General features: G+C 40.7%; 4 protein-coding genes, 3 non-coding genes and 1 pseudogene across 14 annotated transcripts; 4 read left to right on the forward strand and 4 right to left on the reverse strand.

Moving 5' to 3' along the window:
• The first annotated feature begins 15,116 nt into the window (after positions 1–15,116).
• On the forward strand, positions 15,117–15,188 carry TRNAD-GUC (transfer RNA aspartic acid (anticodon GUC)). The gene has a single exon. It is a non-coding gene; the product is annotated as a tRNA-Asp (tRNA).
• A 96,981-nt stretch (positions 15,189–112,169) lies between these two features.
• Positions 112,170–112,276, reverse strand: LOC138986595 (U6 spliceosomal RNA). The gene has a single exon (XR_011463399.1). It is a non-coding gene; the product is annotated as a U6 spliceosomal RNA (small nuclear RNA).
• A 61,651-nt stretch (positions 112,277–173,927) lies between these two features.
• On the forward strand, positions 173,928–173,999 carry TRNAW-CCA (transfer RNA tryptophan (anticodon CCA)). Its single transcript has one exon. It is a non-coding gene; the product is annotated as a tRNA-Trp (tRNA).
• Positions 174,000–305,027: 131,028 nt separating this feature from the next.
• On the reverse strand, positions 305,028–320,572 carry MSL3 (MSL complex subunit 3). 2 transcript variants are annotated; one of them, XM_070365679.1, is made up of 13 exons: positions 320,414–320,572; positions 319,042–319,124; positions 318,571–318,666; positions 318,170–318,270; positions 317,527–317,606; positions 316,852–316,974; positions 316,117–316,277; positions 315,168–315,326; positions 313,359–313,621; positions 312,463–312,572; positions 308,374–308,473; positions 307,959–308,043; positions 305,028–305,819 (listed from the first exon to the last, which is right to left on the reverse strand). In XM_070365679.1, exons 1-13 carry the CDS (start codon positions 320,513–320,515, stop codon positions 305,720–305,722), a joined length of 1,563 nt encoding a protein of 520 aa, XP_070221780.1. In that variant the 5' UTR covers positions 320,516–320,572; the 3' UTR covers positions 305,028–305,719. The 2 variants fall into 2 exon arrangements, with proteins under 2 accessions (XP_070221780.1, XP_070221782.1); XM_070365681.1 differs by lacking the exon at positions 315,168–315,326.
• Positions 320,573–411,825: 91,253 nt separating this feature from the next.
• Positions 411,826–953,732, forward strand: ARHGAP6 (Rho GTPase activating protein 6). 7 transcript variants are annotated; one of them, XM_070365358.1, is made up of 13 exons: positions 411,826–414,328; positions 864,568–864,727; positions 894,767–894,838; positions 902,525–902,781; positions 905,254–905,449; positions 910,989–911,044; positions 913,817–913,967; positions 914,911–915,059; positions 921,666–921,845; positions 936,064–936,161; positions 946,063–946,331; positions 948,386–948,466; positions 951,736–953,732. In XM_070365358.1, exons 1-13 carry the CDS (start codon positions 413,750–413,752, stop codon positions 952,434–952,436), a joined length of 2,949 nt encoding a protein of 982 aa, XP_070221459.1. In that variant the 5' UTR covers positions 411,826–413,749; the 3' UTR covers positions 952,437–953,732. The 7 variants fall into 7 exon arrangements, with proteins under 7 accessions (XP_070221459.1, XP_070221458.1, XP_070221460.1 ...); XM_070365357.1 differs by having other exon boundaries at positions 411,829–414,328; positions 946,060–946,331; XM_070365359.1 differs by lacking the exon at positions 411,826–414,328 and adding an exon at positions 674,789–675,357 and having other exon boundaries at positions 946,060–946,331.
• LOC102282429 (glycogen synthase kinase-3 alpha-like) lies at positions 416,647–435,486 on the forward strand (annotated as a pseudogene).
• Positions 771,927–813,062, reverse strand: AMELX (amelogenin X-linked). The gene is made up of 6 exons (XM_070366157.1): positions 813,009–813,062; positions 810,504–810,551; positions 809,210–809,251; positions 809,102–809,146; positions 808,337–808,825; positions 771,927–772,130 (listed from the first exon to the last, which is right to left on the reverse strand). The coding sequence occupies exons 1-6, from the start codon at positions 813,060–813,062 to the stop codon at positions 771,927–771,929; spliced, it is 882 nt and encodes a 293-aa protein (XP_070222258.1).
• Positions 953,733–964,855: 11,123 nt separating the features above from the next.
• HCCS (holocytochrome c synthase) lies at positions 964,856–973,688 on the reverse strand. The gene is made up of 7 exons (XM_005902905.3): positions 973,531–973,688; positions 972,803–972,955; positions 970,293–970,444; positions 969,371–969,519; positions 968,499–968,618; positions 966,036–966,122; positions 964,856–965,136 (listed from the first exon to the last, which is right to left on the reverse strand). The coding sequence occupies exons 2-7, from the start codon at positions 972,921–972,923 to the stop codon at positions 964,938–964,940; spliced, it is 828 nt and encodes a 275-aa protein (XP_005902967.1). The 5' UTR covers positions 972,924–972,955; positions 973,531–973,688; the 3' UTR covers positions 964,856–964,937.
• Positions 973,689–983,144: the final 9,456 nt, after the last annotated feature.

Consider the following 983,144-nt stretch of genomic DNA (forward strand, 5'->3'; position numbering starts at 1 on the left):
CACCTGCTCTATGGCTTCACAGATGCAGGGGATACTCATTACCCTCCCTTACAAAATGCTCTCAATTAAGGAAAAAAAGAGGGGAGCTTCAAAGTGAAAGGAAGGACACACAAGATTAAAGAGGAGAAACAAGGAATGATCAAGTATGGAGAACAAGGAAGACAGCAACAAGTGAATACAAACATAAAACTGTTTAGAGAACAACTAAGAGCGAACACTGAAAATACAGTTACAAAATAAATAAATAAATAAATTCACACTCTGGCCTTTGAGGTTTATTCACCTGCTTAAATCATGACCTACTTTTGTAGATGTTTCAAAAACTGTCCTGAAAGAAGTTTTACAGGGTTATTTAAATAGAAGGAAAAAGAAAAACCAAAACATCTGTGATATCTATATTTTTGTCACCAATTCTCCTACTTAGCTCTATAACCTGTAGAAAGTTAATCTCTCTGAAACTCCACTTGTTCATATACAAAATGAGGATTATACCTATACAGGAATGACAGGACCAATTTCAGCTCTGAGCTGCCTTTTCTCTAAGAAACTGGAGCATAAACTCTCTGTGTTTAGGATTTCTTGTCACATGAAGGTAGTTTTCTGCCTCCTAGAAAGTACCATGTTAGAGAGAGTAGAGGACTCAACAGATGAGGCAGGGGAGCTGGCTAGGCTAAGGTCACAGTACAGAATTTAAATAGGACACTGATTTCTGGTTCCCTCATCCAGGAGGCCTTCTCTGATACCCAGCGTGAGTTGGGTGTCTCTTCTCTGTACCAAAAGAGTACCAAGCACATCTCTATTATACTACATATGCCCTTTCAGAATTGTCGATTTGCTCATCTGGTAGACTTTTTTGTCAAGCTTTTGTCTGCAACTACTGCAAAGCTGAGCAGATTGTGGGCTCCCAGTAAACATTCAATAACAATAAAATGTCTTTGGTTTGTTTACCAGGAAAATGGGAGAACAGGTTGAGAGGGTTGTTAATGTCTCTCCTGGTCTTGAGATTTGGATAAAGACCACTGTTCTAAGTCCCAAATCGAGTCTCAAAGGGGTGATTGTTTTTTTGGTTTGGGGGGTAGAAGGAGACAGAGTCTCAAAGGAGAAAGACATTGATATAACTAGATCCTTCTCTTCCCATGAAATGGACATTCCTAACTCAGCATCCAGAAGGATCCATTTTTCAAAGAATTCAGCTCTTATTATTCCTCTGCTCATAACCCTCCAAATGATTCCCCATCTTGCCCAGAGTAAAAGCCACAATGAGACCAGATGCCATTCATCAACAGATGAATCGATAAGGAAGATGGGATACATATACACAATGGTATACTACTCTGGCATAAAAAACAATGAGATCATGCCATTTGCAACAACATGGATGGACCTAGAGGTGATCACACTAAGTCAAAGACAAATATCATATGGTATCACTTACATGTGGAATCCAAAGAAAATGATATAAATTCATTAAACAGAAACAGACTCATAGACAAAGAAAACAAACTTATGGTTACCAAAGGGGGAAGGAGGGGGAGGGATAAATAAGGAGTTTGGGAGTCAGTTTATTTCAGTCGCTCAGTCGTGTCTGACTCTTTGTGACCCTGTGGACTGCAGCACGCCAGGCTTCCCTGTCCATCACCAACTCCTGGAGCTTGCTCAAACTCATGTCCATTGAGTCAGTGATGCTATCCAACAATCTCATCCTCTGTCATCTCCTTCTCCTCCTGCCTTCAATCTTTCTCAGCATCAGGGTCTTTTCCAATGAGTCAGTTCTTGGCCACTGATGTTAGAGCTTCAGCTTTAGCATCAGTCCTTCCAATGAATATTGAGGGTTGACTAGTTGGATCTCCTTGCTGTCCAAGGGACTCTCCAGAGTCTTCTCCAACATCACAGTTCAAAAGCATATATTCTTTGGCACTCAGCTTTCTTTACGGTCCAACTCTCACATCCATACGTGACTACTGGAAAAATCATAGCTTTGACTAGACAGACCTTTGTCGGCAAAGTGACGTCTGTGCTTTTTAATATGCTGTCTAGGTTTGCCATAGCTTTTCTTCCAAGGAGCAAGCATCTTTTAATTTCATGGCTGCAGTCACCATCTGCCATGATTTTGGAGCCCAAGAAAATAAAGTCTGTCACTGTTTCCACTGTTTCCCCATCTATTTGCCATGAAGTGATGGGAATAGATGCCATGATCTTAGTTTTTTGAATATTGAGTTTTAAGTCAGCCAATGCAAACTAGAATACATACAACGAACAAACAAGCAGCTCCTACTGTGTAACACAGAGAACTATATTCAGTATCCTGTAATGAACTATAATGGAAAAGAAAAAAAGAGCCACCACTCTTTCCATGACCTATAGATAGTATACTGGCTGGTCTTTTGCTCACTCACCTCTCTGACCTCTCTCCCTGGCTCACTCCATTCCAGCCTCCTTACTGCTCCTCCAATTTACCATGTGCTATTCATCCTCAGGGTCTAAATCCATGTGGTTCCCTCCTCTGGAACTTTCCCCCTAGATATCCCAATGGCTTGCTCTCTCACCTCCTCCAGATTTGCCAAAAGTCGCCTTCACAAGAAGACTTATTCTGACCACCTCACTGGCAACCTGTAGTCTCCCTTCCAGCACTCCCCATCCTTTTTGCTGACTTATTTTTCTCCATAATTCTTGTTGCCTTTCTTATACTATACAAGTTACTTTTACTTCATCGGCTCTTTGAGTCTGTGCTTTTGTCTGTCTTGATCACTGCTGTGTCCCAGCACCTAGAAGCCTACCAGGCGTGCAGCATGGGACTCAATGAATGTCTGCTGGATGGATGGACACAACTAAGGCAGCACAATGAGATGGGAGTGAGGCTCATGAGCCTCAAGCCGCATTGCCTTTCCTGTTTGGCCTTTGGGCTGTTGCTCTAATCTCATGTTTATGGCCTCCTCCTGAGTTCATATTTGCTCTGCTCTTCAGCTGTCTTTCTCTTTCAACCTGTGTCCACAGGTTACTCCCTTTCTGGTCAGTGGGAGCTCGATCCCGAGGCAAATTAAGCAGGAGATAAAGCAATGGAAAGGGAAAATGCCTGCATGTACTAATGGAAGGCAAAAAGCTATTATCAACAGAGAAGGCATGGGGTTGACCATTGACCTTATTTCCTGATGTGGAAAAAGGAGGCAAACATCAATTTTTCAATCCCAGACTTTCAGAAAAGCTATTTTTGAGTTAATGATGGTTAGAAAAGAGATCTTACAAATAAAACCTGAAGACAAAAAATCTAGCACTGTTTTCTAGGCACAGTTGGTGCTCATGGGGGCTGTCCAAATCTTGAAATCCTATGTCCAAAGATGTAATTCATTATAAGAATGAGGCAGTGAGGCAGAACGGAAAGAGCCAGGCTTTGCATATAAGCATTTGTATTTCTTAGTGAAGAAACAAAATCATAATCCCTACTTATGAATTTATTTTAGAATGAAACAGGATATTTTAAGAGAAGCATATTATATGTATAATTATCCAACCCATAATGGGTGCTCAGTAGATGTCAGCTGTCACCGCCACTGCCACCACCACCACCATCATCACTGTTATTTGCAAGGGTTGATCTATCAATACCTAGGGGGCAGTAAGAGAGAAGGGTACTATCATGCTGAGAGAAACAGAGAGGAAGGGACACGCTATAGGCTGAAAGATGAATTTAATTCAACTAGTTGAGGGTTTCTCAAGCTCAGCACAGTTGACATTCAGGACCACATAATTCTTTACTCTAGGTGGCTACCCTATACATTTTGAACATTATCCATGGCCTATACAGATGAGACAAACAGAAATCCCCCAGCTGGGATAAACAAAAATGTCTGTTCAGTTCAGTCACTCAGTCGTGTCCGACTCTTCGCAACCCCATGAATCACAGCATGCCAGGCCTCCCTGTCCATCACCAACTCCCGGAGTTTACCCAAACTCATGTCCATCAAGTCAGTGATGCCATCCAGCCATCTCATCCTCTGTCATCCCCTTCTCCTCCTGCCCTCAATCCCTCCCAGAATCAGGGTCTTTTCCAATGAGTCAACTCTTTGCATGAGGTGGCCAAAGTATTGTAGTTTCAGCTTTAGCATCAGTCCTTCCAATGAACACCCAGGATTGATCTCCTTTAGGATGGACTGGTTGGATCTCCTTGCAGTCCAAGGGATTCTCAAGAGTCTTCTCCAACACCACAGTTCGAAAGCATCAATTCTTCGGCACTCAGCTTTCTTTATAGTCCAATTCTCACATCCATACATGACCACAGGAAAAACCATAGCCTTGACTAGACAGACCTTTGTTGGCAAAGTAATGTCTGCTTTTTAATATACTATCTAGGTTGGTCATAACTTTCCTTCCAAGGAGTAAGCATCTTTTAATTTCATGGCTACAGTCACCATCTGCAGTGATTTTGGAGCCCCCCAAAATAAAGTCTGACACTGTTTCCACTGTTTCCCCATCTATTTGCCATGAAGTGATGGGACCAGATGCCATGATCTTCATTTTCTGAATGTGGAGCTTTAAGCCAACTTTTTCACTCTCCTCTTTCACTTTCATCAAGAGGCTTTTGAGTTCCTCTTCACTTTCTGCCATGAGGGTGGTGTCATCTGCATATCTGAGGTTATTGGTATTTCTCCCGGCAATCTTGATTCCACCTTGTGCTTCTTCCAGCCCAGCGTTTCTCATGATGTACTCTGCATATAAGTTACATAAGCAGGGTGACAATATACAGCCTTGATGTACTCCTTTTCCTATTTGGAACCATTGCCAAATATCCTCAGAAACAATCACTCCAAGTAGAGAACCACTGATGTCTGACCAGGAAACAGGAAATAGAGAGCAGTAAAAAGCAGATATGACTTAAAACGTTTGTATGCTGCTGCTGCTGCTAAGTCGCTTCAGTCGTGTCCGACTCTGTGCGACCCCATAGACGGCAGCCCACCAGGCTCCCCCGTCCCTGGGATTCTCCCGGCAAGAACACCGGCGTGGGTTGCCATTTCCCTCTCTAATGCATGAAAGTGAAAAGTGAAAGTGAAGTCCCTCAGTCGTGTCCGACTCTTAGCGACCCCATGACTGCAGCCCACCAGGCTCCTCCATCCATGGGATTTTCCAGGCAAGAGTACTGGAGTGGGGTGCCATTGCCTTCTCCAAAACATTTGTATACATATCCCTATTTATCTTTGTGCTGTGTAGTTTACAGTGAACGTTTGGCAAGTCATGGTGTGTATGTGTGTGCTAAGTCACTTCAGTTGTGTCCAACTCTGCGTGACGCTATGGACTATAGCCCGCCAGGCTCCTCTGTCCATGGGATTCCCCAGGCAAGGATACTGGAGGGGTTGCCATGACCTCCTCCAGGGGATCTTCCTGATCCAAGGATCGAACTCACATCTCTTATGTCTCCTGCATTAGCAGGTGGGTTCTTTACCACTAGCGCCACCTGGGAAGCCCCGGCAAATCATGGTTCGCTGGTCAAATCCATCCCTTGCTTTTTTAAATTATATTTTGTCAAAACACAGACATGTTCATCATTTCCATGTTATCCGCACCTGCTTTCACGCTACAAAGGCTGAGTTGAGCAGTTGTGGCAGAGAGTGTATGGCCCGCCAAGCCTAAAATATGTCCTATCTGGCCTTCTGTAGACAAAGCTGTGAGATCCTTGGTTTATAGAACAGATAGACTCTGGAGTCAGGCTGCTTGTTTTTAAATTCTAGTTCGGCTTATCACCAGTATATTTTGCAGCAAGGTCCTTGAACCTCCTGGTGCGTCACCTTCCTAATCTGTCAGTAGGGCTGATGATAATGGTGCCAAACTCCCAGGGTTGTTGTGGGGATTAAATGAATAAAGACATGGGATGTGCTCTGAACAGTTCTGTGAATGTTGTAGGCACTCAATACGTGTTTGCCATTATAATACTCTTCAAGGAGAAACAAAGAAAACATGGTGATCTTACCTTTTAAGGGACTGATTTATATATCAGTAAAGTCTGCTCAGAAAAGAATAAAATCTCTCATATTTCAATAAACTTATTAGTCTCCTTCCTTAAATAATCTCTCACTAATACTTGATGAGCTAACTTCAAAGAAAGGAGAGAATCAAAGGCCTTTGCAAAATGTGAGTTTAAAGTGTCTGATGTTACCATCTACCCTGTATACGAGACAGCAAAAGAGACACTGATGTATAGAACAGTCTTTTGGACTCTGTGGGAGAGGGAGAGGGTGGGATGATTTGGGAGAATGGCATTGAAATACGTATAATATCATATATGGAATGAGTTGCCAGTCCAGGTTCAATGCACAATACTGGATGCTTGGGGCTGGTGCACTGGGACAACCCAGAGGGATGGTACGGGGAGGGAGGAGGGAGGAGGGTTCAGGATGGGGAACACATGTATACCTGTGGCAGATTCATTTTGATATATGGCAAAACCAATACAATATTGTAAAGTTAAAAAATAAAAGAAAAAAAATAAAGTGTCTGATGGAAAACCCGGCAAGAGAAATACAAATCTGTAGTAAAACCCATCGAGTACTTTCTCGTCACTTCAGATGAAGGAAGGCTATGCTTTCTTTTGTTCATTGTCTTCTTCCTTGTCTTATTTTTAAACTTCTAAAAAGGAAGGCTTTCAAGTAATAACACACATTCAAGTGGGCCTGGATGTGTATACAGCCCCATCACAAATCCCTCACTGTGACTAGACTTGGAGCCTCATTTTACAGGAGTAAATGAAATTCTTGCCTGCCTGCTAGCATGTGCTAGGGTTGTTTGAGATTCTCCAATTCCTGTTTATTCTCCAGGTATCAGCATCAGTTCAGTTCAGTTCAGTCACTCAGTCGTGTCCAACTCTTTGCGATGCCATGGACTGCAGCATGCCAGACTTCCCTGTCTACCACCAACTCCCAGAGCTTACTCAAACTCATGTCCATCAAGTCAGTGATGCCATCCAACCATCTCATCCTTTGTCGCCTGCTTCTCCTCCTGCCCTCAATCTTCCCAGCATCAGGGTCTTTTCCAGTGAAATGGATCTTCACATTAGGTGGCCAAAGTATTGGAGTTTCAGCTTCAGCATCAGTCCTTCCAATGAATATTCAGGACTGATTTCCTTTCGGATGGACTGGTTGGATCCCCATGCAGTGCAAGGGACTCTCAAGAGTCTTCTCCAACACCACAGTTCAAAAGCATCAATTCTTCAGTGCTCAGCTTTTTATAGTCCAACTCTCACATCCATACATGACTACTGGAAAAATCATAGCTTTGACTAAACAGACCTTTCTGTTGGCAAAGTAATCAGCCCATACATGACTACTGGAAAAATCAAAGCTTTGACTAAACAGACCTTTCTGTTGGCAAAGTAATCAGCCCATACATGACTACTGGAAAAATCATAGCTTTGACTAAACAGACCTTTTGGTTGGAAAAGTAATCAGCATAGGTACTTCCTTTCTTCTCATGACCCTTGGCATGTTCTCCAAACTACTTCAAATTCCAGAAGGGTTCAGAGGACTTCATGTCTCAACAAGGCTTTTCATCCCATACCCACTGCATCTGTTACTCAATGCCTGCTCATGTGGCTGCCTTGTTTCCCAATCAAATGTCAAATGACTTGTGGCAATGACCTTGCCTTGTGTTTCTCATGTGTATCTCCTTTTGCACTATGCTTAGAGGAGGAGCCTGTAGTAGGCACTAAACTAATTAATTAAAAATTACATTGTTTACAATACATATATTCAATAAAGGACTCACATAATTAAATTATGTATCCACATAACCCTATGAGGCAGTACCCTCGGGAAGGAAATGGCCACCTACTCCAGTATTCTTACCTGCAAAATCCCATGGACAGAGGAGCCTGGCAGGCTATTGTCCATGGGGTGGCAAAGAGTTGGACATGACTGAGCAACTAAGCACATGAGATAGAAAGTACTATGAAACCAACTTAAAGGTAAGGAAATTGAGGATTACAAAGATTAAGCAACTTGTCCAAGGTCACATGTGGAGGCAGGATTTAAACTCATACAGTCTCTTTCCAGAAATTGTATGTTTAGCTGCTACATTATGCCGCAATTAGAATAATTGTTCAATGCAAAAAAAAAAAAGAAATAAGGATTAATGTAAATAGATATAGATATAATTCTATAAATCATTGAAGAAGCAAACAACATCATGGTTAAACGGATGAAAAATTTAAACAAATAGCTCACAGGAGTTTATCTAAATGGTCAACAAACATATGAGTAAATACTCAACTGCATGAGTTATCAGGGAAATGCACATTAAAACCTTATGTTGCTATCATGACTTACCCATTGGAATGTCTAAAACAAAAAAGATGGAGAGCAAGGAGTAGAGCAACTGAATTCTCACACATGCTGGACGGGACCACAGATTGATATAACTATTTTGTAAAACTGTTTAGCAGTATCTATAAAATCTCAACAAAAGTACATCCCATGACTCAGCAATTCCACTCTTCGGTTTATTTTCCACAGAAATGCATACACAGATTAATTAAAGGTAAGTATTAAGAATACTCATAGTAACACCATTCATAATAGCCAAAAGCTGGAAACCACCTAAATGTTGATACATAGTAGAATGAATAAAGAAACACCTATATTCTTCTAATAGAATATGGCTCAACAAAGAAAAGGAACAACATATAATGTCTCATCAATACGGATGAATTTCACAATGTTGAGTGAAGGAAGCCAGTCGTAGAAGGTACCTAGCATCTGATCCAGTATAATACAGCACAGATCCTAGTGAAACAAACCTATGCTGTTAGAAGTTAAGAAAACAGTTATCCTTGGAGAAGGGAGTATGAGTGGGTCTTCTCAGAAAAGACCGCTAATATTCTATTTTTTCCTCTGAGTGTTGGTGAATGTGTTCAATTTGTGAAAATTCATTGAGCTATGTGATTAAAATATATTCCCTCTTCAATACAGAGTGTTTTTCCATATCCAGTTAAAATTATTTTGGTTGATTTAAAAAGGAGTAAATTATCAATATTCTCCTTTATTTCCAGACACTGCTTTTTGTTTTGTACATGGTATTTAGATAACAAAAGTCACCATTCCCTGGAGAGACCAACTCATAACCCATAAGAACTGTTTTTCTGCTTGCACTGTCACAAACCCTTTCATTCTCCAGATCAGTTCACCACCTCCAGTCTTTTGCTAAACACACTAGAACATGCCATTCTTTACACAGAGCTCAGCACTTGAGAACTGGAAAGAGCTTCACAAGCAAGAAAATTGATGCTTAAGAGTCAAGTTGTTGGTCTGACACCATGCAGCCAATTCACAGTTAAGGTGAGAGCTTGGACCCAGAACCCCTGACTCCCAGCTGCACTCCTGTCCCCACTGTTGGCTAGGAATTAGCAGACTCCATGGGGAAGGTCCAGAGTTTACACTCTTCTAGGGCAGCTGACCATCCCTGGAGTACAAAAAAAAGATGGATGCCTGCAGCAAAGGCCTCAGGAGTTCGCCATCCACACACTTCTCCGTGAAAACTTGATAGGAATCCAATAGGAGACGATACATTTCTTAATTTTCTTTGCAGCCAATTGTTTCTCTTGTACATGCTAATTTCTGTAGCTGAACAGAAGAATCATAACCTAGTACTTGGTGAGTAATTACATGGTACATTGTGCTATAGGACTGTTAACGTGCTTTGGGGGAAAGAAAGAGAAGAATTTTACAAGCAGCAGTTTTTTGCCTTGTCATTTTGAAGGCCAAAAAAATCTATATTTTGTATTCAAGGAAAACATGTTTAAATTAACGATGTGGGTATTTTTTGTTTCTCCTTGAACAAGGCTTTTGTATCTCTTCCCTGCTTAGTGCATACTGATGCCAGAAGGAGGTGAAGCTACAAAAGAGGCCAAAGTATTACATAACCCAGCCTGGGTAAACAAATCCGTCTACCTGGGAGGCCTCCTGAATCTCGATGCTGACCCTGGGTGATAACAACAATGAGCAAGGAATTCTAAGAGGAGAGCGCTGAGTGCATAAACTTGTACATTAAATACAAGCTGCAGAGCAGCAGAGAACTGAGTTCAGTTATAAAAGAGGGGAAGTTGGCCTGGAAAGCCTGCTGTGCCATATTGTGGACTTCTTTTCTCTCTCTGATTTTGCCCTAGCCTCTTAGCCCCTTACCCCTCACCCTGACCTCCCATCCGTAGGCCCTCGGCGCTTTTGGTGGATATACCCTAAGGTGACCCTCAAAGACTCACAGCTGTGCATAACCCCTTCCTGGGTACAAGTAGAACTTATGATTTGCTTCTGACCAACAGAGTGTCGCAAAGATGGTGAGATGTCACTCCTTTCAGTTACGTTACAAGGCAAAGGTGATGGGATATTCGGTAGGAGTCCATCTTAGCAGGTTGGACTGAGAGACTTACCCTTGTTGGCCTTGAAAAAGTAAGCGCCATGTTGTGAGATGGCCTCATGGCAAGGAATGCAAGCAGCCTCTGAGAGTGAGCTGGCATCAGTAAGAAATTTGGCAACCTCAGTTCCACAGTACCAAGAAACAGTTCTGCCAACAACATGAGTTTGGAAGAGGACTTCAGCAAGGTAAGGCAGCCCAGCTGATATACAATGGCAGCCTCGTGAGACAATGAGCAGAGGACCCAGCTTATCTACACCTAGACTCCAGATCCACAGAAACTGTGAGATAATACAGGTGTATTGCTTTAAGCCACTAAGTTTGTGGTAATTTGTTACGCAGTAATAGAAAAAAAGTACACACTAACTGGAGTAAAGCTGAAAAATTCATGAATATGTTGAGATTAGATTACATGCTCCTGAACAACCAAAGGTCAAAGAAGAAATCTAAAGAAAATTCAAGAAATATCTTAAAACAAATGAAAATGGAAGTACATCATATTAAAACCTATGGGATAGGGAAATGTTGCATGACATCCCTTATATGTAGAATCTAAAAAGAAATGATACAAAAAAACTTACTTACAAAACAGATACTCATAGTTTAGAGAAGGCATTTATGATTGTAGAGGGGTGGGAGGATGGATGGAGGAAGGGATGGTTAGGGACTTTGGGAAGGTCATGTACTCACTGCTATATTTCAAATGGAGAAGCAACAAAGACATACTGTATAGGACATGGGACTCTGCTCAATGTCATGTGGCAGCTTGGGTGGGATGAGAGTTTGTGGGAGAATGGATACACATATATGCATGGCTGAGTATGTTTGCTGTCCACCTGAAACTATTGCAACATTGTTAATCAGCTATACCCCAATACAAAACTAACAGTTAGAAAATGAAAAATAAAGCCTATGGGGTGCTGCAAAATCAGTTCTAAGATGGAATTTTATCATTATAAATTCCTACATTAAGAAAAAATTCTCAAATAAACAACCTACCTTTATACCTCAAGGAACTAGAAAAATAAGAATAAACTTGGTCCAAAGATAACAAAAGGAATAAAATAACAAAGATCAGAACAGAAATAAATGAAATAGAGGCCAGAAAAAACATTAGAAAGATCAGAAAAAATAAGCACTTTTTAAAGAAAGAGAAACAAAATTGAAAAACCTTTAGGTAGCCTAACTTAGAAGAAAAGAGATGATTCAAGATCAGAAATGAAAAAGGAGACATTACAACTGATACTACAGAAATACAAAGGATCACAAGAGACTACTAATAACCAATTATATGTCAATAAACTGGATAATCTAGAAGAAATGGATAAATTCCTAGAAACATATAGCCTACCAAGACTGAATCATGAAGAAAGAAAATTTCAACAGATCAGCACTGAATAAGGAAATTCGATCAGTAATATTAAAAAACCTCCCAAAACAGAAAAGTCCAAGACCAGATGATTTCACTGGTGAATTCAACAAAACATTTAAAGAAGAATTAAAGCCAATCCTTTTCAAACTCTTTCAGAAAACTGAAGAGGAGGGAACATTCCCAAACTTATTAATAAGGCTAACACTTACCCTGATAGCAAAGTCAGATAAAGACATCACACACACAAAATATAGATATAGATATCCCTGATGAATATAAATACAAAAATTCTCAACAAAATATTATCAAATTGAACCCAACAGGACATTAAAAGGATCACATACCATGATCAAGTGGGATTTATCCCTGGGATGCAAGGATGATTCAACACATTCAAATCAATAAATATGATATACCACATTAATAGAATGAAAGATAAAAATCATGTATCTTAGTAGAAGCGGAAAAAGAATTTGATAAAGTTCAACATCTTTCATTATAAAAAATCTCAACATATTGGATATAGAAGACACATGTGCTCAGTCACTTCAGTCATGCCCAACTCTTTGCAACCCCATGGACTGTACCCTGCCAGGCTTCTCTGTCCATGAGATTTTCCTGTCAAGAATACTGGAATCGATTGCCATACCCTCTTCCAGGGGATCTTCCTGACCCAGGGATCAAACCTGCATGTCCCATGTCTCCTGTACTGCAGGCAGATTCTTTACCACTGAGCCACTGGGCAAGCCCTTAAAAGACAGATACATCAACAAAATAAAGGCCATATATGACAAACCCACAACTAATATCATAGTGAATGGTGAAATGTGGAAAGCTTTCTAAGGTCAGAAACAAGGCAAGGGTGCCCACTCTCATCACTCCTACTCAGTACAGTACTGGAAGTCCTAGTCAGAATAATCAGGTAAAAAAAAAGAAATAAAGGCATCCAAATAGTAAGAGAAGGAATAAAATTATCTTTGTTTGCAGGTAGTATGATCTGATGTATAGAAAACCCTAAAGATGTCACCAAAAAACTGTTAGAACTAATCAATGTATTCAGCAAAGTTGTGGAATACAAAAACCAACATACAGAAAACAGCTGCATTTCTATACACTAATAACAAAGCACGTTAAAAAGAAAGAAAACAATCCCATTCACAACAGCATCTAAAACAATCAAATACTTAGGAATAAATTTAACCAAGGAGATAAAAGATCTGCACACTAACAATTCTGATGAGAGAAACTGAAGAAGACACAAATGGAAACGCATCCCAAGCTCATGGATCAGAATAATTAATATTGTTAAAATGCCTTTACTACCCAAAGGCATCTATAGATTCAATGCCACCCCTATAAAAGTTCTACTAACATTTTTCACAGAAATAGAAAACAATCCAAAAATGTTTATAGAGTCACAAAAGACCCCCAAATAGCTGAAGCAATCTTGAGAAAGAAGAACAAAGCTGGGGCATCACATTTCCTGATTTCAAACCATACTACAAAGCTATAGTAATCCAAACAGTGTGATATTGACATAAAAATAGACACATAGACCAACGGAACAGAATTAAGAGCCCATAAGTAAACCCTTGCATACATGATTAACCAATATTTGATAAGGAGGCCAAAAATACTAGATGAGGAAAGAAGTGTCTCTTCAATAAATGGTGCTGTGAAACTGGGGAAACTGGGTAATTATATGTAGAAGAATGAAGTTGGACTGCTATCTTATAGCACTCACAAAAATTAACTTGGAATGCATTAGAGACAAACATGAGACCTAGAACTATAAAATTCCTAGGAAAAAAAGCATAGGAGAAAAGCTCCTTGACGTTTATCTTTGGCAGCAATTTCCTAGATATGGCACCAAAAGCACAAGCAACAAAAGCAAAAATAAATAAGTGGGACTATATCAGTAAATAAGCGGGACTAAAAAGTTCTATACAGCAAAGAGGCTCTCAACACAATCAAATGGCAATCTATGGAGTGGGAGAACAATTTGTAAATCATATACCTGATAAGAGGTTAATAACCAAAAAACAAAAACAACTCATACAACTCAACAAGCAAAAAACAAATAGACCATTTTAAAACTGGGCAAAGGACCTAAATAGACATTTGTCCAAAAAAGACATATAAATGGTCAACAGGTACATGAAAAAGTGTTTGACATAACAAATTGTAAGGGAAATAAATGCATATCAAAACCACAATGAGATATGACCTCACATCTGCTAGAATGACTATCTTTGAAAAGACAAGAGATAACAAGTATTGGTGAGGATGTGGAGAAGAGGGAATACTATGCACTGTTGGTGGGAATGTAAATTGGTGCAGCCACCGTGGAGAACAGTATGGGGGTTTCTCAAAAAATTAAAAAAGAACTATCATGTGTTCCAGCAATCCCACTTCTTGGACACATATCCATAGAGAATGGAAACAAAATCTCAAAGAGATGTTGGCACACCCATATTCAGTGAAGGATTATTCACAATAGCCAATATACGGAAACAACTTAAGTGTCCATCCACAACAGATGAATCAATAAAGAAGATGTGGAGATATATATGTATACACACATACAAGTAGGCATTTGTTGTTGCTTAGCTGCTAAGTCGTGTCTGACTCTTTCATGACCCCATGGACTATAGCCTGCCAGCCTCCTCTGTCCATGGGATTTCCCAGGCAAGAATACTGGAGTGAGTTGACATGTCTTCCTCCAGGGGATCTTCTTGACCCAGGGATTGAATCCATGTCTCCTGCACTGGCAAGCGGATTCTTTATAAAGATATTCTTTATCTTCCTTGAGCCACCAAGGAAGTCTACAAATAGGCATACACGTAGATACTGTGGTTCTGGCTCCAAACCATTGCAATAAAGCAAATATCACAATAAAGTGAGTCACATGAATGTTTTTGTTTCCCCCTAGTCTGTTACGTGTGCAATAGCATTATGTATTTTAAAATGTACATACCTTAATTAAAATACTTTATTGCTAACAGCCAAAATATGAAAACAACCTAAATGTCCATTAATAGATGGATAAAGAAGATTTAGTACATATATATACAACAGAATGCTACTTGGCCATAGAAAAGAATGAAATAATGCCATTTGCAGCACCATGGATGGGCCTAGAGATTATCATACTAAGTGAAGTAAATCAAAGACAAATACTATATGATATCACTTATATGTGGAATCTAAAGTATGACACAAATGAAACAGAAATGGATTCAAAGACATAGAGAACAGACTTGTGGTTGCCAAGAGGCGGGTGGGTCAGAGAGCGATAGATTGGGAGTTTGGGATTAGCAGATACAAACTATTACATATAGAATGGATAGGGAATTCCCTGGTGGTCCAGTGGTTAGGACTTGGCACTGTCACTGCCATGGCCCAGGTTCAATCTCTCGTCAGGAAACTAAGATCCTACAAGTCATGTGGCGTGGCCAAAAAAAAAAAAAAAAAAAAAAAAAGATAAATCAACAAAGTCCTACTATATAGCACAGGTCTATAGTCAATATCCTGTAATAAACCATAATGAAAAAATATGAAAAATAATACATATATATGTGTAACTAAATCACTTTGCTATACACCAGAAACTGATACAACATTGTAGATCAATTATACTTCAATTAAAAACAAATTTAAAAAGAAAGAAATTATTGCTAAAAAATGGCAAAACATTTATAATAGTTAACATCAAAGAACATTATGCTAAGTGAAGTAAGTCAGAGAAAGACAAATACTGCATGATATCACTTATATGTGGAACCTAAGAAAGTTGAAGTCAGAGAAACAGAGAGTAGAGTGGAAGTTACCAGGGGCTCGGCGGGCACGGAGGCGTGGGGTAGGGGCAGTGGTGGGAGAAATGTTGAGATATTGGTCAAGGGGTGTAGACCTTTCGCTAAAAGATCAACAAGTTCTGGGATCTATTGCGCAGAATAGGGATTATAACTAATAACACTATATTATATACTCACAAGTTGCTAAGAGAGTTGATATTAAATTTTCTCAGAAAAGAAAAAGAAATGGTGATTATGTGATGGGATGAGGTATGAGCTAATGTTATACTGGCAATCATTCTGCAATATATTAACATATCAACATATTGTACATGTTTAACTTATACAATGTTATATGTCAATTACAGGTCAATAAATCTGGAGGAAAAAAGAAAACAAATACAGCGCCCTCAGGATTTGCCTGAATTTTCAGGGCCCCTCAAGTCACTTCCCACTCAGACCTCCCTATCTTTGTCCCATCTTTGAAAGAGGTTCTTCCTCAAACATCCAAACTATCTTATTTCTCCAGAGCCTTAAAAGAAATTAATCATTAATCTCTAATAGGTTATTAATTAGACATTAATCAACCCTGTTATCTGTTCACTCAAAAACTCAGAATTTTTCCAGATGTATTCTCTGACTTATCAACTGCTATAGAACAAAACAAAACAGCAAAATAAAACCAGTTCTGTGGTCAAATACCTTTGGGAAATGCTGAGCAAAGCAAAGTTAAGCAAATGCCTTCATTTACAAGAAGATAAGCATATGGCATTTTTGTAACTTATTTCACTACAGAGCCATTCCCTCGTTCACTTTTTGGTGTGTATGAGTGGAATTTCACAGGATACCAACCCAGAATGCACACACACACACACACACAAAATGATGAGAATATACTCAAATAGAAAATCTATAAATGATAATAGTTAAGCAGAAGTTATTCTACAATAATGGGTTTTTAAGGGTGTTTTCTTTTCTCTATAATTTTTATTGCTTGCAAATAGTTTTTAAAGGGTAAAAAATTTAGGAATAATAGCTAACATTAATCATCTCAACCTAGAAATTCTTTTTACAAAATTAAGGGGTGATTATTCATAAAACAGATCAATTAATTTTTTTTCAGTATTCAAAAGATGCCCACTGGAGAATACCTTGGTTCTCCAGTGGTTGGAATTCCACGTTTTTACTGCCAAGGGCCAGAGTTCGACCTCTGGTCAGGGAACTACAAGATCCCACAAGCCATACAGTGCAGCCAAAACAAACAAAAAGCAAAAGATGCTCACTGTTTTTTATAAAAGATGAATCTCCTCATATATTTAAACTATGCTTCAACTCTTATAAATTGAAATACACATGTTTAGAGCAATAATTGCTATATGGTAGACCCACAAGAAGGTTTCGTTTAATTGAGCTCTTTGAAGCTACATTTACTGGGTAAAATTTACCATCTGGTGGTATATCTGCTCTTATGGGACATTAGTAAACACCATTAACAGAGTTAATTATTTAATTGAAATTATTATCTCATGATTTCTTTTCCCCTGCACCAAGTACTAAAATAAAAGGGTGGAGACCATAAGCATTTTATCCACTGTTTTTAATTTTCTATTCTTCCATTATTTGTGATCCCCTGATGATGAGTTATGAGCAACCTAGACAACATATTCAAAAGCAGAGACATTACTTTGCCAACAAAGGTCCATCTAGTCAAGGCTATGGTTTTTCCAGTGGTCATGTATGGACGTGAGAGTTGGACTATAAAGAAAGCTGAGCGCAGAAGAATTGATGCTTTTGAACTGCGGTGTTGGAGAAGACTCTCGAGAGTCCCTTGGACTGCAAGGAGATCCAACCAGTCCATTCTAAAGGAGATCAGTCCTGAGTGTTCATTGAAGGACTGATGTTGAAGCTGAAACTCCAATACTTTGGCCACCTCATGCGAAGAGCTGACTCATTGGAAAAGACCCTGATGCTGGGAAAGATTGAGGGCAGGAGGAGAAGGGGACGACAGAGGATGAGATGGTTGTTTGGCATCACTGACTCGGCGGACATGGGTTTGGGTAGACAACGGGAGTCGGTGATGCACAGGGAAACCTGGCGTGCTGCGGTTCACGGGGTCTCACAGAGTCGGACACGACTGAGCGACTGAACTGAACTGAACTGATGACATCCCAACAGCAACACTTTTCCCCAACTTTCTTCTGGCTCTACTTAAATTCAAGGTATGTTACAGAGGAACCTGGCAGGCTATAGTCCATGGGATCGCAAAGAGCCGGACACGACTGAGCAACTAACACTACTATTTGAGCTTGTCTTAAGGCTTTTATGTTGCCAATCTGCATATTCTCCTATCTGAATCTGTGTGCCAGAGTCCTCCACACACACAAGTGTGCTGTGCTGTGCTCAATCATGTCTGACTCTTGGTGAGCCCATGGACTGTAGCTTGCCAGGCTCCACTGTCCATGGGATTCTCCAGCGAAGAATACTGGTGTGGGTTGCCATGCCTTCCTCCAGGGGATCTTCCCCACCCAGGGATTGGACCCATGGCTCCTGCATCTCCTGAACTGCAGGTGGATTCTTTACTGCTGAGCCACTGGGGACATCCCTACACACAAGAGTATCTCATGCTAAAGCCACTGGTCTTTCCAAAGCTTCCACCCAATGTGGCTTCTCTCTTCTGCAAGTTTCCTATGCCAGAAGAAGATTCATTTAAGTATTCATTATACCATTCTGCTTTCATTCACACTGAGGCAAGAAAATTTAAAGCCCATTGCTTATTTGTTTTTCTGATATGTCAGAAATTGTTCATTATTTTATATAGTGAACCACCAAAATGTCTAACTCTCTTTTGATGATCAAAAATAAGACTCAATATTAACATCAGAAACTCCCCATTACTCCTTCAGAGTACAGTAATTATGTGAAAATTTCATATATTTCCTGTGAAATATAAGCTTTTTGCAAAAGGAAGGGTGTTTTAGAATGCACACACACAAAACTACATATAAATCAATTAGCTTTTCTCAAAGAAACAACAAACAATAAATAAGGAATTAACTGCATTTCATTCCATGTGGTTAAAATCTCACTCTGCTTTAACAATTAATTAATCTCCTCTAGAAAATGACTTGTGTTTGATTCCTGGAAGAAACAAATAAAAAACATCATGAATTGGGCTACATCAGGTAATTTCACAAGTATAACTCACCCACTGTCTGAATAACGTCACAGTGAGAGGGAAGAATATTTATGGCGGCTCCTTCCTCGCATCATAAATTTCACAGGAACGAGGAAATTTGTCTCATACACAGTGAAGAATACTGATGAAATTTTCGAAGGTAGGCTCTGTCAATGCTAGTGACATTAGGGGATTTCAAATGTAATAAAAAATGAAAAGCACACGTCCACAGTCGTATTTTTCTCCCTCCCCATTAGAATCTAAAATTATACTGAAAGCATTAAGTAAAAGAAACTGATATTCTAAAAGCAGCAATCCAAGTGACATCAGGCATGGGAAAGGTTTGGGGCAGCTCTGCTGTTCCTTCTCAGCCTGTTACTAAACGTGTGTGCCTTCTTCCTCTCTGTTAAGTACTTAGAAGTAGCTAAGACAATGGTCAAATTCACAGCTGTGAAAGAAGCCCTGAAAACCAGAAATCACCAGTAATGACAAGTTCACCACTCAGAGAAACCACGAAGACTGCCTGCCTAAGACCACTCTGCTTGTATTACACTCTAAGTCTTCTGACTTAGAAAGAAAAAATCTGCTTCTGGGAAAATCTTTAAAAAAGAAAGATATCATTATCCTAGAGGGAAGGAAACTGTTGTCAGCATTAACCTTAACCGAGTGATGACACACAGGTTGTATCCACAAGCAAGATAAAAATAAATGCAACAAAGGAAAGCTTATTCTCATCCTCTGTGCTCTCAGTGTGTGGGGGAACTGAGCAGCAGGCCCTGGTCCACCTTTTGATCATGTGCAAGTCCACTCTGTCTAAGGGGATTTAGCTCATGAAAAGAACCAGTGTGAGAAAACCAGGAAAGATTTGCCATGATAAAGTCTCCTGTGGGTAACTTTAAATAAGCAGCCATTTAAATGGGAGGCAAGGAAAGCAAATAGGTAAATAATTCACACGAGTTGAGTCTGACACATTTTCAGAAGGTAATAAAATGCAATATATATACCTATATAAAGAAATAATTCAGCTCTGCATTGTTTTAGCTGGGTTGCTCAAGAAATCTATGATGATTCTGCCTTGACCTTGTACAATTACCTAGAAAAGCAGCTGTAATCACTACTGAAAGGGAAGTGCTCATAAATTCCATTTGAATTATAATTCCCAAATAATCACACCATAAATAATTTTTAGAATTCTAGATTCTTCCTCTTGTTTCATTCTTCTCTCAGCAATAACTGTCTTCTATTCCTTCTTCAGGGTCTGATATTTTCTGATGTTTTCAGCATAGACTGTGTTTTTATTTTTGGCTTCCAAGTTTTTGAAGTGCTACTGAGAGCTTTCTGCCCAACTGACGTCTTCTCACAGATATCCACGAGTTAGCTTCTCTTCTCTTTTTCTTACAATCTGCCAGAAGGAAAAAAATCTTCTCTGGCTGAGGAATGTAAGCCAGAAACAAGAGCACTCCCTGGTGGACATCTACAGTGATACTGCCTGAAAAGACATGGAGCACTTTTCCTCCAGTCTCTGTCAAGAAGGGATGCTTAAGAGGAGGACCATACATGTTACTGACCAAATCGGAATTCTTTTGAGAGTAAGTGGAGGTTGTGGAGATAAGGACACCGAAAAACAGATGTAAACCAGGAATGTTTGGGGCAAACATTCTATGGCCATTCTAGATATTAAAGTTAGAAATAGTGAATTTGTTCCTTGGGTAGCTGAAGTGAAACAAGAAATAGAATTTGCTAACTTGTGGAGGGGAGGGAAAAGAGGGGCATAGTTGGTAAATAATATGATTGTCCTCTGCTCATTGGGGAGGAAGTCTTCATTCTAGCTGCACTCAAAGAATAAAACACATTACTGATTGAAAGGATATGGTGCCTGATCTCCCAGAGTTTTCGAAAGTCATCAGTTCAGTAACAATTTAAGATATAAAAACTTAATTTCTGCATCAATGTGTTAGTGATCCAAAAGGCACATTAAGGTACAATATATCTTCGATTTTACTCTGTATTTAACTCTGGAATGTAAAGAGATATTCACGTTTCCAGCCAGTTTATATTGTAGTCATGGTTATTAACAGGCTTTCTCTATTTTAAGAAGCTGGTTGTGGAATATATTTCAGTTAACACTGCCAGTAGCAGAATGACATGGAGAGGTGGGTTCAAGACCACAGATTCCTACAAAACAAGTGAAATCATCAGGTTATATCTGTGTAATTGGCAGGACTTAATACTACCTCAGCCTGAATGAAAAATATTATATAATAAAACAAAATAAATGGAAATAATCTTTCATGAGTGCCAATAATTTAGATTTATGGGGTCATCTATACAAATCACAGTTTCTAATGGATTGCCAAACATGTGTCTGAGGACTTTCATTTCCAGTTGTGTACATTTTATTATCATCTGAAGGGCTAGAAAATTGGAGTCTTAAATTAAAGTGTGAAAATGGGGACATAAACCAATGTTTGTAAAATGGATAGTGTGCAGAGATTCAATAAGCAAACTGTATCTTTCACAAGAGGTTTCATTACAGTTTAATTATATAAGTGGTGAAATTTCATTCTTTCTTCAGTTCAAAGAAATATCCTGAGACTGTAAATGGTAAACACAGATATTTCAACTGCCAGGCGCATTGTTGAGGGGGAAGCATTCAATGGATACAGCAGCACTTTTCAAATCAAAGTACCATTTCTAGGATTACAATACCCATATTTTGCAGAGGTGTGAAAACTCAGCTTACGTTACAGATGAAGTGACCTGGGTATTGAGAAGTTAGTCCAAACGAGGCCTGGAACTCTTTAGAACCTATTAAGCTGCCTGAAGCAGGACTCTGAATTTCCCACTGCCTTACATCATTAGTTGTAATGCAGCTGGATAGACTCACAGCTGTGTTCATACCAATTTCATCCTAATTACATTTCCATGAAATTACACTGCATGGATTTTATTGCAATCAGGAGATGCCCACTGACTCCTTAATGGAAACCTGGGGGAAAGACCCAAGTTTAGTGGATCTCAATTGGGGTTGGTTATGTTCCCTCCAACAAGGGACACTTTTGCCAATATCTGAAGACATTTTCAGTTGATACAACCTGGGCCTGGGGTTAGGTGTAGGCAGGTGCCATTGGCATCTAGTGAGAAAGACCAAGGATGCTGCCAAACACCTTACAATGCACAGAACAGTCTCCAACAATAATTACCTAGCCGCAAATGTCAATAGTGTTAACAGTTGAGAAGTCCTGCCCTAAACATTCGAAGTGTATTTGAAGTGATTTCCTAAAATGGATCCCTCCATTTGATAAGTCACCAAATTCAATTTAGGTTGATGCCTATGGGCTGTAAAATCAGATACTTTCAATTAGTTTCCCAACTACAGGAATGTATTGCATCTGGAGCTTAGTGCTCTTTATTCAAAGGACCCTTAGAATGTGTTTCTGGAACAGGAAGGAAAGGAAGAAATTCTGAGCTGCCCAGATAAGAAGAAATGGCAAGTGTCTCATTCTTCATAGCCTAAGATGATCTCCAATGAGTCATATCCTTGTAGAATCCCATTCTCTTGAAAGTGACTGGGACCTGTGAGTTGTTTGAACATGGAAAAGTAGATGGGACATTATTCTCATGATGATGCTACATTGTATAAAACTCTTAGAAGATTGGACTAAGACATTATCCTGCTGGCCTTAAAGAGTTAAGCTTCCATGTTGTGAACTGTCTATGAAGTGGGTCATGTATCTAGGAGCTATGGGAGGTTTCTAGGGTGTGAGGATAGCCTCCAGTTGACAGCCAGTGAGCAGCCAGTAACCTCAGTCCTACAATCTCAAGGAGATAACCTGCCAACAATCTGGGGGATCTTGGGAGAGGATTTTGCCCCAGTTGACCTTTGGATGACACTGCAGCTCTGGCTCAGGCCAGAACTGTAGGTTTGTGAGACCCTGAGCAGAGGGCCTAGTTAGGCTGTGTTTGAACGTGAGCCATAGAAACAGTGAGATAATATACTGCGTGCTGTTTTAAGCATCTGAGTTGTGGTAATGTGTTACTCAGCACCAGGATGAACTCACAATGGAAGAGCACTGTCTGTGGTGCTGAAGAGAAAGTATGCACCATATGCTACTCTTCATTAATCTGACTTCCTAACACACACAGTCTGAGGTGATGTTGGGATTAGGATCACTCTGAAATGGCATCTAAAGGCCAACTGGCAGCAGTGAATCAAAAGGAGCCACATATTGAAAAGTCCATACTGTTTCACCAAACAAATTATGGAAAGCCTCCAGATTTCAATTTCACTTACTTTCTCTCCAAAGTGACCAGATCACACACCCCTAAGTGGGAAGAAACATGAGATGCTCTTCTGTGAGAAACAGCCACGTGGTGGCTTGCCATAGGAACCCTTGGTAGAGCTTTACTAGGTGGGGAGGGCGATTTCAAGGAGATGAAATTCTCCATTTCCAGCTGCAAAAATCCCACAGCCCACCTCCTGCCCTTTGAGGGACTGAACATAGATTAATAAGCAGCGGCACCCAGTCCTTCATCTAGGGTTTCAGGAGGAAGATTCAAATAGAGTTCAGGTGACAGTAGAAGTGACTCAGAGAACCTCTGTCAGTGACACTCACAGGGATAAAGGGGGATGGATGCAAACAGAGCTGTCCCAATTCAAAGTATGTTCACACACGTGGGCACACACACACAGCTAATGTGGGATCTAAACAAAAGTGCTTGTAATGGAAAGAATAAATTTTGGATGGAGAAAGCAAGTGACACGAATAATCAGAGGAAGATTTATTCGAGTAAACATAAGAATATTTTAAGTGACTCAAACACTGATGGAAATGAAAGAAAACAGATTCTATAAAATAATAAGAAAAAATGAATAAAAAAACAGAATGAGAAGAAAAGGGTGTTGGCAGAGCTGAGAAAATAAGAAAAATGATACACTGTGTGACTAAAAGAGAGCTAGAGACAGGGGCAGCAATGGTAATGTTTATTGAGATAACATACATGAGGTGATAGAAACTTATCTAAGGCCGGAGGCAGTGTGGATAGAAAAGACTGAGTGCAGATTTAGGGGAGAGAGAAGGGATGCAGAAAAAAAGGTCTATTTACTAAGCAGGAAGTGAATGAATACAGAACCACTCTGAGGAATTCAAGCAAGGGATTTCTAGATCCAAGGGCAGGCAGAGTCAAGTGCTAAGTGCTAAGGAAAGGTCATCAATGAGTAGACCAAGAGGGGGAAATTTTTCCCTCTACAAAGGAAGAAAAATCACAGGACTTTCCATTGTGGTGCCTTGAGGGTCCTTGATCTTGATGGGCTGCCAAGGGGAAATCTGAACTTTCCAGATCAAAATGAGGACAGCAGGGCTGTATTTGATCATCTGTAGTTTTTTTTTTTTTTTAAATTTTATTTTATTTTTAAACTTTACAATTTTGTATTAGTTTTGCCAAATATTGAAATGAATCTGCCACAGGTAGTTTTCAACTTAGAGTCTTAAGCTGCTAAGAGGAGTCTTTGCCAACCACCCTTCCTTTTGACAAATGGACTTTTGATTTGAGGGTAATTTTTAGAGTCTTTTAGATGAGATTTCTGTCTTGAGATAGTAAGCTGTCTTAGGAATCCTGGCAACAGGTCAGGAGGCTTCTCTCTGTCTCTGTCTCTCTCTCTGTCAAGAATTTAAGCTGCAGTTGGTGCTTTTCCCCAGTATCACCCCATCTAAGGACTAATAACTTGCCAATGGAAAATGGTACTTGGTGCTACTCTCTACAGGGAAATGGAGCCAGTGAGGAGGAACCAAAATGCTTTATTCATGTGTTAGATATACTTTAGCCAACCTCCTACAGAACTGAGCAATGTTCTTAATTCTCTACCCTAAGTGTCTATTCTTAATACAGTACAGAAAAGAAAGCAATGAAAAACATTCCTTACAGTGATGTTTTTTAAAAAAGACAAACCACAGTTTCAAAAAGAATTCATAGAATAATTTTCTGAAATATTTATTATGAAGTAGAGGCCAGAGTTTGGGGTTAAAGTACTACTAACAACACAGTAGGGAAAGAAGAGGATTAGCCAAATAGGATATGTCTTATTTTGCAATTTCAGATTCAATCTCCAGTGCTCTTTGCAATCAAGACCCATGGGAAGCTCAGTTCAGTACAGGCAAATTAAATCAGCAACCACTGTGGTCATTGGCTATTTTGCTGCTAATTTGCTATTTTAAACAAAGTCTGAAAAGTGACTTGCTGCTCTGCAATTATCATTTAGTTCTGACTAAGAAAGCTAACTTCCCCACAATGCTGGTTGACTGGCAACAGGGAGACCCAGGACACCTGTGGCATCACTGTGGTTCTACGGCATTTTAGAGCAATTAGATACAGATCTTCAACTCTGACCACCACTAGCTGTGTTTTCTTTGGCAAGTCTCTTAAACTCACTATGCCTCCTTTTCCTCACCTTTTGAAAACAAAGAAAGTAAAATGAGTGAAGGATAAAGTTAAAAGGTATCACTAAGCCTGCTTTAAAACATTAAAGGATTAAATGGCAGACTTTAAGGGCAGCACTGGGCAGATTATTAGTATTTTACTATATTAGCCAAAAGTGTTATTTCCTTATAGCTGTAATTGCTTATATTGATAACATGATTGAATTTTACAAAAGAAGACCATCAGGGCTTTCAAAAAATCTTCCTAACCTGACTATTTTGGCCAATGGTAGGATCTATGAGGAAAGAATCACTTGTCACATGGGTGTGTATGGTGCAGTAGGGAGTGCTTTAGAAGAGAGGAACAGGAGAAATTTTAGGAGTAAAGCCCAACAGCAGGCTCCTATCCAGCACCCGTGCCAATGGACTGTCATTATGCGTTTCTTTATCTCCTCTTCTAGACTGAGTTCATGAAGGGAGAGGACTCTGTCTTTCTCTCCTAGCTTTCTTAATAACAGCAAGTTAGATGGACTGAATGAGAAGAAAGCATAGTTTTGGTGAAGAAGTGTCAAGTCTCCATTTCGAAACCATATCTGATAACATCACTTGTGTTGAACATTTCTCTTATGAAGAAAGAGAAATGGGTCACTAATATAGGTCCTATCTTTCCAGGCACAGCTACTCTTTATTTAATTCTCAGCACTTCTGGTACTATATTTTCTGTGTAGCTGTAAGGTCTTGCCCATCCTCCCTTGGAAGTTCTCATTTACAATCACCAATAGCATCCACATTATCACCACCAGCACCGGGACACTGATATAGGCATTAAATCCAGAGAAGGCTAAAAGTTTCCAGTTCCACTTCCCTGACATGTGACTGCCACTGCAAGGAGCAGTTTCCTTCTTCCCTGGGTCCTCATGTCGTTTTCACCACGAGCATTTGTATCTTGTTCTGACCTTTCAGTTCAGGCTGCTGAGCTGACTGTGTTTCTCTCCTTCATTCTATGACTCAGGCTGGAGAGTCCTGTTGCTCTCATTCCTTGAGGTTACTTGGTGGTATCCAGAATGTCCTTAACTCAAGAGGAAAGAATCTGTTTAGATCTGTTCTTTTTTTTCCCCCAGATTTTCATTTTTTCTTCTCTCTAGTCTATGGTCCTTAAGTGTGTTATTCTTCTTTCCTTGTGGGCAGGAAGAAAGATACTTCTAGAGTTCTCAGAAAGGTGTCTTTGGTTTCTTTACATATCTCACCATCACCATTCCTGTTCTCTTTCTAGAAACCCCCAGGTGGCAGCCCCTGAGTACTTCCACGGCAGCCTGTGCCCTCCCAAATTTGCATATTATTGACAGTTCAGTTGCTCCAATGTTCCTCTTCTCCAGAATTCCCTATATTTTGGTCTCCAGCCACCTCTCACATGCTCAATGAGCACAGGCATATAAAAATAATAATTTTGGGGGACTTCCTCGGTAGTCTAGCAGTTAAAACTCTGCACTTCCATTGCAGGGAGCATAGGTTCCATTCCTGGTTGGGATCCCACATGCCCTGCAGCATGGCCAATAATATTAGTAATTTCCAACCCAAAAGATAAAAGAGCAAAGTGAAGCATCAGCTGGTTCACCTTGTGCCCAGGCAAAGCCATGGACTGCCTCCAGGTTGTAACTATCCCTGATCAAGGCTCAAGGAGGGACTCAAATGACAGCCTGCACAGGCATCAGATAAACTAACTCAGTTTCTGACACAATGTGACCAACTAAATTGCCTTTGTCTTCTGCAAGCTAATTACTCTTCAGCTTCTTTATCACTGGTTACAACCTTGTTCCTACACAGGCTGCTAGCTCCTTCCTCCCTTTACAAATACTGCACTTCTCTTTCAGAAAACCATAATTTAAAGCATTGGGGGAAGAATAACTCTGAACATTGTTGCAAGAATCATAGGATAAAAGAGATTATCTTAATTATGTTACTCGACATGGTGCAAGACCCATGCAGAGCAAATACAGTTTCAATCTCTCATCACTGGAGAAAAGCTAGCAAAACATGTAATACATTTTTGGAACATTTACACATTCTTATTATCTCAAATCTCATTAATAGAATACAAGAACCATATGCTGAATCAATAATATGCTGTGTGGAAGGAATAATCTCATTTATCTTGCAATGGTAAGGCAGGTCTACAGCAGTCCAACTTGCCTGATTTCAGGGAGTTAAGAAAACTCTCTTTTTGTACTGACTGAGGCTTGAAATTTTACATTATTCAATTATCCCTTTAGCTTAGGACATTGATCTCTTTGGAAAAATCTCTAAATAGGTATCAGGGAATTGTATCTCCTGGTGGCTCAGGGGTAAAGAATCTGCCTGCAATGCAGGAGACGCAGGAGATTTAGGTACAATCCTCAGATTGGGAAGATCTCATGGAGGAGGAAATGACAACCCACTCCAGTATTCTGGCCTGGAAAATTCCATGGACAGAGGAGCCTGGCGGGCTCCATGGAGTAGCACAGAGTCAGACACGACTGAGCAACTAACACTTCTTCTTCTTCTTCTGGGAACCTGGGAGCAGGATTTAATACAACACATAAGAGAGGCAGCACAGAAGAGTGAGAGGAAGGGGAGATGGGGACTGGAAGGAAGATACAAGTGGAAAATCAGGACGCTGGGGTCAGTTAAGACAAGCATGAGCAAGGGTCAACAAATCATGACTTCAGTCAAATTAGGCCCAAAGCTTGTTTTTGTATGGCCCACTGCTCAAAATACATTTTTAAAAATATTCATAAGGAGGAAAGAAAATCAAAAGAAATAATAATGTGAAATTTATGTCAGCATTTGTAAATACAGTTTCCTTGGTACACAGTCATGCCTGCTGGTTCACATACTATGACTGTGTCCATGCTACTACAACAGAGCTCAATAGTTATGACAGAGGCCATCTGACCTGTAAAGCTGACAATATTTACTATCTGGCACTTTACAGGAAATAATTTGCAGACCCTGGCCATGGAGAAACTCTTTTGGATGTATGCAAGGAAGACGTGCAAGAGTGTTCACTGAAGTGTTGTTTATAATGGAAAGAAACGGGGGGGGCAATGTGAATACCCATTAAGACGTAACCACATGCACTATTTACAATAGCCCAGACATGAGAGCAGCCTAGATGTCCATCGACAGATGAATGGATAAAGAACATATCCATATGGGACATATATACAATGGAATACTAGCCATAGAGGGGAAAGAATTTGAGTCAGTTGAACTGAGGTGGACAAATCGAGAGCCTGTTATAAAGAGTAAAGAAAGTCAGAAAGAGAAAAACAAATATCATATACTAATGCATATATATTGAATCTAGAAAAATGGTACTGATGAGCCTATTTGCAGGGCAGGAATAGAAACGCAGATGCAGAGAATGGACTTGTGGACACAGGATGGAAGGAGAGGGTGGAAGGAGAGGGTAAGGAGTAGCCTGAAATATATGCCTTACCATGTGTAAAACAGATAGCTAGTGGGAAGCTGTGGCAACATAGGGAGCTCAGCTCAGTGCTCTGTGACGACCTAGAGGGGTGGGATGGGGGTGGGTGGGAGGGAGGCTCAAGAGAGAGGGGATATATTTATACTTATGGCTGATTCACACTGTTGTATGGCAGAAACCAACACAACACTGTAAAGCAATTATCCTCCAACTTAAATAAATTAAAACATCAAAAAAATGTTTATTAAAGAATTCAAAGCAGGACCTCAAAGAGAAAAAAAAGTGAATGCATAACTCAATTATAGTATATTTACACAATGAACTATTTAAAAAAAAAAAAAAACAGACCTACACGTACAACTTAAATATAAATCTCAAACACTTGATATTGCTTGGGGGAAAAAGACTACAAAAGGATACAGTATAAAACCATTTACACACATTCTGAAAAATACCCTACATGATACAGTATATGGTGTATGCTGCTGCTGCTGCTGCTAAGTCGCTTCAGTCGTGTCCGACTCTGTGCGACCCCAGAGACGGCAGCCCACCAGGCTCCCCCGTCCCTGGGATTCTCTAGGCAAGAACACTGGAGTGGGTTGCCATTTCCTTCTCCAACACATGAAAGGGAAAAGTAAAAGTGAAGTTGCTCAGTTGTGTCCGACTCTTAGCGACCCCATGGACTTCAGCCTACCAGGCTCCTCCGTCCATGGGATTTGCCAGGCAAGAGTACTGGAGTGGGGTGCTATTGCCTTCTCCGTATATGGTGTATAGGTATATACATAAAGAGAGATAGAGAATAAAATATAAAAGATGAGAAGGAGAAATACACACCCTCAGGATGCCAATTATTTCTGCAGAGGAAGAGAAGGGAGTGGGACAGAGGCCTTCATCTGTGACTATAATATTCTATTGCCTTAAAAACAAGTATTGGTAGGGAATTAAGAAGCTCAATGTGTTTACTATATGTATATGTGTATTGATTGCAATGTAGTCTATATCTTTGAAATGTAGGAAATCTTTTCACAATTTAAAATAATATTTCAAAGTTACAAATCTATTCCAATAGCCATTATTTCTAATCATTCACATTTTCAGCTGATTGCAACCTTTTCTATAAATGCCCTTTTAATTACACAACACTTGGGAAAGGAAGTCATGCAGGTTTGGTCAGTATTAGCCCTGTGTTGTTGGATGCTAGGAGATGCACACCAGTGGGCATGATTAATTACATAGTCCATAAACCTTGTTCTTTGACTATCCTCCTAATTATGGTGACACTCTAGGGTATGGGTGACAAAATAATTGCTGTAACCCCAGACAAATGTTTTATGAATATTAGAACAGAGATGGAGATGGAAAAGAATTCAGGGGCAATATATTTCACGAGGAGTGAGCCATCTCCCAATTACCCCTCTGTTAATAAAGTGTGCATTTCCCAAACACGTTGAATGAAGAAACAGCTTCGTTTCCAACAACAGTATCAGGAAAAGAAACAGAAATGTGCTGTTCCTGTCTGTAAGTCAAGAGGGACACTGCTATGAAGCATGATCAAATATTAACAAGAATGATGTCAGATGTGGTGGGGAACTTACAGCATCTGTCTTAACATTGGAGAGTTTGAGGTTTGCTGGGGCCAGAAAGCATTCATAGAAACTCCAGTGCTTGTATTATCCCTCACTGCTGGGTCAAATGCCTGCCTGACAGGTCCTTTCTTTGGCTGGTAAGGGTGGACGTGGAGTACTAACAAAGTTTTCACCACTTTGTAAGGAAGAATTTATGGAGAAAGGGAAAGTGGGGAACATGGGTGTTTTGTCAGGCTCTCTCAACCTCATGATTCAGTCTGTTTGCCTTCACTAATGAGCAGGCAAAGAGGAACAGAGATTATGCAGTATTAGGGCAAGAGACGTAAGGCCATGTGACCTGCATTTCATTATCAGCATTGCCACCTGCTGTCTGTGCAAACCTGGGTAAGCATCTTGTCCTCTCCAAGGCCAAATGAATGAAATCGTAAGCTAATAAGGCTAAGTATTTTTCTCACAGGATTGTGGAACGTTTTGAAGGAAAAGTTCTGCCAAATGCTTTATAAAAGGCTAAGTGTTATAAAGATATTAGCTGTTCTACCAGACGCTTTGATTGGTGCCACGTGCATCTCAGTGAAGCCACTTCCACTGATCTGTGTGGTATATGCCATGTTTTGTAGGATTTATAGAAGTAAGGGAGGTGGGAAGGGAGGGAAGAAGAGAGAGAGGGGTGGAGAGGGCAGGAAAGATGCAGGAAGAAGTAAGTGGAGGAAGGGAGAGAAACGGAAGGGAAGGGAAAGGAAGGGAAAGAGGAAGGAGGTTGAGAGGCATGTTAGGAAGACAGTAGGGAAGGAGGAGAGAGGGAAGAGAAGGCAGGGGAGAAGGGAGACAGGAGAAGGGAAAAGTGAAGCCCGCCTAAGGCCCCCAAAGGAAAGTCTTGACCAGGTCTCATCAATACCGAGGGACCCATTCTATCAGCTCTGTTTACGGGCTCTGAGCAGGTAACTCAACCTTCTTATTATTGACACCTGCAATATGTAGATAATTGAACCAGTCTCTCAAAAATACTGCCAAGTAATTTTCTAAGACAAGAAACTAACTCTCCAAAATAAATCCAGAGCACACACTCCCCTGAACAGTCTTAATGACCAATACAGCCTAGTGCTGTGAAGAAACAGAGTGGTTTGCAATGCAAATGTCCAAGATGCTCTAATGCTCACACTTTAAATGATTCAGTTCAATTATATCTCATCTTTGAAAAGGCTGTTTCATTACATTGACAACATCAGTTCCACAATATATGTCTGTTTTTTGGCCTAAAGGACCATCTTTTATGTGAGCTCATGGTGCTGACGCACTGTCACTGGACGTGTTTTTTCCCCGCAGTAGTGAGAAGGCTACTGCAATGAATCAGCTCCGTGTACTCATGCTCCCTCAACCTTTACTTATATGGCTCGTTTTAGAGGTGCAATTCACAGCTACAGAACAATCACTTATCTGTTTAAAGCCAGCAGAACTATCCTGAGTTGCAGCCTTGAACCATGGCCTCAACTTAACATTCTAACAAAAGGAGTTAAACAAATCAGACATGATATCAATAACTACTGCTCAAATACATAGTTGTCCGTATATATGGGCTTTCTGTGAAATGCCCAGGTTTTTACAAAAATATTCTCCTGTTGTCCCCTCTAAACCATAAAAATTTCCAGAAATTCCTAACTTTCCCTTTTTTTTTTTGCATCAAAACCACATATTTTGAAATGCCCCACACACTAAAATGTGGCATAAAAACTCTTTGTTAAATATATATCCTCATCACCAACAAGGACCTACTGTGTACCACAGGGACCCATACTCAATATCCTGTAATAACCTATATTGTAAAAGACTCTTAAAAAGAATATGCATATATACATATAAATATATAAGTGAATCACTTTGTTATACACCTGAAACTACCACAACATTGTAAATCAACTATATTTCAATTAATATATATATGTCCCTATCAATTGTTCAGAAAATATTTGACCTGTCCATTTACCATTTTTAAGGCCAAGCTTTTCACAAGACCCTTGAGCTTCATCCCTCCCTCTTTTTTTCTTTCTTGTTTACTTTTTAAATTACGAAAATATGATCACACATTTACAAGAGACTTGGAAAACACAAATCAAAGTTACATATAGCTCCACTATATATTACAATTATTTTTAAGTAGAAAAATTACAATTTTTAGTTGGTTTCAATAGCAAATTCTCAAAAATTAATAGAATGAATAGACAGAAAAGTAGAAGGATATAGTAGACCTGAAAAGCACTACAAACCAATTCAACATAATCAAGATTTATACAATCTTCACACAACAGCAGGATACAAATTCTATTTGAGTTCTCATGGACTATAAACCAGGAGACACTGGAACATATCCAGGGACATAAAACAAGGTGCAAAAATTTCATGGTCTAAAGGTATTGAAATCATACAAAGTCTGTTCTCTTATCACTGTGGATTTATGTTAGAAATCAATATCAAAAGATATTTGAAAATAACCCACACATTTTCAAGTGCAAGGTGACATTTACCAAGAGAGACCTTTAACTTAGCCATAGAAAACATCAATAAAGTTAAAAGACTGAAAAACAAAGGGTGATTGCAGAGAAGAAAGCACTTAAGTGAGAAATTAATAACAAAATTAGAAATTAAATCAAAGATACTTAAAGAAACTCCACATAATTGGAAATTAAATGTCCACTTTTAAATGATGGGTGTATCTAAGAAACCACAACAAGAAAAATTTAAAAATATCTGTAACACAATAAAGATGAAAAGAGAAGTTATCAGAATTTGTTGCATGCTGCTGAGGCTGCTCAATCCAACTACAATTGGAATCTTGAATAAGGTATGAAAACAAATAATGGACACTAGCATAAAATTTTGTGAAATTTGAACTAAATCTGTACTTTAGTTAATAATACTGTGTCACATGTTAATTTCCTAGTTTTATTTTTTAAATATAGTATTTTACATTCTCAGAATTGGATTAGAAGTTTCAAGTCTCATTCAAAATATTTTTTTAAATCACTAAGAAAATAAGCTTTCTAGACTTTGAGCTCGGAGAAGGCAATGACACCCCACTCCGGTACTCTTGCCTGCAAAATCCCATGGACGGAGGAGCCTGGTAGGCTGCAGTCCATGGGCTTGTTAAGAGTCGGACACAACTGAGCGACTTCACTTTCACTTTTCATTTTCATGCATTGGAGAAGGAAATGGCAACCCACTCCAGTATTCTGGCCTGGAGAATCCCAGGGACGGTGGAGCCTGGTGGGCTGCTGTCTGTGGGGTCGCAGAGTCAGACACGACTGAAGCGACTTAGCAGCAGCAGCAGCAGCAGCAGACTTTGAGCAGTAATACTAGCACCATCCCACTTTTTGATCACTCAAGCACATCACTTTAGAAATCATCACCCATCTCTTGTGTCTTCAATACCCCCCTCTATTTTATCATTGCCATCCACATTCAAACATCCTGTAATATTTCCAGTATCAAAAATAAAGCTTTCCTAGAAATTCTGTGGCAGTCCAGTGACCACCCTGAGGCCAATGCCCATAATCAACACTCCCCTCCCATCTTTGCCATTTTATCCACAGATTTGACATGGGGATCCCTCTCTGTTCTAAATGCTTTCCTCACAGACTTTAGGGACTCCATGCTTGGTTCTCCTCTCCCTTGTGGCCAATCTCTTAATCTCTCAATCTCTTAATTTCCTCTACCTCCAAACATCAGGATGTTCTGGGCCCAGACATCCTTATTCTGCTCGCTTACTCCTCAGGTAAACTCATGAAAACTTCTGGATTGAAACCGCATCTATCCACTGACTTGGGCAAAATTTGTGTCTTCAGACTGGACCTCTTCTCAGAAATCCAGATTCACATCCCATATCTCAAACTCAATCCATGAGAAAATCCTACTTCTACTTTCTTAGACATATATCCATAATACAGCAACTTCTCACCAGCTTGGCCATGGCAACTGGGTTCTAAACTACCATTATTACTAGCCTGTATTCTTATTCTGCTTCTACCTTTGCCACCTACAGCCTAATTTCCATTTGGCAGCCAGAATGCTACTTCTAGACTGTCAGCTCATGATGCTTCCTGAAGTTTCCCATTACACTCAGGGTGAAAGTCCAACTTCTAGCCATGGCCCTCTGGACTGACCCAATGTACCTCTCTGATCTCACTGCTAGCAGTCCTCCAATTGTTCACTGGGCTCTATCCACAGGCATCTCTCTGAATCTCATTGAAGATGTCAAACATCCTCCTTGCTTAGGGCTCTCACTCCTAGCTGAGATAGTGACAGTGCTCACTTCCTCATTTTCCTCAGGTTCTACTCAAACATCACCCAGCTGGTGTGGCTTTTTTTCTTCCCTATATAAACAGCACCAACCCAACACTCTCACATGTCATTTGTTTTTCCTTGAAGGACTGGTCACTGCTAGAAACACCGTATATTCACTTGTTTTGCTTCTTTCTTTGTTGTCTATGTATCTCCTCTTAACATAAACATTTCAGGGGCAGGGACTTTTTTATAGAGTGCTTGAGATTGAGTCTGCCACACAATAGATACTCAATAACTATCATTAGATTTATAGAGTACAACATTTTAATGACATTCCATCGATTAATCAACTAATCAATGAGTTTGGTAATTATTGATTGTGAACTTACTGTGTGTAAAGAATTTTGCTAAAAGTCAAGAACTCATAAAGTTAGAAAAATAAGCAGTCTAGTTCCATAACTAAAATCCATTATGGCATAATGTGTTCATTAGACTTTGACAGTAAGGACTGGGGGGAGGTTGAGGATCAGAAGGTATGGACACAGATCAGTCATCAGTAAGACTGCTGTGCTCTCCAAGTGATGGCTTCCTTTCTCCCTTTATACTTTTCTGAAGAATAAATACTTTAAAAAAATCTGAGCTTGTTATTATAATCAGAAACAATCAATGAATCTCTTTTTCTCTTGCTCTTTTTCTCTCTCTCTTGCTCCCTCTGTCCTGCCTCTGTCATCACATTTCCTTCTCTGACTGACCCTCATGCATTCTTGTAAAGACCCTTGTAGATATACTGGGTCTATCCAGATAATTCAAGATAATCTCCCATCTCAAAATTCTTAATCACACTGCAGAGTCCTTATGGCATCTGAAATAACATTTAGGATTAGCACACTGACATCTTTTGGGGAAGGACCTTATACTGCCTCAAAGAGTCATTCACTATGAAAACAATAGGAAAAGATGTAGTATTTTGACTCATCAGATCAGTAACTTATGCATGCCAAAACTACAGCAGAACTTAAGAATATTAAATATTATTAACATAAAACATACTTCACTTGGTGCTTGGCTTTGAGTGAAAGGGTCAACACAGGCAGCCCTGACTGGTCATGAGCATTTCTGGGACCCGGTCAATGTCCACAAACTAGTGGAGGAAAGGAGACAAGGAAATGAGCTCATCTTCTCATCTTATGTGAAGAAAGTTCACTGTGCAAGAAACTTGTTATGGAGCTAAGTGCTTCTTCAAAATCTTGGGGCTGCTGTTATGATTATTTTATACTGTTTTTCTCTGTAAGATTCCTGGAGTTATAAACTGTAGGAACTAGAGTTTGACTTTTACAATAGTGTTTCCCCTCAAATAATGCTTCTTTTATGCTGCTTCTGTTAAAAAAAAAAATCCAGAATTTTGAAAATTATAACAAAGCATTATTTTAGGACTTTAAGTCATCTATAATATATGAATCCCACATCTTTATTGCTCTTCAAGCATCTCAAATATTAAAAAAAAAAACCCTAAATGTTCCAAAATTAATTTTTCTTTCCCTGTGAACAAGCCGAAAGTAGTTACATTTGTTAAAGGTCAAACAGAACTCAAGTTGTTTAAAGGGCAAAAAGCAGAAAAGAAACACTGAATATCTCATCAAATATATTTGCTTAATTGATCCTTCCAATTGTTTCTGTGCACATCATGCTCACAAAAAAGACACATTCCTGGGAAGTTAAATTTCAAGGGTTTGTCTCCAATCATGGACGATTATAGAAAAGACAGTCTTAGAATTTGATTTGTTTCCTAGGTAACACCTCTTCAAATCTGGTGTCTGTGTCTCATCATTTTGCTCCTACACAGGGATAAAGATCCTAAAACTAAGTGTAAATTTCAGGGACAGAAGATGACTTGAGCAGGCATCCTAAAAGAAGGATCTGGGATGGATATTATTCTTTGGAAGGAAATTTAATTTCTTTAAGTTAATATAAATAGCAGGAAAAAGAAACAAATTTGAGACTTGCTGAAACTTAATTCTCTGCAGGATATTGTTATTCTAGCAGGTTAATCTTGGACCCGAACCAAATGAATAAAGTTTCTGAAACACATGAAATATCTCCTAGTTTAACCCAATGGCTATGGCATAATATAGCTCCCAGGGGAGGAATACAGTTAGATTTAGTTAGATTTATATGTTTAAACAATTGTGGCTGATTTACAAACCTTAACAATGGGTTTAAGACTAGAAATATAGCATAAATGAGATTCATATAGACTGAAAAAAATGAATAATCTCTCACATAGCCTCAGGGTACAAATTTGGATTATTAAACACAAATATTAAAATTACTTTGCTACAAAAAGAGCCATTCCTCAAGGTATAAGAAAAAAGGGCAAACCATAAATTGTGTCTATGTCCCCATCTTCTGCTGTAATATAGTATTCAGGAAATATTTTGTTTAAAATAATCATCAAAAGTAGCCTCAAACCACAAAGCCAAAAGCAGAAATAAGAGCAGCCACATTAGGTAGACTGCTGCAGCTATACGTATACAAAGCAAGAAGAGATACTCACATTCAATATGCCGCCATAAGGGTAGGTACGGAAGTGGAGAGGGAGGAAGGAGGAATATCAGGATCAGGCGGCCAGGGCCTGATCCATCTACACAGCTAGCCTGCCAGCCCGTGCCTTTTGAATGGAACTGTCCAAGGTCCTGAAATAGGCGTCCGAACAAGCCTCGATTCCCCTGATTACATATGAAATTGTTACCAGTCACTGGCATTGGCTGAAGACACACTCTCTTTGTCTTCTGCCACCATGAGTCACTGTGCATTTCCAGCTACCCGCTTCTCATGGTAGCTCAGTACCTGAGCCTGGCCAGGGATAGCTCTGTTTGAAAGGGATAAACCAGAATACCTGGAGGTCACACAGAAATCTGTTTAAAGATTTAATGATTTATTTCCTTCTAATATCCCTGGAGAAGGAAATGGCAACCCACTCCAGTATTCTTGCCTGTAGAATCCCATGGACGGAGGAGCCTGGTGGGCTACAGTCCACGAGGTCACAAAGAGTCAGACACGACTGAGCAAGCAACTTAACTTAATATTCACTAGCTTCTTCTAAGTCAACACCCACTCAATTTGCCAATTGAGAATGATTTAAAATTCAACAGTATTTGCAAATAGGAATCGTTATGGCCTTTTACAAACTACAGAAGCCTAATTATTCTATTTTCATGTTAAGTGCCTAATCTTCATTTAGTAAATGGAGATTATTAATTACGCACACTGACATTTAAAAACAGTATGAATTCTGTGTACTTATTACTAACTTGAAGCGTTCAAATCATGTAACTTCTTGCACAAATTAGCTCATGTATATTACACCAGACAGAAAAATCTTAGTGATCTTTATTAAAAACAGACTAATCCACTGAAATGAACATTTTTTTTTCAATTTTTAAAGGGTCTTACTAATTACTATATCAAGACCTAGAATAAATTTTCCCCCAGGATATACTGTCTGGAATTCTTAAGATTGATTTTCACTTAAAAATTATTTATTTATTTTTGGCTGTGCTGGCTCTTCTTTGCTGTGCCCAAGCTTTCTCTAGCTGCAGGGAGAGAGGACTACTCTTGAGCTGCAGTGCACAGGCTTCTCATTGCAGTGGCTTCTCCTTGTTGCAGAGCAGGGGCTCTAGGATGCGAGAGCTCTAGGATGCAAGGCAGATTTTTAACCACTGGACCACCAGGGAAGACCATTTTTCACTTTTTTTTTAAGCAGTGGAGAAATCACCTAATAAGGTAGATGATGGATTTGTTACTCCTGCATAGGTTAGCCCCACCATTTCTGACTTTTCATTCCTCTGCATCTGACTTTGATGATCAACAGTTCCAAATTTACACATTTAAGAATTTTAAATGATATACTTAAAACATGCTTTGATTCAGGTCCAGAAAAAGACATCTGACCAATAATTCACACATTAGACATATTTCTTAGTCATGTGTTCATCAGGTTTGAAATGGGAACAGGGAGGCATATTCTGGGAGTACTGATTTATCTGGATACCTAAAAAAATTCAATCACAATTGAAATCTGTGCCAGAGACATGGTACCGAAAGGTACCAGATTACGCCACCCTCAAATATGCCTCTTTGACATATGGATTATTTTCAGTTAAAGGCAATTGAGAACCAGTCCAAATTCTAAAAACAGGGCATAAATTTTCCTTTTGTGAAAGAAATGTCCATTTATAAAGGAAATTTCCATTCATAGAGATGTCTCCCTCTCCCTTACCAGTTGCTAAGGACTCTTACCAACACCTATCCAGAGAGAAGGCTCCTAATTAAATCTGCTGAACAAACCTTATTAAACAGCCTTTGTTTACCATACCTTCCTGGTCATCCTTTCTTAACTTGCCTCTCCCACACAGAAGCCCCAGACACCTTTTTGTTTACATTTAAACACAAATTCTAACCACTCTTTTGGATTATTCACAACTGACTGCTCCCTTGTGTACACCACAAGTCACATATTAATAAACTCCTGTTTGTTTTTGTCTTGTTAATTTGTTTTTGGCCAGTCTCATTTATAGGGCCTGAACTGGAGAACCAAAGATAGGTAGAGGAAGAGATTTTTCCTTCTATACAGTACTGTCTCATAAATTTTCTCCTGTTACCACAGAATTCGGTCAGAACCCCAACTCTGATGCCAACTTGTCCTGGAATGTTGAGCAGATGCAATAATCCCTGAAGTCTAAGTTTAATCATCACCATAATATCAATGTGATTTTCTACTTTATAGGGTTGTTTAGAGGACTAAAGGAGATTGTATACATAAAGCATCTAGAACAAAAAAATGTCTGGATTAAGTGGATGGTCAAATAATAATATGGTCTGCCAGATCAGTATAAAATAGAGAGAAAGCTAAACTAATCATTCATCCTGATCTTTGATCACTCTCTAATATTTGAGACAATAGCACGTTGTGCATAATAAAATAGCACTATGGTATCAATAGTCATCATCATCAACAATAAAGAAAATATTATACATGTAATAGTCTGGGTGGAATTCAGATGTGTTTATTAAAACAAAAGTAAATCCACTTAGTTTTTCACTATACATATCACTATACATAACACAAGCGATATGTATCTTCAAACACCCTCTTCCAACAACACAAGAGAAGACACTACACATGGACATCACCGGATGGCCAACACTGAAATCAGATTGATTATGTTCTTTGCAGCCAAAGATGGAGAAGCTCTATACAGTCAGCAAAAACAAGACCAGGAGCTGACTGTGGCTTAGATCATGAAATTCTTATTGCCAAATTCATACTTAAATTGAAGACAGAAGGGCAAACTGCTAGACCATTCAGGTATGACCTAAATCAAATCCCTTATGATTATACAGTGGAAGTGAGAAATAGATTTAAGGGACTAGATCTGATAGACAGAGTGCCTGATGAACTATGGATGGAGGTTCATGACACTGTACAGGAGACAGGGAACAAGACCATCCCCAAGAAAAAGAATTGCAAAAAAGCAAAATGGCTGTCTGAGGAGGCCCTACAAATAGCTGTGAAATGAAGAGAAGTGAAAAGCAAAGGAGAAAAGGAAAGATATACCCATGTGAATGCAGAGTGCTAAGCAAGGAGAGATATGAAAGCCTTCCTCAGTGATCAGTGCAAAGAAATAGAGGAAAACAATAGAATGGGAATGACTAGAGATTTCTTCAAAAAAATTAGAGATACCAAGGGAACATTTCATTCAAAGATGGGCTCAATAAAGGATAGAAATGGTATAGACCTAACAGAAGCAGAAGATATTAAGAAGAGGTGGCAACCTCCCAGAATAATGGAGATAAAAGCAAAAATAAACAAATTGGACCTAATTAAACTTAAAAGCTTATGCACAATGAAGGAAAATATAAGCAAGGTGAAATGACAGCCTTCAGAATGGGACAAAATAATAGCAAATGAAGCAACTGACAAAGAATTAATCTCAAAAATATACAAGCAAATCCTGCAGCTCAATTCCACAAAAATAAGTGACCCAATCAAAAAATGGGCCAAAGAACTAAACAGACATTTCTCCAAAGAAGGCATACAAACGGCTAACAAACACATGAAAAGATGCTCAACATCACTCATTATCAGAGAAATGCAAATCAAAATCACAATGAGGTACCATCTCACACCGGTCAGAATGGCTGCTATTAAAAAGTCTACAAACAATAAATGCTGGAGAGGGTGTGGAGAAAAGGGAACACTCTTACACTGTTGGTGGGAATGCAAACTAGGACAGCCACTATGGAGAACAGTGTGGAGATTCCTTAAAAAACTGGAAATAGAACTGCCATATGACCCAGCAATCCCACTGCTGGGCATACACACCGAAGAAACCAGAATTGAAAGAGACATGTGGACCCAAATGATCATCACAGCACTGTTTACAATAGCCAGGACATGGAAGCAACCTAGATGTCCATTGGCAGACTAATGGATAAGAAAGCTGTGGTACATATATACAATGGAATATTACTCAGCCATTAAAAAGAATACATTTGAAACAGTTCTAATGAGGTGGATGAAACTAGAGCCTATTATACAGAGTGAAGTAAGTCAGAAAGAAAAACACCAATACGGTATATTAATGCATATATATGGAATTTAGAAAGATGGTAATGATGACCCTATATGCGAGACAGCAACAGAGAGATAAAGAACAGACTGTTGGACTCTGTGGGAGAAGGTGAGTGCCGGGAGCTGGCATATTGCATATTGAGTGCATATTGCATATAGAGTGCAGCACTTTCCACAGCATCATCTTTCAGGATCTGGAATAGCTCAACTGGAATTCTATCACTGCCAGGAGCCATCGTGAGGAACTCCGCCCATGACAAAGGTCATGAGAAAGGAGGCTCGGCGTACGCAAAGGTGGGATCGAGCCTCAGGAGTCCCCCTGGAAATTCTCGAGCATCTACCCCCAAAACCAGAGTCTGCCTACTTTCTGCTTTGTGCTTTCACCTACACCTCTGACTTTATGGGGGGCTGTCCCCCACTACCTCTCTGAAAAAAGAGTTAGCTTACAGCTCCAGTTAATAATTCCTGGGTGTGACAGTGTTTAACCTACAAACTCCTTTGGAAATCCTCTAGGCTGCCTGAATAGGTTTTTCCGGCCACATGTGATTGCTCAGAGCCTCCCAACTGTGAGAGGCATGAGATGTTCTAAACTGTCTAAATACAGAGTCCTTTGAGCAGTTAAAAGATTGATTAGATATTGTATTGGTGAAGGGTTTTTCACTTGTTGGGCCAATGTTTGCTGATAAGTCTCCATATCCCTTACCTGCTGTGTCCATGGCAGTGTATTGATTAATATAATTGGTGTAAGTAGTAGCTTTAATGTTTGTAACCTTGGACCCTTGAGTTAATTCTTTTCTTGATTGAGCCCACCACACCTTTGCCCTATAGGAATGCAACTTTATCTAATGCTTTTGGACCGTGGCTCCTGACTTTGGAATAATCACCTTTAGAGAAAAATAAGTTTCTTAAAATGTTAACAGGCCTCCTGGCCAGAAGATGATGTAAATCACCTGAACTTTTGCATATGATACGTTTGAAAGCCTGGCTTCGATTAGGATCAGGAACTGCTGTCCTTGCATGACTCCACCCCTTCCCCCATTATCCTCTATGCATAACTTAAGGTATAAAAACTACTTTGGGAAATAAAGTGCGGGCCTTGTTCACCGAAACTTGGTCTCCCCATGTCGTTCTTTCTCTTACCTTCTGGCTGAATTATTCAGCCTCTTTTCTCCACTGAATTTCCTCACTGAGCTATCCTTATTTCAGCCTCTTTTCTCCACTGAATTTCCTCACTGAGCTATCCTTATTCTATTACTCTTTATATCCTTAATTAACGTTTAATTAAGCAGTTGTTTCCTGATCCTCGCCGACGCCGTCCCCACTTCGAATGCCCTGGATCCACTGGGGCTGGACCCCGGCAGGTGAGGGTGGGATGATTTGAGAAAATATCATTGAAACATGTATATTATCGTATGCGAAATACATCGCCAGTCCAGATTCGATGCATGAGACAGGGTGCTCGGGGCTGGTGCACTGGGATGAACCTGAGGGATGGGATGGGGAGGGAGGGGGGAGACTGGATCAGGATGGGGAACACATGTACACCCATTGCTGATTCATATCAATGTATGGCAAAAACCACCACAATATTGTAAAGCAATTGGACTCCAATTAAAATTTTTAAAAAATAATGAAAAAAAAGAAGAGGTGGCAAGAATACACAGGAAAACTATACAAAAAAGATCTTCACAGCCCAGATAATCACGATGGTGTGATCACTCACCTAGAGCCAGACATCCTGGAATGTGAAGTCAAGTGGGCCTCGGAAGCATCACTACGAACAAAGCTAGTGGAGGTGATGGAATTCCAGTTGAGCTATTTCAAATCCTGAAAGATGATGCTGTGAAAGTGCTGCACTCAATATGCCAGCAAATTTGGAAAACTCAGCAGTGGCCACAGAACTGGAAAAGGTCAGTTTTCATTCCAATCCCAAAGAATGTTCAAACTACTGCACAATTGCACTCATCTCACACGTTAGTAAAGTAATGCTCAAAATTCTCCAAGCCATGCTTCAGCAATACCTGAACCATGAACTTCCAGATGTTCAGGCTGGATTTAGAAAAGGCAGAGATAAAATTGCCAACATCCACTAGATCATCGAAAAAGCAAGAGAGTTCCAGAAAAATATCTATTTCTGCTTTACTGAATATGCCAAAGCCTTTCACTGTGTGGATCACAACAAACTGTGGAAAATTCTGAAAGAAATGGGAATACCAGACCACCTGATCTGCCTCTTGAGAAATCTGTATGCAGGTCAGGAAGCAACAGTTAGAACTGGACTTGGAACAACAGACTGATTCCAAATAGGAAAAGGGGTACATCAAGGCTGTATATTGTCACTCTGCTTATTTAACTTATATGCAGAGTACATCATAAGAAATGCTGGGCTGGAAGAAGCACAAGCTGGAATCAAGATTGCCAGAGAAATATCAAAAACCTCAGATATGCAGATGACACCACCCTTATGGCAGAAAGTAAAGAACAACTAAAGAGCCTCTTGATGAAAGTGAAAGAGGAGAGTGAAAAAGTTGGCTTAAAGCTCAACATTTAGAAAAATAAGATCATGGCACCTGGTCCCATCACGTCATGGGAGACAGATGGGGAAACAGTGGAAACAGTGGCTGACTTTATTTTCTTTTGCTCCAAAATGCAGATGGTGATTGCAGCCATGAAATTAAAAGATGCTTACTTCTTGGAAGGAAAGTTATGACCAACCTAGACAGCATATTAAAAAGCAGAGACATTACTTTGCCAAAAGAAGGCCTGTCTAGTCAAAGCTATAGTTTTTCTAGTAGTCGTGTATGAATGTGAGAGTTGGACTATAAAGAAGGCTGAGCACCAAAGAATTGATGCTTTTGAACTGTGGTGTTGGAGAAGTCTCTCGAGAATTCCTTGGACTGCAAGGAGATCTAACCAGTCCATCCTAAAGGAAATCAGTCCTGAATATTCATTGGAAGGACTGATGCTGAAGCTGAAACTACAATACTCTGGCCACCTGATGTGAAGAGCTGACATTTGAAAAGACCCTGATGCTGGGCAAGATTGAAGGCGAGAGGAGAAGGGGATGACAGAGGATGAGATGGTTGGATAGCATCACCAACTCAACGAACATGAGTTTGAGTAAACTCTGGGAACTGGTGATGGACAGGGAGGCCTGGCGTGCTGCAGTTCATGGGGTCGCAAAGAGTCAGACACGGCTGAGGGACTGAACTGAACTGATACATAACACTGGTAAATTTGAAATTTTAGATGTACTGAATAATTTTCTATGAAAATATCAATTTTAAAAATTAATCCAATGAGATATAGATTCTGGGAATTGCCTGTCAACAAAAGAATTTGAAAATATAGTGAAAATCAAAATCCATAAAGGCATTTTTTTTTTTTTTTTTTTGGCTTTACTGCACAGCTTTTACGATCTTACTTTCCCCACCTAGGTACCCGGCAGTGAAAGTGCTAACCACTGGACTCCCAGGGAATTCCTGGTATAGATGGTTGTACAGAGAAAACCCAACAAACACAAAATGATCATATATTTCTATTACTTAAAGTAGTCCAGAATAGGGGCAAAAATGAATGTTTCTCTTTTTACTAGGCCAACCATCTCTGAAAATGCTGCTGCTGCTGCTAAGTCACTTCAGTTGTGTCCGACTCTGTGCGACCCCAGAGAGGGAAGCCCACCAGGCTCCCCCGTCCCTGGGATTCTCCAGGCAAGAACACTGGAGTGGGTTGCCATTTCCTTCTCCAATGCATGAAAGTGAAAAGTGAATTTGAAGTCGCTCAGTCATTTCCGACTCTTCGTGACCCCACAGACTGCAGCCTACCAGGCTCCTCTGTTCATGGGATTTTCCAGGCAAGAGTACTGGAGTGGGGTGCCATTGCCTTCTCTGCTCTGAAAATGAGCAGCACAAAATAAGAAGTGTTACATACAGATCTCTTCCACTTATTACTGTATACACGAAGTTATGAAGTAAAATACTGACAAATGTCATTCCATAGATTTGGTTATCCTATAATGAATGAATTTTAGTACACTACTATGTTAAAGCAGAAAAGCATACTAACACTTCAGTAGATAACACAAAGCACTGGAGAAGTGTCAATATCTGTTGTGCAAAAAAAACTACATAATATAGAAATGGTGGGAAACTTCCTTAATTTATGTCTACCAGAAAACTATAGTAAATTTCATTCCCAGTGGTAAAATATTGGACACATTCCCATAAATCCATGAATAAAGCAATACTCTCAACTCCTTCATCTCAACTAATCAACATTGGACTGGAAGTCTTATCTAACTAACACAATAAAGAATATAAGAAGCATAAACAGTGGGCAATGACAGATAAAGCTGTCAAGTATTTTTGGTATAATATTCTAATACAATTTTCTACATGGAAAATTTTAGTGCCTCAATAGACAAACCAGTAAAACCACAGAAATCAGTAACATGGTGAGATCAGTTCAGTTCAGTTACTCAGTCATGTCTGACTCTTTGTGACCCCATGAACCACAGCATACCAGGCCTCCCTGTCCATCACCAACTCCCAGAGTTTACCCAAACTCATGTCTGTTGAGTCGGCGATGTCATCCAACCATCTCATCCTCTGTCGTCCCCTTCTCCTCCTGCCCTCAGTCTTTCCCAGCTTCAGGGTCTTTTCCAATGAGTCAGGTCTTCATATCAGGTGGTCAAAGTATTGGAGTTTCAGCTTCAACATCAGTCCTTCCAATGAACACTCAAGACTGATCTCCTTTAGGATGGACTGGTTGGATCTCCTTGCAATCCAAGGGACTCTCAAGAGTCTTCTCCAGCACCATAGTTCAAAAGGATCAATTCCTCTGCGCTCAGCTTTCTTCACAGTCCAACTCTCACATCCATACATGACTACTGGAGAAACCATAGCCTTGACTAGACGGACCTTTGTTGACAAAGCAATGTCTCTGCTTTGTAATATGCTGTCTAGGTTGGTCATAACTTTCCTTCCAAGGAATAAGCACCTTTTAATTTCATGGCTGCGATCACCATCTGCAACATGGTGAGACAGAAACCTTTACAAAACCAAAGTGCTCCTATATACCACCAATAATTAATTGGAAAATATAATTAGGTAAAATAGGTAGGGCTTTTGCACAAACAACTCTGGTCCGCACATCTATCCATCCACTCACTCACCCACCTACATGAAGAAAAAGAAGAAACAAATACTAAAAAACAAGGAATAAATTCAATAAGAAATGTGGAAAATGTATATGAACAAAATTGTCAAATATCATTGAAGTGTTTTTAAGAAGATTGTAATGGAGGGACCTGACCATATTCTTGGAAAAGAAAACTCAATATCAATAAGAATAGTCATTTCTCACCAAAATAATCTATTTTAATGACTAAATTGGTTACAGATCTTGGTGGAGAAGGAAATGACAACCCACTGGGTTGGGAAGATCCCCTGGAGGAGGGCATGGCAACCCACTCCAGTATTCTTGTCTGGAGAATCCCATGGACAGAGGAGCCTAATGGGCTGCAGTCCACGGGGTCACAGAGAGTCAGACACGACTGAGTGACTAAACAACAATACATATCTTGGAAAACCATAAAGCTACAAAAGAGTGGAACAGATTTATATGTACTGACAAGACAAATAACCAAGTGAAATGTTTCCCAGAATGATTCCATTAATGCAAAAGAAACATTGTTGCATGATTGTACACAGAGCCAGAGGTTGTATATAAATAGTAGTATCACAGAGAGTAGAAGGGGTAGGATGAGGGCAGGGCAGTAGAATTGTAATTTATTCCTATGACTGCACGCTTCAGATTTTTACAACAAGCTTTATTTTTCTAATTAAAAACTTAAAGGATATTAAAGACAATAGGACTTGCTTGTGCATGTGCATGCTAAGTCACTTCAGTCATGTGTGACTCTTTGCGATCCTAAGGACTGTAGCCCACCAGGCTTCTCTGTCCATGGATTTTCCAGGAAAGAATACTGGAGTGGGATGCCATGCCCTCCTCCAGGGGATCTTCCCAACCCAGGGATCGAACCCACCTCTCTTATGTCTCCTGCATTGGCAGGTGGGTTCTTTACCACTAGCTCCACCTGGAAAGCTCTAGAATTTGTTTCAGTTCAGTTCAGTCGCTCAGTTGTGTCCGACTCTTTGCGACCCCATGAATCGCAGCATGCCAGGCCTCCCTGTCCATCACAAACTCCCGGAGCTCACACAGACTCAAGTCCATCGAGTCAGTGATGCCATCCAGCCATCTCATCCTCTGGTGTCCCTTCTCCTCCTGCCCTCAATCCCTCCCAGCATCAGAGTCTTTTCCAATGAGTCAACTCTTCGCATGAGGTGGCCAAAGTACTGGAGTTTGAGCTTCAGCATCATTCCCTCCAAAGAAATCCCAGGGCTGATCTCCTTCAGAATGGACTGGTTGGATCTCCTTGCTGTCCAAGGGACTCTCAAGAGTCTTCTCCAACACCACAGTTCAAAAGCATCAATTCTTTGGTGCTCAGCCTTCTTCACAGTCCAACTCTCACATCCATACATGACCACTGGAAAAACCATAGCCTTGACTAGACGGACCTTTGTTGGCAAAGTAATGTCTCTGCTTTTCAATATGCTATCTAGGTTGGTCATAACTTTCCTTCCAAGGAGTAAGCATCTTTTAATTTCATGGCTGCAGTCACCATCTGCAGTGATTTTGGAGCCCAGAAAAATAAAGTCTGACACTGTTTCCACTGTTTCCCCATCTATTTTCCATGAAGAGATGTGACCGGATGCCATGATCTTCGTTTTCTGAATGTTGAGCTTTAAGCCAACTTTTTCACTCTCCACTTTCACCTTCATCAAGAGGCTTTTTAGTTCCTCTTTACTTTCTGCCATAAGGGTGGTGTCATCTGCATATCTGAGGTTATTGATATTTCTCCCGGCAATCTGGATTCCAGCTTTTGTTTCTTCCACTCCAGTGTTTCTCATGATGTACTCTGTATATAAGTTAAATAAGCAGGGTGACAATATACAGCCTTGATGTACTCCTTTTCCTATTTGGAGCCAGTCTGTTGTTCCATGTCCAGTTCTAACTGTTGCTTCCTGACCTGCATACAGATTTTTCAAGAGGAAGATCAGGTGGTCTGGTATTCCCATCTCTTTCAGAATTTTCCACAGTTTGTTGTGATCCACACAGTCAAAGGCTTTGGCATAGTCAATAAAGCAGAAATAGATGTTTTTCTGGAACTCTCTTGCTTTTTCCATGATCCAGCGGATGTTGGCAATTTGATCTCTGGTTTCTCTGCCTTTTCTAAAACCAGCTTGAACATCAGGAAGTTCACGGTTCATGTATTGCTGAAGCCTGGCTTGGAGAATTTTGAGCATTACTTTACTAGCATGTGAGATGAGTGCAATTGTGCAGTAGTTTGAGCATTCTTTGGCATTGCCTTTCTTTGGGATTGGAATGAAAACTGACCTTTGCTGCTGCTGCTGCTGCTAAGTCGCTTCAGTCGTGTCTGACCCTGTGCGACCCCATAGACGGCAGCCCACCAGGCCCCGCCGTCCCTGGGATTCTCTAGGCAGGAACACTGGAGTGGGTTGCCATTTCCTCCTCCAATGCATGAAAGTGAAAAGTGAAAGTGAAGTCGCTCAGTTGTGTCCGACTCTTAGCGACCCCACGGACTGCAGTCTACCAGGCTCCCCCATCCATGGGATTTTCCAGGCAAGAATACTGGAGTGAGGTGCCATTGCCTTCTCCCAAACTGACCTTTACTAGCTTCTAAATACTTTCAGATTCAAATTCCCCAAAATTAGTTCAGAACCAGTATACCGAACACATACCTGATTCTTCAAGAACAAAATAAAACATACATAAAATATACAGATACAAGCAAAATATATGTTTTTTGTTTTCTTCACAGTCCAACTCTCAAACAAATTATATGTTTCTCTTCTTTCTGAGTATAAAAACACCGAAAAGCGATAGTGTTAGTCACTCAGACATGTCCGACTCTTTGCAACCCCATGGACTGCAGCCCACCAGGCTCCTCTGTCCATGGGATTCTCCAGGCAAGAATACTGGAGTGGGGTGCCATTTCCTTCTCCAGGGGACCTTCCTGACCCAGGGATTGAACCCAGGTTTCCTGCATTGCAGGCAGATTCTTCACCATCTGAGCTATCAGGGAAGTCCCTACCCACCACATAGGAAGACTAAGTAAGGCACACAGCAAATATTATGCACTAAAATATGTGAACTGTTATTATTCCCAGACAGCAAAATCAGAGAAAAACATGCAGTAGCCAATTTGGATATAAAACATATTAAACTGCATACATAAGCTTGACTCATTACCTGTAAAGACAAAATAGGTATTGTTGGGGGCCAGAGTGAGGTACTCCGCCCGTGACAAAGGTCATGAGGAAGGAGGCTCGACATACGCAAAGGCGGGATCGAGCCTCAGGAGTCCCCCTGGAACTCCTCGAGCATCTACCCCCATAACCAGAGCCTGCCTACTTTACTACTTTGTGCTCTCACCTACATCTCTGACTTTACGGGGGTCTGTCCCCCACCATCTCTTTCAGAGAAGGAGTTAACCTAGAGCTCCAGTTAATAATTCCTGGGCGTGATAAGAGTGTTTTAACCTACAAACTCTTCTGAAGGTTCTCTAGCCTGCCTGACAGGCTTGTCCGGCCACATGTGATTGCTCACAGCCTCCCAACCGTGAGAGGCACGAGATGCTTTAAACCTTCTAAAAACAGGTTCCTTAGAAAAGTTAGAAAACTATTAGTATAAGTATAGTGGGCTGATTAGAAATTGTATTGGTGAAGGGTTTTTCATTTGTTGAGCCAATGTTTGTTGCTACGTCTCCACATCCCCTGCCCTTACACACATTAATGAATATATAGAAGAAATAAGTATTAACCTTTGATATTAATCACGTTAGACCTTAGGCTAAGTAAATTCTTTCCTTAACTAAAACCCACTACACCCTCACCCTATAGGAACATAACTTTATTTGGGTGGTGTCTGTTTTGAGAATAATCAGCCCTGGAGAAATAAGTGTCCTGGTTGACTGACTGCTGTCACAAGGAGAGGGTCAGAATTGTCAGCAGGCCCCCTGGCCAGAAGATGATGTAACACCCTAAGACCTCTGTATACATTTGTATGAAGCACCTGACTTTGATAAAAGTCAGGACTGCTGACCCCAACGTGACTTTTGCATAACATCTCAGTGTATAAAAGTAGACCATGGAAAATAAAGAATTGGGATCAGTTTCTCAAATACTGGTCTCCCCATGTCGCTCTCTCTCTCACTCTGGTTGAGTCTCCATCTGGAGCGCGGAACCCACCATGCTTACTAATTATGCCTGGGCTTGAGATCCGACCGGGGAGGCCTCAGTGTCTCCTCTCCTTCGGGAGAACGGAAGGGCGCCTGCGGCCTACGTAAGTGTGGTTATCCTTAATTAACATTTAATGAAGCTATTGTTTCCTGATCTTCGCCTCGCCGTCTCTCCTTGAATACCCTGGATCAGCGGGGCTGGTAATATAGGTTTCTAGGCTATTTTCACTTAGGGCAAAGTTTCTCAGTCCTGGCACAACTGACCGGCACTATAAACCACTGGGCTGGATAATTCTTTGTTGTAGGGGGCTGTCCTGTGTATTATATATTATAGTATGTTTAGCAGTGTCCCTGACCTCTATTTACTAGGGCCAGCAGCACCCCTGTTTCCTAGCTACGACAACCAAAAATGTCTCCAGACATTGCTGAATACCTCCAGGTGTGGGGGAGCATGTGCAAAACGGCCCCAGGCTGAAAATCAGTGACTTACCGAAATGATGAACATTCTCCTTTGTCAAGAAATATTCTCTAAATGCATCTTTTAATGATTTTAAAATATTACAACACATGGGCTTCCGTGGTGTCTCAGACAGTAAAGAATCTGCCTGCAATGCAGGAGACCTGGGTTCAATCCCTGGGTCAGGAAGATCCCCTGGAGAAGGAAATGGCAACCCACTCCAGATTCTTGCCTGGAGAATCCCATGCACAGAGAAGCCCGACAGGCTACAGTCATTGGGGTCGCAAGAGTCGGACACGACTGAGCAACTAGCACTTTCACTTTCACAACATACAATAAGTTAACTCAAGCATTACATATAATTAGGCATTTTACTTTCATCATCTTTTGTTTCATGATAAATAAGAAACACTTGTACAAAATTCTTTGCTTGGATAACTGATTATTTCCTTAAAATGAACTCCCAGGTTGCATTATTCAATCAGAAGGCATGAACGTTTAAAAAATGCACCCTTGTTCCATTCTCCAGCAATATTGAGCCAAAGACACACTCCTTTGGAGGGAAAATATGTTTTCATACCTATGCAACACTGTGTATTATACTTTATAAAAATTATTTATGAATCAAGTACATTAAAAATGATATACCACATCACAGTATACCATTTTTATTTATCAGCATTTATTTTCCTATTTACCCTTCAGTGGGCTTAATCATTTTATTTGATGACTGAATCTTATATAAAATATTATTCTTCTGTATGCAGTGGTATTTTTTGAAGTAATTTCTACTTGTATATGACAGATGTCACCCTCTGTGTTCCCTGTATAATTTCATTTTACTGGCCCTGACTGCATTGCTAGGAAGGATTTGAAATGTGAGAGCAAGACAACAGAAAGGATTTATAGAAATACTCTGAGAGGAAGTGGACATTCTTTTCTACCAGCCCAAGAACAAGAATTTCTTACTTATCTATTGATAAACAGTCTAGTAAATTCAGGCTCTGGAAATGAACCTGAAAGCAAAGATAAAGCAGAGGCAGAAGAACTGTCACCATGAATCAAAAGCTAATATTAAACTGTTCTCTAGCATAACTCTAATATCTGTGTCATAGCAAAGTACAAGAATGGATATTCATAATACTATTTGTGCATTTTCAGAAATATTATATGAAGTACAATATGGTCTATTTGACAAGGCAGAATTCTAAGGTGATCTCCATGATTTTCACCCTCTTGATGGCGGTTGGAGATGCCCTAAGCAGAGGACCCAACAAACCCACAACTGGACTCCTGACCCATTGTTTTAGGCCATTACTTACAGTTACTCAGAATACAAAACTAATACTGTAGGAGGTGACTAATATTAATTTAGGGTAACTTTCACTAAGATTGTTAAACTATTTGAGCCTGTAAAAAATTAAATTTCAATGATCATATCTGGAAATTTATTCTTTTTGAAGAGCTCAGGCCCCAACAAAGGCTTGTTGAGGAGAGGGCAGTTTGTATATTTCACTGCCTGTTAAAATGTATCATTAATGCATAACCCAGGATAGTATACTGAAATCTAAATTTATGATCTAAGTTTTTAATATATTCCATTTAGGACAAAGATAAGAAATGACACCAGAGAAATAACTAAAAATAGTAACTCTGATTTTGACTCTTTTCAGTGATGCTGATGAGACTAAATTATGCTCTGTTCAAAAACACCATGATCAGTAATGTAACTAATTGACAAATGAAAGCAGAAGGGACATCTGCCAAAATTTGGGTAATTAAAATAAATGCCTGTCTTCATTATATACACATTAAACTTATCATACAATTATGGTGTGATATTTGTATTCTTTGTTTCAAAGAATTTTATAGTATCAAATTGTTTTTCTAAAAATAAGCATGAGAAATTAAACTTACACAGTTGCAAAAAGGAAGAAAAAAAGGAAGAAAACAATTTATTCCAAAATAAGGTTTTGGTTTTTTTTTTTACTATTTAAACCATAGCTCATAGGAGTCATTTGAATAGACAATGCATAACTTATAAAATATATAAGAATGATCATTAAATTATTTGTTATAATAAAACACAGAATCACGTCACATACTCATCAATAATGGGGATTGTTAAATATTTTTTATGTTATGTAATAAATGTTATGTAGTCATTAAAAAGAATGTTTGTCAGATTTTACTGACATGGACATACCCATAATGTTTTATTGAATGGAAAAAGTTGTAACACAATACATACAGTTTGAGGACATTCTTATTTTAAAAATATTGTGTACATATTTACACTTGGTGTGAAGAAAGATTTAAAATATAAGGTTTGTGAAAATAAAAGGACAAAGATTTAGCAAAAGGAACTGCTAAGAGAAGATTACATTGGGGAGAAGGAATAAGGAGGAGGCACTCCTTTCATTCATTATAATCTTTATGAATCCTGAATCTACACGGTTCACAGATACAGAATAATGTATAAAATGTTGCTCTTTCAATCTAATTTCTAAAATATCTAATGACACATCTTGCAAACATCAAACCAGATTCAAGCACAAACCCTCAGAAATGGGGGTCATAGTCCCCTTCTGTCCTCCTAATCCACTACCCTTCTTCTGCCGCGTGGCCTTTTACGTGGCTTGTCTGACCATGTCTCTCCTGGCCCCCATGGCTCAAGCCCTCAGGCTTCATCTTCTCCTACGTATTCTAATCCAAAAACCCCTAAAAAATTCTTAGCCAACTGAGGCAAACTTCTTTCCACTTTGAATAAACTTGAGCAGAGAGAATGGAAACATCTACACATTAATAATTTATGACTTATCACATTACACTCATAATTTATTTTTTAATATCAAACACATTTTAGTTAGGTTAACATTTTCTTGATATGTACTTTTTTTTTTTTCCATTTGCTTCTTGGTAGCAAGATCTGTTCCAGTTCAAACCTTTCCATTTTCATCTGATCAGAGTTAATTAAGCTTAATTCAACAAATTTTTCTTGACCACTTAGTGACCAAAATGAAGATGGCAACCAGATGAAGATAGATGTTCTCAGAGAGATTACACTCTAGGGAGAAGAGGCAAAGCCTTGAACAACAGACATAATAAAGAAATAAATTACCTGGAGTGGGACTTGGAAGAGAAGAACATGGTAATAAGAAGTGTGCAGTGGGGAGTGCACAAGTCACTTAGATTTTAGAGAAACTAAAGGAAGCTGTGAGGAGCCAGGACAAATCAAGGACTCATCATCACACTGAGGACAGGTCCAAGATGCAGTGGGAGGGCGCTAGACTGTGGGAGGGGACATGTCTGTGGTCCATTTCCACTTGCTTGTCCCTTAAACCACTGTCTATGCCTCTGCAAATGCAGACAGGCCCCTCACGCCAAGCCCCTAATTGGAACTGAGAGGCAATTCATCTGTTTCCTAAATGTTCCCATCAAGAGATTTTGGAGAGGCTTACAATTAAGAACTGGCCACAGTTAGGCTGTTGACCTAAAAATTTTCTTCTGGCCTTTTTCCTTTGTAATGTGTAAGTCTTGATTGACCTTGCTCCCACATGAATCTGTTTCCCACCTGAATACATAGCTTAAGTTCAACTCTTAAGAGAGTGTTTTACAAGAACCTGGAATCTCACAATATGTCATAGACGTAGCAAGAGAAAATATGGTCCAAGTTAAGAATACCCTTATGTTGACTAAACTTTTCATTTTCCTTAACCACTTCTCTACCTTCCTTGATACCTTGGATCGTGGCCCTAAACACTGCTGTATTTGGGTTTTATTAATATTAATATTGGGGAGTTATTGTTGATTTATTATAGGTGACTTTTTGTCACTGTCGTTTGTTTAAAGTAACTGTGCTGTGCTTAATCGCTCAGTTGTGTCTGACTCTTTGTGACCCCATGGACTGTAGTTCACCAGGCTCCTCTGTCCATGGGATTCTCTAGGCAAGAATACTGGAGTGGGTTGCCATGCCCTCCTCCAGGGGATCTTCCTGACCTAGGTATCAAACCGGAGTTTCCTGCATTGCAGGTGGATTTTTTACCAGCTGAGCTACCACGGAAGCCCTAAAGTAACTGAGAGATTGACTAAGTGAGAGACCTGGAAAGGACTCCAAACACTGGGGGAATCCTGAATACATGGTAACTGAGTGGCTGTGGGACAAACAGATAAAGAGATTGAGATACTCAGTGACTGATTTGGAATGGCTCATACTTGCCCACTGTCAAAGAGTAACAGAACTAATTAATTGTCCCTTGACTTTCAATTCAGGGCTTTCCATTCCCTCCATTCCCTTTTGTTATGTGAGTCAAGTATACACTCCTTTGCCTACTCAAACACCAAACATTTTATTTGTGGAAATACGTAAAGACATTATTTCAGTACTCAGATGCTCTCCTCCCCATGCCCCTCTGATTCTCTGGATGAGTGAGATCAAAATTACAATCCCATAAATTTCTTTGATGTGTTGGTTAGACCATCAATATAGCAAGCTGGGCAGAAGACAAAAAGGGCATTTAACGACCACAAGAAACACTTTTACAAGCTTCCCTTCTCTATAAATCTGACATAGTGATTTACACAGGACTCATCTGAATTTACCTCCAAGTAGCAGAAATAACCTTAAGAATATGGATCCTGGTAAAATCTTGATATCCTGATTAGCACAACACATCAAAATGGCAAAATGCCATTGGACCTTATTGCTGTGTTTAATCAACAAATTTTATATGTTTCAAAATTTTTAAAAAATCCTTACGTGAAAGTCACTCAGCCGTGTCCGACTCTTTGCAACCCCATGGACTATACAGTCCATGGAATTCTCCAGGCACACCATAAAAATGTGTCTAAATGATTAACAGACAAAATTGCTGGCTCCATTTAATGAAAAGAATTCTTTCACATTCTCTGCACAGCTTAAAATTGTCTCTACTGACCAAGATATCACTTCTCTCTTTGTGCTTCTGAAGTATTTGGAATATATTTCTACTCACATGGGGTTGTAACCACTTTCTTATATTCCTTTCTGCTAGACTTGGAGGAAAAGGAACATCACCCTAACAATCCCAGTGACTGGTACAACACTGAGCATTTACTAAGTTCATGGATAGATGTATGGATGAATGATTATACAGTTGTGATATCTATAACACTTCACCACCACTACCACCATATAAGAGTTTATCAATGGTTTTCCTTTTAAATTAGCACACCTTTTCTTTTTTTAAAAATTAATAAATTTATTTTAATTGGAGGCTTATTACTTTACAATATTGTAGTGGTTTTTGCCATACTTGACATGAATCAGCCATGGGTGTACATGTGTTTCCCATCCTGAACCCCCCTCCCACCTCCCTCCCCATCCCATCCCTCAGGGTCATCCCAGTGCACCAGCCCTGAGCACCCTGCCTCATGCATTGAACCTGGACTGGGGATCTGTTTCACATATGATACTATACATGTTTCAATGCTATTCTCTCAAATCATCCCACCCTCGCCTTCTCCCACATGGTCCAAAAGTCTGTTCTTTACATCTGTGTCTCTTTTGCTGTCTCACATATAGGGTCATTGTTACTATCTTTCTAAATTCCATATATATGCGTTAATATACTGTATTGGTATTTTTCTTTCTGACTTACTTCACTCTGTATAATAGGCTCCAGTTTCATCCACCTCATTAGAACTGATTCAAATGCATTCTTTTTAATGCTGAGAGTCATGTATGGATGTGAGAGTTGGACTGTGAAGAAAGCTGAGCACCCAAGAATTGATGCTTTTGAACTGTGGTGTTGGAGAAGACTCTTGAGAGTCCCTTGCACTGCAAGGAGATCCAACCAGTCCATTATAAAGGAGATCAGCCCTGGGATTTCTTTGGAAGGAATGATGCTAAAGCTGAAACTCCAGTACTTTGCCCACCTCATGCAAAGAGTTGACTCATTGGAAAAGACTCTGATGCTGGGAGGGATTGGGGGCAGGAGGAGAAGGCGACGACAGAGGATGAGATGGCTGGATGGCATCACCAACTCAATGGACGTGAGTTTGAGTGAACTCCGGGAGTTGGGGTCGCAAATTCATGGGGTCGAAAAGAGTCGGACATGACTGAGTGACTGAACTGAACTGAACTGAATATTCCATTGTGTATATGTACCACAGCTTTCTTATCCATTCATCTGCTGACAGACATCTAGGCTGCTTCCATGTCCTGGCTATTGTAAACAGTAGCACACACTTCCACAGCAAGGTTTCTTTTGTTACCCAGTCTACCTCCCAAAATTATGACATTTATTATAAAACATAGTTGTGTAGCCATCATACATATCAATAAAATATTATAAATATGTTTAAAGTTCTATGTGTATATTTCTCTCTACACCCTCTAAAGTTTGGATTATTCTGAATTTGTTGTTCATCATTTCCATGCCCACCTTTATATTTTTACTACACAGACATGTATCCTGAAATCACAGATAGTATTATTTGCATGATTTTAAACTTTATTCACATAGATGATATTGTACTATATGGTATTATCTATATGGATCTTTGTGTAATGTGCTTTTTGTCTCTCAACATGAGATTTTTTTCCATGTTGACACATATAGCTCTAGCTGGGTTATATTTCCTGCTGTGTAATATTCCATTATAGTAATGTACCACAATTTATTTATCCATTCTTCTCTTGATGGCTATTTATGCAGTTTATAATATTTGACTCTGGCAATGTTAATATGAACATTGTATACAAGTGTAAATACCTGTGCACAAGTGTGAATCATTTTTAGGTGGGATTAGAACTACAAGGTCATAGGAAATTAATGAATTTGATTTTACTCAATATTGTCACACTGCTCTCCAGTGAGTGTACAAATATATATGCCCACCAGCAACATGTGAAAGTTCTGGTCATTTCACATCCTCACCAAGACTTAATATTATCAACTTTTAATTTTTGCTAACTTCAATAGTATGTACTGGTATGTTATTTTAATTAGCAGTCATCTGATTACTAATAAGAATAAGCTTATTGAGGCTTTCTTTCTGTGAATTGCCTGTTCATACTCTGGTCATGCCAAACTGGGTTATTTGTGGGATTTTTCCTATTGCTACTGCTAAGTCGCTTCAGTTGTGTCCGACTCTGTGCGACCCATAGACTGCAGCCCACCAGGCTTCCCATCCCTGGGATTCTCCAGGCAAGAACACTGGAGTGGGTTGCCATTTCCTTCTCCAATGCATGAAAGTGAAAAGTGAAAGTGAAGTCGCTCAGTCGTGTCCGACTCCTAGCGATCCCATGGACTGAAGCCCACCAGGCTCCTCCGTCCATGGGATTTTCTAGGCAAAAGTACTGGAGTGGGGTGCCATTGCCTTCTCTGTTTTTCCTATTAATATATTCTAAATAATTTATTGTCAATTTTATGTATAATAAACATCTTCTTCAAATTTGTGGCTTATCTTTTTTCTTCTTTACAAAAGTAGTATTTTTGATGCTTAGAAGCTTTTAATATTTAATGTAGTTAATGTGTCCATCTAGTATCTTATGGTTTGTGCTTTTTAAATCTTATTTAAGAAACTTCCCCTATAGTAAAGCCTCAAATTATGCCTCCTGTATTTTCTTTAAAATATAGAAATTTTAAAGTTTTGCTTTTCATATTGCAAAAAACTGTTTAATTCTATATGCTTGGTTGTACTTGACCAATCTTACCTGAATATATATATATATATATATATATATATATATATACACACACATACATATGTGTTTACATATTTGTGTGTGTAGCTTTTTCAAAGAACAAAATTTAAGTTGTGTTGATTTTTTCTATTGTACCTTTGTTTTCTCTTTCATTTCTACTCTTTATTAGTTCTTTCTAATTTCTTTGAGTTTATTCTAACATCTTTACTGAAATGTTTAGCTTTTTAATTTTTAGGTTCTTCTTTTCCTTAGTATAAGAATTTAAGATTGTTAATTTTCTAAGAACCACTACTGCTACATTCCCCACGTTCTGAAATACAGTATTTTTTTTTATCATTCCTTAATTAGAAATGTTTTCTAATTCCATTATAAGTTTTTCTTTGATCTATGTGTTAATTTAAAATGTGCTTTTAAATTTCCAAGTGTACAGATACTCATAAATGAATGATTATGTTTGTGCTCCAATAAAAGCTTAGTAATAGACACAGAAATGTGAATTTTATATAATTTCCAAATGTCAATAAATATTCTTATTTCTTTCTCAACACTTAAAAATGTAAAGAACACCCTTGGTTGTTAGATTGTCTGAAAACAGGCAGAGAGCCAGATTTGGCCCACAGGCAAAGTTTGCCAACTCCTGGTTTAGAACATTTTCTAATACAAAAAAAGCAATGCTTGTGTTTGCTATTATAATTAAGCCAAGCAGCATTAATAATCACTTATTTTAAAGGATACTTTTGTTTCCACAGCAATTTTCCCAGCTGACAAACTGGCCAACAGAAGCCTCTTATTGTACCACTGAGGACAAAGTCAAATAGCTTGCAGCACATGAGACTGCAGCCTCCTATTTACTGATTGAATAAGATGGTTGAGTCTGCACTGATCTGGGAAAGCAGAACTTTAGAACTAGGACTTCAGTGACTGAGACCTGAAATGCTTAAGTGACTTGATCCATTTCTGACACTGGGAGAGTTGCATTAAAAAACCCTACTCATCTTTCAACTCGGTCGCCTCCTCACAGACCTCTCCCCTGAACTGTCCAAGGTTAATGCCCCTGTCGTCTGAACTCACTTTGCTCTTTGCACATATTCCCTGTAGCAGCTCTCAGTGCACTGTTTTTCTCTTTCATTTGAACATTCCTTATTCACCCTCCTATCTCTCATAACTACATCAGTGAAGCCAACGCCTGGAAATGGCTCATTTAAAGATTATTAAATGAATGGATGTGGTCTCCATAGAGCAAAGCTCATATATTTCCAGTAGACAGGACCAACTGACAGAGTAAGAACGAGCCAGTCATTTCTCAGACCATACAAGAAGAATGATACGATATGCAATTCCCTTGCATATCCATACAAACCTCAAGATCTTTAGAACACAAGCGTTGTGATGAGACCATAACAAAATTATCTGAGTATGGCTCTAGACTGCCGGTTATAAAGTCATCTTCTGCTGCTTAGTCACTTCAGTTGTGTCTGATTCTGTGTGACCCTATGGTCTGTAGCCACCAGGCTCCTCTGTCCACGGGATTCTCCAGGCAAGAATACTGGAGTGGGTTGCCATTTTCTTCTCCAGTAAAGTCATCTAACCATTGCTAAATTGATTTTTATAATAAAGATTTAAGAACTATGGGTAACTTTCTTCTCAGGCCCAAATAAGATTTTATCATTCAGAAAATTGGTAAAAATTAACTCAAATAGCTGAATTATACAGAAGGGAAAGCAGTAATTCATTTTTCCTGTCAGTTGTATAAAAAGCCTTTCTTATGAAGAACAAACTGTATTCTAATTTCATAATATTTTATCCTCTTAAAATAACTGAGTGAAACTGAGAAAAGCATTTAACTTCATAGGACTTACAGTAAATTTTCAAAATGCTAGAGATTGACATGCAGTGCAAAAATCTTAATTTTGCTAAATAACACCATGATAAGTCTATTCCTCTATTACCACTACTTCATAGACAAGAAAGAACACTTTAACATCAAAGTGTAGGAAAACAATGTTATACTGGTTAAAATGGAATCCTTTTTTTTTTTTTTTAATTTTTGGCTGCACCCTGCAGCTTTTGCAATCTTAGTTCCCTGACCAGGGATTGAACCTAGGCCACAGCAATTAAAGCACAAGTCCTAAGTCCTGGACTGCCAGGAAATTCCCCAAAATGTAATCCTTTAGATTAAATAGATTTAGCTTTTAAAATGAAGGCTAAATAGTTACTATTTTTCATATTATGCTGCAGATTTGAGAAAAGATTTTCAGAGGTCCCCCAAGCTCTAATAATCCAAAAAGTCCAGTGTTTGAGGAATACTGAATTAGACAACATCCAAGGTCTCTTGTAACTCTTTTTAGCATAGTTATTTTTCTGCATCATTATATATTAGATACTTCTCTTCCTTATAACAAGCCTCATAATAAGTCACCAAAGACAGCTCTTTCAGAAGCTTCTAAGTTTTCTTTTTCTTAAACGTGATATTGAATTTGCTTTCTAATCTACATCCTTATCAATTTCAATTATCTTCCTGTTTGATTTACAGGTTTCATCACTAGCTCACTAAATTAGCCATATATCATGTCTTTCACCACAAAAAAGTTATATGGTTTTCTTTTAAAATGCTTATATGGCAGAACTTCCATTTATGACAGAGGGAAAATTTTGGCAAGTCCTCTCCCCAGCAAACACATATAAAGCTGGACAAAACAGTCACAAACAACCATTTCAGAGCTCCAAAAATTGATCAAAGGCAAACAACAAATAGAGAAGCACTTATTGATGAAAATCTCCCCAGACTTCAGGACAGAACTGTGGGAGTCTATGGGCTGCTTGCCCAGAGCTGCTTTCATCCCCAATACCTGGTTCAGCAGACAGGAATGGTAGCTCTAGGTAAGGCTAGATTGAAAATCAGCAGCTTCACTGCAAGAGAGGGTTCACTTGATTTGGAGCAGGGCTGAAAACCTATTCCCCAACAGTGTTGTCAGTGAAAGCAGCAAACTCTGTAGGATATTAAAAGGGAAAAGCCACAGTCCTGCCAGCCTCAGGTACCAGGGCAGAGGGGAAGCCAGGAAGGAATTTAACAAGGAGGTAGTCCTGGAAATAAGAACGTGTTACAAGAAAAGCTCTCCACACATCTCCAATTGACTAGGCGAATTACATGTATAGGCAGGGAGAGCTGAAAGTGCCCAGCGGAAAGTAAAAGTCGAGGCAGACTTTAAAATTGCCTGAAGTCCGAATGTGCTCCCAACCCACACACACACTCACTGGTGGAGTGTGGCAGCCAAACAACTTGAAGTGTTTGAGCACAATCTCTGCCCGATCACTGCCTCAGTATTATGCTATCCAGATAGAGCAGTGACGTCTATATATCCAGGATAAAAATCTCAACTAGAGGAAAAAATGAGCAGAGGGAATATCAACCACACCTGCCTAATTAACATTTAAAGGACATGCTACTCAACAGCAATATAATACACATGTTTCTTCAAGTATACATGAAACTTTCCTCAGAATAAACCATATCCTAGCGCACAAAAGAAATCTCAATAAACTTAAAAGGAATGAATAATTTAAAGTATGTTCTACACAATGGAATTAAACTGGAAAACAACAGAAAGGAATTTAGGAAATCATCAAATACTTGGAAATTAGGCAATGCTTTTCTAAATACTATATAGGTAAAGAAGAAATCACAAAGGAAGTTATAAAGTGTTTGAACTGAATTAAGACAAAATTACATATACTAAAATTTATTAGATATAGCTAAAGTGTTAGAGGATAATTTATAGTTCTGAAGACTTACCTAAGAAAAAAAGAAAAGTCTCAAAGCAATAATCTGTTTCCAACATTATAAACTAGAAAAATAAAGAAATTAGATCCAAACCCAGCAAGAAAGAAATCACAAAGATCATAAAGGAAATCAATCAAATGTACAGTAGACAGACAATAAAGAAAATCAGTCATAAAAACTGATAAATTTCTAGTCGGCCTGACCAAAAAAAGAAGAGACAAAACAAAACTCAGGAATGAAAGTCTGAATATTCCTACCAATTCTAGGAAGTTTAAATGAACAAGAAGAATTATGAACAAATTTATACCAATATATTACACTAATTAGTTGAAATAGACAAATTCCTAAGAAGATAATCCAATGATAGACCTAAATGTAAGAGCTGAAACCAAATCTAAGAGAAGACATAGGAGAATTCCTTTGTGAAGTTAAGTTAGGCAATGATTTATTATATGTAGACATAAAAAGCACACAGTATAACAAAAAGTGGTAAACTAGACTCCATCAAATTTATACTCTACAAAAGACAATATTAAAAAGTGAACAAGAACTCCACAAATCTGGACAAAAACATTTCCAAAACACATCGATTAAAAGGTTCAAATCTAGAGTACATAAAGAACTATTATAACTCAAGCCAGCAATAAGACATTTGCATGGAAAATTAATATCACAATGTTATACAAATATACAACTCTTTGAATGGTTAAAATGAAAAAGACTGAAAATGTTAAGTGCTAGCATGGATACGGAATAACTGGAACTCTCATTCATTGTAATGAGAATGCAAGGTGGTGTAGCCACCTTGGAAAACAATTTAACATGTATTAAAATTTTAAAGGCAGGAGGAGAAGGGGACATCAGAGGATGAGATGGTTGGATGGCATTACTGACTCTATGGACATGAGTTTGAGCAAGCTCTGGGAGTCGGTGATGGACAGAGAAGCCTGACATGCTGCAGTCCATGGGGTCACAAAGAGTCAGATACGACTGAGTGACTGAACTGAACTGAACTGAAAATTTTAAACATATATTTAATATATATCCCAGAAATCCCACGCTGAGATAATTACCCGATAGAGATGAAATCACAGGTCGAAAAAAGACTGGCATATGCATATTTATAATGAACTTAATCATGATCACTCAAAAACTAGAAATGTTAACACCCTATCAATGCAAGAACACTGGAGTGGGTTGCCATTTCCTTCTCCAATGCATGAAAGTGAAAAGTGAAAGTGAAGTCACTCAGTCGTGTCCGACCCTCAGAGACCCCATGGACTGCAGCCTTCCAGGCTCCTCCGTCCATGGGATTTTTCCAGGCAAGAGTACTGGGTGGGGTGCCATTGCCTTCTCCAGTGAATAAACTATAGTACAACCATACAATGAGATACCATTCATTAATAAAAAGGAACAAATTATTGATACATACAAGAACATGGATGAATCTCAAAAGCTTTACATTAAACTCAAAAGGTCACACACTGGATGTTTCCACCGGAAAATGTAAGACAATATGGACAGAAATCAGATCAAGGGCCAGGGGTGACAGGGAGAGGAGACAGGCATAAAGCAGCACAAGAGAACTTTTTGGCATGATAGAAATGTTTTATATCTTGATTGTGATGATGGTTACATGACTGTATATATCTGTCAGCATGCATATTAAATAGGTACAAAAGGGGAAAAAAGATTATCAACAAATATCATCTTCATGAGAAAACAAGTTTAGAAGTAGATCCCCTCATCTTCTCACACTAAAAACTAATACATCTGTCTAGCAACTTATTCATTTCTTCTAAGTTTTCCAATTTGTTGGCATATAGTTGTTCATACTATTCCTTTATGTTTTTTTTTTTTTTTAATTTCTGTGGTACTGGTTGTTATTTCTTCTCTTTCATTTGGACTGTAGCACGCCAGGGTCCTCTGTCGATGGGGATTTTCAGGTAAGAATACTGGAGTGGGTTGCCATTTCCTACTCCAGGGGATCTATCTAACCCATGAATCAAACCTGTGTCTCTTGTGTCTCCTGCATTGTAGGCGGATTCTTTACCCGTTGAGCCACTGGGGAAAGTTCCTGCTAGATAGATACAGCCCACCAAAACAGAATCAAGAAGAAATGAATAACCTGAACAGGCTGATCACTAAAGGTGAAACAGAATCTGTTACACACACACACCACACACACACATACACACACACACAAAACCTCTATTTAAAAAAAAAAAAACCTTTACAATTAAAAGTCTAGAACTGGATGACTTCATGGCGGAATTATATATATAATTTAAAAGTCTACTTTTCCATCTGACAAAGAGTTAGTATCTATATAATATTTGTCGAGTAAATGAATGGAACATAAAAAAAAATAAATAAAAACTCTAACAATACAGCTGAGAACACTGGAGAAATACCCAGAAGTTCCATAAGTCAGTGCATTGGCTGTGTGACGAGAAAGATATGGTGTAACCTATCTGTACAGTCCCAGTACCCAGCGTGTATGTGTGCTAAGTCACTTCAGTCATGTCCAGCTCTTTGCGATCCCATGGACTTCTCTGTCCATGGGATTCTCCAGGCAAGAATACTGAAGTGGGTTGCCATTTCCCTCTCCACCTGCTGCTGCTGCTGCTGCTAAGTCGCTTCAGTCGTGTCCGACTCTGTGCGACACCAGAGTTGGCAGCCCACCAGACTCCCCTATCCCTGGGATTCTCCAGGCAAGAACACTGGAGTGGGTTGCCATTTCCTTCTCCAATGCATGGAAGTGAAAAGTGAAAGTGAAGTTGCTCAGTCGTGTCCGACCCTCAGCGACCCCATGGACTGCAGCCTTCCAGGCTCCTCCGTCCATGGGATTTTCCAGGCAAGAATACTGGAGTGGGGTGTCATTGCCTTCTCCCCTTCTCCACCAGTACCCAGCAAATAGCCATAATCTCATAGCTTCTTAATAAACATTTGTATAGCATAATGGACAGGTAAATGGTTTCTAACGAAGATACTTGGCCAAACTCAGACACTCTGCCAGGTGTGGAGGTAGAATATTAAATGGTGAAATCTAAAAACAAAGGAGTCTATAAATTAATCTAATTCCCCACAGTACCATGTCAATAGTGCCTGGATGATTGTTTGAACATCTTTGTGCATAACTGTAGTGCCGAATCAGTAAACAGACAAGCACTTTAAAAAGCAATCATGTATAAAGAACAATATGTCTTTCAAATGACTCACTTAAAGATTAAAACAGATAGACAAATCAAAATAGAGAACTTTGGGGGATATAGTTCTCTATATATAGAGAGAATAGAGAACTTTACAAAATAGAGAATTTTTAACAAATCTTAAAATTCTGTGCAAGTAAAAAAAAAATCTGTGTAAGATAAAGCATGAGCTGAAATAAGGTTCTGTAATAAATTTGTTTCACTTGAAGTAGGCAGAATTTCTTATTTGCATTGCATTTTGCAATAACAAAGCAAACTTAAAAAATTCTCTACAAACTGTTCATTTCTTAGCTCTTGATTGTTTTCCCCCAAATTCAAATCAATTTGTATTATTTCTAAAGAAATGTCAGACAGTTCTCAATTGTTTGCAATGATTCACTATTTTTTCTTGTTCAACTTTTTACTTTGCAAATTTCCTAATAATATCCTTTATATAAATTTTTCTTTTTCTAATCCAGATGTAATGCATTGCTTCTAACTGTCATGTCTCTTCATACTCCTTCAATCTGGAACAGTTCCTCTCCCTTTCTTCCATGACATTTTCATTTTGAAGAGGAGAGGGGTCAGTTTTGTTGCAAAATATCCCTCAATCTGGGTTTCTAATGATTACATCATGCTTAAGCGTTTAAGGTGGGCTTCCCAAGTGGTGCAGTGATAAAGAATCCACCTTCCAGTGCAGGAAATGCAAGAGATGCAGGTTCAATCCCAGGTTGGGAAGATCTGGAGAAGGGAACGGCAACCCACTCTGGTACTCTTGCCTGGAGATTTCCATGGACAGAGGAGCCTTGTGGGTTACAGTCCATGGGGTCGCAAAGAGTCAAACATGACTGAGCACAGCACAAGCATTTTAGGCAGGTCCCTCACAGACCTGTTATACATAGGTTGTGCTATATCACATCAGAAAGAAAGGAATGTTCATTTGTGCTAGAATTGGGGGTGTTGATTTGGATCATTTAGCTTAGGTGGTAACCATCAGACCTTTCTACGGTAAAGGAATCTTTTATCCTTTGTAATTAATAAATAACTCATGTAGAAATACATTGATAGTTCATGTGATAGGGAGGCCTGGTGTGCTGCCATTCATGGGGTCGCAAAGAGTCAGACACGACTGAGCGACTGAACTGAACTGAACTGAACAGTTCCATTACATATATTTTAATACTAAAATATGACATTGTAAGGCATAATATCTTCAAAAAGAAACACATTTAGCCTCATGTGGTATAGTTTTGGAAGAGAAAGATGTGTTTACTTACCATACAGATTTTCAGAGGTTATCATATATTCCTATTATTTTTAAGGCATAGATTTAAGTAGATGTTGATAGAAGGGCTCTATAGAAATTGCCTATTTTCTTCTGGTACCAACATGAGGCTTATTGTTTATGCTTTGTGCCCATGAGCCCTGTTGGACAGTCATTTCTCCTGTTTAAAATTCAAGAGCAGTCCTCTTCATTCTGAAGGAAACAAAATGCTTTTCCAATGTACTGACAAATGTACCATCTCACCAAATATCAAGAAGCCCAAGAGGCCAGACTGGATCAATAAATAAACTTCCAGCCCCCTGCCTAAGCTCCAATGATTTAGTTCCATTTGAGAGTCCCTTGGACTACAAGGAGATCCAACCAGTCCATTCTGAAGGAGATCAGCCCTGGGATTTCTTTGGAAGGAATGATGCTAAAGCTGAAACTCCAGTACTTTGGCCACCTCATGCGAAGAGTTGACTCATTGGAAAAGACTCTGATGCTGGGAGGGATTGGGGGCAGGAGGAGAAGTGGACAACAGAGGATGAGATGGCTGGATGGCATCACTGACTCGATGGACGTGAGTCTGAGTGAACTCCGGGAGCTGGTGATGGACAGGGAGGCCTGGTGTGCTGCGATTCATGGGGTCGCAAAAAGTCGGACGCAACTGAGCGACTGAACTGAACTGAACTGATGAAGTGTAAACCTTGAAATACAGTTTGAGATCAAGTTAGACAGACTTTGTTACAATACAAACTGGTAACCCACTAGAAACTCTACTGGCTTAAAGTTAGCATGTTATAATGGAAAGAGCCCTATAGTTGAAAACAGCCAGTGTTTTTATCTTAACTCCATCATTTAAACCTAACCTTGGTAATTCACTTTCCTTTCTAAAAATTCATTTATTCTTCTTTAAATTGGGGCTCGCAGTATCAGTTCTGTAGGGTTGTATAAGTAATAAAACATTAATGAGTTCTGAAAATCATAAAGCACTTACAGATATTTGCTAACGAGGGATAAATGCCCTTCAAAATACAATTATTATTTCCCACATGAAAAATCATTCCACTTAGATCCGACGTTAAATAAAAATCTATTGATCAAATAATTTCCAAAGCTTTGAATGTCTGAAAATGGAGCATCCTGATTGTACAAATGAAGCAACACTGAAGAGAACTGAAATTTAGTGATGCCAAGAATCAAACATAAACTGCTCAAGAGACTGACTACTTTCCACACTGACTTCATGGGATGAAGTACAGTTTTAGAAGGAACAGCTGCCAAGTTGGGTTGTCAGCTTACTGCATACCTTTTACAGTGATGCTGGAGCAGTCTACACAGAAGGCTATGGGAAACACTCAAGCACTGGCTGCTTTTATCAGTCACGTGTACACACATCCACATCTGCACATGTGTGTGTACACACAATGGTCTGGCAATGAAACATATCAGTTTAACCAAAGTGTAACTCCCTTCAAGTAATGACTACATGCTGATTTATGAGTTCATCTAATCTAGTTCTTGAATAAACCACCAGAATAGTAGCTGTGTGTACCTTCCAGTGAAAGAATCTGAAAGGGTGGAGGCAAATGGTCCAGCTGTAATGTAACTGGTGTTCTATTCACAAGTGCTAAAATATGCATTGGTAAAGCTAGTGACTGCACTTGAAGCTTCATGTAAAACAGGATTATATACCAGATGAAAATGTGTTCAGCTAAATCAATCTCCCATCCTAAGGAAATAGCAGAAGGCAAGAGTTGGATGGACTGGGGCTCAGAAGGAACGATAAGCAAGAGGAGCACTCATCTGCTTACCCATTCTCCCCACCCCCACGCTTTTGTCACTTCCTTCTCCAATTAATATGGATTTATGGACATTTATTCCACAATACCCTTCTTTCACTCTCCTCTCAAATCCACTTGGCCAAACCTTAGCCCTAATAAACCCAACTCCCTACACTGACACCACTTTCACCAGATGCTGACAATTGCTCTAGAGAATTCAAAACAGAATGGATTCGTAATATCGTATTGAAGGAAGTCAGCCTTAAATGGGCCCCAGAACTCCTTTGACTAGTAATCCTTTGTGTTTCTCTGGTCATCCAGTTCCCACAGCAGCTACTCTCAGATGTAACTGTTATGCCTGACATTCCAATAATGTATTTAATGCATAAAATTCCAAGAATGAACACTGCTTAGAAGGAACTCACAATAACAACTTACATATTAATAATCCAGGGAGTTCATATTAAGAATGATTAAAAACTCTACAAAGCAAGGGAGAGTCTGTCTGATTATGAGAAAAATCACGTATATGAATAAATGTATTCATATACATGAACAGTAAATTCAACGGAAATGTAAGAAGAAATCATAACCAAATAATAGAAAGAAATTATTCTAGTAATCATGTTCAAAAATGCTCAAAATGCTAAAAAATCACGATTGAGCTTCAAACTTTCCCCCAAATTTCCAGGTTACTAAGGCAAAAAGAGAAAGAAGATCTATTATATGAATCTTATTGAATAAGCAATATGTGGAAATTCCCCCCGAAAGAGTATTCTTTTTATTTACTAGCAATGAAATTAAAATCAAATGTCTCATGTAGGTCATGAACAACATTTTTTATTAAAATGACAAATACCATGTTAAATTTTGTATGTTTATTTGTAGTGGTGGCTTCTGACAAAGGTAAAAAGCAAAACACTGAATAACAACTCTATGATTCCATGGGGGGCTAAACTGAGCCCATGAATATAACATTTGCTGGTTCAACTTGGTCCAATAATAGAATTAAAATACTCGCAGCAGGGTTTCACACCACAGCACTGTTTGTCTTTGCGTGCGTGCTCAGTTCCTCAGTCGTGTCCAACTCTTTGCGACCCCATAGACGGCAGCCCACCAGGCTCCTCTGTCTATGGGATTTTCTAGGCAAGAGTACTGAAGTGGGTTACCATTTCCTCCTCCAGGGGATCTTCCCAACCCAGGGATCCAACTTGTGCCTCCTGCATTGGCAGGCAGATTCTATACCTCTGAGCCACCTGGGAAGCCCACACCGTTTACCTTTAGGGCCAGATAATTCTTTTGTGTGGGGACTGTCCTGTGCATTGTAGGATGTTCAGCAGCACCCCTGACCTCTAACACTAGATGCTGGTAGCACTGCCCTTCCTCTTCCCAGGTCATAAGAAGCAAAACTGTCTTCAAACATTGCTAAATGCCACCTAAGGGGCAAATTCACCCCTGGTTGAGAACCAGTGACCTAGACTAAATTAAAACCAAATGACTCCTCAGCTTTCACCTTCCTAGTCCATTATCTACACTGATCAATTTCACCTTGCCACTGGCCTTGTGGGAAATTCACCATGAGAGACATTGCCACCTTCAACATTTTCACATTTGTTTTTGACATTCCTCTATCCCTCCATATTCCTTCTTAACCTGCCAAAAATCCTTTGCAGATTTAATTTCAAAAGATTTTTATAAATAATTCTTTGCTCTGAATAGAATGCATCATACAGACAGATGATACAGGCTTCTATTCACTACTGTTTCTATCAGAAAACTGACCTGGTAGGGGAAAGCACAACTACTTCTGTGACTGAAAATTGTCGGGCGTGTTGAAATATGCTTTTCTATATTCACTCCTCCTCTCTCCAGTCCTTGCATAAATTACCGTGAACTACTGGTGTTGGTACTTTATAGTTTTCCCTCTAAGGAGATTGCTGTAGACCACTGTAGACCACTCAAACTATTCTTCTATAAGCACTACAGGTTAACATTTGTTATGTGCATTCTTTATTTGTCAGGTATTATGGTAGATACTTTACAAATATTATCAATGTTCCTCACCAAAACTTTGCTATAGAAGCATTATTGACATCCATAGCGTATCTCAGAAAAGGAGATGCTCAGGGTTTGGGGAGAGAAATACAGTAATAGGCACTCAGCTTAAGAGGGAAATGTCTGCTGTCAAAACACTGCCTTCATTTCTTGCCCCTTTGCTTTGTTTCAATTAACATTCTGACTTTCCTTGTCTTGAGTAAGTCAATGGCTAGCTCCAACTTGATTTTTTTCCTTTTCTTTCTTCTCCTTCCTAGTGCTAATGAATAGTGCTTTCTCTAAAAACTTTCTTGGTGGTTCAGTCGGTAAAGAGTCTGCCTGCAATGCGGGAGACTAGGGTTCAATTCCTGAGTCAGGAAGATCCCTTGGAGAAGGAAATGGCAACCCACTCCAGTATTCTTGCCTGGAGAATCCCATAGACAGAGGAGCAGGTAGACTACAGTCCATGGGGTCTCAAAGAGTTGGACACAACTGAGCGACTAACACACACACTAACAACAACTTTCATGCCCATTTGTCTTAGAATGATCCATATTCCTTTTGTAACTAAGGAGTGGTTAGATGCCTGTGCTTTGTTGTCATTTTTCAGATTTGCCATAGAAAGTAAATGCTGTTTTTGTTGTCAGCCTAATCAATCACTGCCAGACTTACAGAGATTTCAATTACCACAAAATCAGGCCTCACTGAGTAGCTCAAGATGAGGCTTTCCATGTTGCTGGTCATAATCAAGAGGCCCCAAAACAATTATAAAGAATATCAAGCACCAATAGCTCTACCTGGGGAAGAAGGTCTCATCTGGAGGTTTACTCCATCATCCTGTATTTGGGTGTTCAATTTATTGTGGGATATTGTGCTAATGGTAGTGGCACTGAACAAGCTTTCTTAGATGACTGTGAAAGATGATACAGTGTAGATACTAACTTTTCTGGAAAGCCCGTTCTTTTGAAATGATCTTGACGACTAACATTCTCATTGCAGGATGCCAGTGTGCTTCATGAAGTCTGGGAAGTGTCCTATGATTCTGTAAGTCAAACTGGTCTCTATCTTTACCACAATAGCATAATGAGAAAGACAGAGCTCCAGCTAGGAGTGGGGTCCTAATACCTGTAACAATTCTCATTTGATCTGCAATAGTTCTCACTTGACAGATGAGCAAATGAGGCTCAGAAATATTAGGACCATAAATTAGCAAATGGAATGTACAAGGCTGAATTCTAAGATAGTCCTCAACATTCCCATGGTATTGGTGTACAGGCCCCATGTAATTCCTTTTCTTTAGATGTGGACATGATCTATGAATATGATGGGAGAGTTACTCCCACAGTCAGATTACATTAAATGTCAAGGGTATTTTAGATGTAAAGTCCCTAATCAGGTGATGTTAAATTAATTAAAAGGGAAGTTATCCTGGGTTGTCCAGACCAAAAAGGTGAGCCCTTTAAATGGGGTCGAGGGCTCAGAGAGATTCTCCTTCTGCCTTTGAAAAAGTAAAAAATATGAAGAAAAACAAGTGGGAAGGAACTTCAGAGGTCTCTAGGTGCTGAGAGCAGCACTAGGCTGACAACCAAGAAGAAAGCGGGTTCATCAGTGATACAACCACATGGAACTGAATTACAGCAACAACTACATGAATGAGGAAGTGGACCCAGAGCTCCAGAAAAACACAGCCCAGGCAACATCTTGCTTTCAATTTGGTAAAACACTGAGCACAGGGCCAGCTAAACTATGCATGGACTCCTGACTCTTAAAAACTGTATGTCTGCAAAGCTATCAGCTAAGTTTGTGGCAATTTATTATGCAGGAGTTGAAAACTAATGTATCCTTAATGTTGAGAAATAAAATTCAATGTTTGGCAATAGAAGGAGACTAGTGACCTACTTAATAAGCTTGCTTTTTCCATCTTATGGGAACTTCAAAGACGTGGCCAATTTTTAAACAAAAATAATAGAAAAAGACTGTATAGTTTATAAGCAAATAATTCCAATGCATTTAAGACTACACTGACCACTAATCAGGAATAATTTTACCTGTACAGGTAACACATCCCAGATACTAGCTTTATTAACATTTCTTTTGACTAGAAAAAGAAGGCACAATTTAGTTCAAAATAATGCATTAGATATCTATAAATGCATCACAAGGTCCAATTTATAAGAAGCAAAGGCTGAGATGTTTCTGTTTGAATTTTTCTGCATTGGGACTATCTTTTTTACTTACTTCAGTTCAGTTCAGTTCAGTTGCTCAGTCATGTCTGACTCTTTGTGACCCCATGAATCGCAGCACACCAGGCCTGTCCATCACCAACTCCCGGAGTTCACTCAAACTCACGTCCATTGAGTCGGTGATGTCATCCAGCCATCTCATCCTCTGTCGTCCCCTTCTCCTCCTGCCCCCAATCCCTCCCAGCATCAGAGTCTTTTCCAATGAGTCAACTCTTTGCATGAGGTGGCCAAAGGGATTCCCGAATAGCTCAGTTGGTAAAGAATCCGCCTGCAATGCAGGAGACCCTGGTTCAATTCCTGGGTTGGGAAGATCCACTGGAGAAGGGACAGGCTATCCACTCCAATATTCTTGGGCTTCCCTGGTGGCTCAGCTGGTAAAGAAGCTGTCTGCAATGTGGGAGACCTGGGTTCGATCCTTGGGTTAGGAAGATCCCCTGGAGGAGGACATGGCAACCCACTCCAATATTCCAGCCTGGAGAATTCCATGGACTGTACAGTCCATGGGGTCATAAAGAGTCGGACACAACTGAGAAATTTTCACTATTTATGAGAAGCAAAGGCTGAGATGTTTCTGTTTGACTTTTTCTGTATTGAGACTATCTTATTTACTTACTTACTTACTGCTTATCTTATTTATACCCCAGCAAATCTGTTTTCAAAAGGCTAGGACTGAGGAATGAGTGCTGACTTTCATGAATAATTTTTGCTGATCACTCTGTTACACTCCATGTAACAGGAAAGTATTGTTTCAGGCCGATTCTAGTTTTCCTCTCATAGATTGCTCACTCATATTAGATGATTACATCAAATGTCTATATGATTGAGGAAATTACAGCTTCTCAATTTAAGATCTGAAGATTGTCTCTTGCTGTAAAGAATCCATTGGACTGATGTGAGAACAAACTGAGTTAACTTTGAGAACCTAAAATTACAAACCATTAAAAAAAAACCTTAGTCATGAGGAGTTTAATATAAGATGAATTTACAGAATAGCAATGAACCCTAAGTTAGAATTACCCAGTTTTTCTAGAAATAAACAGGCTCAAAAGACATAAATCAAAAGGAAGTAGAATCCAAAGAGGTTAAAACAGTAAGAGGTAAAACAGTCTCATCTTTGTAACCATTAAGAGCTGCCTTGTATGATAATCAGTTGCCAGTTCCTAGAAATGATTATGCAGAACTTGGAATATCACTAGTTATGAAAGTTATGGGGCAAATCCCCACACTACATGGGTGAGTGAACCCAAAGAACAATAAAAGTCCCCATTTCAATTCTAAGAGTTTTATGATTCTTTTTTTAATTTAAATTTATTTATTTTAATTAGAGGCTAATTACTTTTATGATTCTCAAGAAAACAGATGTAATCATTTAAAGAGATATCCCACACAATGATATGCCTATGTTAGAACACGATTTATGATATATACATCACTTACATATTACAGGAAAAAATTTACACCTTTTTCCTTAGGTAAAATGCAATCTTGACAGTTTGCTCAAACTCTTTAATGGTGAAGGAAGAAAGAACACCCAGCCACAGTTTCTGGTATTTAAGGCCCCATCCCTAGATACTCATATATGGGGAGGGGAATTAAGGAAGGAAAGAGAATAATTAGATAATTGAATACAATGACATGTGCATAACTTTATCAACCATCATGTTCTGCACCACACTGGAAAATTCTACCTCAAACATGTTGGAAAACACCTCTGATCAAGAATAACCCTCAATATCCATTTCTTGGGAAATCCTATGTACAATGGGCAACACTGTGATCTTATTTTTATTGAACCAGTTATCCCTTCTTCAGAGAATGCTCACATTTTTCAGTTAATTTGATTAATATTTGTCTTCTTTATTTTATTGCAAACTCCATGACTCAGGGATGATGTTAAATTTTGATCACAATCACCAGAATATTAAAAAAGGACATCAGTAATCAAAATCTATTAAACAGGCAAATAAAATAATAATACAAAAAAGTCAGGAAGATAAAATGACTTTACCAAACCCTAACATGCCCAATCATGACCTCTTCTTCCTGCATCAAGGCAAGAGATGAAGGTGGCTTTGCCTCATATATGTTGATGGAGATAGAAGTAGAGATACTTAAGTTATATTTTGAAGAAATATTTTGAATAAAAAAGATGTAATCATTTAAAGAGATATCCCACACCATTATATGCCTACATTAGGCAAAAAATTAGTTAGACATTATATATAGTTAGAAGCTGCAGGACTAAAAAATGCATTGCTATAGGGGATGATGAAGAGGAATGAGTCTAGGTAAACTAGCTTATAACCTGAGTTACCAAGTGGATGGTTTATTGATATGAGGATCACTGGGACATGAGCAGGATTTGTATTAGTTGTCTACCACTGTGTAACAAATTATTCCAGAACTTAGAAGCTTAAAACAACAAACACTTATTTTCTCATTGTTTCTGTGGGCCAGGCATCCCAGTGTAGCTTAGCTGATCCCCTCTCTCGGAGTCTCTCACAAGAAAGGACTCAAGCAATCACAATGTTGGCAGTCATCACAAAGTTCAGCTGTGGCAGGAATAACCTCCAAGTGCACACTCAGGTCATTTTTGGTAGAAAGCAGTTCTTCAGTGGTTGTTGGCCAGAGACCATTCTCAGTCCCATGATCACTCTCAGTCACGTAGGCCACTCCATTCAGCAGCTTACAACAAAGCAACACAGAGTGAGGAAGCCAGAGAGAATGCAAGCCACGTGGAAGTCAGTCTTCTGTAACCTAATGTTATTGGTGATGTCTCATCACTTTTGCTCTATTTATCAGAGGCAAGTCATTAGTTTTAGCCCACACTCAAGGGAGGAGACACAGAGATGTGAATATGAGGAGGCGGGATCGCTGGGAACCATATTGGAAACTCTCTACCACAGGTAGAGACAGAAAAATAAAGAGCTTCTTTTTTCCCTAAAATGTCTTAAGTTTGAACTTAAGTGGCCTCTGAGATAACCAAGAAGATGTGTCAAGTAGGTAACTGTCATGATTCATGAGTCTGGAGCTCAGAGATGTGGGTGAGAAATGGGACTTTGAGCACTGTCAGTTTATACTTAAAGTCATAGGAATAGATAATACCGTCTAGGAAGAAAGTGGGAGGGAGAGACAAGAGGCAATGGCTTGATACCAAGTTCTGAGGAACCCCCAAATTTTAGTTTAAATAGAAGAGGGCAGGATGAGAAAGAAAATTCAAAAGGAGTGGCCAGAGGAGAAAGATAAAAACAAAGACTCTGGGCGTTACTGAACCAGGAGAGAAAATATAGAAGAACAAAGAATGGCTAACTATGGAAGATGTTGCTGAGACATGGCATAAGATGATGACAGAAGAGTGACTTTATAGTTTTAAAAACCAAAAAGAAATATAGAAAGATCTAATTATATATCAACATGAGGCCAGGTAAATAGATTGTGGTATATTCATGCAATGGAATACTCTGAGTAATAAAAATTAGTGAAAAAGAGAGACACTCCCATCAAAATGGAAAAATCCCAAAAACCTAATCTTGAGATTTAAAAAAGCAATTGTTATTCACCTGGTCTCAATAATACAGTTTTATAACCATTAATGCATAATTGTGCTTTTCTCACTGGTTTAATAATTTTCTAGTTTAATAACTTTATCATTGTTCACTATTTATTTTCTAAACTGGATATTTGCTTCACAGATATTAGATTTATTGTAAAAAAAATTGTTTTGTGTCATCATAATATTATGATTGACCTAAAGTTCCATAAAGTGATCTGATAAGACAATGAAAAAAAATAAATAAAATGAAAAAATCTAAAATTAAGTATATAGTTTTAGAGATCCATTTGTATTTAGGAATAATATAAAAGTAAGCATAGGAATTATTTTTAAAAATTCTTGAAAGCAGTGATATCTGGGAGGAAGCAGGGAGAATGCAATCAGAGAAAAGTATACAGACAACAGACATCACCTGCTCTGTAACAAATTATTACTTTCAAAAATCTGAAGCAACTATAGGATAATATATGAGTATTACTGATAGAATTTTCTCTTTCCATTTATATATTGAAAATATTTCATAATGAAAATTTTAAAATAACAAAAATTGACAAGATTTGGCAACCTTTTAAAAGTAGCTTTAAATGGAGTAGTTTAAAATGTGCTAAAGAGAAAATGAGAAGTAAGAAAGGGTAACTTCTCCTATTGAGAAGCTGGACTTCACCCTCTGAGTGATCTTGGAGAAGTTATTTAACCTCTCTGAAGCTCAGTTTTCTCATCTGTAAAATGATGTGCGTGTATGTGTGTGTGTGCATGCATGCTTAAGCGTGTATGTTGTTGTTCAGTCACTAAGTCATGTCCAGTTCTTTGTGACCCCATGGACTGCAGCATGCCAGTCTTCCTTGTCTTTCATCACCTCCCAGAGTTTGCTCAAACTCATGTCCATCGAGTTGGTGATGCCATCCAACCATCTCATCCTCTGTCGTCCCCTTCTCCTCCTGCCTTCAATCTTTCCCAGCATCAGGGTCTTTTACAATGAGTCAGCTGTTCGAGCTACTCAGGTGTGTATGTGTGTGTACAGATATATGAACATATTCACACATGCAAACACACAAATATATATACATACATTGGTGAATGTATTGCAGGCAATAAATAAATCAGAGCTATAATTCAACCTTCACAGTGAGGACTGAAAAAAGACAATTGTTCAGAGTTTAGCTAGAATGTAGATTACAGAGAAAAGAAATGAAAGGAAGGAGGAAGAAAATGGCAGGGAATACTGCCAAGTGGTATTCAGATCTATCTGTGTTAGTACAAAGAAACTAGAAAAAAGATCTTCAGAAGCCAGCCAAACTTCATGGCTTGACTGTACTCAACTTTCAAAAGAAAGCAGTGTTCCAGCTCTACCCTTTCTACCACTGCCCTCCCAAAAAAAGCATAAAGGAAAAAAAGAGAGAAGGCATCTCTTCAGTAACTGCTTAAATTAAAAAAAAAAAGACGGACTGACACAGGAGCCTAAAGAAGATGATCATGGTAGTTATGACTAGAATGGGAAAGGCAAACTAAGCTCAGAGACCCTGAACAGAAATTTCAAGGGAGTTGATGCTGAGAAGGAGGAATAGAGCAGAATTCCTGAAGATGGATTCAGGAACAAAAGGTCCTAAGAACCTTTACTCATGTACAATGTGTCCATTACTGGTAGAGAGCCTCTAACAACTGTTTCACTTCCTCCCATGCCAGGCACTGTTCCTGGCACTAGGAAACCATGGCGAACATGACAAAGTCTATGCCTTCGTGAAGGTTATATTCTAGTGGGAAGAGACAGATAAACAAGCAATGAAAGAAACTGTGATCAGTACTAATTTAGAAAAATAAAGCAGATGAGCACTGGAGGGGGAAGGTTGGGAATTAAAAATCCCATGAGCAGGGACACACTCACTAATAAGGTGACTTGTAACATGTAATAAGTATGGTGATGAGAGGCCAGGAAATGAAGGATGACTTGGGGAGTCTGAACTCCTTTTTGTGAATCCTGGCTCAAACAGGGTAAAAGACAAGATGAGATTTGATCTGATGGTTTCAAGGCACAGTGATAGTGGCATCAAGGCCAAGACTGTGAGCGGGGAAGGAAGAGATGGGGGAAACACAGCGGTCCAGACAGCTGCATCCAGAGCCTAAGGGCTCCTTCTTGATTCTGATTAGGTTTTAAAAAGAGTTTGAGCTGAATAGTCTACTGAAAGGCAAAACTGAACTGATAGAAGAAATATGTTGTTGGTACCTGACCCTTGCTTGACCTGGGAAAAACTGTGAAGAATGCCGTAATTAAAGGCATCAGTACAGGAGAGAGTCTTGAATCCTAAGGGACATGACCAAGGAGATAAACAGATCTGGGCTTCCAGAGACATAATGATGCTGATGATATCTCCAGCGTGGGTGACAAGCCTGGGGTGCCATGTTCGAGCCAAGCTCCATGGTGATTTAACAACACACAATGACCCCGGAGTGAGCTGCTCCTGCTTAAGGGAGAAGATAAGGTGCTAAGTGAATCCACAAGTATTTCATCTTCAGGTCCATTTCTGAGAGAAATCCCAGTGTTGAAAATGTTTGATGTGTGTGCCCGTCTTATTTTTTTTTAACCAAGGAATGAGTGGGGCCTACCTACCAACAAAGGTTCAGCTCAGCAAGTCCTGTGCTACCAAATGGGATCATGACATACATGCTACCAGCAGTTTTCATGAGTGCAGACGGATTCTTAGTTAAAATAATAGCAAACAGCACACAGTGCTTTTTTAAAAAATATATAAACTTATTTATTTTAATTGGAGGCTAATTACTTTACAATATTGTAGTGGTTCTGCCATACATTAACATGGCTTATATTGCACCTTCCAAAGTACTTTATATGTACTGAGTCACTTTTTTTTTTTTTTTTCAATTTAAATGTTTGAGGGAGGATTAGGATCTGTAGATTTGAATTTGAACTAGCAATAGACAACCACATAATCCTTACTTTCTATTCCCTAATAACAATAAAAGCATTGTCAATAGGAAATTAAGAGCAAAACAAAACAAAATCATATACAATAGTACATACCTATTAGAATAGCCAAAATCTGAAACAGTGACCACAGCAAATTCTCCTGAGGATGTGGAGTAACTGTCCTTCATTGCTGGTGAGAATGTAAACAGTAGAGTCACTTTGGAAGACAGTTTGGCAGTTCCTTATAAAACTAAACACATGATTTCCCTAAGATCCAATAAACAAACTCCTTCATATTTACCCAAAAGAGGTAAAAACGTACATCTACACAACACTTGCACATGGATATTTATAGCAGCTTTACTCAACACTGCCAAAACTTGGAATCCACCAAGATGTCCTTTAGGCAGTGAATGGATAGATGAACTGTGGGACATCTGGACAATGGAATATTATTCAGTGCTAAAAAGGAATGAATAATGAAGCCATGAAAAGAAATAAAAGTGAAAGTGAAAGAAGGAAGTCTGAAAAGGTTACATGCTGTATGATTCCAACCATGTGACATTCTAGAAAAGGCAAAACTATGGAGACACTTTCGGAAAAGACTCTGATGCTGGGAGGGATTGGGGGCAGGAGGAGAAGGGAACGACAGAGGATGAGATGGCTGGATGGCATCACTGACTCGATGGACGTGAGTCTGAGTGAACTCCGGGAGTTGGTGATGGACAGGGAGGCCTGGCGTGCTGCGATTCATGGGGTCGCAAAGAGTCGGACACGACTGAGCGACTGAACTGAACTGAACTGAACTGAATGGAGACACTAAAAAGATCAGTGTTTGCCAGGGGTTAGAAGGGGAGGAAGGAATGAATAGGTAGAGCAGAGAGGATTTTTAGGGTAGTAAAAAACACGCTGTGTGATATTATAATAGGGATACATGTCATTATGTTGTTCAGTTGCCAAGTCATGTCCAGCTCTTTGAGACCCCATGGACTGCAGAATGCCAGGCTTCCCTGTCTTCCACCATCTCATGGAGCTTGCTCAAACTCATGTCCATTGAGTCGGTGAGGCCATCCAACCATCTCATCCTCTGTTGTCCCCTTTTCCTCCTGCCTTCAATCTTTTCCAGCATCAGAGTCTCTTCTAATGAGTCAGTACTTTGCATCAGGTGGCCAACAGCTTCAGCATCAATCCTTCCAATGAATATTCAGGACTGATTTCCTTTAGGATGGATCTCTTGAACCCAAGGGATTCTCAAGAGTCTTCTCCAACACCACAGTTCAAAAGCATCAATTCTTTGGTGCTCAGCTCTCTTTATGGTCCAACTCTCACATCCATACATGACTACTGGAAAACCATAGGTTTGACTAGACGGACCTCTGTTGGCAAAGTAATGTCTCTGGTTTTTAATATGCTGTCCAGGTTGGTCATAGCTTTTCTTTCAAGGAGCAAGCATCTTTTAATATCGTGGCTGCAGTCACCATCTGCAGTGATTTTGGAGCCCAGAAAAATAAAGTTAGCCACTGTTTCAATTGTCTCCCCGTCTATTTGCCATGAAGTGATGGAACCAGATGCCATGATCTTAGTTTTTTGAATGCTGAGTTTTAAGCCAGATTTTTCACTCTCCTCTTTCACTTTCATCAAGGGGCTCTTTAGTTCCTCTTCGCTTTCTGCCATAAGGGTGGTGTTATCTGCATATCTGAGGTTATTGATATTTCTCCCAGCAATCTTGATTCCAGCTTGTGCTTCATCCAGTGCAGCATTTTGCAAAATGTGCTCTGCATATAAGTTAAATAAGCTGGGTGATGTACAGCCTTGATGTACTCCTTTCCCAATTTGGAACTAGTCTGTTGTTCCATGTCCAGTTCTAACTGTTGCTTCTTGACCTGCATACAGATTTCTCAGGAGGCAGGTAAGGTGGTCTGGTATTCCCATCTCTTGAAGAATTTTCCACAATTTGTTGTGATCTACACAGTCTAAGGCTTTAGCATAGTCAATGAAGCAGAAGTAGATGCTTTTCTGGAATTCTCTTGTTTTTTCTATGATCCAACAGATATTGGCAATTTGATCTTTGGTTCCTCTGCCTTTTCTAAATCCAGCTTGAACATCTGGAAGTTCTCAGTTCATGTACTATTAAAGCCTAGCTTGGAGAATTTTGAGTATTACTTTGCTAGTGTGTGAGATGAGTGCAATTGTGCGGTAGTTTGAACATTCTTTGGCATTGCCCTTCTTTAGGATTGGAATGAAAACAGACCTTTTCCAGTCCTGTGGCCACTGCTGAGTTTTCCAAATTTGCTGGCATATTGAGTGCAGCACTTTCACAGCATCATCTTTTAGGATTTGAAATAGCTCAGCTGGAATCCCTTCACCTCCACTAGCTTTGTTCATAGTGATGCTTCCTAAGGCCTACTTAACTTTGCACTTCAGGATGTCTGGCTCTAGGTGAGTGATCACACCATCGTGATTATCTGGGTTGTGAAGATCTTTTTTGTACAGTTCTTCTGTGTATTCTTGCCACCTCTTCTTAATATCTTCTGCTTCTGTTAGGTCCATACCATTTCTGTCCTTTATTGTGCCCATCTTTGCATGAAATGTGCCCTTGGTGTCTCTGAATACATTTGTACAAATACATAGAATGTGCAATATCAAGAGTTAACTATAATGTAAACTATGGACTTTGGGTGATGATGATATATTGATATAGGTTCATCAGTTTTAACAAATGTTGCACTCTGGTGGGTATACTGATAATGGGGGAGGCAGTGCAAGTGTAGGGGTAGGAGGTATATGGGAGATCTCTGTATTGTCCCAGCAATTTTGCTGTGAACTAATATTGCTCTTAAAAGAATAGTCTTGGGACTTCCCTGGTTGTTAGTTAAGAATCCACCTTGCAGGGCATACAGGTTCAATCCCGGGTTGGGGAACTAAGTCCCTACATGCTGCAGAGAAGTTAAGTCTGTGCACGGTAACCACTGAGCCTGCACACCACAACTGTAGAGTCCATGCAGCACAACTAAGACCCAACACAGCCAAGTAAATAAATAAATAACTCATTTATTTTAAAAGTCTTAATAAAAATATTTAGAAAAGCATATAAGAGAAAGTAATAGTGTTGTACCATAAACTTTTCCCTTATTTTTGGACAGTAGACCCTTGACCCTTCATTGACCATTTATTCAGCCTGAATGAGCTCTTCTATGAGGGCTGAATTTGATGTTCTTTTGAGATAAATGTTAAAAAAAGAGAGAGAGAGAGAGAAGGCATTGACTGTTAGGGGCCTGAAATGCAGACATCTCAATGAAGCCTGCCTATAAAATCAGCTTCTAGGAGTTAACCAGTTCCTGACTGACTAAGAAAGGGATGCTACGAATAGTCACAGGCAGGAACTCTGGCTTTTCCCATATGGTTGAGATAGGTGAAGCTTATGTGTTCACATGAATTTCCTGCTTAACAGTTCATCTCTTTCTGTTTCTCGGCATTTAACCCTGTAAAAGAACTCAACAGTTTATAAGAGCCTGGCCAAGGAACCAAAGAAGCAGAGACAGGGTATCTGCTATTGACTGAGCAAGTACTGGAAGTCAGAGCAGGAAATGGACCAGAAGCCACAAGGCAAGCCAGTGAGGAAGTGCACACAATCATCAAAGATCAGGGCAAGTAAGGATTCCAAAGCTAGGTCAATCAGTGAGAAGCAGGATATAAATAGTCTGGTATATGGGGCAAGCACTATTCTAAGGCGAACAGTAGCCTAGTGAATGGAGAAAATAGAAGAACCATGTAAAACTCAGGAGGTCAGATGCAAGTTCTGAAGAAGTGAGACCAGAGTTTGCCTCCAATGAGAGGTTTTGGCTGGCTTCGCGAGAAAGCTGGGCCTTCCTCGAGTGTGGACAAATCCGAGGCCCACGCTAGAGTCATTTGGCAAGGCATTTCCAGAGGAAAGAATAGAGAGAGAGCCATGTTGTGAGCCTCTTAATGAGCACTGTGCTTTGGCCTGATCTTCCAAAAGCAGAGTTTTCTATTTTTTTGGTACTGTACTCTATATATTTAGAAGTAGAAACAATTGATTTAAATAGCTTATTTTGTAAGGATAATGCTCAATATAATTATTCTTTCTAGGCGAGCATTCCTTTAACTAACTTCGTTTAACAAAAGTATAGTTCTCAAGGTCAAATAAGTATACTAAGTAATCTATGACAGAAGTGAAAGGGATTCAGCAAAAGAAATCTCCTTTCCCCAAAAGCTTTTCCGGAGAAACACATTTGCAGCATTGTATTAGTCATTATTTTGCTTAAAAGATGGCAAAGGATAGTTATATAAAATCAATTCACTCCGAATTTAATGCACTCTGGTCTACTCAATGTACCACAATAAGTATACTAACCATATTGAGCTTTTCTTCCAACTCAACCACATGTAATAAGCTGCACATTAGATATCCCACAGATTCTCATAATTTTTCTTCCATTTCTTTTGACTTAACTTATTCAATGAACACTTTTCTCTCCAGTGGGGTCTTGGCTTCACCCTCAGCTTTCTTCTACTGACTTCTTCAATCACAAGCTCCCAGGAAGCAGTATAACTTTCCCTCATATCACACCCCAGTCTAATAAAACCCTAATAATAGCTCTCTTCTCTAGGTAAAGTAGTCAATATCATTCCTTCTTTGCTTATCCTTCTATACTACTGCAGGAGAAACTGCAAAAAAAAAAAAAAAAACAAAAACCCCAAAAACACAATGAACATCAGCAAAGTGGTTATTTTTCTTGTGCTAAAGTCCCAAGCAGTATGGTAGCTGTGTGATGCCACTGGGGAATCTATGCCACATCTGTCTTTTTGCTCAGACTCAGCATAGAATATGGTTTTCATTTAATGTTTATTGCCTTATGTTTGCAAAGTGGCTGCTTCTCTTCCAATATTATAACTATGCCCTAAGCGGGAAAAAAGGGAATGTGACAAACAAAAGCCACCCAAGTCAGCTATCAGTTGTCATTTTGAAGAACATCCCTGAATACGTGTTTTTCCAAAGAAGACATACAAATGACCAACAGATACATAAAAAGGTGCCCAACATGACTAATCATCAGGGAAATACAAATCAAAACCAGAATGAGATATGACCTCCTTTTCCAGGGAATCTTCCAGATCCAGGGATTGAACCTGGATCTCCTGCATTGTGGGCAGATTCTTTACTGTCTGAGCAACCAAGGAGGCCCTCAGTGGATATTATTCAGCCATGAGAAAGAAGGAAATCCTGCCATTTGCAACAACATGGATTGACCTTGAGGGCATTATGCTAAGTGAGATAAATCCGACAGAGAAAGATAAATACTTTATGATCTCACTTATATGTGGAATCTAAAAACACGATCTCATAGAAACAGAGATGAGAATACTATTTACCAGGGTCTAAGGAGTGGGGAAACAGGGAGATGTTGGTCAAAGAGCACAAACTTACAGTTAGAAGGTAAGTTCTGGCGATCTAATGTACAGAATGGTGAGTATAGACAATGACCCTGCACTATACATTTCAAAGGTGCTACAAGACTAGAGCTTAAATGTTCTCACGACAAAAAAGAAATGCTAAGTATGTGACATGATCGAAAAGTTACCTAAGACTATGGTGGTAACCACATATCAACATATAAACATTTCAAATCAATATACTGTATACCTTAAACTTATACAATGTTATATGCCAGTTATTTCTCAGTTTTAAACGGGGAGAACAATAAATATCAGCTATCTGACGATAGACAAAAGAAATAAGTACAAAAATACACAATGATAAGCTTTGATAAATGGTAAGATGAAAAAGGTCAAGTTGATATGAGAGCATACATTGAAGCAGAGTAATCTAGTGCGTGGAACATGAGATATTCATGAAAAACCTATTGAGTGAAACCTGGGAAATAAATAGGAATTAACTAGGTGAGGGAGCACTGTGTTCTCTCCTTGCTACCTCCAAACTGGGGAAATTGCCAAAGAGTCAAAACTGGAAACTGAAGCTTTTAAAATTTACTGTAAAACAAGGACTTCCCTGGTTGTCCAGTGGTTAAGACTCCACGTTTCCACTGTAGGGGCACAGGTTTGTACCCTGGTCGAGATTCCACAAGCCACACAGTCAAAATAGATCAGTCTTATGGACTCTGTGGGAGAGGGAGAGGGTGGGGAGATTTGGGAGAATGGCATTGAAACATGTATAATATCATGTATGAAACGAGTCGCCAGTCCAGGTTCGATGCGATACTGGATGCTTGGGGCTGGTGCACTGGGACGACAGAGGGAGGTATGGGGAGGGAGGAGGGAGGAGGGTTCAGGATGGGAACACAGGTATACCTGTGGCGGATTCATTCGATATTTGGCAAAACTAATACAATATTGTAAAGTTTAAAAATAAAATAAAATTAAAAATAATTTAAAAATATATAAAAAAAAAAAAAGAATATGTTCAGGAAAAAAAAAAAAACTTTATTATGAAATGAACTTTAACATGGGTGGGGGGTGCATATATTTTAAAATCCCTGAACTTGGAGATGACAATCTTCTCAAGGTTAGTCTACGTGAAAATCAATCCTTTTGTCTGAACTCACTCTTGGAATTAGAAAAAGCAGCCAACATTTTTTTCTTCTTTTTTCAAAATCCAGTATAGTGCTGCTAGTTATAGAAACACAGTTTAGAAAACTCACGTACTCTTGCCTTTCTTTATGTATCTTGGGGTCCAACCACAAAGCCCTCATTAAGCTAATGTATTTGTCCTTTACTGTCTAGCATGTTATTTTCTACTGTTGCCTATTGGGAAATAGAGGGAGATTTGCAATTTAATCATGACAACTGCACTTCTACATCCTTTACCCCATTTCTCCATCACACCCTGCCATCGTACAGTTACTACTTCCACAGAAGCTTACACTCAGTAAACTCACAGAGCCCTTGATTCTGTATATTTTCAGCAGCAATTCTGGCACGGCTCTCTCTCTCTAGAATTTCTTCAATAGGCACACACATTCATACTCACACCACATATGCACACAAGTACGTATATATTTCTATTTCTGGGGATCCATAGACTTTTAAAATTCTGTTCTTTCCTCTTTAGGATACTGAAAATGCTGATGGAAGAATACTATCTTTTGTTTTCCTTCTTTCTTTCTACACTATCTGGCTCAATTCTCTGTAAATTAGGCACTGAGCCGATAGGGATATCTATTATCCTATCATGCAAGTCGGATCCTATCAAACTTCTGAATTTGTGGAAGTGAGCTTCCAGCTCACAGAACAACTGGAATGCGGCATTCAAAATAACTTGTAACTATACATCAGGTAGCATCCACTTGGCACTGTAAAATCTCAGTGTTATAGAGACCGGCCATTTACTACTCATAGAATAGAATGCTGAATACCGCAAACGAGAGGGACAACAGCGTCATCCCTCATGGGCAGCAGCTGTCCCCTCTTTGTTTAAGCAGAGAGAGACAGACCCTAAGAAATCCCCTCACTTTGCTCTCCCCCCTGCCCCCACAGTTTCTTGTCACTGTTTCCTGTCTGCATGACTGCACTGTTGACAGCCAAGACTTGTGCTGTCAAATCTGAGTCTGGCATCCTCTGGATGAAGGTGTGGGGGAAACCCAAGCAGACACCTTCCCAAGCTTGGCTTGGAGGACATGTAGGAGAAAAATGAGACCTGGGTCTACCAGGACTTTTAGGGTCTAGCACAGTCCATGCTTCTCAAGAAAACTAGCAAAATATTAATATAGTTTAAATAATATATCTGATTTGAGAATGATTTTCAGAGAAGTACTAATATGTGATTTATATTAAGTTAGTTCCAAAATGATTCGTTCTCCTATACCCGTATGCTTTCTTCATGATTTAGGTAATGGGCTTAAAGAGTATACTCACATAGTATTTTCCTAATAGTGCCAAGCTGGGGGATGTTGCTGACAGCTAGAGAGAAGCAGTGGAAGTAATTCTAACAAGTTGGAGAACTGCAAGAGTACAAACCTGGTGCAGGTCAATGACAACTTATCTGGGTCAAATCATAAAGGAAAAGATAAAACTAATAACCTCAGAAACTGGCCTAAGTCAGGTTCACATAGTACTAGTAACTGTAAATTGAGCAAAGCAGATCCTGAAGAGTTCGTTTTATGGATTGTAAGGTTCTTAGCTGCTACAAGTAAAGATGACCTCATGTTTAAGAGTAGGCGGTTGTATCCACGGGGCAGAGCTAGGGACAGCCGCTGCTCCAAAATATTGCTCTTCCTCTTTCTGCACATCTGGATGCTCACCATTTGGAAGTCATTACTTTGGAGTACGTACTGTCCACTGGTATTATTATCTATTGCTACAAAACCCTTACTTCACTGCAAACACTTGCTGTCAGAGTTTGCCTTTCTGTGCTAAGGGCACCCCAGCCCTTGTTCAAAAATAGAAGGAAGTCACTAAGTCAGTTCCACATTCAAGAGGAGGGAATCACACAAGTGAGTGAAGACCAGGAGACAGAGTTCCCTGGTGCCATGTCAGAAGCCACCGACCACACCACTCCTGGCTGCCCTGTTTTTAAATGTTTGCTCTCTGGGGAAAGATCACATATGAAGCTTCTCATATCTCAGTGTAAGTACATTTGTGAGGTTTCTTTGGAATCAAGAGGAAGCTAGATAAAGGCTGATACATAAGAGGTAGAGGGAACTGTAAAAATGGTCAGTGTCTTAGAAAGGGGAGATGGGCAAGAGTTAAGAGAATAGGCCTGACATCACCAGAGCTTGAGAAAATAGTATGGTCAAGTAAATTAAATATGAGTCAGCAAATTGGCACTGCAATGAAAACAAAGGAAGTTTGAGCTGGATAAAGAGGAATATAACACATAAGGGCTCTGGAGATGATGTTCACTGTGTACCCCACAATGGTGAGATCTTTGGGAGACTATAAAATCTCTCTTTGACCATGGATACAATGAGCTTGAATGTTCCTCAGACTAATACGCAGAAAATAAGGGAAGGCTGGGGATAAAATGGAAGAAGGCCACAATAAAACCTATTTATCTTCCCTGAAGAAAAGGGCTCTGAAACATTGAAATACACTGCTAAATCTGTAACTATAAAGAACTCTCAGGGAATTTCCTGGCATTCCAGTGGTTAAGACTCTGTGCTTCCCCTGCAGGGCACACGAGTTCCATCCCTCGTCAGGGAACTAGGATGCCACGTACTGCACATGTGGCTAAATAAATAAATAGCAAACATTAATGGTATATGGGTCTTATGCCAAGAAATAACAATTCCCACTGAAGTAGAACATGAATTCTGCATTGGTTCTTTAGCACCAGCCTTAATGTAGGTGCTATGGATTTGTCTAATGCAACCATATATTCTAGTCTGACCTTCCTAGGAAGAAAATTCTTTGTGGGATGCTACTAGGTACAGCCAGTGACACAGTTGGTTTCCATACCTATAAAGAGCTAAGAGAGAAAAAAAATATGTGAAAGAGCAAAGAAAATGTGATAAGCAAATTGAATGAGCAGAAGGGCATAAGAAAGGGCCAATACACTTCCATGATAACAAACAAGACAAACTAAAGAGACTTAGAAAAGAAGGGAATTTGCAAAAAAGAAAGGGTACAAGTGAACTTATTTATAAAACAGAAGCAGAATCATGGACGTAGAAAACAAACTTATGGTTACCAGCAGATAAAGGATAAACTGGGAGATTGAGACTGGCATATACACACTATGATGTATAAAATAGATAACTAATAAGAACTTGCTGTATAGCACAGGGAACTCTACTCAATACTCTGAATAGCTTATATGAGAAAAGAAACAAACAAAAAAACCCACAGTGGGTATATGTATATGTATAACTGATTCACTTTGCTGTACACCTGAAACTAACACAACATTGGAAATCAAATATGTTGTTGTTTAGTAGCTAAGTTGTGTCTGACTCGGCAACCCCATGGACTGCAGCCTGCCAGGCTCCTCGTCCATGGGATTTCCCAGGAAAGAATACAAGAATACTGGAGTGGGTTGCCATTTTCTTCTCTAAAATCAATAATATTCCAATACAAATTTTAAAAAAGGAGGGAACTTTCTCAACCTGATAAAGGGTTATCTACAAATAACCTACAGATAACATCATACTTAATCACTCACTAAGTCACTTCAGTCACGTCCAACTCTGTGTGACCCCATAGGCGGCAGCCCACCAGGCTCCCCCATCCCTGGGATTCTCCAGGAAAGAACACTGGAGTGGGTTGCCATTTCCTTCTCCAATGCATGAAAGTGAAAAGTGAAAGTGAAGTCGCTCAGTCATGTCCGACCCTCAGTGACCCCATGGACTGCAGCCTACCAGACTCCTCCATCCATGGGATTTTCCAGGCAAAAGTACTGGAGTGGGGTGCCATTGCCTTCTCCGATCATACTTAATGGTGAAAGACTAAAAACTTTCCCCTTAAGATCAGAAACTAGATATGAATGTCTGTTCCAACCATTTTCTATTCAACACTGCACTGGTGATTTTCATCAGAGTAATTAGGCAAGAAAATGCAATAAAAGGCATCCAGAATGGAAAAGGAAAAAGTCAAATTATTCGTGAATGACATGATTTTGTACATGGAAGCAAACAAGGAAAACAATGGTAATTACCCAAAAGTACAGAGATAGTATCACTGAAATAATACCGATGTCATATACTTATGTAGCATTTTACAGCTTCCAAAGAGCTATGCATCATTTTATCTTCATAACCACCTGTAAGGTAAGTACTATTATTAATGCACATCACAAGTGACAAAACTAATACTTAAAAAGTGATGTATTTGTTAATGAAGCCAGTTACTAAATATCATAACTGTCTCCCAAATCTCCAGCTCCAGGACTCTAAATCAATGCATAATGGTTGCTTGGTTTCTTGTCTTTTAAGAGCAGCATGGTAAAACAGAACTTTCTGCAATGGTGAAAATGGTCTGTATCTGCATTGTTCAATACTGTGGCCACAAGATCCAAGTGGTATTGCACACTTGAAATGTGGCTAGTACAACTGAATAACTGAATTTTTAATTTTATTTAAATTTAAATAACCACATGAGGTCACCATGTTGAACAATGTAGCTCTAGAGAGTTAGACCCTGCTCAAGGACAGAAATGGTATGGACCTAATGGAAGCAGAAGATATTAAGAAGAGGTGGCAAGAATACACAGAAGAACTATACAAAAAAGATCTTCATGACCCAGATAACCACAATGGTGTGATCACTCACCTAGAGCCAGATACCCTGGAATGTGAAGTCAAGTGGGCCTTAGGAAGTATCACTATGAACAAAGCTAGTGGAGGTGAAGGAATTCCAGTTGAGCTATTTCAAATCCTAAAAGATGATGCTGTGAAAGTGCTGCACTCAATATGCCAGCAAATTTGGAAAACTCAGCAGTAGCCAAAGGACGGGAAAAGGTCAGTTTTCATTCCAATCCCAAAGAAAGGTAATACCAAAGAATATTCAAACTACTGCACAATGGCACTCATCTCACATGCTAGCAAAGTAATGGTCAAAATTCTCCAAGCCAGGCTTCAACAGTAAGTGAACTGAGAACTTCCAGATGTTCAAGCTGGATTTAGAAAAGGCAGAGGAGCCAGAGATCAAATTGTCAACATCTGCTGGATCAGAGAAAAAGCAAGGGAATTCCAAAAAAAACATCTACTTCTGCTTCACTTACTACACTAAAGCCTTTGATTGTGTGGATCACAATAAACTGGAAAATTATGAAAGAGATGGGAATACCAGACCACCTGACCTGCTTCCTGAGAAATCTGTATGCAGGTCAAGGAGCAACAGTTAGAACTGGACATGGAACAACAGACTGGTTCCAATTTGGGAAAGAAGTACGTCAAGACTGCATATTGTCACTTCACCTATTTAACTCAGAGGCAGAATACATCATGGGAAATGCTGGACTGGATGAAGCACAAGCAGGAAGAAATATCAATAACCTCAAATATGCAGATGACACCACCCTTATGGCATGGTGAAGAGGAACTAAGGAGCCTCTTGATGAAAGTGAAAGAGGAGAGTGTAAAAGCTGGCTTAAGACTCAACATTCAAAAAACTAAGATCATGGCATCTGGTTCCATCACTTCATGGCAAATAGATGAGGAGACAATTGAAACAGTGACAAACTTTATTTTCTTGGGCTCCAAAATCACTGCAGATGGTGACTGCAGCCATGAAATTAAAAGACGCTTGCTCCTTGAAAAGCTATGACCAACCTGGAAAGTGAAAGTGAAAGTTAAGTCACTCAGTCATATCCGACTCTTTGGGACCCCATGGACTGTAGCCCACCAGACTCCTCTGTCCATGGGATTCTCCAGGCAAGAATACTGGAGTGGGTTGCTATTTCCTTCTCCAGGGGATCTTCCCGACCCAGGGATCGAACCCAGGTCTCTGCATTAGAGGCAGACACTTTAACCTCTGAACCACCTGGCTGCTGCTGCTGCTGCTAATCGCTTCAGTCATGTCCGACTCTGTGTGACCCCATAGACAGCAGCCCACCCGGACAGCATATTAAAAAGCAGAGACATTACTTTGCTGACAGAGGTCCGTCTAGTCAAAGCTATGGTTTTTCCAGTGGTCACGTATGGATGTACGAGTTGGACCATAAAAAAAGCTGAGCGCCGAAGAATGGATGCTTTGGAACTGTAGTGTTGGAGAAGACTCTTGAGAGTCCCTTGGACTGCAAGGAGATCCAACCAGTCCATCCTAAAGGAAATAAGTCCTGGATATTCATTGGAAGGACTGATCCTGAAACTCCAATACTTTGGCCAGCTGATGCAAAGAACTGACTCATTGGAAAAGACCCTGATGTTGGGAAACATTGAAGGCATGAAGAGAAGGGGACAACAGAGGATAAGATGGCTGGATGGCATTCCTGACTCGATGGACATGGGTTTGAGCAAGCTCCAGGAGTTGGTGATGGACAGGGAAGCCTGGCGGGCAGCAGTTCATGGGGTCATGAAGAGTCGGACACGACTGAGCAACTGAACTGAACTGAACTAAATCAGACTCCTCCTCACGGTTCTAGTCCCACAGTGACCAACCTATATGCAATTTGTTGTTGACTATGAGGAATATATACAGAAGCACAAAGAGAGACAAACCATCCTTGGGAATAATTAGAAGTTGTTGTATATCCTCAGAAATACATACAACGACTCTGCAACATATAAACATGTAGGAGTGTTCTAACCAACCAAAAATAGAAGAAATGCTTTCCTAAAAACTACAGCTTTCTTTTCATTAAGGGGGTGGGATGAGGTCAGAAATAATATACCTTATGTTTAAATGATTATATATGTTTTTCTGTTCTTACACCCACTCCAGTGAATTCTTGCTTCTAACTCTACCACTACAGATTTGTTAAATGAATTGCTGTTCTTCTTTAAATACCTCCTTCATGTTTCCACTTTATACTTTTTCTTAGGCTATCTTTTCTGCTGGGAATGTCTTCCTCCATCTTGTAAATCCAAACATGACCACATCCTTCAAGGCCTAAGTCAAATTTATAATCTCCTGGAACACTTTCTTATCTCAGCTAGATGATGTCCTTCACTCTTCAACTATTTCATTTGCAACACTTAGTACTGTACCCACATATTATAGTTTTATGTACACATCTTCTCCCTGATTAGACCCAGTCAGTAAACCACAACTTATGGACAAAATCTGGTCTATTGCATGTGTTGTAAATAAAGTTTTGTTGTAATAGAGCCATGCTCACTATTTTACAGCCATATTTTCTATGGCTACTTTGCCCGATACTGTCAGAGTTGAGTAGTTGCAACAAACTGTCCCTCAAACGCTTATATATTTCCCACTTGGCTCCTCACAGCAAGTTGTTTGATCCTGTATCACTATAAGCTTTTGGAATGAACTATAGAAACCATATCTGATTTATTTTTTTAAATCTTCACAAGACCTAGAGTATTGCCCTATATATAGCAGTAACATCATAAATATTTTAAGAATTTTCTTTTTATAAGGAATTAACAGTGTCTGCTTATGTATATCAATTTTCTATTGGCAAACATTATCCCACCCAATTTCTCATTTACTCATCAAGACAGCTTCCTGACACAGAAAAAGTAGGTCTCATTATCTACATTTTACACCATGAGAAATTGAGGCACAAAGAGACTTATGCCTATGGTCACAGCTAGTAAAGAGAGTTGTAAAACTGGGTCATAAACCCAGATCTTCTGATGCCTGACTCTGAGCTACCTTGTTCTGCCTCTCTGTGCTTACCTGCTTTACTCTAAATTGACCTAAGATGGTGATGGAACCCCAAATAACACTTGTCGTTGTATTGCTTTTCAGTCACTCAGTCGTGTTCAACTCTTTGCAATCCTATGGACTATGCCCGCCAGGCTCCTCTGTCCATGGGATTCACTCAGGCAAGAATACCGGAGAAGGTTGCCATTTCCTTCTCCAGAGGATCTTCCCAACCCAGGGATCGAACCCACTTCTTCTGCATTGGCAGGTAGATTCTTTACCACTGAGCCACCAGGGAAGCCCATGTATCTACTGAGTAAATTAATAATCATGTCTCAGGTAACTCATGTTCATTTTTAACAGAATTGCAACTATTTTTATGAAAGAAAGTGAAGTCACTCAGTCGTGTCTGACTCTTTGCGACCCCATGGACTGTAGCCTACCAGGCTCCACCATCCATGGGATTTTCCAGGCAAGAGTACTGGAGTGGGTTGCCATTTCCTTCTCCAGAATATCTTCCCGACCCAGGGATCGAACCCAGGTTTCCCGCATTGTAAGCAAGACGCTTTACCTTCTGAGCCACCAGGGAAGCCCATGTATCTACTGAGTAAATTAATAATCATGTCTCAGGTAACTCATGTTCATTTTTAACAGAATTGCAACTATTTTTATGAAAGCTAGTCATTTAAAGTATTTTTATGCTTCTAAATAAAAAAATGTATTTAAAAATTAAATTTAGAGAACTCTCTGGCAGTCCAGTGGTTAGGAGTCTTTGCTCTCACTGCTGAGGGCCCAGGTTCAATCCCTAGTTGGGGAACTAAGATCCCACAAGCCACAGTCTCCACCCTGCTAAAATTAATAAATAATAATAATAATTTAAAACTTAATATATAAAAAAACTTTACAGAAAATAATTCCCCCTTTTTCCCCCCAAAACTTCAGAAGACAGAGGAAATGTACATTTCCCACGCTGGTCACACTGCCTCTCTCTGCTCTGTTTGTCTTCCTTACAAAGGCAGTTTCTCTTTTCCATTCTGTATCTTAAAGCTATTGACTTCAAAAGAGTACCTATCAGATTTAGCCATAAGCAAGAATCATATGTCCCACTGGTATGTTCAGTCTGCACAGGCCAAGTTTATCTAATTCAAATCCATTATCTGTTCAGCAACACCTCCTTACTATTCAGTATTGATTGTTTACACATCCAATATGAAACACTGGAAGAAAAGCAGAGTGGCGAGAATACAGGACATTTGTTTTATGTCTTCCTGTAAAAACCGTCTGACTTTACTCTGAATATATTAAACACTAGATTCATGAATTGTTAAATAGTATTTGTAATGTCTTCGCACTTATATTAGATAACTGCATTGTTTTTGATACACAAATAGGATTCTTTAAAGAAATACCCCCTTCTCTGCAATGGGTCACATTCTTTATAGTTATAAAGAGCCTACTTATTTCTGCCCAGTAAGAAAAAATGGATTCCTTTTGAGCCTCTTTGAGGTGTTAGATTCAGCTTAAATTATGCATGCAATGTAATGCAAATTAAAGGTTTCAATATAAGAAGGTGGTTCTCTGAGCTGGAGGCTATCCTATTGGCAAAATATATACCATCAAGTATATATTCAACTCTCTGTGGACAACCAATAAATGTTTGTAGACTAAAAAAAAAAAAAAAAAAAACCAACACTTATTTTTTTAAGAAAAGCAAAAATTAATATTTTTAAAACTACTGTAATAAGGGCTATTAGAATGTCTAGAAACTAAGGAACATGTGTCTAATACAGATGTGACCTCCTTTCTTGGTTCATCACCATAAAGACTACTGGGCTGGCTGGGGACTCCAAGATTTTAATTCTTATTACACAGAGTTATTCTGTTGTCTTTTTGTCATTTGCTTTTGTACCCTACCTTTGGGTATTTGTTTATTTTTACTCTGCCTTCTGAGAATGACTTCAAGCAGCCTACAAAGGCACATATATATTTGAGATTAAAATGTGTTTTGAAAAGATGAAGCATCTCTCACCCTGTGTGACATGCTACACTACATGAACCAAAAAGACTAGAAACGTATTGTGAAGTCAAACTGGGCTCACCAAAGCCTCTGTCCCCAGAGTTCTGATGTCAGCAGTGACAGATAATGGAGCCAGATTCCCTGCAATTGAATCCTGGTTCTGAACTCGGTTCTGCACTGCCATGCCATGTGATTTTAGCCAAGTGTCCTCTCCACTAGAGGCCTCAGTTTCCTCGGGCTGAAGTAAGGGATACTAAAATAACATCCACCTTAATTTAAACAAGGTGTTGGAACAGTACCTGGCACAAAGAAAACCTCACCATGCCATCAAGAAGGAGTATTAGTACTAATCATAGTCATGTTTCAGCATCGGCCTGGCAAACAGTGATTCAAAAGTACTCTCTCTTAGTCAGGATAAACCACGTGAGTTGTTTGTGTTTTTGTTTTGATGCCATCTCCATTTCCTGTCTCCTTCTCAGTATATTTCTCCTTCCTCTTGTCAATGGTGAGTATCCTCACCATCCTAGTGCTCTTCAGGGGGAGGGTCCCATACTGTGGCCACTGACAGGCCAAGCTTTACCCTTGGAAGACTGTCACCAATCCCTACTCAGAATTTAAGAGTATCATAGATTTTAGGTATACCCTTAAGGGCATATTTTTATCATGTAAAGGAGGATATAGAAAATGGAGCAGCTTTTAACCTTGATAAAAGCCTTCTCTTGGCATGATGAGTAACAGTGTGCTGCAAATCTGCCACTACTTCTGTCTCTTGACTCCAAACACACCGGTTAATCAGTGGGCTCCAAAGGAGAGAAAGCAGCATTGTGTGAATGAAGGAGCTGAGGGAAGGCACAGAGGGCATTCTGGACTACAGCACTGTCAGGGAAAAGCACTGGGAAGGCACATACAAGGGCATTCTGGGTTTGGGAAATTCTGGCAGGGACCTTGTCTGAAAGGCTCTGACATGACAGCAACTGCCTCTTGGGGAAGCAATGAGAAGGAGTAGAAAAAAAGGAGATGCCAATTGTCCTGGATATCTATTGCTGCATAAAGTAGTTTAAAACAATGACAATCGTTCATTTTGCTCCTGAATCTGTAAGGTGAGCAGGACTCAGCAGGAAGGATCATCTCTGAAGCACATAGCGGCAGCTGGGAAGTTCTACTGAAGCTGGGGAATCCAACTCCAACACGGCTTATTCACATGGCTGAACTTGGCGTCAGTAGTAATCCGGGCACAGTCCTCTCCATGTGAGCTTTTCCACAGAGATGTTTAGGCTTCCTCAAAGCATGGAGGCTGGGTTCCAAGAATGAGTGTTCCAAAAGACAGGAAATAGAAATTTCATGTCTTTTAAGGTTCAGGCCCAGAAACTGGCACAGCAACATGCCACTGTAGCCTACCAGTTAAACCATCATCAAGTTTACCCAGGTACAAGCGGAGAGGACGCAGAATCATCCTCCAGTGAGAGGTGTGTCAAATAGTTTGTGGCCATCTTAAATGGCCACACTCAATGGTCTGAAGTAGACTAAGATTTACATAGCCTCTCTCTGCTCCTTCTCCATCACCTCAGCAAAGGAGAGGAGCTGCAGTTGGCTACCTCATAATGATGTAGCCCTTTCTCTAGCCTCAAGATCACAGAAACTCTTCAGTCTTTGAGTTGGCATGTATTAGAATCCCTTCCTTTTGGGGGTACTGATACCTCTTCGCAAAAATCTACTTCTTGCTGCCCTAAAATTGGTCTTTGTCTCACTAAGTCAGATTAAACTGTAAAAGCAAAATGTTACAGCTATGGGGATGGAGGGAGAGAGGCAATTACATGTACCGTGTTCCCCTCAGGGGATCTTGGGCCTTACTGGCCACCAAGTGACTTTGAATTTTTGATATGTTTCAAAATGATGACATTCTCAACTATATATTTACAGATAGAACTTAATTACAGATAAGACTTGCTTTTTTGATGGCTTTTCTGGTAGTAAAACTATCCACATGATATTTATTTAGTCCAAGGCAATGGAAACATGTTAAAAGTCCTTGTAAGAAAACCCTGAATTTAAAGATATCAGAGAAATCTTGTTTTCAGTTATTTCTGCTTCAATATAGATTGTATCTATTAAATGCTTCTGTTATTAAGTGAAAAAGTGTATATACCTAAGCCCAAGGGCTATTTTGCTAAGAGCCAATTTCCATTATGAGATTTTATAATGGGCTTAAAGAGCAAATGTTCAATATATGATAAAATTAGTTTTTTAAATCCTAGGTTTGGTGGGTTCAGAAAATCAAAGGAGTCAAAGGATTCTCAAATAAAGCTAAAAGATAAAGTTGATTTATACGTAGGGACCAAGGGTGGTGACTCCTGTGAGAAGTCTGGCAGAGGGCAAGGGGGCTCATTGTACCAAGGCTGTTTTTTCTAACAGACTGAAAATTTTCTTATAAAGCTCAGGTTCTTAAATTTTACCCAAAGGGAAAAAGGAAGCATGAGAGAGTTTAATGACTAATGATTTCTTCTCTAAAAATAAATCCCACTTTTAAATGTGGCAGCCTGGGAGGAGACAGACTTGCTCCCACAAGCATGGAGGTAGGAGGCTTGAGTAATAGGGTCACAAGCCACCCTTTCCCCACTCGGCACCAGCCACAGAGTTTTCTGTCACACTTCTGGGAACCCTCTCAAGTCAGAGTTGCTTCAGGACGGGCACAGTGAAGCCATCATTTCACATCAGACCTAAAGGCATATCAATTCTTCTCTCGGCAGAGCTCAGAAGGATGACATAATGCATTTAGTGAAGGCTCACATGTCTCTTAAAAGATGATTCATCAGGATAAAAACTAGGACAATAAAATTCTACAGAATGGCTCTGCATCTCTAGGGTACTCTGGGATTAAACTAAACATGAGAAATAAAATAGACTCTGTCTAGACTGGAAATATATATATATATATATATATATATATATAATGGTAAAATAAAAAGAACCAAGTAAATGATTAGCTTTCACAAGTTCTTTGTGCTGGGGAGTCTCAATAATGGTCAAGCTGAAGTTAAAATATAAACTGTCAACCCAAGATGGTGTGTCCATGATTTAGGCCATTGCTACTCAAAGTGTGGTCCATGAGACCAGCAGCATTAGCATCATCTGACATGTTAGAAACGCAAATTCTGAGGCTCCATCCCAGACCTACAGACCCAGAATCTGTGGCAATGGGGGCCAGCAATCTGGGTTTTACTAGCCCTCCAGATGATTCTTAAGCACGCTAGTGTGCAACAAGCCCCAACTCAGATTGCAGAGAGAGGAAAAACGACAAAATAGACATTTGGTTGACTTATGCTTAACTCTCAAGAATGCATAACAAAAATGAGGCATAATTCATGTGTTATTTAGGTACTTGGGAAATTGCCTAAAGTTTGATAGGATTTGAGCAAATGCTAATAGATGAAACTTGACAAGTTCATAAATCATTTACTAAAATCACTCATCCCCAAATTACTAAAGATGTACTCCACACTTCAGAAAATAGTGATGTTAAGTTATGTATGGGCTTTAAGGATCTAAATAATACAAGGAAGAAGTCAGGCAGAGTGCTGGGGCCAGCAGAACATGGTCTTGCCCCTTGGACAGAGGAACACCTGGGCCCAGTACAAAAGTCAAGAGGCTAAGCTGGGCTGGACAGAACATGTTCCCCTGGCAGGGAGAGGCAGCAGGGCCAGGGAGTCCACACGGATATAAGGGGGCAGGTGCAGATCACGGACAGCAAGCAGAAACACAATCAGAAGCTTGAAATCTAACCTACTCCAATTTGGTTAAATTTCTAAGTGGTTCAACACCAAGGTGATAAACAATATAAGGGTTTGGGGGTCAGAATCCAAGCCTGCCTTGGGGAGATAGGGGAAGGAGAGACAGGACTGGAACTTCATGACTGGAACCTCAGATAAGTTAATTCTGTTAGGAACCTATGTGCCTGAAACACCCACACTCAGACCTTTGTCTGCAACCTGACATCGGGTATAGTTTTTAATAATTGTACATTTTATGTTAATGATGTATGTTTGTGTGATGATGGGTAGATAAAACAGGCACAGTGAGAGGACCCAGTGAAAGGAACCAGGTGACAAATGGGGAAGGGGATCAATAGTTCCTCAGTGGAATCTCAATTATGTATTTGTTGAACTGAATGCAATGGATGAGAATACACGTACCAAGTTCTAAGTAACCTGTGATAGAATCACTTCCCTTAGTGCAGTGACTGTCTCTGTTAATCTTATCATATCCCTATTTTACAGATTAAGAAATCAAGGTTGACACAAGGTAAAGCAAATCAGTCCTTTCAGATCTCAGGCCCTCTTCCACTGTCTTGGGCTACAACAGGTAGGAGAATGTCAACGGGTAACCCAGCTCAATGCTGTTGCTGCTCCTGGGCCATCACAGTTTGGGATTTTGAGTTTGAGTTCCTGGCATAGGTGGGGGTGGGGGGCTTGATAAGAATAACTTAAAGTCAAAGTAGCTTCTAGAACAGTTAGTAGACACCTACTCAGTTCCTGCTTATTTTACTATAACTCTACACAACCCAGTAGTATCTTAGGGCCTGGGTCTTTGGGAAAGAAGTTCCAATCCCCACCTTCTCTGTTAGTGGGACTACTGAAATATATGATCAACACGGCAACTTTAGTAGATAGATATTATGTAAGTGTGTCTTTATGTTCCAAATCCCACCTCCTTAGGCTTGAGAAACTCACGCACAAAGGACTCAGTCTTGCATTCTCAATGTCTAATACTATAAAATACACAGTAATTTCTTAGTAATGGTTTGTTGAATGAATGAATGAATCTAGACCTAACCCCACAGGGGATTCCTTCTGTAATTTCCAAGCGACTGTTCTCACTCATTTATTGAGCATCTACTGTGTACAATGCACAACTCCAGGAAGTGGGGGATACAACAATGAACACCAACAAAGGCTCTCAGTTATCAGCTCTACTGCATTCAGACTAAGGTTTTAAAAACTGGGAATGAGGTAGAGAGGAATAAGAATGTACTAAGACTACTTCTGACTTGTAACACTGCTTAATTTAACTTGGCTTTTCTGTTATATACTTGCTTTAAATGAATCCATCGCATTGAGCGGATGGATTAGACAGACAATTCTAAGAGAAACACTACTGAGTTTCTCAGAATTGCTGACTTGATACACAACCAAAGCCACCTGCCTATGAACAAACCTAAGAAGATAACAGATTCCCATACCCACATAAGCATAAGCAGGCAGGCTATTAATTCTATGTATCACTCATGCTGCATAAAGGGGAATGAGGGGCCCACAAACTCACTGGAGATCCAGAAAGTTAATTAAAACACATTCTTCATTGTAATAAGTGCTCTACAAATGCACTGAGAAGGAAGTCCAATGCTCTGAGGCTGCATTTTGCATCTTCCTTTCTAGCACTGAGAACAGGTCTCTGAGGAGCCACTGAATCCTGAGTTTAACATGGAATTTGTATGTCAATGAATGTTCCACAGGCCCCTGGAAAGAGTGACAGCTACAAATACTACTATTTACTCCCTAATTCTGGTTATACACAGACATTACATGCATGGCACACTCCAGATCATATTTTCTGAAAGCCCAGGTGTTTGTTCTAGTCTGCCAAGGATGGCAAGTCAATCTTCATTCAAAACCAATCAGTTCAGTCGCTCAGTCATAACCGACTATTTGAGACCCCAAAGACTGCAGCACGCCAGGCTTCCAGGTCCATCACCAACTCCAGAAGCCTACTCCAACTCACATCCATCGAGTCAGTGATGCCATCCAACCATCTCATCCTTTGTCGTCCCCTTCTCCTCCTGCCTTCAATCTTTCCCAGCATCAGAGTCTTTTCAAATGAGTCAGTTCTTCGCATCAGGTGGCCAAAGTATTGGAGTTTCAGCTTCAGCATCAGTCCCTCCAATGAATATTCAGGACTGATTTCCTTTCGGATGGACTGATTGGATCTCCTTGCAGTCCAAGGGACTCTCAAGAGTCTTCTCCAACACCACAGTTCAAAAGCATCCATTCTTCGGCACTCAGCTTTCTTTATAGTGCAACTCTCACATCCATACATGACTACTGGAAAAACCATAGCTTTGACTAGACAGACCTTTGTTGGCAAAGTAATGTCTCTGCTTTTCAATATGCTATCTAGGTTGGTCATAACTTTCCTTCCAAGGAGTAAGCGTCTTTTAATTTCATGGCTGCAGTCACCATCTGCAGTGATTTTGGAGCCCAGAAAAATAAAGTCTGACACTGTTTCCAGTGTTTTCCCATCTATTTGCCATGAAGTGATGGGACCAGATGCCGTGATCCTCGTTTTCTGAATGTTGAGCTTTAAGCCAACTTTTTCACTCTCCTCTTTCACTTTCATCAAGAGGCTCTTTAGTTCTTCTTCCCTTTCTGCCATAAGGGTGGTGTCATCTGCATATCTGAGGTTATTGGTATTTCTCCCGGCAACCTTGATTCCAGCTTGTGCTTCCTCCAGCCCAGCATTTCTCACAATGTACTCTGCATATCAGTTAAATAAGCAGGGTGACAATATACAGCCTTGATGTACTCCTTTTGCTATCTGGAACTAGTCTGTTGTTCCATGTCCAGTTCTAACTATTGCTTCCTGACCTGCATACAGGTTTCTCAAGAGGCAGGTCAGGTGGTCTGGTATTCCCATCTCTTTCAGAATTTTCCACAGTTTTTTGGGATCCACACAGTCAAAGGCTTTGGCATAGTCAATAAAGCAGAAACATGTTTTTCTGGAACTCTTTTGCTTTTTCGAGAATCCATCGGATGTTAGCAATTTGATCTCTGGTTCCTCTGCCTTTTCTAAATCCAGCTTGAACATCTGGAAGTTCATGGTTCATGTATTGCTAAAGCCTGGCTTGGATAATTTTAAGCACTACTTTACTAGCGTGTGAGATGAATGCAATTGTGCGGTAGTTTGAGCATTCTTTGGCATTGTCTTTTTTTGAGATTGGAATGAAAACGGACCTTTTCCAGTCCTGTGGCCACTGCTGAGTTTTCCAAATTTGCTGGGATATTGAGTGCAACACTTTCACAGCATCATCTTTGAGGATTTGAAATAGCTCAACTGGAATTCCATCACTTCCACTAGCTTTGTTCCTCGTGATGCTTCCTAAGGCCCACTTGACTTCACATTCCAGGATGTCTGGCTCTAGGTGAGTGATCACTCCATCGTGATTATCTGGGTCATGAAGATCTTTTTTGTACAGTTCTTCTGTGTATTCTTGCCACCTCTTCTTACGGTATCACTGCTCTCCTAAATCAACATTTGTCCACACTTATGAAGTACCTGAGAAATAGATGGTCATTTATATAGTCTCTTATTTCTCCAGGTTGCCTTCTTTCTTTATGCAAACTATCTATCACCTATCACCTTCCTAAATTGTCAAATATGCTTCTGTATGACTGTCAAGTAAATCATCAGAAAAGACAACTGACTGAGATTCCTGCATTTTCAGCTCAGTACAATATCATGTGGTCTATCTCAGATTAATATAAGGAATAATACACTGGATATGGTTGTCTCTCAGACTGTATTATAGCAGTTGTCACAACCAACCTTAACTAAAGACAATGCTTGCTCACTGAGTGTAGCTGCTGTATCAGGGAGCCCCGTGCATGTGGAGTGAACTCTTAGGGTGGGAGGCGTGCCTGAAGTCATTCTTCTTCTGTTCTAGAAAGGCAAGCAGTGCATATACCATTTATTACATAACCCATCAGTAGAGTCCAGAATAGCACCTGATCTTCGAGTATACTTGCATTCCTGTAGCTAAATGCATGAATATTCACATGGGGCAAGAGAAACAAAAACTATAAAGAGATTCATATCAGTCTTTAAAATGCATCCAATGAGTTACAGATTGAATCAAGGTAAAAAGTAGGATTTACAGAACCATTCACTCGACAAATTTTCCTGAAGCTAGGGGTTTGAGAAACAATAGACACAATTTCCTAGGGAAGGAACTCACATATGTGAAAAGAATGATAACTCAGCATGACAACAGAGCTAGCCAGAGGGTACTAAGGGTGCAGAGAGAGAAAAGATTTCTAATGCAGTTTGGGAAAACTTTCCAGAAGAAGGTAATGCCCAATCTCAGTCTTGAAAAGTGGGAATGCAACCTGAAGAAGGGAAGAGATGGACGAATATTCTGGGCAAGGAAAATGTACTCCAAGGCAGCTACTGTGGTCAGGAAGGACTGAAAAGAGGACACTCAGAAGCTGAACTCGGCATCATGCTTGACAATTTGGCTACAAGTAAACCAACTGTTTTTGGTTTGTTATGATGTTGAATTTTTCTTCTGTTAAACAGTATTGTATATTTGTCAAGTTGCCTTTTATTAACCTCAGATACACAGATGACACAACCCTTATGGCAGAAAATGAAGAAGAACTAAAGAGCCTTTTGATGAAAGAGGAGAGTGAAAAATCTGGCTTAAAACTCAACATTCAAAAAACTAAGATCATGACATCCGGTCCCATCACTTCATGGCAAATAGATGGGGAAACAATGAAAACAGTGACAGACCTTATTTTCTTGGGCTCCAGAATCACTGCAGATGCTGACTGCAGCCATGAAATTAAAAGACGCTTGCTCCTTGAAAAAAAAAGCTATGACCAACCTAGACATCATATTAAAAATCAGAGACATTACTTTGCCAACAAAGGTCCATCTAGTCAAGGCTATGGTTTTTCCAGTGGTCATGTATAGATGTGAGAGCTGGACCAAAAAAAAGCTGAGCACCGAAGAATGGATGCTTTTGAACTGTGGTGTTGGAGAAGACTCTTGAGAGTCCCTTGGACTGCAAGGAGATCCCACCAGTCCATTCTAAAGGAAATCAGTCCTGAATATTCATTGGAGGGACTGATGCTGAAGCTGAAACTCCAATACTTTGGCCACCTGATGTGAAGAACTGACTCACTGGAAAAGACCCTGATGCTGGGAAAGATTGCAGGCAGGAGGAAAAGGAGACAACAGAGGATAAGATGGTTGGATGGCATCACTGACTCGATGAACATGAGTTTGAGTAAGCTCTGGGGGTTGGTGATGGACAGGGAAGCCTAGCATGCTGCAGTCCATGGGGTTGCAAAGAGTCAGACATGACCAAGCAACTGAACTGAATTGAACTGCCTTTTACTAGGCTCTTACTGGACCTTATCTTTATTTCTCCTGTAATTCTAACCAATGTTCTGGGCATATTTTAAAATAAGAATTGAAATCCAAATATACTTTATTGGTTTTTTTGTCACCTTATCTCCATGTAACTCAAAATCTTCACAGATATTTTCACAGCTCTACTCTATGCCAAACTAATTGGAGAAAAATAATCCGAACTTGTATCAAAACCTACAGAAAAGATTTCATGTGGTTGGAGCGGAGGGAGGGCAGAGCAGAGATGGTAAAAGAACTGAAGTAGGTAAGATAAAAAGTAAAGTGGGTTTTTAAAACTATCATTGGAACATACGATTTGGCATAATTCAAAAGTAATAAATCTGAGGAGGCATATAATTTTATCACTTCAAGCTTAACTCTCAAACATGGACCTTTTAAATGCCAGTAAAAGTTAAGATCTTTTTCTCAAAAAGTAGGGCATTCAAAGCACAGAACATCTTTTCAGGATGTGCTCTGAGTGTTGACAAGGAAAGGCTCATCTTTACCACTTTCTGAATATCACTGATGGGCTCCAAAGACAGACATAGCCATCAGCGGCGTGCACAGATGCTCATAACCATTTGAAGAAGAGGTTTTTAGTTGGTGGGGCTGGTGTGCTCCATTTGCTAATTGCTTCCTCTGTAATCTCCCATTCAGGCTCGCGTTCTGCCTTTCTAGTCTCCGATGTGATCAGCAGCGGGGGGCACAGATCCAGTTCCCATGAGACTGTTACACGTGCACACGGCACTCTGCCTGTGCAAACTCATTTTGCCAGTGGTGAATTTCAGTGACTTCCGTAACGTGCCCCATCAGATTTCAAACAGGCTTAATGACCTCTTGAGGCTGCAATACACCCAGTACTATTTTGTCTTCATGCACATTCTTTTGTCGGGGGCTAAAATAAAACATTTATTCAACTTGAAAGTTTTCTGATCTACTTGTTAGTATTTCTATGTTCATATATGGCATTGGGCCATTTCCGCTTCTCTTTCTTCCTTGAGTTTCTTTAGAACACTTACATATAAGCCAAACTTCAGTTTTGGTCTGGCACAGCCAGCGATGTCTTAATTACTTTTGGATTGAGTGGCAGGTCACGGACAAATACGGCACCTCTCAAGGGAACCTTGAGGACAAGGGTAGAGGTAGGCTATGGGCACCCTGGATAAAGTGATGTGCTAGGTGGGATAGTTCCACAGATGACCATCTTCCAAGGCCTCCCCAAGAAGCAGCAGGCAACGCGCTTTCTCCATGAGATCCTTATACACCAGCAGTCAGGTAATCAACTGTTATTTATTGTATGTCACACAGACAGATGAAATTACACAGACTCATAGCCCATCTAGATAGGGACCCTGAGCCATCCCTACATTAAAAAACCAAAGGAGATTTCTCTTTTTTATTAAAAAAAGAAAAAGACATCTTCCCAGACAAATGGAAAAGTACTAGTCAACTAGTTCTTTTAAGTGACTGTGCAGCTGTTCCCCATGCAAGCTGTTTGGAAAGACAAGATGTTTCCTAAAGCAGCATTCAAAGTCTGGATAACTTTTCATGAATCCTAAGAAATGAAAGTTTTGGAGGTAGGATATGTCAAGCTGACAAAACAATCATTTCTCCTCTGAGCATGAGCAATCACATTTCCTATGATATAGATACAATGTATGGATTTACCACAAAAAGGCTTTAAATTTTAAAGGTGCCCTTTTATGGCAGAACTTTAAAAAACAGGATTTTGGATGACACTTAGGCAGAAAAGACTATATTATCATAGTCAAGATTTCAGTACAAGGTTAATACACATGGTCACCAAATTGGACTTGCCATCCCAGACCTCTCATCTTTGTTTCAGCCCCAGACTCTGAGCTATGTCTTGCTCTCACCTCAAATCTGAAAAGGCCCAAAGGGAAAACTCTTCACTTTCTTATCGTTCATTCACCCATACAAAAACAGCAATACAAACAAAGAAAATGTGTGGTTCTGCTTCCCTAGTTTCCAATTCCTTCTAAAGATCCCACCATTATCATAGCCTCATTCAGTCAACATGTGCAAGGGGGATCTAGATGGATAAGCCACATGGCCAGCCTCTAGAGCACAGCATTAAAATGTGTCATAATTTTTGCGGCAAAATTATGCATGAAGTATCAGGGAATGAAGATCAGCAGCATCCATCACAGCCTTTCAAGGTCAGAAGATCCTTTGAGAGAAGACAGCACTTAGGTCAAGACTCAAAGGACTGAAAGGAGAGGAGGGCATTCCTGACAGAAAGGAACAGGTATGAAAAGGAAGCATAAAATTTCATGGTGAATTGCAAATAAGTCAGTGGAATCATGGGCTTCCCAGGTCACACTAGTGGTTAAGAACCCGCCTGTCAATGCAGGTAGATATAAGAGATGCGGGTTCAACCCCTGGGTCGGAGAGATCCCCTGGAGGAGGAAATGGCAACCCATTCCAGTATTCTTGCCTGGAGAATTCCATGGACAGAGGAGCCTGGCGGGCTACGGTCCATGGGGTTGCAAAGAGTCAGACATGACTGAAGTGACTTAGCACACACGAACAGTGGAATTAGAAGGCGAGACAGATGTAGGAACCTAGCAGAACAAGGACAGAAACATGAGCAGACCATGAAGAACTCTACTAATAAGTTTGACCTTTACACCAGTAGGGAATCACTCGAATGACTTGTCCAGATCCATTTAAACAAATTATACCAGTTTTGAAAGTTTGGATTATTGCTCAGAAAATATTTGCTGAACCTCCCTTCTACTTGTAGTATATACGTCCCTGCCCCATTGACTTGGTTTTTGTCGTGTATCTTACTTTCAACAAAGGGATACAACTCTAACAGAAGCTTGAAGTACACTTTGCCCTTTGATGGCCATGTGAAGAGCATACTCTAGGAAGCCTCTGTCCCTTCAGCCTGGGCCATGAGACCCACATTGTAGACGTGAAGCCTGGAATTCAAAGCCTGGTCCGTGGACTCTGAAACATGGAACCAAGCCCCACCAAGTTGCAGCCTGAAAAAGAGTCACATTAGCGAATCGAAAGACTTACGAGCAAGAAAAAGAAATGTTTTTTAGTTGTTGGTGGTGTAGTTGCTGTGTCTGACTCTTTGTGACCCCATAGACTATAGCCCACCAGACTCCTCTGTCCATGGGATTTCCCAGACAAGAATACTGGAGTGGGATGCCATTTCCTTCTCCAGGAGATCTTCTCGACCCAGGGATCGAACCTGCATCTCTTGCTTGGCAGGCGGACCCTTTCCAACTGAGCCACCTCGGAAGCCCCAAATGCTTTTAGTTCAGTTCAGTTCAGTCACTCAGTCGTGTCCGACTCTTTTGCAACCCCATGAATCGCAGCATGCCAGGCCTGCCTGTCCATCACCAACTCCCAGAGTTCACTGAGACTCACGTCCATCGAGTCAGTGATGCCATCCAGCCATCTCATCCTCTGTCGTCCCCTTCTCCTCTTGCCCCCAGTCCCTCCCAGCATCAGAGACTTTTCCAGTGAGTCAACTCTTCGCATGAGGTGGCCAAAGTACTGGCGTTTCAGCTTCAGCATCATTCTCTCCAAAGAAATCCCAGGGCTGATCTCCTTCAGAATGGACTGGTTGGATCTCCTTGCAGTCCAAGGGACTCTCAAGAGTCTTCTCCAACACCACAGTTCAAAAGCATCAATTCTTCTGCGCTCAGCTTTCTTCACAGTGCAACTCACAGACCACTAAATTTGCGAATGTTACACAGCATTACTGCAGCAGTAGATAACACATGCATGTTGGGAAATAAGACAAATTTTACCTTGTATTTAACCTTCTACTCCTTCCAAATCCAAAATATCAAGGTGATATTCTTATAGTCCCTCGTTAGAATTGTATTACTGGAACAGCATCCGAATCAATATTTCTGAGTCTGGTTTTGCTCGGTTCCCATGCATCCTGAAGCCTAGGCTAGACTACTTTTCTTAAACACCACCTTCATATCATATCTCATGTCAAAATCTGCAAGACTTCCCATTACATAGCCTTACAGCTTCAAATGCAGATGTTTCCAAACACTACCAAGTAGTTTATATCCCTTCACTGTTTGTAGCCCAAAGTAATCTTTTATGCCATATCTTTGTTCAGGCAGAACTTCTCCCCCTCAGCCTCATTTAGAATATTCACTATTTCTTTTCAACTCATCTACAAAGCTTCATTTTATGCCACCTTTCTTCCATGTAGTAATCACCCTTCCCAGACTTCTTAAGAGTTTCAAGGACTATACGTTTCTATAACATTTTTAGTCTACATTCCAGGAGCCTTTGTCAAGCAGTGACTTTATATATATATGTGTATCTTACTTTCCCAAGTACCTTGAAATCTCCTAGAAAGCCAGAACTACATAAAATTTTACTACATTTTCTTGTCCCCCTGCCAAACTCTTTGTGGAATGGCTGGACACAATAGGCAATGGAAATTTGTTTGATACCCTAAAATAAGTTTTCACTTGATCAATACACATTGATTAAGCCCCACCTCATGTACCAGGCATTATGATATGTGATGGCTGAAAAAAGATAAACAAGCCATCACCTATGGCCTCAAAAGCTTTACAATTTACAGCAACAACAAATATATACAAAAGGAAGCATCACTGTTTCCCTCTGAAGGAATCTTGTGTCATTTGTTGTATATATTTTAACTGTTTATACCTATTGCCAGACTAAAAGGATGAAAGAGGAGCATGACAGACGCACTTGCTGAAGTCACAGTCATGTCTTACCCAGAGAATTTTCCTAACCTAATTGCCACCACTTTGGGAACATGATTGTCAATCCCTACTTGTTTTCTCACAAAGGCAGTGAGGAGAAGCCAAAAGTTCATCTGGGAGGGAATCTTCTGCCAAAGCACACTATTCATAGTCTTCCAGTCTACCAAACAAGTCTCCCGTCTCCCACCCTTCATCTGACAAAGATGTAGCAACTTCCCTCATTTATCAAAGAGTCAGTGTATCACATTACAGAATCAATGAACTAATTAATGGAATTGTATTTTCTAGGTATACACTCTGCTTTTTTTTTTCTTTTTGTAAATGGAGATTCAGTACCTAAATAACTGCATCTTTATACCTGGCACATTTGGGGTAAAATTTAAAGTCCTGTTATTGATTATGAACTAGAACTCAGTAACAGAAGTTTAAAGTAAAATTGCCAAAAGATTCTGAAAAATAGTCTTGATGCATTTACCAAAGATGAAATTTAACTGAGGACCACTTCCAGCCTTCAGTATGTCAGCCACATTAAAAAAAAAAAAAAAAAAACTTTTCATTGAAGTACAGTTGATTTACAGTATTGTGTTAGTTTCAGGTATATAGAAAAATAAATCAGTTATACATATACACATATCTACTCTTTTTTTAAGATTATTTTCCCATATGGGCCATTACAGCATATTGAGTAGAGTTCCTTGTTCTTATCAGTTATCTATTTTATTTATAGTAGTGTACATATGTCAATCCCAATCTCCCAATTCATCCCTCCCTGCCTTATCCCCTGGTAACCAAAAGTCTGTTTTCTACATCTGTGATTCTGCTTCTGTTTTGTTAACTCACTTCATTTATACCCTTTTTTAGACTCCACATATGAGTGATATCATATGATATTTGTCTTTCTCTGACTTAATTTCACTTGATATGACAATCTCTAGGTCCATCCATGTTGCTGCAAATGGCATTATTTTGTTCCTTTCTATGGCTGAGTAATATTTCACTGTATATATGTACTACATCTTCTTTATTCATTTCTCTGTTTATGGACATTTAGGTTACTTCTATGTACTGGCTATTGTAAATAGTTGCCAACCACATTTTAGCAAACATTAAGAGTTGCAGTGTTGGACATTTCAGATGCAATTTGATACTAATTATAAGAGTGGATATTTAACCACATAAGTCAAAAATTTTACCTACATATTTATTAGTCCAAGACCATGAAGGTCCCTGGCTATGACAGATGCCAAATCAAAAAAGGAGATAACATCACCATTGGGTAAAAGCCTTCTAATGACCAAGAAGGATAACTACATTAATTTGTGGTGACACAGTGAGATTTTAATAAAGTACTAAGTTTCTCTCTTTTTATTTTTTTTATTGAAGGATAATTGCTTTACAGAATTTTGCTGTTTTCTGTCAAACTTCAACATGAATAAGCCATAGGTATACATATATCCTCTCCCTTTTGAAACTCCCTCCCATCTCCTGCCCCATCCCACCTCTCTTGCTTGATACACAGCCCCCATTTGAGTTCCTGAGCCATACAGCAAATTCCCGTTGGCTATCTATTTTACATATGGTAATGTAAAAATTTCCATGTTACTCTTTCCATACATTGCACCCTCTCCTCCCCTCTCCCCATGTCCATATGTCTGTTCTCTATGTCTGTTTCTCCATTGTTGACCTGTAAAAAAATTTTTCAGTACCATTTTTCTAGATTCCATATATATGCATTAGAATACAGAATTTATCTTTCTCTTTCTGACTCACTTCACTCTGTATAATAGGTTCTAGGCTCATCCACCTCATTAGAACTGACTCAAATGTGCTCCTTTTTATGGCTGAGTAATATTCCATTGTGTATATGTACCACAGCTTCTTTATCCATTCATCTGTTGATGGACATCTAGGTTGCTTCCATGTTCTAGCTATTGTAAATAGTGCTGCAGTGAACAATGTGCCTCTTTCAATTTTGGTTTCCTCAGGGTATACCCTAGGAAATGCCTAGGGTATGCCTAGGAGTAGGATTGCTGGGTTATATGGTGGTTTTATTCCAAGTTTTTTAAGGAATCTCCATACCGTCTTCCATAGTGGCTGTATCAATTTACATTCCCACCAACAGTACAAGAGTGTTCCCTTTTCTCCACACCATCTCCAGCATTTATGGTTTGTAGACTTTTTGATGAGGGCCATTCTGACTGATGTGAGGTGATATCTCATTGTAGCTTTGATTTGCATTTCTCTAATAATGAGCAACGTTGAGCATCTTCTCATGTATTTGTTAGCCATCTGTGTGTCTTCTTTGGAGAAAAACGTCTGTTTGGGTCTTTTTCCCATTTTCTGATTGGGTTGTTTGTTTTTCTGGTATTCAATTTAATAAGCTGCTTGTATATTTTGGAAATTAATCCTTTGTCAGTTGTTTCCTTTGCTATTATTTTCTCCCATTCTTGGGGTTGTCTTTTCACCTTGCTTATAGTTTCCTTTGCTGTGCAAAATCTTTTATGTTTAATCAGGTCCCACTTGTTTACTTTTGTTTTTATTTCCATTACTCTAGGAGGTGGGTCATAGAGGATTTTGCTTTGATTTGTGTCACTGAGAGTTCTGCTTATGTTTTCCTCTAAGAGTTATATAAAATATACAGAACACTTCATGAATTTGTGTGTCATCCTTGGGCAGGGGCCATGCTAATCTTCTCTGTATTGTTCCAATTTTAGTATATGTGCCTCCAAAGTGAGCACTAAGTTTCTCTTAATACTTTAAATAACTGCATTTTTAAAGATCTAACTGCTGAAAGAGCATACAAGAATTCATTGTCTTCAATTCTCAATCTTTCCATTTGAAGGAGCATTTTCCAAGAAAAGTAGACTATTTGGTGGGGAAAGAAACCTGAAATGTTTAAGACAACTCTATTTACAGCTCCCTGGCAACTAAAATGGGAAACTTAAGAAAATAAAGATAGCAGGACCCAGACAAGAGTGGGAAAGATTGGGATGACAAAATTAAATTTCTCTGGGACCTCTTCCAGTCTGATCTGTGACTTAAAAAAAATGTGTTACAGTATGCCACTGCAAAGAAACAGATGTCAGAAAACCCAAATTTGAGCAGAAGTGGTGCTTCAGAGTACCACACTATAGTGTGACATTCTTGATGATCATCTTTGATCTTCAGTTACTTTTGAAAGACTCTTCTAAACTCTTAATTAAACCCAACCTTCTTTGTAAAGAACTATAATTTAGCAGTGAGAAACATTTCAGAACAAAGACAAAATACATAATCTTGGGGGGAAGAAAAGGTCCAAAGACCACATGTTCAAGCTGTTCTGAGAGAAAAGGGAGAGCTGTTGCAAGTATTTTGGAGTGTTAAGTGGAAAAGGGACTGGGAAAAAAGGATTTTTTAAAAGTGATACCAGGATTTCAAATTATTCTGGGCTGACTTCAGAGCAGACATATGGCATTAAAAATGCAAGAATGAAAAGAAAGAACACAGACAGAAAACTGGAATGAAGGACTAAGCATAGAGCTTCCTACAGAATTGATGTCTTCTAGAACTCCATGGGGTCGCTAAGAGTCAGGCATGACTGAGCGACGTCACTTTCACTTTTCACTTTCATGCATTGGAGGAGGAAATGGCAACCCACTCCAGTGTTCTTGTCTGCAGAATCCCAGGGATGGCAGAGCCTGGTGGGCTGCTGTCTATGGGGTCCCACAGAGTCAGACACGACTGAAGTGACTTAGCAGCAGCAGCAGCAGCAGCAGAAGTCTATGACCTAAATGTAAACTTTAGGTTGCTTGACTTATCGGGATGAATATTGCCCATTATCACTCATTCTCTGGAGAAGTAGCAAGCATAGAAATCTCATTTTATAGGAATTATCTTTTAGATTTAATCTAAACACACACACACACTGAACACAGTTTGCCATTTGTATCTCTGTGAATTTAAAAATGCTCCTGAAGACAAGGAAACAAAGCAACAGAGTTGAGTCTTACAGACTCCACAGCCCCTTTTGGCAGCTTCTCCTGGCAGCTTCTCCCTCATCTGAAAGACCTCTCCCACTCTCAAACGTGCTATTCAAACAGTATTGTTAAACTTGCTCTATCCTGCTATCTTCTCAGCATAAGAGCAAACCATCTGTGGCTTCTCACTGTATTTAGTAACTCAACACCTTACATCTCCGAAGACTATCAACCTTTAAAAGAGAATAAAAAGTCAATGCTAGATTCAAAGAAATGAGCTCCACAAATAGTAGGGAAGGAACTGGGGTGAAAAATAACCTTCCTCTGACCCTCAAGCCCCCTTATGTGATGAAACTCTCCCGTATGTATATCCCAGGCTCTTCCAACCCTGGCACCGCTGATATTTGGAGATGAAGAACTCTTTGTCACAGAAGACTGCTGTGCACCGTCGGATGTTTCGCAGCATTTGTGGCCAATAGCATCCCTTTACTCAGTTCTGAAAATCAAAAATCCCCAGATATCGTCAAATGTCTCCTGGGGGACGAAATCATCCAGCCAAGAAGCGCTGGTCTATGTGAAGACAGGCTTTACTTGCAAATACCAGTCATCTTAAAATTCAGTGCCTCAGATTGTGGTTTTTATCCCTGTGCAGTTGCTGTTAGTACATATATTACTCTTTAGAAAACAAAAAACAACACAGGAAACCTGCTCATCACAAAATAATTAGCAGAACTGGACTCCAGTCAAGAGCTTTTGTTCTTATCTCATTGAAGAAAAATTTACACATGAAAATATTCTCAAACGAGGACTCAATACATTATCACATTCCTTGCCTTCAGACTTGTTTACAAATACCTATTTGAAAAGATATTAAAGGGCAAACAACTATATTCCTTCAGACTCACTGTGGCTTTTGAAATTACTGCATCACAAAAACAGATGGAATGAAAAAATAACTTTTAAGAACATATGAAGAGGCAGAGCTTTGTTTTTGCAAAAATGCTAATATTAGATCCCTGACTTGTACAATACATGTTTCTGGCTCAAGTTAGACATACTGGTCTATAGAATATGTTGATTTTTAAGTGAATGCTATTTTTGCTCAAGAGTTTTTTTAGGGTAGTACTCCCCATCCCCATTCCTGATGGTTTCCTGAGTTCAGTAGGACTCAACTGGGAGCAATTTTGTCTCCCTCCCCCAGGGTGAGGGATCTGTCAATGTATGAAGATATTTTCGGTTATCACAACTTAGAGGTGGCAGGAGAGGGAATATAGCTGACATATAGTAGGTGGAGACCAGGGATGCTGCTAAACACCCTATAATGCATGGGACAGCCCCCAGTTATCCAGCCCCGAAAGTCAGTAGTACTAAAGCTGAGAAATCCCAGTCTAGACACGTAATTAGAACTCCTGGACACAGCCCCTGATTTGGTTACAACCTATAGGAAAGAGATGGTACCCACATCTCCATTTGCTTAATCACCATGCTGCCTAGGATAGGGATACAGCTACTGGAGGTACCCTGTTTATCTATTACTTGAAAAATCCAATTTTTTGGAAAGAGAAGACAAAGAAATAACTTCATTCTTCTTGATTAACGTATTCTTGGTAAACTAAAACAATTAAAGTCTTGTTGGAATAAATTCCTATCTTTTAAATGGATGAATTGCAACATTTGCAAAAAACAAGGACTATTTTGGAACCTGGTATCTGTTGGTTATACATTTGAACCTCCAGGGGGCGCTTAAAGTTCTTTTCCTCAGCCTCTACCCCCTGAGAGGCAATAATGCTGAAGGGCCTCCCCAGGGCAAAAGGAGGCGGCATGCTAGAGGGTTAGGACAAACAGTGAGCAATAAACAGAATTCAAGTGGGGGCGGGGTAACGAAAAAGAGAGAGAGCTCAAGTGAGGCTAGAACCTTTCTCCCTCTTGAAGTAAATCTCTTCACCATGAATTTATTTTCTCTGCATCTCTTTTTAGGAATTCCAGCTAAAATTTTTGAATGAGAGCTCTGACCTCACTTAATTCTTTTTGAAGATTTATGTAATTCTATCACATTGTTCCAAATTCTCTAAAGGCAGTGAAACTCAACAGAGGACAATCAAAATATTAAGGTTCAAAACACAGGTGGTGGTGAAATATCCCACCAAATGCAGGCATCTCCTTGGGACTCTGGGTAAGCCACACTAGATCCCTGTCCTGAGAGACTAAACACGTGGCAACAGCAATAACATGTTGGTTTTTGTAATAATCCTTGAAAGTATATAAATAAACCAAATATCTGCAAATAGAAATCTTGGGAGCTCTTCTTATGAGTAAGAATTTAAAGCAGCAATCTTCTCCTGGGCTTGGAGACTTTTAGAACAAAAAGTTTTAAGTGGAACTGGAAAACAGTTATATATTACAGATGCACCCATATTGCTCATGTAATATTTATAAGCCTCAGAATGATCATTCTGATTATTCCCAGCTGATTTTAACAACGGATTTTTTTTCCCTCTCTTAATTAGGTGCCTGCGTGCAAACAAAAGCCTATTATAGCACTCAAAAAGAACACACTGAATAAAATTAGAGCAGATCTATCTTCTAAATCATTGGATAGTAGTCTAGATATAAAAATAAAATGGTTCCCTGTGATCTGGATGTGAGTGCACTTGTAAGAAAGCTTCAATGATTTCAATTGTCACCCTTTGTAATCTGGGCAAGCAAACCCCAAATCAACTCTAAGTATTAATATAATGTATCTCAGTTGAGATGCACGCCTTATTGGTGTCAAAGGTATGGTTGCCTCCTTCTCTGTTTAGAGTAGCAAATTTGAAAATGTTCTCAGGTGAATAAAGGGTAAATGACTAAAATGTAAAGGAAATAATTTTTCCTACTGTTCAAAGCACAGAAGTATTTCAGATTGAAGAGGATGTAAGAAGGATGGATGTTTTAGAAGCAGTCACTATCTGTAAGCTTGACTCTGATATCTATTCAACTGCAATTAGTGTCTAAATTTAAGTCCCTGTCTGTGGTTGGAAGAGAGGGACAAAGTTAGGAATTCTGCTGCAGTATGCACCTACCTGGCCTTTTATTGAGGCATCTTATCATTTATGTTTCAACAAAAAGATAAAATAGATTCAAAGACATGGGATCCACACAGGTTAACAATAAAAAGGCTTGTTTTATATGATAATTACTTGATGTAATCATACTTTGTGTTTATGCTTGAAACATTGGACCTTATTTTGTTTTTTATTTTTTTTTTATTTTTATTTTTTAACTTTACAATAGTGTATTGCTTTGGAAATGCTGTTAAGGATTACATTCTGTGACACAAGGACTTCCCTGGTGGCTCAGACAGTAAAGCGTCTGTCTACAATGTGAGAGACCTGGGTTTGATCCCTGGGTTGGGAAGATTCCCTGGAGAAGTAAATGGCAACCCACTCCAGTATTCTTGCCTTGAAAATCCCATGGAGGAGGAGCTTGGTGCAGGCTACTATCCATGGGGTTACAAAGAGTCAGGCACCACTGAGAGACTTCACTTTCACTTTCTTTCTTTCTGTGACACAAAGACCCTAACGTGACCCTGAAAGGTTGTTGTTGAACCATGCAAAGACCCTGGGATCCTTGGCCTCCTGAGGAGAAGAATTCAATCCGGGGACAGAGACTAGGCTTGATTGCTCAGAACTTTTGTGTAATAAAGTTTTATTAAAGTATAAAGGAGATAAAGAAAGCTTCTGACATAGACATCAGAAGAGGGCAGAAAGAGTACTGGCTTGCTAGTGTTAACAATGGAGTTATATACTCTCCAATGAATCCAAAGAATGTCTGGAGGTTGTAAAGACCTCACCGGACCTACTCCCATAATTTACATTTTAAGATAACAGAATTAGCCAGAAGGTTTAATCCAGAGACTGTCCTCATGCAGGATACATTATTATATAATCCTTGTAAAACCAGACCTACTCCCATAATTTAAAAATAATAACATCTATTTCTGCTTTACTGACTATGCCAAAGCCTTTGACTGTGTGGATCACAAAAAACTGTGGAAAATTCTGAAGGAGATGGGAATACCAGACCACCTGACCTGCCTCTTGAGAAACCTATATGCAGGTCAGGAAGCAACAGTTAGAACTGGACATGGCACAACAGACTGGTTCCAAATAGGAAAAGGAGTACATCAAGGTTGTATATTGTCACCCTGCTTATTTAACTTATATGCAGAGTACATCATGAGAAACGCTGGGCTGGAAGAAGCACAAGCTGGAATCAAGATTGCCGGCAGAAATATCAATAACCTCAGATATGCAGATGACACTACTCTTATGGCAGAAAGTGAAGAGAAACTAAAAAGACTCCTGATGAAAGTGAAAGAGGAGAGTGAAAAAGTTGGCTTAAAGCTCAACATTCAGAAAACGAAGATCATGGCATCTGGTCCCATCACTTCATGGCAAATAGATGGGGAAACACTGGAAACAGTGTCAAGACTTTATTTTTCTGGGCTCCAAAATCACTGCAGATGGTGATTGCAGCCATGAAATTAAAAGATGCTTACTCCCTGGAAGGAAAGTTATGACCAACCTAGATAGCATATTCAAAAGCAGAGACATTACTTTGCCAACAAAGGTCTGTCTAGTCAAGGCTATGGTTTTTCCAGTGGTCACATATGGATGTGAGAGTTGGACTGTGAAGAAAGCTGAGTGCCGAAGAATTGATGCTTTTGAACTGTGGTGTTGGAGGAGACTCTTGAGAGTCCCTTGGACTGCAAGGAAATCCAACCAGTCCATTCTGAAGAAGATCAGCCCTGGGTGTTCATTGGAAGGACTGATGCTGAAGCTGAAACTCCAGTACTTTGGCCACCTCATGTGAAGAGTTGACTCATTGGAAAAGACTCTGATGCTGGGAGGGATTGGGGGCAGGAGGAGAAGGGGACGACAGAGGATGAGATGGCTGGATGGCACCATTGACTCGATGGACGTGAGTGTGAGTGAACTCCGGGAGTTGGTGATGGACAGGGAGGCCTGGCGTGCTGCGATTCATGGGGTCACAAAGAGTAGCCCAGGACTGAGTGACTGAACTGAACTGAACTCCCATAATTTACATTTTAAGATAACAGGATTAGCCAAATCCAGAGACTGTCCTCAGGCAGGATACATTATTGTTAAATGATCCTAAGGAATGTAGAGGGAAAAAAGTTTGTCTTTATTCCTCCTTGAGAATTCCAGACCCCTCTCTTGTTGGGGACCCCTAAACTTCTTATCAACCTGCCTAGGAAATGACTCTCTAAACCCCACAGTGATTCCCACCCTCCTGGTACGGGCATATTTCACCATAATTCATTTTCAAAATTAGTAAGAATTATAGAGGTGCTTAATGCTACAAAAAATAAGGTACTCTGAGAATAAAGAGGGACCTATTCTAGGGTGAGGTGTTGGCAGTGTATGTTACGGAGAGGAGAAAATACAGCAGTTCTACATATACTAAGTTTCAAGAAAAAGCACTGACCATAATGTGAATTAAGATCTTGAAGATGCCAAGATATGGAAACAACCTAAGTGCTAGTCGACAGCTGAATGGATAAAGAAAATGTGATATACACACACACACACAGAGTTGTTCCTTTAACAACATGAGTTTGAAGTTGCATGGATCTACTTATATGCTGATTTTTTTTCAATAAATACACAAAAAATACATGTAAAAACCATCATGTGCAAGACTTGTATTGAAGAGGATCACTTATCCTTATATAGATATAAGGTGATATTGAATATAAAATTAAATGTTAGTTTTCTTGCTGTTTTGCAACTTTGCTTTCAAAGAATTACAGTATTGTATAGTATATCTGTCTGTCTGTCTTTCTCATGTATCAGCCTATCATCAGAAGTGTTTTGTAAATATAATAGCGTTTTCAATACTAAGTTATAAATATGATTTATAGTGTATGACACAAAAATGTTATAAGTATTCATTCATTAGTGTATAGTGCTACCGTATCAAAGCAATCATATCGATTGCACGGTTCAGTTCAGTTGCTCAGTCATGTCCGATTCTGTGACCACATGAACCACAGCACACCAGGCCTCCCTGTCCATCACCAACTTCCAGAGTTTACCCAAACCCATGTCCATTGAGTCGCTGATGCCATCCAACCATTTCATCCTCTGTCGTCCCCTTCTCCTCCTGCCATCAATCTTTCCCAGCATCAGGGTCTTTTTAAATGAGTCAGCTCTTTACATCAGGTGGCCAAAGTATTGGAGTTTCAGCTTCAATATCAGTCCTTGCACAAGGCAACCATAAAGCAATCATATTGCTGCTTATTCATTATCAACCACTACCTCTGCAAAAAAATATGAATTTTCACATTATCTTTTCATTTTGACATCTAGTGTTAATAATACACATAACATCTACAGTATTTTGTAGAACATAAGACAATTCTGATGTAGGTATTGACAATTTTGTAAACAGATGTCAACTCACTGTATCAATACATACAGTAGAATACTGAAAATGTATTTTCTCTTCCTTATGATATCCTTTCTTTCTTTCTTTTTTTGCCACTCAGCATGTGAGATCTTAGTTCCCTGACCAGAGATTGAACTGGTGCCCGCTGCAGTAACAGTGTGGAGTCTAACTGCAGGAGCAGCAGGGAAGTCATGCTTATGATTTTCTTAATAACATTTTCTTTTTTCCAGCTTACTTTATTCTAAGAATACAATACATAACATATATAACATACAAAATAGGTGTCAATTGACTGTTTACATTATTGGTAAGGCTCAATGATAGGATGTTAGTAGTTAAATTTAGGGGGAGTCAAAAGTTACATGTTTATTTTCAACTGTGCAGGGGTCAACACCCCGATCCCTACACTGTTCAAGGGTGAACTGTAAATAAAATGGAATATCATTCAGCCTTAAAAAAGAAGGAAATTCTGCCATGTGACAATAGATGAACAGAGAAGACATTATGCTAAATGAAATAAGCCAGACACAGTAAGACAAATCCTGCATGAGTTCATTTCTATGTGGGAATATAAAAAAGTTGAATTCATAAAAGCAGACAGAGCATAGGATGGTATTACCAGGGGCTGGGAGGTTGGGGAAATGGGGAAATTTAGTCAAAGGGTATAAAGTTTCAGCTAGGCAGCATAAATACATTCTGGAGATCGAAAGCACAGCAGGCTGATGACAGTTATGGTACTGTATAGTACTTAAAATTTACTAAGAGTAAAGTTTAAACATTCTCACCATGCACACACAAAATGCTAACTATGTGAGGCAATGGGTGTATTAACTAGCTTGACTGTGGTGATAATTTTACAGTGCATATCAAAATATGATGTTGCATACTTTATATATACAGTTTTTGTCAGCTGCATCTCAGTAAAGCTGGAAACAATTTTTTTCCATCATAGAGCTATTCCTTTTTGTCCCCGAGTTTTCTAATCGTTTCCAAACAAATTTTTGTATTTGTGGGGTGTGATTTATTCTCTACAAACACACTCTACTCATTAAGATTCCATTTTTTCTAGCAGCCCTGACTTATGTTGCTCATAATAACCATTTCATTACTTCAGTGATTCAGTTTAGATGTCTCCTGAAGTAATTACCAAAAAGATTTCTTTTTCTTCCTCTCTAAGATGGATAGCATATATTCTTTGAATCGGTTTTCAATTCCAAATGTACTTTGTTTCTTCTTTTTTTTTAAAGAGGTACAATGTTCTATGCTATGCTATGCTAAGTCCCTTCAGTCGTGTCCGACTCTGTGCGACCCCATAGACGGCAGCCCACCAGGCTCCCCCGTCCCTGGGATTCTCCAGGCAAGAACACTGCAGTGGGTTGCCATTTCCTTCTCCAATGCATGTACAATGCTCTGGATAGCGCAATCTTGCTCAAGTAGCTATGCTGCAATATTCATGGGTAGAGCTCTCTTCTTACTTCTCCACTTAACACCATTTAACACATTCTACCCTTTTGAATCACAGAGAAGGACATCAGCCTTGGAGATGTTTTCCAGGAATAAAACCAATGAGAAGCCCCAATGACATCAGATTGTTCTGAGTATCCATCAGAGCCCCAGAGAACAAAACTACGTGGGCTGACAGATGTCCTTGAGTCTGTTGTGTCCACAGGTGCCATTTCTGAGATTGCAGGACCATACCAGAATACTCCAAAAAGCAAATTTACACAAATGCAGCCATTTTCTCAGAGCTTGTTTTCTATAGTTCCAGTTACCTTTTAATAAGCAGCAGCAGCAGCAAAATTTATCGACCTAAATGCCTTCTCGACATTTTTTTATTCGTTATACATGAGAAAAAAACACTATTTGCTTCATAGTCAAGTACAATTTGCTACTGTTTCCAGGTACAATCCAGGTACCAGGATTTATCCTGTTTTGTTTGTTGGTTTGTTTGACAAGAAAAAAACCTCTGTGATAAATATGATCCTGTGCAGTGGAAAGTTAAAATAAAAATCTGATGCAGTCCAAAACAAAGGACAAAATAAAGTGAAAATGATCACAGAACTGGTCCCATTAAAGCTGATGAGTCATGGCAAATAAGGAGGAAATAAACAGGGTCTAATAAAGATGCTGAATCACAGCCCTTCAGGGTCTTTTTGAGCCAGGTTAATCTCTTAAATTGGCTAGTCATTGGTAATTCTCTTTAGGCAACAACTTGAATAGTGATGGGCTTGTTTGATACACAACAGAAGTATTGTGATCTGAGGAATCACATTATATTTGGTAAATTGATCTAACATTTAAAGCTATGTCTTCCAATTAACACATTTAAAGGGTTAACCAGATTGATGCCTTGGCCAGAAAGTAGATTTCCCTTTCCATTTAAATAAAAATCAGTTTACTGATCAAGGTCACAGCTTACCGGAAAAAGGATGTGTAGTCAAGAGTGTTGCGTTTTAGATATTTCTTAAAGGGGAAAAAAAAAAAAAGACAGTACCAGATCAAGACTGCATGACTTTTTTTTTTTTTTTTAAAGAAAAAAATAGCTTTTAGAGAAAGCACCTTTATCTTTCACGGTATTCACTATAAAAAGGCCAGTAGGCCCTCCTCTATTGTCCCTTAGTTCTTCATGAAGAATTTGTCTTTAAATTTTTTGTGTGATAAGCTACAGATTATTCAGATACCTCTGTTGCAAGACCTAACATCTCAGGCCTGAAAACAACCTACTCCCCACCTCAACATCAGGGAAGTTTAGGATTAACTTGGCAGAAGAGACACTCACCCAAAGAGGGAACATTCAGGAGTGCCACAGAGAGGAATACATAAAGTCTCCCTGTCCCTATGGCTCTGCCACAGCCTCAACAATTCCCAGTGTAAGAGCCACTGCTGTGAATGATGGTCTTTCTCTCTGGAATACCCTGATAAAATGCAAACAGCATGTATGGAGAGGGAAGGGTACTCACTGATACCCACTGCTACTGATAAGTCGATTCAGTCATGTCCGACTCTGTGCAACCCCATAGACAGCAGCCCACCAGGCTCCCCTGTCCCTGGGATTCTCCAGGCAAGAACACTGGAGTGGGTTGCCATTTCCTTCTCCAATGCATGAAAGTGAAAAGTGAAAGTGAAAGTGAAGTCGCTCAGTCATGTCCGACTCTTCGCAACCCCATGGACTGCAGCCTACCAGGCTCCTCCATCCATGGGATTTTCTAGGCAAAAGTACTGGAATGGGGTGCCATTGCCTTCTCCCACTAACTTCATGTAATTCACCACATAACTAGAAATGCTTCAATTTCAGCTGAGAAACTGGCCAGCACTTTATAGACATGAATTTTCAGAGCTTGCATCAAAGACTTTATTTCCCTCCAGGCTCTCTGCTCACCCACAGGGAAACAGGCAAAGTAAGGCTGTACTGTACATGGCTTCTAGGTAGTTCAACTTTCTATCAATTATATTTTTAACTAGGAATTATATTTGTCCTCATGCATTACCCATAAGAAATAGAATCCATCTTCTCTGTGCAGCGAATGCCCCCAAATTTAGTATCCCTCAATGCAAAAAAGGGCTTCCCTTGTGGCTCAGACAGTAAAGAATCTACCTGCAATGTGGGAGACCCAGGTTCCATCCCCAGGTTGGGAAGATCCCCTGGAGAAGGAAATGGAAATTCATTCCAGTATTCTTGCCTAGAGAATTCTCTGGACAGAAGGAGCCTGGCGGGCTACAGTCCATGGGGTTGCAAAGAGTCGGACATGACTGAGCAACTACACTTTCACTTTCTTTCAATGCAAAAAGGTAGGCTTCCCTGGTGGCTCAGCAGTAAAGAATCTGCCTGCAATGCAGGAGCCACAGGATATGAGGGTTCGATCTCTGGTTTAGTAAGAGCCCCTGGAGGAGGGCATGGCAACCCACTCAGTGTTCTTGCCTGGGAAATCCCATGGACAGAGGAGTCTGGCGGGCTACAGTGCATAGAGTGGCGAAGAGTCAGAAGTCAGACTGAAGTGACTTAGCATGCAGAGAACAATGCTAAAGGAGTAAGGAAATGTCCATAATGAGGCAGCAGTAGGCAGAAGGCTCAGGCAGCAGTATGATTGCTTTCTTGCCCCATGGTTATTTATTTGGATCTTATAAAGGCCCTGCTATATACCTGGTGTTTCTGAGTTACATTTTCTACATGTTTTAAACCTCCCCAACAAGTCTGCAAAGAAGGTAGCATTTTTTCTCGATTTTATGGAACCAGAAACTAAAGCTCAAAGATAATTTTCCAAAGCCCCAATGTGTCTGACTGCAATGCCTGCAAATTTTCTCGAGAGCATGCTTTGTCCTATATTCAGAATGGTGTCACTTTCTTTGGATGAAGGCTTAAACAACTGAAAGCACTAGGCGGAGACACAGGCCTCACAGATGCCAGGCATCTGCTCTTGTTCTCCACAGGCCTCTGCCCTCCTTTGTGATGTGATTAATGCTCAGGGTCATCAGTGCCTCATCAGACTCTGATAAAGCAGAGAACCAACAGTCAAATCTCAGCATCCTAAGCCAACAGTCTCATTCTCCTGACTGCGCTTACCTTCTTGACCTGAGCTGATGACCCTGTGTGCTTTTCCTGGCCCCCAGCAGCCCTTCAGGAGCTCTGCTCCTTAGCCTGGTGCAGTGGGGAAACCAGACCTCCTCCATTAATCTTTCCTGCTCTAGATTTTCTGACCGTGTGGACTTCATCTTTCCCGCCCAGTCTTGCCCCACCGCCACCACCATGGCAGGGGTCAGCCTGAGTCAACAGCTCCCGGTCAGCAGCAGCCTCTCTCTGTGACCCTCTCTGCTCACTCCAGCCAGGAGCTCCCACTTAATAACAGCCTAGATTCCAGGCAAACCACACACAGGGCTCAATGTCCTGCACATACAATGGCATGTGGCTGGCTCAGAAAGAGATGCTCATTAGCAAAGCTGCTCAGAGGGCTGCCCCCCAGACCTCCCGCATGACTTTTCCCACCTTTCAGCTCCCATGGATCTCCTGGTTTCTGATGACTACTCTGGACTTTTAACCTTTACCCTTTCACTTTCCTAAAAAGTGAAAGTCGTTCCGTCCTGTGTCTGACTCTTTGCAATCCCATGGACTGTAGCCTGCCAGGCTCCTCTATCCATGGAATTCTCCAGGCCAGAATACTGGAGTGGGTAGCCATTCCCTCCTCCAGGGGATCTTCCCAACTCAGGGATTGAACCCAGGTCTCCCACACTGCAGGCAGATTTTTTACTGTCTGAGTCACCAGGGAAGCTTGCTCTTTCCTAGACCCCTTGCAACTCTCCGTCTCTTGACTTTGACCTTTTATCTCAGCAAATCCTTCACCTCCTGGATGACCTGTGTTCCACTTTAAACCATTCCAGATCTCTAGTTCAAGTCTGCCCCTCAGCTTTCAGCCCCTCTGGAACTTATGTCTATGCCCACCCCTTTGAGCTGTAGCCGGGTCTGTCAAGCCCACCTCCCTTTCATCTAAGAAACCTTCTATCACTGTCAATTGCTGGACTGAATCCTAATTCTCAAGAGTTGAGAAGAATTCCTTTAACCACCATCCTGAGAGCCTGTGAGCTTTCTTTGGCAGACAACAAGTTTTACTGCTTGTTCCCTAGTGTTCTATAGGATTCCTTATCACAAGCACATCTCTATTGGTCCAGTTTCTTTCTTATGAAGTGGTTAGCTTTCTCTCTTAATGACAAAGGAGAATAACACAAAAGACAGAGAATGAAAACTTATCAGCAAAAAATCACACACAGGCTTTCTTCTAGTTAGAAGATGAGCTTTATAGGCAGTTTTCCACTTTTGTTCAGATATGCTCTGGAGAGCACTGCTTCTCTCACTTTCAGAACTGCTGCAGATCCTTGTTAAAACACAAATTCTTGCTCAGTAGGTGAAGGGGGAGAGGTGTGTTTCTAGCAGGCCCCTTGTGACAGCTACATCAAGGCTTACAATCTGTGCAGGGAAGCCCTAGATCTAGCGACATCAGGGGATGGATGTAGACCCAGCCTCCTCCTTCAGCAGGACATAACATTAGATGGCCCTAGTCTCTGATTCAAATCTTAGCCCTCATCTTAGAAACACCACATTTTACAGAATACACGTAAACAAAACCAAATGTTTTCAAATGTAACAATGATTTCTGTATTCCTAGCTATGGATGGGAGCCTGAATTAATAGACACAGTGGTTGTTTCTTTCCACAAGGGGAGGAGAAAGGAGAGAGAAAGTGAGGCATTGAAGTGGCGGTTACTGGGCAACCTAAAGAAAAAAGTTACTGAATCCTGGTGCTTAATGAATAAAAGACCCCCAAGGACATGACGCCATGTGAGAGGGAGGCAAAGTCAAGCCTCCATTTCAGAATGTTGCACTGGGCTAAGTCTAGATAAGACTTGACTGAATTGAGACAGGAAAGAGTCGTACTTGTTTATTGAGGTTTGGCAGCTTTTACTGGCTGAAAAGTTTTCCCTTTTTTTACTCAACCTAAATCCTTGAGCTTTAATATGAACTAATTTATCTTACATACTCATAAGGCTAGGGCAAACTGATTACTCTCTCTTCTAGATATGGCATATAATTGAAAATTTTTTGAATCTCAATAGTTAGCATCTGTAAGGCATTCTATATGTGCTTTCTGTGAGTCAATCTCAGCCAATTCTCTCAACAACACAAAGGATAAGGTACTCTTTTAGTCCTGTCTGGCAGATGAAGAAAGAAGAGAGGGAGAGCAGAGAATGTGCCTGAGGTCCCAGGAGTGAGCAACAAAGGCAGGATTTGAACTCAGGCATATGACTAACTATCCTGCCTCTTCATTATTACATGTTTAAAAAAAAACTGGGCAATTACACTATATTTTCTCATCCATGGAAGACTCCTCTGGAATTCTAATAAGAAGTCCTCCAAGTGAACTCAAGAGCAGGAACTAAATATGATCTGAGAACCTAGCTCAAGAGAGAACATAGAAGGGACACTTTACTCTCCTTACTTGTGGTTCTTTCATCCACTTTCTATACTGAATTACGGTTTGGATTTCTTCCCCTACAATACTAGCTGCTGTTCAGTGTATAGTCTGTCTTCTTTGAGCTCAGTATCCTTTATTAAAAGTCATATTCAGGATGCTTTAGCTTCAAAATTTTAAAAATACACCTGGAACTGGCTCAAATGATAAAGTGTTAGTTGCTCAGTTGCGTTTGACTCTTTGCAACTCCATGGACTATAGCCCACCAAGCTCCTCTGTCCATGGAATTCTCCAGGCAATAATACTGGAGTGGGTAGCCATTCCCTTCTCCAAGGAATCTTTCCAACCCAGGGATCAAACCTGGGTTTCCCCATTGCAGGGAGATTCTTTACTGTCTGAGTCACCAGGGCAGCCCTAAATGATAAAGGGGATACATTAATCCACATAACTGAAAACTCCCAAGATAGGACAGGGTCAAGAACCCAGTTCCTTTTCAGCATTTCACATTGCTGTTGAAATTGCTGAACACATCTGGGGCCTGCCCCACTTAAGAGTTCTAGGATGTGGAAGGCCAGGGACTCTCATAGCTACTTGCTTCCTCATTTCTACTTGAGAGGAGGACCATCTCTTCCCCAAACTATCAAAGTCCTGAGCTTCACTCTGATAGAACCAACTCATTATACTGGATCTATTATAAGATGCATATTTTCATATTGTAACATCTCTGAAGTATTGCTAACATTACATCTTACAACTCATATATAGTTAGGTCAGGGTTTTTCTTCATTTTTTCTTCAAAAGTGGAAGTGTTAGTTGTCAATCATGTCTGACTCTTTGCAACCCATGGACTATAGCTGACCAGGCTCCTCTGTCCATGGAATTCTCCAGGCAAGAATATGGGAGTGGGTCGCCATTCCCTTCTCCAGGGGATCTTCCTGACTCAGGGATTGAACCCAGGTCTCCTGCATTGTAGGCAAATTCTTTACCATCTGAGTCACCAGGGAAGTGGTTCCTAAAATAGTGTGTCCTTTTTGGTACCTAACACTGGGACTAACCAGTCAGGAATGATCTCCAGAGCCATGGCAGCCTCAATCCTTGTACCTAATGCATTACTGCTAGTTCCATGGAGGAGGGTGGAACAAGTGCTGGGAAGAAAATTGAAATGTTCTTTAAGTTACTAGGCACATACTCAGAGAAGGCAATGGCACCCCACTCCAGTACTCTTGCCTGGAAAATCCCATGGACGGAGCAGCTTGGTAGGCTGCAGTCCATGGGGTCGCTAAGAGTGAGACACGACTGAGCGACTTCACTTTCGCTTTTTGCTTTCATGCATCGGAGAAGGAAATGGCAACCCACTTCAGTGTTCTTGCCTGGAGAATCCCAGGGATGGGGGAGCCTGGTGGGCTGCCATCTATGGGGTCGCACAGAGTCGGACACGACTGAAGCGACTTAGCAGCAGGCACGTACTAACATGAAAAGTCTAGTGCTAAGTTATTCATTCTTTTATCCCATCATTTATTTATTCACTTAAATGAAAGCATTTATTGAATTCCAACTATGAGCTGGTATTCTTCAAGGTACTAGAATATAAATAATTGAGATATAGACATTGCAACTGACTAGCTCATACTCTCTGCTGCTATTACATTGTTAAATTTTACATATACATATGTTTCTACATAAGTAATACAATTACAATATTATAGTAACTCTGGAGTCATGTTCTACCAATAATAATCAGATAATAATCAGCTAAAGGAAATGGCCAGGCCACAGATAAAGTGCTGTATGGAATTTTTTACTCCAAAAGCTTTGCTGCAAGAGAAGGAAGCATGTCTCCTTGGCTCTAACAAAATCTGGGGCATGTAACACAGCAACTCAGATTTCGATTTTGGAGTAAGAATGGCAGACCCATCCATGGCTAAGATGCATTCAGTGACTCACAGATTCCAGAAAGGAAGGAAATAAAGAAATGTTGGGTATCAGATCATGACCTGCAGATATTTAGGAAGCCCAGTGGAAAAATCCCTGACAAATTCAGCCATCATAAACCATGTGAGACACACAAATGATCTGGAAGAAGGGAAGAACAATTGCCAATTACACATACTGACTATCAGATCAATACTATATTTATTTTCAGGGGAAGCTTAAACCAGGGGACAATAAAACAGAATTGGATTGAGCCAAAGGATGATTATCCAATTTCTATGAGATTCTTGGCTGGGAACAAATTCTCTGTCTCAGCTGTGTATAGTATGAGATAAATAACAGGCATTTGTGATGAGAGCCCCAGTGAGGTCAAACCACATTAGCAAAACTAGCAAGTGCTTTAGGCCATCACCAAAACCTTCCGGGAAAAATCATTTCACCCAGCCAAAGTGGCAGAAATTTGCAGTCAGCAGAAATTTTCCTCCTGACAGCTACTCTTTCTGTTCCCTGGTGGTTCTTATATACCTCCTATTTATGAAGAACAGTGGCATCCTGCAGATCATCTGTACAGAGCGCTATTAGTTAATTTTTATGATTGAGATGTGCTTGGTTAGTGCTGAGAGCATGCCTTTCTCCCGTTTTCTAGGCAACCAGTGTGCTTAGGCATTTATGCTGATCACAGTGTGTGGACTCTTGGCAATGATAAGGCAAAAGTGATCAAAAAGTTTGCACATGATATGGCAGCATCAGACTCCATCTAAGAAGGCAAGTCCCATGCCGATATGACATCTGTGTACTACAAAGTGCCAAGGGCCTGCAAGAAGATCAGATAACCTGATGGGCCCCAGGAGAGAAAAAAAAAAAAAAGACACCAGGAAAAGCTCTCCTCTTTAGACTCTCTTGATGAAGGTGAAAGAGGAGAGTGAAAAAGTTGGCTTAAAGCTCAACATTCAGAAAACGAAGATCATGGCATCTGGTCCCATCACTTCTTGGGAAATAGATGGGGAAACAGTGGAAACAGTGTCAGACTTTATTTTTCTGGGCTCCAAAATCACTGCAGATGGTGAGTGCAGCCATGAAATTAAAAGACGCTTACTCCTTGGAAGGAAAGTTATGACCAACCTAGATAGCATATTCAAAAGCAGAGACATTACTTTGCCAACAAAGGTTCGTCTAGTGAAGGCTATGGTTTTTCCTGTGGTCATGTATGGCTGTGACAGTTGGACTGTGAAGAAAGCTGAGTGCCGAAGAATTGATGCTTTTGAACTGTGGTGTTGGAGAAGACTCTTGAGAGTCCCTTGGACTGCAAGGAGATCCAACCAGTCCATTCTGAAGGAGATCAGCCCTGGGATTTCTTTGGAAGGAATGATGCTAAAGCTGAAACTCCAGTACTTTGGCCACCTCATGCAAAGAGTTGACTCACTGGAAAAGACTCTGATGCTGGGAGGGATTGGGGGCAGGAGGAGAAGGGGACGCCAGAGGATGAGATGGCATCACTGACTCAATGGATGTGAGTCTGAGTGAACTCCAGGAGTTGGTGATGGACAGGGAGGCCTGGCGTGCTGCGATTCATGGGGTCGCAAAGAGTCGGACACGACTGAGCGACTGAACTGAACTGAACTGAACTGATAATCACTGCTCATTAGGGATGAAGATTGTTATAGTGACAAGAGGCGTAAGGGGAATTGAAAGGGAAATGGAGAAGATATACACTTTTAGAAAAGTATATCACTGGAGAAGGGAATGGCAAACTACTTCACTGTTCTTGCCTTGAGAAACCCATGAACAGTATGAAAAGGCAAAATGATAGGATACTGAAAGAGGAACTCCCCAGGTCGGTAAGTGCCCACTATGCTACTGGAGATCAGTGGAGAAAGAACTCCAGAAAGAATGAAGGGATGGAGCCAAAGCAAAACAATACCCAGTTGTGGATGTGACTGGTGATAGAAGCAAGGTCTGATGCCATAAAGAGCAATATTGCATAGGAACCTGGAATGTTAGCTCCATGAATCAAGGCTAATTGGAAGTGGTCAAACAGGAGATGGCAAGAGTGAACATCGACATTCTAGGAATCAGCAAATTAAAATGGACTGGAAGGGGTGAATTTAATTCAGATGACCATTATATCTACTACTGTGGGCAGGAATCCCTTAGAAGAAATGGAGTAGCCATCATGGTCAACAAAAGAGTTCGAAATGTAGTACCTGGATGCAATCTCAAAAGTGACAGAATGATCTCTGTTTGTTTCCAAGGCAAACTATTCAATATCACAGTAATCCAAGCCTGTGCCCCAATCAGTAACGCTGAAGAAGCCAAAGTTGAATGGTTATATGAAGACCTACAAGACCTTTTAGAACTAACACCCAAAAAAGATGTCCTTTTCATTACAGGGGACTGCAATGCAAAACTAGGAAGTGAAGAAACACCTGGAGTAACAGGCAAATTTGGCCTTGGAGTACAGAATGAAGCAGGTCAAAGGCTAATAGAGTTTCACCAAGAGAACGCACTGGTCATAGCAAACATCCTCTTCCAACAACACAAGCGAAGACTCTACACAGGGACATCACCAGGTGGTCAACACTGAAATCAGACTGATTATATTCCTTGCAGCCAAAGATGAAGAAACTCTATACAGTCAACAAAAACAAGACCGGGAGCTGACTGTGGCTCAGATCATGAACTCCTTATTGCCAAATTCAGACTGAAATTGAAGAAAGTAGGGAAAACCACTAGACCATTCAGGTATGACCTAAATCAAATCCCTTATGATTATACAGTGGAAGTGAGAAATAGATTTAAGGGACTAGATCTGATTGATAGAGTGCCTGATGAACTATGGACGGAGGTTCGTGACATTGTACAGGAGACAGGGATCAAGACCATCCCCATGGAAAAGAAATGCAAAAAAGCAAAATGGCTGTCTGGGGAGGCCTTACAAATAGCTGTGAAAAGAAGAGAAGCGAAAAGCAAAGGAGAAAAGGAAAGATATAAGCATCTGAATGCAGAGTTCCAAAGAATAGCAAGGAGAGATAAGAAAGCCTTCTTCAGCAATCAATGCAAAGAAATAGAGGAAAACAACAGAATGGGAAAGACTAGAAATCTCTTCAAGAAAATTAGAAATACCAGGGGAACATTTCATGCAAAGATGGGCTCGATAATGGACAAAAAAGGTATGGCCCTAACAGAAGCTATTAAGAAGAGGTGGCAAGAATACACAGAAGAACTGTACAAAAAAGATCTTCACGACCAAGATAATCACGATGGTGTGATCACTCACCTAGAGCCAGACATCCTGGAATGTGAAGTCAAGTGTGCCTTAGAAAGCTTCACTACGAACAAAGCTAGAGGAGGTGATGGAATTCCAGTTGAGCTCTTTCAAATCCTGAAAGATGATGCTGTGAAACTGCTGCACTCAATATGCCAGCAAATTTGGAAAACTCAGCAGTGGCCACAGGACTGGAAAGTGCCACGGGTGGAGTTCCTCAGGTCCAGCCCCGATGGATCCAGGGAATTCGAAGCGGGGACGGCGTCGGCGAGATCAGGAAACAACTGATTAATTAAACGTTAATTAAGGATATAAAGAGTGGTGAAATAAGGATAGCTCAGCGAAGAAATTCAGTGAAGAAAAGAGACTGAATAAAATTCCGAAGCAGGGAATTTACATCACCTACGAAGGCCTCAGGCGTCCTCCCATTCTCCCGAAGGAGAGGAGACACTAAGGCCTCCCTGGTCAGATCTTAGAAGCCCAGGCAAAATTAGTAGGCTTGACAAGCTTCCCCGCCTCAGAGGAAAAATTCAGCCAGAAGGTGAAAGAAAGAATGACATGGGGAGACCAAATTTCGGTGAACAAAAGGACGTACTTTATTTTCCAAAGTAGTTTTATACCTTAAGTTGTGCATAGAGGATCATGGGGGAAGGGGTAGAGTCATGCAAGGAGAGCAGTTCCTGATCCTAATCGAAGCCAGGCTTTCAAACTTATCATATGCAAAAGTTTAAGTGATTTACATCATCTTCTGGCCAGGAGGCCTGTTAACATTTTAAGAAACTTATTTTTCTCTAAAGGTGATTATTCTAAAGTCAGGGGCCAGCCTCCAAAAAGCACTGGATAAAGTAGCATTCCTATAGGGCAAAGGTGAGGTGGGCTCAATCAAGAAAAGAATTAACTCAAGGGTCCAAGGTTACAAACATTGAGGCTACTACTTACATTTCTATACACCCATTATATCAATCAATACACTGCCAAGGACACAGTAGGTAAGGGATATGGAGACTTAGCAGCAAACATTGGCCCAACAAGTGAAAAGCCCTTCACCAATACAATTTCTAATCAATCTTTTAACTACTCAAAGGAATCTGTATTTAGACAGTTTAGAACATCTCCTGCCTCTCACAGTTGGAAGGCTCTGAACAATCACATGTGGCCGGAAAAACCTGTTCAGGCAGGCTAGAGGATTTCCAAAGGAGTTTGAAGGTTGAAACACTGTCACACCCAGGAATTATTAACTGGAGCTGTAAAGCTAACTCTTTTCAGAGAGAGGTAGTGGGGGACAGCCCCCGATAAAGTCAGAGGTGTAGGTGAAAGCACAAAGCAGAAAGTAGGCAGACTCTGGTTTTGGGGGTAGATGCTCGAGAATTTCCAGGAAGACTCCTGAGGCTTGATCCCGCCTTTGCGTATGCCGAGCCTCCTCCCTCATGACCTTTGCCACGGGTGGAGTTCCTCAGGCCAGCTCCCGGCAGGAAAGGGTCAGTTTTCTTTCCAATCCCAAAGAAAGACAATCCAAAGAATGCTCAAACTACCACACAATTGCACTGATCTCACACACTAGTACAGTAATGCTCAAAATTCTCCAATCCAGGCTTCAGCAATACATGAACCATGAACTTCCAGATGTTCAAGCTGGATTTAGAAAAGGCAGTGGAACCAGAGATCAAATTGCCAACATCTGCTGGATCATCAAAAAAGCAAGAGAGTTCCAGAAAAACATCTATTTCTGCTTTATTGACTATGCCAAAGCCTTTGACTGTGTAGATCACAAAAAACTGTGGAAAATTCTGAAAGAGATGGGAATACCAGACCACCTGACCTGCCTCTTGAGAAACCTATATGCAGGTCAGTTCAATTCAGTTCAGTCCAGTCGCTCAGTCATGTCTGACTCTTTGCAACCCCATGAATCGCAGCACGCCAGGCCTCCCTATCCATCACCAACCCGCGAAGCTTACTCAAACTCATGGTCATTCAGTCGGTGATGCCATCCAACCAACATAGCCTCTGTTGTCCCCTTCTCCTCCTGCCTTCAATCCTTCCCAGCATCAGGGTCTTTTCAAATGAGTCAGTTCTTCACATCAGGTGGCCAAAGTATTGGCATTTCAGGTTCAGCATCAGTCCTTCCAATGAATATTCAGGACTGATTTCATTTAGGATGGACTGGCTGGATCTCCTTGCTGTCCAAGGGACTCTTAAGAGTCTTTTCCAACACCACAGTTCAAAAGCATTAATTATTTGGCACTCAGCTTTCTTTATAGTCCAATTCTCACATGCATACATGACTACTGGGAAAACCATAGGTTTGACTAGACAGACCTTTGTTGGCAAAGTAATGTCTCTGCTTTTTAATATGCTGTCTAGCTTGGGCACAGCTTTTCTTCCAAGGAGCAAGTGGCTTTTAATTTCACGGCTGCAGTCACCATCTGCAGTGATTTTGGAGCCCCAAAAAATAAAATGTCTCACTGTTTCCACTATTTCCCCATCTATTTCCCATGAAGTGACGGGACCAGATGCCATGATCTTCGTTTTCTGAATGTTGAGCTTTAAGCCAACTTTTTCACTCTCCACTTTCACTTTCATCAAGAGGCTTTTGAGTTCCTCTTCACTTTCTGCCATAAGGGTGGTGTCATCTGCATATCTGAGGTTATTGATATTTCTCCCGGCAATCTTGATTCCAGCTTGTGCTTCTTCCAGCCCAGCATTTCTCATGATGTACTCTGCATATAAGTTAAATAAGCAGAGTGACAATATACAGCCTTGACGGACTCCTTTTCCTATTTGGAACCAGTCTGTTGTTCCATGTCCAGTTCTAACTGTTGCTTCCTGACCTGCATATAAGTTTCTCAAGAGGCAGGTCAGGTGGTCTGGTATTCCCATCTCCTTCAGAATTTTCCACAGTTTTTTGTGATCCACACAGTCAAAGGCTTTGGCATAGTCAATAAAGCAGAAATAGATGTTTTTCTGGAACTCTCTTGCTTTTTACATGATCCAGCGGATGTTGGCAATTTGATCTCTGGTTCTTCTGCCTTTTCTAAAACCAGCTTGAACATCTGGAAGATCACGGTTCACATATTGCTGAAGCTTGGTTGGAGAATTTTGAGCATTACTTTACTACGAACAAAGCTAGTGGAGGTGATGGAATACCAGTTGAGCTATTTCAAATCCTCAAAGATGATGCTGTGAAAGTGCTGCACTCAATATGCCAGCAAATTTGGAAAACTCATCAGTGGCCACAGGACTGGAAAATGTCCGTTTTCATTCCAATCCCAAATAAAGGCAACACCAAAGAATGCTCAAAGTACCACACAATTGCACTCATCTCACATGCTAGCATCTCACTGGGCTATTGCAAACATGAGTACAGTGTCTGGCATAAAACAATAACTTTCACCATGAACTAGACCTAAGGCTCAAAAACTAGGCGTTGGGAACTGGTTGTCCCCAGCTGGTCACAGGAAAAGAGAATTCAACAGTAGAGAAGATGGAATAGAAAGAGTTGGTGGACCTACCCAGTCAAACAGAGAAAACAGAGGACACAGAATTCTAGATGTTGGCCATATCTCTCAGTGAAGATTCCTGTGAATCTTTCACTTCTATGAGAAAAATCAACAGGTCAGTCACTGTAGCATCTGCAATGAACTACCCACTCCAGCTGCCATTCATCAGTCTTCTTAAAGAAACCACAATGCCCAGGAGTTAGCCACTTGTCAGTGTATCCCAGGCTCCTATCAGTCTGGGTCTAAGCTGAAGGAAGTTCGAGAGCTTCCCCTCCATTCTTGAGTCTGTAAGATCAGTTCTGGTCCTGATGCACTGTAAGGCCAGATGTTCATTGTAAAAATGCAAATGATCAAGGCCCACAGTAAGAGCTCAAGGCACCAGAAATTCACAAATTCAAACCCTTATTGCTATGAATGCATTGTGCAAATAAAAGTCATTCAGGGACTCTTGGGAGTCACAGCTCTAATCGAGACAGCAAATTGCGACTCTAAAGCTAAACTAAGAAATGCATCCATCAGAGTCTCACAAGTCATCACCATATAACAGCACTATCCATGCAAAACCAGTCCATGATGCTATACATTTTCAGCAGTAATGGGAGTGGCAGGAGGTAGTGTCTCCAATTTCTGAAGGCAATGAATTGGGAAGAAATCCCACCATGGATGAGATATATTTACATCTGAAGTCTTTGCTCAGTTCTAATTCCAGAATAGTAATAGCACTTTATTTTTTAAATGGCTGTTACCTTTTGCCATGAAAAACATAAAAGAAACCCAGATAAATGACTAAAACTCACTCCCAAGCTACTTACTTTCTGATGGCTAGGGAAGTGGGGCCTGAAATGAGCACAATTAGAAGAGAATCCTCCAGTGTAATCCAAGTAAGTGTGGGCACACAGAATATTTAATCTATCCTACTTGAAAAAAAAATCAGCTGTATTCATATAACTTAGTTTCTTAAAAATAAGTGAAAGTAGAGACATAAAGGATGAAGCATTCAGGAGTATTATGGATCAAAGCCAGAGTCTGTGAATTAAAGGATTGTCACTTGGCATTACTGGAAATAAAAAAGAGAAGAAAAGCATATTCGACTTAGCTGGTGTTACTTATTGATTATGCTTTAGAAAATACTAGACTCATGAAAAATTAAGTCTTGGTTAAAGCATTTTGAAATCACAGATTATTTTTATATATCCATGCTATCTTTTCAACCCATTGCCATGGTCAATTGATAAAAATTAAGGCTAAAATAGCATTATTATGATTAGATGCAAATGTGTCCATGCCATATGAAGGTTTCATTCATTCTATTCTTTGTATAAAAGCTTCTTTCTTTCCAACTTTGTATATGTTTTCCTCAATTTAAGTTTCTTTTGCGCAGGATTTGTGTCTTAGATGGATTTTCAAGCATAGCACTTAAAAAATACCACCTGACTGAGTCACTAAATATAAAATATAGAGTTGAGGAAGTATGACAATATTGTGAGAGACTGTGAAATAAATTTCATATTTTAATGCAAAACAAGACAAATTTGTGAATGAAAAATGTTGCCTGCTTTATCAGTAAACAAAGGATGCTACAGCCATCAAGCTGCTTTTGCCTCCCCAACAGTGAGCCCTGAGGGGACTTGGTAGGAGAAAAATGGGCTGCTGGCTGCCAAGCCCTCAGCCACTGTAGTCACCCCCAATGGTGCACCCTAAGGGGACTCAGGAGGAGAACGAACAAGGTACTGACCCTAGATAAAGTGCATATCAAAGGAATGATTTCAATGAGCCCAGACTCCTGCATCTCCCCATACAAAGAAAAGCACTAAATTCATTACCTTGAGATATCTGGTTTTCTTTCATTAACAATAATCTTTTGACTTTCTGACTACCGGGTCTTTGCTGCAAAACTCCTATAAATCCTCCTCCTCTTACCTTTTTCCTCGGAGATATGAAAGTCCACCAAACAAAACATAAAACTCCACTTTTAGGTTGTGCAGTTTTTCAGTCGACAACTTTAAACACACAAAAAAATGTCTCTGCCCTTTGGCCCCCTCATTTGCCTCTACTGTGCACTGTGGATCTACATTTAGGCATCTACCAAACCTTTCCATCAGCAGAAACACTGCTCAGACATAAAGGGCAATGTTCTCCTAGCGCCAACAAGACAACTCCTTAAAAGATTCTCTTTTTTCTGGATCTTATAAGGGCCCATGATGACCCATGACCTGTTAGACTGTGTAAACTGTCAATAATTCATCATTAATGTACAGCCCTGTCTCAAAAACATATATCTGTGCTTTGATTCCTAATAAGTGGAACAGTTCTCAGAGTTTTCTGCAATTCTGTTTCCAGGTTGCAATCCTCAATTTGACTTGAATAAAATTTTCCATTTCTTTTCTTAGAGCAACTACTTAAGTTTTTCATTGACAAGATATAAGAAAACTATTATTTTCCCCTTGTTAGGAAAGAACCTGCATTGCAAGACTATGGAACATAAGGAGTTTGCTTCTAAATAACAATCAAATCAAGGTACTATTCAAGTTCCATACTGGGGTGAAAACAACTAATGCCATTTTCTTTTATATTCATGTATTGTTTGATTTTTATTTTAAATTTAAGATGCTGAGAGAGTGGAAAGCAACAGACAAGAACCATGTACAACTAGCACAAGAATACTAATTTCTATTCCCAACAACGATGAAACAAGAGGATGCTTTTGCTGGACTCATCCTGCCAGACAGCCCAGGGACTCCTGAAGGAATGAAACACTTACCGAATCAAACAATGGGGAGAGCACGTGGTAAATGACAACACCTTTGGTAGCATGTGAATTGATATAAATAAGCAGATACAATATCTTTTTGGACACTGAGGTGAGTTATAGTGAATTGATGAGAGTCTTATTTCTGATTAAAATATCCATAACAAAATTATTCTGGAGTACGAAGTAACATGTAGGGAAGGGATGCCACTTGTTAGCATATGAAATTATCCAGCCCATATATAAGAAGCTTGATATTTCCCTTCCACTGCATCATAAAGGCCGGGAGAAATCAGTTCTACAACTGATCTTCAAGATAATGACTGTCCATCAAAAGAAGATGTCAAACAAGTTTACAAGAAAATCTGAAAAAAGCAAAAAAGATTACTAGGTAGCTCCAATGGGAAAACTATGAACTGAGAAGAACACAACCTTCTGGGTTATCTGATTCTAGCCTATCATTTTCTTTGAGCTACTTTACAACAGTAAATTGTAGATGACAGCAATGTAAAATAATTCTTGCTTATGGACATGCAAATAAATTGTCTGGTGGCAGTTGACTCCCTCAACCACATTCCTCGAAAATAAGGCAGCTTTGTGTCCATTTGTAAATTCGCTTTAACATTTCTTTACTCCATACGTATCAATAGTTCACTAATGCTACTTTGAATTGGCTGTAACATCTTTCTGGGACCCTCATTTAATTAATGAGTTACCTAAAATATTTTACATGTTCAGTTTGTATTTGTATGAATCATGGTTTTACCTTTTGTTTAAAATTATCCTTTAACAGGTTCTATGAAGGAAGTTGTTAATAGTCAAGGTCTCTAGAGGGAGATGAGACCAGCCAGTGAGTTCATCTACCTTTTTATTGCTCTAGTTCTCTGGCTTGCCAACAATCACAGCTTTTCTATAAGGGAGAAAAGGCAATACAACAGGCATTCTTGTCCTCTTACAAACTGGTCTTTTTAGTGTGAACAAATAAATTTTGACTGACGATAAACCATTCTCTTGTGAGTATGATTAGGCTACACATAAGGCTGATTGACTCTGAGTACCACACAAGCCTCATTTCTGAAACTCCAAACCTGAGGGCCATATACTAGAACATATGTTAGTAGCCAGCCTGCTTTCTTTGGCAACAATTCAACCTCAGTTCTCTAACTTTAACATGGAAAAAAATTTCTAATGCTCTTGAAATATTCTAAGTATATTTTCTGAAAGGCCAGAGATGAAAAGAACAAAGATGCTATTTAAAACTGGTACAGAAGAATGTTTCAAAGAGTTTGCTACACAAAAGAAAGCACAGTGATAAAAGAGGAACTGTCCACAAGCAAGGAAGAGCTAGGTCACACTAGAGACTAATTCAAAATGTGCACACATGTATCATAGGACCACAACACCCATGAATTCCACTAAGGGTCAATCTAACTCTACTAACAGTAAAATGAGCTCTTGTTACTATATTCAGCATCTTCTACTGTAATGGCTTTATCTGATTTTTGAGTAGCCAATGTCTCTAAAGCAGTCCTCCTCTCTTTGAAGCTCACGTACATTTTTAATTGAATTTATTACAATACCATCTTTTGGAACACAATAAATAGAATACATAGTGAAGGTAGCCTCCAGTCTCATTGGGGAAAATGGAATGCTTAGACATGGAGTAGAGGTGGGCAATGAGTTCAATGCATGCAGAGAGCTGGAGAGAGTGGAAGCTTTGTGGACACACCAGCGATCAAGCACATGGTGGGCAGTAATAATAGAGCACATCTTTCAGAGGGCATGAGCCATTGCATGGGAAGAAAAGTATCTTTTCCTTCTACTTTTTTAGGTTCTCAGCTGAGGCCACCATAAGAAAAGACAGATTAACAAGAGAAAAGCACCCACATTTATGTTTTATGTGACCTGGAAGCCTTCATAAGGAAATAAAGACATGAAGAAATGTCAAACCTAAGTTCTAGTGCCCAACACAGAGAGTCCAACCAAACCAAAATGGAGTATGGAGCACAGAAAGGTTTATTGCAAGGGTCATCCAAGGAGAACAGGTGGCTCATGCTCAAAGACCTGAACTCTCTTTGATGGGTTTCAGGGAAGAACGTTTCATAGGCAAAATCTCAAGGGAGGGCTGCAGGGTGTGTAACCCTCCTCCGGTTGGTGGGGAGGTAAAGAGTGGTGTTCCTGAAATCTCAGCTATCAGTCTTCCTGTTCCAACAGGTTTGAGGTGCGCTTACTTGTGTTCAGCCTGGAGTTCCCATCCTCCACCTTGGTGGGAGGCCTGCATTCCTGTAGAACTCACAGATATGTACCAAATTGTTATGTACATCCCTGAGAAGGAACCAGGACCAGGCCAGGTGCCACTGGCTGCACTATTGTTTCTCTCTGCTTCCTCTCACTTCTCTAATTAGTAACTGTTTGAATCTGCCCTTTGGAACTCAGAGAAGGTCTAGGAGGTTGAAATCTTTGTTCAGTAAACAAGAAATGGGGAACACAGAATACCCTTTGTATTCAGGAGGGCCCCATGAGGTCCTGCTTGGTTTCAGAAATAGAATGAAGTGTTTTCATACTAGGTCTGATGAAGAATGGAAAGTTGTGGAAATGAGATAGGACAAAGGGTATGAGCTGTGGGTGGTCAACTGGAGGAAACTGAGCAAGCGCAGTTCCTTCACATTCCCTCCAGCATTGCTCCACTTGCAGAGAAAGGAATGCTCCTCTCCTCAGGTATGGGGGGGGGCACCTCTCACTTCAGGGTCTTATGACCTGACTCAGGGGAAGGGCAGAGGCCTTCCTGCTCCTGCCATTTCTCAAACTTCTTCAGCTTAAAATGTTCAATATGCCAAGGTATCATAGTTTGAGGTAGAGTATCCTGAAACCTGTGGGCTTCCCAGATGGTGCTAGTAGTAAAGAACCCACCTGCCAATGCAAGAGACACAGGAGGCACGGGTTCAATCTCTGCGTTGGGAAGATCTCCTGGAGGAGGGCATGGCAACCCACTCCAGTATCCTTGCCTGGGAAATCTCATGGACAGAAAAGCCTGGTGGGCTACAGTCCAAAGGGTCACAAAGAGTTGGACATAACTAAAGTGACTCAGCATTCATGCACATCCTGAAACCTGTAACATTGCCATACTGTTTACCTCTGTCAGAGTTGATTTTGCAACTTGGCAAAGATGAGCCTGAAATGTGAAGCCGCTGAGGCCCATAGCTGAGAGAAGCTGGGAATACCTTCACCCCCACATTGAACCCTTATTTGTCCTTCAGAAATCTAGGCTCAAAAGGGGACACCTTTCTTTGCCATGTGTTTTAGAAGTTTCCTGTAGTGGAGTGATAAGACTGAGACTAACCCTTTGGAAATTCAATTTTGCATCTGTGGAGTGAAACAATATCCACTAAATAGGTTGTGAGGTTTAAATGAAATAAAATGTATAAACTGCTAGTAAGGTAAACTAGTTAAAGCTGAGTTGGAGGTCTGTGATTGGTATGAGGTTTCCCTGACTATGAGGCATGTAAGTGCAGGCTGACTTAGGTTTAGATTTGTGATGGGGATCAGGCCATGTGAACATCAGCCTCCATTTTGTGGGGCCCAATATAAGAATTAACTTTATCACTACCTAAGACAAGGTCTGGCTGATTGTTAACACATGGCTTTCTTGTTATTGCTGTCACTGTGGTGGTTTGGGAGGAGTTGTAGCCTCCTCCTTGGTGATAAGACTTCCCTGTGAAAGAAAAAAGTGAAAGTGTTAGTCACTGTCATGTCCAGCTCTTTTGGGAATCTATAGACTGTAGCCCCCCAGGCTCCTCTGTCCACGAAATTTCCCAGGCAAGAATATCAGAATGAGTTGTCATTTCCTTCTCCAGGGGACTTTCCCGACCCAGGGATTGAACCCGGGTTTCCCACATTGTGGGCATATTCTTTACCGTCTGAGCCACGAGGGGTTCCTACTCTGTTAAAAAGCTGCGAAGGACATGAGCAAGGTTAAGAACAAATTCTCAATGGAAATCAGCAGTTCCTACAAGCAATTCATGATCTTATAATGAAAGACAGAATGATAGCAAAACAACAGTGCAAACTGTAGAATGCTATGTCAAGACTCCAGGATGACATTAAAAAGGATCTGCATTGTTTTATCGGAGAAGGCAATGGCACCCCACTCCAATACTCTCGCCTGGAAAATCCCATGGACGGAGGAGCCTGGTGGGCTGAAGTCCATGGAATCACTAAGAGTCGGACTTGACTGAGGGACTTCACTTTCACTTTTCACTTTCATGCATTGGAGAAGGAAATGGCAACCCACTCCAGTGTTTTTGCCTGGAGAATACCAAGGACGGGGGAGCCTGGTGGGCTGCCGTCTATGGGGTCGAACAGAGTCGGACACGACTGAAGCGACTTAGCAGCAGCAGCAGCAGCATTGTTTTATAGAAGCTGTAGTCAGCTGATAGTCATAGTGGACCACGGCACTGAAAAATATAGTGTTAAAAAAAATAACCTTTTTTCGTCCCTCACCTCCACTGAAAGATTCCCCTGCTCTTAGTTGTGTTTCTTAATTTAAATTATTAAGTTTTTCATATAAAAAAAGCACTTCCGCCATGAGGATTATTTTTAGGAGGTAATAATGGGACAACCTGTGAACACCCTCTAGCCACAAGGCTCTCTCATTACTGTAATTAATGACTTCCCAGCGTTTCTTTGTTCACCAAAATCACATATTGGTGTACACCAGATTCACTGACAGGGGGAAAATTAGGTAATATCTTTTTCAGTTGCAACTCTTTCATCCAGCTTTAAATAGTTTACACAATTCTATCCATCCTCAAAGTATTTTTTAAAAATCTGTGCTATATATTTGCATGTGTTTAAAGAGAAATTCAGCATTCACCCAAAAAAGCAACATCTCTTTAATTATAAAACACATCAGTTAACTGAACAAAAGTCAACAAGTGTGTTTTGTATTAAAGAGAATCTTTTTATTAAATAAATGCTAAGAGGCTTGTGTTTTAAAATGTTCCAGTCACATACAGTGACAACATTAGACTTTATCTGAGCCGTAGGGGCTTGGAATATAGGAAAGGTTAAGAAATACCTCCATCCTTTTGTTTTCCAGGGAATGGCTTACTTAATATGGCTTCCCCATATGACTTCCATAAGACTTGTGCATTTACCTAGGACAATGTGAGACACGACCCTCCACATTTCCTTTCGTTGCCATAAGTGATTAGCTAGACTGGTTTTACCACTGACTGGTGTGGACAAAATGCCTGCCAATAGCATTGGAATGCCAAGCCCTCTTGACGCTTCAAGAAAATCAGCTGACCCCAGAGAAAGACATTTCCTGCTCAACTGTTGGAACACACCACTTGCTCATCCCTCTCTGCAATATTTGGGTTCTTTCTAGCCTTATTTACCTGCTCTTATATAAGAAAACTATTTTCTCCCCAGCCTTTGAGATCTTATAGCCAAATTGTTCTCTCTACTGTTAAGTTCTCTTTCCCTAACACAATGGTCCCTTCCACTTACTACAATAATCCTTGTGAATAAAGGTCTTTCCTAAATCTGGATTTGGTTTTTATTTGACAAGAAAAATCTGGGTAAAAGTTTTAAACAGTACCATGGTTAAGAATCTTTGACTCCTAAATTCCAGGATCCAAAAAAAGCTCCCTTTCTTTTTATACCCTCTCCACTATTTTTTAATTTCTTAATTTTATCTATTTGCAATGAAGTTAACAATAAAGTGCTTCTTGAAGGAAGAAGGATATTAACACAAATGATAAACTAACAGAGGCAGGTAGGAGACAGGAAGTCTCATTCACTTTTAGCCTAAATGAAAATGGTACCTGATGAAAGTGAAAGAAGAAAGTGAAAAAGTTGGCTTAAAGCTTAACATTCAGAAAACTAATATCATGGCATCCGGTTCCATCACTTCATGGCAAATAGATGGGGAAACAGTGGGTGACTTTATTTTTCTGGGCTCCAAAATCACTGCGGATGGTGATTGCAGCCATGAAATTAAAAGATGTTTGCTCCTTGGAAGGAAAGTTATGACCAAACTAGACACCATATTAAAAAGCAGAGACATTACTCTGCCAACAAAGGTCCGTCTAGTCAAGGCTATGGTTTTTCCAGTGGTCATGTATGGATGTGAGAGTTGGACTATAAAGAAAGCTGAGTGCAGAAGATGCTTTTGAACTGTGGTGTTGGAGAAGGCTCTTGAGAGTCCCTTGGACTGCAAGGAGATCCAACCAGTCAATCCTAAAGGAGATCAGTCCTGGGTGTTCATTGGAAGGACTGATGCTAAAGCTGAAACTCCAATACTTTGGCCACCTGATGCAGAGAGCTGCCTCATTTGAAAAGACCTTGATGCTGGGAAAGATTGAGGGCAGGAGGAGAAGGGGATGACAGAGGATGAGATGATTGGATGGCATCACCAACACAATGGACAAGGGTTTGGGTGGACTCCGGGAGTTGGTGATGGACAGGGAGGCCTGGCATACTGCGGTTCATGGGGTCGCAAAGAGTTGGACCCGACTGAGCAACTGAACTGAACTGAACTGAAAATGGTACAGTGGGTGCCTATTTGTGGGCACGTATATGCAAGCTTCAGAGGTTTGGATTCATGTCACCTGATTTCTTTTTGTTGGTTTTGCACCAGCTCTCAGAGCCATCTCGTTATGTCTTGCACTCTGAACCCCACCTGATCTTGGTCTTCTCACTGCATTTTGAATTTATATGTGCAAAAAGAATCTCCTGCAGAGTTTGTTAAAACACTGCTTGCTGGACATCACTCTCAGTTTCTGATTTTGGTGGAGCCTGAAATTTTGCATTCCTGATCAATTTCAGGGCAATACTGACGCTGCTGGTGGTCCCCACCTTGACTCTATTCATTATTTGGCTATCCTCAGGCAGGAAATTCCAACCCCCTTGGCCAGGGCAGCCATCCACAAGAGAGGTGTTGGTGACAGGGGAGATGTTGTATGAAAGTGGGTAGGGTGATGGCTGCAAATACATCCTCAGGGTTAGCTTTTCCCCTTCTAGAATCTCTAGGACAGGAAGAAATGCAAAACATCAAGGCCTTTCAAATACACTTTTTTGAGCTTTGAGTAACAGCTTCAATCTCAAGCATCTACTTCCTGCAATGGGAGGAGAAAGGAGACATTGGTTGGACTGCTGCCAGTTCCCACTGCCTTTCAAAGATTACAATCGGGCTCTGGGGAAGGCAGATTAGGTTTTGCTCCCCTGGGATGCAAACTGCAGCATCTGCGATAAATTTGAGGAGGTGTTACCCTGATAAACACGACTTCCCTTGTATGCTCCAGCTGTGATTTAATGCTCCCATCCTGATGTACCAAGAAGTGTCGATTTTGTAGCTTCAAGAAATAAAAGCACCAAGCTTAGCCTGACGGGGAAGGAGTCTGCATCCTGTTATTCTCTTAAAGCTCCCCTTAGGGGGATAAGGCTCCCACAGGCCCTGGGTCTCCCTGAAACACTGACCAGTGGCTGGACTATTCATGAAAGCAGGACTGACTCACTCACTAGGCACATGAGGCTTGATGCCCAAGCCTCGATCTCGTGAACATATTGAGCGCCACTGAAATGGGCACTTTAAAACGGTGAATTTCTTTAAAAGGTATGTGAATTATATCTCTTTAAAAGGTATGAAACTTTAAAAGGTATATGAATTATATCTCAATCTTTTTGCACAGAGTGATCATAGTCCAAGGCCAACCACAGTCCTTGCTGAGCCTATCCTTGACCCCAAGTAAACTTATAATAATACTGTTCTCACTTAAGAGTTCTGGAAATAAGACACATTCTAGATATGAAAAAAGAGGAAAAGGGAAAAATTCCGTCCCCCCACCCCTGCAAGCTAGCCTTCACCACCATATATGTACACATTGACAGAGTTCATTCTAGAAATGTCAACATTATCTGATCTCTTCTTTGGAAACTTGCCATCTCCCTGGAAGGCTCTAACTTGGATTAGGTGTTGGAAGCTGCTCCTCGCCCCAACTCTTCCCCTTCTGAACAAATACTCTGCGACTTTCCGGTTTCTTTTTTGTTTTTCCCATAAGGGCTCCCAAGAATAGGAATTCTTGAAGTACCAACAGTGAAGAAGGATGAGTAGGAAAAGCATCTTCTTATGAGACTTCACGGATCAGTCAGTGCATGAGAGGACAGCCATCTGTACATACACATACACCTCACAGCCCACACAATTCAAAAGCCAGACTGGGCTTTTGTTACTCAGTGACATCACATTTATCATACTAATGGGACCTCAAAAAGAGACTCTCCAACAGCCTTTTCTCAAAGCCTCTATTATACCTTAAAGTGGAATACTGATAGCCTCTCAGAGAACTAATTCACAAGCCAAGAAGGAAATTCTAGGAACTTTAAGTAATATCTCATTAAATTCTAGCTTAGCAGAGCTCTCATATGATTAACCTTACACATTTTCAAGACTATTATTTGTTTTTTGAGAACACAGGGAAAATGTTCTAAGGATTCAAATGCTCATGATTGCTAGGGAATCAAGTATTTTTTTTAAATGGTATGTCCAAATGCTACATTAAAACTTTAATTAGCCAGAATACCAGGACACCACGAATAATTTGTTAATTCATTTGTTTTAAAAAGAAATTTATCAAAAAGCCTTGGTTTTCAACACTAGCTGCTGAAGGTCTCTCTGAAATATATTTTTCTTTTATTATTTTATTTTATTTTCATTGAAGTATAGCTGATTTACAATATTATATTATCTTAGTTTCTAGTGTGCAGCAAAGTGATTCAGTTTACACACACACACACATATATATATAAATATCTTATTTAATGATCTTCAAGGTTGTTTTTAATCTACAGGACTCCTTCTTCAATCAAAGTCCTATGTGAAAGCTAACCCATGATGGCTGCAAAGTAGAGCTGTTGAGGTTGGAGTGGGCATTGATGGTTCAGGCCCTACCCACATAGCTGCCCCTTCCCCTCTCCAGGGTTGAGAGATAATCCACCCTAGAGGTATTAAAGAGATGCTTCAGAATCCATTGAAGAATAAAGTACAATTTGAAAGCCATAATTATTAGCCAGTTTCCCCTTTCCAATACAGTTTCAGGGGGATTGCTATTTTTTTTTACGATTGGATTTATTTATTTATTTACCACTATACAGTAGGTTCTTGTTGGCTATTTATTTTAACTCCCAATGTATTTTTAATTAATATTAATAATAGCTACATTTATTACAGGTTAACTATAAACCAGGACTTCCCTGGTGGCTCAGTGGTAAAGAATTCGCCCACCAATGCAGGAGATAAGAGTTCAAGCCCTGGGTGGGGAAGATCCCCTGCAGAAGAAATGGCAACCCACTCCAGTATTCTTGCCTGGGAAATCCCATGGACAGAGGAGCCTAATGGGCTACAGTCAATGGGGTCGTAAAGAGTTGGACACACTCAGCAACTAAAACAACAACTATAAACCAGTTCTGTGCTAAGAGCCTTACTTGTTCAAATTACCTCAATTAATCTTGACATCCACCCATGAGCGTTAACTTATAGCCAGTATACAGTCCTTTCAAACAAGATTTGCTCTGCCTCCAGCTCATTATTTGAACAAGGCAAAACCATGAGCTAGATGAAGTAAATAACTTTTGCCTTCACCTCATATCTTTCTCTTTTGTTCTCTCTCTCTCTCAGAGCCTCAAGCTCCAGGTATTATCTGTCTTTGTGCCATTAATTTTTTTCAGTGCCTAAATACCAAGTGTTCACTTCATATCAGGCATTGAGGCTACCAAGACAATCTCTGACTTCCAAGAGCTCAGTCCAGAGGGCATTGCCCAGATGCTAGTCTGCTCATTTCAGGCAACTGCTGGGCTCAAAGCATTGACACAGTTCAAGTTTTGGGGGGGAAAGCACCCAACTTAAAATATTTAAATAAAGATCCACAATATTTTATCTGAAACCCTTGGTGCCAGATGTGTTTCAGAATTTAGGAATTTTCAGATTTTAGAAAGGTAAGGTGGTACTTATACCACTGTATTTGTCTGGATAGACTAGATTATACTCCAGGAACGAATATGTCCAATATCTCTGCTCTCTGTCTCTTCAGGTCAGAACAGAGACTGTCAGGAGCATTGCTGGTCAGAGTTGGGGAAAGAACGAAAACTAATTACAAACTGTCTCCTAAAACTTTGACTCGGAAGTGACACAGATTACATCCGCTCACTTCTCTTTGGCCAAATCAAGTCACATGGTCAAACCTAACTTCCAAGGGGAAGCAAAGTGCCAGCCTCACAATGTGCCCAAAGAGTGAAGAACAGGAAATGTCTGTTACAAAGCCCTTTGGATTTCCACATCATATATTATGCAGCAGAGTCTGCCACAGCAAGGAGTAAGAAAACCCAATATCTGTGCCACAAAAACTGTGAATATTTACACTGAGGGGTGGCTGTAAAGAGACGATGTATGACCTCACATTGGTTCAGTTCAGGTCTTGTACACAAATGACTTTGGGAGCCAAACTTACAAAAGTCTGTTTTTCAAGCTTTGGGCATTTCAGATGTAAAGGATAGTAGATATGTGCTGTGATCAAATTTCTATTTTTGCTCAGTTTTATATTTATTTTATTATAATTTGATTCTTTTCCATAAAGACAGTATCTATTTGCAAAATTAAATGTAAAGGGAGTGTGGTCATGACCTTGAACCCTGGAGGTGGACTTCCAGATCTGCTACTTATTTCTTGAGTATAAATAATCTGGGATGGGGCCTGGGCATCAGAATTCTGCAAAGCTCCCCAGGTGATACCAAGGTACAGTCCCATTAGAAAACTGCTGCTCCTATGGCATTTCCTGAAACAGGAAATCAGCATTCTCTAGTTGGAAAAAACAGTGTATTTGTTTTTTAGCTCTCTTTCCTCAGTAACAGCACACAAAGCTTTTGTGTCTTGCTCTAAGAGAAGAAAGGAGGGAGTTTTGGAGCATAATTGTGGTTTGTGGACATACGTGGTGCTGCTCTCAGCTTATTGGGAGGTGTTGGTTCAGAGAGTGGCTTTCTGTCCTATTTGCCACCATGGCTCAAGGTTCAGGGTACAAGGACTAGCAACTGCTCTTGGTGGCCTCAGTTCTACCCCTGGTGGGTGGTCATGGTAGCAGCAGCCTCTGGATTATCTGAGCATATTCTGCTGCTCCTGGCCTCTTCCTGGGAAAGCTGTTTTTCTCACCTGCCATTTGTAAGTTAGCCTCATACTGCCTAAAATCTATGTTCTATTAATTTTATACAAAATTACAAATGCATGGCCTAAAATCTATGTCCTATTAATTTTGTGTGAAATTACAAATGCTAACATCCCACCAACTGCTGGAAATAGATTTCTTGATAAAAGCTGAAATGAGAGTAAAATTTGTATGGTAAGAAAGGAAAACAATGATCATAAGCTCCAAATTAGTCAGCCCTGCAAAAGGGTGAAACAAGTAAAATCATTTAAATGGCCTACTATGTCTGGGTCAACTTACAGAAATGGAAACCCCTAATACTACCCTTTATTAATGCTTAACTGCCATGTTCAGGTAAAGGTGTTGGTAGAAACAAGATATTCCAATATTTATTTACGTTCACTCCTGAAACTCCAATAAAAGCACTGTAAAAACTACTTAAAACAACTAATCTCAAAATAGCAAGAATTGAACAGGGAACAAACAACAGCAACAAAATTCTGGAAGCTGGAAAGCAGATGGGTAAGAAGTAAGAAAGTTAGCAGACCAAAAGACACTCCATCCTAACTTGACAGTGGGAAAAGCCACAATGCAGCTCAATGTATATCACAGACCAGGGGTCAGTGAATCAAGTTTGACTGAAACACAGATATGCCCATTGCTTTCAGTATTGTCTATGGCTGCTTTCATGATACATCAGCAGAGCTGAGCAGTTGTGAGCAGCTGTAATTTTATGGTTGAGCAGTTATACGGTCCACAAAGCCTAAGATACTATCTGCCCCTTTTGAGAAGCTTGCTGATCCCCATCGTACATTACTCCAGAGGATCAGGAACTGGCAGTATCAAGTACCTCAGGGAGTTGGTGAGAAGGTGAAGTTATTAAAAAAAATTGTTGGTTAAAAGTATGTTTAAGAAGCAATTAGATTTCCAGTTTCCCAGATCCTGTACAAAAGGGACATCCAGAGATTAAAGACAAAAAGGGAAGGTGGTTCATAGAAATTAAAAATAGCTCAATGAATGGGTCAGAAAATAAGATTAAATGTTCCAAAACCAGGGGAAAAATATAAAGGACTAGTCTAGTAGTTCAGTATCTGAATATAATAAGATATCTAGAAAGTAAAAAGAAAATGGGAGACAGGAAATCATTGATGAAATTATTTTTAAAATATCAGGTACTGAAGAGAATCAATGTTGAGAATGAATTTGCCCAGTGAGTGCCCAGCAAAATGGATGACCAGAGACCCAAACAAAGGCCTGTCAACATCAAAGAGTGGAACAGAAAAGATCCCTCCAGTTTCCAGAGAGAAAAACCAGGTCAAATCAAGAGATGAAGAATCAGAACAGCTTTGGTCTTCCCAACAGCAATACTGGCTCCTGATAGATATACATGGAAGCAATGCCTTCAGAGTTCGAAAGGAAAATGGTGCCATCTGCTTGGCACAGAGAGATATTCAATAAATATTTATTCAGATCAGATCAGTCACTCAGTCGTGTCCGACTCTTTGCAACCCCATGAATCGCAGCACACCAGGCCTCCCTGTCCATCACCAACTCCCGGAGTTCACTCACACTCATGTCCATCGAGTCAGTGATGCCATCCAGCCATCTCATCCTCTGTCGTCCCCTTCTCCTCTTGCCCCCAATCCCTCCCAGCATCAGAGTCTTTTCCAATGAGTCAATTCTTCGCATGAGGTGGCCAAAGTATTGGAGTTTCAGCTTTAGCATCAGTCCTTCCAGTGTACACCCAGGACTGATCTCCTTTAGAAGGGACTGGTTGGACTACCTTGCAGTCCAAGGGACTCTCAAGAGTCTTCTCCAACACCACAGTTCAAAAGCATCGATTCTTCGGCACTGAGCCTTCTTCACAGTCCAACTCTCACATCCATACATGACCACAGGAAAAACCATAGCCTTGACTAGATGAACCTTTGTTGGCAAAGTAATGTCTCTGCTTTTGAATATGCTATCTAGGTTAAGCTGCAGCAAATTACCAACCTTATTGCTGATTTGTACTTTCTTTGTTTCCAAGTCCCCTAGAAGAATATTACATGGACAGAATATGACAAGAATATGAACACCCATGCTCATTCCACCTTGCCTGGCACAGTTGTAGGACTCCAGAGGTGATTAGTGTATAAATAGGTATACCTCCACCCTGTCCGGCCACCACTATCTTGCTCCCAGATGTTTTTATTACCCTCGTAACTCTACTCTTGCTCGCTTAATAGAATCTTCTCACAGCAACAAGTGAAAAAAATTGCATCAAGTCAATCTCCTACTTGGTATTGCCCAATGACTGACCATTGCTTTCATAATAAATTCTGTACCATGGGCTGGCTACGAACCCCTGCACGACTGGCCCCTTGGCTACTTCTGCAGCCTCACCTCACTAAGTTTCTGGTCTTTTCTTCATAGAATGTGCTGTGATCCTTCTTGCCATGGGGCTACTGCACATGGCATTTTTTAAACCTGGAACTCTTGTACACCACTTTCACACAGTTGCCTCCTTTGTATCTTTCAACTCCTAGCTTGAATATGACATCCTTAGAGAGGCAACTCTTGAACACTTGATCTAAAGGAGCTTCCTACTTCAATTATTCTCACTCGAATTATGGTTTTCTCTTCCTTCGTACCACTTAGAGCACAGTGTAGCTATTTATTTTATTGTGTCTCTCCACACAAGTGTAGACTCTGTGAGGGCAGAGATAATGCCTGCTTTGTACATCATTGCTTCCATTGTGTTGACCATGCTATGTGTTTAATAACACTTGTTTGAAAAAGAAAATAAGGAAGGAAGGAAGGGTAAGAGACATGGAGAAAGCTGACTTCTCAGCTCACCATCGGTAGTTTCATGTACCATACTCAGGTCACTGTAATGACTTGAGATTCCAGTATGGAATTCTGCCCAGATTTCTGGTTTTGTGACACAGGAATTCACCTGAAATTCTAGAGTTTCATCCACAGTACCTAGGTACTGTAGCATCACTTTCTGCTCAATTATCAAGATTCTCCAGCTGGTCCTTCACTTTTGGCAGAAGGAAAGGTCGCAGATTGCAAAATCTAACCATTCACTTTTAGCATACTTTTCAAAGGATGATGATTGCTGGCTTAGATTATCCTGTTAAAAAGTTGATCCGTTTACATGAAATGTTCAGAATCCATAAATCTGAAGAGAAAGCATATTTTACTGGCTGCCGAAGTTTGATACTCGGTTGCAGGAGCTGGGAGGAGAGGGAAAGAGGAAAGGACTGCTCAGTGGATATGGGGATTCCTTTGTGGGTGGTGAAAACATTCTGGAACTAGCTCAATCTGAGAGAATATACTAAATGCCCCTGAATTGTGCACTTTAAAATGGTTAAATTGAGGAATGAAAATGTCATTATTTACAAATTTTGCCAAAATAAACAAATGGATCCTATGTGACTTCCTTTTACTTATTCTAAAAATAAGAGACCAGGATTATTGAAGACAACCTAATCCTTAACACCCCTTTTTTAGACACAAAAATCTGGTCCTAAATGGATAATAAATCTCACTATGTTTGGGGGGAGCTTCCATTTTCTCATTTCCAGTAGATTTTACGAGGTAGGAGGTTACTATTTTACCTTAATTCTACTATAGCCAGAATTCTACTTTGCTTCTTTTGTGCCTTAATTTGTAGTTAAAGCTTTTTAAATTAAATACTATTCAGAAAACTAAGATCATGGCATCCAGTCCCATCACTTCATGGCAAATAGATGGGGAAACAATGGAAACAGTGACAGACTTTATTTTTGGGGGCTCCAAAATCACTGCAGATGCTGACTGCAGCCATGAAATTAAAAGACGCAGGCTCCTTGGAAGAAAAGTTATGACCAACCTAGACAGCATATTAAAAAGCAGAGACATTACTTTGCCAACAAAGGTCTGTCGAGTCAAAGCTATGGTTTTTCCAGTAGTCATGTATGGATGCGAGAGTTGGACTATAAAGAAAGCTGAGCGCAGAAGAATTGATGCTTTTCAACTGTGGTGTTGGAGAAGACTCTTGAGAGTCCCTTGGACTGCAAGGAGATCCAACCAGTCTATCCTAAAGGAAATCAGTCCTGAATATTCATTGGAAGGACTGATGCTGAAGCTGAAACTCCAATACTTTGGCCACCTGATGCAAAGAACTGACTCATTGGAAAAGACCTTGATGCTGGAAAAGATTGAAGGTGGGAGAAGGGGACAACAGAGAATGAGATAATTGGATGGCATCACTGACTCGATGGACATGAGTTTGAGTAAGCTCCAGGAGTTGGTGACGGACAGGGAAGCCTGGCATGTTGTATTCCATGGGGTCACAAAGAGTCTGACACAACTGAGAGACTGAACTGATTATTTAGGTAATGATATATTTTAAAATGCATCTTGCAACTACAAATCAACATAATCATCCAGAAAATTTCCACAGGGTAAGAGTTTGAAGCAAAGTTACTATTAAAATGCAAAACGTAGCATAAATTTCCGCTACAGCACAAATTTTCAAAGATACATTTACACTGGGAAGAATCAGTAGTAGCTTTTCCCTTGCTATTTTATATGCATCAAAACCAGAAGCCAATTTGAAATAATGTTTAGCCTTTGTTCACCTCCAAAGGTTTAGCATTCATATGCATCTGGGTGGTGTGTTTTCCTCATTTCCTCACCACACATGTCCTTCCTGGAAGCCTTTGGTCACAACTGACTATTGGGGATTGATGTTTAACAGGGCTTCTGTTGGCCTCACATGCATGGCCTTAGGAAGGTAAAAGACCTGAAGTTCTCAGCACAGGAGAAAAGCCTTCTCAGACTACAAAGTGATAAAGATAATCCCTCCATGCTGCTAAGTAGCTTCAGTCGTGTTCGACTCTGTGCGACCCCATGGACTGCAGCTCACCAGGCTTCTCCGTCCACGGGATTCTCCAGGCAAGAACACTGGAGTGGGCTGCCATTTCCTTCTCCAATGCATGAAAGTGGAAAGTGAAAGTGAAGTCGCTCAGTCGTGTCCGACTCTTAGCGACCCCATGGACTGCAGCCCACCAGGCTCCTCCATCCATGGGATTCTCCAGGCAACAGTATGGGAGTGGGATGCCATTTCCTTCTCCATCCCTCCATAATAAGTGCTAAAAATAACTGCCATGCCTTCAATCTCCCTTGCCTAAGTCCTCTAAATTAGGGGATAAATCTAGAAGCCTGCTTGAAGTTGACTGGATTTCTTCAAACTTTGAACACTAGATTTTTTCCAACAAAGGTACTGCTCTCTTTAAGATTCTCAATACTTGAGACTGAAATGTTTCTTAAGCAAATGAAACACCACCCATGCTTCTCATTTTGGAATAAGCCTTCATATATGTAAGCTGTTTTTTCTTCTCAGGAAGGGATGATATGTAAGAATTACCTATGGATCTGAAGTGGCATATGGCTAACTGTGGGGAAGGATGGGCAGAATGTTTCTATATTTCATCAAGTGTTCCGGGCTGTGGGGAATGTGGTTACTAGCAAATACCAGAATGGCCTACAGGTAAACATATGGCACTGCACATAATAATCATCTCCTAAAACCTTCTGAATGTACTGTAAAAAAATTCAACACTACTTTATTGTACTGCTAGAAATTCAGTGTCACAAAGGGCCCAAGTTTACTGGCAAACTTGAACCTGACCTTCAGCATTCACAAGAAAAGACCAATCACACTGCAAGTAATTTGTCTGTCCTAGGTTGGGGATACAGAAGTGGAAGAGATAGTCATGGTTCATAACTTCAAAGAGTTTATAAGCTTGCTGCTGCTGCTGCTAAGTTGCTTCAGTCGTGTCCGACTCTGTGCGACCCCATAGACGGCAGCCCACCAGGCTCTGCCATCCCTGGGATTCTCCAGGCAAGAACACTGGAGTGGGTTGCCATTTCCTTCTCCAATGCCATTTCCTTCTCAAAATACTACATACTACCCAATTATGTTTGTCAAGAACACATTACTTTCTCATGTGGGAACAGAAAACACTTCCTCAAATGCTCTCTTTCCATTTATAATGAAAGTCAGTCTACCTCACAAATTAAGTAAACCACTCTTACCATGGAGACTTTCCTGGGGGTGGGGAAGGGGTAGAGCTATAGTTTAGAAACCACTGTTTCAAGCAGGCAGAGAGATGCTTCTCCATTTCTCAACAAATTCTGTACCGGTATTGTGCTTGGAGATGCTGAATGTCAAGATGTTCCTTCCAGCTTCAAACTTCCTATTTCTGTTTTAGGTAAACTGCCATGCAGGTTGGCAGAACCACGCTTAAGTGTGAACTCAAGCACACTTTCCTAGTTTAAAAGTTAGGTAGACTCAAGTAAGGCAAGCAAACAGACAGAATCCTTGCAATTTCAAGTCTGAGTACCCAATGCAGTGACCCAGTCAGCATGCAGGGTTCTTTTCATCTTACCAGCACAGTAGACTAAATCCACACCTCTTGGTTGAAATTCTTTGAAATTAAGATTATCAGACAGCAGACTGGTTGCCTGGCATTGTCAAACCATCTTGATAAGCTCATCCCCCTTTAAGTATGACTGGCAGTGGGCCAGGAGAGCTGGGTATATGCCATGAATAAGCCAGGACTACTTAACTGAAATAAAAATTCCACACCTTAAGCTTTCTTCTGAAGAGTTTAATTTAAAAAGAAAATTAGCACAGAGGCAAACATAAACAAAAGGGCAAGGTTATTGCATGCTTAGCACCAGACTGATCAACTGAATCATAATTAGAAGTTCTGCCACTGAAATAAAGTAATTTGATGCTACATTTATTCTAGCATTATATTGATCATCCCTAAAGAAACAAAACTAACTTCAATAATGTCACCAAATATTTTAGAAACTCAGTTTCAGTCCTACAAATGCACACAATTATTCTCCCCAATTGAGAGTAGGTGGATACAACTGGTTTCTGAAATAGAATTGATGGTGGAAGTACTGAGAAACAGTAAGGGTTTTGATTCTCTGGAATTTCTGGGCAGTGATTTGGGTGTAGGAAGAATTGAAAATCATTTTGCAGCAATAAAATAGAATGTTTGATTTTCTGCTGACTTTTTCCTGGTTTACTGCAACTCCACACATCTGGAAAACTTTCAATGATCCAAATGAAAGATATTTCCAACGAATCATTTGAGGTTGCTGAGATTAGCTCATAGCTTAAATACAAAAAAGGAGAACAGCCAATGGAAGAGAGGGGACTGCTATGAAAGGCAGTAAGCCCATCTTCATGAGGAGCATTGCAAGGGGATGGTTAGTACAAAACAATAAATACTGCTGACAAGCCATCTTCCAAGAGGAAGAAACAATTCTTTTTTATGATCCATGAATAATGAGGCCAATCTGAAACTGGCAGTCTTTTCCACAATTGGGGCAGATGTCTCCATGTTAGAACCTAGGACTTACAGTGGCAGCGTTTATCTTTCTCTTTTGTGGAAACGTGTACCTGATTTTGGAGTGTCTAAGCCCTCAACCCCTGTGCTGGCATTTGGGGATTTGGTCTTATGAATAATACATAGATATGCACTGAGCAGCTGCTGTATGCCAGGCACTATACAGTGGCAGTGGAAAGCAATGCCCCTGCACTCAGTGGACAGAGACAAATTATAAAGAGCAAACCAATAATTCAATGTATACATCAAGAAGAAACTTAGAATAATGGGAATGATATTTTAGCAAGGGTAGTCAGGAAAGGTAACTCTGGTGCTACAGACAGAATTTAAGCAGGCCTGTGAATGGAATCAGGGGCTAGTCCTGCCAAAGATGTGAGTTTCAGGGAGAGGAGGATATGGGCAAAGAGTAGGCTGGACAAAGGTACCCAGGAAAATGCGTGTCAAGTTCAAGGTATTTTTGAATATTTCTTGTATTATTCTCTGGCCCTTAGGAGACCTCCTTTTGCTCAGAGAGGAGAACAGTACTTGCCTTGGGTATTTAATATCTGGAACCTGGTTTGAGACATTCTACTCAAAGTAATGAATGTTGAAGAATTTCATTGCACATTATATAGCTGGAGATTTCTGCTTTAAAATGACATAATCATTTGAACAGTTGACTAATATCTCAATTTGAATAACATTTTCCCAAAAAGTTATTAATATTCCCCCAGAATTTTGATATACTTTAAAAAATATTTTTACGAATTAAAAAACTTTATTGAAGTACGACTGATTTATAATGTTGCTGATAAACTTTTTGTATGTTGCCTGAATCATTAATATAACTGGCAGTATTTAATTCATAAAATTAAAGCAATCATGATATCTGAAAGTAGAAAATTTATGACTTCTAGGATTCCTATCACAGGAAAAAGAGAATGTATATATCGATTTAAAAGCTTTTTAATTCCATAAAGTTTTTCAGTGAATACTTCATCTTTCTTAATTCATGCCTATAGTAGTTTTATCTGCTAGATTAGAATTCATTTTTAAAAGAGGAACTAAACGTTATTAATATCCCTTTATAACAAGTCTCCCACCTAATGGCAAGAGGCAAACACAGTGTTTTCCCTGGGCTCAGGATTGTGGTATATACAGCCACCTTACAATTAATACCATGATTTAATTAATGACACTACTTCATGCTGATTATCATACTCTTAACAGGACAAGATCCATGGGGTTGAAAAGAGTCAGACACAACTGAGCAACTGAGCACACATGCGCACGTGCACGCACACACACACACCAGGAAAAGAAGCTTTTCTCTTTTTTCTAATGTAATACCTAAACAATATTTCTGGCCAATTTCATTACAATGTCCTTGTTATGATCAAATCCTTTTAAAGTGACTTGGGAATTCTGAAACACAGGTGACTGTTTGCATGTGTGCATTCATGTAGTCATAAATCTATTAATCAAATATTCACTGAATACTTACCCTGTGCCTCTTCTTCTCCCAATTGTTCTGCTTAAGGAAAATGACAAAAGTGCAACTTTTTAAAAAAATCGCCTTGAGACAGATTAAATATGGCTACCAATTCTTGGTCTTCTCTCATCAAGAAATGGGGGTTATTTCTCCATTTCTCATTTTCCGTTGAATCTGGTGTACTGTGACTGCTTTAACTAAGAATGCAGCAGAAGTCAAGCCATTCTAATTTCAGACTTCCCTTTTAAGAGTACTCACAGTTTCTGTTTTCTCTCTCTTAGAACTCTCACATTTAGGACCTCCAAGTCACCCTGCAAGAAGTCCCATTCTCTTTCTGGAGAGAACACGTGGAGAAGCCAAGTGGAGGGGAGAGCTACTGCGACAACGTGGGGAGGGAGAGAAGCCTGGCCACCCCAGAGTCCCAGGTGAGCCTCTAGATGACTCTAGACCCAGCGTTACCTGACCACAACTGTGAGAAACCCCAAGAAAGGCCAGCAGAAAAGCTGCACAGCTGAGCCCAGTCAACCAACGGAACTATAAGAGAGAATAAAAGGACTGTTATTTTAAGCCCCTGTATTTTGGGATGGTTGGTTATACAGTAATTAAATAATGAAATGACCCTCAAGGGAATTTGGGGGCTGAGGTCAGTATTCCAGAGGAGGCAATGTGTGGCCAGAGGGTTACAAACTTTCTGCCCTTTACAGAAGGGACTCGCTGAAAAGGATGAATTCCCCTTCCTCTAGTAATGAACTGGCTATTCTGGAGCTACATAAAGGCAGCCTCTTAGACATCCCCTAAGAGGGTGGTAGGTTAAGTCACTGTTTGAGAAGAGATTATGGGACCTCAGAGCCGAGGCACAGCGAGTGTCTCTAGAGGCAGATGCACAGCTCCAGCTCCACTGCACCTCAGGCTCACCCACAGGTCTTCATCACCCCCTCTCCCAAGGACAAGCAGGCTTACAGTAACTGTCTGATACCTTTCCAAGCCATGAGCGTTGCCTTTTCTCTCTTTATCGATGCACAGTTGATTTACAATATTGTGTTAGTAGAGCTCCATCTTGAAGATTATCAATAATGTCTCCTGCACCCATTCCCTGCTCCCAGGATGATGTCCAAACTCCTCAGGAAGACACAGAACAGACTCTCCACATCTTCATGTATTAGTTTCCTGTGGTTGTCATAATAAATTACCTATATAGAAACTTCATGGCCTAAAAACAATAGAAATTTAGTCTCTCACAGTTTTGGAAGCCAGAAGTCTGAAATCGAGGTGTCTGTAGGACAGTGCGCTCTTCAGAGGCACAAGGATTCTAGAAGAATCCTTGCTTCTTCTAGCTTCTGGTGGCTCTAGTCATCCCTTAGCTTGTGGTTGTATCACTCCAATCTCTACCTCTATCCTCACATGGCCTCTGTGTACATGAGTTCTTCTCTTCTTATGGGGACACATCACTGGAGTACAGGTGCTCACAGAGACGGGGACAAAATGCACACCAATATTGCATTTTCCTGGGCATTCTGGAAAACTGTTTCTAAGCCTCCCCTGCATTTAAGTTTGGACCATGAGATTAATTCTCATCAAAGAAATGAAAATAGAATGGTATATTCCATTTCTAGGCTTTTCCACTAAAATTTCCCAAGAAATCATTGGCTTTCTCTTCTTTCCATCTGTGTGTCTGTGCTGTTGCTGCTGCTAAGTCACTTCAGTCGTGTCCGACTCTGTGCGACCCCACAGACAGCAGCGCACCAGGCTCTGCTGTCCCTGGGATTCTCCAGGCAAGAACACTGAAGTGGGTTGCCATTTCCTTCTGCAATGTGTGAAAGTGAAAGTGAAGTCGCTCAGTCGTGTCCAACTCTTTGCGATCCCATGGACTGCAGCCTACCAGGCTCCTCCGTCCATGGAATTTTCCAGGCAAGAGTACTGGGGTGGGGTGCCATTGCCTTCTCCGTGTGTGCCTGTAGCCTTGTGCAAATTTCATTAACTCTTTGAGTTTTACTTTGTCGGTCAAATAACACTGATAACTGTGTCCCAGGGTTGCTGTGAGAAGTAAAGGAGAGAAAAATCCAAGCACAGAGTAGGTTTTCATTAAATGCTATTTTGTTTTCTTCCTACATCCTTCTTAGGAACTGAAGAAATTCATCCTGAGGGGAAGCTAAAGCTTAGCATGTATCAGTGTTATCAAAAGAGACATTTTCCTTTGCTGCCTAAATCATTATTTTAAATCAAAACTCATCTTAACAGGACTAATTACTGTATAGAGATATTGTGACTAATTGTATGGGGACTGCAGAGAGTGGAGATGGGGAAGGAAGAATGGAGGTTGTTGGAGCCAACCTGCAGGCAAGAAGACAAGGTCACTGCATTTGGTTAACAGGGCCACTGTGTAGCTGACTGGAGTTTCCTTGTCATAACAAAGCTGGCATTTAAATAAATAAGTTAGTGTTAATCATCAATGTTGATTAAAACCTGCAGTTACTGCAGAAGCTGAAAACACACTTGGCTTTTTTTCCCTGCCTTATTTTTCCCCTGGTCTTAGCAATGTAGAATCTCAATGGTCCGGAAGAAAATTTTTCTATTTTTATTAGAAACAAAATGAGCAGGGTGTGGAAATTATATAAGGAATTTAGATGGTGGAAGGGAGGAGAGTTTGGTGTGTTTGTGTAACGCTTCATAAAAGGATGCCAGCTGTGTTGTTTTTAATTCAGGAATTATAGGGCTAAAAAGAGATTTACTCACCAATAAATATCCATTTCCTTATTCTTCATGGCCATATTGTCCTCCAGTAATTCAGTACTAATTCCAGACCAGTTTAATATTAATAGTTACCCAGCAGATAACAGCACTGTCACAGATGCTGAGCTCTGTACCATGCATAAACTGAGACTCTGAAGAGGAGCAAGGAGGAGGAACGGAGGGCTTTTTCTAAAGATACTCTACACTGTTTAGCTTTAAAACCTAGAGAATGGGATATTATGAGGCAGCTTCAATCAACAGTCTTGAAGTAGAAGCATAAACTAGTTTTTGTAGTGGAATTCTGATTTGGGCAGCGTTTTCCTCAGTCACTTATCCTCAAATTCAACTCTTCAAGTAGGCAAGAACTGCCACTGGACCCGCCAATGGTAACTGCCAAGCATGGTTTCTTGGTGCTCACTGTTGGCCCTGAGTTCCTAAGAGTTTTCTGAAACATCCCAGCCAGACCAGTCACACCTGCGCAGCACCTATGTCACCCAGCTCCTCGACCCCTGTGGGCAGCCTCCTGCGCTCCATGGCCCCTGTCCTCCCCACCGCGCAATCCTGTCTGATGGATTCTTATGTATTCACAACAGACATTTGCGTAGTTCCTATTATTTGCCCTTTAGAATTTGACATATAATCACAGCATCTACCTAGAGCAGTGGTTCCCAACTGGGGGACAGGTTTGCCTCTCAGTGGACAAGAGTAAGAGGATGTACAGAGTCAGGGGACGTCTGAGGAGAAGGGCAGTCCATGTTTGGTCCAGAGCCTCAACAACATCAGGATTCAGTGTCAGCTTTTATGATCTATTCACACTTGCCCCACTGTGACAAAAAGGGCGGCCACAACTCTAACTATTATATTTCTATGGAACTATGTCTCAAAGCAGGAAGGAGAGAGAAGCTTCCCATTTCCATATGCTCCTCTGTCAAGGAAGAAAGTTTCTGTCTAGCCCCAGGCCCAATAGTTTCCTGAGGTCACTTTAGCCAGAACTGAATCACATATCCATGTCTAAGCCTTAGTGGCAAGGGAGGCAGGGAACATAGGTTCTGGCATTTTAGTGGGCGGGGGTGTCTGCTGGCAAGGAAAAGGCCTTGGGAGGTTCCACAAGAAGGCAGAGAACAGTGTAGACGCTGCCTAGCTCTGTCCTCAGAAAGCTCACAGCCTATGGCAGGAAGAATCAGAATAGTACAAGGCCGCTGCTGCCATCTAGAGCTAGAAGGTAAAACACAAAACAGGAGCTGTCAGCACTGTCTGGAGAGGTCAAGGAAGGCTTCACAGGAGACACATGCCTGGCCTTTGTCCTGAAATCCCTGTTTTAGAAAGAGCATCTTCACCCAAGTCAGAAGCTCAGAGAGTTGTCTTTGAATCCCCTCTTTCCACCTCTCCACGTGTGACTCACCCCCAATATATGTCAACACTCTTCTCTCTCCCAGCTCCATACTTTCTCAGTCTTAATTCAAGGTCACAGACTTAGTTCAAGATCTCATCCCCACTTTCCCTCCTGATTGCCGGACCCCTCGACTTTAATCCATCTTCCACACTACCTCCATAGTTATTGTTCCAAACCTTATAGAGGGTCATGTCAAAACTGCTTGCTGACTCCTTACTTTTTAAATAAAATACAATCTGGCCTCCTTGGAGTGCCAGGCCCAGGGCACTGCAGTCTTTCCTCACCTGCCTTCCTAGCCTCACCTTCTGCCTTTAAGCTTCTGTACAGAAAAACAGGGCGATTTTGCTATTACCCAGATATGCCACATAATTTCATGCCTCCATGCGTTTGCACAGGCTACTTGTCCTTCTTTCCCATCCACTTCCCTTATTTGTTAAAGTTCATCATTTTAGGTCCAACTTAAATGTCACCAGATCCATGAAGCTTCTTCAGTCTCTCTGTGGCAGAATTAATATGCTGCCTCTTCTGAGTGTTCAGAATGTTCAGAATGTTCTGTTGAACCTCTACTGTGTTGAGGAATTCCCTCACTGTATCTAATATACACTTTCAATAGGCCAGGTACTTATAAAAGTTTTTTATATGAAACTCATTTAATCCTCACAGCTGCTGCTGCTGCTGCTAAGTCGCTTCAGTCGTCTCTGACTCTGTGCGACCCCATAGACGGCAGCCCACCAAATTCCCCCGTCCCTGGGATTCTCCAGGCAAGAACACTGGAGTGGGTTGCCATTTCCTTCTCCAATGCATGAAAGTCAAAAGTAAAAGTGAAGTCGCTCAGTCATGTCCGACCCTCAGCGACCCCATGGACTGCAGCCTACCAGGCTCCTCTGTCCATGGGATTTTCCAGGCAAGAGTACTGGAGTGGGGTGCCATTGCCTTCTCCAAATCCTCACAGCAGCCCTCTCTATAATTATCACCCATTTAACAATGGGGGAAGCTGAGGCACAGTGATCTCAAGAACTCTTCTTGGTTTCAAATGCAGTCAATGAGTCCAGAGGTGAGTTCATCATTTCTATACCAGCACTGTGTGATGGAACTTTCTATGGTGATAGACATGTTGCATATCTCCACCATCCAATATGGTAACCATTAACCACACACAGTATTGAGCACTTGTAATGTGACCGGGGTGACTAAGGAACTGGATTTTAGGTTAATTCATTTAAACAGCCATATGTGACTAGAGGCTACCATACCGGACAACACAGCTCTGTACCATATTCTTCTCCATATAAGGGCAGAGACTACAGCTAGTTCATATGCCCCTAGGACCCAGCTTCAAGGCTTGTTAGATTGAAATAGACTTACTTCCTTTTCTGCCATAAAAATGTAGTGCAGCCTTTCTACCCCTACAAATGAGGGACAAGACTATTTTGCTGAGTTCCATTCTGCAGCATATGCTACGCAATTTCTATTATTAGAAAATTTGGTTAACCACTCTAATTGAAAATGTTTCTCAAAAAAGCTGTTTTATTACTTTTTGATACCATGAGCTCACAAAGCAACCTCATGTAGCTTAGAAGAGACTCTGACCTCTGTGTTCAGAAATACAATTCCACTTATTGACAATTGTTCTTTATATTTACAGGTCAACATCTAATAACATTTTTAAGGTCAGCACACAGCACCAAGGAATAGGAAATAAAAGTCAACTGCAGTAAACACAAGCACATCCTGAAAGCTATTAGTTTTACATTGCTAGAAGGCTATTTGTGTGTGTGTGTGTGTGTGTGTGTATCACCATATCCCATGAAGATTTATGCTTAACTTTGGAAGATATCCATATCAAGAAATAACATTAAATTTCTGAACACTATTCACAAATCAGTGTGAAAATATCTAAGTGACAAAGGCAGCATATGTTTTGTCTTCACCATGTTATTTAATGTATACATAAAAAAAGGTTAATTTTTCTCCTCCATTCAGCACAATGCACAGAGAATAATAATATCCATAGAAATAACTTTCCCACGTGGTTAGCTACAGTTTAAAGAACAGGCAGGGTTGTTTGCACATTTTGAGTTTTGTTTTCTTTATCAGGGAGAAAAGAGAGATGGCAAGAACCTGACTGTTTAAAGTTGTAAAGAATTTTCCAATAATCAAAGGATTGTGCTTTAAAGCTGTATATAACATAAGCCTGCAACAGGATACTAAATGGTTTTGTTGAATCGGGGGTTACAAAGTGGTGGCCCTGGGATGTATTTTATTTTACCCACACAATTTTTTTTTTAAGAAATGTATTGTCTGAATGCTTTCAGATAGGACCTGTATGCTCAAATCTTTCATTGTTCCCACCATTCCTTTTTGCTTTCTATCTGTTCAGTACTCCGTCTCGTTTGCCTGTTTGGCCCTCTGGAGGCATTTAAGTTTGAACACCTGGCTAGGCGGTATCCCACTAACTCAGAGCACCCAGACACTTTCCCCTGCAGTCCAATTCTTACCTAGTTATTATTCAAATGATATCATAATTGAAGGACACCGTGTAATGTGCTGCTCAGATGTAACACACCATCAGTTCACCAAGTTAGATTTATTGATCTTTTAAACAAAAAGGACAAATTCACTTCCTGCATTTATGAACCTTCTCTAAATCTAGAGGAATTGATTCATCCAGGAAATATTTACAGAAGACAGAGTCGTAGACCCACGTTCTTCAAGTCACAGAATCCTAGCAGAACTAGAATTCTGGGATATGTTGGCAGGTTTTAGTGCCTACAGTAGTTAAAATGATTATAGTTATCAAATCTACAAATCCCTCCACTTTCTTTCCTCCACATCTGTTTTCTCCAGTGTTTGCTGGGAATCCCAGTGAAACAGGAAACTTGAATTCAGGTCTCACCACCCCTCTGCTCACTCACTCAATCTACCATCTTCAGCTGCTGTCTTTATCCTATTTCACAGCTTTGGGGAAATTCTTGATCTTTCTTCTACAGGAGATGCTGAAACACAATCAGTTAGAAACCTGCAAATACTGAGTTTTTCCTTATTTGCCAAAGGAAAAATGACATCAAAATGCCAAAGGAAAAATGACATCAAAATGTTTAATTCCAGAAAGCAACAATGTATTCGAATATTTACTGAACCATGAACCATCCAATATCAACTAGTTTTCCTCTAAGACTCAGGTAACTCAAAGAGATCTTGAAGGTCAAGTTCACTATTGGTCAGGGTTCTCCAGAGAAACACAACCAACAGGATATGCAGAGATAATAGAAAATGTATTATAGGAATTGTTTCATGAGGTTATGGAGGCCAAGAATTCACCCTTCTTCTGCCTTTTGTTCTATTTGGGCCCTTGATAGATTGGATGATGCCCACTCACAGTGCTGAGGGCGCACTTTATTTACCCAATCTACTGATTCAAAGGCTAATCTCTTCCAGAAACACCCTCACAGGCACCATCTGAAATAATGTCTTATCAGCTATCCCTTGGCCTAGTCAAACTGACACATAAAATTAACTATCCCAGTCCCATGCCTTATGAAGGAGCAAGGACTGTTAGTGATCATGTAGTTACTCCCTACCGAAACTGAGATCAAAAACATCTAGACCAGAGATTCACAACCCTCAAACCCATCAAAATGATCATGACCCAGAGGGGCAGGACTTGACTTTAACATACTGATGCCTGGGCTCCACTCCAGAGAATCTGAGGTGAGGCACCAAATATTGGCACTTGAGGTGACTCAATGTGCAGCCAGCATGGAGAACCTCAGATCCAGACTAGCACTCCGCCAAGTACTGGCTTCAGACAGTCAGCATCACAGTGGGAGAGGATGCCCAAGAAAATTGGAATTTCTGCCTACACTTCCAAAAGGGCGACAGAATTAGGATACCTGGGGCCAGGGCTCAGGAATTTGCATATGCCCAGCTCTCTCTGAAATACGTAGGCCTAGTAAAACTATAAAGCAGAGGCTAGACAAAAGTATAGAACTACAAGGACCACTGGCATTAGAGGCAGATATGGGTATTAATCTCAACTTGCCCACTTAAAAGCTACAGGCCCCCTTTACAGGTGAGTTTCTTAATCTCCTAAGCATTAATTTCTTTAGCTCTAAAACGAGGTAAAGGTAATGGCCTCAGACTTAAAGGAAATAATATGTTACAAAGCCACAGCATCACAGAGTTGGTGATCCATAAATTCCCTTCCCCATTTGCCACTGTCTAGAAGAAGCCTCTTTTGTGTAATCTCATTTATTCTGCCATAAATTTCAGAAAACAAGCAACTTGGAGTCATGTCCTACAACCGTGATTGAGAAACAAAGTGCTTCCACATCTAGAAATATTGCAAGGATTGATGGAGTATTTTTAAATTGTCTATTTGACCAAAAGAAATTTGCAGGCAGGGTCCCAAATCTTGTTTTGTCATCATGTACACATAGAATTTTTTACTCCATAGATCAAGATAAGTTCACTAGCTTGTCAGGCCAGTGGACTCAACTGTCAAGTGGCATTTTTGTCCTTGGAGAAATCTGAGTCTTTGTATTTTTTGTGTGTGTTATTATCCTAGCAAGTCATTTGCTATCTAACCTACCAGAGCAGTAGTAAACTCAAACTGTCTGTTCACTGTGTCAATCATTTAGACGTGTACCAGGAGGAAAACATCTTTCTGGTAAGTGATCTTTTTGGTCTCGAGAAGAGAAAACAATTTGTCCTGTGTTAACCATGTGTTTTCATTTCCAAGGTAACCTTCTAAGGCTGCTTGCTTGCATGCTCAGTCATGTCCGACTCTTTGTGACTCCATGGACTGTAGCCCGCCAGGCTCCTCTGTCCATGGAGTTTTCCAGGCAAGAATACTGGGTGGGTTTCCATTTCCTATTCCAGGGGATCTTCCCAACTCAGGGATTGAACTCATGTTTCCTGCATTGCAAGAAGACTCTTTACCTTCTGAGCCATCTAAGGCTGAGCTAAATATAAAGATGTAAGGCCAACATGGTTACACTAAAACTTTCAAACTAAGAGGCAAAAAATAAGACAAGAAGCTGGGAGTGGTTTAGAGAAACTCACTTTCCCCCAAGTGTTAGCTTCTACTGAGAAGACCAAGGGCCATGATTTTCCTTTCTTCAGTGGTTTCTGAGGAGGAGCCCACCTTTGCAACTGACATGGCCTGGGAAAGCCTTCCCCTCTTCTCTGCACTGCTCACCTTCTTCATGCTCAATAGCACTCATTTGTGAAGCAGCTGCACTGAAGTCCCCAACTCTCTCTCCTGCTATTATCATCACTGTAGCTCTCAGTTCCCACGTAGCCCCAAAATGGCTACCAGCTACAGTCCATCCCGTCTGTCTACCCTGTGCTCCACACTCTTGCTAACCTGGTCTCTGTACCCTACCCACTGAGTCTCTAGGAGAAGCCTCCCTGATGCCAGTACCTATCAGGTCCCACCAAAATTATGCCAAAGAGTCTCTCTCTGGCTGCTCTCTAAGGTGTCAGCACGCAGTTGGGGTCCATTCAGAAGGATGAAGAAGCCCTTTGCCCCAGCATGGTGTCACAGTTTGGCATTCTGCACCACAAAGCTTCTGTAATTACTCCAGGGTCTCCTAGAGTACTTGAATGATTCTGTTAACCTTGGCCTCTATACTGCTTTCACTGTAGGGGGTTTAAAACCAGCTCAAAGTAGAGTATATGGATGATTTGTCTGAAGAATATGACAAAAGCTGAATCAATAAGGAAGGCTTCTTACTGTGGAACAGAATTATTAACCATGTGAAAGCAGATAGACCTTTCTACTATAGTAGTAGATAGTAGTAGTAGTAGATAGTAGAAAGTAGTAGTAGAAAGACCTCAATAAAAGAAGGTAGGGAGTTCCTAGCTTGTTGCCTTAGATCAACAAAATCACCAAGGTCCCAGGATCATTTCTATCTTTCCACTTTGTCACTGTCAGCATTTTTGCCTTATTTTGTAACCTCGTGGTTACAAGATGGACACTACAAATCCAGGCATTACATCTTATAACCACATTCAAGGCAGTAAGAAGGGGGAAAGTGCAGTGTATAGGAAGTGTTTTTCCAAGCTCCCTCTTTTGCCAGGCAGTAAAATCTCTCCTGGATATCCCTTAGTAGTCTTACTCGTATGCCTCATTGGTCAAAAGTCACATGGCCACCTAGTTAATAAGAGGGGCTGAGAAAGGGAGTACTTGTCCAAAGGAAAGGGGATTACCATGCATTTATTTAGACCACCAGTTTAGACCACTTTCTGAGACTCATCTTGTATAGTACATATTGCCATCTAAGTAAAATTGAGTTCTTGGGGGCAAGGGAAAGGGGAGGAATACTATTTTGGATAGATTAGCTTAGTGTGCCACGGAAAGTAGGAGGAGAAAACACTGTCTTGTTACTTGAGAAGCTACTTCCATTATCACCGAAAATAGACTTACTCTGTACATGTCAATAATACTGTGTATCTTTAAACATAACCATAATATAAAAGTTCAGAAGCTGTGAGGACAAGGTCAAGACTTCAGAGTCCTAACATTAAAGGGAGAACAACAATCAAAGGATCAATAACAATTCTGTCTTAGTATGGTCACTGTTGATATTCCTAAAAGGTGCTGATGAGTATTGACCTCCCAGGAGTGTTGGAGGTCAAGGCTGATGCAGAGTCAATTCCAACTTGCTTCCTGAGAAGGGTAAAAGTGAGGACCAAGACAGGAAGCTCAATATTGGTTTCAGCTAATTGTGTGAAACCACTTGACTTGATGTTGGCAGGGCAAAATCGAACGCTGAATTTAAAACCCAAATTCAACTCTTGCCTTCCTTATAGCCAATATTTTAAGACTGTCCCTTATCCTTCATCTGAAAAGGTCAAGGATCAACGGGATTTGATGAAAGAGACATACACCCTCCTTAGCCTCAAGCTTAGTGGCAAAGTCTCTTCTTAATGATGTGAGTTAAGTGAATAAGACAGCATTTTATGAAGTCTACCTTTCATGATGAAGAGTCCTGTCTGGTTTTCATCGAAATAGATATTGTAATAAGCAAAAAATGACAACGGTTTAAACCAGATGATAACAATTTATACCTACTCATTTGAAAGAGAAAGACAGAGGGGATAAGTATGACCACTTCAAAATAAATGACACCATTCCTGCAATAGCCTAATGTTTCACTTAATGGATGTCTGGCTCAAGGAATTTAGACTATATATATAAATGTGGTTTTAATTTGCTCTTCAACCAAAGTTTCATTCAACTTTTCTTCAATAAAAGCGTTATATTAGAATAAATATTAAAATTGAAAATATTACACTTTAGAAAACAACGGCAATATATTCCATTTTGGGGTTGATGTCTGTGTTCAGGACTGACATATAAAACACATACCAATCATCTCTGCAGCCTTTTTCATTTACTAGAGAGATTTGGAAGATGTCCAGTGGTACATTAGACTAGTAATCACACTCAAAGACTATAAACAAAATGAAAAATGGCAGCTATCTCCTGCACAATGCCTTCCAAATCCTGCCTTCCTTGGTTTCCTTTCCATAGGCCTCCAAGAGTGCCCTGCTTATAAACTACATTCTTCCAGTTATTTAGGCCCCAAACCTCAGAGTTATGATATTTATCCTATCAGCAAATCCTGTTGGCCCCATATTAAAATCATGTCCAGAATCCACCTATCTTCTGTAAGCTCCACAACCAGGCCAATGGCTCCAGCCTCCCTATTCACTCACCTGGATTCTTGCAATAACCTCCAATCTCCTGACCCTTACTTTTACCTTTTTGTCAGCCACTCATTCTCCTTCAGGGAATTCTGCCCCATAATGGGTGTGATAGAGAAGAGGCCACTACCATTTCCATTTCAATTCCATTTAACAAGATGATCTCCCATGTCAAGTACAAGTGGACACAAAGTAAATTCCTACCAATTCTATTTTCTGGGGTGAGAGTTAAATAACAAATCTCACTGAAAGGAAATTTAATAAGTTGTTAAGTTATCATATCTTTTATATTGGATTGCTTATGATTGGATAAAAAAACAAAAGATAAACAAGGAACTTGGCACCCGTCAGACCTGAAGACTATTGTTCAGTGGTTTGGACCCCTGAGTCACTAACAGAGTATTTTTCCAAAGACCAAGCATTTGGATAATTCTTTAATACCCAATACTTTTTTGTATTATTGTGAGGTTATGGTAACAGCTGAAAATGATTCAGGGAAGGATGATGCTATACTGGTAGCAAATAACAGAGAGATGGAAAGGAAGGAATATTTGGAATTGTGTTCTCTATTTTTAGTACAAAATGACCCATAAACATTCTTTCACATAGTAGTCCATCTAAGTGCATGTGTACTCATGTTCAAAACTCCTCCTAAAAATAAAAGTATTATCAAGTAACTCAGTGACAACAATAAAATAATCATTAACATATTATCTATCATTTCAGCCTTAAACCTTAGATTCCATGAGAAGAGAGAGAAATATGTCAAGGGGTGACAATCAAAAGCAAAAATAAAGAAATAAAAGTGAAGGATGATAGCACAAAGTGTCAGCTGCAAAGAAAGTCAACATCACTTCTGAGTCAGAGCAAGTGAAAATAAGATTAGGATTGATATCAGGTTTTAATCCACAATAAACTCTTCAGCCATTTTCTTCTGCACTAACAAATTATTCTGCAACATGCCTCTTGCTACAGTCACCAGCCACAGCCTGAAAGGAAACAAATACACTCTCTATCACCCAGGTGCATTTTTGGCATGAACAATTAGAGTGCCACAGAGAGAAATGTAGAGCATGATGCCGTTAGCTGCTACATCACAGACATGTCCTACAAATTTATAGTTCAGACTTCCTGCATTCCTCAGTACAATGGAAAAGCCATTTTGTCATCTGTATGAAGCTGTTGCACAAACATAAGTCTGTCTTTAGGGCAGGTAGATGTTATGTTCACTGCAGAGTGGAGTTTGTCAAACTACCTCTAAACCCTTACTCAGACAACCAAAGCAGTCTTCTCATCTCATCCATTTTTTTCCCTTCACTCAGACTCTAACCTTGGGATATCCTTTGCTCACTGGTACTCTCACAGTCCACACACAACTGGTCAGGAAACCCTGTTAGCGCTACTTTCAAATGACTTCTAGAATCTGACTTCTCCCTATCTCCAGAGCTGCCATTGTGTCCAACACCCCCACAGTCTCTCACCCAGATTAGTGACAGGGCCATGTCTGAGGCTCCTCCTCCAGGTGAGGTTGATGCTGCTGATCCAGGGACCACACTTGGGTGGCCAGGCTTTGGGGTGTGTTTCCAATGGAAGGATATTGGAGAGAGGGGGAGAGACTGGAAAACAGGAGAGTATCCTTGGCTGTGAATAATAGGATATGGAGCCAGTGACACACAGCACGTGAGAGAAGGTACTGGAGACAGTCCAGGCTACTGGAGTCACCTGCCTGCCTGCCCCCCACCCCTTACTTCTGCCCTTGCCCTGAGAGTCTCTTCTCAACACAAGAGTCAGATTGAACCATGCCCTGCTCAAAACCCGCAGGTGACCTCCATCTGAGAGCAAGTTAGTCATTACAGTGACTGGTCTGGACCCTCACTGACCGATTTCCTCTCTTATTTCCTTCTTCCCTCTTCCCCACAGACCACTCAGTCACAAGGTTCTCTTCCTTTTGGCTTGAGCCTCAGGCTGCTCTTGTTGAGGTTTCTTACGAGGTGTTCTTTGCCTAGGATGTTCGGTCCCAACATATGTGTCCTCTGTCCCTCACTTCCTTCAGGACTTGATACAAACGTCATCTCAGGAAGGCCTATCCTGAGCACCCAACTCCTCAGTGAACCCTCATCTGTCCCTCACACTCTTCCCCACTTCTGCTCCCCTTACCCTCTACTAGTTTTCCCACAGCACTTATATCTTACACACTGTACAGTCTATTTACTTATTACCTTAACCAGTTACTGCCTGTCTTCTGCATCAGAATGCAAGCACTGTGAAGGCAGGGATTTTCTCAGCTCCATTCACTGATGTATCCCCATTACCTAGCACAGTATAGGGCACAACGAACATATGTTGAGTAACTGAATGAAAGTAATCTTTGGTGATAATATCGTCTACATGAAGGAAAAGCTTTCACTGTGACAAAAAAATTTTGAAGAAAAATAATTTTTTTTTAAAAGTTTATGTTCTGGAAATAGTCACATATACAGAAATATATAATAGTACAATGAAGGTCTGTCTAGTCAAAGCTATGGTTTTTCCAGTGGTCATGTATGGATGTGAGAGTTGGACCATAAAGAAGGCTGAGTACCGAAGAATTGATGCTTTTGAACTGTGGTGTTGGAGAAGACTCTTGAGAGTCCCTTGGAATGCAAGGAGATCCAACCAGTCCATCCTAAAGGAAATCAGTCCTGAATATTCATTAGAAGGACTGGATGCTGAAGCTGAAACTCCTATACTTTGGCCACCTGATGTGAAGAACTGATTCACTGGAAAAGATCCTGATGCTGGGAAAGACTGAAGGTGGGAAGAGAAGGGGACAACAGAGGATGAGATGGTTGGATGGTTGGATGGCATCACCGACTCAATGGACATGAGTTTGGTAAGCTCTGGAGTTGGTGATGGACAGGGAAGCCTGGCGTGCTACATTCCATGGGGCTGCAAAGAGTCAGACACGACTGAGTGATTGAACTGAACTGAACTGACAGTGAAGGCCATGTACCCAACACCCAGCTTCAACAATTATCAACACATGGCCACTCTTGTTTTAGTTATACCTTTATCCATTTCCCCAGTGGATTATTTTGAAGCTAGTCTCAGGAACTGTATCATTTATTTATAAACATATCAGTATCATCTCTAAAATATAATACAAGGGTTATTATCACCCCTAACAAATCCAGACAACACCTTCATCACCAGAGGCCCAGGAAACCACTGATCTAATATCTGTCACTCTGGCTGAACTTCAACTATTCTAGAAATTCACGTAAATAGAATTGGACTCTATGTACTCTCTTGTAACTGGCTTCTTTGCTAAACATACTGTTTTTGCAATTCACCCACGATTTATACCATACTTCAAAGTAGAACTGGAACAGCAATTGTCACCCAGGTGGTACTAGCAGTAAAGAACTCGCCTGCCAATGCAGGAGACATAAGATACAAGGGTTTCATCACTGGATCAGGAAGATTCCCTGGAGGAGGGCATGGCAACCCACTCCAGTATTCTTGCCTGGACAATCCCATGGACAGAGGAGCATGGTGAGCCACAGTCCATGGGGTAGCAAAAGAGTCAGGCATGACTAAAGAGACTGAGCATGCATGCAAGATGCAGTGAATATTAAGTGACTTACACCCTGATTAAGTCAGATACTGAATTTAGCAGCTTCTAAACTTTATGGGCTTCCCTGGTGGCTCAGAGGTTAAAGCATCTGCCTCCAATGCAGGAAACCCAGGTTCAATCCCTGGGTTGGGAAGATCCCCTGGAGAAGGAAATGGCAACCCACTCCAGTATTCTTGCCTGAAGAATCCCATGGATGGAGGAGCTTGGTAGGCTACAGTCAACGGGGTCACAAAGAGTTGGACATGACTGAGTGACTTCACTTTCACTTTCAAACTTCCAACCACAAAAACACAGGGTTAAATCCTCATTGTCCAAAGTGTGTTCTGTTGGGGACCAGCAGCACTGGCATCCTCTGGGAACCTGCTAGAAATGCAGGATCCCAGGCCCTGCCCTAGATCGACTGAATTAGCATTTACATTTCAACAAGATCCCCAGGACACCTTGTTTCAGCAGCACCTGGTTAAGTAGTCTTTAGGGGAACAGTTCAGTAGCCCCATCCTCGTGTCACATGCAGACTGTTGCGTCAGGGCTCCCTGCGTTGGTCACTTGACATGAACTAATAAGCAAGGACTCCTAACATCACCTTGGCTTCTTTGCAAACACCAGCTTGGCAACAGGGGGTAGAAAGATCAGGCAGGAACACTGTGGGGAAAAAGCAATTAATGTAGCCAAGTTTTAATTTGCTTCTTAAAAATACATCTACTGCTAAGATTTAGGAAAGCTAATTGAATTATCTAAACCATGATAGCCTAAAGAGCTCAAGAAGGGTGTCTGTGCATTTACACAGGTGAAATCATTCAGAACTCAATGGTTGACAGTCTGAAATGCAGGAATCACATCGAAGAGCATCCATAAGACACAGTTTATTTAGAGGAAAGAATCTTTGAATTCTTACATATTTACCTAAAGCAGAAGGGTAGCTTGATTACAGGGGATTACAAAATACTGGAAAGGATTCAGGTGCAAATATAAACAGTGACTTGAAAATGGCTATAAAATCTCAGGATGCTTACACAACCCTGTCAGAACCATAATCTCCCTATTACATGGTTGAGAGGTTTCTAGAAAAACAAGGCACACAGTCCCTGGGTAGGTACTAATGGAAGACCGAAAGGCAGACGTTCCCCATCTTAACCCAAAGTGAGATGAACCTACACACCACAATAGTTCATCTGCCCATCCACTGGTCTCTGCAGTGTCACCACCAGCAGCCAGATAGTCTTGTTCTGTTATTCTAAAACTGCCCAATTTTGAAGTTCAGAAAACTTTTTGTCGATTTTAACAGAGTCAAGAGGCAGTCCTAAGATGGCAAAGGAATAGGACAGGGAGACCACTTTCTCCCCGACAAATTCATCAAGGAACATTTGAACGCTGAGTAAATTCCACAAAACAACTTCTGAATGCCGGCAGAGGACATCAGGCACCTAGAAAAGCAGCCCACTGTCTTCAAAAGGAGGTAGGAAAAAAATATAAAAGATAAAAAGAGAGACAAAAGAGGCAGGGACAGAGATCAATTCCGGGAAGGGAGTCTTAAAAAAGAGAGAACTTTCCAAACACCAGGAAACACTCTCACTGGCTAGTCTGTAGTGAGCCTTGGAACCACAGAGGGCAACATAACTGGGAGGAAAAATAAATAAATAATCAAAACCCACAGATTATGTGCCCAATGGTAACTCCCAGTGGAGAAGCAGCTCAGACACCTGCATCCACCACTAGCAAGTGGGGGCTGGGCAGGGAGGCGAGGGCTGCATTGCTTCGAGTAAGGACCGGGCCTGAATGCCCCCAGGGCAATCTGAGGGAACTAACTTGGGCTAGCAAACCAGACTGTGGGATAGCTATCTCGCAAACTGCCCTAACCTAAGACACCGCCAGGCCCTCTCACAGAACAAAGGACTGACTAGAGCTATGCGAAAAGCCTAACCTAAGACACTGTCTGGCCTGCTAACAGAACAAAGGACTGAGCAGAGCTAGCTGGCTGCAGACCAGTCTATCCTCCTCCAGTGACAGACAGACGAGGTCAGCCAGAGCCAGAAGGGGACAACTGCGGCCCCAGAGAGGCATTATCTACCAAACTGCATGCAGGCTTCATTGCTAACCAAGACTTCTTGGAATTCTGGACAGTCAACATCCGCCTGAGAAGGTGCGCTAAAAACCGAGCAGCAGGGACGGGGGAGGTGATAAGTCGCAGCGACCACGCTCACCAAACACCTGGTCATCTGAGCTGCTCGGACCTGGGAAGGGCACAAAATGCAGGCCCAACCAAGTCTGCGCCTTTGTGGAGTACCCCAGTGCCTGAACCTGAGCAGCTTATTTAGACCCAGGAAGTGCATACAACCCAGAGCCAGCCTCAGACAGTTCCCAGCAGAGCATCTTAGAGCCTGAACAGTGTAGACTGGGAAAGCACACACGCTGTGAGCAGGGGCAAACCCAGTGTGGCTGAGACATTGTGAGCACTCCCCACAGACACCAGTGATATTTGTTTGCAGCGTTCCTCCCTCCCCACAGCACGACTGAACAAGTGAGCCTGAGAAAAGGGACCACCACCACCTCCTTGTGTCAGGGTGGAAATTAGACACTGAAGAGACCAGCAAACAGAAGAAGCTAAAACAAACAGAGGGAACTGCCTTGTAAGTGACAGGTGCAATAGACTAAAACCCTGTAGTTAGCACCGACTACATAGGAAGGGGCCTATAGATCTTGAGAAGTATAAGCCAGATCAAGGAACTATCTAAAAATGAACTGACCCCACATTGTCCAAAACAACACCAGAGAAAGTCCTAGATATATTTTTACTATTATCATTCTTTAATTTTTTTAAATTTTTATATTTAAAAATCCTATTACTCCTTTAATTTTCATTTTTATAACCTACTATTACTTTGCAAAAAAAAAGACCCTATTTTTTAAAGCAAACTTTGTATATATATATTTTGTAATTTTTGTGACTATGTTTTTGTTTGTTTATTTTTAATATTGTATTTTTGAAAATCCAACCTCTACTCTAGATTTTTAATCTTTGCTTTTTGGTATTTGTTATCAATTTTGTGCCTTTAAGAACCCAATCTTCATTACCCATTTTTACTTGGGAGCAAGATTACTGGCTTGATTGCTCTCTCCCTCTTTGGGATCTCCTTTTTCTCCACTAGGTCGCCTCTATCTCCTCCCTCCCCCTTCTCTTCTCTACCCAACTCTGTGAATCTCTGTGTGTGCTCCAGACTGTGGAGAACACTTAGGGAACTGATTACTGGCTGGATCTGTCTCTCTCCTTTTGATTCCCCCTTTTATCCTCCTGGCCACCTCTGTCTCCTTCCTCTCTCTTCTTGTCTCTGTATAACTCCGTGAACATCTCTGAGCAGTCCAGACTGTGGAGCACACATAAGTGATTACTGGTTAGCTTGCTCTCTCTTTTGTTTTCCCCTCATCTCATCCTGATTTTAACAGGGTCAGGCTTGTTACATTGGATGAACCCAAGGCCCTCTGTACTCCTCTCCTTCTTCCCCTTGACCAAGTGCTCCCAGGGCAGTGACTAGATCTGTCATTCATTCTTTCTGCCTAACAGTTTTCATTATGCTTGAAATATTTCCTCTTGGAACCAAGTGCAACAGCCCTGTGCTAACTTTCTATCTATTTCAATGGATCTCAGCTGGGGGCAATTTTGTCCCCCAGGGCACATTTGGCAATTTCTGGAGACATTTTTAGTTGTTACAACTTGGGGGTGCTAATAGAACTTAGTGTAGGCTGCTAAACACCCCACAATGCATAGGATAGCCCTACAAAGAAGAACTGTCTGGTTCCAATTATCAATTAGTGCTGCTGTTAAGAAACCATGCTCTTCTCTAGTCTGCTATCCAAGCAAAAGCAAGAATCATATGGTCCAAAATAACTATCTGGGAATCTTTCTGGTCCTTTGAGTTTACATTTCTTGGACTGTAGTTGAGCCCAGCCAAGTTGACACATCCAAAAAGCCATGGCAGAGTTAAATGCCTTATCATACCCAGCTCACCGGGTACAGTACACCTCATTCATGGTTAGTACTCAATACGTGTGACAATTATCCTTACCAGAGCCATAAAAGTTTATTTAGTCCAAGATTCTTGTACCAAACTGCTTTGTGCATGTAATGCATTTTGATATTTTGAAACTGAAATTCTCAATTTCAGTTTTACATTGACTTATATTAGCTAAAACATATTTTCATCCCTAACCAAAAATAGATTATTTGTCATCAAGATGTCATAGATTCTTGACAGACAGTATGAAAGCTTAATAAAGAACTCATGGGGAAAATATATGCAAAATAAAGTGCAAGCTCAAGCACCTGCACAGAAAGGAGTTCCTAACAAAAGTGTCCTTTATAGACAGAGTCAACTCCAAACTTTTAAAAAGTAAATATACTCTTAGCCAGGATTCCTCAAGACTCTCAAGGTCATGGAAAACAAGGAAACACAGAGAAACTGTCACAGAACAGAAAAGACTGAGGAGACATGTCAACTAAATGCCATGAGGTATCTCAATGGGGTCCTTGAACAGAAGAAGGGGTAGTGAAAAACTGCTGAAATCTAAATCTAGTCTGAAGTTTGATTAATAGAAATACCATTGCAGCATGGAGATCTATGATGTTAACACTGAAAGGAAATGGGTGAGGGCTACATGGAAGCTGTCTGGGCTATCTGTGCAATATGCTTGTAAATCTGAAATTACTCTAAAATTAAAAGGGTTATTTAATAAAATAATAAACAAACCTGAATGATCCTCCAGGAATTTTGATCAAAATCCTGAGGCCCAGACATGTATACAGTGACAAAGCTGCCACTGATTTTGAAGCAAACCCCAGGACTGAGAGTCTTCCCAAGCTTCATTTCTGAAAGAGCATATCCTATTGCCATTTCTTTTATTTTTTGCATAGTATACAGGATTGCAGTTCTGAGCAGGGATCGAACTCGTGCCCCATGCACTGCAAGCACAGAATCCAAACCACTGGACCACCAGGGAAGTACCCTGCTCCCAGTTATTGTTATAAAATCATCCCTTCAGGAAGAGAGGATACCTGAGGGACAAGAGAGCAATGTCTGCCCAGGATCCTTGTTGGGCTCCCCAATCTCTGACCTAAAGCAGAAGACCCCTAGGAAACGCAAGGCTAGTCTTTTATTCTAGGCCCTTTCTTTAACTATGGAAAGTCCCCTCAGTCTCACCATCTCAGAACTTAATTACTGAGCACAGTAACTCCATTCTCTGCACAGTAGATTTTTATGTACTGATTCTTGTGCCTCTGGTTGTGTCCTCCTGCACACGTGTCTTTTTGCTCATCCTGTCTTCCTTCCAGCACATGCAGGAGTGAAGGAGCAGGTGGCTGTCAGAGCCTTCAGGCCTCCAACAGCCCAGGCTTGGAGGAGCTCCACTCCCTCAGATGCTCATTCTCCCAAGGAGGGCTGCAGAAGGACTGTCCTGGCGCTTAGTCTGAATTACAACAAAAGCAAGCTCATTGTTGAAAAACAGAGCACGAAGGTTGTACTATTTCACTTGGCAAAGACCTTGGGTCTCCACCTATGTTATTCATTTCTACTCTATTGTGAGCATGAAAGCAATCTATTCAGATAAGCCCTGAGGCAGGATTTAAATGCCAAAGCCAAAATAAGAACAGGAAATAATAAGAAAAAGAAAGGAAGGAAGGGGAAGAGAGAAGGAGAGAAGGGGGAAAATTAGTTAGTTTCAAAAAAAAAAAAAAAAGCAGTATCATTTTCGACCAACTTAGCAGCATCTGAAAAATCTCTGTCTACTCTCATAGACACACACACACACACACACAATCACACATACGTGCACACATATGGAAGTGCTCAACCCTCTACCTAAAGCTATTGAGCCATCTGATCAAGCACAGAAATAACAATCAGAATATTATATTATAGTATTTGGTCAGTAACTCATTCATCAAATAATTCATTTATTTATCAAATAATAACTAACTACTATGTGCCAGGAACTGTTTTGGGAGCTGGTGATACAACAGTGGATGAGTCAAAGTTTTTACACTCACAAAAACTTTAGCATTACTAAATAACATTTATCAAAAACACATTAATTGCCAGTTATTGGCCTATGTATTCCCTTAAAATGTATTTTTTTCACTTATTTCTCACAGCAACCATATGAGGAGATAAAATTATCACTCTTAGTTTTCAAATGATAACCCTGAGGCTTGTCAAGATCTAGTAAATTACCCAAAGAAACTGACAGCACATAAATTTGAATCCAGAAAGGGTAATCATAGCACCAGGGCTAATACTGCACAACTAACATTAGATGTCAGCTGTTAACCTATCATGTGGTGGCATAAAGTGTTGATGGGACCAAAGCAAATGTGAATCTTGCTCTTGTCTCCAATGTGGAAGAATTCTGGGGCTTTCTTTCTTTGCTCTCTCTTCCCATGGCTTCTGGGTCTGGGAAGAGGAGTGCCCTTGCTTGCACTTGGTCCTCATTCTTCATTCCTTCCTCCCTCATTCCTGGAAAGGGAACAGCAAGGAGGAAATTGCCTTTCCAGCCCACGCACAGCTGGTGGAAGGAAGCTCTGGCAGGCACCGAGCTCTCCCAGAAGCGGGATTCCAGGAGGAGCTATTCCCTGCTCCTCTCCTTCGCGTGCCCACTTTTGGATGCACTTCATCCACATGCCACCTGTTATGTGCAGCTTAAAGATTGGCACTGGCTCCCTGTAAGAGCCCAAATAGGGCTCTCTGCTTCAGGTGGAGACCCGAAGAGTGGCAGGAAGGTGTGTCTGAAAGAGAAAGCGGAGAAAACGCTGGACTGCACTCTCTGAGCAATGGCTCTTGGAGACACCTCGAGAGGCAGCTGCCCAACAGGCAAGGCCTGTGTCAGGCAGCTGTGTGCCCAGGAATGAGGAGCAGTGCACATATGGCAGAGCAGGGCCGTACCATCTGTCACACACCCATGCCAGCCTCTTCACTTTAGGCATGGTGGGAGTGGGAGGCGTCAGGAGAAAAGCAGCAGCTCACCAAGCCAGCCACACACCAGGGCTCCCCTCTAACGGGCTGTTCCTCTAAACATTTAGACTCCTTCACTGCTGCCATATGGCAGTTGCCAGTGTATACAGTCCCATAATTAAGAGCGTGGAGTCTGGAATCAGAAAACCCTAGGATTGAATTCTGCTCCACTAGGTACAAGTACAGGTCTTTGAGTATCAGTTTCCTCTTTTGTAAAATGGAAGTTATAATAATTACCCCTCAAGGTTGTTGTAAGGATTAAATTCAAGAGTAACTGTAAAGATCTAAGGGCAGTGCTTTAAAAAAAAAAAAAAACATAATAAGTACTAAGTAAACAAAGCCTTTTCCATGCTGAGTCAAGCCTCTGACTGTAAAACATTCTTCTTTTGTAGGTGGTAGCTTTTCTGTCTCAGTTTTTCAAAGTAAAAAGAGCAATGGCACTTCTCAGTAAACTTGAATGTGCCTTCAGAGCCCCTGAGGATTGTGGGAAAAGACAGATGCTGGCTTAGTAGGTTTGGGGAAGCCTGAGAATCTGTATTTCTAACAAGCTCCCAGTGATGTTCACACTACTGGTCCAGGGACTATAATTTGTATAGAGAAGGTCTAGGAAAACAGCTGTGGTACCCTGGGTAAGGCATCTAACTTTTCTACGCTTCAGCATTCTTAGATGTAAAATTTTTAAAGTTTGTCTAGATGATGTCACATTTCTTTCATGCTATCATGCTGTGATAGATTATTTGAAAAATGGCCACGTACAGTTCCTCCCACACTACCTGCTCTTCAGCAGTATGACTGTGCTGCCCCTCCCATTGAGAGGCGGAGCCCCTTCCCTTGATTCTGGCTGGTTCTGGGACTTGCCTAAACCAGGAGAATGTGGCAGAAATAAAGTTGTATGACTTTCAGTTTCTGGCCTGAGGAAGCTTAGCAGCTTTTCTTTTTGCCTTCTTAGGAACCAGATGCTATGTAAAGAAACTCAGGCTAGACTGTTGTATGAGAAGAGGGGGAGGGTCACCTGCCCCAGCTCTAAGTACCACAGCTGAGGGGCCAGACATGGGAGTATAGCTTTCTTGAACATTCTAGCTCCAGTTGACCACCTAACTTTACACAGCTATACAAGTGACCCCAGCTGAGATTTCATGCAGCAGATGAATCACCCTGCTGAGCCCAACCCAGAATTATGAGAAATAACAAATCTATTTCTAAAGCCATTATGTTTTGGGAGGTGGTTTGTTACACAGCACTTGACAGTTGATATACATGTTTTACTCCCACAGGAGATAATACAACCTTCAAAACCAGAACTGCTGGAAGAACTACAAAGAAACATGCCTACCAACTGGAGAACAAAATGTATGCCAAGAGTTGACTTTTACATTTAGAGATCTTTCTTCTATATTCAGTTTAATTTAATAAGTACTTACTCAGGGCTACTATGAGAGAATTTAGAGATATAATTTCAAGAAACTTGCAATATATTTGGGAATGGTAATATGCTACAAAGAAAACAATAAGAAAACATGCACCAATTAATAATAGTACACTAAGCCTGAATTTGAGTCCCATGAAACAGAAGACTGGTTCCAAATCAGGAAAGGAGTATGTCAAGGGTGCATATTGCCACCCTGCTTATTTAACGTATATGCAGAGTACATTATGTGAAATGCTAGGCTAGATGAAGCACAAGCTGGAATCAAGATTGCCAGGAGAAATATCAATAACCTCAGATATGCAGATGACACCACCCTTATGGCAGAAAGTGAAGAAGCACTAAAGATCCTCTTGATGAAAGTGAAAGAGGAAAGTGAAAAAGCTGTCTTAAAACTCAACATTCAGAAAACGAAGATCATGACATTCGGTCCCATCACTTCATGGCAAATAGATGGGGAAACAATGGAAACAGTGACAGACTTTATTTTGGGGGGCTCTAAAATCACTGCAGATGGTAACTGCAACCATGAAATTAAAAGACACTTGCTCCTTGAAAGAAAATCTATAACCAACCTAGACAGCATATTAAAAAGCAGAGACATTACTTTTCCCACAAAGGTCCATCTAGTCAAAGCTATGGTTTTCCCAGTAGTCATGTATGGATGTGAGAATTGGGCCCTAAAGAAAGCTGAGTGCTGAAGAATTGATGCTTTGGAACTGTGGTGTTGGAGAAGACTCTTGAGAGTCCCTTGGACTGCAAGGAGATCCAACCAGTCCATCTGAAAGGAAATCAGTCCTGAATATTCATTGGAAGGACTGATGCTGAAGCTGAAACTCCAATACTTTGGCCACCTGATGTGAAGAACTGACTACACTAGAAAAGACCCTGATTCTGGGAAAGACTGAAGGTGGGAGGAGACAGGGACAACAGAGGATGAGATGGTTGGATGGCATCACTGACTCGATGGACATGAGTTTGAGTAAGCTCTGGGAGTTGGTGATGGACAGGGAAGCCTAGTGTGCTGCAGTCCATGGGGTCACAAAGAGTCAAACATGACTGAGTGCCTGAACTGAACTGAAGCCTGAATTTGAGAATCAAAATATTTTAATATCAACAATAAAATTCTATGGACACCTAAAAGGAGTTCATTCAATGTATTCTAGAATTATCACAGAACAATTTACTAGAGGAAGTACAACTTAGGCCTAGATAAATGGAGAAGTAAAAAGAGGTATGTAAAGATTGAGTAATGGTGTTCAAATCTGCTATACAAAAATGAAAAACTCAGTCTTATTGACAAATGCATTCTAGAAAGTTCTCAAAGTCCTTTATACAGAGAATGACAATTTTAAACAGACTTTTGAAATTATTATTTGCTATAGCATATGGCATGTATAATTTCACTAAATTAGTAAATTGTGGAGATTCAAGAACATTATAGAATACATGTGACAGAAATACAATAGTAGAATTTCAGAGATGTAATACAGGTAAAAATTGGGATGTAATAGTGTGAAAGCAAAAAGATGATGACACAGAAATTTAAAGGTGAAAAGTGTATACAAAATAGACTTGGGACAAATAAATGTAAAAGATTCAATGTATATAGTGATCATCTTGAGCTCTCTCATCTAAATCCCAGTAGTAATACACTTCATTTTGAAAAGTATTTTCTATTAAGTGGTTGCTATTGGCAATGTGAAAACTCAGAATTAAAATTTTCCAATAATATTCCAATAAAATGAGTTCAGTGTTTAAGGATAAAATGTGAGGAAAATAAAATTATACTTATTTTTAATAATATTCTTTATAAACATTTTCTGTAAGAAAAGTACACACTTAAAATCATATTTTAACTGTACTGGATAATAAATCAACCAATCTATTTTTTTAGGACAAGAAACTAATCTTTTAGGCATCCTCTCAAAACTCCATTTATCTATGTTATCATTTTGCTACCTCTTTCCCCATGAAAACCCAAGGGGAAAGAACAGAATCCTGACATACTGGTAATATGAGACCTCAGAATAGTACTTGTTTTAGACAAAAGCTCGAACCCAAAATCATAGCTGAGTGTTCAAGTATTCACAAAGTCTAGCTTAGTAAGGGTATAACGTCACTCTCCAACTAGCATGTAGATCAGTGCCAGGTACATAGTCAGCACTTAACAGTTACTACCTGAACACATGTCAATGCATGCAAGCTTTCTCAAAGACAGCTTTGGAGAGAGTAAGTAAGAAAATACAGGGCTTTTTTCTCAACCTCGTATAGTTAAATCCTTCGAACACTCTTTCATTTATCCATTTAACAATGAAGCTAAAAGGCCAATATTGGAAAAGCTACAGTAATTTAAACTCTAAATAAAGGGTTATTTATTTGTTGAGTACCTACACCGTGCTGGGGAAAAACAGACAATAACAAAGTAATACATTTATGGAATGTTAAATGACTGCAAATACTCTGAAGAAAATTAAAGCTGCATTTAGAGGAGGAGAGAAGTGAGCATGAACAATTTTTAAGTAAAGGGTTCAGGAAAATTTTGTATCTGAGAAGGAGACATTTGAGCAGAAATGTGAGTGGTAAAACATTCCAGAGAAAGGGAGCCATTAGCACCAAAATCCTGAGTCAGAGACTCGCTATAAAGATATGACTAACAGATTACAAAATTAATACTAAAAAATAGAGAAATAGAATAAGCCAAAAAGTTAAATAATAAAAAAATCAAAGATGTGATCACTGGAGCTGGCTTTGTGTGTGTGTGTGTGTGTGTGTGTTTATATTCTCCACTTCAGGGTTTTGAGTTCTGTATTAGGAAGAAGAGATGACATTTCTCAGGGCAAATAGATTAAAGACACAGAACTTTCAACCCATTAGCTTCAGTCCCCTGGGAGGATTCTGTTCAATCCTGTCAGCCATTATCTATAATAAAGGATAACCATCTTTACCTGAGTGGGCTTTGAAAAGGCAAAGCATAGTCCTTGTCAGAGAAGGGTCCTTCAAGTGCATGTTGAATTGCCTCAGGAAAAACCTTCTGACATCTCTGCTTTTCAAAACACTGAGTTTGTCTGGGCTTTGAAACCAGAAAAAAAAAAAAATTGTTTGTCTAAATCGATCTCTTCTCTATAATTCCAACATGTTTCCCAGCTGTTTCCTTCTAGAAATCCCGCTTATTGAGACAGTAGAAGACTCTCTAATTGTCATCTTAAAATATCTTCAGAAAATAGCAGTACATTTTGAGGAAAATTATGAATGGGGAGTATGCATTGGTGGGGCTTGAATTATTGATTACTATTGGATTCACTTTCTTGATTTGTGTTAGAAGAGCTGAGAAAAAGACAAATATGACTCCTCAGGGCAGGTGCATCTTTGCAGAGTAAAGCACTCTCTAATCTGGGCATCTCAGAGGGACACCCTGGTTTCATAAGTATTTAGCCATAAATTCATCCCAGCTACTGAAAGCATAGATGGAATGATCAATCACACAAATGAGCCTTAATAAGATTTTGCTTTATTTGAGTATATATTCAACTCAAAGCTTTGATATAATAGCTTTTGTGCACAGTTAATTTAATAAAGTCTATTAAATAGAGACAATCTATCGGGCAGCACTTCCAAGCCTTTTCTAATGGGGAGGGAGCTATATACCTCTTTGAGAAACTGAAGAAAGTAATGCCCTTTTCCTCAGGAAAAAATGCTTAAACAAATGTCCTCAGAAAAAAAACTGCTTAAACAAATAAGAATCTGAATTAAGTATGGAGGAGTTTATGAATCTCCTGGGTCTGTTGTTGAGGCCCCCCTGCCTCACAGACACTGGAAGACAAATGTGACAACGGTAACACCTCAGGTCTGCTGGGCACTAGAAGAGCTTGAATTTTATAGGTGATGTGTATACTCAAGCAGGCCATGTTGACATACAGCTTTTTTTAACATTAAAAATTTTTAATTGTGGTAAAATATACATAACATAAAATTTACCATTGTAATCATTATTTAGTGTACAGTTCAGTAGTGTCAAGTATATTTGCACTGTTGTACAACCTCTGGAAGTTTTTCATCTTGTAGAACTGAAACTCCAAATGCATTAGGCAAAAGGACAGCTCTCCATTTTACCTCCCTCTCCCTCCCAGGAACTACTGTTCTATCAATACTTTCTGTTTCTATGAATCTGACTACTCTAGGGACCTCATACAATAGTATTTATCTTTTTGTGTCTGTCTTATTTCACTTGGCATAATGTCCAAAAGGTTCACCCTTGCTGTAGCAGTCATGAGAATTTCCTTCCTTTTAAAGGCTGAATAACGTTCCATTGCAAGTATAGACTTTGAGACCCCATGGACTGTAGCCCACCAGGCTCCTCTGTCCATGGGATTTCCCAGGCAAGAATACTGGAGTGGGTTGCCATTCCCTTCTGCAGGGGATCTTCCTGACCCAAGGATTGAACCTGGGTCTTCTGCATTGCAGGCAGATTCTTTACCATCTGAGCCACCAGGGTAGCCATATGTATAGACTACATTTTGCTTATTCATTCATCTGTGATGGACACTTGGTTTGCTTCCACCTTTTGGTTGCTGTGAATAATTTTGCCATAAACATGAGTGTATAGCTATCTCTTCAGGATCCTGCTTTCAGTTCTTTTGGATGCATACCCAGAAGTGGAATTACACAATGATTTTGATGGAGCTATTTTTATGGTTCCTACCAACATAAGGAACACTTGTGGTGATCATTTAGTCAATAAGCCATCCAACTCTTTGTTATCTCCTGGACTATAGCTCGCCAGTCTCCTCCCTCTGGGACTTCCCAGGCAAAAATACTGGAGTGGGTTGCCATTTTCTTCTCTAAAGGATCTTCCTGATCCAGGGATCAAACCCGTATCTCCTGCACTGGCAGGAGGATTCTTTACTACTGAGCCACCTATGACTCACCAATTTTGAATCAGGTCCCTTGTTGAAAGGGACTCTTCAAAATGTATGATTGGCATTCTGTTACCAAGTCATGCATAGGACAGACTTCCCTGATCCTTATTCTATACTTAACCCCTCCACAATTATGTGAATTTCACTTTCTACTTTATTCATTTGTTATTTTTTTGAATATTTATAAATATGCATTAACTTTATAATAAAAAGGCAATAAAGATTATCTAAAGTCTGTTAGAACTATGTATCTAATGGTTTCTCAACTGTCTCTTAAAACCATCAATTCAAAGGAAATTTATAATGTGAATATTGGGAAATGAATTCTATAGAGAGAGAATATATATATATTCTAATATAATATATTAAAAGATCTGCTAGAAATTTTTATTTGAAGATTTTCTATGCAGTGTGGAGCTAAGAATAGGAACACAAATTCCTCCTTTTTCCCCTAGTATCCAACATAACACTGACCAATAAAATTAAGTATGCTCAAGAAGCCTCCAAATATCAGAGATGCATATCTTTTAATTATCAAATGGAAAAGGAAACAAGTCAAATTTTTAGTTGAGTATGTATAAGCCTCTGTTGAACATAAACAAAGTAAGGCCATTGTAATTTTATAGGTGAAACTAATTAACATGAGGTGTTCAGTGGTAAAGAATCCACCAGCCAAGGCAGGAGATGCAGGAGACATAGGTTTGATCCCTGGGTTGGGAAGATCCCCTGGAGAAGGAAATGGCAACCCACTTCAGTATTCGTTCCTGGGAAATCCCATGGGCAGAGGAGCCGGGTGGGTTGCAAAGAGTCGGGCATGACTTAGGGACTGAGCATGCACACGCATAGACTATTCAAGATGTCCATGTTAGCTCCAAGAATGAGTGGTCACTCAGCTGAGAATGGCCTTTAAGAGCCAAGGACAGTGGTTAAGACATGACTCCCTGTTATGGGTGGTTTGCCTACCAGGAGATGCTGAACCTACTCTTTACCTCCTCACTTCTAACTCCCACCTTCTCTCAAGCCCACCACAGGGGAGATGAGACCCTAGGATGGAGAAAGGGCATCCATTGGTTTATTTTTTTGGTTATCAGAACAGCTGGAATTTTAATGATTTGTTCTTGGGGCCATGCCAACACCATGACATCAATAGGTACCTGAGTCACAAGAGCTGTAAAACACAGCTGGGTCTAAACTGTTTCAATAAAGTAATCTCTTCAAATACCAGTGTCCATTTATATTGTTCAAAGCGAAACCCAAGAACTTGCTATGGTATCCCAAGCCACTGTGGATTCAGGTCTTCAATAACTGATTTTAGAACATACTGCTTTTAGAAGTGTACTCTATTACTTTAGAACTCTGCCTGGAAGATTCAGTCCCCTTAGCCAGTGAGAATTTGCACTTGTTTGCTTATGGCTGTTTTCAGGCACTAGGAAAGTTTACAAGGAGTCCGGAGGCTCTGTCTCTGTGTAGACTGGGAGTGTTTTCCGAACAGATACTAGGTCTACTCTTTTTTTGTTCCATCCTCTCTGCCCACTCTCCACCCACACATTAGTATTATGTTGTGCATATCTAAAGTATTTGTAAATTTTAAGATGTAATTATCTTCTAGAAAGATTAGAGAGCCCTTTACCAGGATGTCATAAAAAAGGAATATGGATGGATGAGAATCCTTGAGTTACAGCATACGCTAGATGTGCCACTCCTTTCTCTCATGTAAGGACAAATCCTGATAGCAAATTATTGAGAATTTTGGTGAAAAAATTAGAACTTTTCCCCAGACTTATTAAGGTATAAAAATTGACTATTTAACAAACTTCTCAGGTTCTAATTTCTATCTTTGTGCCAATGAGTCCTGATTTGTATTTTCAGCCCAGACTGCTCTTTACAGTTCCCATCTACTAGGTATTATTACCTCAGAGGCCCTTTACACTACAACACTGCAAAACTTAGCTCGTTTAGCCTCTAAAATATCAGCTCCATAAAAGCTGGGATGTTGTTTTGTTTGCTGTTGAATCACCAGGACCTAAAATAGTGCCTAGCATGCAGGTGGGTGCTCAATAAAGATTTGTTGAATGAAAATGAATGAGTGAAAAGATCCTCCCAGAAGGCAGTCTTCCAGTAATGCTCCACATGTTACAAGAGGGTTCTCAAGCACTTGACAGTTAACACTGAACCCTATACCTCTCAGCCTTCCAGCCTCCTCTCTTGAATCAAATCGCCCTCTCTGCTGCTTCATCCCCATTAACCTCTAAATATGCTCAAAATCTACTATCATAAAACAAACTGTTACTTTATTATACAGTTATCTATAAATCTTTTCACTCTGTATTCCTATAATTTTGAATACCCTAGAGATCCCACCAGAGAAGGCAATGGCAACCCACTCCAGTACTCTTGCCTGGGAAATCCCATGGACGGAGGAGCCTGGTAGGCTACAGTCCATGGGGTTGCAAAGAGTTGGACACGACTGAGCGACTTCACTTTCACTTTTCACTTTCATTCACTGGAGAAGGAAATGGCAACCCCCTCCAGTGTTCATGCCTGGAGAATCCCAGGGACTGGGGAGCCCGGTGAGCTGCCATCTATGGGGTCACACAGAGTCGGACACAACTGACGTGACTTAGCAGCAGCAGCAACAGAGCTCCCACCTCACATCCCACTCTTCCTCTTCTCCGTACCTTTCTCAGGCAAGGAATAGCTCGCTTGGAATGCCCTCCTACTCTCCTGGAAAAGCCCTTTTTGATCTAGCTAGCTTCCTCTTACCCCTTAATTTTCATTGCAGGTATTATTTCCCTTATGAAGCCTTTCCCGGTACCCATCTCCTCCCAGGAAACCAGGCTAAGTGTTCTTCCCCTGTGCCCTCATAATATCCCCAGCCAGGCCTTCCCAAATTTTTTCACATCTTGGTACACATGGAAAATGCTTGAGGCTGAGTCTCAGCCCACCACAGTCCTTGTGCAGCACCATCCGGGTACACTTGTGACTGAGTCACAGTATGCCAGTATGGCACATCACGATGCTTCACACTCTGCTGTCAGGAGGGCACAATCACTACATGCATCCCATTGTGCTCTGATTATCTGCATTTGTGTCTGTCCCTCATTGCACTTGTAAACTCCTCAAGGGCAAGAATTTTGTATTCTCATATTTTACATTTTAAATGATCACATACTAAAATTGACCTTTCTCTGGATGTACAGTTCTATAACTGTTATCACATGCTCAGATTCCTCCAACCATGACCACAATTAGGACATTGACTAGTTCCATCACACAGGGTTCTATCACATCCTCCTTCTACTTCTAACCCTCATTGGTCTGTTCTGCCACTATACTTTTGTCTTTTCAAAAATGTCATATAAATAGAACCATACAGTATGTATCCTTTTGAAACTGGCTCTTTCCACTTAGCATAATGTGTCTGACATTCATCCAAATTGTCATGTATATCAATAGCTTGTCCCTTTTTATTGCTGAGTAATATTTCATTGTGAGCATTTAAGACAGTTTGTTTATCCATTCATCCACTGAAAGATATATGGGGTGTCTCCAGTGTGGGCCAATTTCCAATACAGCTGCTATAAACATTTGTGAAAGGTTTTTCTGTGAACACCAGTTTTCATTTCTCTAGGGTAATACTCAGGAGTGGGATCTTATGGCTTTTATGGCAAATGTATATATACTTTTATGAGAAACCAACAAATGGTCTCCAAAGCAGCAATAGTGTTTTGTTGCTACATTGTGCTGGCAATGTATGACACTTTCAGGGGCTCCACATCCTTTCCAGCACTTGGCATTGTCAGCATTTTTCATTTTTCCCATTCTATTAGGTGTGTTGTGGTTTCTCATCATAGCCTAGACTTTTATCTTGGTACCCCAGCATTTAGCACATTGGTAGATCCTCAATAAGTACTTACCAAGCTGAAATAAACATCCCATTTTTTGACTCCTGTTTCAAGTTCACTAACATTTTAATTATACTTTCTATGATGAAAGCTTTATGTTTAAAACCAAAGAAGCTGCACAGAAGTATTGAACTCCCTTGTACCTTCCTATACTCACTGCTCCCAAGTCCTAGAGGAACCACTGTTCCTTTTGGAAGATTGATATAGTGATATAATATAATATATATTATATAATATATAAATATACACATATATATATGTATATATATATATAATATATATACATATATAATCTATGACTTTCACTCGAACATAAATCAAACTTAAAGACCTGCCAACAAGATTGCTTTGAAAGGCTCACTATCACCGCTACTAGGACTAACAATAAGAATCACCATAAGTTACCAGATAATTGGGTGAGCCAGGCACTGTGCTAGAAGCTATTCCTATAGTAACTCATTTACCCCAGAACCCCATGAGATAGGTGTTATCTTCTCTTTACAGACATCGGGACTGAGGTTTAATGAAGCTGACAAATTTGTCCAAAGTCATACAGCCAATAAGAGAAGGCATCAGGGTACACACTCAAGTCAGCCTGGTTCCAGAAACCATAGTCCTAACCCCCATCCTGTGTGGCTCACTCTCCTGAGCAAAGGAACCAGCTACTCTCTAAACAACAAAAACTCTCTCAAGTCACTTAAAATCTGAAGGATTATCACAGTTCAAGAAAGCAAACCATTCTCCTTATCACATCAGTCTTATAATCAACAATGAGTTTTTGATCCTTCTGATCAACAATGAGGCACCTGGATGAGGGGTGCAAGGAAGCCCAGTCTGGGAAGTCTGCTCTGACTGAATGAGGACAGACTCAGGATTTTAGATCTTATTCCCGTGAAGCCAGTAGCAGGAGTGGGACTCAAGTGAGCAGCACTTGTAGTTCTATGAAAATTATCCCCATCCACTGAATCTTGAGAGCATCCTCCACAGGAGACATGAGTTGAAGTTATAATAATAGTTGCTTTTTAGGTTGAGTCATAAAAATACAATGGCATTATATATGTATGCATATAAAATAAAATTAGTAATGTACTAACCTGAATCATCTAATGACTAAGCACATCCAGGGATAACACAGATCTTCAGTCCTTCAAGATATATCTAGCATTAATTCTAATAAAACAAGACATACTAGACTTTTCACTGGATTCATGGAGTTAAAACTCTGGGCAACAAACCATCAAATTGGAATTCAGTGGTTCGGCTTTAGAATTTTTGATTTAAAATATTTCTTATCTCTTTTATTACCTACTTTCTCCCAAACTCATAAACAATATGCTTCAATGAGCTTGGAGCTGAATCTATTTCTTTTTATGTTATTGACCAGGCCAGAAAGAGACACAAGTCTCAGGATCTTCTTCTATCTTAAGGAGTCACTTTCCTTAGCCCAAATATTCAATCATTTCATCCTTCAAGAATGAAATCAACAGGAAAATGTGTGCACTAAAAAGTTACCAGATGAAATTATGTCATAAGCAAACAATAGTTTGGAGGGCATAATAGCTAGTTCCAAAATGTCAGACCGTTCTGTGTGATTTAGTCCCACATGAGGACATAATTTTCTAAATTTTCCTTACAGTGAACTACATAACAGAGGTTTCATTTGCACTCATGCAAATGAGTTAAACTGGTTTAAAAGGAAGAGTACCACCAAGTGATTACTGCTGTGGAAAATGACAACAACTCTAAAAAATATTTGGCTCAAAGTCCCAAGTAGTAGAAGTCAAGGGTAATGAATTTTGTCCATTTGGAGAGCTTCTTTAACCTGTGGCAGTTCCTTTATAGTCGTGCCTCCACAGTGTTCCTATAGCAATGCTTAAACACTCAATTCTCATATGGTCTCCCGAAAGAGTATCATTTAAACAAATTCGTAAGTGGCTTAAAATACACAGTGCCAGTGATTAATGAGGAAGCATTAAATAGCAGAATGACTGGAAACTTTCCAATCAGCATTCCAAAATGTATTCATTACTGACAAATTTCTCATCCTTGAAATTTTGACAACCTCGAGAAAGAATTTCGTTTTTATATAAACCATAATCCACTCAGCAATGATCTGAACTTGCTGTAAAATTGTGGTTTTTCTCAAAGGAGAAAACCTTATTTATCAAGACCACAGAACATAGAGATTAAATACAAACCAATTTGCATAGCCAACATAGCATTTTCTGTTTAAAATTCAAAACTTTTCATCCAGACAGATACATTTGTCTCTGAGAAGACACCTTTTTAAAAAAGAAAATAAACACAACATAATCCAATTTCCCTTTCAAAAAGAGCAGTCCAAAGTTTACCGAATTATAGCCTATTATAATACCATATCTAAGGACGAGCAGCTGAAATCAGTTTCTTTTTCCTCAAAATGCCTTTGGACATTCAGTCTTATGGAAATAACCAGAGTTGAGTAGAGTTTTGTACTTTTCTTTTACAGGATATTCCCGCCTCATCTGCAATATTCTTTTGAAATACTAGAAATTCCTGGACAAAAACTCAGAAACATCTCATTACTTTTCTATCAAAGGCATCATTCTTGTATAATTCTGACACATGGCTTTCAACCCTTGTGCAAATAAATTTGTCCAACCAAAAAACACCAGATAATCTCTGAAAACAATAAGTCCCCTGCTATTTGCACTTGAGGACTCTTACTCACTGGCATATGTGTGCTCCTTCCTCCTCTACTGCCTTGCCGAAGCCCCAGGGAATGGAGAAGGTCTGCCAAGTTCCTCCTTCAAGATCCTTATCCATGGTAGGAAGCCAAAACAGCCCACCTCTTCCTAAAGATAGAAAGAAAGAACTTAGTTTTTGATTATTTTATAAGAAGAAATGTTTGTATCATAATAAACAACTGCCAGACAAGAAGAGTGAGGGGGAAGGAGAGGCGGAATCGATGCTGAGAGGCCAATCGTATTTCATCACTCAGCTACTTGGAAACCAGATATGCTGAGATAATCACGTGCTTTGAGAGATTTGAAGATGCAAAAGAGGAGTAGCTCTGTCTTCTGTAAATTATTAACAGGGACCTTTTTCCCAACCATGAGCAAAGATTCACATGTTACCCATTTCAGAAAAAAAGTAATCATGTTTGGCAGGGAGCACATAAATCGACGAGCCAAGGAACAAGATTTCTGATCTGAGCTCTGCCACTGACCCGTATGAATCAGGACAACTCTGTGCGTTTAGAATCAAAGTGATATTACGCTGGGAATAAAGCAGCACCTTCTGAAGAGGCCATAACTGCAGTTGCAGCATCTGCCTCTGATGAAAATGAATATTTGCTCCTCCCCCTCTGAAAACTCACTATGAGCTTTTGGCACTATGAGCTGGAATGAAGCCACACCTGCACACAATTCTCACAGCTCTCGTAGATTTCAAAGTGCTGTGAACTTCTCTCATGGCTTTCTTGTGTTTCATCCAAATTTGAGATTTAACACGACTGTCTTAAAGCCATTTGAAGTTGCCAATGTTAATGCTAGAGCCTAACTGGTAATTTAAACTCAGTGGGAAAATGCTGATTCAGAAAGCATCGGCTTCCAATGACAGATGGGGACATTTGGGGCACACTGTGTTGAGTGCTGTGGAATGTCTCTTTTTCTCTAGACCAGGATTTCTCAACCTCAGCATTATTGGCATTTTCAGCTGGAAACTTCTTTGTTGCCAGGCTGCCCGGTACACTAGGGGATGTTTAGCAGCATCCCTGGTCTCTACCCACAGATGCCAGCAGCACCTCCAGTTGTGACACCCAAAAATGTCTCCAGATATTGCCAAATATCCAGCGGGAGGTAGAATCACCTGGGTCAAAACCACCGCTATAGACCCAATTCTTTTTTTAAATTGTGCTTGTGCTTCGTTACTCAGTTGTGTCTGACTCTTTGCGACCCCATGGGCTGTAGTCCACCAGGCTCCTCTGTCCATGGGCTTCTCCAGGGAACAATACTGGAGTGGGTTGCCATTTCCTCCTCCAGGGGATCTTTCCATCCCAGAGACTGAACCAGCATCTCCTGTGTCTCCTGCATTGCAAGCAGATTCTTAACCTGTTGAGCCATTGGGGAAGCACTGTGCTGGGTCCTTGTTGCTTTGCACGGGGTTTCTCTAGCTGTGGTGAGCGGGGGCTATTCTTCATTGTGGTGCTCAAGCTGCTCATTGTGGTGGCTTCTCTTGCTGCAGAGCATGGGCTCTAGGCATGCAGGCTTTAGTAGTTGTGGCTCACGGGCTTAGTTGCCCTTCAGCATGTGGAATCTTCCGGGACCAGGGAGCAAACCCATGTCCCCTGCATTGGCAGGCGGACTCTTATCCACTGCACCACCAGGGAAGTCCTAGACCCAATTCTTAACTAAAGCTTTTCAAAATAGGAGGAATGTTATTTACATTTGAGATAGGCTTATGCCAAAGACAGGTGGTACGAAAATAGTCAAGGCTGTGGGTTAACCCGAGGACTCATATGCGGGTGGCCAATTGATTTGTTTTAATGGACATTTAAAGTGGAAAATACAGTGAATTCCCTGGCTGTCCAGTGGTTAGAGCTCTGCAATTCCATTGCAGGGGGCACAGGTTTAATCGCTACCTGGGGAACTAAGAAAGCCACAAGTGCCCAAAAATAAATAAATAAAGTGGAGAATACAAACTTTACATTTACATTTGCCAAACTACTCCCTACTTGTGATGGTTAATTGTATGTGTCAACTTGACTGGGCCAAGGGGTGCCCACATATTTGGTTAAACATTATTTGGGATGTGTGAGATTTCATCTAGATGAGATTAACATCTGAATCAGTACTGAATAAAGAAGACTGCCTTCCCCAATGTGGGTGGGCCTCATCCCAGGGAGAATTCACTCTCCACCTGTTTCCGAGCAGGGACATGGGCCTTCTCCTGCCCTCAGGCTAGAACTACACTATTGGCTCTCCTGGGTCCCCAGCTTGCAGATGGCAGGTCATGGACTTTCTCAGCCTCCATAATCATGTGACCCCTTTCCTTATAATCAATCAATAAATCTCTGTATGTATATATATACACACAGACCTCAGAGATAATGTGCATTTGGTTCCAGATCACTGCAATAAAGCAAGTATCACAACAAAGCAAGCCACATGAATTTTTTGGCTTTCTAGTACATATAAGAGTGATGCTTATACTATCCTATAGTCTGTTAAGTGTGCAATAGCATCATGTCTTAAAAAAAAAGTGTGTGCCTTAATTAAAAATAGTTTATTGCCCCAAAAATGCTATCATCTGACAACACAGGGTTGCTCTAAATCTGCAATTTGAAAAAAAAAAACAAAACAAAACCAAATGCTGTATCTGTGAAAGGCAACAAAATGAGGTATGCCTGTAAACACAACAATAACAGCCTACTTAAATTCAACACTGAGAAAAAGTAGGTGCATGGTTTCAAAAGCAAAAGTACAGAGCAGCCATTCCACAGGTATGGTAGACCTCTCTTCATTAAGAAGACTGGCATGCCTAGGAGAAATCCTGCAATGGGGTAGTTGCCATGGGAGAAGGAACAACCTTCAGAGCCTCAGAATTTCCTTTCTGAGTAGGAGCAATGACCAAGGGGAAGAAAAATTTCTCACGTGGTACAGTGTGTCTGGATGGCTGGCTGTCCACTCCAGGGCCTTATTGTGGAAGTTAGTATAGAGGGGTCAGTCACGAAGGGTTGAGGTTTGCACTTTGTGGTTCCTACGGGAAGGGGTATGAGTGGGTCTAGAAAGAGATATGCTGCATCCCATTTCCTTTGGGATAAGACAGAGAAAGAGTTTTTAATAAAGCAGAAGGGTGTTCTGAGATGGTTAAACCACACCCCCCTCTATGGACTGGATTGTACAAGGAGGAAACTGTGTGCCTTGGTAACTGTCCAGGGTGATCAATGTGGCCTGGATGGGGGAAAGACCCTCCACCTGAGCACTGGGACCCAGAAGCAGGTGCTTCAAGAAATAAAATCTCTTTATTTCTAGTCGATTTATCATATTTATTCCTTGATTTGGTGCTATGAATTTTTCTTTTCTTTTTTTTTTTAAACTTGGAAACACTCCTTAATAATGTCAAGAGCTACCAACTGGAGAACAGAAATTTTATCCATATTTACAGCTGGACACCAAAGATCTATTAAATACCTACCAAACAGCCTGTACAAGTGCAAATATGAAAGACAGATCACATGTTGCTATCCTCAAATACCTTACATTTGAGGATTGGAGCGAGATGGTAAATATCCAAGAGCAGCAGATCTGAAAGATTTCAATTCATATTTTCATTTTTGTTTTTACATTATGTTGAACTGCTTTGCTTAGTTTAAAAAAACTAAAGGTACACTTTGAGTGACTTTAAAATTACAAACATATCATCTTTTCTGACTAGCCAATAGAAAAAAACTATATTCTATTGCCCAGTCAAAAAGAAGTAAGATTACTATTTGAGAGTTGAGAAAATAATTTTATACTCTTCTAAAGGAAGGTGCTGAGAATTATTTAGAATTGTTCAGATAAAGTCCTTAATTCTGGGTCTGACATTCTAGGCTTCTGCCATCTCTTTCCAACCTTCCTTTCTGGTCCTGCCTCTCTTCTGCTTTTACTCATACATTCCGTGCTAATTACACTAAAGAAAGCAGTGAGCGCCCTGTAATTTTCCATCTCCAGACATTTGGGTTTCTTCTCTTCCTTCCCATTAGAACACCAATGCCCTTCTTCCTGACCAAAATCAATTCTTCCCCAAACACTGGTTTCACAACCCATCTCCTATGATGCATTTCACTCTCTCCAGGAGAATTAATCTTCCCCCTGGGTATTTATAAAGGACATGGTGTATGCATGCATGCTCAGTTGTATCTGACCCTTTGTGACCCCATGGACTGTAGCCCACCAGGCTCCTCTGTCCATGGGATTTCCCAGGAAAGAATACTGAAGAGGGTTGTCATTTCCTTCTATAGGGGATCTCCGTGATCCGGGGATCAAACCTACATCTCCTGTGTCTCCTGCATTGGCAGGCAGGTTTTTTTTTACCAAGGTGCCACCTGGGAAACCCAAAGGACATGTTACCTCTGTAAAAGCATCTATCACACTCTGCCTTCCATTGCAGGGACTTGTGCTCAATTTGCTAAACTCACTGACTGTCCTAATACGGTTTTTGCAGATACTTTAGGATTTTCTATATAGCTGATCTGCAAATTAAATCAGTTTTACTTCTTCCCTTTCAAAACCTTATTCCCACATCCCCTACCCCTGCCTTGCTTTAATGCACTGGTTAGAACCTCCAGTATAATTTTGAATGGAAGTGGTGAGAGTGGAAATCCTTGCCTGTTCCTGACCTTATGGGAAGAGCATTCTTAAGTAGTACAAAGAATTGATAAACCAAACTTTATGAAAAATCAAAAAACATGTTCTTCAACAGTGTATGGAGTAGGGAAAACATTTTTGTGTTTCTGAATAAATTTTGCTGAAAACTTGGGATCCTGAGCTAAAATCAACCCTTGGGACAGTAATTTAAAACTAGGTACACACCGAGAGAACTCCAGAGAGATGGACCTAACTCTAGGGGTATATGTTTACATTTCAAGGGAAAATGAGGCTCAGGGCCTTAGAGAGCCAGAGACATTCAGGTTTATACAGTCCCTGAAAAGATTTCACTACATTCCAAAAGATTAGAGTAAGAACCCAGGATTCTTCCATCCTATATCTGAGGAGCCAAAGTTTTATTTTTGAGAAAAGAGGGGGAGACAGCTGCCTCTTTCTCTTGTACACAAGCAGAGAAATCCATTTTTCTCCATGCCTCACCTATGGATTATCTGGCCCCTCACATAAGAGGTTTTTCCATCTGACTTTCATTGTGATGCCCCAGGGATAACGTCTGGGGCAAGGGGGCCAATGTAGTGATTATTAGGCAATAACACTAACAACAGTCTGTCTCTGACTCAGAAAGCCTCATGAACACATTAAGGATAAAATTAAAGAAGACGAATATTAAGAATGCAACAAAAAGACACTGGGCATGATTTCTGTCTCTCTTGTGGTAGGAGGCTGTAAAGAAAAGGTCTGAAAAATGGCACACACCGTCAGGTCAAAAGCAGTTTTTGTGCTCATTTACCTGCCAATTTTCTCATTTTTTTCTTTTATTGTGATAAAATATACATAACATAAAACTTACTATTTAAAGCCACTTTTCAATTTACAATTCAGTGCCACTAAGTACATTCACAATGTGCAACCAGCACTACTATCCATTTCTAGAACATCATCCGCTAAAGAGACTCTGTACCCATTCAACAATAATTCCCCATCACTCCCTCCCCCAGCCCCTGGCAATCACCATTATACTTTCTGTCTCTATGAATTTGCCTATTCTAGGTACCTCATATAAGTAAAACCATACAGTATTTGTTCTTTTGTCTTTGGCTTATTTCACTTACCATAATGTTTTCAAAGTTCATCCATGTTGTAAGATGTATGAGAATTTCATTCCTTCCTATGGATGAATATATCCCACTGTATGGACAGACTACATTTTATTTATCAGTTCATCTGCTGACGGACACATGGGTTGTTTCCACCTTTGGGATATTGTGACTAACGCTGTGAGTCTCTGCTTTCAGTCCTTTTGAATATATACCTAGGAGTGGAATTGCTGGATCACATGGTATTTCTATGTTGAACTTTTTAGGGAACTACCAAACTATCTGACAGAGCAGATACACCATTTTTCATTCCCACCAGCAATGCACAAGGGTTCCAATTCTCCACATCCTCACCAACACTTGTTGTTTTACAGTTTTCTTCACTTTTATACTTTTGTAAACTGTTCAGTAATTTTAAGCTTTAAAAAAACTTTTTTTATCTAGAGAATTGGTCTCAATAACTGGCCCTGCCACTCTCAGAAGCAGGAGACCTTTTACTTAAAAAAAAAAAAAAATTTCCATGACAATATCACACACAGTTGGTACAATAAATCTCAAAGTAATCTCACTGGCTCTACAGAATCTGGGGAAACTTTTGATAGAATGCTAACAACAAGTACATCTTTAAATTTACATTAAAATATGTTATTTTCAAGTCCTATGCTCATTTTTAGTACTTCTCCTTAAACAGATTTCTGCCCTTCTCATGTGGTTGACATGGTGTTAACATGAAATGAACATGTTAACTCTAAAAATAAATCATCCACAGAATAAATTATTTTAAGTTAAAACTACCCTTTGAAAAGAAGCCTCCTTGGTGTTTTGTAAAAATGTTTTTCTCCAGTAACAATAAAAGCTGACGTTAATGAAAATTGAGGAAATGTTGACACTACTTTCCTGTTATCTATACACTGTCATTTATTTTTCTATTTTCTGTCATTTTCTCTGTAAAACAGTAAGGAAAATACCACACAGCTTGTTGGAATAAGAACAATCTTTTTCAACTTTGAACTTATAGTTAGAAATAATTGACAGAGAATGAGATTTTATCCTTCCTGCATAAAGAAAAGGAAATGTCATTAAAAACATAAATTGATTATAGCCTTTTGAAATTGAAGGGAAATTTTTCTTCCCAAACTCTTTCTCTCAATCTAAATGCTCCCAGTAATATTGTTCAAGGTTCAGATAAGTTGGTTATTAAGTAAATTAGCTTTGAATATACAAGTGGCATTCAAAAACCTGTCTAACCATGAAAGATTTAAGTAAGTTCAATTGTACCTGCAATGAAAAATGACTAAAAGATTAGAAAAGCTCATTACTTAGAATTCACATAGCAATTCATGTTTTCTATGCATCCAAAATCAGATGCAAGTCATTGTTCAAAAAGGATCTGCATTTTTCGTTGGGCGCCCTTCTCCATAAAACTCATAATGGCAGACTTTCCTATTTCCATCCATCTTCCTTCCCATCATTCATTCAATGTCTATTGACTACCAAGAGTGACCTAGGCATTGTTTCAGGCAGTAGGGCTAGAGAAATGAATAATGTCTGGGTAAGTGCAGTGACGTCAGCATTCCCTCCCTGCAGTGTTTGAGACTGCTGGCTGTAGTTTTGCTTCCCTTCCTGAGCCCTTCAAATCAATAATTCCTTATCTAGCACCCCACATCCATCTGCTGTTTGGTTCCTGACCTGGCTTTGGCGGTGGTGGTGGTCTAGTCGCTAAGTCGTGTCTGACTCTTGCAACAGCATGGGAGCCTGCCAGGCTCCTCTGTCCATGGGATTCTCCAGGGCAGAACACTGGAGTGGACTGCCATTGCCTTTATCCCTGGGCACCGCTATGTAAGTGTGCTAAATAGCACTCCTTCCACATGCTGCATCTTGCAAGCCAGTCTCAATCACCCTCCACCTTCTCTCCAGCTCTGAAATTCTGTCTAGCTGTAATGCCCAATGTTCCCAATGAAAGCTAGGATTCAGGATGACAGATAAAACCTAAGACTCCCATTATATTTGAATTTCAAATAAACAATGAATTTTTTAGTGTAAATATATCCCACACAATACTTCAAATGGGACATACTCATACTAAACAATTATCTGATATTATCTGAAATTCAGCTGTAACTGGAATCCTGTATTTTTTTATTTGCTTAATCTGGCAACCCTAGTCACAGCAAATAAACTACATTCCTCAAGAAACTGACCACTGTGAATTAACATGCATGCTACCAGAGGAATCACAGCAGAACTTGCTTGGGACTGGTTCTAGGTTGAGCTCCCCTGGAAGCAGACCCTAAGACAAGAATCTGAGTGCAAGCAGTTTATTTAGGAGGTGACATAAAAGAGGGCAGGAAAGGAATCCAAAACAGTGTGCAGTAACCAACAAGTTATTGCTCTGGTTAAGTGAGAACCCACTTGAGAGATGTGTCCCCCAGGAGACAGAAATGCTGCGATACTGTTCATCAGCTCACGTTTGGCATCAGTTAAGCATCACTCCTGGGGATTTTAACTCCCCTGCATTTCCAGCCAAGCGTGTCTGGACAGCCAGCTAAAAGCCTCTGGCAGAGAGTGATAGGTGCTTGCAGAAAAGCCAGCAGAGATGGTGAGTGCCAAGGAGAGAGGAATAGGCACTGCCGTGACAGCATCTGCCACAGTGATATCTCTGGATGATGAGCCCTGTATAAACTGAGTTAACTTGGGAATCAAACCTAAGTCCAAAAATCGCAGCAAGTAAGAACTGGGAAAGACCTCAAAGATAATCTAGTCTAATTCCTTACTTCACAGATTAGGACGTTGAGGTTCTTATCCAAAGGAAAGAGTTACCTTTTGGCAGGTCCAAGATGCTGTTTCTATTACTGTAGGTCACCATCAAAAAGTGGTGAATGAGTTGCAAAGAATTTTCATGTTTCCTGACCCGGATCCTACCATTTCACACCCAAAGGAGAAGAAACTCTTTGAGCTTGCTCAGGAGTGGGGTGTTGAGCAAGGACCAAAGTGATCTGGGTATTATGTAGACTCAGAGCGTCCCCCTCACTGTGAACTGAGAAGCCACCCTCCTGCTTGGATCTGGGAAATAGAGTAGGGTGTGAATTAGGTATCAGGCCCCTTGTATGCAGAGGTCACCCTGCCCTAGAGCACATCACTACCCTTTTTCTGTTTCCCACCCATCCAATCCTTTGGCCACCTCATGCAAAAAGCTGACTCACTGGAAAAGACCCCAAAGCTGGGAAAGACTGAGGGCAGAAGGAGGCAACAGAGGAGAAGACAGTTGGATGGCATCCTCAACTCAATGGACATGAGTTTGAGCAAACTTTGGGAGACGGTGAAGGACAGGGAAGCCTGGTGTGCTGCAGTCCATGGGGTCGCAGAGTCAGGCACAACTTAGCAACTGAACAACAACAACAATGCTCAAGTCAACAAGATGCTTGGTTTTCCCCAGATCACACCAAAATCTCATATAATGAAAGTTGCCTGAGGAAATACGGGACTTATCCAGGAGTGCCAGCTTAGGCTCACCTCTTTACTCCATCATCTCAGTATTACTTCAGAGTGATCCCATAGAAACTTTAGGGGTGGACAGAACTCTTGTTCTGATTCCCTCCCAAATTTGGGGTGAAAATCGAGTGGAATCATGGTGTGAAATCTCTAAATTTCTATAGGCTTGCAATCTACAAAAGATAATATAAAATAGATATTCCAGCTCCTGGCACAGAACTGCCACATAGTAGATGCTCAGTTAATGTTTAATGAATGAATGATAGAGTCCTTGAATTGCAACTTATTGCTTACTCTCACTGAAAAATAAAAGTATTCCACTTGTTCCTCAGTTTGCTAGGAACCCTTGACTATATGATTTGATGGTGAGGTTCATATTCCATGGCCTGGGATAGAGGGTGTAACCAATAGTATTATGAGTAGTTAAGGAAGAGGATGGCAAGTATTGGAAGAAATACCCAATGCAAACTTTATGACCTGAAGAAAATTTTAACAGATCTGTCTTTGGAAAGTATCCATGAGGCTTTAATTTATTTAAGCATTTATAATTTAAACCAAAACAAGAAAACCAACCAAGATAATGTAATTGATTCTAACTTATAATTTTTCTCCTGCCATATGTAGCAACTAATAATTTTCTTATCTGGTTCATAAATGACCTCACAGTAGATCAAGGAAATTTGACTGGGATCTAATGTCATATTTAACATTATTTTTCACTTCTTAACTCAATATGCCAGACCTACACTTAAAGCATTACAGATTGTAAGTGAAGCCACTTATCAGAGTCACTTTGCAAGGTCTTTACTCTTACTTTAGTAAAGCTGTTGGGGAAAGCAGTGAGATAGTAGCAAGCAAGATAATAACTCTCTTCTCTAAGCACTAAACACCAAACCATAGAAACAAATTCAACCTGCAATGCTCTGTATGTCTTCAAGATATCTGTGGTAAAATCTTTTTGTTTTTATTTATTTTAATTAGAGGCTAATTACTTTACAATATTGTATTGGTTTTGCCATACATCAACATGAATCCGCCACGGGTGTACACATGTTCCCAATCCTGAACCCCCCTCCCACCTCCCACCCCATACCATCCCTCTGGGTCATCCCAGTGCACCAGCCCCAAGCATCCTGTATCCTGCATCAAACCTGGACTGGCGATTCATTTCTTATATGATATTATACATATTTCAATGCCATTCTCCCAAATCATCCCACCTTCCCTCTCCCACAGAGTCCAAAAGACTGTTCTATATATCTGTGTCTCTTTTGCTGTCTCGCATACAGGGTTATCATTACCATCTTTCTAAATTCCATACATATACATTAGTATACTGTATTCGTGTTTTTCTTTCTGGCTTACTTCACTCTGTATAATCAGCTCCAGTTTCAACCACCTTATTAGAACTGATTCAAATGTATTCTTTTTAATGGCTGAGTAATACTCCATTGTGTATATGTACCACAGCTTTCTTATCCACTCATCTACTGATGGACATCTAGGTTGCTTCCATGTCCTGGCTATTATAAACAGTGCTGCGATGAACATTGGGGTACACGTGTCTCTTTCAATTCTGGTTTCCTCAGTGTGTATGCCCAGCCGTGGGATTGCTGGGTTTATGGCAGTTCTATTTCCAGTTTTTTAAGGAATGTGGTAAAATCTTTATGTCTATTTAATGAGAACTTTTACTTCTTGAAATCAACTGTATTCTAAGAAGACACTGAGTATAACCTTAACTCTATATCACTCTGAGTTTTCTTTAGGGACATAGTGTCTTTTTAATCTTTTATTATTTTTAATTGGAGGATAACTGCTTTACAATATCGTACTGGATTCTACCATACAGCAATGTGAATCAACCATAATGGACATAGTGTCTTAAATTCTAGGGAATTCAGACATGAGCTCTGAAAAGGATCTTGGACACCACTGAGTCCACTGAATTCATTTTACAAATGACACAATCAATGCCCAAAGAATTTAAGTAATGTTCTCCAGCCCAGGGATCACCAAACTTTTACTCTAAACGACTAGACAGTAAATATTTTAGGCTTTGTGGGTCCTATGGTCTCTGCCACCCCTAGTCGGCTCTTTCACTGTAGTGTGAAAGGCAACGTGGTTGGCCCTCCATTTTCATGGATTCCACATCCACGGATTCAACCAATCACAGATCTAAAATATTCACAAAAAAATTCCAGAAAGTTTCAAAAAGCAAAACTTGAATTTACTGCACACTGGCAATTATTTACATGGCATTTACACTACATCTACAACTATTTACATATCATTTACATTGTATTAGGTATTATAAGTAATCTAGAGATGATTTAAAGTATATGGGACGATGTGTGTATATGATATACAAATATGAACAATTTTACATAATGGACTTGAACATCTTAGATCTTCATATTCATGGGGGTCTTGGACCTAATCCCCCAAGGATATCAAGGGATGACTGTACTTTGACAAATGAGCATGGCTGTGTTCCAATAAAACTTTATTTATAGAAACTAGTGGGAGCTTGGACTTGGCCTCTAGGCAGTAGTTTGCCAAACCCTGACCTAGACTGCACAGCTGAGTAATGTCACAGCCAGGCCAGACTCAGCTTATATAACCGTATATGTTTATTTATTTAGTCATCTAACTAATACCTACTAAGAGTATACTGAGTGCAAGACACGAGGCAGAATGGTAGGGCATTCTGGTACAGTTGAATAACTCCAAGTTCAGACTGTAATATTTTGTCTACAGGGATAAAATTTAGCAGTCTCTACTAATTGTGTCTCAAGAAAACATCTTCATTTGGCGATCAAATTTTTGATCATTGAAACTGTCTATGAGACACAAAACTTTGATCTCCTTTAGAGCTAATAGCGTGATACACCTGCAGTTGTCAGTCTCTTTTCTCAAATACATAGGTGGCCTGATAGTTTTATTCCCAGAAACAAGCCGTCAGGATTTCCACTATCAGCACCCCTACCCTCCTGCTGGATCATGAGCATTTCTTCCAGTGAGTTTTCACAGAATTTGGCTCACCCTACAACCAACTCCTCCTTTCTAATACAGAGTCTCTGCCAAAGGATATCATGGGGAGGAACCAGTTTCATAAACCAATGATCCAAAGGCACTGGTTCAAGTGAAGCAGAGGACAGGAGAAATGTTTTGAATCTTTCCACAAATATTTACAAGTCCCAACAACATTCTGGGCATACTGGGTTGAACTGTAAAGACAAAATCCCTTTCTAGAGGGGCTTAAAGTAGAGTTTGGAGGACATTAAACAGTGAAAGGTCCTGTGAAAATAAATAAATGAGAGTAATTGAATGCAGAGGGATGGGGGCTGTGGAGAGAGAGAGAGAAGGGGGCTACATAATATACAGTGATCAGGGAAGGTCTTTTTAAGAGGGTATCATTTGGGATAAATGCTACATGGTGACAAGGAGCCAGCCTCATAAGGATCATGGTAATAAGAACTGATTCTTAATGCACTGAGTTCAAATGTCCTGAGGTAGAAACTTGCTTGGTGTGAGTTCAGTGTGGTTAGACTAGAGAAAGCAGGTAAGCACAAGAATAGTGTGAGATGATGTCAGAATGGGGGGCAGTGGTGTGCAATCCCTGGCCACTGTGCCTATGAGTCAGTGTTTACAAAGTGGTACATGTTCCACAGGGCAGGACCCCAGACCATGCACTGGGGTGAGGGATAAAGAAACTAGCATTTTTATTTGAATATATTTCTATCACAAATAACAGGAAAGGAATTAAGCTTTGCTAATAGGTCATGTAAAGACTGACACTGGTGCTCTCTTAGTCAGGATGTCTGAACGTCACGAACCAGGTATGTTACTGGAAACTTTCCGAAGGAAAAGGGTTTTCAAAGGGTCTTCAGGACGCCTGCAGTGTTTTTGTCCTGTTGCAGCTGATGTGTGCCTTAAGTGAATGTATGTTATATTCTTCAGCTGTAACTAAATGAAATAAATACAATACATGAATGCTTAAACAGCTCTGTGCAAAGGAATCAAGCACTGAAAATAAGTCAAATAATAAGAAAAATGGTACAGTTTACATTGTTTCTTCTTTCCCTAGTATAACCTCTTTAATAGCAACAATTCCTGGGTGAGAACAATAATGATCTAATTCAATACTTTCAAAAGTGTTTGTATGCCACATTTCACATCATGGTTCAGTATTAGATATATATATAGAGTCCTGTAACTATACACAGATACATAGATGTAGGTACATAAGTGAAATAAGAGTGTATCAAAACAATACTTATTAGTAACATACGCTGATATTTTATCTTGTTTTTTAAATGTTTTATTAATTTCAAGAGATAGTTATTATTAATATTATAATCTACCAATAGGTTGCAATATGCAGTTTGAAAACTACTGACACAATCAGATCTGAGGAGAAATCAGCCACACAAAATTGAGTTGAGACTATCTAAATATGGATTGACCTCCATTACTGTTAACCATCAATCTCATCACAAAAGTATATTTTTCCCTTTAGAAGTTGGCTAATGGTAGCAATGAAGTCATCAGAATTCACAAAATATTTTAAAAACCAGCATGCATGCAAACACCCAGGCCACAAAACAAACCACTACCATATTTTTCAGTACTATTAAAACAATGAGACAATACTCATATATCACTTAACAAAATCTTACTAAACTTCAAAGTCTCTTTATATATATATAATCCGGAGAAGGCAATGGCACCCCACTCCAGTACTCTTGCCTGGAAAATCCCATGGATGGAGGAGCCTGGTAGGCTGCAGTCCATTGGGTCGCTAAGAGTCGGGCACGACTGAGCGACTTCACTTTCACTTTTCACTTTCATGCATTGGAGAAGGAAATGGCAACCACTCCAGTGTTCTTGCCTGGAGAAACCCAGGGACGGGGGGAGCCTGGTGGGCTGCCGTCTATGGGGTCACACAGAGTCGGACACGACTGAAGTGACTTAGCAGTAGCAGTATATATATAATCTGTAAACATATATAGACATATAAAGACACAGGCATATATAGATAGTCTCACCATTTTTTTTTTTTTTTGGACTGAGGTGATATATAAACATTAAATAAGTTTGGAGATCACCATTATAGCTCACAGAATTTGTCTGCCCTGGACCTTCATTATCCATCTGTGGATCTTCAGGACTCTAGAACTGAAAACTGGGATTTTCCACCTTGTTTCTCCTACTATTGCCTAAACTCAATGTTTGCAGTCCTTTATTACCTGAACTACTAGCCTGGAACGTGTACCCACACTGTGAAATCCTTTTCCCCAGTGCAAGTAACTGATGGACATAGGACCTCTAAAGAGTAGGTCACATAGTAGTTATTCTCATGCCAGACCCTTGTTTTTTGCCTTGTTTTGATTCAACTTACTCTACAATCTGGATATCCTTTTAGAAAAATCAAATGTGTAAAGGATTTGGTATATCCCAATCAACACTCAGTTTACCAGTTACATAATTTACTCTAGTTAGAACTATATTTGGAGAGATATAAACAAGTCTTCCCTGGTGGCTCAGATGGTAAAGCGTCTGCCTACAATGTGGGAGACCCAGGTTCAATCCCTGGGTTGGGAAGATCCTCTGGAGAAGGAAATGGAAACCCACTCCAGTACTCTTGCCTGGAAAATCCCATGGATGGAGGAGCGTGGTAGGCTACAGTCCATGGGGTTACAAAGAGTCGGACACGACTGAGTGACTTCACTTTCTTTCTTTTAAACAAGTCTAGTCATATTAGATATATGAACCTCAGCCAATGTCTTAGCCTTCTAGACCTGTTTACATATTCATAAAATGGTGAAAATACATAGCTCTAATTAATCCTACTACAGGGATCCCCTGCTTTTCAAAAGTTTGCTTTACACTACAATGTTTTACACTACTTGTTTTCACTAACTTAAAGAAATAAGATTTCTGATTTTACAAAAAAAAAAAAAAGCCAAAAAGTGAAAACAGTGCTCAGCGTTTGCTTTGTAGCAGCCCTTAGAGAGGCAGCATGAATCCCAAGCAGTGAGAGTGATACCAGCAACCTCCTTCCTCAGGAACTACACTCAGCACCTCAGCATCAAGCCAACACAGCCTTGAACTACGTCTGTGAGCATCTGTGCTTTATCTTATTTTCTGCATACATTAGCGAAATGTGTCCTAAGGTAACTGCCTCTTCGCTTTACATCATTTCAGCTTATGAAAAGTTTCATAGGAACACTTGACTTTTGGATAGTGGAAAAAACAGCATAAGGGTTAATTAGAAAATCTACAGAATGCACTTTAGCACATTGCTCAGTGTAGAATGGGTACTCCATAAATTGTGGCTCTCATTTTCTTGTGGAGATTCAGTTCTGTGTAGCACATCTTCATATGGTGTATACAACTGTCATAGATGTGCTTTAAAAAATCATACTTTTCCTCTAAGATCAGGAACAAGACAAAGATACCCACTCTTGCCACTTTTATTCAACATAGTATGGGAAGTCCTAGCCAGAGCAATTAGACAAGTCAAAGAAATAAAGGGCATCCAAATGGGAAGGGAAAAACTAAAACTATCACTATTTGCAGATGACATATTATATGTAGAAAACCTAAAGACTTCTCAAAAAAAAAAAAAACTGTTAGAAACAATAAATGAATTCAGTAAAGCTTCAGGATATAAAATTAATACTCAAAATCTATTGTTTTTATACACTTCATTATACATTTTATTAATACTCAAAAATAATGTTTTTATACACCAGGGCTTCCCTGGTGGCTCAGATGGTAAAGCATCTGCCTGAAATGCGGGAGACCCGGATTCGATTCCTGGGTCAGGAAGATCCCCTGGAGAAGGAAATGGCAATCCACTCCAGCACTCTTGCCTGGAAAATCCCATGGACAGAGGAGCCTGATAGGCTACAGTCCATGGGGTCACAAAGAGCTGGACACAACTGAGCGACTTTACTTTCACACTAATAACAAAATATCAGAAAGAGAAATTAAGAAAAGAATCCCACTTACAATTGCATCAAAAAGAATAAAATACCTGGGAACAAATTTAACCAAGGAGGTAAAAATCCTGTATATTGAAAACTACAAAACAATAATAAAAGAAATTGAAGAAGACACAAATAAATAGAAAGATAATCCATACTCATTAATTGTAACAATTAATACTGTTAAAATGCCCATACCAACCCAAAGCAGTAGGCAGATTCGATACAATCTCTACCAAAAGTCCAATGGCATTTTCCACAGAAATAAACAATCCTTAAATGTGAATGAAAGCACAAAAGATCCTAATAGCCAAAGCAATCCTGAGAAAGAAAAACAAAACTGAAGGTATCATGCTCTCTGATTTCAAACTATATTACAAAATTATAGAAATCAAAAAGTATGGTTTTGGCATAAAACAGACACATAGATAAATGGGACAGAAAATAGACCACAGAAGTAAATCTGCACATAATGGTCAATTAATTTATGATAAAGGAGCCAAGAATATACAGTGGGGAAAGGAGAGTCTCTTCAATAAATGGTACTGGGAGAACTGGACAGCCACATGCAAAAGAATGAAACTTGACCACTATCTTACATTGCAAACAAAAATTAACTCAAAATGAATTAAGACCTGAACACAAGACCTGAAATCATAAAACTCCTATAAGAAAACATAAGCAGTAAGTTCCTTAACACAGGTCTCAGCTATGATTTTTTGACACAAAAAAGTGGAAGTGACAAAAGCAAAAATAAACAAGGGGACTACATCAAACAGAAAAGCTCTCTACAGCAAAGAGAACCGTCAACAAAATGCAAAGGCAACCTACAGGGTGGAGAAAATACATGTAAAGTATGTATCTGATAAGGGGCTGATATCCAAAATACATACAGAAGTCATACAACTCAACAGAAAAAAAAATCCAATTTAAAAATGGGTAGAAGATCTGAATAGACATTTTTCCAAAGAAGACATGAAGATGGACAACAGTTACACGAAAAGATGCTCAACATCATTAATCATCAGAGAAATGCAAACCTAACCACAATGAGGTATTACCTCACAACTGTCAGAATAGCTGTTATCAAAAAGATAAGAAACAAGCGTTGGTGAGGATGTGGAGAAAAGGGAACTCCTGTACGCTGTTGGTGGGAATGTAAACTGTTGGTGGTGCAGCCACTATGGGAAGCAGTATGGAGGGTCCTAAAATTTAAAAATAGAACTATCATATCATCCAGCAATTCCACTTCTGATATTTACCCAAAGAAAAAGAAAACACTAACTCAAAAAGATACCTGCACTCCCATGTTTCCTGCAGGATTATTTACAACAGCCAAGATACAGAAACTACCTAAATGTCCATCAATGAGTGAATGGATGAAGAAACTGGAGTATAAATACACAATGCAATACTATTTGGCCATAAAAAAGAATGAAATCTTGCCATTTGTAACAACACAGATGGACCTTGAGGGCAATAAGTTGAAAAAAAATGGAGAGAAATAAACAAATATGTCCATCTATATGTACATAAGGTATGAATTTAACTAAATACATATATGTTACACACATATGGCTTTGAATATTTTGAGTGTATTATATAATACACAAAATATACAATACACATACACACACACAAAATTCTAAAGTCTTTAGTCCTGGTAGTGAGTGCAGTTCCCAGCCAGGTACGTGGGAGAGTTCAGCCTCTGGCACTCTGGCAGAGGGAAAGGCAGCAACGAAGCAGAGCAGGAGCAGCAAGCACAGGGGTTGGGTAGGATGAAAACCAGATGAGGATGACATCCTAGAGGGCCAGAGGAAGCAGGGAAGGTGTGGCAGACGACAGGAGAACACTGCTGGGGCACGTGGCTCCCCTCTGCTCTCATTACCAGAGGTTCATAGAGTCGGAAGCCCAGGAGACTTGGGTGGAGAGTCAGATAGGCTGACTGGTCACCTGTGACTTAGGGCTGTAGTCTCATACCTCCCTAGCACGCAGATTTGTACACTGCCAGTGTTTCATCCTGCAGAATAATGCAGCAAACAGCTCTTCTTCGCAATGCCAATTACCACAGAAGCAAGGGTGGCATATCTTGCCAAACTAGTGTAACACAGCGTTCAGGCCAGGTGGCCCTCAGATGGCCAGACATTCACTGTGGGTGACTGGGAAGAGGCAAGGACTGGGAAGAATCTCCCGCCGCCGCCGCCGCCACTGCCGCCAAGTCGCTTCAGTCATGTCCGACTCTGTGCGACCCCACGGACTGCAGCCTACCAGGCTTCTCCGTCCGTAGGATTCTCCAGGCAAGAACTCTGGAGTGGGTTGCCATTTCCTTCTCCAGGGAAGAATCTCCCAGAGGAGTTCAAATACAGGAAGAATTGGTCATTGGTCATATTGCTGGCAAAATCCAGACTAGCCTGGCAGTCGGACCCACCTCCCCACACCCTTGCCGTTCTTTGTTGTCAAGAGAAAAAAAATCAAGTCACATACTTTTACATTCACAAATAAGAAAACAATACCATCCTAATGATGTTTGCAAGAAAATGAAAACAATCTTTCCGTCAGATCAGCACTGCTGTCTTCGTCACTTTCTGTTTCCATAGACACTAGGTCAACTTTGAAAATGATTCATAAACATTCACCTGTATTTTTCAAAGATGAAATGGAAGGGCAGGGATTGGAATCTTGCATTTTATTTTCCACTCTCTGGATAAAGTGAGGTTATGAAGCCACTTATTTTTTTCTCTTGGTCTCATTTCCATCCACCTATAAGACAAATGATATCACGTTTGACTATCTTCTTCGCACAAAACACATTATACATTTTTAAAGAACAGTGTGATTCACTCAGTTTTACTCACTGGCAAAAATCCTTCTTTTGGGAATGTCACAGATGGATGTTCTTCAGACTTTTCTACCTCTACCACCCTCAATTTAAATAATGATTAACTTTATGAAACTACTGAGGACAATGAATTATAAGGTTTCTCTTACATTTTTCTGCACAAGAGTAAACATTTACCAGAGAAAACCCCATTTTACTATAAGCAGAAGTCAATATTGCCAACAACATCAAAGAGCAGTAAGGTCAATAGCAAGTGTCCATTAAATCCCTTCCAATTTTGGAATGCATCTTTGTGCCAAGGGATTAGCAGATGAGTGAAAGTCTTCGTGGATAAATGAGGTACCAATTTTCTAGAATAATCCCAGAGCAACAAAAGAATGACAGGATAGTTTTACATATAAAGACAAGAGGCCTGACTGCTGTTGCATTTGCTAAATAACCCCTCAGTCACTCAGAAGAAAGCATGAGTTTTCTCCAAAGAATACTAAAAGCTCCTATTCTCCAATAGTGCAAGCAAATCAAAACCACTGGCCATTTCCCCCTTCCCTTCTACTTACCCTGTTCAAAGTCCTGGCTTACTCTCAGGACTGCTCTAGATCCTCTAGGCAGTTTCCTCTGTTCTTGCCCCACAGTGTGCCTGGCCATCTGTTTAGTGCTGCCAATGCAATGCTCTTTGTGCCCTCAGTCAGCACCCAGGCTCCTCTTGCTCCCACATCTCTTCATTCCTGTTAGCTATCTGATCAGTCTTCATTTATTTATTGCATGTATTCCCAGTATAAATTATTTTCACAGATGCATATAAGTGTGTGACTTGCCAAGGCTGCAGCGTGTGTGGGGATCCAGTTCCCCCTTCCTCTGCTTCTGCCCGTCAGACTATTGTCTCCTCTAGTTAGCACCTGCAGCAAAGTCACAGCCTCAACTTGTGACAGTACCATGATATCCAAGGCAACCAACGGCAAGGTCCTAAACATAGAATTACTTCAATGCAAGACAAAGCATAACGCAAAGCTGAGGAACAGGCAGACAAAGCGCATGCTTTAACATATGTCTTCATTAATATTAAATTGAGTTAGTTTCTGGGTGGCAAAGAGTTGTTTCACAAATTATTCAAAGAAGGAGCACTGTAAATTAAGAAATTGTATGGCCATGTCATAATGCCTGATAAAACGTATTAAAAGCATACTGAGGAGAAAAAAATTAACAGAGAAAAGAATTTTTAAGTTGTTTTTCTCAAACACTTAAGACATCAGTTCTGAGTCTGAAGCACTGAACTAGAGGCAGAAACTATTAATATTATTCATTATTTTGAGTTTACATGGAATTAACTAGAGTTCAAATAATATTTTCTTTAGTCACACATTACATATACAACTTTAATCATACTTTATGACTGAACTATGAAATAAACTGCATCATCATTCTTGTATTAAGTCAAAAACTTTGTGACTCCCTGCCTACAAACACCCAGGTAACCTAGGGAGTGCTGCAGATTTCCATAGTTTTCACCAGTTTCTCCAGAGTCTCCTCAGATATCCATGAAACCAAAACAAAAGCAGTGTGTTCACCATAAAAACACCTCTTCAAGACAACCTCCCTAGCCATGCACCTCCAACCAGGTTACTATCCTTAAAAACTTTGAGTTGCTCTTGGTCCCTTGTCTAAGATGTAGAAGTCAAGATGAGATTAAATGTACAACGATTTCTTTTAGTGAAAATGCTTGTGCAAAGAGAAATACAGATGAAGCCAGGCAAGGCTAAGACAGCTGATGCACCCACCTTCTTATGGATGGAAGCAACCCAGACTTCCTTAATGTATAAATAAAGGTTCAGCAAAACTGTCTGGGAGTTCTTGAGTCAAGGTCAACTGACAAAGGAGTTTGTGTCTCCTGGAACAGCATGCCTTATTGTCTTCAACCTGCTTGGTCACAGTTGGGGAGCAGCCTCTGGGAAGCAAGATCCACAGTGGATTCGAACTGTAGGAGTGGGGGCCCTGGGACAACTGTTCCACAGTGTAGGAAGGTCTACAAGGTGCATTCCCAGGGCTTAAAGTACCACTACCACACAGAAATTCAAGTTTGTACCTATAAAATAAATCCTGAGCCTCAAATTTTCACCCATCACCACCTAACCCACCTGCAAACAATTTCTAGTATTTTGTTTTAGATACCTTTTTAGTAATTTAAGTACCATTTTCACCTGCCCCACAGGTGACCAAAATGCTTTCCCTCATGTTATTTCCTCCTTCTAATACTTTCTTCATCTCAAACCCTCTTTTCAAGATCCTACCCATTTTATAAGGTCCATATGAAATGTCAATCAACTACTAAGACTGTCCTCAAAATTCTTGCTCTCACCCCATCTGCTCAACCTCCATCCAAGTTGATAGGTTCTCTCTCCTACCTAGGAACCTTCATGGGATTTCACCTACTTAGGCATGAGCATTTAGAACGTTAAGCACTGTCCATCACTTTAGTTGTTATAAATTTTATCACCATCACAAACCCCTGGAAGGACTGCACATACTTCAAATTTGTATTCCTGTAATATTACACAAAAAATAAACTGAATAAATGAGTTAATTTATTAGTGAAAGACCAATTCTGGCCTGGTGTATACAAACAACCCAGGTCTAAAAGTAAAGCTAAAAGACCTTCTTTATATCTTAAGTTCTAGGCTTGTGCTGATTTTTTTAAATTTTATAAGATAAACAGAAACTATTAAACCCAAGGGTAGCTCAGTGGTATAGAATCCGCCTGCCAATGCAGGAGACATGGGTTCAATCCCTGGGTCAGGAAAGATTCCCTGGAGAAGGAAATGGTAAACCACTCCAGTATTCTTGCCTGGGAAATTTCATGGACAAAGGAGCCTGGTGGGCTAAAGTCCACAGGGTTGCAAAAGAGTCAGACACAACTTAGCCACTAAATACAAACAATATTGATTCTAACATTCGAGGCTAAAAATCCCATAGACCTGGGAAAGGACAGCTGCAGTCATAGAGAAATACACAGTAAAATAAGCTGACATAGGAAGTTGACCCAATAAATGACTATTTTGTGAGAGGTTTAAATATAGAATCCTGTTAAATTAATTAAACAAGGCCATTAGATTGAGGTGACGCTAATGTCCTAGAGGCCCACCTAAGTAAACTGAAATCTAAGTTTGTAAATGCCTCAAGGTTACAAGATCAAAATGCTAAGAATGACCAATCAGAAACAGCCAACTAGGCTTGAAGTTACAGTCAATCAATAATTTCCTTACTTTGCTTTTTTTTTCTATGTCTTTCTCCAGGCTCCTGTCAGTGGAATGTCCCTAACCACTTCTGACATGGCCCTGCCTGATTCAAACTGATTTTTGCTCAGAGAAATTCTATGAACTTTTAATATGCCTCAGTTTACCTTTTAACAGCTCTGGCATCAGCACAGGGAACCAAAGAAGCCCCGAGAGCCCCCAGGAGCAGTGAGCAAACAGGTACCTGTGAAGTCACTTGATGGGCGGCCCACTTGCCTCCCGAGGTGATGGGCGAGTCCCTCTCAGAGCCTGGACCTTCACACGTTTCTTTTCTCACATTGGGTCCAGAAACTGCTCAGAATCAGACTGGATCCAACTTAGAAACTGAACTGAGTCCAGGGACAAACCGTGTCCACCTTAAAAACTGGGCCAGGACAGACCAGGTCCGACTTAAGAACCAAATGAGGGCCGATGGCCAACTGGGTCTGGCAAAGAACTGGGTCCGAATTAGAAACTGGACGAGGTCCAGGGACAACAGGTTCCGACTTAGAAAGTGAAATGGGTCTGGGGACGGACTGGGTCCAACTTATTGAAAGAAACCGGAAACCTGGTCCAGGACGGACTGTTTATTTTTTTTTAATTGTGGTAAAAGTCACATAATATAAAACATACTATTTTAACCATGCTGCTGCTAAGTCGCTTCAGTCGTGTCCGACTCTGTGCGACCCCATAGACGGCAGCCCACAAGGCTCCCCCGTCCCTGGGATTCTCCAGGCAAGAACACTGGAATGGGTTGCCATATATTTAACTGTAAAGTTCAGTGGCACTATGTACATTCACATTATCGTGCAACTCACCATCAGGATGGACTGGGTTTGACCTAGAAACTTCACCGGGTCTGGTATGAGTCCTCAGGTTAATAAAATGTCTTGAAATCAACCTTACTGGACTTCCCTGCTGACCCGGTGGTTAAGATTCCCAGCTTCTAATGCAGGGGGGTGGGGTGGCAGGGTTTGATCCCTGGTGGTGGAATGAAGATCCTACAAGCCTTGTGGCACAGCCAAAAAATTTAAAATAAATAAAGACAAATTTTTAAAAATGAAGTTATGGGTGGGACCCCTCCCCCACCCAAAAAAAATTAAATAAAAATGAAGTTAATTTTACCAAAGATAATCTTGAGTTACAGTGGCCACAGTGGAGAACTTTTAACCACCTGAGATGACCTTATCCAGTTACAAGGTGCCCTAGAGAAAAGGGTCTCAGCCAGGCACTCACTATGAAGGGTCAAGACAGAGTTACTTTTCCCCTTCTGTGGTTTCTAGTGACCAGGATGAGACCCACTGGAACACCTCACTTGCTCTGAATCATGCAGACGGCATTATGAGGAAACTGGCAGAAGCCTGGCAAAGGGTAACAATTCTTAGCAAGGTCAGCTCTCCTGGATTTATGGAGCATGGGCGAGAAAGGAAGGGGAAATTTCATGTTGTCTTTTCCTTTCCAAATTCACAAGGGCAGGAAAACACATTGGCTATCGATCCTTTCCTTCCCAGGAATAGCTACTGCCTTCTTGTTTGGCTCATTTTGTGCCCTGAGAACTTAGCTTGGCCAACTGTCAGGTTGGGGACCTTAAACATATAGCCAGACAGAAATACTGACTGTTGCCAGCTGTCAGAGGAAGTAAGTCTTTCTTTCTTTTGGTTATTTTGGGGAGTGGCTCAGGATCTCCAGAGGGTACTGTTATTTACATTCTCTCTGAGAACCTCCCTTGTACCCATGAGGTTGTTCAACGTGCTGAGAATATTTACTCTTCGATCAGTTGAAACCTCCTGACAATACACTCAAGAAGTTTCTGTGGGTTTTTTTGTTGTTGTTCACTTTTTCTAAGTAGCTCTATGGTCAGAAGTTGGCCAAATTGGGAGCTGATATTCAGAGCCTGGTAAGAACATTTTTTAGGCCTTCTGCCCAAGCACTATGCACCAAAAGGAAAGAAAAACATTCTGAAGCCATGGTGGAAGGCTTTATTAAAACATCTCAAAGACAAAGAGCTAGAAATCAATGATGTAATCTCTGTTACATAATTTGTGAGCAAGAAAGGTAATTGAAGATGATGGCTGTCAGTTCAATGTCTCATTAAATTTTCACAACTAATCTAAACAGTGCTGCACTCAATATGCCAGCAAATTTGGAAAACTCAGCAGTGGCCACAGGACTGGAAAAGGTCAGTTTTCATTCCAATCCCAAAGAAAGGCAATGCCAAAGAATGCTCCAACTACTGCACAATTGCACTCATCTCACATGCTAGCAAAGTAATGCTCAAAATCCTCCAAGACAGGCTTCAACAGTACATGAACCAAGATCTTCCAGATGTTCAAGCTGGATTTAGAAAAGGCAGAGGAACCAGAGATCCAATTGCCAACATCCGCTGGATCATCAAAAAAGCAAAAGAGTTACAGAAAAAACATCTACTTCTGCTTTATTGACTATGCCAAAGCCTTAGACTGTGTGGATCACAACAAACTGTGGAAAACTCTGAAAGAGATGGGAATACCAGACCACCTGACCTGCCTCCTGAGAAACCTGTATGCAGGTCAGGAAGCAACAGTTAGAACTGGACATGAAACAACAGACTGGTTCCAAATAAGAAAAGGAGTACGTCAAGGCTGTATTTTGTCACCCTGCTTATTTAACTTATATGCAGACTACATCATGAGAAACGCCGGGCTGGAGGAAGCACAAGCTGGAATCAAGACTGCTGGGAGAAATATCAATAACCTCAGATATGCAGATGACACCACCCTTATGGCAGAAAGCGAAGAAGAACTAAAGAGCCGCTTGATGAAAGTGAAAGAGGACAGTAAAAAAGCTGGCTTAAAACTCAACATTCAGAAAACGAAGATCATGGTATCTGGTCCCATCACTTTATGGCAAATAGATGGGGAAACAATGGAAACAGTGACAGACTTTATTTTCTTGGGCTCCAAAATCATTGCAGATGCTGACTGCAGCCATGAAATTAAAAGACGCTTACTCCTTGGAAGGAAAGGTATGACTAACCTAGATAGCATATTCAAAAGCAGAGACATTACTTTGCCAACAAAGGTCCATCTAGTCAAAGCTATGGTTTTTCCAGTAGTCATGTATGGATGTGAGAGTTGGACTATAAAGAAAGCTGAGCACCAAAGAATTGATGCTTTTGAACTGTGGTGTTGGATAAGACTCTTGAGAGTCCCTTGGACTGCAAGAGGATCCAGCCAGTCCATCCTAAAGGAGATCAGTCCTGAATATTCATCGGAAGGACTGATGATGAAACTCCAATAATTTAGCCACCTAATGTGAAGAACTGACTCATTTGAAAAGACCCTGATGCTGGGAAAGATTGAAGGGGACAACAAAGGATGAGATTGTTGGATGGCATCACCGACTCAATGGACATGAGTTTGAGTCAACTCCGGGAGTTGGTGATGGACAGGGAGGCCTAGCATGCTGCAGTCCATGGGGTCTCAAAGAGTTGGACATGACTGAGTGACTGAACTAAACTGAATCTAAACAGAATTAAAAACAACTAAATTAAAGAAACAGAAGTAACAAATGTTTGTAAATGCACTTTTCAACAATAATCATGCTTTATGGTATGTCTACTTAAAAATAGCTTTCACAGCCACTATGGAAAACAGCACGGGGATTCCATAAAAAAGTAAAAACAGAGTCACCGTATAACCAGCAATTCCACTCCTGGGCATGTAGCTAAAGAAAGCTCTAATGAGAAAAGATACATGCACCCCAATGTTCACAGCAGCACTATTTACAATAGCCAAGACATGAAGGCAACCTGTATGTCCACTGACAGATGAATGGCTAAAGAAAATCTGGTACATTTATACAGTGAAATATCACTCGGTCATAAAAAATGAAATAATGCCAATTGAAGCAACATGGATGGACCTAGAAAGGATCATATTCAACGAAGTAAGTCAGACAAACATCATATGATATCACTTATACATGGAATCTAAAACATGATACAAATGAAAAGTGAAAGTGAAAGTGGCTCAGTCGTGTCCAACTCTTTACGACCCCAAGGACAATATAGCCCATGGAATTCTCCAGGCCAGAATACTGGAGTGGGTAGCCTTTCCCTTCTCCAGTGGATCTTTCCAACTCAGGGATAGAACCCAAGTCTCCCACATTGCAGGTGGCTTCTTTACCACCTGAGCCACAAGGGAAGCCCAAAAATACTGTAGTGGGTAGCCTATCCCTCCAGATCCACTGGAAGATCCAATGGATCTTCCCAACCCAGGAATCGAGCCGGGGTCTCCAGTATTGCAGGCAGATTCTTTACCAACTGAGCTATGAGGGAAGCCCTAATACAAATGAACTTATTTACAAAACAGAAATAGACTCACAGAGATAGAAGACAAACTTATGGTTACCAAAGGGTAAAGGGAGGGGAGGGTTTACTCTATACCAGAAACTAACACAACTTTGTAAACCAACTATACTTCAATAAAAACAGTTTCAAAAATATTTTCGGTAACTTAAAACCCTAAAGTTACCTGAGATAAGTTGAATGATGGCTATTAATTGAACATCTAGATCATTTTCAAATAAGATAAAATACTGAAACATTAATGAACATAAGTTTATTCACTTTTGGTTTTCTTTTGCAGAAAAGAAAGATATTTGGTTCTACTAGTAAATTTGTTTTGTGTCCAAAACTGCTAAGAAGAATATACTTCTAGAAACTGTGAAAGGTATTTATAAATTTGCCAATCCACAGAATGCTAGTATAACAGACATTCCACACTGCTTACTTCTCAGTTTTCACTAGGGATAAAGTATTCTAAGGGTCAAGAATTTTAATAAATATATGTAATAAAAACCACTTAGAAATAATAAAGGTGAGAAGAAACAACTGTACCTGTAAACTGAACTTGATCCTGAATTCTTTTAGTTTCCTCCAATATCTGCTACAACTCTCCCAACTAGTGTTTCCAGTTTTCTCCCACTCTTCTGATTTGGAATCACTGAGAACAATGACTACCCTTGAACCTCCTTGGAAGGGACAATACCAAGTCCTTCTCACTACCCAGATGGCAGTCAAACTTCAGGGACCTGAACCTGGGTACACATCCCCCACTTAACAAGGGTTTTTCCAGACCTTGGAACTGCACACCAGCTGGAGACATAAAACTGACTAGGGAGGTTCCTCCCCAGAAGCAGATGGCATCTTGAGGGAGACAGCTCTCCTGAAATCATGAATCAAAATTGTCATCCCCAGTATGAAATCTTTATTCCTTTGCCTTCCTGCTACTTTCATTTTCCTTCTGTTAATGCTGGGAAGACAATGCCCCTTAACTCTGAGCACTATCGATGCATCTGGGGCTAAGGCCATAGCGACAAAACAAAGTCACAAGACTATCTCACTAAGGTGGTTTAGATACTATAATTGCTATAGATTACTTGTTGGCTGAACAAGGAGTGTGTGTCACAGCAAATATCTCCTGCTGAACCTGGATTAACACCTCTGGTATTGGAGCAAATGCAATAAATTAATCAAGCCACCTGGCTAAAACTGGTTGATACTCCTTTGGGTACATTCTTTGATGTATTTGATACCAATTGGTTTGATTCATGGAGGCCCTGGCTAAAAAGTATACTTCAGGCTCTTGGTATTATCCTCCTATAGTCAGCACTGTAGAGCCCCTGATGTGCCGTGTTCTCTCAAAGTTCTCAAATGTGTGTTCACAGCCATCAGCAGTACCTCAGATGGTCTACTGTACTGAGAGACAAAAACAAGATGATCATCAAAAATAATTCTCCCACAGATCAGACATCATAACCGATGAGTTTCACAGTGAGACAAGAGCAACTTAAGTCTGTTGGTGCCTGAAAGTGGCTCTAATACCAAATTTTAAGTCAATGTCTCCTGCATGAGAGGATGACCAAAAGGGGGGAATAGTTTCATTAAAAAGAAAACGTTATTAGAGCTGAGGTGGCTGGAATGCCTTGGTAGCCTAGTTAAGCAAACAAAATCTAAGCTTGTAAGTTCTTCAAGGTTATGAAATCAAAATGCTATGGACTACCAATCACAAACAGCCAGCTAGGCTTTAACTAATAGCCAATCAATACTTTCTTTGCTTTCCCCATTTTCTCTATAAAAGTCTCCCCCAGAGTTCCTGTTAGTGGAGTACTCCTAATCACTTCCAGTTTGGGGATTCCCTCTTCCAACTGACTTTTGCTCAAAAAAACTCAAAATGTTTAATATATCTCAATTTATCATTCAACAATCTTAATAATACCTCTTCATCTATCTATCTCCTTTTTCTTGATTTCTTTTTCAGATATCACTTATCTCAGCTATTGGGCTTCCCTTGTGCCTCAGCTGGTAAAGAAGCTGCCTGCAATGCGGGAGACCTGGGTTGGATCCCTGGGTTGGGAAGATCCCCTGGAGAAGGGAAAGGCTACCCAGTCCAGTATTCTGGCCTGGAGAATTCCATGGACTGTATAGTCCATGCGGTCGCAAAGAGTCAGACACAACTGAATGACTTCCACTTTCACTCTCCCAGATATCATAGTCAACCTCCTATTTGAACTTGTGACTCTTGTTTCCTTTGTACCAAATACAGCTGACCTTTGAACAACGTGGGGCTTAGGGGACTGCACAGTTGAAAATCCAAGTATGACTTTATAGTTGGCCCTCTGTATCCACAGTTCTTTATCTGCAGAATCAAACAACTGCACATCGTGTAGCACTGTAGTACATATTTATTGAAAAGAAATCTGGTATAAGTGGATCCACATGGTTCAAACTTGTGTTGTCCAAGAGTCAACTGTATATCCATAATTAATACAAGGAAATAAAATCATTAAATGCTTTTAAGTTGCTTAAGAGTCCCATAGCAGAGACTGAACTGTGACTGGAGTCCCTCAGACAGCAAGGAGATCAAGTAAGTCAATCTTTTTTTTTTTTTTTTTTGTAATTTTAATTTTATTTTATTTTTTAAACTTTACATAATTGTATTAGTTTTGCCAAATATCAAAATGAATCCATCATAGGTATACATGTGCTCCCCATCCTGAACCCTCCTCCCTCCTCCCTCCCCATACCATCCCTCTGGGTCATCCCAGTGCACTAGCCCCAAGCATCCAGTATCGTGCATTGAACCTGGACTGGCAATCTTAAAAGAAATCAACCCTGAATACTCACTGGAAGGACTGATGCTGAAGCTCCAATATTTTGGTCACCTGACACAAACAGCTGACTCATTTGAAAAGACCCTGATGCTGGGAAAAATTGAGGGCAGAAGGAGAAAAAGGCATCACAGGATGAGATGGCTGGATGGCATCACTGATGCAACTGGCATGAACTTGGGCAAACTCCAGGAGATGATGGGAGACAGGGAGGCCTAGCGTGCTGCATTTCATGGGGTTGTGAAGAGTTGGACACAACTGGGCAACTGAAGAACAGAATGTTGTAAAGTTTTCAATAAAAAATAACCAGCAGTAAAAGATAATTAATCAATCTTCATATCTGAGAATAACCAGGAATTTGAGCTTTATGGAAGCCCCTAAAACTCATTTCACCTTACCTGCAGCAATGAAGGAACCATCTATTCCTAAGTTGGTGCAGGAAGAATCCAACTGACTTATGGAATTGTTACCTCTTTCATGAGTTCATTTTTAATCAGGTTTCAAGAACCTCCTAAGATGCTTCCAAGGCAGAAACATTTCTCCAAGACAATTTGTCTCTTTTAAATATCATTAAAGTGTGATTGGCAAGGAGCCCTTAAGGATCAGACATCCAGAGGGAGAAGAACATATTACTAATAGCTAGTCAGGTGCCAACTGGCTCAAATTTGCCAACTCTCTTTCCTGGGAAAACCAAGGATATCTAAGCAAAGGGAACTTTGATGATAATCAGGAGACATTCTCTGGCCTCAATAAGCTGCTTGGCAGGAGATGAATCAGGATTGCAAATGACACCTGGGTCATGGTATGGCTTCAATCACACAGTCCTGATACATCCTGGAAGAAGCTGAACTTCAGGCCAAGATTTCATAGAAAATTCTCCAGCAAGAAGTTCTCCTTAGACCCAATCACCAAAACATGATTAACCCAAGAGACAGTAACCATGTGTAGTAAGTTTGCTTCAAATTGACAACCAAGAACCACAGCAATAGAGTCCCTTGGACTGCAAGGAGATCCAACCAGTACATCCTAAAGGAGATCAGTCCTGGGTGTTCATTGGAAGGACTGATGTTGAAGCTGAAACTCCAATACTTTGGCCACCTGATACGAAGAGCTGACTCATTTGAAAAGACCCTGATGCTGGGAATGATTGAGGGCAGGAGGAGAAGGGGACAACAGAGGATAAGATGGTTGGATGGCATCACCGACACAATGGACATGGGTTTGGGTGGACTCTGAGAGTTGGTGATGGACAGGGAGGCCTGGCATGCTGTGGTTTATGGAGTTGCAAAGAGTCGGACACGACTGAATGACTGCACTGAACTGAACTTCTAAAAGACAAAACAATAAACTGAGACACTCTTCTTTCCAAAATACATGCCCATTGTTGTAGATTGCCAGTGTTCTGGCAAATGTGTTCTTACTTTCATATTGTCCTGAGAAATGTGTCTATTGCATTTAATTGATAATTTGCCTCATCTAAGTCAACAACAATACTCAGTAATTTGCAAGGCAAAGGTTGTTGCTGTTTAGTCACTCAGTTGCGTCCGAGTCTATGCTACCCCATGGACTGCAGCACGCCAGTCTTCCCTGCCCTTCACCATCTCCCAGAGTTGGCTCAAATTCATGTCCACTGGGTTGATGATGCCATTATCATCTCATTCTCTGTCGTCTCCCCCTCCTGCTCTCAATCTCTCCCAGCGTGAAGTGTCCACTCCATCCCAAGATTCTGTCTCAAAGGATCATTCCAAGTTCAAAAAAGCAGAAGTGAATATATTTTGTAAAACTTGTTCATGTGAAAGCCTGAAATTCCTTTTTAACACTGCAGGAAAAACCTCAAAACACTGCATAATGCTGTACTTCCCTGCTTTATGCTTCCTCTTTTTAGCTATTATCAACTTCATACTGCAGACAATAAAAATTGATGGCCTGGATAATTTTGTCCTTGTCTGCGAGTGTATTTCTTCCCATGTGCCATAAATGAATACTATTTTAATTAAATAAATGTCAAATAGTTCAGTTCAAGCATAGGAATGGCCTTAATAAGTCTCTATTATGTACACAAGTGTTGAAGAATATGGTGAAGAAACAAAGAATATTTTCACATCTTCAACTTTATTAGAACCAGGGTAAGAAAAAATAAATTATTTTGACAGCTACATTTTTAAGGATTTCTGCAAGTATATTTGTTTTCTTAATAATCTATATTATAAATATGCATCATTTTGTTAAAGTTATCTTGGGATAGGAAGAAGGCTCATTTACACAGGGGTATTATAAACTGATTCAAAGTACATTTCACAGAATATTTCTTTTCAGAATCAACTTATTTTTTTCTACAAGAGCCTTCATAGTAAGTATTCTTTTAATGTATACATGGAACATTCTACAGGAGAAACTACAGACAGGGCCAACATACCATCCCCCCAAATTTGAAAAGGCTGAGATCATACAAAATGTGTTCTCACCATAGGCTCTGAAAAAGTACTGAAGTGTAACCCACTTTACTGCTGAAGTCTGCTGCCTCCTCCTCCTGACACATAAGTAATTTCCAAACAGAAAGTGTGATTGTAGGGTCCAGATGGCACAAAATGGCTGAATGGGAATATCCTAGGCCCCAACTCACCCATCATTCATTTTTCTGCCCAATGGGCTGGACTCTTATTTTTAGCTAACACCCAGTAAAGAAACAGGTTTCCCACCAAAACTAGGACTGTCTCCTTAGGCATACCAGACAAAGATGTTTCACTAACTTCTTTGTGATAAAGAATTAGAAGTTGGTAACAAAATCTCACTGTATATCTTTTAGAGGGGGTTTCTGGTATATATTTATACTTGAGTCGCTGTGGGTACACTGCATATAATTTGAATTCCATGTGGTCAGTTTCAGTTCAGTTCAGCCACTCAGTCGTGTCCGACTCTTTCTGACCCCAAGGACTGCACGCCAAGCTTCCCCGTCCACCACTAACTCCTGGAGCTTACTCAAACTCATGTCCACCGTTTCAGTGATGCCATCCAAGTGTCTCATCCTCTGTCACCCCCTTCTCTGTCCACCTTCAATCTTGCCCAGAATCAGAGTCGTTTCCAATGAGTCAGTTCTTCACATCAGGTGGCCAAAGTATTGGAGTTTCAGCTTAAGCATCAGTCCTTCCAATGAATATTCAGGACTGATTTCCTTCAGGATGGACTGGCTGGATCTCCTTGCAGTCCAAAGGACTCTCAAAAGTCTCCTCCAACACCACAGTTCAAAAGCATCAATTCTTCAGCACTGTGCTTTCTTTATAGTCCAACTCCCACATGCATACATGACCACTGGAAAAACCACAGCTTTGGCTAGATGGACCTTTGTCAGAAAAGTAATGTCTCTGCTTTTTAATATGCTGTCTAGGTTGGTCATAGATTTTCTTCCAAGGAGCAAGTGTCTTTTAATTTCATGGCTATAGTCACCATCTGCAGTGATTTTGGAGCCCAAGAAAATAAAGTCTGTCATTGTTTCCATTGTTTCCCCATGTATTTGCCATGAAGTGATGGGACCAGATGCCATGATCTTTGTTTTCTGAATGTTGAGTTTTAGGCTAACTTCTTCACTCTCTTCTTTAACCTTCATCAAGAAGCTCTTTAGTTATTCACTTTTTGCCCTAAGGATGGTGTCATCTGCATATCCGAAGTTATTGATATTTCTCCCAGAAATCTTGATTCTACCTTGTGCTTCATCAAGCCCAGGATTTTGCATGATGTACTCTGCATATAAGTTAAATAAGCAGGGTGACAAAATACAGCCTTGACATACTCCTTCCCCTATTTGGAACCAGTCTGTTGTTTCATGTCCAGTTCTAACTGTTGCTTCCTGACCTGCATACAGGTTTCTCAGGAGGCAGGTCAGGTGGTCTGGCATTCCCATCTCTTTCAGAATTTTCCACAGTTTGTTGTGATCCATACAGTCTAAGGCTTTGGCATAGTCAATAAAGCAGAAATAGATGTTTTTCTGTAACTCTTTTGCTTTTTCAATGATCCAACGGATGTTGGCAATTTGATCTCTGGTTCCTCTGCCTTTTCTAAATCCAGCTTGAACATCTGGAAGTTCTTGGGTCATGTTCTGTTGAAGCCTGGCTTGGAGAATTTTGAGCATTACTTTGTTAGTGTGTCAGATGAGTGCAATTGTGCGGTAGTTTGAACATTCTTTGGCATTGCCTTTCTTTGGGATTGGAAGGAAAACTGACCTTTTCTAGTCCTGTGGCCACTGCTGAGTTTTCCAAATTTGCTGGCATACTGAGTGCAGCACTTTCACAGCATCATCATTTAGGATTTGAAATAGGTCAACTGGAATTCCATCACCTCCACTAGCTTTGTTCACAGTGATCACTGCTTCCTAAGGTCCACTTGACTTCACATTCCTGGATGTCTGGCTCTAAGTGAATGATCACACTATTGTGGTTATCTGGGTCATGAAGATCTTTTTTCTATAGTTCTTCTATAAATTCTTACCACCTCTTCTCAATATCTTCTGCTTCTGTTAGGTCCATACCATTTCTGTCCTTTATTGTACCCCTCTTTGCACGAAATGTTCCCTTGGTATCTCTAATTTTCTTGACGTGATCTCTAGTCTTTCCCATTCTATTGTTTCCCTCTGTTTCTTTGCACTGATCACTGAGGAAGGCTTTCTTGTCTGTCCTTGCTCTTCTTTAGAATTCTGCATTCAAATGGGTGTATCTTTCCTTGTCTACAAGATGGCTATATCTATAAGATAGTGGAGTACAAGGACATGCACTCACCTTCTCCTGCGAGAACTCCTAAATCACAACTTGCTGCTGAACAACCATCGACAGGAGAATGTTGGATCCCAGCAAAAAAAGATACCCCACATTCAAGGGCAAAGGAGAAGCTCCAGCAAGATGGTGGGAGGGGCAAAATAGTGATTAAATCAAATCTCATACCCACCAGAGATGCTTGGAGGGCTCAAACAAACCTTGTGCACACCACGACCCAGAGACCCCATAGAGACTGAGCCAGAACTGTGTTCAGTGTCTCCTGTAGAGGTACGGGTCAGCAGTGGCCTGCTTCAGGGGCAGGGGCTCTGGGTTCAGCAGGCCTGGGTATGGCATATGCCCTCTTGTAGGAGGTCACCATTAACCCCACCATAGAGCCACCAGAACTTACACAGGACTGGGGAAACAGACTCTTGGAGGGAAAAAACAAAACCTTGTGTGCATCAGGACCCAGGAGAAAGGAGCAGTGATGCCACAAGAGACTGACCCAGACTTGTGCGTGAGTGTCCAGGTGTCTCTGGCAGAGGCGTGGGTAGTGGTGGCCTGCTGCAGGATCGGGGGCACTGAGTGCAACAGTGTGTACACAGGACCTTTTGAAGGAGGTCACCATTATCTTCATTACTTCCACATAGTTTGGCCCCAGGTCAAACAACAGGGAGGGAACACAGCCCCACTCATCAACAGAAAGCTGGATTAAAGATTTACTGAGCATGGCCCCACCCATCAGAACAAGACCATTTCCCCATCAGTCTCTCACATCAGGAAGCTTGCATAAGCCTCTTATCCTTCTCCATCAGAGGGCAGACAGAATGAAAACCACAATCACAGAAAACTAACCAAACTTATCATATGGACTACAGCCTTATCTAACTCAATGAAACTATGAGCCATGCCCTGTAGGGCCACCCAAGATGAACGGGTCATGGTGGAGAGTTCTGACAAAATGTGGTCCACTGGAGAAGGGAATGGCAAACCACTTCAGTATTCTTGCCTTGAGAACCCCATGAACAGTATGAAAAGGCAAAAAGATAGGACACTGAAAGATGAACTCCCCACGTCGGTAGGTGCCCAATATGCTACTGGAGATCAGTAGAGAAATAACTCCAGAAAGAATGACGAGATGGAACCAAAGCAAACACAACACCCAGTTGTGGATGTGACTGGTGATGGAAGTAAAGTCTGATACTATAAAGAGCAGTGTTGCTTAGGAACCTGGAATGTCAGGTCCATGAATCAAGGCAAAATGGAAGTGGCCAAACAGGAGATGGCAAGAGTGAACATTGACATTTTAGGAATCAGTGAACTAAAATGGACTGGAATGGGTGAATTTAACTTGGATGGCCATTATATCTACTACTGTGGGCAAGAATCCCTTAGAAGAAATGGAGTAGCCATCATAGTCAACAAAAGAGCCCAAAATGCAGTACTTGGGTGCAATTTCAAAAACAACAAAATGATCTCTGTTTGCTTCCAAGGCAAACCATTCAATATCACAGTAATCCAAGCCTATGCCCTGACCAGTAATGCTGAAGAAGCTGAAGTTGAACGTTCTATGAAGAGCTACAAGACCTTCTAGAACTAACACCCAAAAAGGAGGTACTCTTCATTATAGGGGACTAGAATAAAATGCAAAAGTAGAAAGTTAAGAGACACCTGGAATAACAGGCAAATTTGGCCTTGGAGTACAAAACAAAGCAGGGCAAAGGCTAATAGAGTTTTTTTTTGAGAGAACGCACTGGTCACAGCAAACACCTTCTTCCAACAACACAAGAGAAGACTCTACACATGGACATCACCAGATGGTCAATACTGAAATCAGATTGATTATATTCTTTGCAGCCAAAGATGGAGAAGCTCTACACAGTCAGCAAAAACAAGACTGGGAGCTGACTGTGGCCCAGATCATCAACTCCTTTCTGCCAAATTCAGACTTAGATTGAAGAAAGTAGGGAAAACCAGTAGACCATTCAGGTGTGACCTAAATCAAATCCCTTAAAATTATACAGTGGGAGTGACAAATAAATTCAAGGGATTAGATCTGATAGACAGAGTACCTGAAGAACTATTGACACAGGTTTGTGACACTGTATAGGAGGCAGTGATCAAGACCATCCCCAAGAAAAAGTAATGCAAAAAGGCAAAATGGTTGTCTGAGGAGGCCTTTCAAATAGCTGAGAAAAGAAGAGAAGCGAAAGGCAAAGGAGAAAAGGAAAGATTTACCCAAATTGTCAGCTTACCCATTCTCAAAAATTTCTACTGCTATCATACCCAAGCTAAAGCCAAGTCTTTCCCCAAAGCCTGGGTTAGCAAAATCCATGTGTGTCAGTCGCTCAGTCGTGTCTGACTCTTTGAGATCCCATGGACTGTAGCCCGCCAGGCTCCTCTGTCCATGGGATTCTCCAGGCAAGGATACTGGAGTGGGTAGAGATTCCCTTCTCCAGGGGATCATCTCTACCCAGGGATTGAACCCAGGTTGCCTGCATTGCAGACATATTCTTTACCACCTGAGCCACCAGGGAAGCCCAGGAAAATCTATAAGAAGAGTTTAAAAATTAACAATTTATTTCTTAGTTCTTTACATTGAGAATACATAGAATACTCTTGTAACTCAATAATAAAAAGACAAACCATTTTTTAAAAGACTTAAATAGATACTTCACCAAAAATGATACACAGATAAATAATAAGCATATAAAAGGATGTATATCATTAGTCATTTGGAGAAAGGAGAACCCTTATATACTGCTGATGGCAATGTAAAATGGTATAGCCGCTTTGTAAAATAATTGACAGTTTTTTTTTTTTTTTTAAAGTGAAACTTCCCATATAAACCAGCACTTCTACTTTCTGGAGTCTACCCAAAAGAAAAGTCTACACAAAGACTTGCGTGAGAATGTTCATAACAGCATTATTCATAATAGTCAAAAGGTGAAAACAACCTAAATGTCCATTGACTGGTGACTCCATAAACTCAAGGCACTCTATCCATACAATGGAATGTTGCTCAGCAATAAAAAGAAACAAACTACTGATACATGCTACACCATGAATGAATGTCAAAAAACAATTGCGCTAAATAAGAGAAACCAGACACAAGGGATTGTATATCATAGGATTCCATGTATTAGAAATCTCAGAAGGGCACATCTACAGCTTCAGAAAGCAGATCAGCATTTGCCTGGGCCTGATAAAGGCAGGGGTGAAGGTTGGGGCAAAGGGTTAGGAATTAACTAGAAATGGGCTCAAGACAAATTTTGAGGATAACAGGAAAATTTTAAAACAAGATTGAGATGATGGTTACACAATTCTATGAAACTTACAAAAAATTAAAAAGAAAACCATTGGGTCCATTTAATCCAAAATCTTTATTTTACAAATGAGAAAAGTGCCTTCTTTAGCCCATAAAAACATATGAATGTCTTCCAGCACCTTTTGCTCTGTCTCATATTTGAACTCTGACATTGATTTCTAATTTTTTCATGTTGAGGATCCTATCTCTCATGGAATGAAGAATATGCCTTAGAATATAGGGCAAGAAATTTGTGCTAGATTCTTGATGAGTTACTTTGAACTGAACTGACTTGATTTAAATTTATTGGAATAAGCTTGGTGAGACTGAGCCATTCTCCTGAATCAGATCTAACACTGTGTTTCGTCGCTTAGTTGTGTCCGACTCTTTTCAACCCCATGGACTGTAGCCCGCCAGGCTCCTCTGTCCATGGGGATTCTCCAGGCAAGAATACTGCAGTGGGTTGCCATGCCTTCCTCCAGGGGATCATCCCAACCCAGGGTTCAAACCCAGGTCTCCTGCATTGCAAGCAGATTCTTTACCATCTGAGCCACCAGGGAAGCCCAGATCTAACATAGTAGCTTTTTTATTCATTAATTACTCAGCTTGTACTAATGCAAATTCCCCATACACAGATTTAAATACTCATATCCAGGGGTAAACAAAAAATAGCCTCTAGGTTAAATACAAAAGCCAAATCACAGACTCCTCTCACTGTGAATCAATATTCATTTCTAGTTTTCTACTCAGTCCATGGGATTCTCCAGGCACAAGCACTGGAGTGGGTTGCCACGCCTTCCTCCAGGGGCTCTTCCTAACCCAAGCTCTTATGTCTCTTGTATTGGCAGATGGGTTCTTTACCACTAGCGCCACCTGGGAAGCCCCAGCAATATGGAGAGTCCATAGTGAGGGGACAGGCTGGGTGAGCTCTAAGTTTCCTTGAAGATCTAACATAAATCTTTCCCTTCTCCAGGGGATCTTCCCAACTCAGGGATTGAACCCAGGTCTCCCACATTGCAGATGGATTCTTTATCAGCTGAGCCACCAGGGAAGCCCAAGAATACTGGAGTGGGTAGCCTATCCCTTCTCCAGCGGATCTTCCTGACCCAGGAATAGAACAGGGGTCTCCTGCATTGCAGATGGATTCTTTACCAACAGAGCTATCAGGGAAGCCCACATCAATCTCAACTCTGTATTACTCCTGACTACTGTTTGTCATTGCTACCCACTGTCACCTATTTCTATAGCAGTTGAGCACGAGTTTATTTTTGTCTCACTCTTCTACCACATCCTTAGGAAAGTAAGATTTTTGTCAGATCGAGCATAGAAGAAACAATCTCAGCTTTAAAAAAAGCCTGAATCCAGGAACATTTCAAAATAATTTCCTCAAAATCCAACATCAACATAAATATTTGAGATTGCTAACTTAAAGAATTGACCAGTAGGATTTTTTTTAATAAAAAAGAAATGTATTGAAATAGAACTCCTCTTCAGGTTAAAAATGAAGTGAAATATAAACTATTATTCATAGTAACATAATTTATAGTCAGAAATATAATTCATAGTCTGAAACATAAGTTCAGTCCAACATGGCAATGAGCAGTCAGGATGCCCAAACTCTATCCAAAGAAGTTTTGAGGAAAGTGATTTATTATTTTAAGGATTAAATTTAAGTATTGTTGAGCTCATACCTTTTATTTGATATTTCCCAGTATTAGGGAATGAGTGGGACAATGGGAAAATGGAAAAGACAGTCTCTCTGGGGAATACTATGGGAAAGTTGTTGAGATAATTTTCTTTAGATTTGGCCAAAACCTTTTTGGTAAAGAAGTACACAATGCTGGCTTGTGTATTTAGAAAGGGGTGGGTAAAAATACAGCAAGAAAAAGCATATAAGCTAATATCTCATTAAGCTGACCACACCCTGAATACCAGTTGATGATTGACTTTATTCCTTTTTAATTATCTGGAATGTGCAACAGTGGGAACCCAGCCAGGATCGGTATTGATTGGAAAGATGCATCTTTCTGCATCAAAAAAGTGTCTGATTCTTGGACAAAAATAAAACACACTAAAGAGCTGCTGCATAGGACAGGGAGCTCAGCCTGGTGCTCCGAGATGACCTGGAGGGGTGGGATGTTGGGTGGGAGGGAGATTCAAGAGGGAGGGGATATATGTACACATATAACTAATTCATTCTGTTGTACAGCAGAAACTAACACAACATTGTAAAGTAATTATACTCCAATTTTTTAAAAAAGCAAAAAAAATGGATGCAGATTTTAACTTTACACGTTACTTTTTTGAACTGTCAGACTTTTTTTTTTTTCATGAAAATATACTTCTTTTACATTTCAAAACCTAATAAAAGTATTCAAGAACAAAATAGGGCTTTTTCATTTTTCTCATATGCATTTTCCCTGAAAGGAATGGGGGTGGTGTTATATCAATAATGAATTTTAAAAATAAAAAGCCTAAGTTCTGCCATCAAAAATATTTAGATTCAAATTTCATATCACTCCCCCCCCCATATATTTGTCCTAAGCTCTCACCAGAGCCTAAAAATTAGGTTTATCTGTTTGTTTCCTCCTTAAATAGTGAGCAACTCTATAGTTGGGTCTTGGCATCACTGATCATTTTTGCTCTTGTGCCTAGCACACTGCTTGTTCATTGAACTAAACCACTAATGTCCTGCCTCCTCCAACTCCATCTTTGTAATCTTTGCTGAGTCAGCTTCCTACATCCACTGTAGGAGTGATAATAAAAACCTCACAGAGTTGTTGATTAAGATGGCACAATGTACATACAGCACTTGGGCTTCCCAGGTAGCTCAGTGGTAAACAATCTGCCTGCCAATGCAGGAGACGGGGGTTCGATCCCTGGGTTGGAAAGATCCCCTGGAGAAGGAAACAGCAACCTATTCAAGAATTCTTGCCTGGAGAATCCCATGGACAGAGGAGCCTGGCGGGCTACAGTCCATGGGGTCACAAAGAGTCAGACATGACTTAGCAACTGAACAATGACAACAAATATAAAGCACTTGGCACAGTGCCTGGTGTGTAACAGTCTGCATTCACCCTCACCTCTTTGAAAATAGGTCTCTTCCCAATGAGAAATAGTAATAGTTTTCACAAGGTAAAAAAACCCAGACTTTTTTTTTTATCAGACTTTCGTTGTTTTTAATTATTAAAAATTATATGTGTTACAAATGTTTCTTCCCAGTTTATACATATATATTCATAAAATGTGTATATATATATTTTGTTGGTGTTGTGTCTTTTGGCCACACTGTGCAGCATGTGGGATCTTAGTTCCCCAGATTTCAAACCTGTGCCCCTGCACTGGCAGTTCAGAGTATCACCCACTGGACCACTAGGGAAGTCATGATCTGACTTTTGAATGCCACTTTGAAGGAGGAAAGATGGGCCAGGAAAACCATTAGCCTTGGCACGTGTTTCAGGGGTCCAAGACTGCCCATACATTCTTTGATGTGCGAGAAGAGCTCACAAAATTCAGAAGCCATTGGACCCATGATTACAGGGTATTAGAGTAATCACCAAAGGGGAAAAAACACAGCAGGAGGAGTCTGAAGGAATCCATGTCCAGATTTCCTCCATTCTCTCCTGGCACCAGGTAGGAATGTGTTTCTTCTAAAAACTAGATGCAGCAACAGATGGGCAGTTTTCTGCCCAGTAAGGCCTGCTTGAGACTCTGAGTCCAGAGTTTATATCAGGCCTTGGTCACTTCCCTTGTGGCTCAGCTGGTAAAGAACCTGCCTGCAATGAGGGAGACCTAGGTTCAGTCCCTGGGTTGGGAAGATCCCCTGGAGAAGGGAAAGGCCACCCACTCCAGGATTCTGGCCTGGAGAATTCCATGGACTGTATAGTCCATGAGGTCGCAAAGAGTTGGACATGACTGAGAGACTTTCACTTTCACTCTGGTCACTTAGGCATGATGACCTTCCACCACTACTGAACTTCCAGATTCCCAGAAGGAAACAGGTGTCTAGGAGCCCAGATGGGCCAAACAACCTAATGCCTGGAGAACGCTTCAAAGGCAAAGTTCCCAGGTATCTACCAAGGGCCAAACTTGTAAAGCGAGCCGTTTAAAGACAGCCACCTCGAGCCAGCCATGTTAACTCTTCCCTGCACACCTGGCAAGGGATAAATTGGGCAGAGAGGGCAGAAGTTACAGGAAAGGAGAGTAATCAGAACTGAGGAAAGCAGAGAAAGGAGACAATTGTTGAAAGGAGGAGAGAAAATGAAGTAAAAGGAAGGCAAGGAAAGAAGATAGGAAAAGGAAGAAGGTAGACAGAAGAGAAAGTCATCACCTGGCTGACCCAAGCTGACCTTTCCTCCAGCCACCAGACCCATAAGCATCCTGGCTCCGTGCTGCCCTCCCAATGCCCCACCTCTTCATCCACTCTGTTTATATACATAACTGTTGCATTGGGCCTGCTGCCTTGGAGTAATCTGGCTGTTCTGATAAGGAGAAAAGAGAAGGGAAGGGGAGGGAAAGCCCAACAGTGATGAGATGGAAATAGGAAAAGGCATTTGAGCTAAATGGAACAAGATGGCAAGAACAGGCTCCGGGGGCCCCTCTGAACTTTGAAAGAAATACACAGTCCTTCCAGTTTTAAAAGACAAGAAACACTGGGAAAATATCATGGCTAAATAGGCTCTTCTGAGTGTATTTTAAATTACAGTGGCCTCCTTGACTTCTGAGAGGTCCTTGCTTACTTCACTCATTTAAATACCTAGAGCAAGTTTTGTTTTTTAAGCTGAAACTTTCTAGGGTTCTTATTCTTTCAACCTTCCCTTTTTTGACTTGCTGAGTTCATGAAAAGGAAAAGAGAAAGAAACTCTTCCTTGCTTTAGTGCCTTTGTAATTGAAAAATATGACAGATCCTTTTCTCACATTCCATCGTTTAAAAAATGCTGTCAGACTAAGGCTTTGCCAAGTTTCAACACCAAGTGAAATCTTACCAAAAAAACTGAAAGATGTATTAAAAGCAGATGGGTTATAGGTATAATCGTACAGCCTACACGTGTGTTATGGTTTTTTTTTTTTAAATAAGCTGATCTCTCTTGTGTTAAAAGTATAATATTAGCTACATTTATGTACTTAACTACATATATATCCTTTTATTATTCCTGTTTCTCATAACAGGAAAGTTTCACTTTTGTAAAAGATGTATATATTCACCTGGATGAAATGAGACACTCTAGATAAGAGAAGAAATTAGGAGGAACATGATAGCTTGCCATCCTCAGCTGCCTAGAAAACTACCACATAGGAGGAGGAGATATTTTCACAACTTCAGATAATGGTAGTTGAACAAATACAAGATAATTTGCATCAGGCACAGCAAACTCACTTAAGGAAAAACCTAATGTCGGTTAGAGCCTTCTAAAAGTAGAATGGACTGCCTCATTCAGTAATTAAGTGAGGGGCACTGTCACTGAAGGAGCTCATGCCTGGAGCCCTCGTGTTGGTGAGACTCAGAGATCAGTGGAGAACCTGTGGAAGGACTGGCTGGAAGAGTGAACACAGAGATTCCCACAGAGTTTAAAGACAAAGAGTGAAGTGGGAGCCTGGGAAGCTTTACTGACATGGTATAGATCTCCAAAGTCTTATTGAGATGGGCCAGGGGCCAAAGAAAGCTAAAGAGGTTGGAAAGCACAGTTTAGCACAGACATGGACAGGAATTCTGACTGGATGGAGCAACCTTAAAGATCAGCAAACAGAGGTGTACTAGTTAGGTTAGGCTAGAATACGTGGGGGTAACAAAGTAACCTGGAATCTCACTGGCTTAACGTGACAAGAGTTTATCCTTACTCAAAATACATGCCCCAGTGCAGGTGGGTATGGAGTTCAGTTCCACACAGGTATTCTGGGGTCCAAGCCCACGGACCTCTGGTGCCTTGTAGCTGCTTCATATGGGTTACAGAGGCTCCAAGTTCTATGAACATAAGGAACAGAAAGAGGCAGTAGTACACAGACTCTTAAATTGCTCACACCTGGAGAAGGCAGTGGCACCCCACTCCAGTGTTCTTGCCTGGAGAATCCCAGGGACGGGGGAGCCTGGTGGGCTGCCGTCTACGGGGATGCACAGAGTCGGACACGACTGAAGGGACTTAGCAGCAGCAGCAGCAGAGTTAGGCTTCACCTCTCCTCTTACTCCCATTGGCCAGTGCTCAGTCACAGGCCCCAACTTAACTATGAGAGAGGCCAGAAAGACAGGGGAGGAGACAGATAGTCAGTGAGGTAGGTGGGTGCACTGCCCAGCGGAGGCACCACGAACATTCTTTATTCCAGCCTACCACCTGTAAGGCCTTCCTTGCCTGGCTATTATACATGTTCTGAATTTCTGACATAGTGACTTACCATTGTCTGAGCACTCAAACAGAAGCCAACGAATGGCCAAAATCCAAAGCACTAAACACCACATGCGAGCAAGGATGCAGGGCAACCAGAACTCTCTCATTCACTGCTGGTGGGAATACAAAATGGCACAGGCACTTTGGAAGACAGCTTGGCAGTTTCTTACTAAACCAAACATACTCTCACTATATGAACCAGCAAATGCTACTCCTTCGTATTTACCCAAATACCAAACTTATGTCTACACAAAAACCTGCACATAGATGTTTACAGCAGCTTTACTTATTATTACCAAAACTTGGAATCCATCAAGATGTCCTCCATACAGGACAGCAGTGGTGACACAGACACAGACAACAAATGTATGGACACGGTGTGGGGGGGGAGGGGAGGGAGGGATGCATGCAGAGAGTGACATGGAAATGTACATTCAGTTCAGTTCAGTCACGCAGTCGTGTCTGACTCTTTGTGACCCCATGGACTGCAGCGCGCCAGGCCTCCCTGTCCATCACAACTCTCGGAGTTTACTCAAACTCATGTCCATTTAATGAGAGATACCATCCAACCATCTCATCCTCTGTCATTGAACCCTTCTCCTCCTGCCTTCAATCCTTCCCAGAATCAGGGTCTGTTCAAATGAGTCAGTTCTTAGCATCAGGTGGCCAAAGGCTTGGAGTTTCAGCTTCAGCATCAGTCCTTCCAATGAATATTCAGGACTGATTTCCTTTAGGATGGACTGGTTGGATCTCCTTGCAGTCCAAGGGACTCTCAAAGGTCTCCTCCAACACCACAGTTCAAAAGCATCAATTCTTCTGCCCACAGCTTCCTTTATGGTCCAACTCTCACATCCATACATGACTACTGGAAAAACCATAACCTTGACTAGACAGACCTTTGTTGGCAAAGTAATGTCTCGGCTTTTTAATATGCTGTCTAGGTAGGTCATAACTTTTCTTCCAAGGAGCAAGCATCTTTTAATTTCATGGCCGCAGTCACCATCTACAGTGATTTTGGAGTCCAAAAAGATAAAGTCTGTCACTGTTTCCCCATCTATTTGCCATGAAGTGATGGGACCAGATACCATGATCTTAGTTTTCTAAATGTTGAGTTTTATGCCAATTTTTTCACTCTCCTTTTTCACTTTCATCAAGACGGTCTTTAGTTCTTCTCTTTCTGCCATAAGGGTGGTGTCATCTGCATATCTCAGGTTATTGATATTTCCTCCCCACAATCTTGATTCTAGCTTGTGCTTTATCCAGCCCAGCATTTCTCATGATGTACTCTGCATATAAGTTAAATAAGCAGGGTGACAATATGCAGCCTTGATGTACTCCTTTCCCTATTTGGAACCAGTCTGTCGTTCCATATCCAGTTCTAACTGTTGCTTCCTGACCTGCATACAGATTTCTCAAGGGGCAGGTCAGGTGGTCTGGTATTCCCATCTCTTTCAGAATTTTCCACCATTTATTGTGATCCACACAGTCTAAGGCTTTGGCATAGTCAATAAAGCAGAAATAGATGTTTTTCTGGAACTCTCTTGCTTTTTCAATGATCCAACAGATGTTGGCAATTTGATCTCTGTTCCTTTGCCTTTTCTAAAGCCAGCTTGAATATCTCAAAGTTCTCGGTTCACGTACTATTGAAGCCTCGCTTGGAGAATTTTCAGCATTATTTTGCTAGCATGTGAGATCAGTGCAATTGTGCGGTAGTTTGAAAATTCTTTGGCATTGCCCTTCTTTAGGACTGAAATGAAGAGTGACTTTTTCCAGTCCTTTGGCCACTGCTGAGTTTTCCAAATTTGCTGGCATATTGAGTGCAGCACTTTAACACCATCATCTTTTAGGATTTGAAATAGCTCAACTGGAATTCCATCACCATCTTGGCTAATAGAGTTTTGCGAAGAGAACACACTGGTCATAGCAAACACCCTCTTCCAACAAGACAAAAGAAGACTCTAAACATGGACATCACCAGATGGTCAATACCGAAATCAGACTGATTATATTCTCTGCAAATGTAATCATCTGTTCTCCAAAGATGGAGAAGCTCTATAGAGTCAGCAAAAAGAATACCAGGAGCTGAATGTGGCTCAGATCGTGAACTCCTTATTGCCAAATTCAGACTAAAATTGAAGAAAGTAGGGAAAACCACTAGACCATTCAGGTATGACTTAAATCAAATATCTTATGATTATACAGTGGAAGTGGGAAATAGATTCCAAGGATTAGATCTGATAGACGGACTGCCTGAAGAACTATGGACAGAGGTTCATGATATTGTACAGGAGGCAGGGATCAAGATCATCCTCAAGAAAAAGAAATGCAAAAAGGCAAAATGGTTGTCTGAGGAGGCCTTACAAATAGCTGAGAAAAGAAGAGAAGCAAAAGGCAAAGGAGAAAAGGAAAGATATACTCATTTGAATGCAGAGTTCCACAGAATAGCAAGGAGATAAGATATCCTCCCTCAATGATCAATGCAAAGAAATAGAGGAAAAGAATAAAAAAGGGAAAGAGTAGAGATCTATTCAAGAAAACTAGAGATACCAAGTGATCTTTTCATGCAAAGATGGGCACAATAAAGGACAGAAATGGTATGGGCCTACAGAAGCAGAAGATATTAAGAAAAGGTGGCAAGAATACACAGAACTGTACAAAAAAGATCTTCACAACCAAGATAATCACGATGGTATGATCACTCACCTAGAGACAGACATCCTGGACTGCAAAGTCAAGTGGGCCTTAGGAAGCATCACTATGAACAAACATACATTATCACATGTAAAACAGACAGCCAATGGGAATTTTCTGTATGACTCAGGGAACTCAAACTGGGGCTCTGTAACAACTTACAGGGGTGGGATTGGGAGGGAGGTGGGAGGGAGTTTCAAGAAGGAAGGGACGTATGTATACCTATGGCTGATTCATGCTCATGTTTGGCAGAAACCAACACAATACCATAAAGCAATTATTCTTCAATTAAAAATAAATATTTTTTTTTAAAAGGTGTCCTCCAGTAGGTGAATGGATAAATAAACGGTGGGATATTCACACAATGGAATATTAGTCAGTGCCAAACATAAATGAGCTATTAAGCCATGAAAAAAACATGGAGGAAATTCATATAACTAAGTGAAAAAAGCCAATCAGAAAAGGCTACAAACTGTATGATTCCACCTAGATTACACTGGAAAAAAACAGAACTATGGCAATATTAAAATGATCAGTGGCTATCAGAGGTTATGGGGAGGAAGAGATGAATAGGCAGAGCACAGACGACTTTTAGGGCAGCTGCTAAATGAAATGATTACTGGTATTTGACCATTTAGTAGTTTCCTCAACATCTTTATACAGTATGCTTTATGTCACAATATCTTGCTTTATCAAAATTCATCTTGCTACTGCAGATGAAGATTTAACCAACTTCCCTCACCCAAATTCCCAGAAGTCCTTCTTCCCCAAATTCTGCAATAGTCATATCTAAGGCAAGATTTTGTCTCAAAATTAACCTATCAAAAATGAAGTCATTATTAAGCCTTTCATATGACAGGCAGTCTCTCAATTACTTCATTTTGAATGCCAAAGTTCTATGTGGGGAAGATACATTAACCTGAAATGACCTCAGACAAACTCAGTCTGAAAGCTTACAGAGGTCACTTGACATGATATAAGGAAGGTAAATCAATTTAACACAGATTGAGTCATCATCTGTGGAGAAACAACTTTAGACTGCAGCTCTAGGTGCCACTATTACAAGCTTTAAAAAATCAGATTATTACAATAAATTAAGTGCTTATGTTGTAGAGCTTAATATACATTAGTTCAGTTCAGTTCACTTCAGTCACTCAGTCCTGTCCGACTCTTTGCGACCCCATGAATTGCAGCACGCCAGGGGCTCCCTGTCCTTCACCAACTCCTGGAGTTCACTCAAACTCATGTCCATTGAGTCAGTGATGCCATCCAGCCATTTCATCCTCTGTCGTCCCCTTCTCCTGCCCCCAATCCCTCCCAGCATCAGAGTCTTTTCCAATGAGTCAACTCTTCACATGAGGTAGCCAAAGTATTGGAGTTTCAGCTTTAGCATCATTCCTTCCAAAGAAATCCCAGGGCTGATCTCCTTCAGAATGGACTGGTTGGATCTCCTTGTAGTGCAAGGGACTCTCAAGAGTCTTCTCCAACACCACAGTTCAAAATTATCAATTCTTCAGCGCTTAGCTTTCTTCACAGTCCAACTCTCACATCCATACATGACTACTGGAAAAACCATAGCCTTGACTAGACAGACCTTTGTTGGCAAACTAATGTCTCTACTTTTCAATATGCTATCTAGGTTGGTCATAACTTTCCTTCCAAGGAGTAAGCATCTTTTAATTTCATGGCTGCAGTCACCATCTTCAGTGATTTTGGAGTCCAAAAAAATAAAGTCTGACACTGTTTCCACTGTTTCCCCATCTATTTGCCATGAAGTGATGGGACCCGATACCATGATCTTAGTTTTCTGAACGTTGAGCTTTAAGCCAACTTTTTCACTCTCCTCTTTCACTTTCATCAAGAGGCTCTTTAGTTCCTCTTCACTTTCTGCCATAAGGGTGGTGTCATCTGCATATCTGAGGTTATTGATATTTCTGCTGGCAATCTTGATTCCAGCTTGTGCTTCTTCCAGCCCAGCGTTTCTCATGATGTACTCTGCATATAAGTTAAATAAGCAGGGTGACAATGTAGCCTTGACATACTTCTTTTGCTATTTGGAACCAGTCTGTTGTTCCATGTCCAGTTCTAACTGTTGCTTCCTGACCTGCATACAAATTTCTCAAGAGGCAGGTCAGGTGGTCTGGTATTCCCATCTCTTTCAGGATTTTCCACAGTTTCTTGTGATCCACACAGCCAAAGGCTTTGGCATAGTCAATAAAGCAGAAATAGATGTTTTTCTGGAACTCTCTTGCTTTTTCCATGATCCAGCAGATGTTGGCAATTTGATCTCTGGTTCCTCTGCCTTTTCTAAAAACAGCTTGAACATCTAGAAGGAAGTTCACCGTTCACGTATTGCTGAAGCCTGGCTTGGAGAATTTTCAGCATTACTTTACTAGCGTGTGAGATGAGTGCAATTGTGTGGTAGTTTGAGCATTCTTTGGCATTGCTTTTCTTTGGGACTGGAATGAAAACTGACCTTTTCCAGTCCTGTGGCCACTGCTGAGTTTTCCCAATTTGCTGGCATATTGAGTGCAACACTTTCACAGCATCATCTTTCAGGATTTGAAAGAGCTCAACTGGAATTCCATCACCTCCACTAGCTTTGTTCATAGTGATGCTTTCTAAGACCCATTTGACTTCACATTCCAGGATGTCTGGCTCTAGGTGAGTGATCACACCATCGTGATTATGTGGGTCGTGAAGATCTTTTTTGTACAGTTCTTCTGTGTATTCTTGCCACCTCTTCTTAATATCTTCTGCTTCTGTTAGGTCCATACCATATCTGCCCTTTATCGAGCCCATCTTTGCATGAAATGTTCCCTTGGTATCTCTAATTTTCTTGAAGAGATCTCTAGTCTTTCCCATTCTGTTGTTTTCCTCTATTTCTTTGCACTGATCGCTGAGGAAGGCTTTCTTATCTCTCCGTGCTATTTTTTGGAACTCTGCATTCAGATGCTTATATCTTTCCTTTTTTCCTTTGCTTTTCACTTCTCTTCTTTTCACAGCTATTTGTAAGGCCTCCCCAGACAGCCATTTTGCTTTTTTGCATTTCTTTTCCATGGGGATGGTCTTGATCCCTGTCTCCTGTACAATGTCATGAACCTCCATCCATAGTTCATCAGGCACTCTGTCTATAAGATCTAATCCCTTAAATCTATTTCTCACTTCCACTGTATAATCATGAGGGATTTGATTTAGGTCATACCTGAATTGTCTAGTGGTTTTCCCTACTTTCTTCAATTTAAGTCTGAATTTGGCAATAAGGAGTTCATGGTCTGAGCCATAGTCAGCTCCTGGTCTTGTTTTTACTGACTGTAAAGAGCTTCTCCATCTTTGGCTGCAAAGAATATAATCAATCTGATTTCAGTGTTGACTATCTGGTGATGTCCATGTGTAGAGTCTTCTCTTGTGTTGTTGGAAGAAAGTGTTTGCTATGACCAGTGCGTTTTCTTGGCAAAACTCTATTAGCCTTTTCCCTGCTTTGTTTTGTACTCCAAGGCCAAATTTGCCTGTTACTCCAGGTGTCTCTTGACTTCCTACTTTTGCATTCCAGTCCCCTATAATGAAAAGGACATCTTTTTTGGGTGTTAGTTCTAAAAGGTCTTGTAGGTCTTCATAGAACCGTTCAACTTCAGCTTCTTCAGCGTTACTGGTTGGGGCATAGACTTGGATTACTGTGATATTGAATGGTTTGCCTTGGAAACAAACAGAGATCATTCTGTTGTTTTTGAGATTGTATCCAAGTACTGCATTTCGGACTCTTTTGTTGACCATGATGGCTGCTCCGTTTCTTCTGAAGGATTCCTGCCCGCAGTAGTAGATATAATGGTCATCTGAGTTAAATTCACCCATTGCAGTCCATTTTAGTTCTCTGATTCCTAGAATGTCGACGTTCACTCTTGCCATCTCCTGTTTGACCACTTCCAATTTGCCTTGATTCATGAACCTAACATTCCCGGTTCCTATGCAATATTGCTGTTTACAGCATCGGACCTTGCTTCCATCACCAGTCACATCCACAAGTGGGTACTGTTTTTGCTTTGGCTCCATCCCTTTATTCTTTCTGGAGTTATTTCTCCACTGATCTCCAGTAACATTTGGGCACCTACCAATCTGGGGAGTTCCTCTTTCAGTATCCTATCATTTTGCCTTTTCATGCTGTTCATGGGGTTCTCAAGGCAAGAATACTGAAGTGGTTTGCCATTCCCTTCTCCAGTGGACCACATTCTGTCAGACCTCTCCACCATGACCCGCCCATCTTGGGTGGGCCCACAGGGCATGGCTTAGTTTCACTGAGCTAGACAAGGCTGTGGGCCATGTGATTAGACTGACTACTTTTCTGTGATTATGGTTTCGGTGTGTCTGCCCTCTGATGCCCTCTCGCAACACCTACCGTCTTACTTGGGTTTCTCTTACCTTGGACATGAAGCGTACCAGCTGCGACGGACTGCGCAGAAGCACCCAGCTGCCACAGACCATGCAGAAGTGTGGCCCAGAGGGGCTACCCGTTGCCCAAGGTCAGAGGCGGCAGCCGAGAGGAGCTACCCCACGTCCGAGGTCAGGGGCGGCGGCCAGGAGTGCCAGGCTGTGATGGCGCAGGAGCGGCAGGGAGGAGCTACCCCATGCCCGAGGTCAGGGGTGGCGGCCAGGAGGAGCTACCCCATGCCCGATGCCAGGGGTGTCAGCCGAGAGGAGCAACCCCATGTCCAAGGAGCGGTGGCTGTGCGAGCACAGGAGGGCTGAGAGGAGCTACTCCACTTTCAAGGTCAGGAGGGGCGGCTGTGAGGAGATACCCCTCGTCCAAGGTAAGGTGCAGCGGCTGAGCTTTGCTGGAGCAGCTGTGAAGAGATACCCCACGTCAAAGCTAATACACATTAATACGTGAATTATAATAAAATTTCTATTGGCGGCATCACGCTCAGATTCAAAAAGGGCTGTGAACAATTGGAAGTGCGCATGGCACTGTTTTCAAGCAGCTCTATCTAGAGAAGCGTACGTCCACGTGCATGTATGGGAATCTGAGAAAAATGCATCATCAAATGTGAGAATGAAAAAGGAATCTAGGTGGAATTCCACGCATTCGGGATGGAATTCCCTGGTGGTGCAATGGTTAGGATTTGTCACTTTCACTGCCACGGCCTGGGTTTGATTCCTGGCCCAGGAACTTAGGTTTCTCAAGCCACACAGCATAGCCAAAAAAAAAAAAGGCTACTTTGTAAAACAATATATTTGATATAACACAAGGTTTAGAATACATGTTTAAAATATGTATTTATATAATTAAACTTTAACCGAAATATGATAGGTAGACATTTGGCCAAAATATGGGTATTTTTATACTAGTTTGAACCATTTTACTTGCCAGATTCAACCATTTGTGACCTACAAAATATGAAAACAACATACATTTCAAACTGTGTTAAAAGCATACTGCTCAATAATAAAAAGACAAATAATATAATTTTTTAAATATGTAAAGGATTTAAATAGACATTTCTTCACAGTAGATACACAAATGGCCAATGAGCACCCAAAAAGAAGTTCAATATTATTAGTCATTAAAGAAATAAAAATCAAAACCACCAAGAGATACCACTTCATACCACTAACTTATATGCAGAGTACATCATGTGAAATGCAAGGCTGGATGAAGCACAAGCTAGAATCAATATTGCCGGGAGAAATATCAATAACCTCAAATATGCAGATACCACCACCCTTATGGCAGAAAGTGAAGAAGAACTAAAGAGCCTTTTGATGAAGGTTAAAGAGGAGAGTGAAAAACCTGACTTAAAACTCAACATTCAAAAAACTAAGATCATGGCATCTGGTCCCAACACTTCACGGCAAAGAGACGGGGAACCAATGGGAACAGTGACAGACTTTATTTTCTTGGGCTCCAAAATCGCTACAGACACTGACTGCAGCCATGAAATTAAAAGACAACTGCACCTTGGAAGAAAAGCTATGACAAACCTAGACAGAGTATTTAAAAGCAGAGACATTACTTTACTGACAAAGGTCCGTCTAGTCAAAGCTATGATTTTTCCAGCAGTCATGTATGGATGTGAGAGTTGAACCATAAAGAAGACTGAATGCCACAGAATTCATCCTTCAAAGTGTGGTGTTGGAGAAGACTCTTGAGAGTCCCTTGGATAGCAAGGAGATCAAATCAGTCAATCCTAAAGGAAATTAACCTGAATATTCAGTGGGAGGACTGTAGCTGAACCTGAAGCCCCAATACTTTGGCCACCTGATGCAAAGAGCCAATTCATTGGAAAAGAACCTGATTCTGGATTGAAGGCAGGAGGAGAAGGGGAAAGCAAATGACAAGACTGTTGGATGGCATCACCAACTGAATGGACATAAGTTTGAGCAAACTCCAGGAGATGGTGAAGGACAGGGAACCTGGTGTGCTGCAGTCCATGGGGTAGCAAAGAGCTGGACATGACTGAGCGAATGAACAACAGCAACCCACTAGAATGGCTAGAATCAAAAAAGACAGATAATAACAAGAGTTGGTAAGGTGGGGAAACTGTAACCCTCATACACTGCTAACGACAATGTAAACTGGTGTAGCCACTTTGGGGAACAGTTTGACAGTTGCTCAAAAAGTCAAAACCAAAGTTCCCATATAACCCAGTAATATCAGTTCAGTTCAGTTCAGTCCAGTCACTCAGTCATGTCCGACTCTTTGCGACCCCATGAATCGCAGCACGCCAGGCCTCCCTGTCCATCACCAACTCCCACAGTTCACTCAGACTCACGTCCATTGAGTCAGTGATGCCATCCAGCCATCTCATCCTCTGTTGTCCCCTTCTCCTCCTGCCCCCAAGCCCTCCCAGCATCAGAGTCTTTTCCAATGAGTCAACTCTTTGCATGAGGTGGCCAAAGTACTGGAGTTTCAGCTTTAGCATCATTCCTTCCAAAGAAATCCCAGGGCTGATCTCCTTCAGAATGGACTGGTTGGATCTCCTTGCAGTCCAAGGGACTCTCAAGAGTCTTATCCAACACCGCAGTTCAAAAGCATCAATTCTTCGGCGCTCATCACTAGGTAAATATCTAAGAAAAGTGAAAAAAATATGTTCATACAAAGAACTGTGCACAGATGTTCACAGCAGCATTATCTGTAATAGCCCTAAAGTGGAAATAACCCAAATGTCCATCAACGGACATAAACAAAATGTGGTCTATCGATACAGTGGAATATTTTTCAGACATAAAAAGGAATGAAGTATTCATACATGTAACACATGGATAAACCCTAAAAACATTATACCAAGTGAAAGAAACCAAACAAAGAGCCATTATATGATTCCATTTATATGAAATGTCTAGGGTAGGCAACATATATGCAGAGTACATCATGAGAAACACTGGGCTGGAAGAAGCACAAGCTGGAATCAAGATTGCCAGGAAAAATATCAATAACCTCAGATATGCAGATGACACCACCCTTATGGCAGAAAGTGAAGAGGAACTAAAAAGCCTCTTGATGAAAGTGTAAGAGGAGAGTGAAAAAGTTGGCTTAAAGCTCAGCATTCAGAAAATGAAGATCATGGCATCTGGTCCCGTCACTTCATGGGAAATAGATGGGGAGACAGTGGAAACAGTGTCAGACTTTATTTTTTTGGACTCCAAATTCACTGAAGATGGTGACTGCAGCCATGAAATTAAAAGACATTTACTCCTTAGAAGGAAAGTTATGACCAACCTAGATAGCATATTGAAAAGCAGAGACATTACTTTGCCAACAAAGTTTCGTCTAGTCAAGGCTATGGTTTTTCCAGTGGTCATGTATGGGTGTGAGAGTTGGACTGTGAAGAAAGCTGAGCACCAAAGAATTGATGCTTTTGAACTGTGGTGTTGGAGAAGACTCTTGAGAGTCCCTTGGACTGCAAGGAGATCCAACCAGTCCATTCTAAAGGAGATCAGCCCTGGGTGTTCTTTGGAAGGAATGATGCTAAAGCTGAAACTCCAGTACTTTGGCCACCTCGTGCGAAGAGATGACTCATTGGAAAAGACTCTGATGCTGGGAGGGATTGGGGGCAGGAGGAGAAGGGGACGACAGAAGATGAGATGGCTGGATGGCATCACTGACTCGATGGACATGAGTTTGAGTGAACTGTGGGAGTTGGTGATGGACAGGGAGGCCTGGCGTGCTGCGATTCATGGGGTCGCAAAGAGTTGGACACGACTGAGCGACTGAACTGAACTGAGAGTAGGCAAATCTGCAGGGACAGAAAGTAGGTTAGTAGTTACCAGGGGCTGGGGAAAGGGGAGTGACTCCTAAAGGGTATTTTTCTTTTGAGGTGATAAAATGTTCTGGAGCTAGACAGTGCAGTTGTTGCACAACTTTGTGAATATACTAAAAACTACTGAATCATAAACTTTCAAAGGGTAAATATTATGGCATTTGAATTATACCTTAATGATTTACAAAAGAAGACAGCAACATTTTCCAAATTTTCAGAGGGGACTAGCCCTTACACAGGATTGACTTTTAGGTGGTGTTATTTTCTTGGGTTTTCCTTCTAATCAGCAAAAGGGAGGTTGGGGGAGGCCATAATTACAGACTAAAATATGAAATGAGATTTCGTTTCTTCCTATCTATATTGTGGTATGAAAAATTCTGACCCCATGATATGCATAAAGATCTAGCCTTCCAGTTCTCTTAATTCTATTTTTTAAATCTGGTAACAGTAGGCTGGCAGTCCTGTATGAAAACTAGCCTCTCAGTTCAATAGCAGCAGCAGCAGCCCACCTTATTATTCTATTCCATTTTATTTTTCAAAATTGAACTATAGTTGATTTACAATGTTGTGCCAATCTCTGCTATACAGCAAAGTGACTCAGTTTTACACATATATACATTTTTTTTCAATATTATTTTCCATTATGGTTTATCCCAGGAAACTGGATATAGTTCCCTGTGCTGTGGAGTAGGACCTTGTTATTTATCCATTCTAAGTGTAATAGTTTGCATCTGCTAACCCGAAACTCCCATTTTACCCCCCACCTTGGCAAGCATGAGTCTGATCTCTATTTCTATAAGCACTTTTTGTAGATAGGTTTATTTGTGTCATATTTTAGATTCCACACATAAGTGATATTGCATAGTATTTGTCTTTCTCTTTCTGATTTATTTCACTTAGTATGAGAGTCTCTAGCTGCATCCATGTTGTTGCAAATGGCATTATTTTGTTCTTTTTATGGCTGAGTAGTATTCCCTTGTATATATGTACCACATCTTCTTTATCCATTCCTCTGTTGATGGGCACGTAGGTTGATTCCATGTCTTGGCTATGGTGAATAGTGCTGCTATGTATACAGGGGTGCATGTATCTTTTTGAGTCATGTTTTCGTCCAGATACATGAGAGGAGTGGGACTGCTGTGTCATATGGTAGCTTTATTTCAGTTTTCTGAGGAACCTCCATACTGTTCTCCATACTAGCAGGGGCCCACTTCAGATGGGATACTCATTCTCCAGTTCACCAAGCCCCCTCCTCAACAGTTATCACCCACTCACATCACCAACCTAGTTCTGAATATATTTGAATTTGCGATTCCTGGTCAAAGAGTCCATTATAAAAATTAAACTTCAATAAGCAGTGCTTATATTGGCTTCAGTTAGGAATGTGTTTAGCTGCAAATAACAAACATCTAAATAACAGCACCTTAAACACTTAGGACTTTATTTCAAGACATCTGGAAGTGGGTAGTTACTGAAGCTGGATCAAGAGCTCAGTGATAATAAGATCTCCATGTTGTAGAGGCTACTAGCTGTCTATCAAATATTATTTTATCTTTTCTGAGTTACATGAACCTTGAGATTATTTGAAAGGATGATATAACAAGCTAAAAATGAAATCTCCTGTGGCTCAGCTGGTAAAGAATCCACCTGCAATGTGGAAGACCTGGGTTCGATCCCTGGGTTGGGAAGATCCCCTGGAGAAGGGAACAGGTACCCACTCCAGTATTCTGACCTGGAGAATTGCATGGACTGTATAGTCCATGGGGTTGCAAAGAGTTGGACACAACTGAGCAACTTTCACTTTCACTTTACAATTAGGAGTATTTCAGAAAGCTCCTTATCAGTGAGATAAGTAAAAGTAACTGAAGGGAACTTACAAGAAGGCAATTTTAAAGGGTTCACACAGCTGGCATATGCCTTCATTTCTCTTTGCTGTTCTCCTTCTTTATGCCTGAAATGAAACTATGATGGCAGGAGCTCTGACTGCCATTTCGAGAAGAGAGGGATCAGGAAGACAAAGCACAAAATCAAAAGAGTATCTGTCCCTGGTTAAATCATATAACCACCATAACAATCTTGGACTCCAGACTTAATAAAAACTGTCATTTAAGCCATCCTTTTATGGGTTTTTATTACTAGCAGTTGAATGTAATTTCTGATTGATACACTGCCAGTGTATCTGTAGCTCCTTTGGCTTTTTCACTAAAATATTTAAATTACTGCTGCCTTGCTCATGACAAGAATATGGAGAAGGGGGAAAGGATCTGTCACAGGTTCAGCTTTTGTGTTCACTGAAAGCACTGGGCATTATTCAGGCACAAAGGATATCTTATCTAGTTGTGGTTGAAATTAGGAGCACACAAATTTTTCCTTGACTATGTATATACTACCACACTTCCTATTAAGGAAGTTTTGCTAGTTAGGAAAAAGATGGCATATATGCAAAACATCCATTGGAGCTCAGAATATACCACTAATGCTCTAGTCCAGGTTCTTTCAGTTCCATGTTCCCAACTACCCTGTGCTCAGTTTTCTTACCTACTTTCAAACTAAAGCAAAAAACTCACTGCAACAGTACATAGATGTAAATGCACTGAAACCATGTAAGATACAGGTTCATCCGATTCACAATAACTTCCATGTGGAAACAACCTATATATCCAGAGACAATGAACGGATAAAGAAAATGTGGCCTATTTATACAATGGAATATTCAGTTCAGTTCAGTTCAGTCACTCAGTCGTGTTTGACTCTTTGCGACCCCATGGACTGCATTATGCCAGGCCTCACTGTCCATGACCAACTCCCAGAGTTTACTCAAACTCATGTCCACCGAGTTGGTGATGCCATCCAGCCATCTCATCCTCTGTCGTCCCCGTCCCCTCCCGCCTTCAATCTTTTCCAGCATTAGGTTCTTTTCCAATGAGTCAGTTCTTTCATCAGGTGACCAAACTATTGGAGTTTCAGTTTCAGCATCAGTCCTTCCAATGAATATTCAGGACTGATTTTTTAAAAATATAGAATATTTTTAAATGGAATATTAGTCAGCCTTAAAACATAAGGAAATCATGGAAATGGGACCACATGAATGAACGTGGAGGACATTATGCTAAGAGAAATAAGCCAGTCACAAAAAGACAAATATTCTATGATTCCATTTATATGAGAAAGTGAGAGTAGTCAAACCCATAAAGGCAGAGAGTTGACTGGTGATTGCCAGGCACTGAGAGGAGGTGGAAACAAGGAGAAGCTACTCAATGGATATAAGATTTCAAATACAAAAGATGAATAACTTCTAGAGCTTTGCTGTACAACATAGGACCAGAGTTAACAATAATATGTTGTGCACTTAAAAAAGTGTTAGAAGAATAGACCGCATGTTAAATGTTCTTATTATAATAAAAAAATGTTAAGTTAGATTTAGCCAGATAACTGGAAAATATGTAAGTGTATATATATATATATATATATATATATATATATAATATAATTTCCACCTAAATGAAAACGCAGCAGCCTAAAAGATCCCATAAGCCATAATAAAGATCAAGTTGTCACAACTAAGATTCAGTGAAACCAAAGAAATAAATATTTTTAAAAATAAATGAAAACACAGAAATTTTAAATTCTTGTAGTAAACTCAACACAGCCCAAGAATACATCTTTTTTTCAGACCCAGTTTAAGCCATGCTGTCCTGAATAGTTAATAATGTCTCCCTTATATCTTTCTTCTATATGTGCCTTTCTCACTGTGCTTGTCATTTTGTGATATACTTCTTTGTTTTCTCATCTTTTCCTACTTGTCTAGGAGCCTTTTGAAGTCAGCAACTGCTCTTCTCTATTTTCTTACAGATAAATCTAATTACTTACCACTGGATAAATGTTCTAAAAATACTGGTTGCTTTGAATGAAGCTCTATATAAAACTCATCACACTTTGAAGGAGGCCCATCAGTATAATAAATCTGAAATTATCTGTACTTGCATTTGTGCACAGAGAAGGCAATGGCACCCCACTCCAGTGCTCTTGCCTAGAAAATCCCATGGATGGAGGAGCCTGGTAGGCTGCAGTCCATGGGGTCGCTAAGAGTCGGGCACGACTGAGCGACTTCCCTTTCGCCTTTCCCTTTCATGCATTGGAGAAGGAAATGCCAACCCACTCCAATATTCTTGCCTGGAGAATCCCAGGGACGGGTGAGCCTGGTGGGCTGCCGTCTATGGGGTCGCACAGAGTTGGACACGACTGAAGCGACTTAGCAGCAGCAGCAGTAGCATTTGTGCAACGCACACAAAAAGGAAAACCCACTAAAAAGTACTCGAGCCTCAAGATCTTGATTTTGACAACCTGCAAAGAAGACCAAAGAGGGCATCTTGTTCTCTTTGATGGGTATTTATTATTTATTCTTCTTACCAGAACTCATAGATTTTGTTCATCCTTTTGGTTCCATCAGCACCAAGAGGCATAACGATTGTGAAAGGTCCCCTAATGTCTTTGGCGCCCCATTCCCAGCCTTCTATTTTAGGGCAGAGCCGATGATGTCATTTACAGAGAGGCTTGCCAGGCTCTGCATATGGTTTGTAATATAAATAGATCACATCTTACGCATATCAGCAAGACAGAGGAGGCTTGCCCTCCCCAAAGTCTGCTGAAGTAGAAATTCTCAACAGAAAAGTAGGCAAGCCACCTCTACTTTATACTTCTCAGGGAATTTAAGGATGTGTTCGGCAAAGATTTCAAACTCTGGCAAATTTAGATGAATCCTGGACTATACAAAGATAAAATATGCCCAAACTAAAGATAAATGATAATCCTGTTTCATTTTAGACTTCTTCCTTCCACTGGGCTTTGTGACTGCATAGTTAATATCAATTTATGTTCATGGTCTGTATTATAACCTATTGCATTAGCCTCAACATATATTGATTAGATTTTGTTTTGTTGTTTATAAATAAAACCTGATAATTGGGCTTACTCATGAGAGGAGTCGCCATTAAAATAAAAATAAACCACTATGCTTCTGAGCAACAAACTGTCACAAACAGGCAATCTTTCCAATCTATTTCAATACCTAATTATTTTTTTCTTTTTAACATTTGTTATTTGAAAAAGTTTAACACTCATAAGAAGCTACAAAAATAATATAGATGTCTGTGTACCCTCTACCCAGCTTGTCCCAGTGGGAACATCTTTAGTACCTATAGTCCATTGACAAAACCAGGAAACTGACACTGAGACAATATACTGACATTAACTAATAATCTTATTTAGATTTCACTCCTTTGTCTCACTTTTTTGGAGGTAAGTGTGCAGTGTCTAGTTCTGTGGCATTTTATTACGTTTAGACATGTATAACCACCACCACAATCAGGATACACATTATTATTATTTTTAAACACCTATGGAAGTCCAGCTATGCACAAAGGACTGTTGGGTGCGTTTATTTAACAATTTTATGAGGTAAATTTATTGTCTCCATTTTGGAGAAAGGAGACTTAAATAAAAAGGAAAAAGCAGACATTTCCCCTTTTTTTCATCTTTTAGTATCAGGAGTGTAGCAAAGACACACTCCTGTCTAATGACGCTAAATTCAATGTGAGGGATTTATTTTTTCTTACTTTTATAATCAACCTTTCTTAAGTCATAGCTCTCCAATTTTCAAATGTATAAAGTTCACAAAATCTACTCACTTCTTAAAAATACCACCATTAGGCACGAAGTAAGGGAAGAGATCATAAAAGAGAGTCCATCCTACAGTTCAGGATGGCAACTGCTCCAAGTCTTAAGTCACTTTTGCTTTTTCTCAAAACCACAGCAACTCTATTTCTGTTCTTATTTTTCTCTTGCACCCAGACAATAGTGTTTTTGTCCTCTGAGGATTATTCTAAAAATAAAATGTGAAAGAAGAAGAAACATGTAAAGGTCTCTATCTTTGGTTTCTAAACATTACTTTTAACCTCCTATTTAGTTTAACTGCCATTCCCTACCAGAAAACGCTCTGCCCACTGCACTGTCTTCAGATTCCATGCGGCTGGAAAACGCACATGGCCTTAGTGCTTCCTGCGCCCCTGCCCCTTCTACCACCACTGGGGGGCTCACAGAGGAAATACGGTGGAGCTCACTGGGGCTAGGGGACATTACTTCCTGTCTAATTTTCACCTCTGCCTTTCAGCAACCATTCAGCCAAGTCCAGCCTAAGCAAGTTGGGACCTCACATAGGAGTCTTCTTCCTACTTCCCTGGCCTCTCCTTCTCAGTCTCTTTTCCCATCTCCTTCTCTTATTTCTGACCTCCAAAGCACAAGCACAAGCACACCGGGTCAACAGTCCCCGCATTATAAAGGCTTGCCCTAAAGATCTTACTCAGTGCCACACTATACCCAGACTCAGTCCATATGCTGCTGACTCCCAGACTTCAATCTCCAGTCCTGTCTTCTCCCCCATCTCCAGGTGCTTATACACAACTGCCTCCACTTAAATCTATCATGTGCTTCAAACTTAACTTGTTCACAACTGAATGTACTGGCATCCACAAACCTGCTTCTCCCCTAGTCCTTCCCATACTGATGATGAAACCATGCAAAGTAGTCATCTTAGACCCAAACTCTGACTGCAGGAACACTCTGATTAGGATCAAAGAACAGTGGAGCTGTGAGGGATTTCATTTGGGAGGCGAGGAGAGCAAGATTCAGTAGTTTTGAGATGTCCCTACAGCTACACATTTAACTTGATAGTAGAGCCAGAATGAGAAAGACTTTCCTACAGCCAAGTAAGCTGACTTGGCTCCCTCAGGTAAAATACATAGCTCAGTTGCATTCTCTTTTTTCAGAAGTCAATGTTAGACAGCTTACAATGCAGGTCCAGCAAATCACAGCCCAAGGGCCAATCTGGGGCTGCCACCTGTTTTTATATGGCCCATGAACAGAATGATTTTACCACCCTGAAATATTTGGGGCAGGGGGAAGAAATTCAAAGAACAACAATAATGTATGACATATGAAACTGACATTAAAAACAAATGTTAGTGTCTGTGAATCAAGTGTGACTGGGACACAGACACATTCATTAATGTTTTATCTATGGCTGCCTTCATGCTACAGAGCTGAACTGAGAAGCTGCAACATTCACTGTATGAAGGGCAAAGCTGAAAATACCTGGCCCTTTATAGAACAAGGTTAGTGACCTCAGTACATTAAGAGTCCAAATTAAACAAACAAACACATGGATTTCAGTTTCATCTCAACCAGCAGTGTGATCTTTGACTGTGTTTCAATGTCTATGAGCCTCACGTTGAATAGGGGTAATGATACTGCCCTTAAAGGATTGTTTAGGAGTATTAGAAGTAATGCTTGTAGTGATCTGGAGTACACTAGGAGGAACTCAACAAATACTAGCAAAAATAATACTACTACTTACTAATACTATTATTACCACAAACTTTACCCCTCAAAATGTCCTCTTTGGTACGCTTTGAGAGATTTTGTGTCAAATGCCTTCTGAAATCCAGGCAAACATAGAACTTAAAAGTCCTAGTCCTTTTCATCCATTAGTTGCATGATACCAGAACAAGTACCCATCACATTATGTTTTTTGGTAACAAGCTGGAGGGTGGTTAATATCTTTATAACTCATATGACATAGTGCCCAATTGTGAATTCCCTGAGTTTCCTGGAAAAATCATCTCCTGAGTAATAAAGGTGACACTACGTGAAAGAGAAAACCATCGAGACCTACTCCATCCTTTTTCCAACTTTCTTATCCCAAGACTGTCAGAAAATAAGTTTAGTTAACAGAAAACGGGGAAATCAACATTAAGTTAGTGAAGAACATGTAGAAACAGTCCCCAAACCCCCAGGACCCCACTCTTTCAGATTTCCCAGAGGGCACTGCATGTGGCCAGAGAGGCAGAGCCTGGCTGTGGTTTTGGAACTGGCATCCCCCACAAGCTTCCAAAGATAAGAGATGGGAACATGGCTGACACTCACCTTGCCCACGGCTGCCCTCGGGGCCTTGACCTCAGCCCTGGCCACATCCAGTCCTGCAGGAGACTCTGCCATCCCTGGGGGCTTCTCGGCCTCAGGCTTGCCTCCTGGCTTACATCTCATTCCTGGAGTGGAAAAGAGGTCAAGCCTAACTCTTTTTCTTTGTGTGACCCCATCCTTTCCCCCTCTCACATCCCGCCATTTTCTCTGGCTCTCCAGGTATTTTGGCTAAGCACAGGGTCCTTTCCAGCCTCCTCACACTTCCTCCTTCCACTGGACTGCCCCTTTCTATGGCACCTTCTGGGATGATCCACATTTCTCATGAGTGACAAGACGTCATCTTGCTAATTAACATACGGCCTAATTATGGCGGTGTTACACTTTAGGAGACAGAATTAAAGTCTGAAGTGACCTAAGTAATTAGGAGAGGCAGACAGAGACAAATGAAAGCAGTAGCAGTACCGTGGGGGTGGCCATCACTTGGCCACGTCCAGTGAGGCTGAGCACCACAGGCCAAGACTCAGGTGCGTGGACACCTCGGGATCAGCTCCAAGCCAGGGTACTGTGGTACCTGCTTGGAGGCAGCATCCCCATGTAGGGCAAGATGGGCTTTTCTTTCCTCCTCCCTGTCTTTATAATTTCCCTGGCACCGAGGTGCCTCTTGACAAGATAGAGTAAATGAATTAGAAAAATGCACGCCCACAAAGATGAATTTTCACCCCATGCTGCAGAAGAGACAGGACTGACAGCTTAATTGCTGTGCTGAGGGTGACGCTGCTAGGAAGTGGTCCCTACTTTGCTAGGAAATCTGGCCAAAAACTAGGACAAATGAGGACAGGAGGTGTGCATTCTGGGTTCCCCCAGAAGTTGACCTGGGGTCACGAATGTGAGTACAAGTCATTTATTTGGGAGGCGCTCTAACAAGCACTGGCAGGGAGTGAGAAAATGAGACCGAGGAGGGAAAGAAGGCAATAGAAGGTATGTTAACAAGCAAGCCCTGCGGCTCAACTTGGCTGGGCAAGTAGGAGAGATAGGAGAACAGAGGTCAGTGAACTTTTCCTATAAAGGGCAGAGAATAAATATTTCAGGCTTTGGGAGCCATGGAATGTCTGTCACGATGACTCAATTCTGCCATTGTAGAAAAAATGTAGCCAGAGACAATATGTAAACGAACGGATTTGCAGTAAAACATTATTTGCAAAAGCAGGCAGCCAACCCAATGGCTGTAGTTTGTCAGCCCCCTGCTATAGAAGAGTGTTTCTCAAACTCTCATGGTGAAGGACCCATTTTTTTTTAAATGTCCAACCCATTGAACAAGACTTTGTAAATACAACAAAAATGAATCAATGGAAAAGCAAAATTTAAAAAACAGGCATACAAAGTATAAGTCTTTTAAAATTAATTAAAATCAAAAGACACAGAATATCTTGGTCTAGTTGATTTAGGAAGTTTCTAAATGCCCACTCTGAACTTCTGCTAAGTTATCACAGAAGGGTGGAGTCCTTGATCTCAGCCAAGGCCCTCACCACAGTTTACAGCCCCATGGTCTCTCTTACTAGGTGAGAAGGCTGGGACTGTTACCCACTGATACTTCTATTGTTATCAAGGGCTGTTCCCCAGCACATCAACTCCTGGTCCTTCTGGCCTATCTGGCAAATGGACCATGCACATTTCTGCCATCTGAGAAGGAAAGGCACCAGCGGCTCCAGGTAGGAAGTTGAAGGCGAGTATGGGAATGGTGAGGACCAAGAGTTCACTGGCAGGCCACTGTCGGTGTCACTACAGTGTGATAGAATAGAAAGATCATGGGCTTGGAATGCAAAGAAATTGAGACAGAAGTCCTGATTCTGCCACTTAACTTCTCTGTTTCTACATTTTCTTGTCTGAAAAATGAGTATAATATAGTGAGGGTTGGACATTGTTATTTTTTTGCTATTGTTGCTGCTGTTAAAGACTTTATTTTTTTTAGAGCAGTTTCAGGTTCACAGCAAAATTGAGAATAAGGTATTGATACAAAGAATTCCCATATACTTCCCACCCCATATGAGCATAGTGAAGTCGTTCAATCATGTCTGACTCTTTGCAATCCCATGGACTGTAGCCTACCAGGCTCCTTTGTCCATGGAATTTTCCAGGCAGGAGTATTGGAGTGAGTTTCCATTTCCTTCTCCAGGGGATCTTCCTGACCCAGGGATTGAACTCAGGTCTCCTGCATTGCAGGCAGACGCTTTACCTTCTGAGCCACCAGTGAAGCTCACCCATACATGCATAACCTTCCCCATTAGCAACCTCCCACCAGAGTGACACAACTGTTACACCTGATGAACCTACACTGACCCTGCATAATTACCCAGAGTCCATAGCTTGCATTAGGGTTCAACTCTTGGTGTGGTACTTATGATATGTGTCTATCATCATAGTATTATACAAAGCATTTTTACTGCCATAAAAATCTTCCTTGCTCTGCCTGTTCATCCTTCCCTCCCCTCAACCCTTGGCACCACTGCTCTTTTCACTGTCTCCATAGTTTTGCCTTTTTCAGAATGTCAACTAGTTGGAATAATCTTTTCAGACTGATTTCTAACACTCAGTAACGTGCATTTAAGGTGTCTCCGTGGCTTCTCATGGCTAGATAGCTCACTATTTTTTTTTAGTACTGAATACTCTACCGTCTGAAACTACCACTGTTTATTCACCCATTCGAAGGGCATCTACGTTGCTTCCAAGTTTTGGCAATTATGTAAACATCTGTGTGCAGGTTTTTGTGCAGAAATAAGTTTTTAGCTCCTTTGGGTAAATACCAAGGAACACAGTTGCTGGATTATATGGTAAGAGTGTATTTACTTTTGTAAGAAACTACCACACTGTCTTCCAAAATGGCCGTTCCCTCCAACCAGTGAACGAGAGTCCCTGTTGCTCCATGACCTTGTCAGCATTTGGTGTTTGCCAGTATCTAAATTTTGGCCATTTTAACAGTATCTAGCAGTATCTCATTTTTGTTTTAATTGTATTTCCCTGATGATATATGATGTGGAACACCTTTGCATATGCTTATTTGCCATCAGTATGTGTTCTTTGGTGAAGTGTCTGTTAAGGTCTTTGGCCCATTTTTTAAAAAGGATTGTTTATATTCTGACTGTTGAGTTTTAAGAGTTCGTTGCATATTTTAGATAACAGTCCTTTATCATATATTTTTTTTAAATATTTTCTCATTTTGACTTGAGTTTTAAATGGTCTGATAAAAAGCCCTAGCATATGTGCAACATTTGGGGCACATTGACAAGAACTCAATAATAACTCCCTTTCCACAAAATATAAAAATTATACAAAAAGTTAGTGGTAGAAATCTAATGGACTGTCTCCCATTAACCTGTATTTTTGTCCCTTGTTCTCCATTTTATGTCATTCAGCTGCATTCACCCACCTAGTCTGGGTGTGCTGAAGGTGGTGAGGATGAGTTATAAAGAAGATGGGGCTACAACAGGAGCCTTAGAGAATGAAAGGGAAAGGGAGGAGGAAATTGAAATAGTAAATGTTTATTAAGCACTTCTTATACCCTGGGTTCCATGGGATATACATGTAAGAATAATACATGGCCCTTATTGTTAAAGAATTTATGGTTTAACCAGGGTGGATAATAAAACCATGAGATGAATATAAAGTGATATTCATTGATAGTCTACTATGTGCCAGGGATCTCACGAGATTCTTTGTATACATTAGCTATGATTCAGTTGAGAACACTGCAAAGAAGACACTGTTAACCTCATTTTAAAAAGGAAACTGATGTGCAAGGAAGGTATGCGACTCATTCCAAGCCACATGGCTAGTAAGTAACAGAGCTGAGATCCAAGCCCAAGGCTGTCTGATTCCAATGCTCACACTCTTCATACACCAAGCTATCGAGAAAAGCTCCTAAGACAAATCACAGATAGTTTCATTGTGAGAAGTGCAACCTGGACTGAAAAAAGAATACGCAAAGACTCATCAAAAGAAAAACAATCCATAAGGAAGATACAAAAGAAATGGCTCCAGTATAATTGAAGTCTGTGAAAAAATGGAAATAGGAGAAGTAGGGTCAGGTGTTTGAGGGTTCTGACTGGTTTTGATGGTGTTTGCCAAGGATACTCTCAATGAGATTTTTCTAGGAGCTGGAAACAAAAAATCAAAATTCATCTGAAAAAAAAATTTAAAAATTAAACAAAAGTGTAATAAGGCCTGACACTAATACAATGCTGTATGTCAACTATAGAAACTACATGTATACAGGACATATATCTATGTCTATCTGTATCTATCTACAGATATCTATATCTACATATCTATACTACAGCTATACTTGTGTTCAGTCACGTCTAACTCTTTGGGACTCTTTGGGCTATAGCTCATCAGGCTCCTGTGTCCATGGGATTTTTCAGGCAAGAATACTGGAGTAGGCTCCCAACCCAGGGATTGAATCCATGTCTCCTGCATCTCCTATATTGGCAGGTGGATTCTTTACCACTGGTGCCACTTAGGATGTTGATTATAGCTTCCCAGTTGGTTCAGTGGAAAACAATCCGCCTGCCAATGAAGGAGACACAGGTTCAATCCCTGGGTCAAGACGATCCCCTGGAGGAGGGCGTGGCAATCCATTGCAGTATTCTTGCCTGGAGAATCCCATGAAGAGAGGAGCCTGGTTTCTCTACAAAGGTCACAAAGAGCTGGACACAACTTAGCACACACGCACACATGTGTCAATTATATCTCAATAAAAAATTTTAAAATAAGTTTTAAAAGTACATACTATTTATAGAAGTGCAATAAAGAAGACTAGTCCTCACAGGAACTTACACGTACTAAAAAGCAGTAAGAACTCGAACAATGAAATACGGGCTCAAGAACAGACACAAATCAGTCAGCAGAAGAGAATCAGCAGCCCAGAAAATGAGCTTTTTTGTTCAAAACTGAATATTTAATAAAGAAAGCATTACAAAACAGAAAGGGAAAAATCATTTACCATATGTTGTTGAAAAAACAAATTAGGAAAAAAGTCGCTCTCACCTTATGCTATATATCAAGTTAAATTTCCAGTGGATTTAAGAGTTTTTTTAAGTTAAATATAGAAAATATTTAATTTCTGGTAAAACATGCTTAGACAAATAATGAAATTTAAAAAATGAAAATGCAGAAAGCTATTCTCACATCTAAAGTTCAAATAAGGGTATGGTTAAGGAACAACAGTACTTCAGCTCCATGGAATGATAGACGGCCATTTGAATAATTATAAAACTATAGCAACATTAAAAAATATTTAGGCTGGACATAACTATGAAAGATATGGCACATTATTTTTCTATTGTTGCTGTAACAAATCACCACAAATTTAGTTGGTTAAAAATAACACATATTTATTATGTTACAATTTTGGAGGTTAGAAGTTTGACATTGGTCTTACTGAGCTACAATCAAGGCGTCCTCAAGGCTGCATTCTTTTCTGGAAACTGTGATGGAGAATCCATTTCCTTGCCTTTTACAACCTCTAGAGGGCACCCACATTCCTCAGCAGATGGCCCATTCGTCCACCTTCAAAGTCAGCAAAAAACAATTGAGTTGTTCTCACATCACCGCACTCTGACTTCTTTCCAGAGTCACATTTCCCTCTGACTTGTCTTCTGCCTCTCTTCCATTTTTTTTTTCAAAAATAATGGCTTTATTGAGATATAATTTACATGGCATACAATTCACCCACTTAAAGTGTACAAGTCATTGGTTTTTAGCATATTCACAGAGTTGTGTAACCATCATTATAATCAATTTTGGAACATTTTTATCACCCCTGCTAAGAAAACTTATAACCATTAGCAGTTACTTCCCCTTCCCCCGCAAGTTCTTATTCCTGGATGAACACTCATCTATTTTCTGTCTCTATGAATTTTCCTATTCTAGACATTTCAGGTAAAAGGAATCATACAATACACAGTCTTTTGTGACTGGCTTTTTTCACTTAGCATAATGTTTTCAAGGTTTGCCTGTGTTGTGGCAGTATTAATACTTTATTTCTTTTTATGGATGAGTAATATTCCAGTATATGTATATAACATTTTGTTTATCTATTCATCAGTCATGGACATTTGGATTGTTTCAGGGGATACTGTGAATAATGCTACTATAAACATTTATGTACAAGATTTTTTTTTTGGATATGGTTTAATTTCTCTTGGGAAGCCCTTGAATAGTTAAACATGGTGTTATCATATGACCCTCAGTGCTTGGCTCACCCCACTCTATTCTTAGATAGAGTAAAAACCCAAGAGAAATTAAACCATATCCAGCAAATTTGGAAAACTCAGCAGTGGCCACAGGACTGGAAAAGGTCAGTTTTCATTCCAATCCCAAAGAAAGGCAATGCCAAAGAATGCTCAAACTACCACACAATTGCACTCATCTCACACGCTAGTAAAGTAATGCTCAAAATTCTCCAAGCCAGGCTTTAGCAATGCGTGAACCATGAACTTCCAGATGTTCAAGCTGGTTTTAGAAAAGGCAGGGGAACCAGAGATCAAATTGCCAACATCTGTTGGATCATCAAAAAAGCAAAAGAGTTCCAGAAAAAGATCTACTTCTGCATTATTGACTATGCCAAAGCCTTTGACTGTGTGGATCACAATAAACTGTGGAAAATTCTGAAAGAGATGGGAATACCAGACCACCTGACCTGCCTCTTGAGAAACCTGTATGCAGGTCAGGAAGCAATAGTTAGAACTGGACATGGAACAACAGACTAGTTTCAAATAGGAAACAGAGTACGTCAAGGCTGTATATTGTACCCTGCTCATTTAACTTATATGCAGAGTACATCATGAGAAACACTGGGCTGGAAGAAGTACAAGCTGGAATCAAGATTGCTGGGAGAAATATCAATAACCTCAGATATGCAGATGATACCACCCTTATGGCAGAAAGTGAAGAGGAACTAAAAAGCCTCTTAATGAAATTTTCAGTGAAAGAGGAGAGTGAAAAAGTTGGCTTAAAGCTCAACATTCAGAAAACTAAGATCATGGCATCTGGTCCCATCACTTCATGGCAAATAGATGGGAAGACATTGCAAACAGTGGCTGACTTTATTTTGGGGGGCTCCAAAATCACTGCAGATGGTGACTGCAGCCATGAAATTAAAAGACACTTACTCCTTGGAAGGAAAGTTAAGACCTACCTAGATAGCATATTAAAAAGCAGAGCCATTACTTTGTCAACAAAGGTCCATCTAGTCAAGGCTATGGTTTTTCCAATGGTCATGTATGGATGTGAGATTGGACTATAAAGAAATCTGAGTGCCAAAGAATTGATGCTTTTGAACTGTGGTGTTGGAGAAGACTCTTGAGAGTCCCTTGGACTGCAAGGAGATCCAACCAGTCCATTCTAAAGGATATCAGTCCTGGGTGTTCATTGGAAGGACTGATGTTGAAGCTGAAACTCCAATACTTTGGCCACCTGGAGTGAATAGGTGACTCATTTGAAAAGACCCTGATGCTGGGAAAGATTGAGGGCAGGAGGAGAAGGGGATGACAAAGGATGAGATGATTGGATGGCATCACCAACTCAATGGACATGAGTTTGGTAAATTCCAGGAGTTGGTGATGGACAGGGAGGCCTGGCGTGCTATTGTTCATGGGGTCACAAAGAGTTGGACATGACTGTGCAACTGAACTGAACTGAACTGATGTAAAGGATCATGTCATCTGCAAACAGTGAGAGTTTTACTTCTTCTTTTCCAATCTGGATTCCTTTTATTTTTTTTCTTCTTCTCTGATTGCTGTGGCTAATACTTCCAAAACTATGTTGAATAGTAGTGTTGGCCTCTCTTCCATTTTTAAGGACCTCATGATGACACATTGTACCCACCCAGAAAATCCAAGATAATCTTTCCATTTAAGGCCAGCAATAAGTAATCTTTGTTTCATATGCAGTGTTAATTTCCAGGTTTTCATGTAACCTAACAAATTCCCAGGTTCAGGGGATTGAGACATGGGCATCTTTGAGAGGCCATTATTCTGTCTATCACATGTGGTTTTCAACTGATGAAGAAAATACATAAAAAGATAACTTAAAGTAGGCTGGCAGGATAGTAAATGAATACCATCCAGACAGTCAAAGGCACAGTGTGCATGCGTGCTCAGTCATGTCTGACTCTTTGCAAGCCTATGGACTGTAGCCTGCGAGGCTTCTCAGTCTATGGGATTCTCCAGGCAAGAACACTGCAGTGGGTTGCCATTTCCTCCTCCAGATCTTCCCGACCCAGGGATTGAATCCACATCTCCTGCACTGCGGCCAGATTTTTTTTTTTTTTTTACCACTGAGCCACCTGGGGAGCCTTGGGTGTTTGAGCTCAAAAAGGCTGGAAGCCATTGATGGATAAGCAGCGGTCCTTGAGCAGGGCTGAATGCCCCAGGGCAGACGTTCACCCTTTGACGTGCCTGTGTCCTGGGGATCTGGTAGAAGCGCAGATTCTGCTTCAGTAGGTCTGGGCTAAGCCTGAGATTTTGCCTTGTAAATATGCCCCCAGTGGATACTGATGTGCTAGTCCCTGGATCACATTTGAGTAGCAAGGTACTACAATGCTTCCAATTCCCAGTCTACCTGGCTTTCAGAAAGATATGTCACTGGTGACCAACAATTCTTGTTTGCTTGGGACTGAGGAGGTTGCCCAGATACAGGACTTTCAGGGCTAAAACCAGGAAAGTTCTAGACAAACCAGGATGAACTAGTCATCCTATTTAGAAATGTGAGGATGGACACTTATTAGAAAAAGCAATGGAGACTTCCCTGGCAGTTCAGTGGTTAAAACTCCACACTTCCATTGCAGGGAGCATGGGTTTGATCCCAGGTCAGGGAACTAAGATCCCCACATGCTATATGGCGTGGCCAAGAAGAAAAAGAAAAAACAGCAACAAAAATCCTGTGTATTTTACTCCCAACTAATCTCTTATGGATCACAACTGTGTTCTGACCAAGCCTAAACTTTGGCCCCAGGATTCTTCCTCACGTTGAGTTCCAGCTATCACTACCAATCCATTGGCAATGGCAAAGGAAATAAAACCTATTTCCAACTGAAGTTGGAACTAACAGTCAAAAAACATGCTGCAGTGCTTCTTGCTCTCTCCACAGAAATGATAGACACGATGATGACAATGAGGGTGATAATTACAACTCAGCAAAAATTTGGTGTGTGTTAAGGTCATTTTTCATATTTTTGTAGCAGTAATTATAGGTGAGAATGACTCATTCAGATCCCAATGATAATTATAAACACAGCTTGATGTGATGGAGAAAAAAAAAAAAAAAACATATCTAAGGAAGGGAAGGTTGGGGTCCAAACAAGAGACATAACTGCCAGGAGCCTGTGTCGCTCTTAGAAAAATGGGAAAACCACTGACCTTACACTTATGACTAATGTTTGGGTCAAATACTGAGCACATGCTTACAAGCCTGCACTCCATTTCCTTCTTTCTGTTCTCCTTTTACCAGTGGATTCACTTCTCTAGTTACAGACTTATCAAGAAGAGCATTCATGACAGGAGGAATGAAGCCTTATTGCTGAATGACAAACCGTATGAGGAATCAGATCCTTGACATCAACCTCCGGAGGGGTGAACCTTGTTTGAACTCAACTGTTAACATCGCTTTCACTGAGCTCCAAGTCTCAAAAAGGAGCATCACCGGCAACTCCTCCAGCCACATTCGCTATCAGCACTGTTATTAGTTATCTATTGCTCTCTAACAAATGACCCTAAAACTTTGTGTCTTGAAACACCACACATTTGTTATCCCACAGTTCCTGTCGATGAAGGATCTGGGCGCAGCTTAACTGAGCTCTCTGCTTCAGGGTCTCTTGCACGGCTGCACTCAAGGGTAAGGCTATCTGAAGGACTGAGGAGGGAGGATCCACTTGAGTTCACTCAGGTGCTTGTTGGGAGGAGTCACTTCGTCAAGCATCGTTTGACTGAGAGCCTCAGGGCCTCATAGGCAGTTGCTTAGAGGCTCTCCTCAGTTCCTTACCATGCTGGCCTCTCCAGTTGGCTTCAAGTCAGCCTGTGAGTGTGGAGAGAAGGGAGCCCTCCTACACTGTTGGTGGGAATGTAAATTTGTGCAGCCACTATGGAGAACAGTATGGAGATTCCTTAAAAGATTAAAAACAGAGCTAGCATATGATCCAGCAATCCCACTCCTGGGCATGTATCTGGAGAAAACCATAATTTAAAATGATACATGTACCCCCAATATTCATGGCGGCACAATTCACAATAGCCAAGACATGGAAACAACCTAAATGTCCATTTACAGATGAATGGATACAGATGTGGTATATATACACAATGGAATACTACTCAGCCATGAAAAGAACAAAATAATGCCATTTGTAGTAACATGGATGGACCTAGAGCTTAGCCTACAAAGTGAAGTAAATCAGAAAGAGAAAGACAAATACCATGTGCTATCACTTACACATGGAATATAAAATACAACAAAAATGAACCTATCTACGAAACAGACCCACAGACATAGAGAACAGATTAGTGGCTGCCAAGGAGGAGAGGGGTGGAGGAGGAATGGATTGGGACTTTGGATTCAGCAGATGCAAACTTTTATATATAGAATGGATCAACAACAAGGTACTACTGTTTAGCTCAGGGAACTATATTCAATGGCCTGTGATAAACCTTAATGGAAAAGAATATGAAAAAGAATATATATATATATATATGTTGTGCTTACTCACTCGGTCATGTCCGACTCTTTGGACCCCATGGACTGTAGCCAGCCAGGCTCCTCTGTCCATGTGGATTCTCCAGGCAAGAATACTGGACTGGGCAGCCATTCCCTGCTCCAAGGGATCTTCCCAACCTACAGACTGAACCTAGGTCTCCCACATTGCAGGCAGATTTTTTTTACTGTCTGAGCTACCAGGAAAGCCCAAGAACACTGGAGTGGGTAGCCTATCCCTTCTCCAGGGGAACTTCCCAACCCAGAAATTGAACTGGGGTCTCCTGCATTGCAGGCAGATTTTTTACCAGCTGAGCTACCTGGGAAGCCCCCCACCACCACACACACACACACAGTGATATGCATGCTAAGTTGCTTCAGTTGTGTCCAACTTTGCAACACTATGGACTGTAGCCTGCCAGGATCCTCTGTCCATGGAGATTCTCTAGGCAAGAATACTCTGAGTCTCTTACATCTCCTGCAAGCATCCCCTACTGAAATCACTGATTCCAAACCAGCAACAAGCATTTTGTGAAGCAACCACAGAAATGTTTCCATTCCTGCTTCTAGAAATAAAAGCACATTTCCCCCATCGCATTATTTAAGGAATAAAAATAAAAGATGATGTGTACTTTATTTGTTGCTATGGTGCAGTAGCAAGACAATAAGGTCGTTAGGGGAACAGTCATAAAAGTCACAATGTCTAGTTTTGGAAAAATTGAGTAAGTTGGCCTTTAGTCTATGTTCATGGATCAGCCATGAAAATTGGTGTCAGAAGAGCTATGTGTCTTAGTTGTTCCACAGTTATCCCTGACTTCCTAAACTTTACTAAAAACTTAACTCCTCTGAAGGGGGTTCCAGGGTTAACCTTTTCCAGCTCCAACCCTTCTATTTATTGAATAACTTCAAATTATTACTCATGAATAATGTTCCATATATGTTGAGTCAACTATGTAGCTTGAGAACTCCTTCTCCCCATGAGTGTAAAATATTTTAATATTATGGATTATGTCAACCCAAATTACAGACACTAAAAATAAAAACAGAGCTGGGACGGACCTTAGCAATGATCTGTATACTAGTTCTCAATCTTGACTCAGAGCATCCCTCCAAACACTTGCATTAGAATCTCTGGGGGTGAGACTCGGGAATCAGTAGTTTTAAAGCTCCCCAGCACCAGAGCCAACGTTTAGAACCATTGCTCTACCCTAAGTGATTTTCCTAACACTGTATGGCTAAAGAGTATCAAAACCACCAGCACCATGCTTTCTTTAGAGCTGGGACTGATAGTCTGTATTCTACACTGGGTGTGATCTGAAGGAGTTGTCCCCAACCTTGGCTGCCTAAAAGAGACACTGAAGTCTTTTATTAACACATACAGATTCCTGTCCTCATCCCAACATAAATACTGCTTTATATCTTTATGAAGCTCTCCAGGTGATTCTAATATGTAGGCAAGGTTGAGCACTACTGATCTAAAATGTGAGCATATAGCATACATCTCTGCTCATCTTTCTTAACCACAGACCACAAAGTAGGAGGATGAGACTCCAGCATGTCTAAGGGGCTTTATCAGAATGAAGTCATGTCTATTAAGCTTTTAATGTCCAAAAGGAGAATGTAGAATAGACATAATATATTTCAGTTCAGTTCAGTCAGTTCCGTCGCTCAATCATGTCCAACTCTTTGAGACTCCATGAATTGCAGCACGCCAGGCCTCCCTGTCCATCACCAAGTCCCGGAGTTCACTCAAACTCACGCCCATCGAGTCGGTGATGCCATCCAGCCATCTCATTCTCTGTCGTCCCCTTTTCCTCTTGCCACCAATCCCTCCCGGCATCACAGTCTTTTCCAATGAGTCAACTCTTCGCATGAGGTGGCCAAATTACTGGAGTTTCAGCTTTAGCATCATTCCTTCCAAAGAAATCCCAGGGCTGATCTCCTTCAGAATGGACTGGTTGGATCTCCATGCAGTCCAAGGGACTCTCAAGAGTCTTCTCCAACACCACAGTTCAAAAGCATCAATTCTTCGGTGCTCAGCTTTCTTCACAGTCCAACTCTCACATCCATACATGACCACTGGAAAAACCATAGCCTTGACTAGACGGACGTTTGTTGGCAAAGTAACGTCTCTGCTTTTCAATATGCTATCTAGGTTGGTCATAACTTTCCTTCCAAGGAGTAAGTGTCTTTTAATTTCATGGCTGCAGTCACCATCTGCAGTGATTTTGGAGCCCTAAAAAATAAAGTCAGCCACTGTTTCCACTGTTTCCCCATCTATTTGCCATGAAGTGATGGGACCAGATGCCATGATCTTCGTTTTCTGAATGTTGAGCTTTAAGCCAACTTTCTCACTCTCCACTTTCACTTTCATCAAGAGGCTTTTTAGTTCCTCTTCACTTTCTGCCATAAGGGTTGTGTCATCTGCATATCTGAGGTTACTGATATTTCTCCCAGCAATCTTGATTCCAGCTTGTGTTTCTTCCAGCCCAGCATTTCTCATGATATAACATATTTAAGCTACCCCAAAATTACAGAAATATTTCTGTGAAGAATGAGGAAGATTTCTAACAACAGGCTTCATTGTTTAAACCTCTAATATGAGAAGAAATATAACACCGATCGTATAAAAATCAATCCAAGGCATAATGTAAGGAAGTTTGTGATACAAATATTATCTTAAATATGAGATATTCAAACGTGATAGAAAAAAAACAGATATGTTCTTAGGAGCCTTGAGTGAGTCAGTGTGAGAAGGAGTTATTTAGGAGTAAGTAAAGACATCAAAAATGCTGATAGGGATTCAAACAAGGAAAGTATATTAGTTATCTGTCACTACATAACAAATTATCCTAAAAACCAGCAGCTTAGGGCAACAAGCAAGTATTAGCTTGTAGTTTCTGTGGATACAAATCTTGGAAGCAACTTAGGGGACTGGTTCTGATTCAGTCTCTCATGAGACTGCAGTCATGGTATTGGCTAGGCTACAGTCATCCTAAAGTTTGACTGGGGATGAAGAGTCTGCTTCCAAAATGGCTCCGACGATGGACAAGTTGATGCTGGCAACTGGCAGGAGGTCTCAGTTCCTTGCTATGTAGACCTGTTCATAGGGCTGCATGGGTGCCCTTATAAAATAACAGCTGGCTTTCCCTACAGTGAGTGATCCAAGAGTGAGCAAGGAATAAGTCACAATGCCTTTTATGACAACATCTCAGAAGTCATGTATTACTTTTCTATCTTACATGAATTATTAGAAGCAAGACATTTAGTCAATGCCACACTTCAGGGGAAAGTAATTAGGTTTTACTTTTTGAAGAACAAGTCAAAGAATTTGTGGACATATTTTAAAACATCACATAAGGCAAGAGAGAAAAGACAAAGACCAGAATGGGCTTGCCAGTAGATCTAAGACAAACTTCATTTCCTGTAAATGACAAGCAACCCAAACTATTTCTTTTTTGACAACTTCCAAGAGGTCCAGCTATAAGCCTTCAGAATGGGCTAGCGAAGCTTCTGGCAGGAAATACGATTATCTGAGATTTTTAGTAACACTTTCACTCTACAAATATCTATCCACCTGTTTCCTGAAGGCTGGAATTGTTTTAGTATTGAGGCAAAAGCCACATCTGGAGAGAAAGGACAACAGAGAAAATGACAACTGAAATAAACACTGATATAGCTGAAAATGGAAATGTTTACTAACCCAATCAGTGGGAAGTCTCAGATCACAGAGTTAAACTTCTCATGTAGGGAGAAGATGACAGATTCCAAGAAAATTAGGAGAAAGGACTGTGAAATATGAAATAAAATGGAGTCACTACATCAAGGGATTTTAAAATGGAGCTGGGAGGCCATTAAGGAGGTGGACCATAAGCACATTCTCACGGGGTGAAGCCATGAACTTTTGAACTGGGTCAAACCACAAATACTCCAAGGACTCTGAAACCTGTCACAGTAAGGAACTTTCACTTCCCTCTAGTAACAGCCTTCATATTCAATCAAGTTTAGCCAAGACTAGCTTCTGTCTCCAACTCCAAAATTACAAAATTCTTTGTAATGCAAACCTTCCTTCTTTGCCTTTAAAAGCTCCTTTTACTTCCTCAGTTCAGTTCAATCACTCAGTCGTGTCTGACTCTTTGCGACCCCATGGACTGAAGCATGCCAGGCCTCCCTGTCCATCCCCAACTCCTGGAGCTTGCTCAAACTCATGTCCATCAAGTCGGTGATGGCATCCAAACATCTCATCCTCTGTCGTCCCCTACTCCTCCTGCCTTCAAGCTTTCCCAGCATCAGGGTCTTTTCCAATGAGTCAGTTCTTCACATTAGGTGGCCAAAGTATTGGAGCTTCAGTTTCAGCATCAGTCCTTCCAATGAATATTCAGGACTGATATTCTTTAGGATTGACTGGTTGGATCTCCCTGCAGTCCAAGGGACTCACAAGAGTCTTCTCCAACACTACAGTTCAAAAGTATCAATTCTTCAGCACTCAGCTTTCTTTATGGTTCAGCTCTCACATCCATTTACTCCCTAGTGGAACACTGTTTGGGTTGCTACCCAAATCAGTGTGCCCCAGATTGCATTCTTTGATCCCCAAGCAACATTTTTTGCTTGATTATTGCCTCCTAGGTTCATTTAGGTTGACAGGACACAAAAGGGTTAGGATGAGAGCTAGGTTGACTGGACTTCAAAGTCCCCACAACTTTGCCCAGGTAGGGCTTCTAGTTGCTCAGTAATTGATCAGAAATACTTCTGGAATTTTGCTTCATACTCTAAACAATGAGAAATACTAAGGCAGACACTTAAGATCTCATTCTATGGAACTCTGAGGGTGAATCTCAAGTTTCATTCTTTGCTTGCTATGTTGTTCAGCAAGTCACGTAAACATCCTGCATCTCTCCTTCCTCATTTGGACAACAAGGAGAATTAACAAGGCCTACTTTAAAGGTTATTGGGTGAGTTAAACAAGTTATTATTTCCCAGAGATAAATCCACGCACCTATGGACACCTTATCTTTGACAAAGGAGGCAAGAATATACAATGGAGAAAAGACAATCTCTTTAACAAGTGGTGCTGGGAAAACTTGTCAACCACTTATAAAAGAATGAAACTAGAACACCTTCTAACACCATACACAAAAATAAACTCAAAATGGATTAAAGATCTAAATGTAAGACCAGAAACTATAAAACTCCTAGAGGAGAACATAGGCAAAACACTCTCCAACATAAATCACAGCAGGATCCTCTATGACCCACCTCCCAGAATATTGGAAATAAAAGCAAAAATAAACAAATGGGACCTAATTAAAATTAAAAGCTTTTGCACGATGAAGGACACTATAAACAAGGTGAAAAGACAGCCTTCAGAATGGGAGAAAATAATAGCAAATGAAGCAACTGACAAACAACTAATCTCAAAAATATACAAGCAACTCCTGCAGCTCAATTCCAGAAAAATAAGCAACCCAATCAAAAAATGGGCCAAAGAACTAAACAGACATTTCTCCAAAGAAGACATACAGATGGCTAACAAACACATGAAAAGATGCTCAACATCACTCATTATCAGAGAAATGCAAATCAAAACCACTATGAGGTACCATCTCACGCCGGTCAAGATGGCTGCTATCTGAAAGTCTACAAGCAATAAATGCTGGAGAGGGTGTGGAGAAAAGGGAACCCTCTTACACTATTGGTGGGAATGCAAACTAGTACAGCCACTATGGAGAACAGTGTGGAGATTCCTTAAAAAACTGGAAACAGAACTGCCATATGACCCAGCAATCCCACTGCTGGGCATACACACCGAGGAAACCAGAATTGAAAGAGACACGTGTACCTCAATGTTCATCGCAGCACTGTTTATAATAGCCAGGACATGGAAGCAACCTAGACGTCCATTGGCAGATGAATGGATAAGAAAGCTGTGGTACATATACACAATGGAATATTACTCAGCCATTAAAAAGAATACATTTGAATCAGTTCTAATGATGTGGATGAAACTGGAGCCTATTATACAGAGTGAAGTAAGCCAGAAAGAAAAACACCAATGCAGTATAATAATGCATATATATGGAATCTAGAAAGATTGTAACGATAACCCTGTATGCGAGACAGCAAAAGAGACACAGATGTATACTCCTTTGGACTCTGTGGGAGAGGGCGAGGGTGGGATGAAGTGGGAGAACGGCATTGAAACATGTATAATATCATATGTTATTACTGGCGAAACAAATCACCAGTCCAGGTTCGATGCATGATACAGGATGCTTGGAGCTGGTGCACTGGGATGACCCAGAGGGATGGTATGGGGAGGGAGGTGGGAGGGGGGTTCAGGATGGGGAACATGTGTACACCCGTGGTGGATTCATGTTGATGTATGGCAAAACCAATACAATATTGTAAAGTAATTGGCCTCCAATTAAAATAAATAAATTTATATTTAAAAAGTTATTATTTTCACATCATTAGAAAAAACACCTCTTGACAGTATGGCAAGATGCCCCACGACTCAACCTCAATATTTCTGCATATTTGCTGATTAGAAGCAGTACCCAAACTTCTAGAAATCTGCATCCTCAGTTGCTGCAGTTATTTATCCTTCCAATTGACCCTGCTGTCTGAGGGACCATTTAAGTGAGCCTTCTTGTTCACATACCTATGTTAAGGGCAGACCCACAATCCTTGGGTAGCTCCTGACTACTTGAAAGTAGTAAAGTTAATTATTACACATCAATAAATGTTTTTTGCTTCTTATATCAGTTTTTGGGCTTCTCTGGTAGCTCAGCTGGTAAAGAATCTGCCCGAAATACAGAAGACCATGGTTTGATTCCTGGGTAGGGAAGATCCCCCTGGAGAAGAGATAGGCTACCCACTGTAGTATTCTTGGGCTTCCCTGGTGGTTCAGATGGTAAAGAATCTGCCTGCAATGCAGGAGACTTGGGTTTGATCCCTGTGTTGGGAATATCCCCTGGAGGAGGGTATAGCAACCCACTCCAGTATTCTTGCCTGGAAAATCTGCATGGAAAGAGGAGCCTGGTGGGCTACCATCCATGGGGTCACAAAGAATCGGACATGACTGAGCGACTAAGCACAGCACAGTATATTGGCTTTTACCCACAAAAATGTCTTAACTTACCTTTGATATTTAAAAACAATTTATTAAAGCTTCCAACTCAAGAATTAATTATTCTCAGTTTTTCCACTCAATCTACTAATCATATTATTGTACTTCTAAATCTACCAAATTCTAATAATCACTCATGGGGGATCATTAATTAATGCTTGTTCCCATCACCAATGCAGTTGATTAGAGACTCTCTTTAGTATATTAAACAGCACCTAAATTTTTAATACATTCTATGTCTTTTTTACATGCTTCAATTGTGTAACAAATCTTCACAGGTACTTAAGTCATGTTTATAAATCTAATGAATTAAATTTGTAAATATGCTGATAAACTCAAGCTTTCCTGAATTTTCTAATACTGTTACTGAACACAAGTTGGTGTGCCCAATGCACATTCAGGCCAAACAAATCAAAATGTGGGAGTTTGGAGCAGAGAAAGGTTTACTGCAAGGCCATGCAAGGAGAAAGGGTGGCTCATGCTCAAAAACCTCGAACTTGCAGATGATTTTCAGGGAGAGGTTTTTATAGGCAAAATTTGGAGTACGGGCTGCAGGGCATGTGACCTTCCTCTGATTGGTTGGTGGTGCTCCAGGAATCTTGAGCTCAGTCAGAGGTTACCATCCTCCAACTGTGTGAGTTCCCACAGAACTCAGAGATATTGTTACGTATATTCCTTGAAAAGGATGCTGGACTCTGCCCCAGCACTGCTCTATTCTTCCTTCCTTTCTTCTTTTCTCTCTTTCTTTCATAACACCCATTTATTAACTCACAGTTCTGTAAGTCATAGTCTGAATAAACTTGATTGGGTTCTCTGCTCAAGGTCTCACAAGGCCAGAATCCAATTCTTGACTGGGTTGGGTCCTTTTCAGGAAGCTCTGGGGAAAATACATGCTTTCAAACTAATTCTTACAGGTAGCAGAATTCAGCTTCTTTGCTGGCTGTCGGAAGGGGGTTGATCTCATCTCCTAGAGGCTGCTCTTAGGTCCTTTCCACATGGCTCCCTCTCTCAAGCCAGCAATGCAGAATTTGTCATGTACTGAGTCCCCCTTGTGCTTCTACTCTGTGATTTCCTCTTCTGCTACACTGTTTCTCAGCTGTTCCACCTTTGTTTCTGCATTCCCTCCCTTCCCTGATTAGCAACTGTTCCAATCTGCCCTGTGGAACTCAGGAAAGGTCAAGGAGGCTGAAGCCTCTTTCCTGCAAATAAGAAAGGGAGGTGGGGCGTAGGGTGGGGGTCAGGACATGGAAAGAATCTGTACCAGGAAGGGCTCCGTAGGGTCCTGCTCTATTTCAGTATTGCTTATAAACTTCATAAAATTTCAAGCTAAAAATCACAAGCTTAAATCAATAACAAATATACATTTTGAATTGAAATCACAAAGCTGACTGGTTATTTTAATAGGGGAAATTCTCTTAGATATTGAAAACATCTTAGGGACTTCCCCAGGGGTCCAGTGATTAAGATTCCATGCTTTCATTGCAGGAGGCAAGGGTTTGCTACCAAGTCGGGGAGATACAATCCTACATGTCATGTGGCATGCCTCCACCCCCGAAAGAAAAGAAAGGAAAAAAAAAAAAAAACCTCAAGTAGTAAATATGTATCAATTATTCTTAACCACAAAAATATTAATGCTATAGTTTTCATTTTCTTAAAAATTTTTTTCTAAATTCTAACTTTTCCTTGGATTAAAGGCTATGGTTTTTCCTGTGGTCATGTATGGATGTGAGAGTTGGACTGTGAAGAAGGCTGAGCGCCGAAGAATTGATGCTTTTGAACTGTGGTGTTGGAGAAGACTCTTGAGAGTCCCTTGCACTGCAAGGAGATCCAACCAGTCCATTCTGAAGGAGATCAGCCCTGGGATTTCTTTGGAAGGAATGATGCTAAAGCTGAAACTCCAGTAATTTGGCCACCTCATGCAAAGAGCTGATTCATTGGAAAAGACCCTGATGCTGGGAGGGATTGGGGGCAGGAGGAGAAGGGGACGACAGAGGATGAGATGGCTGGATGGCATCACTGACTCGATGGACGTGAGTTTGAGTGAACTGTGGGAGTTGGTGATGGACAGGGAGGCCTGGCGTGCTGCGATTCATGGGGTCGCAAAGAGTCGGACACGACTGAGCAACTGATCTGATCTGATCTGATCTGATCCACAAAGAAAAACACAACTGTTTCCTTAAGCATTGAACATCTTAATGTTTTCATTCAAGCAGTTATGGCATCCCCCAAGAATGTTGGGTTACCTCTCCAGGTGATATTTAGGCTTGTCTTCGAGTTCCCTGAAAAGAGGCCCTTCCCTCAGTCCTCATGAACAGATGCACATACATAACTCTCAAGGGACACACTGAAGGCTCTTTATAGCTGACACACTAATGCTCTCCACATGGGGTGGTCTCACAGCTCAACTCCATGTAATCTGATTCTTGAGTCTGCCGATAAAAACCTGGAATCCCTTCCACAAATCTAAACGATGAGGTTTTGACTATATTTGTTTCATGAATATACTGAACACTTTTTCCTCCAGCTCTAGAGGCTTGAGTGAACCCTACAGTCTTTTCATATCCTTAGTATCTAGTAAAGTCAGAGTCCTATGGTTATTATAATAATATGCAACTGGAGAATGGATTGTTAGGGCAAATAGAGAAGCAGGAGGAAGGTAGTTTGATGATTCACAGGAGACACGACAGTGTCCAGGACCAGAGTGATGTAACCAAGGACTCTATGAGGCCTTTCCAGGACAGACCTCTCCCTCTATGTCCTCTGCCTGCCTCTTCTCTGTCAAAAAGATGTAGTCTCCCAGGCCTCCTGAGTCACAAAAGCCTGACTCAAGAATTAATGATTGTATTGCTTTTCAAAAATTGGGCTTTATTATAAAATATTTTGGTTTCAAATGACTTACTAGTCAAGAATCTGCTAAATATTATCATGATGGTTAAATCTTATGTGTCAGTTTGCTTAGGCTATGGTTGGTTGCTTGATAAAATACTAGTCTAATGAAGGTATTCTGTAGATGTGATTAACATCTATAATCAGTTGTCTTTAAGTAAAGGTAATTATTCTCCATAATGTGAGTCAGTTCAGTTAAGTCACTCAGTTGTGTCTGACTCTTTGCGATCCCATGGACTGCAGCACCCCAGGCTTCCCTGTCCATCACCAACTCCTGGAGCTTGCTCAAACTCATGTCCATCAAGTTGGTGATGTCATCCAACCATCTCATCCTCTGTCATCCCCTTCTCCTGCCTTCAATCTTTCCCAGCATCAGGGTCTTTTCAATGAGTCCAATAATGTGTTCCAATAATGTGGGTGGGCCTTATTCAATCAGTTGAAGCTCTTAAAAGCAATAACAGGTTTCCCAGAGGAGGAATTCTGCTTTAAGACTCTAACAGAGAAGTCTTGCCCAAGTTTCTAGCTTGCTGGGCTACCCTACACATTTAGACCTGCCCCTATAGATTTCAGACTTGGCAGCCCCACAATCACATGGGCTAATTCTTTAAAATAAATCTCTTCAATATGTTATATAGAAATGTATGTATAAGGCACATACATGCAGATATATCCTATTGATTCTGTTCCTCTAGCGTTAAAGAGAGACTGATACAGTTAATTATTCCCATGTTACCTGCAGGCAAAAATTAATAAGCAAACTACATCTAATGATCAAAAAGTAACCTTGGGGCTCCTCTAATTATGTACCCTACCTCATGTACATCTGACGTGTTTCAAATTTTTGATGAATCAAAGAAGGAAGAAGGGAAGGAGGAATTTCCATTTACAAAGTGAACGTTTCTGGAGTCTCTGTTTGGAAATAGAGAGGAAGGTTGTAGCAGCTGGTCTTACTGCTGATACACACTATCCTCAGCACCTCTTGGAGGGCTCACCATGAGACACTCATAAAAGAAAAGGGCTGATGAGTTGTTCTGCACAGAAGCTGAGAAAAGAGATTTCTAGAGACAATATGCCATTGATAAGAAATTATTTCAAATTGTGAAATGCATCTGGGTAAAAGAAAAGTATGGAAAAACCTGCACATTCTTTTGTTAGCAAAACTGAATTCAGCTAGATAATCTTTCCCATATTATTACAAAGCGAGTTTTACATTAATTAGCAAGCTCTCCCAACAGAATGAAAGGCAGCTGATTTTCTAAATCACTTGCTTACTAATACATGATTGCAATTTAATAGGCTGCTATGAACAACTTATTTTTAGGACATATGTTTTGCATGTCATTATTTTCACAAAGAGCTGTTTTGAAATATAAATTTGTTTTCATGTCCCTGACAGATTTGTATATATGCAGAAAATGAGAAATACTGTCACTGGATCATAGAACTAAATGTAAAAGCAAAACCTTAATATTTCTTGAGGAAATCACAGGAAAATATCTCTTTGACCTTGAAGTAAGCAAGGCTATCTTTAAAAAGGACTCAAAAGGTATTAACCATAAAAGAAAAAGTGATTAACCACATTTGATCAAAATGAAAAATCTCTGCTCACCAGAAGACACCATCAAGAAAATGAAAAGGCAAACCACAGACTAGGATAAGATTTGCAATACACAATCCATGACAAAGTACATGAATCCAGATGCTAAAAAGAACTGCTCTGTGTGCGTATGTGCTCAGTCATGTTTGTGACCTCATGGACTATAGCCCGTCAGGCTCCTCTGTTCATGGGACTTCCCAGGCAAGAACACTGGAGTGGGTTGTCATTTCCTTCTCCAGGGGATCTTCCCAACCCAGAGATCCAACCTGTGTCTCTTGCGCCTCCTGTATTGGCAGGCAGGTTCTTTAACATTGCACCACCTGGGAAGGAATACATGGACATATTCCTCTGTAAAAACTCCCTGAACTGTGCACTGAAGACCTTGACCTTTACCTTTTACTGCCTATACGTTATTAGAAATTTCTTCTTCATGGGTAATTGTTGCTTCCCTGCTTTCCCCATGCATAAGAAAATTTCCAGAATCTACATAGGACAGTCACGATTTTAAAAAGTAAGTTAGACTGTTTTCAAAGGCTCCAGATAGAGCAATATCCTAAGATATTACAGCAACTGCTCTACCATGGTTTTACTAATGTTTAGCTTCTATAAAAGAGGCAGAATGTAATAATTGAATCCTCTGCTCTTTGCTAAAGTGGGCCATGACAGCATGGACAGCATACAGGTACGAGGTCACCTACGGAAGAGCTAACAGCATTCCTTCTTTGCAGCTCACCTGTCCTCATCAGTGTAGTTTCACTGGGTCCGGTATGTCACGTCATCTCATGTCTGTGTTCTATCATGACAGCTGTGTGGATCTCAGGAGCCTGCTGTGGGGCTGTGTCCAGGTGGCTGTCATCCTCTCTGAAAATGCTGTTGGCTCCGTGGCCCCCTAAGCCTCTCCAGTGACCCCCCACCTCAGGCAATCCAAGTAGAACTCCTTGTCTTCCAGAAGCACATGGGTGCTCTCCATTACATAAAAAAGACTCATATTTCCAGTCCACTCTCCCTACGATTGGGTTTCCCAGGTGGCTCAGTGGTAAAGAATCCGCCTGCCAAGCAGGAAATGGGGGTTTGATCCCTGGGTCAGGAAGATCTCCTGGAGAAGGCAATGGCACCCCACTCCAGTATTCTTGCCTGGAGAATCCCATGGACAGAGAAGCCTGGCGGGGTGCAGTCCACGGGGTCACAAAGAGTCAGACACGACTGAAGCAACTAAACAGCAGCAGGAGAAACTCCCTACAACTACGGCAGATGTCTATGAACTTGGGCTGGGGGACAATTTGAGAGCATGCAAGGGGCTATTTTCACAATGGTTCCTCCATTCTACTTTGTCCCAAACCTCTGATTTAATCCCTACTGGGCTCTGAACTGTGAAGTCTTGACATCTGCCTGGTCCACCTCTAACCCTCTGGCCCTGCCTGCTGTTTGAGGAGTTTGACCCTCAGCTGCTTCCCTATTGGCTTGGACCTTAATAGGCCACCTGCCTCTCAGCATCCCATGTTATGCCCTGCAGATTCCAAACCCTGGCCCAGGTACAGGGCCAACCCTAGATCCAGGTATGGGGCCATCACTTCACTACCACTGATCACTCTGAATGGAGGCTGAAGAATGATTACAAGTGGTAATATGTTGGTGGGAAAGCTTCTATTTGAGAACAGTTTAAAGTACTCAAAGAATAGCAAGTTTATACTATCTCCAATTTAACAATTTTCCTATTTTGTAAATGTAGTTGAAAAAATTCCTACCGTATGTAAAACTTCTTGCCTTTTCATACCGTTCACTCCAATACTTTGGCCACCTAAGGCAAAGAACTGAGTCATTGGAAAAGACCCTGATGCTGGGCAAGATTGAAGGCGGGAGGAGAGGGGGACAACAGAGGATAAGATGGTTGGATGGCATCACCGACTCAATGGACATGAGTTTGAGTAGACTCTGGGAGGTGGTGATGGACAGGGAAGCCTGGTGTGCTGAAGTCCATGGGGTCGCAAAGAGTCAGACATGACTGAGCAACTGAACTGAACTATGTCAAACTTTAGGCAGGCAGCTCAAACTGGAATTTTGATATATGGAAATCCTTTTCTCAGTCTGGTGTTTTGAGGTATATATCTGAATGGGAATTTTCTTTAAATGCTATAATGCTACATACACATAGCCACATTTATGGGATACTAATACTAATACATTTTCATAAATAAAGGGCTGGATTGGGAAAATGATGAGCTTTTCTGTTATCTGAGAAAAGTACTTTCCTTCAGATCCATGTATTGACTCTGAACAAATTTACTGCCTAAAAGAGGTTCTGTTTTGGTTTTCTACCTAGCTGAGTGTAGGAACTAGCCTTAGTTTATAGCAAAACCCAAGAAGCACATCTTTATAGACTGAAGTGAAAAGAACAGTTTCTGCAAAATTAAGTATGCATCACACTTGAAAACGCTGAGGTCAAAGAGAAACTTAGACCCTCTCAGGAAACTCTTTTGTCCTAGGCTGAAATTCAAGACTGAAGTTCAATTTAGAAGCCTGGAACTATCATCTATTATTTTTTACCCTGGCCACTGCACCGTTAAAATGGAAGATGTGGCTAATCAATTACAGCAGCTGAGGTGGAATACTGCATAGCTTGTAGTCTCTGAAGCTTAAAAGGAAATCCGTTTACAAAAATTCGGAGATACATCAAAATGACAAGGGGAATAAAAGTGCCTTCATTTTCAATTAACACCAGCCAGAGCTTTAGAAAGCTGTAACATCCTCATTCCCCTTTCCTTTACCTCTCCCAATATCTTCCAATTTCATCATCACCACATTGTGGAAATAGAACTGATGGGATGTTTACAAAACAGATGTTTTCAAGGGATGCTAATAATATATTTACACTGAAGAGATACTTTTCCAAGGGGACATAAATTACAAGTGACAGAATACAAGGTACACAAGGATGCATTAAAATGTATACCACAGAGCAGACAATATCACAGGAGATATTGTCTAGTCAGTATTTATTGAACACCTGCTATATGATAGAAAGTTTCCATGTTTCTCCTGAAGAATTAATAACCTTTTACTCTGTCAAATTATGGACTACCTGTTTAGAAGATGACTCAAAAAGAAAAGTATAATAATTCACCACACTCAGAACCAACAGGGAAGAAGTAAGGATATTCAGGATACTATCGTCTTATGACTAAGTGAACGGAGAATCGTATATGTGAGTGTGTATATACATCCTGGTGGCTCAGCTGTAAAGAATCCACTCCACCACTAATAGAGTTCCCTTCCCATGGCCAGTGCCCTCAGAAGGGAACTCTATTAGTGATACAGAGGTCCAATTGTTGTTGGTAATTTGTTCTTCCTACTTATTTCTTTGCTTCTCTGCCTGAACATAACTTTCTCATACCAAATACAGGTTTTTTTTTTTTTTTTTTTTTTTTTTTTACCTCTAACTTCAGCCAGCACACATCAGCAAGACCGTTCTTCTGGTAGCATAGCCTCAGTTTCTCGATCACTACTCTGTAAGTCAGTGGTTCTCCAGCAGGGCTGACTCTGTACCCCTAGGGTCTTGGGCAATGTCTGGAGATATTTTGACACAACTTGGGATAGGATGCTACTGGCATCTAGTTGTTGGAGGCCAAGAATGCTGCTCAGTGTCCTGCGATGCATAAGCCAGCACCCCATGACAAAGAATGATCCAGCCCAAAATGTCACTCGTGCTGAGATTGAGAAATTCTGCTCCACACTTAGGTATAATCAGGCTGACTATGTGACCTGCTAATGGCTTAATGACTAGGTCATTTTATTTTAGCATCTCAGATGCAGAATCAGTCAGAGTTCCTGGTTTATGGCACATTCTCATCACTGGACTCTACAAGGCCTGATTTTCTTTATTTTCTATCCCTATTCCCCAACTCAACCACTCTAACATACTTGATGTGTATCTTTTATTTGTATATGACCTTGGATAGCCCTTAGGGGTGTGTTTGTGCATGTGTTTTTTGTTTTTTTTTTGGTTTTTTTTTTCAGGTAAGAAGTGGATTTATTCAGAGTGAAATACACTCCAAAGACAGAGTGTGGGCCATCACAGAGGGCGAGTGCAGCAGCCTCAAAACGAGACGTGGTTAGCTGTTACGGGATGGCAATGAGTGGGAGGATTGTTCCAGCCGTTTTGGGGATGGGGTGCAGATTCCCAGGAATTGGGCCCTCACCCACTTTTTTGGTCTTTTGATGGTGCCTTGGAACTGTCATGGTGCTGTGTACATGTGTTTGATGTTACGTGCTTGGCATTGGGCTCTAAACCCACAGCCTTATCTTTCTGATTGCACACAGCACTGTTCTCAAGATCCACCCACACTGCTGTGTGTGAATCCAGTATGCTCTTTCTCTAAGAAAAGAGAGAGGCATGCTAAGAAATATTCCAGAGTATGCTTTCACCACAGTTAACTAATAGCCTCCCCCACTCCCACCAGTGGTGGCGTTTGTAACACTTCACTAGTACAAATGTCATGACAAACACCTTAGGAAATGTTTCTTCTATATCTGTGTGAGAATTTCCCTGAGACATGTATCCAGGAGAGAGACTACTCAGTGCTATTTCAGATATTATCACAAAGTCTTCCAAGCAATAACGTGAGATATTCAGCATCATTGTTTTCGACTGTAGAGAAGAAACAAAGGAAATGTCCAGGGATTACATACAGTGCCCATCAGCAGAGCTAGGATTTGAACCTATTTTTTTCTGAAGCTCACACCTCACTTTCTCTTGAGAAGCTTCTAGATGTAGAAGAGAATGAAATCCAGAGCAGAAATGGCACTGACAGAACAGTGAGACAGAGGGATCTGTGGAAGTCTGTAAAACATTCTAGAATCTTCTACCCTTCCCCAGATGAAGTATCTTCCTCTCCAGCCTCTTTATTATTCTCAAGGTATCCAGGAACAAATTTCACAGGGACAACTGAACCCATCACAGGGAGGATGAGAAGGCCCTGATGGCCTAAGCTTCAAGCCCAAAGGACACTCTGCCAAAAAACCCCAATCCTCTCCTGGTGTTGGAATGTCTTCCCCATTTGTTCTTTCATTCATTTTCAGCATTAATCAATCCTTATATTCTCTTGCCTTCTAGCTGAATCATGTTTAGAGAAGTCAAAACTGGATTAGGCTGTGTACCAGGCAGGCTAATGAAATCAGAAGGAGGAAGCTAGTGAAATACCCCAGGCTCACAATCTAGATTCCCAGGCCTGGGTCCAAATGCTATTGAACTGCTGAGAAACCGTGAGCAGCTCACCTTCTCTGAGTCTCACTGAACTCCCCCGGGAAAGAGGTGAGGTTCAACTTGTTTCAAAGCACATTCAGGGTCAGTAAACGTCCCTCAAGAGCCCTTCAGAATGGCAGGGCGTTTGGGAATGAGAGTGCCAGCACTTGTCCACTTTGACCAATTTTATATACAGTTGTCTCTCCATATCCACAGGAGGCTGGTTCCAAGACCCTCCTCAGACACCAAAATCCAAGGATGCTCAAGACTCTTATATAAAATTGTGTGGTATTTGCCTAAGCCTACACACATCCTCCTGTATGCTGCTGCTGCTAAGTCGCTTCAGTCGTGTCCGCCTCTGTGCGACCCCATAGACGGCAGCCCACCATGCTCCCCCGTCCCTGGAATTCTCCAGGCAAGAACACTGGAGTGGGTTGCCATTTCCTTCTCCAATGCGTGAAAGTGAAGTCGCTCAGTTGTGTCCAACTCTTAGCGACCTCATGGACTGTAGCCTACCAGGCCCTCCGTCCATGGGATTTTCCAGGCAAGAGTACTGGAGTGGGGTGCCATTGCCTTTTCCGATCCTCCTGTATACCTACATAAAATCAGCTCTAGACTATGTATAATACCTAACACAATGTAAATGCTATGTGCTCAGTTGCTCAGTTGTGTCTGACTCTTTGCGACCCCATGGACTGTAGCCCATCAGGCTCCTCTGTCCATGGGATTTCCCAGGCAAGAATACTGGAGTGGGTTGCCATTTCCTTCTCCAGGGGATCTTTCTGACCCAGGGATCGAGTCCAAATCTCCTGCACCTCCTGCATTAGTGGGTGAATTCTTTACCATTGTGCCACCTAGGAAGCCCCAAATGCTACATAAATAGGTATAAATACAATGTAATGTAAATAGCCACCAGTGCATGGCAAATTCAAGTTTTCCTTTTGGGAACTCTTTAGACATTTTTTTTCCAGAATATTTTCGACCCATGGTTGATTGAATCTGCGGATGCAGAACCAGAGAAACAGAGGCTTGCTGTAGCAATGCTACAGATCATACACGTCTTTTTACAACAAAGGGTTCCAGCAAAAATGAAAGATTCTGAAAAATGATGGATCACAGTGACTTTCAAACCCGGCTCAGTGCCAGATACTCTCTCTTTCTGTGACAAATCCCCCTTCTCTTAACCCCAGAGCTCTGGCTTCCTTTAACTTCACTTCTCCTAGAAAATAAAGACACTGAAGGAAGAATCGTGGTAGAGGGACCAGGCCACCTTCTCCGCTGGACACAATAAACCCGGGGTCCAGAGCTCACAGTATGTCTAGAGGCCCACACACATTATTTGCATTTTCATTTCTTTTCAAATCAGAAGAAAAAAGTAGTATAATAATAACGTACAAAAATGACTGCAGCCTGGATTAGATATGTCTTTAAGCCAAAGAGTGTGTGAGTGCTAAGTCGCTTCTGTCATGTCCAACTCTGTGTGATCCCATGGATCGCAGCCTGACAGGCTCCTCTGTCCATGGGGATTCTCCAGGCAAGAATACTGCAGTGGATTGCCATTTCCTTCTCCAGGGGACCTTCCCGACTGAGGAATTGAACCCATATCTCTTACATCTCTGGTATTGGCAGGCAGGTTCTTTACCACTAGCGGCCTCTGGGAAAACTGTAGTAAAATACAATTTTTACTACATATTGGTGGAAGATGGGGCCCACGAAGGCATCATCCGCCCCAGTCGTGGGAGATACATGGCCTCTAGAAGACAGATCTGGGTTCAGATCCCTGCCTTTGCCTTCTTGGTGGCCTGTTACTTGTCTCTGTGTCTCTGTCTCTGGTCAGCTCAGCGGGGACTCAGGTCCCCCCAGGCACTGCTGGGAGGCTTAAGTGAGCACGACTGCTCAAGGCTCTGGTCCACAGGAAGGACAACACCAGCCCTCCTCCCCCTCCTGTATCCTTTTGGCACAAGCCTCCAGCCAGATCACACAGGCAGACATTTCACAGGGCACTTAGCCAAGATTTGCTCCTTGACCTTGCCTCTAAATTTCTACAATCTCCTGCCAGATAATTCAGCCCTGCTTTGTTCCCTCTGTGAGGGATTAAACAGAAATCAGAGAATGGTTTTATAATTACCCCCTACTTTTCGGTGGAAAAACTCCCAGTGTTGACATAAGCTGATGTAAATGCCGGAGTCCCCGCCTGGACCTTACCCTCTCTCATATTTATGCCCCAGAGCTGAGAAGCAGCCAGACCTGACAAAAAAAGTAGAAATGAGTAGAATGTTCGGCCGGATTCACTGGAACTATCTATCCCTGGAAAGGTACACCTTTCAGAAACACACAAAAACTTTTAAACTTCCAGGTGAGTATTTGCTGTTTTAGTTGAAAAAATAAGAATATGGCATTAGTAGAACCACTTCAAATCAAGAACCTACTTAAAATAAAGCAGAACTGATGGGCCACCTTAAAGCCATGGAGGTAGTTCTCTGTATGAAAGTATTAATAGCTAGAATTCATTTGGGAAACTGTGTAGAATGTGTGTGTGTGTTCTTGTGTGTGTGAGTATGTGTGTAGAGAGAGAGCAATAATAGACATGTACATACACACACGTGTGTGTGCATGCTAAGTTGCTCAGTCGTGTCCAACTCTTTGCACCCGCATGGACTGTAGCCCAACAGGCTCCTCTGTGCATGGGATTCCCCAGGCAAGAATACTGGAGTGGGTTGCCATGCCCTCCTCCAGGGGATCTTCATGACCCAGGGATCGAACCCACCTCTCTTATGTCTCATGCACTGGCAGGCAGGTTCTTTACCACTAGTGCCACCTGGGAAACCCTACACACACACACACAACCAGTTAAAAGGAAATTAGGATAAAAGAGTGGCCTGGGACCCTAGCCCCACCCCCAGCTGGATCACCTGGACTAAAATCAGGCTGCGCTCATGCTTCATGTAAGAAGCAGCATGCCTCTTACACTCTTTCTCCAGTGAAAGGGGCCTCACCTGAACATAGCTCCCTCTAGGTCCACTGATGCCCTTCCTGAGACAAAAGGGGCCATAAGTCCCCAGGGACTCTGAAGGCCTTGGGTCTTGTGTAGTTGACATTTCTGGACAAGTCCTGCAAACATTGGACACCCATATCTAGACTTCTGAGTGCCAACCTTTGGATTATTCCACCTTTGACATGGTTGCTCTCAGGCTCTCTTATAAGAAGGCAAACTTACAAGGGGCAAGGTGATTCTGCTAGGACGTGGACCCCCGATGCATATGCAGCAAAAAGCCAGACTCCTTTCTATTGGGAGGATGGGGTGCTCACACCTCTTGTCAACCCTGGCTTGATAAATCTGCCCTTTCCCTATAGGACATACTCCTTATCCCATACTATGTAACATCCAGTTAATCCCACATCTTGAGGAATGGCCCAGAGGCAGCCATAGATATAGGCTGAGATATTGCTGCTGATCTCTGTCTGAGTGGTGGGGCTGTAGGCAATGGATATTTTTTTATTTCTACTTCTTGGACTTTATCAATTTTTTTCCTTTCCCTTAGAATGGAGGAGGGGATAGTTACCATGTAAAATGAACATGGGGACTTCTCTGGCAATCCAGTAGTTAAGACTTTGCCTTCCATACAGGAGGTACAGGTTCGATTCCCAGACAGGGAGCTAAGATCCCCACATACCTTTCTGCCCCAAAACTGGAACAAAAACAACAGAAGCAATACTGTAACAACTTCAATAAAGACTTTTTTTAAAAAAGATCCTCTACATTTAAAATAAAATAAAATGAGTGGGAAACCAAGCACATGGCAGCCCCTCAAAAGAAACCAATCTACTTGGTGATGTGGTCTGGAATTAACCACCCATTCCTTCAAAGGTGTAATCTATGAGATGCTGGTTTTAAAGGAAAGCTAATCTCTGCTTTCATTTTCTCACACTAAATGTTGCTGAAAGAGAAAGCAGTTTGTGTCTCTTCAGGTTAGCAGATACTAGTCTCTGTTATGAAAGAGTCTCTTAGAAAATGTCTTGTTGCATGCTTGACAAGGTTGCTTTCCCTCCAGGACTCTCAGGGAAAGCTATTTTTGTGAGAAATAATAAATCGAGCTAAATAAAAGGTGGCCTAAAAAAGGATTTATACTTTCATTTGTGAGACTGGTACGTGGCAGTACATGAATCAAAGTCACCTCATTTAATTGACTGTCCTAACAAGGGTGGTTATCTGGCTTCACAGCCTACAGGAGAGAAGAGAAGTGGAACAGGGAAAGGATGAAGACAGCATGTGAGAGGCTTAGTGGGTAACGATGACAGTGGTGAGTGGACACAAATAAACCCCTGCCTGGCTTAGAGGGTAAAAACCGAAGTGGTATCGAGATATTTTAATAGCAGATATCAAGAATTTCAAACAAAATATGTGTGGTACTGTTGGATCAAAATTAAGAAATTGAGTTTGTGTTCCTTTGTTTGTTTTATGAACGGTGCCTGGTACGTGGCAAGCATTTGCTGTAGGGATACTGAATGGATAAATGACACAGATCCCTGACAGGAACACAGTGAAATGGCCACACAGATTTTGCTGGAGCCAGTAGAAATTCTATTTTCTTTTTGGCAAGTCATTTAGAAAAATGGATCAGATCTTAAAAATGCCATTGATTTGGGATTCGGCAGTTGTATTTCTAAGAATCTGATCTAACAACATAATTTTAACAAACATATTTTCAATTGATAGGCTATCAGCAGTCACACTGGAAACAAATCAAGTTTCCAATAAAGTGGAATGGTTAAATAAACTCAGTGGACTATTACACCACCAGTATCATAGGATGTTTAGGACAACCTGTAAAAAATATAAGAAAATTCTCTAAATTCTTTACATTTATCTATCAATCTATTTATCCATCTACAAATATATATACACATATGTGAACATGTATAATTATATCCATATGTACAAAAGCATATATGTGGTATGATCATACTTTTGAACTAAAAGAATAACTATTATTCCCTATACCAACAGTGGTGGTGGTGGTGGTGTAGTTGCTAAGTTGTGTTCGACTCTTGCAACCCCATGGACGGTAGCCCACCAGGATCCTCTGTCTGTGGAATTCTCCAGGCAAGAATACTGGAGTGGGTTGCCATTGCCTCCTCCAGGGGATCTTCCCAACTCAGGGATGAAATCCAAGTCTCCTGCACTGGCAGGCCGGTTCTTTACCACTGAGTCACCTGGAAAGCCCACCAACAATACTGCAGAGTAATTAAATAGTCACTGAAGGAAAGTTTCACTTTACAGAAGTATTCTAGGTAATAAATGAAGACTGAATGAAAGGATTAGATTAGAATAACACCCAACTAGTTACCTTTGCTGAGTAACAAATTACCCCAGGACCTGGTGCCTGAAAACAAAATTGTTTCTAGGGGTCAAGAATTCAGGGCTGGGGCTTCCCTGGTGGCTCAGTGGTAAGGAATCCTCCTGCCAATTCAGGAGACACGGGTTCGATCCCTGGTCTGGGACGATTCCACATGCTGCAGGACAGCTAAGCCTGCAAGCCACAACTACTGAGCCCACCGGCCAAAACAGCTGAAGCCCACACACCCACGCTCTGCAACGAGAGAGGCCACCCCAAGGAGAAGCCTGAGCGCCACAACTAGAGAGCAGACCCTGCTCCCACAAGTACACACAGCCAGTGCGAAGCAGTGAAGACCCCGGGCGGGCAAAATAAAACTCATTAATTAATTTACAAATGATTGAGTCAGATAATCTGAAGTTTGACTTGGGTAGAAGACACCAAATAAATGCTCTTATCTTCTTTGCTTTAATTTTGTAACAGACGTTGTCAAAAGATATCACCATCTTACCTTCATGATTAATATTCCTGCCCTAACTCTTCAAGCTTTTAGTGACAAAGTAGATCCATTTACTTTCTTTTGGTGTGATTCAATATTCTTATTTCCACAGCATTATTTAGACTGAGACAGAATTCACATATCATAAAATGCACCCATTTAAAGCACACAATTCTGTGGTTTTTAGTATATTCACAAAGTTATGCAACTATGACCACTAATTCTAGAACAATTCCGTCACCCCCATAAAGAAATCCCATATCCATTAGCAGTCCCTTCCCAGAGCCCAACCCCTTCACACATGCCCTCCCCCTTACCCTAGGCAACTATTAAATCTATTTTCTGTCTTTATGGACTTACCTATTCTGGGTATTTCTTATAGATGAAATCATAGAATCTATACATTCTTTTGTGACTGGCTTCTTTCACACAGTATGATGTTTTCAAGGTTCAGGCACATTGTAGCATGTATGAGCACTTTGATACTTTTCATGGCTAAATAATACTCCATTGTGTGTATAGACCACATCTGTTCATCTCTTTTTCAACTGATGGGCATTTGCACGTTTACACTTTGGGACCATTATGAATAATGCTGCTATGAACATTTGTGCACAAGTTTTTGTATGGACATATGTTTTTCTTTTGGGTAGATACCTAGAAGTAGAATTGTTGAGTCCCATGGTACCTCTGTGTTTAAATTTTTGAGTAACTGCCCACACTTACATCTTCCCTGTGTCTACTCCACTCAAGGTCTTACTGGACTGGCTTGCCTTGTTCACATGTTCCTCCTCAACCAAGCACCATGATGGCCAAGAGTCTGTGAGGAGCTGACTGGCCAGTCTATGTACTTTGCCCAACCTTGGAGCTGGAGAGGAACTCACTCACCTCACATACAAGCCACAAGCCACAGGGGACTGGCAGTGAGGAAGTGGGGTGGCCCTCATAGGAAATGTGAGGAAGGGGGGGCAAAGGAGGGAGCAAAATGCAAAAATGCCTGCCCTGCTGGCTTTCTATGAGTACAGATCTAACTGACTCAAAGAAATGACGAATTGAGAACAAGACATAATCTACTATGACCTTTTTGCCTCTGTCTGGCACTTTGTACAATAGCTTGCATGTCGTCAAAATAATTTTTAATACTTCCACAATTATTCCTGAAGCAATAAATCTAACTCCAAGAAATACGTAAAACAAGAAACACCAAAAAAGCAAATGAAAGTCTCCCTACTCTGAGCAACCAGGGTTAAAATTTCAGTGATTTACATGTTTTTTTCTATACATATGTAAACATGTATACAAACAAAATATTTATTAACCAACTAGAACATTTCAATTTGACTGGCTCTCAAATTATACCTAATTTGTTATTTTGGAAAAGTCTGGTTTTCCGCCATCAGGTTGATATTTAAATGCAGGACCTCACTCCATTTCTTGCTTTATGTTGACATAATAGCTGTTACTACCTAGTACCTGTTTATACTTTATTTTGTCCAACATTTTTAAATGCTTCCATTTGTCATGGTATTTTTACATGGTGTGATATCTGGAATTTACTTCAAAAACTTTAACAGCAGTACAAGAAGTGGGTAAAAGTATGGATAAAAAAGATCGGCTATTAATTGATAATGGTTGAAGCCGATGATCATACCTGGGGGCTGAGTACTTTACAGGGTCAAGTTTTGTATATGTTTAACATTTCCCATAACAAAACGCTTAAAAATAAACATTTTATACACGACTGTCCTAGATGTAAGCCAAATTTTTTAGAAGTACTTACTTTGCAATTTTAATTTGAGCTGAAAAAATCATTATACCATCCTTTTCTGTTATAAAACATAAAATATATATCATTGGACAAATTTTCTCTTCCTTTGTCCAAGAGGTACCGTGAAAACATATATTTATGTTGGAGTCCTATGTGGAAAGATTGTCCTTGTTATACCAATGCAAAATGAGTATTACAGAATCATGTAGCAATGAATGCCCAGGTAGACCATTCAATTTAATGCGATGCAGAGCAGACTCCATGTTGACAAATTAGCTACAGAACAACCAACTATGAAAAATGGTGCCACATCAGAGGGGCCCAGGCATCAGTTCTTTGTCAACCTGCCCATCATGAAGGCCAATAGGAGCCATGCACCCTGAAAGCATGTGATGTTACTCAAGCTGACAGGAGGCCAAGCCACGATTTAGCAAATCTTCAGCAAAACCTATGTGATTGCCACAAATGACTCTGTATTATTTCTGTAATGCTGCCTTAAACAATGCTATTCTTTACTGTTTCATTTTAAAAAAAAATAACTCCCTGTTTTAAGATGATTAAAATCTGCTCAGATTCTCTTCGGCTGACTTGATCGAAATACACAATTTAGTCATCAACACTGAAAACAGTATGCATTATATCGCTCTTTTTGAATATCCTGATAGCACACTACTTCTGTGGTGTGTCCCTGGAAAAGATTTGATTTGGTTCATTTAGATACAGGAGATGGGGGAAACAGGAAACTATCCTTAGGAAAAGAATATCCTTAAGATTACTGTTTACAATGAGATGCTAAAGATGAAATCATCAGTTTGGAAGTGTTGAACAGTGTACTGGAAGAGTAACTTCTCAACAACATACACTGAGAGGTGTCCACGGAATGCCTCTATATGTGTCTATGAAGGCAATTAGGCTAAAAAGTGGACAGCCAATTGTAGCGTGTTCATTTTCCCCTGTCAAGGTCCACATCCTCATGAGGTGGCAATTTCCACAGTAATCTAGGAAATTGAAATGAAATAACTGTCATTTCCAAGTCTTCAAAAAAACTCATTACTGGCTCTTTCAAACTATTCTGTGCCTTTTAGAAAATATAGGAAGAGGGCTTTTCTGTTTCATAGGGGATCCTTGATTCCTCTCTCAAGTCTTGAATCGCCAATATCAGCCATCAGCCTCACAAGCATATTTAATGTCTCAATTTCAGTCTCTCTGAAGAAGATACTTCAACAGATGGTTGAAAAGGAAATAGGACAAGAATCAAAGAAGATGGTTTCAAAAGGAAGCTTAGAGAAACTAACCCAATGCATGGTAACTTCATATGGCTAAAAAAAGTGCCAGTCAGCTGGCTGGTGGATGAAATAGAATAAGGTCTGTGCATCACCGTGGACTGATTTTCCTTAAGGAAGTAGAAAAGAGAAACAGCCCCTCCCAGAGATCCAGGCTCTAGGCTGGGTTCTAGAAGCCTGATCTCAGCAATCAGAGAGGTGGAGCCCACCTTCAGGCTGAGTGCTCTGGAACTGAAGGGAAAAAAAATCAGGAAATGAAAAGATAATATGTAGGAAGCACCAATCCGAAAGAGCCAAAGAGGAAGGCAAAATCCACTTCCAGACAAAAGGTGTGAGGAATGAATTCTATTTATTTTTCTTTCATTTCTGAGACAGTTCCTGGAGAGATTCGTGGTGGCTGCACGAGCTGAGAAGGAACTTTCTGTGGCAGGAGGAGGAGGCAACAACTAACTGCTATCCTAGCCATGCTGAAATTTTCAACCTACAGCACTTCTCGCTCGTGTGGTCTGTGCGAAGCCACACCATGCCCAATGCTATTCTAATCAAGCAATGAAGGATCCGTGGGAGAAGCTAAAGGGATTCCATCACACTTACAAAACAGACACTTAGTCACAGCTGCTCTCCAGTGAAGTGTGGGTACTTAATCACAGCTGCTCTTCAGTGAAGTGTGGGTTTTCTCGACCCCCTTCCTGCATACAATAGGCACACACCTCCGGGGGAGGGTGTGACAGTCTGATCCAGGGGCACACTGGGGAACGGTGAGGACCAGATAAGGAAAGGCGGCGTTCCCGCCTGAGTTCTTACAGGCTGAAAAAAGGGAGCCCAGAAGGCAGCACGAGCTTTTCTGTTCTGGTGTCTCACACACAGGTAGAGAATAAACTACTGTGACCTAGAATGAAATGGCTGTAAAGGGCAATAGATCAGCTTGAAAAACAGTTGCAATATTTACTTTTTAACAGACTGCATAGTGTTTTGCTTCCCTATTTTAATTTCAAAAGGAAATACTTCCCTTTGGCTTTAATGTAGGTCATTGTAGCAATGAGAAGAATGATATATCTGATTTATATAATGTATACACATAAAAATAGATGAAAAGAGTATCTTTGGTGCTGAGGAAGGAAATTCCTTTCCCTGAAATCCCTTGTGCTTTTAAATGGCATGCAAACCTCCCCTAAAACCCCCTCCCAAAAAACAAACCAAAAAAAAAAAAAAAATGGTGTGCATACTAATGAAAAACTCTCCACAATTCCTACCCACATATGGGCATGTGTGGATGTGAAAAAACCCAACCATGACCTCATACAGCAGTAATGCATCATGAATGAAATATGAGATATTGAGGGATTACAGAAAACTGTAGAGGTCAAAAAAAAAAATCAGTCACTACAAAATGGGCAAGAGGGTTTTGAAATCATGACTTTCCTTTAGCTTCATTATTTGAAAGCCCAAGGACTCAACTATTTGGAGTCACAGGATAGAGAGCTACTGAATGTATTTTGAAAACTGAAACTCTCCCACTGTTTGCCTTCTGCTTACCAAACAGGATTTCACATTATCAAATACCCTTTCCCTGAAGACATGAAGCGATTTTATACAATCTAAAAGGCAATGGTAATCAAGTAAGGAAAAGCATGTATCACTCTCAAGTCGTAAACAGATTCTACAAACGGTGCCTGATGCTAACGGTATAAAACAACAAGTACAAACTGGCCACTTGTTCGTTATTGTGTTACTTTAGTTAGTTTCAGGTAGTTTATGTGGGTATTATCAGAATCTGAAATCTCCTTCCTAGATAATTCAAGTCCTTTAGAAAGCAGGAAAAGCACTACAGAATCTCTCTAGACCAGGGGCAGCAAGACAGCCTGCAGGACACATCCTACCCACCACCTGCTTTTTGTCAAGATGGTTGTACTCGAACCCAGGGCTATCCAGTCAAGTCTATGTCGTCTGTGGGGCTTTCATTCTCTAATGGCGGAGGCTGAGCAGTTGCAGCAGTAACTGTATGGCCCAGAAAGTCTACATTGTTTACTATCTGGCCCTTCACTGACTGATGCACTAGACATTTCATTATTGATCCTCACTGTCCCCAAGGTGCAAAAAAAAAAAAAAAAAACCAGCTAAGTAACATCTCAGTATCTAGGGTGTCATTTACCCGAACATAATTCATGGGATTTACATTGTTTTGATAGAAAGTCTGCAAATGGGGCCGTCAAGCAGTCCTCCCCTGGCTGTGTTGCATTTTGCTTTCTCCACCAAGACATGGAGTTTGTTTTTTCTCCCTCTGAATCTGGAGTGGCCCTGTGACTTGCTTTGACAGCAGAATGTGGTGGAAGATGCACGGTGGTTTCTGCTTTGTTCTCAGCACCATGAGCCACCATGTCAAAGTGTCTCCCCTGCTGGAGAGGAGCCACCAGTCCCCAGACTGACCAGGCACCCCAGACTTGAGTGAAGCCATCTGGGAGGTTGCAGCCCCACCTGAGCTCCCAGCTCAAGGCAGTCACGGGGTAGCACCAGCCAGCACCATGGGGAACCGTGTGACAATCTAGGTAACGGGCAGAGTGGTGAGAAGGAATACTGTTGTTTGAAACCATCAAGCTTTGTCATTACACAGCAATCAGAGCACTCAACTTACTGTTCTGATGTCCCATTTGGTATTTCAAAACTTAAAGCTACTTTGAAAGAATTCTAAAACAAGCCAACTCCATCATGTGTTTTTTTTTTTTTTTTTTAATATCTTCAAAACAAGAAACATTCTGTTCAGATGGCCGTGTGAGCAGGTTGGATGAAAAATGTCTCTCCTAAACTACAAGTAAGACATGGAGAATTATCTAAGCAAGAGTGAAATCACCTGGCAACAGCAATAAGACATAAAATATAATCATACCCTAACGTTGCAAAGATTTTTTTTTAATCCATCATCTTATATCAGGGGTTTCAGAATCTCACGTTTGAAGAATACATTTTTCCCCCCATTCTACTTGTCTTATTAAACAGAAAATGGGTCAGGAGAAACAAACACTTCACAGAAACCAAAACCACAGCTGTTGAATAAGTCAGCTGATAAGAGGTGACTTGTAATTGACTAGTGATAAAAGGATCAAAGTTGATATCTCCTCCCAGAAAAAAAGAGAAAATAATTGAGAAGAGGAAGGCTATGGAGAATAAACTGATACAGACGTGAGAAGAAAAGTCCACCTGGTGTCACAGAAAGGTAGAGCAGGGGATTAGATTTCCCAGGGAGTGTGGAAAAGGGCGTTTAAGCAAATATAATTTAAATATCATAGAACAGGGGCTTCCCTGGTGGCTCGGCGGTCAAGAATCCACCTGCCAATGCAGGAGACTCTGGTTCCATCCATGGGTCAGGAAGATACCCTGGAGAAGGAAATAGTAACCCATTCCAGTATTCTTGCCTTGGAAATCCCATGGACAGAGGAGCCTGGGGGGCTACAGTCCATGGGGTCACAAAGAGTCAGGCATGACTTAGAGAACAGAAGGACTTCAACTAACCTTTGAAATACCCTTGCCTCAAAGAGGAGCGGAGAAGGCAATGGCACCCCACTCCAGTACTCTTGCCTGGAAAATCCCATGGACTGAGGACCCTGGTGGGCTGCAGTCCATGGGGTCGCTAAGAGTCGGACACGACTGAGCGACTTCACTTTCATGCATTGGAGAAGGAAATGGCAACCCACTCCAGTGTTCTTACCTGCAGAATCCCAGGGACAGTGGAGCCTGGTGGGCTGCTGTCCATGGGGTCACACAGAGTCGGACACAACTGAAGCGACTTAGCAGCAGCAGCAGCAGCAGCAAAGAGGAGGCTGGAAGGAAAAAAAAATCCAACATGACTGTGGCACCTGCTATAGTGGTGGGAGGATGGATGATATCTTTCCCCCTACTTTTTAATTGTGCTTTGATATGTCTCTGCCTTTCAGTTTTTGCCTTGGTTTTATTTGGGGGGCTGAAAAATGTTAGTATCGTGTGATTTAAAAAAAATAGGGGTGGGTTGGTTTAATAATAAAAAATAATAACCTTATATAGATGAACCTATCTGCAGGGCAAGAATAGAGACACAGACTAGAGAACGGACATGTCGACACAGTAGGGGAAGGGTGGGTGGGACAAACAGAGAGTAGCGTTGACATGCATACACGACCATGTGTAAAACAGATAGCTAATGAGAAACTGCTCTATAATTAGCACAGGGTGCTCAGCTCTGAGCTGTGATGACCTAGAGGGCTGGGGGGGGGGGGTGCTGGAAGGGCAGTTTCAGAGGGAGGGGATACATGTGTATATATATATATAGGTGAGTCACTTCGTTGTACAGCAGAAAAAACACTGTAAAGCAATTTTACTCCAATTTAAAAAATAAAAAAATAATAACCTTAGCATTTTTAGAAAATGATTTTTGAGTCTAAGTAGGAGGAAGAAAATTAAGCATAAAAAGAAATATATTGAAAAAGAAAAACATAGCCTTATTGATCAATCTAACTGCAAATTTCTTGTGGGAATCCCCCCTCCCCCATAAAAGTGGTCACTTTGACAAATAAAATCAATTTTAAAGAGAGGAAAATGCCTCAAAAATAAATTATGAGTGTTAAAATGAGCCTAACAGCAGACTTCCCTGGTGGTCCAACGATTGAAACTCCCGTTGCCACTGCATCGGGCATACCTTCTATCCTTGGAGGGTAACTAAGATCCCACATGCCACGAGGTGCCATCAAAAAGCAAAAATCTAAATAAAAATAAATGGGCCTAACGACAACTACTGAAGAATAACTCTGAAAATGTAAACAAACAGGCAGGCACAATTTGAAAATGTGGACTGGGTTTCGTAAACTTTACCTGTAAAGCATCAGATAATACATATTTAAGTCCTTGCAGGTAAAAGACAAAGATAATTAAGGCTAACAAATGCACGGGAGCGGGCTTTCTAGAAGCATTTTCACACGTAACCAGTGAGAGTGTAAATCACAAAAATGCGTCTGGAAAGCAATTTGGCAAATGTTTCAAGAACTTTCCAAACGCGTATAACGTGTTGATACCTGTAGAGCAGACAGCGCTGCTATTCGGCTGCTGCTGGGACCAGGGGTTTGAGAAGGGGCTTCTGAAGGAGGGTGGACCTCCAACAAGGATGCTTCTGGAAAGTGCCGAAAGAAGGCGGAGGCTACAACCCGCTGCGGCTGCCAGAACGAGGTGCCCTCGCGTCTGAGACGGGAAATGTGAGCGCAGCAGGACGAAGCCCCGCCCCTCTCTGTCTTCCCTCTCCAGTGCCCTCTACTGGCGGAAACAGGAAGCAAAGCCAGCACAGGAAAAAATGCGGCTTGCCAAGCCCCATTTTCAGCAAAACAGAGGACAGCAGAAAGCGGTGCATTTGAAACTGCCAGATAATCACTGAAAAACTGGCAACACTTGAAACCTCTTTATAAAAATTCCCTTAAGAGTACAAGATGTGCTGGATATTTCCCAAATCAGAGCCTTGATTCCAAACATCTTCAAGGGCAGAACAAGCTTCCCTGGTGGTGCACAGGGTAAGAATCTGCCTGCAATGAAGGACACGTGAGTTCAATCCCTGGGTTGGGAAGATCCCCTGGATCCGCACTCTTCTTGCCTGGACAATTTCATGGACAGAGGAGCCTGGGGGGAACTACCGTCCATGGGGGTCACAGAGAGTTGGACATGAGTGAGCAAAAATAGACATATAGATGTTTCTTTTAGAGTGATTTCTGGGTGCAAGCAGTTTGCTGCTGCTGCTGCTAAGTCGCTTCAGTCGTGCCGACTCTGTGCGACCTCACTTCATTATTATTTTAATCATGATTTTGTGAGCTTCTGACTTGGAAGTTTTACACTTGATCTTAGCCAAAAGGCCAAGGAGTGATGGCTTGGAAGTTTTAAGGACAAAGATGTAGCTTTCCAATAGTTTTACTTTTCCTCATTTTTCTATACAAAATGCATGATGGAGTATTATTTCTGTTACTTCTAGTACAAACCTGCATTTCTTATTGCCAGTTATAAGACTTTTAAACTAGCAGCTGTATTACAGAGCATCTATAATGTAACCTGGCATAAATCAAAAAAACCTCAGGCAGCTCTCAGATATGGTTACACATTGAAAGCACTAGGGTGCTGCTGACATCATCCTGTCATGATCTGCCGGTCTGGACTGAACCCAAAGGACAAAGGGCACACACAATTTGTTGAGAAGAGTATTTATTGGGAGGATAGGCTTCTTGTGGACTGATGCACTTTTGACAGTGACTAAGAACATTTAGCTACTTACTTCGTAAGCAACAAAGAGTATTGTTGATTTTCTCCTGGCTACAGAGAGAATATTGTTTGACCTAACCCTGATTGTACCATGGTTTAGTTCAGTTCAGTCCTTCAGTCGTGTCCAACTCTTTGCAACCCCACGGACTGTAGCACGCCAGGCCTCCCTGTGCATCAACTCCCAGAGTTTACTCAAACTCATGTACATTGAGTCAGTGATGCCATCCAGCCATCTCATCCTCTGTCATCCCCTTCTGCTCCTGCCTAGCATCAGGGTCTTTTCCAATGAGTCAGTTCTTCGCATCAGGTGGCCACAGTATTGGAGTTTCAGCTTCAGCATCAGTCCTTCCAATTAATATTCAGGACTGATTTCCTTTAGGATGGACTGGTTTGATCTCCTTGCAGTCCAAGGGACTCTCAAGAGTCTTCAACAACACAGTTCAAAAGCATCAGTTCTTCAGTACCATGGTGTATTTACCATATCATGTCTCAGGATGGTAAAAAACAGGTTTTAAAATTTGTCCTCCCTCTCAACTGAGAAAACCAAAGAACTGGCTTGCCCTATAGACTAAGGAACCCATGGCTCCTCAGAAATTATCTAATGTTTGAATTTGAAATATTTGAAATATTTTTCAGGTGACCAATCAGCTCCTTTCCATAACACTTGCTCTGGAAACCAATGAGTGCTTTTTACCACTGTGACGGTTTTATTTCTAATTTCTATGAGCCCATCAAAGAACAATCCCCAGTACCACCTAAAAACACTGTTGTGGGGGAGGGCTCGATGTGAGATAAGGTAACGTGGAGAAAGTTTCAAAGAGACTTCAAATTTCCGTCCATTTTCTTTTCTTTAGCTCCCTGTGTTTTAAATGTCTCACAGGACAGCCTCCCTGAAATTTAACACCCCAGAACTCTAGTAAAGCCAAGTCTCTGTCTAACGGGGTAACTTTAGACTCTAGAAAATAAAAAACCCACGTGTCTGAACATCCAACAATTCTGGCTGTATGACCTAGAGAAGGACTGGCATTTGAATACAAGAACTCTGTACAAGGGCTAGTTCTTTGCAGCACTGTTAAAGGGGGGCTTGGAAACAATCTGAATGTCCAACAGTGGTAAAGGAATTAATACAGGACAGCATATCCACATGACAGATTTTTATACAGCAATTAAAAGAACTCAGTGTGCCTACGTGAGAACAGACTGATGCAGTTTTGTATAGGTACAAATGTATATTTATACATGTATGTATATGTATATATGTAAATATGAATCTATATGTTAAAATGTGATGAAGAGTATAAAAGCAGAGAGTTTCATGTGCACAGTATCTGTCCACACTACACCAAACTCAGAAGGGTCAAGGATTGAGATCCAGGTAATGGTGAAAAAAAAGAATTTTAGCCAAATCCAAAATATTTTAGTTCTTTTTCAAACAGTGGCTGGAAACAAATCTTACAAAAGAAAGTCAATTTTATGGTGAAAGTATATTTTATTATATTCTCAAGTTTTCTGCAAACTTTAAATTTTTTACAAAATAAAATCCAGGTCGTGCTAGCTACAAGATCTGGGATCTTGGGGTGCGTTGCTGTGTTTGTCCATTCTCTCACTTGGTACCTGATTAGAAGCAAAAGCACGTATGCGTTCCTTTGGTTAGCTGATGGCTTCTAAACATGCCAGAATTTCAGCAATTTCAGCCAAGGCAATGAACTTTGAGCTGTTCCATACAGAGTGTGCAAAATGAATAGGCACATTGCGATGTTAGCTATTGCTGGATAACTGACCACCACCAAGTTCAGTTCAGTCGCTCAGTCGTGTCCGACTCTTTGCGACCCCATGAATCGCAGCATGCCAGGCCTCCCTGTCCATCACCAACTCCCGGAGTTCACTCAAACTCATGTCCATCGAGTCAGTGATGCCATCCAGCCATCTCATCCTCTGTCGTCCCCTTCTCCTCTTGCCCCCAATCCCTCCCAGCATCAGGGTCTTTTCCAATGAGTCAACTCTTTGCATGAGGTAGCCAAAATATTGGAATTTCAGCTTCAGCATCAGTCCTTCCAATGAACACCCAGGACTGATCTCCCTTAGGATGGACTGGTTGGACCTTTTTGCAGTCCAAGGGATTCTCAAGAGTCTTCTCCAACACCACAGTTCAAAATCATCAATTCTTCAGCACTCAGCTTTCTTCACAGTCCAACTCTCACATCCATACATGACCACAGGAAAAACCATAGCCTTGACTAGACAGACCTTTGTTGGCAAAGTAATGTCCCTGCTTTTGAATATGCTATCTAGGTTGGTCACAACTTTCCTTCCAGGGAGTAAGCGTCTTTTAATTTCATGACTGCAATCACCATCTGCAGTGATTTTTGGAGCCCCCAAAAATAAAGTCAGCCACTGTTTCCACTGTTTCCCCATCTATTTCCCGTATGGGACCAGATGCCATGATCTTAGTTTTCTGAATGTTGAGCTTTAAGCCAACTGTTTCACTCTCCTCTTTCACTTTTGACCACCCCCAAACAGTGACTTAAAACAATAAGCATTTATTTTTAGTCCATAATATATGGGTCAACTGGATGGTTCTGTTAACCTAGGATGGGCTTGGCAGATTTTAACTGACTTGTCTATGCATCTGTGGTGGGCTGGTATAGGCTGGGGGTTGGTTGGTTGGTCTAAAATGGTTTCACTCACATGTTGAGCAATTGGCTGGCTTTTGGCTGAGTGATGAGACTAACTAGGCAACATGTCTCTTATCATCCAGCACGTTAGCCCAGGCTTGTCCACATCTAAGGAAAAGAAGGGAAGTGAATCAATTCTGGCACATTTTCTTGGCCAAAGCAAATCCCCAAGCCAGACTAGTTGGTGATTTCTATGTAGGAAAACAGCTCTCTCGTTGAGATCTACTCAGTCTTACACACGCACACACACACACAGCCAGACCAAATTCAAGGGGGAAGGAAAATTGATTTAAAATTGAAGTACAGTTGATTTACAGTATTAAATGTTAGATCCTACCTCGTAATAAGAGAAACTGCAAATTTACATTTTAGGGGCTAGGGAAACGGAGATGGGGTGTATGTAAAGTTTTAGAAACATTCTTCATTCTGTCTACCACACTATGGCTTCTTCTAGACCACCAAATTAAAACAGGGTTTTAATGCTATGATTGGTTAAGTTTTATGAACTACAGATATAAAAGATAAAATGGATTATCATGTAAGAAAAGAAAATCTTACTAGGTTTTCCCTCTAATAGAGCATTCTTGTTTTCAGTTTTTGTACTACCCAAACATGTTTTAGCAGCCTTCATCCTCTGACTCTAATAGGTGTGTTTCTATACAGCTCACAAATCATCTCACTCAAAATTATTTTGTGGATAATAATGGGTAACTAATAGAGGCTGACGACCCGAAATTGTCTCAAAAGTCACCTTTACGACAGTGAAGATTGAACAGTAAATAGAACCTGCAGGCTGGTGTAATTTACCTTGTGCCAAAGCAGAGCTCCAAAATGACTTATTAAATCATTCCACTGAAAGTTGTAAATCTGAATGAGAGAAGTACAAATCAATAGAAAAACAGTCAAGCACTTTACCACTTATGCTTTTTTATGACCTTTTAGAAGGATAAAGGTTGATGTCGCAAAGAAATTCCAGAACAGGAAGACTTGTAAAGACGACCTGGCTATGGTTTGCATTATTTTTAATTCACATTACTTTTGCTGTCACTAAACTGTTTGTTAATCTTTTTGGCTTATATCAGAATATCCATATATCATTATTCCTCATGCCCTGCCATGCAGAAGAATTTGGGAGTCAGAGAAGTTTGAAGATCTGCCAACTTCCCATTTGCCTATAAAGGACGTTGTATGAAGGCATGGCCCTGGGTCTCCTGACCTTCCCGTGAAGTGTAAAGTCAGTGGAGTGAGGAAAGGAGCCTTGCCTGCCTTGGGCAATGATGCATGAAAGAAGACATGTGAATGATTAGATCAAATGGCCAGCCATTCAGCTCTCAAAAAGGGATTTCTGTGGAATATTTTCTTGAGTTTTAGGCATAGCCAATCCCTAGATCTCCACGCTTTAACTGAGATGTAATTCACACGCCATAACACTCACCATTTAAAAAATATAAAATTCTGTGTTTTTTAGTAAACTCACAGAGTGGGGCAATGATCATGACTGTCTTAATTCCAGAAATTTCCATCACCCTGAAGAGACCTCAGCCCTATTAGCAGTCAGTTCCAATCCCCTCTTCTCCCCATCCTCTGACTACCACTAATCTACTGTTTCTATAGTTTGCCTCCTCTGGCCATGTCACAGATGGAATCGTATGTGGTCATTTGTGTCTGCCTCCTGCTAGACCCCTTTTGATGAAAGAACATATGAACCCAGTGTTACCAACTCTTGGGGGATCCCTGCTCTCTCCCTGCCTGACTGGAGGTCAATCCCAGCCTGGCAATCCACCTCCACAAAAGGTCAAAAGCATACATCCATCTCCTCAAGCTATAAGTGAATGGTTGACATTTTGGCCACAGTCATTTATGGTGATGAAAGAAAGGATTACACTGTAAGTCCCCCAGCAAACATGCCCCAATCCTCTTTTGCTGAAGCAGACCCTTCATTGCTTTTCCTTTGGTCCTCAGAAATATCCACCATCCCCTGAGACCACAATCAGACTGTTCAACACATGAAATCTTGCTTATTCACTCATTTATTGTAACTGTATTTGTTGGTGTGTGAGGACAGATGTAATACGTATGCTTTCGATGCCAGAGGTATATTGGCAACATTTCCAACCACAGCAAGGTGATCTGGGCTGGGCCCCTACTGGATGCGCCAGTCTACATGCAAGAGGAGTAGAGCTGGGTAAGCATGTCATCCCATGTGTTGAAGATACTCACTGGGGACATACATTCTGCTTACTGGTCCCACTATTTACACCAATCAGAGGGAAAGTTGAAGCAAAGAAATCGTCATTTACAAATTCACTTTGAGTTTAGAAGATGTATTCCAGGAAAGAGAGACATAGAAAATAGCATTGTTTTGATTGCTAAGTAGACACAACATAATTCAATCAGCTTAAAAATGCACTAAGGCTTTGTCCCAAATGAACATCTGGAGGAATCTGGCTTAAGCATAAGAGAAGCAGAAGCTTAAAAAAAGTGTCTCTCCAATTATTAACAAAGAAAGAAAGAAAAAAAAAAAAAAAGATTTAACTGGTGTGTTGAAGAGTCTAATTTCATTCCGGTGTAGACATGACTTCCCCAAGTTACTGCTTTTAATCTTAATCTATTGAAACCCCTTTTCCCAATGGATATCAAGTCTCTTAACATCATCTTGCTAGATTTTATGTAATGATGGAAGGCAATAAATATGTTGGCCCCAAACCAGCCCAGAGTCAGGCAAAAAGACAGTGATGGGCTGCAGCAACTTCAGGGAACCACCTCTCAGTAAGGCAGCCAAGGTAGGAAAATAAAAGAAAGGAAAGGAAAACAAAAGTCCTTAACAAAAAAGGCACAAAGGGAAAGTAAAATAAATACAAAATTGAGGAATCAAAGTTACCTTACTGTTTTCCTACAACAAATAAAGAGAAAAGGACAAGACCAGAGTAAAAACTCTCTCCTGGTTCTTTCCAATAAGATCGAAAATCATTTATTTGAAATGGCCAAAAATAACATTTTACAGAAAAGGAACCATAATATTACACAACCAAGTGTAGCTATAAAATCTCAAACATTCAGGCAATGCTTTATTTAAATCACCAAAAATAAGGTTTTATAGAAAAGGAATTGTAACAAGCAAATGTATAGCTGCAAATTTTCTTTTGCCATCAACATCGATTCCCTCTAAAATATTCAGGGACTACTTTGCAGTTTCCAAGCAAAACTAGAATTTGTGGGACAGAGTTGCTCAGCCTTATCACAAGAATGAAAACAGTTTGCAAAACAATTTTGTTTAATGCTAACAAATAACTAAAAGACGTGGTTACTGCTAACAAGTACCTCCGTCTACTGAAACAGCCCAACCTAATCACATGTTCATTAACAATTCACTGTGAACACAGCTGCTGTTTTCTTGCCATCACAGATCACGTGTATAGGTGGCAAGGGTTAGATGCTGGAGGCCATCGAGGCACCGAGGAAGTAATCCTTAACAGAAATAACTACAGTAGGTAAGCAACTCAAACAAATGGGCCCACCTCTGCCAAAGCCCCCCAGGGTGGGTGTCACATTTACTTTCTGCATAAAGAAGGCCCACTGACTCCCTAGTTCTTTACTGGGAACCAAGAACTAGATAGAGAAACTGTTCTTCTAGGACCATCGAAACCTTAATAAATTGCCCTGGGATTCTTCGTGCTGTAGTGCGCCTCACAGGCAGCAACATAGGCAGACTCTGGGAAGAAGTCATCATGGTACTCTGCTAAAAACCTGGAAAAAAAATAGCCCCTGTGATCACCAGAGTAAAGACTAAATACCAGGAAGCAAAACGGGAATTTCCACAACTGTAACATTTCACTCTTTTTGTATTAGGTAGAAAAAAATAATATAATCTTGATTTCTATATACTGATTATGTTCACTGCACATACCCAGCTTCTATGTTAAAGACTGTTTCATTGGAATCCTTTCACTATCAAGTGTACAAATTTCTATTTCTATAGCTTCTAAACTCCACTAGGTGGCAGTCTTGATTATCTAAACACTTCATGCAAAAAGGCCTCTGAGTATTTCTACATTTTCCTGTTTTAAAAAACAAACTATAAAAAATAAATTATTAACTCAATAAATGTCACCTGAGAAATGCACAGTACTTACATGGGCTAAGTTAAAACAAAACTGAATGGTTTAATCAGTAAAGAGCATTTTGAGTTCTACTTTGCCGTTGCCAAAAGATGCTGTAAGTTCCAGCTTAGTAGTAAAAACGTAAGACTGACTTATGCCTGACTATGGATTGATGTTGAAACATAGCCAGTCACTGAAGAATCTGCAACACAGACACTGTCTTGACTCTGAAGTATCAAATATTTCACCATGAAGGGCTCAAATAGGCTCACATGGGCCGCATTAACTAGTATGCTAAGTAATTAGCTTCCTGTTTGTTTCCCTGGCCTCCTCCCAACTGTCCTTATTCCTAAAAAGGTAAGGATATACCCCTGCAATACCTTCTTCAGTAAAAACCAAGTCAAATTCATTTGAGGTAACTCTTTCTTCTTTGATTGTACCTTTTTTATAGCAACTCTCAATCCACTGATTCTGTAGTTGACACGTTTGGATATATTTTCATAACCCATTACAGCTGAACAGTATGGGGATTGGGGCCCCAACCCTCTACAGAGTTGAAAATCCCTGCATAACGATTTTATTAGTTGGGCCCTCCGTATTCACTATTCCTCCCAATTCACAGATGCAACCAGCCACATGGATCATGTAGTGCTAAGTGTTTACAATTAAAGAAAATCCACATGTAAGTGGATTTGTGCACTTCAAACCCATGTTGTTCAAGGGTCAGCTGTACCATTTTATTTGTAAATCTTTGTACGTAACCTCCTAAAACCCTAATTTCTATTTTGTTTTGGGCATAGCTCAGAATTAGAAGGCTCTCCTGTGCTAACTAGTGGCTGTCTCATTTTGGCATTATTTGATTTCAGTGTAACAAAATGTTTATACAAAACAGAGTTGTAGGTTTGTTTGAGGGGAAGGCTGAAAGAGATTAGGGCATTTTTGAAACTTTTTTCTATAAAATGTTTTAAAGTTGAATTCCACTCATTTGATACATTATTCAAAATACCCAGACAAAGACTCATTTCTCTGGCTGGAGTGTTCTCCACTCCAGTAAATCCTACTTGACTAGCTCTTACAGGTTGGGACCTAAATACAAGGAGAAAGTATCCTCTTAAAGAGAAAGAAAAAACAAGGTCAGGTACATGGGACACCCTGGGTGAGGCAGAGTGACAACAAGCCTGGAACGCCAGGAGAAACCAGTCAGTAGACATCTAGGTGGGAGAACTGGGCCATAGGCATAAAGGAGGCTGGGGTCTGCAGCCCCAGGTATGCAGAGGGCACAGCCTCAGGGTGAATGATCCAACCATATAATAAAATGGCTCTGTCAGGTGAAGAAAACGCTACCTTTCTCCAAATTCACAAAGTATCAGCACAGACTATTCATCATTTCTCTTAACTCCAAAGGAGACACCAAAATCAGACCTACAAATGTAGGTACATGGAACAAAGAAAAGTCACATGCTTAAGGTACTCTTGAATAAAATACATAAAATTAAATAGTTATCAATCTCAATCACTTCTTTAGAAAATTAATTTTCTCCTCACATGGCTATCCAACTGGATTCTTCCAGTGACACAAAAAAATTTTACCTCCATACCCTTTGTTTAGAAACCAGATAAACTATGAAAAAAATGAAATAGCTCCAACTCCCCATATTACAATTACTATTAGAACCAACTATACTTAGGTAATACTGCAGAGCTAGCTTCTACATCTGCTGAAGACAAGTTCAAAAAAGTCATATATACGGTGGCAGAGTAAGTTTTGACAAAGTAATAACAATACCTCAGAAAGAGATCAAAGTGCTTCAGTAAAGCCTTCAGATTCTTCTCAGAAAAGGACATCTTTCCAAGGATTTCTGGAAGTTTCACTGCATTAAAAAGAAAGCAAAATCATTTACAACTGGCAGAATCTGGCGATCAGTAGGAGATCCTCTGGGTCCCTGTGATCTTATTCAAACTGAAACTAACATCTATGCTGCCAAACAAAACCAAAACTCTTACTGAACATAGAGTAGTAAGTACAAATATTACAAACACAATTTGTATGAAATTTAAGATTCATTGTTTTTAAGAGATCAACATTCAGTGATTTTTCTTAGACCCCCAAATTACCACAAGATGTACCTAAGCCTACAGCTGTTAAAATTAAAGTGGAAAATAAAAAAGGTAAGAAGAAAGCAGGGCAAAGGATTTCTTACCAAACAAACGCAGCAAGTGTTGTGCCCCATAAATGTAAGAGGGTGGAGGTGGTTGGTCACCTGGGGGATAACTATCAGGTACAAGTTTCCAGGAGAGGACCTGGGAAAAGCACAGAGAATGCTTTGTTGTTATATCTTCACACTCCGTTACCCACAGGTCTGTACATTTGGAATTCCAGCAGAAATACACACACTTTGACACTCCCAAGCCGGCAGAAAGACACAGCTCATCAAGTGTCGCGTTTCTACCCTGGAGCTTCCCATCCATTTGGCACCTCTGGAGCTGCCTCACAGCTGGACCAGAAAATGGGAAGAAACCAAACATGGAACAGGACAATGACAAGAAGCCAATGTGGAGGTCCTAAAGCCATCCCACCTTCTTTGGCAACATGGAGACAGTCCTAATCACCTACAATTAAGACAGATTGTGTGAAGATGAAAAAAAAATGCCACTGTATCAAATAAACACAAACTCATAAAAATAAACAAGGAAAGAGGACTTAAAATTGGGAAAATATTCGATTTTCTAATTTTCAATAGCTTCTACCTGTAAATTAGCTGTAACTGTTTTGTCATTCTGCCCCTTCTCCTTTCTTGGAAATTCTGCTGTTTTAGACAATGAAGTAATAAAAGATGTTTTGAGAAAGGTTACCACTGTGTCAAGATTCTCTAAGATTCTGCTATGTTACAGTCACTCTGGAAACTAATTTCACCCACTGAATCAAGTGAAAATAGACTTCAGCCCTGGAAACTGCCTGCTTTTCCTTCACTTTGAATTCCAGAAGTGTGGGTGGATTGGGGGCTTTTGTTAAAGTAACAGTTGAATTTCAAAACTCTCTGATGAGCTTCCACAGAAATATTTCAGCAAATTATAGGTCTATTCTACCTAGTTGCTGCTTTGCCTTTTGGGATCTGCCAAGTTTAATCTGGAAATAGTTGGGTCAAAGGAAGACCTCTATAAGACAAAGCAGAAGGATGCCAAAATGAGCCCAGAAAGGCTGATGTAGTCAATTTAATCAAATGAAATTTTAGAAATTAACAAGCACCACCATGGTTCCATCTGTCTCCATGCTGAAGGCCCAGGCTTCAGCCCGTGCCTCACCAACCCCACGCTCCTGTGGTACACAAGCCTCAGAGCAGGAGTAAGTTTCTGCCCCTTTATACTATCCCTAGCACTGAACTCCGCGGTGCACACAGCTACAGCTCAGCAACTGTTTTGACAGTGACACTCAAAGTGAACATGGGGGAATCCACCATCACTGGAGGCACGAAGGGCACGCTCATGCAAAAGCAGATCATGTGGTTAGTCAGCGAGCCTGGCTACTTCCCTCCCTCAATCCTGCAGCTCAATGTAGTGAATCAGCTCTCTCAAAGATGCATTATGGGTGGAAATAACAGGTTTCCAGTGGAGGAAGTCTCAACCAGGGTGTGCACAGGAATCGCCTGTGATCTCAACCAGGACTACACCAGTCCAGATCCTCCCTGGTGCAGTTGGGCAGCAAATGGCATTGGGAGAGTGAGTCTCAGGTGGTCAGGATGCAGGGCCCTGGGGAAAACATGCTGCAATGGAGGCTTTATGCAGACAGAATGCACTAAGGTCTCATCATGAGAGCCTGTCCAACCCCAACCACTTTTTCACTAGACCTTGTAGCTGTAACTATCACCACTAGATGGCGGCGTTGCAACAGTGACCAGAGTGGGAATGGCTGTGCCTCAATATTCAGATGTTTTCTGTGGGTCCCCAACTTTATGGCGCCAGGGTCCAGTTTTGTGGAAGACAATTTTTTCATGGCCCCAGGGCGGGGGACGGTTTGGGGATGATTCAAGTGCATTAGATCTATTGTGTGCTGTATTTCTATTATTACATCAGCTCCACCTCAGCTTATCCGGCCTAAGATCATGGAGGTTGGGGACTGCTGTAAGAAACAGGATTCTTCTTGAATAAAAACACCTGCAGGCTTTCTAGTCTGAAAAAAGGAAAATTAGGGACTGCTTGCACTAGGAATTTCCTAACCCTCCCTTAACATCACTGGAACACGAACTGGGTTTTCTAGCAGAGGTCAGTCAACTTATAACCCTTGAGCCAAAGCAACCCCCTCATGCTAAAAACAACTGTTTTTTAAATGTTTTTTTTTTATTAAATGAATACTACTTCACGAAATATAAAAATCATATGAAATTTGATTACTAGCACACATATTCATTGGAGGGACTGATGCTGAAGCTCCAATACTTTGGCCACCTGACGTGAAGAACTGACTCTGGAAAACACCCTGATGCTACGAAAGATTGAAGGCGGGAGGAGAAGGGGATGACAAAGGATGAGATGGTTGGATGGTGTCACCGACTCAATGGACATGAGTTTGGGAAAGCTCCAGGAGTTGGCGATGGACAGGGAGGCCTGGCGTGCTGCAGTCCACAGGGTCACAAAAAGTTGGACACAACTGAGTGACTGAACTGAGACTGAGCACACATGAATGAATTTTGGGGCCACCCAGCACACTCATTTGTGAACTATTTACACTACTTTCACAAGCTGATGCACAACCCTGAAAGTATTTACAATCTGACCCTTGATAAGAAAAGTTTGCTGACCCCTGTCACCAAACATCGTCTCATAAAGCCATCCTCCTCTGTGCACAGAAACAAGGAAAGCCCACTTGCTAGGCAAGATTCATACAATTTCCCCGTGGACTAAGACATCTCCTGAACTCCTGAAAACTCACTATGTATCTCAGTTAACTGGCCTTAAAAACAGTTTCAAACTGAAGCTTTCCTGTCTGTAAAAGGGAACTCTGCTGGTAAGGTTATTCTCAAGAACCTGAGGTAATTTAGATCAAGTGCCTGGCACAATGCTAGCATACAGCATGCCCTCAAAGGGATGGCTATTAATATTACTGTTAAAGATGGGTTTTATATTTTTAAATGGTTAAGACCAAAAGTAGAATAATATCATATAAATGAAAAATTATCTGATATGCAAATGGCAGTGTCCATAAACACAGCTTTATTGGAACACGGCACACTCATTCATTTACACAGTGTCTGGGGCTGCTTTGGAGCTGGGGAGTCTCAACAGTGACTATGAAGCCCACAAGGTTGAAAATATTTACTCTCTGACTTTTTGCAGAAAAACTGTACTGACAACTGTTCTACAAAATAACAATACTCCTATTTCAATGCTGCTGCTGCTGCTAAGTTGCTTCAGTCGTGTCCGACTCTGTGCAACCCCATAGACGGTAGCCCACCAGGCTCCCCTGTCCCTGGGATTCTCCAGGCAATACTTGGACTTATTTGAAATAAAAGAGGAATGGAGGTGCAGGGCTATAATCTCATTTTAGATACCACAAATACAATGTTACACATCATACAAAAAATTCTGTTAATATCCACAGCAACAACCTAGATGTCCATCAGTAGACGAATGGATAAGAAAGTTGTGGTACATACACACTATGGAGTATTACTCAGCCATTAAAAAGAATATATTTGAATCAGTTCTAATGAGGTATATGAAACTGGAGCCTATTATACAGAGTGAAGTAAGCCAGAAAGAAACACCAATACGTATACCAACAGTATACTAATGCATATATATGGAATTTAGAAAGATGGTAACGATAGCCCTGTATGTGAGACAGCAAAAGAGGGACAGATGTATAGAAGTCTTTGGACTCTGTGGGAGAGGGCGAGGGTGGGATGATTTGGGAAGATGGCATTGAAACATGTATATTATCATATGTGAAACGAATCACCAGACCAGGTTCGATGCATGAATACAGGATGCTCAGGGCTGGTGCACTGGGATGACCCAGAGGGATGGTATGGGGAGGGAGGTGGGAGGGGGATTCAGGATGGGGAACACGTGTACACCCGTGGTGGATGCATGTTGATGTATGGAAAAACCAATACAATATTGTACAGAAAAAAAAAATAATAATAATTTTAAAAAATTGAAAAAAAAAATACCTACGGCAAGAGTAACATAATGTTTCTTCCCAGCAAACGGGATTTCCTCTTGTAAGACTTTTTAAGAAAACACAAAAGGAAGGGTTCAATGGGGGTGAACAACAGAAACTAACGCTTTACCTCATTTATTTCATTAGTTCTTCTGCCTTCAAAGCCAGCAAACACCGCACTCCCTTCCTTGCTAGGGGTCAGAGGAACAGGCGAGGATGATCTGCTATGAACAGGTGTCTCTTTAAAAGGAAAAGACTTTAATTAGTCACCAATTAATTATCCACTAATTAATCATACAGCTACTGAATTAAAGATTGCTGAAAGACCTTTACAAAGAGCAGAGAAGTTATTAATTTTTACCAATAAGACTTCCCTGTCAAGAATAGTACCTGGAATATTATTTGACGGAAAAAAGGAAAGAAAAGGAATCAAGTTCAGAGATATCCCTAGTGGCTCACAGAATTCACCTGCAATGCAGGAGACCTGGGTTTGATCCCTGAGTTGGGAAGATCCCTTGGAGAAGTGAATGGCAACCCACTCCAGTGTTCTTACCTGGGAAATCCCATGGACAGGGGAGCCTGGCGGGCTACAGTCCAGGGGGTGTCGCAAAGAGTTGGACACAACTGAGCGACTAACACTTTCATTTTCACACTTCACTGGGATAAACTACGTACAACATGATGAAACTTGAAAACATTGTACGTTAAGTGAAAGACGCCACGGACAAAAGGCCACATATTGCATGATTCCACTGATGAACTCATGCCTAGAAGAGGTAGATCCATATGTACAGGACGTTAACTAGTTCAGGGCTGGAGAGAGGGACTGCAAACAGATGGGTGAGCCAGCGCGAAACTGGTCAGTACCAGGAATCCTGATTGTAGAGCTGAAGGCACAGGAGTTGGGGCGGGGGGGCTCCCATCTCCCACTGGACTGGGTTCAGGAGCACGGTGCCTGACCCAGACCAAGCACAGAGTCGGCTTCACCTCTCCCCGGCATGGCCCTCCTGTGGGCAGTGGACCTACTCTTTTCCAGGTGCAGGAACAGCTTGGGCATGCTGGCAGACGTGTCCTGCTGCCGGCGCTTGGGCTGGGGTGAGGCGCTGCTCTCAGACAGCCTGTCGCAGTTGGCAGAGTGGCGCGTGGACCGCCTCAGAGACTGAAAGGCTTCCGGCTCGCCTTTGCGCCTTTTGGGGGTGGTTGGTTCACCTGAGGTTGGCTGACTCTCTGTGGACTGTGGTGTGGATGGATTCAGCAAAGGTGGGCTTGGAGAGAGCTCCTCCTGGTTCCTACAAAAGGAAGGGGAACGCATCACACGCGCGCGGTACACAGAATCTCTGCAAAGCCTGGAGGGGTTCCTCAATGTCCTTCTTCAGGCAGAAAACACAGCCTCCATTCCACTCCAGAAGGCTTAGAAGCTTTCACTTCCAGACATGCCAAAACAAATACTTTCTTAAAAGGTACCTAAACATTATTTTACCATTTTCACCCTTTAACTCTTCAAGGCACCCTGGCATTAAAGGCTGTGATACCCTTTGTCCTTGTTTTGTATCAGTGGTTCGCAACTCAGGGGTGATTCCACTCTGGGGGGAACACAACTCAGGGGTGATTCCACTCTGGGGGGAACACAACTCAGAGGTGATTCCACTCTGGGGGGAACACAGACACCTTCTGGAGTCAGTTTTGATGGTCACGACTGGGAAAGTGCCATTGGCATCCAGTGGGTGGAGGCCAGGGATGCTGCTCGCTATCCTACAGCACATAGTTCAGCCTCCGTCACCAACAATGATCCAATTAAAAACATCGGTCGAGCCAAGGCTGAGAAACCATGGTGGTGAGACTAAGAATACAACGTCATCTCGTGACAATGTAACTACTGATAGGGCTAGAATGCCACAAACGTTGGCCACATTTTGTGGAAACACGCAGTCCACTCTAGACACTGGGAACCTTGAGGTTTGGAGGAGGGTGTGGGGACATCAACATAGGTCCCCACTGGGAAGGAAGGCAGCCAAAGAAGAGACGGTCATAATGCAGACAGACAATTAGCAGGCAAGACCTGAGGAGGAAGCGGATCAAGGGGCTGAAGGGGAAAGGAGGGCAATGCTTAGTGCAGCAAGTGGGAAGCTGTCAGTGACTTTGGGGAGCAGAGGGAGGCAGGAGACCAAGATAGACAGGAAACATGCAAGAGGAGATGCAGGGGTGGAAATCATGAAAATAGACCAGTCTCTCGGGAAGATGGGCCTGAGGCAGACAAGGAAGTAGCTTACACAGATAGAGGCATGGACTCAGGTGCAGGGGGACTTGTTGAACCCAAAGAATGGAGATTTGGAAAAGCTTGGTCACTGAGGGAAGACTGTGACACAGCAGAGTGGGAAAGAAACTAACCTTTATTTGAAGGCCTAAGGCAGCCAGCCCTTCATGCACTTCCTCATTTAATAACTACCTACAGAAGCAAATGTTCTTTCCATTGTTGACAGGAAAAGCTAGAGACTCAGATGACACCTCACCAAGTCACAAATTCAAACCCACACCCAACCTTCTCAGGCCATGCTCTCTTCACCCCAATGTCTTTGGAAAGAAGGGCATTGGCTACTCTAAAGCCAATTTCTGTACACTGAAATCTTCACTTGGTAAAAACTTCCAGAGACATTTGAAAGTGAATGATGACTCAAACTTACCCAAGAAGAAAGAAAACCACCAGGACAGACAGTGGTTTGCCATCTACTCCCTCCTCCGAACGTGTTGGCCCCATAGCATCCAACGGAAATCTTTAAAAACAGATCTAGCTATTTGATTTCTGATAGCTGATGGTTGAACTACAAGCTAACTTACCTATTAGTGCTTGTGGTACTTTCCTTAATCGGAAGAAAAAATTTGGACGAAGTCACCTTTTTATACTGAACTTGTTCATATGGATAGAGCAAAACCAATGGGAGAGTGTAATCAAAGGTTATTCTTAATCCATCCACCATCTCCTTACAAAGGTCAACGCTGGAAGGATTAAAGAGATTAGAGATGCAATAAAATAACAGAACTTTTCAAAATGTCACAATGAAGGTGCATATTTCTAATCAGGAAGAGTGTTAAACACTGTATATTACACCTAAGTGTGCAAAACACAAAGTCTGTAGGTGCTAACGATAATTAAATGGGAGCACAGACCTAGAATATAGAGTGCAGTAAGCAAGTATTTGTAACTTACACACAGAACACAAGTAAATATGCTCAGTGCCACACAAGGAGCCCAAGTAGCCTGTGCTCCGGAAAGTAGACACACCCCAGACACCTGCAGCTGAAGGGGTCGGTTGGTCGTGATGAGCTGACACATCTGTTTCAACTGCAACAATCTACTTGTCTGACTCCACTCCTACGGGGTCACATTCCCAAGGCAAGCTATGAGGACAATTACTCAGATTAGGGTAAAGACCTGTTTGTAAACGGGTTTCAACAAAATTCTCATTCCCCATTCTGGTACTTCTCAAAGCAAAAAAAAAAAAAAAAAAGAGTTTGCTCCCTAAATTACATCATTGAAAACTTCTTCTAGTGTTGAGGCAGTGCATATCCTCGATGGATTCACATCACACTCCTAAAGAGTTACTGAACATTCTGGAAAAAGACAGTATTTTGAAACTTAACTGGTTACTGTATGAATTAAGTGTAACAGTATGTGAACTGTTTCATAGTAACTGAAACAGAGACAGTGTTACCTGTTCTAAATGGAAGTTTATTCTCTAACACCCAGAGTGAACCATGAAATGCCAACCCTCCCTCCCCTACTTACTTCTTTTCTGCTGGGATATAATGCACATTCATGTTGGCGTGTGGCATAACATGATGGTGACGAGGCCTCTCATTGGCTGAAAAGGCTGCATTGATAGCAAAATGCTTCACGTACGATTCCAAAATAGTTATAATGTTGGTCTGGCATGGAAGTTTCACTAACTGTTAACAAAAACATAAACATTTGATGTACACATTCCATTGGATAAACAAATATTCCAAGAAACAGTGGTCTTGTGTACATCATTTTTGAAGCTCAAAAATAAAGTCAATTGTGTATGAAGATAATTCTTTAGGTAAATGTGCTTTGAAACTCTCTGACTTTTCTTCTACTGATCATATCCCCATGTATATTACAATGATAATTTAAAGTTAATTGATAACTAATTTTAAAAATAAATGCAAGCAATGATTCTCAGCTTAGGGACCCATTAGAACCATTTGGGGAACCTCTAAGATATCCACAGCTGCCACCCCCAACGTCATAGATCAGTTTTCACCTTAAGCTTGAAGCCCAGGCATCAGGACTCTGCAAAGCTCTCTAGAAGATTCTAACAGGCAGCCAGGGCTGGAAAAGTCTGAGCACACTTCCATCAGGAGAACACTACTGCCAGAGAAGTGTAAAACCCAACTCAGCACAGAACCTGAGTTTCATTCCGCCAAGGCTCTCAACTTTCTGTGACTGCAAAATATGGCTCTACTACAAATCCATGTTTTATGTGTTCTCCTTGTTTACCCGTTTCCTCCTGTTGATATAGTAACAATCATCCTCAAGCTTCTTCTTCAGAACGTCAGGGATTTCTATAGTTATTGTTCTTTCTTCCATTTCCTTTTTTGTGTGCAGCTCTGGTCCTTCCTTCTGCAATATCACAATTCCATTTTAATTACCTAAAACAGAGAGTCTACACCCAAAGAAGGACTAACATAAGCACAGCCTACAATGAAACAAACCACTTAATCCTTGACATTTACACCAGTAATGATGTCACATGTTCTAATGAGAAGTATATTAAAGGCCAAAAGTTAACTTGTTTTAGGGCGCTAACGACATTGCAAATGCTTATTTCTTTTCTTCCCAATTTAACTTTACCAGTGGGATTCACGTTAACTTTGTATTCAGCAAACAGAAGATGCTAAACTCTTGATACACACCATTTAAAAATTAATCAGCACTATAAAAAGTTCACAATTTCATTGCAAAGAAAGAGGTGAAATGGTTTGTGGAAACATTTCATGGGTATAAAAAGCCACAGAGAATTTTTTACAATAAAAAGGGGTTTTTTCCCTTATATATGAAGTACAATTTTATCACATTTGGTTAAAAAGATGGATTTTTACAAAACATTTCACAACTAGAAAATTTTACCACCAAAATATATGCCAAAGAGTTTTTACAATAAGAACTGTATACCACTTCAGTCTTTTCTTCAGTATCACCCTCTTCACTTATTTCTCCATCCTTTTCTTCACTGTCAGAGGAACTGCTTATTGCTAGGTAAAACAAAAAACAGCAGTCAAACCTGCATTACACACTTCCTTAACCCTTACATCTACAATTCCTTAGGATGGCATGGGTGTCCTACTGCTAGTAATAATAAACTACTGTCCAGCATAAAGTTTAAACGTCAAACACAAATATTGGACCTTTCAGAATAGAAATTTATTTTGAAAAAATACAATACCAACCTCAAGGGGTGCAAAAACCACACAAGTAAATGATGTGCAAGTGTTTAGTCACCTAGGATCTTATTGTTCGCTGTCACATTCACAAGTGGAGCAAGGTACCATGAAGAAAACATGAGAATGGAGCTCTGAGGCGCTACTATAAGACACTGATTGAGAAGGCAGGGGTCATGTGCAAGACCCACCAGGTCTAATTAGGAACTTTCTGACTGCTACTTGAATTATCAAAAACAAATGAGCAAATGTTTTATGAAATGAGCTTACAATGTTTCCTTGTCTAAAGTTTCAGTGAATCTTTCCCCTCAACCCTGCAGTATAAAAGAACTAGGTAAAACTCCTTTTAACCAGAGACAATAAGTCAAGCCACTCACAGTTTTCATCGTTTTCATCTTTTTCGTCAGCAGGGAGGCTTTTTAAGACAGAGTCCACACCAGGCAACCTGCAGCGCTTCCTCTTTCTTCCTGTGCTTCTCCTGAAATGGATAAAGACCACTGAAATGTTGACTGATATGGGTCTTGAGGTTAAAAAAAAAACAACAAAAAAATGCAGTAACAATAATTCTTAAGTATCGAAGATATAATTACATTTTAAAACATAAGTGGTAACCTCCATTATTTCGAATACAATAGAAACACTATTTGCTACTACGTTTCAAATATGTTACATGACTTGATAAGCCACGTTTATCAGATTTTTAAACTTTTCTCTGACAAAAATTCTAAACCTTAAAAGAAAACACATTGAGCAAAATTCATGTTTTTGGTATTCTTACAGGCGAGCTACAGCTTTTTTGGCCAATTTCCGCTGTAATCTCCGATTTTCATCAGTGTCACGAAGGACATGATCCTCTGCTGCCCATCTATCCCAGCTAAAGAAACAAAAGAGGAAAAGGGTGTAAAATTCAGTATTTTAGTTTGACATGAAACAAATGTTAAAAGCACCACACAGGAACAGAAGTGTCTCAAAATTACTTACCTTTCAGAAAACTATTTAAATATTTTAAATCACAAAAAGAGAAACCACAACTCATTCAGACACAGAAGCAATGAGAATCTCCAAAAGCAACCATAGAGAATCCAAATATAGTCGACTCAGAAGTAATCAGAGTAGGCAAGGTTTGACAAAAAAGCAAAAACAGGAAATGAAACTTTCCAAGGAGTGTTTCTAAAACTTAACAAAGAAGTTTGCAATGTTCCTGTGCACAGATGATCAATTTTCAGTCAGGTTTAACAAGTACACTCACCTTCTGTTCCAACCATTAAAATGGATCAGATATTCTGGGATCTTTCTGCCTTTTTCGTCTTTCCCAACAATAACATCGACGATCTGAAACCAGAAAATACCGTCCACAAACAATAGAACATACAGAATTATCAGAAGCGGGATTAGGAAAACTAGATCATGGGCTTTTTTGTAAAAGAAAGGAAAGCATTCTCTCCTTTTTTAGACGGAGAGCTGGGCTGAAACATTTTCCCTTTCAATTCCATTTTTTCCCCTGAGTGGATGCCTCAAAATAGGAAACATCCCTCCAACCACCCCCTGATTGGTCTCTGAGTGTGAGAACGGGTGTAGGTTCTGAAGCCATTAGTCAGCCGAGTTGTCACTAAGAGTCCCGGCCTGACAAGCGAGCCTCTGCCGATAGACCTCTGGGAGTTGTAGTCTCCTGGGCTCCGCAGGATCGTCTGGCCAGTTAGGCTCGGAGATTCTGCCACCCCGCCTAGCGGTGTCCCCAGGGGGAAATTCGGGGGCAAATGAAGGGGCGTGTCACCCTTGGGGAGACTCAAGGCGGGGAGGGAGGAGGCACGGCAAACATAAACGTGAGGCAGGGGCAGCGGGTTGGAGCCCCAAAGTAGAACGGAAAGCCCAGAGGGGCGCTAGGGCCAGCCCCCACCCGCGACCTGCGAGACACACTCCTTCACGCCACCTAGACCGGAGGAGCCGCTGATGTGGCTCCATTTTCTCCCAACCTCCGAAACTTAGGCGGACAGGCAGGAGCCGCGACACGGCCAACTGAAAACCTAAGTGTTGCAAGGCCCTGGAGGACGAAGACACCCACTCAACCTGGCTCTCAGAGAGAATCCAGGCCTACGGGAGGGGCCGAGCCCAGACCACAACCGGCCCAGGGCAACGGCGTCGCCAGTTGACAGCCAGCCCTGCGGTACAATCTATGGATTAGGACGGGGGCCGCTCGATCAAGGCATCGCGCGGGAGCCCAAGCGGGCCTAGACAGCACAGGACGGGGAGAGTTAACCTCCAGGAAGAGGCCTTGAGCAAGCGGCCTCCTGGACGCGGAGCCCCCGCCGCCCTCAGGTGCGCAAACCGACGCCGCGGCTCCTGCAGCGCGACACCGCTCGCGCTAGGATTCCGACAGCGCCGGCGCAACCCCCGGCCCAGGCCGGAAGCGGAAGCGTCCCAGCCCCGACTCCCCATCGCGGCGTCCCGCGAGCGCCCCCTGCCGCCCGTGCGGCGCCGCGCAGGCCGAGGAGCCGCGAGCAAGGAGCGCCGAGCCCCGCCACTTCCCCCGCTCCACGGCACCGTCAGCACCCGCATCCGCGTTCGCCTCCCGTCCCGGGGTTCCCGGCCCGCGCCTCCTCCCTGCCCCTCCGCGGTGGCACCTTGGCATCGTACAGCACTCGCGCCTTGGTGGGGTCAGGCTCGAAGCACAGCACTTTCTCCCCTGAATGGAATTTAAATTTCATGCCCTCGCTCGCGCTCATTTGCTCATCGTGGCGGAGGGCGAGGCTCCGGGGCGGGCGGAGCGCGCGCGGTGGGGGAGGGGGGTGGGGGCTGGGAGGTGGCGCGCGGCAGCGGGGGTGGCGGGGAGGGAGCGGGGACTGGCGGAGGCTGTGGCCGGCCCGCCCTCGGCCCCGCCTCTGCCCGCCCCGCGCCACCGCTGGACCTCCGAGCGGCCAAGCGCGCGCGCTCCCGATCGAGCGCGTCCCTGCGAGTCGCCGCCGGGCTCCCGGGTGGCTGGGAGTCGGGCAGCCCGCGGCCCCTCCAGCCCTCCTGGGAAAGGCGGCCGCAGCGGGCTGCGCCCACGAGGTCAACGCGCCGGACGCGCGCCGTCTTGGCTCCGGGGACCGGAGAACCTGGGGTGGGCACTGGCGGCGGGGAAGCTCCCTGGCCGCGCCGACTTGGTCACCTTAGCAGAACGCGGTGGCCACCGCGGGCAGGACGTCGGGCCGGAGTCGGGTCTAGAGGGGCAGTGGGCTTGATTCGGGGTGGGGGTGGGGGAGCGAAGCGTGGTGGAAGAGAGATTAAAGCATCGGGGTTATAGCGGGGCCAGGATGAGCAGGTGGCAGCTCTGGAGCACGCCGGTGACAGTGGGCGAGCAGTGGGTGGCGAGGCTGATGGGTCTTTACCAGGGTCGTTAACATCTCATGTCTCAGCTTCCCCCCGTGGTTTTCCAACACCCACAACTGGCAGAGATGCTCCCTCGAGGTCTGTCTTCTCCAACACACTGAAACCTCCCTACAGGTGAGAGTTGTTCTAAGGCCGATACTTGCAGGTACCGACAGAGAGGGGATGCTCAGGACGAACGGCGGATGCTGGGAGACCCTTTCTTGAAGGACAAACCTCTACAAACAGGAAAGATGGTGCTGGGTTTGTTTTCTTTTGAGGAGTGGAAAGCCTTTAGGCACTGTAGAAGACTCATCTGCAAACTGACTGAGGTGGTGGTGAACTGCCAGTCCCCCACACTCTGGGCTCTGTTCTTGCCTCCAAAAATGTACACTTGCCTCCTCCTTCACTGGGCTCCTGATGCACATCCTTCACATTTCAGTCTGGACACAGCCAAGGGAAAACCCCTCCGCCTTCCCTAGACGATGATGCACCCCTCTAGGGATTCCCTCTCAGCCCTCTTGCATTTACTGCCCTGCAGTAGAAGGGCTGTTTACTTGGTAAATGTCTCCTGAAGTTCGGGAAGGCAGGGCTACAGGGAATCTCATCCAGCTCATCGTTACATACTCTTGCTTGTATGTCCAACTGCGACCCCCTGGACTGTAGCCCGCCAGGCTTTTCTGTCCATGGGATTTTCCTGGCAAGAATACTGGAGTGGGTTGCCGTTTCCTCCTCCAGGGGATCTTCCTGACCCAGGGATCGAACCTGCATCTCCTACATTGCAGGCAGATGCTTTACCCCTTAGCCATCAGGGAAGCCAGGCCTGCCAATGCATACTCTTGGCACACAATGAATAGTGATGAATTGGTTAACTAGATTACAGACTTATGAAATAAAGAAGGAAATGGCAACCCACTGCAGTATTCTTGCCTGGAGAATCCCATGGACAGAGGAGGCTGACGGGCTACAGTCCATGGGGTCACAAAAAGTCCCGGCTTAGCAACTAAACAACAACAGTTGTTGGGATAATACAGTGGAGAAAGCAGAACTGGAGCTATGATTCCTCTTCAGGTTGTGGTTTATCTGGGATGAGATCTTGACGATGGTGTTCCCCATAAATGGCAGGGGGACCTCTGGGCACAAATAATTGCATGTCATACTTAAGCCATAATTTAATATTAATGTTTTTATTTTTCTTGCTGGTAATTGGAGATTTCCTCTCCAGACTCTAAGCACTCAGAGCAAAACTTGGATGCTTTCTTTTATTTCTCTCCATTTGTACCCCTTATATCCTTGAGCAATGCCTTTTCCCCTGTCTTCCTAAAAAGTCCAAGAATGCACAAGGCTTCAGGATCCTAAAAGTTACAAATCCCACTAATGGGAGCACCCCCTGGCAGCCCTCATCCAGATTAGGACCCCTAGAGAGGTCTTCATGTCTAATGTGGGTGGAGCATCCTTTTCCTCTTGGGTTAAAGGTAAAGAACATGGTGGGCTCTGGGATCTGGTCCTACACTTGTCGGTTCCTAGTTTGTGTCTAACCTTGGACAACTGAGTAGTCTCTCTGGGATGCAGTTTTCATACAATTAAAGTGACAATAATAGTGGCTTCTACCTCAGGGTTGTTTTAGGAATAAATCAGTCTATTCAGTGTATATGCCTTTGTGCATAAGAAGTGGTGGGTCAATGCTTGCTATTAATATCAGGCACTTCGTGAACACTTCTCCTTGTCCCGATTCATTCAACATATATTTATTGAGCCTCCTGTGTGCTGGATACTAGACACACAAGGTAGGATACAGATACCCCTGGCCTCAAAGAGGATACATTTCAGGAGAGGCAGAGCAGCATGCAAGCAAATACAAGCCTCGTGGGTAGTCTGATAAAGCTGCCCTGGAAGAGGACAGACACAAGGGCTTACATCTCTTTAGGAGGAGGGGAGTGTCAGAAAAAGCTCCAGACTGGAAGTGCTCTTGTTAAACAATAAACTAAAGATATTAAACATTTTAAGAGCAGAAATCTATTGGAATCTGGCAGCACCACACCAGGCGTGGTTAGGAGTGCTACACTGTCAGGGGCTTCTGAGAGGCTTTCACAGAGATAAGGCAGAAGTAAGGAAAGTGCTGATTGGCTACAGCCTAAAGACCAGTTGGCTGTTTCTGATTGGTTGTCCTTAGCATCTTGATTTCATAACATTGAGGAACTTACTTACAGGCTTAGATTTTGGTTTGCTTACCTAGGCTGCCAAGGCATTAGGGCCACCTCAGTCTGATGGCCTCTTTGTTTAATTGATTAAACCTATTCGCCCTTTTGGTCATCCTCTCATGCAGGAGACATTGACTGACAATTTGGTGTTAGTGCCGCTCTCACTCACTCACAGTTAAGTTGCTCTTGTCTCATTGTGAAACTCACAGGTTTTGATGTCAGATCCGTGGAAGATCTGTTTTTGATGTTCATCTCATTTTTCATCTTGTTTCTGTTTCTCCAAGTGCAGTGAGACCACCTGATACACTGCTGATGGCTGTGAACCTGCATTTAAGACTATCGAGAGAACACAGCACACCAGGGGCTCTACAATGCTGACTATAGGAGGATAATACCAAGAACCTGAAGTATACACTTTGACCAGGGCCCCCATGAATCAAACCAATTGGTATCAAATATATCAAAAAATGTACTAGAAGGAGCATCAACCTGTTTTAGCCAAGTGGCTTGATTAATTTATTGCATTTGCTCTAATACCAAAGGGGTCGATCCAGGTACAGCAGGAGATATTTTCTATGGCACAGACGACTCCTTATTCAGCCAGCAAGTAATCTATAGCAATTATAGTATCTAAACCACCTTAGCGAGATAGTCTTGGGACTTTGTTATGTCACTATGGCCTTAGCCCCAGATGCATCAATAGTGCTCAGAGTTAAGGGGCATTGTCTTCCCAGTGTTAACAGAGGGAAAATGAAACTAGCAAGAAGGCAAAAGGAATAAAGATTTCATATTGGGGATGAAGATCTTGATCCATGATCTTGGGAGAGCTGTCTCCCTCAAGATGCCATCTGCTTCTGGGGAGGAACCTCCCTAGTCAATTTTACCTCTTCAGCTGGTGTGCAGTTCCAAGGGTCTGGAAGAGCCCGTTTTCAGTGGGGGATGTGTACCCAGGTTCAGGTCCCTAAAGTTTGGCTGCCATCTGAGTAGTGAGAAAGACTTGGTATCGTCCCTTCCAAGGAGGTTCAGGAGTTGTCATTGTTCTCAGTGATTCCAAGTCAGAAGAGTGGGAGAAAAGTGGAAACACTAGTTTGGAGAGTTGTAGCAGGTATTGGAGGAAACTAAAAGAATTCAGGATCCAGTTCAGTTTACAGGTACAGTTGTTTCCTTTCACCTTTATTATTTCTAAGTAGTTTTAATTACATATATTTATTAAAATTCTTGACCCTTAGAATCCTTTATTTCTAGTGAAAACTAAGAAGTAAGCAGTGTGGACTATGATACTAGCATTCTGTGGATTGGCATGTTTATAAATACCTTTCACAATTGCTAGAAGTATATTCTTCCTTTTAGTAATTTTTCAGTGTGGCACAAAACATGTTTCCTGGTTAGCATCAAGTATCTTTAGTTCCTCTGCCAAAGAAAGCCAAAAGTGAATAAACCTGTGTTCAGTAATTAATATTTCAGTATTTTATCTTACTTGGAAATGATCTAGATGTTTAATGACTTTCATTTAACTTATCTCATACAACTTTAAGGTTTTAAGTTACCAAGAAGACTTTGGAAACTAATCTTAGGTAAACATATCATAAGGTATGATTATTGTTGAAAAGTACACTTTTAAACTATTACTTACATCTCCTTACTTTACTTCTTTTCAACAATTATGTTTACTCATGAAAATTTCATGAGACATTGAACAACCAGCCATCATCTTAAGTTACCATTCTTGCTGACAAAACAGAGATTACATAATTTTACTTTACATTTACATAATTTAACTTTAGTTAACTCTGGTAGAATAAAAATGTTCAACTTAATACTGATTAGTCTAAAGAGATGCCTGTTTTAATTAAACCAACACAGTTAAACTAGGTTTCATTTACCAAAGATTATGCTAGACCATGTGAACTTGAAAAACATTTGGGTTGGTTACTATATTTCTTAGCACACACTTAATCTATATAAATGTTTGTTTTTTCAGCCTATTAGAGTTCTTTACAAATTAATTTTGGCTATACTATCCAAAGGTAGGAAAATATCACACATCTATCACATACATAAACATGCAGACAGATGCAGAGATCTTATAGGCTTTGTTTAACATTTTTAGCCATGGGATACATACAATAAGGCAAAACTCACTAGTTTATAAAAGAATGGTTGGATCTAAATTGCATATCAGGTAGACAGAATAAGTTAAGGTTACTTGCTCAGATGGCTTATTTTTTTACTGATATTAGTGGGGAAAAGTTTTAAGATCCTTCGTCCACTCACTCTCCAAATACCTGCTGTTGCTGCTGCTTTTTCTTCTTTTTTCCTGATAAGCATGACTTCTCTGAAGTTTGCATTTCATGAGATGCCTCTGGGTTCCTAGAGAAAACTAGGTAAAACATCATTTACATTTCACAGCTATCCCTGGGAGGGAAAGGATCAATAGCCAATGTGTTTTCCTGCCCTTGTGAATTTGGAAAGGAAAGGACAACATGAAATTTCCCCTTCCTCTCACCCATGCTCCACAGATCCGGGAGATCTGACCTTGGTAAGAACTGTTACCCTTTGCAAGGCTCCTGCCAGTTTTCCCATAATGCTGTCTGCAGGATTCCAAGCAAGTGGAGCGTCCCAGTGGGTCTCATCCTGGTCACTAGAAACCATAGAGGAGGAAAAGTAACTCTCTCTCGACCCTTCATAGTGAGTGCCTGGCTGAGACCCTTTTCTCTAGGGTCTTGTAACTGGATAAGGTCATCTCAGGTGGTTAAAAGTTCTCCACTGCGGCCACTGTAACTCAAGATTATCTTTGGTAAAATTAACTTCATTTTTAAAAATTTGTATTTATTAATTTTAAATTTTTTGGCTGTGCCACCAGGCAGGTGAGATCTTCGTTTCCCTGCAAGGGATCAAACCCTCGCCACCCCTGCACTGGAAACTGTGAATCCTAACTCCTGGGCCAGCAGGGAAGTGTCCAGTAAGGTTGATTTCAAGACAACATTTTATTAACCTGAGGCCTCATACCAGACCCGGTCAAGTTTCTAGGTCAAACCCAGTCGGTCCTGATGGTGAGTTGCATGACAATGTGAATGTACATAGGGCCACTGAACTTTACAGTTAAATATGGTTAAAATAGTATGTTTTATATTATGTGACTTTTAACCCCAATTGAAAACATTAAAACAAAAACAGTCCATCCTGCACCGCGTTTCTGGTTTCTATTCATAAGTTGAACCCAGTCCGTCCCCAGACCCATTTCACTTTCTAAGTTGGAACTGGTTTGTCCCTGGACCCGGTCCAGTTTCTAATTTGGACCCAGTTCTTTGCTGGACCCAGTTCCCCATCAGACCTCATTCGGTTTCTAAGTCGGACCTGGTCTGTCCTGGCCCAGTTTTTAAGGTGGACACAGTTTGTCCCTGGACTCAGTTCAGTTTCTAAGTTGGATCCAGTCTGATTCTGAGCAGTTTCTGGACCCAATGTGAGAAAAGAAACGTGTGAAGGTCCAGGCTCTGAGAGGGACTCGCCCGTCACCTCGGGAGGCGAGTGGACCGCCCATCAAGTGACTTCATAGGTACCTGTTGGCTCACTGCTCCTGGGGGCTCTTGGGGCTTCTTTGGTTCCCTGTCCTGATACCAGAGCTGTTAAAAGGTAAACTGAGGCATACTAAAAATTCGTAGAGTTTCTAAGCAAAATCAGCTAGAACTGGGCAGCACCAAACCGGTGTGATAAGGGGTGTGCTGCTGACGGGAAGTGTGGGGGCTGTGGGAGGCTTTTTAAAAATTTATTTATTTTAATTTATTCTTTAATTGGAGCGAAATTGCTTTGTAATGTGTTGGTTTCTGCCGTACAACAGCGCAATTCAGCCATAATTATAGATCTATCATCTCCCTCTTGCGGGAGTGGGTGTGAGGGCTTTTATAGCGAAAAGGCATAATCAAAATAAGGAAATTATTGATGGGATGTAGTTTCAAGCCTAGTTGGCTGCTTGGTATTAGTTGTCCTTAGGTTTCAATTTGGTAACCTTGAGGCATTTACAGGCTTAGATCCTGCTTTTGATTTGCTTATATAGGCCTCCAAGGGGTTAGAGTCACCTCTATCTAATGGCCTCCTTGTTTAATTAATTCAATAAGTTTATAAGGTATCTTCCTCCTTTTCCAGGTTTTGGGTTTCGCTTTTTTTGTTTGTTTCGTTTTTGGCAGGGCATTAGAGGATTAAGATAGCCATCAAATATCTATCTTATAACAGAATTTTTTTAAAATTTCTTAATAGGTCATCTAGATTGAGCTGCAGAGATCCCTTCTCTTGGCTGTAGCAAGGTATGTCCACGTGCCAAATTTATGCATTGTTCACACTTGGCCTTTGGCTGGCCCAGGTGCGTGGCTGCTAGCAGAGCCTCAGTTTTGTGCAGGTCTTTGCCTTCCCAAATCCTCAGAGAATCATCCTGCTTCCCTCCTCCCCCCCACTACTGAAAGAGATGGATATGATATAAATTCTCCTTTTACTCACTGGGTTTTATTATCTGGGCGGGAGTGTCGATTAAATGCTACAGTCAGTCTTCCTCCATGCTCTGAGAATGAAGGCAAAACCTTAGGGCGAGGTCACTCAACTGGGTCCCTGATACCTTTTTGCGTGTGACTTCCCGAAATTATCCAGCCCTGCTGCCTGACTCCAGGCTTCTTGTTATACTGTAGACTGGTGCAGCTGAAACTATCCTGATCACGCCTCTTCTGCAATTGCAGACAGTTAAGTTTTTGGCACCTAGCATGATCTTTGTATTCATTGTAATGTTATTGCTGAAATGCCCCCCAAGCCCCGGACTGAGAATGTATTAAAAAAAAAAAAAGGCATAAAGACATAACTGATGGTGAATTTGAAGTAGTCCTTCAGTGTATTCAGGGTTAAATAGACTTTGTGAATGAAGGGTAACAACCGTTTATGATACAGTTGCAACTGAGATTTGCTCTTTTAAGTTTGGAGAAAAATTTGAATGCATATCTGGAACAGCCTGTGGCCTTAATACTTTTGATGTTGAAACTTTTTCATTATTTTTGTCTCTAGTGATATGCAGACTTACATTCTAAGAATGTGTTTTGTGGTTAAGGAATATTCTGATACAAACTTGTAGTGACTCTTTTACAAAAGTGGCAATGCGTCTTAATTCTTAATCCCTAAGTGCTGCTTGTCAGGTCAAGTGGGGAATGACCTTTGCTTCTTGGCTCCCACCCTTGGTGTTTCGAATGATATAGAAATGTCCTTCCAAGGTGAAATCCAGCTCTTTACATGTGGTTTCATTATGAAGAGTTCCAGAGTGACACTGTCAATGACTGCCAGCCAAAACTCACCAGGAATACACTTTTTCAGCTTAAGTGGAACCAGTTTATCTCTTTCTTTCAGTCTGGGAGAAGGTACACTGTGGGGAGCCTTGTTAGAGAACTTGGGCTTATGTTGAGTGATCTGGGGAGTGATTAAGGAAGTGGAGCTTCATTCTCTGGTTCGACGCTGTCTGGAAGAGGGGATCATACGACTGGGTATTTGAATACATCTTAACTGGGAGGGGGATCCAACTGAGGCTGAAGCTGTAACTGACAAAGACACAGCCGTCACTTCTTTGCATGAATAAGGACTGTTTTGTATTTTGTGTTTGGACAGTATTTGAGTTTTGTCTGTTCAGGCATGATTACAGAGTGGGTGTCTTAGTGACCAAGGTCCCTAAACTGGCCTTTTCTGCTATTCTGTGACATTGTTTAAGGTCAGTAGGAGAACAACCAGGCCCAGTTGTGAAGTCCTGACCAGTTCCTAGGTGTCAAAAGCTGCTTTTCTTCTTTTTATTTTTCCTCAGTGGCTAAGGTTTATTGGGGCTTCCCAGGTGGCTCAGTGGTAAAGAATCTACCTGCCAATGCAGGAGACAGGGTTCAATCCATGGGTCGGGAAAATCCCCTGGAGGAGAAAATTGTAACCAGCTCCTGTATGCGGTCTCACAGAGTTGGGCACGACTGAAGCGACTTAGCAGCAGCAGCAGCCAGTATTCTTGCCTGGAAAATGCCGGATAGAGGAGCCTGGTGGGCTACAGTCCATGAGGTCACAAAGAGTTGGTCATGACTGAGTGACTAAGCACACAAGCACAAGATTTATTGAGTGTTTCTGCTGTGGTAGGCATGGTACTAAGTACTTTACACTTCAGACTGCATCATCCCCACCACCTTGTGAGATGGTATTCTGATTATACTTATTGAATCGATATAGAAACTGGGACCTGCATAGGTAACTGGCCTGTCCGAGGTTGGGGTGTGAGTTCAGCCAGATGCCAGAGCCCATAGTGCTCTTAACCACTCCTTCCCAGAAAACCATAATACTGTGCTTGGGCAATCAGACTTAAGTCAAGGTCACTTTATAAATAATAAGGCTACTAATATATATGAGGTCTAGCTTGAATTTGAAACAAAACACAAGTATGAAAAAACATAACAGCAGCACATCTGTATTAGGAAGCCTTTTAAAATTATGCTGTATAATGATACTTATTGACATGGAAAATTATTAATGGTATAGTAACAACAAGGAGAAGGCAATGGCACCCCACTCCAGTACTCTTGCCTGGAAAATCCATGGACGGAGGAGCCTGGTGGGCTGCAGTCCATGCGGTCGCTAAGAGTCAGACACGACTGAGCGACTTCACTTTCACTTTTTACTTTCATGCATTGGAGAAGGAAATGGCAACCCACTCCAGTATTCTTGCCTGGAGAATCCCAGGGACAGAGGAGCCTAATGGGCTGCTGTCTATGGGGTCGCACAGAGTCAGACACAACTGAAGCGACTTAGCAGCAGCAGCAGCAGCTGCAGCAACAACAAAAAGCATTGCAGAAGGAATTTGGATTTCTCCTTACCCAAGGAGCTTTTTAAACCTGCAGTTTAGACCCCCTGTGACAAAATACTGATGGTGGGCCTCCAGCATCTGTACACCCAAGAATTCAAACTCTTATTGAACAGGTTAAGCCTAGTGTTTTGAGGGGTTAACTGAGGCAGGTATTTGTCAGGCTTTCCTGTTGTGTGATCAAGAACATTCATGGCCAACACCCAGCTTACATTTGGGTTCTGATGATTTCAGAGCTGTGGAACATGGCTGTTTAACATTCTCTACAGACTTTACCCTTCTACAAGGTAGGTACAGTTTTTTTTTTTTCTGGCCACACCACATGTCATGCAGGAATTTAGTTCCCTGACCAGGGATCGAACCTGGTCCCCCTGCAGTGGAAGTGCTGAGTCATAACCTTTGGACCGCCAGAGATGTTCCCTAAGATAGGTACTATTTTCTCCACTTATAAACAATAAAACCAAGGCTCAGTGACCTTTAGGGACTTGGCCAAGGTGGCACATCAGTAAACCTGTCTTCCACTCTGATTGCAGTTCCCATGTCCTGCTACTTTCTCAGTTTACTTGTTAACTTCCCATTGAGTTTTACAAGCTTTGAAAAAGGCTTGCAAAAGTCTAAAGAAGTTTTAAATGTCTCTGTCTTTATGCCGCCATGTAATCTCTGCTCTCTGCACCTGTGACATATCAAATTAGGGCTTGCATAGGGAATATTATTTGCATGAAAAAGGACCCTGAGCTTACAGTCATAGAATCATTTCAGTCTTCAGGATATTGAGTCATACCAACTACAATAGCCAGATTATGAGTCTCCTTACAGTTAGAATTTCAGAGAAATTTACAGAAAATAGTTTTATACGAGGGCCAAAATATCAAATCAGCTTTTCTTAATTTGACCTAATAATGAGAGTCTCCAAATGCCAAGACCTCTGAAATATTAAAACCTAATTGAAGTTTGCATAAAAATTTCAACAGAAGCATTGAATGTTTTATCTCAAATTTGTTTTACTTAAGGCTCATGTGATGTTTCTGAGTAAAATAACTATATTCTTGACTAATTTCAATAAAACGACAGTGTTATAAATAATAAAATCTGCTTCTGTTAATTATATATTGTGAATTGGTGAATCTTGACTGGGGAACAGAATTTATATAAGCTATAACTTCTGCTGTTAACCATATTCTGAAACTTATTAGTTTTTTGATCATTTAAATGTTCACATTCCAATCAGTGGATCTAGAAGAAAAGCAGTGTTCTTTGGTTTTATCATGTTTGAAAAATGACCCTTTAGTCCCTGTAATTAATTTGTTTTTTAGATGTTTGGAGAGAACATGGTAAAGAGAATTGAGATACAGTAAATATTTATTATTAGCTTTAAGTTCTCCCAGGAGTCATGGCTATAGGTTTACTTCCCCTTTCCTTGAATCTATGAGTATTGTTTATAAGATGTCATGTTGACATTGTTTTTAAGACTCTAAGGAAGAAACTACCATATGAGTATATGATGAATGGATCATGAAAAAAGTGGCATAATCATCAGATTAAAAATCATTGGCCTAGATTATCCTGCATTATACTAAAAATGGAAACTTTGGGCTCAAACGTAACTGAAAATTATTTTCATATTTTATTTTTCAGAGATTAATTACTATAACTATGATATTTAAAAGAACATTCAAAATTCTAAGGATGTACAGTGACACATAGGATTCAGCCTCCAAACTCTGTCTATGTACACAATACTCTCCAATGAGGATTATCATTCACAATGATGATTCTGAGGTATTGTCAGATCTGTTTCCATGCTATCCAAAAGGTCGGATTCTTGGCATCACTGTCATGTAAATTGTGTGACAGTGACTGTATCTGGTTAGCCTCACAGGATTTGCCATATTCCTTATTCTGGTAGAAGGTCTCTCTTTTTAGTCACAGGCTGGGCACATGGTCAGGGTTGACCCAATGTAGTATTATCTCATCTCCCCACCAAGGTATTAGGCAAAAAAACAGTCATCTCAGTTGTTGTTCAGAGCCAAATAGAATCGTTCCCTGTTCTTTCTTGGTACTTGGACACAGAGAGAAAGCAACTAAACTGGGACTAGGGCGACATCTTCCCCACCTGATGGAGAGGCTGATCTTCATAACAGTGTACAAAGCTAATTCATAAAGAGAAGCAGAAACAAGTTGAAATCCTGGTGGGTAAAGTGTCCTGATTATGATGTTTCTGGAATTCTCAGATTCTGCAGTTTTTTCCTGTGATAGCTGGGTAGCTCACTCAATCTAAGGCAATGCATTCTGTTTTCTTTAATCTGGGTTTTCAGATGGGTTTCTGTTACTTGCAACCAAGAGTCCTAATGAACATAACAGTCAACATGCTAAGAACTTGCTGATGTGGCCATTATTTTATATGTAGCAAAGGTGGAAAAGTGAGCCAAGTTATTTAAGACACAGTTTTTAACAGAGTTTGAAATTAATATGAAGGATTTATTCCACAAACCTTGAACCAAATTTTGTTTTTCATTTTATTAGCATCCACTTAAAGTTTTAATAATGAAAAATAAGTATTAGCTGTAATGAGTATTCTAATCTCACCTTGGGTTTGCAAATGCTTTTCTGGGTGTGGTAACACTCAGTCCTGACTTGTGCATGCTGTTATGTAATTGTTGGTATGTTGCAGGAGGAGACTAGAAAGGATGATGAAAGACCAGTTCTCAAGTAGGAACAGAAAGATGCAAAAGGGGCTGAAATGTGAAACTAATTCTGCTTTTCTTTACTCAATACTTGGTTTCCATTGGAAGAAAACAGTAACTAGTGAATCTGATTCTCAGAAGGGCTGTAACTTACAGCTGGTGAAGTTGCACAGACAAGATATGAATTATTTTGTGGCTATATAAACATGTTACTAAAAAGAGATTGGACTCTGATTAATGCATTAGATGGTCAGATCTGCAACCCTAGTTCTTCATGGTGGTATTTCCCCAGATGGCCACGTCAGCCCCACTGATGGGGCAAGCTGGTGACCTGCAAAATCATGACTCCAGACACTTTACTCCCACGTGTCAGAGTCCTGTTTCTAAACTGCCTGCTTGCCCTGTACCTATGGAGTACCCAAAGTATCTCAAATGTAACAAGTTCAAGGGAAACTCGACCTTTCTTCCTAAACTTCTGCTGTGAATCTTAGTGGCTAAATCACCATCCACCCTCTTAGTCAAATCATATACCTAAATACCAACTGTTAACTTTTCCCCCTCACCCAGTCATTCAATTCTACTTTCTAAGTAGCCCTTCAAATTTGTAGTTATTCGTGACACCCTCTTCCTCTCAGCTCCCTCAGTAATCATACACCAAGTCCTGGCACTTAAATATCTATCCAATGTATATCTTTTATTCCATCTGAGCTGCTGCCACCCTCATTTGAGCCACTGTCATCTCTTCCTGTGTAATGGGATCTCCTTGACAACTCCTATGTATCTTCAGGGCCTTGCACAATTTCAAGTAAACCATCATTTCTCCAAAAATGCCTGTCAACTGAACTAATCAGTCGGTCAGTTAATTAGTGAATGTTCAGCCTTCAAAGGTCTCAGAACTTGGCATTGTTCTTGGTATATCTCAACTGCTCCAGAATTGCTTGTTGAATAAAAGAAAAAAGAATCTTTAGCCTTCAAAAGTCATCTTGATCTCAATTTAATTTAAATTGAGGATGTGTAATAGAATATTACTCAGCCATAAAAAAAGGATGAGAATTTGCCATTTGCAAAAGCATGGATGGACCTGGAGGGTATTATGCTTAGTGAATTAAGTCAGACAGAGAACAATGAGTACTATATCTTGTCACTTATATGTGGGATCTAAAAGATAAACAAATGACTATAACAAAACAGAAATATGCTCGTAGATATAGAGAGCAAACTAGTGGTGACCAGTAGGAAGAGGGGCAAGATAAGGGTAGGGGATTAAGAGGTATAAGCTACCATGTATAAGATAGGCGAGATACAAAGATGTACAGCACAGGGAATATAGCCAATATTTTATAATAACTTTAAATAGAGTATAATCTGTAAAAGTATTGAATTACTATATTGTACACCTGAGACTAATACAATGATGTAAATTAACTATACTTTAATAAAAATTTTAAAATGTGGATAAACAACATTAATAGCTTTGATAGAAACCCAAGTCTATATATTTTTATTTTCCTTTTATTTCTCAAAATGTAATAAAAAGGGAAGGCCTAAGCAAGAAAATAGAGATAGACAGATTTTAGTTAAAGTTACATTGATACTCAAAATGGAAATCACATCCTGGAAATTTATCAAGTAGTAACTGTTCATTAGGAAAAAAAAAATTCAAAGTTACATTTTATTTTCAAAAAAACAGGAATTGAGTCTTAAATGAAGCAGGCTACCCAGGTAATGAATATTACAGATGTGAGGATTAAAAAATCATTGCAGAAAAAAAGGAACGTAGAACATTGCTGCTGCTGCTAAGTCGCTTCAGTCATGTCTGACCCTGTGCGACCCCATAGATGGCAGCCCACCAGGCTCTGCCGTCCCTGGGATTCTCCAGGCAAGAACACTGGAGTGGTTCGCCATTTCCTTCTCCAAAGCATGAAAGTGAAAAGTGAAAGTGAAGTCGCTCAGTCATGTCCAACTCTTCATGACCCCATGGACTGCGGTCCACCAGGCTCCTCCGTCCATGGGATTTTCCAGGCAAGAGTACTGGAGTGGGGTGCCATTGCCTTCTCCAGTAGAACATTGCAGTTAGTAAATTTGGAAAGCTCTTCCTCTGAGATGGAGAATGACACAAAAATGCCCATTATACCTCACTCCTATTCAGTACTGAGGTACTAGCTAGAGCAATAAGGCAAGTAAAGAAGTGAAAGAAAACGTTTGAAAAGGGAAAAATGAAGCTATCGTTATTTTCGAATGACACTTATCTATGTAAAAAAAAAAAAAAAAACTAACGTTCCATCAGTATTTAAGCTATAAGAATTATTTAATGAATACATTTACTAAGGTTACTACAACTATGTGCCAGTAATAAGCAAAAATGAAATTTAAAATACCATTTACAGTAGCATAAGAAAAGCCCAATACCTAGAATAGAATCTAATAAAAGGTACAAAAAACACACAGTTGTAGCCACAGGTTCCGGGAAACAAACTCACTCAGAAGGACGATGCAGATAGTGGAGTGCAGTTTATTACACTGGAGGGCCCAAGGCAGAGTCTCCTCTTGGCCAAGGACCCTGACCATATAAGGTATACCCTACGTGTACATGCACAAACCCACCTCCCCAAATTCCCCAGACAATCAAAGTTAACCCATGATTCATATGCCTTAAGCCTAGGTAGTTAACAGTGGACTGTTATCAATAGGCCTGTGGCCATACCCCAATAAGCATAATAGAATGTATGATTCTATTCGTGATTCTATTCAGTTACACAGATAATTAGGGTATTCTTTTAGCAATGAAGAGCCCTGGGGCTCTTCCTTCCTGGGTCCTGGTTTTCCAGTTGGTATGTCGTTTCCATAGATACTGGGCATATAGCTCAAAGTCCACAGTCCAACCCAAGATGGAGTCCTGCTTTCAAGATAGAGCCTGTTCTGTTTCCTCCTTCAACACCATTATTAAGATAAACAGACCTAAATAAATGGAGGACTATATCGTGTTTATAGATTGGGAGATTCAATATTATAATTTAGTTCTCCCCAAATTGATCTATAGATTCATAAATACAGTGTACTCCTAGCAGTGTTTTAAAAAGTTGACAAGTGGATTCTAAAATGTACATGGAAATGAAAAGGACTAGAAACAGTCAAGAATATTTTGAAGAATAAGAAAAAACCTAGAGGAATTAGAAGATATTGGATATCATGACTTATTATAAACCTACAGTATTTAAGAGACTGTGGAATTATGTAAGAATAGACAAGCAGACGAATAGAGTCCACTGAGAGACCCCCACATGTCACTTGAATTATGTAAAAGCAGTTGTTTCAGTGTGGTGGAGCAAGGATGGTCTTTCTAATAAATGATGCTGAGTCAACTGTATGTTCATATGAAATAGGTATCTTGATCCCCTAACTCAGCCATCTGCAAAACCAATCTCAGGTGGATTGTAGGCACACATGTGAAAGGTAAAAACAGTAAAATAGAAGAAATCTTAGGAAATTTTCTTCACGACTTTGGAGGTAGCAAAATGCTTTTAAACATAAAGGGCACTAATTAAAAAGAAAAAAGTGTACTACATTGAAATTAAGAACTCTTGTTCATTAAAGGGCAGCATAAAAATAGTGAAAAAAATGTGGTCACAGTGTGGGAGAGGATATTTGCAAAGTGAGTGACTTCAGCAGGGGCATGCAAATTACCAAGATTTTATCATATGCCTGCAAGTTCTTTAAATGGAAATGACCCATGGCTGATTCTTGTCAATGTATGGCAACAACCACCCCAATATTGTAAAGTAGTTCAGTTCACTTCAGTCGTGTCTGACTCTTTGTGACCCCATGGACCGCAGCACACCAGGCCTCCCTGTGCATCACCAACTGCCAGAGTCCACCCAAACCCATGTCCATTGAGTTGGTGATGCTATCCAACCATTTCATCCTCTGTCGTACCCTTCTCCTCCTGCCCTCAATTGTTCTCAGCATCAGGGTCTTTTCAAATAAGTCAGTTCTTCGCATCAGATGGCCAAAGTACTGGATTTCTATTGCTGCTGCTGCTGCTGCTAACAGTCGTGTCCGACTGTGTGCGACCCCAGAGACAGTGAAAAGTGAAAGTGAAGTCGCTCAGGCGTGTCCGACTCCCAGCGACCCCATGGACTGCAGCCCACCAGGCTCCTCCATCCATGGGACTTTCCAGGCAAGAGTACTGGAGTGGGGTGCCATTGCCTTCTCCCAGTATTGGATTAGCCTCCAATTAAAATAAATAGATTAATTTAAAAAAATTTTTTTAAATGGAAATGACAGATAATACCAAGTTTTGGCAAGGCTATGGAGCAACTGGGACTCTCATACCTTGCAGGTGGGACTATAAATTGAAACAACTACTTTTGCAAATTGTTTGGAAGGCTTCAGTAAAGTTTAACATGCAGTACCCTATGACCCAGCTATTGTATTCCTGACTCTATGCCCTCCAGAAATGCATACATAAGTTTACCAAAAGACAAGAAGGTTCATAGTTGTTGTTCAGTCACTAAGTCATATCCGACTCTGTGACCCTATGAACTGCAGCAGACCAGGCTTCCCTGTCCTTCGCCATCTCCCAGGAGTTTGCTCAAACTTATGCCCATTGAGTTGGTGATGCCATCCAACCATCTCATCCTCTGTCACCCCCTTCTCCTCTGACCCTCAGTCTTGTAATAGCACCTAGACTATCAGCTATACAAATATTCAATTGTAGACTGGATACATAAATTGTAATATATTAGTAAAATAAAATACATCACAGAGAACAAACAATAAAGGTGAATCTCTCAAGGATATGATCATTTTTCTACTTTTAAAAATTGAATTATAATTAATTTGTAATATTGTGTTAGTTTTAGGTGTTTGGCAAAGTGATTCAGCTATGTGTATATATATGTATATAATTTTCCATTGTAGGTTATTACAAGAAATTGAATATAATTCCCTGTGCTGCCAAGTCGCTTCAGTCGTGTTTGACTCTGTGCGACCCCATAGATGGCAGCCCACCAGGCTCCCCCATCCCTGGGATTCTCCAAGCAAGAACACTGGGGTGGGTTGCCATTTCCTTCTCCAATGCATGAAAGTGAAAGGTGAAAGTGAAGTCGCTCAGTCGTGTCTGACTCTTAGCAACCCCATGGACTGCAGCCCACCAGGCTCCTCCATCCATGGGATTTTCCAGGCAGGAGTACTGGAGTGGGGTGCCATTGCCTTCTCCTATAATTCCCTGTGCTACATAGTAAATACTTGTTGCTTATGTATTTCATATATAGTAGTTTATATTGTTAATCCCAAACTTCTAATTTTTCCTTCCTCCTTTCCCCTTCAGTAACTGTAAGTTTATTTTCTATATTTGTGAGTCTCTTTGTTTTGTATATAGATTCATTTGTATTATTCTTCAGATATCAGATGTAAGTGATATCATATAATATTTTCTCTTTGACTTGACTTGACTTAGTATGATATTCTCCAGGTCCATCCATGTTGCTACACATAGCAATAGTTCATTCGTTTTTTATGGCCAAATAGCATTCCATTGTGTGTATACTCACCACATCTTCTTAAACCAGTCAACTGTTGTTGGGCACTTGGGTTGTTTTCCTGTCTTGGCTGTGGTAAATAGTGCTACTATGAACATTGGGGTGTATGTACCTTTTTGAATTAGAGTTGTCATCTTTTCTGGATTGGGGGTGGGATTGTGGGATCATGTGATAGCTCTATTTCTAGTTTTTTAAGGAAACTCTGAGCTGTTCTCCATAGTGGCTGCATCAATTTACATTCCCACCAACAGTGTAGAAGAGTTCCCTTTTCTCCACACACTGTCTAGCATTTATCATTTGTAGACTTTTAGAGGATAGCTATTCTGACCAGTATGAGGTGATATCTCATTGTAGTTTTTATTTGCATTGTTCTAATAATTAGTGATGCTAAGAATCTTTTCTTGTGTCTGTTGGCCATCTGTATGTATGTCTTCTTTGGAGAAATGTCTGTTTAGGTCTTCTGCTTATTTTTTGATTGGGTTGTCTGGCTTTTTTGTTACTGAATTATATGAGCTGTTTGTATATTTTGGATATTAATGCCTTGGTAGTCACATCATTTGCAGGTATTCTCTCTCTCAAGGTTATTATTGAATGAAGGAAGCTACATACTGAACAGTACTGGTGGATAATTTCATTTATTTACAGTTCAAACATGGGGAAAAAGTATATGGTGGTTAAGAGTTGAGATAGTGTTTACCCTTGGGAAGAGGGACAAAAGAGGATATTCTAGGTTCTAGGAATATTCTACTTTGTTATGTGGTCACTAGTTACTTTTGTGAAAAGTCACTGAGCTGTGCTGTACTTTAAAAATTTGTGTATGTCAATTTAAAAAATTACCTAAAGAGTTTGCTTATCAGGCATGAAAAATAAGGTGTCAGAGAAGAATTTTTAGAGAATGCTTAGAAATCAATAAGTAAAAAGATTAATGACCTAAAAGACAAAAAACAGGCAAAGAAATACACCACTTAACATGGGAGAAATTTAGCAGAAACATTTGAAAATATGTATAACCTCATTAGTGTTTAGGGAAATGTATCTCCAAATAAAAATTTTAAATTTCACATTCTCAAGTTGGCAAAAATGTAAAGTCTAGATAATGCAAAGTTCTGGTAAAGGTACTAGGAGATGAGATTTCTTAAATGCTAGTAGAAGTACAAATGGGAAAAACCACTTTGGAGAACAATTTGACCATAGATCATAAAGTTGGAGATGCACTATTTTTGATTCACCAGTTCCATTTTTAGGGAGCTATCTAGAAAAATTCTTAACTTTATGTAGCAGAGACAAGTATAATAAGAATGTTCTTTATAGAATTGTTATTTCAAAAGCTTATGAAAATTATTTAAATAGATAAATGGAGAATGGATAAAATATATAGCATATATTCATATAATAGAATACTACACAACAAATAAAATTACATAGAGCCATTGTATCAAAACCATAGTAGTTAGTAAAACATGATGTTAAAAAGCATAGAAAATAATACTGTAAATGATATTTGTATGCAAATGCACAGACACAACAAACTCATAGTGATGGTTCTTTTTCCAGGAAAGGAGAGAAACAGGGCGAGGGAAGGGGCACATTTCAGGGAGGGGGTTTTCCCATTGCATAAATGTGTAACTCATGATTTTTTACTTAAAAAATACTGAAACAAGTAGTATACAATATAAAGAATTTATACAACTGTGTGGTAAGCATGCAAGTATTTGTTATATTATTTTCTCTAACATTCTATGTAGCTGTGATATTTCATAGTAAAGTTTTAGCCAGAAGAAAAGGTGAAACACTGGGCTATTTTCCACAGAAGTAAACCCCTCTGAAAAGGAGAGCTAGTTATACATGTGTGTTGATGACACTTAACTTGATCAATATCTTGTTCCTATATTCAAAAGTACAGTCAAACGCATTGGGGATTGTTTTCAGATGATAATAGCTGACAGTTATACAATGCTTTCTTTGTCAGACTCTTCCTTTTCCTGCTCCCTTCTTGTCATTCTGTTTTCTCGCCCTCTCTTCCATCTTCCTACCCTTCCTTCTTTTGCTCTTTCAGCCTTTAAAATTGTAAAATATTGCATTTATTAAAAAAAAACTGCATACAGCTTAACAAACTGTTGTGAAACAAATTCTTCGAAAACCAAGATTGAGGTGCAGAAACATAGCATGGTCAGCCCCCAGAAAGCCCGCTTATGCCAGATTCTGTTCCGAGGGGCACACAGAGGCAGCATGAGGTGGAGCCTGTATTCTGCGCGAGGTCATTTGGTTCCATAGTCTGTGTGATGTGTTTGTATACACATACCTTTCAGTTTCCTCGTATGTAGGCTGAGTAAGATATTCATATCTGACTCATAAAATTGTTGGAAAAGGTTAAATAATATATTGTTAAGTGCTTATAACAGAGCCTGGTACATATAATTCGTCTCCTGCAAGGAAGTAAGGGCCAGAAAACTCACAAAAGAGGCGTGAAACAGAACACATGTACAGTTTCCTGATGTAATATTGAAATGAACACGTAAAAGTTTAGGAAAGAGCACACAGTTCAGAACTTGAGAGTCCTAAAGAGACCTAAAGCTTTCCTACCCCCAGAACTTTTATGTAAAGGAGAAAAGTATATTTTGCAATGGATTTGTAGTATAAATTCTGCATTTAGAAAGAGATGTGCATCCTAGGAGAAACACAGCAACAGAGAGACAACAGGAATAGGAAAGAAGATTATGCATTGTGGTCATTGCTGATCACTATCTCATCAAAAAAGAAATTAGTAAGCATCACATCCTAGGGGAGAGACTAAGGAGATGAAACCACAGAAGCACGTTCCTGGCCTCATGAAACTAGATACTAGTCATATAGATGAATTTATAAATTCAGTGAAAAAATAATGTAATGATAAAGGAAATACAGGGGGCCAGAGGAGCAATTTCACGTCTGAAGGTCACAGAAAGGCCTTCTACAGGAGAATTTATGCTGAAAGAGAATGATTGTAGAGGAAACATTAGTTGTGGAGCTGAACAGAAAAGCAGAGGCAAAGATTTAGAAGATGTGGCCAAAGCTGACTTTGTCTAAAGTCTAGACATCAGAGAGCACTTTGGGGGCTGCTCAATGCCCAGTGTAGTCTTTCTGACCACAGCGGACAATGGGAAAACGTGGTCAAGTACGTCACATTAGCTCGCCACGTTTTCTAAATGCTTATGTTGGATCGTGGCTGATCTAAGTCATTTATCTTATGAACAGCTCTGGGGCTTCTCACTGAGATTGATAGATTAAATGTGATAACGTTATAGTTTATTGAATCTTTTCTACCATTTTTTCATTGTTTATATCCCAAAGGAAAAAAATACAAATAATACTGGATTTATTTTATAAACAGAAAGCTCCTAGATTCCCTATAAAGACAGTGTCTCTGACCAAATAGAGTTGTGCTATCAAACTTCCCTTTTTTGGAAATCTTTAACAATTTTCATCCAACAATGTTTAAAAAACAGTTTTTAGGATTATAATAAACTGATGTTGTAAAATAGCACTTGGGACAAGTCATGCATTCTTTTCTCATTGTTTAAACTGTGTCATTTCAACTGGACCTAAATATTAATTCACTTTTATTAGTTTTATAACATTTTCCAGGCAACTTTTAAATGGGAACTGATTATTTTGCAGATAAGTCTCTTACAGACTTGAGACCAATGGACCTTCCAAAAGGATCATGAAAACAGCAAAATGTATAGTGTTCTAATTTTTAGTTCTTTCATAAGTGAGGATGATAAACTTACAGAATGGCCTATATATATATTTAAACTTACATAATTAAAATTTTATGCACAACTGACTATCCATATCAATGTTGTTTATACTAAAATTTTAAGTTTCAAGGGGAAAAAAACTGTGGTTGATAAACTCTGAGTTATGTAATTATTCTGGAAGACAAATGGGGATAGTGAGCTTTAACATGAATTTGCTGGAAGAACTCAAAATAACATAAATCTAAAACCCGCAACATCCCTATTTCTTCCTAATGGCCCTTTCTTTAGCTTTGAGGACACATTAATCCTTTTAATTTCATTTTCCAATGTACAAACTGAAGGTAGTCATGCCTATTATCTTCCAAATTAATAGCAATCATCCACCTTTTAAAGACTTTATAAAGGCAGTAGTAAAGGACTAGGATTAAAATTTGGAGACAAAGGTCAGGTTGTACTGGACAAGCAAGCTAGTTCCTAGGAAGCTATGTTGTGTGAATGTGAAAGTTGCTCAGTCATGTCTGACTCTTTGCAACTCCATAGACTATACAGTCCATGGAGTTCTCCAGGCCAGAATACTGGAGTGGGTTGCCTTTCCCTTCTCCAGGGGATCTTCCCAGCCCAGGGATTGAACCCAGGTCTCCTGCATTGCACACAGATTCTTTACCAGCTGAGCCACAAGGGAGCCTTATGGAAGCTATGTTAGGTATGTTCTAAATTTCACTGAATGTCACTGCTCTGCCTAAGTGACTTTATTTCATTTAGCAAGCAGTATATAGGCATTTTATATATACAGGCTTCCCTGGTATATATGTGGGCTTCCCTGATAGCTCAGTTGGTAAAGAATCCATCTGCAGTGCAGGAGACTCTGGTTCAATTCCTGGGTTGGGAAGATCCACTGGAGAAGAGATAGGCTACCACTCCAGTATTCTTGGGCTTCCCTTGTGGCTTAGCTGGTAAAGAATCTGCCTGCAAAGCGGGAGACCTGGGTTTGATCCCTGGGTTGGGAAGATCCCCTGGAGGAGGGCATAGCAACCGACTCCAGTATTCTTGCCTGGAGAATCCCTTTGGACAGAGGAGGAAAGAGGAGCCTGGCAGGCTACAGTCCGTGGGGTCACAAAGAGTCAGACATGGCTGAGCGACCAAGCACAGCACACATATAGGCATTTTAACCACACCAGTTTATTAGTATGTATGTATTAGCAGTATGTATGGGGCTCCAAAATGGTTTGAATTTTCAGAGTCCATTTGAATTGATCCCATTTCTGACATAAAGAGGTTTATTAAAAGGATTTAGGGGACAATGAAATAATTGAAAGGGATGGGAGAGTGAAAGTCATGCAGTTGCAACTGTACTACTGATTTCAAAGTTACACAACCATAGCCAGGATCTGGAGTTGCAGAAGCTTTGGCTGCCATAGCCACAAGTGTCACTGCTTATTCATACCTGTGAAGCTGGAGAGTAGACCCTAGGAGATGGAGGCCAGCAACCACACAGACTCATAGCTGTCTGACTGTTTGCAGCTTGCACAATATCTTTTAAAATTAGTCACAACTGTTGACATATATACATCACTATGGGCTTCCCAGGTGATGCTAGTGGTAAAGAACCCACCTGCCAATGCAGGAGCCATAAGAGACTCGGGTTCAATCCCTGGGTCAGAAAGATTCCCTGGGGGAGGAAATGGCTACCTACTCCAGTATTCTTGCCTGGAGAATCCCATGGACAGAGGAGCCTGGTGGACTATAGTCTGTGGGGTTGCAAAGAATCAGACATGACTAAAACTACTTAACACACACACACTCTACTATATATGAAATAGATAACTAATGACAACCTATTGTATAGCACAGTGAACTCTTCTCAATGCTCTGCTGCTGCTGCTAAGTCACTTCAGTCATGTCCAACTCTGTGCGACCCCATAGACAGCAGCCCACCAGGCTCCCCTGGTCCCTGGGATTCTCCAGGCAAGAACACTTGAGGTTGCCATTTCCTTCTCCAATGCATGAAAATGAAAAGTGAAAGTGAAGTCGTTCAGTCATGTCTGACTCTTAGCGACCCCATGGACTGCAGCCTACCAGGCTCCTCGGTCCATGGGATTTTCCAGGCAAGAGTACTGAAGTGGGGTGCCATTGCCTTCTCCATCTCAATGCTCTGCTGCTGCTGCTGCTAAGTCACTTCAGTCGTGTCCGACTCTGTGTGACCCCATAGACGGCAGCCCACCAGGCTCCCCTATCCCTGGGATTCTCCAGGCAAGAACACTGGAGTGGGTTGCCATTTCCTTCTCCAATGCATGAAAGTGAAAAGTGAAAGTGAAGTCGCTCAGTCGTGTCTGACCCTCAGCGACCCCATGGACTGCAGCCTACCAGGCTCCTCCGTCCATGGGATTTTCCAGGCAGGAGTACTGGAGTGGGGTGCCATTGCCTTCTCCACTCAATGCTCTATGGTGACCTAAATGGGAAGAAAAACTAAAAAGGAGGGGTATATGTATAACTAACTTTGCTGTACAGCAGAAACTAACATAACATTGTAAAGCAACTATACACCAATAAAAAGTAAACAAAAATTGAATTGTTAGTCACAATTGGACTTTTATATAATATAACCCAAGGACTAAGTGATAAAAAACAACCACTGTTTACACATCTTGATATAAAATAGGAGGAGAGAGAAAAAGAAATATGGTTAGTATATAAAGATATATACATAGAATGACAAGGAAAAAATATCTGTAGCTACAATATTCCTCAACTTGGCAACTAATCATGTGTATATTTGGTGTTTACAAATGTCTTTCCTTTTGCCTTTGAATAGTATTTCAGCTGGTTAGAATTGTGTATATGGTGAGATAATGTCACCCAGTCTGGTGATGAACTTACCACTGCCATGAAAACCAAACAGGTTAGAATTCTAATCCCAGTTCTCCATCTTGGTGCCAAATACTGTTTTAGTCAATTAAATGCAGAAATCAATAACAACAAAACACTAGATATTTCAAGTAGAAAGGAATTTACTACAGAAAATTAGGTGCTAGGAAACTCACTGCAAACAAGGCAAGAGCTGAATTCAGGAGGGCTAATGGTTTAAAGATCGCACCATAATCACCGTGATTAATAAGTCAGGAAGCAGTTACTGTCGCTGTCACCACCACAACTGGGCCTCTTATTCATGGAGCTAGTAAGTAGACCCTGGAATGTGGGGTGTACAGGTACTGCAATTGCTCGTGTCCACTTCACTTTTCAGACTCCAAAGCATCAGGAAGATGTCTTTTTATTTTAAATTTCATACACATATAGCTTACTAATGAAATCTAAATCATGTCACAAATCCTAGCTGTATGAGAGTCCGGTAAATGTAGTTTTTAATCCTCTAAACCCTCATGAATACAAGGTAGGAACAAAGAAGGGCATGAGGAAATTCTGTGCTAGCGCACTTACTATCACAGACATTTATTTATGTTACTTCTTGGCTTTTGTTATTACACTCAGTCTTAGGAGGAGTATCTTTATGCACACACCATTTCTCACATATCCTAGGAATTGTATTGTTGGCTTAAGAGATAATGCACGTTGAAAATTTCTATTAAGCACTGCCACTTACACAGAGTGTTCTGTGGATCAGAAGTATTGGCATCACCTGGGAGGTGGTTTGAAATGCAGCATCTCAGGCCTCACCTTCAACCCACTGAACCTGAATCTGCATTTTCACAAGATTCCCGAGGGTTTGTGTACACATTTCAGTTTGATTAGTACCTGGATAGGGATTGTGCATATTGAATTCCCAGTGGCAATATACGTATGGTGTTCTCACAGTATCTCCACTAAGACTGTGCTCAGTCTTCTTAATATGTTTCAAATTAATATTTGAAAATAGCATTTCTTTTTTATGAATGAAACTGAGCATCTTTTCATATTAAATAAGATGATTTTACATCAGTTTCTTTGAACATACATTATACATCTATTGAATTACTGGTCTTATCAACTTAAGAATGTCTTTAACAGGAAGAAAACTAACCCTTCATCTTTGCAAATATTTCCCCCATTTTGCCATTTTCCTTTTTGTTTATAGATTAATTTCCATACAGAACACACACATATTTTTATCCGGTTGATTTTGTTAGTCTTTTGTTTCATAAATTAGAGATTATTGTCCTATGTTTAGAAAAACTTCTATTGCCTTGAAGTTATTTTAAAGACTCGTGTTTTGTTTTGTGAGGATAAAATCTTTGATTGATCAGAATGTATTTTGCTGAGAGGTATGAAATAAGGATCTAACTGGATATTTAGCATTGATGACTACACATCAAGAATTCTTAGCCTGCATTCATGAATGCACAGAGCACTTAAAGTCCTGAAATTGCATGTGTAGTTGTGCATGGATTTTCAGTTTTCTGAAGCAAACATCTGTAGGGTTCATTAGATTCTAAAAAAAAACAAACTAAGAACCATTTCTCTATGTGTCCATTATTCAATCGGTTTCAGTTACTTTCTGAATATATATTCATTACCCCCAAGTGTCCAGTTAGATCCTTCTCTTTACCTTCAGACATGGGCATACCGAAGTTAGTGGGGCCCAGGGTAATCATCAGAACCCTAATAAGAGAGGCAAGAAGATCAAAGAAGAATGAGATGGAATGACAGAAGTAGAGATTGAAATGATGCACTTTGAAGATAATGGAAGGGGCCAGGAGCCAAGGAATACAGGTGGCCTCTAGAAGTTAGAAGAGTCAAGGAAGTGGATTTTCCTCTGGAGTCTACAGAAAGCATCAGCCTTGCTACAGGGACTTTGGTTTTAGCCCCTTAAGACTCATATAGGCCTTTTGACCTCTAGATCTATAGCAAAACACATTTGTCTTATTTTAAGCCACTAATTTTTTGATGATTTATTACGATAGCAATAGGAAGCTAATACATGATATACCATTGGGAAGGCAGCAACAAAGTAGCTCAAGAACTTAACAAATTTGCTAGTCTCATAACAAGTGATATCATGGGCCCAGATGATACAGCATCCAAGCCCGTCTTAACAGGATACATTTATGTAAAGTTAAAGGAAAAACACACTGGACTTGCAGATCAGCTCTCTTCTGTTACCCTAAAATTGCAAACAACTGAGGCATTACTGAAAAGATGGATGGAACTGAAAGAGATGGAAGTCCATAGAACTTTGACTCTTTTTTCCCATCTGGCACTCTTACCTTCTTTGTCTTAGATTCTCAGCACCTTGTGCCATACAACACCTTTCTGTCAATGTATGAAATGTCTAGTTATGTCCCTGTTTCTCAAATAGGGGGAAAATGTAAGCAAAGATTCTCAAGCAGAAGGGAACATAGCAGTGAGGCATGCCCAAAGTTAAGAACACACTGAGCATTAGAAAACTAGAACTGAGTTTAACTTGAGGGCAGAGGAGAAAAGTGGAGAAACACTAGCCAAGGCAGGTTTGAATCTAGCATGTGCAATATAGTCTGAATGTTTGTACCTCCTCAAAATTCCTTTGTTATAAGCCTAATGCCCAAAGTGATATTATTAAGAGGTGGGGACTTTGGGGAGGTGACTAGGTGATGAAAGCAGAGCCCTCATAATTGGGATTAGTGCCATTATAAAAGAGGCTCCAGAGAGCTCCCTCATGCCTTCCACTATGTGAGGACACAGGGAGGAGCCAGCAATCCAGAAGAGGGCTCTCTGCAGAACCTGACCGTGCTGGCACCCTGATCCTGGGCTTGCAGTCCCCTACAACTGTAAGAAATACATTTCTGTTGTTTATTAGGTGCCTGGTCTGTGGTATTGTGTTGTAACAGCCTGAACAGATTAAGACACCACCCACTTCTTGAAAATGGGCACCTGGTGGAGCTTGGTCCCATGCCATCTGAATACCTCACTTCCAAAGCCACACTAAGATAGTGTGACTATGACAGTATGGTCAGACAACCAGAATTTGTAAACCAGGGTCAACTCATAACTCCAGCCTCTTGCTGCCCAGGGGAATCTGTGGAGCTGAAATCGACAGACTCCTTTCAAGGCCACAGGAAAGAACCTTTAGTAACACTTGCTTCAGAAGATCTCTTTCCTTAACCCCAGTCCCCTGCTCCTTAAAGCAAAGAGTTCTATCATTCTCTAACTGTAGTCAAGGACAGAATTTGTTTGTTTTTAGAAGGCATTGACAGACAGACAGTGTTAGCTAAGCCAGATGCCTTTTCATGTTTGGTGAAATGCAAATAGTAACAAAAATTGCTAAAGGGATGTTGAAGAGTTCAAAATGACTGAGGATAGTCATCACCACTGTGGAGGGGCCTCAGAGTGGGTATAGGTAGCAAGAATATCTAAGGTGACTTTGAATGGAGCTGTATTTTGATCATTTTACAAATGAAAATGTGCCAATGTAGTCATGATATAATTAAAAATAAATTTGTAAAGAAAATATCTGTATTTGAGAAGCTGAATGTTGAGGAACTAAAGATAAAAAAGACCCCCAAACCTCAACAGTAAGAAAATAGCACTGAAATCAACCCAGATAAAAGGAAGCAAATGATGCCTTTACATGGATGAGCATAAGTCACCTAGAGATGGAATATCAAGGGAAAAAGAGACATTAGATACTAAGATGACGAAAGAAGAGTCTGGAATAGAGTCAGGGCATACCACGAATATACAAGGAGAAGCAACTCTGTTATTCGTCTTCATTCCTCTGGTTCTAGAATAGTTCTTTGTAATTATGCATGCCTACATGAACACACATTGGATCTGTTTTCTCTTATTCTATTATCATGTAACATATGATATAGTGACTCTGCATCATAATATTTAAGTTATGGGATATTAAGAGAAAGAGTAAGCGTCACTTAAGGACTTATCTCCTCATCTGGGAAAGGAGTTTGTATGTTTTTGGTTGTACACAGGATCATGTTAAGTAGAATTATGACCTTGTTATTTATTGTGTTTGGAGATTAAGCATGGTTAAAGGAGATATATATTAGTGTCAAGCTGACAAGGTGTGGCCTTGTGATGGGTGGTTTTATATATCAACTTGACTGGAACATGAGATACCCAGATATCTGCTTAAACATTGCTTCTGAGTGTGTCTGTCAGAGTGTTTCCAGAAGAGATTAGTATTTGAATTGGTGGACTGAATAAAGCAGATTGCCCTGTCTGAGGTGGATGGGCATCATCCAACCAGTTAAGGGTCTGAAGAGAACAGAAAGGTGGAGGAAGGGGGAATTCTGTCTCTGCCTGGCTGCTTGAGCTATCAGTCTTCTCCTACCCTTGGCCTGGGATGTACACCATAGGTACTCTGGCTTCCCAGGCCTTCGGACTCAGGTTGGAATTTATACCACTAGATTCTGGGTTTCCAGCTTGCAGATGGCAAATCCTAGGACTTTTCGTTCTCTATAATCTCATGAGCCTTATAATAAATCTCATTTTAGATCTCTCTTTCTTACCTTCTCTCTCAAGATAGATATCTAGAATGAGATTTATTATAATATTTGCATATATGTACATAATACCTCTATATTCATTTCCCCTATTGGTTCTATTTCTCTGAAAAACCCTGACCAATATAGAAGGAATGTATAAATACTACCTGAGCTTTTATAGTCATTGTGGCCCTGTGTGTCTATTACTATTCCTATACCATTTATTCATTCACTTCTTAGAATTGAATCAAGTTCTCAATGAATCCTTTTGTTAATTTCGTAAAAACATACCTTAAGTGAGTCACATTCCATTGTCCTAACTTTAAGCCTAATGTACGCATATGGAAAATAAAAAAATTATGTTGATTAAAAAATAAAGTATAACAAAAGACCTGAGAGAATCAATCAGTAGAGAAAATGGGGAAGTATTTTGGATATGATAACACTTGGTGTAAATGTGATCTGTAATTATAGTATTCAGTCTCATGTGACAGGCTGAGACTGAGTTCCTGAACTGCTCTTGGTGGTGGGTCCAGTTTCTGTAGCTGAGTCGTTGTCCCTCACAACCTTTTATTTTGTTCCCCTTAAGCAGGGCCTATTTCTTTCTCCTTGGGAGTGTTGATGGATGTGAACTGATCCTTTGTTTTCTCTTACAATGTGTCCTTCCTCATCAGTGCTGCCAATTTGCAAGAAGACGCGGAAGCTGAGGTGCCTACCAGCATATTGTGACCCTAAGTTTATTGAAATGAAAAATTATAAAAGGCCCAATGTGTCCTAATTCTGCCATATATTATGCTTTTGTAGCAAATAATTAAAGGGTCTTATGAAAATGGACAGTTATTTGAGAATTATAAATAATTCATTATCGCTGATAAACTTTTAGCTGGAATTGTCTTATCAGATTTTCTATGCAGTTACGTGGAACTGTGTTGTGACAACGCAGGTAATAAATGCATAAGTATTGATAGAACAAGGAAGGGAATGTCTGGAATAAGAATGGCAAATCTAAGGCATGTGTGTTATCCTCGTTCACTTCCCAAACCTGTGGTCAACATCAGACTCTTACCACTTTAAGCCAGATAGAACATCAGAATCCTCTACACAAAGTTCTAGGAAAACACTGCATGTTCATTGTTGTTGACCAAAGACTTGAAGCCTCTTGTCATGTCCAGGAAAATGTAAGGGTATCAGAGTGGAGGAACATAGGCAGGGGTGACAGGAAGAGGCTGAGGAGCTGGTCAACATGTTATTGCAAAGGGATGCAGTACAGTAGCCAACTAGGTGATTGCCTTTCCATATTCATAGAGCCAAAGAGCATCACTTCTCAAAATTTAAGTATCAGTACATAGAAATCAGCTGGGGATCAGAATCAGCTTCTGATTCGATAGGTCTGCACTGGATCCCATGATTCTGCATTTCTAACAAGCTGATAGATGTTGCTGACAGTGCAGGTCCAAGGATTGCATCTTGAACAGTGATGATGGAAATTTACTTACAGAGAGTTAACTCATCTGTTGGGCACAGGACTCTGTACTCTTCCTCTGTGTTGTAGAGGAGAGAGACTAGAGTAGGAGTCAGAATACCCAAGTTCAAGTTTAAGTCCACCACTTATTTTGTGACCTAAGTCTTTAAGGCCAATTTTTCTTATTTGTAATATTGGAACAGAAATACATACCTTATGCACTACTCAAGGGGATCAAATAGTTATCTTTGTATGATATTTAGAAAAGGCTCATTAAGTGTTAGTTAACTCTGAACCTGTCACAATCACTAGTATTCCAAGAAGACTCAGAATTTCTGGCTACACACCACCAAAGTATCTAGAAGAAAAATTTTATCAGCCTTCCAGATGGCTGTCGACATGATGCCAAGCATCCAAATATTTGGACTGCATTCAAAACATATTCGACAAGCATTTTTCTCCCTTTCAGATGGGTGTTTTGGCTTCAAGAAGACAGAGTAAGGGGATTTTACGTAGAAAGATGTTATCTATCTAACTTCACTGGCTCTTTTGTATACTTTGGAGCAGCTTACAGACATCGAAGAATGGTAATGCATGCAACATGGATAATCTCAATTTTCAGAAAGCCTTTGATAATGTTCCATCTAATGGACTGCCTAAACCCAAGACAGCGGGGATGCTTGATAGAACCATGGGAAAAGGAAAAATTGGCTAGAGAACAAAACAAAAAGTTTAGAATAAGACAGAATGGAAAATAGATAGAAGATGGGGTTGCATTCAAAGAGTAGGGGAAGAAGTCCAGATGTTTGCATTGTGACTGTGACATAGATTGATGTGCAAACTTCCCAGGTAGCGCTAGTGGTAAAGAACCCATCTGCCAGTGCAGGAGACATAAGAGATGTGGGTTCGATCCCTGGGTTGGAAAGATCCCCTGGAGACGGGCATGGCAACTCGCTCCAGTTTTCTTGCCTGGAGAATCCACATGGATGGAGGACCCTGGGGGGCTACAGTCCATGGGGTCACACAGAGTTGGACATGACTAAAGCGACTTAGCACATGAGCTACAGAAGAGGCAGTTAAGACTGTAGTTTTACCATACAAGAACATCAAGTTTGATGGTGATGTGAACTTTATGACACTCTTAACATTATAAGGCCTACATATTACACTAGAAAGACAGTTAAGGATACTTGAAATGAAACCACTTCTGATTTAAGAATTAAAAATAGCCAGCTTCAGCACAAGACTTTTAGTAGAAATTTTATGTCTTTAATTACTTTATCTTAACCCTGGGTGAATAAGAAAAACATATTCTTTTAAATCAGTGGTTCTCAACTAGGGGCAATTTTGCTTCCCCTTGACCTCCAGGGCCATTTGGAGATATGTGGACATTTTTGTTTGTCACATCTGAGGGGGAGGCTCCATCTAATGGGACAAGGCCAGGGATGCCACTAAGCAGCCTACAGTTCACAGCACAGCTTCTTAACGGAGTTTTGCAGCCCAAATGTTAACAGTGGCAACATGAGAAACCTTGTACTCTGAAGTGCACAGGAGGGAAGAATTCACAGGAGAAGAATGTTCTGTACAAAGCATCTGTCTGAAAAAATCATTTGTTGAATGAAGTACTCATTATCACTGAAGAAAAGTGATCTAATACTAGAAACAGGAGGAGGGGGAGAGACAGAAGAATAGCAGAAATATAAGGAGAAAGATTCCTTCTCAGGTGAAAACCGTGAGCAAAAGACATTTAACCTTGCTGTGAACTTTTGTGTCCCCCTCAACTGGTGTTCCTCTTGGGTCTTCTGCTTAATTCACTTCAAATGAATTGGTCTGGAATTTGCTACAGAACAGGATCTGTAAAAAACTTCTGTTACATTCTGGCATGCAGATGTTTGAGTCTGTACATGCCAACCAGTCCCTTACTGACATCATTCTCTTTTAGAGAAAAATGTAGGTTCAATGAGAGAATGAAGAAGGTAGTTGGAACAAAGAAGGAATTCCAAAAGTTTTAAAAATGTATAAAATTTTCCTTTATTTTATGTAATATAAGAGAAGAAAGTAATTCTTCTAACTAGATGTTCCTAGAGGCACATTAAAAATAAAAACAGACTTGCTTTCAGTAACCACATTCTAGGACCACTGGAAGAGGCAGCTACCGTATGGCGTGCATTGAATGATTTCAGGGGTTCTGGAGAGGACTCCAGGCCCTGTTGTCCACTCTAACTCTTGTCATTTCACCCTAATGGCCACTTTAGAAGTTTTGCTTCCTATCATGGCACAAAACATTCTATTCAAGGTTCCTCAAGCAACTTACTCAGCTAACTCAATTTTTTACTTAACATGGTGTGTGTGCTTAGCTGCTCAGTCGTGTCTGACTCTATGCAGCCCCATGGACTGCAGCCTACCAGGCTCCTCTGTCCATGGGGATTCTTCAGGCAAGAATATTAGAGTGGATTGCCATGCCCTCCTCCAGGGGATCTTCCCAACCCAGGGATCAAACCCAGGTCTCTCACACTGCAGGCAGATTCTTTACTGTCTGAGCCACCAGTTAACATGGGGATGAACCAGAATAGAATGGAACATAGCTCATAAGTTGAAGAGAAGTGGGAAAAAAGAAATCTGGCTGAAAATAGCAGGAAAAGCTGCCTTAATTTGCATTTTATTCAAAATTCAGACTTATTTGTAAGAAGGCAGAGCCCTGAATCATTCAGAATTCCCTCTTTCTTAATTCATTGGAAAGCAAAACATACCTGTGTCAGGTTCTTGGCTAGAAAAATGATGCTTATTGACCTCTGACTAGTTCTACTTAGGAGCTTGTGATGTATACCTCCGGAAGTTTGTCTGGTTTCCCAATATGAGAGGGTTTATCTGGTGGAAGGGGTGAATTATGTTGACTAATGTCATGCCAGAGCTAAGGACCCTTGAAGCAACTTGAGAAGAACTCTACAACTAAGCCTGTTTTTATGCACAGATATTCATATAAACTGGTAGTGTCTTGAGTTTCAGCATTATTGTCATCTTTCTTGGTTGCATTATTTATAAAGGTTAATTGATAGAGCCCTATAAATTAATCAATTTATTTTTTGAATTGGTTTGTGAGATACGTGTATGTATGGGAATATAGACACTATATATCTTAACAGATAAATGTGAACATTCTTTTCATCCTTTTTTTCATATTCTATTTTAGATTTTATTAAGATATTAGTGAATTTTAAAGGTCTATATTCAATATCAAATAGGGCTAGGTATGGGGCTTCCATGGTGGCTCAGTGGTAAAGAATCTGCCTGCAATGCAGGAGCCACGGGAGACATAGGTTTGATCCCTGGGTCAGGAAAATCCCCTTGAGGAGGGTGTGGCAACCCACAAGAGTATCCTTACCTGGAGAATCCCATGGACAGAGGAGCCTGGTGGGCTACAGTCCACAGGGTCTCAAAGAGTTGGACTCGACTAAAGTGACTGAGGACAGGGCTTGGTATAGGACTTTGCAGGTGGGGCTCAGTGGTAAAGAATCTGCCTGCCAAGTAGGAGACCTGGGTTCTATCCCTGGGTCTGGAAGATGCCCTGGAGGAGGAAATGGCAACCCACTCCAGCCTTCTTACTTGGAGAATCCCATGGACAGAGGAGCCTGGCAGGCTACGTCGATGGGGTTGTAAAGAGTCAGATGCGACAGAGTGACTAAGCAACAACAGGGCTAGCTATGCTTCCCTTTATTACATTTTTGTGGATCCCAGCTTATCATTGAAAAATCCTCATTTTTGTTTGAAAATGGGAAGGAGCAAAAAGACAATGGTGAATCGGTACCACCACTTATCCTCAACTGACCCTTTAGTGAAAGGGGCCATTAAATGCATCTTATATCTATCTATCTATCTATATATATCTACCTTGTATATATATATATATTTTATATATATATATATATATATATATATCACCATATACAAAGGGGAGGATATGTTATATATATCTTATATGTATATATTTAAAATGATTCTCAAAGGACACAGATGGCCAGTGTAAGTTTCCACCAGCCCCAATGCTAAGCAGCCAAGAATCTATTGAGGTGCTAGTCTGTCTGGCAAATGCTGTGTGTAGTTTTATCAAAGTGGTAGAGGCGAGATACTGGGGTGTCCTGAATATAGAGAGAGTCCCTCACTGGCTCTCCAAATTCTGGTGGTTGTTTAAAAATCCATTTTGCATATGTGCAAGCTTTGGGGCCATTTTCAATCACTTCTAAGACTCTCTTTTCTTCCACTTATTTCAGAACATTTAAGAGGGTCATGAGTAACATTGATAATGTGGAAACTTTACAAATGGAAGCTGCTCAGTTTGCATTTGTCGATTGTCATATTTCAGTCATAGATCATCGTCACCATAAAGCATGACTTAAGTCTCAGTATGTGAAGTTGACAATTAACTTTCCACATGTGAGGGATTGATTTATGACTTTGAGTCAGTCAGTCAGAAGAAATGTAGAAGAATATAGAGAAAGCATGCAAGAATGAAGAGAAAGTTACAGATTTCAAACAGCTTAATAAGGAAGATTAAATATCTATTTTTTGCCTTGTTCTTTATCTGCAATAGTCATTTTGTAAATGTTCTGTTGGCACTAACCATTATACATATTTTGGAAGTTGATGTATATGTTTTATGGAAGAAACTATCAGGGACTTACCCCTGGATTATCCTCTAATGTAGTGTACTCATAGACAAACCCACATTGAGGGCATCACTATTACCAAGCATGTGTAAAGTCCTGACCCTGGAGGGTACAAAAGATGCCTAAGAAAGAGTCTACCCTCAAGGAAACAGCACTAATGATGGTGGCAAGAAGACATACTTCAGAAGGTTAGATGGCAATAAAAATGTTTTCCTTCTACACCAAGACATGTTGTTGGTGACAGGTACAGCCAATACTTCTTTACTAGGCAGAAAAATGCAACCCTCTCCCCGCAAAGATCTCTGCATCCTCATCCCTGGACACTGAAATGGTACCCTGCACAACAAATCACTCTTGCCAGGTATGATTAAGTTAAGGCTAGTGAGATGGAGAGATTATCTTGGATTATCTGGGTGGACCCAGTGGTATCACAGGGACTTTCTAAGTTGGAGGCAGGAAGGTCAGAGGCAGAGCAGAAGACGTGAGGAGTAAAGGGGATCAGAGTAAGACAGGGCCCTGAACCAAGGAACTCAGACGATCTCTATAATCTGAAAGAAGCAAGGAAACAAATTCTCTCTTAGAGCTTCCAGAAGGAAGCAGTCCTACTGACCCATTTTGCATTTCTTACTCCTACAATCACTTTGTGTCATTTTAAGCCACTGAGTTTGCAGTAAATTTTTACAATAGCCATAGGAAGCTAATGCACTTGCTATAAGAATGCACCTCATTTCAGTGAACCCCGAAGTCCACAGCTGTCAAAGGGAGGTGAGACAAAATCACTATTAAGTACTGACACATCATATTCTTGACTAATTAAATATCTAAATATGCGTTCTTCAGTGAATAAGACAGAGCAGAGAAAAAGCAGCCCAAGTGCAGAGAGGAGGAGGTGGGAGGCAATGCTTAGTTTTTCTGTCTGAATTTGCAAAGTAAGGAACGAAGGTGGTATGATTTTCAGGACTTCTCCAGTTTCAACTCCATATGAGGTGAAGTATCAGAGAATTGTGGTCCAAGTCTACCAAAGCCATTAATTGTTGGTTTGATTCTCAATAATGAACAAAGGTGTTTTTTTGTTTGTTTGTTTGTTTTTACTGAAGTCAGTTTTACTCAAACTGATGTTGTGTTGCCATTATCAGGTAAAATTGCAATGTTACGACACAGATTTTTTTCTATCAGTCTATAAAATTTTAGTTGATTATTTTTTTTTTTTGCAAAAGAATAATCTTGGTTTATAGAAGATCTTGGGGTGGGGTGGAAATGGACATGAAGGATCAAAGCAGAAGTACTAATTTAGGGATGATGGCACAGTGAAGGCAGCCAGTTCCTCATTGTGAGCCAGGCATCTCTTCCTACTGAAATTCACAAGAATAAGATAGAGTAGTATTACTGCAAGCACCGTAAAAAGAAAATAAATTAAGTAGGAAAGTCACTTAAGAGTGAGAAACCACTTGGTGTTCAAAGAAATATATTTTTATTTTTTAATTGCTATCCTAGGATCACTAAGGGACATGGACTTCTTATCTTAAAGGTCCCAGGAAGCTCAAACTTCAAGAACAGAGGATAACAAAGAAAAAGATCCCTGTACATATAAAATGCCAGATATTCAAGTGGCATTGGAGGATCCAAATGAATACCTCAGTAATGGTACAGAGACAGTTTTCACCAGAGAATCTGGCCATGATGGGAACTTCAGTGTGAGATGGCAGGGAAAGTAAAAAGGAAACAAAACACCCCCTCCAAAAGAAGAGAGAGAGAAATTAAGGCAAATAAAAATGATTTATGCAGGAACATTGTTGGGAAAGAACAACACTTCAAGAACTGAAGTGAAAGAATCCAAGATGCCACCTCAGTGTGTTAATTGCCCCCTTAGTTCTAAAATCAATTCCACACCCTAGCTGAGCTCTTTCCTGTGCTTCTAGGTTACAGTAACAGTGATGGTTAATAAGAACCAGCCCCTGTGCTAAGTACCCCCCCATATGTTATCTTCCTGTGGAAGGTAGAGAGACAGACGAGAAAATCAAGGCCTAAGCTACTTGCCTGAGACCTCAACATTTCCAGTATGGAACCGCTCTCAAACTAAAATCTCTCTGGTTCCAAAGGTCATGTTTTCAAGCCCCCCACTATACTGAAGTTAAATTCACACGTGGCTGCAAGAATATTTCCTGGAAATGTCTTGGCCCTTATCCTTTCCATTAGTGCTTCTCTCCCCTTCTGTCCATCTTTCCAGCTGTAACTCCTATTAACTGTACGTTGGAGCCCACCATTTCATCTGTCTTTTTTCTTGGCTCCTATTGTGTGTATTAGTCACTCCATTGTGTCCGACTCTTTGCAGCCCCATGGACTGTAGCCCACCAGGCTCCTCTGTCCATGGAATTCTCCAGGCAAGAATACTGGAGTGGGTACCTATTCCCTTCTCCTAGGGATCTTCTCAACCCAGGGACGGAACCTGGGTCTCCCACATTGCAGGCAAATTCTTTACCATGTGAGTCACCAGGGAAGCCCCTATTGAGAAATTTTCAAATATTTATCCTTCTGGTCTCTGGTTTTCTCGTTAGCTCTCTCTTCTAATTCACAATTATCTATTCAGCTGTATCCACCCTACTGTTCAGCTTATTTACTGAAACCTTTATTATAATCATCAAATTGAATTTATCTATTATCTATCCTTGTTATTTCTATGAAATTTGATTTCCTTACATGCTTTATAAGTTTTATCTGTGAGCTCATTTTTAGAAGAAATGATCTTCTATAGCAGTCCTTTAATCAGCCTATTATTCGCCTATCATGGCCATCTTTGTCAGGACTCTACGGGGTGTCTCATAGCCCTTCATCTCTTTGGCTGTGGAGGCATGAACAAGAGACACCCAGGGCAAGTATGCAGCAGATATGCCTCACAGTCATCCTGAAGGAAGTCTAGCAAGTGGTTTGTAGACTAGACTGGGAGTTGGAAAACTATAGCCCATGAGCCAAATCCCCCTCTTGATTATTTTTGAAAGTTGAGTGAGCTAAGAATGATTGTGGCATTTTAAAATGGTTGAAAAATACATAATATTTTGTGACGTGAAAATGACATGAAATTCAAATTTCAGTGTCCATAAAGATTTACTGAAATGCACTGCGCCCTTTTGTGTACATATTGTCTGTGGCTGCGCTCACCCTACAGTGGCGTTGTTGAGCACGCAAAGCAGAGAACACATGGTCCACAAAACCTAAAGTGTTTATTTTCTGGGCCTTCACAGAAAACTTTTGCCAGGCTAGATTATCCCTATTTGAAAGTGAAAGTACACTCCACAGATGTATGTCAAAATTCTCTGCTGATATAAAGAAAACTCAGAGCACACAAAATAAAAAAGAAGGGCTGTGATTACCAGTACCTTCAGATACCAAGGAAATATCTAAAATGCCCCCACTTCGCACCATTATTTTCTCAGGAAAACATGCCATTCCTCACCATGACCACCAGATGGCGACTCCAATGGTGGCGCAAAGGTTCATCGACATTTACGTACATGATCCTTGATTTTCTGTCTTGGAACCACAGTGAGGAACTGGTACGGGTACGCAACAAATGGCCATGAAAATAAAGAATTAAGTTCAATTTTAAAAAGAACAGAATCCAATATTATTCTTGTCTCCTTGATCCTTCTTTTCACATAATTTCCTTCAGGAGCATGGGAAATAGAGGTTTGCATTACTTCACTGCTCACTTCTTGGTCAAGGATTCCTGTGTCTTTTTTTCCATAGTATGTAGTATCTATCCCTATAGCTTGTCCACAGTTGGGATAACATGTACACTGCTTTCCTTCTATTATTAGCTTAAAATCATTTTGGCATTTAAAGGTATATTTATCAGAATATCAACTTCCATGAGAATATAATGAAAGGAAAACCTACTTTGAACTGACAAACTTATTCCAGTCTACATATCATTGGTGAGAGCTCATGGCATAGTCACATAAGAAGCAAGGGGATCTCCCAAAACAGTGCCAGATGGGGTGGCTGCTTTGCAGTGATCACCCCTCATGATGGAAACGGAGCACAATTGTTGGTGGGCAGCTAGCATCCTGCCATAATGAATATACATCTTTAACTCAAAGCACTTTAAAAAAAGAAAACTTAGTAATTGCTGTAGGTTCAGAAGTGTCTCCTCAAAAGATATGAAGTTCTAACACCCAGTACCTCAGAATGTAACCCTTAGAAATAAAGTCATTGCGGGGCTTCCTTCGTGGCTCAATGGTAAAGAATTGCCTGCCAGTGCAGGAGACGTGGGTTCAATCCCTGATCTGGGCGGATCCCACGTGCTTCAGAGCAACCAAGCCCATGTGCCACAACCATTTGAACCTGTTCTCTAGAGCCCAGGCACCACAACTACTGAAGCCCTTGTGCCCTAGGGCCCAGGTTTCACAACAAGAGAAGCCACCCCAATGAGAAGCCCATGCATTACAAGCAGAGAGTGGCCCCCACTCACCACAACCAAGAAAGCCTGTGCACACTAACGGAGACCCAGCATAGCCAAAATAAGTCAATTCATTAAAAAAAGAGAGTCATTGCGGATATAGTTTACCCCAAAGTAGAAAGTCTGTGTATATTCCAGATATATTAGTTATTTAAGTATAATTTAATTGATTTTAAATTAATTGAATTTTAAATAAATTTGAGCAAATTCCAGGAGATAATGGAGTACAGAGAAGCCTAGCATGCTCCACTCCACAGGGTCACAAAGAAATGGACATGACTTGCAACTGAAAAATAACACCAAAGTAAATTTAAAATTAATTTTTTGTTACTTTTATGCTGCTATTAATAGTGAAGTAAGTCATGATCATTATACTGCACAAATAAGGAGAAGGTTAAGGAGATGGAGAAGACAGTGTGTTCTTTATGGATATTTTCTTTTCACTCATCATTCCAGCATCATGTGGTTCTGCCTTGGTTTTTGGATGGAAACAGAAGGATGTTTTAATTTCCAAATGCACAGACTTTCGGCCTTTCAGATATCTTTATCACGTGTCTCTTTGTTCAGTCCTATTGGCTCAGACATCTCTGGTGACTAGTCCTGACACCATCCACACTTTAGAATGTCACGAACCTGAGGAAGCTTAAGAGACTTCTCTCTCAGGAGAAAAGGCAATCTCACTCCGTATGGAGATCTTAGAATAAAACACTCATGCCAAAGGCTTGGTGACGGCAGAAGGTCTTTATAAAGGAATATATATGTATGTATTTTTTGGTTCAGACATATTACCTGGAGCAGAATTTCTCTGCCTGGTGTGATTCTGCACCCACCTCCCCCGGGCAGGTTGACAATGTCCAGGCACAGATTTGGCTGTGACAACTGACAGTTAGTAGGTAGAAACCAGGGAAGTTGCTAAACATCCTACAATGTACAGGCAATCCCCCAGCAGAGAATTAGCCAGTTCCAAATTTCAGTCATGCTGAGGTTGAGAAACCCTGATGTAGAGTAACACGTGTAAAAATAGCTCATATTTAGGTAATCCTTTTATGGCATTTGCTTTATTCTCAAAGCTGAAGTTTCAAATAGAATAATCTTGAGAATTCTAAGAATAATACTAACTTTCTGTGAAATTTGATCATGTGCCAAGCACTGTGGTAACTGCTTTATATAAGCAGGAGTGACTTACAAATTCCCAGATCTCAGTTTTGCTTTTGATGTACAAAATTGAGAATCTAGGAAATAGAGAATTTACAATTTTTTTTACATTAAATTTATTCATGAATAGAACTTAATTTAAAAATCATAGAAACAGTGAAAAAATCATCAAAGAAGCTTAATTCCATGAGTGCTAACGCTTTTAGAAAAAAAAAATAAACACAAATAAGCATAATGTTACTCCAAGATGAACATGTTGAGAATGCTTCCTCTTTTTGAAGAATATTTATCCCTTTGAGAAAATGTACATGATGCAATGTTCAATTAAAAATTCAGCTATAAAAGTATGATTTCAATTCATAGTGATACTTTTCTTTATAAATGAATGCATTGACAAAAATAGTGGAGAAAAAAATGTAATGAATGAAATATACTATAATATTATTGTTTTTTGAGGTAAGTTTCTTCTTTATTTTGGTTATTTTATAAACTTTCCACACTGAATGTGTATTACGCACTACAAGAGGCAGAGGGGAGGAAAACAAAGAGGAAGAGACAGAATGTCCTTGGATGGGAACTCTTAACACATTCAGTGAATAGAGACATGCTTTTGATTGAACTATTTATGACTGATAATATTGGCTTCATTAATTGTACATAATTAATTGATTGTATGGAAAATTTATTAATTATACAGAATAGATCTGATGGGATAAATTACCCTCTTTCCATATTTGAGAAAATTTAAGCAAAATTAATTACTAGTTCACCTAACCAAATGTGCTTTGAAAGTCTTCATTTCCTTCATGCTGTGTCTATTTCTGCTCAATTTTGTTTTTGAAGGTGTGTGAAAAAGAAACATTTCAAATATTAGCTATATTTATTTCAAACATTCTTAGGTATTTGGCCAAATAGAGAAAACTCCCTGTATTTGTATTTAATGGTTCCTTTACCTATGAATCTAAAAACAGATTGTTGAGAGAAATTAATTCCAACTTCCAACTACCTTTTAAAAAAAATTCAGTTTGAGATCTTTCACAACTTAGACTTCTTAGAACTCTGGCTTCTGACCACAGATACTTAAGATAAATAGTATGGAACAGTCAAAAACCATACCTCAGTATTCTGAGCTTTGTACTTGGGAATGCAGCAAGGCACACTCAGATTCAGGAATCTTCTCTGCTCAGTTACAAGCGTAGATGAAAAGACTCTGGCCCAAATGTAGGCATGGTCTCCTCAAAGATGAGAAATCATTTTTTCCAAAATTAAACTGACAGGAATTTGAAAACTAGTTACAAATTTCACATTGAGTTAGCAGACAGGCTGTTCCAATTAGGAATGGTAAAAAGAGGCTCATTTCTCATTTCTTTTTATTATTATCAAAAACACTTATAAAAAGAGGCTCATTTCTCTTGATTATTATCAAAAGCACTTAATCAATGTTGTACTCAAGTGGTAGCAGACCAGTGGTTCTTAACCAGGGTGAGTTTTCACCCCCAGGGGCCATTTGACAATGTCTGGAGACAGCTTTTGGTTGTCGCAACTTGGTAGTGGGACACTACTGGCATCTGGTGGGTAGAGGCCAGGGACACTAATTTTGAAATGTGTGTTCAATAGATATGTGTGTTCTTGACATTGATTGTATTTCCAAAGTGGGTTTAGAATTTTTAAGGTATCTGTTACTGAGAATTGACAGGAGCCTTGAAATCAGGGGCTTCCCTGGTGGCTCAGACGGTAAAAGCGTCTGCCTGCAATGTGGGAGACCCAGGTTCAATTCCTGGGTCGGGAAGATCCCCTGGAGAAGGAAATGGCAATCCACTCTGGCACTCTTGCCTGGAAGACCTCCGTCCATGGGGTCGCAAAGAGTCGGACACGACTGAGCGACTTCACTTTTACTTTGAAATTAGGAATCCAGAACATTAACACGCAAGCTATGTAACTTTTAATTTACTTAACATTGTAAAAACTAATAGATTTTTAGAATTCAAAGTTGCATTCATTTGTTCCTACATGGGAATTTTTCTTATATTTAAACATGAAGCTAAACATTAAGTAGGAATGTGTAAGTAGGAAATGTGCCGATCATTAAGTTATTTTCTCTCAGCCCAAACTCAGTCTTCTATATTTTCCTCTTGATATTGGGGCTGAGAATCTGAAAACTTCATTTTCCTTTTGCCAGTAGGGTACTGGCAAGGAGGGTACTGCAGGGGAGACTGCAAAGCTGGAGGAGGCGGAAGGGGCTTGCCCTTTACTGTTTGCTTCTCGTTCCTGTCAGTGTCACCCTGGCAGTGACTCTTTACCTGGCAGTGGCAGCTGTTTTCAAGTTCCTAGGTTTTTTCCCCCACCCTCATTGTATGACCTTAGAGGCACCAGCACAGGCCAACCTGTGCCCTCTCTTCAGAGGTCTGGGTATTAGTTCTCTGCTGACCTCCTCTGATCTCCTAGGCTCCAATATCCCCAAACTCTTCTCTTTATTTCGTTAGCCTTCGAGTGGTAACTATTGCTTGCAGTTACTTTGTCTGTCTTACCTCAGTGGGCCCTTTATGTCCCTTTAGTACTCCTATACCAGTTCAACCAGTTCCTTATATCTAATTCTTTCTGTTAAAATACCTGGTATGATTGTCGTTTTCCTGATTGGACCCTGATTGAAAAATTAAATCTTTTTTTTACAAATGATTGCCACAGTATAGTTCTTTATCCTCATCTGCAATATGTAGAAGTATGAAAAATGTAAGTTTTAACACTGCTTGAACTCTGTTAAGAAACAAAACTAACAGAAAATTAACCAGAAAACAGATAAAGCTATAGGCATTGTTAGAGTCTACTATTTTATACCTGGTTTCTTTGCTGCTGCTGCTAAGTCGCTTCAGTTGTGACTGACTCTGTGCGACCCCATAGAGGGCAGCCTACCAGGCTCCCCGGTCCCTGGGGTTCTCCAGGCAAGAACACTGGAGTGGGTTGCCATTTCCTTCTCCAATGGATGAAAGTGAAAAGTGAAAGTGAAGTCGCTCAGTCGTGTCCGACTGCTAGCGACCCTATGGACCACAGCCTACCAGGCTCCTCCGATCATGGGATTTTCCAAGCAAGAGTACTGGAGTGGGGTGCCATTGCCTTTTCCGACCTGGTTTCTTTTGGCTGACTTAAAATAACATCACATGTATGGGATTACATTCTGTTTCACCAGTGGAAATCTTTTTACAGCGTGTCTTTTGATTGTCCAAATCATTGGACAGTTTTTGGTGGCATCCTTCAGTTCCTTTTCAAACTTATCAAACACTCCCTTAGGTTCATAAGGGATGAGTGATCATAATTATTTTAGCCTACATCACTGGATGCCCAACCATTCTACCCCTATTATGTAGAGCAACCAGACACAAAATAAAAACTCATTATCCTCAGAGCATAGCCCAACTCTGCTCCTGAATGTCAGGACTTTCAAAGAAGGTATTCAATACATTCTGTGAGAGTCTTTAATCCATCTACAAGAGTTGCATCTGATGGTGGTACATTTTTACTGAAGAAGGCATCAGAGATAAGGTATTATTTGAATTGGATCTTAGGGGATAGACAGAAGTATTCTAGGTGGATGGGAGTGGAGAGGAAGACATGTCTGGGGGAATGCTTTCTGGGGAATTAGTTGTGTGGGCTGCCCTGGAATGCAGATGTGGGGGCAATATATGTGGTTAACCATGCGAGAAACATGGGCTGTGGCTGTGCTAAGAGGAGGGCATGGCAACCCACTCCAGTACTCCTGCCTGGAGAATCCCCATGGGCAGAGGAGCCTGGCGGGCTGCAGTCCATGGGGTTGCAAAGAGTCGGACACGACTGGGTGACTAAGCACACACACATGCCGTGCTAAGGAATAAAATTTGGCCTGCAGCCAAGAGGAAGCTATTGAATGATTTTCATCAGGAAACTGGCATGAATAGGTCTGTGCTTTAGAAAAATACTTCTGGTAGCCATGAAGGAGTCAGATTAGAGAAGGAAATTTGAGGCTAAGTAAGACCCAAGTGGGGAGCCATCTCTTTATCCAGATGGGAGAAGGTAAGGCCATGAACCAAGTTGATGGCTGTAAAGATGGAGAAAAGGATATGCAAGCTTTCCAACATTATAATAATAATAATAAGAAGAACTTAGGACTTACCTGGTGGTACAGTGGAGAAGAATCTGCCTGCCAACTCAGGGGCTATAAGTTCGATCCGTGGTCCGAGAAGATCCCACATGCTGTGGAACAACTCAGCCTATGTGCCACAACTACGAGCCAGTGTTCTAGAGTCTAGGAGCCACAACTGCTGGAGCCCAAACACCTAGAGCCTGTGCTCTGCAACAAGAGAAGCCACCACGATGAGAAACCTGTGTACCACAATGAAGAGTAACCTCCATGCACCACAATTAGAGAGAGCCCTGCACAGCGATAAAGACCCAGCACAATCAAATCAATGAAACAGTAATCTTCAAGGAAAAAACCTTAGCACCCAAAGCTGGGAGAAGTGGGAAATGGCAACTGAATACAAGATCCTTGACAAAATGAGAAATATAGAAATAGTGGGTGGGGGCAATTTCACCTTGTCTCTGTCCCCTAGAGGCCCTCTTCCTATCACTTTCTTAGTGTGCTTTGGATATGTAAGACATCCAACAAGTATTTGTTGCATGATTTCCTTAATTAGGTTAACCTTCTTCAATTGCTATTCTCAGGCCTCTATTTTAGAGAAAAAAATTTCACTTCAGTTTTATTAATAACATTTGAATTTCTATAGTAGATATAGATAATTACTGTGTCATGTATGAAAATATATAATGAATGGGAGGCATACTTTTTATTTTCCTCTTTTTCTTCTATTTTTTCTCTTTTTTTTTTGGGAAATTAACTTTGACATTCTAATTAAAAGATAAAAAACAAAAGCGAATTGACAGTAAAGTTTTTAGGTATTTTTTTTCCATATTCTTTTTTTTAAATTTTATTTTATTTTTAAACTTTACAATATTGTATTGGTTCTATACTGAATGTGCAAATTCCCAAATATGCCTTTAGCAGAAGATGAGAACTTAGTGGTGAAGACTTAAAGGTGTGAGGTGGATCTGACAACACTGTGTGAATATGAGTGTTGTGCTTCTGCAGGGCTCAAATTGGCCTCAGAATGAGGAATAGGAGGAGGAAAGAGCTGCAACATTGGCAGCAGCAGAGGAAGAGGGACAGGAGAAGGGGAGGAGGAATAGGAGTAGATAAGTAGATACTGAGTTAACAGAACAGTGGATATTGAGCTCAATAGTTGACTTAAACCTGCTAGAAACCATATTGTGGATGTTAGTCACAAGTGCTACTATAAGGAGTGATATTTAAAAACCAATTTTGAGTTCTGTTTGGAATTCCTGTTGTGTTTGAATGTTTTGTAATTTAAAAAATAGTGTACTAAGGGACTAGATAGTGACTTCTAATGCACAGGTTTCCTTTCTTGGGCAATAGAAAAATTCTAGAGTTAGTATGTATCTTGCACAATTTGTGAATATACAAAAAACCATTCATTTTTACACTTAAAGAAATTTGAATCATAGTTTTAGTTCATGTTTTAATTGTCATCTTATGTTCTGTTAATGAATTAGTAAACTTTCATGTGACTTTTTATTGAAATATGGCTGATGTATAGTATTATATGTTACAGGTGTACAATATAGTGATTCATACTTTTAAAGGTTTGTACCCCATTTATAGTTATTATAAAATATTGGCTATATTCCCCATGTTGTAGCTTATATTATACCTAATACTTTGTACTTTTTAATCCCCTACCCCTATCTTGTCCCTCCCCATTTCCTCTCCCCACTGGTAACCAGTAGTCTGTTCTCCGTGAGTCTGCTTCTTTTTTGTTGTATTCACTAGTTTGTTGTATTTTTTTAGATCCCACATATAAGTGATAACATACAGTTTGTGTCTTTGTCTGACTTATTTCACTTGGCATGTGCATGCATGCTAAGTCGCTTCAGCCATGTCTGACTCTCTGCAACTCTATGGACTGTAGCCCACCATGCTCCTCTGTCCATAGGATTCTCCAGGCAAGAATACTGGGGTGGGTTGCCATTTCCTCCTCCAGGAGATCTTCCTAACGCAGGGATCAAACTCATGTCTCTTAGGTCTCCTGCACTGGCAGGCAGGTTCTTTACCACTAGCGCCACCTGAGAAGCCCAGGAATACTGGAGAGGTTTACTATTCCCTTCTCCAGGGGATCTTCCAAACCCAGGGATCGAACCTGGTTTCCTGCATTGCAGGCAGATTCTTTACCATCTGAGCCACAAGGGAAGCCTCGCTTAGCATAATACCCTCCAAGTCCATTCATGTTGCTGCAAATAGCAAACTTTCATTCTTTGTATGACAGACTAACATTGCTTTGTGTATATATATACTACCACTTCTTTATCTGTTCATCTGTTGACGGACACTTAGGTTGCTTCTATATCTTAGCTATTTTAAATATTGCAGCTAGGAACATTGGGGTACATGTGCTTTTCAAATTAGCGTTGTTGTTTTCTGATACATACCCAGGAGTGGAATTGCTGAGTCACATGGTAATTCTGTTTTTATTTTTGTGTGTGTGTGTTTTGTTTTTAAGTTTTTGAGAAACATCCATACTGTTTTACACCGTGGCTGCACCAATTTACAGTCTCGCCGCAGTGTAGGAGATTTCCCTTTTCCCCATATCCTTACAAATATTTGTTATTTGTGTTCTTTTTGACGATAGTCATTCTGACAGGTGTGAAGTGATATTTCATTGTGTTTTTGATTTGCTTTTCCCTGATGGTTAATGATATTGAGCATCTTTTCATGTACCTGTATTTCGTCTTTGGAAAAATATCTAATCAGGTCTTCTGCCCATTTTTAAATCAAATTAAAAAAAAAAAGTTTGTTTCTTTATTTTTGGCCATGCTGAGTCTCTGTTGCTGTGTGGAGCTTTTCTCTAGTTGCGGTGAGCGGGGGCTGCTCCCTAGTTGTGGTGCGAAGGTTCCTCACTGTGGTGCCTTCTCTTGTAGAGCACGAGCTCTAGGGCATGTGGGCTGCAGTAGCTGCAGCTCCTGGGCTCGAGGGCACGGGCTCAGCAGTTGTGGAGCACAGGCTTATAGTTGCTCCACAGCATATGGGATCTTCCTGGATCAGGGATTGAACCTGTGTCTCTTGCACTGGCAGGCAGATTCTTTACCACTAAACCACCAGGGAAGCCCCAATCAGGTTGTTTTGTTGGTGTTGAGTTGTATGAGCTCTTTATATATTTGGGGTATAAATCCCTTATCAGTCACATTGTTTGCAAATATTTTCTTCCATTTAGTAGATTGTCTTTTTGTTTTGTTGATGGTTTCCTTTGCTGTACAAAAGCTTTTAAGTTTAGTTAGGTCCTGTTTGTTTATTTTTGCTTCTATTTCTTTTGCTTTAGGAGATAGATTCAAAAGATTATTGCTATGATTTATGTAAAAGAGTGTTCTGCCTATACTTTTCTCTAGGAGTTTTATAGTATTCAGTGGTGGCTCAGATGGTAAAGAATCTGCCTGCAATGTGGGAGACCTGGGTTCGATCCCTGGGTTGGGAAGATCCCCTGGAGAGTATGGCAACCCACTCCAGTATAGAGAAGCCTGGTGGGCTACAGTCAATGGGGTCGCAAAGAGTTGGACATGACTGAGCAACTAAGCACAGCACTTACATTTAAGTCTTTAATCCATTTTGAGTTTGTATATGGTGTTAGAGAATATTCTAATTTCATTCATTTACATGTAACTGTCCAGTTTTCCCAGCACCACTTACTGAAGAGACTGTCTTTTCCCCGTTGTGTATTCTTGTCCCCTTTGTCATAGATTAACGGACTATAAGAGTGTGGGTTATTAAAGAGCGTGGGCTTTCTCTTCTGTTCCATTGATCTATGTATCTGTTTTTGTGCCAGCACCACACTGTGTTGGATCACAGTAGCTTTGTAGTATAATCTGAAGTCAGGGTGTTCACTTGATTTTTAATAGATTTTATTTTATTTTATTGCTATTTTAAATAGCTCATATATTTACTTGGTTCAAAAGACAAATATATGAAACGTTATTACTTGAGAAGTTTTATTCCTACGAATATTTACTCTTATTTCCCACCTTTTCTTCACGAAAGGTATTATTCTATACACAATGTTATATATGTTGCAGTATCCACTCAACAGCGTCACCTGGGTATCTCCCCACACTGCAACATAGGACACTTTCTGACCCTTGGATTTACAGTTGCACAGTATTCCATTGGTGGAAGCAAGAGGATCTGGTTCATCAGTCCCCCGCTTCATCTGTTTTTTTAAACATAAAGAGACATCTACATAGAATTTCAAAATGTCAGTGAGTAAAGAAAACACATACACAACTCACACAGATGTATGGCTTCAAATACTTCAGAATGGTTTCAGAATGAACAGAGTAAAGAAACTTATTTGTTAGGTTCTAAAACAATAATTTATAGAACATATACTATAGAAAACTCATTTGGAATCAAAATACTTACCAGTCACAGAAAAGAAAAATGTCAGTGTCCATAGTGCAATTCTTTTTTTCAATATTTTGAATGAGGATACATTTCTTTTTAAAGTTTATTAAAGGTTCATATAATGGTGCAAATTCTGTAATTTTACATTTAATAGTAAAACAAAGCATTTTGTCATAGAAAATTTATTTATTTTTTGAAGTTTTATTGAGTTATACTTAGTCTATGTCTAAATTTGAAAGCACAAGCAACATGCTTCCATAGATTGCAGCAAAGTAGAAATGTTTAAAGTTCAAACATGCTAAAGGAGCTAATTTTTTACTTTCACATTTAATAGGAAACAATCAGCCTTTTATGATTTATAATAAATTTAATTAAAAAATCTTATTCAAAGGAGTCTTAGATTAATCCTAGATTTAAAAATCCACGGTTTTTAAAACCAAGTGGTCAGTTTTGCATGTGTTCATACTCTGTAACAAAGCTGAGATTCAGATGGCAACCTTTGAAAAAAAGCCAAGAGGTTGAAAGTCAGTATATCGGATTTTTTCCTATTCATCTTGATAAAAAGCACTGACTTTATATCATTTATACATTCAGCAATTATATCCCATTGTGTAGGAAATAACGAAAAATGAGGAACTATCAATAAAATAGATGGTGTGCCAGAAAGAAAAATCCATTCAGACATTTGTTAGCATGAATGATTTGATCATGCTAACACTAGTTTTTGAATAAGTATTATCTATAATAAAATACATTTCCCAGTGAGCTAGAAGGTGAGATGATCGCAGGTGAATCTTTTGACAATTTCATTGAGTATCTGTTAGTTGTTTTCCATGTAATATACATTGGCAAGTCTTGATGGCCAAATGTAGCATGTATGACTTTTTAAATCTTTGTGATAGTCACCAGAATAATCTCATTTAAAATCTAGCTTGATTTTTAAATGCAACGGATTTTGGTACTTTTAGCAAAATGGTATAAGAAGTTGTTTTTTGAGAATTGTTTTTCAATGTGGCCTTCAAAAGGAAATTTATTTTCTTTCCCTGGTCTATAGAGCAATACCAATCAAAAGTTCCTCTTTTATTGCTCTTGTAACATTCCCATATCACAAGGAACTTTTGCTCAGTCCCTTATAACTGTGCTTTCTAAGTGTTCATTAGCTAATTCAATCTATTATTCAATTTATATATTTTTAAAAGTCTGTTATGTGAAAAGCCATGTACAATTTGCTGTTTGAGAAGCAAAGTGAAAAGTGTATGCCTGCTTAGTATACATGTAGTAAAACAAAATAGAAACACATGAAAATTTAAATAGTAACATATGAAATGGATAATATGAAGTGTACCATTATAAGAGGAGGAGAATGCAGGTAGGATACATGTGATTGCCCAGTACCCGGAGTGAAGAGATACCATGCACAATGCAGAGAAGATCAAGGTGTGTATGGGTGTGAGTTTGGGTGGCTTCACAAAGAAGGAAAGATAGCAATAGGCCATGGACAGAATTTGGGTGAGCAGAAGGTAAGGAAGGTCAGCAGGCATGGAGATACTTAGTAAGAAACCTTGGAGAGGAAGAAGTCATTCTGTCTGGGGGCCAGTGACAATGCAAGTGTGGCTGGGGTCAAACATGAAAGGAGGAAAATAGGAAGCCTGGGAAACTGAGGTTGGAGTCAACCAATGAAAGGTCTTGAGTGTGGAAATAGGGACAAATTTGCCATTCATTTTCTCCATACTGGGTACCATTTATTCATTCACCAAGAATTTATGGAGTGCTGGGCATGGTCCTGAGGAGCTGGTCATGAAGTAGTGACTAAGATGCTCAGAGTCCCTGCTGCCCTGGAGCCTCTGTTGTGGAAGGGGAAGACAGAAGATAAACCACAAAGCAAATTAACAAGATCATTTTAGCTACTGAAATCATGGTGAAAATAATGAAATAGGATGATGAGAAAGACGATGATTGAGGGCTATGGACACATTTGAATTACATATATGTGTTTTTTAAAGCAAGGAAATAACACTATCAAAACCATGTCTTGATGAAGTTCCATTTATCTTGACTTGATAAACACACAAACACCAGTGGTAAAGAGGAGTCTCCTGGCCTCCTCACCTCTTATGAGTTTTATAAAACATTTACTGAATGGAGCTTTTCTGGAGACTATTCTTTAATTTTGTTTTGTACGTTAAGAAGATCTCTAATGATAGAGATTTTGATCCAAGTAGAATAGTGAGTTCGAGGCAAGTTGTCACCTTCCCAATGTAGGTCAACAGGAAGTTTCTTTTGGGGGTTTTGGTTAATTATAACATTGTAGAATGGGCCAAGGCTTTGGAAAAGGAGTGTTCCCTTGACCCATCCACTGGCAGTTACTGTCCATGTTCCTTCATGATCATTTCCACTGAATGTTATCATTCTTAAGGAAAAATAAATATTCCTAATGACTATTGGTTTCAGTCTGTGTTTGCACAGGTTACATGAATCAACAGCATTTTAGGCAGTGCAGATTTGCCCAAATGAGTCCCCCCACCCCGCACCCTGTGACCAGATGGGCAATGTTAAGCCAACAGCATAGTCAGCAAAAACTGCCGGTAAATATGAACAGAAATGAGTGTTTCAGATAAGAAATGATCTCCTGGATGTGCTGCCAGAAAACAACTGCGTGAGTTTAGCATTCTGGCTGAGGATTTCTGGAGCAAGTCAATTTCATAATCTCCTAAACTCTGCTTGAAGATGCAGATCCCAGCAGTTCGTGCTATTGGTCTCTCACCATGAAAGCACATCTTCCTTTCCTTCAAAAGTTTTATTCATTTTCCACCTCCTTTCACCTTGTAGCCAGAAATTCATTGCAGTATAGCATAAAGAAGTGGACTTTGAAGTCTGGAAGACCTGGATTCATAAAACAGCTCTATCTGGATGGCTCTGGGGATCATTTCACTTTTTAAGCCTCATTTCCTCTTTCATGTAGATCACTGACTAAATGCTTACCATATCTGAACTTTAAATAATGTAATGACTATAAACCATAGTATGTATATGTGTGTGTGTGTGTGTGTGTATAAATGAATGGATGAATGAATGGATACCTTGCACATAGAAGATGATATACAGACAAATGTTTGAAACTAAGCACCCCATTCCTCTTCTTCCCCCTATAATTCCTTGTTTGGAAAAATTGCTATTATTCTGTATGTGTACCCAGGGTATTTTTTTCTCTCCCTGTTTCCATAATGTCTTAGAACTGTGATTTTCAAACTTTAATATGCATACAGATCACTTGGGGATCTTGTTAAAATGCAGATTCTGATTCAAAGAGTCTGAGGTGGGCCTGAGATGCTGCCTTTTTTTTTCTTTTTATAAGTTCCCAGGTGACACTGTGGCTGCTGGTTCATGGAACATGGTTTGAGTGGCAAAGTGTTAGAAGGAAAATTGAAGAGATAGTATTAGGAATGCATTCAGCTACATGTAATATAACATCTAAGAGTACCTTATCAAATTTTGTTCTCACACATCAAGAAATCTAGAGGTGGCAGATTGCTGCTAGCATTACTTTTGTGATTCCATGATATCTTAATTTTCCCTCATGTTTATTGGTGAGTGGCCACAAAATGGGTGCTGCAGTTTCATGCTTCATTTTCACATTCAAAGCACCAAGAAGGGAGAAGGCCCATGCCAAGCTGTTTTCTTTAGTCACGAGAACAGAAGCTTTTTCAGAACTCTCTGAAAACTGTAGCTTATGTTACAAGTATCATCTTGGTGTCACATGGCTAATGTTGCTCCAAGATAGCATGGGAAAATGAGTCTTCTAGGAAAAAGGAGAGAGTGGGTATTGAGTGGGAAACTAGCAGAGTCTGCCCTATGTTCATCTTATCTGGGATAAATAACTTCTATATAGCTCTTCTTTGATACCTAACCTCTTAATATACACTTAAAATATTCGTAATAACTTCTGTAGGCTGAATGTGTATGTGTTCCCCCGAAATTCATAAGTTGAAACCCAGTATCCATTGTGATGGTTTTTGGAGGTGAGGCCCTTGGGAGGTGATTAGGTAATAAGGGCAGAGCTTTTATGAAAGGGATTAGTGCCCCTATAAAAGAGACCCCAGAGAGGTCACTTGTTCTTTCCACAGTGTAAGGATACAGCAGGAAGATGGCCTTTTATGAACCAGGAAGCTGGCCCTCAGCAGACATTGAATTTTTGCTGGCATCTTGATGTAGACTTCTCAGGCTCCAAAACGGTGAGAAATAAGTATCTGTTGTTTGTAAGCTACCCACTCTAGGTATTGTTATAGTAGCCCTAACACACTAAGACAGTAACTCTTCGAAGATTTACTTAGCTACTTTAATTGGTCAACTGCTTTTTATAGCTCTTATATCACATAAGACTAATATGATCTTCAAGACTACAGAAAATATAATTGTGGGTAAATAAAGTCAGCTTGCAATTATTAACAAAAATATTCAGATTCTTACTGAACATACACCATATCACTTAAGTAATCCAGACTCTTAAATACTTTAATTTATATTTAATTAGGTCTCAGTGAAGGAATTAGATGCTAAGAATAATAGGTCAAAGGGAACATGGGAATGTTAATCCCTTAACTATAAATAGAAGACTAGTGATACACAGTAAACACAGATCAAAATGAAGTTCAAAAGGCATGCCTGAAATAGGCTTTTGCAAATGGGACTTCTAAGGAGGAATTATTTTAGCAAAAATAGCTTCTATTTTAAGAAATCATGCATGCTAATGTATTTAGTGGCAAATAAATTAGTGGATGTCCAATAAAATCGCATGAAAAAGAATTCTTAATATGAAGAGACAAGCAGATTTATTTTCTAGGAAAATTGAGCCAACTCTTAGAAATGAGAAATACAAATTTAATATTAATATTAAATTAATTTTCATTAATATTAGATACCAATAATAAAATCAGATTTCAATTACTCAAGACTATATTGACATTTCACCCACTATATTTACTGAATCAGTCAGTCAATACACATGAGATCTTTAAATAGTCTGTTAGGGACCATAGACTAAGATTTTAAGTAAACATAATTACCTCTGTGTCCTAGTATGACACGAACCAAAAAAAAAAAAAATCTGTTTCCAGAGATGATGTGCAAAGATATGGTTTTGACTTTAGATACAGATTTGGATTTAAAACATTCACCTGCCACCTTCTTCAGCTGACTGATGCTAGACTATTTCCACACCATATTACTAATGTTGACCACGTAGGATTGTTCTGAAAGTGAAATGAGAGGATAGGTAGGGTGTCAAGCACTCAGTAGGCCTTCAAAAATGTTCTTCTTTCCTTCTCTGTACCTTTCAGAGAATACTCAGTCTGCTTTCTGTTACTTGGTTTTCAGATACTAGATTATCAGAAAGGTGCTTTGAGGGAAAGTATGGGAGGCAAGAGACTGTGGAAGCCTAACAGAGTGGCTCTATTATTTTAAAGTATTATAAGCCCCCAGGACATCTGAAATAAATACTAAAATAACATCTAGAAGCAAATGTAAATGATTTTTACAATTCCCTACTCTTCGATTGTTTGAAAGTCTCAACCTTTAGCAAATTTGGCCATAGTACAGATAATTAAGAGTTGATTAATTCCATTGACTAGATTTAGGCTCAAGGACAGCTGGTTTGGCTTCATACTTTGTTAAATAACATCTTTTTAAGAATCCATGTCAATTAGTGTCTGAACTTAAGAAGTCTTAACGGCAGAGAGAATTTGGGTGGCAAAGATCATTTCCGAAGAAAATGGGTATGCTACTACTGCAGAAATGAGGAGCAACTTCCTACTTGACGTTTTGGAGCAAACCAGGCACATTCACCATTACAGCAATATCAAAGCGGCTGGTTTCTTTTTTTGTGACACAGTAATCATTGTTACCTATTATGTCTAAGATCATAAAAATGATTGGTTGTATTTTTGATGCAGGATTAAAGCAGGCAAGGGATAGAAGTAGGGCTAATTTACCCGTTATATCCTATGAGCATATGATTAAGGCTTTGGGGCTTTTTAGGGATTTAAAAAATATTTAAGACACAAAATAAAATTTATAGGCTCAAGAATACAAAGTGAAAACTTTAAAATGAATAAATGTTTAATTAAATGTCCACAAAGCTTAACATTATGTCAACTTCAATAATTAATAAACTTAGTATCCATAAACATTTCAGTATATTTGAAAACCATCAGTAAGTTATATTTTCTCACTTTGTGAGAGTTGGTGTGTGTGCATGATGACTGTTGAGAAATTATAACCAGTTCATAAATCAGAAGTTACTTGTAGCCAAATATCATAAAACATAATTATAAAATCATTAAATTTTTTGCAGCAATTGAATTATGCTTCCTTTGAGATGAGGGTTTGTTTTAGTATGTTTTAGTTAACGTAGAATGGGGACTCCAAAAGTAAGCAAGCATACTTAGACCAGCCCTTGTAGTAAAGACTTGTTGTTCAGTCGCTGAGTTGTGTCCGACTCTTTGTGACCCCATGGACTGCAGCATGCCAGGGTTCCCTGTCCTTCACTGTCTCCTGGAGTTTGTTCAAACTCATGTCCATTGAATCAATGATGCCATCCAGCTATCTCATCCTCTGTTGCCCTGTTCTCCTCCTGTGCTCAATCTTTCTAGGTATCAAGGTCTTTTCCAATGTGTCAGCTCTTCACCTCAGCTGGCAAAGTATTGGAGCTTCAGCTTCAGCATCAGTCCTTCCAATGAATATTCAGGGTTGATTTCCTTTACGATTGACTGGTTTGATCTCTTTGCTGTCAAAGGACTCTCAAAAGTTTTCTCCAGCCCCACAGTTTGAAAGCATCTGTTCTTTGGTAGGGACTTGATTGTATATAAAAAAGTATGAGTTGAACACCTATCTTATAGAAATCCTTTAATATAGAAAACTCAGTAATGTGATTAATATTTGATGTGCAATTATGGCTGTTATTGGCAGAAGAAATCTCTAAGTTTTATACTTTAATGAATAATTCATCTTTAAAATCTTCTCTCATCACCTTTCTTTTCCTCTGTCCTTACTGATTCCACATTTTAAGATTTCTCAAATATAAAATTCTAGACTTGGTTTTTATGGGGTGTCAGAACTTACTTCTAACTGACACAATTATCTATAGCTGTGAAATTAAGGCTTTGTCTTCCTGGTATCAACATTGCCCTTTCCCACTGCCCTTCGAAATAGTCCTTCACTCCTTCTCCTTAATCTTCATTCGTTTACAAGTTCATTCAGCATTTATTAAGCCTACTATACCAGACAGTGTGATAGGTTTGGGGAATGTGAAGGTGCCTGCCTCAAAGAACCGGTAATCCAACTACCTAGAATTACTGTTATGCAAACACGAGCACTGTCCAAACAGACATACTCCAGTCCTGCTGAAGCACTGTTTATTGGGGGGAAACTGAAGAAAACAGAAGCAGTGGCCAGTGTGCAGGTCTCTAGGGCAATGCACAGAAATCTGGCAGGACCAGACACTAGACCCTAGGAGAGGGGAGAAATAAAATAGAGAGGAAACTTAATCCAAAGGACAGCAGAAATAGAGAAAAAGGAAAAACAGAAAAGAAATATTGGAACAAAGGAAGAGCATACAATAAGATGGAAAAAGGAACCCAAATAGTTTATAATCATAATAATTGTAATTAACTCTCTAGTTAAAAAGCAATGATCAGCAGCCAAAATTTAAAAAAAAAATTTTTTTCTAAGTTATATTGTTTACAAGAAAGGTCTACAGTAAAAAAGCACAGAAGTGTTGGGATTAAGATAATTAAAAATATTATATCAGATAAATATTAATCTAGAGTTGATATATCCATATATCCTCAAAATAGACTTTGAGGCAAAATATGTTACTAAGAGGGCCACTAAATATCAATAAAAGTTTTAATGAGTAAAAAGTGTTGACAGTTTAAAACTTGTGTTGTCTAATAATAGAGCTTCAAATTCTGTAAAAATCAGATCAGATCAGTCGCTAACTCGTGTCCGACTCTTTGCGACCCCATGAATCGCAGCAGGCCAGGCCTCCCTGTCCATCACCAACTCCCGGAGTTCACTCAGACTCACGTCCATCGAGTCAGTGATGCCATCCAGCCATCTCATCCTCTGTTGTCCCCTTCTCCTCCTGCCCCCAATCCCTCCCAGCATCAGAGTCTTTTCCAATGAGTCAACTCTTTGCATGAGGTGGCCAAAGTACTGGAGTTTAAGCTTTAGCATCATTCCTTCCAAAGAAATCCCAGGGCTGGTCTCCTTCAGAATGGACTGGTTGGATCTCCTTGCTGTCCAAGGGACTCTCAAGAGTCTTCTCCAACACCACAGTTCAAAAGCATCAATTCTTCAGCGCTCAGCCTTCTTCACAGTCCAACTCTCACATCCATACATGACCACAGGAAAAACCATAGCCTTGACTAGACGAACCTTTGTTGGCAAAGTAATGTCTCTGCTTTTGAATATGCTGTCTAGGTTGGTCATAACTTTCCTTCCAAGGAGTAAGCGTCTTTTAATTTCATGGCTGCATTCACCATCTGTAGTGACTTTGGAGCCCAGAAAAATAAAGTCTGACACTGTTTCCACTGTTTCTCCATCTATTTCCCATGAAGTGGTGGGACCGGATGCCATGATCTTCGTTTTCTGAATGTTGAGCTTTAAGCCAACTTTTTCACTCTCCACTTTCACTTTCATCAAGAGGCTTTTTAGTTCCTCTTCACTTTCTGCCATAAAGGTGGTGTCATCTGCATATCTGAGGTTATTGATATTTCTCCCAGCAATCTTGATTCCAGCTTGTGTTTTTTCCAGTCCAGCGTTTCTCATGATGTACTCTGCATATAAGTTAAATAAACAGGATGACAATATACAGCCTTGATGAACTCCTTTTCCTCTTTGGAAAAGGAAAATATCTGTAAAATATCTGTAAAAATATCTGTACAATATCTGTAAAAATAGATATTGATAAATTATAAGGAGAAATAACAAACTTACAGTAATTGAAATAATTTTTACTTTTCCCTCTCAGTAATTCATAGATGAAGAAAACCATAATGATATAGAAGTTACAAGCAAACTTGAATGTATATGTATATATATGCATATATATATATAGAGAGAGAGAGAGAAAGAAAGGTTGATTATAGTAAACAATTGTGCTATATATTCTTTTCAAGCACATGTAGAACCTTATAAAATTTGAATACATACTGGAACATAAAATAATCTCAACAAATGTCAAAGAACATTATCATACATCTCATCTTTTCTGATCACAACTACATTAGAAATCAAAAACAAAACAATAGAAAACAAAAACATACCCTACACTTTTGGAATTTAAGGAAAAACATATATATAGTTTAAAGGACAAATATTGGAAATTTAAAAATACTTGTAATTTAAATATATTAAAATACTATTTATAAAATTTGGGGGATGCAACTAATGTGATATTTAATAGGAAGTCTATAGTCTCAGATGCTTTATTAGTTCAGTTCAGTTGCTCAGTCATGTCTGACTCTTTGTGACCCCATGGACTGCGGCACGCCAGGCTTCCCTGTCCATCACTAACTGCCAGAGCTTGCTCAAACTCATGTCCATCAAAGTGGTGATGCCATCCAACCATCTCATCCTCTGTCGTCCCCTTCTCTTCTTGCCTTTAATCTTTTGCAGCATCAGGGTCTTTTCCAGTGAGTCAGTTCTTCGCGTTAGATGGCCAAAGTATTAGAGTTTCAGCTTCAGCATCAGTTCTTCCAATGAATATTCAGAACTGATTTCCTTTAGGATGGACTGGTTGGATCTCCTTGCAGTCCAAGGGACTCTCAAGAGTCTTCCCTAACACCACAGTTCAAAAGCATCATCAGTTCTTCAGTACTCAGCTTTCTTATATTAGAAGACTAAAAATAAGTGAAACCTCCACATTAGAAAGCTAGAAAAAACACAGAATAAGCTCAAAGAATGTAGAAAGATAAGAATAATAGATAACATAAATTAAAAGAAATATCTAATAGTTCAAATACAAGCCGTTTATTTTAAAAGATTAACAGTAGTGACAAACAACTGACAAAACTCATAAAATAGAGAAATCAAAAAGCCAAAAGCCCACAAAACGGTATTAAGAATATAAAAAGGACTGACTACAGATGCCGCAGAGATCCAAAAGCTAATGAGAACGACTGGCTTAGACTGTGCACAGGTTTTATGCAAGAGAGAAGTTAGAATAAAGAATATATGTGTAGCATAGGTTGAGTGCTGAGGTAGAAAGGAGGAAGTCTTCTGGTTTTCTCAGAGAACTAAGAAAGAGGGATCTCAGTGAGAATGAGAAAAGCAGATAGGGAATTTATAGCTCCTTAAAAGTAGAAAAAAAGTGTTAAGTGTTAGTCACTCAGTTGTGTCCAAATCTTTGTAACCCCATGGACTGTAGCCCACCAGGTTCCTCCGTCCATGGAATTCTTCAGGCAAGAATACTGGAGTGGGTAGCCATTCCCTTTTCCTGGGGATCTTCCCAACCCAGGGATCAAACCTGGTCTACTGCATTAGAGGCAGATTCTCTACCGTCTGAGCAACCAGGTATAGCTCCTTGACTATCCCGCAAATCACTGTCATTGATCTTTTTTACACCTTTTCACTAGAATTTATTCCTCTAAAAAAAAGGTACAAGTATTTCCTTTGACAAAGACTTGGGAGGCATGTAACTTAGTACTCATGATGCCTTTGGCCAGAGCATTTGGGCAACCCCTCTCATGCTTAGCACCATCATGGTGCTAAGTACTTTGAGAACATATTTAATTTTTCAACTCAGTGTAAAAAGCCACTTGGATCAACCCTGATAAGAAAGATGAGTCAAGGTGAAAAATGTATTTTGAACCAAAATAATCTATAACTTTACAGAAACAAGTGTTATTTGCTTCTTAAATAGCATTAGAAACCCTTTGATAAAGGATTTCCACATATTCCAAACAATGATAATACACACCATCTCTATAGGTGGTTATGTTGGAGTACTCATTCAGCTGGCAGGTCTTTAAAAAGAAAATTTGAATTACCTTACTTAGGATAATTACACATTTAATGTTTTTTTTTTCTTGATTGAGGAAACAGATGAATAAACCCACCTAATATTTCATATGTGCTCAAAAATGGAAATTATTTTGTCAATGTTTAATATCTTTACTATAATATATATGTTAAAGAGAACATATAGTCCCTACTCTGAGGAGTATATTTCTCGATGATCCTTTAAACAAAACTAGCAATAGACTGGGGTATGCATTGATTTCTTTAACTATTTAAGATTTACTATATGAGTGATAGTTAAAGAAACTGCACACATCTATAATAATCAAAGGATTTCTCTAATTCCAATTAGATGATTAATTGACTATTCTTTATTAAAGTTTTTTCTGTGTTTGTCCTTCAAGAATTGGGTAATCTTGTCATGAGCTGGATTAAATAAGCTGGGAACTGGGGGTTAATTTTCCTTACACCGATGGTACCAATATCATCAGTGGTACTAGTTCAATTTATGTCACTACTGTTCTTTTCCTGATGCTTTATAATACAAAAGTGTTTTTCTGTCATCAAAATGTGACTATAAATTCAGTGGGAAGTAGAAAGTTTATTAATTTAAGTTTATGTCATCATAAGGCTTGTGCACAGAAAGAATGAACAAAAGATTACATGAATATATATTCAGTCTAGAAACTGATTTGTCTGAGTACCATATGCATGTTGGTAGAATAAACGTTTGCACCCCATCTTCCTTTTTATGCAGCCAAGAGCTCACAGAGCAGTGCTTTTCCATTTGGATTCCATCATTTATTTTGTTTATCACTTCCTGGCCCTTTCCCACGGGACAGCACCAAACTGATGACTCAGGTTTCAAAAAGCCACTCAATAGGTCAAAGATAAAGTTACTTCTCTTCTCCTGCTAGCCCCCTCCTCCTTGCTTACTTTATCTTCATGTGAACGCTGTTGAACTGCATCACGAGACACACACGCACGTGTGCGTGCACACACACACACTAAAAAGAGGAGCAAGCCTTTGCAAAACAGTGAGTACATGCTTAGCCCCCAGTCAGATATTTGTGCATCAATCTTTCTTGTTCCTGCAAAGACAGAATAATTGGCATCATAAAGCCATCAAGTTCAACCCAGGTTTCTAAGTTCAAGTCAGAGGCTTGAGTTCTAGGCTCAACACTTGAAATATGTCTTGTGAGTAATTTCAACAGTTGATGTTCTATCTGTTTCAAGACTTTTTTCACTGGTCACTCACCTGCCCCCACAGCATGGCAAGTTACATATCCACATAAAATATGATGTGAAACCAGTGCCAGATCCCAGGAAGAAAGCTAATGAGAAGCATTATAAGTAATAGCTCTTGAAAAGACTTTGGTGTCAGTCTTCTTAAGTGTACTTCTGGAAAAGTGCGTGTCAAACTATTCATGGTTAAACAAATGTATTGCTCTCTTTGAATACAAGTAATTTTAGAGTTTTTTAAAACTTAATTTTCCGCATTTTATAAATATTTTCCTTCAGCTTAAATTGCGGAACATGCTAACTATAAATTGTGTCAAAATAGCAATATTTCATAAGTCCAGATGTCCTGTTTCACATAAAAGAATGAAGATTTTACTTGTTTATTTTGGCAGATGAATGAAACAGGTGACCCTTCCATTTGGTCCCACAAAAGCAGTTAACAATTTCTCTTCAGTCAAAACAGGAAGGGAATTTTGGGGGCAACCCTCCGGCATGGGGACCATCTTGCCCTCATTCCTTTGATCACAAACTGCTATCACATGTCCTCCATCCAACCCCATTCTCCAGAGATGAAATAGGGACCGAGGGTGTTCAGTAATTGAGAAGGTCCAGGTTATATTAACCATAGATTCACAAGATTGGATTGATCCCCCAGACACACGGATGGCTAAGGGAGCTTCAACAGATCCAATGACAAGAGTTACGTGGACTCAGGGGTTGGCCATTTCTCTTCCTTAGCACTCTCCATCCCTGCCTAAATCCTACCCAGGGGCTGCAGGCTTCTGACAGTAAGTGGCAGGCACCACTGTCTACCTGGGAGCTGGTATTCCCACTGTTTGTCTAACAGAGTTAATATCTGGAGGGAAGTGAGTCCCTTCTGCTTGCTCTCTCACAGCCCTCTGTGGTATCGTTATCTGTGACATTCTGATAAGGCTCAGAGTGGAGTGGGCTGTGGGGATCAGCCAGCAAGTCCAAGACAGAGCAGGAACTAGAATCTTTGTTTACCCCTGGCCTGTTCTACATCATTGCCTTCAGAAAGAAGCCAGCAATTGCCCATCAGATGCCAGAACATGATATTGCTCCATGAAGACAAACACTCTGTTGCCCTATCCATCTATTGTTTTGTGAGACCAAACTTTGAATGTTCTTTTGCATTTTTTAAGCTTTTAGTTTCAGTATTTAGACCTTAGATCCACAAATGAGTTACTAATGTTCCCCAGTGTATAATATATGATCCCCTTCATTATCATTTAAGCATTTATTCTTCCCCTTTATTTTCCTCTCACATTACACTACGCTGACAGGTTCAATATATGTCTTTACATAGGCATGTAGTCTTGAAAAAATTTCTCTCATAGTCCACTGTTATCATCAGTCCGGGTGATATCTCTTTCCAATTTTATTTTGTCTGTTTTCTTCTTCATTCTGAACCCTGTCTTAGGCATACATCCTAACATGGTTAATATATATCTTTGAATAAGAATATATTCTAGGAAAATATTCATTGTTGTTTTGCATTTTATATTTAAAATTTTAATTTACATAAATGATGTTGTATTCAAGATCTGATTCTATAGATTTTGCTTAACTCTGTCATTTTAAGATCTGTCTTTTTTGTGTACTTTCAGTTTACTGCTTCTAATCACTGCTTTGTTTTCTATGGGTGACTTTCATTTTGGTGTTTTTAATTTATTTTGAGGTCACTTGTACACAATGGTTTTAGATAGTGGTCCAAATTACTTTTACTTTATAAATAGAGCCAATTTTCAAAACATTATCCAAGAAACATTATTGTCATCAGTTTTGAATGAAATTAGGCTCCTCTCTCTCCCCTTATTTTAAAGAAATTTTAATTGAAATTAATTGAAATGCTTAAATATCTTTCTTTCTTTCTTCATTTGGCTAGGTAAGCCTATTTAATTCAGTTAAATGAACATTTCTCAAGCACCTACTCAGAGCTAAATATGCTGAGTACTGGGAAAGTGAGATGAATTGAAGCCAATGTTCCTTTTTACTTTACAATCTAGTAGGGGAGACACTTCCACACTAACAACATAATGTAGAAAATACAGTAATGAAGGCACATACCGAAGGTTATAAGAACCATGAAGAGACTTCATAGAAGTGAAGTTCAACTGGACCTTGATTCTTGAAGCAGGTGTAAGTGTTAGACATTTTTAAGGAGGTTAGAGGTCACATTCCAAAAAGAAGAAAAGGCCTCTTTAAGATACCAAGATGTGACAAGAGGTGGGTTTTAATAGCAGCCAGGCAATGCCATTAGGAGAAAGGAACGGTGTGAGTATGAAATGCCAAGTTAGATTATGACTGGTTAAGATCACACATGTTTCTGAGAGCTGGCAGTGGTCATTGTGGTGCTCAACTGGGAGAGGATCCTAATAAAGTTTAAATTCTTGGAGTAAAACTTTGGGCCAGATGAATGCAACTGAAAGAGGAAGAAGCTGATATCAGGGAGACAAATTAGGAGACAGTTGTCAGAATCAAGGGTGAGACAATGAGGGCTTGCTTCACAGCAATGGCGGCGGGGAGGTGGAGGAGGGGATGGATTGGAGAGGTATCCAGGAACAAAAAACATTTGTAAACCACCAATGGCTCTGGAAGTTGAGCAGAAGGCCTCTGAATTGATGATTGCAGTGTGTCTGGTTCTTACTTGTTTAATATGGCCATGACCTAATAAAACTATGGTGCTAAGTTTTAAGGCTGCAGTCCTGTATAGAACTTGAGAAAATTTCTCTCTGCCTTAGGAAAATACTTGATGGGCCTCTGGGCTCTGTGAAGGTCTGTTCCAGGACCTAGTCACAGATGAGGAGTTTGAGGAAAATAGGGTTGTCTACTTTGTGCTCTGGAAAAAATAGATTTGAGCTCTCAGAACTGGTGGAAGTGAAGGGGGACTGAGATCTGTGGAAAGAGTAAGAGGATTCTCTGTAACAAAGGAAACCCAGGAGTGTTGATGTCCAGTTTCAAATGACTTCTAAGACTGTGTGGTAAATCTTCTCCAGTTTTTTCAATCTTGGATAACCTCTACTATAGAATTCAGCACTTTTTTGAGTTGCACTTTGACAATGAAGAAGAGGAGACTGTGCATCCAGCCTGGGGCAGAGTGGTTTGAGGACAAAGGTAGAAGAAGCCTGGAGAGGTAACTGAGGATGGCAGGGCTCAGGAGTTCAGGGGAGGAGGAACAGGTGTCCAACACTGCAACACAGACACACCCAGAAATCCTTGAAAATACCCAAGTAGCACTCAGGGCTGGTGAAGTGGACAAGAGCCTAGATTTCAGTTACTTTAATTGGAAACTTAAGGGAAGGGCAACTCAGCAGGTCAGAGACTGGGCACTCCAGTTACAAGATAACCAAAACATTCATTCCAGAACCCTAGATACAAAGACTCTAAACCCAACTTGGTGTGCCTTGTGTGGCCTGCATTTCCTCAGTGACTGAGAGAAGATAGGTTATACTGGGTCCAAGATAACTTCTGATTCTAAAATTCTAAACTAACCTGATCGGCTGCTTTAAGTGCTGACTAACATGGTAAGTCTTGCAAGTGGTTTTCAGAGTGTTGTTTTGGTTCACCACATTGTACACCAGGGTCAAATGTCTTCTCTTGTGTTGATTTTCCCTCAATCACTCTCTGCTGCCTTTATTTCACTTAAATGGGGGAATGTGCTTTATTCACACCCCAAATCTTCAATCAGTTGAAATTTTTTATGCAACTACAAAGAAGGAAATACTGCATTTTTAAAACCTCAAAATGACTTGAAGTGTTCAGTTCATAGCTAGAGGGGATTTAATCCTCTTTCTACCAGGGCCTTGTAAATTCTAGAATAAAGAGCATACCTCTCTCCCTTGGTTCCATTTTAAATGAATTGTGCTCCTCTATGACAATTTTGGAATTCCTAAGCACCTTTTCTCAACTGACCACTTATTTCACCTCCAGACTTTCGGGGCTACTGCTTTTTTTCCCCTAATTGTGGACTTGAGATTGCTCTCAAAATAACTTTTACTGTGAAGCTTATGTCTCTTCTCATTGTGGCAAAAGTGATATGGGCAAAACATATACTACTTTTGTTTTCTAAAATTAAAAAAACATAATTGTGCAACAGCCATAAGTAACAGTTAAAATTATAATATCAATAATAAAAGCATCTTTGTGTCTCTACTCTGTAAGAGACAAAAGAGTAGTTGTAGAGAAAAAGTATTTGCTTTTTAGTATGTACTTTTCTAGCCAGTGGTAGAAAGAAAATATACTTTATTTAATGTCTGTAATTCCCTTTAGTAGGTGTACTCCCTAGAATGCAATTGTTGGCATATGCACTGATGAGTGTTCATAAAAATAGTTGGGACACATTGTAGATTATTATTTAGAAGAGAAATCTATTAATTTTTTCTTTAAATTAACCTGTAAATTAATTTAATTCCTTTAAATTAATCTCTTAAAAATTATTGTAGGGAAACAATTATTTTGTTCAGTTCCTTTGCTGAAATTTAGTACAATTCCATTCAAAGTATTTTCTTTTAGGGAGAGGAAATTTGAATTAAAATATGTGTGAAAAAATAAAATTCATCAAATATAAGTCATTTACAGAATATTCAAATTGAAGGTGTAAGAATGCCAGTAACTAGATAAAAATGAGGTGGTGTAAGAAACAGAGTAATTTCAAAGAGTAGTATTAACTTGAAACTATCTTTTCCAAAGCATGAAGAATAATAAAGCAGCTATTTTACTGCCAAAACAATTCTGAGTTAACAAGAGAAGTCTGGCTCCAAAAAAGACCACCAGACTTGAAGCTAAAGATAGTGCTAAGAACACACTCAGTTCACCCAGCTCACATTTTTGTGGTGACCCAGTAACAAAGGAAAAGCTTATGGCATCTTTTATGTTGTTGCAAGTGGATGTAGGTCTTAGCATTGAGGGCAAAGCTCATTTTCCTATATATCCAAAAATCACTGGTGCACATCTTTTGTGGATAAATATATAAATATTTTGGTTTACTCTCAAAATTTTCTTGTTTTTCTCCATGTTGTGTTACTTATATTTTCCACAGAATGAATGTATTCAACTTCAAAACAGCACCATTCATTGGGAAAATTTCTGTAAAATCACAGATGGTTTCTTTGGAAGCCCCAGTGTAAAAGAAAATCAAGGCACTTCACAGAGGAGGAAAATTTTCAGTTCCTATAATGCATTGTGTGTACATGTTATGCAGGAAAAAAATGTTGGGTGGCCATTGTGAAATTAATCAACTTTCTGAAGACCAGTTTCATTTCAAAAAAACTGGGGGAGTGGAAATTTCTATTAGAGAACTTTTCCAGGATTAAAAAATTGTAAACACTAATGGAAACATTATAACGAGTTGCTCTTTATAAACATAAACACTTGGAAAGAAAGAAATTGAAATATGAATTATGAGCAATCAAAATACTTCCTATTTTCTATCAACTGATACACCTACCAAAATACAAAATAAAATGTTAAAAAAAAAAACACAACAAAATACAAAATAAAATGTTAAGTGTAATTGTACTTATTAATTTAAAAAACACTCATTGAGTGTTCATCATGTGTCATGCACAGTCCTAAGCATTTTATAAGTATTAACTCATTGAATTATCATAATAGCCCAGGAACAAAAATGGCTGTTGTCCCATTTTTTCAGTGGAGGAAATGGAGACACAGAGCTGGAAAAGAGCAGAACCAGAAGTCAAATGCAGCCCTGATTCCAGCATATGTGCTCTTCACCCCTTGCTCCATTGCCTCTCAGATATGTCTTTGCTATGTGCATGATTTGCTAGATGATGGCCCATGAAGAAGAAAACAAGGTAAGCTCTCTAACACTGCAATATTCAACAGCCAGAGATGCTTGTAACAGGGGAGCTAAGAGAGCCTTCTTGTTTGTCAGTGCTCCCTGCTTCCCTCCACACCCCTCCTGAGAGCATGCAAACAAACCCCTTTGCAACCTGTCAGTGTGCAATTTCTGACCCACCACCTTTTTTATTTCCATTCCTTCCTATGTTTCTATTCCTAAAAGCCCCATTGGGCAGAGAAGAAGCAATCTGGGTTGATGGAATTTCTCCCCCACCTCAGCTCTCAGTCTTGGTTCTAAACTATGTATTGTCTTTCCAGGAATGATGAATGTATGAGTCTCATAGATAATCAGGCTAAAGAACCTGGTCCCAGGACGGATTCACTGATATGCATAAATTTTATATATTACAAGAGCTAGTATCTTCTTTTTTTTATTGATGGATAATTGCTTTACAATGTTGTGGTGATCTCTGCTGCACATCAACATGAATCAGTCATAATTATATATATATATATATAATATATATATATACTTAACTTTTAAAATTAAAGTATGAAAGTGAAAGTGAAGTTGCTCAGTTGTGCCCGACTCTTTGGACCCCATGGACTATAGCCCTAGCAGGCTTCTCAGTCCATGGGATTTTCCAGTGGGTTGTCATTTCTTTTCTCCAGGGTATCTTCCCGACCCAGGATCGAACCTGGGTCTCCCTCATTGTAGGCAGACACTTTACCCTCTGAGCCACCAGGGATGTTACTTTTTGATATACAATAAAGTGATTCAACTATATATATATATACATATACATATTCTTTTTTGTGTTCTTTTCTATTATGGTTTATTACAGAACATTAAATTTAGTTACCTGTGCTAAAAAGTGGAGAAGGCAATGGCACCCCACTCCAGTACTCTTGCCTGGAAAATCCCATGGGCAGAGGAGCCTGGTAGGCTGCAGTCCATGGGGTCACTAAGAGTCAGACACAACTGAGTAACTTCACTTTCACTTTTCACTTTTCACTTTTCACTTTCATGCATTGGAGAAGGAAAAGGCAACCCACTCCATTGTTCTTGCCTGGAGAATCCCAGGGACGGGGGAGCCTGGTGGGCTGCCATCTATGGGGTCACACAGAGTTGGACACGACTGAAGTGACTTAATAGCAGCAGCAGCTATAAAGTAGGATCATTTTGTGTATCTATTTTATATACAATAGTTTGTTTCTGCTAGTCCTAAATTCTTAATTTATTCCTTCCCCCACCCCCTTTCTCCTTCAGTAACCATAAACTTGTTTTCTGTGTCTGTGAGTCTAGTTGTCTTTTATAAATAAATTAATTGATTTCATATTTAGATACTAAAAAATATATATATATATATAATTTACCATCTGAGCCACCAGGACTTCCTGGTGGCTCAGATTATATAATATAAAATATATTATATAATTATATAATATATTATATAATTATATATTAATTATAAGTATAATTATATAATATATTATATAATTCACCATCTGAGCCACCAAGACTTCCCTGGTGGCTCAGTTGGTAAAGTGTCTGTCTACAATACAGGAGACCCGGGTTCTATCCCTGGGTTGGGAAGATCCCCTGGAGAAGGAAATGGCAATCCACTCCAGGACTATTGCCTCGAAAATCCCATGGACAGAGGATCCTGGTAGGCTATAGTCCATGGGGTCGCAAAGAGTCAGACATGACTGAGCAACTTCACTTCACCTCATATATATATATATATACCCTCCCTCTCAGGGGCTTCCCAGGTGGTGCTAGTGGTAAAGAACCTGCCTGCCAATGCAGGAGACATAAGAGACGTGGGTTTGATCCTTTGGTGGGAAAGATCCCCTGGAGAAGGAAATGGCACCCCGCTCCAGTATTCTTGCCTGGAGAATCCCATGGACAGAGGATCCTGGCAGGCTACAATCCATGGGGTCGCACAGAGCTGGACACAACTAATGTACCTTAGCAGAGCACAGCACTCCCTCTCCATTCCACCTCTCTAGGTCATCACACAGCACCGAGCTTGAGCTCCATGTGTTATACAGCAGCTTACTGCTAGTTATCTATTTTACACATGATATAGTGTATATATATCTATGCTACTTTTTCAATTTGTAAGAGCTAGTATCTTAATTAATCTTGCTTAGTTCAGTCCCACTTTTTAAAAGAATTCCTCTATCATCTGTACAGTGCTGCAATACTCAAGAAATTCATTAAAAATCTGCTGTTTTTCTATGTGAGTTATTTGTATAACTGCTCAGCTCTCCTAGTTAATTCCCATTGTGGTTTCTGTGGAAATAATGAGGCAACTAGCTTAGAAATTGTGTTCTGCAAAATTTCCTTTAAAGCCTAATAAATAATGAAAGTTACATGTTTAAGCTTTGCTTTATAAGACACATTTATTTTCTTTTAAAAACTGATTTTACTACTATGACATTGTCATTTGGTATTTATGTAGCACTAATTCATTGTGGATGAGTGAGTGAACAAAGATGCCTGACACATGAGTGGATTTTTATCAGTATCTGCATCATAAGACGAGCAAGTTAAAGGACTGCGATTGTTTAGAGATTTGGCCAGAGTAACATAGTTGGAGTTAGGAATAACCCCTTGAATCTTGGAGTCTTGTTTAATTAGTCCATCTACTTCTGATCATTTGCATTGTTTTAGATATTTCTGATCTAGAAATCATGACATTGGGGCTGATCTTCATAGCCCAATGTGATATAGGCTCTAGAAAATACCTCCTATTTGCGCAGCTAAAGAATTCAGGTAACACTCAAGATCTCTATCATGAATTCCCTCCCAAGTAGATACTCCCCTTGAATGTTTGTTTGTTTTTCTTACCCCAGATAGAGTGTTTTATTTCCCTGTTGAGTTATTGAGATAATTGTAACTCTGTTGACCTGGCCTCAGAAAACTGGAAAGGATCCTGACTTCCATTTCAGCACCAGTTTCTGGATCTTGTCAGGTCTTGTGTTTGTTTAAAAGATGATATATTTTGAGGTCAAATTAGTCTAAGCACCAAATTTAGGATTTTGTGAAAGAGAAAAAGGCAAAAGGGCAAAGGTTTGCAAAACCTAATGTGAAGAGAAATGTTTGTGTAAGGTTTTTTAAGAATTAATGAAAACATGAAAGGTCGTTGAAACACTGCCACTTGCAGGGCTATGAACCCAACTGACAGCAGCGTCTGAAAGCATGAGAACTAGAAAGTGCACATGCCCTTAAAGGCAAATGCAACGCAGGGAAGTCAGCCAATGGCATGTGTGCCAAAACTATATTTAGTTTTGGAAACTATAATTTCACTGTAAGTGAAGTATATTACAAAGATTTTTTTTTTTTGAAATCACAGAAGTACTGTCTTTTCAGAGATTATAGATCTGTGGGTTGAACAGGAACTCTTGGTCTTGTGAAGATAAATGCCATTGCCAATCAGGGAAATATTTTTAAAGCCTCTAACAGGTCTCTTAAGAGAAGCCAGACTTTGCTTGTCTCATAAGGACAATGAAGTGAGCCTTGGGAAAAACTTCAGGTCTATTAAAGCTTACTCTTCACATTTGCCTTTGTTGCTCAGGGCTTTTAAGGTCACCACCATTTGCCTTTTTAATATATTTTATTGAATATATTTTTTTGAAGTATAGTTGATTTGCAATATTTCAGGTGCACAGCACAGTGATTCAGTTATACAAATACAAATATATTATTTTTTAAATTATTTTCCATCATAGGTTATTATATTAACTGTAATTCCCTATGCTATATAGTAAGTCTTTGTTGCTTGCTGCATATCTATTTTTTAATTAGAAATCTAGCATTCTATTCATACTAAGTCAAACAACTGGAATCTAAATGTCATAATTTTTTAGTTAGGCAAAAATTCATAAGTTTTCTAAAATATATATTATACATATTTTTTATATATGTATACAAAGGCTTTTCTACTACACTTGATAAAGGCTTGAGAAAGAACATTAAAAAAAGAGATGGAAAAATTGGAGAATATAAACTAAATGAAATGGGAGCACTGAATATGAAATAGAAAAAGTGAAACAAAATAGAAAAGATAGAAAAAGTGAAATAAAAGTAAAAGATCATATAATCCAGTTGTTTTTAAACATGACTGCTCATGAGAAACATATCTGGAGCTCTGGAGAAAAAAGCAATACCTGAGCATTTGTATTTTTAAAAAACTTTCAAGATAATTCTGGTATGCATCTGGATTTTAAAAAGTGATTATAGGTTTTTATATTAGATCCTAGTTTTGCTGATATAGAGTTCTATTATTTTTCTCTTGACCAATCATGATACAATGGTATTAAGTGAGTAATCGTTACATAATCACAATAGTAAAAGATGTTTATCAATTTTCACAATCAATAGCCAGACAAAAATAAAGAATAATTATAGTTGCAAGCTATAATGGGAACATGATTAACTTTACAATAAAAAGTAATTACCTAAAATTTGGGGGGTTCAAGCAGAGTGATGTGTTAAGTAGAAGTGCATATAGGCACACGTTTTCATCCACCCAGTCAGTCTATGTCTTTTGGTTGGTGCATTTAATCCATCTACATTTAAGCCAATTATCAATATGTAAGATCCTATTACTGTTTTCTTAATTGTTTGGGGTTTTATTTTTTTGTAGGTCTTTTCCTTCTCTTGTATTTCCTGCCTAGAGAAGTTCCTTTAGCATTTGTTGTAAAGCTGGTTTGGTGGTGCTGAATTCTCTTAACTTTTGCTTGTCTGGAAAACTTTTTATTTCTTCATCAAATCTGAAGGAGAGTCTTGCTGAGTAGAGTATTCTTGGTTGTAGGTTCTTCCCTTTCATCACTTTAAATATATCATGCCATTCCCTTCTGGCTTGTAGAGTTTCTGTTGAGAAAGCAGCTGATAGTCTAATGGGAATTCCTTGTAGGTTACTTGTCATTTTTTCCTTGTTGCTTTTAATATTTTATCTCTATCTTTAATTTTTGTCAGTTTGATTACTATGTGTCTTGATGTGTTCCTCCTTGGGTTTATCCTTCCTGGGACTCTGTGCTTCCTGGACTTGGTTGACTATTTCATTTCCCATGTTCAGGAAGTTTTCAGCTATTATCTCTTCAAATATTTTCTCAGGTCCTTTCTCTCTCTCTTCTCCTTCCGGGACCCCTATAACGCAAATGTTGATGCATTTTATGTTGTCCCAGAGGTCTCTTAGGCTGTATTCATTTCTTTTCATTCTTTTTTCTATATTTTGTTCTGTGGCATTGATTTCCACCATTCAGTCCTCCAGGTCATTTATCCATTCTTCTGCCTCAGTTATTCTGCTGATTATTCCTTCTAGTATTATTCATCTCTGTTTGTTCTTTAATTCTTCTAGGTCTTTGGTAAACATTTCTTGCATCTTCTCAATCTTTGCCTCCATTTTTTTCCCAAGATCCTGGATCGTCTTCACTATCATTATTCTGATTTCTTTTTCTGGGAAGTTGCCTATCTCTACTTCATTTAGTTGTTTTTCTGGGATTTTATCTTATCCCTTCATTTGGGACATAACTTTCTGCTTTTTCATTGTGATTAACTTTCGTAATATGGTTTCTGTTTTAGCTGCTGTGAGACTGTGTTTCTTCTTGCTTCTTCTATCTGCCCTCTGATGGATGAGGCTAATTGGCTTGCATAAGCTTCTTGATGGGAGGGCTCTGGTAGGCAGGGCCTTGATCAGTAAAGCTTTAATCCAATTATCTGCTGATGGGTGGGGTTGCACTCCTTCCCTAGTAGTTGTTTGGCCTGAGGCAACCCAGCCCTGGGGTCTACAGGCTCTATGGTAGGGTTAATGGCAAACTCCAAGAGGGTTTATTCCAAGGGGGACCTTCCAATGCCCCTGTATCTGTCTGTGATGAGCCCCTGCTGACCCATGCCTCCACAGGAGGCCCTTTAACCCTAGCAGACAGTTTGGGATCAGTCTCCTGTGAGGTCATTGCTTCTCTCCACTGGGTCTTGGTGCACACAAAATTTTGTCTGTGCCCTCCAAGACTGGAGTCTCTGTTTCCCTCAGTCCTCTGGAAGGCCTATAATCAAATCCCACTGGCCCCCAGTGCCAGATTCCCTGGGAATTCCCAGTCCTTTGGTCAGTTCCCCAGGCTAGGAAGCCTGATGTAGGGTTCAGATACTTCACAATAGCACAAGAACTTCTTTGATATTATTGTTCTACAGTTTATGGGTCACCCACCCGGTGGGTATGGGATTTGATTTTATCGTGATTGCGCCCTTCCTACTGTCTCACTGCAGGTTCTTCTTTGTTGTTGGACGTGGGGTATTTTTTCTTTTTTCGTGGGTTCCAGCATCCTCCTGTTGATGATTGTTCAACAACTAGTTTCAATTTTGGTGCTGTCACAGGGGTCAATGAGTGCACATCCTTCTACTCTGCCATCTTGAACCAGAAGCCCCCTTTGCCTTTTTGATTATTGTCTTAGTCTGAGTTCTCTATAGGCAAATAGAAATCAAATGGGCTACCACCTCCTCAGAAACGTCTTTTTTCATCACTGTAGCTAAGGCAGCCCACAGTCCCTCTGTTTTCCACTCTTTATAGCACATAGTAGTCCTTGAAGTTATATATTAATTTGTTCATGTATTTGCCATGTGCCTGCCTTTATAATTTGATAAGCTCTTTGAAGGCAGAGATGCTTTTTTTTTTTTTTTTTCTGTTTACTGCTATATATCCAGCACAGAGGAGAATTCCTGGTGCATAAGTTGCTGCTCAATAAATATTTGTTTACTGTTTGAATAGATGTATAAAGCCATGATCACTCATTTTAAGGAAAAACATTTCAAGAGATGCTTTGACTAGAACTTGGAGGTTCAAACACACCTACTGACAACTGTTTGTGTATGAAACCTATTTGACTAATTTGAGACAGGTCAGTCAAGAGATTTGTGCCAAAGTTTCTTTCCCTAGAAGGATCATGTGTGAAAATCAGCATTTCGAAGGTGTCTTGTGGTTGCCACACAAAGGGGGCTCCATGTTGGAAGAAGTTTCATTTCCATTAGCAATAGAGCCTAAAAGCTGACAAAGGAAAAAAGAGGAGAAGAGGTCTTTCTCACCAGCAGGTTACTTTCATTTGCCTTTTTCAGTCTTATCAAAGGAAAGTGTCATTGAATCCAATGTCTACCTTTAAAAAGTTGATGATGTTCTACATTAGACTGATAATTTGAGCCCTAGAAGAGAAAGAAGCTAGTTGACCATGGGTTAAACCTTTTCAAATAAAGAGAGGCATCAACAAAATATGGCATGAAAGGGCTCTCAGTCATCTTTATCAATTACTCTATTCCTCCAGGGTAGTTTGGGATTATGTTTTATCTGGCCCTTTCATTTCCAGTGTTTTTAATTTGCCTTTTAAACAACAGTAAATGTCAAACCAGGACACTGAAGCAATCTGTGAAAACAAATACTTTATCTTGCTGGAAATCAGTAATAATAAATCCATCTGGCTTATCCTTAGAAGTCTTAGCCTCTGGATCTGGTCAATCATCTGAAAATCCCACGACTCTCCTTTGGAAACTTTTTTTCTAGCAAGATTCTGACTCAAAAAAAGTATATTCTCATCTTTGCAATGATTTCTCCAGTAAGTTAAAAATGTACAACAAGAAAAAAGCCCTCTTTTAGTTATAGCCAATATATATTTTGTATCAATAATACTCATTTCTTAGTTGGTGGTCTCAAGAGATGCATTAATGAATAAATCAAGAAATGGATTCCAAAACTAGTTTTAGCTGTATGTATTCACTGCATCTCTCAACAAATCTTGAAACAGACTTTAAATACACACACACAAACATATATATCTCAGAACTATTTGGCTCAGTTGAATTAAAATGAACTGAGCTGGATATGGTGAATTTTATGGTATGTAACTCATATTTCAGTAATGATGTTTTAAAAGATGAACTGAGCTAATTAGTGTCACAGATGCAATTCAGAATAACAAATAACATTATAGAGGATGACTTCGGTGTGTGAGGTGGCAAGAATTCTAGCTCCAGTAATCTCTCATTCATTCACTGACTTACTCATTTTTTTTCATTTAAATTAGTGCCTACCTTGTATCAGGCATTGTAGAATATTCTGAGGATATAAGATGAATAGAATACAGTGTCCCATATCATAGGCATATCATTTGTCATTTTTGTGCCACAGATTTCTCTATTTCTTCAGTAAATGGACTGGATACTGTGCTTTTCTCCTTGTATGAGTCCCATTGCTGATGGAGATAGTAACAACTAGGTCAAAGAAAAGAGGCATAGATTTGAGGACATACTGAATGCATAAAAAATTGCCTTGGCACTGCTGAGATGTAAGTGCTTACTGTCAATAAAGTATATATTTTTTAAAATTCAGGACTTTTTGAATAAAAGGTTTATGCAATCAAATCAAAGTGGATTATTTCCTCAAATCAGGCTCTTGAGTAGTTTAAGCATATTTTTTTCTATTTTCTTAATGATCCACATTTTGTCACATTGTCTGAGCCAAATAAATTCTTTCTTGGCCCTTTCTGCTTTATCAACTCAATCTCCATTTAGAAAGACACCGTTTGGTCCAACATCAATTTGGAAATGCCTCAGGGATCATCTGGCTCAAGTCCACTGACTTTCCATTGACAAGAACTCATCTGGGCAAGAGGAGCCCTTCTGAGTAAGAAAAGGGAATTTAGTAACAGTAACTTCTCATAACCTTAAAACCCAGTTTGTCAGGGTTGGCCTCCTTTAACTTTATAGATAACAAGAATTTGATGAGCTTACCACCACTCTAAGGACATCAAGCAAATCATAAAAGTCAAATAATGGCCTTCTACTCAATTTCTTATGAAGTTATGACAAACCTAGACAGCATATTAAAAAGCAGAGACATTACTTTGCCAACAAAGGTCCGTCTAGTCAAAGCTATGGTTTTTCCAGTGGTCATGTATGGATGTGAGAGTTGGACTATAAAGAAAGTTGAGAACCAAAGAACTGATGCTTTTGAACTGTGGTGTTGAAGACTCTTGGGAGTCCCTTGGACTGCAAGGAGATCCAACCAGTCCATCCTAAAGGAGATCAGTCCTGAACACTCATTGGAAGAACTGATGCTGAAGCTGAAACTCCAGTCCTTTGGCCACCTGATGCAAAGAACTGACTCGTTTGAAAAGACCCTGATGCTGGGAAAGATTGAAGGCAGGAGGAGAAGGGGACGATAGAGGATGAGATGGTTGGATGGCATCACTGACTCAATGGATATGAGTTTGAGTAAGCTCCAGGAGTTGGTGATGGACAGGGAAGCCTGGCGTGCTGCAATTCATGGGGTTGCAAAGAGTCGGACATGACTGAGCAACTGAACTGAACTGAACTCAATTTCTTATTCAGTACACATGAATCAAACTAAACACAGCTTGTTTATGTCTTTCATAAGAGTATTGTGTTCAGTTTGGGGTTTACAACTTAAGAGGAACATGAAGTAGGTAAAAAGTGCCCCAAAGAACATGTTTAAAGCACTAGATAGTGATACTGGGAAAAACATTTAAAGACTTATCCTGGAGGGAAAAAGGCTAGAACTCTTTCAATAAGTGAAAATATGCACAAGAAACATACCTCTGGCTGCCTAATTCCCATCTGCATTCAGAAATTATGAAGGGCAAGTTCAAATTAAATGTATGACATTCCCGTTCATGTTTTAGGATGACTGTGATCTTTTGGTCTTCTTAGCCAGATTTTCTTGTGGCTCAGACAGTGAAGAATCTGCGTGCAATGCAGGAGACCCGGGTTCGATCCCTGGATTGGAAACATCCCCTGGAGAAGGGAAAGGCTACCCACTCTAGTATTCTTGCCTGGAGGATTCCATGGACAGAGGTGCCTGGCAGGCACCATAACATCGAAAAGAGTTGGACATGACTGAGCGACTTTCACTAGCCAGATTCAACATTCATGAAGTGCAAATTGGAAGTAGATGGGTTTTGACATTGGACAGGTATGGGTGTGAAGCACTAATTTATGAAATGGTAATAAGAATATTCACATCACAGTAATATTGTGTAGAAATTATCTGTGTAAAGTTCTTGACATGGAATAGGTGCTTTTAAAACATTAAGCTCCCTTTCCTCCTTTCTTCCACACCTGACTCCCATACCCAGACACTCCCAGTCTTGGCTATGTGGTCTAGATCGGGGTTCCTAACCTCTGGGATCTAATACCTGATTATCTGAGGTAGAGTTGATATAATAATAATAGAAATAAAGTGCACAATAAATGTCATGCACTTGAATCATCCCCAAACTACCCCTCTGTCCCCCAGTCTCTGGAAAAAAATGTCTTCCACAAAACTGGTCCCTGGTGCCAAAACAGTTGGGGATGGCTGGTCTAGATCATGTGAATCAGGAGATTTGTGTGACATTATTTATCATGCATCTTCCATAGAAAATATGTTTTAAAAACCCAGTTCATATTGTGTGTTGGGATTAACTTACTGGCTCCATCATTGACTACTTAACTTGTGTAAATCCTGGCTCTGCCATTTACTAGGTAACTTAGGCAAGTTTTTAACCTGTTAGTGACTTGGTTTCCTCATTTGAACAATGAAGATAATAACTACCCAGGATTAGATAAGATAATCATGTAATACACTTGACAAAGTACTTGATGCATATTAAGGGTTGGATTTTATTACTATCACTGTTACATTATTAGGTATTTGATTTGTGATGGTACATAGACAAGCTTAGACAAGCCATACTATGTGCCTTATTTTGTAATCCATGCTAATAAATTTTATTAATAGGTAATAATTCTGTGTTTGTTATATATCAGTATGTTATTCACTCAGTCGTGTCTGACTCATTACAACCCCATGGACTGTAGCCTGCCAGGCTCCTCTATCCATGGGATTTTCCAGGCAAGAATACTGGAGTAGGTTGCCATTCCCTTCTCCAGGGGATCTTCCCAACCCAAGGGTCAGACCTGGGTTTCCTACATTGCAGGTAGATTCTTTATCCTCTGACCCACCAGCAAAGTGCATAGACATCTCATAGTTATTAAGTCCATGTATCAGAGAAAGTACTGAGTCTCTGAAGAACTAAATAATTTTACCCAAGATTGGTTGGTCTCCCTCCTCCCTCCCTCTGTGTCTGTCTGTCTCACACACATACGCCCCTAGGACTCAAACTTGATGATGTCCAACTCAAAGGCCATGCATTTAATGAAATAGCAATAGTTTTATAAGCAGATGCCTATATCATAATTGCTTTTTTTAGTTCTTCCACAACAAGTCAGATCAACAAAAACATCTTCCTCTGGTTCAGTTCAGTTCAGTTGCTCTGTCGTGTCAGACTCTTTGCAACCCCATGAACCGCAGCACGCCAGGCCTCCCTGTCCATCACCAACTCCCTGAATCTACCCAAACCCATGTCCATCGAGTCGGTGATGCCATCCAACCATCTCATCCTCTGTTGTCCCCTTCTCCTCCTGCCCTCAATCTTTCCCATCATCAGGGTCTTTTCAAATGAGTCAGCTCTTTGCATCAGGTGGCCAAAGTATTGGAGTTGCAGCTTCAGCATCAGTCCTTCCAATGAACACCAAGGACTGATCTCCTTTAGGATGGACTGGTTGGATCCCCTTGCAGTCCAAGGGACTCTCAAGAGTCTTCTCCAACACCACAGTTCAAAAGCATCAATTCTTCGGCGCTCAGCTTTCTTCACAGTCCAACTCTCACATCCAACACGACTACTGGAAAAACCATAGCCTTGACTAGACGGACCTTTGTAGGCAAAGTAATGTCTCTGCTTTTGAATATGCTATCTAGGTTGGTCATAACTTTCCTTCCAAGGAGTAAGCGTCTTTTAATTTCATAGCTGCAGTCACCATCTGCAGTGATTTTGGAGCCCAGAAAAATAAAGTCTGAAACTGTTTCCACTGTTTCCCCATCTATTTCCCATGAAGTGATGGGACCGGATGCCATGATCTTAGTTTTCTGAATGTTGAGCTTTAAGCCAACTTTTTCACTCTCCTCCTTCACTTTCATCAAGAGGCTCTTTAGTTCTCACTTTCTGCCATAAGGGTGGTGTCATCTGGACATCTGAGGTTATTGATATTTCTTCTGGCAATCTTGATTCCAGCTTGTGCTTCCTCTGGTGCCTGAGGATAATTCCAATTTTCTGAAATGCACAGGGTAAGAGCCAGCACAGACCTGAAAAGTCAAAGATAATTAGAATGGGGCTGGGAGGTTGATTTATGATTATCGATTGAGCCCTTAGTCTTACGTGATATGAAATGTTCCAGCACTGGGAATACAAGGGGAAACCGATAAGTGATGGCTCTTACTGCATGAAACTTTTAATCTTGGCGATGTCAGAGCTTGAACATACATAATTGCACTAATAAATACCATATAACTAGCATTTAGACAAGTGCTATGATGAAGAAAAGGTCTGAGAGTAGAGCACATATAACATCTACCTAATTTAGCCCAGAAAGTAGAAGAAGTCAGGGAGAACTTCTCAGAAGAGTAACATTTGAACTGAGACCTGGAAGGTGAGAAGGGATTTATTTTGCTCCAGTTTAGTTGACTGGGCTAGTTAGTATCCAAACCTGAATTATACATTAGACCTATGATTCTCATTTCTAGGTTTCTCTCACTGCTCTATAAATCAACAAGTTCTGACAGTTTGTTTTTGCCAACTCCATGACACTGCTTTATAAGACCATTTCTATTTAAAAAGGGAGGAAATCCCTTAGATTTGGCTCCCTGATTCACAACCTGCTTATTATCTGAGTGTCTTATTTCCATTCCTATATTTTTAAAGACATGGTGGGAGTTCATTGGTATGTCTCTAATGTGTGTCATCACAAAGCAGTGAACTGTGAAAAATACCCTAGGAATTCCCAATAAATTGTACAGGAGGCAAATGAAAGGCATCCAGCTATGAACCTGAGCAGTTCTCTTTTTTCGACTACATCCCTGGAGGTTCTTTCTAGAACAAACCTTACCAGGATTTGGTTCTACATAACTTTTGAGGAGTTTGATCAGCTCCCACCCAAGGCATTTCTCTTGGGTTTGTTCTGTGAAGTTATTTGTATCTCAGGTATATGCTCAGCCACTTTAATGCAGAATGAATTAAACACCAAAAAAGGTACCCTAAAGCATCATAACCCTCCAGACCTTAGTGTCTTTTTCTGGCTTGAGCCTGTGATACACTTCTGTGTTTTGCTCAGCAGTTACATAACCAAGTCCCAAGGGCAGAAGTTTCCTGAGGGGCAGAGTGGACTCCATTCTGAAGGAGACCCATGTGGTGGACCCAGCTGCAGCTCAGCTGCTGCTATGACAATGATGTCACCAAGCTTAGCATCTAAGCAGGATGTGCCATGGATCCTTCTTCTCCTTTCTTTTAAAATGAAACACTGAAAAGCATTCTTTAGCCATTCTCTTGCCCTGTTTTTAAAATCTTTGAGGTTGCTTTTTTGCTCAATGAATTCTTGGCTCTGGGTTTTATCAAGTTGTTAGAAAGAATAAAAACCAATGGAAATAGTGAGAGACTTTATTTTGGGGGGCTCCAAAATCACTGCAGATGGTGACTGCAGCCATGAAATTAAAAGATGCTTGCTCATTGGAAGAAAAGCTATGACCAACCTAGACAGTATATTTAAAAGCAGAGATATTACTTTGCAACAAAGGTCCACCTAGTCAAAGCTATGGTTTTTCCAGTAGTCATGTATGTATTTGAGAGTTGGACTATAAAAAAGCTGAGCACCGAAGAATTGATGCTTTTGAATTGTGGTGTTGGAGAAGACTCTTGAGAGTCCCTTGGGCTGCAAGGACATCCAACCAGTCCATCCTAAAGGAAATCAGTCTTGAATATTAATTGGAAGGACTGATGTTGAAGCTGAAACTCCAATCCTTTGGCCACCTGATGTGAAGAATTGACTCATTTGAAAAGACCCTGATGCTGGGAAAGATTGAAGGAAGGAGGAGAAGGGACAACAAAGGATGAGGGGGTTGGATGGCACTTCCGACAATGGGCATGAGTTAGAGCATGCTCTGGGAGTTGGTGATGGACAGGGAAGCCTGGCATGCTGCAGTCCATGGGGTCGCAAAGAGTCGGACACAACTGAGTGGCTGAACTGAACTGATGCTTAAGTAGTATAACAGAGTTCTACAAACTGGCTGGTTTAAAACAACAGAAGTTTCTTCTCTCATGGTTAAGGAGGCCAGAAGTCTGAAAGCCAGGTGTCAAGAGGATAGCTTCCTTCTGGAGGCTCTAAGTAAGTAAGTGTGAGTCGCTCAGTCGTGCCCAACTCTTTGTGACCCCATGGACTGCAGCCCACCAGGCTCCTGTGTCCATGAGATTTTCCAGGCAAGGATACTGGAGTGGGTTGCCATTTCCTTCTCCAGGGGATCTTTCCAACCCAGGGATCGAACCCGGGTCTCCTGTACTGCAGGCAGATTCTTTACCAACTGAGCTACAAGGGAAGCCCTATGGGAGGATATATATATCATGCCTTTTTCCTAGTTCTGGTGACTGCTCGTAATCCTTGGTGTTCTGTGATTTGTAGACGCACCATTCCAATCTCTGCCTCCATTTTCACATGGCCTTTTATCCTGTGTGTATATGTGTGTCCAGATTTTCCTCTCCTTTCTCTTATAAAGACAGCAGTCATTGGATTTAGGACTCACCCTCATTTAGTCTAACCTGATCTTAACCTAATTACATCTTTGAGGACCCTATTTCTAAGTAAGGTGACATTCACTGATTACAGCATTTAGGACTTGGACATATCTTTTGGGGGAGGAGACAATTCAACTCAGCACAAGAGGTAAAAAACCCTGCTCTCTATTTAATTTTCCTTCCCTTTCTATACTGACTAAAGGCACAAGTGAACCATTATACAGTGCAAAATCTAGTGGTTAGTGTTTATGGAATTTTAATAAAAGCATATCCAGGAGTTGATCAGATCAGTCGCTCAGTCGTGTCCGACTCTTTGCGACCCCATGAATCGCAGCACGCCAGGCCTCCCTGTCCATCACCAACTTCCGGAGTTCACTGAGACTCATGTCCATCGAGTCAGTGATGCCATCCAGCCATCTCACCCTCTGTCGTCCCCTTCTCCTCTTGCCCCCAATCCCTCCCAGCATCAGAATCTTTTCCAATGAGTCAACTCTTCGCATGACGTGGCCAAAGTACTGGAGTTTCAGCTTTAGCATCATTCCTTCCAAAGAAATCCCAGGGCTGATCTCCTTCAGAATGGACTGGTTGGATCTCCTTGCTGTCCAAGGGACTCTCAAGAGTCTTCTCCAACACCACAGTTCAAAAGCATCAATTCTTCAGCGCTCAGCCTTCTTCACAGTCCAACTCTCACATCCATACATGACCACAGGAAAAACCATAGCCTTGACTAGACGAACCTTTGTTGGCAAAGTAATGTCTCTGATTTTGAATATGCTATCTAGGTTGGTCATAACTTTCCTTCCAAGGAGTAAGCGTCTTTTAATTTCATGGCTGCATTCACCATCTGCAGTGATTTTGGAGCCCAGAAAAATAAAGTCTGACACTGTTTCCAGTGTTTCCCCATCTATTTCCCAAGAAGTGGTGGGACCAGATGCCATGATCTTCGTTTTCTGAATGTTGAGCTTTAAGCCAACTTCTTCACTCTCCACTTTCACTTTCATCAAGAGGCTTTTGAGTTCCTCTTCACTTTCTGCCATAAGGGTGGTGTCATCTGCATATCTGAGGTTATTGATATTTCTCCCAGAAATCTTGATTCCAGCTTGTGTTTCTTCCAGCCCAGTGTTTCTCATGATGTACTCTGCATATAAGTTAAAACAGGGTGACAATATACAGCCTTGACGAACTCCTTTTCCTATTTGGAACCAGTCTGTTGTTCCATGTCCAGTTCTAACTGTTGCTTCCTGACCTGCATACAAATTTCTCAAGAGGCAGATTAGGTGGTCTGGTATTCCCATCTCTTTCAGAATTTTCCACAGTTTATTGTGATCCACACAGTCAAAGGCTTTGGCATAGTCAATAAAGCAGAAATAGATGTTTTTCTGGAACTCTCTTGCTTTTTCCATGATCCAGCAGATGTTGGCAATTTGATCTCTGGTTCCTCTGCCTTTTCTAAAACCAGCTTGAACATCAGGAAGTTCACGGTTCACATATTGCTGAAGCCTGGCTTGGAGAATTTTGAGCATTACTTTACTAGCGTGTGAGATGAGTGCAATTGTGTGGTAGTTTGAGCATTCTTTGGCATTGCCTTTCTTTGGGATTGCAATGAAAACTGACCTTTCCAGTCCTGTGGCCACTGCTGAGTTTTCCAAATTTGCTGGCAAACTGAGTGCAGCACTTTCACAGCATCATCTTTCAGGATTTGGAATCGCTCAACTGGAATTCTATCACCTCCACTAACTTTGTTCATAGTGATGCTTTCTAAGGCCCACTTGACTTCACATTCCAGGATGTCTGGCTCTAGGTCAGTGATCACACCATCGTGATTATCTTGGTCGTGAAGATCTTTTTTGTACAGTTCTTCTGTGTATTCTTGCCATCTCTTCTTAATATCTTCTGCTTCTGTTAGGTCCATACCATTTCTGTCCTTTATCGAGCCCATCTTTGCATAAAATGTTCCTTTGGTATCTCTGATTTTCTTGAAGAGATCTCTAGTCTTTCCCATTCTGTTGTTTTCCTCTATTTCTTTGCATTGATTGCTGAAGAAGGCTTTCTTATCTCTTCTTGCTAGTCTTTGGAACTCTTCATTCAGATGTTTATATCTTTCCTTTTCTCCTTTGTTTTTCGCTTCTCTTCTTTTCACAGCTATCTGTAAGGCCTCCCCAGACAGCCATTTTGCTTTTTTGCATTTCTTTTCCATGGGGATGGTCTTGATCCCTGTCTCCTGTACAGTGTCATGAACCTCATTCCATAGTTCATCAGGCACTCTATCTATCAGATCTAGGCCCTTAAATCTATTTCTCACTTCTACTGTATAATCATAAGGGATTTGATTTAGATCATACCTGAATGGTCTAGTGGTTTTCCCTACTTTTTTCAGTTTGTCTGAATTTGGCAATAAGGAGCTCATGATCTGAGCCACAGTCAGCTCCTGGTCTTGTTTTTGCTGACTGTATAGAGCTTCTCCATCTTTGGCTGCAAAGAATATAATCAATCTGATTTCGGTGTTGACCATCTGGTGATGTCCATGTGTAGAGTCTTCTCTTGTGTTGTTGGAAGATGGTGTTTGTTATGACCAGTGCGTTTTCTTGGCAAAACTCTATTAGTCTTTGCCCTGCTTCATTCCGTATTCCAAGGCCAAATTTGCCTGTTACTCCAGGTGTTTCTTGACTTCCTACTTTTGCATTCCAGTCCCCTGTAATGAGAAGGACATCTTTTTTGGGTGTTAGTTCTAAAAGGTCTTGTAGGTCTTCATAGAACCGTTCAACTTCAGCTTCTTCAGTGTTACTGGTTGGGGCATAGACTTGGATTACTGTGATATTGTATGGTTTGCCTTGGAAACGAACAGAGATCATTCTGTCGTTTTTGAGATTGCATCCAAGTACTGCATTTCGGACTCTTTTGTTGACCATGATGGCTACTCCATTTCTTCTGAGGGATTCCTGCCCACAGTAGTAGATATAATGGTCATCTGAGTTAAATTCACCCATTCCAGTCCATTTCAGTTTGCTGATTCCTAGAATGTTGACACTCACTCTTGCCATCTCATGTTTGACCACTTCCAATTTGCCTTGATTCATGTACCTGACATTCCTGGTTCCTATGCAATATTGCTGTTTACAGCATCAGACCTTGCTTCTATCACCAGTCACATCCACAGCTGGGTATTGGGCACCTACTGACCTGGGGAGTTTCTCTTTCAGTATCCTATCATTTTGCCTTTTCATACTGTTCATGGGGTTCTCAAGGCAAGAATACTGAAGTGGTTTGCCATTCCCTTCTCCAGTGGACCACATTCTGTCAGAATGAGACAGTAGGTGTTGCAAGAGGGCATCAGAGGGCAAACACACTGAAACCATACTCACAGAAAACAAGTCAGTCTAATCACACTAGGACCACAGCCTTGTCTAACTCAATGAAACTAAGCCATGCCCGTGGGGCAACCCAAGATGGGTGGGTCATGGTGGAGAGATCTGACAGAATGCGGTCCAGGAGGTGATAGACATGTTCTATATTTTAATTATGGTGGTGGTTTCATAGGTACACATAGCTATCAAAGCTCATTGGTACAGTTTATTGTATGTAGATTATTCCTCAATAAACTAGGTAAGAAAAACTATATCCCTGAGGCACAATACCAATTATTTTTCTTTTCTCCTTTCTTTTCTATGCTCCATCCCATCTTGTCAGTAGAAAAACATATTGGACAAATAGGTTCTCCCATTTCCATCCAAAATAGAGAAGTGGAAATCCTGGGAAAAAATAAAATTTTCAGAGGAAAAAATCCATATTATTTAGTTACTTTCAAAATCAGAAATACTGACAAATGTTTGTACTGTGAACATTTTAATTAAAAAAATATTAAAAATTATTTACATTATTATATAATTCTCCATCTTCAAAAGTAGTTCTAAAACATATGCTATGGAAAGGTTTTAAAAACTCCTTTAACCACAGCTGAACCATGTACCATGTTCAGAAAAAATTAACTTACCTTAAGACTCCAAGTGCACCTTCACCCACAAAGACAGAAGAAAGTTAAACAAAGAAGGAATGCCACTGGCACAAAAATGCATGTTCAAAAATGTTTATAAACCCAAATTAAGTTTAGTTGTCAGTTAACTTTATAATATTAATGTTATTATTAAAAGTGTCTTGAATCATTTCAAAGCCAAAAACGAAACTGATGATGGTCATCCGTTTCAGATTTGGTGTTGGAAAATTCTTTCAAATGCTAGTTGCAGGTAAACAACAATTGTTTGTTTTATGCTTTGGTCCCTAGAACTCTGCTAAGCACATCTAAACTGCAACTTAAGATTTTTATATAACCTTGCTTTTTACCTGCCTCACTAGGGGGTATCCTGAAAACAGAAGAGTTGGTATTTAGAAATACTGTATTCACACCAGTTGGAAAAATAAACAAGTAACAGGGTAGAACATTGTGTTTATGCAAACTTGCTTTTTAAAGTTGAGAGGATAAAGATGAAACACTAAAAAACATAGAAGTGAAACTGCTGGTTGCTCAGGCATGTCCAACTCTCTACAACCCCATGGACTATAGCCCACCAGGCTCCTCTGTTCATGAGATTTTTCCGGCAAGAATACCAGAATGGATAGCCATTCCTTTCTTCAAGAGATCTTCCCCACCCAGGGATCGAACCTGGGTCTCCTGCATTGCAGGCAGATTCTCTGTCATCTGAGCCACCAAGCGGAGAAGGCAATGGCAACCCACTCCAGTACTCTTGCCTGGAAAATCCCATGGATGGAGGAGCCTGGTGGGCTGCAGTCCATGGGGTCTCTAAGAGTCAGACATGACTGAACGACTTCACTTCCACTTTTCACTTTCATGCAATGGAGAAGGAAATGGCAACCCACTCCAGTGTTCTTGCCTGGAGAATCCCAGGGATGGCAGAGCCTGGTGGGCTGCTGTCTATGGGGTCGCACAGAGTCGGACACGACTGAAGCGACTTAGCAGCAGTAGAAGCAGCATATACTGTCTGAAGAAATTGTCATAGATCTTGATGTTAACTAGACGAGTATGAAAACTGGGTGCCTGTTTTAAAGGCAACTGGGTGCCTTTTAAGGAGTTTTATAGGTGTTTTAAAGAGTTTAAAACTTTAAAGAGTTTTAAAAACTCTTTAAGGTTTAAACTTTAAAGGTGTTTTAAAGGCAACTGGGTGCCTGTTTTAAAGAGAGAGTTCATGGTTCCAGTTCTGGGCAATGTGAAACTGACCCAAAAGACTGAGTCAAAAAACTGATCTGTTGGTATATAAATGTAATAGAGGGCAAAGAATTTTCTACACTCTGCTCTGAATATATAGAAACCCAAACTGTCTTTCACTTAACTTAAAAAGTGCCCTGCCTTGAAAGACCATATTGGTATTATTTAGTTGATATTGACAACACCTCTAAAACTTGGAGAGGGAGGTGAAAATCCCAGCTAGACTCTTCACTGGGTTGACTGAGTCTTTTTCTAAGAGTTTTAAACAAAGGTTTCATTAGCAAATTAGAAAGGTTTGAGTAGATCCTTTGAGTGTAAGACCAGGTGAACTCACATGAGGGATGGTCCTTCAGTATAGCTTGATTCATCAAGTAATTCAAAAATATTGATTTTGTATAGATGATAGTACACTCCCATCACTCTGCTTGTTCTCTCCAGGATGCTCTATGCTAGGCACGCTGCATACATTAGGTCCTTTACTCTTACTCAGCCTTTTGAAGTGAACATGATTTTGTAGACTGGGAAGTGAGGATGAAAGTTGTAAAGTGATGTGCTCAAGGTCACACAGCTAGATAACAAATCAACAAATTGAAATGCATCCAGAAATGGTCCCAAAGCACTTCCAAATCGAACAGCTTCTTAATCTGCAATTCTAGTCCTACAAGAGTTAGTAGTTGATGTTAGATCACATGGATCTGAGTACTAGCTCTGCCACTTAACTAGGGAGTTAGAAGCTTTTAGATCTTGTTTCCTTCATCTGTAGAACTGGGGGTTAACTATTATAGCTGTGGGTGTGTGTATCTATTGATCTGGATAGTACATGCATAATTTCACCCAAGTGCCTGCCACATAGGAATTTCCAACAACTATTATTTGTTCTTATATTGTTATAATAACAATTGATTAAAGGGTTAGGAGCAAGATGAGTAGATAATCTTGAATATAACACTAAATTTAAGTTACCAGATAATATGGACATGTTTGGTGCTTTGTGCTTTTTCCCTTTAGTGTTTGCATGAATATTTTTTCTGGATATCTCTTTTGGTATTATAATATTAAATTGTCCTTTAAGGTAGAGAGTCAAACTTATATCTTAGTCTTTTCACCACACAGTACCAGTTAGGACTCAATCTCTCAAATACTGTTTTATCCTGTAAATCATTATATTCACTATCTAGAGAATAACTATGACACCATTTCCATCTTTTGAAAATGATCATTGTTCCTCAGTGCTGGGTTGGTATTTAACAAAGTGAGTTTTTGCTGATATTACCCATATAAGATTATCCTGCAAATCGAGATTTATTTCCACTGACATCCATCATTTGTAGTTTAAGTTCTTGGATATTATATTCATTCAGGGAAATTCTAGAATATGAATTTTAAGAAACCACTCTTGCTTCAGCTGCAAAAAAAGAAAAAAATTCTAGCTTAAAATCAAGAAGAATTTTAGGCATGGGGTAGTATGACTATTTAATTAGAATTCTTAAGGTCTGTAAAAGTTCTTCACCTGTTCTCATATATTCCATGTCATACAGATTAAAATCATGTCCTCCTTTTCATATTTCAGGAGCTTGGAGTTGGAACCTTTGACTTCTATGGGATAGTCAGATACTGTATACTGTTTACCCTAGGTACCACTAAGAATGTAGAAATGATATCAGAGGAATCACAGTCAGTTTGAGAGGCACAGGCAGGATGAAACAAAAATCAGTGATGCTGCTTAAGACTTATTGGAAGCCAATCAGATAGAAGTCTGAAATATTATATGGCAGTAAATCAGGAAGTTCAATGTGATTTGGGACTATATAAGCAGTGGGATTATATAACAAACAAGGGTAAAATAGGATGCCCTAACCTGGAATATTGGATCTCAGGACGGAAAAGAAATAAGCAACTGGAGGGTGTCCAGAGGAGATCATCTACAATGATGGTTTTAAAGCAAAATATGAACTTTATAGTGTAGCCAAACCACAAAGTCAGACCCAAGGGTCATGATAGAAATCTACAGATAGCTTGAGGGTCTAGACACCAAGGGGAAAGAGGAATCTTGGCTGGAGATAAGAAAAATTTCAAGGGATGAAGTTAAGAAAAGGGAAATCTAGGTTTAACAGAATATATTCCTTGGTAATAAGATGTATGTTTGTAGAACAGTGTCTCAAGGGAATAGAAAGACCACTGATGCATTTTCAAGGATCCCTGATAAGAGGATAGCTTGACATCAGACCAAGGTCTCTAGAACTTTCATTAGAATATTCTTGTGCCATGACCAGATGGAATAGATATATTTTTTATCATGAATTTCTAGGATAATTATAACATGATAGTGAACACACTGTTCTGCCCTTTAATAAAAGGTATCCTAAGACTTTGATTAACTTCAACTCTGAGGGAAAAAACAAAACCTAAAACAAATACAGACACTACTTTTCAACATTAAATGCCCTAATAAATGAGCAAAGTTTCAGAGACCTGATTTTTAAAGTTGTTGTTCAGTCGCTCAGTTGTGTCTCATTCTTTGTGACCCCATGGACTGCAGCATGCAAGGCTTGTATTCAAAACTATTTCTTTCTAGACTTTCAGTTATATTGCTTCTGAAGCAGGCTAATGAATTGTAAGAAAGATTCTGGGGATCAACGTAACAAAACCAGTCATTTTTTAAATTGGTAAATGAAACCCAGATCTTCCTTAATCAAGCCTGGCATAAAATGGCAGTCAATCAGAAAGGCCAATGTGAATTGGGTCTGTATAAGCAAAAGGGATTATATAACAACAGTAAAATAGGATGCCTTAACTGAGCATGAATGAAAAAGCCATGCACCACAATGACTGCAAAATAAGACTAATAGCAGTCAGATTGGAAATCTCAATACTTAAAAAAAATCATTTAAAAAACCCAAACAATCTTATAAAAATCTTTCTTTCCAAAAGTGCCATTACATTTTCCCCATGTGTTTTAAAAGCACATATACTTACACCAGGTTTTTAAAAGGGAGCCAGGGCTTAATTTTATGGGTATTTAAAACAATTCATTCATTGTTTCCTTATGCTGAGGCAAGCTCTAGGTTGATGAAGTCAGGACCTGTAGAAAACAAGATGATGAATGAATTGGATGCATCTGCTCTAAGCCTGAAGTGGCAATAGAAGAGTCCCTCTGCTCATTGGCTCCCCAGCATCCATGACCAAGCCTGTATGACTTTGTGCCTGGCCAGTATTCTTATTAGCCCTACATCATTGTGGCAGGGTTGCATTTTCAACCCCATGGTCATCTTTTGTGGTTAGACAAATATTTAACATATATGAATTATAAATACATTTGCCCAACCACCGGAATTGTAAGTAATCCTGTGAAGTGTGGTTTTGCTAACCATATACTCCAAATGCCAAAATCCAACAAAGCATAAGCAGTTCCATGCATGGGTATCCAAATGGCAGAGACATTGTTTTCTTTGATAGTGACAAGTTACATGATATTGTGAACTAGGGAAAGGTTAGGCAAGACCCTCCGTCTTTTCCGTCTTCTGGGATTTGTTTGAGAAGGGAAGAAAGCAAATGACAACAATCCCCTACATGTAATTTGATGTGTGCAATCAGGCAGGAAAGTCAGCAATTTTAAAGGCTATGGATCTCCACAGCACACCTAATCAACAGCCACTGGAAAGTATGCTTATGTTTCAGGGTGAGAAGAGCTGGGCGGCAGGGAGGGTGATAGGAAATTAGTTTCTCACTTTGTCTTGTGGTGGCAGATGGATCATAATGCTACAGGAGGGAACTCCCTGAGCGCAGTGGGTCCCGATGCATTTACAAAAGTGGGTACATCAGAGATCCTGGGGTCCAAATGAAGCCCTTTGTGGAAGTGTTGAATTCTTCTGTTAATTAGATTTCATGAGGTGACCCTTACTAGACAGTCAAATACCTAGGACTGTTTAACACACTTTTTAAGATGAGAAAGACATTAAATTTTCCCCTGAAAATTTTATTGGGTATAAAACAAGCTTTCCAAAATCCATGTCAGACAATTCTGATATGATACACAACAGAAGGCAAATGTTTGTGTCAAACACTTGCATTTATAAGTTCATAGTAAACTTCTGTTCTTTAATAAAAGTAACGGTAAGGGAAAGCCACCTTCCTATTTGCCTAAAATCCTCTTCATCCAGAAGGGGTAAAAGAGGGCACAAGAACACAGTTAAAGTACTCAGGCATTTCCAACGTTTTCTCTGTTCCCCTGCTGAGATGGTTGTGAGATGCGTTACAAAACATAAACGTTAGGTCAGAAACGTAGAAGCCTCGTAGAAGCAGGCGAGACTTTGAACTTTATATTCTAAGGTGCTCCCAGACTTGTTTTCAACAGGGAACATGGACATCGCCAGCGTTTTCCAGCTTCCCAGCAATGTGGCCACAGTGCTCTGTACCCAGAGGCGTCCCACAACCGAACTCTCCAAGACTGCTCGCTTTGTAAGCGCCAATCCCCGCAGCCTGTGGGCTGAAGCTGCGCGGGGCGCCTGCCGCCTGCTCGGCCCCACTAACCCCTCCTCCTCGAGTACAGTTACTGCGCGACCCTTACGCGGCGAGGACCCCTCGCCACCCCCCACTTTTCTTAGTAGGTCCCCATCTCCAGCCCATTCATCGGCAGCCACTGCATTTGAACTGAATCTCTATCCTTCCTTTTTAAAAACAAAAACAGCAGTTGGGGGGTGGGGGGGGGTGGGGGGAAGGAAGGCAGGAGATTTAACTCCAACTTCAGAGCGCCGTCTTGGGCTGCCCATCTGACACCAGTGGGTGGGGTGCAATCTGACACTTCCTTTCCTTTCCAGAAACGTGAGTGGAGCTGGCGCCCCCTTCGATCTGGGGGAGGGGAGACCGGGGAGAAGGTCCGCACTTCCGTCCTCAGGGTTTTCTCCCCAGGAGACCCGGTATCAGTGGTGAGCGGCGCTCGCTGTGCGCCGCTCCCAGGTTTGGCGCCTGGAAAACTCCACGTTTTGCTTTCTCCTACTTCTGGCTCCGCCCCAGCTCCAGACCTGGCGTCTCTCCCACCCTACCCGTCCGGGCCGCCCCCTTCGCGCTGCCTCTAGCGCGAGCGTGTGGGGACATCCCCGCGCCAGCCCTGGGCCCAAAGCTGGGTTGAGAATATTAAGAGTCCCTCTCCAGCGGGTCATGGACAGCCGGCCCTGGGGTTCTTCCCTTAGCTCCCTGGGCGCAGCCAGGAATTCTCTCCCACCGTAGCCGCTCAGCCGTTGGAAGGCCCTGGGCGCTGCGCGCTCCGTGTCCTCACTTTGTAGCGAGAAACTAGCACCTCGGGGGAGCCTGGAGCTTGGAGACACTCTTGCGCCTAGCCAGTCAGAGGAGTGGGCGCAGCAGCCAAGTGGCGGCGAGACGCGTAGCTTCAGGGGCCCAGATACGGCGACGGTGCCCTGGGGCGCAGATCGGGTGCCCAGCTCCAGCGCGGGAGGAAGTCCCTCTCACGGAGAGCGGAGAGCGAGGGACGCGCCCTGGGCGCACGCCCAGGAGGCCTCCTCCTCAGCCCTCGGGACCGTCCTTAGGGCGCGAGGAGGAGCTTGCTGGAGACTTCGAGGCTGTCCAGAGCCAGAGAGCCCGAGCGCTGCGTCTCCTGCCTCAGCTGGGAAGGGGGAGTGGCGCTGGCCGCCGGAGCTGGGAACCCAGCGAGCGCCTGACCTTCCTCTTCTTCCTTACCTCAGGACTTAGGCTCTGCGGGAAGGTTCTCGCCACCGAAGGAGTCCTCCCTCCCCACCCCTTTTCCTAGAAGGCTGGTGATGGATCTCCTGCTTCTGCCCCCACCGGGGCACTTGGAGCGCGCTGGTGGCGCGTGAGCCGGGAACTGCCCTCTACCGCCCTCGGCGATCCTGGGGCCGACGCCGCCTGGCAGCCTCTCCTGAGCCCCCTTGCTTCCTGGCCCCAAATCGCTAGCAGTTCCGAGAGCTGGAAGAGGGTGGCCCTCAGGCACAGCCCGCCGAGATGTCCGCGCAGAGCCTGCTCCACAGTGTCTTCTCCTGCTCCTCGCCGGCCTCGGGCAGCGCGGCTTCTGCCAAGGGCTTCTCCAAGAGGAAGCTGCGCCAGACCCGCAGCCTGGACCCTGCTCTGATCGGCGGCTACGGGGGCGAGGCGGGCGCAGAGGGCGGCTCGCGGGGGACCAGCGGGGGCCGCCTCTGCTCTCCGCTGTCCCTGGCCGAGGGTCTTAGCCCTCGCTCGGCGTTCTCTCCCCGGGGCCCACCTTCTCGGGCCAACCGCCTCCCGCCCCCTAGACCCCTCTGCTCATCCTTCTCCACACCCAGCACCCCGCAGGAGAAGTCGCCGTCTGGCAGCTTCCACTTTGACTATGAGGTCCCCCTGGGTCGCGGCGGACTCAAGAAGAGCATGGTGTGGGACCTGCCTTCGGTCCTAGCCGGGCCGGGCAGTGGTCGGAGCGCCATCCTCTGCTCTTCCGGGGGAGGCCCCAACGGCATCTTCGCTTCTCCCAGGAGGTGGCTCCAGCAGAGAAAGTTCCAGTCCCCACCCGACAGCCACGGCCAACCCTATGTCGTGTGGAAGTCCGAGGTAGGGTCCGGTGCCGCGTGTCCTCGTGGCCCAAGGCTGGCCACCTGGGCAGTTCTTTAATTACTTCTCGTTTACACAGCCAGAGCTCCTCTGAGGGGCTTTCCTGGTGTGGCTGTTCCTCTGTGGCTGATGAAATGGTGTCTGGAAATGGGACGTCCCTAGTGGCCACCCGCATGTGTCTTGTTAGGACTCCTTGGCTCCGCTCGGAGCAGTGGTACGAGCTGAGGAAGAGATGCTTTCTGTGCGGCAGGTGATTTCAAAGGGTCACTTATCCCTTCACCCAATATTTATATTTTTTAGAACTCCAAATGGTCTAGTTCTAAGCTGTTTGTCAGGATTGGAGGAAATCATATTTTGAAATATTTCTGCCATGTGGTTATTTTACAGAGAATTTGGGAACATTATTCTTGAGGGTGGTGTCGGTATGTGTGTGTAGGTCTGTGTGTTTAGGAATGTAGCTACTACTAGAATTCTCTAGTTTTGATCTTTTATTCTCCCTAAAGGTTTAATATCAGAGATCTATGGTATTAAGTACTAGTTTAATCCTGGAGAAAAAAAATCTCTGCTTAAGGCTATCAAAGATTATGGAAATATGCCTCAGTTCCACTAAGGGCAACTTGTAGTTATTTCACTAGCTACATGACTCAAGAATCATTAGCAAAAAAAGGGACTCAGAGGGAGCTATTGGTACCTTTAAAAATGTTTGCTGGTTAAAAAGAATGGAGAACAGAAGTAATAGGAAACTGTGGCTGATGTGTACTTGGAAAGCTGCATGCTTTTAGAGAGTAAATACTAGTTGTTTTAAAAATGAACAACTCTTGTTCAGTTCACAAACTCTATAGATTTGCCTTGGGTCTGTTTCCATAAGGGGGGATTCCATCCATTGTAATTAAATATTTTAAAGTACAGTTAGAATTACAGAAATGGAGTGTAACACCATGTAACTGCTGGAGATTTAGACCAAAGGAAGAAAACACAACCAAGAAAAACAGTTGGAAAGTAGTGTCCAACAGCATACCTTGCTCTCTTAACATGAGACAACTAACTGTGAAATTTTGGCTTTTATCAGACCTCTTTAGAAAAATCAATATTTAGCAGAAATATTTGCATCACGTGTTAGTGAAATATTAGTTACTGTGTCAAAAATAACTGCTAGTGTTGGGTGGGGAGCATGGATTACAAATACTAACAAACATTGTTGACTGTCCTGCCCATTTTCTTGAGGAAGGTAGACAGTAGAGAGAAAAGTCAAATAGAAGAGGGAGAGATTCTCTTCAAACCAGAGAACTCAGCATTAGAAAGAGGGTCAAGGATCTAAATGCTGAATTTCTGTTGGTCTTTAGAGGACCCTGGATTCCTACTCTATATCAGAAGCACACATTAGCAGATTAGCCTGTAGGAGTTGAAAGAGAAAGAAATGCAAAAAGCAAGCCAAGTTCTTGGATTGGATAGTCACGGACATTCACGTTTAAACCAATTGCATCATTAAGAATGTCTCTGCTTTTCTTTGCAACTGTATGTACTTGGAATATAGTATGCAGATGCTGTTTGTCACTATTATGATCAAAAGGCAATCTACTGTGGATGATCACAACTGGTTAGAAATTTTCTTCTTATCCATTAAAATCTCATCATCAATGGACAAATATCTGAACTTCGGCAATACTGGGTGGCTTAAAACTGGGTGGCAATACTGGGTGGTTCTATGCAGTGTACAGGCAGTCTGCAGGCTCACCTACCATGACTTTCACCTCTTTTGTAGTGGTTAAAACTAAGTACATAGCCATCTAACAAAAGAACAAAATTTTTTTCATAAAATGTTCGTGTGTGTGTGTGTGTGTGTGTATGTAATCCCTTTAGTCCTGAGGCAAACGTGGAATGATTGGTTAGAATCCTGGCATGAAAGTCCAAGGCTGATTTCGTTTGAGTCCCAGATATCCTAACTTAACCCCAGGGTCTGGAACTTAATGGCCTGGATTACCTTTCAAAGGTTTAACACCCTGGAACCCTCTCAGAAACCAAGGAAGTTCATCCTATTGAGCACTGCTTGTCCTTCTCACTTGTAAGCAAGCTGAGTCCTTTATCCTAAAAGAGAATCTTTACTAATGATGTCAAAAGTGCAGCATATGAGCACCTTCTTATGCTTCTCCTGGTCGCTCTGGCTTGGGGTTTCTCTGCCTCTGCACTATTGACAGTCGTGGCTGAGTGACTCTTCGCTCTGGACACTGTCCTGTGCATTGCAGGATGTTCAGCAGCATCCTGGGCCTCTACCCACTAGATGTCAATAGCACCCCTCCCCACCAGTATGACAGTGAAAAATGTCTGCAGACACTGCTGAATGTCTTACGGGGGTCAAAATTGCCCCAGTTGAGAACGCCAACACCAGTGAGTTGAATGTAGCCCCATAGGATGGCCATCTTGACTGCCCACAGAGGTGCTTTCAGCTGGCAGAAAGTTTCCTTTTGGGGTCTTCTTCTGATTCCAAAACCATGTAGATCCCTCTTGAGTCTTGCCTGCAGATTCCATGGGTCTCTTATAGTTTATTCAACTTTCAGTTTCTCTTCCATTGAATCCATGGGCAAACATGGGAATTCACCTTCATTCAGATGTAGCCAGTAATGGATCACATCCATCTCTATTTAGTTCTTTGAACAGATTCTCTGGTTTTAAACTAAATTTTTCAAACAATGGCTCCTGCTCCCAAGACTCTCCTAAATGCCTGTAGCTCTATGCCTTCTGCTCATTCAGAGCTCACAAATGGCAATTTTATGGCTTAAAATGAGGAGGTGTTAGACAAAGTCAGCTACAACTCAGTATTTCCTTACTATGTGTTTTAGGATTGCTCTAACAAAATCTGAATCATGGACATGCTGGGTAGAATATCTATTAAGTAGAAAAAGGGAGAAGAGACAGGGATAAATGGTACATGGTAATACAGTTGGTGCACACTTCTCAGCTTTGTTCTTAGCAGCCAGGTTCTGTCCTTTACTCTGATCATAAACAAGGGAGTAAGGTCTCATTCTAACCCTGGGGTTCTAATTATTCTGGATCAGAGCTGAGCTGACATAGAGTTCGCCAGCCTCTATCCATGAATTCTTTTTTCTTCATTCACACCACAAGAACTTCTTGAGCACAAGCATTTCTCTATGTACCTAGATTGAAGAGAGGCTAAATTATGGTGTCACCCATTAAAGAGCTCACAGTCTAAGGAGGAGCGTGGATGACTCAACCAATAGCTGCAGTGCAGAAGGGTCAGCACAGTGAGGGACTGGGGAATGTGATCACAGTGCTTTGGGGAGGTTTAGAAAACTTCACTGTGCAGAAAACACTTGAACTTGTTCTTCAAGGGTGATTGCCACTTATCAGAAGAAGAAGGGAAGTGATTCCTTGATGAAACAGAAAGGAATGGACCTGCAAAGGCACAGGGGTGTTGGTGATGTGAGTTTCCAACAAAGAGGACTTAGAAGAGCTTAAGTGCAATAGTTTGTTTGGAGGAGGAGGTTAAGATATCTGAAATTTAATATATGTAGCAACCACATGGTTTTTAGTATAACAACCCAATGAAACCAGAAGTGAGACACATACTTGGAGGCATGCTGTGCTGCTTAGTCGCTCAGTCGTGTCTGACTATTTGTGATCTGGTGGACTGTAGCCCACCAGGCACCTCTGTCCATGGAGATTCTTCAGGTAGGAATACTGGAGTGGGTTGCCATGCCCTCCTCCAGGGCATAATAACTATCTATGGGCTTGGATAAAAATGGCAGAAAGGCCAAAGCACATTGCCCATCTTCCAGGACACCCTTTGGGATCAAATCTGCAGGGAAGTGAAGGGATGTTTTTGAAGTTAGAAGTTTGGTGTGCCTGGAGCATAGGCTATATCTCACTGTATGTTGGACACTAGCATTCAATAGGTTGGGTAGGAGTTTGGACTCTGCGTTTCAAAGAACAGTAGTTCTCAACCTGGAGGCAACTTTGTTCCCAGGGGACATTTAGCAATGTCTGAAGACAGAATTGATGCTTTTGAACTGTGGTGTTGGAGAAGACTCTTGAGAGTCCCTTGGACTGCAAAGAGATCCAACCAGTCCATCCTAAAGGAGATCAGTCCTGGGTGTTCTTTGGAAGGAATGATGCTAAAGCTGAAACTCCAGTACTTTGACCACCTCATGCGAAGAGTTGACTCATTGGAAAAGACCCTGATGCTGGGAGGGATTGGGGGCAGGAGGAGAAGGGGACGACAGAGGATGAGATGGCTGGATGGCATCACTGACTCGATGGACATGAGTTTGGGTGAACTCCGGAAGTTGGTGATGGACAGGGAGGCCTGGCCTGCTGCAATTCATGGGGTCGCGAAGAGTCAGACACGACTGAGTGACTGAACTGAACTGAACTGAAGACAGTTTTGGTTGTCATAACTGGGGGTGGTGATGTGTTAACTTCATTTTGTGGCCATAATAAATTACCCCAAATGTATGGGTTAGAGCAATACAAATTTCTTATCTTATACTTGTAGAGGTCAAAAGTCTGAAATAGGTCCCCTTCGACTAAAGTCAAGATGTTGGCAGGGCCACGTTCCTTCTGAAGGCTCTAGGATCCTTTTGCTTTACTTTTCCAGTGTCCCCATTCCCCCATCTTTAATGCCAGCTGTGTTCTAGTTTTTTCTTCCTCAGACACTCTTAAGGATGCTTGCGATTACATAGGGCTCACCTGGATAATCCAAGGTAATCTCATTGCTTTAAGGTCAGTTGATTAGTAACCTTTAATTCTATCTGCAGCCTTAATTCCCACTTGCCATGTACACTAACATATTTACCCGTTCCAGAGAGTAGGACGTAGATATCTTTGGTGGGACATTCTTCTGCCTACTAGGAGGGAAGGTGCTAGTTGCATCTAGCTGGGAAGAATCCAGGGCTGCTGCTAAACACTCTACAGTGCACAGGACACCACCCACAACAGAGAATTATCTCGGTTAACTCAAAGTCAGGAGTGCCCAGGCTGAGAAACCCTGTGGTGGAGAATGGGGTAATTGGTAATTTTTAAGCATGGGTGTGTAAGATGATTCAATATGTGTTTTAGAGAGATCACTCTAGTGTTTGTGGGGGGCATGCATCAATAGAATGAAACAAGCAGAAGGACAGATACTCACAGGAGATAAGCATGGGGTGACCATGCCAAGCATCCTACAGACAAATGGGAGTTGGCATAGAAACATAGCACTTCCGTATTTCTTACTTTTCCACTTTACCAAATCGTTTTCTTGCACTATTGAGCTACATTGAATATTTTTGTCTCAATAAACCAGTGGTTTTCAACCAGAAGGTAGGTTTGCAGCCTGGACGTATCTGGCAGTTGTTCAGTCATATCTAAAACTCTTTGCGATCCCATGGACTGCAGCACGCTAGGCTTCCCTGGCCTTAAGTATCTCTCAGAGTTTGCTCAAACTCATGTCCATTGAATCCATGATGCCATCCAACCATCTCATCCTTTGTTGTCCCCTTATCCTCCTCCCTCAATCTTTCCCAGCATCGGGGTCTTTTCCAGTGAGTTGGCTCTTCACGTCAGTGGCCAAAGAATTGGAGCTTCAGCTTCAGCATCAGTCCTTCCAATGAATATTCAGGGTTAATTTCCTTTAGGATTAACTGGTTTGATCTCCTTGCAGTCCAAGGGACTCTCAAGACTCTTCTCCAACACCACAGTTCAAAAGCATCAATTCTTTGGCACCCAGCCTTCTTTATGATATATAACTACATGGCAATGCCTGTTGACATTTTTGATTGCCAGTGCTGAGGCTGGGAACGTGTGTTACTAGCATGATGGGTAGAGACCTGGGATGCTGCTAATCATTCTACACTACACAGAAGAGACTGCCGCAACAAATCATTCTCCTGCTCCAGTTTTCAATAGCCCCGAGATTGAGAAACCTTATATAATGTACTACTTTATACAAGAAACGGAATTCTCAGTTTTGCTTTCTGGTACCATTTTCTCTCATGTTTCTGGCTTTACTCTGTCATTTCTTCTTCTTTCCTGGTATATGTCAACTGCGGCTTTGAATTGGGAAAAATACCATTTTAAAAGGTAATGAAGATAGGGAAAAAATATGGGGTATCTAAACATATGTGTAAGAAAGAATTGAATTGTAAATATGTAATGACGAAAAGTGGTATTAAAAGTTAAAACATGGGCAGAGAGGAATATTGTGATTAAAAATAGAGGCTCACCCATGCCAAAAGAGGAAGTAATTAGAGTAAGGCAGCTTCAAACAGGAAATTGACAAAGGGCATTTTACAAGGAATTATGTCTGAAATCTGTTGGTCTCTGGATGGGAGGTGTGCGTGAGAAACCCGACGGCCCCCCTTCACACACCCCGGCCCACCACGATTACTCCCACACCCACGTGCAACCCCCACAAGTAGGGAGGGGACATGGGGCATGCACCCTGCCAAAAAGTCAGTTCCTTATGGCAGGTGGTAAGGACAACCACAGACGAGGCAGCACCTGGCCCCCACCAAGAGGGGGGAAACAGGCACGCCTCTCTTACCATCTGGACTGCTCCGCGCCACCCCCCCACCCCCGCCGCCACTTCCAAGAGAGCCACACACAGGACACACATCCCTTGGACCGCAAGGAGATCCAACCAGTCAATCCTAAAGGAAATCAGTCCTGAATATTCACTGGAAGGACTGATGCTGAAGCTGAAGCTCCAATACTTTGGCCAACTGATGGGAAGAACTGACTCATTGGAAAAGACCTGATGCTGGGTAAGATTGAAGGCAGGAGCAGAAGGGGACGGCAGAGGATGAGATACTTGAATGGCATCACCGACTCAATGGCATGAGTTTGTGATGTCTGGGAAGCTCTGGGAGTTTGTGATGGACAGAGGAGCCTGGTGTGCTACAATCCATGGAGTTGCAAAGAGTTGGATATGACTGAGAGACTGAATTGAACTGAACTGATGTCTTAAATCAGCATAATGCCCTAAGAATTTATAACTTGGGAAAATATTCACTTTTCATGTGCTTTCTCTTGGATTATTTCTCTGCTAGAATTCATTTCATTTCTAAGGCAATTTTTAACTTGAATAGAGGATAATATTAAGACAAGTTCTTCTGAGATTGAACTGAACTTTCACCGGGATTTTGGAATGTGACGATTGGCAAGAGCATATTTTAGACTCTGAAAGGATCTTAGGTAGTATCTAGTTGCAGCCTCCTTACTTTCCAGTTAAAGACAGGGATTGAAAGAGTTAAGTTCAAATGCAGACAAGTTGAGGGCAGGACCACCCTGAAATCCTCCTTGACTCTCAATACAAACGGCAAAACTTCTGGAAAAAGTAAGCACTCATGAAAATCTAGAACTCTGGCAATCCTTTTTTTCTAGCCCCATTACTTAATGAAACAATTTACTCAAAGTTGCCCAAATCCCATGACTTTCTGAGACCTCATTTGGCTGAACTTCTGGGCAGAAGTGACAGCACTGTTCTGCCCATCCCCACTACTCCTCTAGGCCACTGCTCCCCCTCCTCTCCTCCCCACTGCGCACAGAAGAGTCCCAGTCCCCTCCCTGCTGCCTGATTCTCAGTCTGTAATGTCTCTTCCTGCTCTTCTGTTTCTGTGCTTGTCATCCACACATCCTCACAGTCCTGTGTTTTTCCTTCAGATCATTCTGCCTTGATGATCTCATTCACTTTTGTGACTTCAGCCATTATCCCTCTTGGGGACACTCATAGTTCTGTGTGCTTGAGCATCTAACATCTATTCCAGTTTCTTGCAAGACATTGCTCACGGTGCCCACTGGACTCTTCCTGGTCTACATGTCTGAAGTGGAACAAATCAATCCCCTTTTCTCTGAGCACACTTCATTTTCCGTATTCCTTATTCTTGGTTGGTGTCACCATTCTTAGGCCAGTTTAGTTTTACCAGGCCAGAAATGTCTTCAGTTTTCCCCCTCTTTTTTTTTCCCTCCTGTCGTCTCCAATAAGTTATCAAATCCTGTTGTGTTTATTTCTCATTTGCTCCATGCTTGAAAGGATTTGAAGAGGAATGTATCCAAGTTCTTACATCTCTCTCCAGCTGTTCCTTCTCATTGCCGCTGCCTAGTTTGGGTCCTCATTTTCTGTGACCTCCTGCTTGGTCACCCTGCCTTCAGTTTTCCCCTCTTCCCATCTGGCTTATGGGCCTTCTATTCCAAAGAAACAATTGTAATCACATTAACTGCCTGAGTAAAAACCTTTGCTGGGACTCAGTGTGTACAGAATGAAATCCAAACTGCTTAGCCAGTCATTTCAAAGCCTTTTACATTATAATCTTAGCTGACCTCCTCCCCTTTCCCTAGGAATTTTCATCCAACAAAAGCAAACTAGCCACTTAGCCAGGTCATCATTAAATTGTTTGTCAAGTGCCAGCTGTGCCCTAAACATTGGAAGTTGTGGAATAAACAGGCATGGACCTACAAGGTGCTTACCCCTTTGTGAAAGCAATCATTCCCAATAAATAAATTGCTGCACTTCCTCAGAATGCGATGGCATTATGACAGGAGGACTGTGGTGGACACAATAATGCCTGCCCCCAGGATGTCCATGTCCTAATTCCTAGAACCCATGGATATGTTACCTTATATGGCAAAAGAGACTTTGCAGATGTGATTAAGTTAAGTATCTTGAGATGGGGGAATGATACTGGCTTATCTGGGTGAGTCTAATGTAATCACAAGGATCCTTATAAGAAGGAGACAGGAAGGTCAGAGTTAGAGAAGATATGAGGACAGAATCAGCCAGAGAGACACAGACAGACAGATGTAGAAAGAGACAGAGACAGACAGACAGACACATATACTGATTTCAAAGATGCTACACTACTGGCTTTGAAAATGGAGAGGGAAGCCATGACCCAAAGAATGCAGCAGCCTCTAGAAGCTGGAAAAGGCAAGGGAACAGATTGTCCTTAGATGACAGTGGCTCTGCCAACATCCTTCTAGCCTGGTGAGACTTCTGATCTCCAGAACTGTAAGAGAATAAATAAGTGTTGTTTTAAGCCATGACGTTTGTGATGATTTGTTACAGCAGCCATAGGAAGCTGATACAAGTACTAAGGAGGTCTGGGATGTCTCACCTGAAACCAGTAGATAAGGAGGCCTTTGCTAAACAAAAAAGAAGGGAAAAGATAGAATGGTATGTAATTAAGAGGGTCATAATATGCTTCAAGAACTTAGATAAATCCAACTGAAAGCACCTAGAGGAGTAGGAAGATGGAGAAGCATGAGTTTGGCTGGGCCTTGAGCTTCATGATACAGCTCAGGATTTTATGATTTAATTTAAAGGTCTCTGCAGGGATTTTTTTTTTTTTTTCCTTTCCTCATTCTGCTTTTGATTGCCTGGTCCCATATCTGAGAAAAGTCCATCATACTTTATGACTTAACCAGATGTCACCTCCAAAGAAATACGTTCTGACTATCATACATGTCATGACAAATTCATGATTTACACAAATGTGAGCTCAGCTTTCCATAGCTAGATTGTAATTTTTTTAAGCCTGCATAGGGAACAGTGTTTCATATCAGAATCTATTCAATGACTGAGGGAATCTGTGTTCTGACAGTGATTCTTCAAATCCTGAGACACACCTTTGAGGCATGATGTCTTAGTCTAAATTTTACTGCATCCTCTTTGGGCCATTGCTTATGATAAAGAGACTGAGATTATAACTGCAACTATGTTCCAATGTGGCAAAACTGGAAAGGAATATGTGGAAATGGAATTAGGTACTGTGTTAGCTAGTAAAGAATGAGGTTTTCATTGGCTATTAGGGAAATACACATCAAAACCACAATGATATACTAATTCATATGGCAATATAGTCATATGGCTATAATAAAAGAGATAATATCAAGTGTTGACAAGGATGTGGAGAAATTGAAACTCTCATACACTGCTGGTGAGAATGTAAAATGGTGCACCAGCTTTGAAAATACTTTGTCAGTTTCTCAAAAAGTTAAACATTGACCGTATTACTCAGCAATTCTACCTTTAGATATCTACTCAAGAGAACTGAAAATACATGTATACAAAGATTGTAAGTGAATGTTCATAGCAGCATTGTTCATCATGGCCAAAATGGTGGAAACAATCAAATGTCTATCAACAGATGAATGGCAAACAAAACATGGTGTATTTATGCAATGCAAGATTATTTAGCAATAAGAAGGCCTGGAGTACTAATATTTGCTACAACATAGATAAACCTTGAAAACATTACACTAAGTAAAAAAAGCTAGTTAAAGGACCATATATTGTGTGATTCTATTCATATGAAATGTCTAGATTAGGCAAATCTCTAGAGACAGAGAATAGGTTAATGGTTGCCAGAAGCTGGCAGTAGGGAGTGATGAGAAGTGACTGCTAATGGATACCTGGTTCCTTTTTGGAGGGATGAAAACATTCTGGACCTTGATAGAGGTGATGTTTGCACAGCCTGAGGAATATACTACAAACCTTTGAATTGTACACTTTAAAAGGGTAAATTTTATGGTATGCAAACTTTAATATCAATTTAAAAAAGAATACTGTTGATGACTTTTAGAGAAAATATATCAATATTGTTGCTACATCATCTTTTCAGTAAAACATAAACGTGAATGAAGAGAGTTATGTAGCAGGCCCAAGCCTAATATGTATTAAATACTGTCCTTGAGGATGCAACGAGGAGGTAGTAACAGCTCTAACAGATTCAATGGAGGAGTCAACAGCCAGCCTGGGATTTTCTGAGACTGGTTACTGTGGAAATTCTGTGTCCTGATTAGTATGCTTTGGAAGCAAGTGCAGAGAAGCTATTAAAAAGATTGTTTTTCAGAATAGGCAGAGACTTTAAAATGTACTTAGAATCTTGAAAAATTGCCTGGCCATATCACACTAGAGCTATTGAATAGCCACAGATTTTTAGCAGCCATTAGAACTAAAAGCAAATTGACAAAATACAACACGTCTTGTGCCGATGGACCCAAGAGGAGAAGGCTGAATTGGAAATGAATTGAGTTGGGTGACCCCATGGATCAAGATAAATAACATGGTTTTCCTTCGGTATACCTGGACACTTGTGGAAACAGGTGAATTAACTACTACTCATAGGAGCTGAAGGGCTTCCCAGGTGGCTCAGTGGTAAAAGAATATACCTGCCAATGTAGAAGATGCAGGAGACGCCACTTTGATCCCTGGGTCAGGAAAATCCTCTATAGGAGGAAATGGCATCCCATTCCAGTATTCTTGCCTGGAGAATCCCATGGACAGAAGAGCCTGGTGGGCTAGTCTGTGGGGTCACAAAGAGTCAGACACGACTGAGCAACTGAGCATGCATGCACAGAAGCTGAGGTGTGAATAAGCATCAGATCAATTCTCAGCTTGCATTGTCAATAATTTCTTTTCTCGGGGGTTGAGAAACAGTTAGGCAAGCTGAGACCCAAAGGTGGATGGGGAATGGGAAAGATAAACCTTAGGTGACAGTAGCCACATTGCCTCTGGGTTTATTCTAACAAGGTTTCTGCTATAGTTAATAATTTGGTTTATGGAAATCCTGAACCAGGCCACCAGGTTTTCTGGCTTTTGAGCAAAGTAGCATTGTGCTCATAATGGAACTTCCAATTGATTCTTTGCCCACTTATTTCAGTTGTTTGCTTCAGATTGTTGGTGGTGTTTAGTTGCTGAGTCATGTCCTACTCTTTTTGTGACCCCATGGATTGTAGCCCTCCAGGCTCTTCTGTTCATGGGATTTCCTGGATAAGAATACTGGGGTGGGTTGCCATTTCCTTCTCTGGGGGATCTTCCCAACCTAGGGATTAAACCCGCATCTCCTGCATTGGCAGGCAGATTCTTTATCACTGAGCCAGCAGCATAGGTGATGATAATAATAAGTGAAATAACAATTATTAATAGTGTTTGTAGAATGCTCAGCAGTTTTTTTTTTTTTTACTATTATTACAACAACTCTGTGGGGTGATAGAGTCAACCTTCGTTTTGCAGATAAGGACACTGAGACTCCAATTAAGAGGCAGCCAGACTTAGTTGGAGAAGAAATGAAGTGAATGGGTTAGAGCTGGACTCTGATCTAGACCACCTGGATTCAAATCTCAGCTGTGCTCTGTGACCTTGAACAAATTACAAAGCATCTTTCTGCCTCAGTTTCATCGTCTGTCAGATGGGGATAATTAAAGTGCCTACCTCAAAGAGTTTTTGTGAGGACCTCATGATCTGATTACTTGGAAAGTGCCCAGCACATAGGAAGTAATAAAAGATGGTTAGTAGAGCAAGGTTACATAAATTGGAGGATGTGTCCAGGTCACACAGCTAGGAAGCAACAAAAGTAGGACTTGAATTAGAGTATTAGTTGAAAATATTTATTCTGCACCTACAGTGTGTTCCAGGAACCTTACTCTTTCCACCAAGGCACTCAAAGAGGGCTTAGGTGATCAAATGAATGAATAGACCTGACTGAGTTGGACAACAGCAAAAGGTAATTGAAAATTTATCTTCAAGTTGTTAAGTAAGGTATACTTTTCATGATAGGCATTGGAGGCTGTCACCCCAGGGATTTGGACTAGTGACTTGGAACACAGGAATTTGCTGGACTTGCATTGTGGATTTGGTGTAACACAAGATACGCCAACAAGCCAGGGGGGAACCTTCATTCCCACACACTAGTCCCAGTAACTTCATTGCATCAGACACTTTTTGGAGAATACTTAGCATGTTGGAAACTGGATAGCTCCCAGTTTAGTCCCGGTTCTCTAGCTGGCAAATGCCATGTACTTTCTCACTTGAAGCCTGGTGTTCTCACTTCCTCATGCTACCACTACCATGTGAGCTCAAGCTGACTATTGTTCATGGCTAATCTCATCAACATCTTCCCAGGGTAACAAGGCAGCATCACTAAGTTGAAACAATACCATCTATACTCAGATGCTTTTTTTGCTCAAAATCTAACCATAACTCCCATTAACATTTCTAGACTGACTTTGGCATTCTATGAACAAAATAGAATGTTGGGATGGAAGAGCCCTTAAAGGTTTTCTGTCCAGTCGAGACATCCCTGTGATGCTTAAATCCTATCTACAACATCTCCAGTTTATGCCCAGCACTGGCCCTGCCCCAACGGAGACCTTCAGAGTTCTGCCTTTTGATTATCATAGACACGGTTGATTCTTCCTGGAATTGTGTTCAAAACAAGCCTCCCTGGGACTTTTATCATGCTACAAATGAATTCTGCCTCTCCCCTCATACAGATTATCACAAATATTGCATTATTGTTGTCAGTAAGGAAGTATAGGTTCGCTTATGAAAGCATCTGTTTATGAAAGCATCTGTTATGAAAGCTTATGAGAGCTTCTGAGCATCAACACAAAGTTTGGTCATATTTTCTCTTTGACAGAGAAAAATCATGGATATATAAAACCAGAATTGAAGAATTGTTTACATGAAAATTAAATTATTGACCTGAAGGTATCTGTCAAATTACTTAGAGAAATCCAGGATTAGAGCTTTTTGTCTCTAGGTTCTTGCTACTAACCCAGTGAGTCAGGTTTCTTCCTTTGATGATTTATAAGACAACTCAAAGACAGGTACAAGTTTCATATTGTATCACAGAGGGTAGCTCTGGGTCTTTCAGCAAGCCCCCAAAGAGGCATGTTGAATCTGGTTTCTAATGGAAATATATTGTCAAAAAATGGTGTGCTCAGAACGTGTTTGTCAAAACGCCAATAAAATAAACAAGAAAGGCGATATGGAAATAGTAAGCAGCCTTGAATGTCATGGAGTGTGATATGAGTCCCAGGCTAACTTCAGAAGCTCAGAGTCATGAACTCAGCAGATATATTGTTGCTCTGCTGCAATGACAACATTTTAATCTTTTAATTTATGATTAAATTGGAAATAAATTGCTTTTGCACTGAGGGTGCCCTTTTGAAGATTAGTAAAAAGTGCTATGCAAACGATCAGATATTTAGGTTCTTGTTCAGGGTTCTTATAACTGAAAAAGGTTATTCAGAGTGACAAGATATTTTTTAGAAAGTGAAATAGTTTATTTCTCTTTGCAATATTATTCAGAGTTTCATTTTTTTCCCCAGGGGAGAGGGATGGAAGCTAGATGCAGATGAATCAATATGTCACGATTGTCTAGTTTGTCTTTCCTCATCTAGAAATATCCCTTTTGTAGGAAATGTTTAAATAATGCTATGTATCTTACTGATCCCATAAGGTATCATTTCTAATTTATATAAAGATATGCAAGATATAACTTATGTAAATGTTCACTGGAATCTAAAATCATTTTAAAAAGTAAAGTTATTTTTTAAAAGTTCAAAGTAAGAAGTTTTACTTTCAGAGTTCAGAGTAAGAAAGTTGAATGGTCAAGAAGAAAATTAACTTAGCATACTTACAAAGATTCCTTTTTAGTTATTAATTAAATGTTTCTATGCAATATTTTGGGCTTCATTCATAGCTCAGTCAGTAAAGAATCTGCCTGCAGTGCAGGAGACCCAGGTTCAATTCCTGGGTGGGGAAGATCCCCTGCAGAAGGAAATAGCAACCCACTCCAGTATTCTTGCCTGGAGAATCCCATGGACAGAGGAGCTTGGCAGGCTACAGACCATGGGGTTGCAAGAGTCAGACATGACTGAGCAAATAAACCACCACCACCATGCAATATTTTTAGACTTCCCTGGTAACTCAGCTGGTAAAAATCTGCTGGCAATGCAGGAGACCCCAGCTTGATCCCTGGGTTGGGAAGATTCCCTGGAGGAGGGTATGGCAACCCACTCCAGTATTCTTGCCTGGAGAATCCCCATGGACAGAGGAGCCTGGCTGGCTGCAGTCCATGAAGTCACAAGGAGTCAGACACGACTGAGCAACTAAGCACAGCACAGCACATGCAAACTTTTTACAGGGCAGAAAAATTAATTTTTTTCTCTTATTTGGAATGACTTCTGCAGAGTTTTAGACCACAATCTATTAGTGTAATTTTTCTGACTGTATGTCTATTCATACAGCTTTTAAGTTCATGATAACACCTTGCTTTAGAAATAAAAATGATTGGTTGGATGTTGCCATATATAATTGGAACATGGATAAATCATTTTCATAAAAATCAAAACTTTTAAAACTTCATGAAAAAATTGTGGGAAGGGCACAAGTTCTGTGTCTTAGTTTGAGTTCCACCAAAGAAAGGACCTGGGTGAATGTTGTTTCTTTGGGAGATGATCCCGGGAAGCAGGAATGATGAAGAAAAAATGAAATGCCATTATAAATTTGTGCCATAAAATTCACATCTGTGGACAAAGGAATGACCACGATTCCAGCAGGACCACTGGAAAGCTTGCAGAATGCCTCTCAGAATCATCTACCTGTGTTTCTGTTATCTATTTAGGTATAACAAACAATCCCCCAACTTAGTGGCATGACTCTGTGGGTCAGGAATTAAATGATCACAGCTCAGCTGGGCAGTTCTTCTCCACATGGCATCAGCTGAACTCACTCATTTGGCTGCTTTTAGCTGGTGTCTGGGATGCCTGGAAAGTTCAGGATGTCTACACTTATATGTCTGGTGCATTGGTGATCCTCCATGTGGCCCCTCTCCCCGAGAGGATAGCTAGGGCTTCCTCACTGCATGGTAATCTCATGGTATTTGGTCAGCATGAGTCACAGGGCCCGCCCAGATTCAAGGGCAAGGGAAGTAGATTCCACCTGTTGATGGGAGAAGCAAAAATCACTTGTGGCCTTCTTGGATCTGTTTCAAGCTAAAATATGGGGAGATGGAGAATGTCTCCACTGGTTTCTTTTCTTTCTTTAAAAAGTCTTTACTGAATTTGTTACAATATTGCTTCTGTTTTACATTTTGACTTTTTGGCTGCAAGGTATGAGGGGACTTAGCTCTCTGACCAGGGATCAAACTCATATCCCTCTGCACTGGAATGCAAAGTCTTAACCACTGGACTGCCAGGAGAGTCATTCCATTGGTTTCTATCCTGAATTGGTTGGACCTTGTAACCTCTTGCACACGACCTAGTGTTCACTAGAGATGGGACAAAGGTCAGTGTGAGCTTGAACAGAACTAACTTCCCAGCACAATCCTAGCCAAATTCAAAAATTTTAGCACAGGCTCATGGGGAGCAGCAAGTAGAATGTCAACCACAATCTTATTTAACTGAAGGACAGTATAATCATAGATTTCGGAGGTGTGTAAACCTGGGGTCAAACCCCAGAGCCACTATTTACAAGGTACAAATTTCAGTTGCTTCACCTTTAAAGGGAATACAACTGTATTCTCTTTGTAGGAGGTTGTGAAATCAATTGGTGAATGCACTTAGGCCCCATGGGCCATGAGGTGTCATACAGCTATGTCTATTGTTAATTACTCCATCTGCTTCATTCCTAAATGGTGTTATAGGCAGTGAACATGGATCTTATAATGCTTTCAGAGGAAAAAAGGCAACAATACTATTTTTGGCTTTTTAAACTCTTAAGAAAATATGCAGTACCCGAGGCAACTATGTTACAGTGCAGTTTTTCCTCTACATATTAGGTTTTAAGATTTGTGTACAGTAATTAAGATTGTATGAAAAAGTGCTGTTTATTTCCTGTCAACTCTCATATACATACACCCATGAGTAAATGGCAAAATAAGCCCTTTCTTATGCAGAGTTGGGACAAAGAAGTTAAGACTATACATCCAATCCTGTAGTAGTTGTTCTTTAGGTAAGAGTTGTTATATTGATTTTGGAGAAGGCAATGGCACCCCACTCCAGTACTCTTGCCTGGAAAATCCCATGGAAGGAGGAGCCTGGAAGGCTGCAGTCCATGGGGTCGCTGAGGGTCAGACATGACTGAGTGACTTCACTTTGACTTTTCACTTTCATGCATTGGAGAAGGAAATGGCAACCCACTTCAGTATTCTTGCCTGGAGAATCCCAGGGACGGGGGAGCCTGGTGGGCTGCCGTCTATGGGGTCACAAAGAGTCAGACACGACTGAAGTGACTTAGCAATAGCAATAGCAATTATATTGATTTATATGCTGCCCTTAGGGAATTTCCACATATTCTTTAGTTGGCAGTAGCTGCAGCTGTGATACCCCTTACCCTCAACTGGCTATTAAAGTATCATTGTGCAAAGCTACTTGTTCTTAGAACTTACTCCATTGAGATCCTTCCAATTGACTGGATGTTAATAAAACAATAAGCAAGGTGAAAATACAGCCTTCAGAATGGGAGAAAATAATAGCAAACGAAGCAACTGACAATGAATTATCTCAAAAATATACAAGCAACTCCTGCAGCTCAATTCCAGAAAAATAAATGACCGAATCAAAAAATGGGCCAGAGAACTAAATAGACATTTCTCCAAAGACGACATGCAGGTGGCTAACAAACACATGAAAAGATGCTCGACATCACTCATTATCAGAAAAATGCAAATCAAAACCACAATGAGGTACCATTTCACACCAGTCAGAATGGCTGCTATCCAAAAGTCTACAAGCAATAAATGCTGGAGAGGGTGTGGAGAAAAGGGCACCCTCTTACACTGTTGGTGGGAATGCAAACTAGTACAGCCACTATGGAGAACAGTGTGGAGGTTCCTTAAAAAACTGGAAATAGAACTGCCATACGACCCAGCAATCCCGCTGCTGGGCATACACACCAAGGAAACCAGAATTGAAAGAGACACATGTACCCCAATGTTCATCACAGCACTGTTTATAATAGCCAGGACATGGAGGCAACCTAGATGTCCATCAGCAGACGACTGGATAAGAAAGCTGTGGTACATATACACAATGGAATATTACTCAGCTATTAAAAAGAATGCATTTGAATCAGTTCTTTTTTTTTTTTTTTTTTTAAACTTGAATCAGTTCTAATGAGGTGGATGAAACTGGAGCCTATTATACGGAGTGAAGTAAGCCAGAAAGAAAAACACCAATACAGTATACGAACACATATATATGGAATTTAGAAAGATGGTAACAATAACCCTGTATGCGAGACAGCAGAAGAGACACAGATGTATAGAACAGTCTTTTGGACTCTGTGGGAAAGGGCGAAGGTGGGATGATTTGGGAGAATGGCATTGAAACATGTATATTATCATATGTGAAAAGAATCGCCAGTCCAGGTCCGATGCATGAGACAGGGTGCTTGGGGCTGGTGCAGTGGGATGACTCAGAGAGATGGGATGGGGAGGGAGGGGGAGGGGGTTCAGGATGGGGAACACATGTACACCTATGGCTGATTCTTGTCAATGTATGACAAAACCAATACAATATTGTAATTAGTCTCCAATTAAAATAAATAAATTTATATTAAAAAAACCACAGAGGAACACAAACAAGTATCTTGGGTTAGAACAGGCTTTCTAAAGCTTAGAGGCATGAGGTGGCAAATGAAGAAATTTAATTTTTGTTATCATTAGTTGATAATCGATCTCAGCTACTGGAGTATTATCAATCATTCTTACCAATCAACTCATTCACCAAACAATTCAGCACATCTCAAGTGTTGAACTCTGGCTTTATCAAAATGATAATTGTTAACAACTAATATTTTTGAATGCTTGCCTTGAGCTCGTTATCCTACTACATGCTTTAAAAAGGCAGTGGCAGTGGGAAGGTGACCACAGTGGTAACCACTCTAGGCCAAGGCCCAGAGTGCTCCCAGGAAGTGGCTTACAGAGACATCAAAGTGATTGGCAGTGGCTCATTTTGGGGTCGTGTACCAGGCATGGCTGGCAGACACCGGGGAACTGGTGGCCATCAGGAAGTTTCTCCAGGACAAGAGGTTCAAGAACTGAGAGCTGCAGATTATGCGTAAGCTAGATCACTGCAATATTGCAATGCTGAGATGCTTTTTGTATTTCAAAAGGGAAAATAAAGGTGTTATTCAGTTGCTAAGTCATGTCTGACTGTTTGCGACCCCATGGACTGCCTGGAAGCATGCCAGGCTTCCCTGACCTTCACTATCTCCTGGAGTTTGTTCAAACTCATCTCCATTGAGTCAGTGATGCCATACAACCATCTCATCCTCTGTCACCCCCTTCTCCTCCTGCCCTCAGTCTTTCCCAGCTTCAAGATCTTTTCCAGTGAGTTGGCTCTTCACCACAGGTGACCAAAGTACTGGAGCTTCAGCATCAGTCCTTCCAATGAATATTCAGAATTGATTTCTTTTAGGATTGACTAGTTTGATCTACTTGCTGCCCAAGGGACTCTCAAGACTCTTTTCCACCAGCACAGTTTGAAAGCATCAATTCTTGGTCACTCAGCCTTCTTTATGGTCCAACTCTCACATCTGTACATGACTACTGGGAAAACCATTGTTGTTCAGTCACTCAGTCATGTCCAACTCTTTGTGACCCCATGGACTACAGCACACCAGGCTTCCCTGTCCTTCACTGTCTCCCAGAGTTTGCTCAAATTCACGTCCATTGAATCAGTGATGCCATCCATAGCTTTGACTGTACAGACCTTTGTCGGCAAAGTGATCTCTGCTTTTTAATATGCTATCTAGCTTTCTCATAGCTTTTCTTCCAAGGAGTGAGCATCTTTTAATTTCTTGGCTACAGTCACCATCTTCAGTGATTTTGGAGCCCAAGAAAATTAAGTCTGTCACTGCTTCCCTGGTGGCTCAGATGGTAAAGCATCTGCCTGCAATGCGGGATACCCGGGTTCAATCCCTGGGCTGGGAAGATCTCCTGAAGAAGGATATGGCAACCCACTCCAGGACACTTGCCTGGAAAATTCCATGGACGGAGGAGCCTGGTGGGCTACAGTCCATGGGGTTGCAAAGAGTCGGACATGACTGAGCAACTTCACTGTTTCCCCATGTTTTCCATGAAGAAAGATGAGCTTTACCTAAATCTGGTGCTGGGATATGTGCCTGAGACAGTGTACCAGGTGGTCTGCCACTTTACCAAGGCCAAGTTGACCATTGCTATCATCTATGTCAAGGTATACATGTACCAGCTCTTCCAGAGCTTGGGCTACCTCCATGCTCAGGGTGTGTGTCACCCATACATTAAGCCCCAGAACATGCTGGTGGACCCTGTCACCCCTGTCCTCCAGCTCTGTGATTTTGGCACTGCAAAGCAGTTGGTCTGAGGGGAGCCCAATGTCTCGTACATCTGTTCTCAATACTACCGGGCCCCAGAGCTGATCTTCAGAGCCACTGAAAGTGAAAGTCGCTCAGTCATGTCCAAGTCTTTGAGACCCCATGGACTATATAGTCCATGGAATTCTTCAGGCCAGAATACTGGAGTGGGTAGCCTTTCCCTTCTCCAGGGGATCTTCCCAACCCAGGGATCGAACACAGGTCTCCTGCATTGCAGGTGGATTCTTTACCAGATGAGCCACAAGGGAAGCTCATTCATTAATGTGTGTGTGGTCAGCTGGTTGCCTACTGCCTGAGCTCCTCCTAGGCTAGCCCATCTTCCCTGGGGACAGTGGGGTAGACCAGCTGGTAGAGATCATCAAGGTGCTGGGAACACCAACCTGGGAAGAGATTTGAGAGATGAATCCCAACTACACAGAGTTCCAGTTCCCCCAGATTAGAGCTCACCCCTCGACAAAGGTATTCAAATCGAATGGCCCCTGAGGCCATTGCACTCCACTCTAGCCTGCTCACACTGGAAGCTTGTGCCCAAAGCTTCTTTGATTATCTTCAATGTCCTGGAACCCAGCTCCCCAGTAACCGCTTCTCCTTTCTTCAATTTCAGTCCTGTCCTTTCTTCAAATTCAGTCCTGTCCAACTCACTGTCCAACCATCTCTCAAAACTGTTCTCATCTCTTCTCACTTGAGGACCCCAACAGGCACTCCCTTCCTCACCCCATCCTCACAAACTTTAAGTCACGCTCAGACCGGCCTGGACTTAGCAGTTGACCAATGCCACAGCTCTTCTCACCAAACTCTTCCTGAGGGTGCCACCAACTACCCCTTCCATCTGGGAACCCCCAGGGGGCTGGGAATGGGGGCCATGGCCCACCAAGCTCCTGCCCTGACTGGGCCCCTGGACTGGGGGCAGAGGTAACAATGAGTCCCTCTCCCCACTGCCAGGAGGGAATAGAAGGAAGGACAGAGGATGAGGGGTGGGCATGAGGACTTTCTACCCCTCAGTTTCCTCCCCTCCCCTAGGTCTCCACCTCCTTCAACCTCCCTGCCCTCCTGTGTCCCTTGTGAATAGAAGCAGAGCAGTGCCTTTCCTCTTCCCTTCCCTGGCCCCTGGGTGTGAATAGATTGTTCTTTTTTTCCTTAAAACATCAATTCACACCATCCAACCTGGACCCTTCCCTTCCTACAGCTGTGTTCCCCCTCTTGTCCTCTGCCCCTAAGGCCTCCTCCCTCCTCTCCCCACCCTGGAGGGCAGAGGCAGTGGGGGAGCTTCTCATGTCTTAGTTTTCACATTAAGATTTGCCTGTGTACAGACCTCCATTCGATAAATTTTGGCACTAAAAAAAAAAAAAGCAATGGATCACTAAATCCTCAAAATAATCCTAGGAGGTTTGAAGCCAATAAATGGCAAAGGGAGGATTTAAATCCGCTCTGAGAATTTCACCCAGAAAAGAAAATAACATGTGGTCCTTGATCTGAATGTTCTCAATCTAGAGGGACATGTAATAACAATAATAATGGCTAACAATTATTGAGTGCTTACTTGAGTCAAACTCTTTTAGAATTACTTTATTTGCATGACTTCATTGAGTTCTCATATCAACTGCGTGAGATGTTTTTATTAGCCCAATTATCTAGACAAGGAAGTTTAGACACAGGATTAAGTAATTTGCTCTAAGTTACACAGCTGGTAGGAGATTGGGTCAGGATTTGAATCCAGATAGCCTGTTTTTCCGGAGAAGGCAATGGCACCCCACTCCAGTACTCTTGCCTGGAAAATCCCATGAATGGAGGAGCCTGGAAGGCTGCAGTCCATGGGGTTGCTGAGGGTTGGACACGACTGAGCGACTTCACTTTCACTTTTCACTTTCATGCATTGGAGAAGGAAATGGCAGCCCACTCCAGTGTTCTTGCCTGGAGAATCCCAGGGACGGGGGAGCCTGGTGGGCTTCCGTCTCTGGGGTCGCACAGAGTCAGACACGACTGAAGTGACTTGGTAGCAGCAGCAGCAACAGCAGCCTGTTTTTAGATCTCTGACTTATAACTGGCACTTCATATAGGCTATTGGAGAAGGCAATGGCACCCCACTCCAGTACTCTTGCCTGGAAAATCCCATGGACGGAGGAGCCTGGTGGGCTGCAGTCCATGGGGTCGCAAAGAGTTGGACATGACTGAGCGACTTCACTTTCATTTTCCACTTTCATGCATTGAAGAAAGAAATGGCAACCCACTTCAGTATTCTTGCCTGGAGAATCCCAGGGACAGGGAAGCTTGGTGGGTTGCCGTCTATGGGGTCGCACAGAGTCAGACACGACTGAAGCGACTTAGCAGCAGCAGCAGCAGCAGCATATAGACTATATTCAGAACCTTATCACATGAGATAAAAGAGAGGTTTCTAGATGATGCTCTAAGAATGGATAAGAGGGAAAGTCAAACTCTGCCTGAGGAAGCCAGAGGAGATGATATTTCAGGTCATTCTTCAAATAAGGAATAAGATGATATTTGAGGTCAGTCTTCACATAAGGAATGTGTCTGGCAACAGGGATGGGGAGGAAGACAAGTAGAAGAAACAGAATGAGCAAAGGTATGAAAGAATTAGTAAGCAGGGCATCGTCCAGAAACTAAAAATCGTATGATATGGTTGGAAGGTAGGTCATGAATTCTTAAATTGTTTTGCATATGAATTAATATTTAACCCAAGCAGCCTTTAAGATTGAAAAAAAAAAAAAAGCAGGACAAACAATAAATACACACTGTCTTTTTAACTTTTAATTTTGAAAATTTTTTTTGGCCCGACCTCCACCTCGTGTCTTGTGGGATCTTAGTTCCCCTACTAGGGGAACTAACTTGAACCCTAGCAGTGAAAGCATTGAGTCCCAACCACTGGACCACCAAAGAATTCCTGAAATAATTTTAGATTTACAGGAGAGTAGCACAGATACTCAGAGAAGGTGATGACACCCCACTCTAGTACTCTTGCCTGGAGAATCCCAGGGATGGGGGAGCCTGGTGGGCTGCCGTCTATGGGGTCTCACAGAGTTGGACACGACTGAATCGACTTAGCAGCAGCAGCACAGATAGTACAGAGGGCTCCCAGATACCTTTATCCAGCTTCCCCTAACATTAATTTCATATATAACCATGGTGCATTTATGAAAACTAAGAAATACACCTTGGTGACAGGCTTGTTACCAAAATAATCTTGGAAATGCCAACTGAGGTACTTTTAAGAGAAATACAGAACTTACTTGGATTTCACCGTTTTCTTTTGTTAACTAAAATTATTTCACATTTGTTTGGTTAAAGAAATAGAGTTAAAACATTAATGAGGTCATTTTTATTTTAAATAATTTTTAATTGGAGTACAGTTGATTTACAATGTTATGTTAGTTTCTGCTATACAGCAAAGTGAATCAGTTATACATATATATCCACTCATTTTTAGATTCTTTTCACATATAGATCATTACAGAGCACTGAATAGAGTTCCCCGTGCTATACAGTAGATTCTTACTAGTCATCTTTTATACTCATATATAGTAGTATGTATCTGTCAATCTAATGGGTTCATATTTTTCACCAGTAAAAGTGGCAAAGGTAAAAATGTTCAGTTCTCAAAGTTAGCAAGTTGGCAAAAAAACCCAAACTTATAAATTGGTATCAAACTTCATAGAGTTATTTGGCAATACCTGCTAAAATATTATCAGTGCGTGTACTTATTAAAAAAATCTTTTTTACTTAAATTTTTTCACTTTTTAGTGTGTTAGTCACTGAGTTGTGTCCGACTCTTTTCAACCCCATGGACTATAACCCGCCAGGCTTCTCTGTCTGTGAAATTCTCCGGGCAAGAATACTGGAGTGGGTAGCCATTCCCTTCTCCAGGGGATCTCTTTCCAACCCAGGGATTGAACCTGGGTCTCCTGCATTGTAGGCAGATTCTTTACCATCTGAACCACCATTAGAGTACAGTTAATTTACAATGTGTTGTTTTCAGGTGTACAGCATAGTGATTCAGTTATACATATATATATATATATGTATATATATATTCTTTCTTTTTCAGATTCATTCTTTCAGATTTTGCAATAGGTTAATACAGAATATTGAGTAGAGTTCCTTGTGATATACAGCAGGCCCTTGTTGGTTATCTCTTTTACATATATTAATAGTAGTGTGGATTTCACTGTTTTTCACATTTATGTTCTTTTTCAGTTCCAATTGCAAGATCCCATTTAGTTAGCACGACTTAGTTTCTTCCAAGAAGTCTTTCATGATCTTTCCACATTAAAAAAGTGCCAGCCAGGTATTTTGTAGAATGTTCCTCAATTTTGGTTTGTCTGATGTTTTCTGATGATTCAAGTGTGGGAAGAATACATGCAACATGATTTGAACACCAAGGGTCACTGTTCATCTACATTAGTAAAATATAATGTGTCTGTTAACTGATACTTTTTAACTAATCAACGACATGCTCCTGTCCTGCCTGTATGGTAGCATGGTCATATGGTTCCAATACTGAGGGTATAGACTGTGGCTAAGGGGCTAAAGAAAGCCACATCCTAACAGTGACAGCACTAGCAACCAACGTATATGATTGGCCCTTCAGCCATATGCTTTCTCTCTAATCTGGATTTTCCCATCCTTCTTCTCCATCACATCAGAGACTCTCTCATAGGGTACTGCTTTGTCTGCCTTTATTGCCTCCCTGGGCCATCAACAGCATTTCTTTGGGTGCTGTGTTTGTTGGCGTGTGAGATTGGGAGAAATCCAAGATCAAAATGCTCTTTGCCATTCCCCTATCAGAGGGGGTTGGAAGAGCTGAGCTTTGAATAAATATTCATTTACATCAGCAGCATTCCTCTGTGCTTGTCCAGTGCTTACTTCTCTCTTGTTAACAGTGCTAGAATAAACACATAATTCTACCAAAATATTAGCAGTGTGTGCTGTTTTCTTTCACTTGCCAAGATTGTTTTATAATAAATACCATTAGAAAAAAATACCATTGGCCAACGTCCTCAGCAATTACATTAATATCTCCAAAGAGCAAAGTATGAATTTGCGAGGTGCTTTGCAGAGAAAAATGGAATACACCTTTATACTGTATTCCTTGAATATATTGATCTTGTTACGCTTCAGCTTGATTTTAACTTAAAATATTTCTCTTGGTTAACAAAAGTTGATGTCATTATTTTCTATGATACTGACTAATTAAGTATCTTTTACAAGGTAAATCTAACATAAGGTTTCTTTAAAACTGAGCAATACTAAAACAGATGTTTGTAATGTGCTTTCCTGGTAGAAATTTGTAGATTAAATTGGATATTCATGTTTGTCAAATAAAATTTCACTCAAATGGAAGAAATGGGTTTTCTCATGATTTTGTCCACTTGTTAATATTATGTCTTAGTTTCAGCTCTCACTTCTGTCCTTTAGAGATGCAAATTATTGTTTCCCTCCTTGGTTGAATTCTAGTCCCATATTTCCTTTTGCCTATAGGATAGTTCTCCTTATAGGTTCCATCTCACTTCAAACTCTAAATGTTCAAATAATTAGTGATCTTTTCTCCCTGAAAAGGAACAGTAACTAAATGAATAAACATATCACAACCAGCTTTTTCTCTAAACTTTCCTGTTTTCTTCCATGATAAACCATTTTTGTAGCCTTAGAACCTTGAAAATATTTTTGACTGTTCCTTCTCATTTATATTCTGTATTCATATGGCCCCATATAAGGGAAGACTTATCCCTCTTTCTACACAGTGGTCATATTTATCTTTTTCTCTCTGTCCATCCTGGCACTGACCCTCATGTGTCATGCTAGTCCTTCTAACTAGCTTCCTGAATGAGATTTTTCTCATTTCAATTCATACTTTCTTCTTCCTTAAGCACTAATATCATCATTTGATTTCCTGTTATATAGTCCCTGTTACAAGTAAGACAATATATCAAAAAATGTTTTTAAAAAGACAAAATATGTCATATAGACTCTTCCTATAGTTGTCACCCATTGTCAATAGTTTGTACCTTTTGGTTGCTGAGGAGTAAATTTCATGGTATAGATATACCATAGTTTATCTATTAAGCTGGGAAATAGTATTTGGCTGGTTTCCAGTTTGGGGTGATTATGACTAGAGCTGCTATAAACATCTGTGTAAAGATTTCTGTGTGAACAGGAGTTTTCATTTCTCCAGGGTAAATTCCAGGATGGGAATTGCTGAATCATATGGTGGATATGTGTTTAACTTTATGAGAAACTGTCAAACTATCTACCAGGATGGTTGTACCATTTTGTATTCCTACCAGCAGTGTGTGAGAGTTCTAGATTTCCTGCATCCTTGTCAGCATTTGGTGGTGTTGGTGGATTCCATTTTTATCCATTCTAATATGGGTACATGTGGTATCTCACCATGGTTTTGATTTGTGTTTCTCTAAGCATGAACAATGTTTAACATTTTTTAATGTGTTTATTGGCCCTTCTTATATCCACTTCAGTGAAGTATCTGTTCAAGTCCTTTGCCTATTTTTAATATTTTTATAAGGTAAAATGCTCCCTAGGTTTCTCTAGGTAAGACCATAATGAGAGCATCCATTTTCTCACACCAGTGGAAGCAGAAACTTCTAGCTTTGGAAGGCTGCAGTGTCAGAAAGGTTGAGTTTCTGGTGACAGTGGCACCTGTCTGGTGATAGTGTGGCTGCTGCAAGGTTGAGATTTTGGAGGTAACATAAACTATAGCATCTGGAGTTGGAGGAGGATCCAATGCAGTTTAATTATTAGGTCAGCTCTATGCTGTTCCCAAAGAAAGGCAATGCCAAAGAATGCTCAAACTACCGCACAATTGCACTCATCTCACATGCTAGTAAAGTAATGCTCAAAATTCTCCAAGCCAGGCTTCAGCAATATGTGAACCGTGAACTTCCTGATGTTCAAGCTGGTTTTAGAAAAGGCAGAGGAACCAGAGATCAAATTGCCAACATCTGCTGGATCATGGAAAAAGCAAGAGAGTTCCAGAAAAACATCTACTTCTGCTTTATTGACTATGCCAAAGCCTTTGACTGTGTGGATCACAATAAACTGTGGAAAATTCTGAAAGAGATGGGAATACCAGACCACCTGATCTGCCTCTTGAGAAATTTGTATGCAGGTCAGGAAGCAACAGTTAGAACTGGACATGGAACAACAGACTGGTTCCAAATAGGAAAAGGAGTTCGTCAAGGCTGTATATTGTCACCCTGTTTATTTAACTTATATGCAGAGTACATCATGAGAAACACTGGACTGGAAGAAACACAAGCTGGAATCAAGATTGCTGGGAGAAATATCAATAACCTCAGATATGCAGATGATACCACCCTTATGGCAGAAAGTGAAGAGGAACTCAAAAGCCTCTTGATGAAAGTGAAAGTGGAGAGTGAAAAAAGTTGGCTTAAAGCTCAACATTCAGAAAACGAAGATCATGGCATCCGGTCCCACCACTTCATGGGAAATAGATGGGGAAACAGTGGAAACAGTGTCAGACTTTATTTTTCTGGGCTGCAAAATCACTACAGATGGTGACTGCAGCCATGAAATTAAAAGATGCTTACTCCTTGGAAGGAAAGTTATGACCAACCTAGATAGCATATTCAAAAGCAGAGACATTACTTTGCCAACAAAGGTTCGTCTAGTCAAGGCTATGGTTTTTCCTGTGGTCATGTATGGTTGTGAGAGTTGGACTGTGAAGAAGGCTGAGTGCCTAAGAATTGATGCTTTTGAACTGTGGTGTTGGAGAAGACTCTTGAGAGTCCCTTGGACTGCAAGGAGATCCAGCCAGTCCATTCTGAAGGAGATCAGCCCTGGGATTTCTTTGGAAGGAATGATGCTAAAGCTGAAACTCCAGTACTTTGGCCACCTCATGCGAAGAGTTGACTCATTGGAAAAGACTCTGATGCTGGGAGGGATTGGGGGCAGGAGGAGAAGGGGACGACAGAGGATGAGGTGGCTGGATGGCATCACTGACTCGATGGACATGAGTCTGAGTGAACTCCGGGAGTTGGTGAGGGACAGGGAGGCCTGGCGTGCTGCGATTCATGGGGTCGCAAAGAGTCGGACACGACTGAGTGACTGATCTGATCTGATGCTGTTCTGAAAACCTTTTGGAAATTGTTCTGGAAAACTTGGTTCTGAGCCTCTCCATGATCCTCAGGTGCCCCATATCTTTTCAAGTCCATGTCTGATGAGCTGGAGTCAGCTTCTCAGAACTTAGACAAAAATTATATACTGCACCAGTTATCTATGGTTAGAATAAACTGTTTAACAAACAACCACAAAACTTGGCTTTGTGTACCATGGAACAATTATTTTTGTACCTTCTGTAGGTTAATGGATTAGTTCTGTTAATGTGGGCAGAACTTGGTTGATCTCTGCTGTGCTGCTTATGCATGTGTGGTTATGTAGCATATTGGCAAAAGAGACTTCATCTCTGGTCCACATTGTCTCTCATTCTCCAGCAGACTCTCATGGCAGAGACAGGGCTGTAAGACAGGGAGAAGATGCTCCAAAGTCTCTTGAGGCATAGCCTGCAAACTGTATACCATCACTTCTGCTGTCTACTGTTGTTCGAGCCACAAGGCCAACCCAAATTCAAAGAATAGGGACATAGACTCTGCCTATTAATGGAAATTTCATGCCACATTGCAAGGCCCAATTCAGTAATCAATGCACTCTATATATAAGTGACTTGGAATTTTGAAGTGAGTGTGTATAAAAAGATAATTCAGAAGGAAATACATCAAAATATTAAATTATAATCTCTCCAGATGAATTGAAATCTCCTTTTTGAATTTTTGTATTTTCACTCATCTCAAGCATGTATTACTTGTATAAGTTAAGCAATAATTATAAAAAAATTTTATAGAAGTATAGTTGCTATATAATGTGTTAGTTTCAGGTATACAGCAAAGTGATTCAGTTATACATATATGTGTATATATAGATATCTTCTTTTTCAGTTTCTTTTCTATTATAGGTTATTATAAGATATTGAATATAGTTCCCTGTGTTAAACAGTATGTCCTTGCTTTTTAAAATGTATTTAAAGTGAAGTGAAAGTCGCTCAGTCATGTCCAACTCTTTGCGATCCCATGGACTACACAGTCCATTGAATTCTCCAGGCCAGAATACTATAGTAGTAAAGGTCCGTATAGTCAAATCTATGGTTTTTCCAGTAGTTGTATATGGATGTGAGAGTTGGACCATAAGGAAGGCTGAGTGCTGAAGAATTGATGCTTTCAAAATGTGGTGCTGGAGAAGACTCTTGGAGTCCCTTGGACTGCAAGGAGATCAAACCAGTCCATCCTAAAGGAAATCAACCCCGAATATTCATTAAAAGGACTGATGTTGAAACTGAAGCATCAGTACCTTCTTTGGCAACCTGATGTGAAGAGCTGACTCATTGGAAAAGACCCTAATGCTGGGAAAGATTGATGGCAGAAGGAGAAGAGAGTGACAGAGGATAAGATGATTGGATAGCATCACCGACTCAATGGACATGAGTTTGAGCAAACTCTGGGAGATAGTGAAGACAGGGAAGCCTGGTGTGCTGCAGTCCATGGGGATGCAAAGAGTTGGACATGACTTAGCGACTGAAGAGCAGCAGCAACCTGTTGTAAAAGTGTGTTGGGCTTCCCAGATGGCCCTAGTGGTAAAGAACCCACATGCCAATGTGGGAGAAATAAGAGATAAGTTCCTGGGTTGGAAAGATCCCCTGGAGGAGGGTGTGGCAACCCACTTCAGTATTCTTGCCTAGAGAATCCTCATGGACAGAAGAGCCTGGCAGGTTACAGTCCATAGGGTTGCAGAGAGTCAAGCATGACTGAAGCAACTTAGCACGCACAAGAGCATAAAAGACAGGGTGGTTACTTCTCTCTCTGATGAAGGTGCTAACATTTCTTCCCAAATAGCAAGAACTGTAAATCGTAGCCCTCTGGGGGGTAAACTTGTTTAGATTTTTTTTTTTTTTGGTATAAAATTTTAAATGCACCATTTTTGCATGGGAACCTCTACTTTTAAACCAAATGTTAAGTGTTTTTGTACTTATTTTTCACAATAGCTGTCAAGAAGTAAGAATATAGAAGGAGAGACATTTTCCTCTTAGCTCTTAAGCTTGGGAGACTGGAGTCACGTGAGAAGGAACTCTGTGGTGTGGACTGTTCTGTTTGACTGTTGGATGGATGGCTGGATGATGGATCTGTGCTTGAGGTAATGGGTAAGAAAACTGATTTTCTTTCTCAGTGCTTTTGGAAAGTCTCAAATTGTTCTTCACAAAAAATGTAGGGAGGTTCTACAGGAGAACCCCTTTATTAAGGAGATTTCAGTTATAGCCTTTAGTTTTTTTAAAAAAAAGCTTTATTGAGATTTAATTCATATATGACACAATTCACTGATTTAAAATGTAGAATCCATTTGTTTCTCATATAGGCCCAGAATTGTGAAAACATCAATTTTAGAACATCATCACCCCAAGAAGAAATTCTGTATTCATTAAGCAATCACTCCCTATTCTTCCTTGTCCCCAGCCCCTGGAAACCACTAATCTGCTTTCTCTTTCTGTCTCTTTGGATTTGCCTATTCTGGGCGTCTCATGTAAATACAATCATACAATATGTAGCATTTCATCTCTGGCTTCTTTTACTTAGCATAATTTTTTCAAGGTTCGTGTATCAGGACTTCATTTCGTTTTGTTACTGAATAGTATTCCAACGTGCGAATATTCCAATGTGAGAGCACATGTGGCTTATCTGTTCATCAGTTGATGGACAGTTGGGTTGTTCCTGCTTTTGGCTCTTATGGATAATGCTGCGATGGATTCTCTTTTACAAGTCTTTGTGTGTGGACATATATTACCAATTCTTTTGGGTGTATACCTAGGAGTGGCATTTTGGTGTACACTAAGGTTTAAAGAAATTCACTGCTTAAGCTCATTTGGAAAATATGACAATAGATAGTGCTGGAAAGGTAGTGTTTTTTTGCCTAACCAAGGTGTGATTCTAAGGCATATTATATGTAAATATCTGAGGAGAGTTTCCAAAAAGCAGCTCTACAGATGCTTCTGAGAAACAAGACCAAAGTTGGAATAAGTGCTCGGCATCTTTAGGTGAGTATTTGAAGCAAATGTGCAAATTCTGCTGCTTGTTTCCAAGATATACCACATATATAAGAAATTAAATCTTATATTTAATATTGAATGTAAGGTATATTGCACATAGTTGTTATTACCATACATACATGATGAATTGGAAAAGATGAAATGGCTCCATGCCATGGACTGAAAATGCGTAAAAGAAAGGGTAACGTTATAAACTATCCATTCTGTCAAGAACTATGGGAAAGATATGGATGTTTGTTATTTTTTAAAATGGTATTTTTCTATTGGGAGAAGAGCATAATGAGAAAAAAAGATGAGAAAGCAAGTGATGTTGTCAAGCTTTTGCCAGAATAATATGATTGATAATTACCTGCAGCTGAGCAGAAACCACGTGGGCATGCTTAGAATTTGCTTAAGCAGTTTCTAGGCTTTCTCCCTGTGGGCTGTTGAAATTCTTCAGCCTAAGAGCATTTATTTGAACAAGGAGAATATTGCCTTGTTCTGACTATAGAGTCTATTCAAGCATGCAGAATGCATGTTTTGCTGAAATGCTCCAAAGACAGGTTGTGGAAATATTTATAATGTACACATCAGTTTATTCATATAATTTAAATGCATGCTTTTGTAATTTTAATTTTTCTCTAAAGTTTTTCAGTGTCTATAAGACCAAATTTATTGCATCATCCATTACATGTGGTGTGACCTTCTTCAGGCTGAAAGTGCCCATTCAGCATATCACAACTAAAAGGTTCTCCTCCTTCTTAAATGCGGAGGCTTTGAGCTACTTACCATAATTGTCGGTGTGCCAAATCCCAGGCTTTGCGCCACTGTTGCTGAAGAATAAGATAAACGACTTTGGAAGAAGTTTTCTCCCAACTGGGCAATCTTCTCGGAACCACAAATGTCCCCTTCCTCCATGCAAGGGAATAGGTTGTACTCTCCCCTGTCTCTGTGAGTATAGTTTCAGCAAGTCCTTGTCCTTGCTGTTAATTCAGAGGTGCTGCCAACTTGAAGGATATGGTGAATGTGAAACAAGGGGGCTCCCCCCAATTCTTCTTTAGGCATAATATGATTGCTATGCCTTGATCCTTTATGAAACCAGATAGTTAGGTGACTGTTTATCCTAGGGACAAGTCTTTTCCCTATACCCTCTTCCATTTACCAGCCAAGAAAAGAATTGATCCCTCAGTCCATCCACCAGCAAGTATTTGTCAAATACCCATGCCTCTGTCATTGTTCAAAGCCTTGTAATACATTAAAAACAAAACAAAAACAAACAAACAAACAAACAAAAAAACTGCTTCAGCCTTCAGACAGATTATCATTCTGGTTGGATAGGACACAGGAAAAGTTACAGAATAGCATAGAAATATTAAACTGGAGTAAAGCTGTATTGGAATACCTGCTAATTCCATCTAAATTGAGAGGACGGAGAATTTGGAATGATTAGAAGTGATTAACAAAGACCTCATAGAAGGTGGGGACCTTGAACTGGCTCTGGAAGAAGATAGACTGTCAATATATGAAGTGGAAACTCTTCCAGGCTTCTGAGGTTGGGGAAGAAATATGAGCAATGGCTCAGAGAGAGAAGCAGCCTGAACAACAGCTCCAAGGAAGAAGCAGTCCCTGCATGCATGAGATTATGATTGGAGTTTCAGTTACAGGATAAAGCAGCAAAGAAAGCTGGTTTATAAGCACCTGAGCAAACCATTTACTTTCTTGATGTTTTCTTGTTGGTCTCATCACATGTTTTCAATAGAAGATTCTTCAAAGGACAAGGACAGTTGTGGTCCTTTGAAAAACTGAAAAACTTTTTTTCAGGGACAGCTGAAAAACTTTTTCACTGTTTGCATGTATATATTCAATTTGAAAAATGCCATGAAGCAAACAAAAGCAGAGTTAGGATGAACACCCAGTTCCATGTACAAGTTTCCGTCTTCAATTCAATGAAAAGATTAGTCCTTTTAGGTTTTTGTTTGTTCACATGGGAAGTAAAATGTAGACATGGACCTAGAAGATAATGCAGATGACAGGTTTGTTTTCTTGAGTGATGGATGTGGAATAACAGCTCGCCTGATGAGAGAGCAGTGAGGATGAATTAGAATGCATGCTCGGTTTTCCAGGGCATTGCTTTTGTCTCCTTTACATTTTATTGGATTTTAAAATTATGGGATCAGAAGCTTATCAAAAACACTGCTGTAAGAGAACACATTGAATACAATTAACAACAGCATTCAGTCCTCTGTTAACATCAGCAGTCATCCAAACGTGTATTTTTTCCTAGCATAAAATCATAGCTGTAGGGCTGACCTTTTGCTTATTAAAAATCACTTAAAGTCTTAATATAAATTGGCTTAAACCTAAAAGGAAGCTTAAACAATCATAATTAAAGTTCACATCTACTTTTAAAACTCGATGGGATTTGGGAGTTGGTGCTGTAGCAGGTTGGTGATGATCTGTCAGTATTTCCCTCCTCCCTTTTCTCTCTTGTTCTTACTCTTACTACACACACTCTCTAAAATATATGACAAAAGTAAAATCCTGTGAAAATTTATTTTGAAGCCACAGTATCATACAGGTGTCTAATTCAGAGGGAATATCTTTAAAATAATTTACAGTATTTTTGTAATCTGTACCAATGTCCCTTTTTAATTTCAGTCTTAATGTTTCTGCCCCCTTCCACTCCTCTGCTGCCTTGGCAGTTTTTCCCCTTTCACATTTCTTAGATTCTGGGTTTTCAGTCCTGATTTTTGGCATTCAGAAATCCCTTCAGATGAGACTTTCAATTCATGCTTCCTAAAACCTCTAATTTTCAGGTTAGCTAAATTATAAACTTTCCCATTTACAAGTGTGGCATTCCTCTGCAGCCTAACATTTGTCTAAAAATAGAATTCATTATCCATTAGATCATATTCATTCTAATATACCAAATTAGTGTTTTAACCTTTGTTCTTACTAGCTAATAACATTTTCAATTTAAAAATGTAAGTCTTTTAGTCTGGAGCTACATATGATTTTTCTTTCATCTGTTGAAAATGATTATTTTCTTCCTTTGGGTTGGAAATTAAAACCTGAATTTAATATTAGGAGAGTAGTAATTTGGCCCTATTTTCTCTGTCTGCCAACTGACTCCTTGTTCAGTGGACAGATACCAGGAAGAGTTATTGTTACAACTGGAAACAAGTGGAGATTTTAATGAAGGGTATAGAGTGAATTTTAGATGACAATTTTCACTTAAAATATCTAAACAGTTCAGTCAAATTAGTTGTGTGGTTGTGCAGACAATTCATTTAAATGTCTGAAATTCGGTTATTTGCACACAGAACCCGAACATTATTTCAACCTTCAGTTTTGAATGTATGCCAACTTGCCAGCAACTTTTGAAGATTTAGTTCTGGCAGATTTACCTCAGACCACTGATTTTGCATTGCTTCTGTCAGTATTTTTCAGTGTTATGCTTGCTCTTTTTTGACTTTATAATTTTCTTCAGTCCAACTGTAAACATTATTCAGAATTTATTTTATGTCGGAGTAGATAGTCTTAGATACCAATTGCCTAATAAAGGCTCTCTTTCCCACTTTTTGTTTCTTCTCATGGTATTGTTTATATTTTGCCTTCAATAGTTGCCCCACCACTGTTTGAAAACCTTGCACTAATTGCTGTCCCTATCTGCCCAGTCCTCTGATTTGCTTCCTTATGGGAATTCAGAATAAGTTTTGTCCTGACTTCGTTGAAAACTCTCATTCTTGTAGCTCTGGCCATATTGTTTTGTCAGGAACGACAACCTTCTTTGTATTATGAACATTATTTCTCATTTTTATTTCTCTGTAAGGAGGGATTAACCACTATTTATTATCTGAATGTTGATGGAACTACTCAAAAACTAACTTCAGAGAGTCTTAAAAGAATCATTTTAACTTAAGCCACCCAACCACTAATAATTAGGAAAATTTAAAATGCCAATAAAAACATTATCAAAATTTTCATTTTTTATAGCTAATACTTCAGAGGAAGGAGTAAAAACAATTATAGAAAAGTTTAATTAGGTTTGGGAAGAACTTGGGGGACAGAAACATATTTAAACTTAGTGAAGTGACTTTTTGAGTCTTTCACAGAGAGACATTTGAATGAAAACTCTGCTTATCATCAGAAGTTAGTTTTTCTTTTTCCTCTATTGGTGTAACAGGGTTTTTTCTCAAATAGGAGCTGAAATAATTAGCCTAGTGATTTTTGCTTCCACACATTATTAGGGGAATAATCCTGATGGAGTGAAAGTGAAAGCAAAATTTAGAATAATTTTTTTTTAAGGTTGGAATTGTTAGGATTTTATTTTGTGGTCCCAGAAGAGTCTTGGATGGTGGCAGGATTTTGTATCAAATATTATCATTGTTCTCTTTTGTTATATTTTAATGAAATTGCCTGCCCTAAACATCAACTTGACTGTTTCAACTCTTATGTTTGAGGTGTGCTGCTGGCATAATCAGACCACAATAAAACCCATGATGTACTGAGTAATGAATGCTATGCAATAAGCACTTTTTAAAAGTGACTTTTCTTCTTCAGAAAAATCTCTATCTTGCTAACTGTTGATTGCATATTGATTAATCAATTATTTTTCCCTCTTGCATCAAATTTTTCTGCTTAAATTTACAGCTTGTAAGTGTGTTAATAAGGCACAGCCTTGAAGCAATATTTTAATTATAAAGTAGTTCAGTTTTGGTATTATAGAGCCTTTCATGCAGATATTTTTATCAAATTGATCATAGCATAAAATTTTCTATAACATAGAAACTGGAAAATTCCAGTTTATAACTGACTGAAGTTATTGTTAAATTTGGCCTGACCAAAATTTGGATTTCGTATTCCATGGTTACCAGTGAACTCTCTGTAACAAGCTGTGATTTTCTTGTGATGGCAAGAATGCTGAGTGATTGTGATTTTTTTTCTGGTGTCAGCCATTCACATGATTTAGGGCTTCCAATTTTACATTATGTACAGAAATGATGATGCTCAACTGGGGTTTGATTTGCTGAGCATGGAGATAGCAGCCCCTTCCCCAAATCTCAGTTGATTTCATACCAGCAAGTCTTTTAATTCTGTGAGCCTTAGACTTAGTTCTAAGGATAAACCTGGGGGAAAAAAGCCTTATCTCAATCCCTGTCCTGCAGAATCCTGGAAAATTTCCATAATCTTCTTCCTTAAGTCATTGGGGATCTTTGTTCACTACAAACTCTAGATGTGCCTGTTACCATGAGGCTTTAGGAATTTTTCTGATATCTCTTCTAGTATCCTGATAACTGTAAAGAAGGGGAAAAAAGGGGGGAAAAGACTATGCAAAAAAAGAAGACTCTCATTTACAGTCCATTCCTCTAGTTGGCTCTCTTTCTGCATCGACAGTAAAAAGTTAAAACAAATTGCCATTTTATGTTGAATTCACATTGAATAATAAATGAACAAATAATCTGAATGAACAAATGATCTCTTGCTGGTGCTAGTAAAAATTACTATCTGTTGAGCTGATTGACCAATTTAGTGAACGTGAATGCCTACTACTTAGAGTATTTTTGCTTAGGGTGTTCATATAATTTATTGTAAAAATTAGGACACTTTGATGTGCAATGTTGTACAACTATCACCACTATTTTCAAAATTCCTCATCATCCCCAATGGAAACTCTGAACTCATTAAACACTCATTTCCCCTCCCCTACCAGTTCCTGTTAAAAACAGAGGTATTTTTCCTGTCTTTATGAATTTGTCTATTCTATATTCATATAAATGGAATCATGTGATATTTGTCCTTTTGTGTCTGTATTATAATTTTGTGTCTGTATTATTATTTGTGTCTGTGTTATTTCAAGATTATACATGTTGTAGCAGGTATCAGAATTTCTTTTTATGGCTTATAATATTTCTTATATATTTATATATTATTTTATTATATATAATAATGAGACAGGATGCTCAGGGCTGGTGCACTGAGATGACCCAGAGGGATGGAATGGGGAGGGAAGTGGGAGAGGGGGTTCAGGATGGGGAACACATGTACAGCCATGGTGGATTCATGTCAGTGTATGGCAAAACCACTACAATATTGTAAAGTAATTAGCCTCCAATTAAAATAAATACATTTATATTTAAAAAAAGATTGTACATGTTGTAGCAGGTATCAAATTTCTTTTTATGGCTTATAATATTTCTTATATATTTATATATTATTTTATTATATATAATAATATATCATATATTATTTTATATATGTAATGGAGTATAATAATATTAATATATGTGGTAATATTCCATTATATATATATTGTTTATCCATTCGTCTGTTGATGGACACTTTTGTTGCTTTTTTCCTTTTGGCTACTGTGAATGGTGCTGCAATGAACACTGGTGTACAAATAAAAAGAATTAGGACACTTTGGAGTGTGAAAAGGTGCACTATCAATAATTATACCAGAGTACCAGCTCCAGTGTTCTTGCCTGGAGAGTCCCAGGGACGGGGGAGCCTGGTGGGCTTCCGTCTATGGGGTCACACAGAGTCGGACACGACTGAAGTGACTTAGCAGCAGCTGCAGCAACAAGCATAACATAAAACTACTGATCAAACCTCACCTGAAATGTCTTGTTCTTCTCCCTTCCACCTGCATTCAAGTGGTACCCACTTTAGAAGGGCCAGATCAACTCTCTTCCAAGAAGGATCTTTGGAGTACTTGGCCTTCCTTTTTCTGAATTACTGAGGCATCAGTGGCCTAAGCATGTCAGAAATTAGAATGTTTTATGTCTCTAGGAAAGAATTATGTGCTGTCTTTTGATGTGTGTTTGCTCTCTCTTACCATTTAGAATATACCCTTCTTGAGTGCAGAGACTGTGTCTCCCTGAAGCACTGACAAACACTGCAGCGCCCAAAGTCAGGAGAGAAGAAATTCTTGTTGAGAAGTTGATTATAAATAATGCTATGGTAAATATCCTCACATATCCATCTTTAACTCCACATCTTATTATTCTAGTAAGAAGCATTGCCAAAAGAGGAATCAGTCATTCAAAGGTTATGAATAACGTTAAAGATTTAGGAATATTGCAGAGTTACTTTCTGGAAAGGTTAGGCCATTAAACATGCCTCTGAGTATTTCACGTGCCAACTTTGAATAGTTAAAAAAAAATTAGCCAACCTGAGAAATAGTATCATTTTGTTATTTTAATTTCTATTTATCTCATTTTATTTTCACATAACTATTAGTTGGTTAAAGCTTACTCAACATTTAAATGAAAATAATGTGCTGTGTATATAGCTTAAACCACCAAATGTAAAAATAAATATATAAATATGAGGAAGTTTGTAAGTGCACATCTATAAAGTGTTCCTTATGTGCTTTATGAATATTATTTGATCCTCCTGGCAACTCTAAGTATGAAAGTGAAAGTGTTAGTTGCTTAGTCATGTCTGACTCTTTGCGACCGCCTGAACTATATAGCCTGCCAGGCTCCTCTGTCCATGGGATTCTTCTGGCCAGAATACTGGAGTGGGTTGCCATTCCCTTCTTCAGGGGATCTTCCCGACCCAGGGATCGAACCTGGGTCTCCTACACTACAGGCAGATTCTTTACCACCTGAGCCATCAGGGATAGGTGCTACTATAATCCTCATTTTATTGAAAATAGGCAATGAGCAACTTGCTGAGGGCAGCACAGTTAAAGAAAGCATGTTTTAAACTATGCCTAGCGATTTAGCAGCAAGCAGCAGCAGCAGCGATTCAGTTGTCTTAGCTCAGGCTACTACAACAAAATACCGTAGACTAGGTAGCTGAACGCGTGTATGTGTGTTTGTGCTCAGTCATATCCGACTCTTGTGACCTCGTGGATTGTAGCCCGCCAGGTTCCTCTGTCCATGGAATTTTCCAGGCAAGAGTACTGATAGCAGAACAACAGACATTTAATTCTCTCAGTTCTGGAGGTTGGGAAATCCAAGATTAAGGTGCAGGCAGATTTGGCTCCTGGTGAGAACTCTCTTCTTGGGTTGCAGATAGCTACCTCTCCCTTTGTCTTCACGTGGTGGAGAAAGAAAACTCTGGTCTTTTCCTGTTCTTATAAGGATACTAATCCCATTATGGGGGCCCCCATCCTCATAATCTCACCTAAACTTGATTACTTCCCTAAGGCCTCACTTACAAATACCATCACACTGGGGGTTGTGGTTTCACCATATGAATTTGGGGGAGACACAAACATTCAGTCCATAGCAACAATGTATCAAAAGGATGAACTGAATCCTCCTCAATACCGCTTCCATGTATTTGTGAAAACTGGAAGAGCTTTTAATTTGACAGTTGAGCTGCAGTTCCTGCTAAGTCTTAATGTATCAAACAGAATTAGAGAAATTGTATTTAGTTCTTTATACTGTGATCATTTATGCAGAATCTGTGGGAGTTAGATTTAGGTCAATTAAAAACACAATGTTCTAAGGGAAAATAAAGAAGATAAATAATCTAATTTAGAGGGTTATTGTTCAAACCAAATTGCTTTGCAAGTGATAATAGTTAACCTGTGATTGGGGCATTTCAATTCTCTGCCTCAAAGGCAGATTTTAATAAGAAAATAATAATCCCACAGGTTTTATACCAGCAGGAAAGGAAATTGCTATGTGTTATATTAGGAAATGAAATATGCCTTTCCAATGGTTATCACCCTAAAACACACTTTAAAAATTGATTAAGCAAAACCTGACAGAAGTTGTTTACTCTTACTTTTATTTTCTTAACTTGATGTTTTTGCTAGAATACATATATGTTAGCTAATCTGTGGCCAGCAGCAAGTGTCTGCATGGCCAGCAGCAGGTGTCTGCATGTTTTAACTATTCCCAAACTTCATTAATTGAGTAGCTTGAAAATAGTGCTTCATTTCTAGTTAATATTAATAATTTAACCTTTAACATTGGATCATCAGGAGAATATCAATGGCATATTTAAAGTAAATACTCTTGATGCATTAAAGGACTCCAGTCAGGTATTAGAAAGTAAAACTGTTTTCTCTAGACCAGTAATCAGTAAACTATAGTTCATGGGCCAGATTCAGCCTTGCATGCGATTTTTTTCTCATAACCCAGAAAAATTATTTTGTGACACGTGAAAATTACATGAAATTCAAATGTCAGTGTCCATAAGTAAAGTTTTATTGGAACAGACACACTCATTTATTTATGTATTGTCTCTGGGTGCTGTTGTGCTATCACACCAGAATCAAGTAGTTATGGCAGAGACTCTATCCCCATGAAAGCCTAAAATAGTTACTATTTGATCATTTGTAGAAAATGTTTGCTGACTCCTGCTCTAGACTTCTGTGCATCTCTTTGCCCATACTTTGTTATCTTTTAAACAACACTAGAACACACACAACATGGGGAATCATGCAATGTGATAAGTTAATTTTACCTTTTTAGGGAAGAGGTGATTACAGTTTATCTTGATGAATTTTTTATTTAATGATATAATACTGCAGCACAGACAGCTTAAGATCTTTTACCTATGCATATTTAAAATGATCATAGATTTCCAGGGGCCAGAATTATCTGAAGTATTATTTCTGTTCCCTCTATGTGAGTGACATGTCTTTTAGCACAAAGGTCAATAACTCGCTTCATTTTATCTGTTTTCAGCATTTTAAAAATACAGTACCAGGTAGTTCAATGGACTCTTTCATTGTTATTTCATTTAATCTTCTCAAGAGCCCAAATAAATTTTGCATATCAATTTTAGTGATGAGGAAACGGGCCCCCAAAGATGATGTTTTTTGTTTAACGTTGCATAGCTAATCAAAGATCGCTCCAGAATCTATAGCTTAATTCACCTAATAGCAAAGCTTCACCCAAAGTATTTTGTCTTATTGCTAAAGGAAGAATGTGATTAACATGAGTCAGAAATCTTTCCCCAACTCATTTTTTTCTACCCCATACTCTTCTTCCACTCATCCAAATAGAAAACAATATCTATGCATTCATCCATCTTTCCATCTATCAAATATCAAATGTTTATTGAGTACCTAGTCCATGCCAATCATCATACTAACTGCACTAGGCATTAAGCATACAGTTGTGAGCACAAGAGACGTGGTCAGTGTCCTCATAGAGGTTGCAGTCCTTTTTCATCTACCAGAACCACATGGAAGATGAGCTTTATTTGCCCACAGATCTCGGGCCCAGGCACCCCCATCACATGTGGAGTTGGATGTGTACATAGTTCACCACCTGCCCTTTCAGATGTCACTTGAATTGGACTTCTTGAATATCTTGCTTTTTTTTAATGAATAGTCTAAATAGTGGAATGAAGATGTTATAATTTAATTTTAAATTGGAGGATGAAAAATATGTCAGACATTAGCTTTTTTAAAAAAAATAAGTGTAACACTTTACTTAAGTATTTGCCTCAGAGCTACTGAATTCTACTAACCACCATGTATATCTTTGGTTATACGTTTTTCTTGATCCTGTTCCAAAAGATATTCACCTGTTACTTGTTTTGAGAGCACAGAAGCCAGCAGGGGGTAATTAAAAGACTTGACCTCTAGGCTAAACAGACATTAGGCACTGGTTGGGGAAGCCTCAGATTCTCTTCAAAGAACTTTTCTGGTGAAACTTGGAAGTGCCGTATGGCTGCTGGGAGAAGTTTTGTTTTGGTAGTAGTTACTGGTTAGGCTCTGTAAATTTTCCTTTCAGACGTTTGGCTGGTTCTCAAACACTGCCTTTAAGAATTGTATTTTGTAAGTTAAGAGCAGAAGCTATTATTAGCTGTGTGTTTGTGGTTGAAACATGAGGTCAGATTTGGCAGAGAACTCTTCAGGGTGTGTGAAGAGGAACCTCAACCCAGCATCTTGCTGCCACTTGGTGCCTTGAGGAGTAGCTTATTCTTGGGCCCAGAAATAATGACTTTGCCTTCCAATTTGCGGGATTATGTGCTTTAATAATGAAATGCTGCCTTTGGGAGTTAAGGAGTGACTTGTAGCATTTTTCCCCCAGAATTCAATGTTCTACAGAGGAGAATGTCTAATTAGTTCAGTGACCATGTTGGTCTTACTCATTATTGTACCCCCAGCTCCAAGTTCAGTGCTTGGCATAAATAATAAATATTTGTTAAGTGAATGAATGAATTAAAAATGATGATAAAGAGAAGGTTTAGAAAGATTAAGGACATAGGTTAAATGGAAGAATACATGTTTTTAGTCAGAGCACATTTGTGGGTTAAGCATTTCCAAAAGATGGCAGATACCCCAAGGTGAGGTGACCTTGGAGTAAATATGGAGTTTTCTGGACCAGTGGAAATTGAGAAACCGTGACATTATGGGTTGCACAGATGCTGAAATCATTAAAGGTAATGGCAGGGAAGAAGGTGAAGAGAGAGTAAAGTAGCCAAGTGCCCTCCTTTTGTAGTTCTCTTGGGATGAATTGACTAATTTTGTATAGATGTAGAAATATATGTAAGACCTACAAGACCCACTCTCCAACTTGTATGCATTCATGTGCATGCATACGTGCAAACCCACAACATGCACACACACGGAGTAGTGTCTGAAGCATCCGAGATGATCACATGACAATAATAATAGTTAAACGCTCATTGTAGGCAAATGACCAAAATTAGCCATGGTTGGGAACTATGGAATGATTAGTACACATAATTATTTTCCACTGATAGCAAAACAGAAAATATTTATACACATCTGAAATTTTTAAACAGGGAGAAAACAATTCTAGTTTGCCAAACTGTCTTTATATCCATTTTGTTGAAAATGCTCCGTATTAGAGAAGAAGAGTTCATCTGATCACTGCCTGCTTGCTTTGGTTTTTGTTGGTACTTTCAGGGGAGCTTTGGAGGAAGTGGTTATCATTATTCCAGTTCACAGTTGTACCTAAAATTGCATATGACTAGAATTTCTTTATGCTCTGATAATCAGCTTGCTGTAGAGTACCACAGAAGGAAACAGTCTTGCTGCTGTTTGAAAGTGAAAGTCACTCAGTCGAGTCCGACTCTTTGTGATCCCATGGACTGTAGCCTGCCAGGCTCCTCTGTCCACGGGAATTCTTCAGGCAAGAATACTGAAGTGGGTGGCCATGCCCTCCTCCAGGGGATCTGCCCAACCCAGGGATCGAACACAGGTCTCCCACATTGCAGGAAGATTCTTTCCCAGCTGAGGCACCAGGGAAGCCGTGCTGCTGTTTGCATAGATGCAAAATATACAAGGAATATAGCTATTTTAAAAGGAAGCTTTTGTAAAAATAAACTCATAAGGCTTTCAATAAGGAATCCTTCAAACCCGCAATTGTAGACAATAATGCAGTTCTTTTTTTTACAGGTTCATTTATATCTTTAGTAAATCAGAAGATGATGTTAGAGGACAGTTGCTCTTCCATTGTAACTGGTATAATTTCACTGTAGCTTTCAAATAATTGTCTGTGAAATAGTTTTGTGATTTCTTTTTCAGAAGTTTAGCCATGACAGCAAAATCATAAATATTTCCCCCTATGTCAAACATTTTAGGTGGCAGTTGGATCCACCTAGTACATTTTGTTTCCCTCTAAAATCTCAAATATTACACAAGCCAGTTCTTTTCAAAAGTTGTGGCTTAATAAACAATTGGATAGCAAAGGGATTTATTGCAAAGAAAATGGTTCATCTTTGTCTCATTTTTTCTCAGATTTAAAGTGACATTCAGCACACTTTTATATCACATTGTAAATGAAAGTTTGATAGCTCAGTTGGTAAAGAATCTGCCTGAGTGCAGGAGACCCTGGTTCGATTCCTGGGGTGGGAAGATTGGCTGGAGAAGGGATAGGCTACCCACTCCAGTATTCTTGGGCTTCCCTTGTGACTCAGCTGGTAAAGAATCCACCAGCAATGTGGGAGACCTGGGTTCCATCCCTGGGTTGGGAAGATCCTATGGAGAAGGCAAAGGCTACCCACTCCAGTATTCTGGCCTGGAGAATCCCATGGACTGTATAGCAAAGAGTCAGACACAACTGAGCAACTTTCACTTCACTTTAATGAAAGTTTACCTATGGCTCTAAAAATAAGAAAAAGAGAAAGTGAGTTGACTGGAAAAGTAATCTTTAGAATTTGAATTTTGTGGAAATAGTAGCTTTGTTCTAAATGGGGCATGCTCCCCAAGGGCTTGGAGGTTGCAAATGCCAGTCTCTGCACTCCACGGGGAAAATGATTTCTATAATAACAATCATCATTTAATGAGGGATTATTACTTATCAGACTATGTACTGGGTGAATTCAATCAATAATTACATTTTGTCCTCCCATTATTAATCTTGTGTAAATTCTGTTAAACCTCCCTTTACGCATGAGAAAACTGAGGCCCAAAGATTAGATAATATATTCAATGTCATGAATCAATAAGGGCAGAGCCAATGTTTGCAGCCAGGTTTGTGTTCCTAATCACTTTGACCTAATTATGCTGTAGCTGCACTGTGACATTTGTTACTACTGAGGGAAACATGATAATAAAGACAATTTATTTGTAACCTGTATGTTTATGTATTTATGACTAACCTCAGCATTTTTATGTTCTAAAAAACTCTGTAAGTGGTATGATTTTTAGGTATCATTCTGCAACATATTTTCTTTGCACATCATAATTTTAATTATTCTTGTTAACTTTTATATGGTATTCTACTAAATACTTCATGCGTATAATATCAATTCTTTTATCTTTTTCTATTGATGAACAGCATTTTCTTCAAAATTTTCTTGGGTGTTCTTAGACCCTTCTTCTTTTATATAAATTTTATGATAAACTTTTGAAGTTCAAAACAATCATGTTGAAATTTTGTTTGGAATTTATATATTAATTTAGGAAAATTGACATATATGATATTGAATCTTATCATAAAATGGTGTACTTCTTCATTTGTGTGAGTGTGCATGCTCAGTCATGTCCAGCTGTTTGTGACTCTGTGGGCTGTAGCCTGCCAGGCTTCTCTGTCCCTGGAATTCTCCAGGCAAAAATACTGGAGTGGGTTGCCATTTCCTTCTCCAGGGGATCCTCCTGACCCAGGGATTGAACCTGAGTCTCCTGGGCAGCAGCATGTGGATTCTTTACCACTGTACCACTTCTTCACTTAGTAAGTTGATATTCTCTTTTCTTAGCATTTAAAAATTTTCTAAACATACCTTATGCTAATTTTATTACATGTATTCCTAGGAGCCTTATAGTTATAGCCTTATTGATATTTTGTATGATGTATTTTCTTCCTAATTTGGTTATTCCTGGTATATGGTAAGACCACTGATTATTGTGTGTTGAACTTGATTCAGCAACCTTATTGAATTCTCCATTTGTCCTAATAATTTGTCTATAAATTCTTCAGGCTTTCTATGAAAGATCATCGTATCATCACCAGAGTTTGACTAAAGTAAGCACTCAATAATTGTTAGCCATTATTATTGTTATTACATGTCCCTCTAGATTGAGAACATTCAGATCAAGGACCACATGTTATTTTCTTTTCTGGGTGAAATTCTCAGAGCGGATTTAAATCCTCTTTTAAAATAATGTATGAGTGATGATTTTTATGGATTTTTTTCCTGTAATATAATGTGGTATATTATTAGCTTTATTTTACTTTGAACCATCCTTGCATTATTGATATACATGCTAGATTTTGAAAATTCTTTCAGACTTTGACATCTATTTTTATTGTCAGGTAGTTCTACAATTTTAATTATTCATACAAACTTATTCATATAAAATTATTCATCCCTATCAAACTGGTATAAAAAGCATTCTGGGTTCATTCAGAGAATTGGTCAATTTTCCCCATTTTCTGAAGCTGTTTGAACAAACTACAAAACCGTCTGGGCCTGATTGACATTTTCAGGGGCATATTTCTAATTGTCAATTAAATTTCTTTAATGGTTATCTATTCTGTTTTGTGTCTTTTTGAACAATTTTCACAATTTTAAAATTTCTTTTAAAGTATCCATTTTATCCACATTTAAAAATTCATTTCATGATGTTCATATTATTCTTTCATGATTTAGAAGCTTTACTGTACTTGTATTATTAATTATTAAGTTCTGTATGATCAATTATTATTTGTATTAATTATAAGTATATTATTAATATTGTGTATATGTGTATTTTCTCTTAGTATATCTTAAGATTTTCTATTTTATTAGTTATTTTTAGTAAAAAACTAACTTTCAGTTTTACATATCTTTATTATATCTTATTTCCTATTTCATCAGTATCTACTTTTCTCTTATAGTCTATTTTTTGTGTGTTTTATTTATTCTTGAAATGCGTTGAGAATATATCATAGGTCAGGCACCATTGATATATTTGGCATACAATTAGTACAAAACTTTGGCGGTTAATAGAAATAACTGTTCCTGATTTAGCTGATCCAGCCTTCTTTTTAGAATCCCTAATAAGAGGTTCTAGATCTCTAATAAATGTCTAAAGTTGGAGACCCTCAAACCATCTACCCTGATACTTTTTTTTAAATTAATGTATTTTTTATTGAAGGATAATTGCTTTACAGAATTCTGCTGTTTTCTGTCAAACCTCAACATGAATCAGCCATAGGTATGCATATATCCCCTCCCTTTTGAAACTCCCTCCCCTCTCCCTGCCCATCCCACCCCTCTAGGTTGATACAGAGCCCCTGTTTGAGTTTCCTGAGCCATACATACAGCAAATTCCCAAATTCCTGTTGGCTGTCTATTTTACATATGGTAATGTAAGTTTCCATGTTACTCTCTCCTTAAATGGTCTTTCACAAGTCTTAATTTTTTTCTCTTTCCTCTGGTTTCTGGGCAAACTACTTGCTACCAAAATATAATTTACTAATTTACTTTTCAGCTATTTCAGGTCTAAAGATTATCCCATCTTTTGAGTTTTTAATTTTAAAAACTATATATTTTTCCAATTTTCAGTTGATTTCTTTTTACAGTTAGGTTTTCTTCTTCCCTTCTGTTTGATTTTATGTCATAATTTCTTCTATTTTTGCAGATGTGATTTCATCTGTTATTTTCCTGAACATTTTAAACATACTTCTTTTAAAGAGGATGGGATGATTTGAGAGAATAACATTGAAACATGTATATTATCATATGTGAAATAGATCACCAGTCCAAGTTCAATGCATGAAATAGGGCACTCAAAGCCAGTGGGCTGGGACAACGCTGAGGGATGGGATGGGGAGGGAGGTTCAGGATGGGGGACACATGTACACCCATGGCTGATTCACGTCAACGTATGGCAAAAATCACTACAATGTTGTAAAGTAATTAGCCTCCAATTAAATAAATTAATTCATTTTTTAAAAAAAAGAAAAAATAAAGTATTTTTAAAGCTATTTTATAAAATTAATTTTGTCAGAGTGAACTAACATTCTGAATATTTATACTATTGGCTGTCTTTTTCAGTGTTATATTTCTTCACATGTTTTATAATTTTGGTTTATAGGCTAAGTTTGAGTGGGATGTTTTGTTTGTATTTTTCTGGCTCTCTCTTACTCATTTGTTCTTGTTCTTTCATTCTCTTTCCTCTCTCTCTCTCTCTCTCTCTCTCTCTCTCGTTAATGGGATCTCATTGTGTCTGGCATTTTTCAGTTGACTTCTACCTGGGTCCCCAGAACACAAACACATTAATATGCTGATTTGGAGTTCCTGTCCCATAGTGAGACTTGAAATAATACAGAGCCAGTCCCCAGCCAGTAGCAGCTTGGTTCGGATCTTGGTCTAGGCAGACTGTGTTGATGCCGCTTGCTTCCATAGGTCTTCAGCTACTTATAATCCAGGGTTTCTCAATATGAAAACTGTTGATGTTTTGGTCCAGATGGTTCTTTGCTGTGAGGGACTGTCTTGTGCATTATAGGATGTTTACCAGCATCCTTTGCCCATACTCACTAAATACTCATTAGAAGGACTTCTTTCTAGTTACAACCACAAACATGTCTCCACACATTGACAGAAGTTCTTTGGGGAACAAAGTAACATCTTCCTCCTTGATAACCAGTGGTATAACCTCTTAAGTCATGGGATCAATTAGCAATAATTGACTCAACTTCTTTTAACAAGCAGAGTGTTCTAGCTTTACATCTAGAATATGACCCATGTTTAGTGCTTCATATTAAATAGAGGACTTTAAATCCCCCACTCTAAAAGAAATTTCTGCCCCTGCCCCTTTCAGGGCCTAGCATCCAGCAGGCTGTGACTTCATGCTCACTGCTACTGGTTCCTGAGGATGTATATCGTAGTTTGTATTTTGCTGTTGTCTTTTGGTATTTTCCTTTTATATTTTGCTTTCACAATTATCTATATGAAACAGAGGGGACACATTACAACCTAAATTTAAAATTGTTTCTTACCCACAAGTCACGTACGCATGGTCAGTTGCTTCAGTCATGTGCAACTCTTTGAGACCCCGTGGACCGTAGCCCGCCAGGCTCCTCTGTCCATGGGATTCTCCAGGCAAAAATAACTGGAGTGGGTTGCCATGCCCTCCTCCAGGGGATTTTCCCCACTCAGGGTTTGAATCTGAGTCTCCTGCGGCTTTTGCATTGCAGGCAGATTCTTTACCTCTGAGCTACAGGAAAACCCAACAGTCAGAAAGAAAGTCATAGAAGAAAGTTTTACAAAAAATGTTTAAAGTTTTTTCTTTGAACTTGAGGTTTTTTTCCTGTTCAATTTCTTTAGATACTTTTTTTATTACCTCCCTGCCCCAGCTTGATTATGATCTTTTTCTTCTTTTTTAAAATTTATAACAAAAGCCACTATAAACCTGTTTTGTTTGTAGCCAAATTGTGCATTTAGAGTATTGATCAGACTAAATAAAACCTCTAGATATTTTTTAATGACTTGTGCAGACATGTCTCTATGGCTTTATATATTATCTCTTTGGGACAGAGAATAGGCATTGCATGTTGCAAATCAAGAAAATGAGATTATCCTGCAAAGTAAGGAGTAAAGGAAAGTGCTGCCTGTAGTTATAATGCAGAAGGACATTGAAGTCTGTGAGAGAGAAGAGGGCAGCAGGAGATTTAGACCTTGCTGGAAAATCTTCAGGAATGAAGCAAAATGTAGCCAAGTTGGAACCTACTCAGGCCCTGTCCCTCCATGTTAAAGTTAGTTAAGTCAAGTCCAGTATCTATTTATAGTTAAGCCTTGGTTTTTATTTAATGATGTTGGACAAGGATAGGAGAGTGGGGGAGGGGACTGCTAGGAGGAAGGGAGGAGGCAAAGCTGCTGAAACTGATATGCTGATCTGTTGTTTGGATCCAGCCCTTCATCACACATAGATTTCTAGCCAAACATAATGAAAATTAGTTTTATTAGAGGGCAGTAATCCATGTCAACATTTTCACTACAAGCTGAGTGAAGACATCAAGTCCCTGAAGACTGAATAAACTGTAGAACAAATCATGCTGCTCTTTTTCATTGAGTCACCAGACGTGCATTGTCACAGATCCCACGTAAGGTTTAAATGCCTTTATAAATTATGCTTTTATATGTTAACAAAATGAAGTTAATAAGACAATCCTGCATTAATGTTTAAACATAGATTGTTTTCGAGCTGTAAAGAGCCTTAGAGACAGACAACTGATTCAACATTTCAGTGCTGTAGAGGAGAAAACCAAGATTTGAGAGTTCAAGGAACTTGTTTAAAGCTGAAAAGTATCTTGGTTCCAGAACAGGGACTAGATCCTATGTATTCCTCCTAATCCAAGCTCTTGCTACTTCTGCCCCAAAGAGAATCAATTTTAATTTTGGTCGCTAGCCATAAATACTTTTCTGGTTGACTTATGTTCTCTGCTTTTAAAGTTGGAAATAGATTAAAGTTTATAGTTCTCATAAATTAGCTTCAGTTACTAAGGAGATTAGTGTATTATTAATCCCTCCTATTTAAAAAAAAATTCTTTACTAAAACCCACCTTCCTTGAAAAGTGATATTATCCAAAGGATTAACTCTCCAGCCATGCACTCAAACAGAGAGGATTGTGAATAGGGATGGTCTGCATTTTGAAAATCTTTGTTTGCCTGGTAATTGGGTTTAAATGTTGTAGAAAAGCAGAGGGGCTTATATTGACAATGCTTGTACTTAGAGGTGTAGATGAAATGTCTTCTTTGTATATGTAACTGTTGTTCACTCATAGCAATTTGATTTTATGTTGGAATTTCAATAGCATGGATTGGGTAATGGCCATCTAATTATTTACCCACAGGACATAATATTATGTATGAAGAAATGTTATATAGAGCAATCACTTTTTATTTCTTCACTTCCTCTTCTTTTCGGTGATTCCTACTTGTGGCACATGTGTGTTGTCCATGTCAATTAGCCATGTATGGGCCCACTACAATTTACAGTAAATCATTGGGTAAAGTGTTTTATAGGATACATGATATTATAAATGTGGAAATGATATAAACTCCTAGAATATATCAGCTATCAATGAATGTGCTTAGTCTTTCAGTTCCGTTCAGTTGCTCAGTCATGTCCAACCTTTGCGACCCCATGGATTGCAGCATGCCAGGCCTCCCTGTCCATCAGCAACTCCCAGAGCTTGCTCAAACTCATGTCCATTGAGTCGGTGATGCCATCCAACCATCTCATCCTCTACTGTCCCCTTCTCCTCCCACCTTCAGTCTTTCCCAGCATCACGATATTTTCCAATGACTCAGTTCTTCGCATCAGGTAGCCAAAGGATTGAAATTTCAGCCTTAGCATCAGTCCTTCCCATGAATATTCAGGACTGATTTCCTTTAGGATTGACTGGTTAGATCTTCTTGCAGTCCAAGGGACTCTCAAGAGTCTTCTCCAACACCACATTTCAAAAGCATCAATTCTTTGGTGCTCAGCTTTCTTTATAGTCCAACTCTAACATCCATACATGACTACTGGAAAAACCATAGCTTTGACTAAACCAACCTTTGTTGGCAAAGTAATGTCTCTGCTTTTTAATTTGCTGTCTCTGCTTTTTAATATGCTGAGATTTCTATTTCTTAAAATGGAGTCATATGCTTTGGTAGAATCTTCCATTTTGAAGGAAAGCTGATGTGCAACATAATCCATTTATGTGTGGGCTAAGTCACTTCAGTCGTGTCTGACTCTTTGCAACCCTATGGACTATAACCTGCCAGGCTTCTCTGTCCATGGGATTGCCAGGCAAGAATACTGGAGTGGATTGCCATGTTCCCCTCCAGGGGATCTTCCAGACCCAGGGATCAAACCCAGTCTCTTATGGCTCCTCCTTTGGCAGGCAGATTTTTTATTACTAGTGCCACCTGGGAAGCCCCGTTTATGTGTACATGTAATGCTATATTGTTCTCCTGTGGTGCTATAACAAATTACCACAGACTTAGTGGCTTAAGGAGCTTCCCTGGTGGCTCAAATGGTAAAGAATCTGGCTGCAATACAGGAGACCTGGGTTTGATCCCTGGGTTGGAAAGATTCCCTGGAGAAGGGAATGGCAATCCACTCCAGTACTCTTGCCTGGAGAGTCCCATGGACAGAGGAGCCTGATGGGCTGCGTCCATGGGACTGCAAAGAGTCGGACACGACTTAGCTACTCATTTTCACTTCTAGTGGCTTAAGACAGCACACGATTATTAACTTACAGTTCTAGAGGTCGGATATCTGAAATGGGTATCAATAGGCTAAAACTGTGTCAGCAGCTCTGTGGCCAAAGCTTTTATAGTTCCCTACCCATTTAAGAGCCAGGTTGTCCACTCAAAGGAATGTATTATGATGGCTAACACATTAGACCAGACCAGTTTCTCAACCTCAGCCCTACTGACATTCTGGGCCAGGTAATTAATTCTTGGTTATGAAGGGCTGTCCTTTAAATAGTAGGATGTTTAGCAACATTCCTGGTCTCTCCCACTAGATGCCAATAGCACCTCTTATCCAGTCCTGACCACCAGAAAACGTCTCCAGATATTGCCAAAAGTCCCCTCCGGAGCAAAACTTCCCTGCTCCTCCTTAAGAACTGCTGGACTAGGTAGGCATAGAAGGCTTGGGTTTGAATTCTGTCCTCCATACATTACCTTGCAACCTTGAGGGTGTCACTTGAACCTGTTAAAATATTTCAACCTTTTTAAGATGAGTAAAATGTTTTTTAGGCTGCATGAGCCTCAGAAGGGACAGTATAGATAAAACAAGTCTGTAAACTGTAGTTGTTCTGCAAGAAATCAGCATTGTTGATATTTATTTATGTTTAGCACTTGAATTTAAGTATGGCTATTAATAGTTCAGTATTGATACACTGTCTCATAATATTTGACTTTTTAAAAAATGTTCCATTTATGACAATTAGATTATAGCTTGAAAGAGATGTTTTAGGCATTTTTTCTTTGCTGTTGGTGCTTGTGAGAGGGCAAAAATAAGTAAGACTGGGTCTTTTTAGTGGAGGACCATCTTTGAAATAACTAGGAGTTGCTTTGTGGCCTTCTCAATACTCACAGGGTGCAGCCTGCCCATAGAACTTGCACAGATGTTCTGTAAATTACTTTGATCCATCTAGCAGTTATTGAACATCTGCTCCTGCTAGGAACAGTGCTAGGTCCTGGGAAGAGAAAGGAAAACAAGTCAAGGTTCTGTCCTTCAGAGTACTTACAGGAGTAGTAGGAGAAAAGGCATCGACACTACAGAAGTGCTTTGAAAAGAGTCAGGGCAATATAAAGAGAAGACTCAGTTTGCAATGGAATGGATCATCATTCACAGAAATAGGAGCCAGCGTGGAGGAATGAGGTGGAAAAGGAGAAGGTGGGAGCACAGTCTCCCTGAGAAAAGTGGGTCCCCTTCTGGAAAGGGCAGTTCTCAGGAAGAGACAACTGGAGCTAATACAGTGCTGGAAATGGGTCGACCAGGGTGAGGGAGCCTGGAAATGGTACCACAGCATCCACTATAGGCTCTGATGTCCCTCAACCTTTTTTTCCTAAGGAGGCTTTAAAATTTAAAAATATTTTTAATTGAAATATCATTGATTTGCAATATCATATTAATTTCAGGTGTTCAGCATAGTGATTCAGTAGAAGCCGTTTTTAGACTTTTTTCCCTAACTGACCCTCCCACGTGAAATTTCAATAGTATAGATATGCTGTTTATTTATTTATGTAGTGCATGTATATCTGTACTTTATATATAACAAAGAGTAAATTTTCTTCTCCCTCCAAAATCAATTTTTATCCTCTCGGTGATGATGTCACCCTGCTGAGAATGCATGCACTAAACCCATCGCTAATGAATTGTGTTCTTGTTCTTGGTTCCCCTAATTCATAAAGGCCTTAACAATAATTTTATGTTTCAGGGGCTGCCCTAAAAACAATTCCCTTATCAGCTCTTGAGGGAAGAGGCTAGAAGTGGAGATTCTGAGAAGCACAGACACAGTGATTCTGCTTGTGTGCCTTGTGTCTGCCCAACAGGTCCTTGAGGTAGGGCTTGAGGTGGAGTTGACTGTGTGGGCCATGTAGAAGTTTCTGTTTGCCAAATTTGACATATAGGGACATGGGTGCCGCCAGCAAAGTTTCTGCCCTCGAATGGACCATGTGGTTACATGAACCATGGGTGAGGGACCATGATGGCCTTGAGACCAAAACCCTTCTAGTTTCTTGCCAAGCACTTCTGGCTTGATCTGGGGTTATTAGAAACAGGTCAAACTAAAAATAAAGTGCATTCTTATATTCTCTTTTGGTATTTTTATTCATGCGTAGAGCTCTCTCAGAAACCTGGGAGTGGGGAATTAAAGGTAGACGGCAGGCAGGATTTAATCCAGAGGTATCCTACACCACCAACCACAGACTCTTCCTAAAAGTGTTACTGTATTTCCCCTTTTCCAAAGAATGGCAGCCTGGCCACAAACTACAGAGCCAGAAGTATGATGGGATAGATAGTAAAATGACAGTTAAGAAGTATAGTGAAGTCGCTCAGTCGTGTCCAACTCTTTGCAATCCCATGGACTGTAGTCTACCAGGCTTCTCTGTCCATGGGATTTTCCAGGCAAGACTACTGGAGTGGGTTGCCATTTCCTTCCCCAGGGGATCTTCCTGACCCAGGGATCGAACCCAGGTCTCCTGCATTGCAGGCAGACACTTTACCCTCTGAGCCACAAGAAGCTTTGTCAGGGCTTCTAGTAACTTTGTGTGTTAGGGTTTTGGTTGCTCTTAATCTAAGCTGACTGAACTAGCTTAAGGACGTTTCATAAAAGTATTAGAGGACTACCCATGGATTCTAAGAACAGGGATATAGCCAGATTGCAGGAAAAGTTTGGAACCTAAAATTAGAATTATACATGTAGTATTCTGTATACTCTCAGTGCTAACGTCTGCTTGATTCATCTTTCTCTGTTCACCATCCTTCTCAGCTTCTTGGTGCCCATGGTGACCAAAAGGTAGCCTGCTGTTGGAGGCTATATCAAATGGGCCCTGCTCCCCATCCACAACCTGACAACAACCCTTTAGCCTTGCAGTTCCTGATTCCAGATGCAAAAATATAATTGAGCTTGCTTAGGTGGAGTGAATGCTCCAGTTTCGTCAGCTTAACCAAACAAATAATGGCTTCTGGAGGCCAATTCCTGAAGTGGGAGTGGATTGCATAAGCAAGTAGATAGTAGGTCCCAGAGAAAAAAGCAACGAATTGTTGGCTTGTAAAAGTGTCTGTTTATAGGCAGTGATCACTGATTTTCCCTCCTAGGGTAAACCATTCAGTTTCTGGAAATTACGGGCATTTTGAATAATGTAAACTTGAGTGTTTAAACAATATTCTTTCCTTATTTTAAGCCTACAACTGGTAGGCTTAGTTGGTTGATACATAACCAAGGAATAATAACTTGATTTAAGTTTTAGTTACAGACTTCATTCTTAATTCTTAAATCAGAATTCTTATGACTACCTACTATGGATCTAAAGGGGAATGAGTGAGAATGCAGAAGGATTAGAAGCAGAGTTGAGTGGTGGTTACCAGGGACTGGGGTGAGGGAAACAGGGAGATGTTGGTCAAAGGGCACAAATTTCCAGTTATAAGGTTAATAAATTCTGGGAATCAAATATCCATTGACTGCTAAATGGATAAATAAAATGTGGTACTTCCGTGAAATGAAATAAAAACCAATAAAGTACTGATAGATGCTATGACATGGATGAACCTTGAAAACATGATGCTAAAGTGAAAGAAGCCAGACATAAAAGATGACATATTGTGTGATTGCATTTGTATGACATGTCCAGAATAGGCAAATCCATAGAGATAGAAAATAGATCAGTGATTGCTAGGGGCTGGGGAGAAGTGCATGGGAGAATGCGTGGTTGCTAATGGGAATGGAGTTCCTTTCTGGGCTGATGAAATGTTCTTAAATTGAGTGTGGTGAATGTGGCATGACTCTGTGAATATACTGAAGCCCGCTGAATTGTATACTTTAAATGTTGAATTATATCACATGTGAATTATACCTCAATAAAGCTGTTAAAAAATTAAAGGCATATTTTTGTGTGTGTATCTATGTATGTTTCTGTGTACATGTACTTAACACATATTTTTGACCTTTCTGGTTTTGGCAAATGCAGCAAGAATCATTATAGTGGGCCTTTATTCCATACGGCTGCTGGAGGAATGTGTGTAAGAATTGTAAGCTCTGCCGTTGGTTGTGTGAAGCTGAGTGGGTCATTTCACCTCTCTCAGCCTCAGTTCCTCATCTGAAAAATGGGGATAAGAAATCCTCTTGGCACTTTTTAGAAAATGAAATGAAATAATATATGTAAGTCAACTGATCCATTAGGCAGAGCAGGCACAGCACCTGGGACCCATAGTACTTCAGGGACCTACAGAATGGTTTCAGTGCTTTTACTCAAAAGGAAAAATATATCTTTTTAGGTCCAGAAAAATGTCTTAATAATGTATAATATTAATAGACTCATTTTGTACCAATGGCATAGATATGTACTATATACTTTTTTGTGAAGGAGGGGGCCCATGAAGGCTTGCCTCAGGCCTGGGGAAGGCATCATGTGCAATTGAATATGGCAACTCAGTGACACGGACTGAGTCTATCTTATTGCTTTGCAAACTCAAGGAAAGTGAAAGCATTAGTCACTCAGTTGTGTCTGATTCTTTGCGACCCCATGGACTGTAGCCCACCAGGCTCTTCTGTCCATGGGATTCTCCAGGCAAGAACAGTGGAGTGGATTGCCATTCCCTTCTCCAGGGAATCTTTCCAACCCAGGGATCGAACCCAGGTCTCCTGCATTGCAGGCAGATTCTTTACTGTCTGAGGCTCCAGGGAAACTCAAGGAAACCTTCCTCTAAAACCACACCAGCAATTTATCAACAGGGCAGGCAGCCTGTGCAGGGCAGCTCACCTTCACACACCTGGAAGCATCCACCTAGAGGTGAGGAGGGGCTCTGGATTGGCCAGATGAGGTTACTGGTTGGTTTCTCAGTTTGTTAGTGCCTGTCCTCCTCTTGTAGGGCATCTTTGCCACTGTTGCTCCTATTTCCTGAGTCCCTGTTATGAAATAAGCACTTTATGTTCTTGTGGCTGATCCTCATGATGTCCTGGAAAAATAATTTGTGTTGTCCTGAGAATAACAGGTGCAGTCATGCCCTTCCCCGTGTCGTCTGTAGCCTTCTAATGTTAGCCACAGCTGCAGTTTGGGGCATGCCGATAGCTTCTCACTGCAAGAAGTCTGCCTCTGTCACCTCTGTCACCTCTTCTCTCTTTCCTCCTCCTTCGTGACATCTGCTGGGGAGGGAGCTTCCTTTAGCATCCCACAAGCTTGTTTTGTTGCATGTGGACATGCAACAAAAACCTGAACGTGCTGAGGGGAACAGACACTCCACAGGCCATCCCTCAATCGATGGTGGAAGGAAGTAGGTAGAAAAATGCTACCGTCTTCTCCTTTGTAGTGGGTGATCCTCAGATGTGTTCTTTGTGGTTTCTCTGACAAGACTGAGCCCCTCCTGTCTATAGCAGGAACCCGCTCACTGATGCACCTCTCGTTGGCTTTTCTGCCGTTTCTACCTTATTTTCCCCGGTCTCCCTCTTGGGCTTCTTGAGATCAACTCCCAGGTAAACTACCTGCATATTCATTTTTCTCCAGAGTCTTCTTTTGGTGGAGCTTAAATTAATGTAACAAATTTGTAAATGCAAAAACACAGGTTAGGGAGAAATTGGGGAACTTGCCCTAGGTTCACTGGCTGTAAACAGTAGAGCCAGGTTTGCAACCCAGCTCTGTCCGGTCATAGGGCATTCTGTCTCTCAGCCATTACCATGACTACTATTAGAGGCCAGGAGTTTCTTAATTGTGATGAAGTATGCCATTCATGATGCCACAGAGATATCCAGCTGAGACCTAGGTGGGCAAAAACCACATAGCTGAAAGCACAGGAAATCATCAGTCACACAGCCAGCCTTGTCTCGCTCTGAAGATTAGGTCCCTTCTCCTAGGACCCCATGCTTCTCTTGGGTATTTATGATGGTGAGGATGATGATGGTGGTGGTGGCAGCAGCTTTGGTGGTCATGGTTTACTAACTCATCAGTGTCCTGTGTACCACAGTCATGTTGTCATATTTAATACATCTCACAATTTTGTAGGAAAGAAAAATAGCATCTCTTTATATTTTGAACACTAAAATATATCAGAATTATAACTTTCTCATTTATATTATTGTTCTGTTACTTAAGTTTATATTTGTAAGAGGAGTGTCATTTCAGTCATTCTGCTCACACAGTCCTGCCACTTTTGCATGATAATCCATTACTTTCTCTAGAGTTGTTATTGTGAAATATCACTTCATAAAACTGAAATTTATTTATGAAATGGTAGTAAATGGGAGATTAATGAAAATCAGGTTTATCTATTTTTTTTCCAGGGAGGAGGACAAAACATCTTTAAATAATAGTCTGTTTTATGCACAAAGTATAATTTCATACAGATTGCACATTTAATTATTGAATTAGTGTTTCTGAAGTAAATATCCTAAAAAGAACCAAAATGTGATTATTTTCTCTGATTTTTTAATTGTAGCCTGTAGTGTCGGCTGTGCTCTTAAGCTCTTGTACTGGTTCACTTAAAACTTCATTGAGAGAAGCCAGAAGATTACAAGTTATTTATTAGCCCGGCTTTGGGACTACTATTAAACATAAATTTAAACTACAATATAAGGTCATTGTACAAGTATATTTTCATACCTAATTTAACAGTACCCAAACAGCCAGCAATAAGAACTAGATTACATTCCTTCATTGCTATTTTTAAAATTTGTATTTATAAAGGAGGATGGAGATTTTTAAAACCCTGAACATAACCTCAAATTGTCAGTTACTTTGCCTTTAATTCTAATTTGTTAGCTTCATGAATTTTTCCTCTGGGCACCTCAAACATCACCTGACCTGTCTCTGAACACTAAGTAATGGCGGGAATATCTTCCTTGGCTTGCTTTAATTTAAACAGAGTCTGGAACTGACTAGTGTGCTGTAATCACCACCAGTGATCCTCCTTTTTTATCCGCTCACTGTTAGAACGGACTTTTTCAGGGAACTCTGGTCAGAAGATGCTGCCTATGAATAAGCTCTGTAAATTGTGCATAGTCACTGTCTGCCATCTTTTTAGACTTCTGTTGATATTATCTCTTGAGATGGTGGAAACTATGATAATAGAAATAAGTAGAATTAAGGTTTTTTTTTTTTAAATATAAACCAGCACTGAATGTAGGAAAAAGTGAGAATTATATGTTGTCAAAATGCAAAGAGGCAAAGCAAAAACAAAACCCCATGGTCTGCAGAGGAACACATTTATACAGATTATAATCCTACCTGTCTGTAAGTGACAGGTAAGTATTTAAAAATCATAATGAGGATTCTTCCAATGTTGTTCTAAATGTAATACATAAAAATTTTAGGAATTACGTGTATAGCTCATGAATTAGCAACTGTAAGCACTTAATCGAATTAATACTTACTGAGGGAGAAGTATTTGAGCACCTGAAATAAGAAACAGAAGAGAATTAAGCATTGAATGAGGTGATTTCGCATTGTGGCGTTTTTAATCACTATATTTTAAGCAACATTTGCATTTTGCTGGGTGTCTTTCTAACGTATTTGTCTTATTAAATTACTATTGATAAGATAGGTTTCATTCGAAGGTGCAAAAGTGAAAATAACACCTAAACTAAAAAATGACTAAACTGACTCAGGCTTAGATGGAGATTATAAGATTTTAAAAAGTAAAACCAAGCCTCAGGAGGTCTAAAAGCAATTCGAGAAATTCATGGTATCTTTCACATTGAAAAGATGCTCCCACTGCACTTTCCCCTAATGTTCTTGGACTTCCTAAGGGAGATCCTGGTTATTGATTTCATTTTCACTTTAGCTGATGATGTGACCCCATCAGGATCCATCTATTCATTCTCTCTGGTTTCAATCATTAATCCTGTGCTCTCCAAAATCTGCCAATCACCTTGGATCTCCATGGACAACCCTTGCCCTCAAAGAGATCATAAAGCATGCACATAATTATGAATAAGTGGAAGCTGCAGCCCCTTCTTGGGATTCTCAAAAGTCAATAACACAGCAAGGAGCTTCATGAAATATAAGACAACTCTTTGAAAATCATCACAGGGACACCCACTAAGTGTTGTACCTCCATTCCTGCACAGTTTTATTAGTTCTCTCACTTCATTTATATAACTTAGAAAATCTAAACCACTTCCTATCCTGTCCAACTGGGCATCACATTCAAATAAACACAAATGCAACAACCCCCCAAAATAGGAAAGTGAAAGAAATTCTCCAGGCCAGAATACTGGAGTGGGTAGCCTTTCCCTTCTCCAGGGATCTTCCCAACCCAGGGATCGAAACCAGGTCTCCCATGTCGCAGGCAGATTCTTTACCAGCTGAGCCACAAGGGAAGCCCAAGAATACTGGAGTGGGTAGCCTATCCCTTCTCCAGTGGATCTTCCCAACCCAGGAATCGAACTGGGGTCTCCTGCACTGCAGGCAGATTCTTTACCAACTGAGCTATTAGGGAAACCTAACCCCAAACAGGAAAGCACCTTAAATCTTTGTTACAGTCAAAAAATTAAGTTGTACTTTAAAGAATTTCTTATTCTTTAGACAGTTAAAGTGAAATTAAATTCCATGGCACACAGAAAATCTACAATGACCTAAAAATCTCTAAATCCTACTCATCACAGCATAATTTTTGTCTCTCATCACTTTCCTCTTTTAACTCCCCTCTCTTCCCTTTCCTCTTCCTACTCAGCTTACTCAAGATCTTGTGTCTTTCACAGCACTGCTCCCCCCAGCCCCCCCCCCCATCCAGTTGCTTTATGACTCTGTTCTTTTCTCCCTGGGCTGGAGTAGCTTTTGACTGTCATATAGGTCATTCTGTCTTCTCTGGATTTGATTCACGTCACCTTTTATCCATTATCTAGATCAATACAAACAAAGGCCAAGCCCTGTACTCTCTAGGCTTACAAGGCAGAAGTAGAGATGAAGGGACAGCTCCCTTGCTCTGCATCAGCAGTTATCATTTTAACCTGGCACTCAGATATGGAATCTCTCATGAAAATTTAAGAGCTTTAACCACAGCACTCAAACCCAATCCTAGGGACCAAATGGAGACTATTGCCTCCACTCTCCTTCTCCCTTCCCCTCTCCCTCGTGTATAATCACTAACTCTTTTCTCCTCCGTCAGTTACTTAGCATAGATCCCCTAGCAGATTGCTGGATGCCAACTGTAGTGGATATTCTGGTGCTCTGTCCAGGGATTCAGGGATAACTCACTCAACCCAAGCCACTGGGAATGGTACCTGCTGAAGGCTCACAGCTGTTCCTTTCGCTGGACTTGTCCTCTGCTCCATAGAAGTGACTCTCCTAAGGTTACACTCCCTCTGAGAGGGCAATCCATAGCCACTGACTGGCTGATTTGGAGATACAAAAGCCTGGCCTCCCTGCCTCTTAAGGGCCACCCTGGCTCAACCTCCTTGTCTGGTCATCTGAGACCTCCATTGCAACTACATTGCAGGCCAGCTCTTTCTGCCTGATCCTCCCTCCTTACTTCCTCATAAGTTTGTCTCTCTGGTATTCTCTTTTTAAAAAAAAAAATTATTTATTTATTTTGCATTTTAAAATTTTTTTAATTTTTTTACTTTACAATATGGTATTGGTTTTGCCATATATTGACATGAATCCGCCATGGGTTGGGATTCTCTAAGAACCTCTGTATGAAGCTCCCTGGCTTCATGAGTCTTTTTCTAGGGAACCTAATCCTAAGAGTACCACAAATGGTGCTATTTGTTGAGGACAGAGGCTCCAAATAACCTAGGTTTGAGCCTAATCACACAATAAATAACAACTGTATCTTTCATGTGTTGTGTAGATTTCATGTGAAGACTGGAAATTTCCAGATGTCTGTAGAACATAGCCTTCTAACTCACGCATGAAACTTGGAGCTGCTTTGTGATTTAAGCAGAAGTTTCCCATTGTTGAACTCATTCATTTCTGCCTTCCTCACAATTATTCCTCATCAAAATGTATTTTGAGTGCTTGCGTGTTTTTGTCCTTTTGGGTCGTACTGATGGGCTCTTTGTACACTGTAATAGCTTGTGTTCTCAATTCTCCATTTGTTACATGCAGTGTGATATTGCAGTGTACTAGAGTGGGTAAAGTATATTTTCACACTCCATTGTTGTTGAGCTCGGCCATATGACTTGCTTTAGCCAATGAAGATTAGCAGATGGGATGCAAGTACAGGTCTTACATAGGATTACATGGTTAAGTTTGGCCTTTGGTCTCCTAATATTGCACTGATTAGAATATGCCCTAGGTAGCCATTCCCCTTTTAGCCTGGGCTTCATAGAACAGATCTAGATCCAACCTGTGGTCCAGAGCCAAACCCAGCTGACTCTAGTCAGCAATAGAGTTAACTAAGTCATGTGAGCAAGAAAATGCTTATTTTTGTGAGCTCCAGAGTTTTGGGGTTGTTAGGTAGTATTGCAGCTACAGCTGACTAGTACATACCATTATTTTTCTACTCATGGTTTACCATTCTTCTGCTTAATTCATCTTAACATCTCTTCCTTTTCCTCTTCTTAACCTTATGGTTTTCCTTGGTTCATCCTCTGAGTGCTTCTAAGCCCCAAAGTCCTGTTTTTCGCTGTTGTACTTTCATGTATTTCAGTGGTGTTATATGTGTCATAAAAGGGATAAAGGACAAAGTTATTTGGGTTGGCATAGACTGAGAAAGCTTTATGCATGAAGTGCTACATGAGCAAGTCAGGGAAGACAAGGCATATTTCAGCTTCTGTGATTCTTTAAGAAACATTGCCTTAGCCCCTACTATGTGCTAGGCACTGAAGAATATAGTGATAAGCAAAGCAGCCAGGATCTGTGTTATCATGGAGTTTAGAGCTTAGTCTTGGAGGTAGCCACTAGTCACACAGTGACACAGAAAGATACTGGCATGAATGAAAGGTGGAGACGTTAGTGGTAAATGTTTGGGGATTCACAATTGGAAGCCTGACCAGCATGGTCACCAATAACTGAGTGTTATCAGTGAGGAAGTAACCTGGTTAATCTGTGTGCCTGGGCAGGGGTTGTAGAAAGGCATCATTCTTTCTAAGACTTTGGATTAAAATGGTAGGGCTAGTCTCAAAGGATTGATAATGCAGAGGTTTCTGGAGCTTGAATTTCATGTCCATGGCAGCTGTTGGTGTGAGCACTTCAGGGTCCTTGCTCACCCCTAGAACTCTGTAGGCCTATCAACCCCACATAGGCACCCCGGAAATTCATCCCTGGATTTAAGGGTCCTTGATACCAGTCCTCCACTGTCCCTTTGTGTGGAGGGAGTGCCAGGTTGGGAGTTTCAGGTATCAAGAGTAGTAGCTGAAAATCCCTGGATCTCTCATTCCTGCTGTCACTCTCTGAAGTTTGGGAAATGATCACACTAATCCCACTTGGTTAGAATACTTTTAACATAAAAGAACTTTGGTTTACAGCCAGAGTAGTTGATCCAAAGGAAGAAGTTGAAAAAGCATTCAAGGAAAACATTTTTTCCTTGATTTTAATCTCATATTGGGGAATAGGGAGATATTACACAACAAAGGAAATGAACACTGTACTCTTTAACAAGTTTCCTCAACCTATGAGTCTGAGTCAAAAGAGAACAATATTCACATCAAATGTTCCTTGGCACAGATCCTCTTAATCTGAATTGCATCTGCTGTTTCCCAGGATAAAAAAATTTTTTTTATCAATGGCTGAAATTGCTTGAGAACTGATTGTGGAATTTCACAACTTCTGCTCAGGGTTTAAAGGACACTTGACAGCCACTACCAATGGGATATACTAGACAACCTCAGTGCTCATTTCCAGGATAGGAGCCCATCTCATTGACATCCTTATGAAGGTTGGATGGGTTGGTCAATGCTGAATATGTAGCTGCAACTCAGTGATTTAGGTTAGTATTTTTAATGTCTTCATCCATTAAAAAATTATGAATATTTTCCATTTCCATTTTGACTTACCATATTCTTTCATCTTGTTAAATCAAAGGAATATAATAAGGCATATTTACAATGGACTAAATGTTTATGTTCCCCCTACAAATTCATATGTTGAAATTCTAACCCCCAAGGGGGTTGTATTGGTGGGTGTAGCCTTTGGGGGTAATTAGGTCATGAGAGCAGATGAAAGAGACCCCAGAAAGATCCATGGTTATAACAAAAAGACAGTCATCTATGACTCAGGAGGCAAACCTTTACAAGACACCAAATCTGCTGGTGCTTTGACCTTGAGCTTCTTAGTCTCCAGAACTGTGAGAAATACATTTGTTATTTATAAGCCACTCAATTAATGCTGTTTTTGTTATAGCAACCTGAGTGCACTAAAACAGTATGACTAAAAAATATACCTTTAAGAAGATTTTGTTCTTTATGCATAAACCTAAGTCCTCTCTCCACAGTTCTCTTTTCTTCTTTAAGTATAAATTACAGTATTTTTCCTGGTAAATTATATTCAGATATATAATCCCTCTTTCCCCACAACATGAATGAAGAAAAAAACGTCCTGTTAATAAACCAAACAACATCTTGTATTAGAATTGCAGAAACCACTGGCCGTTTGATGTTTCAAGTCTGAGGTATTTGAAGTATCCCTCAACATAGACACATATATACAAACAAGGTGTATAAACATCACACACACACACACACACACACACACCACCTTGTATTTGTAAGCCAAAGCAGCAATTGACTGAGAGTAAGACACATACTCAAGCATTCTTTGGTACCTTTGTTTTGTGAGAAACAAAAAGGCTTTCATATTGAAGTTTGGTCAATTAAAAACAGGACTGGAATTTTCACATCTAAGGTCCTTTTCATTTGAATAGCATTCACTATTTCCCGGTATAAAAAATTATACTCTTAGGGGACTGAGTTACCTGAGAACTGATTTGGGAATTTCACAATTTCTGCTCAGGGCCTAAATGCTGCTTGCGAGCCACTACCAGTGGCATGGACTGGAGAACTTTGGTGTTAAATTTTGGGACAGGAACTCCACTCCATATTTTAGACCCAAGATCATATTCTTGGTGATTTCTTGAGCACACAGCCCAAATCAATTCTACAATGAATGTGCATAATGACAGTCTTTATGACTTGGTAATGGTCATAAAGTCAGGTGGGCCAGTTCACTGGCTCTCAGTCATTGGGAATTTTTAATACACATTGCTCTTTGTTCTTATATACATCCTGATTTTCTGGGCAAAGCATGAGTCCATAAATAGTCAGGTGAATTGAGTTAACCCTACCCAGTGGGAATTTTTGCAGCTTGATGTTAGAAGACTCAGATTTTAAATTTTAATTTAATTTTTATTTTATATAGAAGTATAATTGATTTTTAATGTTGTGCTAGTTTCAGGTATACAGCAGAGTGATTCAGTTATATATATACATATATCCATTCTTTTTCAGGTTCTTTTCCCATATAGGTTATTACAGAATATTGAGTAGAGTTCCCTATGCTATACAGTAGGTGCTTGTTGGTTACCTACTTTATATATAGTAGTGTGTATATGTTAATACCAAACTCCTAATTTATCCCCTTCCCCCACCTTTCCCCTTTGGTAATCATGCATTTGTTCTCAAAGTCTTTGAATCTGCTTCTCTTTTGTAAATAAGTTCGTTTGTATCTTTTTTTTTTTTAAGATTCCACATATAACTGATATTTCATGATATTTGTCTTTCTCTGTCTGACTTACTTCACTTCCTATGATAATCCCTAGGTCTATCCATATTGCTGCAAATGGACTTATTTCATTCTTTTTTATGGCTGAGTAGTATTCCACTGTATATATGTACCACATTTTGTTCATCCATTCATCTGTTGATGGACATTTAAGTTGTTTCCATGTCTTGGCTCTTGTAAATAGTGCTGCAATGAACATTGGGATGCATTTATCTTTTTTAATCAGTTATTTCTCTAGATATATACTCAGGAGTGGGATTGCTGGATAATATGGTAGTTCTGTTTTTAGTTTTTGAAGGAACTGCCATAACTGTTTTCCATAGTGACTGTAACCAATGTACATTCCCACCAATAGCATGAGTTCCCTCTTCCCTTTTCTCCACATCCTCCTCAGCATTTTTTTTTTTTTTTGTAGACTTTAGATGATGGCCATGCTGACCAGTATGAGGTGATACCTCACTAGTTTTGATTTGCATTCTTCTAATAATTAGCAATACTGAGCATCTTTTCATGTGCTTTTTGGCCATCTGTATGTCATCTTTGGAGAAATGTCTATTTAGATCTAGAAGATTCGGATTTGAGTTCTGGTGCTTACGCTTGCACATCACTGCTCTGATTCTCAGTCTCCTCCAATGTTAAATGGGAACAATGATAATTCACCACACAGAAGTTTAGTAAAGCTGAAAGATGTTGAATGTAGGAACTGAGCTTGGAGCTGACATATAAGCATACCTGGAGATTGTAGACAGTGGGCTTTGCCACATCAGCATCCCTTTCCTAGACTTGGGTGATACCAATTAGGTGAGTTGTGGTGTAAAGCAGATTCACACCTTCCTCTGTGGAGGTTAAAGGCACAGATCTTTTTTCTCCTGCCCCATCATGAGCATAGCAAGGCCATGTGACCTAGACGCCACTAGTCAGATTCTTCTGCCTGAGCTGTTCCCTTGAGTGAGTGATGGAGAGACAAAGGCCTGGAGATGACTAGCAGGCTGAGGGGGCACCGGGTCCCATGGCAGTGACATTGCACAGGCATGGTGGCAGTGTCAGGTATCTAGGATAGTTTTGTTACATAGCTTCCTTTCATTCTTGTGCATTTTCAAGCTTGACTTGAAAACAGTGATATTCTTCCAATATATTGCAATATATTCTTTTTTTAAAGTCAGAGTCAGGTTTCTGTTGCTTGCAACCAAGAATTCTGGCAGATACCCCGACATATGTTTTGTTTGATACACTTTAAAATGCTTTATTAATGTGAGGTATTGCTTTTATTATTGTGATATGTCATTATCTAAGGAATAAATTAGAAATATTTTTGAAGGATTCAAAATTAGCCTTTTAAAAGTATCAATTGCATTTTAATGTTGTAGCAAAATGTCTAATAATAGGGAATATTTATGATATAAATATTTTCAGGTTTTTAAAAAATCTTTAATTACCTTTTGGACTCACTACATTTACATCCTTGCTCAGCAACCTCCACCCACCCCAACCAACCCAATATACACAGCACTACTGTGACCAGCAAAACCACATGGTTGTTGTAGATTCTTTTCAGTCTTTTTCATCCTTGTATTTTTTCTCCTCTGCTGGACATATGTTCTTGGTTTCTTTCAAATGCTTTCATTCTGTGGTGGTTCCTCAGATATTGCTCAGAGTTGTTCTGTTCTCAATGTTGACACTCTCCCTGGACCTCTTTATCAGCCGCCATGGTTGACTGTGGTTTCTGTCAACATTTATGGTTGGTAAAACCTGTACTGTACTGAAAACTCCAAAACAGAAGGGATTCCTTCATATTCATCTCTACATATCTGTAGAGACTAACAGAGTACCTGGCACATAGTAGAGATCTTAAAGAATCTTTCTGGAGTTAACTTTGTTTCTTATATTCTGACAGTATCAAGTCTCTACCTTCAGTAAAGATGGCTTCTGAGTTCCTGACCAGTAACATTCACAGCATATGTCTACTTGGATTCTCCAGAGGTCTCAAACTCAACATGTTTTTAAAAATTTAATTACGATACTTACTCTGGACCATAAGTGATCTGTCCCTCTGTGTCCCTGGCATCTGGTCTCTTGAGGCAGATATCTTTTCAGGATTCTTTTCAGGATTCTTTACCCTCACATGATTCATCACGTCCTCTTGATTCTCTCTCTCTCCAGCTCTACTTCCTCTTCCTGGCATCAAGCCTGCACTAGTTCTCTTTTGGGTAGGTCCAAAAGCCTCCCACATAATGGGACTCCTTCAGATGGACCCTCCTCCTGTCTAGTGCTTTGTCACCCCCACAGCCTTCCCCCAAACCCTACTAACTCCTACTTGTCCTTCAGAACTTAACCTCCACCAGTTCCGCACAGTCTATGGGGTTTGTGCCTCTCTATAGCAGATGCTCTGAGTGCCCCTGAGCATTTGCCATACTTCCTCACTGTGACCTGTTGCCTTCCATCTACCAGCACATGCTCTCTGCCTCTTTGGACACTGCAGTCTGCCTGGCCTCATGATGGTGCCAACTGAAAGTGCCAAGCAGTTCGCATCTGCCAGGATCAACCCTTAGTCTAATGACAAATGGATATTAGTACATACACACACCAACTTCCTTAGCTTTGTTGGAATCACTCTGAGGCATATTCTACACTGTCTCCCATAAGTTCCAGCGGGATCAAACCCAAGTTGCCAACATTGCTAATTTGCACTACTGAACACCTTCCCTTTGCTTTCTCACTTCATACACTACTAGTTTCCTGGGAACACCTCCAAAATAAATTATATGTACTCAAATGCTTGCTCACTACCTATAACTCAGATCAATCCTGACAGAAGCCTTTGGGAGACTGTAGAACATCCCTCAGAATCATCCCACCTGGGAGCCCAGGAGATCAATGTATTAGTATTTGCTCCCCAACACCTCATTTGCCATCAGCAAGGCCTGCTTCCAGGGGCATTAACTTTCTGGTATTTTCCAGCTTGCCTTCCTCCAGGAAGTCTTGCTCCTTCGGCCAGAAAAAAAGCCCTGAGGCAGAGATTTACAGGTATTCCTGGTGGGTAGCCTTCAACAGGCAGAGTTGAAGGTCAAGGTCAAGGGTGAAGCGTCAGCAGTATCTGCTCTATGGATTTAATTTTTGTACAAGATTTTGTTATATTGCCACAACACAGAGGTTTTACTGTTTGCTTCTAGGTCTAGAGTCTTGAAATAGAATGCAAGAGTATTTTGCCCCCATATTAAACACTGAGAACATCTAGTTGCTTGACAGCCTCATTGAGCTGGTGCGTTAGCATCCAGATAGGCTCTGGGATTATGTAGTCAACATTACAACGGTCCTTCTGCATACTATTTTCCTTTGACTTTCCTTAGATTTTCATGAATTCATGCATGAGCAGCACCCTGGCCTGGGTTCATCAAATGGTTTCTGAGAATACGGCATATCTTGGTCATCTACCTACAAGAAAGTTTACAGGAAAAAAAAAGCTGCCCTAGGCCTCAAGACATTTGACCACTGAAAGCTTAGACTTATTACAAATTGGCCCCTCTATTCCATTTACTTTCTGCAGTCTTTATTTTTCACAAATGGAAACTTTTGTTTTGAAACTGTATTCGATTGTGCGGCTGTGTTTCTTAAATGAAAATATCTATTTGGATTATAAACATGGCACTATAATTTGGTCTTCCTTTAAGTGTTTGTCAGTTTAGTGTATAAAGCAGCTGAATTAAGCATCTCTGCACTCCCCCAACCCAACCCTCTTTCAGAGTTCCCTGTGAAGAGCATCAGGCACACAGATTGCTGAAGCCAGACTCCTGAATGTCCGTTTCAGCCATTTTCTCTACCTTGTGCCCATCCCACATCCACTCAGTTGCCAAGTGCCATGTCTTCTATTTCTTAAATCTCTCTTCATTCTCCCTCTCTGCACCCTCACTGCCCTCTGTTCAATCACACCGTGGCTTGTGACAGCCTCAGGACTGGACTCTTTGCCTTCAACTTGATCCATCAACGGAGCACTGTCTCCTTTTGTTTTTCAAATGGTTTGTCGGAAAAATGAAAATCTGACATCCACCTCCCTATTGAAATGCTTTGATATTTCTCCATTGCTCTTCAAATCAAGTCCAAATGCCATGACCTTGTTTGTAAGACCCTTGGGGATCTGAATCCACCTCTTTACTTCTTCATCGCTAGTCTATCACTATCTAGCCTGTTCTTGAATTCTGTCTCAAACAAATTAAACTCTTCAGCTCCTTAAATACACTTTGTGGTCTCTAACTTTTAAGTCTTTACATACGTTTTTCCCTCTGCCTGGAACATTATTGCTTAGCCGTGATTGCTCGCTTTTCTCAAGAGACAAGTTCAAGCCCTGACCTGATGTCAGTTTTTGATTAAAACTGTTGACTTTGGCTTTGTTTTTTATATTAACAGTGATAAACTCCATAATTCCTTACAGCTTACAGAATGATACTTGCCTCCCCCCCCAGGGATTCAAAGTAATGTTTAATGTAATATATTTGAAAACAAAAAAAAAAGCAAGAGTCAAAACCCTGCCATTATCATCAAGATCAAAGTTGGAAGAACAAATATTAATCAGCTCTATTAATTGGCTTCAAGCTTCAATCCTACTGAGTGTTTCTTGGTGGTCATAGACAAGCTGTAGACTAAGTTAACATGGATTTTCCTAGCTCTACCATATTTTTAAAAGCTATTAACATTTTGGCTCCAAACTTCTTTTTCTCTTCATGTCTAGGTTGCCAGGAAGTGACAGACCATTTTGTCTAATTATAACAGTACTTGGACCTTACGATGAATTTGCAGAAAATCACTTCTGAAAATGGCTGCTTAAAAAACAGTGATACAAATGCATGCAACTGAAATTAATCAAAGTATTTCTGAGTAAACATTACCCTTGAGGCCCCGTGTTAAGTCTGTGAAAAGCAAGATAAGCTCATAATTTACATCAGTGTTTACAGGACGACCAACCATCCCAGTTTGCCCAGTGTTGTGGGAGGAGAGGGAGGACTGTGAGATGTAATTTTTCAGTGGTAAATTCAGAAAGTCCCATGCAAACCAGGATGGGTTGATCATCCTAGCTACATGTCAGAATATGGGTTCATAGCAACTCCGTTTTATATAAAGCACCTTACAATTAGTTTTGAGGAAAAAAAATGATTTATTAAATGCTTGGATCATGTGGGCAAAGAAATATTAAGACATTCATAAGCCAGGAAAATAACCCAATCCAAGACAACATGGTATGAAACCTTAAAGAAGGTCTCAAGAACTAGATTACCTGGGCTTGAAAACAGGTGTAGGTTGGGAGACCAGAATAATAGGCCAAATGTGTACAACCTCCATATTCCAAGCCTGGAGGGGCCAGACCTTATTTGTGAAGTGCTTGGGTGCTAATTTTGGCTAATTTAGATAATCTGGGACAAGTTTAACAAAAATGACCATATAATAAAAGTGATGTTTTTGGAGGAGTAGTCTAAGCTTTGTTTTAAGCTTTCATTTCTAAGAGAATGGATAAATTGGCAGGAAAGTGTATTCATCCAGAAGCCATTATTGCAGGCTTTGTTTTCTACTTTGCAAGCAAAAGCAAGTATTCAGAAACTTGTGCTTCTTCAACAATTCACAATTATTACAAGGTATATTGAAAACTACCAGGTTGCCTTATTTTATGTAAAACTGTTTTGTGAAAATATAGATTTACATATGAAAAAAAATTGAAAGGTTATTTCTTGTATTAAAAGATATATTTCTTTCCTAAATTAATGTTTAAAATAGTATTTTAAAATAGTTTTAATTTTGGGAAATATTATTTGTTATATAATATGAATATTGATTTACTTAGCTATCACCTGTCTGCTTAACTGGGACCTGCAGAATCAATAGCAGTTACTGTGATGAAAAAACAGGGAATTAAAGTCCAGGTAAGGGAAATACATGCAAAGACCTTGAGGCTAATAGAGTGTGAAAAATTCAAGAAATTAAAGGAAGCTCTCAATGACTAGAACATAGAAAGTAAGATGAGGCTGGGGGAAATGAAGCTGAAGAGAGGTAGTACAGTCATGAAGGACATGTAGAAGTGGTTAAGGACTTTGGACATCTTCCTCATTGTTTATAGGGGGCTCTTAAGTGTTTTAGGCAGGAGAATGGCAACCATATGCTAAAGCCAGAGCCAATTCATTGACATGTAACCTGTGCAGTAACATAGGATCCAGTGTTCAGAGGGGTCCAAACTTGGTTTAAGGCTCTGTTGTCACCATCTTGGGATTCTTAACAATTTTTGAACAAGGCATCCTGTAATTTCATTTCTGGGCCCTGCCAATTATGTACCTGGCTCTGGCCAAGGCTCCAGGTAAATGGAGCATGGTGAATCCATGGCTACTGAATGCTAAGAGGACCATTTTTTTCCTGTTTGCTGCTTAAACAAAACAACAACAAAAACAGACTATAATGGCAGTTTTAGGTTCACAACAAAATTGAGGAGGAGGTACAGAGATTTCCTGTATACCCTCTGCCCCCACCTACAGACTACCCTGCTATCAAAATCCTGTACCAGAGTGTACATTTGTTACAATTATGTTGATACATCATCATCACCCAGAGTTTGTCGTTTCCATTATAGTTCACTCTTCGTGTTGTATATTCTATCGGTTTTGACAATTGAATAATGACATGTATCCACCGTGATAGTAATATACAGAGTAGTTTCACTGCTGTAAAAATCCTCTGTGCTCTTTTTGTTCATCCCTCCCTCCCCACCCTTCTTAAACCCTAGCAACAGCTGATCCTTTTACTGTCTCCATAGTTCTGCCTCTTGCAGAATGTCCTATAGTTGGAACCCTATAGTATGTAGCCTTTCCAGTTGGTTTCTTCTCAGTAATTTTTCCCCCCTGTTCAGCTTTGGCTAATTCTACAGGCCACTCTGTAATAGCTAAAGGTCATATTTCTACTCTTGGAAAAATGAGAAAAGAAGGTTTTTCAAGGGTAATCAACTTTAGAGGGTTAAAGGACAAATAAACATTCCAATGGCATGATATTCCTGGGCGATAATGTGAAGAAAGCATGGATGGATGTGGCAATTTTTATTCTGATGTTTTCTTCAGGCAGTTTTATGTTTCTAGATTAGTGCAGGGTATTCACAGAGTTGCCAAATCTTATCAACCAACTACTCATTCATTGCATATCCTAAGGAAATAAACTTCTAGAAAACTACTAGTCAAAGATATCTGTTAAATATAACTCCTTAGACCCCCAGACAATAAAATTACTGTGCATGCCAAACGTTTATGAAAGAAAGTGAAAGTCAAGTCGCTTAGTCGTGTCCGACTCTTTGCAACCCCATGGAGCCTATCAGGCTCCTCCATCCATGGGATTTTCCAGGCAAGAGTGCTGGAGTGGGTTGCCATTTCCTTCTCCAGGGGATCTTCCCAACCCAGGAATCGAACCCGGGTCTCCCACATTGTAGGCAGACACTTTACCGTCTGAGCCACCAGGAAAGCCAGTTAGTGTCATAACTTCTGGGGACTGACAAGGATTAAAGGTTCAAATATGTTCTAACAGGATGCTTGTTGCCTTTGAGGATCATCTTCTATCTAACCACAAATTTACCAGACACTCTACAAGCCACGCTTTTCCCAGAGTGCAGCCCTCTCCACTAACAGTTTCCATTAAGTTAATGACTCCTTGCTTTCTGTGCCATATTGGCCCTTAATTCTCTCTTCTTCAAAGAAACCAAAAACTGCAACTTTTGGGGCTTTTCTATAAATTTTATATTAGAATGTGTCAGAAATTCTGTAAAACTTTTATTATTATGTGTGTGTGGATTATATCATTCGTATACTATGTTTCTGTGTATACTATATACTGTGAATAGTTTTGAGGGGTTTTTCTCCTTGTACAATTAAAACATGCTTGTTGCATTTTGCCAGATCTTCATCCTTTTTTTTTTTTTTTTTTTGCTTTCTTGTTCCAATCAATTATGGCACACACTGGCTCCTGGGGGCTTTCATACCCAACAGCCAATACATGTATCTCTTTTTGGGAGGACCAACCCTTAGGCTGTGGGTCCCACTACTTAGTGAGCACACAAATTCCTGGGAATTTACTCCTTATGGCATGTGAGTAGGGCATGGTGGGGCAGCCAGTAACTGATTGGTGTTGTGGTGCTATACATATGTGCGTGTGTGTGGTGTTTAAATATTCCAGCTCCCTGATGAGATAAGTAATAAGGAACCCACACTATCTCCCCAACTTCCCCCAGTCCTGTGAATTAATTCATAGTTACTCTTCCCAGAATCTTTGCCTGATAACACATCTTTCCTTGGCATCTTTATTTTCCTGGTCTCACTTTCCCACTTTGCTTCTTGTTCATCCTGGGAATACTTCTTATGAATCACTTTTGCACAATTCTTCCCCTCAGGTCTACTTTGAGAAACCTACTCTAAGAATTTGCTCATTCAGAAAATTTGCAGATCATTGAAGGTGTTAAAAAAAAAAAAAAAGAACACGAAAGAACTCACACACCATTCTCCTATCTCAAGACACTCACTGTCAGCCTTTATTCAATGAATAAAAAAATGTTATTGAGGTATATTTTGCATCTCATATAGTTTACCCTTTCAAATATATATTTCAAAGAGCTTTTAGTAAATTGCTAAGTAGTCTGTCCATCACTGCAAATTAGTATGAGAACATTTTCATTACCCCAAGAAGACATGTCATACGCATTTAAATGACATTAATCCTCATTTTCATCCATCCCGGCCCTTGGCAACCACCATTCTACTTTCAGTCTCTATGAGTTTGCCCATTATGGGTAATTTATATAAATGCTATCATGAAATATGTGATCTCTTGTGTCTGCCTTAATTTAGCATAATGTTTTTGAGATTCAGTAATGTTATAGCATGTATCGGTTCTTCATTTCTCTTTATTACCAGATAATATTTCATTGTTTGGATATACCTCCTTTTGTTTATCCATTCGTCAGTTGGTGGACATTCCAGTTGTTTCCACTTTTTGGACTACTGAATAAGGCTGTTATGAATATTCATCTGTGAGTCTTTGGCCATATGTTATCAATTCTTAGGGGTATATACCTAGGAGTGCTGGGTCACATGGTAATTCTTTAAGTTTTTGAGGAACTGTCCAGATGTTTTGTAAAGCAACTGAACTATTTTACAATGCATCAGTGTATGGGGATTCTAGTTTCTCCACATTCTTGTAAAGACTTATAGTAATTGACCTCTAAGAGACTCCATCTTTGTAGAGGTGTGATCTAGATTTTTCTCAAACATGAATGGATTTTTTAAACCTCCTTATTATCATTGTAGTGTATTTTTAAAGTATCAGATCCCCATCCAGGGCCATAGAGCCCTCTGAACACAGAAAGTTAGTATAATTTGTGTTTTCTCTTATTCTATTTGTCTTCAGCCTCCTTCTGATTCTCTTTATCAACCCCTCTACTTCTCCAAAATAAGGCTGATAATTAAAAGCATGCCCAATTAGTCTTATAATTATTTTTTCTTCTCAACATCAGCTGATTACTTTTTATAAAAGATTTTCATGGGAGCGTTTTGAGTGTCTCATCACTGAGTTTCAGGCTGATGTACTCGGCTCTCATAAGCTAGAGATAAGCTAACAATTCACACATATCAAGGGGGACTTGGGAAGTGAGGGCAAAAGTTTTTGCAATGAGGTAAATTTTCTTCTGCAAGTCTCTCTCTCTCTTTTTTTCTTCAAGTCTCTTAATGAGACATCACCACATGACTGGGCTGGTCTGGATTTTGTCACTCTCGTGTATCAACCTTTCCCCTCCAAACCAGCCTATCAGGTTCCTCATTAGATAATTTTGTTCAGACTCAGCATTTCAGCAGATAGTAACTAAATACCTTCTTTCCTTCACCCAGAAAAGCTCCCTGTTTTTATAGAAAACAAGAAGAGCTTGCTGAAATACTTCTCAGAGGGAGGCTTTCCAAGTGAGTGTATTTTCCCAGGCTTTTGATATTTTAATCTATTCACAAACTCCTAGAAGGACAGTATGCCCCTTTCCATGCAATCTTTTGCCTAATATCCATGCATGAGAAGTTCCAAAAAACAGTTATAAAAGTTCTTAATTATTTAAAACTGTGGTGAAACAAACCAACACAAATTTCAGTGCAGCAGATGAATATATCTTATTACCCTACATACAGCTATTGACAATAGGATTACAGATTAAACAACAGATTACAGATTTATTTTTTAATTACAGCTTTATTGAGAAATTAACATACCAGAAATTCACATTTTAAAAGTATACAAATCAGGGATTTTTAGTATATTCCTGGAGTTGTGTAAACCATCATAACTATCTAATTCTGAAACATTTTCATTGCCCCCAAAAGAACCACTGTATCTTTTGGCAGTCACTCCTCATTCCTCCTTGTCCTTCCCAGTCCTAGGAAAGCACTAACCTACTTTCTGTCTGTATGGATTTGCCTTTTCTGGACATTACATATACATGCAATCATGCAATACGTGGTGTTTTGAGGTTGACTTCTTTCATTTAGCCTAATGTTTTCAAGATTCATCTGTGTTGTAGCACATGCCAGTACTTCATTTCCTTTCCATGTTGAATACTCTTCTATTATATGGATATACCATATTTTGTTGACTGATTCATCATTTGACAGACAATTGGGTTGTTTCCACTTTTTTTGGCCGTTAAGAACAATGCTTCTATGAACATTAGTGTATAAGTTTTTGTGTAGACATTTGCTTTCACTTCTCTTGGGTGTATGGGATTCCCTCGTAGCTCAGTCAGTAAATAATCTGCCTCAATGCAGGAGATGTGGGTTCAATTCCTGGGTGAGAAAGATCCCCTGGAAAAGGAAATGGTAGCCCACTCCAGTATTCTTGCCTAGAGAATCCCATGGCCAGAAGAGCCTGGCGGGCTCAAGTCCATGGGGTTGCAAGAGTCGGACACGACTGAGCGACTCAACAACCACCGGCACCACTCTTCAGTGTATATCTAGGAGTGGGATTTTTGGGTCATATTGTAACTCTTTGTTCACATTTTTGAGGAACTGACAAACCATTTTTGCAAAGCAGCTGTATTCTTTTAAACTCACAATAATCATGGATAGTGATCTACATCTGTAGATCAGGAAATGGTGACCCAGAGAGCTTAACATTTTTTGCATAAGCTAATAAGTCAAGCCCGTAATCTTCAAAATGTTGGCTCATTCCAGAAATGAGGCCCTCTCAGATTCCTCTAAGAATATCTAGCATTCCTTAAGAATGTCCATTACCTGGGGTAATGGGTGTGTCTACCTCAAATTATGACATCTTAAGATGCAATTCTGTAAATGGAAAAACATCTGTAAAAATCATACTTCTGTTTTAACAGCAAAAAATGTTAATTCTTTCTACAGTGAACATGCATCTCTTTGAAAATCAAGGAGATGGGTTAAATATATAGAAAATATCATGCCACTGAAATCATGTTACTATAAAGATTTATTCTATTAAATGAAATTAACTCTTCTTCATTTGTTCTTTCAGTGGGGGTGAAGAATCCTGTGGCCCAGAGATTTTTACAGTGTTTTCCATCTTGCAGTATATTAAGGGATTAGTGTTTTTAGGAAATTCATTTCTGCTGAAAGACTCACTTTTCTAGCCCCTCAACAACATCATAGGGTTTCCCAGGTGGCTCACTTGGTGAAGAGTTCACCTGCAATGCAGGAGATGCAAGAGACCCGGGTTCGATCCCTGGGTTGGGAAGATCCCCTGGAGAAGGAAATGGCAACTCACTCCAGTATTCTTGCCTGGGAAATTCCATGGACAGAGGAGCCTAGCGGGCTATAGTCCAGTCGCAATGAGTCAGACACGAATGAAGACATGCATACGCACACACATACACACACCAGTATATGTGCTCTACTCTAGTTATTCCCAACAGATCTCTCCTCAGGACTGACCTATGGAATCTTTTCTTGAAGAGAGCAAATCCCAGATTTGTTTCCTGTTTTAAATTATTGGGAACTGATGTCTCAGAACCATGCAATTATTTATGCTTATAACTGCATTCCTATCTCCAATCACAGTATTCTTTATTACTGGCTGTAGTTCTTGGAACCCTTTAACCATTCTTGATGCAGGGTCTTCTTTCAGGTAACCTTCTAGGCCTATAATTATCTTCCAAATTCTTTTTTCCCTGTATTAAAAAAAAAAAGAAGCATAGTTAATTTATAGTTTTCTGTTAGTTTCAAGTGTACAGCAAACTGATTCAGATATGAGCTTCCCAGGTGGCTCAGTGGTAAAGAATCTGTCTGCAATGCAGGAGACACAGGAAATGGTGGTTCTATTGGGAAGCTCCCCTGGAGGAGGGCGTGGCTACCCACTCCAGTATTCTTGCCTGAAAAATCCTATGGACAGAGGAGCCTGGTGGGCTATAGTCCATGGGGTCACAAATAGTGGGACATGACTGAGCATGCATGCATATGTATATATATATTTATTCTTTTCAGATTCTTTTCTATTATAGGTTATTACCAGATTTTGAGTATAGTTCTCTGTGCCCTACAGTAGGTCGTTGTTGTTTACCTATTTCATATATATGTTAAGTTGCTTCAGCTGTGTCTGCTATGGACTATAGCTCACCAGGCCCCTCTGTCCTTGGGATTCTACAGGCAAGAATACTGCAGTGGGTTGCCATTTCCTTCTTCAGGGGATCTTCCTGACCCAGGGATGGAACGTGCATCTCTTATGTCTCCTGGATTGGCTGGCAGGTTCTTTACCACTAGCACCACCTGGGAAGCCCATTTTATATATAGTATTTATATTTTATATACGGTAGCTTGTGTATGTTAACCCCAATCTCCTAATTTATCTGCTCCTTCCCCACTATCCCTTTTTGGTAACCATAAGTTTGTTTTCTATGTCTGTGAGTCTATTTCTGTCTTGTAAATAAATTCATTTGTGTGTGTGTGTGTGTGTGTGTGTGTGTATATATATATATATATATATATTTAGATTCCACATGTAAGTGATATCAGATGATGTTTGTCTTTATCTGGCTTACTTCACTTAGTATAATAATCTCTAGGTCCATCCATGTTGCTGCAAATGGCATTAAGTATTCTTTTTTATGCTGAGTAATATTCCATTATATATATGTACTGCATCTTCTTTATCCATTCCTCTGTTGATGGACACTTAGATTGTTTCCACGTCTTGGCTCTTGTGAACAGTGCTGCTGTGAACATTGGGGTACATGTATCTTTTTGAGTTTTAGTTTTGTCTGGATATATGCCCAGTAGTGGGATTGCAGGATCATATGGTAGTTCGATTTTTAGTTTTTGAGGAAACTCCATACTTTTCTCCATAGTGGCTGTACCAGTTTACATTCCTCCCAACATTGTAGGAGTTTTTTTTTCTCTCCATACTGTTTCCAGCACAAATTCTTATCTAGAATCCCTTTTTCTTTGGCAGGCATGTATTCTTCATGTGGATTACCAAACACATTGCTTTAAAATTTATGCAATTTCATGCCTTTCCATCTGCAGTAATTATAATCATAACATTTTGGAGCTATGCACATGAAGGTTCAGTACTGCAAAGCAGTTTTGAGAGAAGAATGGTCTGAATGTATAAGAAATCCAGGTAGACTCTTGTTTGATAAATGAAGTTGCTTATATTCCTTTAAACAGTAAGGTAATTCACACCCTCCCTCACACAGCAACCTATGAACATACCCTCCTCTTTGGGGTACTGTATGGGGTATGACAGACTGGTTCCAAATAGGAAAAGGAGTTCGTCAAGGCTGTATATTGTCACCCTGCTTATTTAACTTATATGCAGAGTACATCATGAGAAATGCTGGGCTGGAAGAAACACAAGCTGGAATCAAGATTGCCGGGAGAAATATCAATAACCTCAGATATGCAGACGACACCACCCTTATGGCAGAAAGTGAAGAGGAACTAAAAAGCCTCTTGATGAAAGTGAAAGTGGAGAGTGAAAAAGTTGGCTTAAAGCTCAACATTCAGAAAAGGAAGATCATGGCATCCGGTCCCATCACTTCATGGGAAATAGATGGAGAAACAGTGGAAACAGTGTCAGACTTTATTTTTCTGGGCTCCAAAATCACTACAGATGGTGATTGCAGCCATGAAATTAAAAGACACTTACTCCTTGGAAGGAAAGTTATGACCAACCTAGATAGCATATTCAAAATCAGAGACATTACTTTGCCAACAAAGTTTCGTCTAGTCAAGGCTATGGTTTTTCCTGTGGTCATGTATGGATGTGAGAGTTGGACTGTGAAGAAGGCTGAGTGCCGAAGAATTGATGCTTTTGAACTGTGGTGTTGGAGAAGACTCTTGAGAGTCCCTTGGACTGCAAGGAGATCCAACCAGTCCATTCTGAAGGAGACCAGCCCTGGGATTTCTTTGGAAAGAATGATGCTAAAGCTGAAACTCCAGTACTTTGGCCACCTCATGCAAAGAGTTGACTCATTGGAAAAGACTCTGATGCTGGGAGGGATCGGGGGCAAGAGGAGAAGGGGACGACAGAGGATGAGCGCCGAAGGATGGCTGGATGGCATCACTGACTCGATGGACGTGATTCTCAGTGAACTCCAGGAGTTGGTGATGGACAGGGAGGCCTGGCGTGCTGCAATTCATGGGGCCGCAAAGAGTCAGACACGACTGAGTGACTGATCTGATCTGATCTGATGGGGTATGATCCTGATCTGATCTGATCTGATGGGGTATGATCCTGGAGGAGGGCAAGGCAATGAACTCCAGTATTCTTACCTTGAGAATCCTGTGGACAGAGGAGCCTGGCGGGCTAAGTCCATAGAGTCACAAAGAGTCGGACACAACTGAAGCAACTTGGCATGCATGGAATATGACAGAATACTGGCCAGGAAGGCATCACTGGGACCTGCCACTCTCTAAGGGGCTGATAAACACTCCAGAGGATGAGGATAAATGCCCAAGAAATGGATTCTGCTTTTGGCTCTGAAGCTGGTCAGACTGGCAAAATATCAATTACTTGGTAAAATAGACCTCATTAGCTAAAGTGAGTAATTCAGCATCTCTCTCTTATGGGGTTTTAGTGGCTGACATGTTCCCATTCAATAATAGTTATCCATTAAAGTAATAAACACAATTAGCAGATTTTCATTTTTATAAAACTCTTATATAGATTTAATAGCACATTTCTCATTAATTGTATTCCTCAGTACTTTATGGATTTAGTTTTGTTTGTTTCTTGGTTGTTTTCCTTATCTAGATGAAATCTATTTTTCCATTATATTTTCAATTTGGTTATTGATGGCATATAGGAAATCTATTGATCTGTATGTTGTTCTTATAGCCAGTAACCTTATTGCTTTTTTTGTACTAATTCTAATAAATTGTAAATTCACAGGATTGTATTTGAAGATAGGAACTTATTTCTTGCCAATAATAACAGTTTGACACAGTCCTTTTCCATATTTAAGCTCCTTTTTGTCTTCTCATCTTATGTATTGATGAAGACTTCTGGTACAGTGTTGAATATGAGCATCTTTGCCTGCTCTCTGATGGCTCAGAGGTTAAAGTGTCTGCCTGCAATGTGGGAGACCTGGGTTTGATCCCTGGATTAGGAAGATCCCCTGGAGAAAGAAATGGCAACCCACTCCAGTATTCTTGCCTGGAGAATCCCATGGAAGGAGGAGCCTGGTGGGCTACAGTCCACGGTGTCGCAAAGAGTCAGACAGGACTTCACTTTCACTTTCACTTTGCCTGCTCCTAGGAATAATGGGATCACTTCTAACTTTGTACTGTTAGCTTAGGATGATTTCTAACAAGTTTTGGTAGATATCCTTGACTAATATAAAGCAGTTTTTATCTTGATTTATTAGTATCAATAGTTGTATTTTTCTTTTAATCTGAGAAGTCTTTGAAATTTTGTAAAATATATTTTAGCATCTATTGAGATGACAATGTTATTTTCTTTGACCTTTAATATAAAAACATAGAGAATTCCATTAATAGCTATCCTAATGTTGAACCTTTTTGAATTCCTGGGATAAAGCCAACTTGATCATGATTTGTTATTATGTACTTTTTTATTTACTTAGCTTTGTAATCATTCTCCATAAAAAAATACTTATTGGCTGAGTATATAAAAATATTTAATGAACCATGAAGTTGTTTGAAATTATTAGCAGGAAATACAAATAAACTAGTTGGCTATCATATTCACTTTTTTCTGAATAATTCCATTCCATGCAGACATGAGCAGTAGAATTTGATCATAAAAGAGAAATGATTTCTTGGCAGTGTCAACCATGTTTTCCCTGGTAATCCAGTGGATGTCTTAACATTGAGTAGCCTGTGTGGCTTATTTTGTATGTTTAAACAACCTGTTCAAGTTCACCAAAGTTGCAACAAGCATCACTTACTGACAAAACTCCTGACATTTACTTGATTTAAATGTGTTGCATTACTCTTTTCCCAGCAATCTCTGGTTGCAGAAGCTATAGCTTTTTCTTTTATTATTTGCCAAGAGCAGTTAAGAAGGTATAGCTCTTCAGAATATTAACTCCTGGTTTCACACCCAACCTCTGCCATTAACTGGCTATGAAGACCTTAATTCTTCAATTTCATCATTAAAAAAATGGGACTATTTAAAAGTACCTTATGGGTTATTATGAATATTAAATGAGTAAATATAAAACACTTAAAATAGTACTCAGAGCATGGTGACTGTTATGTTTTAGCTGTGGTTTTAAATAATCAAATTAGAGTTGTTAATTTTGTTATAGATGTCGGTATCTTATGATCACACATGAGAAATTTTTTTCTTATATATGACTCATGGAAGCATCCCACATGGAATTTGACTAGTCTTTTACTCATTCAAGGCATTTCTGAAAATAGGCAGTTTTGTTTGACTGTTTTTCCAATAAAAAAGGGCTGGATGATTTTTCCAAAATATTTTACATTTTGGAAAATTCAGAAAGATGAGGTTGAGGCTGATTATCAGAATAAGACAATCTGTCTACTGATAGAGAAAAATCATCAAACATTGGCAACCTGTAATCAACAAGCAAAGGGACTTGGGGAAGATGAGTTCTGAGTGGCAAGGGATAACCCTCACCTCTCATTGTTCTCAACAAGGCTATTCTACCACCTGTGTGTGCACAAGGACAGTTAAGACTTAGCCAAAGTATCTTTCGGGGAATGAGAGAGAGATTGATTGATGAAGAGATTGAGTTTGTGTGCAGACTGTTCCCAGACTGACTTCCTGGATTCAGATCTGAGCTTCACTACTGCTCACCAGCCAGTTGACCTTGGGTATGTTTCCAACGCCTCAGTTCTCCTTTCTGTAAAATAGTGGTGATAATAGTTAATTCTCAGGGCTGTGGGGAGAATTTCAAGGGAAAATCCCTGTGCAGGAGCAACATAGAGCCCTGCACACAGGAAGTGCTCAATCCATGGTGTCAATCATTAACACAATGAGGTCAATCATTTAACACAAAAGCATTTATCAGTTCTTTTTGTTCTACTAAGCAGGTCATCATATCTCCAGTTAGGCAGCATGTTGTATATGGAAGATTGGCAGCAGGGGAATTCACTATTTGTTTTTTGTTTTTTTTTTAAGACAATTCATTGTTTTTTTAGTATATTCAGAGTATTCACAGATATATGCAACCATCACCACAGTGAATTTTAGAACATTTTAATCACTTCCAAAAGAAACCTCATACCTTTTAGCTCTCAACCTCTCTCTGCACACACTATATCCACCTAACTAGCCCTAGGTAACCACTAATCTACTAGGTAACCACTAAATTGCTATGGTTTATTCTGGACATTTCATATAAATTGAATTGTAGAATATTTGGAGTTTCATGACTGGCTACTTTCATGTACTTTAATATTTTCATGATTTATCCATGTTGTAGCAAGTATCAGTACTTCATTCTTTTTTATGGCTGGATAATATTCCACTGTGTGGGTGTAACATATTTTATCAGTTCACCCATTAATGGACATTTGAGTTATTTCTACATTTTGGCTATTAGAAATAATGCTGCAGTGAATATTTGCATACAACTTTTTGTGTGATTATATGTGTGATATACACATACAACTATTTGTGTGTGATATTTCAACTCTCTTGGGTATGTACCTAAGCTTCCCTAGTAGCTCAGACCGTAAAGTGTCCGCCTGTGATGCACGAGACCCAGGTTTGATCCCTGGGTCAGGAAGATCCTCTGGAGAAGGAAATGGCAACCCCCTCCAGTGTTCTTTCCTGTAGAATTTCATGGACAGAGGAGCCTGGTGGGCTACAGTCTGTGGGGTCGCAAAGAGTTGGACACAACTGAGCGACTAACACACACACACACATACACGTACCTAAGAGTGAAGTTGTTGGTTCATATTCCATATCAGGAACTGTCAGACTATTTTCCACAGTGACTGTGCCATTATACATTCTCCCTAGCAGTGTATGAAGGTTCCAATTTTTCCACATCCTCACCAACACTTATTATTATCTTGGAGCCACTTTAGTGGGTGTGAAGTAGTATCTCATTGTGGCTTTGACTTGTACTTCCTTAATGATGAATGATGTCAAACATCTTTTCCTATGCTTTTTGGTGATTTGTATATTTTCCTTGGGGAAATGTCCATTTGGATTCCATTTTTAAAAATTGAGTTGTTTTTTCAATTATTGAGTTGTAACAACTGATTGATTTTATTGAGCTCTTACTCTCTGATAGATCACTGCTGCTCACACATCTCTGTATACATAGGTCTCCTGGGGCCCTGGTTAAAATGCAGATTCTGCTTCACTAGGTTCTGTATGGGGCCTGAACGTCTACATTTCCCATTAGCTCCCAGGTAGTTCTGCAGCCCATAGAGCCCATTTGAGTATAAAAGAAGGATGTTATTTCCAGGGGCTTAATTTCCTCCACAGCGTGAAAGAACTGTAGGAAACATGAGTTCAGAAAAGAAACTGGAAATGAAAAATGCAATTTAATGAAGTTAATTGTGAACACTATGGGTTTGTTCAAATGAGTTGCTTTTTTTGGTAGTCATCATCCTCATAGTTCCCTCACCTACCCTATTGAACATATTATTTCACTTCCGAGGGGATGTCTCTGGCATTTAATGAGTCATCACAGTAGTTAAGGCTAGTTGCAGTGGCTGGTGGTATAATTTGGAGGCGCTTTCTGTTCTGCTGTTGAGACATTAAAATGGAAAATATGAGGCCAGAAATGGTTTCTCTGGGAATGCACATACATAGTTAGAGCTCATAATGAGCCTGTCAACATCTTCTTCTCTGTCCCTCCTCATGGGAGATTTTGTCTCCTGACAGTTTTCAATGAGACTTTCACAAGTGCTGAGTCTCGTACCTTTTACAGTAAAATATTTGCCCAGATGAAGTAATCTCCTTTGGAATTTGAGATTTCTCTCTGAAAATACAGCTAAACCTGTAAGCTGTGAAGAATTATAATAATTTATCTAGAGATACCTTTTAAGCAGCTGGAAGCACTGGAAATTTTCTGGACTGTAAGTTTAGGGAACTTAGGCCGAAAATCTCTGCCCCCAGATAAGTGGGCCTTAGGGAATCTGCCATATCCTTAGGTAAGAGGGTGATGGATGGTGAGTTAATTTATACAGTCAATCAAGATCTTGTTCCTTTAATAATTAACATTTAGTATGCACACATTGATGAAATTGGAAAATATCTACTCTGAAGTAATGTGACTAAGTTTTAAATTTAGCTTCAATAATACGGTTTTAATTTATAGTGGTATGCTACAGTAACACTATAGTATTACTATACAGGTAATACTGTGAGGCCAAGGGTTTGTAACCTTCTCTTTATTTCTTAGTTTAGATGGCAAGTAGAGATGCTCCATAATCAGCCTTTGAAAGTGTTTACTTTTTCCAAGTGGGCCCATGATTGTTCAAATGTTTCTCTAAGGAAAGTCCCCTTGAATAGAGGAGTCATCCTCAGTCATGAAAACAAAAGAGATCCCGCACATGCACCATCAGTATTGAAGTGATAATCCTCCATTTGTGAAGTACAGTCACATTATTTAGATGGTGGAATCTCCACCATGTTATTTGCCAGCTGGTCTTAGGAGGTTGGAGTTGAGGGCAATGCCCATGCCTGACTGCTGAGACCCTAGGGCCTCTTCTGTGCTAAGCACAGCAGTGTTGCCTTTACATCTTTTTCATACTGAGCCACCACTCCTTTAACTCTTCCTTTAAAAGTGTAAAAATGCCCCTTTCTCCTTCCTTCCTCCTCCCTTTCTTTTTTTTCCTTCAAAATTTAGTGAGAACACTCATACATCCTAGAGAGTGTGCCAGACATTAGAACATAGTACTCCCTTGAGATAATGATCTTGATGTGGTCCTTGAGACAGTCATAAGCTGTAGACTGGAAAGGAAGAAGTGCAAGTGTGGGCAGAAAGATGATGAATTCCATTTTGATTTTTAAGAGCTAGGAAGCCATTTAAAACAAAGTACCTCATAGGTCTCTGTAAAGCTGAGAAGAGAGGTTGAGAGAGATAAAGATTTAGGTTGCCTTGGTCAATGGGATTAATCTAACAAAATAAGTTATAACAAGGATAAATAAAAATTCTTTAAAAGTGGTAAATGCAGAAAAACCACCAGGATAGAAGGGATACAACTTAAAAGAATGCTTATGTGTTTCAGCTGGGAATAAGCTGGCAGCAGAAGAAAACTTGCTGAGACAATTTCCAAAGAATAAAATTTTTCTTGGGTTACTAACAGAAATATAGCATCTAGAATTAAGGAAGTGGTCGTCCTGCTGTATTTTAGGCTGGTTGAGACTATAATTAGAATAATGCATTGAGTTCTTAGCTCATGAGCTGTACAAAAATAGGGGGAAGCTTAGATTTTGTCTGTGTCCTATAGTGTGCCAACTCATGCTCAGAGATTTCTGTTACACGTAACAGCCACTCATTACATCTAAGTCTACATCTAGGTGTGTGATCTTGGCCAAGGATGTTAGGACAATACTGATACTCTTGTTGGAGAGTTACTATGAAGAATAAATGTAGAAGCACATGTCAAGCCCTGGATACAGCCCGTGATACATAGCAGCCTGAAAGTGAAGTTGCTCAGTCGTGTCCCACTCTGCAACCCTGTGGACTGTAGCCCACCAGGCTCCTCCGTCCATGGGATTCTCCAGGCAAGGATACTGGAGTGGGTTGCCATTTCCTTCTCCAGGGATCTTCCCGACCCAGGGATCAAATCCAGGTCTCCCGCATTGTAGGCAGGCGCTTTACCGTCTGAGCCACCACCCACCACCCGTGCTCCTTTTGGGTCATGTGACCTTGGGTAATCTCTCCACTATTCTGGGCCTCTGCTTTTCTGAAAAGGAATGTGGTCGAATTAGATGATTCCAGAGTCACTTCCTCCTGATGGCAAGTGCCTGGGGAGAACATCTCCAGTTCTTTTCCTAGTGTTTTCTTTCTAGTCATAGAATCACACGGCCATCAGAGGGCAAGCCAGAAGTGTCAGTGACTATGGGAGCAGTCCTCAGATGGTGACGGATGACCAGTTGGGAGGCAATCACCTGTCTTCTAAGATAAATCTGAAGCATTTCTGCCCTGTATCATAGAGTCTCCCCGCAGAACTGACTCTTGCCTGTCCTTGGTGATGTCTGTCTGGTGAACTCACGTTTTATTGGCTTCTTTCTTTTCCCTGCCTTACTTCTTCACTCCCCTACCATTGTTTTCTGGTGTCACATCCTATGAAATGAAAGTCACTCATCTTCATCTGTGTCTGACTCTTTGCTACCTCATGGACTATACAGTCCATGGAATTTTCCAGGCCAGAATCTGGAGTGGGTAGCCTTTCCCTTCTCCAGGGGATCTTCCCAACCCAGGGATCAAACCCAGGCCTCCCACATTGCAGGTGGATTCTTTACCAGCTGAGCCACAAGGGAAGCCCAGTTGAGTGAAAGTCGCTCAGTCATGTCTGACTCTTTGTGACCTCATGGACTGTATAGAATTCTCCAGTCCAGAATACTGGAGTGGGTAGCCTTTCCCTTCTCCAGAGGATCTTCCCAAGCCAGGGATCAAGCCCAGGTTTCCCACATTGCAGATGGATTTTTTTACCAGCTGAGCCACAGAGGATGGCCCCTAAGAGATGCCTGTGTCTAATCCTGAAACCTGTGAATATGCTACCTTGCACGGCAAAGGGACTTTGCATCTGTGGATTAAATTAAGGACTTTGAGCTGAGAGAGTAGCCTGAATTATCCCGGTGGGCCCAGTATAATCAACTAGGGTCTTTATGGATTAAAAAGGGAGGCAGAGCACTCAGATTCAGAAAAGGAGAGATGATGACAGAAATAGAGTTTTAAAGATGCTATGCTGCTGGCTTTAAAGATGCAGAAAAGAGCCACAAACCAAGAAATGCAGGTGACTTCTAGAAGCTGGAATAGGCAAGGAAATGTATTTTCTGTTGGAGCCTCCAGAAGGAATACAGCCATGCCAACACCCTGGTTTTAGCCCAGTGAGATCCATTTTGTACTTTGACCTCCAGAATTTAAGACAGTACATTTGTCATGTTTTGAACCACTAAATTTGTAGTAATAGGAAACTAATAGCCCTTCTAAGTAAACTATTTGCCCTGGATGAATCTTTGCTTTGACCTCTACTTCTGGGGTAACCCCAGTTAAGACACTTCCCAATCTCACATTGTATACTTATTTCTATTTAACTTAAAATATCAGTGCTTTTTAATTATTCAATAGGCATTAAGTTATTGTGTAATTCTCTCTGTTTGATGTTGCTCTAAGATTAGTCATAAAGATGAAATGAACTCAGCTCTTCCCTGCAAGGAGCTTACAGTGTAATGGTGGAAATAACCCCCTGTGCCTATTTAGTGCTTTTTCTCTCAGGAGTCACATAACCATAAGTATTTAATAAGCATTCACTGTGAACATTGATCAGAGCAATAGCATATATACATATATGCCATAGTCACTACCAACAAAAAAGCAAATTCTCATTTCAATAAAATGGCAGTATCCCCCTAAAAGAGGCCAATCTCATTTTGTCGGTGAGAAAAAAAAAGGAGAACAAGGAGTTCTAAGTGAAAACAATGCAGGATCCCATTTTAGGGAAACTGAAGCAATGATTTCACCTTCTAGTTCCCGTAAGAAGCATGGAAAGTTTATTTTGTTCCCAAGGAAATTCACTGTTGTTTAGCTCCTGAACCATCAACACATTTAAGAAATTATAACCTGCTGCAGCATTTTGGCTGTGAAACGTATTGAAAGTTGAAATCAGATGCACAAGATATGAGTTCAAATTCTGGATCTGTCAGTTCATAAAGTCATGTGATCTCAGGCAAAAGTGTAACTGCTCTCAACTGCATCTGGTAAATGAGGGTAGTTCCACAGCTAATTGGCTTATGGAGGCTGGCAAACACTAATGTTCATATAGTTGGGCATCTAGGAGAGTAAACTTCTCCAGCCTTTTAGGCTCAGATTCTGGAATCTTGTTCCTTTCATTTCTGTGAGCATAGTTGACATTCTCTCCCAGATCCCCTCCCCTTTCTTTTAACCCTTTGTCCTAAATGCAGTCCAAAGTATCCAATGTGTGTTACCACTTTAATTCTAAAGGTGTGTGGTCAGCCTTCCAGGTCATCACAGGTGAAAGTTTTAGTAAATGTTTCACTGTTGCATAATATGTCCCTTGCGTTTTCAACCACTGATATTTATTACCTCTGCCTGTTACCTGCTGGCTAAGCCAATTCTACTTACTACCGTATCAGGTCTTGGTTATAGCAGTACCTCATGGTAAAATTCTTATCTCTCTTCTAGGCTGGCTAACTGTTGTAACAAAAAGCTAACTGCTAGGACAATCTGAATGTCTCTGTGGTTTCACACAACAAAAGTTTATTTTTTTGTGCTGGCATTGGAATTGAATCAGGCATTTGAAGGGCACACTTCCATTCAGGCATTCAAGGACTCAGTCTTCTTCCACCTTGTGGTACCTCCGTCTTCAGTCGGTGTGCTCCATGGAATGGCATGACCTGGAGCTCTGTCTCCATTCCATTGACCAGAACTCGATCATATGGCCCCATCTTAGCTGCACAGTGGGGGTGGGTTGGAGCGATGTGCACCCATAGTTTAGCACAGATTCTTAGTCATCAGCTTGCCATTTCTGCCTCTCTATGCTTTCCTCAAAATGTTGCTATGTGGGTTAAAATGCATAATAGATGGAAATTCCTTTTAGAGGAAGAAGTGTGGCATAAATCAGGATTGTTTTCCTCAAAGAAACCTTGTTGCCTATTATGATTTGGTTCTCCTGAACACAGTTAGGTACCCAATAAGTTAGTGGGGTTTAAAGGACCTAACCCCTGATTACCAGGTATTAAAACTGTTCTTATGGGAAAATGCCTATCCACTTCCAAACCACTGGCCTAAAGTCAGCTACTAAGTTAGTAGCTTTCTCTATAAGCTTTATTGAGTTCATTTTGATTTAATTTCTGCCTTTTCATGCTGCTGCTGCTGCTGCTGCTAAGTCGCTTCAGTCGTGTCTGACTCTGTGCGACCTCATAGACGGCAGCCCACCAGGCTCCCCCGTCCCTGGGATTCTCCAGGCAAGAACACTGAAGTGGGTTGCCATTTCCTTCTCCAACGCATGAAAGTGAAAAGTGAAAGTGAAGTCGCTCAGTCGTGTCCAACTCTTCGCGACCCCATGGACTGTGTCCATGGGATTTTCCAGGCAAGAGTACTGGAGTGGGGTGCCATTGCCTTCTCTGCTGCCTTATCATAGTTTAATTCAAATTTATACTTGTGGTTTTATGTGATTTCATGTTTTGTCTATGTTAAAGTATGATTGTCCCTTGACCTTGACTCATGAAGTCATTAGTAACAGTTACTGACTGCCTACTCTATGTCAGGTACACTCTAAGTATGTTAAGTACATTCTTATTTTAATCCTCCTGGTGACCCTGCAAGGCATGCACAGTTATCTCTATTTGATTATTGAGAAAACACACTCAGAGGTAACTATATTGGTTTTATATTGCTATGTGACAAATTACTGCAAACTTCTGGTTGTGTTCTGTACTGGAGGCTCTTGGGGGAGAATCACTTCTGAGCCCATTCAGGTTGTTGGTAGAACTCAGTTTCTCATGCTTGTAGGACTGAGGTCTCTGTTGCCTTGCTCACTGTTGTCTGGGGGCCTTTCTCAGTTTTCAGAGGCCATCAGCATTTCCTGGCTTGTGGTCCTTCCATCTTCAGAGCCAGAAATTGCATGCCAAATCTTTCTCAGGTTTTCAGTCTCTCTGTCTTCTTCTGTCTTTTAAAGAAGTCATATGATTAGAATAGGTCCATCCAGATAATCTCCATATCTTGAGGTCAACTTGGGACTTTAATTACATCTACAAAATCCCTTCTTAGTAGTATCTAGATTAGTGTTTGATTGTTTAACCAAGGAATGGGAATTTTAAGGGGCCATGTTCAGAATTCTGCCTGCCACAGTAACTAAGTCGCCAATTCACCCAGCAAGAGAGTTATAGGGCACAGACTTGGAACTCAATCTGTGCAACATGAAAGTCTATGCCTTTTCCATCTACCAGGCTGCCCCTCTACAAAATGAGTGGTGGGAAATACCCAAAGAGAATTCCTGGAAGGAAATCCCAAGCCTAATTCCTAACCTAGAAGCATTTAATTTAAATAATTCTTACATTAAAAATTGTAGATTCAATGTTTTAAAACTCTGCATCAAAGTAATACTGGCTCTTTCCAAAACGGCACCACCACAGCGGTGATACAATTGTGGGCTACCTAGACAGATCTGGATAAATTCCAAGAGCTGCCACTTACTCCGAAACCCTAGTCTCAGTTTCTACACAGTAAAATGGGTATAATAATAGTATCTTAGAGTTGCATTGAGAGGCTGAAACAATGACACTTAATGATGTTTATCATAGTTCCTGAGGCGATGTAAGCATTCGGTTGCTAACCATCACTCTCATTATCATCATCATGTTGCTATAGCCTACCTTCAGCCCATATGGTAACTATGTAGTAAACATAGTATCAAATATTTATAGTTTCATGTCAATAACATATAAAATATACCATGCTCATTTATCATATGAGCAGAAAAAGTTATTATGCCTATGATCTCACTTTTAGCTTGCATTTTCTTCTGAAATCTCAACTGCAGATTAATAAATGTAAGACAGTAATTTTTTGGTCTCTTGGAGACTCAGAAAAGAGGAGAACATATTTTCTCTGCTATTCTGGTAATTTAGAGTTTGTCCACTTGGTACTGATTCTGCCAATAGCTTAAATGGATATATTTCATGTCAAAACTCATGAGACTTGACTTAGTGTCACTTTCAGAGCCCTTCTCTTACCTTGCCCTTCTCCTGTTCCCTCTTGCTCCAAGACCCATTATTGGAAGGTCTCTCACATATGTTTCATTTTACTTTTACTCCAGACTCAAGCTTGCTGTAAACAAGAAATTTATTTTTGGTTTTTTGCTCTGCATTTTATTCTGAGCTTTTCTTTTCTGCATTTTCACCACATTCCTAAGCTTCTGTTAAGCCAGCTTTTTAAATGTGAGAGAAATAAATGTCATGGAATGAAGACTTTGTGGCAGCCAACAGAAGTGCCTGTTGAGTCCTCTGTGGGAGGCAGCTTGAGACCCCTGGATGGTTTAGGCAGACATTTGCATGAAGTAGTACGAAGGACAGAGGTCTCAGGAGGAAGCCCCAAGGCTATTTCTAAGCAGCATATACTAAAGAAAATGTGGGGCTTAATTAGGATGGAGGATGTGATTGGGAGAGGCTGCTGCAGTGCACACATCCATCTGAAGTCAGTAATAGAAATGCTCATTGGTACAATAGTGTTATAAATGGTGCCAGAGTCAGAACTTACAGTTTGATCACCTTACGAGGATTCCGTGTGTTATTAAAATGTAAGAGGAGATGAATTTTGAATTAATAAAACTTTGAAATCCTTCTAGCCTTCCTACCTTATTTCAATACCTAAACTAGCCACCTTGGACATCCTTTACAAAGTAACAGACCTCTTTTGCTTTACAAGTTAACCTTTTAGTATTTTTGTTGTGCAAAACAGGATTTCTCAGTGACACTGTTGATATTTCAAAGTGAAAATGTTAGTCGCTCGCTCAGTTGTGTCTGACTCTTTGTGACCCCATGGACTGTAGCCCACCAGGCTCCTCTGTACATGGAATTCTCCAGGCAAGAATACTGGAGTGGGTTGCCATTTCCTTCTCTAGGGGATCTTCCCGAACCTTCCTGACCCATTGCAGGCAGATTCTTTACCATATTTGGGACCAGATGATTCTTTGTTGCCCTTTCAGCATTCACTCATCAGAAGGCTGCTTATTGGAAACACCTGAAACTTTGCATTTGCAGGCTTTTTTTTTTCTCATGATAGGAAGTTCTGGGGAGTTAAAGGCTATGAAAGCACCCCTCAACCAGTTGAAGGAATGATGAATGGGAAGTTGGTGGTTAGTTGCTCCAGAATCCTAGTCCCTCAGTCAGAACAATTCTGAGGAATGTTCTATATCCAAGCATTCCCAGGTGGGATTAAGCTCCAGTTCCCACAGAAGTAACTGGTTTGATAACACACCTCTATTGCTTTCTTTCCTTTCTCTGACTCACCTCCCAAATAAACTATTCACCCTCAAATCCTTGTCTCAGGGTCTACTTGCTGGGGAACCCAAACCGAGATTCTATGTTCCAAACATGGCAATTCAATATGTTTAGAGAAATCGTGAGCTAATTCACAGAGATTTGCCTGTGAGATGCTGTTGATTGGTGTTGTCACCAAGTGCTCCAAGGCCTGCACCCTGGGTGGGCCAGGGTGTCACCAATGTGTATGTCTCTGATGATGTGGACGTTGTTATTTCTCGTGGGTTTGTTCTGAGTAGAGCTTTTGGGAATTGTGTTTTCCCACAAGTTCCACAAATGTTTCCACATTTTAGAAATTGTTTGAGCATGCTCTAAGCCATGACTTTGAAAGTCAAACAGTTTGGCTGGTGATATTATTTTTAAAGAAACAAAAACAGTTTTGTTTTTAATTTTGGCTTTTGTTATGCTTTGCAATCTTTTTCTGCTCTAAAGGCCTTAACTTCCTTTGTTTAATGCAGGGCTTTGCATGATGCTCATGGAGGTATTTCATAGACATTTTTTATATGGATGTGATTGCCATGAATTTTTCTGATAAAATTTGCGTTCTAAAGTTCTTATACATATAGTGTTTCATTTGATCCTCACACATACCCTGAATAATAGGATTATCATCACGGTTTAATGAAAGAGGAAACTAAGTTACAGAGAGTTTAAGCAAGTTTCCGTTTAGCACTTCAACTATTCCTGAATTAACAAAAAACTTCCCTTAATGTAATCAGCATTCTGCAAAGACACAAAGGAGGAGAATGTAATCTCCAAGGGAAGCGTGACCTATATTAGCAAGCGGTAGGATGTGGTGAGCTTGAGGGTGAAAGGATATAGACCTCAGCCTTGGTCATAAATCTTGTCTTCTTTTAGATTTTTAGTTGGCTATATTCTCCTGGCCGGGAGGGAAGCAAGCACTCTTTGCTAGCATGCTTTGATAAAATTAATGCTAGTGAGTCAGAGATTAAAAAGCAGCATTTTCCCAGGTGCTTTTCTCACCTCCTGGAAATCTCCACTATTGCCTTCAGTCTCCAGTGGTTTCTTGGCATAATTAAAGTTACAGTCCATCTTTTCTGCATTATCAGGCAGGAGCCCAGAGGCACCATGGTGTTGGTTCACACACTGTCTTGCTTGCACTAAATTTGTACCTGGAGTGAAGAGGAAATGCATCACTATTTAAAATATCGACGGATCTTGAGGTCAAGTCCAAAACTAGTAGACTCTCTTCCTTCCAGTAATTTGACTCTTGCTGCTGATATCCAGCTCTGAGTCAGAGTCCCCACTGACAGGGGCCACTGATGTTGAGCTCAATTAGATTTTTCGAATCTTTGCCTGTTGCTCACTCTTGGTACCCAAGTTGCTCTTATGGTACCCAGTTAACTCACTTTGCCCTTCCCCCAACAATGAGCCCCAGTTAGGATTAAGCCATTCTGCACTAACCAGGAATCAGATGGGAAAACAGAAAACTCTTAGATGTTTCAAAAAGAAAGTGATTTAATACAAGAGTAAGAGACTTACTAAAGAACTGAGAAGGACTACAACTAGCATTCTAGAATTTAGGAAGACGGTACCTTTAAGAAAGCACCACTGATGATCTCAGCTACCTGCTAAACCTGGAAGCACCTAGCAATACCTGCATTTGGCATCTGCTAAAGCCTACACACTTACTTTCCACTTTCTTTGTTTAGTGCCAGGCTTTGTATAATGCTCATGGAAGCACTGGGCTGGGTCTTCTGCCTTGTGAGGGTGTCTTGTTTGTATGACCTCACTGTGAACTGTGATGGCAGAGATTCTAGAAAATGTAGCTCCCAGACTTCTAGCCCTTGGGATATAAGAAACAGCATAAAAGATAAAATATGATATTGAGTAACTTACTGTTCAGACCATATCCTGTCTCTAGAAATTTTCTGAAACTGCTCTGTGAGACTGGTGCCTTCATAAAGAGGATGTTATTTCTCCAAAATTGAAAGTGCTAAGGAAAATATTTATGATCAGGGGCAGGTCAATAGAAAAAAGGGAGAAATCAACTGGAGAGATAGTGGCCCTTAAAGTTAAGATTCTGTAATAGTTGTGATAGTTGTTGATGTGAAATAGGAAGATAATGGGACTTAGGCTTGAGGCAGAGCTACCAGGCAAGTTGGGCAGTGTTGTACCCATATGCTACTATACTAGGCATAGTTGTACCCTGAGATGTCCTACTTTCTGGTAAAATATGTTGTGCACTTTAATCGACTGGCTGGGTGTCTATTCTACTCCTGTATGCCAAGGACAGAGTCTTGAATAAATCTGTTTGGCCAGAGACAGGCCTTGGAAAAAGTCTCCAGAAGGCAATGGGAATCGGGCAGAGGATCATCCCTATATACCTGCTCTATCAAACCAGTCCTACAGGGCATGGGACCTGGCCAGGAGTGCTAGAACCACTGTGGTATATTCTACTTGTCGTCTGATTCACAACATTTGCTTCCAGAAACTGTGCTTTTGGCCTGGGTACAAGACTGGCAGGCAGAAGCATCCATGAAATTGACATAATGCTGTTTAAAAATGTTACTGCCTGTTACGAGTGACAGAGTCTAATTTATTATTCCTCATATATGATTTATTCCTCATAGAATGCTAGTTGTTGGTTTTCTGTAATGTAAAATAGTCTTTGTACATTTATGATTAGGTTTTGTTAGGCAATTTTACTCTACTTAGATTAATTAATAATAAACATCAAGCTATGATGTGTTTTTTTTTCCCCTTGAGAGCACCTTATAAAACCAGGCCTCTGTAAAAATAAATTGTTTTTTTTTTGTATGAGCCAAATTAAAGGTACTCTACCTAAGTATCTAGGAACTCCTGATTTAATCCAACTAAACATTAACTTCAAATATTCTTAATACCTTAATATCTAATGCTTCTGTTCCATTTCTTATAGAAAATTTGTATTAGAATTATAATGAATATTCTGAAAATTTTAAAAATTCTGATTGCAAAGTACTTTACAGATATATATGTATATATAATATTGAAATTTTGTTTCTTTGATAATGATTAGCAGGCAAACAGAAAGGCATAATAACTTAATAGTGAAAGTACTAAAATTTAAAACTATTTTCCAAAGTACTTAATTAATTGGAAGCTGTATTTTTTCCCTTTCTATATATTTTGGAGATGTCCCTTAGTTGCACTAAACACTGGTTTATTGTCTCTTCTTGCTATCTCTCATTTTATTTTTTTTTCTTGGAGTAAAAACACCTTTTAGACTTCATTTGATTTTTCTGTTGACAATGATAAGGTAATATGTAAACAAATTTTTTATAAGAGAGTAGGTTTAGGGGCTGCATCTGACTATGACATTTAAAACATGATGTTTTAGACCTTGAAACTAGTGTAAAGTTTGACAAATCAAAACTAAAAATGCTAAGAGACATAGTACAGAAAATAAGGCCTGCTGGAAATCATTCTAAGCTGATAAACAATGACTTATCAAACAGCATTATTTTTCAGTTGTACAAGAAACCAAGAATACCAATATTTATTCCAGAATTTAACTTTACCTTGATTTACTGTGTAAACATAAATGTGAATTTAAGGCAATTCCTTTTAGACTTAAGTTGTGACATGAAATTAGGACCTGTTAACTATAATCAAGTTTTTAATTAGTATAAGTGAGAAATATGTGCAAAGTATGTTTTCAATCTTTGTATAAATGCATTATTGTTCTGACTCATGGGAGTATCTTTCTGATTAATCAAAGGGTGTGTACTTATTTGTGCATGCATGTAAGAAAGAGAGGAATACTTGCTTTTTGCTTCTCATTATATATATCTTGTGGGATTTCATAAAACTGAAAAGTAGCTATGAAGAACAATAACACTCAGTTTTCTTTAAGAGACATTTCCATATGCTTGCTCTGTGACCCATGTTATTTATATACCTGAACATCTTTATTATTTTTAAATTGGTTTTCTTCTGGTTTTTTAAAATAGGATATTCCAACTCTTGGCTTATTTAAATACAGCTGGTAATTAATTTTTCAGTTTTAATATTGAAATTTCTTATTTCAAATAATATATTCATTTCATATCTTTTTGTTTTCATTTCATATCTTTTGAGTTTTCTAATAAAAGAGCATTTCCTTTTCTCTTTTCAGCTCAGTCCCTTGAAAAATGATATTAATATGTGGCCATAAGGATGCATTTATCCCAGGTGCTTAATGGTCATTACAGTTTTTTAAATTACTTTTAGTTGTTGTGGGGTTTCTCCCCAAAGCAGAAATTAGGCAGTACAAACAGATGGCATAGAAATTTCACAACAAGCGATTAAATTAGAAATATGACAGTTGGCATGTGTTCAAAGTAATAAAGTTCCAAAAATAGAAAGTGAATCAAATTAACATAAAGGCATTAACTTCTTCTGGGTGGCGTGAGTTTGCAAACGTCTTGAGTAATTAGATTTGCTTATACTCAAAATAGCCAGTGAACCTTGAGTGACATTGCATTTCAAAGGTGGGAGCCAGAGGGAAGGTCACCGTTGGTATTAGAGTGGCAAAAAAAGAATCAATTTCACTTTGTTTTTGTTGGGAACTTATAGGAAATTTGGCTTCACCAAATATAACTATTTCTTTTGGAGTAATAGCCAGCCTTGCTTTTATTTAATGTATCATTTTTAAAATATATTATTTCCTTGTTATATACTTATCAATGTTGAACAGATCATATATATTTATGGTAAAAATAACTGAGATGGTCCAAAACAGTATGTGCCTTTTAAAGGTCTCTCTCCCATCTCAATCCTGAGTCTAACATTTTACTTATCCAGAGATGACAACTGATACCGGTTTCTTTTAATTAAAATTAAATTGAGGTATGATTGACATATAACGTTATGTTAGTTTCAGGTGTAGAGCATGATGATTTAATATTGGTATACACTGTGAAATGATCACCATGATAAATCTATTTAACATCCATCACCTTCTAGTTTCTTGCAAATATTTACATTCTTCCTGTGATGGTATATACATTTGTAAGCATACATTTCTCTCTCTCTCTCTGTCTCTCACACACACACACAAGCACACACAAATTTTAGTACACTCTTTGTACACAATTTCTTACACTTGACATTCCTTGGAGATAGATATAGTTTCATATCTCTTCAGGTCCTTTATTGTATTTAACCTGTTTCCTACCGATGTTGTTTGAGGTCCTTTGCTTTGGATCAAGGGTTGACACTTTCTCTAAGGGACAAGTAGTAAACATTTTAGGCTTTGCAGGCCATGCAGTCTCTGTCACAACTACTCAACTGTGTCCTTATATCATGGGAGCAGCCTTAGACTATATGTAAATGAATGGATGTGGCTGGGTTTCAGTAAAATTTACTTACAAAAACAGGCAGCAGGCCAGATTTGGCTCCTGCTCTGGATGATCAGACTATTTTAACAAGCACTGTTATAGCACCAAGTACTGTGACTGGCCTTCAGCAAGTGTTTAGTAGATGTTTGTTTATTAATTGATAGGTTGTCTGGAAAATTTTTATTAGCAATAAGGAGAATGCTAAACAGTGAAAGACTTGAACAGGATATCTTGGTATCAAAAAAAGTTAAAAGGAAAATACATGACATGAACAGCATTCTACATTTGGTGTTTTTTAAAAAAAATTAAGGTGGTACTTTGACTTCTTTTTCAGTGCGGTAAACAGTAATGAGAAAATTATGTAATGGAGGAAGGACTTATCTGACTCCTCCTAGCACTGCTACTCTCTCTTCCTATGGGCCCTCAGTCTCACCAGAAAACTACAGAACTGGGTCCAGTGACGTGACTTGTTTTGATTTTGGGCGGTGAGTGTATCTTCTTGAAAATGACTATCATCCCCATTATGTCTTCATCTCCATGTCCTTCATGACTTTCCCCACATTCTCTTGTGAGGAATCCTAGATATCATGTGATAGCTTCCCTTTTCATTAGACACTAAATTTGATACCTTAGACTCATTTGAAGTTGTAGATCAGGAAAAAAAAGTCTAAGTCTTGCAGGCCAAATCCAATCTACTGCTTGTTTTTGGAAACATAAAGTTTTATTGGAACATAGCCACACCCATTTATTTATGTGTTGACTGTGTCTTCCTTCACATTATAACCTTCACATTTCAATGAGTAGTTGAAACAGAGACTGTAGAACTCACACAGCCAAAAATATTTCTTATCTGGCTCTTTATGGAAAAGGTTTGCCAAATCCTCTTGTAGATTGTATGATTCTTTTCTCACCTGAGAATTTGGCACTCTCTGCTCTAAAGCTGCAGGGTATTACTTCTAATTTTTTTTAGACTGAGACCTTGAAATAGGATTGTTTCTTAGTTTTTATAGAACAGGCATCATTGGTTGATTTGTCTTTTCACACAGTGAACTCCTCTTTTATTGAGCAGACAATTATTGAACACCTACTATGTTCAAGCCTCAGAATACAAAGGCAGATAAGATTGATTTCTTGTTCTAAAAAACTTGACACCTGATAGTTGACACAGATAAATGACTCAGTGGTTATATTAAGTGATAGAAGTGTGAAAGGACTGCTATGGAAGGAGCCATCATATTATCCTGGAAGACCGTGAAGTCTTCCCAATGCAGGAAGATGAAGCTTGAGCTAAGTTTTGCTGGATGAGTGGGAGTAGGTCAAGGAAGGAAGAGGAAGGCATTCAGGCCAGGTGGAGTGTACACTTAGCATGCACAAAAGTGCTGAGGTCTTAACCACTCTAAAATAAGGAAAGGAGGGATGACAGAGACAAAGAAAGGGATCAAAAGCGTGGGTGGTACGAGAGTGGGTGAAAGTATTGCCTCCTCTTCCATACTGCCACTAGCTATCAAGGGATCATGACCTTGAAATTGCTGGAACATGAAAGACTCTAATGTTCTGGAGCTGTTGCCATCTCAGAACTCTTCAAAGAGAAGTAAGAGAAGGTTTGTTTCTTCAGCTGAAAAGTAGGTATAGCCAGAGCAGACAAGTTGCCAAAGGCAAAATGACAGGTTCCAGTAAATCTCCAAAGTAGTTAACCTGGAGGTACAGGGAGTTTACATGACTTTACTCTAGAATTCTCCATGGTTGAGGGTGACATCTTCTTGGAAGTACTGTTCTCCTTTTCAAACTCTAGCTAAAGCTCTTCATCTTAGGAGAGCAAGTAGGACTGATAAAGTCTTCATAACCCTCTGCAGCCCAGTTCAAGTTAAAAGCGAGAGAGAAGAAAACAAAAGCAAATTAAGCCTATTCTTTTGCCAAGAAGTGTTATTTGATTTTTATTTGCATCCTGAATGTTCCTTGGAAAAGAACATGCCATTTGGCAATATCCAAAGGCCTGTTGACAATCCTCCGACATCATTTTCTGTTTCCATTGCCTCACTCGGCACGAGGGCCCTCATAAGCTTTCCAGTCAACGATGAAGCCCAGATGTTGTGGATAAACCACAGCCTTTGGGGGGGAAAATAAGCAAACACCAATAATAAATAATGCCTCGAGGTCATGCTGTGGCCCCCTCTAAAGTGTCCTGATGGTCAGGCCTCATTGTTTCCAGAACATTGCTTGGATTTTAATTTTGACAGAAAATAACATGGAGCCTAGAGGCTTGGGAATGGTAACTCCATCCCAGTGATTCCTGGTGATGGTCCCATTCCAGCTTTCTTTAACGTGGTGACTTGAGTGCACATCGTGGTGTGTCAACAAGCCATTTCTGTTGAGAGTGATGTAGCGAGTCTGCTCCCAGTCTGGGTCATTTCTCATCCATACAAAATATTGAAGACCATGTTAGCCTTGAGTATAATTTGAGAGTTAAGATATGCTCAAAAGAAAGCCTGGGTTTGATTAACAGGTAAGAGGTTAGATACCTCCTTTCTTATGATTTGATCCCAAATTCCCATTTTATATTGTGGTACTCGTGACATTTTTCTAACTAAGGATGACTTAATGTTAATTACCATGGGGATGAATTTTGGGTGAAGTTTCTCATGCATACAGGTTTTCCCATGATAATTAACACTGCATTGAATCAAAAGCCTCATCTTTAGAAAAAGTCAGTCTTCTTCCCATTTTGAAAGGATTATTTCTGAAAGGATGTTGTTCATGCTTGGGCTCCTGTAATATCTCTATTCATTTTTTTTCATGGAATTATTGTTTGTGTCTTTTTTCTTCTGTATACTTTTTGCATTTCAGTAGAAATAAAGAAGAAATTGCTGAAATTCAGGAGATTGTTGTGGCTCTGGGGGTAAAACTTGCAGTCTATTGGTACCATTTGTGATCCCTGCAGGCTCTTAGCATTTTATTTCTGTTTCAGGATTGGGGCTGCTATCTTTCTCATCATAAGTAATCTAGCATTTGTGCTGCATTCTATTCATAGCTGTCATGCTATCTCTGACAGCATAATTTCAAAGCTTCTGATCTGCTTCCAGAAAAGACTTTTACATGAGTGATAAGATTTATAGAGGAAACTGTCAACTCAATAACAGGTATTAACTTCTTGGAAGGAACAAAACATCTAGCACCATCTCCTCCTCCTCCCTTTTTTCCTCCTTTCCTATTAGTAAATCTTGGTCTGCAATAACTTTATATTTTGTTTTAATCACAGTATCTTTGTTCTTTTCAGTAACAATGTCCTAGGGTAGAAAACGTGATTGTTGTTGTAGAAAAGAAGCAAGAAAAGAACTTATTTAGATGAAGATTTGATGAGCACCTACTATGTGCCAGTCTCTGAACAAGTTATTGGGACACAAACATGGATTAGACATGGTCTCTGTCTTTGGACCTAGTAGTGTGATAGTCATATAAATATAGTATAATATAGGAAGCAATAAGCAGGACTTTCTAGAAGCACTAAAGTCTCTGAAAGCAGAGCCATTTCTTGGAGAAGAAATTCAGATTCTAATATTAAATTCATGGAAAACAAGGGCAACCTTGGAATTACACCATAGCACAATTAGCTACAGTTTGTTATCCTAATAATAACTGGTGTCCTATTCTGGAGAAACTCCTTTGTTTTAGTCCTCAAAAAAAAACTACTTTTGTGGGAAACACAAAAAAAGCAACATTTTGCTTTTGGGGGGTTGGAGGGTATAAGACTTTTTGAGAAACTCTGTTATTTACAAAGAATGGGTCTATTGCCGGAAGTTGCCCAGTGGAGTGTTGGCCAGTTAAATAGCAGCCTTGCCATGGTATGGTACAGGTTGGCCAATTTGCACTGGCAATGTGGCCTAGCCTCTTGGCTCTTCCTTGCAACTCAAATCACCTCATGAGCCCTGGGAGCCACGTGAAGGTCAGAGGTACCACTAATTCTGACTCCATGCACCTCACTCTCCTGGAAAGAAAGGTGTTGGATCTTAACCCATTACTCAGGAAAGTGTACTGAGCACTCATTATGTAATAAATAATAGCATTTGGAGGAGGAAAGAAGAGGAGTGGGAGGATGGTGATGATGGTGATGTTGATAATGATGATGACGATGGTGATGATAATGCTAATAGTGTTGATAGTGCTGCTGCTGGTGCTCTTGATTGTAAGGACACATGATAACAATAATAATGGAGCAGAGTCTGTTCCTTACTTATTCTTGCATATCTGTACTTGCATTTGTGCACAGAGAAGGCAATGGCACCCCACTCCAGTACTCTTGCCTGGAAAATCCCATGGACAGATGGGGTCGCACAGAGTCGGACACGACTGAAGTGACTTAGCAGCAGCAGCAGCAGCAGGGATTTCCAAATTTTTGTTCAAGTATGGAACGAGCAGTCAGTTTCTCTCTTAAAAGGTAACACAGAGCTTTCTGCCCTTCATGTTCAACACCCTCCAATGGACTTCCATTTCATCAGCATTAACACCCATCTTTCTTGCCTTGGTCTATGCATTCTGTCTCTCCTCTGGTATCACCCTGAATGGTATTGTTACTGCTCCCTAGACACACTGGTTTCTTTGCTTTTCTTCAAATATTCATATATGTTCCCATCTTAGGTTCTCTGCACGTACTCTCCCATCTGCTGGAATGCTTTTTCACCAACTAGCCTTGTGGCTCACTCCTTTACTTTCTCAAATTTCTGCTCAAATGTCCCCTTCTCAGAGAGGTTTCTCCTTACCACTATGTATAAAAAGGCATCACCCCTGCTTCCTTCCCATGTCCCTTTATCTGGAGCTATGAGCTGAATATGTCCCCCTCAGGTTCATATGTTGAAGCCCCAATTCATTCCCACTATGATGATATTTGGAGGTGAGGCCTTTGGGGGTGATCAGATCATGAGGGTGGCACCCTCATGAGTGGGATAGTGTTTTTATAAGAAGAGACATGAGAAAGATGATCTCCCTTTCCAACATGTGGGGATACAGCAAGAAGACAGCTGTTCATAAATCAGAAAGAGGGCTCTCACCAGACATAGATCTGGTGGCACCTTGATCTTGACTTTTTAGCATCCAGAACTGTTAGAACTGAATGATTATTGTTTAAGCCATTTGGTATTTGTTATAGCAGCCCAAACTAAGATACCTGGCTCTATTTTTCTTTGTAACATTTACATGGCATGCATTGTTTGTGTATTTATTTATTGCCTTCTTTTTCTCTCCCACTGTGTCTCCACTGACTGTAAACTACATGAGGGCACCTGCTTCATTTCTTTAGAGTTATTTCCCCAGAACCTAAAACAGTGCATGGTACATAGGCATGCATCTGTAAATGTTGGTAGATGAATTTGAAATGAATTAATGAGTTGTTTGTACCATCAGAAAACATGTTTTACAACCAGGCTTGTATTCTGAGACACCTTTCTAGGTTTGTCCTCATCACCCTTTTGGTTGTATGACCCTTTTCAGGACAAAGATTCCATCAGAAACTTTTGTTGTCCCCAGCGGAGCCCAGGGCAGCCTCATTTGCAGAGTAGTTGCTCAGTAAGTTCTTATTCATTGAAAGGTTCCCTAAAATGCCTTCCTGCCGGGATTGCCCTTGCTCCTTGCTCTGCTTCACCACATTTTCCAACCTCCTTGTTTTCCTTCTTGTGTTTTTGCCACGTCCTCATGTGTCTTTTTCATTGTAGGTATCTACGGGAGAGGGAGATTATACAAAAGCATTTGTGCCTCTACTCTCAAATAAATGAGGCGGGCTCAGGTTCATTTTGTATTATTCACACCACCAAAGACCAATTACCAAGAAGGTTATAAAAGTCAGAGAGTAGTTTTTTTTCTATTTTTGATGAAATGCAGGTCCTCTTTTTAAAAACCCCAAATCTCTTAACTTAAAAAAAAACTGCGTAAGATGGTTCTTCAAAGGAATTTGTGGGTGATCACATTTAGATTTTTGCCATAGTTTTGTTTTGTTTTGTTTTTAGCATTTTCGGCAGCTTTTGAATATAGTACATTTCCACAAACTCAGTGTCCTAGAAATGTCTTTCTGAAATAGTTAAATCCATGTTGATATTCACGCTGAACTCAGTATCACTGCCTCCCTTACCCAAAGGAGCTTGGCCAGTCACTTGCCAGCTGAAGCTGGCCTGGTATTTGCTGACACATTTTTCAAGAACTGATTGTGCAATACATGTTGATATTCTCTGTTCTTCTTCCTTCCCTTATTCATCCATTTGGCTCCTTCCTCCTTTCCCAACTCCCTCTATTCCCTCCCCTGTTGGCTTTTTGGAATCTATTATCTGCTTTAGTAAACCTAGTGGTAAATTGCCTCAAGGATAAAAATACTCTGCATTTCAAATCAGAAAGGACTGTTTTTCATTTTTCTTGAGAATCTTGTTCTGTCATAACTCTTATTTTAAAAAGTTTTAAGCAAGTTCTTTTTTGTTTGAGATTGGATTTTTCTATTCTCAAGCCTGATTTGTCACAAACAAAACTTTGAAAACATACTTTCTCACATCCTTCCTCACAAAATATATCCTCAATGAATAGCTGTCATTTTCGTTAGTAGCATTGTCTTAATATTACATCAAATAAACTCCTCCAGGTTTTGCTTCTAATCTTCTCTTATAGCTCGTCGGATTACCTTGCTGTAACAAAGCAGGACAAACTGGGTGGCTAAAACAGCAGCGGTTTTTTCTCTCACAGTTCTGGAGGCTAGAAGTCTGAGAGCAAGGTGTTAAGAGAGTTGGTTCTTTTCAAGGGCTGCAAGAGAAAATCTGTTTCATGTCTCTCCTATTTCCTGGTGTTTGCTGGGCCGTCTTTGATATTTCTTGGCATGTATGTGCATCAGCTGCATCTCTGTCTTCCATCTTCACATGGTGTTCTCTCTACACACATTTGTCTCTGTGTCTAAATCTCCACATTTTACAAGGACACCAGTTATATTGGGTTAGGACCCACTCTAATTACCTCATTTTAACTGGATTATCTGTGTAAAGACCCTATTTCTTAAAGTCACATTCTGAGGTCCTGGGGTAAGAACTCCAGCAAATCTTAGAACAACCCTTTAACACTCATCTTCTGAAAACTGAAACTCTGGGTTTAGTAAATGGAACCCATTTTCTTCATTATCAAGTCTTTAATTTTGACTCTTTAGATACAGTAAAACTTCACCTGATTAGGATGAAAGGCTGTAACAGATAGAATTTCCTAATTTACTGAGAATTAGCCTGTAAATGACACTGTGAGTTACCAGCTCAGATTCCTCCATTAGAATATACATTACTGAAACTTTGATGACTAACAGACTTTTCATTCAGTTTATAATTTCCATTCTGACCTTTCACTCTTCATCCAGGCCCACATTCCATTTCACAAACCCACCTGCCCATAATGCACAATCAAGATACCCTAGTATTATCTGTAACTTTTGTATAGGTCCCTTTTTCCCTATTCTAATCACTCCTCCAGCTCCTGAATCTTGCATCTCTCTCTTGCATTTGTATCCGTTCTCTGAATTTCTACACTCACCCTCCCCTAAAGAATTTGTCTTAGATATACTCTACTGGCTCTCACTGTCTCAAATCAAGTTGTTAGTTGAGCCACCCCGGGCAGCTAGGTCACCACTGCCAACAAGTCCACCCACCAGCACATAGAACAGACCCCCTTAGTTTCTCCACAAAGTGGGGAATTTGACAAAAGAATACATTGTCATCTTGAGATAAGTACTGTGGTAGCCTCCTAGAGTTTTTCCATGGCTAGTCTCTACCTTGTCTGATTTGATTAAGGTGCAATTATTTGAATAATCTTTATAATGCATTGGAGAAGGAAATGGCATGATTCTGAAAATTCGATTTGCTGCTCAAAACTTTTCAAGGTCCTCCCCTCCCCAGTTGCCTATTCAATGAGTGCAAATTCCTCAGCCTGACATTTCACCTTCATATATCTGCTAGAGCTCCAAACCAGTGGCTCTCAGTCCTGGCTGTGCATTGAAACCACTTGGGGAAATTTACAATTAATTGATGCTTGGATCTCACTCCTAGAAGTTCTGATGTAATTAGTCTGGGGTGCATCGAAAACTTGAAAAGCTCCCTAAGTGATTCTAATGTTCAGTCAAGGTTGAGAACCACCTGTTTAGAGCAACAAGTCTCCAGTGTTAATGCATACAGTAATTGCCTGGTTCAAATGCAGACTCTGAAACTCAGCAGGTCTGAGGGTGATAGAGTGAGCTTTCTGAGATCCAGGACCACATTTTGCCCATCATTGTGTCTCCAAAGTGTACTGTAAAGATTCTCAGTGAATAGTTAAAAACTACATTTTTACCTACCCACAGCTTTCCCACGTTTTCCTCTGCACAGTGAAGTCTACGTAAACTTAGGCCTACCTCCTCTTGGAAAAATATCCACAACCACAACCAGAAGGCCAGCATTTTCTTCATTCATTCGTTCATCTGTTCGACCAACGTTTACCAAGTACCCTTTAGGGCCAGATACTGGGCATTGGGTTAATAAGATGACATTCCTGCCCTCAAGTTTACATGTTGGTGGAGGGATTATACTCTAGGCTGGCATTTTATAGATTTTCTGGGCAAGAACCAGGTGTTTTGTTCCAATCTGTTTTACTTTTGTAAAATACAAAATTCGGCTCTTTGGTGTCTCTGCAATGTTGAATAAAAGTTTCTGAGTGTTCTCAGGTTCTTCACTTGTCACGGGAATGGCAGAAACTAGTTTTTTTAGGATACAGTAGTCCATGGATCCCACTCTGAGTACCTCTGCTCCAGCACCTTGCCAGACAAAGTGGAGTCTGTGGACCGGCTGCACCAGCATCTCCAGCAGCTTCTGAGAAATGCAGAAACTCGGGTCCCAGCCCAGGCCTGCTGAGTCAGAATCTGCATGTTAACTCGATCCCTAGAGGACTTGGATGCACATACAGATCGAGCAGCACAGTTCCAGTGCAGTGGCTCTCGACTTTGGCTGCATATTAGATTTCTCTGGGAGCTTTAAAAAATTTCACTGACCAAGCTGTATGCCAGACAAATTAAGTTAAAATCCCTGGGGTTGGCACCCAAGCATCGGTATTTTCTTATAATTCCCCTGGTGACGGTGAGAAACAGCCGATGAGAACCAGTGCTGAATGATTCAGAATCTAGGAGGTCCTGGAAAGTGGTTGCTATTATTCAGTCACTCAGTTGTGTCTGACTTCTTAGTGACCCCATGGACCATAGCCCTCCAGGTTCCTCTGTTCATGGGATTTCTCAGGCAAGAATCCTGGACTGGGTTGCATTTCCTTCTCCAGGGGATCTTCCTGACCCAGGGATTAAACCTGCATTTCCTGTATTGGCAGGCGGATTCTTTACCACTGAGCCACCAGGGAAGCCCGGAAAGTGGTTAACCTATTGCTTTAACCCTCAAACCAGCTTAGGTTTCCAGAGACCCATTTGTCGCTGCCTTCCCTTCTCTTAGGAAACTCAGGACCAAATACAGAGTATTGTGTGGTGGGCAGTTTTAGGAGGATTGCTTGGGTCAGTGGTTCTTCACCTTTCTTTGCCTAATAGTTTGTGAAATTGGACAGGTTCATCTTTAAAATGTGGTTTCAAGGGCTGTCTTTAAACTGGGCTGGATCCCAGAGTGTGCATTGGAGCACACTGAACACATTTCATTGGGGTGAAGACCAGCAGCTATTCTTTTCCCTCTTCTTTTTAAGGGCAGAGTCTGCTCCCAGGAAAATGTCTGGAAACACCAGATACTGTCTTTTCCAGCCTCCCTTGTGGCTTAAAAATGGCCCTGTGACCCAGTTTTGTCCAGTAAGATGTAAGGGCATGGTGCTGAGGAGCTCTCTCCCTGATAAAAGGAGAAGCACAAGGAGAAAGTCTATTAGAGGTCCATGCTGATGCCCGCTCACCTCAACTTTTTAGTGTTTCAATTTCTACCCCTGGCAGCTCAGATTGCTCAGTGGGCCAATTGGTTAAAGAAATAGAAGGGACTGGAAAATAAATCCTGCTTAGAAATACTCCAGTATCTTCCTCCAAATGTGGGCCATGGACCAGCTGCATTCGCTCCACCTAAGCAATCATCAGAAAGCTCAGACCCCGACCTGGACCCACAGAATCAGCAAGATCCCCAGGTGATTCCTATGCACACTAAATTTTGAGAAGTGGTGGTCTGTAAGAGACAGAGTTTTCTTTCTGGAACAGCTTTGTAACACCCCTGATCCTTCTGATGCCGTGTTAGGTAGGCTTGGCACAGAGGGAAGACCACCAAGAGTCTAGGCACATTCTTCACTTGGGAATTCAAACATCCATTTTCACACTGCAGTGTAACTGTTGTGACATGTTCCGTTGGAAAGTCACTACCTAGATGCCATCATGTCGAGCCACAAGCTATTTTTAGGCTTTCTGGACAGGCCAAAGATTCTGCTGCCCAAATGACTTCAAAAAATGTGAGGCTGAAACATTTCAGATTTTCCTGTAACCCTTACTTTTGAAATAATGTCTTGGGTGTTTACTCTTGAGTTTAGCCCCATTGTACTAACTAAAGAAACCCATGTATTACTATGTCCCACTTAATAGGTTGTGCTCCTCCCCCACCCCACATCTTCATTTACAAAGACGTGTCATGTTTCCTGGCACTGTTTTATCTGAGAAATAGAACCCAAAATGGATTTTATATGCATAACATTTTATAGATGGTCATCATCTTCATCTCAGATTTTTCTTGGGGTTTGAGATGGAAAAGAACATTGAATGTAGACCTGAAAAAAAGAGGGGGTGGTGGAGGTTCAAGTTTCCTCAGTTTCTGCTAGAAGAGTGTGGAAGCTGCCAGGAAGTGATTAACAAATAAGCATGCAGCCACCTGAGACAGTTCACGAAGCCTGGAAGAGCAAGTGTAAAAAAAAAAAAAGAAAAAACCCAGCAACACATGCTCCTTCAAAGAAAAGAAAAAGGCCATGGGAGAATGAAATTACTTAAGTCTAATAGAATTAGTCAAAAGTGGTTTCCAAATGTGCTTCATTACCCCTTGCTTTGTAACCCTCTGGACACTAAGCAACACTCTCATGGAATCTGGGAAAAAAACAGATGTGAGTTTAGGCTTAATACTTTCTTAATCCTTGGGCTATTATAGTTTATAGTGTTTTATAGATACATATTTGAAGAAGTCTTGCTACCATAATTAAATTCTTCCCACTATGATCATTTTAAAGGGCTTAATGGATGGAGAAAGACATTTACGTACAGGGAGTAATCTTTTATTGTAAACCCAATAAATGCTGGGCATTAGGGATATAAATATAAATAAAATGATGTTCCAGCATAAAAGGTAAAAACAATATATAAATCAGGAGTCCCACAGAAGACAATAAAGTGATCCTTAAATCATAGTTCATTTCTTAATTCTTCCAGTAGGAGAAGGCTCTTGTTTCATATTTTTCTTTATTATTTTGAAGGCAGGACTTCAAAAGAAATAACAACAGAAGGTTGGCGGCAGGCAAATCACAGTGACTCCATTCCTTCATATCCAGATGGGAGTCACCCAAGTTTACCTACTTAAATTAATAATTCTTTTTTGTTGTTGTTGTTGGCAAAGTAATGTCTCTGCTTTTTATTTTTTCATTTTATTTTATTTATTTTTAATTTAAATTTATTTATTTTAATTAGAGGCTAATTACTTTACAATATTGTGTTGGTTTTGCCATACATCAACATGAGAATTCTTACCTCTTTTCACAAAAACATAATCCATTATTACTTTGTTCTACTTCACTTTTTTGAACTGGAAGGAAATATGTAACTGATGGTAAGATACTCTTTGAATAATAAACTTATTAAAATTTCCTGACTGCAATTTGAGGTATTACATTGAGCCAACATCAGCTCATGCAGTGCTCAGAGCAACTTTTATTCCTATTTGAGAGATGTTCGACTAGATTTAAGGTATAATTTTCAACAAATCTCAGCTAGAAATGAAGGGATCCAGTCAGGGTGTCCACTTGACCCCCAGGCTTAAGTTTCTAAATGTTGGCTTGTACACTGTCTGCTTTGTAATCTGGAACTCATAGGTGATGAGCCATCTTGAAACCCAAATCTGTTTTATAAAAAAGTGTTAGTTTTATCTGAGAGAATTAGTTCCTATGTGAAAAAGTCTGAAGGAAGGAAGCTATACAGCTCCCTGAATTTTTGTATTTTAAGTTTAAGGGTTGTTGAAATTAATAGGGCTATTATTCAATCTGATATTTACAGATAAGCATAATATCTACTTGAAGTCAACGGTTGTTGAAAGGTGTCATAGTTTGGAGAATGGAATATTGATTTTCCAAATAGGATGTTTCTTATTCCAAGAATATATGTAATAGAATCATGGAACATTTGTAGTTGCCAAAAATAACTTCCTATATTATGTAGAGCACTCCCCTCCTCCTTTATTTTACAGATGAGAAAATCAGAGAAGGAAAAGCATTTGATGCAGGCTACACAGCTTGCTACCATCTGAGATGAGTTAAACCTGAGAGGTTGTCTATTCAGCGCTGTGATGGATTGATCTCCAGCTGAACACTAAGTGTAATCATGAGCTATTTACATAATTCTGGTAGAAAGTTTCAGGGTGATGAGATCATTTCTTCAAAGATTTTCTTATTTATTTGTTTAAGGTAATGTTTTAATTTCTGCCAAACAGCTTCAGCCCTATTGGAAAACTTGGATTATGTAAATCTAGCATGAAATATTTATCATTTCTTCTATTTGCTAAAATGTTTGATCTTCTTACCACTGTATAGGAACAGGCTGGATTCAGAAAGGCTGATTGTTTATTCACAAGATAGAAATCACACTATGCAAATGACCAACATGTCAGTGTGAAATTAAGTTCCGCCAGAGAACTGACGATATGATATTGACCCTTGCTTGAAACAAATAAACAAGATGAATGATGGAGTGAACTCCATTCCAAACAGGACACCAACAAATATAATGAAAACTTAAAAGGACTCTTGTTCTGGGTGCCAGATTCTTCAACCTCAAAATAAAGTGATTATGAAGTCAATTTCTAAATGACAAGGATAACCTAGCCTCTAGGGCTGGTTAGAACTTTGGTCATATTCTTAAGGCCACTCAGGTTTTTGGCATGCTTTGAGCATTTTCCACTCTGTTCCACATATAGTAAATCCCTGACTTCTGACTAAAGTTTGGCCTGCGAAATTTCCCCTGTACATGGATTTTAAGCATTCAAACATTTTGTGTTCTCTGAAATAAACATTAATTTGACTTATAGACCCCTGCTGTTGATGTATATCCTATAGTCATATATTAACTTTTTAATCTTTTAATTTATTCTTTCTCTTCCCCATTACTGAGCATTATCCATCACATGAACAGTGCACATTTCAGATGTTTTATGTATCACTTTGTATGCTTCATAATGCCAAATGTCTAAAAGTATTTAAGCCAGCCTAGATACAAGGGTTGTTGGCAGCCCTAAGACTGAAAAAAGAAAGAAAGTCACTCAGTTGCTTCCAACTCTTTGCAACCCTATGGACTGTAGGCTGCCTGGCTCCTCCATCCATGGGATTTCCCAGGCAAGAATACTGGAGTGGGTTGCCATTTCCCTGGGAATCTTCTCGACCCAGGGATTGAATCTGGTTCTCCCATACTGAGGGCAGACTGTTTACTGTCTGAGCCACCGGGGAAGCACCAAGGCTGAAGGAACCTTCTAAATCATCAAAGATTGAGTTAAACTGAATATAGTCTTAGCATTAAAGCAATTTTCCTGCATTCTTATTCTTTGAAAATTGGTACCCTATCTATGAGTATATGCCCTTGACTGCATTGCTCAGTTCCTTAGGGAATCTTGATTTCAACAAAGATTGTTAAAATTAAGCAAATTTAAAAATTAGCACTAGAATTTAAAATTTCCCCTTCCCTTTTCTACACACACACACATACACACACACACACACAATTATTTGTAGGGTTTAGGGACCCTGTGTATAGCACACTGTTTAGGGGTACTGTCTTTGGAGTTAGGCTATCTTGAGTTAGACTCAGCTTTGTCACCCACTTTTGACATTGGCAGGCTCCCATCCTCATGTGAGCAGCAAAGTGGGGAAAGATAATACTTACCTTTTAGCATTAGGATTTAATGAAATAATTTGACCGAAATACTTTTGCGTCTTCCAAACGAGGGACTCTTAAATGTGGCTCTCCTGACATTTGGAGCTGAATCGTTCCTTGTTGTGAGACCATCCTGGACACTTACTAGAGGATGTTGAATAGCGTCCCTGGCCTCCACCCATTAGAAGCCAGTAGCTCCCAACCCCCACTTCACTTCTAGTTGTGACAACTGAAATGTCTCGAAACACTGCCAGATGTCCTCTGTGGAGCAAAACTTGCACAGGTTGGGAGCTGTTGCTCTAAAAGTAAAATACTCTCATTTTTGATAAAGCAAAGTAACTGTTAGCCATTCAAAGTCTTTGAAGAGAAGGAACCTTGGAATGAATCAAGCCACTAAGGACATTTGAACTGAGAAGCTGCACCAGGCAGAAGCACTCCCAAGCCCCTTTAAGAGCCCTGAGGGTCTTCTGTCTACATTTCCTTCCCTCCTGAAATTCTGTTAGTATCACAAATGAATCACCACTGTGTAAATTCTACTAGCTCCATTTTTCAAGTCATTACTTCATCTCTCATTTGAAACCCTGGGTAATAAAAGCTATTCTTTTTTGTTCCCTCCCCCCATACATATTTCCTTTCCTACTTGGAAGAGATGCTTTCTACCCCATATCTTTTTTTTAAATTTATTTTAATTAGAAATTTCTAATTTCTTTTAATTGAAAGATAATTGTGTTGGCTTTTTTCATACAAGAACATGAATCAGCCATAAGTATACATATGTCTGCTCCATTTTGAACCTCCTTCCCACCCTCCCCCGTCTAGGCTGTCACAGGGTACAGCACTGAGTTCCCTGTGTTATACAGCAACTTCCCATTGTGTGTGCTTAGTCGCTCAGTTGTGTCTGACTCTGCGACCCCGTGAACTGTAGCCTGCCAGGCTCCTCTGTCCATGGGGATTTCTCCAGGAAAGAATACTGGAGTGGGTTGCCATGCCCTCCTCCAGGGGATCTTCCCGGCCCAGGTATCGAACCCAGGTCTCCCACATTGCAGGCGGATTCTTTACCATCTGAGCCACCATTAGCTATCTGTTTTACATATGGTAATATATATGTTTCAATGCTACTCTCTCAACTTGTCCTACTCTCTCCTTCTCCCACTGTGTCTGAAGTCTATTCTCTATGTCTGCATCTCTATTCCTGGCCTGCAAATAGGTTCATCAGTACCATTTTTCTAGATTCCATATACATGCATTAATATATGATATTTGTTTTTCTCTTTCTGACTTACTTCACTCTGTATAAACAGGCTCTGGACTACAACTGACTCAAATGTATTCCTTTTTATGGCTGAATAATATTTCATTGTATATATGTACCACCACTTCTTTATCCATTCATCTGTTGATGGACATATAGGTTGCTTCCGTGCATGTGTGCTAAGTCGGTTCAGTCCTGTCCAGCTCTTTGCAACCCCATGGACTGTAGCCTGCCAGGCTCCTTGTCCATGGGATTCTCCAGGCAAGAATACTGGAGTAGGTTGCCATGCCCTCTTCCAGGGGATCTTCCTGACCCAAGGTACGTCTCCTGCGGCTCCTGCGTTGCAGGTGGATTCTTTACTGCTGAGCCACCAAGGAAACCCAGGTTGCTTCCAGTGTAAGTAGTGCTACTATGAACATTGGAGTACATATGTCTTATTTAATTATGGTTTTCTCAGGGTATATGCCCAGTAGTGGGATTTCTGGGTCATATAATAGTTTTATTCCTAGTTTTTAAAGGACTCTCCAAATTTTCTCCATAGTGGCTATATCAATATACATTCCCACCAACAGTACAAGAAAGTTCCCTTTTCTTCACACCCTCTCCAGCAATAATTGATTTTAGATTTTTTGATGATGGCCATTCTGACTGGTGTGAGGTGATACCTCATTGTGGTTTTGGTTTGCATTTTTCAATAATGAGTGATGTTGAGTATCTTTTCATGTGTTTTTTGACCATCTGTATGTCTTCTGTGGAGAAATGTCTAAGTCTTCCACCCACTGTTTGATTGAGTGGTTTGTTTTTCTGGTATTGCACTGCATGAGCTCCTTGTATATTTTGGAGATTAATCTTTGTCAATTGTTTCATTTTCAACTATTGTCTCCCATTCTGAGGGTTGTCTTTTAATCTTGCTTACAGTTTCCCTTGCTGTGGAAAAGCTTTTAAGTTTAATTAGGTCCCACTTATTTATTTTTGTTTTTAATTTCCATTATTCTAAGTGGTGGGTCAAAGAGGATATTGCTGTGATTTATGTAAAAGGGTGTTTTGCCTGTGTTTTCCTCTAAGAGCTTTATAGTTTCTGGCCTTATATCTAGGTCTTTAATCTATTTTGACTGTATTTTTGTGTATGGTGTTAGGAATTGTTCTACTTTCATTTTGTTTTACACATAGCTGTCCAGTTTTCCCAGCACCACAATGGCTGTTTTTTCTCTATTGTTTATTCTTAACTTCTTTGTAAAATATAAGATGCCCATAGGTTTGTGGGTTTATCTCTGGGCTTTCTGTCTTGTTCCATTGATCTATATTTCTGGTGCCAGTACCATACTGTCTTGATGACTATAGCTTTGTAGTATAGTCTGAAGTCAGGCAAGTTAACTTCTCCAGCTCCATTTTTCTTTCTCAAGATTACTTTGGCTATTCAAGGTCTTTTGTGTTTATATACAAATTGTGAAAAAATTTTTGTTCTAGTTTTGTGAAAAATGCCATTGGTAATTTCATAGGGATTGTGCTGAATCTGTAGATTGCTTTGGGTAGTATAGTCATTTTCACAATGTTGATTCTGCCAATCCAAGAACATGGTATCTCTCTTCATCTGTTTGTGTAGTCTTTGATTTCTTTCATCAATGTCTTATAGTTTTTGGTATGCAGGCCTTTTGTGTCCTTAGGTATGTTTATTCCTAGATATTTTATTTTCTTTGTTACAATGTCTATGCCATATTTTAATATGTCTATATGTTGACTTAAATAAGATCGTTGCTAAAAAGGTTAATATGTGCCAGTTGATCCTTGAATTTACCTCCAGCAAGCCCAAAGAATTTTTAACTTTGCATCTTAGACTCAAAGATTCTTTAACCTCAAAGAGTCTTTCCTTGTCAGCCTTAACTACAGGTTCAGGTCTCATAGATAGCGTATACTTGAGGTGGAAATGAGAGGGGAGTGGAGAAAGCAAACCCATTTTCAGAAAATGGAGTCTGCTCTCATGCCTTCCCATTGTACCTTTCTGAATGTCTAGTCCCAGTCTGAGACTTGAATTTGGGTAGATTGCTTGAACTGGGAGGTTAGGGGTACATGGAATAAATCAGTCCATAAACTATAGAATATTTTGTCCACCTCTCTCCTCTTCTCTCTCCCATTGTCCCTCCTCTGATTCCATTGGCATGCGGACTGGCTTCTGGGGAATAATCTGACAGGCATAGAATTTAATAGTGATTTTCCCCACCATTATTTACAGCTCCACAAACAAACAGTCTAAATCTAAGTAGGGGAAAGTCTCACAACCTTAAAGATAGACATAATTCACAAAAGGCTCAACATTCCCATTGATATGCCTTTAGTTCAGTTGAATTGACATATTGGAAGCCAAATAGTTATATGATGTTTACAGAGATTTTTATAAATGTTAACCAATTCAACACTCATATTAAATAGATGTGGTTGGTATTATTATTTATCCTCATTCCACTCATAAGGAGACTCAGGCACAGAGAGGTTAAGTAACTTGCCAAAGGTCATAAAGCTAGTAAGTGGTGGCACCAGATGTGATAAGCCTTGTATAACAGAGATAAGTAAGAAGCCTGTAGTTTCATGGGGGACCTCTAAATTGTTAATCCTGTGATGGAGTGTGTGTGTATGTGTGTAAGTGTGCTCAGTCGTGTCCAACTCTTTGCGACCCCATGGACTGTAGCCTGCCAGGCTCCTCTGTCCATGGGATTTTCCAGGCAAGGATACTAGAGAGGGTTGCCATTCCATTCTCCAGGGGATCTTCCCTACCCAGGGATCAAACCTGCATCTCCTGTGTCTCTGTTATTGGCAGGCGGATTCTTTACCACTGAGCCATCAGGGAAGTGCCCCCACCCACCATTCGCCGTGATAGAGTGGTGCAGTGCTATTAATCTTGCCTTTTTATTTTCTGTATTTCTGATGGTTTGACCTCTGGAACCTTGCTATCTCTGGAGGGAAATGCCCCTCCCAGGCCTAGTCAATTCCTAATCACAGTAAATAACTCACCTGCAAGCATGCCTTTCATATGCAAACTAGCCAATGCAGAGCTTGGACCCCAACCATTTCTTTTATAGGCCTCTCATGCTCCAGGTCCCTACTTCCCAGTGCTAATCACCCCAAGGCAGACACCAAACACTAGAGACAGTTCTTGCATCCCTGAACCTATTTAAATTATTTATACTAGCCAATTCTAAGGCTGCTTACAATGCCTAGCCTATTCCTTTCCTTGAAAACCACAATAAAGGCTCTTGCCCACGTTTCCCCTTTGCTCTCTCAGCCTCCTGACTGACCCTAGTATTTCCCTGTGTGGCGTTGTGTAGTATGGCATGGACCTAACTCTTGGGACCTGTGAGTCACAAACTATCTTTTCAATGGCAATTGTTTCCTGATCTACTGGCCTCACCATACTTGAATAATAATAAAGTCTCCTTTTAAAAACAGTTGTGTGCCCATGAAGCTCCATACAGGCACACAGGAGATGAGCACTGCTGGACATTGCTTTCAGGCCACTCAGATGTACCACAGTGTGCCACAAAATGCCATTCTTATGCCAGTGTTCATCCATAACCACAGTTTGGCTCCCCACTGCCCTGGTTTGTGTAACAGATGACTGTTCATAAGTTGCAGTACATAGAACCATCACTTTGCTTACACAGTACCACTTACAAACTGCTTCCAACACCGAGTGATTGCTTTGTCCCTTCCTTATCTGAAGGAGCACTGTGCTTTGTTTAAAGAAACAATCTTTATTGAATTTTCTGCTTATTCTCTTGGGGCCATGTTGGTGGCAATTAGCCATTCCCAATGATGAAAGCCACTGTTAGCCACTGGTTGGGAACTGATGACGTTTAGAGGCCTCTGCATAGGATCTAAGACTCTCTTGAGCTGGACTAGTCATTTGGTCGAGGAAAGACAGTTGTCTGTCAAATGGATAATTTAGCTTTAGGAACTCTTCCCAACTTCCAAAAGGTGAACATTTACCTTGATTATTGAAAAGAAGATTCTAGAACTGGGTGAAAGAGTAGAAGGAAATGTAAGGTTTCTTGTAGCAGAGAGCCCCTTCCTTTTCCTACCAGCTTTTTTTCTAAGGCTATAGAATTGAGTCTCATGGTACTTTTTCTAAATTAATTATTTTAAATATTGCAATTGCTGATTGTTTTGGTCCCTAGATAACCAATAAGCTTAGAGCTAACTGGTCTACCCTGGCTAGTTATCTCCCTAACACTTATTGATTTTCATCCTACATGAATTTAAAAGATCTTAGAGACTAAATTAAGGGATAGTGGCTGGAAACAGAGTATGGGAAAAGCATGAAGATATGTACACTGCGATTACAGGTCAGTGTAGGCCTTAAGTCACATTCCTTTCTGTATCCTCAGCATCTAAACAGTCAGTGATTAGGCGCTCTGCTAACATTAATTGAATGAGGGTGTTTTCCAATGTTCGATCACTTAGGCTAGTTAAGAAGTGCGAGTTGTGGTCTGGATCTCTGGGAAACATTTCCTGAGAGAATAGGAAGAAAATGTTTACCCCCAAGTGTCTAAGTTTATGTCCATGTGGGTAGCTAAGGGGTCGTCTGTTCAATAGGGTTGCAGCTAGGCACAATTACAGATAAATTAACGTTCTTGGAATCAATGGAATTGTTTTAAGTTTAATTCATAGAAATGAAACAAAGCCCTTACATGGATCTTGCCAAGAAAGTAGAGTAATATTCTCAAGCCCTCTATACTTGCTTGTTATGAGTAAGTTAATTGTCTCTGTTTCATTTCTCACACAGCACTTGGAGAGTGCTGCTGGCATCTGGTGGGTGGAGACCAGAGATCTTACTAAATATCCCACAGTGTATAGGATAGCCCCCACAGCAAAGAATTATCTGGCTTCAAATATCAATAGTGCCAAGTTTGAGAAATCATGATTTTTATTTATACAGAACAACTGGATTAGTTTCCAGGAATCTATGCTGAAAATTGAGTGTCCAGAATATTAAGAAATGGAGAAAATGATTGTTTAAAATTACTTTAATATTTAAAAAATTAGAAACATTTTTTGAAAAGCCAAATGGTTTTCATTATTGAAGTCTTACCACTGAGATTATATACGTAGCTTCGATCCCTGGGTCGAGAAGATCCCCTGGAGAAGGAAATGGCAACCCACTCCAGTACTCTTGCCTGGAGAACCCCATGGATGGAGGAGCCTGGTGGGCTATAGTCCATGGGGTCACAAAGAGTTGGACATGACTGAGTGACTTCACTTTCTTTTCCTTCTGCCTTTAAGAAATTCAGTCATTGGTTACTATTGTACATGTTTGAGACATTAATTCTTTAACAAGTAGAGAAAAAAGTTACAAAAATTCTCCCACAATCTTCATTTAAAAAGCCATTCTGGGTCTCCTCTCTGGGCAGTTGACTTTTTGAGAAGAACAGATTTGTTGCTCTTCTTATTTTAGAGATAAATTTTATTGGGAGGTGCTCAACCACAAAGGGCTAAGGAAAGCAAAGAGAAATATCGTTCAAGATCTCAGAGTCCCTTTTCATTACCAGATTTAATTGGGTTTGGACTCTTTAAACATGAAAGCACAATATTCCGATAGTTCCAAATGTCTCAGATTAGAAGAAATTTAGTATGACTGATTCTTTTTCTCAAGTGATCTGCAAGACCAGTGAGCCAGTTCAATGTACATATTCAGTATTAAAAATATCAAAAGTCACTGTTAATCATACCATAATTAATTTTTGTCTCTTTTATTTGTATGTACCTTGGGCTTTAGAGAGCTATGAGAAAGAACTCTGTATACCTTGTAGAAATGATGAGCATATATTTACAAGGAGGAAGTCCCCTTTCTGTCACAAAGGATACTAGAATTTTTATTTATATCTATGTCTTTAAAGTGGGTTCTTGAGTCCTATGATTCTCAAAGTATGGTCTGAGGAACTTTTCAGGGTTTCTGAGTCTCAGGAGTTCCTTGAGGTCAAAATTATTTTCATTATAATATGAAAATATTATCTGTGTATTTAACTCTAATTCTTTTAGGAGTCTACAGTAAAATTTTCATAAGATTACATGGTGTGTGATGATTGATCATGTCATTACATGGTCAGCTAATGGAGTGTGTGCTTATGTTCTAAAACTTTTTCAGTTTTAATTACTAAATCAGTAAATAGTATACATAAAAACTATATAAATGCATGCATTTGGAGCCCTAAGTACTTTGTAGGAGCTTAAAGGGGTCCTGAGGCCAGAAAGTTATGAGAACCACTGCTTTAGTGATTGACAGAGAACATGAATCAGGTTAAACAAAAAATCAGGGCTAAGAATACTTCAAATACCATGGCTAATAGCATGACCCAGCATCATCTCTTATTACTTTGTAGATATCAAGGTAGCAAGAGGCTCTTGGATTCTGTGAGGAGCTTGAGAAAACCAGAAGCAGTTGTTTCTGAGTTATTGTTTCAAATCCAGTGTCTAATTCAGAGTTTTGATATCTTGGCGGTATTGACATTTTGGGTAGGATCATTCTCGGTGGTGGAGATTGTCCTGTGCATTATAGGATGTTTGGCAGCTGCTATGGTCACTGCCCATTTGATGCCAGTAGCAACCTCCAGTTGTGACAATCAAAAATGTCTCAAGACATTTATGAATATCCCCTGAATAGCTAACTACCACAGTTGAGGATTATCTCTAAAGGCTCTGTTGTCGCAATAGGACATTTCTGCTTACATCCCATTTTCCAGAATTTAGTTACATGGCCATTCCTAACTGTAAAGGAGGCTGGGTAACATGACATTTTAGTCTAGCTGGATATATGCCAGCTTAAATTGAATCCTCAGAAGAAAACAAGTATCAAGGGGCAGCTCCAAGCCTCCATCATTCATGAAGAGAGAATTCATGTGGGAAATATTTGTGATTATGATGGTGCATTCTATCACGTTAAGACAAAAAAAAAAGTCGTTGGATTTTGCTAAAGTATTAGGTCTAGAAATTTGAAGGTTCTTTCAGAGAAACAATTTCTAACTCATAATTTTCTTTTAAGCAAAGATCCTATTATGCTGTTATTTGGGAGAATTAAAATACAGCATTCATCCTTGGTGGATAAAGTTCAAATATCAGAAACAAATATGAAAATAATTGTACAGACTCTTTACTTTCTCCTAGTCATATTTTGGTCCAGGAATATGTTTTCTTGTGCTTCTTTTCACACCAATAGCTAAATTATTTTTCAATTTTCATTACGATTTTATCCTCTCTCTTAATGGTCATTGTCCACAAGAAACAAACAAACAAATCTATCTCTTAATGAAAGTTAGCATGATTTGCATGAGATTCTCCAATAAGCTGGATCTGAGTCTAGGATTCAAGTTCAAGGGGGTTATTTGGCGAATATGATGGGAGGAGTAGAGAAGAAACATGAGAAAGAGAAGGAAGAAATCCAATAAAGAGTCTATTATAAAACAAATTACCACTTTAGCCAATGGACTACAGTCCCTTTAAGGAACCTGAGAGTCAGTATAGAACATATATCAGAGTTATCCCACCCAAGGGCAAGGAAGCTGGCTGTTTATCCTCCAACTCTCATATGCCATTGGCTCTGAGCTGCATCCAGAGACACGAGCTCCCCAGCACTTCTGGCCTGTGCTGTCTCTGACTAAGAGAAAGCCCTTAGGCAGGTGGTTGCAGACGTGTGCAGTAGGATGCCATTAATATGTACCGGAACACTGAATGCTTAGAGGATGTGGAGGGGGGAGCACTGACTGTGCTGCTCCGCCCTATAAGCTGGTCAGTTGGCTCAGCTCACTCACCAGGCTCTGGCCCACCAGCCTTGTGGTATGTTATGCTGTGGGATTATTGAGGTTGGCTAAGCAAAGGAAAACCAGCTGATACAGGACCTCAAAAGGATGCTGACAGAATACTTGGATAATGAATAAACACACAAATTTCATCAACTTGATGATCACGAAGACACATAATTTAACAAAAATATGAAGCTAGTTTGCAAGAGCCATAGCATACAGCTAAACATTCCACCTCAAAGGAGATCTGCAGAACAGCAATGGGAAGTTGAATGTTTTTGCTGTCGTTTAACTTGAACATATCACAGATCCATCCCCTCTAGGACATTAATCAGGGACATCTTTGCACCATACTTACTGTCAGATGTTAGCCAGACCTCTGCTAATGAGCGTCTGGAATGCAGCCCCAGAATCAATGTCTGTTCCAACACAGATGGGCATGGAGATGAGACAGGTGGGTGCTTTGGAATGCGGGGAAACAACATGGTGGCCTGAAGAAGCACACAGGCCCTAGAGGCTCCGTTTATAGCATGTCAGAGCTGCTTGACCACTGTGGCCTGCTAATTGCAGCAAGAATGCTCATTATTTGGAGCATGTGCTGTGCTAAGACGCTTCTGTCGTGTCCAACTCTCTGCGACCCTATGGATTATAACCCACCAGGTTCTTCTGTCCATGAATTTCTCCAGGCAAGAATACTGGAGTGGATTACCATTCCCTTCTCCAGGGGATCTTCTCAACCCAGGGATCGAACCTAGGTATCTTGCATTGCAGGCAGATTCTTTACCATCTGAGTCACCAGGAAGCCCTGCTTTTGAGCCTAAGTAAACCAAATAGCCTCATGTACGGGCCCAGTGTTCATTGGCAGATATTGCTTGAGACCACACTATTTGCAGAACAGCAATTTAAGCAATCTATTGAAGAAGACAGTATGGCTACCTTGAGCCTCACATAAGTGGGACTGATTCTAGAAATCGAGTGTTGGTCAGTGAGCTGAGGGACATGAGGAAGAGATAAAGACTTCTGTGGGCAGTGGAGAGTGGGGGCAGGGGACCGCACATCAGCAGCACTGCTGCTGCTGCTGCTAAGTCACTTCAGTCGTGTCCGACTCTGTGCGACCCCATAGACGGCAGCCCACCAGGCTCCCCCGTCCCTGGGATTCTCCAGGCAAGAACACTGGAGTGGGTTGCCATTGCCTTCTCCAATGCATGAAAGTGAGAAGTGAAAGTGAAGTCGCTCAGTCATGTTCGACTCTTCGTGACCCCATGGACTGCAGCCCACCAGGCTCCCCAGTCCCTGGGATTCTCCAGGCAAGAGTACTGGAGTGGGGTGCTATCGCCTTCTCCAATCAGCGACACAGTAAGTGGTTAAAAATATAAAACTAATAATATTGAGTGATATGAAGGGGAGATGGCGGGGGTTGGGGGAAGTACCAGGATACCAGTATTCAGAAGTATACACTAAAAGATCCTGTACCTGCACTGTCTGATACAGTAGCTCCAAACCACACATAACTATTGAGCACTTAAAAACTGCTGAGTTCGGGGCTTTCCTGGTGGTGCAGTGGTTAAGAATCCGCCTTGCAATGCAGCGGATACCGGTTCAGTCCCTGGTCTGGGCAGATCCCAAATGCCTCCGGGCAACTAAGCCCATGCGCCACAACCACTGAGCCTGTGCTTTGAAGCCTGGGAGCCACAACTACTGAGCCCCAAGCTGCAGCTACACAAGCCCGCGTGCCCTAGAGCCCGTGCTCTGCAACAAGAAAAGCCATTGCAGTGAGAAGCCCTGTGCACTGCAATTAGAAGGTAGTCCCCTCTCGCTGCAACTAGAGAAAGCCCACCCACATCAAGGAACACCCAGCACAGCCAAAAATAAAAATAATTTTTTACAAAGTGGTGAGTTCAGATGGAGATGTGCTGTAAGAGTTAAGTAGGCACACTGGATTTCAAAGACTAATATGAAAAAATACATAAAGTATGTCATCGATAATTTCTATGTAGATTGTGTGTTGAAATGGTAATATCTTGGCTATATTGGGTTAAGTAGAATATAATTTAAAATCAATTTCATCTGTTTCTTTTTACATTTTAATATGGATTTTGAACTGTGGTGTTGGAAAAGACTCTTGAGAGTCCCTTGGACTGCAAGGAGATCCAACCAGTCCATCCTAAAGGAGATCAGTCCTGGGTGTTCTTTGGAAGGAATGATGCTAAAGCTGAAACTCCAGTACTTTGGCCACCTCATGCGAAGAGTTGACTCACTGGAAAAGACTCTGATGCTGGGAGGGATTGGGGGCAGGAGGAGAAGGGGACGACAGAGGATGAGATGGCTGGATGGCATCACCAACTCGATGGACATGAGTTTGAGTGAACTCTGGGAGTTGGTGATGGACAGGGAGGCCTGGCGTGCTGCGATTCATGGGGTCACAAAGAGTCAGACACGACTGAGCGACTGAACTGACTGACTGACTGACTGATGGCTACTAGAAAATTTTAAGTTACATCAGATCAGATCAGATCAGATCAGTGGCTCAGTCGTGTCTGACTTTGCGACCCCATGAATCACAGCACGCCAGGCCTCGCTGTCCATCACCAACTCCTGGAGTTCACCCAGACTCACGTCCATCAAGTCAGTGATGCCATCCAGCCATCTCATCCTCTGTCGTCCCCTTCTCCTCTTGCCCCCAATCCCTCCCAGCATCAGAGTCTTTTCCAATGAGTCAACTCTTCTCATGAGGTGGCCAAAGTACTGGAGTTTCAGCTTTAGCATCATTCCTTCCAAAGAAATCCCAGGGCTGATGTCCTTCAGAGTTACATAGTAGCTCTCAACTGTGGGTTATATTATATTTGTATTGGACAGAACTGTTCCACACCAGTCCAATACATGTTCCATGTTCTGTGCCAGTGATTCTCAACCAGGAGTGATTCTTGCCCTCCATGGGACATCTGCAATGTCTGGAGACATATTTGATCATAACAACTGGAGGGGAAGGAATATTGCTGGTATCTAGTGGATAGAAGCCAGAGATCTGCTAAACTTCCTACAATCAGAGGCAGTCCCACAATAGAGAATTATCCAGTTCTGAATGTCAACAGTGCCGAATTTGAGATACCTTACTTCAGGTAATACAAGGATATTTTGCTTAAATTGTCTCACTAAATCCTACGAATTCCAAGATGCACTGGACACCCCATACGATAAAAATGATCCAACATCAAATATCATTAGTGTCAAGGCTAAGAAACTCTGCCCTTGCCATCATTGTAGAGTGCTGGGAGACCCAACAAGGGGCTACAGTTTCAACTTAAGTGTGAGGGTGTAAGGGTTTTCTCTGGAGTGAAGACAGCGAGACCCATAATAACATCCTCTGCCGTACATCTGTGAATCGACAGACAGTACATTAAATACCTTCTATTGGTGTTATTTAATCCCCAGGAGAGCACTAGTGAGGTGGGGATATCTCCATTTTACTGATCACATTGCCTGCAGTTCATAGGACTCAAGGAACTTGGCTGACCAATTGCACTTAGGGAGGGGGAGGCAGATTGGAATCGCAACCATCTAACTCCATGGCATGAGCCTTATTCACCACAGGGACGAGGATTGTAACCACTTAGATAAAAGTTCAGGTCTCCAGATACAATCTTTTTCTGTCCATCAGAAGGCCCACCCCCCTAGTCGAGTCACCTCACTGGTTTCCTATTGACCACTTCCATCTTCCAGTTCTCTTCAGGCCACAGTGATCTTTCCCCAAACCCTAAACCTTTCAATATTTCTTTAATTACCCTTCAGATATATTCTTTGTCATGGGTTAGAAACTATAAATTGGATTCAAAGAATTTTTCTTAAGTCTGCACGATGTATTTGGGGCTATGCTAAGAATTAAAAATAGCTTCACAGCATTATGTTAGTGACTGTCATTAATAGAAATGTATCTCATGGACAGGCTTAATGATGGCACTCTTCCCTGTAAACAAAGATTTGAGGGGGAGTATTTTGCTCATGTAAAGTGGGACCCGTGACCATGTGGGTAAAAACACATTTAGAAGATTTAAATAGTTATCAAACCAGCAACAAGTGTGTTGAAATGAGAACACTTTCATTTGGGGGTTAGGGCAACTTATGTTTTACTTTAAAGATTTTTAACTTTAAGTCTACAGATTTGTTCTACAAACGATCAATACTTGGAGGAAAGAGCTCTGATTTATATCTTTTTCTGTATTTCCAGCAATAACTGAATACACAGTGCACTTTGCTAGATACCAGCTATCAATTAAGTCAAAAACCTTGTGATGATCCTGAAATAGTTTTGAAAGTGTAAAAGCTCTTACGCGCCCCCTAGTGGGGATAAGGTGATATACTATTTTTTTTTTTTTTTGGAATATTAGAAACACTGAGAATGAAAATGCTTTATTTCATTTCTCTTTATACCTCAAAAATACTTTATACGTTACTGAAAATCTCTCTTCACCTTGGTAGCCCCAGCATGACTTAAGGCCTGTGAATAAAAAGCAGAAAGTGGTATCTTCTTAAAAATATACATTCTTATATTTTTTAATTTAGTTTACCTTTTGTAGTCTTACTCGTCTGTCTGCCCCTGCCTCTGCCCTTGTTGTTGTTGTTTAGTCACTCAGTCATGTCGAGCTCTTTTGGGACCCCATGGACTGTAGCCATGGGGTCCCAAAAGCATACTGAAGTGGGTTGCCAGTTCCTCCTCCAGGGGATCTTCCATCCCAGGGACTGAACCCAGGTCTCCTGCTTGGCGGGTGGATTCTTTACCATTGAGCCAGCTGGGAAGCCCACCCACCTCTGCCCTAGGCATTACAAAAAAACCTTTTGTATTAGTTGCAGTAAGCCTATGTCCTGAAAAGAATGAACTCTGAAATCTGACCGAATTAATAATACGCAAATTTCTTTCCCTCTTATGTCACCATCCAATGAAGATATTTGATGAGCAGCCTTCCTTGTGGTGACTCAGAGCTCCTCACATCTTGTAGCTCAGCCCTAAAGGAAGTGATCAGAAAACTTCCTGTGGAGGTATTTTAGGCTGTGTGGACTACAGGCTCTCTGTCCAAATGCTGCCAGCTCCATGGTTTTGGCATGGGAAAGCAGCAGTAGACAATATGTAAGTGAATGAGTATGGCTGTGTGCCAATAAAGCTGTGCTTATCAACACTGAGATTTGAATTTCATGTAATTTGTATGAAATATTCTTCCTTTTTAATGTTTTTTAACCAGAAAAATGTAAAAATCATTCTTAGCTCATAGGCAGTACAGAACCAGAGGGCAGTTGTAGCTTGCTGACCCTTGCATAGGGGTAAGGAATCTTTTACTTCCAATCAGAGATTGGAGAAGGGTCTTAAACGGGAGATTTTTCTGGACCAGCCTGGAAGTAGTGCACCATCCCTTCTGCTTCCATCATTGGCCAGAACTCAGTCATATGACCACAGCCAGGGAGGAGAGGGAGTGGGTTTTGGTGAACATGTAACAGTATAGCCACAATTTCTAAAACAGTTTACCTCGTTAGTTTAAAAATGCAATTTCATTCATTCATTCATTCTTAGCCATTCTTAGTCGATGCCATTCCTTAGCCATATTCTTCATAATCCCTTTTTATGTATTGGGTTTAAAGCCTAAAGGTCTTAAAGCGAGTATGTTCAGGAAAACATTTGTGATATTATAAATACCAAATATTTATAATAGCTAAGAAATGGCATCAAAGAATAAAGAATGAATGAAATTGTATTCTTAAAGAAACAGCATGAACTCTAATAGAGGTTGTGGCTACACTGCTAAGTGTTCACCAGATCCTTTTCTAATGCCTATTCACTTCTGCATGTCAGCTCAAGGCAGGTCAGTGTTCTCACAGTATCTGGTAGGAGCAGCGTTTCTCAGTCATGAATGTGCGTGTGATCAGCTGGGGTATCGTACCAGCACTGCAGGGTGCCTGCACGTTCGCATCTTTAGTATCAGTCATGTTGGTGTTGCTGGTCTGGGGACCACACTTTGAGTAGTAAGAGTTAGAGTGCGGTGCTCATAAGGCTCAGTTTTTTCATCTCAGTAATCTTATATACATTTGGCTTTAATGGCTGGGACCCTATGCAGCTGTCTGGATTTTGGACAAAATGGGGGTAAAAAGAGATAGTGAACTGAAGCCCAAAGCTTGGGCTAGCTCGCATCGTGTTTTTTGCCAAAAAAAAAAAAAAAACCACCCAGTCTTTTCTTTGGCATTTTTCATGCTGCCTTACAGAATTTTAAAAGCCCAGACCAACTTTATACCACTGAAATGATCAGACAGAATTAATGAAATATTCTGCTTTTCCCTGATGTCTACTTTGGGACATTTGAAAAGCAAGAAGTATTGAGTATGGTAGCATTATTATCCCACAGAATGAGTGTATCAAATACTTCTCATATTTGCACATTTTCATTGGTTTCATTCTAATCTCTATTGGCTAGATCTTTTTTGAGAATGAATTTTACTATATCATTGTCACTTTCTTGTTTCTATAATAATTAACTCAGTATATAGGGAAATTTAGGATGCTTTTCATTGAAATATAGGCATCTTCAGAAGTGCTAGAAAACCTAACAGATTGTTAAAATCCTAACAATATTCAGAGTTTGTCATATATTTGTGGAGAAGCTAAGTTTATTTACCAATGCCTAATAATGTTCCTAGAAAGTAAAAATAATTTCTAACCCAAAGTAGTACATATCAAAGCAGATATACTCTCAACTCTGAAATTAATGAAGAAACGTGATCATAGGGGAAACAACAACATATGAGGCCTTTGTACATTGTAAACTTAAAACTGAAAGGAAATATTAGTATAAGATGTGCTCCACCTAAATATAGAGTGAAATGAAATCATCTCTCCATGTCTGTGCTCAGTCGCTCAGTTGTGTCTGACTCTTTGTGACCCCATGGACTGTAGTCCGCCAGGCTCCTCTGTCCATGGGATTTCCCAGGCAAGAATACTGGAGTGGAGTCCCATTTCCTACTTCAGGAGATCTTCTCCACTCAGGGATCAAACCTGCATCACTTGCGTCTCCTGCATGGACAAGAGGATTCTTTACCACTAGTGCCACAAATTTGAACAAATGTTAAAGCAAGAATGACAAATGGAAATTAAATATCTGATGCAGTTCAGGTTTTAAAATAAACCTCATAGCACAAAAAAGTAGCCCCTGTCATTAAATAAACTTGACAAAAATGAATCAACAGTATATCCAGAAAAGAAAGGAAATTGAGTGATAGGTGAGTAGTGCAGGGTAGGATGGGATGTTGTGACCTAACTGGAGTGCTTATTTTTATTTCATGTTGTTTTTCACATTGCCAGGAGAGGGCAGCCAGTCCCCACACTGAAAATCAGCTAGCAAATTAAATTTCAAATTTGCATCTACCATTTTCAGAGATTTTTCTTTTAAGCTTACATCAACTGTCCATTTTACTGACCATAATGGGAAGCTTGATGATTTCAAAGAGCATTAAACAAGCGGATCTGAATTTGGAATGTCTGCCCTGCTGCTGCTGCTAAGTCACTTCAGTCGTGTCCGACTCTGTGCGACCCCATAGACGGCAGCCCACAACGCTCCTCTGTCCCTGGGATTCTCCAGGCAAGAACACTGGAGTGGCTTGCCATTTCCTTCTCCAATGCATGAAAGTGAAAAGTGAAAGTGAAGTCCTCAGTCATGTCCGACCCTCAGCAACCCCATGGACTGCAGCCTTCCAGGCTCCTCTGTCCATGGGATTTTCCAAGCAAGAGTACTGGAGTGGGGTGCCATTGCCTTCTTCGAATGTCTGCCCTAGATCTCAGCAATTCTGTGTCTGCAAGCAAGTTTATGAACAACCTAGATTTCTTTGTATGTAAAACAGATGTAATAATACCAGCTGCCTCCTCAAAGTGTGGCAAATAATGTTCATGAAAGCCCTGTGTCCATTTATTCATTCATCTCTTCACTTAGTCAATGCATTTAAGCCTTAATAGTCACTGTTCTGGATGCCAAAATCCAAAGATGAGGATTACACCAACTTTGCTTTCAAACGATCCTTTGCTAACTGAATAGAAACGGGATGGTGGCACTGTAACTGGGCCGCAAATAAAGGGATAGACTGGTGAGGCTTGGTCCTGTCTACTCTATAGCCCTGCCCTGTTGTCCTCATCTCCCACTACTCTGCCCTTCACTCACTCCATTCTGATCATTCAGACCTCCCAGCTGTTCTTTAGACTCAACGAATTCCCTGCTTCTTTGAGGATTTGTATTTTCAGTTCCTTGCCTGAGTGCTCTTCCCTTAGTTATCTACAGGACTCACTCTTAGGAGTTGATTTTTAGGTCTTGTCTCACTTGTACAGTCCTTAGAGAGGCCCCTCTGTGCACATTATCTGAAATAGCATCTCCCTCTCTATTTCACTTTCTTTCAGTCTGAGAATTAAGACCTCAGTCCCTAAAGTATCCTTTTGTGTGTAATGAATTAACTTCTCTCCTATGTGTCTAGAATGATAATAGCTATGCATTATATTTAGAAAACTTGAGAAATAGTTATCACTTTCTGTGCTCTGATGAGGCAAGCAAGTTGAATCTGTGGTTTAGTTCTTAACTTACGATACTGTATTATGAATATGTTTGTTTATTTGTTTTTCTCTCCTTTGTCTTCACTGAAACACAAGCTCCAGGAAGATAGAAATGATGGCATGTTCACTGTGATACTTCCAGCACCTAGAACCATGCCTGGCAATATGTCTTTGCTGGACTAATGAATGAATGGATGACAAATGAATGAATGGATGTTGAGAAAGCACTGGCAAGGTAACTCTTGATCTGAATCTACTAAAATAAGCAGGGACTTCCCTAGTGGCTCAGATGGTAAAGAATCCACCTGCAATGCAGGAGACCTGGGTTCAGTCCCTGGGTTGGGAAGAGTCCCTGGAGAAAGGAATGGCTACCCAGTCCTGTATTCTTGCCTGGAGAATCTCATGGACAGAGGAGCCTGGCAGGCTACAGTTCATGGGGTCTCAAAGAATCGGACACAACTGAACGACTAACACACACACACATACACATACACAAGGTAAGCAGAGTTTTACTTGGGAGTGGGAAAAATATTCCAAACAGTAACACAACATGGCTTGATGAAATAGGCTTGTAAACCTAAGAGTGCCATATTCAGGTAAAGTAGTAGCTTTCTGAAGTAATAAATCCATACTCTTTAGCTCTTCTGGGGTTTTTCTCCTTCTTTGAGGAGTATTATATACTATATGCATATTGTGTTATTCACAATATATTTTTAACAAAAATAAGTCATATTCCCTGAACAGATTTCCACCTGTTGACTCTCTGTGTGTTCAGGAAAATACAAATTTTAACATTAGTTGAAAAGCTATATATAATTGAAATTTAATCTACCAGGGAAAATGCTACTAGATAAAATTTCAAACCTAGCACATTACTTTCGGAGAAGGCGATGGCACCCCACTCCAGTACTCTCACCTGGAAAATCCCATGGACGGAGGAGCCTGGTAGGCTGCAGTCCATGGGGTAGTGAAGAGTCGGACACAACTGAGCAACTTCCCTTTCACTTTTCACTTTCATGCATTGGAGAAGGAAATGGCAACCCACTCCAGTGTTCTTGCCTGGAGAATCCCAGGGACAGAGGAGCGTTGTGGGCTGCCGTCTATGGGGTCGCACAGAGTCGGACACAACTGAAGCAACTTAGCAGCAGCACGTTACTTTGGCTTCTCAGAGTTATTCTTCTCTTATTAACAAAAAGAACCACATATCAACTCGTTGATTAAAGCAATAATATTCTCCCAGTGCAAAAATCTCTCTCTCTCTCTCTCTGTCTTTGAGCAATGAAGTGTATATGCAGTGACCATTAGATCTCTGCTACTTAAAGTGTGGTCCCTGGACCAGTGCTGGTCCTTGTGTAATCCTTGAAGGTCTATAATGAGATAAGCAAACCAAGTGAGAGGATACACATTTAAAACCTTTAATGGAAATGTGACAGCATAATTTTATATGTAATTTATTTTATTTTTATTACATTTTCCAAAAACATCAGTATACAATGAATTCAAATAAAAAAAAATCAAACCCTGGTGTTTGAGTACAGGTCGTTTGAGGAACATTTCTATAGAGTGTGATCTGTGGACTGCTTTTAGTCCCACAAAGTCGAAACTATCAGACACACGGAAGATTTAGCTTGGAGTTCATAAGCCTCAAACTTCAGGCAGGTGACAGTACCTCCTAATAGTGCTGAGGGCTGATTTTTATGAGGCACTTAATACGTTCTAGCTGTGCTTTGTTGCTCAGTCGTGTCTGACTCTTTGCGACCCCATGGACTGTAGCCCGCCAGGCTCCTCTGTCCATGGGATTCTCCAGGCAACATTACTGGAGTGGGTTGCCATGCCCTCCTCCAGGGGATCTTCCTGACTCATGGATTGAACCCAGGTCTCCTGCATTGCAGGTGGATTCTTTACCGTCTGAGCCACCAGGGAAGCCCACTGTATTCTAGCTGCTGCTGCTGCTGCTAAGTCGCTTCAGTTGTGTCTGACTCTGTGCAACCCCGTAGACGGCAGCCTATCAGGCTCCTCTGTCCTTGGGATTCTCCAGGCAAGAACGCTGGAGTGGGTTGCCATTTCCTTCTCCAATGCATGAAAGTGAAAAGTGAAAGTGAAGTCGCTCAGTGGTGTCCAACTCTTAGTGACCCCATGGACTGCAGCCTACCAGGCTCCTCCGTCCATGGGAGTTTCCAGGCAAGAGTACTGTGTTCTAGACATAATGCTAAAAACTTGAGAGCTATTCTTTAGAGTAAGGGATGGAGAAAATAATAGTAGTGGTTACTGTGGTGGGGAGAGAAGGTACCATGAAAATGACAGGTGTTCTTGGTCTATGCCAGCCAGGCTTCTTTTAGGAATTATACCTCAGCTGATAAAGAATACACCTGCAATGCAGGAGACCTGGGTTCTATCCATGGGTTGGAAAGATCCCTTGAAAGAGGGCATGGCAACCCACTGCAGTATTCTTGCCTAGAGAATTCCATGGATAGAGGAGCCTGGAGGGCTATATTCCATGGGATCGCAAATAGTCTGGGCACGACTGAGGAGGTTCGGCACTCTATTTCATTTGACATTATAGTGAACCTTCTCTGTGTCAAATCCAGCACCAGTATATCATTATCTTAAGCTGTCAACAAAATCCTTATTGAGAAGAAATCAGACTCAGAGTGTCGAGGAGGAGAAAACATGGAGTCAGGGGCCTGGGAACAAGGGACCGGAAGCTGGCTTCCCGGGAGCTGGGGCGGGGAAAGGCGTGAATCTCGGGGGTGGAGACTCAGCGTTCATTTGCATAACCAGCATGCACTGCACGCAATATAGATTGAATTTTCTATTATTATTCATCGTAGATTTCTTTTAAACGTAGTATTTCGATGAATGAGCCTTCACGCACTTAAGTGAAAAGATCTGCCGCAAACTCTTGACCAAGAGTTACCCTTGACACTGCTCACCCTAACTGTCTTAGGAGTGCTTGTTCTCAAGGTGGGTCTTTTGTGTTGCAATCAGTATGCAGCTTTGCGTCTAAAAGGGTATAAGCTGCGCGGTCCTAATTTTTGGAGGCTTTGTCAGCTGGACAAAGCCAACATGGTTGTATGCAAAAAAAGACTTTGCAAAGGGAGAGTTTTGGGATAGGTGTTTGTTTTCCTCGGGTTCTTATACATAAGAGCGTTCTGTGTTTGTTTACTGTGTTAGGGTTTAGTCTTCTAAGTTGATTTTCTTAGTCATGTCCGATTATTTGGTAAACCCGTGGACTGCGGTTTTTTGGCTTTTCTTATCACTCATTCGTGGAGATTACTCATGCTCTTTGAATCCATGGTGCTATCTAACCATTTCATTTTCTATTGTTTTCTTTTTTCTTCCAATCTTTAGTCCTTCCTAGGATCATGGTCTTTTCCAGCAAGTCAGTTCTTTGCATCAGGTGGCCAAACTATTGGAATTTCAGAGTCAGCATCAGTTCTTCAAATGAATATTCGGGACTGATTTCCTTTAGGATGGACTGGTTGGATCTCTTTGCAGTCTGAGGGACTCTCAAGCGTCTTCTCTAAGACCACAGTCCAACAGCCTCAATTCTTTGGCCTTCAGCTTTCTTCACAGTGCAACTCTCACATCCATACATGAGTACTGGAAAAACCATAGCTTTGACTGGACAGACCTTTTTCAGCTAAGTAATATCTCTGCTTTATAATATGCTGTCTTGGTTGGTCATAGCTTTTTTTCCAAGGAGCAAGCGTCTTTTAATTTCATGGTTGAAGTCACCGTCCTCAGTGATTTTAGAGCCTAAGAAGGTAAAGTTTGTCTGTTTCCATCGTTTCCCCATCTATTTGCCATGAAAGATCATGGCATCTGGTCCCATCACTTCATGACAAATAGATGGGGAAACAGTGTCAGACTATTTTTCTGGGCTTCAAAATCACTGCAGATGGTGGTTGCAGCCATGAGCTTACTCTCTGGAAGGAAAGTTATGACCAACCTAGATAGCATATTCAAAAGCAGAGACATTACTTTGCCAACAAAGGTCCGTCTAGTCAAGGCTATGGTTTTTCCAGTGGTCATGTATGGATGTGAGAGTTGGACCGTGAAGAAGGCTGAGCACCGAAGAATTGATGCTTTTGAACTGTGGTGTTGGAGAAGACTCTTGAGAGTCCCTTGGACTGCAAGGAGATCCAACCAGCCCATTCTAAAGGAGATCAGTCCTGAGTGTTCTTTGGAAAGAATGATGCTAAAGCTGAAACTCCAGTACTTTGGCCACCTCATGTGAAGAGTTGACTCATTGGAAAAGACTCTGATGCTGGGAAGGATTGGGGGCAGGAGGAAAAGGGGACAACAGAGGATGAGATGGCTGGATGGCATCAACAACTTGATGGATGTGAGTCTGAGTGAACTCCAGGAGTTGGTGATGGACAGGGAGCCCTGGCGTGCTGTGATTCATGGGGTTGCAAAGAGTCGGACATGACTGAGCGACTGAACTGAACTGAACTGATGAAACCAGATGCCATGATCTTCGTTTTCTGAATTTTCAGTTTTAAGCCAACTTTTTCACTCTCCTCTTTCACTTTCACTTTCATCAAGAGGCTCCTTAGTTGTTCTTCAGTTTCTGCCATAGGGGTGATGTCATCCGCATTTCTGAGGTTATTGATGTTTCTCACAGCAATCTTGATTCTAGCTTGTGCTTCATCCAGCTTCATCCAGTTAGCATGATGTATGCTGCATGTAAGTTAAATAAGCAGGGTGACAATATATAGCCTTGATGTTCTCCTTTCCCAATTTGAAAGCAGTCTGTTATTCCATGTCCAGTTCTAACTGTTGCTTCTTGACCTGCATACAGATTTCTGAAGAGGCAAGTCAGGTGGTCTGGTATTTCCATCTTTTGTAGAATTTTCCACAGTTTGTTGTGATCCATGCAGTCAAAGGCTTTGGCGTAGTTAATAAAGCAGAACTATCTTGCCTTTTTTCTGGAACTTGCTGTTGTTGTTGTTTTTTTTTTTTTCTGGAACTCTTTGTTTTCAGTGATGATTGGATGTTGGCAATCTGGTCTTGGGTTCCTCTGCCTTTTCTAAATCCAGCTTGAACATGTGGAAGTTCCCAGTTCACATAATATTGAAGCCTGGCTTAGAGAATGTTGAGCATTACTTTGCTAGCGTGTGAGATGAGTGCAGTTGTGTGGTAGTTTGAGCATTCTTTGGCATTGCCTTTCTTTGGGATTGGAATGAAAACTGACCTTTTCCAGTCCTCTGGCCAGTGCGGAGTTTTCTAAATTTGCTGGCATATTGAGTGGAACACTTTCACAGCATCATCTGTTAGGATTTGACATAGCTCAGTCGGAATTTATCACCTCCACTAGCTTTGTTCCTAGTGATGCTTCCTAAGACCCACTTGACTTCCCATTCTAGGATGTTTGGCTCTAGGTGAGTGATCACACCATCATGGTTATCTGGGTCTTGAAAATCATTTTTGTATAGTTCTTCTGTGTATTGTTGCCACCTATTCTTAACATCTTCTGCTCTGTTAGGTTCATACCATTTCTGTCCTTTATTTTGCCCGTCTTTGTATGAAATACTCCCTTCGCATCTCTAATTTTCTTGAGGAGATCTCTAGTCTTTCCCATTCTATTGTTTTTTGTTCCTCTTTACTTTCTGTCATTAGAGTGGTGTCACCTGAATATCATATCTAAGGTTGTTGATATTGCTCCCAGTAATCTTGATTCCAGCTTGTGCTTCATCCAGCCCAGCATTTCGCACAGTGTGTTCTGCATATAAGTTCAATAAGCAGGGTGAAATATGCAGCCTTGTCGTATTCCTTTCCCAATTTTGAACTAGTCCATTGTTCCATGTCCAGTTCTAATTGTTGCTTCTTGATCTGCATACAGACTTCTCAGGATGGTCTGATATTCCCATCTCTAAGAATTTTCCACAGTTTGTTGTGATCTACATAGTCAAAGGCTTTAGCACAGTCAATGAAGCAGATGTTTTTCTGCAATTCCTTTGCTTTCTCTATGATCCAACGGATGTTGGCAATTTGGTTTCTTTGCCTTTTCTAATTCCAGCATGTACATCTGGAAGTTCTCAGCTCACATACTGCTGAAGCCTAGTTTGGTTATGCATATATGTGTATATATCTAAATTCTCTTTTTTTCTGATTCTGTTCCATTATAGTTTCTGACAAGATACTGAATATAGTTTCCTGTGCTATGTGGCAAATCTTTGTTTTTTTTTGTCATTCTTAATAATACCAACCTCTCTCTCTTTTTTCCATCCAGTTCTAGAAGTCATAGCTGATTTTTAGCAATTTGCTATCTTAGGGTTTTCATTTTGCCATTTCAGCTCTCCAATACATGGGTTAACCATTCTTTATATTAAATTTTGCCTATGAAAATAATTTTATTTCTGCCTTTTGACAGGACATGATTGATACATCAACTACAGTTAGTTATTCATTGTATTTGCTTTATAGCTTATTTAAATCTTTGCTTAACAAATCTTTCATTCTAATATTTTTATTTTACTAGAAGAGCCTGGTGGGCTGCAGTTCATAGGGTCACAAAGAGTTGGACATGACTGAAGCAACTTAGCATGCAAAAATATAAGGTAGCTAGGACCAAACCTGACAAAGATGTATATGCCATAGAAGGAAATATTAAAGAGCATCTAAATAAAAGAAAGATATACTATACTAATACATTCATGGATGGGAAGACAAATATCTCTAAATATGCCAATCTTCTCCAAATTAAATCTTAGAAGGAGGCCTGGAATCTGCATTTTATCATCCTAGCAGAGTTTGAAACTGTGGTTTTGGACCAACTTTAGAAAACACTGATGAAGAAGGATAGTATTTCAAGTCATAAATATTTTCTCCAGGACATTTTATATCAAGGCCTTCAATAGCGCCTAACCTCACAAGTATTCTGTATTTGTCTTTACCATTGTCTTTATACACATTTCCTTGAAAGTCTGTAATTCTGGCTGAGACTTATGGAAATAAATCAGAACAAAATTCATGAAGCCTGTATATGCAGCATGTGTATTTGAATTTTTCAAATGCATGTACTCTCTCCCAATATTCCAGACAGGACAAGAGTTTTTATTTGAAGTATCCTGTTCCTTCTGGAGCTGGCACCGCAGCATCTGCCAATCTAATTATACCCTCCACAGCCAGCCATCAGTATGCCTGAGCAAGCTGGCTATAATAATCATTTCTAAAATCTTACAGTGTCTGCCAGAAATGTGGAAATGTATAGCAAATGCTGAAATTGGCCAAATTCCTATGAAGACTAAAATCAGGGTGAGCACCCAAGGACAGCATTGGGTAATCGAATCAAACAATCACCTCTTTGTTCTACAGAAAGGCAAATACTCCTTTGCACTACCTGCAACCCCAATAGTGTGCAAGAAACATGAAATTCAACTCTTTTGTTGAAATAATACCCTTGGCTATTTTAAAGGTTGGTAGGAGCTTTCCTGTCTCTGAAAATACTCTGAGGTAGACAAGTCAAACTAGCATGGTTACTTTAACACCTGTTGATCCTTCAAGACATGGCTCAGATGTCACTTTAAACCTTCCTTAAACTTCCCCTCCACCAGTAGAAAATAATGCTCAAGATGTTACTTTGCAATAATACCTCTATCTTCTGAGTTATGTTAGTTTTTCATTTCAATTTTATTTATTGGAATACAGTTGATTTACAATGTTGTGTTAGTTTGTGCTGTACATTGCATCAGTTTACATATACATATATCCACTTTTTTTTAAGATTCTATTCCATATAGATTATTCCAGATGAATTATTTTACTGTTTGTTATCACTCTCCATTGTTGGCCTGAGAGCCCTTATTCTAAATTGTGGTATGCCTGGTGTCTAATTAAGGGCTCAGAATGTAGTAGGTGGGCTTCCCAGGTGACTCAGTGATAAAGAATCCACCTGCCAATGCAGGAGACACAGGAGATGCAAGTTCCATCCCTGAGCCGGGAAGATCCCCTGGAGAAGGAAATGGCAACCCACTCCAGTATTCTTGCCCAGGAAATCCCATGGACAGTAGAACCTGGCAGGCTACAGTGCATGGGGTTGCAAAGAGTCAAACAAGACTTAGCGACTAAGCATTTACGCAATGTAGTAGAATGTAGTAGGCACTTGGTAAATGTTTATCTGATGAATGAAAACTTTCTGTTGCCACCAAGTTTACCCTGGGATGATCTTGGTCCTGTGGCTGCCTGAGGTCTTCTCAGTACAGAAAACTCTCTGAGAGGTCGCAAGAAAGGATATCACCTGGGCAATTGGAGGTTTGGCCCTCATCTGTATAGATTCAGAAAACCGAGTGGTCAGTGCATTTTCACCATTCAGAGGCTCTTTTTCTCAAAAAGTATGTATTGAGGGCTTTCTCTGAGCCTGGCATTCTGCTGGGTGCTGAGAATAAAGGAGCTTCATGAGCACAGCCCCTGCCTTCACTTCATTTACCACTTGGCTGGGGGGGTGGGGGTGTCCATTCAAAAAGCCCTAAAAGGAAACAACTCAAGGGAGTTCCCTGGTGGTCTAGTGGTTAGTTATGATTCTAGGCTTTCACTGCTGGGGCTCAGGTTCAATTCCTGGCAGGGGAACGGAGACAAGCCAAAACACAAAACAAGACAAAAACCAAGCCCCTTGTACTGGAGAGTAGAACTGGCCTGGTATGGGAAGTACAGTGTGCTAGAGTTGCAAAACAGGAGCACCCAAAATATTTTGAGTGCTCAGGGGGCTTCCAAACACACTCCCAGAAGGCACTGTCTCCAGAATATGGCTCTCAGGCCTGATTTACAAAGTCAAAATGTCCCTTTATTAATAATGAGCAATGGGAGCATCTCACTGAATGCAAATGTACACTGTGGACAGAGAATGTTGCCTGCCATTTCAGTAAACAAAGGATATTGAGACCATAAAACTAACAGGCACCACTGTCACCCCAAGGGTGGGCCCTGAATGGATTCAGGATGGGGAAAAATAGGATAGTGCCCCTAGATAAAGTGTATATCAAAGGAATGATTTCAATGGGCCCAGACTCTTGCATCTTCCCATACTAAAATCATTAACTTGAGATGTGTGTTTTTGTGATTAGCAGTAATCTTTTGATGTTCTGATGGTTGACTACATATTTTTTTCTCAGCAAAGAACTTCCTATATATTCTGGCTCCTCCCTTATCTCTTTTTTTGCCAAACTGAGTGGCTTGCGGGATCTTAGTTCCCTTAGATCCCGTTGTTCTCCAAGCAGAGATTGAACCTGTGCCCCCTGCAGTGGAAGCATGGAGTCCCAACCACTGGCCCACCAGGTAACTCCCCTGCCCCCTTACCTTTCTGGAGCAGCCTCTGAGAACTAAGAGACTGCATCCCGGGCTCAAGTCCTCAGTGAGTTTGCCAAATAAAACATAATTTGGGGGAGTTCTCTGGCCGCCTAATGGTTAGGATTCTTCACTTTCACTGACAGGACTGGGGTTTGGTCCCTGGTTGGGGAACTGAGATGCCACAATTAGGTTTGCCTTTGTCTTCTCAGTGGACTACACACGTCTCCATTCTGTCTCTCTCTGGAGTCAGATTCACACGGGGAGACAGATTCTAATGGAAAGGTTGTTTGGTGAGCAAGAAATCAAAACAATTTTCCCTGTTAAGAGGCATTAGATTTGAATGTTGGGGCTTCTCTCCTCACACGAGGGACAGCCTTGGAGATGGAGCCGTTAGTTTTGAACTTCTCTTTTTTGACCAAGCTTCTCTCTTTCCTGTTGAATGGGCTTTGCCAACCTGGCCTCACTGACTCCTCTTTCCTAGGTTTCCACTCTTCTAATAAGATATATATAGCTTCTTGAGATTTGTCAGTACCTTTGACCATATTATAGAGTATGACAAAGTCTTCTAATTTACTGCCAGCAAATACAGTGTCGTAGTAGTAGCTTGTGTGTGTGTGTTGCATAAAACTAAGAGCTAGCAATGACCCCACTCAGGATGTCACACACCAGGGGTAGTTGGCTATATTAATCAGGGAGTTTGTATCACAGCTTCTAGCTACTGCAAATGTTTCTGTTAGCCATAGCTCAATCAACAGCAGAGACTTTGCTAAGTAGGGAAATGAAGGTTAGAAATGGATTTTCACTGGTGAAATTAGTAACGTGTTAGCCAGTATGATGGGTGTTAGTAATGGGTTAAGAGTGGTAAAGTTAATAATACTCAAGACATGTGCATTGCTTAAAATTTGTGAGTCTCTTCAACCTTGCATTTACAGGGTATGAGAACCTAGCCATCTGAAGCCTGTTCCCTAAGGAGTAATACTACAGGCCAAACCTCTAAATAGCTCTGTGTCCAGCTATGAACTCTGAGGGTTCCAGTTCCCTGATCCTGGCTGCAAGGCCAGCAGAATCCTACAAGTTGATCTCTTAACCAAATTGCTGGGAGCATCACTGAGCTTACTACTCCTGATAACTTTGGGCCTCAGGCTCTCGGTTGTTTTTAGCATCTGAATAGTGTTATTCTTTCAGTCCCGTCAGACTCTGTGATCTCATGGACTGTAGGCCCACAGGATCCTCTCTGTCTATGGAATTCTCCAGGCAAGAATACTGCAGTGGATAGCCATTCCCTTCTCCAGGAGATTCTTCCCCAGGATTCAATTTGGGTCTCCCACTTTGTAAGCAGACTCTTTACTGTCTAAATCATCAGGGTGACTCTAATCACTATTTTTTAAAAAAAGTGTCTGCCAAAATAGGAGGGCCCAGTTCCGTACCTGGGTCGTGAAAATTGTCCAGTACATTTGCTCAGTTCTGTCTGACCGGCTTTCCTATCTGTCACTAACTCCCAGGGCTTGCTCAAACTCATGTCCACCTCAGTGATGCTATCTAAGCATTTTCCCCAATGTCGTCCCTTTATCCTCCCGTCTTCAGTCTTTCCCAGCACCAGAAAAATCTCCTGGAAAACCCATCCACAGTTATGAGAACCTTACTGAGCAAAGACCAAGCAATCTTGCTGACTGATCAACCTGACCTGCCCTGTGAGAAATCTCTATGCAGGTCAAGAAGCAACAGTTAGAACTTGACATTGAAAAACAGGCTGGTTCAAAATCTGTAAACGAGTACATCAAGGCTGCATATAGTCACCCTGCTTATTTAACTTATATGGAGATTACAGCATCTGAAATGCCATGCTGCATGAAGCACAAGCTGGAATCAAGATAGCTGGGAGAAACATCAGTAACCTCAGAAATGCAGATGACACCACCCTCACGGCAGACAGCAAAAAAGAACTAAAGAGCCTCTTGATGAAAGTGAAAGAGGAGAGTGAAAAAGTTGGCTTAAAACTCAACATTCAGAAAACAAAGATCATGGCATCCAGTCCCATCACTTCATGGCAAATAGATGGGGAAACAATGGAAACAGTGACAGAGTTTATTTTCATGGGCTTTAAAGTCACTGTGGACAGTGACTTCAGCCATGAAATTAAAAGACGCTTGCTCCTTGGAAGAAAAGCTATGACCAACCAAGATAGCATATTAAAAAGCAGAGATATTACTTGGCTGAAAAAGGTCTGTCCAGTCAAAGCTATGGTTTTTCCAGTACTCATGTATGGATGTGAGAGTTGCACTGTAAAGAAAGCTGAAGGCCAAAGAATGGAGGCTGTTGGACTGTGTGGTCTTGGAGAAGATGCTTGAAAGTCCCTTGGACTGCAAGGAGATCCAACCAGTTCATCCTAAAGGAAATCAGTCCTGAATATTCATTGGAAGAACTGATGCTGACACTGAAATTCCAATAGTTTGGCCACTTGATGTAACGAACTGACTTACTGGAAAAGCCCCTGATGCTGGGAACGACTAAAGGTGGGAGGAGAAAGGAGACGACAGAAAATGAGATGGTTAGATAGCACCATTGATTCGAAGGGCAGGAATATGAGTAACCTCCAAGAATGGGTGATAGGAAAACCTGAAGTGCCGCAGTCCACGGGGTTACAAAATAGTCGCACACGACTGAGAGAGTCAACTGAGCAGACCAAAGCCTAGCCTCAGAATTTCACGTGATAAACACACAGATAGCTCTTAAGTACAACAACCCTAGGAAAAAAAGCCTGCCTTAAAACTTTCCCTTCATAAAGTCTGTTTTTGCATACAATGATGTTAGCCTTGTTTATCTCACAAGGCCTCCAAAAATGGTGTCACTGGGCTTATATTCCTCCTCAGGCCTAACTAACCGAATCTTAAGTACAAGACAAAAGACTCAGCTTGAGGATGAGCAAGAATAAGCATAAGAATGCTTCAGTGTGCCTGTGCACATACAGATGAGGGAACACACATTCCTAACACAGTGAGGCAGAGGGGCGTGAAGTGTAAGTCCGAGTCAAGAGTTTGCAGCAGATCTTTTCTCTTAAGTGGGTTAAGGCTCATTCATTGAAATACTATGTTTAGAAGAAATCTATGATAAATTGGAACTATATCACGAGGAGTGAATTCTGGTTATGCAAATATTTGCTGAGTCCCCGCCCCCGAGATTCACGTCTTTCCCCACCTTAGCTCCCGGGAAGCCAGCTTCCAGTCCCTTGTTCCCAGGCCCGACTCCATGTTTTCTCCTTCTTGACACTCTGAGTCTGATTTCTTCTCAATAAGGATTTTGTTGACGGCTTAAGATAATGATATATGGGCGCTGCATTTGACACAGAGAAGGTTCACTATAATGTCAAATGAAATAGAGTGCTGAACCTCCTGGGAGGAGAAAAGAGATGACAGAAAATGATATGGTTAGATAGCACCATTGATTTGAAGGGCATGAGTATGAGTTAAGCTTCAAGAATGTGTGATAGAAAAACCTGAAGTGCCGGAGTCCTTGGGGTTACAAAATAGTCGGACACGACTGAGTCAACTAAGCAGACCAAAGCCTAATCTCGGAATTTCCCCCAATAACCACATGGAAAGTTCTTAAATATAAGGACCCCAGGAAAAAAGCCTGCCTCAAAGCTTTCACTTTGTAAGGTCTGTTTTTGCATACAACGGTAGTGGTCTTGCTTCTCTCACAAGACCTTCAAAAATTGAGGGTAATGCAGTGATGTTTCTCCTCAGACCTAACCAACCAAATACGAAGTGCAAGGCAAAAGACCCGACTTGAGCACGAGCACACATAACACAGTTAGGGTGAGGAGCGTCAAGGGTAAGTCCAGGTCAAGAGTTTGCAACAGATCTTTTCTCTTAAGTGACTGAAGGCTCATTCTTCAAAATACTACGTTTAAAAGAAATTATGATAAATTGAAATAGTAAATTGAAACTATATTGCATGCAATGCATGCTAGTTATGCAAATATTCGTTGAGTCCCCGCCCCCGAGGTTCGCTATCATGGCGAATGAAAGAGAGTGCCGAACCTACTCGGTCGTGCCCAGACTATTTGCGAATCCCATGGACTATAGCCCTCCAGGCTCCTCTGTCCGTGGAATTCTCCAGGCAAGAATTCTGCAGTAGGTAACCATTCCCTTCTCCAGGAGAAGCTTCCCCAGGATCGAACCTGGGTCTCCCGCTTTGTGAACAGACTCTTTACTGTCTAAGCCATCAGGGTGACTCTAATCACTATTTAAAAAAAAAAAAAAAGGTGACTGCCAATATAGGAGGGCCTGGTTCCATCCCTGGGTCGTGAAAATTGTGCAGTTCATTTGCTGAGTCTTATCTGACCAGCCTTCCTGTCTGTCACCAACACTCGTGCTTGGTCAAACTCATGTCCATTCAGTTGGTGATGCCATCTAATTGCTTTTTGTAATGTGGTCCCTTTCTCCACCTGCTTTCAATCTTTCCCAGCATCAAAAAATCTCTTGGAAATCCCCATTCAGTGTTATGGAAATCTGACCAAAGATTCCCATACAAGATGGAGGAGTAGAAGGTCGTGCCCTCATCTTCTCCTGGAAGAAGTCCAAAATTACAACTCAGTGCTGAACAATCATCAACAGGAGAACGTTGGATCCCACCAAAAAAAGATACCCCACGTCCAAGGGCAAAGGAGAAGCCCAAACAAGATAGTAGGAGGGGTGAAATTTCATTTAGAATCAAATCCTATACCCGCCAGTGACACTTGGAGGGCTCAAAGAAAACCATGTGCACAGCAGAGTTCAGAAACCCCACAAAGCCTGAGCTAGAAATGTGTTTGAGTGTCTCCTGTGGAGGGAGGGTGGGTCAGCAGTGGCCTGCCGCAGGGGCAGGGGCTCTGGGTGCAGGAGCCCTGGTCATGCACCCTGTGGCATAAGCCCTCTTGAGGAGGTCACCATTAACCCCAACCATAGAGCCGCCAAGCAGATGGCCCACAAACAATCATACCAAAGAAATTCTCGCACTGTTAAGGAAGTTCTAGGACTCACAACAGATTTACCAACCTGGGGATCTGGCAAGGGAACTGAGAACCCCCAAGGAATTTGACTATGGAGGCCAGTGAGATTTGATTACAGCACTTACACAGGACTGGGGAAACAGACTCTTGGAGGGCACAAACAAAACCTTGTGTGCACCAGGACCCTGGAGAAAGGAGCAGGGACCCCACAAGGGACTGACCCAGACTTGCCCGTGGGTGTCCAGGAGTCCCTGGCAGAGGCGTGGGTCGGCAGTGTACTGCTCCAGGGTTGGGGGCACTGAGTGCAGCAATGCCTGCCTGGGACCTTTGGAAGGAGGTGGCCATTATCTTCATTACCTCCACCTTAGTTTGGGCTCAGGTCAAACAATAGGGAGGGAAGACAGCCCCACCCATCAACAGAAAATTGGATTAAACATTTACTGAGCATGGTCGAGCCCATCAGAACAAGACCCAGTTTCCCCACAGTCAGTCTCTCCCAGCAGGAAGCTTCCATAAGCTTCTTATCCTTATCTGTCAGTGGGCAGACAGAAGGAAAACCAGTGTCAAAGAAAACTTATCAAACTGATCACATGGACCACAGCCTTGTCTAACTCAATGAAACTATGAGCCATGCCCTGTTCAGTTCAGTTCAGTCCCTGAGTCATGTCAGACTCTTTGGGACCCCAAGTACTGCAGCACGCCAGGGTCCCTGTTCATCACCAACTCCTGGAACTTGCTCAAACTCATGTACATCAAGGTGGTGATGCCACCCAACCATCTCATTCTCTGTTGTCCCCTTCTCCTCAAGCCTTCCCTCTTTCCCAGCATCAGGGTCTTTTCCAATGATTCAGTTCTCCTATTTTGGCAGTCACTTTTTTTTTTTTAAATAGTGATTCGAGTCACCCTGATGACTTTTATAGTAAAGAGTCTGCTTACAAAGTGGGAGACCCAGATTCGATCCTGGGGAAGCTTCTCCTGGAGAAGGGAATGGCTACCCACTGCAGTATTCTTGCCTGGAGAATTCCATGGACAGAGGAGCCTGGAAGGCTATAGTCCGTGGGGTTTGCAAATAGTCTGGGCACGACTGAGTAGGTTCGGCACTCTCATTCTCCATGATAGTGAACCTTCTCTGTGTCAAATCCAGCGCCCATATATCATTATCTTAAGCCGTCAACAAAATCCTTATTGAGAAGAAATCAGACTCAGAGTGTCGAGGAGGAGAAAACATGGAGTCAGGGGCCTGGGAACAAGGGACCGGAAGCTGGCTTCCAGGGGAGCTGGGGCGGGGAAAGGCGTGAATCTCGGGGGCGGAGACTCAACGTTCATTTGCATAACCAGCATGCACTGCACGCAATATAGATTGAATTTACTATTTTAATTCATCGTAATTTATTTTAAACGTAGTATTTCGATGAATGAACCTTCACGCACTTAAGTGGAAAGTTCTGCTGCAAATTCTTGACCCAGAGTTAACCTTGACGCTGCTCACCCTAACTGCTTTAGGAGTGCTGATTCTCAAGGTCGGTCTTTTGTGTTGGGCTTAGTATGGTTAGGGTATAGGAGAAACATAAGAAGCGCGGTTCATAATTTTTGGAGGTTTTGTCCGCTGGACAAAACCAACATGGCTGTACAAAAAGTAGACTTTGCAAAGCGAAAGCTTTGAGATGGGTTTTTATTTTCCTTCTTTAGTGGAGTGTTTCCCTGGTGGTTCAGATGGTAAAGTATCTGTCTACAATGTGGTAGGCCCAGGTTTGATCCCTGAGTTGGGATGGTTTCTTAGAGAAGGAAATAGCAATCCTCTCCAGTACTTTCCCCTGGAGAGTTCTGTGGACGAAAGAGCCTGGTGGGTTGCAGTTCATGGGGTCGCTGAGAGTCAGACATGACTGAACGACTTCATTTACACGCATTGGAGAAAAAAATGGCAGCCCCGTCCAGTGTTCTTGCCTGAGGAATTCCAGCTACGGGGGAGCCTGGTGGGCTGCCGTCTATGGGGTCGCACAGAGTCGGACACGACTGACGCGACGCAGCAGCATTCAGTACTCTTTCCTGGAAAATCCCAGGAACGGGGGAGTATGGTAGACTACAGTCCATGAGATCGTACAGAGTCGGACATGACTGAGCGACTTCACTTTATTTTCTTGCTGTTGCTGCTAGCAAAGTCACTTCAGCCGTGTCCAACTCTGTACGACTCCTTAGACGGCAGCCCAGCAGGCTCCCCCGTCTCTGGGATTCTCCAGGCAAGAACACTGGAGTGGGTTGCCATTTCCTTCTCCAATGCATGAAAGCAAAGTCGTTCAGTCGTGTCCGACTCTTAGCGACCCCATGGACTGCAGCCTACCAGGCTCCTCCGTCCATGGGATTTTCTAGGCAAGAGTACTGGAGTGGGGTGCCATCACCTTCTCCATTTATTTTCCTAGGGTTGTTATACTTAAAGAGTTTTCTGTGTGTTTGTTAACTGTGTTGCGTTTTGGTCTGCTCAGTTGACTTTCTCAGTCGTGTCCGATTATTTGGTAACCCGGTGGACTGCAGCCTTTTGGGTTTCCCTATCACCCATTCGGGGAGCTTACTCATACTCATAATCTTCGAATCCACGGTGTTATCTAACCATCTCATTTTCTGTCATCTTTTTCCTCCAACCATTAGTCCTTCCTAGCATCAGGGTCTTTTTCAGTAAGTCAGTTCTTTGCATCTGGTGGCCAAACTATTGGAATTTCAGTGTCAGCATCAGTTCTTCCAATGAATATTCAGGACTAATTTCCTTTAAGATGGACTGATTGGATCTCCTTGGAGTCCAAGGGACTCTCAAGCGTCTTCTCCAAGACCACAGTCCAACAGCCTCCATTCTTCAGCCTTCAGCTTTCTTTACAGTGCAACTCTCACATCCATACATGAGTACTGGAAAAACCATAGCCTTGACTGTATGGACCTTTTTCGGCCAAGTAATATCTCTGCTTTTTAATATGCTGTCTTGGTTGGTCATAGCTTTTCTTCCAAGGAGCAAGTGTCTTTTAGTTTCATGGCTGAAGTCACCGTCTTCAGTGATTTTAGAGCCCAAGAAAGTAAAGTCTGTCACTGTTTCCATCGTTTTCCCATCTATTTGCCATGAAATGATGAGACCAGATGCCATGATCTTCGTTTTCTGAATTTTCAGTTTTAAGCCAAATTTTTCACTCTCCTCTTTCACTTTCACTTTCATCAAGAGGCTCCTTAGTTGTTCTTCACTTTCTGCCATAGGGGTGGTGTCATCTGCATTTCTGAGGTTATTGATGTTTCTCACAGCAATCTTGATTCTAGCTTGTGCTTCATCCAGCATGGCAGTTAGCATGTTGTGTGCTGCATGTAAGTTAAATAAGCAGGGTGACAATATATAGCCTTGACGTTCTCCTTTCCCAATTTGAAAACAGTCTGTTATTCCATGTCCATTTCTAACTGTTGCTTCTTGACCTGCATACAGATTTCTGAAGAGGCAAGTCAGGTGGTCTGGTATTCCCATCTTTTGTAGAATTTTCCAGTTTGTTGTGATCCATGCAGTCAAAGGCTTTGGCATAGTTAATAAAGCAGAACTATGTTACTTTTTTTTCTGGAACTTGCTGTTGTTGTTGTTTTTTTTCTAGAACTCTGTTTTTCAGTGATGATCGGATGTTGGCAATCTGGTCTCAGGTTCCTCTGCCTTTTCTAAATCCAGCTTGAACATGTGGAAGTTCCCAGTTCACATAGTGTTGAAGCCTGGCTTAGAGAATTTTGAGCATTACTTTGCTAGCGTGTGAGATGAGTGCAGTTGTGTGGTAGTTTGAGCATTCTTTGGCATTGCCTTTCTTTGGGATTGGAATGAAAACTGACCTTTTCCAGTCCTCTGGCCAGTGTGGAGTTTTCTAAATTTGCTGGCATATTGAGTGGAACACTTTCACAGCATCATCTGTTAGGATTTGAAATAGCTCAGTCGGAATTCCATCACCTCCACTAGCTTTGTTCCTAGTGAAGCTTCCTAAGGCCCACTTGACTTCCCATTCCAGGATGTTTGGCTCTAGGTGAGTGATCACACCATCATGGTTATCTGGGTCTTGAAAATCATTTTTGTATAGTTCTTCTGTGTATTGTTGCCACCTATTCTTAATATCTTCTGCTCTGTTAGGTTCATACCATTTCTGTCCTTTATTGTGCCCATCTTTGCATGAAATACTCCCTTCGTATCTCTAATTTTCTTGAGGAGATCTCTAGTCTTTCCCATTCTATTGTTTTTCTCTATTTCTTTGCATTGATCATTGAGGAAGGCTTTCTTTTCTCTCCTTGCTATTCTGTGGAACTCTGCATTCAAATGGGTGTATCTTTCTTTTTCTTCTTTGTCTTTAGCTCATCTTCTTTTCTTAGCTATTTGTAAGGCCTCCTCAGACAACCATTTTGCCTTTTTGCATTTCTTTTTCTTGGTAATGGTCTTGATCACTGCCTCCTGTACAATGTCATGAACCTCCATCCACAGTTCTCCAGGCACTCTATCAGATCTAATGCCTTGAATCTATTTGTCACTTCCACTGTATGATCATAAGGGATTTGATTTAGGTCATACCTGAATGCTCTGATGGCTTTTTCTACTCTCCTCAATTTAAGTCTGAATTTGGCAATAAGGAGTTCATGGTCTGAGCCACAGCTCCTGGTCTTGTTTTTGCTGACTGTATAGAGCTTTTCCATCTTTGGCTGCAAAGAATATAATCAACCTAATTTTGTTATTGATCATCTGGTGATATCCATGTGTAGAGTCTTCTCTTGTGTTGTTGCAAGAGGGTGTTTGCTATGACCAGTGCGTTCTCTTGTCATAACTCTGTTAGCCTTTGATGTGCATCATTTTGTGTTCCAGGGCCAAATTTGCCTGTTAGTCCAGGTATCTCTTGACTTCCTACTTTACAATCCAGTCCCCTATAATGAAAAGGACATCTTTTCTGGGTGTTTGTTCTAGAAGGTCTTGTAGGTCTTCATAGAACCATTCAACTTCAGCTTCTTCAGCATTACTGGTTGGGGCATAGACTTGGATTCCTGTGGTATTGAATGGTTTGCCTTGGAAATGGACATAGATAGATCTTCATTCTTTCTGGAGTTATTTATCCACTCTTTTCCAGTAGCATATTGGGCACCTACTGACCTGGGGAATTCATCTTTCAGTGTCCTATCTTTTTGCCTTTTCATACTGTTCATGGGGTTCTCAAGGCAAGAATATTGCAGTAGGTTGCCATGCTCTTCTCCAGGAGAATCTTCCCCAGGATTGAACCTGGGTCTCTGCATTGCAGGCTGACTCTTTACTGTCTAAGCCATCAGGATGGCTCTAATCAGTAAAATAATAATAATAATAAGCTGTCTGCTATTATAGGAGGACCTGGTTCCACCCCTGGGTTGTGTATATTGTCCGGTTCATTTGCTCAGTCTTATCTGACCAGCCTTACTTCCTGTCAGTCGCCAACATCCGGGCTTGCTCAAACTAACATCCATCCAGTCGGTGATGCTATCAAATCATTTTATTAAATATTGTCCCTTTCTCCTCCTGCCTTCAATCTTTCTGAACAGCAGAAAAACTTCAGGGAAAACCCCATGCAGGCTTATGGGAATCTTACTGACCAAAGGTACAGCAGAAAAATCTCTTAGAAAACCCTGTTCAGAGTTATGGGAGTCTTTCTGACCAAAGATAAAACCTGTGATTTCAAATGATCAACCACACAGAAAAACTCTTAGTTGCAGAAGCCCTAGAAAAACTGTTCAAAGTCACCCTCTTTTCAGGATCTACTTTTTCACACAAGAATGTTGGCCTTTTTATCTCACAAGACCTCAAAATATTGTGGGTAGCTCGCCTTTTTTATCCCTTGGGCCTACCTAACCAAATCTTAAGTGCAACACAAAAGACTCAGTTCAAGCAGGAGCAAGAACAAAGGTAAGAATCCCATACTATCACCTGTGTACATACTCATGAGGAGAGATACACTCCTAACAACTGAGGCTGAGGAGCATCAAGGGTCAGTCCTGGTCAAGACTTTGCAGCAGTTCTTTTCAGGTAAGTGGATGAAGGCTCATTCTTTGAAATGCTACATTTAAAAGAAATCTATGATAAATTGAAGAATTGAAACTATATTGCGTGCAGTGCATTCTGGTTATGCAAATGAACGCTGAGTCCCCACCTCTGAGATTCACGCCTTTCCTGCCTCAGTTCCCATGAAGCCATCTTCCAGTCCCTTGTTCTCTGGCCCCTGACTCTGTATCTTCTCCTCATCGAGGCTCTGAGTCTTATTTCTTTTGAATAAAGGATTCATCACCAGGCCAAATCTCAGAATGATTTTATGGAGCAGGTTTTTTGTACCACCTTCTTGGCCTTCTCAGTCCAGGTGGGGAAACCTTTGATCCATCCTGTGAATGTATCTATCATGACTAGTAGGTATTTATACCCTTTAGAAACTGGCATCTGCGTGAAGTCCATCTTCCAGTCCTCTCCTGGGTAGGTCCCATGCTGTTGTATGGATTGGGCCAGCTGGGGTCTTCAAGGTCCTTGGGGGTTGTTCAATTGGCAGGTGGGACAAGAGGAGACCACTTGCATTATAGTCATTTGGAGGCCTGTTCCTCTGAAAGACCTTTCTAGTAATCTTTGGAGGGCCTTCTCCCCTAAATGAGTGGTAGCATGTAAGGAGTTAACCAACTTCCACCAGAGGTTCCCAGACAGAAAAAGGAGTCCCTCCTTTTGGAACCACCCTATATGATCTTCTTGAAAGCCCTCACTCTTAGCTTTAAGAGTCTTACCTTCAGTATATGGAGGAGTTTCTAGCAAATTAGTCTGTGGAACTAGGGTGGCAACCCCTATTAGGTCACTGTTCTGTAATGCTGCTCTCTTAGCTGCCTGATCAACTGCTTGGTTCCCTCATGCCACTTCTGTGTTCTGTTTTTGGTGTCCTTTACAGTGGGAGACTGAAACCTCAGTGGGAAGATGGACTGCCTCCAAGAAACTAAGGATTTGATCACCATACTTGATTGGGGACCCTTGGGTGGTCAAGTGGCCTCTTTCTTTCCAAATAGCAAGGCATACTTGGAGCCAGTGTAAATGGCTGCTCTTTTTACTTTTCCCAGCTCCAAAGCTCAAGTCAGCTTTATGAGCTTTATGAGCTTAGCCAACTGGGCTGGAGTATCTGGTGGCAAAGGTTTAGCATCTGTAGTCTCAAAATTGGAGACTACTTCATATCCAGCTCTTCTTTTTCCATCTAAGATAAAGTTGCTTCCATCAGTGTACCAGATTTCTTCAGGATTCGTCAGAGGATCTTCTGACAATCCATCTTGGGGTTTTGTCCTATGGTCCAAAGTTTCTAAGCAAGAGTGAATGGGGAGAGAGCCCTCGGGGTAGGCAGGAGAGTAGCTGGGTTAAGAACCTCACAAGGGAATATAGTCAGACCTGGATTTTCCATCAGCACTACTTGGTATCTCATGATCCTTTGATCAGACATCCATAAATGGCCTCTCTCATTCAGGAGTTGTTTCACTTGGTGGCTAATAAAAAATATTTAATTTGCCTCCAAGAGAGAGTTTTAAAGCATCTTCTATCAGGACTGCAATAGCTGCAAGAATTCGAAGGTAGGGAGGCCAGCCTCGAGTGGTTGGGTCTAGCCTCTTGGATATGTAAGCTACTGGCTGGGACTCAGGTCCCAGCCTTTGAGTTAAGATTCCCAAGGCTATTTCATTTTTGTGGACATACAGTTGGAATGCTTTTTCCAGGTCTGGCAATCTCAAGGTGGGTGCTTGTGTTAAGGCTTGTTTTCGTGTAGCCTTTGCCTCCTTTGGAGGAGTTCCCCTTGTCAATGGGATTGAGTCGACCTGTCCCTTTAAGCTTTCATATAAGGGCTGGGAGATTAGACCATAGCTGGGTATCCAGATTCTACAATACCTGGTTAGCCCCAGGAAAACTCACAATTGTTTTCAAGCCATGGGGGAAGGCAACTGCAGGATTCCTTGTACTGAGTTGGAGGACAGCCTCCTAGACCCATGTGTCATCTGAACTCCAGGGTAAGTGACCTTTGTCTTAACCATCTGTGCCTTAGCAGGGGAGACTTTATATCCCCTCTCTACCAAAAAGCTTAGAACCTTAATCACATGTTGTTGGACGTTTTCCTCATCTGGGCAGCAGACTACTAGGTCATATACATATTGCAATATTTTCCCATTTGGTCCCAGGTCCAGATCTAGGAGATCCCAGCGTAGAACCTGTCAAAACAGGTGGGGGCTATCTCTGAACCCCTGGGGTAATACTGTCCAAGTCATTTCAGCTGTAGGGGCTGAAAAGTTTCCCACAAGTTTATCACAAGGGTGGCTCCCAGCTTAGTGAGTATATCTCTTCCCAAAAAGGGAGTAGGACACTCAGGGACCACCAGAAACTGGTGGGAAAATATTTGTCCACCCCAGAAACAAAGAATTGCTCAGGCAAATCTTGTTGTAATTGTTTTTCCTATAGCACCCAAAATGGTATAGGTTTGGGAGGAGAAGGCTCTGGAGTAGGAGGTCAGGACAGAATAGGTAGCCCCTGTGTCAACCAAGAAATTCTCAGACCTACCTGCCATATCCAGTTGAACCCTTGGCTCCATCCCCGTGATGGTTATCTGTAACCGGTGGGCCGGCTGGAGTGGGCTGCTTCACTCCTGTTGAACCATCATAAGGGAAGGCTTGGCACTTGACCTTGAGGCTCTTGGGTCCCCAGGGCAGAGTACTACCCAGTGTCCCAATTGATGGCATTTGTAGCAAGCCACTTTAGGAGACTTGCCACGGTGTGGACACTTCTTGGCCCAATGTCCCGTCTGTCTACAGATTAGGCATTTGTCTCGTGCCTTGTCCTTCAAGGACTTGGGGTTTGCCATAGGGCTTCCCTGGAGGGCGGCCAGCATCTGGGCATGCCTTAGCTCTTTCCTTCTCTCTCTTTCTGGGGCCTTGGACTCCCTCTCCTATTCTCTGTGATAAAAGGTATTGGTGGCTATCTGGACCATCTCATCTAAAGAGGCAGCAGGGTCCTGCTGCTATAGCTGTTGTATATTTATCCTTACGTCTGATGCACACTGGGACAGGAATTTGTCCTTTAAAATCACCTGTCCCTCATAAGAGTCTAAGTCCAGATTGGTAAACTTTGGGAGGGCCTCTTTTAGACTTTCCAGAAAGGCAATGGGGTTCTTTTTGGACTCCTGAGTTATTGTTGAGACTAGGCACAGTCCCACAACTAATAGGCTTCCTTCTATTTCCATGGGTGGACTTACTTAAGGGTGAGTCTTTCTGAAGTTAATCCTACCCAGTACTGTTGCAACCTGAGAGCTGGGCATCCCTGGGTCAGGGTGCAGATCCTCAGGCAGGTTGAGGCATGTCAACCTTCTGGAGATCAAATCCCCAGGCAGGTTGAGGACCCCTGGACTGGCAGATCTGCGAGCAGGCTAAGGCGTGACAAACTCCAGGGGACCAGATCCTTAGGCAGGTTGGGGCAGGTCAACCTTCTGGGATCCCCAGGTTGGAGCTGGGTGTCCCCAAGGTCTCCAGTGTGACTAGTGCTGGGTACGATTAACGGGCTGTAATCTTAACTCATTGCCAGTTTGTCCACCCTGGATGGGAAGATACCGTGATGTAAAGCAATCCAAGCCTGTGCCTTGAGACTGGGCACCTGGCAAATAGCTCCAAGCCTAATCCTCTTAAGGTGATATAAGTCACTGATTTCTTCCTCTAGTCCTCCATAAGAACAGTTTAAAGTGTCTCCAAAGGTAAACATTTCATTGTCATAGACCCATTCTAGGTAATAACAGAAGTAATGACAAAGGAGTGGGTTAACTGGTCCTGTTAGGGGCATTCAGTTCAGTTCAGTTCAGTCGCTCAGTTGTGTCCGACTCTTTGCGACCCCATGAATCGCAGCACGCCAGGCCTCCCTGTCCATCACCAACCCCAGGAGTTCACTCAGACTCATGTCCATCGAGTCAGTGATGCCATCCAGCCATCTCATCCTCTGTCGTCCCCTTCTCCTCCTGCCCCCAATCCCTCCCAGCATCAGAGTCTTTTCCAATGAGTCAACTCTTCACATGAGGAGGCCAAAGTATTGGAGTTTCAGCTTTAGCATCAGTCTTTCCAAAGAAATCCCAGGGCTGATCTCCTTCAGAATGGACTGGTTGGATCTCCTTGCAGTCCAAGGGACTCTCAAGAGTCTTCTCCAACACCACAGTTCAAAAGCATCAATTCTTCGGTGCTCAGCTTTCTTCACAGTCCAACTCTCACACCCATACATGACCACTGGAAAAACCATAGCTTTGACTAGATGGACCTTTGTTGGCAAAGTAATGTCTCTGCTTTTGAATATGCTATCTAGGTTGGTTATAACTTTCCTTCCAAGGAGTAATCATCTTTTAATTTCATGGCTGCAATCACCATCTGCAGTGATTTTGGAGCCCCCCCCCCAAATAAAGTCTGACACTGTTTCCGCTGTCTCCCCATCTATTTCCCATGAAGTGATGGGACCAGATGCCATGATCTCAGTTTTCTGAATGTTGAACTTTAAGCCAACTTTTTCACTCTCCTCTTTCCCTTTCCTCAAGAGGCTTTTTAGTTCCTCTTCACTTTCTGCCATAAGGGTGGTGTCATCTGCATATCTGAGGTTGTTGATATTTCTCCCGGCAGTCTTGATTCCATCTTGTGCTTCTTCCAGCCCAGCATTTCTCATGATGTACTCTGCATATAAGTTAAATAAGCAAGGTGACAATATACAGCCTTGATGAACTCCTTTTCCTATTTGGAACCAGTCTGTTGTTCCATGTCCAGTTCTAACTGTTGCTTCCTGACCTGCATATAGGTTTCTCAAGAGGCAGGTCAGGTGGTCTGGTATTCCCATCTCTTTCAGAATTTTCCACAGTTTATTGTGATCCACACAGCCAAAGGCTTTGGCATAGTCAATAAAGCAGAAATAGATGTTTTTCTGGAACTCTCTTGCTTTTTCGATGATCCAGCAGATGTTGGCAATTTGATCTCTGGTTCCTCTGCCTTTTCTAAAAGCAGCTTGAACATCTGGAAGTTCATGGTTCACGTACTGCTGAAGCCTGGCTTGGAGAATTTTGAGCATTACTTTACTAGCGTGTGAGATGAGTGCAATTGTGTGGTAGTTTGAGCATTCTTTGGCATTGCCTTTCTTTGGGATTGGAATGAAAACTGACCTTTTCCAGTCCTGTGGCCACTGCTGAGTTTTCCAAATTTGCTGGCATATTGAGTGTAGCACTTTCACAGCATCATCTTTCAGGATTTGAAAGAGCTCCACTGGAATTCCATCACGTCCACTAGCTTTGTTCATAGTGATGCTTTCTAAGGCCCACTTGATTTCACATTCCAGGATGTCTGGCTCTAGGTGAGTGATCACACCATCGTTATTATCTTAGTTTTCTGAAATTCAAGTTTATCTGTGTTATCAATAAAAAGTGTGGGAACAAATAAAAAGATGCACCGGAAGAGAGTGGTTAAGCTAAGATAGCTATCATGCCTTGAATACTAACTATCTACCATGTCCTGTATTGAGAGTTTTATACATGTATCTCATTTAAATTTCATAATACTCATAGAAGAAAGACATATCATTTAAAACTTATTTTACAAATGTGGACACTTAGGCTTAGAGAAGTTGTCACTTGCGTAAGATCAAACATCTACTGAGTTGTAGAGCTGACATTCAAGCTCACATTTAATTTTGGCCTGGATTTTTAAATACTTCATTGCAGTCCAGGTGTCAAGTAATACAAGTACTTAGGAAGCAGATGGACTAAAAGAAACACACATGCACACACACACACATGCTTGCATGGGCGTCTTTCATATCAGTAAACTTTCATCTGGAGTATTTCTCCTTTAATATTCTCCAATCATTAAATCAACGGTTTCCAAACTTTCCAGTTGTGGAGGATTCCCCTCCCTTATTTTAATCTCTCATGGTTCAGATTACTAACTGTGGTAGTTTTAGTTTTTGCTGTCTAAAAAACTCCCACATAATGACATTATGATTTTTGTGCTTTAAAATGAACTCATATATGATTTCACAGTAGCAGCAAACAACATATGAAAAATGTTAAATTTTATTTCTTGAGATCACTTATTTATTCTACAAATGATGTTTAGTGAGAATAAAGTTTTGAGGATTAATTTGTATGACTTGAGACTCTCCTCACCCCTGCCTCCAAGTGTCTATGTACCACTGGTTGGGAATCTTTAAAGTAGAGCAGTTAAACTTAGACCCAGAATGAATGAGCTTCCTTTCCTGAATGCAGAAATTAGCTCCAAGGAAACTACTGAAGATGGGGATAAATGCAAAGGGCAGGGAAGTGGAGTGTCCATGATTTGATTCTGGACCATAGAAGATACTTCTGGTGCCCTACCCACATCCACCAGGAGGCTTTAGACTGCAATCACATGAAGCTCTTTACTAGAAGCCTTTCTCTGCCACCCCTCCCTACTTCATGTGTTCAGCCAATAGCAGGGGAATCTGGATGGCAGGAAGTTCCACACAGGAAGCAACCCTTGACATGACCTTCCTTGCCTCTTGGGTAGGCAGATTTTAAGTCAAGCCTTCTGCAGTCTTCCATGGGACCCAGCAGGGTTGAGCCCTGGTTGCCCACAGTAGTCACCTGCTCATTAACGTGCTCTAAATTGGCCACCTTTCCTTCCTTGTCTCACTTCTCCCCTCCTGTCCAAATCCTATTTGGGACCACCTCTCAATTAAACTACTTGCACAATTTCTGATCTCACTACCTGCTTCTGGGAGAACCCAAGGTTAAGGTAAAAATTAAGAAATTATTTTTTATATTTTCAAACTCTGCTGTAGGTACCAATAGTTTCAAGATTAGATTCAATTCTTTCTCTGATATTCAGTGCCTTGAGAATGAGTCTAGCGTTTTGAGAGCTAGTAGGTTGGAGAGCCTGGTTAATATCAATTCTCGACAGAGGGGATGTGTAGTTACTAACAACATGTGTAAATAGAGCCTCATGCCATTATTCTTGTGTAGGTTTTTTTCCTCTGTAAATTTTGGTCATTGTAAATAAATAATTGACAGATTTTAAAAATATAATACATAGCCAATAGCTGGTATCCTTCAGTGCCCCCTCCTAGCATTTTCTGGGGGACATTTTCCTTGAACTAAACTATGGAAGATAAATTAAATGCTTTTATTTGGTGAAAACATTGTGTAATAATAGAACAATGTATCCACTCAGCCTCATGCCAAGCAATGTGGGGTAGTAAAAGTGAAATTAAACTGGGAGTTGGGAGCCTTGATTTCTGCATGACCTTGGGAAGTCCTAAAACATCTCCAGGTCCAATTTCCTTAGAGACTGAATTATTTCTAAGAATCTACACATCAATAGATGTGTATGATCTCTTTCACCACTACAAGTTCTAGTGTAAATTGCAGAATTGAAAGGGATGCAATCATGGACAGACTTCAATATCTCAAGCTTTCCTGCTCAACCACCCTGGAAATAGGGCATGCTTACAGTACCTTGAATACCTCTGAAGATAAGTATATGATTAAGACAGGCTAGAATAGTGGTTCTAAGGGTGATTTTTTGCTTCCTAGGGGACATTTTGCCATATTTGGAAACATTTTTGGTTGCCACAACGGGGGAAGAGGAGTACTAGTGGCACCCAGTAGTGATGCTTCTAAACATTCCGCAGTGCACGGGCCAACCCCATAATAAAGAGATGTGTGTGTGTGCGTGCTAGTCACTCAGTTGTGTCTGACTCTGGGACCCCATGGGCTATAGCCCGCCAGGCTCCTCTGTCCATGGGATTCTCCAGGCAAGAATACTGGAGTGTGTTGCCATTCTCTTCTCCAGGGCATCTTCCCAACCCAGGGGTGGAACCTGGTTCTCCCACATTGCAGGCAGATTCTTTACCATCTGAGCTATCAGGGAAGTCCTAACAAAGAGTTACCCAGTGCCAAATGTCATTGGTGCCAAGGTTGACAAATTCTGGGCCAGAATAAGCTAACAAACAGAACAAAGCATCTTATGGCTCAAAACAATAGAGATTTATTTATTTTTGCTTCCATAGCAGTTTAGGGCGCTTCAAGCTAGACTAGGATGGAGTTGAAGAAGTCAAAAGGGATAGACCCAGTTCTTATCCATGTAAAGATGCCATCTTATGATGCTCTGTCTCTTTTTCAACATTTTGTTCTCAAGACCACTTAAGGTCCGTCCATTCCAGCTGGCTAGAACAGGGGAATAGTATGGAGGAGCATGTGAGAAGTTTATGTGAGCCAAATTGAATAATAACACGCAGCTCTTCCTCTCATATTCCATTGGCTGGAAATCAGTCAGTGAGTACTCCTAACTCCAGGACAAGTGGAGAAATATGGACTAATTATTTCCCCAGAAAGAAGAGGAAAGAGTACTGCTGACGAGTTAGTATTCTCTGCTCTAATAGGCAATTGTACTACTTCCTTTATCATAAAAATAAGAGTGAGAATAATACCCTAGTTGTTGAATACTCACATGTTTTCTGAGTTTGTGTGCATTTTGTGTGTTTACTTATTTAGTTCTCCCAATTGCCTAATGGGGTACATCTTGTTGTCTCCATTTTACATTTCAGGAAACTGAGGCACGAGAGGTTAAATAATTTCTCCAAAGTATTCAACTAGTAAGTGTCAGAGCCCAGTTATAAACTCAGGCTGATGCTAAAATATAAACCCTACTCATTGTACTCCCATTCTCATTTTCTCCTTGAGTATCCTAGTTATTATTTCTTCTGTCGAACCAGAATATGCCTTTCTCTAATCCCCACCCCAAGTTGCTGGTTACACTTTTGTCATTGGGGAGAAATAGGCAAATCTTCTTTAGACTTTCTAACACAGGGAAGTAGAAGCATGGGTAGAAGTCAAGAGATTCTGAGCCAGGATGATGGCAAATATAAGAGATGTAACATCGACAGGGTAGCATCTTGACTAGTGAGTATTAGATCTGAGACATAGTAAGTACTCAGTAGCTGTTTTTGTTAAGTGAAAATATGAGTGCAGAGAGAGTTCAGAGTTCCCCAAAAATAGGGTTAGAAATAGCCACATAAGATTTACAGGTAAGCTGGATGGTCTGTGTCTGTCCATAGAAAGTAAAATTTAACAGGAAAATTAGTACATTCCATTGGGGATTTTGTATTTGGGGGTGGTCTGGCAATGCAGAGGCTCGTGGGGACTTTTGACTCCATCTCAATAATTTAGTTTTCATTTGTTGTTTTCAAAATGCCAGTAAAACTTCATGAATCACATAAAGTTTTGAGATAAAGCTCAAATAAATTTTAGAGAATGTTTTGAGCAAATAAATTGTTTACTGCTTCTGGAAGGGGACAGATTTCTTCCATTACTAATTTGTATGAATCACTTTTTAGTAAACAAGATGATTTTGTGCCCACGACAACGGCACATTTTGTCCTTTTAATACAAAATATGTTTTAAAAGAGAAATAAAAGTGAAACATTTAGCAGGGAGATGTCCAAAAAATATTTTAAGAGGTGTAAATTTCCATGGCCAAAAATTTTTTTTACCTTATTTCAGAAATTTGGCCAAAATTATTGAGAGAGAGCTTTGGTAATCAAAAAAGGAAGAGGTATATTTTTATGCCCTAATAGGTATATATTATATAGCTGCTACTCAAATTGATAATTTGAAGAAATAAAAAAAAAAAAAACTCCCTAACGTGACAGTGTGATTAACACAGAGCCTAGGGTAATCACTGCATTAGAATGAAACTTTTCTTTCTTGATGAGTATATTAGTAAAAGGTTTAGGAATGATTATAAAAAAATTCTCTGTGCCCTTACTGACCTATGAACTAATATTTTGTTATCTGAGAACCTGAGACAGTTTTTCCTGCTATATGAAACATTGGTGCTGTTTTTTAGGAAATGATGATAGATACTCCGGTACTCATTGCAACATTATTCACAATAGGCAAAATATGGAAACACTGTAAGTGTCCATCATGGATGAATGGAATCTAGAACAAAAAAGAACTTTGGACAATAAGAGAAGGTCAAATTATGAATATATCAAAAATGACAGAGGAGTTTGGGTTTCTGCTGATAAGAATGGAGAACTGATATGCTAGAAGACAGAAGACTGTGCATGCCAAAGAGATCAGAAATGGGGTGTATTAGGCAGCATAAAACAGCGGTTGTCACATGGAGGCAATTTGGTCTCCACAGGGGACATTTGTAATGTCTGGAGACACTATTGGTTGTCACAGCTAATGAAAGGGTAGTTCTACTGGTTTCTAGTGGTAGAGGCCAGGGATGCTGCTAAACTTCCTATGATATTATAGACAGTTCTCCACAACAATGAACTTTCCAGCCCAAAATGTCAATAGGGCTGAGGTTGGTAACCCTGATACAGGCTAGTTGCTGCAAGAAATAACCCCATATCTCAACAACTTAACATATCTATCATGCTCATGAAAAGACCAAAGCAAGTGGTTTAGGTCAGTGGCAGTCCTGGGAGTTCTTCAAGTAACCACTCAGGGACTCAGACACCTTCCCTTGTGTAAAGCCATTGTCTTTTATATGTAGGCATGAAGGTAGTCATGGAAGGAGTAGGAGAGTGTGTTTGTAGAGAAGTTCTGTTCAGTTCAGTTCAGTCGCTCAGTCATGTCCAACTATTTGTGACCCCATGAATTGCAGCACACTAGGCCTCCCTGTCCATCACCAACTCCCGGAGTTCACTCAAACTCACATCCATCGAGTCGGTGATGCCATCCAGCCATCTCATCCTCTGTCGTCCCCTTTTCCTCCTGCCTCCAGTCCCTCTCAGCATCAGAGTCTTTTCCAATGAGTCAGCTCTTCGCATGAGGTGGCCAAAGTACTGGAGTTTCAGCTTTGGCATCAGTCCTTCCAAAGAAATCCCAGGGCTGATCTCCTTCAGAATGGACTGGTTGGATCTCCTTGCAGTCCAAGGGACTCTCAAGAGTCTTCTCCAACATCACAGTTCAAAAGCATCAATTCTTCGGTGCTCAGCCTTCTTCACAGTCCAACTCTCACATCCATACCTGACCACTGGAAAAACCATAGCCTTGACTAGACGGACCTTTGTTGGCAAAGTAATGTCTCTGCTTTTGAATATGCTATCTAGGTTGGTCATAACTTTTCTTCCAAGGAGTAAGCATCTTTTAATTTCATGGCTGCAGTCACCATCTGCAGTGATTTTGGAGCCCCCCCAAATAAAGTCTGACACTGTTTCCACTGTCTCCTCATCTATTTCCCCTGAAGTGACGGGACCAGATGCCATGATCTTCATTTTCTGAATGTTGAGCTTTAAGCCAACTTTTTCACTCTCCTCTTTCCCTTTCCTCAAGAGGCTTTTTAGTTCCTCTTCACTTTCTGCCATAAAGGTGGTGTCATCTGCATATCTGAGGTTGTTGATATTTCTTCCCACAATCTTGATTCCAGCTTGTGCTTCTTCCAGTCCAGCATTTCTCATGATGTACTCTGCATATAAGTTAAATAAGCAGGATGACAATATACAGCCTTGACGGACTCCTTTTCCTATTTGGAACCAGTCTGTTGTTCCCTGTCCAGTTCTAACTCTTGCTTCCTGACCTGCATATAGGTTTCTCAAGAGGCAGGTCAGGTGGTCTGGTATTCCCATCTCTTTCAGAATTTTCCACAGTTTATTGTGACCCACACAGTCAAAGGCTTTGGCATAGTCAATAAAGCAGAAATAGATGTTTTTCTGGAACTCTCTTGCTTTTTTGATGATCCAGCACATGTTGCACTTCCTCTTATGTATATAGGGCCAGAAGTGACCCGTCATTTCCATTCACATCCCTTTGGTAAGGCCCCACCTGAATGAAAGATGGCTAAGAAATGTGCTTTAGTTCTGTGCCTAAGAAGAAGTATGTCTCTTGGAAGGTGGTCACAAGTCTTACTCCTCTTTGAAATCTAAGCTCACTTGGGCATAGTTCACTGTCCACATTTCATGCATGACTGAACAGACGTGTAGAAATAAAGAAGGTGGGAATAAAAGCTTTGTTGTTGGTGGTGGTGCTTTGTTTTTTACTGGAGTCTCCTGGAGGAGAGGATGATGATTTAAGATGTAGAACATGATGAGTTTTCAGTAATGGTAAAATGTTCTAATAGAACCAGACCCTAAAATATTAGATGAGTGCAGCATTGGAGATATAGTTTTGGTACTGATTATCAGTTCAGTGGATTTCACTGCTATATCCTTGGAGCTCAGTTCAGAGCCTGGTAAAGATCAGGATCCCTGGGGTGGGAAGATCCTGTGGAGTAGGAAATGGCAACTCACTCCAGTATTCTTGCCTGGAGAATCCCATGGACAGAGCAGCCTGGCAAGCTATAGTCCATGGAGTCACAAAGAGTTGGACACAACTGAGCATGAGCAGGATGGGCTTAGCTGCTCTGCAGCATGTGAGATCTTCCCATCAGTTGAGTGGATTTCAATGCTATATCCTTGGAGCCCAGTTCACAACCTGGCAAAGAACAGATGATTAATATATTTAGTTGAATGAAATAGATCATCAATGTATGTTTCAATAAAAGAAATGAGGAAAAGAATAATTTTTCTTTTCATTATAATAGAAAGAAACCTGATGCTAACATATCTGCATATCAGTTAGCTATTGACACATAATAAGCCACCCTAAACCTCACTGGTTCCAAAAAGTAAATATCTACCATTGGTCACATACCTAATGCTCAGATAAGTTATCCTTCTGGTCTTGTCTGGGCTGCCTTATACATATGTGGTCAGCTGTGGGTGGCTCTGACAGAATGTGGTCCACTGGAGAAGGGAAGGGCAAACCACTTCAGTATTCTTGCCTTGAGAACCCCATGAACAGTATGAAAAGGCAAAATGATAGGATACTGAAAGAGGAACTCCCCAGGTCAGTAGGTGCCCAATATGCTACTGGAGATCAGTGGAGAAATAACTCCAGAAAGAATGAAGGGATGGAGCCAAAGTACAAACAATACCCAGTTGTGGATTTGACTGGTGATAGAACCAAGGTCCAATGCTGTAAAGAGCAATATTGCATAGGAAGCTGGAATGTTAGGTCCATGAATCAAGGCAAATTGGAAGTGGTCAAACAGGAGATGGCAAGAGTGAACGTTGACATTCTAGGAATCAGCGAACTAAAATGGACTGGAATGGGTGAATTTAACTCAGATGACCATTATATCTACTACTGCGGGCACGAATCCCTTGGAAGAAATGGAGTAGCCATCATGGTCAACAAAAGAGTCTGAAATGCAGTACTTGGATGCAATCTCAAAAACGACGGAATGATCTCTGTTCATTTCCAAGGCAAACCATTCAATATCACAGTAATCCAAGTCTATGCCCCAACCAGTAACGCTGAAGAAGCTGAAGTTGAACGGTTCTATGAAGACCTACAAGACCTTTTAGAACTAACACCCAAAAAAGCTGTCCTTTTCATTATAGGGGACTGGAATGCAAAAGTAGGAAGTCAAGAAACACCTGGAGTAACAGGCAAATTTTGCCTTGGAATACAGAATGAAGCAGGGCAAAGGCTAATAGAGTTTTGCCAAGAAAATGCACTGGTCATAGCAAACACCCTCTTCCAACAACACAGGAGAAGACTCTACACATGGACATCACCGGATGGTCAACACTGAAATCAGATTGATTATATTCTTTGCAGCCAAAGATGGAGAAGCTCTATACAGTCAGCAAAAACAAGACCAGGAGCTGACTGTGGCTCAGATCATGAACTCCTTATTGCCAAATTCAGACTTAAATTGAAGAAAGGAGGGAAAACCACTAGACCATTCAGGTATGACCTAAATCAAATCCCTTATGATTATACAGTGGAAGTGAGAAATAGACTTAAGGTCCTAGACCTGATACATAGAGTGCCTGATGAACTATGGGTGGAGGTTTGTGACATTGTACAGGAAACAGGGATTAAGACCATCCCCATGGAAAAGAAATGGAAAAAAGCAAAATGGCTGTCTGAGGAGGACTTACAAATAGCTGTGAAAAGAAGAGAAGTGAAAAGCAAAGGAGAAAAGGAAAGATATAAGCATCTGAATGCAGAGTTCCAAAGAATAGCAAGAAGAGATAAGAAAGCCTTCCTCAGCGATCAATGCAAAGAACTAGAGGAAAACAACAGAATGGGAAAGACTAGAGATCTCTTCAAGAATATTAGAGATACCAAGGGAACATTTCATGCAAAGATGAGCTCAATAAAGGACAGAAATGGTATGGACCTAACAGAAGCAGAAGATATTAAGAAGAGGTGGTAGGAATACACAGAAGAACTGTAAAAAAAAGATCTTCACGACCAAGATAATCATGATGGTATGATCACTCACCTAGAGCCAGACATCCTGGAATGTGAAGTCATGTGGGCCTTAGCATCACTATGAACAAAGCTAGCGGAGGTGATGGAATTCCAGTGGAGCTCTTTCAAATCCTGAAAGATGATGCTGTGAAAGTGTTACACTCAATATGCCAGCAAATTTGGAAAACTCAGCAGTGGCCACAGGACTGGAAAAGCTCAGTTTTCATTCCAATCCCAAAGAAAGGCAATGCCAAAGAACGTTCAAACTACTGCACAATTGCACTTATCTCACATACTAGTAAAGTAATGCTCAAAATTCTCCAAGCCAGGCTTCAGCAGCACGTGAACCGTGAACTTCAGGATATTCAAGCTGCTTTTAGAAAAGGCAGAGGAACCCGAGATCAAATTGCCAACATCCTCTAGATCATGGAAAAAGCAAGAGAGTTCCAGAAAAACATCTATTTCTGCTTTATTGACTATGCCAAAGCCTTTGGCTGTGTGGATCACAATAAACTGTGGAAAATTCTGAAAGAGATGGGAATACCAGACCACCTGACCTGCCTCTTGAGAAACCTATATGCAGGTCAGGAAGCAACAGTTAGAACTGGACATGGAACAACAGACTGGTTCCAAATAGGAAAAGGAGTTCATCAAGGCTGTATATTGTCACCTTGCTTATTTAACTTATATGCAGAGTACATCATGAGAAACGCTGGGCTGGAGGAAGCACAAGCTGGAATCAAGATTGCCGGGAGAAATATCAACAACCTCAGATATGTAGATGACACCACCCTTATGGCAGAAAGTGAAGAGGAACTAAAAAGCCTCTTGAGGAAAGGGAAAGAGGAGAGTGAAAAAGTTGGCTTAAAGCTCAACATTCAGAAAACTGAGATCATGGCATCTGGTCCCATCACTTCAGGGGAAATAGATGGGGAGACAGTGGAAACAGTGTCAGACTTTATTTGGGGGGGGGGGGGCTCCAAAATCACTGCAGATGGTGACTGCAGCCATGAAATTAAAAGATGCTTACCCCTTGGAAGGAAAGTTATGACCAACCTAGATAGCATATTCAAAAGCAGAGACATTACTTTGCCAACAATGGTCCATCTAGTCAAGGCTATGGTTTTTCCAGTGGTCATGTATGGGTGTGAGAGTTGGACTGTGAAGAAGGCTGAGCACCGAAGAATTGATGCTTTTGAACTGTGATGTTGGAGAAGACTCTTGAGAGTCCCTTGGACTGCAAGGAGATCCAACCAGTCCATTCTGAAGGAGATCAGCCCTGGGATTTCTTTGGAAGGACTGATGCTAAAGCTGAAACTCCAATACTTTGGCCTCCTCATGTGAAGAGTTGACTCATTGGAAAAGACTCTGATGCTGGGAGGGATTGGGGCCAGGAGGAGAAGGGGACGACAGAGGATGAGATGGCTGGATGGCATCACTGACTCAATGGACATGAGTTTGAGTGAACTCCTGGGGTTGGTGATGGACAGGGAGGCCTGGCGTGCTGCGATTCATGGGGTCGCAAAGAGTCGGACACGACTGAGTGTCTGAACTGAAGTGAACTGAACTGTGGGTGGCTCTGATGATCTTGGCTACCTCTCTCGTATATTTAGAAGTTGGCTGATTTAGGGTAGTCATGGTGATAAAACTGGGCTCATTTATGTGTGTTTTCCATCAGACTCTCCTGAGCTTTTCTCATGGTGTGGGTAAGGATCCATGAGAGAGTAGATGTACTCAAGAGTTCTTAAAGTTTAGGCTTAAAACTGGTCTCATCACTTCTTCCAAAGCCTATTGGCCAGAACAATGGACAGGACCAGATCATAGTCAAAAGTGGGGAAATAGACCCAACTCTTAATAGTAGTCATTGCAAAGTCACATTTCAAAGCATGTGGATATGGAGAGGCTCTTAGCACCATCAGATAAAATCAGTTCATCACAGTGTGCAAGGAGATTACTACACAGCAAAGAAAGACCAAGCACTATCCTTGATTTGTTCACTTTTGAGCATCCTGACCTCCAAGATAGTAAATGACATTCTTAAAATAATTTCAAGGCCAGATTTATCACTTGATTTATGAAGAACTAATTAAAATTCTAGTGTATTCCCTGCCCTTTAAAAATAAGTATCTTTCAGACTAAAGCTAATGGCTTTATATGCTAAATCCTGGCTCAGCTTGCCCTGAGTTATTCTAACCATTTTCATGTCATGGTACATGGAAAAAAATAATTTTGTGGCACATTAAAGTAAAAGGACAAGGATGCTTATGACTGGGAGGACTGGCCATGGAGGTTCTGGCTACCCCAGGTCCCACCTGGCTGGACTGAAGGCTTCCCACCTCTTCAATCTGTAACCCAGCAGTGGGTGGGCTGACTAGGATCTTCTGTGGTAAACCAAAATAGCAATGAGTCCAATGACTCTCACCACTTATTTGCAAGATCAGGCATAGAAAACAAACCTATTGAGTCTCAATCTCATGCACTTTCCATAAAACCATGTTGTCTTCAAAGATATGTCTTCAATCAACATATGTTTATCAAGTGCCCACTGTTTGTCTTGAAATGTGCAAGGTGCTGAGAGTGATATAGAGGTCATATATGGCCTGGTCCCTATTCTCCCTGGGGTTAAGGAAGGAACTCTCATCCACCTATTCTGGTCTCTTTTCTGGCCCAGTGTCTAGTCTAATGCAGGTAAGGAGGTTAGTGCCTGTTTCTTATGGAGTTGCAAGCTTGGCATAGTCTTCCACCTCTGTTTTAGTAACTGCATTTCAACATAAGGTAGTCCACAGAAGCACAGGGTCAACCACCAGTTTACTTAAGACTCCTTGACAATATGAGGCAGTATGAGGTATGTATGGATATAAGAGTTGGTCTATAAAGAAAGCTGAGTACCGAAGAATTGATGGTTTTGAACTGTGGTATTGGAGAAGACTCTTGAGAGTCCCTTGGACTGCAAGGAGATCCAACCAGTCCATCCTAAAGGAAATCAATCCTGAATATTCATTGGAAGGACTCATGCTGAAGCTGAAACTCCAATACTTTGGCCACGTGATGCGAAGAACTGACTCATTTGAAAAGACCCTGATCCTGGGAAAAATTGAAGGTGGGAGGAGAAGGGAACAGCAGAGGATGAGATGGTTGGATGGCATCACCGACTTGATGGACATGAGTTTGAGTAAGCTCCAGGAGTTGGTGATGGACAGGGAAGCCTGGCGTGCTACAGTCCATAGGGTCACAAAGAGTCAGACATGACCAAGCGACTGAACTGAACTGATGATGCTTGTATAGCTCAATGCAGGAGATCCTCCAGTTATGCTACTTTTGTGCTATTTTAAATATGTTCATTTCCTGTGATGAAATCACTACTAATTATTTACTAGTTTATTGTTTGGGAAGGGGAATCACTTACATTTTGCTACATAGTAAGCCACTTGAAAACTCAGTGCCTCCAAGAGAGGTGGAAAAATTTTTTCTGGAGAGAGCCAGATTGAGTATTTTCAGCTTTGTGGGCCATATGGTCTGTATCACTAATATCCATGTCTGCCATTATAGTGCTGAAGTGGCCCTTGGCAATACATAAATGAATGGCAGTGGCTGTGTTTCAATGCAACTTTATTTATGAACACAGTGTTTTGAATTTCATATAATTTATGTGTCACAAAATCTTCCTATGCTGTTTCCTTCTACCCTTTAAAAATCTGAAATCCATAAATAGCTGTCTGGTGGATGAGTTAGGTGGCAACTGGCCATAGTTGGTCTGCAGGCCAGAGTTCATGGTCTCCTGGCCTAAAAGGACCATCATTACTACTCGTTAGTCTTCAGGGTGGGTGAGGGTGTGGTGGAGCGATGTAAGCTTGGGCCCAGTGACTTTGTTTCAAGGTCTGGATCCAGTTAGTCTTGGCTTCTCACCAAGTGAAGGCTAATGTTCTCATTTGTGTGTTCATTCTGGGGCTCAGGCTTAGTGGCAGCAGCTCTTGAGTGAGTGTCTGTTCATGGCCATGGCACAAGAGAGCAAGCCTAGTCATCCAGGCACTTTAGTTGCCTCATGCAGGCTAACATTCCATTGCTCAGAACAAGCCACTTGGTGGAATTTGAAATCAACAGGCAGGAAAATGCACTTTTAATGAGAGCAACTCCATACAGTGTGATTTCAGGAAATGGGGCTTTTAATGTCATCTACCAGTCACATTTCTTTTCCTTTATTGAAAGGTGTAATGTAATGGTCTCCATTTATTTTTCCTCCAACTTTGTTCAAGGTGGAAAAGAAAGGAATCAACAATCCATCTTGGATTCTTTCTGGAGAGAATAGCTTCCTGTGACTATTACTCATTTGCAGGAAAATGTCATTTATAATTTTGCTCTCATTTGATATCTCTTTTACTGGAAAATGCACATTACACATTTTTGGCTATTCCACGACCTAATCTGATATACTAAAGGTCAACCAAATGTTTCTGTTAGAGAATTTCAAACCGCCTACTGCTGTGACTAGCCTTTGTTTAGCATCTGAAGGGTCTCTGTTACCCAAGAGTTTCTCTTATTCTGCACACCAGGAGGTGAGAGTTTATTCCTGGAAGTTGGATCTATGAAACCACTGGACCTTTTCCTGCAATGGTTGTATCTACATCATTGACTGAGGGCTGTTTCACACAGCTTTTTTTTTTTTCTGCCTTTAGCCACATTCCTTCCACTTCACCATTTGTTGATGCAACTTTTAACACAGGACAAAGTGTCTTATGTTTTTCTAACCTTTCTTATTTTCTGGATTTTTTTTTCTGATAACATTCTGCATTTTAAAATTATGAATTTAAATTCCTGAATAGAACATTTCTCAAAACACCTCTTTTTTGAAGCATGTATCCTGAATTTTAAAAATAATAAATCAGTGAACAATCATCTTTCTGCAGCAAAACATCAAGAAGACCAAGAATGCACACAGTCCACCTGGCCAGGCTAGGAGGGCCATTTAGCTTTGCAAGACCTCAGTGTTTGCATCTGAAAATAAAAGTCAATCCCAACTTGGAAATTACATGATTCTGAGGCATCATAAAAAGCACAAAACTAGAATTCTGTATAGCATTGAAATAAAAATTCCAAAAAGTTATTTTTATCATCTGGATATAGACCATATATTGGACCAAAAAACATTATTCTTGATCTCTCAGTTTCTTCCCTTCTTTTCTGCCCCCAACTCTTCCTGATCCTGAAAGTGAAAGTTGCTCAGTCTTGTCTGACTCTCTGCGACCCCACTGTCCATGGAATTCTCCAGGCCAGAATACTGGAGTAGGTAGCCTTTCCCTTCTCCAGGGGATCTTCCCAACCCAGGGATTGAACCTAGGTCTTCCCCATGGCAGGTGGATTCTTTACCAGCTGAGTCACAAGGGAAGCCCAAGAATACTGGAGTGGGTAGCTTATCCCTTCTCCAGGGGATCTTCCCAACCCAGGAATTGAACCAGGGTCTCCTGCATTGCAGACAGATTCTTTACCAACTGAGCTATCAGGGAAGCCCTTTCCTTATCCTAGGTACCATAATCTCCAATTTTATTTTCTTTACCGGGTAAGATGTCATGAGTCTTTGAGGAGCTTCTTATGGACAAATGTACATCTCCCCCAAATTTGTATGTTGAAGCTCTGACTGAGTGTGACTGTATTTGGAGTAAGGAGTAATTAAGGTTAAATGAAGTCATAAAAGTGAGGCCTGATCCAATAGTATCAGTGTCCTTATAAAAAGAAACATCAGAGAGCTTTTTCTTTCTCATTCTCTCTGTGTGCACACACAGAGGACAGGGGAGATTCCCCTAACTTTACCTTTTCATAATTAATTACATGAAGGTATTTATGAACACCATGAACATCATACTGGATATGTCACACAGAACAGATCCAAAAGAAAATATACTTTCCCTTTTGATCTATAATGAGATATATATATATGTATTGTGTACCATAGCTACAACTATGGTAAGACTTCTTGTGATATGTTTAGTAGTAAAACCTTCAAGAAAGCAGCATGGTGGTTGAGAGGGGAAACCCTGGAGCCAAAACATGGAATAGTTAGATCCTCGCTCTCCTTCCCACTGGCTGTGTGAGTTGGCAAGTTGCCTGAACTCTCTATGCTTGGTCTGTAAAAAGGGGGAAATAATTACATTTACTTCATAAGGTTGTTCTGCGTATTAAATGAATTAATATTTGTAAAATGTCTAGATCAAGATATAACACACAATACACATGATCTCAGTGTTTGATAAAAAGAATAAAAGTAAGCATAGAAAATCATGAAATGTATTCATCCATACAAACAAAATTAGAAAAAAAGGGGGAAACATTTGGAGTTTATGTGATAAGTCATATATGTGATTGGGGAATTCTGTGAAAACCTTGCTATTTCTTTCACGAAGGCAGGAATGTTGAGACTGTGACAGGCAAGGGAGGGGTAGGGAGTGGAGAGTATAGATGCCTGGATCTCAGCTGTGACTTTGCCACTGGATGCCCTTGAGCTAGCATGTCACCTCCCCTCCCTGGAGCTTGCTTCTTCCTGTCTAGAAATAGTTGGATTAGATCTATATATTGGCTTGTTCGAAGACCAGAAAAAGAAGATCTTTTGTGATCCTAAAAGCACATTGTACAATGCTGTTAGGTCACATTGGTTAAAGGTTTTACTTGAGTGAGAGGCAAAGAATAAACGATCCTAAACATTTTAAGAGGTAAGAAAATTCACTCAAATAACGAGAGAAAATATTAAGAGATATTGGTACCTAGAAGCTTGAAGTATTATACCACGATTGTTTTAGTTCTGAGCATTGACCACAGGGGTGGGAAAATAATTTGTGAGTCATTGAAATTTGTCTAATGATGCCTTTATAGCTGCTCTTGGTAGAAAAATATTCCTAACCTGACTACATATTCAAAGATTTGGAGATTGGGAAAAGGTGGTCACTATCATAGGGTGAAAGATTTTAACCTGAAAACCTTTACGAGAATTACTGATTAGCATCCCTGTTTACTGTATACTCCCTGCATCATTTGGTGGCCAGTGTTGGCTGGGGGACCATGCAGCTTCAAGACTTACTCTAGATTTATGGATCTTCCAGGTGATTCTACAGACTGTAGTTGCAGTGGTAGAGTGTGTTGTGTGCCAAGTGGCTTAAATGGTTTAGATGTCAATGCTGCACCCAGATTATGAATGTGTGTGTATGAGAGAGAGAGAGAGAGAGAGAGGTCAGTCAATGTAGACCAAGGTTGCTCAACATCGATGCTATTGACACTCAGAGGCAGATAAGGCCTTGTGCACTGCATGCTCTTTCACAGCATCCCTGTCCTCTACCAGGTAGAAGACAGAAGCACCTCCCCCACTCCCTGCACACACAGGTCACATGTGACAATCAAAACTGTCTCCAGATATTGTCACATGTCCCCTGAAGGATACAGTCGCTTCTGGTTGAGACCCGTTGCCCTAGACTGACAATCAGATGGCCTGCTCTGTCATTGTCTGAATGACTTTAGGAAGGTACTCAACCTTTGTGAACCTTGGTTTCTCCCCTACAAATATGGGGGTTAAAATCAGTAGCTCAGGGGCACACTAAAGGATTGAGAATTTGTGTAAGTTAAAACACATATTAGAAATAATTATGCTGTCCTTTTTGAAGACACAAAAGCAAATTTCCATACCACAGAAATGGTAGAAGCCCCAGAGATAAATATTCCTGTCAACTGAACAGATATCTCTGGTTTGGAAGATGTGTACAGTGAGATATAGAATCTTTCCTGCTCGAGTTCACCCTCTAGAAACTGCTTAAAAGCTGTGCTGCCTTCACCATCCCTTGTGCCACCCTAAGGTCACTTCGTGGAGAGTGTAGGCGAAGAATTCACCCTGTAAAGAGCAGTTGTCAGCTGCCCCTCCCTGATCATAAACATTCATGTTCCTTTGTAGCAGATGACTGAGTCACAGACCGCCAGATAGTTCTCAGGAACTCCTCTCCCCTTTAGGATGAGGTTTTTTTATATTTATACTCAACTTTCACCACTGAGTAACCCGTAGGGATTCAGGAGTGTATTAATAGATGAGGCTCAATTAAACAAGTATTTAGAGTCCTACAAGGCTCTGCGCTTGGTAAACAGTGGTGAAAACAAAGATGATTACCACACATCATGCTAGAGTAGGGAGGAAAAGCTTGCACATAAACAACACTAATAAAAGAGCGAAAGACACAGGCTAAAGAGAAGAACTAGAAACTTCCGACTGAGGGCTGGGGATAAAATCAAGGAAGAATTGTGGGAGGATGAGACATGCATTGGGGGTTTGTACGTTGTATAGAATTAAGGTAATCCCCAAATTCTTCCTTATTCTCAAGTTCATGACTCTGTGCCATTTATATGATTGATTTATCCCAGTATAAAATGAAGGTAATGCAACCTAACTTTTGGCTACCTCAGAGAGTAAAATGAGAGCTCGTATGTGGGATGCACTACACTGGTCTTATTGAGTGGCTTGTCACCTCCATTAGTCCTTCTCTCATAGGTTGCTCTTTGGGGAGGAGGGGATTTCAGGGAAGCTTCCATGTTGGTTGAATGAGAGCCATCCAGACAAACCTATCAGTCATTTTCTACTTTAAAAAAAACTCCACCTTTCTTCTGGATGTCTTAATTTACCAAGACTAGGGAGAAGTATAAAAAGGAGCAGCTACTAACTTTTGGGTTTGCTCTCCCCATTAGGACTTTCCCATTGTGGCATCTGAAAGATCTCTATAACTTTGTCTGTGGCTGTTAACCACTTCCATTCATGTTTTTCAATATGTTTTTACCTCCAGGAAAGCATGAAACCACCATCCCCCACTCACTGTCTTTTCCTGAATCTCTCTTCAGCCTTATGTCTCCTGGCTAAGTAAGCAATGCGTATGTGTTTTCCTCATTTGGCTAAAGACCTACTTGTTTAGCACTTAATGGAGGTGAAAGATATAGTTGGGTTTTAATCAATGCTTTGGATTGTATCTTGTTCAACAGACAAGCAAGTTTAGACAAAAGGACTTAACAGAGTTCTAGGCTTCCCTCATAGCTCTGTCGGTAAAGAATCTGCCTGCAGTGTAGAAGACCCTAGTTTGATTCCTGGTTCAGGAAGATCCCCTGGAGAAGGAAGTGGCAACCCACTCCAGTATTCTTGCCTGGAGAATCCCACGGACAGAGGAGCCTGGCAGTCTATAGTCCATGGGGTCGCAAGAGTCGGACACAACTTAGCAACTAAACAACAACCAGCAGAGTTCTAGACTATTTAATTATAAATTTAAGACACTGGTTCTTAGCTGGGGGAGACATTTTTGGTTGTCTCAACTGGGGTAGGAGTGCTATTGTCATCTGGTTGGTAGAGGTCAGGAATTCTGCTTAACGTATTACAATGCACAAGACAACCTTACAACAATAAACTATCTTTCCCAAAATGTAAATAGGACTGAAATTGAGAAATCCTGATTTAAAATAGATACCTGATTTCCAAGGAGGCATAAAAATTAAACATAATAAATGAAGAGCAATTACCAATAGAAGTATAACTGAAAGAAAAGAAGCAGAAGCATAGATGTCACCATGGTCCTGAAGTGACTTTGTCATTTGGGCTAAATATTTGATTCAGTTTGGAATTTCCTGACAAATGAAGAAAAGGTGGGGAAGGGGAAGAGACAGTTCTTGGGCTTCCAAAACAATCTTTAATAAAAAAGTTAATAAACGAAGAACCTCCCCACCCTCTCACTGAATTCAAAGAGAAATATATCCTGTAGTGTTTTACGTATGGGATATTGTGTAATGAAATAGACATTTTCAACTATGGTTTTACCAAAGACATGGATTGTGTGTGTGTGTGTGTTTATGTGTGTACACACAAATGGATATTTCTGATCTCAGCTCTTTACCAGAAAATAACAGAGGGTATAACATTAGATCCGGAGAGGGCAATGGCACCCCACTCCAGTACTCTTGCTTGGGGAATCCCATGGACAGAGGAACCTGGTGGGCTGCAGTCCATGGGGTCGCTAAGAGTTGGGCACGACTGAGTGACTTTACTTTCACTTTTCACTTTCATGCACTGGAGAAGGAAATGGCAACCCACTCCAGTGTTCTTGCCTGGAGAATCCCAGGGACAGAGGAACCTGGTCGGCTGCCATCTATGGGGTCGCACAGAGTCGGACACAACTGAAGTGACTTAGCAGCAGTAGCAGCATGACATTAGATCTTGTGAAATTAAAGGCATTTCTTTGAGGAACTGGACAAGTATGATCTGGGTATTGTCTTTGTTTCTGAACTAACAAATCAGGGGTAGAGTCTCTGAAGATCTGAGAGAGATGGCTGACATTTCCATCAGACTATGGGATTCTCTCTCTCCGGATTATCAAGTGACTTCAATGAGTTTTGGGCAAGGGCTAAAGAGTAATCAGATCATGGTGGAATTGTCTGATGAGTGCCTGAAGTGCTGACTTGAGCTCATTCAGTGGTATTTATTTCTGGTCTATTCTATCAGTCAGTGTGTTAGTGTTCAGGCACACAAAGGTGATTAAAATGTGCTCCCTGTCCTCAAGTAGCAAAGACTTGTGTGTGCTTCCCTGGCATGAAGATCTGTAAATAATCATGAATTAATACACATAGTAGAAGAATGTGCAATGTGCCATAAGAACTCACATGAGCAAGTGATGACCCTGGGGTGTAGGGGAAGGTTCAGTGAGGAAGTGAGGTTTGAATTGTGTGGGTTATTGAAGAACTCCTTACAGAATTTATCTACAAACATTTGCCGTATAAAATGCATGCATAAAAGTATATAAATCATGGCAAAACCAATATAATATTGTAAAGTAATTAGACTCTAATTAAAGTAAGTAAATTTAAAAAGTATATAAATCATAATACATCCCTGGCTCTATTTTCACAAAGTGTACCCACGCATGTAACCAGTGCTTAAGCAAGAAATGGAGCATCACCAGAAATAGAATCCCGAAAACCCCTCACACCTATGTTCCAGTAATTATCTTCCCCCAAAGTAACTATGGTCCCAACTTATAACCATGTAGTTTAGTTTTGCACTTTATATAAGTGTAGTCACATGTTACATGTTATTTTGTGTCTGACTTTAGCATTTTTTTGTGAGATTCATCCAGGTTTTCATTTGTCACTATAAATCATTCATTTTCATTACTGTGTAGTATTCCATTGTATGAATATACCACAGTTTATTTAATCCATTGTACTATGGATGAACATTTGACTTCTTTCCAGTTTTTTACTATTATAAGTTGTACTTCTATGTATGTTCTTGTACATGTTTTTTAGTGGCCATGTTTATATGCTGCTATGTGCATACACATAGAAATGGAATTACTGAGGCTTAGTGAATGGCACCCACTCCAGTGTTCTTGCCTGGAGAATCCCATGGACAGAGGAGCCTGGCGGGCTAGAGTGCATAGAGTCACAAAGAGTCAGACGTGACTAAAGCAACTTAGCACGAACACAGTATACACATATATTTTGGGGAAAAAAATGCTTATTTTTGCTTCCAACTCTTAAGTTGTGGGGCTTAATAAAATGTTTTCAAAACATTCTTAGGTTTACTCTCAGCAGGTTATAGTGTAGTAGGCTAGTAAGTTAGGTGGCAATGGGGGGCACAGAAACAGAGAGGGAGCCCCCACAGATGAGGCAGGTAGACCAAAGCAGTGATAATGGAGAGTCTTGGGAAGGACCTTTGAAGGAAAGAAAGGGCCCCATGAATATTTATTATCTGAATAAAAAGAAAAAAGGGTGGACCAGGTGACTCTTAACGTTCTCTCAAATACTCTCATTTTGTAAAATCACCTACAGGGAAGTTGTTACATTTGATAAAGAAATTTTCTCCCTTCTTCAGATATCCTCCTATGCCAAAGGCTTTGTTGGGAAGTACTGTTCCTCTTCTAATAAGAAAACTGTCAGTAAATAAAACAACCCACAACAACCTAGGTCTGAATCAGTCTTTGAGGAAAAAGCTGGTGCACACACACATAAATTTCAGAATATAGCTCAGTAAATCTTCCTGCTTCCAGATTGTTTCCAGCTGAAGTCATGCTTGGCAAAACTAGATGCCTCTGAATGTAAAGATGGCCTTTGTCCAGGAGCAGACCTCCATGCGGCTCCTTCCTCTTCCCATTTGCATCCAGCAGTGCCTGGGAGAGGCTGGGATCAGAGTCCCTTCAGGCAGTAAGAGTGAGATGGAGGCAAAACAAGGACATTAATGCTGGGAACCAGAGGTCAGGGAACCTGAAGCCAAGGGTAGCAAGGAGATGTGAGGAAATGGGTCATTTCATAAACACCCAAAAGGGGAACCTTTGCTCTCAAGAGAAGAATTATTGGTGAAAAACAAAACAAAAAGAGTTAGAGGATCTCTGAATCTTGGAGGGACATTGAGAAGGAAAATAAGGACACGCCATTTTGATTAAGAAAGGAAAGTAGTGGAGAAGCACAGGACTACTATTGTGAAGATACATGAATTAATAGGAAAAGAATCCTATGATATGTTTAGAAGGAAGGAAAACTCTGCTTGATGAGCTTAAGAAAACACTTTCATAAATGTAAACTTCACAAATATCTTCAGATCAAACGTGTGACTGACTAAAGATGAGTGACCTCAAATCCAACTAAAAACACCAAGGTTATGTCTGCACAAAAAAGTTGGCTTGACTCAATGCATTAGGGAGAGAAAAGATTAAGTTAATAAAACAACACCAAATCTTAAAGTGCCAAGTACCTGCTTTGCCTGAACATTTCAGTTTTCACTTGTTTTGGCATCCTGTAGACACAGCCAGAATATATTATGACAACAGAAATATCCTGTTCTGAAATGTTATTTTAGTTACAGGGAAAGGGACAAGTGCATTCCTAGATATAACTCAGTCAATGGGTACTGCTGGTTCTTAAAATCTTTTTCAGAAATTGCTAGAGACCCTGACCAAGTACAGTTAAGTATATTCATTTTAAAAAGGTTCCAGAAAATGCTGTTTTACCAAGTGGCTACAAAACATGGCCAGAAATAACTAGGTCACATTTTCTATGTGTGTTGACTTTTATTTCAACAAAACAAAATATTCTTTGATAAATTGGACAATATATTACCTTTAAAAAATTTTCCTCCCCCCAAAAATGCTTTGATATAATCAAACTTTTGTTTACTTTTTATCATTTAATGTATGGGATGAGTGTTGCCACACTATCATTATGATGAAATAAAGTTCCAAGAAGTGAAATGAGTAGCCTAAAGATGTCTAGGCAGGGAGAGTACAGACAGGTCTTAAAGAGGGTCTAATGATTTTTTTACCTTGATGCCTCCACTGGACTTGGTTCCAATTATGTGCTTTGGTTTCAATAACACAAGTGTAGATGTCTGTTTATGTATTAATGTTGTAAAAATGGTATTAATATGTACAATATTTTTTGCTAGTTTAAAATAATCGGAATGCACTTAACTAAAGTGAATCATCCTCAAATGTCAGTGCTAATGAAGAACACATGGTGATTCTCTGAATCTCACTCATTGGTCTCAATATAAAGTTAGCACAGTAGCTTTCTTGTGACTCTTATAATAGCAGATATAGCATAATAAATCTTATAATAGGCAGAGCTTGTTACCATGATAATGAAATATTGTAAGTACAGAAGGATAGGATCCACATAAGAAATTTCCCTGTGTATCATCCAGGCTGCTTTTGGCTGAATGTTTCAGAATATATAACTGAAAGCTGCTTAAACAGTAAGGAAGATTTGAATTTCACCTAGGCATTGTATTAGTTATCTATTACTATATAGCAAATTACCACTAACTTTGTGGCAATGCATATTTATTATCTCATAGTTTCTATGGGTCAGGAGTGGCAGGCACAGCTTAGCTGAATCCTCTACTTCAGGGTGTTTTACAAGGCTGCAATCAAGGTTGCAGCCTGAGCTGGAGTGTTATCCGAAGGCTCAACCAGAGAAGGATGCCTTTTTAAGCTCATTCTAGTTGTTGGCAGAATTCAGTTCCTCAAGGGCTGTTTGACTGAGGGCTTCAGTTTCTCAGTGGCAGTTGACCAGAGGCCATCCTCAGTTCTTTGCCACATGGGTACCTCAGGTCACTCAGTGAGTGAAAGAGGACATTTATACCTTTATTATTGTGAAAGAAAGACTTTTCTAGAAAGTCAGACTTTCCTGGCAGACTTCCCCTGAGGCCTCATTTGTCAGTAATGGGTCATGTGCCCATATTGATATTGTAAAGGAGTCTGGGAAAGATAAGTGTGAGCATGTGACATTTTTACCCTTATTAAGAGACAAGTCTCTGCCAACAAGGAAAGGTATGTGGAGGGCAGGAGCTGGAGACTTGCTGTTGAGGAGGCAATAAATATCTACAACCAGCAACAGTTACTAAAGGACAGGCTTTTTCAGGGACATGTGTCAGTAGTCCTGTTTCACATAATGGCTGAATTCTCTGCCTCTTTTCTCTGGTCTTGTTTGAGATGTTTATTCATATAGTGTGTTGCATTGTCATTGAAGTTTTACTTGGATGAAATATTTTTGGAAAACAAATGCAAACATAGGTTCTGAAGCTGCTCAGAGTTCCCTATTGTTATTGTTTTTATCCCAGTGTTTCCTGAATAAATTAGTAAGCTGGTTATAAAGTTCTTATTCTCAGATTTCTTATTTGAAAAATGTTTGTAATGTTTCTTATGTTTCTTTTTTATTTCAAACCGAAATGACTAGTTTTAAAATTTAACTGCCACTCATCTGAGTCATTGGTTTAGACATGCAAAGATAATCATTAAAAGAAAAGCAGGTGGTAGTACAAGCATTTGATCTACCCTCCACCCCTACCTCTTCAGCAAAAGGCTCTAGATAAATACACAAAAGTGGATTCGTTGCAAAAATTCCTCTGTAATCAAAGCTGGGGCCTGTGACCATCAACACCTTCCAGCCCTCCTTGCAAGTCCCTCAAAGCCTGGTGACCACCTCCCATAGGTGAGCCTGCTGCTGCTGCTGCTGCTAAGTCGCTTCAGTCGTGTCTGACTCTTAGCGACCCCATGGACTGCAGCCTACCAGGCTCCTCCGTCCATGGGATTTTCCAGGCAAGAGTACTGGAGTGGGGTGCCATTGCCTACTCCGATAGGTGAGCCTAACACCAGTCAACTTGACCATCCATCCTAGCTGACTGCCAGGAGTTTGCCTGAAACGACTCTACTCCCGTAGTACCACTCCTTTTGGTAGTCACATTGCAGTTTGCTCTTGCAGAACTTCTTTTCATACTTGAAGAAGCTAAATCATGTCTCTTTCCATCCTATAATTTGCTGTTGGTGGTCTGGACTCAAGTGACTAAGCTCTCTTTATTCCTTTTGAATTGAGTCATATTTATTAGGCCCATTTGCGATGACCTTCTGAAGCCCGCTTCTATAATCTCCCTCAATTACTGTAATGCTCAGTGTTGTGTCAGCTACAGGTTTTTAAAGCATGTCCAGGCATACTAATTGACTGATCCAGTGCTCAGTTATGTCCCAAATGGCCTGACCATTTTGTGGGATTTTAAAAGAAAACATGCTAGAGGGAAAGCAGAGATTTTTATTAGTTCCCTTAATGCAGTGGTTCTCCTCTCAGCCTGGGTGGAAGGGGAAGATTCAGCCCCCAGAGTACATTTGGCAATGTCAGGAGACATGTTTGGTTGTTACAATGGGGAGGGAGGGTGTACTGCTAGCATCTAGTGGATAGATCCCAGGCTGCCGATAAATACAGCACAAAGAACATCAGCATCTCTCCAACAAAAGACCTGACCCCACAGGTCTATGCTTCCGAGGTTAAGAAATCTTGATTTAAGAAATGGCCTCTGGTTTTGTATGGGAATTTTATATAGCAATTTGATATGAATTTCTATTAAATATTTTTATGTGCAAATGAAGAGCCCAAGTCTTGACGTATTTCTCCACATCTTTATCTCATTTCTCTCTTGAGCAATTCTATTACATCTGGACCCCCACAGCTGAACTCCCTGCAAACACCCTTAGGATTCTTAATCTCTTCTCCGTATCCCAAACCATTGATAGTTGAGAGCACAGACAGGGTCGCACCCAGGAATAGTCAGGTAAGAAAGCTGCATCTGTGGGCACTTGCCACCACTCCTGCTGGACTCAGTGCTGCTTTTGTCCCCATGAATAATCTCTCATTGCCCTGTGATCCTCTGTCACTCTCTACAGATCCAAATTGCTGGTCAGGAGCATGTGATTGAGTCTGAGCTTTAAGGATGGGCTGAAAATCAGGAGATTCACATGTTTAATCCACCTGGTAATTCCCATCCCCCATCAACATTTCAATTCCCCAGAAATAACTACTGTTAACAATTTGTTGGTTATTTTTGCAAGTATTTTCAATGCATATACAGACATATATTGTATGATATACTTTTTATATTATAATGCACATGCAAGTTTCAGTTGGCTAAGCTATCAGATCAGATCAGTCGCTCAGTCGTGTCTGACTTTGCGACCCCATGAATCGCAGCACACCAGGCCTCCCTGTCCATCACCAACTCCCGGAGTTCACTGAGACTCATGTTCATCGAGTCAGTGATGCCATCCAGCCATCTCATCCTCTGTTGTCCCCTTCTCCTCCTGCCCCCAATCCCTCCCAGCATCAGAGTCTTTTCCAATGAGTCAACTCTTCGCATGAGGTGGCCAAAGTGCTGGAGTTTCAGCTTTAGCATCATTCCTTCCAAAGAAATCCCAGGGCTGATCTCCTTCAGAATGGACTGGTTAGATCTCCTTGCAGTCCAAGGGACTCTCAAGAGTCTTCTCCAACACCACAGTTCAAAAGTATCAATTCTTCAGTGCTCAGCCTTCTTCACAGTCCAACTCTCACATCCAGATTCCCATAATTCAGTGGCTTTGAGAATAATGAGATTTATTTTTCCTTCAAGTCAAAGCCTAATGTGTGTAGTCCAGACTGGTGGGCAGATCTGCTCTAGTCATTTGGGGATGTAGTATGACTGTGTCTTTGCCACCTTCAGCACATGATCCTGCAGGTCCCTCTGGGAGTCACCATTCCACCTACTGACAAAGAGTGCAATGCAGCCTGAAGAAGGCACAAGACCTAACTTAAAGGACAGGCTTGGGCAAGAACCTACTTGCATGGCCATGCCTAACTTCAAAGGGTGCCAGGATTGAAGTGTAGCTGGGCACTTTGTTTCTCTCTATCTCTCTCAACATAAATTGGACCACATCATGTAAAAACTCTAGCTCGAATATTGTCCATATAAAGATGCATCCTTTTAAAAGAACTGTTAACTTGAATGAATGGATTGTGTATTTTTGATTCTCATAAGGCAGATGTGTAATTTTTCCCCATGAAGGGGCTCTTTTGAGCCCTTCAGTCTGTTTAAACTGTGATCGAAAGCTCAGCACAAATAGTACTTGGCCAATATACAGTAGTGCTTTTTGAATGACTAGTTAGGTTTTCTTTTCTTTAGCCATTCTTTTTTAGCGTAGAAATTTGCATTCTGATATAGAATGTTTATAAAAAAGCTATGACAAACCTAGATAGCCTATTAAAAAGTGGAGACATTACTTTGCCAACAAAGGTCCATATAGTCAAAGCTATGGTTTTTCCAGTAGTCATGTATGGATGTGAGAGTTGGACTCTGAAGAAAGCTGAGCGCCGAAGAATTGATGCTTTTGAACTGTGGTGTTGGAGAAGACTCTCAAGAGGCCCTTGGACTGCAAGGAGATCAAACCAGTCCATCCTAAAGGAAATCAATCCTGAATATTCATTAGAAAGACTGATGCTGAAGCTGAAACTCCAATACTTTGGCCACCTGATGCAAAGAACTGACTCACTGGAAAAGACCCTGATGCTGGGAAAGATTGAAGGCAGGAGGAGAAGGGGATGACAGAGGATAAGATGGTTGGATGGTATCACCGGCTTGATGGACATGGGTTTGAGTAAAAGCCTGGAGTGCTGCAGTCCATGGGGTCACAAACAGTGGGACATGACTGAGTGACTAAACATAGACTGCTTTGTAACTTTCCAAAATCATGTATTAAAGAATTGTTCATTTGTTCTGTTTATTATTGCACTGTTTTTTTAAAATTTTTTTAAATTCATTTTGATTGGAGGCTAATTACTTTACAATATTATATTGGTTTTTGCCATACATTCACATGAATCAGCCATGGGTGTACATCTGTTCCCCATCCTGAACCCCCTTCCCACCTCCATCCCCATCTCATCCCTCAGGGTCATCCCAGTACACCAGCCCTGAGCACCCTGACTCATGCATTGAACCTGGACTGGTGATTTATTTCACATATGATAATATACATGTTTCAATGCTATTCTCTCAGATCATCCCACCCTCACCTTCTCCCACAGAGTCCAACAGTCTGTTCTTTACATCTGTGTCTCTTTTGCTGTCTCACATATAGGGTCATCATTACCATCTTTCTAAATTCCATATATATGCATTAATACACTGTATTGGTATTTTTCTTTCTGAGTTTGCTCTGTTTCTTCACTCTGTACTTCGCTCTGTACTTCGCTCCAGTTTCATCCACCTCATTAGAACTGATTCAAATGCATTCTTTTTAATAGCTGAGTAATATTCCATTGTGTATATGTACCACGGCTTTCTTATCCATTTGTCTGCTGATGGACATCTAGGTTGCTTCCATGTCGTGACTATTGTAAACAGTGCTGCAATGAACATAGGGGTACACGTGTCCCTTTCAATTCTGGTTTCCTTGGTGTGTATGCCCAGCAGTGGGATTGCTGGATCATATGGCAGTTCTATTTCCAGGTTTTTAAGGAATCTCCGCACTGTTCTCCATAGTGGCTATACTAGTTTGCATTCCCACCAACAGTGTAAGAGGTTCCCTTTTCTCCACACCCTCTCCAGCATTTATTGTTTGTAGACTTTTGGATAGCAGCCATTCTGACCGGTGTGAGATGGTACCTCATTGTGGTTTTGATTTGCATTTCTCTAATAATGAGTGATGTTGCGCATCTTTTCATGTGTTTGTTAGCCATCTGTATGTCTTCTTTGGAGAAATGTCTGTTTAGTTCTTTGGCCCATTTTTTGATTGGGTCGTTTATTTTTCTGAAATTGAGCTGCAGGAGTTGCTTGTATATTTTTGAGATTAATTCTTTGTCAGTTGCTTCATTTGCTATTATTTTCTCCCATTCTGAAGGCTGTCTTTTCACCTTGCTTATAGTTTGCTTCATTGTGCAAAAGCTTTTAAGTTTAATTAGGTCCCATTTGTTTATTTTTGATTTTATTTATATTACTCTGGGAGGTGGGTCATAGAAGATCCTGCTATGATTTATGTCAGAGTGTTTTGCCCATGTTTTCCTCTAGGAGTTTTATAGTTTCTGGTCTTATGTTTAGATCTTTAATCCATTTTGAGTTTATTTTTGTATATGGTGTTAGAAAGTGTTCTAGTTTTATTCTTTCACAAGTGGTTGACCAGTTTTCCCAGCACCACTTGTTAAAGAGATTGTCTTTTTTCCATTGTGTATTCTTGACTCCTTTGTCAAAGATAAGGTGTCCATAGGTGCATGGATTTATCTCTGGGCTTTCTATTTTGTTCCATTGATCTATATTTCTGTCTTTGTGCCAGTACCATACTGTCTTGATGACGGTAGTTTGTAGTATAGCCTGAAGTCAGGCAGGTTGATTGTTCCAGTTTCATTCTTCTTTCTCAAGATTGCTTTGGCTATTCGAGGTTTTTTGTATTTCCATACAAATTTTGAAATTATTTGTTCTAGTTCTCTGAAAAATACCGTTGGTAGCTTGATAGGGATTGCATTGAATCTATAGATTGCTTTGGGTAGTATACTCATTTTCACTATATCGATTCTTCCAATCCATGAACATGGTATATTTCTCCATCTATTTGTGTCATCTTTGATTTCTTTCATCAGTGTTTTATAGTTTTCTATATAAGGTCTTTTGTTTCTTTAGGTAGATTTATTCCTAAGTATTTCATTCTTTTCACTGCAGTGGTGAATGGAATTGTTTCCTTAATTTCTCTTTCTGTTTTCTCATTGTTTATGTATAGGAATGCAAGGGATTTCTGTGTGTTAATTTTATATCCTGCAACTTTACTATATTCATTAACTCTAGCAATTTTCTGGTGGAGTCTTTAGGGTTTTCTATGTAGAGGATTATGTCATCTGCAAACAGTGAGAGTTTTACTTCTGCTTTTCCAATCTGGATTCCTTTTATTTCTTTCTCTTCTCTGATTGCTGTGGCTAAAACTTCCAAAACCATGTTGAATAGTAGTGGTAAGAGTGGGCATCCTTGTCTTGTTCCTGACTTTAGGGGAAATGCTTTCAATTTTTCACCATTGAGGATAATGTTTGCTGTGGGTTTATCATATATGGCTTTTATTATGTTGAGGTATGTTCTTTCTATGCCTGCTTTCTAGGGTTTTTTTTTTTTTAATCATAAATGGATGTTGAATTTTGTCAAAGACTTTCTCTGCATCTATTGAGATAATCATATGGTTTTTATCTTTCAGTTTGTTAACGTGGTATATCACAATGATTGATTTGTGAATATTGAAGAATCCTTGCATCCCTGGGATAAAGCCCACTTGGTCATGATGTATGATCTTTTTAATATGTTGGATTCTGTTTGCTAGATTTTGTTAAGGGTTTTTGCATCTATGTTCGTCAGTGATACAGGCCTGTAGTTTTCTTTTTTTGTGGCATCTTTGTATGGTTTTCGTATTAGGGTGATGGTGGCCTCATAGAATGAGTTTGGAAGTGTACCTTCCTCTGCAATTTTCTGGAAGAGTTTGAGTAGGATAGGTGTTAGTGCTTCTCTAAATTTTTGGTAGAATTCAGCTGTGAAGCCGTCTGGTCCTGGGCTTTTGTTGGAAGATTTCTGATTACAGTTTTGATTTCTGTTATTATTGCACTGTTAAGTAACAAGCATAATTAAGATGATACACAGCACATTGTATTCTGTTTTCCAAGAACTGGAGACAAGTCTGAATTCCTGTGATGTCTGTTGCTGGTTTGCTTTTACACTGTTGACATACCTCAGAAGAGGCGAGGATGGCTGAAGAATAACATGATGCCCATTTCAGTTCTGACCTTCACTGCTTCAGCCCCCCACCCCAGACACTGTTCTTTGGCATTACAGTGTTAACATTAAGTATTCTTTCTGAAAAACTGACAGGGCTTTTGTCTGATAATCTCAATATTGACATTCTATGAATGAGTTTTGACCATAAAATCGAATCTGTGCTTAAGCACAACAGTTTTAGTATAGTTTCTTTACACCTCTACCAATCACTTGAAAAAGAAAGAAGAAAAGGTGGAAAGCTTGTAATACATGAGGCACCTCTAGGTTTGGGTTTTCCCAAGACTATGAATAGTCATAAACTGTCAAACAGAAGCAGATCTGAACATCAATTGCCATCTGAAACACTGCCACCATCTGGGACAACTCGTTGCAAATCATCTGTATCAGTTTCCTATTGCTGCCTAATGCATTACCACAGATTCAGAGGCTTAAAATAGCATGCATTTATTAATTAGTTCAGTCTCCCTGGGTCAGAAGTCCAGGCATGGCTTAACTGGATCCTCTGCTCAGTGTCTCACAAGGCTGCAATCAAGGTGTTGGCCCAGCTGCATTTCTTTCTGGAGCTCAAAGACCTCTCCCAACTCACGTGGCAGAATTTAGTTCCTTGTGGTCATAGGACCAAGTTTCTGGTTTTCTTGCTAGTGTTTGGCAAGGAACTCCACTCAACTCCTGGAGTCTAGTCACGTTCCTTGTCACATGGTTCTTTAACAAGGTCTCTCACAGACCTACTAACATGGCAACTTACTTCAAAGCCGGCAAGGGAGAGTGTGTTGCTCTAGTCTGCTAAGATAGAGCTATATATGCGTGTGTGTGCTAAGTCAATTCAGTTGTGTCTGACTCTTTGCGATCCTGTGGATTGTAGCCCACCAGACTCCTCTGTCCATGGGATTCTCCAGGCAGGAATACCGGAGTGGGTTGCCATGCCTTCCTCCAGGGGAATCTTATTGTTCCAGGGATCGAACCCACATCTCTTATGTCTCCTGCATTGGCAGGCGAGTTCTTTACCACTAGCATCATATATATAGTGGAACATAATCATGGGAGTGGCATCCTGTCACCTTTGTCATATTCAGTTGGTTCAAAGTTAAGTTCTAAGCTCTGCCCATATACAAGGGGACTGGACTACACAAGGATGTGACTCATTAGGGGTCATCTGAAGGTGTGTATGCCACATTGCTTTTATGATTTAACTCTCTGCCTTCTTTTCATTTGATCTCCAGTGCTCCTCTGATGCCCGTCTGGTGCCAGGTTTCAAACCTCCACCTGTTTGGTCTGCACATTATTTGATTCACATGTCTGTTACTGTACATGAAGATTTGCTGGGGCACAGTCATGCCTGTTTAAGTATGCTCTCTGGTTGCTTTTACACTTCAGTGGCAGAGTTGGGTAGTTTCTACAGAGACTGACTTGTGCTATATGCTAAGTCTAGCTGATAATATTTGCTATCTGACTCTTTATAGAAAACATTTGCCCACTTGTGCTATAGAATAAAGAAGACCAAGTTTGTTTCTTTTTCATCTGAAATTTCAGTAGCCCCTATTTTTTCCAACCTGTTCCTTCTGCCAATATTCACCCTAGTTGACTCTCTTGTTACTATATACCTGCATTGACACAGTCATCTCCTAATTGGCACCCAAAAGCTAATTAGATCTTCTCCCCTTTGGAGCCTTTGTTGGATTCCTATTGATTGAGCATCAAAGGCTCTTCCCTATTTGGTTCCAAATTCTTTTTTCTCTCTCTTTATCTGTGCTCTTTAATAGAAACCCATCTTCTGCAGGCAGGCTGACAGCAAACACAAGCTCAAAGACTCTACTCAGTTTTACCTCTGTTGTGTGATTCATTTAGCACTTCTCATAAATTGTCTGAATTTAATCATTTTCTCTTACCCTATATAAGCCTTGGAGCCTCTGTAGATCATAAGATCATTGCACCCAAGAAGTGTGTCATATACCTTGCATCTGATAAAATGCTTAGCAGTAGACTGAGCTGGAAATGAGGTATAGGAAACATACCCCATTGTTAGGTCTGTATGACAAACTGCCTTACTATTTAGAAAAGTAAAGTTTTGCTCTATTTTATGTTATTTTTAATGGTGGTGATAATTTTTTCAGTTCAGTTCAGTCACTCAGTCATGTCCAATTCTTTGTGTCCCCATAGACTGCAGCATGCCAGGCTTCCCTGCCCATCACCAACTCCTGGAGCTTGCTATATTTAAAATTTTTCTTTAAATAAATAAAAACGTACAAAAAGGTTGAACTTTTCCCTAACCCATTTGGGAGTAGGTTGGCAACGTGATACCCTTTCACTGCTAGTACTTTAGTATGTAACTCATCTAATAAATGGCCACAATATAATCAGCAAAATCAGGGAATTAAGATTGATATGTTACTTCCATTTATTCCTGGGGCCCTATGCAAATTTTACCAACTGTCCCAATACTCTCCTTTGTATCAAAAAGATCCTGTCCAAGATCAGGAGTTGGATTTAGTTGTTATGTCGTTTTAGTCTCTTTCAATCTGAAACAGTTCTTCAGTCTTTTTTGACTTGTAGGACCTTGCTACTTTTGAAGAGTATAGGCCAATCACTTTGTAGAATATCCCTAAATTTGTGTATGTCTGATAGCTCCTCATGGTTGTTGTTGTTTAGTTGCTCAGTCATGTCCAACTCTTGCAACCCCAGGGACTATAGCCTGCCAGGTTCCTCTGTCTATGGGATCTTCCAGGAAAGAATACTTGTGGGGGTTGCCATTTCCTTCTCCAGGAAGAGATCTTCCTGACCCAGGGATAACCCACGTCTCCTGCATTGGCAAGCAGGTTCTTTACCACTGAGCCACCTGGGAAGCCCTCCTCATGATTAGGTTTAGGTTTTTGTTTTTGCACTAAATGTATAAATATCTTGCTCCTCATTAAAGTTTTTCCCACTAATTTCAGCATCCATTGATGTTTCTTGACTAAATTATTACTGTGATAGTTGCCACATGATAATTTTCTGTTTCCATCAATCCTTCTACAAATATTATTTGGCATTTCACCATATGGACAAGCTTTCTACTCTCCCTATTTGCTTATTTATATCACATGAACACCTTATTCACCCCTTTTGTGACTCCAGAAACCTATACCTGGCCAACACTGTTGTTTCCCTGTGTGGGCCTTCCTCATGGCATTTGAGCTCTAACTGCCAGCATCAGGCAGCCTGGAGCAAATGCCCTGCTCAACTTACTTGGGCTCTGATTTGCTTTGCTGGGTTGCCACCTCTACCTTACCCTGTAGAGATACATACCCTGCATGGCCCACCTCACAGCTCTTAGATTGGAATATTTAGAAAGAGAGGAAAGGAAGCTCTCACATTCTTCTCATCACATGATATTATAATTGATTTACTTTCCTATTGTCTGTTTTCCCCTCTTCATTTGCTCTATTCACTGGTAAGTTAGCAAGACCTAGAACATACTTGCCCTGAAATAGGCATTCAAGCATACATTGAATGAATAAGTGAGTGAATGAGTGAGCAATGAATACATGGAAACTTAAGCTGGTTCACCCCCTGAAAATAAGTCCTAACAAGCTTAACATTTTCTCTCCTTTTATCCCTTGAACTCATTTTAATTTTGATGTAGAATTCGCCCATGGTAACCAGTGGTTGTTTTGGGTTTCCTACCTGACCTAGCCTGATGTTGGCGTAAGCTTATTTTCAGGTCACCACGACTCAGCCTTTTTTTTTTTCCTTGCAAGAGAATGGCTAAAACATCATTTTTCCTTTTTAGGAGGCAGCTCCTGTGTTTGTGCTGGGCTCACATTTCATGCCTCCCAGGCTTCTCCTGCTTCTATCCTGTGTGCAGCCTTAATAGTAGGCCTAATGGACATTTCGATACACAGAGAGCAAAATCAGTCACAATCAATTGCTGCTTCTGTCTCAGAATCAAAGTGTTATTCAAGAAGACATGTACTCAGGAAAGCTGCTTCTACACATAGAAAGAAAGAATTGAGGACCACTTCTGCGAATGATATGAGTAATGAGTTGGAGAGAGAAGGCAATAAGGCATCCAGATGCTCCCGGAATCAGGAGGCACATTCTCGTCCTTTCACCAGCTTGGTAAATTCCTGTGGGAAAACCTTCCTCTTGAACCTGCCAGCTGGGGAGACGTAACAGCTACTATGCTCACTCCCCCCACCCCAAGTCATCACAAGGAAAAAAGGAATGTATATGAATGAGCTTTGCAATTTAAAATTATATTTTCATTTAGCATTGTGGCTCAGCTGGTAAAGAATCCGCCTGCAATGCAGGAGACCTGGGTTCGATCCCTGGGTTGGGAAGATCCACTGGAGAAGGGACAGGCTACCCACTCCAGTATTCTGGCCTGGAGAATTCCATGTACTGTATAGTCTATGGGGTCACAAAGAGTAGGACATGACTGAGTGACTTTCACTTCACTTAGCATTTATTATAGGGTGCTTCTCAGGTGGCACTAGTGGTAAAGAACCTGCCTGCCAATGCAGGAGATGTAAGAGACTCAGGTTCGATCCCTGGTTTTGGAAGATTCCATGGAGGAGGGCATGGCAACCCACCCCAGTATTCTTGCCTGGAGAAATCCCATGGACAGAGGAGCCTGGTGGGCCCCAGTCAGTGGGGTCGCCAGAAGTCAGATACAACTAAAGTGACTTAGCACAGCATTTATTATAACTAATTTCCTAAAAAAAAAAAAAAAAAAAGTCACATATTACAAAATGCTGTGTAATTTCTGAGTTTTTTATACTTAATGTGTGTGGAAGAGAGAAAAGGTAGATGGGCCTTTAAAAAGAATGTTTATTTCTTAACTAAGAACTGCTTCAGGGGCTGAGAAGGCAGACTACATTATGTAGACTCAGAATATTTTTGGAAGTTAAATGGCATTTCCTACCATTTTACTTCTAATGCATTCAACTGCTCACCTCTCTCAAAACACCTTGTGCCTTGCATGCCGTTTGAAAGATTTATTTCTTTCCTCCCTCTTTTCTTCTAAAACGTTTCCCTGATAAATCCTCATTCATCCTGTAATGAAGAACATTTTCTCTATGAAATTTCCAACAGCTCTCCAGCGAGTTTAGAACAATTATCATGCAATGAAATTATGTATTTACATTCTGTATCCACCATGGGCTGTGAATTTCCAGACGGGGAGATGTTGCATTTCATTCTGTTTTATTTTCTTTATGTTAAGGGTCTCAAGTGTACAGGATTGAAGTAACTACACCGGCTAGCTCATGACACTCTTGAGTGATGTGTTATGTGTCTTTTCATTTTTAGTAACTAGCCTTTAATAAAAGAATGGCTAACAGCAAAACAATGAACTTAGGCACACCTGGGCTGAATCTCTGCGCCACTTAGCTGTGTGACTTTGGGCAATTTATACAGCGTCTCTGAGCTTCTGTTTTCTCAATTGTAAAATAGGAATAATAAAAAGGCCCTATTTAATAGTTTTTCTTTTTTTCTTTTTGAGTGTTAAATGCAATACTGAAAATCAAATGCTTAAGAGAGTTTCTTGACGATAAACAGTCGGTAACATTTTAGCTTTTTTTTTTTTTTTTTTGTTAATGGAATGAAGCTGAACAGATACTTGATAAATGAAACCTCCATGAAGCTTTTTGGAATTCCAATCTGTTATAAAACTATTTTCCCTTTTCCTTTCTCCTCCCTCCCTCTTCCCCCTCTTCCTTCCTTCCCTCTTCTTCCTGCTCCTCTCCCTCCCTCTTCTTCCTTTTCCCTGCCCACACCATCTCTCTCTTTCCCTGTCTCCTTACCCCACCCCCACTTTTGCCATCTCTGAGCATAGCTGCAGCACAAACCAAGGCAAAGTTGAATCAAGTACCGAGGTCTTTTTCAAGGGAAGCCAGTTTTCAAGCTCAGGCACACTCGACTTCTAGGATGCAACCCAAATACTATCAAATAACAGCATTAAGCTTCTTTGCAGATAAGGCTGGAATACCTCATTCTCCAAGGTTTTTAAATTTAAGGGAAGTGAAACCAGGCATTTTATAAATATTCGTTCAAATTATTCTCATAGCAGTTCTGCATTGTTGGAATTATTATTCCCAGTTTACAGATAAGGGAATTGGAGCCAGTGTCACTATACGAATTAGCTTTATTGTAGGTGCAGTCTCTCAGTTCTTTTTGCTTCCCTGAGGGTTTGTTTCCTCATACTACAGATGTAGTCGATTTCTACCCTTTCTCCCAGTAGTCACGGGAGAAGATCAACAGCCAACAGAAACGTCCATCCTTGTAGCTCACGGCCCCAGAGAACGTGAAACACTATTGTGACATCCAGTTTCTTGACCAGTTGCACGGGAGGACTATAATTGGGCTTTGTCTTGGGGTATTTTCATTGGCAGGCAAACAAGCAATCGGCAGTGGTTTAAGCAAAAAGAAAATATTTCCTTATCTCACAGATCTAGAAGTCTGAAGGTGGGGTGCTCTTGGGTTGAGTCAATGACTTACTATAATCAGGAGCTGGGCAGTGTGTTGTGAATCTTTTGAGTTTATACTCAGAGTTGCAGGTGACTGTTGCTGCTCCAAATATCACGTCTTCATGTCAGGAAGGAAGTCATAGTAGGAAGGAAGTTTAGTAAAGAGGTCCTTCTGTCCACAAGTCTTACTTTGGGGAGTTGATCTATACTCTCTAAACTGGAGACTTCTTTTTATATCCCATTGGCCAAGTGGGTCATATGTCCATCTGAGACCAATCAGTGACTTGGGATGATGGAGTTACCAGGAATGGCTTGGAGCAGTCATGACTCAGCCTCTGAGGCTAAAGGAAGGGACGGCTCCCCTAATAGCAACGGTTTTTTACCTTCAACCTGAACACAGCACAGGTTCCCTGGGCAGGAGAGAGTGTGTGCAGATGGTCATTGGTAAGGTGATGACTGGGACTTCCCAGTGGCTCAGTGGTAAAGAATCCGCCTGTAACGCAGGAGCCAAAGGAGACGTGGGTTCAGTCGCTGGGTCGGGAAGATCCCCTGGAGAAAGAAATGGCAACCCACTCCAGTATTCTTGCCTGGAGAATTCCATGGGCAGAGGAGCCTGGCAGGCCACAGTCCATGGGGTCACAAAGAGCTGGACATGACTGAAGCGACTTCAGTTGCATGCATGTGTGCACGCAAGGTGATGGCCAATGTCAGCCATAGCCCATTTTGGACTCATGTCCATCCCTCAGATCTGTTGAGGATCATGGATGAGTTCTGCCTCTGATTGTTTTCCCCACATATGGACTCTAAAACTGGGATTAATGTGAAAGGGATTGATCAGGACAAAACAGTAAGGGAAGTGGGATAAAGAGTGGAAGGAGGCTCCACAACGGTTCGGGGTCCATGAAGTCCCTTCCAGAGAGTAACTTTAGCTCATCCCCATGGAGGAGCACTGGGAACAGCACGGATCCCACTCAGCACTGCTGTCCCCGTCGGGTTTCTGCCCCCAGCCCTGTGGGGGCACTTTGTGCTCTCCACGTGTGCAGGCGAAGGTGGTTGTGGAAACTCGAGTGTGGGCCTCCAGTTAGGAGACACAAGACTGGCTGTTGGGAATAACAAGAGTCCAGAGCTACTCAGCACAACACCGGGGAAGGGACTGGAGGGGGTGAGCAGAGCCCTGAGGGCATCTTCCACAGCGTCCATGAGAGTCCAGACCTGCATTGTATGCACCCCAGAGCCAGATGCTGGGTGGGCATTGCTCAGTGGTTGCCAAGTGAACTGGAACACTCTGGGCATGAGAAGATCCTCCAATGGAAAGGTGAGTACTTAGAGGTCAGCATCTCAGGGCACCCCTTTGTAAGCCCTTTGCACGTTTCCCCGACTCAGGAGGGCAATGCAGCGGTCTTGCACATGCACAGAAATGTTGGCTCTACAGGTACGGTGGAGTCAGCCCGGGTCTCATCTTCAAGCTAGCTGCTGCAAGGACCCCAGCTGTCAGTGATGACTTCTACCACGGCTCCTCTCTTTCTGCTGTAGGTCCCTCTGACTCTCTTTAGTTAAGCGTAGGGTTTCTCAACCCTAAGAACTATTGATATTTGAGGCTGGATCATACTTCACTGTGAGGGTCTGTCCTGTGAACTGTCGACTTTTGAGCAGCATTGCTGGCCTCTACCATCATTCCCCCTCCTCATATGACATATGGCCCCCAGACCTTGCAAAATTGCCCTTGGTTGAGGACCACTGGCTTCAAGCACTGGCTCCTGGAATGCTGGCTTGCAGGACTTCACCTGCTATCCTGGGGTAAATGTCCTCCACCTGATGGAACTCTATAGACTTCATGTGAATTTGTCAGATTTAGTGCCACAACTCTTCTTTTGTGTTACTTAGTGAATAGATTTGGTACTTGAGTCTCGTCTCTCGTGTTCTAAGGAAGGAGTACTGTGTCTGGATTCCATCTCCTCTCCCTCCTCATACTCACCCAGCATGGCCCAAGCTGGGGCTTTCTTCCCTTAGAATTTGAGTTGCCAGATTTAGCAAATAAATTTGATTTTCAGTGAAAATCATTTTTGATTTTGTTGAAAATCATCAACAAATGATTTTTCAGTGTAACTCTATCTCGTGCAATATTGGGGATACTATAGAAGTATGCGTTCTTTATCTGAAATCGAACTAAGTGACTTGTATTTTGTCTGACAGCTGTACTTGATACATTCCAGCTCCAGGGACCCCAGCACACAAATGCCGCCATTACTGACTCCTGATGCACTCGGCTTCTTTCACCACAAAATCTTAGCTCTGCTGCCTAGTTATTTTCTGTTCCATTCACCACAGCCTCACCACTTGGACTGTTTCTATCACAACACTTAAGCATAGTCTACTTCCATAGTTCCTTGTCCTTTCCTTCTCCGGCTTTTGTGATCTTCCCTCAACTCCTCACAATGGACTTGAGTTTTAAAGGCCTGTTGGCCTGATGGATTTGTGTGTGGATGGGCATGGGTGTGAGAAAAAAATAATTACTGTCCCTAAGAGAAGCACATGGGAATAGAATAACCGAATAACACAGTCATGGAAGGGCTTCCCAGATGGCACCAGTGGTAAAGAACCTGCCTGCCAATGCAGGAGACATAAAAGACCTGGGTTTGATCCCTGGGTCGGGAAGATCCCCTGGAGGAGGACATGGCAACCCACTCCAGTATTCTTGCTTGGAGAATCCCATGGACAGAGGAGCCTGGCGGGCTACAGACCATGGGTTTGCAAAGAGTCTGACAGGACTGAGGTGACTAAGCGTACACACACAGTCAGGGAGGGTCCTGGGGAAAGAACTCTCCAGCATTCCACACTAGCCCCTATTCAGAAAGCTAGTATACCCATGAAAATAATAGAGGCAGAGGAAAAATCCTCCATAAATAATAACACTCCGGAGCACATCCTTGTAGTTTATTTTTAAAGATCAGATACAAGTAACCTTTGATATGTTGCACATACTTTGGATGATTTTTCTAAAAGATTTTGGTTGTTAATACTATTGTGGCCTAACAAAGCAGCTGAATTTTGTGTTGTTTGAACAAAGCAAGTCAAAAAATAGGAAAAAGTGTTTGCTTGTCATCTCCCTTAGACTTGCTAACTCTGTTCTGTGTTAGAAAGGCCAGTGGTAAACTTTTGGTGGCTTAGAGAACTACAGCTGAGTGCAAAGATGCAGGAGGCAACCTCATGGGAATCCCACATCCAAGTGACTCACATAACTCATGTCTGTTCCTCTAGTAGCCCAGGGCAATTTGGGCGTGGGTTATAGTATATGTATTTCTGTGTTCTTTCTGAGTATTTTGGTTCATTCAACTAAAAAGACCAGAAGGAAAAGAGTAGCTAATGTGCTAACATTTTAACAACTACTAAAACATTACTTAAAAATAAAGCAGCTTTATTGAGACATAATTCACACACCATAAAATCCACCCATTTAAAGTGTACAGTTATATGGCTTTCAGTATGTTTACAGAGTCATGCAACTTTTACCACAATCAATTCGATTTTTATCACACCAAAAAGAAACCCCATACCCACTGGCTGTTACTCCTCATTTCCCCCACCCCTACCTCTAGTCCTGGGTAACCACTAATCTACTTTCTGTCTCTATGGACTTGTTTACTCCGGACATTTTGCATCAGTGGAATCATGCCACGTGTGGTCTTTTGTTTTTGGATTCTTTTATTTAGCATAATGTTTTCAAAGTTCATCTATGTAGTATCATGCATCAGTAACTTTATTCTTTTTATTGCCAAATAATATTCTGTTATATATACCACAATTTACTTATCCACGTATCAATTGATGGACATTTGTGTTGTTTTCACTTTTCAGCTATTATGAATATTGCTGCCATGAACATTCATGTATTATACAAGTTTTTGTGTGAATATGTTTCACTTCTCTTGGATAGATACCTAGGAGTGGCATTGCTGAATCCTATGATAACTCTATATATAACATTTTGAGGAACTACCAAACTACTTTTCAAAGTGACTGCATCATTTTAATTCCCACTAACAGTGTGTGAGGATTCCAATTTGTCTACCTTCTTGCCAACACTTGGTATTACGTGTCTTTTTGATTATAGTGCTCCTAGTGGGGGTAATATGGTATCTCACTATGGTTTTGATTTGTGTTTACCTGATGGCTAATGATATTCAGAATCTTTTCGCATGCTGAGTGACGATTTGAATATCTTCTTTAAACAAATGTCTATTATATCCTTTCCACTTTTTGAAATTGTGTTTCTCTTTATTACAGCATTGCAAGAATTCTTTACATTTTGGACTCAAATTCTTTACCAGATATATGATGTACAAATGTTTTTATCCCATTCTTTGGGTTATCTTTTCATTTTCTTTATGTCTTTGGAGAACAAGAGTTTTTAATTTGCTGAAGTTCATTTTGTCTATTTTTTATTTGGTTCCTTGTGCTTTTGGTGTTGTATCTAAGAAGGTTTTGCCGAACCCAAGATTATGAAGATTTACTGCTATGTTTTCTTCTAAGAGCTCTGGTTTTACCTCTTACATTTAGGCTGTGATCCATTTTGGAGCTAGATTGCAGTGGGCCAAGTACAAAATAAAAAATGCGAAGCTGCATTTGAAAAAGTTATTAGAATCTCAAGATGGCAACAGCTGAGCATTCACCCATGTTCAGAGCCTTTCTGAGGATGGAGCCCTGTGCACAGGTTTCACCACCCACCCTCCATAAAGGTGGCCCTGAATAGAGTTCTTCTAAGTTTGAGAATTTGTAGATTACCTCTGCCATACGGTACCACACTATAATCAGAATCACACATGTGCAGATGCTTCCTGAGCAACTGAACACCCACCATGACCTGTTGATCTGAAAGCTGCTACTTTGTCTGAAATGAGTATGCAACTAGATGTCTCCAGTATTAAATCTTTTTGGCTGAATCTTTGGAGCTGTGGTGCAAGGAGCTGGACTGTGATGTTGCCCTTGTTTGGGAAGGTCTTTGCTGATTGTACAGTCACGCACAAGCTCCACTCATCCAAAGGCATATGAGCAATCTTCTGACACCCATGGCCCTCAAGCTCAGGACCCTGCAAGTCAGATTAACTGTGACTGCAGAGTGCACGGGTTGTTATGAGTAACTCTGGGAGAAAGCTGCATTTGTTTAAAGTGGGCACTGAAGTTGATTCTGAATGCAATTTAAGATATCTGTGATGACCAGATCATTGTTTCAATAGCCTCATTGCCTGCCTGAAGCTTTAGCATGCATGAGTGTTTTTGCTAGGAAACAGAAAATGTTTGGGTTCCCAATTTAGAATTTGTTCTTTTGTGAGTTCAAAGATTTGGGGCTTCCACATCTCAGCAGGCTCCTGTTTTTGTTTCTTTGGGACCTCAGAGAACTAGAGCTCTGTGTCACTTTGCCCTCGGAAGAATTTTGTTGTTTATCAAGGATATTCTTGATAAGTGGCATATTTGGAATCTCCAAGAAAATGAGAAAATAAGTAAAGTGAACACAAGTTCTGAAGAATTCCCCACCCCTCAAATCTTCCTGGCTTCAGATTTTATTTTTGGTTTTTTTTTTTTATACCTTGTCAAGGTATGATTTATAGCCATAAAATACACCAATGTTCAAGTATACAGCTTGATGAATTTTGAGAAGCATGCACACTCATTGTGCAGATTGAAATATAAAACATCTCCATCACCTCAGAAAGTTTCCTTATGTTCTCTTGCAGTTAGTTCCCATTCCCAGAGGCAATCACATGACTTAGGGACTGAGCACGGATCTATCTATCTATATATAGATATAGATGGGTGTATATATATATATATATATATATATATATATGTCTCCACATAACCACCTCAAAAATCAAGTATTGATTGTTCAATATTTCAGATATTTCTATCACCACAGCAGCCCTTCATGGCCCCTCCAAGTCAGTGCCTTCTCCCCTCATACCAGGCAATCATTGATGCACTTTCTTTTGCTCAGCATGTTTTTGAGATTCATGCATATTCTTATGTATTTTGGTAGTTTTTTATTATTGAATTATATTCCATTGTATGAACATATCACATGTTATACCTATTCATCTGTTGATGAACATTTGAGTTTTCCCAGTATTTGGCAACTATGAATAAAGCTGCTTTAAACATTGTGTACAGTTTTGGCAGGGGATACATGTTTTCATTTCTCTTGAGTAAATATCAAGAAGTAAAACGGCCATGTCATGTGGTTAGTGTATGTTTAATCTGTAAAAAGCTATCATACAGTTCTCTAAAGAACTTTCATGTTTTGCACTCCTATCAGCAATGTATGAGAGTTCCAGCTGTATTTCATTCTTGCCAACCTTTGCTGTTCAGTACTGTAATCATACAATATGTTTTAGTTCCAGTAGGCTTATAGTGATACCCTCATTGTGGTTTAATTTGCATTTCCTGATGACTAATGAAGATAAATATCATGTGCTTATCAGTCATTCATATATCTTCTTTTGTAAAGTTTCCAAATGCTTTTCCTAGTTTTAAAATTTGCCTAAGTTTTTAAAAATTTATTTCTAAATTGTAAGAACTTTTTATATATTTGGGGAGCAAGTTGTTTGTCAGATAGAAGTATTGCGGATATTTTATCCTAATGTGTGTCTTGCCTTTTCATTTCTTAATAATTTCTTTCAAAGAGGAGGAAGATCTAACTTTTATAGAGTTCAGTTGTTAATATTTTCATCTAGGCTTATTGCTGTTTGTATGCTAAAAAATCTGCCTACCACAAGAGTGCAGATTTTCTTCAGTATTTTCTTTAAAATGTTTTTAGAGTTTTAACATTTACATTTATGTATATGTTCTACCTGTCTATCTATGTATAAATAGATAGTTATATAGCATGAAGTGTTTTTAAAAACCTTTTTCCAGTACAATCTATTGAAATTCTATTCTTGACCATTGAATTACTTTTTGACATTTTTGTTGAAAACCAATTGATTGCATTATGTATATTTGTGTTTGAGGATTCTCTATTCCGACATTTTGTTGTGTATGTCTTTCTTTATGCAGTGTCACCCTGTCTTGAATATTGTAGCTTTAGACTAACTCTTTAAATCAGGTAATACAAGTCCTCTACCTCTGTTTTGTTCAACTGTGCTAGCTAATCTTGGCTCTTTGCATTTCTATAACATTTTATAATAAGTTTGTTAATTTCTGCAAGAACTGATGCTAGAATTTTAATTGTGATTGCATTGAACTAATCAATTTATTTATGCCTAAATTATTTTCTCAGTAAAATTCTTAAATTTTGAGTTTTTTGATTATGCATATATTTTGGTACATTTATCCCTGAGTGCTTTATGCATTTTGGATAACATTTTTATTAATTATATTCGTAAACTATATTGTTTTCCTAATTTCACTTTCCAGTTCTTGGTTTAGCAAACAGAAATATAGCTATTTTTGTACATTGACCTTGCATCCTGAGATCTTGCTAAATCTACTTATAAATCAGTGACTTTTTGGCAAGATTTCTGGTTTTTCTTCCCATGTAATTAATACATGATTATGTTTTCTGGAAATGAACTTAGCCTATTTTGTTTTCAATGTGTTTCTTTTGCTTGTCTTGTTGCACTATCTATGACCTCTGAATGAATTTCATTATGGTTTTGCTAAGAATTTCCTTGTTTAATGCCTTTTCATATGTTTATTGACCATATGAGTATTTTATTTTGAGAATTTCCTGTTTATATATTTTTCCACTCATTATTGAATTGTTTGTTTGCATTATTTATCTGTAGAACCTTTTGAAAATATATCTGAATACAAGTCTTTTGTTGGATATATGTCTTGTTAACATTTTTTCTAGTCTGTGACATGTCTTTTTCACTTCAGCAATGGTGTCTATTCATGAGCAAAATGTTTTTAATGTGATGAAGTCAAATTTATCAGATTTTCTGTCCTAGGAACTGTTTGCCTATTCCAAATTCATAAAAATATTCTAGGCGCTTCTATTCTTCCAGAAGCTTTTAAGTTTTGGCTTTTACAGTTAGCTCTATGATTATTTTGAAAAAGCTATATGTGTATTTTGTCTTTAATTTACATAACATTCAAAAGACTTTTCACCATTTTTCAAATGTAAATTTGAAAAAGATAAAAAATATATAGTATGTAATGTTGGCATTAGGTACGGAAACAAATAGTTGTGATGCTGGTGATGCAAATGCATGCAGTCTTTTGGTATACAAAAGAGCTAATTCTGCAGTAGGAATCAAAAGCATTAAAATTAAAAATGTTAATTCCTGAGACCTCACATTTTCAGATTCAGAAATTTGTTCTGTGAAAATAATCCTAGATGTGTGCCCAAATTTAGCTTCAGTTCAGTTCACTGACTCAGTCATGTCCCACTCTTTGCCACCCCATGGACTGCAGCACTCCAGGCTTCCCTGTTCATCACCAACTTGCGGAGCTTACTCAAACCCATATCCATTGAGTCAGTGATGCCATGCAACCATCTCATCCTCTGTGTTCCCCTTCTCCTCCTGCCTTCAATCTTTCCCAGCATCAGGGTCTATTCCAATGAGTCAGCTCTTCGCGTCAGGTGGCCAAAGTATTGGAGTTTCAGCTTCAGAATCAGTCCTTCCAATGAATATTCAGGACTGATCTCCTTTAGGATGGACTGGTTGGATCTCCTTGCAGCCCAAGGGACTCTCAAGAGTCTTCTCCAACACCACAGTTCAAAAGCATCCATTCTTCAGTGCTTAGCTTTCTTTATAGTCCAACTCTCACACCCATATATGACTACTGGAGAAACCAAAGCTTTGACTAGATGGAACTTTGCTGGCAAAGTAATGTCTCTGCTTTTAAATATGCTGTCTAGGTTGGTCATAACTTGTCTTCCAAGGAGTAAGCATCTTTTAATTTCATGGCTGCAGTCACCATCTGCAGTGATTTTGGAGCCCCCCAGAATACAGTCTGACACTGTTTCCATTTTTTCCCCATCTATTTGCCATGAAGTGATGGAACCAGATGCCATGATCTTAGTTTTCTGAATGTTGAGGTTTAAGCCAGTTTTTTCACTCTCCTCTTTTACTTTCATCAAGAGGCTCCTTAGTTCTTCTTCACTTTCTGCCATAAGGGCGGTGTCATCTGCATATCTGAGGTTATTGATATTTCTCCCGGCAATCTTGATTCCAGCTTGTGCTTCTTCCAGCCCAGCATTTCTCATGATGTACTCTGCATAGAAGTTAAATAAGCAGGGTGACAATATACAGCCTTGATGTACTCCTTTCCTGATTTGGAACCAGTCTGCTGTTCCATGTCCGGTTCTAACTGTTGCTTCCTGACCTGCATACAGATTTCTCAGGAGGAAGGTCAGGTGGTCTGGTATTCTCATCTCTTTAAGAATTTTCCACAGTTTGTTGTGATCCACACAGTCAGAGGCTTTGTCATAGTTGATAAAGCAGAAGTAGCTTCAAGCATGTGTTATCACAACCTTTTTTTTTTTTTTAAGGGCCAAGGAAGAATGGAAACAGTCTCTAATAGTGGATTGTTTAGATTATCATATACCACTATTATGGAAAACTGTCTAACCATTGAAGATGATGCTGTAGAATATTCAGTGTCATAGATGATGTTCATATACATGTTCATATACATTTTAAGTGAAAGATGAATTACAAAACTGAGCTTATGGGTTGATAGTCTTTTGATCTGTGTGCGCACACATAGATGCCTACAGGAATTTGTGCTTACTCTTGTTTCTAAAGCACATGTATTTCAGGAAAAATTGTATATATTTAAAATTTTGTCTCTAGAAGAATAGAGAGTGTGAGGGAAGGGGAAACACTGAGGTAAGTGATAGCCGGGAGTCAGTGTGTTACAATGAGAACATCTGTTTCATGCTAGAAAATGTTTTTAAGTTACCATCTGTTTGCTGCTTTTATACTTTTAATGTGTTCCTTTGATTTCATATCTTTATTCTTCTGTATGTCTAAGAAAAGGGGTAGCTAGTCCCTGCCTATGAATTGAAAGCGTGACAGAGAAAAGTGCTCCTATCGAAACCATTTCTCTTACTGCCTAGTATTGTATCCTTAGGGCTACAGTGCCTTGGGTGATTTATAATTTGGGGAGATTCATGTCTCCATTTAAATTCCCTTTGAATAGACACGGAAGTAGATGTCAACAAGAAACACTTATCTGATCTAGGGAAGGGGGATGTGGATCCGAAGGAGCACCCACAGGTGAAGCTGTATATGGACTTGGGGATGAAACTGTGCTGGACTCCCTGGCATTTTGCCAAGGCTGACTCAGGTTTGGTGTGAGGGCAGCACTTCCAGAAGCCTGTGCCCAGGTCTTTTTGGAGTCATATGGGCCTATGTCAAGCCTCTGGCCTTTGGGAAAGAGTAATCAAAATGTACAAGTCTTGATCAACCTTGTTTGAGGCACCTCCATCCGTGTTACACCAGCTTCAGCATCCTGAGCGTGTGCACTGGACTTTGTGCAGCTAAAGGCAGTTATCAGAAAGGCAGTTTAATCAAGGCACATGTGTGAAATGCCAACTGAACTCAGGTCTAATGAGGGAATTTTCTATTTTATTCATCTTCATCTTTCAAACACTCTGTGTTACAGTTTTTCAGCAGAAGATTCACATGTAGATAAAAAGTACCTTTTAGCCCAAATTGTCCAAATGAGCATTTGGAGTATTGTATTCGTTTCCTAGGGCTGCCAAACAAATGACCGCAACCAGGGTGGTTTAAAACAACAGAAATTCATTCTTCTCAGCTTGGGAGGTCAGAAGAGCAAAATAAAGGTGTCAGCAGAGCCACATTCCCACTGTAGGCTCTAGAGCAGAATCCTTCTTGGCCTCTTCCTAGCTTCTGGTGGCTCCCAGCTTCCTTGCTGTCCCTTGTCTTGTATTAATAACTGCATCACTCCGATCTCTGCCTTTGTTGTCCGGTGGCCTTCTTCCGTGTGTGTCTGGGTCAGTATGTGTCCTCTCTTCTTTTTATAAGGATTCAGTCACTGGATTTAGGGCCCACTCTCATCCACTGTGATTAACTTAACTAATCACATCGACAAAGACCCTGTTTACAAATAAGTCACATTCACAGGCACTGGGGGTTAGGACTTAGACATTTCTTCTAGGGGAGCACAGTTCACAAGCATATTCAATAGAAACATCACTTCAAATGTCACTCCTTGGCTGCTGTGTTGTACCATTAAGCTGAAATTCATTCCTGTTTATTGCATTTCTGACCCCCTATATCTCCCTTGTCTTTGGTTCATACGATGACTCTGGGAAGGCCCCTAGGCCCTTCTCTGGAATTTGTAATGGAGATAGTTTGTGCGTTTCTGTATTCATAGAAACAGAATGTTCAGCTTTAGCTCCCAAGAGAGTTAGAATTCTGGCAGCGTTTGGAGGGAAAGTGGATGTGAGGGAAGGGCAGGGATGCTAAGGGAAGATGAGGCCCCTGAACGTGGAGCTGACCTAGACAGAGGTCCGGGGGGTGACATCCTAGATGATGACGGTCCAGAGAGGGACGAAGAACCAGAGATTGAGTCCAAGGAAACAAACGCACAAGTCTGGTGCAGTGGAAAGCATGGGGTAGATATACAGAATATGCAAACTGGGGCCCACCTTGGCAGACAGGCAAAAGGAACGGAAATTTGTTGTTCACATCCAGTCTCTCAGCCAGGCCTCTCAGCTCTACAGCTCCCTGTACAGCTGTCCAGTATCTTCCCATTTCCTCCGCTGAAGCCCTATCCCAGCCTCCGTCAACGCTCTCCTAGACAGCCAATTCCCTCTTCTTTTCCTGCCATCCAAACTGCTCTCCAGAGGGCCACTAAGTTCTCTTCTTACAGTGTAAATCGTAAGTCGCTGTATGATCTTGTCCCTGCCCACCCATCCCATGTCATTATACTTTAGCCACTCTGCTTTCTTTACATTGCTTTAGCATCCCAAGCTCCTGCTCCCTCACAACTTTGCACCTGGAACTCTCTGATTCTCTGGGGCTCTACACCGCCTGGAACTGTCCCCCCAAGTTGTTGATGTCTGCTTCTTGGCCTCTATTCCTTGGAGTTACCTTCTGTAATCCTTCTGTCTAAAGCCATGCCTCCCCATCACTCTCTATCCAAAATCCAATTTTATTTGTCACAACCTGAAATTATCAAGTTCGTTTATTTCAATGGTTCTCAACCTGGACCAATTTTGCCCCCAGGTACATTGGATAATGTCTGAAGATGTTTTGGGTTGTCATCCCTTGGGAGTGAGGGTAGGGTGCTACCACATCTGGTGACTAGAGGCCAAGGATGCCATTAAACACCCTACAATGCATAGAAGAGCCCCCATATGAAGATTTATCTGGCCCCAGGTGTCAGTAATGCCAAGGTCATGCCAATGTTGAGAAACTTTGATATATTTGTTGCTTTTTTATTCTCTACCTATGTATGACCTTCTCTTTCAACGTACATCCCAAGACAGCAAAACCCTGTTCTGGCTTGTGTTTTATTCACTCCTCTATCTCTGGTCTCCAGAACAATGCCTGGGCCATGATTGGTGCTCAAAAAATCATTGATTGATAAAAGAATGCATAGCTTCAAGCTGTGCATCTGACTTTTTGAGCCTGGAACCCTTGCCTCCATGCTCCGAGCTTCAGTTGCTTCATCTGTAAAATAAGAATCATAAAGTTGCCTAATTTATTAGAGTTATTGACTGAATAAATGAGAAAATTGCCTCTAAGACACTGAACAGCATCCGTGGTAAGCAGCAGCCCACGATTCACAGGGGCTCTTACTGGTGCCGTGTGCCCTTTGCCCTAAACTTTTGCTTCCATCTCCTTTTCCCTTTCCTATGTTTAGAAAAGAAAAAGTCCTTCCCCTCACTTTGGCCTGAGTTTGCTGTCTTAGCTCTGCACTCTCGCTTCACTTTACCTCTGTAGCCATGCTCAAATTCTCTCTCCTGCTCAAGTACACTCTTCTTGGAGACGAGGACAGGGAATATTCTTCTTACTGTAGACCGCAACACCTCTTAGAGCACACTCACACAAGAGATACTCAACTAAATGTGTTTCTAAGTGTATTAAACTGCTGTTGACCTAGTTCAGCTCCAGTCTTAGGCAGGCTCTCGATCCCTGGGCTCAGGGCTTAGACTATGAACTTGCCCTTCCCCCGAGGATCCTTTCCTTCACTCTCACCACTTAGGGGGCTAGAGAGAGTTTTCTTTACGTTCTTTTTTGCCAATTATTAAGAGAATTTATTTTTATATATTAATTTGGAGAAGACTGATATTTTTACAAAATTACATCTTACCATCCAGAAATGGTTCTTCATATATTCAAGTCTTCTTTAGTATCTTTTCATGAAATTTTATTGTCCATTCACACACATGTATATCATTAATGCAAAATTCTTACAAAATTGAGTCATAGCTCTTTTATAGTTTTTGTGACAATTATAAAAGGGATTTTCAGTTTTGCTATTGTTGGTAGTTCAATAAACTATTGATATTTAAACAGCCCTGGTGGCTCAGATGGTAAAGAATCTGCTTGCAGTACAGGAGACCTGGGTTCAATCCCTGGGTTAAGAAGATCCTCTGGAGAAGGGAATGGCAACTCACTCCAGTATTCTTGCCTGGAGAATCCTATGGACAAAGGAGTCTGGCAGGCTACAGTCCTTAGGGTCTCAAAGAGTCGAACTTGACTGAGCAACTAACACTTTCACTTTTGCTATATCAAAACATTTAAAGTAAATCTTTTAATTGTTCTAAAATGACATTAGCATTATATTGTCAAGTTTATAATTTCCATTGAGATTTTTCTTTGATACAGTAATTTTTTAGAAGAATATTGTTCTTTTTTAATTTTCAGTTGTGAAAGGGGTTTGTTTTTTTATGATTTTACAACTGTCTTTTTAAAACTACTTATTTTATTTTGTAAATCTGTGATGAGCTGGCCTTCTTATTTTGGGATAAAACTTACAGAAAAGTTGCAAAAATTGTGCAGAGAATTCCCTTGTGCCCTGAACCAATTTCCATTCCCTCTGATGTTATCTTTCCACATTACTGTTCTATGATCCTCTTTTTCAGCCTTCTGGTGAGACATACCCTTCAAAGAGACCCAACTGCTGAAATGTAAATTTTTAATTTAGTGTGAGCAGAAAATATTGTATATGCAAATGACAAGAAAGAAAAATGTCTAGAAAGGGGGTGGAGATAAGGCCACACTACTCTTCCCAGGATTGTTACATAATTTGGGAGGCTCAATGCAAAATGCAAGTGCTGAGCCCCTTGTTCAAGACTTATTAGGAATTTCAAGAAGGGGACAGCAGAGTATTAAACGAATTGTGGGGCCCTTTGCAGTGCCAAGCCTTGGTGACTGCCTGGGGTTGCACACCCATGAAGCCAACTCTGACTGTTCCAACCAATATTTCAACTTCCTCCATGGTCTCAATATCTAGCAGGTTAAAGGAAAGTCTTTTGCATAACCAGGCCAGATCTACTCGTATGTGAATTTTTCTAGAACCATACTCCAAGTCACAAGCTTTGCAGCTTGCCCACCTTCTAAATTTCAGTTCAGAAGACTTTGAGATGAGGACAATGGTATTAGGTACCCTGAAATGGCAGCGAAGCTAATTCTAAAATAACATCCACGTTAGCTCACACAGGCTGATATTTTCTTTGCTGAAGATCAGGCAAATGAAGTGTTTGTTTTGAGTGCCTTCCAGTAATACTTACAAGTAGCCAAGATTGCTTGGAAATTGTACCTGATGCTGAGAGGCTCTTGGTGAATATATATTTTTTTAACCAGGTTGACTCATTTAACTTGTCCAAATGGGACACTTTCACAAGGGAACCTATCAGCCAGTCTTTTCTGATGAAATCACAAAAATACCTATGAGGAAATGAACTATAAAAGTTCTTGGGAAGCTGGGATTTTGAAAGTATCTGGGAAGTACACAGCTGGAAATTGATTTAGCTCCATCTTTTATTTATAAACCTTCAGCAGCATTGTATTTTGAAATTTGAGGGCATGCTGTTTACTTGTAGTATAAGAAGTCCCCCTACATGTGAACCTTCGAGTTGCAAACTTTCAAAGATGTGAATGTGTTCCGATATGCCAGCTGCCATACTGTGCTTTTCAAGGTATTATAAGATTAAAAATGTTTCCTCTATTTTTTGTTTGTTTGTTATGTATCATTTGTGTTAAAAGTATTATAAACCTACTAAAGTACAGTACTATATAGCCAATTGTGTGAGTTGAGTACCTAGGCTAACTTTGTTGGACTTAACGAACAAATTGGACTTACAAACACAGTCTCAGAACAGAATTCTTTCGTATGTAAGGAACTTACTGTATTTTCTTAGCTGACCTAGCCAGGTAGCTGCACACCCAGATCAATCTTCAGTGTGACTACACACCTCTGGCCACGCAGACACACCCTTCTTTCTGCACTAGTGTCCTAGTGCTATGCTGTGCTAAGTCGCCTTAGTCATGTCCGACACTGTGCAACCCTACGGACTGTAGCCTGCCACGCTTCCTCTGTCCATGGGCTTCTCCAGGCAGGAATACTGGAGTGGCTTGCCATGCCCTCCTCCAGGGGATCTTCCTGACCCAGGTATCAAACGTATATCTCATAAGTCTCCTGCATTGGTAGGCGGGTTCTTTACCCTATCCCCACATCAAAGAAGGCATTCTGGATCTGTGGCAGCCTTCTCATATTTCTACTGCACAGGGACTGGCTTCTCTATTAAACAGCATCCCACTCATTAGGAGAGATGCACCTATCTGTCTCTCCTCTCTCTTTCGATGCACAGGAGTTGTTCCACTGGCTTCTGGGAACTGATTGCCACTGAAAGCAAATGGGCAGATGACCGCTTAGAATGACACTGGAGAACTTTTCGTTCTGCTGTCTTTCTCTTCCCTGTGTGTGTGCTCTGTGTGTAGCTGGTGTACAGACCTAGTACTTTACATCTTGCCACTCTGGGGCCCTAGTTCCTGGAGTGTAAAGAGGTCACTCACTCAGAATTTCTGGCTGTTTTAGTGGCTTGGAATTTCTAAAAGTCTGCAAGAGACTGTTTAAGAGGCTGTGTCAGCATTCTATGGAGATGATATAAGCATAAATCAAATATATATAATTATTATATAACTAAACACATATAAGTTTGTAATAACTAAATGTATATAAGTATTAACACATAATTATGTAAATATATAAATAACTTTAAAGCATAAATGATATATGTGCTGTGCTGTGCTCAGTTGCTCAGTCGTGTCCAACTCTTTGTGACCCCATGGACTATAGCCCACCAGGCTCCTCTGTCCATAGGGATTCTCCAAGCAAGAATACCGGAGTGGGTTACCATGTCCTCCTCCAGGGGATCTTCCCAACCCAGGGATCGAACCCAGGTCTCCTACACTGCAGGCGGATTCTTTACCAGCTGAGCTCCAGAGAAGCCCAAATGTTATGTACTTACAATTAATATATATTATATATATATAAATGAAAGTATTAGTCCCTTAGTTGTGTCTGACTCTTTGCAACCCTATGGACTGTAGCCTGCCAAGCTCTTCTGTCCAGGGGATTCTCCAGGTAAGAACACTGGAATAGGTAGCCATTCCCTTCTCCAGGGGATCTTCCTGACCCAGGGATCAAACCCCGGTCTCCTGCTTTTCAGGCAGATTCTTTACTGTCTGACCCACTAATGCTGCTGAAGGTTGATGACTAATCATTCTCTAAACCACCTTCTCCAAGGTAACTCATATTCTGATCTCTGTCACCATAGAATAGCTTTCTCCATTTATCTACTTTATGTAAGTGGAATCATACTTTTTGTACTCTTTTGTGTCTGGTTCTCTTGCATATGGTTGTATCTGTGAGTTCACTCACAGTGTAGCATTCATCTGTCATACTTCCTTCTACATATATACCACAATGTATCCATTCTCCTGATGATGTACACTGGAGCTGTTTCCACTGGCCAGGTTTAAGGCAGGAAATTTTCCTGTTTTATGATTGGAGAGAGGGGTGTTTCCCCTTGCCACAAGGTCATATACTGTTGGAGTTCCAGCTTTATGGGAAGGAATGTTCTATTCAAATTGCCACCTTGGGCAGACTCTGGAATTTGCATTTCATCTCCTGAATCCATGAGACCAGAAAACTAGAACTTGGATTCACCAGGTTCAACAAGTTGCTTCTAGGCAAACAGTGGCTGTAGAGCTACAATGTCCTGTCTAGTCATTTTGAGACCTAGGTGTTTCTTATTTTCTTGCCTACTCATACATGCAATTTAATGGATTTTAAATATGTTATCCGGCATTTATAGATGTTTTTTGTGGAAGGTCAACTTGATATTTATTCTGCCTTACTGTACGAAACATAAATAAATATGTATGTCTAAAATGCCCCTTGGTTTTTGAGACCAATGTGTATGTTCTAAAACTTATAAAAAATGAGGTACACCGATATTCCTTTTATCCATATTCTTTCTCAACTTATATAAGGACACCAAAGAGATTATAATTTTTGCTAAATAAATTTTCTTCTGGGTTTGTTTGTGAGGATAACTATAAATATGTTCCTTTCAAAAGTTTGGGCTTGTTTCTTTTTAATACTTCCTCCACAAATCACTTTGGGTGATTCAGGCAGAAAATATTTTTAAGGAACTGTTTTTTACACAGTTTTGAGTTAGACCAAAGATGGAAGTATGGCGACAGGAATAAAAGGAAACATCTATTATGCAAAGGGAAAAATAATGGTTGCCATTGAGGAGGTCTAGAGAAAGTGCTCTGCAAATTCAGAGGAGAGGTGAACTTTTGGATTCCTTTTGAGTGGATCAGGAAAGTCTCAGTGTAAGAGGACAATCTGAGCTGAGCTCTGGAGAGGGGGCAATGAAGAGCTTTTCTTTTGGAAGAAGAGGAGACATACTCACTGCATGAGCTCACATGGGAGCATATAGTTGAGTTGTCTGTAAGGACACATTCCTAGATTAGAACTGTGCTGTCCAACATGGCAGCCACTGACCCCACATGGCTGCTGAGAAATTGACATGTGGGTAGTGCGACTGACAAACTGACTGTGAAAGTCAAAAGTGAAAGTGTTACTCACTCATGTCTGACTCTTTGTGACCCCATGGACTGTAGCCCACCAGGCTCCGTGTCCATGGGATTCTGCAGTCAAGAATACTGGAGTGGGTTGCCATCCCTTTCTCCAGGGGATCTTCCTGACCCAGGGATTGAACCCGGGTCTCCTGAATTGCAGGCAGATTCTTTACCGTCTGAGCCACTGAGGATGTTGGTTGTAATTTTATGTAATTATAATGAAGTTAAATTTAAACTTTACTAAAAAAATGATGCTATGTTCAGTGTTTGGAAAATGTTTAAATATGTTTGGTACAACTTGGGTATGTGAGTTGACTTTTTCAACTGTTCATTTATGAAACCTAAATCCAAATCAAATATTTGTAATGAAAATTTATTGTCCAAATTGAGATATGCTCTAACAATGCAAAATGTTTTATTAATCATTATTTTTATATTAATTTCATGTTGAAATGATACTCTTTGGGATATTCAGGTTAGATAAAATATATATCATTATGATCAATTTCACCTGTCTAGTTTTACTTTTAAAATCTAGCTGCCGAAGCATTTAAAATTACCTATGTCTCTTGCATCATATTTCTGTTGAACAGTGCTGAAGTCAGAGGAAGGTTGGAGCATAAAGTTGGAATGTCCTAGGAACTTTAACAAGTTAACTTCTCTGGGCTTAAGTTTCCTTATCTCCTATGGTTCTTACCTCATACAAGTATTGAGAGGGCAAAATTAATTTTCATGCAAAGCCTATGTAAACACAGTAACAACTGGCTCAATAACTGGGTGTCATTGTTCTTCTTTAATGAGATAAAGAGGAAGAAATTCAAGTTCTGTAGAAAAGCGGGAAACAACAAGGTTGCCTGATTTTATAAAATCTGTGATGGCTTGGGTGGTAAGAAGGATCAGTGCGTACTAGTGAGGGAGTGTGGTGAATCAGCAAATGCAACTATGGAAGCTGAAAGAAGATGGCAGGTGATGGATGAAAGGTGGGATTGGAGAATTGTTCTAGGATTGGAAGGCAATTTTAACTTTACCATGGATAGACAGGGTGTAGGTGGGAAAGCCAGGTCACCTGCCATGCCTCTTTTTTAGCATCTACAGAATGACACACTCCTTTTAGGCCAGTTGCTTAATTTGATGGGAAAAAAGTAGAAGGAAAATTGTTCATAGATGTTGGTTTTGCTTTGTGTGTGAGGCCTGCTGCAGCTAAATAAAAAGGGGCAATTTATCTAAAGGTAGATCTAAGGAACTTCTGATGAAATACTGAAGAAAACAGTGTATACAGAGAGAAGTAAACTCGTGAAAGAAAGAATTGGCAAATTTTTTAGCTTTGCAGTTGGACTTGCTTGACAATTACTGAAGATAAGGAAAAGAAGGAGGGTTTGACTGAGATTTGTTAATTTTTGTAAACAGGTAGGAACATCCTGTGCCTTTCCCCTCTAATTATAGTTTATGAATAATTGTTTGAGTATTAGGACAGTTGTCTCTGTGCCTTTTAATATATTGTTATGTGTACTCCTTGTTTATCTGTGATTTAGTTTCAGTTTTCATATCTATGTGAGGTAGACATCAGTAAAATTAATCATATCATCTTTAAAATGATAAATAAAAAAGCTCAGCAAGAAATATTTGAAGTGAATACACAGTGGTTTCTTCAAAATAAAGAAAAGTAAATAATAACTTTGTAAATATTCCTCATTAGGGGAAAGCAGCACTGTCTTTGGCCACAAAGAGGTCATGCTTTTTATATTCTCAAGGTGGAATTAATTTTACATTTTAAACAGTGCATAAATGAATATGAGATTTAGGTGAACATATCAGAAAACTCAAATTACAGTAGTTCATAAAGATAGAAGTTTTTTATTATTATTACTTAAAGGAGGCTGGATCTGCATTTACCTGGGGCCAATGTTCCTTTAGTCTCCCTCCTCCATCTTCCCAGCACCTGTCTTTCTCCTTAAAGGGATTTCTGGTCTAAGATAACTGCTACTGCTACTGTAGTCGCTTTGTAAGGACACATCACAGGCTGGGTGAGAGTGGCAGTATTGGTAGATTTCTGCGAAGGTTCTTTAAAGAGCCTAGGCAGGTAGGAAAAGCCAGGCTGCTGAGTACAAGTGGAGAACTCTGATCCTAGGCTAAGAGATGTTTTCTCTCTGGTTTGTTCATACTGCCTACTGGTACAAGTATATATTTGTTAGGGGTACAGAGCATGGCTAGGAGGTAGATAGTAGTTTGATAATCAGTTCAGTTCAGTCACTGAGCTGTGTCCAGCTCTTTGCAACCCCATGGATTGCAGTACACCAGGCTTCCCTGTCCATCACCAACTCCCAGAACTTGCTCAAATTCATGTCCATTGAGTCGGTGATGCCACCCAACCATCTCATCCTCTGTCATCCCCTTCTGTCCTACCTTCAACTTTCTCAGCATCAGGGTCTCTTCCAATGAGGCAGTTCTTCACATCAGGTGGCCAAAGTATTGGAGCTTCATCTTCAGCATCAGTCCTTCCAATGAATATTCAAGACTGATTTCCTTTAGGATTGACTGGTTGGATCTCCTTGCTGGGCAAGGGACTCTCAAGAGTCTTCTCCAACACCTCAGTTCAAAAGCATCAATTCTTTGGCGCTCAGCTTTATTTATGGTCCAATTCTCACATCCACACATGACCACTGGAAAAACCATAGCTTTGACTAGATGGACCTTTGTTGGCAAAGTAATCTCTCTGCTTTTTAATATGCTGTCTAGGTTGGTCATAGCTTTTCTTCCAAGGAGCAAGCGTTTTTTAATTTCATGGCTGCAGTCACCATCTGCAGTGACTTTGGAGCCCAAGAAAATAAAGTCTGTCACTGTTTCCATTGTTTCCCCATCTATTTGCCATGAAGTGATGGGACCAGATGCCACAATCTTTGTATTTTGAATGTTGCATTTGAAGCCAGCTTTTTCACTCTACTCTTTCACTTTCATCAAGAGGTTCTTTAGTTCCTCTTCACTTTCTTCCATAAGGGTGGTGTCATATACATATCTGAAGTTATTGATATTTCTCCCGGCAATTTTGATTCCAGCTTGTGCTTCATCCAGCCTGGCATTTCCCATGACGTACTCTGCATATAAGTTAAATAAGCAGGGTGACAATATACAGCCTTGACGTACTCCTTCCCCAATTTGGAACCACTCTGTTGTTCCATGTCTGGTTCTAACTGTTGCCTCTTGACCTACATACAGATTTCTCAGGAGGCAGGTCAGGTGGTTTGGTATTCTCATCTCTTTAGGAATTTTCCACCGTTTATTGTTATCCACACAGTCAAAGGGTTTGGTATAGTCAATAAGGCAGAAGTAAATGTTTTTCTGGAACTCTCTTGCTTTTTTGGTAATCCAACAGATGTTGATCTCTGGTTCCTTTGCCTTTTCTAACTCCAGCTTGAACATCTGGAAGTTCATGGTTCACGTGCTGTTGAAGCCTGGCTTGGAGAATTTTGAGCATTACTTTGCTAGTGTATAAGATGAGTACAATTGTGAGGTAATTTGAACACAATAATGAGACATCACTTTAAATCCAACATATTGGCAAAAGTTAGAAAGTTGGAAATGCCAGGCATTGGTGAGGACCTGGGGATCTGGGACTCTTCATGTACTGTCAGGGTGTAGACTGGTACAGCCATTCAGGGAGGGAATCTTTTATACTTTGTCAAATTCAAGTACCTTACCCCATGACCCAGCACTTCTGCTCCTGAGTATATATATCCCGGAGAAACTCTTAAACAGGTCCATTAGTGACAATACAGAGATGTTCATCAGAGCATTTTTTGACAGTGGGAGTTGCAGGCAACCAACTGTCCATCCCTGGGGGAATGGCTAGGCTAGACACGCACTAGGAAACATGACACAGCAGTTCAAAGTGCCAGGCTGAATATATGTGTAGCAACATGGGTAGGCGATTGTTTTTAAAGGGTTGAATCTCTGTCCTCTTCTATTAGTCATTAATTGAAGTTGACCATTTGTTCCAAAAGTTTATTCCTTCAGAGAGTCTCTCAATTGCAAAACTTTTAATTCCTATGCTGATCTTGGGGACTGAAGAATTAAGGACCCACTGAAAACACTGAGCTCCCTGGAGTACACCAAAGGCCATTAGATAAGCCACTCCTGCTCAAAGTGTCCTTCTTCTTCAACTGGTTAGTGCTTCTTCACCTTCTGTCACCAACTCAGGTGAGCTTTCTCTGACTCATGCCTGCGTCCATGTTCTTCTTCTTCTTCTTTGTACAGCACCAAGTATTCACCCCCATGATACATAACCCCATCATCTTGTACCCTGATTGCCTGTTTACCTTTCCCACTTTGTTTACCTTTCCCACTAAACTGTGGGGTAAGGGCCGTGTCTCAGACTTCTTTCCCAGCTCTTTGCTCAGTGACTGGATCACAGTAAGTGATCAGTAGATGTTTTCTGAATGAGAAATTAATAAATGAGTAAATGAGTCAAGGATGAATGAATGAATGGCCTAGTCAGGAGCTTTCCCATGAATCATCTCATACTGTTGCTCATGTTTCACTGGCCTGCACCTATTGACTTTGCAGTGCTCAAGGTTGAGAGAAGCTGCAAAATAAAAATATTTTGGCTGAACACACTGTCCTCCCCAAAGGACAGAGGGGCTCTCTAACCAAGGACACAGGCAAGAGTGAACAACCAACAGTCCCTTCTCTATAAACTAATAATGGCGTCTTACAACTGAACTCCCTGAGAGCACAATCTACCCCGTGGGTCATGTCCTTTCTCTGATCAATGACTGGTCAGCAGTTTGATGCTCAAAGTCTGATCTATTTACAACCAGTCCTGTTCTTCCTGACTTACATGGAATTTTCTGTCTCTTCTATTTCTGTTCCTCTGCTGGTTTATTTTCTGCAAGTGGAGCTCATCTCTGGTTTTCTGGGTAAGCACTTTCTGAATTAGCTGGCTTCCAACTGGGGGCTATGTTATGTTTTAAAGTGAGTGACTTTGAACATTAAGTCCAGCTCAGCTCTGCAAGCTACTGCTTCCTTGGGAGCCAGGCGAAGACAGACATAGATAGAACAAAGTTTGCCATTCTGACTTTGTTCTAAGTTATTTTTCTAAGTTATGTCCATCCTGGAAGGCCACACTCATTGAACGAAAAGTAGTCTGGAATCAATATTTAAGTGAAGAGTGTGATTGCTCATGGCCTCTGTCGCCTCTTCTCTCTCACCCTTCTCCATATGCCCTTTCCCTGTCTTCTCTGGAGTACCCATGGTTGAATGCAAGGCAAATTCTTCTGCATATATGTGACTTGTACCTGTCGCTCCACTCACCCAACACCACCTGCCACTCTGCTCAGGTTCTTGTGGGCACTGCAGTCCTGAACTGAGCAGGAAGAGAGAAATCTACCCATGCTACTGACAGGAGACATGTAAACTGCCACCATCACATGATAGTGAGCTGGCCGCCCAGATTTCAGCCTGGGACAGACCATGGTAAATTTCCCAACCACTGAGCAGACAACAGGGGAGAGATGGGAGCATTTTCTCACATCCTTCCAAAGGTCTTACCACTCCATTAAAAACAAACAAACAAACAAACATTTCAATCAACCACGCAGCTAGTAGAAACACCTACACGAGTTCAGCAAGGTGCCAGCATGGGTCCAGCACTTGCTGCTGCTGTTTGTTTGATCTCCTGTTGCGTCACCATAGGATTTAGGTTAGAAAGTTGTGAGAAAATATATCATAGAGTCTTTGCCACAGAAAATTGTGAATTCCAATCTCACCCTGGCATAGCTGTTGTGGTTGATTTGGGGAAAGAAATGGCTACTTCCTAAGATTTGGGGGGATCAGAATGTCATTCTAAGTCTCACAGAAATTCAGTGAATCAGTTTGGAGTAAATTTTCAAACATGGTATGGTGGTGATATTTTCTTTCTTGAATGAGTCATTAAAATGACAAAATTGCTAGATTCCTATTGTGTTCTTCCTTGACCAGGACTACAGTAAAGTTGGAACGTGTTTTCAGAGGGTTGGGAAGGAGGAAACACAAGGACACCATTATACACCGTACAAATAAAGTAAAAGGTCATTTTCCCACATCTTCTCAAGGTTTAATCTTAATCTGGGACAAACACAGTTTAATATTTTTTTTATGGAGAGGACACTGCTATGGGTGGAGCAGAGATGAAGCAGTTCCCTTTGACTCAGCTGTGACTCAGCTCGGGTCACATCTCTTGGCCTTAATTCTCAGAGAGAATTAGATGTGTGTGATTTTACAAGCTGGACTTTCTTTTATAAAACATTTTAAAAGCACTAGAAGGAAATGTGCAGCCCATCTTGTGCTAAAAGGCCAGCAGACATTGTTGCTTTCTGATTGCCCCTGGTTCATTTTGTGTCTCATAAATAAAATATTTCTGCAAAAATATGGAAAATATCCTTGCCCTAAATTGGGAAAACAGCTTTGCTTTAATTTCCTTCCCTGAAAGTTGGCAACTGGGTAAAAGAAAATATTTTTACTTCCAGAAATGCTATTGTCCCTCCTGCAGGCTTCCTCCTAAAGACCTAGGGTATGAGCAGTCTGAGGGGCATCCTCTCTGATCAGTTTCTGGTCAGGTCTGATCTTTTTCTCCTTGACATTGGCCCATGGTTTTCAGCCACTAGAGCCTGTGGCAGGGAAGATTTTCTGGCTGCAGGAAGTCTAAACTCCAGTCACATCTTTCAACTCCATCCTTAGTTTCCAAGATAGGAATGAGGCTTCCTTGATAACATTCTGCTGAGCTGTCCTACATGCAAGAAACTGTGTTTGTTTCATCATCTCTGAGATATGTTTCCAGAACCTGCTTGTGATGGTTACAAAGAGATCTGTACCTTGGTGAGATCTGGGGGAGAAAATTCAGTCAGGCACATCTATCAACACTGACACCGTGTTCGTTTATTCATTCAGTAAGTGAAGCTTCTTTGAGTTTCTTCTCTGTGTCCAGCAAATGTGCTAGGCACTTGAGGTGTCAAAGTGAAAAATACAGATACCTGCTGCCTTCATAGCTAATACTCTAGAGGCAACACAGACACAGGCATTTTCTTTCTCTCACTCTTTTTAAAAACAGCTTTATTAGAGTATAACATATATACTGTAAAATTCATTCATTGTAAGTTTACAATTCAGTTATTTTGAGTAAACTTACAGAATTGTGCAGCTATCACTATAATTCAATTGTGGAACATTTCCATCACACCAATAACATCTGTCATCATTAGCAGTCACTCTCCTTTGCTCATCCCAGTCTCTGGCAGTCACTAATCTACTTTGTCTCTAAAAATTTGTCTATTCTGGACATTCTGTATAAATGGAATCACACAACACATGATATTTTTTGTCTGGCTTCTCTCACTTCCTATACATTTTGAGGTTTATTATGTTGTAGCATGATTCAGTACTTCATTCCCTTTCATTGCTGAATAGAATTCTATTGTATGACTATGCCACGTTTTGTTTATCCAGTACCTAGTTGATGGATGTTTGGCTTGTTTCTGGGTTTTTTGACTGCTGTGAATAATTCTGCTGTGAACATTTGTGTACCAATATTTGGAAGGATATATGTCTCCATTTATCATAGAGATAACTAGAGATGGGATTTCTGGGTGAAATACAGATGTTTAAACAAGTATTTATAAAAAGTGAGTGATTTAAGGGCAGGAAGATTCAGTCTGGAATCTATAGCACAGTTTATTACCTCTAGTCATAGAATATAGGATGAGCAATAATCTGAACATACACGTTCAAATTCTTCTCACCTTACTGACTGGGTAAACTTGGGGAAAACGACTTCACCTCTCTAGATCTGTCGCCTTATCTATATATGATGATGTTAATACCTATAGTGTATATTATCATGAGGGCAGATTTAAATAATTTGTTGATTGCCTGGCTGATACATGATATTTGAAGATGTCATGTACAGCTTGGTGATTATAGTCAATAATACCATATTACATATTTAAAAGTTGCCAAGACAGTAGAGTTTAGACATTCTCATCATAAGAAAAAAAATGTGTAACTCTGTGTGGTAATGTACATTATCTAGACTTATCATGGTGCTTATTTGGCAACATATACAAGTATTGAAACATGATGATGTGTACTTGAAGCTAATATGTAGTGTTACATGTTAGTATTGTGTTACAATTGACATATGTCAATTACAGCTCAGTTAAAAGGATGAAAATAAAACTTACTTGAAAAATAAAAGTACATAAGGCTTTCAGAAATTATTCTAAAAGATATTTAATAATGAAAAATTCATACATGTTACTCAGGAAAGTTAGTTTAAACTAAGCTGATCTTAGGCAGTCTGGCCTTATTTGGGCAACTCTGTTTGAAAGACTCTAAAGGAAGAAAGTTTGGATTTCCAAATACTCAAGAATGTTGCATCGACTTTTTGTTGAGGGAAGGCCTGCCTGAGAATGGGTGTGGCTTCCACACTACTCATGTCCTCAGCCCCTCTGTTCTAGGTGTGATTAGCTCCCACCGAAAGAGCCAAGTGACACTCACTCCTATGCAGGCCTGCTCCTTTAACTGGGCTGAAGCATCGTGGTTCTCAGAAGTAGGGTGCAGATGTGTTTCCTGCCATCAGCTCTTAGGAGGGACTAACATTCTCCTATAGGATTGACTCCTATAGGATTGACTCCGACAGGATCTAAATGGAAAATTTATCTTGGAAAGGCCTTTGAAGCGGACAGTGTGTTCCTTCACTGAACTCATCGACTTTGGTGTGCAGAAGCAAAGTGAAATTAAACATCTCTCCATTAAGTCATTCAATGAGCATTTATTAAGTCTTTTAGGTTCAGGTACTATACTAAATGTTGAGGAGAGAATGAACAAGACAGGAATCTCTACCCTCATTTTGCTCTCTAGTAAGGGGAGTCTGTAGGGAAGCAGTAAGAAATACATGATAGAATTACAGGTACCTACAGTGAAGGCAATTAAAGCAGGCTAAGGAACAGGGGTCATCAGAGAAATGAGGATGCTATTTTAGAGAAAACCAACAAAAACTCTCGGAGATGGAAATTTGTTTCTGAAGAATGAGCCGCTGCCCTTTGAATGGGGCTTCCCAGGTGGCTCAGTGGTAAAGAATCCACCAGCCATGCAGGAGCCACTGGAGGTGCGGGTTCGATCCCTGGGTCAGGAAGATCTCTAGAGTAGGAAGTGGCAATCCACTTCAGTATTCTTGCCTGGAAAGTCCCATGGACAGAGGAGCCTGGGGGCTACAGTCCATGGGGTCGCACAGAGTTGGCCATGACTGAGCGACTAACATACCCTTTGAATCATGATAAGACCATGTATGATCTCCTCCCTGCCCCCCGCCTCCTCAGTGGTTTCTCATCTTTAATCCCCACACAGCTGTCACAGCAGCTTCTTAGTCCTCCTTGAGTAGATCATTCCTTCCTTCCTCAGAGCTCTCTATTGCCTCTTCTCTCTACCTGGGACGATTTCCACATGGCGGGCTCCTCCTGTGTCCAAGTTTCTTCCTGACTAATGAGTTTGGTGAGGCTAGACGATTCATTTGAAAGCATGGGCTGTGAGCAAAACAAATGTTATCACTTAATGCCCAAGGTGGTAAATGTCCCTCCATCTCCCATACGTTAAGATGGTCAGATCACAATTTGGAGGGCCTGCCATCAGCTGGAGTCCTGTGAGTAACTAGGAGAAGCAGAGCCCCCTGAAAACCCAAATTGAACACCTATCATGAATAAAAAACGTTTTCATTTCATAAAACACTGAGGTTCCATGGTTAATTTGTTGCCCTGGAATAACCTAGCCCACTCTGACTCATATGGCCCATTTGAATGCAACAGAAACTATTGTCTCCCATTACAAACATGGAAACTGAGGTACCAGAAAATAACTTACCTAAGGTCACACAGCTGGTAAGCAGAACTGAGATTTAAACCCAGGTAGTTTGGCTCCTAGGACTGTGCTCTAAGCCCCATCATAAGCTGCACAAAGAACACGACGGATGCACTTAAATCTAACTAATAGGTTAAACCAAGAAAAGCATAGTTGAAATTTCTAGCCTGAGGGAGCTGTTCTGGGGCAGTACACACAGCAGGGGATCAATAAATGTTAAGTGAAAGAGTACATCTTTTTAAGGAGCAGTGTGTTCTGTTTCTGTGGCTGGATAACAAAATACCACAAATGTAGTGGCTTAAAATATCACCCATTGATTAGCTCACAGTTTCTGTCAGCAGTTTAGATATCTAACTGGATCCTCTACTTAGGATAAGATAAAACTGCAAAGAGGGTGTCATCGTGAGCTCAGAATCCTCTTCCACACTCATGTTGGAAGAATCTAGCTCCTCATCATTGCAGAACTAAGGTCCCTCTTGCTGGTCCCATAGACAGCCAGGGATTGCTCTCAGCTCCTAGAAGCCCCCAGACATCCCTTGCCACATGGCCCTCTCATAGACTTTTTCCTAACAGGGCAGCTAACTGCTTCAAGGCCAGCACGGGAGACAATTTCTCCACTCAACTACTATGGGGTCTTATATAGCATCATGTCATCATGGGAGTAACATCTCCTTTGCCATATAAGGTAACCTAATAAGGTAACCTAATCTACAACCTTACCTTATAGTTCCCATCCCATTCCCAGGTCCTGCCCGCACTCAATGGGAGCGAGGTATACAGGGCATATTGCAGGGAATGTTGCAGGCCATTTTAGAGTTCTGCCTACCACAAGCAGTAAACAAACAGAAACTGTTATACTTTTTTTTTTGATTAGTCAGATTCATTGCCTACTGTGGAGAAATTCAAATTTCATAGTCTACAAATTTTTATTGTTGTTTAGTTGCTAAGTCCTATCCGACTCTTTGCGACCCCATGGACTGTAGCCCACCAGGATCCTCTGTCCATGGGATTCTCCAGGCAAGAATACTGGAGTGGGTTGCCATTTCCTTCTTCAGGGGATCTTCCTACCCAGGGATCAAACTTGCATCTCTTATGTTTCCTGCATTGGCAGGCGGATTCTTTACCACTGAGCTACCTGAGAAGCCCATACAAGTTTTACCTCAAGGCAAAATAAGAGAGTTAAGAGAAAGCACATAAATCACTTTTAGACCACCAAACATGGTTAAATAAAGAGATATGTTCTGTACAATGACTGGGGTGAATGGTGATTTCAAGATAAGTGAAACTAATTTTTAATAAATTTCATTGTGGAATAATTTTATACATAATAAACTATATCTGTTTCAGGTGTACATTTTGATAAATTTTGATAATTGTTATGAAACAACCACCACCAAAAAATAGCAAAACGTTTCCATTACTCCCAAAAGGCCACTCATACCCCTTTGCCATCTAGACTTCTATCCACACCCCCAATTCCTGCCCCAGGAAACCTGTCCAGTGCCCCTATATTGTTGTTGTTTAGTCACTAAGTCGTGTCCGACTCTTTGCTACCCCAAGGACTGTAGCCCATTAGACTCCCCTGTTTATGGGATTTTCTAGGCAAAATGCTGGAGTGGGCTGTCATTTCCTTTTCCAGGGGATCTTCCTGACCCAGGGATCGAACCCATATCTCCTTGTAGGCAGGCTCTCTCCTGCTGAGCCACCAGGGAAGCCCCAGTATCCTTTTAGCTATTAATTAAAGAAAGGCACTATGATGTACAGTTGAGCATTTACTAGTTGGTTCCTCCCTCACTTTGATTCCTCCCTTGACCACAGACGTGCTGTGTGACCTTGAGCAATTTACTAATTTCTCTCTGCCTCAGTTTTATTATCTCAGGACAGTATCTCTCTCAAAGATAGTTGCTATATCAAAGAGCTTCTGTGAGAACCAATTTAGTTAATATATGAGAAGCATAAATAGTGTTTAGCACATAATGAGTACTAAATAAGTGTTTGCCATGTTTCTTTTATTGTTATTGTCAGCATTGCTTGCTTCAATTAAAGAGCCGTTTATAAAGATGGCTTATGGAAGATATTTAATGTACATTAAAGTCTAATTATGCCTCTGCCTAGAGCACTCTTTCCCCAAATATCAATTCTCTAATGTCCTCCTCTTCTACCATTTTCTCTAATCTCAATCTCTCATTGAGGATCCTAAACATCTTATCTGATATTGCAAATTGCCCCACCTTACTCCCTCCCTCTTGATGCTTCCCTATCCTGCTGCACTTTCTTAAAATTGAAGTATAGTTGCTTTATACTGTTGTGTTGGTTTCAGGTGTATGGCAAAATGATTCAATTATACATGTACATATATATATATATACGTGTGTTCTTCATGTTTTCATTATAGGTTCTTACAAGATATTGAATATAGCTGCCTGTACTGTGCAATAGGACCTTGTTTATCTATTTTACATATAGTTGTTTGTATTTTATACGTAGTGGTTTATAGGAACTCCTAATTCATTCCTCCCCATCTTTCCCCTTTGATAAGTACAAGTTTGTTTTCTATGTCTGTGAGTCTCTTTCTGTTTGGTAAGTAAGTTCATTTGTATTACTTTTTAGATTCCACATGTAAGTGATATCATATAATACTTATCTGACTTCACTCAGTGTAATAGTCTCTAGGTCCATTCATGTTTCTGCTGATGACAATATTTCATTCTTTTTATGGCTGAGTAATATTCCATTGTATGTGTACATATACACATATATGTCTAAATAAATACACATACACACACACATATATATACAAGATATATATATATATATATATATATATACACATCATGTTTTTTTTTTTTAATCCATTCTGTTAATGGGCCTCTAGGTTGCTTCCATATCTTGGCTATTATAACGTGTATCTTTCTGGATTAGAGTTTTCTCTGGATGTATGCCCAGGAGTGGGATTTCTATATCATTTTCTAACTCTATTTCTAGTTTTTGATGGAATGTCCATACTGTTCTGCATAGTGGCCTCGCCAATTTACATTCCCACCAACAGTGTAGATGGGTTCCCTTTTCTCCTCCCACCTTGGCCTGTTATACTTTTAATTTGTCCCTACCATTTATCACCATCTAATATATTAAATGCAGCAGTGAAAGTCGCTCAGTCATGTCCAACTCTTTGAGACCCCATGGACTATACAGTTCATGGAATTCTCCAGGCCAGAATACTGGAGTCAGTAGCCTTTCCCTTCTCCAGGAGATCTTCTCAACCCAGAGATCGAACTCCAGTCTCCCACATTACAGGTGGATTCTTTACCAGCTGAGCCACAAAGGAAGTCCAAGAATACTGGAGTGGGTAGCCTACCCCTTCTCCAGGGGATCTTCCTGACCCAGGAATTGAACCGGGGTCTCCTCCATTGCAGGCTGACTCTTTACCAACTGAGCTATCAGGGAAGCCCTAGCTCAGTCAGTAAAGAGTCTGCCTGCAGTGCAGGAGACCTGGGTTTGATCCCTGGGTTGGGAAGATCCCCTGGAGAAGGAAATGGCAACCCATTCCAGTATCCTTGCCTGGAAAATCTCATAGACAGAGGAGCCTGGTGGGCTGGAGTCCATGGGGTCACAAGAGTCGGGCATGACTGAGTGACTAACACTAATTAACTAATATTCTAAATAATTGTATATTCTATTTCCTCTTTATTTTCTATCTCTCCTTGCTATAATATAAGCTCCACCAGGACAGGAATGTTTGTCTACTTTGTTTGCTGATTTATCCCAGCCTCTTAGAATAATGTTTAGCACATAAACAACACTCAGTAAATACTTGCTGAATGAAATGGACACCTGTAGTATGAGCTTTATATATATTATCACATGTAATTCTCACAACAAAACCATAAGATGTAGATGTTATCACCACCATTTAATAAATTAAGAAAGCAAATACTAGAGAGATATAGTAGCTTGCCAAAAGATACACAATTAGTTGGTACAACTCCAAAACATACTCTTTTAGCCATGGTGTGCCTTATGGGGGAACCTGAGGGCAGAGGTGAAGAGTCAGGAATTATTGTCCAGCTTTAGGAACCCACAAGCAATTTGTATGTTTACATACATTAGGTTTTACACACTTGCTTATGCCAAGCTAATTCCTTATTCCTGCTTTGCCACATTTCAAAATACTGGAATGGTGAGAGGCAGAGGCATATTTCTGAAGAATGAGCTCATTCCCTGGCCTGCAGCCTTGCCAAAAGTCATCGCAAATCTATTGCAGAAGGTTGGACTCCATCAAGTTTAGGATTATCTTGCTTTACTACAACTGGGACCTCAAGAGAATCAAGATTTAAGTCATCATAGTAACTCTGTGAATCAAGGACCATCCTATTAGAGGAAAGAATTTATTTTCATACTGAGATATGTAAAGTCTAGACATCACAAAGTAAAGACGTCAGTTATGGACCTGAAAATTCAGCACACATTTAGTTTCTTTGCTCTATCTGCCTTGGTATGAGTTTTCCCAAACCAGACGTTGAGACTGGAAATTGAGTGCAGGCAGTTTATTTGGGAGGTGATGCCAGGAGCACAGTGAGGGAGTAGGAACATGATACAGAGAAAAATGGGAAGCCAATAAATAATATGTTAATGAGCTGATAACTATTGTGGGAACTTGGAGCTCTGTGCTGCTGAGACTATATAGGACACACCTCGGAAGTGTCCCATTGGGGTGTGATGAAGCGGGGGAACGCATGCCAGCATTGGGAATCTTTTCTGAGCCCTCAGCCTCTCTGCATTTCTAGTCTGCATGTGCAAGTGATCCAGCACTCCCATGGCCAAGAGACTATCCTGAGGCAGACACAGGAAGCCGTCTGAATGTAAGAAACTGTCTGCAAGTGACCACTGTTGAAAGACGAATCTCACTGTGTCTCTCGTATTTCATACATATTGTGAATAGGGGCAAAACGCCTGTGTTTTGGAATATTTAAAAAAAATATATTTGTATAGTGAACATCCTTGAGAGATGAAGGCCATGTCTCCCCCTAGAGGGAAGGGCAGGTCTGTTTGTGGTCCAGCATAATACAGATAGTGTCTCCCTCTGGGACAAAGTTCAGGCAGGCTTACTGCCCATTATAAAAATTTATGTTCCCTAAACCTCAGGGTTCCTCTCCTGCAGTGCAATCTGTTATGCACACAGGTGTCAGCTGAATCTCTTCAGGTCGCCTTGTGGGACTCAGTGGAAAGAGGAACTGGGGCCAGAGCCGATACTCTGGCGACTACTACTGACTGTTGTGAGGAATAAACCATCCATGACATCTCCACACTGTGAGTCTCTGACTTCCACGTCTCATGTCTCCTGCCAGCGCCCATGAAACTGTGGCAGGAAGACTTGTTTGCTTGCCAGTAGGGTCGAATCTCAGAGAAGGCAATGGCACCCCACTCCAGTACTCTTGCTTGGAAAATCCCATGGATGGAGGAGCCTGGAAGGCTGCAGTCCATGGGGTCGCTAAGAGTCAGACACGACTGAGTGACTTCACTTTCACTTTTCACTTTCACGCATTGGAGAAGGAAATGGCAACCCACTCCAGTGTTCTTGCCTGGAGAATCCCAGGGGTGGGGGAGCCTGGTGGGCTGCCGTCTATGGGGTCACACAGAGTTGGACACGACTGAATCGACTTAGCAGCAGCAGCAGCAGCAGCATATAGGCTATATTCAGAACCTGGTGGGCTGCCGTCATAGAGTCGGACACGACTGAAGCAACTTAGCAGCAGCAGCAGCAGGGTCGAATCTCAGACCTTTCACAGTTCTGGAGGGTCTCTAAGGTGGATGTAGGGGATATGGACAGTATTCAAACTGTGACTAGTACATGCAATGTTTCTCTCTCTTGACAGTGGCATTAGCCTTGATAGTATTAATACTAAATCTCGATTTTATTCTCTATGTTTGATTGAGCCTCAGAGCTAAGCACTGTGTTCCTCTAGTAGTATTCCCCCTTTAAGGATAACAACAGCAGCAAAAATAATATTGGGGAAAATCTCTGAACATGTAAAAATGTACTGCCTATTGAATACTCATCACATATTCATTTCTTCAAGGCCAGACACCTCTTCTAGTTTTGTACAGAATAGATTCACTAGTTAGTGAATGTCATAATTCCTTTATTTCTAAATTATGTTGAACATGTTAGAAAATTACCCTGATTGTCTTTTGTAACCAAGGTTTTATGTTGTTCCCCTTTTCAAGGAGTACTTTCATGTTCTGTTATATGCAAAGAAGGTTCATCTTTACCTGGGTCCTAGGGGATATTAATGGGCTTAACCCATACCCTGCCTCTAGTCATATTGACAAGGAAACTGAAATTCTTTATTCTTAGGCACCAGGTCTGCCATACTTCAAAATTCCATAAATATCTGAGTCTGTAGGTAAAGTCTGTTCTATTTCAGTTTTCGTTGTCTATTCTCTCACCCTTGCCACATTCTCTTACTGACATTTGATAGGGCAGGTCACTCTACATGGATTTTTTTTTCTTAAAGAAAATCTCAGCCATTCTTAAGCTTTTTCTTATAAAGTTTCATTAAAAAAATTAGTTGAGATTCTGCTTGGAGTTTTATGAACTCTATCTTAAAATTTGGGGTATATTAAAACATTTACTCATTTTGCCTTTATATGGTATTTATCCCCATTTACTTGGACTTCTTTAGTGACTTTCAATAATTAAAATGTATAATTTTCTTAAAGCTGTTGTATAATCTGATAGCTTTCTTCTTGAGTACATTATATATTATTTTACAATTATAAATGGCACAGTTTTTAATATTGTAGCTTATAACTGCTGACTTCAAGTTTATCAAAATGTGATTTGTTTTTACATATTGAAATTATTGCAGCCACCTGTTAATTTTAATAATTTATCTGTGGAATCTCTTGAGTTACCTATCTAGGCAGTTATATCATCTGCAGATTATGCAACAAGCTAGAATTTTTTAAACATTTTCACATATATTATGCCATCTGATTCTCCCAGAGCAAATATTTATCCCATCCTAGAAATGAGAAAATGTATCCAAAAATTGTAAGTGCTCTACCATAGATATCAAGTAACTGAAGTGGAATAGTCTCCTGTCCTCTTTTTTTTTTTTTTTCCTGTCCTCTTTTTTCAATATTGTATGATGCCTCCTGAAATCACTCAGCATGAAAAGATGATGAAAATTACAATCAGAGAGAAGTCACAGATAGTGAAAGTAGGTGAAAAAGAGGAAAATAAGTTCAGTTACCATGTGAATGTCAAAATATAATGAATTGGCCAGGTTTTGATTTATTGACCATAGAGACTTAAAAACTCTTTCTTTTCTTCCCCCCAGTTTGCAAGGTTTAATATTATTGCTATGTTTACTTTAAAACTTTAACATTTTTCTTTTGCCCCAGGGCTCCTGGGCTAATGAAGTCCTTGGCTGCGCTCATACAACCATGGCAAGATCGGGCTGCTCCAGTCACTTCCTAAGTGGTAGGGATGGGTATCATTAACTGTTCTGCCTCTCATAATGCTTTGGAGAATGACAAAGATGTCACCAGCGAGTCTAGCCATGTTTATATCATCCTAACCATTATTCCAGGTGGAAGGTCACAGTTTCTTGTTTTGTCTTCATGCTGCAGAATCTGCAAAAGTACTTTAGAGTTTGGGTTCTGAAAGAGTATATCCCATTTCTTCCTGTGGTTATTTTCAAAAGAGGCCTGGAAAGCAAATGGAGGAATTTCCATTTGGTAAATATAGGAATTTCTTCCACTACCTTGGAGAATATGTTTCCTCTCCAATGTCAAGAAGATATATTAGAATCTGCCCATTGAATAATGAGGAAATTGAATCCAGGAAAACTCATGAAAGATTAAGTATTGGTTTCCATGTTTACAATAAAGATCTGGCATCTCCCCAAGTTGTGCTTGAAAAAAATGTTATTTGTTATAAAGCCAAATAGCTCCTATTCCAAGGTAGTACAGTATTGGTTCATAGTCTGCAGTAATTCCAGTCAAGAGGCCAAACTGGACTTAGGTGTATGTACTAAATACAAAATATTTTGCATAATATGTGGCCTGCATCATAAAGTCCCTCCCTTTCCAAATGCTATCTAAAGTGCCTAGTGTGGACCAAAGACTTAAGTTCCCCAATTGAACCATCTGTTCCACATGGAAGTAGAAATTGAGAATTTGTAAGCAGGACTTGCAGCTGTGACTCACAATAAGGCAGGACTGGATCGGCAGTACAATCAGTAAACAGAACACAGCATGAGCCTAATCAGCTCCAAGACCTGAAAACCACACTCCTTGATTCTTGCCAATGCAGTCCCATATGGAAACTTACTATAGGAAATACTCCAGTGAATTCAAATGCCAGATTGTTGGAAAGCCTTCTCCAGAAAAATAAATCCCTCTTATTTAGGCAGTTACTTCCTTTTGAAAAAAGATCCCCTTAGTTTTAATTCAGGGGCTACAAATTGGGCCTCCTTTCTCTTTTTTGGTACTCTGAATGCTTCCGGGAAAGTATTTTAGAGATTGTATTTCAGAAGTGTGATTTTATAACAAAGGAGGTCCATCATGGAAGGTTCCATGAGAACCCTCTCATTTCACGAACCTTCAGTAAACAGTTTGCCTCTGAATATGACCCTTTTTCTAGACTCTGGCATGACAGAGACAGCATGAGACAAAACCAAGGGAAGACAGTGAACCCCACCTGAAGTGCAAAGTCACAGGAGATGGCTCCAGAAGATGTATAATTAAAGCACATGAAAATGGAACGATTATCAAAAATGAGAGCTGACACGTATGCTCTACATTCTGCTGTGCTTACTCTTTTGCAAATACTATTACAAAATAAAAATGTGGATTGACAGGCTTTTTTGAGCCTTGCTAAGCAACAGCATACCTTCAGAGGGCTGGAGATATGTCACGTAACTCATATGTGGCTCAGTTTTGGAAGAGTAAAAAGAATACTGTTGATACAACCAGAAGTAATTTTGAGATAACTCAAGTAATTTACTTAAACTTCTTGGAAATAAACAAACATTCAACCAGAAATACTACTTATTGTCTTTCTCCTTTTCCATCCACCATCCTCAAGCACTATAACCAGATCCGTGCCACTTTTCAAGTGCTCAGATCCTCAATAACCACTTTTGTGAGTCTCAATTCCCCTTGGAAGCCAGGGCAGGCACATCCTGAAGCTGGACAAGTCAGAAGATCTTTAGCATGCTGGGGAAAGGAATATCTAAGAACACTCTTAAAACTTTGTTAAAAAAAAAAATATACGTAGCCCTTCTCACATAAAATTGCAGCAAATAAATTTAATACATCCTAAATGAAACTGTAGCTTACCTGTTTCTATGTTCTGAGTGACCCAAGGGTATCTAATTATTTCTGGGTTTTTCAAACTCACAGTAGCATCACCTTACTTTGAATAGGGGCTTTTATAAATGTCCATATAAAGATGCTTGTAAGTCAACCTTTCAGAATATAGTGGTGAGGAGCAGTTTTGGAAAACTTGGCTTTGACAACTTTGCAAGGCTAAGAAAAAAATGTAGAATTCATTTAGCTTCTGCATAGCTTCCTTTGCTATTTGTCTTAAAAACTCAGTGAGCTTCCCACCTTTGGGCAAAGCTCAGGGGACTTTGTCACAGAGAGAGATTCTTGTGTTCAAATTGCTGCTTCTGTGACAAGTCTCCTTAGAGTAAAATTCTGATTAACTAGCATGATTGTTGTGTGAACTGAATGTTGAAATTTTGAAGATTTGGAATTTTAATTATTTGCTTACTGAATTTAAACTGCTCAGTCATGTCCGACTCTTTGCCTCTCCATGGACTATACAGTCCATGGAACTCTCCAGGCCAGAATACTAGAGTGGGTAGCCCTTCCCTTCTCCAGGGTAACTTCCCAACCCAGGGATCAAACCCAGGTCTCCTGCATTGTGGGCAGATTCTTTACCAGCAGAACCACAAGGGAAGTCCACGAATACTGGAGTGGGTAGCCTATCCCTTCTCCAGCGGATCTTCCCAACCCAGGAATAAAACTGGGGTCTCCTGCATTGCAGGCAGATTCTTTACCAATTGAGCTATCAGGGAAGCCCATTTGCTTACTGAGAAGCATACAATTCTTCAGAGATATTATTCTGAATGTGCTGCTGCTAAGTCACTTCAGTCGTGTCCGACTCTGTGTGACCCCATAGACGGCAGCCCACCAGGCTCCCCCGTCCCTGGGATTCTCCAGGCAAGAACACTGGAGTGGGTTGCCATTTCCTTCTCCAATGCATGAAAGTGAAAAGTGAAAGTGAAGTCGCTCAGTAGTGTCTGACTCCTAGTGATGCCATGGACTGCAGCCCACCAGGCTCCTCCGTCCATGGGATTTGCCAGGCAAGAGTACTGGAGTGGGGTGCCATAGTAAACAGCTATAAAAAGAACACTAAGCATAGCCTTAGTCAGGAGAAGTGGATCTCTCACTTTGTATGATCTTAGGAAAGAAAATCAAGGAGTTTCTGGATATGCCTTTGATTAGATTATGTGGATGAAACTATTGCATACACTATAAAACCTTATGTAAGTATAAAACATTATTATTCTTACCTGTTGGGTGCCCAGGACAACATCATAGACATGCAAGCAGATATCCCTCAAATGAATGGATAGATGAATGAATAATAGGTACTCTAAATCAGTCAATGGAAAATTTAGAATTTCAGATTACATCTCAACTAACCAAAATCTCCTGCCAGAAGTCTGAGGTGGGGAGTGGAGGTGTGATTCATAATTGTTCTTTTTCGTGCTTTTCTAAATTCTTGTGTGAGATTCTTTTATTATCCTTTGGTTTTCATCTTTTCTTAAATGTGAATCAAAGCAGTTCCTTCACTTCAGCAGACACTTATTAAACCTTTATTAAATATCAGGGAAGATATCATCTCTGCCTTCGAGGAGTTGCCAGTCTCGTGAATTCAGACATATAAGAGAATGTCTGTACAATGGGGCAGTTTATGAACAGGTGCTATTTGGTCAAGGAGAAGGGGCATCATCTTTACCTGGGGACTCAAGGAGGTGACCCCTGTGAGGGATGAAGGAGGCCCTGTAGACAGAGGTACCAAAGGAGAGCTGAGCTGAGAGGACAAACTAGTGGGATTGTTAGTCGCTGGAATTTTGCTCTTCAGAACATTTGCTTGGGTTCCTAGATTCTGCCTTCACTCAGAATTTAAATCCATCTACAAAGAGCCTTGGTGCTTCCCTTGAGCTGATCTCCATAGATAGAGCCCCCTTTCACTAGAGGAACCATATATTTTTTTTTATTCGATGTGTAGTTGCTTTACAATATTGTTTTAGTTTTAGATGTACAGTATTTTGTTGTTTAGTCGCTAAGTTGTGTCCAACTCTTTTGTAAACCTGTGTTCTGTAGCCTGCCAAACTCCTCTGTCCATGGGATTCTCCAGGCAAGACTACTGGAGTGGGTTTCCATTTCCTCCTCCAGGGGATCCTCCTGACCCAGGGATCAAACTTATGTCTCATGTCTTCTCCATTGGCAGGTGGGTTCTTAACACTAGCGCCACCTGGGAAGCCCCATATTTCATTATAGTTTTTTTTAATATAAATTTATTTATTTTAATTGGAGGTTAACAACTTTACAATATTGTATTGGTTTTGCCATACATCAACATGCATCTGCCACGGGTGTACACATGTTCCCCATCCTGAACCCCCTCCCACCTCCCTCCCCGTACCATCCCTCTGGGTCGTCCCAGTGCACCAGCCCCAAGCTTCCTGTATCCTGCATCGAACCTGGACTGGCGATTCATTTCATTTATGATATTATACATGTTTCAATGCCATTCTCCCAAATCATCCCACCCTCTCCCTCTCCCACAGAGTCCAACAGACTGTTCTATACATCTGTGTCTCTTCTGCTGTCTCACATACAGGGTTATCGTTACCATCTTCCTAAATTCCATATATATGCGTTAGTATACTGTGTTGTTTTTCTTTCTGGCTCACTTCACTCTGTATAATAGGCTCCCATTTCATCCACCTCAATGATTACAAGATAATAGGTGTAATTCCTTGTGCTATACAGTATATCCTTATCTGTTTTATATACAGTAGTTTGCATCTGTTAATCCCAACTCCTAATTTACCCCCCACCCCCTCTTTCCTTTGGTAACATAAGTCTATTTTCTGTGAGTCTGTTTCTGTTTTTCGCATGCACTCATCCGTATTACGTCTCAGACCTCACAGGTGAGTAAGAACATATAACGCTCGTCTAACTTGCGGGCTTCCCAGGTGATGCTGCTGGTAAAGAGCCCACCTTTGAGGAGACGTAAGAGACACAGGTTCAATCCCTGGGTCAGGAAGATCCTCTGGAGAAGGGAATGGCAACCCACTCCAGTATTCTTGCTTGGAAAAACCTATGGACAGAGGAGTCTGGTGGGCTACTGTCCACGGCAAAGAGTCAGACACAACTGAAGCATGTAACTTGTCTAACTTGTTTCGCTAAGTATAATATTCTCTAGGTCTGTCCATGTTTGTGCAAATGGCATTATTTCATTCTTTTATATGGCTGTATAACATTTATTCATAAATATATATATATGTGTGTATCTCACATCTTAATTCAGATACCTGTTGATGGGCACTTGAGTTGCTTCCATGTCTTGGCTATTGTAAATACTGCCTCTGTGAACATAAGGGTGCGTGTATCTTTTTGAATTAGCATTTTGGCTTTTCTTGGCTCTATGCCCAGAAGTGGGATTGCTGGATCATATGGTGGCTCTATTTTTAGTTTTTTAGGGAACCTCTTACTGTGTTCCATAGTGGCTGCACTAATTTACATTCCCACCAACAGAGTACAAGGGCGAGGAACCACATATTCGAATGTTCATATCACTTTTAACTGAAGTTTTCTTTCTTTAATTGTAATGCCTGAGTATACTGATTCCTCTATTAGAGCAATCAAGTCAGATAGCACTGGGAGACTGCACTGTGAACTCAGATGGTTACAGGAAATGTGCCTTGGCTCTGCTGCTATGGCAACAAGTGGTTCTCCTGCTTTCTGATTCCAGCATAGACCACAATGATAACATTTTCTTTTGGAGTGATTAAGAAAAAAACTTGAGAAAGCAATAAAGGCAATGACTTGGTGTTTGTCTCTGCATTTAAGAGCTGAATTATATCCCCGCATCTACTAAAGGGATCAGAATGGGCTTTTGGAAGGTGAAAGTATTGTTGGTAACTCTTCCCTGGGACTCTGTGTGACACTGGCCTTAGGAAAACTGAATGTGCCTAAGGTGCAGGAGGGCTGATCATCGCCGTCTGAGCTGTGCTGCACAGCTGGATCCGTAAGTGAGGATGTTTGAGCCTCTCACCTGGGAGCTCTACTAACAGCCTCCTTGATGATTCCCCAGCCAGACACCATCCTTTGGTGCTTCTCAGTGTGGGAGTAGGATGGGCAGGTGATTTTGCACTGCCCTCCCCCGACATTTGGCAAGGTCTAGGGCTTTCCAGGTGGTGATAGTGGTAAAGAACCTGCCTGCCAATTCAGGAGAGACGTGAGTTTGATCCCTCGGTCAGGAAGATCCTCTGAAGGAGGGCATGGCAACCCACTCCGGTATTCTTGCCTGGAAAATTCCATGGACAGAGGAGCCTGGAAGGCTACAGTCCATAGGGTCGCAAAGAGTCGGACATGACTGAGCCACTGAGCACACACGCAAGAGACATTTTCGGCTGTCACACTGGGAGAGGTATTATACTGATGGCATTTAGTAGGTAGAAGCCAGAGATGCTGTGAAACATGCTACAGTGCACGGGACAGGCTCCCACCACATAGACTTGTCCAACCACAAGTGTCCGTAGTGCTGAGTCTGGGACATCATACTGTAGACCATGAAGTACATGAAAATTTTGGAACAGCTAGCTTTCAAGATGCGAGAATAGTCAGTATGAATAAGAGGCCATGAAATGGATTTGAATCTTCAGGGTGAAGTTTCTGGACTCCTCATGGGATGGTCAGAGATGGTCCACCATGGAAGAAGGTGCGTTACTAACCGCAGCCTCTTGAGAGCCTCATTCAGCTGGAAGCTTGTGTGACTCAGAAGCCTGAGAGGCTCAGGTGCTCATTTTCAGAAATAAATTCGTTTCGCTTCTCACTGTATGACTTGTTTAGAATTTCACGTAGGTAGCAGAGCACATGGAAATGACACGTTGGTTGTACTTTGTTTGAACACCATGTGTTGAAATGGCTGCAAGAGCAGCAAGCTGTTTTCCAGAGAATTTCATTAATCACTCTTCTCATCAACCTGGGATTAAACACATAGGAGATAGCAAAAGAAAACACAGCTAGTGATGATGACTCACAAACATAGAGAACAAGCCAGTGGTTCTTAGTGGGGTGAGGGGAGGGTGTCGGGGGTTAAGAGATACAAACTCTTAGGTATAAAATAAGCTACAAGGATATACTGCACAGCACAGGGAGTATAGCCAATATTTTATAATAACTAGAAATGAAGTACAACCTTTAAAAATTGTGATCACTCTGTTGTATACATGAAACTTATTTAATATTGTACAACAACTATACCTCAATTAAAAAAACCACACTCACACACAAACATGAACACACATGCACATAAAAACAGGTACATGTGCAAAATCTTGGAGATTTTGAACATAAATCACTTATCAGGCTCTGTGTAAGTATCAACTAGATGTCAGCCTAATTCTTAATATTCTGGAAAACCTCCCTTAAAGGGGCAAGAGCACACTGCCTTGTTATCGGTATCTGGGGACCATTGTGATGACACGTGTGTATGTGTACACAGCTCTGGAATGTGCTTACTCATCCACCATGGCTGTCAGGGTGAATACCTCACCTGTCACAGGGAAATAATACACCCCTGTGTAAGCGTCTCTAAGTGTTTCCCAGTGGCACTCTGGGGGTTCACGGCCTGTCAGTTTTTTCTGAGCCAAGGCTTTCCAGACATGTCCATCCACCAGCATCTACTAGCTTATCTGCCCAAGGCATTTGCGGTCACTGATGTCAGTCAGATACAAATTGCCCTGGAATCCTTCTGAATCCTCGGACTTTCTCCTGTCAATTCACTAAGCCTTTGTGACCACACCTCCTGCAACATGCCAGACCCCAGGTCCCAGGATGCAGATCTGGGAATCTGGAAGGTGTGGTCCCTGCTTTCCAGAGACCTCGGTCAGGGGAGGAAAGTGCAAATGGAGAACATCCAGTGGATTTTCATCCCAGAGAAAGCGTAGGAGTGCAGGGCCAGGAGTAGCACAGGGAGGGATGGGTATGCTGAAGGTGGATGTCAGAGGAAGGCTGATCTGGGAGCTCAGCCATAAAGCCCCAGTGAGAATGTACCTCGGTGGAGAGAAGAACGAGATGCAGACATGAAAAGAGAACAGCGAGGTCTCTTCCAAGGGCTCACATGCAATGTACAGTGGCTGCCCAGATGTTTGGATCTCATTGCTTATGAGATGTGGCGGGTCTATCCAGCATTTTAGAAAGACCATTCTGGAAGCAGAGAAGGGCATATATGGACTGGGACTTGGGAAGGTGACAGAAGGAGGCTGAAGCCAGGGAGACCAGTGAAGAGACCCTTCATTGGTGGTGATAACCAAAAGTAATGGGCTTGAGAGAGGTCTCTGATGTAGGGTGGACTGGCCTTGGTGCCTTGTTGGGTTGGGGAATGGGGGGTGGTGCCTCAGCTGGCAGTGGCACAGAAAGCTTAGTGGGACATCTGGCTTCTCAGAATTTTCAAAAGCATCCTGTTCCCAACCACCTCAGATTAGCCTAAAAACCAAGTCAAAATAGCTTGCTCCCAGTCTCCCACCCCAAACCACAGTTCTGGTATATAATTCTGGAGGCCCCTGGGCTTCCCTCATAGCTCAGTCAGTAAATCATCTGCCTGCAATGCAGGAGACCCGGGTTCGATTCCTGGGTCTGAAAGATCCCCTGGAGAATGAAATGGCAACCCACTCCAATATTCTTGCCTGGAGAATCCCATAAACAGAGGAGCCTGGTGGGTTACAGTCCATGAGGTCGCAAGAGTCAGACATGACTTAGCAACTAAAACCACCACCACCACCCATTCCCCCAACTCGCACCGTTACTGCCTGCCTCTGGCAATCACCAGTCTGTTCTCTGTATCAGCTTGGTTTTTATTTTTCAGATCCCACGGATAAGTGAGGTCTAACAATATTTGTCTGACTTATCTTACTTAGCATAATGCAGTTTACACATCAGTGCAATTTTTTCCCAATGTACTTAGTATTCACCAGGAAGGAGGAGGTGTGGTCCGTTTGATCAGGAGTGGAATTAGCTGAATCACAGCAAGAAGACAAAGGAAAGGCAAGAAGAATTTCTGAAGCTGACCTAGGTATCCGGGTTAGATAAGGAAGGAGAGTCCTTGTCTGAAGTTGACAGGGGGCTGATTATCTGGAAGAAAATCAAGACAAGAGGAAGGATTGGAGGTGGTGCTTAAAGACTGGAATATCTGAGTTTAAGATTCCAAAGTAGTACAGTTAGGGTGGAGGCAGGAGAGAGGGTGACTGGATTTGCTTGGAAGTGAAAGCCATTGCAATTAAGAAGGCATATGTGTGGAGAAATATGTGTTCACTCCTCTGTACTCCTTTCTTCTAGAAATCTGTCTTGGTTATTGCTAGTTTCATTAACATAAGAGCTATCTCACAGTGACCTTGGAACATTTTAGGACAGTTATATTCTATAAAGTAGATAGGTCTCAATTATTTAAAAACACTCACCACAACAAATTAAAACCCCTCATTCCTGTATTAGGAAATGCATATATCAATCCAACTCTTTTTTTGTCAATTACAAACCATTTATGCAAATTGCATGGTTTCAAGTGAATGTTTTGCAGAGTCAGCATCCTTTAGAAACATCTTTCTTGCTAGAACCATGTGTTTTTCACCTGTGATTGCGTTTTTTTTTTAATTTTTGGTTAAGTCTGTAGATAACATCCTTTCTTGAAGATTATTAATTATATATACAAATACCCTCTGTGAAAGTGTACACTTCAAAGAAGCCAGAGATCTAAGGCAGAAGTAAGTAAACTGTTTCTGTAAGGGGCCAGAAAATAACTATTATTGGCTTTTCAGGCCAGAAGGTCTCTGTCACAAAAACTTGATCTTGCCTTTTTAAGCCAAAAGCAGATGTAGGCAACATATGAACTAATCGTAGCTGTGTTGCAGTAAAACTTTATTTACAGAAACAGGCTATGCACTAAGTTTGGCCCACAGGCTGTGGTTTGTTGACTCTTAATCTAAGTTAGTAAAAGACTCCTGTATGTTGTAGAATTTTGTGAGAAAGTCTCAAGTTCAGATTTTAATTGGCTTGACTTTTCAATTTTTCCTTTTTCTTTACATATATATTATAGCTTGCTGTGACTCTATAGAAAGGAAACAACTTGTAAATGAAGATGACACATGGAAAGTTCAAACTACGGATCATTTGCTGTGCTCAGTCGTTCAGTTATGTCTGACTCTTTGTGACCCTATGGACTGTAGCCTGCCAGGCTCCTCTGTCCATGGGGAGTCTCCAGGCAAGAATACTGGAGTGGGTTGCCTTGTCCTTCTCCAGGGATGGATCGTTTATGGAAACCTAATAGATGATGATGGGCTTCCCCAATGGCTCAGTAGTAGAGAATCTGCCTGCAATACAGGAGACCCGGGTTCCATCCCTGGTTAGGGAAGATCCCCTTGAGAAGGAAATGGCAACCCACTCCAGTATTTTTGCCAGGAAAATCCCATGGACAGAGGAGCCTGGTGGGCTATAGTCCATGGGGTCTCAAAGAGTCGAACATGACTTAGTGACTAAATAACAACAACAAGTAGATCATGATAGTCTATTGTAGACAGTGGTCAGGTTTGTCATCTTAACTTGCTTCCTTGAACACTCAAGCATGTCCTCCCTGGTCTTGAAGAAATGTGGGTATCTGACTCCGCAGTGCCATTCCCTTCAATGATGTAATCTATAGACACAAGGCAAACAGTGTAATGCATGCTGTACTGATGCCTGTATTCTAAAATATTTCCTCATGGAAATTCAGTATTTTGGACTGAAAATCTGTTCCCAGCTTTTAGAGACTTTGCATTAATGAACACCTTTTCTTGATAGTAAACTATGAGTGAGTGAGTGAGTGAAGTCACTCAGTCGTGTCCGACTCTTTGCAACACTATGGGCTGTAGCCCGCCAGGCTCCTCCACCCATGGGGTTTTCCAGGCAAGAATTCTGGAGTGGGTTGCCATTTCCTTCTCCAGGGGACCTTCCAGACCCAGGAATCGAACCTGGGTCTCCTGCATTGCAGGCAGACTGTTTACCATCTTAGCCACCAGGGAACTCCTAGTAAACTATAGCTTGACCAAAAATATCTCTGACAAGATGTCAAGACTTACTGTTCCTCTTGTGATTTAACAGACATAATGAAGTGGAAGGATACTTCTCACAAATAAGTGTTAGAATGTCAATCAGAGTTTTGTGGTTTCCCTGTCCCCTGAATATATTTAAATACTTAGTATTAAGGCTTATTAAATATTTACTACTGAGGCTGCCACTCTCTGAGGTGGTTTGATGTTTCATTTAGGACCCCGAAGGGCTGTTTTTGATCAGTCATTCTTTGGAGTTAAATGTGTGTACGTTGGTAGGACAGGAAAGGAATGGAATGTCAACTTTCTGCCAACGACTCTTCTGGCTGAAAGAAATTTTTTCTTTTCAGTATGAGTCACATGGAGAATCTATCTTAGGAAAGGATCAAAAAAAAAAGTGAAAAGCAATTAAGAAGGAAAAAAAAACTGCTTACATCCATGTTGGTCCAATTCCCATTGGAAAATGGGTAACAAATAGCGTTTTTTGGTTACTGCTTTTTCTTTTTAAAGCAAAACTGAACTTAATGAATTGTTCATTTGGCACATGCCCAGATGAAATGGGCCTTATTCAGGACTCATTGTGAAAGAAGATAGCAAAAAGCACGATCTGCTTTTCTCACTCTGAACGTGGAAATTCTTATCGGAGTGGTCAGTTGGGACAACTGCAGGGAACAATATCTAAAGCGATCCTTTTAGCCCAGATTGTAGAGCAAAAACCAAAAGAATCATTAAGGATGACTACCTTCTGGATGGAATAAATTAGATTTACAATTGATTTCAAAATGTTACTTGAAGGTATACAGTAACAGGAGTCTGACACTCTATTAATCCTTCTGCATGAAGCAACTGGTAAAGCCTTAACGTGCTGTGAAAAGTTACCCATGCCAGTTTGTGACAGGATCTCCCTTCTATACATTCATTGGGCGTAGCAGGTACTACATCGTTTTAAATCTCACGCCAGTGTTCTTTGGAGTGGGTGTGATCCATCTTAGGTATTGCTCTAGCTTCTGCTCATTCTAAGTCAGGGTTTCTTTTCTTTTTTTTGCTATTTATTTTTCAATTGAAGGCAAATTGCTTTACAATGTTGTGTTGATTTCTGCCATACAACAACGTGAATCAATCATCATTATAAATATATATATATTCATATATACACATATTGTATCAGTTCAGTCACTGAGTTGTGTCCAACTCTTTGCAACCCCATGGACTGCAGCACATCCTGTCCATCACCAACTCCCAGAGCTTGCTCAAACTCACGTCTATCAAATCAGTGATGTCATCCAGCCATCTCATCCTCTGCCATCCCCTTCTCCTCCTGCCTTCAATATATATGTATATCTCCCCTCCCTCTTAAGCCTCCCTCCCCTCCCTCATCCTACCCCTCTAGGTCATCACGGAGCACCAGGCTGAACTCCCTGTGTTACATAGCAGCTTCCCACTAGCTATGTATTTTACACATGGCAGTGTGTTTATGTCAATGCTACTCACTCAATTCATCTCATCCTTTCCTTCCCCCGCTGTGTCCGCAGTCCATTCTCTACATCTGCATCTCCATTCCTTCCCTGAAAATAAATCCATCAGTATCATTTTCTAGATTCCATACATATGTGTTAATATACGATATTTATTTTTCTCTTTCTGTAAGTCAGGGTTTCCTAACCTCAGCGACCATCGATACTTGGGGTCAGGTGATTCTTTGTAGTGGGTGCTGTTCTAGGCAATGTAGGATGTTTAGCAGCAGCCCAGGCTTCTACTTACTAGAGGCCAGGGGTACCCCTCCACCTCTCCCACTCCACCCCTTCCCCATTATCACAACCGAAATGTCTCCAGACATTACCCAATATCCCCAGGGAGGCAGAATGACCCTGATTGAATAACGGTGCTTTAATTTGATATAGCACAGCCTTGGTTTGGTATCATTTAACTGATATTCTAAAAAGCACTGGCTACATGCCAGTGCCACCTTGGGCTTCTTTGTGTGAGTGTGATCTTTGCTTTGCAGTGAGTTGTATACGGAAGAGGGTACATGTGTAGGGTGTGCACACATCTAGATTTGTCTGGAATAGCTGAGTTTTTACCTCTTGCCTGGATGTAATTATTAAATAGCATCACCCAAAAGAATGTCCAAATAAGGGTGAAAATTATCCAGCCCCCTTGCCATCTGGGGCACTTTGACTTTAGAGAATAGGTATGAGTTTTAAAGACTCCTACAATCTCAGGAGGCTCTTTTCCTCTGCAGAAGTCTTTGATTCTTTCCTGTCCTGTTTCGGAATCTGGAAATTTACCTATTTCATGCCTACATGGACTGCATACTCAAGTCTTAGCTCCTAACAACTTCAATTTTTAACCAGCTAGGCCATGTGAGCTCAGACAATAGGGAAAAGAATGGTGCTTTTAAAAGAAGTTTCTTCTCTCAATAGAGACAGTTTGAAGTTCTAAGTAAAGAAAGAGTTGCAACTGATTTTATAATGGCTTTTATACTGGCTTTTACAATCACACTATTACTGGGATCAGGCTTCCTGCTTGGATAAGTGCTTTGCAATACTTCAGACAGAAGAGAGTGAGTTTAGAACAGACTGGGCTACAATAGAAGGGAGTTGAAGAAATCAGAGGTGGTTTGAAAAGCAATCATTCCTTTGGTCTTAAGAATAAGGAAAAACATTTTTTATTCCTCAATAAATCCTGTTAAACATAGGACAGACTGCTTGTTAAAGCCTTGAGTGGACGTTTGGATTGTGTGGTTCCTGGCATGTACCTTTGCTTAAAAAAGCACACAGAAAATCTCCAGGTAGTTATATGCACTCTAACCTGTAATCAGAATCGGCCTCCTACCTGAAAATATGAAGACAAGATTTTCAATCCATAGTGAAGGCAAGATAATTATGTGAGAACACTCCATTTCAAAGGTCAGCATTAATTTGGTTATTTGTAACTCAATGTCAGATGAGATTTTATTTTTAAAGTAATACAAATTCATGGAATCTGTGTGAGATGTTGGATGTGCAATCTCCCTTCCTCCCCATACTTTTCTTCTCTTTTCAGCCTCCTAGAACCTTCATCTTCCCTTTAACCCAGACCAAATCCTCTGGGTCTGGAGGGCCAAAGTTACAGTTTCCTGACTGGAAACAAAATAAGGCCAGGTGGCTTCACCTACTAACAAGTCCTTGTCCCAATCTCCTTGACTTCACATTGGGGTGATTTTTCCCCCTGGGTACACCTGGCATCAACATTGTAGTGGGTGTTGTCTCTAACACTTTAATGAAGGTTGTGTTTTTCTCTTCAATTGGATTTCAGTAGATTTTTCAGGTATTTCCTGAGTCTTGTTGCTTTTCCGTCTTGACTGTGAAATACAAGTTGGCAACTATACTGTATTTGCCTGTGATTGTCAGTCAGTAGCCTTCCGTTGAAACGATCATCTCCAAAACTAGTCTTTAGCTCAGAATAATTATCCCTTATCAAATAAGGGAACCTTACTATAGGGAACATGGTAGAAGTGATTGTTTATAAAATCATTGAATTAGATTATGCTTTGAAAAGTCTATTTCATATTTTCAAGTTATATATTAATAGAAAACTGTCTTAGGATATCGTGTTTAAGGAGAGTATGAGCCTGGCTCTACACAACTGCAAGTGACAGCAACCAGGTTGTTGCCTTATAAGGGAACATCCTATATGAGATGAGATACACCTGAACCTCAGCTTAAATGCACTCAGAATATAAGAAGTCAGTTTCACAGTAGTGTACCAGAAGACTCAACAATGCCCAAAAGAGTGTAACTTTGAGTTGCATAGGTTTAGAATATTAGTATTATAGGCCTCAGTGCCTACCTATTAAGAGGCTATGGAGCCCTGCCCTTTGCCTTCAGACCCCAAAGTCTCCTTTCTTTGACTGTCTTTCTCACCAAAAATATGCTATCCTTTTGCCAAATGAAGAATGTTCTTCGCCATCTTTAGCATAACCATTCTCATCACAAAGAACTGTTTTTTGGAGCATTAACTACATGATGCACAATGTACTGTGGGCACAGAGAATTATGGAATATTTCTTCTCCATGAACAAGACATGATCAAGGGGAGGACAGGACAGAAGCAGTGAGAAAGTACAAAAAGATAAAAGAGCATGTACTAAGTGTTCAATGACAATGGATGAAATAGCAAACAATAAAACTGAAGGTTAAAATTTTAGTGAGAAGTTAGTAGGGAAAAAAAATACAATCAAAGATGGGAGTTTTCTTTTATCCATTAAGAATTACATTGTTAGAAACAGGTTGCCAGAAACAGAACTGAAAGAATGTCTTAGAAAAGGTAGGTAGTAAGTTTTCTTACACATAAAACAAATGGAAGGATTGGGCTAGGATAGCAGTTCTACAATGTCATCAGTGTCTCGAGTTCTCTCTGTTTTGTCATTCCTAGTGCCAGCTTTCCTATTCAAGATTGTCTCATGATCACAAAATGTCTGCTATATATCCAGCCATCATGTCCATTTCTTGGACAGAAAGAATAAGGAAAAGGGGAGCTCAGAGGGTCATCCTTGCTGAGAGAGCTTCCTTTTAATAATTTCTTAGAAACCTTCCACCCAACGCTTGGTCTCTGATATCTTTAATTTTTTCAGCCAAGTTAATACCTGCCATAATTGGCACCTCCTCCATTGTCATGGCACCAACAAATAATAGAAGAATGGATACTGGATATATAGTAAGTTTTGGTATACAATTCCACTTTTGCTGATATTGAAAAGTCAAAACCACGTAGATCTTCTAAGCCAGAGGTGGACAAATGCCTATGGGCTAAATTCAGCCCACTGACTACTTTGGTAAAAAAAAGTTTCATTGGGACTCAGCCACACCCATTAATTTATGTATAGTCTATGAATGCTTTTGCATTGTCACAGCCGAGTTGAGTTGTGACAGAGACTGTCTGGCCTGCAAGACCAAAAATATTTTCCATCTGTCCCTTTATATGAAAACATTGCCAACCCCAATTCTAGACAGATAACCAAATGGAAAAATGGGCAAAAGAATGGAATGGACTCTGCAAAAGGGATCTCTGAAGACCAATACACACATGAAAAATGCTCTAACTCATTAGTCATCAGGGAGATGTTAATTAAAACCACAGTACAGAACCACTGAGTACCCATCAGAATGGCTCTAATTAAGGAAGAGTGAGAACTGATAATATCAAGTATTGCATTAATATGGGACAACTGGAGTCCTCATACATTTCTGGTAGCAGTATAGGTTGGTACCAATACTTTGGGCAACTACTGAGCAGTACTGCTAAAGCAGAAATATATGTCCTCCCTATAAAGGAGTCATTCTATTCTCAGGCATATACCCAACAGAAATGCCTACCTATGTTCACCAAAAACCATGTTCTAGAATGTTCTTATCAGCACTATTCATTAATAACCCTAGACTGGTAACATGCAATAGTGATGAAAGACACCAGATTGGGGAAAAAAAAAAAAAAAAGACCGTCCACTGCAGGATTCTATTGATCCAAAGTTCAGAAAAAAGGCAAATAAAATCTATGATGGTGTTGGTCAGGAGAGTGGTTCCTTTTAAGGGGTAAAGGTTGGGAGCAGGTTTTTCTTGTTCTAAGTAGTCTTTAAACAGGGATGTTCACTTTGCAAAATGCACTGTTACGCAGTTATGAATTCAGTACGTTCAGTTTATAAATGTATTATATCTCAGTAAGGAGCACCCCCATCCCCCCAGAAAAAAACTCCATATCCTTTACATGATGGAAACCTTGCAGTGAGTAGTTAGTTTTCTATTAAAAGTGTTGCCCAGATGATGCGTTCTTCCTCATACAATCTCAGGAGTCTCCACAACTGGGGCAACCCTTTGTTCGAGACTATGTTTGCATTCTAGTCTCAGTAACAAATGGGGCACATTTTCTGTTTCTGGCTTTCTGTGTTAGACTACATCCCCCCTGACAGTGTGGCCGCCTAGGTGGTCTCAGCTCCAAGCAGCCCCTGCCCAGGATAAGAAGGTTGTATCTAAGCTGCACTGGATTAACCCCCTGAGCAGACCCTGTGCCCCTGGGCTTTCTGGCCAAAGGAGAAAGTGAAGGCTGCAAGGTCAGCTGAATGTGTAATTCATGGATCCTAAGAAGGCCTTTTGGAAAGAGGGTTTCCCCCCATTTCTGTTTAGTCTTAACATTGTGAAGTTGTAAAGAGGCGCTGGAGACTGAGGGAGCTGTTTGTATGCTGTGTTGTCTGCCTCAACTGCACTCTCGAATTCTGGCTGGCTGCCCAGTCTTGTGTGGGAAGCTGCTTAAGATGTGTGTACTTCTCCAAAACATCAATTTTAGATTTTAAAAGGATTAAAATATTATTCCTCCAAAGCCAGAAACTCGGGCAGCTTTCAAAGGAGAAGTTCAGAAGCAATAGCCAGGTCTTTTTAAAGAATTACCCAAACTTTTGGCTGATTAGTTCAGTTCAGTTCAGTTGCTCTTTGTGACCCCATGGACCGCAGCATGCCAGGCTCCTCTGTCCATGGGATTCTCCAGGCAAGAATACTGGAGTGGGTTGCCATGCTCTCCTCCAGGGATCTTCCCGACCCAAGGGTCGAACCTGTGTCTCCTGCACTGCAGGCAGATTCTTTACCAACTGAACCACCAGGGAAGTCATACAGACTAAATGAGCTAATATGTGAGGTACTCAGAAGACTTAGAAGTCACAGCCCATTAAAAAATTGATGCCATAAAAATAAATAACAGTTCAAGTTTGCTTCCTTGAAATGTCATAAGGCTTTTAAGACACCACAAAGTCATCGGACTCTAAGGGCCAAATGTAGACATGAGTGTTCTAGAATCTTCTGCTTTTCTCATCGCAGAGCACATGATGTGGTGTATAATTGAATCCAGTGTAGACATGTGCAAAGTCTATTCAAATTTGGAGTGATTTTGGAGGAACAGCGTGTGTCCAAAAGCAGGTTTATATTTGCAAGGCGAGGGCACAGGAAAAGCTTTTCTTTTGATGAGAATTAGAAAACCCCAATCAATGAGAGGGAAATACTTTGACAAATGATTTGAGACTAGTGAATACAAACACAACAAATGTTTGCTTTTGGTTATGATTTATATTGCTCTAGAAAAAATGGGAGTGGGGGGCTGACTTCTGCACACCAAATGAATCCCATATACCTTTACCCGAGACTTCTAGAAATAACAAAGGTGTGTCTCTGAAAGCTTAGATATGCGGAAAAAGAGAATCCAGTTTGGAAGTCTGCCTGCTCTGAACAGGCTGGTTTATCTTAGGCAAGTTGTCTGTCTGCTTCAGGGCTACAAATTAAATAAAATAATTGAGATGTTAATAGAAACAAATATATGAAAGATACATGTTTTAAGTCCAAAGGAAAGACTTATAAAACTCCAGGAGGGTGAAGATGAATACTAAAAGTAGAAAAAAGATCAAACGAAATAAAGTGCTATTTTGGTTTTCTAAGTCAGGGGTCAGCAAAAATTTTCTGTAAGAGAATAGATGTGTTAGGCTGTTGGAAGCAGCCATAGATAAATACATACATGAATGGATGTGACTGTGCTCCAGGAAGACTTTATTTATGGATGTTGAAGTGTGAATTTCACATAATTTGAATGTCATCAAATATTATTCTTTTGATTTTTCTTTCAACCATTTAGAAATGTAAAAGCCATTCTTACTCCTATGCCAGATCTGAGACAAACATCTCCCCTTAGAACAAGCAAAACAAAAAAATGTAGAAATACAACATGCCTTCCTTTTCAGGTTTTTTTGTAAATTATTTGAGTGATGGTTTTCTACCTTTGGTATTTTCCTGGATTTTTCTCTGATGCTTTATGCCCCTGCTAGAATGCTTTGTGCCCCTGTAACACTTTTTAACATCAGCTGTCATGCATATATTAAATGCTCATCACGAACTGAAATCCTGGGGACAGACTTCAGAGGAAAAAAGATATTAGCAATAGAAAGTGGTACAGAAGCTCCTCTATTTATGGAATTTCAGCTTGTGCACTTTCATAGATACAAACAAAACCATACTCTGGAATAAAGCCCTCTGGCTCTCTCCTCATCATCAAAATATGCACTAAGAGGTTCTGGGAGCTCTCTTTGTTTTTCTGCTTCCCCGCCCCCACCCCCGACCTTGTTTTTCAATTTACCTAATATTTACAGTACTTCTGTTTGGTGCTGAGTTTTGCCATTAACCCCATCTTGTATGATAACCTCAGGGGAAATGAGAGAAGAAAATGCTAGTAAGAAGTAGAAGAAAGAAAGACAAGATAGAAATAATTTTTCAAAATCCAAATAGGTCAGAAAAATTGTTGCAAGTCCCTTGGCAGGAAGAATAGCTTTGAGGACAAAAAACCTCATCATGCAACCTGAGAGTTCTATACCTATGTGATAATAGCAAATGTCAATATAGAGTTTATATATGCTCAGCACGTTTCTGACTTAACTGCTAAATACACACATGCTCGTATACTAATTTAGTCCCCAGAAAAAGACGGTAATCAACAAATGATGTCATAAAATGATTGATGAAGCAGAGAGAAATTTAACTGTATGTCTGGGGATCAACATTTTAGACCTTTTTATTTTTTAATTGGTTTACAGTTTTGTGTAAATTACTGCTATACAGCAAAGTGATTCAGTTACATACACGTTCTTTTTCATATTCTTTTCCGTTATAGTTTATTGAATGTAGTTCCCTGTGCTCTACAGTAGGACCTTGTTTATCTAGTCACTGTATAATAGCTTACATCTGCTCACCCCCGAACCTCCCACTCCATCCCTCACCCCCCGCCTTGGCGACCACAAGTCTGGTCTGCTCTCCATGTCTGTGAGTCTGTTTCTTTTTTGTAGATAGGTTCATTTGTGTCGTATTTTAAAGTCCACATAAAGTGATATCATGTGGTATTTTTTGTTCTCTGTCTGGCTTCACTTAGTCTGATAATCTCTAGGTCCATCCATGTTGCCGCAAATGGCATTATTTGGTTCTTTTTATGGCTGGGTAGTATTCCACTGTATATATGTACCACATCTTCTTTATTCATTTATCTGTTGATGGGTATTTAGGTTGTTTCTGTCTTAGACCTATTTATGATAATCCAAGGGAAAGAAATAAATCCAATAAGTAAAATAAACTAGTTGTGAATGGTTCCATGGGTTTGCAGCTTTTGAAATTTATCCAAACTTAAAGTCCATCACTAAATGACAAATGGAAATGCTAAAGCTGCTGAGAAATTCCCCATAGTGCAGAAATTCTCTGTATGAGCAGATTAACCACTTCAGAAGATTTTTAGCATATGAAATGAAATAAGTCTACTGTGGGCAAAGATGCCAGATATAGTATTTATCAGCGAGGAAGGGGGTAAGCTGGAGTATGAAGTCGTGGAAGATCAATTCATACTTCACTGGAAATACATCAGGGGCTGCCAGCTTCTACTCTGCTCAGGATATCTGGACATAGGAACAGTCATAAACAGCTTTTAGAGCTTAACAAGTTTTCAACCAAAAAGTATAGTGGACGCTTGCTGTTGGTACTCTGCCTGGAATATCTCAGATCTATTACCATTCTGTGTGTCTGTTCCATCCCCCCATTTCTGTGTGGTTTGCTTCTAATGACCAACATCTGTGAACGTCTTCCGAGGATTTCCTTTGGGATTCTTGAGCAGTTTCCCTGTACCCACAAAGAACAGGAAGTGCTTGGGAGTTTACATCACCCTGGGGCATCCCACAGCCCGTGATTGGTAGCTGTGAGAATATTTAAGCTCAGCTCCTTTGACTTGAGGTGGGACAAATCCTAAGCTCCCCTCAGGATCAGACTGAGACTGAAATTCTGCCAGAAATCACACCATTACTTGACTTCCTCCCCTTTCATACCCTGTTATGCTTACCCCTTACCAGTTACTCCTGGGAACATGTACTTAATAAATCACTTACCCATGAATCCTTATCTTAGTGACTGTTTCTGAGGAACTCTACCTAAGGCAAGAAGCAACTGTATTATTAAGAAGAGACAGCATAGGGCCTTCATTTGGCATTGAAAGAATAAATGAAAGAATGAACTTAATGAATTAATAGATGCCAGTCTTTAACCTTGAACCACGCATGTTATAGTCAGGGAAACAGCAAAGGGATAAAACATTAACTGCCATTTTAGACTTGCAGATCCTATAGTGAAACTCCTTACATGGTGCAGCCCCTTAAGCTGATGGTCATACAGGCTCATTCTAAATACTACTGGGAAGAGCACATCTCCACCTCCCAGAATAGCTGCCTCCTTCTCTTGCATTAGTCAATTTATTATAAAGACCTTCCATCTTTCTTTCCTTTCCTTTCTTCCCTCCCTCCCTTCTCTCTGTGTCTGTCTCTGTCTTTTGTAGTTTTATGGAGATAGAAAAGAATCCACCTCCAATGCAGAGACCTGGGTTCAATCCCTGGCTTGGGAAGATCCCCTGGAGGAGGGCATGGCAACCCACTCCAGTATTCTTCCCTGGAGAATCCCCATGTACAGAGGAGCCTGGAGGGCTACAGTCCATAGGGTTGCAAAGAGTTGGACATGACTGAGTGACTAAGCACAGCACACAGCACAGAATTCACATTTCATACAATTCACCCATTTAAAGTGAATAATTCAGTGGTTTTTCATACATTGAGAGCTGTGCAACCATCCCCATAATTAATTTTAGAACACTGTTATCACCCCGAAAAGAAACTGTGGGCCCTCTAGCTATCAACCCTCTCTGCTCCCCAACCCCTTCTGTCCCCAGCCCTACACAGCCATGGATCTACTTTTGGTAGCTTTTCCTGTTCTGAACATTTTGTGTACATGGAATCATGTAATATGTGGCCTATTGTGACTGGATGCTTTCACTTAGCATAATGTTTTCAAGATTCATCCACGTTTTAGCATATGACAGCATTTCATTCCTTTTTATGACCAAATAGTGTTCCAGTGTATGGATAGACCACATTTGATTTATCCGCTCATCAGTTGATTAACATTGGAGTTGTTTCTACTTTGGCTATTGTAAATAATACTGCTATGAACATAAGTGTACAAGTTTTTGTGTGGACATATGTTTTCATTTCTCTTCATTGTGCACCTAGGAGTGGAATTGCCAGGTCAAATATAGAAAGTTGTTTCTTATGCTGAGCCAAAGTCTGTTTCTTCATAATTTCCACTCTTGATCCTGGTCCAGCCTTCTGGAGAAAGCTGACCAAGCTTTCCTTTCTTACACATGACATCTCCTCAAATCGTTCATCATTGTGCTCATGTTCATCTTCAACTTTCCCAGACTGAATTTTCTTTGTTCTTTTGATCAGACCACTGTAAAAATGAGACTTCACAGAAATGCAAAATGATAGCCTTGAAGCTGTCACATTGTCTGTTATGATGTACAAAACAGCTCTCTTTTGTTCCAAATCTCAGACTGTCCCATCAACCATAAGGAACTAGTGGCCGACAACTTTGCTTTGCCAAGACAGGTGACAAAGAATTATTTCTAGGTAGGAAGTTTTTTTTTTTTTTTTCAATAGTATCTGAAGGAATTTTTCCCTTTGGAATATCTAAAAGGACTAAAAATTTGTGTAATTTATACATGTTTGTCATTTCTGGACATGTTAATGTGAGAAAGTGAGTCTCATGTCTTGAAAAATAAAATTTAACAGAGATCAGTTATCCCTAAAAGCTTTGAAACAAATAATGTATAGCATTCTTTTTACTTTTAGTCATGAAGACACTGAAAAGAAAACTTGACAAAACTACAGGAAAATGTAACAAGTCACTCAGCAGGCTCTGGGTTATGATCAACGAGGTCAAACGTTATGTTCATTTCTTTTTCAGTAATTACGAATGAATCCGATTCTTGCTTGTTTTTTCAAACATTTAGAGATATTTTCCACCTTCTTTCAACATTAAATCCAGAGCTCTGGGTGGGTTCTGACATTGTCTTATGCCAGCCGCTTGACCTTGAACAAGTCATTCAGCCTTTCTAAGCATTACTTTCTGCATCTTACTCTCATGATGGCATTGGTTCTCACACTATGTTGTACATGACAACAATCAAGGGATCTTGCTAAAAATATTATTCCCGAGGTGGTGCTCTAAGAAATTCTGATTCAACATGTTTTGGGGAGGTCTACACAGTCTATTTTTTTTAAATCCCACCCCAAGTGATTCTGATGCATGTGTTCCTAAAGACCATATTTTCAGAAACACTGATTAGCTATTTCTTCCTGATCCCTTTTCCTTTTGTCCTGTCTTCTGCTGAAAAGGAGAAGTCTTATTGTCTTTCCAGGTAATATCTTTCCATGTATGTTGTGTCCATGAACATGAAGAAAGATGACAACCAAGCTTGAAATAAGCAAATGTCCTAGTCTAACACATAGAATTCTGATATATTAGGATTATTGTGACCAGAAGGACAATTGTATCCATAAAGTAGGGTTTGTCAACCTTGGCAGTATAAACATTTGGGACCAGATCATTCTTTGTTTTGTATATGTGTGTGTTGGTGGGGGGCGGGTAGGGATTGTCTTGTTCACTGTGGAATTAAATATCACTAGCCACTACCTCGGAGAAGGCGATGGCATCCCACTCCAGTACTCTTGCCTGGAAAATCCCATGGACGGAGGAGCCTGGTAGGCTGCAGTCCATAGGATTGTGAAGAGTCGGACACGACAGAGCGACTTCAATTTCACTTTTCACTTTTATGCATTGGAGAAGGAAATGGCAACCCACTCCAGTATTCTTGCCTGGAGAATCCCAGGGACGGGGGAGCCTGATGGGCTGCCATCTATGGGGTCGCACAGAGTCGGACACGACTGAAGTGACTTACCAGCAGCAGCAGCAGCAGCCACTATCTACTGATTACCAATAGGACATCCCCTAGTGTGTCTCCAGACCCTGCTAGATGTCCTTTGGCAGACAATGTTGTCCCTGGTTGAGAACCACTTTTTTAGAGCATGGTCCCAAAGAAAAAGAATCAAGAAATTAAACTTGGCTCCATTGCACAGCAAGGCAAAGAAGGCAAGGCTAAACCATTGATGTCCGACCTTTATGTGTCAAGCATTCCTTGGAGATCTGGAGCTCTGGCCCATGCTCTCTATTTGGTGGATTAATGGGATACAGATAGTTTAGGTGACTTGGCAAGCAAAGGACACTCTGTTTCATTCTCCTCATTTTATTACACTCCTAACAGCGAACTCTTTAACGTTTGCCTTATATGTTCTGCTCCCTATAAAAAATTTAAATCACGATCATAAAATAGATTAATTAGGGGAGGGGAACTGATACGTGTGGAATTGCCTGAAATGGGTGTCATCATTCATAATACTGAAACTCCAAAACCGGGGATTTTTGAGGATGTAACAGTGGTTTCCTTGGGTGACTAGTCAAGTGCTCTAAATGACTCTAATAATAGCTGCCAGTTTTGATCATGCAAATGGTCAGTTTTTGCACCCTCTGTTAGCCTTTTGACATGCTATGCTGAGTGGAAACCCACTTGCATGTAAGCTCCAAAACTCAGTCCTACTCTTCCACTCTAGGGAAATGTCTCCTTGTTTTCTTTGTTGGCACAAGACCCACTCCACTAAAAGAAAATGTGTTGTTGGTGTGAGGTGTACTGCTAAGTGGAAGTTATTAATGAGTGAATTTCTTATGTCTATGAAGTATTTGTTTCTCAACCTCTGTACCCTTGATGTTTGGGGCAGGCTAGTTCTCTGTGGTGGGAATGTTGTGCACTGTAGGATGTTTAGCAACATCCCTTGCTTCTACCCACTAGATATAAGTGGCACCCCCACAAAGCTGGGTCAGTAAAAAGTATCTCCAGACATAACCGTGTGTCCTCTTGGGGGAAAATTGTCCCCACTGAGAACCACTGGCCTAGGAGGTATGGATGGGGCACTGGCAGCGTCTTCCTCCCCTCTTCATAAGAAGACACCACAGCAATCTAATGAATGAATCTGACTTATCAAAGAGTCTCTACTTTGAAACACACTGGAATGGCCTGTGAAGAGATTTGGACCCAACTTCATTTACATCTCAGCCCCACCATTTACCAGATGTGCGAAACAAGTGAAGCACTCTCATGAATAAAATGGAGATAATCGTACTCTCCTCACACAATTATTCTGACGATCTAGATTTGCTATTTGTAAAGCCTCTGGTTGAACAAAGGGCCAGCGATGTAGGTGCTCAATAATTAGTGGAATTGCTTTCATCCAAATTAGCACCTGCAGCATTGGTATTGTCATGAGTGTTCTATAGGCTTTACATGCTTGCCACACCGTGCAGAGGAAAGGAGGTTGTAATTGGTTGGGTGGAGATAACAGAATAACATCAAATTGTGGATATGACGAAAGTAGTTTCTTGATTCTCCAACTATTTCTTGGGAAATCATAACTAGAGGGAATACAGTCTCTGTTTTTTGTCTGTTTGTTTTTTGTTTTTTACCTAATGAGCCTGAAATAGAAAACTTATTTTAGAAGCATCTCTCTGTGGATACTTTTTTAGGGCACTCTCCTTGGCTCCAAGTCACTGAGTAGCAATTCTTCAGTGAAAAATATCAAAATGGCGAGAAAAGGGCAAACCAGTGATGCTAAACTGACCCAGTGAACAAAAGCAATGGTCACTTTTGTTTTCAGCCACACCTTCTTTCCCTGCATCCATAGATCATCAGATTCGCAGTTCCAGTTGTGGATGCATAGCTTCTTGATATTCTCTGTAGTAGGGGTCAAGGTTGAGGGCAAGAGTTCTGAGTGATGCTCTCTCCTCTGTCCTATATCACCACAGCCCCAGGCATCATTCTTGGGACCTCCAGGAATTACTCAGTCACTGGTCATCGGACCAGGTCTGTCTTTGGCTGGCATTGTCTCTCTCTAATGTACCTGGAGAGAGGAATGGGGCACTTCATTCTTCCTTGGATCTGTCCCATCCCCATATCCCTGTTAAGGTTAAAAGGAAGGGGGGAAGATTATGGCTGTGGAACAAAATGATAATTCCTTAAGTGGCCCTTATATTTATAGTTTGGTTGCTGAGGTTTGCCCCCACTATACTGTATGCTGAACTTCTGCCTAAAAATAGATCCTCCTTCACTCAGAAGATTAACTGGTACATCCATTACTGTTACCCACACATGTGGATGGACTCAGCAATAGTGTTTCCAATGCTATGACCCTAGCACAGCTGGTAGGTCTTTCTTCATTTGCAAGAGACATGTGATTTTGGACAAGAAGGACCTTATGCCTGCTTCCCCATTTCTCCTTCCCGATCCTGGAGTTTGATTTCCTGAATTTTATCTTCATAGCCCCATGAGAAAACCTAGAAGAGAGACAATTTTAAACTGTATTCAGCCTTTATATAAACTATGTTCAGTCTATTTATACTGTAGTGTAAATAAAGACTCTAATTGGTATGATCAGTTTGGAAAACTGTCGGGCATTGTCCAGTAAAGTTGAAGGTATGCATGCCTATGAGCCAGCAGTTCTGTTTCCAGGTTTGCACCCTATTCAAGGGCGGGCACATGTGCGCAAGGAGATAGGTATACTGATGTTCAAGCCGTGTGTTTTCAGTAGTCCAAAACTGAAAAAGACACTAATGTCCACCAGCAGTAAACACAGCCAATGGACTACTAGACAGCAATGGGAATGAACAAACCATAGCTACATGTGACAACATGGAAGAACGTTAGAAACATGATGTTGAGTAAAAGAAGCCAGATGCAGTAAAAATGTAATTATGAATCCATTTATATAAAATTGGAAAGAAGGCAACACTAAGCTCTAAAATTTGTAAACACATAACTTCCTAAAAAGTAGTAGTCCTCAAATAGGGGTGATCATGCCTCCCTGCCTGCAGGGGACATTTTCAGTGTCTAGAGATACTTTGGCTTGTCACAACTGCAGGAAGGAGATAATACTTTCATTTGGTGGGTAGATGCCTGGGATGCTGCTAAACATCCTGTGATGCACAGGATGGCCTCCACAACACAGAATTATTGGTATGACACCAAAATCACAAGCAAAATCAAAGCAAAAATAAACTATTGAGACTTCATGAAGCTAAAAACTTGTGAACAGAGAAAGAAACAATCAACAAAACAAAAAGGAAATCTAAAGGACAGGAGAAAATACTTGCAAACCACGTATCTGATAAGGGGTTAATATCCAAAATAGAGAAGGAACTCTAAGAACTCGGTAGCAAAACAAAAATGTATCTGATTTAAAAATGTGCAAAGGACCTGAATAGATGTTTTTCCAAAGAAGACATACAGATGGCCAACAGGCACATGAAAAGATGCTCAGCGCCACTATCAGGGAAATGCAAATAAAAACCATAATGAGGTATCACCTTATACCTGTTAGGATAGCTGTTATAAAAAAGACAAGAGGTAAAAAGTGTTGGCAGGAATGTAGAGAAAAGGAGCACTAGTACACTGTTAGTGAGAATGGAAATTGGCACAGACATTATCAAAAACAGTATGAAGGCTCCCCCCAAAATTTAGAATTAAAAACAGAACTACCACATGATCCAGCAATCCCACTTCTGTGTATATATCCAGAAGAATTGAAATCAGGGTCTCTAAGAGACATCTGCATTCCCATGGTCACTGTAGCATTATTCACAATAGCCAAGCTATGAAAACAACCTTAGTGTCCATCTGCATGGATGAATGGATAAAGAAAATATGGTGCATATATGTACAATGGAACGTTATTCAGCCACAAAAATTCCTACCATTTGAGACATTAATAGACCTTGAAGGAATTCTGTTAAGTGAAACAAAGCAGAGAAACACAAATACTGTATGATCTCACTTACTTGTGGAATCTAAAAAACCTGAATTCAGAAATAGAGAATAGATTGCTAGTTACCAGGGACCGGCAGTGGGGGGATGAGGAGGTGTTGGTCAAAGGATTAAAAACTTGTGGCTATGAAATAAATTTTGAGAGATCTAATGTGCAGCATGGTGACTTTAGGTAACAGGACTGTACTGTACACTTGAAAGTTGCTAAGAGGGTAGATCTTAAATGTTCTCATCACACACACAAAATTGTTCACTGTGTGAAGTGATGGAGGTGTTAAGTAATCTTATGATCATCATTTCACAATATGTGTGTGTATCAAGTTACCACACTGTACACCTTAAATTTGCACCATGTCAGGTATAGCTCAGTAAAGCTGGTGGGAGGATTATTGGTCCCCAAGTGTCAGAAGTGCTGAGACTAAGAAACCCTGCTATAAAAGGGAAGCAAATAACTCTGTTAAAGACAAGACTGTGTCTGCCCCTGGTCTGGGGTTGAGGGGAGGGTGTTATAATGCAGCCGAAGGACACTAGCAATATTCTATTCCTGATCTCAGTGATGGTTAGATGGGTATATGTTTTGCAATAATTCATTTAGCTGCACATTGTATGTTATTAATTTTTCTGTTTCAAAAATTTAAAAATACTCTTGGAGGTGGGTTGACAGGATAAGTAGGATGGAAGAGTATAGGAGGTGGGTTTGGAGGAAGAGGTTCCCCACCAAGAGGGTCCCATACCTGCTCTGTCCACGACAGGGCTGGGTGTGCAAGAAGGGCCTCGTCCTCTGATCTAAGTGCATTTTAGTTCTCGCATGGGCCTTTGGCTCCTCCTACACCCTGAAGCTGAGTTTGCTTTCATGGATTTAGATAAAGTTTTCCTTTAAAAAATGTAATCACCCTTGGGTTGGCATGAAATGTGGAAAATATTAACTCAGTTTATAGGCAGGCAGAGTAAATGCAAACAGGGATTTTAATTTAAATGTCCTGGCCGAGAGGGCAGCTGTCAGTACTGGAAATGCTGTAATATTTGGGGATAGGAAGTCATGAAAATGCCATTGATAGCGTGACATATTTTCTCTTAAAAGTGATGCTAGTAGAGGAACTCCTAGACATTATTTTTGAGTCCTCTCTGGGGAACACTGTAAACATCAGAGAAATTTATTTTAAAAAAAGATGACTAACCAAAAGAGAGCATTAGCTCATCAGGCTCTTAACCTAACCAGTGAATGATATGAACTTCAGCCTTTTCTGAAGTGAGGTTTTTATGTGTTCTCTTTGTCGCCCTCCATCACCCCAAAAGATCAAACCTGAATTTTGAAACCACCTGCCATTTAATGAATAGGTTAAATGACCTAGAACAATAACTGCAAATTATACGCACTTAGAATATTTATTGAATAAGTAACCTAGTTAATAGTTAAATAACATGGGAAGGATACTTGGAAGTAGAGATGTGCAAAAAAGAATTTTTTCTTGCTGCTGCTGCTAAGTCACTTCAGTCGTGTCCGACTCTGTGCGACCCCATAGACGGCAGCCCACCAGGCTCCCCCGTGGTGTTTAAAATACACCTTTAAATAGATTCAAATAAAAATAATGTGTGGAATTCAAATTGTTTAAGATTTTTATTAAATTATAGTTGATTTACAATGTTTCAGGTATACAGCAAAGTGATTCAGTTACACATATATATGCACACATATATTCTTTTTCAGAATCTTTTATATTATAGGTTATTACAAGGTATTGAATATAGTAATATGCATCTGTTAACCCCCGGTTCCTAATTTATCCCTCCCCCTTCTCCTTTGGTAACCATGTTTGTTTTCTACTCTTTCTGTTTTGTAAGTAAGTTCCTTTTTATCATTTTTTAAGACTCCATATATCCAGGAGTTAGTGATGGACAGGGAGGCCTGGTGTGCTGCGGTTCGTGGGGTCACAAAGAGTCGGACACGACTGAGCTACTGAACTGAACTGAACTGAATATAAGGGATATCATATGATTAAGTTGTTCAAGATTTAGCAGACCTCTTAGAGTTCTACACAATCTTCTAGATTCTTTGTCAAGTCTCGAAGAAATGGATTGAGAACTGAAGAGGTGCATAACTCACTCAGAGATGAATTGAAGAGTCTTGCAGCATGGACTGATGATTTCTTTTCTTAGATGCTTTGTCCTATCTCCTCAAACCTTTCAAACACAGAAAAAAAAAAAAAAACAACAACCCTGTTGCCCTTGAAAATTTAAGTCCAACTTAGCAATGACAGTTTAGCAAGAAATCTGCTAGCAGACAGAAGTCATTCCTAAAGTGTAAGTACACAGTTTGGGGAGTGATGAATTATTTTGGGCTTACAACAATGCTGTTTAGTGACTTAATAAATTTTTCAAAGACAGAGTACAAACAAACTAAGATCTAAGATAACCCAATTTTGACCTGGAGGTGGCATCATGTTCAAGGATAATGATCAAAGCGCTATGTTTAAGTTTTTTTTTTTTAATCCAGGAACCCGATTATTATGGTGTGTATGTAGATAGATAGATAATGAAATTTTTTTTTTAGGGAAAGGGATTTTTAGCTTTGAGAGCTTAATGGCAGGTGTAACAGAGGAAGAAGTCATCAGGCTAGAGAGCTCCTCTTTCTAAATAGAGCACCAGGAAGCAGAGGTCGACATGGGGCATTTGCATATGCATCCCCTCCTTTGGCTGGCCCTCCAGCAGCACTCTGTTAAGGGTGCCGGGTAGTGAAGCTTGTACTGCTTCTCCTTGTTCTGAGGGTCTTTGATGACATAGCTCTAAGGGTTGCTTTCAGCAGCGGAGCAGAGTGAAAGTGAAGAGGGGACTTTAATGTGTTGTCTTTCCAGCTCTGCCTGGACGTGTCTGAGAGTAGGGAGGGCCTCTAAGGTGACTAGGTTCACTCTTTTCACCCACTCTGCAGAGGCAAAGGTGATCTGAGCAAGGCAGGCTGTAGGGAGGAGGAAAGTGAAGTCCCTCAGTCGTGTCTGACTCTTTGAGACCCCATGGACGGTAGCCTTCCAGACTTTGCAGTCCATGGGATTTTCTAGGCAAAAATACTAGATTGGGCTGCCATTTCCTTCTCCATGGGATCTTCCCAACCCAGGGATTGAACCCGGGTCTCCTGCATTGCAGACAGACGCTTTACCCTCTGAGCCACTAGGGAAGCCCGCAGGGAGGAGGAGACCTGGGCAAATGGTGAAACTGACTTTCTCTTAAGACTGGTAGCACTCTGGCTGGAAGTTCCTGGTTTGGGCAGGGGGTTGAGTTTAAATTTATTTTTGTTTCTTTGCTATTACAGTATAAAATACACATGGTGAAGGGTGTAAATTGCCCAAATCTGAACTGTACCATTCAGTGAATTTTTACACATGGGTGTCCTTGGGTAGCTGTCATACAGAATAGGATACAGAACATTTTCAGAACCCTAAAAGGTTCCCTTGCATCCCCTTCCCAGTGAGTACCACCTCCCCATCTTGGAAATCATGATTCTGGCTGCTATTGCCAGAGATCACATTTCCCTATTTAAGTTCAACATGTGAATTTCAACTTCTGAATAAATAAATGGAATCTTACAGTATGTTCTGTTTTTCAGTCTGATTTCTCTCTCTGAACACAGCATTTGTGAGAATAATCCATGTTGTTGTGTCCAACAGTAGCATTTTCCTGTCATTGCTGAGCAGTATGTATTCCCTTATATGGAGAGACCAAGGTTGGTTCATCACGCACCAGTTGATGGACATTTGGATAGTTTCCATATTACTGATTCTGTTTAATGATATTATGAACATTCTTGTCCATGAGAAGGACACTGGCATCCCTTTCTCTATATATTTACAAGTGGGGTCAGAGGGCAGGCATATGGTCAGCTCTAGAAGATGCAGTCTTACAGTTTTCCAGGCAGATGCACTGTCATGGTATCTAGTAGCAGATTCTTTAGGACACCTGAACCCCTGGCTTCACATTCTCACAGCTGTGAAGAATTGACACATGTGCATGCACGCTCAGTTGTGTCTGACTCTCTGCGACCCCATGGACTGTAGCCCACCAGGCTCGTCTGTCCATGGGACTGTCCAGGCAAGAATACTGGAGTGGGTTGCCATTTCCTTCTGCACAGGATCTTCCCTATCCAGAGATGGAACCTGTGTCCCCTGCATTGGCAGGGGGATTGTTTACCACTGAGCCACCTGGGAAGCCCCGAATTGACACAAGCCACTCACAAATCCAACCTCTACTTGATAGCCACCCCTCTTGGGCTTGGAATGAATGATTTCACAGAGTCTGGAGTTTCTCTACTCTGGTCCCAATCCCTACCTTTGTCCAGATGTAGCTTGTGAGAGGCTGCTGGCAAATCACAGAATATCAGGCCTGGGGAGGGACCTTGGCGCTCAAAGTGTAGGCTTCCACCAGGATATTGAGAAGTAGAAGTCAGTTTTAGGTGGCCTTGTGAATCTGCAGTGTGTGCTAAAATCATTCGGTTAATCTGGCAGCATTTGCAAATAGTGTGCGTTTCTTCTCTTTCCAAATCCTCGCTGTGTTGTTTTCTGATTTGCTAAGACAAAGAAAGGAGGGTTCCGAGCACTCCCCCCACCCCCAACTCAGCTCCATCCTGGCACCCACGCTAGTCTTCAGTGCCAGCTGAATTCCTGCAGATTTTCCAGGACTCCCCCGTGCCGCCGGGTTCTCTAGACATGCCCAGGTCCTGCACGCCCTCTGGGACTCAGTTGGCCCGAAGTGGTGTGGCCGAGCAAGCCTCCAGCCCGGCCTCCCTCTCCCCAACAGCTCCCCGAGGCAGCTGACTTGGCCCCTCTCCGGCCTGCCCCCTCCTGAGGTTCCCGCCACTGAGATTCTCTCAGAGGAAGGCTTTCCAAAGACTGAAACTCCACCCTCGCCGGGGGCCGGTTCCGAATCGGCTTTCGGCGTCAGGCCCACACCTCCTTCAAAGTTAGTCAAAGTCTCTTTCTTGGAAACCCAAGCTCTCTCCCTCTCGCTGGTGGTGAAGGCGTTAGCAGCCCCGGCCCTGGCATCCCGGGGCCCGTGGGCTCGGGGAGGGGCGGGGGTGGCAGGAGTTCGGAGCGCCGGCCGCCCTGACACCTGTCGTGGGCGCGCTCGGTCGCTGTAGCCCCCAAACAGCTGGCAGCGGCGGTCGAGACTGGGGCCCGGCAGGAGCGGAAGGAATTAAACGCCCGCCCATCGAATTTGACTCGGCCTCTCCCTCCTCCTTCTCCTCCTCCTCCTCCTCCCCCTTCGCCGTCGCCTCCTCCCTGTCCCCACCGGCTCCGCGGCGGGACGCTGGTGCCCCGGACGCTTTGCACCGCGCTCTGGGCGCAGGGAGCAGGGCTCGAGTCCGGGGGCTGCCCGAGGATGGCGGTAAAATAGGGGGACCCCGAAGAGGCGCCACGACCCCAGCCTGAGCCCCAGAGCCTGCTACTCCTCCCCCGGTGGCGACATGGGGGACCCGGTGAACCGCGAGAAACCGCAGCTGCACTATGCGGTGAGTGTCCCGGCGCGCGCAGAGGCGACAGGGGGCGCCACACGGCCGACCTGCGGGGACGGCGCGGAGTTGAAAGGATCCGGGGCTCCGCAGAGGTCCTCGGTGTGTGATTGGGGCGGGGGGCGTTGGAGAGTGCCGCCTGCATCACCCCGAGTGTCACCTGTTCAGAAACTCGGATGCCCCTTAGAAGGGGAACCCCCACTCCCAGAGCCCGTGGTCCTCTGCCCCGCGCAGTAGTCACTGCGTTTGGGGTAGGGGACTGGACCTTGCCGCCGCCTCTCTGGCCAAGGCTGAGAAATGGGACTCCCTGGGCTGGGCCCAGGTTCGCCCACCCAGTCTTTGGTGAGATACACCGCAAGAACCCACAGAGAACTGGACGGGAGGCTGGGCGGCTTGGCGATCCCAGCGTGTGACCAGTGGACCCTCCGGAGAAGCCCTGCAAGGCGCTTTGGGGTGCCTCTGGTTTGCTCCTTGGAAAGGGGGCGTGCATTTCCCTAGGAGTTTGTAGCGGGACACAAGGTTGCACATTTTCTGATTTAATATAAGAAGGTGGTAGGGTGTCATGTGTTGGTGGCCTCTCTTCCTGTTGCCTCAAATATTGCACATTTCTTGGGGTCCTACTGTATGCCAGGCACTGCGCAGAGCTGGGGACCGCAGGACACACGAGACATAAAACTCGTGGAGTTTGCCTCCTTTAAAGAAGGAGTCAAGATTTCTAAGTGAATGATGGGACCGACCAGATCCAGATTGTAGACGGAGTTTCTTTTTGAGAAAGAGAGAAGACTTAAGAAAGAAAAGTCCAATGAACATAGAGATGTTTCTGAGGAATGGGTACTACTTGTGAAGATTCTGAGCACCGCCTCCAGGAAGCCGACAGGGATCTGTTTTAGTTTACCCCAGTCTTTGGCCATGTCTCTGTGGTAGATGTGTGGCTTTGACATGGGGCATTGCAGTTGTTCTGGCATCTGCTACTTTACTGAGTTCTCTCTGACATGATTTTCACTATTGAGATGCAACATTCTGGGGGCTGACTTTCAAAACTAGGGAGAATTAAGACGGAAAGTTAGGGATCATCAATATTTATAATAAGGCACAGGCAGTTATCTGCTGGGAATTCGTGTCCTCCACAATGCACTCTCCACATTTAAAAAAGGGAAAGCTTTCAAGAAAGGAGTCGAGGTGAACAGGGGTGGTAGGTGCAGAGATCCCGGGGAGCTGCTCCAACTGGTTCCCGGGGCGTAGTAGAGTGGCTGGTTGCAGACGGGGCGGGGTTGGGGGGGACACGACAGGTTGGGCTCACCGCGACCTTCTGGGGTTTCACTTTGCTGCGCTGGAAAAAAAAAAAATGAGGGCCTGAATTAGGAAATTCTTAAGGTTCCTTCTCAGGCACCCGTTCTAGGAACCTATGACGGCTCTTTCTCTAGTTTTGCCAGCATTATTTGCCTTGAAATGCTCAGTGAGACACTAGTAAGTTACTAATGCCTGTTCTTTTTTTTTTTTTTTTGAGACACCAGCGGCTCAGAGATTTGCCTTTTAAAGCGGTATTAAGGGCAACCAGTTTTCAGCAGAGGTTTCTTTGCACAGAAAGATCTAGGGTCTGTGCTCATTATGTCTAATCAGCATCTCATCCCACTACCTTCTTCTGATTTTGAACTGTGTGCTGGTGCCCTTTGAATTGTAATCTGAGGTGTCAATATCATTTACAAGGTAAGGGAGGAAAGGTGAGAAGTGACTCCTTAAAAAAAAATCTATTCGTTGTATGAATGATTATTGCCTTAATTATGCAAATACACTCAATGCATCACGAAACAAATTAAAAATGATTTTCAATCAGATGTCTCATTTTCCTAAAAGCAAAAACTTAAAAGTCAAGCAGATGTTAATGCCTCCTCTTGCTCTCTGAAGATATGCTGATGAAATCACCCTGTATTCTAGCACAGATGACTATATACGTATTTTCTGATTTAAGACTCAGAAGGATGATTCCAGAGAGAATATGTTGGCTCTCAGGTCGAAAGAAGTCACCCCGGTCCTCTGAAACATGCATTAGAATGACAAAGCAGCAGCGCTCAGCAGCACTGTATCAGTCACAAGTCAAAAGAATGTTCTGTATTAAGTGTGACCCATTGTTTTTCATATTAACATAACCCTCTATGGCTTAAGATTTTTCTAACGCTGCACTCTTTGTCTGCTTCCCCCACAGTGATTGAGGTAATTCCAAGAGCTTCTTTTGCCTTTTTGCATAAATATTCCACTTATTTTGCCCAACTTGGTTTTGCCCCATTGTGTATTATCCTGGAGTCCTGGAGGCTGTTTTTTTTTTTTTTTTTTTTTTCATCTTCTAGAAAAGAATTATCCTCAGGTGTCCTCAGTACCTCTTGCCTCCTCTGAAATCTAATCCAGGGGCAAGTAATACTCTTTCTTCAGTGCTTTTTTTTTCATTTGGCCAAGGGGACACTGTATTTAAGAAATCAGTGGCTCACCTTTTACTCAAATGTTCATCAAACATTTTTGTGGGCCAGGTATTCGGCCATTTTTCCAAAGATGATGAAATAGTGAAAATCTTAGGAATTGCTATGAGTTCTTCACTCATCTTTTCAAACGGTCCTAATAGTGACAAAGAGAGAAATACAAAACACTTAAACAGAGAAGAGCATCCTGCATTTATAAAATCAGTTAGCACTTTCCTGAAGTATAGCACAACTGTCTTGTTTTATCATCAAAACAAAAATGCAGCCAACATTTTCCTCCCAACCTTTCCTCCCACGGTTTTCCCACATGGAGTTTATGGTGACTCCATCCTCCCAGCTGGGTGTCATCCTTTGATGCCTTTTGGTGACTTGGTAAACTTCGTATTTTGAAAATCCTGCTTTGGTCCCAGGTGAGGAGGTGTCAAAGTGCACGCTTCCTGGCATTTGGACCAGGGAGAGATGAAGGAGACGCTCTCTACCTCAACTGAGCTGGAGGTTGAGTGCAGTCAGCATATTTTAGAGATGCTTAAGACACTGAACTAGCCAGACTGCATTTGGAGAGGCTATAGAGGGTTTTTTGGGCTCCAAAATCACTGCAGATAGTGAGTGCAACCATGAAAATAAAAGACACTCCTTGGAAGGAAAGTTTTGGCCAACCTAGATAGCATATTGAAAAGCAGAGACATTACTTTGCCAACAAAGGTCCGTCTAGTCAAGGCTATGGTTTTTCCTGTGGTCATGTATGGATGTGAGAGTTGGACTGTGAAGAAAGCTGAGCCCCGAAGAATGGATGCTTTTGAACTGTGGTGTTGGAGAAGACTCTTGAGAGTCCCTTGGACTGCAAGGACATCCAACCAGTCCATTCTGAAGATCAGTCCTGGGTGTTCTTTGGAAGGACTGATGCTAAAGCTGAAACTCCAGCACTTTGGCCACCTCATGCGAAGAGTCGACTCATTGGAAAAGACTGATGCTGGGAGGGATTGGGGGCAGGAGGAGAAGGGGACGACAGAGGATGAGATGGCTGGATGGCATCACCGACTTGATGGACATGAGTTTGGGTGAACTCCGGGAGTTGGTGATGGACAGGGAGGCCTGGCGTGCTGCAATTCATGGGCTCACAAAGAGTCAGACACGACTGAGCGACTGAACTGAACTGATAGAGGGTCAAGGATGACATGCACAAATCAGTGCTTGCCTGGCAGCACTCCTAGAGAAACTGCAGCTTCTCACTGTTATTGTCTTAAACACGTTGCAAAGTGTTTGGACACTGTCTGTGTCAATTTCAGCCTCAAGTCCAGCTGGGCGGTTAGGTTTTCTATTTGGTGGTTGAAGAAATCCAAGTTTAGAGTGGTGGAGTTCAGGGTGGCACAGGTGGAGTTAGTGACAGAACAGAGAGTTTTATGCACATGCCCTGATCCCACAGAGCTCATTTGACTCAGAAAATTGAGTTAGAAGAGCCAAATTCTCCTCCCTTCTTCCTCTTTTGTCACTATAATAAACCAACAATCAAATATCCTACTTTCAGTGACTTAATGTGACCCTTCGTATCATTGAATTACACAGCCAGATAGCTCTTTAATTGGACTGCTATAGACAAAACCCCAAATTTGCACATCCATTAAGTTGAATGCCATTTTGTCTTGCGTTTCTCAGCCTCAGCAAAATGAGTGTTTTGAGTAGGATTGTTCTTTGTTGTGGGGCTGTCCTGTACTCTGTACAATGTTTAGCAGAATCCTTGATATCCACCTACAAGATACCTGTACCATAGCCCCACCCACCCCAACTTGTGATACCCAAATGTATCTCCAGACAGGGCCAAATGTCCCGTAGAGGGCAAGATTGCTCCCATGGAGACCCCCTGGTCTATCTAATTTTCATGTATATTTTTAAGAAAATGTAACATTTACTGTGTAGCGAGACTGAGAAAGAGAAGACAGAGTAAATCTTCTGAATATTATATATATTCTATTCAAAGAACATGCAGAACTTCAGAGAAAGACCAACACAGAGATTCAGAGAGAGCCTCAAATGCATCCCGAGTGCTGGGGGTATAATAATGAGTCAGCCTAGTTTCACTGATCGTGGCCTTAGCAGTGTTCTCCCACTCTTGTTGGGCCCCCAAAAGTCAGATCGCTTGGCCTGAGTTAAAGATTACCTTAATCTGGGAAAAGATGAGGAAAGCATCTTTCCTCATATGCTTTCTTGCATTAACTCCAAAGAGAATATTGCAAACCTTGATCATCTACCAAGGTCTTGTGACAAATGCCTAATTTCATGACAATCTGTGCAATTGAGTATGGTGACTTCAGTAGAATCACTACACTGAATATTAATTTTAGAACAAATTATCAGAGGCGTCTTGGAACACCTTATGGAATACTGTTATCTCCAGCATCTCCCTGGAGGCACTCACTTATTTTCACCCTCTTTTTTGTGAAAGAGAAACAATAAGGTTTCATGTTGCTGCCTGTAAAGATAAGTCTACAGATGGGTTACGTGTCTTCTGTTCACTGAGGTGTGGCAAAAAGCAAGGGGCTTAGGCTCTGATTTGGGACATCCCCCCATGAAGTCCAGATGTCAAGATGCAGCCATTTTTGTCCCTTGACTGGTCCACTTCTGAGCTTCTCTGTTGCTGACATCACTTCCTGTTTGGTGCAGTCCCTATCCTCTGTGCTCTTGACCACAGCCTCGTTACTAACCGCTGACTCTTTCCTTGCTCTACTTATGGTTCCTCCTCCCTAAGGAACCCACTGGAAGGGCTAAGCTGCTTACCCTGGCAGGGAGCCTTTCCTCACCCAAATCTGTTGAGGTCTTATTATGAAAGTTTCCAAGTTTGCTTTCTATGAACATTTGATTCTGAAAGACTTTAAAGCCATTAAGTCTACTTAATAATTCAGTGGTGTTGGTTACAGGACGCGTGTGTGTGTGCTCAGTTGCTTCAGTCGTGTCCGATTCTTTGTGACCCTGTGAACTGCAGCCCACCAGGCTCCTCTGTCCGTGGGATTCTCCAGGCAAGAATACTGGAGTGGGTTCCCATGCCTTCCTCAGGGGATCTTCCCGACCCAGGGATTGAACCCGTCTCTTTGCATTCCGGGTGGATTCTTTACTGCTGAGCTGCCGGGGAAGCCCCTGATTACAGGCTATTCTTTGGTAATTCCAAAGACACCCAGAACTGGGCACCTTTGCAGCACTGAGCTGATATGGATCAGTTATCATCCATCAGTTCTGCCAGTATAGACATCTTAGGAAATTCAGCGGAATTTGTACTGGCCTGCTGCATGGCTCAGAATTCACTTTTATAATACTCTGCTTGCTACTCATTTGTCTCCTCACAAAAGCCCAGATTTTGCAAGTTACAAATCAGAGGGAGATTATTGAATCACCTTAATTAACACCTCTACTAATCATGGATACCTTTTCCATTCCCCATCCCCACCTCCCAACACACTTTCTTTTCTGCTGCCCTAAGTTTTTCCTGAATATAACCTCTTTGGTTTGGAACTCTCATCATCTTAGGAAGCCACATCTCCCATCCTTCAAAACACTTCATTTTTTTAATGTTATTTATTTAGTTATTTACAGCTGGGTCTTCGTTGCAGTGTACAGACTCTGTTGCTGCCTGTGGGCTTGCTCTAGTTGTGGCAAGCAGGGGCTACTCCCTAGTTGTTGGGTGCGGTCTTCTCACTGTGGTGGCTTCTCTTGTGGAGCACAGGCTCTAGGGCACGCGGGCTCAATAGTTGTGCACAGTCTCAGTTGCCCCGCAGCATGTGGCATCCTAGTTCTCAGACCAAGGATCGAACCATGTTCCCCTCATTGACAGATAGACTCTTAACCACTGGACCACCAGGAAAGTCCCTCAAAACACTTGTTAAGCACCACTGCTGGTTGATGAACAATCAGATTTCTGTTGCATGTTGTGTAGCAGAAATATCTGTTAATCATAAGAAAACAGATACTACCCTTGGTCTCAGTCCTTTCTAATCATAAACTTGTATTATTTACTTTTCCTGTTCCCCACCTGGTGATGACTCTGAACCAAATACACTTGAGTCTCAGCTTGGTCGTGATATTATTGTCCAGTTGTATGTGCTCTTCACTGGGTGTTTGGTTTCTCACCTGCCCCTCACCTGTATCACTCTTGGCCTTTCCTGCCTCAGTAAATGGTCAGTGACTTGGTGAGCTGCCCAAGCCAGACACCTAGGGGTCATCCTGAAGCCCTCCCTTTCCTGCATGCCCCACCTTGAATCTGGCCCTGCCAGGTCTGTTTTCACAGCACTCTCCAAATTCATCCTCCTCTTTCCACCTGCACTGCTGTCATCTATACCCGAACACACAGCAGCCATCATCCTCACTAAGACAACATGGTAACCCTATAGTCCAGTCGTGGGACCAGTTGAGATCTTTTTTAAAAAATGAGATTGTGTCATTTCAGTGCTTAAAGCTCTTTGACTGGTTTCCATTACACTTAGACTAATACCTTCATCTATGACCTTGGCCTTCCAAGTCTTCCTACATAAATCTCCCTGGTTCCTAACACCCTCCCTCAGCTTGACACTGCTCAGCCACATCAGTGTACTTTTAGTTCCTCAAATGTGACCAGCTCTTTCCTTCCCTGGACCTTTGTTCCTGCTGTCTCTTCTGCCTTGGATGTTGTGTGGGTCTCTCTCTATATATATCCTATAAGTTGTGGGGGAAAAAACTCACTTCCTCGACTGCTCTCTCCAAAGTGCTTCTGAGTCCATCAATTACCATTGATCATAGCACACCAGATGCTGCATTCATTGTCTGCTCCACTACTTGGTATTATATTATACGTGTTAGACTCCCTACGTTCAGGGCAAGGACCTCATCATTCTTTTCCCATGATATTCCCACTGTCTAGAATGGGTCCTGCTACAGGATGGGCACACAATAAACATCTATGAGGAAATGAATTTGGCTACTTGAGTGGTTTCACCTATACACATCACAATCCACAGTGGATTCAAAACTTCACTCATCATCAGCTGGTGATTGCAGAACATACTGGCTTGAGGGCTTCACCCAATTTCCACTAAATGAGAATCTTCAAGGCTGACGCTTGGCATCAGTGATTCTGACAGCAGCCATGTTTGGAAACCACCAATTGATTGAAATACATGGTGGACCACGTACTGTTCAAGAAGCCTCTACAAAGTCTAGATTCAGCGGGAAGGGGATCCAGAGATTTCAACGTAGGGCTTCTCCTGAGGTGACTCTGAGGTAATGGAGTACCAGTTTTCAGAGAGGTCTTTTGTTTTGTAACCTGGCATTTTCATTTCAGCTGAATGCACTAAGAGTACAGGAGGCATAAGAATGCTTCCTCTCCCATAGCATGAGGGCAAAAATGTCCCTTAGCATCTGTTTTCTAGGTAATCTAAGCCAGTGGTTCTCAACCAGGGGACACTGAGAAATGCCTGGAGGCATTGTTGGTTGTCACAACTGGCAAAGGATGCTACTGGCATCTAGTAGTTAGAGACCTGAGTTGCTGCTCAACATCGTGCACAGCACAGCCTAACAGGATTGTCCATTGCCAAAGTCAGTAGTGCTGAAATTAAGAAACCTTGCCTTAGATTTATCTCTGTAGACATCAACATCTTTCTGTTTGTGAGGTTCATTTTGTATTGTGCTCTCTCAAATGAATTGTATGTCTTTCCCTGCTGTTTAAGAGTGAGACAAAATGTGACTTACCTCTTCCAGATGTGAGTGAATCATGACTATGAGCATCATGTTTCACACCGTGGGGGAAGGGTGATGGTGGACCTTCTAGAAGCCTCACTGCCTTGGGATTTTCTTCTTCACTCCTCAACTCCTGATGCCCTTTGTCATCTTGGATCTTGTTTTTAAACGTTTCCTGTCTTCTCTCTTGTGTCAGCCTTCAGGTGACTTCTTGATGCATCAGCATTTAACGATCTTGTCTCAGTTCACTACCTCTATTCTGAGATAGCTGGAATAGCAGTTTATTAAACATGGTAGTCCTGGCTCTAGAATTCATTTCATTTCAGTTCAGTTCAGTCACTCAGTCATGTCCAACTCTTTGTGACTCCATGGACTGCAGCACACCAGCTTCCCTGTTCATCACCAATTCCCAGAGCCTGCTCAAACTCATGTCCATCGAGTCGGTGATGCTCTAGAATTAGTGATCATCATCTCCCAACTGATGTGAGGAATTCTCCGAAAACCTGCATGCTTGGATGTTGGGTCCATGACTGTAGGTGAGTGGAGAGCTAGGGTCTGTCACTCTCCAACAATCACTTGTTGAGGATGTGATACAGACTGGCCTGCTCTGGGGGAAATGCAAAGGCACTGAAAGAAAAACAAAAGTGAGAAGGAGAAAGTTAGCTTCTCCCAGCTCTTCTCTCTCAATTCCATCCTGGTTAAAAATCTCCCAGTCAAGACACACCTCCTTGGTCCAATGTGGGCCCCTCGCCAACACAGGAGGACAGAGTGACAAGATCAGTCAGACTTGAGTCATTGCCCACTGCTATTGCTAAGGAGGCAAACTGACTCAAAGGCATTGGATTTAACAGAATAAGTGCTTAATTCCTTTTCAAAATTTTAAAAATTATATGATTTTCTATGATCTTCATCATCCTATGATTTGTACTCAGACTTAAATGGTTTCTAACTATCCTTGTTTCTCTATATTACTTCTTGGAGTGGCAAAGTCTTACATGGCAGCATCTGATTGGCTGGAACAGGCCATATGATTTCATGTTAATTTTAAAGGGAAGAGAGAAGGTCTCCCATTAGGAATTTCATAGTCGGAGATATGGACTATTGGCCGATAATTCTATATGATATATTGCCTTGAAATAGCAGTTTGCATGATGAAGGGTTAATAAATGAACAAATGTCAACTGCAAAAAAAAAAAAAAAAAAAAACCCACAAAACTCCCAATCAGCCCAGGGTGGCAGGTGTGTTGGCATTCTATCTGTCACTGACAAGGATTGTGGGGCCCCTTCTCAAGCCCTGGCCACATTGGTGAATGTTATTTAGCATGGCCTGTCTTAGATTGTAAGTTCTGAAGTAATAGGGGAGTAAATAGTTTTAAAAGTCTTAGGAGCTTGCAAAATTTTGGACTAAGATCAGCAAGGTTTACAAATGAATACAGTTATTTAATATCTTTTAATGTACCTTCTCAGATTTTCTGGTTCTAATCTTATTTTCAAAAGACCAACTATTCTGATTTGTTTTATTCTTAAGTACTTTCTGAATACTTAAAAACTTAAAGATAGATCAAATGAAACAATAAGGACTACCACCCATCCTTATATGGTACTGCTTTCTCTGTCTTTATGGTGACTGCTTGGATGTGGCTGTGGGATACATCTCAGTTTGGGTAAATTATACACAAAGAACGAAACTACTTTACTCAAATATGAGCAGTGTTGATGAGGGCTCTTTCCTTGAAAGATGTCATGATCCTTTGAAATGAAAATAAAAACCGGTCAGGATTTTCTCTCCTTTTTTTTGGTTGTTTGACACACTCTTAGAATTCTTCCAAGTTAAATTTGTATAGTAAAATTTGAGTGTTTGGAGTGCCAAATACATTAGATTTCTGAGATGAAGTTTTCAGAGGAATTTAGAGTTATGGCTTTGGGGAAAAGTTGCCATGGAAACAGCAAAAGATGTTCAGATGAATCAATTTTAAAAATATTTTTTGAATGACCCCTTTCTATAGCTGATTGAGATCTTGGTAAAGAAAGGTGTCCATCCAAGTGAAATAAAGAGGCTAAAAGTATGTCACCAGTGTGCGGAGCAGTTTGGTTGTGTATTTGCTGAGCTCCCCTGTGCCAGGGAACACAGGGCATGAGCTCTGCCCATCAGGACAGGACTCTTGGACATCGCTCTGTAGTCCTTACTTAGCAGTGCCGTTTTAATTTAGTGCTGTTTTAATTCAATCCACAGAGTAATAATCGTTTAGCAAGAAAATGGGATGTCAGGTTTGCTGAGGGAATTTGAAAATGGTCACACCTAGTATTATTTATGTGAGTATTTATGCACATGACCTGTAACAGTCCCATTATGATGTCAGTTTGATGGTCTGAGCAGAATGTAAACCACAGTCTTAACTTCAGTCTCAAAAGATAAGGTGTTCTCCCACCTTAGCTACTGACTCACAGAGAAGGGCATTGTATCCATAAGAATGTGACAGGAAACAGATGCGACACTCAAAAATGCCTAATTTAAGGAAAGGACTATTAACCAGAATCAGCAAGGGGCGGTAAGGTACATAGAAATTAGCAGTGGGGAAGCCGTGACTGCAGGGAGACAGAGAGGGTCCAAAACCTCTTGTTGACGACCCACCTCACAGGAAGGGACCCTGGAAAGGTACCCAGTGAGGACTGCAGCAAGGGCAAGATATAGAGAAGCAGGGATGGAGTGGGATGAGAGATGAATATTCTGACCTCTTGGTCTTCTGCTCACTCATCTCCTTCTAGTACTAAATCCAACAAAATCCACTGAGATCAGTTTCAGAGGGCAAAGGCCAACGCAGAGAAGGGAGGACATTGTTTGCTTTGTTTTGGTAGACATGGGGGAGAATTGGCAAACAGAAAATTCATCATATGCATGTCAGTCTTGTTTGAAGTTTAATTGCATTATGAAAGACCCTAAATTCCTGAGTATATAGAGGACTCCCAAACTGCTTACAGTGGCTCTTTCCTCTCCCCATGGGTTATCTATATTACCATATTTAAGCTAGTAATGTGTCATGCCAACTCCATCTGTATATGATGTGCATGCCTTTAATATTCAAAGCTTGTTACTTTCATTATACAGTGATGTATTTACATAGGTATTGTAATTAATTTAAAATCAAGAAACTCCATACTTAATTCAGAAATGCTTTGATCTAAATTTATTAATACAAACTCAAACTATAATAAATTCCTTTTCCTCTATAACCCTGGGGATACTTTAATGTCTTTTCTAAAGAATGATAAAGGAAGAATGGATTTAGTTTTTTTCTGGTTGATGGGTAAAGAGTTTTAACCCTTAAAGTTATACATCAACACCAATGGGTTAACCTGTGCTTTATTCTCATTTCTGTCTGTTGGTAAAGGAGTGCTTGCAGCTGAAGACTGTACTCCAGTAATTTAGCAGAGAGAAAGCTCCCATTTCAACCTTGACTGCAGAAAGGGCCTTTCGTTCTTAAGTTAGTTCCTCCTCAAGGCCCCTGTGTTTCCACTTTCATAACATCCATCTTACATGTAAATTGCATCTTTAAAGATCGTATTCATTATAGAACTGAAAAATCCAAAGAGACAGAGACCAGAACCAGGGCCCATGTCTAGACTCCATCTCCTTGGTCACATGAGGCATGTGCCTGGCACTTGGTGTGTTCTTGAATGTCAGCCAAATTAATCAAGAACTTAATGCTCTTAGAAGTACTTAGACTGATTTACCATCTTAATAATAATAACAGCCAATACTTACTGAATGCTTTCCATGAACTCTGGACATATTGCCTGTAGTATCTCATTTAATCCTTTAAAGACCCCTGTTAGGTAGGTCCTATTATCATTCCCACTTACAGGATGAGGAAACTAAGGCACTGAGTTTGGATCTCTTTCAAGGTCACAACAGCTAGTAAGCAGTGGAACCGGGACTCAAGTCCTCATTGGTTTGATTGCCAAGTCTCAGTGCTTGAACCACTGCATGGTGGCTGACTGCAAAATGACACTGGGTTGGGATGTTACCTTTAAAATGACAGTTTTAAAAGCTTTTTATTTTGTAAATATTCTAGAGTCGTAGGAAGTTGCAAAAGTAGAGTAAAACCAAGATAGACCATGTACCCTTTATCCAGCTTCCCTCAATGATAGCATCTTCCATAATTACAGTACAGTTTCAAAATCAGGAAATTCACATTGGTATAATGCTGTCAACCTGACTATAGACCTTGTTCATGATTCACCAGTTTTTTACATGCATTCCTTTGTATTTTGTGAGGGATGGAGGGACAGTCAGGAGGAAGGAGAGAGAGACCGAGAGATGTGCGGGCAATTCTATCACATGTCTAGATTGGCGTATCTGCCACCACACTGAAGATATGTGACTGTTTCATCGCCACAGAAGAGCTCTCTCATCTACCCCTCTGTAGCCACACCCACACTACCTCCTACCTCCTTCTCTAATCCGGGCAACCACTGACCCGTTCTTCATAAAATGCCACCTTTTAAATTACTTCCTCTGTCCTTCTGGCACAGTGGGAACATTCCTATCTCCATCGATCATTTATGTCAGAAAGGTCCAGAGACCTAACAGAAGAAAGTTAAGATGAATTGACAATGAGATCAGAGAGGGTTTTGGAGTTCTTGTTGTTAGTAACATATACAACCACAAATGAAGAACATCCTGTTTGGTATTTTTAGCTGAGCATTGTGGTTATTTTGTAATTCCAACTGTTGTGTTTTCTTTAGCAAAGTGCTTTTGATTGAAACAGCACAGAATTTAGCTCCTGCATGAATGCTCCATGCTCCTTCTCTGCATGGCTGTTCTAATGGAACATCCATTTCAGGAATGACAACTGCATGGTTGAACTTGCAGCCGCCTGGGAAAGGTACGGGAGAGCAGGCACTGTACCGTCCAAAGGTATTTATGAACAAGGATAAACACAAGTCCCACATGCATTTGCAGTAGCCATGACCCAGTTGGGCAGCACAATTGTTGTATAAACCCTGATGTTAATGGTACACATGAATTTTTATTCATTCGATTCGAAGGGAGTGGCAGTTCATAGACCTCTCTTGGGGAAACGGTTGAACCTTATCAAGATTAGCTGGTTCAAAAAAAACCTTAATAGCTGTTTTTATTCAGGATGGCTGCAGAGTGAAACCTTATCATTCGGGACACAGTTCAAAAGACTTCCTGCACTTATTTGGTTCCCACTATTTAAAAAAAAAAAGTTGTAAAAAGAGCTGATGCTGTCTGATTCTTCTAACATAGGCCCACTTATTGGATACTTAAATTATTAGTTTTTACTAATTATCAGTTTTACTATATGATTTGCCTTGATCTTTATTAGAAACGGAAAATATTTTTTAAAACCTTGACATTCTTAGACCAACCTATTGCTTTCAATTCAGTAGGCAGGGAAAGCCCTCATTACCCTGTGGGTCCTTCATATCCCCTTGTAGAGACTATAGGAAAAACCTGGGTGTGAAGAGCTATGGGGCCTTCCAGGAGATTTCTTCACTGGGGGACACTATTTTATTTTGGATATCATTAAAAAGGAATGAAATAGAGAACTCCTGCCATGCATACACATGTGCACACAGACACACAAAATGGTGCTTTATGCTGTGTTATCGAAAATGTAGAATTGTGTTTCTTTCAGTTAGCTATTGCCACACTAAATTGCTGCATAAAAAAGCTACTTTGAAAATCAATGGTTTAAAACACCCATCACTTACTGTCACAGACGTGTGGCTTTATCTGGCAGAACTCAACTGCTGGACCTGAGGTCAAGCTGCCAGCCCTACAGGGCTTGACTTCTTGACGATTCCATTCTACATGTGTTTATTCTAGGACCTAGGTTGGTGGGGCAGCATTAATTTGGAGAAGTGCGGATGCACAATATGACAAGTGGAATTGACTAAGGATTCTTAATGCGCAGGCTGAGCTCAGGCACACTCTCATCTCTACCCATCTACCATGAGCAAGGCAAGTCATGACCAAGCCTAATGTCACTGAGTGAGGAAATATACTTCCTCCATGATGGGGCCATGGCAGGGGTATGAGCACAGTAAGGGGTGAAGAAATAGGGCAAATCAGTCACTTTCCCACAGTATGTAATCAAAGTTTGAAAATACTGACATGTTTAAGAAGATGCAAATCTATCTCAATTTTTTCCTATTTGCTCAATGATTCCTTTCTGTTATGTATCAATATGTATTTCCTTATGACCTAATTAAGCAAGAGAGGCAGGATAATGGGAAGATCCTTCTGATACCAGTCTCCACAAATCCACATTGATTGGATATATACTGAATAGATATTGAGGGAATATTATAGAAATAGACTGAATCTATTAACATTTAACCAGAATCGTCACAGTCTTCCTCTGTGTCCTTGGGCTTAGCAACACTGGTTCCTCAATATATTAAAAGGAAAACATTCACCTCCCGGGAGATTTTTTAATTCGTTTTAATTTACTAGTGTCACTTTACAAAGATTTATAAATTTGGCTCCCGTTTTTAAAACCGTCTTCTGAGATTGTGGATGAGGTCATTTACAATAAGAAGAAACAAATATAAATACCGTAGTTCAAACAAATCAGAGCCAACATTTGGAAATTAGCTGATGAGTTTGATCAACTTTGCTATGTACATGGATAAACTAAATTAAAAATAATGCACACACACAGAATTTCCTCTCTGAATTTAAAACCTTTGCCCTGTCTTCCTCTAGCAAATCAACTGACTGAACAGTTGCCAAATACCATTTTGTTTTTCAGTTTGCTCTGTAGGTGGTCATACCTAGTAGAGCACCCACCATATCACAGTCACTCAGTTGTCTAAGTTGGAGGCCAGCAAACTACGGCCCATGGACCAAATCTGGGCTGCTGCCTGCTTTTTTTTTTTTTTTAACAGCCTGCAAGGTAAGAATAGATAAGTATTGCATTTTGAAATAGTGGGAAAAAATGCAAAGAAGACTAGTTCATCACATGTGAACATTATATGCAATAAAAATTTTGTGTCCATGAAAATAGCCATGCCCCTTCATTTACATATCAACTATGACTGCTTTCAGGTTACACCAGCAGAGTTGAGTAGTTGCGACAGACTCCATGGCATGCAAACTCTAAAATATTTTCTGTCTGGCTCTTTACCCAAAAACTTTTTGGATTTCTGGTCTGAAGCTGTGTCTCAAATGACCACAGATGCTGTAGATAGATCTACTGTTATATAAGTGTGTTAGTGTTAGTGACTCAGCCGTGTCCAACTCTTGGTGACCCCATGGACTATAGCCTGCCAGGTTCCTCTGTCCATGGATTCTTCAGGCAAAAATACTGGAGTGGGTAGCCCTTCTCTTCTCTAGGGGACCTTCCTGACCCAGGGATTGAACCCCAGTCTCCTGCATTGCAGGCAGATTCTTTACCGTCTGAAGCCACAAGGGAAGCCCACTGTTATATAAGAGAGAGGGCAAAAGAAAGGGGACACATATGGTCCGTATGGAGAAGAAAATTGAGTGTGTTCAGATAAGGGCAAAATAGCACTGAACATTCATTTATTCACTAGAATGTGTGGAGAACCAGATGTGAGTCCAGTGCTAAAGGAAAATTTCAAAAAAGGATAATATCTAGTTCCTACTCTCAGACTTCCTCTTAATTAAAAAGTAAGATGCATTCACATATAGCTTATAGTGTCTAAAACCTATCTTCTTCGTCTCCTTCTCTAAGTCACCAGAAAATCCTCTGCAAGTTTTAAGTTAAAAATTGTTTTGTCTCATATTTTCCCTCGTAGCTCAGCTGGTAAAGAATCCGCCTGCAGTGCAGGAGACCCCAGTTCAGTTTCTGGGTCGGGAGATCCCCTGGAGGAGGGCATGGCAACCCACTCCAGTATTCTTGCCTAGAGAGTCCCATGGACAGAGGAGCCTGGTGGGCTACAGTCCATAGGATCGCAAAGAGTTGGACACGAATGAGAGACTAAGCACATACCTTATTTTGTAAACATTCTAGGCAGAAAAATTTTCGCAAACTTTGCTATTCTTACCCCTTCAAAATGGAGAGTTGAACTCGGAAAAATATCATTTACTCCTTGGTTTAAAGTGCTGGCTCTTGTTTTGCATTTGCGATTTTTACATTAATCTGTCCAGAACTCCCTCAGAGCAAGGAATGTAAAGGGCCTCCAAGGGCTGACCCTAAAAACACCAGTGCCCTTTTCTTTAAACTCTTTAAACTCTATATAGCTTGCTGAGTGCAGCCACAAGAGCTGGGCGGTGAGAGAGCTGTTGGTCCTCCAGGGCAGCCTGTGTTTTGCCAAGGGATGTGGCCCCATCTTATGCTTTGGGATGTTTCTTTTGGCTGACTCTTCCACATTCTTGTGACCCTTTGAATGGAGATGTCTTTACAGCTTTAGCCCTACAACCTGGCCTCCCTGCTATCATTTCCTGCAGGTCTTGTCTTAGATCCCAGCAACTTCCTGAGTAAATATCACTTTGGTGTCTCCTAAGAGGAACTTGGGATGCTCACAAAACCTGATTCCCACCATACGTGAAGCATAATGTCCATGAGTGTTCCTGTCATTGGACTCTGCAAGAGGCGAGCCTGGAATTCCCTTCAGTTCCAGAGCGAGGGGCAAGCTGTAGAACAGGGGCACTGAACAGAAAACCAGGTGAATGCCACTGAGGGTGGGGATCCTGTCACCCCAGAGGAGGAAATTCCAGTTGAAAATAGAAAGCAGGTCAGCACCCTTGTGAGAGCCAGTGTACTAGACTCAGAAACTGGCAAAATGGGGGCCTGTGAAGGCTCCTGTCAGAAGTCTGTGAATTGGCCTGAACAAGGCTGTTGTGTTCTAGGGCAGTAAATTGGGTGGTACAAGCCCAAATGAAACGTGATTTATCTACTTTCACAATTGTGCTGGGCTGGAGAGTTATGGGGAAATGACTTAATTTCATACATTTGTCATGTTGACCAATGGTCAATTCTTTAACCTACCATGATAAGAATTTTTTTCATTGGTTGTTAAAGGGGCAAAGGGTTATTTTGTAGAACCTATTTCATAACCTCTTGTTAATTTAATTAAAAGATCTCAATTAATGATTGTTCCTTAAAATAACAAGATCTATAATTAACTTGGAAAGCTCACAATATTACCGGGTTGCTAAGGAAGTTAGTGGCTTTATGACTAGTCTGATGAATTTCCAGAATATCTTTAAAGAGAGTCTAGAAACTTTATCATAGCTCTTAAAAGCTATGGAACAGGATGTCATTTGGGGAAGTTTCATTTGCTTGCTCCAGCTCGTGATCCGAATTTGGAGGAGACTAAATTTCTCCAGGGTTTTGTCTGCAAATGAAGTTAAGGGTATGTGCTATAAACTCTTTTAAACCTGTGAAGAGTTTGATTGGGGTTGAGGGCATAGGAATACTGGAAGAGAGTAAAATGGACACTTTTGACTTTAATGAGGAAAACATTGCATGATGGAAAAATGCTGTCTGTTGGTTGGTTGTCATAAGCTTTAAAGTAGTATTTTACAGTGGAAAAACATGTTGTTTGTAGGACTGTTTTTCAGAGGTTTCTTTGCAACCTTTCATTTATTTGTTACTAAAAAAACTTTAAACATTGAAAACAGCAAAATCTTGGTGTATAAGTAGGATTTTGTTAAAGAAGAGATGTATTTTTGATTTATATTACGTATATGTGTGTGAAGATATAATACTTTCCACAAATCTCTAGAGATAGAAAGTAGATTAGTGGTTGCCTGAGGCTAGGAATGGAAAAGGGGAAATGACTCCTTATGGTCACCAGGAATGTTATTAGGGTGACTGAGATGTGCTCAATCCAGACTGTGGTGGTGGTTGCAGATTTTGGTAAATTTATAAATGAATTTTATGATAGGCAAAGTACATCTCAATAAAGTTGTTTGTAAAGAGTAGGCCTGGATAAAAGAATCAGAAAGTATACACTTGCAAATGAAGGACTGAAATCAATCTTACACAGCCAAACTTTAAATACATTAGTAAAATTATGGTATATCTTTTTCCCTTCTAGACCACCCACCTAGAAAAATAAAAATGTAAGAAACGAGACAAAGCCCCATTTTTTATTCCTTATTTGGGGTTCACAGAAATCTGACCAAGCATACATTTGTGGTTAACACAGAAACATCCTACTGAACTAGACACTCTAGACTTCTAAGAAATTCAACTTTCTAAGCAAAGTACTATCTTAGTTTTGTTACAATGTCCGTTTTAAACAAGGACACATTAGGTGATTGTTTGCTTTACAACACTATTTCCTGTAGTGCTTTTAGCAATCACAAAATCAGTATGTATTTAAAGCAGTATCCTTAATAAAATAAAATTCTACTGCATCCCAGCAGTATCCATTACAGAAAGTGAAGTGCACGCCCGAGGGTCCTTCCTCCTCCCCTTGCCTAGGTCTGTGTGTCTGTGAGTACGAAGGCCCAGTGCTACGTTTGCAGCCTCATGGGAGGATGTGACAGGGGCCCTGAAGCTCCACGGCTCTCTAGCCCTAGCTTTTGGCAGCAAGACCCTGAGAAGGCCAGAAGGTGTGTGGCCACAGGTCCCTGCTCATGCTCCTGAGTGAACACTTGACTTAGGTTTCCAGTGAATGTGAAAGTGAAAGTTTTAGTCACTCAGTCATGTCCAGCTCTTTTTTGACCCCATGGACTGTAGCCTGCCAGGCTGCTCTGTCCATGGAATTCTCCAGGCAAGAGTACTGGAGTGGGTTACCATTTCCTCATCCAGGGGATCTTCCTGACCCAGGGATTAAACCTGGGTCTTCTGCACTGCAGGCAGATTCTTTACTATCTGAGCCACCAGGGAAGCCCTTCCAGTGAATCATGGGGTGCAATTCAGAGACACCCACCCCTTCTCTTTTCTGAGGGCTATTGAACCAGATCGCCCTGGTTGTGGCACATATATCTTTTATGCCTGGAGAAGTGATGTTTATGGCAAGATATCCAGGCTGAAGAGGCATTAGGTTGGCCAGGAGAGGGAGAAAGCCCTCCAGAAAGAAGGAATAGTTTGTGCAAAGACCCTGAACAAAGAGGAATAGCAGGTTCGAATAGCTGAATGAAGAAAGTTCAGAGTGAATAAGGGGGAGAGAACATAAGAAACATTTTGAGAAGTGGGTGGGCGTGGGCAAAAAGAATGACAGGGTCTTGTAGGCCACAGAATAAGAATATTAGATTATAGCCTAGGACCAAGAAGAAGCTATTGAAAAATTTTTAAACAGTGTAATGGTGTATGTGTGTGTGTGTGCTGTGATCAACTTCCTCATCCATAAAACAAGACACGATGAAGTTGTGTTAGAACCTTTGGATACTCAAGATAGAAGATTCTTTATTGCCAGAATATCTACAGGATCTCCAGACCAGGATATCTTGTCAACCCCAATAGGAAGAATTCATGGATGACTACTGTGGGATTCTGGGCTTCCCTGGTGTCTCAGATGGTAAAAAATCCACCTGCAATGTAGGAGACCTGGATTCTATCCCTGGGTTGGGAAGATCCTCTGGAGAATGGAACAGCTACCCACTCCATTGTTCTGACCTGGAGAATTCCATGGACAGAGGAGCCTAGCAGGCTACATACAGTCCATGGGGTCACAAGGAGTTGGACACGACTGAGCAACTTTCACTCACTCACTCACTTTGGGATTCTACTACTTTAATGTCTACTTCTGACTGTTCCTGGCTCCTCCTGCTCTGTCACCCACTGAACAGCAATTACTACATCTCTCAGGTAACTAGGAACAGAGAAAATCCCATTAGTTAGTTCAGTTTGAGTAGTGGCATCTGTGCAAAGAGAATGATGTCAGCATGTCTCTTCATAGGCCCCTACTGATTCAGTGACTATTAGTCAGTCAACATCCCTGGACCAATCAGATATTGGTAAGGGTGGGTTTTTATTACCTGGAGGGAAGTTTGTGCTCTAGGAGCCTCCAGCGGCTGCTAACCTCAGCAGAGATGAATGTGAGCATGGAAAGAATTGTGTTGCTCTTCTCAGTAACAGATAAGCAAACCACTGCAAAGAACAGCAAGTAAAAAAAATCTTAGAGTTGTGGCAAGGACAACAGATATTGTAGGTGAAACTTACACAGTGCTTGCCTCACTGTTTACAACAATGCTTGTCAGTTAGTGTGCAGTGAGAAGTTGGTTGTTATTTTTGCTATTAATCATCCCATTCCTCCCACCCCCATACACTGTGTCACTTCAGTAGATTCTGCTTGACAGGTTACCAGCTTGGGGTCTTAATCTTTGATGCAAGAACCAGTGATAATACCTTCGCCCAATGGATGGATGATGTATAGCTCTATTTTTATAGCTTTTTTAAAAAAGTTATGTTATTGAAGTCATTTGTTTTCTTTAGTTATTAATCTCACTGCTTCCTCCAACATTTTGTTGAAAAGCATTTCATCATGTTTTGGTTAAGCCATTTATGGTTAGCTCACAAATTCCAGTCTCAGGAGTACAGTTACTCACAAATTCCTTAGGACATTCACTGTGTTAACAGAAATTTAAAAAAAAAGAAAAGAACTATAGGATACATTCCTATATCTGATTCCTTCACAATTCTGTTGAATTTCATCATATACCTCCACCCCATTTACCTCCAAATGGCCAGTAAGCATATGTAACATGCATACAGTTGGCCAATAAGGACATGAAGACATGCTCAAAATCATTAGCCATCAGAGAAATGCAAATCAAAACCACAGGGATGAACCATCTTATAACTTCTAGGATGATAATAGTCAAAATGACAGATAATAACAAGTGTTGGTAAGAAGATGGGAAAATTGGAACCCTCATACCCTGCTGGTGGGAATGTAAAATGGTACTGCCACTTGGAAAACAGTCTGGCAGTTCCTCAAAACGTTAAATATAAAATTACCATATGACTCATCAGTTCCACATCTAGATATCTACCCAAGAGCAGTGAAATGTGTATACATATACAAACTTGTATATGAAGGTTCATAGCAACATTATTCATAGTGGTCAAAAAGTAGAAGCAATCAAAATGTCCATTAACTAATGAATGAGTAAATAAAAGTTGATATACCCACATAATGGAATATTAGTCTGCAATAAAAAGAATGAAGTACTGTTCCATGCTACAGCATGGATGAACCTTGAAAATATCAATCTAAGTGAGAGAAGCCAGACACAAAAAGTCACGTTGTATGATTTCATTTATTTTGAAATGTCCAGAATAGGCAAATCCAGAAAGTAGATTGTTGCTTCCCTAGGACTGTGTGGGAGACAATGGGGAGTGACTATTAATATTTACGAGGTTTCTTTTGGAGGTGACAAAAACGCTCTAAAATGGTTGTAGTGATGGTTACAAAACTCCATGAACATACTAAAAACTATTGAATTGAACATTTGAAATGCATGAATTATATAGTATGTGAATTTTATCTTTATCAGGTAGTTATAAAGATGATAAAGCCAACCAATGCCAGACTTGAATGATGTAATAAGGTAAGGTAATTGTCTAAGCACATTTACCTATGGAACAAAAGCTCCTCAGTTATCTATTGGATTGACCAAAAATTTCATTTGCGTTATGGAAAAACTCGAATGAATTTTTTGCTAGCCCAATATTTATGAGTTGGTTTGCCATACATGTACTTAAGAAACTTCTCAGTTTACTCAAAATATACATGACAGGCAGTTTATTTTATGTTGTGAGAAACAAACAGAATGAGCAAGGGCTGTTGACGAGAGCATAGTGTGGCCCCTCACTGAAAACTTGTGTATATTTTAGTGCCCCAAACCCACATATCCCACACATTAATCAGGGCCAACATGCTGGGAGCAACCCTGACTGCCAACCACAGGAAACGAGGATGCATTTTATGTGGACATTTGTAGGCAAATGTAGCATAATCTATTTAACTGGTGTGGTAGTTGCGGTGACGGTGTGTGTGTGTGGGGGGGGGGTGTTTGTATGTGTTTACTTTGTGTGTGTGTGTGTGTGTGTGTGTTTATAGCAAGCTCAGTCAGAATGCCCTAGGCCAAACAGTACCAAGGCCCTCTAAAGGAAGAAAGACTAGTATCTTGGAAAATGCATTCTTGCTTGCTCTCAGTTGTTCAAGGATCGCCCTCCTCTGCTGAGGTCCAGTTTAGTCTTCTGTTGCCAGAGGATCAAAGAGAAAAAAAGATGTTTCTCCACATACCTCCTCTGTATCGAACATTTTACTCTGTGCCTTTATGTGTGCTTTCTAATCATAAGAACAGCTGTCTAGTGGGGGTTCTTTATCCCACTCTGTAGGTGAGGAAACTGAGGTTTGTGGAGGCTAAGTGACTTGCCCAGAGTCACAGGGGTAGTAAATGCTGGCACTAGGGTTTGAGTTTCTGTTAGCTGACTCCAAAGACCAGATTCAGACTCCTTCATGTGAGACTGTTTCTCATCTTCCCAAGGGGAAATGATACCCTTGATTCTTTTGCTATTGACTTAATTATCATCATTATTAAAGCAGAAAAACGAAAGCTCTTCCAAGAAGATGGTTAGAGCATAAACTTTGGGCTATCCAGGATGTGTGCTTATCTGGAATGACTCATTCCCAGATGATCCAGGGTCACTGAGGATTTGCTGTACTGGGCCTTAAGAGCTGTGACCTACTCTTTTTAAAAAATATTTTTAGAGACATTTTTCCTTCCTGAGGTTACCCATAGCAGTATCCTTTGACCACATTTTCTTTGAGGTCTAGATTAGAAAAAAAATTTATAACCACCCACAAATACAAAATTTCTTAAGAAGAGGCTTTCAGGGGCATAAAACTTACAAACTGAAAAGAAATTTTGGTTCCTGTTGGCAGGCACTGTTGCTTTCATTGAATTCTAACTACACCGAATGGTTTTTAGATAAATTGAACAAATGCAAAGGGTTATTTTATATTTTAATCTATACACTCCATTAGAAGGACTGAAGATTGACTTGACTAGATTGGAAGTCTTGACGCTTAATGAGCCTCATGTTCATCTTCGGACTCTTGCTCAGGTGGGATATGTGGAGTTAAACTTGAAGGCTTTGATGCAAGGGTGACCTTGTTGCCAACCTGAAGACTCCTTATGACTATGGCAGGTTCTGGAGCCAAAAGTTAGGGTGGTTTCCATTGGTGGGGTACAATACAGCTGAGCAATGGGAGATGCCAAGGGTGGAGAGGCTCATCTGAGAGATGAAGAGAATGGCTTTGCCTCTGACCCCGTGAATCGGCCAGGTGGTGGTGGTGAAGATGGAAAGGAGAGGCCAAAAAGCAAGTAGTACCTGGAAAGCATAGAGTATTTGAACTCAGATATCTGTAACATATTTGCATTCATATATTCAACATTTTCTCCTCTCCTGCCTTGTATAGGCCTGGCCTTTCTCCATCTATGTGTCTTTTTGAAACATTGCAGGATATTCAACATTAGCACCTAATTATAGGTCTGTTTCAATGTTAGAGCCTGTTTCATCTCTACTTTAACATGGTTTAAGTATGTCTGCAAAGGAAGAAAATTTACTTACATTGTTAACCATTGCTTTCATGTCTCAAAACAGCAGATTTGTTTATCTGACAGATTTTGCCAAGGAGGCAGTGAATGAAATTTTAGTTTTCAAGGATGTTTGAAGTTAACATTTTGCAGTAGATAGCCAAGCTCAGTCAAGCAACACTTTCTTATGAAAGCGTCTCTGAGCTCAACATAAATCATGCCTTAAAGTAACATTCAGCTTTCAGACCAGCACTATCCAGTAGAAATGTAATTCAAACCACATAGGTAATTTAAAATTTTCATGTTTAAATAAGTTTTCTAGAAAAAGGTATAAAGAAACAGTAATATATTTTGTTTCACCTAAGACATCTGAACTATTACCATTTTGATATGCAGTCAGTAGTAAAATTAGTAAGGAGACATGTATGTATGTATATTTCATTTCAATCTTTGAACTATGGCATGTATTTTGCACTCCTAGCACGTTTTAGGAGAAGGCAATGGCACCCCACTCCAGCACTCTTGCCTGGAAAATCCCATGGACAGAGGAGCCTGGTGGGCTGCAGTCCATGGGGTAGCGAAGAGTCGGACACAACTGAGCGGCTTCACTTTCACTTTTCACTTTCATGCATTGGAGAAGGAAATGGCAACCCACTCCAGTGTTCTTGCCTGGAGAATCCCAGGGACGGGGGAGCCTGGTGGGCTGCCATCTCTGGGGTCGCACAGAGTTGGACACGACTGAAGCGACTTAGCAGCAGCACGTTTTAATTGCGACTAGCCACATTTCAAACACTGAATAGCCACAAAGGCCAGTGGCTACTATATTTGATACTAAGGCTTTAGAGGACTGAATTAGAACCCCAAAGGCAACAGATTTGACTCAGTTCTCTGCTGTGGAAGTTTTCATATCAATCAGTGGGCTTCTGCACTCTCTCCCACCCTACAGACCAGCTCTGGGCACCCCAGGACTGTGTTTCTGTTCTCCCACTGAAGCACTCAGGATCTAGAATCTTGGTAGGTACGGTGCGGGTGGAGCCATGTTTTCATGTTGCGTGGTAAAGCCTAGCTACTTTTCTCTGCTGGTGTCCCACTTGGCTTTGAATTTCAGCCCCCTGGCTTTCCTACACTGAGCAGCCACTGCAAACTATTGTTTGCAGTGATACCTGTTCCTTTCTAAGAAGATGAAGGCAGTAATCAGATTTGCACTTAGCACAAGGTGTTCAAGTGACATTACGTACTTGTTTTGGCCATCCCCCTACTCCCAAATTGCTGGGGTGTATCTTCATCAGGGGTTATATAAATAGGAATTGCCCACCTCCTAAATAGAGTGTGTAATACAGGAGGTAACCTAGGCATCCTCCCACACCCTGCCACAATTGACGCCCACTTATTCCCCAGAACACCTAAGCCTTTATGTAATAGGGCCCTGGGAAGAAGGGAAGTGGCAGGCGAAAGAGGAATAGATAGTTCAAACAGCGCTCGTGTGTGAAACATTCAGATCCAGCGCTTAGATGCAAGACTCTTTTTGCTTCCAGTTTCAGGGTTTGTTACATTGCAAGTGTGGTTCGGTTGCCAGGGCAGCATCTTGGAGCTGATACTCACAGAGTGAGCCAGCGGTTGCTAGACCTCTTGATACAAACACAATTTCAGACAAAGTCATCCTGAGGAAGAGGCGACTCCTGTGTCATAAAACCCGAGTTGTATGATGCGTTTCCTCCTGTAAAATGGAGAGAGAGCTCGTCTATTTTGTTAATTCATTTGCTATATAAAGTTTTGCTTAAATTAGACATGGGCTTGAAGCATGACTCACAGTCTTTAATGTTTGGGAAACATTCAGAGACGTTGGAATAAAAGCGGATGGTAATCTTTTAGCATATAGTTTTAAGATAAATGGTTGATTGAGTTTCTCAAGAACTGACTGAATTTTTTTTAATTTTGAAATAGACAGGGTTGCCTGTTTATTGTCATCCTACTCATAGTGACTACCCATAGTGTCAATGTTCATGTGTACAGATGAAACAAAACCCGTGATGATACTTCCACCACATGCAGGGAAATGTTGATTACTTTGCCTTTTTGCAGCCAGGGCAGTTTTTGTTTTTTAGAAACAGTTGCTGGTTGTGGTCTGAGAGGGTATCAGCATTCCATAGTATGCCAGCTTATAGAGAAATACCCTTAAAAATCACTTAAACATGTAAAGTTTCAAAAGAATTCATTAAATATTAATAATACATGCCTAATAGATGTACCCTGGTAAATCTGCTCACCCAGTGTCATTTACATACTAGACAGTTGGTTCTCACTCAATCAGTTTTGCCCCCTGCCCCACCAGGGGACATTTGGAAATGTCTGGAGACATTTTTGGTTTTCACTAGTGGAGTAGGGGTGGTATGTTACTGGGGCATATTGGTTCAAGATCAGTGATGCTGGCTAAATATCTACAACGCACAGACCAGCTTCCACCACAAAGAATTATCCAGCCCTAAATGATAAGGGTGTGAGATTGAGAAACCCACTCTAGACATGTATTTTTCTAGAGTTTATATAGTCTCTTTTCATTCAAGGTTTTGGCTAGGCTATTAAGATTGTCTAGGTAAAAACTGTCCAGTTTTGTGCTGGCTGGACATAAAACTGTGAGTGTTAAAGTCAAGGTGATGCCTACCTATAACAATTGTCAGAAGGAATTTGTGCACTGGGTACGAGGCTGGCTTAGCTTCCCTTAGATGTCCTTCTGATCCCAGAAATATCATACTTTTTGTCTCTTGCCCCACCGAGCTGTTTTTCAGGAAGAATCCCTCCCAAAGTTTATGGTCATCATGACCAGCGTGTTCTCAGATCCTGCCATTAGAGCCAAGCAGAGTATTTTTGGAATGTTGATGAATGTGCTGAGATTGTTATTTTTAAATAGCATTCTGCTATGCAACACCATGATACAGTCTCCTGAACGGAGCTGATTCCAAGTGGAGGCATGACCTCTAATGTTGAATAGTAAACTATTGAAAACTTATCAAAACAAACAGCACAAGGGATTTCCAAATCTCCTGACTAGTAACTGCAATTGCTGTCCCCCCATATACATAGACATCCCCTTCTTGAAATTCAGACCCTCACATATTGGGAAAGAAATAGAATACTGCACAGTCATAAGACAAGTATCATTATACAGTGAAAGGTCAAGCTAGGTTAGTGTTAAACATTGAGTCTAATGTAGAAATCTAAAAGTTAGTGTCTTAAAATACTAAGCCATAGGAGTGAAAATAGAGGCTTCCATGGTTTGCATTTTGGCTGCCTGTTCTTTGGCTATGAATTCCACCTGAAGTAGAGGCAGATGTACTTTTAGTGAGTGAAAGCACAAATTCACTGACAATCATGTCACAACGTGTGTTGGCCTTTCTTTCCATGATTGGAACAATGACTAGCCTCACTTTGCCATCTTCTTCCTTTCATCCAAAATGCTCTCCCTCCTCCCACCTAAATCCAATGCGTTCCTGAGACCTAGCTCAGCTTTCTCATTCTCCTGGAAGTCTCTGTAGGTCTTCTAAACTTGATTTCTCTCTCTGCTGAATTCCTGTACCCATGTCTCTTTGGCATCTTAAAAAAAATGGAATTCACATACCATTACATACACAATTTTAAAGTGGGCAATACAATGGGTTTTAGTACATTCACAGAGCTGTGCGTCCATAACCACATATTTGAGAACATTTGCTCATCACCTGAAAAAGCAATGTGGCTTGCAGTCAGCTCCCTGCCATTTCCCTTCAATACACCCACTTCCACTCCTGAGAACCACTAACCTACTTTCTGCCTCTAGATACTTCATATAAATGGAAATATGCAATATGTGTTTGCCTTTTTTTCACTTAGTGTAAGGTTGATCCAAGGTTGATCCATGCTGTAACATGTATCAGAACTTCATTTCTTCTTATGGCTGAATGGTATATATGGATATACCACATTTGTTTATCCATTCATGGATAAACAGTTGATGGACATTTATCAGTTGATGGACATTTGGGTTTTTCCACTCTTTGACTATTATGTATAATGCTGCTAAGAGGATTCATATTCGAAATTTTGTATAGACATATGTTTTCATTTCTCTTGAAATGAAATATACCTAGGAGTGGAATTGCTGGGTCATACTCTATGTTTATCCATTTAAGAAACTGCCAGACTGTTTTCCAAAGTGGCTGCACCATTTTCCATTCCCACCAGTGGCATATAAAGGTTCTGATGTGTCCAGATCCTCTTGGACATTTTGAGCTGCACAAGCCTGTTGATGTCACTTTTTGCCTTCAGGACGAACTCCCTCACACATGTTAGTCTCACTTCCCAAATTCGACTACAAGCTTCTCAAGACAGCGATCCATGTGTTCAGTCATCATCTTAGGAAATGTTTCTTAATTTCCTACTGGGTGCCAAGAACTAAGTCCTAAGGCTACGAATATGAAAAAGCTCTGTTTTGTGGAGGAGGTGCATACAATCACAATAACCCATTTCTGAGCGACAGGTGTGGTAATGACCGCCTATTCAAGGAACAGCCTTTGCTTCTCAGAATTCATATTGATTATCTCCCTCCCACAATGTCATACTTAAAAACACCACTCAAGCCTATTATTTAATCCATCCTATTTTAGAGAAAGAACAGAACTCTGTGTGTGTCCTCCTTTTGTCCAAATGTAGAAGGTCTGATTTTTCTCTTGGGCTTTTGTGTTTCAGTACCACTTAGCAAATATGCTTAAGAAAATAAATGCCAGCAATATTTCTAGCAGTAACTTTGGAAGTACAATGTGAGTTATTTTGAAACAGTGAATCATCAAGAATGTTAATCTGTTGACTTGTCAGTATAAAAGCTGTTTGAGACTCTAGGCTAAAGAGAGACAAGGAACCTTCTAAAAGTTTAAGTCCTCTGGATTCAACAATAAATTGTCCATGTGTTGCTTTCACCTGCAGTCAGTCTGGTTTCATGCTTTTCTTTCTTCAACTACCAGTCAAGAGAAATTAAGATATTTGGAATCCCTAAATCATGTAAAGAATGAAAAGAATCAAACTACAGACTATTGAAATAAAAGACTTGTTATTGCCATATGAAAGTACAATTATCTAAGTATAAGAATATGATCATTAAAACACATCTTATAGTGTGTCTTTTAGTGATTTAACAGTAGTATCAAATTGTTTTCATTTGATTTCTTAATTACCTAATATAAAAACGTCAAATCAGCAATGCCAGAGAATGTGTGGATGGAACTGGCTTGCATTTAGGAAGAAGATGTTGATCACTTGATGTGTTCAAGGAGAGAGATTGGCACTTCTATTCCAGTTTGTAAATCATATCAATTTTAAAACTGACTTAAAAATTCTTCTGTGATTTGTTTGGACTCTTAAAAGAGGTTTGTTTATTCCAAAGAAAAATTAAGAGTGAATTGTGTGTTCATATTAAACATAGATGAGTGAAATTCATATTGACTCTGTGAACATACAAGAACAATAAGATTCTCCCATGGGTTCAAGGTTTTATTAGCACTTACAAAACACTTACTATTTACCAAGCACTGGTTTAGGGTTTTTACAGCCACTAACCTCTTTAATCTTGATAAAAACCCTAGAGAACACACACAATTATTGTCCCCATTTTATAGATGAGGAAACGGAGAGTTTCAGTAACTTGCTTGAGGTCAGCCAGGTAATTTGTGTAATCCCATGCAATCTCCCACTAGAGTGCTTACTCTAGTCTGTCTCTCAAATAACACACTCATCAAGTTGAATAAAGATGAGGATTCTGTTGGGCCTGACATTATTCCAGGTTTCAGAGGGCAGCTGGCTGCAGGAACTTTCATACAGTCTAGGACAGCAATGAAATTAAGTATGTGAGATAAAATATATACATTGTAACATTTCACATTATAGAACATATGTATGACATTTTCATATTACATCTTTTCATATTGTATGTTATGCACATATGCATGTATATGTATATATTATACACACACATACATATGTAGCCCCTTGCAGGGTACCCTTTCCTGTGTGTCTCCATGGCCTTGATAATGATGTGAGCTCCCCATCCCCAATCCTCCCTTCTCAAACTTTTGGGAACTTCTATGCTACTAGTATTCTTGGGAGTTATTGTTCTTTCTTCTTGGTATGTTGAAAGATCAACAATGTCGCTCTTTCTCTAGAGGCCAAGCATGGATTATGGAAGAGAGGTTCAAAGACCTTGAACCTGTCTACAGTTGGGCAACCCGACAGTAACTTTTATGCTTTGGAGGCAGATCTTCTTGTCATGGTTCTGACATGCAGGGGTATCTCATGGCGGTGGTTTGTATTACCAACTTCTCCCAAGAATGACAAACCTCTATTTATCTACTGGGCAGTGGCTTCCCAAAGATGGGCCCCATTTATGAGCAGTTCCTACTGGCAGTAGTTCCCCCTCAACTAATCATTTAGGGTGTGTGGTATGGTGGTGGTGGTATGTATGTGTGTGTGTGTGTGTATTTTAGTGGGCTAAAATAATGAGTGTTATCAAATCTTCTATACCTAAAGGATGTAAAATTAAGTAGGACATCACGTGTGCTCATGACAGTAAGTTATAAAGGCAGAGAAGACACTGGATTGAAACTAAAATTTCTAGACAGGCTCTGAGATATATTTTTTTTTAAATAGAGCTTATGTTAAACAGATGTAATGAGTATAATCGCAGCTGTATATGCTTCTTTAATATGTCAGTGTTTCTCATTTTGGAATTCATTCCAGAACTTATTTTTAAATGGGCTGCTAGGTGCATAGTATATTACCTTGCCTTCCAAGTGCTGTCTCTGAATTTAGATACTGGATCAGTATCTACCAAGAATGACAAAATTATGAGTCCCAGAACAGGCCTGGTTATAATAAGCACTCAATATATACTTTTGAAAGAATAAGTGGACTGACTACAGTTTATCACAAGATTTAGGTGGCACTAGTGGTAAAGAACCCGCCTACCAATAGACATAGGAGATGCAGGTTCGATCCCTGGGCTGGGAAGATCCCCTGGAAAAAGAAATGACAACCCGCTCCAGTATTCTTGCTTAGAGAATCCCTATGGATAGAAGAACCTGGCGGGCTACAGTCCATGGGGTCACAAAGAGTCAGACATGACTGAAGTGACTTAACACGCACACAGAACAAGATCACTTTAACCTCTGTTCACTTTGGAGGAGCGAGCAGTTACTATAAGAGGGGCGATCACTCAGGATTGTCTTTTGTCACCTCTAAATAAAAGGACAACTGAGAAGGGGTTGGAGAAACGTGGGGCATTGGGTGAGCAAGATGGCTCCTCTCTTGGACACCATCAAGGAAGTGTCTTGTGTGGCGTCATGCTCAGAGCCAGAATTTGGTTGACTTCTTGTCCTTTTTTTCCTTAATTTATGTATTTTTAATTGAAGGATAATTCCAATATTGTGTTGGTTTCTGCCATACATCAATATGGATCAATATGGATCAGCCATAGGTGTTCATATGTCCCCTCTCTCTTGAGCCTCCCTCCCACCTCCCACCCCATCCTACCCCTCTAGGTTGTCACAGAGACCCGGTTTGAGTTCCCTTGACTTTTAAGAGGTTCTAGAGTTCTCCTGAGATGGGAGCTGTAGTGTAGGTTAGTGATTCTCAACATAACCTATTGTGTTTTGAAATGTTTACTTTTCAATAGCCCATTTACCCTCTTGTCTGTGTGTGTGTTAGTCTCTCAGTCGTGTCCAACTCTTTAAAACCCCATGGATTGGGGCCCACCAGGCTCCTCCGTCCATGGGATTTTCTAGGCAAGAATACTGGAGTGGGTTGCCGTTCCCTTCTCCAGAGGATCTTACTGACCCACGGATTGAACCTGGGTCTCCCTCACTGCAGGCAGACTCTTTACCATCTGAGTCACTAGGGAAGACTACCCTGTATTCTATTGGAAGCTAAAACTAAACTAACACTAAAACTGATAGTAAAGTCGTATGCTTTTGCTATAAAAAGTATGAGTTCCATGTTTCTGATATGATAATACTCCTACAGGGTGATTCATAGGTTAAACCATTAGAACAGAAAAGAGGAAATATTTTTACTGGGCTATGCTCTTCTTTTTAAAAACAAATACTATTTTTTAAAAAACCATATCACTGGCATAGCATTCAGCTCTTTTCACAATTGATTGTCTTTAAGCATACAATCTTTAACTGTGAAATCATTCAGAGATAATTATTTTGGGGAGGAAAATGACAAGAGAAATAGTTATGTAGTCAGTTTTTGATTATCCATGATGATTTTGCCACTGGAATTAAAATCCCTTTTTAACAAATAGCAACAGTTACCATCTCTTTCTTTGCTAACTCTTAGAACAAAATGTTTTATTAGGAAACAGAACTGAATTTTATTTCTCCTCCTGAGCCTTGGGTCTGTCTTGTATTTTTACTTTCTGTAGCACCTGATGTTTCCCCCATTTCATCAGTGTGCTGGAGCTGGCTTGTACTGTGTGGAAAACCAATCGTGTGTATCTCTTTCCAGCTCCATGTTCTGTTTCCCCACCTTGGTACCCTGAAGTCTGCCCCAGTGGGAGTATTTATACCATGGAAATTGACAAAGGCTGCAAATCAGGGCTTTCCCCCAGAGTTAATTATTAAGCATTTTGCCAGCACACTACTGCCCCACTCAGTCCTCACTTTTGTTTTGGATAAATATCTCTAAACTGTATTATATGTCAGCCTTTTTACAAACAGAGGATGTGAAGGAAAAAGTCACTCTTCCTTGGCCTCATTTTCATGATTCATATATCTGTGTTTGCTTTTAGTGTCTCTTTCTTCATGTTTCCCATCAGGAGGCTTCTTCCTTTTGAAAGCATTCCTCACTTCTATTTTTTGACTCTGATTACAGCCTGTGACTTAGAGAAACACGTTCACTAGGTATGCGTATTGAAGAAAAACAAATGAGAGTTTGTGGAGTTCTGTAATATTAATAGAATAAAGTTTGTGAGTACAGCCTTGGCCCAGATCTTTTATGACAACTAGTTTGATTGCTAGGACTGGCTTCATGGGCATGAGATCTGAGCAGTCACTCAGGGCCCAGTGCCCAGAAGGGCTTCATGCATGGTGAAATGCTCCACAGTCACCATCTTGAAATTCTGAATACTTTTTGAGCAAGAGGTCCTGCATTTTCATTTTGCTCAGGGCCCCATAAATTATGTAAGCAATCCTGATAGTTGTTCAGATGTCTGTTTTACTTCTGATTTTAGAAAGTTGAATTTCTTAGAAGTCTGGTGTCTAGATCAATGGGATGTTTCTATATCAACCACAGATGAACGCTTGGTCAGATCACTGTAAATCCTAAGTAAGTAGCAAAAAAAATAATTGGTGGTGTTGTCATTTATTGTATTTTGATTTTTTTAAGGGAATGCCCTAGAAAGGAAAAAGATATAATGGTAAATGATTTATCTTAAGTTTGAGTGTATTTTCCTCATTTGCAAGTAAGTACTTTTTGATTCTCTTATTAATGCATACTTTTAAAATAATTTTATTAACATATTAGCTGCATATCACAAAATTCACCATTTAAGTGTACAATTCAATGACTTTTAACAAATGTACACAGTTGTGCAGACAGCCCTGCAATCTTCTTTAAAACATTTCCATCACCCCAATGTGATTGCTCCTGCCCATTTGCATTCACACCCTCTTCCCACCCCCAGCCCCTGGCAACTGCTAACCTACTTTCTACCTGAATAGTTTTGCCTTTTGTGGACATTTCAAATAAGTGGACTAATAAAATATATGACCTTTTTGTGACTCACTTCATTCACACAGTTTCATGTTTTTGAGGTTCATCCATGATATCGCACATAAATGTACACTTTCAGGCAAAGATTCATATGAGGTTTGTGCAGGGGAAATAATCTCTACTGTTCTTATCTGTGAGTACACATTCATTTTACCTCAAATTTCCGTTTAGAATGGAAAGGTAACCCAAGTGAATTGCAAAGGATCCCCATTTTCAACATTTACCCACATACCATTTGGCACTTCCAGATCAACCATTTGCTCCACCTCCTAAGAAAGTTTACACTCTATTTCTAAAAGTCTACATGAGCTTCATATTTGATTTCAATTACTACCAAGTACACTTTCTGGAATTATCACTCAATTGCAAAGATATTCTGGCAGTTATAAAGAAGCTCTTTTGAGTTAGTGTTCATCAGTATTAAAAATACAGTTTTCTTAGCTTAAAAACAGAGTAAAAATACCTTGAATTAGAATTCAGGCTCTGGACTCAAACAACTCTCAGCTGAAATCTTAGGTTTACTACTCAAAGTTGTGACCTTAAATAAGTTACTTAATCTCTCCAAGATTCAATTTTCTATAAAGCTTTATCATTATTTCTGTCATTATTATTTATGCTGGCTTTCTTTTCTTTTCTTTTTTTTTTTTACTTTAGGGAAAATTGTTATTGGAAATGTCTTCTTAATGGGGGTTGGGGAGTGCATGGTTTCCATTAAAGAAAGCTCTGTTGACCAATATTTCAAATTGTCCTTGTTTGGCTTTTTTTTTCAGTGAAATCATGAGTTTATTTAAAAAGATGACCTAAGACGGCAATCATAAACAGTTTCTACATTCTCTTTTTTTCCTCCCAGTATCTTTCTCTTTATTGTTACTTTGAAATGGAAATGAGTCTCTTTATAAGATTTAACATTTGAAACAAACCATTTTAGTATTTTGTATTTTGGTCAAAACAACAAAGAGTATAGAGGTAAACTCAGCAATGTTTTTTCAAAAACACCTTGTTTGGCTTTCTAATGATTTTTAAAAGCAGGTTGATGATGATGGTTTACTGCAGCCCAAACTCCAGCAACCCCTTGGACTGTAGCCCACCAGGCTCCTCTCTCCAAGAGATTTCCCAGGCAAGAAACTGGAGTGGGTTGCCATTTCCTTCTACTACACTGACTTTCTTTAGGGAGTGGAACTATAAAGGATTTCCTCTTTTCACAGTCAATTTCTGGTGTTTTGGTTTTTGCTTTTCTTTACTTCATTATTTTTTAAAACAAACATTATTATTTTTTAAGTAGGAACGGGTTCCCTGGTAGCTCAGAGGTTAAAGTGTCTGCCTGCAATGCGTGAGACCCGGGTTCGATCCCTGGGTCAGGAAGATCCCCTGGAGAAGGAAATGGCAACCCACTCCAGTATTCTTGCCTAGAGAATCCCATGGACAGAGGAGCCTGGTGGGCTACAGTCTACTGGGTCGCAAAGAGTTGGACACGACTGAGTGACTTCACTTTCACTTTCAAGTAGGAACAAGTCACTATTTCAAAAGCTTAAATTGTTCTCTGACAGATTTGTAATCATTATATGATCTCTTTTAGTGCTCAGCTTTTATAAATTTTAGAATCCATAAAAATATGAAATTCCATTTCCTTTAAATAAAAAAATCAGTGATTGCTTTAAAATCATGAATAACACAAGGGGACTGACTATTTCATGAATTTGGCAGTGTCTTTTTCAGAAAATTCCTAGTACTTTACACTTAGGCAATAGAAATGGCCCCATCAGCAATCACAGGAGAAAGTAAGGAGTGTGATGAACACATTAGTTGGATGGGGCTTGTCGCCCTTACTTTCTCATTCTAGATGGTGTAAGTAAGTGTTAGTGGCTCAGTCATGCCCGACTCTTTGCAACCTCATGGACTGCAGCCCACCAGGCTCCTGTGTCCATGAGATTTTCCAGGCAAGGATACTGGAATGGGTTGCCATTTCCTTCTGCAGGGGATCTTCCCAACCCAGGGATCAAACCCAAGTCTCCTGAACTGCAGGCAGATTCTTTACCGACTGAGCTACAAGGGAAGCCCATTCTAGATGGTAATGGGGTAAAATTTACTTTCTGAATATTCATTTCAAATGTGTGTGTATTCTTAGGATTGTATCCTTGGTTCTTCAGAGCATGTTGAACAAATAAAGAAGGCATCTAGGTGAAGCTAAGGGACCCTGGAATCCAGAGGTCTTTGTTTCTATTTCTGTTATTTTTGAGATGCTCTGTGGCATCTCAAAGCTCAGTTTTCCCATTTGAGAATGGGGGTAATCCCCACTCTACTTCATAAGTTTTTCCTGAGCATTGAATGAGATAATTGATGAGAGGTTATTGTATAAATGTAAAGACTGCCCCCAAATATGAGCCAGTGTGTTTTCTAAGATCATTTATTACTTGCTATCCCTGTAATATTTCTCTCCCTCAACACTCCTCTGCTGATGAACAGTAAGGATACCTTCATGTTTCATCAGGGCTTGGAATGGCTGTGGGTTTCTTTGAGCTCACTAATCAGTTATTATTATTGATGAGTTAATCAATAATCAATACCTGAAGAAGAAAAACAGGATAAGGAAATGAGAATGATGGTGTAGGGTTGAGAGTAGTACCTTGAGAGAAGACCTGAATAATGAGAAGGAGCCTACCATGTAGAACTCTGCTGAAATCAGAGCATTCCGGAACAGAAAACAGCAAATGCTAAGTCTGAGGATTGTTGCCTGTGTTGATATAAAATCAACATGGAATGGCTGCCCTTCCAAAGGAGTAACTGGGTTGTTTTAGCCCACACTGGAAGCTAAGATAAAGGTATGTGGATTGCATAACAGTGAAAGCTCTAATTTAGGATGGAGTAATTCCTTACTTGAGGAACGCTTTTTTAAAAAGTTTCTGTTTCATCTCTATGCCCACATAGCACCCAGCCCAAAGCTAGGGGCTCAGCCACTGATGGTTCTCAATGCTGGCTGCAAATTAGAATCCAGAAAACTTTCGGCACTTCTGTATCCAGAGTGTGGCCCTTAGACCAGAACTATTAGTATCAAGAAATGCAAAACCTCAGGCACATCCAGACTCACTTAATCAGAATTGCACTGTGGTAAGATCCTTAGATAATCTACATACACGTTGAAGTTTGAGATATGCTGTACAATATCATGCCCAAGGTCAGGAGAATCTTCACTTCTGGAGATTCTGGTTCATTTGTTCTTAGGAAGAGCCCAGGCATCATTTTAAAAAAAGCACCTCCAATCTTCAGTTGATCAGAGTAGACTGTGGGGCCAAGTTTGACAACCAATGGATTGGTATTTCCCATTTATAGACCCTCAATAATGGATAACTGTCAGGTACTCAGGGCTTCCCAGGTAGCACAGTAATTGCCTGCCAATGCAGGAGCTGCAGGAGACTTGGGTTTGATATCTGGGTTGGGAAGATCCCCTGGAGGAGGAAATGGCAACCCACTCCAGTATTCTTGCCCGGAATCCCATGGACAGAGGAGCCTGGCTGGCTACAGTCCACGGGGTCACAAAGAGTTGGACTCTACTGAGCATGAACACATGTACCAAGTACTTGATTTCATCAATTATTTAAATTGCTTGTTTTAGAACACCCAGTCGTGTTTCAGTGTTTTCTGACATACTACAAATAGTCTTAATAATTTGTAAATCTTCCTCTAAAATAGTCTTTGGTTCACATTTTAGAATTATTGTTACCACAGATCAGGGACTGGAGATAACTGATTAGTTACCTGGCTTGATTAGTCTTCAAGCCAGGTAAGACTTTTTCTTCACCTCTAGCCACACCCACTGTCCATATTTGGAGTCGTATTACTTCTCAATATCTACTTGCTTTGCAGTCCTGAAAATCATCTTACTATCTCAGATTCACTTTTATTTCTATAAAATGAGTACATTTACTAAGTGGTTTGGTAGAAATAAATATAAGTGTATGGCTTTAAAAAACTTCATTTTTTTCTACAAATATATGATGTGAGGAGTTTAAAAATGTAATGTTCAATGTGGATATATTATTTCAGGCACCATTTGTTAAATATTGATAATAAAGTGTGCTGTTTAGAAGTCTTCATTTAAAGGACTTTCAGCTAGTTTGAATGTAAACTCCAACAGTCAAATTCAATTTGAAACCCAGTTTTCATTTCAGCATACTGATTCTCTAGTCCTCCATCTTTAACTGTGTGGTAAACCCACAAAATGATTTTATTAGTGGTTTAATGTTCTGTGGGAGGTTTTCTTGTTTGTCTTTATTTTGGCATATAATTTGTGCATGTTGAAAATTGTTTCATTTGTGTTGAGATTGGAAGGCAGTGTATATTAGTTATTATTGGTGGAAACATTAACTTTATTGTTTGGAGCAGGGTTTCTCAGCCTTGGCACCGTTGATATTTTGAGCTGAATTGTTCTTTGAGGCCACCAGCGCTGTCCTGTGCATTTTAAGCTGTTAGCAGCATCCCTGGACTCTCGTCACTAGTTGCCAGTAGCATGTCCCCAGTTATGACAATCAAAAAATGTCTGAGACATTGCCCAGTGTCCTCTGAGGGGACAAAACTGCCCCTAGTTGAGAACCACTGATGTAAGGCAGAAATGAAAGAAAAATAATCTAGGTATCTTAAAAACTAAAACTAGAGTTGCTGTATGATCCAGCAATCCCTCTCCTGGGCATATATCCAGAGAAAATCCTAATTCAGAAAGATACATCTACAACCCCAACGTTTGTTGTAGCACTACTGACAATAGCCACAACAAGGAAGCAACCTACGTGTCCATTGACAGGTGAATGGATAAAGATGTGGTACGTATATGCAATGGAATATTACTCAGCCGTAAAAAGAATGAAATAATGCCATTTGCATCATCATGGGTGGACCTAGAGATTGTCATACCAAATGAAGTCAGTCAGAGAACGAAAGACAAATGCCATATGATATCACTTACGTGTGGTATGGGAAATGTGACACAGATGAACTTCTTTACAAAACAGAAACAGACTCACAGACATAGAGAACCAACTTATGGTTGCCAACGGTGTAGAGGGTAGGGGACGGATAAATGAGGAGTTTGAGATTAGCAGATGCACACCACTATATACATAATAGATAAACAACAAAGTCCTACCGTATGGCACAGGGAACTGTTCAATTTCATGTAATAAACTGTAATGGAAAAATATGTATATATATATTACATATATAAAAATATATAGTACATACATATGTAATTATATATATATATATGTATATATATGAATATATATATGACTTCCCAGGCGCTCAGACAGTAAAGCATCTGCCTACAATGTGGGAGATCTGGGTTCGATCCTGGCTCGGGAAGATCCTCTGGAGAAGGAAATGGCAACCCACTCCAGTACTCTTGCCTGGAAAATCCCATGGATGGAGGAGCCCGTAAGCTGCAATCTGTGGGGTCGCAAAGAGTCGGACACAACTGAGCGACTTCATTTTACTATATATATATATCTATAAAATGAAATCACTTTGCTGTACACCAGACACTAAAACAACATTGTAAATCAACTATAATTTACTTTAAAAAAAGAATCCACAGATATTTTATGATCTAAATAAGACATTTCATTTCTCAGTGTAGCTAGTTTTTATTTTGTGGCTAGGTGAATTGATATCAGTGTGAAGAGCACTACTACATTGGATTTCTATTTAGAGATGGTTACAAATATTTACAATAATTAGCTGAGAAAACTTTCTCCTTTCTGAATTTTAAAGCTCTTAGTGTCAAATGGAAAATCAAGTAATTTATCTGCCAAGTTAAAATAAGAAAATGACTTTGACCACAGTTATTGGAGAGCTTCAGGTGCAAGTGCCTGTTTGGGCCTGCTAACCTCAACACAGGGGACCTCACACTTTTACTCTGGATGGGCAAAGCAGTGGGTCTCCACCCTGGCTGCTCACTGGAGCAGAAGAAATGTTGTGCTTGGGCCCCAGCCCCCAGACATGCCAGCTCACTTGTCTCAAGAGGGGCATAGGTATGTTTTTGAACTGCCCAGGTAATTCCAGAGTGCAGCCAGGGTTGACATCTGCTGATGTAAGAAGATACAGCTCCACTGCCTTTATCCTTCATCCATCACTTCCCCACATTTACCTGTGGCCTGCTTTCTTCCTATCTACACAATGCTGACCAGACTCTTTTGCCTATCCTTGATTATTATTTTTTAACCAAATGATTTTTCCCCACTGTTTTTCCTTTGCTCAGACCTGGACTTGCAAGGAAACAACTGGCTCAGTCTAGTCCACTTAATTCATGACCTTCTTTTGACTGCTGCCTTCATTTCAACTGTTAACCTCATTCCACCTGAAAAACCTTTATTGTTTTAAAACGGGTATTTCTTCTTTTGCCAGCAGATCATTATCCCCAATCCCCATTTATGTTTCCCATTATTACTTGCCTCTTTTTCCTCCTTACAGCTTAATTTTCTTTCTTTCCTTTGTGCTCCCTCTTACTCATTTTTCCATGCTTAAATGACATGCTCATATTTTGTGGATTCTTATGTGTGTTTTAAAATGTCGGGAGAGTATGTTTCACTTGACGCTGATCTCTTTGCCTTTTTGATCCTCACCTGCCTGTTATTTTTAACTTGAGACTCGTGTGTTTTGTTTGTGCATTGGTTATTTCAAATCGATGCTCTTATGTCCCTGTTTGCCCCACCTGAGCATTTCAATGTGACACCTCATGTCTGCAGGGCTCCCAGGTTCCTATTATGGCTGGTGGCTCTGGGCCAGGGAAACCAACCCAGGTCTCAGGCATCTCGTCACGTCTGGATTCACCTCTCCCCTTCCCGCAAGACAAGCTCACCTGCCTTATAACCCAGGAGCCAGCCTCTCCTTAAACCCTGTTGTCGCTATTGCACTTTTAAATAATATCTAAAGAGTCTTTCTCCTTGGCTTGCTTGAGGGTATTTCTGCTAAACCCCACCAGCAACTGTCATCTTGTTCCTTCAGCTAGTTCTTCCAAAATAATTCATAACTTGCCTCGTTGCTAAAATGTATGCCACATGCTCTCAATTCTAGTATCTGAATCACAGCAGAAAAAGGCCCCTTGGATTCATCCCAGTGATGGTGCAGTGGAGGCTCCCACAACACAATATATGTGTGGGCTCCCTTTGGCCTTTTCATTCAAACTTAAGGATGGATTCATCGTGCCTGCTATGTCCCTTTCCTTCTTCTAGTTTTACACAAATAGTCTTGTTTTCTTGTCCCCTCTGAGACCACAACACCACACCTGTTCCACAAATATCACTTGACTTGTGATTTTCAAAGCCTGAGCTTTTGTTTGTGTGTGCCCAGGTACCAGAATATTAACACTGACTCCAGCTTCATGAGAGACCCAGTATATCCATACCCAGTTGTACTTTTCCAAACACCATTTTAAAACCTCTAAGTTTAATTTACAAATCTCATTTCACTTGTAAATCTTAACAGGTTTGCATTAATGTAAAAAGAAATACTGCTTTTCTGTTGATCCTTTAAATGCCAGCCAGTGAGATTTCCGAATTTAACCCTTAAAATTTCACTGAGCAGCTAAATAATCCTTACGAGGTCTAAATTTTCAGATTTAATACATTAGATTTTTTTTCAAATATTTGAACAGTGATTACAAACTTAAGTCATTAAACCCTAAGTATTTTAATTAAAATCATAAGTTTAATATGTCAGATTCTCCCAAACAATTCAAAGACTGCAAAGCACAAATGAAATATGCATATCCTAACATATTGACTCCAGAAGTTATCATACTCAGCTCAATAGTATTTAAATGAGAGTTTTATTAATCTCTTTATTAGCCCCATGTATTTTATTAGTATTAGGACTAAGGCCTATATTAGTATTGATACTAGTATCAATACCATCACTAGCAATAGCAATGATATTTAAGTTAAATTAATACTAGCACAAGTATTAGTGCTAATAGGAGTACTGCTATTAGTGCTAGTGTAAGTAGTACTGGTAGTAGTGCTAGTATAAGTACTACTACCAGCATTAATATTATTTTTGCTAATTATTATTGTTAATGCTAATGTTAGTGCTAGCATTGGTACTAACATTAGCATTATAGTAGTACCAGCACTAACATTAGTATTTGCATTATTATTAGCACTAATACTAGTATTCAGACTAATATTCATGTTTTTGTATTATACTAGGCTCAGCACTAGTGTTAGTATTAGTACTACTGCTATTAGTAGCATTGCTAGTGATGTTAATACTTAGCATTAATATTAACATTAATATCAGTTTTAACAGCAATACTAGTGCTTGTGTTCGTGTTTGTTCTAGTACCAGCATCAGCGTTAGTATTCACCTTACTGCTACTAGTAGAATTGCCATTATTAGTTGTACCAGCACCCGCATTATCATTAGCATTAGCCTTAGTCTTAGAATTAGTGATTAGTATACTTTGCAGAGTTTCTGACCCAAGGTTACTGACCCAAATGAGGAAAATAGAGATTGTGGATACAGAGTTATTGGTTGAGAATGTGGCTCCAAAGTTAAAATTCAGCTGTTTCGGTCAGCAATTTCTGGACCAAGACACCAAGAACTGGAGTTTACCAGCCTGGCACTACAACCTCAGTGGCCTTTGTTGAGCTACAGTCATTCATAGAGCAGTAGTGTTTTCTGAGCCTCAACCTTCTCCTGCACTCTGGTGAATTGTGGTTACTTATATCCAAGAATCTTACTTCAGATCAGTATTTTCTTATTTGATTTTCATTGAAAATTTCTGTGACAACTTTTTATTGCCTGGTTGGAGACAATGATCTGCCATCCTTGTTTGCCCAGGACTGAGGGGTCTTCTGGGATGTAGGACATTCAGGGCTAAAACTAGGCAAGTCCAGGCTGGCTGGTCATCCTAGATTCTAGACCAGTGATACTCTGGCCTCTCTAGACTGGGCTGGGAAACTTTCAAACATATCAGAGCCCAAGTCCCACCTCCAGAGATTTTGATTGAATTGGTCTAGAGGTAGTGCCCCAGCACTGATACTTTAAAAAATCTCCCAAGTGATTTTCATGTGTAGCCAGGGTTGAGAACCACTGTTCTGCACTCCCTATCTAGTTGGAAACTCCTTGTGCAACATCTCACTGCTCACCTTCACCAAATGGGATTCAGCAAATCTTGAACTGGGTAAGCATGTGTATGGGTTCACCAGTGTACAGCATTTCCAGTAAATATTCCTGGGGGCAATTAGGGCTTCCCTGGTGGCTCAACTGGTAAAGAATCCACCTGCAATGCAGGAAACCCAGGTTCAATCCCTGGGTTGGGAAGATCCCCTGGAGAAGGAAATGGTAACCCACTCCAGTATTCTTACCTGGAAAATCCTATAGATAGAGGAGCCTGGCGGGCTACAGTCCTTGGGAACACGAGTTGGACATGACTTAGTGACCAAACCACCAGTAATGTACACCTTTCTTGCATATCATGTCATTTGTTTTTGAGTATTAATGTGTTCTCATGAAAGTGAAAGTGTTAGTTGCTCAGTCGTGTCCGACTCTTTGTTACCCCATGGACTATAGCCCACCAGGCTCCTCTATCCATGGGTTTCTCCAGGCAAGAATACTGGAGTGGATTGTCATTTCCTTCTCCAGGGGATTTCCTGACCCAGGGATCGAACCTGGGTCTCCTGCATTGCAGGCAGATTCTCTACCGTCTGAGTCACCAGAGAAGCCAAATGTAAGGACTCTGGTAGTAGGTGTCTGAGCATCCACAGGTGGCACCTGACTTGTGAAAAACCTCACGGTGCTTCCAGCTGGGGTGCAGGGCCTGGTAGTCCAGCCAGTCCTCAGCCACAGGGACCACGGGAAGAAGCAGTGGCCAGCTCTGTTCCGGCCAGTACCTTCCACTGTTCTAGGTCTGCAGACTGATGGCAAGGATCCCGCCTATGGCTCCCGCCTTCTCCAGTTCCTCTTATTCCTCCTCTGCAGCTGCTTCCTCATGTGTTCTCATGAGAATGTGTTCTCATGGCTTTTCATAAAATTATTATGTTTTTGTTTTGTTGCTTAAATTGTCATACCTTCATCAGTGAGTACTCCTCACAGCTGCCCCATTTATCCATTTAGCACCATCCTTTTACTTAAATTTATTTATTTTAAAATTATTTTATTTATTATATTTGGAGGCTAATTGCAATATTGAGGTGGTTTTTGCCTACATTGACATGAGTCAGCCATGGATGTACACGTGTTCCCCCTGTCCTGAACCCCCCTCCCACCTCCCTCCCCATTCCACCCATCTGGGTTGTCCCAGTGCACTGGTTTTGAGTGCCCTGTTTCATGCATTGAACTTGGACTGGTCATCTATTTCTCATATGGTAATATACATGTTTCAATGCCATTCTCTCAAATCATCCCACTCTCGCCTTCTCTCACAGAGTCCAAAAGAGTGTTCTATACATCTGTGTCTCTTTTGCTATCTCGCATATAGAGTCATCATTACCATCTTTCTAAATTCCATATATGTGAGTTAATATACTGTATTGGTGTTTTTCTTTCTGACTTACTTCACTCTGTATAATAGGCTCCAGTTTCATCCACCTCATTAGAACTGTCTCAAATGCATTATTTTTAATAGCTGAGTAATATTCCATTGTGTATATGTACCACAACTTTCTTATCCATTCATCTGCTGATGGACATCTAGGGTGCTTCCATGTCCTAGCTATTGTGAACAGTAGCACCATCCTTGAAAGCATTCATGTTTCCTGGTGACAACAAAGTATAAGAAATCCATCCTGATTTTTCTTGCTTCATGTCATGGATTCAACTACACTCCAAGGATTTCTAGTTCTTTTGAGTGGGGAAAGTTTTAAAGATAAAATCTTGGCTATAGGGGTGCACATCAGGTTGTTTTACCAGAGTACTAATAGCAGCTAGATCTTGGATCCATGACCATCTCTGCAACTGAAATTCATTCTACTCAGTGCTCTGTGGTGACCTAAATGGGAAGGAAATCTTAAAGAGGGAATATATGTATAACTGATTCACTTTGCTGCACAGCAGAAACTAACACAATATTGTAAAGCAACTATACTCCAATGAAAATTAATTAAAAAGAAGAAATCCTTAATTCTTTCATATGCTTTTTGTGTATCTCATTGGCTATCCTATGAGTTTTTCCCTTATTGTATATTTTTTTCCCATCAAACTGATATTACAATGTTTTTGCCCTTTTTTTCAAGCATTAAAATTCTTTCACTCCTTTATTTACTGTCTTTTCAAGTTTCAACTATGAATCAGAGAAATATGTGAATAGACTTCGGGTATTTTCTAATTTATGCTGAGAGACAGGGAAACACCCTGCTCTCTTTTCCAGGCCCAAACTCTATTTCCTTTTATAGTTTTGATAATTTCTCCCTTCTCCAGTCCTCATATTTTCTCAAGTTCCATCACTCCTCCACCTATTTCTTCATAAGCCATAGCCAACTGAGTTTTATACACAAAGTGGAGAGTGGACCTTCCTCTGAAATGATAGGAAGTAACTACTTTGTTACTGTTTTAAGAGAAGTGGAGATGAATGAGCAGATTTACCCTCTCAGTCATATCTCAGGCTGATCACTTGTGTCTGAAATTACAGATTCAGGATATGGGTCAGAAATTTGGGATCAGAACAGCACAGCCACTAATGGCAGGGACCACAAACAAGAATCAGTAATAAAACCACATAAATGTTATTTTTCATGAGCTTCATACTCACCTTGTATTGTTTTGTAGAGAAGGTATAGGAAGAAAGAGGTAATATCCAGCAAAGTCCTTCTGTAATCTCCTTGACTTGTTGTTAAAATATTTTTTTAAATTGGAGTATAGTTGATTTACAATACTGTGTTAGTTTCAGGTATACAGCAAAGTGATTCAGTTATACACACACATACACACACACACATATATATATTATTTTTTCAGTTCTTTTCCATTATAGTTTATTATAAGATATTGAGCATAATTCGCTATGCTATACAGTAAATCTAGAATAAATCTTAGTTTTAGAATTCACTCTGAGAAGAGAGTAGGCAAACCCTCACCATCCAAAGGATTTCCCTCATTTGAGATCTTGAGTTTTGTCAAGTCACTTAAGATCAGTGATAAAATCCCCTTGAGAGTTTCCAGATTTTTCTCCACAGGGAACCATGAAGTAGACTGTTTATTTGTGGAACTCCTAGTCCTAGTACTTTAAACTCTTTCCTTTGCTGACCTAAAGATAGCCAGCAAAAAAAGACTCTTAAAAATACATGCTTTATTGATTTTGGAATGTTCTGCTAAATGCTAATCTGACTCATGTCTTTTACTTAGGGGTGGCTTTGGCTCAAGCCCCAAAGTCATTTTAGACAAGAGGAAATAGAGAATCTAATAAATAATACAGAGTTTACATATCCAGATACAAAATAATAATTATTGTTGCTAATAATATGACTATAGATGCCACACCCATCTCTCCATTTATGTAAATTCCTAATAGATAAATCCAAGTGAAATTTGATATAAATATAGGGTTCTTTGGACTTACTATTTTTGACTTTTGTTACAGGTGCATTTTCATTAGTATTTTTGTTAGTTTCACCTGTACTTTTACTTGTTTTGGTAAAAACTCGGTGACTCTTTAATGACTTAGGAAACAGTTTAATAAATATGTACATCCATGTTTCAGACTCATAACTACAAGTGATTATTTCTGAGAATATCCTTGGAAGCTACATCTTTTGTTTGTTCTAAGACGACAAAGCTGTATTCGTTTTGGTTGTACATATAACACACGCTCATAGTAAAAATGTTACAACTATAGAGAAAATTATAAAGACTGCAGCATAGTAAGAAAAGCTTCTGGGCAGGATCCATATGATATGCCTATTTTTGCCTCATTTTACATGGACATCAATGAAAATGGGCCAGTAACTCACCAGAGCAGAGTCAGCCTTCACAAACACAGCTTTATGGAATTTTGTTTGAACATAAAAGCATTCTCTATATAATAATCATTAATTTAGTATTTGTGTGTGTGTGTGTTTGTGCTAAGTAGATTTAGTTGTGTCTGACTCTGTGACCCCATGGACCGTAGCTCGCCAGGCTCCTCTGTTCATTGGATTCTCCAGGCAAGAATACTAGAGTGGGTTGCCATTTCCTTCTCCAGGGGGTCTTCCCCACCCAGGGATCAAAGCTGTGTCTCCTGCACTGCAGATGGATTCTCTACCACTAGCACTACCTGGGAAGCCTGATTTAGTATTTAGTTAACAAAAACCTTTATATCTATCTGTTCACTTACTTACTTGTGTTTGAGGGCATTGAAAGGTTTTTGAGAATGATCTGGATACCCTAGCTTTAAAACAAGTAAATGAAGACAGCTCCATACTTTCCTCCTAGGGTTGGGAGAAGTTTTATAAATATTTATTTATTTATCTGGCTGCATCAGCTCTTAGTTTTGGCCTGTGGATTCTCGGCATGCAAACTATTAGTTGTTTTGCATGTGGGATCTAGTTCCCCAACCAGGGATTGAACCCAGAGCCCCTGCATTGAGAGTGCAGAGTCTCACCACTGGAGGAAGTCCCAGATTTGGAGAAGTTTTAATTAGCTGTTGATGTTAATTGCTTAGCCTAGTACCTGTCCTATGGTGGTAGGCTTTCAGGAAATGGAGCTAAAGTCATTAGCACCTTCATCACCAACATCATCTTCTTTATCATTACCACCATCACGACAACAGCCAACATGATCACACCATCATCTTCACTATCATCAATCTTACTATTTTACCTTGTATAGATAGAGACATTCAAAGACACTTCAAATTATTCCATGAACATAGGGATTATCTGAAAACCACTGTGGTTCCTCTGCCTAAATGCTTGTTGTTCTATCTTGGAGGATTTCATTATTCATTGAAAAGACATACCAATTACTGTACTGGGATATTAAAACACACTGTAAAAATAAAAGTCTTAAGAAATTTTGCTCACAGAATTACCAAAATATTGATAACATGTCCGCTACTGGCTGATGGAATAGATAAAAATGGAAAGAACTGGGTTGGGATGGGAATAGCATTGTCTTAATACTTGGTTCAGAGATGCTAAAGGGAGCCAAGAGGCCGTTTCCGCCTACATTCTTTAAATGCACCTCTTTCTATACTCTTCTTCATAATAAATTGTTGGCACTGGCCATACACTTTTCTTATCTCTAAACTGCAGAACTTTCTTTTACGTAACATTATTTTTTACTTGTCTTATTCCTAATTCTTCATCTTAAATATCAAGAAAGAAAGAACACCAGGAGATGGTTAACGTTTTCATCTCTTGCCTCCCAGGATCAAAAATAGCTGTTGCTGCAGTGTTTGGAATAGAAAAACTTTAAAGAACCTTATATACAGAACTGGTTTGTACAGCCTTCTCTGCTGATTTCACGCCAGGAGATATTTTTATCCTGTTAGGAAGTAACTAAAAGCTTTACTCAACTCCACCAGCCTCTGTAATGCATATCTGACACATGCTTGTGACCCTGTGAGAAAGTTCTGTACTCCTCCTGGTGGCGAAAGAGAAAAACTAACAATTGAGTTCATCATTGGAGAGTGTTCATAGCTTATGAAATGTGTAAATGTTGCCATATGCTTTTAGCCAGTGTCTTGTGAAATCCTTGTTTCAACATCTTTGGTTGGTTTTGCTTTTTGGACAACCACATTCTTTATCTTCTAAGGTCATTGGGATGAAAGAAATTTGACAACGGGCATACCATTTTGCTTTAGAGAGAACTTGAGAAACCCAACTATGTCTTAAATCAAGATAATTTCAGGATCATAACACTGTGTTCGTCATATTAGTCACAGTGCTAGCTTCTAGGCCTCATGACTATAGAACTAGATGTTGGGCTTATTTTATTATTTTTGCCTCTGAACACTAATTTCTCTAACTCAGTAGACAGAACAGATAAACTCTGTTTATCTGTGATAAACAGAGTTTGGAGAATGTCAGCTCACAAAAGGAGTCACTAGTCCAGGTTCGATGCACGATACAGGATGCTTGGAGCTGGTGCACTGGGACGACCCAAAGGGATGGTACGGGGAGGGAGGAGGGTTCAGGATGGGGAACATGTGTATACCTGTGGCAGATTCATGTTGATATATGGCAAAACCAATACAATATTGTAAAGTTAAAAAATAAAATAAAAAAAAAAATCCACCACTCCTTATTGAGCCCTGATTGGAGGCCAGGCTGTATGCTACCTGATCGGATACATTCTGGGTCAATCAGTCCTTGCAACAGCTCTGTGGGGTCAGACAATCTTGATTTAACAATCTGGACACTGCTACACTGAGTCACATGGATAGGAAAATGGTTCAGCCAGACTTCAACTCAGATCTTTTTTTTTTTTTAATTGAAGTATATAGTAGATTTACAATATTGTGTTAATTTCTGCTGTACAGCACAGTGATTCAGTTATACATATATGATGTGGCGTGTGTGTGTCTGGCTCTTTGCAACTTCATGGACTGTAGCTCTCCAGGCTCCTCTGTCTATGAGTTCTTCAGGCAAGAATACTAGAGTGGGTTGCCATTTCCTTCTCTGGGGGATCTTCGTGACACAGGGATTGAACCCGTATCTCTTATGTCTCTTGCACTGGCAGGCAGATTCTTTACCACTTGCGCCACCTGGGAAGCCCTATACGTGTGTATATATATATTCTTTTCTATATTCTTTTCCACTATGGTTTATCACAGGATATAGAATGTAGTTCCCTGTACTCTACAGTAGGACCTTGTCTATCCATCCTATATATAGTGGTTTATATCTCCTAATCCAAGACTCGACTCTATCCCTCCTCCACTCCCAACTCAGATCTTTTTTTATTCAGAACTCATTCTCTAAGCCAGTGGTTCTCGGTGGGGGCAATTTGACCCCTAAGGACATTTGGCAGTGTCTGGAGCAATTTTGGTTGTCACACCTGTGGAGGAGGTACTGGCATCTAGTGGATAGAGACCAGGGATGTTGCTAAGCATCATATAATGCACACTATGGCCCTCACAGCATAGAATTATCTGGCTCCAAAAGTAGATAGTGCTGAGGCAGCGGAAACTTGCCTTAAACTAATACTACACAAAATGTGGTTCTTGGACCAACAGCTTCTGAATCACTTAGAAGCTTGTTAGAAATGCAGAATCACAGGCCCCATACTAGAACTAGTGAACAGAAAGCTCCAGAACTGGGATCCAGGAATATGTGTTTCAACATGCCTTCTCCATCCTTCTTGCACACTCAAATGGGACAAGCTCTGCTGTGAAACCCCAGGCTATTGTGTGTTATATTGAGCTGGACACAATTGTATGGTTTCCTCATCACTTTCAGTGTTCCATTGTTGAATAGAAGTTTCTCTTCAGGCATCCAAAAGGGGAAAGTCTGGCATTTACTAGGAACAAGTGTGACTCATGGGGAAATCAGCACAGTTACAAACCCAGGAACCATGCCCAGCTGAAAGTCTAGGGGGCTCTTTTTTTCCTGTTTTCTCAGCCTACGGAGGGAAGTCTTGGAGACTCAGTCCAAGTTAAAAAAAAAAATGTGAGTCTAAGCACTGGTTTGGTTTGGGGTTTGATTATCTAAAATTAGGCTTGCAATTGAACTTAGTAATGACCTGTTGAAGAGGATAAAATCCACAAAGTGTTAAATTGAAAATTGCATGAGTTTCTGATTTACTGACAGTTACCAAACAGATCTTCAACTCTGTATGTACATTTTTTTGGACCATGAATTGTTTTTTGGAGAGCCAGTGGAATCAGTATTTTGATCTGGGTCTCTTTTCAGAAAAATTGCTCATTACTTGGTATTTTATGTGATTTGTGTGGGGAATACATCACAGGCAAGAATGCATTGTACAGAATAAACATTTCAGGCAAGACCCACATACATGTTCAGGTAGTTTGTGCTGCAGTGCCACACCATTCTCTGCCTCATTCCTTAAACAACACTGCCAGAACTTAAAAAATAGCATTTATTTAAAATTTGAAGAAAAACACAGTATCCTCTAATTTAGTCATTATATTGATGGACTCCTTTGATTTCAGAAAGTTAAAATTTTTGTAAAACCTTGAGAAGGTTTTCTAACTCGTCTGTTTTTTCCTTCACCATCTATATTAAAGTTTAGAAGAAATGAGTATTCTCCTAAAGTAGTCTGTAAAGGTTGGCTGCATTCAGATCACTCAGGGTGGTAGACAAATTCCCTGATCTGCTTCTCCTGGGTCAAGGATTGAGTAGCTGGGATGCTCAGAAACCATATATTTTAAAAAATGTTTTTGAAGGATAGTTGCTTTACAATGTTGTGTCAGTTTCAGGTGTACAGCAAAGTGAATCAGTTATGCGTATACATATATCCACTCTTTTTTAGAGTCTTTTCCCATATAGGTCATTACAGTGTATTGAGTGAAACTATATTTTTTAAAACAGCCAAGTTTAGGAGCCAACACTAGAGTGTGAGTCTTCAGCATCAAATGTTTCCTAATGTGAAGGAATCAAACTGATGCATCTTAGTTATGGTTATATTATTTTGGTGGCAGAATATTTACTGTAAATATTTTATACTGTTAAATGGTCAAAAGTAAAAATCATTAAACCTATAGGCTAACATATATATAGAAGTTCAATAAAAAGCGTGTTAGTCACTCAGTCATGTCTGACTCTTTGCAACCCCAGGGACTGTAGCCTGCCAGGCTCCTCTGTCCATGGGATTCTCTAGGCAAGAATAATGGAAGGGGTTGCCATTTCCTTCTGCAGGGGATCTTCCTCACCCAGGGATCAAACCACCGTCTCCTGTATTGCAGGTGGGCTCTTTACTGTCTGAGCCACCAGGGAAGCCCAGAAGTTCAAAAAGTTCAATAAGGATAAATGCTTATTGAGTAGAGGATTTGGCAAGTGAATAAAGGATAAAACAATTAATTGACTAAGGCATTTATATGATCTCCGTACAAAGTTGCTGTGACTTTGTTAAGTAGAAAAAGAAAGGCCAAACCACGTGGCAACCTGAGGATTTGGGGACAGCAGCATCACTGATGAACTCACTCTAGAATAATCGTTCATCACACACTGCTAAGGGAGGTTGGGAAATACATGCGGGAGTTTTCCAAGTAAGTGAAGTTTTACCGTGTATGTATTGACTTCCATTTTCTTCAACGTTATTCACATAACAACCGAAAAGTGCGCAAAGTGTCATTTTTAGAAGTAGCATTGAGCATCTACCCTGCCGCCAGAGCTGTGCAAAGACGTGACTAAACCACTCACTTCCGGCCTTTGAGGGGCCGGCGTTCAGAGCATGAGGCTGGGGCATGAACCGCTCCACCGAGCTGCAGACTGAGGGATAGTTTGCTCTGTGTGAGCACAGAGGACAGGGAACTGCAACAGGCTGTTTCTGAACACAGGGGCCTCTAAAGATGGGTCTCTTTTCCCCATGCTTCTGCTTCTCCACTGTGGCTGTGGCTGAGCGAACTCTGCTGTAATCGGGAGGTCTTCAGAGAGCCCCGAGGTGTTCAGGAATGTCTGCAGAGTCCCAGAGGTCTCGGACGGTGGAGGTCCCCTTGCTGGTTTTCCTCTCTCCCCTCATCCATCACTGTCCTCACGGCCTCCTCTCACAGGCTCTGAGGGCAGAGTTTAAGGCTGCCACAGGAAACCAGAGAACCGTGCTCATTAAATAACCTTAGTTAGAAACACGATATGAAGCTCATCAACTCTGGCCAGAGGGAGTCTCAGAGCTTCCCCATCTTGAGAGGAAAGTTCACTGGAAAGCTTTGGGTTTCCTTCCATGTTTAAGATCATCTGAATAGTTCAAGTCCCTGCATAACAGACAAGCAAATAAGTGGAGCCATGTCAGTCATAATTTTTTCAAGGGCCCAAAGGAATAAATATTGCTATTTGTTGTTAAAGGGTTTTATTTGTTAAATCTCATGGCACAGATTTTTATTTCTGGTGAGAATTCATAGAATTGTATGCTCTGCAGGAACCTAACTTGTTTGCCGATTCCTCCTTGTGATTTCTGAAGAATTCTTGTAGACTCCAGAGTCTGGGTTACTTTATCTTTTCCTGTGCCAAACTGGGGCTTCCACCATGGCTCAGCGGGAAGGAATCTGCCTTCAATGCAGGAGATGTAGATTTGATCCCTAGGTCGGAAAGATTCACTGGAGAAGGAAATGGCAACCCACTCCAGTATTCCTGCCTGGGAAATCCCGTAGACAGAGCAGCCTCGTGGGCTACAGTCCATGGGGTCGCAATGAGTCGGACACGACTGAGCAACCAAAACAACAATGCCAAACTGAGCAGTGACCAAGAGACAATACAGGGGAACCTGAGTGACAGCATGAGAAGAACAGGGAATGTTCCTAAGACCTCTTGTCTGCTTAGGTCTTTCCGGTGTGAAGACAACACATTGAGTTGGTGGTATCATGGCAACAAAAGAGGATTTCCCCACGAGCTTTTCTGTGCCACACGTTCAAAGGCTCTACAACACATACCATGGAACTTAGCATAAACACTGGGTCAGAGGTTACTTGTGCTCAGGTGGGACATATTTTAAGAGAGATAATCTGTGGGAAATTTATGAGAAAAATCAATGGATGTTTTGCTGTTTCACTAACAGGAATTGCTCACTTTTTTTCAAGGACATTTTCCCCTCAACTCTCAAGTAAGTCACTAGAGATCAGCAGTTCATTTGTGTAGTTTGGCAGGCAGAAAAAAAGAAATTCTAAAATGTTATCAATGTTTATTAATCTCTAGGAAAGGTACAGTGTCTCAGAATATTATAATGTAAGGCCAGAGGACAGTGAATGATCTAGAACCAATGATTAGTAGCAAGATTTTACTTTTGTACAGGGGTGTAGAGTATATAGACTCTATCATGTAATAGTCATATTAACTATTTCTGCTTTGTGGGGTGGGGAAAACAAGCAAACATTATTAGTACTGGTTTATAGAAGAAAGTCGAAGATTTAACCAAGATCTTACCATCTAATAAATGACAGAGCCTAGATAAGAAGGGAGGCCTTTGATTCCTTTTATGCACGTTTTTAGGAAGCTTAAAAACCAAAAAACATGCTTCAACATACTTTAATTTTCTGATCACCTCTTTGTGTGTGTGTGTGTTTAAGATTTCTGGTACTCATAATGTTTCCTTCATTTCTCTCTTGAATGAAGATAGTCTTCACGTGATTTTATTGCTGAGGGTTGGAGCTTCATCTGAGGCAAGAATCAAGGTTGAAGGCCAGGCAGGGAGTGGAAGAAGGTACCGTGATCTGGGGATTCACAGTTAGCAAAGTAGCAGTGTGGCATCTCCTTGTGCCTTTCTTCCATCATCACATCTCTGTCTCTGACAGAACTAGGCTGGGACAGGCTCTGGCTTTTCAAGACCCATGGGATTAGATTAGGTCCACCTGGATAATCCAGGGTAATAGCACCGTCTCAGGGTCCATACACTTAATCACAGCTGTGAAGACCCCTTTACAAGGCTCCAGGGGTTAGTGTGTGGGCCTCTTTAGGGGGCTGTTATTGTGCCCACCACACCATCTTAGTCAATGGATGTGTTTCTGGTACTGTGTTCCCCATCACCCTCCGTCAGGTTTGGGAGTGCGTGCACATGACCATCTCTTTTTCCTCTCTTCTCTGTGTATGTTTGCCTTGGAAATGAACAGAGATCATTCTGTCGTTTTTGAGATTGCACCCAAGTACTGCATTTCAGACTCTCTTGTTGACTATGAAGGCTACTCCATTTCTTCTAAGGGATTCTTGCCCACAGTAGTAGATATAACGGTCATCTGAGTTAAATTCACCCATTCCAGTCCATTTTAGTTCATGGATTCCTAAAATATTGATGTTCACCCTTGCCATCTCCTGTTTGACCACTTCTAATTTACCTTGATTCATGGACCTAACATTCCAGGTTCCTATGCAATATTGCTCTTTATAACATTGGACTTTACTTCTATCACCAGTCACATCCACAGCTGAGCACTGTTTTCACTTTGGCTCCATCTCTTCATTCTTTCTGGAGTTATTTCTCTACTAATCTCCAGTAGCATATTGGGCAGCTGCTGACCTGGGGAGTTCATCTTTCAGTGTCCTATCTTTTTGCCTTTTCATACTGTTCATGGGGTTCTCAAGGCAAGAATACTGAAGTGGTTTGCCATTCCCTTCTCCAGTGGACCACGGTTTTTTCAGAACTCTCCACCATGACCCATCCATCTTGGGTGGCCCTACACGGCATGGCTCATAGTTTCATTGCGTTAGACAAGCTGTGGTCCATGTGATCAGTTTGATTTTATATATGTCTGTATGTGTGTGTGTACACATACAGACATATATATTTTGTTTTCTCTTTTCATGGTGTATCTCTATTTAGCCCCCTTTTTACATTCTGTTTTTCCTTTGCCATATATTTCTTTTCTCCTTTATAATTCTTTCCCCCTCCTCTTTACCATTTTGTTTGCATTTCTTATATATTTGGCTATTTATGGCTGTTTTGAACTTGTTTTACCTTCCTATTCTTTTCTCTCTAATTTAATTTTCTTATCACTTTTCTTTAAGCCTCTTTGGTCTCTATTTTTGTACATCCTTGACCCAATATTTTTCTGTCCTTCTTCAACTTCCCCTCCTAACCCTCACTCTAATCCACAATTCTTATCTCCATGCACACATGTTTCACTTTGGTGGCTCCTTCAGCTTTGACTGTGCAGTTTAAATTTGAGCAGACAAGATAGGTGGAGAAGGAGACACAGCAGGGAGAAGTCACTGGTGCTGAGACTCACAACCTAGGCTTGTATCAGTTTGCCTTAGAAGGCCTCAAGTTCTACACACAAACTCAACCCTCTGGAGCTCCTGCTAAAATCTCTTAGGGAGACCTTGACAGACAAAAAGTACATAGTTATTGATTACACATATGTAAATATATCTATATGTTCAGTAGGAAGGGTCAGAATAGAATTTGGAGTAACCTAAAATATTTAGTATGGATTGAATTCTTTTCAGAGTAAATTTTACTACTTTTGCAAGAACAGTGACAAGCTTTTAAAATATAAACATTCTATATCATTGCTTCCTCAGTTTATCTTTGTTTATTTTGTAGAATTCTAATAAAGTGAGCATTTGGTCAGCTGCAGAATTTATTTATGGCTATTGCTGATAATAATGTTACTGATAATGAAATGGAATTACACATGTGTAACTGAGGTTTTTAGTCTTTTTAGACCACAGACCTAATTCGTACAGAATAAGATCTCAGTTAGACATTCTTCTCTCCATAGAAATGCTCATGTACAAAATTCTATATTCATTTTCAGGAGATTCCATTCATAAACTCATCCTATAATTATTTACTGAACATGTACAAAAAAACAAAACAGGGTTACTGTTCTAGGCATGATAGCGATGTCAGTGAATAAAAAGGTTACATCCTTTTTAGAGATCACAGAGAATAGGGAGATTGACAACAAATCAACAAACCGCTAATAAATAAGCAGACAGAATGACGGACCAGAGTTGGTAGGATGCTAAGGAAAGCTTTCTCAGAAGGTGGTATTTCATCAGAGATGTGACATAATGGAAGACCTGGTTTTTAAAGAATGACTCAACTGTTGTAACATCTTGCTATCACTTAGGTTCCTGCGTAGGAAGTCATTTTAGATAGACAGACAAAGCCCTTTTTGTCTGTTAATGTGAAGAGCAGGTTTTAGTTTAAATTCTTACACATAGCCCTGAGTAACTAGAAATTAGCACATTCCAGGGAAGACAGACTCTTTCAAAGTTATTTGGTTTTCCAATTTGACTAAACAAACGTGATTAGCCATTAAAACCATAGCTCCAAAGATGATATTAGATTGCCCACTTCTCGGGAATTGACAGAAAAAATCATTGCAGATCAGTTTTGAAAAGGAAATTTTTAAAAGCTGACACCTTAAAATTTTACAGCATTGTTTGTGATGCTGGAAGTGTTTTATATTTGCTCTGTCCTAGTGAATAATCTTCCTTAGAGGTTTTCCAAGCTCCTGTTGTTTGAAACACCCCCAAAGGGCTGGAAAGACCAAATCTCTAACCTAGAGACAGGCTTTCTTAATATCTCAGTGGTGGCTCCCAAGTTTCTTACCAAGTAAGCTGCAGTCCTCTTGAATCCAGTTTTGGATTTTAAAGCTGCCCTGGGTTGACTCACTCTGTGTCTAGTACCACGGAGAGCATGTCTGGACTGTGGTGACTCTGAGAAGAGGGCTTCTCTCGAAACGCCCTTTGCCTCAGAAGGCCAAGATGTAGAGATATCTTCCGGGCCCTGTGGTTGTATCTTTGGACAATTTCCATGGGTCATTGGCCTTGACTCTGGTATTTTATGTTACACAGCTGAAAGGCAGATAATTGCTTGGTCTCAATTAATAACAAGAAATTGCTTAGACATTGAAATATTAATCAGAAGGGTGGGTGCTGCTCTTTTAATCAAACGCTGATTAATTTAATCCCAGTTGTATTTCCTAGAGGAAAGAGAAGTTTGGTTACAAACACCGTGTCTTATTTTTCATCATTCACGGTCCCACCGCAAAGGAAATAAATCACAAATCAAATTTACCTCACCAACACTACCTGTGCCCATGTTACTATGGTGTTCACAGATGTTCAATCATCCCACTCCAGTGAAGCTCAAATGGGAAAAACTGGTTAAGCTGTATATATGCCTTTCATTTAAATTTCATCCTCAAAGTATGACCTTCAGAATGTCACATCTTGGGGAGTGAGGGTAAATTGCTCTTCATAGTGAAGGCAGAATTCCTTTCTGTTATTTATGTGCTTGAAATGCAAACTTCCTGTGATCTAAATCCAGAGAGAAGGATTTAATTTTCAAAAGTTAAAAAGTTCTCTGGTCAAATGTTAAACCTTGTGCTTTAGAAATCTGGGCAAACATTGCTACCATTTTCTTTATTGCTTTATTCTTTTCTTTTGTGTGTGTGTCATTATTATGAACTTGAGAAAGTTAGTGATGTGGCATTTTTTCCCCAAAAGTGAAAAAAACACAATCTCTTGTTTTACATGAATTTGTTGGGCTGATTTCTCTCCTACTAACATTCACGTATTCTGGGATTGAGCATTGGCTACCATAAGCTCTTTACAGGGTCAATACTGACAGGCAGAGATTTAGCATTCTAACTAAAAAAATATAGAGAGAGAAGTAAAAAAAAAACTAGAACTCATTCATATAAAAATTCAGAATATTAGAACCTTTAGTTTCATGTTTAGGAATTTTTATGAATAATTTTTATTTCAATATCTCCATATGGTAAGCATTTCTTGAGTCATTTTTTGCACCTGATAAAAGAGAAAGGAATAAAGCAACAATAGTTGTCTCGGCTTTTGTATTTCCAAAGTCATTCCTTAGCTTTTCAGTACAATTAGAATTGTAAATCATTGCACTAATTATTAATAATTTCTTAACTCTTAAGATGCACACAAAATGAGGAATATGAGATTAATACTCTCAACATGGAGATTTTAAAAAATAAAATCACTCTTTATCACTACCCACTTATATAGTTATAGATAGTGTATAGTTAATCACTGATTCATTAATTGGAAAGTATTTGTAGTAAGAAAAATAATATCTAGTTGTACATATTGGCATGAGGTAGTAAAAGTGGTAATAAAGAAATATAGATATTAATTATTTACTTTATTTACCTATAAAAATATACTTCTGTGGAATTTCCCATCAGATTTTAATGACACATCTAGATATCATGAAAATAAAGCTGTAGCAGATACCTGAAGGCCTTTGGAGGAGAGAGAAAGAACATTTCAAAAGCAGTTTGGATGTTAAGTTGCAAATTCTTTATGGCAGATGGTCTTGTTTCTCTTTTTGTTTTATCAAATGTGAGTATTCGTGTCTTAAAATTAAAAGCAATACACCAAGTTGTTTTTTTCATTTAAATTTAGTTTTTCCTTATTGTTCTTGGTCCTCAAATAATTATACGTTTGCATTGTTTAAAACTATATAATGAGATACATTAAATCTAAATTGAGTAGACACAGGGACATTTCTTATGTTACAGAGAAGTCTTTTGGATGTATTTGTCTATTCCAAATTATTATTTTGATACTTAGGATGTGAGTATAAATTCAAGTGCTAGTATTTATTATATGCTTGCAGAAATCCAAGATACTGAATATCTATGTTACTACCTGTCTTTTCCCACTCAGTATGTAAAACTAGACATTATCTTTCTCACAAATAATATTTGATTCATTTGTCAGTGATTAACTATATACCAAAGGGATATTAATAGAGAAATTTTTTAAAAAACTTCTTTGTACTAGCTTTTAATGTCATGTTAAGGATTATAATTATTTTAAATTATTGAAGATGTTTATGAATGCTTAAGTAAATTATTTGTCAGGGAAAGTTGAATTTTTTTAGTGGAGGACAGAGGAGCCTGGCATGCTGCAGTCCATGGGGTTGCAAAGAGCTGGAGATGACTTAGCAACTGAACAACAACACAACATAATATTTTAGTTAGTTAGGGCCAGATAGTAAATATTTTAGGTTTTTCTGGCCTTATGGCCTTTGTTACAACTCTGCCATTTTAGCACAAAAAACAGCCCTGAAAAATACATAAATGAATGTGCATTGTGGGTTCCAACCAAACTTTACAATAACAAGAGGGACTGAGTTTGGTTGATGGGTCATAGTTTGCCAGCTGCTAGCTTAGAGGATAAACAGCTGCATGCCTGTTGAACCAATTTGGTGAGAGAAACACTTGAGTGAACATCTTTATTTTGATGCTGCCCATGTCTTGCTGTCCATTCTTTATCCCTCCAATAAGATAATAGAAATGTGCCAGAGGTTTTTCTCCCTGTCTACACAGAGACCTTAGGAAATTTTTGAGATTTATGCACCAAGTGAGATGTCAGTGCCAAGTGCAACCCTGGTGGAAAAAAAAATGTTAATTTTGCTCATCTTAATAAATACATTTCCTATTTCAGTCTTCCTGATAGTTGGGCCAGTCTTTATTATGAACATATTTTCAATTGTAGATGTCCTTTCAAAATGACCTGGCATCCAGGTGCCAAGATAGTTATCTCAGGATGGAGCATGATTAACCTGTAGATAGTGATAGACTTCAGGAAACATTCCCAGGTAGCTCTTTGAACTCTCAATGGGAAAGCCATTTTCCTGTGTTCTGCATGCCATAGGTACTGTGGTAAAGTCCAGTGTTAAATGAATAAGTCAATGGATGAATCAACTGAAAAGTTTAGTCTACAGTGAGCTTTGAATTGTAGGAGGTAAAAGCACAGCACATTGTGACTTTGAATTCATCATCCAGTTTTACAATGACCAAATAGTCAGAGATAACTTTTCCAGTGAGAGAATTATCCGAGTTTCTGATCTTGCTTTTTCCCTTCCATTGTTGAGTCTACCCAGAGAAAGAACATTAGTCCTACATTAGGACTGACATCAGAGGAAAGAGAAATGTTTATAGCTGGAGATGACCTTAAAGATGAGGAAGAGGATAATAATTTTGATGGCTGCAAGAATGATTGTGACCCCATTGATTTAAATAGCAAGTTATTGTTTACAAAATTCTATTTCAATCCTATCACTTTATGATAGTTAAAACAAAGATTCCGGTTATGTGACTTTTGAAAGACTAAAGGAAAGAAAGTGAAACTGAAATATTTGGAATTTTGCCTCCTGATACCCAGTTAGGAAAAAAAGGAGACAAAGTTTAAACCAAGATCTCGTTTGAAGAGTCTGTTCAACCCCCCTATTTTACTGATGTTCACTGTTTCTTCTACTGGTAATACTGAGTTTTAGAAGAGTTTTACAGTCAGATTGCTCATGGCTGCCGCTTCTGACACTTGACAACTGGGGAAGGCAGCCATGGTGTGGAGAACTGAACCTGCCCAGTGCCGATTGAACACCATGAACTGGAGTTTATCACCAACTTTCAGCTAAATGTTTGTTCCTGCTTTCCTGTGAATCTGTCCAAACATCAGAGTTTGTAACTCCTGCCTGTACTGGCAACTTGATAATTTAGTATACCCAAACGTCCGTTTTTAAGGAACGATTCATAGTCTTCATTACTTTCTGATGTTTATCTTGAGTACCTTCTAACGTTAAGCTTTGAGTAAAACGGAAGAAATGGCAGGGAAGTGATGGAATAGAGTGGAATGGGGAAGAAGGCAAACTGCATTTTAATTATTATGATGACAACAGTTTCAACTACCACCATTTTTTAATATTTTCAAGGGGTGAGAACAGGATTATTTACCATTTATTATCTTATATCATCTTCACACCATTCCCCTAAGATAGACCTTATTCTTTCTATCTTACCTGTAAGAAAACCGAGGCTCATAGAGATCAAGATTACATAGGTAATAAGCAATAGAGTCCGGATTTGACTTCAATGCTGTGACATCCACAGCACATGCTCATAAGCTCTAAGTGATACTATATCATAGTGGCTGGTCTCTACGTTGTGGCTAATTAGGAATCCTTGCAGACCCTCACCACTCAAAGTGTGACCATCAGGCCAGCAGTATCAGTATCACCTGGGAGCCAGTTGAAAAGGCAACATTTGTGTCCCCATCCCAGACTTGCTGAATAGAATCCAAATTTTCACAACAGCTCCAGGTGATACATTACACTTCAAAATTTGAAAACGTCTGGCTTAGGCTTTTTCATCGGAGAAGGCAATGGCAACCCACTCCAGTACTCTTGCCTGGAAAATCCCATGGATGGAGGAGCCTGGTAGGCTTCCTAATAGGAAGCATGATTTTAGAAATAAGAGTTAACCTTATGGAAGTCAAAAATTGAAAGCATCTTTGTTCTTTTTTCAGTCCTATATCTGAAGAAGTGATATAGTCTAACCTTTTCTAATTTAAAAATCTTAAAACAATTTCAAACAGATTACTGGAAGCTGAATCCAAATGTGATAATTAAGGCAAGTTAGAAGTTAGTATTGGAGGAGGGATAAGAATGCTGTTTTAGATGATAAGAAAATAAACTTGCCCTCTCTAATGTGTCACCTGGATCTTCTGACAGATATGGAACCATTAGCCAAATGGGCCATGATGAAACTTTGAATACATGTAAGCCTTTGAAAGTTCATTATCTTGTGGGCTTCAGAATGGAGTATTTATCTTAAGGGTTTGTCCACCCTGATCTGTACCTCATAAATGAAAACACAACGTGTGCATCCTCAATGCTGAAAAATAAACAACAACCTCATTTTTTTGTAAACAGTACTGCGATATGCTTAGTGAGATTTACAGATGCATCCGTTTAGATAAACCATAAGAATCCTTTATTTTCTCCTCTAGAAGCACCACGTTTTTTTAACTTATTTTTTAAAGTTGAAGCATCGCTAATTTACAGTGTCATGTTAGTTTCGAGTGTATAGCAAAGTGATTCATACACACACACACACACACACACACATATATATATATATATCCTTTTTCAGATTCTGTTCCATTATATGATAGATTATTGCAAGATATTGAGTACAGTTCCCTGTGCTATACAAAAATCTTTACTAATAATCAGTCCATATGTGAGACCCATGGCCTTGTATACTACATAAAAAATTCATTTTATTACCAGCACTCCTTTCCAGCACCTGGAATAACTCTAGTACATAGTATGGAATCAATTAAAATTTGTGGGGTGAGTAAATGAATCAATTGGCTTTTTAGAGATGCTGAAGAAAAAAAAAAGCACTATCCATCATTCCTATTTTAGTTCTTCAGAGTGCAGAATTGCTCCAATACAGCTCACATAGATAGTTCCGGGTCAGTACAGGAAACAAGAAAGGAGAGGGCAAAGGCTGACTTGAGGCTTTGCCAACTGTCTCTTCTATTCTTGTCTTGTTTCCTTCATTTGGAGAAGCAGATGTGCCTGCCTGATAGGGTGGAAGCCCTAAAGCTTCAAGATCTGGAGGTAACAACATCCTGGTCTCTCAGACTTCCTGGGTGATTCATTGGCCAGCCACAACTGTGAGATTCATCACTTCCAGAAACCCAGCCCCAGCAGTGCTCTTATGAAATGGGCTTATGATCCAGAGCAAGGGACAATAATTGGCAAATTATGGATAGCCATATTGTCTATGCATAATACTTCATAAGCTTAAACCAAGCTAATTTTAAGCTTGAAATATTCCTTTGTTATAGATAGTTTCATTTGAAAGCACTGTGTCAATTTGTCTTGTGGCAAAAGATCCATCACATGTGAAATTCAAATGAGCTGCCAGGCCCTATTTCTTTCAATCTCAGAGGCAAAGAATTTGTCTTCCTACCCAAATTCCATGCAATCATGCTTCTTCAGGGTCAGCTCTAGATAGTATCATCTCATTTTCTTCTAGCTTCAGCTTCTCTTCTACACACTTAATTATCTCCTCATATCAAACCTTTCCTTGAGCAAACCTCTCCTGAAAGCCATCTTATCTGTTTTTTTTTATAGCTAACACTTTGCATAAAGGTAGTTTATACTCAAAACTACTTCACATACTCATCTCTATTCACTTCTCAATCCTCTGCCAGCTGGCTTTCACCCTATCACTCTCTTGATTCTGCTTTTTCCAAGGTTATGGACGACCTCATTGCCAGTTCAGGAAGATGAGTCCTTATTGCATTTAAGCCCTGTGGCCTTTGAATTCAGCTCTGTTTCTCCCTGGCAACCTCTTTTCCTCCTTTTTCCATAGCTCCTTTATTTCTCTCCCTACATTCCAAGGCAATACATCTTAATCACCTTTGCAGGCATCTTTCCCTTCATTTGTTCTTAAACACCTTTCCATTTCAGCCCTCTTCACTTAACACTGTACTCACATTCCCTTCACTGTTGTTAATTCCATGGCTTCTGCTACCATTTACTTTGTTTCAGGATCTCTTGTGTTGCAGAGAATAGAGACATGCTTGGTTATTTTAGATAGTAAAAATTCATCATAAAGTTATAAGAGAAGGAATGGAAGAGGAGAAAAACCTCTTAGTACTTGGGAGCACTGGAATACCACTCCAGGCAGGACCCAAAGGAACTCATCACTGTGCAAAACTTGAGTCTTTAATGATGGTGGACATTTACCAGGCTGTAGACTCAACTTCACCTACCCACTCACTATTTCAGTCTCTTGCTTTCTCTCCCTCCCTTTGCCTCTCCCACATCAACCCCCCTCTCTCTTCTTTAGCCATTTCTTCTCTCTAGTCTGTATATCTTGACTCTCCTCTTTCCCGCAAGGTTTCTCTTCATCTGTGTTATCTGCTGTTTCCTTCTTTCTGCTGTCTTTGACAACTCATAGTTCTCTGAGTTCTTTATTCTCTAAGGTAAAACATTGCTGTCATTTTTATATTTGCCTTCTGACTGCTTTCAGTGACTTCTGAAACTCGGTAGAATATATACATATATACATGTGTATAAAGAAATGAAAGAAGGAGGGAAAGAAGGAAGGAATGCAACTCTGAATGAGATCAACCCATTTCATCTTTGTGTCCTCAGTGGCTGCCCAAGGTATTGAAAGGTTGCTGTTAGGAGCCATGAATAACACCGGGATCCATGGCCTCTGGAGGAGAGGAATTCAACCCAGGGCCAGTGATGAGGCTTGATCTCTCAGAGCTTTTTATGTAATAAAATTTTATTAAAGTATAAAAGGGGCTTCCCTAGTAGCTCAGCTGGTAAAGAATCCACCTGCAATGCGGGAGATCTGGGTTCAATCCCTGAGCTGGGAGGATCCCTTGGGGAAGGGAGTGGCTACCCACTCCCGTACTCTGGCCTGGAGAATTCCATGGACTGTTTATCCATGGGGTCGCAAAGAGTCAGATATGGCTGAGCAACTTTCACTTTCAAAGTATAAAAGAGATAGTGAAAGCTTCTGACACAGACATCAGAAGGGGACCGAAAGAGTGCTTCTGTGTTAGTTTTTAGCAAAGAGTTATATACCTATTACCAAGCTGCTAATTAGAAAAAAGAAAACGCCTCAGAACTGAGAGAGTTGCACCAGGCCCCTCACCAGCAACATGCATTTTGAGATAACGTTGGCACAAGTGAGTCAATCTGGGCCATAAGACAATTGACATGAATCTTGAAATAAGGCAGATTTCTAAGCAAATGCATAGTTCATTAACATAGCTTAAGAAAGACATTTCCATGAGGAAAACGCATTGGTTAGCTCAAGGTTTGAGATAAAGTAAGTTCAGGTGGAAATAGGTGTCGCCATGACAACACAGGATTAGCCGAGAAAAGAAAAAAAAAAAAAATCTGCCATTTGCAGTTTTATTTCCTCCTGCCGCTTGGGGACCCCCAGCTTCCCAACTGAGGCTGTTAACACTCTCAATATAACAGTTGCCAGTTATTGAGCACCTACTGTATAGATATATACATATATACATATATATACATATAAATGACATTATGTCATTTATATGTATTTCTGACATTCACACACTCCTAAAAAAAGATGGTATTTTCCTTTCTTTTTAAACATATAAGGAAACTGTGGCGCTCAGAGACTAAATTACTTGCTCTAGATCATTGTGCCAGAAATGGTGAAGCCAAGATTTCAAAACTGTTATGTTTTCTAGGACAAATTTGAGTACCTGAGTAAATGAATGCAGTATGGTTTCCTGTATTCATTTTTAAATAAAACAAGGAGTAACCAAAGTATATTTTGATAATAGTGATTAAACAATAATTGATTGGTTGTTTATATCACTAGAATTTTTAGCTTGTGAAGATACAGACAAGAGGAAGAAGTAACTGTCTTCAAATTAGGAAGGCCTATGGGCTAGGTTGAATGAATTAGAGGGGATTCAGCTACAAGTACCAGAATACTGTCTCTCCAACATAATGGAATAGCAATGAGATTGCAGTCTAATATAATAAGAATTTCAGAGTGGCATGGGATCCTTGGACAGAATATTAGAGTGGCCGATCTTTCCCCCTGCAGGCTCTTGAATGCTCCGTGTGTTGGCTTTACTCTTGGGCTTGCAGCAAGATGGCTGCCTCAGTCCCAGACATCACATTGACAGTAACAGTGACTGGAAGAAGTACAGGCCATCTCTTCCTTTCTCCTTCTTAGCTAGAGACTTTCCTAGAAGCTTCTTCATATCTCAGTGGCAGAAATTTGGTCACATGCTGTGGCAATGACTGCCAATCACTGCCCCTTCTCCCCACCCAGCTTTCACTGCCTCCCATACAGCTAACTGTGGCCATGTAACTAAGTGCCCACTAATGAGGGCCTCCTGTTGGCTAAAGTACAAATATACCGTCCAGAGCTCAAGCAACCGTGTTGGACCTGATAGTCAAGTAAGCTCATGTGAGCCTCATCCCTGTGCCGTGGCAGTGCCCCAGGTTGCCTAACAGCGATTTCTTTTCCCCTAGAGGGAATTATACTTGCATCTTATTGAGAGCCACAGTTCTTTCTGTGTCTGCTCTTTTTCTAATTGTTATAGGATTTAACTTAATGTGCTATCCATTTCCCTTCTTAAAACAATCCTGGCAAATGCAGTGGTATAATTGCAACTTACTAAAAACAATGAGGATCTGTCAGATGGACCCATCTAACAATGAGATGGGTCATCTCCCCTTTGTCATTTGGGGGAAGATTAAATAGCCAAACAGTGTCAGGCCTCTATTTGGAAGGAGTGGGGAAGGGGAAATGACTGTTGGATCAGCAACAGAGGCTGCTAACCAAGTTAAGTAACTTTCCCAAGGTCATGGATAAATACTGGTAGAAGAGAACTTCTAATTCAGGTTGTCTAGAAGCAAGTTCAGTGGACTTTACCAGCGGAGGTTAGTTGACAATTTGTCATTGATACTACAAAGGAACTTCATACATATCTGGGAGATAACACCCCAACATCTATTACTTTATTCCCTCTTACTAAGATATAAATGGTTTGCAGTTACCTCTGCATTGGTGAGAATTGGCAACCCTCTCCAGTGCTCTTGCCTGGAGAATCCCATGGACATGGGAGCCTGGCAGGCTACAGTCCATGGGGTTGCAAGAGTCGGACACGACTTAGCAGCTAAACCACCACCATGTAATTGTTACCTGCACAGAAAAATAGCAGGCAGAGCAGACCGCCTCAGAGTTGTGTACTTGGCCAAGTAGTAATTTGCCTTGCTAATGTTGTTTGCCTGAGGTAAATGCTAAAATAGCCTGTATTCCTAGCACGGAAACTGGGCAGAGTGAGGACTGATGTGAACTGGGATTGTTTTGAGTTGTGAAAGGAAGGCAGCTCTAACGTGTGTTTGTGGGCTTTTTACAGTTTGGAACTAGTTTGAAAAACAACCCACATTGCACCATGCTTGTGGATTTCCTTGTCAACACTCCTGATGCTGACCCTAGAGATTTCATTTCCCTTAACATGCTTAACATCCATTCGGGGATAAGGCATAACACTTGGATTTTAAGGGTAGTGGTCTTGTTAGTGATTTGTGGAGCTCAGTAGCCATTTCTAAAAGCAAAATCAGTAGGGATGACACTGCTCAAAGATCTTGTACCTCAGCTTTATTTTCTATGATGTTTTTTCTTTTTGTTGTAAGAGGACCTTCAAAGTGAAGTATCAGAGGGAATGTGTTTGTATATTCTCTTCGTCAACTAAAGATGTAGAAAAACAGTTTGCATTTGTTAATGGTATTTGTATAAGATTCAAAGTCACATTTTATCTGTGTGACTGACTGGTAAATTGCTAATGGTCTTCAATCCCAGTGGATTTTTACAAAATAATTTCACTGAAGCATCTTCTTAGAAGACAAGGGAAGGAAAATTGTTTTAAAGTGTGAAGCAATGCAGTGCACAATTACAGGGTTTAATAATGCTTATATTAAGGTAGCTCGGAATAGTGAATGTATTGAAATACAGTGTTCGGAAGTTTGCTGCTGAACAAATCTTTTAGTATATGTTACATGAGATTTGGAGGTTATAATTTTAATATTTATGAGCAAGACTGTTTAGTTACCTTTAACTTTCTTTAAGAGATATTTGCAGAATTAATGAATTTGTTAATTATAAATGTTCCTCATTTTCTAATTAAGTTTCTTCTTTTATTCTGTGTGATTATATGTATTCTGGAATATTTCTAAAAAAGTTGCACATAAAAAGTTTTTTATGACATCACTAATTCCAGTTGGTCCATTTGTATTACTAATCAATGGAGAATTTACCCATTCTTTTACATACTGTTTTTTTCTAAACTAAGATGAATTTATTTTTAGGAAGATAAATACATAGGATTTAATTTTGAGTTTCTGCAGGACTTTCCATTAAACTGTTACTAGACATGAATTGATGACCTTTATGATGATAAAACAGAATGAAATAACCTTAACTGATTTTTCTCTTATAAAAAAGCAATAGAATTACTAAATTATGGGAGACTTTACAAAAGGACTGAGATCATTTATGGCTGTATGAGGAAAACAAGATATAATTAAGAGAAGCATTATCATATGACCTAGAAATACCACTCCTGAATGTACTCCTAAGAGAAATGAAAATGTATGTCCATACAGAAACATGTATATGAATGTTCATGGCAGCATTATTTATAATAGCCACAAAATTGAAAGAATCTAAATGTCCATCAAGTGATAAATGGATAAGCAAATGTGATATATGCATATAATAGAATTCTATTCAGTCACAAAAAGGAATGATAAATGTTACAACATGGATGAGACTTGAAAACATCACACTAAGTAAAGAATGTAAACACAAGAGGCCCACACTGTTCGACTGCATTTATATGCAATACCCAGAACAGGCAAATCCACAGACAGTGAAAGGAAATTCATGGTTGCCAGGGACTGGGGGAGATGGGAATGGGGAGTATGTGTTATTGAGTATGGGTTTCTTTGGGGGTGATGAAAATGTTCTGAAATTGATTGTGGTGATTGTTGCACAAGTCTATGAATATACTAAAACCCATTGAGTTGCACACTTTCAGTTCAGTTCAGTCGCCCAGTTGTGTCCGACTCTTTGCGACCCCATGGACTGCAGCACACCAGGATTCCCTGTCCATCACCAACTCTTGGAGCTTGCTCAAACTCATGTACATAGAGTCAGTGATGCCATCCAACCATCTCATCCTCTGCTGTCCCCTTCTCCTCCTGCCTTCAGTCTTGCCCAGCATCAGGATCTTTTCCAATGAGTCAGTTCTTCACATCAGTTGGCCAAAATATTGGAGTTTCAACTTCAGCATCTGTCCTCCCAGTGAATATTCAGGACTGATTTCCTCTAGGATGGACTGGTTTGATCTCCTTTCAGTCCAAGGGACTCTCAAGAGTCTTCTCCAACACCACAGTTCAAAAGCATCAATTCTTCGGCGCTCAGCTTTTTTTATGGTCCAACTCTCACATCCATACATGACTACTGGAAAAACCATAGCTTTGACTAGACAGACCTTTGTTAGCAAAGTAATGTCTCTGCTTTTTAATATGCTGTCTAGGTTTGTCATAGCTTTTCTTCCAAAGAGCAAGCGTCTTTTAATTTCATGGCTGCAGTCACCATCTGCAGTGATTTGGGGGCCCCCCAAAATAAAGTCTGTCACTGTTTCCATTGTTTCCCTATCAATTTGCCATGAAGTGTTGCACACTTCAAATTGGTTAATTTTATGGTATGTGAATTATATCTCAATTTGAAAAAAAAATCATAGTGAAGACCCAAGTTTGAAAAGAAGCATACCTGGTTGGTACTTCTAGCTCCTTTGTTCATATAGCAGGTATTTATTAGGAAAATTGCTATGTCCCTAGGACACTACTGGTCATGACTTATAGATATCCAAGGTACTACTTGGGCTTTAAATGACTTATTAGCACAGAGGAGAGATGCTTTTTGGCATTCAGACAGTCCTGTGCCACTAGCCAGAGGGACTCCATACCTGAGAATACTGCAAACTTGGGGAGAGAAAGGAGAAAAAGTACTATAGCTATTTGAATGCAGTGGATAGAATTAGAAGTCTGATCAACTGACCGAAATACATATCAGATTTGAAGACCAATAAAGAAAGGAGCCAAATTCTGAGAGTGTAGGGTGCAGATTTCTCTAACTGTATCCCTCATCTAACTTGAAGAGAGTTTCCCACCAACTGAATGAGAGAAAAGTCAAGAATCCCGTGAATCAGAGCCCCTTGGATTTCATCCATCCTCAATGCTCTGGCAGTGATTAAGTCCAATGATGAAATGTGAAGAATGATGCATTGTGTATGTATCTGTTATTTTCATATTAATTATAAAAGGTGACTAAAAGAAAATGACTTCCCAATTCAGTGCAGTTTGGGGTTCGGTTATAAGCATGCTATTGCAATTAAAATCCACAGTGAAATACTCAGAGACTGCAGGAGAGAATGCGGTAGCATTCTCAGTTGACCTGAACTATCATCTACTGGCAGGTAATATAGCTATGATGAAATTCCCCAGCAACAAAAGGTGAAAACAAATTAATTAGAGGCACGGTCTCAGTTAGTACTAAGTGTATTACCAACATAGGAATAAAGAGGCAAAGGGAATATTTGAAGATATCATGCCTTCTAACAAATATGCCCTGTGATAATGTTCTAAACTTGTTTAACACTATAACATCATTTTCCTCATTTCTGGGTCAAAGCAAGGTGGATATTTTATGTTATTTAATTATGTGATAAATTCTCAATTTCTTTTGATGTAATTTAACTATGTAGTGAATAGATGGATATAAATCTTCTAGAAAGTTTTATTAGATATTAAAATGTGCACATAATAAAATATATGCCATGTATCTTAGAATGTTATATCAAGTAATTATATTAAATCACTACAGTATTGAATCACAGTCTAGCAAAATTCATTAATGTCCCACCAGATATAAAAAAGTATAACAATGTTTTTCAAAAGGCAAAAAATTTAGCAGTGATGAAAGTGTTTAAGGAAAAAACCCTAGGGAATTCCCTGGCAGTCCAGTGGATAGAATTCCATGCTTCCACTGAAGGGGAAACAATTGGGGAACTAAGATCCTACATGCCGAATGCATGGCATGGCCAAAACAAACAAACAAACGTATTGATACTATGATATTTTGCCACAAAACAGCCAAAGCAATTTTTATCATTCTGACATCAAAATACTTCCAGTCAGGTTAGAGTCATACACCCTAGTGAAAGCAGTCAAGCAAATAGCCACTTTATCAAACCAGTTTCCACTGCTGGCTGATTATTCCTCATTCTTTAACCTGAATCCCCTGAAGAAAAAATGGAAAGTTAACCAAGCAGCAAGTGGTTGGTGAACACCTACCACATGGCTACTACCTAAGATATTGTAGGGAACATGGAAAAGCATGAGGCATCATTCCTAGGACCAGCCTTAAAATTCTAAAGTTTGGTTCAGGCCTTTATTAATTAATTAGCATGAATCCACTTATCATGGAGACTACACCACTTGCTACACACCTCAACCACACAAAGCCATCAATAAATTTCTTCTCTCTCATTTTTAAGCATCCTCTTCTCCCTTAATGAACCCTTGCCTCTTCTTCATGAAGGGAAGTGAAACTCGCTTAGTCGTGTCTGACTCTATGTGACCCCATGAACTGCATAGTCAATGGAATTCTCCAGGCCAGAATACTGGAGTGGGTAGCCTTTCCCTTCTCCAAGGGATCTTCCCAACCCAGGGATCGAACCGAGGTGTCCCACATTGAAGGCAGATTCTTTACCAGCTGAGCCACAAGGGAACCCCTGGGGTTTTTTATGCCTCTTCTTCATATATTTCATCAAAACAGTGTAGGAGAATTGAATCTTGGTGGTGCAACCTCAGAGATCATGTACTTGGCCTCTCACCCAAAGTAGGAATCCATTTTATCTACACTGGTAATAGATGATCAAATGGTTAGCTACATGAACCTCTGAATTTAAAGAGTTCTGTTCCCCCTAAGCCACTTATCCATGGGTAAATGTTTTCTTTAGAAAGAATCTCCTGGGGAAAGGTCCAGGCCTACTCCCAGGAATTCCCATTCAGTCATTTGAAATCTGCTCTCTTGAAAGATAGGCCAGATGTACTACTGAATTCCCTTGATGGCCACTCAACTATTTTAAGCCAGCATTTCTCGTACCTCACAGTCTCTGCCACTCCAGACTGTAATGTGTGAAAGTCTCTCAGTTGTGTCTGACTCTTTGCGACCCCAGGGACTGTAGTCTGCCAGGCTCCTCTGTCCATGGACTTCTTCAGGCAAGAATACTGGAGTGGGTAGCCATTCCCTTCTCCAGAGGATCTTCCCAACCCAGATATTGAACCCAGGCCTCCTGCATTGCAGGCAGATTGTTTACCTTCTGAGCCACCTGGGAAGTCTCACCACTCCAGACTAAACAGACTCAAATCCATTTGTGAAATTAATAGATTTATTAATGATGATATATCTAGAACTTTCTCTCCCCCATCCACACTGCTCCCTTCAGGGCTTGCTGGATGGGTCAATGTCTTCCAAAGGTGTGGCCTCCAGAACACAGTTTGATGCTCCAGGAGTGCCCTGACCTGCATGGAGTACATTGCATTACTATTTTTATCAGGTTGGATTCTAAAGTTCTTTTCATGCTGTCCAAGTTTCCGTTACCTGGTTTAGCACTTTTGTCAGACTTCATTTGAGCTTCGTGGACAATCTAAGAGCTCTACCTCTTCCTCAAATGGCTTCTCTATCCCAAATTAATTTTCAGTTCAGTTCAGTCGCTCAGTTGTGTCCAACTCTTTGTGACCCCATGAATCGCAGCACGCCAGGCCTCCTTAAATGCAGACTTCTCTCTAATTTTTTTATTCTTTTTGTCTTAGTCTCATTCTAAACTTTTGATCTAATTAAATTATTATAAGTTTAAATTATAGTTTAAAACACTAATTCTCTCTCCTATTATCTATTCTTTCTAGTTATTAGTACATGATATTCATAGTTTTTACATCCATTTGAATGTGTAACCATTTCTGCTACATGTTATATCTGGTAAATTTCCAAAAAAAAAAGAAAAATGGCTCAGACGGTAAAGCGTCTGCCTGCAATGCGGGAGACCCAGGCTCGATTCCTGAGTCAGGAAGATCCCCTGGAGAAGGAAATGGCAATCCACTCTAGCACTCTTGCCTGGAAAATCCCATGGACGGAGGAGCCTGATAGACTACAGTCCATGGAGTCGCAAACAGCCGGACACAACTGAGCGACTTCACCTTCACTTTCACTTTCACTGAAATTGGTCATTTACCTAAACCTTTTGGAGTCATCCGTGCGGAAAATATATTGAGGCTGATATACTACTGGGGCACCCCTGTAAATACAAGAACTATATATTACTGTGTTTACCTTTGAGTTTACTCTATCATAGGGCACATTCCTTTCTTAACTAAAATCCTATAATTAATAGTCAAAATGGTGATGATGGTGTAGTAGTAGTGGTAGTAATGATGATTATAATGATAGTAATGATGATGATGGTGATTGTGGTGATGGTGGTTGTATCTCTTTCTAGATGCCAGGTTCTGTCTTAAATGCTTGGCAATTATTATCTCATTTAATCATCACACCAATCTTGTAGGGTTAGGTGTTATACACTGACCCTCACCGGTTTGGGCATTCACAACTATTAGATTCTCTTTGGTAGATAAGTAAAACCACTGAAGAACTGTGAGATGGTAAAGGCTACCTACCCACTCCACCATATCACTATGTGTGTGTGTGTGTGCACGTGCTAAGTTGCTTCAGTCATGTCTGACTCTCTGCAACCCACTGGACTGCAGCCCTCCAGGCTCCTCTGTCTATGGGATTCTCCAGGCAAGAATACTGGAGTGAGTTGCCATGCCCTCCTCCAGGTGTGTAAGTACATGTTCATTTCAGTTCAGTCACTCAGTCATGTCCTACTCTTTGCAACCCCATGGACTGCAGCATGCCAGGCCTCCCAGTCCATCACCAGCTTAGAGTTTACTCAAACTCATGTCCATTGAGTCAGTGACGCCATCCAGCCATCTCATCCTCTGTTGTCCCCTTCTTCTCCTGACTTCAATCTTCCCCAGCATCAGGGTCTTTTCCAGTGAGTCAGTTCTTCGCATCAGGTGGCCTAAGTATTGGAGTTTCAGCTTCAGCATCAGTCCTTCCAATGAATAATCAGGACTGATTTCCTTTACGGTTTGATCTCCTTGCAGTCCAAGGGACTCTCAAGAGTCTCCTCCAACACCACAGTTCAAAAGCATCAATTCTTTGGTGCTCAGCTTTCTTTGTGATCCAACTCACATCCATACATGACTACTGGAAAAACCATAGCTTTGACTGGATGGACATTTGTTGGCAAAGTAATGTCTCTGCTTTTTAATATGCTATCTAGGTTGGTCATAAGCTTTCTTCCAAGGAGTAAGCATCTTTTAATTTCATGGCTGCAATCACCATCTGCAGTAATTTTAGAGCCCCCCAAAATAAAGTCTATCACTGTTTCTACTGTTTCCCCGTATATTTGCCATGAAGTGACAGGACTGGATGCCATGATCTTAGTTTTCTGAATGTTGAGTTCTAAGCCAACTTTTTCACTCTCCTCTTTTACTTTCATCAAGAGGCTCTTTAGTTCTTCACTTTCTGCCATAAGGGTGGTATCGTCTGCACATCTGAGGTTATTGATATTTCTCCCAGCAATCTTGATTCCAGCTTGTGCTTCATCTAACCCAGTGTTTCTCATTATGTACTCTGCATGTAAGTTAAATAACCAGGGTGACAATATACAGCCTTGATGTACCCCTTTCCCTATTTGGAACCAGTCTGTTGTTACGTGTCCAGTTCTAACTCTTGCTTCTTGACCTGCATACAGATTTCTCAATAGGCAGGTCAGGTGGTCTATTCCCATCTCTTTCAGAATTTTCTAGTTTGTTGTGATCCACACAGTCAAAGGCTTTGGCATAGTCAATAAAGCAGAAATAGATGTTTTTCTGGAACTCTCTTGCTTTTTCCATGATCCAGCAGATGTTGGCAGTTTGATCTCTGGTTCCTCTGCCTTTTCTAAAACCAGATTGAACATCTGGGAGTTCACGGTTCATGTATTGCTGAAGCCTAGCTTGGAGAATTTTGAGCATTACTTTACTAGCATGTGAGATGAGTGCAATTGTGCAGTAGTTTGAGCATTCTTTGGCATTGCCTTTCTTTGGGATTGGAATGAAAACTGAGCTTTTCCAGTCCTGTGGCCACTGCTGAGTTTTCCAAATTTGCTGGCATATTGAGTGCAGCACTTTCACAGCATCATCTTTCAGGATTTGAAAGAGCTCAACTGGAATTCCATCACCTCCACTAGCTTTGTTCGTAGTGATGCCTTCTAAGGCCCACTTGACTTCACATTCCAGGATGTCTGGCTCTAGGTGAGTGATCACACCATCGTGATTATCTGGGTCATGAAGATCTTTTTTGTACAGTTCTTCTGTATATTCTTGCCACTTCTTCTTAATGTCTTCTGCTTCTGTGAGGTCCATACCATTTTTGTCCTTTATCAAGCCCATCTTTGCATGAAATGTTCCCTTGGTATCTCTAATTTTCTTGAAGAGATCTCTAGTCTTTCACATTCTGTTGTTTTCCTCTATTTCTTTGCATTGATCGCTGAGGAAGGCTTTCTTATGTCTCCTTGCTATTCTTTGGAACACTGCATTCAGATGCTTATATCTTTCCTTTTCTCCTTTGCTTTTCGCTTGTCTTCTTGTCACAGCTATTTGTAAGGCCTCCTCAGACAACCATTTTTCTTTTTTGCATTACTTTTCCATGGGGATGGTCTTGATCCCTGTTTCCTGTACAATGTCACGAACCTCCATCCATAGTTCATCAGGCACTCTATCAGATCTAGTCCCTTAAATCTATTTCTCATTTCCACTGTATAATCATAAGGGATTTGATTTAGGTCATACCTGAATGGTCTAGTGGTTTTCCCTACTTTCTTCAATTTCAGTCTCAATTTGGCAATAAGGAGTTCATGATCTGAGCCACAGTCAGCTCCTGGTCTTGTTTTTGCTGACTGTATAGAGCTTCTCCATATTTGGCTGCAAATAACATAGTCAATCTGATTTCAGTATTGACCATCTGGTGATGTCCATGTGTAGAGTCTTCTCTTGTGTTTTTGGAAGAGGGTGTTTGCTATGACCAGTGCTTTCTCTTGGCAAAACTCTATTAGCCTTTGCCCTGCTTCATTCTGTACTCCAAGGCCAAATTTGCCTGTTACTCCAGGTGTTTCTTGACTTCCTACTTTTGCATTCCCATCCCCTATAATGAAAAGGACATAGTTTTGGGGTATTAGTTCTAGAAGGTCTTGTAGGTCTTCATAGAACCGTTCAAGTTCAGCTTCTTCAGCATTATGAGTCAGGGCACAGAGTTGGATTACTGTGATATTGAATGGGTTGCCTTGGAAACAAACATAGATAATTCTGTTGTTTTTGCATCCAAGTACTGCAATTCAGACTCTTTAGTTGACCATGATGGCTACTCCATTTCTTCTAAGGGATTCTTGCCCACAGTAGCAGATATAATGGTCATCTGAGTTAAATTCACCCATTCCATTTCATTTTAGTTCACTGATTCCTAAAATGTTGGCGTTCACTCTTGCCATCTTGTATGTATATGTATGTGTGTGTGTGTGTGTGTGTGTATAACCATTTATTAGCCAGTTGGCATCACATATTGAACCTGTTTTGTTAGCTTGACAACAACAGTAAAAATGTTAGATGCCCTGTCCTTTCAGGTATTCTGAGCATCTCTTTGCATGAAAAGTATACCCGATGCAGTCACAAAAGATGATTGTCTTGTTAGAAATCCTAGACCCTTTATTGGCGAAGGTACACCACTGTATGGGCATACCTTCCCCAATGATGAGGAAAAGGAGACTGACCTAAAAGTAAGTAGAACAATTAGGGAAGAGGGAATCGAAACAAGGAGTGAGGGAATCAGGGTAAAATTCATTTGGGCCACGTGTCAGATATTCAAACTCATCCTAAACTTGATGTGATCAACTGTTGAGAAATAAGTGTGGCCCTTGGGACACCTGAGCCCAGGTTGACATACATGCCACCCATAATTTTTTTTTCAGTATAGTGGCAGTTTTACTGTTGCCTGAGACAGATTGCTTCTGGTCAAATGAGGATACTCCAGCAAATACATCAACACTGAAGACTTCTAAGCACTCATCAAGCTGGGTAAATTCCCTGAAAAGAAGGAGCTTAGTTTTCAGGGTGACTTGAAATTAGAACTTTGTTCCCCACTGTTTTTATCTTAAAATACTTTTGCCTGGGAGAAAGCACTGTGTGAAATTAATACCTTCTCCAGCTCCACACCAGCATGCAAGTTAACCTAACTTGGATGGGGAAATTCTTTCTTGCTGTCTTTCCAAATGTCTTAAGAGAACCCCTTTGGAGGGGCGGGGCTTACCTTTGTGTATTGATCAGACTGAATATTTCAAGGAGCTCTGTCTACCCCGGAGGGCAGATTTTTGTTGAAACATGTGCAATAGTGCCAAGGATAGTGCATTTCACAACTGAAGCAGATGTGCATACTTATAACTTACCTTCAGTTTGGAAACGTGTTACTTAGTAAGGCTCTAATTTCTAATTAGCTACCCATGGATGGCTGTGGAACTGAATATGGTTGTACTCATTAATACACATTGAAGGCATTTTTCAGGTGGGTTAATATCTACATTATATGGACAAATTGTATGTATTCATACACATATACACAGTATATATACATCTGCCTCAGTAAACGTATTTTGTATACTTAGTACAAAGTATACATATATTGATATTTGATATGCCAACTTGAAAGATCATTCTTGGGCATTTATTTTAAGAACTAAACTCAAGTCTGCTCTTACTTCACTTTGGATTCTCCATGGTGCTAGAATATTTTATCCTTTGGATGGTTAAGTGAGAAAGATTTAACAACAAAGCTGGAGTGTCATTTATGGCTCTGTATTGGAGAATTAAAGGAGTTGATTCAGGTTGCTGAAATCTCTCTTCTGGCCCTCTCCCTGGAAGACAAGTCACCACAGTGAGCTTGATCCCTGTCTTTGCCCTTGCCTTTTGCTTAATGACTCTGAGTATGTGACATAAGATAGCACATCTGGAAGACCCTCTGCTCTTTCATACACTACCCTGATCTTCGATGGTTCCTATGCTGTCTTTAAGTAAATAATAAAGGCCTTGGCTTCTTTTGCTAGATCAACTGAGGGTATACTGGATATACGTGCTTCTGTAGATCCATTGCTTCATTTGGACTGGTTAACAGTGTGTGTTTTTAAGGTGCCTAGGCTGGGAATATCCTTCATTTCCTAGTGTAATTATCCAACATCTCCTCTGTTGCCTTATTAGCTGTGTGTGGGGGGGGGGCACTATTTGAAATTGTTTTATCAGTTTGTACCTAATTCTTCCTGCCATTGATGAGAGCAGTATCTTTTGCACACGTTTCACTAATATAAGAGGACTATTATGTAATAGTGAGTTTCTCTGTTGATTCGAACATGATGTTACTTAGGTCCCAAGTCTAAACTTGATTCTGGAGTAGGAAATGGCAACCCACTCCAGTATTCTTGCCTGGAAAATTCCATGCACAACAGAGTCTGGTGGACTACAGTCCATGGGGTTTTGCAAAGAGTCGGACACGACTGAGAGCACACGCATGCACACACTAATCTTGATTATGATTCTTTCACTTCCTGTCCCATACTTTGCCTCGTTGTCCCACAGTTGTCTTTTGGACTTGGGAGAGTCAGTTAAGAATGAGGATTAACAAGAGCAAATCAATCCCCACAATCAAGTACAAGCAAGAGAACACCATTTAGAGTACAGAGCTCAGGCCTGGATATGGTTCATCTTTTCCTCAAGAGAAGACAGACATTTCTGTATAGATGGAAACGTATTTGCATGGAGCATTGTATAGTGCAGTGTGTATGTGTGCATGTATGTGAGGTGTCTATATGCATGTACATGTGTGCATCACGGGAGGAGTAGATCTGTTGTCACATTAATGATGATAGCAAAAATACCCACTGGTTACCACGGAGCAGGTCATGTGCCGACTGTTGGTCCTGCCGTATGTTTATTTGTGCAAGGGTTTACTATAATACTCACCCAGGCATTTCCAGAAGGAAAGGGTGAGGATTGATTTGTCAATGCCTAAGGGTCTCCCAACATGTGGTCTACTACAACTGTGTTTGTCAGTGAGTTGTTTGGGCCTCACAGGAATTTTCCCACAGAAAGGATGTTCTAACTGGCAGGCTCCCAGGACCGCCTACAAATCCATTTAACCATAACAGAGCTGACGAGCACTGTCAGGACTGGAGTTGGCTTCCAAATGGGAAGTCAGCCTGGTATTAATAGCACAGTTCCAGCTGCACTTTGGGTCCAGCGGACTTCTGATGGACCGGCCTGGGAACCCAGGCACTCTTTGTAACATTTATAGGAAATGGATTCCTTGGTGAGCATGGTGGGAAGGGAGTGCTGTGGTGGCTTGAGAATCATGGCTACCCATTTCCCCCTTCTCTGATCACTGCCATCGTCGGTATCCAGCAGGAAGACACTAAGGTGAATCCTAGGGAAATTCTTCTCCCAACTTCAAGTCTGGGGAAAGCCTGCCCTGGTCCTGGTCCGCTCGCTTGGGTTGACTGTTCCCATGTACAGGATATTTGTAAGTTGGGCATTCCTAGGCCACTTATATTTAATTGTGTGATGCAGATGTTTATTTTAACATAGTAGCTATTTATCCATGTAAATTTTACATTAAAATTACAGGCTTATTTTTATTTTAAACATGTATCATTCATTTTGACTGATTTCAGCCCTGATGATGTTTTTGTGCTTCTTTAATGGGTTAAAGGCATTATATTTATGCAAATTGAAAGGGTGTGTGCTGTTGCAGTACAACACTCCGTTTTCTGGTTGTAGGAGGAAATAAGAGAAGTGGGTGGTACCGTGGTGTGTGTGTGTGTGTGTGTGTGAGCATAATTTGAATTTGACCCAAAGTTGTGTGCTTTGAATACGACCCAAAGGTGTGTTGTTCAAACCAAGATATGCTTTAAGATATTAAAAATTGTGTTTGTACTCAAGAGAGCACTTTCTCAGTAGTGTATTTGGAAATATTTCAGGCCATTTTTTCTGCAGAAGTTACAGACCTAAAAGATTTTTTTCCCCTGGAAGCTCTTTGAATATATAAATTTTTAAAAGGATTTTTAAAGGCTAGATGGCAGCAAGGAAATTGTTTTCTGTTCATCTTAAGTAAATATGTCTGTGTTATAAGTGCTGCGTCAGAGTTATCTTATGGGCTGCATATGACTCAAAGGGAAAATAATTTGTTTAGTAACTTGATTTTCTTCCTTTTTTTATGATTCACAAGTTGTCAAGCTCATCCTGTTTGGGACACTATAAATGTAGTAGTAGTATTAGTCGCTCAGTCATGTCTGACTCTTTGAGACCCCATGGACTGTAGCCTGTGGGAACTTGTAAATGAATAACAAATTTAAATGTAAATCAACTGAAATGTATATGAAATCCTACTGGATTCTTAGGAGGTCTCTCAGTATTTATGAACCACACTTCTCTTTTCTAGGATTCTGTTTTGGGACACAGTCATAAATGCAAAAGGAAGTTTTCAGCACCTAATGACATTTATACTTATAATATTGGGCCCTTCAGCCCAAGCATTGAAAAACTATCTGCAGTTGGAATTGCTGAGACATGGAAAACTTTTCTTCCAGAAGGATTTTTTTAAAATAAAAATTATACTTTAAGATTATGAGTATAGAATTATAACACAGACAATTCATCATACTTAATAAGCCTCTCTAGATCAATCTAGATTATCTCTAAAAGGTCTATTTCACCCAGTCCCATAATTACATACTTGGGGAAGTAAAATGAAGTGTATAGGGTTTTCAAAGTGGCAGATCTATTCGGAATCCTTCTAACCCAGTCGCTTATTGTGTAGGAAAGGGAACTGGAGACCAGAGGGATTAAGGGGCTTGAGTAAGGCCGCTGTAGTGAGGACAGGGCTAGGAGGGCCATGAGCAACAGTGAGAATGGCTGTCACCTGGTAAAGGGCTTCAGTTTCCTGGGTTTACTTCCATCTTTTCATTTAATTCTCACAACAGTTTTGCAAGGCATGGATCATATTCCAGTTTTTAAAATGATAAAACTGAAACATAGGAGGTTCTCTAACTGCTCAAAGTCAATAGGCTTTAGGAGGCAGAGCAGAAATTCAAACGCACACCCCCTGATTTGAGAGTCTGGTGTCTCCTGCCTTGAGCTGTTTTCACTGTACCAGGCTGGCTCCCTGGCTTCAGTATATAGCCCAAAATCCAAGCAGCATTCCGTTTTTCTACATGTTTACAGGCATCACTCATCTTTTGAGCTTCACTTTATCACGCTTCATAGATAATGCTTTTTTCACAGATTGAAGGTTGCGGCAACCCTGTGACAAGCAGATCTATCTGCACCATTTCTTTTTTCAACATTATTTGTTTACTTTGTGTCCCTGTGTCACAGTTAGGTAATTCTCACAATAATTCCAACGTTTTCGTTATTTTCATATTTGTGATGGTGGTCTGTGATCAGTGACCTTTGATGTTAATAAATTTTAAAATATTTAAAAATTTTTAGATGTAATGTTATTGCATACTTAATGTTGTTGTTCGGTTGCTCAGTTGTGTCCAACTCTTTGTGACCCCATGGACTGCAGCATTCCAGGCTTCCCTATCCTTCACCATCTCCTGGAGTTTGCTCAAACTCATGTCCATTGAGTTGATAATGTCATCTAACCATCTCATCCTCTGTTGCTCCCTTCTCTTCGTACCCTCATTCTTTCCCAATATCAGGGTCTTTTCCAATGAGTCAGTTCTTCGTATCAGGTGGCCAAAGTATTGGAGCTATTTGCCAGGGGATATCCAATAAATAGACAGCAGAAAATAAAGTAAATGAGATGGTGGTAAGCGTCGAAGAAAGAAAAGACATAAAGGGAAAAAGTCAAGGAAAGGAGACACTAGAAAGATGGGATGGGAATTATTAAAAAAGGACTTTGCTGTGAGTATGTATTTGGGAAGTGTTTGTTATTGCATTATTGGTTCAGTGAAAGAGGCTGGCAGGTGTCTATTTTTTCAGCAGCTTCCTTTCCAAAACCATAATATTCCATTCTCTACCAGTGGTAAAAGGCTTATTCTAACTCCATCTCCATCTTCATGATACATCTTCCCATCTGCCCCTTGTGGGAACCATTGTTATCCCCATAGTATCAAAAAAAGAAAACAGGGGTCAAATGAGTTACCCATAAATGGAGAACAAGACAAGCATAGTGCCTGGGCTACTCTTTCCAAATACCTAATTTACAGGGAAGGAGAATCTCAGAAATGCTAAAATGACTAGCCCAGAATTACATGGCAAAGTGCTCATTATTTTATTTATCCAGCAAGATATGGATGGAGTTTTTACAGTGGGCCAGGCTGCTGAGATGGATCCAGAAAGTGGTATTCCCAGGAGATGTTCTCTGACCTAGGCGCACATGCAGGGACCTCTGTACCCTACCCAGTGCTCATTTATGCATACCATGATGGACAGTCTTCTCTCTTTTCCAGACTCTGAGAAGAATGGTGTTCCCACTTATATTTCCCACTCTGCATTTCTAGTGTGTTATGGATTAAATGAGACCATATCAGCTGGCCTGGGGACCAGAACAACTATGTATACCATTGTTTCCATGGGCAAATGCATTTAGACTTTCACACATCCAGCCATCTTTACAAACTTTCAGACTGGGGAGTGTCTGGGTTGGAGAATACAAGCAGAGATTGTTTAGCGTCCATCAGGGCACTCTGGCTGCCCAACCTCCCAGATATTGACATTGCCTGGAGTAAACAATATCCTCTTCAGTCCTAATGATAGCATTAAATGAGATACAAATGAGCAATAATAGCTTCCTCAAAATTTTACGGAAAAGATTTTATTTTCTTTACTTGGAAGGCAAAGTGATGGTCACACGTATTTACCTTTAGGGAAAAGGTCTTCAAATGGTAATCTGTGGATTGTGTCTACGAGCCATTCTATAGTTTGTCATAGTTCTCTAGGGCCGTGGGCATCTACAAGGAGATTGTAGCTCATTTAATCTGTGTTTATTCCATTATCTATGTATGAGACTATCTATGTAGTGCCACAAGTGTGTCTTGAATGGAACAGAATGGAAAGAAATGTTCTGTTGGCCATCGCATACTAGCAAGTGTCGTTTTCCCATCTTTCTTCCATAATGCGAATGCCATGGGCATTTCAGTTCCTGTTCTACATGCCTGTCATCATCTGCTTGATTAGAATGATACTGCTGTAGATAATAAGTACTTTGAATTTATATAAGCTTCTTAAGGAATGATGAACTTAGATTGAACTGCAGTGAATGCTTCAGTAAAATTCAAAGGAATTATGATTATGGTTGCCTTGGCAACCATAGTTCTGTATTCTCTTTGTTGTATTACTTACCATTTTCCTATATTGAGGTCATTTTGAGGAGATCATTAAGGTCTCATTTTCAGTTTATGAGGCTTCTGGGAATGATACAATTTTATGTAGCTACAAATGTATCTCCTTTTCTTAAAATTTCCCCAAACATTGGAAAGTCTGGACATGTGAAATGAACTAAAAATAAGCTATTACTTATATTGACACATACATGTCATCTTTACTGTCTATTGAGGTAATTATTTATAAGGACTGAAAGACATTGTTACTGTACATTTCTCCTTAGCATGCAAATATGACTTTTCATTTCTTTCAAAAGTGAAGAATTCTTTGTCAATAAATTTCCATAACTGTTTTTACCTATAATGCAGTTATTAAACTGAAAATAACTAAACAAGAAAAATAATTTTACTTTAGGAAAGGGCCAGTTTGAGACACAGTCAAACAGTGATATTTTAACAACATATTAAATAATTAATCATCAACACATCCACTGTTAAGTTTTTTGGTAACCACATTAGTTTTTTTAAAGTGAAAATGTGGTAATTAACACTGTAATCTTTATAATTGGTTTATTGGTATTAAAAGGAAAATATAGTATAAATTGTATATTACCACATGACTACAATATAAAAATCATTGTAAAACATTTTATTTTGTCCAATTACTTATTATTTCAATCTAAAGGAAAATTATATATGTTAACATTCTAGGACAGGAGTTAGGAAAGTTTTTTGTAAAGGGTGAGGTGGTAAATATTTTAGGTTTTGGGGCCACACAGATTTTTATTGCAACTACTCAACTCTGTAACTGAAAGCATCCAGAGACACCAAGCTGTATTAAATTAATACCGTGTTTATAGAAACAGATGGCAAACTGGATTTGGTCCTCAGGCTGAAGTTTGCCAGGGCTTCCCTAGTGGATCAATGGTAAAGAACCTGCCTGCAAAGTAGGAGATGCGGGTTCGAATCTCTGGGTTGGGAAGATCCCCTGGAAAGGGAATGGCAATCCACTCCAGTATTCTTGGCTGGAGATCCATGGGCAGAGGAGCCTGGCAGGCTACAGTCCACGGGGTTGCAAAGAGTCAGATGCGACTGAAGTGACTGAGCACGCATGCACAGGAGGGTAGAAGCAGACATTTCATGATAGGTTGCTTAGTTTAAAAGCTAGTAGAACATTTGACAAAAATAAGCTAATAACATTTCCTTATATGTTGGGCAAGTTCAAAACTGAACTTCAGTGTCAAAGGCCTGACATCCCCTACCTGAATATGCCAACAATGTAAACTGAGTCAGTGAGATGAAGCCCCTTTGCCTATAGCTGGTTTCTCCATCCTTGTGGAGTTTCTTTGGTCACCTGACACCAAGTGAAACATATATTTTCATCTTTATTTTCCTTTAGAGTATTCTCTGGTGCTTTGTTCAAACTAATCTTATCATCCTCTTTTAGGTTTAGGGCTTCCCTGGTGGCTCAGCTGGTAAAAATTCGCCTGCAATGCAGGGGACCTGGGTTTGATCCCTGGGTTGGGAAGATCCCTTGGAGAAGGGAAAGGCTACCCACTCCAGTATTCTGGCCTGGAGAATTACTTGGATTGTATAGTCCATGGGGTCACAAAGAGTCAGACAGGACTGAGCGACTTTCACTTCAGGTTTAGTCAAATATTTCAAACATAAAGAAAAGTACAGAAAAAAAAACACAAATATTTGACCCTCAGTTTTAATAAATTTTAATATTTAATATTGTTTAAGATATTTTAATCTTTTTTTAAAAATAAATAATACATATGAACACAGCTGAAGCCTATAACAGACTTTTAATGTGTATGATTTTTCCACATTCTAACAATTTTTAAAGAGGCAATTTATTTTTAGATGGATCTGCATTTTTCCTACTTATTAAAGTGAATTTCTTGAGAGCCAAAAGGATGGAAAGATCAGCGAATTGATTTTAGATGTGCAAATTATCATTGGTACACAGTAGACCAATTTGACCTGATTTGATACATTTTTCTGTCCATCCAGGACTAAATTAATGCTATAAGTTTACTTCCAAGAGAGACTTTGCAAATTCCCTATATCTCTTCCATGTGGTAAATGAGATGTGTGATTAAGAGACAGTGAGTATAAATCATCCTAATTCATAATCAAGGACTGAAGACAGCTTTTCATTTCTATAGTGACTTATTCAAATGCATTATTTTTCTCTGCTGCCCTTAACACAGTTAATGCTTTGTGGAACAAACGCTTTCACAAACATTCTGTCATTCAATCTTTGGAATGTCCCATGTGGGGGTTAGAACAGATAGTATTGCAATCGTCTCCTAGGTGAGGAAATTAAGGCACAGTGATGTCAGTGCAGTGCTTATAAGTCTTGGCTGAACCTTAGTTCCACTGGGTGAGCTTTGATAAAGGATCCCTGAGCCTACCCACAGAGATTTGATACAACCAGGCTGGAATGGACCGAAAGTGTTAGTATAGTTCATTGATTCTTCTGTGCAGCCAAGGTTGAGAATTTCTGCTGGACTAGGGAACTGATCAAAGTTGTTCAACCCTGTGGTTCTCGAATGGGGGCTATTTATCCACCCCACCCCCCCGCCAGGGGAACATTTGACAATAAGACAGTTGATTGACACATGTTGGTTGAGGACACTACCGGCTTCTAGTGAGTGAACATCCTACAGCCTCGCCTCTCAACATGAAACTCTCCAGCCCCAGGACTTCCCTGGAGGTCCAGCGGTTAAGACTCCGCACTTCCACTGAAGGGGACATGAGTTTGATCCCTGGTGGGAGAACTAAGATCCCACATGCTGTGCAGTATGGCCAAAAATAAAAGAATGAGAAAAAAAGAAAAAAACAAAAAAATCTCTATCCAGCCCCAAATGCCACTATGTCAATTGAGCTGAGGTTCAGAAACTCCTACTTAACCTCTAAGTGTTGGACTGAAGTCCCTAACTCTGAGCCATTGTTATTTCTTCAGTCCCAAATTGCTAAATTATTCAAATTAGTCATCCTCTTATTATTTCTCTAATAATGCATTTTTAAAGTGACTTTAAACTTTTTCAGGAACCAGGTGGTCTCATGTCTTAACCACACTAGGATAGGCAGAAATCCTACTTTTCTCAGAATACCAAAAGTAACACAAAAACAAGCAAATAGCCACAAAGGATACAACATCAAAAAGAAAAGAACTATTTCTCAACTAAGTATATGTATGATCCCAAATAAAAAATGTGAATTATGTAAAGCAGTAGCTCTCAAAATTGAGCATGCATTGAAATCCCCTGGAGGGTTATTAAAATACAGACTGCTGGGCCCCACCCTCAGAGTGTCTGATTCCCTAGGTCTGGTGTGGTGTTCAAGCACTTGAATTTCTAAATTTCTAACAAGAGCTTCCAGCTGAGACAGACTCTTCTGGACCTTGTAACACACTGAGAATTACAGATGTAAAATGTGTAATAGCTTCTCAAATGCATAATCCCAGGACTATCTATTAAAGCATCAAGTTAATATTCCTAAAAATGCAAGCACTATTTCATCATAGTATACACATGATTTTAGAATATAATCCATCAATAAGTACAAGAACCTTCCAGTTCCATGATTACAGTCAGGACAGACCTATAAAATCAAACCATTTGCTCCCACTTCTAAGAGCAACAGGAGCTAGCTTCAGTAAGCTTCCTGTCCAAAACAAGTCCAATGTTAAGAATGTACAGCTGTCCACCTTATCAGAAATAAAAAAGTGACAATACCCTGAGACATTTTAAAATGCATCTAAGGTACACGATGCACATTCTTCAAATTATAAGGAGATGCCTAAAGCAAAAATGACTTGAACAGAATTTTCCTACTTTTGGATACATTAACACATGATTGTAGGAGGGTGGATGGATATCTAAAATTTCAGGGAAATTTATTGCCTGTATTAAATAACAAATCCTAATTCCTTAACGAATTGGAATATTGACATAGGTGGCTAAATAATCATAGAATTAAACATGGAATCTGAAACCTATTTCAGAAACAAGTCAATTACTTTTCCAGTTCATCAGCCCATGACACTCTAAAGATAGCAGCAATAAAGGTGGTGTGGTTTGTGATTTTCATAAACTAGCCTTAAGTTAGATATTACAGCATATTTTGTAGGTGAAAAACCTAAACCCTGAAGAAGCAAAGTACATGTCCCTTATTTTCCACAGCAAGAGCTCATAGAAACTAGAATATGCTCTTATCTCTGCCTCTTAGATGTTTTCTGAATCTCTTGATAGTGAAGATTTGATCTCTTTCTAGAACCTGGCACACTTCCTAGTACATACCAAGGGGTAATTAGGCTTCTATTGAATTTACTTAAGTGAGTTTGTGAGAAGTTCATGCATTTCTGTATTTCATGAATTTTATATTGCATAGTTCAGTCCCATTTAAATTCAGGATCCTTACCCCCAAAATCCCAAATAAGATCCAGTCTATACTGTCCAAAGTACAAACTTTAATTATGAGCTAGGGATTAAGAAAAGTAAAGGGAAACTATGGGAGAATTTTCCAACAAGTAAGCACTTCTGTTGTACCGGCATTGATGATATATATGGCAGTCAACAATGTAAGACTTCCAAAGGGTAACTAAATAGCCCTGTACTGTAAAGTATAAAATTTACACATCTAAGGGAACAAATAAAATCTAAGAATTGAAAAAAATATACCTAATAGCATCGTTCTGCTCCAGTGTTTAAGAGCAAACCGAGAAGTTGCTATGGCATTGACTTATGCGAGCATAGCAACAGAGCGAACTCAGTGATTCAGCTTGATAAAAGAGGAAATTATCTCACCATTTCCCTTTCCCTAAATCAGTCAGATATCCAAATATTTCATGTTGAAATGGTATATCCATCAACATGTTCTAATGGATAAAAGTCAATAGTGGGGGTGGGGAGGAAGGTCATAAGATGAAATCTGTATGACATATGCTTACTTTAGAGAATGCAACTCACATCTAAAGAATCTATTAATATCTCTGCATCCTGCTTTCCCCCGATTTAATGGGGTTTGTCAGTGGCTTATATTGGGTGAATATTGGGTGAATATGAGTAATAATTTGGCAAACGACAACAATTTATCAGCCCGTATAACTTCGTTCTAATGAAATTTGACTGTGGTGTATTTTGAGAAAGAAACATTGTTCGGCCGTGAAACTGTAATTCCCTGTGTGCAACAGCCCTCCAGGGAAGGGATAGATTATGCCAGCATAATATGTGAAGTTTAGTCATTATCACTTGTACCAAGCAGAGGTCAGCTGTGGGTGTATATGTGGGAGGCACCACTGTGGTGAGCCAATACAAACAGAGCCAAATGTCACAAATAAATGCTGACATTTTATCACGTTATTTTAAATATTATTTTACCACTGTGTTTTTTCTTGTATTGTTTAACCTCCACATCTTTATTTCCCATTTCCTTTCTTTAAACTGATAAATGAGAATTGGGCAAGTATGGTTTGAATCACTACTTGACCATGAACATGGGAAGTTAATTGACCCCACAAAAGAGCCCCAAACCTATGAAACTTGGATTCTTAGATTTATTCTGTTTTTTTTGTTTTGTTTTGTTTTTTGAAAATACAGCAATTCTTTATTTCTTTATTGTTTTTTACTTTAAAAATTTATTTATTTTAATTGGAGGCTAATTACTTTATAATGTTGTAGTGGTTTTTGCCATACTTGACATGAATCCGCCACAGGTGTACATGTGTTCCCCATCCTGAACCTCCCTCCTACCTCCCTCCCCATCCCATCCCTCTGGGTCATCCCAGTGCACCAGCCCCGAACACCCTGTCTAATGCATCGAACCTGGACTGGTGATCTGATTCACATATGATAATATAAATGTTTCAGTGCTATTCTCTCAGATCATCCCACCCTCGCCTTCTCCCACAGAGTCCAAAAGACTGTTCTGTACATCTGTGTCTCTTTTGCTGTCTTGCATACAGGGTCATCATTACCATCTTTCTAAATTTGATATATATGTGTTAATATACTGTATTGGTGTTTTTCTTTCTGGCTTACTTCACTCTGTAGAATAGGCTCCAGTTTTACCCACCTCATTAGAACTGATTCAAATGTATTCTTTTTAATAGCTGAGTAATATTCCATTGTGTATATGTACCACTGCTTTCTTATCCATTCGTCTGCTGATGGACATCTAGGTTGCTTCCATGTCCTGGCTGTTATAAACAGTGCTGCGATGAACATCGGGGTACAAGTGTCTCTTTCAATTCTGGTTTCCTCAGTGTGTATGCCCAGCAGTGGGATTGCTGGGTCATATGGCAGTTCTATTTCCAGTTTTTTAAGGAATCTCCACACTGTTCTCCATAGTGGCTGTACTAGTTTGCATTCCCACCAACAGTGTAAGAGGGTTCCCTTTCCTCCACACCCTCTCCAGCATTTACTGCTTGTAGACTTTTGGATCGCAGCCATCCTGACCGGCGTGAGATGGTACCTCATTGTGGTTTTGATTTGCATTTCTCTGATAATGAGTGATGTTGAGCATCTTTTCAGGTGTTTGTTAGCCATCTGTGTGTCTTCTTTGGAGAAATGTCTGTTTAGTTCTTTGGCCCATTTTCTATTTATTCTGGGTTGACTTGGGTTTCAGAAACATGTAATTTGATTAATTTATTTTTAATTTACATATAGTAAAATCCATCTTTTGGAGGGGTACAATTCTGAGTTTTGACAAATACATAAAATTGTGTAACCACCACTACAATAAGGACCCAGAAGAGTTCTGTCATCCCCCCCACCCCACAGATTCCCTCCTGCTGCCCCTTCATAGTCAGTGCCTCCCTGAACCGCCCCAGGACCTGTCATCAAAAACCTGTTGGTGCTCTTCTATTTTAACTTTTTTTTTTCCTTCTCCATTCATTCAGTACAGTCTATCATGTGCTGGGTTCTGTTTGAGGTTCTGGGGATGAAGTAGTGAATAAGATTCACATGGAGCTTTCCATGCAGAAACAAGATAATGAACAAAAGTAAATCTGTAATTCCAATGTGTAGTAAATGCTGTCTAGTAAAAAGATCCTGCTTGCTCCTATGACATACCTGTGAAAAGCTATGACAAACTTAGACAGCATATTAAAAAGCAGAGACATCACTTTGCCAACAAAGGTCTGTATAGTCAAAGCTATGGTTTTCCAGTAGTCATGTACACATGTGAGAGCTGTACCAGAAAGAAGACTGAGCACTGAAGAATTGATGCTTTTGAAATGTGCTGGAGAAGACTCTTGAGAATTCCTTGGACAGCAAAGTGATCAAACCATTCAATCCTAAAGGAAATCAACCCTGAATATTCATTGGAAGGACTGATGCTGAAGCTGAAGCTCCAAAAGTTTGGCCACCTGATGCAAAGAGCCGACTCATGTGAAAAGTTCCTGATGCTGGGAAAGATAGAGGGCAGGAAGAAAAGGGGGCAGTAGAGGATGAGACGGTTGGATGGCATCATCAACACAATGGACATGAATTTGAGCAAACTCCAGGAGACAGTGAAGGACAGGGAAGCCTGGCATGCTGCAATTCATTGGGTCACGAAGAGTCGGACATGACTTAGTGACTGAACAACAACAATAAGTAGATCCCTATGATAACAAGTATCAGAAGATGAAACCTCATTTTAGACAGAATGTTAGAAAAGGTGGCTCTGAGAAGTTGGCATTATATCTGAGGACTGAAGTCTAAGAAGGAGCCAGCTATGTGAAATGAGCAAGGGGTGGGGACACATGGGCAATCATTCCATGCAGAAGGAACATTGTATGGAAAATGGGGGTCAGCAATCCCAAGAGTGAGAGAATAAAGCAATGGCATGAGGTGCTGTGGACAGATAGGCAGGGTCTAGCTAAGGTGTATCAACTTCATTCCCTTGCAGCAGGACACCATCAGCTAAGTCTGTACCTGGAGATGATTTGATTGATGTTTTGAGTTCTGTGTAGAAAGTTGTTTGTTATAGAGTGAGAATGGATACAGGGCAGTTACTGGGCCATGGCAACCAACCAGTTGACTACTGACGGGCAGCAACTGTGGAGATGTAGAAGGAATGGATTTGAAATACATTTTAGAGGTAGAGGGCTTCCCCAGTGACTCAGCTGGTAAAGAATCCACCTGCAATGTGGGAGACCTGGGTTTGATCCCTGGGTTGGGAAGATCCCCTGGAGAAGGGAAAGGCTACCCACTCCAGTATTCTGGCCTGGAGAATTCTTTGGACTGTATAAGCCCATGGGGTCTCAAAAAGTTGGACACAACTGAGCGACTTACACTTTTCACTTTCAATCCATGTTACAAATATGAATTCATTCACTTATATTTACTGAGGGCCCACAATGAGTGAGACTCACATGAGGAAGTAGGGATATAATGTTAAAGAGGAACCTACAAGATTGGAGGTAAACTGGCAGGAGAGATAGGACTTCATTCAACAGTCTCACACATATGTGTAAAATTAGTGTGACAGAAAGTTTCACAGAGGAGAGGGTTCTATGAGAGGGCATAATAAAGAGATCTGACTTAGTCTGAGCAGAGGTTGGGTTCTGGAAAGGTGTCTCAGAGCACTGAAGAATGAGGAGTGGGGAGAGGGTATTGGACGAAAGGTCATGTGACAGAAGAGCAGAAATTTGGGTTTTCAAATGCCAGATACACTGTGATTCCAGTTTAGGAGTCCAAGAATACATACCAGGAACATGCATTTCCACAAGCACTTCAGGCAATCCATTTCCTCCACAAACATTTATTGAGCACGGAAGTGGGCCTGAGACTCTTCCAGGTGCTGAGAATTCAGTAATTTTTTTTTAAATTAATTTCTCGGCCTTCTGGTTCCGAGGGATGATCTCCCCAAAAGCTACCCAGTCAATGGTTTTTAGAGCAAGTTTCCGTCCAGCCATCTTGAGATCTTCACCGACCCCGGGCGGCCCGCAGTCCACAGCAGCCAATTCAGTAATTTATGTTAAAAGTTTACTTCTTTCATGGAGCTTGTTTCTGATGAACCTGATTCAGGAGATTCACAGACCCTGGGCACATCTTGAGAAGATTTGACTTAAGAGATGTTAGCCTAGAACAAGGTCATGAGGAGTGCCACCATTTAGAGCCTGAAAGGAAGAGCGGCAGCAAATAAGCTCGTGATCAAGTGGCTAATGAAGGAAGAAATGAGGAAAGTGGTGCACATAAGCAAAAGTGGGGACCATGGGGTCACAGAGAGTCAGACATGACTGAGCGATTTTCACTAACGGCAGTGGAGAAAATGGAAAAAACAGAGAGGTAAGGGTAGAGAAAGCACTTGAAAGTTACAATAGAAATGGTATAGTGTTTGCAGTAAAATAACATATGTTGGTATCTGATAGAAAAATAAATACACTAATAACAAAACATAAGGAAATAAATCAAAGTGGTTGATTATTGTTTTGTGTCTATATCTATATTTGCCTTTCCATCTATTTATCTCCATCCTGGTGCATTTTTTTTCCTCAAAAAAGAAATACTACAATCATCAGAGATTGTCAGTAGAAAGATTCTCTGGAGGATCAGACAAGAGGAAGCATTCTCAGGACCCATTAAGGGGCCTGGAGACAGTGGGCTCTAGGACTTGTGTGGAGAACTTGAAAGCTGTCACCTCTTGAAAGAAAGGACTGTAAGAGGTGAAGTAGACTTAATCTGTGCATGTACCCCTGGGATTTTACTAACTGACCCAGAGGAATTAGATTGAACAAGCATGTGGAGAATGTCTGGGGATCATACTTGTTTCTGTTATTTCCTGTAATGGCAAGAGTGGCCTGCAGAAGCTGTGCATTCTGGGTCACCACTACAGTCAGGGTTAGTGTTTCCTGGGAACTGGAGAAGGGAAATGAAACCAGACCATGTCTAGATTCCTTCCCAGATCTCTTGAGTTGAATAATTTGAAATTGCCATTTTTATAGATCCAAAATGGTACAAAAATTAACCATTTCATACAGTTCAACCAAAAAGTATAATTCTGGTACTACAGTGCAAAAGTGTGGATGGCGGGAGACCTTCTTGTTGGTTTAAAGATTGATCCATTGGTGCAAGTATGCGACCATATATTAAAGCCTCTAAGTTTTGTGAGCCAGACCAAAGGCATTCTTGTTCCTGACTCTATTTGAACAGCATATTTGATGAGAGAATGCCAGCATCATCTATTTATTACCCTCCATACTCAGCGATTATGTGACAAGAAAGGAAAAGACCTTTAAAGCTGGGGTGATTGTCTAGACAGTCCTAAAATAGCTCTTCCCAGGTGCAAAGGAAGCAGTAAAATGCAGACAAAGCATGAGGGTCCTTTGCCAAAAATACAGTGCATTTGAACTTTCGTAAGCTCCTTGTAAATTCTGAAGGAGAAAATCGCCAGAAGACTAAATCTCGATAATTATGATCACTAGTAAAAATGGTATAGTGTTAGCAGAAAAATAAAATCTGATTGAGTAATATACCACCCCCTCAAACAGAGGCATTCTCTGCATGCTAAATTACATAGAAATTTTTGAGATAATTATTTGAATAATTTAGAGCTAAAATAGTTCAGGCTAAAATATTTAGCTGACTGAAACACCTGTGCAAGCTTTCATTTAAAATATACAAAAACTTGGTTTCATTTTTCACTTCACAGTGGAGGTCTTGTAATAAAAACAAGATAGTTTATGTAAGTCCCCTGTCAAGTCATATTCTGTAGCATTGGTGCAGTTAATAAGATTGCATTGAATCCAAAATGCACTTTTGTTAAATAAACTGTGCCAGTGGGTCATACCCTAGAATATAATTTAACAATAAAAAAAATGAGCTATTGATACATTCAACAACTTAGGTGGATCTCAGGGAACTTATACTGAGTGAATAAAGCCTGTCCCCCCAACAAGCTACATGCTATATCATCTCATTTATGTAACATACTTGAAATGACAAAATTATCGAAATGGAAAATAAATCAGTGATTGCCAGATTTAAGAAGGTGGTGGATTGAGAGGGAAGTGAGAATAACATAAAAAGGGTAGCAGGAGGGATCCTCGTGACTATGGAATGTTCTGTGTCTCGACTGTTGTGGTAGTCACATAAATCTACACATGTGATAAAATCGGATAGAATGAAATAAACATACACATTTACACACACAAATGAGTGCAGGTAAAACTGGTTAAATCTGAATAAAGTCATTGTATGCTATCAGTGTCAGTTTCCTGGTTGTGACATTGTATGCAAGATGTTACCATTGGGGGAGGCTAGGTGCAGGGTACAAAAAGGCTCTGTATTATTTCTGCTATCTGAACATGAATCTACAATTCTCTCAAAATAAACTGTTTAATTAAAAAATAAACTTTCTCAAAACCATTGGCATTGGTTCAAACTTTGTTTATTAACGTGGGAAGAAAGGCTCCACCCGATTTGGGGATGGAGGAGCCTTCTGAAATCACCAGGGAACCAAACCACACATGTATCAGTAGGTAAAGTTTCTGCACTGTGCACGAGGGAATGCGTGTGCTCTTTAGAACGTTTTAGTTTGCTTTGTGTGTTTTGCACCCTAAAAATTTACAAATGAAGGTGGATACATGAAAACATACATCTCTAAGATTCATCAGCACTCTAAATACAAGAGTAAACCAGGTGTTGTTGGGAGGTTATGCAATGGCAAGTATGGGAAAAAAAAAAACCCTGGATAATTGAGTTTATTCAAATTGAGAAGGCCTATTTCTAGGCCTTCTCTCTCTATATGTATCTAAGAGAAGCCTGTTGAAAATAAGGGTAGCAGAAAGACAGTCACTGAATGTGAGTGATGCCTCTAGTACTTGTGAGAACCCACTTAGCTAGCCCTTTAAAGTCTATTAAAGAAACTGAAATGAATAGATTACATTCAGAAGTAAACAGTTTGGAAATGTTCTTATCCTTAGGTACTTTACTCTCATTGACTTAGCAATATGCTGAATTTTGTTAGCTGTTTATATGTAGCTTCACAGTTGATTTTAAAGTCAGCCATTGTCGGTTATGGCTAATCACTTTATTTTCCTAGGGAAGTCAAATCAACCAATAGTTATCAGTTATCTTCCCCATGACAACACTGGGTGAGGTGGAATACCAGGATGAGACCAAAAGTGCTTCCCCATGATGATTGCAGACCTCCAAATCTAATCAAGTGAGAGAATAACGCATAGTAAATCAACACCACCTATATTGCATGTGAATTCAGGTAGACAGTTTGGTCTGTGGGCCTAACTGCCTTTACTTTGCAGCTCACAGAACCCTGTGTTCATCCTACTGTCTTAAGCAGTTTCATTTGCTTATAGTGTTAGCTCATTTATTTTACTTATTTTATTTAACAAGCTCTCTAAACTACTGACCATATGCCAGGCATTATAAGAGCATCATAAATATTAGTTCCTTTTTATACTCAAAGCAAACCTAGATTATTTGCATTTTGCAGATGAGGCAGCTGAGGCACAAGTTTAAGTCACTTGCCCAAAGTCACACAGCTAGTCAAGTATGCTTTGCTTTTGGGATTTGCCTCCAGATACCAGTCTCTATGATCAAGCCATTAATTCACGTTCAGCTGGAGTCCTAAATCAGGCGAAAGAGATGCTCACATCTCAGATGTGACTATATTCATTCCCTCTGGCTTTATTCCCTCATTCAGTCCTTCCTTCATCAAGCATCCTTTAAATGTTCACTATGTTCAAAGCATTATGATCGGCAATGTAAACACAATATGATTTTGGCTCTCATGGAATTTACATGCTATACAAGAGATAAGACCTATGCATAAATCTTTAGGATTATCATTTCACATACTGGGTAACTCTTAAAGGTTTATAAGCCATGGAATGGCATCAATAAACTTCTGCTGGCAATGAGCAGAAGGGGTTAGAGAACGGGAGGCTGCAAGTAGGGAGACTATCCTAGCACATGAGTCCATTCAAATGCCTATGAGGGGCTCATCAAAGAGGTAAACCTTAGAGTTACCACATGACTCAGTAATCCCACTCCTAGGGAGATGCTTAAAAGATGCAATTCTACTCCGAGGTATATGTTTCAAAAGAATTGAAAGCAGATATTCAAAAACATTCTTGTACGTGACTGTTCATTGCTGCTCTGTTTACAATGCCCAGACAGGGAAAGCAACCTGGATGTCCATGAACAGATGAATGAATAAACAAAATGTGGTCTAGCTGTACAATGGAACATTGTTTGGCCATTAAAGGGAATGAAGCACTGATTCATGCTACAGCATGGGTGAATCCTGAAAACATTAGGTCACATATTATACAGTTCCATTTACAGGAAACATCCAGAATAGGTAAATCCATAGAGACAGAAAATGCATGAGTGGTTTCCAGGGGTTGGAGGAAGAGAGGGAGAATGAGGAGAGATTACTTAGTCGTACTACTGATTTTCCTCTTGGGATGGTAAAACTGTTTGAGAACTAGATCACGGTAATGATTGTACAACACTGTGAATGTACTAAATGCCACTGAAGAGTACACTTTAAAAATGGCTAATTGGATTTTGTGTAAATTTCACCTCAATAAAAAACCAAAAGGAAAAAAAAAAAAAAGCCGATTTGGACTTGGGCCAAGGTGAGAATGTGAGAATGGAGAGGAATAAGGAAGAGAAGTCACTCGGGAGACTTGGCCCGTTTAGTGGTGGTAATAAGAGAGAGCAGGAAGGGGGAAATCCTGAAGGTTCCAGCTAGAGTGCCAAGATGAATGGTGACCACATTCACCAAGTGACTTGAAGGATTAACCAGATCTCTTGTCTTCATTTTGATGCTGCCACTTGCTAGCTGTGGGTCTGTGGGCAAGTTTGTATACCTTTCTGCCTGGACAATGGGCACACTGGTGTTGTCATGATGACTGAATGAGTGAGTATATCTGGAGCCTGACATATAGGAGGCCCTCAATGACTGTTTGTGGAATGCATGAACGATGACACTTATTTGTTTTTTTCAACATTAGGCTATCCTATTCAGGGATGCCAAAATGGTAGTTACTATACTTTCTGGAATTCTAAGACACATGTGTATCTTGTTATGTGTGTGCATTCATGCTCAATTGTGTCCAACTCTTTGCAACCCCATGGACTGTTGCCCACCAGGATCCTATGTCCATGAAATTTTCCAGGCAAGAACACTGTTGTGGATTGCTATTTCCTTTTCCAGGGGATCTTCCTGACCCAGGGATCTTCCTGATCCAGGGATTGAACCCACACCTCCTTGAGAAACCTCCTTAGGACTTTTAGCCAGCATGGTGGTGCACCCTGGGCTTAGAACTATGCTTGGACGAGTAGCTGGCCTGTGTGTGTGTGCTCAGTTGCTCAGTCATGTCTGACTCATTGCAGCCTCTGACTGTAGCTCATCAGTAGTAAGTGTTAAACAGTTGTTAGCTTTAGTTGTTGCTGTTGTTACTGTGGTGGCGGTGGTTGTGGTTATAAAACGATGGCCAGAATCTACTTGAGAATATATTGGGTTGGCCCCCAAAATTCATTTGGTTCATGAATATGTTGTTCAATAAAGTTCTTTGTGAAAGTGAAAGATCTTTTTGAACTTAAAACTGAGCGAACTTTTTGGCCAGCCCAACATTTTTGGCACAGGTGCAGTTCTTGAACAACTTGTTGTAAAGAGATGAGATAGAGAGCAAAGGGCTAACTAAGACTATTTAATCACTAAATTGCAATGTTGGAAAAAAAAGACTACTTCAATGTTGATCCATAAAATCTTTACCAACAGAGACAGAATGAATAAATCAGTCTCCCACCAGCAGCTCCAGGAACTTCCCCAAATGATCTCATAATCCTGGCATCAACAGTGCTCAGCTCTGTCAGCCTTCCTGAAATTTATTATTAAAGTGAGGAACCTGATCTCGTGTAGGTTTAATGGCATTAGTTGAATTACAAAGATGGTAGAGCTGCCATTTAGAGGAAAAGCGCCTTTCTACCACTTGCCTGTTTTAATGAGTCCCCATCATCCCTCTATGATTACCAAATCAATTTCCTTTCATAGATTAGCTATTTTATAGTCCTGGGAGAATTTGTTGAAAACATTCAGTTATTTAGCCTCAAGAACAATCTAGCTGTGGGTTAATATTCTTTGGATTTAATGGGTTGAAAATTAAAATAAGAGTAGAATTTTTGTACACAAAAACCTTTAGATGAATTTTGGCAACTCCAGGGCACCAAACTAACTTTTGAATTGGGAGATAAGTTGTACTAAAAAGATTTTGTACTGCTTTCCACCCAATCTGGTCCACTAAATGCTGGTCCTCTAAATCACGGGGTACATTCCTGTGTCAACAAAGGTCCATCTAGTCAAGGCTATGGTTTTTCCAGTGGTCATGTATGGATGTGAGAGTTGGACTACAAAGAAAGCTGAGTGCCGAAGAATTGATGCTTTTGAACCGTGGTGTTGGAGAAGACTCTTGAGAGTCCCTTGGACTGCAAGGAGATCCAACCAGTCCATCCTAAAGGAGATCAGTCCTGGATGTTCATTGGAAGGACTGATGCTGAAGCTGAAACTCCAGTACTTTGGCCACCTCATGCGAAGAGCTGATTCATTTGAAAAGACCCTGATGCTGGGAAAGATTGAGGGCAGGAGGAGAAGGGGATGACAGAGGATGAGATGGTTGGATGGCATCACCAACTCAATGGACATGAGTTTGGGTAAGCTCCAGGAATTGCTGATGGCCAGGGAGGCCTGGCGTGCTGCGATTCATGGGGTCGCCAAGAGTCGGACATGACTGAGCAACTGAGCCGAACGGAACATTTCTGTACCATAGCTATACTGCCGCAAAGTAATACTACTCAGATGTTTGCGGATGAACAGTACAAAGTCTGGAAATGACTTTAGATACCTAATTATTCTTCCTTCAGTAAAATGAGAACATTATCACCAATCTAATACCAAAACAACAGCATTCACAACACAAGAATGATTTTCTTGTAATGTCAGGGATTCAGTGTAAACTATCAGTGAATGTTTGAATGGGCACCAAGTTAATGCATGGCTCCTTTCAGTTCAGTTCAGTTGCTCAGTCGTGTCTGACTCTTTGCAACCCCATGAATCCCAGCATGCCAGACCTCCCTGTCCATCACCAACTCCCAGAGCTTACCCAGACTCATGTTCATCAAGTCGGTGATGCCATCCACCCGTCTCATCCTCTGTCGTCCCCTTCTCCTCCTGCCCCCAATCCCTCCCAGCATCAGGGTCTTTTCCAATAAGTCAGCTCTTCGCATAAGGTGGCCAAAGTACTGGAGTTTCAGCTTCAGCATCAGTCCTTCCAATGAACACCCAGGACTGATCTCCTTTAGGATGGACTGGTTGGATTTCCCTGCAGTCCAAGGGCCTCTCAAGAATCTTCTCCAACACCACAGTTCAGAAGCATCAATTCTTCAGTGCTCAGCTTTCTCCACAGTCCAATTCTCACATCCATACATGATCACTGGAAAAACCATAGCCTTGACTAGACGGACCTTTGTTGGCAAAGTAATGTCGCTGCTTTTCAATATGATATCTAGGTTGGTCATAACTTTTCCTCCAAGGAGTAAGTGTCTTTTAATTTCATGGCTGCAATCAACATCTGCAGTGATTTTGGAGCCCCCAAAAATAAAGTCTGACACTTTTTCCACTGTTTCCCCATCTATTTCCCATGAAGTGATGGGACCAGATGCCATGATCGTTGTTTTCTGAATGTTGAGCTTTAAGCCAACTTATTCACTCTCTTCTTTCCCTTTCATCAAGAGGCTCTTTAGTTCCTCTTCACTTTCTGCCATAAGGGTGGTGTCATCTGTATATCTGAAGTTATTGATATTTTTCCCAGCAATCTTGATTCCAGCTTGTGTTTCTTCCAGCCCAGCGTTTCTCATGATGTACTCTGCATATAAGTTAAATAAGCAGGTGACAATATACAGCCTTGATGTACTCCTTTTCCTATTTGGAACCAGTCTGTTGTTCCATGTCCAGTTCTAACTGTTGCTTCTTGACCTGCATATAGGTTTCTCAAGAGGCAGGTCAGGTGGTCTGGTATTCCCCATCTCTTTCAGAATTTTCCACAGTTTATTGTGATCCACAAAGTCAAAGGCTTTGGCATAGTCAATAAAGCAGAAATAGATGTTTTTCTGGAGCTCTCTTGCTTTTTCCATGATCCAGCGGATATTTGCAATTTGATCTCTGGTTCCTCTGCCTTTTCTAAAACCAGCTTGAACATCTGGTTCACATGGTTCACATACTGCTGAAGCCTGGCTTGGAGAATTTTGAGCATTACTTTACTAGCATGTGAGATAAGGGTAATTGTGTGGTAGTTTGAGCATTCTTTGGCATTGCCTTTCTTTGGGATTGGAATGAAAGCTGACCTTTTCCGGCCCTGTGGCCACTGCCTCTTCTAATATCTTCTGCTTCTGTTAGGTCCATACCATTTCTGTCCTTTATCGAGCCCATCTTTGCATGAAATGTTCCTTTGGTATCTCTTATTTTCTTTGAAGAGATCTCTAGTCTTTCCCATTCTGTTGTTTTCTCTATTTTTTTGCATTGATCGCTGAGGAAGGCTTTCTTATCTCTCCTTGCTATTCTTTGAACTCTGCATTCAGATGTTTATATCTTTCCTTTTCTCCTTTGCTTTTCAGTTCTTCTTTTTTCACAGCTATTTGTAAGGCCTCATCAGACAGCCATTTTGCTTTTTTGCATTTCTTTTCCATGGGGATGGTCTTGATCCCTGTCTCCTGTACAATGTCATGAACCTCCATCCATAGTTCATCAGGCACTCTGTCTATCAGATCTAGTCCCTTAAATATTTCTCATTTCCACTGTATAATCATAAGGGATTTGATTTAGGTCATACCTGAATGGTCTAGTGGTTTTCCCTACTTTCTTCAATTTCAGTCTGAATTTGGCAATAAGGAGTTCATGATCTGAGCCACAGTCAGCTCCCGGTCTTGTTTTTGCTGACTGTATAGAGCTTCTCCATCTTTGGCTGCAAAGAATATATATAAATATATCTGATTTCGGTGTTGACCATCTGGTGATGTCCATGTGTAGAGTCTTCTCCTGTGTTGTTGGAAGAGGGTGTTTGCTATGACCAGTGCATTCTCCTGGCAAAAGTCTATCAGCCTGTGCCCTGCTTCATTCCATACTCCAAGACCAAATTTGCCTGTTACTCCAGGTGTTTCTTGACTTCCTACTTTTGCATTCCAGTCCCCTGTAATACAAAGGATATCTTTTTGGGGTGTTAGTTCTAAAAGGTATTGTAGGTCTTCATAGAACCGTTCAACTTCAGCTTCTTCAGCATTACTGGTTGGGGCATAGGCTTGGATTACTGTGATATTGAATGGTTTGCCTTGGAAACAAACAGAGATCATTCTGTCGTTTTTGAGATTGCATCCAAGTACTGCATTTTGGACTCTTTTGTTGACCATGATGGCTACTCCATTTCTTCTAAGGGATTCCTGCCCACAGTAGTAGATATAGTGGTCATCTGAGTTAAATTCACCCATTCCAGTCCATTTTAGTTCGCTGATTCCTAGAATGTCAACGTTCACTCTTGCCATCTCCTATTTGACCACTTGCAATTTGCCTTGATTCATGGACCTGACATTCCATGTTCCTATGCAGTATTGCTCTTTACAGCATCGGACCTTGCTTCTATCACCAGGCACATCCACAACTGGGTACTGTTTTTTCTTTGGCTCCATCCCTTCATTCTTGCTGGAGTTATTTCTCCAGACTTTGTTTCTTTCTTAGTAGGAATGAATGCCAGATGCCCTTTTCTTACCTCACCTTCTCACTCCTAACCCATTCTGAAACTTGACACCAGTTTCCTGAAGTGGTGGTGACCCATAACCTAAAAACTCATAGACACCCAGGAAAAGTAAACACACAGGAAATTTCTTTTTCCCTTCATAGTATGATGTTTTCTATTTTTCTTTCCTTTGGGTGGAGTAAAACATGAGAAATTTACACACTGCTAGTTCCTAGTTTAAAATGATAAAGTAATTTATATTTAGGAACACAGTTTGTTTTGTTTTAATTTAATGTGCATTTATTGTGTAATATGTGGATTATTTGCATTGTCTATTCATGACTTAATTAAGGGTTTCTACCATGGCATTATTTAGTGAATTAGTTTAAAAAATGGTTTTATTTGGAAAAGACACTAATAAGCCAGTGAAGAGAAATTTTAGCCAGAGTTTAACAAGTGTTTAGTTCATGATGAGGCATTTGCAGCTGTAAGCAATCATATTACTCTGCCATCACTTAGGTCTGTGGAAAATGAAGATGTTTACTTAGGGCTGTTAAAAGTTCGATTTTTATAGTGAATCCTAAGCAATACAGAATATCACTATGGCTGACATCAGGGTGGGGAAAAAGATAGTTAGTCAAACTCATTGCTTAAGCTTTAGCTGTTTTAATTTTTGTGATGCATTTTTCTTATCATGTCAAGCAATTCCTGTTTTGCAGTGAAGGCATTGCTTCTCCCTTAGTATCAAAGTATTAATACATACTTTCTGCTCAAATAAGATATATTCAATTAGAGAATAGCAGTGTAAGGATTACTCATTTCAGACTGCTTCTATTGTCCCTTCAATCTTCCATTTTGTTTCTTGTTCCCAAAGATGCCAACAATAACAAGAAGGGTAGTTAAATTTCTGCCTTCCATGGAGGAAGAAAACTGTCTTTGGTAATAACATACTCTCCAATAAGGGATTCTCATCATATTTGAATTGGGTGATTCTTGCTTTGTTACACAAATTAAACCAAGAAATACTTTCATCTAGAGCAAGGTTTCTCAGCCTGAACACTATTATCTTTGGGACCAGATTTTTTTTTTTTTTTTTTAATGAAGGGCTGTCCTATACATTGTGGCATGTTAGCAGCATCCCTGATCTCTACCCTCTAAATGCCAGTGGTACTGCACCTCCCCTTGTTGTGATACCCAGAAATGCCTCCATATATCCCCAAATGTCCTCTAAGGTGGGAAGTCACTCTAGTTGAGAATTACTAAGCTAGCAAGAAAAATAGAACTATATTTTTTTTAAAGAAGTTTCATCTGGGATGTTTTCCTTTTTCAAATGAAATCTATTTTAGACTCTTATATTTTAGTTTTTATAATTTCAATAATAAATGTCAAATAATTGCAAAGTGAAAATTTAGGTCTAAGATGTTTATTTGCGTGAGAATGTGAATAACAGAGTGACAGTATTTTCTGAACCAATAATTTATTGTACAGACTAACAAAGATTTTATTCTGATATACATTTAATTATATGAAATGTCTTCTGGTGATATGATAATATGATTATACTTAGTGATAAATAAATCATCTTTATCAGAAAATTATAAAAAGAAATAAACAATTTAGAAAATAATAAGACTGTTCATATTTTGTTTTATTATTGAAGTGGGCAGTTTGTCCTCACTTGACTTGTTCAATAATTATCCTTAAAATTTCCTGACATTTCTTGTCAAATTTGAATAATTCTTCTATAATGTCAGTGAGTATATCATAATTTTCATAGTTGTTGATAAGTATTTTAATCTCTGGATCTATTATCATTAAGTAATGTAGTCACATATTTTTAAATAAATTTGGCTAAGAAAATTTGCCTATTTTCCTTATTTGGAAAATCAATTCCTCAGATTAAAAATCTAAGTAGAGTCAACCACCTTTGACCTGCATATACTTTTTCTTTGTTCATTTTACTAGCAAGTGCTACTAAGACAAATTTTAAGGGTAAAATCTCACTTAAATGGTTATTGCAATTGACTATTTCTGAAATAATCTCCTTACAGAGAGTTTTTGCCAACTGATTCCTAAGTAATTAATATAAATTATCAATATTTACCTATGATATATGTGATAATTAATGTAAAACTTTTAGAATTTCAAGGTATACCATCCTCAGTAATATTACTCTGAGACTCTGTCCAAATAGGAGAAACAGATTGTTTTCCTTCATTTAAAGTATAACATAAGCAACATCATTCCCATGCGGTTTCCAATGATAACACAATCTGTGCTTTCATTCTGGAGAGAGCATTTTGCAAAACACTGATAATGTTTCGGTTTAAGCCTCAAATTACAAATGCTGGATGAGAATCTTTAGAATTTTCTTAAGATCATCAGAAGTATTTTAATGGCTTTTAATAATTTCTATGTCTAAAAAGCAGTCACTCCAGATTTGTCAATCTGTTGTGATAAAATACAAAAATTTGTATACAACACTTTGGCAAAATTAACAGAATGAGTTCTGATGAATATAAACTTTTGAACAGTTTTATAATATTTACTACAATTAATCAAGCAAGTTTATATAAATGTGTGCTGTCAATGCTTTTAACTGGAAGAATTCCCTCACTCCCACCCCAAAACACTTTCGCAGTGTCTGGAGACATTTTTGTTGTCAGAATTGGGAGGTAGTGGTTGGCTTCTGGCATTAGGGAGTGAAGACCAGGGGTGCTGCTCAACATCCTTCAATGCACAGGACAGCCTCCCATGACAAAGAATGACCTGGCCTCAAATGTCAGGAATACCAAGGTTGAGAAACTCTGTGCAAGAGATGATTCACTAAAATATTTTCTTTTTTCTCCAACAATTTTTTGAGATGTTCCTCAGACGTGGGACATTTTGCATCTCTAAAGTTGACATTAGTGTTTCACTGAGGATGCCAGCTGTTTTACTCATGTATGTCTCATCACAGTACAAAGAAAAGATGATTCCTTAGTTGGTCACTTATCTCATTTTCTAGAGCTATCATTTTAACTGCAATTCCTTCATAAAGATTTCTTGCTAAGATACCAGCAGCTGTGATATTTATGGTCAGTTTATATTAACGATGAGAGTTAAAAGTTTCACTCTATTCCTGTGACAAGTGTTTTTGAATTCTGAAGCAAACTTGTTTTGATAACTGCTTTGTGTGTTATTGTGCTTTTAAGATCTTAATTTGAACAGTGTGGAAGCTGCTATAGCCAAACTGTGCATCTTTTGGTGTGATGGGTAGTTATAACTTCTTTTGGCACAATTGTTTTAAAAATAGGATTATATTCACTTTGAAAATGAGTGTGTGTGTATGTGTGTGTGTGTGTGTGTGTGTGTGTGTATGAGATATCTGTTGAAGTTCTGGGAGGTAAGATCTAAGAACCAACAGATTTTTTAAAATGTATTCTTTTATTTATGCATGCATTCACTGTATTGGGAAGTTCCATATGAGTAGCATTTATCTCACTATTCTTTAAAGATTACACATCTTTAGAAAAGATATTCATTTTGGAAAATGTTCACTTACTGCATCTTGTGTACTAATTTTTACTTCAAAATAGCATTTTGCCACTAAATTTGTGCCTAATCAAATTAAAACTATAGGCCAACTGTTGCATATGAAAACTCTTATAGTTGCCATTTCTACTATTGTAATGCTTCCAGTAAATTATCTTCACAATTTGCAATAAATTATCTTTTTATATTGGGGATGTCTTTAACACAAAAAACAGAACCTAACACATATACAGCTGTAAATGTTAAAATGCAGATATTTGTATTATTACAGCCTATTAGTACTTTCTTTTTGACATTTTTTTAGTGGCAATTTTACTTCAGTATTGCTGACTCAGTTTAGTTATTCAGTCATGTCCGACTCTGCGACCCCATGGACTGCAGCACACCAGGCTTCCCTGTCCATCACCAACTCCCAGAACTTGCTCAAACTCATGTCCATTGAGTCGGTGATGCCATCCAACCATCTCATCCTCTCTTGTCCCCTTCTCCTCCTGCCTTTTATCTTGCCCAGCGTCAGGGTCTTTTCCAATGAGTCCAGTTCTTCACATCAGGTGGCCAAATTATTGGAGCTTCAGCTTCAGCATCAGTCCTTCCAATGAATAATCAGGACTGATTTCCTTTAGAATTGACTGGTTTGATCTCCTTGCAGCCCAAGGGTCTCTTAAGCATCTTCTCTAACACCACAGTTCAAAAGCATCAATTCTTCGGCAATCAGCTTTCTTTGTGGTCCAACTCTCACATCCATACATGACTACTGGGAAAACTATAGCTTTGACTAGATGGACCTTTGTTGGCAAAGTAATGCCTCTGCTTTTTAGTATGCTGTCTAGGTTTGTCATAGCTTTTCTTCCAAAGAGCAAGCGTCTGTTAATTTCATGGCTGCAGTCACCATCTTCAGTGATTTTGGAGCCCAAGAAAATAAAGTCTCTCACAGTTTCCATTGTTTCCCCATCTATTTGCCATGAAGCAATGGGACCAGATGCCATGATCTTAGTTTTTTGAATGTTGAGTTTAAACAATGATTGCTGTCTGTATCATTGTTTCAGTGGCTACTTGCTGAAACATTTGAAATTAGCAGCATTTTGAATGCTTAATGGGAATGAGAGGGTCTTACAGATAAATTGGAGTTTTTCCACAAAGTTTGATGTGAGTGTGTACATGCACACACATCTGTTGATCTACAGATATATTGAGGTAGAAAGAGAGACTTTTTCTGAACTGCTCAAAGCACACATCTTCCTTTTTCTCCATTAGGGCACAAGTTTTTTTCCCCATTCTTCCATCTATCCTGTTCTCACATGAAAGACATTCAGGATAGGTTGCAGGTAGCCTGTAATTTATAATCATTTCAGTAGTGGCATTCATCATTCCTGGGATTAATTCCTCTTGTCACACATTAACTCCTCCTTCAGACAGTCTTTACTATGACCTCTTCTTTAAAAATTTGCCTCCCTTTTCAATGTCTGCATTTCACTTTCTGGAGAAATAACGTTTGTTTCTCAAGGATTTGAACAAATGGAATATGAGGTTTTTCCCAACTGCACGAGAGCAAAGTGACTTTCTTTTTCTCAGTCCTACAATTGTTTACCCATTAAAGTCACCAATAACATTTCCTTGTGTATACATCTTGTCTCCCACTAACTGGTACCCACTGGGGTCTGAGACAGCACAGCCCGTATTCTTTAACTTAACCCTGAAGAAATGCAGGCCTAGCTTTTATTTAGGTTAAAGTTGGCATCTGGGGAACTGTGTTCCCATTGCATGCTGCAAACCTGAGCCAACACAACCCCTAAGTCAAGCGCTATCAAATGAACATGAGGAAGCAGGCCACAGAACTGTCTGATAAGCTTTGCTCTTTGAACCGCATCTTGAGTATGGCTAACATGGTTGACATCCAGCGAAGCCAACATTTACTCAAGGTAATATGGTTGGTTCAGTACTGTAGACCTAAAAAAAGAGAGAGAAAGAGAAGTTAGGAGAATAACATCTGCTTTTCTGTGTGATATTTTCCCCAACTGTTTAGAGAATTATAAATTGCTCCGTCAAGAGCTTGTTTACAAGAGCTTGGCCAATTTCAAAATGAAGCTGCCTTTGCGTCGTCCCTGTTTCATCTCACTGTTTGGAAAATAAATCTGAATCGTTAAGATGTAAATACATCAAGTTAAAAGCCAAATGCAGTGAGAACCAAGTAAAAGCAAGAAATGTATCACAATTTAACTTTTCTCCTGGGAGGAAGAAGGTACATGGTGATAATTTTTATATCTTATAATTCTTTATTGAATTAAGTGGAAAGAATTTGAAAGCACCATAATATCTGTTTTGTATAGTATGTAACACTATGGTTTTTATTAACAATTTATGATAATGAAATTCAAGCATGTGGGGATAACCATATGTTCACTAAAATGTAGATTGGTAATGAGAGATAAAGCATAGGCAGGGCTTCTCAAAGTGTAGGCTTCACACCAGCAGCATTGCATCACCTGGGAACTTACTAGAAATGCAGATTCTTAGATTGTGTCAAAGACGTGCTGAATCAGAAGCTGGGGACAGGATAGAGGAACCTTGGTTTTAACAAGAAGCTCTCCAGGGGATTCTGATGCACATTCAAGTCTGAGAACCACTGGTATGTAGATGGGCAGTGGATGGATGGGTGAATGGATATACAGGTACAGTTACAGGTATGTTTATAGATATAGACGTAGGTAATAGGCATCAGTACAGATATAAATACATATAAATATAAATAAACATAGACATGTGGATATATATGCAAATCTAGCTATTTGAAATTGCCATCACAGGATTTTTGTAGAGGAGCAAGCTATTTATTTTTCACAATTGTATGATTGAAGACAGCCTGTTTTGTTTTTTTTCCTAGGTAATGACTTTATGACTTCCAAACTAGGAAACTCTGCTTGGGACTCATTTGTGGCATGCTTCTCCATTAGGTTTATGTAGTGTTTGTCCCACCATGTCTGTCGCAGGGGTAGTTTCCTTTGCTGCAAGGCTGCTTTTCTCTTTCTCCTTTGTCCTCTTTGAGGCTGCTTTCTGTGATTGGATGTACAAGTGGATGATAGCAGAACTCTGATGCCAATGATTTTCAGTCCATGTTGTAGAATTTTTTTTGTTCTGTGTTTTACTCTTGCATTTTTATTTTTGAGCATATATAACTCGTTTTCAGCCAGCCATTCATATGAATCACTGTTTACAATGGGGTCATGATAGGAACAACTTAAACATCTGATTAAAAGAAAGTTTTAAAATACCTTAAAGGGGATTTCAAAATAATATGATACAATTTGGGAAGAAATATCTCAATATGCAAGAAAAATATTTGGGAGAATATTCACTAAAGTATAATCAGTGATTGATTCTTGGATTATGGATTATTAAATATTATTCATTTTGCTTATTTTTATATTTATGATTTTATAATTGTAAGCTTACGTTGCTTTTATAATAAGCAACAATAATGTAAACTAATAGTACATAGAAATAAAAGTCATAAGAAATGGATTACAATTTTTTATCTTCTCCTCCTCCCCACTATACCCCAAATAGAATAGTCTGTTAATTATGCCAGCTCTAGTTTGTGCATCAGTTTTCAGGTTTAAAAAAATAGATGGTAAAATTAAATGACAGATCTGAGCACAGAAATGACAAGAAGTTCACTGTAAATAGATAATTGATTTAGTCATTGAAACCATGCAGAATTCCTATTTAAGAAGAATGAATATTTAAGTGTATAAGAAATATACATAAGAAAATATCTCCCTTTGCTTTTTACGCAAGATGTATGGTGACTCGTCATGCTCAGGAAGTGTTTTGAAGTGGATAATGGCTCTTTTCCTGATATTTGCAGGCACATGGCTTAATCCTCTTTGGAAAGCCTTCCTTTGAAGATAAACATAGACGTTGGTTTTAGCTTAATTCTCCTTCCCTAAAATCACTTCCTGCTTTGAAATTATACAATTCTATAACAAATGTGGATAAGCAGTAATTAACAAATGGGAAAGTGAGCCATTTTATTTCTGTCCTAAACATAAAGCTGAACCCATGGAATTGTGCCCCAAGCTGGGACTTGGCTCATTTCTGCAAGCTGCAGGGTGCCCTGGAATAAAGCAACGTGCTGCGAACTGTGATGGTAGACCCTGGATCAGTTTGATGCTCCTCACTGATAATAATGGGAAAACCCACTTAAACCAGCTTAAATAATTAGGAATTGTTGAGGCTTGTGTCATCCAAAATTTCACAAGTATGATGGGTTTCATTCAGTGACTCTGGTCTTTTTCCTGCAATTCTCTTGACTTTATGTTTCTCTAAGCATCTCTATAGCTTCCCTGGTGGCCCAGACTATAAAGAATCTGCCTGCAATACAGAAGACCTGGGTTTGATCCCTGGGTTGGGAAGAGAGAATGGCTACCCAGTCCAGTCTTCTTGCCTGGAGAATCCCATGGACAGAGGAGCCTGGCAGTCTACAGTCCTTAGGATCGCAAAGAGTCGGACACGACTGACTGACTGACTGACTGATTAAATATCTCTAAGCTCTTATTGAGAGAACCTGTGGCAGTCTGGGAATAAATCTGACGTTTAGGGCAGTGGTTCCCAACTTGGGGTAATCCACCCCCAGGAGACAATGTCTGGCAATGTCTGGAGACGTTGATTCTAACAACTGAGGAGATGCTAGTGTTGCTGCTAAGCATTCTTCACACACAGGGCAGTCCCCATGACAGATGACCCAAATGTCAACAGTGCTGAGGTTGAGAAACCCTGACAGAGAGGAAGAAAATGTTTCCGTCTTCCTGTGTCTCTTGCTAACAGTCAAAGCAAGATTTTGCATAAGCCTCCAGACACCTTTTATTCACATGCTTTCATCTGGGTTCCAGGATCAGTTATGGGCAGGAAGGGTGATATTACCAAGATCAGCTCATTTGGCCCTTAAATATATGCGAATGCCCACTCTACACACTGTGTCCACATGAAGAATAAACACACTTCGTGGAACAGTACTATTTTGTTCTGAGCAAAAAAGGGCAATTTAGGTCTCATTAAGAATCCTGTGAACTGCCAAAGAATAACCACTCTCTGTAGCAATCCAAGTCCCCGCTGTGGGATTTGGGAGAGCTCTTCTGCACCCCTATTTTTTGGGGGGTCATCTGCATCAATACCTTTCTAGAAAAAGATAAGACTGGAAGTGACTCACTAACAATCTGAAGACTTTCTCAGGGAAAATTATCTTCAGTGAGGAGGAATGATAAATGAGTATTTTAGGGAGGGTTTGCAGAACCACTTTCTATGCTGAGTCATTTCGAAATTTTTGTTATTAATCGAGGTGAGAGATGATTTTAGCTTGGACCAGAGTGGAACAGTGGAAACGATGAGAAAAGGTCAGATTCTACCATGTTTTGAATATAATGACAGTGAGATTCACTAATGGATTGCCTGTGGAGTACGATATGAAGTCAGAGGTGATAGGGAGACAAGGTTTTGGCCTGAGTCACTGGAGGGATGAACTTAGATCAACTTAGCTAAGGAAAACCATAGAGAGGGAGCTTGGGAAGAAGTTGAAGAAGTCAGGGAATTCAGGAAGAACGGTCCTGCTTGGCTACATAAATTAGGGAGTAATAACAGATGGGATATTTAACGGGAAATATGAGGGTCAAGGGAACCCTGGAGAAGGCAAATGACAAAAGCAAAGACAGGATCTGAAAAGTAGGAGAGTGAACAGTTCTGTTGAGCCGGAGTGCAGGGTTTGCTGGGAGGAAGGGCAAGAGAAGGATTCGGAAGACTGGATTAGGGTCAGGTCATGGAAAGCCTAGGGTCTTGTGCTGAAAGATCTCAACTGACTGAAGAACAGTGGAAGGATTTTGAGCAGGGAAGGGCCATGTGAAGAGAGGAAGGTCACGGTGGACCAGGCAGGAACTCATCTCCAGCATCTCCAGCATGGGGTGTAGGTGTGGGGGCTCGGTAGCTGTGGCGCACTAGGCTTAATTGCCCTGCAGCATGTGGAATCTTCCCAGTCCAGGAACTGAACCCATGCCCCCTGCATTGGCAAGGTGGACTCTTAACTGCTGGACCACCAGGGAAGCCCTCCTGCTTACAATTTTAATTTTCTTAACACTATCCACTTATAGCCTAAAACATAGCCTGGCCAAATGATTCATCCTTCCCCTCCAGGTGAGAAATGCCAGGCCCTTTCATCCCCTGTGGACCTATAGGCTCACAAAAGATATTTAACAAAGATGATTCATTTTCCTGAAAAAATTATTGATAATCTGCATTTCTGGACACATAATGAGCTTAACATTAATTAGTAGTGCATGTTTTTCCTTTATGTGAAACATTATCTTGGATTTCGCAGAATTGAACCACAGATTTAAAGAGCGGACACTGCTTTATGTTGTATATTTTTCTAAAACAACACACATAAGTCTAGACAAAGAGAAAAGAATAGCTTTCAAATTTTGTGTAGGATTTTCCGGAAAATTTCTTAAAATGCAGATTCCTGGGCAGGAGTCCTGTTGTGGTTGATTCAGGGCTGACTCCAGCTGGTCCATTTTGTCCATTACACACCATTATCTGATTATGGGGCCTGGAAACCGCAAGCTCTCCAGGAGCCCCCACAAATGTCTACAAGCTTGAAAAGGAAATTATTGGCTCCCAAGGTAATAATGTAATTCTTACCTAAAAGCATAGTATGGCAATTTCACTGTTAGTATTTTTAACAATCTTATCACATGTAAAAGTGATTTATAATGTACATTTTTCTCTCCTAGCAAGTATTCCTGAAAACACACAATGATAACTTAAAAATAACAGCCAAACAAGAATTCTATGAGTTGTTGCTGCTAAGTCACTTCAGTTGTATCCGATTCTGTGTGACCCCATAGACGGCAGCCCACCAGACTCCTCCGTCCCTGGGACTCTCCAGGCAAGAACACTGGAGTGGGTTGCCATTTCCTTCTCTAATGCATGAAAGTGAAAAGTGAAAGTGAAGTCACTCAGTCGTGTCCGACTCCTAGTGACCCCATGGACTGCAGCCCACCAGGCCCCTCCGTCCATGGGATTTTCCAGGCAAGAGTACTGGAGTGGGTTGCCGTTGCCTTCTCCGCTATGAGTTACTCATTGCCAAATCATGTCAAAATCAAAATTATAAAAATTCTCTACAAGACTGTGATAGGCCTCAAAAGTAAGTGCTTAAAATAACAGTCCTGGCGCTCTACTTTGATTTAAAAAAAAGGCATCCCTAGGTGATTCCAGTCACACTTGGAGAACCAGTGGTTTAAGCGGATATTTCATATTACCAAAGCCTTCTTGTCTTCATCCAATCTTTTATCAAATTTCTCAGCATGCACTATGTGCAGGGCAATATGCTCAGTGGCGGAGATAGAGTCATGAACAATATTATCCTTGTGAAGCCTCCAGACCAATGGGAGAGACAGTCAACAGACAAATGGACAAGCATATGAAAACAATTACAAGCTGAGATAAGTGCTGAGAAGAAAATCAATGGAATGTTGAGATCAAGAAACCAGGGAACATTGATTTCAGACTAAGAAGGTCAGAGAAGCCTTTAGCAAGGGAGTGGGATTAAAGAATCAAGAATGAGGAGGCAGGCCTATGAAAATTCCTAGGAAGAACAGTTCAGGCACAGGAACAGCACAAAGAGAAACCCCTGTGCAGTACCCAGCTCGTCTTGTTTATGAGTGTCAGGGCAACAGGAGGAAAGACAGAGGAATGATGGGGTGGCTGAGGAAGCCAGTCCGGACCATTTTGCTCAGGGCAGTTCTTTGCAGATGGACTGTATTCTAAGTGAAGCAAACTGACAGTCTTTGCTTGTTTGTTTGTTATTTTTTTAAAGCTTGGGTATGGAATGGTATTTTGTATAGCCCAGCTGTGGACTCAAACTGATTGAGTGTGAATTGTGGCTTTGTCCTCCTTACTCAATCCCTTACCTGTAAAATGGAAGTAATAATAGTATCTACTTCATAAGGATGTTTAACATATTTCATAAATACATGATAAGCACCATATGGTGCATGCTAAGTCATTTCAATCGTGTCCAGCTCTTTGTGACCCCATGGACTACAGCCCGCCAGGCTCTCCTGTCCATGAGATTCTCCAGATGAGAATACTGGAGTGGGTTGCCATGCCTTCCTCCAAGGAATCTTCCAGACCCAAGCACCATATGTGTTTTGGTAATGAAGGTTTGTGTTTAAGAAAATCATTCTGGTTTCCCCTCTGGGAAGAAGGAACAAGGGCAAGGGCAAGAGTGGACATGGTTAGGTTGGCTAGAAGGCTGTTCAAGAGAAATATGATGGAGGCTGGAGGTGGGATGATGACAGCAGAGTTGGAGAAGAGGGGTTGGTTTCCTGAATTTTTTTTTTGAAGGCAGAGTTGACAGAAACTGGGAATAGATGAAATGTGAGGCAAGAAGTGAAGAAAAGAATTAAGAAAAACCATTTGGTTTCTGGCTCAACTAATTGGATGCATAAAAATCATCTTCCATCACTATCAATCATCATCAATATCATCGTCATCAACCTTTATTGAGCAGATCTGCATGCCAGGCACTGAGATAAATGCTTTACAAACACCTCTTAAGACGTGGGAGGCTTAGGCACAAAGACATTTGCCAGAAAGGAAAGTCAAGAGTTCAGCATTGGATAAGTGAAGTTTGAGATGACCCTGAGATACCAGATGGAAGGGTCAAGAAGGCAGTTGGATAGTCGACTCTATAAAACTCAGAGATGACTGGTTTGGAGATAATGTTCACGAGTCATGAACTCTGCAACGGAATTCACCACAGTGTTCTTTTACATAATGATTTGAACTGTTCCAATAATGTTTTATTTCTTTTGGCCTACTCCTTTCTTTTTGAGTTCAGGACCTGCTTCCTAACAACCTTTGTGTCAATTGAGTTTTCAGTCAATTCTCCATAGTGTAAAATAATGCATTGCATGAACATTTCTGATTCTGAATAGAACTCAACTGAGCTCAACTTGTCTACTCTGAAGTTCATGTTCTCCATGAAACATTTCCTAGTTAAAACTCAAAGAAACTTCAGTTCAAGTTATGGTCTGAAATCAACAGAATTATATTAATTCATATGGGTATAGAAAATCATTTATTTACAGTGTTTAAAGTGACATTTAAATTGACATTTGAACAGTTTTTCCAATCCCACACAGTTAGTGGCATAAGGTCTTGAGAAAGCATGAAACATTTTTTTATCAGCTTCATATTTCATCAAGCTTGCCAAACACAGTTCGTTTTCCATAGAAATTCACAAACCTGAGCAGTGGCCAAATTTTCAGAGTCGCTGAATATCAGCCAGTGAATAAAATTGTTAAACCCTTTGATCACCCCCCCCTACTTTTTTTTCCTTAAAAAGTAACATAGCGTGTGCCTCTGAGTTTTATTATATGACATCTATTACACACAGCACTCAAATGCGTTTGAGAAAAAGCCTGTATGAACATTTTGGCACAGAATGAACACAGACAGGGTCTATTGTGAACAGTCATTTGCAACCTTGCTTATCCTCAGATGGGAAAGCCTTCTGCTCTACCGATGTTCTTCAGAGGGCAGTGGTACCAACTTATAAAAATGAATAATTTTTTAAAACATTTATTTTGCTGAAGTATAGTTGATTTGCAATGAGCTTAATTTCTGCTTTAGAGCAAGGTGACTCAGTTATACATATATATGTATATATTCTTTTTCATATTCCTTTCCATTATGATTTATGACACAATATTGAGTATAGTTCCCTGTGCTCTACAGTAGGACCTTGTTATTATCTTGCATTCACTAACCCCAAACTCCCAATCCATCCCTCCTTGTTGGCAACTACAGGTCTGTTCTCTATGTCTGTGAGTCCATTTCAAAGATAACTTCATTTGTGTTATTTTAGATTCCACCTGTAACCTGATAGCATATGTTATTTATCTTTCTCTTTCTGATTTATTTCACTTAGTATGACAATCTCTAGGTCCATCCATGTTGCTGCAAATGGCATTATTTCATTCTTTTTTTATGTCTGGTGGTATTCCATTATATATATACACCACATCTTATTTACCCATTCATCTGTCGATGGACATTTAGCTTGTTTCTGTGTCTTGGATATTGTGAAAAGTGCTGCAGTGAACATTGGGGTGTATGCATCTTTTCAAATTATTGTTTTCTCTGGATATATGCCCAAGCGTGGGACTGCAGGATCACATGCATCTCTATTTTTAGTTTTTTGAGGAACCTCCATACTGTTCTCCATAGTGGGGGCACCAACTTACATTCCCACCAGCTGTATAGGAAGGTTCCCTTTTCTCCACACCCTCTCCAGCGTTTAGCGTTTGTACATTTTTTGATGATGGCCGTTCTGACCCATGTGAAGTGGGACTTCATGGCAGTTTTGATTTACATAAAAATGAATAGTTTTAAGAACTTTTAAAGGTTGAAAAATTTCCAACAAATCCAATAGGTAAAAATTACACAATGGTCCAAAATGTGATAAATCCCAAACACTATGCATGATTGTTAATTGGGGCCTCTTGTGAACCTTTCTCTTAAGACATTTGTCCTAATATCAGAATGCTCTGATTCAAACAAAATCTTGAGCAGGGGACAGGGTATAACTAGTTATCAGGAAGAAAATGATGTTCTTGGGCACTGGCATATTGTGCCCAAGAATAGTTTGGAAAGATAAAGGCTATGGAAATAAACAAATAATAATAATAATGAGTATCATTAATTAAAATGTCAGTAACTCTAATGTAGTTCTCTTTGTGAATGATAAAATTATATAAGAATGTTGAATCTCTTTAACCCAGTGAACATTGTGATTTTCTCTTCATTGAATTGCTTGCCTCATTGGCATCCTGATAATTTCATCCTGATAATTTTTTACTTATAATTGTAAAAATGCACAAGAGCTTAATGCTCAAAAAAAAAAAATAGCTCCTTTTTCTTCAAGAAAAAAACAAGGTAAAGAGTAACGATTAACTACTGAATTTCAGCTATGAAAAAGTGACTGTGCTGTCAGGGGCCACTGTGCTTAAGTCACACCTCATGTATTTGGAGAGCGTGGCTCCATGCGATACCAGAACAAGTGTGAGTTTGGAAGGACTTTCACCAATGGGAACCGTGGGTGTGCTGGGAAGGGAGTCACCACCAGGGAACGAAGGAGTCAGGGCGGAAAGGAGCCAAACCATGAAGCTGGAGCAGAAGTCTTAGCAGAAGTGTCCTAGAAAGGAAGCTGAGGAGAAGGGTCCTGACTTGCCAGGGGCCAGGAGTTACAGCTTATGCTTGACAGAAGCCCTGTCTCACCATGGCCCCTGGCAAGCCACATAGGTGAACTTGCCAGAGTCATGGTGATCTCAGAGGAGCCCAGTGTAATTGGGGAAGTGTTGTGGCATGGGAATAAGCAAGAGCTAACACTCCATTTTTTAATGAAACAGCTTTATTGAGGTTTAATTCACATACCTTACAATTCACTCATTTAACGGGTATAATTTAACAGTGTAGTCAGAGTTTTGCAACAACTACTGCCATCAATTTCAAAACTTTCATCAGCCCCAAAAGAAACCCTGTGCCTCTTAGTCATTGCTCCCCCCAGTCTTCCCGTCTGCCTCAGCCCCTGGCAACCACTAATCTTTTGCCACTCTACAGATTTGCCTATTCTGGGCATGTGGGCTGCTGTCTATGGGGTCGCACAGAGTCAGACACGACTGAAGAGACTTAGCAGCAGCAGCAGCGGCAGCAACATAGAACTGGAATCATACAATATGTCATCTTTTGTGTCTAGCTTCTTTCATTCACTGTAATGTTTTCAAGGTTCATCCACACTGTAGCATGTATCAGTTCTTCTTTCCTTTTTATGGCTGAGTAATTCCATTGTATAGGTATGTCACATTTTGTTTACTTATTCATTGGCTGATGGACGTTTGGGTTGTTTCAATTTTTTGGCTATTGTAAGTAATTCTGCTGTGAATCATTTTGTGTACAAGTTTTTGTGTGGATAAATATTTTCATTTCTCTTGGGCATATAGTGAGGAGTGGAATTGTTGGGTCATTTGAGAACTTCACATTTAACATTTTGAGAAACTGAAAACTGTTTTCCAGAGAATTTACGTTCAGACCAGCATCGTATGAGAGCTCCAATTTCTCCACCTCCTTGCCAACAGTTCTTTGTATCCATCTGAGTGGGTGTAATGGAGTATCTCATCGTGATTTTGATTCGTATTGCCCTGATGGCTAATGCTGTCAAGCATCTTTCTTTTCATATCCTTATTGGTCATTTGTATATTTCCTTCAGAGAAATGTCTATTAAGAGTTTTGCCCATTTGAAAGTTGGGTTATTTGTTTATTTATGATTGAGCTTTAAGATTTCTTTATATATTTTGGGTCCAAGTCCCTTATCAGATATAAGAATTAGCATATCATGTAAATGATGTGCCCCCTCCAGCATTCATATTGCACCTCTACCATTTACTTTAAACTGGTATACACCCATGTAACCATTTACCTTGGAATTATAACTTTCAGAACTTTCCCCCTAGTAAGTTCTCTGTGCCTTTCCGCCTTGTGTGCCAAAGGAGGCCTTTCAGAGCTGAGAGTTCCCCAGGGTGTCTGACTCAGAGGATCACAGTGACCCCAGGCCTTCTCCCTCCCAGGGCCTCTAGCTACGCATTCCAGCTGGGGAGCCTGCCTGCCTGGCTCCTTCAGCTCCCCAAGCAGTATCCCCGTCTCCAGCCTCCTCCTCTGTTCCCACACTGACCAGGGGCTCTGCTTGGGGAGGATGGGAGGTCAGTTCTGCCTGGAGCTGCTGCTGCTGCTGAGGTGTAAGGACCCTGCAGAGGTAAGAAGATACAGTGTGTACATTTCAGGCTCTGTGTGTTTGTGCCTCCTGCCTGAAGTGCAGCAGGACCCAAGCCAACAAGATCGTGGATGGCTTCATGAGGTAATAGTCCTGGAGCTGCAACGGGGAAGGTAGACACAAGCAGGAAAGGATGAGAGCAGCAGTCACTTTGGAGGGATTGACTCAGCTGGTGCCAGCACCTGAGTCTCTTTCAGCTTCAAAGTTCAGATGGTTCAAATGACACTTCAGATGTCTCTGCCTATTGCTTTAGGAGAAGGTTCAGAGCCTTCAAGCCAGGCTGACTGGAATGCTACATATCATTGCCAAGACACTCATATTTTTATTGAACACGTAAAGCAAATCTCAGTAAGGATCTGCCATTTCTTCGGCACCTTTCCTTTTGGCTGTTTTTTCAGTATTTAAAAATGGATGCAATTTGACTTTAGCAATGCACATTGGCTTATATTGTTAGTGTTGCATGCATCTTAGTGGCCTTTGATTGCAATATTTTTCTGAAACAAAGAAACTGAATGTAGTAGTGGATTTGACGATGGCAGTGTCACCTGGCTAGTCCGTGGTAGAACCGAGACTAAGTACCTTTGCTTTTGAGCTTCTCTTTGGGTCTGGATCATTGGATGCCATATAATGATGAAAATTCAGGAAAAGGGCAAATCTTGCCCTTCCCCTCAGTACAATGGAGGATGAAGATTCTATGACATTTACAAGCAGAATGGATACTGATGTGAAACCTCAAAATGTGGTCTGACTCTTGCATGCAGCAAAGACAGATAACTGATGGAGAAAAGCAGAAAGCCTTGGTTTTGCTGCTTGCAACCTCTGGTACAAACCTTGTTTTGTGTGGGTCCAGCTTTTTATGATTTCATAGAAAGACCTAAAATTTAGAATATTCTGAAGGTGTTCACAGAGCTTAGATACTTGCTGGTTTTATATAGCTACAAGTAAAGGTTTCTTTGAATCCTTCCTAAAGGAACAGAGGGTATCATATTAAACATTAGCTTATTTGATGAATGTTTTTAACACCAAGAAGGTGAAGCCACAGGCCTTCCTACAGATCAGCCATCTCTTACCTTAAACTACATGACCATCTACTTCAATTCATATGTGGAGTTCTTCCCTATCGTGCGCACATTGTCACTATCTATATATTAAGTATTGTAAATATATGAAAATTATTTAATTTGTTAAAAACCAAATTACTTTTGGAGAAAATTTATTTGTCTTAAGTCACCGTCGTTTACAATCTGTTGAATGATCCATTTTGAAAGAAGGGCAAAGACTTAAATACTGCAATTCTGGTTATTTACAGTATTAGCAGCTATAACCGAAATCAACTCAAGCTGCAGTGACTGCAGGTTCCAAGCTACCTAACACTGTTCGTCCGACAGTTTTTTCTACCTGTGGGAAAATGAGCCACAAAGGCAGTAAATCCCCTTTTGTTTTCCAACTCTCTTCGAAAATCCTACTGATAGGAATTGTGCATTTAAGTAATGTTCAGTAAATATAGTTAAAAATCCATCACTGTTTTTTCTATTAAAAAAAATAATTTGCAGTTGGTCATTTGTGGCTATTTCCAGATTAAGAACAAAGTATTTGTGGAAACCAGGTTGAGCCCAAGTTCCTGATGACAGGGAGAACATTGGATTTTGTGAATCTTCCTTCTGAGCCTGAGTTTGTTTCTGCATGTCACTGTGCAAATTCACAAACGTTTCCTTCTCTAGTCAGCACGCTGTGGGGGAGCCAGTTGGGAGTGCCACCTTGAGAGCTAGGACTTGTGGAGGCTTCAATGCAGGAGGCTCTTGAGATACTGAACCTTTTCGTGTATTTTAATCTGTACATCAAGTGCCGGGTAGAGAAAGTATGCCAGCCAATTAGTTCTGAGTTAATGTCCTGGGAAGAATATGTCAGCAACCTCCCTGTTCTGACCATTCTCAGTGAACTTTAAAATGCCACTTGAAATGGCCTCTCCATGTGTTGGGTATGAGTTCAGTGCGCCTCCTGGGAAGCAAGATAATGTAGGGTCAAGGCCTGAATTTTCTAGATGTCCTTAGTTCCCACTGTAGCTTTCTCTGAACGAATCAATGAAAGACAGCACCTAGCTGTTCCTATAAGGTCTGGACTTGTGTTTGTTTTCAACCCACCTTTTGGAGCCAAGGAAAGGGTGAGGGCCGTTCATGCTCAGGTTCACACTCACAGCTGGGATGGACGACTCTCTCCTGGTTGCCATGGCAGTGATGCCCTGGAGTGGGGATACTTGCCTATATTTGCAGAGCTTTCCTCCCCATGTGTGGTGGTTCACAACAACTGCAGAGGAGTTATCGGATTGAGAGTTCTGTAGCTTTCTTTACAATGAGCTCTTTATCACATCCTTGGGAGGTCAAATGGGCAGGAAAAATTAAGTGGCAAGAGGAGACAAGCTTTATGACTCTGATCAGTTGAATTTATATTTGCTGTTAGCAATATAAATTGGTTTAGTTAGGATCCTAGGAGCAGATGACAAATTAGTTAACCTTTTAAGTGATACTCATCAAACATGGGACAGGGTTTGTGTTTTAAGAAATACCTCATTTCTTTTTCAAGTTGAATGTTTGAACACCTCCTCATCTATAAACTGAGGACAGAGACAAGTTTTCTTCTACAAGCTTGTGAAAATTGAAGGAGCCAATACATGTCACGTGCTTAGAACAGTGCCTAGACTATAACAAGAGCCCAGTAAATGTTTGATGTTATTATTATTAGCTTTACTTTTATAGGACTGTGCGGTAACTTTTTAATGCAAATGACAGTTCCTTGAGTAGATATTAAGCATACCGACCAGCTTCTAGATATTTTTCTAAATCTCCCTCAAGGAGTTTACCAGTTAGTAGAGAGACAAAAGTAGAAACAAGTAGTTTCTTGAAATAGAGGCACACCCAACATATCCTGGGAAACCTCGAGGCCTGAGCACTCCAGCCTGTATGGACCAACAAGAAAAGGTCTCCAGATGAGGAGGCATTGAGCTGAAGCTCGTTTATGGCCATTCTCCTGATTTGTGGGGTATGGAGGCCAGGAGGGAGGGGCTTAATCACATTTGAAAGAGTGTCTTGAGTTTGATATTTGGACAGATAAGATGTTCTGTGTCTTGAGTCCCTCAAATATTGTAGGTTTCCTAAGGTCTGCACTCAATCAAAGTAGGTCTCCTTTACTTACATCACACTGCTTTATATTCCCATGGTTGTCAGAGGTTTTTGGTAATAATTTTGTGCCCAAAACTTTACTCATCAAATATTGGGAGAGTGATGGTTCTGAAAATCATGAGAATTAAGGCATCTTAAATTCCTGCCCACTCTTTGCACACACTACTTATCTCGTTATTCTGCCAAATTCAAGCAAATTTAAAAACCAGATGTTTCCCAAACAAACTAAATGAGCTCTAATTCAGTGCTTATTCTAATGGCTAATGATCTGATTATTTTTCTCCTCCTTTCTTACTCGGCTAACACAACCACTTTTATGTAACTTCAGAAGAAGCAAGTAACTATTCTAATTTCTGCAGAATTGCCTTGATTTAGAGAACTCAGCTGATTTAATCCTAGAGTGACCATCTCTTCATCTTGCACGTTTTCTTTAACAGCCTGGTCACTCCCCAAGCTGTTTAGAGTTTTCTGATGCAGTTGATACAGAAAGTGAAAATCCTTTTGTATGAGGTCCTATAGCAAGTTTGCTAACTTTGAGATGTGAGCTTTGGGTTTTCTTTCTCAGTGATGTTTTTAAAATGCATACCGACTCAGACATTTGTCCAGAGTCTCAATCTTTCTGTATGTTAGGTTTTGAACACACAGCATGACTCAGTGTTGGTGTTCTTTTCCAGAGTAGGGTTACTCAGCACGAGCAGTGCTGACATTCAAGGCTGGATCATTCTTTGTCGTGGGCGGTCTGTCTTGTGCGTTGAGGATGGTCAGCAGCACCCCTGGTCTCTCCCTACTAGACACTGATAGTACCACTTCAGGCCCATCTGCATCCCCACATTGTGACTCCAGACATTGCCGCACATGCCCTGGAAAGCACTGCTGCCTGGTTGAGTACCCCCGCTCTAAAGAAACACAGTTTGGTAAAGAAATGCCTAGAGGGGAATTAGCTGAGCTGAGACCAATGCCAGAGTGACAAGGAAAGGTTCAGAGTTGGAAGTCGCCATATACGGGGGGCCAGGCCTTACAAAGAAGGTAAAAGAAGACATTCCGAGGGAGAATTTCTAATGCTCTGGCCGCCAGTGAGCCCATACTGCCCTCCTGGTGGATTTACTCTCCTGCTGCCTTTAGAGTGACCTTAGAGGTGGCGAAGAACAGCCTCTCGGGATGTCAGATAGAAGGCAGGGACCATGGAGCATAGCCATCGTGAGAGAGGTGTTCAGCTGGCTCTGTCAGAGATGGCACATTGACATGAGGCAGTTGTGTTCAACTTTGGAGCCTTTGGCAGAGAAAGCTTTCATAGTTTCAGATTCTGTATCAGTCCCGGCTTCCACCTGTGTGGTGTCCCCTTTGCACGCCTATAGATCCGGGAGAAGGCTCCCCCTTTCTGAATATGAGTGGGAGAATGTGTTGACATAAAAGGACTCAGAGATGGACGTTAGTACCACTTATAGATGAAGAAATTGAGGCATAGAGAGGCAAGAAACTCATCCAAGTTTCCACAGCAGATAGGCCAAGGTCACGATTGTGACCCCAGAACCCCCACATTCCACAGACAAATTCAAAGCATGGAAAATTCTTTGAAGAAGAAAACAAGATCTGGCTGTTCTGAGGGAGATAGTTAACATTGTTGTAAAATTTTTTGATTAAGAAAAAGAAAATAAATGCTGCACCTTGAACTATTTTTTGTTGACCCTAGGGCCTGTTATTTGTAAGGGGCCTTCACTAATCTTGATTTTTTTTTGATGGGTGATTCAGGCATGATTTATTGAGGGAGATATTTTGGGACCTAGATGACCATTTCTTTCCTCTCACCCCAACCTGTTCTGTCCTCACCACTCCCAGCCCCATCTTATTCCTCAAGCATTATCTATTTCTAGAAGAGTCAGGTGTTTCAGATGAAGACTAGATGGATAGCCATTCCCTTCTCCAGGGGATCTTCCTGACCCAAGGATTGAACTCACGTCTCCGGCATTATAGGAAGATTCTTTACTGTCCGAGCTACCAGGGAAGCCCATCTTATTTCTCAAGTGTTTTTTATTTCTAGAAGAATCAGGTGTTTCATATGAATACAGGATGAATTCTTCCCAGCAGGGAAGTGTTTTGGAAGAAGTAAATTTCAGCCAGTGACTCCCTAGTGATAAGGCTCTAGATCAAAAGAGAGCAAAGGAAATTATAAGGCAAATCACAAAACAACAACTAAAAATTCCAATTAACAAGAATTTCACAACAAATACAGGCTGATGGCTGTTTTATTAAAGCAATGTGGAACACAGCTAGAGGCCACTATGTTCTGGAAATGTAGGAAATTGGCTGAAATCATTTTTCTCTTGTGATCCCCATGTTAAGCCGCAATCAAATCCCTTTTAAGAAAAATCAATACAGTTCCTTGCTATTTTGTATTCTTTTTAAAGCCTTGGCCTTAAACTCAGTCTTTTCCGCAAGTGTTTATTTCTAAGGGGCAAACTTCAGAAATGGGAGAAAAGTCAGTGTTTCTGTGTTGAGTTGTGAGAGGAAGTGGTCAACTTGACTTTGTTTGTAAATAAAATGAGCAACGTGACCTTTTCCCCTTGTATTTTTGTATTGAAAGAAGTATAATATGCCTTGATAGTGATAATTAGTACAATAGCCGTATAGTCTCTAAATGCTTGGAATGGAGAAAACTTTCATTTAAAATTTCAGTTTGTTCTAATAGCATATGTCCTTTTACTGGAGGTAAACTTCGTGGACATGTAAGTGTGTCTGTCGGCGTGTGTATTCTCAAGCATGCAGGTACCCATTTATCCTATGTTGCGCTCTTGGTTTGAACCACAAAATAGAAAAGAATGTAAATATTTTCCAACGCTTACAGGCAATCAGCCACTCTCAGGGATGGACGAAAGTTTGTTATTTTTTTCTTTATCTTTCCATCAGCTTACACTTTGGCCTAATTCCAGTGAAACCCTAGGTCAAGGGCAGCCCCCGCCTTCTACCTCCAGTGTGGATGTGGCTGGCAGAGGACTGAAAATAAATGACCATTTCTTTGGAACTAAAAGTGTCTCTTACAAGCAGAAAAATCAATTTAGCGGAACTCTGGATTTGTCTATTTTAAAAGACCACTAGAAGGGAAACCATTTTGGAGTCTGTGATTCAACCTCAGGAAGACAAGGGTGTTTCTAGGGTTCTTAGAAAATTCCCATACAAGATTGTACTTCCTGGAGTGCTTGGAAAATGACTTGTAATGGATAGTTGAGATATTCAGTTTTAACCAGCAAGTCTGTTTGTTTCATCTTTTGTTTAAAATCTTTGAATTCCTCGGAGAAGGCAATGGCACCCCACTCCAGTACTCTTGCCTGGAAAATCCCATGGATGGAGGAGCCTGGTAGGCTGCAGCCCATGGGGTCGCTAAGAGTCTGACATGACTGAGCAACTTCACTTTCACTTCTCACTTTCATGCATTGGAGAAGGAAATGGCACCCCACTCCAGTACTCTTGCCTGGAGAATCCCAGCAACAGAGGAGCCTAGTGGGCTGCCGTCTATGGGGTCGCACAGAGTCGGACACGACTGAAGTGACTTAGCAGGTCTAGTAAAACTCTGGGTGGTAAAAGATATGTTTTGCGTCTATGCAGTCCAGTATGGTAGCCACTAGCCACATGTGTCCCGTGTGACTGAGGAACTGAATTTTAAATTTCATTTCATTTTCATTAAAAAAAATTTGAATAGCCACATGAGGATCTTTACTGAACAGTGCCAAGTGTAGAGCATAATTACCAGTCAGCATATGTCTTTGATTTTAAATATTCCATTATATTATCACCCTAAATTTTGATTTGTAAAATGTGACAACTATTACTCTTTCTAACTGAGTGATGGTTACTTCCAGGTAATCCTTCATTTCCCATCCTCTTTGCATGCTAACAATGCATATATTAAAATAATGTGTCTTACACTTGTATTCTAATTTTGCTGCTGCACAGCATTGTTAAAGGACTCTTGCCTTCCAAATAGCTCATTAGCCAAGAGCCATATATCTGGCAAGGAGTAATAAGCATTACTCATGAATTTAAGATGCCAATCTTGGGTTTTCTTTCAAATTGTTTTCAATTTAATAAAACCAAACTTCCCATAAAAAAAATAGGGGGTTATGAAAATAGAGCCTAGAAATTAGCATGTTAAATTGCATCTTCCTTTGCCCTTTCTAATAAGTGAACTGTGAGCATTTTCTGGTTAATTAGAATGGGTACTGACTGAGGTTGAACTCTTCAGATGATTCAGACCCGATGTAATTAAGCATAGGAGAGAAAAATATACATTATAGCCAGTTGAAGCCCCAAAGTAAAATTAGATAATTGACTAATTTTAAGTCAGCAGTAGTTTAAGTATTATTTGAATCAAAAGAGAACCAACCCATTTAATTTGAAATCATCACAAGCCTCCTCTCTTTAAGGGTTTAGGACTTAAGACATTGAGTTTTCTCTTTGACCTGCCTGCTCTTTGAATCCAGCTAATCTTTGATACGGAGAAGGCAATGGCACCCCACTCCAGTACTCTTGCCTGGAAAATCCCATGGATGGAGGAGCTTGGAGGGCTGCAGTCCATGGGGTCGCTAAGAGTCGGACACGACTGAGCGACTTCACTTTCACTTCTCACTTTCATGCATTGGAGAAGGAAATGGCAACCCACTCCGGTGTTCTTGCCTGGGGAATCCCAGGGACGGGGGAGCCTGGTGGGCTACCGTCTATGGGGTCGCACAGAGTCAGACTGAATCAACTTGGCAGCAGCAACAATCTTTGATAGAATTTCAGTAGGAGCTGCTTTGGTGATCATTTCTATTTTACTTTATTTTTGTTGTTTCTAAATTCTTTTTCCTAAAAAAAAAATAAATAAATAAAATAAATTCTTTTTCCTTAACTTTATAATGCTCATATCTTCTTTGTTGTTTGATTGTATTATTCGTTTTTGTTCCTGCTAAAGCCAGTTGCCCCTTTCCTTTCACCCGTCTTTGGTCCAAATATTTCTCTGAAAAATCAAGTACATATGAACTGATTTCTGCTGGGAATTTACCTGAAGGGGACTCACCAAGATCCAAAACTAACATCAAAGGGAACTGAAGGAAGGAGGTGTGTTTGAATTGAAGCAGAAAAAAAGGGAAAAAGAACTTTAAAAATTAAATTTGTTCTTGATTACAGAAGTAATTTATTATATTTTTTGGTAGAAAAATTGGATCTTCATACAAACAGATGTATCTTCTTTCTAGTTTTTTCCTACACACATTTATATATGTGTGTTCAAATTATCTACACATTATGAAAAGTGAAGTGTTAGTCACTCAGTCGTGTCCAACTCTGTGACACCAAGGTCTGAGGCTACAGTCCATGGGATTCTCCAGGCATGAATACTGAAGTGGGTTGCCATTCTCTTCTCCAGGGGACCTTCCCCACCCAGGGAACAAACCTGAGTCTCTACATTGCAGGCGGATTCTTTATGGTCTGAGCCACCAGGGAAGCCCTGTTTACATGTTATGGTTACATGTAATATTCACATTTGATATACAGTCTTGGTCTTAAATTTTACTTTATCACATTTTTTCCACTAATAAATTTTCTTCTAGAGATACTTTTTACCACATAATTCCTTCAAATACATATAGACAAATTTCAAAGAGATGCAGGTTCTCAGTAGAATACATAATCATCATCTTTGAACATATCTTACCATACATTTTGATGACTCTCTTTGGGTAATTCCTAGACATATATTTGCACCCTGGAAAAGTTATGCATATTGAAGCCCTCACCAATAAGAAGTGAATGAGAGCAGAACAGGTTTTAAATGTATTAGTGACATGGGAGTGGTTATGGTGAGATGAGAATTTCCTTGAGGTTATCTACTCAACTTCATCTGTATTTTTAGCTTAATTTCAAAGACATAGCACCCTTTTGTCAATAATATACTCTTGTGTTTCTATTTTTGTTGATTTAAGAAGTTTTTATATATATTTGTGTTTATTAGTGTATTTACAATCAGATCAGATCAGATCAGTCGCTCAGTCGTGTCCGACTCTTTGTGACCCCATGAATCGCAGCATGCCAGGCCTCCCTGTCCGTCACCAACTCCCGGAGTTCATTGAGACTCACGTCCATCAAGTCGGTGATGCCATCCAACCATCTCATCCTCTGTCGTCCCCTTCTCCTCCTGCCCTCAATCCCTCCCAGCATCAGAGTCTTTTCCAGTGAGTCAACTCTTCGCATGAGGTGGCCAAAGTACTGGAGTTTCAGCTTTAGCATCATTCCTTCCAAAGAAATCCCAGGGCTGATCTCCTTCAGAATGGACTGGTTGGATCTCCTTGCAGTCCATTTATAATCAGTGTTGCTATTTATTTCAGCCTATACTTTGAGTCTTGGTCATCATTATCTAGTGATTTTTCTTCCATATTTTATTCAAAAACATACGACATTGGGCAACTAAGCTTGAGTTTAAATGAATTAGAAATGCTCCTTTTTATTTAATTTACATCAGCTTTGTAAGTATTGCATGGTGATACTTACAAAGTATGTGGTGTAAGTATTACGTGGTGATACTTTGTGTTACACTAGGTAGCCACACATATCTACATGTAGTTTGTCCATTTCAGTCATCTGCCACAGATAGGCAATCAGGAAATTAAATAATTTCAAAGTGACTGGAACTTCCAGAATAACAATCCAAAGGTCAATGTACTTTATTTTGTTAGGAAGAAAATGTATACAAAGTAACCTACATATTAGAAGATGTAAATAGACACTAACAAAAAGAAGGAATTGCCTGCAGCAGAAAGGAATGATTAGACTAAGTAATATCAGGCAATTAAAACAGGCATAAAAGCTTTATTGCTTCTGAGTTTCCAAGACAACTCGCTTCAGTGATGGATGTTCATAAGTCTGATTCTGGACCATCAAACAGATCCTATGTTCTGGTTAACATGCATGTCCATTATAGAAGACTATGGTAAAAATGGTTTATTAAAACATATGTTTGGGCATTTAATACAGAAGTTTCAGTTTCTTATCACTTACACAGTACACCTCATTCCATAGTGAGCAGTCCTCAGAGTCCAGAGCCTGAACTTTTTCCTGTAATTCAAATATGTGGTTTGAATATATGTATATAATTTGAATTATTATAAAACAAAAATAATTTTGTCAGTGATTTTCCCAAATAGAGAATCCTTTTATATCAGAAAACCTGAAAGCAACTCCAGTCTGATTTGAAATTTTGTATTCTTTCCAATATCACACATAGTTTTCAAGTAACATCATTCCTTACATCCTGAAAATGTTTCTCAGTACGAATAAACATAATGGCAATATTTTCATGAGCTGTGGAAGACAAAGTGTGGTGGGGGCATATATTTTGGGGACTATACCAGGATATATATTTCTATCTTTCTACTGGATTTTTTTAGGAAAGTCATTGACAAAACAGTTCTCCTTAGTCCTGACCATATAAGCATTACATTGTTGGAAGAGAAAGTTTGTTGGCATGACATAAATGATAGGGCTCTTGATGTCGATGTCATGACCCACTAATCAATTATGACCCACAATTGAAAGACACTAGCATGGAAATAGAGTGCATCATTCATCTAGAGATAGATGGTTCTAAGGTTGGTTATTTCAGGGGCACCAAAGACCTAGAGAGTTTCTGCCTTTCTACTTGTCCCTCCTTGTTACAAGATGGCAGACACAACTCCAGGCATCACATCCTCAAACAAATAGATCCAAAGACAGAACAGCACTTTTCCCTAGCATGTGTATACAGTTTTTTTTTTAATGTATATATTTTTTAATTGAAGGATAATTGCTTTACAGGCTCAGTAACAACTTAGGTACACAGTTTTAATTAGACAGTAATTCTTTTTCCCAGAAGCTCTGCCTCTCCTATTAGATTTCCCTTTCAGCCTAATTCATTGTTCAGCTTCCAACACAACCATTCCCTAAACCAATCACTAATGAGGGAAACAGATGCCACATTTGGTGTGGATATGGTATTTTATAGTAATTGATGCCATAATTGGAGGAGTGAGCATTTGTTCTGTGGGACAGGGGAGGGGGCTCCTCCCTCCTGAATTTATGGAAAGCCTGATGCTGGGATTAATTCCAGCATTGCCAACAAGGACCGAGTGGTGAGGAAAACTATTGGACACATGGCTAATGATGTCTGCCTGGGTCAGGAAGACATCCCCTGTAGAGAGAAATGGCAACACACTCCAGTGTTCTTGCCTGGAGAATCCCATGGACAGAGGAGTCTGGCAGGCTACAGCCCATGGGGTCACAAAGAGTTGGACATGACTGAGCGACTAGCACTTTCTTTCATATTTGCCAAGGCATTTTGACTACACTTCTGCCACGGTCTTAACACTATTAGGCTTTCTCTTATCATTATTTGACTTCCCTGGTGGCTCAGATGGTAAAGCGTCTGTCTACAATGTGAGAGACCTGGGTTCAATCCCTGGGTTGGGAAGATTCCCTGGAGAAGGAAATGGCAACCCACTCCAGTACTCTTGCCTTGAAAATCCCATGGACGGAGGAGCCTGGTGCAGGCTACTATCCATGGGGTCACAAAGAGTCGGGCACGACTGAGTGACTTCACTTTCACTTTATCATTATTTGTGAGCTTATTTTAGCCCTTTGGTAGATTCTAGATTCCTTAGGATGGGGACTTACCATTTTTATCAGGTCATGGAATACTGCCTTACCCTAGAGGGTGATTAATAAATACATACTAAATTGATTAGAATTGGCCTATGTCAGTTGATTAAAAGCTTTCTTTCTGACTTTTTAATTTATTCTAAATTCTTTAAAATCAGGTTATTTGCTTGAACATTGACACCCTCCCAGTAATGTTTATTCATTCCAGAAAATGATTAAGGGGCCTTAATCATAAAGGTATTGGAATAAAGTTACTGTGGGTACTGTGTAATATAAACGCTAAAAAACCTGTTTACAATTCTGTTTGGGTGTAGGAGGAAAAAAGAATTCAAATATAAATATAAGTGGGAAAGTAAAGCTGTACTGAGTCCATTTTATGCATCTGTTAACATTTTGAAGACTATACAGTAGAATTTATCATCTTAAAGATTATGAAGTGAAAGAAATGAGTTGTATATAAAACCACTGTGATTCCCTATTTGAAGCTCCATTTAATATAAGTTTTCTTAGGAAAATACCTCGAAGATTTAAAATTCAGTACATTATTTTATGTATCACATAATTTCATCAAAAAATTGCTTTCAGTAGAATGAGATCAAAAGACCAGATTCTGGTTATTAATGTGGTGTGAAATATAAAGCCAGTGGTCCAAGTTTTCATTTGTTTTGTAATATAAACATTTCAGAAAAGCTTATCTTTTTAATGTAAAGAATTCTTCATATAAACTTCCCTCATTTGGTTCTGGCTTCCCAGGTGTTTCAGTGCTAATGAATTCTCTTGCCAATGCAGGAGATGCAGATTAGATCCCTGGGTTGGGAAGATTCCCTGGAGGAGGAAATGGCATCCCCCTCTAGTATTCTTCCCTGGGAAATCTCATGAATAGAGGAGTCTGGTGGGCTACCATCCATGGGGTCACAAAGAGTTGGACATGACTGAGCAACTGAACAACAATGTTTTGTTCTGGCTCAGTGACTATATACTTCTTCATAATTTTTCACATTACCAACTATTACAACTACTATGTAAACTTCTATTTTTTAAAAGTTTTGAGATGGTATAATTTAAATTGTCTCTAAAGAGAAATATAGTCCTTATTTGCCTGCAGAACGGTCAATTTGTAGGTGTAAATGAGCAGTTCCTATCTTATTCAAGAAGATCCATTTATATCTTCTTTGCAGTTACATGAAATTTTAATTCAGCACAAAATCAGGAATGATTTTTTAAACTTTTTATTGTTTGCTTATTTTTAGTTACAGAATTTACTAAGTAAGGTGGTGGTAGGAAAAAATCTTTGTGTTCTTGTGTCTTTCTGAAAGCAACTGAAGTATTTACTTCAGGTCTCTTCTCATTTTCTGATCTTTTAATCCTGGAAAAAAATTGCAAAAGAAGCAAGTAAAACAATTTACAAATATTCTTAGTGAGTACCATTTATAGTAACAAATATGGGTTCAATTTTGCCAAAACAATATTATAGCCATTGAAGTTGAACTCTATAATTTTCAAACTTTCTTTGTTGTCTCATAGTCATTAGATATGAGGTGTCAGGATGGAGGCCCCTGCCTTCAGAATACTTAAAACAATTATTGAATAATAAAACAACAATTGCTGTATTTTGTTGAATACTTTCTGCATGGTCATTTCTAAACTCATCACTTTATTTTCTTAAGACAACTCTAAGATGCTATCACTATTTAACTCTAATTTTAGATGGGAATTTTAAAGAGTTCAAACTATGTACCCAAAATCACCTTTCCTTGAATAGCTCTGGCAAGATTTATAAAGTTCATAACACTAATTATTAATAAAGAGATAAATGCATTTTTTGAGATAAACACATTTTCTATACAAAGAGGTAACCTGTACCTTAGACTAGAATAATCAACTGTAGGCACCAGATTATTTGGGATACAATCATTTTTCAAATATGCTCCATATTTTCCACAAATATGCCTGTGTTCTCCACAAATATTCCCATAATTTTGAAGCCTTATATAACATATAATTTTTATTGGAAAACTATGGTATTTCTTCTTAGACAAAGTCTTGAAAATTATTTGATTTAGTTACTTCCTCTCATTTTAAAGGGTAAACACCCATATAGTTGAAGTGACTTGTTAAACAGCATCTCCTTTTTGAGTGCAGAGTTATAACTGGAACTCAGGTATCCCGGCTCCCCATCCAGGTCATTTCTACCCCACCCCTCACTTTCTCAGTAGAAAGTCATTAATAACATTTATAGCTTGGAATTACATTTGAAGACATGCATACAGTAGAATTACATAATCTCTTATACACAAGAGTGAGGGTTTATATATATGGATAAGGGTCACTTATTGACTATTTCCCACTCACTTGGAAGAGTGGGAAAGAGCTTTCTGTAATGAAAGGATATTTTGTCCTTTACTGTGAAGACTTATTGCTAAAAGCTTAATCTACAGAATCCCAGCACTGAAAAGGAATCTAGCAATCTGTGTAGTTTAGCTTCCTCCAAGTTAGATTAAAAACCACTTTAAACAAGTAATTTTCCTTTAGGTTTTTAAAGAGACCTCCCACCTACCTGTTCAAATATCTGCATCCCCTCACTGGCAAAAATTACCCTTTTAAGAGAAATCTCCGGTTCAATTCTAGCCTATTATTGCTGGTCAAACCTTTGAAAGATAAAGAGAACTAATGTTCCCTTATAGTACTGTCTGTAAAATTAACAGGTTTCAATAATAGATATTCTGGTAGGAATTCAAAGTAATTATAGAGTTTCAGATCAGATCAGATCAGTAGCTCAGTCATGTCCGACTCTTTACGACCCCATGAATCACAGCACGCCAGGCCTCCCTGTCCACCATAAAAGCTATTGTGTTAATTCTAAGCCATATAGATGAACTCATTTATAATATAAACTTACAGCACACACTTGGACTAACTGAATCACTGAGCTGTAGCTGTAGCTACTGAAACTGTAGGCCTTGGACTGTGAGAGATTTTCAATCTCTGGGGGGGCCATTTTCGCTCGACCATTTTCATAAGTGTTGTAGTGACTTCAAGGTATACTCACCACTTCCTCCCGCTTGGTCTTGTCTGTTGCTGGCCAAGCTTCCAGAGGCAGGTCAGGAAGCATGGGGGGCAGAGGCTGCATGGGGAATATCGGAGGCAGAGGTGGCTGTGGCGGCAAGGGCTGGATGGGGTGCACAGGTGGCTGGGGCTGCAGGGGCTGCAGGGGCTGCAAGGGCTGCATGGGCTGCATGGGCTGCAGGGGCTGGTGAGGCTGCAGGGGCTGGTGAGGCTGCGGCTGGATGGACTGGGGCTGGAAGGGCTGCTGGGCGGGCAGAGGGAGGTTTGGCTGGTGGTGTTGGGTTGGAGTCATGGAGTGTTGGCCAGGAACTGGCATCATTGGTTGCTGGGGGACCACGGGCTGCTGAGCTGGCACCATGGGGATGTGGTGATGAGGCTGCAGGGCGTGATTCTGGGGAGTCTGCTGGGACACCACGGGAATGATTTGGTGGTGCAGCCATCCACCCATGGGTTCGTAACCATAGGAAGGGTACTGGTGAGAAACAAAGAGTCAGGTTTACCATCAGCTCCATTGACTTCCAACTGGAGAAGCAGCAATGTTTTCTTTGTCATTATGGCAATATTAATATTTACTCAATTTTTTTTCCTGTGCAAGAATTTCTAACTGTGTATACAGATTTGACCGTTTACCAACTAAAGTTCCCATTAGTGTCTATATGTGGCATAGATATGTTGCCTCACTTAAAAAGGGAATTGAAATGCATGCTTAATATTTTAAGGGAATAAAGAACCAAAAACATCTACATACCGGGTGTCTTATCATGCTCTGGTACCACTTCAGAGGGGTGAGCACCTTAAGAGAAAGAGAGATTAGAATACATTTGTTTTAATTTAGTTGCATGAAATATAGACTCACTAATGCAGTCTCGTCAATACTGATACCCTGAAAATAGGAGTTCTAAGGAAGAAAGAATAAGGTAAACATTTGTTAGGTGCTTCCTATGTGTGAGGTTCCACCTTACAGCCATCACACACATTTTTCATGTTTTCTTAGATACTCTGAGGCAAGTATCATCACTTTCACTTTTACAGACAAGGTCATGGAGAGTTAGAGGCTCATGAGGTTGACTGAGATTATAAAAGTTGTAAGTCTGTTTAATTCCTCAGCTCCTGTTCTTCTTTACAAGAGAAAAAACAGAAAATTAATGTGATATAATTTTAATTATATCCTTTTTTGATGTGATGTAACAATGAAAAAAAATAAAGGAGGCAGAAACACTGTCCCTTATACTAGAAACACAGGTTTTCAGGTCACATATGTCATCCTTTTAAGATATAACAGAAAATCTTGCCTCAAATTTTTATTGACACTTTTTCTCAGTTTGTATGGGTAAACAAACTCATGGATTGTCATTTGAACCTATGAAAGAAGTAAGACTTTTCCTTCTTTCTAAGCAGTATGTATTTGGTTCACCCCAGGTCCAGTGACTCCTTCAGATCGTATTTGATATCAATACAATAAACAATTATTAACTTTGCTCAAGTCATACTTAACAAAGCACCTTTGATATTGCTTAACTATTTTGCTCCCCAAACAATATTTTGAAGGCAGGGGATTATCATTATTTCCCTTCTCCAGATGAGGAAACCAAAGTTCTAGAGAGAGAAAACAATTGACCTAATGTCTCATGGTAAGTATGGGGGTGAGGAGAGCCTCAAACCCAATTTCCAGAAATCTCATGCTTTCCATTGCTCTCACAGACCACTTGGTCACTAATATCTCAGTAAGGACAAATGAGGGAGATACACAGAGTGTGACTATCTTAGAATTGGGAGTTTTCCAGCTGGAAAGGATCTTAAATAGCATCTTACCTGATTCCCCATGTTTTACAGGCTGGGATAGAACAAAGCTGTTCAGCCAGAGTTCATTTCTGCCCTACCGTGCAGTCCCCCTGAGTGGTAGTTCATGGGAGATAAACTTTATAGCCATATAAGGAGGAGGAACTGAGTCAGAGAGGCCAGGTGGGAGGGTTCTGGGGCAATGAAGGCTTGGGATGACCCACCAGGGCTTAAACCAGGAAGCTGGTAGTGAGAACTGAAAAAGTGGGACTGAGAAACATCTTGAATGAAGAATCAACACACTATTCTTTACAGAGCCCAGGGCATTGTTAACTCAAACAATGGTCAAAATTAGTAAAGAGAAAAATTACCTCATAGCTGAAGTTGATATAACCAGGGTGCCCAGGATGAGGTGGTAGCTTTTATAGGAAGGGGGGAAAGGAGAAGAAAAAGAATGATAAAGAGGAAGAGAAAAGGGAGGGGGAGAGAAAGAAGGGGAGAGAGAGAGAGAGGGAAAGAGATTGTCAATATGCAATTTTCACATTAAGAGAGACTGCAGCTACTTTTAAAAAATCTATATAGTGCAGAATATATTTGAGGTCTACTTTTAGTTTGAACATGTGCCCTGTGTAGGAGAGGAGCCCTCTTATTTTAAAGAGGTCCAGAACAACTAGATGTCCTAGGAACAGAAACCAGCACACATTTATCCTCCCCTGATCTTCAGACACCTCTCCGTCCATGTTGTCAATCAGTCTTACTCTAGCCCACCCATCATTTTATTTCTTGATGAAGCTGTCTACTGAAAAAATATTCACAACCTAAAAGTTGAGAGTTATAGTTTATTCAGCGGGAATTTTTAGGACTTCAAGACCAGGAGGCAACATCTCAAGTTACCCAGAGAGAACTGCTCCGAGGAGGCGATGGTGGGGAGCCAGGATATATAAGAATTTTGTAACAAAGGGCAGGTGGACTGAATGTCAAAAGATATTGTTAATGAAAGAAAACCAGATATCTCAAGGAATTTAGTGCTTTTTCTGTATACAGGAAGATGGAGGAGTCTGAGCTCACTGAAATCATTCCTTTGATCTGCAGCTTAGCTATCTGGGGCCAGCATCCTGTATTCTTCCTTCCCTGAAAGTTTCCTGAGGGCTCACCTTTGGGAGTGACTGCAATCTGATGGCTTCTAGATGGCAGGTATTCCTTCCTCCCTGAGGTCCCCTAGGGCTCACCAGCTCACCCTGAAGGGGGCTGCAATCACTGAGGACTGTGACATCCTTTGTTTACTGATATGGCAGGCAATATTCCTTGTCTCAAAACTCACTCCAAGTTGGGAAGAAGGATATGTTTTTCTTACACAATTACAAAATGCCAGCAAGAAGAGCATTGTCTGACGAACATTCCCTTATAGATCAGGAGGTGGCTATGTGGTTAAGTAAAAGATACTACTCACAATGGGCATGCTAAGTAAATAAGGCATGAGCAGCAACCAAAGAAACAACTATGTGAATGGAAGCATGTGAAAACAAGATGGGTGTGGCGCAGTGGAGACAGTACAAATCACATGGGAAATGGAAGAGTTGATTTCTGAAGTTTTGGCTGATTCTTTTCATTATTCTGTCATTTTTTTATGATTCTGTCAATGTTTCTATGGTAGAAGAATTTTGAAGCTCAAAATAAAAAACAACCTGAATAATTATCGAAACCAGGACTGTCTGTCTTGTCAAAAGTGGAGGCCAAGTGATTGATGCCTGCATTGTGGAATTCTGGTTGGCCCTGAGGGGTGGGGGGAAGGGGGAGAGGAGGACCTTTCAGACCATCCCCCTCAGGCTGTGAGCTGATTAAGGCTCTGTTCTTTTAAAATGCTCAAATTTCTTAAGAGGGTTTATTCCTCTCATCTGAGTGTGAATTGTTTTCCTTTTAGTTAACTGCCTTTCCTCTATATTCTTGATTGAAGCCCTCAGAGAATAGGGGTGTTAAATCGAAGAGGGGAAAAAGGACTGAATTTGCAATGCTGGGGCCCTCAGGGACCTAGGAATTGCCACAATGCAGGATTTCAGGAAGGCAGAGCACAGAATCTTGGTCTTATGGGTGAGAGAGGAAGAGAGGAGGCAGATATTCAAGCTTTGCTGGCTTCTGGTTGTATCAACTGCTCTTTAGGCCACTGAAAAACAGATGGATCCTGCTTTGCCTGCATGTGATCTAACCTCTTGTGTACCTGTATTTAGAGACAATTGGTCAGACCTCCCAGCCCTTGGTACATCTCAGTATAACATGTATCCATATGTATTGAGCATAGATTGGATTCCAGACAACCACACGGACGTCCTTCGCTTAACAGGTACGCCCAAAAGGATGAGGTCTCTTAGAACAGGGAGATGGTTCAAGAAAGGAATTCCTAACACAAAATCTTACCCTCTGAAGGTCAACAGCAGTGGACATGGGGGAGCAGGAAAATATTTGGACACTTATGAAAAGCTGAATTTTAGAGAAAACTGACATTTTTGTAATGTTTGCCTAAGGCTGGTTGAATACTTTCTCTGGAGGCCTTTCAAGGGTCCCTTCCAAAAGTTTCCTCCATCTAGAGATGGGTGATGATATTTACAGGCTAATTGTTCCAATAGAATCTCCTGGGGTGCTTGTTAAAATACAGAGTCCTGGGCCCCACCCCAACTGTACTCAATCAGAATCTTTGACAGAAGCATCTGGGAATCCATTTTTTATAACAAGTTTTCAAAGTGTTTCTTAAACACAGAGACATTTGAGGAAATCTGATCATGTACTGTTTTAAACCCTAACGCTTACCCACTGTGGGGCAGACTTTTGTTTCCAAGCTTGTGAAACTGGACATTTACTTTTGAAGGAGGGGTTTTACTCACAGGCATAGAGAAGGCTGCTCCCAGGAGGCAGGCAAACAAAATCCAGGTCCCCATTTCTTGATAGCCCTGAAATACAAGTCAACACCCACTTTTCTTATCTCTTCTCAAAGAAGGACATAATTAATGCTTCATGAAACCCACATAAAAATCTATATTAGTCTGTTGCTAATAAAAAGGATGGACCATTTCTTGTGAGATTACTTCATTCCTGTATGATTCCAGTTCTCAACCCATTTTATTGTTTCTGGAATTACAGTGGTAATAAAGATGTTTTTCATTTAGGTTGAGAGCTGAACAAGCTTTAGGGACATAAATGACATGAATTCGCAGGCCATTTTCCTATACCTATATAGCCTGTAGAGTCATAGAAGCTAAATGTAGGTTATAATTAAAATGATTAAAAACAGAATTAACTCTAAAAACTGAGATCATCAGGGTGCATACTATTTGATACTTTTAGAACCAGGAGGCACAGAAACGTTGGTTTTGGTACCATCCACCTGAGCACTGCTACTGTTAAAAATCAGTCATCTGAGAAAATAGAATAAGGAAGGAATGGAATTTAATTTCAGGTGTTCTGACTGACAGGACTTAAGACCCTCAGGTAACATCCTTGAGCTCCAGATGTGGAGCAAAAGATGTGGTTGAAGAGAGGGGAGAGGACGGTGCTAATATTCTGTTATTATTCTCTGAACGTCGAATGGCTTTTATTGAAAAGATTCCATATTTAGATGATGACATTTTCCTTTTGTTTGACACTGCACTGTAATTATTCCACAAATAAGACCCTTGGAACATGAAGCAAAACAAGCCATCCTAAAATACATTGCCTTGTGGTGCAAATTACTGGCTAACTTTGAGAACTGTCAGAAGAAAAGCCTTAAATTTGCATCGGAAATGAGTATCGGGTGTAATAATGCAGGCTATGAGAAGTACACTGACATTTTTACCTCCTAAATCTGTTTTTTTTGAAGTTTGCATTCATGAGGAAAACCATTTTGTTGATGGTTCTGTTTGATGGAATTAAATGAAATGTTTTTCAAAGTAATGTATCACAGCCTGTGAAAAATTACTTTTGCCTTAATTGATAAGTAATTAAATATTTTGCTGTGAAATTTGGCCCTGAAAAGTGCTTTGGGATTCTGGACCTAAAATTTAAAGAAATATAAACAAACATTTTGCTGCATGAGAAAGTAATAATTCATTTAAGTAATCAGTTTAATTTAATCATGGTCCAGCTGAAGAAGCAACTGAATATTGACAATATAAGTTATTAGAAATGCAGAACACATTTGTATCTTTTGAACATGAAATGCAGAAAAAGAAGTAAGTACAATAGAAAGGATACCAAATTATGAATAAAATCCACATACCTTTGAACACACGTTCTCAGTAAGTTTCTGTCTGAAACTCAGGGATGCTTGATTCTTTAGATTTCTTCCAACTAAGAGCTCATTTTATACCATTCACAGCATCTAGAGCAACCAATCAGGTTTCTGAAGGAAAAATGTGTTGAGTGTAACTAAAAATCCCTGCATCATGACTTTTAGAAGCTGTGATCAAATATAAGACTGTATGTTGTGATTAGTGCATATAGTCTTTCATTATAGGCAATAATAGGTTTAACAGGCAAAAAATTTCATCAGTCTGTTTTTAGGTCAGCAAATGAGTTGACTGCACATGCTGATATATTCAGATTTACTATTAAGAAACAGCCATGTCATTGTCTGTTCCCTGGTTCTAACGAATATAACATTGTTCTTTACCAAAAAAATGTTAGATGGCTGAGTTTCTATAGTCTAATCAATGTGCCCTCTAGGGTTCCCCAGCCCTCAGATCAGGATAAATTGATTGAAATCTCCATTCTGGTAAAATCCCAACGCTCTTGCCAATAATTCTCTGAGGAATTATAATTTCAGGATCACCACTGCTCTTTTTGCTACTTCCATTAAAGATATTTTCTCTGTTCCCTGTGAAAATTCCTTTATCACCTTCTCCAAACTTTATTAACCTTTATGGTGATAAAGGTGATAAAGGAATCACCTTTATCACCATTCTGGTGTCCATGGAAAGAGGATAAAGGCCCTTCTCCTTGGCTTCATTCTGTAACCCATCTGCCATCCAAGCCACCATGAACTCAAGATTCTCCCAGTAACCAAACTTTACTCATGATTTGAAGGACAGGCCAAGGACATACCACATACCACACCACACACTTAAAAACACATTTTGATTCCTGCAAACAAATGTATATCACAGGAAGCATTGCCCTGGCTCCCCCACCCCACACAGCAGCTCAGCCTCTCTTAGTGGCTGATGGCCCTTCTTAACCTACATCCTTCTGGCCCAATCCCTCGTTCTCTCATAAGCAAATCCGAATTCTACTCTTTTTTTTTTCTTTCAGAGACTCCTAACTGTCCTTCTAGTTATCTTATCCCCATGTTCACAGCAGCCTCTCCTTTGCCTGAAGAACAACCAAAGCCCTGTTCTGAGAGGACCTCCAGTCTAGCTATTAAATTTTTTTATTCTTCTACCTTAGTAAAGCATATGGATTTTTATTTTGTTCTAAAATGTGATCAGTAAAAAAGCAAAATTTGTTGGAGAAGGAAATGGCAACTCACTCTAGTATTCTTGCCAGGAGAACCCCATGGATAGAGGAGCTGAGCGAGGTGTCGCAAAGAGTTGGACATGGCTTAGCAACTAAACAGCAACAGCTGTATAGCACAGGGAACTGTATTCAATATTCTGTGATAAACCATAATGGAAAAAATATTAAAAAAGGTGAATATATAAAGAAAACAAAATTTGTGACTATTGATAAGAGGTAGCTGATGAGGAGTCTATCATTATTCGATCAATAAAGGAAATTCTCATTATATGCCCAGATACTGCTAGCAGTATAGCTGGATCTTTTTGACTACTTAAGTAATATTTCTAAAGTTTGTTCATGTACATATATCTTTATATTGATACTCCACATTGGCTGAATTAAATTCAAGGAGATAATATCCATGAAAAGCAATACAGTATTAAGAACTGGAGGTTAGACTTACCTGTGGGTCCTGAACCCAGCTTCACCAAGGGGTTGAGGGACTTGAGAAGATATGTAGCCTATCTGAGCCTCAGTTTTCTCATCAGTGAAATGAGGACAACTCTAGAGCCTACAAGAGGATTCATGTAAAAACTAAATGAGAGACATCTCTGGGGGGAATGGAAAGTTATCACCTTCCTCAACCCCAGCACTTGGCACACAGTTAATGTTTAAAAATGCTAACAAATAAGATTCTAAGATAATCCTTGGGGATGAATTAGTAGAAATTGAGTAACCATTGTGAAGAAAGGTAAGGTAGACCTTTCAACCATAGAGATAGAGAGAAATTACAAAAGAGAAAGTGGAAAGTTTTAAAAGGCAAGTATGTGATTGAAAAGGAACATAGAATATGCTTCTAAAAGTCAATTGTGTCCATAGTCTGCATTTATTCATGAGTGTATTCATTATATGTCAAAGGTAAGAAGGATTCCTTTTGAAGGAAGTTGCAAAATGGATGGAGAATTGATATCAGCTTACTTGGAGGGAGAGGAGGTGGGAGGTCTGTGGCAAGGAGATAAGGGAGAGTAGGAGGGACAGTAAGAGGGAGAGGAAGGAAAATGTAGATCATATTATATGCTTTTGTAATCTTTCTCCTCATTTTATTTAACTACATACATTGAAGTGCCTGAAAAGATTAAGGACAAGTCATTTGTGAACTAGTAGTGGTTTTGTAGGTTTATAGAATGTGTCTCATTATTTTGCCTCACCTTTCAACAATGAGAAAGAGTCATACATTTGGCCACAAGGATCAGCAAAATGATTCTTTATTATGGCATTAATTTCTCTGGTCCATCAGATAGTGAGTCATTGCCAATCCACCATGGGCACTTGTTCAGTGTAATGGCAAATGCAATAGAAACAATGTGGTTCTTTCTATTTATTTCCCCCCACCGAATATCCCAAGTCACGAGGTACTAAAATATGGATCTCTATGCTTGAAATCTCTTCCACTAATTTAGGTCCCACAGGCAATTTAACAGTTACTCAATGTTTTTCAATTGAAAATTTTTTCCTATAAGCAGTTGTTTCACTTATGAATAAGTTAACTTTATAAAACAGAACTTACTAGACTGAACTTACTAGGTTTATTTTGTTAGGTAGAGGCTATAACATTTCCAAAGTATTTGTGTTATTGTTTTTCTTATTCTCTGACATCAAATATTTTTTTTTAAATCACTATTTCAAAAATGCATCACAAAATAAAATATTTTCCTCTATGGAAATATCTATGGAATATCTGTGATAGAATGACCCCAGAATATGTCTTTATTCCCTTACACATTCATTTCAAATATATGTGTGGAATACTTATGAACCTAGGACCATTTGTATTACTTAGGGGACAAATATTGATACATGAATGATTTTATTCCTGTTTCCAAAATTTTTTCTCCAAAATGACTAGTGAATAAATGCCCTTATAGATTCCCATTCTTGCTTAATGGGAACAAGGAAGATCCGAGAAAGGGTTACAAAAAACATTACATTCAGACACCTTCTGTCCCAGAAACAGCTGCTCTAACTCCCTCCTGATTTTTGTGGAATCAAGCAGGGGCTGCAGGATATGCAATTCATGTGGAAGGACCTCAGGCTGGGATTTTGGCACAAATCAAGAACCAAATGGTCCCTGCCTGCCAGTGATCAGAGATGAGGCAGTTCAGTTCAGTTCAGTCGCTCAGTCGTGTCTGACTCTTTGCGACTCTGTGCACTGCAGCACACCAGGCTTCCCTGTCCATCACCAACTCCTGGAGTATGAAAAGAGATGAGCCAAGCATAGGTTAATCCCAGGCAACTAGAATCTAACCCACCACCGTCACACTCCTTACTTTGTCCCAATCAACTACTCTTAGTAAAGAGAAGCCATGGAAGTCAAGAGCCGAAGCACCCTTGAGCTCTGAGCGGAAGCATATCTTAAATTTCTTCACTTCCTGCAATGCCTGGCCTCAGACAAAAAGTTGGATACTCAACAACAACAAACTTCATACATACAGAAAGTTTTCATGTGGTGCATTATAGTTTTTTAATAAGTTCTTTTGCCCATTTTTTCGTAGTTATTCTTTTTCTTGACTTACAACCCATCACACTTTGCTGTTCTCACATTCCTTATGCTAGCAACTTCTCCCCTTGTAATCTTCTGATTTACAGTGTGCTGGAAAATCACATGGCCAAGCATGTTAGGAATATGTGTGGACTGTAAGTAAAGAGATGCTCTAAGCTGAGGTGGCCTGGGAGGCTTACTTATGAGAAAAGCTCAAAACTTTCAGTATTGTGGCCCTGGTTTTTAATGCTGGGAGGATATTTTGTTTTATTTTTGCACTTTCCCCCTTTGCTCAACTTCCTGGTTTTCAGCAGTGGTCGAGATATGCAAGTGACATTTGGATAAGTGAGGTGTTATGAGTTCCAGAAGACTTTCCTATCATCTACAGGAGCCCATTTCTTGAATCTTCTTTTAAAGCAGATCTACAACTCTCTAGTATTCTAGAATAATTTCAGGAGTGGGTTTTCTTATGCGGCTGGAACTAAAGTCAGATTTTAAGTGTTTCTTCTGTAGACATTTACTTAAAAGAAAATATCATTCTCCAGGCTGGTTGTTTTGTTTGGGTGCCTTGCTGGAATGGAATTGTACCCTCTTCAGAACCCTGGGACACCATCACTCATTGATTCCAATAAACACACTGACTTCCCTTTGGAACCTTTAAAAGTCAGGTATTGTGTCATACTTCCTTGGGAGCTCTTTGGTAGCTAGAAAAATCTCTTTTACAAAGTAGGTGCTGGCTAAATGTGTCAATTAATTGATGAAAATGTAGAGATGAGCTTTTAAACAACTAAGATGGTTACCTCGGTATTGCTGTCAGTGCTCCTCTTGACTTTCATGCAAACAGCCTGTGATAAGGACCTAAAAAGGGAGATGCTGTAAAGGATTTAGAATCAGTTATCACAACATCCTCATTATATTTGGCTCTGACCTGTTAGTTTAAATTTAATATATTACAAGCAAATATACTATGATAGATAAAATTGATTTTTTTCCTTATTTGAAACTGAGTTAATTTGCTTGATATAATAAAGTTTTGTTATTATTATTATTATCTTTCTAGGCTTCAGCCCAAGGTGTAATTTGAAAAGAATAATAGCAAAAAAACCTAACCTCTCTCACCCATATTTACATGTTTTAGTGACTGCAAGCCATCAGTACATATTCCAGAATATCCTGGACTCAACTGTTTTATGGCTGGTCATTTGAAGCTATGGGAAAAAACAGGAATCTTCTACTGGCTAACAACATTTAATAAGTGAGTAGACTTGGGATTAAAAAAAAAAAGCATCAGAAAAGCAGTAACAGGGGTAAAGAATTAGAAGAATGGCATATATAAGAAGATAGAAGTGCATGGTGATGTTATTCAAGGTGGTGATCAAAGGTGGTGACTGGTGGTGACTGGCTCAGCAAGCCCCAAGAGTCCTGAAATGAAAAAAGGAAACTTTACTGAAGCAGCAGGAAATACAACAGCACTGCAGTAAAGGAAGATAGTCCTAGGACCCTAAACTCTTATCCCTCAAAGGCCAAAGCTCTGATCTAACTTCAGTAGCCATTGCTGAGCTCTTCGTATGTACCTAGCAAGGTCATTGGCGCTGGAGTACAAAGATGAATAGGTCAGTGACCCAATTCTCAAACTGCTTACAGTTTCTAGAAGCATTCTTCACTCTGCATAGGGGTGGAGAATGCTAGGAGAGGGTATTGGAACAGATGGTCCTTCTCACCTTCAGGAAGTAAACACGCTCTTGGCCTATGTCTGTGTTTGTGGAGGAGAAAGGGATGAGGAGGGCAGAGAAGGAGCACAGTGACAACAAAAGACTCGGGGTCTGTGGGAAAGGCGGCCCACCTAGAGTCTTCCAGGAGCTCTCTGGCTGGACTGGGGAGGGGTATATTAATTTTCCATGGAATCACTTCAGTCTTTCAGCCTGAGGTCCTGCAGTGATTGGACATGAATGGATACCCACGCGCTGAATCACCAGGGAAAGATTCAGTTACAGGCAGTGCCTGCTGTTTCCAAGGACAATATAAAGTAGATAGAAGTGTTTATGAACCAACATCTAGAACAAAATGCCTCCCAATGAGGGACTGGTTCAAATCCACTGTGGCACGTATAAAGGGTATCCATCTTTATTTGGTGACATAGAAATATGCTTGTGATACATCAGTTCAGTTCAGTTGTTCAGTTGTGTCCGACTCTTCGTGACATAGTTTAGTGGAAAAAAAGATTTTTAAAGTCCTTTGGCTCTGAAATAATTCTCCTTCTCCTCCTCTTTCCTCTTCCCCTCCTTCTCCCTCTCTCCCTTTTTCCAGTTGGGGAGATAGTCACCAAAATATTAACAGTAGTTGTCTAAGAGATTTATTCCTGAAAGCTTTTGGGAAACCGAGATTTTATTTCTTTTAAATAATTGGTGAACAGAACAAATGCCGGAGAGATACAAGTTTAGGGTATAATATTGCTCATCCCTGTTCAGAGAGAGTGCTGAGTGATAGGCCTGGATCTTTCACAGGCCCTAGGTTTATTTAATATTCATTCTCAGGGGGAGGAAAAGCTGAACATACAAATCAAAGACGGAAGAAATGATTGTTAAAAAGCTATAGGGTCCCTTTTAGATCACTAGTGAAAGCTATCTGAATAATATAAACACACACAGAACTCATACAGCTTGTAATTTGTCAGGTCTGTAAGCATTTCCTAAATATCTGGTGGAGCAGTTTTCAGTAAGGGAAATTATATGCAGATGGATAGTATGTTGTTTGGGTTATAATTAACTGGTAACTGTCAGGAGTGAAAATGTTATGTCTGTGTTAACAGAGGTAACAGAGTAACATAAGAACAAGCATTTTTATTTCTGCTTATTGAGCAAAATACACCAAAGTAAGTTGCACTTTCCTAAGGGAATTCGATGTACACGTACTCAGATTGGTAGTCTCCAAACAAAAGCAATATGCTATGGTGCAGAGAACTTGTCTTTGGTAAAGGACAGCATAGGTTAGAGTTATGGTTGGGCCATTGAGCCATGATGCTTGACCTGAGCCAGTGTTCTTGACTCTTGTATACTTACCTCCCTACCTGGAAAATGGGGAAACATCAGTAACAGGAAGCTGGTAATGTCTTGAGCATACAATTGACTCTTCCTAAACATGGTTTCCAATATTATGACAATGTCACTACTTGCTCAAGGAGACACAGCAAAGGAAACAGTTCACCACCCAAGAGGCTGGAAATGATCATTCTCACATATTTGATATGCAGAATTTCTTCTATTGTTCTTGGATAGAAAATTCTTACTTTGTTACAATTCAGTAGGATACCTTTCATGTTCATTTCTTAAGGAATTACCCACAAGGACATAAGTGTAAAAAGTCAGAATACTATTTTCATATGATCAGCTAATTCTACAGGGAACAAGAAATAAATGGTGAAACCGAAGTGCAGGCAATGCCCCCAGTTCTGGTTGTGTTGTCGTTTCTGGTATCCATTCTGGTTATTGTTTTAGCTCATGGCCCTTTGAATATAGACAGCACTGTGAGCAGCTTTTCAACTAGTATTTTCTTTATCACATCCCTCAATTATATAAAATTCAGTGATAGTAGTTGAGAGTTATTTCAAAACTTCTATTTAAAAGGCCACATCATGAATGGTATGTCTGGAATATTAACTACATTTGAAGTTGCTCTAACTCTGAGGAAATAAATTAGCAGGAATACCAAAAGTTCTTCCCAACCCAGGGATCGAACCTGAGTCTCCTGTGTCTCTTGCATTGGCAGGCAGATTCTTTACCACTAGCACCACCAGGAAGCCAATAATTCTACTCACATCCATTTTATCATAAGAAGTTTTACTTGAAATTAAAGAGATGCAGTCACCTATCACAGAATTCAATGGAGTGAGTACAAGTTTGTTCTAATTGTAGATGACATTTGCCCCAGTATAATGCTAACACAGCTTGAAAAAATCATAAAATCTCTTTTTTTAAGTTACCTCTTTTTTAATGTTAATTTTTTTACCTTTTTTTAATGTTACATTTTTTTAATGTTTTTTTAATGCATCATCTTGATTATCATGTGCTCTTAGGAGAATCACAGTCCTGTGCTAATTTTCTTCTCAGTAGCATTCTGTATGCTTCCAGAATTTTTAAATCATTGGGATAAAATGTTTATTGAGTATCTGTAATATTCAAAGCCTAGCATACATGTATGGAGAAGGCAATGGCACCCCATTCCAGTACTCTTGCCTGGAAAATCCCATGGACAGAGGAGCCTGGTAGGCTGCAGTCCATGGGGTCGCTAAGAGTCGGACACGACTAAGTGACTTCACTTTCACTTTTCACTTTCATGCATTGGAGAAGGAAATGGCAAACCACTCCAGTGTTCTTGCCTGGAGAATCCCAGGGACGGGGGAGCCTGGTGGGCTGTCATCTCTGGGGTCGCACAGAGTTGGACATGACTGAAGCGACTTAGCAGCAGCAGCAGCACACATGTAAACATATGGCATGATATCCATACCACACAATATTATTCAGCCATAAAAAAGAATGAAGTACTGGCAAGTGCTGCAGCATGGATGAACCTTGAAAACATGATGCTAACTGAAAGAAGCCAGATACAAAAGACCACATATTGTATGATTCCCTTTTCAAAATGCCCAGAATAACCAAATCCATAGGGACAGAAATTAAATTCCTGGTTGCCAGGATGTGGGAGAGAGAAGCATGGGGAGGGACTGCTAATGGGTTTGGGGTTTCTATGAAGAGGGTGATGGAAATGTTCTGGAATTAGATCAGTGGTGACAGTTGTACAACCGTTTGACTATACTGAAAGCCGCTCAGTTGTAAACTTTCAAGTGGTGAATTTCATGGCAAGTGAATTATATCTCAATCTGAAAAGAAGACATATCAAAAATATATACATGCCATTGGTCTCTCCCCTTAAGAAGCTTACCCCACCTTTATACAGTATATAAAATACAGAACCAGGAAAGGTTAAACACAGTGCAGTGGTATGGAGTTAAAGTATGTAAGAGTTGCCCCATGAGATACAGTTGATGGTGACGACAGCAATGATGATGAAACTAAAGTTTATTAAATGTCATCCGATGTTCTAGCATTTAACATGTTTAAATAATAGTTGATTACCTTCCACATGCCAGGCATGTTCTACATTCATGGAGTGTATCAGTACACAAAAGGCAGAGATCCCTGTTCACAATCTCACAGACAGCAATATGAACAACAGATATGATAAATAAAAGATATGTTAAAAGATGAGAAGGGCTAAGGAAAAGGAAATACAGAGCTGGCTAAAGGGCATTAAAATGCTGAGTTGTAAGGTACAATAGGGTCGTCAGCTTTAAAACCTGAGCATCTCTTGGGGGAGAGCCAACACAAAGGCACCAACATGGAAGCAGGCTCGGCATGTTGGGGAACTGGCAGGAGGCCAGTGCTGCTGGCATAGTGTGAGGTCGAGGCTGGAGTATAAGACGAGGTCCAAGAGGTGACAGACATCTTGTCGTGCTTCCATGCTTAGCAATTAAATGTACAATTCCTTACCTGAAGTAACTGCTGTCATTTACCGTGAATCAGAGGCTTTGGAAAAAGGTAGAAGGGTGTCTGGACTTTGGGAATGCAGAGGATTTGGATAGATGTAAAGGCTATTCCATCACAGGGCTTTGTCATTGGAAACAGCAGAAATGGAAAAATGCAGAGGGCTCTTGGGTATGCAGAAGAAGACCAACTGGGCAGGAGCAGGGATTTTAGATTAAAAATAGCGATGCAAGTGGCCAGTGGGAAGAGAGAGACCTGGATGCCAGGGCAAGGAATGTGAGTTGTGTACAGTTGGCAGCAGCGAAGCATTACACGTTTGCTCTCACCCTGCTTGCTTTCTTGGGTTTCTAACATGAAAGTTTGTCAGGAACGAGGAAGTTGAAGTGGGAAGTGATTGGCTGACTTGGCCATCTTTACATCACAATGAAAGCTAGAGTAGACCAGACCCCTGGGTACCCGCCCTGTCCCAGGCACTCCTGACCTATTAGCTCACAGATAAATGTAATATCTGAAAGGGCCCCAGACCAAATAATATTATGGAAAAAAACAATAACATTCTGGGAACATCTTAATTTAAAAAGTAAAAGTCTGTAATCTTTCCTATAAAATACAGAATTGCATTTAATAAGGGCTGCCACAGAATATTCTCCAGCCAAACCTAGAGCTATTCAAAAATGCCCTTGCTTAGTCAGAAATAAAAGCTACTTAATGAAAGGTCTATGAAAAGAATTTTAATAACTTTATTGTCCTAGCAGTTACATATCATAAAGTTTACCTGTTTAGAGTGTACAGCTGAGTGGGCTTTAGTATATTTTTGTATCTTTATAAAGTTTGTAACCATCCCCACAATCTAGTTTCAAAACATTTTCATCACCTGAAAAGAAATCCCATACTCATTAGCAATTGCCCCCTATTTCCCTTTGCCCAAGCCCTAAACACCTACCAATCTGCTTTCTGTCTTGATGGGTTTGTGTATCCTGGACATTTCATATAACTGGTATCATACAGTATGTGTTGGAAAATGGATCTTGCTAGCAGGGTTTCTCAGTGTCAGCATCCTTGGCATTTGGACTACATCATTCTTTGCTGTGGGTCCGTCCTGTGCAAGTAACATGTTAGCGGGATCCCGGCCTCTATCCTCCAGATGCCAGAACCACCTCCTCTCCCAGTGATAACAACCAAAAATGTCTCCGGACATCGCCGTATGTTCCCTGGGGAGGAAGGGGAACAACAGTTCTCCCAGTTGAGAACCACAAATCTATACTTACCTAAGAATTGAGCTGAGTGTAGAGGTGTAGGAAGTGGCGTGGATGCCTGCACCCAGCCTCTGTGGTGGAAAAACCACTGTTTCAGGGCCTTTGACAATCTGAATGATGAACCCCGAGTTTTAAAATTCTGTGATTTCTTTTAGAAAAGTGAAGAGATGAATAGGGGAAATGAGTTACTTAGATAAAAATTACAATTGAAAAAAATATCTGATGGGAAAAACCACCCACTTTTCGGAGTATTAAAAAAGATTAAAATTGTTATTTAAAAAAGAAAATGGTATGTCCCAGTGCTCTTCACCTTCAATATGCAGATTTGGAATCATGGTCCCAATAATTTAAAATGTATATCAATTTGGATTTGGCGTGTTCTATGCTACAAATGTCGGAGAAGGTTATGGCACCCCACTCCAGTACTCTTGCCTGGAAAGTCCCATGGACAGAGGAGCCTGGTAGGCTGCAGTCCATGAGGTCGCTAAGAGTCAGACACGACTGAGCGACTTCACTTTGACTTTTCACTTTCATGCATTGGAGAAGGAAATGGCAACCCACTCCAGTGTTCTTGCCTGGAGAATCCCAGGGACGGGGGAGCCTGGTGGGCTGCTGTCTCTGGGGTCGCACAGAGTTGGACATGACTGAAGCGACTTAGCAGCAGCAGCAGCAGCATGGTACAACTGTAACACTGTATCAATCGTTCTCAGAGAGTTATGCTTAACTCAGCTTTAAAATTCTACTGCAGATTATAAGTACCCCTTGAGCAGCAAAAAGAAGCATGAGATTTGATTTAAACCGTGGATAATGAAAACAAGCGGGCAATTGCAATTTAATCATATCCTACTAATCTAACAGTCTAAGGAATGAAGAAAGAGAGGAAACACGTAAGCTTCAAAAATGTGTACACTTCAGAAAGTCAGTTTATAAGCGTGACCTCTTTTCTGTGAGTGGACGAGGCCCTCCTCCTCCCTGTAACCCATTTACAAATGAATGCTAGTTCTCAAGATCTGCCCTGGTCAGAGTGGGAATCTTAAAGTTATGCAGATAATAATTGGCCCATTTCCTGCTCTCAATTTTAAAGAAGTGTTTTCTCAAACTGCCTGAGTCTGTGTAACCTTGACTGTCTAGGACTTGATGCCCTGTGTATGGCAGTGCTCTCAGACTCTTCCCACTCAGTTCTTTATAGAATTGTTATGAGGATTAAATGAAATAATGTCAATCAAGCACGTGGACTAGTGTTTAAGCCTGTTAAGCACTTAACAAACTGCTAGCTCATATATACACATTAGCTGAAACATCTGAAACCATAACATGGTTGAATACCACCTTGTGGTCAACCTTCTAGTAAAAGTGCACACACTGAAACCAAGTGTCAACAAAAAAATAGTCACAACCTAGGACTTGACAGTTATGTTCTATTAGATGGGAATTTTTAGGACTTCGAGACCTGGAGACAGCATCTCAAGTAATCCCGAGAGAACTGTTCCCAGGAGGCGGGGAAAGGAGTCAGTCAGGTTATATAGAAGTTTGCAATAGGGCCAGATAGTCGGAACATCAAAAGATTATTGTTAATTAAGGAAAACCAGATATCTGAAGTTAAGAAATTTAGCGCTTTTCTATATGTGGGTAGATGCGAGACTCTGGGTTCCCTGAAATTATTCCTTTCCTATGCATCTCAGCCTGGGGCTGATGGCTGCCGCTGCCACTTCTTCACCCATCCTACCCCCACCCCTACCCCGACCCCACTCCTCAGTGCTTTCCGGGCTCAGAAATTCACATTTGGAAGGCCAGAATCAACAATGGCTGTGACATCCTTATTTATTGATATGGCAGGAAATACTCCATTTCACATAAGTCATATTGGGTCCCTTTCCAAAATGCTTCTTGAAGGGCCACATCTGATTCTTTTACAATATAAATTCAGGAGAAATTTGTTTCAGTGCAGACTATAGTTTAGAGCCACTTGGGTAGCTTTTAAATAACACTCTGTGTCCCGTTCCACCTAGCTTCTGATGTAATTGGTCTGAGCAATGGCTCCAGTTCATCATGGTTTTGAATCACCTGGGGAGCTTTTACAACTATAGATGGCCAGGTGCCACCTCTAGAAATTCTGTTTCAGTTGAATATAACATGCAACCAGAGTTGAACTCCATGAGACACAATCTAGTCTACCTTATGAACTGTTAAGATATGTCTCATAGACATTTACTGTGTATGAAAAGCTGTAGTTCTATCAACTTTACCCAAATCAATGGTTCTTTCTTTCAAGTGAAGTTCCATTCAGTGCCATGAGTGGAATTAAGTACACTCAGCACAGTGGCATTTGCAATTGGTTATAAAATAGGAGTGTCAGTACACACTGGTATATTTAAAATGGAGAACCAACAAGGACCAGCTGTACAGCACAGAGAACTCTGCTCAGTGTTATGTGGCAGCCTGGATGAGAGGGGAGTTTGGGGGAGAATGGATACATGTGTATGTATGGCTGAGTCCCTTTGCTGTCCGCCTGAAACCATCACAATGTTGTTTATCAGCTATACTCCGACACAAAATTAAAAGTTTAAAAAACACGTGGCGGATGCATGTTGATGTATGGCAAAACCAATACAATATTGTAAAGTAAAAAAATAAAAATAAAAAACAATAGGAGTATTGGACCCACTGAGTTTTAGCATGATGGCAAACCCACGGTGGGCACTCAGAAAACATTTGTTGACGATGGTTCAAGAAAAAAGTGTTTTCCATGGTCTGTTGGTTTATCTACAAGTGAGTATTTCATTTCAAACAGATTCTCTCACAGAGTCCGCATGAGGCTGCTAAAATGTTGATTCAATGAGTGAGTGAATTTCATGAACCACCCATCTGGGTAGGTTACTTTGGGTGTAGCTGTTTTGATTTTTCCTTCCTCTGAATATACAGTTTTGTTCATGTAATCAAACAAATCCAATTGTTTTCTCGTTTTGTAGACACATTCTTTGTGTGGCCAAGAATCCCGTTTGTGGTGGCCACACCACAACTAGATTTGGATGTGGAGCAGCCCAGCAAACAAGTGTAAATTTGAATCAATTGTTAAGATTGCCAGCAACAAACCAACAGTGACCACCCTCACTGGATTTAATTAGGAGCCCTGCAGGCAAGGCACTAGGTTTATCTCATTAGCATCGCCTTCATCCAGCAAAACCCCGTACTTCCCACGTGATGACATAATAACCGGCTCAAATGTAAGGCATATCTTGTTCATCTTAATTTTCTCTATGCCCTTCTTCTCTGAGTACAAACATAATACATGTTAGTAAATAAACTCAAACAATATTGAAATACATTAGGCAGAATGTCAAAATCCCTAAGAAGCCCCTCCTCAAGCAAAAGTTACTATTAACCATTTGCGAATATCCTTTCTGCTTTTTCTGTGCTTACACTCAAACGTGTTTCCTATAAAATTTATGATAGACATCATGCCGTTCTGCAACTTCCTTGTTTGCCTTTATATAGCGTGGACATTTTCCCAAGTTTATACAGAGAGTGCTACTTCATTTTTCTTAATGGCTGCATAGAATTCCATTCACTATATATCCCATTTTGTAGTTTATGTAGCTAGTTACCCACCGATGGATATTTAGGTTGCTGATGTTTATATATGTATGTATTTATATATATATATATAGAGAGAGAGAGAGAAAGAGAGAGAGAGAGAAGGAGAGAGAGAGAGAGAATAGAAGTGTGTGTGTGAGTGCTAAGTTGCTTCAGTCGTATCTGACTCTTTGCAACCCCATGGACTCTAGCCCGCCAAGCTCCTCTGTCCATGGGATTCCCCAGACAAGAATACTGGAGTAGATTGCCATGCCTCCTCCAGGGGATCTTCCTAACCCAGGGATCAAACCTGCCTCTGCTGCGGTTCCTGCATTGCAGGCAGATTCTTTACTGCCGAGTCACTGGGGAAGCCCCTATAAAATAGAACACACATGTAGAAAAGGGCACCTATCGTACATAAGCTTACAACTTCATGTTTCCCCAAAGTGAACACACCTATACCATATGAGGAAACATGACCAGCACCCTGGGCTCCCCTTGAACTCCCTTCCAGTCACTTCTCCCCTACAGTAACTCCTGATTTGTCTTTTTACAGCACAGATTTGCCTATTATGCTTTGCATTTAGGGTTTTATACAGTATTTTCTCTTTTGTGTCAGGCTTCTTTTGCTCAGAATGATGTCTGTGGAATTCATCCATATTGTTGTAGGTGGTTGAAGTTTGTTTATTCATTCTCATTGCTACACAGCATTCCATTGTGTGGATATATTTACCACAATTTATCCATTCTACTTTGATGAGTATTTGTGTACTTTACAAACTTTGATTGTTGCAAATAACGCTGCTATGAACAGTCTTGCATGCATGTTTTGGTGAACATAGGCTAGCATTTCTACTGTTATGGAGTTTGTTTTTGCTATCAGAGTTGATGTTGAGGTGAACATCTTTGTAAATGTATCTTGCCCATTCCGTATTTCTGCAAAATACATTTTTAGAAATAGAATTGCAGGGTCGAATGGTATGCCCAATTGTATTCTGAGTAGATATTACAGAAACTGCTCTCCAAAAGTATTTTAACTACATCCCAAGCAGCCCAGTTGTGGCTGCATCCCTTTGCTATCTCCATTGCCTGTGACACAGACACTGCTGTTGTGTCTTCTGGACTATAAGGACAAGGCTAATGAAAAGCAAATCTTCATGCCCTGGTGGGCTACTGCTCTTCCCACATGGCCATTGAAGGACAAAAGTAAAATAATGTAGTATTCCAGGATGGCAGGGCAGAATGTGAAAGTACCAGCTGAAACTAGTTAGTAAATCGATGCTATGAGAAGATGCACCAAATGGACCCTGTGATTCTAAGTGGCCCCATCCCTGGTTGAGATAACCTCATTTCCCAGATAGAGACTCTAACCTAGAAATGAGAAGGCGCATGTCCTACCAACAATTAGCACACCCTGGCCTGAGGAGGCATTTGGTTTGGGTAGTGTTTCCTAATCCTGGAGCTCTTGACACTTCGAGCGGAATCTCCCTTTGTTTGGGGGCTGTCCTGGGTCCTCTAGGATGTCTAGCAGCATCCCTGGCCTCTGCCCACTAGATGCCAGTAGCACTCCACCCCTCAGTTGTGACAACCAGCAGTGCCTCTGCGTATGGCCAAAGGTCTGAGCAGGTACAGCCACCCCCAGTTGAGAACCACTGGGCTACTGCTTACAAGCCCCCTGGCTCTAAGTCAGATTACGTGGGGACTGACTCCACCACTTCCTGTCACTTGACCTTGGACAGAGTACTCAAATTCTCTGTGCCACGGTTGGCTCATCTGTAAAAACAGAGATATTAATAGTAATACTTAACTTAATCGGGTGTTGTAAAGATTAAATGAGATTCCTCACATGAAGCATGTAGCACAGACTTTGGCACAAAATAAGCATTCTGAGTCGTTAGCTTTATCAGTTGTAATCTTTATTATTATTATTTAAAAACCTAGGTGGTGGAAAAAAGTATTCACTTTCTGGAAAAGGATGTGGATAATGTGTATCTGAAAAACATCAAAGGACAGTGCTCTTGGAACAGGCAGTGGGAAATGTGGAGAAAGCATTATTTAAGTGCTATGAAGGAAAACAGCAGCATTTGGTCATACCTCTGTTCCTTCTCAAATTAGCCTTTATGGGAACCAGAGTTTGTGGAAAATGGACTCTGGCAGCAGAGTTAGGCATTTTGAGGAACATACTCAGTCACCATGGGGGAAGTATTTTACTGCGTTCCTCTGGTTAATGAAATTAGTAAATTTTCAATAGTTTGTTGAACCCTTTTATTTTAAATAATAAAATTCAGTTCAGTGCTAAGGCAGCCATGTTGTTTTTGCTATTATTGAGGAGAGAATTTGATGTTATAAGCTTTGTTGGGGTGAGTCTCTCCTCATAGTCCGGATTCCAGGGAACGTTGTCTTGTCAGTGGGACAGAGTGGCTTTTTGAACAGGGTTCTAGATGAGGGCTGTGAGGCCTGGGCTGAGTCTTTGTGTTGCCAAAGTGCCATCTTGGCTAGTCACTTCTTTCTTCTTGGTCTCAGGTTCTCAGCTGAGCAGGTAGGATTAGCTCAGCATTTCCCAGCTCTGTTCAGAGGAATCTGAGGGGCGTGAAGACATGTTCTGAAAAGAAAAAAAGAAAAAGGCGAGATTGTAGCAAGTGCATTTAGAAGATACTCTGAGTTACAATGCTCCCTCTTCAGGACTTCCCAAGTTTTCCTTAGTTATAGTAATCTTGACTCTTTAAGATGGGGCTCACATGAACAACTTTCTCAAAGTTACTTGATCATGGAACAGTTTGGGAAATCCGTCATTAAATAGTTTAGGAGTCCCTTGTAAGGCATAGACATTTTCTGACTCCCCCTGGATTCCTTTTCTATTGCTGCTGTAACAAATTACCACAAAATCAATGGCTTACAATGATACACGCATTATCTTACAGCTCTAGGTTAGAACCTGACACAGGTCACAATGGACTAAAATCAAAATGTCCACAGGGCTGCATTACTTCAGGAGGCTCAAGAGGAGAATCCATTTCTTTGCCTTTTTTAGTTTTTAGGAGCCACCCACATTCCTAGGCTCATGGAACCCTGTCTCCAACTTCATAGCCAACAAGACTGAATCTTTCTGACCAATTTTCCATAGTCGTATCTCTATCACTGTGAAATTTGCTGGAAAATGTGCTTCTATTTCAAAGGCCCAGGTATTTATATAGGGCCCATTTGGGTAATCCAGGGCCTCTCTACATCTCAAAGTCATTACTTTACTTACATCAGCAAAGTCCCTTTTGCCATGGCAACATAAGTTGAACCTTGAACAATGCAAGGGTGGGCATCAGGGGCAGTGACCCCCTGCACAGTTGAACATCCACATCCAACTTACAGTAGCCCTCCGTAAATGCAGTTCCTCTGCATCTATGCTTCCATATCAATGAACTGCAGATCATGTAGTACTGTAGTATTTACTTTTGGGAAAAAATCTGCATGTTAGTGAATCTGTGCAGTTCAAACCTGTGTTGTTCAAGGATCAACTGTATTTCCAGGTTTCAGGGATTAGGGTGTGAACATCTTTGGGGAGGCCATTATTCTGCCAGCCACATTATCTGTCTAGTGGTTTCTCCATTTCTCGACAATAGAGGCTGTGAGGGACTGTTCTGTAGAGCCAAAAAGAAGCTCATTGAGTCAGAAAGAAAGCTTGATTATCTTTCTTATTTATTTGCTTCTGGTCCTATTAAATGTTGCAGGAATGACTACCTTGCAAGAGGTACTAAGCTCTTCTGGCTTTTCCTCACCCAAAGAACAATAAAATCAAAGAACACAAGGGCAATTAAAACAAGGCTAATGAACAGTTCTGTGCAGTTATTTTGTTTTTAGCTTCTCTCCTTATATAGACAAGAATATCTCCTTGAAAGGAACTAGACTCTGAACTGTACTTTATTTTTTTAAACACGTAAAATTGCCAGGCTAGATATCAACACTTAGTCATTGGAATTAAAATGTGAGCATAAAGGGATTAAGACTTTACTTGCTCTTTTTGATAGAGCCATTACCTGGCTCAGTTTCTAAAAAAAAAATTAACACTCCAAATGTTTAAATTCTTCAAGCCACTCATGATCATCAGCCTGTGAAAAGAAAATAAATTGAAGAATTGTATTCCTTCTCACTGTTTAGTTAAAGCTCCAAAGCTAATCTATATGAAGTGGAAGTACTATATAGGTTTGCTTGTACTTGATATTTTTTTCACATGAAAGGAATGAACTGAAAAATGAGTTTTGCACTAAAAATATTTTGAAGTGTTGGTGTTTGAACTCATGTTGTTTAAGTTTTTGTTGTTGCCTTTGTTTGGCTATTTGTAGTGTTATCATTGGAGAAGGCAATGGCACCCCACTCCAGTACTCTTGCCTGGAAAGTCCCACGGACGGAGGAGCCTGGTGGGCTGCAGTCCATGGGGTCGCTAAGGGTCGGACATGACTGAGTGACTTCACTTTCACTTTTCACTTTCATGCATTGGAGAAGGAAATGGCAACCCACTCCAGCGTTCTTGCCTGGAGAATCCCAGGGACGGGGGAGCCTGGTGGGCTGCTGTCTATGGGGTCGCACAGAATCGGACACGACTGAAGTGACTTAGCAGCAGCAGCAGCAGTGTTATCATATAATCTAGTAATTCCACTCCTAGGCATGTACTCAAGAGAATTGAAAACATATTAACATGAATACTTTTACATGTACAGCTCTATTCAAAATGGCAAAAAGTGAAAGCAACCCAAATATCCATCAATTGATGAATGGTTAAACAATATTTGGTATATTCATATAGTGAATGTTATTCAGCCATAAGAAGGAATGGAGTACTAATGCATGCTACAGTATGGATGAACCCTGGAAACATGCTATGAGAAGGAAACCAGAAACAAAAGGCCACATTTTGTATAATTCCACTTAAGTTAAAAGTCAAAAATTGGTAAATGTATGGAGACATAGAGTAGGTTAGTGGTGGTCAGGACCAGAGATGAAGGGGGAATGGAGAGTGACTGCTAATGGGTATAGAGTTTCTTCTGGGGGTGATTAGAATATTGTAGAATTAGATAATGGTAATGGTTGCATGTATCTGTGAACATACTAAAAAAAAAAAAACACTGACTCATATAGTGTAAAATTATAATTTTTATGGTATGTAAATTATATCTTTAAAATTGTATCAAAACTTTGGGTCTCTCGTCTGACATGTAAAAAGCTTGGAAGACACCCCTCCACCTAACAAGTACAAGTCTGACAAACTGAAAAGTCAACAACTCTGCTTAGATCCATAAGAGAAGGAAAGTCAGAGGGTGCACTGATGCCTCTAAAAATTGGAGAGATCAACAGGTGAATACTGAGAATCATAACTTATTGAAGCAACAGTCTCTAAGGGAACCAGTGCTGGAGTGGGGAAACCTGAACTGCATTGACGAATTGCTGGAGACTCAGTGTGAATAACTCTGAGAGTTGAAAACCTCAGGGAAACCCAATCATCAGGAGGCCCCCACACTTTTGTAAGTTTTACCTCCTGAATCTCTACCAGATGATGTGATCATTCAACCATTCACAGACGATGTGATCATCTACATAGAAAATCTAAAATGATCAACAAAAATCCTGAAACTAATAAGCAATTATGGCAAGGTTGTAGGACACAAGGTTAATATACAAAATCACTTTCCTATATACAAGCATTCAACAAGTAGAATTTAAACTTATACCATAATACCGTTTATATTAGTACCCCGCAAAATGAAGTACTTAGGTATAAATGTAACCAAATTTGTACACCATCTATATGAGGAAAACTACACAACTTCAACGAATAAAAACAAGGAAGAATTAAATAAATGGAGATATTCTGCATGTTTATGGATAAGAAGACTCAGCGGTGTCAAGATGTCAGTTCTTCTCAACTTGATCTACACATTCAAGGGAATTCCAGTCAAAATCCCAGCAGGTCATTTTTGTGGATACTGGCAAACTGATTCTAGCATTTATGTGTGGGGACAAGAGACCCAGAACAGCCAACACAATTGAAGGGGAACAAAGTTGGAGGACTGACACTATCTGACTTCAAGACTTAGTATAAAATGGCAGTCATCAAGACAGTGTGGTATTGGCACTGCTGCTGCTGCTGCTGCTGCTAAGTCGCTGCAGTCATGTCCGACTCTGTGTGACCCCATAGATGGCAGCCCACCAGGCTCCCCCGTCCCTGGGATTCTCCAGGCAAGAACACTGGAGTGGGTTGCCATTTCCTTCTCCAATGCAGGAAAGTGAGAAGTGAAAGTGAAGTCGCTCAGTCATGTCTGACTCTTAGCGATCCCATGGACTGCAGCCCACCAAGCTCCTCCGTCCATGGGATTTTTCCAGGCAAGAGTACTGGAGTGGGGTGCCATTGCCTTCTCCAGTATTGGCACAAGAACAGACAAATAGATCAATGGAACAGAATAAAGAGCCCAGAAGTAGACCCACACAAATACAGTCAATTGATCTCTCCCACAAGAGCAAAGGCCAGACAATGGAGCAAAGTTCGTCTCTTCAACAAATGGTGCTGGAACAATTGGACATCAACAAACGAAACAATGACTCTAATCACAGACCTTACACTGTTCACAAAAATTAACTCAAGGTGGATCACAGACCTCAATGTAAAATGCAAAACTGTAAAACCCCTAGAAGGTAACACAGGAGAAAACCCACATGACCTTGGGTATGCTGATATAACAACAGAGGCATGACTTCATTAAAATTAAAAAATCTCTGCCCAGTGAAAGACAATGTCAAGAGAATGAGAAAATAAGTCACAGACTGGGAGAAAATATTTGCTAAAGACACATCTGGTAAAAGGTTGGTGTCTAAAGTATACAAAGATCTCTTAAGACTCAGCAATAAGAAAACAAACAACCTTGTTGAAAAGCAGCCAAAGACCATAACAGACACTCCACCAAAGCAGATCTACAGATGGCAAATAAGCCCATGAAAAGATGCTCCACGTAATGTGTGATCAGGGATATGGAAATTAAAACAGCAATGAGATAGTACTATACACTTACTATAGTGGTCCAGATCCACAACAGTAACAACAGCAGGTGCTGGTGAGCGACAAGAACTCTCATACATTGCTGGTGAGAATACCAAACAGTACAGCAACTTTGAAAGGTAGTTTGACAGTTTCTACCAAACTAAATACACTCTTCCCATATGATTCAGTTACCCTTTTAAAGGTGCTGAAACTTATAGCCACATGAAAATCTGCACATGGATGTTTATTCATAATCACCAAACCTTGGAAGCAATCAAAGTGTCCTTCAGATGGTGAATGGATTAATAAACTCTGGGACATCCAGACAATAGACTATTAGAGCCAAAAAGAAATGATCTATAAAGCTGTGAAAAGACATGAAGAAACTTGAATGCATAGTAGAAAAGACCAATCAGAAATGACTATGTACTGCATGATTCCAACTAGATGACGTTCTGGAAAAGGCAAAACCATGGAAACAATGAGAAAATCGGTGATTGCCAGAGGTAAGGGAAGCGAGAGATGGATAGGTAGAGCACAGAGGATTTTTAGGGCAATGAAACGACTGTAGGTGATACTATAATTGTGAATACATGTCATTACACATCTGTCCAGACCAGCAGAACATACGACATCACACATGAACCCTAATGTAAACTATGGACTTAGCCTGATGGTGACACATCAGGGTAGGTTTGTCGGTTCTAACGAATGTGCCCCTCTGCTGGGGATGTTGGGAAGGGGGGAGGCTGTGCTTGAGTAGGGGCAGGAGTTGTATGGGAGTCTCTGAACCTTCTACTCGGGTTTGCTAAGAAACTGAAACTGCTCTAAGAAATAAAGTCTATTAAAAATGCATCCATTTGTTTTACCTCTCCAAGCCCCAGTAATATTTTACTATAATTTACTTTTTAGACTTCAGTTTCTGTACATTTCATTGCTCAAAGGAAGCATTTGTTCCTTATGTCAAAGCAGAAGTATTTAGACAGGTCTGTGAAACACTTTTTATCATTTTAAACATAGTATATTGAAGAGAAAACATTTCTGGAAGAAAAAAAAGCCTGAAACATGGCAACTAAAAAGTCAGCTCTGTGCCAGTAAGTGCAGATGGCTTGTTTTTATGTCATACCTGGCATTTTGTGTTGTTCTGCAAATTAAGTTGACCCTTTTAGATGCTTTGACACTTAATAGTAAAAGCCAGAAAGTAAGACTTTTTTCATTTTTATTGGAAGTGATGTTAGCTACTTTAGAACAAGTGTCCTAAATATAAGTATGGCCTGCCAGTCTTGTTGTTTTGCTAATGGACACAAAATAGTTTTCAGTTTAGACTCAGAAGTGTACTTTCCCAAAAGCTTTCTTTCAATCAACAAATGTGCAAAAGCACAAAATGTAAGTGCTATTTCTTCGAAATGCCACATCTATGTGCAATCTAGGCAGAGTGAAAAGGCCCAAATATAAAGAGTCAAATAGATTTCCTACGTCTAAATGTCAAGAAATTAGCTAAAATGTGATGGGCTGGGTGGTGTGATAGTTGCAGAAGAGGGAGGCAGCCTATGAAGTTAGAGTTTTCTGGGAAAATATCTGACATTTAGACATTCCCCATCCTCTCTTCCCTCCCTCCACAGTGAGACATCACAAGTTATTCCCTACGTAGCTCCAGGGTCTAGGTCGTTTGGGGCCTCAAAAGAGACATAAAGGGAAACTACGCTATTGAGCAATCTATAGATTCATCTGCTTATACATACGTACATGTTGCAATGGGAGTTGTAAAAAGATGTGATTCCTTTGCAACTCTGTCATTTCCTGTGCTGCATGTCTGGTGATTTATTTTCAGTGAGTCCAGAACAGGACCAACTAACTTTTTCTGTGAAGTTGTAAATATTAGTCATTGAAAGTCATATATCTCTAGTGCAACCACTCAACTCTGCCATTCTATCAGTCATGGCCCTAGACAAGGTGGAAATGAATGGACCTTGCTGGGCTCTAGTTTACAAAAGCTAGTAGGGGCTGGATGTAGCCAGGGCTGTAGTCCGTCCACCTGTCCTCTAGATTGATAGTTGCCACCTCAAGGTCAAGTCATGCCTGAATCAATGCTAGGAGTAATTTATTCTTGATATTGGATAATTTAGAAACTTCAGAATTTTATTTTGTAAGAAAAATAAATGAGAGAGGATTTGAGATCAGCCTCGAGTGCCCTCACACAGTCATTCTGATGTACTTTTGGAGTCATACCGCCCATACTTTGAGAGAAAAGTTTGGTACTCACAGGGAGGTAGCAGAGTGGGGTGGTTAAGACCCCAAACTCTGGGGTTAAGGCTCATGAATTTGAATCCCAGCTCAGTCACTTACAGTTTATTTCCTGGGACAAGTTAATTGCCTAGTGCTTGATTTCTTTATCTGTGAAATGAATACATATTAATATACATTACCTCATAAAATTGTTTAATGATTAAAACAAGGAATACATAATTAAGGCTAGGAATAATGACGGCAATAGGTGGCATTAGTGGTAAAGAACCCACCTGCCAATGCAGGAGACATAAGAGATGTGGATTTGATCCCTGAGTCAGGAAGATGCCCTGGAGAAGGAAATGGCAGCCTACTCCAGTAGTCTTGCCCAGAGAATCCCATGGGCAGTGGTACCTGGTGGGCTACAGTCCACAGGGCCGCAAAGAATCAGACACAACTGAAGCGACTTAGCACACACACACATATTTACATCCACAAGAAATGTTAGTTATTCCTCACCTATCTAAATTCCCTGGGGATAGTGCATAGTTCCCTGCTTATCTTATCTGTGCTGTGAGTCACTGACAAGCAATCCTTACCATTGATAGTTGTGTGGACTACAAACTCTGATGATGCTAACAGATTGTCATTTTAGGTTTTCTTACATTAAAATTTTTTTCTACCCATAGACAGATACTTAACAAGGAAGAAGGCAGGAAAACTCAGTGTAGAAAATCAATCAATAGTGTTTGTAATTGAAAATAATATTGGAACATGTTGTTAGACTACATTGAGAAAGCTCTACAAAGGGATAATGTGCCTGGAGATTGTACAGTATACTTCTGATGTTGATATCACTGAACCCTGGAATTCTGAGTCTTATAATTTTTATGAATAAATTGTTTATCTGTGTTTATTAGCACATATTTCCTTGTCCCATTAATATTAACTGGTGGTATGGAAATCAATCAAAGTGAAGACTCATTAGAATAAATAAGTTCAATATTTTTTGAAAATCACAGAATCATATTATTTTTCCTTGTAAGAATTTTCCCAATTGTCTTCATATTGCCACATTAATTAATCACTTATTGGAACATGCTTTTATGAATTCCATGACTTCCTCCCAAAAGTTTGTCCTGCTATTTGCTTTACTCACCACAAAATGGCAGGGCAGGGTGTCAAAATCTGGGGTAGGAGAGTGTGTGTGTAGCACATGTCTCATTCATCATGCATATTTTACATGCATTGCTCAATCCTCCCCACAGGACTATTTTTTTAATTAAAGTATAGTGGGCTTCCCTGGTGGCTCAGATGGTAAAGAATCCACCTGCAATGCGGGAGATCCAGGTTAGATCCCTGGGTTGGGAAGATCTTCTGGAGGAGAGCACAGCAACTCACTCCAGTATTCTTGCCTAGAGAATCCCATGGACAGAGGAGCCTGGTGGGCTCCTCTTGGGTCACAAAGAGTCGGATACAAGTGAGCAACTAACGCTTTCACATAGTTGCTGCACAATATTATATAAGTTGCAGGTGTACAATAGAGTGATTCACAATTTTAAAGATTGTACTCCATTTATAGTTATTACCAAAAAAATGGCTATATTCCTCTTGTTGTATAAAATATCCTTGCAGCTTATGTTATACCTAATAGTTTGTTTACTATTACTCCCCTACCTCTGTCTGGCTCCTTCCCCATCCCCTCTCCCCACTGGTAACCACTAACTTGTTCTCTAGGTCTCCCACAGGACTCTGTAACTGAGCCTTAGAATGGTTAGATACAGACATGGCTAGCTGTGGGCTGAGCTGGAATTCAGAGGGACCACAGAACCTGCCCTGCAACCACTGTGCTGTCATCCGCATCCCATTTGAAGGAAACAGTGGCAAATAAGCAGATAAGACCTGTTTATCACACCTCAAAGACGGTGGCTGCTTCATTGTGCTACCATTAAAAATATTCCTCATCATGTCCATGGCAGTAATCATAGAAAGTGGCATCTGGATCAAGCCTGTGCAAGGGAAAAAAAATTTAAATTATGGGTGCACAAATGTGGGAACTGAATTCTTACTCGGTAGCATTATTAGGTTCTATTTCTGCTGCCCCTGAGAGAGAAGGAAAGAGGATCAGAATCTACCCTTGGTATCAGGGAAATCTGGCAGGGTCAGTAAATAAAGGACTAGACAGTATACCTTTCATATGGCAATGTGGCAGGATGTGAGAAGGGAGAAGTGGGGACAGCAGGAAGAGAGGCAACGGTGCATGGCACACACTTAGTGGAATTAGAGAAAAAGTGGGAGGAATTTGCCACCACTGATGATTTCCTTAATCGCAGACCTTTGCAATGAATGATTCTCACCCTGAACCACACATTGGAGTCCCCTGGAGAATTGTGTAAGCCTGCCAGTACCTACACCCCAACCCTAAAGAGTCTCAGTGATTTGACCTCTTCCTTCACTGTCCAATACGATAGCCACTCGCCACAGTGGCTACTTACATTTATATCAATGAAGATGAAAGAAAATTAAAAGTTCAGTGACTGTCTGCTTAATCACATCTCAAGAGCTCATTAGCATGGGTGGCTAGTGGCCAGCATATCAGACAGTAGAAAAATTTCCATAATCACAGAAAAGTCTATTGGACCTCTCTGGTCTGGAGGTGGTCGAGGGCATGAGTATTTTTGAAAACGGCACCAAGTAATTCTTTTCTTTTTTTAATTGAGGTATACGCCAAGTAATTCTAATGTGCAGCCAGGTTAGAGAACGGCTGGTCCTTGTAGTGAAAGTCACTCAGTCGTGTCCGACTCTTTGTGACCCCATGGACTATACAGTTCATGGAATTCTCTAGGCCAGAATACTGGAGTGGGTAGCTGTTTCCTTTTCCAGGGATCTTCCCAACCCAGGGATAGAACCCAGATCTCCCGCATTGCAGGTGGTCCTTGTAGAGTTTGTTCTAAAATTTGTCACCATCTCCATCTGAACTGATTTTGCTTTTGTAGCAAATATCCCAAGAATATTATTAAAACTAGACTTTTTTTCTGCAGTCTAGTAACAGATGCATATACTTGAAAATGGATGCGAACATCTCACTATGCCCCTGAAGGTGTTTCTCCCAGTATAATATTGGATCCGACTCTCTGGGGAATCCACATTTATTGGACAAACTGAAGGACTGTCATAAAGAAAGCATCTCTAAGCACTGCTTGCTTTATTGCTCCTGTGGGAAATAAAGCCCACGGGCCCAAACCCAAAGAATGGACTTGGAGACACGAGGTGCAGTGGGAAGCGAGGCTTTAGTGATGGTCTTGCAAGATCGGGTGGCTGGTGGGCAGGCACACCCAGAGTGGTTACAATGGGTTTTTCATCAGGTACCCTAGCCCCTCCCCCAGTTCCTCCCTGGCTGAGTACTATGGGGTTAACAATCTTCCCGATATCACCTGGATTTATTATTCTCCTTGCACTCTTCTTCCCATTCTTATGTTTTGAATTCACCAATAGAATGAGCCCGAGTGAAAATCCTAGGCACTCCACTTTCCCTTTGTCTGGATTTTCCCCCACGAGGATCCTAATGGCTATCACATCAGCAGGCTGTCACTCTAGGCTAGTTGTCCTTGAAAGTGGACCACTTTGAGTTTTTATTTCTGACACTGCCTCAGTCCCTTTCTGTCAGTTGATGCCATGCGCAGAGCCTCCCTTTCCCACCACACTGTAGACCTCAATGTTTACTTCCTCTTGCTCTCCCGTCCTGTCTGTTGTGCACCAGTTTGCGTCATTCATCTTTCCTCAAACACCGCTTTCACTGTGTCACACCTTTACCCCAAAACTTGGCATGTGTGTTCCGCTTGTAAAGGATATGACCCGAGAGGCTTTCTAAAATGCCTGTTTCTCCTTCTTTCAGACACCAGTCCCCCACTCTTGCTCCCGGAGGTGATCTCCACCTCAGCTTTCTGTTTGTTTCCCCCAGCTGCCCTGCCTCTCTGTGTGCACATTTCTGTCCCTCTGTTTCATAAAGGCTTTGGGAACTTGGCTGCCCTCCATGCATTTACCAGATTTCCCCCAGTTACAGAGGGGCCATCCAGTCCTGGTCGGGTGCTTTGTGCCATACTCACTTCGCGCACGTGTCTTCCAAGAGACTCATTGAAGAAAATGTCCCTGGCATGCTGTGATATAGCCTAAGGGCTAAACCCATTGCATTTGGAAACAGGCTGTCTGGGTGTGAATTCAAGCAAGTTACTTTCTTGTCTGCAAAAGGAGAACAATCCTAGTACCTGCCTCCTATGCTATGCTATGCTATGCTATGCTAAGTCACTTCAGTCGTGTCCGACTCCATGTGACCCCATAGACGGCAGCCCACCAGGCTCCCCCATCCCTGGGATTCTCCAGGCAAGAACACTGGAGTGGGTTGCCATTTCCTTCTCCAATGCAGGAAAGTGAAAAGTGAAAGTGAAGTTGCTCAGTCATGTCCGACTCTTAGCGACCCCATGGGCTGCAGCCTACCACGCTCCTCTGTCCATGGGATTTTCCAGGCAAGAGTACTGGAGTGGGGTGCCAACCTGCCTCCTAGAGTATAGCAAATATTCTGTAAGCCCTAACTAAGTGTTGGGCTTCCCTTGTAGCTCAGTCGGTAAAGAATCTGCCTGCAATGCAGGAGACCTGGGTTCATTTCCTGGGTCAGGAAGATCCCCTGGAGAAGGAGATGGCAACCCACTCCTGTATTCTTACCTGGAGAATCCCATGGAAAGAGGAACCTGGCAGGCTACAGTCCATGGGGTTGCAAGAGTTCAACACGACTGAGCTACTAAACCACCACCACCGCCAGGTGTTAGAGACTCTTTGTTGTGGTTTTGATTGTTTCAGATTTGTGGCCTTTAGTAACTTTCCAGATATCTAATACTTGGCTTTGATGGTAGATATTTAGATCTGAAGGATCTGAAAGTTAGTCTGTCTGCAAGTGGGTGACAGTAGGAGCAAGAGAATACTAGAAATGAGACAAAGGTCAAGTGCTGGGAGTGAAGAGGGCAGATAAGTATTGTTAGGGAAGCAAATGATAGCCACGAGAGAATGCAGAATCGTCCTTCTGTGTTTTTACTTGTTGTTGTTTAGTCGCTCCGTCGTATCCCACTCATTCACTACCCCATGGACTGCAGCCCACCAGGCTCCTCCGTCCATGAGATTCTCCAAGCAAGAATACTGGAGGGGGTTGCCATTTCCTCCTCCAGGGGACCTTCCTGGCCCTGGGATAAAACCCCTGCATTGCAGGTGGATTCTTTACCACTGAGCCACCAGGGAAGCCCAATATAAAGGTAGAGTCTGATAATGCAACTAAAAGATACCACATCTTCACTGTACTCTGTACAGTATCAGAAGGATTGAAATGTCCTTAACAATTTTTCACATTTTTTACATACCATCACAAAAAATACTAAGACCTCAAGTGCTAGTTCTATGTTACTGGTCAAAAGAGGGTAATTGGACCAGCAAAAGTTTGATCAGTGATAAATATGATCTAGATGAAATTTCACTATGCCATTGCATCATATCAAGTCATAATTCTAAAAGAAGCATCACCTGTTTCTAAATATTTGCTATATATTATTTAAAACTATTTATTCTTTTGTTCCTAAAAGACTTTCTACATGTTCTGCAAAGTGACTTATAAAGAATAGTTTTTATTTTATCATCCGGTTGATCAGCTACTTCCTTTCCATGTGAAAATGTTGAAACTGAAGGAATGACCTGCCACGTGGATCAGTGGGGAGACGTACATGAGAAGTTCCAGGGATAGGACTCCAGATTCAAACTGTTTAGAATTGTGGTCTGTGTGTACAAAAGAAGTTTAAAAAGGTGAGGTTGATTGCCATATCACAAACGTTCCCAAATCTCACCATAATGTTTGTTACTCACTCATATTGTTGGGCTTTCCTGGTGGCTGGAGACCTGGGTTCAATCCCTGAGTTGGGAAGATCCCCTGGAGAAGGAAAAGGCTACCCACTCCAGTATTCTTGCCTGAAGAACAGTCCGTGGGGTCACAAAGAGTCGGACACGACTGAGCACCTTTCTCTTTCACTTTCACTTTCGTATTGTCATAGTCTCTATGATTGGTAGGATGGCTGTGTTCCAAACAAGGATTCAAGGACCCAAGCTGTTTTTTCCTGTTGCTCCACTATCTTCAACACAAGAAGATATTGATTTGGTTATTCACTGCCTCAAAAAAAACCCCCGCCCTCCCTGCCCCCCAGCTTTGGTGGCCTAAAACAACCACTGCTTTATTCGCTGATGGTCCTGTAATCTGATCTGGGCTCAGCTGAACACTTCTGCTGGCCTTGACAGAGGTCACTCATAAGACTTCACTCAACTGGGAGGTTGTCTGGAAGCTGGATTGAGCTGAGACATTGGGACAGCTAAGCTCTTCTCACGCTCCATGTGGCCTCTCCAGGTGGTTTCTCCAGTAGAGTAGCCACAGTTATGACATGGTAGTTCAAGGGTCCCAAGAATGCAAAAGTGGAAATTGCCAGGACTTCTTAAGTCTTAGGTCCAGAATTATCTCACTGTCATTTCTGCCACGTTTGATTGGTTAAGGCAGATCCCAGAGGTGGTCAGAACTGAAGAGCAGGGGACGCTTGGGCATGAATATTGAGAAGTGTGGTCCATGCCTGCGATGACCTCATGTAGCTTTGAGAGATGTTGTCTCCAGGTTTTTATGGGCCAAGGCTAGAAATGAAGCCTGTCACTTCCTCCTACAGTCCATTGCTTAGAGTTTAGTCATATGACCTCTACTCTGTGCAAAGGAGACTGGGATGGGTCATCTAGCTGAGAGCCCATGAAGAAGTCTTTGTGCAGCCTGTGAGTCTTTTCGTCTGTTTCTATATCTCCATGACCACACCCATAATATGCAATTGTGGGAGTGAATGCATACCACATGTGTAGTGCATATCACCTAATATATGCTCAATATATTCAATTATTATTATTTTCTGTTTTGCAATGAATATTTGATTTTATTCTGTTTAAATCAGCACACATGGCAATGGATGCCATGCTGAGGAATCTGAACTTTATCCATGAGCTAAAGAGGAGACATCAAAGGGTTTTAAGCAAAACAGTGGTATCATCAGAAATGTGTTCACTCCAAAAGTTTGAAAGTGGTTCTATAATATTTTTGCCCTGAAAGTGCAAAATGTCCCTAGTGATATAAACAGTAATAATCCAGAATAAGAGTCAGGAGTAAATGCTTAATGGCTTAGATATTGAGGCTGTAAATTGTTGTTTGGTGTCCTTGGCTAATCAAGAGTTAAGTGGGTAAAAGATCACCGTGTTCCTGGCATTTTTTTTCTGGGTGGCAAAACTCTTCCACAGATTGGACCTTATGATTGCTTCCTGATACTTATTTCAAAGGCTGTTTGGGTGACTTTTTGGCCTCTTCTTGGTTCTACTTAAAGAGTATTTGAATCTTAAAGAAGATTCCGTATGTCACCCCTTGTTTTTCTGGCTTGAATGCATTTTCCCAAAGAATGCCAGAGATACTCAACTTCTCCATTATTTCTGCATATCCTCTCAAGGCTTGACTTGTTTCCACTGTTAAAACAAACTAGGAATTTCACAAAACATTGTCTCTTAAGATTACTTGAGATTAGCCACTTGAAGAAATGCTCACTTTCACATGAAACATTCATGGACCTGACAGTGTTGTCTCCATCAAATGAACAAGCCACTCCAGGCTTAGGTAATTGTACTCATTAAATCCCTGCGTCTATTTCTTACTGAACACCATGACGTGGCTCTAACTACAGCTGCTTGTGAACTATGGCTTTGTCTTCCAGCCAATTTCATAGAAAAACTTTAATATAGTTGGGATCACAGCTGCATTACTTATGAGCTGTGAATTTGGGAGTAAGTTACTTAACCTCTTGAGCTTCTGTTTTTCATCTATTATATGGGGATAAAAATGTAAACTACTTTTTATAATTCTTTCATCAGTTAAATGAGTCAGTGCCCATAAAATGTTTAGAACAATATCTGACACTTAATAAGGATTCACTGAGGACTACAGGGTGCTTGCATCTATTCATAAACTGAAAGATCACTTGCCCAACAATGACAAATGAATCGCATACTTATCATTTCCATGCAAAGTATTATATTAAATAACTTTGGTGGGTCTAAATTCCATAAATGAGTATTCAGATTACATGAACCTTATTCACTATCTGCTGAAATGATGACTTTTCAACATCTGAGTTTTGAGGTTAGTGGAGGTGAGGGTATATGCTACAACAGGCAAATTTTTACTCTGAATTTCTCTTTAAGTGTAATTGTTCTAGTAAAGAAAAACATCTGATGTATTTTATTGTTTTTAAATTCTTTCCTCTCACTAAATAAATATCAGGAGCAACAGAAGCTGTGTGTGGCTTATATCAAGTGATGATTAACCTCACAGAATCCTAGTAAAAAATGTACCGAGTCCCTAAATTTTGAGTCAGTAAGCTCTTCCATGAAATTATTGCTCAGTTTGTCAGTTATAATCACAGTGATTCTTTTGTTGGAACTTGTGACCACAGGAGAACTATAACTTCATATTGAATGGAAAACAAAGATGTCTTTTTGAGTTATTTTTGGTTCAGTGCCATGTGGAATACATGGAGATCAAGGTAATTAGTGATCACGATATGTTTTTAATCTTTCCTTTTCTCTCTGTTCTTCAAGGCTGTCTCCCTGCTGCCCCCACCCCCAACCTGCACCCTCCTAAACAGGGCCACAGTGGTTACACCCACTCTGACCTCCACACCCCCTGTGCAGGAAATGAACAACTTCTCAAGGACTATTGTTTTACAAAGAGCGTAAAATTCAGAGCATGTGTTGTGCTTCAGTATAAGGGAGAATGAAACCTTTTTGTTTAGTGTTTTTTTTTTTACTAGTGTTAGAAAAATGAAGAAGTCTGTGTTTTTAAAATGGAATGCAAGAACTGAGACTTTATCCTAAACAAAGAAAGCACCCTATGTGCTTTATCACGCTCTCAGAGGTTTTACCCGAGGCTTCCGTCATTCTTTGGTTGATTCCTAATAAGGACAGTTTGCACAGTTACAATCCAATTACCATTTGTAGATCCCTGTGGAAAGGGGGATTTTTTTAGAGGAATCCTTTTGTAACTCCAGAATATCTCTTCAAAATAGTCTTATTAAAATAAAAATCAGGAAATCCAGTTTCAATTTCTCTGCATTCTTTTTGTTCCTCCCCCTTAGCACTGCTTTCACACACACACACACACATACACACACACTCAGTCACTCGCACACTCACTCACTCACTCAGCGACACAGCCTGCCTCCATTCTGAAGGGACAGGAACTTCTCAATGGTCCGATGAAAAGATAGCATTTTTTTTTTTTTTTTTTTTTTGGTCCCGAGACGTATGGTAGCAGAGGTCTCTGGCAACAAAAGGTATCGTGGGAGTCACAGCTATGCCAGCTGGGCCATTTCTCAGACACTCGCTGCAATCTGCCATTTCAGGATGTATTTTTCATCAAAAAAATAATTTTTTTTAAACAGACTCAAGTTCCTACTCCAAGCTTAGCTCAGTGAAATTAGAGAGGACAGCAAAGACACAGCTGAATATAATTCATGGGTAAGCAATATAAATATCTATACTTCGTCTTTTCCAGATTATTGTGATATAATGTTGTGATTCTTCCACATTTGTCTTGTGATTTGGGAAGAAAAGTGGATTGATTAGTGTCTGAAATGTGTGACAGCTAAGGCTGTCTGTGCCAATGGAGATTTATGGGAACATTATTTTTAGATTGATTGATGATATTGGAGCAGCTTGAAATGAGCAAATCGGACCAGAAAGGAGCGTGCCGTGATGAAGTGGATCTGGGCTGATTTCTACAAAGATTCAGCACAGGCTGTTTTCAGGTCTGAAAGGGTAAAGTAGTTTATGTGCCCCTCTAGACTTCTTGAACTCAGGGCAAGATTTTAGTTTCCGTGGCTATGATAAATACAGGCTTTGCAGAACAGCTCAGACATTAGATAAGCCTAATCATAAATCGAATGTGCTCTGCTTTATAGAAGAGTAAAACCTTAAGCTTTTGGATTTTTACATAATTTCTGGTTTATACTATTATAAGGGTATGTCTCAGAATGAAAAGACTCAGTGGTGGAAAAGGTAGAATGTGACTCTTACAATGCAGATCCCACTGCTATTGCAGGGGTCACCTAACTTCTTTGGATTTTTCTTTGCTCCTTTGCAAAGGTAGGAATTGGATTGATTCATCAGGAGATGTGGTGAAATACATACGGTTGTGAGTGTCTAGATTCTGGAATCTACATCCTGGCTGCAAATTCCAATTCTGCCATTTACTAGGTGCGTGATCTTGACACGTTAAGATAATCTCATCTGAAATATGGGGATAATAATGGTAACAAAGTTCTTAGAGTTGTTGTAGGAATTATATGAGTTAATATAAATAAAGGACTTAGAACAGTAGCTAGCAGAGAGTGGACAATGTTAGCCATATCTCCAAGGTCCAATCCATCTCTGGAGGTCTGTCATTCTAATTTCAGTGAACTAAATTTAAGTATAGAAAGACAAGCAAAACCATCAGCTGCTGGAGCTGTCATTGAGAAGTTTCTAATTCTTGCAAGGGTCTCCATTTTTCCACACTCTTGGGATCTGTGCAGGCTCTTTTATCTCTTCCCCATCCAAGATTCAAGTGAATCTTAAAACTCAGAATTAAATCGGTGGCTGGTAGACAAGTCCACAATTCAACTCAGGATACACAGAGATGAAACTGGCCTTTTGTTCTGATGTTTTCGCCTTTGGGAACTTCGAATATGTGGTTGTGTCTCTTCCCTGCCAAAGGTTCTTTCCACTGAAACAAGATGTATGAGTGAAACAAGATGTGACGAGAGAAATTTGGGAGTTGTTTGTTTGTTTGTTTGTTGTTTTTGAGTGGTGGTAGCACAGCACTGGGTTTCACAGTGTTCATTTCAATTTTGGTTTATCAGTAATCCAGACAAATAGGCCATTTGCAGAGAACCACTTTTATTTCACTCCAGCTTTTACATACTTTACAATGTCCCCAAGTCTTACTGTGTCATGTGATATATTTATAGGTTCTTTGGGATGTTGCCCAGAGAAACAAAATCTTAGGAGAGGAGAATGATGATCCCAAAGAGAAACCCTAATCATAGGTGTGCCTTTACTTTTAGTGTAGTCCAGGGGCCAGCAAACTTTCTCTATAAAGAGTCATATAGTAAATATTTCCACCTTTACAGGCCAGTCTCTGTTAGAACCACTCAACTCCGCCATTGTAGTGTGAAAGCAGTTGTAGACAGTTCCGAAAGGAATGACTGTGGCTATGTGCCAATAAAACTTTATTTGCAAAAACAATCAGTAGATGGGATTTGGTTCACAGTCAGTAATTTTCCAGGCCCTGGCTTGTCATCATCCCCATTTCATGGATTAGGAAAACAAAGCATGGGGAGAGAAAATAAGCTTGTGAAAAGCCACATGGCTGGAAAGTGGCAGAACTGGGACTCAAGCCCAGGCAGCCAAGCTTGCCAACCTTTGCTTTTAGCCACAGCCCCAAGCTGCCCCTGTGTCAACTCATACTTGTCTGGGATGCTCATCTCCTGAAATCTGCCTGGCTCATTACCTCACCTCCATAAGAGTTAGTTCAAATATCACCTTCTCAGTAAGGTTGCCTTGGAAACCTTCCCAACACTCCTGATGCCCCTCACTTTCCTCTACCTTCTCTTTTTCTTTGGAGCTTATCACTTTATTACTTGCTATGTAATCGACTCATTGATTATGTTTATTTCTCATCAGTTTCCTCCACTGGCCTGGACACTCCTTGAGAGGAGAGCTCTTTGTTTTGTTCCCCAATGAATCCACAGTATCTAGAACGGTGCCTGGCTTATCAAAGGTGCTCGTTAATATTTGTTGAATGAGTGAAGTCCATTTTTCCATCATGTTACTCTAACATATTTTGGCACCTCTTGTACTAGCAATCAATAGCTAATATACTAAGGCAAAAAGTAAAAATGCACTGTTATACCAACCAAATGTTCAGAATTTTCTAAAGTTTCTGCTTTTGAAAACAAAGCAGAATATACAAATAATACAAAAAATTAAGCAAGATATAGAAGTATTAAATATTCCTAAAGATCTGTTGAGAAGGAGTGCTTGAAGAATCAAGAGAAGAAGAATTAGCAAAAGTTATTTGTTGAGTTCATAAAGGAATAACCTCTTTGAAGAGTCCAAACAGGAGTGTAACAGCTATGCAAATACCCTCAACTTTGCCCGGAAACTCATGAGGAAGGGATTTCCTTGTCATTGGAGATGTGTTTATTTTGGAGTTATAAAGAACTAGGCAGCCCTTTTCAGAAATGTGGGTTGTGAGCCTGGTATTTAAACTTATGCCATACTTCAGCAAGTATTAATTATTAGTAAATGACAGGTGGCCACAGTAGAAGACAAAAGAAATTCAGCCCCTGGCATGGTTTATTTAAATGGCATGCCGGTTTTCCCACCCTTAACTTACTGATCTGGTCTTTCCTTCTGCTTCTCACCTATGTGGAATCACAGTCCAGCTGTGCATGCGAGCATGCTAAGTCGCTTCAGTCGTGTCCAGCTCTATGCAACACTATGGCCTGTAGCCCACCAGGCTCCTCTGTCCATGGGATTCTTCAGGCAAGAATATGGAGTTGGTTGCCATGCCCTCCTCCATCTTACTCATAGTGGAACCGTTTATTCATGAATTCAACACACATTTCTTAAGAGTTATTGGTATCACTAAAACTGCTAAGTTTTTGAAAGGGAGGCCAATTTAGAGGAATGATGGTTAAAATTAATTATAAATTTGTGTGTGTGTAAACATGCTTAGTCACTCGGTCCAGTCTGACTCTTTGTGACCCCATGGACTGTACCCCTTCAGGCTCCTCTGTCCATGGAATTTTTCAGGCAAGGATAGTCAAGTGGGTTGCCATTCCCTTCTCTAGGGGACCTTCCTAACCCAGCAACGGAACTCCGGTCTCCTGCATGGCAGGCAGATTCTTTACCATCTGAGCCACCAGTGAAGTCCAATTATAACTTTAATTACCATGTATTTAGGGCTTGCTGGGAACTCATACGCACTCAGCAAACAATTCACTTGCATTGTCTCATACCATCACTACAAACCTGGGAGTAAGTCTTATTCTTTGCTCCATCTTATTTATGAGAAAACTGAGGCTTAGAGATGTTCTGAATCATGCCAAAGAGCTCATAACCATATGAATCCAAGTCTTTACTGCCATCCCAGTGGGTCCCAATCTTTATTGTGCAAAGATGAGAATCTCCTGAGGATTCTGGTTTATGGCGAAGGTATTTGGGCCCTGTTCCTTGTGACCCTAATTCCCTGAATCTGCCTTAGAGCCCAAAAACCTACATGTTGACAAGAATCATCTGCCCAGGTAATTCCACTGCCCCAGGTCTACTGGCCGTATTTTGAGGAGCCTTGTATCACTTCTTATTGGCTCACTGGGCTTTGGGAAGTTTACAGTTGGATGAGGTTAAAGAGATGCTGCAATTAGAGACGAGTCTCAAGGACATAAGAAAACAATGTGGTATAGACCAAAACCAAAATCATTTCAGTCAATTTTATTTCATGGGAAAATCAAGTCTGTTTGTAAAGATGCGATTTAGCTCAGAAGAATGACCTTTCTGAATAAATCACAGATATTAGATGGTTGGTTTTTCAGTTTGCCTTTTGCTTCTTTTTTCTCAATGTGGAGACATATACTTCTGGCGGGAAGGAAATCTCTTTAGTTAATGCTTTCGGTGATTTGTTCTCCAGTTAATGAAGATTTGAGGCTTTTTTGTTTGTCTCTTTTAAATTGGCTTGTGGCGTTTGTCCTTCTTAATGCTAATTCTACATAACTTCTAGGATTCTGTTTATTTATTTATATAACATACAGAAAACTACATGTATAATATACATAATCATGCATAAGGGAATATATAAGGGTGCATACCTTTGATGATAAACAAAACGGATACTTGAGTGTTAATATCTTCTGACACCATCATTTTAAGGAGATTGTGTGAGATTTGGACCTAAGAGCAGACCTAACTCATGCTAGGCCAGGTTTTTTCCATCTCTGTATCGTGAACATCTGGAGCCAGGTAGTTCATTGTGGGCACAGGGGGCTATCCTGTGTATGGTAGGATGTTGAGGCAATCCCTGATGTCTACTCACTAGTTGCCAGTAGGAAACCCACCTGAGAGTCATGATAGTCAAAAATGTTTCCAGAAATTGCCAAATGTCCCCTGAGGGGGCAAAATCACCCCCAAGAACCACTGTGCTATATCCTTTTGTTACCCTTTATTAGTGCTGCCCCATGGTATCCCAGAATGAAAGGATATTTTTATAATATCAAGGTCTTTTGTCTATCCAGAAACATTGGGTCACTTTCAATCTCACATTTATGAAATGAAAGCAAATTAGAAATCATCCACTTTCAATCTAAAAGAAAAAAAATCCTGTGACAACCTCTCAAAAACTGGATCCGGAGAACCTTAAAATGAGTCATCCACTTATGAGATAAACAGTCACCAAAGAAAAATGCTGGCCTGGAGTGTGTGTTTCAGAATTGAGGAACAGCCAGAAACATTCTAGGCTGTGCTGGTGGGCTTTGGCGTGCTTCGGGGTGCTTGTTTATTGCTCCGGGGCCCATGTAGTGAGTGTCGCAGGGCAACACTGACCTTTGTGTTTGTGTCTTCCTGCTCATAAGAGATCTGATGTGTGAGTGTGAGTGTCATAGTTTCATTATTCCTCAGGGCTCATATTCTTACACTTATTTTCTGCCCCCATATACTGGCATTTGGGGGCTCATCTACAGGCTTTGTTTCAAAAGACTGTTTCTTAGCAATTTATTCAAATCCAGAAGATATTCTCCCTCATAGACACAGTATTACATGAGTTGGTGAGTTTCCAATTTCCTATTGGACTCATGATGTACCTTATCCATGTAGTTCTTAGACTGACAGATATTTATTATTTGTGAATTATTTCTTCTTCAGTGATAATTAATTGCCAGGCACTATCTTGGGTACTGGGAACACCAAGGTCAGTAAACCAGACAAGGCTCTTGCTCTCATGAATCTAGCTGATATATATAGCTCATGATGCAGGGTGCTAGGGACTGGGTCTTGGCCACGTGAGAGTAGATGCCAAATAAATATGTATAGGGTCCTAAGTGACCCCAATCTCTTTATATCAGGGGTTGGCAAACTACAATCAGTGGGCCAAATTGTTTTTGTATGACCTCCATGCCTAGAAAGGTTTTTCCATTTTTAAATGGTTGAAAAAAGTCAGAAGAATAATATTTTGTGACTTGAAAATTATATGACATCAGAATTTTAGTGTCTATGACTAAAAGACACTTACTCCTTGGAAGGAAAGTTATGACCAACCTAGACAGCATATTAAAAAGCAGAGACATTACTTTGCCAACAAAGGTCCATTTAGTCAAGGCTATGGCTTTTCCAGTAGTCACGTATGGATGTGAGAGTTGGACTGTAAAGAAAGCTGAGCACTGAAGAATTGATGCTTTTGAACCGTGGTGTTGGAGAAGACTCTTGAGAGTCCCTTGGACTGCAAGGAGATCCAACCAGTCCATCCTAAAGGAGATCAGTTCTGGGAGTTCATTGGAAGGACTGATGTTGAAGCTGAAACTCAGCCACCTGATATTTGGTGGCTCAATTTTGGCCACCTGATGCGAAGAACTGACTCATTTGAAAAGACCCTGATGCTGGGAGAGATTGAGGGCAGGAGGAGAAGGGGACGACAGAGGATGAGATGGTTGGATGGCGTCACCAACTCAATGGACATGAGTTTGGGTAAAATCCAGGAGTTGCTGATGGAAAGGGAGGCCTGGCATGCTAGAGTCGGACATGACTGAGTGACTGAACTGATGACTAAAATTTTATTGGAACTTTTGTTTACATGTGGTTTACGGCCGCCTTTGTGCTGCATTGGCAGATCTGAGTAGTTGTGACAAAGACTATACGAACCACAAGCCTGAAATATTTACTATGTGTAACTTTCTAAAATTCTAGTTAGTGGGGAAAGTGCTTTCAGGATTCCAGTCTTGGAAACCTTCCAGCTTAAATCATTGGCGGGATACCTCTAGTGTGAAGCAGCACTTGAGCACCAGGAGATAAAAATCTGACAGGTCGAGATCTACCTTCTACAGTGTTTGGGAGCTTATCCTCATCTGAACTCAGTCCCCTTGACCTCACCAACATTCTCTTCTAATGCTCCCTCCTATTCCTTCTCTGTTAGTTTCCTATTTATTGCTGATGTGACAGATTATCATAAATTGAAAGCATCAGAAATTTAATGTCATACAGTTTTGGATGTCAGTCTCACTCCACTGCAGAGAAGGCAATGGCACCCCACTCCAGTACTCTTGTCTGGAAAATCCCATGGATGGAGGAGCCTGGTAGGCTGCAGTCCATGGGGTCACTAAGAGTTGGACACGACTGAGTGGCTTCGCTTTCACTTTTCACTTTCATGCATTGGAGAAGGAAATGGCAACCCACTCCAGTGTTCTTGCCTGGAGAATCCCAGGGATGGGGGAGCCTGGTGGGCTGCCATCTATGGGGTCCCACAGGGTTGGACACGACTGAAGCGACTTAGCAGCAGCAGCTCACTCCACTGAGATCAAAGGCTGCATTCCTTTTGGGGGCCCTGGGGGAGAATCTGTACCTTGCCTTTTCCAGCTTTTAGTAGCTGCCTGCATTTCTTGGCTTATGGCTCTTTCCTTCATCTTTAAAGCTGTGAGCCTAGTATCTTCAAATCAATCTCTCTCACACACACACACACAGCCACCTCTGCCTCCCTCTGGTAAGGACTCTTTGATGACGTTGCATTTGTCTGGATAATCCATAATAACCTCACTATCTCAGGATGCCTTAACTTAATCACATCTACACAGCCCCTTTTGCCAGGTAAGGTAACACAGTCACAAGAATTAAGAGGTGGCCATCTTTGGGGGCAGGGGCTATTATTTTGGCTGCCACACTTTCTGTCTAGTAACTCCGCACTATACTTCTCTCTGCCTCCACAGAACTTGACTGCAGGCTGAAGAGCATCTCTCAAGCTTTGTATCCACCAGCCAGGATGTTTAGTGGCTAAGAGTATAGGTTTTCATCTCTGAGTGTCAGGTTCAAGTCATTTGTTGTTGTGGTTGTTGAATGAATGAAGAATGAATGAGCTTATGGCATCACTGCATTTGTTCAATAAAAGAAAGCAGAACACGCTTACTGCTGGGTGCCTTAAAGCTCATGTTAGTTCAGAAAATCACATCTTGTGGTAAATTTGCATCTTTCTTTGGTGGTAGTTAATGTCTTGAATTTTCTAGGAAGAGCAGACTTACTAGAACCCAACCCGAATCTGGTCAACATTTGAGCACAGTGGTTCTCAATCCTGATTGTGTGGGCCAATCAGAAAACCATATGCGCTCAACTGCAGAGCAGATACCTGCCGCAAAACTTCTGTGTGGTCATTAGTCTAGTCTCTGTCTTTGCTCATATTTGACAGTTTTCATAATATAAAGGCAAATATATTTTACACATGTAAACACTGTGACCCTGGGAACTCTAGGAAGAGGCAACCAGGAGATGTGGAAAGCTCATGGACTGCCCTCCCCCCCCCACACACTGGTCTGTGTGGTTCCATGGGCGCTGCATCCGGGGACTCTGTCCTAAGCTGTAGCAACCTGAATGAAGAAATGAGGAGGCAGGAAAAAAAAGCTGATTTTAGATTTCAGGGTAAATGCTTCATTGAGAATACTCTGATTAAAACTTTAGGATAACTTGCATAAACCTTGGATGAATGTTTTGAGAAAAAGCTCTTTAATTTTAAAAGATGATGTAGATTGAGACAAGGAAGGTGGATGCATTCGTCCAAGTATCCTAAGTCCCCTACATACGAAAGAGCTCTGTTCCAAGATTGAGATCATAAGTCCAGTTTATTCGTTAAGTCCAACAAAGTTAGCCTAGGTGCCCAACTAACACAATCGGCTATATAGTACTGTACTATAATTAGTTTATAAGACTTTTCACACAAATAATACATAAAAAGCAAACACAAAAAATAGCAAGCTTTTATGTTTGCCTCTGGACTTGAAGATATTGTACTACTGTGCTCTATACAGTTGTTATTTAGTCGCTCAGTCGAGTCTGACTCTGCGACACCATGGACCATAGCCCACTAGGCTCCTCTGTCCATGGGATTCTCCAGGCAAGAATATTGAAGTGGGTTGCCATTTCCTTGCCCAGGGGATCTTCCCGACCCCGGGATCACTAATTTATCACACCTTAAAAAGCAATCCAACTATAACTCTAAGACATGTTTGCAGCTTTCCCAGCCATTGTATTGTGACATTTCCTTGACTTTATGTGTTCTTGGCTCTGAAATTAGACGTTTATTCTCAAAATGTCTCTACTGCATTAAGGATAAAAATAAAAATGAAGAATACTGTTCTAAGTCATTTAAACAGTCACACACCTCCTGACTTTATCCCAAGATACTATGAAAGTAGTTCATAGTATCACAGGGTTTAGCCTGTGAGTTGTGTTCATTTTATAATTTCCCCAGAATGAACCTCATGTTTCCAACTTAAAAAAAAAAATGTTGAAATTACATGCACTTAATTTGAAACGAAGTCATTAAAAATTCACAATGGTGGAAATATAAACTGGGAACACTGAGAAAATTGGGACCTAGGGGAAGATGGAGATTATTTAATGTATTATGACTGCTGATTGGCAGGTAGCAGCAAAAGACAATGAGATGGTGGAGAGGATGAAGGGTGATGAACTGAAGTAGCCCATACAGACTTTTCCAGGTGTGAGTGAACTCTTTAGGCTTCAATTATTCAAGTTTCTGGTACATTATGTTTGTGATTATGAAACAACTTGGTCCATTACCCATAATCAAAAATGTAACTGAATGATATTTTTAAGATGCCACACATTTGCTAATATACAGCTTTTGAGATGTCTTTGAAGTCCCTCTTCATTTATTATTTGATAACTTTCTCTCCTAGGAACATTGTTTTTTCAGCCATGTCCTAAGGATGGGGTTAAGAACCAATTGACTCTGGGGACAGTTTCGTCTCCTTTGAGAAATGACTTTTCCAAAGCCTGATCAATACAGCTGCCGTGCTTTCAAGAAAGCGCCCCATTCTTTTCTCTTTCTGGGTTTGTCTGTAGCCTTCTCTGGAACCATCAGCTGCTGCAAGAACTAAAGTCGCAGGAGACAGCAACTCCATACATTCAAGTCTTTACAAATAGATGAAGCCTTTTCTCCCTTTTGGCTAATAACTCCAAATTTTCCAAAGAAGTTACAAATTCTACAAAGTTAAGAGTCATGGGCTATGATGTATAATGGACTCAGAGGAATTTAAAACACCACATTTCATTTTTTATTATGCTAAGGGTGGTCATTTGTGAGCAGTTTCCAAAACTATGTATTACTTGATTGTGAAGGAACTATTGTAGTTGAGAGAAGACGAAGGCTCAAGAAAGATGTAAACTGGCCAGATTCTATTTTGCCAGATTTGGGAATGTGTTTTATTTATTTGTTTTTAGAGATAAAATATCACTTTCAAAATTTGAACATCTTTCTTTTCCACATGCCCCCCCCACACACCAGACCTAATTCCCTTCTGCTCATTCTCATCTTAGTGATTTAGTGTATCATCGTCCCAGTTGTTCAAACCAGAAATGTTTAAGTCATCCTAGATTACCCCTTCCCAGCCCCCAACTAGATACAGTTTTCCCCCAAGCATTTTTGTGGTTCTAAGTATCTCCCCATCTATTCCAATTTCAATCAGCATCCTACCTAGTCCAGTGTCTCTTCTGATCTCTGGATCTTTGGCTTGCTTTCTCCCTCAATCCTTTACAACAGTGTTTCCAGTCATCTTTCCCTTATGCAAGTCTGATCATGTTCCTCTCTTAACCAAGGTTCCTTAATGACTAGCCATCACTGGCTGAGTAAAATCCTACAGAGATAGCCCTCCAGGATCTGGCCCTGATTTCTACGTGGCTTTACCTACTGCTGTTTCCTTTCTTCTAGCCTTGTAATTTCCCCCAAACAAGCCTGTTCTCTCAAATTCATTTGCCTTGGCACCCACTGAATTGTTTTTCCAATGTTGCATTTCTACTGAGCAAACCCGTACTCCTCTTATTCAACTTCAAGCCTCCAGTGAAACACGGACTTCTTATAAAGCCTTCCTTTATCCCCAGATTTATATCACAGCCTTTTTATTCTAGGCATCCCATTGCATTTGGCTCTTACTTCTAATATCACAATCTCTGTATTTCATGGATTAAGTGTGTTCTTTGTACCAAAATTCAACTCCTTAAGGACAAGGACTGTTGTCATTTTGATAATCTAAAGCCTAGTACTATTTTTAGCATGTAATAGGTGTTCATTACATTTTGTTCAAATTAATTATGCAGCAGGACATTTGTTGTTTACTCGCTCAGTCGTGTCTGACTCTTTGCGACCCCATGAACCTCATGAACTATAGCCTGCTAGGTTACTCTGTCCGTGAAATTTTCCAGTCAAGAATCCTAGAGTGGATTGCCAGTTCCTTCTTCAGGAGATCTTCCCAACCCAGGGATTGAACCTATGTTTCCTGCTTTATATGCAGATTCTTTACTACTGAGCCACCAGGGAAGCCCTGGAGGACATAGTAAATAAAAAAAATAAAATGTATCTTGTAGGAAATGGTTTATTTTACTTAAGCCATAAACTATTATACATAGGTTGGCAAATTGTAGCCCACTGTCCAAAGTGGGCTACACCTTCTTTTGTAAATGGAGTTTGATTGGCACACAGCTGTACTCATTCACTTATAAACTATGGCTGCTTTCATGCCACAAAGGCAGATCTGAGTAGTTTTGACAGAGACCACATGGCCCACAAAGCCTGAAATATTTACTTTCTGTCGTTTTACAGAAAAAGATAGCCAACCCCTGCTACAGATAACAGAGCCATTGGAGGGCATATTTTTTAAATGCTTTTAAAGAATAGGTATGTAATTCCATTTTGACACTTCAAGCAGCAGTAGGCTCCATTTGATACCTAAACTTCATATTTAAAAATCACCAGGGACTTCCCTGGCATCCCAGTGGTAAGGACTCCACAGTTCCAATGCAGGGGACCTGAGTTCAATCCCTGGTCAGGGAACTAAGATCCCACATGCCTTGTGGTAAAGCAAAAAAAAAAAAAAAAAGAAATCAAGAAATCACCAGCTCATCTGGAACTTCCCATCTGGGATGCACTCGTGTGTGCATGTTTAGTGAAACATAGCCTTCCCTGTGAGGTCTTTCCCAGCGCCCTGCCCCCCTCCCCCAATCTAACACTGTAAATCTCTGTCCTCTGCTAACACTGCTGGCCCCTTCCCTGCTTTTTCGCCCATCCTTAGCTGTTATTATTCAATACACTATATTCTTTACTTACCGTGGTTTATTTTCTACTCCTGCCAAAGTGGTGCAGTGGTAAAGAATCCACTAGCCAAGGAAGAGACACGGGTTTGATCCCTGGGTAGAGAAGATCTCCTGGAGGAGGAAATGGCAACCCACTCCAGTATTCTTGCCTGGAAAATCTCATGGACAGAGGAGCCTGGCGGGCTGTAGTCCATGGGGTCACAAAGAGTCGGACACAACTGAGCAACTGAGCATGCACACCAGAGTATGATATCTCCATTTGCTAAAACAATGAATAAATAAATTAGTGAAATCCCAGATAAAGAGGGGGAAAAAATCCAAGCATTAACATACTTCATTTACTCTTTGGAATGAATCATCTAGGCAGGAATTTGCTACCAGTATGGAAGAAAGGTGTCTTAATAGTCTCTGGGGCCAGTCTTTCTGTCTCTCTTCTTTCAGGTGAATAATTAATAAGGATGATGAAGTCTTTGGGGATTCCTTAATGTTTCCCACATCCACAGCAAATCCCTGGCAGTGTCTGTGGGGCCCAACACTGTTCCTTCTCCCAGAACTTTTCTTGATTGTTGAGGAAACAGTAGCTACCTCATCAAAGCTGTTGTGCCTTGGCTGATATCTGTGATTCCTAGGAATTCCTTCTCTGTGAGGGGACATTAGGTTTCAGAGGACTGCGAAGTATTGTTTCTTATGTCATCACTTTCTCACTGTCTGCATCAAGAGTAGAGATATTCACTCTCAGTGGAATCAGTGGTGTATATGTGTGCACACAAACAAACCCAGGATTCTGGGAATCTCTGCTTTGATTCTTTGATGTGGAGTATTTTCACATCAGATGTCTATACGAATATGTACTTTTTATTGATCATATCTCTATACTTACTATGATGAAAATAACTCATTAGACTGCTATAAAATAGAAACTCAGTGGTTACAATTTAGCATAGAATTTAAAAGCCTAAGTCTTTTTAGCTCAAGTCCTGGTTGATTTCAAGTCTTTTAAGTTTTACAATTTTGGGGAAATTACTTAACCTTCTTAAGCCTCAGTTAATCTGTATTTGCGTACTGTGTTTGCTCAGTCGCTTCAGTCATGCCCGACTCTTTGTGACCCCATGGACCGCCAGGCTCCTCTGTCCATGGGGATTCTCCAGGCCAGAATACTGGAGTGGGCTGCCGTGCCCTCTTCCAGGAGATCTTCCTGACCCACTGATCTAACCCACATGTCCGGCATCTTCTGCATTGCAGGTAGATTGTTTACCCAGTGAGCCACCTGGGAAGCCGTATTATATGTATACATACTATATATTACTATAATATCAACATAATGTATCCTAAGTAAACATTGTGATAATGTATCATAAGTATATATTATATATAATAATATATTGTGGCATATATTATAAATATACTAGATTGTATTATTATACAGTTGTTATTAAATACTATATAGGATAAGGTCAGAAATGCTAACTGCCTCTTAAGGTTGTTTGAAGGAGTAACTAAAAATCCCTTGACACCATCACTGGTACATGGGAGGCTATCAACATACATTCCTATGTCTAGTGTGCATGATGGCAATTCAGTTCAGTAACTCAGTTGTGTCTGACTCTTTGTGACCCCATGCACACCAGACTTTCCTGTCCATCACCAACTGGAGCTTGTTCAAACTCACGTCCATTGTGTCAGTGATGCTATACAACCATCTCATCCTCTGTCGTCCCCTTCTCCTCCTGCCTTCAATCTTTCCCAGCATCAGGGTCTTTTCCAATGAGTCAGTTCTTCACATCAAGTAGCCAAAGTATTGGAGTTTCCGCTTCAGCATCAGTCCTTCCTTTTCATAACTGGAACTAGCTCAAACTCATGTACATCAAGGCGGTGATGCCATCCAACCATCTCATTCTCTGTTGTCCCCTTCTTCTCAAGCTTTCCATCTTTCCCAGCATCGGGGTCTTTTCGGATGATTCAGTTCTCCTATTTTGGCAGTAATTTTTTTTTTTTTTTTTAATAGTGATTAGAGTCATCCTGATGGCTTATACAGTAAAGAGTCTGCTTACAAAGCGGGAGACCCAGATTCGATCCTGGGGAAGCTTCTCCTGGAGAAGGGAATGGCTACCCACTGCAGTATTCTTGCCTGGAGAATTCCATGGACAGAGGAGCCTGGAGGGCTATAGTCCATGGGGTCGCAAATAGTCTGGGCACGACTGAGGAGGTTCAGCACTCTATTTCATTTGACTTTATAGTGAACCTTCTCTGTGTCATATCCAGTACCCATATATCATTATCTTACTGCTACTGCTAAGTCACTTCAGTCGTGTCCGACTCTGTGCGACCCCATGACGGCAGCTCATCAGGCTCCCCCGTCCCTGGGATTTTCCAGGTAAGAGTACTGGAGCGGGTTGCCATTTCCTTCTCCAGTCCATGTAAGTGAAAAGTGAAAGTGAAGTCGCTCAGTCATGTCCGACTCTTAGCGAGCCCATGGACTGCAGCCTACCAGGCTCCTCTGTCCATGGGATTTTCCAGGTAAGAGTACTGGAGTGGGGTGCCATTGCCTTCTCCGATCATTATCTTAAGCCGTCAACAAAATCCTTATTGAGAAGAAATCAGACTCAGAGTGTCGAGGAGAAAACATGGAGTCAGGGGCCTGGGAACAAGGGACCGGAAGCTGGGGCGGGGAAAGGCGTGAATCTCGGAGGCGGAGACTCAGCGTTCGTTTGCATAACCAGCATGCACCGCATGCAATATAGATTGAATTTACTATTTTAATTCATCGTAGATTTCTTTTAAACGTAATATTTCGATTAATGCACCTTCACGGACTTAAGTGAAAAGATCTGCCACAAACTCTTGACCCAGACTTATCCTTGAAACTGCTCACCCTAACTGTTTTAGGAGTGCTCGTTCCCAAGGTGGGTCTTTTGGGTGGCGCTTAGCATGCGGCCGGGTTCGGTTAGGAATTCAGGTTGCGCAGCTCCTAATTTTTGGAGGTTTTGTCGGATGGACAAAACCAATATGGTTGTATCCAAAAACAGACCTTGCGAAAAGAAAATATTAAGGCAGGGTTTATTTTCTGGGCTTGTTGTGTCTAACACTTTTTTGCGTGTTTGTTTAATGTGTTGTGTTTTAGTCTGCTCAGATGATTTTTCACCTGCGATCAATTATTTTATAATCTCGTGGACTACACTTTTCGGGTTTCCCTGTCACCCATTTTCGGAGCTTGTTCATACTTACGCACTTTGAATCCATGGTAGTATTTAACCCTTTAATTTTCTATTGTTTTCTTTTTTTCTCCAACCTTTAGTCTTTCCTAGCATCAGGGTTTTTTCCAATGTCAAATTTTTTGCATCAGGTGGCCGAAGTATTGGAATTTCAGTGTCAGCATCAGTTCTTTCAATGAACATTCAGGATTGGTTTCCTTTAGGATGGACTGGTTGGATTGGGTCTTTTTGCAGTCCAAGGGACTGTCAAGAGTCTTCTTCAACACTATAATACAAAATCATCAATTTTTCAGCGCTCAGCTTTCTTTACAGTACAACTCACACATCCATACATGGCTACTGGAAAAACCCTAGCTCTGACTAGACAGACCTTTGTCAGTGAAGTAATGTCTCTGCTTTTGAATATTCTGTCTAGATTGGTCATGGCTTTTTTTCCCAAAAGTAAGTATCTTTTAATTTCATGGCTGCAGTCACCATCTGCAGTGATTTGGAAGCCCCCCCCCCCAAATAAAGTCTGTCACTGTTTCCATCGTTTTCCCATCTATTTGCCATGAAATAATAGGACCAGATGCTATGATCTTAGTTTTTTGAATGTTGAGTTTTAAGCCAACATTTTCACTCTCCTTTTTCACTTTCCTGAGGCTCTTTAGTTCTTCACTTTCTTCCATAAGGGTGGTGTCATCTGCATCTCTGAGGTTATTGGTATTTCTCCCGGCAATCTTGATTCCACCTTGTGCTTCATCCAGCCTGGCATTTCGCATGATGTACTCTGCATATAAGTTAAATAAGCAAGGTGACAGCCTTGATGTACTCCTTTCCCGATTTTGAACCAGTCCATTGTTCCATGTCCAGTTCTAACTGTTGCTTCTGACCTGTGTACAGATTTCTAAGGAGGCAGATCAGGTGGTTTGGTATTCCCATCTCTTGACTTTGCATTCCAGGATGTCTGGGTCTAGGTGAGTGATCACACCATCGTGATTATCTGGGTTGAGAAGATCTTTTTTGTATAGTTGTTCTGTGTATTCTTGTCACCTCTTCTTAATCTCTTCTCCTTCTGTTAGGTCCATACCTTTTCTGTCGTTTATTGTGTCCATCTTTGCATGAAATGTTCCCTTGGTATCTCTGATTTTTCTGAAGAGATCTCTAGTCTTTCCCATTCTGTCGTTTTCCTCTATTTCTTTGCATTGATCACTGAAGAAGGCTTTCTTATCTCTCCTTGCTATTCTTTGGAACTCTACATTCAAATGGGTATATCTTTTCTTTTCTCCTTTCCTTTTGCTTCTCTTTTCTCAGCTATTTATAAGCCCTTCTCAGACAACCATTTTGCATTTCTTTTTCTTGGGGATGGTCTTGATCCCTGTCTCCTGCACAATGTCATGAACTTCCGTCCATAGTTCATCAGGCACTTAGTATATCAGATCTAATCCCTTGAATCTATTTGTCACTTCTACTGTATAATCATAAGGGATTTGATTTAGGTCATACCTGAATGGTCTAGTGGTTTTCCCTACTTCAATTTCAGTCTGAATTTTGTAATAAGGAGTTCATGATCTGAGCCACAGTCAGCTCCCAGTCTTATTTTTGCTGACTATATACAGCCGTTCCATCTCTGGCTGCAAATAATATAATCCATCTGATGTTGGTATTGACAATATGGTGATGTCCATGTGTACAGTTCTCTTGTGTTGTTGGATGAGACTGTTTGATATTACCAGTGCATTCTCTTGGCAAAACTCTGTTAGCCTTTGCATGATGGCAATTAGCAGTAGTTTTTTCTGTTACTGAGAAATAAAAATGAAAAAGTTTCCATGTGTTCCCATAAAAGAGAGGAAGAAGTATCTTGAAGTATCTTTCCACATGGTTTTCTTTGTGTCATTTTATGAGATCGGGTGACCTAGAAGATTCTCCAGACTGGGATGTTTGCAATTGACTGAGAAAATCCACAGTTAACTAAGAGTGGGTTGGATTTTAGGGACTGAGAGCTGATTTTGGAACACAAAAATGAAGTTTGCTTGACATTGTGACCAATTGAGGGAGAGGCTGAGGTCTGTGAGTCACAGATCACTGTGTGACCCTTGATGTTTTCCCCCTTGGTCTGCAGGGTGATTTCACCTGGAACAGTATGTCAGGTCGCAGTGTGCGGCTGAGGTCAGTGCCCATCCAGAGCCTCTCAGAGTTGGAGCGAGCCCGCCTACAGGAAGTGGCTTTTTATCAGCTGCAGCAGGACTGTGACCTGAGCTGTCAGATCACCATTCCCAAAGGTAAGGCCCCATTTTGCCATTCCGTGGGGGATGTTGCCAGTCACAAATGCTCTGCCAGAGTTACAAGCTGCAGATTCATCTCAGCCCTACCACTGACTCAGGAAGGAAGCTACAGCTTCTGGGTCATTGGCTGGCATGGGCATCCAGCTTGACAGATGTGTTCAATAGGACAGTTTACATGTCAACTAATATGTTTATTAAAAGGAAGATTGACGGGGCATTAAAGGGGAAAGCCACGTGCATCTCAACAGTCTACATGGCTTCAGCAAAACCAGTTAAAAAGAACTTTCAAAAAAGTCCCTTAAAAGATGAGAAGAAAAACCATGTCTATCTCAATATGATTTCAAAATAACCAGTTGAATGGTTTAGCAACCAGTTAAACACAAGGTCTTTTGACCTTATGCAAACCCAGAATCAGTTATTATACCAATGTTAACTTATTTTTATCCACCTAGCATTCTCTGTTAGGGTTCATCTGCACTGAAGCCAGTGCAGGCCTAGTTGTCTGATGTTTTTACAAACACAGATCCTGATTCTACTAAAACTGGGAAACATATATTTGAAATCCTTTGATCTGTAAAGCCACATTTCTGAATGTTTTCTATTTTCTATAAAGGCACTTTTTAATGTGTTAGCATATACAGAAAGGTAATTTGAGGTGGAGTGAAAAGTTGTGATGCTACACAAATAGGGTAAACCTGACATGAAAAGAACATTGGAAGCTGTGCCTAAAACTTACATATAAAAGCTAGATTGCCTGCCAGATTTCAGTATCTGCAGAACTTCTCCTTTGTTTTCTTTTATTGAGGGGTTGAGGGAATGCTTCGTGAGTAGTTATTCATAAAATAATTCATATCATGCATATGCACATACACATAGATACGTAGTTCTCAACCAAGGATGGTTCTCCCACCCCCAGGTGGAATTTAGCAATGTCTGGTTCCACTTTGAGTTTTCACAGCCTAGAGGGGTTAGAAGCCAGGAATGCTGAACATCCTGTAATACACTGGACAGTTCCCCACAGCAAGCATTGTCAGGTCCCAAGGGCCCAAGTGTAGAGACTGGGCAACCTGAATGTACACATGAACACATGTGCTTACATTTCGCCAACAACAGAGCTGGTGGGGCTATTTTCTGGGCTTATTTGTGGCTAATGGTAACAGTTCTAGAGTAGGACTCTGAAGACTAGAATATGAGAACTTGTCTGATCACTTCCCCTCCACAGGTGATCTTGTGTAATTCACCTCTCTAGTAGGAGGTTCAGTTTCGTTGACTAAAGAGAGCAGCACAAAAACACTGACCACCCAGAATTTTTCATTGGATGATGACTCTCAGGGCCACTTTTATTCTTTTTCTTAAAAAATTGAAGTATAGTTGGTCTACAATGTTATATTAGTTTCAAGTATACAGCATAGTGATTCAGTATTTTTACAGACTATACTCCAGTCAAAGTTATTATAAGATAATGGTTATGGTTCCTTGTGCTGTACAATATATCCTAGATGCTTATCTGTTTTATACATAGTACGTCGTACCTCTTAATCCCATGTCTCAATCTTGCCCATCTCTCTTCCCATTCCAAACTTGTAATCACTGGTTTGTTTTCTACATCCATGAGTCTATTTCTGTTGTGCTATATACATTCGTTTATTTTTTGCATTCCATATATGAGTGATATCATTCAGTATTTGTCTTTCTTTGTCTGACTGATTTCACTAAGCATAATATTCTCTAAGTCCATCCACATTGCTTCAAATGGCAGGATTTCTTTCTTTTTATGCCTGAGTAATATTCTATTTTGTGTGTGTGTATATAAATATAAATATATACACACACATATATTTATATATATATATACACACCACATCTTTATCCACTCATATGTTGTGAATACTTCAGTTGCTTCCATACCTTGGCAACTGTAAATAATTCTGTCATGAAACATTGGGGTACATGTACCTTGGTTCAGTGGTAAGGAATCTGCCTGCCAATGTAGGAGACGCTTGTTTGATTCCTGGGTCAGGAAGATCCCTTGGAGGAGGAAGTGGCAACCCACTCCAGTATTCTTGCCTGGGAAATCCCATGGACTGAGGAGCTTGGTAGGCTACAGTCCATGGGTTCACAAAGAGTTGGACATGAGTTAGCAACAAAACAATTTGAATGTGTGTTTTTTTCTAGATATATACGCAAATGGAATTGCTGGATAATATGGTAGTTCTATTTTTAGTTTTCTGAGGACCCTCCATATTATTTTCCACAGTGGCTGCACTGGTTTACATTCACACAAACAGTTTTGAAGGATTCCCTTTTCTCCACATCCTCGCCAACATTTGTTGTTTGTAGACTTTGTGATGATATCCATTTAGCAGATGTGAGGTGATATCTCATTGTGATTTTGATTTGCATTTCTCTGATGGCTAGTGATTCTGACCTCTTGACCATCTGCATTTCCCTTTTTGGAAAAATGTCTATTCAGGTCGTCTGCCTGTTTTTCAGTTGGGTTATTTGTTTTCTTTAATGCTGAGTTGTATGAGCTGTTTTTGTATGTTGGATACATACAACCCCTTATTGGTCACATTGCAAAAATCTTCTCCCATTCCATAAGTTGTCTCTTTTTTTTCTTCTTCTTCTGTACTGCATGGCATGTGGGATCTTAGTTCCCTGACCAGGGATCTAACTTGTGCCCCCTGCATTGGAAGCATGGATTCCTAACCACTGAAAGTCCCCATAGGTTATCTTTTTGATTTTTCAAGGACAAAATATTAAGTTTAATTACACCCTGTTTGTTTATTTTTGCTTTCATTTCTTCTGCCTTAGGAGATAGATCCAATAAAATATTGCTCCGACATGTAGAAGAGTGTTCTGCCTATGAGCTTTATGATTTCAAGTCTTATATTTAGGTCTTTAATACATTTTGAGTTTATTTTTGTATATGGCATGAGGAAGCATTCTAATCTCATTTTTTTGCATTGGCTCTTTTTAAAAGTTGTTATGTTTTATTTATTTTTGCTTGCACTGGGTCTTTGTTGCTGCCCTTGAGCTTTCTCTAGTTGTGGTGACTGGGGGCTACTCTCTAGTTGCAGCGTACGGGCTGCTCATTGCAGTGGCTTCTCTTGTTGCAGGGCATGGGCTCTAGAGCATGTGGGCTTCAGTTGCAGTTTGCGGGCTCCAGAACTCGGACTCGATAGTTGTGGCGCATGGGCTTAGTTGCCCTGCAGCATGTAGAATCTTCCCAGACTAGGGATGGAACCCACGTCCTCTGCATTGGCAGGCAGATTCTTTACCACTGAACCACCAGGGAAGTCCTAATCTCATTTTCTTACATGCAGCTGTTGAGTTTTCCCAGCACCACTTATCCAAGAGACTGTCTTTTCTCCATTGTATGTTCTTGCCTTCTTTGTCATAGACTAAATGACCAGAGGTGTGTCCGTTTATTTCTGGGCTCTATGTGTCTAATTTTGTATCAGTAACACACTGGATTACTGTAGTCTAAGGATTAGGAAGGTGATATCTCCAACTTTGTTCTTTATTCTCAAGATTGCTTTGGCAATCCCAGGTCTTTTGTGGTTCCATACAAATTTTAGGATTATTTGTTCTAGTTCTGTGGAAAGTGTCATGGGTATTTTGATAGGGATTGCATTAAATCTGTAGACTGCTTTGGGTAGTATGGCCATTTTAATAATATTAATTCTTCCAGTCCCAAAGCATGGGATATCTTTCTATTTCTTTGTATTATTTTCAGTTTTCTTCATCAGTCTTTTATAGTTTTCAGAGTATAGGATTTTCACCTCCTTGGTTAAGTTTATTCCCAAGTATTTCATTCTTTTTGATGTGATTTTAAATGGAATTTTTTTTTTTTACTTTTTTCTGATAGTTCATTATTACTGTATAGAAAAGCAACCAATTTCTGTATGTTATTCTTGCATCCTGCTGCTACTGAATTCATTGATTAGTTATAATACTATTTTGGTGGAGACTTTAGGGTTTTCTATACAAAATATCATGTCCTCTGCAAATAGTGGTAGTTTTACTTATTCCCATCTAATTCGGATGCATTTCTTTTCCTTGCCTGATGGCTGTGGCTAGGACTTCCAATACTATGTTAAACAGAAGTGGCAAGAGGGGCCACTTTTATTCTTTAAACTGGTATCTTGGACTTTGTTGAAGGTCATGAAAGAGTTCAGGAGAAGGCAGAGGCAGGTTAGGCCAAGGGACTGGTAGGACAGGCACATTTCACTGACTGATGCCTGGCTCCTATGGCTTTTTCATCATACTCTACTTGACACCACAACCATAGCCAGTTCCTCCCAGGAGGAAATTCCTAGCCTTGTTGTATCTTCTCATGCTAATGTAACACAGAGATACTCACCTCAAGTAAGAAGAAAATCCCTTTGGCAGTTGGTGAAAAATGAGTACTAATTGCCATCAGGCCGGGTTGCTGCTTCTTCCTAGGATAATCTCATTCTGCCTCATCTTGTCTTTGTTTGGTTTTAGGTTGGAGTCGAAACCTGCCCTTGCTTCCCTATTAATTCACAAGATGGCCCAGGTGGGGTCCAACAGCCCTGTTTCTGTTTTACGAGAACAGATGATCTTTCAGTTCCTAAGAAAAAATTTTAATAGAAATGTTGGCAAGCCCAGTTTATAGTGAAGGAAATGATGACTCTAAAAACTTATGTGAAACCCAGATTTGAGACATATCAGATGAGATATCAAGGAACAAATATTCTTTGTAATTTTGTTTTCAAATCCAGTGAATTTGATGTTTCTCTTTGTTCTTGCTTTTTAAAGAGTCCATTAAATAAATAACCTTTAACAAACAGAGAATTTTATATAACTTATCTGCTAGAAGCTCTGTCTCCATTGCTTATTTCTGCAACTATGTGAGTCCTAGTACATTCAGAGAAAGATTTGTTCTATCAAGATGTTCAAAGATGTTTGGGCTTCAGGAGTTATTTTGACACTTTCTATCAAAATGGGAGCTAATGATTTACAAATCATCTCTTACTTATGAAAGAGAGAAGGAATTGTGTGGCTGGGTGGGAAAAAACAGATATCACCCAAGAGTTCTAAAACTAGTGTTTGGGTGAGATGATTATAGACATTGAATATTTACCAAGATCAAATGCATGGCTGGTGCTGAGTGCTATGATGGCAGCTTCGGGCTGAGGATGGCCACTTTTGTTCCATGCAAAAGCCTAAGTGGAGGTTCTAAACAGAGTCAGAGTCACTGTATGAATTTACTCAGGAAAATAAATACAGATACCACGGTCTAGAACCTAAACAAATGATATAAAGCCTACTGAGATAGTGGGTATAATGAAAATGGAAACATATTCAAGCTCACATTTTTGCTCTTTGTTACCTTAGAATGACTGTGTGTGCATGCTCAATCACTCAGTCATGTCCAACTCTTTGTGACCCCATGGACTATAGCCCACCAGGCTCCTCTGTCCATGGGGATTTTCCAGGCAAGAATACTGGAGTGGGTTGCCAATTCCTTCTCCAGGGGATCTTCCAGACCCAGGGATAAAGCCCACATCTCCTGCATCTCCTACACTGGCAGGCAGGTTCTTTACTACTGTGCCACCTGGGAAGCCCCTGGAATGACTATAGAAATTTATTTATGTGTATGTTTGGAGGACTGTCTTCCTCTATGAGACTGGTGCTTCCATAGCGCAGATGAATGATAATATAATGTATTCATCAGCTGCTGGGATTCACCATAGAGAGGGAAGAACTGAAGGTTGAGGGTTAGGAAATTACTGGAGTTATTTCCTAGAGTGGACTGCAGTGGTGGGATCCAAAGCCACAGGTAGAGAGTTTGAGCTCCTCCTGGGGTTTAGTAGCAGGTGGACATGGGTTATATGGGTACAGATGTAGGCAGATTAGATGATGGGAAAGCATGTGGAATTTCACTCCAGATTGCCTCTCCTCTCTCAGCAAAATAAACGATTTCATCTGTTAGGAGTGGGGATAAGAAGGAGGTCCTGGAGGTTTGAGGAAAGAGGAAAAGAATGGAAAAGCGGGAAGTGAATGGACCAGCAATGTTGCAGAATTACGGGGCAGCCCAAAAGGTCTATTCAAGGTTAGAAGCTGGGAATTTAAATTGCAGAATAAACATCTGGGCAGCTTTGTTGTTGTTGTTCAGTAGCTCAGTGATGTCCAACTCTTTGTGACCCCATGGACTGTAGCAAGCCAGGCTTCCCTGTCCTTCATTATCTCCCGGAGATTGCTCAAATTCATGTCCATTGAGTCAGTGATGCCATCCAACCATCTTATCCTCTGTTGCCCCCTTCTCCTAACAGTGGAGTTAGGATTTTCTAGTTGAGTTCAGTCTTGGTAGGGAGGGACATGGCAGTTGAGAAATCTGTGGTAAGAAGAAATCTAGACCCCTTAAAGATGGCCTGGAATCTTTGGCTATTTCCTTAACATGTCTAAATCAACTTTGCAGATGTGACCAACTCGGGTCTTTAAGACAGCAAGATTATTCTGGATTATCTGGGGGGATTAAAACTAATCATATGAGTACTAAGAAGCAGAGAAACTTTCCTAGCTGTAGTCAAAGAGAGATATGACTTTGGAGGAAGAGTCAGAGAGATGCATTGCTGCTAGCTTTGATGATAGAGGAAAGGGCCACAAGTCGAAGAATGCAGGCAGCCTCTAGAAACTAAAGAAAGGCAAGGAAACAGATTCTCACTAGAGCCTCTAGGACGGAATGCAACCCTGCTGATACCTTGCTTTTAGCCCAGTGAGACTCATTTCAGACTTCTGGTCTCCAGAAATGTCAATAATAAATTTAAGTCATTTTAGCCACTAAGTTTGTGGTTGTTTGTTACAGCAGCTGTATTAATACAGTATACAAGAGAGTGATTATAGTCTCAGACCTTGGGATCTAAGCTGAATAAGAAGAGAAGTTAGAAATAAATGTAAAAGACATATTTTTCTTAAGTAAGAAGAATCAATTATATAAAGATATAAATTATGTCCTAAATTATCTATAAACTGGGCATGGTTCCAGAAAACATACTGAAAGAATTAATTTTTGTAATATCACTAAATTGATCTAAACATCATCTTGGCAAATAATTATATGAAAGTTAGTAGACGGGGGAAAATCTGAAAAAGAGGTCAAAGAGAAATTATCCCTAGCCATTTATTAAATGTTATAAAACTAAAGCAATTAAAAGAATATTGTACTGCTTCACAATAGGCAGATCAATGGAAGATAATAGAGTTCAGAATTGAGCTAAAATAAATATGAGAACTTATGACATAAACATTGCATTTCCTATCAGGGGGAAATGATGGATTATTATTGTATTTCTGACAATGAGACTACCATTGAGAAGAAAAATGGAGATTCTGACCTTGCTCCTTATATCAAAATAAATTGATGTGGAAGAAAGATTTGAAGATTTAAAAAATGAAACTATGAATGCACTAAAACAAAACAGCTAGATATTAATATATTTTTACGTGGAGAAAGTCACTACACAGAAAACATAGAGTGACCTGTTTCACTACATTTAAAAAAGAATAGAATCATCTGTGGGGCAAAAAAGTAAATAAATAAATAAATAGAAATGTATAACACATTTGAAAAACTAAAGGCTAACTTCTCCAGGATACAGACCTTTATTACAAATTAATATGAGAAAGAAAATAATTAAAATGTGGACAAATTATAGGCATCTCACAGGAAAAGAAATTAAAATGAGTTATAAATATCTGTAAAGGTGCTCTCACCCTCATATTCATTCAGGAAATGCAAGCTCAACAACAGGGAGATTATTTTTTCCTCTTAGATTGGAATGACTCCAAAAGTTGGGTAGTATATTTTCTCAGAAAACAGACTCTCATATACTGTTGATAGGAATATAGTTGTTGCAGCAGCTTTCAAGGCAATTTGACAACATTGGGCTTCCCAGGTGGCGCTAATGGTAAAGAACCTGCCTGCCAATGCAGGAGACCTAAAAGTCACGGGTTCAATCCCTGGGTCAGGAAGATCCCCTGGAGAAGGGCATGGCAATCCATTCCAGTATTCTTGCCTGGAGAATCCTATGGACAGAGAAGCCTGGCAGGCTAGAGTCCATAGGTCGCACAGAACCAGATATGACTGAAGGGACTTAGCATGCATGCAACTTTGAAATGGCCCAATAAAGCTACTTCTACAAATATATCTCACAGATATATACTTGTCAAGATAGGCTATTTATATATTAGTCAAGATAGGCTAACCACTTAGTACCTTAATAGTATCAAAGTGTCTTTCAGGCACTATCTAATGCAGCTTGGCCATAACAATCAGGAGAGTGGACTGTCCTCCACACAGTCATGCAGGAACCTAGGATTCTCCAATCTTGTGACTCCTCCCTCCTCTATATCTATTTAGCCAGGAGACACACACAATAAAAATGAGTAAGATTTACATAAACCTTATAAGATGACTGATGAGTTTAATTTGTTACTCCCATCTAGACTTCGGTGCGGTTCGGTCGCTCAGTCACATCCGACTCTTTGCGACCCCATGAATCACAGCACACCAGGCCTCCCTGTCCATCACCAACTCCCGGAGTTCAATCAAACTCACATTCATCGAGTCGGTGATGCCAACCAGCCATCTCATCCTCTGTCGTCCCCTTCTCCTCCTGCCCCCAATCCCTCCCAGCATCAGAGTCTTTTCCAGTGAGTCAACTCTTCGCATGAGGTGGCCAAAGTACTGCAGTTTCAGCTTTAGCATCATTCCTTCCAAAGAACACCCAGGACTGATCTTTAGAATGGACTGGTTGGATCTCCTTGCACTCCAAGGGACTCTCAAGAGTCTTCTCTAACACCACAGTTCAAAAGCATCAATTCTTTGGCGCTCAGCGTTCTTCACAGTCCAACTCTCACACCCATACATGACTACTGGAAAAACCATAGCCATGACTAGACGGACCTTTGTTGGCAAAGTAATGTCTCTGCTTTTGAATATGCTATCTAGGTTGGTCATAACTTTCCTTCCAAGGAGTAAGCGTCTTTTAATTTCATGGCTGCAGTCACCATCTGCAGTGATTTTGGAGCCCCCCAAAATAAATTCTGACACTGTTTCCACTGTTTCCCCATCTATTTCCCATGAAGTGATGGGACCGGATGCCATGATCTTAGTTTTCTAAATGTTGAGCTTTAAGCCAACTTTTTCACTCTCCTCTTTCACTTTCATCAAGAGGCTTTTGAGTTCCCCTTCACTTTCTGCCATAAGGGTGGTGTCATCTGCATGTCTGAGGTTATTGATATTTCTCCCGGCAATCTTGATTCCAGCTTGTGCTTCTTCCAGCCATTTCAGTGAGGAAATTTTGAAGATGCTATAGAGAATCTAGTGTAGAAATAAGGATGTCTTTCAGTGGGAGGGATCGTATCTATCAATTGCGTTTTCCTGTAAGCTTGAGATTGCCCCATGGAGGCAACCATGGAATGTTTCTGCCTGGTCAAAGGCTGCTCTTGGCATAGGCTCTTGAATCAGACTGTCTAGTCTATGGATAGTTTAACAGCTGATCCAGGAAACAAATGCGGAGATCATGATCGAGAAATTAAACACCTCATGGCCTTCACGGGCTTCCCTGATGGCTCAGTGCTAAAGAATCTGCCTGCCAATGCAGGAGACTCAGGAGATGCAGGTTCAATCCCTGGGTCAGGAAGAACCCCTGGAGGAGGAAATGGCTATCCACTCCAGTATTCTTGCCTGGGAACTCCCATGGACAGAGGAGCCTGGCAGGCTACAGTCCGTGGGGTTGCAAAAGAGTGGGACATGACTGAGCAACTAAAAAACAACAACAGCAACAATGGTTTTCACGAACTTTTCATTTATTCAGAGCACATCAACTGAGTTGTGTTTATGTATCAGGTTCAATTAATATTATTTGGATAGCATTTTAATACAAATGGTCTAAGACGGTTAGTGAACTGACACCCACTGGCCAAACTCAGCTCACCATCTGTTTTTGTAAATACAATCTTATTGGCACACAGCTATGCTTATTCATTTACGTATTGTCTATGGCTGCTTTTGAGCATCAGTGGGAGAGTTGAATAGTTGTGAGTCCTTATGCCTCACAGAGTCTCAAACTTTTACTATCTGGTCTTTCACAGGAAAGCAAAATTGCTGACCTCTGGTCTAAGGTAAAATGAAAGGAAGTGACTAGTTGATGCCCAGTATGTAAAGCAGGTTAGTGTAGGCGATATGGCTTAACCTCATTATAATGGAAGCTAAATATTTAAAGCTGAATAGTTTCACAAGAGAGAAATACATACTCAAGTTTTCTTCAGTGCTGTTTTTTTCTTCACTTAATTTCTGGTATCAAAATTGAGAAAGGCTTTGTTTACATGTTTTGAAAACAGTGTCATGGAATGAGGAATAGCTGATGGTTTAAGAAAATGTGGACAATAGTCTAAGAAAAGAGAAGCCTGATGCCTCAAAATTGCTCAGTTATATGGCTTCCTTATAAAATGGTCCCTCACCATTGTCCCTCAGGCTGTGTAAAACCCAAGTAAACAACTCAGTGAAATCAAGAGAATGACATTCTTGGTTGGTTAACACTGCAGCTATCTTTGGTTTGTGATTTGAATGTTGATTTTAAAAAATAAGGGCAACCTGGTGGACAAGGCAATTGATCTTGGGTGTTTATGTAACAACCCTAGACAGAAACTATAACTGTCCAATTTCTGCATTATCCCTGCTGCCGTTGTCCACTTGGAGAGGTGAAATGCTAGACCGGTTTATCAGAGCTTTCTGTGTAACTATGGGTTGCCCAAAAAGTTCATTCGCGATTTTTGGCCAACCCAATAAAAATGAAGTTGAAACCTACTTTCAGATCCCCAAACTCCAGTGTAGGTAAAAATGCTGATAGGAAACAATCACCAAGTAGGGTGACCAGAAAATAATGTAGGCCACTGGGCTCAGAGACCCTCAGCAAATGTCTCTAGTGTATGAGTTGTAGAGGTAGTCGCATCTTTTATGTGTTCACAATCACCAATGATGTGATCTCCCTGGAGAGTTGTGATTTCCCGTGGGGTGAGGCTATTTCTTATTTGTCTCTGAATCTGGAACACTGGTTATACTGCCCAATACTCCAGTGACTCTCAGCAAAATCTTTGAGAAATGCATGAATGCATGTATGCATACCTGCATATTTACCTTTGAAAGTAAGCCCCTGCCTTCACTCTTCCCTTTCTCTCTAAAGACCACCAACCATCTTTCTCTTGTGTTCCACAGGATCCTCAGTAATGATCTTGAAATGGCAGTGCTTCCCTATTGCTTCACCCCATGCCCAGTTTCCAACTTTGATTGATGGTCCCACAGGGTTGACAGGATATTTGAGCAAAGTAATAACCATGATGAGCTGAAAACATCACCTAACGTTTTATACTCTCAAGAAAAGTCATTCATCATCATCATCATTATCATATCATCACCATATCACTTTGTCTTGTATCTATCCTCAATCCTGGGTCACCCCATCATTATGTCTCACTTTAACTATAACCATAGACTCTGCTTTCTTCAATTCAAGACTTCTCTCCGATTCTGCCCACTGCACCTAAAAAGCAGCAGAGTAATCTTCAACCACAGAATCTATGCCTTTGTTGAAAAACCAACTCCCAAGGCCCCCGTTGCCTACTGAGGTTACTATCAAAGCTATTTGCAATACTCTTTCACTTAAAAGAAGGAATCTGTTCAGTTTGTAGCCTGTGCTGAGCATGCCCCACAGATTTAAGTTTATCTTAGAGGAAAAGGTTTCAAACTTTTTGTCCAAAATCTATAGTGAGAAATACATTTTACATCTCAGCCCATCAAACACACAAGCCAAATGATGCTTATCGTTATCTGAGATACACCTCTACAATGTTCTCTTCTATTGCGTTCTATGAGCTACCAAATTTTCATGATTCATTAATAAGTTATGACCCACACACAATCTTGGAAAGCAGATGGAATGGAGAAGAGATGATCACAAAGAACAAAAAAAATGTCAGCGTAGAAAACTTTCACTTGTTCATTACTGTGGCCCTTAGGGCCTTGGTAAGATTGATGCTTTTGAACTGTGGTGTTGGAGAAGACTCTTGAGAGTCCCTTGGACTGCAAGGACATCCAACCAGTCCATTCTGAAGGAGATCAGCCCTGGGTGTTCTTTGGAAGGACTGATGCTAAAGCTGAAACTCCAGTACTTTGGCCACCTCATGTGAAGAGTTGACTCATTGGAAAAGACTCTGATGCTGGGAGGGATTGGGGGCAGGAGGAGAAGGGGATGACAGAGGATGAGATGGCTGGATGGCATCACCGACTTGATGGACGTGAGTTTGAGTGAACTCCGGGAGTTGGTGATGGACAGGGAGGCCTGGCGTGCTGCAGTTCATGGGGTCACAGAGAGTCGGACACGACTGAGCAACTGAACTGAACTGAACTGAAGATGGATGGGGCACTTTCCCTAGGGCCACAGAAAGAGGCTAGACCCTCGGCCTAAGCATCTAGTGCCTTCTCTACCTGGAGCCCAACAGTGGAGTGTCACCCAGGGGCTTCCCGTGCCGCTTCACTGCTCCCTCTCCTGTACCAAGCTGGGCATACAGCCTGAAGGAGGGCGCCATGTTGAGTATGAGGTTCTGAAGAGGTAGAAACCTCTGATGGAAGCTATAATGTCATGTCAAAAATAATCCACAGGGACTTCCCTGGTGGTCCAATGGTTAAGAATCTACCACTCCCAATGCAGGGGACATGAGTTCGATCCCTGGTGTGGGAAGATGTCACATGCTGCAGGACAACTAAGCCTGCGCACCACAACTCCTGAAGCCTGAGCACCCTAAAGCCTGAGCTCCACAATAGTCCATATCCTCCAGGAGTTCTTAGTCGGTTGATAGAGAAAGCACAGATACATCAACTGTGTTAAAACACAGAGCAGGGGATATCATCCTTTCCAAGTGACCTGTGGTGGCCCTGACAGATATAAGTTGCCTTATCTACCTATTCCAGGAAAGCCCAAAAATGACAGCGAGGTTTCGCTGCAGGTTTGTTTTGTTTTGTTTTGAAATTTTCTTCTTGGATGCTCTCCTCTATACCCCAGGGCGTTTACCACGTCAAGTTCTCGAGTGTGTGCTGCTGTGTGATTCTGTTCTGCTGCCAAGCAGGCAAGTCAGTACAATAGTCAGGGGTTATTTACACCATATGTTTTGTGCCTTCATGTTTACAAATGGCTTCCTTCGTGTTCTCAGACAATATAGGTTTCTATCTGAGCTCTTGTCCCTACCGATTACATTTACATGTATGGATATATTTTTGTTGGAGTAGCAGCTATTACTGCACAAGGCTTTGGCATCTTGAACAAAACTTTTGTCACTGCATTTTCTGAAATATTCTGGCACCTTTCAAACATTTCAAGACTACACTATTCTCTCTTTTGGGATCATGGCCCAAAAGTAAACTTGATAATTACCCAGAATGTCCCATCCTTGAAATATGAATAGGAGCTTCCAGTTTTGCTTTTTTCTTTGTTTCCCTTTGGGCAAAACAAAGGCAAATAAGTATTAATTGAAATTAAATACTGAGTGTTTTTTTTTAATCCATCATGCTTTCTAGATAATTTGAAATTGAGCCCTCAAGATGATTTAAAAATTCAATCATTTCAAAATTCTAACATTTTTATAAGTGGAAAGCTGTGGGAAAGTAGTTTAAGGAGGTCTTCATTCAAGATTGGAGAGGGCAAATTACAGCCCACAGGCCAAATTCAGCCCACTGCCTGTTTTTGTAAATAAAGTTTTATTAAAACGCAGCATACTCATTTGTCTCTGTATTGTCTAAGGCTACTTTAGTGCTTCAACAGCAGGGTGGAATAGCTTTGGCAGAGACCATGTGGCCCACAAAGCCAAAAATATTTGCAGTCTGGACCTTTACAGAAAAAACTTGCTGACCTCTGATTTAAGAGATTAACATTAATTAATTTGATATAGTAATTCACAGTTATTATCCATGTGTTGGTCAACAAGACCATCCCATTCATTTCAATTTCTTCACTATCTTAATTTTATTTTTCAATAATTGAGTGTTTTTTTTTAGTTATCAGAACTTCATAACTCTCAGATGTTTTAGTGTTTATTGTGATCAAATATTTTTTCTTCAAAGTGAGTAATAAATTCCTTTGGTGAAACTAAACAAGAAAGAAATGTCAATATTTTAATGAGTTGCTTAAACAACTGAAGCCAGCATGCAGATTATAGGAATGTAAGTTATGCGTCAGATGGGTGACTTTAATAATAAGTTAATCTCCAGTATGGGTTGATTTTTAGCTTTATTATTACTATCTGGTTTGATAACTGAGCATTTAGCTATCTTTGTCTTTAAGGACTTCACTTATTTACAGATTTGCAGTTCTTTGTAATCTGATCTTCCTGTTCCTACCCTCCTTCCTTATCTCAGATGCCACTCAAATCCGGATCTTCTAGGGCTGCCTTTACCTGACAAGGCTAGAACAAATATAAGTAGAAAAACATATCCTGCAACAGTTTTGAATTATCCACCGTTAAAGATGCTTTGGCTGCAAATGACAGAAACCAAAAAAAAGTGAACATATTGCAAAGCAATTGATTATATTTCTTTACTAGGAGCCCACAGATAGGCTAATTCTAGGACTCATTAATTCTGTGGCCTTCCACCTTTTTTCTCTGCTGCAATCATGGGTCACTTCCTTCTTTGTCTGGCTTCCCTCCTTGTCACAAAATGACTGTGGTAGCATCTGGCATCACTGCTTCTGTGGCAGCATGAAGAGGCAGAGAAGAGCAGTGACTCTTCAGCAAGTATTTTTTAATAGCAAAAAAAGATTTTCACTGCTGTCTCCTAGCAGGCTCCCCTCCCTTCTCAATCCCTAGAATTGCAACACCTGCCAGTGCCCATGGAGAAGGCAATGGCACCCCACTCCAATACTCTTGACTGGAAAATCCCATGGACGGAGGAGCCTGGAAGGCTGAAGTCCATGGGGTCGCAAAGAGTCGGACACGACTGAGCGACTTCCCTTTCACTTTTCACTTTCATGCATTGGAGAAGGAAATGGCAACCCACTCCAGTGTTCTTGCCTGGAGAATCCCAAGGACGGGCGAGCCTGGTGGGCTGCTGTCTATGGGGTCACACAGAGTCAGATACGACTTAAGTGACTTAGCAGCAGCCAGTGCCCAAATCAGTATGGCAAGCAGAAAGAACTAGCTTGACTTAAGATTCCTTTCCTGAGCCTTGGGTGAGAACTCATCTCGGGATGCATGACCACACAGAGGGTGAGCACATAACAAAACAGGGAAAGGAAAAATTGGATGGGGGGTGTAGTAGGATAAAGATGGGTTTAGATTAGAAACTATTGATGTCCATATAGCAATGTCATCTTCTGCCATTGCAAACAAGCAGTAGGGAGGAAACCATTCTTAGATTGATTTGCATTCGTGTCTAACAGTGCTTTGCTTTTGCTGCTCAAGAAATAATTAAGAAATTGAATGGAAAGGATTAAAGATTCAATCATAGCACTGTTACTTGTATGGTATTTCTATAGCATAAGGGGCTTCCCCGGTGGCTCAGTGGTAAAGAATCAGCCTGCAATGCAGGAGGCCCAGGTTTGATCCCTGGGTGGGGAAGATCCCCTGGAGAAGGAAATGGCAATCCACTCCAATATTCTCGCCTGGAGAATCCCATGGACAGAGGAGCCTGGTGGGCTACAGTCCATGGGGTCACACAGAGTTGGACACGACTGACGCAACTTAGCACTCATACATATCATAAAGAACTGCTCAAATGGTTCAAAGAATAATCAAAAACAGGAATGGGAAAGGAAAGGATGAGGTTAATAGTCTTCATCCAATTGTACCATTGAGCCAGTGACTGAATCTATGAGAGCTGTTTTCATGACAGCAACTGGAGGAAATTTGGAGGAGTTTCCAAGGATTAAAGTCTATTACTTAAAGATAATTGATCCCCCCCCCCCCCAAAAAAAAGATAATTGATTCCCTTCTTGCTTATATAAAATGATATCTATCAAGAGAAGGTAGGTAGCATTAGCCCCTTAGAGAGGTCAAAAATCACACCATGTGTCAATGCCCTTGTCTGAGTCTTTTTAACTTGACCTGCAAGCTTTGGCTTTAAAACAAATAATGCTGAAACTCTTCTAATTTGCAATTTAATATCCTTGAGTTACTAATCTAGGGTATTTCTTTGGGATGAATGCTTTCTGTCTTTTTTTTCTCCTACCTCCTTGCTTTCCTTTATGCTCCAGGAAAGAAATATAACTTAAGGAAATGACTTGCCAAAAGCCATTTTTCTTGTCCTGATATTTGGACACTTTTGTTTCTGCAAATACAATACCTCCATAGACTAAGTTAAAAATACTGTTTTCAACTCAATGTATGCACAATAAGAGCATACATTCAAGAGCCTGGAAGGGCAGACTAGCTCCTAGTTTGAGAGAAGGTAACAGCAGAGCTGTTCTTTTGGATCACGAGCTTATACCTTTATTTATTTTTTTCTTAACTCATAGTACTTGAAAGTGGAAAAAATGACAGCAAGGAAAAGGTCTTTGTAGGGTATAATTTGTTCACGACCAGTTATTACAGTAAGCAGTGATTACATAGAATGCCTGGTTAAGGAAAAAACCATAGTTGAGCTTTTAAGCCCGTGGCATCCAAGCCATGCAGACAGCTTTTCTACCTCACATTTTGGTAGAATAATGGGACTGCTGGACAAATCGAATAGCTCAATGTTTTCTGAACTAGAACCTTACTTGTTTTGAGGTTCAAGAATCTACAAGGCCTTTTTTTTTTTTTTTTGAGAAAAAATTTCAGAACTAGAGATTAAAGTGTCTGCCTGCAATGCAGGAGACCTGGGTTCGATCCCTGGGTCAGGAAGATCCCCTGGAGAAGGAAATGGCAACCCGCTCCAGTATTTTTGCCTGGAGAATCCCATGGATGGAGGAGCCTGGTGGCTACAGTCCATGGAGTCGCAAAGAGTCGGACATGACTGAGTGACTTCACTCACTCATACTCAATTACCTTGCCAAATAATTTACACGAAAGGAGAAAGGTTTCTTAGTGTTTAGTTTAGCTGGAAGCGTGATCTCCAAGATCTGTCTTTCTTTACAACAGTGAGACTCACAGAATGTTCTTAGTTTCTGACCATGGCTTTGATAATTTCACCGCCACTTCAACATGTAAACTGTGGGGATTACATTTCTCAAGTACTTTGGGGAGCCGTGGCCCTAAGGAGAGGCATCAGCATTGCTTAAGAATACCATAAATATTTCCTTCCCCAAGAAACACAGGCACTTTGGAAATTAGATTTTGAAAACTCTAATCCACAAGGTGATAGCAGGATGAAGAAATAGTGTTGGATAGATTGGAATTTAAACCAAGAAGAATGACTCATTGACCCGGTTTCTACCTGCTTTCTATTTCAATCAAGGTTAATGGAAAAAACTGCCAAGGATAAGGTGATACATAAAAGGAAACTTTAACCTATATAGATTTGATGAAATAACCAAGAGTCCATAGCCTGAAATATTTTTTGAAAATAGCATGAATATCTCTATATACAGTGAGGTTCAAAGTTGACTGAAAGGCAGAGCCAGTTTGGACTCCAATACATTGTTTCGCACTTTTTCCATGTAGATTGTTTTCTTCCAGAATTCTTGTTTTTCACTCTCTAGAGCCCTAGTTTCCACTGAAAAAAACTATCAGTGTCCCCCCACCCCCCGCCCCGAATTTGAGATTTTCTCATCTTTTTTCACCAGTAGAACACTTGCTTGATAAAAGTTTGGATTACTAGGAATAAAACACTAAGAGGCTTAGGACAAGAACGGATTTCCTAGACTCAGCAGGCACCATGTGATTTATTGGGAGAAATCCCCACCAAAATTCAAAGGCTCCTGAGAAGGGTAACTTCATCCTTTAAGACTGAATCTGAGGGGCTTCCCTGGTGGCTCAGTAGTAAAGAATCTCCCTGCCAGTGCCGGAGACACATGTTCGATCCCTGATCCGGGAAGATCCCACATGCCACACAGCAGCTAAACCCAGGCCTGTGCTCTGGAGCCTGGCAATTGCAACTGCTGAGGACTGTGCACCCTACATCATCCCTTAACAGAGGTTACTCATTTTAGAAGAGAGGAGAGAGCCCTCCTTTGGCTCCTGTCCTAAATATATGGGGTCAATCCCAGTTTAACTCTTAGGCCAGAGTATCTCACTGGCTCCAATGGTTCCCCTATCCTTGGATTGTTGCCACATTTCCGGCCAAGAAGCAGAGGTGGCCACTTTCCTGGTAACTACTACTCTTTCCTGTCCAGGCTGCTCTCCTTTCCTTTTCTTGGGATGTACTTTGAATATGAAGCAGGCAACTCAAAGTGGCAGGGGCTCTTTTGAACTCATTCCACTGTGCATGTGTGTGGCAGTAACTGGCTCCATTGTCTAGCTCGAATTTTCCTGGAATATGACTTTGGTGTTTTGGTTGCCCAGCTCTCATCAGTCCCTATATTGTTTTCCAATGCTGATTTATTTAGCCATATTAACTTACATCGGTGAGATTAATTATCCAAAAACACTAGACTTGGAGTGTGGGCCCAACGAATGGCCTTCAGGTGCCAGGGGCCATAAATAATATTATTACTTCTTTGACAGAGCTCCAAACTGGAAATAAAATATCTTGTATAGTCTTTCACTTACCTTATTTTGGGGAGATCTGTGGCTTGAGAGCCATTGAAAGGGGATGCAGATGAGAATAAAGGATGAATTTTAGTTTTAGTGAAGGATTAAACATAGTTTTAGTAACTGCTTTTATAAGACATCCACAGATTGTAACTGTGGATTGTAACTCACCTAATGTACTTTCACACATCTGATTTAAAACTACATTTTGGCTTATCAGAATAGGCATCAGAACATGAAAAGTAAACAGATTCTGTACTAATCAGTGTTCTTGGATGCACATGACAGGTACCAAGTCTAGATAACTTAAAAAGAAAAACGATTTAGAGAACCTAAGAAATAGGAGGTATCTAAAGATCGTCTAACTAGCCATGTATGAAAACATCACCAGTGCCAAAGAAACAGATCTGGTCAAGCCTCTCAACTGTCCACTCCCTTTCCAGAAAACATGCTACACCGAATGGCGATAAAATGGATTCTTTATATTGGCCTAGACACATGTTTTCTTTCAGATCAGAGGGATGTGATTAGGCAGATTATTTCAATAGTTTCAGCTAGGTCAGAAACTGGCTTGTGAGTCACCTTCTTGCCATAAAGTTCAGCTTTATGTGTGTGTTTCAGAAGTACTTAAGTGAGCACTACAAGCCTCCACTTTCTCACATGCTTGACAAATGAGTCTTCAGCCGTTGCTTGAATTCACCTAGTGCCTGGGGGAAAGGGCATTTAAAAAAAACAAATGCTTAATTTGGGAGTCATTTTAGATTGGCAGAAAAGTTACCAAAATAATACAGAGTAACCTTATGCCCTTCACCCAGTTCCCCCTAATGATAGCATGTTTTATAACCTTTGTACCCTTATCACAACCAAGAAACCAACATTGGTTTGTTATTCTCAACTGAACTACAGACTTTGGGTTTCACCAGTGAAAGTGTTAGTCGCTCAGTCATGTCAGACTCTTTGCAACCACATGGAATTCTCCAGGAGAGAATACTGGAGTGGGTTGCCATTCCCTTCTCCAGGGAATCTTCCCAACCCAGGGATCGAACTTAGGTCTCCCGCGTTGCAGGCAGATGCTTTATTGTCTGAGCCTCCAGGGAAGCCACACTAGATTTCACCAGTTTTCCCACTAATAATATCCTTTTTATGTTCCAGGATCCCATTTAGGATACTACATGCATTTAGCTGAGCATTATGTTTTCTTTTTTAAAAACTAACAAATGTTTCTTGTCATACAGTTTCTGGGATTACCCTACCCTGGTTGTTCCGGTTCAGGTTCTGGTTTATGAGGTTTGCATCCAGTTGGCCCGGGACTGCAGTCATCTGAGTGCAGTCATCCTCCGTGACTGGCCTGGAGGATCAGGGTCCAGGCTCGCTCGCCTGGCTGCTGGCTGGAGACCCCTCTTCCTCACCACAGAGCCCTTTGCAAAGGGCTCCTCATGCCATAGTTCCCCCCGCAGAGTGAGGGCCACAAGACAGAGAGCGTCTGAGAGTGAAGCCACAGGGAGCAGTGCTTTTTTGTGAGGCTACACATTTCACTGCTGAGCAGTTCCATTTGCTGACAAAAGTGTCTTCCTACAATTTCCTCCAGAACCCTAGTTCTGGCCAATGAAGGGCTGGCCAGTAGGTCTCTTCACCCTCACCATGTTTAGCCCTCTTAAAAAAAGAAGAAGAAATGGTCTCCCTGTATCTTCCCTGAATGCTAAAGATGCTCCATTCACACAACTGTTCCCCACCAGATGACACGATCTTATGTCCCCCTCCCTGCCCACAACCCCATCAGAGGAGGAAAAAAAAAAAAACTTCATGGAAAGAAATAGAAGGTTTTTGACTCATGGAGTTTGCTGTATCCCCCTACCTGTAATCAGGACTTGGTATAAAGATAGCTATAGGCAGACTTGCATTTCTTTATAAATTGATAGAACTTGTTATTGTGTCCAAAATTCATCATTATATATAAAGGCTCATCGATTCATAAACATTTTTATATTATTCTTTAAAAACACATACTGAGATTAAAGTTGAGTATTGTGACCGGTCAGAAAATGGCAATGTTTTCTAGTTCAGATGTCACATGGTTTGAGCCCATAGCTGTTCTCTAGGTAGAGTTATGCACAGACCGGTGGTGGTCAACCAGAGTGGTTTTGTCCCTGAGGGACACTTGGCCATGTCCAGAGGCATTATCATTTGTCACAACAGAGAATGGGTGGGTGTTCTGGCATCTGGTAAACTAAAGCCAAAGATGCTGCTAAATACCCCACCATGCAGAGGACAGCCCCTCAGGACAGAGAGTTATCCAGCCCCACAAGTCATTCATGCCAAGGCTGAGAAAGCATGGCATAAATTATTTGCAGTTTCTAAAAGGCCACTTCCCATTCTGCCACCCAAGTGTGTCTTTTTATGTCATTTTTTCCTTACTCTGTGACTGTGCTCCCCTCACTGCCTATGAATTCCTTTGGTTTGCGTTCTCTAAGAGTCTGTTTTTCTGGTGCAAGTAAATAGCAAGGCAGCTGTGGTTGGGAAAAGTGGGAGAGGTGCTGCCAAAAAGCATTCCTTCAACTTTTCTCTGCAGGAATTTTTTTTGAAGATTTGAAACAAGCTAGAACCTCCCTTGTAGGCTAGGATGGAGTCGCAAACTCCAAGGCTTGCCAGGTGTGCCATGGCTCAGGGGCACAGGCATCTCTGCTGGCCTGGGGTGAGCGTGAGGACTGTGGGACTGGTGCTGCCAGCTCTCGCACCTTCCTCAAGAGGTCGGGAATCCAGACACCTATGTGAACTTCCCAAGATTTCGCCCTAGAGCTTAAGTTTTTGCAGATCTCCGTCTGGCTTAGAGATGATCATACTGAGTAAGTAAGCCAGACAGAAAAAGACATATGATATCACTTATATGTGCAGTCTTTAAAAAAAATGGTACAAATGAACTTATCTACAAAACCGAAATAGATACAAGGACATAGAAAACAAACATGATTACAAAGGGGAAAGGAAGGGAGAGAGAAACTAGGAGTTTGGGATTAACATATACACACTACTAATATATACAATATATATTAGTATATAATAATATATACAAGAAATATATACAATATATATTGTATATAATAATATATACAAGAAACACAAGCTGGAATCAAGATTGCCGGGAGAAATATCAATAACCTCAGATATGCAGATGACACCACCCTTATGGCAGAAACTGAAGAGGAACTAAAAAGCCTCTTGATGAAAGTGAAAGCGGAGAGTGAAAAAGTTGGCTTAAAGCTCCACATTCAGAAAACTAAGATCATGGCATCTGGTCCCACCACTTCATGGGAAATAGATGGGGAAACAGTGGAAACAGTGTCAGACTTTATTTTTCTGGGCTCCAAAATCACTGCAGATGGTGATTGCAGCCATGAAATTAAAAGACACTTACTCCTTGGAAGGAAAGTTATGACCAACCTAGATAGCATATTCAAAAGCAGAGACATTACTTTGCCAACAAAGGTTCGTCTAGTCAAGGCTATGGTTTTTTCTGTGGTCATGTATGGATGTGAAAGTTGGACTGTGAAGAAGGCTGAGTGCCAAAGAATTGATGCTTTTGAACTGTGGTGTTGGAGAAGACTCTTGAGAGTCCCTTGGAGTGCAAGGAGATCCAACCAGTCCATTCTGAAGGAGATCAGCCCTGTGATTTCTTTGGAAGGAATGATGCTAAAGCTGAAACTGCAGTACTTTGGCCACCTCATGCGAAGAGTTGACTCACTGGAAAAGACTCTAATGCTGGGAGGGATTGGGGGCAGGAGGAGAAGGGGACGCCAGAGAATGAGATGGCTGGATGGCATCACTGACTCGATGGACATGAGTCTGAGTGAACTCTGGGAATTGGTGATGGACAGGGAGGCCTGGTGTGCTGCGATTCATGGGGTCGCAAAGAGTCAGACATGACTGAGCGACTGATCCGATCTGAATATATACAATAAATTATGAACAAGATCCTAGTGTATAGGATACGGAGCTATATTCAATATTTTGTAATAACCTATAAGGGAAAAGAATCTGAAAAAGAACACACACATACACACATACATATGTATAACTGAATCACTTTGCTGTACACTTGAAACTAACACAACATTGTAAATCAATTATACTTCAATTAAATCAATCAATCAATCACTGTGCAGGCTAAACACAACTGGAGTAGTGGGGTGGGGAAGTGGGTATGGTCATGTCGAACCCACTGGACTAGTTCTGTGGCAGCATCAGAAGAGGGTTTTGTCCCCAGAGTTGCACTTAGTTCTGTTTGACTTCATTTCATGTCTCAGGCAATTTGCACAGGCAGTTTCTTCTCCTTTCCAATAATGTGATCTTTATGGAACTCTGTGAGTGAAGGAATTTAAAGGGACTTAAATGTTGATGCCCTGTCCCATATCCAGGTGCATCTCTGAATTTGGCCGTCTACATCCATTCTCTGCTATTGCTTCACTAAGGAATGGGCCTTACCATGTTCTTGCCCATCACTCAGACTTCTTGTAGGGCAGAGTCTAAATGACCCTCACAGATGAACAGCCCCTGTTTTACAAATACCTTCACAACCATCTCTCATGATGCAGACGCCTAGTGACCGTAAACAAAGGATTTTCAGCTTCTCATCACAAGTATCTGAGTTCTCCAAGCCACCCCTCTCAAGACAGAGTCAGGCTTTTTAGAAAGAGCTGTATTAGGAGTTTGGATTACAGTTCTACCACCTACCAGTCCTGCGATTTGGGGACAGTTTCCTTTAGTTCTCTGATGTTAATTTTCTCAACTGCAAGATAGATAGATCAAAAGGCTACATGAGTGGATTGTATGCTGATATGTATTAGATAATATCATACATGCAAAAATAATTGATGCCCATCCTGGTGAACATTTAGAACTCAAATATTGTTAGTTTCTCTTTCCTCTGTAACTCTGTATTACTTTGGACATGTTGCTCCCTGTATCTGGTCTTTAATGTCACCTCCCTCAAATAGACACCATATTTTCTTCACTACAGCACAGTGAGAAATCAAGAGGACCAATTTGGTGTGGGCTAATCCTGGGTGTAAGTTTTTAAATGTATCCCTTACCAATTTCTGCCCTGGACAAGTTACTTAACCTCTCCTAACATCATCTATAAAATCACAAAATATAATAGTGTGAGCTTTGTAGAGCTGCTATGAGAATGTAATGAGACCATGGATGCTCAGCTTCTAGTACATACTCCAAAATCACCCAGCTCTTCATTGTCCCTGTATGCCTGTGTCACAAGGAAGTCATGGTTGCTGGATGAGATCATGGGCATTCAGATATTTAGAAAAGTTAGAGGTACGAGAACTTTCTGGTGGTGCAAGACTTTTGTGCTGGGTTTGCATCCCCATTCGATTCATGTAATTTTTATATTGGTGCCATTCCATAAAAATGACAAAGTCTTTTGTTATGTTTATTGAGGAATAACATATATATAGTGATGTAAATAAATATGAATGTCCACACGTACAACTCAATGGGTTTTTAATACATATAGCTCATGGATCATGTTACCAACAACCAGATCAAGCTAAGGAACAATCTAAGCACACCAGGAGGCTCCTTCATACCCCTTTGCAGTCAGTCACCATTCCCCAAAAGTAACCCTTACTCTTCCATCTGTCACCAAAAATGAGTCTTTCCTTGGACAATATTTTTTACCCTTAGTATCTCTAGAATCAGCTTAATATGGAAAATACTCTTTAATAACCTCTACATATGCAGATGACACCACCCTTATGGCAGAAAGTGAAGAGGAACTAAAAAGCCTCTTGATGAAGGTGAAAGAGGAGAGTGAAAAAGTTGGCTTAAAACTCAACATTCAGAAAACGAAGATCATGGCATCTGGTCCCACCACTTCTTGGGAAATAGATGGGGAAACACTGGAAACAGTGTCAGACTTAATTTTGGGGGGCTCCAAAATCACTGCAGATGGTGATTGCAGCCATGAAATTAAAAGACGCTTACTCCTTGGAAGGAAAGTTATGACCAACCTAGATAGCATATTCAAAAGCAGAGACATTACTTTGCCAACAAAGGTTCGTCTAGTCAAGGCTATGGTTTTTTCTGTGGTCATGTATGGATGTGAGAGTTGGACTGTGAAGAAAGCTGAGCGCCAAAGAATTGATGCTTTTGAACTGTGGTGTTAGAGAAGACTCTTGAGAGTCCCTTGGAGTGCAAGGAGATCCAACCAGTCCATTCTGAAGGAGATCAGCCCTGGGATTTCTTTGGAAGGAATGATGCTAAAGCTGAAACTGCAGTACTTTGGCCACCTCATGCGAAGAGTTGACTCACTGGAAAAGACTCTGATGCTGGGAGGGATTGGGGGCAGGAGGAGAAGGGGACGCCAGAGAATGAGATGGCTGGATGGCATCACTGACTCGATGGACATGAGTTTGGGTGAACTCCGGGAGTTGGTATGGACAGGGAGGCCTGGCGTGCTGTGATTCATGGGGTCGAAAAGAGTCGGACATGACTGAGTGACTGAACTGAACTGAACTGAACTCTCTGAATCTGATCTTATCTGATTAAAATTAGGAATTGTATACTTCAGTGGTCCTGGGCTCTTCCTGGAACCAACCCAAAACCTCCATCTGACTTCTGGTCATAGACAGTGCTGACAAGTCCTCATGGCATGCCCTGCCCTGTGCTCCTTACCTGGAGGGAGACAAAAGCCTAGGAGATATGGTTCTACCCTCAGAGAGCTTCTCATCTAGCTAGAGAAATCACCACTACCTGACAGCAAGTGAGACCATGAAAAGCCTCTCCTAGAGGGACAACCTCATGTTTTGTTGTTCTCAACTCTCCAGAGACCCTGTTTGGTACTGGCCTCTTTCAAGATGGCTGGATTAACCACACTCCATACCAGTGATTCCTTTCCTCTGGTCACTTGGCTGTGGAAGGCTTGCTGTCTTACCACCTGCTATTGTTTCATGTATGTCTGTGGGCCCTCCCATCTAGGATGTGGTCTCCTGCAGGCACATGGAGGGCAATCCTCTAGTGCTTTGTCCAAGATGCCTTTGATCAGGATGTGTGACCCCAGTTTTCTCTCCAGGCCACTGTAGCCCATAAGATAGTGCCCACTCTGGGACCAGTTAGTAAGCATATTGTTGTTGTTTAGTTGCTAAGTCATGTCTGACTCTTTGTGGTGTCAAATATGGTGTCTATTTGAGGGAGGTGACTCTTTGTGACTCCATGGATTGCAGCATACCAGGCTTCTCTGTCCTCCAGTATCTCCCAGAGTTTGCTCAAATTCATGTCCATTGAATCAGTGATACTATCTAACCATCTCATCCTCTGCCACCCCCTTCTCCTTTTGCTTTCAATCTTTCCCAGCATTGGGCTCTTTCCCAATGAGTCAGCTCTTTGCATCAGGTGACCAAAGTACTGAAGTTTCAGCTTTAGCAACAATCCTTCCAATATTCAAAGTTGATTTTCTTTAGGGTTGAATGGTTTGAGCTCCTTGCTGTCCAAGTCACTCTCAAGAGTCTTCTCCAGCACCATAATTCAAAAGCATCAATTCTTTGGTGCTCAGCCTTCTTTATGATCCAGCTCTCACATCTGTACATGACTACTGGAAAAACCATACCTTTGACTATGTGGACCTTTGTTGGCAAGGTGATGTCTTTGCTTCTTAATGCACTGTCTAGGTTTGTCACAGCTTCTTTTAATTTCATGGCTGCACTCACCATCCTCAGTGATTTTGGAACCCAAGAATAAAATATTCACTGCTTCTACTTTTTTCCCTTCTATTTGCCATAAAGTGATGGGACTAGATGTCATGATCTTAGCTTTTTTTTTTTTTTTTTTTTTTCTAACTTTGGGTTGCAAGCCAGCTTTTTCAGTCTTCTCTTTCACCCAAACCAAGAGGCTCTTTAGTTCCTCTTCACGTTCTGCCATTAGAGTGGTATCATCTGCACATCCGAAGATGTGATATTTCTCCCAGCAATCTTGATTCCAGCTTGTGACTCATCCAGCCTGGCATTTCACATGTTATACTCTGTATATAAGTTAAATAAGCAGGGTGACAATATACAGTCTTGACATACTCCTTTCCCAATTTGGAACCAGTCAGTTGTTCCATATCTGGTTCTAAGCATATGCTGATCACTATTTGCACTGTAAAAACATTGCTGTGCAGCATGGATAGTCAGGAAGCTTGCTGCTAAGTCGCTTCAGTCGTGTCTGACTCTGTGTGACCCCATAGACGGCAGCCCACCAGGCTCCGCCGTCCCTGGGACTCTCCAGGCAAGAACACTGGAGTGGGTTGTCATTTCCTTCTCCAATGCATGAAAGTGAAAAGTGAAAGTGAAGTCGCTCAGTCATGTCCGACTCTTCGCGACCCCATGGACTGCAGCCTACCAGGCTCCTCTGTCCATGGGATTTTTCAGGCAAGAGTACATTGCCTTCTCTGCAGGAAGCTTAAATTACTTTACAAGATAGAATTGCCCTTATCACACTTTCTGGCATCTGGGGAATGATGGGTTGAACATAAACTGTTCTGTATGGTTGTAAGTACATGGTACAGCAGTCTCTTGAGCAGATTCTCTATGCTCTGTGGGAACAAAAGACATTCTTCAAAAACTAAAGAGTCAATCAGAAAACTACTGACGGATCGCAAGGAAGGAGTGAGCAGTTTTATTGCGCAGCTCTGTTTGTTTTTCCTGAGGATTTTAAATGAGAAAATGGCTAAAGCCATGCCTCCTCACATGTTATTGCACATCATCCATCATTTTGTCTAGTTGCCTATTAATAACGTTCACCTCTGTCTAATTAGGGGCATTTTTAAAGAATGTGCCTGCAGTGCAGGAGACCCGGGTTCAATTCCTGGGTTGGGAAGAGCCCCTGGAGAAGGGATTGGCTACCCACTCCAGTATTCTTGCCTGGAGAATTCCATGAACAGAGGAGCCTGGTGGGGTTCGCCAAGACTTGAACACAACTAAGTCACACACTTTCACTACCTGCCTCAACAGAGTGATTTTTAGCAAGTATTAATGACTAAAATATGTAATTGAAGCAAGAAAGAATACCTTCAGTATGAGGCCCTCTCTGGAGGCTCCTCGGGTACTAGCAATAGTCTACATCTGAATTTGGCTGCTGGTTATGTGAGAGTTGAATTCTTCATTATTACTTACACTGTATATTTATATTTATACACATCTACACATGTCCTACATCCTCTAATTAAAAAAAAGTTTTAAAAAGTTGTTCTATCTTAAAAGAAAATGTCTCCTATCCTACATGTATTCTGGTTTTTTGACAACTTGCTTGAAATTTAGGATATGTCCACTGGTTATGAAAAATAAATCCCTTAGGATTTAATATATGGTTTAATTTTTCTTCTGGCTCAACTATTAAAACGAAGAGATGATAGAATTTTTAAAGGAATCTGCTCGTAATATAGTCAAGTTTATTTGGTGATATGAACTACTGATGAACAAAGTATTGTTGTTGTTCAGTCGCTAAGTCATGTCTGACCCTTTGTGACCCCATGGACTACAGCACACCAGACTCCTCTGTCCTTCACTATCTCCCAGAGTTTGCTCAAATTCATCTCCATTGTGTTGGTGATGCTATCCAACCATCTCATCCTCTGCTGTCCTTTCTCTTTTTGCCTTCAATCTTTCCCAGCATCAGGATATTTTCCAATGAGTTGGCTCTTTGCTTCAGGTGGCCACAGCATTGCAAAGTAAAAGACCTGTCAGTTCTATTTGAAGAACAGATTAGAATCGTGTGCAATTAGTATGTTTAATGCCTATATGATATAACATGTCTATATGATAATGTCTGTGATGTCTATATGATGTAACACATAGAGATTAATGTTTATATGATGTAACAGATCATGGTAGGCCCGGTGGTGAGATCATCTTTTAGATACTGAAGATAAGAACATACACATGATGAAAGAGATTGATGGCTCTTTGCCACATCACAACTGATTTACATCATTTTCACCTACATATTTTATAACTGCAAAAGTGAAGACTGTCATGAACTATGTCCATTTTATGGGTATATCCTTTGCTTTCTGAAGGGAAAGAGGGCTTGCATGTGCCTGTTGATTATATTGTGATGTCTTCTGACTCCAAAAATTCAGAGAGGGGGTGTGGGGAACATCTGCAGCCCCATGAGGATCCCAGGAATGTTCGTTTCTGTTGACGAATGCCTAGTCTGTCTTGTCCTGATAACAGTCTTGCCTTTAAGTTGTATTGGACTCAATCTCTTGCTTTACTACACTATTAAGGATATCTTGTGAAAAATAACAATTCTTAATCCCCTTTAAAACCCAAGGTTCCTTGCAGCATGGGCTGCATTTCTACTGATGGGTAGCAGTGCAGAGTCCTGATTTGCACTTCCTACACATGAAGTGGACAGCTGCATTATTCCAAAACACATTCTCACTATGATGACTGCCAATATTTTATAATGACATACTAGGAGTTCATTTGCAGCTGCCTACTGATATAGAAGGTATCTATATTCTTTAGTGAGTTCACCAGTGAAGTACATATGTTGCAAGTGCATATATATAAGATGCTAAAAGGATAAATGCCTTCCTTATTCTAGTAAAAATTAGAAACAACCCAAATGTCCGTCAGTGGGGGTGATGGGGGATGGTTAATTAAGTTATGGTATAGCCATACTATGGAATACTATGAAACCCGACCCCCCTACCTTGAAAGAGAACAGATCTGAATTTATAGAATGTGTCAGGCTCCCCATTAAGCACTTTATATGCAACATTTTATTTAGTCTTCACAACAACTCCATGAAATTCCCATTTTATAGTTGAGGACCCTGAGACTTATCCAAAGTCACAAGATTAGTAAATGGTGTAACAATGATTAGATTTGAGTTCTATGGACCCCAAATTCACTTCCTTATTCAGTTACACTCTATTAGCTCATGGATGTCAAAGCTGTGTGTACTGTTGACTCCCCTCTCATGGAGATTTAATTTGAGATGACATTAGTTTGCATAAATATGAAGAAACTCATGTAATAGTAAAAGCAAACATATCTAAGTGTCAAAACTAAATGGCTTCTGAAGGAAACAAGTTTTCTGTACTTTCCATGGTTGAAATCGAATTAAAGAGCACACACCAAGATTCTGGCTATAAGTTCAATCCAAGTTAAGAATTTTCATGTATTTTCAAGGCCAATATTCTGTTTAAAATGCCAAATTAAAAAAAATAATAAAATGCCAAATTATGAGTAAAGTGAGAGGTCACACTTCTGCTGAAATGTATTTATTGAAAATGTAAACTGTCATTTATCTGCTTGTTTTTACAACTTTTCATTTTTTTAATATTTACAGATGGACAAAAGAGAAAGAAATCTTTGAGAAAGAAACTGGATTCACTCGGGAAGGAGAAAAACAAAGACAGAGGTAAAAGACAGAATGAACTAAAGCAAATGTGTCTTCCATGGAGCATACTGGTTGAATTTGCTGGGGTTTCTGAATTGCATTGATTTACGTGGTTCAACTCTATTATGTAAACTGGATGTCTACAGTGGAATGCCATTAAAGGCAGTTTGGGTCTATTCTTTTGTGTTTGAGTGGCCCTGTACTGAACTGATGAGTTCAATTGGTTTGAGCAAAGTATGATTCATGCCAAGTTCATGGTTCCAATTATGAAGCTGGCCAATCAGCAGTGTATAAGGAAAACCTGGGTTGAGTAGCCATGGATAGCATCTCTAACGCTAACCAGCTGTCTGGCAAATCTAGATAGTTAGGCAGGGCTAGTTGAATGACAAAGAGTTTGGATTCGCCTACCATTTCTACTGGAAAGAAATAGTCTCATCCTCATGGTTAGTGAAGATGGGCTGTTGTCAGCATTGTAATGTTAGATCACAGCATGCTCATTTTTTTTTTTTTGCCCTGTGGGTTTTGGGAATGGTTGACTCTCTTCATACTGTCCCCTTCTGTGGATATTTAGGAAACCAATAGTTTAGCCACTCTGTCAGAGGTATTTGGCGGAGAATGCAATGGCACCCCACTCCAGTACTCTTGCCTGAAAAATCCCATGGACGGAGGAGCCTGGTAGGCTGCAGTCCACGGGGTCGCTAAGAGTCAGACACGACTGAGCGACTTCACTTTCACTTTCCACTTTCATGCATTGGAGAAGGAAATGGCAACCCACTCCAGTGTTCTTGCCTGGAGAACCCCAGGGATGGCAGAGCCTGGTCAACTGCCGTCTATGGGGTCGCACACAGTCGGACATGACTGAAGCAACTTAGCAACAGCAGCAGCAGAGGTATTTGTGTTCCTTTTTAACTAATATTCATTGAGCCCACATAATGGGCACCTGGGCCCCATTAGCCCAGCATATCTTTTTGTGGCTTGTTTCTATGTCTTCATATGAAATGACTGCTGAGTGATGTGGTCATATGAATGTATTTCCATTTTATGTGTCATAGTGAATGAGTGTTGAGTAAGGGAGGCCATATGTCTTGCCTTGGCGTTCTTTTATATAATGATCAAATTTCTGCTTGAAAGTAATGAAAGGCAATGAAATCAAAGGTATAAAAATAAATGCATTGTGATAAGTATTAGACAAGACCTAGATACACCACTGATCCCAGACTCTACACCCATATCTTGAATTGTGCCTAAAGGGTCATGACATCTGGTTCTTGGACTAAAAAGAGATAAAGAATCCTAATAGAAAAAAATGGTATTGATGAACCTATTTGCAGGGAAGGAATGGAAATGCAAATATAGAGAACAGACTTACGGACACAGTGAGGGAAGGAAAGAGTGGGACGAATGGAGAAAGTAGCATAGACATATATACACTACCATGTATGACACTGATAGCTGGCGAGAAGTTGCAGGCACTCTGTGATCTAGAGAGGTGGGGCAGTGGGTGGGGAGGGAGACTCAAGAGGGAGGTGATATATATGATATATATGTATGATATGTGTATGATGACGGTTGATTTGCATTGTCACATGGCAGAACCCATCACAATATTGTAAAGCAACTTTCCTCCAATTAAAAAATAAATTTTAAAAATAAAATTTAAAAAGAATTCTAGAGAATAGAAAACTAGTGTTTTACTGCCCTTAGAGCATGATATCTCAATCTTGGGACTCTTGATATTTTCTACGAAACAGTTCTTTGCTGTGGGGGCTGTCCTGCACATTGTCTGAGATGTTTAATATAAGCGTCCCTGGTCTCTACCACTCGATGCCAGTACCACTGCCCCCAACCAGAATATCTCCAGACATTTCAAATGTTTACCTCCAGCTGGAGGAAAGGACATGAACATATCAAGGATCCCTGCCCCTGACTACATTGTATTGGTAGAATAATTTGTGAAGCCTTTAAATATCCCAGTTCCCCTGAAAATCTGACCCCATTGGTCTCTATAGGTACTGGGCATGAGTCATTTTATAACTACCAATGTGCACCTTCTAAGATGAGAACTCTGGTCCATACTAACCAGTTTACTCATCAGGGCACAGTCTACTGTAGCAGAATCTAATGCTAGCATAAAGAATGCAAACAATATTTGCTCTTCTTCAGCTACCCATCATTGTCTGAAAAATTGTATTCTGTTCAATTAATTCATAAATTCATGGCCTTATATTTTAAATAAATATTAGTAGCCAGGGTAGCTTTTTTAAACTAGAGTTTTTACTCATCCTATTCCTGCCATGAGCCATCTTTATCTCGTTAGATTAGAGTGATCCTCGGTGTTATAGATTTATTAAAGGGATCATCCAGACTGATATTAGTAATGTGTTATCTTTAAAGTTGTTTATTCTAGGATGATGATATTGGTACTGGGATCTGAACACTCAAAGTGTAGACTTGAGGTGATTCTTCAGAAGTGCCCATTCATGTTAAATGAAACAGAATGAGCATTTCTTTTTTTTGCAGATGTTTTAATTCCCTCAGCAGAGGGAGATGTATGTGTGCTTCTCCAAAAGGTTGGGCAGAAAGGGCCAGGGGAAGTAATCAACCAGTATGCACTGGGCTAGTATACATTTTTCAGACCAAATTGTATTTAGATATTATATAGGCTCACTGAAAATTTGGCAGTGTTCTATGAGGTTGCACGGTGTGCTGCCTGGGAAAAGGAAGGCGGATTCTGGTGATTCCAAGGAAAGGATACATCATGCATCCAACTAAGGAAAGAAATATCAAGATATATGGCATAAGAGGTGGTTGTGTTTGTTTGTTTGTAGCTTTGATAGTTAAAAAGATGATATCCTAGGCTTAAGTCAAGCTTAATGACATGGCTTTTTTCCTGACTAGAAAGTCCTCTGTATGGCCACACGTCCATCACATGGATGTCCTGGGAACCAGGGTGTGATGGAGCAGTGCGCAGGGCTCTCACAGTTGTGGCCAGTTCACATTGTTTTCTTCCATTCCAATATTACCATTTGGGTTCATAACAGCTGCACATGTGAAAAATGACAATCATTTGAATTCAAGAGTAAAAGAAGGAAAACAGGAAACTCTAAATGACCTTTTGGGTTAAGTCATCTAAAAATAGATAGGAGCAGCTTTTTAGAATCAAATTGCTCTCCCAGTAGAGTGACTCATTAAATGTTTGATTTGTTGCTATATTAATTGATTCAATCAGACTGAATCATGTCCCGTGTTTTACTAAATTGCCTTAACATAATATGCAGCAGATCCTGTGACACTTCTGTGTCCCTCCTGCCACTTTAAGCAGTGCCCATATGACTTATAATTTCCATCTGGAAGCCAGGATTGATGCTGGTTCAGAAAACATATATTTTCATACAGAATACTTCTAAGTCCTTCATTTCTCTTAGTTAAATTACTTGGCATCCCAAAAGTATTTTTTCAACTTTCAGAACTTCAGAAAATTTCTTTCTTCTGTCAAAAAGAATCACTTTGGGAAAAAAAAAAAAAGGTTTAAAAATAGCTGCTTTGTTCCAGTTAATATTCTTTCTAATCAGAGCACAAGGGGAATAGGTTTTACCATAGCCTAGGTCTGGGAGCTAGGTCCCCACTCTACAGGATACTTTCGGATGATGCCGTATGTTTATCGACGTAAACTCTGGTGATAGTCCGGGTCTAGCACCTTTCTTTATGCTGAAATGACATCATGCCATGTTTTATTGTCCCTCCCTGTCTAGACGTGTTACTACATGTGAGCTGTGAAGTAGCCCCTATAGAAGAATAGCTGATACAACTTCATTCTGTGTCATATTAAATAACAGTTGAAACATCAGGTATTTGTTACTACTCTTTAAATTAAGGAGGGATGGCTTAATGGTATCTTTGAAAGGACTGTCACACCGCAGTATAAAACATGATCTGGGTTGGAGGTGTGAGACAACAGTGGAGGGAGGAAGCCTGAATCCAGATGCCAGATCGCTTTTTTTTTTTTTAATTTGTTTTAATTGGCGGATAATTGCTTTACAGTATTGTGATGGTTTTTGCCATACATCAACATGAAACGGCCATAGGCATACATGTGTCCCCTCCATCCTGAACCCCAGCCCTCTCCTCCCTACCCCATCCCTCCAGATTGTCCCAGAGCACTGGCTTTGGGTGCCCTACATCATACATCAAACTCCCACTGGCTATCTATTTTACATATGGTAATATATATGTTTCAGTGCTATTCTCTCAAATCATCCTGCCTGCTCCTTCTCCCTCTGAGTTCAAACGTCTCTTCTTTACATCTGTGTCTCCTTTGCTGCCCTGCACTTAGTTCTGGTGAAGGTAAGGTCCAGGATTGGGACCAAGGGAGCTGGTGAAAAAGGCGGCATGCAGGAAAAGAGAAGAGGAGGAGGAAGTCGAGGAGATGTGAGGATAGAGAATCAGATGGGTCATTTAGGTAGACATCCACGTCACCTGGGATGATGGTGGCCAAGGGTTCTGACTGCCAGGATAGAAGATAGCAATGAGCAGGGGTGCCAAGGAAGCTTGCAGCCCAAGGTTTCAGCCACGCAGTGGGAGGGAAGGATCTGGAAATTGCTGCAGGGAGCTGAGAGACCAGCACACCACCTCCAGGGGCTCAGGACCACGGGGAGGCAACAGAGACAGTCTGCAGTGAGGATGGCAGGGGATGCCATCTCCTCAGGAAGCACAGACAGTAGATCAGAATGTGATACACACTGTCCCTGGCCCCAAAACACTGACTCTTGGTTAATGTCTTTATGGTTTGAAAAACCCATTATCAATTTTATTAACAGCTATCAGCACAGAGTCCGTAGGTTTCCTTTTCCCTCCAACAGAAGAGGTTCAAGCCCACAGATAAGCCTGTGCCCAGCACTTTATTTACACAAAAAGGAAGGTTTTGCTCAACCCGGTTGGGCTAAATCCTTGCTTTTACAATAACCACATTTCGAGAAGCAATTATATGCAAGGAACCCTGCCGAGAACTTTCCAGAGACTAGACACTGTGACACAAGTTCAGGGCATAGAGGGATCTATCTCCTCTCTCAAGCTTGTGAGAGTTCTCCGGAGAAGGCAATGAGAAATTAAAGAGATTACATCAAAACACTACCACTGAAAGAATAAATAAACTCAGCCAGGGAAGAAAGCCTATTAGAAATAAAAACCTGTTATACCTGGCTGCATCTCTTGAATGGAAAGAAAAGAGAAGTGAAAGAGTCATTTGGGGAGAATGACTTTATGTATTCCATCTGCTTCATTTGTATTCCATGATTCCAATTTACAAGTAGAGCAACAGACTTTTAGATATGAAAAATGACAGATACCGAAGGAAACCATATTTCTTTTTTTTGCCAAGGATATTAGTAATCTCTAGCCGAAGCTGGTTGGTTCCCTTTATATGGATAACATGTCTCAAAAAGAAATCAATACTCCTCATGTCATATTAAATCCCTGTTATGAATATACCTACTTGAGCAGACACAGGTCATTTGATATATTTATCAATGTCCTTTCTGGTGTTATTACTCTCCAAAAGTTTTTATGTATTCCAAATAGCTGTCAGCCTTGCCATATACATGTTCCTAGACTTGCCCAACCTTTCTGAAGGAAAACTATTTGATTATTCCCATAGACAAGATAGCACTGATAAACACAATAAATCCTGAGCTGCCTGTTTGGTCTCTAATTTTGCTAGTAGTGAAAATGACCTTTTTTTACCAGCAGTGACTATTGGATCTTACTACCCTGTCCACATTGATCCTCAAAACAAATGCCTAAATTATTTTTTGTATCATCATGTGTCGACTAGTTTGGTGATAGAGGGTGAGAAGCAGCCTCTGAAAATCCAGAAATGTGGAAGTTTTGATTTTTCACTTCAAAATAAATTGCATGTTTTGACAGAACAAGAGGTGCAGACTTTTCAAGTGCCATTTCTGCTTTTACTGCAGATTTGAGTACTAGCCGGGTGATGTTCAAGCTGTTGCCATGGATCAAAGGGGAAAACCTTTTAGAGCCTCTTTCCACCTGATTTAATGTTCGCCTTTTCAACCTTTGAATTGTTTTCCCTTGATCATTCTGGTTTTATTCACAAGGGTTATAAAAACAAGGGTGAGGCTAGACTCCAGTTTCTGCTGCTAGGAGATGTAATTTTGAGCCTCACAGAAATAATCCATTTAATTTAATTTTTAATGCTTTTCAGCATGAATGTAAAGTATTACCAATAAAATGCCTGGCCCTAAGGACTGGTGTGCTTACAATGTATGTGTATACAAATGGATTTACTCTAGAGATCCAGAATGCGACTGTCTCCATCTCTGTGATGCTCCTTCCCCAAAATTGTCCTTCCTGGAGGATGTAACACATTATATCCTGGGCCCTTCACCAGATAGTTGGTGCTGAGAACCCACTTCTTTGTGTGGCCAGGAGAATGGCTTGAATGTAGATCACAAGAGTGACAGCACAAACCCAGCAACTGGAGGCAGCACGTGGGGACAAAAAACACAAAGAAAGAACTGAACAAACTCCTTCCCCAGCTGCTCCTCTGCCTCTTGGGTTGTCATTTCAGGCGCTGGTCTTTGACTTGGAACCTCGAAGTGTAACCACTTACTTGAATTTCAGGCTTTCTGCATCTCTCTTAACAGCCCGTGTGGTGGTGGTTTAGTCAATCAGTTGTGTCTGACTCTTTTGAGACCTCGTAGACTATAGCGCACCAGGCTCCGCTGTCCATGGGATTCTCCAGGCAAGAATACTGGAGTGAGTTGCAATGCCCTCCTCCAGGGGCTCTTCCCTACGCAGAGGGGATCGAATCCAGGTCTCCTGCATTGGCAGGCGGGTTCTTTATCACTGAGTCACCAAGGAAGCCAGTATAGCACATGATAGACTCAATTATAATTATTTATGTATCTGATTCTCTACTCCCTTACCCCACCCCACATTCTGAAGCCTGCAAGAGCATACTCCCCACTGCATAGCTTGACACAGTACATATAGGTATTCAGTAAGTGCCTGTTGAATAAATGTATATGCACAGAGTCTTCTCAGGCCTTGTAAGCTTTGGGGGTTCTTGAGACATCAATCAAAGACTTAAGTCTGTAAAATGGTGTACTTATGAGGGGGCTTCCCTGATAGCTCAGTTAGTAAAGAACCTGCCTGCAATGCAGGAGACCCCATTTCGATTCCTGGGTCAAGAAGATCCACTGGAAAAGGAATAGGCCACCCACTCTAGTATTCTTGGGCTTCCCTTGTGGCTCAGCTAGTAAAGAATGCGTCTGATGCTGGAGACCTGGGTTCAATCCCTAGGTTGGAAAGATCCCCTGGAGAAGGGAAAGACTACTCACTCCAGTATTCTGCCCTGGAGAATTCCATGGCCTGTATAGACCATGTTCATCCTATCAAAAATGTCACCTTTCTTTATAAAGTTATTTCCTTTAAACATTCTTGAGATACATGGAGAAAAGCTGGAAGCCTAGATTTCTAAAACCCTTGTTCTTTAAACAAACTGACTTTCTTTTACTGAGATAGAAACTTTGGCCTCCCTGACAAACCCAAAAGTCACCTCTATATTTTTTGGATGAATCAGTTCTTCAGAAAATAGTCATTTGAATATGTCTGCCCTTCAGTCTGCAACATGACTGAGAGTCTTCCCTGGTCTGCTCTTCCTCTGAATGTTTGTTCTTTTGATTCCAGAGTTCATCCCACAAGCGTTTGGAATGCCCTTATCCCAAGTTATCGCGAATGACCGTGCCTATAAACTCAAGCAGGACTCGCAGAGGGACGAGCACAAGGATGCCTCCGATTTTGTGGCTTCCCTCCTCCCATTTGGAAATAAAAGACAAAACAAAGAACTCTCAAGCAGTAACTCATCTCTCAGCTCCACCTCGGAAACACCAAATGAGTCAACGTCTCCCAATACCCCGGAGCCGGCTCCTCGGCCCAGGAGGAGGGTGAGTTGGCCAGTGTTTTCTCTGACACTGAAGTTAGGACAACGGAAAAGCTCTAAGGTTATTCTCTGAGTCTTGGCTTATGTGAAACCTGGAAATACAGTTTGTGTCCAAGTATCTGTCAACAACCCCGTTCAGGGAGAATTTGCGTTGTCCCGAGACACCTGACACACCCTCACAACCTTTCCCTGACCCCTTTCAAAGGTGTTGGGTGCCTCTCCTTGGTTACCCATGATATTCAGAACATTCTACAACATCACCACTGATCCTGCTCTAGTGTGATCTTCTGTTGTTACCAGAATTTCCGGTGAGACTGTGAGGCTTGAGGGCAGGGCCAAGTGTTTTTGTTAATCTCTTCACTCATCTAAGAACTATGCCTGGCTAAGTAAATTTGCTACTGGTCTTCATAAGCAGGGCTTCCCTGGTGGCTCAGATGATAAAGAAGCTGCCTGCAATGCAGGAGACTCAGGTTCGACCCCTGGGTGGGGGAGATCCCCTGGAGAAGGGAATGGCTACCCATTCCAGTATTCTTACCTGGAGAATCCCATGGACAGAGAAGCCTGGCAGGCTGCAGTCCATGGGGTTGTTGCCAAGCATCAAACAGGACTGAGCTACTAACACTTACTTACACTTACTTCATAAACAATGAGATTTTTTCTTATCAATAGGGCGTGGGTTTTTTCTCCAACATAACTGTAGAAACACACACACATATCCTCTTTCAAATCAATACTGTAATAACATGGTAGGTAGTGCTAGTGGTAAAGAACCCGCCTGCCAATTCAGGAGATATAAGAGACATGGGTTCGATCCCTGAGTCAGGAAGATTCCCCTGGAGGAGGGCATGACAACCCACTCCAGTATTCTTGCCTGGAGAATCCCATGGACAGAGGAACTTGACGGGCTGCAGTTCATGGGGTCACAAAGAGTCAGACACAGTTGAAGCAACTTAGCATAGCACACAGTAATATGGCTCCATTTATTAAGTGAGTACTGTGTTCCAGGCACCGTGCTATTATCTAGCACTTTAGATTTCACATTTCAATCCAGGAAAGCTGAGTTTCTAGGCAAGTTGGTTGATGATTAGCTGAATCAGGAGATAAATATCTCTGAAACTTCCTGGGTCACTGAGAGATCTCTCCTTTTCCTCTTGCCTGAAAGCCCAAATCTGCCATCTCCAGCCATCAACTCTTACCCTAGTTAAAACCCCAGACACTTTCCAGTTAACATCCACAATGCTCAGTCAGCCTCCAACATTTAGAACCTCTCCAAGATTCAGGGGCACCTGAGCCACCCACCGGTGTTTCCAGGGTTTCCCTGTGTTTACCATTGAAGAAATGACAGCATCCTGGAATATTTGAATTTGCATGATGGAAGTGTTCTTCCAGTCCCATCATAATCTCTCAGACTGTGTGTATAAGTCTACAAGGCAATGACACCAAAATGCCATGTATGAGCTTTCTGAGACTCTAGAGCCCAGGCAATGGGCCTCCCCAATGCCCTCCCCTCTGTCCAGGCCTTGCTAGGACAGCAGCTGCCAACCTCTTCCTCTAGGTTTCATCAAAGAGTGGGTGGCCATACAGACATCATTGGTGCCCTGTGCCCTTACCCTCAGCTCTTAACCATTCCTAGCGTTCCAGCCTTTTTTCCACCTGTCATTGACCTCATCTCTTGGCTGGAGGCTCTCTCTGATGGCCAGAGACACCCACCCGTGCAGATGACAGCCTGCAAGTAGGAAGACATTAATGTCGCCTCCCTACCCCTGCCAGAAGTTGCCCTTAATCAGTGACTCTGGAGACTTGTGGTAAATACTTCAGCTCCCTCGCTCCTTAGCAGGAATAGCTCTGAGGTACATGACTGACACGATCGTCCAGATTCCCAGGGCAGTTGGGCTCCAGCTGCGCACAGGTTTGTCACGGGCTTGGCGAGGCTCCCTTTGCTGGCTGCCTTCACTTGCCTTTCTCATTTCCCCACTCCCCCACAGCTATCTCCTGGGACTGTTCCCCTAATAAAATACATTGTGCCACTTCTGGGGAAAACCAAACTAAGACTGTTTATGGAATCCTATTTTAAAATCTACTTTCTAGAGCCATAGTTGAATTGTTGTTGTTTTTTTATAATTCACAAGCGTTCTCTGACTTTACCTCATTCATCAAGTATGTGATATTTTTTTTCTTGTTTCAAGGAATGAAGTGGTTGGGTCAAACTATTTTAATTGTATGTTTGCCATCTCTTGTCTTCCATTTGGAAAAAGTTGTCTATTGTTGAAATTGTAACTGTCAGTACCTTACCCCATGTCGTGAAGGTTTCCCAACTTTTTCAAAAGGTGTTTGGTTTTTTCCTTTTAAAATAGAAACAGCACAATTAAACAGTATAATTTTAAGTGGGCAAAAGTATTTATTGGACAGCATTGGGCGAAGCAGTTTTTATTTTCTCCATCTGTACTCTTTGTTCATGTCTGTATATAATTTGCAGGGTGCAATGTCAGTGGATTCTATCACCGATCTTGATGACAATCAGTCTCGACTGCTGGAAGCATTACAGCTCTCCTTGCCTGCTGAGGCTCAAAATAAAAAAGAAAAAGCCAGAGATAAGAAACTCAGCCTGAATCCTATTTACAGGCAGGTCCCGAGGCTGGTGGACAGCTGCTGTCAACATCTTGAAAAACATGGTAAGCAGAGTTGTGTGTCAGCAATCAAGTACTTTCATGTATTCAAGCATCATTCATTTAAACATTCAATTTCAATTCTATATTCATTTGATCAGGCTCTAGATCGAAATTTCCTTTGTGAAGAAAGTTTACATAGTGTTGGCATAACCCCAGTAGGGATAAACAAGATATGAGGGGGGATAAACTTGATGATATTCAAACTCCCTAGAGCCAAAGAGTCCTCAGAAGTGACACTGGAGACAGGAAATTGAAGGGAGGACAAGGCGTGTTGGGCTGGGTTATCCTCTGCTGCTGCTGCTAAGTCACTTCAGTCGTGTCCGACCCTGTGCGACCCCATAGACGGCAGCCCACCAGACTCCCCTGTCCCTGGGATTCTCCAGGCAAGAACACTGGAGTGGGTTGCCATTTCCTTCTCCAATGCAGGAAAGTGAAAAGTAAAAATGAAGTCGCTCAGTCATGTCTGACTTTTAGTGAACCCATGGACTGCAGCCTACCAGGCTCCTCCATCCATGGGATTTTCCAGGCAAGAGTACTGGAGTGGGGTGCCATTGCCTTCTCCGGGGTTATCCTCAGGACCTCAGGACCTCCTTTAAACAAAGCAGAGCCACTTCTATGTTCTTTACATGTTGAGGTTACTCAAGGCTTCCTTTAAAAGAAAGAATCAACTTCTTAAAAGAAGAGACCGGGAAACCATTCCTTAAGTGAATAGAAAATATGTAGTTTTGGACAATAGTTTTCTCTATTGTTATTTGCATTTTTGTGGAAAGATGTCCACTTAAAATTTCTTCATCGTACCCCTTTTGGCAACTCAGTTCCACTTAATATGCTGACTTTAAAGCTATGTACAGTTCTTTAAAATCTTTGTTGAACTTTAGACTTTTGGCTCATCAAACTGCCATGTCTACAACCTGAATTTGTTTGCTATCACGTTAGCATGCATTTTATGGAATGAGAAGAGTTTATTAATTGCTTCTTTTTTCCAGTTTTATTGAGAAATAATTCACATACATCACTGTAATTACCTTTTTACTATAAAAGTGATGTACTCATCATAATAAAGAAAACAGAAACAGAAAAACAAATCCTGAAGATATATAGACATAACTACATTAACATTCTCATCTATTTCTAATAAAAGTGGGGCTTTACAAAAATTAATCAATTTGTTATATATGGAAATCACTAGATAACATACATATGAGTGACTTAATATAATTAATATGTGTGAAAACTTTGCTTATACAAAATTTTAATATGTAGATGTATGTATGTATGTTCATGTGTTTGTTTATCTGTGTCTTCTCCTTAGAAGATAAACTAGACATCAAGAAAAGTATCTTAGACATTTGGAATTCCCAAAACTTAGTATCATGATAACAATGTAAATGTTCAATCAGTATTACATGAACAAAATTATTTTTCAAAATAGCTTAGCAAGTAAAGAGTTCAGTACCATAAATACATAAATTCAGCCTATACTTTGCTACAAGGTAGAAAAAGCGACTCATACTTTTATAATTATAATTTTTCCTTGTAAGGAATGTAGAGAGTAACCATAGGCACTTTAAAGAACTCTAAATGAGAAAATTCTACTCCAATCATGCAAAATTGCAGTGACAGTTTGAGTAACTGCTTTTGTGAAAGAAAACTTGGCATGTCTTTATATTTTCTGTTGGAAAATAAATTTTCATGAATTTTACTCTGTGAAATAGCATTTCCTTTAAGATTACTGAAAAACAGGGCAGTTCATGGGGTGGGGGTGGGGTGGGAAATAGTTCCAGTGCACTTGAGGGCCTAAAGGAAAGAAGATAACCTGCATGGTCTTTCAAGATCCTGATTCTGTTCTGAGTTTCCACGATGCTTAGACCAAATGGCTCTGGAAAAAATAAGAGACAGGCTCAAATTCAAACAGATATTAATCTTAATCACAAAAAAAGGGCAAACTTCAAAAGCAATTTTTGTAAGACTTTATTTGCCAGTTTTTGAAATGGATAGCAGAGAGTTTGAGTCACTTTAGCCTTATAGATATTTGTCAAAGATCTTTTCATTCTCTCTCAAATCAGTCTTGGACTTACACACTCAATAATAAAACAAAACAAAAAAAAAAATGGAGAGAGAGGGAAAAAAAATAAACCGGTCTTGGACAGTAGTCTTGACTCCATCTATATTCGTGTACACTACCCTTCCCCACTTTTACTTCACCAAATGCTTTCTCTACTATTAGGCCAGACTTCCTTAACCATCCTTGCTTTCTCTGAACCACACATTTCAAACAAAAACAAACAAACAAACGAAAAACCAGACAACATAACAAAGAGTCAGACTCTCCTCTGTCTCAGATTTAGGCTGAGTTGGGGGCGGGGTGCCGATTTATTATGCCTGCCCTCCTTACTTGAATTCCCTAAGCCTGAGATTCAGGTGGCCGGGGTCTAGTTCCCATTCCAGGAAAGGGGAGGAAAAGGAGAGAAAAGTGATTGCATCAATTTCTGGGACAGTGTACAGCAATGTCATATTTCTTTCCCAGATCTACGACTTTTCTGATGGACACCTGTTTTTTCTCAGTGACTGTCTCAAGTCAAGGTTACTGAATGCCTGGACTGCATCTTCTTGAGGAAAATGACTCTAAAGCTTATATCAGAGAATGGCATTGGCTATCTGAAGGCTGTCATCTGCTCTGCCTAAAAATTAATTAATTAAAAACTTAGATTATAATCGATACATAGAAATTACAGTAATCAATCACTAGCTATTAATTGTTATTTTCAAAATCACGGTCACCTTTACTGAGTGGAAAAGTACTATAATTGAGGAAATAATGACATAGAAATAGGCATTTCTGCCCAGACTGTAGGGATTCAAGCAAAGGAATAGTCTCACGTGGGAAGAAAGTGCCCTTATGTGATATCTCACTTATGTAGAAATTTCAGCTATTTGGAAACCATCACACCAACAAGAAAATAATGCAGCCAAAATTAAAATTGTGAAGTCATACTATTATAATAAGGGCTTACCAACTGTCTCAGTGGTAAAGAATCTGCCTGCCAATGCAGGAGACGTAGGTTTGATCCTTGGGTCAGGAAGATCCCCTGGAGAAGGAAATGGCAACCCACTCCAGTATTCTTGCCTGGAGAATCCCATGGATGGAGGAGCCTGGTGGACTGCAGTCCATGGGGTCACAAAGAGTCGGACACGACTGAACAACTGAGCACAACACAGCACTATTAAAATACAGTTTTCTGTTTTGCATGGAAATTCTCATTTAGACCAGTCAGGGCCTATATCTCTCTGTAGGTGCCATATACAAGTCTATGCATTTTATATGCATTGATTAATTGAATCATTGAACAACTTTTGAAGCAGATACTTATTATGCTCATCTTGTAGATAAAGAAATATAATTCTGTGTTTGATTCTAATATGTACTTGTGCAAATCAGCAATGACTAGCCTCTCAGCATGATTCTCTCAAATTATTCTGGAAATTCAGAATAACACGTATAAGATATAAAAGTGATAAAAAGTCCATTTTTTTATATTATATTTTTGGATATTTTTATGTATTATATTTTCTAACTGAGAAACTCTAGAAAACCAATTTTAAAAGTCTTATACCTAATACACAATGTGGCAAGACCATAAAATAAATATACAAAAATATATCCACGTCTTCTATAAGAGCAATAATATTATGTACTATACCAATAAAATAATTCATTTATATTAATATCAAACATACAGTATAGCTAGAATACCTGAAATAAGAAGAAACTTCTGTGAAAAAAACTGCAAAGCTTTACCAAGAGACATTAAGGAATTAAGAAACAAAGTATGATGTCTACTTTGTTTCAGGATGGAAAGAAATAATGTTATTAAGATTTTAAACTCTTTCCAATTTAATTATATACTGGACTAGTCAGAACTCTTTCAGTGGCAAGAGAAGAACCCAGATAAAAATAGATTAAGCAAAGCATACACCCCCCTCCCCCACCAAAATCCCATTTACATACTGGGAGTCTGAATGTTTTATCTAGATTCAGGATCAGACAGATTCAGGATGCAAATGATGTTTGCTGGCCCGTTTACTATGTTTTCATGGTCTGTTGACTCTCACACCAGCCCTCTTCGTGTGGCAGCAAAACAGACATGGGCAGTTACAATCTGGCATTGCCCTTATCCCAAATGAAGAGAAAGTAAGCCAGCAATGAAGCAGTAAATGTGGGTGATGATCAGCAGTGGCAGTGACTGATGGCTTGCATAGGAAAATAAGTCCTTCACACATTCTCTGCCCCCTTAAAAGAAGTGCGTAATAGCTCTTGTGAAGTAGTCTTGCCCCCAAATTCTAAGCGGAATAAGAGAAAACTCTATCTCTTTAGAGGAAATAAAGGGGAGAAAGGAACTTATAAATGGCACTGCAGAGTGTCTTCATCCAAACAGTGAGGGAATCTACGGTGGGAAATCAGTGCTATATCTTCATCAAACCAATTATGACAAGGAAAATGTATAAACAGCCAGGGGGGGAAACATACACATTAAGAGACTGCAAGGCGCACCAACCGATCACAGTTGGTGAACCTTATCTGAATGTTGACTGGATATTTAATGATACTGAGGAACTACTGTTGACCTTTCTAATTTGTGATCAATTGTTTAAGAGACCTAATTTTTTGGAGCAAGGCTTCTCAACCTTGGCACTACTGACATTTAGGACTAGATAAATCTTCTTGATGCACTGGTCCCATAATCCCATTTCTAGGACATGCTCTCAAGAGAATCAGAAATGTAAACTGAGATGGATGTGCAGAGTTGTTCCTAATCGGCAAGTTATGGTATCAGAACAAGTGCATATGTGTTCGTGGAACATATATTGTCATTCAGAGGAGAATATGAAGTGAATTTTGGCACATTCATGTAATAGAGTATTTTGTATCCATTTTAAGTAACATTTACACAGAATTTTTACTGGCTTAAAAAATTCTTGTGACATAATATTAAGTAAATGCAGCAGCATTTCCTCTCTCTATATATAATTTTTTCATGGAGAAAAGACTGTATAGAAATAAATCAAAATATTAAATCATTACTTCTACACCAGGTATTTTTAAAGTATATCATTTTTTACACATTATAGATTTTCTTTCATAAGTACCTGCTTTAATTATGATCAGTGAGACAAGAAATATCTATCTTCAAATTGATAAAGGGCTGGAAATTCATAGAAAGCTCATGTTTAATTCTTCTGTATAATGAAGAAAATGTTACAGTATTTTTTTCATATGGAGAAAGTGTGGAAATACATAATATCACAAGAATAATGTTTAACCAGAAGTGTTTAATGTACAATGATCCTGGTGCTAGCAGGGCTAACTTCTAGGTACCTGGTGAATCCAGCATGGCATAAATAAGCATTAGTGCATTGCTGTCAAGTCACCATTACCCTGCATGTTGCAGCGTGGTATTGGCATTCTGTTTTATATCTATTTTGATTTGCTCCAGTTTGAAACCATAAAACAGGACTGAAGATTTTGTTTCCTTATTTGCAGGCCTCCAGACAGTGGGGATATTCCGAGTTGGAAGCTCAAAAAAGAGAGTGAGACAAGTAAGTGAAAAGTGGAGATGATATTGTACATTTCACTTGACTTTTAGGTGAATTACCTTGTGCAAAGTTCGAGCTTATGCAAATTCATTTCTGAATATCTTTTCTGCACCATCTCACCGATTATAGTATAATTGAGTCCCAAGAAGTAAAAGGTGAACTCAGAAGCTCAGAAAGATTCAGGATCATACAATTGAAAGCACAACATCTATACGTGCCCCTGGCATGTACAACAAAACAAAACTAATTTATAAACATTTTATTGACACTGTAAATTCAGGAGATTCAGAGCGTACCTGATCAGTAAGTGAAAATAAACAGAAAACAATTATATAGTACCCATTTCTACTAAAATGCAATATGAGTGATCCCGTTAATATCTCTTCTGTGAAAATGCTACATTTATAGCTTTAACTTCTCAAAAATAATGGTATTAATTTTCTATGGAACCATTGATTCCCCAATTCATCTTCCATGTGGGGATTGTACCCCTCAGTTTCCTTCAACACTTTCCAGATTTCTTGCAAAAGAAGTTTGGTATTAGAGCTTCAGAAGCAGGTTCCTATGATTAGACAGATATCTGTGTTCATGACAGCTTCATAAAAGACAAACCTTCCTTTGAGAAAAGAATTCATATGTTGGCTAAAAGAAAATTAAAATATTATTTTCCCTCTGTTGGTTCCAACAGAAAGAAGTAAGGAACCCAGCAATTCAAAAATGAAGCCAAATGAAAATAATTTTAGTTGGATGAAGCTGAAGAAACGATATTTGTTCATATTATTGAAACTAAGTGAAATAAATGCCTTCTTGTGTCTTTTCTTGTCCAGACAAAAGGGGTTTTTCAAAAGAAGTATGTTTTCTGTTTGGTTGGTTGGTTGGTTTTATTTATAATAGTCACTTAAGAGACTACTGAACAACATTTAACATTTCACAATAGGACTAGCAGGAAGAAGATAGCATAGTAACATTTCTTAGGCCTCCTGTGCAGAGCTGCAGAATATTTTCAAAAACGTTACCTCACTGAATTCGCCCACCAGCTGAGAGACAAAGCCTTTTCACCCACTTCTGAGGCTTAGAGAGATAAAGACATTTAATTCAAGACACACAGTTTAGATCAAGCTCTTTCCACAGTCCTTTCTTTCGGCACGCGCACGCATATGTGTGTGTGTGTGTTCTCGCTCAGAAAAGTAACACAGTATGTTTGAATGGTCACGAATAGGGGTGGTGCCAATGGAAGCCTGCTTCGTTCTGGCTGCCTGGTGCACACTAAGGGCGAGTGACCTGGAATTGATGAGCCATTCAGGACAGTAATGGCCATTCTTATCAGGTGGTGAGGTGGCTAGTGACAGACATTATTCCTCAGATATATCTTTATTCACCCAAGGGAAAACCTTCGTATGGAGATTTGCTTATGGACTCTCAAAAAAAAAAAAAAAAAATATATATATAATAATAATAAGTGGTCAGATTTCAAGCATGAAGTATGATCCACCTCACCATTGATGGTGTTATATCACTTCATAACCCTCTACACTTTTTCTTCAGAACAACTGTCACAGTATTAAGAGCTAATTAGTGATTGATGAGGTTACCAGTTTATCACCTGACTGAGAGCTGGAGGAGGGGAAGGGCTTTGCCTCCTGACTCATCACCGCATTTTGAGGACCTTTACCAAGGCCTGGTACGCAGCAGATGGGCAGCACATCTGTCCTGAATGAGTGACAGAGCACACGAACACTTACAGAAGTTTACTGCCTAGAGCAGATTCATAAACTCACTGACTGATTTTAACATCAGAGAACAATACCTAAGAGAAGTTGAGCTGTCCGAGATGAAAGTAGGGTGTAGAGTTATGACTTCCTTCTGGCTATTGTGTTTTCCTACTGTGATAAATGCTAAAGGAGCGAGGGTAATGATGAAGGCAGGCAAACTTCCTGGAAAACGTTAATAAAGCTACTTTGACAAATCTAAGACAGATTTTATTTAGGTATTGTCACCCTTCAAGCCTCAGAGAAACAAATGGTTTCTCAGGGTGTTTAATTTCATTGTTTGCAGAAAAATCTCTTTGCTTCCTTGTCTAGTATTTGTGGAAAATGTCAGAATTCCAACGTGGTAAAATTGCTGACATGCAAAACTGCTATACAATGGATTAATTCCTCCCTCCCACAGTCAGAGTTGACCTAACCCCTTAGCTCTTCCTCCCAACCTTCTGGATGTCATTATCAAGCCCTGCTGCTTGTGTCATTAACAGTAAACCCACATACTTTTATTTAATAATGCATTTCCTATGTGTGTGTATATATATGTATATATATATATGAAAGTGAAAGTGTTAGTCACTCAGTTGTGTCCAACTCTTTGTGACCCCCTGGACTGTAGCCCGTCAGGCTTCTCTGTCCATGGGATTCTCCAGGCAAAAATACTGGAGTGGGTTGCCATTCCCTTCTCCAGGGGATCTTCCCGACCCAGGGATTGAACCCAGGTCTCCTGCATTGCAGGCAGATTCTTTACAGTCTTAGCCACCAGGTGGCTATAGATATATACACATATATATGGGCTTATATCGGCTTCTCCGATGGCTATATAGTGAAACTAACACTTTCACTTCATTTATTCAGGGCTGGGTTTGCGTTGTTTGCTTCTCCTTCCTGGGGTCTGGGCGGGGTCTGGGTAAACCTACTCCTCGAGGCTGCGTGTCACAGCCCTTCTTTTGCTGGGCACTGAATGTTGAGGTGTGCTGTTCTGAGACTGCCACTGGAACCGTTGTCTTTCCAGCTACGTGAGGAGTTTGACCGTGGGGTTGATGTCTCCCTGGAGGAAGAGCACAGCGTCCATGATGTGGCTGCCTTGTTGAAGGAGTTCCTAAGGGACATGCCAGACCCCCTGCTCACCAGGGAGCTGTACACAGCTTTCATCAACACCCTCTGTATGTAACCCAGTCATCTGCAGGAATGTCTTACTGGGATGTCCCACTCACTCATCAAAACCTTGTGCATATGTTTCCTAATAGCTATTTTGACCTGATTTATCTATCTCTAATGATCGGGCTATTGGGGGAATTTTCTGAGACTTACCCTGGGGAGAATTGGCAGGAAGAAAGTTGCCATGAATCAAATGGAAGTAGCCAAGAAACACTGGGGATGCCTTCAGACGACTCTAGGATAGTAGAAAGTGCTACAAACTGATGCTTTGGAGTAACAGAGAGGATTGAGTCCATGCCTAAAAATGAGTGCATTTCCGGAACCCAGAGTGAGAAAGGGGGATGGGAAATATTCCAGGCAGAGCCCAGGATTAGGACTTGTAATGTGGCTGGTTCAGGGCTAGAGGCACAGCTCCCCAAAGGAGAACAGGAGGGCGACCGGGAGGAGGAAGTGGCTGGAACTGAGTGAGCCTCCATGCGTTCCTTCCTGCTGCAGGTGACAGGCTCAAAACAGAGAAGAAGACCCTGACTTTGTACCGGGTTTCGCTTATTGCCAACAAAGTCTACCTCTTGTGTACTGCTCAACAGATCAGGGCCTCCAAACTGTTAGAAAGTCAGATTTCAGAACATTCCCACATGGTTCGCAAATGGGCTGTGATCCCTAAAGTTTGTGAGGATTTCCACCAAGGGAAGGAAGAAGAAGAAAATAAGGGAAATGAGGTTACCTTTCTCGCCTGGATTAGAATGATTTCTGTGGGTGTTACATTTCCCCAGGTCACGTTGGTCTTTCTGTCCCTCATAGAACCTTACTGTTGAATTGCTAAACCAGTGGTGGGGGGCAGGAATGAAAGGTGACTTGCCTTGCTAATCCCTTTCTGAAGACAGTTGAGCCGGAAGGGCGTGACCTCCGCCTTGACTTACTGAGAGCCCCTCTTCTTGCCCTGCTCAGTGCTGGAGCCAGAGGAACAGCTGGGCACCTTGCAGCTCCTCATCTACCTGCTACCTCCCTGCAACTGCGACACACTCCACCGCCTGCTGCAGTTCCTGTCTATCGTGGCCAGGCATGCCGAGGACAACGTCAGCAAGGACGGCCAGGAGGTGCGCCCCCCCACCGCCGCCACGCATGCGCGCCTCTTCCTTTTTCCTGTTTTGAAAGGGAGAGCTAAAAAAGAAAAAGGTGGCTTCCCTGGTGGCTCAGCAGTAAAGAATCCGCCCGCCAAGGCAGGAAACGTGGGTTCAATCCCTGGGTCAGGAAGATCTCCTGGAGGAGGGCGTGGCAAGCCACGCCGATATTCTTGCCTGGAGAATCCCACGGACACAGGGGCCTGGCAGGCTACTGTCCATGCAGTCGCACAGAGTTGGACACGACAGGGTGACTAAAGAGCAATGCATCTCAGTGCCACCTGGTATCAACTCCTACAGACAGGTTCTCCACAGTCCTTTGAACGCCTCTGGAATCTTCTTGTTGGACTTGGCCCCCAGTCTGAGGTCTTAGGCTCTGGTGTTCTTTGGTGCTTCAAGGTATTTTCCACTTTCTCCCTTGAACAAAGGAGAGATGCTGGCCTCAATTTTAAGTGACCTATTCAGTTCAATTCAGTCGCTCAGTCGTGTCCGACTCTTTGCGACCCCATGAACCGCAGCACACCAGGCCTCCCTGTCCATCATCAACTCCCGGACTTTATTAGCGAGCAACTGAGACCCGGGTTCGATTCCTGGGAAGATACCCTGGGGAAGGAAATGGCAATCCACTCCAGCACTCTTGCCTGGAAAATCCCATGGACAGAGGAGCCTGATACGCTACAGTCCATGGGGTCTCAAAGAGTTGGACAAGACTGAGCGACTTCACTTTCACTATTTAATCTTAACCCTAACAAGAGACCTGCTTCCCTTTTTTGAAACCATGCAGTCATACTTCTCCCTGACTTTTTATTCCCCAGGAGATTCAGACCCTTTACTATGCTAACATGCATTGTAAATCAACAAGAAGGAGCCAAAGACATTCCAGGCTTACCTCAGAAACTTTCTATTTTAAATCCTATTAAGCAGAACTCAGCTGTGTCATGGATTCATTTCTGTAATTGTCAGATTGCTTTCCCTAAGGCCATGCTCATATGTAATTTTTTTTGCTTTAATCCAGAAAAGCAATTCTACCTTTCTTATCCTCATCGTCCCTATCAGTGTGAGAATAGAACTTCCCTGAGTTAGCCGTTTATCTCCATAGCAGTTATTAGTGAAACTCTGCTGGCTTCAGGTTTCATAATATGACACTGACACCTTCCTTCAGCCCACACTGCTCTTCATTGGATATACTGTAATTCGCATAATTGTTAAGTAGTTATATTACCCGACTGGGTGTCAGCCTTTATTGACTATAAGCTATAGAATCATCTCCCTAATCATTGGGTTAAGGCAGAGCCCTGTCTGGGTTCCCAGGTACGTGAAACGCCTCTCTGACATTTCTTAAGTACTATGTGTGAAGAAAGTCAGGTTTTAGGTGATTAAGAAGGCATTGAGGAAAGCAAAATGTCCAGTGGAACTCACTTGTGCCTTTTTGGAATCATTTTCAGACTTTCTTTCAGTCCAAATGCTGAACAAGACTGCATTGCCTATGGCAAAGAAAAGAAAACATCCTTGCATGTGTGCGTGCTAAGTCGCTTCAGTCGTGTCTGACTCTCTGCGACCCCATGGACTGTAGCCCACCAGGGTCTTCTGTCCATGGGATTCTCTAGGCAAGAATACTGGAGTGGATTGCCATGCCCTTCTGCAGGGAATCGACCGAGGGATCGAACCCACATCTATTACATCTCCTGCATTGGCAGGCAGGTTCTTTACCACTGGTGCCTCCCGGGAAGTCCCCCTTTCCCTGGGGATGATGGGGAGCCCACCCTGGTTGTAAACACTTGGTAGCTTTATAACTCACTGAGTCTGTGTTCTTGGTACAAATCTGTTAACCTCCTAAACCTGGATTTCCTTACCTAAACTTTGGACACAAAACTTCTTCAACTGGTACTGCACAGTCATTGAGAAAACTAGTTTATTACAAGGCATAGAAAAATATGCTGGTAACAGCAAAGTTGTACGGGAAGCAAGAGATGACAAGGGTTCCTAGACACTCTTAACCTAAACCTTGAGTTAAAATGAAGGACCAGTAACCAAAAATTAGAGAGACAGAGGAAATATGAGGAGAGCATTGCTTTTGTGAAATGTTCGGAAGTTACAGGAAGATGTAGCCCACACAGCCATCTTGGACTAGAGGCTGCAGTATGGGAAAGTACTGATGAGGTCTGAGAGGAAATTGGGCTAAGTTCCCAGGGTACTGAATGCCTTTGCCAGCGGTAGGTGGTTGATTCTTTTAAGCCATGAATCTTTGGAAGGATTTGACTAAGGTGATATAATCTATGTTGTAGATTGGTTTGAGACAGGAAGAAAGTGAGTTAGGAAGGTTTCATAGGAATAGCAATGTGAAAAACAGCACTTCACATTATAAATGTTTCCATATAAGAGTGGCCTTGGTATCTCAATCATGTATGTTCTGAGCACCTACTCTGTGTTTCTCTAAACCAGTGAGCGTCGTTTGGGAATTTTCTAATTCATGTTCCCGGAATGCCATGGCACCCTAGAAGGTGGAGTGGGTAAAAACACAAGGATTTATAGAATTAGAAATCTCAACACAGAGTCACTGCAGAACTCCAGAGATGAAGTGATGAACGTGGACCAGAAAAGTTAGGAATGGCTTTGTGGAGGAGATTGAATTTAAACGCCATATCAAAGGGTGTGCAGAGGTTGAGTAAGCAGGCCACATAAGTATGGGCTAGGAATGGGAGTTAGCTTAAAACCCCTTCTGGTAGACAAGAAGGGCAAGGGAGGAGGAATGAGAGAGAGGTTCTTTATTCATGATGTTTAAGTTGCTTTGGTATGAACAGGTAGAATGGGTGCACTGGAGTGAGAGAAAAATTCAACTGTAAAATACAGTCAAGAAGCAAAGCAGTTTTCAACCTCTGCTCTCACCTGTTTGTTAGTTTGTGCTAGGTGTGTCACCTGTGTGTCCGGCAGTTCTTACGCGTTGCAAGAGGCAGAAAATGATGCAGAGTGTCAGGAGCTTGGAGGCCCACACAGCCTCTGCCAGTACCTTACTATGTGAAATTGTTTTTATAAAACAGAGGAAGAGGAGAGAAAATAGAGTTGGGGTAGGGGGAGACCTGAACTTCCTCTTTTATGAGATGAATGTAATATTTCTTTTCTAATAGGTGCTTAAACTCCCATGTATCACTGACGGGATCTTAAAGATGTCTAAAAGAAGGGCATGAGAAAAATTATTGACCAGTAAATGAGTGCTTTAGGGGGAAAAAATAGTGGTATTTTATCAAATGTTTTGCTATCTTGGGTTTGTTTTGCTTTATTCCATTTTGTTCAGTTTGCTATTTGTTTTGCTCCTTAGGGGAAAAGAGAAATTCCCAAATATAAGAAAGATTTCATTTCCTCTAGAGAGAATATTGCAGGAACATCATGGAAACGTCTAGAGCAGTGGTTTTCAGGTTATCCAAGAACTCCCCGGCATGGCATGGAATATGTGGTGTGAATGTGTGTGTGTGTATATATATATATATTTTTTTTTTTGGGGGGGGGGGTGAGAGGGTCCATAGCTGGCCTCCAGTTCTTCAGAGAATCTTATGGGGCAAAAAGAAGTTACAGACTACCAACACAGGGCCGGGATTATGGGCCTTTGATGAGACACAGGCCTCAAGGAAGTGGAAGCTTGGCTTTGGATCTGTAGCAGGGTCAGTACCTGACTCTCCTCACCCTGGCCGGGCTTTGGAGCCAGTTCTCCCACGTGCCTGCTATGCTGGCTCTGCCAGCAAGAGTGAGGGGCAGAGGCTGCCTGGAACCGGGCTCTGTGCATCCCTTCCCTTGTCTGTAAAATAATTATGACAGCAGCAGCTTCATCTTGTGAGTAGTGAGAAGGAATCGCAACACTCTGTGCAGAGCCCCTAGCCCAGTGACTCTACGTGCTAAACTTGAAAAATTTTTCTATTTTACTGACATATAGCTGGTTTATAGTGTTGTGTTAATTTCTGCTGTACAACAAAGTAATTCGGTTATATAGGTACATTCTCTTTCATATTCTTTTCCAAGATGGTTTATCATAGGGTAGTGACTCAAGTAGGGCTTGTCCGGTAGCTCAAATGGTAAAGAATCTGCCTACAGTACAGGAGACCTGGATTCAATCCCTGAGTCAGGAAGATCCCCTGGAGAAGGAAGTGGCAACCCACTCCAGTATTTTTGCCTGGAAAATCCCATGGACAGAGGAGCCTGGCGGGCTACAGTCCATGAGGTTGGAAAAGAGTTAGACCCAAGTTAGTGATGGAGCACACAGGAGCACGCATTGTATATATCTCCCTGTGCTCTAGTAGGACCTTGCTGTTTATCCATTCTATGTTTAAGTTTACTTCTGCTAATCCCAAACTCCCAATCCTTCTCTCCCTCACCGACATGCTGAGCTTTTAATAAATGTGAGCTATTCATATTTGGCTTAGAAATGATCTAGGATGCTTATTTAGAGATAAATGTTTTCCTTGAATTCTCTGATAAATAATGGAGCAAGCCCCAGTACACATTATATTAGCTAGTCATAGAGAAAGGTGATGGGGCAAGTGAGAGAGAGAGATGCTATAACATGGGGGACAAAGGTGGATGCCATCTGTGAGCAAATCTCCTTCCAGTTTAAAAGACAATTAAGTAAAACCAACCAAAACAAAAAAAAAGCATTAACAAACCACAGCATCGTGGTCTGCAGCTGGAATTTTGGTGCATTTTAACAGCGGGCTTGTGTTGCATTCCCAAAATAGCACCAGGAGAAGACAAGCGAGCGGAAGCAGAGTTCTGGATTGTCCTTGTACTAAACATTCTTTTCAAAGAAAACAAAATCTTCTATTTGATCGTGTTGTTGTTTTAATTAGAAAACCCCAATATTACTTTAAGAGGGAAAGGGGAAGCATTCCAAATGCCTCTGAGTTCTAAAGGGATGAATTTGAAAATAGAGCACATTTGGTTTTATCCTCAGCCATGAGTTTCCAGGAAGAGAAATGAAAAATAATATGAAAACTTGTCAAGTTTTATATCGATGAAATGAAACAAAGGAAAAACGGAATTGAACTGTTGTACATAAAGGGCACTTTCTTAAAAGTTCCCAATGTTTACCACATGAAATCATTCCCCTTGGCAGCAAACCTGAAAACGGCCTCGCCTTCTAAAAATAACACACCCCTTATCTTTACTTTAGTGGTAATGATAAAAAATCCCCCTGCCAATGCAGGAGATGTAGGTTTGATCCCTGAATTGGAAAGATCCCATGGAGCGGGGAATGGCAACCCACTCTAGTATTCTTGCCTGGAGAATCCCATGTACAGAGGAGCCTGGTGGGCTACACTCCATGGGGTTGCAAAGAGTCAGACACGACTGAGCTACTGAGCGCCCACGCAGACAAGTGCCATGCCAGGCTTGCGGGGCTGGGTAGCCATCCACTCAGGGCTCCATGGGACAAGGTGGGGACTCCAGAGGCTGAGTCTTAGCTGTGGGTCAGAAATTGATTCTGTGTTTGACTTTTATGCTGTGCATCCACCTGTCTCTCGAAGGCCGTGCAGACCTTCCCAGGCAAAGGAACTTCCCCAGGCATCCACAGTTCCCATACTTACCTGGGCATTTATAGATTTTCAACTGATTTCAACAGGAGAAATAACTGGCCTAGATCAGTGGTTCTCAACCAAGAGCAGGTTTGCCCCTCAGGGGACACGTAGCGGTGACTTTCACCTGGCCCTCACCAGGCCTTCCTGTAGCACCCTCTGCCTTGCTGAGCTTCCTGGGGTGCCTTGGCATATTTAATCTATTTCTGTCTTTGCATACAGTGTTCTCACCACTGTGAAGGTGCCCCCTGTGCCAGCTCCTCTGTTTTTCAGCCCAGCAAACTATTCTCCTTCAAGGTTTTGGGCAAATGTTGCCCCCTCTTTGGAGTGTCTTCCCTGGGGCCTCCAGAGTTGATAGTTTCATACTTTATACTCATGCGTGCATGCTCAGTTCAGTTGTGTCCGACTCTTTCTGACCCTATAGACTGTAGCCTGCCAGGCTCCTTTGTCCATGGGATTTCCTAGGTAACAATACTGGAGTGGGTTGCCATTCCCTCCTCCAAGGGATCTTCTCGACTACTTGTAATTGATCAGTTGCTTTTCTCCTCTAGAATGTGAACCCTTTAAAATAAGGAGTGGTTTGTGATCTTTGTTGAAAAAAACTTTAGAATAATTAGAATCCATGAAAAATGCCCATCTATGGTGGGTACTGAGTGGATGGAGTAATAAAGAGATGATGGGTTGATGGATGAAGAGATAGATAGAGGGATGGATAGATGGTCAGTTGAATGGATGAACATCAATATTTTTTGAGAGCAGACAGGATAGAAATTTTATATAGTACCAGTTTCACAAAAACAGCATTCTAAAATTTTACTCAGGATGCTATTGAGATGACCACTGAGCTATGAACTTCAAGATGTGAGGCAAAAGGAAAATGTGATGCCCTTCATGGATTCTGACAGAGATGATGTGGTCCTTGCAGAAAAAAATGAGAAAGTAAAAAGATTCAATTGATTATTTAACCGCTCAGTGTTTTGAAAAGCAAAAATCACAACCATCCTTGTATCCTCTGCTTCTGCAGGTCACTGGGAACAAAATGACATCTCTAAACTTGGCCACCATATTTGGACCCAACCTGCTGCACAAGCAGAAGTCGTCAGACAAAGAGTTCTCAGTCCAGAGTTCGGCCCGCGCTGAAGAGAGCACAGCCATCATTGCTGTGGTGCAGAAAATGATCGAAAATTATGAGGCCCTGTTCATGGTGAGTGTCCCGCGTTTGGCAGGACATCTCGGTAAGCTGCCTGTTGATTGCCTCTTGGTGGCATAATGAAACAGGGACACCACCTTTTGGCTCATAGTACTGGTCATTGACTGAATTCACTGGAAGCCAGGCAATTTCAGTAGGAATAGAAATGTACACACCTATGACATCACTGTAAGTTTATGATTCCATGTTTTAACAAACATATCTAAATTATAAATGTCACTTCACTGTCTCCTAAACAATAGTCATGTTTTGGAATCACTTGATGAATTGTATAGCAGTGTCCTTGCCCCCAAAATTGATAAAAAGACCTCTTTTTGGAATTATGTGTGGCCCCCATGAATTCATGTATTTATAACCATCCTCAGCAATGGCCCCTCCTCCAAGGTCAATCTGGAGATTCTGCTTCCTGCATGAAGCTCTACCTATCTTCCCTGTGTCCTTCTCACATCACTTTACCATGTCAATTCTCTGTCCCTTGAACCCTATTACTGTTCCTATTGATGTTTATCTTATCATTGTGTTGAAGTCATGTATGGCTGTTTCCCCTAGTAGATTATAAGCGCATTTAGCACACAGGCTGTGCCCTTGTTATCGCCTCTCTGTATCCTCTGTACAATTTTGGAAGGCTCTCCATCTGGCAGGCACTCAGTAAATATTTTTTTTATTTGTATTGAATTACTGGTTCCTGTTTTCCTTCAGAAAAACTTCATTGCTTGCTCCCACTTCCCTTGGATCATTAGAACAAATGTCAACTCTCTTCTGTGTCTATTCACACTCAGAGCACATATCAAAATTTGTAGAAACCTTCTCGATGGTTCTTCATAGATTTCTTTTTTGAATTTGAAGACACTCACTACAAATCTTACCTATTCCACTAGAGCCTTTAGTGGCTTCTTCAGCTGAGTGTGCTAATTCCCTCTTTTGAATTTCCCTAATATTTTGTCTATGTTAATCAAAGGCCTTGCATTAGATTTATTTCCATCCTTGTCTTATACCAGTTATTTTTGTAAATTTGAGAGCCAGTGGTTTAGAATATTTGCTCTCTCTGTTGCACCTTTGTAATCATGACCAAGTAATTCAGTATTCAATAAGCATCAGTTTCAGTTTTTGGAAAATGGGGAAAAAGTTAAAATATGACCTGTTTCCCAGGGCGGTTCCCAGAATCCTTTGATATGTGAAAGCATTCTGCAAACTGTAAAATTCTATGCAAATGTTCATCAATAATTGTATTATTTGGGCAACATAAATTGGCTCAGATCTCAGCACTTCAGCACAATAGACACAAATATCACATAAATTTTAATCAGATGTTTAGTGGACAGCCTTCCTGCTGGTGACATAGGGACCCCAGCTCCTTGCATTTTGAGACTCTTCAATCCCCTAGGATTTCATGGGCCAGACCTAAAAGGGACATCCATCCTGCCCACTCCAATCCCATTGGCCAGAACTCAGCCACAAACTGTACTTCACTGCAAGGGAAGTGGAGAAATGAATTCCTTCTGGATGCCCAGGAGGAAGTGAAAATGGATCTATTGCAGTGAAAAGTTCACTGAGGTAGAAATGTGTCTTGCTCCTCTTTGAGTCTCTGAGGCACTGCCTGTGTGTTGCATGCAGTAGACTCTCAAAAAAAACATGGACATTTTCATGAACTCTATATAATAAATTTCAGGGCTTCCTTGGTAGCTCAGTGGCAAAGAATCCACTTTGCAATGCAGGAGATGTGGGTTCAATCCCTGGGTTGGGAAGATCCTCTGGAGGAGGAAATGACAACCAACTCCAGTATTCTTGCCTGAGAAGTCTAATGGACAGAGGGAGTCTGGCAGGCTACAGTCCATGGGGTCACAAAAGACTTAACACAATTTAACAACTAAACAGCAACAACAGTCTAAATTTCACCCTTCAGCCAAAATCCTCATAATTAATTACATATTTGGGTGAATCAGATGTTTGAATTTTTCAACATTTTCATCAAATTTTAAGTCACATATCATCTTGCCAAGTAGTCTTGGCATTGCTTCATGCTCTGTAGATTAAAAAAAATAATAATAATACTGCTTGTCAATCTGAATTCCATTCTCTAAACTCTGTATTCTAAGCAAGGTTCTTTATGTGAAACCACAAACCATCAGACATTTCTTTTCACCTCAGATACTAGCAAATTGCTTCATGGCTTCCTTCAAAGTCTAGTTGCTGCCGTTTTAATTGTTCCATTCCTCTGCTTCCATTTCGCACTGCCTAGATTATTAACAGCACCAGAAGAACGTCAGTACTCAAATCTTTCCCAGCGTTTTCCAGATCTCATCTCTACCTGCCATTCTCTGTGGAGACTGATGTCAGAATTCTCTTGGGTAGTAGCTCATATTTGCGTTCCCCAGTTGTGATCTGTACTTCTCAGCAAGGCCTTCTGTGGCCACCTTGTCTGACATACAGCCCACAGTCATGCACGCACATCCTCACTTCCTATTCCCTCTCCCTGCCTTTTCCTCCTAGCGCTCATCATTACTCATAAGGACTTTATTCATTTCTTTTGTTTGTGTTTCCCCACTAGAATATAAGCTTTCTGTCGGAGTGAATTTTTGTTCATTTCCATCTACTTTTTTTACTGCATTACCCCTACACCTGGTACTTGGTGGAAACACAAGAAATATTGGTTGGATTAATGAATGACTCAGTGGTACCTCTGTGACATGTGATGATTTCTGTATTATTGATCCTTACTCCTTATGAAGAGGTATGGGCATGGAGAAATTAAGGCTACCTTTCTCAGAGTCAGTTAACCATTCACATAAGCATTCTTGATCTCCTTAGACAACCTATGAGATTTATATATTGAGAAAAAGGACAATGAAGTAGGAGGACAGTACAAAGATCTCTAGCATAGGTCAGTAAAAAGAAAACTGACTTTGCTATAGTCCTCTCTTTACTATACATGGATTCCCTGGTGGCTCAGGTGGTAAAGGATCTGCCTGCAATGCAGGAGACCCATGATCAATCCCTGAGTCAGGAAGATCTCCTGGAGGAGGAAATGGCAACTCACTCCAGTATTCTTGCCTGGGAGAATCCCATGGACAGAGGTACCTGGTGGGCTCAGTCCATGGGGTCAGAAAGAGTCGGACATGACTGAGCGACTAACACTTAATATACATTAGCTCTGAGACCTCATCTTCTTTGATTTCCATTTCTTTAATTATCAAAGGACTAGGTTAGAATGAATAATAACCAAGATCCCTTCTAGTTCTAAAATCTGCACAGTTCTATGTGCTAGCTTCACCTCTTTTTATTAATTAATCTCCTCACTTGTGGATGATTTTTGGAATATCTGGCATTTCAGAATCTAGTTTGTTATACTGACACTGGTGACTGGTTGGCAAAGCTGGTCTGTGTGAATGGACAAAAATTCATTCCTGTATATAGCTGTTTCATTCTGTTTTGTTTTAAGAAGCTTTCAGAAGTAGCGCAGTAATGACAAACAAGAAAGGATGAAGCTAGACAGAACCTAATGGTTAAAGGTGGTTAGCTGTTGTACTCTTGCACAGTTCTTGGACATGTTTACGAAGTCAGAGAAGGAGGCATCACTTCCCGTTGGCATCAGAAAGGAAGACTTGTTAGAAAAGGTGGCTGTGAGCTTGTCCTTCAAGGCAAAATGCATTCTGGAGGCAGTGGTTCCATGGAACTGATGAAAGGGATATAAAAACCCACAGAGGCCTGGCAGGGACCCAAAGCTTGTTCTGAGTGTTATAATGTCCTTCATTTCCACATGTTGACACTGCCTTTCCCAAGTGGCCAGTATCTGACTTAATGGGAAAGTGCCAAAAAGAACCTGACTGTCCCAGAACACAGAAGCGATACCCAGCTTTAGAGGCTGACCTGCAATTTGAGAGCGTGGCTAGGACAGTATTTTTTTTTTTTAACTGGTTGTTTGCTTTTCAGACACTGGGTTAGAAATCATCCAGCTGGAAAGCGGTCATGATAACACCCACCATGATGATCACTCTATCAAAAGACCAAAGCAGCAGATTAAAATCACAGTTCTCAAACTTGAACATGCAGCAGAGTCGTAAGAAAAATTTGTCAGACATTCAGATTCCTGGGCTGCACTCCAGAGATTCAGACTGAGTAGCAATGAGATGGGGCCCAGAATTGTGCACTAATGAATGCCTCCAGGGCTTTCTGCTAGTTTCCTAATCACACCTTGGGAAAACCACATCTTGGGAAACTCCCAAAATGGTGGGAGGACCATGAGCTTTACAAACAGTTCCCAGAATTCAAATCTCTGCTGAGCCAGGTATTTGCTATGTAATCTTGGCCCTATTCTAAGTCTTCATTTTTCTGTTGGAAACAAACAAACAAAAAAGATGAAGCTTTACAGGATTATTTTGAGAATTAGAAATGATATCATAGGGCACTTAACGGCATGGACTAGGTACATCAAAGGGCTTCCCTGGTGGCTCAGACAGTAAAGAATCTGCCTACAATGCAGAAGACCCGGGTTCAATCCCTGGGTCGTGAAGATCCCCTGGAGAAGGGCATGGCAACCCACTCCAGTATTCTTGCCTGAGAAATCTCATGAACAGAGCAGCCTGGCGGGCTACAGTCCATGGGGTCGCAAAGAGTTGGACATGAATGAGCGATTAACACACACACACACACACACACACAGAGGCACTTCAGAAACAGAGAGAAATCACTGCTATTATTGCATGAAATTGATCAGGTGCCTGCCCTATCAAAGTACCTCCAGGTGTCACCTTGGCAGTGATGCCCATCTGCACCTCACCATGTGACACTGTGACCTGCTCCCACATATATATACTCCTAGCCCTTTATTCTTTTCTTCCTTTTAGCTATAGCACTTAGCACCTTCAACTCCCTGTGTATTATGCTTGTTGAAACCTAATAGAATGCGAACTTTATGAAAGCAGGGATTTTTGCTTGTTTTATTCACTGATATCCACAGCACCTAGAAAATACTTGGCAGAAAATGGGAGCTCAGTAATTATTTGTTTAAAAAAATACTGTAATACTGTATTGCTAAGAAAAAAATGTGTTTTTTTTTTTTAATTCAGTACCCATACACCTTAGATTCCCCAACCTTTAAATCATAACCCTCCATCCCTGATATCAGTAACTATATAAAAATTGAAAACACAAAATCATACTCTCTCTGGAACACTGAAAATCAAAGGGAAGAATCATGCATATCTAGAAATGATCAGTGGTATCACTGCAAGGCAGAAAGCATTCAGCTACTCCATCAGGGACCCGTTAAATTGTTCTGAAAGTTGTGGCTTCTGTAGCTGATGTTGGGAATGCCAGAGAAAATTCATTGTGGCGCTTGGAATTAATAAGAGCTTCGGAGCAGAGTGGAGAAAAGAGTCCGCTCCCTCTCAGGGCCGATACTACTAGGGCTTCTTTTTTGGAGAGAGGGAAAGAGGCAAAGGCACCGCCCTTATGGGCTGATGGAAAGTGCCGAGCACAGTGGAGACGTGGGAACGCCAGAGCGTTCCCACTCTGCTGATTGGTCAGCCTTAGCTGGAGATCAGCACAGCACACGTGGGAAATTTCGAATGAGAACTACTGGGAGCAAGGGTCAGAGGCTGTGATGAAGATTCCAAGCTTAGAAGCCAAGCTTTGCTCTATGTTCTCTTCTTTCCCGGCACAAATTACATTTTCTTAAAATTTCTTTTGCATGCCAAGTCAAAAGGAGTCAAGCAGGAACCCAGATCATCAAACTAGAGACCACCCCCTATCGACATAGCTAGATAATTATATGTGATTTCCATTTCCCTTTTTATATAACCACTGTTTTTCTTTTTTAAATAACCACTGTTCGTGTGCCAGGAGTTGGGCTAGTTATTATGTACATCATAATAATTTATTCTAAATTTCACCATGATTTCATGAGAAGTAAGCCAAGAGTGTTTGCCCAAGTGATGCAACAACTGTAAGTGAACTATTACTACAGTGTGATACTCCCCCCTACTCAAAAGATGAGGTACTTTAATATGATGTCTCATATATGGAGTTCATTTGGCCAGGAGTGGGTGGGGGAGAATATTTTAGCCAATTTGAAAATGGGGAGTAAAGGGGACCTTTAACAGCATTGGTCCTTCTGAACTGATCATAACACTGACCCACTCGATGTCCAGGCCAGCAGATGGCTACAAGAGCCAGTGTGTGTTCCTGCTGGAGCCAGCTCACTTTGTCCCTGTCTGCAGTGACAGAATGCATGCACTGTTGCCGCAGGGGGAGAGGAGCCAGAGTGTATTACACCTGATCCGTTTCCACTTCCTGTAACCTGTTGCCATGGAGCAAAGACTACTCCTTGCTCTTCATCTTCCACGAGTCATCCCCCATCACAGCTCCATGAATCCTGGGCTCTTAGACTGTATTTGTTCATGAATGCTTCCTAATTGCCAAAAACGCTGTGTGGCATGGGTTGGCACGTGAGAAAAATTTTTTGAATTTCTTAATGCATCCTGACCCTTCAAATGCACTGAGACCTCTTTACATAATATCAAGCCATCCTCCAAACCAGAGCTGCACAAAGGTCCAAGGCTGGACCTGCCCGTGTTTGAGCTTTTGCTCCCATAAATAGCCAAAGCGATTTCTTGAGTGTGTTTGTTAGCTGAAAAGAAATGTCATCATGACTTTCAGTGACATCCACTTCTGCTGGGGAGCGTTAAAGTTCTCAATGCAAAGCATCCTTCTCGGTTCAGTGCCAAGTGGTGGATCGGTGTGAAACACCTGCTGGCAAGACAGAGCAGCAGGATTGGGTCCTGGGAACTGCTCTCCCAGATGCCCTTAATGGTTTATTATGGTGACTTAGCAAATGGAGAAAACTCAAACCATCTTTCCCTCTCTGTGGTTTATGGGATAAAATACATCATAGCAGTTACACCCGAGGCAATCATTCAATGTTTCATTTTTAATTTGATAGGGTGGATTTTAATTGTGACAGTTTTATTCCTTCATATGTGCAGTGTTTACATTTTTTCTTTCAAGCAGGAGAGTCCAAAGTTCTTTTGAGTTTTGAAATAGCATTATCCTTTGAAGGAACATATGAAAATCTAAGGAGTTGAGTCTCCAAATAAACACAACCATATATGGTACCCTTAGAAAATATCTAAAGTTGCTAAATACTTGAGTAAAACCCAATGGAGATTTTGCTTTGAAACAATAAATTGTAAAGGAAGAAGCCCTTTTGGGATGGGTTTGGTTTCTTCATGTAAATGTTCAGAATTGATTGATTTAAAAAAAGTAATATGCTTTTTATGATTCTACTCCTTAGTTTCCGTTTCACTACATACAAAGTCCCAGAAGAAAAAAAATTTGATTATTGAGTCATACATTTCATTTTTAGAGTTTTTGTATCGATGGCAACAGTAGTTTAAGAACTTATTAGAAAAATTCTAGTGATCCTCAGTTGGGAAAGGAAATTTATTTTCCAAGTCTAAAAATGAGTAACAAGGAAACTTTCCTATAGCCTGAGATTGGTACCGCTTCCAAGAAGAGAGAAACAACTAGACCGGTGTACACCATGAAGACCAATAATCCTGGGTTATTTTTTATTAGTATTTGTAGCAATTCCAACAACATTCATTCAGTATCCATTGCAGAGGAAGCACCAGCCTAGCTCGTGTTCTGAAAGAGCATAAAGTTGAGTGTGTGAGTGAATGAGTAGGTGAGTGAACGGTCCTGGATATGCTGGTAGGAGTTCCAACTGCAACTGCAGTCAACTATGGGTGGTGGCAAACGTCAGGATTTATTGGGCTGGCCAGAAAATTTGTTAAAAGATGTTATGCTGCTACTGCTAAGTCACTTCAGTCGTGTCCGACTCTGTGCAACCCCATAGACGGCAGCCCACCAGGCTCCCCCTTCCCTGGGATTCTCCAGGCAAGAACAGTGGAGTGGGTCGCCATTTCCTTCTCCAGTGCATGAAAGTGAAAAGTGAAAGTGAAGTTGCTCAGTCTTGTCTGACTCTTAACGACCCCATGGACTGCAGCCTACTAGGCTCCTCTATCCATGGGATTTTCCAGGCAAGAGTACTGGAGTGGGGTGCCATTGGAGAAACCCTAATTAACTTTTTGGCCAATTCAATATTATCTCACATAAGAAGAAGCCTGGGGGCACAATTTTAGCAGCTCAGTTGCACTTATCCTCTCTCTGGTCCACCATCTTTAGCTGAAGAGGCCACAATCATTTTCAGCAGCTCTTGCAGCCATTATCACATCCAGTCACAAAGAGAGATGTTTTCTCTCCTGCATCTCTTGTCATTATGAAGGAGAGCCTTTTCTAGAAGCTTCTACAAGACCCCCCTTGGGGTCCCTTGGCCAGGATTGGCCCATATGATCTTGACGTAGATGTGAAGGAGGCCAGTTGACAGAGAACTGCAACCTCTTGAAGTTCCAGGCAGTCAAGTCAGATAATCCCTGCTTTCTGACAATGTGACCAGCCCAAAGACCTGAGGTCTGACAGAAGAGAAAAAGCCAAAAGGTAGAAGCTACAAAGAGTCTAGCTTCAAGAGGTCATACAGTGTAGCTCTAGAAATTCAAGGGGCAGCCGAGAATGGAGACATGTTGAGAAGAAATCCCAGAACTTCCTTACCCACCAGAAGTGTTAGGCAGAAGAGAATAGGCATGTTTCTTTGCAAGCACCCAGGATAAGAGGTGGAAATTGATGGCTGTTAGGCAAGAAAAAAAATCTCAGAACAAATATTCACATCTCCAAGTGATCTGCTTTTAGTTTCTTCTTTTAAGTGTTTGACTTATTTTGTCTATTTCCAATACAGTTTTTATTCTAAAGTTCTTTGCAACTCTTCAGATACTTTCAAATTTGTTAGCCCTTTGCTCCACATAGCATCCCCATAAAGGAGAAGGGGACAGATAGGACATGCTCAGATTTCCAGATGGAGGAACAGAATCCTAAAGAAGATGGTTGATGTTTCCCAAGTTTACGTTAATTATAAGCAGCAGAGCCAAAACTGGAGCTCAGGAGCTATCGATTCCTGGTCAGATATTCTTTCAACAGCATCCTAATTACTGAAAAGGAATGTGTGTGTGGATGGGCTGCCTGGGTATTTCTTCTTCCGCACTGTGAGCTGCTATTTCCTGTCAGGTCATTCTCTTCACTTTGGCTTCTCTATTAAGTATCTAAATTAATAGAAAATGAATACTCATCCTATTGAACTGAGCCAGTAATTTGAAATTTTTATTAAATAGTAGGAAATGAAATGTGCAAATGTGGACCCAGATAAGAGGAATTATTGGGAAAACAGCACTGAATGCTGTTGTATGAATATTAAAAGTCAGTTCCAGGCATCATTTCAAATTCTCTACTTTCATTTTCCCACTGGCTCCAATTTTCTGAACTATTCCTTTATTTTTTAAACAAACGTGGTTTTATCATGTGAATTCTGAAAGCTGCTTTAAATCATGTTGTAACAAGATGGGCTATGAATAAATTAATTAAAGTAATGGCTTATGTATTATACACTGTAGTCAGTCTTGTGTAATACATAGGAAAATAGTACCTACCCTTCCTGCAATACACAGATCCATACATAGTTAAGCTATATTTTTTCAGTCATTTGTAAATAGTGTCTCCAAGGCAAAATAGTACCAAGAGTCTTTTAGAAAGGAACTATAGATAGGGTTATAGCACTGACCCTTTCTATTTGCATTGCTTACCAAGTAAAGGTCACATATGCTACCGAAAATAAACGTCAGTAATTGTAATTTGTTAGGAATGAAGCCTAGTTGAATGAGTAAAACTCTGAATTGCAGAATGGTTTTTGAAAATGTATGCAAAGTTATTTTCAAATAATGATCCCTCATGTAAGCTATTCTAATAATGAACCTGAGTTGATCAGAGAATTGATATTGTGATGTTTGCACCACTCTGAAGGCCATCCACTCCAACTGTTTATTCTTAGTGGGAATGGATTTGGCGCTTGGAGCAAAATTTTTTATTACATGTCTAAGCATAGGAAATTTTAAATTAAACTAACTGGACAAAAATACACATAGTTTTCCTAATTTGCTCGTGAACGTTTCTTTTAAAAAAAAAAAATTATTGTATACATTGTTGGCCTATACCATTTTTTGCTTCGCAGTTCATTTTTTTTTTTTAATGAGTTCCCTCTCTTCTCATTTTCACCCTTTGAATTTTACTTTTAGAAAAACTGATGGAATCATGTGTATCTGTTGGGTCATATTGTTTGTAAACATTGTCAGTCTTTTAATTGATTTAATGTATTCAATAAAGTAAGAGAACAGATATTCCCATTCTGGACCTAAAGTCCTGCTCCTCTCTTCTTCCATTCTCATTCCTAGGCCATTGCACTTGGTCACCGAGCTTTAAGTACTATCTATATGTGTGTCCCCCAAATTTCTATGTTCCACCCAGGACTCTTCCTGAACCCCAGACCCTTATTCCTGATCACTTAGTAGAGCTTTCCTTCATTTGGATGTCTCACAGGCCTCTCACTCTTATACCTAAGTGAAGTGAAAGTGCTAGTCATTCAGTTGTGTCTGACTCTTTGCGACCCCATGAAATGTAGCCCACCAGGCTCCTCTGTCCATGGGATGCTCCAGGCAAGAATACTGGAGTGGGTATCCTATCCCTTCTCCAGGGATAAGCCCGATCCAGGGAGCCAACCTGGGTCTCCTGCATTGCAGGCAGATTCTTTACTGTTTGAGCCACTAGGGAAGCCACAGTCCTAGGCTCTACCCCCAGCCTCCTCCTCATCCTGCAGTTTCTCTGTATCAGTAAACAGCAAGCCAGTCCTTCCTGGGAACGTTGACGTCAGCCTCTCTTCTTCATCCCCTGCTCCCTCTCCTCTTCCTTGTCTCTCTCCACCCGGTCGATTAGCTGCTGCTATGGTCTCTACTTTCACTGTCTCCAGGATCCAAATATTTCTCATCCACTCACCACGCTGGCTTGGCCCTCCCTTACTCTCTTCTGGATGTATCGACAACAATTCCCTCATCTGCGCTCCCAGCTTCACCTTTTGCTTCTTTGCAATCTCCTAGCACCTCGGTAGCCAGAGTGATGACAAGTTGTGTTCGTCTTCTGCTCAGAACTTCCAGAGGCTCCCTGCCTACTTCGGTTGAGAGCAGAAATCATTATCATGGAGTAAGACTCCACAACATCTGGCCTTGGTTACCTGACCTCCTTCCTACCACTCGCCTTCTTCCTCTCACTCTGTTCCAACTTCCCTGGCCTCCTCGCTGCTCCTGACTCAGCATCTTGCTGTTTCTTTCTCCCTTCTCCTTGGAATGATTTTCTCCAATTCCTTCCTCCTTTCTGTTCTCTGCTAAAATGTCAGTTTCTCTGACAATCCCATTTAAATGGCACGCTCCCACCCAGGATTCTTTGTTCCCTGTCTTGGCTTTATCTTTCTCCAGGTGATCCTTGCTATGTTTTCTGTTTATTTCTTTAGTGCCAGTCTTCCCATATTCACTGTCAGCTTCAAGGAGATATGAATTCTTGTCTGTTTGGTTTGTTGCTGAATCCCAGAATCCAGTGCCTGGCACTCGGGAAGCATTCACCAAATATTTATGTAATGAATTAAAGGGATGAGGTGGGAAAAGGTCAGAGTGAGACGCACAATGGTACTGAAGTAGAATGTGTGTGGGTATGACAGCTAGGGGCAGAGATGGGAACAGATTGAGGCAAGCAAGTGAGGGGATGGCTTTGATTAAAAAGGGTTTTGGTCAAGTGTCTTGATCAGAGCATTGTGACAACCAGAGAAGAAATTTGACATACGTGTTGAGGGAAACAGAGAGTACGCAAGTTAGATACTGAAGCTCCAGTATTCTGGCCACCTGATGCGAAGAGCCAACTCATTGGAAAAGACTCTTATACTGGGCAAAATTGAAGGCAGGAGGAGAAGGGAGCAACTGAGGATGAGTTGGTTGGATGACACCACTGACTCGATGGACATGAGTTTGAGCAAGCTCCGGGAGACAGTGAAGGACAGGGAAGCCTGGCGTGCTGCAGTGCATGGGGTCGCAGAGTCAGACATGACTGAGTGACTGAACAACAACAGGTTAGCAAGCTGTTGTATCAAAGGCTCATCTAAGATGGATCTTTGTTTTCGATTAAAAGCTCAAACCAGCTTAAGGAATTTGGGGGCTCACACAGCTGAACAATCTAAGAGCAAATGTGGCTTCAGGCATGGCTTTACCTGGGACTCAAATGATGTCAAGAGACCCCTTTTTCTTTCTCTCCATTTCTTGGAATTGTTTCTTCAGTTGTCAGCACTATCTTCAGGCCCTGTATCCTGTCTCTCCCAAGTCCCTGGGGACTTCTTACAGCTTTGCATTGCTTCTAATGAAGTCCCATGCTCAGCACTCAAGCACCCACGCTTTAGTCTGGGGATGAAAGACTCATTGGTTTAGGCGAGGGCACACCTCACCCTCAAGCTGAAGGTTGGGGAGCCGTTAGTTTTTCAGAGGGAACTTGCAGTATGACTGTCAGGGAAATGAAAGCTGGTAATGGCTAACAGATGAGAACTCCAAAGGGATAATGAGGGCTCAAACTTGGATCATTGCAGCTGGAATGGAAAAAAGAGGGAAGAAGTAACAGGCATCTTGGAGATGAAATCAAGTGGGTTTCCTGGCTCTGAATGTGGAGGGGAAAGGACACAGAGAAGCTTGAATCCAACCCAGCTTTTTAGCCTGTGTGACTAGGGTTTGACAAAGTCATTAATGAAGATTCAGAATGAAGTAGGAAGAACAGATTTATTAAAGGAGGAAAACATTTTGTTGCTTTCTCATCCCTGTTCTTCTTAATAAAATTGTTTCCAGCTTCTTAGAGTTAAGATGAATTGAGTTCTGCAAGAGGCAGGAGGCAAATTCTTCCACCAACCACTTATTCTCAGAAGACTTGTCCCCACAGTTTTTAAGAGTCTTGTCTCTGAGCTCACATGTGAGAGAATCAGAATGAAAATGTATTTTCCCTCAATAGTTGAAATTTCCTTTGGTTGAGCATCTACAGAGTAGAAAACCGTTGGAGCCAAGTTCAATCTTGTTTTCTAGAAAAGTCCTACATGAGTGATTTAGGATTGGAAGGCCGTCCTCTCATGCCCTGAGGATTAAGCTTAGAGAAACACATGATGCTCATCTATAACATTCTAGAGCATGCCTCATCCCACTGTGAAGCAAAAACTCTTAATTGTTGATAGACCAGGATGCAAGAAACAAGTGGAGGCAGGCACTGAATGGCAAAGTGGCATCTGCAAATGTAGTAGCAGCATTTTTTGAGTGTCTGCTATCTGCCAGGTGGTGTTTCTAAGTTCTCAACATGTAATGCGTCCTTTACATCACCACGTCAATCAGCCCTTTTGGTGAGTCCTCTTACTGTCTCTAGTTTCCAGATGAGAACACCGAGACATGGAAAGGTTAGATCCATTGCCCAAAGCCCAACAGCCATATACTGGAACTCAGACACAAGCAGCCTCTGGCTGCAGGGTCTGTGCCCAATAAACCAATCATATGTTCCAGAACCACCCAAGACAGTCCCCATTTCTGCCTGTTGTCTTGGCATAATTATAAATATGAACTTAGAAAGTGTCCCCATTTGGACAAGAAGTTATGAACACCAGTCCTCTTAACCACGATATTTTGCTCATTCAAAGTCAAGAAAATTGAGTCCAAGCAACAGAGGGTTCCAAGTGGTTAGGGTCTATCTCCAGTCACAAGTGGAGTGACAGTTCACCCCACTTGAATTGAATTGAGTAGTGAATATGAAAGTGAAGTGAAAGTGTTATTTGCTCAGCCATGTCCAACTGTTTGTGACCCCCTGGACTGTACCTCTGTCCATGGAATTCTCCAGGCGAGAATATTGGAGTGGGTTGCCATTCCCTTCTCCAGTGGATCTTCCCAACCCTGGGATTTAACCCAAGTCTACTGCATTGCAGGCACATTCTTTACAGTAAGTCTGAGCGACCAGGAAGCCCAGTGAGTATGACTCTCTGGTAATCATCCAGTTTGTTCTAAGAATGAAACTGGCTGCATGGATTGGTGTAGATTTGGTTTTCACCAACAAATCCCTCTGTTCTCTTATAACTTTTGTTGTCTGTGTGACCCCATAGACTGTAGATAACTTTTGAGGCATCCTTTTAGATGCTATTGTCAGCCTGCCAGTGACCACAGTTCACCTCTTGCTGGAGTGGTTTTATTTATGCCTTGACACTTGGTCCGTGCAGGTTCCCCCGGATCTGCAGAATGAAGTGCTGATCAGCCTGTTAGAGACCGATCCGGACGTGGTGGATTATCTACTCAGAAGGAAGGCCTCCCAGTCTTCGTGAGTATGCTTGTTTTCCCATCTTCTCAAATCATCTCGGGGATGTCTATTTCCATTTCCAAAGAATTAGAAAAGTTTACATAACTCCACGAAGGGTGACTTGAGTGGAATTTTGGTGACTTCCTGGCAAATCTGATCTGTCCCCCTAAAAAGAAAATCCTTGTCTTACCAATTGACTTGTCAAATTACAAAATGCCTTTGGGGATTTTTCTGCTTCATTTTTTGTCTTTTTCCAGCCCCTTGAGACTGTGTTTACCAGAAAAAAAAGAAAAAGCCACTAAATCACACTGGCAGGAAGTGCAGGAACTGACAGTGATATGCATCAGTGATTCCACTTCTACAGTGCTTAAAACTGTGCTTAGCAGCCCCCAAGGATGCGCCTGGATGCATCTTACCTGTGTAACTCACCAGCGGGACAGGTGCATCACCAAACCACAGGACAGGCCTCAGCCAAGGCCTAGGTGGCCATTTGAAATGAGACATGTTCACCCTCTCGACTTGCCCACTCTTTATAGCTAGCATCCTTTTGATAGAAATGCACACTGGTCTCCACAGGCCCCCATGTTTGCAATGAGGAAAATACAAGCCTCCCTGTAGGCTATGGTTTGCCACCATTTTTTCCCCCAAAGGAGAAGCACTGAATTTTTTCTGCTGGTTAGATTTTATGATTTCTCTTCACCATTGGCTATAGAGGCAGAGTGTATGGAGGGCGCCAAATATTTAACAAAGCCAGTTAAGGGGACAATATTGCATCATGAACCAGGAGCGATGTTGCCATCAAGGCACCAAACCCTCGAGTATGGTTGCTTTACAATGTTGTGTGAGTTTCAGGTGTACAGCAAAGGGAATCAGTTACACATATGCACATATCCCCTCTTTTTCAGACTCTTTTCCCATATAGGTCATTACAGAGCATTGAGTAGAGTTCCCTGTGCTATACAGCAGGTTCTTATTTGTTATCTATTTTACACATAGTGGTGTTATATGTCAATTCCAATCTCCCAATCCACCCCAGCCCTTCCCCTCCTTGGTATCCATAAGTTTGAGATTAATCTTATAATCAGTGACATGTCTTCATAGCATTTTCTCTCTTAGTCATACATAAATACTGTAATGGTCTGTCTTATTCAGTGGTATCTTGGAAAGATGGACATGCATTAAATTGTTCTTTTATACTGATGTTGAGTTTGATGTACTAATTTTCATTTAAAACTATTTCAAATGCTTAAACATTATGTTCTTTACAGAAACTTGGTGGAAAGAAATTGCACACTGCTCAGGCCTCCTTCTTTTCTGGGTCATTACGTCCATAACCCTGCTCAGTTCAGTTTCACTCTGTGTCCTATAGAGCAGTGAAGAATTTTTAAGTGGATCATCCTTTCAAGAGCACTTTTTAAAATCCATTTCTGTGCAAATCATTATCAAGATAATTTCTACTTCAAGTAAGACATTCTGCCTAGATTCAAGCCCTAAGAGCAAGGGAGAATAAAAATTAATTCAAATTATATACATGGGCTAGCATTTCATGGTCTTACTTTTCATATCAGAAAATTAGGCTTTCTTAAATTTTCCTGAGATACCTAGCTATCATCAAGGTGTAGATTCTAATTTAAACTAACACAGGGCTTTTCTTCGCAGTAGATCTTGTGCGACCAGAATTTAAAGGAACTTACTTATTTCCTTCCCCTGCAAGGGAACAGACATTGTGGCCTTCTCTCTGTGAATCCCCCGTCAAGCTGCCTTTAAACCACTTCTCTGAGGGAAAGCTAGAAAACACACACCTAAAAAAAACACTGATTTTTGACTTGCCGAATTTCTTGCTTTTACATGGCATTTAAAAGCACATGAATGTTATACGTTGAAGAATAGGTGATAGAAGTTATTTCTGTGTGGTTTTCAAGTACACTCTTTGCATATAAACACCAATAAATGGGCCTTTCTTTCTCTGATCTTAGGAAAAGGAGGAATCATATTAAGCCCATCCCAAGCTGTAGAGTGGTTTGGCCTCTTCTGTTGCCTGTCCCCATAGGAACAAGAATCGCAAGGCCTAGGCAAGCTGACCCTATTCCAAGATGTTAGGTGAGTGACAGGGCTTCAAGGAAAGGGAGGTGAGCTCACAGGAGCATGGAAGATGGCAGAGATGAGTGCCATGGAACAGAAATCTTTGGGAGAAGACTGACTAAGTAAGGAGAAGTGAGTGTTTAGTTTTTCCGTCTGGATACAGGTCAGACAGCAGCTCAGAAGGATGATAATGCTGCCAGGAAATGAAAATACATACATTAACAAATAAATATGGATTTTTAATGGCCATTTGAGGCTTGCAAGTCCTAACCCTCGAGCTGTAGATAGTCTCTGCAGGCTTTAAAGCGTGCTTCTCCACTTTACTGTGCATCTGGATCGCCAGGAGTTCTTGTTAAAAAAACTCTCTGAATCAGTATGTCTGGGGAGGGAGCCTGAGAAACTGCATTTTTAACAGACCCTCAGATGGAACTGTGATATGGCTGGGCCATGGTCCACACTTTGAGGAGCAAAAGCTTAAAATCTCAAGGCAATTTTTTTTCAATTTTTTTTGAAGTATAGTTGAATTACAACATTGTGTTAATTTCTGCCATACCACAAAGTGATTCTGTTGTGCACATATGTACATATATATATGTATACACATATATATACATTCAGTTTTTAGATTCTTTTCCAACATGGTTTATCACAAGATACTGAGTATAGCTCCCTGTGCTCTACAGTAGGACCTTCTTGTTTATCCATCCTATTTATAAAAGCTCACATCTTTAAGAGCTTGCAGGTTTGTTGATACTCCAAGGGACAAATGGTATGTGCTGGGTCCCTGGTTCTCAGCCTTGTCTCCCCATTTGAATCACCTGGGGAACCTGAAGAATACCTCCCCCTGGGTGCCCCCCTAGAGATTCAGATTCACTTATTCTGGGGTGCAGTCTGGACACCGGGATTTTCAAAGCCCTCATGTGATTCTCTCTCAAGTGGCCAGGCTAAGAACTGCCAGCTGAGAGCTGCCCCAGTAGATACTACATATTTCCTGTCATCCAGAGAGTTGAGGTTAGGTGATTTGTTACATTCCAAAGGGGGCTCTGTGTTGACAGAGAAGGCAACCAGTGCTCCAGACCATAAATCCACATGAACTTTGGAGAAGAGAAAGAAATGTTTCCTGCTGTCTCATGGATAGCTTCTGAGAAGAGCAAGGATTTGAAGGGAACTTTGTAGGGCTGGAGAGGTTGTCAATAGGCCTGGATGTTTGGGGAGCTTGAACCAGGACCTGGTCATAAAAGTAAATATGTCAGCTGGCTGGGGACACAGTAAAAAAAGCTGGCCAGCACAGAGGGCAGAAGCCCTTAAATGGCAAGCTTAGAGGTGATGCCTAAACCAAGAAGCAGTGGCGAAGAATTAGAGTGATCGTGGTCATGATAGATTACAGTGCTGACAAATTGCAGGACCCCAATGCTGGCAACACTGGCATGCCAATTACCCATCAATAGCACACACTTATATGATATAAAATGCTGGTCATGAGGTTTGAATTCAGAGCCAGATTGCCTGAGTCCAGATCCCATTTCCACTTCTAGTTAGCTGTGCTGTCTTGGGTAAATCAATTTCTCTCTCTGTCTCAGTTTCCTCATCTGTAAACTAGAGATAAAAAGTCATACTGGGATGAGGACTTCCCTGGCAGTCCAGTGGTTAAGACTCTGCACGTACAATACAGGGGGGTGCAGGTTCGATCCCTGGTCAGGGAACTAAGATCTCACATGCCATGCGGCCAAAAAAAAAAAAAAAAAATAGGAAAAAGTCGTACTAACTTTATAGTTATTTGGCTATTAGTATCCGGCTTTAAATAAATGCTTAGTATTCGTTAATGATCATTATCACATTGCTTGGCATTTCATCATTCTGTTCATTTATAACTACTTACCAAAGTAGTTGGTAAGTAGGTGTAAGTAGTTTTAAGTGGGGTGTCACTAGATTCTGCCTTGCTGTCCATGAGACAGTAACTTACGAAGGCAACATGGCATGAGAGAACCCATCCATGTTAAGTTGTGGCACTCTGGAAAAAGGCAAAGTCCACCTGATCTAACTGGCATCGGGATGGTGGCGTGGTTCTAGAATGGAAAGAGGGGTGAGGACGAAAGGCACCGAAGTTGGGAAGGTGACCTGATTGCGTCAGGCCAGGTAGAGTTTGAAACGGACAGAAAGCGGTTCCGTTTGCAGGTCATGAGGTGGAGGACCTGGATAAGCTGTGGTGCAATGGAAATGGACAGAACTCTTGTTCTGAAGATTTTATTTAGTGAAAACTCAGCTACAAGGGCTATAAAAGGCAAGAATGGAAAGGATTTTCAGGAAGACCACAGAGTGGAAAGCAACAGTAGCTTCTAAAATGAACTCTGTAAGTGCAGTGATATGCACGAGCTCCCTCGTTATTCTCTTCCGACTCTTTGATTTATTTCCTGAAGCTTCTGTTCTGTGCCATCAATTCACATACCTAAATAAGGTTTTAGGTTCCCGTGCCCCACATGGCAACTGCATAAGATTTTATTTGGAGTGGACAAGTAAATTTTCAAAAGAGTGTCAAACCAAGAACAAGAACATCCTCATCATAATTTCTGTTTTGAAAGATGAAACATTTAGTAATAGTTGGGAATTTCATGCTTCCATTTGAGTTGTTTCCTCTTCTGTATGTGACAACTGAACTGGGGGAGTGAAAGGAGGATTCATTCTTTTTCCTTGTGCTTGTCTACTTACATTTTTGGCTTCAACCAAAATGGAATGCCAAGAGGAGATTAGAAGAGATTTATATTACTAAAAAGGCAAGACTTCTAGTTTTTTAATTGCTTGTCTGCTTTATTTATTGGAATTATATGCTCTTTTTTTCCAAAGATACTTAGAATAGATTCCCCCCCTCCTTGATTTAGGGATGTAAGGAAGTAGGGGATGAGAACAGAATCAAAGAAGACAAGGTGTGATAAACACAGGCATTTGCAACAGAACAGAGCAGGGCTGGGACTAGGGTGAGGAAAGTGAGGTGCCAGTTTTAAGGGTGTGCTAAAACAGTCATCAAAATGAACAACAATTAAATGTAGCAATTTTTAAAAACCAATGTCATCGCCAAAGATCTACAATGAACAAAATAGCAACAAAAATTTTAGGAGACCTGGGCAAGTTCTAATGTCTATCTCCTGGTGGGAGTGTGGATCCATGTCAGCTTCTCTTTGGAGCGGGCTGCCTTTGTCCCTAGGATTCTGCATAAGGGATGTTTTGCAGAAGTGAACATGATGAATGTGAAAATCTTCCATAAATCCAGAGTGGCTATGGCAGTGGATTCCTTTCCAATTACAATTAACAGCGTCGACGATGGTTATGTGCTTTGAGTTCCAACAGACGGAGGGTTTATCAGTTCCCAGCTGAACCAATCATGAAACCAAAGCAAGTCTGAAATCCCCAAGGATGTTCCTTACTGGGGTCGCTCAGCCAGGGGCCGGGCCGGCCATTTCCGGTGATTGAACCGGAGTTTTCCGTCTATCCACAGAACGAGTTCTGTGCCTCCGGCTGCAGTGCAGGCCTGCCCACAGTACCCTGCCAGCGTGTTTACACCCTGACCTGGAAGGACCAGCTAAGGGTGAGAAAGCAATTCGCTCTCCGTGTCCATCTCATGCCTGTTTGGTTGGCCGAGACTGGCCATGCATGCTGTGGATGGTCCCGAGGCTTTCAGGGCTCATGGGAAGGCTCTCCAGTCATGGAGGCAAACCCATGTCAACTGGCAGTGTATCCACTCAGCATTCCCCACCTCAATCCATGAAATTCCAACACCTAGAGAGACAGAACACCATGTGCCTCTCAACGATGTCTCACTGCTTAGAGTAAATATTTTCTGTAAATAAACACATGAATATTTTAGCCCTTTACTTGGAGCGCTGAACTTAAAATTGTCTTCCAAGAGGTGAATTAGCTTAGAGGCAAATCTTAGAGAAGATATCAGTGACAGCTTGTCTCATTTTTTTCAAAGATACTCACAGGGAAGGTCCTGGATTTGTTTCCAGTTGATTTAATGATAAAGCAATGGAGTGACACTAAAATTTTTGAAAACTCTGAACTCCCAATATTATAGTGAGACTTCTGAGGAATAAATATAATCATTTTATTTCATTAATTGGTGGGCTCTCGTGTGGAAAGACAAGTCTTCCCAGGTGGCCCAGTGGTAAAGAATCCGCTGGCCAGTGCAGGAGATGCAGGTTTGATCCATGGACTGGATCCCGGGGGACTGGATCCCCCGGGAAGACGAAATGGCAACCCACTCCAGTATTCTTGCCTGGAGAATTCCATGGACAGAGGAGCCTGGCGGGCTACAGACCATGGGGTCTCAGAGAGTCGGACACAACTGAGCGCATATGCACACGTGTAGAAAGACAACCCTTGTGCGTGGGTTCTTGGGCAAATTTGGCCACCACCTTACTGACCTCTGCTGAGAAATTAAAATGATAAATAGGAAATACTTTAAACATATAAAAGAGCCACCAACTGTAAGCATAAAACAAGGCATTTTACTATTGATTTTGAATAATTTTAAACTATACAGTCCAGGGAATTCTCCAGGCTGGACTACTGGAGTGGGTAGCCTTTCCCTTCTCCAGCGTAACTTCCCAACCCAGGGATCAAATCCAGGCCTGCCGTGTTGCAGGCAGATCCTTAACCAGCTGAGCCACAAAGGAAGCCCAAGAATACTGGAGTGGGTAGCCTATCCGTTCTCCAGAGGATCTTCCTGACCCAGGAATTGAACCGGGGTCTCCTGCCTTGCAGGAGGATTCTTTACCAGCTAAGCTATCAGGGAAGCCCATGATTTTAAACAGTATCTATCAAATACATTTTCAGAGTCTTGGCCCTATGCAACGTCACCATCCCCTCATTTCTTTCAGTCCTCTCTTGACGTGTGATCAGAGTTGTTAACAGTAACTTCATCCAGTTGCTGCCACACAATGAATTCTATATACACGTCAACTTATGTGCTTCTGCCAGGCCAAGGGGCTACCCAAGCTGTTCGCCATGTGCACTCAACCTGCATCAGCTTCCATGGCTAGGTACACTGGCTGGGGAAAGAGGGATCCCCCACCTGCCCATGTTCCTGGGGGTGACCCCAGCCCCACTGAGGAGGTCCATGGGCTGTGTCTACCGCTTTCGCCTCCACCCCCAGGGATTAGCTCTGGCCTCCTCCTCCGGTTTCTCCCTCATGGGGGCTACAGCTATGGTGACCTCGGTTGCTTGACTTGGACAATGACACCGAACAGCAGAGAAAGGCAGCTTGGCCCCTCCTGCCCCCTCCCCTTATCATGTTCTGATCCATAACCAGATAGCATTCAGCGATCTGGCTCCTGCAGGCTGGAGCTGGCTGCAATGGGCACGCTCTCTCCTCTAATCCGATGTAGCCCTGCCAGCTGGAAGTCAGAACCAGCCCATTGCCCCCACTGCCAACCAGGGCTGAGGCTGTGGCCAGTACCTGTGGTCTCTCTGCTGACTTGCCTCCGAGGAGATCCATAGCCCACGGTCACATCTATGGGGCGAGGGAGGGCAGATAGGCTTGGTATCTCAGGTTTGGTATCTGACTTCCCCCAAGTATCAAAATTACCTGGAGGGCTTTTAAAGCCCTGCACCCAGAGGTTCCCTTTCAGTCCTCAGAAGCAGCACCCATTTGGCTTAATGATCTGTTGTCACCATCTTGAAATTCTAGTCATTATTCTCACTGTGGGGCCCTGCGGGTTCACTTGGCCCTGGGCCCTGCTTGTGATTGCCAGTCCCGTCAGGAGATCCAAAGGGCAGCCTGCGAATTCGCATTTCCAACCAGTGATGCATTTCGCAGATGATGGGGACGCTGCCATGTCAGAAGTACTGTCCCTAGTACTTGAGATGTTCAAGAAATTTCTTTCATGGGGTGTTTTTCCTGATGCACGTTGACTGTTGACTGAATCTGCAACTTATGTTTTGCTCTATATATTCTCTTCTGTATGTTTTGTAAGACAGATGAGCAAGATATGAGACCAAACCATTGTGGTCTCCATGAGCTATAATACGACCTTTCCAAAACTCTCTTCCTGTTGTAAGGGGGCCCAAAAGCATCTGTGGCCCTGATAGATGTTTTAATTTGGCAAAGGAATTGACTAGACTCTCTTTAAAACAGGTCATTAAAGCAGGTTTTATGTGCCCACTCTTATCGAAATAACACTGTGACTTATTCTTGCCGAGTAGACATAAGACACTTTCATTAATGAATGGAAAAATGTCAACTAAACAGGGAAAAACAACTGAAGTTAGCCCAGCAATTTGATGTCTAGCCCCGGTCAGAATGTAGAACCCAGATTCTGAGCTGAGTTCTGTGTGACTTCCAGTTCAACACACTTGTATTTGCTCATTCTCACAGTGGAGTGTCCCCAATGAGAGTCAAACCCCATGATGACAGACAAGGGTCTGTTTGTTTTGTCCTGTGTTCCCTCCATAGAATCAGAGCGAGTTTCCCCCTTTAATTAAATGATGGCAGTTAAATCGTTTTTTTTCTCCACTTTCCAGCAGAAGTAGTAAGTTCCTTTTATTTTTCCTTCATTCATTGGAAGCCTGAAGTTTCTGGAAAACCATCCTCGTGGGTTGTCCTCTGGCTCTTTCCCATAAGGTCGTCAGTCATTGGTTTAAAGAGTAGGCAAGGAAAGGACTGTTTATTCCATGTGGTTAAGAAATTCCCTCAGCAGAAAGTGCTTGGGGCCCTAACTGCCTCGGTGACAGGGAAAGCTTGTCACAGCTGAGTTGCCTTCCCCTGTCAGTAAGCCTGGCCCGAGCCCCCAGTGAAGCTGGACCCCCTGACAGCATCCTTTCTCCTCCTGCATACACAGAACCCTTAGATTAGGAAGGGCTTGCTCAGGCATGTGGTTACCTTCTATAAGATCACCAAGGATTTGTCTTGAAAAATTAATCCAAAAGAAAGTAAAGACCAGAGAAGTGAAGTGGGGCAAGGGGTGGGGGTGGGGGGGGCAGCAGAAGCAGGTTTGGGAACTTTTAATCAATCTGTGATCATTTCCCTTTAAGATGTTGTCAGGGCCACTGTTTTGAGGAAAGTAGAAAATACAGATGTTCCCAGGTAAGACTTCAAACACTCTTGTCATGTTCCTGATGTTCTTGTTTCCCTATTCGCTCACATTTTCCCCATTATTTCTGTTGCTGTGACAACTCATGCTCATATAAAACTTAATGGATATGCTCATTAGTATGCTTTACATCAATTTGTAAAAGCACGCATGCCTTGTAGAATCCTTTTAGGTGTATTTAAATACCATGGATTCCAGTGACGGTCATGTTTATCTTTTTAGCCACCATTTTATCCATAAAACAGTTATTCCCACCACCACCACCATCATCATCGTTGTCAGGAAGGATGGATTGATTGACATTAGTATTTGGGTGAAAGGAGAAAAGGTGTCCATAAACTGCTTGTAACGTTTCACTCATAGTTTTGTCTGAATTATTTTTAATTCAGGATATTGAGGAAAGCTAGAGTTATCTACAGTTTTCCCTATTTAACAGATAGTGAGCATCAGATTTTAATTTTTAAATGGAAACAGGGATTGATCCAACAGGCATTTCAGCGATGCACCTTGAAGGGTTGCATCACTTCGCCCTGCCGTTTCCTGTGACATCTGTTGGGTTTTGCTGCCATCTGCTGGCCATTTCATAGAAACGCTTTCACCTGATTGACATGGAACCTTGCTCAGAAACTCTTTTGTTTCAGCCCCTGTGTCCACACATTCTCCTGCCGTCATTTGTAAACCTGTCCGCTGGTTTGAATCTGGTCTCTCATTGCTAACACACTCACGCACCTGTAATTGTCTCCTTGTGCCAGAAGCCCTGACATGCTGAGGTCTGAAGTCTCCTTTTCCATGGGAGGAAGGCACTCGTCCACAGACTCCAACAAGGCCTCCAGCGGAGACCTCTCCCCTTATGACAACAACTCCCCTGTGCTGTCTGAGCGTTCCCTGCTGGCTATGCAAGAGGACGCGGTGCCGGGGGGCTCAGAGAAGCTTTACAAAGGGCCGGAGCCGTGTGCGCGCCGGGTGGGCCACTTGCCCTCCTCGAAGTCGAGGGAGAGTTCTCCTGGACCAAGGCTTGGCAAAGGTAATTCATCCAGTCCCTCTGATTGCACCTGTGGCCTGGTGTGGGCGCTTTGGACCTGGTCTCCAACCCTTCCTTGTTTCATGTTTCTCTAATTCAATGAGCATTTACTGAGGACCTGCCAAACACTCATCCTGGGTCCAAGTCCCTGCACACCCAGCTAGGTGGGAAGCAGTCTCCAGCGCGGTGAGCCCCAGACAGTCCCAGCTGACTCTCCCCTCCAGCATCCGAGGAACTTGCTGGCTCCTGGCCTGTGGGCTTGGGTACATATCTTTTAGTCTAAGATGGCACCCCGCCATTGCTGTTACTTTTATACAGAGAACAAGCTGAACTCACTATATAAGGAGCAGGCAAGTTCCAAATAAGTCTCCATGGCAATGATGACTTTTAGGCAAAAGAAGATTTCCATGGTCAAAACATTTGGGAAAGCCTGAGTTAACCAAGTGAACTGTTTCTCTGCTGTACAAGTTCTCAAAAATCTTTACACTGCTAGCAGGCACCATGAATTTCCACGACGGGAGGGAGGGGTTGGTTTGCAGCTTTTCTCAAATGGATTTGACCACTGAATGTTCAATTTTGTACTCCCCCTCCACAGAACAATTCCTCAGGGTCAGGACTCGCAGGACACTTTTAAACTGATCACTGGAAGACAAAATACAAATTCTTGCTGCTGTATCACAAATATATAGTTTTCTCTGAAGAGTCACTCTGAAAGGGCTCCCTTTTTTTGATGTTTTTAATCACAGCAGCTTTATTTTTATTTCACAAGTATTTCTTTCAAAAATTTCTTTTAATTTACAGTGAAAACAGTAGTTGGTATTTCCATCAGGCATAACATTTCTTTTTAAAATGTGAAAGTACTTGCCTCATCCGTGAAATGGACTCAGGGACATCTCTTCAGGATTAAATGAGAGAATGAACACATATGAACTGCTGAACACAGGGAAGCACCAGTAGACATTTGCTTCTAGAAATAGTCATTATCATCACGTTGCCGAATTTGTTTGTTTAGATGCTAAGTCGTGTCTGACTCTTTGTGACCTCACAGACTGTAGCCCGCCAGGCTCCTCTGTCCATGGAATTTTCCAGGCAAGAGTACTGGAGTGGGCTGTCATTTCCTTCTTCAGGGGATCTTCCTGACCTAGGGATTGAACCCATGTCTCCTGCATTGGCAGGTGGGTTCTTTACCACTGAGCCATCTGAGATGCTCTTAGGTTTCAGGATTGTAGTAAGGATTAAATGAGATGGTGGGAACACCTAAGATAGAACCTTAGGCTGTAAATATTTACAGACAGATTAGGGAGGGTGTATGAATAAACACATATAGGACTGTGACTGCTGATGCCACAGAGGAGTATTCCGTAGGCAAGATAAACAAACTATAACCATTGTTCCTCTGTCTCTATGTTGATGCGATTGAAGCTGTTGTCACCCATGACAACTCTACTCATTTCCTAGGGCTGCCATAACAAGTGAACACAAACTTAGTGATTTAAAACAAAAATTTATTATCATACAGTTCTGGGCGTCAGAAATCTAAAATGGGTCCACAGGGCTGTGTTCCTTCTGGAGACTCTAGGGAACAATCTGTTTCCTTGCCTTTTCCAGCTTCTGAGGCTGCCTGCATTCCTTGGTTCATGGCCCTTTCCTCCATCTTTAAAGCCAGCAACATAGCATCTTCTATCTTGCTTCCCTCTTATAAAGACCTTTGTGATTACACTGGGCTCACACAGATAATCCAGAATCATCTCCTCATTCCAAAATCCAGAACTTAGGCACACCTGCAAGACCCTTTTCACTATAACATCTTCACAGATTTTGGGGATCATGACTTACTCTGTCTACCACAGCCATCACAGAGAAAGAGCCTTTTCGTGAATCCCAAATGGAATAGGCCTCTTAAAAGGCAGGTCTGCATCATATTCTGTCTTGTATCCATCACAATCTCGAATACAATACTTCGAGTAGAAGAGGTGTCATAAAAATATTTATTGATTTATTTTTAATCTTCAGTTTTCATTTGGAGTTACATACCTTTTTTTTACACTTCTTCCTAGATATGGCAGAGGAGGCTTTCAATATCTGGGGAACTTGGCATTCAACATTAAAAAGTGGATCCAAAGACCCAGGAATGACAGGTAAAGGATTATATTTTCAAACTAATATTGCACTTATTTTTAAAGTTAATTTTCTTTGCTTTTCACCTTACTATCATCGTATTACATGCTTCTCAGATATTATTTGAAAAATGCTGTGTTGACGTAGGAGGAATATTCACAACCTAAAAGTTGAGTGTTATATTTTATTTGGGGGGAATTTTTAGGACTCCAAGCTGGGGAGACTTGGAGTAGTGTGAGAGAACTGCTCTGAGGAGGCAAGGGAAGGAGCCAGGTTATATAGACGTTTGCGACAAAGGGCAGGTAGTCTGAGTGTCAACAGATTATTGTTAATTAAAGGAAAACCAGATATCTCAAGTTAAGGAATTTAGCACTTTTCTCTGCCTGGGAAGATGCAAGAGCCTGGGCTCACTGAAATCATTCCTTTGATCTGCACCTCAGCTACCTGGGGCCAGTATCCTGTATTTTCATGTCCTGAGCTTCCTCAGGGCTCACCACAGGGAGTGGCTGCAGGAAGTGGCCACCATCTGATGGCTGCTAGATGACAGGTATTCTTTTCTTTTCCTGAGTTTCTTCAGGGTGGCTCACATTGGAAGGCTGCAATCACTGAGGGTTGTGACACCCTTGTTTACTGATATGGCAGGAAATATCCCATTTCCCAGCTGGAAATAGGGAAAAAGGAGATAAAGCTATACCTTTCCACCAAAGTACATCAATCTTTGACTTTCTTTCATTTGCAAGAGTTTTTAAAGATAGTTATACTCATTCTGACTGTGTGCCTTTATATGATTTGTCTACCTTTCATCCTCCAGGTATTTTCCATTATTGTCGTTAAGGGCTGTGTAGTATTTTGGATGCATATTCATAGTTTATAGCCCAGTGTTGGGACCACTGAGTTGTTCCCATTTTTTTTAGTGATGTTGCAATAAGTTAATGTCAGGGACCTCTTTTAGGTACTTTTTGGATTTTGTATTTTAAATTGTAAAAAGAGTTCACAAAATTTTAGAAAGCCAGTTATAAATCTGAAATAGGAAAGTGGGAAAATAGGAAAATTCCTTGGTGGTCCAGTAGTTAGGTTTCCGTGCTTCCACTTCTGGGGGCCTGGGTTCCATCTCTGGTTGGGGATATAAGATCCTGCAAGCTGTGTGATGCAGCCCCCCCAAAAAAATACAAAACAGAATAAGAAAGTGGGTCAAAATATAATGAACCTATCCAAGAATTCAGAGGTATAGTCACTTCACATTGCATAGAGGATACAGTGGCTTGTGTTCCATAAGCCATAGTGGCAGTGCCATTTCATGGTACTGTCCATGTCACTTTAATCTCATTGGTATTGCAAATCACTGGGTTTGCATTTGGGTTTCTTTAAAAAACAAAATTGTGTTTATTATTATCATTTGCCTGTATTTCTCACCAGTATTTTTCAATTTTTCTATTAATCAGCTGAATTTCACCCACAGATTATCCTTATGTTATTGGCTATTTATGTATGCTAGTGTTTTTTAAATTGATTCTTACAAACTCTTCTTATAATAAAGGCATTAACCCTTTGACCACATTGTTTGCCACTGATATTCCTTGCATTTTCTCCCTTTTTGCATATCTGGATACTTTTTTAATGGTTTTACACGAGTAATTCTCTCTCTTTTGTGTGAATTCTTTCACAAAATTAATCTTAACTTGTACTTAAGCATTGGCGAATTAGTCATCTATACACTTTTCTCCGTCACAATATTTCATTATTTTAACACTTAATTCTTTAATCCATCTGGAATATATGTTAATATATAATATGAGGGCTTCCCTGGTGGCTCAGACCATACAGAATCCTCCTGCAATGCGGGAGACCTGGGTTCGATCCCTGGGTTGGGAAGATCCCCTGGAGGAGGGCATATAATATGAAGTGTGTGAATTGTTTTATTGTTTCCCTGTGTGTGTGTGTTCCCTTTTTCATTGTTTTGTAATACTTCCCACATTACATTTTTAAAGTATGGTGCATTTTTATTTTGATGGCCTCTACTCCAGTTTGAGTATTTGAGTATTGAGCCATTATCTAAGTACATCTCCCCTTATCCCATGAGCTGCTTTACTGTCTTTTCCCCCAAGGATAAATTATTCCAAGATATCCTGCTCTGTTTTCCTTCTGCTGGTTCAAGTCTGATCTGTCCCTGTGTACATGTTTATATGCCCCTCTCCCCGCAAAATGATCTCCCTGCTTACTTTTTAAGAAATGAGAGAATAGGGCAAATCAACAGGAGACAGGCAGCCTAGGGACATATGCCCCAGGAACTCCTCATTTGCTTGTGAAACACACTTTTTTTTGCTCTCCTTTCAATTTCCTGAAGAAAGTTGTATCCGTTAGGGAAGGTTACAAACATCCTCTAAATGTCAGTGGCTTAACCTTTCACAGGTTGATTTATCCTCACTCCGCAGTCCAGGTGGATTGTGCAGGGTAATGAGGGGTGGGAATACTCTGTTCCAGTCATGCAGGGGCTCAGCTCAAGTTTCATCTAGCCAGTGGCTCCCCCATCCTCAGAGGCCTCAGAGTCTTCCATGGTTGCTCCATTGTGGGCTAGAAGTTGAGGGAAGAGACAAAGTCCAGACAACTACGAGTGCATTTGGTGTTTTTCCTACTAGACCAGGCCTAGAAATGGCTTCCATCACACCTCCACATTTGTTAGCCAGACCTTATATATGTGGCCCTCCTAACTGCAAGGGAGGCTGGGAAATATCATCCAGGAAGGAAAGGGGATGATGGGTGAATAAGGAGCCAGTCTCCCCGACAGTGGCAGGGGTAGAATATTCACATGGGCTGCTGCCTTCCCCTTCTGGCACTAAATGGGGCATTTTGGATTCAATTCATTTATTCCTACAGCTTTGATTGACACAAGAGAAACATGGAAACACTGTAAGTATGTCTCTTCCCAATTGCAAGTTGCACTGAGCAGGAAGAGAACGTTCCTTTTACTTTCTAGGTTCAGAAAGTTTCCATAAGCACGGCAGAGAGGGGCTTTCCGAAGGCAGAAATTAAGGCACAGGACTGTTTAGTCTCATTTGACAGTGAAGCTGCCCGAGTCCAGGCATCTGTCTTTGGAGCTGTTACATGAATTGTGCTGATAATCAAGAAGCATGGTCAGGTCTCTTACTAGGAAGTTTTCTACTGTAGTCAGCCACAGCTAAACATGTCCTGTGCTTTAAAAAAAAAGTTTTTTTGTTTTGAAACTTGCAAGGCATCCCGAGAGGGAGGCTACAAACCAATTGCATTTCTCGTCCTTCTCTCTGGCTCCCAGGTTCCTACGGCAACATTTTTGAAAGCAGCTGCCTCCGCCCGGGGCCGTGCTCCCTGTCTCAAGGGAACCTGTCCCCCAATTGGCCCCGCTGGCAGGGGAGCCCCACAGAACTGGACAGCAGTGCGCAGGCTATTCGGAGGACTCAGACCACGAGCCCGGCAGCTGAGGCGAGGGCGCACGCCCCGGTGGCCCGCGTCTGCAGCACGCCCCACATCCAGGGCGGCGGGCAGCCCACACCGAGGCCGAGGCCGGAGCCGTGCTGGACTCTGAGCAGCGCCGAGGACCTCGCCGAGAGCGAGCCGGAGGGGGCCTGGCTGCAGAGGAGAGCCAAGCCCCTGCCCCAGAGACCTGCAGAGGGTGCCAGGCACGACAAGCGGCCTCCTCCTCCTTATCCTGGTCCAGGAAAGTCAACCGTCGCATCCCCGGCCCACCAAGCCGCCGAGCCACCGCTGTGGAGGCCGCGGAGGCTGGAAGAAGGCTCCGGAACAGCTTCGCAAGAGGGAAGCCAAACAGTCGAGCCGCAGCGAGGGCACCAGGCCGCCCAGCAGAAAGCGAGCAGCGCCTACCCCAGTCCCGCCGGCGATCAGAACAGTAAGACCTTGGGGGAACCCAACTGGCTCGACTGGCAGAGGGAGCGATGGCAGATCTGGGAGCTCCTGTCCACCGACAACCCCGATGCACTCCCGGAAACGCTGGTCTGAGCCCCCCACGCTCACCCCTCACCTCCCAAACAGCCTTCTTCCACTCAGTAGGGGAAAAAGTGGGTGTTGGACAATTGGGCACTTACTTATTTTTCTTCTTTTACACTTTAAAAAAAAACAACACGAGAAACGTCAGTACACTTAAAGATAGAGCACCCTAGGACCCTGACCCTTTATAATAAGATTCTATTGCATAGCCAGCCTTCAGAAAAAAACAAAAATGTATGCTAACGTCCGATCTAAAAGCTATTCACATTGGCTTTGTATAAGATAAAATTCTCGCTTTGGTATAGCTTAATTGTATTTATGTGACTTCAGTTTTGACTCTTGTATATTCTGTAACAGATTATGTATGATAATCCTATATGTTATATTCACAGAAAACAGAAGGAACACATTTTTTAGTCACTTATTCTAAGTAATGAGATTCTATAGAATGTTCTAGAATATGCACAAGCGGGTTTCTGTGCTTTTGCCATAGCTTTTAACTGGGGACAGCCCTTCTTTCAATGCCTAAGAATAACACTAACAAAGCAAAATAGAACTGAATATGAGAAGCCATATTTTTATATAGTAGTGAGATACAAAAAGAATATAGTCACTGAATGCCTTTTCATATTGAATATGTTTTAAGGAAAATATTAAATTTGATACATTATGGAATATATTTTTAGAATCTGTTTAGAAAGAATTCAGTTAATTGAACAAGAGAAAGGCCGTGCCTGACAAAGAAAGAATAATTAAGAACTTGTCCCTCCCATTTTAGGTCAAATTCAACTTTATATAGACCATATATAATATATATTTATAATGTACGATTTCTATGTATTTTTCAAAACTATAAACTGGAATCCAACTATAAAGTGTTTGGGTGAAAAGAGAGTACTCAAATTACAGAACATGGTTTTTCCTTTTGCCCCATCATCAGTATTAACCAAATTATATGCAGCGCTTTGTGAAGTAAATCATATTTGGAAAAAAACGGAGCTCTGTATTTACACTGTGCCAAAGGCTGAGGAAATGTTTTTGGTAATTTTCTGTGCAATGTAAAATGTTCCTACCATACTTCAGTAAAAATTTGAAGTTTTTCAACTGCAAAGCAATTTTTGACCAGCAGGTGGCAATTCGCTTAAGTATTTTATGAGATTTTTTTTTTCACTTCATAAGGGAATGTGTATCATAGAAAAAGATTTTTTTTTATAAAACATGCTACTCTTAATTTTCATATTGGCAATGACATTTTCAGTGGTGTTTCTTCAAGTTCTTGTGCCATAATGAATAAAAAGTTAAAGCAAAGGCTTTGTTCACTGGCATTGAATCTCATGAATGAACCCACACACCATTCCACATACACACTTCCCTATCTGCAAGTCCAAGTGTAATGAACAGTGGCAGTACTATCCACATACAGCTGAAGAGCTAATAAAAAGTCGTAGGTGGCTTGGAGACATAACCCAGTGAAATTGGTATTTGTTGCAAGTGAAGGTTGATTGTCATCCACTTGAAACTCAGTTGTTGATGAGGAAGTAGATGGGAACTCGGGTGGTTTCCCACGTGCTGGACAAGTGTTTCCCAACACAATCCTTGTATGTCATATCTACACCACAGGCCTTGGATGCCCCTTCTGTTTCAGGGTTGAAATGATGAAGTCTAGAAATGCTGTCTGACATTTCTTAACCGGGAGGGAGGGCAGTGATGGGGGTCTTCGGGCTCTGCCTGTGGGTCCAGCACTTCTGCCACTGGCGGGAATGTGGGAAGGATTTGCCTGCTGGCCTCTGGCTCTTTCTGGCTGCCCCCACACAGCCCAGATTTGCAAACAAGACCCAGAGCAAATGGTGCCTGATTGTAGCTCACAGGTTGCTTTCCCATGCCACCTCCCCTCGTCCTCCTCCTGTTGACTCTGTGTTTTCTTGGCTTTGGATTTAACCCCCGTCTGGCTAGTTCTCTCTCTCCTTTCTGGATTCAACTGCCTGATATATGGGGCTGCCCCCACCCCCTGCCACCACCGGGTTTTTGCCCTAACAGTCCTATTTTTTTTTCAACTGCCAGATCAGATGGCCCTGAGGTAGATGTCTGTGTCTTAAAAGGTAAAGTATGTCCATCTATTAATGGTCAGATCTAGAATAGTCCAGAAAACATGGCTCAGAATATTTTTATGTAATGCAATTGTGTGTGTGTGTGTGTGTGTGTGCTGTGCCTGTGTATGCCCACGTATGTCCATGTAATGAACGATATTCACTCTCCCTTTCTTTTTAGATGGTTTAGGCCAGTGGCCATATTGTTAACTCAGTGAGTGAAGGCTTGTTTCTCAGATGCCTTTATCACATTGAAAATAAGCTGTTTTAAAACACGCACGCACAAGACACAAAGACCTGAGTCAAAGTTGGAGTCACTTCTAACACCTTGTAAGTGATAGAATACCTGACAAGAAAAAAATAATAAACTCTTTCAAGTTGGACAAAACCATTTAAAAGGCTGTCGAAGTCATTCATTCCTAGGAGCAAAGAGATCCTACAGTCAAGAAGAAAGCTACCTGCTGACACAAGTCTTACGTCTTTGAGTACTGAGTCACCATCTTTATGTGTCGGCAGGAGGCACAGTGATAGGACCCAAATGGCCAAACAGGAATTTGTCTTGATCTAAGTGGCTATTAACATACGTGTGTTGTGGGTTTTCATAGAAAAAAATAATCTCTTTTACCAATGGAGTTTGTGCAAATTGAAGAAATTTCTAAGTAAGCCCAGCTTGCTTCTTTTTCTTATGCACATTTTAATACACATCTGCTTGGCAGACAAACAGCACTGGGATCAAATCAGGTCCCCGTCCAGGCCTATGTGTACATCGCTCTGATAAGCAAACTGCAGGAGGCACCAGAACTGAGAAGAAAAGAAATGACTAAGAGGCACACTGAGATGAAAACAAGTCAACATCTCGACCCGACAGAATTTTAAAACAAGACTAAATCAGCAGCAAATGTTCTTGAGAAAAAAAAAAATCCAAAGCAAAGGAAAATTCCAATAAAGCTTGGAATTCTTCTGCACAGGATGGCTTTGTGAAGGCATGGAGCTCCAGACACCGGTCTCTGGAAGTGCGGACCCCTGGCCTGGTGTGGCCTGCAGTCCCCCATGGTGCACACAGCAGCAGCCCCAACTGCAGGCCCCCCGAGGTCACAGAAAGGTCAGAAGATTCTCTCAATTCAGTTGGACCAACATGTGTTCGCCAGTATTCTTTACGCAGCATGATGAGCTAACATTTTTTAAGGACACCCGCTCCGGTCTAAGTGTTTCACTCCCATTAACTCTTTCACCCTCTCACAAGCAGTAGACGGGAATCACAACTATCCTCATTTTCCAGGGAGCATGAAAGACCGCGAGTGACATCAAATGAGTTGCCCAAGGTTGCACAGCTGGAAGGTGACAGAACCAGGATTTGGTGGTGGGCCATCCATGTGTGGGGCTTCCCAGGTGGTGCTAGTGGGTAAAGAATCCACTCGCAATGCAGGAGATGCAAGTTTGATTCCTTGGTTGATTCCTCCTGGAGGGAGGGCATGGCAACCCACTCGAGTATTCTTGCCTAGAGAATCCCATGGACAGAGGAGCCTGGCGGGCTGTGGTCCATGGGGTCACAAAGATTTGAACATGACTGAAGCAACTGAGCGTGCATGCATCCAAGTGTGCAGACCTGCTGTTTGAACTGAACCTTCAGGAGCAAAGCTGTTTCTTGTTTCTCTACAAACAAGACGCCCACATTTGCTTAGAGGGTGTGTGTGTGTGTGTGTGTGTGTGTGTGTGTGAGTCTGTTAAGTCACTTCAGTCGTGTCCGACTGTGTGTGACCCTATGGACTGTAGCCTACCAGTCTACTATGTCCATGTGCTTCTCCAGGCAAGAATACTGGAGTAGGTTTGAAGGGAAAAAACTTTCCCATACCCTCTTAATCACCCGGCAAAAAGGATTTATTTCACATGCATACAGGAACCAACAAAGGAAGTATCTGGCTCCTTAAATGGTTAAAGGTTTACAGACCTAACCTAGTAGGGAAAAGGCAGTGGAGAGAAACAATTTCTAAGGGAAAAGCAAATAGGTTTGTTTGAAAAAACAAATGAGTTTTCAGGAAACCAGACAGGAGATAAGAAAGTTTGTGATAAGGATGGTCTATACAGGTATGAGCAGTCTTTCTGTCTCCCTCGGAACCATAAAACTCCCCCAGAGAGGGGATTTATAGTAGCTTCATTTCCCACAAGTTGCTTTTAGTCAGATAAGGGAAGCTCTAAAAGGCTTTTTTTCTGCATCTGTTGAATCTCAAATGTCTTCAGCTTAAAGCCGTCTTGATGCCAAGTCTGGGGTTCTGAGTGGGTCTTCTCTAGCAGAGGAAAATGACTTAGAGAATGAATCAGAAACATGTTGAATCATGCAGGAAAGGATCATGGCAAGTCAGTGTTCAGAGTCCTCCTAAATTCAGATCACTTTACTTGGTCAAAGACTCAGGAGCTGGGTCTGGAATCTGCTTGGGAAAGTCTGCCATGAGGGGAGGCTGTGGGCAGGTGAGTCGCCTGCTTCGTTTTCCTTCCTGGCACTTTGCAGGAGGTGAGCTGGTTGCCTTGCCCTTTCCCTGGCCTCCCACCAAGAGACTTCCATCAGCCGCTGAGACCTGGAGAGGCAGATGTCACGGTGGCCCTGAGCACAGCCGAGCTTGGATGAAGGGCAAAGACTTGCTAGGGACCAGGGCAGTGCTGGTTGGCCATGTCACTGCTGAGCAAAGTGCGCAAAGAAACAGTTCAGCAGTGACAGCTCTCAGACGCCAGAGGGACAGGCTGCCTGGCCTCGATGAGAAATTTCACAGCCATTCTGCCAACGAGCATGTTATGGGTTGAGTTGTGTCCACTATGGAAAAGATGTTGAAGTCCTAGCCCTCAGTACCTGCCAGCGTGGCCTTATTTGGTAAGAGGGTCTCTACAGATGATCAAGTTAAGATGAAGTCATTAGGGTGGACCCTAATCTTGTATGACTGTTGTTCTAATAAAAGGGGAGAATTTGGACGTGGACATAGACACGTACCCAGAAAGAACAACTTGTGAAGACGGAAGTTCTGGAACCAGCCAAGAACTGCCAGAACTTTGGGAGAGAGGCCTGAAATAGACCTTCTAGCACCTTCTGGCACACCTCTGACAACATTTTGATCTTACTTGTTGCTTCCAGAACCATTTCTACTGTTAAAACCACTTCGATTGTGGCAGTTCATTATGCCCTTGCAATTGAATACGATGAACAGAGCTCAAGGAGCAGAGACCACCCAGAACACCTCTGCAGCTCGAGGGAGTGGCCACCAGGAGAGGGTTTGCCTTTTGAGACCACGACTCACAAAGAAAGAGCACCCACTAACAGAGGGGTTTTCTGTCCCAGCTGAGAAGTCATTCATTGCCTTCACCCCATTGTCATCGTCCTACGCCCCCGCCCCATCACCTACTGAAGTGATGTGAGAGGGTGAACTTTCCAAGGAAAGGTTTTCATTATGAAGACAAGACAAAGGTGGGATTGTGCAACATTCAGAGCCTAGAGGAGCGGGAGGACTTCAAGGAATCCTTGGGAATAAGCCACAAAGGACAAGTGGCATTTACATGTAATCTTCGCTTTCCCATTTCCTACTTGGGACTTTGACCCACGGCTGTGTAAATACACGGCAATTGTAAATACATGGCAATTGTAAATAAATCGTGAAGATGGGGTGTGTGGAAGTGAAGAGGGTTTGAAGGCTGCAGAGTCCAGTGAAGCTCAGACCCTGGTCAGCACCATTAGCATCTCTTGGGCACACTCTCCTCCTAGGAATGCCAATTCTAATGAGACTGACTCAATCAGGCCCCCTGGAGGTGGGGCCCAGCAATCTGCATTTTAACAAGCCCTCCAGGGGATTTGATCTCCACAAAATTTTGAGGAGCATCTAGCTGGGGAGACCACAGATGGGGGAGAGGCGGAGAGGGGGAAAGGCAGCAAGATCCAAAATGCTGCTCTAATGCAATACTTTGCCTGAACAGTATGGAATCATATTTTTTTAAGTCAGGTGAAACAGGTGATCATAAAATGATTTTTGTCTTCTGTTTTAACAGCACATAAACAGACACCGTTTACTAAGTTTCCACTGTGGAGCCGAGGCCATTTCTTTCTCTGGGTGTGGGAGGGCCCACTTTCACATTCTTATTCCATCCACAGCCACTAACATCCCACTTCCAGTTTCTTTGCAGCAAATTGAAGAAACCACCGTGAAACAATGAACCGAGAGTTATCCTGGATTTTTACAATATTTCCCCAACCCTTTCTGATTTCATGGTTGTATTTGTACTGATTCTGCTTTCAGCTCTTCTCAATCATTCCTTAGTATGTATGGATTTGGTTTATGCATTTATATCACATCTTCTTTTGTTTGGTTTAATTAAGTTATTGACTCTTGGTAGACTGACTACTCAGTTAATAGAGGGATCAGCCAGCACATTTTTTCCCATTTTTCAAGTAGATTTAGTGAGCTATAATTAGAAACCAGACACTTCACACATTTAAAGTGTACACTTCAGTGGTTTCCAGTAGAGTAACAGCGGTGCACAACCATCAGTTTTAGAACATTTTCGTCACCCCTGAAATAAAACCCTATACCCATTAGCACTCACTCCCAATTCCTCTCTCACCCAGCTATGGCAACCACTAATCTACTTTCTGCCTCTATATATTGACCTATGCTAGACATTCCTATAAATAGAATCATACAGTCTCCACCCTTTGTATCACTTAGCACATTATTTTCAAGATTCATCCATCTTGTTGCAGGAATCAGTACTTCATTCTTTTTATGGCTGAATAGATTCCATTGTATGGATGGACAACAATTTTTTTTTTATCTAGTCATTAGTTGATGGACTTTTGGGTTGTTTTTAAGCCCATTTTATAGAGGAAAAAGAAAGCACTGGTTAACCACGAATGGTGTGAAATTTTAAGAGTGCAGCCACTGATGTACTTTATGTAAAAACTAGTTTGAAGTAGGTTTTCAAAGCATTTATTTTTCCTTAGCTTAAAACATGGCATCACCCAGTCCATCAAATGTGAGAGAAATAGGCCACATAAAACCTAGAATTACGGTCAGAAAGGAACCTTTAGGAGGATCTATGGGAAGACCCAAAAGTCCATCAACTAATGACCTGATTTACAAAAAAAAAATGTTCTCCATCCATACAATGGAATCTTATTCAGCTATAAAAAGAATGAAGTGAGTTAGCCTTATAGACCTAAAGGGCTTGTTCAAATCCCCCAGCCGATGCAGAGAGTCAATACAGAAATGAAGATTCCCCAAGCCTGTCTTCTTCTGTTACACTAGCCACTACTGCCAGATTTGAAACACCAACCTACGAGAGTGAAGGAAAAATAATGAAATGACAACTAAGACTGGGATTTTATCATTGTTTAGTGATATAATTCTCTAGTGGGCACTGCAGTTTTCTGCAGATGATTCCTCTGGTTAATCTAAGCACCAGGCACTCTCCTGGGAATGCAAAATGGGAGGGGTGTGAGGACACAGGCCTAATGCCAAATTGACCCAAACTGATTAAAGAGAAACATTTTCCATGTGTTGTGGGAGACTTCCACCTCTTATCTATTAGCAATAAGCAAGGATCGTAAAGCTCGGACAGCATCTGTTAATAGAAGCCATCTGATGATGATGAAACTTAGCCCATTAAATGTTGGTCAGTCACGTCCTACTCAGTGCGACCCCGTGGTCTGTGGCCCACCAGGCTCCTCTGTCCATGGAATTCTCCAGGCAAGAATACCAGAGCAGGTTGCCATGCCCTCCTCCAGGGGATCTTCCCGGTACTTTTCAATACCTGCTATGATTTCAGAAAAAAATATTAGAATACTTTCCACGTGATGCATTGCTTTTGAATTGATTTTGCATACCTTTTACTCTCAGTAAACATAACTTTGTAATGTTTTTAATCTGGAGACATATTAAGTTGGACTTCCCAGGTGACTGAGTGGTAAAGAACCTGCCTGCCAATGCAGGAGACACAAGAGATGTCAGTTTGGTCCCTGGGTTGGGAAGATCCTCTGGAGGAGGAAATGGCAACCCAGGCCAGTATTCCTGCCTGGAAAAAATTCATAAACAGAGGAGCCTAATGGGGGTCCATGGGGTCGCAAAGATTCAAATCAGACAGGACTGAGCAGGCACACACATTTGAAGTTTCCACGGAGGGGACACCTTTGTGATCCTGAGGACACAATGAGCTACATCTCAGGTTAGGAAGCACAACGGCCTAATTACAATCTTCAGTTTTGTCAAGCGGATCTGGCATAGTACTAAACCAAATGTCACCCTGTCATGTTCATGGTTTTTAAAAGGTCAAAGTCTGCTACCCATCTTTTTCCCCTTTAGCGATTTTAAAGATCATGGGCTCCTTTAGAGCAAGCTAATTCTTACGAGTAACCAAAATCAAAAGGAGACCCTTCTGCTCCCTCTCTAGACAGACTCGTCTTGGGAGAAGCAAGGCAAGGGGTGGGTACTGTTTCTCGGTTCTTCTTTGATTCCTAGCCGCGCCTTTTCCTCGTGAATGACTAGGCACAGCTGATGTTCATTAAGCCTTTCCAGGCTGTGGGCTCCGAGTGGGTTCAGGTGATTTGGGAGGTGATTAGGTCAAGAGGGTGGAGCCTCAGGAATGGGATTATCAGCCTGTAATAGACACCCGCACTCTCCCCTTTCAAGAGAACAAGCCCAAAGACGCCATCTCTGAACCAGGGAGTGGGTCCTTCTTACAGACAGGGAATCTTCCAGCGCCTTACTCTGGCACTTTCTGGCCTCCAGAACGGTGAGTGATGAATTTCTGTTGTTTATAAGCTACCCAGTCGATGGTATTTGTAACAGCAGCCCAAACAAACAAAACCGCTCAGTTCTTTTGTTCTTTTTATGGCCAAGAAAGCTGAGGCCAGAGATATTAAGATTACACAGCAAGTGAAGGGCTGAGACGTGGCTCTAAACCAGACGTCTGCCCCCAGGACACGGGTTTGTCTATCCTTTTTTAAAGAAGTTGAGCTTTAATTGCCATATAATATTGGGCTTCCCTAGTGGCTCAGACGGTAAAGAATCTACCTGCAATGCAGGAGACCCAGGTTTGATCCCTGAGTCACAAAGATCCCCCGAAGAAGGGCATGGCAACCCACTCCAGTATTCTTGCCTGGAGAGTCCCATGGACAGAGAAGTTTGGAGGGCTACAGTCCATAGAGTCACAAAGAGTCGGACATGACTAACACTTTCATACTTTGACCATGTTGAACATTTGTCCTTAATTGCTTTGCAACTGGAAATTTGTACCTTTTAATCCCCTTCACAAATTTTGCCTACCTGAACCCCCACACTCTGGAAACCACCAGTCTCAGCAATCTGTCTATGAGCTCAGGTTTTTGGGTAGTTGTACTGTTTTTTAGATTCTGCATATAAGTGAGATTGTATGGTATTTGTCTTTCTGACTTACTCCACTTAGCATAATGCTCTCAAGGTACTGCAATATTTTTGCAAATGCCAAGATTTTATTATCATGGCTGAATAATAGGCATATATGACACACACACACACGCACGCACGCACACTGCCCTGATGGCTCAGCGGTAAAGAATCCACCAGAAACGAAGGAGACCCAGGTTTGATTCCTGGGTGGGGAAGATCCCTGGAGGAGGGCATGGCAACCCACTCCAGTATTCTTGCCTGGGAAATCTCATGGACAGAGGAGCCTGGCAGGCTACAGTCCATAGGGTCGCAGAGTCGGAACAACTGAAGCAACTTAGCATGTATGCATGTACACACACACACGATATAAGACATTTTCTTTATCCACTCATCCATGAGCAGACACAGGTTGTTCTGGGCTGTTGTATATAATGCTGCAGTGAACATGGTGGGGTGGGGTGGAGGTATCTTTTCAAGAAAAAGTATTCTTGATCACCACACACAGCCTCAAGCCTATGGCGACAAAAATGATCCATGGTATAACTCCCATAGTTGTTGCAGAGGTGAGGTGTGAAATGTGCAACTCCTCAGTTGAGGAGTAGCTGATGGGGGATAAACCATACTGGTGTCTCATTAAAAAATTGGTAACTGTATATTCAATATATATTAAAAATATACTTAAGTGAATTTGCATATAACCCATGGATTAACACAAGTCTTTTTAAATCAGCGTTGAATTTATAGACTGTCCTCCCTAAGGTTATGAGTTCCCTGCAGGTGGGGGCTGGACCTTTTGCTTTTTTGTGTTCCCGACAGGATGTAGAGTGTCATAAACATTTCATGAGTGGATGGGAGTTAGGGCACGACTAGGAACACTACATTTTCATCTGCAGTCCCAGTTGGCACCCCCACCTTATCTGCTAATCCTTAGCCTCAGGGGCAGTATGTTGTTCTAATCCTGAATAGCCTATGACAAAAGATGGAGCTTAAAAGCCTGGAGAATATCCAAAATGATTTCAAGTTATAAATGAAACCTCCTATCAGAACAGAGTATTGATCCCTGGATCTGATCAAGTATAATTTAGACACCAAGCAGCTTACGTCCAATAGGCTGCAGTCTTCTCTTCCCAAGTGGAGGGTGTATAAATGTGGTCTTGTCATCAGCTTCGCAAGACAGTTTACTTTAGAGGTGGTTTTTCTCAAGAAATATTAGAATCCTTTAAAAAGGGGTGATTCCCGCCTGTGGCTCAATTTTCAGTTTCCAGATACAACACTTAGTTTCTCATAATAATGCCTTAACCTTTACTTACTCAATGGCATTTAGGACCAAAAAACATGCCAACAGTAACTCCCTTCCTCAGCGGGTGAGAAATATGTGCTGTGACGAAAATGGCTACCTCCAGCACAAAGACTATAGCCGTCCTTTCTGTAAAGATTATTTCTGTCTGATGAAGTATAAAATTACTCTTAATAGATTTTCAAAACCTGTTAATTATCAGCTTTATTTTCTTTGAAAATACACAAATATTTTGAAACGTAGATGTTTAAGGTTATTGGATTTTTAAAACTCTACACAGACACACCAATGAAATTCATACCAAATGAATCACTCCAGACTCCTAAGTTCATGTACTAACTTAACTCCACGATATTCAGGATAAATGAGTTACTACTGCTGCTGCTGCTGCTAAGTCGCTTCAGTCGTGTCCAACTCTGTGCGACCCCCATAGACGGCAGCCCACCAGGCTCCCCAACCCCTGGGATTCTCCAGGCAAGAACACTGGAGTGGGTTGCCATTTCCTTCTCCAGTGCATGAAAGTGGGAAGTGAAAGTGCAGTCGCTCAGTCGTGTCCAACTCTTCATGACCCCATGGACTGCAGCCCACCAGGCTCCTCCATCCATGGGATTTTCCAGGCAAAAGTACTGGAGTGGGGTGCCATCACCTTCTCCTGAGTTGCTACTATGAACACTTAAAACAAAAACAACCAACAATCGTATTATGCTGCTCTAAGTTGAACAACCAGTGTGTGGGTGACTGATACAAAGAATTTCAGTGGCAAACTTAGAAATCCCTTAAAAAACAGATGTGAACAGAGAGTGAGTTGATGCAACCATTCTACATCTGGGAAAAATATTCTCCTTGTGAATTCTAGCAATGGATAAAATACTGTGTTTTAGAGCAGGACCACTCCTAGCATTGTGACTTCAGCCAGACCTTCAAGGTTCAGGTCAGGCAGACAAGAGGAAGGCTTCAGGCAGGGGAACGGATGAACTCCAGAATGGGATTAAGTTGTCAAATGCCAGAACAGTGAAGCCTGCTTACATGGAACACAGTTACAGGTCAGAACAATGGGAATTAAAAGGAAAATACTTAAAAAGTTAGGACATACTCCCAACACACGTGCGCCATCAAATCATAGGGGAGTTGAAATTATTCTGGATTGAGGTCCAGTCTGAAAAAAAAATCACAACAGCAAGAATCTGGAGAGCAAGACACACACACCTCAGGTTGGTGGAGTGCATTGCTGGGGTGTGGCTGTATTTTCTTCAGGGGTCACTACTGTATTTGATGGACTTGAGAAATGCTGGTAACTTGTATAAAAAGCCTAACAGAACACTTTTAAATAAAATATTGGACCAGGTCAAAGTTGAGCATCCTGTGGGCTTTCAGATCTACACATCAGTATTTAAAATAGGGAGGGAAAAGAGCAGCTCTCTTCATATTTTCAGCAAAGGTCTTTTTCAGAAGTTCAGATTTTTAGATCAAATAGACAGACAATACTGCAGTTAAAGGAGAAACTCAGGGAGGGCCTCAACTTAAAATGATGTGCCGTCAACTGCAAGGTACAAACGGTACTCAGAAGAGCACATGCTGAGTACCCTTTGCTAAGTGGCATGGAAGGTAGGATGATCCTCTGGAATCCCTGTTACATCAGGAGCGCAATTCAGTTTGGGGAAAATAGTTTAATGTACTTCTCAGAAAAAAAAAAATCGTTTCTATTTTCTCATCTCTGACAAAGCGGTGCTTAGGAAGTCCAGCGCCACCAGGCCACCTTCATCCGGTCCCATACAGCCGACAGCGAATCCAATGCGGGCCGCACGTCCAGGATGGTGAACTGGTAGTCTTGGTTGACCTCACCCCCGTCGTAGTAGTCAATGACATATCTCACTTCCGTCCCGCAACGGTTGATGATCCAGTCATGCCTGTCGAAAGGCAGCTCGTACCTGGAATGAAAACATGCTGGCGGGGGTTACCATGCCTGTGGGATGCTGAGCTGGGGTTTAGGCGGTGAGAAAGCCAGCAGGGCAGCACATGGGGAGGCTGGCTCTCAGGGTCCACCTTGGATGAGAGGTGAGACTCCGATGAGCATGGTCCACAGTGCTGTGGGAAGGTAGGGCTGGAAAGCAGGAGGCTCCCCCATCAGCAGACAGCTCATCTGCTACAAGGGAAGAAGGTCAATGGCAGGAAGCACAGCCAGGCTGGGGAGGTCAGCTCAGCACCTGCAGAAATGCAGGTGAAAGTGAAAGTTGCTCAGTCGTGTCTGACTCTTTGTGACCCCATGGACTATACAGTCCATGGAATTCTCCAGGCCAGAATACTGGAATAGGTAGCCTTTCCCTTCTCCAGGGGATCTTCCCAACCCAGGGATTGAACTCAGGCCTGCCGCATTGCAGGTGGATTCTTTACCAGCCGAGCCACCAGGGAAGCCCAGGAATACTGGAGTGGGTAGCCTATCCCTTCTCCAGGGGATCGATCGAACTCAGGCCTCCCGCATTGCAGGTGGATTCTTTACCAGCTGAGCCACCAGGGAAGCAGGTGGGAGCTGTGAATCCGATGACAACAGGGAGCATGGAGTGCATAGGTGGACAGAGCAGGAGTGTGGGAGGAGCGAGGGGGCACTGCAAGAACACAGAGAAGATGACTCCGGTCAACTCTATGAGAAGAAGACAGGAAGTAACCCCGAGCTGCCCGCCAGCACCACCTTGAGGGAGCACAGGAGGTCTGCAGCTGAAAGTGAAGCATGTTTCGCAAGATGGCACTGCAGTTCTTTGACTGCCTGGTTTTAATGCCAAGAGCAAGCAGACCGTGACCTGAGGAACAGAACGTTTCTGCAGACACTCACCCCATCCAGGAGCGAATTCTTGCCCGTGGCGAATACTCTTTTGCTTTGCCTCCAAACCGGATCAGGGATGGACCACAAGGACACTCACTAGAAATCCCCAAAGAAGAAATAAGATAACTCTCTTTCCCTTGAAAAACAGAATGTTGCAGTTTCTCCATGACACACATTTTTCTGTATATATTTTACATATTAGAGAAAGGTAACTGAAAAACCTCACAGAAATATCCCTATTTGCTTTAAAAAAAAAATGCTGTGCTTTAACTTCTGGATCAAGTGCGTGCCACTCCCTCCCCTTCCCTCTGAGTATCTGTGCTGCTCTTGGCAGGAGTCCGGGGTCAGGGCCTGTCCACATGGTGTACTCTCAGGAAAAAAAGGATCAGGTATCAGGCATAAACTCTTCTCTTGCACGAAGAGCAGTTGGGGTTTTTTCCAGATGAAAGTAAGAAAATGCTATACTCCTCTCTCGTTTGAAACCAATGAGCAACCTTCATGAAGAAAGAAAATTGCTGCTCTCCCTAGGAACTAATGTAATCAGTGTTGGGCCATCTCTTTAAATAACTGTACACAAGCTGACAGGTGGGGGACAAGGTCGTGCTGAGACAATCTACTCACTCTCTGGGCAGACCCTGGGCTTGAACTTTCTAGGTGCCCTGCCAGCCCCCACCCCCAAGCTCACAGGGGCCATGGGGGTGGGGTGCGGGGGGGGGAGTCTCCTGGTCATCTGGCATAAGGCACACAGCACTGTCCCCTGCAGGGGGAGTGGAAAATACAAGAGGCTACTTGTCTTGGCAGCTGCTGTCACTATAAAGACAGGATTTGGCCTAAATAGGTCTCTCTAATGAACTGGGATAGAGCAAAGCACCCCACGTGTGATGGGCCCCCGGCTAAGGACTAGCCAAGCTCCTTTCATTCTCAGCTTTAACAACGGCACACTTGCAGCCTGGACTTCCCTGGTGGCTCAGACGGTAAAGCGTCTGTCTATGATGCGGGAGACCCGGGTTCGATCCCTGGGTTGGAAAGATCCCTTGGAGAAGGAAATGGCAATCCACTCCAGTACTATTGCCTGGAAAATCCCATGGACAGAGGAGCCTGGTAGGCTACAGTCCATGGGGTCGCAAAGAGTCGGACACGACTGAGCGACTTCACATTTGTTCACACTTGCAGCCTAAGTCTCCACATTGAGTGGATTTTGTCCAAGAAGTTAATCACATTTTGCCATGTATTAAAAACATGAGCCACCAACCATGATGACATCTGGTTCCGTGGAGACACGCCCCACCCCCTACCCTTCTCCAGGTGGAGCCCTCAAGCAGGCACCATTTTGGAAATGCTCACCCCAGATCGACTGAATCAGAAATCCTGGGAGCGGGGCCCAGCACTCAGTATTTCAACAAACCCCTAGGTGATGCTGAGGCAGCTCAAGTGTGAGGACCACGGCTCTGAACAGACTGATGGCCCATCGCCACTAACTCACAAATGCATTTAGCTAGTCTCCCAGAGAAAAAGTGTGTAGTTTCTTAGTCATGTCCAACTTTGCGACCCCATGGACCGCAACCTACTAGACTCCTCTGACCATGGGATTCTCCAGGCAAGAATACTGGAGTGAGTTGCCATTCCGTTCTCCAGGGGATCTTCCTGACACAGGGATCAAACCTGGGTCTTCGGCATTGCAGGCAGATTTTTTACCATCTGAGCCACCAGGGAAGCCCCATCTCCCCAAGAAAAATGATCATGTGCAAAGATGCCTCTTGATGTTTACTCCTGATGGGGATTCAATACATGCTGCTGTGTGAACAAAATCTTTCCCAGCTCCCTTAGGGCAGAGAGCATTTTAGAGTTTCTCGCCCCTGTGCTCTGCCTGGAATGGACTGTGATGCTCCTCCTGTTGAGATCTGGGGTCAACGGCCCCTCCCCTTGCACGTGGGCAGGCTTGTGACACTATGGGACTTCCCAGACTCAGTCATCACAGGAGATGCAGTGTCTCTGGAGCTTTCTGTAACTCTAGCTCTGGGAACCTAGTCACCATGGTGTGAAGAAGCCAAAGCAGCCACATTTAGAGGCCATGGGCAGGCGTCCTAGCTGAGAGCTGGCATGGTATCACTTACCAGGGGAGTAAATGGGGCCTTCGAAGGCTTCCAGCCCACGGCTGTCCAGTCACCCCTGACCACTAAGTCTCGGTGGCTGAGACCCCACGCATCAGGAGGCAGAGACCAGCCATCCCTGCTCCGTCCTTTCTGCACTTGGGACTCACTGAACCCACGAACATACTTAAATAGTTGGCATTTTACATGACTGAGTAGGGCAGTCTGTCACGCAAGTCACTGAGACAGGCCTGCTACCTAAAATGTTTTAATAGAATAGCACAGTGTTGGACTAAAACCCTTCTGTATTTCTTTCATAGAAAGCAGCTATGAAATTAAGATGCTGGAAGAATGGTTTTTTTAAGATCTTGAACATACTTACGCAGCGTGAAGGGCTTCCCATTTCAAAATCTCCTTCCAAGCTTGCTCATTATTCTGGTTGTGAATCCTAATGATATTATACATGTCTTTCTGACTAATATCCTCATCCTTCCATTTCCACCTAGGAAAGAACATTTGGTAAAACTTGACAAACATTACTGTGAATGCCATGTATTCATTTCACTGTGTCACCAAAAATCCGATTTATCCAAATATCAAGGATCCCTCGATTTTTCAAGTGACACTTTTTTAATTAGTATCACAAATTCCCTTTTTCTAAGTATTTTATATAGCAGTGGTACTTAAAAAAAAGTTACTGGCTGTGATGGGTTAGTTTTATGTGTCAGCTTGTTTGGGCCATGGGGTACCCAGATATTTGGTCAAACATTATTCTAGATGAGATTAACATTTAAATGGGCAGAGCGGGCCCAGCTCTCAAAGCTGAAACAGAACAAAAAGGCAGAGCCTCTGCAAGTAAGAGGGTACTCTTTCTGCCTGCCTGCTTTCCAACAGGGACATCAGTTTCTCTTCCTGCTTTTGGACTTGAACTGAAATATAGACTCTCCTGGGTCTCCAGCCTGCCGAGCCGACTATGGGACATCTCCACCTTCGTAACCATGAGTCAGTTCCTTACCACAAATCTGTCTATATGTATATCAAGATATATACATCTTATTAGTTCTGTTTCTCTGGAGAATCCTAATACATTGCACTTAAGTCTGAAGAATCAGTTGGTTAGTATAAAAATTTACTGTACACCTGGGGGATAAAACCTCTAACATTTAATTCTTAGATTAGATTCATCTAAAAATTAAATGTTAAAAAGGTTAGATTCACAAGCAAATTTATAGCCTCAGGAATATGCTCACTTACCCTTTTCTTAACATCGCATTCCAGAACATCTGTTCAGAAGGATAAACCCACTTTTTATCTGAATCTGCCCTCGGAATAGACGATTCCTCTCTCACAGTAGATAGTGGAAACGGCTGGTCGGGGGCTGGTGTCTGATTAGGAGGTGGCATCTATGTAAAGTAAGTGGGTTTAAAAAAAAAAGGTTGGAAATACAAAGTAGAAACAAGCAACATAATTACTTCCTGGAAAGCAAGGCATCACACACACAGCCCAGTTTCCTCATCAAACCAGCGACATCAGTTTCAGGCCTCTCGGTTGAGTCAGAGCGCAGAAGCTCTTTTCCTTGTTGACTTCACATAAATGGTAAATACATACTACAGTCAAACATTTGGTCTCTTTCTCAAGGATTAGAAAGTAAAAACTAATAACCATGATGGGCAGGCACTACTACAAATTTCTGAAAAAGATGGGGTGATAAATGTGTGTGTATTGATATGTATACAAAACAGAATACCACCACTTTCTCGATGGCATTCTGTCACTGGCGGTCACACAAGGCTGGCACCCAGCTGTGCCTTAAGAGGCACCCCAACCTTGCCGTGTGCCTATGGTGTTTCCCCAAACCAGCAACACCTTTCCGAACTCCAGCCGTGCTGCTAATAGATCTCCTGCCCACCTAATACTCTACCCCCAAAGCAACATCCTCTGGTGTGGCTGATTCCAGGTCAGCCTGCTCTGGCGCTTGGGGATAGTCCATGGCTTTCCTAGGCGCTCTCCGAAACTACACTTAGTGACACAGTCTAGATTTTCACTACGGATGGAATATCAGACTTCTCCATTTTAAAAGCGCAGAAGGATCAATCCCAGCAGCCTGTAGTTTGGAAGCCTGTAAGAGCATCCCTACATTAAAAACTTCTGGGCAGAGGGGCTGGTCGAGGGTTACCAGGTTAGAAGGATCCAGGTTCTCCTTATTCGCGGCCTTGGCGCCGGTGATGGGACACTGCACGTACTCGTAGGCGCGCTCCTGGTGCGCAGGCACAGAGTTCGTTTTGCTCCCACAGGTTGAGTCCGACGGCTCGGCACTCACTGGACAGCCTGAAACGGATCAAGGGTGAAAACACTGTCACCACAAAGGCAGGACATCTGGCTCTCAATCTGGGCCCCAAAAAGTCGAATGTCTGACTAGGGATCACCGGCACAGACAAAGTCAGGCTTCTACTGGTCACAGCTACCAAGCGCTAACATCCGACAGTCCAGGAAGAGGCTCCATAAATTAACTTTCCCCTTGGAAGAGAAATGGGTACCCATTCTCCTATTGTGTTACCCACCCCAAGAAAAATAAACCCCCAGAGTCTCAGCATTGGCAGAGTAGGTACTGCCCACAGCAGGGGTTTAGGAACGGAGCAGGGAGTTGCTATGAGCTGTTACAGAAGTACCTCTGGGGGCAGGGCCCCCCGTGAATGGGTCTCCCTGACTTTTCTATTCCCCAGTTCCAGACAAGACCCAACTCCCACCAGGGCACAGGAGGCCAGACCTTCATTATGGATGTCTTCTCTCAGGGACTGGGGACAGGAGGTAAAAATGAGCAGAAGAGCCATCCAAAAGGCTCATGGAGAAAATTCAGGATGTGCTCTGCTTGTGCCCTGCTCCAGGACTAAAACAAGACCACTTGGCCGAGGCTCAATTCGCTGTCAGGAGACAGCGAGTTCATCAAGCAAAGGCACCCACTAAAGAAAACATCCCCCAGTCCACGTGGGATCCAGATGCCACTTTGAGAACAGCAGCGGGCAGGGTAGTCAATGCCTAAGGATCCCAGGTGCCGCTGGAAACAAGTGTGCGGGCCGGGAAGGCGGTGTAGACACAGGAGGCAGGCAGGCAAGGGGAGAGCTATGGCCCAGGAAGACACAGCTGGTGGAAAGGAACCCTTATCTTGGGCAGCAGCAGTGAACACCAAGGAGACACTGAACTCTGGGCGCCCTACACGCAAAAGACAAATTTCTGTTTACTTCCTTTCCTCTGTGAGGACCCTGTAGAGCTGTCTACTGAGGGGTGGAGGGAGACTTGTTCCGCCCCCCTCTCCTCTCCAGTCTCTTCTGGCACACTGGTCCCAACTGGTGTTGGAAAGAAAATCCTGTTTACGTTTTTCATACCAGAGAACCAGTAGCCCCTTCAATCTCCTACAGATATACCCACCTTCTTTCCTAAAGCAAATTCATCTGACTTACAGCTCTCCTAGGAACACAGCAAATGAAATCAGACCCTAGACAGGACTGTGTGACTTTCTAGGGATGCTCAGAACAGACACACACCTGCTTCGTCCACATCTGCCTCCATTTTGCCTGTAAGGAGAAACCCTAGAAGAGCACTGGACTGGTCCTTATTCAAGGCCCCAGAATTTTCGCTGGTTTTGCCACTCACTAGCTGTGTGACTTGTAAGTTTCCTTAATTACGAAACAAGGGGGTCGGGGTAGGGGACGTACCACGCAGGATTTTGAGGATGAGAATGTAAACTCCACTAGGCAAAGGATTTTTGTCTGTTTTAGACACTGCTGTTCTCTCAGTGGAAAAACAAAACACACAGAACCACTCAGTGCTTGGCACAGGGTGGACAGGGAGCAAATTCTTGTGGGCTGACTGAAGGAATGAACAGCCGTAACACAGGAAGCGTCAGCACTAGATAAGCACGCTAACACTGCTTCCTACCCTCATGTCTGGAAACAAGTCGTCACACATCTGGTGGATTCAGAGCATAGTTTTACAAAGACAATCTAAAGCGGCAGGTGGACCAATGAAAAAGGAAAGCATTTCAAGTCTCACCTTTGCACCTAAAAAAATGAACAGCAAGTCCATCAGGCAATGACTTATTTTTTACACAGAGAGTAATCCAACAGAGGGAGGAGTAAAGCTGTCTGGATAAAGAAAGACAGCATGATCTAGACCAAAGTTTCTCAGCCTGGGCACTCGCGACATCTGGGGCCAGGTGACTGTTGCAGGGTCTGCACTGTACACTGTAGGATATTTAGCAGCACTCCTGTCTTCTCATTAGACACACCTTCCCCTCTGAGTTACGACGTGCAGAAAGGCCTCCAGGCATTGCCAAGTGTCCTCTGGGCTGAGGGGGGCTTGCCTTCCCAGCTAAAAAACCCGCTAAAGTAGACCACAGCAAATTGTTGGAGTGGGGGCTGATGTATGGAGCAATCCCTCCTCACTTACCCACGATCTCAGTCATGACCACAACCCTGGGCAATTCTATATCCTCAGCTTACAGGTGATGATGGGTTGAGACTTAGAGAAGTAACTTGTCTACAGTCACATACCTTGAAAGTAACAACAAAAGGACCAAACCCAGGTCACCCCACTCCCAGGCCTTAGGAGCCTCACCAGCATGCTATCCCACCTCCTCAGAGCTCTTTTGGAGAATTCTTTTTATCTTCTAGATAAATGGTCCATTACCTTTCACTTTCCCTTCGTGCATTGGGCATCCAGACGTTGGGGCTGCTGTCTGATGATCTGAAGCAGCAGGGGTAGAGGTCTGAACCGTAGAAGCAGCAGGGGCAGATGCAGACAAGCCCATGGTGGGACTCCCAGTGTTGAATCCAAGCAATTCTAAATTCACACGGGCCAAACCAGAGAGATGAATGCTTGATGCCTGGATTCCCACTATTCCCTTAGTATTCTTAATGTGGCCAACCCTTGTTTTTCCTCCTTGTCACCTTTATAGAAATGTACTGGGCAGGGGCTCCACTTCACCCTCCACTTTGATGAGGGACAGCTTTAACAGATCACCCCCTTTGGGACATACTAGTGTGAAATCTACACCTTTGAGGGGACGTTTCTAAGGGTGTGCGGACTTGGGGGGTGAAGTGAGGCGGTCCCTGAGAAACCATGTCATAGCGAGGGGGCTGTAGGCCCGGGGATGAAGGAAGAGGGTCCCGAGGTGGTGATCCGATGAGAGAGGAAGCCCACCGAGTCCATACTAGACACGCGGCACGAGGGATGGGCGAGGAGCTGGGGGTCTGGGAAGAGTACGGCGCAGAAAAGAGAGGAAGGAAGGAAAGGTCAGCGGAGGGCACAGCGCGGCCGCAGTCTTCCTCGCACGGTCCCCGCGCGTGGCACCCTCGAGTCCCGGGATCCCAGACACCGCCCCCGGCCTCTGCTTCAGCCAGCCTGCCCCTCCGCACCTGACTCCTGTACCCGGCTGCCGGTCCCGCCTCTAACCGCCAACTCCGGCGCGGAGCGGCAGCAAACCGCCGCCACCACCTTCCCCTCCCCTCGTTCGGTCACAGCTGTTGCCCGGGTCACCACCGGCTCTCGCTCACGCCGCTACTTCCTCTTCCGAAGGCAGGACTTCCGGGCGCGTGGGAGGCGGGCGCACCGGCTGAAGGGGGAGGGTTTCTGTCCATCACAATGGAGTAGGCCCCGCCCCTCCTGTCCTCCTCGGCCTATAAAGGCAAGGCCCCTCTCTGGCCCCGCCCCTCCTGGCGAAGCCGACATAGACTTTTCGGCTTGAACAAACTTGCCATAGGGCGAGGCGCTTTAAGCTGCGGAGGCGTTGCATAGGAAGAGTTTTAAAATTTATACCTTTTAAATTGTATCCCGTCAGTTTTATAGTAATGACTCAAGAAACATCAGTAGGTATGCAGATCTGTGGCCGAATCTGGAGATCCAGAAATGAACAAAAGTTCTCGGCTCCGCAGGTCTTCTTAACAGGGTGTGTGGAGTTCAGTTCAGTTCAGTTCAGTTTAATCGCTCAGTCGTGTCCGACTCTTTGCGACCCCATGGACTGCAGCACGCCAGGCCTCCCTGTCCGTCACCATCTCCCGGAGTTTACCCAAACTCATGTCCATTGAGTCGGTGATGCCATCCAACCATCTGTGTGGATTTGAAGGTCTGTATTTTCGCTTGCCTCTAACAGAAAGTATTTTTTTCCACCAGGAAGGCAGGCAACAAATCCGGGTAGTGTTAGATATATGTGGCACTGATAGCAATTACAGAGAAATGATGTTACATATGATTGTCATTTCTGTCTCAAAATACTACTATTCATCACTACTTTAAAATTAAAGTAAGTTTATCTTGTTATTTAAAATGTAAATAAAAAGCATATATCTTTCTATATCACCGTAGTGCACCTGTGAAGTCTCTTTCCAGGAATTGCCCAGTGCCTAAGAGAACTGCTTCAGGAAAAATCATATTCCCTCTGTGGGGATAGGCTGCAGTGCACCTAAGCCCAGGCCCCTTAGCCTCAAGGGGGACAACTGAGAAGGGCCATCGCAGCTTCAGAGCTGCTCCTAGGATGAGCTGAGGCTCCCACTCTGACTGCATTACAGTTCGATTTTTCCCTTTGCCTTGTCTTTCCGTCACTCTCAAAGTTGTTCATGAGGACATTTGTATGCACAAATTTTGTGGAATCTCAGCCTTTTAATAAGTGTAATTTTGCTTAGATTTGATGACAGAAAATGACTACCATTAAAAAGATTGTTTATTATACTCACAGATCCCAAGAGTCGGAGTACATATCACACCATGAGGCGCCACACATGGGGGCACTGGGCACACCACTAGGCAGGGATGGAGAGGGGAACTGTGGGTATGAGCCTTTATTATGGTTTCTGTAGGAAAGAGGGCTTCCCGGGTGGCACAGTGAGAAAGAATCCACCTGCCAGTGCAAGAAATGCAAGAGATACAGTTTCAATTTCTGGGTGGGGAAGATCCCCTGGAGGACGAAACAGCAATCAGCTCCAGTATTCTTGCCTGGGAAATCACAGGGACAGAGGAGCCAGCAAGGCAGGGCAAGCAGGCTGAAATTTAAATAATTTCAGCAGGCTCTGGAGCATAGGAGCTATCCCCAGTTGTTTGGTACCTGGCCCAGGAGTGATGAGGGCAGGTAGATAGTGGCCCAGAATATGAAAGCCCAGTAAGGGAGGTGACTGGGGGCTGTGGGCTTAGATGCTGAAGTCAGGGAACTGACCAGCCTCTAGCCACTGCCTCAAAACTGGATCAAGACAGCATTTTAAAAAACTATATTACTTTGGTGTGTATTTCCTGGGCAACCTAGCCTTTAACCTACACAATCTTTTTTTTTTAACATGTTAATAACTATATTTCAATATAATAGGTTGATAACTAATAACTATATTTCAATATACAATCGACCTTTGAATAACATGGGCTTGAACTGCAGGTGTCTATTTACATGTGGGTTTTTTCTTTCCAATAAATACTAGAATCTGGGAGTGGTTGAATCATGGATATGGAAGGCTGACTATGGGACTTGAGCTTCTTTGCATTTGGGGATCTGTGGTGGGTTCTGGAACCACGCCCCCATGGATACTGAGGAGCAACTGTAATTGGCTTCTTTTGTAATTTGTTTTATGCACGTAAAAATACTATTTTGAGAAGATAACACATTTCACCAGATTCCAAAGGGGCATGTTTCACAAAGAGGGCAAGAACCTTAGGTAATTGAAGAGACAGGCATGCAGACAAATAACCATATTTGAATCTCAGTATATGGATGTGCAGATTGTTCCTGGACTTTTGGAAGAAGTGACTATTGTGAGGTTGATGTGCAGCAAGTGGATAGAAAGGAAGGAGTAAGTAGAAGAATGCTTTATAGAGAAGGAGCTACTAATACTAATGCTGGGAGTTACAGGAAAAGCAGTAGGTGGGTGAGAAGACTGTGGCAGGACACCTTTGGCCTCAGTTTCCACTCTGAATTGTTTCTTTTTCTTTGTCCCTCCACTAACATGCTAACACAAACATGCACACACATACACATGTATCCCTCCACTCTACCAATAGTTATAAATCATTTTGGATAAATCTTGTTTAGTACTTACATTCAGTTCAGTTGCTCAGTCGTGTCTGACTCTCTGCCCCCATGGACTGCAGCATGCCAGGCTTCCCTGTCCATCACCAACTCCCAGAGCTTGCTCAAACTCATGTCCATTGAGTCAGTGATGCCATCCAACCATCTACTCCTCTATCATACCCTTCTCCTGCCTTCAGTCTTTCCAGCATCAGGGTCTTTTCCTATGAGTCAGCTCTTTGCATCAGGTGACCAAAATATTGGCGCTTCAGCTTCAGCATCAGTTCTTCCAATGAATATTCAGGACTGATTTCCCTTAGGACTTCAGTATTTACATTATTATGACTATAAAAATATTTGTAATGACTGCTGATGACAGTTTTTCTTGTACAAAATTTCCATTAGAATTTAATCCTTGTTTTTCCTTTTTCCCCTTTGTCTAGTTTTAAATGATTACCTGTCAGCATTCAAATATATCAACTACTCTGTATGTGGCTCAGACGGTAAAACGTCTGCCTACAATGCAGGAGACTGGAGTTCGATCCCTGGGTCGTGAAGATCCCCTGGAGAAGGAAATGGCAACCCACTCCAGTACTCTTGCCTGGAAAATCCCATGGATGGAGGATCCTGGTAGGCTACAGTCCATGGGGTCGCAAAGACTGAGTGACTTCACTTTCACTCTATATGTACGCTCAGTCGTGTCTGACTCATTGCCACTCCATGGACTGTAGCCAGCCAGGCTTCTCTGTCCATGGAATTTTCCAGGCAAGAATACTGAAGTGGACTGCCATTTGTTTCTCCAAGTAGCTACTGTATATGTTTTCTTTCCCCCAACCCCTTGAGTCCTCACTCTTGGATAAACACCTGACCTCTGCCACTGCCCAGTTCTAGACTGTTTGGAAATTATTTCTGCCTGTTGTCTTCCTGGACCTTGCTGTCAACCTTTTCCTGTCTTGATTTGGATCTCTGGTTCTTGGATGTTGTGTATTCTTCTTTGCATTGTTTTGGGAGCACAACAGTTTTAAGGTCTTGGAAATCTAAAATGTCTGTGTTTTACCCTCCCACTTGACTGGCAGCTTGGATATATAATTCTAGGTTTAGAAACATATCATTCCAAATTGTTAAGTAATTGCTTCATTATCTTCTAGTTTCCATTGTTGATATTGAGAAATCAGATGTCATTTCTTTTTTTTTTTTTTTTCTTTGATATTTTTAGGATCTTCTCTTCTTTATAGTGGTCTGAAAAGATATGCTGTTTGCTTTCACTGGCTTTGTACTTGATGGGCCCATTCATTCTGAATACTCATAGCCTTCATGTTAGAGATCTTGTTACTGAAAGGAGTTTATGGTGGCTTTGGCTGCTCGCTGCTCAAAAGCCAATAAACAGGCCAGATTGGTGGAAAGGAAAGGTTGCTTTATTTTAGATGCTGGCAACTGAGGGGGAGGGTGGGGGACATCTGTCCAAAGGTTGATTCCCTCTCTATAAAAGTTGAGAGCTTTTATAGACAGATTTGGTGGTGGTGGGGGTTACATGCAGAGACAGCATCAGATCAGATCAGATCAGTCGCTCAGTCGTGTCCGACTCTGCGACCCCATGAATTACAGCACGCCAGGCCTCCCTATCCATCACTAATTCCTGGAGTTCACTCAGATTCATGTCCATCGAGTCAGTGATGCCATCCAGCCATCTCATCCTCTGTCGTCCCCTTCTCCTCTTGCCCCCAATCCCTCCCAGCATCAGAGTCTTTTCCAGTGAGTCAACTCTTCGCATGAGGTGGCCAGAGTACTGCAGTTTCAGCTTTAGCATCATTCCTTCCAAAGAAATCCCAGGGCTGATCTCCTTCAGAATGGACTAGTTGGGTCTTCTTGCAGTCCAAGGGACTCTCAAGAGTCTTCTCCAACACAACAGTTCAAAAGCATTAATTCTTCGGCGCTCAGCCTTCTTCACAGTCCAACTCTCACATCCATACATGACCACAGGAAAATCCATAGCCTTGACTAGACGGACCTTTATTGGCAAAGTAATGTCTCTGCTTTTGAATATGCTATCTAGGTTGGTCATAACTTTCCTTCCAAGGAGTAAGCGTCTTTTAATTTCATGGCTGCAGTCACCATCTGTAGTGATTTTGGAGCCCCAAGAAAATAAAGTCTGACACTGTTTCCACTGTTTCCCCATCTATTTCCCATGAAGTGATGGGATCGGATGCCATGATCTTCATTTTCTGAATGCTGAGCTTTAAGCCAACTTTTTCACTCTCCACTTTCACTTTCATCAAGAGGCTTTTGAGTTCCTCTTCACTTTCTGCCATAATGGTGGTGTCATCTGCATATCTGAGGTTATTGATATTTCTCCTGGAAATCTTGATTCCAGCTTGTGTTTCTTCCAGTCCAGCGTTTCTCATGATGTACTCTGCATATAAGTTAAATAAACAGGGTGACAATATACAGCCTTGATGAACTCCTTTTCCTATTTGGAACCAGTCTGTTGTTCCATGTCCAGTTCTAACTGTTGCTTTCTGACCTGCATACAGATTTCTCAAGAGGCAGATCAGGTGGTCTGGTATTCCCATCTCTTTCAGAATTTTCCAGTTTATTGTGATCCACACAGTCAAAGGCTTTGGCATAGTCAATAAAGCAGAAATAGATCTTTTTCTGGAACTCTCTTGCTTTTTCAATGATCCAGCTGATGTTGGCAATTTGATCTCTGGTTCCTCTGCCTTTTCTAAAACCAGCTTGAACATCTGGAAGTTCATGGTTCACGTATTGCTAAAGCCTGTCCTGGAGCATTTTGAGCATTACTTTACTAGTGTGTGAGATGAGTGCAATTGTGTGGTAGTTTGAGCATTCTTTACCATCTAAGCCACTGGCTATACTGGAAGACCAGAATCCCCAGAGTGGGGAAGCTAAGCTTGAGTCTGGCACCTTAGACCACTCAGCCATCCTGATATCCTGTAACTCCCAATCTATACCACAATTCTCTGTTCTTCTCCAGAGTTCAGCATTTTCCTACAATTCTCCATCTCTTTCACAATTCTCCATGCTTTTCCACAATTCCCTTTGTCTCCTGCAATTCTTCTACTCATCCAAAGTTTTCTGTTCTTTCTAATAATTTCCTGGTTTCCTTCCAATTCTTTTCTTCTCCCCAACTTAACACTTTCTCTCATAATTTTCCATTCTTACAAAACTTCATTGTCTTTCCCAATTCTGTATCTCAGGGAATTCCCCCTTCTGTCCATAATTCTTTCTTCTTTTCTACCATTAATTATAATCTCACCTGTCATTCTCTGTTCTCTGTCAAAATTTTAGATCCCTTTCATAATTTCTTGGAAGACCTGAGGCCCATCTCCAGAGTTTCCCAGGGTCAGGCTTTTGGGAAGAGGGAACACAGAAAGTTTAGCCTATTCACGAATGGCGTGGCCAGAGTGTGGGAAGCAAGCATGGGCCAGCAATGAGGACTTGATGCAGAAGCTAGGGTCTCAGCAGGAGAGCACAGCTACCTTTGCATGGGATGTAGGTGTGGCCAAGCAGGAAACAGGGGTGTGTCAGGAGGACTGTGACCCAGATGAGGCACGTAAAGCCAGGCAGCAAGGAGGGTCATGGTCATGTGGGGGTGGGGAATGGGCATGGAAACATGCAAGGGTGTGGTGGAAGTGGTGGGAAGACTCCATCAGGGTAACAGTGGGAAAATTCATGGTTATGATGGATTGCAGGTGACCTGGGAGGTCATAGCTAGGAGGGAAGGACAGGGGGGTCAATTTCTTCTCTCATACAATACTTTATTGCAGTACATGACAAAAATATTTTGTAATTATGTATTTTAAAGGATATTTATTTTACCTACCTATGGTTACCTACCTATTTTACCTACCTACCACTGGGATTCCCTGGTGGCTCAGAGGGTAAAGCGTCTGCCTGCAATGTGGGAGACCTGGGTTTGATCCCTGGGTCGGGAAGATCCCCTGGAGAAGGAAATGGCACCCCATTCCAGTACTCTTGCCTGGAAAATCCCATGGACAGAGGAGCCTGGCGGGCTGCAGTCCACGGGGTCACAAAGAGTCGGACACGAATGAGTGACTTCACTTTTCACTTTCACCTGCGGTGCACCTGTGGCTGATTCATGTCGATGTATGGCAAAAACCACCACAATATTGTAATTAGCCTCCAATTAAAATAAACAAATTGATTTTTAAAAAAAGAAATCAGAAAATATATTTTAAGGTTTCTATCCCTTATATTTAGGCCCGCCATGGAGGAAGTGCCGGTTTCCGTGGCGCTGGGTCTGTGGCGGCGGCTGAGGATTAGGAGGAGCAGGCCACGGAGGCTGTGCTGCCTCGGTACTGCTATAACCAGAGTTTGGTAGCAAAAGGATCTAATTATTGGGCCCTCTTGACATAGAAAGAGATGGGGGATTCTCGATCTGCTAACAGAACAGGACCTTTTCGGTAAGTGTTAAAATTTGAATATTGAAATGTCTATTATAACAATGTAGATACTGTATAACATTTATGGCCTACTATAAAGAGGGATATTTTCTTTGTGTAGAAATAACTTTGATTTTTTTTTCTGATTTTTAAAAATAGAAACTACTTAAAATTTTTCTAGTCATTTCTAGAGTGATCGTCAGAGTGAATACCTAGCATGTCAAGTATTTTGTGTATTAGCATTTTAAAAATATTATCAAAAAATCCCCCAGTTTTTTAAAAATATTTTTTATCTTTTTTAGCAAAGTAATACGTTATATTAGTGCTACTCAAAATGTGTCACCCCAATGGGTCTAGTTTACACACTGTTATCAGTCTGTCCTGAGATGAGCTTGGACTAGAGGAAAAGTAAGGCATGGCTTCCTTCATCAGGAACCTCTTGCTATGAAAAATATATCATCTCCACTAAAATTGTGCTTAGTGACAGCAGATTTAAATTCTAGTACAAACTTCATATCTCAGCTTGGACCTGGAACTAGCAATTCCTGCCTGGCATTTGAATGGCTAGCACTGTCCTATTACTTACAGCCTAGATCCTGGTATGTAAATGAGCAGTCACTGAAGCAGCCAGTAAGCAAGCAGGGTGAAAGAGAAAATAAATCTTGAACAACATCACTCGTTCAACAGTATGTATAGAACATCTGTGATGCTTTGTGATGTACGCACATCTATGATATGCCAGGTCTTGTGTTAAGTGCTGAGAATACAAAGGTGAACACAGTGGACAAAGTCCTGACTCGTACGGAATTTACCTTCTAAGTAAACAAATAGATCAACCAGCCAATGAATGATCCAGTACATGAACAGATGATTTCAAAGCTGAGAGATACCATGAAGAAAATGAAACAGGTGGCGCTAGTGGTAAAGAATCCGCCTGCCAATACAGGAGACATAAGAGATGCAGGTTTGATCCCTGGGTCAGAAAGATCCCCTGGAGGAAGGCATGGCAACCCACTCCAGTATTCTTGCCTGGAGAATCCCATGGACAGTGGAGCCTGGCAGGCTACAGTCCATGGGGTCACAAAGAGTCAGACATGACTAAAGTGGTTTAGCACAGCACACAGTGTGACAGGAATTGAAGGGTGACGCTGCTACTCAAAGTGTTGTGGTCCATGAAGCAGAGATTTGCATCTCCTGGGAGCTTGTTAGAAATGTAGAATCACAGCTTCAATAGCATCCCCCCACCACTGAGTCCAAGTCTGCATTGTAGCAGGCTCCCCAGGAGATCAGCATGCACAGGACAGATTGAGATCCTGAATACAGCCTCAGCTATGGACATCAGGAAGACCCCTCTCTAAGTGGTTGGGGCGGGGAGGGCTATTTTACCGGAGACCTGAATGATGAGAAGGACCCAGCATATAAAGATCAGGACAAAAAGCAGTGCAGACAACGGTAACAGTAAAGGAGAGCGTCCTGTGATTGGAGTGAACAGCAGAAGGCCAGGGGGCCAGCCCGGGGTGAGTGAGGGCGGAACTAGGAGAGGACGAAGCTGCTGGAGCTCTCTGGGCGGGGGGTGTATTTTCTTCTAAGTGAGATATGAAGCTGGAGGAGGGTTTTACAAAGAATTACTCACCTGACAACAGGGAGAAGTTTGCTTTTCTCAACTTCACTCTTCACCGCTCTGCAGTAAGGTCCAGGGACCTTCCCTTGGCAGCGCTGCCCATGACCTTCACGGTCTTTGCTGGGGCCTGAATACACGAGGGCAAGTTGCTAAGACAGAGCTGGTGAGCATCCTTGTAGCTCAGGGCTGCACGGGTCTGCCTGGATTCACCGGGACTCGCCACATCTGTGCTCAGAGGGACCATGTCCACATCATGTCTGTCCCAGGGGCCAGGGCTGCCTCACACTCTCTGAGATCAGTGCCCGTTTTCATCAAAAGAATTTGTTGCCAGTAAAATTCAATTACTGGAGGTTATGATTCTGCTTAATATTTTAATACTATTGTAATAACTTCAGAGACTATATTATCGTTAATAAGTTCCAGGCCTTGTGTGTGTGTGTGTGTGTGTGTGTGTGTGTGTGTGTTTAGTTTTTATGAGACCAGGGTCTCTTAACATAAACCTCTAAAAAGTTAATTAATTCACTGATTATAGATAACCACCTTTTACCGTGGGTCACTCCCGACTTATCTGAATTCTACTTCCATGTGTCCATATGTACACAGGGCATCACTGTTTGAAAAAGTTTCTGTCATTTATAGCAGAACTTATTTAAGACTGAACTCTCCTTGGTGCCTGCCTGGGAGGGCATTGACAGGCCTGCCATGGGACCAGTTCAAAAACCTGAAGGTTGTCCTCTGATGAATGCTGATGGGGAGATGCCCAGCCTTTTACTGTGTTTGGGACTCCATCATGTATGAGGTTTGATAGGAGGCAGGGCCTTGCTTCCATTTACAGCAGTGCTTCTCCAGTGGAGATGGGGTTTTATTGCCCTCATCCTATCCAGTTGGAAATGTCTGGAACCGTTTTTTGGTTGTCACACTAGAGGTAGAGATTTGAGAGAG

This window comes from Bos mutus, chromosome X (assembly GCF_027580195.1).
Source record: "Bos mutus isolate GX-2022 chromosome X, NWIPB_WYAK_1.1, whole genome shotgun sequence".
Taxonomy (NCBI): domain Eukaryota; kingdom Metazoa; phylum Chordata; class Mammalia; order Artiodactyla; family Bovidae; genus Bos; species Bos mutus.

Coding starts and splice junctions, on each gene's coding strand:
- HCCS (XM_005902905.3), bottom strand. CDS start 972,923: ATGGGCTTGTCTGCATCTGCCCCTGCTGCTTCTACGGTTCAGACCTCT. Junction 969,520..970,292: donor ACCTGGATCCTTCTAACCTG/GTAACCCTCGAC, acceptor TACTTTACATAG/ATGCCACCTCCTAATCAGAC. Junction 966,123..968,498: donor TGGGAAGCCCTTCACGCTGC/GTAAGTATGTTC, acceptor GGGGATTTCTAG/TGAGTGTCCTTGTGGTCCAT.
- AMELX (XM_070366157.1), bottom strand. CDS start 813,062: ATGGGGACCTGGATTTTGTTTGCCTGCCTCCTGGGAGCAGCCTTCTCT. Junction 810,552..813,008: donor GAGCAGCCTTCTCTATGCCT/GTGAGTAAAACC, acceptor TTCCTATAAAAG/CTACCACCTCATCCTGGGCA. Junction 809,147..809,209: donor GTATTGACGAGACTGCATTA/GTGAGTCTATAT, acceptor CTTTCTCTTAAG/GTGCTCACCCCTCTGAAGTG.
- MSL3 (XM_070365679.1), bottom strand. CDS start 320,515: ATGAGCGCGAGCGAGGGCATGAAATTTAAATTCCATTCAGGGGAGAAA. Junction 317,607..318,169: donor AGATGAAAACGATGAAAACT/GTGAGTGGCTTG, acceptor TGTTTTACCTAG/CAATAAGCAGTTCCTCTGAC. Junction 308,474..312,462: donor GAACTAATGAAATAAATGAG/GTAAAGCGTTAG, acceptor TGCTTTTCCCAG/GTCCTCTCCTGGAAACTTGT.
- ARHGAP6 (XM_070365357.1), top strand. CDS start 413,750: ATGTCCGCGCAGAGCCTGCTCCACAGTGTCTTCTCCTGCTCCTCGCCG. Junction 864,728..894,766: donor TCAGATCACCATTCCCAAAG/GTAAGGCCCCAT, acceptor TAATATTTACAG/ATGGACAAAAGAGAAAGAAA. Junction 936,162..946,059: donor AGGAAGGCCTCCCAGTCTTC/GTGAGTATGCTT, acceptor TCCTTGTGCCAG/AAGCCCTGACATGCTGAGGT.